This window comes from Eurosta solidaginis, chromosome 4, assembly GCF_040869045.1.
Source record: "Eurosta solidaginis isolate ZX-2024a chromosome 4, ASM4086904v1, whole genome shotgun sequence".
Lineage (NCBI taxonomy): Eukaryota > Metazoa > Arthropoda > Insecta > Diptera > Tephritidae > Eurosta > Eurosta solidaginis.
The window spans coordinates 18,994,630-19,843,879 of NC_090322.1; the positions used below are offsets into that span (position 1 = coordinate 18,994,630).

At 39.9% G+C, this 849,250-nt stretch overlaps 10 protein-coding genes, 5 long non-coding RNA genes and 2 pseudogenes across 29 annotated transcripts; 9 read left to right on the forward strand and 8 right to left on the reverse strand.

Moving 5' to 3' along the window:
- Nucleotides 1-1,736: 1,736 nt before the first annotated feature.
- LOC137249206 (zinc finger protein 3-like) lies at nt 1,737-109,037 on the forward strand. Of its 4 annotated transcripts, none has more exons than XR_010952288.1 (5): nt 1,737-2,507; nt 71,228-71,368; nt 71,445-71,698; nt 72,674-73,017; nt 106,920-109,037. XR_010952288.1 is itself a non-coding variant. In XM_067780513.1 (4 exons), exons 1-4 carry the CDS (start codon nt 1,819-1,821, stop codon nt 72,714-72,716), a joined length of 1,158 nt encoding a protein of 385 aa, XP_067636614.1. In that variant the 5' UTR covers nt 1,737-1,818; the 3' UTR covers nt 72,717-73,411. The 4 variants fall into 4 exon arrangements, 2 of the variants coding, with proteins under 2 accessions (XP_067636614.1, XP_067636613.1); XR_010952289.1 differs by lacking the exon at nt 106,920-109,037 and adding an exon at nt 73,430-76,063; XM_067780513.1 differs by lacking the exon at nt 106,920-109,037 and having other exon boundaries at nt 71,445-71,735; nt 72,680-73,411.
- Nucleotides 84,771-103,826, reverse strand: LOC137249212 (uncharacterized). 2 transcript variants are annotated; one of them, XM_067780521.1, is made up of 3 exons: nt 103,662-103,826; nt 86,288-86,651; nt 84,771-85,359 (listed from the first exon to the last, which is right to left on the reverse strand). In XM_067780521.1, the coding sequence occupies exons 2-3, from the start codon at nt 86,315-86,317 to the stop codon at nt 84,841-84,843; spliced, it is 549 nt and encodes a 182-aa protein (XP_067636622.1). In that variant the 5' UTR covers nt 86,318-86,651; nt 103,662-103,826; the 3' UTR covers nt 84,771-84,840. The 2 variants fall into 2 exon arrangements, with proteins under 2 accessions (XP_067636622.1, XP_067636621.1); XM_067780520.1 differs by having other exon boundaries at nt 103,639-103,826.
- LOC137249205 (zinc finger protein 665-like) lies at nt 96,135-222,936 on the reverse strand. 4 transcript variants are annotated; one of them, XM_067780508.1, is made up of 11 exons: nt 222,096-222,936; nt 173,225-173,371; nt 172,872-173,159; nt 147,456-147,596; nt 147,083-147,373; nt 136,926-137,066; nt 136,555-136,842; nt 118,073-118,219; nt 117,697-117,993; nt 109,549-109,638; nt 96,135-96,333 (listed from the first exon to the last, which is right to left on the reverse strand). In XM_067780508.1, the coding sequence occupies exons 1-10, from the start codon at nt 222,869-222,871 to the stop codon at nt 109,569-109,571; spliced, it is 2,586 nt and encodes an 861-aa protein (XP_067636609.1). In that variant the 5' UTR covers nt 222,872-222,936; the 3' UTR covers nt 96,135-96,333; nt 109,549-109,568. The 4 variants fall into 4 exon arrangements, with proteins under 4 accessions (XP_067636609.1, XP_067636608.1, XP_067636612.1 ...); XM_067780507.1 differs by lacking the exon at nt 96,135-96,333 and adding an exon at nt 108,472-108,686; XM_067780511.1 differs by lacking the exons at nt 96,135-96,333; nt 172,872-173,159; nt 173,225-173,371 and adding an exon at nt 108,473-108,686.
- LOC137249219 (uncharacterized) lies at nt 124,152-124,463 on the forward strand. The gene is made up of 2 exons (XR_010952295.1): nt 124,152-124,191; nt 124,270-124,463. It is a non-coding gene; the product is annotated as an uncharacterized lncRNA (long non-coding RNA).
- Nucleotides 127,926-129,743, reverse strand: LOC137249211 (tRNA (adenine(58)-N(1))-methyltransferase non-catalytic subunit TRM6-like). Its single transcript, XM_067780519.1, has 2 exons — nt 128,501-129,743; nt 127,926-128,299 (listed from the first exon to the last, which is right to left on the reverse strand). The coding sequence occupies exons 1-2, from the start codon at nt 128,784-128,786 to the stop codon at nt 127,953-127,955; spliced, it is 633 nt and encodes a 210-aa protein (XP_067636620.1). The 5' UTR covers nt 128,787-129,743; the 3' UTR covers nt 127,926-127,952.
- An 8,328-nt stretch (nt 222,937-231,264) lies between the features above and the next one.
- Nucleotides 231,265-648,679, reverse strand: LOC137248420 (zinc finger protein 729-like). The gene is made up of 24 exons (XM_067779358.1): nt 647,641-648,679; nt 634,594-634,734; nt 634,227-634,514; nt 632,232-632,342; nt 631,865-632,152; nt 617,377-617,538; nt 611,302-611,610; nt 453,346-453,507; nt 447,528-447,836; nt 393,119-393,265; nt 392,755-393,039; nt 327,601-328,362; nt 316,221-316,382; nt 312,927-313,157; nt 284,319-284,465; nt 283,949-284,239; nt 278,366-278,512; nt 277,996-278,286; nt 268,641-268,781; nt 268,288-268,575; nt 250,759-250,899; nt 250,596-250,679; nt 250,233-250,512; nt 231,265-231,659 (listed from the first exon to the last, which is right to left on the reverse strand). Exons 1-24 carry the CDS (start codon nt 648,411-648,413, stop codon nt 231,615-231,617), a joined length of 5,985 nt encoding a protein of 1,994 aa, XP_067635459.1. The 5' UTR covers nt 648,414-648,679; the 3' UTR covers nt 231,265-231,614.
- Nucleotides 279,880-280,994, forward strand: LOC137249208 (uncharacterized). Its single transcript, XM_067780514.1, has one exon. The coding sequence runs from the start codon at nt 279,880-279,882 to the stop codon at nt 280,963-280,965; it is 1,086 nt and encodes a 361-aa protein (XP_067636615.1). The 3' UTR covers nt 280,966-280,994.
- On the forward strand, nt 281,816-282,499 carry LOC137247545 (uncharacterized; annotated as a pseudogene).
- LOC137247546 (uncharacterized) lies at nt 286,268-287,285 on the forward strand (annotated as a pseudogene).
- Nucleotides 382,164-383,354, reverse strand: LOC137249218 (uncharacterized). The gene is made up of 2 exons (XR_010952293.1): nt 382,617-383,354; nt 382,164-382,540 (listed from the first exon to the last, which is right to left on the reverse strand). It is a non-coding gene; the product is annotated as an uncharacterized lncRNA (long non-coding RNA).
- On the forward strand, nt 477,232-484,106 carry LOC137249217 (uncharacterized). Its single transcript, XR_010952292.1, has 3 exons — nt 477,232-477,615; nt 482,836-483,645; nt 483,717-484,106. It is a non-coding gene; the product is annotated as an uncharacterized lncRNA (long non-coding RNA).
- Nucleotides 484,276-496,174, reverse strand: LOC137249209 (uncharacterized). The gene is made up of 3 exons (XM_067780515.1): nt 495,272-496,174; nt 484,568-484,837; nt 484,276-484,471 (listed from the first exon to the last, which is right to left on the reverse strand). The coding sequence occupies exons 1-2, from the start codon at nt 496,039-496,041 to the stop codon at nt 484,594-484,596; spliced, it is 1,014 nt and encodes a 337-aa protein (XP_067636616.1). The 5' UTR covers nt 496,042-496,174; the 3' UTR covers nt 484,276-484,471; nt 484,568-484,593.
- LOC137249215 (uncharacterized) lies at nt 503,277-541,249 on the forward strand. Its single transcript, XR_010952290.1, has 3 exons — nt 503,277-503,415; nt 503,485-503,766; nt 540,357-541,249. It is a non-coding gene; the product is annotated as an uncharacterized lncRNA (long non-coding RNA).
- LOC137249210 (zinc finger protein 595-like) lies at nt 512,642-563,659 on the reverse strand. 2 transcript variants are annotated; one of them, XM_067780517.1, is made up of 4 exons: nt 563,402-563,659; nt 543,981-544,127; nt 543,614-543,901; nt 512,642-513,088 (listed from the first exon to the last, which is right to left on the reverse strand). In XM_067780517.1, exons 1-4 carry the CDS (start codon nt 563,575-563,577, stop codon nt 513,085-513,087), a joined length of 615 nt encoding a protein of 204 aa, XP_067636618.1. In that variant the 5' UTR covers nt 563,578-563,659; the 3' UTR covers nt 512,642-513,084. The 2 variants fall into 2 exon arrangements, with proteins under 2 accessions (XP_067636618.1, XP_067636617.1); XM_067780516.1 differs by lacking the exon at nt 563,402-563,659 and adding an exon at nt 548,958-549,288 and having other exon boundaries at nt 512,648-513,088.
- A 15,018-nt stretch (nt 648,680-663,697) lies between the features above and the next one.
- Nucleotides 663,698-665,356, forward strand: LOC137249216 (uncharacterized). Its single transcript, XR_010952291.1, has 3 exons — nt 663,698-663,832; nt 663,890-664,876; nt 664,931-665,356. It is a non-coding gene; the product is annotated as an uncharacterized lncRNA (long non-coding RNA).
- Nucleotides 665,357-674,973: 9,617 nt separating this feature from the next.
- Nucleotides 674,974-821,894, reverse strand: LOC137249204 (zinc finger protein 665-like). Of its 2 annotated transcripts, XR_010952287.1 has the most exons (11): nt 821,019-821,894; nt 817,952-818,113; nt 808,509-808,808; nt 788,811-788,972; nt 746,568-746,867; nt 723,897-724,037; nt 723,530-723,817; nt 712,922-713,068; nt 712,566-712,848; nt 680,693-680,870; nt 674,974-675,417 (listed from the first exon to the last, which is right to left on the reverse strand). XR_010952287.1 is itself a non-coding variant. In XM_067780506.1 (10 exons), exons 1-10 carry the CDS (start codon nt 821,798-821,800, stop codon nt 675,373-675,375), a joined length of 2,610 nt encoding a protein of 869 aa, XP_067636607.1. In that variant the 5' UTR covers nt 821,801-821,893; the 3' UTR covers nt 674,974-675,372. The 2 variants fall into 2 exon arrangements, 1 of the variants encoding a protein (XP_067636607.1); XM_067780506.1 differs by lacking the exon at nt 680,693-680,870 and having other exon boundaries at nt 821,019-821,893.
- On the forward strand, nt 692,930-702,698 carry LOC137249213 (uncharacterized). Of its 6 annotated transcripts, none has more exons than XM_067780523.1 (10): nt 692,930-693,795; nt 693,852-694,292; nt 694,361-694,706; nt 694,777-694,945; nt 695,054-695,643; nt 695,931-696,382; nt 696,452-697,162; nt 697,224-697,323; nt 701,072-701,434; nt 701,494-702,698. In XM_067780523.1, exons 6-7 carry the CDS (start codon nt 696,232-696,234, stop codon nt 696,799-696,801), a joined length of 501 nt encoding a protein of 166 aa, XP_067636624.1. In that variant the 5' UTR covers nt 692,930-693,795; nt 693,852-694,292; nt 694,361-694,706; nt 694,777-694,945; nt 695,054-695,643; nt 695,931-696,231; the 3' UTR covers nt 696,802-697,162; nt 697,224-697,323; nt 701,072-701,434; nt 701,494-702,698. The 6 variants fall into 6 exon arrangements, with proteins under 6 accessions (XP_067636624.1, XP_067636626.1, XP_067636623.1 ...); XM_067780525.1 differs by having other exon boundaries at nt 695,054-695,199; XM_067780522.1 differs by having other exon boundaries at nt 695,085-695,643.
- Nucleotides 821,895-849,250: the final 27,356 nt, after the last annotated feature.

The window sequence follows — 849,250 nt, forward strand, 5'->3', positions numbered from 1 at the left end:
AGAGGGCGCTGGCCCACAGGCCGCGAGCTCAAGAATTTTTTTATATTGTACACGAGTAATTTATTTTATGTGAAAAGTATATTTTTATAAATTCTGCTTAAAATCCAATCAATAAATCGTTAAGCATTTCAACCGAACTTAAAAAAAAGATGTTTATTCATTTTTAAAGAAACACGCGTGACGAGTAATTTTACTTACTTATGACCGTGAAAACCCCGTCAATGAAAATGCCGATAATTGCAGGTTCTTATTCATTTTAAAATGCATCCATTGGATTCTACATACTTTGGAGCGGAACGTTGGCAGTGCCGGTGAGCATTAATAATCCCCATTTCGTTTATTTTTTTCGTCTCTCTACTGCGGGGGTAAGTTGGCCACACTATGTTAGGGGAATCCCGGATTTGATATTTTTTATGAGGGCTTCACTGACTGGGCATTCTTTGTGCGATTATTTTAACGATTGGTGATTTGTATGTTTGATTTTGTTATTTTATTGAATATGGAAATAGTGGCAAAGTAAAGTTTATTGTGAAAGTTAAATATTAAAATGTCTAGTTCCAAAAAATATTTAATTGGGAGCGAAGAACGAAAGAGAAAGGAGACTGAAGAAAAAATAAAAAGCTACCTAAAATTAGTCAGTACTTGAAAAATTATGACTTAAATAATAAAAAATCGATTGAGCAGTGCTCCAGAAGTGAAGAATCGGAGCTTACTAAAAGTACACCAGTGTTATCAGATGCAGCACTCAACATCAGTGAATATCCAGATCCAGAACAACCACAACAAGGTACCGGAAAAAATCAAAGTGAATTATATTCTAGCATGAAAAATATTGTATCTTCGGCATATGTTACTGATAAGAGTAATTTTAAAGAGGTAACTAATCAAGTGAAAAAGTCCGTGATTGAAAACGGACATTGTAAACTTAATGGCCCTTTCTTAAAAGATAGTAACAATAGATCTTTTATAGAAAAACAGTACTATACTGTTTCCAAGTCTGGCGTCAAGCTTGAACGTACATGTCTTTCCTATTCTTTAATACTTCAGAGTGCGTATTGTGAACCGTGTTGGTTATTCGCAAATCGGGCATCTAAAAATATACAAAATGTTTGGATTGAGGGCTATAACGACTGGAAGCATATTGTAGATGGCATACAAAGACACGAGACATCAAAAATTCATCTGGATTCCTGTCTTACGTATCAACAGTGGCGACCACATGGAACACTCGATGAAGAGCAAGAGTCTATGATAAAAAAAGAAAAATCCTTTTGGCGATAAGTACTTTCTAGGCTCCTTGATGTTACTCTGACACTTTCAACATGTAATTTAGCCTTTCGTGGCCACAGAGAAAACGCAGATAGCATTTATGTACAAATCCTCGAAAACCGGCATCATATAATTTATTTATTAAAATAGCATGATCTACCGTGTCAAAAGCTTTGGTTATGTCTACGAAAAGACCAGCGCAATTTTTTTTATTGTCCAACTCTTGATAAATAAAAGAGCAGAATTCTAGGAGAGCATTCCAATTACCAAAACAGCTGATCTTTTGTTTAATAATAATGATAATAATAATAATGATAATAATAATAATAATAATAATAAATGTCGACACAACTACTTCCTTTTTCCGATACCTTAGTAGCAAAAGCACTGAGTAATCGTTGCAAAAGTATCGACTACAAATTCTGTTGGTATCGGGTCAAAAGTGTGAATACCTAATTGTATTTTCTAGTATCGTTTCATCCCTAAGTCTCTTTGCTGGTTTACTTATGGAGTTCTAATAATTTTTACTAAACAGGTACACTCGCTCAAATGGATACAAGTGATCTATATATCGATTACCTCTGTCGGACCTGTATGATTAAACTGGAAGCCTTCATGTCTGAAGGGAGCACTGAACCACAACACCAATCTATCTTTGAAACTATTGAGGAATGCGACCAATTGCGAATAGCTGATTTGTTATCCAGCACAATACCCCAAATAGTCGAAGTGCAGCTAAGTGACGAGCTACCAAAAAAAATTTGTTGTAAATGCTTGCGCCAATTGATAAGTGTGTATCGGTTCCAAAAATTGTGCGTGCAATCCGACCATAAGATGCGAGAAATGGTTTCTAAAAAATGGGATGATTTAAACATGTCGATGATGGAGGCAGTAATTGACGATGAAGTATTACCAAGCGACACAGATTCATATCCGTTGAGCAGTTGCCAGCCCAAATGCACTGCTCGAAGCTCACTTCTTCCAGAAACCGAATCGGCTCTTGAAGACAGACAGCAAGCAATTGAGTCTGAATCAGCACAATGGAGTACTGCTGAGCATTTACTAAAAAACGAACAATTGCTGGATTGCGAAAATTCGCAGGACGAGTTAAGCGAGTTTATCAAAAACGAGTCCATTGAAGATGATGAAGAAAATACTGAATATAGCGACACAATACATTCAACAACCTTTGTGACCAAAGAAGAATTTACAACGGAAGAGCAAAAAGTAGCTGTGCTGTAAGTATGATAAGGGTTATATTGCTAACTTTTTCTATTATGTACGTATATCGCGCCTATTAGCTCGTTCCCAGCCAACATAGGATACCAGAAAGAGCTGCTTCCCAAGGCTGTCGGTTCTATGTACCGGACCGACTCTGTATTTTTCCCGACCAAGGACTGCCATTTCAGTGTAACCCCATTTAATTTGTTGCGTCCCTCCGACAAATTGTCATCCTCCCAGCATCTCCTTGCAGCGGGACTGCTCCATATTCTCTTGCTTCGGGAAGGTATCTGTTCAGTGTGTCTCGTGTAAGGGATGGTTGCATCGGACAGGTTGTTCTGGACTTGATCCCAAAACCCGACGTCCAGGTAACTTTTATAAATCTTTTGTGGCTCCTTGCTGTTCACGCCCAAGGGCGTCTCGTAGTTTACGCCTAAGCGCCCCCCACTACCTGCCAGCAGCCCCGCTGCTCAGCAAGCCACAACAAGTACCCGCTGCTGCTCGCGCCCCACGGCGCCAACAACTCAAACATCCGCTACCACTCATAACCATTATCTTCTCAGTAGAGTCGGTAGCAATGCTGAGCATCAGCCCCTGCCCCCGTCTTCTCCCCCCTCTTTTCCGGCAGCAATCGTGTAGGTCAGGGAAACAGACTCTTAGTCCCTACCTCCGTTTGCACCGTTTGCCAGCACAGAATATATATGTTTGCGATATCCGCCCAATGCAGCTCCTGCCTTGGGTGGTGCCACTTTCCTAGATGTTCTGATCTCCGCGACGGCAACCCCCCGATGGGTTTCATCGCGCCATGTTGCCAGGTTGCAAACCCAAATCATCCGGGTACCCCAATACTTGCCCAAGGACACCCAGTCCCGGGGCCCAACAGCAATTGCGTCCAAGCCTTCCTCAACCCAGAGTGGCGACCTCTCCCCCTATGCACTTCAGAATTCAGCAGTTAAACTGTAATGGACTAACTAGGAAGATTACGGAGATAGTCGATTTCATGAAGCGGCACAACATCCGCATTGCTGCGATTCAAGAGACTAAACTCACAGCAAGATCTGCATTGCAGACCTGCTCTGGGTATAATGTCCACAGAAAACATCGCGAGAGCGGAAATGGAGGCGGCCTCGCGTTTATCATACACCACTCTGTGCAATATTATATATTTGATCCTGGCATCGACCGCAGGGACAATGTCTTAGAACGTCAAGGCCTATCTGTCCGGTAAGGCGATGCAAACCTAGAAATCATCAACATCTACATCCCTCCTGCCACCTGTTGCCCCAGTGGATACCGCCCTAATATCAACGCCTTACTCACTGGCAACAATCGCATTATCTTAGGCGATTTCAATGCCCATCACGATCTATGGCATTCAAATTTGCGGGCGCACAGTAGGGGTGAGATGTTGGCGGATCCAATAGAAGAAACGACGTTCTGCACAATAAACGGAGACGCCCCCACACGTAGGGTAGGAAGCTGTCACAGTTCGCCAGATATCTCAATCGTGAGCGCAGAACTCGTAAACTGCGTCAACTGGCAGCCGATGGTAACATTGGCATCCGACCACCTGCCTATACTTATTTCGCTCGAGCGTACCGCCGACCTCATCGTCACAGAAAAACGCACTTTCATAAACTTCAAAAAAGGAAAGTGGGACGAATTTAAATCTTATACAGACAACCTCTTTGTTGCCCTCCCTATCCCGACTGATGCCCGTCAAGGGGAGCGTGCTTTCCGCAAGGTCATTGAATCCGCCTCGGCACGTTTCATTCCCGCCGGGAAAATTCCCGAAATTCGGCCCCACTTACCGGCGGAGGCCGCAAATTTAGCGAGAGAACGTGACCTTATAAGACAGCTTGATCCAGGCGATAAGGGATATAAACCAACGCATCAGATTGCTTGTGGATGAACACAAGCGGGCGAAATGGGAGGAGCACCTAAGAGGTCCATCGTAAAGTCCCTATCGAATCCGTCTAAGCAAAGTTTCCATCGCCTTTGGCGATAAAGTGCTGTCGGTTGCGAAAAAATGCGCGAGCGCTTTCTGCCGACAATATATAATGCATTCTACGGTCGACAACGATAGACGGAGGGCCAACAGACACTCACATAAACACAAATTCAGCGCGTCACCAATCACCATCACCGCTAAAGAGGTTGAGGACGCCATTGGTCGCGCTAAACCATCCAAAGCAGTGGGCCCAGGCGGCATAGCCATGCCGATGCTTAAAAGCCTAGGGGAAGAGGGTTTCAAATATTTGGCGCATGTCTTCAACCTGTCTCTTTCCACCTTTGTCATACCCGAAAAATGGAAAATGGCCAAGGTGGTCCCGCTACTAAAGCCTGGGAAACCAGCTAACATAGGAGAGTCGTATCGTCCGATATCTCTCCTATCGCCAGTAGCAAAGACGCTTGAAGCCATTTTGCTCCCCTATTTCCAAGCAAATTCGCAGCTAGCCTGTCATCAGCATGGCTTCAGAAAACTCCATAGCACCACCACCGCGCTAAATGCCATTAGCACCCAGATAAATTGTGGTTTAAATCAGAAGCCCCACCATAGAACAGTACTCGTAGCGCTAGACCTATCAAAAGCTTTTGATACGGTCAACCATGGCTCGTTACTGCAAGACCTGGAAGGATCTACCCTTCCCCTATGTCTTAAAAGGTGGACCGCAAATTATCTGGCTGGTCGGCAGGCATCGGTGCAATTTAGAAACGAAATATCAAAACCAAGAAGAATTAAACAAGGGGTGCCTCAGGGTTGTGTCCTATCCCCACTGTTGTTTAATTTTTACATATCAAAACTACCTTCGCCACCAGAAGGAGTTACTATCGTTGCTTCCGCCGATGACTGCACAATAATGGCCACAGGCCCGGGCCCAAATATCGATGAGCTATGCAATAGAATAAACGGCTACCTCCCTGATCTCTCCAGTTTTTCGCCTCGCAAAACCTGGCATTATCACCGACTAAATCTTCCGCGACCTTATTTACAACATGGACGTCCCAAATGTCGACCATTTTGAACATCCACGTCGATGGCACTGCGCTACCGACAGTCCTACACCCCAAAATCGTGGGTGTGACGTTTGATCAGGATCTACATTTTGGTGAGCACGCAACCGCAATTGCTCCGGGAATTCAGAGCCGTAACAAAATCCTCAAATCCCTTGCTAGCACTACTTGGGGAAAAGATAAAGAAACGCTCATGACTACATACAAAGCAATTAGCCAGCCGATTACGTGCTACGCGTCACCCATATGGTTGCCAAGCCTAAAAATTACCCACTGGAAGAAGCTACAGGCCTGCCAAAATACTGCTCTCAGAATCGCCACGGGCTGCCTTCTTATGTCCCCAGAACACCATCTGCATAATGAGGCGAGAATACTCCCCATCAGGGAGAGAAATGAGATGCTGACCAAACAGTTCCTGTTGAATACCCAGTCACCTGAGCATCCCAACAGACATATGATTGATGAGCCAGCACCGCCTAGGGGCTTAAGGAGTTATCTCCGTAAGCATTTTGAGGAAATACGGCACCTGAGAACCCAGCCGTATGAAGCGAAAAAACACAAGTAGGTCCTTGGTGAACTCCACAAACAGGCGTCGGACCTTTATGCCGGGAATTGCCCGGTGAATCCAGTACTCAAAGAAAAGTATCCAAAACTCGCGGAAGAGGAACGCATACTCCCCAGGGAAACGCGTGTCACTCTTGCTCAACTTCGTTCTGGATACTGTAACAGGTTAAACTCTTACCTATCCAGAATCAAACCCGACATACAAAATGTATGCCCCGCTTGCAATGTGTCCCCACATGACACCAACCATCTCTTTAATTGTAATGTGAAACCAACGCCTCCAACACCCCTTTCCTTATGGTCCACCCCTGTTGAAACAGCAAGTTTCCTTGGACTCCCGTTAGAGGATATTGATGACAATTTGTGATCGGTCGCGGCTGTTAGGTGGGCGAAGCACTGCTACAACAACAACAACAACATGAGCCAACACCGCCTAGGGACTTAAGGAGTCATCTCCGTAAGCATTTTGAGGAAATACGGCACCTGGAACTCAGCCGTATGAAGCAAAAAAAAAAAACACAAGCAGGTCCTTGGTGAGCTCCACAAACAGGTGTCGGACCTTTATGCCAGGAATTGCCCGGTGAATCCAGTACTCAGGGAACAGTACCCAAAACTTGCGGAAGAGGAACGCATACTCCCCAGGGAAGCGCGAGTCACTAACTTAGTTCTGGATACTGTAACAGGTGAAACTCTTACATATCCAGAATCAACCCCGGCATACATTTTGTATGTGTCCCCACTTGCAATGTGTCCCCACATGACACCAACCATCTCTTTAATTGTAATGTGGAATCAACGCCTCTAACACCTCTTTCATTATGGTCCACTCCTGTTGAAACAGCAAGTTTCCTTGGACTCCCGTTAGAGGATATTGATGACAATTTGTGATCGGTCGCAGCTATTAGGTGGGGCGAAACATTGCTACAACAACAAAAACAAGTACGATAGAATTCAGAAATTTCAATCTTTTACCAATGCCGTGCAATAGGCAATCACTCGGGTCCTATATTTATATTCCGTCAAACACTGTGAAAACATCAGCTTTAAAAAAACTGTAGTCCGAAGGAGCCAGTTAATCTCTTTGTGAGGAGGGAATTTAATAAACTCTGAAGAGCTTCTACCAATTTTTGTGGCACAGATGAGAGAAAACGGGGAAGGTGACTGAGGTGAATAGAAAAATCTGAATCGCTGTTCGACGATGCCATGGAAATAGATATAATTTTATAGAAACTCGGAATTAGGAAGCTCCGACGAAAACGCCGATAGATCAATGTACTTTGATGTATTTAAATTTAAATTACTTAAACTCAAGTATCTGTTTTTGTTATATGATCGCAAAAAATTACCACAATTTACTCTATTTGGCCAATGCACAATGTCTTCATTTACATAATTCATTTTACAACAATAGCAAAATAAGTAGGAGATATAGTAACATTTTGACACATAGCAAGAAAGCAATAGATTGTCTTTGCGAAGTTTCAGCAAAATTCGACTATATCTTAATTTTTTGAATACTTTACATAATCAAGAGCCCTATGCTTTTATATAACCGAGTTTTCCGCAAGATATAGCTAAAAAGGAAACCAGTCAACCCACAAGAGCCTAAAATTTTTTTATCGTACAAGATTAATGAAAGAAAAATCAACCCAATTATGAAGTATACAAAATCTGCTATGGAGTACTATTTCTTGTATGTCTTATGTTTGGACACCATGAAGATGATTTAAGACTTTCTAGTTTTATAATAAACTACTTGAATAATTAGAAGGGCTATTATTTCTATTGACCAGTTTACGCATTTTGTGCACCCAACTGCTAAATTGATTTAACATATCTGAGGGCAATGAAGGTATACAAATAAATAACCTTGTGGAAAAAGTATTTAGTACTGAATGGAAAAAAGTGTGCATTCATTTCCACTTTACATTCAATAAAATTGGGTATGGTTCCTGTAGGGTTATATTTATATTCAACTTTAAATGTACCTACTTTAAATAAATTGAATTTTTGGTTCTTGTTAATTTTTTATATTTCAATTTTGAAATGATTGTTTCAAAAATTTTCATTCTGATATAAATTTTTAAAACAAATTGTTAGCATATATTTAGGAGTGATTATAATAAAGGTATTTTAAAAAATAAAACAGTGTGTGTATAATTTAATAGTGGTATATTTATCGGCTACCACATTGGCGATCCAGCCAGTCACAACAGTCGTGAACCGTGGAAATAACTTAATTTATTCGAAGAAAATGCGTGATTGAAAAATTATTTTTGTTGTTTACGGCCTTTGAATTATAACTTTTTAAATATAAACGAGCTCTAGGCCAAATATTTGTATATTCTTAATAAAACACAATACGTGAATTTTTGATATACAATTATATTATTTAATTTGTCGATATTTCAACTTCAGTCTGAAGTCATCATCAGGACTAGGTACGAAAAGAACAAACATACATATTAAAATCATAAAAATACACATTTGCACAAGTACAGAACTTACATTTTTGAATGCAATATGTCGACTAGTGTAACAAAAATATAAGTTTACGAACAGTGCAAAGCAAATAACAATAAAATGTAAATAACACACAGCCGTTATCATAAACAAAAAATGAACATAAGCAGAAAGTTATCTAAATGAGTAGTGAGCGCCGCTCAAGTGATATCAGCTGCAGCCTGCAGGTGAACTCTTTGGTAAACAGTGGGAGATGCTCTTATCTATTATTGTTGTTGTTGTTGATCAGCTGCCTAAAGGCAGAGGCAATACCAATTGTATCAGATTTGAAGTTCATCCGTTTGTCGCTGGGTGTATTTCTTATGTGCAGCATCTCTAATATGTAGCGTTTGTTGTAACTCCTCTCTTGCTGTAGAATTTCTACATTTTCTAAATTGGGAGAGTGTCCAGTTTCTCTGCAATGCTGTGTTAGCGCCGTTTTGCCATCATTAGGGTTGTTGCGATTTTTAATATTCGTTTTATGCCCGGAAATCCTCGTTTTTAGTTTCGATTTAGTAGTCCCCACATATACTTTGTCGCATACGTGGGACCCGTCACCATTACATAGAATTTTATATATCAAGTCCGATTTCTCATATTTATCTATTCTACTCTTGGTATTACTGAAAATTTGTCGCAACGTATTATTGTAGGTAAAGGCTAAATAATATTTCTCTTTGTCATAAATATTTGAATATTTTATTCTGTTAGACAGGCCTGACACATATGTAGTCGATTTATATATTTTATTATTTTCGGCATTTTTCCTCGCAGTGGGTTTCTTATAATAATCTCTTATAAAGTTTTTTATTATGCGTGTAGGAAATTCATTATTTTCTAGAACATTTATTATTATTTTAATGTTTTCTTTATGATAAACTTCATCGCTGATCGAGAGAACTCTGTTGATAAAATTTCTGGCCGTATTGACTATTGTAGATTTGTCATGTTTAGAATTAAAGTTAATTAATCTACCTGACGCGGTAGGTTTTTTATACCAATCAAAACATAATTGGTTATTCTTTTTTATAATAAGAGTATCGAGAAACGGTAGTTTTCCGTCCTTCTCCACCTCAATTGTAAATTTAATACTCCTGTTGTATCCATTTAGAATATTTAGCAATTCTTCCACCGTATCAGTTTTCACAATTGCGAAAAGGTCATCGACGTATTTGGTAAGCAAACGTGGCTTATAAGGGGAGTCATCTTCAAATTTCTCCAGTAATTCTTCCATTACAATGTCTGCTATGACGGGGGATGCTGGGAACCCATGGGCATACCGCAGCGTTGCTCATAAATTTTATTGTTTAATTTAAAATATCTATTATCTCTAATGCAGAAACGAACAACTTCTAGAAAAAGTTCTTTTGTGAGTGTGGTGTGGCTCTTTATCTGGTTCCACTTAGATACTATAATTTCTAAGGCATGATCTACGGGAATGCTGGGAAAAAGTGAGATGACATCAAATGACACGAGACTCTCATCATCATATATGTATGTATCTTTTATTTTGTTTTTAAATTCAATTGAGTCTTTTACGTTATATTTGGACGATTTGGTTATGTTCGTGAGAATATTAACCACATACTTGCATAAATTGTACGAAGGGGAGTTGACAGACGAACAAATAGGTCTCAACGGGATATCTGCTTTATGAATTTTGGGCAGGCCATATAATCTAGGTGCATTGAACGTTTTGCTTATTAGTTTGTATTTCTCTTTTTAATCTATAACTTTGTTTTTAAACAATTTTTCTACAATCTCGTTATTTTTTTCTTGTAATTTATTAGTGGGATCTCGTTTCAATACCCGGTATGCCGAAATGTCATTTACCAAAAGTTGTAACTTCTTTTCATAGTCCGACTTATCCATTAACACGGTAACATTACCCTTATCTGCATTCAGAACCAATAAGTCTTTGTTGTTTTTTAGAAAAGTTTTGGCCGAGTGTAGGGTATCTAAAACAAATTTGTCGCGCGCGCTATTTTTGGGTTTCTTAAGATGATCCCGTATTAGTGTTGTTAAATTATTCCTCTCAATCTCTTGCTGCTCTTTATCTTTGATAGTTTGAATGCAGTCTTCTCCGTCTGCTATCACCTTGAATAAAGGGAACCCACTATTTGTTGTTGGCAAAGAGTATTTTGTTCCCAATTTAGAAAATGTAGAAATTCTACAGCAAGAGAGGAATTACAACAAACGCTACATATTAGAGATGCTGCACATAATAAATACACCCAGCGACAAACGGATGAACTTCAAATCTGATACAATTGGTATTGCCTCTGCCTTTAGGCAGCTGATCAACAACAACAACAATAATAGATAAGAGCATCTCCCACTGTTTACCAAAGAGTTCACCTGCAGGCTGCAGCTGATATCACTTGAGCGGCGCTCACTACTCATTTAGATAACTTTCTGCTTATGTTCATTTTTTGTTTATGATAACGGCTGTGTGTTATTTACATTTTATTGTTATTTGCTTTGCACTGTTCGTAAACTTATATTTTTGTTACACTAGTCGACATATTGCATTCAAAAATGTAAGTTCTGTACTTGTGCAAATGTGTATTTTTATGATTTTAATATGTATGTTTGTTCTTTTCGTACCTAGTCCTGATGATGACTTCAGACTGAAGTCGAAATATCGACAAATTAAATAATATAATTGTATATCAAAAATTCACGTATTGTGTTTTATTAAGAATATACAAATATTTGGCCTAGAGCTCGTTTATATTTAAAAAGTGATTGGAAAATTATATAATCTAATAATTATTTAAATAATTAGATAATAGTTAAATAAAACAAGAAACCTTTTTGGTGTGTGTGTGCTAAATTATCATGTTGTTGTTGTTGTTGTTGTTGTTGTTGTTGTAGCGATAAGGTTACTCCCCGAAGGCTTTGGGGAGTGTTATCGATGTGATGGTCCTTTGCCGGATACATATCCGGTACGCTCCGGTACCACAGCACCATTAAGGTGCTGGCCCGACCATCTCGGGAACGATTTATGTGGCCACATTAAACCTTCAGGCCATCCCCTCCCTCCCCAACCCCAAGTTCCATAAGGAGCTTAGGGTCGCCAGAGCCTCGTCTGTTAGTGAAACAGGATTCGCCGCGGATAGATGAGGTTGATAATTGGGTTTGGAGAAGCTATATGTTGCGCTGGCAACCTGCAGGGTTGCGCTACACAGCCCCTTGAATCTGGTATTTTAGTCGCCTCTTACGACAGGCATACCTACCGCGGGTATATTCTGACCCCTCTAACCCGCTGGGGGAGCTAAATTATCATATGGATTAGCACTGCAGTTGAGCAACAATGGATACTGATGGTAAGGATAAGATACCATCAGTATCCATTGATTCACCAGCTGGATTAGATAGTTTACTTAACAATCTAAAGCCGTATACGCAACCGATCGAATGTGATTTGAATCAACTACTACATTGAGAATTTGGAGCGTCAAAATTCGTTCCATCAAGTATTTTTGAATTATTTCAAAACAACATTATATCATCGTACCTTGAATACTATATTAAGTGCAAAACAAAATGATGGTTTAAATGAAGTATTGCTAATTATTGAGGAATTAAAGTCAGAGAATAAGACGGAGTTGGCAGATTTATTTGACAGTTAGTTCGATCCAAGAAAAACGACTATTAAACTAAAACGTGACATCAACAAATTCCACTGCGGGATTATCAACAACCAACACAATAAAAAGTACTCAAGTGGCGCCAACACGTTATCATCGCACCAACTTCAAACAATTGCTATCGTACATCAACATCGTTCAGAGGCAGAGATTTCAAACGTTAAAATACAACAAAAGCAATATCGAATAACTTAAAGGAACAGCAGCAGCAACTACAACAACTACAATAGAAAGCCGGAACACACAACAACAACAAATGTAATAGAAACAACAGCTCGCCCGTGAGTACAGAGAACGTGTGGGAATGCTCTTAGGAAATTTGTTACGAAGTTTTGGGTCTTCTGGACAAACACCTTATTTCAAAATCCGTAAAAATATACAATTGCGACAACTATCAACAACAAATAAAGGAATTTGGTGAGCTGTATCTAACATTTAGTTTATTTAAATTTATATTATTTATATGTATATGTATATGTATCAAAATAGATTAAACATTTTTGTTTTGTAAACGCTCCTTTCCGGACATTTTTTATTTCTTCCTATAATATAATTTTTGTAATTATTTTTATTAACAATATTTCATTCACCACCAAATATTTATTACACATAAGTACATCTACACAACCAAATCAAGTAAACGATTCGCTTATTGATTTGGATAATGAAAATTATCAAAATGATTTACCAAATCCATATGCGAATCAAAATAACGAAATTTTTGCTACATCGATAAAACTTCCCCAATTTTGGACTAATTGCCCTGAAGCATGGTTCATCCATGCTGAAATGCAATTTAGTCGAAAGAACATTACTCAGGAAGGGACAAAATATGAATATGTCATAACTGCACTTACGCAGGATGTAATTATGACAATTCTTGATTTTATTCAAAATCCTCCTGAAGATGACAAATTTTCTGCATAAAAGAAAATTTTAATTGAACGGCATTCATTAAGTGAGAATGCCAAATTAGATCGAGTGTTATCCGATTCAGAAATGGGAGATCGTAAACCTTCTGAATTTTATCGGTCTCTAGTGCTACTCTCTGGAAACAATTTTAGCAAGGAAATTCTTAAAAAGCTTTGGATAAGGAAGTTACCAAAAAAATTTAAGTATTATTCTTGCTAGTTCGAATTCGACTGAAATAAGTGAATTAGTTAAATTAGCCGATAATATTTGGGAAGCTTATAATAAAAATGAAATGGCTTCAGTAAGTAATTTTCCAAATTCTAAAAGCGAAAATACAATTATTTCAAATTTGGTTCAAACAACTAACATTATTTGCAAAAATTTTGAAAAATTATCATTAGAGATCAGTGAAATTAAAAATCAGATGAGTCAAAATTATTCAAGGTCCCGATCTCTTAGTAGGAATCGCTTTAGAAGTCCCTCTAGATATCGATTAAAGTCTCGTGACAACCCAAATTGGCTCTGTAGGTATCATTATAAGTTTGGTAATCAGGCTTTGAAGTGTGAACAACCATGCGCTTTTAAAAATAACAATAGTTCGTCAAACTAAAGTCATCCGTTGTTGCGGCGACACAAAACGGAAATTTAGACACCTTTACACGTCGCTTATTTATTTTTGATAAAACAAACAAATTGAATTTTTTAATAGATAGTGGAGCAGAAATTTCAGTGCTTCCGGTTTCAAAATCTTCATGTTCGAAAAAGTCATCAGATATTATTCTAACAGCAGCTAACGGTTCAACGATTTCGACATACGGTAGGTTAGGTTAGGTTGGGTGGTAGCTTCCCTGATGAGAGGAAGCTCACTTGGACAACATGACGGTCCGTTGTGATACCACATATAATAAACTAAACTAACGGTGACGTAGATATAACTACTTAGAGAATCGTTGGGTAGCAACGATAAAGTTCCGAATGATCCCGATCTCAACCTTGGATAGCTCCTCGGGAGATCCAAGTGAGTCACGACCAAAATACTTTCGCCTAGTTCTGGCAAAAGCTGGGCAGTCAAGCATAAAGTGATTTGGTGATTCCACCTCATCATCCTCCATACAGCTGCAGCAGGATGGAGTTTCCAATATATTGAGACGTACCGCATGGATACCCATGGGACAGTGCCCTGTCAAAACCCCAATGACCATTGATAGGTGAGCCTTAGTGAACCCAATTATTTCAGCAGACCTCCTGCCATCCACTTTCGGCCAGAAAGATCTTGATATCCTACAAGACGTAGTGTCCGCCCAACGTTTGCTGAGCTGACTCGAGGCCCAGCTATGGAAGAGCAATCCACAGGTGGCTAGCGGAATCCCGAAATCCCTACAGCCATCTTCATCCGGTTCAGTTGTACCGATTCGGGCTAAGAGATCCGCTTGACAGTTACCCGGAATATCACTATGGCCCGGGACCTAGATAATCTTAATTGTAAAATAATTCGATGCAATCGCAAGTGTGGTCAGGCACTCCCAGACCACCCTCGATCGCACTGTAGTTGAGCTCAAGGCCTTTATAGCCGCTTGGCTATCAGAGTAGATGTTAAATTCCCTAACCGTAGTAGCGCTGGATAGCATTTCATCCACCGCATCCTTAATCGCAGCAACTTCCGCTTGGAATACACTGCAGTGATCAGCCAACTTAAACTTGCGGCTTACATTTAGCTCTTGACAAAAGACCCCCCCCCCCCGCCAACCTTTCCGTCCAACTTCGACCCATCCGTGAACAAGTTAACCGGTCCCATGCCCCAGATAATTCCTCTTCTCCACTCCTCCCTCGGGGGAATGACTGGGGTGAAGGTTGTATAGGGAGCGGCCACCGGCATGCAATAGTCCGTCCTGTCCGGGATAAAGTCGAAACTAGTAAGAAGGCTAGAGTGTCCGAAATCAGAAAGCCTATAACCCATATCACGAAGCCTGACCAACGACCGGGCCGCGGCTGCCTTTCCCGCAATATCTACTGGATGTATATTCAGCATGACATTCAGTGCCAAGGTAGGTGTTGTTCTCATAGCGCCACTGATGCCGATAAGCGCCGTCCGTTGCACTGACACTAGCATTTTGGAGGTGCTCGCCGTGTCCAGTGCTTTCCACCAGACCAGCACCCCATATAGCAGAATCGGTTTGACCACCATCTCATAAAGCCAGTGTACTACTCCTGGCGAGAGCCCCCATCTCTTTCCGATAGCCCCCCTGCAGCAGTACAAGGCAACCGCGGCCTTCCTGGCCCTATCTTCCACATTGGGCCTCCAGGACAGCTTCTTGTCCAGAACAATTCCCAAATATTTAACCCTGTCAGTAAGTACCAACGGTACCCCTCCAATCGAAGGAGTTCTGAAGTCGGGTATCTTATATCTCCTTGTAAAAAGAACCAATTCTGTTTTTCCCGGGTTGACCGCCACTCCACATGATTCAGCCCACCTAGCCACAGTATCCAGGTATCCCTGCAGAACATCGCGCAGGGTGCCCAGAAATTTGCCCCTGACTAGGATAGCGAGGTCATCTGCATAGGCAACCACCCGACAGCCATTGGCTTCCAGCTCCACAAGAAGCTCGTTGACTACCACAACCCAGAGCAGAGGAGATAGGACACCTCCCTGTGGCGTGCCCCTGCACACCTTCCTCCTTATTATGGCTCCTCCCCACTCCGCTGCGACAATTCTGCCGCATAGAAGTTTGCTAATAAATTCAACCAGAGCCGCTTCGACTCCTAAACCCACCAGAGCTCTTTCGATTGCCCCCGGTAGAACATTGTTAAAAGCCCCCTCGATGTCTAGAAAGGCACCCAGAGCATACTCTTTATGTTCTAGAGACCCCTCTATTTGCTTTACAATCGAATGGAGAGCCGTTTCCGTCGATCTGCCTTTGCAGTACGCATGCTGTGAAGCCGACAGTAACCCCCCAGGTATCCTTTCTCGTAGGTACAGGTCAATCAGCCGCTCAAGCGTCTTAAGAAGAAACGACGAGAGACTGATTGGCCTGAAATCCTTAGGTGACACATGAGAGCCCCTGCCGGCCTTCGGAATGAAGATGACCCTAACCGTGTGCCACGACCTAGGGATATAGTTAAGCCTGAGGCAGTTAGTGTAGATGATGGCCAACCAGCGGCAGGAAATCCCTAAAGACCTTTGAAGTTGCGCAGGAATGATGCCATCCGGACCGGGTGACTTATAGGGCTTGAACGAATTTATAGCCCAGGATATTTGACTTTCCCGTAGTGGGATGGCAGGCATTTCTGCATGGCCAGCAACCGCCGACCACGCAAGCGAAGATCCCTGCGCAACTGGGACATCGGGAAAATGATTGTCCAGTAAAAGTCTCAGGGACTCCTCGCTACTCATCGACCAGTCCCCACCATCATCTCTCAGATACCCCCGAGGGGCGGGATTCCTAGAGAGTATTTTTCTAAGCCTCGCGGATTCATTGCAGCCCTCTACGTTTTCGCAGAAGCTTCGCCATGAATCCCGCTTGGCTAACCTTATTTCATATTTATAATTCCCCAGACTCACCTTATAGAGCTCCCAGTCCGAGGGTAGTTTACTCCTCCTGGCTCTATTAAAGAGCCGCCTACTGGACGCTCTTAGGTCGTCAAGGGAATCAGACCACCAGGGCGGCTTGCCCTTCCCCCTGTAAGTTTTCAGTGGGCAGGACTGTTGAAAGGCGCTATTGCTTGCCAAGGTGAAGTTTTCCACCAGATCGTCTATTTCAGATTCGGACAGGTCCGAACCAGCGATAGGCGCCTCAGGCAATAGCTCTCCCAACTTCCTACAATACAAGTCCCAGTTGGTACTTTTAGGGTTCCTAAAAGATATTTTACCGGGACGTTCTTCATTCACCGAGAACTGAATATATCGGTGATCAGAGAAAGAGTGCTCGTTGAGAACCCTCCATCCAGATATCCGATCTTCCAGTTCTCTGCTAACCAGGGTGAGGTCCAAGACCTCCTCCCTTACCGCAGTAATAAAAGTCGGGTCATTCCCCCTATTACATATACAAAGTCCCTCATCTACAATAAAAGTAAATAAAGACTCACCTCTGGTGTTCGTATCCGAGCTCCCCCATATGCTATGGTGTGCATTAGCATCGGCACCTATGATTACGCCAACACCTCTCCGCCTTGCTTCAGCGGTGATTTCGCCCAGTATCACAGGCGGTGGTCCCGTTACGTCCCCATGGGGCATATACGCTGAGACCACCCACAATTCGCTACTGCCTCGCTCGAGGCAGACCGTGGTTACGTCAGCATTGCTGAAATTAGAGAGAATAAAAGCTTTAAATTCCTTTTTAATAAGCACACAGGATCTAGGCCTACCTGCCTCCCCATGCACCAAGGTGTTGAATTTTCCCGTCCTTAATCCAGAAATTTTTCCGCCGTTACTACTCAGCCACGGCTCCTGGACAAGGATAATATCCACTCCGCCTTCCTCAAGACAGAGCAACAAGTTTGCGGAAGCCGCCTTAGAATGCTGAAGATTGATTTGACGGATTTCCATCAACACCACTCTTCTTCTTCTGCACCACATCCTTGGCGGCTTCGCCCTCGGAGACTAGGAGATCCTCCTCCTCCCCCAACAGACGACTTACACTGATGACGGATCCCGCCATCGATGATTCGCCCTCGGAGGCCAGGAGCTCCTCCTCGGCCCTATCAGCCAGACGACTAGCACTGATGACAGATCCCGCTATTGACGGGACGTCAACAGTGCTTTCGCTGTCCAAATTAGCGGAGTCAGCATCCACAACCATGGGTACTGGCTCCCCTGCGGACGCCTCCACCTCCCGAACAGTCTCTGTGGGAGAGGAACCATCCCCCCTGGAATCGGCGTGGTAGATTTTAAGAACCACACGCTCGAGGCCATAGGAGATAACCCCCCTCGTGTCAGAGAGAGGACCGGTGGACTCTGCGTTTAGCAGAATCAGCACTTGCCGACGTGGCCCAACAGCCTCCTCTACTCTGAGGACCCTCCAGTTATGCGTCGGAAGGTTCGGGTTGCAGTAACGCATTAGTTCAAGTATTTTCTCCGGCTGAGATGGCCCGGCAGGCAACCACACCCGAGCCCTCGGTCGAAGGGGGAGATCCCTCCGTTCCACGGCCTCGAGTCTGGCCCCCCTCCAGACCTCCCCTACCAAAGAAATTATTTTCTTAAAGATACAGGCCGACCGCTCGTCAGCACAAGTAATCAGTCTAAAACCATGATACCACCCCGAGTATTCGAAGCATGGCCGCGTACCTGGGCTCTCCATAACAGCGGTCATATAGGCCGCTGATATGGCGCTGGCGACCCACGGCCACTCCTCTCGGGAGATGGCACCATCCTCCCTACTCCTATCCAGGACCCCGAGGGTGATGGAGCCTGCACGCTTAGCGATTTCGCTAAACGAAATTGCGTCCCCACCTCCTCGGGCCCTTTTTGTCGTTCAGGCATTCCGCTCATCCGACCTTTGCCGCTTCATAGCCCCCAAACCCTGCTGCTCACCCGCATCGTTCGACACCGGTGTGTGGTCGTCGCAAGCTACGACGCTCCTGGCCCACTCCAGCGTCCGGGAATGCTTCTCAGACATCTGAGCTGCATCCCTTCCGCCGTAGCGCTCCAAGATCTTCTCAGCTAAGCGCCGATCACCCAGAGCTTTCCTACGCGGCGTCGATCGCCTACCTTTCCCGGCAGGCTTCGACCCCAGGGCTCCCGTTGGGAAAGCTCCTCGCGACAGGGCTTCCTTACTAGTACTGGGCTGCTCCGTCGCATTCGTCGGACCTCTGCCTTTCCCTGTCACAGCCCCATATGGGCCTACATTGGGTGTCGGTTTCGACACCCCTCCACTACCCGAACTACCCGTACCTACGGGGTTTGAAACCAAACCCCTGCGCTGATCCGTCTGATCAGCCCTTTTGACCCGCCGGGAGCTTTCCCGGCTGGCGGCGACCTGCTTCGGAGCACTCTCCGCACCTGTCGCGTCCCCCGCACCATGACGACTTTCGCCGTCACTCCTACCCTCCTTTTTATTCGTCTTCGTGTCCATTCTAAGAAGTCCCCCCTCAAGGCCGCTATCCGGAGCCGATTGTGTAGTCGCCCTTCAACGGTCCCGTGGTTATCTATGATGCGCAGGGAGGCCACGCGAAGGTTGACGCATTACCTTATGAGTAATGCGTTCAGAGCCAGACCGGACGCAAAGCGGGAAAATCTTCAACCTCACCTACACCACCAACTTAACGGCGACGGAGCCGGAACGTACCTTGAGGCCCGCCACGGTTTTAACGGGACGTGGGCAGGTGCAGCATTAGCCTACCAGCCATTTCGATAGGGTTTCACCCCGACCTACTAAGGTGGCAGAATACTGCACCTACCAGCCCAAAGTCATCAATTCCTATCCATAGTCAAAATCAAGTCCCTAACAATCCGGTTCGTCACCGTTGAGTACCGATCTTGACCCTTAACAGGGTCCTCCCTCCCCTGAGCTCGGCACAATGACTCAGGGGTGCGGGTTTTATCGAGTTGTCCTCTCTAGATCCGCCATTATCAGTAGAAGCAGGGGCACCTCGTGCAGGACGTGACAACCAATCACGTGTGACAATTCGTCACTATGGCCGGTCTAAGACTGATACCAGTCCCTGATCCAGAGCCTGGAACCACGTATGATATCCAAGCCAAGTATCTTAACCCCCCGACGTACGGTAAAAAGCTTTTAAATATAAATTTAGGACTGCGTCGCGAATTTCCGTTCACGTTTTTAATAGCAGATATAACTAAACCAATTATCGGTGCTGATTTTCTGTGTAAATATGCTTAGTAGATCCGGTAACAAGTCTTTCAGTTAACGCAATTTCATGTGTTTGTAATGTTTCGCTACCAAAAGTTTTCGCTGTTGATAACAAATTTACAAAGTTATTGAAATAATTTCCTTCTTTATTTTCTGAACCAGATTATTCACAACCAGTTAGACATACAACAGTTCACAGACTTGTCACTGAAGGAAATTTGCCCTTTTCTAAACCAAGACGTTTAGACCTTATTAAATTCAAAGTAGCTAAAACTGAATTCGATTTTTTAGTAAAGAAAGGGATATGTAGGCCTTCTAATTCAGCGGTAGCATCTCCTTTGCATCTTGTACCCAAGAAGGAGTTAAATGACTGGCGTCCATGTGGAGATTTTAGAAGATTAAACGTTGTAACAGTCCCTGATCGTTATCCTTTGCCCCATGTTCATGACTTCAACATGAATCTCAGAAATAAGAAAGTATTTTCGAAGCTAGATTTGGTAAGAGCTTATCACCAAATTCCAATGGCAGAAGAGGATATCTATAAAACTGCAATCACTACGCCTTTTGGCATGTTTGAATTTGTACGAATGCCTTTCGGGCTTAGAAACTCCACGCAAACTTCAACGATTTATTAATGAAGTAGTTAATGATTTAGACTTTGTTTTTACATATATTGATGATCTCTTAGTGGCAAGCGAAAATGAGGAACAACATTTCAAAGATCTTCGCATATTATTTCAGCGCCTCACGGAGTACGGTTTAAATGTACTTTTGGCGTAACAGATGTTGACTTTTTAGGACATAATATTTCTGAAACGGGAATTAGGCCCTCGGAAGAAAAAGTTTCAGCCATTCGAAATATTGATCGTCCAAAATCTATTAAGCAGGCACACAAATTTATTGGTATGGTTAATTATTACCATCGATATATACCAAAATTACCAGAGTTTACGACAGTTATCTATGATTTAATTAATAGAACAAATAAGAAACGAGACAAGATTTTAATTTGGGACGATACATCTAATAAAGCTTTCGAATGCATTAAAGAAAAGTTTGCATCTGCGATATTGTTAAATCATTTTAACAAAGATGCAAAACTTTCTTTAAATGTAGATGCATCCAATACGGCAATGGGTGGTGTCAAACATCAAACGTTTAATAATAAATCAGAACCACTTGCATTCTTTTCAAAGAAATTGTCTCCATCCGAAATTAAATATAGTGCATTTGATAGGGAACTGTTAGCTATTTATTTGAACATTAAACATTTTCGTTACCTTCTAGAAGGACGTCAATTTACAGTTTTCACAGATCACAAGCCTCTAGTATTTGCTTTAAATTCAAACACAGAACCAAGACAAACTAGACATATGGAATTCATTGCACAGTTTACGAATGACATTATATATTAAAGGACAGGAAAATGTTGTAGCTGATACATTATCTCGTGCGTTTGAAGTAGAAGCGATTAATAATTCGGACATTAATTTAAAAATTTTACAAAGTGAACAACAACAAGATAGTGAATTAGGCAAACTTACCTCAGAGCAAACATTTTTAAATTTGAAACTAATAAAAATTCCTGTTCTTAACTTTAATATATGGTCCGAAGTGTCAGGAGAAAATCCTAGACCATTCATTCCAAACAATTTAAGAAAAATTATATTTGATATGTTACATGGGATTTCACATCCTGGTAGTAGAGCTACACGTCGTTTGATAGTTAAGAAATATTTTTGGCCAAAAATGAATAAAGACATCAATACTTGGTCCAAAGAATGTATAAGTTGTCAAAAATCGAAAGTACATCGTCATACAAAATCTCCAGTTGTGAAAATTCCAATTCCAAAAGCTATATTCGAACACATTCACTTAGATATTGTCGGACCCTTGCCTGTTTCAAAGAGATATCGTTACATATTAACTATAATTGATAGATTTACACGTTGGCCTGAGGCATTTGCGCTAAGAGATATTTCTGCAGTTACGGTTGTAAATAAATTTTTTAAGGAATATATTTCACGTTTTGGGGTTCCATTGGAAATAACAACGGATCAGGGATCTCAGTTTACTTCAAACTTGTTTTCAGAATCAATGAAACTTCTTGGAAGTCATCAAATAACGACTTCTTCCTATCATCCCCAAGCTAATGGAATGATAGAACGTTTCCATAGACAGCTTAAATCTTCAATAATGGCTAGGAATGGGTCCAGAGATTGGTATGAAGAGTTACCAATAGTGCTTATGGGTTTGCGATCGATTTTTAAGGAAGATATTTCGGCAACACCAGCTGAAATGGTTTATGGCCAAAATTTAAGATTACCTGGTGAATTATTTGTTACAAATACAGAGAATGTAACTTCAGCGGATGTTTAAAGTAGCGTGAACATTTAAAAAATTTTAAATCAAATTTGGAACATCATCAAAATTCTAGCGGTATTTTTGTTCCAAAAGATTTAAAAGATTGTCATTTTGTTTTTGTACGTGTAATAAACCAAAATTCCTTGCAGCATCCGTATGAGGGTCCTTATAGAGTTATTGAAAAAGATATTAAAAACTTTTAAATTGAGATAAATAATGAAATTAAATCTATTCCTATTGATCGTTTAAAACCAGCAATGATTGATAAAATACAGATACCTAACACAAAAACAAAAAAAGAAAGTTACTTTTAATTTATTTAACGTTAAATCTCCGGAAGGGGGAGTATTGTAGGGTTATATTTATATTCAACTTTAAATGTACCTACTTTAAATAAATTGAATTTTTGGTTCTTGTTAATTTTTTATATTTCAATTTTGAAATCATTGTTTCAAAAATTTTCATTCTGATATAAATTTTTAAAACGAATTGTTAGCATACATTTAGGAGTGATTATAATAAAGGTATTTTAAAAAATAAAACAGTGTGTGTATAATTTAATAGTGGTATATTTATCGGCTACCACAGTTCCTATATTCACACTCTATCTTGAATTATATTTTACCATTCAATAACACACACACTTTGGCTTTGAGTTTAAAGTATTTCAAGCCATTCAGGGATGGAGATTTATAATATGCAACCAAAAAATCACAATTTTTAAAAGAATGCTGCGAGAATGCACACTCAATTGATTCATCTTTTTACAGCTCTGCTCTATACTGACAAAACTTAAATAAAAAGGAAAGAGCACGGGGAAGGGTCACGTAATAATGAGGAGTCCCTTGAGGTGCTTTTCGATATACATTTCCCATCGGGTGATGATTTAGAAGAGCCAGCTTCCCCAGCGGGTTAGGGGGTTAGAATATACCCGCGGTAGGTATGCCTGTCGTAAGAGGCGACTAAAATACCGGATTCAAGGGGTTTGTGTAGCGCAGCCCTTTCAGGTTGCCAGCGCAATACATAGCTTCTCCAAGCCCAATTGTCAACCTCACCTATCCGTGGCGAATCCTGTTCATTTAACAGCCGAGGCTCTGGCGACCCCGAACTCATGGATCTAGGGTGTGGGAGGGAGGGATGGCCTAGAAGGTCGCATGTGGTCATAACAAATCGTTCCCGAGATGTTCGGGCTTGGTACCGGAACGTGCCGCATCTGCATCCGGCGAAGAACCATCAACTCGATAACACCCCAAGGCCTACGGGGAGTGTACTTATCGCTACAACAACAACAACAGCAGCACCACTTCGATCACGGAGCGGGGCTTGGTCACCGATACCAAGATCGAATGGGCGGTGAAGACCTTTTCTAAGTTTAAATCGCCGGGCCCAGATGGTATATTCCCGGCCATGCTACAAGTTTCAAGTGGAGCGGTCGTGGAATGGCTTATAATAATATTCGATGGGTGCATAAGACTGAATCATGTACCGCACTCTTGGATAACTGCTCGTGTAGCTTTCCTACCAAAGGCGGGGAAGATCGATATCCCAGTTCGCTTCCCAAGGCCGTCGATTCTATGTACCGGAGTGACTCGGGATTTTTCCCGAAGGACTGCCATTTCAGTGTAACCCCATTTAATTTGTTGCGTCCCTCCCACAAATTGTCATCCTCCCAGCAGCTCCTTGCGGCGGGACTGCTCCATATTCTCTTACTCCGGGAAGGTATCGAACCCAATCCGGGTCCGTCTCCTGGCCCCGGTCCTGAGAAATGGTTTTGCCGCATCTGCCGGAAAAGAATCTTTACAGGACGGTCATACTCTTGTCAGTGAGTCTCGTGTAAGGGATGGTTGCATCGGACAGGTTGTTCTGGGCTTGACCCCAAAACCAGACGTCCACGTAACTTCAATAAATCTTTTGCGGCTCCTTGCTGTTCACGTCCTAAGACGTCCCGTAGTCTGCGCCTTAGCGCCCCCCGCTACCTTCCAGCAGCCCCACTGCTCACAAGCCACAACAAGTACCCGCAGTTGCTCGCGCCCCACGGCGCCACCAACTCACACGGCTGCTCCCACTCATACCTACAATCTCCGTAGTAGAGTCGGGAGCAATGCCGAGCATCAGCCCCTGCCCCCGTCTTCTTCCTCCCTCTTTTCCGGCAGCAATTGTGTAGGTCAGGGAAACAGACTCTTAGTCCCTACCTCCCTTTGCACCGTTTGCCAGCACAGAATATATACGTTTGCGACATCCGACCAATGCAGCTCCTGCCATGGACGGTGCCACTTTCGTAGATGTTCTGGTCTCCGCGACGGTAACCCCCGACGGGTTTCATTGCGCCATGTTGCCAGGCCGCATACCCAAATACACCGGGTACCTCAATGCCTACCCAAGGACGTCTAGTCCCAGGGCCTCAACAGCAATCGCGTTTTGGCCTTCCACAACCCATGTGTAGTCACCCGTCACTTACTCCCAGAGTGACGACGTCTCCCCCTATGCACTTCAGAATTCTGCAGTTAAATTGTAATGGATTAACTGGGAAGGTCACGGAGATAGTCGACTTCATGAAGCGGCACAACATCCGCATTGCTGCGATTCAAGAAACTAAACTCACAGCAAGATCTGCATTGCAGACCTGTTCGGGTATAATGTCCACAGAAAAGATCGCGAGAGCGGAAATGGAGGCGGCCTCGCGTTTATCATACATCACACTGTGCAATATCATATATTTGATCCCGACATCGACCGCAGGGACAGTGTCTTAGAACGTCAAAGATTATCTGTCCGGTCGGGCGATGCAAATCTAGAAATCATCAACATCTACATCCCTCCTGTCACCTGCTGCCCCAGTGGATACCGTCCTGATATCAGCGGCATACTCACTGGAAACAATCGCATTATCTTAGGCGACTTTAATGCCCATCACGATCTTTGGCATTCAAACTTGCGGGTGGACAGTAGGGGTGAGATGTTAGCGGATCAAATAGAAGATACGACGTTCTGCACTATAAACGGAGACGCCCCACACGTATGGTAGGAAGCTGTCACAGTTCGCCGGATATTTCAATCGTGAGCGCAGAACTCGTAAACTGCGTCAACTGGCAGCCGATGGTAACATTGGCATCCGACCACCTGCCTATACTTATTTCGTTCTAGCGTCCCGCCGACTTCATCGTCGCAGAAAAACGCACTTTCATTAACTTTAAAAAAGGAAAGTGGGATGAATACAAATCCTTTACAGACAACCGCTTTGCTGCCCTCCCTATCCCAACTGATGCCCGCCAAGGGGAGCGTGCTTTCCGCAAGGTAATTGAATCCGCCTCGGCTCGTTTCATTCCCGCCGGTAGAATTCCCGAAATTCGGCCCAACTTCCCGGCAGAGGCCGCAAGTTTAGCGAGAGAACGTGACCTTATAAGACAGCTCGATCCCGGCGACCCCCAAATAAGGGATATAAACCAACGCATCAGATTGCTTGTGGATGAACACAAGCGGGCGAAATGGGAGGAGCACCTAAGCGGTTGTAACCTCTCTGCCGGTGTAGGTAAACTTTGGTCCACTGTAAAGTCCCTATCGAATCCGTCTAGGCACAATGACAAAGTTTCCATCGCCTTTGGCGACAAAGTGCTGTCGGATGCGAAAAAATGCGCGAGCGCTTTCTGCCGACAATACATAATGCATTCTACGGTCGACAAAAATAGACGGAGGGCCAACAGACACGAACGTAAACATAAGTTCAGCGCGTCACCAATTACCATCACCGCCAAAGAGGTTGAGGATGCCATCGGTCATGCTAAACCATCCAAAGCAGTGGCCCCAAACGGCATAGCCATGCCGATGCTTAAAAGCCTTGGGAAAGAGGGTTTCAAATATTTAGCACATGTCTTCAACCTGTCTCTTTCCACCTTTGTCATACCCGAAAAATGGAAAATGGCTAAGGTGGTCCCGCTACTAAAGCCTGGGAAACCAGCTAACATATGAGAGTCATATCGCCCAATATCTCTCCTATCGCCAGTAGCCAAGACGCTTGAAGCCATTTTGCTTCCCCACTTTAAAGCAAATTTGCAGCTAGCCTGTCATCAGCATGGCTTTAGAAAACTCCATAGCACCACCACCGCGCTAAATGCCATTAGCACCCAGATAAATTGTGGTTTAAATCAGAAGCCCCACCATAGAACAGTACTCGTAGCGCTAGACCTATCAAAAGCTTTTGATACGGTCAACCATGGCACGTTACTGCAAGACTTGGAAGGGTCTACCCTACCCCCATGTCTTAAAAGGTGGACCGCAAATTATCTGGGTGGTCGGCAGGCATCGGTGCAATTTAGAAACGAAATATCAAAACCAAGAAGAATTAAACAAGGGGTGCCTCAGGGTTGTGTCCTATCCCCACTGTTGTTTAATTTTTACATATCAAAACTACCTTCGCCACCAGAAGGAGTTACTATCGTTGCTTACGCCGATGACTGCACAATAATGGCCACAGGCCCGGGCCCAAATATCGATGAGCTATGCAACAGAATAAACGGCTACCTCCTTGATCTCTCCAGTTTTTTCGCCTCGCGAAACCTGGCATCACCGACTAAATCATCCGCGACCCTATTTACAACATGAACGTCCCAAATATCGACCATTTTGAACATCCACCTCGATGGCACTACGCTACCGACTGTCCTACACCCCAAAATCTTGGGTGTGACATTTGATTAGGATCTAAATTTTGGTGAGCACGCAGCCGCAATTGTTTCGAAAATTCAGAGCCGTAATAAAATCCTCAAATCCCTTGCTGGCAGTACTTGGGGAAAAGACAAAGAAACGCTCATTACCACATACAATGCAATTGGCCAGCCGTTTGCGTGCTACGCGTCCCCTATATGGTCGCCAAGCCTTAAAACTACCCACTGGAAGAAGCTACAGGCCTGCCAAAATACTGCGCTCAGAACCGCCACGGGCTGTATTCTTATGTCCCCAGAACACCATCTACATAATGAGGCGAGAATACTCCCCATCAGGGAGAGAAATGAGATGCTAACCAAACAGTTCCTGTTGAATACCCAGAAACCTGGGCATCCCAACAGACATCTGATTGATGAGCCAGCACCGCCTAGGGACTTAAGGAATCATCTCCGTAAGCATCTTGAGGAAATACGGCACCTGAGAGCTCAGCCGTATGAAGCAAAAAAACACAAGCAGGTCCTTGAAGAATTCCACAAACAGGCGTCGGACCTTTATGCCGGGAATTGCCCGGTGAATCCAGTACTCGGGGAACAGTACCCGAAACTTGCGGAAGAAGAACGCATACTCTCCAGGGAAACGCGAGTCACTCTGGCTCAACTTCGTTCTGGATACTGTAACAGGTTAAACTCTTACATATCCAGAATCAACCCCGACATACAAAATGTATGCCTCGCTTGCAATGTGTCCCCACATGACACCAACCATCTCTTTAATTGTAATGTGGAACCAACGCCTCTAACACCCCTTTCATTATGGTCCACCCCTGTCGAAACAGCAAGTTTCCTTGGACTCCCGTTAGAGGATATTGATGACAATTTGTGATCGGTCGCAGCTATTAGGTGGGGCGAAACATTGCTACAACAACAACAACAACAACATCGGTATCCCAAAGACTATATACCCATAAGCTTAACATCATTTCTGTTAAAAGCCTTTGAGAGGCTGATAGATGTGTACATAAAGTCCAACGTAGATGAAGGCGAGCAGCTTCTCCACAATATAACATGCGTACACCAAAGGCAAGTCGGTAGACACCGCATTACATGGGTGATAATAAGCATCATTGTTGCCGTTGGGGCGACTTTAGTCGCAATTTGACCCTTTCTGAAAGCCAATCCCCCGGGCAGCGGCTTTTTTAAAATATGCAATATTTGAGCCTTTTTGAAAATGTTGGCGACTTTTGGACCGTCTTCTCTTTCAAAAATATGATGCATTATTTTTACGTTCTTACGTAAAGATTTTGTAATACTCCTTATCATTACTTAACTTTTGCATCTGCAACTCTTAAGGAATCCAAACTATCACTCTCGTCATCACTATAACTGCAACCCTGTAAAATTTGATCACTTTGACATACGGCGTAAGCATGGAAAATATTGATTTACTTTCGCCTTTTGAAATCGTTTGCTAAGCATTTCGCATGTATAAGTTAGTATAAGTATACTTATAATGAAATAATGTAAGAAACGAATTTGCACTTAACCCTCATTATTAGTCTGCAGGTACGTTATAAAAAGAAAGCGTATGGAGGATTTGGATTCCTTTTCGGACGTAGCCACGGGCAGTTGTTCAGAAACCAGTGCAGATTTTGTCTATGATTCAGATGAGGAATCTCAAAGAAACCAAAACGAAATATTGCAAAGAGTAGAATTTTCCGACAAAAAGCGTAAGGTTTTAAATTAACTGGATCCATTAGTGATCAAATCAAATGAGGATATACGAGTTTTTGATTTGGTGTTTGCATATTCTCATTTAACAGAAGATCGCGAAGTAGTTACTGAGGAGTTTAAGCTTTTAGAATGCAAGACAATAGATAATGCATACAAAAAGATCTTCGAACAAAACAATATGGAACAGTTTTGGTACAGCGTTGGAAATATAAAAAATAATTTAATTGAGTATTTATATAAGAATTTGTATTTATTTGTTGCAAATATATCAACGCTGCCACATAGCAGTGCATCAGCAGAAAGACTTTTTCAAAACTCTCACTTTTTAAGAACAAGATTGTTATCCGTTTGCAAATTGATACATGTAATGCAATGTTAGCATTCCCTTAACGGAAGGGAAAAATTTAGACTCTTGGGTACCTGAAGAATACTTCGTTGCTAAATACTTAGTAACTAAATTTTAAATTAATGAAATAATAAATTAATATACACTTTTAGTTGTATAAGTTTTACCTGTTACTTAATAATAGTTACTGAAATAAGCTTTACTTTTTTTATATATTTTTTTTTATCGAATAAATGTCTTCGTACTTTAGTAATTTTCTTTAATTGCCACACATGAGAAATCCATGGGGGAACAAAAAAAGATAAACTGCTCTTCCTTGATAAAAGATAAGTTAAAGGCGATGCAATAACATTGGAAATGAAAAAAGAGGCCCCTTTTTCCAGTAGGTCCCTTTTCTGTGCGACTTTTTGATAAGCACTGATAAGTATAAGCATAAGCATAGAGAAAGCCCTGGAATATAAGCAATATGCTCTAGCAGTCTTCTTTGGCCAATATTTCTAAATGGACGGTCTTAATTACATTACATCCATTCTTAACCAGATGGATCGGCTGCATGTTAAATTGCAGGAAGATTATGCATATTGGAACGATTTTTCGTCATCCCTTGTCAAATTTGGTTTCGAGACAAACCGGTTTCGGCGTTGTGCCATATTCAGTGTCGATTTTCGTTCTGATCTATTGTTGTCACTGGTCTTGTATTTATAGTTCGAAGGTACATGAACAGCTATTGTTAAAATTGATGCTTGTGTATATTTATATGCTGTGTGTTCATTCAGAATCGAGGATGGTTTTTACTGATCTGGCTGACTGAGGTAGGTAAAAGTCTGTAATTCTCGTCGCTTGACCTTCTTTGTGGGTTTGCTGCTTTGGTACGTTTATTGTTTGTGTTTATTTGTGTGTTTGTCTGTTGTACCTGTGTGATTACGTTGTTTCTTGTAAATAAGTTTTAAAGGCTCAAATATTCAGCCCAATTCTAAATACTCCCTCGGAATTTGGTTCTCGCAGATTTTTTTTATTCCCGCGGAAAAATTCCTCCAATTCTTTTCTCCTAGGGAGAACAATAATTGGGGAATAGGAATTTCGTATTTTCGAAGTCAGTTGTTTTTTCAATTGAAATCTCGTTGCGTATTTCTTATTTTGTCTTAAACATTTTAAAGTTTAATTATTGTTGCGAATTTGTTTGAAATTAATAAATAAAGTATAAACAATGCACAGTATCTATATATTAATACGCTAACAAAATTTCCATACAATCAATTGGCAGGCTGTTTCGCATACTTAGCATACGTAAAATCATATAAAAGTTGTATGAATCGATTCGTATGGATCAGACGCAGTGCATAGGCCTATTTTTGTTAACAAATATTACTCTATTTGTTTGTAATTATTTGGAAAAAGTTTTTTGTAAATTCGAATCTCTCCAAATATCGTTATTTACTTTCGTGCACAAAAGCGCACCATCTGTAGGATCAATTATGTAAGTGCTCTAAGATACAAACCTAGGATGTAGCCCCGCTGAATTCGAAATTCGAAAAGCTGCGTAGTCGTGTTGCTCAAATGTTTCACCTACATATATATGCGTACATGCCAAACGGTGAGAGAACTACTCCCTCACTAATTTTCAGTTCGAATAAAATATTGTTTCCCCATTGTTGCCACTTACAGATATTGGTCTGTACCAAAATTCTAAAAAAATGTTTCCAAAATAATTGTTAGCACACAAACAAACTTTAAAGAGACGTAATTTTTAACCGGCTAATTTTTTTGGACAAATTTAACTTACACGTAAATGCATACATAGGTCTTTATCTAACAGATTCTTGGTTTTTTATTTTAGTTGCTTTCAAAAAAAAAAAAACATGAAATCACATATAACTATTTAACTTTTGTCGAAACTGACCAAATTTATTTATAACAATTAATTGCAATTTTGCCCCAAAATGTTTTTTGCATTTCCTGATTTTATGCTCATTTTAGATAGAGCACGTCTTATACTGAACAAAAATAAATAAATTTGCTCCAAAAATATAACATTAAAATATTTATATTGTCTTTTATGCTAATTTAATTTGATATTTCTTATTTTATTTTAGTATATCGTTAGCTTAATGTGAAAATGTGCTAAGTCAACTTTTACGAATTTTACAGGAGACGAAAAAAAAGAAAATTTTTGAAATAACCTTTTTTTCAAAACTGTGAATGAGGATACCTTGGTTGCAATACTTTTTTTTTTTTTCTTTCTTCTTATTTATGTGTTATTTATAATTTTTTTGTTACCGAGTCTTTGAGAGGCAGTGGCTTCTTAAGCGCCGAGATCTAAAACCGCTCAGCTACAGAGAAACTCATCAGCTGAGAAATATAGATTCACAAAATACAATAGACTGAAAGTATAAATATAATTTTTTAATTATTAAGAGAAGATAGAACCGTCTTTTTTATGGCAAAGAGCGAGTCTGAAACATCAATTATTCTCGAGTGAGAGTTATAATCTTAACACAAACATAGAAAAGGTTCGTGTAGTTGGAAATTGCTTCTGCATTGTTTAAGAATTATAGGTTTACTAGCCTTTACCCGCGGCCCCGTCCGCAAGGATAAATTTAAATATATGGGCTATTCTCATATCAAGTTATCTGTTTAAAATTTTGTTTTCTGTCTAATGCATTTTATTTTTGTAATTGAGTAAAAAAAGAACTAAATGAGCTGATAACCTGATAGGATCCCAAATAATCCCGAAATTATCCAGAAAAAGCTACGAAATGACCCCCACGCTATCGCGGAAGGATCCCGAAAACCATCCAGAAATGCCCCGGAAGGGTCTCCAAAATTTCCCGGAATAGTCCCAAAAAACCCCGAAATGACAACGATACGATTCTAGACGTATCCAGAGAACCACACAGAAATGATCCCTGAAGGTGTTCCAAAATGATCCCGAAATAGTCCCGAAAAATTTCCGAAATGACTCTGACGCACTCCCGGACGGATCTCGAAAACCATCCAGAAAATATCCAGGAAGGGTTCCCAAATTATCCCGACATAGTCCAGAAAAAGTTCCGAAATGACCCCGAGGGGATCCACGACGGATCGCGAAAACCATACAGAAATGATTCCGGAGGGGTCCCAAAATGAGCCCGAAACAGTCCGGAAATGACCCCGATGGGATCCCGCACGGATCCAGAAATGATTCTGGAAGGGTCCCATAACTATCCCGAAAAAGTAACAAGAAAATCTCGAAATTACTCCTACGGCATCCCGGAAGGATCCAGAAACGGCCTCGGAAGGGTCCCCAAATGATCCCGAAATAATACAGAAAAAGTCATGAAATGACCCTTAAAGGGTCCCCAAATGATCCCGAAATAGTCCCGAAATTACCCTGATGGGTTCCCGTACAGATCCCGAAATGCATCCAGAAGTGATGCCGGAAGGGTCCCCAAATGATCCCGTATTAACGGATCCCTAAATGACCCTGACGGGATCCCGGACAGATCCCGAAATCCATCCAGGAATGATCTTGGAAGGATGCCAAAATGATCCCGAAATTGTATCGGAAAAGTCCAGAAATTACCCTCTGACGGGATCCCGGACGAATCCTGAAAACCATCCTTAAATGATCCCGAAATTACTCTGACGGGATCCCGTACGGATCCCGGAAACCATCCAGAAATGATTTTTTAAGGGACCCCAAATGATCCCGAAAAGGTCCTGAAATGACCCCGACGGGATCCCGGAAACTATCCAGAAATTATGCCGGAAAGGTTCCAAAATGATCCCCAAATAGTCCCGAAATGAACCTGACGGGATCCCGGGATCCCGAAAACCATCCAGAAATGATGGCGAAAGGGTCCCCAAATGATCCCGTATTAGGAGCGAAAAAGTCCCGAAATGACCCCGACGGCATCCCGGACGGATGCCGAAAACTATCTAAAAATGATGCTGGGAGGAACCCCAAATGATCCCGAAAAAGTCCTGAAATGACCCCGACGGGATCCCGGACGAATCCCGAAAACCATGCACAAATGATGCCGGAAGGGACCCCAAATGCTCCCGAAAATGTTCCGAAATGACCCCGACGGCATCCCGGACGGATCCCGAAAACCATCCAGAAATGATGCCGGTAGGTACCCCAAATGATCCCGAAATAGTACCGAAATGACCCCCTCGGGATGCCGGACGGATCCCGAAAACTATCCAGAAATGATACCGGAAAGGTCCTCAAATGATCCCTTATTAGTCTCGAAATGACGCTGACGGGATCCCGGACAGATCCCGAAAACCATCCAGAAATGATGCCGAAAGGGTCCCCAAATGATCCCGTATTAATCGAGAAGAATTACCGAAATTACCCCGACAGGATCCCGGACGGATCTCGAAAACCATCCAGAAATGATGCTGGAAGATACCCCAAATGATCCCAAAATAGCCCCGAAATGGCCCGACGGGATCCCGGACGGATCCCTAAAACCATCCAGAAATGATGCCGGAAGGGACCCAAAATGACCCCGAAAAAGTCCCATAATGATCCCGGAAACCATCAAGAATTTATCTCTCAAAGGTACGCAAATGATCCCGAAAATACCACGACGGGATGCCGGACGGTTAACGAAACCCATCTAGAAATGATGCCGGAAGGGTCCCCAAATGATCGCGAAATAGTCCCGAAATTATCCCGGAATAGTCCCGAAAATGTTCCAAAATAACCCTGACGGGATCCCGGACGGATACAGAAAACCATCCAGAAATGATGCCGGTAGGTACCCCAAATGATCCCGAAATAGTCCCCAAATTACCCCGTCCGGATCCCGGACGAATCCCGAAAATTATCCAGAAATGACGCCGGTATGTACCCCAGATGATCCCGATATAGTCCCGAAATGACTCCGACGGAATTCCACACGAATCCCGAAAACCATCCAGAAATGGTGCCGGAAGGGACCACAAATGATCCCGAAAAAGTCCCGAAATGACGCCGACGGGATCCCGAAAACTATCCAGAAATGATGCCGGAGAGGTCCTTAAATGATCCCCTAATAGTCCCGAAATGACCCTGACGGGATCCAGGACGGATCCCGAAAACCATCAAGAAATGATGGCGAAAGGGTCCCCAAATGATCCCGTATTAGTAGAGAAAAAGTCCCGAAATTACCCCGACGGGGTCCTAGACGAATCTCAAAAACCATCCAGAAATGATGCCGGAAGATACCCCAAATGATCCCAAAACAGCCCCGAAATGACCCCGACGGTATCCCGGACGGATGCCGAAAACCATCCAGAAATGATGCCGGAAGAGACCCAAAATGACCCCGAAAAAGTCCCATAATGATCCCGGAAACCATCAAGAATTTATCTCTCAAAGGTACGCAAATGATCCCGAAAATACCTCGACGGGAAACCGGACGGATCCCGAAACCCATCCAGATATGATGCCGGAAGGGTCCCCAAATGATCGCGAAATTGTCCCGAAATGATCGCGGAATAGTCCCGAAAATGTCCCAAAACAACCCCGACGGGATCCCGAACGGATCCAGAAAACTATACAGAAATGATCCGGTAATGGTCCCAAAATGATCCCGAAATAGTCCCGAAAAAGTCCCGAAATTACCCCGGCGGGATGCCGGACGGATCCCGAAAACCATCCAGAAATGATCACGGAAGGGTCTCGATATGACCCTAACGGGACTACAAATAAGGTGAAGCTAATTATAAAACCATGTTAATAAGGCAGCAGGCGCGTTGGAGCGAATGAAGAGTTACATTGAAACATACAGGTAAAGCTAATAAAAGCGTGCTAATAAAAACAACTGAAGGAGGGCGGATGGCGGGAGGAGAGGACCACTGATCGTTTTTCCAAAATTGTTTAGATCTCGATCTGTATGTGCCAGATACCAAAAACTCTTGATTTTGGAGAAAACTTATTTTGAGTTATAACAATTTATAGATTTTACACCAGAGGTGGAGAGGGAGGAGGGAGACGGAGGGTGTCACTGCTCACCTTGTAAGCCCTCGACTTATTTGACCCCTTGAGTCTGTGATATTGGTGAAGGCCAGTATACGTAAAGTTATAATGTGTAAAAATTATTAAAAAGTAATTGCTCGAAGGAGTCGTGGGACCCCCACCCCTCTTTCCATGTTCGAAAAAAATTTCGCTAGTAGACTACTGTCTGTGTCCCAAATTTCATCAAAATCCGTGTAGCCGTTCTTGCGTGATTGAGTCACAAAGACAAACGTCTGGACAAACATCCAAACATCTTCACATCCAAACTTTGCCATTTATAATATATACTAGCCTTTACCCGCGGCCCCGTCCGCAAGGAGAAATTTAAATATATTGGCTATTGGCGTTAGCCTGCTTATTATCTGTTTAAAATTTTGTTTTCTGTCTAATGCATTTTATTTTTGTAATTGAGTAAAAAAAGAACTAAATGAGCTGATAACCTGATAGGATCCCAAATGATCCCGAAATTATCCAGAAAAAGCTACGAAATGACCCCCACGCTATCGCGGACGGATCCCGAAAACCATCCAGAAATGCCCCGAAAGGGTCTCCAAAAGTTCCCGAATAGTCCCAAAAAAACCCCGAAATGACAGCGACACGATTATAGACGTATCCAGAGAACCACACAGAAATGATCCCTGAAGGTGTTCCAAAATGATCCCGAAAAGGTTCCGAAATGACCCTGACGGGCTCCCGGGCGGATCTCAAAAACCATCTAGAAAATATCCAGGAAGGGTTCCTAAATTATCCCGACATACTCCAGAAAAAGTTCCGAAATGGCTCCGAGGGGATCCACGACGGATCGCGAAAACCATACAGAAATGATTCCGGAAGGATCCCAAAATGATCCCGAAATAGTCCGGAAATAACACAGATGGGATCCCGTACAGATCCAGAAATGATCCCGGAAGGGTGCAAAAACTATCCCGGAAAAGTAACAAAAAATCCCAAAATGGCTCCTACGGCATCCCGGACGGATCCAGAAATGATCTCGGAAGGGTCATAAATGATCTCAAAAGGGTCCCGAAATGACCCTGATGGATCCGGCAAACCATCAAGAAATTATGCCGGAAGGGTCCCCAAATGATCCCGAAATAAAACAGAAAGAGTCACGAAACGACCCCTAGAGGATCCCCAACTGATCCCGTATTAGCCCCGAAAAGGTCCCGAAATAACCCCGACGGGATCCCGGACAAATCCCGAAAACCATCCAGAAATAATGCCGGAAGGGATCCCAAATGATTCCGAAAAAGTCCCGCAATGATTCCGATGGGATCCCGAACGGATACCGAAAATCATCCAGAAGTGATGCCGGAAAGGTCCTCAAATGATCACCTAATAGTCCCGAAATTACCCTTAAGGGATCCGGGACGGACCTCGTAAACCATCCAGAAATGATCGGGATATAGTCCCGAAGAAGTCCCGAAATGACCCTGACGGGATTTCGAACGAATCCCTAAATGACCCTGACGGGATCCCGAACAGATCCCGAAATCCCTCCAGAAATGATCTTGGGAGGGACCCCAAATGATCCCGAAAAATTCCCGCAATGATTCCGACGGGATCCTGAACGGATACCGAAAACCATCCAGAAATGATGCCGGAAAGGTCCTCAAATAATCACCTAATAGTCCCAAAATGACCCTGGCGGCATCCCGGACTAATCCCGAAATCCATCCAGAAATGATCTTGGGAAGGTCCCAAAACGATCCCGAAATAGTCTCGGAAAAGTCCAGAAATTACCCTAACGGGTTCCCGGACGAATCCTGAAAGCCATCCTTAAATGATCCCGAAAAAGTCCCGAAATGACCCTGACGGGACCCCGAAAGGATCCCGAAAACTATCCAGAAATGATGCCGGAAAGGTCGTCAAATGATCTCCTAATAGTTCCGAAAAGACCCTGACGGGATCTCGAACAGATCCCGACAACTATCTAGAAATGATGCCGAAAGGGCCCGCAAATGATCCCGTATTAGTCGAGAAAAAGTCCCGAAATGACCCCTACGGGATGCCGGACGAATCCCAAAAACCATCCAGAAATGATGCCGGAAGGGACCCCAAATGATCCCGAAAAAGTCCCGCAATTATTCCGACGGGATCCTGAACGGATACCGAAAACCATGCAGAAGTGATGCCGGAAAGGTCCTTAAATGATCACCTAATAGTCCCAAAATGATTCTGACGGCATCCCGGACAGATCCCGAAATCCATCCAGAAATGATCTTGGGAAGGTCCCAAAATGATCCCGAAATAGTCTCGGAAAAGTCCAGAAATTACCCTGACGGGATCCCGGACGAATCCTGAAAAGCAATCTTAAATGTTGCCGAAAAAGTATCGAAATGACCCTGATGGGACCCCGAAAAGATCCCGAAAACTATCCAGAAATGATGCCGGGAAGGTCCTCAAATTACCTCCTAATAGTTCCGAAAAGACCCTGACGTGATCCCGAACGGATCCCGACAACTATCCAGAAATGATACCGAAAGGGCCCGCAAATTATCCCGTATTAGTCGAGAAAAAGTCCCAAAATGGCCCCGACGGGATGCCGGACGATTCCTAAAAACCATCCAGAAATGATGCCGGTAGGTATCCCAAATGATCCCGAAATGACCTCGTCGGACGGATACCGAAAATTATCCAGAAATGATGCCGGAAAGGTCCACAAATGATCCCCTAATAGTCCCGAAATTACCCTGATGGGATCCGGCCGGGATCCGAAAACCATCCAGAAATGATGCCGAAAGGGTTCCCAAATGATCCCGTATTAGTCGCGAAAAAGTCCCGAAATGACCCCGACGGCATCCCGGACGGATCCCGAAAACCATCCAGAAATGATGCCGGAAGAGCCCCAAATGATCCCGAAAAGGTCCCCAATTGACCCCGACGAGATCCCGGACGGATCCCGAAAACCATCCAGAAATGATGCCGAAAGGGTTCCCAAATTATCCCGTATTAGTCGCGAAAAAGTCCCGAAATGACCCCGACGGCATCCCGGACGGATCCCGAAAACCATCCAGAAATGATGCCGGAAGAGCCCCAAATGATCCCGAAAAAGTCCCCAAATGACCCCGACATACTCCAGAAAAAGTTCCGAAATGGCTCCGAGGGAATCAACGACGGATCGCGAAAACCATACAGAAGTGATTCCGGAAGGATCCCAAAATGATCCCGAAATAGTCCGGAAATGACCCAGATGGGATCCCGCACAGATCCAGAAATGATCCCGGAAGGGTCGAAAAACTATCCCGGAAAAGTAACAAAAAATTCCGAAATGGCTCCTACGGCATCCCGGACGGATCCAGAAATGATCTCGGAAGGGTCCCCAAATGATCCCAAAATGGTCCCGAAATGACCCTGATGGATCCGGCAAACCATCAAGAAATTATGCCGGAAGGATCCCCAAATGATCCCGAAATAAAACAAAAAGTCACGAAACGACCCCTAGAGGATCCCCAACTGATCCCGTATTAGCCCCGAAAAGGTCCCGAAATAACCCCGACGGGATCCCGGACAAATCCCGAAAACCATCCAGAAATAATGCCGGAAGGGATCCCAAATGTTTCCGAAAAAGTGCCGCAATGATTCCGACGGGATCCCGAACGGATACCGAAAATCATCCAGAAGTGATGCCGGAAAGGTCCTCAAATAATCACCCAATAGTCCCGAAATGACCCTTAAGGGATCCGGGACGCACCTCGTAAACCATCCAGAAATGATCGCGATATAGTCCCGAAGAAGTCCCGAAATGACCCTGACGGGATCTCGAACGAATCCCTAAATGACCCTGACGGGACCCCGAACAGATCCCGAAACCCATCCAGAAATGATCTTGGGAGGGATCCCAAATGATCCCGAAAAAGTCCCGCAATGATTCCGACGGGATCCTGAACGGATACCGAAAACCATCCAGAAGTGATGCCGGAAAGGTCCTCAAATGATCACCTAATATGCCCAAAATGACCCTGACGGCATCCCGGACCGATCCCTAAATCCATCCAGAAATGATCTTGGGAAGGTCCCAAAATGATCCCGAAATAGTCTCGGAAAAGTCCAGAAATTACCCTGACGGGTTCCCGGACGAATCCTGAAAGGCATCCTTAAATGATCCCGAAAAAGTCCCAAAATGACCCTGACGGGATCCCGAAAGGATTCCGAAAACAATCCAGAAATGATGCCGGAAAGGTCCTCAAATGATCCCCTAATAGTCCCGAAATGACCGTGACGGTATCCCGACAACTATCCAGAAATGATGCCCAAAGGGTCCGCAAATGATCCCGTATTAGTCGAGAAAAAGTCCCGAAATGACCCCGACGGGATCCCGGACGAATCCCAGAAACCATCCAGAAATGATGCCGGTAGGTTCCCCAAATGATCCCGAAATGACCTCGTCGGCATCCCGGACGGATCCCGAAAATTATCCAGAAATGATGCCGGAAAGGTCCCCAAATGATCCCTAATAGTCCCGAAATTACCCTGATGGGATCCCGGACGGATCCCGAAAACCATCCAGAAATGATGCCGAAAGGGTTCCCAAATTATTCCGTATTAGTCGCGAAAAAGTCCCGAAATGACCCCGACGGGATCCCGGACGGATCCCGAAAACCATCCAGAAATGATGCCGAAAGGGTTCCCAAATGATCCCGTATTAGCCGCGAAAAAGTCCCGAAATGACCCCGACGGGATCCCGGACGGATCACGAAAACCATCCAGAAATGATGGCAGAAGAGCCCCAAAATGATCCCGAAAAAGTCCCCAAATGACCCCGACGAGATCCCGGACGGATCCCGAAAACCATCCAGAAATGATGCCGGAAGAGCCCCCAAATGATCCCAAAAAGGCCCCAAATGACCCCGACGAGATCCCGGACGGATCCCGAAAACCATCCAGAAATGATGCCGGAAGAGCCCCCAAATGATCCCGAAAAAGTCCCCAAATGACCCCGACGAGATCCCGGACGGATCCCGAAAACCATCCAGAAATGATGCCGGAGAGCCCCCAAATGATCCCGAAAAAGTCCCCAAATGACCCCGACGAGATCCCGGACGGATCCCGAAAACCATCCAGAAATGATGCCGGAACGGCCCCCAAATGATCCCGAAAAAGTCCCCAAATTACCCCGACGAGATCCCAGACGGATCCCGAAAACCATCCAGAAATGATGCCGAAAGATCCCGTATTAGTCGCGAAAAAGTCCCGAAATGACCCCGACGGGATGCCGGACGAATCCCGAGGACCATCCAGAAATGATGCCTAAAGGGACCCAAAATAACCCCGAAAAAGTCCCGTAATGATCCCGGAAACCATCAAGAATATATCTCTCGAAGATACGCAAATGATCCCGAAAGTACCCCGACGGGATCCCGGACGGATCCCGAAAACCATCCAGAAATGATGCCGGAAGGGTCCCCAAATGATCGCGAAATAGTCCCGAAATGATTCCGGAATAGTCCCGAAAATGTCCCAAAATAAACCCGACGGGATCCCGGACGGATCCCGAAAACTATACAGAGATGATCCCGGAAGGATCCCAAAATGATCCCGAAATATTCCCGAAAAAGTCCCGAAATTACCCCGGCGTAATCCCGGACCGATCCCGAAAACCATCCAGAAATGATCCCGGAAGGGTCTCGATATGACCCTTACGGGATTACAAATAAGGTGAAGCTAATTATAAAACCATGTTAATAAGGCAGCAGGCGCATTGGAGCGAATAAAAAGTTACATAGAAACATACAGGTAAAGCTAATAAAAGCGTTCTAATAAAAACAATTGATGGAGGGCGGATGGCGGGAGTAGAGGAGGACCACTGATCGTTCCTCCAAAATTGTCTAGATCTCGATCTGTATGTACCACATACCAAAAACTATTGATTTAGGAGAAAATTTATATTGAGTTATAACAATTTATAGATTTTACACCAGAGGGGGTGATAAAGGGGCGGGCGGAGGGTGTCACTGCTTACTTTGTAAGCCCTCGACTTATTTGACCCCTTGAGTCTGTGATATTGGTGAAGGCCAGTATACGTAAAGTTATAATGTGTAAAAATTATTAAAAAATAATTGCTCGAAGGAGTCGTGGGACCCCCACCCCTCTTTCCATGTTCGAAAAAAATTTCGATAGTAGACTACTGTCTGTGTCCCAAATTTCATCAAAATCCGTGTAGCCATTCTGGCGTGATTCAGTCGCAAAGACGAAAAAATATAATAATTAAATTATAACTGTTCCTAGGGGGCGGAGACCACGCCCCTTCTAGACTATTGGCTATATGTGTGCAAAATTTCATCCAAATCGGTCCAGCCGTTCTTGCGTGATTGAGTCACAAAGACAAACGTCTGGACAAACATCGAAACATCCAAACATCCAAACATCCAAACATCTACACATCCAAACATCCAAACTTTGCCATTTATAATATATATTAGATTAGATATTAGATTAGATTAGATTAGATAATGCCTTGAAACTCGGCATGGAACATTCAAGTTTACTTCGTTCAAAAGAAATGGGCTTGAAATCGATCCATTTAAAAGTCTAGCCATAAATAGTACACCTAGCATTTCTCTACGACTTGCAAGTGTAGGAAGATTTATTAGTTTTAACCGATTAGTGTAAGGAGGAAGATTATACGGAGAGTCCCGTTGAAGATTTCTCAAGGCGAAAAGTAAAAACTGTTTTTGAATTGATTCTAGTCTATCCACATGAACTTGATAACGCGGATTCCAAATTATCGATCCATATTCTAATATCGGCCTCACCAATGATGTAAAAAGGGTTTTTGTAACGTAGGGATCACTAAACTCGTTTGCCCATCTTTTCACAAATGCTAAAACTCCTCTCGCTTTATTGACTGTGGCATTAATATGAGGGTTGAAACTAAGTTTGCAATTCATTGTAACTCCCAAGTCAACAAAAACATCAACGCTTTCCAGAGTTTGGCCATATGGCTGTATGTTCCCACGTGAAAAACACATGGATTTACATTTTTCTATGTTGAGAGGCATAAAATTCGCATTACACCAAGTAACTAAACGATTTAAATCCGCCTGGAGTACAGAACGTTCTTCAACCAACGCGTATGACTTAAAAATTTTTACGTCGTTGGCATACATTAAAATTTTAGAATATTTTATAGTTGTGGAAACATCGTTTATAAAGATCAAAAACAGAATAGGACCGAGATGGCTGCCCTGAGGCACACCGGAGGGAACATCGATGACATTCGAACAAATGTTTTTAAATATAACTCTTTGAGTTCTACCGCAAAGATAGGAGGAGATCAAGCGAGTTAGGCCAGGTTGAAAACCAAGCAATTCGAGTTTATAAACAAGTAATGAGTGGCGTACTTTGTCGAATGCTTTGCTGAAATCAGTGTATATAAGGTCGGTATGATGATTGTTTCTAAACCCATTAAAGACATGAGTTGTAAATTCAAGCAAATTGGTTGTGGTTGATTTGGCTCTACAAAAGCCATGCTGAGAACTATCTATCAATGTAGAAATCGAAAATGTAAGGTGATTAGTAACGATTGCTTCGAAAAGCTTAGGGATAGCGGAGAGCTTTGCTATTCCACAATAGTTTTCAATAGAAGACTTGCTTCCTTTTTTTGGAGTGGGATAAGAAAAGATTCCTTCCAAGCCGTCGGGAAAATGCCATTTTTTAAAGAGAGGTTAAACAGATCAGTAAGGGGCTGGTAAATGTATTCCGCACATTTTTTAAGAAAACATGTTGGGATCAAATCGGGACCGTATTTGAAGCATTCTTTTAGGGTCTTTTGATGTAGTAGAACATCTTCAGGCAGCAACGGATAATTTGTAGGTGATGAATCAACCACAGCAGAGTAATTAGAGTGAAAGAATTGAGCGAAGAAGTTTGCAATCTCTTGATCGTCGCTGGAAATGCTATTTCTAAACTTCATGGCAGAAGGAAACCCGTTAGTTCTGCGTTTAGAATTTACGAAATCATAATTTTACATATGTAAGCTTTATAACACTTTTTATTAAGTTCAAAATACTTATGACGGAAAATAGCGTACTGTGCATAATGAGAATGTAAACCGGTTCTCTTACATAATTTGTATAAACGTGATTTCTTATTTTTTAAAGCTTTTAAATCTTTAGTAAACCAGGCTTGCACTGGTTCAATGTACGAGCATGTGCGTTTGGGCACATGTTTTTCTAATAAAGTATAAATGATTTTATTAAATTGTAAAACGTTTTCCTCTACATCCTCTGTATATCGAGGCCACGTTATCTCAGAAAGCTCTTTATTTAAATTGTTGAAATTAGTTTTGGAAAAATCAAAGCATCTGATAGAGACACGTGTTTTGTTAGTGCAGCCGACTTCGTTGCTTATGATTTCGTAAGTTATCTCAAGAGAAGGATGGTAAACGTCTTCTGGCAAAACAAGAGGTTCACACCGATTTATAGAGAATTTAGATATGTCTTATTCGGAAAGAAGTTGATCTGATTAAGGCAAAGATCAGTAATTCCATCCAAAAAGTCATTGTTATGCATCTTGGATGATACGGGGACAATATTGTGGTCAACGGTATTCCAAGATATACATATGTGGCAGGTTAAAGTCTCCTAAAACAATCATTGAGTCCGTGGGCTTTATCATTGAGTGTAGAGCTTTGAAAAAGTTAAATAAAAATCATGTATGCTAACCAGCTATTTTATGACTTAGCACAATTTCCGCAATCAAAACAAATTTTTTCTCCTGACTTAGCACTTTTTACTCAATATGTTTCCCCATCACACCTCACCTTTAATGATTGAAATATAACAGTAAAACTATATATTTCACAAAAAATACTATTTATTTGTCAAACTATTTCTAACTATGAACCAATAAACAGATCCCGCATTGAAAAATGAGAGAGCAAAAAATCATAGCCGTGAAATAAATTTTCTCGGCGTGACGTCACGCTTTTGGCAACATGTTTCATTACTGTCGCAGTGTTCAGACTTTATTCCAATCGGAGTATTTTGCTCCGCTCTTACCTCCTACTACAGTTTTTTTATCTCAAAGGTTTATTTGGGTCGAGTTGAAAACTAAATAGTATTACTACCTAATATCTTTTAGTTGAAGTTTTAATTGTATCGCTGCACTATCGTCATGTCTGCGTAAAGCTCATATAACTCATCATTATACCTCCTTCGACACTCGCCGTCGACATCACGGATAGAACTATAAACCTTCCGGAGAACTTTTGTCTCGAATACTCCAAGAGCCATTTCATCTTCTCTCTACACCTTCCATAATTCCGACCCATACATCAGGACAGGTATGATGAGTGACTTATAGAGCGAGAATTTTGTTCGCCGAGAGAGGACCTTACTTTCCAATTGCCTAAAGAAACACTTGTCGGCAAGAGTTATTCTCCGTTTATTTTTAGGCCGACATTGTTTTTGCTTTTAATGCTGCTTTCCAAATGAATATATTGACAGTCAAGCAGCAATTAAGGCAATAATCTCGCATAGCACAGCATCTAAATGCGTGTTAGAGTGTAAGCAGTCTCTGGAGAGAATCGGGACAGGGAGAAGCATACATCTATATTGGGTTCCAGGGCATATGGGAATAGATGGGAATGAAAAAGCGGACGAATTAGCTAAAAAGGGCGCATCCCTTGAAGCTTGCTCCGTAGACGTCCCAATTAGATTGGGCGAGATTAAGCGAATGCGAGAGGTGCACATGATCGACCAAGCAGAAAAGGCGTGGGTTCAAGCGCGGGGCTGTAAAGTGTCGAAGATTATGTGTAGGTCTTACAACCTTAGACTAACACAGTTGCTTCTATCATTAAAAAGAGAGGACTGTAGACTCATGACGGGTATTCTGACTGGACACTGCCTTCTGGCGTTACATGCCTTTAAAATAGGCTTGGTCAGTGATAGCAGGTGTAGGAAGTGCGGGTTGGAGGAGGAAACGATCGAGCACATTCTGTGCTCGTGCCCTGCACTTGCCAGGCTAAGACTCCAGCTATTAGGAGTGATACAGCTGTCAGATCTAGAAGCAGCAAGTGGCTTAAGTCCTAGGAAGCTTCTAGTATTTGCCAAGAGGACGGAGTTATTTTATAACATAGGTCCTAGTTTTTGATAGGGTTTTTCAGTTTGGTCGTTAAAACAAACTTCTGGTAACACTACGGACTTAATCAGTCTATGTGAGGTCCTCATGGACCGGCCAGTTCAACCTACCTACCTTCCAAATGAACGAAATCCTTCTCAGTCTCGAATTTATATCCGTCAACAGGGACGTAGCTACAAAGGCCACGATGACAGCAAATACTTCGTCTTGTCCAAATTTACTGCAAGACCCACTTTTTTTTGCTTCTTTATCTTCGCCTGCATGCTTGAACAGCCCGTCGAGTATCCCGTCATTACTTGGCACCTTGTGATTTTTTAGCCGTGATATTGGATGCCGGGGAGTGTTTTTCATCATCGGCGATCGGGGTATCGGGTTCGTCTTCCCCAACACTCTGTACGTCAGTTAATAGGTCGCCATTATCGTTCCTACAGGAATCTGCCCGGTCTTGAAACCTTTTGTCATTAAAATAGCATGAAATATGTATGGTAACTGAAAATAATAATAATATTTTTTCGCGATAAATATCCGGGGATATAGAATGTGGTGTGTTAATGGGAACATTAATTGGTCATCCTACACGTTTTAGGCCGACTCCATGTTCATCTAATAAGGCAGATAACTTTTTTGCTGAGGAACAGTACATGACAAAAACACAATCGAAGGGATTGCGAAGCTACCAAATCAATTTGATGTTAGTTTTTCGCCCGCTTTCAAAAGGGAAGAAAAAATATACTCCGAAAATTTAATTTTTACTCCGGCGTAGTCGGTTGCTCAGGTAACAGTTTTAAATACTCCGAACACTGGTAGCGAAACATGAGAGAAATGTAATAAATCGAAAAATTTCAAAAGCGCTACGTCCATAGCGGAACGATACAAGGTGGCAGCATGGTGACATACCCACAAATATAAATAAAAATTTCATGTACTTTGTTTTTGTAAATTCGATGGACAAATGTCAAAATCGTACTGCGCCGTATTTTGATGTATCAAATCAAATAAAAAAAGCTTAAAATCAGCTGTCCCATGCTGCCACCTTGTATCGTTGCGCCATGGCTACGTCATCAAACTTTTTTTTTCAAATTCGATTACAAATACAACAATTCCGGAATGCAGGATCTTGGCTCATTCGATTATGATTTCTAACGGTTATGATCTGGACTCTTTTGCCGGATGGTGTGCAGACAATAATTTATTTTTAAATTTAAACAAATGATGTGTTGTGTCTTATTCCATAAAGACAACTGCCACATACTTTATCTACAAACTAAATATCTTAATCCTTGTGAAGAGAGTAAAGACTTGGGTGTAATTTTTGACTTCAAACTCTCTGTTTCTAGTCACATTGACTTCATTGTTTCAAAATTTGTTGCAATGGTTGGGTTCAGTAGACGTAACACCAGTGACTTTAAGGACCTTATGACGTTGAAGGAACTTTATATATCCTTGGTCAGAAGTGGTCTTGAATATCAATAATATGGAATCCTTTCTATGAATCTAACTCCTATAAAATTGAGAAAGTTCAAAGTTTTTTTACAAAATATACCAGCAGGTGGAAATTGCTTAATCTTCAGGCTTTGCATGACAGAAGAACTTTTATCTCACTCATACTTGCCTATAATGTAATAAACTTTAGCACGAATTGCTCTGATTTATCTAATTTGTTCATTCCATATATTCCACTGCGTGAACTTCGGCATAATATATTATTTATCGAAATAGCTCATAAAACGAATTATGCTATGAATGAACCTATAACTAAGACTATACATCTAGCAAATCGATTCAGTAGTGCTAATAATTTTAATAGCAGCTTATATAAGTTGAAACTTGAATTGTTTTCTATTTTTACCTAGTCTGTAAGAAAGCATGTAGTTATCGACATGTAAGAGTTGAAGTAGATTATAGTCAGCGCAAAGCATGCATCAAACACCAAAGGCATGTCTCAATTGGGTGAATCCAATTTCAAGGGGTTGTCTTGCGCAACCCTCTCAAAGGGTTGCCAGCGCAATTTATAGCTTCTCCAACCCAATTGTCAACCTCATGTAACCGTAGCGAATCTTGCTTTATTGACAGCCGAGGCTCTGGCGACCCGAAGTTCCTCATGGAACTTGGGAGTGGGGAGGGCGGTATGGCCTAGAATGTTTAATGTGGTCCTATAAATCGTTCCTGAGATGGTCGGTCTAGTACCTTAATAGTGCTTTGTTATCGGAACGTAGCGGATCTATATCCGGCAGGGGACCATCAACATCGGTAAGACTCCCCAAAACCTTCGGGGAGTGTCTTTATCGTTAATACAACAACAACAACAAAAAAGCATGTACTTTTAGACTGAATGAATTAAATAGATAAATAAAATGTGCGCACAAAGAAATGAATAGTAATTCAGATTGATATTATTGACAGGTTGACTTAGCACATTCTTTTTAACAGCTGACGACTTAGCATATTTACACACCATTGCCCACAGCACGTAAAAATGAAAAATTAAAATGTTTTTTTTTTTTTGTGATCGATGTATTTTGAATTCTGTAAATTTTTCAAAAAAAGTCACTTAGCACATTTTCACGTTAAGCTAACGATATTATATTTTATTTCAACTTAGTTTATTATTAGCAATTTGGCTGAATCGGAAAATTTCACGTTGCATATTAAACGAAAAAACTTCCCAAAATAAATATATTTCGATTTTAGGTCAAAACATTACATAGGCCGTATATTACTCTACTATTTTTATTATTAGGTTAACTTTCAAATCAAATATTGTACGAAACGTATGTTGGGGTTTTACTTATTTAAAAGTACTCAACTATATCGTTACTGAGTGATAAAGAGGCGGAATTACACTCAAAATATGAAATAAGTGACTAAATTATGGCCTTGGTCCTTGGCTGCTTCACTTCGAAAAAGTTTGTGCCAGGAGGAGTTAAGAAAAAAAAAAAACAAGTTGGTCAAATTTCGACCACAGGCGATACTAGTTGCATTTCATATCGTATTCACTGAAATGAGTAATGAATTGGTGCCAGGGTTGCCGCTAATTTAAATTTTTAGTAACCAGAATTTTCCCAAAAAGTAACCAAAAGTGGAAAATGGTAACCAAACCAAAAAAGTTTCCGTTTTTGCTGGCAGCATTGATATTTATTTTATTTTAGCGTATATGTAACGTAAAATCAATTAGAAAAAATTAAGAATAATTTTTTTTACGTAAAATTTGATAAAACAAAAACATAAAATCATGTTTATTACACATGCTGTGTGTATAAGTATGAACAATAATTTGTTTAACATTAGAAGTAATTACATATGTACCTAAATGTGTAATGAGATCAAAAGTAAATGCAATTACAAATAATAATAAATAAATTCGATTAAAAATAATTTTTAGCAGACCATACGTAATTCTTTACATTTCCTTTTGGACACAACTCTTTTGATGGCATTATGCTGTTTTAAAATCTAGATTGTTTCCTAGCTTCGTTTTAATTAAAGCTAAGTCGGAAAACTTCCTTTCTGCCACCGCTGAACTATTTGGCAATGACAATAACTTCATTACAAATTGCGTAAGATTAAACAGGTCTCTCCCAATCCCATTCTTTTAACATGCAACTTTTTCCCAAACAAACCGATAATAACCAGCGATGACAAGAATTTGGCAACGATCGAGCGATAACGAATATCTATAGATGGCAGTGTCGCCGCTTTACATAGAGGCTACACCATTGAATTTTAAATCAAATTTTCCTTAATATATCAAAATCACTACATGCTACTTGTTGCAAAATAAAGCTCGAAACTATTATTTATAAGTATCAAAGTTGACAATTTAAACGGTAACCAAAATAGGCAAGCTGTAACCACGTAACCAAACGAAATTTCGGTAACGAAAATCGGTTACAAGTAACCAAAAACGGCAACACTGATTGGTGCCACAGCGACATCAACGGAGGAGCATAAGAAGAAGAACACGGCGGAATAACACAAATCCGCTGGAGTTGCCTACTTCCATTCACCAAAGCAATTTTCTGGCGGCCAAGTCGAGTTGAATTCGTCTTTCGTCATATGCTAAAATCGATTTAAGCCTTCTTAAAAAATCCTTGCACAATTTCTGAATGGCTGCATCAAATATACCAAGACCTCTTCCAATGCATGGCGGCCACCGTGGTGTGATGGTAGCGTGCTCCGCCTACCACACTGTATGCCCTGGGTTCGCACCCCGGGCAAAGCAACATCAAAATTTTAGAAATAAGGTTTTTAAATTAGAAGACAATTTTTCTAAGCGGGGTCGCCCCTCGGCAGTGTTTGGCAAGCACTCCAGGTGTATTTCTGCCATGAAAAGCTCTCAGTGAAAACTCATCTGCCTTGCAGATGCCGTTCGGAGTCGGCATAAAACATGTAGGTCCCGTCCGGCCAATTTGTAGGGAAAATCAAGAGGAGCACGACGCAAATTGGAAGAGAAGCTCGGCCTTAAATCTCTTCGGAGGTTATTGCGCCTTACATTTATTTTTTTTTTTTTATCTTCCATTGCTTATGATATACCTTTAGACTTAAAATAAAAAATATTTCAACACAAATTTGTACAAATAAGTGTTTTTTTTTTAAATAACCAATTTACTTTAACTATTTTGATGCATTCCCTTCAATTTAACAAGTGAAAAAAACTCCTAAGAAATGGCAGAGAAATCTCCTTCTCACTCACATTCATAATACCTACTTTTCTCCCATAACCGCTTTCCACGTTTTCGAACATTGTTCAGAATAGGAGGAAAGGGAGAAGTGAAAAAACTCACAATTAATTTTTATTTAGAATACGAGGAATGGGAGAAGGGAAAAAATTCGCAAGGAATTTGTGTTTAGAATTGGGCTGATTGTGTCAGAAATTGTGTTTATCTGTTCGTTTATTATTCTGCCGTCGAATGTTTTCTGTTTGTAGATTTCCATGTTTTCGAGTACGTTGAGACGGCAGCCTTTTGTTTGTATGTGAAGGACCCTAACTAAATGTTTCATTCATATTTGCTGGGGAACATTAATTTTCGACCGTGATTCGCGAAGTTCGACTCTGGTATAATGTTTAGATTTCCTGTTTTTTGTTGTAATCTTAATATGTTCTCTGAACCTCGTTTTTATTTACCGTCCTGTTTATCCTACGTAACTGTGTTGGCATCCGTAGGTAAGCTTGTATACGCCGTGGCTGCTAAACGGATCCTCTGAGTTAGTGTTAGTTCTTAGTTTTCGCCAGATTGTTCGATGTTTTCAACACTGTTTTGTATTTTTTATACTCAGCGTGCTTTGCACACAGAGTATAATAACTTTGATTGGTTAACGGTTGGTTGTACAGGTATAAAGGAATCGATATAGACTTCCATATATCAAAATCATCAGTATCGAAAAAAAAATTTGATTGAGCCATTTCCGTCCGTCCGTCTGTCCGTTAACACGATAACTTGAGTTAATATTGAGATATCTTCACCAAATTAGGTACAAGAGCTTATCTGGACCCAGAATAGATTGCTATTGAAAATGAGCGAAATCGGATGATAACCACGGCCATTTTTTATATACATATATAACATTTTGGAAAACACAAAAAACCTGATTATTTAGTAAATAATACACCTAGAATGCTGAAATTTGACATGTGGACTGATATTGAGACTTGATAAAAATTTTAAAAAAGATTTTAAAATGGGCGCGGCACCGCCCACTTGTGATAAAATCAATTTTTCTTTACTATAAGGAATACTTTGAAGAAAAATTAACGAAATCGGTTAAGGACCACGCTCATTTTTATATAAAAGATTTTTAAAATGGTCGTGGACGAATAGCATAAGCTATATCTTTGCAAAAACGAGCTTTATAACAATGGTATTTCATTTCCCAAGTGGATTTATAACAATAAATAGGAAAAACTTAAAATTTTAAAAAACAAGTTTTATTGTAAGACACAACTCTTTTGATGGCATTATGCTGTTTTAAAATCTAGATTGTTTCCTAGCTTCGTTTTAATTAAAGCTAAGTCGGAAAAATTCCTTTCTGCCACCGCTGAACTATTTGGCAATGACAATAACTTCATTACAAATTGCGTAAGATTAAACAGGTCTCTCCCAATCCCATTCTTTTTTTTCTTCCAGTTTTGGGAATTGAATGTTCCAATTCCAATAAATGGCAAGAGGACTTTTAAATTGCCTCTTAAATCGCCAGGTTAACAAACGTAAAAGGGTACTTACTATACATGCAACATTCAGAAGTGCCTAATAGCGAGCATGTCATATCCACATAAGAAAGTTGATTGATGGTCTCAAAAGTGAGCGGCATACACATAAAATGAATATACTTCAATAAAAGAACACAAAAAAAATTCTCAGATACATACTTTACATAAAATAACCTTGTATATCAAACCTAAGATGAATATATATTAATTATATATATGTATATATATATATTTTTTAATTTATTATTATTATTATTTTTTTTAATGCTTAATATATAATAATTATATATATTTTTTAAACTATAAATTGTTCTTTTTTTCATTTTTTTTTCTTTTGAAATTTTATATCTTAGTATACATTTTTACTTTAATATATACTAGTTATATATATATATATTTTTTTAATGTAAATTTTTCATTCTTTTCCAATTTTTTTTTTTTCAATTACTTATTGACTTTTTGGTTATACATTTTTTTTTAAACATTTAGTTATTAGTTTAAAGTTTAATACATATTTAACATATGCAGCAAAATAAAAGTAACACATACAAAAAATAAAAACAAATTCAAACAAAGCAAAATGCTTACAAGTAAAGCAAAAAACCAATTATTTATATATCTTCTTACTTATATTTCCTTTAGTAATCTTCTTGTATACATTTCAGCATAAAACAACAACTATAGAACCTTGTCTAACTTTGTCTCATGTAAAAAAAGGATAACAAAACATTGTAATTATCCACATTCTTCATATAAAATAATTCACTTAATGTATTTAATTTATTGAAAATGTTATATTTGTTTCTTACTCCACTCACTACACTGATCAGAAATATTTGCTTTAATTTTGATAAGATAGTCTCTTCTATATGTACGTCCAATTAATAATCTGTTTAATAGTTAAGTGTCCTACATATTAAAATTAAATTTTTTAGATTTGAACCATGGATTTCTTTCTTTAATAGATACAAAATTTTTTATATCAACTTCCCTATCTTTAAATGTACCTAAATGTTCCTCTTTCAGCTCATACCAGAGAGCTTTGCTTATTCTCATGAGTGCTTCATTGGGTGTAAGATCAGTATTCAGAGTAGTACCAGTTGTTACAGCAGTTTTATCTGCCAAATCAGCTTTTTCATTACAATTTATACCCACATGGCTAGGTACCCAAATAATTACAATATCATCAATATTTGAATTACTAATGATATTATGGATTTCAGCAATTAAAAAAAAATTGGTTACATTACAGTTCAGAGCTTGTATGGCTTGTAAACTATCACAAAATATACATACTTTTTTAAAATGATATTTAATTGAAATTATAATCGCTTGCCTAATGGCATAAAGTTCACCAAACATAGATGCATAATTGTCATCCAATTACGTATTTTTAAATCGATATTACTATTCAGTAAAATTGAATGTAGTTTGTTAAGATTTACACATTTATATGCATCAGATATCTCAATAAAGCATATAATTACTTTTTCTTTATTCTGCTTTTTGTCCGCAATGAAACGAAGCATTTCATTTATACACATTGTGGCCGATTTTAATTTACAATATGCAAAACTTTTTTGTGGTATAATTTCAAATTAATCAGATATCTTAACTATTTCCTCTTTCAGTACCATGTTTAAACTTTTAACCACTACAGATATTAAAGAAATAGGACGAAAATTTCTAATATCCTCTAGATTTTTATTTGATTTAGGAATAGGTATAATTTGAATAATTCGCCAGCTATCTCTAACTATATTATTTTGAAAATGAAGTTCAAGCTGTTTAAAAAAAAATTGTATATTTAGTTTTAGTTGATACATTTTTTATATTATCATAGGTAATTTTATCAGCCCCACCTGCCGTGGATTTTTTTTTTCTCTAAATGTGTAATATATTTGTATATTTAATGTTCTTTTTGAAACCAATAGCCAAACCTGCATATACATCAGATCTTGTTTTTTTTTAATTAAATTGAAAATTATAAGAATATGATTGATAACTTGTTCATCATGCAAGAAAATTTCTTGTAGACAAACAATGTCTATGTCATACTTTTTATTAAATGTATCTACATAACTTTTATTAGCTTTAAAACTTTGAATATTATACTGGAGAATCTTTTTCGTTACTGCCATTATTAACAAAAGAAGAAAAAGAAAGTCTACTATTAACATCCTGCTTACAAATGTTTGAAATTAGTTTAACCAATGGTTCATCTTCATTTATTTTGAATTTTTTAATTAGCAAAGTTATAAGTTTCTCAATTTCGCCAACTCTGTTCCAATTAGTTGTTTTAAAACATTTTGAGATGACTCTATTTTCTTTCTATCTGAGATTTCTAATTTTTGTACATTTTGTTGCATTTTATTAGATAATTCTATATATTTCTTATTTATTAAGGATTTTTTAAAAGTTCCATCAAAATTTTGAAAATTAGAATCTATATAGTTAACATCCTCCAATACTGACAGTTGACTGGTATTTTTTATTGCATGTCCATATGTTTCTTTGACTTCTCTCCTGGAAATTTTTTTCCAAGTCATTATTTTCGTAATTTTCTTCTCATTAAGCCATTTTTGACAATTTCTGTTATTTAACGCATTGTGTCCCTCCCCTCCACATAATATGCATTTATTTGTATCATTATTGCATCTTTTTTCACATCCTCCTATCTTCCCACAAATGATGCATCTCTTCTGAGATTTACACGCTAACTTTGTGTGCCTGGCGCACTTTCGGAATATAATGTTTAACCTTCAGCATAACACAAAAATTTTAATGAATTCCGGCAATTCGCTGCCTTCAAAAATGATCTTTACAGCATACGTTGGTAAAAATTGCTCAGAATTATTTGGATCTCTCCTTGTAATTCTAGAAATTTCCATAACTTTAACTTCTGATTCAATATTTTCCATGATATCAGTATTCGTAAATTCCAATGGAATTTGAGTAACTACTCCCACAGTTTGTAACATATTTTTTGGTATAAAAACTCTAATTTTCTTTTCTTTCAGGTCTTTATTATCTAAGCATTGATTAGCTCTCTGATATGAGCTGAAAGAAGCTTTATATAAAAAACGTCCTACTGCAATTATGTCTTTAATACCTATTATATTAAAATGTAAAATCTTTAGATAAAAATAAAGACCATTTTTTACCGTTTCATTATTGAACAAAGAACTTTTAGAAGTATCAAAAAGTACCCAAAACTCCCCTTTATGATTTTCCTTATACATAACTGTATCTGACTGCACAACTGTATTCATTTCATTATCGTTCATCCCTATATTTTGCATATTAGAATCTTCAACAGTTACGGCTAGCTGTACATTCGGTACAGTACCCTCTGTTACACTTACATTTTCCACAAAATCTTTATTCAAAACATCTTTAGAATTTTTGTTGTTATTATCTATACCACTATCCATGTTTTTGTCCACATTTTTATTCTCTATAATTTGATTTTGCTGAGTTTTATGTACACCTTTCGGTACAATTGTACCTTGAAACGGTATTTTAATATGCTCTGTCCAAGTTTTTTTTTACCACTACCATTATCTGTGTCACTGTCGATCTCACTGTCCAAATTTTTGTCACTTTTTTGCCTATTTTGTCTTTTTATCCCACTACGCACCCTTCTCTGAGTCCTCCCCTCCCCAAACCGTCTTACGGAAGGATTAGACCCAGAAAAAAGCCCGTCTAACTCATCAGACACCGAAGTGTCCTCCATACACCAATTTAACTATAAGTATGTTAAAATCATGAAACAAAAAAAAAAAAAAAACTCACCAGTTAGACAAGGCATACAAACCTTACTTTTTAACACATACACTCACTTTTAAAACAACTAAAGTTAACTTTATAACAAAAATTAGCCGCTTCACTCGAGAAAGAAAATTTTTACATTACTGTAACGAATGTTAGCAGCACTGAGCGATGCTATCGTCTCTAAGCCGATGCTAACCAGTGACGTGAATGCACATCAATAATTCAATCATTATGTATCTACATAAACGAATAAATAATTGCGTCTACACATATGTACGTATACAAACATCTGAGCGGCAATGCACAAATACATGCATATATCTTATCTGAGTTGTCACAAGAGAGAGCAATAATTTGTGCACGTAGTTGTGGCTGGCGATTTTGTAGCCGAACTAACTAGTAACTTCTGGAAATCGAAGAGCCTAGAAGTATGCAGCGTAAACTATAAAAGCGTGGCAAGCGAGTAAGAAGTAATTCAGTTTGATTTGAGTTGTCAAGCAGTTTGATTAAGACGATATCTAGCGAGCAATAGCAGTGTTATTTTGAATAGTAGAGTTTTATTGAGCTATCAATCAGTGTGGTTATTAAGCAAGCTATTCGTTGCACAGTTTGTTATTGTGAAGTACTTTAATAAAGGCCATTTTGCATTATTACAAATTGGAGTTATTTATTCAACAGTTTAGTGATTCGAACTTAGCAGAGGATTGCAAATAAGACGATTTGCAAGCAAATTCGTTACAATTGGTGTCAGAAGAGGAATTGTTGAATAAATTCTAGAGGACAACAAGGACATGGCAAAGTTAAGTGAATTGAAGATCCCGCAACTGAAGAAGGAGTTGGAGAGCCGTGGATTGAATACAAGCGGCGTTAAACTCGAACTTCAGGCACGGCTACGAGAAGCAATGGAAGCAGAAGGAATTGATGTGGAAGAGCATGTCTTTCATCTTGATGGCGAGGAGACAACAAAAATTGAAGAGAAAAATGAAACACCGCAGACAATGGCGAACACAGACCTGAACATGATATTGGCTGCAATATCGGCACAAATGTCCGAAATGTCATCACAAATATCCACAAATATGTCATCACAGCTGGAAGAACAAAAGACATATATGGCAACCCAACTGAAAGAACAAGAGACACGCATAACAGTACAACTAGAAGCACAAGAGGCGCGTATATCATCAAAACTCGAAGCGCGCATGGACGAAAAAATAATGCAGTTTGAAGAAAAATTCGAGGCAGAGGTGGATGCGTTGAGAGGTCGTATACGGGAATTGCAACTTAATCGGCCGGCTGCTTCAGCGAGTAATACAAAGGTAAAAACTCCATCTTTTGACGGTTCTGTTCCTTTCCAGGTCTTTAAGCTACAGTTTGAGAAGACCGCAGCAGTGAACAACTGGAATGTGGTAGATAAAGTTGCTGCTCTGTTCATGGCGTTGAAAGGGCCTGCAGCTGAGATTTTACAAACCATTCCAGAGAGTGAACGGAACTGTTATGAAGCATTGATGGGCGCTCTAGAGAGGCGATACGGAACTGAGCATAGGAGACAGATATACCAAATGGAGTTGCTGAACCGCTTCCAGAGGCCTGGTGAAACATTGCAAGAGTTTGCGTCGGATATTGAAAGGCTAGCACATTTAGCGAATGCAGACGCACCCGTGGAATACACTGAAAGGGTAAAAATCCAGAGCTTCATAAATGGCATACGAGATGTGGAAACGAAGCGGGCTACATACGCAAACCCAAAGCCAACATTCGCAGAAACGGTGTCACAAGCTCTGATTCAGGAAACAGCGTCGCTTCTGTGTAAGCCAGTTTTCAAAGCACGCCGTGTGGAAGTAGAAAGGCCAGAGTGGGTAGACGCAATTTTGGAAGCACTGAAGGGATCACAACAGAAGAATGCCGGAGTTATTAAATGTTTCAAGTGCGGAAACCCAGGTCACATTGCACGTCATTGCGATCTTGGTCCTAATAGTTCCAGCAATGTGGATGGCCGTAAACGGAAAGCTGGCGGAAATGAGCAAGAGCGTGTCGAATGTAAAGAACGAAAACGTGCCCCGGCTATTGAATGTCCTATGATATCTGTGTCGCAAATTGGAAGGAAATCAAGCAGTCTTACCGTCAGAGGGAATGTGGATGGTAAAGAGCGTGTACTGACTGTAGATACGGGGGCATCTCATTCCTTGATTCGATCTGATTTGGTCTACAGGAGAGTAAAGTCATTACCTGGAGCAAGGTTGCGTACGGTCACAGGCGAATATAATCAAGTCCAAGGCGAAGTGGTATGTGTGTCATTAATTGGGAAAGTCATGGTTCTACACAAATTCGTTGTGGCGGAGATCGTTGATGAAGTCATATTGGGAGTGGACTTCTTGGTTGACCATGACGTCAGGATCGATATGCGGAGAAAAATTATGCGCTATAAGAACCAGGACATACCACTTAACTTTAGTTTGGAAAAAGGGTTCAGCAGTAATCGGGTACTGGTGGAAAAGACTCGACAAAGACCACGAAAGTCAAAGACAAAAGTTGATAGATCGAATGGGCCAAATAAATCAAAATCAAAAGTACCTGCGAGAGAAACACTGGCATTGACAAAACCTAAAAGACGCAGGAAAACGAAGCAACGAATTTCCGAGAAAGAATGCGAGGGTAGTTTCAAGCCGCAGCGCACTACTGTTGTAAAATGTGGGAACGATACCGATTATGCAAAGAAAATTCGTCCAGCGCAAGCTCTACGAAGTGGTTCATTGACCAAACAACAGAGTGTGAGGAAACGACTAAGGATAATGAGTAGTAAGATCAAACGCAGGTACAATGAGAACAATAATTTGGAAGGGTTCTTGGAGGGAGATTTGGTACTGTTAAACAACCCTCACCGGCGGAAAGGTGTTCCAGCCAAAATTCGGTGCATTTGGGAAGGCCCGTACAAGGTTGTGAAGAAGATCAGTAATTCCATCTACCGCATACAAACCATTGGGAAACCACGAAATAGAAAGGTGGTTCATTTGGAGATGCTAGCGGCGTTTAGATCGAGAGATTTGTCTGATCGGGACGATCAGACTTAGGTGGAGGGCAGTGTAACGAATGTTAGCAGCACTGAGCGATGCTATCGTCTCTAAGCCGATGCTAACCAGTGACGTGAATGCACATCAATAATTCAATCATTATGTATCTACATAAACGAATAAATAATTGCGTCTACACATATGTACGTATACAAACATCTGAGCGGCAATGCACAAATACATGCATATATCTTATCTGAGTTGTCACAAGAGAGAGCAATAATTTGTGCACGTAGTTGTGGCTGGCGATTTTGTAGCCGAACTAACTAGTAACTTCTGGAAATCGAAGAGCCTAGAAGTATGCAGCGTAAACTATAAAAGCGTGGCAAGCGAGTAAGAAGTAATTCAGTTTGATTTGAGTTGTCAAGCAGTTTGATTAAGACGATATCTAGCGAGCAATAGCAGTGTTATTTTGAATAGTAGAGTTTTATTGAGCTATCAATCAGTGTGGTTATTAAGCAAGCTATTCGTTGCACAGTTTGTTATTGTGAAGTACTTTAATAAAGGCCATTTTGCATTATTACAAATTGGAGTTATTTATTCAACAGTTTAGTGATTCGAACTTAGCAGAGGATTGCAAATAAGACGATTTGCAAGCAAATTCGTTACATTACATTTTTTTTCCTTTTTAATCCGTTATGTTGATGCTGATTTGCTGCTTATAAAAATTTTGCTCCGTGACTATGTGTTGTCTGCTCTGCGTCAAAATTGGAACATAGTGTACCTATACCAAGTGTGTCAACTAAGCGATAAACGTCAAAACTACAAACAGCCTCGCTCACCTGATGCAAATCTCAGGTCTAGAGTTGCATTTTTGGTACGTAAGAGTACTTCAAGCTGAGTTGCATTTAATAGTTAAATAAAACTTTGTAGTATTTACAGATGTAATAGTTGCATATATTTCCGCGGAAATAAGAATACTAGATTTGTAGCCTGCAACAATGCGGAAACATACGGAAAGCAAAATTTATTTAAATTAGAGTCAAAATATAAAGCGACACACGTGTAACAAGGAAAAATTTCACTTCTAAGGCTGTTTACACAAATGCATAAGGGCAAAATTATATAAAACGCTTTGGTCACTTCAAAAGCATATATGACACTACTTTATTTTTGCTTGGATTTCAAGCTAGAAAAACTAACGAAACTTTATGGGAACTTCAAAACACAAAAAAAATTTCTATCATGAAAAAGCGAGGCCACTATTCCCCCATAATTAGCGAGTTTGTCATGTTTTTGTTTATGTTTTACATTTTATTTTTACATTAACATTTTTAACAATAAAACTATGCAAATAACACGCGCAAATTATTTCTTTCTCTAATGGTTCACTTTTTTCACAACAAACTTGATTCTAATTGTGTTTTTATGCACCAAATTTTCAAACTAAAAAAAAAAACTTTCATTTGTCTGAAAAAAATAAAGAAAAAACGGGCCGAATGTCAAAAAAACCTATCGAAAAACAAACTGGCTCGTTTGTTTTTAATGAAAGGTTGTATTTTTCTTGTATTTCGTTAGTTTTTTGAAATAAAGCTTAGCGTAGGCACGCAACCAAAGCATTTATGTAAATTTTTCGATACTTCGCCCGACAGATGAATTAATGAATGCAACACAACCAAAGCGTCTGTTTAAATCCGCCTTAATTTTCGTAGCTGTGAAAGCCTCCTGCAAATATAATGGTGCTGTAATTGCAAACAAATCAAACTCCTATATGACGCTACTTTATTTTCTATGTATTTTTCTTGTATTTTCTCTTATATTTTTTGTCGAGGGAGCCAATAAGGTTTCAATACTGGTGAAAGTATGTGAACTATATTTGAAAAAACTAACGAAATACAAGAAAAATTCAACGTAGTTCATTAAAAACAAACAAGCCAGTTTGTATTTCGATAGGGTTTTTTGACATTAGGCAGTTTTTTCTTTATTTTTTCTGACAAATGAAAATCTTGTTTTTAGTTTCAAAATTTTGTGCATAAAAACACAATTAAATTCAAAGTGTAAATTGTGTGTGCAAATGAGTTTTCAATAAGTGTACATTTTTCAGTTTTCATAGTGAACTTGGGTACAGAAATTCAAATTAAAAAGTTTTTCACAATAATTTGAAAAACTACGTTTTCTCTGCTTTTTACAAAGGAGTAACCCTCCGTAATAAATTAAACCTTTAATGAAAATCAATAACTCTGAACTGAACACTTTTCGCCATGATATAAAATTAAAATGCTGTGGTACAGGAGCAACACTTTTGTGACTACATAATCCCTGTTTCAATCTTTTACGTCTCTGCACAGAACCCTAATTGACCGTTTTCAACCGAAACAACAATGGCAACCCATATTTTCCCGTTATGTCCACTTAAGCGAGTGCCTGTCAGAAAGAAGTCAACACACTTGTACTTGTACACTATGAATTGGAATTGTGAATCCCATTCTTTTAACATGCAACTTTTTCCCAAACAAACCGATAATAACCAGCGATGACAAGAATTTGGCAACGATCGAGCGATAACGAATATCTATAGATGGCAGTGTTGCCGTTTTACATAGAGGCTACACCATTGAATTTTAAATCAAATTTTCCTTAATATATCAAAATCACTACATGCTACTTGTTGCAAAATAAAGCTCGAAACTATTATTTATAAGTATCAAAGTTGAAAATTTAAACGGTAACCAAAATAGGCAAGCGGTAACCACGTAACCAAACGAAATTTCGGTAACGAAATTTGGTTACAAGTAACCAAAAACGGCAACACTGATTGGTGCCACAGCGACATCAACGGAGGAGCATAAGAAGAAGAACACGGCGGAATAACACAAATCCGCTGGAGTTGCCTGCTTCCATTCACCAAAGCAATTTTCTGGCGGCCAAGTCGAGTTGAATTCGTCTTTCGTCATATGCTAAAATCGATTTAAGCCTTCTTAAAAAATCCTTGCACAATTTCTGAATGGCTGCATCAAATATACCAAGACCTCTTCCATTGCTTATGATATACCTTTCGACTTAAAATAAAAAATATTGTAGTAGAATGTTCATATTTCAACACAAATTTGTACAAATAAGTGTTCTTTTTTAAAATAACCAATTTACTTTAACTATTTTGATGCATTCCCTTCAATTTAACAAGTGAAAAAAACTCCTAAGAAATGGCAGAGAAATCTCCTTCTCACTCACATTCATAATACCTACTTTTCTCCCATAACCGCTTTCCACGTTTTCGAACATTGTTCAGAATAGGAGGAAAGGGAGAAGTGAAAAAACTCACAATGAATTTTTATTTAGAATACGAGGAATGGGAGAAGGGAAAAAATTCGCAAGCAATTTGTGTTTAGAATTGGGCTGATTGTGTCAGAAATTGTGTTTATCTGTTCGTTTATTATTCTGCCGTCGAATGTTTTCTGTTTGTAGATTTCCATGTTTTCGAGTACGTTGAGACGGCAGCCTTTTGCTTGTATGTGAAGAACCCTAACTAAATGTTTCATTGATATTTGCTGGGGAACATTAATTTTCGACCATGATTCGCGAAGTTCGACTCTGGTATAATGCTTAGATTTCCTGTTTTTTGTTGTAATCTTAATATGTTCTCTGAACCTCGTTTTTATTTGCCGTCCTGTTTATCCTACGTAACTGTGTTGGCATCTGCAGGTAAGCTTGTCTACGCCGTGGCTGCTAAACGGATCCTCTGAGTTAGTGTTAGTTCTTAGTTTTCGCCAGATTGTTCGATGTTTTCAACACTGTTTTGTATTTTTTATACTCAGCGTGCTTTGCACACAGAGTATAATAACTTTGATTGGATAACGGTTGGTTGTACAGGTATAAAGGAATCGATATAGATATAGACTTCCATATATCAAAATCATCAGTATCGAAAAAAAAATTTGATTGAGCCATTTCCGTCCGTCCGTCTGTCCGTTAACACGATAACTTGAGTTAATATTGAGATATCTTCACCAAATTAGGTACAAGAGCTTATCTGGACCCAGAATAGATTGCTATTGAAAATGAGCGAAATCGGATGATAACCACGACCATTTTTTATATACATATATAACATTTTGGAAAACACAAAAAACCTGATTATTTAGTAAATAATACACCTAGAATGCTGAAGTTTGACATGTGGACTGATATTGAGACTTGATAAAAATTTGAAAAACGATTTTAAAATGGGCGCGGCACCGCCCACTTGTGATAAAAATCAATTTTTCTTTACTATAAGGAATACTTTGAAGAAAAATTAACGAAATCGATTAAGGACCACGCCCATTTTTATATAAAAGATTTTTAAAATGGTCGTGGACGAATAGCATAAGCTATATCTTTGCAAAAACGAGCTTTATAACAATGGTATTTCATTCCCCAAGTGGATTTATAACAATAAATAGGAAAAACTTCAAATTTTAAAAAATGGGCGTGGCACCGTTCTATGTTTCGGGAGCCATAACTCGAAGAAAAATTAACGGATCTTAATAAAATTGGGTACGCAAATTTTCCTTATAGCAAGAAATATTTCTAGAAAAAATGGACGAGATCGGTTAAAGACCACTTTTATATAAAAAAATTTTAAAAGGGTCGTAGACGAAAATAAAAGCTATATCTTAGCGAAAAAGAGCTTTGTATCAATAGAATTTTACTTTCTAAATTGAATTATAACATTAAATTGGAAAACACTTAAATTTGAAAAAATGGGTGTGGCACCGCCCCTCTTTTGTCTGAGCTATTTTCAATGTTTCGGGAGCCACAACTCGAAGAAAAATGTACATATCGTAACAAAATTGGGTACACATATTTTCTTTATAGAAGAAAATATTTGTAGTAAAAATGGACGGGAACGGTTAAAGACCACGGCAACTTAGATATAAAACAAGTTTAAAAAGTTTAAAAAGGTGACTAGAATAATAACCTATAGCTTAAAAAAAATGAGTTTGAATCAATGATATTTCACTTATCAAGTTTTATTGTAAGAGGGAATGGGGAAACATTTTTTTTAAACGGGCGGTGCCTCGCGTTATGTAGAAAAGTAATTTATCTGAAATGAAATGTGCAATTGAAGCTCACGCTGAGTATATAATGTTCGGTTACACCCGAACTTAGACACCTTTACTTGTTTTTTAAATAGTTCGCCAATTTATATGTTGCTTTTCTAGTATATGTGATAGTCGTCCAGGTGTTATTATTATACTCAGCTGAGAGTATATTAACTTTGTTCGCATAACGGTAATCCGTAACGGCATAAACTAATCGAGATAGATATAGACTTCTATATATCAAAATAATCTGGATGAAAAAAGAAATTCATTTAGCCATGTCCGTCCGTGCGTCCGTCCGTCTGTAAACACGATAACTTGATTCAATTTTGAGATATCTTGGTGAAATTTGGTATGTAGGTTCCTGGGTACTCATCTCAGATCGCTATTTAAAATTAACGAAATCGGACTACAACTACGCCCACTTTTTCCATATCGAAAATTTCGAAAAACCGAAAAAGTGTGATAATTCATTACCAAAGACGGATAAAGCGATGAAACTTGGTAGGTGAGTTGAGCTTATGACGCAGAATAGAAAATTAGTAAAATTTTGGACAATGGGCGTGGAACCGCCCACTTTTAAAAGAAGGTAATTTAGAAGTTTTGCAAGCTGTAATTTGGCAGTCGTTGAAGATATCATGATGAAATTTGGTAGGCGCGTTACTCCTATTACTATATGTGTGCTTAATAAAAATTAGCGAAATCGGATGACGAACACGCCTACTTTAAAAAAAAAATTTTTTTTTAAGTCAAATTTTAACAAAAAATTTAATATCTTTACAGTATAAATGTAAAGTATGTCAACATTCGGCTCCAGTAATGATATGGTGCAACAAAATACAAAGATAAAAGAAAATTTCAAAATGGGCGTAACTCCGCCCTTTTTCATTTAATTCGTCTAGAATACTTTTAATGCCGTAAGTCCAACAAAAATTTACCAATCCTTGTGTAGGGGCTTAGATTCTATGACGATAACTGTTTTCTGTGAAAATGGGCGAAATCGGTTGAAGCCACGCCCCGTTTTATTACACAGTCGACCGTCTGTTCTTCCGCTCGGCCGTTAACACGATAACTTGCGCAAAAAACGATATATGTTAACTAAACTTAGTCCACGTACTTACCTGAAGTCACTTTATCTTGGTATAAAATATGGCCAAAATTCGACTATGACCACGCCCACTCTTCCGATATCGAAAATTACGAAAAATGAAAAAAATGCCATAATTATGTACCAAATATGAAAAAAGAGATGAAACATGGTAATTGGATTGGTTTATTGACGCAAAATATAACTTTAGAAAAAACTTTGTAAAATGGGTGTGACACCTACCATATTAAGTAGAAGAAAATGAAAAAGTTCTGCAGGGCGAAATCAAAAGCCCTTGGAATCTTGGCAGGAATACTGTTCGTGGTATGGCATATATAAATAAATTTGCGGTACCCGACAGAAGATGTTCTGGGTCACCCTGATCCACATATTGGCCGATATCTCGAAAACGCCTTCACATATACAACTAAGGGCTACTCCCTTTTAAAACCCTCATTAATACTTTTAATTTGATACCCATATCGTACAAACACATTCTAGAGTCACCCCTGGTCCACCCTTATTGCGATATCTCGAAAAGGCGTCCGCCTATAGAACTAAGGCCCACTACGTTTTAAATAATCATTAACACCTTTCATTTGATACACATGTCATACAAACACATTCCAGGGTTGCCCTAGGTTCATTTTGCTAAATGGTGATTTTCCCTTATTTTGTCTCCAAAGCTCTCAGCTGAGTATGTAATGTTCGGTTACACCCGAACTTAGCCTTCCTTACTTGTTTTCCTTTTCATTATTTCTTTTTGGTTCTCCATGCGTCCTTCTGAGCTTATCTACTAGTGCTTTTTTATATCCGTTATTTGCAGCAATGTTATGTATTACTTCTATAATATGCCTCTTGTGTAAGAGGTGTTCTTTCAAGTCTATGTACCAAGTGCCTTAATGCTGCATTTTATGCTGTTGGGTTTGACAGAAATGTAAAGTTATGCAATTAATAACGTTTATTATTCAATTCAAAGTTGAGTATTCAAAAATAAGTACAATTAAAGTTATGGTTTAAAGTGGATTACAATTAAAGTAGGTTGGTACAGCGAATAATTATAGTAACGACGGCTGCTTTGGTCGACGGCTGATTACGACTGCCTTGTCCGCTCGCTATTAGATTTTCTCCGAGCTAATTTACTCAGGCTGTGCGCTCGTTATTCGCCTTGAGTGTTTTACGTTTGCGCTGCCATATGTGTTGGTATATGCGTGCTGTCACAGTGCCTCCTCACCCGACTTACATTCGGCCACCCTGATTAGTCATCTGCCTCAGATGACAAAAGCTCTTCGTTGTTGACTGTATACTTCCAAAGTTTCATATTATCGCAACTCGTGGACGTATTACAGGGCCCCTCTACATCTGCCGCCTTTCTAACGTTGAACCGGTCATTTCGTTTAACTTGTGTGATTTCGTACGGGCCGAGATATTCGCTAGCCAGCTTTCGTCCGGCTACAAACTGCGTGCGTCGTATTGCTACTAAATCGCCGATCTTGTACCCGTATTCCTTCTTTCGTTTGCTATCAAACTGCTTTTTGTATTGATTCTGAGCGCGCTCGATTTCGTGCCTCGCCTCTTGCCACAAATTGTGCCGCCCTTCGTCGTATGCATCATATAGCTCCTGCTCGAGTAAAAGTTGTATCTGATCACTGCATGTGTGGTTCATTTTGACACCAAACATAAGTTCAAACGGCGGCCGCTTTGTAGACGCATGAGTATGTGAATTAATAGCTTGCTGCACTTTTGGAACTAACTTGAACCATTTTGCAGGTTCTTCTGCCGAGAGCTTTGCAATAATCGACATAACCGTTCGATTCACTCTTTCGATCTGTCCGTTTCCACGTGGGACTCCGGTAGTGCTCCAGATGTGATCAATACCCCTCTCCTTTACGTGCTCGGAAAACATATGTGCCGTGAACGCGGCACCTCTATCGGTAACTATGCGTGCGGGGTTTCCAAAAACCGCAGACCATGACTCCAGCTTCGGAACCGCTTCTTCGCAACCTGTGCTCTTTGTGGGGTACAGCCGCACAAATTTGGTAAACGCGTCGACGATTGCCAAGATATATTTATACTGCTTTGAGGTAGCGTCCATTGGTCCCAGATGGTCACTATGCAACGTATGCAATGGTTCGTCACCTTTATCAATTACGTGCAGATAACCCTCTTTTTTACCCAACTTCTTATTATAAATGATACATTTCACACAATTGTTGATTACCTGCGTAACTTTTTGTTCCAGGTGTGGTATCCAATAATTTTGTTGTATAGCATGCATAGTTTTCTGCACCGCAAAGTGACCAACATTATGAGCATCGACAATAATTTCTTTTTCCAACTGCTTTGGAACCACCAAAAGATCGTTACCCTCAATATTTTTATATAACAGACCACCTTTTATTTTAAAAGCTTCGTATGGTCGGCTATCAAGTAGATCTACGATTGCTTTAGTCATTGTATCCTCTTGCTGTGCTTTTTTAATACGAGCTGCCAACTCCGACGCTACTATCATAACCTGCTGTGGGTATCGACTGAGGCAATCAACGTGCTTTAACCTTTCGCCTGTTCGGTGTTCTACACTAAAGTCGAAGTCTTGCAAATAAACCACCCACGAGGCAACTTCTCGGGGTACATCCTTTTTACTTAACGTTTGTTTGAACGCCGCGCAATCAGTCACTAGCTTAAAATGAATGCCCAACAGGTAGTGACGAAACTTTTTAAAAGCGAGGTATACCGCCTTCGCTTCCAAAACATAACTGTGCTGTCGCGCCTCTGCCTCCGTTGACTTTTTGCTCCAGAAGTACATTGGGTATAGCTGGCCGCTATACCATTGCAATAGTTTTGCACCGAAACCATCCTTCGACGCATCTGTATGTACCTCAGTCTTTGCATTTCTGTTGTACAACCTTAGTACTGGCTCTTTAGTCAAACAATTTTTCAGCGTTTGTACAGCTTCGACTTCAGCTGGACCGATAGCAAACACAGAGTCTTTACGTAGTAGATTTGTTAATGGTCTGGCGATGTGTGAGTATCCCTTAATGAACTTTCGAAAAAATCCCGTTAGGCCTAAAAACGACTGCACGGCCTTAACATTTTTTGGGATTGCAAACTTATTAACCGCATCCGTTTTCTCTTTGCCTGGCCACACGCATCCATCTTTAACAAAGTGACCCAGGAAACTTACAGATGCCTGCATAAAATGGCATTTTGGCCATTTGATTTTCAAACCGTGTTCTGCTGCCGTTGCCAAAACCAGCTTTGTCTTACGAAGACAATCATCAGCTGTTTCTGCGTGAATGATAATATCGTCCATATATAAGTCTAATACGTTATTATTTATTAGATTCTGGAAGACGTAGTTAAGTTTTGAGGTATTATGTATTATTGTGCCGGTGTCTATATATGTCATAGTTAAATCTTTTGGCTTCTTTATCAATAGTTATCGTGAGGTCTAGATAGTTGATTCCTCCGTCTTATTCGGTTTCCATTGTAAATTTTATATTTCCGTGCTGCTTGTTGAGGTACTCCAGTACAAGCTCTTCGTTATTAGTAGTTAAAACGCATATTATGTCATCCACGTATCTAGCATAAAATGACACGCCTAATGTGGACTTCAGCTCCTGTATGTACTTTTCTTCCAGATTTTGCATGAACACTTCCATAAGAATTGTTGATGTGGAGCTTCCCATTCCAAGACCGTTTGTTTGTCTATATATTTTATTGTTGAATTGAAAACAGCTTTGACGTAAAGTGGTTCTTAGCGTATTTGTGATTTGCATACTTTTCACTTTGTTTTTTGTATTATAAACTATTGTTGAGCTAACTATGTCCAAAGTCTCCGATAGTGGTATTGATGGGTATAAATCTTTTATGTCAAAAGATACCAATTTGCTGTTCTTTGTTAGCTCTACGGTCTCGCTATTAGTTCTGTTGTGTTAGCTATTGCATATTCGTTCCTTAGCTCCAGAGTATCTTTCAATATCGTTTTTAAATATTTGGACAGTTTGTAACATGGTGCCGATTTAAAATTAATTATGGGCATCATTGGCGTGTCCGGCTTGTGGATTTTTCGTAGCGCCGTGGAGGAGCCGACGGGTTAATTTGGACCAATCTATGTGCCATATTAGAATCTACTATATTTGTTGCATTTTTTATAGCAACTTTGATTTTTTTTGGTATTCATTCGTTGGATCCTCTCCGACATTTCATATCCTCTATGAGGTCTTCGGTTTTGGATTACATCAAAATGGGGATTGTAATTCGATGGGGGACCGGTAAAGCTTACGGCTTACGCAGATGGCGTTGCAATTTTCAAACGTGGAAAGTGCCTTCCAACGATTAGCTCTGTGATGGATCGGGCGGGTTTGGTACGATATGTAGAAAATTTTAATGTCGAATCTAAAAATGTCGAAAAAAATATTTCGAACACCAAAAAGCGCGAAAAATAATATGTTAAAAAATAAAATGTCGAAAAAAATGTGGAAAAAATGTCGAAATTGATTTTTCATATAAAATATCAATTACATATGTAATTTTTGCAAAAATCATAGACATTCAGGCATATATGTAATACTCCCATATTGCTACAAAAGGCTAGGTACATTCCCAAACATCAGAGTGCCTTATATTGCTGTTTAAATGTTTTTGTTTTTGCATTCAATAATCGAATGTACCATGGTTCAACTATATGGTTGGCTCATCTGTACAATAACAAAATATGTCTGTTGAAATTGTCAAAATCTGTGTATTGGTGTTGCTGCGAATGGTATGGAATGGAAACATAAAACTTATACGGCCCATACATGACACAAAAACCATGCGCAAATATAAAACGACGAAATTTGTGCAAATGAAAATTTTGACATACACGGCTCAAGAACACTGCGCAATATTCATTTTTAAAGTAGCGCAACAAATGAAACATGTATTTTAATTGTTTAAAAAGGCACTAATTGTATAAAAAATCACTATTTTCCACAGTCCTGGTAATTCACGGTATAAGTCGAAAAACTCGCACAGAAGCGTTTATTTTCCATTGTATTTATAAAATATATATTTTAATTGCAAGACCAGCTCAACTCATTGCAGCACGGCGCAATATTCATTTTTAAACTAGCGCAACAAATGAAACATGTGTTCTAATTGTATAAAAAATTATTATTTATTATTGAATTTATGTGAATTCCTGTTACAAGCTAGAGATGGTCCTTGCGCCTTCGATATTAACATTTTTAAGCAATAATTTCTGATGTTACATTATCAGTAACCACAGGTAAACTGTGTAAGATTCACCACACACGAAGAAACAAGCATGTGCAATATTTGCAGACATGCGTAAATATCAAAATCGTTTTGATTTGAGCGCAGTTCTCTGCGCAAATAGTGCAACCAGTGCACACACCGGGCACATAACCCTCTGTTGTATTTCTGTTATAACATATAGCTGAAGCAGTTGTGATAAGTAAATAGGGGACACGCATAGAATACTTAGAATTGGTGCAGAGGGTGCAGGCATGCTTAACCAACGAAACGATATCATTTCGTTACGATAATCAACGTTAATAAACGAAACGAAGTCATTTCGTTTCGTTTATTAACGTTAAGATCGTCAAATTAACGAAATGATTTCGTTTCGTTTTCTGCCATATCAAAACGAAATCAAATCGTTTATGTTGATTATTAATTTCAAACTATGCTGGCAAAGCTGATTGATGGCGGAGTCATTAAAGGTGAAAGCATTAGCCAAGCTGATTGCAACTTTTCTCATGAATTTTGACAGTACGAACATTTCTCAGAGTATTTTTGACATTACCACCAACGAATTACACAAACAAATTACATAGAGTTTGTGTGTGTATGTGCGCTCGTTGTTGCCACCTTACGGCTTCACCATGGCTATAGCATTGCCAGCACAATTCAAACATAAAGTATCACGTTTTCGTTAACGTTTTTAACGTTAACGAAAGCTTTTCGTTTCGGTTAAAAACGAGATACAATTTATCTTGATAATTTCTTTATCGATAATATTTCGAAGTGTTTCAACGGAAACGGTGGAAATTTTTTGATAAACGATTAGCTTAACGTTAAGGTGCATCCCTGAGAGGGTGAAACATAGACACATATTTCAGTTACATCTGAGTATAATGCGTATTGAAATTTAGTATTACTAATTTTATACTTAGCAATTTCAGAGGTGTATTTAAAGTTTGTCGCTTAGCAGTCCATATAAAGTTTAAGCGTAAACGTATATAGATGAGAAAAAAAACACAGCTATTGTGTCGGTTTCATTTTGAGTTTGCCATCTCCTTTTGACAATCCCATCGACCATGCAATGAAATAAATTAAATCAGCTGATGAGATGAGCCAACCATATAATTAAGCCATGGAATGTACCTAATTAAAATTTGTTCTTGTCACAAAAAGAAATAAAATAAAATCAATAAACTACAACTTATAAACTACATATATTAAACTGATTTTAAACCACACAACTTATTTGAATACACAAAGCGATTTTTCATCACTCACTGCTGTACTTCATATATTTAGAAACTCACAATATAGCTGTCAAAATGGTCTTTTTTGCTGAGAGAGGGTTTGGATATGAGCCGAAGATGTTCTTTAAGGCTCTTTTGCAGAACGGCAAGTTAAGTTTTTTAATTTAAAATTAACCTAACATGAGGGGTTAAACTCATACATTTTTGACACATTTTTGAAATTAGCTCTGAGCTAAAAAAAATAACTTGCCGTTCTGCAAGCGAGCCTAAAAATACTAAAAAATCGTAAGACCGTGTTTAAATTTGAAAATACTCGACTTTTTAGTAGTAAAATAATTGTTAGTTTAGTTAAAAAATTCAAATCCTCGCTTCTTTTTAATATCAAAAATAAACTTGTTATTTTTGTTTGTCTTATTACCTGAGTGATTTTTTTGTTTTTTGTTTTTTCAGACACAAAAACATACGTAACAAGAACGAACAATACCCATGCGATATTTGTGGCAAACATTTTAAAACAAAATCGGTCTTAAATAGACATAAATTAATTCATAGTGACGAAAAGCCCCTTAAATGTGATTTTTGTGAAAAGCGGTAAGTTATAATAAAAATCCTCGTCCTAATATATTTAACCAAAATTATAACTTTATTTTCTACCTGTATTAAATAGATTTGCACAAGCTGCGAACCAAAGGCAGCATATGCGTACTCATACCGGTGAAAAACCATATAAATGCAAATACTGCAAACGGCGCTATGCAACAACAAGTGGAATGAATACGCATTTACGTGTAAATCATCTTGGTGATAATATGCACAGATGTGAATCTTGTCCCTTAGCTTTTCGTTTGGCTTCGGAGCTACGGTTACACTCAACTACGCATAAAGACGAAGATCCAGAGACGCGTGAGCGAAATATGGCAGCTTTAAGGGAAGAAGAGGCTAAATTTAAAGTAAATAGGTAAAATGGCATTCAGAAACTCCGTAGACGGTGATCTTATATTAAGGTTAATTTCTCCGTAAAGCGCGGAGTCCAGGGTCGGTATCGTGTTATATGATCCGTGATCGAAAACTATTTTTTGCATCGCAACATCTCTTAAATGGTGGATCGGATTAAGGAAATATGCTAAATAGTGGCTACGTGTACTAATTACAATTCATTCTAATTTTTACGAAAAGCTTGTTTGAGTGAAAGCGTTTTTTCAATACGTGATCGCATTATACGATACGGACCCAAATCATAAGATCAGCATGGCTTGAAGTAATTTTTTTTTAAATATCAATTTTTCTTTTTTATTTACCATTTTCTTCACAAAAGTTCGTTAAAGATGCGGTTTTCGTGCATTATGATCTGGATACCGCGCTTAACTATAAAAAATAATTATTGTCCTGTTGGTATTTTTATTTAAAGTAAACCTAATCAAATATGCGATATCATTTTCACTACGTCTCCATGTCAAGCTTTAAATGTTGAGATTTATTTAATCTCAATTTTAACCTACACTGCATCCACTTGAAGTTTATTTGACGGATATTTTTTTTATATTAGAAAAATTATAAATAGGAAGCACTGGATTTTATTTTTTAAGTTTTCAGCATGGTTCAATTATGTACAGGTTGGCTCATCTCATCAGCTGATTTTATTTATGTCATTGCATGGTCGAAGGGATTGTCAAAAGGAGATCGCAAACTCAAAATGAAACCAACACATTGGCAACATTTTACTTGCACATACAAAAACTGCTAAGTTTTATGTTTCCATTCCATACCATTCGCACCAACACCAATACACAGATTTTGACAATTTGAACAGACATATTTTGTTGCTTTACAGATGAGCCAACCTGTATATAGTTGAACCATGGTTTTCAGCCACAAAATAATGAAAATATTTTGAACATTTAGGCAATTCACAAGGTCGCCTTCGTCGAACGTGCTATGATTTGAAAACCCTCATGAATGATTTGCTGTTGCTTCTCATATACAAGTTGGATTTAAGAATAAAATTCAGCAGCCTATGTATATCACATGTGCTAAGATCTTGTTAAAGAAAGCCATCAGTTCAGCTTCGACACTATTCAATCCGACGGTAGAATACCTGCAATCAAACCACACTTCCCGGCCGAAGCTGCAAACCTAGCAAGAGAACGTGACCTAGCGAGATAACCCGACCCTTGAGACGTTCACAGGAATCTCAACATGGAAATTATGCTGCTGGTAAAGACCCCCACCACTTAAAAAAGGTGCTTACAGTTTTAAGCTTAACAAAATTTGCAATATATACATAATACGTAATAAACTACCAGTAGAGATATGGTAGTGCGAAGTACGAAATTAGGGGCCCACCCTAAAATTGGAACTTTTTTCGAGTGAGGTATCAGTAGACGCGTATTCACGTCTAGATCAAGAATCCGAAAGCGGAAGTTAACTTTTTTACCGTTTAAAAGTTATACGCGAAAAACTGTTCCATTGGGAACGTTTTGTTCCGGCACAATTACGTTACTGTAGGCACATGAATCAACTCAATTCCGATATTTGGTATATTAATGTAATTTAATATACAGGAATTAATGAAAAAATAACTTTGAATTTCACTTATTTATTCTTATTAAGGAAACCGAAATATCAAAAGACTCGCCTATTTCTTTGTTGCAGTTAAACACATGAGCACACACGAATGGAGGTGAATAGTGATGCCAGCTCAGCAACAATAGAAATTACTTATGCTTTTCTCTAGTCGGAACAATGCAAGGTGGTGGCGGCTCGACATAAATTCAGATAAACATCCATGCCCTATGGTTTTGCTTTTGTTGAAGAATTTGCAATTTAATATACATATTTAAGGAGATAAGTTTTTAAATTATCGAAACAAAGCGCCGCAGCCGAAAATCTATTCCTTAAACTTAAAAAAACCTTACAGACGAAAATTTATGCTTTATGATGCGAAATGAAAAGAATCAAAGAGATTTTTTCATTTAACGAAAAAGCGCCGCATGCGAAAATTTTTTTATTCCAAATAATCATATTTTATGATACGAAATGAAAAGAAGCGCAGAGATTTTTTCAATTAACGAAAAAAGCGCCGCAGGCGAAATATTTAATGATACGCAATGAAAAGAAGCACAGAGATTTTTTGATTTAACGAAAAAAGCGCCGCATGCGAAAATTTGGAATAAAAAATCGCTCGATTTCAGAAAACGGCCTGTTCTGTTCTTCCCCTTTCTCTCATCATTCGCTTTGTATGGGAGTCTTCAAAATGAGCTGTCACTACATATACCACCTGGTGTTTATTACATCATGCAAGGAAAAACGTTTCATGTAATAGAGTTAAATGAAGGAAAAAATTTTGATGTTAGGGTTTTTTTTATGAAAAACATGAAATCAAAACAAAAAATTAAAAACTGAGAGCGGCGAGAAATTAAAAAAATGTTTAAACCTCATTTCGGCTCTCACCGGTTTTACCTTGTTATATTTGTATCATGCTTCGGCAATGACCGAAAACTATTAGAGCTGTTTACTTCTTCTGCATTACTTTTCAGCTAACTACCATTCAACTAATTTAAACCAAAAAGTAAGTTAGCCTATTTCCATCTGTAATACATAACTGTTATAATAAAAATATTCCCGATCTTCAGTACATCACATTCAGCTGAAAGCCAACCTCAAGTGGCTTTTATTCTGGTTGCGTGAAATCAGTTCGCCAGACGTTACGTTTATTGCTTTTTGCTTTTTTTTTTGCAGTTTTTTTAGAAACTGCTAGAGCCCAAAACAATATCTTAAATTTGGCGTCAGAAGATATGTACATTTTTTCTCATATTTCAAAATTTTTTCTGACTGAATAATTTCGGTTTAAGTTTCTTTTTAATTCCACAGTGGTCAGAAGTCAACGTAAAGTGAGTTATACTCTGGTATCCCGTAAAGTAGTCAACTATATTTAACTATTGATAATTTATTGCTGCAGGTTATGGGCATGGTTCCCAGTCACACATCATATCATACTTTTATTTAGTTACTCGCTGAGCCCGGCAAACTTCGTTTTGCCCAAAATCAAGTGCGCTGAAAAGCATGCAATATTTAGTACCATGTGGTCGATAGCAAATACCACCTAAGTGATAGAAGTTAGGCTGTTATCACTTATGACTACATGGTACTAAATGCTGCACACTTTTCTGCGCATTTGATTTTCTTTTAGAGATTTTTGGCGATGGAATTTTAGCTTAGCGAAAGTTGGAATTTGGGGGCTGGTGTCACTGAAGTTAACACACTGTTTCGTTATACCGTGGCGCAATGACTCCACTAACAGCAGTACCACTATAGACTCATCTTCGACATAAAATCAATTCTCAACACTTCAAGACTCTTTAAATATAAGATGGTGCATTGTAGAGTTCTAAAACTTTGTGGAAATTGTAGGACGGCTGTAAGAGGAATTCACCATACCTTTTGTCGCCTTAACATAGCTGACTTTTTACGGCTGTATAACTCTGTAATTTATTTTGCCTTTGGAAAAATGACCTATTTGAAAATAAGCTGGCTGAAAAATATTGGCATAACCAGAGAGTAGATTAATAAGAGGGAGCATTGTAGAGTCGTTCATTCGCCACAAAGTGGGGCCGCTGCAACAGGAATTTACCATACGTTTTGCCCCTGCTTCGTTTTCACCATCTGGATAAAAAAGTAATAAGCCTGGGCATTCGCGCAATTTTAGTGATGTAAATTGTATGGCGCCAGCGCCAATGCCGGTGCCAGCTCAATGGTAGCTCATTGACGCAATGATTCCAAGCGAATTTTTGAAGCTACTCAGTAGTGAGTACATTTCACTTGCGCTATTGAGTGAAACGATTTTTGTGTGTCAGGAACGAGTTTGGTGTTATTGGCGCTACTGGCAATGATGACACTGAGCTGATGACGGTAGCGCTGGTAGTTCAGCTTTTGAATCAGAGAAAGAATTGATGACCCATGTAAATTATTATGGCTTTGGCTCTTATTGGCTGTAACTTTGAACCAAATAAATGCTGCGGACATAACAACCGGAGTGGTTTTTGAGTTTTATAATTTAGATTTAATGCACAATTAATATGGGTATGTTTGAGCAGCCAAATAATAACAGCAGTATTGCCAAAGTGCTGCTTAGTTGATGGAATGTCGCTAATTTCCTAGCGATGATCAATAGTTTGTCATCATTTCGTTCAACAAACGCGCGAAATTGCCACATCTGCTCAAATGTTGCTGAAGAACGTTATGCGCTGTCATAAAAAGTAACACTGCTGCAGCTCGAACACACCCTATATCGAGCAAATAAGAAACAAATAGACAAATTAGCTTTTTTTTACAAATCGCTTTTCAAATGTTGATTTAACTTAAGCTGTTATGCCAATATTTTTCAGCCACCTTATTTTCAAAAGCAAAATAAATTACAGAGTTATACAGCCTTAAAAAATCAGGTGGACAGCATAGAAAAAGGTATGGTGAATTCCTCCTACAGCCGTCCTACTATTTCCACAAAGTTTTAGAACTCTACAATGCACCATCTTATATTTAAAGTCTTTGCTGTTAGTCAAAACTTCACTACAATGCCGCCAATAACACTGCTGTGACGCCACCTACGACGGGCAATAAACAGCGTTATGACCGGGCGACATCTGTCATTCGGTAGTCGAAAGTTCTTGCTAGTCATATAATGCCACCTACGAATATTATAGCATGAGCGGGCGACATCTGTAATCGAGATTTGCTGCTATTCAACACTATGCGTAATACGAGAGCATGGGATTTACCACGTGGAAAGAAATTTGTCTCATATAAAATAGCATGGTTAATCCCATATCCGAGAATAAATATAGATTTCCATATATCAAAATGATCCGGGAGAAAAATAAATATTTTTGCCATGTGAACCCGATCACTTGAGTAAATTTTAAGATATCTTGTTGACATTTTATATGTGGATTCCTCATCTCTCACGGCTGTTTAAAATGAGCGACATCAGACAATACCCACGCCCACTTTTTATGTATATACATTTTAGAAAACCTCAAAAACGTGATTATTCAGTAAATGATGCAGCTACAATAACCAAATTTCATGTGTTGGTTGAAACACTTACCTAATTAAAATATTCAATAAGGGGCGTAGCGCCGCATTTTTTTTAAATATTATTGGTCATAACTCAAAAAAGGTTTAAGTTGCCTTTACAAAACTTGGTACACTACTTCATTGTCTTAGGGAATGAGTCTGGAAAAATTACCGAAATTGGCAAAGGGCCGCGCGCAGTTTTATATACATAGATCAGATTTAAAGAGAAAGAAAATAACGGGCTATATATCTGCGAAAAATAACTTGATATCAAAGCCATTTTACTTTTACAGTGTATTTATTCCATGAAAATTCAAAAAATTAACAAAATCTCCAAGTACTTTCTAACGTTTCGAGAGCCATAAGTAGGCCAGCAGTGTTGCCAGGTGATGCAAAAAAAAGAAGCTAGATTGGCAAAAAAAAAGGTTAGAAAAGGCTAAATTTAGTAAAAAAAAAGAAGCTAAAAAAAGGCCAGAAATTTTTTGGTTAATTCATAAAATTTTTTATATTTTAGTTTACACATTTGTAAATAAAAACTTATAAATATAACTTAAGCATAACTTCCTGTTTCAAAACATATCAGGCATAAATTATTGCATATGTGTATATACATAAAAAAATATAACAAACTAATTATTTATATAAAATATTCCCCGTGTGAAGAATCAGAAGAGCTTAAGTCTGGGTATAAAGTTTGGCTATTTACCATAGATATGAGATCATCGGTAATTTCAAAGTCATTACAACATTTAGATAAGCGTTTTAACGAGCATCTAATATTAAGCAGCGCATTAAGCATTTTAATTTTTATTTTGTTCCTTAATTTAGTTTTCAGAATTTTCATGCCACCAAAAATTCTTTCAACTTCCGCGTTACTGAGTGGTAATACTAAAAAACTAAATATTAATTCGACGAGTTCTAAAAAAGGGGGTTCGTTTAATGCATTTTTATGTTCTCGGACTTCCGACCAAAATTCCATGGTGGAGTGTACATTTTTTCATTGTATAGTTATAAGTTTTCACCACTGCAACTCTATTAATGCTATTTGACTTGAAGAATAACTGTACTTCTCTTTTTCAAAGTAAGAAAATACATCTGGCTTTGAAATGTTCAACGAATTTTCAGAAGAAAAAGAATTAATCTTTTGTAGAGAACTCATATTATTAGGTATTAGGTGTTCACAGGAACTATTGAAATTATTTTATTTTAGAAATTTTTAAAAATACATTCGGAGTAAAAAAGGCTAGAAAAAATTCAAGAAGCTATACCCAAAATTTCGAGGCTAAAGGCAAAAAAAAAGGCTAAATCTAGCCTCGAAAAGGCTAACCTGGCAACACTTTAGGCCAGTTAAGTCTCTTGACAAACTTCGGTACACATATTTTCCTCATAACAAGTGATAGAACTTAAAAAAAAAAGTATGGATACTGATACTCATTTAAAATACTCGGAAAAGAGTATCGACTCTAGAACTCATACTCAGTAAAAGGTATCGAGTATACTCGATCCATGTGAGTACTTCGGAATTTCTACCAAAAGTGAGGAAACTTTTTTCTAAAACGAGATCGTAGGTTTCGAATTTAGGAGAAAACAAGTAAGGAAGTTTAGGTTGGACAATACCGAACATTATATACCCAGTTGTCTGCTTACATATGTTTTAAGAATATGTTTAAAGAGAAACGTCACAAACGAAATGATTCAAAAGAAACTAGTTATACATATTCTGTAATGGCACAACTAACGATATGGCAACGCAAGTTAAAAGAATGCAATATCGATAGTGGGCTGGCAATGCCGTCATTCCCATTGGAATATAATAACGGGAGTGTGAAATTTTGGAATTCGATTCATGGTATATACGCGCTTTTATAAGTAAAAGTCACTTACCGGGTTTTTGTGTAATAAATATATATATTAATTTACTTTAAATAAAGTAGTAGTAGGTTTGCTTTACTTAAAAGTTTTAATAAAAGTCATAATACACAGTGAGTGTTAGAGCACAGAGCTTATTTCATTTGGTAATCAAGTGTGAATTTACACTTGTGATGGACGATATGGCTATTTTGAGCTATCAGTGAAAATAGATATGGCTATTTTTGAATCACGGCTATCTTTTATAGCTATAGCGATCGCTTTATTTTAACAAGCGATTCTATACAGAACATATGATGGGCGATACAGCGATTTTGGGCTATCATTGAATATATATATGGCTATTTTTTACAGCTATGGCGATCGCTTTCATTTATCTCTGATAAGCGAATCTGCAATTATTTGTATACTTGTGTATAAAAAATTAATGTTTAAGTTTTTATCGGAGTGGATTGAATGTTATACATTAATTTAATTTAGTATATATGAACCAAAATTGGAATAAAAAGACAAAAATATGTACCTTTTATTGTAAACTGATGTAATGTGAAATTCTAATTTTCTGAGATGTTAGGGAACGTACCCAAACTACGTGACCCATTTTCTACAACTTTTTATCCCCCTCTCCCCCCTCGGTGACCACCGGTAGTATATGTTAAGACCCCACCCTCCCCCTTTAGTTTTCACGTAGTAGTTCATAAGTATGATTTTAAATTATTTTTTGCCAACTTAAAAAAAAAATTATTTGATTTTTATTTGTTGTTACTAATTCGGCACCCGCCGCGTTACGCGAAGCGTGCGTGCATACATATAATTATAAGTAAATAATATGCAGAAGAAAAAATGTATTTAAAAACAGATTCTTACAACAACTTAATTTATAAAGTCTTTTTCTTTTTTATTACTTTTCATCTAATTTAACTTTAACGAATACGCTTCCAGCATCAAGCCACTGGGATACATAGTAGATTATGGGAGCAGTAGCATTAGAAGTTGCCTCAGACGTGATTTTTTCTCGTCGACAGCCTCGATGTCCATCCACTGCGCACTTCGCTCTACGATACATAAGATCTCTTTTGGTCTCCTTTAGAGGACCTGCAGAGACCGCACGCGAGACACGTCGCCCACTGCATTACCGTGCACGTTTTGTGATGATTTTTCATGGAAATTTTTGACGCGAAATGAATTCCACAAACAAATTTCAAGATTTTCTAGAGATTATTGACTACGTGAAAAAGTCTCAATCCCTCCCCCTCCCCTGTAACCAGGTGTAATACCTAAAGAAACCCCCCTCCCCCCTAAAGGGGTCACGTAATTTGGGTACGTTCCCTTATGATATATATTATTAACTGGATTACGATAATATGTTCAGTCTCGTATTACACTCAATGAGATGAAACTAGCTGAAATAATTGAAAATTCTTTGATTTTTAAATGTAAGATGAATCAACCCGAAATAAATCTGTATATGTAACACCATAGAAACATGATTTATTTACTATATAATACTACACCGATGTATTCAGAAATAGTCCGTATGAATTTATTCTGATAGTTGTATTTGGCTGCGTAATATTTGTATAGTAAAGTGAATAAATTTTTAATGAAAAATACAGAGCAAAATATAGCAAATTCTTCAAACTATTATAAAAATATTCTTTAGCAGAAAATTAGCCACCCACTTCATTGCCCTAGAAATTAGCTCGAGAGTTCAACCATATACAAACCATATGACAAAGCTTGAATTGCATTCTCCCAAAAAACTTAAATTTTGAGTTAATCTGTTTACAATAAGACGAGTGATATATGTTTCTATAATTCTTTTATTTTTCCATCAAAAACACAAATTTTATAAAACTGTTAACGGCTACAGCCTACAAGTATTAACTTATGAATAACACATGCATTTCATGTCCGAATCAGTTTTAGCAAGCGTAAAATATGCTATTGTTTTTTTGTTTAGGCCAACGTCCCATCTTATTTCTATACCCTCCTGTGTTGCGATTCTTTTAAATTTTTATCGTATTCCGTTTCTAGGCGCACAAGTGGACCAAACACTTTCTCTTATTGATAACCATCTTCATAACGCAATAGCACTTGTGATGGTTCAGTATCTATACCTGGCTTCTCTAAATCCTGAATTGTTGCATCAATATTTTCCTTCCATAATTCCTCTAATTTGTTTATTTGTGCTGCTGATATTTGTCGTGCACACCACTGTTCTTGCTCGGTAGGCACCTTAACCAACCACGACAAAAACGAACGATCAGTTATAAGTGGCTTCCATTGTTCTTGATCCCAATTCATATACATTACGTACGCCACACGAGTAACATTTTAGTACTTTTTCAGAATGTAGGGTGACTTCCCTATGTTTAGCCCTCACCGAAAGATTAACAATTTGGGATCCAGATGTCCTTCCACGCCCATTGCAAAACCATTTTTTGCAATTATTGCACATCACTTCGTCGTCGAAATTGTTGTTGCACAAGTTTGCTTTGTTCCGTTCGCCGTTTTCACAATTTCTCTGCACAAAAAGCACACTTTTTTCGCCCTATTTACCACTATCTGTTGAGACATTTTTTTCGTTGTGCAGTTCTTAAGACAACTATCCCCATTTTTCGATAATAGCTGGCAAACTTTTGTAAAAGTATATTTTTCCACTTTTCGAGAAAATTATTCCTTTTTGTATCCAATAAACTTTTTTACTCAGTCGCAAAGTAAAGCACACAGATGAGTAGTGATGAACGATATTTCACTATCGATGATTGCATCCCCGCCATCATTATTAGTATTAGAATTTCATGCTGAAGGAAAATCGCCAATCGCTATAATCGCTATTGGAGATATTCTGCCAGAGGTGATTGTCATTCAAAAGAATCGAATGAAGGAAAATCGCCAATCACTGATATATTTGGATTGCAATAGCTATAGCTATTACCGATTTGTCAATACCGGCGATGCAATCACCAATAGCTAAATATCGTTCCATCACTAAAGCGCCAAATACACCACACGAACATTTCCGCGAACATTCCGCAATCCTGTTCGCAGCTTTGGTCATACACCATACGAACTTTTGGCCGAACATTAGTTCTCTTTCAGACAGCGATGAATACGGACAACAATTGTGCTGCAGCAATATTGCTCGCTGTGGCAATTAAGCGTAAAAAAAAGAGAGAAGATCGCAAAAAAAGAATTTGGTGCAAAGAATGGTTTAAAAAACGAGCAGTTCTTGGACAAAGTGAGCTTATTAAAGAACTGGAATTCACGTCACAAAATGATTTTAAAAACAAGTAAGGAAGGCTAAGTTCGGGTGTAACCGAACATTACATACTCAGTTGAGAGCTGTGGAGACAAAGTAAGGGAAAATCACCATGTTGTAAAAAGAACCTAGGGTAACCCTGGAATGTGCTTGTATGACATGTGTATCAAATGGAAGGTATTAAAGAGTATTAAAGAGTATTTTTTTTTTTTTAAGAGGAAGTGGGCCATAGTTCTATATATGGATGCCATTTAGGGATATCGCCATAAAGGTGGACCAGGCCTGACTAGAATTTGTTTGTACGATATGGGTATCAAATGAAATGTGTTAATGATAATTTTAAAAGGGAATGGGCCTAAGTTATATAGGTGGACGCCTTTTCGAGATATCGCCATAAAGGTGGACCAGGGGTGACTCTAGAATTTATTTTGTACGATATGGGTATCAAATGAAAGGTATTAATGAGTATTTTAAAAGTGCATGGGCCTAAGTTCTATAGATGGACGCCTTTTCGAGATATCGCCATAAGGATGGACCAGGGGTGACTCTAGAATTTGTTTGTACGATATGAGTATCAAATGAAAGGTGTTAATGAGTATTTTAAGAGGGCGTGGGCCTTAGTTCTATATGTGGACGCCTTTTCGAGATATCGCTATAAAGGTGGACCAGGGGTGATTCTAGAATTTGTTTGTACTATATGGGTATCAAATGAAAGGTGTTAATGGGTATTTTAAAAGGGAGTGGGCTTTAGTTCTATAGGTGGACGCCTTTTCGGAATATCGTTATAAAAGTGGACCAGGGTTGACTCTAGAATGCGTTTGTATAATATGGGTATCAACCGAAAGGTGTTAATAAGTGTTTTAAAAGGGAGTGGGCCTTAGTTCTATGGGTGGACGCCTTTTCGGGATATCGCCATAAACGTGGAGCAGGGGTGACTCTAGAATGCGTTTGTACAATATGGGTATCAAATGAAAGGTGTTAATGGGTATTTTAAAAGGGAGTGGGCCTTAGTTCTATAGGTGGATGCCTTTTCGAGATATCGCCATAAAGGTGGGCCAGGGGTGACTCTAGAATTTTTTTGTACGACATGGGTATCAAATGAAAGGTGTTAATGAGTATTTTAAAAAGGAGCGGGCCTTAGTTCTATATGTGGACGCCTTTTCGAGATATCGCCATAAACGTGGACCAGGGTGATCCAGAACATCATCTGTCGGGTACCGCTAATTTATTTATATATGTAATACCACGAACAGTATTCCTTCCAAGATTCCAAGGGCTTTTGATTTCGCCCTGCAAAACTTTTTCATTTTCTTCTACTTAATATGGTAGGTGTCACACCCATTTTACCAAGTTTTTTTCTAAAGTTATATTTTGCGTCAATAGACCAATACAATTACCATGTTTCATCCCTTTTTTCGTATTTGGTATATAATTATGGCATTTTTTTCAATTTTCGTAATTTTCGATATCGAAAAAGTGGGCGTGGTCATAGTCGGATTTCGGCCATTTTTTTACCAATACAAAGTGAGTTCAGATAAGTACGTGAACTGAGTTTAGTAAATTTATATCGATTTTTGCTCAAGTTTTCGTGTTAACGGCCGAGCGGAAGGACAGACGGTCGACTGTGTATAAAAACTGGGCGTGGCTTCAACCGATTTCGCCCTTTTTCACAGAAAACAGTTACCGTTCTAGAATCTAAGCCTCTACCAAATTTCACAAGGATTGGTAAATTTTTGTTCGACTTATGGCATTAAAAGTATCCTAGACAAATTAAATGAAAAAGGGCGGAGCCACGCCCATTTTGATATTTTCTTTTATTTTTGTATTTTGTTGCAACATATCATTACTGGAGTTGAATGTTGACATAATTTACTTAAATACTGTAAAGATATTAACTTTTTTTTAAATTTGAATTTAAAAAAATTTTTTTTTAAAAAGTGGCCGTGGTTGTTCTCTGATTTTGCTAATTTTTATTAAGCAGACATATAGTAATAAGAGTAACGTTCCTGCAAAATTTCATCATGATATCTTCAACGACTGCCAAATTACAGCTTGCCAAACTTCTAAATTACCTTCTTTTAAAAGTGGGCGGTGCCACCCCCATTGTCCAAAATTTTACTAGTTTTCTATTCTGCGTCATAAGTTCAACTCACCTACCAAGTTTCATCGCTTAATCCGTATTTGGTAATGAATTATCGCACTTTCTCGATTTTTCGAAATTTTCGATTTCGAAAAAGTGGGCGTGGTTATTGTCCGATATTGTTCATTTTAAATAGAACTGAGATGAGTGCCCAGGAACCTACATACCAAATTTCATCAAGATACCTCAAAATTTACTCAAGTTATCGTGTTAACGGACAGACGGACGGACGGACGGACATGGCTCAATCGAATTTTTTTTCGATGCTGATGATTTTGATACATGGAAGTCTATATCTATCTCGATTCCTTTATACCTGTACAACCAACCGTTATCCAATCAAAGTTAATATACTCTGTGAGCTCTGCTCAACTGAGTATAATTACGTTCGTATGAGCAAGGCAACATTTGACCAACTTTTACAAAAAATTTTGCCACTCATAACGAAACGGGATACAATAATGAGAGAAGCGATTCCCCCTCATCACCGCCTTGCTTTAACTTTGCGCTTTCTAGCTAGTGGCAATAGCTTTGAAGACTTAAAATTTTTGACAGCAATTGCGCCCCAAACGATTGGGAAAATAAGTCAATTGAAAGATTTTATTAAGGTAATTATTTATTGATTAAATTATTTATTTCGACTAAACAAGAAAAGTTTCATGTGTACATATGTGTGTCTGAAAATAATTGGTTTTTTGAAGTAAAAATAAAAATAAATTATTCGTCCGTTTCAAACGATGCAAAGAAATTTTGTAAGTTTTCTACCGAGCTCGAATTAATGGATGATGTATCTTCAACGATTCGTACGTTTTGTGTGACTTGAGGTGACATTCTACTACTGTTTATGGACGAGCCGCTACTTAAAGGAGTCGGAACTCTTATTGTATAATTCTGCATGTGTTGGGGCACCGCGTAGTTAAGTTGCGTAGACGTGCGCATTGGGTATTGCGGAATGACATTTGGTGTTAATATTTGACTTGGGTTAAAAACATTTTGGATTTGAATCGCGTGCCTAAATTCCAATGCTCCCAAGCAACCTTGAAATAAAACATCTGATATGATTTTTCGCGCAATCGTTTTCTGGGAGGTCTCCATTTCACTATATTGCGAAGCACACGATTGAGCCAAGGAGTCACCTTCTGTGGGTTCGCGGCTGTTGGCAAGTCTCTCGCATGCAATTTTAATAAGTGTATTTTCTTCAGAAACTTTTCTTTTGCTTGGTCGAACAGTGAATTCCTAAAAAGAAAGATTTATAAGTTTTTCATTACTTTTCAGCTTCCACAAACAGAAAAAGATTGGAAGGTAGAAGCGAAAAATTTTGATGCACGCTGGAAGTTCCCAAATTGTATAGGCGCAATTGATGGAAAACTCGTCAATATAACAAAGCCACCTGGATCTGGATCTTTTTATTATAATTATAAAAAAAAATTTCCATCATTTTAATGGCAGTGGTTAATGCTAATTACGAATTTTTGATGGTGGATGTTGGCACAAATGGAAGAGCGTCTGATGCCGGTCTTTTTAGCGAAATAAAATTTTTTTCATCTCTAAAAAATAAAACATTGAAAATTCCTGACCCTCAGCCGCTTCCAAACTGCGAAGAAAAACTACCATTTGTATTCGTAGCTGACGGATGCTTTTCCCCTGTTAGAAAATATCATGAAGCCATTTAGCCACAACACACTCAAAAATGATTTTTAACTACAGGCTTTCTCGGGCGAGAAGAATTGTTGAAAACTGTTTTGGCATTTTAGCATCAAGATTTAGAATTCTCCTACAAACTATTAATTTATCACCAGAAAAAGTCACGAAAATTGTGTTAACCTGTTGCTACTTGCATAACTTTTTACGGAGCCAAAATGAGGAGACGTATTTTGAAGGTGGATTCGATGTTGCAGAAACAGATCCCGGAGCGATAGAATACGCCGATTGGCATAATTACCATGGACTTACAGCTCTTCAAGCTTCAAGTGCAAAGAATGCATCCAATTTAGCAAAAACTACTCGAGAAAAATATTGTAATTATTTTAATACAGTGGGAGCAGTTCCGTGGCAGAACAATATATTAAATATAAGAAAGTGAATCATTTACGGAATAAAAACAAAATGAATGTTTGTGTTCAACAAAAAAAAGAACCAATAAAATTTTGATTTTTTTTCTTACCTCAAATGTGTTTGTATTTTCTTCCTGCATTGTGGTAACGCCTGCCAAAGGTTCTTCTTGATCTTTCAAAAAGCATAGCAAATCATAGCACCAAAGAGTAGGAACATATTCATCCTCAGCATCAGCACCAGACTTCAAACTATCTCTCTTTTTTTTTGATTCACGCCGGTATTGCGCCCGCAAACTACTTATTTTTTTATAACTGTATCCTTTGTGGCATCAGGATCTACTTCTTTTAATTTTTCGATTAAAGTCGCATAATCATTATTCTTTTTAATTCTATTACAATAATCTTTGCTTTTTACTTGCCACAATGATGGCACTCAGAAATTTTTTATTGTCCATTTTACTTTTCCGCGCACGTCTGTTCCGTTCAGAAATTACTAAGATTATGAGCTATTTCGCCATACACGCACGAACAGTTCGCGCAAATGTTCGCCAAAAATTAAAATATTTTGATTTTTGGCGAACATTTGCGCGAACTGGCAAACACCACCATACACGACAGAAAAGGTCGCAGAAACATGACATAACGGGAATGTTCGCGGAAATGTTCGTGTCGCGTATTTGGCGTTTAATTTACACACTGACATCGGTGCGCAATGTTAAGATATAAAGTGAGTAGCAAGATCACCGGCATGAAATGCCACGAGATTTTACATGGCGACCGTGGGCCGTGCCGCAAAATGGCGGTCACACGCATCAAAAGTGCGGATTTAAAAGGCGTAAACAATTTGTATTTGCCGCAGCTGCAAACAAATGCCGTTTCAGTTGGTTAAAAAAAAATTCAAAATTCTTTAAAAATGTGAAAATTTAAAGGTTCTCTAAGGGTGTGGAGGTTGAAAAGTTACAAAAAATTTATTTAAAATACAAGGAAGTAATTTAAAAAACATTCAGAAAACCTATACAAAAAAATTCAAAAACTTTAAAAAGCCCTACAAAAAAAAAAAAAAAAAATTAAAAAAAAACAAAAAAAAATGTGAAAAACTTTACAAAAAAATTATAAGAATTCAAGGGATTTACAGGAGAATGCTGAAAGCGCAATTAAATTAAAATCCAAATTTTTCTGCAAAAAAATTTGTTTCTATCATGAATTTTTCAAAGTTTCTATATCTTCCGCGTTGGTGATGGTAAAGTGTTGGCAATGGTGTGACAGTACAGCTAAGCAAACTACGAACTTAATAAATACAAACTAATATGGAAATTTTAAAATAACTTATGCAGAGATAATACTACGTAAAATAAATCTAATATATAAAATTCTTCTGTCACGGTGTTAGAGGCTTAACTCCTCCGAAACGGCTGAACCGATTCTCATGAAATTTTGTGAGCATATTGGGTAGGTCTGAGAATCGGCCAACGTCTACCTTTTTTTCGCTACGTGCCTAGGGTCTTGCAATCAAAACGTGGACTCGGGTACCCCTAGAATGTGTTTATACAATATGGTCAAATGAAAGCTGTTGATGAGTGCTATAATACAGGATAATTTTCATACCCCTGGGTGATTAGGGTCTAGAGATATAGGCCAAAACGTGGACTCGGGTACCCCTAGAATGTGTTTATACAATATGGATATCAAATGAAAGCTGTTGATGAGTGCTATAGTACAGGATAATGTTCATACAACTGGGAGGCTATGGTCTCGAGATATAGCCCAAAACGTGGAACCGGGTACCCCTAGAATGTGTTTATACAATATGGATATCAAATGAAAGCTGTTGGTGAGTGCTATAGTACAGGATAATTTTCATACAACTGGGAGGCTAGGGTCTCGACATATAGCCCAAAACGTGGACCCGGGTACCCCTAGAATGTGTTTATACAATATGGATATCAAATGAAAGCTGTTGAGGAGTGCTATTATACAGGATCATTTTCATACAACTGGGAGGCTAGGGTCTCGAGATATAGCCCAAAACGTGGACCCGGGTAGCCCTAGAATGTGTTTATACAATATGGATATCAAATCAAAACTGTTGATGAGTGCTATAGTACAGGATAATTTTCATACTACTGGGAAGCTAGGGTCTCGAGATATAGCCCAAAACGTGGACCCGGGTACCCCTAGAATGTGTTTATACAATATGGATATCAAATGAAAACTGTTGATGAGTGCTATAGCACAGGATAATTTTCATACAACTGGGAGGCTAGGGTCTCGAGATATAGCCCAAAACGTGGACTCGGGTAGCCCTAGAATGTATTTATACAATATGGATATCAAATGAAAGCTGTTGAGGAGTGCTATTATACAGGATAATTTTCATACAACTGGGAGGCTAGGGTCTCGAGATATAGCCCAAAACGTGGACCTGGGTACCCCTAGAATGTGTTTATACAATATGGATATCAAATGAAAGCTGTTGGTGAGTGCTTTAGTACAGGGTAGTTTTCATACCTATTTGTGAAGGGTCTCGATATATAGGCCAAAACGTGGATCACGGTAACACTAGGATGTGTTTTTACATTATGGTTATCAAATTGAAGCTGTTGATGAGTGCTTTAGTACAGAGTAATTTTTATACCGCTGCGTGACTGGGATCTCAAGATATAGGCCAAAACCTGGACCCGTATACCCCTAGAATGCGTGTGTAATAGAGATATCAAATGGAAGATGTTGCTGAGAGCTTTCAAGTTATTTTCATTGTGATATTCGATTTAGTCGCATCAACCCGGCAAAACTGATAAATATGCATGCGAAGCCGAAATAAAGACAAGAATTAATAATACCCACATACCTATTTACATACGTCCTATTCGATTTGCCTGATATTTCGTATATAAATTTGCCTATATTAGTATTTACGATGCTTTTTTCCGGGAAGTATACCAGAAACGGACTGGGACTGAGACTGAGACTCGGAGTGGGTCTGGGACTGAGACTCGGAATGGGACTGGAACAAAATACATACTACCCTCTGGGACTGGCAAGAAGAGATGAAGAAGAAGGAGAAAAACTTGAGAGAAGAGAAAAGAAGGAGACTGAGAAAGAGATAGAATGAGACGAAGATGGAGATGAAGCGAAAAAGACGGAGGGAGGAGTGAATAAAAAGATTAGGAAAAAGTGTAGTGGGGTAGGGCGGAGTTAGACGGAAAAAGCTTATTAAAATGTATGCAGATAGGCCAAATTTAGGCAGAACAACGTCTGCGGGTCTGCCAGTAAAGTAGTAAAAATTAATAATTTATACGGAGATAATAAAAATACTTAATTGCTAAAGAACTTTTTAGAAAAATTCCGTGATAATCAACAACACTACTAAAAATGAAAAATCTATGAATTTAATACAAAACGGAGATAAATCACAAATTAACAAAAACATTGATAAAATCGAATTATTAAATACGGAAAATCTACAAAACTAATAAAAACAGAGATAATCTACAATACTACTAACAACGAAAAATCTATAAATTTAGTATAATACGGCGATAATTTACAAAAACGAAGATAATTTATAAAAACGGGAAATTCTACAAATTATTAAAAATGGAAATAAAATATAAAATACACCACAAACTGTACATAACGGTCAAAGCCAAAACACGCCATCAGTAAGTACAGCTAGAAGTATAGCTATATACATATGTATGTATATTTACACCGAAAAATTTTTACACATAATAACGCCGAAAACCAGCAGCAGCTATTATATGGCAGACTGGCAGCGAACAGCAGCAGCGACAGAGGAGGTTATTATAGCAGCAGAGGTTATTATTCAGCAGCAAACATTTGGCATCACATTTGGCGCACAGTGTGCACAGGACATATGTAGACAATTACAAATATTTTTGTAATACAAATTTTCAAATTGAAAACTCTTTTAAATTTCATTTCTTTTAAACACATTGTAGTTTTCAATTCTCGTATCATCTCTTTATAAATAATTTACTATAACCATCAATTTGTTTCTTTTCTATAAATACTTCACTACTTATATCATAATTTACTTTTCCTACAAATAACACACTGTAGCATCACCTCTGTAGTTTCTATCGCTAAGAGAAAAAAACACAAATACATTTCTAAAATTTGCTATGAATTTATTTAAACATAATATGGGTCACAGTTAGACAAAATAAATTTAAAAAAATGTAAGGCGCGTTAACCTCCGAAGAGATCTAAGGCCGAGCTTCTCTTCCAAATTGCGTCGTGCTCCCCTTGATTTTCCCTACAAATTGGCCGGACGGGACCTACATGTTTTATGCCGACTCCGAACGGCATCTGCAAGAAATATGAGTTTTCACAGAGAGCTTTTCATGGCAGCAATACACCCGGAGCGCTTGACCAACACTGCCGAGGGGCGACCCCCCTTAGACAAATTTTCTTCTAATTAAAAAATCTTATTTCTAAAATTTTGATGTTGCTTTGCCCGGGGGTGTGAACAAAAGCGGGATGTAGACAAAAACAAACTTAAAATTTTCCATTTAATGTATCTAATCAATTAAATTCCTTTTTCTACTTTTCCCCATTCGGTACATTTCAACTATTTTAATCACAACTTCAAAATATGTAAAAATTTCACTTCGCTGATTCTAAATACAATTTATAAATAAAAAATTCTAATCATTGTAAACTTTCACAAAAACATTACTTTGTAAATTTTTTTTTTTTTTACCCAACTACCCCATACACATATGTACGTTTTCAAACGTCAAAAATTATTTTGCCCACATAAATATGAGATTTTGTTTTAATTAACACGATGCGTTCGTGATAATATTTGATAAATTTGATTTAAAAACGGTGCGTCCGTTATACAAAAATTTAAGAAATTTGATTAAACGCGGTGCGTCCGCATTATAACAATATTTGAAATTGTAAATTTGATCATTAAATTTTTTTTTTAAATATACATAAATTTGGTAAGCTCATAGTCACTTCGATATTTTTCAAATTCGACTTCCTTTTCCAGTATATTACATAACTTTAATTTTATTTAATTCCTTTAAGGTAACTTCATGACAATTCCTTCAAGTTTAGATCCATTTTATATTTTCGCTTTCAGCGACCCACATTTTGCTTCACGCATTGGCCTGTGCTGTTCAATTTAAAAATTTTTTCCTCGCATTTTCCTTTCATGTCACAATCCGACAATTCGTCAGCATCTGCTAATACCACAGTTGGTCCAAGAGACTCCTTATCCAGAGACTTTTTCGGCTTTGATGATTCAGCTTCTAAATCAACCTCTACTTCCGATCCAAATCTTACGCATTTCATAATGCCAACAACAGATCAAAAGAAATCATTCATTACTTCGCGTGCCCAAATAATGCGAGAAAATTACAGTGGTGATCCACTACCACTTGACTCATCTATCGATAAAATGGAATTTATGGAAACAGTAACTGATACAGCTCTAACTCCTACATTTATTGCATTTCTAAAGATAAACCTCGAAGGTAAAGCGCGCGAAGCCCTACCAACACAGATAGATTCAGTCAGCCAAATTAAAGATGTGTTACGTAATAAGATTAGGCCAGACAACTCGAAAGTTGTCGCGGGCAAAATTGCGGCTTTGAGAGCAAATAAGAACAATTTTATAGAATTTTCAAAACAAGTAGAAGAACCTTCAGACTGGATAGAGCGCTCTCTGATAATTGAGGGCATGACGCAGGCAAAAGCTCATGAGATGGCGGTTGAGCAAACAATTAACGTTTGTAGGTTGAATAGTCGTTCAGATATGGTGAAGTCTATACTTGCTTCAACTACTTTCAAAGATTCTAAAGACGTAGTAACAAAGATGATAATAGAACGCGAACAGGAGGTAAAAGAGCGGCAAGTTTTAGCATTTCGGTCACGCCCAATAAGATGTAGTTTCAGTGGAAACTTTAGAGGTCACAGCAATTTCACGTATAATAATAATAACAATTTTAGATACAATGGAAATACGAACAGGCAAAATAATAATACCAATTTTCGCAATACTAGTTACAATAGAAGCAACAATAAGCCTAACAATCACAACAATAACAGTAATGGCAATAGCAATCGATCAACAAATAGTAGAAATTCAAATAATCCGCGTTCGAATAATAGAAATTCCGCCAATGTTCGTTCTTTAAACGCCGAAGCCCCCCAGGCGCGAACACTGAGGGAGCAGGAGCAATTCAATTAAATACTTCTCAATCAATATATTGTCTAAATTTAAATTTTTCCGATTTCGTTGAAATCGATTGCAGCGATTCTCGTGAAATATGTTCTTTTCTAGTAGACTCTCAAGCAGACATTTCACTAATTTCCAGTTTGGCAAGCGATGCAATAGTAGATAACAGTAACGTAATAAATATAATAGGCTTAACCATTGTACAGGTTTACAAGTATGATATGTATGAGAGGGAAATAATTTCTTTCCCTTTCTAACACACGGCAGTTTGACACTTCGGTCAGTGTCAAACTAGCGTGGAACCCAGTGGAACCTGCGTGGAACTTGAGTTTTGACACTGAACGAAGTGTCAAAATTACCGGGGTTGCTTCGTCGAAAGCGACACAGGGAAACAAAAAAAGGAGCGGAATATCAGATATGGGTTGCTGTGATAGTAAATTTTTTTGAACGAATTTAGTATGAAAATGTACTGCACCTATATGGGTCCTACAGAAAATTATACAAAAGTCTTGAATTGGGCTATCTGAGGACACGTAGTTATTCCAGTATTAAGAATACAAACACGGGTGCTAAGTTTTTCTACCCGCTCAAAAGTTCTCCTCGAAAACCAGTTTGAAACCGAGATCGACTGCAACAACCCGTCCAAAAATGTGGAAAGAGAAATGAAAAGACGCGTTTTATCCTGTTATCAATAGTCCAAAGGCAAAAAAGTATTCGAATTATTGGAAGCGAGGCAAAAACGCGTCTATTAATACCTCCCCCGACAGATTTGGTGGTGTTTTAGCAATCGTCCCGGTAATAAAGTATCACAATTTGGCAATTAAAATTGTCCAAAACATATGGATTTTAAAGAGATATGTAATTTAGTGCTCGTTTGAAAGTAAATAAGGATATTTTATTTGTAATTTTACAATAAAAATTTTACGCAGTTTTTGTTAGCAGCTACTACACTTTTCTTGGACCTAAGAGATACAACAGTGCCAAATAGCATCCACAAAAAAAACGAACAGGAGCAAGCATTTTATCAGGTGAGCTTGGCTGTGTATGTGCGTGCTGCTACATATCCTACTTGTAGACCTGTACTATGGGCTTAACAGCAGACACGGTAACGACAGTAGGCACAGTTAGTACAAATATAATAGCATCAAATACATTTTTTCCTCTGACTCTTCATACAGACGAAGTAAAGTATGTGATTCCTCTGACTCTTCATACAGACGAAGTAAAGTATGTGATTTTAATATTCAAACTGAAGACATAAAAAATTTTAATGTTTATCGCATAAATGATACATCTATCGATTCAAAACGCATAGAAGAGCTTAAATCAATTTAAGCAAAACAAATGCCTTTTTATGCTAAAGAGAAATTACTCGATTTAAGTTTGAAATATTCCGATATTTTTGCACTAGAAAAAGACTTAATGACACTTAATAATTTTTACGAACAAAAACTCAGACTAACAGACGAGGAACCAGTATACATAAAAAACTACATATTACCATATTCACAGCGTGCCGAAATAAATAAACAGGTCGATAATTTGTTTAAAAATAATTTAATTGAAGAAAGTTCCTCAAATTACAATAGCCCATTGATCTTAGTACCGAAAAAAGACCCAACTGGCCAAAAATCGTATCGCATGTGTGTAGACTTTAGAGCAGTCCACAAAAAGTAATTGCAGACAGTGACGAATATTAGCAACACTAAGGGATACTATCATCTCTAAGCCGATACTAAGCAGTGACTTGTATGCACATCAATAGATCAATCATTATGTCTACACATATGTACGTACATGCAGCGAAGAGGAGACACACAAACACATGCATATATCTTATCTGAGATGCTCCCAAAAGTATGCAATTATAATTGTTGAAGTGTCGCTCACAAATACACGCGCATATGAGAAGCTATACACGTGCATCTGTAGTTATAATTATATGGCAGTAACTAAGTAAATTCTGGAAGAGCCTAGAAGTATGCAAACGAGAAGTCACAGATTATAAAAGCAACAACAGTAGAGGCGCGACAATCAGTTTTGATTTAAGACGCATCTGGCGAGCAATATTAGTGTTATTGAGAGCACTTTATTAAAGGCCATTTTGCATTATTGAATAGAGGTGTTATTTATTCAACAGTTTAGTAATTCGAACGTTAGAAGAATATTGCAAATAAGGGGAATTGCAGTAAATTCGTTACAATATTGTGATCAATTATTAACATCTAACTCTTGACCGATTTCTGCGTTAGTTTATGCTGTATTGTATGATTATTGAACAACCAAAAGAACGTAATATTGTGATTGTGTTGAAGCACTAGGTCTTTTCGGTTTCGGACCACCTCTTCCCTGTACATCGGCGCGTAACTTAGCTACTCCAATTAAAAAAAAAATAAACCAATATAAAAATAATAAATAAACAAAAAAATTAGTATACGTATACAGTTCTTCCAAGTTTTTTTGGCATTTTGACATTTGGGGGGCGGTGCTGCCAAATGTTTTATATGGCTATGCGAAACTGTCGATGGCCGTTTTTTTACCCGCAAACGTAGAAGTATATTCGCGTGTTAAAAGCACGGCTATTAACGATTAATTTAGAAAAAATAATTAAATACTTGAGTATAAGCAATAATTTTCTTTCAATTACTGCAATTAAGGTGCCCTAGATGCTATATATTCCAAAATTATAACATTTTATGTCTGTTCATATATGTAATACTCCTATATTGCTACAAAAGGCTGGGTACATTCCCAAACAACGGAGTGCCGATATATTGCTATTTAAACGCTTTTGTTTTTGTATTCAATAATCGAATGTATCTAAATTTAAATTTTTTCTTGTCCCACTTATTCTGCTAAAATCACAAAAATTGTATAGGCTGTCTTGTTTTGATTTCGAATTCAAAACCATTGCGAGCATTTTCTATTAGCAATATAGGAGTATTACATACATGTGTCTGATTAAAAATTTAACTTGAATTTCACTAAAGATTTCCGTAATATGGCCATTAGGGATGTTTGTGTGTGTGCTAATTTTGAGCGATCACCTGTTAGTTGCGCTACTTGGTAAAGTGTATTGCCGTCTTCCAGTGAATTTTACAGCTCCGGCTCACGCTCAATTCTCACGGGAATGCTCTGGATCATTGAGAGACTTGAGAAGATGTCGTGAAATTTTCGCACACGTGAAATGTGATAGGCAGATGTCGCCGCTGTTTTTCATTTAACTCATATGGGTTTATCTGGCTCAAATCGTTGTTGTTGCATTTACATGCAAAATTATTTATCTGGCTCAGGATTTTGCCACCGGATGATGGCTTACAATGATGAAATATGAAATATGAAATTCTCTCATTTTTTGCGCTCTCACGAGGGATTTATCTCAAATTGTGCTGGCAACAATCATAGCTCCGACACATAAGCAGTTTTTCATATAGATGAGTTCAGCACAAGCTTATGCATTATGAATAGGTTGCACGTATTTTTATGGAGAACGGTAGAATGAGCGACACTGGCGCCATCTGATACTGAAAAGTAGCCATCTCCCAAATTTTGTTCCAAGACAGCCATAAGAAGAAGAATTTGACATTTGCTTTGGCTAAGGGTGTTGGCCCGCTTTGCAAGTGAAATTATTTTTCCCACTGGTTGGTAAATTTTCTAACATTGTTCGCAATTGAAAACTGCAATATAACAATCGATTACGACTCAAAATATGTTAGCACGAACTTTTGTTGTATAGGGAGAACGTCTATAACAGTGCTTCGCGAAATTTTGTATGTGAATTGGCAAGGCGTAATAAACTTCAACCACGTCTGAAGTTCCTTCATATTTACACACGCAACCTCTTGGTTGATTGTGGGGATGTTATTGGAATGCTTAAGCTTGTGTTAAACGCATCTATATGAAAAATGTCATTGTGTCACGGCCTTCATCGCAAATAAATCCCTGTAATGAAACCATGCAAATATATTTAAAACCTACATAGCATAATAGGGCCCTTAAGATATAAATAGTAATAGAACTAGCTTTAATGACATTCGCCGCAGCGCAACCGCAACCAAGTTAACGTGCTTTAAAAAGCTCTACGATAGGTAGAGATAAAAAATGAAAACGAAATCAAGTTAAGTCAATTGTAGTGGTTCACGCGCGCCGGATGCCAATTTAGCTACTCAGCTAAAAGTCGTGATAAAAGTTATGTGAAATCAATATACATATATTTTAAATAAAGAAAATAGACTAAACACTAAACCTCCTAAAAGGAAATAAAATTTGAGTGTTTTTAATTAGTGCTTTTAACAATATAAATGGAGCTCCTAATGGCGCGTGGCCATTGCCCACAATCACACAGTGCTAAAGTGCAAGGTTCCAAGATGGAGCCTCATCATGGCGACCGTGACCGTGTGCCTGCCGGCAAAATTGGCGGACACGATATGTACGTAGCGGCAGCTACGATAAAATTTCTAAAATATAATAAAGTTTGAAACGAAAAAATTTGTTTGATGAAATGAATACTTAAGTTCGTGCTAGTGGCCAGCAAAGTATAACAAAAACTTACAAAAAAAAAAAAATTAAAAAAACTTTCAAAAAACTACAAACAAAAAAAAAACATTTAAAAATTTTCAAAAATTAAAAAAAACTCAAAAATTACAAAAAAATTAAAAACTTTTAATAACTACAAAACAAAAACCTTTCAAATACCTACAAAAAAAAAATTTTTATTACAACATAAAATTCTACATAACTATAAACTATCAAAAAATTGCAACAGGAATATATATATGAAAATGCAAAAACGATTTCTAAAATACAAGTTTTTATATTAATCAAAATAAATTACAAATTAGTGAACATTTTGGTGGTGATGCCGAAAATAAAACTTTACTAACATTTAAAAAAAAAAAATCGTGAAATCATCAGCAATGTGTTAAAATAAAAACATGTAAATCTGAATTTTGGGCAAAATTTGGCAAAACCAATTAACTACAAAAAAAAAACGCAACACGACATACTTTTTACTAAACATTTTTATAACTTGAAAAACTAAAAACTCGAAATTAAACCAAATTTGAAAAAGCATCATAGCTGGTTTTTGACCAAAAGGTTTCGAAGTCCCCTTTAGGAAATGTGCGTTTTTGAGGTGACTGTACAAAAATTGCAAGTGTACGGTATTAATAAAGTGCTGATGGCGTGAGTTAGTAAAATCAAAGGCATTTAAATAACGGTTGAGAGAGACTTGAATATATGTATGTATGTACATAGAAAGTACAGCCTGTGCCAAGCGACAAAGCAGTGCATCAATAATTTGGTTCATAGCGGTACGCAAAACTCTACCGAAAAAAAAACCCAATAGAAACAAAGAAACTGTAATAGCGGTAAACGAAAAACACGCCACCACAGCACAATAACACACATACATATATGCCAGAAAGAAGTAGCGAAAAAATAACGCTAAAATCATCTTTAACTAGCAGCAGCGAAATCACAGCACGAGCATGGAAAGACGAAGAGTAGCCAAAGCCAGCAGCAGCAACAAAAGAAGCAACATACATAAGTATATACTAACACCTACGTATATATATTCTTTCATATACATACATACATTAATTATATTCTTTTAAATTTTGATACATATATTTAACTTGCATATAAAATCAATTAACACTAATGTTTTTCAATTTTCTTATATGGTCATTAGCACACAAATATTATTCCAAATTATTTCTCTTTAAATTTAAATTTCAAAATTGTTTTTTTAAACAATTTTTTTTCTTTTTCCCAATAAATTTTTCACATAAACCTAAATACATATGTATTGGAATACTTAAATACATACATATATGTATACATATGAAATATCATTTTAATAATAACCATCTAAAACATATTTATATGTACTGTTCTTTCTTATTTGGAATACTGGTTTAAACATACACTTTTGCGAAAAAATAAAAGCGTTTACTTGAATTACTTTTGACACAAAAGAATAAAATAATAAATTTGCACTTATAAACCCCCTTTTGCTATTTAAATGCGTTTCCCGACGGAAAATATAAAATTTTTTTTATTAAAAGCCTGCTATGAAAAGGCTAGCAATAATTTGGAAATACAGTGCCTACCAACAAATTCGAAAACCCTTGTACAGTTATTTTGCAAAAAAACATTATTTTCTTATAAATACAAAATAAATTTGTGCCTACATTCTTTTGCTTTTATTTAAAGCTACAGTGCCAATCAACATTTTTCATAATAACTTTTATACAATTTCAACTTTGAATTTTTTTTAACATTGTCGATTTTTAGAAATTTTTCGCTGAAACTACAGTGCCTTCTACAAATTTACAAAATTTTTCGATTTTTTTTTTTTTGCATCTGTGTCTACAAAATATTTTTTTTTTTATAAAATAAACCTGCAGTGTCTATAACAACGTATTCTGAATCCTCTAATGTGAATACCTCGTTACCAAGTGCCTATGACAACAATTTTACATTTACTCTACTTACAAACTTTTCAAAGTCTATATTTTGAGTGTCACCATAAAGCCATTGCCGCCTCTTTCCTTGAGCCAAACTAAATTTTTTTGATAAACCTACACATTTTTTTCAACTTTGCTATAAATTTTCAACACAAGTTATCGAATGTTACTGTAGATGTCAGATTCTGAAAAATATTTCCAAGACGCGAGCTCACAGGAAGTATCATTTACGTATAGCCCTCCACCAAGAATATCCTTAGGTGAAGATTTTCGGGGGTTTAATAACGAATCGACCACAGCAGACGCTTCAGATAAAATACAATCCTTAGCGTAAATAGCAGCAATACAATTTCTAACGGAAGCAGCAACGATACAATATCCACTAATCGCGTGAACACAACTGCTGATAGAGATATAAATATGGCTACACCGGAACAGAAAAGAGCAGCTATTAGCCTATGGGCTTCTATGATGCGCGAAAATTATAGCGGAGACCCGTCATCGCTTCCGTCTTTCATTGACAAGATAAACCTAATAGAAGATATTTCAGATGATTCACTAACACCAACACTAATAGCTTTTCTCAAATCAAAGTTGGAAGGCAAAGCGCGCGAGTCATTACCAAGAGAAGTTAGTACAGTTAGTCAGATAAAAGAAGCGTTAAGTAGCAAAATAAAACCCGACAACTCCAAAGTTGTCGCTGGCAAAGTCGCAGCATTAAAAATCACTAATAACAACTATGCCGAATTTGCAAAACAGGTAGAAGAATTGTCTGATTCGTTAGAACGCTCTCTTATAATAGAAGGCATGACCCAAGCAAAAGCCCATGAAATGGCCGTGGAACAAACAATTAAGGTTTGTAGACTCAACAGCAGATCAGACATGGTCAAATCCATTTTAGCTTCGTCCACCTTCACCGATTCGAAAGACGTGGTCGCGAAGATGGTAATAGAAAAGGATAACGATGTAAAAGAGAGACAAGTATTGGCATTTCGCTCTAGACCAATACGGTCAAACAATTTTAGAGGTAACTTCCGTGGTAACAATTTTAGATACAATAACAACAATTACAGGTACAGTAATACAAATAGGCAAAGTACTAGTTCAAATTATAGAGGAAATAACAATTATAGCAGAGGAGGTAACAATTACAACAGAAGAGGCAACAATTCGTCCAATAGGCCGAATAACTACAATAGATCAAATACGACAAACAGAAACAACAATTCGAGTTCAAATAATAGAGGCACTGCTAATGTACGGAATTTAAACGCCGAAGCCCCTCAGACGCGAACACTGAGGGAGGAGGAGTAAAAGAGGAGCGCCTATCATTGCAGGTGGCACAAATGTCTTCGCATTTAGAAGCACAGAATACAAAAATTGTACAGCTCGAGGACAAAATGGATGCCGAGATAGAAGCTTTGAGAGGTCGTATACAGGAGTTGCAAATAAATCGCCCAACAGTATCAGCAAGCTATCCAAAGGTAAAAACTCCATCCTTTGACGGTTCTGTTCCTTTCCAGGCCTTTAAGCTACAATTTGAAAAGCCCGCAACAGTGAACAACTGTAATGCTGAAGATAAAGTTGCTGCACTCTTCATGGCATTGAAAGGGCCTGCAGCTGAGATTTTACAAACCATTCCAGAGGGCAAACGGAACGGAGCATTGGAGATAGATATACGAAATGGAGTTACTGAATCGCTTCCAGAGGCCTGGTGAAACATTGCAAGAGTTTGCGTCGGATGTGGAAAGGCTGGCACATTTAGCGAATGCGGACGCACACGTGGAATACACCGAAAGGGTAAAAATCCAGAGCTTTATAAATGGCATACGGGACGTGGAAACGAAGCAAGCGACATACGCAAACCCACATTCACATGATCTGATTCAGGAAACAGCTTCGCTTCTGTGTAAGCCAGTTCTCAAAGCACGCCTTGTGGAAGTAGAAAGGTTAGAGTGGGTAGACGCAATATTGGAGGCGCTGAAAGGATCGCAAATATGGAGTGAGAGAGTTATCAAATGCGGGAAGCCCGGTCACTTTGCTCGTCATTGCGATCCTGGCCTGGTAGTTCAAACTTGGGTGGCCGTAAACGCAAAGCTGGAGGAGATGAGCAAGAGCGTGTCAGATATAAAGAACGAAAACTTGCCCCAGCTATTGAATGTGCTGTGATATCTACCTCGCAAATTGGAAGAAACTCGAGCAGTCTTACCGTCAAAGGAAATGTCGATGGCAAATAACGTGTACTAGCTGTAGATAAGGGCGCATCTCATTCCGTAATCCGATCTGACTTGGTCAACAGGAGAGTAAAACCCTTACCTGGAGCAAAGTTGCGTACGGTCACCGGCGAGTATAACCAAGTCCAGGGAGAAGTGATATGTGAAGTCTTAATTGGAAAGGTCACAGTTATACACAAATTCGTTGTGGCGGAGATCGTTGATGAAGGCATATTGGGAGTGGACTTCTTGGTTGACCATGACAATAGGATCGATATGCAGAGAAGGATGATGCGTTATGATAACCAGGATGTGCCACTTAACTTCAGTGTGGAAAAAGCGTTTAGCAGGAATCGATTGCTGGTGAAAGAGATTCCACAAAAACCACAAAAGTCAAAGGCAGCACATCGGACAAGGGATGATGGAACGAATTGGCCAAACAAATCAGAATCAAAGGTACCTGCGAGAAAAACACTGGCATTGACAAACCCTAATGAACGCACTAAAACGACTGAAAGAATTTTCCAGAAAGAATGCAAGGGTGGTTTCAAGCCAGTGCGCACTACTGTTGTGAAACGTCAAGACGATACTGATGATGCAAAATCAATCCGTCAAGATCAAGCTCTGCGAAGTAGGTCTTCATTGGCCAAACAACAGAGTGCGAGGGAACGATCCAGGATAATGAGTAGTAAAATGAAACGCATGTACGATGAGAACAATAATTTGGAAGGTTTCTTGGAGGGAGATTTGGTACTGCTATACAACCCTCACCGGCAGAAAGGTGTTCCATCCAAATTTCAGTGCAGTTGGGAAGGCCCGTAAAAAGTTGTGAAGAAGATCAGTGATACCATCTACCGCATACAAACCATTGGGAAACCACGAAATAGAAGAGTGGTACATTTGGAGATGCTGCCGGCGTTTAGATCAGGAAATTTATCTGATCGGGACGATCAGACTTAGGTGGAGGGCAGTGTTACGAATATTAGCAACACTAAGGGGTACTGTCATCTCTAAGCCAATACTAAGCAGTGACTTGTATGCACATCAACAAATGAATCATTACGTCTACCCATATGTCCATACAAGCAGCGGAAAGAAAACGCACAAATACATGCATATATCTGAGATGCTCCCAAAAGTAGGCAATGGTTTGTGCAAGTATCACTCACAAATACACGTGCATATGAGAAGCTATAAACTTCATTCTGGATACTGTAACAGGTTAAACTCTTACCTATGCAGAATCAACCCCGACATACAAAATGTATGCCCCGCTTGCAATGTGTCCCCACATGACACCAACCATCTCTTTAATTGTAATGTGGAACCAACGCCTCTAACACCCCTTTCCCTATGGTCCACCCCTGTTGAAACAGCAAGTTTCCTTGGACTCCCGTTAGAGGATATTGATGACAGTTTGTGATCGGTCGCGTCTGTTAGGTGGGGCGAAGCACTGCTACAACAACAACAACAACAACAGAAGCTATAAACGTAGTAATTTTATAGCAGATAACTAACTAGTAAATTCTAGAATAGAAAAGCCTAGAAATATGCAACGAGGAAACCAGTATAAAAGGCAGCAAAAAGTAGAGGCACGACAATCAGTTTAAGACGCTATCTGGCGAGCAAAAGAAGTGTTATTTTGAAAGTAGTCTAATAAAGCCATTTTGCATTATTGAATAGTGGAGTTATTTATTCAACAGTTTAGTGATTCGAACGTTAGCAGAAGGTTGCAAATAAGAGGAATTGCACTAAATTCGTTACAATATTATTAGTTCGAAGGCGGAGGGTAAATATTATTACCCATTTAAAAGTTATCACTAAAAACAGGTTTTGTAAATATGAAGTCCCGATGCAACCAGTCCATTTTGATCACAGAACCTGGAACGTCAGACATGTAGAATAAGCCCTATCCATTAAATGATGTTAACTATTATGTCATAGGTCCGATTTACTGAAATGTCAAAGGAATACTTTGAGTTATGCGTTACAATATTTGACTAGCTAGTTTTATCAAAATATAAATTTTACTTAGATTTGTTTATATTTAACTCTAACTAGTCGTATTATTGTAAAATAAGTTTAAAGAAATGAATATTTTACGACTATCATTTTATTAAATGATTGAAACTATAATCGCCGAAATGTATGTCAAAAATCCCCATATTCAGATCTATTCATTTTTTTTTTGGGGTGGCATCATTGACAAAAATGTGCATCTTGACAGCGCTCTCTCGAAACAAATAGTTGCAAATCCATTCATCTATGACCTTTACAATGACTTAAGGGCGAATTAATGGTGACTTATAACCATAAAGCCATAACCAGATAAAACAGCTGATCGAACCTACCTTAGACGGCCAATACATGACACAAAAGCCATGCGCAAATATAAAACGACGGAATTTGTACAAATGAAAATTCTGACATACACGGCTCAAAAACACTGCGCAATATTCACTTTTAATGTAGCGCAACAAATGAAATATGTGTTTTAATTGTATAAACAAGGCACTAATTTTATAAAAAAACACTATTTATTTTCCACAGTGCTGGTAATTTACAGTATAAATCGAAAAACTCGCACCAGAAGCGTTTATTTTCCATTGTATTAATAATATATATTTTTTAGTTGTAAGACTAGCTCATCTCATTGCAGCACTGCGCAATATCCATTTTTCAACTAGCGTAACAAATGTTCTATTTGTATAAAAAATTATGTATTATTGAATTTATGTGAATTCCTGTTACAAGCTAGAGATGGTCCTTACGCCTTCGATATTAAAATTTTTAAGCAACAATTACTGATGTTATATTATCAGAAACCACAGGTAAACTGTGTAAGATTCACCACACACGAAGAAAAAAGCATGTGCAATATTTGCAGACATGCGTAAATATCAAAATCGTTTTGATTTGAGCGCAGTTCTCTGCGCAAATAGCGCAACCAGTGCACACACCGGGCAAATCCTTGTGCAAATTGGTAATTGGCACAAGGATACTTGAGCCGTGTAATTGGCGTATTATGGAAATCAATGTAATTGATTAATGGTGCCATACCATACCGCTAACGCCATAATAATACCATAGCCAACCAATTGGTTTTTGTTTTCTCGCCATATCCATAACGTAAAAATATTTGAGTTGGTGAATTTAATAACTTTTTGTAGATTTTATTCATAGTTTTGGATACGTTATGACTAAGAGACTTATTTTTTGTCGTATATGTTGCTAATTTTTAGCGCTTTATTCATTTTTATGAAATTTTCACGTTTTTAGGTTAAAGCACAATTAATTGATCACATTGGAAATGGTTATGGATATGGGTAAGGTTACGACTATGGCGTTACGGTTAAGGAAGTTTAATTGGCCCTTCACTTTTCTCCGATACGTGAGTAGTCGATCCAAAAGTATCGACTACAAATTTTCTTGGTATCAGGCCAAAAGTGTGACTACCTTATTCTATTTTCTAGTGTCGTTTCATCCCCAAGTCTCCCTTATAGTAGGGGGACTCATGTAACCGTATAAATGCCTTATAAAGTGTGTAAACGTATAAATTTATCTAGTTTACGCACGAGCTGTCAAATTTTGTATGAAAAATCATTTACACGATTTGTATAAATTTACGCGCACATTTCATTGTGTAAACGCGGTAAACTCAAAGGAATGCAACCTTGTAGACATTACAGATGGCATTTTCATCAAAAATCTCCAACATCAGCAAGTAAAGGCGTTTTAGTTTTGATTTTACACTTAATCTTGGTATTTTTTAATTTGTATAACAATCAAAAAAATTTGGTTTGGCAATAATACAGCTGATAAATAATCAAGTTTATCAAGAGTATTGCTAGGTGCGTTCATATAACCGCGTGTGTAAATGGATATAATTTTACACCTTATAATTTTATATGCTTTCATGAGTCCCCCTAGTGTTTTACTGAGATGTTTTTACCAAGTTACCAAGTAGCGCGTTGATTATGAATTCGTTGGATAATTTTTGGTAATAGTCTAGTTGAGGGGTCGACTGCTAATACGCTACCAAAAATATCGAGAGAGGTGTCAAACGACGCGTCTTGACATCAGTATTAATAATCCGAAGGCGGAAAATAAATATGGTAATAGTCTAGTTGAGGGGTCGACTGCTAATACGCTACCAAAAATATCAAGTGTGGTGTCAAAAGACGCGTATTAATCTCGAGAACAATAATCCGAAGGCGGAAAGAAAAATTTTATCCCTGTCCGGAGATATTTGCAGTTGAAGTTGGCGATTTCCATGTGGTTGTTGTTGTGTTGATACCCACAAAAAAAATTGTGCATCACCGTGGCGGTAGCCACGGTTATACCACACACCCGGACTTGGCATGGCGTAGCCCAGGGTTATTTCTTATAAGCGCGGCCGAAGGCCGCCAACGCAGAAAGGTGTTCTGCGCAAAAATACTATGGATCCGACCCCCGGTTTCGGAGGTACCCGTGGTCTTTTTTCGGTTTTTCGTTAATATCTTTTGAACGCGTTAAAATTTTTATTTTCCGCCATCGGATTATTAATACTGAGATCAAGACGCGTCGTTTGACACCTCTCGATATTTTTGGTAGCGTATTAGCAGTCGACCCCTCAACTAGACTATTACCATAAAAAATAACCCTGGGCTACGCCATGCCAAGTCCGGGTGTGTGGTATAACCGTGGCTACCGCCACGGTGATGCACAATTTTTTTTGTGGGTACAAACACAACAACAACCACATGGAAATCGCTAACTTCAACTGCAAATATATCCCGACAGAGACAAAATTTTTCTTTTCCGCCTTCGGATTATTTTTCTCGAGATCAAGCTTATAAAAAATTGCCCTGGTTGGATCCAACACCGGTTTGGAGACCAAAACTATATCCGCGCAAAACACTTACCCACCCACAGTTTTTCTTGTGGGTAAACAAAATCATCAAAATTAAACGGTAATAGTCTAGTTGAGGGGTCGACTTCTAATACGCAACCAAAAATATCGAGAGAGGTGTCAAACGACGCGCCTTGACATCAGTATTAATAATCCGAAGGCGGAAAATAAAAATTTAACCGCGTTCAAAAGATATTAACGAAAAACCGAAAAAAGACCCGCGGGTACCTCCGAAACTGGTGGTCGGATCCATAGTATTTTTACGCAGAACACCTTTCTGCGTTGGAGGCCTTCGGCCGCGATTATAAAAACTAACCCTGGGCTACGCCATGCCAAGTCCGGGTGTGTGGTATAACCGTGGCTACCGCCATGGTGATGCACAATTTTTTTTGCGGGTACAAACACAACAACAACCACATGGAAATCGCCAACTTCAAATGCAAATATCTCCGGACAGAGATGAAATTTTCTTTTCCGCCATCGGATTATTGTTCTCGAGATTAATACGCGTCGTTTGACACCTCTCTCGATATTTTAGGTAGCGTATTAGCAGTCGACCCCTCAACTAGACTATTACCAATTAAACAACCATATGAAAATTTTCAATTTTGTTTGCAAATATCTCCGGAAAGAAATAAAATTTCTAATTTCCGCCTGATCCTGGGTCCAAACCACGTATTTTGACACATCTCCCGATATTTTTGGACGAGTTTTAGCAGTTGTGAGCTAAAGTAAAGAATTATCCCGATTTTTTGCTTTTATCTTTTGACAAATAAAAATTTTAATTTTCGCTTTCTGATTCTAATAACAAAGGTCGATACGCGTCTTTTGATACCACCTTTGATAATTTTTGATAAAAATTAGGTGGTGCACGGTCTTTTAAAACGTTACCCAAATTTTTTGGCGAAACCATTTACGTGTTTCTTAATTCACTAATTTAGACTTACCCGACAGGTCACACGCGCTGGCACCAGCCTCCAACGAAGCACATTGAAGGTACCTCTCTAACTAAGGAATAACGATCAATACACCCTTGCATGAGAATGAATACGAATCCATGCCGCGATCGAACAACTCAACGCCAGCTGTACTGATTTTAGTAAGGTCATACTTGTGCGCAAATATGATATGCAATAGTAACGCAACGTTCGGCAATATAACAGAAGTATGCATCGATAGCATTGATAAGACAAAAACGAAACAAGCAAATATTGATGATCCGTATAGCGATCATGGATAAGCTGATTGCGGTTCCTATCAACATGATTCTGATTTTGATGAATTAAGTTCACAGGGTGATGACAATGATCAAACAACAATAACCAGCGCGGGTCGCAAAGATAGAGCACACATATACAAATGGGGAGTGGCACAGCAATAGCTATATCAACAGGGGCGCTGGCAACGGCACCAACACCGGCATTCTATCCAAATTCTGCAGAGTAACACAACGGAAAAACCAATGGCTATGAAAATACTGATGTCGCAACAGTGATATTGAGCAGATGTAAGGCTCTGTATAGCTATACACCAAAATTGACCCTTCAGGCATGGGTTACAAAACAGAGCTTATAAAGATTTGGGCCAGGATGTCGACACCGGAGCTAGATATAGCTTAAATGTATAAAAAACGTAAACACGTTTTTCCCCTCCCACAAAATAAGGGAAATAATTGATTTCCACATAAGTACACCTGAAGACCCCCCGCCATTTACCTCAAGTTTGCAGTAAGAAGCTTAAAAAATAATAATACCCCATAGCCAGATGGCATTCCAGTAGAAGCCAATTAAAAATCGCAAAAATGCGCCCAGAGGTTATACTGATAAATATGTATAATGCATGTCTTAAGGACGGATTGTTCCCCGAAACATGGAAAAGGCAGTAGCTTGTGTTAATTGGTAAAGGCAAAGGGGAACCGAACTTGCCATCAGACACAGCCGAAACACTTTTTGAAAGGCTCCTAAAACCACGTAGCGCATGTGCCATAGAACAAGCAATAATACTATCAACCAAGCAGCATAGCTCCAGAGCCAGAAAATGCACTTGAGACGCAATTGAAGGCGACCTTAGAAGCCTAGAAATAGCACAGCGAGGTAATGCTAAATCCAAACGACTTGTCCTCCTTTCAACCTTAGATGCAAGAAACGCTTTCAACAGAGCGAGATGGGCAGACTTGCTGTCGGTTTAGAGCAGCGATTTCAAATACTATGCTACCTACAGCCCGTCATTAAAAGCTACCTTAGTGATCGCATCCTTATATATCAAACTTCAGAGATTCCGCGAACAATGAAAGTCGCATGCGGAGCAGCACTGGAATCAATTATTGGCACTGACCTGTGGAACGCCAGTTACGATACAATTTTCAAATTTGAAATGTCAAAAGATTCGTTCTTAGTATGATACGCAGACTACAGGGCTGCACTTAGGTAAAAGTCGCAGATCGTTATTGTTTTCGCAACTTCACGTAAACTGATCGCTTAGAAGGCAAATGAAATGTGCTTGAAGTCATTTGTTATGAACAAATATTAGAATTTATTATATTCTTGTAAAGTTAACATTAAAACAATATATTAATTTTGTAGTTTTAGATTGAAAAATTAAAATTTATTCTTTTGAATTAATTTGATGTAAAATGGTCTTTTTATTCATGAATCCATATAGAATTCTGGTGAGCAGTTTTATATGATCTTGCCCAACTCTGTTATTTTAAATCCTCCGTACCTGGAAATTGAACCCGGAATATCGGCTAAGTATCTTTACCAACAATACCATATCGGCGGCAGAAATCATCAATCATATTAACTCGTCCCTGGCGGCAAGTTTCTTCCATTCTCGTTTTTTGCATCTACAGCGACAACTATCAAAAAATACCAGGCGCGCAAAACTCCATAAGCGGACACCACTTACTAATACGTGTGGGTGTGTGTGTATAAATTTGTTGCTTCCTGTAATTAAAAGCGGCATTGCATACTTATAGGCTGCATATGTTAACTTGTGTATGCACTTCGGTCAAACAACTGAGCTGGCTTTGAAATATATGACTTCTGCCTAAAAGTATGCAATGTTTGTTTTCATGGATGAGATAATTTAACACACATATAAAGCCGGAGTCATTGGTGCCGTATGTCGTATCGCTGTATCCGTATCCCTAACGTAATCAGCTGTTTATCGTTACGACGGAAACCAAAACCCAATTGGTTGGCTACGATACGGTTACGACCTTAGCGGTACCAATAATCGATTGCATTGATTCTCATAAGGTTGGTCGAATCAGCTGTTAAAAGGTTACCGATACGATTACCGATAAAGCACCAATGTCTCCAGCTTAAGCAAGTTAAAAATCTGCTTCGGTAGTTCTGCGTGCCTGGTAATAAAAGCGATCGTGGTAGAAGCGAATGGAAAAATTGCAAATTATGAATTTTCTGTACTGTGGAAGGTAATTATGGCAAACCCATTATCAATTGATTGATTTCTGCGGCGCTACAAGGGTTAATCGGTTTATCGATAGTGACTGTTAATTTGTGTATACATATAACCAGGCAAAGTTTGTAAATTTTGTTTGTTGCATTATGCAGCTACTTACTTGTCGATCAATCCACAATTTTATGTAGTCATTAACCCTTCTAGGCGAAAACGGAATTTATCGGTACAGCAATGGTCCAGCACCAAAACTCTAGAACCAATCAAGATTTTCAAAATAAAATTTTTTTGTATGTTATAGCCACCTATTACTAGATTAAGGCTCGATTTGATTCAAGGTTGCATCGTTAACGGCTCGAGAGATGCGACAGTAATAATCGAAACACCGATTAATGCACTTAGCGCCGTAACCGTTAATGATAGGACCATAAATCATATTTTTTCTTAACCTTCAAGTGAGTAGCTACATATATAATGAAATAAAAAAAATTTTGAAATTTTTCTTGGTTCAAGAGATATACACAATAATCGGTTTGGTCATTCGTAGTTGTCGACAGGCCGATTATTGTGTATATATCTTGAACCAAGCCGAATAACAAAGATTTTGTTTTTGCAATATGTAGGTATAATCTTGTAGTTTAATTTAATATTTGATATAAAGTTTCATCATTAACCCTTTAAGGCGAAAACTAGAATTTATCGGTACACAAATGACCCAGCACCTAAGCCGGCCCATATCTCTCGAACCAAGCAAGATTTAAAAAAAATTGTTTTTCTGCCTTATATAGGTACAATTTTTAGATTTATGCTCAACTTGAAAGAAAGTTCCATCGTTAACCCTTCAAGGCGGAAATTGGAATTTAACGGTATACAAATAACCCAGCACCTAAATCGGCCTATAATTCTTGAACCGACATAGATTTTATAGCCACTTACTTGTAGAGTAATTCAGAATTTTATTCGCGGTTATAGCAATACCGGTTTTTTTTGTTTCATTATATAGCTACTTACTGTCCACCTTTCGAGCCGTTTACGGCTCTTAATCTACTAATAGGTGGCTTTTTGAAAATCTTTATTGTGCACCGATAAATTTCGATCTTCCGCTGAGGGATTAATAATATACGTTATCAAGTTGTGGATTGGTTTACAAGTTGGTTACTATATATTGCAAAAACAATAGGAATTCCTGCATCTATTAACGTGAAAGCAAACAATGTTTTATTTTAAACCCTTTCATATTTTTTTCGCTTTTATTAAATTTTTTATTTTTTTTTAAATAGTTATTTAGGTAATTAATGATTTAAATTGTATTTAAGTTTTTAGTACATAAAATAAATAAAGTAAAACATATGAAAACGAGTTTTATTTGCCCATTTTGCAGAATTCTTTTTTGTTGGAATAACATTTTATTTTTTTAAATTGTAGACTTAATAACAATTTCAACATTATTTCACATTTGTAGTTCCATGAATTTCTTTGCTTCGGTAGCTAATTTCACTTGCACATCTTTGTTGTTGTTTTAAGTAAGTTCATGTTGTAATGCTATTTTATTATAAAATATTTATTTTTTTTCATGCTTCTATTTTATATTTTTAGTTCAATCTAATTTTTATCGACATAGTTTATTTGTAGTACATATTTTGTTTATATTTACAATCATATGTTATTTAATTTTGTTACCAGATTGTAATTATAAGTAATAATAAAAGTTTTGAATTAAAATTTTGTCACCGTTTAATTTTAAAAGGTTTTAAGTTCTTTATTACTGTAATAAGAGTGCAGGCTGTTAGCAGGAATGCAAGTGAGTTTTTTGTGAATCGGGCCTCCGTATCAGTGCACAGGCCACCGGACCAAACCACACCCTTCATTAAAAGTCCAGCATTATACTCGAATTGGGTCGGGGCCTTTTACTTCATTTGGGAAGAAGTTCGCTTCTTTGCCGCCCTTGGACAACGTTGCGTTTATTTCGCATAGTGCAGTGCGCCTGTGAACGAACGTCTCGCCGCTATCCGAATAAAAGCAAAAAATTTTAATATATCATTCATCTGCGCCCATGCACCGACAGAGGAGAAAGACGTTTTTAGGAACAACTAGAACGCACATGCGAGCGCTACCCCCGCCATGGCGACTTTAACGCCAGGGTGGGCAAAGAATGTGTTTTTGGCCCTACAGTCGGAAGGTTCAGCCTACACAATGAAAGTTTTCCTAATGGACTGAGGCTGATTGACTTTGCCGGTGCTCGAAACATGGCCATATCCTGCACGAAGTTCATGCATAAAAAGGCACATCAAGCTACATGGCTGTCCCCCAATCGAAATACTCGCAATCAGATCAACCACGTCGAGATAGACGGACGGCATGCCTCCAGTGTTTTAGATGTGCGCACGATCCGAGGATCTAACATCGACTCGGACCATTATCTCGTCGCAGCCATTATCTTACGCACCGCCTCTGCGCGGCTAAAACTAAGGAACAAAAAACACAAGGAAAGCTAGACGTCGAAAGCTGCAATCGCAACAGACTACCAATGATTTCGCAACTCGACTCTCACACCTGCTCTGTGAGAGCACAACTCAACCTGGCGGAATGCTGGAGCAGTGTGGACATATCTCCCAAGCACTTCGTACTGCCGAGGAAAAATTGCTTACCGGCGGCTACGAAAAAACAACAAGTACGATGAAGAATGCCGCGTTGCAGCCAAAAGAAAAGACGCTGCCTACCGGGCTACATTAAAAGCGAGCGCAACAAGAGGGGTGTGTGAACGCTATCGCGAGTTATAAAGGGAAGCGAGACACCTTTTCAGGAAGAAAAAAGCAGAGGCAGAAAGGCGTAAGTGCGAGGAGCTTGAGCTGCTAGCCACCAGGAATAAGGCCCGAAAATTTTACAAAAAAATTCGGCGACAGACGGAAGGTTTCAATACCGTGGCAAACTCCTGTAAGAACGAAAACGGCGACCTTGTAACTGATGTCCGGAGAGTACTTAGATTATGGAGGGAACACTTATCTGCTCTCCTAATTGGAGACAGCGATTTACCGCACAGGGATGAACAATGGAATAAATGTCCCCCCACCCGATTATGACGAAGTCAGAATAGCAATAACCAGATTGAAAATCAAAGGCCGCGGGTGCTGAAGGATTGCCTGCGGAGATATTCAAATACGGCGGCGAGGAGTTGGTAAGGCGCGTGCATCAGCTTCTACGCAAAATATGGGCGGACGAGTGCATGCCCGACGATTGGAATCTACGTGCTCTTTGCCCAGTCCACAAGAAAGGGGATACTGCAAACTGCACCAACTGTAGCGGAATCAGCCTTCTTAATATCGCATATAAGGTCCTGCCAAGTGTATTGTGCGAAAGATTGAAGCCCACCGTGAATCGGCTGATTGGACCTTATCAGTGCGGCTTCAGACCTGGTAATTCTACCCGCGAAAAAAGAATCACCTCTCCGTCGATTTTAAAGCCGCCTTCGACAGCACGAAAAGGAGCTGCCTATATGCCGCTATGTCTGAATTTGGTTTCCCCGCAAAACTTATATGGCTGTGAAAAATTACGCTGAGCAACACCATCAGCTCAGTCAGAATTGGGAAGGACCTCTCCGAGCCGTTCGAAACTAAACGAGGTTTCAGACAGGGTGACCCCCTATCGTGCGATTTCTTTAATTTGATGCTGGAGAAAATTATACTAGCTGCAGAACTTAACCGCTCTCGAACAATATTCTATAAAAGTGTGCAATTACTGGCATATGCTGATGAAATTGAAATCATCGGCCTAAACACCCGCGCCGTTAGTTCTGCTTACTTCAAACTGGAAAAAGAAGCGGTAAAGATGGGTTTGATGGTGAATGGGGAAAAAGCGAAGTACCTGCTGTCATCGAGCAAAGCGTCGGCGCATATGCGCCCTTGCAACCACGCTACTGTCGGTAGCCATATTTTCGAAATAGTTGTTGTTGTTGTAAATAGTAAAAGGCTTCGTTTATTTGAGAACCAGCATCAACACTAGCAACAAACTCAGCTCTGAAATCCAGCGAAGAATCACTCTTGCCAATAAATGTTACATGCTTGGACTAAGTAGGCAACTGAAAAGTAAAGTCCTCTCTCGGCAAACGAAAATCATACTCTACAAGTCACTTATCGTACCCGTCCTGCTATATGGTGCAGAAGCATGGACCATTACAACATCAGATGAAGTGGCTCTGGTAGTATTCGAGAGAAAAGTTCTTTGAAAAATGTATGGACCTCTACACGTTGGCGATGGCGAGTACCGAAGATTTAACGATGAGCTGTACGAGCTATCGCAGACATCAACATAGTGCAGCGAATTAAAACGCAGCGGCTGCGCTGGCTAGGCTATGTTATGCGAATGAAACATGACGCTCCGGCCAAGAAAGTGTTCCTATTGGAACCCGCCTATGGAAGCAGAGGTAGAGGGCGGCCCCCAATCCGTTGGAAGGACCAGGTCGAAAACGATTTAAACTCCCTTGGTGTGACCAATTGGCGCCGGTTGGCAGAGAGAAGGAGCGACTGGCGCGCCTTGTTAGACGGCCATAACCGTTTAAACGGTTAAGCGCCAATTAAGTAAGTTTAGAAAACATAGTTCCAAGGATTGCAACCGAGAATTAACAAATAAATGTATTAACTGCATACGTGCGAAAGAAAGACTAAATATCGATGTGGATATTAATCATGTTACATTTATTAAAAGTTATCCACTATATGTGAATAAACTGGAAGCTAAAAGGAGAAAAAATGGTTACTAGCAATCAAAGTCAGTAATACTTTCTTATGCAAATATACAAGGACTTATAAATAATAACGTGGAGTTAGAGGACATTATAGAATATTATAAATACGATAATTCTATTGGAAACTCATGTAACTGAAGATATAGAACTTAGTAAAATAAAACTACGAAATTTTAATAGTTTTCAGTGTCTATCAAGCTCTCGAAGAACAGGTGGCATGATTATATACACGCGTAAAGAAATTTAAAGCGAATATTGTAGACTGTCCAAGCATGTCTGCATCGTTGATAACAATGAGCTGTACATTATGGGGCTTCATAGATCGCCAAATAGCTCGGAACGTGAATTTTGCAATACATTTCAAGATAAACTGGAAACAATAACGGAAATAAATAAAGATATTATAGTAGCAGGCGACTTTTAACATTGACTGGCCAAAAGACGGTTTATACAAGCGGGATTTAGAAAAAATAACAAATGATAACGGTCTAATGCAGAAAATGAACGAGAGTACTACAATAACAAGAAACTCTAAAACCTTGATCGATTATGTTTTAACGAATATAAACAATCTAAATGTAACAGTGCAAATTTCTCTAGAAATATCAGACCATGAGTCGATAGTTATAGAAAAGCCTAGTCGCGAAAGTGTAACAAAACCTAAGAACAAAGTAATTGAACAGTTCCACTACAACCAGTGTGAATTTAATCGAATGCTTATAAATAAAAATCTTAAATACAGTAACGTATATGATGTAAATCAAAACACTGTTATTCTAGAAAAGTTCATACAAGATTTGGTGGTAGCTAATACGAGAAGTAGAACGATTAGAAATAGCTCAAGTCGCAACAAATGGTTTAACACAACGTTAAAGAAGCTAAAACTAAATAAAATTAGAGCATAACAAGCTGCAAGAGTAATGGACGATAGCAATTCATGGCACATTTATAAAAGTACATGTAAAACTTACAAACAAGAGATAGTAAAGTCAAAAAATAAATAATTTAAGCTAAAAATCAATAGCGTAACAAATCAAAGAGAAATGTGGATAATACTCAAAAATTTAATACTTTGCAAAGATGTAAGCGAAATAGGCTCTATAATTTATAAAAACGAAGAAATAATTGATGAAAATGAAATAGCTGATAAGCTCAATAAATACTTCATTGAGAGCATAGAATTAATAGATCATTAAATTGAAAAAGAAATATATATTAATATTATTGATCATCCTGAAACTTTTCATTTTAAATAAATAAAAATTTGCGAGCTAAATGCAATTTGTAAACGACTTAAAAATAAAATACATTGGAATAATGTGAGCCCAAAGATTATTTTGGAGAACTGGAATGTGCTTGGGCCTTACTGGACAAAGTTAATAAATCATTCATTAATGAGCGAAGTATTTCCCAAATAAATGGAAGGACTCGTTGGTAGTGCCGGTTGAAAAAATCGCTAAAACAAAAAAATATGAAGAGTTTCGTCCAATAAATACTCTTAAGATATTTGAAAAAATAATGGAAAGTGTTGTGAAAAATCAACTACAAACGTACCTTGAAACTAATAATATACTGCCTCTAAACCAGTCCGGATTTCGTAAAAATCATTCATGCGAAAGTGCAATAAATTTCGTTGTGAGTGGAAGAATCGTCCGCGAAAAACAATAATATTTCTTGACTTTAAAGAGCATTTGAAACAATGGACAGAGGTACTCTTGCAAAAAAGCTGTATATGTATGTTGTAAGAGGAAAAGAGCTACTTTGGTTTAAAGACTACCTTACAAATCGTAGACAACAAACAAAAACAAAATCAACAAAATCAAGTTTTTCATATGTGAATACAGGGGTGCCCCAAGGATCGATTCTGTTTATAACTTACATAAATGATATAGAAAAAGTGATATCAAAATCCAAAGTGGTAATGTATGCCGACGATACATTCGTATATACAGAAGCAGAAACAGTGGAAGAATGTAAGCAAAAGTTAGAATGTGATATAGGTGATCTTATGAAATGGCTTAACATGAATAGGCTCAAATTGAATGAACAGAAAACAAAAGTAATGCTGATGAATACAAATAGCGAAACAAATTGAATGATAAATAATACTATTATTGAAGAAGTAACCAATATGAAATACTTAGGTGTAATAATAGATAGACAATGAGCTCACATTTAACAATCACATGGACTATTTGTGTAAAAAAGCTGCAAAAAATCATTTCTTTAGAAGGATACGAAATCAATTAGACACTTTAACAGCAATAAAGATCTACAATACAATCATAAAGCCACATTTTTAGTACTGTTCAACAATTCTGTACACATCTTGAAACCAAACACAAATAGGAAGAATCTAGAAATTACAAAACAAATGTATGAGATCCATAACAAAATGCAACAAATACACCCCAATAAGTCTAATGCTTGAAACGTTGAAATGCTAAATATTGAGCAAAACCTGATGCTCAATACACTAATAATGGTTTTTAAAATTAAATACAATATGACGCCGATGTATGTGGAACTTTTTTTTTCTGAGCCCAAATCATATCGAAAAATCGACGGCGCGATATTGGTTAATAAATCGACCCAGTCTAATACATATATATATCATACTGTGAAATGAAAATGAAATTGTGATATTTTAAATTTATTGTGAAATTAACAATTGTTTTTGTTTTTACTTTTACTTTACCTTGAATAATTTATTGTGAAATCAAAAAATATGTCATAAATATCAATCTAATCCACCGTGGTGTGATGGTAGCGTGCTCCGCCTACCATACCGTATGCCCTGGGTTCACACCCCGGGCAAAGCAACATCAAAAAAATTTTAGAAATAAGGTTTTTCAATTAGAAGAAAATTTTTCTATGCGGGGTCGCCCTTCGGCAGTGTTTGGCAAGCGCTCCGGGTGTATTTCTGCCATGAAAAGCTCTCAGTGAAAACTCATCTGCTTTGCAGATGCCGTTAGGAGTCGGAATAAAACATGTAGGTCCCGTCCGGCCAATTTGTAGGGAAAATCAAGAGGAGAACGACGCAAATTGGAAGAGAAGCTCGGCCTTAGATCTCTTCGGAGGTTATCGCGGATTACATTTTTTTATTTTTAATCTAATCTATCTAATCTAAAATGGGGCAGTAATTACGAAAAGCTTCTTATCTGAACAATCGGTTGTGGGGGATATATCCTATATATACGACCGATCTATACAATGTTTTCAAAACAATATGTGCAAAATACGAAAGCGTGTGGTGAAGTTTGAAGCTTCAATCTGATAAATTGAGGAAGATATGACAAAAATCATATTTTTTGAAAAATTGATTGTATGGGGGATATATATATGCTATAGTGGTCGATCCGGCCGTGTCCGACAAATGTCTAATTGTGCACCTAATAATTACCGATGAAGTCGGTAGAGGCTATCGAGAAAATCAGTAGATTTTTTTTTGCCGATTGTTTGTTTTTTTTGGTTAGTCTCTATACTTAAAAGTTTTCTGATTTAAGAAAGGTATGCGGCGTTGCAATTTGGATAACAGTGCCCCACAATTTACGCTATGTTAATACTTTCCTTTTCAACGCTTGCTGCTTTAATTTAGCTTCTATTCCCATTAAAGCCTTCATATTTCGCTCACGCGCCTCTGGATTTTCGTTTCTATGCGTAGTTGAGTGTAACCGTAGCTCCAAAGCAAAACGAAAAGCTAAGGGACAAAACTTACATCTATAAGTATTATCACCCAGATGTACACGTAAATACCGATTCAGTAATTTTTTTGTCGTAAAGCACCGACCGCAGTATTTGCATTTACATGGTTTTTCACCGGTATGAGTACGCATATGATGGCTTAGGGGCGTAGCTCGTACAAATCTATTTAATACAGGCAGAAAATAAAGTTAGAAAAAATTTGGGGAAGTATATTAGGACGACGATTTTTATGATAACTTACCGCTTTTCACAAAAATCACATTTATAGGGCTTTTCGTTGCTATGAATTCGTTTATGTTGTTTTTTGTCCCATGTTGCTTTAAAATGTTTGCTACAAATATCGCACGGGTATTGGTATTGTTCGTTTTTGTCACGTATGTTTTTGTCTCTGAAAAAAAAACCATAAGTAATCAATACAATAAAAAAACCGAGTTTATTTTTTGATATTAAAAGGAGGCGAGGATTTGAATTTTGTAACTAAACTTACAATTCATGGTCTTAAATTTTTTAGTATTTTTAGGCCCCGCAGAACGGTAAATTATTTTTTTAGCGCAGAGCTAATTTCAAAATTTGTCAAAAATGTATGAGTTTAACCCCTCATGTTAGGCTAAGTCTGAGTTAAAAAATTTAACTTGCCGTTCTACAAAAGAGCCTTAAAGAACATCTTCGGCTTATATACAAACCCTCTCTCACCAAAAACACAGTTGTTCAAGAGCAAAAAAAAAAAACCGTTTTCACAGCTATGAAGTACAGCAGTAGGTGATGAAAATTCGCTTTGTGTATTCAAATAAGTTGTGTGGTTTCAACTCAGTTTAATATAGTTTATAAGACAAGCTTTTCCTTATTCGAATTGAAATAATTTTTATTTTAAATATTGTTGATAAAAGGTTTTGCAGAGAAAAGAAAATATTAGTTTTTTGGACATGTCGTTTATTTCCAATCGTATTTTGAACATGAAGCCTTGTAAAAGCGCATAGTTTCCTTTTCTTTCCTTTCTTCATTTTTTTTTTCCTTGTCTTCTCTATTCTTTTTTCTTAATTTTCATTCCTTTCCCTTACTTTCGCTTTTTTTCTTCCCGTGCTTTCATTTTTTCACTTTATTTCATTTTATTTTAGTTATTGATGTTAGAGAAAAAAGAATAGGAACTGTATTAAAGCAAATAAATGAGCCTGTCTCGCGAGTTAAAAACATATTATTTTATTTAACTTTTTTTTTATTTTATACATTTGTAAATTTTAGTAAATTTTAGTTTTTTTTATTAAATTATTATGCTTTATCATGAAAAAAAATTCAAAAGTATTAAACATACCAGCTGTCATTAGACCGATTCTGAAACCGCCAAAGATTCCATCAGATGTCTTTGTATTTTTAAAATTAGAAATTCGATTCTCCCCATTGTAAATCTGAACATGTAGCGGAACCAACAGCTGATCGCTCAAAATTAGCACACCCACAAACATCACTAATGGCCATATTACGAAAATCTTTCAGAAAATGTAAGTTAAATTTTTAAACAGCCATAAAATGTGATCATTTTGGAATATATACCACTTAGGTCACCTTATTTGGAGTAAATAAGAGAAAATATTTGCTTATATTCAGGTATTTAGTTATTTTTTCTACATTCATCTGTAAAATCTGTATAAATTGAAGGTATATTGATGCCATGCAACTCTGCTCTGTGGATAAGAGTGAGAGGCGTGTTAGAGGCGTTGGTTCCACACTACATACCACTCGTATGGTAGAAAGCTGTCACAGTTCGCCAGATTTATCTATCGCGAGCGGAGGTCTAATAACCTGCGTCAACTGGAAACCAATGATAACATTGGCATTTGACCACCTACCCATACTCCTTTCGCTCGAGCGATATCCCGACTTCATCACCACCGAAAAACGCACTTTCATCAATTTTAAGAAAGGAAAGTGGGATGATTTACAAAACTTACATTGACAATCGCTTTGGTGCCCTCCCTATCCCGACTGATGCCCGTCAAGGGTAGCGTGCTTTCAGCAAGGTCATTGAATCCGCTTCGGTTCGTTTTATTCCAGCCGGAAGAATTCCGGAAATCCTCATTTTCCGGCGGAGACCACAAATTTAGCGAGAGAACGTGACCTTATAAGATAGCACGATCTCGGCGACCCCCAAATAAGGGATAATAACCAACGCATCAGATTGCTTGTGGGTGAACACAAGCGGGCGAAATGGGAGTAGTATTTAGGTGGTTGTGACCTCTCTGCCGGTGTAGGTAAGCTTTGATCCACCGTAAAGTGCCTATCGAATCCGTCTAAGCACAATGACAAAATTTCCATCGCCTTTGGCGATAAAGTGCTGTCAGATGCGAAGAAATGCGCGGGCGCTTTTTGACAACAATGTGTAACGCATTCTACCGTTGACAAAGTCAGACGGCCGGCCAACAGACGCGCACACAAGCATAAATACAGCGTGTCCAATTACCATCATCGCCAGAGGTTGAAGACGCATAGACATGCCGATACTTAAAAACCTAGGCAAAGAGGGACTTAATTATCTAGCGCATGCCTTCAACTTGTCCCTGTCCACCTTCGACATCCCCGAAAAATGGAAAATGTCCAGGCTGGTTCCGCTATTAAAGCCTGGGAAACCAGCTAACATAGAAGATTCTTATCGGCCCATATCTCTCCTATCGCCAGTAGCCAAGACAGTTGAAGTCATTCTCCTTCCCTATTTCACTGCAAATTTGCGTCTTGCCAATCATCAGCATGACTTTCCAAAATCACATAGCACGCCATTAACACACAAATAAATTGCGGATTAAATCAAATCTCCCACCATAGGACAGTACAGCGTTAGACCTGTCAAAAGCTTTTAACACGGACAACCACGGTACGTTACTGCAAGACCCGGAAGGGTCCTCCCTTCCCCCAAGTATCAAAAGATGGTCCGCAAATTATCTAACTGGCCGGCAAGCATCGATGCAATTCAGGAACATATAGAAGAATTAAACAAGGGGTACCGCTACCTTCACCACCAGAAGGAGTCACTATCGTTTCCTACGCCGATGACTGCACAGTAATGGCCACAGGCCCAGGCCCACACATCGATGAGCTTTGTAATAAAATAAACAGCTATACTCCTGATCTCTCCAACTTCTTCGCCTCGCGAAAGCTGACGTTGTCACCGACCAAATCTTTGGCGACCTTACGCGCCAAATTTCGACCATCTTGAATATCCACGTCGATGGCATGACGCTACCGACTGTCTTACACCAAAAAATCTACAACTTCCACTCCTTTGGAACCATTTGTGTCCACATGTATCGCCTTGTCCGCCATTTGAGCACCCTTGCGCCAACCATCCACCTGTATTGTAGCCTTAAAATCTCCCTCGAAGCGCAGATAGGGAATCAGGTAGTCTGTTCGTCCTGTAATTGATGCAGACCTGTTAAATTTGAATAAGCATTAGTAATCCATTAATTAGATGCCTATTTTAGTGACCAATGATTATTTTAATTGGTTTCCAAAAAAAGCAATTACTAATTGATTACCATTACAAAAAAATCAAAAAAAAAAATCATGATTTTTCCCGATCATTGAAAAAAATCAAAAAAAAACTATTTTGATTACTTTTGATTTTTTTTTTATTTTTTCGATTATTTTTGATTTTTTTGACTTTTTTCTACATACAAGTACATTTTAGGATGCAATAGTAAATCGTAACCGTTTATCGAGGCGAGTATATACATGCAACATATAGGGCGTATGGTATATGGGCATTGATCTAAACATATTCTCCGGTAAGTATACACACATCTGCATATTTTGCGACACTCATTTTACAAAATAATGGGGGATCGAAAAAGGCGGTTTTTCTAATTGCCCAGACAATATGTAACACAAATTTTGGATTCCTAGGTTGGCGTCCAAAAGCTGTCATTTAGCAACGATCTTTTATGGTTTCATCCTTAAGTCTAGCCAATTTTGTATATCCAAAATATATATATATCCACTATTTTGGATTACGTTATGGCTATGCACTGATTATTTTTTACATACAAGTACTTCGGTGGATGTAACGGTATAGCGTGAGCGCTTATCTAGGCATATACCCACCTACAAATTATCGTGTCTATAGATGTATCCGACGAATACCTTGCGGGGAAGTGCGTATTGGTTTATGACAAAACAATATGCTCACACAACATGTATTAGTAATACTACTTAGGTTGATAGCTTCGCTTCCAACTGGAGCGATCCTCTAAGTTGTTATTCATCCTCATGATCAGTTGTCTAACCAAAGGTTGTTAAATCCCAGATAAATTTATTAACATACATATGTCCATGTACATTAGATTGAAACTTCTTTTTATTTCCTTATGATTACGTCTAGGATAATTCCTATAAAATTTTAAGTTTTGCATAGTGAGCCATATTTTTATTACTAATAATGGAAATTCCAAACACATTTGTTTGCCTATCGAACATTATCTTTTCGACATTCGTTCAAAAGATATTAACGAAAAAAATGCTTATTTATGATAAAGCTCCCTAAATGGGACGAAGAACACTCACATAGTGGCGATGATATGAAACCAATATTACTAAAATAAAGCGAACAATATTGTAACGAATTTACTTGCAAATCCTCTTATTTGCAACCTTCTGCTAGTTCGAATCACTAAACTGTTGAATAAATAACTCCAATATTGAATAATGGAAAAATTACCTTTATTAAAGTACTTCACAATAACACTTATACTTTGCAACTAGCTTGCTTAACAACTAAACTGATTGATAGCTCAAATGAAACTGATCCTTCATGCCTCAGCCTGTGCCGCTTTTATACTCTTCGGTTTCCTCGTTCACCCATTTCTCGTAAGGTCTAGTAATTTCGTGAACGTGATGCTTGTTTATGAGCTCTATACACGTATTTTTGTAATTTGTATCCATATGCGTGTGTATATGTGAGCGGCTGATGATAATGCGCTTGTGAGTATCTCTCTCTGTTACCCCGCATGTATGTGTGCAGACATAATGATTAATTTGTTTACGTACATACAAGCGTAGCAGCTTGCTTCATTGTGTTGTGGCTTTATTTACTTAGTATCAGATTAGTGATAGGAGTATCACTTAGGCCCGGTTTCACCAACTCGACTTAACTTAGTTAAGTCATATTTTTTAATTTTTCTGTTTCACCACCAATGCTTAGCTAAGTCACAGATAAGCCTACCTGCCAGCTGGCTTATTCTCGACTTTCAACAGTGTTGCTGTAGTACAAATTTTGAGTCGAATTAAATGGCAGTTTTGATACTTATTTCGTTATGCAAATATAGCAACCCCGCTATTGTTGGCATCTGCAATTTCTCTGAATTATTTTATTTTATTTGTATTCTCGGTGGAAAAATTGTAAAAAATTTAATGGATCTTCGAGACTCTGGTGAAAGTGATTGCGATTTTGAAACTCTGCAGGTAATCGTGCTTCGACGAAAAAGAAAAATTAAAGAGCGTCCTGACTTTTTTCTTTATTATGACGATGTTGACTTTCGCGAACGATTTCGTATGTGCAAAGATGCTGCTTGGTTTGTTTTTTCTTTAATAAAAGACAAAATTTATCTTGGAGCACGGTAAGTTTACATCATATATTATAAATGTTGCCCTAAATTACTTCTTCGTTTACAGCAACAACGCAATGCAGCCACATCAAATGTTTTTCATCGCACTCCGGTTCTATGCTTCAGGATCTTTTCAGCAAATTGTGGCAGACCTTTCCGGAGTTTTAAAAGCAAGTGCCTCACGTGCAATTACGCTAGTTTCCTACCATCTAGCATCCTTGCGACCAGATTTTGTGTTATTTCCTCAAACGGAACAGGAGCGCTTGGAAACACAGGCTGCTTTTAAAGAAAAGGCAAATTTTCCGTGTGTAATTGGGGCAATAGACTGCAGCCTTATTAAAATCAGTTCCCCAGGTGAATATGCGTGAATAGTAATTGGTAAACAATATCTCTATATTAATTTATAAACGCTTCCCAAGGCAGCCGGTTCTGTCCGGCTTCATTTCATGTTGAGTCCGTCCCACAAATTGTCATTCTCCCAGCAGATCCTTGCAGCGGGGTAAAAGTTAAGTTGAGGGGTCGACTGCTAATACGCTACCAAAAATATCGAGAGAGGTATCAAAAGACGCGAATAATCTCGAAAATAATAATCCGAAGGCGGAAAATAAAAATTGTATCTCAGTTCTCAGATGTTTGCAGTGGAAGTGGCCGATTTCCATGTGGTAGTTGTAATATTGCGTACCCACAAAAAAAATTGTGAACATAAGTGTTTTCCGCGGAGACCCCAAACTGATACCATCCGCATTTGATGCACGTATTGTTGGTTGCATCTGTGAGTGAAGAATAAATAGCACAAGAGAACAAAAACTATTTTTTAACATACTAAACATTTATTTTATATTATTTCCAGGCGAAGAAGATCAAACTTATGTGCAATGGATGTGGCTACAAAATGGTACATTAAAACGCTGCTAGTGCGGTCATTGGTTAAAATTGGTTGAGCTCCTGTCTAAACTTATTACTTTTAAATAAATGCAAATATATTTTTATTAAGAAAAAAGTAACCAAATAAATTCACAAAATTTAAATTTAAAACGAATATAATTGCTTACAAGTAAACAACAAATGGAATAGAAAACGTACATTTGACGAGAGCTGCTTTCAGTTTAGCCAACAAACAACTACTGGCATAATATTATTAATATAAATAATAATAATTTAATACTTTATAAACACTGTAATTAATTTATGTTGGTTATATTTAGTGACTGCTTTCCAAGGCGGTCGGTTCTATGTACCGGAGCGACTCGGGATTTTTCCCGACCAAGGACTTTAATTTCAGTGTAACCAAATTTAATTTGTTGCGTCCCTCCCACAAATTGTCATCCTTCCAGCAGCTCCTTGCAGCGGGACTGCTCCATATTCTCTTGCTCCGGGAAGGTATCCATTCCAATCCGGGTCCGTCTCCTGACCCCGGTCCTGAGAAATGATTTTGCTGCATCTGACGGAAAAGAATATTTTTAGGACGGTCATACTCTGTTCAGTGTGTCTCGTGTAAGGGATGGTTGCATCGGACAGGTTGTTCTGGGCTTGATCCCAAAACCCGACGTCCACTTAACTTTTATAAATATTTTGTGGCTCCTTGCTGTTCACGTCCAAGGGCGTCCCGTAGTCTACGCCTTACGCCCCCCCCCCCCCCCCCCCCCACTACCTTCCAGCAGCCAAGCTGCTCAGCAAGCCACAACTAGTACCCGCTGCTGCTCGCGCCCAGCGGCGCCAACAACTCACCGTTTGCACCATTTGCCAGCACAGAATATATATGTTTGCGACATCCGCCCAAAGAAGCTCCTGCCTTGGGCGGTGCCACTTTCCTAGATGTTCTGCTCTCCGCGACGGCAACCCCCCGACGGGTATCATTGCGTCATGTTGCCAGGTCGCAAACCCCAATCTACCGAGTACCCCAATGCTTGCCCAAGGACCGCCAGTCCCAGGGCCACAACAGCAGTTGCGTCCTGGCCTTCCTCAACCAAGCGGTAGTCACCCGTCACTTACTCCCAGAGTGGCGACGTTTCCCGCTATGCACTTCAGTATTCTGCAGTTAAACTGTAATGAACTAACTGGGAAGATCACAGAGATAGTCGATTTCATGAAGCGGCACAATATTCGCATTGCTGCGATTCAAGAGACTAAACTCACAGCAAGATCTGCACTGCAAACCTGTTCTGGGTATAATGTCCACAGAAAAGATCGCATGAGCGGAAATGGAGGCGGCCTCGCGTTTATCATACACCACTCTGTGCAATATCTATATATATTATATTATATTATATATATATATATATATATATTTGATCCTGGCATCGACCGCAGGGACAATGTCTTAGAACGTCAAGGCCTATCTGTCCGGTCAGGCGATGCAAACCTAGAAATCATCACCATCTACATCTACCGCCCTAATATTAGCGCCTTACTCACTGGCAACAATCGCATTATCTTAGGTGATTTCAATGCCCATCACGATCTATGGCGGGCGGACAGTAGGGGTGAGATGTTGGCGGATCAAATAGAAGAAACGACGTTCAGCACAATAAACGGAGACGCCCCCACACGTATGGTAGGAAGCTGTCACAGTTCGCCGAATATTTCAATCGTGAGCGCAGAACTCGTAAACTGGCAGCCGATGGTAACATTGGCATCCGACCACCCGCCTATACTTATTTCGTCCGAGCAAACCGCCGACTTCATCGTTACAGATAAACGCACTTTCAAAAAATTTAAAAAAGGAAAGTGGGAGGAATACAATTCTTTTACAGGCAACCTCTTTGCTGCCCTGCCTATCCCGACTGATGCCCGCCAAGGGGAGCGTGCTTTCCGCAAGGTCATTGAATCCGCCTCGGCACGTTTCATTCCCGCCGGGAGAATTCCCGAAACTCGGCCCCACTTCCCGGCGGAGGCCGCAGATTTAGCGAGAGAACGTGACCTTATAAGACAGCTCGACCCAGGCGACCCTCAAATAAGGGATATAAACCAACGCATCAGATTGTTTGTGGATGAACACAAGCGGGCGAAATGGGAGGAGCACCTAAGAGGTTGTAACCTCTCTGCCGGTGTGGGTAAACTTTGGTCCCCTGTAAAGTCCTTATCGAATCCGTCTAAGCACAATGACAAAGTTTCCATCGCCTTCGGCGATAAAGTGCTGTCGGGTTCGAAAAAATGCGCGAGCGCTTTCTGTCGTCAATATGTTATGCATTCTACGGTCGACAAAGATAGACGGAGGGCCAACAGACACGCACATAAACATAAATTCAGCGCGTCACCAATTACCATCACCGCCAGAGAGGTTGAAGATGCCATTGGTTACGCTAAACCATCCAAAGCAGTGGGCCTAGACGGCATAGCCAAGCCGATGCTTAAAAGCCTAGGGAAAGAGGGTTTCAAATACTTAGCACATGTCTTCAACCTGTCTCTTTCCACCTTTGTCATACCTGAAAAATGGAAAATGGCCAAGGTGGTCCCGCTACTAAAGCCTGGGAAACCAGCTAACATAGGAGAGTCATATCGCCCGATATCTCTCCTATCGCCAGTAACCAAGACGCTTGAAGCCATTTTGCTCCCCTACTTCAAAGCAAATTTGTAGCTAGCCTGCCATCAGCATGGCTTTAGAAAACTCCATAGCACTACCACCGCGCTAAATGCCATCAGCACCCAGATAAATTGCGGTTTAAATCAAAACCCCCACCATCGAACAGTACTCGTAGCGCTATACCTATCAAAAGCTTTTGATACGGTCAACCATGGCACGTTACTGCAAGACCTGGAAGGGTCTACCCTTCCCCCATGTCTTAAAAGGTGGACCGCAAATTATCTGGGTGGTCGGCAGGCATCGGTGCAATTTAGAAACGAAACATCAAAACCAAGGAGAATTAAACAAGGGGTGCCACAACTGATCTCTCCAGTTTTTTCGCCTCGCGAAACCTGGCATTATCACCGACTAAATCTTCCGCGACCTTATTTACAACATGGACGTCCCAAATGTCGACCATTTTGAACATCCACGTCGATGGCACTACGCTACCGACTGTCCTACACCCCAAAATCTTGGGTGTGACGTTTGATCAGGATCTACATTTTGGTGAGCACGCAGCCGACATTGTTCCGAAAATCCATAGCCGTAATAAAATCCTCAAATCCCTTGCTACTCGATACAATCATAAAACGTGGGCCTGGCATTAAAGAGCAACCAACTATGCTTTGTATTTAGTTTTTTGCAACCATTCTTTTTAGGTAAGGGTAATCGCTATGTTAATTGGATGTGGCTGGAAAAGGGTGCACCCAAACGGTGTGAATGTGGATTTTATTTCCAATTAAAGGAAGTAAAACCAATTTAAAAAGAATTACAGCAAAAGTCAATTTAAAACCGTGGTATATATTCGTCCGATATATTATTAATTTGAATATAATTATTTACACATTATAAATAAACTAAGAATATTAGCCTATGTTATAACCAGTCAAGAGGTAACCACTATTACCATTCATATTTACTTCAGGATGTGGGCGATTGGGCAATATTTGATAGTAACGTAACCAATTTCAAGTAAAATGCAAATTTGTGACATTAGAGTTGGTTTTCAGCTCTACATACAAGTCCATTAAAAATTCCTTGCTAAGACTGTACAACACTATTGGGCGTGAAGGTTTTACAAAGTGTAATAAAACTTGCACGATGTTACTTGGGTGTTCCTTTTCTGATATGACAAGTGCATCGAAATTGACGCGCATTAACTCACATGCACGCCGGTTTTCTATCTGCCATTTCTGCGCCGGTGCTGCAGGAACTGTTGCAGATGGGTTATTTGTTTCGCTATAATCGCCGGTGCTGTCGCTATTAGGGGACGCTGCTGTTGTTGTAACAGTGCTTGATGTTGCGCCCGAAGTTGCTGCAGAAAAAAAAAGAGTTAAGTTATTACAGCTAGCAAGGTTTTATTGTGCTGCAATGACGAAAACCTGTCCGAGGCTTTTGAGCATACAAATTTAGGTCGTAAACAAGACCAGAAAGGCTTTGGAGAATTCTCCAAGTGTTTTTGGCAATATTTTTATACAGATCAAGCCTGTCTAATCGTTTATTCAATGTTACTTACCCGCATCATCTTCGCTTAGTTTCTGCTTTTTACTGCTTGGCTCTCTTTCTTCAATGGGTGTACTTGGCTCAGTTGCGGCCTCGGGCACCTGTTGATCCTTCCCTTGATAGTATTCTCGCAGCACGGAATATAAATTTACCAAGATACAACGTTTTAGTTGCTCTTTCATTGCTTGCTTCTGTGGCACATTACCTGGATGCATGTGCACAAGTGTCGCCTCAGTGTTAGCGCCAATTGAATTCAGAAAGCTTGCAGGTAGCAGACCACTTGTACCACTCTCATACATTAAATAACTACCAAAACCGCGTACACACGCATATGAAATGTTATTATTTTTATTATAATTTTATTAAAAGTTGCCAATACGCAACTGACAGCCGTAACTGACAATACTTCAAATGGATTGGGTTGCGTGAAATTAAAGAGTAGCAAAAAATACTACTATGTATAAAACAGCTGATAGGGTTGTTGTATGTTAATTTCGTTAAGTAACTAAGTTGGTGAAACCGAAAAAAAACTAAGCCGCAAATCTGGACTAACTTAAGTCACAACTAAGTTTTAGCTTAAGTCGAGTTGGTGAAATCGGCCCTTAGTGTCACTGATATTCGTCACAATATGATAAACTTTGACTACAAAACAATTAGTGCATGGCCATAATTTAATCCAAAATAGCGGAAATATTAATTTTGGATACAAAACAGAATTGGCTTGACTTAAGGATGAAACCACAGAGGATCTTCAATACTTTATATAATGGGTGTAGTAAAATATGCACATGTGTGTATACTTACCGGAGAATATGTTTAGATCAATGTTTAGTCACACTGCCCTCCACCTAAGTCTGATCGTCCCGATCAGACAAATCTCTCGATCTAACCGCTGCTAGCCTCTCCAAATGAGCCACTTTCATTTTGGTTCGTGATTTGCCAATGGTTTGTATGCGGTACACTACATCGTTTATCCGTTTTACAACTTTGTATGGGCCTTCCCAGTTACACTGCAAATTCTGGGACAAACCTTTTTTTTCGTTGTTGGTTGTATAGCAGCACCAAATCTGCTTCCTGAAACCCTTCCGAATTAATTGCTTTATCGTACCTCGCTTTCATCTTGTCACTCATAATCTTTGCTCGTGGCCTTACAAGATCGTGTATCTCTCTCAGCTCTTCTTCCAAGACACCAGTGGATTTCTTGACATTCCTCTCCGCATCGGCACCTATCCCATACTTCAAATCAGCTGGAAATCGAAGGTCATTGCCAAAAATTACTTTTGCAGGGGTTTGGCCCGTTGTCTCATGCACTGCTGATCGGTAAGCCATCAAGAATAATGGTATGTGGGTATCCCACTCCTTATGGTACTTGTCTACTACTTTTCTTAAATGCTCCTCCAAGGTTCTATTGAAACGTTCCACCATACCATCAGACTGATGCAATGCAGTTGTCCGTGTTTTTCGGATGCCCAATGATTTACACATTTCTTGGAACACAGCTGATTCAAAATTCCTGCCTTGGTCGGAATGTAACTCCATTGGTACACCATACCTTGCAACCCATTCGTTTTTAACCACTTCTGCTACTGTTTCTACTTCTTGGTTTGGGATTGGGTATACCTCTGGCCATTTACTGAAATAATCCATAACCACCAGTACGTATTTGTTCCCGCGGTTGCTAGTAGGAAATGAACCTGCGACATCCATAGCGATCCTTTCAAATGGTGCACCTGAAATATACTGCTTCATCTGGCCATGACTTCGTGTTTTGGGCCCTTTCGCTCTGTTGCATATCTCGCAGTTGGCAATCCACTCGGTGACCGACTGACGGCAACCAACCCAATAGAATCTCTGTTTAATCTTCTCGAGCGTCTTCGTGATTCCAAGATGACCTCCACTTGGACCATTATGCAGCTCGTTGAGCACGTCAGGAATCCTCTTTCTGGGAACAACTATCAGTTTCTTCTTGCATTTACCATCCTCACTTTCCCATACTCGATGAAGGCAACCGGATATCAATTCTAAACTGTTCCACTGTGCCCAATATGACTTCGCAATAGGACTCTCTGCTGACATCTCTTCTCTGTTTGGTCTTTCGTTTCGTTCGAGCCCTTGCATAACACGTGACAGATCTGTATCTGGCACTTTCTTAGCTGTTCCTTGTCCCATTCATCTGTACATGTTATAGTCATTAGCCGGACATCTATAATGTCTTCTTTAGCCTCGGCCTTTGAACAGTGCTTGCAATCCAAACTATATGGTCTTCGTGACATTGCATCAGCATTTCCATGGGTACTACCTTTTCGATGCTCAATGGAAAAGTCATAGCTTCGTAGTCGCTCGATTCACTGTGCCAATTGACCTTCCGGATTACGGAACTGCAGGAGCCATTTCAACGTTGCGTGTTCTGTCATGACGCGGAATCGCTGGCCGTAGAGGTATTTGTGAAAATGTTTAATGCACTCTACCAATGCCAACAGCTCTCTCCGTGTAACGCAATAGTTCCTCTCTGGTTTTCCAATTGAACGGCTGTAATATGCAACTACCTTCTCCTGTCCATCGACCAGTTGTGATAAAACGCCTCCTATAGCATATCCGCTCGCATCTGTATCTAGAATAAACGTGGCTCCTGGAATCGGATATGCCAACATTGGGGCAGTGCACAAACGCTCTTTCAATGTTTGGAAAGCTACTTCTTGCTCCTTCTTCCATTCAAAAGCTTTATTTTTTCTTGTTAGCTCGTGGAGACTATGGGCTCGGCTGGCAAATTTTGTACAAATCGGCGGTAATATGTACACAGCCCAAGGAAACTTCTCAATTCATGCAGATTCTGTGGTCTTGGCCAATCCTTTACTGCCTCTATCTTTTCATTCGCTGTGCAGATGCCCTCTGTCGTTACCTTGCGACCCAAATAATTTACTTCCTTTTTAAACAGCGCACACTTTTTGGGACTTAACTTCAGACCAGCGCCAGCTATTCTCTGGAAAACTTCCTCCAAGTTCTTAAGATGTTCATCAAAATTCTTGCCCAATACGATGATGTCGTCCAGGTACACCAAGCATGTTTTCCAATGTAGTCCTTTCAGTACCTGGTCCATGAGTCTCTCAAAAGTAGCTGGTGCATTACAAAGTCCAAAAGGCATCACTGTAAATTGCCCAAGACCATCACCGACACTGAAGGCTGTTTTCTCTTTATCTTCCTCCTTCACCTCAACTTGCCAGTAGCCGCTTTTTAAGTCCAGTGTGGAAAACCATTTCGTACCAGATAGCGAGTCCAGAGTGTCGTCAATTCTTGGCAATGGGTAGCTATCCTTTTTTGTAACGTCATTCAACTTCCGGTAGTCCACGCAAAACCTCATTTTTCCATCCTTCTTCTTTACAAGTACTACCGGTGAGCTCCATGGACTAGCTGATGGTTCGATGACGCCGCTGTCGCTCATTTCTTGTATGATTTGACTCACAACTTCCCGCTTCGCCAGTGGAACACTACGTGGAGCTTGACGGATCGGCCTCGCATCTCCAGTGTCTATTTGATGTTTCACAACATTGGTGCGGCCTGGTTTGGAACCATCCTGGTCAAATATGTTAGGAGCAGTTGTTTTGCCTTACTCTGATAGGCTTCCTCTAGCCCCTGCGTCCATGCCGTGATGTCATTTGAAAGATCAGTATTACTAGATGAAACGTGTTCCTGGAGATGTTCACAGTTAATAGCTACTTCGGCTTCTTGGCATCTTCCCAAAATAGCTCCTTTGGTCAAATTGAATGGTGACTTGAACTCATTGATTACTCTTACCGGAATACGTCCATCTTGTTTTGTCATGGCCAGGGTTTTTCCTACAAGTATATTCAGTGCTGATTTATTTGCTGCTTCGACAACCCACAATTTGTTTGTCCCACAATCTCCATCAACCTTTGCCCAGATGACTGATTAATTGATTTTGGTGGTATTTGCTGACTCTCTTCTACCAGCACTCGTTTACTGCTGTAGCCTCTCTCGTAGCCGAAATTAAGTGGCACATCCATGTTCTTATATTGCATCGTCTTGCTTTGCATATCGATTTTGATGCATTGGTTGATTAAGAAGTCCACTCCAATTATGATTTCATCAACAATACCTGCCACTATAAAATTGTGTAGTACCGTGACGTTCCCAATTGCTACTTCACATTCTACTTTTCCAATTACCTGGGTGTCCTCTCCCGTGGCTGTACGTAATCTTGCTCCAAGCAATGGTCTTATCTTCTTGTTGACTAAATCTGATCGAATGATGGAATGGAATGCACCCGTATCTACAGTCAATAACCGTTCCTTTCCATCCACGTGTCCTCCGACAGTAAGATTGCTTGACCTTCTTCCAATTTGCGAGATAGAGGTTATGGGGCGTTCAATTGAGGGAGCCAGCTGTCGCCCCTTGCGGCTGACTCTCTTTAGTTTAACGATTGAGTGGACTTAGAGATTTGCTCATCTCCTTCAGCTCTGCGTTTACGACCACCCACATTGTTGGAACTGTTAGGGTTGGTGGTGCAATGTCGTGCAATATGACCTGGGTTGCCGCACTTGAAACATTTAATAACTCCGGCATTTTTCTGTTGTGATCCCTTCAGTGCTCCCAAAATTGTGTCTACCCAATCTGGTCTTTCCACTTCCACACGATGAGCTTTGTATGCTGGTTTACTCAAAAGCGACGCTGTTTCTTGAGTCAGTGCATGGGATACCGTTTCTGCGAATGTGGGTTTTGGGTTTGCATATGTCGCTCGCTTCGTTTCTACGTCCCGTATGCCATTTATAAAACTCTGGATTTTTACCCTCTCGGTGTACTCCACGGGTGCGTCCGCATTTGCCAAATGTGCCAACCTTTCAACATCCGAGGCAAACTCCTGCAAAGTCTCAATCGCTCTTCGGTGACGGTTTTGCAACTCAATTTGGAATATCTGTTTTCTATGCTCGCTTCCATAACGTCTCTCGACAGCGGCCATCAATACTTCATAACTGTTCCGTTCGTACTCTGGAATAGTCTGTAAGATTTCGGCAGCTGGTCCTTTCAATGCTATAAAGAGTGCAGCAACTTTATCTTCAGCATTCCAGTTGTTCACTGCTGCGGTCTTCTCAAATTGTAGCTTAAAGACCTGGAAAGGAACAGAACCGTCAAAGGATGGTGTTTTTACCTTTGGATTACTCGTTGAAATTGCTGGGCCATTTAGTTGCAACTGCTCGATACGTCCTCTCAAAGCATCCACCTCGGCCTCGATTTTTTCTTCAAACTGTAAAATTTGTGTATCTTGCGCCTCCAACTTCGAGGAAATACGTCCTTCTTGCTCTTCCAGTTGAGCAGAGATCTGCGATGATATCTGTGCTGAAATTTGCGCCGACATTTCGGATATTCGTGCCTCTTGTGCTTCAATCTTCGCTGTTATTTCAGATGACATTTCTGCAATACGTGTCTCCTGTGATTCCATCTTGGATGCCATATATGTCTTCTGTTCTTCTAGCTGTGATGACATATTTGTGATAACATTTCTGTTATACGTGCCTCTTGCGCTTCCAGTTGGGATGCCAATTGCGACGACATTGATGCTACTGTCGATGTTTGTGCAGATATTGCAGCCAATATCATGTTCAAGTCTGTGCTCTTAACTGTCTGCGATGTTTCGTTTTTCTCTTCAATTTTTGTTGTCTCGTCGACATCAAGATGAAAGGCATACTCTTCCACGTTAATTCCTTCTGCTTCCATTGCCTCTCGTAGTCGTGCCTGAAGTTCGAGTTTAATGCCGGTTGTATTCAAACCACGGCTCTCCAACTCCTTCTTCAGTTGCTGGATCTTCCATTCACTGAACATTGCCATTCCCTTGTTGTCCTCTGTAATTTATTCAACAATTCCTCTTCTGACACCAATTGTAACGAATTTACTTGCAAATCCTCTTATTTGCAACCTTCTGCTAGTTCGAATCACTAAACTGTTGCATAAAGAACTCCAATATTGAATAATGAAAAATTGACTTTTATTAAAGTACTTTACAATAACACTTATACTTTGCAACTAGCTTGTTTAACAACCCAACTGATTGATAGCTCAAATGAAACTGATCCTTCATGCCTCAGCCTGTGCCGCTTTTATACTCTTCGGTTTCCGCGTTCACCCATTTCTCGTAAGGTCTAGTAATTTCGTGAACCTGATGCTTGTTTATGAGCTATATACACGTATATTTGCAATTTGTATCCATATGCGTGTGTATATGTGAGCGGCTAATGATGATGCGCTTGTGAGTATCTCTCTCTGTTGCCCCGCATGTATGTGTGCAGACATAATGATTAATTTGTTTACGTACATACAAGCGACCCAGCTTGCTTCATTGTGTTGTGGTTTTATTTACTTAGTATCAGATTAGTGATGGGAGTATCACTTAGTGTCACTGATATTCGTCACAATATGATAAACTTTGACTACAAAACAATTAGTGCATGGCCATAATTTAATCCAAAATAGCGGAAATATTAATTTGGGATACAAAACAGAATTGGCTTGACTTAAGGATGAAACCATAGAGGATCTTCAATATTTTATATAATGGGTGTAGTAAAATATACACATGTGTGTATACTTACCGGAGAATATGTTTAGATCAATGCCCATATAACATACACCCTATATGTTGCATGTATATACTCGCTTCGATAAGCGCTTACGATTTACTATTGCATCCTAAAATGTAGAAATTATCCCGTGCATCCAACAAACGAGAATTTTTCTTTCAACAAAGTGGAAAAATAATCAAAAAAAAAAAATAAAAAAAAATAAAAAATAAAAATAAAAAATAATCAATTACTTTTGATTTATTTTATTTATTTTATTATTTTTTATTTATTTTTTTATTTTTGATGACTTGATTATTTTTTATTTTTTTGATTATTTTTATTTTTTTTTCAATAATCGTAAAAAATCATGATTTTTCTTTTGATTATTTTTTTAATCAGTTGAAAAGTAATCATTAAAAATGGAAAATAATGGCAAGTAATCATTAAATGGCTTTTAAAGAAAATAATCAATGGAACGGCTAATCATTGCCATTAGTAATCATTATTTAACAGGTCTGGATTGAACATGCTGCATTACTCCGGAGCCTTTTTTTTGCTTATGCTCCGGCTATGAACATAAACAGAGCATAGAGCAGAGGCGTAGCATAAAAAGTGATAGTATTTCTTATAGTCTTCTACGAGCTACAAAAAATTAAAAAGCTTTCACACAATAGTTGTGTACCAGCTGAATTGTATTTTTACATCCAACTTTTATATGAGAAGCAACAGCCAACAATTCATGAGGGTTTTCAAATCATAGCACGTTCGACGCAGACGACCTTGTCAATTGCCTAAATGCGTTTTTTCCAAAATCTTTTAATTATTTTGGGGCTGAAAACTTAAAAAATAAAATACAGTGATTCTTTATAATTTTTCCAATATAAACAAATCATCCGTCAGATAAACTTCCAAGTGGATGCAGTGTAGGTTAAACTTGAAAATGATATCGCATATTTGGTCAGGTTTACCTAAATTTTGTCAGTATAAAGAGTTACCCACTTTAAATTAAAATACCAATAGCACAATAATTATTTTTTGAATTTTATAGTTAAGCGCGGTATCCAGATCATTATGGACGAAAACCGCATCTGTAACGAAATTTTGTGAAGAAAATGGTAAATAAAAAAGCAAAATTGATATTAAAAAAAAAAAAAAATTACTTCAAGCCATGCCGACAAGGGGAAATAAAAATTTGTTGAGCGTTTTCTTATGATCTGGGTCCGTATCGTGTAATACGATCACGTATCGAAAAGCGCTTTCACTCAAAGAATAAATATGATTTTGTAAAAATTAGAATGAATTGCAATTAGTACACGTAGCCACTATTTAGCATATTTCCTTAATCCGATCCACCATTTAAGAGATGTTGCGATGCAAAAAATAGTTTTCGATCACGGATCATATAACACGATACCGGCCCTGGACTCCGCGCTTTACGGAGAAATTAACCTTAATATAAGATCACCGTCTACGGAGTTTCTGAATGCCATTTTACCTATTTACTTTAAATTTAGCCTCTTCTTCCCTTAAAGCTGCCATATTTCGCTCACGCGTCTCTGGATCTTCGTCTGTATGAGTAGCTGAGTGTAACCGTAGCTCCGAAGCAAAACGAAAAGCTAAGGGACAAAACTTACATCTATGTACATTATCACCCAGATGTACACGTAAATGCTTATTCAGTATGCTTTTTGACGCAACGCTCCGTCCGCAGTATTTACATTTATATGGTTTTTCACCGGTATGAGTACGCGTGTGCTGCCTTAGTTTCGAAGCTTCTGCAAATCTGTTTAACACAGGCAAAAAATAAAGTTAGAAAAAATTTGGTGAAATATATGTATTAAGACTAGGATTTTTATGATAGCCTACCGCTTTTCACAAAAATCACATTTATGGGGCTTTTCGCCGCTATGACTTCTTTCATGTCTATTTAAGTGCCATGTTGTTTTAAAACGTTTGCCACAAATATCGCACGGGAATTGGTAGTTCTTCTCACGCATGTTTTTGTATCTGAAAAAAAAAAAACACAGGTAGTTAAGACAATAAAAAAAAAACGATTTTACTTTTTGATATTAAAGGAAAGCGAGGATTTGAATTTTGTAACTAAACTATTTGCGTCTTTCTCCTCTTGATTTTCCCTACAAATTGGCCGGACGGGACCTACATGTTTTATGCCGACTCCGAACGGCATCTGCAAGGCAGATGAGTTTTCACTGAGAGCTTTTCATGGCAGAAATACACCCGGAGCGCTTGTCAAACACTGCCGAGGGGCGACCCCGCTTAGAAAAATTTTCTTCTAATTGAAAAACCTTATTTCTAAAATTTTGATGTTGCTTTGCCCGGGGTGCGAACCCAGGGCATACGGTGTGATAGGCGGCGCACGCTACCATCACACCACGGTGGCCGCAAAAAAAAATATACAAATAAATAAAGCCCAGCACGGATGTTTACACGATCTATTCGGCTTCGGAGCCCCTGCCTAAAGTTCGCCGCAGCGTCAAATTCAATGATAGGTTGCCAAAACGCTCAAACAACGCTCACAGCTCAAACAATTCAGTTTTAAGGGATCAAGACTAAAGCCAGAACCTCAATTAATATTCCACCAAATTAGTTTACCTCCTGCCTTGTCCTCCTGTTGTGTGTTGAATAAGTTTTCCCATCATGTAATATTATAACGAAGCGTGAAACTCCGCCTATTTGCAACCTTCTGTTTACGTTCGTATCGCTAAACTGTTGAATAAAACACTCCAATATTCTGTATTACAAAATGGTCTTTATTAGACTACTTTGAAAATACTTCGCAATTAAACTTCACTTCGCAACTGATAGCGTGCTTAAATCAAACTGTTTACTGACTACTCAGCTTTCGCTGCTTTCATACTCTGTGTCCAAATGTCTAGACGTTTCTTCTGCTAGAATTTTCTACTTGGTTACCAGCTATACGCGTCGCGTGTATATCTGTAGTTTATAGCCTCTCGCATAGCCATATGCGTGTGTATATGTGAGTACTACTTCAACTGATGACTGTGTGTGATCTGTGTGTAAGTTATCTCTTTGTTGCCTTGTATGTATGTGGGTAAATGATGATCATTGTGTTTATGTACATTTTGAGTGGCTGCTTAGTATAGGCTTAGTGATGGTAATATTCGTCACACTGCTCTCTACCTAAGTCTGATCGTCCCGATCAGACAAATTTCCTCATCTAAACGCCGCCAGTCTTTCCAAATGAACCACTTTCATTTGGGTTCGTGGTTTTCCGATGGTTTGTATGCGGTAAACTTGATCCGTTTTACAACTATGTATGGGTCTTCCCAATTACACTGAAATTTCGGGGACAAACCTCTTTTACGTTGTGAGTTGTATAACAGCATCAAATCTCCTTCCTGAAAACTTTCCGAATTAATTGCTTTATCGTATCTGGCTTTCATCTTGTCACTCATAATCTTTGTTCGTTTCCTTATAAGATCGTGTATTTCTCTCAGCTCTTCTTCCAAGACACCAGTGGATTTCTTTACATTTCTCTCCGCATCGGCATCTATCCCAAACTTCAAATCAGCCGACAGTCAAAGATCATTGCCAAAAATTACCTTTGCGGGAGTTTGGCCCATTGTCTCATGCACTGCCGATCGGTAAGCCATCAAGAATAATGATATGCGTGTATCCCACTCCTTATGGTACTTGCCTACTATTTTCCTTAAATGCTCCTCCAAGGTTCTATTGAAACGTTCCACCATACCAGCGGACTCAGGATGCAATGCAGTTGCCCGTATTTTTCGAATGCCCAACTTCTTACACATTTCTTGGAACACAGCTGATTCAAAATTCCTGCCTTGGTCAGAATGTAACTCCATTGGTACACCATACCTTGCAACCCAATTGTTTGTAACCACTTCTGCTACTGTTTCCGCTTCTTGGTTTGGGATTGGGTATACCTCTGGCCATTTACTGAAATAATCCATAACCCCTAGTACGTATTTGTTTCCGCGGTTGCTAGTAGGAAATGGACCTGCGACATCCATGGCGATCCTTTCAAATGGTGCACCTGAAATATACTGCTTCATCTGGCCATGACTTCGTGTTTTGGACCCTTTCGCTCTATTGCAAACCTCGCAGTTGGCAATCCACTCGGTGACCGACTGACGGCAACCAACCCAATATAATCTCTGCTTAATTTTCTCGAGCGTCTTAGTGATTCCAAGAAGACCTCCACTTGGACCATTATGCAGCTCGCTGAGCACGTCAGGAATCCATTTCTTCTTGCATTGACCATCCTCACTCTCCCATAATCGATGAAGACAACCGGATATCAATTCTAAAGTGTTCCACTGTGCCCAATATGACTTCGCAATGGGACTCTCTGCTGACATCTCTTCTCTGTTTGGTCTTTCGTTTCGTTCGAGCCCTTGCATAACATGTGACAGATCTGTATCTTCTAGCTGACACTTCCTTAGTTGTTCCTTGTCCCATTCATCCGTACACGTTATAGTCATTAGCAATGTCTTCTTTAGCCTCAGCTTTTGAACAATGTTTGCATTCCAAACTACATGGTCTTCGTGACATCGCATCAACATTTCCATGGTTACTACCGTTTCGATGCTTAATGGAAAAGTCATAGCTTTGGAGTCGCTCGATCCATCGTGCCAATTGACCTTCCGGATTAGGGAAATGCAGGAGCCATTTCAACGCTGCATGTTCTGTCCTGTCGCGGAATCGCTGCCCGTAGAAGTACTTGTGAAAATGTTGAATGCACTCTACCAATGCCAACAGCTCCCTACGTGTAACGCAATAGTTCATCTCTGGTTTTCCAATTGATCGGCTGTAATATGCAACTATGTACCTCCTCCTGTCCATCGACCAGTTATGATGAAACGCCTCCTATAGCATATCCACTCGCATCAGTATCTAGAAAAAATATTGCTCCTGGAATCGGATATGCCACCATTGGGGCAGTGCACAAACGCTCTTTTAATGTTTGGAAAGCCACTTCTTGCTCCTTCTCCCATTCAAAAGCTTTTTTTTGTAAGCTCGTGGAGGCTATGGGCTACGCTGGCCCAAGGAAACTTCTTAACTCATGAAGATTCTGTGGTCTTGGCCAATCCTTTGCTGCTTCTATCTTTTCATCCGCGGTGCAGATGCCCTCCGTTGTTACTTTATGAGCCAAGTAACTAACTTCCTTCTTGAACAGAGAACACTTTTTGGGACTAAGTTTCAAACCAACACCAGCTACTCTTTGGAAAACCTCCTCCCAATTCTTCAGATGTTCTTCGAAGTTCTTTCCCAATACGATGACGTCGTCTAGGTACACTAAGCATGTTTTCCAATGTAGTCCTTTCAGTACCTGATCCATGAATCTTTCGAAACTAGCTGGTGCATTACATAGTCCAAAAGGCATCACTGGCAATGGGTAGCTTTCTTTTTTCGTGACGCCATTCAACTTGCGGTAGTCCACGCAAAACCTCATTTTTCCATCCTTCTTCTTCACAAGTACCACCGGTGAGCTCCACGGCTAACCAACATCAATGGAATGCCGAATATGTGACCCATATCCATTCACAGTTAATAAACTATACATACAAACATACAACCCACGGTGGGAAAATATCAAAACACTCACATTGATCTGCTGACGCTGCTAAATGTACAAAACTACATGTATGGAGTTATGCATACAAAACTACATGTATACAAAGACTGTATACAAACGTACATGTATGCATAACCCATTTCCTATGTACTTATTTTTAGTTATTAGTATTAAGATATTTATGAATGTATAGGTTAAGCAAATTACTATAAAAGACGAGAAATTAATTAATAAAGAAAGATTTAATGTTGGACAACCAAAGTCTTCACTTCTTTTATTTTAGTACCTTTCACGTTTTCCTGGAGCTGTTCACAGTTAGTAACTACTTCAGCCTCTTGGCAGCTTCCCAATATAGCTCCTTTCGTCTCTCTGCCGCTATAAAATTGTGCACTACCGTGACGTTCCCAATGGCTACTTCGCATGCTACTTCTCCTAGAACCGTGGTGTCTTCTCCAGTAGCTGTACGCAATCTTGCTCCATGCAATGGTCTTATCCCCTTGTTGACTAAATCCGATCGAATGATGGAATGAGATGCACCCGTATCTACAGTTAGTAAACGTCCCTTTCCATCCACATGTCCTCCGACATTAAGATTGCTTGACCTTCTTCCAATTTGTGAGATAGAGATTATGGGGCATTCAATTGAGGGAGCCAGCTGTCGCCCATTGCGGCTGACTCGCTTTAGTTTAACGACTGAATGGACTTGGAGATTTGCTCCTCTCCTTCAGCTCTGCGTTTACGGCCACCCACATTGTTGGAACTATTAGGACCGGTGCTTCAATGACGTGCAATATGACCTGGGTTGCCGCACTTGAAAAATTTCATAACTCCAGTATTTTTCTGCTGCGTTCCCTTCAATGCTTCCAAAATTGTGTCTACACACTCTGGTCTTTCTACTTCCACACGATGGGCTTTGTACGCTGGTTTACTCAATAGTGAGGCAGTTTCCTGAGTCAGTGCATGGGATACAGTTTGAGCAAATGTTGGCTTTGGGTTTGCGTACGTAGCCCGCTTCGTTTCGACGTCCCGTATTACATTAATAAATCTTTGGATTTTTACCCTTTCGGTGCATTCCACGGGTGCATTCGCTAAATGTGCCAGCCCTTCAACATCCGAAGCAAACTCCTGCAGTCTCATTAGCTTTTTGGTAACGGTTTTGCAACTAAATTTGGTATATCTGATTTTTATGCACGCTTCCATAACGTCTCTCGACAGCGGCCATCAATGCTTCATAACTGTTCCGTTCGTACTATGGAATAATCTGTAAGATTTCCGCTGCAGGCCCTTACAATGCCACGAACAGTGCAGCAACTTTATCTTCCGCATTCCAGTTGTTCACTGCTGACGTCTTCTCAAACTGAAGCTTAAAAACCTGGAAAAGAAAAGAACCGTCAAATGATGGTGTTTTTACCTTTGGATTACTCGCTGAAACTGCTGGGCGATTTAGTTGCACCTCCTGTATGTGACCTCTCAAAGCATCTATCTCGGCATCAATTTTGTTCTCGAGCTGTACAATTTTTGTATCCTGCGCTTCCAGCTTTGATGTTACCCTTGCTTCCTGTGCTTCTAACTGCGAAGACATTTGTGCCACTTGCAATGATATGCGCTGCCCTTGTGCTTCCATCTTAGATGTTATGCGGTTCTCCTGGGATTCTAGTTGTGTTTCCATCTTGGATGTTATACGTGTCTCCTGTGATTCTAGGTGAGATGACATGTTGGTGGATATTTGTGATGACATTTCGGACATTTGTGCCGATATTGCAGCCGAAATCGTGTTCAAGTCTGCGTTCACCATTCTCTCCTCCTGTTGAGCTGCTGTATCTTTAACTCACTTAACTTCGCCATGTCCTTGTTGTATTCAAACTCTTCGGAATTTATTCAACAATTCCTCTTCTGACACCGATTGTAACGAATTTAGTGAAATTCCACCTATTTGCAACCTTCTGCTTACGTTCGTATCGCTAAACTGTTGAATAAAACACTCCAGTGTTCTGTATTACAAAATGGTCTTTATTAGACTACTTTGAAAGTACTTCCCAATTAAACTTCTCTTCGCAACTGATAGCGTGCTTAAATCAAGCTGCTTACTGACGACTCAGCTTTCGCTGCTTTTATACTCTGTGCACAAATGTCTAGACGATTCTTCTGCTAGAATTTTCTACTTGGTTACCAGCTATACGCGTCGCGTGTGTATCTGTAGTTTATAGCCTCTCGCATAGCCATATGCGCCTGTATATGTGAGTACTACTTCAACTGATGACTGTGTGTGAGTTATCTCTTCGTTGCCTTGTATGTATGTGGGTAAATGATGATTAATGTGTTTCTGTACATTTTAAGTAGCTGCTTAGTATCGGCTTAGTGATGGTAATATTCGTCACAATATATTAAAAAATACTTTAATACTCCAGAAGAGGAGTAGACTGTTAGTACACGTCCAAATATGTCAAGAGAGTGTTCAAAAGGCACGTTTTGACCTCGGTACCAATAATCTGAACAACAACCCCGGGCCGCTCCAAAAACAGGGGTAGGATCCAAGTCTTTTTTTCGAAGAACACTTTTGTGCATAAAGTTTTAAACTATTTTTTTCTTGCAAATATCTTTTGGTATCAGTGAAATCTTTCAGGTTATTGATACCGAAGTAAAAACATGTCTTTTGACATTTTTGTCGTTTATTAGCATTCGACCCCTGTACTAGAATAATAGCAGCAAAATTGATGCGTTCAAAAGAAATTTATATCCTGCAAACGTTTCAAAATTGAAAAAGGCAATCTTTATTTCATAATTTTTGAGATGAAATTGCGCAAAAATTAAGCTAAATACACTCCTTTCTGTATTTTTGCATTATTGATGTGCATCCAAAATGCAACCTGGAGCTAAGGGCGGTCGATTTGACAGATGTCAAAACATCCTCCACTGTCTATCATTCCATCATGTGTTAGGTTAAGTCTGAGTTAAAAAAATTAACTTGCCGTTCTGCAAAAGAGGCTTAAAGAACATCCAAACCCTCTTTCAGCAAAAAAAGTTTTTTTTTTGTTTAATGGACGTTGTGGCAGCGCGCTGCCCTCAAGCGGGCCAAAGAAACCAGGCTAATTTATATATATATTTAATAACTTTTTGGAAGGTGGAATGTGGAAGATTATATAAGGAGTCCCATTGAAAATTTCTTAAGGCAAATAGTAAAAATTGTTTTTGTATTGATTCGAGACTGTCTGCATGGACTTGATAACGCGGACTCCAAATTACTGAGACGTATTCTAATATTGGCCTAACTAATGTTGTAAAAAGTGCTTTAGTTATGTAAGGGTCGTTAAATTCTTTTGACCACCGTTTAACAAAACACCTTTGCCTTTATTCTCTGTATCATTAATATGAAGATTGAAACTAAGTTTGGAATCCATCATGACTCCCACCCAAGAGCAAAAAAACCGTTTTAACAGCTATATTGTCAATTGCTAAAAATATGAAGTACAGCAGTGAGTGATGAAAAATCACTTTGTGTATTCAAATAAGTTGTGTGGTTTAAACTCAGTTTAATATATGTTATAAGTCAGATTGAGGTTTTTGTTATTGGAATTAAAATTATTTTCTTGAAAAAATATTGTTGAGTTTTTACAGAGCAAAGAAATTAGTTTTTTGGACATATTATTTATTTTCAATCATGTTTTGAACATGACGCCTTGTAAAAGCGCATATTTTTCTTTTATTTCCTTTCTTTTTCTTTTCCGCTGTCTTCTCTTCTCTCTTTTCTTTTTTTTTTTTAATTTTCCTTCCTTTCGTTTCCTTTTCATTCCTTTCCTTTACTTTGTTGTTGTTGTTGTAGCGATAAGGTTACTCCCCGAAGGCTTTGGGGAGTGTTCTTCTCATCCTTTCATTGTTTTAGTTATCGATGTTAGAAAAATAAAAGAAATTGTATAAAGCAAATGAGTCTGTCTCGCTAGTTAAAAACATATTATTTTATTTTACTTTATTTTATTTTATACATTTTTAAATTTTAGTGAGTGTTAGTTATTTTATTAAATTACTGGCAACCCGCACCTTGTTTCACACAGGTTGCAATGTTTAAAAATGGTAATTTGAATTAATGGTTCAATTAAAAAATAAAGATAATTCATATCCTTTCCTTTCTTTTCCCTTTCTCTTTTCCTTTTTTCCTTTCCTTTCCTTTCATTCTTTCCCTTCCTTCCTTTCTTTTGATTTCCTTTCCTATCCTTTAATTTCTCCTCCTTTCTCTTATCCTTCTCTTTTCTTTCGTTTCCTTTAATTTTCTTTCATTTCCTGTCCTTTCGTTTGCTGTCCGGTCCTGTCTTCTGCCTTCCTATCCTCCTCTGGAATTTCCTATCCTTTTATTTGCTTATTATGAAAAGCTCGGATCAAAAACTTATTCAAATCGTAACAATAAATTATTATTAAAAAATTAAACTACATGGGTGAAAGTTTAGGACAAATTATCTTAATTAATTGTTTTCATTTCCTCTCCTTTCCTTTCTTTTCCATTTCTCTTTTCATTTTTTCATTTGCTTTCCTTTCCCTTCTCTTCCCTTCCCCTTCTTTCCTTTCCTTCTTTCCCTTCCTTCTTTCTTTTCATTTCCTTTCCTTTCCTTTCTTCTACTTTCTTGTCCTCTTTTCTCCTATCATTTCCTTATCTTTCGTTTTCTTTACTTTTCTTTAATTTACGTTTTCCTGCCCGGCCCTGTCTTCTCCCTTCCTTTCCTGCCCTGTAATTTCCTCTCCTTTTATTTCCTTTCCTTGCCTTTCCTCTTCCGTTCAATTCCTCTCCTAAACTTCCCTTTGTTTTCTTTCATTTGTCCTTTCGAAAAATTATACAAATAATATGGAAAATCGCATTGTATGGTACTTACCTTTGCAATAATATTGATAAAAAAATATTGATAAAAAAGCTCACTTTAATTTTGATTTTAAATAAAATAAAATAAATTATTAGCACAGCTTAAACAACTTACATAGAAATTTTAATAAGAAAATTTGTGAAACCTAACTGTTCTTTCTAAAATAACTCCTTTAGGGCTGCCTTAAAACGCGACCACTCACAAATTGTCATCAATATTCTCTAACGGGAGTCCAAGGAAACTTGCAGTTTCAACAAGGGTGCACCATAATGAGAGGGGTGTTAGAGGCGTTGGTTCCACATTACAATTAAAGAGATGGTAGGTGTCATGTGGGACACATTGCAAACAGGGCATACATTTTGTATGTCGGGCTGGAATCTGGATAGGTAAGAGTTTAATCTCTTACAGTATCCAGATCGAAGTTGAGCTAGAGTGACTCGCGTTTCCCTGGGGAGTATGCGTTCCTCTTCCGCAAGTTTTGGGTACTGTTCTTTGAGTACTGGATTCACCGGGCAGAGTCTTGAAAGTTGGAGCATACTTCAGAACGCGATGAGAGCGCGACATGAGGAAAAGAAATTTCGCTTGGTGGCGCAAAAATCGTGATATTTTAAAAACTCCTCCGATTGTGAATATTTTGTGGTCAAGTTATAAGTGAATTCTCGGTGAGCTAGGGACTTGAAATTTCGAACATAGTTTAAAATTTTATTAAACTTAAATAATTGAGATATATGTTTCAGGCAGTGATTGAACATGCTACATTACTCCGGAGCCTTTTTTTTTTGCTTATGCTCCGGCTCTGAACATAAACAGAGCATAGAGCAGAGGCGTAGCATAAAAATGAGGGTTTTCAAATCATAGCACGTTCGACGAGACGACCTTGTGAATTGCATAAATGCGTTTTTTCCAAAATCTTTTAATTATTTTGGGGCTGAAAACTTAAAAAATAAAATCCAGTGATTCTTCTTTATAATTTTTTCAATATAAAAAAATTATCCGTCAAATAAACTTCAAGTGGATGCAGTGTAGGTTAAACTTGAAAATGATATTGCATATTTGATTAGGTTTACCTAAATTTAGTCAGTATAAAGTTACCACTTTAAATAAAAATACCAATAGCACAATAATTAATTTTGGAAGCGCGGTATCCAGATCATAATGCGTGAAAATCGCATCTTTAATGAAATTTTGTGAAGAAAATGGTAAGTAAAAAAGCAAAATGAATATTTAAAAAAAAAAAAAATTACTTCAAGCCATGCCGACAAGGGGAAAATAAAAATTTGTTGAGCGTTTTCTTATGATCTGGGTCCGTATCGTGTAATACGATCACGTATCGAAAAACGCTTTCACTCAAACAATAAATATGATTTTGTCAAGCTATTCGTAAAAATTAGAATGAATTGCAATTAGTACACGTAGCCACTATTTAGCATATTTCCTTAATCCGATCCACCATTTAAGAGGTATTGCGATGTAAAAAATTGTTTTCGATCACGTATCGTAGTATAACACAATACCGGCCATGGATTCCGTGCTTTACGGAGAAATTAACCTCAATATAAGATCACAGTCCACGGAGTTTATGAATGCCATGTTACCTACTAAATTTCGATTTAGCCTCATCTTCCCTTAAAGCTGCCATATTTCGCTCACGCGTCTCTGGATCTTCGTCTTTATGCGTAGTTGAGTGTAACAGTAGCTCCGAAGCCAAACGAAAAGCTAAGGGACAAAACTCACATCTGTATATATTATCACCTAGATGATTTACACGTAAATGCCTATTCAGTACACCTTTTGTAGCAAAGCACCGTTCGCAGTATTTGCATTTATATGGTTTTTCACCGGTATGAGTACGCATATGCCCCCTTAGTTGCGCAGCTTCTGCAAATCTGTTTAACACAGGCAAAAATAAAGTTAGAAAAAATTTGGTGAAATATATGTATTAAGACTAGGATTTTTATGATAACTTACCGCTTTTCACAAAAATCACATTTATGGGGCTTTTCGCCGCTATGATTTCTTTCATGTCTATTTAAGTGCCATGTTGTTTTAAAATGTTTGCCACAAATATCGCACGGGTATTGGCAGTTCTTGTTACGTATGTTTTTGTATCTAAAAAAAAAACACAAGTAATGAAGAAATAAAAAACGAGTTTATTTTTTGATATTAAAAGGAAGCGAGGATTTGAATTTTGTAACTAAACTATTTTTTGGCTACTAAAACGTCGAGTATGTTTAAATTTAAACACGATCTTAGTATTTTTAGGCCCACTTGCAGAACGGAAAGTTAGTTTTTTAGCTCAGAGCTAATTTCAAAAATGTGTAAAAAATGTATGAGTTTAACCCCTCATGTTAGGTCATGATGGAATGATAGAAGGTGACGGATGTAAGCAGTTTCTCGCTCTAACGTCGCCATCTTGAACGCCCTTACAAATAAGAATGTGGTCGCTTTACAAAACTACGTTTTTTCTGAAAAAATAAGCAAGTAAATAAAGCCCAGCACGGGAATTATGGTTACATTACACCTTTGTACAATGACCCCATTGATCTATAAGTGAGCCGCCCACGATGATAATTTCCAGGTGAATTGCTTTTAGAATATTTTCTACTGTGTGAGATGGTCGTGCTAGAACCTTAATGGAACGAACCGAATCTATACCCGGCAAAGGACTCTCAACACCCAACATTCCCCCAAAGCATTTGGGGATTGCCTTTGTCGTTAAAGCAACAACGTGCGCCATATAATGAAGTCGTTAGAACATGCAGATGCACCTCGCTTGGTATCTTTACAGTCAACGAAGGCTTGGCCAGATGTTTACACGATATATTCGGCTTCGGAGCCCCTGCCTAAAGTTCGCCGCAGCATCGAATTCAATGATAGGTTGCCAAAACGGATCTTCTCACAGCTCAAACAATTCAGTTTTAAGGGATCAAGACTAAAGCCAGAACGTCAATTAATATTCTACCAAATTAGTATACCTCCTGCCATGTCCGTCCTCCTGTTGTGTGTTGAATAACTTTTCCCATCATGTAATATATTAAAAACTACTTTAATACTCCAGAAGAGGAGTAGACTGTTAATACACGTCCAAAAATGCAAGAGAGTGTTCAAAAGGCACGTTTTGACCTCGGTACCAATAATCTGAACAATAACCCCGGGCCGCTCCAAAACCCGGGGTAGGATCCAAGTCTCTTTATCGAAAAACACTTTTGTGCATAAAATTTTAAACGATTTTTTTCTTGCAAATATCTTTTGGCATCCGTGAAATCTTTCAGGTTATTGATACCGAGTAAAAACATGTCTTTTGACAACTCTGCCGACATTTTTGGCCGTTTATTAGCATTCGACCCCTGTACTAGAATATTAGCAGCAAAATTGATGCGTTCAAAAGAAATGTATAACCTGCAAACGTTTCAAAATTTAAAAAAGCATTCTTTATTTCATAATTTTTGAGATGAAATTGCGCAAAAATCAAGCTAAATGCACTCCTTCCTGTATTTTAGCATTTTTGATAAAGTAGGAATTTAGCGACCTACTGATCGCAATCGATCAAATATCACTGCAAGTCATAAAGAGGCTCAACGGGGTTGTTAGGGGTGGACTGGGCTCCCTTAAGGTCTTTGTGCCTGTCGACAGGCCAGCTGCCACAAAGGGAGAAGCTCGCGGTGGTGAAGATTAATTTGCACCACTCTGCATCCGCCTCGCTCGACCTAACGATATATAGTGGACATAGCTCTAATCCAAGAACTCTGGCTGGTTAGGGGCAGGGTTTGCGGATTATGGCTAGACGGCTACCGTCTACTTGCACCACAAGAGGGTAGAATTAGAGCATGCACTGTAGCAACGGAGACACCTCATCACTATAGTATGCGAACAACGGCCTGGGGGCGCAAGCTGCTGCTATCGTCCGCATACTTCCCGTACGAGGGGGACACGCTACCACCGACACCGAACTTGTGAAGTTCGCGGATACGCATAGAACCGACCTTGTCATCGGCTGCGACGCCAACGGACATCATGAGCTATGGGGGAGCAGCGACACAAACGCAAGAGGTGAGTCCATTTTTTACTACTTACTTACTACTAACCTAATTGTATGCAACAAAGGCAACCAGCCAACGTTTAGGAATAGAATTAGAGAGGAAGTCATAGATATCACCCTGGCCACAGACTCTCCAACTGTAAGAATCGATGACTGAAGAGTGTTAGACACATGCTCCCGCTCGGACCACAGTAGGATACTCTTCAACATCGATCTTGAAGTGGAAGTTCCCCGGCCATATAGAAATCCAAGAAAACAGACTTGAACAAATATTAAGAAGTAGCTCACAAACTGGCATCCACGGAAATAGAAGTCAGATGGGGAGCTAACAATATAGACAGAGCGGTAAACCGACTGACAACGATATTGACAAGCACTTTTGACCTCTGTTGTCCCCTTACTAGACCACGGGTAAGACCTAGAACTACGTGGTGGAACACAGAGCTAAGCCAACTCATGTCAACAACAAGAAAACTCTTCAACAAAGCCAAACATAGCTGGCTGGAAGAGGACTGGGATGCCTACAGATGTAGCTTTAACAAATACAAAAGCTGCATCAAGAAGGTAAAAAGGATATCGTGGGAGCAATACTGTGAGAACTTGGCGACGACAAATGAGGCATCAAGACTTCGCAAAATACTATCAGGATCTAGTTCAGCTCCTAGTAGCATAAGGTAAGTGTGATGGCTCATGGATCGTCTCCAGTCAGGAAACTCTAGAGGTCTTAATGGAGACAAACTTTCCGGGATGCACGGATACGACAGGCATGACGATGCCAGAAAACCGCGCATACCCTCCGGAAACGACGTCACGGACATCCTTGACCGGGATAAAATATCATGGGCTATAAAATCATTCGAACTCTACACATCGGCGGGGTGCTATCGCCTCTTCTCTGGATACTGGTGGCACAACGAAATTCTTGAAATTTGTAGGAGAAAAGGAAGAAAGGTAGTTACATACGCCGACGACTTAGTGATTCTGATCACAGGCAAATTCTTACCAACTATCAGCGAACTCATTGAATCGGCACTTTGCGACATTTCGCGATGGGCTGGGGATAAACCCAACAAAAGCCGAACTTGTCCTGTTCACGACAAAGACAAAGATACCCTCTTTTAACTTACCGAGGCTAAACGGCACAACGTTAAACCTATCTTCGGAAGCGAAATATCTTGGAATTATACTCGATTCCAAGTTAAGCTGGAGAACGACGTTGAGATGAGCTCAAAGAAAGCTCTAGCAGCATACTACGCCTGCAAAAGGGCTTTTGGGCGGAACTGGGGACTGGCACCACATGTCATTCATGGCATGTACAGCAGTCATTCGACCGATACTAACATATGGAGCTCTAGCCTGGTGGAAGGCGCTAGACAAAAACAGTAATCAACAGAGGATCGGGAAGGTACAAAGGCTGGCATGCCTGGGAATGTCAGGCACCGTGAGCAGCGCGCCTCAGGAAGCGCTAAATGTAATCCTTCACTTGACGCCTCTACAAGTCTTCGTGCAGGGATTAGCGGCTAGAGGAGCTCTACGACTAAGAGAATCCAACATGTGGAAAACAGCTAAGCACGGACACGAGACGATTCTGGACGATATGACGAAAGGGCAATTAAACGGAATAATAACCGACCTAACATCCAAAACAGACCACAGGGGTTTTGGACTTCCACGTTCAGAACATACGATATCCTTCAAGGGAGGAATGGGAATTAGGCCTAGACAACGGCAGGGGCATCACAATATACACCGACGGCTCGAAAATGGAAAAGGGAACTGGAGCTGGGATGTACTCGACACATCTACAGCTAAGTCAATCATTCGGACTTCCTGACGCATGCAGTGTATTCCAAGCCGAGGTCTATACCATAGACAAAGCGGCAAAGCTCCTCCAAGGTAGCGCGGTCTCCAACACCGACTTAACAATCTTTGTTGACAGCCAAGCCTCCTTAAGGGCATTAGAGTCCAACTTGATAAAATCGGATATCGTGCGGAGGTGTAGAGCCTGTTGTTGTTGTTGTTGTTGCGATAAGGTTGCTTCCCGAAGGTTTTGGGGAGTGTTATCGATGTGATGGTCCTTTGCCGGGTACAGATCCGGTACGCTCCGGTACCACAGCACCATTAAGGTGCTAGCCCGACCATGTCGGGAACGATTTATGTGGCCACATTAAACCTTCAGGCCATCCCCCCCCCCTCCCCAACGCAAGTTCCAGCAGGAACTTAGGGTCGCCAGAGCCTCGTCTGTTAGTGAAACAGGACTCGCCGCGGATAGGTAAGGTTGACAATTGGGTTTGGATAAGCAATATATTGCGCTGGCACAGGGCCGGACTTGAGGTATTTACCGCCCTAGGCTGTTTATTGTTCAATTGCAAGTAAAGTCGTAGCCGACGTTCGGTGTTCTGATGTTGTTAACGTAAATAATTTTTTATTCTTCGTAAACATGAAAAAGATCTTCCGGCACTGCAGTTTGTTACTGCAGTGCATACAAGTATTCTATAAGCTATTTCGACGTTTGGAAACACCATTTGAAGATCATTTTTCCGCAAAAATTTTACCATTTCTGTTGGTGAAAAATTGGATATCTGCATTTCCATGCAGTGCATTTTAAAATGAATTAACTCATCCTCAAAGGATGTTTCCAAGTCTTCGTGATAAAATGCACAAAACTGTTTTGCTTGCTCACGAAGGTCTTCAGAACTTAAAGTATTCAATTCAATGAGCGCAGAAAATATTTTAAAAATGTTTATGTATCCTGAACTTCTTTCTTCTAGATTGCAGAGTAAACTGTCGATGATAACATTAAAAGAATTGACTCTCAAGTCTTTCTGCCCAACAATGTTACATCTCCTTTTTTTTCATCAAACTGAGTTTTCCTGATTTTTTTTCTACTTTGACAAGTCTTATATTCTTTAATGACTGATACCTCGAAGGTAGAAAAAAATTGCCAAAAATCGGGAAGTCTCTTTAGCGGATTAAGATTAGTACATTATTGTACTAGAATTGATTGAGCTACAAAACTGCATACTCAGAAAAATTCTGAAAATTCTTGGGGAAGTTCGAAATTTTGATGAAAATTTGCCGAATTTTCAGTAAATTTTGAAATTTATTCTTCATTGTCCTTATTATATATCAACATACATTTTCATTAAAAAAATTGCGAAAATAATTTAACTTAAGAAAAAATTGTTGAAATTCGCATAAATTGGCTGTACACTTTGTTTAGACGCTGCCTGTAGCTTTTTTTGGACAAAAGTTTTGAAATTTGATCCCAACTAATTCGAGCATTCTAAATTTTGCAGATTGCCACTAGTTTTTAAATATTTGTATTTGAAAGTATTGTTATGAATATTAGCAACACTAAGGGGTACCGTCAACTCTAAGCCGATGCTAAGCAGTGACTGTATGCACATCAATAATTCAATCATTATGTCTACACATATGTACGTACACGCAGCGGAGAAGCAACGCACAAATACATGCAGATATCTTATCTGAGATATGCAATTATTATTGTGGAAGTGTCGCTCACAAATACACGCGCATGTGAGAGAAGCTATAAAAATTGTGCATCTGTAGTTATAGCTGGGAAAATTATAGCAGATAACCAACTAGTAGATTCTAGAACAGAACCGCCTAGAAATGTCAACGAGGAAACCAAACACTATAAAAGGCAGCAACAGTAGAGGCGCGAGAATCAGTTGGATTTAAGACGCTATCTAGCGAGCAATAGCAGTATTATGAGTTTCATTTAAGCAATTAGTTGCGATTTATAAGTGTTATTGTGAAGTGCTGTAATAAAGGCCGTTTTGCATTATTAAATATTGGAGTTATTTGTTCAACAGTTTAGTGATTCGAATTTAGCAGAAGGTTGCAAATAAGGGGAATTTCGCGAAATTCGTTACAGTATTATAACATTTAATTTGTTCAAATGAAAATATGGAACAAATTTTTTTGATGGACTATGACGCTGGGCTGGCGGCCACAGTGGTGTGGTAGAAGCGTGCTCCGTCTACCACACCGTATGCCCTGGGTTCTCACCCCGGGCAAAGCAACATCAAAATTTTAGAAATAAGGTTTTTAAATTAGAAGACAATTTTTCTAAGCGGGGTCGCCCCTCGGCAGTGTTTGGCAAGCGCTCCGGGTGTATTTCTGCCATGAAAAGCTCTCAGTGAAAACTCATCTGCCTTGCAGATGCCGTTCGGAGTCGGCATAAAACATGTAGGTCCCGTCCGGCCAATTTGTAGGGAAAATCAAGAGGAGCACGACGCAAATTGGAAAGAAGCTCGGCCTTAGATCTCTTCGGATGTTATCGCGCCTTACATTTATTTTTATTTTTATGACGCTGGGCTGCCTACTTTTGTTGGTTTAATTTTGAAAGCAGCGACGCAGCTACATGCATATGTACATACATAAATATTTCATATGCTATTGCGTCTGCTGCCGGGGATATATAAACGTTTACCGGCTAAGCAGTCGTAGTTGCCTTTGAATTTTTACGCAGTTGGCGAAGTCGGCGTGAAGACATAGCGATACAGGAATTTTTTAGTTGTTGTTCGAACGGTTCGAAGTGGGAAATTCTAGTAGCAAAGGCTGAAATGGAAGTTTCGCAAGTTGCTACCTTTTCATGCTGGCATTATGTAGTCGCTTGTTTCTAGTGATAAACAAGGTTACGTGATACGTTGTTGCACAGAGTAGCAGACGACATGTTAAACGCTATGTTGCACACATTTTAAAAATTTTCGCGCCTTTATCTGAATGCTTACGACTGATGATCCATGAAATGAATGAACAAATTCTTTATATTAAATTATTGATATAGGTACATGTTTTTCATATTATTTTCCTTTATTTGAGATATAAATGATTATTCAATATAATTTTTTCATATGTATTTAATTAGCGAGCTTTGCTCATATTGCTTTATACAATGGTTTTTGTGATTGATATTAGAGCTGATGAAGAAGTGAAATTCAGAAACATGTCCTAGTAACCATCGCCGTTTGTAAACTTACAATTTTTCTCTAATATCAATCACAAAAGCATTGTATAAAGCAATATGAGCAAAGCTCGCTAATTAAATACATATGATCATATTGATATAATAGTAACAGCGGAAGTATTAAAAACAAATACTGTAAAAAATCCGAACAAATGTTACTAAGCTTTCAAAAAGCGCGCCTAAAAATCATATCCACACCATTAGGAATAAACTACATACAGAGTGTATGTGCCTACATGGTGATCAAAAGGAATATAAACAAAAAAGGCAACTCTTAGAGACCAATTGTACAGCGAACAACGGGACATTCATATGGCTTAGCAGCTAAAGGATTGCACTGATATGAATGTTCGAGATTCGAGTTCAACGCTCAGGTCCCGAAAAGCTTGCTGATGAAGAAGTGAAATTCAGAAACATGTCCTAGTAACCATCGCCGTTTGTAAACTTATAATTTTTTTCCTTACACATTTGATTTCCAAATCATAAATTATTCTGTCGTTAGGTTCTAAAAATTGTTCGCTCCCTAAATGGCGCCCCCCCCCCCCCCCCCCCCAAAAACTTTGCCGCCCTAGGCTACAGCCTAGTCAGCCTAGTGGTAAGTCCGGCCCTGCGCTGGCAAACCTGAGGGTTGCGCTACACAGCCCCTTGAATCTGGTATTTTAGTAGCCTCTTACGACAGGCATACCTACCGCGGGTATATTCTGACCTCCTAACCCACTGGGGTAGGTGTAGAGCCTCTCTGGCTTCTATAAGTCATCTCAATGTCTCCCTTTGCTGGGCCCCTGGGCACAGCGGCATTGAAGGGAATGAACTCGCGGATGAGATGGCTAGAAAAGTTTCCGACTTAAGACATAATTGAGGTGGACAGCTCCGACCGACCGCCGCTGAATTGTCTCCTAGGGGAAAATCGACGAATATGAGAACAGGGCAACGGACTCGCTATGACCAATAGGGTTGACTGCGAAGTCTCAAGGTCCTTATGGCCATGCTTGGATAGGAAGGGCACCAGCTTCCTTCTCAAACTGAACAAATCTGCGGTGAGGGTACTTACAGGTGTCATCACAGGTCATTGTGCTATTGCACTAATGCTCTGACGGTGGCGAATACCAACCAGCTCCCTCTGCAGAAGCTGTCAGGATGAGGAGGAAGAGGAGTCGATCTGCCACTTTCTCTGTCGATGCCCGGCGCTTCAAAGAAGAAGGCTTAGATTTCTGGGCTTACGCTTCTTCGACAGCCTGGCAGAGGTTGGGAAGGTGGACGTCTCGCTTCTTCTTGGGTTCATCAGGGAAAGCAAGTGGTTCGTTGAAGACCGCTAGGAGGTAATGGGTCTAAACGAATTTGCCGCCCCCCTGTACTTACTGAGGGCTCTCACAATGGACAAAAATTTCTCCGAGTGGAAGTGTGGGTATCACCCACGCACGCCTTCTTAACCTAACCTAACCTAAGAACCTTCCCCATTCTCATGTACGTCCAAAATATAACCTGGATCTAAGGGCGGTTGATTTGACAGATGTCAAAACATCCTCCACCTTCTATCATTCCATCATGTGTTAGGTTAAGTCTGAGTTAAAAACTTAATTTGCCGTTCTGCAAACCTTAAAGAACATCTTCGGCTTATATCCAAACCCTCTCTCAGCAAAACACAGTTTTTCAAGAGCAAAAAAACCGTTTTGACAGCTATATTAAGAATTGCTAAAAATATGAAGCACAGCAGTGGGTGATGAAAAATCGCTTTGTGTATTCAAACAAGTTGTGTGGTTTAAGCTCTGTTTAATATATTTTATAAGTCAGATTGAGCTTTTTGTTATTCGAATTGTAATTATTTGCTTTAAAAAAATATTGGTGATAAAAGTTTTTGCAGAGCAAAGAAAATATTAGTTTTTTAGACGTATCGTTTATTTTCAATCGTGTTTTGAACATGACGCCCATGGTGGAATAGCCAGGTGAAGTAAGCAGTCAATTGTCTCGCTCAAAATTCTTCTCTGGTCATTCGGCTATCTGAAGATTGTTCACTTGGGTATCTTTGGTGTTGGCTTCCATAAGTAAGGCTGTGTTAAACTAATACGTCCATATTTTTGATATTTCCATTATAAATGTATGTTTAATTTGTTCCCAAAAAAATGAGACAAGGTCTTTGTTATAACAAATTATTTGCATCCACGTCATATTTAACCAAAGGTATTTCCCTGTTCAGTGCTACTGAAGACTTTTGCTTATTCTTACAAGAACACCAAAATTTTCGTGTTACACCTTATTTATGAAAATACTTCGTTAAAATAATGGTATTCTAAATATACAAAAAAATTTAACTAACTGTTGCTGTTTTGCCCTAAAAATCAGACCACTAAGATGAAAGGAATTTTACACTAAAGAATTGTAATTTAGAATATATGAATCCAGCTCTCTTCGGATCAACATCTTCTGGTTCTATGCCGACTGCCGCTTGGCAATATATAATAACTTGGTAACATTAGAAATACATCATGAATTCAACTGTCAAGAGTTTTTGGGAGATATTCTGATTAACTTTGTTATTATACCCCTCAAAGACAAATCAACAAGCAGATGAACATAGCACACCTTTCTTTTATGTCCGGTTTTTCAATGAAAATTTCAACTGCAGTTGAAATTGAGGTCACTTTACTTTGGCCGCATCCATTGAATTTTACTGCTCATCACAGTTTAAGTTGCCAAATTTGAATTTTTTATTATTTGATCCTAAATGTAATGTAAACTTGCACTGGTCCTTTGTTTATTTTGAATATACGTTAGGTGGCACTGATATGCTGAACAAAGCAAATTTCGGTAATGGCTTTCGTAGAAAGGTATTTATTTTTGTACTCGTATTTTTTCAAAGCGGGTAAAACTTTATCCTCTTCTGACCGTCGGAAATACATCCCTACCGTTTTAGATAGCGCACATTTTCGTCTTTTTTTATTTACTTCACCTGGTGATTCCACCATGAGCAAAGGCTGCAAACATTTTTGTGTTTAATTCAATTACTTCATTCTTTCTTCGAATGATTTCAGCAGTGCAGTCTTTTCTTTCACTACTGAATGAAGACTTGGTTAACTTTTAAGCCTAATTCCTTAACAAGGAATGAATGAATGAAGAAACAGCATTCTTAAATCAATGATTTAAAATTTCAGATGATTCCACAGTTTTACAGCTTTGCTATAATTTGAGTAAATCTAAAAACTAAAAACAAAACTGGAAAAAAATTTAAAATTTTTTTAAAATGTTGATATATGTATAAAGAGACTATTATCATGGTGAGTTATTTGGTTTTGGTTACGGTCTGGTCGTCCTGTCAGCTTGTCCAATTTCCGGTTCAGCGACCTATATTTTTGTTGTAGTTCCTGATCGACCTCTGTCTTAATGCGGTTGAAACATTCCATTAATGCAGTCGTAGGTAGCTGTTCTTCCAATCTTAAATGGATAGATAATAACTCGGCATTTATCTCATCCTTCTTGGAGTATAAGCTCTCCAACTCATATTTTAAAAAATCATTTTCCGCTTTTCTAGCTGTTTTCCTGCTATATTTGATATTTGCCTTTATTGTTATTTTAGCGAATTTTGGAGTAACATTTAATTCCAGGCATTGTTTGTTGAACCAAATGCTCGCCTTTGTTTAATGTATAAATTTGACAAGGAATGACGGAAAATCGTTCCAATATACATCAGCTATCACTCTGCTTGCAGAAAAACTTTCTAGCCGTTCAGAAAAAGAATATTGAGAGATATGAAGCTCTTTAAAAAAATCTACAGAAGATGACGGTGAGTACATATCTATTGCTAGCGTATACAAGTATATCAATTCATTATATTATTTAACGTAAACATTCTGGCGTGACAGAATTTTTCTTTGACAAAAATGATAAATGATTTTGTATAACAGTACAGAAAAATTTGAAAAAATGAATATACGTATAAATTAATGTATCGAATTATGTATTCACAGACAGCGGACAAGCTGGACAAGCAGAATCTGGTGCAGCTACGCCTATGTCTGTGGATTCTCAAGATTGCTTTGACGTAAATCCGAGATCTCAAGATACATAGTTATGACGACCAAATACCATCATCAGTGAAAGACGTAATTTTAAACGATGAACAAAGTAAATTTCAGTTTCCGTTCAAGTCAATTAAGTACGTGAAAACTTCGATACAATAACGCATTCCTTTTTTCCAGTTGACAGCGACGCGTCTGAATATGATAGCGATGAAGATCCAGACTATGAAGATAATGAAGAAGATGTATTCGATACTGGTTATGAAACTGACTGAATTATACTTCGTTCGTAAATTTTAATTCAGCGTAGTCATTGAGCTACATATGTATATGCTCAAATTTAATGGATTTTTGAAGTTCTTATAAAATAATAAATTTTCCGAATGAGCTTCTGGCATTTGTGTGGTAGTTTTCTTAGTTCCTTATGAAACCTCCAATAAATTGCGAGGTGTCCATAAACTTTTTATCAGATAAAATAAGTCAGAAGCGATCGCTGCCCGAGCCGTTGAGCCGCGCGCCGCTGGCCGACGCTCACGCCTACTCTCCCATTTTATCTTTTGGCATTTTACAGGAACTCTTTACAAGGCATAATAAATAAATAAGATTGCCAGAAGTGTCCCTCAACATGTAAATTTTGCAAAACTTTCGCAACTTGGTCGACTTCTGGCAACCATTTTGCTTCCACTTACGCTTCTGACAATTGTTTTCCTATTACAGTTAAGTATACTGAATACCTCAACGAATTTTCAGCCTTGTCCGTTAACAGTTTTTAAGAAAAAAATACGCATCTTTATCCGTCCGCCCACGTATACAGCTTCCAGTGCGCCTTCTGGAGGTCGGGCTTTCGGTCCACCATTACTAATGGAACCTTTTCTTAGGCGAGATATTCCTTGGACCGAGTCATTTTGCTATCTCAGTAGCCAGCTCTCCGTCTAATCGATCGGCGACCTTATTTACAACATGGACGCGCCAAATGTCGATAAATAAATGTCGACCATGTTGAACATCCACCTCGATGGCATTACGCTACCGACTGTCTAACACCCAAAAATCTACGCCTTCCACTACTTTGGAACCATGTGTACATGTATCGCCTCGTCCGCCATTTGAGCACCCTTGCGCCAACCATCCACCTCTATTGTGGCCTTAAGATCTCCCTCGAAGCGCAGATAGGGAATCAGGTAGTCTGTTCGTCCTTTAATTGATGACGCTATACCACTATGGCCGTATGGTCGGCGCTCAAGGTGCCCCGAGGCACTGAGCCTGGTTGCAGTTGTTAAGGCTATGTTCTTTTCTACCAGGTCTACAGGAGGAATGTGCAGAATGGCAAACAGTTCAGCCGTCGGGGTTGTTTTCAGGGCTCCCCCAATGCTAAGCATTGATAGGCTGCATACCTAATCTAATTTTTTTGAGGTAGGTTGTTTTTTGTGTGGCTTTGCACCACACAAAAACACCATAGTATAGAATAGGGCTTACAATCGCTTTAAAACCCCAATGAGAAAGAGAGGGTGATAAAGCCCACGTACACCCCTCATCCACGTTGAGCTTCCATGACAGTTTACTGATTCCTATATATTTTGTGCAAGGTTTCTCCTGTGGGGTCACCCCTCCTAACTTAGGCGTGGTTCAATTTTGGACCTTGTACCTCTTTGTAAACAAGACCATATCCGTCTTCTCCACGTTGGCCGTCAACACGACAATAGATGCCCAGGCATGAATATCCAAAGAGCTTGTTATGGTCCACTTGGGATAGTCACCCTTGGAACGTACCAGTTGGCTAGTGATAGGGAAAGGGGTAGGATTCACCCTCACTCATGTCTGTCTGCGGTGGTTAAAGCAAATTTTTGTTAATTTCGCGCAGGTGGCATCGCGAAATAGTCCAATGGTGTGGGAAAATTCCCAATAACGGCAACCACCATGGCGTAACTATGCAAGGTGACAGCTGACTTGTAATTTTTATACGATTTAACACATTAACTTTCAGCGCAGTACGATTTTGACATTAGGCACTTTTAATGATGGCTGCAGGAAACTCACCGCGACTACCACCTTGTATGGTTCCACCATGGCAACCACAGTTAAATCATGCGATTTAACGGCGCCGTTCCACTGCGCAGTCGCAATAATGGAATGCATTTTTTTCTTACAATACCATGGCGTGTGTTGGAATTGGAAAGTCGGAAAAGTCGGTATAAAATATAGCCCGAAAACAAAAACGAATTTGGGCGGTGTCATTGCTATTGGTGTCGTTGGTGCGTCGCAGTTGCTGTTTTGTTGCTATATTAGCGCTGTATTAAGCATAGCTACGGGTGGAAAATTCTAAATGAAAATCATGCAACATTAGCAAACAAACACACACAAAAAAGTTTAGTAAAATTAAAAAAAAGATCCCAAACGGTCAATTTTTGAAAAAGTTATAGCATTTTGAAAACAAAAACGGTGTTTTTTCAAAAATTCATAACTAAATAAATTCTGACCTTTTTCTTTAACTCCTAACTGCCTTATGTTTTTGCCATAGATAGAAGTTTTTTTTTACAAGTACTCAAGTTTTACACTTTACATTTTTTTTCTGATCATAATGTCGCGTGACCAGTCATTTGGGCGAACGGGCCGGAACACTCCGTTCGGGAGTGGAGGCAATTTCAGAGGGAACCAGTGCCGGGGTAGCAATAATAGGGGGCTCTTTCGAAGGCTAAGCGTTCCCTGGTGATGCATACGCCAGTAGGTAGCCAATATGGAGATCCCGCGGGGACGAATGCAGGCTCGGACGTAAATGACCAACACAAAAAAATGGATAGACCGGGAAGCACCAGTAATCTGAACGCGCCCCTTATGAACGCGCATAATATCTCGGGATTAATGACCAATGTGTCGACATACGCACTGGACGGAGCTGGTGCTTTACCACTAAATCATGGAAATTTTGGAGAAGCTGCAAGCGATAGGACGAATACCCCAGGGATCCATACCGAAGCTCCTCGTGGAGAGTGGGTGGAAGTGTTACACCAATTTTTCCGGACCTCGCAGGAAGAAATGCGGAGGGAAATGAGGACGATTCGAAACAACATGAACCAGCTCAACGCAGCTCTCGAGTCTGCTCAACAAACAATGAATTTGAACAGGAACGCGACTAGAACGGAACATAACCCACTTCCAGCGGTAGTAACCCCGATGAACCCTGCTCCGAACAGCATAGTAGTAAAACCCCAGGAGTGGAAAATATCGTTCGACGGTACTGGAAGCGTGGCGGATTTTCTGTTTAAGCTAAACACCCTGTGTGGGCGTACACAATGCACTGACGACCAAGCAATGGCTAGTTTCCACCTCTTCCTTTCCGGGCGGGCCGAAGAGTGGTACTGGTTGTTTACAAAACAACACCCAAACGCAACATATGCCTTTTTGTGCTATTCCTTAAAGAGAGAGTTCGGTACTCTAAAAAGTGACCACGAGTTCATGATGGAGACCTCCATGCGTAAGCAGAAGCTAAGTGAGTGCTATGACGTGTTCCACACGGACATAATCTCCTTGAATACGCGCTTAAGAGAACCCATGTCAGAGGTCTTACTGATTGACATCATAAAAAGGAACGTCAACAGTAGCTTTAAGCTGATGCTTTTCAACGCGAAAGTGAGGACCTTCCATGATCTACGCGATGTAGCACGCAGAGGAGAACAAGTGCTGAAAGAAAGTAAGTTGTTGGGAGCCACTTACCCAGGACGGAACGTGAAGGAGGCCCGCACGATAACCCCGGACATGAGGATGGAAGGCGAGGACTGCGAAGCTGACCCACAGTAGAGGCGTTGGAATATCGTCGTAACAGGAAACCCGACTATTCAGGAATCCAATGCTGGAATTGTCAGGCTATGGGGTATTCCTATATTTACTGTGAGGAACCCTTTAGAAGTCCGTTTTGTTTTAAATGCGGCCATAGGGGAGTAGTTATGCCAAAATGCCCTAGGGACCATCGCAGGCAGGGAAACCAGTACCCGAGCGAGAAGGTGGGGGAACCTCGTTCGGTGTCATAGCCCCCTTACCAGCCAGTGCTCCAGGCGTCGTCCCGTGCGCTGAACCAGAGGGTGGGTCTCTCGCAGGTACAGGGTTGCATGGAGGTGGTGAGCTTCCGAGGAGTAGTAGTACCCTGGCGAAAGAATACCCAAATGTAATAGTAACTTTCCCTGACAGTACGGATAATTCCAATAGTTCTGAATCCGATAGTCAAACGTCCTCATCCGCGATGGGCGAACCAACCAGAATTCTGCAATGCCAGCATAGGGATGCCGCTTGCCAGACGCACTCTCCACTTAATCTAGAGAAAAGGGAACATAGGTACGAGCGAGTAAGGCATGCGATTTTTGAAAACCAACCGGTATCAGAAAATATTTTAAGGTGCAGGAAAAGATATCACCGGAGAGTACAGGAGCGTCGATTGCTGCAAACCACCACGTTAATGCTTACAGAGGATGAAAGGCCTCTCGTAAAGGCAAAAATCAAAGATAGTTGTATTGCAGGGTTGTTGGACTCGGGAGCCAACGTCTCCATCTTGGGGAAGAATTGTGAAGAATTCTAAAAGATAACGACTTCGATTATCAACCCCTACATGCGTTCATATATACCTCGGGTGGCAGCAAGCAAAAAATTTTAGGCTCGATATCTTTACCGGTCACCTTCAAAAACACCACCAAGGTTATTCGTTCTTACCTTGTTCCTTCACTTCTCCAAGAAGCTTACTTCGGGGTTGATTTTTGGAGAGCATTTGCGTTAGCTCCCGAAATATTCTCAAGTATAGAGTGCATAGAGGTTAGCAATGAAAAGGACGAAGAACTTAATCTACACTATTTGTAACCAACCCGGAGAAGAGATTTACAAAAGGTTATAGAGACGTTTCCTTCCTTTGAAAAGCTAGGTCTGGGGCAAACAAAGTTAGTGGAGCATCACATTGATACGGGTGATGGTGTTACTATAAAAAGCAAACATTTCCCTCTTTCGTCACCAAGGCAAGCCGAAGCTTTTAGCGATATATATAGGCTACTCAAATTGGGAGTTATAGAGTAATCGAACTCTCCGTGGTGTAGTCCTGTGGTACTGGTCCGGAAACCAGGTAAAGTTAGGTTGTGCGTAGATTCCAGGAAGGTCAACGCGGTAACTAAGAAATATTCATACCTGCTGCCTCATATTAACGGCTTATTGAGCAGACTGAAAGATACGCACTTTATTAGTGGCATTGATCTGAAGGACGCGTTCTTTCATATCAAATTAACGGAGTCCTCCAAGGAAAAAACAGCATTCGCGGTTCCGGGGAGGCCTCTGTACCACTTCAAGGTAATGCCCTTTGGTCTGTGCAATGGACCGCAGAATATGAGTAGGCTGATGGACAAGGCAATCCCTTCGCGTCTGCGGGAGAATGTCTTCGTCTACCTGGACGACCTGGTGGTACGCAGTACGAACTTTGAGGACCACCTGAAGTTGCTGGCGGAAGTGGCAAAGTGTTTGACCGACGCAGGCCTGAAAATGAACGTAAAGAAAAGCAAATTTTGTCAGAAGGAAATCCGATACCTAGGGTACTTAATAGGAAGCGGGTGCTTGAAGGTGGATCCAGGGAAAATAGAAGCGATGCAAAACTTCCGATCCCTAGTTATAGAGGCCTTCGAAAAACTTAAAGTAGCCTTGAGTTCCGCTTCTGTCTTGGCCCAACACGATTTTTCCAAGGAGTTTGTAATCCAATGCGACGCTTCCAAAATAGGTGTTGGCGGGGTGTTGTTCCAGGTCGATGATGAGGGCGCTGAACATCCAATAGCGTTCGTTTCGAAAAAGCTGAATAATGCTCAACGCAATTATACAGTAACCGAGCTGGAACGTCTCGCCGCCATAGTCAGCGTGAAGCGCTTCCGACCCTATGTTGAAGGATTACCGTTTCGGATTATCACGGACCACTCTAGTCTCAAGTGGTTGATGACGCAAAAGGACTTGAGCGGGAGGTTGGCGAGGTGGTCGCTCCTGCTACAAAGATACGACTTTAAAATGGAACATCGCAAAGGCACTCTGAAGGTAGTACCCGATGCGCTTTCGCGGTTTGATGCTGACGAATTGACTTTCACTACCACACCCGGGGAAATAGATTTAGTCTCCCCTGAATTTAGCAGTAATGAATACCTAGATTTGATTAGGACCGTCACCGAAAACGAGGAGTCGCTTCCGGACTTACGAGGGGTGGATGGTGTAATTTTCAAGAGGCTTAAATTTCGTAAGGGGGTGGAAGGGGAAGAAGACTCGCTATGGCGTTTGTGGTTGCCAAAGGGTTGACGGAGGAAGCAGTGAGATTAGCACACGACGCCAACCGGAGTTACCACGGCGGTTGGCAGAAAACCTTAGAACGTGTTAGGCAAAAGTACTTCTGGCTAAGGACGTCAGGGACTACGTCCAGCGTTGTGACACTTGCAAAGCAGTAAAACCCACTAATCAACAGTCGAGACCACCCATATGGAGTACCTTTGCATCCGAGAGGCCATTTCAGCAATTATATTGCGATTTTCTAGGGCCTTATCCGAGATCTAAGCGACGAAATCAATTTCTTTTTATAGTATTGGATCATCTTTCAAAATATGTCTGGCTAAAGCCCATGCAGAGAGCCACCACTGTTAATGTTACAATTTACTTCGCTTCAGAAATTTTTCCAGCTGTAGGGGTCCCTGAGTTGATTCATAGTGACAATGGTAAACAGTTTATCTCGAAGGAAATGCACCAATTTTTAGAAAATTATGGGGTGACACACGTGAGGACGGGGTTATATTCTCCTCAAGCGAACGCCTCAGAACGAGTCAATAGAGAAATTTTGTCTAAAATTAGAATTTTCCTGAAGGATAAACCCGACCATACCGATTGGGATAAACATATACCCGAGATTTTATCAGTTTTGAGAAGCGACTTCCATACGGCGATTCAGTGCTCTCCATACTTTGCATTATATGGCCAAAATATGGTCCAGGATGCCTCAACGTACAATATTTTAGAGAAACTCGGCAGCCTTAGGGAAGATCAGGTTACGATAGCAAATAGAGCCGACAAGTTGACTAATATTCGCGAGCAAATTCGTAGGAATTTAGATCAGGCAAAAGATAGAGGAATAACCACCTATAACAAGCGCTCTAGGCAACTACAGAGAAGGTCAGGAAGTTTTCCGGAAAAACTTTGCTTTGAGTAACTTCAAACAGGGTATTAACGCCAAATTCCTGCCGAAATATCTTAAGTGTCGAGTACTCCGAAAAATAGGCAATGCATTGTATGATCTCAAGGATCTAAACGGGAAATTGATAGGTCGCTTCCATGCTTCGGATATTCGTCCACAATAAACCCTCAAGAACGTTTTTGCTAAATTACAAATTAATTTTTTTATATAAACCTACCAATTGGACCTTTTTTACCCTGTCTGGGCGTTTTGGCGGTCGGGGACATCTCGCCCAGTATTCTTCCCGAGCAACGATTTCATAGGGTGTTCACACGCGTTCTCACCGAGAACCGTGAACAACCTGGCAGTCAAAATCCAGGTTGGACTAGCCTTACGGAGTTGGGACGAGTTCTCCTTTATCAAAATATCTACACACATAGTGGCTTCCCACAGATGAACCGGTTTCCTGTTCACTTCATCGTCAGGTCTTCAAAGCGAAACAGGTTTGTTATGGTCCACTTGGGAGAGTCACCCTTGGAACGTACCAGTTGGCTACTGATAGGGAAAGGGGTAGGATTCACCCTCACTCATGTCTGCCTGGGGTGGTTAAAGCAAATTTTTGTTAATTTCACGCAGGTGGCATCGGTGTGGGAAAATTCCCAATAACTGAAACCACCATGGCGTAACTATGCAAGGTGACAGCTGACTTGTAGTTTTTATACGATTTGACACATTAACTTTCAATGCAGTACGATTTTGACATTAGTCAATCGGTTCACCAAAAACAAAGTATATGGAACTTTTAATGATGGCTGCAGGAATGTCACCGCGACTACCACCTTGTATGGTTCCACCATGGCAACTACAGTTAAATCATGCGATTTAACGGCGCCGTTCCACTGCTCAGTTGCAATAATGGAAAAAAAAAATTTTTTTCTACAATACTATGGCGTGTGTGGCCATTTTTGGGCAGAAAAAAAAAGCAAGGTCTTTTCTTGCAGTGTGGTGGTCGCGAAAGGTTGTACCTTTCGATAATATTTGTTCACGTTTAATTTATAAGTAAAGCAAAATTGAGTATAGTTCGAACGAAAATAAACGAAAACCCAAAGAAAATTCAAGTAAATAAGCTAACAAGTGGAAAAGTCGGTATAAAATATAGCCCGAAAACAAAAACGAATTTGGGTGGTGTCATCGCTATTGGTGTCGTTGGTGCGTCGCAGTTGCTGTTTTGTTGCTATATTAGCGCTGTATTAAGCATAGCTGCGGGTGGAAAATTCTAAATGAAAATCAAGCAACATTAGCAAACAAACACACACAAAAAAAGTTTAGTAAAACTAGACTTCGTTATTAAAAAAACTTTTAGGTGGAGTGTTAAAATATTTATTAAAAAAAAAAGAAGAAATAAAATAGAAAAAAGAAATCCTCGGAGTTCGTATTGCAAGAAATCACAACGACGACAACCTGTTAACCAATTACCACTTACAAAATAGCACAAAGAAACGAGTAATTTTGCATTGTTAACGTAACGTCATATATAACAGCCAACAAAGTCAAGTAAGCACTAATTAAAGTGCAGGTTTTACATATATTTTCATATATAAAATAGTGCATATTTAAAATCGTCATTAAAATTTGTGTGTGTGGGCTTAAACCGATACTTGCTCAGGGAATACACGATAGCCGCCATTATTGAGAGCTACACTACGATTACGACAACGACGACAATACCAACGAAAACGGCCACTACTAACAGCGCCAACACCACGCGCCAATACAACCAGACGCAACCACAACCTTTGCGGCGCACCAACCACGAGCGCAACCAACACCAACTGCGCCAATCACCATCGCCAGTGCCCACAACAACCACTTCGACCGCGCAACCACAACCGCAACCCCATCGGCAGCGCCAACCAAACGCGCAACATCCACCAGGCTTACCACCAGCACCAGCTACAACAACAACAGCAGGGCCGCCAAACATAGGCCTGCTGCAACAGCATCAGCTTCAACAACAACAACGTTGGAAACCTGGTGAGTTCGTTCCGGATACGGAAAACCCAACTTTTCTATTTACCTTTAGTTTAATGAACTGATATTAGATTTCTGAAATAACACCATCTAAAATATACATAAATGTAGGTATATGCCAACATCAGAAAAAAAGAGGGAAAATACCTGATATCTATATTAGATCATATTTACAATTTGTGTCTGTACTCTTTCAATTTCCTGGATCTTCCGCAATAACACATTTAAATATACCTACACAAAGCATTGCCCCATACACACACACCCATCTATACTTGTTGGTTTTTTTTCGCGGGTGCAAGCAGCAGTGAACAAAATTGCTTGAAAAAAAGGGGAACAGAAGAACAAAAAGAACAACTTGGTCGTTCATCAGAAAAGAGAAGTAAAGAATCGAATCTCTGAAAGGAACGAAAAAGCACAACTCTAATCTTTATAATAATAATTTTTTTTTTTTTTTTTTCTTTTCTTAGCAAGTAAACATGATATACATTTTAGATGAATAGTTTAGACAAACTCGGACTGTATCTTCCCGATGGTATAGCGCGCCTAGTATTTATTTCTTTTTACATCATACCTAAATATAAATGTAACTTTTAAGTAAGTCAAAAGTTTATTGTTCAATTCCAACCAGCTTATGTATCAAAGTACTTGAAGAAAGTTCGTGTTTCAAAACCTGAAGGATTTGTAAGGATACCTTCGTCTGTATCCGCGTATAATTAAGCATGTTGACTTAAAATAATTGATACTCAGAAGTGAGATCACGTTATCATTGTAATATTTCTTTCATTTAATACCTGTAATAACGTTATTTGAACTGATAAAAGCCCAGAAATTACATTGAGTAACTTTGATCGAAAAAGGAAATTTTTATGAATAGAAAAAAAGGGGGAAAATAGGTATAACTAAAAGTAATGTCGGGCGAAGTGACATTAAAATAGAATAAAAATTAAAAAAAAAAATATGTTGTTAAAGTAACATCACCTAAAATAAAATAGCCTAAACTAAAATAAAATAAGATAAACTAAAATAGACCGAACCAAAATAAAATACACTAAAATAAAAAAAAAAAAAAAAAAAAAAAACATACAATAAAATAAAATACAACCAATCCTTTTCTTAGATACACCCCCCTCTACTTAAATACATCTAGGGCCTTCCGCCAAACTTACGACTAAAACCTTTTCTTGTTATATGGAATATCTAATTCAACCAGATCCTTGTACATTTTGTAATACATACCACTTAAAATTGTTTCTTTGTATGCCTTAGGGCTCTACTTAGATTATTTCTAATAAGTTTCAGTATTGTAACCAAATGAATTATAAATAAATTGTAATAAGAATGAGAATGCTAACGTTTCCCTTTGTTTAGAAGGCATAGGGTAATACAGGTAAGGGGCCACCGAAATCAGGTGCGTCGGTGGCCATGTATTTTAGGGTGGGATAAATACCGGGCGTCGCAACAACACCCGCGGCGCCCCCCCCCCCTATATATTTGGCTCTTTTCTCTTTTTAAATTTATTTTCAGCCTTTTTGTTTCCCCCCCCCCCCCCCCCCCCCCCCCTTTCAGCTTCTTTGGTTTTAAGTAATAGTAACCGGTCATTTCCGGTTCGGTAAAATTTTTTTTTTTCGTTAAATTTTTTTGAATATCTTTTTTTGAATTTTAAATTTTGAATGTTTTAACGGTCTGTCCGTGACATCCGGTTCGGCCGGATGTTGTTTTAGTCCATTTGAGCGTTTTGAATTAGTTCTGCGCTTTTTGACGGTTATTTCAAAGGCATGATATGACCTTTTTTCTATTTATGGCGTAGGACAGCAAGGTTGGCAAGAACCCAGCCCAGCCAACATGACTAGCCACTGTGCACCACCAGATCATGCCTTCCTTACTGCTCCATTAAAGATGCGAAACCACAAGCTAATCGTTGGAAGGCAATTTCCACTTATGAAAATTGCAACGTCATCTGCGTAAGACGTAAGAAGAATCGTCTGAGCAGTTGGTCGATGACCCCATTGTGATGTAATCTTCCTGCAATTTAACATGCAGCCGATTCCTCTGGTTAAGGCTGGATGTACTATAATGTAATTAAGACCTTCCATAATCACCCATTTAGACATATTTTTGAAAGCCCCGGCAATGTCTAAGAAGACTGCTAGAGCATATTTATCATATTCCAGGGCTTTTTCTATGCTTATTACCACCAATGTCTACCGACTTGCCTTTGGTGTACGCATGTTATGTTGTGGAGAGCAGCTCTTCATCCACGTTTTGTTAAGATTAAAACAGTAAGCCCTTTTTTTTAAGTAGTCGGGGTCTTTACCAGACCTGTTAAATAATGATTACTAATGGTAATGATTAGCCGTTCCATTGATTATTTTCTTTAAACGCCATTTAATTAGGACTCTATGGGAGACCCTATCAAAGGCTTTTGAAAAGTCAGTATAGATACAATCTACCTGCGAGCCAGCTGAAAAAGACTCAATGCAATACTCACTGAAAACGGCAAGGTTAGAAATCGTCGACCTCTCCGCAACGAAACCATGCTGATAAGGAGAAATAAGGGACTTAACCGCACAGATCAACTTAGCATTGACTGCATGCTCAAAAATTTTGGAAACAGTGGTCAGTTAGGATATGGGTCTGTAGTTACGCACATCATGTTTGTTGCCACTCTTGAAGATAGGCGTAATAGACGTAACCTTCCAATCATCAATAAAATTCCCAGAGGAGAGTGATTTGTTAAAAATAAGTTGAAGAGGATAAACCAGGGCCGGACAATTTTTCAATAAGATGGGAGAAAATCCATCTAAATCTGTTTGAGAAGAAAACTTAAGATTATTAATACCTCCACTAATATCATCAGAAGAAAGATGTAGAGCTCCGAAATTTAAGGCAGAGTTCAGACTTCGAAAAATCGAGCGCTTGATAGCTATCATCCACAGAAAAATTGGATTTAAAAAAATCAGCAAATAAGTTAGCAGCCTCATTTGGAGTTTTCGCCGAATTATCATCCAGGAAAACTCCGGTAGGCACACTAGCGGAACACTTTTTGTCCTTAAGATCTTTCCAAAAACTTTTTGGATTCGATTTGATGTTACCCTCGATATTGCGCATATACTCAGAATAGTAAGTACGACTTATATTTACTGAAGAACATGTTATTCTTATTATTTTGAAATTTTTTTAAGAATTTGTTTTTAAGATTCTTGAGTTTTTTTAATTCCTTAGTGTACCAAGGTAATTTGTACGGTCTTTTTACCCGCAAGGGGATTCTATCCAAACATTGGGTGAAAAAAATAGACTTAAAAGTGGAAAAGCTAACAGAAGTATCAAGCCCACCAAGTAGCTCCTCCCAATTTATTTCAAGTAAAAAATCATTGAGACTTGCAAAGTCATACAAAAAATAATTAAAGATTAATCTACTGTCAGTAATAACCGGAGGAAAATGATAAAAACTAAACTCGACGACAAGTGGTAGATGATGACTGTCCTTAGAAGTAACTGGATTCAAGCACTCACTAACTTCACAACAAAAATTGTCACTTATGAATATGAGATCCAATAATCTATTTAGAGTATTAAAATACTTATTAATTTGAATTAAGTTAAGACTAAGTACATTATCGATAAAATGCAACTCCTGATTTGAGATGACTTTATTGGGCGTGAGACCGTATTTATTAGAAATGCTGGTTGACCAATTAATGCTAGAGAGATTAAAATCGCCAAGCACGCAGAGATGGTGCTCTTTAACGTTGTTTAGGGCTAATGATGCAATGTTGTCTGCGTGGGCCTTGTATAACTCAAAAGAGCTGCCCGGTGGCACATACGACACGACAATATATAAAGAGCCTTGCGGTGTGGAACCGCTAACACATACACAAAGCTGATCCAGTAAAGAGATAAGAACACCACCACCTCGAAGGCAGCCAGTTTTTTAAGCATCACGATCTTTACGAAATACAGTGAACAAATTTGAATTGAAGAATTCACCATCAAAAAAGTTCTTGTTTAACCATGTTTCAACGAAAACAAAGATGTCGTAATTCAATTGCTCACTAAAGTTGTGCACCAATTCAGACTTGGTTCTCATACCAGATACATTATGAAAGTAAATTTTCAGCCCACTATTATTGTTTATGTGTAATCGGGTGCTACATGCTACGCCCGTAATAGCTTTCGTCGACCTTTCCGAAAAATCTGAAAATGCTTTACGGTAACATTTGTTGGCCAGATATCCGAGCATAGTAATTTTTCATAAGAGGACTAAGGAACTCCTAATTTAAAATTAATCCTATTCAGGGATTGAGTTGAGACGTCTTTCTTTATCAGTTTAGAGCATGAAAGTAGAGTTCTATCTAAATCAATTTGTTTAGCCAAATAATTTTTTATATCATCCTCCGATACGGATGGTAAAAAAGAAGCCAAATGGAGCCATTTGTAGAGGTCAGCGACATTCAGATCAGTATTGTCATTAGTTCCTCTTATGCGAATATTATTATTATTATTTTGACGTTTATGCGACAACATTACCCATTGTGCATTGTCAGCAACGTTATTAGGCATAACAGTAGGCATTTAAGAGACAGCAGCAGCTTCAGATGCTGACACCTCAGTCACTGCATCCGTAGTAGTAGTAGTAGCAGGAGCATTTTTATTATTGTTTCTGGCCCTTTTATTCGTCACCTTCACCCACTGATCATTATCAGTGACATTGTTAGTGATACTAGTGTTAACAATTGGCGAAGGAGAAGAAGAAGCTTCGGATACTGGCGCCGCAGTCACTGCCGCCGTAGTTGTAACAGTAGCGCAAGCATTAGCTTTACCAATCGACGCACAAGCATTAGCTTCAGCCGAAGAATCAGATGGGAGGTCAAAAACTGAGATAACATCAGTTATTGCCGACGTCACAGTGCACGAAGCTGCTGATGGCATTGGGCAAGCCATTGTTCTTGTGGGAATGATATTAGAATTGACACTCTTGTTCGGTAATAGAGTATGAGCGTAAGAGATATTGCGATGCAAAAAATTGTTTTGGATCACGGATCATATAACACGATACCGGCCCTGGATTCCGCGCTTTACGGAGAAATTAACCTTAATATAAGATCACAGTCTACGGAGTTTATGAATATCATTTTACCTGTTAACTTTTAATCTATCCTCTTCTTCCCTTAAAGCTGCCATATTTCGCTCACGTGTCTCTGGATCTTCGTCTTTATGCGTAGGTGAGTGTAACCGTAGCTCCGAAACCAAACGAAAAGCTAAGGGACAAGATTCACATCTGTGAATATTATCACCCAGATGTACACGTAAATGCTCATTCAGTAAGTTTTTTGTCGTAAAGCACCGGTCGCAGTATTTGCATTTACATGGTTTTTCACCGGTATGAGTACGCATATGATGGCTTAGGTTCTGAGCTTGTATAAATCTATTTCATACAGGCAGAAAATAAAGGTGAAATTTATTACGATGAGGATTTTTATAATAACTTACCGCATTTCACAAATATCACATTTATGGGGCTTTTCGCCGCTATGACTTCGTTTATGTCTATTTAAAACCGATTTTGTTTTAAAATGTTTGCCACACATATCGCATGGGTATTGGTATTGCTCGTTCTTGTCCCGTATGTTTGTGTATCTGAAAAAAAAAAAAAAAAAAAAAAAAAAAAAAAAAAAAAAAGGTGGGCAAACAAAAAATAACAAGTTTATTTTTTGATATTAAAAGGAAGCGAGGAATTTAATTTTGTAACTAAACTAACAATTATTTGAGTACTAAAAAGTCGAGTATGATCAAATTTAAACACGGTCTTAACACTTTTTAGTATTTTGGACCCATTTGAAAGTTATTTTTTTAGCTCATAGCTAATTTCAAAATTTGTCAAAAAAGTATGAGTTTAACCCCTCATGTTAGGTTAAGTCTGTGTTAAAAAATTACCTTGCCGTTCTCCAAAAGAGTCTTAAAGAAAATCTTTGGCTTATATTCAAACCATTGTGAATACATACAAGTGAAGAATCTTTCTATTCCTCCATTGTCATACCTACCTGTCAAATAATAGCTGACAGGGAGAACGGCTGTCGCGAATGGCCAGAGAATGGAAGAAAGGTTTGTTTTTTGCTCGCGGTTATTAAATTTAAGCGGCCACCGTGGTGTGATGGTAGCGTGCTCCGCCTATCACACCGTATGCCCTGGGTTCAACTCCCGGGCAAAGCAACATCAAAATTTTAGAAATAAGATTTTTCAATTAGAAGAAAATTTTTCTAAGCGGGGTCGCCCCTCGGCAGTGTCTGGCAAGCGCTCCGATTATATTTCTGCCATGAAAAGCTCTCAGTGAAAACTCATCTGCCTTGCAGATGCCGTTCGGAGTCGGCATAAAACATGTAGGTCCCGTCCGGCCAATTTGTAGGGAAAATCAAGAGGAGCACGACGCAAATTGGAAGAGAAGCTCGGCCTTAGATCTCTTCGGAGGTTATCGCGCCTTACATTTATTTATTTTTTTTTTTATTAAATTTAAGTGCCTTGAATTGCTCATTTGTGTTTCAAATCAGCCTTTCTTTTGAATGTGTATACTGAAAATCAGACTACATATTAATATTAATTTCTAAAATCTAGTTAATAGATTAAATGTGAGCAGCCATTAAGCAAACATGTTAAAATATGTAAATAATGCATAACAGTCGTCAACAAAAATGTTTGAAAAACACTAAGTAATCGAACAGCGATTTAACAGGTGATCGAGGCTGTTTACTATTGTGAACGTTTTTGTCAAACATTCGCCACTTGTATGAATTCACAATGATTCAAACTCTCTCTCAGCAAAAACACAATTTTTCAAGAGCAAAAAAAACTGTTTTGACAGCTATATTGTGAATTGCTAAAAATATGAATTACAGCAGTGAGTGATGAAAAATCGCTTCGTGTATTCAAATAAGTTGTGTGGTTTAAACTCAGTTTAAAATAGTGAGGCGAATGTTGACATCACTAGGCTGTTGGTCAATAATCACGCAACAACAAAAACATTAAGCAAGGCGCATTTGTGTACAAGAATACATTAGTCATCATTTACACACATACATACAAGGCAAAGAAGAGATATTTCACACACATACATGTGATCATGTATGTAGTTGTAGTTACACATACGTATATGGCTATGCGAGAGGCATGGACTACATATATACATGTATATAGCTGTTAACCAAGCAGGAGATACAATTGTTCTGGAACAGATTTTCGCGAAATCACTAGACCTTAGGAGGAATGGATGAACGAGAAACCGAGATTTTAAAAGCAGCGCAAGCTGAGTAATAATCAATCATTTTGATTTAAACACGCTATTAGATGAGAAGTGCAGTATAATTGTACTACTCCTGAAGTGCTCTAATAAAGACCCTTTTACAAACAGAATATTGCAGTTATTTATTCCGACAGTTCAGCGATTCGAACGTTAGCAGAAAGTTTCAAATAAGCGGAATTTCCCTAAATTCGTTGCAATACTTTATAAGTCAAATTGAGCCTTTTGTTATAATTAAAATTTTTTTCTTAAAAAAATATTGTTGATAAAAGTTTTTGCAAAGCAAAGAAAATATTAGTTTTTGCACGTATCATTTATTTTCAATCGTGTTTTGAACATGACGCCTTGTCGAAGTGCGTAAAATTTCCTTTATTCCTTTTCTTTTCATTTCTTCTTTTCTATTCTACTCTTCTCCTCTCCTTGCTTCTATTCTCTTTGCTTTCTAAAATTTTCCTCCCTTTCGTTTCCTTTTCATTCCTCTCCTCTACTTTTAAAAGTTAGAACATTTTTTGCTTTGCATAGAAATTTTAATATCACATTATAACAAAATATCTAGGAGCTTTCTTGTATTTATTTCCTAGTAAAATTGGAATATTCATAATTGCGCATCTAATGACGGGTTGACAGCCAACGCAGAGAAGATGGATATGGTCTTGTTTACTAAGAGGTATACGGTCCTAAATTGAACTAGGCCTAAGTTAGGAGGGGTGACCCTGCAGGAGAAACCTTGCACAAAATATATAGGGATCATCCTAGACAATAAGTTGCTTAACGTGGAGGAGAGCGAAGAAGGCTTCGACGGTGCTTTATGCATGTAAAATAATGCTGGGGTGGACGTGGGTTTATCTCCCTCTCTCTCCCATTGGGTGTTTACAGCGATTGTAGACCCTATCCTATACTTTGAAATGCTTGTTTGGTGGACAGCCACACGAAAAAAAACCTAACTTAAAAAAGTAGAGGGGGTACGCAGCTTTTGCTTAGCATGGCGGGAGCCCTGAAAACAACCCCGACGACTGAACTGTTTGCCGTTCTGCACATTCCACGTGTACACGTGGTAGCAAAGAACATAGCGTTAACAACTGCAACGAGGCTCAGTACGTCGGGGCAGTTTGAGCGCCGACTATGGCCATAGTAGTATAGCGTCATCAATTACAGGAAGAACAGATACTTTGGATCCCACCCTCCCTTTCCGAGTGATCCGGGCTTTTTTCGTTTTATTTGAAAGAAATACAATTTCTAATTTCCGCTTTCGGATTTGTGGCTTTAGCTTTTGCGGAGAAAAATGAATTGTTCCTACAGAGTTACCCCAAACCGGAAGTTGTCATTGTAAATAATTTCCCGACGAATATTTTTTTTAACGCTTGGCAAAAAAGCAACACAAACAGAAACTGCAAAAAAAGAATTGTAATAAATCCAACAAAACACGAAATGACAAATAGCGAAAACAGTAAGAAATATAATAGCCATTATCCCGTCGCAAAGATCCTCAGCCAAGTAAATAATTTTGCATGTAAAAATTATTGGTTTGAAAATGTTTTCCAATGAAAACATCCGGACCAATGAAACAACCACAAAAAGCAGAAAAAATCTCGACTTTTCAGAGGTATGAGGAACCCAATTTTTAAAATCTGAGCATTAAATGCAAATTCCCAACTTAAATTGTAAATTTCGGAACTTGAGATGGATTTTATGAATCTTTTCTCGACTCGCCCTTATAATTGAATCGCACACGTTCACTTTGGGAAAAAATTATATTTAGGTTGCAATGTATATAGTTTTTATCAACACTTACTTTCTGTTGAAAATCCACATAGTCACACTTACTCTAAACGCTTTTATAGGCCATGAAATTTTGCGTTTTCTTTGAAATGGCCTCATTTTGTAGCCGTTTTTTGTGTGTGCTGCACATGCCTTTTTAATATTAAACGATTCAATTGATTGTACCATTGTGATTTAAAACATTGTTTTGTTTGGCCGCTTAAATTGAGGTTAGGCTGCGAATAGAGGAAGGCAGTAGAATGAAGGAATGATGTTCGCAGTTTTTTTTTTTCAATTAACAATGGTTTAGACCTGTTACTAGAATAGGAAGTGCCCTGTTTAAAACCTCGCTTGGTTTGGAGAGGCTCGGAGAGGTATTTCCCTATCCTTATGGGCGGCCGCCGTGGTATGGTGGTAGCGTGGTCCGCTTACCACACCGAAGATTCTGGGTTCAAGTTCAAGTTTTCTTCATTAGAAAAAATGGTTTTCTATGCTGGAAGCTGGGGAGGTAAAAAAAGCCTCTTGAGCCTGGAAGTAGCGTCAAATGACGAAGCGGAGATGTTGGAAGTGGACAACCAGCTCAATTAAGCGCGGAGTCTCAAGGAGTTGATAAGCGCAATACAAAGCTTTACAGCTTCAAAGCTTCCGCTACCCAATTGTCAACCTCACCTACGTGAGAGGAATCCTGTTACAAATATGAATGTATCATACACATATTTAGCAGGCGAGGCTCTGGCGACCCCAAGATGAGAACTAGGGGGTGGTGGCAATATGGCCTAGAAGGTTTAATGTGGTCATATTAGTCGTTCCAGAGATGGACGGGCTAGCATCTAAAAGGTGCTTTGTTAACGGAACTAAACGGATCTATATCCGGAAAAGGACCATCAACATCGATAACACTACCCAAAACCTTCGGGGAGTGTCTTTATCGCTAATACAACAACAAGCGGGTTAGGGAGTAAAGGAGTGGTATCAATCATTTGACTCGCCTTCATTTGTAAAAGGGTAAAAGTAAGAAAAGGGGTTGACTGCTAATACTCGTTTCGGGAGAGGAGTCAAACGACGCGTATTGACCTCGACAGCAATAATCTGAAGGCGGAAAAGAATTGAGGTATTTGCAGTTAAAGTTGGCAATTTTCATGTGGTTTTTGTAATATTGTTGTACAAGGGAAACAATTGTGTGTGCAACGGGGTTTTGCACGGAAGGCCGCCAAAGAAGAAAAGTGTTCTGCACAAAAATACTATGAATCGCACCCCCGTTTCAGAGGGACCTGGTTTTCGGTTTTTCGTTAATATCTTATGAAGGACTCAACGTTTTCCGTTTTCGGATTACACGGTGCTACAGTGATTTTGTTTAAGTACGACGTTTATTGTAAACAAGAAAATTAAACTCCTACCATGAAGTCGATGTCGTGCCACTTCAGGATCGTGGATATGATTTCAGTATAGAATCACTACGGCATTTATCATAATTATTGTTCGAGAGTGTCTTGTATTGTTTATTTTGTAAATAATTTATCATAATAATTTATTTGAAATAGTTTTTCGTGATATCTTAAACCATGTTGGGAGTAGTTAAGAAAAAGGAATAATTGATTTTGAATACAAATAGTGATAATATTGTTATATTTCAAGTTCTTATTAAAGCCAAATTTTGAATGTTGTGACTTTTTAAAAATGTTTGCTTGATCTCCTACGGTTATAGACTGGTTCATCAGTTTCGCGTTTGAGCAACCAGTAGGTAGCCAGCATTCTGATCTGATTCTTGCCAACAAAACGTGTTTGAATCGCTGATATTTCCTGGTGAAATTGTTCTCCTTGTTCATCACTGAGTTTTCCAAGGTTTTCGGGCAAGAAATACAAATGAGTATGTGATAAATGGATTTTGATTGACATTCTGCATCCTATTTCTTCAAGTGTTTTAAAACTCATTTACTACTTCAACATACCTCATCATTCCTGTTGTTTCCAAAAAAGTTTTCACACAAAGAAATAAAGCTCTTCTACGCTCTTTGCTCGATTGAGTTAAATTTTTCAAAAAATTCTTTGTCAGAAAAAATTTTACGTATTTCCGGACCAACAAACACACCAAAATTTCTGTCTGCATCCAAGACAATTCTAAATCACGCACAAGGTCACGAAAATCTGCTTTTGAGACTACATGATGTTTCGTTGTTAGAACCCCAGTTGGAAGAAATTCCTTGTCAATTTGTGAACCGTCAGAATTTTATTCTTCAGATTCCAACACATGTTTCGATTCCAGATTTGAAACAAAAATATTCGATTTTTCTTCCTTTATTGAGTGAGATACGGTTACTACCTCAGCATATTTTATGCGGTCACGGGTTTTATAGTGGCGACCAATGGTGTTTGTTTGGCAGAAATAGCAATCTTCTTCCTTATGGAAAATTTGACCATGCCAAACCATTGGGGTTGAAAATGGTAAAGGTCGCTTGTTGCATTTTTCAGTTTTCCATTTTTTGAGTGCACTGGAGCACGTATTCTGGTTCATAGCAAAACACTTTTATCATACGCGTGGTCGAAGGAATTGTTAAAAGTTTCTTTAACGGCTTTATTCGTCTATAATTTTACGCGATGTTGCTTGTCAACGACTAATGTAATTGTGATAAAACTGCACGACACGACATCGACTTCATGGCGGGAGTTCAATTTTCTTGATTACAATAAGCACCGTAACTTAAACATTTATGAACCGATTTTGATAAACCATGGCTTGTCTTACTCGGGATAAATATTTCTTTGAGAATGAATGTAAAAAAGTAATTTTTTTTAATGATATGTTACATAAAAAACTCAAAACTGTCTAGCATAGAAACCTTAAAAACGCCAACTGGCTTATCTACAGTGAGGAGCTTCAAAAGAGGCTCTCAGGATTCAGTATTCATATACCCTAGAACTCTGCAGAGCTGGATAATATGGTTCACTCTTCACGGAGGCATGCGGGGAGGCTCTTGATAAGGCCTGTCCTAGGAAGAAATCTAGGGGTAAGACCAAACCACCATGGTGGAAGAGGGACATATATAATCTACGCAAGGCATGTCGGAAAGCATTCAATCTTGCTAAAGCCTCCAGGGAGGTTGAAAAATAGGATGCATTCAAGATGATCATAGGGGATTATAAGAAACTGCTAAGGTCGTCGAAGAGGACCTCCTGGCGGAAGTTTTGTAGCGAAATGGAGTGTGAAGTTCCATTTCGGAACTTCTCCAAAAAAAAATTGTTCTAATACACGCACGCACTTCTCAATCACCAAACACGTATTTTAGTTAAGTTTTTGTTTCTTTATTTATGTTGGTTTTAGTTCGTAGTATAATAAATGTTTTTAGTACTTTAGCGCTATACTTACTTTTATTTTAGTTTTTGTACTGTCTTTTATGTTTGCACAGTTAAATTAAAATAGTTTTAGTATGCGCACTTAGTTCACGTCTTTTCTTCCTCGTCCCAAATTATAATAATGATGGCCGCCTTTCTTTACGAGCCGACCTCCCCGTTTCCAACTTGTTTCAACACCTGTTGTCCATTCACAAGAGACAACAGGGTTGCACCAAGTGGGAAACAGGATGAGATCATTAGGCTGCTGTTACACCATCCCCCTTTTCGAAAAAAAGGTTGAAGTCGACAAGTTGATCAGGTTTGTCGGCTTCAACTTTTTTTGGGTGGATTTTACATTCATCCCGAATGAAAAAAAAATGACAACAATTTTGAACTTTTGCGGCAGATATACCTAGGCTAACTTGGCTAATTTAACTAATTACATTTATTTGTATTTTAACCTACATATTTACGTATATGAATATTAGTAGTTTATATATTTTTGTTTGTGTTTTTTTTTTGTTTTTTTTGTAACCTAGCTTAGTTAATTTACTTAAATTTACATTTATTATGCTTATTTATTAATTTATCGTAAGCCTACCTATTTACATATATGAATATTAATAACTTGTAAAAGATTTTGTTTGTTTGCAATTCAAATTAATTTTAATACGTTTTGTGTATTAACTTATACGTACATTTTCTTTTCGTTTCTTTTACTTATATTAAGTATTGTTTTTACGGATGAAATATTTTTATTTATATTTGCTTTTACTTAAATTAAGCGTGATTTTTAAGGTATGATAAATTTGTATTTAAATTTGCTTAGATTTAGTGTAATAAAATAATAAAAAAAAATTTTGACTATCTCAAAATGAAATTGGATACATCCGATTTTATTTCTCTAGGTACTCCCCTTATGCGGTTTTTATGTACCGTTTTGTATTTTTTGTTTTCACTATCAAAATTGGTTACATTTACACCGTCTATATTTGTTACTAAATATGGACCCTGATATGTTTTTATGTTTTTCCCGTTGTTCTTTTTGAACTAAAACCATATCGTTCATGTTTATTATTATTGGTTGTGCATTTTTGTCGTATGCATCTTTATTTCTTATTTTGTGTTTCTCTACTAACCCTTTAGCCAAGGCGTGGCATTTTTGCATTCGGTACTTTACTTCTTTTGAATAATTTTCGATATTATAAATGGATTCGATTGTTTCGTTCTTCAATTCAGATGACAAATGGCCTTTTTACCAAAAACTAGTTCAAAAGGAGTAAGTTTATTATCGAATACCGTATTTGGCGTTGTGTTATGCCAAAACATATTTCAAATTTCCTATTGTATCAATTACGACAATATCGAAAGGTTTATTAGGAGTAGGAGTTAGAACGAGTTCTTCTTTATTTCCTATTTTGACTTTGTTCAAAAGATATTTTTCGCATTTCCTAACATAACTAGCTATGTCTTTTGTCATGTTTTTCCAGTAAAATTTGTTTCGTAATTTGGCGTATAATTTTTTCGTTCCACAGTGACCTCCAGTGATGGGATCATTGTGATAAATTGCTAATAACTTTAATTTTTGTTCCTGATCAGTGATTGTTTCAATTGGATCCATTAAAATAATTTTCGAAAATTGTAAAAGCTTTTTTCCTCTTTCTTTAAAATTTGTAATTGTAATGTATTTGAAAATTAAATCGTTTTTTGGCCATTCTATTTCCTTAATATTAAGTTTTCCGGCTTCTTTTTCTAGCCTCGAAAGTAAAGTATCGGAATTCTTTATTTCGTTAAAAAATTCAAAATCAAGTAAAATTGTTCTTCTATGCTTTATATGCGCGCATATTCTTAAAAATTGTTTACGTGTTTTTTTTATGAAATATTTCTGATCTAATACGAGGAATTTTTTTTTGAAAAGTTATGAGTGAATTTATATGGGGTATTCCATTCCATTTCGACCAATTTTGAACCCGACCCCTTTAGAATTGCCTGAAAATTTTTCTTCTTTTTCTAGATTACGAAAGACGTTTTTCAGAAGTTTTTCAAATTTTTTCATCAAACTCAAAAAAAGTTATGAATTTTTAAAAAAACACCGTTTTTTCAAAAATTGACGGTAGGGATCTTTTTTTTTTAAATTTGTTTTTAAATGTACTTTTCGGAAAAAATTCAAAAAAATTGTTAAAGTTTTTTTTTGTAATTTTTCAGTTTTTCGAGATTTTTCGAATTTCGCCCTTTTTTTTCTCATAAAAAACTACAATCAATTCTGCAATCATCCCCACTAATCCCGGAGTGGGCCGAGAATTTTTTTTTTTATTTAATTGAAAAAAAAAAAAACTTTAAATTTTTTTTTGTATTTTTTCCGAAAAGTACATTTAAAAACATATTAAAAAAAATGATCCCAAACGGTCAATTTTTGAAAAAGTTATAGGATTTTGAAAAAAACCGTTTTTTTCAAAATATTTAAAACTTATTGTGAGTTGAGAAAATGAAATCCAGAAAAAGGGTCTAGGGTTGAGAAAAATTTGGCTCTGCCATGATTGTCTAAAATATCATCGATTCGTGCTAATGGAAATTTGTCAGCTATTAGTTTCTTTTTAACTGCGCGAAAATCAACGCACATTCTGTATGCTTTTTTGGCATTTTTTTTTTTTTAGAAACTAGGATAAGAGGACTGTTGTAATTAGAATAGCTGTCTTCGATTAATTCATTATCTAGTAATTTTGTAACCTGTTGTTAATTTCTTCCCGCTGAGAATAGGGTAGACGATAGTTCTTCATATACACCGGTTCGTTGTCAGTTACCCACAATGTCTGCTCATTCAAATTATTTAACGTCATTTTATCGTTGTCAAGCGCGAATATGTCAGCATATTCATAGATTTAAAAGTTCAGATGGTGTATCTTTTGGAATTTGATTTTTTAAAATCGAAGTTATTTCGTTAATTCGCTTCTCATCTGACTTAGTTTTGGCGATTACATAGACGTGATAATTTGATAAGTTTTCTGCTTTAATAGAATTTTTATGTACGAATTGTACATCACTTGTGGTATTGATAAATTTTATGACTGGGTTATTGGAATTTATAATGCATCTTGCGGTAAATACGCCTTTTTTTATTTCTTGAGATTCAACGAAAAGTGGAGTTGTTGAGTGACCTAAGTCGAAAATTCGAAAAACTTCGCATCTTGGTGGTATAATACACATATCTCTTTCTGTTCCGTGTAGGATTGGCATAATGACTTTTTCTTTTTTTGCCCCGAATGAGATGCTACTATTTGAATAATTTATTACACATTTATTATAATGAAGAAAATCTTTACCCATTATGCCGTCTGATGAAATATTTATTAAAAACCGATTAAACAATAAAACGTCCCGAGTTATGTTTATGTAATTTAATAAAAGTAATTGAAGTTGACATTTATGTTTAAAGAAAGAAAAGAAAATAGAAATTCATATGCCGATTGTCGTGAGCTTATGCACGCTCGCACGTCTGCACTCTTCGAATGTTAACACGTAACTAACTGTCTTTGACAGCTCGGCCTTTCCTGACATTCGTCCTCCTAGGACGTCTCATCCTCGGTACTTTCGTTTGATTCATCATAGTCGCCTTCGAGATCTGGACTTAAACGGCACCATGGTTTCATATGGTCGCTGGAGACTACATTACAGTATCTTCGTTATGTACGTGGTGCGGCGGGTAGATCTTCCACAATGTATCGATCATGAACCAGCTGTTTTGTGACAATATAAGGCCCCTTGAATTTCGGATCGAGTTGGTACATGGTCAATAACAACAAATTGTCTTTCGTTGTATACTGGTGGACTCAGATGCTTTTGATCGTATCTTAGCTTCCATTTTTGCCTCTCGTTGCTGATATTCTGTATGGCGTTCTGTAGCTTCTCCTGTTTATCGTCGTCATCTGACATGGATATTTCGTCGCTTAGTGCTTGTATTAGTCGATTATCGCTGACGCATCGTAAATCGAAATTGAACACAAGTTCGTTGGGACTTGTCTTTGTTGTGCTATTGTTTTGCGAGTTAATGCACCACTGGATGTTGGAAAGGGTGCTGTCCCAATCTTTGGTGGTCTTTGTTGAGCATCGAATTGCTGACAATATGGTGCGGTTGACGCGCTCTGCCTGGCCGTTTGCTCGGGGCGTTCGTACAGCTGTTTTGACGTGCTGAATCCCAAAGCGTGTCATAAAGAATTCGAATTCCTTCGATGTAAAGGCGTTTCCTCGGTCAGTGGTAATCCGTAAAGGCTGCCCGAAAATTGCCATAACTTCTTGCAGCATTGATAGGACTGGTGTCGTCTTTGTGTTACGTACCGCTTTCAATATCGTGTATTTGGTGAAACCACAAACTAAAACAATGATGTATTGGTTTCCTCGCTTGCTTTTGTGAACGGTCCGAGATGATCAATATACATTGCTCGAAATGGAATTGGTAGAACTTCGGTGAGATGCATTTGACTTTCCAGTTTGCCTCCTTTAATCTTATTTAAACAGCATTCGAGACAAGCTGCGATATAAGACTTTACGTATCGCCTCATTTGCCTGAACCAAAAATACTTTTGCAGACGTTGTAATGTTTTCTCGACTCCAAAGTGGCCAGCGTCGTCATGACAAGATTTGGTGACACGCCACCTAATAGCCTGAGGAATAACTAGTCGTCGCTCACCTTGGACAATTCGATATAATCGACCGTTGTGAATGATGAAGTCATCCTGGAACTGAGATGCTCCATCGCCGTTTGTTTTCAAAGCTGTAACAATCGTTTTCACATGTTCATCCTGCATCTGCATTGTATAAATCCAGTCGTCGCTGTTTTCACTGGTTATAGCTAGAACTCTTTCAGCTACAGTCTCCCGCTCAGATGGAGGTAGGGTAGGCGAACGGCTTAAGCAGTCGACGTGCTGCATCTTCGAGCCTTGACGATGCCTACACTCAAATTCATATTCTTGTAGGCGTAGCCACCATCTGGCTATACGTGGTGGTAATTTCGACGTTGCCTTTGTCGTTACGATCGCATTGCAGTCCGTAACTACGGTGAACTTCGTGCCTAACAGATACATTCGGAATATGTCTAGTGTTTCCACTATGGCTAGGACTTCTAATTCATGGCTTGCATAGCGTGACTCTGCATCATTGGACTGACGGCTATAAAACGACACTGGTTTAAGCCCATCAGCTTCCTCTTGCAGCAATATGCCTGACAAACCAAGGTGGCTGGCGTCCGTATGCACCTCATGTGATTTACTTGGATCGTACAAGACTAGTACTGGCTTAGACGTGATTGCTTGCTTTAGCTGGTCAAATGCTCTATCTTGTTCTTCTGACCAAATGAAGACACTGCGTCTTTCTTTAAAAGCTTTGTTAGTGGTGCTGCGATGTGGCTATGCTTTTCTACAAACTTTCTGAAGAATCCGGTCAGTCCCAGAAACTAACGTACTTCTGCGACATTCGATGGTTTGGGAAAATCGCTGATGCATTTCGTCTTGCCATCACCTGGACTTATGATGGTGTCACCTACATTGTGACCTAGAAATATGACGGTCTCGCAAAGGAAGTTACATTTGGAAGGTCTGAGTGTGAGACCACATTGAAGTATCGCCTCCAAGACTTCTTTTAGCACGATCTTACCTTCGTCCACTGTTGGTATTGCTATTATCATCTCATCGACGTAGCTGATGACTCGGTCTCTATTATATAATTTTGACGTTACTTTGGTGATCATTTCCTGGAAGTGCATTGGCGCATTGACTAATCCGAACGGCATGACATTATATTCGAATAATCCATCATGAGTAAGGAAGGCAGTATATTTCTTGCTGCTTTCATCCATCGGAATCTGGTAATAGCCAGAAGTCATGTCCAATGTAGTGAAGAATTTCCCTCCAGCTAACTTAAAGAGTTGCTCTTCGACCACAGGCATTGGGAAGTTCTTACGTTCAGTGACGGCGTTCAATGCCCTGTAATCGATGCACATTCGGCTCTCTCCGCTGGCTTTGCGTACTAAAAGTGCCGATGCAGCGTGTGGTGATGTACTTGGACGGATTATATCGTTGGCCAATAAGTTGTTTAAAATTGTCGTTAATTCTCGTTGTTGCGATAGTGGAACCTGATATCGTTTTCCGACTATTGGTCCCGACTGTGTCACTTTATTTCCATAGTGGTAGTGTTACATCTTCCCAACGTTGACACATCTTCCGCAAAGCAATCTTCATACTCATGTAACATGGAATTTATATCGTTACGTTGTGTTTCATTCAGCTGATCGTTGATTTTAAACATGTTCGATTTGACTTTTAACTGTAAAGACCCATTGTCGATGACCAGCCGTTTGTTGGCTCCGCACAAAATATCTCGTCCAAGTAGTAGGTCATACCCAAGTGTATTGTCCGGTACTACGTATAAGTTTGCGTTGACATTTTCGTTATTGATCATTAAATTTACCTCGGTCTTTCGTGTAGATTCCACGAAACCTTTAAAGCGCTTATATGCAGGGACGCATTGCATCGTTGGTATTATTTGTTCGCTTATTAGTGAGTGGTCGCTGCCTGTATCGACCAAGGCGTCGTAAGATTTACCATCAATTGTGACGTGTTGAATTATAGGTGGCACTTGCGAAGGTTTTTTCGACTCCACGATTTCTGCTACGTTTGGCCGACATTCCTTGCTGTCATGGCCCACTTTCGAGCACATAGAACAGCGTTTTTTCTTTTGTGGTTGCGGACATTTAACAGCGATATGTCCATGTTCGTTGCAGTTGAAGCACTTCACTGATCTTTGCGATTGTCCAGAGCCTCCACTGCGCATGTTAGTGCTAGACGTTGACATTGGGTTTGGCTGTATCGAATTTGTTGACTGTACCGTTTGTAAGTTTTCTAGTGACTGTAGCAGCTCATTGCTGGTGTTTAGATTCATTGCTAATAGCGTACGTGTTGTTTGTGGATCGCTTATGCCATTGATCGTATAAAAGTTTATGGATGCGTCATCTAAATTACCCCGTCTTCCGAGCGTTAACATCTCGTAGTAATATTCAATCAACGTCTCGCCAGATTTTCGCTTGCGTCGGCGAAGTTCCCTCTGAATTTCCGCAGAATTTACTACACACGGAAAATCTTTCAATAGCATACTCACTCAGTCCAAGACAGGAACAGGAACACCGGTTGAGCATCCAGCCAGCTTTTTGCTACACCTACGAGCTTTTGTTGTGCCGCAAAAAGTAGCAAATTGTCACTCCATAAGTATATTCGTTGCAGCTGCTCAGCCTTCGTTTCAAATTGTTGTGCAGTGATTAATTTCTTCAACGGGTTAAACTATGGTAAGATTCTAACGATGTCTTGTATTTTGTACGTAGATGCCTGCTGTGTGGTCGATTGTACATTGGATTCTCGTAATGTGTCTTGGGATGTAACAGGTTCAACGGATGGTCGTGATGCATTTTGCGTTTGCAATGATCTTGTTAATTCCGTGATCATATCCCTCAGCTCACTGATTGGTCTTTCCCAAGGCTCTTCCTGATCGATCTCATTGGCATCGATTTCATCAGAATCAATATGTTGAATTAATGCCGCAACATTGTGTGCTTTATTGCCTATCGCTGAAATATTTGCGTTTCGCAATAATTTATTTATTTGTGCCACGGTTAAAGATTCTATTTTTATTTGCATGGTGACTTTTGCTTCAGTTTTTCCCTTTATTTTACAAGCCGTTGCTTAAGCAATTAACTTTTGCTTCTTTTCGTTGCCGTTGCTTTCAAAAAAAAAAACGCTATCTGCTTGCCACTCCAGTATTTTTCCACTTCGACCCCACCCCAAGCAAGCATGCCAACAACTTTCGTTTTTTCCCGTTAGGCAGAACCATTTTGCGTAGCGTCTGCTGCCGTTATCACAATTCCTGTGAAGCTAGATCGCTGCGCCGCCTCTGCCTTAGCGTGGATTTGCGCCGTTTAATACGTTGAGTAGTGTTTATGTGTATGTTCTCTTTACTGCTTCGTTTGCACCCGTAACGTTGATTATCGTTGGCTTGTACCCACATATACACATATGACGTTGCTGCCTTGGCTTCAGCAGACTTAATTCGTTGAATTTTGCACTGTCTTTCGCTACAACAATAACATTGCTGTTTGCTGTGAAAGACGAGCCGTTGCCAGTAACGTTTGAAATATTTTCCGTTGAGCCAAGTACGTTGCTCCTTTTTGTTAAGCTTTTCGTTTTAAGTATTTCGTTTGAGCAGAGAACGTTGCTCTATTTCGGTACATACATATGTACGCGTTGAGGAGAAACTTCGTTTGTGTACATTCGATATGTAGACATATATGTACGTATGTTTAAAATATTTTGTAGGCCCGCGCGAATCCTACTTCTGAACTATTAAAAACCGATTAAACAATAAAACGTCCCGCGTTATGTTTATGTAATTTAATAAAAGTAATTGAAGTTGACATTTATGTTTAAAGAAAGAAAAGATAATAGAAATTCATATGCCGATAGTCGTGAGCTTATGCACGCTCGCACGTCTGCACTCTTCGAATGCTAACACCACAGATGACATGATATGAAACTTCTCGCTCTCTGAGAGCACGTGAAAATGTGCATTTTTTATAATATTGGCCATAGATACCATCATGCTCAAAATCAAATTTGGGCATTTCAGAATAACTTTGAGGTATTTTACATGGTAAAGGTTTAATTTATAATTTTCACTGCAAACTTACTCAAGATTGTCAAATGGGATATAAAAAAACTCGAATTTTTGTCAGGATTACAAATCCGAAGAAAAAATAACTATTTTTCACCCGTGGAAAATTTATCAGTGACAACACCTTTCATCGAAGGGCTGCACACGAAACGGGTTTTGATAGCAGCTTTCGATTGGAGAAAAAGTCAGCTTCTTAGTCTTCGCATTGATGTAAATGGATGCATAAAGGCCAGGTTTTTGTGGAGCGTTGCAACATTCCACTTTTGACAGCTGAGATAAATTGTAGGTATACGTATAGGTTAACGCAACATGTATAATTAACAGCCTTTTGCGGACGACAACGCAGATACTTCACCAAGTGATCTAATTTCGTAATTTCTTATAAATTTTTTGCGTTTTTTATTGTATGTGGATATACATATGGATGTAAATAAACATTTTGGTCGCATCAAAGTGAAAAAGGGGCTAGCCGTTCATTGTTATCTTATGGCGGTGCCAGCGCAACAAAGCAAAGCAACGCAATCGAAATATATTATTTCATATTTTTTCACTTATCTACCACAAAATATTTCTACAAAACTTTGCTTTTTTTATAAATTTTAATAATTTTTTATCACCTTACTTGCTGATTTTTTGAAAATAATGAAACCGAACGGATTTCTTGGAGTTTTTTTTTTTTGGTAGTTTATAGCCATCTGATGTTCAAGACCCATTCTTGGAAACGAACGAACTTTTGTTTACAATCGAATGAACTTCAAGACCCATTCCTGGAAACGAATTGAGAGAGAATAAAAGTTTCGTATCATGTCATCAGTGGCTAACACGTAACTAAGTGGGTAATTACCCACCGACGTGTGCTGTACGTGAACGAACGAACGTTTGAACGAACCCTCAAGCCCGTAGGAATCAATGTGTGCGTCTGTGTACATGTACATAACATATTTGTGTGTGTTTTGTTTACAGATAAGCACTGTTGCTATTGACCATTTTGCATGCATGCTTATGGAAACATCAACTTTTTCCAATTTAATTTTTGATGTTGTAAAAGGCTGGAATTAATATTAAATAAATATAAATAGATTACATATTTATAATCTGCACTTTAACATAATTATTTCGAATTATTTTCACAATTTTTCAAACTTTAATTAGGTGTTTTTGCATAAAACTGCAAACGGTCAAAAATTAGCGCACAAAAGTTTACTAGGCAACTCTGTCTAGTGAGAGAGCGATCAGCTGACACGTTCTTACGGAAAAAATCAAAATTTTTTTGATTTCTACGTTCCGGGCTACGTACGTACGGGCGTTCCACGTCGGTGAGTTTTCGTTTACATTGCGCACTCATAAGATAGGTCGTGTCAGCTGACACGTTTTTGGTACGTACGTTCGTGAGTAACTGCCGCATAACTGTCTTTGACATATTGAAGTCATCGTTAACCACATGTAAGCTATGTTCGACTAGATTATTGGAAAAATTCATGTCTATGTTTATTTTACCCAAAGTAGGAACTGAGTTTAATGTTACACCAGTGATATTAACTATATCGTCAGAATTAATTGGAATTTGCTTATTGAAGCTTGAAATTTTAATCAGAGAAATATCAGATTGTGTATCTAGTAAAAATGTACATAATTTGTTAGATCCAGTTATATAAATTTCGATAAAATCTGAGTAATTTAGGTTTAAACAAAAAACATTTTTAATATTTATTCGCTTATCTCCTCGTCCCTCAGTGTTCGCTGCTGAGGGGCGGCCAAGTTTAAAGAGCGAACGTTTGCATTATTTCGCGTATTTGAACTTCCGGCGTTATTATTGGTTCTGTTTTCTAACCTATTTTGACTGTTGCTAGTGTTACGGGAATTACCATTCCCTCGATTGTCGTTATTTTGTCTATAATTGTTGTTTTGCCTATTTTGATTGTTATTGTTGTATCTACCATTATTGTTGTTGTACCTATTGAAATTGTTATTGTTATTGAACCTATTGAAATTGTATCTATTATTGTTGTTGTAGTAGTTATTGCCTTGATCGAAAAGCTAATACCTGTCTTTCTGTAGCCTGATTGTTTTGTTCGACTATCATTTTTGCTACGACGTCTTTTGCGTCACTAAAAGAGGTTGATGCCAAAATTGCTTTGACTAAGTCTGAGCGCGTATTTAGCCTACAAACGTTTACTGACTGTTCGACTGCCATCTCGTGCGCTTTGGCTTTTGATATGCCCTCGATAATTAGAGACCTCTCTAAAGCATCAGATAATTCCTCTACGCGTTTAGCAAACTCGGTTAAATTATTGTATTTAACTTTTAGTGAAGCTATTTTCCCTGCAACGACTTTTGAATTGTCTGGCTTTATTCGACTTTTAAGCGCATCTTTAATTTCTTTGATAGATGTTATATTTGTCGGAATTGCTTCTCTTGCTTTCCCTTCCAATGAAATGAAAGTTGGCATAAGATCTAGATCTGTACAGCCTTCTACTAGTTCAATTTTATCTATGAAGGGCTCAAGCGCTAAAGGGTCACCGTTATAGTTTTCCCTGAATAAGGGCGCCCTCGACTCAATAAACTGTTTCTTTTGCTCTGCTGTAGCCATTACTAATGGTTCTAGAAAATTAGTACCAGATTGGTTGGAATTTGAAAAAGTTGTTAAAAGCCCTAAGGAATTGTTTGATGTAACGACTGGGTTATCGAAATCAACTTCTGTGGTTTCTTGTAATGAAATATTTTCAGTATGAGATAAAGAACAACTTTGTTTACCGATACGACTATCGAATGTTTTTGGCTTTGGTAGGTCACATAATTCTTCTTCCCCCTCACATTCGGTTTTGTGTACGTCGAAGGATTGTTTTTCTTCCCGATCAGTATCTGACATAAAAATGTTATCTTGGACTAAGTCGCTGTAGTTGGTTGGTACTTTAACTGTGCAGTTGAGTTTTGTAACACATTTAATTAATTCTTCCCTGCAACGTGATAAACCTTTATTCACAGCAATTGGCTTAGGTCGGTTTTCAAAATGACCATTTACCTCTACCAAAATGGTATTATATGCCTAAATTAAAGGATTTTTATATTCATCTAACTTCTTTTGCCTTGTCGGTAAAGAACGACCTGTATGTAAAAAGCGTTTCTCTCAATTCTTTGAATTTTGTTTCGAAATTTGACATTAGCAGAAGAAAAACTCTTACACTTGCAGCTTTGTATGCTTGGATATAAACAAATTTGAATGAAAAAGAAGGTTGAAATGATTTTATAATTCGAATTGTGAAAAAGTTATAACTTTGAGGTATGATTATGAAAGAATTTGAATAAAAAAGAAGTTTGGAATGTTTTTATAACCTAAATTGTTTGAGTTATGAATATGAACAAATTTGAATGGAAAAGAAATTTCAAATGGTTTTGTAGCCTAAATTGTTTGAGTTGTGAATATGAAAAATTCTAATGGGAAAGAGATTTTAGATGACTTTATAATCTTAATTGAATTCGCTTTAATTGAATTTTTTTTTTAATGTTGACGTAAAATTAATTAATTAAATAAATTTGTTAGTTATTTTGAAGTTGGAATTACTTGAAAGGGCGGCCACCGTGGTGTGATGGTAGCGTGCTCCGCCTACCACACCGGATGCCATGGGTTCAAACCCCGGGCAAAGCAACATCAAAAATTTTAGAAAAAAGGTTTTTCAATTAGAAGAAAATTTTTCTAAGCGGGGTCGCCCCTCGGCAGTGTTTGGCAAGCGCTCCGGGTGTATTTCTGCCATGAAAAGCTCTCAGTGAAAACTTGTCTGCCTTGCAGATGCCGTTCGGAGTCGGCATAAAATCATGTAGGTCCCGTCCGGCCAATTTGTAGGGAAAATCAAGAGGAGCACGACGCAAATTGGAAGAGAAGCTCGGCCTTAGATCTCTTCGGAGGTTATCGCGCCTTACATTTATTTTTTTTTAATTACTTGAAAGACAGTTGGGTTTTATGCCCTGTGAACAATCAATTAGATTTCGACTTTAAAAAACATTTTGTTTATACCGGGTGTGCTACCATATATGGTAGTGAGAATCCTGATCTAGTTTTCCAATTGTCTTGCGCCAACTAAAATATGTTCATTGCAATTTAATATTTATTAACATTGTTTAACGTGACGGCCTCGCCGTTGCACAAAAAAATCATTAAATTTTACGTGACGGCCGCACCGTTGCACTCAAAAAGCATTAATTTCAAAAACTTTACGGACGCACCGTTTTCATCAAAAATATGTATTCATCATTTAACGTCGGCCGCACCGTTTCACAACAAAATGTTTCCTTTTTTATACCTTTCATGAAAATGAAATGGTATATTAACTTCGTCACGAAACCGAAAATTGTAAGTCCTTAAAGGAAAATAGATAGACCCACCATTAAGTATACCGAAATAATCAGGTTGAAGAGCTGAGTTGATTTAGCCATGTCCGTCTGTCCGTCTGTCTGTTTGTATGCAAACTATTCCCTCAATTTTTGAGATATCTTGATAAAATTTGGTGAGCGGGTGTATTTGGGTGTCCGATTAGACATTTGTCGGAACCGACCGGATCGGACCACTATAGCATATATCCTCCATACAACCTATTTTTCAGAAAAAGAGGATTTTTGTAATATCTTACCCAATTTAACAGATTGGAGTTTCAAACTTCACCATATACTTTCGTATATTGCACATATTGTTGCCTGAAAAAATTGATGAGATCGGTCGTATATATAGTATATATCCCCCACAACCGATTGTTCAGATAAGGAACTTTTCGTAATTACTGCCCTATTTTAAGAGCCGACCGGATCGGACCACTATAGCATATATCCTCCATACAACCGATTTTTCAGAAAAAGAGGTTTTTTGTAATATCTTACCCAATTTAACAGATTGAAGTTTCAAACTTCACCATATACTTTCGTATATTGCATATATTGTTGCCTGAAAAAATTGATGAGATCGGTCGTATATATAGTATATATCCCCAACAACCGATTGTTCAGATAAGGAACTTTTCGTAATTACTGCCCTATTTTAAGAGCTAGAGGCTTCAAATTTCAACGAATGCTTACGTATATAGCATATATTGTTGTCTGAAAAAATCATAAAGATCGGTGGTATATATAGTATATATATGGTGGTATATATAGTATATATATATATAGTATATATATATATATTTTCGCAAATTTTAGCCCCATTTTAACAGCTAGATTGTTCAGATAAGAAACTTTTCGCAATTTCTACCCCATTTTAACAGCTATAAGCTTCAAATTTCACCGATTGCTTACGTATATAGCATATATTGTTGTCTGAAAAAATCATAGAGATCGGTTGTATATATAGTATATATCTCATACAACCGATTGTTCAGATAAGAAACTTTTCGCAATTTCTACCCCATTTTAACAGCTATAAGCTTCAAATTTCACCGATTGCTTACGTATATAGCATATATTGTTGTCTGAAAAAATCATAGAGATCGGTTGTATATATAGTATATATCTCATACAACCGATTGTTCAGATAAGAAACTTTTCGCAATTTCTACCCCATTTTAACAGCTATAAGCTTCAAATTTCACCGATTGCTTACGTATATAGTATGTATTGTTGTGTCAAAAAATCATAGAGATCGGTGATATATATAATATATATATGATGGTATATATAGTATATATATATAGTATATATATATTTTGTTTGCGATTTCGGCCCCATTTTAACAGCTAGAAGCTTCAAATTTCACCAAATGCTTACGTGTATGTTGTTGTTGTAGCAATGCTCGCCCCACCTAATAGCCGCGACCGATCACAAATTGTCATCAATATCCTCTAACGGGAGTCCAAGGAAACTTGCCGTTTCAACAGGGGTGGACCATAAGGAAAGGGGTGTTAGAGGCGTTGGTTCCACATTACAATTAAAGAGATGGTTGGTGTCATGTGGGGACACATTGCAAGCGGGGCATACATTTTGTATGTCGGGGTTGATTCTGGATAGGTAAGAGTTTAACCTGTTACAGTATCCAGAACGAAGTTGAGCAAGAGTGACACGCGTTTCCCTGGGGAGTATGCGTTCCTCTTCCGCGAGTTCTGGATATTTTTCTTCAAGTACTGGATTCACCGGGCAATTCCCGACATAAAGGTCCGACGCCTGTCTATGGAGTTCACCAAGGACCTGCTTGTGTTTTTCCGCTTCATACGGCTGGGTTCTCAGGTGCCGTATTTCCTCAAAATGCTTACGGAGATGACTCCCTAGGCCCCCAGGCGGTGCTGGTTCGTCAATCAGATGTCTGTTGGGATGCCCAGGTTTCTGGGTATTCAACAGAAACTGTTTGGTCAGCATCTCATTTCTCTCCCTGATGGGGAGTATTCTCGCCTCATTATGCAGATGGTGTTCTGGGGACATAAGAAGACAGCCCGTGGCGATTCTGAGAGCAGTATTTTGGCAGGCCTGTAGTTTCTTCCAGTGGGTGGTTTTTAGGCTTGGCGACCATATGGGTGACGCGTAGCACGTAATCGGCTGGCTAATTGCTTTGTATGTGGTCAAGAGCGTTTCTTTATCTTTTCCCCAGGTACTGCCAGCAAGGGATTTGAGGATTTTATTACGGCTCTGAATTCTTGGAACAATTGCGGTTGCGTGCGCACCAAAATGTAGATCCTGATCAAACGTCACACCCAAGATTTTGGGGTGTAGGACAGTCGGTAGCGTAGTGCCATCGACGTGGATGTTCAATATGGTCGACATTTGGGGCGTCCATGTTGTAAATAAGGTCGCGGAAGATTTAGTCGGTGACAATGACAGGTTTCGCGAGGCGAAAAAACTGGAGAGATCAGGGAGATAGCCGTTTATTTTATTGCATAGCTCATCGATCTTTGGGCCTGGGCCTGTGGCCATTATTGTGCAGTCATCGGCGTAGGAAACGATTGTGACTCCTTCCGGTGGTGAAGGTAGCTTAGATATGTAGAAATTAAACAAAAGCGGGGATAGGACACCACCCTGTGGCACCCCTTGTTTAATTCTCCTTTGTTTTGATGTTTCGTTTCTGAATTGCACCGATGCCAGCCGACCACCCAGATAATTTGCGGTCCACCTTTTAAGACATGGGGGAAGGGTAGACCCTTCCAGGTCTTCCAGTAACGAGCCATGGTTGACCGTATCAAAAGCTTTTGATAGGTCTAACGCTACGAGTACTGTTCTATGGTGGGGATATTGATTCAAACCGCAATTTATCTGGGTGCTAATGACATTTAGCGTGGAGGTAGTGCTATGGAGTTTTCTGAAGCCATGCTGATGAGGGGCTAGCTGCAAATGTGCTTGGAAATGAGGGAGCAAAATGGCTTCAAGCGTCTTTGCCACTGGCGATAGGAGAGATATCGGACGATATGACTCACCTACGTTAGCTGGTTTCCCAGGCTTTAGTAGCGGGACCACCTTGGCCATTTTCCATTTCTCGGGTATGACAAAGGTGGAAAGAGACAGGTTGAAGACATGCGCTAAATATTTGAAACCCTCTTTCCCTAGGTTTTTAAGCATCGGCATGGCTATGCCGTCTGGGCCCACTGCTTTGGATGGTTTAGCGCGACCAATGGCGTCCTCAACCTCTCTAGCGGTGATGGTAATTGGTGACGCGCTGAGTTTGTGTTTATGTGCACGTCTATTGGCTCTCCGTCTATCTTTGTCGACCGTAGGATGCATTATATATTGTCGGCAGAAAGCGCTCGCGCATTTTTTCGCATCCGACAGCACCTTATCGCCAAAGGCGATGGAAACTTTGTCTTTGTGCTTAGTCGGATTCGATAGGGACTTTACGGTGGACCAAAGTTTACCTACACCGGTAGAGAGGTTACAACCTCTTAGGTGCTCTTCCCATTTCGCCCGCTTGTGTTCGTCCACAAGCGATCTGATGCGTTGGTTTATATCCCTTATTTGGGGGTCGCCTGGATCAAGCTGTCTTATAAGGTCGCGTTCCCTCGCTAAGCTCGCGGCCTCCGCCGGGAAGTGGGGCCGGATTTCGGGAATTCTCCCGGCGGGAATGAAATGTGCCGAGGCGGATTCAATGACCTTACGGAAGGCACGCTCCCCTTAGCGGGCATCAGTCGGGATAGGGAGAGCAGCAAAGCTGCTGTCTGTTGCAGATTTATATTCTTCCCACTTTCCTTTTTTGAAGTTTATGAAAGTGCGTTTTTCGGTGACGATGAAGTCGGCGGTACGCTCGAACGAAATAAGTATGGGCAGGTGGTCGGATGCCAATGTTACCATCGGCTGCCAGTTGACGCAGTTTACGAGTTCTGCGCTCACGATTGAGATATCTGGCGAGCTATGACAGCTTCCTACCATACGTGTGGGGGCGTCTCCGTTAATTGTGCAGAACGTCGTTTCGTCTATTTGATCCGCCAACATCTCACCCCTACTGTCCGCCCGCAAGTTTGAATGCCATAGGTCGTGATGGGCATTGAAATCGCCTAAGATAATGCCATTGTTGCCAGTGAGTAAGGCCTCGATATTAGGGCGGTATCCACTGGGGCAACAGGTGACAGGAGGGATGTAGATGTTGATGATTTCTAGATTTGCATCGCCTGACCGGACAGATAGGCCTTGACGTTCTAAGACATTGTCACTGCGGTCGATGCCAGGATCAAATATATGATATTGCACAGAGTGGTGTATAATAAACGCGAGGCCGCCTCCATTTCCGCTCTCGCGGTCTTTCCTGTGGACATTATAACCAGAGCAGGTCTGCAATGCAGATCTTGCTGTGAGTTTAGTCTCTTGAATCGCAGTAATGCGGATGTTGTGCCGCTTCATGAAATCGACTATCTCCGTAATCTTCCCAGTTAGTCCATTACAGTTGAACTGCAGAATTCTGAAGTGCATGAGGGGTGACGCCGCCACTCTAGGGGTAAGTGAGGGGTGACTACGCCTAGGTTGTGGAAGGCCAGGACGCAATTGCTGTTGTGGCCTTGGGACTGGGCGCCCTTGGGCAAGCATTGGGGTACCCGGATGATTTGGGTTTGCGACCTGGCAACATGGCGCGATGAAACCCGTCGAGGGGTTGCCGTCGCGGAGACCAGAACATCTAGGAAAGTGGCACCACCCAAGGCAGGAGCTGCATTGAGCGGATGTCGCAAACCTATATATTCTGTGCTGGCAGACGGTGCAAACGGAGGCAGGGACTAAGAGTCTGTTTCCCTGACCTGCACGATTGCTGCCAGAAAAGAGGGGAGGAGAAGAAGACGGGGGCAGGGGCTGATGCTCAGCATTGCTACCAGCTCTACTACGAAGGTAGTAGTTATGAGTGGTATCAGCTGTTTGAGTTGTTGGCGCCGTGGGGCGCGAGCAGCAGCGGGTACTTGTTGTGGCTTGCTGAGCAGTGAAGCTGCTGGAAGGTAGTGGGGATACGCTTAGGCGTAGACTACGGGACGCCCTTGGGCGTGAGCAGCAAGGAGCCACAAAAGATTTATAAAAGTTACGTGGACGTCGGGTTTTGGGATCAAGCCCAGAACAACCTGTCCGATGCAACCATCCCTTGCACGAGACACACTGAACAGAGTATGACCGTCCTAAAAAGATTCTTTTCTGGCAAATGCAGCAAAACCATTTCTCAGGACCGGGGTGAGGAGACGGACCCGGATTGGGTTCGATACCTTCCCGGAGTAAGAGAATATGTAGCAGTCCTGCTGCAAGGAGCTGCTGGGAGGATGACAATTTGTGGGAGGGACGAAACAAATTAAATGGGGTCACACTGAAATGACAGTCCTTGGTCGGGAAAAATCCCGAGTCGCTCCGGTACATAGAACCGACTGCCTTGGGAAGCGTATGCTTACGTGTATAGCATATATTGATGTCTGAAAAAATCATTGAGATCGGTGGTATACATATTATATATCTCATACAACCGATTGTTCAGATAAGAAACTTTGCGCAATTTCTGCCCCGTTTTAACAGCTAGAAGCTTCAAATTTCACAAAATGCTTACGTATATAGCATATATTGTTGTCTGAAAAAATCATAGAGATCGGTGGTATATATATTATATACTTCATATAAACTGTCATTTTTGCCCCTTTTTTACGGCTAGAAGCTTCAAAATTCATAAAATTTCATCAAATAGTTACGTTTACGTCATATATTTTTGAAATACGTGATTCGTAGTCATAGTTTTTACATGCAGACCACAAAAAACATGAAGCTTTGCATCCTCACACAAAGAACCTACCTATTTTTATACCTTTCATGAAAATGGAATGGTATATTAATTTCGTTACGAAACCCAAAATTGTAAGTCCTTAAAGGAAAATAGATAGACCCACCATTAAGTATACCGAAATAATCAGAATGAAGAGCTGAGTTGATTTAGCCATGTCCGTCTGTCTGTCTGTCCGTCTGTCTGTTTGTATGCAAACTAGTCCCTCAATTTCTGAGATATCTTGATAAAATTTGGTAAGCAGGTGTATTTGGGTGTCCGATTAGACACTTGTCGGAACCGGCCGGATCGGACCACTATAGCATATATCCTCCATACAACCGATTTTTCAGAAAAAGAGGATTTTTGTAATATCTTACTCAATTTAACAGATTGAAGCTTCAAACTTCACCATATACTTTCGTATATTGCACATATTGTTGCCTGAAAAAATTGATTAGATCGGTAGTATATATAGTATATATCCCCCACAAACGATTGTTCAGATAAGAAACTTTTCGTAATTACTGCCCTATTTTAAGAGCTAGAGGCTTCAAATTTCAACGAATGCTTACGTATATAGCATATATTGTTGTCTAAAAAAATCATACAGATCGGTGGTATATATAGTATATATATGGTGGTATATATAGTATATATATATAGTATATATATATATTTTCGCAATTTTAGCCCCATTTTAACAGCTAGAAACTTCAAATTTCACCGAACGCTTACGTATATGGCATATATTGTTGTCTGAAAAAATCATAGAGATCTGTTGTGTATATAGTATATATCTCATACAACCGATTGTTCAGATAAGAAACCTTTCGCAATTTCTACCCCATTTTAACAGCTATAAGCTTCAAATTTCACCGATTGCTTACGTATATAGTATATATTGTTGTGTCAAAAAATCATAGAGATCGGTGATATATATAATATATATATGATGGTATATATAATATATATATAGTATATATATATTTTTTTTTGCGATTTCGGCCCCATTTTAACAGCTAGAAGCTTCAAATTTCACCAAATGCTTACGTGTATAGCATATATTGATGTCTGAAAAAATCATTGAGATCGGGTGTATACATAGTATATATCTCATACAACCGATTGTTCAGATAAGAAACTTTGCGCAATTTCTGCCCGTTTTAACATCTAGAAGCTTCAAATTTCACCAAATGCTTACGTATATAGCATATATTGTTGTCTGAAAAAATCATAGAGATCGGTGGTATATATATTATATACTTCATACAAACTGTCATTTTTGCCCCTTTTTTACGGATAGAAGCTTCAAAATTCATCAAGTTTCATCAAATAGCTACGTTTACTTCATATATTTTTGAAATACGTGATTCGTAGTCGTAGGTTTTACATGCAGACCACAAAAAACGTGAAGCTTTGCATCCTCACACAAAGTACCTACCTATTTTTATACCTTTCATGAAAATGAAATGGTATATTAACTTCGTCACGAAACCGAAAATTGTAAGTCCTTAAAGGAAAATAGATAGACCCACCATTAAATATACCGAAATAATCAGGTTGAAGAGCTGAGTTGATTTAGCCATTTCCGTCTGTCCGTCTGTCTGTTTGTATGCAAACTAGCCCCTCAATTTTTGAGATATCTTGATAAAATTTGGTGAGCGGGTGTATTTGGGTGTCCGATTAGACATTTGTCGGAACCGACCGGATCGGAGAACTATAGCATATATCCTCCATACAACCGATTTTTCAGAAAAAGAGGATTTTTGTAATATCTTACCCAATTTAACAGATAGAAGCTTCAAACTTCACCATATACTTTCGTATATTGCACATATTGTTGCCTGAAAAAATTGATGAGATCGGTCGTATATATAGTATATATCCCCCACAACCGATTGTTCAGATAAGGTACTTTTCGTAATTACTGCCCTATTTTAAGAGCTAGATATATACTATATATATATACTATATATACCACCATATATATACTATATATACCACCGATCTTTATGATTGTTTGAGACAACAATATATGCTATATACGTAAGCACATTTTAATAGCTATAAGCTTCAAATTTCAGCGATTGCTTACGTATATAGCATATATTGTTGTCTGAAAAAATCATAGAGATCGGTTGTATATATAGTATATATCTCATACAACCGATTGTTCATATAAGAAACTTTTCGCAATTTCTACCCCATTTTAACAGCTAAAGGCTTCAAATTTCACCGATTGCTTACGTATATAGCATATATTGTTGTCTGAAAAAATCATAGAGATCGGTTGTATATATAGTATATATCTCATACAACCGATTGTTCAGATAAGAAACTTTTCGCAATTTCTACCCCATTTTAACAGCTATAAGCTTCAAATTTCACCGATTGCTTACGTATATAGTATGTATTGTTGTGTCAAAAAATCATAGAGATAGGTGATATATATAATATATATATGATGGTATATATAGTATATATATATAGTATATATATATTTTTTTGCGATTTCGGCCCCATTTTAACAGCTAGGTAGGTAGGTTGAACTGGCCGGTCCATGAGGACCTCACATAGACTGATTGAGTCCGTAGTGTTACCAGAAGTTTGTTTTAACGACCAAACTGAAAAACCCTATCAAAAACCAGGACCTATGTTATAAAATAACTCCGTCCTCTTGGCAAATACTAGAAGCTTCCTAGGACTTAAGCCACTTGCTGCTTCTAGATCTGACAGCTGTATCACTCCTAATAGCTGGAGTCTTAGCCTGGCAAGTGCAGGGCACGAGCACAGAACGTGCTCGATCGTTTCCTCCTCCAACCCGCACTTCCTACACCTGCTATCACTGACCAAGCCTAATTTAAAGGCATGTGACGCCAGAAGGCAGTGTCCAGTCAGAATACCCGTCATGAGTCTACAGTCCTCTCTTTTTAATGATAGAAGCAACTGTGTTAGTCTAAGGTTGTAAGACCTACACATAATCTTCGACACTTTACAGCCCCGCGCTTGAACCCACGCCTTTTCTGCTTGGTCGATCATGTGCACCTCTCGCCTTCGCTTAATCTCGCCCAATCTAATTGGGACGTCTACGGAGCAAGCTTCAAGGGATGCGCCCTTTTTAGCTAATTCGTCCGCTTTTTCATTCCCATCTATTCCCATATGCCCTGGGACCCAATATAGATGTATGCTTCTCCCTGTCCCGATTCTCTCCAGAGACTGCTTACACTCTAACACGCATTTAGATGCTGTGCTATGCGAGATTATTGCCTTAATTGCTGCTTGACTGTCAATATAAAAGTTAACACGGTTGCAGCTTAAGCTATTCTCTTCCAGGGTTTCTACTGCTTTGGTTACGGCTAATATTTCCGCTTGGAAAACGCTACAGTAATCCGGCAGCCTGTAGGATCTGCTTAATTCCGGATCAGCGCAGTATACCGCAGACCCTACTCCTTCCACTATTTTGGAACCATCGGTGTACACATGTATCGCCTCGTCCGCCATTTGCGCACCCTTGCGCCAACCGTCCACCTCTATTGTGGCCTTAAGATCTCCCTCAAAGTGCAGGTAGGGAATCATGTAGTCTGTTCGTCTTGTGACTGAGGACGCTATACTACTATGGCCATATGGTCGGCGCTCAAGCTGCCCCGAAGCACCGAACCTGGTTGCGGTCGTTAACGCTTTGTTCTTTGCTACCAGGTCTACAGGTGGAATGTGCAGAATGGCATACAGTGCAGCCGTCGGGGTTGTTTTCAGGGCTCCCGTAATGCAAAGCATCGATAGTCTGCATACCCCCTCTAATTTTTGAGGTATGTATGTTGTTTTTTGTGTGGCTTTCCACCAAACAAGAACTCCATAGTATAGAATAGGGCTTACAATCGCTGTAAAAACCCAATGAGAAAGAGAGGGCGATAGGCCCCACGTACACCCCAGCATTCTTTTACATGCATAGAGTGCCGTTGAGGCCTTCTTGACCCTCTCCTCCACGTTGAGCTTCCATGACAGCTTACTGTCTAGGATGATTCCTAGATATTTGTGCAAGGTTTCTCCTGTAAGGTCACCGCTCCTAACTTAGGCCTGGTCCAATTTGGGACCTTGTACCTCTTTGTAAACAAGACCATATCCGTCTTCTCCGCATTGACTTTCAGCCCAGGTATGAATATCCCGAAGCGCCCGATCCATCAAAGAACTAATCGTTGGAAGGCATTTTCCACTTATGACAATTGCAACGTCATCTGCGTAAGCCGTAAGTTTTACGGGTCCCTCATCGAATTGCCTGAGCAGTTGGTTGATGACCAGTGTCCACAGCAGAGGTGATAGCACCCCTCCCTGCGGCGTGCCCCTGTCCACTGATTTCGTGGCCTCGTACAATCCCCATTGTGATGTAATCTTCCTGCAATTTAACATGCAGCCGATCCATCTGATTAAGGCAGGATGTACTTTAATGTAATTAAAAAAAATAAAAAATAAATGTAAGGCGCGATAACCTCCGAAGAGATCTAAGGCCGAGCTTCTCTTCCAATTTGCGTCGTGCTCCTCTTGATTTTTCCCTACAAATTGGCCGGACGGGACCTACATGTTTTATGCCGACTCCGAACGGCATCTGCAAGGCAGATGAGTTTTCACTGAGAGCTTTTCATGGCAGAAATACAATCGGAGCGCTTGCCAGACACTGCCGAGGGGCGACCCCGCTTAGAAAAATTTTCTTCTAATTGAAAAATCTTATTTTCTAAAATTTTTTTGATGTTGCTTTGCCCGGGAGTTGAACCCAGGGCATACGGTGTGATAGGCGGAGCACGCTACCATCACACCACGGTGGCCGCCATAATCGCCCATTTTGCAACATTATTGAAAGCCCCGGCAATGTCCAAGAAGACTCCTAGAGCATACTCCTTATATTCCAGGGATTTCTCTATGCTTATTACCACCCTATGCAATGCGGTGTCTACCGACTTGCCTTTGGTGTACGCATGCTGTGTTGTGGAGAGCAGCTTTTCATCCACGTTGGACTTTATGTACACATCTATCAGCCTCTCAAAGGTTTTGAGCAGAAATGATGTTAAGCTAATGGGTCTATAGTCTTTGGGATACACGTGACCGATCTTCCCCGCCTTTGGTAGAAAAGCTACACGAGCAGTTCTCCAAGAGTGCGGTACATGATTCAGTCTTATGCACCCATCGAATATTATTTTAAGCCATTCCACGACCGCCCTACTTGAGACTTGTAGCATGGCCGGGAATATACCATCTGGGCCCGGCGATTTAAACTTAGAAAACGTCTTCACTGCCCACTCGATCTTGGTATCGGTCACCAAGCCCGGCACCACTAGCTCCGTGATCGAAGTGTGAGTGATGTCTGCTGGTTCTTCTAAACCGTCTCCCGATGGGAAATGTGTATCGAGAAGCACCTCAAGGGATTCCTCAGTATCACGTGACCATTCCCCGTTCTCTTTCTTTATTAGTCCCTGGACTATGTTTCCCTTTGCTAGGACTTTTTTCAACCGTGCTGTTTCACTGGAGCACTCTATGTCCGTACAGAAACTTTTCCATGAGTTTCTCTTCGCCCTGGTAATTTCACGCTTGTAGATCCTCAGTAGATCCCTGTACTCGTCCCGACACGCACCGCTTTCCGCGGTCTTTGCGAGTTTAAACATTTCTTTTACCTGTCTTCTTAGAAGACTCAGCTCATTGCTCCACCATGGCGGCTTTGCTTTTCCTCTGAATCTTCTTAGAGGGCAAGCTTTGTTATACGCAGTCATAAGCGTCCTTGTTAGGAATTCATTCGACTCCTCCAGTTCCTCTACATTAGCAACCTCTTTGGGTTGTCCCAGTTTCGTTTCTACATGTTTCTGGAATTTAGTCCAATTCGTTGCCCTAGGGTTTCTAAAGGTTCCTCCCTTCTCTACCCTCTTTAGTGGGATGCTGAAGCTTATATACGCATGGTCGGAGAAGGATGGTCTATCGAGAACCATCCAATCATACCTTGATATATCACGCTCGGAGCTCAATGTAATATCCAGAACATTGCTGGATGTTGGACCAATGTATGTAGGAACATTTCCCCTGTTGGCTATCTGCAAATTGGTTTGCAGGATGTAACAAAATAGAGATTCGCCTCTCTCGTTCGTATCTGCTCCTCCCCACGCATTGTGGTGCGCATTTGCATCTGCGCCTATGACCAACCGCCCTTTGCGTCCTTCCTCCTGTACTAGCCTTTTGCACTCCATCGGTGGAACCTCCGCAGCATGGGCCATGTAGCAGGACGCCAGGATAAATGACTGCTTATTCTTTTGCTCAACGGCCACCGCTACGAGATCCTCGGTGGTATAATTAGGCAGCATATATGAATGCAGCTGTTTCCTTACCATTACTACATCTCGCACCCGTCCTTCCGTATTTTAACAGCTAGAAGCTTCAAATTTCACCAAATGCTTACGTGTATAGCATATACTGATGTCTGAAAAAAATCATTGAGATCGGTGGTATACATAGTATATATCTCATACAACCGATTGTTCAGATAAGAAACGTTGCGCAATTTCTGCCCCGTTTTAACAGCTAGAAGCTTCAAATTTCACAAAATGCTTACGTATATAGCATATATTGTTGTCTGAAAAAAATCATAGAGATCGGTGGTATATATATTGTATACTTCACATAAACTGTCATTTTTGCCCCTTTTTTACGGCTAGAAGCTTCAAAATTCATAAAATTTCATCAAATAGTTACGTTTACGTCATATATTTTTGAAATACGTGATTCGTAGTCATAGTTTTTACATGCAGACCACAAAAAACATGAAGCTTTGCATCCTCACACAAAGAACCTACCTATTTTTATACCTTTCATGAAAATGGAATGGTATATTAATTTCGTTACGAAACCCAAAATTGTAAGTCCTTAAAGGAAAATAGATAGACCCACCATTAAGTATACCGAAATAATCAGAATGAAGAGCTGAGTTGATTTAGCCATGTCCGTCTGTCTGTCTGTCCGTCTGTCTGTTTGTATGCAAACTAGTCCCTCAATTTCTGAGATATCTTGATAAAATTTGGTGAGCAGGTGTATTTGGGTGTCCGATTAGACACTTGGCGGAACCGGCCGGATCGGACCACTATAGCATATATCCTCCATACAACCGATTTTTCAGAAAAAGAGGATTTTTGTAATATCTTACTCAATTTAACAGATTGAAGCTTCAAACTTCACCATATACTTTCGTATATTGCACATATTGTTGCCTGAAAAAATTGATTAGATCGGTAGTATATATATAGTATATATCCCCCACAAACGATTGTTCAGATAAGAAACTTTTCGTAATTACTGCCCTATTTTAAGAGCTAGAGGCTTCAAATTTCAAAATGCTTACGTATATAGCATATATTGTTGTCTGAAAAAATCATACAGATCGGTGGTATATATAGTATATATATGGTGGTATATATAGTATATATATATAGTATATATATATATATTTTCGCAATTTTAGCCCCATTTCAACAGCTAGAAGCTTCAAATTTCACCGAACGCTTACGTATATGGCATATATTGTTGTCTGAAAAAAATCGTAGAGATCGGTTGTATATATAGTATATATCTCATACAACCGATTGTTCAGATAAGAAACTTTTCGCAATTTCTACCCCATTTTAACAGCTATAAGCTTCAAATTTCACCGATTGCTTTTCCTGAAAATGTTAACTTTTTGTATCGTGATTTGAAAAATGTTAACGTTGGTGTACTTTTCAATGACCTGTCTAATATTAACTGGGGTGATTGCTGGTTTCTACCGTCACTAGATGAAAAACTTGATTTTTTAAATAAGACTTTAAACAATGTTTTTTGTAGTCATGTTCCTCTTCGTAGTGCTCATGTTAAGAATATGTCTTGTTCCTGGTACAATCATAGTGTTAAATTAGCTATTAAAGTGCGTAATAGGCTTCACTCAAAGTGGAGGAGAATCAGAACTGATGTTGCTTGGGCACACTACAAGGCCGCCCGAAACAGAGCTACTGCCATAATCAGAGAGGCCAAGCGTAAATTCTGCAATTTTAAGTTGAACCCTTCGCTTTCATCTAAAGATTTATGGCGCAATCTTAGAAACTTGAATGTACATGGAAGACTGAAGTCAGAATGTAGTATTGATCCCAATGTACTAAATGAATATTTTAATAGCGCAAGTAAAAACAGTGAAAGTCCTCCGGCGCAAGACTTCACAGTGCAACATGAGCTGAGTGAGGAGTTCAATTTCGTTGGTGTCACTGAGACAGAAGTTATTACTTCAGTCATGGCCATTAAGTCCAATGCAGTTGGAGAGGACGGAATTTCCTTAAAATTCGTCAAGCTGGTAGTGCCTTTCATCCTAGGAACGCTAACACATGTAATTAATCATATTTTCACTGTCTCATCTTTTCCTTCTGCATGGAAAATGGCTATCATAATCCCTGTTGCGAAGAAGAATACTCCCACTAACCCTTCTGATTACAGGCCGAGAAGTATTTTGCCGATGTTTTCTAAAGTGTGTGAGTCTTTAATGGCCTCTCAAATATTGTCGTTCATACAAAGACATAATCTTTTGTCTCCTTTACAGTCAGGGTTTAGACCTAAGCATAGCTGTGCTACACGGCATTCGTATAAAATTTGATGATGGAGATCTGACTCTTCTTTGCCTTTTGGATTTTTCTAAGGCATTTGACTTGGTAAGCCATGATCTACTTTGTAAAAAGCTGAAATACTACTTTGCATTTTCAAATAGTGCCGTTAAACTTATGGCCAGCTATCTTACAGGAAGATCTCAAAGGGTAGAGTCGTGTTGGATCCGGAGTTCCACAGGGGTCTATACTTGGTCCGCTCTTGTTTAGTCTTTTTGTTAATGATGTGTTCTCTGTGTGCCAGTATGTTAGTGTGCATGCCTATGCTGATTACATTCAGTTGTATTTGTCCAGTCGAATTGGTCTTGTCGAGGATTTGTGCTTTAAAATAAACTGTGATCTGCTAGCCATTTCCGAATGGGCCCGGAAAAATTGTCTCCGTCTAAACGCGTCCAAGTCGTATGTGTTACCCATCAGTAATAGTACTGTCCATGTTGATGATATTCCCAAGCTTTTTGTTGGTAATAACTGTCTCATGTTTACTGACAAGATAAAAAATTTGTGTTTTATTATGAATTCTTCGCTGAGCTGTTCGAACCATATAAACAAAGTTGTAAGCAACGTGTACACTGTTTTGCGCAGGCTAAGTATGTCAGCCTCGTTTACACCGTTAGACATAAGAAAAAAATTAGCTGTGCAATTAATTCTACCTCATATTACATATTCCGATCTTGTATATAGTAAGCTGGACTCTGTCTCTTCTCATAAAATTCTAGTGCTGTTCAATGATGTTACCCGCTACGTCTACGGCTTAAAGCGATATGACCACATCTCCTTGTGGAAGAATAAACTTCTGGGATGCAGTATCTTAGATTATCTTGCAGCTAGGAACTGTATATTCCTGTATAAGCTTATTGAATTCAAAACTCCTAGCTATCTTTACAAGAAGCTAAAATTCACAAGATCTAATAGGCATCATAATTTATGTAATTCTCCCTAAGTACTCCTACTTATCTTCTTCGCGGTTGTTCTTTGTTCATGCTGTGAGACTATGGAACTCCATTCCTGAATCTATTAAGGCAATCGTAAATCGAGGTAACTATAAGATCGTTATACAGAATTACTTTGGAACTAATGGGTAAATGTAACTGCGGTTCAGCTCCATTCTATTTCTATTTCTATCTCAGTGTGCTATTCTAAGTCCTTACTTCTTTGACGTAAAATCTTATTTTCTCCAACAAATACCATATTTAATTCTCATACATTCTAATATAAACATACGCAATTAGTTATATATAAATATTTTTAAGTTATTATTTTTTATAATTCCTGTATTTACCTATAAGTTGGTGTACTATAAAAGACTATGTCTTAACGATACAGCCATTCTTTACTATATAAATAAATAAATAAATAAAGTATAAACAAATATGTATATATCACCTTAAAGCTTAAATCTTCTTGTATTAACGATAAAGACATTCCCCAAGGCTTTGGGGAGTGTTATCCATGTTAATAGTCCTTTACCGAATATAGATCCCGTATGTTCCGGTAACCACGCACCATTAACGTAATAGTGCGACCATATCGGAAACGATTAACATGACCACATTAAACCTTCTAGGCGTATCATGACCTTATATTATAAAATTTTACAAATCTTTCAAACGAAATGGTAAAAAATTTGCCCCAAATCGACAAATTTTCCTTTGAATAGAAACGAGTTCGATATTTCTCTGAAGAAAAATGAAGACGAAATTAAGCAAGTACTGAAGGCGGTAGAAACAGCATTTGCTGAAAGAATTATGGCAATGAAAAAAGCTCAAGAGACATGAGAGAAAAGTGTTAAAGAAGTAAATAAACTCCGTGATATAGCTGATGTTCTAAAGCAAAATAGCGAGCAGGTACGTAAGGTAATTGAAAACAACAAAGAAGATAACAAGAAAATGGTTGAAGCAATAACTATGGAAAATGAGAAAATGTGTGCAGAAATAAAGAAAAATACAAATGGGGATGCCAGACTTTCAAATGCAAGGGCAGCAAAAAGTGCCAAATCAAAAAAAGAAGAGTTGCCGGAGCTAAGAAATGTAGTTCCTCTAATAATTAAGCCTAGTACCAAACAGGAAGTTGAAAAAACTAAAAAAAGATCCTAACTCAAAAGTTGATCCCAAACAGTTACAAATTATGAACATAGTGGGTGGACAAGATGGACGATTACCACCGTAGAAAGTGCAAATAATGTATAGAGAGAAAAAATAAGAAATGCAATTGAAAATAATATTGGAAATAATTATGAGGTGAGGATCCCTAAAACAATTAACCCATCTGTTCTTATAACCGGAATAAGTTACAAATATGAGATTGAGGAGCTTGCTCAAAGAATTAAAAGACAAAATAATTGCTTAAGTCAAACCGACATAAAAATTACAAAGTTATACCAAGTAAATAAAAATTGAAATATTTACTACAACGCAGTTCTAGAATTGGATGACAAAGAGTTTGCGAAGATATTAGTTGAGGAAAGGCTTAATGTAGGATGGGAACGATGCAAAGTCTACGATGCAGTGCAGGTTTTGTGTTGTTTTAAGTGCAAAGGCTTCAATCATAAAGCTAAAGACTGTAAAGAAACGGAAGTGTGCACTAAATGTCATGGCGCACATATTTCCAAAGAATGCAATGAGACAGCAATTAATAAATGTATCAACTGCATTAGAGCAAACAAATATCTCAATATGGGACTAGATATAAACCACGATACTATGGACAGATTGTGCCCTGTATATCAGCAGAAGCTGAATGTTAGGAAAAAACATACGGGATACTAGCAACAAACCAAATATAATGTGACTATATCATGGAAAACTAAAGCGTATACTACAGGTAATAAGGAAGGCTTATCCTGCAGTGCATATATCTTAATATTAATAGTATTGTATCAAATAAAGTAGAACTAGAACGTCTTATCGAAGTTAAACAACCAGCCTTAGTAGTGTGCTCCGAAACTTGTACAACAGATAATATAATGGACTCAGTTAAATATTTCTACATATAAATTAATCCGTTGTGATTCACACAGTAGGCACACGGGTGGTGTGTTGTTTTATATACATGAAAAAGTAGAAATCAACATTGTATGCAATAAGTCTTTCGACATGAACATGTGGTGTATTATTACTAAGATTAAAAAATGCGCTATAAAGTGGCTATTTGGAGTAATCTATCACTCACCTAGTAGCAGCGATGCAGATTTTGTTAAATATTTAAATGAGATCGTCACAGAGCACCTTAAAGATTCGGATAACAATCTAATTATTGGGACTTTAATATTAACATGAATTAACCATCCACGTACCAGCTTACAAGTGTGTTTGCACAAATGGCCATGACACAAAGAATTGATTTTAACACGAGAGTAACGGAGCACTCAGCTACAAAAATTTACCTACTATTTACCAATAATGACCAGATCAAAATTGAATGTGCCAGCGAATATAAAATATCTGATCATGAGACAATCTGCTTTCAAATACCTACTTCAAAATATTGCAGAATGAGAAAATATGCTAATGCCGTCTTGTTGTTTTAAACGTGTACTTCATTCGGCTATGATATAAACGGAAGTGAAGTGAGTACAAAAAGAAATTACAATAGTATATGAACAGGTTACAATAGTGTATGAACAAGTTACAGTACAGTGAAATAATACAGGGTTGCATTATGATTACTTCGCACTCCCCAACACCTGCCCTCGAAGAATTTCGACTTCAGCCTCTCAGAAAGTAGTATCTGTCATGCCTAAGCCTGTCATGCATTAGTAGTGCTTCTCGGCTGGTAGTCCCTTCGTTAAGACATCCGCTGGCATATCTTCAGATCGCATGTAGTTTAAAATAATGTCGCCGTTTTGATGCTTCTCTCGTATAAAGTGATGGCGTACGTCAATATGTTTGGTACGTGAATGGAAAGCGTTATTTTGCACAAGTTTTTGAGCACTCTGGCTGTCGTTAAATATTTCGATAGTTGTGCACTCTTTACCAATCTCGTTCAACATTTCACGTAGATAAAGTGCCTCTCTAGTAGCTTATACAAAGCCATATATTCGGACTCTGTGCTTGAAAGAGACACAGTTTTCTGTTTACGAGCTTCCCATGATATAGGTGCCCCAGCTAGAATAAAGGCGTAGCCGGAGTATGATCGTCTGTCCATCATATTTGCACCCCAGTCTGCGTCGACGACCGCATGCAAGTCCACTCCTGTTTGCTTATAAGGAGACCATAATTCAAAATGCCTTTAAGGTATCTAAGTATCCGTTTTGTTGCCTTCCAATGCTCCTCTTTGTAGTTGGAATTGAACTGGCTTAAAAAATTAACTGCATAAGCCAAGTCAGGACGCGTTGTCACTGCCAAACATAACAGTGCGCCAATTAAATTCTGATATGGATACTTTTTCATTAGGTCCACATCTGGTTTAGCTGGTTTTTCCAGTTTGAAGTTAGAATCTAATGGCGTTTTGATGGGCTTGCAATCTTCCATATGAAATCGTTTCAAAATTTCTAATGCGTATTCACGCCGACTCAAAAATAAGGATCGGGTTTGCAGATCTTGCCGAAAATTTATACCTAGGCAAGTTTTAACTGGACCTATGTCCTTCATTTGAAAACATTCGGTGAGATATTGTTTAACAACGCTCAACCATATCCGATCGTTTGTGGCAATTAACAAATCGTCGACATATACAGTGATTAACATGAGTTTAAGTTTTATTTTCATAATAAACAAACATGGGTCACGTTCCGAAGGTGTGAACCCCATTTTACGTAGTTTGGCGCTTAATTTTTGATACCAAGGGAAACATGATTGCCGTAAACGATATAAAGACTTTTTAAGTTTACATACCGGACTGTTCGCTTTAGCTATATCTGATTTCCATCTTTCAGCTGTGCTTCTAATTTCTCGAGTTTGTTGGTCATCCACACTCATCAGTTTTCCTGAAACCACTTTTTGTAAGATTTCACTCAAGTATTCTGGCAATTCCATATACTTTGGTCAAGATCACCGTTCAAGTAAGCTGTGATCACATCCACTTGATGTACTTGCAAGTTAAGCTCCGCAGCTAGTGCTGATAGCATTCAAATCGAAGTTAATCGAGCTACGGGGGAGTATGTGACATTAAAGTCCTCCCCTAAACGTTGCGAGCACCCTTTATTACCATTTTTGGTTCGAAACACAAAAGGATTGCCAATAATTTTTCTTTCTGTGGGTCGCTCAACAATATCCCACGTTTTATTTAACATTTGTGCCATATACTCATTTTCAACAGCATTGAGCCATGATGAACCATCATCGCCATTTACTGCTTCTTGAAATGTTTCTGGGTCATTGGTCAACGCTAGATTTGCATATTCACAATCCTCGAAATCATTGCTATTTGCATCGGAGCTTTCGGAAACTTCTTCAGTTGCACTATTTGCCGGTTGTTTTTTGCGTCGACCAGGCCCCGTGCTTTTAATTAGTTTTGGTCGACCTCTACCGCGTTTTGTGTCTTCGACACCTTCACGTTCGCTTGGAGATTGTTCAGCAACTTCGTCTTCGAAGATGAATTATATTTTTTTCAATTGTTCAGTGATGTCATCAGACTGAACATAAGTTTCATCTTTTTCAAATTGAAGATCAATTTCTAAACCTTCTGACTTTTCATCATTACGTTTCTTGAACATTTTATCTAGAAATTTAACATCGCGAATAACTAAAACTTTTCTTTTGACTGGCGACCATAGGCGATACGCTTTGGCTTCTGTTGAATATCCAACGAGGATACATTCTTCTGAGCGTGATTCTAATTTACTATTTTTATTGTCCTTTTTCAATGCGTATGACTTTGTACCGAAAGGTCTCAAATGAATTACTGTTGGGGTTTTCCCCGACCAAATTTTAAGTGGCACTTCGTTTTTCAGTACTTTGGTTGGGCACCTATTTCTTATATAATTTGCGGTGTTAATGGCTTCTGCCCAAAAAACAGCTGGTAAACCTGCCTGCTTCAGCATACACCGAGACATTTCTAAAAGCGTTCTGTTTTTTTGCTCTGCAACACCATTTTGTTGCGGTGTATAGGGAGCAGTCAGCCGGCGCTTAATACCACAATCATTTAAATAGTTTTGAAAGTCGGTGCTCGTATATTCCAAGCCGTTGTCAGATTGAAGCATTTTTATTTTCTTCCCTGTAAAACTTTCTGCCGCATTCTTAAATAATTTAAACATTTGCAGAGCTTCACTTTTTTGTTTCATAAAATAGACTTCGCTATATCGCGTAAAATCGTCCGTACAATTTATAAAGTATTTTGCGCCTGAGTGTGAGCGTGATCGCATTGGCCCACAAACGTCAGTGTGGACGATTTCTAACAAATCGGACGTGCGCTGCTCGCTCTGTTTCGGAAAACTTTCCTTTGTTTGTTTTTCGCTAATAGAAATTTCACATGTTTGAAGCTTTTCGTTTGTGTCAAATTTTATGCCGTGCACCATGTTTACTACACGCTTCAAATCATTTTCGTTTAAATGACCTATTCGCTCGTGTCAAGTTTGTATATTGATATTTTTCGTTTCAGAAATATTTGCAATAGGTTCAGCGCTTTTAATGTAATACAAATCACCAATTCGTGTAGCTGTTACAATGCGTTTGTTTTTTTTCACAACAATTGCTTCATCTCGTCGAAAAATTATTTCGTACCCTTTGTCAGCAATTTTTGACACAGACAATAACTTTGTTCGTAGCTCTGCCACGTACATCACCTTTTCGAAGTTGATTCTCTCACTATTTCCCCTTTCGTTGATAGTCGCTTTGACATTACCAACACCTGTGATGCTAGCTGTGTTGCTGTTCGCCAGGCAGAGAGTTTTGTTTATCTCTTTAAATGTTTCGATGTTGCGATGAACAGCCACTGTCTAAGCACCAATATTCGTTTAGAGGTTTTGCCAAAGATAATAATAATAATTTATTTATTTACGGTCTTTAAGACCTAGTTCAAGGTAAAAAAAAAAAAAAAATATATATATATATATATATAAATAAATTGTATACATTACATGCTTAATGACTTACAGTATAAAAATAATTTTGCTTTAAACTTATTAATATTTTCACAGTCTTTTATCGCATTTGGTAATTCATTGTACATTTTATAACCTATATATTCTAAAGTCTTCTTCGCGAACTCCGTTCTTACTCTAGGCAGTCTTATATTTCCGCTGCTTCTAGTTCCATAGTTATGTATTTCATGATTAAAATGTATTCTCCCGTTCAGATAATTCGGTGTTATTCCTAATTTCATATGATGTATAAATTTCAATGTGAAATAATATATCGACTGTTTTACACTGAGCCAGTTTAACATATTTAGCATTGTAGTTTTTGGTGTTCTAAGCGAACATTTTAAAATTAATCGCATTGCCTTGTTTTGTTGTATCTGCAGTTTTTTTATTTGTGTGTCATTTGCTAATAGCAGGATTGTTGGACAATAGATAAAGTGCGGTTCAATAATTGATCGATACACTAATAATTTGTGTCGTTGACTAATATATTTACAAGTTCTGTACATAAAACCAATTTTTTTTGCAATTTTGTTTTCTAAATAATTTATGTGTTCTCCAAATCTAAGGTTTTTGTCGATCCAGACTCCTAGGTATTTGATCTTGTCTACTTGCTGAATTTCAACATTTCTTATCTTCAGAGTAATATTGCTAAGGGTATTGGCACCCATAATGCTTTGATTTTTGCAAAATATCATACTTTTGGTTTTATCCACGTTCACTTTCAACTTTCTATGGCATAGCCATTTGTAAAGGGAGTCTAAGTCTTCTTGCATTTTCGATACCGCAAAGCCCTCACTTCTTTCACTAATGGTTATCAATGCATCATCCGCAAATAGTCGAATATTGCAATATTTCAAGCATTCTTTAATATCGTTAATATATATTGTAAACAATAGCGGTGCCAATACTGAACCTTGCGGTAGCCCAATATGTACATCAGCAACCGGTGAAACTGCACTTCCAATTATCGTCTTCTGTTTTCTATTACTCAAATAGCTTCTGAACCATTCCAAGGATTTTCCTCTTATCCCATTATTAAACATAACATTCAGCAGTTCCTCTCTATCCACAGTTTCAAAAGCACGTTTTAAGTCTAAAAAGACTGAGATCACAACTTTCTTATCAGTTATATCCTCTTTCCATTCCGCAATAACCATATTCAGTGCGGTTTCGCAAGAATGGCTTTTCCTAAACCCAGATTGTTCAGGTATAATAATTTGGTATTTATCTAGATATGCCACTAATTGATTTTTAACCACCGTTTCCATAATTTTTTCATCTGCGGGTAGCGTATTAATTGGGCGCAGTTCCTCTGGCCTTACTGTATTTTTGACTTTTTCCGCAGGTACTATAGTTGATACTTTCCAGCAATTTGGAACAATGCTACTGTTTATTGATTCATTTATTATATCTTTGTAGAAGTGAGCAATGTAAATCATGGCATCTTTAAATACCCCCTCCGACAAAAGCTTTTTTCCACCATATTTGTTTCTAAAAGATTTAGAAATGTTCATTATATCATCTAACTCTACGTCGGTGAATTGAAAAGTTTCAATTGCATTATTTACACTTGTTTCTGCCGCAATCGGAATTATTTCAATGCTATCATTAATTTCAGCTATGCTCTGTATAAAAAATGTATTTAGGGCATTGGCTATATCGTATTCCTTCTCGAGGCATTCACCATTAATTACTATTTTGCTAACGACCTTTCTGTCATCGGTGAGCTCAGCAAGATGTTTTAAAGACTTCCACATCCGCTTCATGTCTCCTGCACTATCGAGCACTTTATCTTCCATATATTTCTTCTTTTTATACATAACAGTTTTTTTATATCTTTTTTTTATGCCATTATAATCCACCCAGTTGCCAGTATTTCTAGCAGTATTATAGAATTCAATTTTTCTTTTGTGCAGTTCCCTTAGCTCACGGTCATACCACTTATTCCTCAGTTGTATTTGGATCCTCTTCTCATACGTCAATGCTTGCATAGCTCCAGTTAAAATATTGTTCAGGATCTCAGTTCTACGTTCTATTCCTACATGAGACACAGAGCTAAAGTCGCACGTTCGCAGCAGATTTAAAAGATTTTCTGCGCTATAGTACTCCCAGTTGGTGACAGTAGCAACTTTTCTCATTTTGCAATATTTAGCTGTTGGTACTTTGAAATGAATTGTTTCATGATCGGAAATTTTATATCCACTTACATGTTCAGTTTTAACTTGCTCATTATTGCTGAAGAGTAAGTCTATTTTCGTAGAGGAGTGCTCAGTTATTCTTGTGTTGAAATTTATTCTTTGTACCATAGCCATAGATGCTGATTCAGAGAAGAGATTTTTCGAATTTGTCTTCGTTAGCTTGACGTGCGTTTGAATGCGAATTTTTCTCCTTTTGTTTTGCTCGGCAATTACGTGCAATGTGACCAATTCTGCCACATTTGTAGCAATTTCCTTTTTCTTGTTTTTCTTTGGAGGCATTTTGCTTGCCGTAAGTGTGGCCAGTTTGATTTTTATTGTAACTCTTACCTTTGATTGTGCAATTAATCCATTTTGCTCTGTATCGGCCTCTTTGGCTTTTCTGGATTGTTCTTCTTCCATTATTTTTACGCGAAGAACGTCTGGCTTGGGCAGCTCATCACGCGTCTCTAGGGCACAACGGAATGTTTCGTAGGACTCTGGTAAACTATATAATAATAAGATTGTCAGCAGATCATCACCCACAGTGACGTTTATTTCTTTTAGCTTAGCAACTGCATGGAAGAATTCGTTGAGATGCTCACGAACGTTATCCCCTTCCTTCATACGTGCAAGCGCAATACGTTTTAATAGAGTGGCTTTTCGCGCAGGCCCTTTTGATTGAAAAGTTGACTCTAGTTTCTTCCACATATCATGCGCTGCTTCACATTCAGTGACTAAACCCAACTCTGATGGAGACATAGCAAGCGTTATGTCAGCGCAAGCTTTTCGATCGCTCAAATTTATCCCAATTTAACTTCATGAATAAATTACCTTTTTTCGAATTTAGGTAGGGCTGGTCCCATAACCTGTTATTTTAAACGTGTACTTTATTCGGCTATGATATAAACGGAAGTGAAGTGAGTACAAGAAGAAATTACAATAGTGTATGAACAGGTTACAATAGTGTATGAACAAGTTACAGTACAGTGAAATAATACAGGGTTGCATTAGGATTACTTCGCACTCTCCAACACGTCTGTTGGGAGAACTACAGCGCGGAGAACCTGATAAATCTGCTGCGGATATCTGATATAAGTTCTATATCTAATATATTAATGGAAAAAAGGGTTCAGGCTTTGAATGATATCTTGTCTGAAGCGATGCAAACGTTAACATACGAGAAGAGGATCAATATACAATTGCGGAATAAGTGGTACGACCGTACAACATAAAAGAAAACTTGAATTATATAAAATTGCGATTAGCACAGGTCAGTGGGATGATTATAATGTCGTTAAAAAAATATATAAAACAAACTATAATACTTAAAAAGAAGAAATACATGGAAGATCAAGTGATTATTAATAAAGGAAATATGAAATCCATGTGGAAAGGTTTGAAAGATGCTGTGGAACTTGCAGACAATAAAGAGCATATTAAAAAAATAGTATTTAACGGTGAATGTCTAGCAAATAGAAACGATATAGTTAATGTCTTGAATGGTTATTTTGTTCAGAGCATAATCCAAATCAATGATAGTATTGAAACAATTGAACTTGTTGATGAAAGTGAAACAACCAACTCGGTAGCAACATTTGAGCTCACCAGTATCGAGTTAGAAGATGTTCATTAATCATAAAATCATTTAAAAACAAATATGGTGGTAAAAATCTTTTGTAAGAGGGTGTTATCAAGGACTCTATGATGTACATTGCACACTTATATAAGGACATTATAATCGAATTGTTTGATAGTGGCATTGTTCCCAGCTGCTGGAACATATCCACAATAATACCAGTGGCAAAAGTAAAAAATACAATGAAACCTGACGAGCTGCGTCCGATTAATACCCTACCTATTGATGAAAAATTATGGAAACAGTGGTGAAAAAGCAACTAGTAACATACCTAGACGATCATAATATAATCATACCAGAGCAATCAGGCTTCATAAAAGGCCACTACTGCGAAACAGCATTGAACATGGTAATTGCAGAATGGAAAGAGGCTGTTGCTGATAAAAATGTAGTAGTATCTTGCTTCTTAGACTTAAAGAGGGCGTTTGAACCATCGATCGAAATTAATTTCTGAAGTTAATGGATAAAATTGGGATCAAAGGAAAAGCTTTGGAATGGTTTCGTAGTTACCTGAGTAACAGAAAGCAGAGGACGGTAATTGGAGACGCAGTTTCGTCGGTTGTTGATGTTAACATTGGGCTGCCACAAGGCTCAGTACTTGCTCCGATATTGTTTATAATTTACATCAATGATATAAAAACTTGTTTGAGAAATTGTAAAATAAGTCTTTTTGCGGATGATGCATTAGTTAGCATTAGTGACAAAAATGTAGATTGCGCTGTCATGAAAATACAAGAAGACTTAAATAATTTATATAAGTGGCTGTGCAGCCGAAAGCTAAAACTTAATATTGATAAAACTAAGTATATGATATTTCACAAGTACCATAATAACTTAATCCATTTAATCTGTTAACAAAAACCAATGAAATTGAAAGAGTAGATCAAATGAAGTACCTAGGTGTAATAATTGATGAGAAACTAAGTTTCACAGAACATATGAATCATTTAGAGAAGAAAAGTGCACAGAAAATAGGATTTATGTATCGAACATGTAAGCATATTAGCCAACATCACAAAATATTAGTATATAGATCAATTGTAGAACCACATTTTATTTACTGCCCAACAATACTACTAGTAACAAATGATACGTTAATTAATAAGCTCCAAATACAGCAAAACAAAGCAATGCGTTTGATACTAAAATTCTCTTATAGAACATCAAAAAGTATTATGCTTCCTATGTTAAATTGGCTTAGTATTAAACAATTAATCTGTTATTACTCTTTCTATACATTACATAACACAGGGAATGTTACCAAATTATCTGAGTGATAGGATACAGTACAATCATGAGATTCATAACTATGGAACTAGGAGTAGCAGAAATTTAAGACTGCCTAAAGTAAGAACCGAGATCGCAAAAAAGGCCTTAGAATACGTAGGCTATAAAATGTATAATGAACTACCAGCAGAGATAAAAGACTGTGAAAACGTTAAGTTTAAAGAAAACCTATTTCTATATTGTAAAAATTTAAATATGTAATTTTAGTTAAACAATGAATTTACTCATTTCTTCTTAATGAAATAGTTTTAAGAAACAATTATGAATTTTGTAAATTGTACTATACAATGAATTAGGCTTTTTTGGCCGTAATAAATAAAATAAATAAATGAATAAGGCTTAGCGGAAAAATTGTAAACAGATGTAATTCAAAATTTTATTTTGTTGGGAAAACGCAGTTTTATTTTTTCATATACTTCTATTATAGAATTGAGATTCAAGGGCATATATGTCCGCTATTTTGGTCTTTCTGAGTATTCTATAAATGTCAACATAATCTTCTTAGTTGGTTTGGTTGGTATATCGAAAAATCTAAAAAAGGCAAAATTTTGAGTTTAATCAGTTTACAACCAAACGTGCAATGTAGTGGGGCTTCGATGGACTGTAGGTTTCTATCACAAGCAGAAATTCAAACATAATATTGTCCAGCCCTTTGGCGGTTATTGCTCAATTATTAGCTCAAACTACGCGAACCAAAAAAAAAGGTTTTCGAAAAATTTCAATAATCGAGAAGTATCAAAATCATTGTTTACTATATAGTTTGGCAGCTTAAGTAGAGGTTATGTTGCGAATAGAGTGGAAGGCAGTGGACTAGGCAGTCGAATGTCAAATAATGAAGGAATGGTGTTCGGAGATTTTTCAAAGTTAAAAAAAAAAGATGATAAAAGCTTTAATATAAATAGAACTATTGTTTTAATAACAACAAAAACGCCATATATATTCTGTATACATAAATTTGTAAGGATTATCTCACTTTAAAATTCGAATTAAATAATCTAAAGTTTTTTTTTTGAAACTGAGTCGAGAACTGTGCGTGTGAATGTACGAATTTTCACCGATCAGCTGTTAGTTGCGCTACTTGGTAAAATTTACAATGATCAAAATTCTATCAAAGTAGAAGTAATGCGTCTCTCAAAAAGGAGCACTTTTTTCTTCCATTTTCAGAGAATATTTTCAACGTTGTCAAGTTTAAAGAAAAACTATTTCTATATTGTAAAAATTTTAATTTGTAATATTAGTTAAACAATGAATTTACTCATTTCTTTTTAATGAAATAATTGTACTATACAATGAATTAGGCTTTTTTGGCTGTAATAAATAAAATAAATAAATAAATAAATGAATGAGGCTTAACGGATAAATTGTAAACAGATGTAATTCAAAATTTTATTTTGTTGGGAAAACGCAAATTTTTATTTTTTCATAGACTTCCATTACAGAATTGAGATTCAAGGCCATATATGTCCGCTATTTTGGTCTTTCTGAGTATTCTATAAATGTCAGCATAATCTTCTTAGTTGGTTTGGTTGGTATATCGAAAAATCTAAAAAAGGCTAAATTTTGGGTTTAATCAGTTTACATCTAAACGTGCGATGTAGTTGGGCTTCGATGGACTGTCGGTTTCTATCACAAACAGAAATTCAAACATAATAGCTATCATCCGGTGGCAAAATCCTGGCCAGATAAATAATTTTGCATGTAAATGCAACAACGATTTGAGCCAGATAATTTGTTAATTACTTCTTTTTAGGTTGGCAACGCGGCCTTTAATATACCTACTTTTTCAAAAATAGATGTAGCTGCTTAGCCTTTCGCCGTATGAGTTAAATGAAAAACAGCGGCGACATCTGCCTATCACATTTCACGTGTGCGAAAATTTCACGACATCTGCTTCTCAAGTTTCTCAATGATCCAAAGCATTCCCGTGAGAATTGAGCGTGAACCAGAGCTGTAAAACTCACTGAAAGACGGCAAACATTGTCCAGCCCTTTGGCGGTTATTGCTCAATTATTAGCTCAAACTACGCGAACCAAAAAAAAGTTATCGAAAAATTTCAATAATCGAGAAGTATCAAAATTCTATCAAAGTAGAAGTAATGAGTCTCTCAAAAAGGAGCACTTTTTTTTCTATTTTCAAAGAATATTTTCTACGTCGAATACGCTCCAATTAGAGCATTTTCCGAACCACCCTAATATGAAGCGGGCATTGCTCTGGGTATCCTAACGTTGCTCGTTATGGTATCCTATGTTAGCTGAGGAGGCGCTAATAGGCGCGATATACATACATAAAACAAACAGCAATATAATCCTTATCATACTTACGGCACAGTTACTTTTTGCTCTTCCGTTGTAAATTCTGCTTTGGGCACAAAGGTTGTTGAATGAATTGTGTCGCTATATTCAGTATTTTCTTCATCATCTTCAACGGGCTCGTTTTTGATAAATTCGTTTAACTCGCCTTGCGCTTGCATTATGTCGCTAAATTCAGTATTTTCTTCATCATCTTCAATAGGATCGTTTTTGATAAATTCGCTTAATTCGCCTTGTGAATGTTCACAATAATCCAGTAATGGTTCGTTTCTTAGTAAATGCTCAGCTGTACTCAATTGTGCTGATTCCGAATCAACTGCCTGCTGTCTGCCTTCAAGAGCCGTTCCTATTTCTGCAAGATATGAGTTATGAGCAGTGCATTTGGGCTGGCAGCTGCTCAACGGGCATGGATCTGTGCCGTTTGGTAATACTTCATCGCCAATTTCTGCCTCCATCATCGCCATGTTTAAATCATCCCATTTTTTAGAAACCATTTCCCGCATCTTATGGTCGGATTGCACGCACAATTTTTGGAAGCGATACACTCTTATCAATTGGTGCAAGCATTTACAACAAATTTTTTTTGGTAGCTCGTCACTTAGCTGCACGTCCACTATTTGGGGTATTGTACTGGATAACAAGTCAGCTATTCGTAATTCGTCGCATTCCTCAATAGTTTCAAATATAGATTGATGTTGTGGTTCAGTGCTGCCTTCAGACGCGAAGGCTTCCAGTTTAATCATACAGGTCCGACAGAGGTAATCGATATGTAAATCACTTGTATCCATTTGAGCGAGTGTATCTGCTTTAGTAAAAATTATAAAAACACCACAGTGAAACACTATAAGGGATACTTAGGGATGAAACGACACTAGAAAATAGAATAAGGTATTCACACTTTTGACCCGATACCAAAAAAATTCCTAGTCGATACTTTTGCATCGAGTACTCAGTACTTTTGCATCATGATTGAAGTATAGAAGGTGGCGCATTGCGCATGTAAACATTATTTTAAAAGCAGTTTTACGTCATTTTTCTTTATCTCTTGTTTTTTTCTCTCTTTCTTTCATTCGCTGAAGAAGTCAAGTGTGACGTATCGGAGGTATCGGAGAGAAGTAATTGTATTGACAAACACCCGATACGCTCATATCAATTAATTTGATTAGTACTTACTATATTGGAATTGTTGGCGGTCGGTATGATGGTAGAATTAGAAGAAACTTTTTCTAAGCGGGGTCTTCCCTCGGCAGTTTTTGGCAAGCACTGCGAGTGTATTTCTGCCATGAAAAGCTCTCAGTGAAAACTCATCTGCCTTGCAGATGCCGTTCGGAGTCGGCATAAACAAGTAGGTCCTGTCCCGCCAATTTGTAGGAAAAATTAAAAGGTTCACGACGCAAATTGGAAGAGAAGCTCGGCCTAAAATCTCTTCGGAGGTTATCGGGCCTTATATTTATTTACTTATTTTAATGTTGTTTTTCCCTAGTTATTCCAGCAAAGGTGATATGATATTTTTTGTAAATTAGCATCTCAAAATGCTATAAAAAAACGGCGGGTTACGATTTACAGGGTGGTGCACTGCGAATTTTTACTATCCGAAATTATAGATATCGGTTTAAAAAGATGAGTTTACCGTCAATATCAATATTCGAATGGCAGAAAAAAAAAATTCCACAAACTGCTTTAAAACCCCGGTCGCCCTACAAAAAAAACCCATCTACGCGATCCACAGAACACCTTTCTGAATACATGCATGCGTATTATAGGATTAACATAGAACGTTTTGGGGCGTTTCTACGCCTGCCAGGTGTGTTCAATGTATGACAAGACTACACAAATTATGTAGGTTGTAAAGAGATCTTTGGTTGCTCTGCTACGCTTTGACACTCCTCAATGCTATAAGACAACAGTGAAATACATTTCCGCTTCCTTCGCTTGAAATCGACCAATCGGGCTATATTTGCATAGACCTCTTGTCGCGTTGATTCACTTCGAAAGCGCCATAAATTAAGTTCTTACTTTAAGCCTCGCTTAACAATTCGCAAACTTTGGATGGCAAGATATATGTGCCGCCATACATCGAACTTTTCAGTATGGCTAAGCGTTCTAAGTAAATCCGACACCATGCTGCCTTTATGGTGCTGTCCATGGCGGAACGATACAAGGTGGCAGCATGGTGACATACCTACAAACATAAATAAAAATTCCATGTACTTTGTTTTTGTAAATTCGATGGACAAATGTCAAAATCGTACTGCGCCGGAAGTTGATGTATAAAATCAAATAAAAAAGATTTATAATCAGCTGTCCAATGCTACCATCTTCTATCGTTCCCCCATGGTGCTGTCAAAGAATCAAAGCGAAGCAATGTGGCAAGAGATCGATGTAAGTCTGGCCTATGTGTGTACAGTAATATCAAAATTGTTGGTTTCCTTTTCCGTATTTTTGATACCGCGGGCGACACACGCCTTTTAACACATATCAATATTTTTTTGTTGTGTGGAGGAGTCAACCCTATAAAAATTATTATAAAAAAGTACCGATAAAAAAATCTATACTTTCAGTCCAATACTTAAATCCCCGACACATAAGCACTTTTTCATATAGATGAGTTTAACACAAGCTTATGCATTATGAGTAGATTGCACGCATTTTTATGGAGAACGGTAGAATGAGCGACAGTGGCGCCATCTGATATTGAAAAGTAGCCATCTCCCAAATTTTGTTACAAGCAAAGCATAAGAAGAAGAATGTGACATTCGTTTTGGTTAAGGGTGTTGACACACTTTGCAAGTGAAATTATTTTCCCCACTGGTTGGCAAATTTGCTAACATTTTTCGCAGGTAAAAACTGTAATATAACAAATGAATACGACACAAAATATGTTAGCAAGTATCTTTGTTGTAAGGGGATAATGTTTATACCAGTGCTTCGCGAAATTTTGTTTGTGAATGGGCAAGGCGTAATAAACTTCAATTGCTACGTCTGAAGTTCCTTCATATTTACAAACGCAACATCTTGGTTGATTGTGGCGATGTTATTGGAATGCATAAGCTTTTGTTAAACGCATCTATATGAAAAATGTCATCGTGGCACTGCCTTTAATCGCCAAATTACATGTTCAGCAGCATTGTGGATAAGATAAGTGTGATATCTCTTTCCGGCCCTGTCGTTACGTGTGAGTGGACGTGCGGTATCATCCTCGACTCAACGTATATTTTTTCGGGCTTTTTTGCGTTGAGTGGAAAAGTAAAATAGGCCTCAATGTTGGCTGCTTTGCTTCCATCGGGCGTTTTGGCGGAGTTAGGAGATGCAATGCTTCCCTGACCTTCAGTGGGGGCGGTTTTATGCACTCCTAATAGGAATCAGTAATATTTGAAAACTGGCATGGTGCCATTGAAAACCCTAACCTTATTTTTATATACTAAACAAAATGTAACGGGTATTGTAACATAAACTAACAGAATATCTGGCGGAACGCCATAAAAATCAAACGTGTTTTATATATGAACGGGACTTTTACCAATAACGGGATAGTGGAAAAAACATGACAGCAAGCCATATATTGGATTTTCAAATATATATTAATAATTTTTTGCCTGGCGTGGTGCCATGAATAAAACCAAAAAATTTACATTTCTGCAAATAACGGAATTTAATAAGTGAATTTAGACAACCTGGCAGTATAAGGGCTCTTTTAAGCACCCGGGGTCGATTCCGGTTGTGCGTTATCGTAAAGTGAAACGTATTAACACCAATTCACCACGATTATTGATTCTCGTTTTGCATTAAAACTTCGAATTGAAGTGAAGTGAAAACAAAGTTAACGCCGATACAAATTTTGTGTTAACGTTTGAATTAAAAAAAATTGTCAAACAAACAACATCAAACAAATAGAAAACAAAAACAAAAGAAATCTGTCATAATTTATCATTCAGCAAAGAAAACTTCACACATCGCAAATTCAAATGTTATTCAGCTAACAGTTTTCACAGCAGTTATAAGAATCGCATTTTCGAACTCAGTGAAGTGAAAAAATGAAAACATTAAGTGATAACCAAAGTGATAAATTTTTTTTCACTTCACTGTAACGCTCAACCGGAATCGACCCCTGGCCATACGACGCTTGCGAATGCAGTGTCATTTATTTCCAACAAAAAAAAAGTGTGATATCTTCTGCATAAACGTCAAAATTCAAATAGAATGGATCACATGATTTTTAAATTGACTATCGTGATCTCATCCTGTATCTCTTTCTATCACCCACTGAAGATAGCCGCCCGTGTGCGTCGCCATATTGAACAGCTGTCAAAATGCTAAAAAGTCATCTTGAACATCCTTTCAGGCAGTTGACGGATAAGATATCACACTTGTTTTGGGCCTGCAGCGCTGCTAGTTTTGCTGTTGCAAAGACGTTGGACTATTCCATTGTGTGCGATTTGTAAAAATAACCCTGGGTGGGTCCAACGCCTTTCTGCATTAGTGTGTACAAAAAATCCGGCAAAATACAACAACCACATGAAATTAGATTTTATTAGAAATTAAATTTTTAATTTTTGTTTTCGGATTCTTAAATCGGAGGTCGAAACGTGTATTTTGATACCAACTTTGAAAATTTTTGTTAAAAATTAGGTGGTGAACCGTCTTGTAAAACGTTATATTTTTTCAAAACAACTGCAATATTGTATGAGACAACTGCTAGTAATCAATTGTAAGATTTTGACGTCTTTGCCAACTACACTAACACAAGGTTGTAAACGGTAATGCCACAAAAAGTGGTTAGACAGGTTGAGTTGTAATCTGTAATACCAAATTGCGAAATTTCAACCCAACCAGAGTTGAGTTGTAAAGGATAATAGGGGCATTAAAATGCTGTGCAGGAGCAAAACTTTGTGACTACATAAACCCTGTTTCTATCTTTTACGACCCTGCACAGAACCATAATTGACCGTTTTCAACCGAAACAACAATGGCAACCCAGATTTGCCCATTATGCTAACTTCAGCGAGTGCCTGTCAGAAAGAAGTCAACACACTTGTACTTATCCACAATAGACTATTCTTACGTCTTTGGTTGCTGCTTGATTGCTTGTTCAGTTATATTTACCTGGCAGCTATATGCAGTAGAAGCATAGTAAATTTTACCAAGTATCGCAACTAACAGCTGATCGGTGAAATTCGCACATTCACACGTACAGTTCTCGACTCAGTTTCAAAAAAAACTTTAGATTATTTAGCTTAAATTTTAAAGTGAGATATTCTTTACCAATTGATATATGTATATATAGAATATATAAGGCGTTTTTGTTGTTATTAAAAGAATCTTTTTATTTATATTAAAGTTTTTATCATTTATTTTTGAACTTTATTTTAACAATTTCATGCGATTTTAAAGCATTTTCGTGCATATAAATACAAACATGTGCACATACCTTTTGACATTACATTTCATACACGTTCGTATTTGCCATTCTCATTGTTTCTAAATTCGTAAACAATGTCTGCGGATATTCTGTGTGATTTTTCGAAAAAATGTATTATTTTTGTGAAATTTTATACTTAATCTGTGGTATTGTGATGGTCAAAAAGCTTTTATGCAAAAATACTTAGCCCCACAACGCGACAATGTATTTCGTAATGTCGAAGTACTTATATGTATATGTACATATTTGAGTGGAAGCTTGCAATTGAGAATACCGTTGCCACTTCAGTCCATTCCCCTCCTCCCCTATATGGTCTTCGGTCCCTTTTTCTCAATGTTGGGTCTTTTTCGGCACGGTTTTGGTACTTTTATTTATTTTTCACTGAAACAAAAATTCAAAACACTGCTAAAAAAATTGCCGCAAATCTACTACCCACATATACATTTCAATTTACTCCAATGGAATTCTTACCACGAAAAGTGCTCTATCAATAAAATGTAGCAGAACAATGACATCACACTTGGGATATAATTCAGGCGCGGCATTAAAAATGAAGTGTTGAATGTTCGGACAAACACATTGTCATTAATTTTTGATGAAACAACGCACTTATTAGAAAAAAACTTGTTTTAGTGTTTAGATATTTCGATCGGTATTCAATTATTATACAGTTGAAACTTTTAAGACGCTTCATTTTTAGTCTGAGTTCAAAACTAACACTTACTGAATCTAGGCTCTGGTATGAAGTTTAAACTGTGAGTGAAAATGGAAGCATCTATAAAAAAAAGCATTAACACAATTGCTTAGTTTCATTTACGATTTATTGAGTTTGCCACAACGCAAATTTTTTAACCGTTCCTTACTAAAACCTAACTGCGCTATACATTTTATTTCATTGCAATCAAACAAAACTAGGTTCACAACGTTAGATTGGTGAAACACATATTCTTATCCTAAAAATTTGAAAATGTGATACCTAAAGGTACATTTTATTTTTGTTTGTGCAGTTTGAACTAAAGCCAAGTGTCTCCTTTATTAAAATTTTATATAAGACACCCCTGAAACATCCTACAATTTTCGCTTTTTACAACAAATACGATACTCTAGTAACTTGCCGAATTGTTTGTATACCAATAAAATAAATTAAAATTTGGTCCTTTTTTTTGAGGTCTGGTCCTTTTTTCGATAAATTTTGGTCCTAAATGACAACATGGTGTGGCAACCGTGTTTGAGAATGCACGTGATAAGGTTGCATTTTTCCGAACTTAATTTTTTTTAAATAATGAAATAGTAGTATGCAAGCGACTGCCATAGTAGTAGACATGTACATGAATAAATATTATGAACAAAGTTTAAGACTAAAAAAATGTCTTTGAAATATAATCTAAGAGAAGATGGACACGAGGCATAGCTTCATAGACGCGTATTATGCACAGCACAAGCAATCTTGAGGTGTAGAGAGATCTTAGCTGCATGCCATATTTTGCAGGCGTCTACGAAGCTACGCCTCTTGTGTATATTGCCTAAATTCAACTTTTTAGATCTAAAATTTTTAGTTAATATTAATAAATAACACCTAAAGCAAATACGCTTCAGGTGACTTTTGCGTCGTTTTGGCACTTGCGTTGCGTCTACATCTGACTTTGAACACACGTGCTTTAATTGCTTCAATCCATAACCAAATAATTAAAAACTTACGTTCTTCTTGAAGTTTCTTGCATTTTAGAAAAAAACCGATTTTCTATCGCCGTTCAACTAAATAAAAAAGCAATTTTGTATTCATGTCTGACCGCGGACATTCTAGCCTTCTTACCAGTTTCGACTTCATCCCGGACAGAACGGACTACTGTATGCCGATAACTGCTCCCTATACAACCTTTAACCCAGTTATTCCAGAGAGAGAAGAGTGGGGAAGAGGAATTATCTGGTATGGGACCGGTTAACTTTTTCACGGATGGGTCGAAGCTGGATGGAAAGGTTGGGGGGGGGGGGGGGGGGGGGTCTTTTGTCAAGAGCTAAATTTAAGCCGCAAGTTTAAGTTGGCTGATCACTGCAGTGTATTTCAAGCGGGAATTGCTGCGATTAAGGATGCGGTGGATGGAATGCTATCCAGTGCTACTACGGTCAGGGAATTTAACATCTACTCTGATAGCCAAGCGGCTATCAAGGCCTTGAGCTCAACTACAGTGCGATCGAGGGCGGTCTGGGAGTGCCTGACCTCGCTTGCGATTGCATCGAATTATTTTACAATTAAGATTATCTGGGTCCCGGGCCATAGTGATATCCCGGGTAACTGTCAAGCGGATCTCTTAGCCCGCATCGGTACAACTGAACCGGGTGAAGATGGCTGTAGGGATTTCGGGATCCCGCTGGCCACCTGTGGATTGCTCCTCCATAGCTGGGCCTCGAAGCAGCTCAGCAAACGTTGGGCGGATACCACGTCTTGCAGGGTAGCAAGATCTTTCTGGCCAAAAGTGGATGGCAGGAGGTCTGCTGAAATAATTGGGTTCACTAAGGCTCACCTATCAATGGTCATTGAGGTTTTGACAGGGCACTGTCCGATGGGTACCCATGCCGTACGTCTCAATATACTGGAAACTCCATCCTGCTGCAGCTGTATGGAGGATGATGAGGTGGAATCACCAAATCACTTTATGCTTGATTGTCCAGCTTTTGCCAGAACTAGGCGAAAGTACTTCGGTCGCGACTCACTTGGATCTCCCGAGGATATATCCAAATTTGAGATTGGTATCATTCGGAGCTTTATCGTTGATACCCAACGATTCTCTAAGTAGCTAGATCTAAGTCACCGTTATTTTGGTGTATGTGGTATCACAACGGACCTTCGTTTTGTCCAAGTGAGCTATCCTTATCAGGGCAGCTACCACCTAACCTACACCTAGAACTTCAAAGTGACATCGACGAAGGTGCGAGTTCGAAATCGCAGTCCTATAGCTTCTGTGCTGACATGTGGTGTGAGGGCTAGGGGGCGTTGTAGTGAATGGTGGTGGTTAGGATTACTACTGTTCGCACATCGTGAATTATAGCCCTTAAAACGGCCGAAAAAACTACCCTTTGCCGCGATCAACAATAGGCCAGCGTCGGTGCTAATCGTTAAAACTGTGCCATGCGCATCTGATAAGGCAGATAACTTTTTTGCTGAGAAACATTTCATCGCAAAAACACAATCGAAGGGATTGCCAAGCCACCAAATAAATTTGATGTTCATTGTTCGCCCGCTTTCAAAAAGGAAGAAAAAATAGACTCCTAAATTTAAATTTTTTCTCCGGCGTAGTCGTTTACTCAGGTAATAGTTTTAAATATTCCGAACACTGGTAGCGAAATATGAGAGAAATGTAATAAATCGAAAAATTTTAAAAGCGCTACGTCTTCAAACTTTTTTTTCAGTACCTCACATTCGATTACAAATACAACAATTCCGGAACAGATCTTGTCTCATTTGTTTATGGAAAAGTATTCAGAGCTGTTTACTTCTGTATTACTTTTCAGCTAACTACGATTCAACTAATTTAAACGAAAAGGTTAGTTACCCTATTTCCATCTGTAATACATAACTGTTATAATGAAAATATTCCCCATCTTCAGTACGTCACATTCAGCTGAAAGCCAACCTCAAGTTGCTTTTATTCTGGTTGCGTGAAATCAGTCCGTCAGACTGCAAGCTGCATGAGTTTACAACCGGTTATTCGCTAACTTTCAGAAGTCAACTATATTTAACTATTGATAATTTATTGCTGCAGGTTATGGGCATGGTTCTGAGCCACACATCATATCATACTTTTATTTAGTTATTTATGTACATAATAACCTAAATTCAAAATTTTGATGTTGATAGCTATGACATAATTCATTACCACTCCGTCATCGCTTTCTCATAGCAAGAGTTCTCAACGTTCATGCAAAAGCATACAAAATTTATAGTAAATCCGTTTTGTGCATCATTGAATGTGTTATTAGAATCGCTGAATTGTTCTTAATTGATCATCAGTGCTGTCAGAATTTACGTGATTTCGAGAAGCTGCATTCCAACCAACTGTCCAAATTACTGTTTTCGATAAATTAGCGCAATAAGTACGAGCTTGGTGTAATCCTTATAATACTCCTTGTTTTCCTGTACTGTGTGGCATAAGGTTTATCTGAAAGGTAACATTATGTATAAGGCTTATAACTCATTTAAAATAAAGCTCACATAGGGAATTTTTAGAAATCATTATTAAGAAAATAACTATCTTATTAGAAGGACTATAGATCAATTAAAATAAGGCCTTATAAAAAGATGCCAATTTTTGTATTACGAGCTGTATGATGTAAGGATGGAACCGTTTAAAAATCAGGCTTACATAATGCGTTTTAATATGATTGAGTACAATAAACTGATTATAAGGTTTATAACGTTCTCGAGATGGTCGGACTAGTACCTCTATGGTGCTTTGTTACCGGGGCGTACCGAATTTGTATCCGGCAAAGGATCATCAAACCTTCGAGGAGTGTCTTTACTTAAGTTTGTAACGGCACAAACTAAACGAAATATATATTTCTATATATCATATGATACGGGTGAAAAGGCAATTCTTTTAGCTATATGAACCCGATAACTTGAGTAAATTTTAAGATATCTTGTTGACATTTTATATATACAGCCCAATTCTAAACGAAAATTCCGTGCGAGTTTTCTCCCTTCTCCCATTCCTCGTATTCTACATAAAAATTCCTTGTGAGTTTTTTCACTTCTCCGTTTTTCTCCTATTCTGAACAATGTTCGAAAAAGCGGAAACCGGTTATGGGAGACAAGTAGGTATTATGAATGTGAGGGAGATTTCTCTGCCATTTCATAGGAGTTTTTTCACTTTTTAAATTAAAGGGAATGCATCAAAATAGTTAAAGGAAATTTGTTATTTTAAGAAAGAACACTTATTTGTACAAATTTGTGCTAAAAGATGTATTTATATTCTACCACAATATTCTCACTGTTAATACAACAACAACTACAACCACAATATTCTTTATTTTAAGTCGAAAAGTATATCATAAGCAACGGTGGAGCTCTTGGTATACAAATTTGATGCAGCCATCCAAAAATTGCGCAAGGATTTTTTAATAAGGCTTAAATAGATTTTGGCATATGATGAAGGACGAATTCAACTCAACTTGGCCGCCAGAAAATTGCTTTGCTGAATGAAAGCAGGCAACTCCGGCAGATTTGTGTTATGCGGCCGTCTTCTACTTATGTTCCGCAGTTGATGTTGCTGTGGCACCAATTCATTACTCATTTCAGTGAATACCACATGAAATGCAATAAATACTGTGCAATGTTTATATATTATTTCTTAATTTCCAACAAATTTGCAACAATAATTAAAATTTTCAATTTTTTAAACAAAATAAGAAATGTGCAACGAAATTTCAATTGACAAAACAGCTGACTTCGAAAATTCGAAATTCCTATTCCCCAGATAATTGTTCTCCCTAGGAGAACAGAATTGGAGGAATTTTTCCGCGGGAATAAAAAAATCCGCGAGAACAAAATTCCGCGAGAATATTTAGAATTGGTCTGATAGATTCCCTGGCACCCATCTCTCATAGCTATTTAAAATGAGCGACATCAGACAAAAGCCACACCCCTCAAAAACGTGATTATTCAGTACATGATGCAGCTACAATAACTAAATTTCATGTGTTGGTCGAAACACTTAGGTACCTATAATGAAAATTTTAAATAACGGGCGTAGCGCCGCTCATTTCTGAAAAAATTAACTTTTAAAATATTGTGGGTCGAAATTCAAAAACGGTTTAAGTTGCCATTACAAAACTTGGTAAACTACTTCATTGTCCTAGGGAACGGATCTAGAAAAATTACCGAAGTAGAAGAGATTTAAAGAGACCATTAAAGGATATAACAGGCTATATATCGGTAAAAAATACTTCTACAGTGCATTTATTCCATGAAAATTAAAGAAATTAACAAACTTGGAAATGGAGGGGATGTTTTCCTCTTTTTTGCACTAGCACTTTCTAATGTTTCGAGAGCCATAAATAGAAGACCAGTCCCATTGTGAATGATAACTAAGTGTGATATCTTCGGCATAGACGTCAAAATTCCAAAGTTATTGGATCACCTGATTTGTAATTGACTACCGCTGTCTCATTCTGTATATCTTTCTATCACCCGCTGAAGATAGGCGCCGCCATATTAAACACCCTGTCAAAACGCTAAAAAGTAGCCATATTCAACATCCTGTCAGGCAGTTGGTAGATAAGATATCACACTTAGTCATCATTCACAATGACCAGTTCCACTGATGACCTGATACGAAACATTCATTCTCTCTCAATTCGTTTTTAGGAATCATAGCGGAATGATACAAGGTGGCAGCATGGTGACATACCTACAAACATAAATAAAAATTCCATGTACTTTGTTTTTGTAAATTCGATGGACAAATGTCAAAATCGTACTGTACCGGAAGTTGATGTATCAAATCAAATAAAAAAAGTTTATAATCAGCTGGTCCATACTGCCACCTTGTATCGTTGCGCCATGCTAGGAATGGGTCTTGAAGTTCATTAGATTGTAAACAAAAGTTCATTCGTTTCCAAGAATGGGTCTTGAACATCAGATGGCTATAGAGTTGCCTAAAATACGCAAAAAAAAACTCCAAGAAATCCGTTCGGTTTCATTATTTTCAAATAAATCAGCAAGTAAGCTGATAAAAACTTATTAAAATTTATAAAAAGGCTTTTATAGAAATATTTTGTGGTAGATAAGTGAAAAAATATGAAATAATATATTTCGATTGCGTTGCTTTGCTTTGTTGCTCTGGCACCGCCATAAGATAACAATGAACAGATAGCCCCTTTTTTCACTTTGATGCGACCAAAACGTTTATGTACATACGTACGTATATCCACATACAATAAAAAACGCAAAAAATTTATAAGAAATTACGAAATTAGATCACTTGGTGAAGTATCTGCGTTGTCGTCCGCAAAAGGCTGTTAATTAAACATGTTGCGTTAACCTATACGTATACCTACAATTTATCTCAGCTGTCAAAAATGGAATGTCGCAATGCTCCACAAAAACGTAGTGTACCTATACAAGTGTGTCAACTAAGCGATAAACGTCAAAACCACAAACAGCCTCGCTCACCTGATGCAAATCTCAGGTCTAGAGTTGCATTTTTGGTACGTAAGAGTACTGCAAGCTGAGTTGTATTTGATAGTTTAATAAAACTTTGTAGTATTTACAGATGAAATAGTTACATATATTTCCGCGAAAATAAGAATACTAGAAGATTTGTAGCCTGCAACAATGCGGAAACATACGGAAAGCAAAATTTATTTAAATTAGAGTGAAAATATAAAGCGCCACACGTGTAACATGGAAAAATTTCACTTCTAAGGCTGTTTACACAAATGCATAACGGCAAAATTATATAAACGCCTTGGTCGCTTCAAAGCAAAGATAACGTACGGCGTTTCATTGTTTTTTCGTATGGCGTTGTCAAAGCGTAGGCACGCAACCAAAGCATTTATGTAAATTTTTCGATACTTCGCCCGACAGATGAATTAACGAATGCAACACAACCAAAACGTCTGCGTAAATCCGCCTTAATTTTTGTAGCTGTGAAAGTCTCCTGCAAATAAAATGGTGCTGTAAGTGTAAACAAATGAAACTCCTATATGACACTACTTTACTTTCTATGTATTTTTCTTGTATTTTCTCTTATATTTTTTGTCTAGGGAGCCAATAAGGTTTCAGTACTGGTTTGTTTTTAGTTTAAAAATTTTGTGCATAAAAACACAACTAAATTCGAAGTGTAAATTGTGTGTGCAAATGAGTTTTCAATAAGTGTACATTTTTCAGTTTTTCATAGTTAAGGAATTTACCTCCAGATTCTTGTGTTACACAAATATAGTGAACTTGGGTACAGAAATTCAAATTAAAAAGTTTTTCACAATAATTTGAAACCCTCTACGTTTTCTCTACTTTCTACACTTAAAGGAGTAACCCTCCGTAATAAATTAAACTTTTAATGAAAAGCAATAACTGTGAACTGAACACTTTTCGCCATGATATAAAATTAAAATGCTGTGGAACAGGAGCCACACTTTTGTGTCTACATAAACCCTGTTTCAATCTTTTACGTCTCTGCACAGAACCCTAATTGACCGTTTTCAACCGAAACAACAATGGCAACCCAGATTTTCCCGTTATGCTCACTTAAGCGAGTGCCTGTCAGAAAGAAGTCAATACTCTTGTACTTGTACACTATGCACAAAATATGGCCTTTAAGCTGCAGACATTGGTGCCTTATCAGTAGCCGTATCGGTAACCTTATAAGAGCTGATTCGATCAACCTTATGAGAATCAATGCAATCGATTATTGGTGCCGCTAAGGTCGTAACCGTATCGTAGCCAACCAATTGGTTTTTGGTTTACCGTCGTAACGATAAACAGCTGATTACGTTAGGGATACGACTACGGCGATACGACATATGGCACCAATGACTCCCGCTTTATGCATCCATTTACATCAATGCGAAGACTAAGAAGCATTGTTTACTATTTAGTTTCCCAGCTTAAATTGAGGTTATGTTGCGAATAGGGTGGGAGGCAGTCGAATGACATATAATGAAGGAATGGTGCTCGGAGTGTTTTCAAAGTTAAAAAAAAAAAATTATAAAAGCTTTAATATAAATAAAAATATTGTTTTAATAACAACAAAACGCCTTATATATTCTATATACATAAATTCGTAAGGATTATCTCACTTTAAAATTTGAGTTAAATAATCTAAAGTTTTTTTTTGAAACTGAGTCGAGAACTGTGCGTTGGAATGTGCGAATTTTCACCGATCAGCTGTTAGTTGCGCTACTTGGTAAAATTTACAATGATTGTGGATAAGACAAGTGTGATAACTTCTGCATTGACGTCAAAATTTAACTCTTCGTCAGACACATGTTTCGATGGTCACATTCGATACACATGAGTCTGGCTGGACCCATTGTACAGGTCTACAAGTAGGATATGTAGCAGCACGCACATACACAGCCACGCTCACCTGATAAAATGCTTGTTCTTGTTCGTTTTTTTTTGTGGATGCTATTTGGCACTGTTGTACTTCTTAGGACCAAACAAAGTTTAGTAGCTGCTATCGAAAACTGCTTAAAATTTTTTTTCTTATATTACAAAGAAATATACTTATTTACTTTCAAACGAGCACTTAATTACATCTCTCTTTAATAACCATATATTTTGGACAATTTTAATTAACAAATTGTGATACTTTTTTACGGGGACGATTGCTAAAACACGACCAAAACCGTCGGGGGAGGTATTAATAGACGCGTTTTTGCCTCGCTTCCAATAATTCGAATACTTTTTCTCTTCAGACTATTGACAACAGGACAAAACGCGTCTATTCATTTTTCTTTCCGCTTTTTTGGACGGGTTAATGCAGTCGACCTCGGTTTCAAACTGTTTTTCGCGGAGAACTTTTGAACGGGTAGAAAAACTTAACTCCCGTGTTTGTATTCTTAATACTGAAATAACTACGCGTCCTCAGATACCCCAATTGAAGACTTTTTTATAACTTTCTGAAGGACCCACATGGGTGCACTTAAAATTTCCTACTAAATTCGTTAAAAGAAATTTACCATCACAGCAACCCATATCTGATATTCCGATCCCTTTTTTGCTTCCCTGTGTCGCTTTCGACGAAGCAACCCCGGTAATTTTGACACTTCGTTCAGTGTCAAAACTCATGTTCCACGCAGGTTCCACTGGGTTCCACGCTAGTTTGACACTGACCGAAGTGTCAAACTGCCGTGTGTTAGAAAGGGAAAGAAATTGTTTCCCTCTCATATATATCATACTTGTAAACCTGTACAATGGCTGGACCCACATACAAATTGTATGCATTTACGTTGAAATATAGGAGTTATATGCAACATTTTTTTTTTTAACTTTTTAATTGTATGTTATTTAAATATTTATTAAATTACTTATTTTTATATTGAAAAATAAGTAAAGAAAAATTAAATTATATTCCATTCTCTAAATACATTGGGAAATATTGACAAATAATGACCAAAACACTTTATTATTCTTGCGGAATACAACTGAAGCAAACGTAGTCGATTTTTGAATGTTGCTGACAAACCGGCTCTGCACATTTCGAGCAAAAGAATCGGGTCTTTCTCCGGATCTTTTCATCTGATTCTGCACACAGTCGACAATATTTCTTTGTAGCTAATGTATCTGCGCCGCTTTTTGTTGGATTTACAAGGGGTTTCTAAAAAAGGAAGAAAAAATTAGAAACCAAAGGAATTGCAGTAAAATTATAAAAAGTTTTACAAATTTAGAAATATTCACGTTTATTTGTTTTCCTAAGAAGGCCTCTATAGCTGTCCGCGTGCTAAATTGTTTGGAGATATGAACGTTGTTCATTCTTTTTTCAACGTTTGATAGAACCAACGAACTAGCAAAAGTCCATAGGAAGTTGCGTCGAGCGTAATTTTTTTGGGTATTTTCAACTTCTTTGAAAATGCAGTAAGATGCCAGTCCCATAACATCCAGCATATTACAAAAAAAGGCAAATGTCCACCGTTTTGTTGAACGTTTCGTAGTAAAATGCGTTACCATCTGGTCCATACAATCGACACCAACTTTATTTTTATTATAAAACAATATTGCTTCAGGTTTTTTTGCTTCACCAAAACACTCTTTTGTGTAATGTACGGTGGAAATCAAATTGACTACCTTGTTCTTTTTCGACACATAACTGCAAATTGATACCAAATTGTCGTGAAATCCGAAACAAGATGAAATAATGGGACGAGCAGGACTTTTTTTAATTCGCTGGGAATACATCCCTTATTGGCCCGAATAGTGCCAACGAAAGCCATACCAATTTTGGCGAGACACTTTGCACCTTCCAAGGTTGTAAAGAAATTATCTGCAACTGTGCGCCCGGTGTTAGTATACGGTTTAGCGAGCTGTGACAGTATATTTTCACCTTGATTTACTTCTCTTTCCTCGCCTTCATTTCGTCCCGTATACAATTTTCCTTGTAATGGGTATTTAGTTTTGGAATCACATGCCCACCAAACTTTGATGCCATATTTCGCTGGCTTTGAAGGTATGTATTGGGTGAATTTGGTTTTTCCTCGATATGGAAATAACTGCTCATCAACTACAATTGTGTCATGAGGTTCGTAGTTATTTGCCAGATTTTGGTTTAGAAAATTCCAAATATCACGAATTGGTGCCGATTTGTCCAACTTTTGACGATGTTCACGAGTACGACTGTCCTCAAACCGAATATGACGAATACGCAACGAAGCGATGGTAAGACATGGCATCTCTAAAGATTGGTAGGTTATCCGTACGCCACAAAACATCTGCTTTTTTCATATTATTGTGTGTAACACCAGCTGCAAAAAGAATGCCCAAGAAGGCATCCAATTCAGCTTCAGTCACATCTTTCCAAGTTTTTTGTTGCTTGTCAGGGTTGGCCTTATTCCACTTCTCAGTTGTGTCTTTGGCGTAACGATTTGTTCTTTTATAATAATAAAATAAATATTTTGAGTGAAAAATTTTTTTGATTGTAATAATCGGGGATTGCCCATATTGCTTTTTTAAATGTATGAAAACTTTTATTTGACGCAATTTTTTAATTTTATAATTTATTTAATAATTTGGGAAAAATTTAAACAACGTGACATCAGGACGGACAAGGCGACAGCTGTTTCGATTATACCTTGTAAATCTCTTCAAATCCTTTTCTCCCGGGAGTGGGAGTCGAACTCGCACTCCTACGATAGTTGAAATGGTTATAAACGCATTCAGCTACGTCATGCCTTAGTTGTTGTAAAGTTTTTCCCAATTGCCTTCTTTTTGCATATTTTAATCTTTTACACATTGCCATACTTCGTATGCAAGTATGTGTTAAAGCTATGCCTGGTACGGCGGTTTTCAAAGAAACTTTGGTTTTGTTGCTGTTTTTGTTCTATTTATAGAACTCCAACGAATTAACCAATTTTGTCTGTTTGTATGATTTTAATAATCGGGGATTGCCCATATTGCTTTTTTAAATGTATGAAAACATTTATTTGAAGCAATTTTTTAATTTTATAATTTATTTAATAACTTGGGAAAAATTTAAACAACGTGACATCAGGACGGACAAGGCGCTTCCCAAGGCAGTCGGTTCTATGTACCGGAGCGACTCGGGATTTTTCCCGACCAAGGACTGTCATTTCAGTGTGACCCCATTTAATTTGTTTCGTCCCTCCCACAAATTGTCATCCTCCCAGCAGCTCCTTGCAGCAGGACTGCTACATATTCTCTTACTCCGGGAAGGTATCGAACCTAATCCGGGTCCGTCTCCTGACCCCGGTCCTGAGAAATGGTTTTGCTGCATTTGCCAGAAAAGAATCTTTTTAGGACGGTCATACTCTGTTCAGTGTGTCTCGTGCAAGGGATGGTTGCATCGGACAGGTTGTTCTGGGCTTGATCCCAAAACCCGACGTCCACGTAACTTTTATAAATCTTTTGTGGCTCCTTGCTGCTCACGCCCAAGGGCGTCCCGTAGTCTACGCCTAAGCGTATCCCCACTACCTTCCAGCAGCTTCGCTGCTCAGCAAGCCACAACAAGTACCCGCTGCTGCTCGCGCCCTACGGCGCCAACAACTCAAACAGCTGATACCACTCATAACTACTACCTTCGTAGTAGAGCTGGTAGCAATGCTGAGCATCAGCCCCTGCCCCCGTCTTCTTCTCTCCCCCCTCTTTTCTGGCAGCAATCGTGCAGGTCAGGGAAACAGACTCTTAGTCCCTGCCTCCGTTTGCACCGTCTGCCAGCACAGAATATATAGGTTTGCGACATCCGCTCAATGCAGCTCCTGCCTTGGGTGGTGCCACTTTCCTAGATGTTCTGGTCTCCGCGACGGCAACCCCTCGACGGGTTTCATCGCGCCATGTTGCCAGGTCGCAAACCCAAATCATCCGGGTACCCCAATGCTTGCCCAATGGCGCCCAGTCCCAAGGCCACAACAGAAATTGCGTCCTGGCCTTCCACAACCTAGGCGTAGTCACCCGTCACTTACCCCTAGAGCGGCGGCGTCACCCCTCATGCACTTCAGAATTCTGCAGTTCAACTGTAATGGACTAACTGGGAAGATTACGGAGATATTCGATTTCATGAAGCGGCACAACATCCGCATTGCTGCGATTCAAGAGACTAAACTCACAGCAAGATCTGCATTGCAGACCTGCTCTGGTTATAATGTCCACAGGAAAGACCGCGAGAGCGGAAATGGATGCGGCCTCGCGTTTATTATACACCACTCTGTGCAATATCATATATTTGATCCTGGCATCGACCGCAGGGACAATGTCTTAGAACGTCAGGGCCTATCTGTCCGGTCAGGCGATGCAAATCTAGAAATTATCAACATCTACATCCCTCCTGTCACCTGTTGCCCCAGTGGATACCGCCCTAATATCGAGGCCTTACTCACTGGCAACAATCGCATTATCTTAGGCGATTTCAATGCCCATCACGACCTATGGCATTCAAACTTGCGGGCGGACAGTAGGGGTGAGATGTTGGCGGATCAAATAGACGAAACGACGTTCTGCACAATAAACGGAGACGCCCCCACACGTATGGTAGGAAGCTGTCATAGCTCGCCAGATATCTCAATCGCGAGCGCAGAACTCGTAAACTGCGTCAACTGGCAGCCGATGGTAACATTGGCATCCGACCACCTGCCCATACTTATTTCGTTCGAGCGTACCGCCGACTTCATCGTCACCGAAAAACGCACTTTCATAAACTTCACAAAAGGAAAGTGGGAAGAATATAAATCTGCAACAGACAGCAGCTTTGCTGCCCTCCCTATCCCGACTGATGCCCGCCAAGGGGAGCGTGCCTTCCGTAAGGTCATTGAATCCGCATCGGCACATTTCATTCCCGCCGGGAGAATTCCCGAAATCCGGCCCCACTTCCCGGCGGAGGCCGCGAGCTTAGCGAGGGAACGCGACCTTATAAGACAGCTTGATCCAGGCGACCCCCAAATAAGGGATATAAACCAACGCATCAGATTGCTTGTGGACGAACACAAGCGGGCGAAATGGAAAGAGCACCTAAGAGGTTGTAACCTCTCTACCGGTGTAGGTAAACTTTGGTCCACCGTAAAGTCCCTATCGAATCCGACTAAGCACAAAGACAAAGTTTCCATCGCCTTTGGCGATAAGGTGCTGTCGGATGCGAAAAAATGCGCGAGCGCTTTCTGCCGACAATATATAATGCATCCTACGGTCGACAAAGATAGACGGAGAGCCAATAGACACGCACATAAACACAAACTCAGCGAGTCACCAATTACCATCACCGCTAGAGAGGTTGAGGACGCCATTGGTCGCGCTAAACCATCCAAAGCAGTGGGCCCAGACGGCATAGCCATGCCGATGCTTAAAAACCTAGGGAAAGAGGGTTTCAAATATTTAGCGCATGTCTTCAACCTGTCTCTTTCCACCTTTGTCATACCCGAGAAATGGAAAATGGCCAAGGTGGCCCCGCTACTAAAGCCTGGGAAACCAGCTAACGTAGGTGAGTCATATCGTCCGATATCTCTCCTATCGCCAGTGGCAAAGACGCTTGAAGCCATTTTGCTCCCTTATTTCCAAGCACATTTGCAGCTAGCCCCTCATCAGCATGGCTTCAGAAAACTCCACAGCACTACCTCCGCGCTAAATGTCATTAGCACCCAGATAAATTGCGGTTTGAATCAATATCCCCACCATAGAACAGTACTCGTAGCGTTAGACCTATCAAAAGCTTTTGATACGGTCAACCATGGCTCGTTACTGCAAGACCTGGAAGGGTCTACCCTTCCCCCATGTCTTAAAAGGTGGACCGCAAATTATCTGGGTGGTCGGCAGGCATCGGTGCAATTCAAAAACGAAACATCAAAACAAAGGAGAATTAAACAAGGGGTGCCACAGGGTGGTGTCCTATCCCCGCTTTTGTTTAATTTCTACATATCTAAGCTACCTTCACCACCGGAAGGAGTCACAATCGTTTCCTACGCCGATGACTGCACAATAATGGCCACAGGCCCAGGCCCAGAGATCGATCAGCTATGCAATAAAATAAACGGCTATCTCCCTGATCTCTCCAGTTTTTTCGCCTCGCGAAACCTGGCATTGTCACCGACTAAATCTTCCGCGACCTTATTTACAACATGGACGCCCCAAATGTCGACCATATTGAACATCCACGTCGATGGCACTACGCTACCGACTGTCCTACACCCCAAAATATTGGGCGTGACGTTCGATCAGGATCTACATTTTGGTGCGCACGCAACCGCAATTGTTCCAAGAATTCAGAGCCGTAATAATATCCTCAAATCCCTTGCTGGCAGTACCTGGGGAAAAGATAAAGAAACGCTCTTGACCACATACAAAGCAATTAGCCAGGCGATTACGTGCTACGCGTCACCCATATGGTCGCCAAGCCTAAAAACCACCCACTGGAAGAAACTACAGGCCTGCCAAAATACTGCTCTCAGAATCGCCACGGGCTGTCTTCTTATGTCCCCAGAACACCATCTGCATAATGAGGCGAGAATACTCCCCATCAGGGAGAGAAATGAGATGCTGACCAAACAGTTTCTGTTGAATACCCAGAAACCTGGGCATCCCAACAGACATCTGATTGACGAACCAGCACCGCCTAGGGGCCTAAGGAGTCATCTCCGTAAGCATTTTGAGGAAATACGGCACCTGAGAACTCAGCCGTATGAAGCGAAAAAACACAAGCAGGTCCTTGGTGAACTCCATAGACAGGCGTCGGACCTTTATGTCGGGAATTGCCCGGTGAATCCAGTACTTGAAGAAAAATATACAGAACTCGCAGAAGAGGAACGCATACTCCCCAGGGAAACGCGTGTCACTCTTGCTCAACTTCGTTCTGGATACTGTAACAGGTTAAACTCTTACCTATCCAGAATCAACCCCGACATACAAAATGTATGCCCTGCTTGCAATGTGTCCCCACATGACACCAACCATCTCTTTAATTGTAATGTGGAACCAACGCCTCTAACACCCCTTTCCTTATGGTCCACCCCTGTTGAAACGGCAAGTTTCCTTGGACTCCCGTTAGAGGATATTGATGACAATTTGTGATCGGTCGCGGCTATTAGGTGGGGCGAGCATTGCTACAACAACAACAACAACAGGACGAACAAGGCGACAGCTGTTTCGATTATACCTTGTAAATCTCTTCAAAGCCTTTTCTCCCGGGAGTGGGAGTCGAACTCGCACTCCTACGATAGTTGAAATGGTTATAAAAATTTTTTTAATAGCTCGATCGCAATGGAATTATTTTCTTTTGGTCCTGCACGAAATCGCATGATATTGTGTGCTCGAAAACGAACTGCGCTTGGTGCATTTTTGCTCCATCTTGTGCCATCTTTACCATACAAAAAGTCATTGGAATTATGTCCTTCCATTGTTTTTTCGAACTCATCATCACCATCATCATCAGCGTCATCATCATCATCAAAGGATAATTCATTTGGTTGGATTATTGGGTCGTTCTCAATGTCTGAAGCTTCATTGCCAGGAATAAAATCCAAATCCTCGATGTCATTGTAATCATCTAGTAGGTTTATCGGTTGAAGGTTATCTTCAAGTTCTTCAGCAGCCCGTTCACGTTCCAAATCGTTAGCTAAAGCATCTGCTATACGTTCATAAAATTCACTGTCAAAGTTTCTTCTATGCGGTCGATTGTTATAAATAAAATCAATTTCGTCACTCATATTTTTTTTTATCAAAATAGCACACCAAAAAATAACGCGTAGTAAAAAATTATATTTTAGTACTCACTTCCTGAACATTCAACTTTTATTTATCAACTGCCATCAAAGCAAGATTCAAAAATATGAGCTAAAAAGAAAATCAACTTTTTTCGACCGACCAAATTCAAAAATATGAACTAAAAAGAATATCAACTCTTGCCATGACAAAAAGCAAAGGTTGCCTTGACATTCAAAAATTTGAAAAAATGCATTATGCGCGGTTGCATGCAAAATATTACATAGAAATGTGTGTGGGTCCAGCCAGACCTATGTGTTACGCATGTGATGTATTAATGAACATATCTATATAACTAGATATATATATCAGATATCAAGATGATTTTTTTTTACAAGTCGACGTATGATTAAATTTTAGGAAGCTACCTAAAATTTCAAACATCTAGCTTAACCCAAAGTTGTCTTTTTTGGAGATTAAAAATAGAAAAGTCTGGCTGGACTCATGTGTAAGACGAAGGGTTAAAAATATAATGGATCACCTGATTTGTAATTGACTATCGCATTTCTTTCTATCACCTGATGAAGATAGCCCTATGCGCTGCCATATTGAACACCTTGTCAAAACGCCAAAAAGTAGCCTCATATTGAACATCCTGTCAGGCATTTGACGGATAAGATATCACACTTGTTTTATCCAGAATGAACTTCGGTACACATATATTCCTCATAACTAGTGATAGAACTTTCGAAAAAAGTATCGATACCGGTACTCATTTAAAATACTCGGATCAAAGTATCGACTCTAGTGCTCATACTCAGTAAAAGGTATAGAGTATACTCGATCCAAGTGAGTACTTCGGAATTTTTACCATTTTTTCTAAAACGAGATCGTAGGTTTCCAATTTAGGAGAAAACAAGTAAGGAAGTTTAAGGTTGGACAAAACCGAACATTATATACCCAGTTGTCTGTTACATATATTTTAAGAATACGTTTAAAGAGAAACGTCACGAACGAAATGATTTAAAAGAAACATACATATTCAAATATCGTGTTCCGTAAGAGGCTATACAATATTTGCTATATTTAAAAATTACTTATGTATGTACTGTAGAATGCTTTATTTTTATTAATATAAGTTTTAACCGAAATTATTGAAAAGAAAATATTATAGGTATGTATCTTGATGATGTAACATTGAAAAATTATTTGAAAATTTTTGAAAATTAAAATATTGATAAAACATATTAAAATTACAAAGTTTAAAGTAACTTAAACGCAAAGTTAAATAAAAATAATAATTGAGTAACTATAATTTAAGAACCCTACATGTACTTGCCAAATTTCAATAAAGTTGGTCGATTTCTTGATCGACTTACGGCAATTAAAAAAAAAATTTATTTTAGTTAAAATAAGTTTTTCTAAACGGGGTCGCCCTCGGTGGTGGTTTCGCAAGCACTCCGAGTGTATTTCTGCCATGAAAAGCTTCTCGGTAAAAGTTCATCTGAATTGCAGATGCCGTTCGGAGTCGGCATAAAATATGAACGTCTCGTCCACCCAATTCGTAAGGAAAATTAAAATAGCACGTTGCTAATTCGAAGAGGTCGGCCTTAATCTCCCCTGACGTAAAACGACTCAAGTATTTTTTTATAGCACTAAACGTTTTGTGGGGGAATAACTAAATAGAAGGGGATCAGAACGATTTTCATTTTTTTAAACTTTCGTTCTTCGCAGTACCATATCTCTACTGTTAGTGTTATTACGTATCATGTATATATTGCAAATTTTGTTAAGATTAAAACTGTAAGCACCTTTTTTTAAGTAGTCGGGGTCTTTATCAACAGCATAATATCCAAGTTGAGATTCCTAGTGTGAAGGTTTCTAGTGTTGGCTTATCTCGCAAGGTCACGTTCTCTTGCTAGGTTTGCAGCATCGGCCGGGAAGTGTGGTTTGATTTCAGGTTTTCCTCCGGTCGGAATGAATAGTGTCGAAGCTGAACTAATGGCTTAAGAAGCACATGTGATATACATAGGCTGTTGTAGCAGTGCTTCGCCCCATCCAATAGGCCTGACCAATCACAAATTGTCATCAATGGCCTCGAACGGAAGTCCGAGGAAAATTGCTGTTTCAACAGGGGTGGACCATTATGAGAGAGGTGTTAGAGGCGTTGGTTCAACATTAAAATTGAAGAGATGGTTGGTGTCATGTGGGGACACATTGCAAGCGGGGCATACATTTTGTATGTCGGTATGTATGTAAGAGTTTAACCTGTTACAGTATGCGTAACGAAGTTGAGCCAGAGTCACTCGCGTTTTCCTGGGGAGTATGCGTTCCTCTTCCGCAAGTTTTGGGTACTGTTCCCTGAGTGGTGGTGTTGCTGTGCTGTTTTCTAAAGCCATGCTGATGAGAGGCTAGTGGCAAATTTGCCTTGAAATGGGGCAGTAAAATGGCTTCAAGCGTCTTAGCTACTGGCGATAGGAGAGATATCGGGCGATATGACTCTCCTATGTTAGCTGGTTTCCCAGGCTTTAGCAGCGGGACCACCTTGGCCATTTTCCATTTTTCGGAATGACAAAAGTGGATAGAGACAGGTTGAAGACATGTGCTAAATATTTAAAACCCTCATTTCCTAGGCTTTTAAGCATCGGCATGTCTATGCCGTCAGGGCCTACCGCCTTAGATGGTTTAGCTTGACCGATGGCATCCTCAACCTCTTTGGCGGTGATGGTAATTGGGGACGCGCTGAATTTATGTTTGTGCGCGTGTCTGTTGGCCCTCCGTCTAGCTTTGTAAACCGTGGAATGCATTATATATTGTCGGCAAAAGGCGGTCGCGCATTTTTTCGCATCCGACAGCACTTTTTCGCCAAAGGCGATGGAAATTTCGTCGTTGTGCTTGGACGTATTCGATAGGGACTTTACGGTGGACCAAAGCTTACCCACACCGGCAGAGAGGTTACAGCTTCTTAGATGCTCCTCCCATTTCGCCCGCTTGTGTGCATCCACAAGCAATCTGATGTGTTGGTTTATGTCCCTTATTTGGGGGTCGCCGGGATCGAGCTGTCTTATAAGGTCACGTTCTCTCGCTAAATTTGCGGCCTCCGCGGGAAAGTGAGGCCGAATTTCGGGAATTGTTCCGGCGGGAATAAAGCGAGTCGCGGCGGATTCAATGACCTTGCGGAAAGCACGCTCCCCTTGGCGAGCATCAGTCGGGATAGGGAGGGCAGCAAAGCGGCTGTCTGTAAAGGATTTATATCCTTCGCACTTTCCTTTTTTTAAGTTTATGAAAGCGCGTTTTTCAGAAACGATGAAGTCGGCGGTACGTTCGAGCTAGATGAGTATTGGCAGGTGGTCGGATGCCAAAGTTACCAGTTGTCACAGTTTACGAGTCCTGCGCTCACGATTGATATATCTGGCGAACTGTGACAGCTTCCTACCATACGAGTGGGGGCGTCTCCGTTTATTATGCAGAACGTCGTTTCTTCTATTTGATCCGCCAACATCTCACCTCTGCTGTCCGCCTGCAAGTTTGAGTGCCATAGGTTTTTTTAGGTCTAGCGCAACAACTACTCTCCTATGGTGGAGGTTTTGATTTAATCCGCAATTTATCTGGGTGCTAATGGCATTTACCGCGGTGGTGGTGCTATGGAGTTTTCTAAAGCCATGCTGATGACAGGCTAGCTGCAAATTTGCTTTGAAGTAGGGGAGCAAAATGGCTTCAAGCGTCTTGGCTACTGGCGATAGGAGAGATATCGGGCGATATGACTCTCCTATGTTAGCTGGTTTCCTAGGCTTTAGTAGCGGGACCACCTTGGCCATTTTCCATTTTTCGGGAATGACAAAGGTGGAGAGAGACAGGTCGAAGACAAATATTTGAAAACCTCTTTCAATAGGATTTTAAGCATCGGCATGGCTATGCCGTCTGGGCACACTGCTTTGGATGGTTTAGCATGACCGATGGCGTCCTCAACCTCTTTGGCGGTGATGGTAATTGGAGACGCGCTGAATTTATATTTACGTGCGCGTCTATTGGCCCGTCATCTAACTTTGTCAACCGCAGAATGCATCATATATTGTTGGCAAAAAGCGCTCGCGTATTTTTCGCATCCGAGAGCACTGTATCGCCAATGGTGATGGAAATTTTGTCATTTTGCTTAGACGGATTCGATAGGGACTTTACGGTGGCCCAAAGCTTACCTACACCGGTGTTCATCCACAAGCAATCTGATACGAATATCCCTTATTTAGGGGTCGCCGGGATCGATCTGTCTTATAAGGTCACGTTTTCTCGAAAAATTTGCGGCCTCCGCCGGAGAGTGAGGCCGAATTTCGGGAATTCTACCGGCGGGAATGAAGCGAACCGAGGCGGATCCAATGAATTTGCGGAAAGCACGCTCCCCTTGGCGAGAATCAGTCGGGATAGGGAGGAGCAAAGCGGTTGTCTGTAAAGCATTTCTGTTCGTCCCACTTTCCTCGAGCCGGAAAAGAAGGGGGAAGAAGACGGGGCAGGGGTTGATATACGGAATTGCTACCCACTCTACTACGGAGATTGTAGTTATGAGTGGGAGCGGCCGTATGAGCTGGAGGCACCATACGGCGCAAGCAGCTGGGGGAACTAGTAGTGGCTTGCTGAGCAGCAGAGCTGCTGGAATGTAGTGGGGGCGCTAAGGCTCAGACTACGGAACGCCCTTGGGCGTGAACAGCAGGGAGCCACAAAAGATTTATAGAAATTACGGGGCCATCTGGTTTTAGGGTCTAGCCCTGAACAACCTACCTGATGCAACCATCCCTTTCACGAGACACACTGACAAGAGTATGACCGTCCTAAAAAGATTCTTTTCCGGCAAACGCAGCAAAACCATTTCTCAGGTCAGGGGTCAGGAGACGGACCCGGATTGGGTTCGATATCTGCCCGGAGCAGGAGAGTATGGAGCAGTCCCGCTGCGAGGAGCTGCTGGAGGGACGACAATTTGTGGGAAGGACATAACAAATTAAATGGGGTTACACTGAAAAGAAAGTCCTTGGTCGGGAAAAATCCCGAGTCGCTCCGGTACATAGAACCAACTGCCTTGGGAAGCGAGCACGTTCGACTAAGGCGACCATGTGAATTGCCTCAATGTGTTTTTTACAAAATATTTTAATTATTTTGTGGCTGAAAACTTAAAAAATAAAATCCAGTGCTTCTTATTTATAATTTTTCCAATATTAAAAAATTATCCGTCAAATAAACTTAAAGTGGATACAGTGTAGGTTAAAATTGAGATTAAATAAATCTCAACATTTGAAGCTTGACACGGAGACGTAGTGAGAATGATATCGCATATTTCATTAGGTTTCCCTAAATTTAGTCAGTATAAAGTCACCCACTTTAAATAAAAATACCAATAGGACAATAATTATTTTTGGAATTTTATAGTTAAGCGCGGTATCCAGATCATAATGGACGCATCTTTAACGAAATTTTGTGAAGAAAACGGTAAATAAATAAGCAAAATTGATATTTTTAAATAAAATTACTTCAAGCCATGCCGACAAGGGGAAACTAAACATTTTTTGAGCGTTTTCTTATGATCTGGGTCCGTATCGTGTAATACGTTCACGTATCGAAAAACGTTTTAACTCAAACAATAAATATGATTTTGTCAAACTATTCGTAAAAATTAGAACGAATTGTAATTAGTACACGTAGCCGATATTTAGCATATTTCCAGAATCAGATTCACCATTTAAGAGATATTGCGATGTAAAAAATTGTTTCGATTACGGATCGTATAACAGAATACCAGCCCTGGATTCCGCGCTTTACGGAGCACTTAACCTTAATATAAGATCACAGTCTAGGGAGTTTATGAATACCATTTTACCTACATATTTACTTTCAATTTAGCCTCTTCCTCCCTTAAAGCTGCCATATTTCGCTCACGCGTCTCTGGATCTTCGTGTGTATGCGTAATTGAGTGTAACCGTAGCTCCGAAGCCAAGCGAAAAGCTAAGGGACAAAACTTACATCTGTGTATATTATCACCCAGATGTACACGTAAATGGCTATTCAGTGCACTTGTTGTCGTAAAGCACCGGTCGCAGTATTTGCATTTATATGGTTTTTCACCGGTATGAGTACGCATATGCTGCCTTAGAGCCGTAGCTTGTATAAATCTATTTAATACAGGCAGAAAATAAAGTTTGAAAAAATTTGGTGAAATATGTATATTAGGACGAGGATTTTTATAATAACTTACCGCATTTCACAAAAATCACATTTATGGGGCTTTTCGCCGCTATGAGTATTCATATGCCGGCTTAGGGACGCAACTTGTGCAAATCTATTTAATACAGGCAGAAAATAAAGTTAGAAAAAATTTGGTGAAATATATTAGGACGAGCATTTTTATAATAACTTACCGCATTTCACAAAAATCACATTTATGGGGCTTTTCGCCGCTATGAATTCGTTTATGTACTTTTAAAGCCCCTTTTGTTTTAAAATGTTTGCCACAAATACCGCACGGGTATTGGTATTGGTAGTTCTTGTCACGTTTGTATCTGCAAAAAAAAACAAACACAGGTAATCAAGACAATCAAAAAAAGTTCATTTTTTGATATTAAAAGGAAGCGAGGATTTGAATTTTCTAACTAGTCGAATATGTCCAAATTTTAAACAAGGTCTTAAAGCTTTTTAGTATATTTAGGCACACTTGCAGAACGGCAAGTTATTTTTTTTAGCTCAGAGCTAATTTCAAAAATGTGTCAAAAATGTATGAGTTTAACTCCTCATGTTAGGTTCATTTTAAGTTAAAAAACTTAACTTGCCGTTCGGCAAAATAGCCTTAGAGAACATCTTCGGCTTATATCCAAACCCTCTCTCAGCAAACACACAGTTTTTCAAGAGCAAAAAAACGTTTTGACAGCTACATATTGTGACGAATATTAGTGACACTAAGTGATACTCCCATCACTAATCTGATAATAGGTAAATAAAGCCACAACAACAATAAAGCAAGCAGTCACTTTTATCTACATAAACGAATCAATCATTATGCCTACATACATATATGTACGTACACGCAGCGAAGAGAACACACACAAACACATGCATATATCTTATCTGAGATGCGCAGTAACACTCACACATGCATGCGCATATGAGGAGCTATGAACGTAGTTATAGTTGGTAATTTTATAGCTGCTAACTAGTAAATTCTAGAATAGAACCGCCTAGAAATATGCTAACGAGGAAACAAAACACTATAAAAGCAGCAACAGTTAAGGCATAAGGAATCAGTTTGGTTTAAGCAAGCTATTGGTTGCAAAGTATAAGTGTTATTGTGAAGTACTTTAATAAATGCCATTTTTGCATTATTCAATATTGGAGTTATTTATTCCACAGTTTAGTGATTCGAACTTAGCAGAAGGTTGCAAATAAGAGGATTTGCAGTAAATTCGTTACAATTGGTGTCAGAAGAGGAATTGTTGAATAAATTCTGGAGATTTCGAATACAATTTGGACATGGCAAAGTTCAGTGAATTGAAGATCCAGCAACCAAAGAAGGAGTTGGAGAGCCGTGGATTGAATACAGCCGCATTAAACTAGAACTTCAGGAACGACTACGACAGGCAATGGAATTAGAAGGAATTGACGTGGAAGAGTGTGTCTTTTAATCTTGATGGCGATGAGACAACAAAATTGGAGGAGAAAAATGAAACACCGCAGACAATGGCGAATACAGACCTGAACATGATATTGGTTGCAATATCGGCTCAATTGTCCGAAATGTCATCACAAATATCCACCAACATGTCATCTTAACTGGATGAACAGAATACAAGTATTGCATCTCAACTGTAATCGCAGGAGACAGGCATAACATAGAAGATTGAAGCACAAGAAACGCGTATTTCAGAAATGTCGACACAGATTACATCAAAGATGGAAACACAACTGAAAGAACAAGAGGCATGCATAACAGTACAACTCGAAGCGCAAGAGGCGCGTAAATCATCAAAACTTGAAGCGCTTATGGACGAGAAAATAACGCAGTTTGAGAAAAAAAGCGAAGCCTAGGTGCATGCTTTGAGAGGTCGTATACAGGAGTTGCAATTAAATCGCCCAGCTGTTTCAGCAAGCAATCCAAAGGTAAAAACACCATCCTTTGTTGGTTCTGTTCCTTTCCAGGTGTTTAAGCTACAGTTTGAAAAGACCGCAGCAGTGAACAACTGGAATGCTGAAGATAAAGTTGCAGCATTGAAGGGGCCAGCAGCCGAAATCCTACAGACCATCCCAGAGTACGAACGTAACAGTTATGAAGCATTGACGGCCGCTGTAGAACGACGGTACGGAAGCGAACATAGGAAACAGATCTACCAAATATAATTGCAAAACCAGTAACAAAAAGCTAACGAGACTTCGCAGGAGTTTGCCTCGGATGTTGAAAGATTCGCTCATTTAGCAAATGCGGACGCACCCGTGGAATACACCGAAAGGGTAAAAATCTAGTTTTATAAATGGCATACGCGACGTATAAACGAAGCGAGCTACATACGCAAACCCAAAGCTGACATTTGCTGAAACGGTATCACATGCATTGACTCAGGAAACTGCCTCCCTATTGAGTAAACCAGCATATAAGGCTCATCGTGTGGAAGTAGAAATACCAGAGTGGGTAGACACAATTTTGGAAGCATTGAAGGGTACACAGCAGAAGAATAATGATGCAGTCAAATGCTTAAGTGTGGAAAGCCAGGGCATATTGCGCGTTATTGCAACACCAACCCTAACAGTTCCAACAATGTGGGTGGTCGTAAACGCAGAGCTGAAGGAGATGAGCAGATCTCCAAGACCAATCAATCGTTAAACTAAAGCGAGTCAGCCGCAAGGGGCGACAGCTGGCTCCCTCAATTGAATGTCCCATAATCTCTATATCACAAATTGGAAGAAGGTCAAACAATCTTACTGTCGGAGGACATGTGGATGGAAAGGAACGTTTACTGACTATAGATACGGGTGTATCTCATTGCACCATTCGAGCGAATTTAGTCAACAAGGAAATAAGACCATTGCATGGAGCAAGATTGCGTACATCCACTGGAGAAGACACCACGGTTCTAGGTGAAGTAGCATGTGAAGTCGCAATTGAGAACGTCACGGTAGTACACAATTTTATAGTGGCAGAGATTGTTGATGAAATCATAATTGGAGTGGACTTCTTAATCGACCAAGGCATCAAGATCGATATGCAAAGCAAGACGATGCGATATAAGAACATGGATGTGCCACTTAATTTCGGCTACAAGAGAGGCTACAGCAGTAAACGACTGCTGGTGGAAGAGAGTCAGCAACTACCGCCAAAATCAGAAGCAGTCAATCTGGGCAAAGGTTAATGGAGATTGTGGGACAAACAAATTTTGGGTTGTCGAAGCAGCAAACAAATCAGCACCGAACATTCTTGTAGGAAAAACCCTGGCTATGACAAAACAAGAAGACGTATTCCGGTAAGAGTACTCAATGAGTTCAAGTCACCCCTCAAACTGACCAAAGTGGCTATTTTAGGAAGATGCCAATAGGCTGAAGTAGTTATTAGCTGTGAACAGCTCCAGGAACACGTTTCATCTAGTAATACTGATCTTTCAAATGACATCACGACATGGACGGAAGCAACTGTTCCTAAAGTACGCAAACATATTTGACCAGGATGGTTCCAAACCAGGCCGCACCAATGTTGTGAAACATAAAATTGACACTGGGGACGCGACCCCGATATGTCAAGCTCCTCGTAGTGTTCCACTGGCAAAACGGGAAGTTGTGAGTCAAATCGTACAAGAAATGAGAGACAACGGCGTCATCGAACCATCAGCTAGTCCATGGAGCTCACCTGTGGTACTTGTGAAGAAGAAGGATGGGAAAATGAGGTTTTGCGTGAACTACCGCAAGTTGAACGACGTCACGAAAAAGGATAGCTACCCATTGCCAAGAATCGACGACACTGTGGACTCGCTCTCTGGTACGAAATGGTCTTCCACACTGGACTCGAAAAGTGGCTACTGGCAAGTGGAAGTGAAGGAGGAAGACAAAGAAAAAACAGCCTTCAGCGTCGGAGATGGTCTTTGGCAATTTACAGTAACGCCTTTTGGATTTTGTAATGCACCAGCTACTTTTGAGAGACTCATGGATCAGGTATTGAAAGGACTGCATTGGAAAACATGCTCGGTATACCTGGACGACATCATCGTATTGGACAAGAACTTCGATGAACATCTTAAAAACTTGAAGGAAGTTTTCCAGAGAATAGCTGGCGCTAGTCTGAAGCTAAGTCCCAAAAAGTGTGCGCTGTTTAAAAAGGAAGTAAATTATTTGGGTCACAAGGTAACGACAGAAGGTATCCGTACAGCGAATGAAAAGATAGAGGCAGTAAAGGATTGGCCAAGACCACAGAACTTGCATGAATTAAGAAGTTTCCTTGGGCTGTGCACATATTACCGGCGATTTGTACCAAACTTTTCCAGCGTAACCCATAGCATCCATGAGCTTACAATAAAAAATAAAGCTTTTGAATGGAAGAAGGAGCAAGAAGTGGCTTTCCAAACATTGAAAGAGCGTTTGTGCACTGCCCCAAGGTTGGCGTATCTGATTCCAGGAGCAACCTTTATTCTAGATACAGATGCGAGTGGATATGCTATAGGAGGCGTTTTATCACAACTGGTCGATGGACAGGAGAAGGTAGTTGCATACTACAGCCGTTCGATTGGAAAACCAGAGAGGAACTATTGCGTTACACGGAGAGATCTGTTGGCATTGGTAGAGTGCATTAAACATTTTCACAAATACATCTACGGCCAGCGATTCCGCGTCAGGACAGATCACGCAGCATTGAAATGGCTTCTGCAGTTCCGTAATCCGGAAGGACAATTGCCACGGTGGATCGAGCGGCTACAAAGCTATGACTTTTCCATTGAGCATCGGAAAGGTAGTACCCATGGGAATGCCGATGCAATGTCACGAAGACCATGTAGTTTGGAATGCAAGCACTGTTCAAAGGCTGAGGCTAAAGAAGACATTATAGATGTCCGGCTAATGACTATAACGTGTGCGGATGAATGGGACAAGGAAAAACTAAGGAAGCGTCAGCTAGAAGATACAGATCTGTCACATGTTATGCAAGGGCTCGACCGAAACGAAAGGCCAAATAGAGAGATGTCAGCAGAGAGTCCCATTGCGAAGTCATATTGGGCACAGTGGAACATTTTAGTATTGATATCCAGTTGCTTGCATCGAGTATGGGAGAGTGAGGATGGCCAATGCAAGAAGAAACTGATAGTTGTTCCAAGAAAGAGGATTCCTGACGTGCTCAGAGAGCTGCATAATGGTCCAAGCGGAGGTCATCTTGGAATCACGCAGATGCTCGAGAAGATTAAACAGAGATTTTATTGGGTTGGTTGCCGTCAGTCGGTCACTGAGTGGATTGCGAACTGCGAGGCTTGCAGCAGAGCGAAAGGGCCCAAAACCCGAAGTCATGGCCAGATGAAGCAATATAACTCAGGTGCGCCATTTGAAAGGATCGCTATGGATGTCGCAGGTCCATTTCCTACTAGCAACTGTGGCGGCCACCGTGGTGTGATGGTAGCGTGCTCCGCCTACCACACCGTATGCCATGGGTTCACACCCCGGGCAGAGCAACATCAAAATTTTAGAAATAAGGTTTTTCAATTAGAAGAAAATTTTTCTAAGCGGGGTCGCCCCTCGGCAGTGTTTGGCAAGCGCTCCGGGTGTATTTCTGCCATGAAAAGCTCTCAGTGAAAACTCATCTGCCTTGCAGATGCCGTTCGGAGTCGGCATAAAACATGTAGGTCCCGTCCGGCCGATTTGTAGGGAAAATCAATAGGAGCACGACGCAAATTGGAAGAGAACCTCGGCCTTAGATCTCTTCGGAGGTTATCGCGCCTTACATTTATTTATTTTTTTTTATAACTGTGGAAACAAATATGTACTGGTAGTTATGGATTATTTCAGCAAATGGCCAGAGGTATACCCAATCCCAAATCAAGAAGCAGCAACAGTAGCAGAAGTGTTTATAAACAATTGGGTTGCAAGGTATGGGGTACCAATGGAGTTACATTCTGACCAAGGCAGGAATTTCGAATCAGCTGTGTTCCAGGAAATGTGTAAATCATTGGGCATTCGAAAAACACGGACAACTGCATTGCATCCTCAGTCCGATGGTATGGTGGAACGATTCAATAGAACATTGGAGGAGCACTTAAGGAAAGTAGTGGACAAGTTCCATAAAGAGTGGGATACCCGCATACCATTATTCTTGATGGCTTACCGATCAGCAGTGCATAAGACAACGGGCCAAACCCCTGCAAAACTAATTTTTGGCAATGACCTTCGGCTGCCAGCTGATTTGAAGTTTGGAATAGATGCCGATGCGGAGAGAAATGTCAAGAAATCCACTGGTGCCTTGGAAGAAGAGCTGAGAGAGATACACGATCTTGTAAGGCAACGAGCAAAGATTATGAGTGACAAGATGAAAGCCAGATACGATAAAGCAATTAATTCGGAAGGTTTTCAGGAAGGAGATTTGGTGCTGTTATACAACCCACAACGAAAAAAAGGTTTGTCCCCGAAATTGCAGTGTAATTGGGAAGGCCCATGCAAAGTTGTAAAACGGATCAACGATATAGTGTACCGCATACAAACCATTGGCAAACCACGAACCAAAATGCAAGTGGTTCATTTGGAAAGGCTGGCAGCGTTTAGATCGAGAGATTTGTCTGATCGGGACGATCATACTTAGGTGAAGGGCACTGTGACGAATATTAGTGACACTAGAAATGGAAGCGCCTAGAAGATACAACGAGGAAATCAAAGAGTATAAAAGGCAACCACGGTAGAGGCGCTGCAATCAGTTTCGATTAAGCACGCTATCTGTCGGGCAATAGTAGAGTTATTTATTGTGAAGTACTTTAATAAAGGCCATTTTGCATTATTAAATATTGGAGTTATTTATTCAACAGTTTAGTGATTCGAACTTATCAGAAGGTTGCAAATAAGAGGATTTGCAGTAAATTCGTTACAATATATTGTGAATTGCTAAAAATTGTCAGTACAGCAGTGAGTGATGAAAAATCGCTTTGTGTATTCAAATAAGTTGTGTGTTTTAAGCTCAATTTAATATATTTTATGAGTCAGATTGAGCTTTTTGTTATTGTAATTAAAATTATTTTCTTAAAAAAATATATTTGATAAAAGTTTTTACATAGCAAAGAAAATATTAGTTTTTTGGACGTATTGTATTGAAAATATTTCAATCATGTTTTGAACATGACGCTTTGTTAAAGCGCATAGTTTCCCTTTCGAACTTAGCAGAAGGTTGCAAATAAGAGGATTTGCAGCAAATTCGTTACAATATATAGTGAATTGCTAAAAATTGTCAGTACAGCAGTGATAGATGAAAAATCGCTTTGTGTATTCAAATAAGTGGTGTGGTTTAAGCTCAGTTAAATATATGTTATAAGTCAGATTGAGTTTTTGTTATTGGAATTAAAATTATTTTCTTAAAAAAATATAGTTGATAAAAGTTTTTACATAGCAAAGAAAATATTAGTTTTTTGGACGTATTGTATTGAAAATATTTCAATCATGTTTTGAACATGACGCTTTGTAAAAGCGCATAGTTTCCCTTTTTTTCCTTTCTTCCTCTTGTTTTTCTTTTCCATTGTCTTCTCTTCTCTCTTTTCTTTTTTCTCTTAATTTTCCTTCCTTTCGTTTCCTTTTCATTCCTTTCCTTTCCTTCATGGTTTTAGTTATTGATGTTAGAAAAAAATAAATGGAATTGTATAAAGCAAATTAGTCTGTCTCGCTAGTTAAAAACATATTATTTTATTTTACTTTATTTTATTTTATACATTTGTAAATTTTAGTAGGTTTTAGTTATTTTATTAAATTATTATGCTTTATTATGACAGAAAAGCTCAAAAGAATTAAACACATTTCATCATGATTAGAAATTTGATTCACCCCATTGTAAATCTTAACAAGTAGCGCAACTAACAGCTGATCGCTCAAAATTAGCACACCCACAAACATCACTAATGGCCATATTACGAAAATCTTTCAGAATAGGCAAGTTAAATTTTTAAACAGCCATTAACTGTGATAATTTTGGAATATACAGCATTTAGGACACCTTATTTGCAGTAACTACGAGAAAATATTTGCTTATATTCATGTATTTAGTTATTTATCATTACATTTATCTGTAATATTGAAACATAGATTGAAGGTATATTGATGCAATGCAACTCTGCTCTTCGTCCTGTTCTTTATTCCACTCCATTCGACTGCCTTCTTTTACTGCCTTCCACTCTATTCGAGTTGTATTTTTAATCCCGCAGCTCAGCCATTTAATAAAAAAAAAATTATTGCTAACAACAGCTAACAAAGTAGTACACAAAATTATTGCAACCAACAAAGCGAATAAATATTCCAACTTGAATATTCTGTTGTTGTTGTAGCAGTGCTTCGCCCCATCCAAAAGGCGCGACCACTCACAAACTGTCATCAATATTCTCCAACGGGAGTCCAAGAAAACTTGCAGTTTCAATAGGGGTGGACAAGAGTGACAGCGATGTTAGAGGCGTTGGTTTCACATTGTATACCACTCGTATGGTGGGAAGCTGTCAGAGTTCGCCAAATTTATCTATCGTGAGCGCAGGTTTAGTAACCTGCGTCAACGGGCAACTAATGGTAGCATTGACATCTGACCACCTACCCATACTCCTTTCAGTAAATTGTAAATTTCATAAACTGGGACTCGGATTTTAATCGTTCAGAAAACTTTCTGTGTACACTAAATCCAAGCTCCTTTTGTATCGTGGGTGACCTGAATGCCAGAACTAGTTCCTCGCAAATAATCTGTGAGAACTCCTTATCGGAGTCTCCGTGCATTTCTGTAGCCTGGTGCTCTAAAGATGTAGTCATAGACAAAAAAGGTAAGCAAGTGTTAAGCCTAATCGATAGTTTCGAGGGTGTTGTTCTGAATGGAAGAGCTCACTGGGATATGTTAGGTGCATTCACTTTTTGTGGTTCTGTTGGCAGCTCTGTTATTGACTATGCTGTTTTCTCATACAATGTTCTTCCTCTTGTTCATGACTTTCACATTGATAGCAAAGAGTACTCGACCTCATGCCAGTTGTTATAAAATTTAGAGTTCCGTTGTGTGCGAGCAGCCCCGCAGAGCTGACCCCCCCCCCCCCCCCCCCCCCCCCCAATTAGCATGGAGGCCTAATAAAACTGATAGCTATCGTGAGAACATCTCAAAATAATGTGGCTTTGACTATTTGTATTCGAGCGACGCTGTAGAAGAAAAAGTATTACTTTTAACAGAGAACATAAAAGCAGCGGCTGTGGTAAAACCTTCCCGGGCTACTTTCACGGCAAAAAAAGTTTGGTTTGACTCTCAGTATCATAATTTGCGCGTGGAAATGTTACGTGACTTCAACAAGTATAGGAAAAGCTTCGAGGACTCTGCTAGGACTAGGTACCGTGCCTCTCGCAGGAAGTACTTCCAACTATGTAGTGAGAAAAAAATTCAGTGGAAATGCAAAGATATCAACCTTTTAAATAGTGTAAGGAACTCAAGTGATTGGTGACGAATAGCTAACTCCCTTAAGCGCACAACACCTGGTGTCAGTAGTAGCCTTGTACTTTAAGACTTCAAGGACCACTTTAGGACGTTGTTTTTTAATCCTGGTATAGTTAATAGCTGGAGTGCTCCGCTTATTTTAGACCCGTTCCTCGATGCTCCTTTTGACATGAAGGAGCTAGAGTTGACTCTCAGTAAGGCAAAAAACTGTAAAGCTCCTGGCAATGACCGCATACCATATGAATTCTATAAATATGCTCCGAAAAGCTTCCAGAATGAGGTTCTCTCTCTGCTTAATTTTATTTTTCTTAAAAAACAGGTCCCTACTTCGTTCTCCTCTTCTGTGATTATCACGCTGTTCAAAATAGGCGATCCTTGTCTTCCGAGTAACTATAGAGGACTGTCTCTGCTGGATACGTTGTATAAGATATTTACCGGCATGTTATTAAGCCGCATTAATGCGTGGATTGATTGTCATAGTATACTTACACAATGCCAAGCGGGCTTCCGTAAGAACTATTCAACCATCGATAACATATTTGATAAGTATCGTTAATTTTAACTTTGCCGCGAAGAAGAAAACACTTTTATTTCTTGTAGACTTCTCATGTGCCTTTGATACTGTCCCTCGTAGCTCGCTATTCTATAAGCAGGCCTCATATGGTCTGTCAAGTCATTTTATTGAAATCTTACGCTTTATATATGGGGATACTATGAGTCAAGTATGGTACAATGGAAAGCTTTCTAGCCCGTTCCGAGTCAATCAGGGTGACGGGCAAGGATGTTTACTAAGCCCGGTGCTGTTCTCCCTGTATCTCAATGATTTAATTGACTACCTCCCAGGTGGGGTTAAAGTGGCGGATATGAAAATCAAGCTTTTGATGTATGCCGACGACCTTGTACTGTTAGCAGATTCGGCTGTAGATCTACAAAGCATGATTATTGCTTTGCATGAGTATTGCAAGCTGTGGGCATTAAAAGTTAACGTGTCCAACTTCGACGAATTATTTCGTTGACTTCTTCAGTTAGCAAAAACTCATTATTCACTGTAAGATATCGAAGTCGTTTAAATAATCTGGACTTTGATACAGAGTTGGTGGTATTGTTGGAAGACTTTTGAAGATGAATCTTCATCAGTGTCACCACGAAAACTTTACGATTCGGATTCATGTAAACATATGTACATTTTTGTTTCATGTTTTTATTGTCTCCTCAGGCCCAGACAAAAATCATTATCAATATTCGTTGCTTTTGAAATTCGGATTAAAATTTGCACATGGAACAACTAAAGACTCTCCTGAATTAAAAGAAAAAAGTGTCTTAGTACCTCTAAATCGTGGGCCCCTGAGAAACCCCGGGCCCGGGGGGAAATCCCCACATTCCCCCTCCCTCTCGCCGGGCCTGTCGTCATCAATTACAGGACGAACAGACTACCTGATTCCCTATCTGCGCTTCGAGGGAGATCTTAAGGCTACAATAGAGGTGGATGGTTGGCGCAAGGGTACTCAAATGGCGGACGAGGCGATACATGTGTATACAAATGGTTCCCAAGTAGTGGAGTGAGCAGATTTTTGGGTGTAAGACAGTCGGTAGCGTAATGCCATCGACGTGGATGTTCAACATGGTCGACATTTGGCACGTCCATATTGTAAATAAGGTCGCCGATGATTTGGTCGGTGACAATGTCAGGTTTCGCGAGGCGAAGAAACTGGAGATATCAGGGAGACAGCTGTTTAGTTTATTGCAAAGCTCTTCGATGTGTGGGCCTGGGCCTGTGGGCATTATTGCGCAGTTATCGGGGTAGGAAACGGTAGTGACTTCTTCTGGTGGTGAAGGTAGCGGTACCCCTTGTTTAATTCTTCTTGGTTTGGATGTTATGTTCCTGAAATGCGTCGATGTTTGCCGACCAGATAGATAACTTGCTTCCCACGTTTTGAGGCTGTGGGAAGGGAGGACCCTTCCAGGTCTTGCAGTAACGTGCCATGGTTGACCGTATCAAAAGCTTTTGACAGGTCTAGCGCAACGAGTACCGTTCTATGGTGGATGTTTTGATTTAAACCGCAATTTATCTGGGTGCTAACGGCATTTAGCGCCATGGTTGTGCTATGTAGTTTCCTAAAGCCATGCTGATGATAGGCTAGTTGCAAATTTGCTTTATAGTAGGGGAGCAGAATGGCTTCAAGTGTCTTGGCTACTGGCGATAGGAGAGAGATCGGGCGATATGAATCTGCTATGTTAGCTGGTTTTCCAGGCTTTAGTAGCGGAACCACCTTGGCAATTTTTCGGGGATGACAAAGGTGAAGAGGGCCAGGTTGAAAACATGTGCTAAATATTTGAAACCCTGTTGTTTTTCCTGTGTAGGCTGGCGTACCGCAAGGGTCGGTCCTTGGTCCACTTCTGTTATTGTTGTTGTAGCGGTAAGGATCATCCCCGAAGGCTTTGGGGAGTGTTATCGAGTTGATGATCCTACGCCGGATGCAAGTCCGGTACGTTCCGGTACCAAGCTCGACCATCTGGGGAACGATTTGTTATGACCACATGCGACCTTCTGGGCCATCCCGCTCTCCCACTCCCTAGATCCATGAGGAGTTCGGGGTCGCTAGAGCCTCGGCTGTTAATGAAACAGGATTCGCCACGGATAGGTGAGGTTGACAATTGGGTTTGGAGAAGCTATATATTGCGCTCGCAACCCGAAAGGGTTGCGCTACACAACCCCTTGAATCTGGTATTTTAGTCGCCTCTTACGACAGGCTTACCTACCGCGGGTATATTCTAACCCCCTAACCCGCTGGGGGAATTTTAAACCGTCTTTACCTAGGCTTTTAAGCATTGGCAGGGCTATGCCGTCTGGGACCACTGCTTTAGATGGTTTAGCATGACCGGTGGCATCCTCAACCTCTTTGGCGGTGATGGTAATTGCAGGCGCGCTGAATTTATGTTTATGTGCGCATCTGTTGGTCCGCCGGCTAACCTTGTCAACCGTAGAATGCATTATATATTGCCGGCAAAAAGCACTCGCGCATTTTTTCGTATCCTACAGCACCTTATCGCCAAAGGCGAAGGAAATTTTGTCGTTGTACTTTGACGGATTCGATAGGGACCTTACGGTGGACCAAACCCACACCGGCAGAGAGGTTACAACCACATGCTCCTCCTATTTCGCCCGCTTGTGTTCATCCAATCTGATGCGTTGGTTTATATCCCTTATTTGGGGGTAGCCGGGATCGAGCTGTCTTATAAGGTCTGGTTCTCTCGCTAAATAAGCTTCTTTATGAAGAAACGTAAGAGTTTTTCTACCTGTTCATGATGGTCCCCACCCCACACCTGCGGCAGCATCAAAGATTTTGATTTTTTTCGAAATACAGATTCGAGGGTTATTTAAATAACCCAACCATGTAGCGTTATTGCGGCTTTTGCCTCGCCAAACTTTGTGTCTAAGTGTTTAGTGAAAGAGAGTTTGTAATTTAGCATTATACCCAGATATTTATACTCGTTCACATTTTCGACCGTAGCATTTCCAGAAAACCACCTACAGTCAGAGGGGAGCCTGCCACCCTTCCTAAAAACAAGGACTTTTGATTTGGACAGGTTAACTAAGAAGTCAACGAAATAATTCGTCGAAGTCATCAAAAGTGTCCTGTAATTTTTCCACGTGATTGTCATGACGAGGCATTTCCTACCTCGTTGTTAAACAGAATCTTGCCAAATAGAGAGAAAGTAGAGCGTGACTGGTTAGTGTGGAGTGACAGCAGCAATGCTTTTTATTGCCTACCATGTCGTCTATTAAGCACCAATAATTTAAATCGACCTAAAATTTGTTCTGCGGATATTCGAAATTCCAGGTATGGAAGAAGCTATACTATAAACTGCCATCACACGTAAATACTCGAGATCACATTAAATGTTATATTGAATGGCGATCTTTACAAAATAGAATTCAAAAGGAGGCTACAATTGATACACTTATCAATGTCCAGCTTATCACTGAAACTCAAAAGTGGAAAGAAATTTTATATAGAATTATTGACACTATTTTATTTTTGGGTGAAAGAGGTCTAGCTTTCCAAGGCGAAAGTATATATCTTGGTGAACGAAACGACATTTTTTGGACATCCAAGATCTCATAAGCCAATATGATCCGATACTTAGAGATCATTTGGAGAAAGTTAGGATTTCACAGCAGCAGCACAAACGTTTACAAGTTCACTATCTTTCCCCAGACATTCAGAACGAGTTTATAGAAATTTGTGCAAAGCACGTGAGGGAAACTATATTAGATCAAGGCAAGAAAGCCAAGTATTTTGCTATTATCGTTGATGCTATGCCTGATGCTAGTCACGTTGACTACGTTCATTTTACGCTAACTCCACTTCAATTCGAAAGCATCATATTTTACAATTCAAAAACGGTTTTTGGCTTTCGTGAATTGTAACAAAAAAAACTGGTCAGAAAATCGCTGATCTAATTTGCCATACATGACTGAAGATTGTCGTGCACAAGTCGTACCCGGCGCCAATATGAAAGGAGCTTACAACGGAGCACTACGTTAGGTTAGGTTAGGTGGTAGCTGCCCTGATAAGGAAAGCTCACCTGGACAAGACGAAGGTCCGTTGTGATACCACATACACCAAAAATAATGGTGACTTAGATCTAGCTACTTAGAGAATCGTTGGGTAGCAACGATAAAGCTCCGAATGATACCGATCTCAACTTTGGATAAATCTTCGGGAGATGCAAGTGAGTTGCGACCGAAGTACTTTCGCCTTGTTCTAGCAAAAGCTGGGCAATCAAGCATAAAGTGATTTGGTGATTCCACCTCATCATCCTCCATGCAGCTGCAGCAGGATGGAATTTCCAGTATATTGACGAACCGCAAGGATACCCATGGGACAGTGCCCTGTCAAACCCCCAACGACCATTGAAAGCTGAGCCTTAGTGAACCCAATTATTTCAGCAGACTTCCTGCCATCCACTTTTGGTCAGAAAGATCTTGCTACCCTGCACGACGTGGTGTCCGCCGTTTGCTGAGCTGACTTAGGCACTCCCAGACCACCCCCGATCGCATTGTAGTTGAGCTCAAGGCCTTGATAGCCGCTTGACTATCAGAGTAGATGTTAAATTCCCTAACCGTATTAGGAGCACTACGTCGCAATCTCGACAAAAACTCGAATGCTGATTACTCGCCTTGTGCAACCAACAGTCTCAATTTATGTTTTGTTGATGCTGCAGAATGTTGTACAGCTGAAATTACTTTCTTCGGAGTTGCACAAAAATGTCTTACTATTTTCAGCAGCACTGCACAACGATTGGACATCCTAAAAAAAAATGTACGGAGCTCTCTTCATAGTCTTTCAACTAAAGGCCAAATTTTACTAGGCAAGCATACGGCGACGTTACCGGCATTCTCAAGTACATCACTGACTACCATTAATGAAAGAAACGTGGTCCTCCAAGCCAGATAGGCCACCATAGATGTTGAGGTCCGACATCTAGATGCCTTACTAGCTGATTTGAAGTTGATCAGGAACCAATGGGAAACAATTTTAAACGAATGCAAAACAGTTGCTATTCAATTGAACATCTCGCCAAAGTTTCCGGACATTCGAAAGAGAAAACCCAAAAGACGTTCTGAAGATAATTTAAATGAGATGATTACGGAGATTCAGAGTCTGATTTTAAAAACAATACATTCCTGGTGATCGTTGATTCGGTACTCACTAGCATTACTGAACGATTTGCAGCTATGAGAAATTTCAGCGAGACGTTTTCCTTTTTGTGGCAATTTGAAGACATGGATGAAACTACGGTTCGGGCGAGCGCAGCAAAATTTGTCGAAAAATACAAGTCGGACATTTCTCAAAGCTTGGAATACGAAATAATTCACTTGAAACACATTTATGAAGCAAATTTTGATAAAGGTCTGTCACCATTGGAATTGCTAAATGCCATCTACATATGTTCAAAATCTGTATACGATTTTCGCCAATATTTGTGTTGCTTTACGTATCTTTTGCACTATACCCGTCACAGTAGCTAGTGCAGAACGTTCCTTCAGCGTCCTTTCGAGAATCAAAAACTTTTATAGATCGTGTTCATCTCAAGAGCGAGTTTCAGGACTTGCCACGCTTTGTGTTGAATCCGTTTTGGCAAGACAATTAAGTTTTGATATCATTATAAAAATTTTGCAGCGAAAAAAGCAAATAAAGCCACTCTTTGATATCCGAACTTTCTATATTGAATAATTAAAATTTACAATCATTAAATTTATCAGAAATGTATGTAATGTTGCCAAATAACTAGAAAAGATTATTTGAAACAATATGTGCCTGTTAAAAGAGAATTTTATTTCTACGTTACAATAAAATAGTATAAATAGTAAATATCCTGTGTTAATTTTATTGTCAGCTCTTAGTCCAAAAATCATTTAGTTGATGTGGCAAAAATTGGTTTTGATGTAATCCATTTGAATTCATACAAGTGAAAAATCTTTCTATTCCTCCATTGCCATACCTACCTGTCAAATAATAGCTGACAGGGAGAACGGCTGTCGCGAATGGCCAGAGAATGGAAGAACGGTTTGTTTTTTGCTCGCCGTTATTAAATTTAAGTGCCATGAACTGTACATTTGTGTTTCAAATCAGCTTATCTTTTAAATGTGTATACAGAAAATCAGACTAATATTAATATTCATTTCTAAAATCAAGTTAATAGATTAAATTTGAGCAGCCAGCTATGCAAACAATTTAAAATATGTAAATAATGCAATATACCGGTCGTCTACAAAAATGTTTGAAAAACACTATTGAGCAAATGATTTAAGTAATCGAACAGCGATTGAACAGGTGATCGAGGCTGTTTACTATTGTGAACGTTTTTATCAAACATTCGCCACTTGTATGAATTCACAATGATGTAATTCATCAATAATGATTCATGAGTGAGACGTCATTAATTCAAGTTAATCAAATGTATTAGCGGACTTTTTATAGGGGGCCCGTAAATTGTTTAGTCACGGGCCCGGATTTTCTCTCTACGGCCCTGTCTATGGACACGATAATTTGTAGGTGGGTATGTATGTACCTATATGCCTAGATATGCGCTCACGATATACCGTTACATCCACCAATGTACTTGTATGTACAAAATAATCAGTGCATAGCCATTACGTAATCCAAAATAGTGGATATATTTATTTTGGATATAACAAAATTGGCTAGACTTAAGGATGAAACCATAATGGATCTTTGCTAAATGAAAGCTTTTGGACGCCAACCTATTAATCCAACATTTGTTTACATATTCTCTGGGCAATTAGAAAAGCCACCGTTTTCGATCCCACATTATTTTATATGAGTGTAGTAAAATATGCACATGTGTGTACACTTACCGGAGAATATGTTTAGATCAACGCTCATATACCATTCGCCCTATATGTTGCATTAATATATTCGCCTCGATAAGCGCTTACGATTTACTATTGCATCCTAAAATGTACTTGTATGTAGAAATTATCCCGTGCATACAACAAACGGGAATTTTTCTTTCAACAAAGCGGAAAAATAATCAAAAATAATAAAAAAAATAAAAAAAAAAAAATAATAAAAAAAAAAAAAAAATAATCGAAAAAATCAACAATAATCAAAAGTAATAATTTCGATTACTTTTGATTATTTTTCAGTTTTCAATAATCGGAAAAAATCTTGATTTTTTTTTTTTTTTTCTAATGGTAATCAATTAATAATTGCTTTTTTCGGAAAACAATTGAAATAATCATTGGCCATTAAAATAGGCATCTAATTAAATTATTACTAATGCTAATTCAAATTTAACAGGTCTGATTTCAATCATTAAAGAGGAGGAGTGATGGGGTAACATATTGAGTAAAAAGTGCTGTCAGGAGAAAAAATTTGTTTTGAGTGCGGAAATTGTGCTAAGTCATAAAATAGCTGCTGGATTAGCATACATGATTTTTATTTATCTTTTTCAAAGCTTCTACACTCAAAAGTATTGCAACTGAGGCATCCTCATTCACAGTTTTGAAAAAAAGGTTATTTCAAAAATTATTCATTTTTTTTCGTCTCCTGTAAAATTCGTAAAAAGTGACTTAGCACATTTTCAAATTAAGCTAATGATATTTCCTTAATCCGATCCACAATTTAAGAGATATTGCGATGTAAAAAATTGTTTTCCAAAACGGGTCGTATAACACGATACCGGGCCTAGATTCCGCGCGGAGTAATTAACCTTAATATAAGATCACAGTCTAGGGAGTTTATGAATGCCATTTTACCTATTTACTTTCAATTTAGCCTCTTCTTCCCTTAAAGCTGTCATATTTTGCTCACGCGTCTCTGGATCTTCGTCTTTATGCGTAGGTGAGTGTAACCGTAGCTCCGAAGCCAAACGAAAAGCTAAGGGACAAGATTCACATCTGTGAATATTATCACCCAGATGTACACGTAAATGCCCATTCAGTAATTTTTTTGTCGTAAAGCACCGGTCGCAGTATTTGCATTTACATGGCTTTTCACCGGTATGAGTACGCATATGATGGCTTAGGTTCTGAGCTTGTATAAATCTATTTCATACAGGCAGAAAATAAAGGTGAAATATATTACGATGAGGATTTTTATAATAACTTACCGCATTTCACAAATATCACATGTATGGGGCTTTTCGCCGCTATGACTTCGTTTATGTCTATTTAAGTCCGATCTTCTTTCAAAATGTTTGCCACAAACATCGCATTGGTATTGGTAGTTCTTGTCACGTATGTTTTTGTATCTAAAAAAACACAGGTAATCAAGTTTATTTTTTGATATTAAAAGGAAACGAGGATTTGAGTTTTGTAACTAAAATAAAAGTTTTTTGGCTACTACAAAGTCGAGCATGTTTAAATTTAAACACGGTCTTAAAACTTTTTAGCATTTTTAGACCAACTTGCAGAATGGCGATTTTTTTTAGGTCAGAGCTAATTTCAAAAATGTATGACTTTAACCCCTTATGTTAGGTTAAGTCTGAGTTAAAAACTTAGCTTTCCGTTCTGCAAAAAAACCTAAAGAACATCTTCGGCTTTTATCCAAACCCTGTCTCAACAAAAACACAGTTTTTCAAGAGCAAAAAAAAAAAACGTTTTGACAGCTATATTGTGAATTGCTAAAAATACATATGAAGTACAGCAGAGAGTGATGAAAAATCGTTTTGTGTATTCAAATAAGTTGTGTGGGTTAAGCTCAAATAAATATATTTTATAAGTCAGATTGAGCCTCTTGTTATTGGAATTAAAATTATTTTCTTAGAAAAATATTGTTGATAAAAGTTTTTGCAGAGCAAAGAAAATGTTAGTTTTTGGACGTATCGTTTATTTTCAATTATGTTTTGAACACGACGCTTTGTAAAATTGCCTAAAGTTTCCTTTCCCTTCTTCATTTTCTTTTATTTTTTTCTTATCCCTTCTCGTCTCTTCTTAATATTTTCTTTTCTTTTCTTTCTTAATTTTCCTTCCTTTCGTTTCCTTTACTTTCGATTGCTTCCGTTTTCTTTCCGACTTTTCATTTCTTTCAATTTCTTTGCCACTCATTTCTTATCCTTTCCTTTTTTTCCATTATTTTTATTTTTTTAATTTTATTTTACTTTATTTCAATTTGCTTTAGCTATTGATGTTAGAAAAAAAATAAAACGAATTGTATAAAGCAAATGAGTCTATCTCGCTAGTTAAAACATACTATTTTTATTTTATTTTATACATTTGTGAATTTTAGTGAACTTTAGTTATTTTATTAAATTATTATGCTTTATTATGACAGAAAAGCTCAAAAGAACTAAATATACCAGCTGTCATTAGACCTATTCCTAAACCGCCAAAAATTTCATCATGATTAGAAATTTGATTCTCCCCATTGTAAATCTTAACAAGCAGCGCACTAACAGCTGATCGCTCAAAATTAGCACACCCACAAACATCACTAATGGCCATATTACGAAAATCTTTCAGAAAATGAAAGTTAAATTTTTAAACAGCCATAAACTGTGATAATTTTGGAATATACAGCATTTAGGACAACTTATTTGCAGTAATTAAGAGAAAATATTTGCTTATATTCAAGTATTTAGTTATTCTTTCTACATTTATCTGTGATATTGAAACATAAATTGAAGGTATATTGATGCAATGCAACTCTGCTCGTCCTGGTTCTTCATTCCACTCCATTCGACTGTCTTCCACTCTATTCGTAACATATCCTCAATTTAAGCTGCCAAACTATATAGTAAACAATGATCCTCCCCGTGCTGAGATTCGATTTCGAGTTGTATTTTTAATCCCGCAGCCCAGCCATTGAATAAAAAAAATATTGCTAATGTATAAGATGAACATACATTAAACTCCACGGTCTATCTTATTTTAGTTTATTGTTCTATTTTATTTTATTAACTAACAAAGCAGTACACAAAATTGTTGCAACCAACAAAACGAATAAATATTCCAACTTAAATATTCTGTTGTTGTTGGAGCAGTGCTTCGCCCCATCCAATAGACGCGACCACTCACAAATTGTCATCAATATTCTCTAACGAGAGTCCAAGGAAACTTGCAGTTACAACAGGCGTGGACAAGAGTGACAGCGATGTTAGAGGCGTTGGTTCCACATTGCATACCCCTCGTATGGTAGGAAGCTGTCACAGTTCGCCAGATGTGTCTATCACGAGCGCAGGTCTAGTAGCCTGCGTCAACTGGCGTCAACTGGCAACCTTGGCATTTGACCACCTACCCATGCTCCTTTCGCTCGAGCGATCTGCCGACTTCATCACCACCGAAAAACGCATTTTCCATCCATTTAAGTAAGGAAATTGGGATGATTAGAAATCTTATACTGACAATCGCTATGCTCCGATGATGCCCGTCAAGGGGAGCGTTCCTTTCGCAAGGTCATTGAATCCGCTTCAGCTCGTTTTATTCCTGCCGGAAGAATCCCTGAAATTCGGCAACATTTTCCGGCGGAGTTCACAACTCTAGCGAGAGAACATGACCTTATAAGATAGTAAGACCCCGGTTATTCCAAATGTCGACCATTTTGAACATCCACGTCGATGCCACTACGCTACAGACTGTGCTACACCACAAAATCTTGGGTGTGACGTTTGATCAGGATCTACATTTTGGTCAGAATGCAGCCGCAATTGTACCGAAAATCCGAAGCCGTAATAAAATCCTCAAATCTCTTGCTGGCAGTACTTGGAGAAAAGATAAAGAAACGCTCATTACCACTTAAAAAGCAATTGGCCAGCCGATTTCATGCTACGCGTCCCCTATATGATCGCCAAGCCTAAAAACTACTTTCTGGAAGAAGCTACAGGCCTGCCAAAATACTGCTCTCAGAACCGCCACTGGCTGTCTTCTTATGTCCCCAGAATACCATCTACATAAAGAGGCAAAAATACTCCCCATCAGGGAGAGAAATGAGATGCTAACCAAACAGTTCCTGTTGAATACCCAGAAACCTGGGCATCCCAATATGCATCTGATTGATGAGCCAACATCGCCCAGGGGCATTATGAGGAAATACGGCACCTGACAACTCAGCCGTATGAAGCCAAAAAACACAAGCAGGTCCTCAGTGAACTCCACAAACAGGCGTCGGACCTTTATGCCAGGAATTGCCCGGTGAATCCAGTACTCAAAGAACAGTACCCAAAACGCGAGTCACTCTAACTCAATTTCGATCCGGATACTTTAACAAGTTAAACTCTTACCTATCCAGAATCAATCCCGACATACAAAATGTATGGCCTGCTTGCAATGTGTCTCCACATGACACCAACCATCTCTTTAATTGTAATGTGGAACCAACGCCTCTAACACCCCTCTCAGTATGGTCCACCCTGTTGAAACAGCAAGTTTCCTTGGACTCGCGTTAGAGGATATTGATGACAATTTGTGATCGGTCGCGCCCATTGGATGGGGCAAAGCACTGCTACAACAATAACCCCGGCAACCCTCAATAAGTAGCCAATACACTTGAAGCCATTCTGCTTCCCTATTTCACTGCAAATTTGCGTCTCGCCAATCCTCAGCATGGCTTTCCAAAATTACATAGCACTACCACCGCGCTAAACGCCATTAACACACAAATAAATTGTGGATTAAATCAAAACCCCACCATAGGACAGTACTCATTGCGTTAGACCTGTTAAAAGCTTTTGATACGGTCAACCACGGCACGTTACTGCAAGACCTGAAAGGGTCCTCCCTTCCCCCAAGTCTCAAAAGGTGGACCGCAAATTATCTGTCTGGTCGGCAAGCATCGGTGCAATTCAGGAAAATAACATCCAAACCAAGAAGAATTAAACAAGCGGTACCCCTACCTTCACCACCATAAGGAGTCACTATAGATTACTTAATTAAAATAAACTATTAATTCTATAAATAGTTTTATTGAATTATTTGAAATATTAATATGTAGGTAATATAGACCCTACAGTCACTATCGTTTCCTGCGCCGATGACCGCACAATAATGGCCACAGGCCGAGGCCCACACATCGATGAGCTTTGTAATAAAATAAACAACTATCTCCCTGATCTATCCAGTTTCTTCGACACGCGAAACCTGACATTATCAGCGACCTTATTAACAACATGGACACGCCAAATGGTGACCATGTTGAACATCCACGTTAATGGCATTACGCTACCGACTGTCTTACACCCAAAAATATACTCCTTCCACTACTCTGGAAGCCTTTGAGCAAACTTGTGGCAACCATCCACCTCTATTGTAGCTTTAAGATCTCCCTCAAAGCGCAGATAGGGAATCAGGTAGTCTTTTCGTCCTGTAATTGATGACGCTATACTACTACGGCCATATGGTCGGCGCTCAAGCTGCCCGAAGCACCGAGCCTGGTTGCGGACGTTAACGCTTTGTTCTTTGCTACCAGGTCTACAGGTGGAATGTGCAGAATGGCATACAGTGCAGCCGTCGGGGTTGTTTTCAGGGCTCCCGTAATGCTAAGCATCGATAGTCTGCATACCCCCTCTAATTTTTTGAGGTATGTTGTTTTTTGTGTGGCTTTCCACCAAACAAGAACTCCATAGTATAGAATAGGGCTTACAATCGCTGTAAAAACCCAATGAGAAAGAGAGGGCGATAGGCCCCACGTACACCCCAGTATTCTTTTACATGCATATAGTGCCGTTGAGACCTTCTTGACCCTCTCCTCCACGTTGAGCTTCCTTGACGGCTTACTGTCTAGGATGATTCCTAGATATTTTGTGCAAGGTGTCTCCTGTAAGGTCACTCTCCTAGCTTAGGCCTTGTCCAATTTGAGACCTTGTACCTCTTTGTAAACAAGACCATGTCCGTCTTATCCGCGTTGACTTTCAACCCGACATTTGATGCCCTGGTATGAATATCCCGAAGCGCCCGATCCACCAAAAAGCTAATCGTTGGAAGACACTTTCCTCTTACGACGATTGCAACGTCATCCGCGTAAGCCGTAAGTTTTACGGGTCCCTCATCAAATCGCCTGAGCAGTTGGTTGATGACCAGCGTCCACAGCAGAGGTGATAGCAAGAAGACTGCTAGAGAATATTCCTTATATTCCAGGGCTTTCTCCATGCTTATTGCCACCCTATGTAATGCGGTGTCTACCGACTTGCCTTTGGTGTACGCATGTTGTGTTGTGGAGAGCTGCTTTTCGTCCACGTTGGACTTTATGTACACATCTATCAGCCTCTGAAAGGCTTTTAGCGGAAATGATGGTAAGCTTACGGGTCTATAGTCTTTGGGATACACGTGACCGATCTTCCCCGCCTTTGGTAGGAAAGCTACACGAGCAGTTCTCCAAGAGTGTGGTACATGATTCAGTCTTATGCACCCATCGAATATTATTTTAAGCCATTCCACAACAGCTCTACTTGAAACTTGTACCATGGCCGGGAATATGCCATCTGGGCCCGGCGATTTAAACTTAGAAAACGTCTTCACCGCCCATTCGATCTTAGTATCGGTCACCAAGCCCCGCTCCGTGATCGAAGTGCGAGTGCTGTCTGCTGGCTGTTCTAAATCATCTCCCGATGGGAAATGTGTATCGAAAATCACCTCAAGGGACTCCTCATTTTTACGTGACCATTCCCCGTTCTCTTTCCTTATTAGTCCCTGGACTATGTTTCCCTCGCTAGGACTTTTTTCAAACGTGTTGTCTCGCTGGAGCACTCTATGTCCGGACAGAAACTTTTCCATGACATTCTCTTCGCCCTGGCAATTTCACGCTTGTAGATCCATGTACTTGTCCCGACACGCTTCGCTTTCCGCGGTCTTTGCTGGCTTAAACATTTCTTTTATCTGTCTTATTAGAAGGCTCAGCCCATTGCTCTGCCATGGCGGCTTTGCTTTTCTCTGAATCTTCTTAGAGGACATGATATGTTATACGCAGTAATAAGCGTCCTTGTTGGGAATTCGTGGGACTCCTCTAGTTCCTCCAGATTGAAAACCTCTTTGGGTTATCCCAATTTTTTTGCTACCTGTTTCTGGAATTTCGTCCACTTTGTTGACCTAGGGTTTCTAAAGGTTCCTCCCTTCTCTACCCTCTTTAGTGGGATGCTGAAGCTGATATACGCATGGCCGGATAAGGGTGGTCTACCAAGATCCATCCAATCATTCCTTGATATGTCACGGTCGGAGCTCAATGTAATATCAAGAACATTGCTGGATGTTGGACCAATGTATGTAGGGACACTTCCGCTGTTGGCTATCTGGAAATTGGTTTGCAGGATGAAGGAGATTCACCTCACTCATACGCATCTCCTCCTCCACGCGCATTTTTGTGCGCATTTGCATCCGCGCCTATGACCAACTGCCCTTCCCCCAGCGGGTTAGGGGTTCAGAATATACCCGCGGTAGGTATGCCTGTCGTAAGAGGCGACTAAAATACCAGATTCAAGGGGCTGTGTAGCGCAATCCTTTCAGGTTGCCAGCGCAATATATAGTTTCTCCAAACTCAATTGTCAACCTCACCTATCCGTGGCGAATCCTGTTTCACTAAAAGATGAGGCGGTGGCGACCCCAAGCTCCTCATGGAACTTGGGGGTGGGGAGGGAGGGATGGCCTGAAGGTTTAATGTGACCATATAAATCGTTCCCGAGATGGTCGGGCTAGCACCTTAATGGTGATGTTACCGGAGCGTACCGGATCTGTATCCGACAAAGGGCCATCAAATCGATAACACCCCCCAAAGCCTTCGGAGAGTAACCTTACCGCTACAACAACAGCAACAACACCAACCACCCTTCGTCCTGTACTAGCCTCTTGCACTCCATCGGTGGAACCTCCGCAGCATGGTAAATGTAGTAGGATGCCAGGATAAATGCCTGCTTATTCTTTTGCTCAACGGCCACCACTACGAGGTCCTCAGTGGTGTAATTAGGCAGCATATATGAATGCAGCTGTTTTCTTAGCATGACTACAACTCGTACCCGTCCTTCCGTTTGCGCCTAGTAAATGCTAAATCCCTGCGCGCTGAGTCCACAAGCTTTTCGTCCCGATGAGAGCCACGGCTCCTGGATCAGCGTCACGTCAAACGAACCCTCCTCAAGGGTTAGTAGTTCGCTCGACGCCACTTTACTGTGTTGGAAGTTTATCTGTAAAACTCGCAGCACCATTGGGCTGTTCGTCCCCCTCCAGCGCCTTTGCCGTGACGTCTTCATCCTCCCCTTGGCCTATGGTTTAGAGTTTTCGGGGATCCCTACAGCCTCTCCCTGTCTCTTCTTGCAAAGTGCGATTGGTATGCTCGGGACTTCTTTTCTCGGGTCGTAAATGCTGTGCCGGGTGTTCATCTGCGAGACTCGCAGCACCATTTGGCTGTTGGTCCTCTTCTAACACCTTCGTATGACGTCGGCTACCTCCACCTGCCCTTTTTCTCCTATGCTTTTGAGGTTCTTTTCGACTTCGCCTACTTCTAGCGTATTAGGATTGCTATCGTCGGGAGTTCTTTTCCCGAGTCGCATATAAATTTTGCCTGTACCCCAGGCCATTTTGTCAAGCTGTATAACTGACCTTCCCTCGTAGGCCGAGATACAGTAAGGACCTTCCAATACTGTGTCGGTATGTTCAGATTCTGATTCTGCAGAAGTCGCAGTGTATCCTCCGACTTCATCACGCCTGGTATCCATACCTTAAGTTTTAGTACCGTGGGGATTTGCGCTTTATCCACCACCTGAAACCGGGCGTTCGTGCCTTGCCTTTGGCGGTTTGAAACCACTTAGTCCAGCCACCGCAAACTCGCGATGTTGTCGTACGCTATCATCTTATACGTCCGCCACAGTAGCGCCCTTTACTGTGGTAAGGCCATCAATACTTCCCGAGGTGGCACGGTATCGGGAAGGCTCCGTTCGAATACAGCCGAATTTATTCCCTGCCTGCAATTCGTCCAATAGGCACGGTCCGCATAACACCCTGGATTAGGGGGTTGGCAGTTCTTGGTCACCGACATCCCGCCCGACTTATGGCATTTAAAAATATAAAAAATGATTTTACTTAAAAAAAAATTTCTAAACGGGGTCGCCCTCGGTGGTTCTTTCCCAAGCAATCCGAGAGTATTTCTGCCATGTAAAGCCTCTCGTTAAAAGTTCATCTGAATTGCAGATGCCGTTCGGAGTCGACATAAAATATGAAGGTCTCGTCCCACAATTTGTAAGGAAAATTAAAAATAGCACGACGCCAATTGGAAAAGAAGCTCGTCCCAAATCTCCTCTGAGGTGAAACCAATTAAGTATTTTTTTTATCGCACCAAAAGTTTTGTGGAGAGATTAACTAAATAGAAGGGGATCAGAACTTGTAGTATTATTACGTATCATGTATATATTGCAAATTTTGTTAAGATAAAAACTGTAACTTTTTTTAAGTAGTCGGGGTCTTTACCAGCAGCATAATATCCAAGTTTAGATTTCTAGTGTGAAGGTCTCTGGGGTCGGGTTATCTCGATAGGTCACGTTCTCTTTCCAGGTTTGAAGCTTCAGCCGGGAAGTGTGGTTTGATTTCAGGTATTCCATCGGCCGGAATGAATAGTGTCGAAGCTGAACTGATGGCTTTCTTTACTTAGAACTTAGCACATGTGATATATGTACTCGTACATAGGCTGCTGAATTGTATTTTTAAATCCAACTTTTATATGAGAAGCAACAGCAAAGCATTCATGAGGGTTTTTAAATCATAGCACGTTCGACGAAGACGACCTTGTGAATTGCCTAAATGTATTTTTTCCAAAATATTTTAATTATTTTGGGGCTACAAACTTAAAAAATAAAATCCAGTGCTTCTTCTTTATAATTTTTCCAATATAAAAAAATTATCCGTCAAATAAACTTAGTGGATACATTGTAGGTTAAAATTGAGATTAAATAAATCTCAAGATTTAAAGCTTGACTTGGAGAGTAGTGAAAATGATATCGCATATTTCGCTAGGTTTACCTAAAGTTTGTCAGTATAAAGAGTTACCCACTTTAAATAAAAATACCAATAGGACAATAATTATTTTTGGAATTTTTTAGTTAAGCGCAGAATCCAGATCACAATGCACGAAAACCCCATCTTTAACGAAATTTTGTGAAGAAAATGGTAAAAAAAAAGCAAAATTGATATTTTTAAATAAAATTACTTCAAGCCATGCCTACAAAGGGAAACTAAAAATTTGTTGCCCGTTTTCTTATGATCTGGGTCCGTATCGTGTAATACGATCACGTATCGAAAAACGATTTAACTCAAACAATAAATATGATTTTGTCAAACTATTCGTAAAAATTAGAATGAATTGTAATTAGTACACGTAGCCGATATTTAGCATATTTCCAGAATCCGATTCACTATTTAAGAGATATTGCGATGTAAAAATTGTTTTCGATCACGGATCGTATAACACGATACCGGTCCTGGATTCTGCGATTTACGGAGAAATTAACCTTAATATAAGATCAAAGTCTACGGAGTTTATGAATGCCGTTTTACCCATTAACTTTCGATTTAGCCTCTTCTTTCCTTAAAGCTGCCATATTTCGCTCATGCATCTCTGGGCCTTCCTTTTTATGAGAAGTTGAGTGTAACCGTAACTCCGAAGCTAAACGAAAAGCTAAGGGACAAAACTCACATTTGTATATATTATCACCAAGATGATGTGCACGTAAATGCGTATTCAGTACAGCTGTTGTCGTAAAGCACCGGTCGCAGTATTTGCATTTATAAGGTTTTTCACCGGTATGAGTACGCATATGCTGGCTTAGGGTCGTAGCTTGAGCAAATCTATTTAATACAGGCAGAAAATAAAGTTAGAAAAAATTTGGTGAAATATATTAGGCCGACGTTTTTTATGTCAACTTACTGCTTTTCACAAAAATCACATTTATGGGGCTTTTCGCCGCTATGAATTCGTTTATGTATTTTGAAAGCCCCTTTTGTTTTAAAATGCTTGCCACAAATATCGCACGGGTGTTGATATTGCTCGTTCTTGCCCCGTATGTTTTTGTATCTGGAAAAAAAAAAATCACACATCTAATCAAGACAATCAAAAAAGCGAGTTTATTTTTTGATATTAGAAGGAAGCGAGGATTTGAATTTTGTAACTAAACTAACAATTATTTGACTACTTAAAATTGGTTGTTGACGCGCACTCCCCAGGGAAACGCGAGTCACTCTAGCTCAATTTCGATCTGGATACTGTAACAGATTAAACTCTTACCTATCCAGAAGCAATCCCGATATACAAAACATATGCCCTGCTTGTCACGTCTCCCCACATGACACCAACCATCTCTTCAATTGTTTTGTGGAACCAAAACCTCTAACACCCCTTTCATTATGGTCCACCCCTGTTGAAACAGCTGATGCTCGGCATTGCCACCGACTCTACTACGGAGATTGTAGTTATGAGTGGGAGCAGCCGTCGAGCTGCAGCGGGTACTTGTTGTGGCTTGCTGAGCTACTGGAAGGTAGTTAGGGGCGCTAAGGCGTAGACTGCGGGACGCCCTTGGGCGTGAACAGCAAGGGCCACAAAAGATTTATAAAAGTTACGAGGACGTCGGGTTTTGGGATCTAGCCCACAACAACCTGTCCGATGCAACCATCCCATACACGTGACACACTCACAAGAGTATGACCGTCCTAAAACCATTATTTTCCGGCAGACGCAGCAAAACCATTTCTCAGGACCGGGGTCAGGAGACGGACCCGGATTGGGTTCGATACCTTCCCGGAGCAAGAGAGTATGGCGCAGTCCCGCTGCAAGAAGCTGCTGAGAGGATGACAATTTGTGGGAGGGACGCAACAAATTAAATGGGGTTACACTGAAATGACAGTCCTTGGTCAGGAAAACTCCCGAGTCGCTCCGGTACATAGAACCGGCTGCCTTGGGAAGCGGCTACTTAAAAGCCGAGTAAGGTTTAACTTGAGCAGGGTCTTAAAACTTTTTAGCATTTTTAAAGAACATATTAATTTAAAAAACATATACATAGAACATATCTATAAAGTTCACTGTGAAAGAATAAAGTCGCCTACTGCGGTATAAATTGCGGTTTAAATCAAAACCCCCACCATAGAACAGTACTCGTAGCGCTAGACCTATCAAAAGCTTTTGATACGGTCAACCACGGCTCGTTACTGCAAGACCTGGAAGGGTCTACCCTTCCCCCATGTCTTAAAAGGTGGACCGCAAATTATCTGGGTGGTCGGCAGGCATCGGTGCTATTTAGAAACGAAACATCAAAGCCAAGGAGAATTAAACAAGGGGTGCCACAGGGTGGTGTCCTATCCCCACTTTTGTTTAATTTCTACATATCTAAACTACCTTCACCACCGGAAGGAGTCACAATCGTTTCCTACGCCGATGACTGCACAGTAATGGCCACAGGCCCAGGCCCACAGATCGATGAGCTATGCAATAAAATAAACGGCTACCTCCCTGATCTCTCCAGTTTTTTCGCCTCGCGAAACCTGGCATTATCACCGACTAAATCTTCCGCGACCTTATTTACAACATGGACGTCCCAAATGTCGACCATTTTGAACATCCACGTCGATGGCTCTACGCTACCGACTGTCCTACACCCCAAAATCTTGGGTGTGACGTTTGATCAGGATCTACATTTTGGTGAGCACGCAGCCGCAATTGTTCCGAGAATTCAGAGCCGTAACAAAATCCTCAAATCCCTTGCTGGCAGTACCTGGGGAAAAGATAAAGAAACGCTCATGACTACATACAAAGCAATTAGCCAGCCGATTACGTGCTACGCGTCACCCATATGGTCGCCAAGCCTAAAAATTACCCACTGGAAGAAGCTACAGGCCTGCCAAAATACTGCTCTCAGAATTGCAACGGGCTGTCTTCTTATGTCCCCAGAACACCATCTACATAATGAGGCGAGAATACTCCCCATCAGGGAAAGAAACGAGATGCTGACCAAACAGTTCCTGTTGAATACCCAGAAACCTGGGCATCCCAACAGACATCTGATTGACGAGCCAGCACCGCCTAGGGGCTTAAGGAGTCATCTCCGTAAGCATTTTGAGGAAATACGGCATCTGAGAACACAGCCGTATGAAGCGAAAAAACACAAGCAAGTCCTTGGTGTACTCCACATACAGGCGTCGGACCTTTATGCCGGGAATTGCCCGGTGAACCCAGTACTCAAAGTAAAGTATCCAAAACTTGCGGAAGAGGAACGCATACTCCCCAGGGAAACGCGTGTCACTCTGGCTCAACTTCGTTCTGGATACTGTAACAGGTTAAACTCTTACATATCCAGAATCAACCCCGACATACAAAATGTATGCCCCGCTTGCAATGTGTCCCCACATGACACCAACCATCTCTTTAATTGTAATGTGGAACCAACGCCTCTAACACCCCTTTCCCTATGGTCCACCCCTGTTGAAACAGCAAGTTTCCTTGGACTCCCGTTAGAGGATATTGATGACAGTTTGTGATCGGTCGCGTCTGTTAGGTGGGGCGAAGCACTGCTACAACAACAACAACAACAACAACAACAAAGTCGCCTACTTAATATTTCCTAAAAAATAACTTTCAAAATATAATTGAAATATATTTAAAAATATCAGTTCGCTTTATGGTCCAGTCATATTGAGATTTGATCTTTAATTTACTCTTTTATATTTTGAACACATTTACACTGCGCAAAGTCCCTTCTGATTTGGACTTGTTAATTTACTAAGTGGCAGAATTTAGATATTTTTTTGCTTTGCATGGAAGTGTTAATATCACATTATAACAAAATATCTAGAGCTTTCTTTTGTTTGTTTCCCAGTAAAATTGTAGTAACCTAGGTTAGGTTAGGTTGAACTGGCCGGTCCATGAGGACCTCACATAGACTGATTGAGTCCGTAGTGTTACCAGAAGTCTGTTTTATCGACCAAACTGGAAAACCCTATCAAAAACCAAGACCTATGTTATAAAATAACTCCGTCGCCTTGGCAAATACTAGAAGCTTTCTAGGACTTAAGCCACTTGCTGCTTCTATATCTGACAGCTGTATCACTCCTAATAGCTGGAGTCTTATATGCTGTTTCCACCAAACTCAAACACCGTGTTTGCCAGTTTTGGGTTTGAAATAGTTGTCAACTATTTCCACTGCGTGTTTGAGGTAAATTGTGTTCAAACGTATAAAATTCAATTTATCATGATGATTGTGTCATTATTTTTTAAAATAATAGATAGCGAAGTGACAATGAACTATTTAAAACGAAAAGTTCTTTATAATAAAATGTTATTGACTATAGCTGCATGTTTAACCGAAATTGAAATACGCTCGCAAAGTGTATGGAACATTCAAGTACCTTTTGGGAGGTGGATTGCCAGAAGAACGGCCCAAAGTTTTTTAAGGAAAACTTTAGAATGACACGATCCAGCTTCGACAAGTTATGCAATCGCCTTCAAATGAAATGAAGAAGGACAAAAATTATAGGAATGTGATTCCTTTAGAGAAGCGTGTTGCAATTGCTTTATATGCACTGGGATCTTCCAGTGAATATGGATCGATTGCAAATTTGTTTGGAGTAGGCAAAGCTACTGTTTGCAAAATTTTAATTGAGTTTTGCAATGAAGTCCGGGCGTGCATGGCGCGTGAATATTTCAAAAGTTTCCCCCTCACAAGGACTGGGATAGAGCAAAGCGTAGCAGACTTCAATGCAATGGGTATCCACAATGTATTGGACCCAAAGGTAAGCAAATTAATAACAACATGGAAAACAGTTTAACCACAATTCGTTATCTAATACAGATGGTTGCCACATAGAGATACACCCCAAAAAAGAAAAAGCTGTCGACTACTACAATTATAAGGGTTGGTATTCCGGAGTGCTTTTGGCTTTGGTGGACGGAAAATACCGATTCATGTACATCCACTGTGGTAGCCCGGGAAGATGTAATGACTCGAGTATATTTGAGCGGTCGTCTCTCAAGCGGGAGCTGCAGGAATGTCCACTTCTCGATGAAATGAGCTAGTATCATGGGCGCACAAAAATACCAGTGCATATTATAAGCGACTCCGCGTTCCATCTCTCGCAATATGTCATGAAGTCATACCCGTACAACATAGAAAACTTGGCTGAACAGAAATTGTTTAATTATAGGTTATCCAAGTGTCGACGAGTTGTTGAAAATGCTTTCGGCCATTACAAAGCCAGGTGAATATATATAATAAAAACGGAAATCCCTTTCAGTCCTAATGCAAATTTCTTTATATTTTAGATTGAGAAGAATTGGAAAAGGTATTGATAATCATATCAAAAATGCAAATGTCATAATTTCTGCAGCATGCCCTTTACACAATTTTTGATGGACGAGAAGGACCCTGTCCTAGAAAATTGGCTTGTGGATATGCAGCGAGATGCCAGGCGCAGCCCCCAAAGTCACAATAATTTAAATGACAGACCGGAAGGAGAGGTTATAAGGAACGGATTAATGAAATATTTCGGCAAGCTTTCTCTGGGCTTTGGCGTTAATGTTGTTTCGGTCGCTGTTTTGCTCAAAAATGTAATGTCCTTCTTAGGTAGACAGATCTAGACTATGAGCCATCAGACAGGTGAAAAACATCGACTCACCCTATTCCTGCTCCCTTACTACAATAATGACCTGTGGTTGAACCCAAATCGCTCTCATTACGCCGTTCGTGGTGTATTGATCTGTAGGAAGCCTTTCGGTGTCATTTCACCCCTATTTAGCTCGCACAATAATTTAAATGACAGATCTGAAGGAGAGGTTATAAGGAACGGATTAAGGGAATATTTCGGTAAGTTTGCTTGTACAATTTATCCACTTGCGTGTGTTTGTTTGCTGAAACGCACAGTATCGTTCATTTATTTAGAGAGGTCCTTAAATCAATCACCTCACTAGAGAACCATTTCTGTGCTGATGATGTGGGCAAGTTGAGGTCAGCTGTGACAATCTTGTGTTAACCCTCAAAGCAACTCGACAAGCTTTCTCTGGGCTTTAGCGTTAATGTTGTTTCGGTCGCTGTTTTGCTCAAAAATGTATAATATGTCCTTCTTAGGTAGACAGATCTAGACTATGAGGCATCAAAATTGATATTTTTAAATAAAATTACTTCAAGCCATGCCTACAAGGGGAAACTAAAAATTTGTTGCCCGTTTTCTTATGATCTGGGTCCGTATCGTGTAATACGATCACGTATCGAAAAACGTTTTAACTCAAACAATAAATATGATTTTGTCAAACTATTCGTAAAAATTAGAATGAATTGTAATTAGTACACGTAGCCGATATTTAGCATATTTCCAGAATCCGATTCACCATTTAAGAGATATTGCGATGTAAAAATTGTTTTCGATCACGGATCGTATAACACGATACCGGCCCTGGATTCTGCGATTTACGGAGAAATTAACCTTAATATAAGATCAAAGTCTACGGAGTTTATGAATGCCGTTTTACCCATTAACTTTCGATTTAGCCTCTTCTTTCCTTAAAGCTGCCATATTTCGCTCATGCATCTCTGGGCCTTCCTTTTTATGAGAAGTTGAGTGTAACCGTAACTCCGAAGCTAAACGAAAAGCTAAGGGACAAAACTCACATTTGTATATATTATCACCAAGATGATGTGCACGTAAATGCGTATTCAGTACAGCTGTTGTCGTAAAGCACCGGTCGCAGTATTTGCATTTATATGGTTTTTCACCGGTATGAGTACGCATATGCTGGCTTAGGGTCGTAGCTTGAGCAAATCTATTTAATACAGGCAGAAAATAAAGTTAGAAAAAATTTGGTGAAATATATTAGGCCGACGTTTTTTATGTCAACTTACTGCTTTTCACAAAAATCACATTTATGGGGCTTTTCGCCGCTATGAATTCGTTTATGTATTTTGAAAGCCCCTTTTGTTTTAAAATGCTTGCCACAAATATCGCACGGGTGTTGATATTGCTCGTTCTTGCCCCGTATGTTTTTGTATCTGGAAAAAAAAAATCACACATCTAATCAAGACAATCAAAAAAGCGAGTTTATTTTTTGATACTAGAAGGAAGCGAGGATTTGAATTTTGTAACTAAACTAGCAATTATTTGACTACTTAAAATTGGTTGTTGACGCGCACTCCCCAGGGAAACGCGAGTCACTCTAGCTCAATTTCGATCTGGATACTGTAACAGATTTAACTCTTACCTATCCAGAAGCAATCCCGATATACAAAACATATGCCCTGCTTGTCACGTCTCCCCACATGACACCAACCATCTCTTCAATTGTTTTGTGGAACCAAAGCCTCTAACACCCCTTTCATTATGGTCCACCCCTGTTGAAACAGCTGATACTCGGCATTGCCACCGACTCTACTACGGAGATTGTAGTTATGAGTGGGAGCAGCCGTCGAGCTGTAGCGGGTACTTGTTGTGGTTTGCTGAGCTACTGGAAGGTAGTTAGGGGCGCTAAGGCGTAGACTGCGGGACGCCCTTGGGCGTGAACAGCAAGGGCCACAAAAGATTTATAAAAGTTACGAGGACGTCGGGTTTTGGGATCTAGCCCACAACAACCTGTCCGATGCAACCATCCCATACACGTGACACACTCACAAGAGTATGACCGTCCTAAAACCATTATTTTCCGGCAGACGCAGCAAAACCATTTCTCAGGACCGGGGTCAGGAGACGGACCCGGATTGGGTTCGATACCTTCCCGGAGCAAGAGAGTATGGCGCAGTCCCGCTGCAAGAAGCTGCTGAGAGGATGAAAATTTGTGGGAGGGACGCAACAAATTAAATGGGGTTACACTGAAATGACAGTCCTTGGTCAGGAAAACTCCCGAGTCGCTCCGGTACATAGAACCGGCTGCCTTGGGAAGCGGCTACTTAAAAGCCGAGTAAGGTTTAACTTGAGCAGGGTCTTAAAACTTTTTAGCATTTTTAAAGAACATATTAATTTAAAAAACATATACATAATACATATCTATAAAGTTCACTGTGAAAGAATAAAGTCGCCTACTTAATATTTCCTAAAAAATAACTTTCAAAATATAATTGAAATATATTTAGAAATATCAGTTCGCTTTATGGTCCAGTCATATTGAGATTTGATCTTTAATTTACTCTTTTATATTTTGAACACATTTACACTGCGCAAAGTCCCTTCTAATTTGGACTTGTTAATTTACTAAGTGGCAGAATTTAGATATTTTTTTTGCTTTGCATGGAAGTGTTAATATCACATTATAACAAAATATCTAGAGCTTTCTTTTGTTTGTTTCCCAGTAAAATTGTAGTAACCTAGGTTAGGTTAGGTTGAACTGGCCGGTCCATGAGGACCTCACATAGACTGATTGAGTCCGTAGTGTTACCAGAAGTTTGCTTTATCGACCAAACTGAAAAAGCCTATCAAAAACCAAGACCTATGTTATAAAATAACTCCGTCGCCTTGGCAAATACTAGAAGCTTTCTAAGACTTAAGCCACTTGCTGCTTCTATATCTGACAGCTGTATCACTCCTAATAGCTGGAGTCTTATATGCTGTTTCCACCAAACTCAAACACCGTGTTTGCCAGTTTTGGGTTTGAAATAGTTGTCAACTATTTCCACTGCGTGTTTGAGGTAAATTGTGTTCAAACGTATAAAATTCAATTTATCATGATGATTGTGCCATTATTTTTTAAAATAATGGATAGCGAAGTGACAATGAACTATTTAAAACGAAAAGTTCTTTATAATAAAATGTTATTGACTATAGCTGCATGTTTAACCGAAATTGAAATACGCTCGCAAAGTGTATGGAACATTCAAGTACCTTTTGGGAGGTGGACTGCCAGAAGAACGGCCCAAAGTTTTTTAAGGAAAACTTTAGAATGACACGATCCAGCTTCGACAAGTTATGCAATCGCCTTTAAATGAAATGAAGAAGGACAAAAATTATAGGAATGCGATTCCTTTAGAGAAGCGTGTTGCAATTGCTTTATATGCACTGGGATCTTCCAGTGAATATGGATCGATTGCAAATTTGTTTGGAGTAGGCAAAGCTACTGTTTGCAAAATTTTAATTGAGTTTTGCAATGAAGTCTGGGCGTGCATGGCGCCGGAATATTTCAAAAGTTTCCCCCTCACAAGGACTGGGATAGAGCAAAGCGTAGCAGACTTCAATGCAATGGGTATCCACAATGTATTGGAGCCAAAGGTAAGCAAATTAATAACAACATGGAAAACAGTTTAACCACAATTCGTTATCTAATACAGATGGTTGCCACATAGAGATACACCCCAAAAAAGAAAAAGCTGTCGACTACTACAATTATAAGGGTTGGTATTCCGGAGTGCTTTTGGCTTTGGTGGACGGAAAATACCGATTCATGTACATCCACTGTGGTAGCCCGGGAAGATGTAATGACTCGAGTATATTTGAGCGGTCGTCTCTCAAGCGGGAGCTGCAGGAATGTCCACTTCTCGATGAAATGAGCTAGTATCATGGGCGCACAAAAATACCAGTGCATATTATAAGCGACTCCGCGTTCCATCTCTCGCAATATGTCATGAAGTCATACCCGTACAACATAGAAAACTTGGCTGAACAGAAATTGTTTAATTATAGGTTATCCAAGTGTCGACGAGTTGTTGAAAATGCTTTCGGCCATTACAAAGCCAGGTGAATATACATAATAAAAACGGAAATCCCTTTCAGTCCTAATACAAATTTCTTTATATTTTAGATTTAGAAGAATTGGAAAAGGTATTGATAATCATATCAAAAATGCAAATGTCATAATTTCTGCAGCATGCGCTTTACACAATTTTTGATGGACGAGAAGGACCCTGTCCTAGAAAATTGGCTTGTGGATATGCAGCGAGATGCCAGGCGCAGCCCCCAAAGTCACAATAATTTAAATGACAGACCGGAAGGAGAGGTTATAAGGAACGGGTTAATGAAATATTTCGGCAAGCTTTCTCTGGGCTTTGGCGTTAATGTTGTTTCGGTCGCTGTTTTGCTCAAAAATGTAATGTTCTTCTTAGGTAGACAGATCTAGACTATGAGCCATCAGACAGGTGAAAAACATCGACTCACCCTATTCCTGCTCCCTTACTACAATAATGACCTGTGGTTGAACCCAAATCGCTCTCATTACGCCGTTCGTGGTGTATTGATCTGTAGGAAGCCTTTCGGTGTCATTTCACCCCTATTTAGCTCGCACAATAATTTAAATGACAGATCTGAAGGAGAGGTTATAAGGAACGGATTAAGGGAATATTTCGGTAAGTTTGCTTGTACAATTTATCCACTTGCGTGTGTTTGTTTGCTGAAACGCACAGTATCGTTCATTTATTTAGAGAGGTCCTTAAATCAATCACCTCACTAGAGAACCATTTCTGTGCTGATGATGTGGGCAAGTTGAGGTCAGCTGTGACAATCTTGTGTTAACCCTCAAAGCAACTCGACAAGCTTTCTCTGGGCTTTAGCGTTAATGTTGTTTCGGTCGCCGTTTTGCTCAAAAATGTATATGTCCTTCTTAGGTAGACAGATCTAGACTATGAGGCATCAGGCAGGTGAAAAACATCGACTCACCCCATTCCTGCTCCCTTACTACAATAATGACCTGTGGCTGAACCCAAATCGCTCTTATTACGCCGTTAGTGGTGGCACTTGATCTGTAGGAAGCCTTTCGGTGTCATTTCACCCCTATTTAGCTCGCCACATATTACGCAAAAAATATTCTCAACTAAGCTAGCATAGAATATGTATGAATGCGCTATAGGCTATATGCATACACAGCATACACACATACACATTCTGGGCTTACCTATGGATGTGGGGCGCACCATTGTGACGAGCTACGTAGCCATCAACGCCGGTTGCGCGCTCCGTCACTAACCGCAGGTTAAGTTTAAACGAACTAGCTACAAAAATTATCAAAATAAACTATATACAAAGATATGTTTACATATATACGGACTGGAACTGGACATTCCCAAAAAAATTTCGTCTGATTTAAACTATCTGTTCGCATGAACTCTTTAACCAGTTTGGTGTCGACAGAAAGCTATTTTAAGGTTTTTCTACATTCTGGTATATTTAATACATTTGTACATAAGTCTGAAGGTGTCAAAATTCATATCGTTAGCTTAATGTGAAAATGTGGTCAGTCAACTTTTACGAATTTTACAGGAGACGAAAAAAAATGAATAACTTTTGAAATAACCTTCTTTTTTCAAAACTGTGAATGACGATACCTTACTTGCAATACTTTGAAGAAGCTTGTATGCCAACCCAGCAGCTATTTTATGACTTAGCACAATTTCCGCGCTCATAACAAATTTTTTCTCCTGACTTAGCAGTTTTTACTCAATATGTTTTCCCTTCACTTCCCACTTTTAATGATTGAAATAAAACACTAAAACTATATATTTCACAAAAAATACTATTTATTTGTCAAACTATTTCTAACGGTTCAGATCTGGACTCCTTTGCCGGATGGTGCACAGACAATAATTTATATTTAAATTCAAACAAATGCTGTGTTGTGTCTTATTGCAAAAAGACAACTGCCACATACTTTATCTACAAACTAAATGCTAAATCTCTTAATCGTGTCGTCAAGAGAGTAAAGACTTGGGTGTAATTTTTACTCCAAACTCTCTTTTTCTAGTCACATTGACTTCGTTGTTTCAAAATTTGTTGCAATGGTTGAGTTCAGTAGAAGTAACACCAGTGACTTTAAGGACCCTATGACGTTGAAGGCACTTTATATATCCTTGGTCAGAAGGAAGTCGTCTTGAATATTGCTCTAGAATATGGAATCCTTTCTATGAATATAACTCCTATAGAATTGAGAAAGTTCACACATTTTTTACAAAAATTTCTTTACGTATGCTTCACTGGCCAGACGGCCTCCCATCATATACCAGCAGGTGCAAATTGCTTGGTCTTCAGGCTCTGCATGACAGAACAACTTGAATATCACTCATGCTTGCCTATAATGTAATACCTTAGCACGAATTGCTCTGATTTATCTAATTTGTTCATTCCATATATTCCAATGCGTGATCTTCGGCATAATAGATTATTTATCTAAATAACTAATAAATCGAATTATGCTATGAATGAACCTATAACTAGGACTATACATCTAGCAAATCGATTCAGTAGTGTTCTTAAATTTAATAACAGCTAATATAAGTTTAAGCTTGAATTGTTTTCTATTTTTAACTAGTCTGTAACAAAGCATGTAGTTATCGACATGTAAGAATTGAAGTAGATTATGGTCAGCGCAAAACATTTATCAAACACCAAAAGTATGTCTCAATTGGGTGAATCCAATTTCAAGGGGTTGTGTAGGCAACCCTCTCAAGGGGTTCCCAGCGCAATATATATAAAGCTTCTCCAACCCAATTGCCAACCTCACCTACCCGTGGCGAATTCTGTTTCATTGACAGCCGAGGCTCGACCCAAAGTTCCTCATGGAAATAGGGGTGGGAGGACGGGATGACCTAAAAGATTTAATGTGGTCATATAAATCGTTCCCGAGATGGTCGGACTAGTACTTTAATAGTGCTTTGTTACCGGAACGTACCGGATCTATATGCAGCAAAGGACCATCAACCCAAAGCCTTCGGGGAGTGTCTTTATCGTTAATATAACAAAGCATGTATTTTTAGACTCAATGAATTAAATAAGTAAATAAAATGCGCGCACAAGGAAATGACTCGTAATTAAATTAATATTATTGACTGGTTGACTTAGCACATTTTTTTTGAACAGTTGACGACTTAGCACATTTACACATCATTGCAAATAACACGTAAAAATTAAAATATTTTTTTCTTGTGATCGATTTATTTTGAATTCAGTTTTAAAACTGCATTAAAATACAATTTTTCAAAAAAAGTGACTTAACACATTTTCACATTAAGCTAAGGATATACATTTTAATTCTATATATAGTGTTGTTCAAAAAAAAAGCAACAAATTCAATGCAAATTAATGTGGAAAAATGCATATACATTTTAAGGCAATATATAGAGTTGTTCAAAACAAAAGCAACAAATTCAATCCAAATATGTAACTGACTATATTTTTTATGATAATCAATTTGCATAAACGATTGTTTTTAAATATAAAACAGCTACTGGCAGGCGAATTATTTTTAAAACATTTACTAACTTAAAACAATGACATGCATGTACATACAACAAACAAAAAAAAAACACTGCCTAGTATGGAAGTGTGCAAAACTAGAGCAACAAACCAAACGAACCTTCCTATTTGAGAAGGGGAGAACATCATGAAGCCCAAGGTTGATTGGTTTTGAGTCGTGATCTCAGCTGTCAGTCCCCATTGATTTTTCATGACTGGCAATAATTGTTTGTTGCATGGGAAGCTTTAATTGGGTACATTTCGGCTTAAGGGTCTCGAGGGGACTCAAGGCTTTTTATTGAGGAAATTAATGATAGCTGAGATCGCCACTCGAAACCCAATCACACCTTGGGCTTCAAGATGTACTCCCCTTTATGGACCTCTACGCGTTGGCGATGGCGAGTACCGAAGAAGATTTAATGATGAGCTGTACGAGCTATACGCAGACATCAACATAGTCCAGCGAATTAAAACGCAGCGGCTGCGCTGGCTAGGCCATGTTATGCGAATGAAAGATGATGCTCCGGCCAAGAAAGTGTTTCTATCGGAACCTGCCTATGGAAGCAGAGGTAGAGGGCGGCCCCCACTCCGTTGGAAGGACCAGGTGGAAAACGATTTAAACTAACTTGGTGTGACCAATTGGCGCCGGTTGGCGGAGCGAAGGAGCGACTGGGGCGCCTTGTTGGACGGCCATAACCGTTTAGACGGTTAAGCGCCAATTAAGTAAGTAAGTAAGTAAAAGTGGAAATATGTGTTTTATATATACATGGCAATTGTTTCAAAAATACAAAATCAGAACTCCTGAAAATTTTTCAATTTGTCACTTCGAATAAGGGTGCACTCGACCATCGATATGAAAAAGCATAGTGTTACCCTTGGAAAGGTATTTCAAAAACATAGATGCTAGAGTTGTTGATTACACTGAAACTTATCTTTTTTCAAAAATAAAGCTTTAAACCAAAAAATTTAAATACCTTTCCAACGGTAACAAGATCTTTGAAATCGGTGGAGCCATTCCGAAGTAATTACAGCTTAAAGTACCTATCACCGTCGTTTTTCAAAAATTTCGATTTCCGACCTCTACCTCGAAAAAAATTCGAGATATGAAAAAATTTTAAATGCAAAGGTTGTAGAGAATTTAATTCTCTACAATATTGATAATATAAATAATAATTAGCGAAAAACTTCTAGAAATCGAGATATTTACAAAAAAAAAGGAGAAAGAATAGATTTTTGTGACCTTTGACCCCTGAATTTAAAACTTGCGAACTTCCACTTATTGTTTAATTTTGAGAATAGTTTCAGGATGCAAGTTTTCAGGCGATAATATTGAGGGTATCTCACATTCGGAGGTGAACCCCCTATAATGACTGGCCTATTAGATTTTTGGCGATCGTTTTAGCGATAGCTACTGCAAGAAGCGACCGGCGTGGTGTGGTGGTATCGTGCTCCGCCTACCACACCAAAGGTTCTGGGTTTAAGCCCCATCAAACGTTTAGAAAGTTTTTTCAATTATAAAAAAAACAGTGAGACCAAACCAGGGATATATTACAAAGTGCGGTCGATGTTATTTATACCTGTCATTCAATATCCCTTTCCACATTTTTTGGTCTTGTCGGCCGACAAATTAAAAGTTTACCATACTAATTTTTGTATTTTACAAATATTAATGACAATATCTGTCTCGATTAATAAAATTACCTCGTATACTATCCATAACAATAGCTTCAACATTATTTATGCGATCGTTTCCTATAATATGATGAATTCGTGCATAGTGCTTCCAAGAAGCAGGAGAATAGCCTGTTCCTTGCGTTCCTTTGCATTTGCTGAAAAAATTGTCCGCATAACACTCAAATTAATAGTTATGTGCAAATATGTAATATTCTAGGACCGTGGCCGGGCCCTAAAAAAATAGCGAAAATCCGAAAATGGTACACAGATATGCATTTTGGCCCCAGGATATCGAATCCGAAGGCGAAAACCTGATATATCTGATACTCATCACAAATTTTTTTGCTGTGAACAACAAAAATACAAGAACCACATGAAAACTTCAATTTTGTTTTGCAAATATCCCGAGAAGTATTAGAGATAGCGGGTATCCGCTTTCAGATTCGAGATCCTGGGGCCAAACAGCGTGTCTGGGATTCCGGATTTTTTGCTATTTTTTTAGGGCTCGGCCACGGTTCTAGAACATTACTCAAATATGTACATATATTTGGTAATGGTCTAGGACTGCGGTTGACTCTTGAAAAGTTAACTAGAGTGATACCTAGAGACGCGGGTACAGGATCTCGAATTCATTGTAGGGAGCCCGATATCCATAATAATTCTCAAGAAATATGCAAAAGAAGGTTGTAAGTTTTCATGTGCTTGTAGTATTTTTCATGATTTGGTTGCACCTGAATTTTAGCTATTTTTTAAAGAGTCAGCTGCTGTCCTAGATCACTGCCCAATATTTCTTACCTGTATCTCATTGTAAAATTGTGTATTTTATATCGATGGAACGAATGCCACCAACCAATGCTGCCAATGACTGGGCCATTTCTCCATATATATGAGAATTTTTGCGTGACCCACGCAACTTGCTGGCCTTTTCCTCTCAGAGGTTTATAAACGCCTCGTCTGCTGTAGGCGTCCATAGTATTTTAGTTTTTATTTTTTTTATTTAGTTTTTATTTAGTTTTTATTTGCTCCATATTTATGGTTTTACCTTTTTTTACCTTTTTTAACTTTTTTAACATTTTTGACATTGTCATAGACAATCGCAGAATATGAAAACAAGAGAAACAATTGACATAAATGAACATTATTGCCACCAGTTAATAATAAAAAGTATGCAAACCCAACACAAACACTCTTTCAAAGATGGGTTTGGAATGAGTTTGGGTTTCGATTTTTGTATGGAATTTGACAAGTGTTTCGACTTGTGTTTGCCCTTAAACTCGCTCTTCGAAGGCAAGCACGGTGTTTGCATTTGGTGGAAACATGATGTTAGCCTGGCAAGTGCAGGGCACGAGCACAGAACGTGCTCGATCGTTTCCTCCTCCAACCCGCACTTCCTACATCTGCTTCACTGACCAAGCCTAATTTAAAGGCATGTGACGCCAGAAGGCAGTGTCCAGTCAGAATACCTGTAATGAGTCTACAGTCCTCTCTTTTTAATGATAGAAGCAACTTTGTTAGTCTAAGGTTGTAAGACCTACACATAATTTCGACACTTTACAGCCCCACGCTTGAACCCACGCCTTTCCCGCTTGGTCGATCATGTGCACTCTAGAATACGCTTTTTATAATTACCTCCAACGTTTGCCAAATATAAAGCCGGAATATTGAAATTGTATTGTGTCGCTTTATTCTAAGTTTCACTTTGCATTAAAATGTAGGCAAATATATGTAAAATATTATTTATATCGACTTAATTGTATTTTCTTACGACACGAATTACAGCAAGTATGAATTTATAATGCCCGAGCCACTCACGCGCTGGGTTGCATTAGGTCAACTAGTCCATGAACAGCTGATGCATGTTTGATGTGGTGAGTTGCGTTTAGGGTGTCGTTACATTACCCTCCTTTGGGAAGAAGAAGTCGGCAGAGTGATCAATTCTGCTGGCTTCTTCTTGCCCGACAATATGTTAAAGTGATGAACTCAAACATACATCAGCTTAACTTCCGGCAATTTTGTTATTTTTTTTTTTTATATTTAAGTTACTTCATTGCGCGTATATAATAATACCGGATGAAGGTCGAATAATATTCGAATTATTTGGCCAGCTCGAAAGCTAAAACGCCAACGCCAATTCTTCAGTGTACTTTGATAATTATAGTTTCAATTTACATTGTTTAAGGAAACTAGCGATGGTATTGTACATTTTGTCACCATAGTTCTTCTGTATATCGATTAATGTGGAATGGTTTTGTAATAATGGGTATTTGCTTCTAATGTAAAACTGGGCGTGGCTTCAAGCGATTTCGCCCATTTTCACAGAAAACAGTTATCGTCATAGAATCTATGCCCCTACCAAATTTCACAAGGATTGGTAAATTTTTGTTTGACTTATGGCATTAAAAGTATTCTAGGCGAATTAAATGCAAAAAGGCGGAGCCACGCCCATTTTGAAATTTTCTTTTATTTTTGTATTTTGTTGCACCATATCCTTACTGGAGTTGAATATTGACATAACTTACTTATATACTGTAAAGATATTAAATTTTTTGTTAAAATTTGACTAAAAAAAATTTTTTTTTTTAAGTGGGCGTGTTCGTCATCCGATTTTGCTAATTTTTATTAAGCACACATATAGTAATGGGAGTAACGTGCCTGCCAAATTTCATCATGATATCTTCAACCACTGCGAAATTACAGCTTGCAAAACTTTTGAATTACCTTCTTTTAAAAGTGGGCGGTGCCATGCCCATTGTCCAAAATTTTACTAATTTTCTTTTTTGCGTCATAAGGTCAACGCAACTACCAAGTTTCATCGCTTTACACGTCTTTGGTAATGAATTATCGCACTTTTCGGCTTTTCGAAATGTTCGATATCGAAAAAGTGGGCGTGGTTGTAGTCCGATTTCGTTCATTTTAAATAGCGATCTGAGATGAGCGCCCAGGAACCTACGTACCAAATTTCATCATGATACCTCAAAATTTACTCAAGTTATCGTGTTTACGGACGGACGGACATGGCTAAATGATTTTCTTTTTCCGCCCAGATCATTTTGATATATAGAAGTCTATATCTATCTCGATTAGTTTATGCCGTTACGGATTACCGTTATGCGAACAAAGTTAATATACTCTGAGCTCTGCTCAGCTGAGTATAAAAATTTGAAAAATGTAAATTTGTTGTGAACGTTCCCAAGGTAGGAACCACATCTGAAGTAACTCCCGTAATATTAATTATATCATTATCATTGAATGATAAACTTTTGTTAATGCATGATATTTTAATTAATGAAATGTCGACTAAAAAGGTGCAACATTTGTTAGATCCAATTATGTTTAATTGGATAAAGTCTGAGAAATTAAGATTTAGATAGTAAATATTTTTGTAGAAATTTTTTTAGAAGAATCGGTTAATCGTAAATCTCTTGCTCCCCCAGTGTTCGCTCCTGAGGGGCATGAGCGTTCAAAGCACGCAGGTTTGCGTTGTTCCTACTCCTAGGAGTGGAAGTTCGTCGATTCGCATTATTCGCGCGATCTTTATTACTACTGTTGTTGCTGTTGTTGCCCTGATACCGGTTACCGTTTGAAGAACGAAAATTTTGACGTTGGCTGTCACGGTTTGAATTGTAAACGTTATTGAAATTTTGCATATTTTGCCTGTAACTATTAAAGTTACGATTATTTTGATTGGAAAAATTACGTCCCCGATAGCCACCTTGAAAATTTCGAAAATTGCTGTTACCGCGAGACCTGAAAGCAAGTACTTGGCGTTCCTTAACTTCGTTAGACTGTTCAACTATTAATTTTGCTACGCCATCTTTGGAGTCGGTGAATGAAGTAGAAGCGAGAATTGACTTAACGAGGCTTGACTTTGCATTCAGCCGGCAAACGTTTACAGTTTGCTCAACAGCCATTTCATGCGCTTTAGCCTGGGTTATACCCTCGATAATTAACGAACGCTCCAACGAGTCCGAAAATTCCTCAATACGTCTAGCAAAATCAGTATAGTTGTTGTTATTTACTTGTAACGCCGCGATTCTTCCAGCCACAACCTTCGAGTTGTCTGGTTTTCATTTCAGTTCATTTCATTTCTCCTATTTCATTTATCCTATTACGTAGAGCTACTTTAATTTCGTTAACTGAAGTTACTTGCGTCGGTATTGCTTCACAAGCTTTACCCTCCAGTTTTGATTTTAAGAATGCTATAAAAGTACCAGTTAAAGTTTCATCGGCAACTCTTCACGTAATTCAGTTTTGTCTATAAAGGTCTCAAGTGCTAGCGGATCACCGCTGTAGTTTTCTCTACTCGAAGTAGCACACATGCTAATGAAAGTTTTCTTTTCCTCAAGTGTTGCCATTATTTGATCGTTAAGATCTGAAGCTGAATTAGAAGAAGGTGAGGCAACGTTTGTGCTAATTGAATCGTCAGGATTTGACTTTAATTAGAAGAGGGTGAAGTTAATTTTGCACTGTTTGTATCGTTAAGATTTGGATCCGGGTTGAGAGAAGTTGAATTTTTATAGAGGAATCTTCGAGGCCTGCGAAATCTGTCGACAAAGATAATTTATTTTTCTGGTTTGTGACTGTTTCTGTCGAAGATGAAGTTAAACTGCCGTAGCTTGAAGCTGACTTATCTGAATCGGATTCTGAATCTGAAGTTTTTTGCACTTGCTTCCTATTTCTGAGGTTGCACATATGTAGTTATCAGAATAGCAAAAAGAATTCAGTTCAAACTATGAAATTAATGAAGCACTTGTTTGAATTTCCAAATTTATATTTGAAGCTGAAATGTTGAGCAAAAAGAAATTTGAAAAAAAGGAGCTTATTTACAGTGAATTGTCGCTGACGAAATATTTAGAAATTTAGTGGAAAATTTAATTGACGCTGCACTATTGACATGAAAAATCTGTAGGAAGTAACTGAATTTGAAATTGGTTCAAAAGTATATAGTTAGTGGTAATCACGGACGCACCGCTTTATTAAAAAATTTTAATTGGTTTTTCACGGAACCACCGTTTTATATAAAAAAAATCGCAAAAATCCCAACTTTACAATATGTACAATATGTACCTGGAAATAGGTCAAAAATACCCGAACATTTGAAAAAACATATTTGTAAAAGACTGAAAAATAGGTTCAGGGAACCCGTTAGTAGTTTAGGGAAATACCGTTTGCAAAAATTGCACTTTGGATTCACTTTAAATCACTTTATAACATACATAACCTGTAAAGTTCACATGCAAAAGAAAATATACGTGTGTAATAATAATTGTACACATGCAAGCAAAACAAGTGTAGTATGTTCGAATAGATGTGTTTAATATTTATGCAATATTTTTCATTTAGCATTTTACCAATTATATAAAACAAATATAATTTTAACACTAGTTTTAAGCAGAAGTAGTTAGTACTAATTTGAAAAAAAAAATTGTGGTTGTAAGTGGTTTTAGGCCAAGTAGAATTAAATGTGAAAAATTAGTAGTATTTTTAAACAAAAGTAGTTGTAGTGAAGTAGTTTTGATTAATCGTATTTTTAACTCTTAACTTTAGTTAACAAAAGTGATTTTTTTCTCTTCGCACAAAATATTTATATAAACGAAAGGTGTTAAGTTTAAGTTAGCATTGTAGACTTAGTCACTTAATTTAAACTAACGTAGTTTCAAGTTTATAAATTAACATAATTGGAAAAACGGTCCTTTTGGGACTAGTACTGGTCGCACAAAATCACTGGTGTAATTAAGTAAGGTTATTTTACGTGCTCCCACGCCGCAGTCATAAAAAGCAAGGTTATTTTAGGTGCTCCCGCGCCGCAGTCACAAAAATTAAGGTTATTTTAGGTGATCCCGCGCCGCAGTCACAAAAAGTGAGGTTATTTTAGGTGCTTATTAAAATTTTCGGTATTCCCGTACTAAAGCGTGAATATGTTGTTTGTCAATGGCATGAAAAACTGAGAGATGGTGGCGTACGGCACCATTTTGTGTCCACGGCCACGTGTTCTTTTAATTTTAGCTCGCGGCTGGCCCGTCCTGCCACGGTCGCCATCTAGAATACGCTTTTTATAGTTACCTCCAACGTGTGCCAAATAAAAAGTCGGAATATTGAAATTTTATTGTGTCGCTTTATTCTAAGTTTCACTTTGCATTAAAATGTAGGCAAATATATGTAAAATATTATTTAACAATTTATATTGACTCAATTGTATTTTCTCACGACACGAATTACAGCAAGTATGAATTTATAATGCCCGAGCCTCTCACGCGCTGGGTTGCATTCGGTCAACTAGTCCATGAACAGCTGATGTATGTTTGATGTGGTGAGTTGCGCTTAGGGTGTCGTTACAGCACCTCTCGCCCGGTCTAATTGGGACCTCTACGGAGCAAGCTTCAAGGGATGCGCCCTGTTTAGCTAGTTCATCGGCTTTTTCATTCCCATCTATTCCCATATGCCCTGGGACCCAATATAGATGTGTGCTTCTCCCTTTCCCGATTCTCTCCAGAGACTGCTTACACTCTAACACGCATTTAGATGCTGTGCTATGCGAGATTATTGCCTTAATTGCTGCTTGACTGTCAAAATAAAAGTTAACACGGTAGCAGCTTAAGCTATTCTCTTCCAGGGTTTCTACTGCTTTGATTACGGCTAATATTTCCGCTGGAAAACGCTACAGTAACCCGGCAGCCTGTAGGATCTGCTTATTTCCGGATCAGCACAGAATACCGCAGACCCTACTCCTTCCACTACTTTGGAACCATCTGTGTACACATGTATCGCCTCTTCCGCCATTTGGGCACCCTTGCTTCAACCGCCATCTCAGTTGTGGCCTGAAGATCTCCCTCGAAGCACAGATAGGTAATCAGGTAGTCTGTTCGTCTTGTGATTGATGACGCTATACTACTACGGCCATATGGTCGGCGCTCAAGCTGCCCCGAAGCACCGAGCCTGGTTGCAGTTGTTAATGCTATGTTCTTTGCTAACAGGTCTACAGGTGGAATGTGCAGAATGGAATACAGTGCAGCCGTCGGGGTTGTTTTCAGGGCTCCCGTAATGCTAAGCATCGATAGTCTGCATACCCCCTCTAATTTTTTGAGGTATGTTGTTTTTTGTATGGCTTTCCACCAAACTAGAACTCCATAGCATAGAATAGAGCTTACAATCACTGTAAAACCCCAATGAGAAAGAGAGGGCGATAAGCCCCACGTACACCCCAGCATTCTTTTACATGCATAAAGTGCCGTTGAGGCCTTCTTCACCCTCTCCCCCAATTTGAGCTTCCATGACAGCTTACTGTCTAGGATGATTCCTAGATATTTTGTGCAAGGTTTCTCGTTTAAGGTCACCCCCTAACAGGTCTGGTCAAATTTGGGACCTTGTACCTCTTTGTAAACAAGACAATATCCGTCTTCTCCGCATTGACTTTCAACCCGACATTAGATGCCCAGGTATGAATATCCCGAAGTTCCCGATCCATCAAAGAACTAATCGTTGGAAGGCACTTTCCACTTATGACAATTGCAACGTCATCTGCGTAAGGCGTAAGTTTAACGGGTCCCTCATCGAATCGCCTGAGCAGTTGGTTGATGACCAGCGTCCACAGCAGAGGTGATAGCACCCCTCCCTGCGGCGTGCCCCTGTCCACTGATTTCGTGACCTCGTACAATCCCCATTGTGATGCAATCTTCATGCAATTTAACATGCAGCCGATCCATCTGGTTAAGGCTGGATGTACTTTAATGTAATTAAGACCATCTATAATCGCCCATTTTGCAACATTATTGAAAGGCCCGGCGATGTCCAAGAAGACTACTAGAGCATACTCCTTATATTCCAGGGATTTCTCTATGCTCACCCTATGCAATGCGGTGTCTACCGACTTGCCTTTGGTGTACGCATGCTGTGTTGTGGAGAGCAGCTTTTCATCCACGTTGGACTTTATGTACACATCTATCAGCCTCTCAAAGGTTTGAGCAGAAATGATGTTAAGCTAATGGGTATATATAATTTGGCATACACGTGACCGATCTTTCCCGCCTTTGGTAGGAAAGCTACACGAGAAGTTCTCCAAGAGTGCGGTACATTACTCAGTCCTATGCACCAATCGAATACTATTTTAAGCCATTCCGCGACCGCCCTACTTGAGACTTGTAGCATGGCCGGGAATATACCATCTGGGCCAGGCGATTTAAACTTAGAAAACGTCTTCACTGCCCACTCGATCGTGGTATCGGTCACCAAGCCCGGCACTACTAGCTCCGTAATCGAAGTGTGAGTGATGTCTGCTGGCTCTTCTAAACCGTCTCCGGATGGGAAATGTGTGTCGAGAAGCACCTCAAGGGATTCCTCACTATTACGTGACCATTCCCCGTTCTCTTTCTTTATTAGTCCCTGGCACTATGTTTCCCTTTGCTAGGACTTTTTTCAACCGTGCTGTTTCGCTGGAGCACTCTATGTCCGTACAGAAACTTCTCCAGGAGTTTCTCTTCGCCTTGGTAATTTCACGCTTGTAGATCCTCAGTAGATCCCTGTACACGTCTCGACACGCTTCGCTTTCCGCGGTCTTTGCGAGCTTAAACATTTCTTTTTTCTGTCTTATTAGAAGACTCAGCTCATTGCTCCACCATGGCGGCTTTGCTTTTCCTCTGAATCTTCTTAGAGGGCAAGCTTTGTTATACGCAGTCATAAGCGTCCTTGTTAGGAATTCATTCGACTCCTCGAGTTCCTCTACATTAGCAACCTCTTTGGGTTGTCCCAGTTTTGTTTCTACATGTTTCTGGAATTTCAGTTCGTTGACCTACGGTTTCTAAAGGTTCGTCCCTTCTCTACCCTCTTTAGGGGGATGCTGAAGCTAATATACGCATGGTCGGAGAAGGATGGTCTATCAAGAATGATCCAATCATACCTTTATATATCAGCTCGGAGCTCAATGTAATATTCAGAACATTACTGGATGTTGGACCAATGTATGTAGGGACATTTCCCTGTTGGCTATCTGCAAATTGGTTTGCAGGATGTAACAAAATAGAGATTCGCCTCTCTAGTTCGTATCTGCTCCTCCACACGCATTGTGGTGCGCATTTGCATTTGCGCCTATGATCAACCGCCCTTTGTGCCCTTCCTCCTGTACTAGCCTTTTGCACTCCATCGGTTAAACCTCCGCAGCATGGGCCATGTAGCAGGACGCCAGGATAAATGCCGGCTTATTCTTTTGCTCAACGGCCACTGCTTCATCGTGACGTCGTCGTCCTCCCCTTGCCCTTTTGGTTTAGAGTATTCGAGTCCCCCTTCAGCCTCTCGTAACTGTTGTGCCGGGTGTTCCTCTGTGCGAGTCCTCTACTAACACCTTCGTGGTGACGTCGGCTACGTCCACCTGTCTTTTTTCTCTTAGGCTTTTGAGGTCCTTTTCGACTTCGCCCACCTCTTGCGTGTTAGGATTTTTATCCTCGGAATTTCTTTTCCTGAGCCGCATGTAAATTTTATCTGTGCAAAATGACATTTTGCCAAGCTGCGTGTAAAATATATCCTCCGCCAGCTTGTTTATTTGGAAGATGTAGGTCTGACCTTCCTCCGTAGGCCGAGATACAGTAAGTACCTTCCAATCCTGTGTCGGTATGTTCGGATTCTGATTCTGCAGAAGTCGCAGTGTATCCTCCGACTTCATCACGCATGGTATCCATACCTTAACTTTTGGTACCGTGGGGATTTGCACTTTATCCACCACCTCAAACCGCGCGGTCGTGCCTTGCCTTTGGAGGTTCGGAACCACTTCCTCCAGCCACCGAAAGCTCGCGATGTTATCGCACGCTATCATCTTCACACCATTATACCATCCCCCCGAATCAAAGGTTGGAAGGGGCTTACTGGGTTGTTCCCGCATCATCCTAAGCATTAAGCTCATAAGTTCCCTTTCTACAGATCTCCACCTGTCAGTCATCTGTCCGAAAGGACTGCTACGATCAACCAGCGCCACAGTCAGTGACTGCTCTGCCACATCACTCATCATCTCGGGAAAAGCAGGAGTCTTAGTGTTAACTGCCTTTGGCACCTCCGAGAAAGCCGGATTGCTTTAACTCCCTTTAGCACCTCCGAGAAATCCGGAGTCTTAGCGTTGTCTCCTTTTGGCTTATCTCCTACTTCCGTAGTTGGAACTTCCCTCTGACTCGCAGCTTTCGAGGTAGTTGCTACCTCGCTATTAGGGCCAATCTGTCTTACAGCTTTGGGCCTACTTGTCTTGTCTATGCGACTGCCATGCCTCGCGGCTCTGGGACTGGATCCTTTCTGCCTCTTGAAAGCAGGCTTGTCGCCTTCCGCCGAACGTTGCCTCTTCATTCTGCCATTCGAAGCTTCTTCCTCCTCGTACCGGTTGCAGCACCGAGGGTTTCTAGCAGCAAACCTTTTGAACTGTTTTCAACCTACTTCTACCGCCTCATGGGCCCATTCCAAGCGCTCGATCTCCACTTCTGTTGGGTCGACCACTGCTCCCAGGCGTTGGACAATTCTTAGTGCTGCAGGGTACTGCGAGAGAGCTCTTTTACTTCCTCTGCTCCGTACCCTTCTTCACTCTTCTACTCCGTTTTCATTTGTGTGTTTTCCAATACGGAGTTCATTGAATCAGCACTACTCTTGCTCCCCGAGCCCGACGCATTGCTTAATGCGTATTTGTCGTCCTTGGCTTGCGACTCAGTCCTCCTCTTGTCATCCTCCTTATTACAATTTGGCAATGAGTCGTTCATCTTGGTCGTACGAACACCTGCCCGACAAGGCGGGCTCAGCGGTCCAGTATTATATACGGGGAAAGAACCGTCAGCCACAGCAGCGCCCCTTACTGTGGTAAGGCCATCAATACTTCCCGAGGTGGCCCGGTATCGGGAAGGCTCCGTTCGAATACAGCCGAATTTATCCCCTGGCTGCAAATCGTCCAATAGGCACGGTCCGCATAACACCCTGGATTAGGGGGTTGGCAGTTCTCGGTCACCGACATCCCGCCGCCCGCCTATGAGGCGAAACGGCGTAGATGTCAGTTCTAAACAGCTCCGCCTCATAGTCGGGCGCTATGGAGATCGGCTAAGCCCTCACACCAACGACAAGGTGCCTACCCTAGTGAGGGATTTGTGGTCAAGTTATAAGCCAATTCCTGCTGAGCTAGGGTCTTGGACTTGAAATTTTAAACCTAGTTTAAATTTTTATTAAACTTAAATACTTGAGATATACATATGTTTCAGGCAGTGATTGAACATGCTACATTACTCCGGAGTTTCTTTTTTGCTTATGCTCCGGATCTTAACATAAACAGAGCATAGAGCAGAGGCGTAGCATAAGAAGTCATAGCATTTCTTATACTCTTCTACTAGTTACAAAAAATTATAAATCTTTCACACACTAATGAGCTGTCTGTAAATAACATTCTTGTAGGCGATCTTAATATTAACTTAAATAATATGTCAACATATAGCATACCGTCGCCCACTAACCAGAAGCATGAATGTGCAATTTTTTCGATTTTGTGTTATAGGCCTCGTTATATTACCCTTTAGATTCTCTAGGTTCTACTCAAATCTAGAGCTTCCTACGCACATGGTAACCCCAATAATTTGCAGTGCCATTTTCACGAATGTGAAATTCAATCACACAAAGTTGAGCCAGAAAAATGAATGTAGCACATTCATGTTTCTGGCTGGCAACAAAGGTAATGATTTTCCTGTTTGTATGATACATTCGTTGATATGGCTCAACAATTTTTGAAAAAAAGTAAGAACAGCACACATTCGTATGTTCGGATGTTCCGGTACACGTGCCTGAAGGTTGGGCACAAATTATTAGAGGAGCTCGTAACTCCCCAAAACTTTTCGAAGTTCACATACAATTGTATGACGATTTTTTTATTTATAATTATTTTACCCAGGGAGCTATAAAACTGCCCATGCGATATACTATATGGTAGTTCAGATACATAAAAGATGAGCAGTATAATGTATTCCTCAAAAGAAATTATACCGATGAAAATTTTTAATAGCTGAATATCCGAGAAAAGGTTGTTGTTTAATTGAAGGTAAACCGATTTATTCGAAGCCGTTGCCTCTTTCCGAATCAAAACTAAAAGACAAAATGTATGAAAAACGGGTTATACCAAGAATATCGTTCTTATTATAAAAATCCAGAGGGCAACACTTTATCCGAACCCAACATTTCAGAAGATTCTGATTCTGATGAAAATAAGAACTAGTTCCAAGTTTGTAATAATTGAAATTGAATTGAATGTTTTTATTTTTTTTTTTTTTCATTTACATACATACTTTCGATAAGTCATAGCCTCGGATGTTTTCCCAAGTTGGTTGGTTGGTTGCTGTGCTGCTGCCCGGGCCCAAGTAGCGCTCTAGGCGCCATTTTGATGCACTTTCTCCAGGAACGAATTATATTTTTATGCCGATGTATCCTGCATATTGTTTTACTCAAACCAATTTGTTAAAACAATATACCTACTGATGTCCTTGATGCGGCAGTTTGACAACGCCCTTAAGTCCGGCAACACATCCTAGAGTTCGGAACCGAAATTTCGCGAGGGCTGGGCACTCGCAGAGGAAGTGAGTAACCGTTTCCTCGGCACCCTGTCATGTACTGTGATGCTCCGAATCCCAATCCGCCAACAGAATTGGTCTAGCAGATCTTGGCTTGGCCCTAACATTATTAAAAAATCAATGTGCAGTGATTTTTTTACGTGTTTTGAGGTTAAGGCCATACTATGACCACTTGGGCCAATTCTTATAGCGTATTTGGATTCAGCGCATCTAAATGTATAGAAAACATGAGTCGCATTACCTGATCCTACTACTTTTAATTTTTTTGTATAGTTGTGTTAACAATAAATTAGATAAGTTTTTAAAATTTTTGTTGTGCCAGAAAAATGAATGTGCTAAATCTCGGAAAATAGAAGGGATGCGAGCAGAGCAATTATCTCAGTTGAAAGAGCATAGTGTGAATATAATATATACAAAAATTTTTACATTAGAAACTAATTCTTCTAATTTTGAGGGAGCAATAAACTTTGAAACTCGATTTCCCAACATTTTCATTTTGGCACATTCATGCTTCTGGCAAGCGGGCGACGATACAATTAGTTGAAATTTTTAAATCATACTGTATATATCAAACAATTGATTTTGATACTCGTATAACCGATGTATCCAAAACATAAATTGATTTACTTTTTTCTAATACTAAAGTCATAGTGTGTGAAGAGTTAGATGATCAACAGATTTCCGATCATGAAACAATACAATTTAAGATAAAAATAAGCCCTAAATTTAGAATAAGGAGCCCTATAAACATTACGTCATGGGAGTACTATAATATTGAATCACTTACAAATCAATTGCGCATATGTGATTTTAGCAATTTTGACAGAGTAAATTTGGATAATAAAGTTTCTATCATTAATACCAATATTTTGAGTGTTATGCAAAATCTAACTTATGAAAAAGTAGTTCAATTAAAATTAATGAATAAATGGTATGACAATAAGTTAGCCAATATGAATAAGTATAAATTTGAATTTATAAACTAGCGCAAACTTGAGGATAATGGGATGAGTACAGAAACATCAAAAAAAATACAAAGAACTTGTGAAAATTAAAAAAATCAAACTATGGAACATAAAATAAATATCAATAGCCATGATAGTAAAATGATGTGGAAATAATTGAAACCGGCAATAAGTATGGGAAAGGAAACTTCATCTATCAAGAAAATAGTAATAAATGTTTTAATATATGATAATGAATCGGAAATTGCCAAAAATTTAAATAAATATTTTGTAGATAGCATTCAAGAGATTTGTAGTAATATACATAAGATTATTTGATAGAGATGCCAATATACCTAGTCTAACTGATTGTGTTTTTAGATTTGACCAAGTTAGCATGGATGGCGTCGTAAAAATTGTCAGTAAATTTAAAGCCAAAAGAAGGGGGAAAGATTTGTTATCAGGTGGTTTTGTGAAAGACGTAATACCATATGTGACCCGGTCTATGAAAAGGTGGCTTATGAAAATATATTGCGAGAAACCGCTGTTAACAGCTGTTTTTTTTTTTTGCGAGAAAGAACTGTAAACAGGTTTTTTTTTAGTCATAAGCCACCTTTTCATAGACCGGGTCACATATTTAGGTTTTTTCTATGCTAAAATTATAAATGAAAGTTTAAGCAATGGCATATCTCCAACCATTTGGAAAACCTAGACTATAGTCCCAATAGAAAAAGTTGCAAATACTATTAAAGCAGAGAAGCTGAGACCAATAAATACATTGGCTAGTGATGAGAAAATTTTAGAGCTGGTGGTTAAAAATCAATTAGTTCAATATTTAGGAAATAATAAGATACTTAAACCTCAACAGTCAGGATTTCGACAGAATCATTCTTGCGAAACAGCTTTAAATATGGTTATAGGTGAATGGAAAGAACAACTTAATAACAAAAGGTCGATCATTGCAATTTTCATTGATCTCAAAAGAGCCTTTGCAACTATCGATCAGAAAATATTATTACAAAAGTTATCAAGCATTGGTATTAAAGACATTGAATTAGACTGGTTTGATAATTTCTTAACAAATCGTAAGCAAAGAAGACGAAGTTGACTTTAAGATTGGTTTACCCCAAGGATCTGTGCTAGCTTCAATTTTATTTAATATTCATATTAATGATATTAAGTCTATATTGAAATTCAGTACCATAAAACTATTCGCGGATGATGCACTAATTTCAATAAATGGTAGGAATGAAATAAGAGAAAAACTACAAAGTGATTTAGATGCTCTCTATATAAAAATGCTTTAACGCTTTAATGCTGACGTTTGCTAAAATCTTGAATGTTCGTATTACGAACTATAGCATTTCGAACACTTTCCTGCGCAATGTTACTGAAGTAAAAGATCTTGGGGTTATCTTTGACCCGAAGTTGAACTTTAATTATCATGTTGACTTCATCATTGCAAAGTCCTACTCAGTACTTGGTTTTATCCGTCGGAATTCCACTAGGTTTTCTGACCCTTACACTCTGAAAATTTTATATATAACATTTGTACGCTCGCGTCTTGAGTACGCAGTTTTCATATGGAGGCCATATAGCCAAGTTTCTATTAAAAGAATAGAACGTATTCAGAAGGTGTTTCTTAAATTCGCTCTAAGAACCTTAAAATTCGACGATCCTGTCCCTTCGTATGCTTCGCGTCTCATGCTTATTGACCTACAATCTTTGGATAGTCGTAGGTCTATGTTGTCGCTGAATTTTATATTCAATATTATTCAAGGGATCCTTGATTGCCCTTCTCTCATGGAAAGGATTACTTTTAATGTTCCTAGGCGTAACCTCCGAGTCACTTACCCTTTTTACTGCAAAAAGGTTAAAACTAATTTCGCCAGCAATGCTCCTCTTGCAAGATCTATGCGAGAATTTCATATTTTGTCTCAAACAATCGTCATTGATTTTTCAATGACCACTGAAGCTTTCGTAAATCTTTTTCGCTCGTTATCTATAAATCTTTAAACTTGTTTTAAATGCTTAGCATATTAACTTCTTAAGTTTAGTATGTAACATACTTGTATTTTTATATAAAAATGTATGTACTTGTTGTTAGTATTCTGTAAGAAACTTTGTTTCATTGACGGTATTACAATAAATATAAATATAATGTAATCCATCAGAAATGAAGGTACTGACACTCGTCGTTAGTAATAATTGTGTGCCGGCCCTAATAGTCACTGGATGGATTGCAGCCAACGCCATCTAACAGTCAGATCGGCTGCACGAGCAGAAGGTGTAATGTGAAAAATATAAGTATGGCAGCGCTGTCTTTTAGGCAAGAATCTGGCGATCAGCCAATCAGGTGCTCGCTTTGATTCTTGCTTAGCTGACGCAGCCCTCTGTAGAAAAACATCGGTAACTTATTATAAGAAAGATGTTTAAAAAAAATGTGAAAATATGGCAATGATGTAGACACGAAAAAAAAGGAAGAAGATTGATTGAGAATAGAGCACTGAATGCGAACGGATATACGTAAAAAACCCAACCTTGGCATTATTATTACAAATAAACCGGAATTATAGCTCAGGTGTGAAAAAAAGAACTTACGTACCACAAAAACAATTGAAAAATGAACATTCGTGAGGAAATGGCCAATATCTTGGCTGATGCTGGGGTGGAATTTCCAAAAACAGCTACAACGCAGTTGCGGAAATTGTTAAAAAACGTGGTTGGGACTGGCCAAATCCCTTCCACCAATATTGCAGTACGCGTTCCTTCAGCTATTAATACAAATGATTCATTTACCGCGGATAACCAAAACATTACCAATGATGTTATTATTTCTGGTGCTTCCGGCACTGCTGATGCTGCCGTAACCGATGCCGCTGTCACCGATGTCCCTGTCACTACAGAGGCCATCACCACCGCCGCTGTCATCGCCATTCCCGACGCTGAAACCGCCGCCATTACTACCACCGCTGCCACTGCTACTACCACCGCTGCCACTGCCACTACCGACGCCATCACCACCGCCGCTGTCATTGCCAATACCGACGCCATCACCACCGCTGCCACTATGACCAATACCACAACCGAGTTCACTGAAGAAGCTGCGGGCATATTATACGGGGAAATGTCTAACAGTCCACAACATATAAAAGATGAACTGGACAAAAGGATAGAAATCCTAAGAAAGGAAAAAGAAATCCTGACGTTGGAAAAATCCGTTGCGGACTTAAAACGTGAATTCCAAAACGCACGAAACGACACCCCCATTGGTAACGGTAGACTACAAATCCCAAATCGTTTAACTTTTCGGGACATCGAACATACCATCACAAAATTTGACGGTGAAAATAAAGCATATAGCGTGCATGACTTTCTTCGCAATTTTGATAGTCATGCAGATGGTAAATGTAGACGACATTTTTAAGTACACTTGCTTGTGCAATTCTCTTTGCGGTGACGCTAAACTTTTACTGTATAGAGACGTTCTAAATTACGAAGATTTAAAATCGCTTTTGGTTAGAGAATTTGGTCGGGTGGTGAGCCGTCACGAAGTATACAAAGCGTTGGCCACTCATAAATGGGATAAAAAAAGCAGCATTCGCCGATATGTGTTGGAAATGGAAAACATTGCTGCTCGTTGTCACTATGTCGACGAATTTGAACTGATCAACTTTATAGTTGATGGCCTCCAAGACAGGTCCCCGGAAATATATATCCTAATAAACACAAGGACGATGAAAGAATTCAAACAATCGCTTGACCTATACGAACGTCGTCGCTCATCTATTACGACAACGTTCAAAAACCGAAACCATCAAAATCAAATACGCCAAAGAACGATGAAACTGATGCAGCAGAAATACGCTGCTTCAATTGCACCCATATGGGACACTTTCAGAGCAAATGTCCATACGAAAAAAGGCCGGTGGGAAGTTGTTTCCGTTGCTGGAAGATGGGCCATGACCACCGCAGTTGTACTAACTCAAAAAAGGTACTAAACTTGAACAAAACCGTTGCTGCAGTCGGGACCGACACTGAAGATGGGGATGAAGAACGTTGCTACCGAATGTTAGGATCTATGAATATGGTAAGTGTCGCCTATGTAACAAAACAAGTTAAGTGCAAAAGATTTATGGATTGTTTATCTCTCTTTGATACTGGCAGTCCAACTGGCTTTGTTCGCAAGTCCGCCGTGCCATTTGATGTGAGCGGAGTCGCCAAGCAGTCAAAATATCGAGGCTTGGGAAATAACAAATTAATGATTTTTGGAAAAATTAAATGCGAAATAAAATTTAAAAATAAAATAGATGAATTTGTTTTAAATGTGGTGCCTGATGACACTATGGAGATTCCTCTAATTTTAGGCAGAGATTTTTTAAAAAGATTTCATATTTGCTTATTAGGTGATGCGACAATTAAACATACAAAACAAGAAAATAATGATATGCCAGATAACACTTCTTATTTCTGTGCGCTTAGCTTGAATAATATACCTAGTCTTAAGGGTGAAAAGAGGCATTCAGAATTACAAATCTCTGTACCAAATAGCAGTATACGGGTAGAAGATGTTGAGCTCGAAGAAATAAACGTAGTGTCTTATGAGGCTTGCAGCGATGGGTTATGCCCATTTGATCAAAATTTTAGTGAGAATATTTTTAATAAACAGGCTGCATATCTGAAATTAATATAAATCAAGAATTAGAAGAAAATAGTACTGATGTATTGAGAAAGACCTTAGAAGATAACTATTTGAGGCCAAGAAATATCGAATCTAAACCGTATGATTACGAGATGAAAATAAGGTTAGTTGAGGATAAACCATTCCATGCGTCGCCAAGGCGACTTTCTCATTATGAAAAAGCTGAACTTAGAAAGATAACGGATGAATTATTGGAAAAGAGTATCATTAGGCCAAGCGATTCACCATATGCCTCTGCGGTTGTATTAGTAAAAAAAAGAATGGCGAAATTCGTAAATGTGTTGATTACCGACCGCTGAATAAATTAACAGTTCGGGACAATTTCCCGCTCCCCTTGATCGAAGACTGCCTCGACTATCTAGGCGGAAAAAATTTTTTCTCAACACTCGACCTAAAAAACGGGTTCTTCCATGTTGAAATGGCCCCAGATTCCATTAAATATACATCTTTTGTAACGCCTTACGGTCAATTTGAATATATGTGTATGCCGTTTGGGTTAAAAAACGCCCCCGCTGTATTCCAGCGATATGTCCACAACATTTTCAAAGATTTGGTTGACGATGGATCGATAATGATATATATGGATGATTTAATTGTAGCCACGGTAGAATTCCAAACCCACGTTAAGATCCTCGGCAAAGTACTTAGAAGAATGAAGGAAACGAGTTTAGAACTTAGGCTAAATAAATGTATGTTCGGGTTTAATACTCTCGAATATTTAGGCTATTCAGTCAGTTCGGATGGCATTCGCCCCAGCGATGCGCACATAGAAGCAATCAAAAAATATAGGCTCCCGAAAAATTGTAAAGAACTTAAGACCTGCTTAGGCCTCTTCTCATACTTCAGAAGGTTTATTCCCAATTTTGCTAAAATAGCTGGACCATTACAAAAACTGACACGAGATGGTGTTAAATTCGAACTGTCAGAAGACTGTTTACGAGCCTTTAAGGAACTTAAAATAAAACTGTCGTCCGCCCCAGTACTTGCAATATACGAGCAGAAGGTGTAATGTGAAAAATATAAGTATGGCAGCGCTGTCTTTTAGGCAAGAATCTGGCGATCAGCCAATCAGGTGCTCGCTTTGATTCTTGCTTAGCTGACGCAGCCCTCTGTACGAAAACATCGGTAACTTATTATAAGAAAGATGTTTAAAAAAAATGTGAAAATATGGCAATGATGTAGACACGAAAAAAAAAGAAAGAAGATTGATTGAGAATAGAGCACTGAATGCGAACGGATATACGTAAAAAACCGAACCTTGGCATTATTATTACAAATAAACCGGAATTATAATAAATATAAATATATTTGAAAAAACTAAATATATGGTAATAACAAGGAAGAATATTGCTCATTCTGAAACTATTAAAATAAATAATACTAAAATTGAAAAGGTGCAGTCAAATAGATTGTAAACTAAATTTGATGGCCATGTTGATTATATAACAGGTAAAATAGCTAAAAAAAAAATTATTTTATTCAAAGAACCTATAGATACTTGAGTAGTTATTATAAAGCAAAAGTATGTAGATGCATAATTGAGCCATACTTCATATATTTTTCTACTATTTTCTTTATCCTGAAAGATTCGCAAATCTATAAACTACAAAAAATGCAGAACAAAGATATGCGCTTTATATTAGGTAAACGTTTTGATACCCCCATTAAAGATATGCTACAAAGTTTGAATTGGATGAGCGTAAAACAGGAAATATTTTTCCACAGTATGAAGTTTATATACAACATAAAAACCGGAAATTTGCCTAATTATCTAAAAACAAGTATTAAATTTAACTACGAGGTTCATGACACAAATACGAGGCAGAGAAATGATTTTAAATTACCTAATTACAAAACGGGGTCTGAAAAAAATAGTCTTTTTTACAAAGGGTTAAAATGTTTCAACGAATTACCTGCAAATATTAAGAATTGTGATAATAACTTATTTAAGAAAAGATTATATGCTCACGCGAAATCAATGAATATAAAATGAATATTAGGATTCAAATGGATTTGTGTTGCATGTTTCAAATTCAAATTCAAGTTCAATCTCATACATAGTACATATTGTTCATTAATGCAATAATATTTTTAAGTGTTAATCTGCGCTCTAAGAGTCGTAATAAATAAAATAAATAAATAAAATAGTTGTGCATTGTCAGCAAAAAAATTTAATTTTTGTGAACTTGACTAAAAACTGATTTAACTATAATTTCGTAACCGTTATATCGCACAACAAGTAGTTATCTAGTATATATAAATATTAGGTATTTTTGGATGGGAAAATAATACATAAAATTCTTCAATCTATTTTTTACCGATATCTAATAATACGTCCGCAAATAGCGGTCATATTTGAAACTGTTTGACTACCACTACATTGCGTTGATCAAATATTTTGTTAATGACAAGTTATTTTCTTACCCTCTAGGTTTTCTCTCCAATAGTTTCTGCTTTAATTTAGCCACTTCTTCCATTAAAGCTGTCATATTTCGGTCACGTGTTTCTGCATCTTCGTTTTCATGAGACGTTAAGTGTAATCGTAGCTCCGAAGCTAAATGAAAAGCCAATGGACAAAACTTGCATCTATAACTATTTACACCCAGATCTATATGAGCGCGCATATGGACGTGCAAATGTGAGGCGCGAACAAAGCTATTTTAAAGACAAAATGAAAAGTTGTAATAATGACGATGTTTTTAATACTCCATTTACACTAGCTCCAAGTACGTACCTCCGAATGAGTTGAGGTTACCCTCTTTATCACCAAAATCAAAATCCCCATAATCAGAATACCCAACACGAAATCCCTATTCCCTGTCTGAAATACATTCACATTCCCACATAAAATGAGAAACTTTGATAGAGGCGACTAAATACCCAAATTAAGACCGACTAAATAACCAATTGATTCATTGGGTTGCGGAGCGCAACCCTCTCAGGGGATTTCTAGCGCAATTTATAGCTTATCCAACCCAATTATAAACCTCACGTACCCGTGATTCTTTGCCAGGCGAGGTCCTTGCGACCTCAAGTTCTTCATGGAACTCGGGAATGGGGGCGGGGTGGCCTACAAGATGCAATGTGGTCATATTAAATCGTTCCCGAGATGGTCGGACTTGTATCTTAATGGTACTTGTCACCAGAACGTTTGCTATGAGAAATTCTCACTTTGCGTCCTGATTTTAAGAGACAGAAGAGGAAGGGTAATAAGGAACCACACCTCTAAATCTGCAAAGCAGAGCGAAGAATGAAGTATAAGTACTGAAATACCACGTAGCTCAAAAGCAGTAATGCATAAATGCAGGTAAAGAGTGGCATTAAAAGTAAAGACGAAAAGACCAGTAAGCTAACGGGTGATGCAGCTTACTCGATGATACTAAAGAGATCCAACGCTGAGACAACTATTTTCACCGAGAAGAAGATGAATGAAGGTGGTGAATACAGCACTGATCCCCACTATACCAAAGGCCCATGTTTGAGTATCAAGTGTAGTAAAGTCAGAGCAAACGCTAAATATGTTGCAGCGTCAAAACCAGAATATACCAATACTTGAAAGTGGCGACGAGGGCGTAAACAGAGCGGTGGAGGTGTTGCAAGCGGACAATCAGCTCGATGGTGCTGTCAGTCTTAACAATAACCACAATATGCTGAAAGATGGCTAGTTACAAAGAGCATCGTGAGCCTGGAAGTAGCGTCTGTTCACGCCGCCAGGCTGAACCATCATTAAAAAATACCCAGTTCTTCCTAGGCGACCCATACTAAAGCCCTATTTCTTAATAATGAGAGTTTTCATAAACGACCCGATCCAATGCAAGGATTCTGCTAAGCAGTTATTGTTTCTCTCAACAGAGTAATGTCAAACGGCACCATCAACCGTGGCTTTGGTTCACTTTCCACTTTCTTCACTTTCACTTTCCTATAATACAATTTCTAGCGCGTGGCCTTTTTATTTTTTTTTATAAGCTGTTAGGCCAAAAAATATAAGCTGTCGTTTAGGTGTACCTTGTTTCTCAGGGTGCGTTAGTGTTTTATAAGGAGTGCATGATAAAAACCTAAGCCTGCGACTATAGTGCTGCTTTTTATACGGAATCTCATATACTTACATGCTGCTGGCAGCATATTTGTGTATGAGCAATATTGCGTTGCCTTCTAGTGTCGACCGTTATATGGGTTGATAAGAGCAATACAAAGCTTTACAGTTTCAAAGCTTCCGCTACCCAATAGTCAACCTCACCTACGTGAGGGGAATCCAGTTACAAATATGAATGTATCATACACATATTTAGCAGGCGAGGCTCTGGCGACCCCAAGTTCCTCATGGAACAAGGGGGTGGTGGCTGTATGGCCTAGAAGGTTTAATGTGGCCATATTATTCGTTCCAGAGATTGTCGGGCTTAATGTTGCTTTGTTACCGGTACTAACCGGATCTACATCCGGCAAAGAACCATCAACATCGATAACACTCCCCAAAACCTTCGGGGAGTGTTTTTATCGTTAATACAACAACAACAACAACAAGCGGGATAGGGGTCCAGAACATACCCGCGATATGGGTCGGAATGACTAGCCTTAGCCGTTAGTAAAAGGGTAAAAGTCTAGAACAGGGGTCGACTGCTAATACTCGTTTCGGGAGAGGAGTCAAACGACGCGTATTGACCTCGAAAGCAATAATTTGAAGGCAGAAAAGAAATGAGATATTTGCAGTTAAAGTTGACCATATTCATCTGGTTTTTGTAATATTGTTGTACACAGGAAAAAATTGTGTGTACAAAGGGCACGGAATGCCGCCAAAAAAGAAGTGATCTGCACAAAAATACTATGAATCTCACCCCCGTTTCGGAGGGACTAGGTTTTCAGTTTCTCTTAATACATTTATATGTACTGTGACGAATATTACCATCACAAGTAATAAACTCCCAACACAAAAACATTGCAGCGAGCCACACTGTGTACGTAAACAAATTAGTTATCATGTATACACATACATACAAGGCAGCAGAGAGATACTCAAAAAAGCATAATCATCAGCGAAGTAGTACTCACGTATACACACGCATATGGCTATGTGATAGGCTATGTACTACAAATATAAATGCATATATCGGGTAACCAAGTAGTAGATTCTAGAAGAAGAAACGTCTAGACCTTATATGCGAACGAGGCAACAGATATAAAAGCAGGGAAAGCTGAGTAGTCAGTAATCAGTTTGTTTTAAACACGCTATCAGTTGCGAAGTGGAGTTTAATTGCGAAGTACATTCAAAGTAGTCTAATAAAGACCATTTTGTAATACAGAATATTGGAGTGTTTTATTCAACAGTTTAGCGATACGAACGTTAGCAGAAGGTCGCAAATAAGCAGGAATTTCTCTAAAATTCGTTAAAGTACATATATACATATCTTGCATAATTCTTCATATGACAGGTAATTTTATTTATTTATATAACATTTTGTGGACTTCGTGTTTGCGAGGTTGTGACATTGCCCAAAAATGAACGCAGATTCCGTGTTGGGGTTGCTGATTTTAGGGTTTTTTTTACCTGGGAATTTTGCGTTTGGGGATTTAGTGTTTGTCCCCATGTCAAAGCTTTTACATTGGCGTCATTCGCTTTTCCTTTAACCTTTCGCACTCGACTGCCAGGACATAAATGCATCGCAAGAAAATGCACTAGCTTACGCTTTTGGTCCAGTGTAAATGTTACATAAGAAAACTTACCGCTTTTCACAAATTTCACATTTATAAGGCCTTTCTCCGCTATGAAGTCGTTTATGATACCTTAAAGAACTTTTTCGATGAAAACATTTACCACAAATATCGCACTCGAGTTCGCTGCCTTGTTGTTTAAGTTGTTTCCCATCTTCAAGATTTTCTTTACATCTGAATAAATAAAAAAAAGCAGATAATCAAAGAAACGAAGTTGTTTTAAGATATAAGAATAGGTTAGATGCATATTATCATGATAGAGTTTATTACAAAATATGACGTCCAATATAAAAAAATAAATGTAAGGAGCGATAACCTTCGAAGAGATTTTAGGCCGAGCTTCCTTTTCCTACAAATTGGCGGGACAGGACAGGGACAGCACCTACTTGTTTTATGCCGACTTCGAACGGCATCTGCAAGGCAGATGAGTTTTTACTGAGAGCTTTTCATGGCAGAAACGCTCTCGGAGTGCTTGCCAAACACTGCCGAGGGCGACCCCGCTTAGAAAGATTTTCTTCCCATTGAAAAAGCTTTTTTCTAAAACTTTGATGTTGTTTTTCCCGGAGCGTGAACCCAGGATCTTCGGTGTGGATGGTGGAACACGTTACCATCACACCACGGCGACCAATAACGTCAATGGAATTAAAGTCAATTCATAATTTAGTCTATATATATAAAGTTAAATTCTGTATGTGAGTGTGTGTGTTCGCTATGGAAACGTATTTCACACACTTCAATCATCACGAAATTTTGGTTATGGGTTCCTTCGATCAACGGGAAGGTTTTAGGCTAAAAATAATTTCGATATATAACAGGGGCGTGGCACCTCCCATACAATGGAATCTTTGGTACTGCATAACTTTGAAGGTATACATGCCAGAACATTGAAATTCAGTAAGGAGTTATATGAGGTCAATCCCTAACACCACCAAAAAAATGCGGAATTTGGAAAACGGGGGCGTGGCACCTCCCATACAAATGGAATCTTTGGTACTACTTTGAAGGTATACATGCCACAACATTGAAATTCAGTAAGGAGTTATATGAGGTCAATCCCTAACACCACCAAGAAAATGCGGAATTAGGAAAAGGGGGCATGGCACCTCCCATACAAATTGAATATATTATACTGCATATATCTGGATGTCGTAATGGTAGGATAATTAAAATTGGTAAGGAGCTATGTAACGATAAGTCCTAACACCTCCAGTAAAATGTGGAATGGGGAAAAATTATAGCTGCCGTACAAACTTAACTTATTTTAACACCTAAAGTTTGACTGCATTGTTGAGTTTGGCTGTTATGCCTTTCGGACGTTTAGTTGTTGTTGTTGTTGTTGGACGTTTAGTAATCTGGCGCTGTTAAAAAAATTGTTTAGCTTCAGTCTATCTACATATTCTATAAAAATCAAATTCTTTGTGTGTGTTCTCTATGAAAACGTGTTTGCCATACTTCGATCATCACCAAATTTTGGCCTAGGTTCCTTCGGTCAAGACGAAAGTTTTTCATATTTCAGAATTAAGAATTTTAAATTTAAATGTTTTTGCTTTTTGGCTATGCGAAGGCACTATCTTAACTCCCAAAAATGATCATGTTAACAAAATCAATGATCGCATTCAAAACCAATTTCCTGGTGAGGTGACGAAATATAAATCGATCGTCACAGTTACAGATGAAGATAAAATTGTGAGTTATCCAAATGAATTTCTATACTCCTTAGAACCAAAAAGAACGCCTGCTTCCAACTTTGAAAATTGGCTCACCAATCATGCTTCTTCAGAATTTAAACCCACCAAATTGTGCAATGGAACCAGACTTTGCGTTTAGAAATTAATGCCGAATGTAATCAAAGCAACAATCATCAGCGGTAAAAGCAAATGTGAAGATGTGCTCATACCACGAATCCCAATGATTCCTACAGATTTTCCATTCAATTTTAAGCGCTTACAGTTTCCTGTACGCCTTGCTTTTGCAATTACAATCAACAAAGCACAAGGACAATCGCTTACTGTTAAAAAAAAATAAATAAATGTAAGGCGCGATAACCTTCGAAGAGATCTAAGGCCGAGCCTCTCTTCCAATTTGCGTCGTGCTTCTCTTGATTTTCCCTACAAATCGGCCGGAAGGGACCTACATGTTTTATGCCGACTGCGAACGGCATCTGCAAGGCAGATAAGTTTTCACTGAGAGCTTTTCATGGCAGAAATACACCCGGAGTGCTTGCCAAACACTGCCGAGGGGCGACCCCGCTTAGAAAAATTTTCTTCTAATTGAAAAATCTTATTTCTAAAATTTTGATGTTGCTTTGCCCGGGAGTTGAACCCAGGGCATACGGTGTGATAGGCGGAGCACGCTACCATCACACCACGGTGGCCGCCACAATCGCTTACTGTTGCCCTCTTAAATTTAGAGAGTCCGTGCTTTTCCCATGGCCAGCTATATGTTGCTTGCTCTAGAGTTGGAACACCAAAAAATTTGTTTACCTTTGCACCGAACGAATAAACCAAAACTTATGTGTACCCACATGCATTACAATAAGATACAAAAATAAAATGTTTTAACAGATAATTTCACCAAATATGCGTACAAAATTCAACTCAATTTACAGAAGAATAAATTAAATTATCAACAAACAAAACAGAAAAAATAACGCAACATCCATTCGATCTCGGGCGTTATAACGTACGCCGGGTAATAATATATAATTTCAATTTTAGTCATTAGTTCATTAATTAATGCCCAACATGGAATATCACCTAGTGTTACAAAAAACCCCTCTCTTGACAATGACAATTTGTGATCGGCCGCAGCTATTAGGTGGGGGAAAGCACTGCTACAACAACAACCTTTCATTATGACCTAGGTGGCACAGTGCAATAAATTTCTATTTTAAGTGCTGATGGAAGAATTTTCTACTATCGCTAAATATTTAGTAGTATCTATACAGAATAATTTGGCATTCAAAGTTCCAAAAACCTAATCAATTTTTTTATTTATTGTAACGAAAAAAATAAAACGAGTAAAAATGTAGGCGTGGTATGTTTTCCCTTCATATTTGAATACTTCCTAAAGAAACAAGATTCGCCACGGATAGGTGAGGTTGCACTGGCAACCCCTTGAAAGGGTTGTGCTTATTTTGACAGGCCTGTAGCTTATTCCAGCGGGTTATTTTTAGGCATGGCGACCATATAGGGACGCGTAGCATGCAATCGGCTGGCCAATTGCTTTGTAAGTGGTGATGAGCGTTTCTTTGTCTTTTCCCCAAGTACTGCCAGCAATGGATTTGAGGATTTCATTACGGCTCTGGATTTTCGGTACAATTGCGGCTGCATGCTCACAAATATAGATCCTGATTAAACGTCACACCCAAGATGTTGGGGTGTAGAACAGTCGGTAGCGTTGTGCCATCGACGTGGATGTTCAAAATGGTCGACATTTGGGACGTCCATGTTGTAAATAAGGTCGCCGAGGATTTAGACAGTGATAATGCCAGGTTTCGCGAGGCGAAAAAACTGGAGATCAGGGAGGTAGCCGTTTATTCTGTTGCAAAGCTCATCGATCTTTGGGCCTGGGCCTGCGGCCATTATTGTGCAGTTATCGGCGTAGGAAACGATAGTAACTCCTTCTGGTGGCGAAAGTAGCTTAGATATGTAGAAATTAAATAAAAGTGGGGAGAGGACACCACCCTGTGGCACCCCCTGTTTAAGTCTTCTTGGTGTTGATGTTTCGTTTCTAAATTGCACCGATGCCTGCCGACCACCCAGATAATTTGCGGTCACCTTTTAAGACATGGGGGAAGGGTAGACCCTCCAGGTCTTGCAGTAACGTGCCATGGTTGACCGTATCGGGCGATATGACTCTCCTATGTTAGCTGGTTTCCCAGGCTTTAGTAGCGGGACCACCTTGGCCATTTTCCATTTTTCGGGTATGACAAAGTTGGAAAGAGACAGGTTGAAGACATGTGCTAAATATTTGAAACATGTATATGCCGTCTGGGCCCACTGCTTTGGATGGTTTAGCATGACCGATGGAGGATGCCTCTTTGGCGGTGATGGTAATTGGTGACGCGCTGAACTTATGTTTATGTACGTGTCTGTTGGCCCTCCGTCTATCTTTTTCGACCGTAGAATGTATTATATATTGTCGGCAGAAAGCGCTCGCGCTTTTTTCGCATCTGACAGCACTTTATCGCCAAAGGAGATGGAAACTTTGTCATTGTGCCTAGACGGATTCGATAGGGACTTTACGGTGGACCAAAGTTTACCTACACCGGCAGAGAGGTTACAACCGCTTAGGTGCTCCTCCCATTTCGCCCGCTTGTGTTCATCCACAAGCAAACTGATGCGTTGGTTTATATCCCTTATTTGGGGCTCGCCGGGATCGATTTGTCTTATAAGGTCACATTCTCTCGCTAAACTTGCGGCCTCTGCCGGGAAGTGGGGCCGAATTTCGGGAATTCTACCGGCGGGAATGAACCGAGCCGAGGCGGATTCAATGACCTTGCGGAAAGCACGCTCCCCTTGGCGCGCATCAGTTGGGATAGGGAGGGCAGCAAAGCGGTTGTCTGTAAAGGATTTGTATTCGTCCCACTTTCCTTTTTTAAAGTTAATGAAAGTGCGTTTTTCCGCGACGATGAAGTCGGCGGAACGCTCGAGCGAAATAAGTATAGGCAGGTGGTCGGATGCCAATGTTACCATCGGCTGCCAGTTGACGCAGTTTACGAGTTCTGCGCTCACGATTGAAATATCCGGCGAACTCTGACAGCTTCCTACCATACGTATGGGGGCGTCTCCGTTTATTGTGCAGAACGTCGTTTCTTCTATTTGGTCCGCCAACATCTCACCCCTACTGTCCACCCGCAAGTTTGAATGCCATAGATCGTGATGGGCATTGAAATCGCCTAAGATAATGCGATTATTTCCAGTGATTACGGTGCTGATATTAGGGCGGTATCCACTGGGGCAACAGGTGGCAGGAGGGATGTAGATGTCGATGATTTATAGGTTTGCATCGCCCGACCGGACAGATGATCCTTGACGTTCTAAGACACTGTCCCTGCGGTCGATGTCGGGATCAAATATATAATATTGCACAGTGTGGTGTATGATAAACGCGAGGCCGCCTCCATTTCCGTTCTCGCGATCTTTTCTGTGGACATTATACTCAGAACAGGTCTGCAATGCAGATCTTGCTGTAAGTTTAGTCTCTTCAATCGCAGCAATGCGGATGTTGTGCCGCTTCATGAAGTTGTTGTTGTTGTTGTAGCGATAAGGTTGCTCCCCGAAGGCTTTGGGGAGTGTCATCGATGTGATGGTCCTTTGCCGGATACAAATCCGGTACGCTCCGGTACCATGGCACCATTAAGGTGCTAGCCCGACCATCTCGGGAACGATTTATGTGGCCACATTAAACCTTCAGGTCATTCCCTCCCTCCCTACCCCCAAATTCCATGAGGAGATTGGGGTCGCCAGAGCTTCATCTGTTAGTGAAACAGGATTCGCCGCGGATAGGTGAGGTTGACAGTTGGGTTTGGAGAAGCTATATATTGCGCTGGCAACCTGAAGGGTTGCGCTACACAGCCCCTTGAATATGGTACTTTAGTCGCCTCTTACGACAGGCATACCTACCGCGGGTATATTCTGATCCCCTAACCCGCTGGGGGGCTTCATGAAGTCGACTATCTCCGTGATCTTCCCAGTTACTCGATTACAGTTTAACTGCAGAATTCTGAAGTGCATAGGGGGAGACGTCGTCACTCTGGGAGTAAGTGACGGGTGACTTCGCCTGGGTTGTGGAAGGCCAGGACGCGACTGCTGTTGTGGCCTTGGGACTAGACGTCCTTGGGTAGGCATTGGGGTACCCGGTGTATTTGGGTATGCGTCCTGGCAACATGGCGCAATGAAACCCGTCGAGTGGTTGCCGCCGCGAAGACCAGAAAGTGGCACCGCCCATGGCAGGAGCTGCATTGGGCGGATGTCGCAAACGTATATATTCTGAGCTGGAAAACGGTGCTAATGGAGGTAGGGACGAAGAGCCTGTTTCCCTGACCTACACAATTGCTGCCGGAAAAGAGGGGGAAGAACACGGAGGCATGGGGCTGATGCTCGGCATTGCTCCCGACTCTACTACGGAGATTGTAGGTATGAGTGGGAGCAGCCGTGTGAGTTGGTGGCGCCGTGGGGCGCGAGCAACAGTGGGTACTTGTTGTGGCTTGCTGAGCAGCGGGGCTGCTGGAAGGTAGCGGGGGACGCTAAGGCGCAGACTACGGGACGTCCTAGGGCGTGAACAGCAAGGAGCCACAAAAGATTTATAGAAGTTACGTGGATGTCTGGTTTTGGGGTCTAGCCCAGCACAACCTGTCCCATGCAACAATCCCATACACGAGACACACTGACAAGAGTATGACCGTCCTAAAGAGATTCTTTTCCGGCAGATGCAGCAAAACCATTTCTCAGGCCGGGGTCAGGAGACGGACCCGGATTGGGTTCGATACCTTCCGGGAGCAAGAGAATATGGAGCAGTCCCGCTGTAAGGAGCTGCTGGGAGGATGAAAATTAGTGAGAGGGACGCAAGAAATTAAATGGGGTTACACTAAAATTGCAGTCCTTAAAAATAAAATAAATGTAAGGCGCGATAACCTCCGAAGAGATCTAAGGCCGAGCTTCTCTTCCAATTTGCGTCGTGCTCCTCTTGATTTTCCCTACAAATTGGCCGGACGGGACCTACATGTTTTATGCCGACTCCGAACGGCATCTGCAAGGCAGATGAGTTTTCACTGAGCTTTTTTTTTTTTTTTTTAATGGACGTTGTGGCAGCGCGCTGCCCTCAAGTGGCCCAATGAAACGAAGCTAATCCTGTTCACGCGATCGATTTATATATATATATAATAACTTTTTTTTTTTATTTTTTTTATTTTGCCGAGTCTTTGATGGGCAGCGGTTTGTCAAGCGTCACGATCTGAGACTGCTCAGCTACAGAAGAAATTTCATCAGCCAAGCGTAATACTTAAAGAGAACAGAAGCAAACGTATTATACATTAATTTAGAGAGGTGAGAACAATCTTTTTTATAGAAAAAAGGGAGTCCGAGCTATCAAATGTGTTTGAGTGAGAGTTATAATCTTGGCATAAACGCCGAAAAGGTTCATTTTGTTCGAAATTCGTTCTACATTGTTTCAGCAGAAGAGGTTTGAAGTGTCTCGATGTCCGAGAGAAGGAATGGGCTCGAAATTGATCCATTTAAAAGTTTTGTCATAAATATTACACCAAGCATTTCCCTTCGACTAGCAAGAGTTGGAAGATTGATAAGCTTTAATCGATTAGTATAAGGTGGAAGATTAGTTAAAGAGTCCCATTGGAAATTTCTTAAGGCAAATAGTAAAAATTGTTTTTGTATTGATTCGAGACTGTCTGCATGGACTTGATAACGCGGATTCCAAATTATCGAGCCGTATTCTAATATTGGCCTAACTAATGTTGTAAAAAGTGCTTTAGTTATGTAAGGGTCGTTAAATTCTTTTGACCACCGCTTAACAAATGCAAAAACACCTTTGCCTTTATTCACTGTAGCATTAATATGAAGATTGAAACTAAGTTTGGAATCCATCATGACTCCCAAGTCAATAAAATTATTTACAGTTTCTAGACTATAGTTGTTAATTGTATATGAAGCTGGTGGCGAAACTCTCCGAGAAAAACACATGAATTTACATTTTTTGAGATTGAGCGGCATATAATTTATATTGCACCAGGTAACCAAGTGATTTAAATCCATTTGAAGCAAGGAATGTTCCTCAACCGAGGCACATAATTTGAAAAGTTTTACATCGTCTGCGTACATCAAGATTTTTGAGTATTTAATTGTACCAGATATATCGTTTATGAACAACAAGAACAGAATCGGACCAAGATGGCTGCCCTGAGGAACACCAGAAGAAACATTGATGACCCCAGAAAGTGTATTTTTAAAAATTACTTTTTGCGTACGATAACCAAGATACGAAGAAATCCAACATATAAGACGGGGTTGAAAACCGAGTTGACTGAGCTTATGAATAAGTAATGGATGTGAAAGCTTTACTGAAATCGGTGTAAATTACATCAGTGTGAAGGCCTTTTCTAAATCCATTAGAAACGTGGGTGGTAAATTCTAGTAAATTGGTGATAGGTGATTTGCCCTTACAGAACCCATGCTGCGAGCTTGCAATTATGGAGGAAATAGAGAATGTTAGGTGGTAGGTAACAATAGCCTCAAATAACTTTGGGATAGCGGATAACTTTGCTATGCCCCGGTAGTTTTCTATTGAAGACCTGCTTCCATTTTTATGAAGCGGAATAAGAAAAGATTCCTTCCATATAGTTGGGAAAACGCCATAAATTAAAGATAAATTAAATAAATCTGTTAGCGGCTGATATATGTTTGCAGCACATTTTTTAAGAAAGTGTGTCGGGATACTGTCGGGGCCGTATGAATATGATACTTTTAAAGTTTTTAAATAAGATAATACATCTTCTGAAGATATAAATGGAGCTCTGATTGAATAACATGAATCAATATGGTATGGGTATTCATTAGGTGAAATGTTGGTCTCAATAGAGTAATTTGATTTGAAAAATTCCGCAAAGAAGTCGGCGATCTCTTGATCATCGCTGGAAATATTATATTGGAATTTCATGGATGATGGAAACCCTTTCACCCTGCGTTTAGAGTTTACGAATCCGTAAAATGCCTTCGGGTTGCAAGTTATATTTCTTTTCATTTTACAAAGATAAGCTTTGTAACACTTTTTGTTCAATTGAAAATACTTGCAGCGTAGAATCGAGTACTGTAAGTAATGGTTATGTAAACCCGTCTTTTTGAACAACTTGAAAGATCGAGACTTTTTATTCTATAAAATTTTCAGCTCTTTAGTGAACCATACTTGGCTTGTATCGGAATGTACACAAATCCGCTTAGGTACGTATTTTTCAAAAAGACAGTAAATGGTATTGTAAAAGTGAGAAACGCTTTGCTCCACATCAGCATTAAATATTGTCCACACTATTCGAGATAGATCACGATTTAATTTTTTAAAATTGGCCTTCGCAAAGTCGAAGCGATAACTGGAGTTGTATCGTTTATTTCCGCTGTTACAAGCATAACTTACAACTTCGTAAACTATTTTGAGGGAAGGGTGGTAAGCATCTTCAGGTTCAATAATGGGTTCGCATCGACTAATGGAATATTTAGATTCATCATCCACAAAGGCTAAATCTAACACTCTTCCGAATTTATTCGATTGGATGTTGATTTGTTGAAGGCACAGCTCAGACATTCCGTCTAGAAATACATTGTTGGAAGACTTTGACGAAACTGGTACGATATTAAAGTCAGAGATGCACCATGATATGTGTGGCATATTGAAGTCACCCAAGACAATAATGGAATCGGAAGGCTTTAGCATCGAATTAACAGTTCTTAGCAAGGAAATGTGATGCATATAAACGGACAGTTCAGAAGATGGCGGGATATAACAGATGGCCAAATAAATGTGGATATTTGCTAGTTGTGTGCGTATGCACAAGAACTCAGTTGTATCGGTGGCGGTTACGCAAATCTCTTCAGATGGTATTGAAGAGTGTACAGCAAGCGGAACCCCACCTCCAACCCTGTTCAGGAGGTCATTTCGATATATCTGGTAGTCATTACAGAGGATCTCTAAGTTAAAAACATGAGGTTTCAGCCAGGTTTCGGTTAAAGCAATTATATCGTAGCTTGAGTTAAATGATTTTAAAAACAGTTCTGTTAACTTTGTGTTTAAGCCTCTAACATTTTGGTAAAGTATATCTAAAGCAGATTTTTCGTTCAGTTTTTTGACTCAGTGTTATTAACAGGGATCTTTGCTAAGTTTGGAACACTCTTATTCCTCCTATATTCAAATTCCCGCACAAGTGCCCCAGAGGGCCAAAAATCGTTACTCAAGATAGTGTCAAAATGGTCAATAGGTACATCTAATCTAAAGGAAGATACGTTTCTTTCATAACTAAAATTAAATTTCCGAATTGTTACGTCATGGGTTTTCCTTTTCATGGCAGAAATACACCCGGAGCGCTTGGCAAACACTGCCGAGGGGCGACCCCGCTTAGAAAAATTTTCTTCTAATTGAAAAACCTTATTTCTAAAATTTTGATGTTGCTTTGCCCGGGAGTTGAACCCAGGGCATACGGTGTGATAGGCGGAGCACGCTACCATCACACCACGGTGGCCGCACACACAAAATTGCAGTCCTTGGTCGGGAAAAATCCCGAGTCGGTACATAGAACCGACGGCCTTGGGAAGCGTAAATGCCATAGATCGCGATGGGCATTGAAATCGCCTAAGATAATGCGATTGTTGCCAGCGAGTAAGGCGCTGATATTAGGGCGGTATCCACTGGGGCAACGGGTGGCAGGAGGGATGTAGATGTTGATGATTTCTACGTTTGTATCGCCTGACCGGACAGATAAGCCTTGACAATCTAAGACACTGTCCCTGCGGCCCATATCGGAATAAAATATGATATTGCACAGAGTGGTGTGTGATAAACGCGAGGCCGCCTCCATTTCCGCTCTCGCGATCTTTTCTGTGCACATTATACCCAGAACAGGTCTACAGAGCAGAACCTGCTGTGAGTTTAGTCTCTTGAATCGCAGCAATGGGGATGTTGTGCCGCTTCATGAAATCGACTATCTCCGTGATCTTCCAAGTTAATCCTTTACAGTTTAACTGCAGACTTCTGAAGTGCATAGGGAGAGACGTCGTCACGCTGGGAGTAAGTGACGGGTAACTACGCCAGGGTTGTGGAAGGCTAGGACGCAACTTATTTTTTCATAGTTCCATTATATCATTGAGATTGAAAGGCATATATGTCTCCTATTTTGGTCTTTCTGAGTATTCTATAAATGTCAGCATAATCTTCTTAGTTGGTTTTGTTGGTATATCGAAAAATGTCGGTTTCTATTACAAATAGAAATTAAAACATAATATTGTCCAGCCCTTTTGGGGTTATTGCTCAATTATTAGCTGAAACTACGCGAACCAAAAAAAGTTTTCAAAAAAATTTAATAACCGAGGAGTATCAAAATCTGCACGAAAGTTTCGAAGTATGCAGTTTTGTAGTCCACTAAATTTTAGTCTATCAAAGTAGAAGTAATAAGTCTCTCTAAAAAAGGGTCACTTTTTCCTTACATTTTCAAAAACTATTTTTACGTCAAATACGCTGCAAATCGAGCATTTTCCGAGCCACCCTAAGATGATGCGGGCATTGTACTGGGTATCCTAACGCAGCTCCTTATGATATCCTATGTTGGCTGGGGACGAGCTAATAGGCGCGATATGCATACATAAAACAAAAAGTTAGCAATATAATCACTTACGGCACAGTTACTTTTTGCTTTTCAATAGTAAATTCTTCTTTGGTTACAAAGGTTGTTGAATGGATTGTGTCGCTAAATTCAGTATTTTCTTCATCATCTTCAATGGGCTCGTTTTTGATAAATTCGCTTAACTCGCCTTGCGCTTGGATTGTGTCGCTATATTCAGTATTTTCTTCATCATCTTCAATAGGATCGTTTTTGATAAATTCGCTTAACTCGCCTTGTGAATTTTCACAATAATCCAGTAATTGTTCGTTTCTTAGTAAATGCTCAGCAGTACTCAATTGTGCTGATTCCGAATCCACTGCCTGCTGTCTGCCTTCAAGAGCCGTTCCTATTTCGGGAAGATGTGAGTTTTGAGCAGTGCATTTGGGCTGGCAACCGCTCAACGGGCATGAATCTGTGTCGTTTGGTAATACTTCATCGCCAATTTCTGCCTCCATCATCATGTTTAAATCATCCCATTTTTTAGAAACCATTTCTCGCATCTTATGGTCGGATTGCACGCACAATTTTTGGAACCGATACACACTTATCAATTGGTGCAAGCATTTACAACAAATTTTTTTTGGTAGCTCGTCACTTAGCTGCACTTGCACTATTTCGGGTATTGTGCTGGACAACAAGTCAGCTATTCGTAATTCATCGCATTCTTCAATAGTTTCAAAGATAGATTGGTGTTGTGGTTCAGTGCTGCCTTCAGACGTGAAGGCTTCAAGCTTAATCATACAGGTCCGACAGAGGTAATCGATATATAGATCACTTGTATCCATTTAAGCGAATGTTTCTACTTCGGTAAAAATTATTAAAACTACACAAGTAAACCAGTAAAGGGAGTTAGGGATGAAACGATACTAGTAAGAACAATTAAGTAACACTTTTGGCCCGATACCAAAAAAATTTGTAGTCGATACTTTTGCATCGACTACTCAGGTATGGGAGAAAAAAATTGTATCGATAAACACTCGATACGCTCGTATTAACGGTTGCCACACTTTGTTTGCATTTGGGATTAAAAGTCAAAAGCACCAAATCTCAAAGTAATGCACCAAATTTTTATATTGTAACGAATTTAGGGAAATTCCGCTTATTCGCAACCTTCTGCTAACGTTCGAATCACTTAGCTGTTGAATAAATCACTCCATATATATTCTGTATTGCAAATGGCCTTTATTATATACTTTGGGAATAGTAAAATTATACTTCACAATTAAACTACACTTCTCAACTAATAGCGTGTTTAAATTAAACTGATCCTGAATACTCAGTTGGCGCTGCCCTTATACTCTCCGTTGCTTCATTCGCATATTTCTACTAAAGTCTAAACGTTTCGCCTTCTAGAATCTCTTGCTTGGTTACCAGCGATATACATGTATATTTGTAGTTTATGCGTTTCACATAGTTGTTGTTGTTGTTGTTGTTGTAGCGATACGGTTGCTCCCCGAAGGTTTAGGGAGTGATCGATGTGATGGTCCTTTGCCGTTTACAGATCGGGTACGCTCCGGTAACACAGCATCATTAAGGTGCTGGCCCGACCATCTCGGGAACGATTTATATGGCCACATTAAACCTTCAGGCCAATCCGGTATTTTAGTCGCCTCTTACGACAGGCATACCTACCGCGGGTATATTCTAACCCCCTGATCCGCTGGGTTACGTTTCACATAGTCATATGCGTGTGTATTGTGAGCACTACTTCGGCTGATGATCTCTTCGTTGCATTGTACGTGTACGTGTGTAAATGGATTAAATTCGTGTGTTCATGTAAGAGTGCATGAGTGGCAGCTTGCTTTATTGTTGTTGGGCCTTTCTTAGCAGCTTAGTGATGCTAAAATTCGCCACAGTATTCTTCAATTCGTTTACAAACAATTCGGCAATTCACAAATGTGTCGAATTCCGAATAATAATTTTAATTTAAGCGTGTGGTAATGTTCAAAGGTACAAAGACTTTCATTTGAACAAAAAATCTTATATAAATATATGCTTTAACGAAAAACCTTAGGGGAAAGCCCGTGTGACAAGTCAAACTAGGTCAGTTTTATTTACATAAAAGCCTTATTTTTCAACTAAATTTCTCCAAAGCTCGGTGATATCAACTTTATCATAAAATCAGTCCTTCTTTACTCTTCCATTTACCAATACACCCTCACGCTTCAGTTTTCCCATCCATGGCCTAGATTATGTAAGTGCAAGCTTTTAAATGTACACTTTTTTCCATATAATTTGTCTTAGAGAAAAAAATACATTTCAAAACTCACATTTATTGAATCCAGCCACAGTCCTCAGACTTACCATTGAAAGGTCTTAAAAGTTTCAACTGTGGAGTAATGTAATTTTGCTCACATTTAACTAGGTACGATAAATTTGTCAAAAATGTTATTATTAAAGCTTCTGGGGCGGAACCCCTCTCCAACGGGAATAATGTGGCACAGAGCGTTTGTAAAAGATCTACGTTGAGCATTTGTAAAGGTAGCGCTTTCAAAAAATATTTGTGCCTTACTTCCAATAAAAAAAAATTCCTTGGGTGAAGATAATTAGTATTCTAAATTATGTACACTGAAAATTTTCAAATATCCAATATTTTGATATAATCATTGTACCTAAAATTACTTAAAATGTGCTTCATATTGCTGGTTTAATATCAGCAGACTAACGTTTTCTGGTTGAACTCTTTAGTGCAGGTCCGAAATACATAGAAAGTTTCAATTCTGTAACTGGTATTGAATTTGACATCTGTATAGCAGAAAGGTAGTTAACTTCCAGACACAAAGATAGAAAATATGGCCGAATCGTAGTGTGAGGTGTACACCAGAAGACACTTTCCAGAGTGAGCCAACGAGTTAAATAAATATCTAGTGCGTGGCTTAACACCACAATAGTCTTGGAATTCCTTAAACTCTTTAATTTGCTTTGGATTGTGTGAATAAAATTTAAATATCGACATCCCAAAAGAAAAGTGTCACTTTCATAATGTTTACATAGGAGTCTTTGTAAAAATTTTGTAAGGGTAACTTTTTATATGGCATGTCAATATATCGTTCCATAAACTCTAAATACGCATCGGTAGGCTTGCACGCATAACTTGAACATAAACTAAGGGAGTGGCAAGTACACTTAATATAAAACAAATTAGTCTCATACTTTCATTTAGTTTTCAGTTCGGGAATGGGTTCATCAGTGGCAGACTCCGTCTAATTTCTTTGATTTAACACTTTTCTAGACTAAGGAGAAGTGTTATATTTCGTCTTCATTTTAATAACAGCAAATTTTTTTTCGATTATATAAGGGTTGATGAAGGCGTGGAAAATTTTGTAGGCAATTTGTACATATTTACATCAGACAAAATTACCAAAATCCTGGCTACAGCCTAAAAAAGGACCGAAATTGAAAAAAGGGACCAGCGGACCAAATGGGGTTGGAAAGGACCATTCTTGGTCCAAATGCACCAGAAGTGGCAACCGTGCTCGTATCAATTAATTTGATTACCATAGCGGAACAATCGTTGCGCCATGATTATTACATTACTATATATATATATATATACATTACTATATTGGAATTGGGTAATTCTTTACTTTAGCTCGCACTAAAACTCGTCCAAACATATCGGGACAGATGTCAAAAGTCGCGTTTTGAATCCAGGACCACGAATCCGAAAGGGGACCTTAGAAATTTTATTCCTGTCCAAAAGATATTTCCAAAATACGGCCCCGATGCGCTCCGAATCCGGGGGTGGGATCCATAGTATTTTTGCGCAGAAAAACTTTCTGCATTGGCGGCCTTCGGCCGCAATTATAAAAGGTAATAGTCTAGTTGAGGGGTCAACTGCTAGTACGCTACCAAAAATATCGAGAGAGGTGTCAAACGACGCGTATTAATCTCGAGAACAATAATCCGATGGCGGAAAAGAAAAATTTTATCTCTATTCAGAGATATTTGCATTTGAAGTTGGCGATTTCCATGTGGTTGTTGTTGTGTTTGTACCCCCAAAAAAAATTGTGCATCACCGTGGCAGTAGCCACGGTTATACCACACACCCGGCCTTAACATGGCGTAGCCCAGGGTTATTTTTTATAATCGCGGCCGAAGGCCGCCAACGCAGAAAGGCAAAAATACTATCGATCCGACCCCCGGTTTCGGAGGTACCCGCGGGTCTTTTTTCGGTTTTTCGTTAATATCTTTTGAACGTGTTAAAATTTTTATTTTCCGCCTTCGGATTATTAATACTGATGTCAAGCCGCGTCGTTTAACACACTGGTAGCGTATTAGCAGTCGACACCTCAACTAGACTATTACCTTATAAAAAATTACCCTGGATGGGTCCAACACCGGTTTGGAGACCAAAACTATATCCGCGAAAAACACTTTTACCCACAGTTTTTCTTGTGGGTGTAACAAAATCATCAAAATTACAACACCCACATGAAAATTTAAAAATTTGCTTGCAAATATCTTCGAAAAGAAATAAAATTTCTAATTTCCGCTTTCTGATTCGTGGTCCTGGGTTCAAATCGCATATTTTGACACCTGCCCCGATATTTTTGGATGAGTTTTAGCAGTTGTGAGCTAAAGCAAAGAATTACCTGGAATTGTTTCACATATCTTCATATACTCTGGAACGGTTTATATCTATTTGCTTGCAGTGCTTTTATATTCTTTGCGAAAATTATTCCAGCTAAGGTGGCATGATGTTTTTGTAAATTGGAATTCCAAAATCAATAACAATATTCGAATGGCGGAAATAAAAAAAAATACCGCGGACTGCATTAAATCCCCAGTCGCCCTTTAAAAACTAGGCCTGGGCGGTCCACAGAACAACTTTCTGAATACATGTATTTGTATTGTAGGCTTTACAAAGAACGTTTTGGTGTGTTGCTCCGCCTGCCAGATGTGTTCAATGTATGGCCGCAAATCTATATTGGTACACAAAGTATATATATATGGTTTGTAAAGAATCCTCTGGTAGCTCAAAGCGCTCTAAGTGATTCCGGCACAACCGCCTTTATAGTGCTGTCAAAGAATCAAAGCGAAGCAATGCGGCAAGAGTTCGATGTACATAAGTCCAGCCTATGTGTGTACACCAATATGAAAATTTTTGCCTTTACATACTCAGTTGAGAGCTATGGAGACAAAATAAGGGAAAATCACCATGTAGGAAAATGAACCTAGGGTAACCCTGGAATGTGTTGTTTGTACGATACGGGTATCAAATGAAAGGTGCTAATGAGTATTTTAAAAGGGAGTGGGCCTTAGTTCTATAGGTGGACGCATTTTCGAGATATCGCCATAAAGGTGGACCAGGGGTGACTCTAGAATTTGTTTGTATGACATGGGTATCAAATGAAAGGTGTTAATGAGTATTTTAAAAGGGAGTGGGCCTTAGCTCTATAGGTGGACGCCTTTTCGGGATATCGTTATAAAGGTGGACCAGGGGTGACTCTAGAATTTGTTTGTACGATATGGGTATCAAATGAAAGGTGCTAATGAGTATTTTAAAAAGGGAGTGGGCCTTAGTTCTATAGGTGGACGCATTTTCGAGATATCGCCATAAAGGTGGACCAGGGGTGATTCTAGAATTTGTTTGTATGACATGGGTATCAAATGAAATGTGTTAATGAGTATTTTAAAAGGGAGTGGGCCTTAGCTCTATAGGTGGACGCCTTTTCGGGATATCGTTATAAAGGTGGACCAGGGGTCACTCTAGAATGCGTTTGTACAATATGGGTGTCAAACGAAAGTTGTTAATAAGTGTTTTAAAAGGGAGTGGGCCTTAGTTCTATGGGTGGGCGCCTTTTCGCGATATTGCCATAAAGGTGGACCAGGGGTGACTCTAGAATTTGTTTGTACGATATGGGTATCAAATAAAAGGTGTTAATGAGTATTTTAAAAGGGAGTGGGCCTTAGTTTTATAGGTGGACGCCTTTCCGAGATATCGCCATAAAGGTGGACCAGGGGTGACTCTAGAATTTGTTTGTACTATATGGGTATCAAATGAAAGGTGTTAATGAGTATTTTAAAAGGGCGTGGGCCTTAATTCTATAGATGGACGCCTTTTCGAGATATCGCCATAAACGTGGACCAGGGGTGACTCTAGAATTTGTTTGTACTATATGGGTATCAAATGAAAGGTGTTAATGAGTATTTTAAAAGGGCGTGGGCCTTAGTTCTATAGGTGGACGCCTTTTCGAGATATCGCCATAAACGTGGACCACGGGTGACTCTAGAATTTGTTTGTACTATATGGGTATCAAATGAAAGGTGTTAATGAGTATTTTAAAAGGGCGTGGGCCTTAGTTCTATAGGTGGACGCTTTTTCGAAATATTGCCATAAAGGTGGACCAGGGGTGACCCTAGAATTTGTTTGTACGATATGGGTATCAAACGACAGATGTTAATGAGTATTTTAAAAGGGCGTGAGCCTTAGTTCTATAGGTGGACGCCTTTTCGAAATATCGCCATAAAGGTGGGCCAGGGGTGACTCTAGAATTTTTTTTGTACGACATGGGTATCAAATGAAAGGTGTTAATGAGTATTTTAAAAAGGAGTGGGCCTTAGTTCTATATGTGGACGCCTTTTCGAGATGTCGCCATAAACGTGGACCAGGGGTGACTCTAGAATGTGTTTGTATGATATGGGTATCAAATTAAAGGTATTAATGAGGGTTTTAAAAGGGAGTGGCCCTTAGTTGTATATGTGAAGGCGTTTTCGCGATATCGACCAAAATGTGGACCAGGGTGATCCAGAACATCATCTGTCGGTTACCGCTAATTTATTTATATATGTAATACCACGAACAGTATTCCTTCCAAGATTCCAAGGGCTTTTGATTTCGCCCTGCAAAACTTTTTCATTTTCTTCTACTTAATATGGTAGGTGTCACACCCATTTTACCAAGTTTTTTTCTAAAGTTATATTTTGCGTCAATAGACCAATATAATTACCATGTTTCATCCCTTTTTTCGTATTTGGTATATAATTATGGCATTTTTTTCATTTTTCGTAATTTTCGATATCGAAAAAGTGGGCGTGGTCATAGTCGGATTTCGGCCATTTTTTACACCAATACAAAGTGAATTCAGATAAGTACGTGAACTGAGTTTAATAAAGATATATCGATTTTTGCGCAAGTTATCGTGTTAACGGCCGAGCGGAAGGACAGACGGTCGACTGTGTATAAAAACTGGGCGTTTCTTCAACCGATTTCGCCCTTTTTCACAGAAAATATTTATCGTCCTAGAATCTAAGCCTCTACCAAATTTCACAAGGATTGGTAAATTTTTGTTCGACTTATGGCATTAAAAGTTTCCTAGACAAATTAAATGAAAAAGGGCGGAGCCACGCCCATTTTGAAATTTTCTTTTATTTTTGTATTTTGTTGCACCATATCATTACTGGAGTTGAATGTTGACATAATTTACTTATATACTGTAAAGATATTAACTTTTCTTTTAAAATTTGAATTTAAAAAAATTTTATTTTAAAAAGTGGGCGTGGTCGTTCTCCGATTTTGCTATTTTTTATTAAGCAGACATATAGTAATAAGAGTAACGTTCCTGCCAAATTTCATCATGATATCTTCAACGACTTATTTTATTTATTTAAGACTTCTAAATTTCCTTCTTTTAAAAGTGGGCGGTGCCACGCCCATTGTCCAAAATTTTACTAGTTTTCTATTCTGCGTCATAAGTTCAACTTACCTACCAAGTTTCATCGCTTAATCCATATTTGGTAATGAATTATCGCACTTTTTCGATTTTTTGAAATTTTCGATATCGAAAAAATGGGCGTGGTTATTGTCCGATATCGTTCATTTTAAATAGCGATCTGAGATGAGCGCCCAGGAACCTACATACCAAATTTCATCAAGATACCTCAAAATTTACTCAAGTTATCGTGTTAAGGGACAGACCGACGGACGGACGGACGGACGGACATGGCTGAATCGAATTTTTTTTCGATACTGATGATTTTGATATATGGAAGTCTATATCTATCTCGATTCCTTTATACCTGTACAACCAACCGTTATCCAATCAAAGTTAATATACTCTGTGAGCTCTGCTCAACTGAGTATAAAAAGCAGAGAAAACGTAGAGTTTTTCAAATTATTGTGCACACACAATTTACACTTTGAATTCAGTTGTGTTTTTATGCACAAAATTTAGAAACTAACAAAATTTTCATTTGTCAGAAAAAATAAAGGAAAAACGGCCTAATGTCAAAAAACCCTATCGAAATACAAACTGGCTTGCTTGTTTTTAATGAACTACATTGTATTTTTCTTGTATTTCGTTAGTTTTTTTAAATATAGTTCACACACTTACACCAGTACTGAAACCTTATTGGCTCCCTCGACAAAAAATATAAGAGAAAAGGCAAGAAAAATACATAGAAAATAAAGTAGTGTCATATAGGAGTTTGATTTGTTTGCACTTACAGCACCATTTTATTTGCAGGAGGGTTTCACAGCTACAAGAATTAAGGCGGATTTACACAGACGCTTTGGCTGTGTTGCATTCATTAATTCATCTGTCGTTCGAAGTATCGAAAAATTTACATAAATGCTTTGGTTGCGTGCCTACGCTTTGACAACGCCATACGAAAAACAATGAAACGCCGTACGTTATTTTTGCTTTGAAGCGACCAAAGCGTTTATATAATTTTGCCCTTATGCATTTGTGTAAACAGCCTTAGAAGTGAAATTTTTCCATGTTACACGTGTGGCTTTTTATATCTTGACTCTAATTTAAATAAATTTTGCTTTCCGTATGTTTCCGCATTGTTGTAGGCTACAAATCTTCTAGTATTCTTATTTCCGCGGAAATATATGCAACTATTTCATCTGTAAATGCTACAAAATTTTATTAAACTATCAAATGCAACTCAGCTTGAAGAACTCTTACGTACCAAAAATGCAACTCAGACCTGAGATTTGCATCAGGTGAGCGAGGCTGTTTGTAGTTTTGGCGTTTATCGCTTAGTTGACACACTTGTATGGTACACTATGACGAGCAGCGGAGAATCAATGCACAAACCAATGCATATATCTGAGATACTCCTGAAAGTATGCAATGAGGGAAGCTATAAAATCGTGCAATTGTAGTTACAGCTGAGAAACTTGAGAGCCGATGGCAACTAGTAGATTCTGGAAATGGAATCGCCTAGAAGATGCGAACGTTGAAATCAGAGAGTATAAAAGGCAGCAAATTTAGAGGCGCTGGAATTCAGTTTGAGTTGAGCTATCAAGCATTTATTGATTAAGCACGCAATCTGTCGGGCAATAGTAGAGTTTCATTTGAACTATCAATCAGTTTGGTTGTTAAGCAAGTTAGTTGCAAAGTATAAGTGTTATTGTGAAGTATTTTAATAAAGGCCATTTTTCCATTAATCAATATTGGAGTTATTTATTCAACAGTTTAGTGTCCAGAGGACAACAAGGACGTGGCAAAGTTCAGTGAATTGAAGATCCAGCAACTAAAGAAGGAGTTGGAGAGCCGTGGATTGAATACAAGCGGCGTTAAACTCGAACTTCAGGCACGACTACGAGAGGCAATGGAAGCAGAAGGAATTGATGTGGAAGAGTATGTCTTTCATCTTGATGGCGAGGAGACAACAAAAATTGAAGAGAAAAACGAAACATCGCAGACGGTTACCAGCACAGACTTGTACATGATATTGGCTGCAAATATCCACCAACATGTCATCTCAGCTGGAATCGCAGGAGACACGTTTAACATCCAAGATGGGGGCACAGGAGGCACGTATTTCAGGAATGTCATCGCAAATGTCATCTCAACTGGAAGAGCAGAAGACATATATGGCATCCCAGCTGGAATCACATGAGACACGTATTTCAGAAATGTCGACACAGATTACATCAAAGATGGAAACACAACTGAAAGAGCAAGAGGCGCGTATATCATCAAGGCTCGAAGCGCGTATGGACGAGAAAATAACGCAGTTTGAAGAAAAATTCGAGGCAGAGGTGGATGCTTTGAGAGTTCGTATACAGGAGTTACAACTAATTCGCCCAGTTGTTTCAGCAAGCAATACGAAGGTAAAAACTCCATCTTTTGACGGCTCTGTTCCTTTCCAGGTGTTTAAGATTCAGTTTGAGAAGACCGCAGCAGTGAACAACTGGAGTGCGGAAGATAAAGTTGCTGCACTATTCGTGGCATTGAAAGGATCTGCTGCTGAAATCCTACAGACTATTCCCGAGGGAGAGCGGAACAACTACGAAGCATTGATGGTCGCTGTCGAGAGACGTTATGGAAGCGAGCATAGAAAATAGATATTCCAAATTGAGTTGCAAAACCGCCACCAAAGAGCGAATGAGACTTTGCAGGAGTTTGCCTCGGATGTTGAAAGGTTGGCACATTTGGCAAATGCGGACGCACCCGTGGAGTACACCGAGAGGGTAAAAATCCAGAGTTTTATAAATGGCATACGGAACGCAGAAACGAAGCGAGCGACATATGCAAACCCAAAACCCACATTCGCAGAAACGGTATCCCATGCACTGACTCAAGAAACAGCATTGCTTCTGTGTAATCCAGTTTTCAAAGCACGCCGTGTGGAGGTAGAAAGGCCAGAGTGGGTAGACGCAATATTGGAGGCGCTGAAAGGATCGCAAAAGCGGAATGAAAAAGTTATCAAATGTTTCAAATGCGGGAAGCTCGGTCACATTGCACGCCATTGCGATCTTGGTCCTGGTAGTTCCAACTTGGGTGGCCGTAAACCAGGCATCGGCATATTGGAAATGCAGATGTGTTAGTGAGAGCACGATAATCGCGCACATCACTTGATGCATCGGTTTGTTTAGTTCATTCGCTTATTAGCAAACAACAAGACAAGATCGTTTGGGTTGGTCAACATTAAATATTTTTCGCTTGTGCGCATTGAAAAAATTAACAAACGATCTTTGCTTGCTAATAACATTCGTCAACATTGCGAGCGACGCACACAATCGATGTTGCTGCGCCAAATGCTCAGTGACTACTAAACTAAAAAGAATAAGAATACGTGTGGATTGAGTGTGCGCAATTGTGCCACTAAATGCCGATGCCTGCCGTAAACGCAAAGCTGGAGGAGATGAGCAAGAGCGTGTCAGATGGAAAAATCGAGAGCTAGCTCCAGCTATTGAATGTCCTGTGATATCTGTGTCGCAAATTGGAAGGAAATCATGCAGTCTTACCGTCAGAGGGAATGTGGATGACAAGTAGCGTGTTCTGACTGTAGATACGGGCGCATCTCATTCCTTGATTCGATCTGATTTAGTCAACAGGAGAGTAAAACCGTTACCTGGAGCAAGGTTGCGTACGGTCACAGGCGAGTATAACCAAGTCCAGGGAGAAGTGATATGTGAAGTCCTAATTGGGACGGTCATGGTTCTACACAAATTCGTTGTGGCGGAGATCGTTGAAGTAATATTGGGAGTGGACTTCTTAGTTGACCATGACATCAGGATCGATATGCCAAGAAAGATTATGCGTTCTCCAGTTTCGAAGAAGGGTTCAGCAGTAATCGAGTGCTGGTGAAAGAGATTCGATAAAACCGCAAAAGTCAAAGGCAGCATATCGGGCAAGGGTTAATGGAACGAATGGACCAAACAAATCAAAACCGAAGGTACCTGCGAGAGAAAGACCAGCATCAACAAACCCTAATGGACGCACTAAAATGACTGAAAGAATTTTTCAGAAAGAATGCAAGGGTGGTTTCAAGCCAGCGCGCACTACTGTTGAGAAACGTCCAGACGATAATGATGATGCAAAGTCGATCCGTCAAGTGCAAGCTCTGCGAAGAAGTTCATTGGCCAAACAACAGAGTGCGAGAGAAGGATCAAGAATAATGAGTAGTAAGATGAAACGCAGGTACAATGAGAACAAAAATTCGGAAGGTTTCTTGGAGGGAGATTTGGTACTGTTAAACAACCCTCACCGGCAGAAAGATGTTCCAGCCAAATTTCGGTGCAGTTGGGAAGTGCCGTACAAAGTTGTGAAGAAGATCAGTGATACCATCTACCGCATACAAACCACTAGGAAACCACGGATTAGAAGAGTGGTACATTTGGAGATGCTAGCGGCGTTTAGATCGGGAGATTTGTCTAATCAGATTTAAGTGGAGGGCAGTGTTACGAATATTAGCAAAACTAAGGGGTGCTGCTATCTCTAAGCCGATGCTAAACAGTGATATCATGCACATCCATAGATAAATCATTATGTACCTACATAAACGAAACAATAATTGCGTCTACACATATGTGCCATGTACGTATACGAGCAGCGGAGAATCAATGCACAAACACATGCACTCCTGAAAGTATGCAATGAGGGAAGCTATAAAATCGTACAATTGTAGTTACAGCTGAGAAATTTGAGAGCCGATGGGAACTAGTAGATTCTGGAAATGGAAGCGCCTAGAAGATGCGAACGTTGAAATCAGAGAGTATAAAAGGCAGCAAATGTAGAGGCGCTGGAATTCAGTTTGAGTTGAGCTATCAAGCAGTTATTGATTAAGCACGCAATCTGTCGGGCAATAGTAGAGTTTCATTTGAACTATCAATCAGTTTGGTTGTTAAGCAAGCTAGTTGCAAAGTATAAGTGTTATTGTGAAGTACTTTAATAAAGGCCATTTTTCCATTATTCAATATTGGAGTTATTTATTCAACGGTTTAGTTATTCGAACTTAGCAGAAGGGCAAATAAGAGGATTTGCAAGTAAAATCGTTACAATATTTACATCAGACAAAATTACCAAAATCCTGGCTACAGCGTAAAAAGGACCAAAATTGAAAAAAAGGAACCAGCGGACCAAATGGGGTTGGAAAGGGCCATTTTTGGTCCAAATGGACCAAAAGTGGCAACCGTGCTCGTATCAATTAATCTGATTATTATATTACTATATATATATTAGGGCGGGTCGATTTAAAAATCGCTCATTGCTCTGTGAAAATCGTATTCTAGGGATCAAAATAAGAAACTTTGCCGAAGGAACCATACCTCTAAAACGACTTCTGATGTCCCCCCCTTTGGGTTGAACTTTTGGGTAGGGGCAATTTCAATTCTACCTGCTGTGTCTTATGGTGGCTTAAAAAAACAACACAAGCAATTTTACGATCTGCAATTGTGTCACAGTGATACCTTCATTTTTTAAAACGGTTGAATAAGAAACTCACACAACTATGTTTACGACATGCAAATGCATCACAGTGATGCCTTGGTTTTAAAAGGGGGTTGTAAAAACTCTAATTTCTAATAATTTTTTTTAATTTCTTTTCTATTACTAAGTTAAATTCATTTTTTCATTTACATATGTTCTGAATAAATAAATTTCTAAAGAGAAAAATAAACTCCAAAAAGAAAAAACATAGGCATTTTAAAGTGGGATTTTTCAAAATTTGCCCCTACGACCCAAAGGGGGGGGGGGGGGGGGCATCAGAATTCGTTTTAGAGGTATGGTGCCTTCGGCAAAATTTCTTATTTTGATCCCTAGAATATGATTTTCACAGAGCTATGGGCGATTTTTTTGCCTCCCCACAAATCGACCCGGCCTAATATATATATATACATTACTATATTGGAATTGCGTAATTCTTTACTTTAGCTCACAACTGCTCAAACTCGTCCAAACATATCGGGAGAGGTGTCAAAAGTCGCGTTTTAAACCCAGGACCACGAATTCGAAAGCGGAAATTAGAAATTTTTATTTCTGTCAAAAGATATTTCCAAAAAACCGAAAAATGGCCCAGGTGCGCTCCGAAACCGCGGGTGGGATCCATAGTATTTTTGCGCAGAAAAGCTTTCTGCATTGGCGGGCTTTGGTCGCAATCATAAAAAATTACCCTGGATGGGTCCAACACCGGTTTGGAGCCCAAAACTATATCCGCGCAAAATACTTTTACCCACAGTTTTCCTTATGGGTACGACAAAATCATCAAAATTACAACAACCAAATGAAAGTTTAAAAATTTGTTTGCAAATATCTTCGAAAAGAAATAAAATTTCTAATTTCCGCTTTCGGATTCGTGGTCCTGGGTTCAAAACGCATCTTTTGACACCTGTCCCGATATTTTTGGACGAGTTTTAGCAGTTGTGAGCTAAAGCAAAGAATTACCTGGATTGTTTCACCTATCTTCATATACTCTGGAACGGTTTATATCTACTTCCTTGCAGTGCCTTTTTTCTTTGCGAAAATTATTCCAGCTAAGGTGGCATGATGTTTTTGTAAATGTGTATATGGGTTGTAAAGTGTTATGGCAACACATTTTCAGTGGAGCAGCAAGGAAGGCGGTCGGCATGATCTAGTGGTGCACTGTGGGTAGTCATGTAGGCTGGGCGGGGTTCTTGCCAACTTTGTTGTCCTGCGCCATAAACAGAAAAAGGTCATATCATGCCTAAAAAAAAACTGACAAAAGCGCAGAGCCTACTCAAAACTCTTCCAATTCAAAATAAAAACGACATCCGGTCCAACCGGATGCCACGCACAGACCGTTAAATTCAATTCAAAATTCAAAGAAACATCTAAACGCAAAAAAAAAATGTAACCGAACCGGAAATGGCCGGTTACCAAACGCCGAAAGCAAGAAAAAAAGCTGAAAATTAAAACGAAAATAAAAAGGCCGATTATACATGGGGGCACCGCGGGTGTTGTTGCGACGCTCGGTGCTTATCCCACCCTCAAAATCCATGGCCCCCGACGCACCTATATTTCGGTGGCCCCTTACCTGTAAACCCTATGTGCATTCTAAATGAACGGAGACATCAGCATTCCCATTTTAGAATTCAAAATTTATTTAAAATTCATTATCAGACCAATTCTAAATATTCTCGCGGAATTTTGTTCTCGCGGATTTTTTTTATTCCCGCGGAAAAATTCCTCCAATTCTTTTCTTCTAGGGAGAAGAATAATTCGGGAATAGGAATTTCGAATTTTCGAAGTCAGCTGTTATGTCACTTGAAATTTCGTTGAGCATTTCTTATTTTGTTTAAAAAATTGAAGTTTAATTATTGTTGCGAATTTGTTTGAAATTAAGAAATAAGGTATAAATAATGCACATTATTGCATTTCATGTGGTATTCACTGGAATAAGTAAGTAATGAATTGGTGCCACAGCAACATCAACAGAGAAGCATAAGAAGAAGAAGACGGCGGGATAACACAAATCCGTCGGAGTTGAATGCATTCATTCTGCAAAGCAATTTTCTGGCGGCCAAGTCGAGTTGAGTTCGCCTTTCGCCATATGCCAAAATCCATTTAAGCCTTCTTAAAAAATCCTTGCGCAATTTCTGGATGGCTGCATTAAATATACGAAGAGCTCTTCGGTTGCTTATGATATACTTTTCGACTTAAAATAATGAATATTGTGGTTGTTGTTGTTGTTGCATTAACAGTGAGAATATTGTGGTAGAATGTAAATACATATTTTAGCACAAATTTGTACAAATAAGTGTTTTTTCTTAAAAGAACCAATTTCCTTTATCTATTTTGATGCATTCCCTTTAATTTAACTAGTGAAAAAAACAATGGCAGAGAAATCTCCCTCTCCGTCACATTCATAATACCTACTTTTCTCCCATAACCGGTTTCTGCTTTTTCGAACATTGTTCAGAATAGGAGGAAAGGGAGAAGTGAAAAAACTCACAAGGAATTTTTATTTAGAATATGAGGAATGGGAGAAGGGAAAAAACTCGCACGGAATTTTCGTTTAGAATCGGGCTGTATATAATCGTAGTTGCAAATACTAGTGATATGATACTAAGGCTTATCTGAAGTAGTCTAAGGAGAACCCTAAGGCATAAAAAAATCAATATTGCGTGTATTTCAAAACGACTGTATTACATATTCTTTTCAACGTTTAATGCAACACACAAGTTGTAAAAGAAAACTGTCATACTAATTCTAAAACTAGATTAGTTAAGATACATTGCCGACTGATTTATATGGAAGTCTCTTTTATTTTCTAATGTTGTTGTTTGTTGTTTATTTTCTAATCGTATCCTATCCTACTTTTGTTAATTTATTGTCACGGATATTAGCATCGCTAAGTTATCCCATCACTAAGGCGATGCTAAGGCCATGCCAAGCAGTATTTACGTTAATAATCAAATCAAGTATACACATATATAAGGCAGCCCAGAGAGATGTCACACACAGATGCATTTACTTATACGCCTATGTGCGCGCGAGAGACTGTAAACTACAAACATTCACATCAATAATTCAATCTTTATGTATCTACATAAACGAATAAATAATTACGTCTACACATATGTACCATGTACGAATACGAGCAGCGGAGAGTCAATGCGCAAACACATGCATATATCTGAGAAGTTTGAGAGCTACTGGACTAGTAGATTCTGGAAGCGCCTAAAATATGTATAAAATTGTGCAATTTTAGTTATAGCTGAGAAGTTTGAGAGCTCATGGACAATGCTAGTACATTCTGGAAAAATGCGAACGAGGAAACCAAAGGGTATAAAAGGCAACAGATGTAGAGGCGCTGTAATTCAGTTTGAGTTGAGCAATCAATCAGTTATTGATTAAGCACGCGATCTGGCGGCCAATAGTAGAGTTCAATTTGAGTTATCAATCAGTTTGGTTATTAAGCCAGCGAGTAGCAAAGTATAAGTGTCATTGTTAAGTACTTTAATAAAGGCCATTTTTCCATTATTCAATATTGGAGTTATTTATTCAACAGTTTAGTGATTCGAACTTAGCAGAGGATTGCAAATAAGAGGATTTGCAAGTAAATTCGTTACAATTGGTGTCAGAAGAGGAATTGTTGAATAAATTCCAGAGGACAACAAGGACATGGCAAAGTTCAGTGAATTGAAGATCCAGCAACTGAAGAGGGAGTTGGAGAGCCGTGGATTGAATACAAGCGGCGTTAAACTTGAACTTCAGGCACGGCTACGAGAGGCAATGGAAGTAGAAGGAATTGACGTGGAAGAGTATGACTTTCATCTTGATGGCGAGGAAACAACAAAAATGGAAGAGACAGTTACGCAGACAGTTACGAGCACAGACTTGAACATGATATTGGCTGCAATATTTGCACAAACATCGACAGTAGCATCAATGTCGTCACAAATGTCATCACAACTGGAAGAACAGAAGACACATATTCCAGAAATGTCGTCAGAAATAACATCAAAGATTGAAGCACAAGAAACGCGTATTTCAGAAATGTCGGCACAAATTTCAGCACAGATATCATCTCAGATCTCCACACAACTAGAAGAGCAGGAAGTCCGTATATCATCTAAACTGGAAGCGCATATGGAAGAAAAACTAACCCAGTTTCATGAAGGCTTCAGTGGTCGACAGGATAAAATCGAGGCCGAGGTGGATGCTTTGAGAGGACGTATCGAGCAGTTACAACTAAATCGTCCAGCAGTTTCAGCGAGTAATCCAAAGGTAAAAACACCATCCTTTGACGGTTCTGTTCCTTTCCAGGTGTTCAAGCTACAGTTTGAGAAGACCGCAGCAGTGAACAACTGGAATGCGGATGATAAAGTTGCTGCACTGTTCGTGGCATTGAAGGGGCCAGCAGCGGAAATCCTACAGACGATTCCCGAAGGAGAGCGGAACAATTATGAAGCATTGATGTCTGCTGTAGAACGACGTTATGGAAGCGAGCATAGAAAACAGATATTCCAAATTGAGTTGCAAAACCGCTACCAAAAAGCAAATGAGACATTGCAGGAGTTTGCTTCAGATATTGAAAGATTGGCTCATCTTGCAAATGCGGACGCACCCGTGGAATACACTGAAAGGGTAAAAATCCAGAGCTTCATAAGTGGCATACGAGATGTGGAAACGAAGCGGGCTACATATGCGATTCCAAAACTAACGTTTGCTGAAACGGTATCGCATGCACTGACTTAGGAAACAGCCTCACTTTTGAGTAAGCCAGCGTACAAAGCTCATCGAGTGGAAGTGGAAAAGCCAGACTGGGTAGACGCAATTTTGGAAGCATTGAAGGGTACGCAGCAGAAGAATAATGATGCAGTCAAATGCTTTAAGTGTGGAAAGCCAGGGCATATTGCGCGTTATTGCAACACCAACCCTAACAGTTCCAACAATGTGGGTGGTCGTAAACGCAGAGCAGAAGGAGATGAGCAAATATCCAAGACAAATCAATCGTTAAACTAAAGCGAGTCAGCAGCAAGGGGCGACAGCTGACTCCCTCAATTGAATGCCCCATAATCTCTATCTCACAAATTGGAAGAAGGCCGAGCAATCTTACTGTCGGAGGACATGTGGATGGAAAGGAACGTTTACTGACTGTAGATACGGGTGCATCTCATTCCATCATTCGAGCGGATTTAGTCAACAAGAAGATAAGACCATTACATGGAGCAATATTGCGTACAGCCACTGGAGAAGACACCCAGGTAATTGGAGAAGTAGAATGTGAAGTAGCAGTTGGGAACGTCACGGTACTACACAATTTTATAGTGGCAGGTATTGTTGATGAAATCATAATTGGAGTAGACTTCTTAATCAACCAAGGCATCAAAATCGATATGCAAAGCAAGACGATGCGATATGAGAACATGGATGTGCCACTTAATTTCGGCTATGAGAGAGCGCTAGAGCAATAAACGAGTGCTGGTGGAAGAGAGTCAGCAAATACCACCAAAATCCGAAGCAGTAATCTGGGCAAAGATTGATGGAGATTGTGGAACGAACAAATTGTGGGTTGTCGAAGCAGCAAACAAATCAACACCGAACGTACTTATAGGAAAAACCCTGGCTATAACAAAACAAGATGGACGTATACCGGTAAGAGTACTCAATGAGTTCAAGTCACCATACAAACTGAACAGAAGAGCTATTTTGGGAAAATGCCAAGAGGCTGAAGTAATAATCAATTGTGAACAGCTCCAGGAGGAGGTTTCAACTAGCAATATTGATCTTTCAGATGACATCATGGCATGGACGGAGGGACTAGAAGAAGACTATCGGAGTAAGGCAAAACAACTGCTCCTAAAATACGCGACCAAGATGGCTCCAAACCAGGCCGCACCAACGTTGTGAAACATCAAATTGACACTGGAGATGCGAGGCCGATCCGTCAAGCTCCACGTAGTGTTCCACTGGCGAAGCGGGATGTTGTGAGTCAAATCATACAAGAAATGAGCGACAGCGGCGTCATCGAACCATCATCGAACCATCAGCTAGTCCATGGAGCTCACCGGTAGTACTTGTAAAGAAGAAGGATGGAAAAATGAGGTTTTGCGTGGACTATCGGAAGTTGAATGACGTTACGAAAAAGGATAGCTACCCATTGCCAAGAATTGACGACACTCTGGACTCGCTATCTGGTACGAAATGGTTTTCCACACTGGACTTGAAAAGCGGCTACTGGCAAGTGGAAGTGAAGGAGGAAGACAAAGAGAAAACAGCCTTCAGTGTCGGTGATGGTCTTTGGCAATTTACAGTGATGCCTTTTGGACTTTGTAATGCATCAGCTACTTTTGAGAGACTCATGGACCAGGTACTGAAAGGACTACATTAGAAAACATTCTTGGTGTACCTGTACGACATCATCGTATTGAGCAAGAACTTTGATGAACATCTTAAGGACTTAGAGGAAGTTTTCCAGAGAATAGCTGGCGCTGATCTGAAGTTAAGTCCTAAAAAGTGTGCGCTGTTTAAAACGGAAGTAAATTATTTGGGTCACGAGGTAACGACAGAGGGCATCTGCACTGCGAACGAAAAGATAGAGGCTGTAAAGGATTAGCCAAGACCACAGAACCTACATGAATTGAAAAGTTTTCTTGGGCTGTGCACATATTACCGCCGATTTGTACCAAATTTTTCCAGCGTAGCCCATAGCCTCCATGAGCTTACAAGAAAAAATAAAGCTTTTGAATGGAAGAAGGAGCAAGAAGTGGCTTTCCAAACATTGAAGGAGCGTTTGTGCACTGCTCCAATGTTGGCATATCCGATTCCAGGAGCAACATTTATTCTAGATACAGATGCGAGTGGATATGCTATAGGAGGCGTTTTATCACAACTGGTCGATGGACAGGAGAAGGTAGTTGCGTATTACAGCCGTTCGATTGGAAAACCAGGGAGGAACTATTGCGTTACACGGAGAGAGCTGTTGGCATTGGTAGAGAGCATTAAACATTTTCACAAATACCTCTACGGTCAGCGATTCCGTGTCAGGACAGATCACGCAGCGTTAAAATGGCTTCTGCAGTTCCGTAATCCAGAAGGACAATTGGCACGGTGGATCGAGCGACTACAAAGCTATGACTTTTCCATTGAGCATCGAAAAGGTAGTACCCATGGAAATGCTGATGCAATGTCACGAAGACCATGTAGTTTGGAGTGCAAGCACTGTTCAAAGCCGAGGCTAAAGAAGACATTATAGATGTCCGGCTAATGGCTATAACGTGTACGGATAAATGGGACAAGGAACAACTAAGAAAGTGTCAGCTAGAAGATACAGATCTGTCACATGTTATGCAAAGGCTCGAACGAAACGAAAGACCAAACAGAGAGGAGATGTCAGCAGAGAGTCCCATTGCGAAGTCATATTGGGCACAGTGGTACAGTTTAGAATTGATATCCGGTTGCTTGTATCGAGTATGGGAGAGTGAGGATGGTCAATGGAAGATGAAACTGATAGTTGTTTCCAGAAAAAGGATTCCTGACGTGCTCAACGAGCTGCACAACGGTCCAAGCGGAGGTCATCTTGGAATCACGAAGACGCTCGAGAAGATGAAACAGAGATTCTATTGGGTTGGTTGCCGTCAGTCAGTCACTGAGTGGATTGCGAACTGCGAGGTTTGCAGCAGAGCGAAAGGGCCCAAAACCCGAAGTCATGGCCAGATGAAGCAATATAACTCAGCTGCGCCATTCGAAAGAATCGCTATGGATGTCGCAGGTCCATTTCCTACTAGCAATTGCGGAAACAAATATGTACTGGTGGTTATGCATTATTTCAGGAAATGGCCAGAGGTATACCCAATCCCAAATCAAGAAGCGAAAACAGTAGCAGAAGTGTTTATAAACAATTGGGTTGCAAGGTATGGTGTGACAATGGAGTTACATTCTGACCAAGGCAGGAATTTCGAATCAGCTGTGTTCCAGGAAATGTGTAAGAAGTTGGGCATTCGAAAAATACGGACAACTGCATTGCATCCTCTGTCCGATGGTATGGTAGAACGATTCAATAGAACATTGGAGGAGCACTTAAGGAAAGTAGTAGACAAGTACCATAAAGAGTGGGATACACGAATACCATTATTCTTGATGGCTTACCGATCAGCAGTGCATGAGACAACGGTCCAAACCCCTGCAAAAGTAAATTTTGGCGATGACCTTAGACTGCCAGCTGCTTTGAAGTTTGGGATAGATGCCAATGCGGAGAGAAATGTCAGGAAATCCACTAGTGATTTGGAAGAAGAGCTAAGAGAAATACATGATCTGGCAACGAACAAAGATTATGAGTGACAAGATGAAAGCCAGATATGATAAAGCAATTAATTCAGAAGGTTTTCAGGAAGGAGATTTGGTGCTGTTATACAACCCACAACGTAAAAAAGGTTTGTCCCCGAAATTGCAGTGTAATTGGGAAGGCCCATACAAAGTTGTAAAACGGATCAACGATGTAGTGTACCGCATACAAACCATCGGTAAACTACGAACCAAAATGAAAGTGGTCCATTTGGAAAGGCTAGCAACGTTTAGATCGAGAGATTTGTCTGATCGGGACGATCAGACTTAGGTGGAGGGCAGTGTCACGGATATTAGCATCGCTAAGTTATCCCATCACTAAGGCGATGCTAAGGCCATGCCAAGCAGTATTTACGTTAATAATCAAATCAAGTATACACATATATAAGGCAGCCCAGAGAGATGTCACACACAGATGCATTTACTTATACGCCTATGTGCGCGCGAGAGACTGTAAACTACAAACATTCACATCAATAATTCAATCTTTATGTATCTACATAAACGAATAAATAATTGCGTCTACACATATGTACCATGTACGAATACGAGCAGCGGAGAGTCAATGCGCAAACACATGCATATATCTGAGAAGTTTGAGAGCTACTGGACTAGTAGATTCTGGAAGCGCCTAAAAGATGTATAAAATTGTGCAATTTTAGTTATAGCTGAGAAGTTTGAGAGCTTATGGACAATGCTAGTACATTCTGGAAAAATGCGAACGAGGAAACCAAAGGGTATAAAAGGCAACAGATGTAGAGGCGCTGTAATTCAGTTTGAGTTGAGCAATCAATCAGTTATTGATTAAGCACGCGATCTGGCGGCCAATAGTAGAGTTCAATTTGAGTTATCAATCAGTTTGGTTATTAAGCCAGCGAGTAGCAAAGTATAAGTGTCATTGTGAAGTACTTTAATAAAGGCCATTTTTCCATTATTCAATATTGGAGTTATTTATTCAACAGTTTAGTGATTCGAACTTAGCAGAGGATTGCAAATAAGAGGATTTGCAAGTAAATTCTTTACATTATTTTATTTTATTCTATGGTAGTTTATGTTTTGTTGATTATTTAGTTCAATTTTATTGTACTTTATTTTCATGTTATTTAGTTTAACAATAATTTTAATTTTATATATTTTTTCTCTCCCTTTTTTCTACTTTCAATCTAAGTAGTAGTTTATTTTGTTTCCTTTTTTTGTAATATTTAAGTGGTTATACAATATTAGTATTAATTCAGTAGTAACTGTTTTTTTTTTTTGTTTTGAATACTTATATACATTAAATGTTTACTAACTACACTTATTAGTACGAGTGCGGCTTTTAAATTTTTTTCTTTCTATACTTTCAGTCTGATCCTTACGCCCCGATTCTAGTGTGGTAACAACATTCTTCACCACGGTAACGAAATCATGTGGAAACTTTTACACCCTTTTGGTATTCTATCCGCGAAAGTAGCCGGATAATTTTTTACCCACAAAAGTAGGTGGTTACATCGAAATAACCACACAACAGCTGTTGTTTAGAAAAAGGAAAAACTGAAAAATAAAGAATTGTAAGCGCAAATAAGTAAAGATAATAGTAAAAAAGTGTTGCCTCTTGCTATATATTATATATTTGTTTACATTATGTTCTTTTACAGAATAAATTACAATATAACTATGTAAAATCTTATGCATGTATGTACATATATACACATCGTCTCGTTTATTTGTTAACCTCGTATCTACGAGTGACACATTTTCGGTAAAGCCATGGCGGAACCATAGAAGGTGGCAGCATGGTGACATACCTACAAACATAAATAAAAATTGCATGTACTTTGTTTTTGTAAATTCGATCGACGAATGTCAAACTCGTACTGCGCCGCAAGTTGATGTATCAAATCGAATAAAAAAGTTTATATTCAGCTGTCGCATGCTGCCACTTTGTATCGTTCCGCCATGGATAAAGCGAAGAAAACCAACTTTTAAATTTCACCACAGACATTGGTGAGTTCTTCGGTGATGACAGCGTTTCCACTTTGGCCAGAATCGCGAATAAAAGAACTGGTAACGATTTTCGGTTACATAATGTTCTAGGTACTATTTTACCGGTAACGCTCAGAATCGGCCCGTTAATGGCAAAATTACATGTTCAGAAGTTTTGCTTGCAGCGCTGCTAGTTATGCTGTTGCCAAAGACGTTGGACTATTCGAACGTCTTTGGCTGCTACGATTTCAGTTATATTAGCAGCTCTATGCAGTAGACAATTACGCCGGCGGTGGGCCGGCGTACGCCGGTGTTCTTACATTAAAAGGCTTGATTTTTCTATTTTTAAGTTGTATTTAGGTGTTGTTTGTAGTCGACACAAAACAAGTACGTAAGGTCCCGCCAATTTGTAAAAAAATTAAAAGGGGCACGACGCAAATTGGCATAAAAACTCTTCGGAGGCTATTGCGCCTTACATTTATTTATTTATGTTGCCGAGCACTACCAGAGAAGCACCTTAAAACGTTTGGGAGCAACTATTCGGCCAAGGATGCCGCCTTCGAAATCAAAGCAGTCCAAGTAAATATTATTGCGTAACTTATATGTGAAAATAGTATAATCCTACATAATTTAAATTATACAAAGAGCATGGATACATTTTTTTAAATGTAGACCAAAATTTGCAGACGTTTGTGTTCGAAACTTTGATTTCAATAGTCTTCGTTAAGCCAAAACTATATTTAAGAATGAAAGTCGACCGAAAGAATTTAATGTAAGGCTCAGTCCAAAGTATTGTTTTCCTGCCTTCTGATACAGGAATTTCATTATAAATAACCGCGTAGCTTCAGTTTTCAGTCTGGTTCGACTGTCTTGGGAAAGCTTTTGCTTCACGAGTTTGATTGTTCTTGCGAAGGACAAAGTGTCACCTGGTTAAAATATGTGCCTACGTATTCACGTATCTAGTATGTAACAGGATCCGTAACGTGCGGGTTATATTTAAATTTGATTGGGAGGCTATAATCAATGTGATTCACATCACTGGGATAGTTGGGGATATGGCTGCCAACTTTAACCAAGAGACTTGGGTATTGAATGATGAAGTGTGAAAATCAAAATTAACATTTTGTTATGGATTCGCATTTACTATGGAAGCAGTAAGGAAGGCGGTCGGCATGATGTGTTGGTGCACATTGGCTAGTCATTGTCGGCTGGGGCGGGTCCTTGCCAACCTTACTGTTCCTGCGCCATAAACAGAAAAAAATTCTTATCATGCCTATCAAAATTAGCTGTCAAAAAGCGCAGAGACCGACTCAAAACGCTTATAATTCAAAATCAAACAACATCCGGCCGAACCGGATGTCACGGACAGACCGTTAAACCTTCAAAATTCAAAAAAACAAACTCAAAAAAAATCTAACGCAAAAGAAGACAAAGCTAACCGAACCGGAAATGACTGGTTACTAATGGGTAAAATTTAAAATAAAAAAAAAAAAAACGCTGAAAAATTAAAAGGAAACATGAAAAAGGCCGAATATATATAGGGGGCGCCGCGGGTGGTGTTGCGACGCCCGGTGCTTATACCCACCCTCAAAAAAACATGGCCACCGACGCACCTAAATTTCGGTGGCCCTTTACCTGTTCACCCTACGTGCCTTCTAAATGAATGGTGACGCCAGCATTCCCATATTGTTAACAGATTTATTCAATATTCATCATTACTAACATAGCTTTTCTTTTTCTTTTCTTACTGCAAGGTTTTTTTGAATATATTTATGCTTATAAATAATTTTATAAAAAAAAAAATAGCAATCGAGAATGCGTGCCTAATTGAAGAGGAACTCTATTCCTTTTTGTAAGTTTTTGGAAAAAATTATTGTGAGCTGCGTTTTGCGACGGTTCATTGAAAGTAATAATAATTGGTTTGTTTTATAATCTAATATACTATATATATAATAAAAAAATCTTTTTTTTTGTAGAAATTTGGTTAAATGCCCTTTTCTCCTTTTTTTTTACAAACCTATCTTAGGGCTGTACAGTTTGGATACAACTTCTGATAATTGGGGCCCCCTTACAAAATTAATAGGTTGTTGTATTAGACTTACTTTGAGTTTAACAGAACATCAATTTGGTATTACACATAGTCTAATGACACTAATATGTACTATGCACTAAGAAATTTGTTATAAACGCAACTAGGACTAAACTTGGGGTAAATCCTACTCCTCAAAAAAATATTGTTTCACAAGTTCAAGTAAAACGTAAGCTTTTAAGTTCATGGAAAAATTACCGGTCATTCACCTGTTCAGGTAGAACGTGAACTTTTAAATTTATTGTAAACTCAACGAAATTGTTTTACAGGTTCAGGTAAAACATGAACCTTTTAAACTTATAGTACAATTAATGAAATCGTTTTACTTGTTCAAGTGAAACGTAAACTGTTTTACATGTAACAGTCAGGGTTGGTATTGTTTCGGGTTTAGTTTAACTTAGTCAAAAAAAAAATGTATACAAAAAAGTTTTTGTTTTGATAATGTAAGCTAATCCGCATTACTTGTTCTTTGCGTCTCTTAATATAGATTTAATGCATTTTAACTGATAATGCAACTGAACTTGAATTACCAATAAAACTTTATTCCTTACCGAAACAATATCAATACTTTTTGCTCATTTCAAAATCATATCCGCAACGATTGCATCAATTAAAAAAAAACGTAATAGTAAAATTCTACCGTAACGCAAAGCAAATTTTAATACATGAAACACTTTTTTTTTGGTTTCACAGGCAGTATAAATTGCACACCTATGACCATTAATATATGATTTGTTTTTTTATTTGTTAATTTTTTCAGTATGCAACAATTTCGAACGTACAACAAGAATTGCTTTTTTTTTTACTTTTCATTTTCTTCGGTCATTATGCATCAGGGATGCACCTTAACGTTAAGCTAATCGTTTATCAAAAAATTTCCACCGTTTCCGTTGAAACACTTCGAAATATTATCGATAAAGAAATTATCAAGATAAATTGTATCTCGTTTTTAACCGAAACGAAAAGCTTTCGTTAACGTTAAAAACGTTAACAAAAACGTGATACTTTATGTTTGAATTGTGCTGGCAATGCTATAGCCATGGTGAAGCCGTAAGGTGGCAACAACGAGCGCACATACACACACAAACTCTATGTAATTTGTTTGTGTAATTCGTTGGTGGTAATGTCAGAAATACTCTGAGAAATGTTTGTACTGTCAAAATTCATGAGAAAAGTTGCAATCAGCTTGGATAATGCTTTCACCTTTAATGACTCCGCCATCAATCAGCTTTGCCAGCATAGTTTGAAATTAATAATCAACATAAACGATTTGATTTCGTTTTGATATGGCAGAAAACGAAACGAAATCATTTCGTTAATTTGACGATCTTAACGTTAATAAACGAAACGAAATGACTTCGTTTCGTTTATTAACGTTGATTATCGTAACGAAATGATATCGTTTCGTTGGTTAAGCATGCCTGTTATGCATATTGCATTCGTATTCACATTCGTTTTAATTCTACACTAGGGTGATAGCCTTAAATTTGAGTATGTTGGTATATTAACATTATATAATGTTGCAGTCAAAAATATAATTTTAAAAGATAAGGTTAAGGCTACAAATACATATTTTTAGTTCAGTATTGGAACGAACTCACCGCTTTAACCGCTGATGTTCGTTATCGCAATTGGAATGGCCGCAGGTCTATATTCGCTGCCCTGGGGTTGTCATTGTAGCTGGTTTATTGTAGCCCATATGGTCGTAGCTGATAAGGGTTGCGCTAGTATTGTTATAGCCGGTATGGACGCAGCTAATAAAGATGCGCTAGTAGTATTATCGCCGGTATGGACGCAGCTAATAGGGATGCGCTAGTATTAGGGTCGGTGGTACCGCCCGTTATAGGTGTTAAGATTAGTGGCCTCGGACCTATGTTCGCAGCCCCGTTGTGTGCGTTGCAACCGGTGGTGGCGGTACGTCTGGTGGTTGCTGCGCTCGCGGTTGCCGCTAATAAAAGGTTGGGGAAGGTACTACCGATGGTGATGCTCGTAATAATAGTGGGCGCCGTTGTGGTGGTTGGCGCTTTATCATATGCTACTGCGTATGGAGGTTGTGGTAGTTTTGAGGTACCATGCAGTCAGCGCAGACCACGTCACAATAGTAGGTGGCCGTTGTATGTTGCCATAACGAAAAGTGAAATTGCGGCCAATAGTAAAACAGTCGGAATGGCCAATGTCGGTAAATTAAACAATTTGAAAAGGAGACTGCGGAGCTGATTGTTGCTACATCTCCTTCAGTCGCGTTACGATTGCGATTTAAATGGTATTAGCTGTGGCATCTATTTCTTCAGGTGGCATAGTAAGTTGAAGGCGATGCTCCCTACATCCACTGCTATGCGTATTTTTCCAGGTGATCGCTAGTCAATGTATCGGTCGTGTAATTTAAAGTACGCTTGGCCACAGCTAACCACAAAACCCAGCTCAAAAAGGAGTATTGGGTTGTTTCCATAGGCACCTTGCTTATTGACTTAAAACAATTCACTTTTAAGTACCTTTGCCTTTTTAGCGCACAAAATCACCACGTCTTACCCACTCCGCTCGAAACAAGGAAAATAAAGAATTTTTTCTTCCTCCGGAACTCGTGGTTTTTTCCTCTTTTGTTAGCGATCGCCCGTCTGTCTTTTCCTTGTTTTTCGATACTTTTTATCGCAACTTTCGCCACATCACTAGGTGTGTTCGCGTGAACACGCTCCCAAGTGGATCGTAGCCGTAGACCGTAGCAGCAGACCGTAACAAACCTGCTTCGCTTTGAAGACCTGACGATGAAGCGAACAGGAAACCGGATCATCTGTGGGAAGCTACTGCCAGGGATCTCCGACGACAAGCAACGTGGGGCACGACTCACCCCCGAGATAAGAGTCTCAAAGTCCTACTACGAAGCTAGCCGGGCAACATAGGTCTATCAAAAAAAAAATTAAGTCAAGTTGGGAATAATTTCTGTTTCCTAGTTAAAAGGGCTTTGCGGCAATTAGACATTTGTATGGAGAACTCGTCAAAACTCCGAAAGATGATTTCTAGTGGGTATCGCTCCCACAGGAATGCAAAACCAAAAAAAAAGGTGTAGACATTTTGATCTGGAGAACTCGTCAAAACTCCGAAAGGCTAGTCCGACCTAAGTGTGGACTGCCAGGGTGTGCACGGTCCTCGGTGAGTACGCGTGTGAACATCCTATGAGGTCAGTGCTCGGGGAGAATACTGGGCGAGATGTCCCCGACCGCCAAAACGCCCAGACAAAAAAAGTCCAATTGGTAGGTATATAAAAAAAGTCAAATTGTAATTTGGCAAGGAAACGTTTTCTGGTTCATTGCGGACGAATGTCCGAAGCGTGAAAGCGACCTATCAATTTCCCGTTTAGGTCCTCGAGATCATACAATGCATTGCCTATTTTTTGGAGCACACGACACTTAAGGTATTTCGGCAGGAATTTGGCGTTAATACCCTGTTTAAAGTTACTTAAGGCAAAGTTTCTTCGGAAAACTTCCTGACCTTCCTTGTAGTTGACTTGCCTAGAGCGCTTGTTATAGGTGGTTACTCCCCTATCCTTAGCCTGATCTAAATTTTTACGGATTTGCTCACGAATATTAGTCAACTTGTCAGTTCTGCTTACTATCGTAACTTGGTCTTCCCGAAGGCTGCCGAGCTTCGCTAAAATTTTGTACGTTGCGGCATGTTGGACCATATTTTGGCCATATAATGCAAAGTATGGAGAACACTGAATCGCCGTATGAAAATCACTTCTCAAAACTGATAAAATTTCGGGTATATGCTTATCCCAATCGGTGTGGTCAGGCTTATCCTTCAGGAAAATCCTAATTTTAGAAACAATTTCTCTATTGACGCGTTCGGATGCGTTCGCTTGGGGAGAATATAGCCCCGTCCTCACGTGCGTCACCCCGTAATTTACTAAAAATTGGTTCATTTCCTTCGAGATAAACTGTTTACCATTGTCACTATGGATAAATTCAGGAACCCCTACAGACGGAAAAATTTCGGAGGCGAAGTAATTTATAACGTTAACAGTGGTGGCTCTTTGCATGGGCTTTAGCCAAACGTATTTTGAAAGATGGTCTAATACTATAAAAAGATATTGATTACGCCGCTTAGATCTTGGATACGGCCCTAGAAAGTCGCAATATAACCGCTGAAATGGCCTTTCGGATTCAAAGGTACTCCCTATAGGTGGTATCGACTGCTGATTGGTGGGTTTTACCGTTTTGCAGGTGTCACAACGCTGGACGTAGTCCCTGACGTCCTTAGCCTGCTGCGACCAGAAGTACTTCTGCCTAACACGTTCTAAGGTTTTCTGCCATCCGCCATGGTAACTCCGGTTAGCGTCATGTGCTAATCTCACTGCTTCCTCAGTCAACCCTTTTGGCAACCACAAACGCCACAGCGAGTCTTCTTCCCCTTCCATTCCCTTACGAAATTTAACTCGCTTGAAAATTACCCCGTCCACAACTCGTAAATCCGGCAGTGATTCCTCGTTTTCGGCGACGGTCCGAATCAAGTCTAAATACTCGTTGCTGCTAAATTCGGGAGAGACTAAATCTATTTCTCCGGGTGTGGTAGTGAAAGTTAACTCGTCAGCATCAAAACGCGACAGCGCGTCTGGTACTACATTCAGGGTGCCCTTGCGATGTTCCATTCTAAAGTCGTATCTTTGCAGTAAGAGTGACCATATCGCCAATCTCCCGCTCAAGTCTTTTTGTGTCATCAACCTCTTGAGACTGGAGTGGTCCGTAATAATCCGAAAAGGTAATCCTTCGACATAGGGTCCGAAACGCTTCACGCTGATTATGGCTGCAAGACATTCCAGCTCGGTTACTGTATAATTGCGTTGAGCATTATTCAGCTTTTTCGACACGAACGCGATTGGATGCTCAGCGCCCTCATCATCGACCTGGAACAACACTCCGCCAACACCTATTTTGGAAGCGTCGCATTGTATTACGAATTCTTTGGAAAAGTCTGGTTGGGCCAAGACAGGCGCCGAACTCAAGGCTACTTTTAGTTTTTCGAATGCCTCTATAGCTTCAGGGGTAAGCTTAAACGGGCCTGCTGACTTGCGGAGACAGTCGGTCAAGGGACCTGCCAAGTCAGCAAAATTGGTAATAAACGCTCGGTACCAATTCGCCATGCCCACAAACCTACGCACTTGCCGAGGGGATTTAGGGATCGGGAAGTTTTGCATTGCTTCTATTTTTCCCGGATCCACCTTCAAACACCCGCTGCCTATCAGGTACCCTAAATAGCGTATTTCTTTCTGGCAAAATTTACTTTTCTCGACGTTTATTGTCAGACCTGCGTCTCTCAAACACTTAGCCACTTCCGCCAGCAATTCCAGGTGGTCTTCAAAATTTGTACTACACACCATTAGATCATCTAGGTAGACGAAGACATTCTCTCGCAGACGCGAAGGGATTGCCTTGTCCATCAGCCTACTCATAGTCTGCGGTCCATTGCACAGACCAAATGGCATTACCTTGAAGTGGTACAGAGGCCTCCCCGGAACTGCGAATGCTGTTTTTTCCTTAGAGGACTCTGTCAATTTGATCTGGAAGAACGCGTCCTTCAGATCAATGCCACTAATAAATGCGTATCTTTCAGTCTGCTCAATAAGCCATTGATATGAGGCAGGGGGTACGAGTCTTTCTTAGTCACCGCGTTGACCTTCCTGGAATCTACGCACAGCCTAACTTTACCTGGTTTCCGGACCAGTGCTACCGGACTACACCACGGGGAGTTGGATTCTTCTATAACTCCTAATTCGAGTAACCTGTATAGTTCTCTAAAAGCTTCGGCTTGCCTCGGTGGCGAAAGAGGGAAATGTTTGCTTTTTATAGGTACAGCATCACCGGTGTCGATGTGATGCTCCACTAATTTGGTTTGCCCTAGGCCTAATTTCTCGTATGAAGGAAACGTCTCGATGACCTTTTGTAATTCTAATTTCCGGTCTGGTGACAATTCATGGAGGTTAAGTTCCTCTTCCTTTTCAAGCCTAATCTCTAAACACTCTACGCTTGGGAATATTTCGGGAGCTAACGCAAATGCTCTCCAAAAATCTACCCCGAAGTATGCTTCTTGGAGCAATGAGAGAACAAGGTAAAAACGAATAACCTTTGTGATATTTTTGAAGGTGACTGGTAGGGATACTGAGCGCAAAATTTTTTGCTTGTTGCCGCCCGCTGTATATACGAACGCATGTAAGGGCTGATATTCGAAGCCGTTATCCTCTAGGAATTCTACTCCATTTTTCCCTAAGATGGAGACGTTTGCTCCCGAGTCCAACAACCCTACAAGAAAACTATCTTTAATTTTAGCCTTTACTAAAGGCCTTTCGTCCTCTGTAAGCGTTAACGTGGTGGCTTGCAGCAGTCTACGCTCCTGTACTCTCCTGTGGTATCTCTTCCTACACTTCAAAATATTGTCCGATACCGGGTAGTGTTCAAAAATGGTATGTCTTATTTGTTCATACCTATGTTCCCTTTCTTCTAGGTTTGGTGAAAGTTGCGTTTGGCAAGCGACATCCCTATGTCGGCGTCGCAGAATTTTAATCGGCTCGCCCGTCGCGGATGAAGACGTTTGACTCTCGGCTTCAGAACTATTCGAATTGTACGTACTGTCAGGGTAAGTTATTAATAAATTCGCGGGTTTTTTCGCCAGGGTACTACTGCCCCTCGAAAGCTCACCATCTCCGTGCAGAGACTCGCCCTCTGTTTCGGTGCACGGGACGACGCCTCGAGCACTGGCTGGTGTGGGAGCTATGAAGCCGAACGAGGTTCCCCCGCCTTCTCGCTCGGGTACTGGTTTCCCTGTCTGCGATGGTCCCTGGGGCATTTCGGGGTAAATACACCCTTATACCCGCATCTAAAGCAAAATTGATTCCTAATGGGTTTCTCGCAGTATATGTATGAGTGGCCCATCGCCTGGCAATTCCAGCATTGGATTCCGGAATAGTCCGGTCGCCTGCTGCGTCGATATTCCAGCGCCTCTATATGCGGATCCATCTCGCCGTCTTCGCTTTCCATCCTCATGTCCGGGGTTGCCACGCGTGCTTCGCTTACATGCCGTCCTGGGTAAGTGGCTCCCAGCAGCTTGCTTTCTTTCAGCACTTGTTCGCCTCTGCGTGCTACATCGCGTAGATCATGAAGGGTCCTTACATCCGCATTAAAAAGCATTAGCTTAAGGCTACTGTTGACGTTCCTTTTTATTATGTCAATCAGTAAAAGCTCCGACATTGGCTCTCTTAAGCGCGCGTTCAAGGAGATTATGTCCGTGTAAAACACGTCATAACACTCACTTCCTTTTTGCTTCCGCATGGAGATCTCCATCATGATCTCGTGGTCAGTCTTCGAAGTACTAAATTCTCTTTTTATTGAGTAGCACAAACAGGCATATGTCGCGTTAGGGTTTTGTTTGGTGAATAGCCAGTACCACTCATCGGCTCGTCCAGAAAGGAACAAGTGGAAACTAGCCATTATTTGTTCGTCAGTGCATTGTGTGCGCTCACACAAGGTGTTCAGTGTAAACAGGAAATCGGCTACGCTCCCAGTGCCGTCGAACGAGATCTTCCACTCCTGCGGTTTCACTGCTATGCTGTTCGGAGTCGGGTACATTGGTGGTACTACCGATGGCAATGGGTTACGGTCCATCCTACTTGCGTTCCTGTGTTGCTGGTTGGATTGCTGCGCGGATTCGAGAGCGGCGTATAGCTGGTCCATATTGCTTCGAATTGACCCCATCTCCCTCCGCATCTCTTCCTGTGAGGTCCTGAACAGTTGGTGCAATACTTCCACCCACGAGTCTCCCTGATTAGCTTCGTTACGCATTCCTGCGGTATTTGCCCCATCGCTTGCAGCGTCTCCAAAGTTTCCAACTTCATAATCTGGTGGTAAAGCACCAGCTCCATCTGGTGCATAGGTCGACACATTGGTCATTGGCCCCGAGATGTTCTGTGCGTTTAGTAGCGGCGCATTTAAATTGCTGGTGCTTACAGGTCTGTCCAGTTTCTCGCGAGGGTCATTCAGGTCCGAGCCCATGTTTATTAACGCGGGATCTCCGTATTGTCCGCCTACTGGGGTGTGCACCACCAAGGGACGCCTGGCCTGAGAGAAGGCCCCTCTATTTTTATTACCCCGTTGCTGGTTTCTTCGGGGATTCCCCGTACTCCCGAACGGAGTGTTCCGGTCCGGTTGCCCGAATGACTGGTCGCGCGATATATTCAAAGAAAAAATTTGGTCAAGAAAAAAAACTTTTGCCACGTAAGGCGCTTAGGGATACAAAAAAAATGTATATATAGAAAAAAAATTGAGCGAAAATAATTGCGGAAAATAATCGATGCTCGTATCGACAGACAAAAAAAACAGCTGAAAGCAAGTTAGTAGTTACGTTAAATATATAGTGCAAGTGATCAATGGGAAGCTGGCATCCCCTTCCCGAAGGCACTCGCTACAGGCAAAAAAAAAAGATTACATGAATTCATTCATACTTGTACTTGTCCCTAGTGCTCCCAACCGCAATGCGAGGGGGTCTTGAGGCCCCCCTCCGAGACTGGTTGGGGCCACTAGGGTCGGTTCCAGACACTCACGGGTTGGTCTCAACACGCCCAGCCGCAACGCAGGGGCAGTCTCCAGGGGCTTGCCCCTGGGACTGGTTGGGGGCGTTGAGGCCTCTCGTCCATTCTTACTGGACACCCCTCCTGCCTCCGCCGCAATGGGTGGAGCGGTTTCGGAACCGCTCCCCCAGTCTGGTGGGACAGGAAGGAGTGCCACTCTGAATCCCAGGTCAACCCGTCACAGTCCAGGTGGTATTCGAAACTACCACCTGGGACGTGGGATGAGCTGGGGTTCTTTCAACACATACACACACACACTCACTCTAACAACACAAATTCGGCAGATAAACTAAAAAAACTACTTTACAAAAAAAAAACCCAATTTAGCGGACATATAATTTTCCAAAGCCGACTAACGGACAGTTAGTGCTGCACGCACTGCCTCATAGGGTGAATACAAAATCCCGATAACTGACGTTAAGTCACGTGGCTCCGTCAGCCGGACAACCTGATCCGTCTAACCATCCCACCGCAACGTAGGTGGCAGCTGCTGTGGCTGCTCACTCGGTCTGGTGGGATGGTCAACCTCACAGGCTGACCCGACTGACCCTCGCGGCCAGCGCCTCAGGCGCCACGTTGGGCGCCATCTGTTATGGATTCGCATTTACTATGGAAGCAGTAAGGAAGGCGGTCGGCATGATGTGTTGGTGCACATTGGCTAGTCATTGTCTGGCTGGGGCGGGTCCTTGCCAACCTTACTGTTCCTGCGCCATAAACAGAAAAAAATTCCTATCATGCCTATCAAAACTAGCTGTCAAAAAGCGCAGAGACCGTCTCAAAACGCTTATAATTCAAAATCAAACAACATCCGGCCGAACCGGATGTCACGGACAGACCGTTAAACCTTCAAAATTTAAAATTCAAAATTCAAAAAAAGAAACTCAAAAAAAAAAATCTAACGCAAAAGAAGACAAAGCTAACCGAACCGGAAATGACCGGTTACTAATGGGTAAAATTTAAAATAAAAAAAAAACGCTGAAAAATTAAAAGGAAACATGAAAAAGGCCGAATATATATAGGGGCGCCGCGGGTGGTGTTGCGACGCCCGGTGCTTATACCCACTCTCAAAAAACCTTGGCCACCGACGCACCTAAATTTCGGTGGCCCCTTACCTGTTCAGCCTACGTGCCTTCTAAATGAATGGTGACGCCAGCATTCCCATATTGTTAACAGATTTATTCAATATTCATCATTACTAACATAGCTTTTCTTTTTCTTTTCTTACTGCAAGGTTTTTTTGAATATATTTATGCTTATAAATAATTTTATAAAAAAAATAGCAATCGAGAATGCGTGCCTAATTGAAGAGGAACTCTATTCCTTTTTGTAAGTTTTTGGAAAAAATTATTGTGAGCTGCGTTTTGCGACGGTTCATTGAAAGTAATAATAATTGGTTTGTTTTATAATCTAATATACTATATATATAATAAAAAAATCTTTTTTTTTGTAGAAATTTGGTTAAATGCCCTTTTCTCCTTTTTTTTACAAACCTATCTTAGGGCTGTACAGTTTGGATACAACTTCTGATAATTGGGGCCCCCTTATAAAATTAATAGGTTGTTGTATTAGACTTACTTTGAGTTTAACAGAACATCAATTTGGTATTACACATAGTCTAATGACACTAATATGTACTATGCACTAAGAAATTTGTTATAAACGCAACTAGGACTAAACTTGGGGTAAATCCTACTCCTCAAAAAAATATTGTTTCACAAGTTCAAGTAAAACGTAAGCTTTTAAGTTCATGGAAAAATTACCGGTCATTCACCTGTTCAGGTAGAACGTGAACTTTTAAATTTATTGTAAACTCAACGAAATTGTTTTACAGGTTCAGGTAAAACATGAACCTTTTAAACTTATAGTACAATTAATGAAATCGTTTTACTTGTTCAAGTGAAACGTAAACTGTTTTACATGTAACAGTCAGGGTTGGTATTGTTTCGGGTTTAGTTCAACTCAGTCAAAAAAATGTATACAAAAAAAGTTTTTGTTTTGATAATGTAAGCTAATCCGCATTACTTGTTATTTGCGTCTCTTAATATAGATTTAATGCATTTTAACTGATAATGCAACTGAACTTGAATTACCAATAAAACTTTATTCCTTACCGAAACAATATCAATACTTTCTGCTCATTTCAAAATCATATCCGCAACGATTGCATCAATTAAAAAAAAAGTAATAGTAAAATTCTACCGTAACGCAAAGCAAATTTTAATACCTGAAACACTTTTTTTTTTGGTTTCACAGGCAGTATAAATTGCACACCTATGACCATTAAGATATGCTTTGTTTGTTAATTTTTTCAGTATGCAACAATTTCGAACGTACAACAAGAATTGCTTTTTTTTTTTTTACTTTTCATTTCCTTCGGTCATTATGCATATTGCTTTCATATTCACATTCGTTTTAATTCTACACTAGGGTGATAGCCTTAAATTTGAGTATGTTGGTATATTAACATTATATAATGTTGCAGAGTCAAAAATATAATTTTAAAAGACAAGGTTAATGCTACAAATACATATTTTTAGTTCAGTATTGGAACGAACTCACCGCTTTAACCGCTGATGTTCGTTATCGCAATTGGAATGGCCGCAGGCCTATATTCGCTGCCCTGTGGTTGTCATTGTAGCTGGTTTATTGTAGCCCATATGGTCGTAGCTGATAAGGGTTGCGCTAGTATTGTTATAGCCGGTATGGACGCAGCTAATAAAGATGCGCTAGTAGTATTATCGCCGGTATGGACGCAGCTAATAAAGATGCGCTAGTAGTATTATCGCCGGTATGGACGCAGCTAATAGAGATGCGCTAGTATTGGGGTCGGTGGTACCGCCCGTTATAGGTGTTAAGATTAGTGGCCTCGGACCTATGTTCGCAGCCCCGTTGTGTGCGTTGCAACCGGTGGTGGCGGTACGTCTGGTGGTTGTTGCGCTCGCGGTTGGCGCTAATAAAAGGTTGGGGAAGGTACTACCGATGGTGATGCTCGTAATAATAGTGGGCGCCGTTGTGGTGGTTGGCGCTTTATCATATGCTACTGCGTATGGAGGTTGTGGTAGTTTTGGGGTACCATGCAGTCAGCGCAGACCACGTCACAATAGTAGGTGGCCGTTGTATGTTGCCATAACGAAAAGTGAAATTGCGGCCAATAGTAAAACAGTCGGAATGGCCAATGCCGGTAAATTAAACAATTTGAAAAGGAGACTGCGGAGCTGATTGTTGCTACATCTCCTTCAGTCGCGTTACGATTGCGATTTAAATGGTATTAGCTGTGGCATCTATTTCTTCAGGTGGCATAGTAAGTTGAAGGCGATGCTCCCTACATCCACTGCTATGCGTATTTTTCCAGGTGATCGCTAGTCAATGTATCGGTCGTGTAATTTAAAGTACGCTTGGCCACAGCTAACCACAAAACCCAGCTCAAAAAGGAGTATTGGGTTGTTTCCATAGGCACCTTGCTTATTGACTTAAAACAATTCACTTTTAAGTACCTTTGCCCTTAGGTAGAACATTTTTAGCGCACAAAATCACCACGTCTTACCCACTCCGCTCGAAACAAGGAAAAGAAAGAATTTTTTCTTCCTCCGGAACTCGTCGTTTTTTCCTTTTTTTTCCTCTTTTGTTAGCGATCGCCCGTCTGTCTTTTCCTTGTTTTTCGATACTTTTTATCGCAACTTTCGCCACATCACTAGGTGTGTTCGCGTGAACACGCTCCCAAGTGGATCGTAGCCGTAGACCGTAGCAGCAGACCGTAACAATTTCAGGCGCTATTTAAAGTTCCACAAATGAACAGCAGATGTTTGAATATAAGGCCAAGTGATTTCTCAAACCCTTCTCATACGTCTGTACATATATCTTCAACTTAAGTATGTGGTGAATCATTTCAAAGGAGTGCTTAAACCTCTGGAACCTACTAAACGATTTTGCATCACTGATTTCGCTTGCTTTTTTAACAACTTAAGGACAATTTCAAAACATGTTCGACTTGGGTCATTTTATTTGAATTGTTCCTTATTAGTTTTTTCTTGAAATATGCAAAGTTAGCATTTAAATTTTTTATATAACCTTTTTTTTAATGCTTTGTTTTAATAACTTGGTGAATTCGGTGATGCAAAATCCGTGTTAAGCTGGCATTGAAAGCGACTGTTTTTTTGTTTAAATTACTTTTGAATGGGTTAAAAGAGATACATTTCGCAATTGGATTCCTATAACTGGCAGTGGTGCGCATCCGTTGATAACCCCTTCGACTATATCGGACCAATTTTTGACATGAACAATAAATGGCCTAGACAGTCTTAAATGAGTAGAAAGTATAGTAACGCGCCGATATTTTTGAAATTCGGCGGCGGCACGGGAAAAACGACGAAAGTTGGCGGCGTATATCTCTAGTTGGTTTTCTATAAACTAACGTGCACTATTGGCTGTATATTTGCTATGAAAAAACTAAGTACTTCAGCACATGATAAAAAGATTAGAAGGTAAAACCCATTGTGGATAAGACAAGTGTGATAACTTCTGCATAGTCGTCAAAATTACAAATAGAATGGATCGCCTGATTTTTTATTGACTATCGCTGACTCATTCTGTATCTCTTTCTATCACCCGCTAAGGCAGCTGGCCCTATGCGCCGCCATATTGAGCATCCTGTCAAAACGCTGCTAAAACACTTAAAAGCATGATAAAAAGATTAGAAGGTGAAAGCATTCTCTTCTCGGCGGCCATAATCGTCTTTTGATTTAAAAAAAAAATTTAAAACATCTCTCCAAAATCTTCCCTCACTAGGGTAGGCACCTTGTCGTTGGTGTGAGGGCTTAGCCGAACTCCATAGCGCCCGACTGAGGCGGAGCTGTTTAGGACTGATATCTACGCCGTTTCGCCTCATAGGAGGGCGGCGAGATGTCGGTGACCAAGAACTGCCAACCCCCTAATCCAGGGTGTTATGTGGACCGTGCCTATTAGACGATTTGCAGCCAGGGGATAAATTCGGCTGTATTCGAACGGAGCCTTCCCGATACCGGGTCACCTCGGCAAGTGCTGATGGCCTTACCACAGTAAGGGGCGCTGCTGTGGCGGACGGTTCTTTCCCCGTATATAATACTGGACCGCTGAGCCCGCCTTGTCGGGCAGGTGGTCGTACGACCAAGATGAGCGACTCATTACCTGATTGTAATAAGGAGGATGACAAGAGGAGGACTGAGTCGCAAGCCAAGGACGACAAATACGCAGTAAGCGATGCCTCGGACTCGGGGAGCGAGAGTAGTGCTGATTCAATGAACTCCGTGTTGGAAAAGCACACAAATGAAAACGGAGTAGAAGAGTGGAGAAGGGTACGGAGCAGAGGAAGTAAAAGAGCTATCTCGCAGTACCGTGCAGCACTAAGAATTGTCCAACGCCTGGGAGCAGTGGTCGACCCAACAGAAGTGGAGATCGAGCGCTTGGAATGGGCCCATGAAGCGGTAGAAATAGGTCGAAGGCAGTTCAAAAGGTTTGCTGCTAGAAACCATCGGTGCTGCAACCGGCACGAGGAGGAAGAACCGTCGAATGGCATAATGAAGAGGCAACGTTCGGCGGAAGGCGACAAGCCTGCTTTCAAGAGGCCGAAAGGACCCAGTCCCGGAGTCGCGAGGCAGGGCAGCCGCATAGACCAGACAAGTAGGCCCAAAGCTGTAAGACAGATGGGCAGATGGGTAGCAATACCTTGAAAGCTGCGAGTCAGAGGGAAGTTCCAACTGCGCAAGTAGGAGATAAGCCAAAGGGAGATAACGCTAAGACTCCGGCTTTCTCGGAGGAGCTAAAGGGAGTTAAAGCTAAGGAAGTTAACACTAAGACTCCGGCTTTTCCCGAGAAGATGAGTGATGTGGCAAAGCATTCACTGACTGTGACGCTGGTTGTTGTTGTTGTTGTAGCAATGCTCGCCCCACCTAATAGCCGCGACCGATCACAAATTGTCATCAATATCCTCTAACGGGAGTCCAAGGAAACTTGCCGTTTCAACAGGGGTGGACCATAAGGAAAGGGGTGTTAGAGGCGTTGGTTCCACATTACAATTAAAGAGATGGTTGGTGTCATGTGGGGACACATTGCAGGCAGGGCATACATTTTGTATGTCGGGGTTGATTCTGGATAGGTAAGAGTTTAACCTGTTACAGTATCCAGAACGAAGTTGAGCAAGAGTGACACGCGTTTCCCTGGGGAGTATGCGTTCCTCTTCTGCGAGTTCTGGATATTTTTCTTAAAGTACTGGATTCACCGGGCAATTCCCGACATAAAGGTCCGACGCCTGTCTATGGAGTTCACCAAGGACCTGCTTGTGTTTTTCCGCTTCATACGGCTGGGTTCTCAGGTGCCGTATTTCCTCAAAATGCTTACGGAGATGACTCCCTAGGCCCCCAGGCGGTGCTGGTTCGTCAATCAGATGTCTGTTGGGATGCCCAGGTTTCTGGGTATTCAACAGAAACTGTTTGGTCAGCATCTCATTTCTCTCCCTGATGGGGAGTATTCTCGCCTCATTATGCAGATGGTGTTCTGGGGACATAATAAGACAGCCCGTGGCGATTCTGAGAGCAGTATTTTGGCAGGCCTGTAGTTTCTTCCAGTGGGTGGTTTTTAGGCTTGGCGACCATATGGGTGACGCGTAGCACGTAATCGGCTTGTAAGGATAAAATCCCCCAAATTAACTCTTTAATAATCATCTGGCAACATCTCAATATTGTTACTCACAATGATATTTAATTGTGAATATTAAAAGAGAAAGAATAAAATATAAACATAATACGTCATGACATATTGTAATGTAGTGTGTAAGAGAGAATACGATATGTGGGGTGAAACATGAAAGTGACGAGTGGCAAGAGTGACATCGGCACTTTCATGTTTCACCGCCATTAATATAATTTTGGATATCAAAGTATGCAGACGCATTTGAGTGTACAGAAAAGTTTTAAATAAAGAAATTAAATTCAAGTTACAGAAAAGTAATTGTAGAGTTGTGATTTTTATGCTTTTTAAAGTGTACCGCAGACGGCCGCCGCGGTAGTGCAATTTTAAGCAAATGCACACCATGGCAACAATATGGAGGCGGCGCCCTCCACGTTTTCAACTTGTACCTTATATGGCGCTGGGACCACTTCCAGGTAACCGAGGGTGAGTCTGGGTCGGCTGGCGAAGCCGTAACTTATATGGCGACCGTGACAAAAGGCAAACGGATTTTTTCGACGAAGGACTGGTGGTGAGTGTGGAAAATTTTTTTAACTAAGGATAGTCTTTGGCTAGCGGTGAAAAGATAATGTGCGTGGTGTGCGAAAGCAAGGATAAAGTGCGTGGTGTTTAATATCAAATTTAATAAAAAAATAAAATACAATTTTCACATCAGATTTAATAAATCTAAATTGCTAAAATTCTCAATATCAAATTTAATAAACTGAAATACAATTTCTAAACCAAATTTGGCAATTTCCTAGATCAAATCATTAAAACTACAATTTTCATTCAAATTTAATAAAACCCCAATTTCAAAATCTAATTTAACCAAAAAAAAAAAAAAAAAAAAAAAAAAGGAAATTTAACACTTTTCCAATTTCAAATTTAACAAACTACGATTTTCAACACAAATTTAATAATTTTCCAAATCAAGTTCACTAAATCTACAATTTCTAAATCAAATTTAATAAAATTATAACTTCTAAATTTAATTTCATAATTTTTCTAAATCAAAAGCTACAATTCTAATAAAGCTACAATTCTAAACCAAATTCAATATATGTAACAACAATTTTTAAAGCAAACTTAACAAATTTTCTAAATTAAATATATTAAAACTACAACTTCTAAATACAATTAAATAAATCTGTAATTCCTAAACCTAATTTAACCAAACTACTAATTTCTAAAATAAATTTCATTAAAACTATAATTTCTAAATCTAATCGACCAAATTAAAGTATTAGCTTGGTAATACCAGCGAGTCTGTACCTAACGGCACTCACATCACGCCACGCCACGCATAACGGACCACGAAAACCATTCCACCAAATACAACGCCATTTTGTCACCACCACCAGTAGCAGCAACAACACCAGCAGCGATTCAGGCCAGCGCAGCAGCAGCAGTAACGGAAACTAGCAGCAGCGACAATTAAGTATATATATGTATGTATTTAAAATTATTATTGCTTACGGGTCTTTTTCTTCTAACATATATACTTATATAAAACATTTTAATTACAATTATATGCAATGCATTCGCTTATCATATAATTAACTTGGATTGTTTCAATAGCATATAAATTTTGGATTTTGATATTAGGGTGGTTTTCGATAAAACCAACTAATTTTGTTTGATACATACGGTGGTTTTCGATAAAAACAATTAATTTTTTTTTGATACATACTGTGGTTTTCGAAAAAACGAATTAAATTTTTATAACATGCGGTGGTTCCGTGAAAAACCAATTCAATTTTTAATACATGCGGTGGTTCCGAGAAAAACCAAATTGAGATTTTTTGAATAAAGCGGTGCGTCCGTGAGTACATTTTAAGATTTTTACCTATTCATATACATAATTTTGAGCCATTTTAATATCAATTACTTTCATAGATCTTTCATAAAAATTCACTGCAGTTTCAATTAAGTTCCTCTACTAAATGGTTAAATATTTCCTTACTTTTTTTCTTCTTCGCTCTTTTTCCTCAACAATTTAACTTCGAATATAAATTCAACATTCAAGCAAGTGCTTTAGTAATTTCATATGTACAACCTTAGAAGTGGTAGACAAGTGAAAAAAACTTCAGATTCAGAATCCGATTCAGACAAATCAGGCTCAAGCTACGAAAGTTTAGCCTCATCTTCGACCGAAAAAGTCACAAACCAGGAAAATAGATTTTCTTTATCAACAGATTTTCCAGGCTTCGAAAATTCTTCCATTAAAAATTCAACTTCAACTTTAGCTTCAAATCTTAACGATTCAAATAGTGAAATTTTAACTTCTTCTACTTTAAAACAAAATCCTAACGACCCAATTAGTACAAACGTGGCCTCATCTTCTGCTAATTCAGCTCCAGATCTTAACGATCCAATTAGTACAGACGTGGCCTCATCTTCTGCTAATTCAGCTCCAGATCTTAACGATCAAATCATGGCAACTCCAGAGGAAAAGAGAATTTTTATTAACACATGTGCTAATTCTATTAGAGAAAACTACAGTGGTGATCCACTAGCACTTGATTCTTTTATAGACAAAATTGAATTACTCGAACAATTCGCTACTGCAGATTTAACCAATACTTTTATAGCGTTCTTGAAATCAAAATTAGAGGGTAAAGCTCGTGAAGCAATACCAACACAAGTAGCTTCAGTCAACGAAATTAAAACAGCTCTACGTAATAGGATCAAACCAGACAACTCGAAAGTTGTAGCAGGGAGAATTGCAGCGTTGCACGTTAGCGGTAATAATTATACAGATTTTGCCAAAAAAGTAGAAGACTTAGCTGACTCACTTGAGCGGTCTCTTATTATTGAAGGGATCACTCAAACGAAAGCTCATGAAATGGCAGTCGAACAAACTGTTAACGTGTGTCGTCTAAATGCAAAATCCAATTTAGTAAAAACCATTTTAGCCTCAACGGCATTTACTGATCCGAAAGACGTAGTAGCAAAATTAATTGTAGAACAAAACAACGAAGTAACTGAGCGTCAGGTTTTAGCTTTTCGATCACGTGGTAACAGTACATTTAGAAATTCACGTGGTAGCTATCGAAGTTTTTACCCAAACCGCGGCTATACTGGTTATAGAAATAATAACAGTTCATTTTCACACAACAGCAATTATAACGGTAATAATAATCAAAGATACAGGAATTATCACGGAAATAGATATCAAAATAATCACAATAATAATGCGCGTCCAAATACCAACCCTAATCCAAACAATAGTAACAATAGAAACAGCAATTCGAGATCAGCCAATGGTAGAGGTCGAAACGCAAACGTTCGCGCTTTAAACGCCAGTGCCCCTCAGGAGCGAACACTGAGGGAGGACGAATTAAGCGAGTAAGCGAACTTCCCTCACCAATAGCCATCTATTGTTTAAATTTAAATTACTCAGATTTCATAGAATTACAACTAAACGAGTCACAAAAATTTTGTTCTTTCCTAGTAGACACGCAAGCCGACATTTCCTTAATAAAAATATCATGTCTAGACAGTAACATTTCAGTAAATACGAACGACATTATCAATATTACCGGTGTCACTTCTAATTCAGTTTCTACTTTAGGTAAAATTACCGCAAATTTAAATTTTTCAAACTTTTCTATTAAACATACTTTACACGTAGTAAATGAAGACTTTAATATTCCATCCGATGGCATACTGGGTAAAGATTTTCTGAAAATTAACAAATGCATTATTAATTATGAAAGAAATAGTATTTCCTTTTGGGTAGGTAATGAAAAAGTCGCGATACCAATCCTACACGGAACAGAAAGCGACAGTTGTATCATTCCACCGAGATGCGAAATATTCAGACTTTTTGATTTAGGAAATTCACCCGAGCCACTTTTCGTGGACTCGCAGGAAATCGAAAAAGGTGTTTTCACAGCTAGGTGCATTGTTAATTGCAGTAAGCCAATTATTAAAGTTATAAATACCACGGATGATATAAAGTGTGTCAAAAGAAAAAGTATTCAGACAGAAAAACTTTCAAACTTTAATGTTTATACAATTAACAAGACAGAAACAGAAGACAAACGTACGAAAAAACTAACTTCGATCTTAAAAAATCAAATACCTCAACATGCTCATAGTAAATTAATTGACCATTGCATAGATTATGCCGACATTTTCGCTCTTGACACGGACAAAATGACTTTAAATAACTTTTACGAGCAAAAACTAAGATTGACAGACAACGATCCGGTATATGTTAAAAACTATAGATTGCCATATTCTCAACGCGAAGAAATAAATCGCCAAGTAAATAAATTATTAGACAACGATTTGATTGAACCTAGTTATTCGAATTACAATAGTCCTTTGATTGTAGTCCCAAAGAAAGATACAAATGGTCAAAAAGCATATCGTATGTGCGTAGATTTTCGCGCAGTAAACAAAAAACTCATTGCTGATAAATTCCCACTAGCTAGAGTTGACGATATTTTAGACAATCTCGGTAGAGCAAAATATTTTTCCACATTAGATCTTTTTTCAGGATTTCATCAAATCCCCTTGCATCCTGACTCTCGTGACATTACGTCATTCAGCACTGATCGTGGCGCATTTAGATGGAAAGTGCTTCCATTCGGCTTAAATATAGCACCAAACTCATTTTCGCGAATGATGACCATAGCTTTTTCGGGTATACCACCCAATGTCGCATTCTTATACGTCGACGATATTATCGTCATAGGGTGTAGCGAAGCACACCACATTAAAAATCTTTCAAAAGTTTTCAATACTTGTAGATCTTTTAACCTCAAACTTAACCCAAACAAATGCAACTTTTTACGACCAGAAGTTACATTTTTAGGTCATAAATGCTCAGCCAAAGGTTTGTTGCCAGACGACTCTAAGATAAACGCAATTAAAAAGTATACGAAACCGACTGACAAAGACGCGGTACGACGATTCGTCGCGTTTGCAAACTATTACAGACGGTTTATACCTAACTTTGCGTCTCTGGCAGCGCCTTTAAATCGATTAAGCAGAAAAAGAGTTGAATTTGTATGGGATGTAGAGTGCGAAAGAGCATTTTTATCTTTGAAAGCAGCGTTACTTTCACCAAAATTACTTCAATATCCAGATTTTACTAAACAATTCATTATTACAGTTGATGCTTCCACAACTGGATGTGGCGCTATTTTAAGTCAAGAACAGCAAGGTAGTGATTTACCAATTTGTTTCGCTTCTAAAGCATTTAATAAAGCAGAACAGAAAAAGCCTATTATAGAATTAGAGCTTTTAGCTATTTACTTTGCAATCAAGCAATTTCGACCATATGTGTATGGTACCCATTTCATTGTAAAATCAGACCATAGACCTCTAGTATACTTATTCAACATGAAAGACCCATCTTCAAAACTTTCAAGAATAAGACTGGAACTATCTGAATATAACTTTACTATTGTATATATAAAAGGTAAATCAAACGTTTGTGCTGATGCACTATCGCGTATAACAATCGATGAGATTAAAGAAGCTAATAAACAAATTTTGGCAGTACAGACAAGAGCCATGACAAAAAAGGCAAACGACAAACATTTACACAGAAAAACAGACAAAACCGACGAAAAACAACTTACTTTACATGTCTACGACAAATTTTCATTCAATTTTTCGAAAAAAGTCCCACGAATAAGATCTGCAATTACGTACGATAAAAATAATAAAACAACAAATTTAAGAATTTTTGCGCATATTAAACATAAGAAACTCGAGTTACTTAGTTTTGAGCTTGTTAACGAAATAATGACTTTAGAGAAATTATTTTCGAGGCTTGAATCAGAAGCCGGCAAACACAAAATTAAGCAGATTGAATGGCCTAAAAACGATATTATGTTCGAACATTATACAATTACGAATTTCAAAAATATTGGAAATAAAATTTTAAAATCATTAGAGATTATACTGACAGATCCAGTGGAGACAGTAACAGACGAAGATACAAAATTAAAACTTATGAAAATTTACCATAATGATCCCATTTCCGGTGGACATTGCGGAATGAAAAGACTTTACGCAAAATTGCGAACAAAATTTTATTGGAAGAACATGACTCGCGATATATCGAAATATATCAAAAATTGTAAAGATTGTCTCTTAAACAAGGTTAAACCTAAAACAAAAGAAAAACTTGTTTTAACACCAACTCCTTGTAAACCATTTGATATACTAGTAATTGACACAATAGGACCCCTACCTGAGTCCAAATATGGTAACAAGTTCGCACTTACCATGATTTGCGACATGACTAAATATCTGGTAACAGTCGCTGTACCGGACAAATCGGCAAAAACAATCGCTTCAGCTATTTTTGAAGGATTCATTTTAACTTACGGCACAATGAATGCCATAAAATCAGATTTAGGCACTGAATTTAAAAACGAATTATTTGAAGAATTAACAAAGCTTTTAAACATTAACCATAATTTTTCAACTGCATACCATCATGAAACTGTTGGCACGATTGAACGTAATCATAGAGTGTTTAATGAATACTTACGTGCATATCTAAAAGACAATTTTTCTGATTGGGATGTTTATTTAAAATATTTTACCTTCCTACACAACACTACGAGTAGCACAGTTTTCGACAATCAATTTTCGCCTTACGAGTTAGTTTTTGGAAAAAAGGCAACTTTGCCTAATGAATTAACAAAAGAAAAAATTGACCCGATCTATAACGTCGAAAACTATGCCAAAGAAGTTAAGTTTAGGATGCAGAAAACGCACAAAATGGCACAAAACCTAATTAACAAAAATAAATTACAAAGTAAAAATTTGTACGATAAAACGGCACGACCTTTAATTGTAAAAATCGGAGATAGAGTGCTTTTACAAAATGAACCACATCATAAACACGAAAATATTTATCAAGGTCCGTTCATCATAACCAAAATTAACGAACCCAACGTAACTATTTTCGATGAAGTCAAAAACAAAGAAAAAGTGGTACATAAAAACCGCCTTAGTAAAGTAAATTAACATTACTTTAATACCTTGATAAAACGTTAAATTCCATTGAAAAATAAATCCAAAATTTTCTTACTAGAATTTAAGCAGCCACGAAGGCTTAAAAATTGTTAATACAAAAAAAGTAAAATAACACACATTTTGTATATTCAAAAAAAACCTATTTCATGAAAATTGTTCGTATTTCTTAAGTTCAAACAAAAAAAAAAACAAACAGAAAAAAAAACTATTTCAAAAGCAGCAAAGATTAAAAATGTAAAACTTTAACAAATTTAAAATATATTAAAATGTAAATATCCACAACAAAAAGAAGAACAAACAACATAATTTAATAAATTAAAATCAAATTCATTCATTTGTAGTGATCAGTAATAAAAATGGTTCCGAACCAACGAATTAAAAAGGGGAGGTACACCCTAATATAAATATATTCGTTCGTTCGCAACAATTTTTATAAGTTATGGCCAAGGAAGAATGTGACAAAATTGATCACTTTGTCAATTCTTCTTTTCCCCAAAAAGGGTGATGTAAGGATAAAATCCCCCAAATTAACTCTTTAATAATCATCTGGCAACATCTCAATATTGTTACTCACAATGATATTTAATTGTGAATATTAAAAGAGAAAGAATAAAATATAAACATAATACGTCATGACATATTGTAATGTAGTGTGTAAGAGAGAATACGATATGTGGGGTGAAACATGAAAGTGACGAGTGGCAAGAGTGACATCGGCACTTTCATGTTTCACCGCCATTAATATAATTTTGGATATCAAAGTATGCAGACGCATTTGAGTGTACAGAAAAGTTTTAAATAAAGAAATTAAATTCAAGTTACAGAAAAGTAATTGTAGAGTTGTGATTTTTATGCTTTTTAAAGTGTACCGCAGACGGCCGCCGCGGTAGTGCAATTTTAAGCAAATGCACACCATGGCAACAATATGGAGGCGGCGCCCTCCACGTTTTCAACTTGTACCTTATATGGCGCTGGGACCACTTCCAGGTAACCGAGGGTGAGTCTGGGTCGGCTGGCGAAGCCGTAACTTATAGGCTGGCTAATTGCTTTGTATGTGGTCAAGAGCGTTTCTTTATCTTTTCCCCAGGTACTGCCAGCAAGGGATTTGAGGATTTTATTACGGCTCTGAATTCTTGGAACAATTGCGGTTGCGTGCGCACCAAAATGTAGATCCTGATCAAACGTCACACCCAAGATTTTGGGGTGTAGGACAGTCGGTAGCGTAGTGCCATCGACGTGGATGTTCAATATGGTCGACATTTGGGGCGTCCATGTTGTAAATAAGGTCGCGGAAGATTTAGTCGGTGACAATGCCAGGTTTCGCGAGGCGAAAAAACTGGAGAGATCAGGGAGACAGCCGTTTATTTTATTGCATAGCTCATCGATCTTTGGGCCTGGGCATGTGGCCATTATTGTGCAGTCATCGGCGTAGGAAACGATTGTGACTCCTTCCGGTGGTGAAGGTAGCTTAGATATGTAGAAATTAAACAAAAGCGGGGATAGGACACCACCCTGTGGCACCCCCTGTTTAATTCTCCTTTGTTTTGATGTTTCGTTTCTGAATTGCACCGATGCCTGCCGACCACCCAGATAATTTGCGGTCCACCTTTTAAGACATGGGGGAAGGGTAGACCCTTCCAGGTCTTGCAGTAACGAGCCATGGTTGACCGTATCAAAAGCTTTTGATAGGTCTAACGCTACGAGTACTGTTCTATGGTGGGGATATTGATTCAAACCGCAATTTATCTGGGTGCTAATGACATTTAGCGCGGAGGTAGTGCTATGGAGTTTTCTGAAGCCATGCTGATGAGGGGCTAGCTGCAAATGTGCTTGGAAATAAGGGAGCAAAATGGCTTCAAGCGTCTTTGCCACTGGCGATAGGAGAGATATCGGACGATATGACTCACCTACGTTAGCTGGTTTCCCAGGCTTTAGTAGCGGGACCACCTTGGCCATTTTCCATTTCTCGGGTATGACAAAGGTGGAAAGAGACAGGTTGAAGACATGCGCTAAATATTTGAAACCCTCTTTCCCTAGGTTTTTAAGCATCGGCATGGCTATGCCGTCTGGGCCCACTGCTTTGGATGGTTTAGCGCGACCAATGGCGTCCTCAACCTCTTTAGCGGTGATGGTAATTGGTGACGCGCTGAGTTTGTGTTTATGTGCGTGTCTATTGGCTCTCCGTCTATCTTTGTCGACCGTAGGATGCATTATATATTGTCGGTAGAAAGCGCTCGCGCATTTTTTCGCATCCGACAGCACCTTATCGCCAAACGCGATGGAAACTTTGTCTTTGTGCTTAGTCGGATTCGATAGGGACTTTACGGTGGACCAAAGTTTACCTACACCGGTAGAGAGGTTACAACCTCTTAGGTGCTCTTCCCATTTCGCCCGCTTGTGTTCGTCCACAAGCAATCTGATGCGTTGGTTTATATCCCTTATTTGGGGGTCGCCTGGATCAAGCTGTCTTATAAGGTCGCGTTCCCTCGCTAAGCTCGCAGCCTCCGCCGGGAAGTGGGGCCGGATTTCGGGAATTCTCCCGGCGGGAATGAAATGTGCCGAGGCGGATTCAATGACCTTACGGAAGGCACGCTCCCCTTAGCGGGCATCAGTCGGGATAGGGAGGGCAGCAAAGCTGCTGTCTGTTGCAGATTTATATTCTTCCCACTTTCCTTTTTTGAAGTTTATGAAAGTGCGTTTTTCGGTGACGATGAAGTCGGCGGTACGCTCGAACGAAATAAGTATGGGCAGGTGGTCGGATGCCAATGTTACCATCGGCTGCCAGTTGACGCAGTTTACGAGTTCTGCGCTCACGATTGAGGTATCTGGGGAGCTATGGCAGCTTCCCACCATACGTGTGGGGGCGTCTCCGTTTATTGTGCAGAACGTCGTTTCGTCTATTTGATCCGCCAACATCTCACCCCTACTGTCCGCCCGCTAGTTTGAATGCCATAGGTCGTGATGGGCATTGAAATCGCCTAAGATAATGCGATTGTTGCCAGAGAGTAAGGCCTCGATATTAGGGCGGTATCCACTGGGGCAACAGGTGACAGGAGGGATGTAGATGTTGATGATTTCTAGATTTGCATCGCCTGACCGGACAGATAGGCCTTGACGTTCTAAGACATTGTCACTGCGGTCGATGCCAGGATCAAATATATGATATTGCACAAAGTGGTGTATAATAAACGTGAGGCCGCCTCCATTTCCGCTCTCGCGGTCTTTCCTGTGGACATTATAACCAGAGCAGGTCTGCAATGCAGATCTTGCTGTGAGTTTAGTCTCTTGAATCGCAGCAATGCGGATGTTGTGCCGCTTCATGAAATCGACTATCTCCGTAATCTTCCCAGTTAGTCCATTACAGTTGAACTGCAGAATTCTGAAGTGCATGAGGGGTGACGCCGCCACTCTAGGGGTAAGTGAGGGGTGACTACGCCTAGGTTGTGGAAGGCCAGGACGCAATTGCTGTTGTGGCCTTGAGACTGGGCGCCCTTGGGCAAGCATTGGGGTACCCGGATGATTTGGGTTTGGGGTCACACTGAAATGACAGTCCTTGGTCGGGAAAAATCCCGAGTCGCTCCGGTATATAGAATCGACTGCCTTGGTTGATCGTAGCAGTCCTTTCGGACAGATGACTACTGAAGGAGATCTGTAGAAGGGGAGCTTATTAGCTTAATGCTTAAGATGATGCGGGAACAACCAAGTAAGCCCCTTCCAACATTTGACTCGGAGGGATGGTATAATGGCGTGAAGATGATAGCGTGCGACAACATCGCGAGCTTGCGGTGGCTGGAGGAAGTGGTTCCAAACCTCCAAAGGCAAGGCACGACCGCGGTTTGAGGTGGTGGATAAATCGCAAATCCGCACGGCACCAAAAGTTAAGGTATGGATACCATGCGTGATGAAGTCGGAGGATACACTGCGACTTCTGCAGAATCAGAATCCGAACATACCGACACATGATTGGAAGGGACTTACTGTATCTCGGCCTACCGAGGAAGGTCAGTTCTATATCTTACAAATAAACAAGTAGGCGGAGGATATTTTGTGCACGCAGCTTGGCAAAATGTCCTTTGGCTCTGGCAAAGTTTACATGCGACTCAGGAAAAGAAGTCCCGAGGATAAACACCCTAACACGCTAGAGGTGGGCGAAGTCGAAAAGGACCTCAAAAGCCTAAGGGAAAAAAGACAGGTGGTGGTCCTCGACGTCAATACGAAGATGTTAGAAGAGGACCAACCGCCAAATGGTGCTGTTACTCGCACAGAGGAACACCCGGCACAGCAGTCGTGAGAGGCTGAAGGGGGCCTCGAATACTCTAAAGCAAAATGGCAAGGGGAGGACGACGACGCCAAGACGAAGGCGCTGGAGGGGGACAAACAGCCCAATGGTGGTGCGAGTCCTACAGATAAACCTCCAACACAGTAAATTGGCGTCGAGCGAACTGCTCCTAAAACTTGAGGAGGGTTCGTTTGACGTAGCGCTGATAGATGAACCGTGGCTCTCATCGGGAGGAAAGGTTTCTGGACTTAGCGTGCGCGGGTTTGGCGTTTACAACGCGCAAACGGAAGGACGGGTGCGAGCTGTAGTAATGGTAAGGAAATAGCTGCATTCATATATGCTGCCTAATTACACCACTGAGGACTTCGTAGCGGTGGCCGTTGTGCAAAAAAATAACCAGGCATTTATCCTGGCGTCCTGCTACATGGCCCATGCTGCGGAGGTTCCAACGATGGAGTGCAAAACGCTAGTACAGGAGGAAGGGCGCAAAAGGCGGTTGGTCATAGGCGCAGATGCAAATGTGCACCACAATGCGTGGGGAGGAGCAGATACGAACGAGGGGCGAATCTCTATTTTGTTACATCCTGCAAACCAATTTGCAGATAGCCAACAGGGGAAATGTCCCTACATACATTGGTCCAACATCCAGCAATGTTCTGGATATTACATTAAGCTCCGAGCGTGATATATCAAGGTATGATTGGATGGTTCTTGATAGACCATCCTTCTCCGACCATGCGTATATCAGCTTTAGCATCCCCCTAAAGAGGGTAGAGAAGGGAGGAACCTTTAGAAACCCTGGGTCAACGAACTGGAATAAATTCCAGAAACATGTAGAAACAAAACTGGGGCAACCCAAAGAGGTTGCTAATGTGGAGGAACTGGAGGAGTCGAATGAATTCCTAACAAGGCGCTTATGACTGCGTATAACAAAGCTTGACCTCTAAGAGGATTCAGAGGAAAAGCAAAGTCGCCATGGTGGAGCAATGAGCTGAGTCTTCTATGAAGACAGGTAAAAGAAATGTTTAAGCTCGCAAAGACCGCGGAAAGCGAAGCGTGTCGGGACGAGTACAAGGATCTACTGAGGATCTACAAGCGTGAAATTTCCAGGGCGAAGAGACTCTCATGAAAAAGTTTCTGTACCGACATAGGGTGCTCCAGCGAAACAGCACGGTTGAAAAAAGTCCTAGCAAGGGGAAACATAATCCAGGGACTAATAAAGAAAGAGAACGGGGAATGGTCACGTAATAGTGAGGTATCCCTTGAGGTGCTCCTGGACACACACATCGGGAGACGGTTCAGAAGAGCCAGCAGACATCACTCACACTTCGATCACGGAGCGGGTAGTGCCGGGCTTGGTGACCGATACCAAGATCGAGTGGGCAGTGAAAACGTTTTCTAAGTTTAAATCTCCGGGCCCAGACAGTATATTCCCGGCCATGCTACAAGTTTCAAGTCTGGCGGTCGTGGAATGGCTTAAAATAATATTCGATGGGCGCATAAGGCTAAATCATGTACCGCACTCTTGGAGAACTGCTCGTGTAGCTTTCCTACCAAAGGCGGGGAAGATCGGTCACGTGTATCCCAAAGTCTATAGACCCATTAGCTTAACATCATTTCTGCTCAAAACCTTTGAGAGGCTGATTAATGTGTACATAAAGTTCAACGTGGATGAACTGCAATGCGTACACAGCATGTGTACACCAAAGGCAAGTCGGTAGACACCACATTGCATAGGGTGGTAATAAGCATAGAGAAATCCCTGGAATATAAGGAGTGTGCTCTATGAGTCTTCTTGGACGTTGCCGGGGCTTTCAATAATGTTTCTAAATGGGCGATTATGGATGGTCTTAATTACATTAAAGTACATCCCGCCTTAATCATATGGATCGGCTGCATGTTACATTGCAGGAAGATTACATCACAATGGGGATTGTACGAGGCCGCGAAATCAGTGGAGGGGCACGCCGCAGGGAGGGGTGCTATCACCTCTACTGTGGACGCTGGTCATCAACCGCCATGCTTCTGCAGTATTCCCATCTGTAATACATAACTGTTATAATAAAAATATTCCTGATCTCCAGTACATCACATTCAGCTGAAAGCCAACCTTAGGTGGCTTTTATTCTGGCGTGAAATCAGTTCGCCAGACGTTACACTTATTTGTTTTTTTTTTTGTTTTTTGCATTTTTTTTAGAAACTGCTAGAGCCCAAATCAATATCTGAAATTTGGCTTCAGAAGATAAATTTTTTCTCATATTTCAAATTTTTTTCTGACTTAGATTATTTCGGTTTGAGTTTTTTTAATTCCAAAGTGGTTGCCATTGCAATGCTGCATGACTTTACAACCGGTTATTAGCTAACTTTCAGAAGTCACTTAAAAGTGAGTTATACTCTGGTATCCCGTAAGGTAGTCAACTATTAGTCAGCTATATTTAACTATTGATAATTTATTGCTGCAATTATAGACGTAGTTAACCTAAATTCAAAATTTTGATGTTGATAGCTATGACATAATTCATGACCACTCCGTCATCCCGTTCTCATAGCAAGAGTTCTCAACGTTCATGCAAAAGCATACAAAATTAATAGTAAATCCGTTTTGTGTATCATTGAATGTGTTATTAGAATCGCTGAGTTGTTCTTAATTGATTATCAGTGCTGTCATAATGGAAGTCATTTCGAACAGCAGCATTCCAACCAACTGTCCATATTACTGTTTTCGATAAATTAGTGCAATAAGTACGAGCTTGGTGTAATCCTTATAATGCTCCTTGTTTTCCTGTACTGTGTGGCATAAGGTTTATCTGAAAATAGCGTTAGATCAATTAAAATAAGTTTAATATTCAATACTTTACTTTATTTCATTATCTTATTACTAACAATATATTATTTCAATAAGTCACAAAAGCATTAGTATATGATTACGCGGTCGTTATCCAACTGGCAACGGTGTGTTTTAGAATCATCGTCATAGGCAAAGAGAGAAACCGGTTTTATATACCTAAGTACAGGTTTGCTGATATTGGTATATGAACTCTGCTCGCACATAACCCAAAAATGACCGCTATGTGAATTATGTAGTTAAGTAGCGGCTTGATAGAATTTACGAGCAGGGACCGTGCATATACAGAGATCGTACATAACAATAAGGCTTACATAAGGAGATATAGATACCACTTTTGTATTATGAGCTTTTATATAAGGATATAACCCACTAAAAGTCAAGCTTACATAAGGCGTGATAATACGATTGAGTAAAACAATATAATAAGAATAAATATAGATTTCCATAAATAAAACGATCCGGGTGAAAAAGAAATTCTTTTAGCCATGTTAACCCGTTCACTTGAGTAAATTTTAAGATATCTTGTTGATATTTTACATGTGGATTCCTTGGCACTAATCTCTCATAGCTATTTAAAACGAGCGACATCAAACAATACCCACGCCCACTTTTTATGTATATACATTTTAGAAAACCTCAAAAACGTGATTTTTCAGTACATGATGCAGCTACAATTACCAAATCTATCTAAAATTTTCAATAAGGGGCGTAGCGCCGCTCATTTCTGAAAAATTCAATTTTTAAAATATTATTGGTCATAACTCAAAAAAGGTGTAAGTACACTACTTCATTGTCTTACGGAATGAGTCTGGAAAAATTACCGAAGTTGCTAAAGGGCCACGTGCAGTTTTATATTGACGAGATTTAAAGAGACCGTTATATCCGGCTATATATCTAGAAAAAATACTTCTGCAGTGTATTTATTCCATGCAAATTTAAAAAAATTAACAAAATTGGAAATGAAGGTGAAACCTCCCTTTTTTTCTAGAAGCACTTTCGAACAGTTCAAGTCACTTGACAAACTTCGGTACATACATTCCGTTCTTGTCTTTTCGCGCCAGTGGACGTGCAGTGTCATCCTCAACTCAATGTCAATTTTTTCAGACTTTTTTTTGTGTTGAGTAGAAAACCAAAATAGGCCTCTAGGTTGACTTCTGTGCTTCCCTCGGGCGTTTTGGCGGAGTTAGGAGTTGCAATTCCTCCCTAACCTAGGGTTATGGTGGTGTTATTGCACTCCTAGCAGGAATCAGTAAAATAATAATTGGCGTGGTGCCACTTAAAATACCAAACACTATATACAAACACAATTGTGAAATAAAAACATGGCTACAAGCCACATTTTGAAAAAACATCAGTGCTGGCGTGGTGCCAAATAAAAAAAGAAAAAACCAAGTATATATACATAATGGGAAAACATGGATTCAAGCCTTAATAGGAAAAATTGAAAGAAAATTCTCGAAAGTGAATCAAACAAATTAATAACTGGTGTGGTGCCACAAAAAACCATGAATACATAAATCGACAAAACTTTTAAGTGAAATTAACAATTATAAGTAAAATAACGGAATAACAAGCTACTGAAAATAACGGAACTATTATAACAGGACAATACATGACGCCATCGAAGGCTAACGGAACATATAACTGTTCCCAACATTAATAATGGGATTAAAATTTCCCGTGTGTAGTGTCTCTACACCAGTCAAGCAGCTGTGTCAGTGTTTGAAGTAGATGACATATACACACACAAATTAAATAACCAAAGACAATAAATACTAAATAAGAGGGACAATTGGCGTTTTAAAGCTTTTTGAGCCAGCCAAAGGAAATTCAAAACAAAAAAAAAAAAAAAAAAACTTCGGTACACATATTTTCCTCATAACTAGTGATGGAACTTTTAAAAAAAGTAACGATACCGGCCACCGTGGTGTGATGGTAGCGTGCTCCGCCGTCACACCGTATGCCCTGGGTTCAACTCCCGGGCAAAGCAACATCAAAACTTTAGAAATAAGATTTTTCAATTAGAAGAAAATTTTTCTAAGCGGGGTCGCCCCTCGGCAGTGACTGGCAAGCGCTCCGATTGTATTTCTGCCATGAAAAGCTCTCAGTGAAAACTCATCTGCCTTGCAGATGCCGTTCGGAGTCGGCATAAAACATGTAGGTCCCGTCCGGCCAATTTGTAGGGAAAATCAAGAGGATCACGACGCAAATTGGAAGAGAAGCTCGGCCTCTTCGGAGGTTATCGCGCCTTACATTTATTTTTTTTTTTATAACGATACCGGTACTCATTTAAAATACTCGGATCAAATTATCGACTCTAGTGCTCATACTCAGTAAAAGTTATCGAGTATACTCGATCCAAGTGAGTACTTCGGAATTTTTCCAAAGTGAAGAAACTTTTTTCTAAAACAAGATCTTATGTTTCGAATTTAGGAGACACCAAGTAAGGAAGTTTGAGGTTGGACAAAACCGGACATTATATACCCATACTCTTACATACATTTGAAGCAGGCATGCTTAACCAACGAACCGATATCATTTCGTTACGATAATTAACGTTAGTAAACGAAACAAAGTCATTTCGTTTCGTTTATTAACGTTAAGAACGTCAAATTAACGAAATGATTTTGTTTCGTTTTCTGCCATATCAAAACGAAATCAAATCGTTTATGTTCATTATTAATTTCAAACTATGCTGGCAAAGCTGATTGATGGCGGAGTCATTAAAGGTGAAAGCATTAGCCAAGCTGATTGCAACTTTTCTCATGAATTTTGACAGTACGAACATTTCTCAGAGTATTTTTGACATTACCACGAACGAATTACACAAACAAATTACGTGGAGTTTGTGTGTATGTCCGCTCGCTGTTACCACCTTTCGACTTCACCATGGCTATAGCATTGCCAGCACAATTCAAACATAAAGTATCACGTTTTTGTTAACGTTTTTAACGTTAACAAAGCTTTTCGTTTCGGTTAAAAACGAGATACAATTTATCTTGATAATTTCTTTATCGATAATATTTCGAAGTGTTTCAACGGAAACGGTGGAAATTTTTTGATAAACGATTAGCTTAACGTTAAGGTGCATCCCTGATTTGAAGGATACGTTTAAAGAGAAACGTCATGATTTATAAGATACTAGTTATATATTCAAATATCGTGTTCCGTAGAGGCTATAAAAAATTTGCTTTCATAAAAATGACATTATGTATGTACTTGCCAAATTTCAATAAAATTGGTCGTTTTGTGATCGACTTACGGCATTAAAAAAAGTTATTTTAGTTAAAAAAAGTTTTGCTAAACGGGGGGAGGATGGAGCCGTGTGTAGGAGTCCACGAAAGTGGGGAAAGCTTCTGACCGCCATTCACCTGGGAATGGCTAGAGCGATTCTTTTGCATGCGGTCCAAGCAGCTCACTACTTCCGGTCGCATTCGGTCAAGTATCATCTGGGTTTAGTAGTGAGCTAATGTGAGAAGGTGACAACCCGGCTAGACCACTCTGACTTAATCGGTTTAAGGGCTAGCTGGGGGATCTCTCATCAGCAGCGTCTGTCCACCACGAGGTGTGGCGGCAAGCGGGCGTCTGTCTTGGATCAAGCGGCTCGCTACATAAACGTGCAAATAATATTTTAACCCCCGCTGAGAGGGTTGTGCGCTGGGCTTGGGACCCGCCACGTCAAAACACACTCCAATGAAAAGCAACAACAAGCCTGGGATAAAAATACAACCCCCTTTTATTGATGACGACCATGGCAAACGTTTGAAGGACATTGAATTGAGGGCATGCACCTGGAACATCCGCTCCCTGAATGGGATTGGTGAAGATGCCCGGCTGGTTGATGTCCTCGTCAAAGCAAAATCTGACATCACCGCCATACAAAAAATGCGTTGAACGAAGCAAGGAAGAAAGAAGATTAAAAATTGTGACATCTATTGGAGTGGCCATACAAATAAGCGCAGTCTCGGCGTCGGATTCGTGGTGGGAGAGAGACTTTGTCGCCAAGCATTGGCGTTCATTCATCTGCGCCCATGCTCCGACAGAGGAGAAAGACGATGAGGTGAAAGACGCTTTTTATGAACAATTAGAACGCACATACGAGCGCTGCCCCGTCATGATATGCTTGGCGACTTTAACGCCAGGGTGAGCAAAGAAGGTGTTTTTGGCCCGACAGTCGGGAAGTTCAGCCTACACAATGAAACTTTTCCTAATGGATTGCGGCTGATTGACTTTGCCGGTGCTCGAAACATGGTCATATCCAGCACGAGGTTCATGCATAAAAAGGTACATCAAGCTACATGGCTGTCCCCCCATCGAAATACTCGCAATCAGATCGACCACGTTGTGATAGACGGACGGCATGCCTCCAGTGTTTTAGATGTGCGCACGATTCGAGGACCTAACATCAACTCGGACCATTATCTTGTCGCAGCTAAAATACGCGGCTAAAAACAAGGAACAAAAAATACAAGGAAAGCTAGACGTCGAAAGGCTGCAATCGCAACAGACTGCCAATGATTCCGCAACTCGACTCTCACACCTGCTCTCTGTGAGCACAACTGAACCTGACGGAATGCAGGAGCAGTTATAGCATATATCCAATGCACTTCGTACTGCCGCCGTGGAAAAAATTGGTTACCAGCGCCCACTGAAAAACAACTGGTACGATGAAGAATATCGCCTTGCAACCGAAAGAAAAGACGGTGCCTACAGGGTTACGTTAAAAGCGAGCGCAACAAGAGGAGTGTGTGAACACTTTCGCGGGTCAAAAAGGGAAGCGAGACGCCTTTTCAGGAAGAAAAAAGCAGAGGGCGAAAGGCGTGAGTGCGAGGAGCTTGAGCTGCTATCCACCTGGAATAATGCCTGAAAATTTTACCAATAAATTCGGCGACAGACGAAAGGTTTTAATACCGGGGCAAACTTCTGTAACAACGAAAACGGCGACCTTGTAACTGATGTCTAAAGAGTACATAGATTATGGAGGGAACACTTTTCTGCTCTCCTAAATTGTGCTCTCATATTATAAATTACCTTGCTCTTCTACCAACTACATCTATTAAGTTTTACGTATAACTACAGATTTTTCTTCTAAGTTTAATATGACACTAATGAAATGAAATAAATATGAAAAGCATTGTTTAATAAGAATAGCCTTAAACCAATTAAACATTTTTTTGTAGTAATAAAAACAAAAACCTCACTGTAAGCACTCCACCTTAATCATAATAATAAATATACAAACAAGCCAAAGAGAAAACAAAATAGCATGATATGAAAAAAAAGGAAATAACAAAAGTCAGCATAACAAAACAAATGTAAACTAATAAAAACGGCATAAGCACACTCATTACTGTAATATCAAGTTACCATTAAGTAATAAACTACAATAGAATACGAAAAACAATTAAAAACTTAAGTGGGTCATTAAGTCTTTTAATTTGTCATATACAATTGTTTTCAATTATATATGACTCTTCTTAAGGCGGATGGTGTAGCATTACCAAATGCATCTCTCTGCCAATGCATTTTTTTTTGCGTATATAAATATCGACCGCACACATTCAAATTACATCGACCCACATAAGTGCAATTACTGACATATGCTGATGACATTGATATCATTGGCCTAAACACCCGCGCCGTTAGTTCTGCTTACTCCAAACTGGAAAAAGAAGCGGTAAAGATGGGTTTAATGGTGAATGAGGACAAAACGAAGTAATTGCTGTTATCGAGGAAAGAGTCAGCGCATATGCGCATTGGCAACCACGCTACTGTTGGCAGCCATAATTTCAAAATAGTAAAAGACTTCGTTTATTTGGGAACCAGCATCAACACTAGCAACAACATCAACTCTGAAATCCAGGGAAGAATCACTCTTGCCAATAAATGTTACTTTGGGCTAGGTAGGCAATTTAAAAGTAAAGTCCTCTCTCGGCAAACGATCAAATCATACTTATCACTTATCGTACCCGTTGTTGTTGTTGTAGCAGTGCTTCGCCGCATCCAATATTGTGACCGATTGTCATCAATGTCCTCAAACGGGAGTCCGAGGAAATTTGCTGTTTCGACAGGGGTGGACCATAATGAGAGGGGTGTTAGATGATGGTTCCACATTACAATTGAAGAGATGGTTGGTGTCATATGGGGATACATTGCAAGCAGGGCATACATTTTGTAAGAGTTTAAACTGTTACAGTATCCAGATCGAAGTTGAGATAGAGTGACTCGCGTTTCCATAGGGAGTGTGCGTCCCTCTTCTGCAAGTTTAGGGTATTGTTCTTTGAGTACTGGATTCACCGGGCAATTCCTGACATAGAGGTCCGACGCCTGTTTATCGATTTCACTGAGGACCTGCTTATGTTTTGTGGCTTCATACGGCTGTATTCTCAGGTGCCGTATTTCCTCATAGTGCTTACCGAGATGACTCCTTAAACCCCTGAGCGGTGTGGCTCATTAATCAGATGTCTGTTGGGATGCCCATATAACCGACTGCCTTGGGAAGCGACATAGAACCGACTGCCTTGGGAAGTAAACGTGGTCAGCCTCGGTGATGCTTTCGCAAGCATTCCGAGTGTATTTCTGCCATGAAACGCTTCTCGGTAAAAGTTCATCTGAATTTCAGATGCCGTTCGGAGTCGGCATAAAATATGAAGGTTTACGTCCCCCAAATTGTAAGGAAAATTAAACGCTAATTGGAAGAGAAGCTCGGCATTAATCTCCTCTGAGGTAAAGCGACTCAAGTATTTTTTTATGCCACTAAACGTTTTGTGGAGGGAATAACTAAATAGAAGGGGATCAGAACGAATAAAAATTTTTTTTTTAACTTTCGTACTTCGCACTACCGTATCTCTACTGGTAGTGTTATTACATATCATGTATTTATTGCAAATTTTGTTAAGATTACAACTGTAAGCACCTTTTTTTAAGTAGTCGGGGTCTTTACCAGCAACATAATGTCCAAGTTGAGATTTCTAGTGTGAAGGTCTCTAGGGTTGGGTTATCTCGATAGGTCACGTTCTCTTGATAGGTTTGCAGCTACGGCCGGGAAGTGTGGTTTGATTTCACGTATTTCACCGGCCGGAATGAATAGTGTCGAAGCTGAACTGATGGATTTCTTTAACAAGAACTTAGCACATGTGATATACATAGGCTGCTGAATTGTATTTTTAAATCCAACTTTTATATGAGAAACAACAGCAAATCATTCATGAGGGTTTTGAAATCATAGCACGTTCGACGAAGACGACGATTGCCTAAATGTGTTTTTTTCCAAAATATTTTAATTAGTTTGGGGCTGAAAACTTAAAAAATAAAATCTAGTGCTTCTTATTTATAATTTTTCCTATATAATGTAAGATCATAATTGCAACCATGTCAACCGATGTAACAGAATAAGCAAAAAATACAACCATGGGAACTAATTAATAGAATAAGCAAAAATACATCACTGTAAAGGAAAGAAATGGAAGAAAGAGAAGATGGTGGGCTTCCGGTTCATTATTGGATTGAGGACTGAAAAATAAAGTACTAAGATAATTAATCCGGACGTTTCTGCTGTTTTATTAGCCATCGAAGGTAGAAGTTACATCTCAGGTATGTTAACGAACCTCGCGCACTATTATAAACAAATATTTTGTAAAATGGATGCTCGAGAGAACATTGTCAAGGTTTTAACTGAAAATAATGTGGATTTCCCTCCTACTGCCAACATTATACAATTACTGCAAAATATAGTTGGCGTGGGAGGTAATAGCTCCGCAAATACGATGAATACCACTCCGAACACAAATATATTGGAGAACATTCCGGACGAAATGATTGAGATAAACGCTGCCGTTTCTATTGATTCCTCTGCCGCCACTGCCGTTACCGCCGTTCATACTGCCGCCACTGCCGTTCCAACTGCCTCTACTACCGATGTTTTGGTTGAATTCAATTCAACACCTGTCGTTCACGATGTTTTTGCTGCCGCCACGGCCGTCTATTCTGCCGCCGCTACCGTCTGCTCTGACGTCACTGCCGTTCCAACTGCCTCCACTACCGATGTTTTGGTTGAATTCAATTCAACCCCTGCCGTTCACGATGTTTTTGCTGCCGTCTATTCTGCCGCCGCTACCGTCTGCTCTGCCCCCACTGCCGTCACCGCCGTTCATACTGCCGCCACTGCCATTCCAATTGCCTCTACTACCGATGTTTTGGTTGAATTCAATTCAACACCTGCTGTTCACGATGTTTTTGCTGCTGCCCTATCAAACTCTGCCCCAATTGACGTAAGAGCCACGACCATAAGTGTGGATGACGAACTGGTGGCGCTACGAAAACGTAGGGAGATGTTAAAATTAATGAAGAAAATCGACGAGCTAAGAGCTAGTACTGGGGTACAACAGCAACGTAGACTGGATTTTGCCGATATAGAGCATGCTGTTTCCAAGTTCAGTGGTGATGATATATCAGTGACGGTGGCACATTTTCTTCAAGACTTCGAAGAAGTAATGGAGTCATCAAGAGTGGACGAACGATTTAAATTGCTGGCTCTTCGTCGCTGCCTGGTGGGAACAGCCAAAGTTTTCCTTACCAACACCAAAGCGTTAAGCTATGCCGAGTTAAAAAAGGCCCTTACGATTGAATTTGATGTGCCGATACAGAGGAACGAAGTTTATAAAATGTTGGCAAGACGCAAGTGGGACAAAAAGAGCGAGTCCTTACATTGCTACGTTCTATTGATGCAGGCAATAGGACCACAAACCACAGGACCACACCAAAGCGTTAAGCTATGCCGAGGTTAAAAAGGCCCTTACGATTGAATTTGATGTGCCGATACAGAGGAACGAAGTTTATAAAATGTTGGCAAGACGCAAGTGGGACAAAAAGAGCGAGTCATTACTTTGCTACGTTCTATTGATGCAGGCAATAGGAAAACGGGCAAACATATGCGAAACAGAAATCACTGATTTCATAATAGACGGTATAGGGTATAGGCAATGTAGTGCAAAATGCACATCTACTGTTACCGGCCAAAACACTTGATGAGTTGAAGGCATTAGTCAGCCGTTTTCAATGAAAATATTTCACAGTGGAACCAGACTAATACTGTTAGAAATTAAGTTATACTGTATCGAGGTCGATTGCATGGTCAGATTGGCCGAGCTGTAACTCTGAACACAAATAGCGAATTGTATTAGATTAAATGTACGATAGTGAAGATAGAAATTGAATAATAATGTATCAAGGTCAATACGGTGCGAGCTGTAACTCTGAACACAAATAGCGAATTGTATCAGATTAAGAAATGTACGACAGTGAAAAAAGAAATTAAGATAATGTATCGAGGTCGTACAGTTTAAGGTTGGCCGAGTTCTAAGATCATAAACAATAAGGCAAAAATACAACCATGGGAACTAATTAATAGAATAAGCAAAAATACATCACTGTAAAGGAAAGAAATGGAAGAAAGAGAAGATGGTGGACTTCCGGTTCATTATTGGATTGAGGACTGAACGTTTCTGCTGTTTTATTAACCATCGAAGGAAGAAGTTACAATAAAAAGATTATCCGTCAAAAAAACTTCAAGTGGATGCAGTGTAGGTCAAAGTTGAGATTAAATAAACCTTCACATTTAAAGCTTGACATGGAGACGTAGTGAAAATGATATCGCATATTGGATAAGGTTTATCTAAATTTTGTCTGTATAAAGAGTTACCCACTTTAAATAAAAATACCAATAGGACAATAATTATTTTTGGAATTTTATAGTTAAGCGCGGAATCCAGATCACAATGCACGAAAACCCCATCCTTAACGAAATTTTGTGAAGAAAATGGTAAATAATAAAGCAAAATTGATATTTTTAAATAAAATTACTTCAAGCCATGCTGATCTTATGATTTGGGTCCGTATCGTGTAATACGATCATGCATCGAAAAACGTTTTCACTCAAACAATAAATATGATTTTGTCAAGCTACTCGTAAAAATTAGAATGAATTGTAATTAGTACACGTAGCCACTATTTAGCATATTTCCTTAATCCGATTCACCATTTAAGAGATGTTGCGATGTAAAAAATTGTTTTCGATCACGGATCGTATAACACGACAACGGCACTGGATTCCGCGCTTTACGGAGTAATTAACCATAAGATCACAGTCTACGGAGTTTATGAATGCCATTTTACCTATTTACTTTCAGTTTAGCCTCTTCTCTTAAAGCTGTCATATTTCGCTCATGCGTCTCTGGAATTTCGTCTTTATGCGTAGTTGAGTGTAACCGTAGCTCCGAAGCCAAACGAAAAGCTAAGGGACAAAACTTACATCTGTGTACATTATCACCCAGATGTACACGTAAATGCTTATTTAGGTTGTGTTTTGTCGTAAAGCACCGATCGCAGTATTTGCATTTATATGGTTTTTCACCGGTATGAGTACGCAAATGCTCCCTTAGGTGCGCAGCTGTTGCAAATCTATTTAATACAAGCAGACAGCAAAGCTGGAATAAATTTAGATAAATATATTAGGACGAGGATTTTTATGATAACTTACCGCTTTTCACAAAAATCACATTTATGGGGCTTTTCGTCGCTATGAATTCGCTTATGTTGTTTTAAGTCCCATTTTGTTTTAAAATGTTTGCCACAAATATCGCACGGGTATTGGTATTGGTAGTTCTTGTCACGTATGTGTTTGTATCTGAGAAAAAAAACCACAGGTAATCAAGACAATAAAAAAAAACGAGTTTATTTTTTGACATTAAACGGAAGCGAGGGTTTGAATTTTGTAACTAAACTAACAGTTTTTTGGTTACTAAAAAGTCGAGTAAGTTTAAATTTAAACACGGTCTTAGTATTTTTAGGACCACTTGCAGAACAGCAAGTTATTTTTTTAGCTGAGAGCTAATATCAAAATTTTGTAAAAAATTTATGTGTTTAACCCCTCATGTTTGGTCATGATGAAATTATAGAAGGTGATGGATGGAAGCAGTTTCTCGCTCTAACGTCGCCATCTTAAACGCCCTTACACATAAGAATGTGGTCTCTTTACAAAACTCCTTTTTTATTCAGAGGAAAAAATGTATGTAAAACTATACAAATCATTTTTTCTGAGAAAATGTACAAATAAATAAAGCCCAGGGCGGGGAATATGGTTACATTACACCTTTTTTACAATGCCCCATTGATCTATAAGTCAGCCGCCCATGATGATAAGTTCCAGGTGAATGGCTATTAGAAGATTTTCTACCGTGTAAGATACCCGGCAAAGGACTCTCAACACCCAACATTCCCCCCAAAGTATTTGGGGATTGTCTTTGTCGTTAAAGCTACAACGTGCGCCATATAATGAAGATGTTATGCTCGTTAGAACATGCACATGTAGCTTGCTTGGTATCTTTGCTGTCACCGAAGGCTTGGCCAGATGTGTACACGATCTATTCGGCTTCGGAGCCCCTGCCTAAAGTTCGCCGCAGCGTCGAATTCAATGATAGGTTGCCAAAACGGATCTTCTCACAGCGCAAACAATGCAGGTTTAAGGGATCAAGACTAAATCCAGACCCTCAATATTCCACCAAATTAGTATACCTCCTGTTGTGTTTTGAATAACTTTTCCCATCATGTAATATAGTGTGACGAATATTACCATCTCTAAGGTTATTAAATAAAGGCACAACAACATTTAAGCCGGCTACATAAACACATTAATCATCATGTACAGACATACATACAAGCAGCAGAGAGATACTAACAAACTACTTCGCTCACATATACACACGCATATGGTTACACACTACAAATACACGCGCGTATGGCTGATGACCAAGTAGAGGATTCTAGAAGAAGAAACGTCTAGACATTTGGGTAGAGAGTATACAAGCAGCAGAAGCTGAGTAGTCCGTAAGCAGTTTGATTTAAGCACGCTATTGGTTGCGAACTATAAGTGTTATTGTGAAGTAGTCTAATAAAGACGATTTTGCATTATTGAATATGGGAGTTATTTATTCGGCAACTTAGCGATACGAACGTTAGTAGAAGGTGTAAAATAAGCGGAATTTCACTAAATTCGTTACAGTTGGTGTCAGAAAAGAAATTGTTGAATAAATTCAAAAGATTTCGAGTACAACAAGACATGGCAAAGTGGAGTGAATTGAAGATCCAGCAATTGAAGGAGTTGGAGAGCCGTGGATTGAATACAACCGGCAATAAACTCGAACTTCAGGCACGACTACGAGAGGCAATGGAAGCAGAAGGAATTAACGTGGAAGAGCATGTCTTTCATCTTGATGGCGACGAGACAACAACAAAAATTGAAGAGAAAAATGAAACATCGCAGACATTTGCGAGCACAGACTTGAACACGATTTTGGCTGCAATATCTGCACAAACATCGACAGTAACATCCAAGATGGAAGTACAGGAGGCACGCATTTCAGAAATGTCACAAATGTCATCACAATTGGAATCTCAGGAGAACCGTATAACATCCAAGATTGAAGCCCAGGACAGACAAATGTCATCCCAACTGGAATCGCAGGAGACACGCATAACATCAAAGATTGAAGCACAAGAAAAGCGTTTTTCAGAAATGTTGACACAGATTACATAAAAGATGGAAACAACTGAAAGAACAAGAGGCACGCATAACAGTACAACTCGAAGCGTAAGAGGCGCGAATATCATCAAAACTCGAAGCGCGTATGGGCGAGAAAATAACGCAGTTTGAGGAAAAAATTGAAGCCGAGGTGGATGCTTTGAGAGGTCGTATACAGGAGTTGCAATTAAATCGCCCAGCTGTTTCAGCAAGCAATACGAAGGTAAAAACTCCATCTTTTGACGGCTCTGTTCCTTTCCAGGTATTTAAGCTTCAATTTGATAAGACGTCAGCAGTTAACAACTGGAATACTGAAGATAAGGTTGCTGCGCTGTTCGTCGCATTGAAAGGACCTGCACCGGAAATCTTACAGACCATTCCAGAGGGAGCACGAAACAATTACGAAACATTGCGCTCTAGAAAGGTGATACGGAAGCGAACACAGGAAGTAAATACACCAAATAGAACTGCAAAACAGTTACCAAAAAGCTAATGAGACTTTGCAGGAGTTTGCTTCGGATGTTGAAAGGTTGGCTCATTTGGCAAATGCGGACGCACCCGTGGAATACACCGAAAGGGTAAAAATTCAGTGCATTATCAATGGAATACGAGATGTTGAAACGAAGCGAGCGACATATGCAAACCCAAAACCCACATTCGCAGAAACGGTATCACATGCATTGACTCAGGAAACTGCCTCCCTATTGAGTAAACCATTATACAAGGCTCATCGTGTGGATGTAGAAAGACCAGAGTGGGTAAACACAATTTTGGAAGCATTGAAGGGTGCGCAGCAGAAGAATAATGATGCAGTCAAATGGCGATACAAGTGTACCTGAAAAAAATAGTACTTCTTTGACGGGCTCGATAACCAACGCTAGGTCAAGCAATGCGTTTTCTGTCAACTGTTCTATAACGGCCGCACCTTCCCAGCTCTCTTGTGCGCTATCCGCTACTCCTTTGCAGGTGACTGCCGTGCCACCTTGTAGGGCTGTATTTGTGTCCCGATTACACGCCTCGCTTACCGAAAATGAAATTGCTCATTACGTTTGCTCTAAACTTGGTGTTGCACCCACTAGTAACATCAATGTGTATAAATTTAACTTTAAATATGAGAGAGACATCTCCTCATTTAAAATATCCCTTTCAGATGAATATTTCGATAAGGTACTTGATTCCTCTTTTTGGCCTAAGCATACTGTGGTTCACTTGTTCACAAGAAAGGCGAGGGCCGAAACTGTTTTATTACAGCCAAAAAACGGTATGACGAACACAGTAATAACAACACAAAGGTAATTGCTGATCTGTCCCGTCTTCTCATTAATTACCAAAATGCTCATGGTTTACGATCAAAACTTGTTCCATTCTTCCTTAACTCTTTCAACTTTTCTGCACAAGTTGTAGCTTTTATGGAGACCTGGCTAAAGCCTGATAATTACAATTCTGAGGTTTTTTCAAATAAATATGCTGTTTATCGGCGTGATCGCATCTCTAGAGCGGGAGGTGTCCTTATTGCTGTTGAATCTAACCTATCATCTGAGTTGATTTCGCTGGACAATATCTCTCATATCGAATTCATAGCAGTTAGGCTTTCATTCGGTAGCTATAGCGTAATTGTTTGCTGTTCGTATATACCACCTCGTTCGGATATGGATGTTTATGCTAGTCATAGCTCGGCCATCTGCGATTTGCATTTGCAGCTGGGAGATAACGATCGACTTGTTGTTGTTGGTGACTTTAACTTGCCAACAGTTAATTGGGTTAATATAAGTGATTCAAACTTTTTAACTCCCACTGCTCAACATGAGTTCCTCAATTGCTTGTTAGACTCATCTCTTTTACAGATTAACAATGTTCCAAATAGTGTAAATAAAATGCTGGATTTAGTATTTGTGGATGGCTCGGTGGGTACTGCCCTTGCGCAAATACCACCTTTATCCCTTCCAGAAGACCCTCTTCACCCTACGCTAGAGATATCACTTGATATCAGCCTACCCCGTAGGATTCAAGTACAGTCCCGTCCCCGATCTAGATGCTTCTACAAAGCGAATTTCATTATGCTCAATGATCTGTTGGCTTCCCATGATTGGTCGGATCTCTATGCTTGCACTGATGTCGATTCGGCTATCTCTATATTTTACAGTACACTTGATGGCTTCTTTGATACCTGCATTCCTACTCGCTATACCCTATGTTCGAATAAGCCCCCTTGGTTTTCAAGGCAACTTATCAGACTTAATAACATTAAATCTAGGTTTTATAAGAGATTCAAGAAATCTGGAGCATCTGCAGACCTCTCTAAATATCTGATAGCTCGTTCTAAATTTTACCGTCTTAATCAGCTTTGTTATAAAAATTACTTGAGTTGTTGTAAAGCCCAATTTTTTAGAAATCCAAAAAAGTTTTACAGTTTCGTAAATTCAAAGCGGAAAACTTCTGGGTATCCTTCCTCATTAACCTTTTGAGGTAAAAAAGCTTGCACTGATGACGACGTTGCTGAACTTTTTTCTGAGTTCTTTAAGTCCACGTATTCATCCAGTGGTTTTCATTCCGGTCAATATCCCTATCGCTTAGATAGCTCGAATTACATTAGGAATCCTGCTATTGATGGTAATATTGTTCTTCAGAGTCTTCAATCTTTGAAGCCCACATTTCTCCGGGACCGGACGGTGTTCCTAGTTGCGTGCTTAGGTACTGCGCCGAAAACATGTATGAGCCTATTTTAAAATTATTTGAGCTATCTCTGGGATCTGCGTCATTCCCGGCACTTTGGAAACAGTCTTTTATTATACCCCTGCATAACAAACGTAGTAGGTCAAAAGTTGAAAACTACAGGGGTATTGCTAAACTTTCAGTCATTCCTAAAGTCTTTGAACAGATTGTTACCAGTCAACTCCAATATCAGTGTTCTAGTCTTTTGTCTCCATGCCAACACGGTTATTATTCGTCAAAGGTCAACCACTACAAATTTGCTTGTATTCACCCCTATAGTTATGGAAGGATTTTTAGCGAACAAGCAAACGGATGTCATCTACACGGACTTCAGCAAAGCATTTGATACCGTTTCAATAGAACATTGGAGGAGCACTTAAGGAAAGTAGTGGGCAAGCTCCATAAGGAGTGGGATACAAGCATACCATTATTCTTGATGGCTTACCCATCGGCAGTGCATGAGACAACGGGCCAAACTCCCGCAAAAGTAATTTTTGGCAATGACCTTCCACTGCCAACTGATTTGGAGTTTGGGACAAATACCGATGCGGAGAGAAATGCCAAGAAATACACTGGTGTCTTGGAGGAAGGGCTGAGGGAAGTACATGATCTTGTAAGACAACAAACCAAGATTATGAATGACAAGATGAAAGCCAGATATGATTAATCAATTAATTCGAAGGGTTTTCGGGAAGGAGATTTGGTGCTGCTATACAACCCACAACGAAAAAAAGGTTTGTCACCGAAATTGCAGTGTAATTGGGAAGGCCCATACAAAGTTATAAAACGAATCAACCATGTAGTTTACCGCATACAAACCATTGGCAAACCACGAAACAAAATGAAAGTGGTTCAGTTGGAAAGGCTGGCAGCATGTAGACCGGAAAATTTGTCTGATCGGGACGATCAGACTTAGGTGGAGGGCAGTGTGACGAATATTACCATCTCTAAGGTTATTAAATAAAGGCACAACAACATTTAAGCAAGCTACATAAACACATTAATCATCATGTAGACACATACATACAAGCAGCAGAGAGATACTCACAAACGCATGTCATCATCAGCTACTACTTCGCTCACATATGCACACGCATATGGTTACACGCTACAAATACACGCGCGTGTGGCTGATGACCAGGTAGATGATTCTAGAAGAAGAAACGTCTAGACATTTGGGCTGAGAGTATAAAAGCAGCAGAAGCTGAGTAGTCCGTAAGCAGTTTGATTTAAGCACGCTATTGGTTGCGAACTAGAAGTGTTATTGTGAAGTAGTCTAATAAAGACCATTTTGCATTATTGAATATTGGAGTTATTTATTCTACAATTTAGCGATACGAACGTTAGTAGAAGGTGTAAAATAAGCGGAATTTCACTAAATTCGTTACAATATTAAAAGCTACTTTAATACTCCAGAAGAGTAGTCTGTTAATACACGTCCAAAAATGTCAAGAGAGTATTCAAAAGGCACGTTTTGACCTCGGTACCAATAATCTGAACAATAACCCCGGGCCGCTCCATAACGGGGTAGGAGCCAAGTCTCTTTTTCGAAGAACACTTTTGTGCATAAAATTTTAAACGTCTTTTTTCTTGCAAATATCTTTTGGCATTAGTGAAATTTTTCAGATTATTGATACCAAAGTAAAAACATGTCTTTTGACACCTCTGCCGACATTTTTGGTCGTTTATTAGCATTCTACCCCTGTCCTAGAATATTACCAGCAAAATTGATGCGTTCAAAACAAATGCATAAGCTGCACACGTTTCAGAATTTATAAAAGCAATCTTCATTTCATAATTTTTGGGATGAAATTGCGCAAAAATTAAGCTAAATACACTGCTTTTTTCATTTTAGCATTATTGAAAAAGTAGGATTTTAAGTACCTTCCCCATTGTCATGTGCTTCCAAAATACAACCTGGAGCTAAGGGCGGTCGATTTAACACACGTCAAAACATCCTCCACCTTCTATCATTCTATCATGTATTAAGATAAGTCTGAGTTAGAAGACTTAACTTGCCGTTCTGCAAAAAAGCATTAAAGAACATATTCGGCTTATATCCAAACCCTCTCTCAGCAAAAACAGTTTTTCAAGAGCAAAAAAAAACCGTTTTGACAGCTATATTGTGAATTGCTAAAAATATGAAGTATAGCAGTGAGTGATGAAAAATCGCTTTGTGTATTCAAATAAGCTGTGTGGTTTAATCTCAGTTTAATATAGTTTATAGGACAGATGCTTTATTCGAATTGAAACTATTTTCTTAAAAAAATATTGCTGATAAAAGTTTTTACAGAGCAAAGAAAGTATTTGTTTTTTGAACATATCGTTTATTTTCAATCATGTTTTGAACATGACGCCTTGTAAAAGCGCATAGTTGCCTTTTCCTTCCTTTCTTCCTTTTCTTTTCTTTTTTCCTTTTCTTTTTCTCTTTTATTCTCCCTATTCTCTTTTTTTCTTAGTTTTCCTTCCTTTGGTTTCCTTTTCATTCCTTTCCTTTACTTTCGCTTGGTTCCGTTTTCTTCCCGTCCTTTAGTTTTTCCACTTTATTTCATTTTGTTTTAGTTATTGATGTTAGACAAAAAATAATAGGAATTGTATAAAGCAAATGAGCCTGTCTCGCGAGTTAAAAACATATAATTTTATTTTACTTTATTTTATTTTAAACATTTGAAAATTTTAGTGAATTTTAGTTTTTTTATTAAATTACTATGCTCTATTATGACAGAAAAACTCAAAAGAATTAAATATACCAGCTGTCGTTAGACCTAGTCCTAAACCGCCTAAGATTTCATCAAATGTCTTTGCATTTTTTAAATTAGAAATTTGATTCTCCCTGTGCTGAGATTCGAATTCGAGTTGTCGTATTTCTTATCCCGCAGCCCAGCCATTATAAAAAAATATACTACTAATGTATAAGATGAACAGACATGTTGAATATAAATCCTTTACAGACAGCCGCCTAGCTGCCCTCCATATCCCGACTGATGCCCGCCAAGGGGAGCGTGCCTTCCGTAAGGTCATTAAATCCGCCTCGGCACATTTCATTCCCGCCGGGAGAATTCCCGAAATCCGGCCCCACTTCCCGGCGGAGGCCGCAAACTTAGCGAGAGAACGTGACCTTATAAGACAGCTTGACCCAGGCGACCCCCAAATAAGGGATATAAACCAACGCATCAGATTGCTTGTAGATGAACACAAGCGGGCGAAATGGGAGGAGCACCTAAGAGGTTGTAACCTCTCTACCGGTGTGGGTAAACTTTGGTCCACCGTAAAGTCCCTATCGAATCCGACTAAGCACAAAGACAAAGTTTCCATCGCCTTTGGCGACAAAGTGCTGTCGGACGCGAAAAAATGCGCGAGCGCTTTCTGCCGACAATATATAATGCATCCTACGGTCGACAAAGATAGACGGAGAGCCAATAGACGCGCACATAAACACAAATTCAGCGCGTCACCAATCACCATCACCGCTAAAGAGGTTGAGGACGCCATTGGTCGTGCTAAACCATCCAAAGCAGTGGGCCCAGACGGCATAGCCATGCCGATTCTTAAAAACCTAGGGAAAGAGGGGTTCAAATATTTAGCACATGTCTTCAATCTGTCTCTTTCCACCTTTGTCATACCTGAGAAATGGAAAATGGCCAAGGTGGTCCCGCTACTAAAGCCTGGGAAACCAGCTAACATAGGTGAGTCGTATCGTCCGATATCTCTCCTATCGCCAGTGGCAAAGACGCTTGAAGCCATTCTGCTCCCTTATTTCCAAGCAAATTTGCAGCTAGCCCCTCATCAGCATGGCTTCAGAAAACTCCATAGCACTACCACCGCGCTGAATGCCATTAGCACCCAGATAAATTGCGGTTTAAATCAATACCCCCACCATAGAACAGTACTCGTAGCGCTAGACCTATCAAAAGCTTTTGATACGGTCAACCATGGCTCGTTACTGCAGGATCTGGAAGGGTATACCCTTCCCCCATGTCTGAAAAGGTGGACCGCAAATTATCTGGGTGGTCGGCAGGCATCGGTGCAATTTAGAAACGAAACATCAAAACCAAGGAGAATTAAACAGGGGGTGCCGCAGGGTGGTGTCCTATCCCCACTTTTGTTTAATTTCTACATATCTAAGCTACCTTCACCACCAGAAGGAGTCACAATCGTTTCCTACGCCGATGACTGCACAATAATGGCCACAGGCCCAGGCCCAAAGATCGATGCGCTATGTAATAAAATAAACGGCTACCTCCCTGATCTCTCCAGTTTTTTCGCCTCGCGAAACCTGGCATTATCACCGACTAAATCTTCCGCGACCTTATTTACAACATGGACGCCCCAAATGTCGACCATTTTGAACATCCACGTCGATGGCACTACGCTACCGACTGTCCGACACCCCAAAATCTTGGGTGTGACGTTTGATCAGGATCTACATTTTGGTGAGCACGCAGCCGCAATTGTTCCGAGAATTCAGAGCCGTAACAAAATCCTCAAATCCCTCGCTGGCAGTACTTGGGGAAAAGATAAAGAAACGCTCATGACTACATACAAAGGAATTAGCCAGCCGATTACGTGCTACGCGTCACCCATATGGTCGCCAAGCCTAAAAATCACCCACTGGAAGAAACTACAGGCCTGCCAAAATACTGTTCTCAGAATCACCACGGGCTGTCTTCTTATGTCCCCAGAACACCATCTGCATAATGAGGCGAGAATACTCCCCATCAGGGAGAGAAATGAGATGCTGACCAAACAGTTCCTGTTGAATACCCAGAAACCTGGGCATCTCAACAGACATCTGATTGATGAACCAGCACCGCCTAGGGGCTTAAGGAGTCATCTCCGTAAGCATATTGAGGAAATACGGCACCTGAGAACCCAGCCGTATGAAGTGAAAAAACACAAGGAGGTCCTTGGTGAACTCCATAAACAGGCGTCGGACCTTTATGCCGGGAATTGCCCGGTGAATCCAGTACTTAACGAAAATTATCCAAAACTTGCGGAAGAGGAACGCATACTCCCCAGGGAAACGCGTGTCACTCTTGCTCAACTTCGTTCTGGATACTGTAACAGGTTAAACCATTACCTATCCAGAATCAACCCTGACATACAAAATGTATGCCCCGCTTGCAATGTGTCCCCACATGACACCAACCATCTCTTCAATTGTAATGTGGAACCAACGCCTCTAACACCCCTTTCCTTATGGTCCACCCCTGTTGAAACGGCAAGTTTCCTTGGACTCCCGTTAGAGGATATTGATGATAATTTGTGATCGGTCGCGGCTATTGGGTGGGGCGAGCATTGCTACAACAACAACAACAACATGAACAGACATTAAAATCCAAGGTCTATTTTATTTTAGTTTATTGTTTTATTTTATTTTATTAATTAACAAAATAGTACACAAAATTGTTGCAACCAACAAAACGTATAAATATTCCAACTTGAATATTCTGTTGTTGTTGTTGTAGCAGTGCTTCGCCTCATCCAATAGGCGCGACCCCACACAAATTGTCATCAATATTCTCTAACGAGAGTCCAAGCAAACTTGCAGTTTCAACAGGGGTGGACAAGATTGAGAGGGGTGTTAGAGGCGTTGGTTCCACATTGCATACCACTCGCCAGATGTATCTATTGCGAGCGCAGGTCTAGTGCCCTGCGTCAACTGGAAACCAATGATAACATTGGACTTCATCACCACCGAAAAACGTACTTTCATAAATTTTAAGAAGGAAAGTGAGATGATTTACAAAACTTATACTGACAATCGCTTTGCTGCCCTCCCTATCCCGACTGATGCCCGTCAAGGGGAGCGTGCTTTCCGCAAGGTAATTGAATCCACTTCGGCTCCTTTTATGTCCGTCGGAAGAATCCCGGATATCCGGCCACATTTTCCGGCGGAGGCCGTAACTCTAGCGAGAGAACGTGACCTTATAAGACAGCACGACCCCGGAGACCCCCAATAAGTAGCCAAGACACTTGAAGCCATTCTGCTTCCCTATTTCACTGCAAATTTGCGTCTTGCCAATCATCAGCATGGCTTTCCAAAATTACGTAGCACTACCACCGCGCTAAACGCAATTAACACGCAAATAAATTGCGGATTAAATCAAAACCTCACCATAGGATAGTACTCGTTGCGTTAGACCTGTCAAATGCTTTTGACAAGGTCAACCACGGCACGTTACTGCATGACCTGAAAGGGTCCTCCCAACACCAATTCTCAAAAGGTGGACCGCAAATTATCTGTTTGGTCGACAAGCATCGATGCAATTCAGGCACATAACATCCAAACCAAGAAGAATTAAATAAGGGTGTCGCTACCTTCACCACCAGAAGGAGTCACTATCGTTTCCTACGCCGATGATTGCACAATAAGTTTATTATTTATTTATTTATTTATTTCATTAAGTCAATGAACTTCAATCATTACAGACTATGATACAAACTAAAATTAAGAGATAATTATTTGAAAAATAATACATGGTACTTAGAAAGCAGATTTTAAAATATTTAACAGTTTTGCTTTTGGAGCAGAAAAGTCTAGAGTTACAACAGTACTGATAGAGTTAAACTCACGGAGAGCACGAGCAATGGGAGTATTACTGGAATAGTGGGTTTTAAAATTGTCGCAATAAAATGGATAAAAACTACGAAGATACCTCCGAGGAATATTAAATCGAATCCTATCCAATAAATATGGACAGTCAACGGACCCATTAATAATATCATACGTAAATGACAAGCACAGTATTGATCTGTGATTTTCTAAAGACTTAAGGCTTGAAAGCAGAAGTCGCGCAGAGTAGGCGGGTGTAGGGTCTGAGAAGTTTAAAGGACGAAGGGCATATTTGAGAAACATTTTTTTTTTATTCTTTCAATTCTGGGAATAGCAGTTCGACTACGTGGTCTCCAAATAAATACGCCATATTCCAGATGAGACCTAACAAAATACTTGTAAAGTAGCTTAAACGTGTAGGGATCAGAGAATTTGGCAGCATTGCGCCTCACAAAGTCAAGCATAGAATACGATTAGAGGTTATGAAATTTATGTGCTTACTAAAAGAAAACTTATTGTCAAAGACAACACCAAGGTCTTTAATGTCATTAACACGTTGAAGCTCACAATTAGAAATACTATAATTTGTATTTAGAAGATTAATTGACTTCGAGTAGGTCATTTGAAAGGATTTGGACGGATTAAAAGAGATACGAGAGTTCAGGCCCCATTGGTGTAACTTATTAATATAATTCTGCAACATTAAGACATCATCTGGCCTCTTAATGGCAGAAAATCGCTTTAAGTCATCGGCGTATAGCAAACACTTTCCGAATGAAAAGCAACTACTTACATCATTAATAAATAAGATAAATAAAAGTGGACCTAATATACTCCCTTGGCGAACTCCAGAAGTTGCTACAAACGGACTAGACGAATGTCCATCTATAGTAACAACACACTGTCTGTTACTTAAATAGGACTTTATCCGTAAAAGAAACGAAGAGTGGAACCCAAGGCAACCAAATTTTTTTAATTAAAACACTATGATGGATTCTGGCAAAAGCTTTTGAACAGTCGGTATAAATGCAATCAACCTGAAAACCTACAGAAAAAGATTCAACACAATATTCACTAAAAACACCAAGATTAGAAACTGTTGATATACCAGCGACAAAGCCATGCTGGAAGGGAGATATTGGCATTAACAGCATGCTCAAAAATTTTGGAAATGGTAGAAAGCTTTGATATAGGTCTGTAATTACGCACATCATTTTTGTGACCACTTTTAAAAACGGGGGTAATAGAGGTGAGCTTCCACTCGTCAGTGAATGTGCCGGACGATAGAGATTTATTCAAAATTATTACCAATATCATCAGAAAAGAGACAGAGGGCACCAAAGTGTAGAGCAGTGTTAAGATTCGTAGAGGCATCAAACGATAGATAATTATCGTCGGCAGCAAAATTTGACTTAAAAAACTCCGCAAATATGTTGGCTGTATCACATGATGTTCGCGCTGAGTGGCCATCAAGGAAGACTCTAGACGGTATACTGGAGCAACCTTTTTTGGACTTGCAAGAGCTCCAAAATATCCACAGGCTGAGGCCCACACATCGATGAGCTTTGTAATAAAATAAATAGCTATCTCCCTGATCTCTCCAGTTTCTTCGCCTTGCGAAACCTGACATTCTCACCGACCGATATGATCGCCAAGCCTAAAGGCTACTCACTGGAAGAAAATACAGGTCTGTCAAAATACTGCCTTCAGAACCGCTACTCAATGAGGCTAGAGTACTCCCCATTAGGGAGAGAAATGAAATGCTGGACAAACAGTTTCTGGGTAATTCTTTACTTTAGCTCACAACTGCTAAAACTCGACCAAAAATATCGGGAGAAGTGTCAAAAGACGCGTTTTGATCCCAGGACCACGAATCCGATTATTTCTGTCAAAAGATATTTCCAAAAAACCAAAAATGGCCCCGGAGCGCTCCGAAACCGGGGGTGGGATCCATAGTATTTTTGCGCAGAACACCTTTCTGCATTGGCGGCCTTCGGCCGCGCTTATAAAAAATTACCCTGGGTGGAGACCAAAACTATATCCGTGCAAACACTTTTACCCACAGTTTGGGTACAACAAAATCATCAAAATTACAACAACCACGTGAAAATTTTCGATTTTGTTTGCAAATATCTCAGAAAAGAAAATTTCCAATTTCCGCTTTCGGATTCGTGATCCTGGGCCCAAAGCGCGTCTTTTGATACCTCTCCCGATATTTTTGGACGAGTTTTAGCAGTTGTGAGCTAAAGTAAAGAATTACCAGTTTCCGTTGAATAACACGAAATCTGGCCATCCCAACAGACACTTGATTGATGAAGCTACACTCCCAGGGGCTTAACTGATATCCCCAAAACGGCGTTGGACCTCTAGGCCGGGAATTGCTCAGCTTTTAAAGACAAATAAAAACAAGTAAAGGTGTCTAAGTTCGGGTGTAACCGAACATTATATACTCAGCGTGAGCTTCAATTGTATATTTCATTTCAGATAAATTACTTTTCTATACAACACGTGGCACTGCCCGTTTAAAAGAAAAATGACTCCCCATTTCCTCTTAGAGTAAAACTTGATAAGTGAAATATCATTGATTCAAAACTATTTTTTGCTAAGTTATAGCTTATTATTCTAGTCTACGACCATTTTTTTCTTTATTGATGGCGTATTTATAAAATTATACAGAGGTTTTCTCGAAAATATAAATTTTGTGTGAGAAGATAGCTTAACGTTGTAAGTCATATTTGCTTACTACGCAGTCAACATATATATCAAATTCACATTTAGAATAATTTAAAAATAAGTAAACGTGGTTTATACAAGTTTTTTAATTTACCTATAAAAGTAAAGTTTGATTTCACGTAAGTATTTATTGAGTTCTTACCTTTTAAAGTTATACTTTTACTGTTAATGTTTTATTATATGGTTTACAGATCAAAATTATATATTCTGAATTGATATGTTGGATTCTCTGTGAAGTTTAGGTCAAGCTTATGTTTTATTAGATTATTTTTGATTTTGAAAACAAGTATCAAGGTTTGCAAGATGCTATGCTTTTTGATATCTAGCCTATCTTCATATAAACTAATTGTAGGAGTAATTTTTGGCAGGAATAGAATATTTTTAAATATTTTATTTTGTAATATTTGTAGCTCGCTTATTTTGTTATCTGCACACCGGCTCCAAATTGGGTTTAAATATACTATTTGAGACATGGAATATGCAGAGTCTTTCTGGAGTTGCTTTCTGGGTATATTATTTCTATTTCGATATATGGCGAAGTTTAATGGTATCAACTTAAGTTTAAGTTTGCTTATATGTTCGTTCCAATTTAAGTTTGAGTCGAACCATACTACTAGATATTTCAGCTTATCAACCCTTTTAATGGAAGTGTTTTCAAAGTCGAAACTAGGAAAATCACTAATGGTTGGAATCGGTTTATAGTTATTAAAAATAATGAAATTGGTTTTTGCTAAATACATTTTTAGTAAATTATAATCAAACCACCTTTTTATCTTATCCAAGCCCATCTTAACGTTGGCGACCAGTTCCTCTAATGTACTTGCAGAGTATATAAACGTGCCGTCATCAGCATAGAACTGAGGGGTACCTTTAAGTTTTAGTTTTAGTACGTTATTTATATATATAATGAATAATGTTCCGCTAGTTTTGATCCTTGCGGAACACCCGTTTTGATTTCCATAGTAATTTTATTCATTCTCTTATTCTAATATTATTCATTTGTACGAAATGTTTTCTTTTTGTTAAAAAAGTTTCGAATATTCTTAGTTCTTTGCCTTCCAACCCTAATTCAGCCAGCTTCCGAACCATTATTTCTAAATTGATTGAATCGAAAGCCTTCGATAAATCTATTGCTAATAGAGAAACATAATTCTTTTTATCGAGGTTTTCATATATGAACTCTGTACACGATAGGCATGCTGCCATTGTATTTGAGCTTTCCACAAAGCCGAACTGGTTTTTATCAATTATCTCATTTTGAGTCAGAAATTGTTTGAGACGGTTACGTAGAATGCTTTCAAATATTTTATCGATGGTGCTAAGCTTGGTTATGGGCCGGTAGTTTGAACACAATTCCTTAGTTCCTCCTTTATACACAGGAACCACTGAGCCAATCTTAAGCTCATCCGGGTACTGATCGAAAACAATCGTTTATGAATTTGCTGATCGGATCAGCTAGATCATCTTTATATTTTTTTATAAATTTCGCAGAGATTCCATCTGGGCCATTGGCGGACTTTACATTCAAACTATCTATCGCTTTTGTAACTTCTAGGGTATTACACTCTGCTAAAGTGAATGGATATCTTATACTATTTGCTGGATTTTCTATGAAGTTGATTGTGTCTGGCATTTCAACAACTGTGACAAAGTATTCATTGAGACTATTAGCAATCTCAATGCTATTTGTAATAGTTTTATTATACTCAGTTGAGCAGAGCTCACAGAGTATATTAACTTTGATTGGATAACGGTTGGTTGTACAGGTGTAAAGGAATCGAGATAGATATAGACTTCCATATATCAAAATCATCAGTATCGAAAAAAAATTCGATTGAGCCATGTCCGTCCGTCCGTCCGTCTGTCCGTTAACACGATAACTTGAGTAAATTTCGAGGTATCTTGATGAAATTTGGTATGTAGGTTCCTGGGCACTCATCTCAGATCGCTATTGAAAATGAACGATATCGGACAATAACCACGCCCACTTTTTCGATATCGAAAATTTCGAAAAAATCGAAAAAGTGCGATAAATAATTACCAAATACGCATTAAGCGATGAAACTTGGTAGGTGAGTTGAGCTTATGACGCAAAATAGAAAACTAGTAAAATTTTGGACAATTTTGGCGTGGCACCGCCCACTTTTAAATGAAGGTAATTTAGAAGTTTTGCAAGCTGTAATTTGGCAGTCGTTGAAGATATCATGATGAAATTTGGCAGGAACATTACTGCTATTTCTATATGTATGCTTAATAAAAATGAGCCAAATCGGAGAACGACCACGCCCACTTAAAAAAAAAATTTTTTTTAAGTCAAATTTAAAAAAAAAAAGTTAATATCTTTACAGTATATAAGTAAATTATGTCAACATTCAACTCCAGTAATTATATGGTGCAACAAAATACAAAAATAAAAGAAATTTTCAAAATGGGCGTGGCTCCGCCCTTTTTCATTTAATGTGTCTAGGATACTTTTAATGCCATAAGTCGAACAAAAATTTACCAATTCTTGTGAAATTTGGCAGGGGCTTAGATTCTAGGACGATAACGGTTTTGTGTGAAAAAGGCCGAAATCGGTTGAAGCCACGCCCAGTTTTTATACACAGTCGACACGATAACTTGAGCAAACATCGATATATCTTTACTAAACTCAGTTCACGTAATTATCTGAAAGCACTTTTTATTGGTATAAAAAATGGCCGAAATCCGCCTATGACCACGCCCACTTTTTCGATAACGAAAATTTCGAAAAAATCGAAAAAGTGCGATAAATAATTACCAAATACGCATTAAGCGATGAAACTTGGTAGGTGAGTTGAGCTTATGACGCAAAATAGAAAACTAGTAAAATTTTGGACAATTTTGGCGTGGCACCGCCCACTTTTAAATGAAGGTAATTTAGAAGTTTTGCAAGCTGTAATTTGGCAGTCGTTGAAGATATAGATATCATGATGAAATTTGGCAGGAACGTTACTCTTATTACTTCATGTCTGCTTAATAAAAATTAGCAAAATCGGAGGACGACCACGCCCACTTTTAAAACATTTTTTTTTAAATTCAAATTTTAAAAGAAAAGTTAATATCTTTACAGCATATAAGTAAATTATGCCAACATTCAACTCCAGTAATGATATGGTGCAACAAAATACAAAAATATAAGAAAATTTCAAAATGGGCGTGGCTCCGCCCTTTTTCATTTAATTTGTCTAGGATGCTTTTAATGCCATAAGTCGAAAAAAAAATTAACCAATCCTTGTGAAATTTGGTAGAGGCTTAGCTCATAGGACGATAACTGTTGTAACGTAACGTTACAATAACGTAACTCCCCCTGTATTTCCTTATTCACCTAAACCTGAACCTCCCTGTACTTATTTTGCTATAGCATAGCCAACAACCACTTCTTTTATAGCATATTCAACAACCAACTAAATTGCGAACCAATGAAAATCACAATAATGGTGCGTTGAATTCTCAACCAGTTTGCGTCACCACCCATATAAACACTGAATTTGCATTTTCGCAATTCAGTCCTCGCAGGTGAGCCAGCGGGAGTGGATGTCTTTTTAAAGACATATTTTTCCCTCCTGCTAGCTAGCTGAGTGGAAGGGGCGCCGTCATGGCGCGAGTCACCCTTCACTTAGGTAAGGACTACTACTTGTGCTACTTTGCCCCCCGCGCCCTCCTAGGTATTGTGTGGCCCGATGCCTTAATGACCATACAACCCCTCCCCCTCAGTCCTAGCTTTGGCTGGCTGAGTGGTAGGGGCGCCGTCATGGCGCGGGTCACCCTTCACTTAGGTAAGGACGACGGAGAGGATGCCTTGTGCTACTTTGCCCCCCGCGCCCTCCTAGGTGTTGAGCGGCCCGATGCCTTCATGACATTTCACCCCTTCCCCTCAGCTCTGGTTTCGGCCGTGAGCCGATGCGTGCGCACAGGGGCTACCGCTGTGCCGTTAAGGTGCACTTCCCCTCCGCCCACGGGTCGACCCACGGTGTATCGGCTGGTACAACCCCGCCCCCCTTACGCACCTTCTACTAGTGTGCAAGTAGGGAGGCGGGGGTGTCCAGCGGTGAAACCAGCACTAACGAGTCCTCGCAGTCTCTTCCGCAGGTGACTGACCCCGCGACTACCACAGCTGCCGAAGAAGAGCGACTAGAGATCCCGTTGCAGCCGACCGACCAATACCAGCCCGTTGGTACGCCTATCCGACCCCGCCCGGAACACGCAGCCGCTGTCCAGGTAAACCCCGTCGCCGGCCTATTTTCTCTCTCTCTCTCTGCCCTGGTACGCGCTCCGTAGCCCACCGCCGCTGCCGTCGCACCGTCGCCCCTCTGGTGCCACCGCTGCTACGACGACCGTTGGCCGTTCGCCATCCTACCGCCGTTAAGCCGCTGTATCCGTCCCGCCGCTGCTACGACGACCGTTGGCCGTTCGCCATCCTACCGCCGTTAAGCCGCTGCATCCGTCACGCCGCTGCTACGACGACCGTTGGCTGTTCGCCATCCTACCGCCGTTGAGCCGCTGTATCCGTCCCGCCGCTGCTACGACGACCGTTGGCCGTTCGCTATCCTACCGCCGTTGGGCCGCTGTATCCGTCCCGCCGCTGCTACGACGACCGTTGGCCGTTCGCCACCCTACCGCCGTTGAGCCGCTGCATCCGTCCCGCCGCTGCTACGACGACCGTTGGCCGCACGCCATCCTACCGCCGTTAAGCCGCTGCACCCGTCACGTCGCTGCTACAACGACCGTTGGCCGCTCGCCATCCTACCGCCGTTAAGCCGCTGCATCACCGCCCATCCAGTTCGCTGGTGCCGTCACTTCGTCTATACCGCTACACCCATCCGTCCGCTAATACTGTCCGCCGTCCAGCCACTGCGCTCATACTACTGTACCAATCCGTCCGCTAATACTGTCCGCCGTCCGGCCGCCGCGCTGATCCCGCCGCTGCTCCCGGACAACCGTACCATCCCGCCCGCTACTGCACCGCCGCTAAACCACCGTACCGACCCCTCCGCTACTACTACGCTTATTAGCCACCGCCTCCATCTTTGCACGGAAAGCTGCTGTCCGCCTAATATCCCCAGCCGTGTGTGCGTGCGCTCGTAACACATAAATATCGTGTATTTATTCAGTAGGGGTTTGTGGGACCTTTACTCGACTCTGGATTGACTGAGTGTTACCCCAGCCTTAGACAAAACCCACCTCATAAATGGCGCCCGAGCAGGGACCCTCCTCCGCAGATGACCGTGGAAAAACAACTACAACCACCACCAACACTGCCGGGGCGGGTTCGACGAACGCACCGCTAGAAACAACACACACACAGGCTCCGGAAGGCACGCTGCTGAACACCTGAATCTACCTACTTAGGAAGGAGAAGCTGATCGAGGAGTGCAAGGAACACCGAATCGACGTGGAAGGCCAAACCGTAGCCGAGCTGCGCCGCGCACTGAGTACTTACGTGCGAGCGAAACGCGCCAGGAAATCCAGTGAAGACCTGTTGAAAGAGCTGGAACGAGAAGTGAACGAGGAAGAGGGGAAGTTCGCTACGCTACCCCAGCCAACAACAAAGCCGATCCCTTCAATCCAGACCCACAGCCCACCGCCGCACGGAGGAAAGGGAGAGAACGCATTAACAAAACGAGACGAAATGAGCGACGGTGAACTTATGAATACCGTTCGCCGCTGGGACTTGCACTTTTCGGGGGAGGAGTCACTGCACGAATTTCTTGAGAGGACAGAGGAGCTTGCCGAATGCTACCGCATCCCCGTCGGCCGACTCCTCCCAACATTGCCGGAGCTTCTACGTGGGAAAGCACTGCAATGGTACCGCGTCCGTAAGCAACACATACACCGCTGGAGCGATCTGCGGAGGGAGGTGCAAAATTTTTTTCTACCTAAGCGACACATACGACATTTGGAAGAAGCCATCCGACAACGCAAACAGCAAGGCCGAGAGAAGGCCAAGGACTACATCCTCGCACTGGAAACGCTGATCCGCCAACACCCGACGATGTGCGAAGAGAATCACCTCGAACGGATCTTTGATGGTCTACGCGTGGAATACCGCCTTTTTGTCAAACGCAGCGAGTTTAGGACGATCGAGGAGCTCCTGGAGCTAACGGAAGAGTATGAGCTGTTAAGAGGCGAGGAAGCGAAACAGGGAAAAATGGTGGCCCACAGCCTATACCACCTACCCATGGAATACGACAGCAAAGAGTGCTGTTGGCGCTGCAAGGAACGCGGACACCACCGCTTCCAATGTAAGGGCCCCTGGAGGAAGTTCTGCTCCCGGTGTGGCCAAGACAACATCCTCTCCAGGGACTGCCCATGCCCTCCGACTAGCCCAACTACCGAGAACGCACCCCGAACGCCGTCCAACGCTATTAAAGGAAGCCGCCAAGCACCGTACGTCCGACCAGAGAAGCCGAAGGAACCACCCGCCAGCAAATCGACCGCAAAAACACAAGTAGATGGCCGATTCTATATACCAGTGGTCATCGAGGACATGAGCGTGCGCGCACTAGTGGACACCGGCGCCACCCTATCCTATGTAGATGACACCGTACGGAAACACCTAGAAAAGAACAACATCAAGGCGCGCCCCAACAAGCGAAGCATCCAGCTGGCAGACCAAACGTGTGTCTTTACCTCGAACTCCTACCCGGCAAGGATTGTGTATCAAGGACGAACCACAGACGCGATGCTATCCGTTATCCCAAACTTGGCCGAACAGGTAATCCTCGGAATGGACTTCCTAAGACAGAGGGGAATCATCCTCACGCTGGATGGTCAGCCGCTAGAGGCCACCGTGACCAAGAGAGCACCCGAATTGGATACGCTATGTGCATTGACGAGCCGAGAACACCTGAGCGACGAACAAAACACGGAACTGGGAAACTTCCTGGCGCATCACCAAAAGCGGTTTGGAGAAATCATCGGACCAAGCACTGCAGCCGAGCATACGATTCGTCTCAAACACAACCGACCGCTGAAGCAACGATACTACCCCCGCAACCCGGCCATGCAACAAGTCATCAACGAAGAGGTAGACGAGCTATTAGCAGGAGGAAGGATAGAACCATCGCGAAGCGCGTACAGCTCGCCAATCGTGCTAGTCCGCAAAAAACAGGGCACGTGGAGGATGTGCATCGATTACCGTCAACTCAACGCCGCCAGCGAACCAGACGCTTACCCGTTGCCGCAAATTGGAGCCATTCTCGACCAGCTGAAAGAGGCGAAATTCATCTCGACCATTGACTTGAAGTACGGCTACTGGCAAATCCCGCTCGCCAGAGCATCCCGACCATACACCGCATTTACAGTTCCTGGCAGAGGGTTGTTCCAGTGGAAAGTCATGCCATTTGGCCTACACTCTGCTCCGGCTACCTTTCAACGCGCTCTGGATTCGATACTTGGACCCGAACTCCAACCAAAAGTTTTCGCCTACCTGGACGATATCATCGTATTGGGAGATACCTTCGCAGAACACTTGGCGATCTTGAGGGATGTGTTCGAGCGCCTACAAAGACACAGGATGCAAGTAAACTTCGAAAAATGCAGCTTCGTCCAGCAACAACTCCATTACCTAGGACATATCATCAGTTCGAAAGGAATTCACACCGATCCAGCAAAAGTATTCGCTGTACAGGAGATGCCCGCACCGAAAACGCTCAAAGAGCTCCGCCGTTTTCTTGGACTCGCGTCATGGTACCGCCGCTTCGTGGCAGACTTCTCTACGCTCGCCGCGCTGCTTAACCAACTGCTGAAAAAGGGACAAGTTTGGAAATGGGAGGCGCAACAAAATCACGCTTTCAAAGCACTCAAGGATAAGCTCTCAAGCGCGCCAATACTTTGTTGTCCGGACTTCTCTGGACCGTTTTTTCTCCAGACCGACGCGAGCGGAGAGGGCCTGGGCGTCGTGCTCTATCAACGCCATTCCGACCACGAGAATGTAGTAGCCTACGCCAGCCGAAGCCTAACCCAGCTGGAAAAGCGATACTCGGCCACCGAACAAGAATGCCTCGCCGTGCTATGGGGTATCCGTAAGATGAGACCGTACCTGGAGGGGTATCACTTCACCGTCATCACCGACCACCACTCACTAAAATGGCTGCACTCACTCCAAAACCCCTCTGGACGTCTGGCAAGATGGGCACTGGAATTGCAACAATATAATTTCGAGATAGAATACCGAAAAGGAGCACAGAACGTGGTAGCCGACGCAATCTCCCGCTGCCCGCTACGACACGCCGATGACGACATTTTGTACACCATAACCAACGGAACAAACGACTGGCACGAGAGGAAAGCAAGACAGGTGCGGGAAAAACCCCAAGCACATCCAGATTACCAGATCGTCGATAACCGACTCTTCCGCCACATTTCCCCGAGAAATCAACTTTCGCGGTCACCGCAATGGAAGCTGTGCATCCCAGCCGACCGACGAAAGGACGTACTACAGGAAGTCCACGACGCCGCCGCCGCCGGACATCTCGGGGTGAAGAAGACGCTTAAGAGAGCACAACAGAACTATTACTGGCCCGGGATGTTCCGCGATGTCCTCAAACACGTACGGAAGTGTATCAGATGCGCAGAATACAAAGTCGAGCAAAGACGCCCAGCAGGATTGATGGCAACCATGCAATCATCACGACCGTGGGAAATAGTAACCGCTGACTTCGTAGGGCCACTACCCCGTTCCAAGCAAGGAAATACTTGCCTCCTCGTAATGGTGGACAAATTCTCCAAGTGGGTGGAGTTGATCCCAGTGCGCCAAGCGACAACGGCAAGCGTAATCAAAGCACTCCAAGAAAGAGTCATATACCGATTTGGCTGCCCGAAAACCCTCCTCACAGACAATGGCAAACAATTCGTCGGGAAGGCATTAGCAACGTTTTTGAACGACCACCGCATCGATCACAAGTTTACGGCAGCCTACGCCCCGCACGAAAACCCCACCGAGCGAACCAACCGAGTCGTGAAAACCATGATGGCTCAGCGATGCAAGGACGACCACCGCACCTGGGACCAGGAGATACCGCAAATAGCATTCGCGATAAACACGGCCAGCCACGAATCTACAACAGCATCAGCAGCAGAAATCAACTTCGGTAGAGACCTTACAGCACCGCAGCAAGTGCGCACGGAGGGAGCAGTACCAGCAGAGCCACCAACCGTACCACCGTCCATCACCAAGTTGTGGGACGAGATAAAAGGGCATCTAGCCAAAGCTTCAAAGCAACAGAAAAAACACTACGACTTACGCAGACGGCAATGGAAGCCACGTATAGGTGAGCAGGTGATGAAAAGGGACCACCCACTCTCATCCGCGGCAGACAAATTCGCCCAGAAGTTAGCACCAAAATTTTCCGGCCCGTACTTGGTGATGGAATACGTTTCGACGAACACGGTAAAATTAGGCCACCCGGAGCAACCAAAGCGGCAACACGCACACGCACACTTGCAAGACTTAAAGCCGTACGAATCATAAACAACCCGTTTATCTCTCCATTCCAGGAACCAGACCATCCAACATGAGTCAAAAACACCGGCAACCCATACCACCGGACTCACCAAAACCAACACGGCCGTGGCACCCACCGTTTGAGGCAACATTATGGCTGGCAAACAAACCAAGGATACAACGCATACAAATTTTTCATGGGCCGCCAATAAACCACCTAATGGCCATCCGGGAGAAGGAGTCGGCGACAGAGCCGCAAGAACGGCGCGCCCCCGAAACCAACGAAACAACAAAAACAGCGCAAAAAAAATTACCGGATCCCGAGGAATTTTTTAGAGAACTAAGGCTAAAACGCCCGGCCAACCAATCCAAGAAAACCTGGACATTCCGGTGGAAAGCACAGCGGGTGAGGGTAGAAGTGATAAATGACAAACACGCAAAGGTGTCACTCATGGGAACGAAACGAATCGTACCAATCGAATAAGGCACTGAAGAAGGAAGACGAGACCAATCAAAATTTTCTATTTTTATATATATATGCACCCTCTGTTAATTTTAAGAGAAAATGAAATGTGAATTATTTTTCAAATTACAAAAAAAAAAAAAAAAAAAAAAAGTTAATTTTCATATATACATCTACATAACATCAAAAGGGAACGAGAGAAGTATGACAACGGATACAGTTCAGTACAACTCCACCCCCGACAAAAAAAAAAAAAAAATTTTTTTCTTAATTAATTAGAATGATGTTTCTTGCAATTGAACCTGAAATAGTAACATTAACTCTGTTAGACTTAAGTAGAATGACTCTGTATATTTTTGGAAAAAAATATTTTTTTTTTAAATAAAGTGCTTCGCCCACACGCACACCGGCATAATACCTAGGCCATGCCTGGAGATCCACCTTTCCCCCACCGCAGCTTTCCGTCAACCGAAGTGGGAGGGGGACTGTAACGTAACGTTACAATAACGTAACTCCCCCTGTATTTCCTTATTCACCTAAACCTGAACCTCCCTGTACTTATTTTGCTATAGCATAGCCAACAACCACTTCTTTTATAGCATATTCAACAACCAACTAAATTGCGAACCAATGAAAATCACAATAATGGTGCGTTGAATTCTCAACCAGTTTGCGTCACCACCCATATAAACACTGAATTTGCATTTTCGCAATTCAGTCCTCGCAGGTGAGCCAGCGGGAGTGGATGTCTTTTTAAAGACATATTTTTCCCTCCTGCTAGCTAGCTGAGTGGAAGGGGCGCCGTCATGGCGCGAGTCACCCTTCACTTAGGTAAGGACGACGGGGAGGATGCCTTGTGCTACTTTGCCCCCCGCGCCCTCCTAGGTGTTGAGTGGCCCGACGCCCTCATGGCCATTTAACCCCTCCCCCTCAGTTCTAGCTTAGGCTGGCTGAGTGGAGGGGGCGCTGTCATGGCGCGGGTCACCCTTCACTTAGGTAAGGACGACGGGGAGGATGCCTTGTGCTACTTTGCCCCCCGCGCCCTCCTAGGTATTGTGTGGCCCGATGCCTTAATGACCATACAACCCCTCCCCCTCAGTCCTAGCTTTGGCTGGCTGAGTGGTAGGGGCGCCGTCATGGCGCGGGTCACCCTTCACTTAGGTAAGGACGACGGGGAGGATGCCTTGTGCTACTTTGCCCCCCGCGCCCTCCTAGGTGTTGAGCGGCCCGATGCCTTCATGACATTTCACCCCTTCCCCTCAGCTCTGGTTTCGGCCGTGAGCCGATGCGTGCGCACAGGGGCTACCGCTGTGCCGTTAAGGTGCACTTCCCCTCCGCCCACGGGTCGACCCACGGTGTATCGGCTGGTACAACCCCGCCCCCCTTACGCACCTTCTACTAGTGTGCAAGTAGGGAGGCGGGGGTGTCCAGCGGTGAAACCAGCACTAACGAGTCCTCGCAGTCTCTTCCGCAGGTGACTGACCCCGCGACTACCACAGCTGCCGAAGAAGAGCGACTAGAGATCCCGTTGCAGCCGACCGACCAATACCAGCCCGTTGGTACGCCTATCCGACCCCGCCCGGAATACGCAGCCGCTGTCCAGGTAAACCCCGTCGCCGGCCTATTTTCTCTCTCTCTCTCTGCCCTGGTACGCGCTCCGTAGCCCACCGCCGCTGCCGTCGCACCGTCGCCCCTCTGGTGCCACCGCTGCTACGACGACCGTTGGCCGTTCGCCATCCTACCGCCGTTAAGCCGCTGTATCCGTCCCGCCGCTGCTACGACGACCGTTGGCCGTTCGCCATCCTACCGCCGTTAAGCCGCTGCATCCGTCACGCCGCTGCTACGACGACCGTTGGCTGTTCGCCATCCTACCGCCGTTGAGCCGCTGTATCCGTCCCGCCGCTGCTACGACGACCGTTGGCCGTTCGCCACCCTACCGCCGTTGAGCCGCTGCATCCGTCCCGCCGCTGCTACGACGACCGTTGGCCGCACGCCATCCTACCGCCGTTAAGCCGCTGCACCCGTCACGTCGCTGCTACAACGACCGTTGGCCGCTCGCCATCCTACCGCCGTTAAGCCGCTGCATCACCGTCCATCCAGTTCGCTGGTGCCGTCACTTCGTCTATACCGCTACACCCATCCGTCCGCTAATACTGTCCGCGGTCCAGCCACTGCGCTCATACTACTGTACCAATCCGTCCGCTAATACTGTCCGCCGTCCGGCCGCCGCGCTGATCCCGCCGCTGCTCCCGGACAACCGTACCATCCCGCCCGCTACTGCACCGCCGCTAAACCACCGTACCGACCCCTCCGCTACTACTACGCTTATTAGCCACCGCCTCCATCTTTGCACGGAAAGCTGCTGTCCGCCTAATATCACCAGCCGTGTGTGCGTGCGCTCGTAACACATAAATATCGTGTATTTATTCAGTAGGGGTTTGTGGGACCTTTACTCGACTCTGGATTGACTGAGTGTTACCCCAGCCTTAGACAAAACCCACCTCATACTGTTTTCTGTGAAAAAGGGCTAAATCGGTTGAAGCCGCGCCCAGTTTTTATACACAGCCGGCCATCTGTCCTTCCGCTCGGCCGTTAACAGGATAACTTGAGCAAAAATCGATATATCTTTACTAAACTCAGTTCACGTACTTATCTGAACTCACTTTGTATTGGTGTAAAAAATGGCCGAAATCCGACTATGACCACGCCCACTTTTTCGATATCGAAAATTACGAAAAATGAAAAAAATGCCATAATTATATACCAAATACGAAAAAAGGGATGAAACATGGTAATAGGATTAATTTATTGACGCGAAATATAACTTTAGAAAAAAACTTTGTAAAATGGGTGTGACACCTACCTACCATATTAACTAGAAGAAAATGAAAAATTTTTGCAGGGCGAAATCAAAAGCACTTGGAATCTTGGAAGGAATACTGTTCGTGGTATTACATATATAAACAAGTAAGGAAGGTTAAGTTCGGGTGTAACCGAACATTACATACTCAGTTGAGAGCTATGGTGACAACATAAGGGAAAATAACCATGTAGGAAAATGAACCGAGGGAAACCCTGGAATGTGTTTGTATGACATTTGTATCAAATGAAAGGCATTAAAGAGTATTTTATGAGGGAGTGGGCCATAGTTCTATAGGTGGACGCCATTTAGGGATATAGCCATAAAGGTGGATCAGGGTTGACTCTAGAATGTGTTTGTACGATATGGGTATCAAATTAAAAGCATTAATGAGGGTTTTAAAAGGGAGTGGTGGTTGTTGTATAGGTGGTCACCTTTTCGAGATATCGCCATAAACGTGGACCAGGGGTGACTCTAGAATGCGTTTGTACGATATGAGTATCAAATGAAAGGTGTTAATGAGTAGTTTAAAAGGGAGTAATACTTAGTTCCATAGGTGGACTCCGTTTCGAGATATCGCCACATAGGTGGACCAGGGGTGACCCTAGAATTTGTTTGTACAATATGGGCATCAAACGAAAGGCGTTAATGAATAATACCCAAATAATAATAAAATAAAAGGGAGTGGGCCTTAGTTCTATAGGTGGACCCCGTTTCGCCATAAAGGTGGACCAGGGGTGACTCTAGAATGTGTTTGTACGATATGGGTATCAAATTAAAGGTATTAATGAGGGTTTTAAAAGGAAGCGGTGGTTGCTGAATAGGTGGTCGCATTTTTGAGATATCGCCATAAAGGTGGACCAGGGGTGACCCTAGAATTTGTTTGTACAATATGGGTATCAAAAGAAAGGTGTTGATTAGTATTTTAAAAGGGAGTAATCCTTAGTTCCATAGGTGGACGCCGTTTCGAGATATCGCCATAAAGGTGGAGCAGGGGTGACCCTAGAATTTGTTTGTACAATATGGGTATCAAAAGAAAGGTGTTAATGAGTATTTTAAAAGGGAGTAATCCTTAGTTCCATAGGTGGACGCCGTTTCGAGATATCGCCATAAAGGTGGGCCAGGGGTGACTCTAGAATTCGTTTGTGCAATATTGGTATCAAACGAAAGGAGTTAATGAGTATTTTAAAAGGGAGTGGGCCTTAGTTCTATAGGTGGACGCCTTTTCGAGGTATCGCCATAAAGGTGGACCAGGGGTGACTCTAGAATGAGTTTGTACGATATGGGTATCAAATTAAAGGTATTAATGAGAATTTTAAAAGGGAGTGGTGGTAGTTGTGTATGTGAAGGCGTTTTCCAGATATCGACCAAAATGTGGACCAGGGTGACCCAGAACATCATCTGTTGGATACCGGTAATTTATTTATATATGTAATACCTGCCAAGATTTTAAGGGTTTTTTATTTCGCCCTGCAGAACTTTTTCATTTTCTTCTACTTAATATGGTAGGTGTCACAACCATTTTATAAAGTTTTTTCTGAAGTTATATTTCGCGTCAATAAAACAATCCAATTACTTTACCATGTTTCATCCCTTTTTTCGTATTTGGTATAGAATTATGGCATTTTTTCATTTTTCGTAATTTTCGATATCGAAAAAGTGGGCGTGGTCATAGTCGGATTTCGTTCATTTTTCATACCAAGATAAAGTGAGTTCAAGTAAGCACGTGAACTAAGTTCATTAAAGATATGTCGATTTCTGCTCAAGTTATCGTGTTAACGGCCATGCGGAAGGACAGACGGACGACTGTGTATAAAAACTAGGCGTGGTATTAACCGATTTCGCCCATTTTCACAGAAAACAGTTAGCGTCATAAAATCTATGCCCCTACCAAATTTCAAAAGTATTGGTTAATTTTTGTTCGACTTATGGCGTTAAAAGTATCCTAGACAAATTGAATGAAAAAGGGCGGAGCCACGCCCATTTTGAAATTTTCTTTTATTTTTGTATTTTGTTGCACCATATCCTTACTGGAGTTGAATGTTGACATAATTTACTTATATACTGTAAATATATTAAATTTTTTGTTAAAATTTTACTTAAAAAATTTTTTTTTTTTAAAGTGGGCGTGGTCCTTCTCCGATTTTGCTAATTTTTATTAAGCGTACATATAGTAATAGGAGTAACGTTCCTGCCAAATTTCGTCATGATATCTTCAACGATTGCCAAATTACAGCTTGCAAAAGTTTTAAATTACCTTCTTTTAAAAGTGGGCGGTGCCACGCCCATTGTCCAAAATTTTACTAATTTTCTATTCTGCGTCATAAGTTCAACTCATCTACCAAGTTTCTTCGCTTTATCTGTCTTTTGTAATGAATTATCGCACTTTTTCGGTTTTTCGAAATTTTCGATATCGAAAAAGTGGGCGTGGTTATAGTCCGATATCTATATATTTTAAATAGCGATCTGAGATGAGTGCTCAGGAACCTACATACCAAATTTCATCAAGATACCTCAAAATTTACTCAAGTTATCGTGTTAACGGACGGACGGACGGACGGACATGGCTCAATCAAATTTTTTTTCGATCCTGATTATTTTGATATATGGAAGTCTATATCTACATATCTCGATTCCTTTATATATGTACAACCAACCGTTATCCAATCAAACTTAATATACTCTGTGAGCTCTGCTCAACTGAGTATAATAAATTAGCGGTACCCGACAGATGATGTTCTAGATCACCCTGGTCCACATTTTGGTCGATATCTCGAAAACGCCTTCACATATACAACTAAGGGCCACTCCCTTTTAAAACCCTCATTAATACCTTTAATTTGATACCCATATTGTACAAACAAATTCTAGAGTCACCCCTGGTCCACCTTTATGGAGATATCTCGAAAAGGCGTCCACCTATAGAACTAAGGCCCACGCCCTTTTAAAAAACTCATTAACACCTTTCATTTGATACCCATATCGTACAAACAAATTCTAGAGCCACCACTGGTCCACCTTTATGGCGATATCTCGAAAAGGCGTCTACCTATAGAACTAAGGCCCGCGACCTTTTAATATACTCATTAACACCTTTCATTTGATTCCCATATCGTACAAACAAATTCTAGAGTCACCCCTGGTCCATCTTTATGGCGATATCTCGAAAAGGCATCCACCTATCGAACCAAGGCCCACGCCCTTTTAAAATCGTACAAACAAATTCTAGAGTCACCCCTGGTCCACCTCTGTGGCGATATCTCGAAAAGGCGTCCACCTATAGAACTAAGGCCGACGCCCTTTTAAAATACTCATTAACACCTTTCATTTGATACCCATATCGTACAAACAAATTCTAGAGTCACCCCTGGTCCACCTTCATGTCGATATCTCGAAAAGGCGTCCACCTATAGAACTAAGGCCCACGCCTTTTTAAAATACTCATTAACACCTTTCATTTGATACCCATATCGTACAAAAAAATTCTAGAGTCACCCCTGGACCACCTTTATGGCGATATCTCGAAAAGGCATCCACCTATAGAACTAAGGCCCACTCCCTTTTAAAATACTCATTAACACCTTTCATTTGATACCCATATCGTATAAACAAATTCTAGAGTCACCCCTGGTCCACCTTTATGTCGATATCTCGAAAAGGAGTCCACCTATAGAACTAAGGCCCACGCCCTTTTAAAATACTCATTAACACCTTTCATTTGATACCCATATCGTACAAACAAATTCTAGAGTCACCCCTGGTCCACCTTCATGTCGATATCTCGAAAAGGCGTCCACCTATAGAACTAAGGCCCACGCCTTTTTAGAATACTCATTAACACCTTTCATTTGATACCCATATCGTACAAAAAAATTCTAGAGTCACCCCTGGCCCACCTTTATGGCGATATCTCGAAAAGGCATCCACCTATAGAACTAAGGCCCACTCCCTTTTAAAATACTCATTAACACCTTTCATTTGATACCCATATCGTATAAACAAATTCTAGAGTCACCCCTGGTCCACCTTTATGTCGATATCTCGAAAAGGAGTCCACCTATAGAACTAAGGCCCACTCCCTTTTAAAATACTCATTAACACCTTTCATTTGATACCCATATCGTACAACAAAATTCTAGAGTCACCCCTGGTCCACCTTTATGGCGATATCTCGAAAAGACATCCACCTATAGAACTAAGGCCCACTCCCTTTTAAAATACTCATTAACACCTTTCATTTGATACCCATATCGTATAAACAAATTCTAGAGTCACCCTTGGTCCACCTTTATGTCGATATTTCGAAAAGGAGTCCACCTACAGAACTAAGGCCCACACCCTTTAAAAATACTCATTAACAGCTTTCATTTGATACCCATATCGTACACAAAAATTCTAGAGTAACCCTGGCCCAGCTTTATGGCGATATCTCGAAAGGGCATCCACCTATAGAACTAAGGCCCACTCCCTTTTAAAATACTCATTAACACCTTTCATTTGATACCCATATCGTACAAACAAATTCTAGAGTCACCCCTGGTCCACCTTTATGGCGATATCTCGAAAAGGCGTCCACCTATACAACTAAGGCCCACACCCTTTTAAAATACTCATTAGCACCTTTCATTTGATACCCATATTGTACAAACGCATTCTAGAGTCACCCCTGGTCCACGTTTATGGCGATATCCCGAAAAGGCGTCCACCCATAGAACAAAGGCCCACTCCCTTTTAAAACATTTATTACACTTTTCGTTTGACACCCATATTGTACAAACGCATTCTAGAGTCAACCCAGGTCCAATTTTATAACGATATTCCGAAATGCGTCCACCTATAGAACTTAGGCCCACTCCCTTTTAAAATACTCATTAACACCTTTCATTTGATACCCATATAGTACAAACAAATTCTAGAGTCACCCCTGGTCCACGTTTATGGCGATATCTCGAAAAGGCGTCCACATATAGAACTAAGGCCCACGCCCTCTTAAAATACTCATTAACATCTTTCGTTTGATACCCATATAGTACAAAAAAATTCTAGAGTCCCCCCTGGTCCACCTTTATGGCGATATCTCGAAAAGACGTCCACCTATAGAACTTAGGCCCACTCCCTTTTAAAATTATCATTAACACATTTCATTTGATACCCATATCGTACAAACAAATTCTCGAGTCAGGCCTGGTCCACCTTTATGGCGATATCCCGAAAAGACGTCCACCTATAGAACTTAGGCCCACTCCCTTTTAAAATTATCATTAACACATTTCATTTGATACCCATATCGTACAAACAAATTCTTGAGTCAGGCCTGGTCCACCTTTATGGCGATATCCCTAAATGGCGTCCATCTATAGATCTATGGCCCACTTCCTCTTAAAATACTCTTTAATACCTTCCATTTGATACACATGTCATACAAACACATTCCAGGGTTACCCTAGGTTCCTTTTACAACATGGTGATTTCCCTTACTTTGTCTCCACAGCTCTCAACCGAATATGTAATGTTCGGTTACACCCGAACTTAGCCTTCCTTACTTGTTTTTATGTATAATTTTGCTGATATCAGTAACATTTTCAACCTTCTTTCCATAAATAATTTCCTTTATAATTGACCACGTTTTATTTCCAGAATGTATGTTTTCTGTTATTTTATTACCAAAGGATTGTTTTTTCAAATAGTTGGTCATGTTTCGAACTTTAATTTTTAGTGAGTTGCACTGACTTTCAAAAAAAAAAAAAAAAAGATTGTTCCTATACTGTATTTTCATTTTATAATACTTATTTTTTTATTTTTTAATACTTATTTTTATCTCTAATCAAGTTAGCAAGCTCTGAAGTCATCCAGGGATTCCTGCATTCATCTCTTAATTTTTTTATCTGTTTTGTATATTGTATAAAAATTTGATAGAGAGACATAGAAATCACTAAAAGAAGAGCTTTGTATGATTTCATTGATTGCACCAGTATTTTTAAAGGCACTATAGTCAAATACCTCCAGCAGCCTACATTATTATCTTTAATAAATTTTTGATTCATTTCTATATCAATGTATATTAATCTATGATCTGACATCGGATTATCTTCCAGGGAAAAGAAATAATTATAGCTCACTTTATCTGATAAAACGTGATCAATTATACTGCCAATGGAATTTTTCTTTCTTGTAAACTTTTCTTGACATAAACTATTCAAGCAAATGAAGCCGTTACTGTAGAAGGTGTTGAGTTAGTTAATAGTTTCATTATTATTATTTAGCAAATTTAAATTGAAATCACCAATTATAATAAATAAATATAAGGCGCGATAACCTCGGAAGAGATCTAAGGCCGAGCTTCTCTTCCAATTTGCGTCGTGCTCCTCTTGATTTTCCCTACAAATTGGCCGGACGGGACCTACATGTTTTATGCCGACTGCGAACGGTATCTGCAAGGCAGATGAGTTTTCACTGAGAGCTTTTCATGGAAGAAATACACCCGGAGCGCTTGCAAAAACACTGCGGAGATGTTGATGTTGCTTTGCCCGGGGTGTGAACCCAGAGCATACGGTGTGGTAGGCGGAGCACGCTACCATCACACTATGGTGGCCAATTATAATAGAGCTTTTATATTTCAAAACTTCGTTTTCAAGGAAACTGATAAAAGATGCCCATTTTAAAAGATTTTTTCAAATTTTTATCAAGAGTCTCAATATCAGTCCACATGTCAAATTTCAACATTCTAGGTATATTATTTACTAAATAATCAGGTTTTTGTGTTTTCCAAAATTTTATATATATAAAAAGTGGGCGTGGTTATCATCCGATTTCGCTCATTTTCAATACCAATCGATTCTAGGTCCAGATAAGCTCGTGTACCAAATTTGATGAAGATATCTCAATATTTACTCAAGTTATCGTGTTAACGGACAGACGGACGGACGGACATGGCTCAATCAAATTTTTTTTTCGATGCTGATGATTTTGATATATGGAAGTCTATATCTATCTCGATTCCTTTATACATGTACAACCAACCGTTATTCAATCAAAGTTAATATACTCTGTGTGCAAAGCATTTTGAATTATAGTTTACACACTTACACCAGTACTGGAGCCGTATTAGGAGGAAGTGCGACAAAAAATTGAAAATAAAATACAAGAAAAACTCGATAAAACCTGCACCCCTGAGTCATTGTGCCGAGCTCAGGGGAGGGAGGACCCTGTTAAGGGTCAAGATCGGTACACAACGGTGACGAACTGGATTGTTAGGGATTTTGATTTTGACTCTGTTTTGGACTTGATGAATTTGGGCTGGTAGGTGCGGTATTCTGCCACCTCAGTAGGTCGGGGTGAAATCTTACCGAAATGGCTGGTAGGCTAATGCTGCACCTGCCCACGTCCCGTTAAAACCGTGGCGGGTTTCAAGGTATGTTCCGGCTCCGTCGCCGTTAAGTTAGTGGTGTAGGTGCGGTTGAAAAATTTCCCGCTTTGCGTCCGGTCTGGCTCTGAACGCATTACCCACAAGGTACTGCGTCAACCCTCGCGTGGCCTCCCTGCTTAGCATAGATAACCACGAGACCGTTGAAGAGCGACTACACAATCGGCTCCGGATAGCGGCCTTGAGGGGGGACTTTTTAGAATGGACAAGACTAACATGAATCCGCCAAGTGTAGGGTGCGGAAGAAGAGCGGTTTTGATGGAAATCCGTCAAATCAATCTTCAGCACTCTAAGGCGGCTTCCGCGAATTTGTTGCTCTGCCTTAAAAACGGCGGAGTGGATATAGTCCTTGTCCAGGAGCCGTGGCTGAGTAGTAACGGCTGAAAGATTTCTGGAAGATTCAACACCTTGGTGCATGGGGAGGCAGGTAGGCCTAGATCCTGTATGCTTGTTAAAAAAAGAGATTAAAGCTTTCATTCCTTCTAATTTCAGCAATGCTGACGTAACCACGGTCTGCCTCGAGCGAGGCAGTAATGAAATGTGGGTGGTCTCAGCGTACATGCCCCATGGGGACGTAGCGGGACCACCACCAGCGATACTGGGCGAAATCACCGCTGAAACAAGGCGGAGAGGTGTTGGCGTGATCATCGGTGCCGATGCTAATGCCCATCATAGCATCTGGGGAAGCTCGGATACCAACACTAGAGGTGAGCCTTTATTTACTTTTATTATAGATGAGGGGCTTTGTATATGTAATAGCGGGAATGCCCCGACTTTTATTACTGCGGTAAAAGAGGAGGTCCTGGACCTCACCCTGGTTAGTAGAGAGCTGGAAGGTCGGATATCTGGCTCGAGGGTTCTCAACGAGCACTCCTTCCCAGTAAAATATCTTTTAGGAACCCTAAAAGTACTAACTGGGACTTGTATTGTAGGAAGCTGGGAGAGCTGTTGCCTGCGGCGCCTCCGTTAGTTCGGACCTGTCCGAATCTGAGATAGACGTTCTGGTGGAAAACTTCACCTCGGCAAGCAATACCGCCTTTTAACTCTCCTCTCCATTGAAAACTTACAAGGGGAAGGGCAAGCCGCCCTGGTGGTCGGATTCTCTAAGAGCGTCCAGTCGGCGGCTCTTCAACAGAGCCAGGAGGAGTAAACTACCCTCGGACTGGGAGCTCTATAAGGTGAGTCTGGGGATTTAAAAATATGAAATAAGGATATCCAAGCGAGATTCATGGCGAAGCCTCTGCGAAAACGTAGAAGGCTGCAATGAACCGGCGAGGTTTAGAAAAATACTCTCTAGGAATCCCGCTCCTCTGGGGTATCTGAGAGATGATGGTGGGGACTGGTCGATGAGTAGCGAGGAGTCCCTAAGGCTTTTACTGGATAATCATTTTCCCGATGTCCCAATTGCGCAGGGAGCTTCGCCTGCATGGTCGGCGGGCGTTGGCCATGCAGAACTGCCTGCCATTCCAATACGGGAAAGTCAAATAACCTGGGCTATAGGGTCGTTCAAGCCCTATAAGTCTCCGGGCCCGGATGGAATCATTCCTGCGCAACTTCAAAAGTCTTTGGGGACTTCCTGCCGCTGGTTGGCCATCATCTACACTAACTGCGTCAGGCTTAACTATATCCCGAATATATTCGATTGTAAAGCAAATAGAGGGGTCCCTAGAACACAAAAGGTATGCTCTGGGTGCCTTTCTAGACATCGAGGGGGCTTTTAACAATGTCTTACCGGGGGCAATCGGAAGAGCTCTGGTGGGTTTAGGAGTCGAGGCGACTCTGGTTGAATTTATTAACAAACTTCTATGCGGCAGAATTGTCGCAGCGGAGTGGGGAGGGGCCATAATTAAGAGGAAGGTGTGCAGGGCACGTCACAGGGAGGTGTCCTATCTCCTCTGCTCTGGGTTGTGGTAGTCAACGAGCTTCTTGTGGAGCTGGAGACCAATGGTTCCCGGGTGGTTGCCTATGCAGATGACCTTGCTATCCTAGTCAGAGGCAAATTTCTGGGCACCCTGCGCGATGTTCTGCAGGGCTACTTGGATACTGTGGCTAGGTGGGGTGAATCGTGTGGATTGGCAGTCAACCCGGCAAAAACGGGATTGGTTATTTTTACAAGGAGATATAAGATGCTCGATTTCAGAACTCCCTCGGAGGGGGGGGGGGGGGGTACCGTTGGTACTTTCTGATAGGGTTAAATATTTGAGGATTGTTTTGAACAAGAAACTGTCCTGGAGACCCAATGTGGAAGATCGGGCCAGGAAGGCTTGTACTGCTGCAGAGGGGCTATAGGAAAGAGACGGGGACTCTCGCCAGGAGTAGTACATTGGCTTTATGAGATGGTGGTCAAACCGATTCTGCTATATGGGGTGCTGGTCTGGTGGAAAGCACTGGACACGGCGAGCACCTCCAAAATGTTAGTGTCAGTGCAACGGAAGGCGCTGATTGGTATCAGTGTCGATCTGAGAACAAGACCTACCTTGGTACTGAATGTCATGCTGAACATACATCCAGTAGATATTGCGGGAAAGGCAGCCGCGGCCCGGTCGTTGGTCAGGCTTCGTGATATGGGTTATGGCCTTTTCGACTTCGGACACTCTAGCCTTCTTACTATTTTCGACTTTATCCCGGACAGGACGGACTATTGTATGCCGATGGCGCTCCCTATGCAACCTTCACCACAGTCGTTCCCCGAGGGAGGAGTGGGGAAGAGGAATTATCTAGGGCATGGGACCGGTTAACTTGTTCACGGATTGGTCGAAGTTGGACGGAAAGGTTGGCAGGGGGGGGGGGGGGGCGTCTTTTGTGAAGAGCTAAATGTAAGCCGCAAGTTTAAGTTGGCTGATCACTGCAGTGTATTCCAAGCGGAAGTTGCTGCGATTAAGGATGCGGTGGATGGAATGCTATCCAGTGCTACTACGGTCAGGGAATTTAACATCTACTCTGATAGCCAAGCGGCTATAAAGGCCTTGAGCTCAACTACAGTGCGCTCGAGGGTGGTCTGAGAGTGCCTGACCTCGCTTGCGATTGTATCGAATTATTTTACAATTAAGATTATCTGGGTCCCGGACCATAGTGATATCCCGCGTAACTGTCAAGCGGATCTCTTAGCCCGCATCGGTACAACTGAACCGGATGAAGATGGCTGTAGGGATTTCGGGATTCCGCTGGCCACCTGTGTATTGCTCCTCCATAGCTGGGCCTCGAGTCAGCTCAGCAAACGTTGGGTGGACACCACGTCTTGCAGGGTAGCAAGACCTTTCTGGCTGGAGGTCTGCTGAAATAATTGGGTTCACTAAGGCTCACCTATCAATGGTCATTGGGGTTTCGACAGGGCACTGTCCGATGGGTATCCATGCGGTACGTCTCAATATACTGGTCACTCCATCCTGCTGCTGCTGTATGGAGGACCATGAGGTGGAATTACCAAATCACTTTATGCTTGATTGCCCAGCTTTTGCCAGAACTAGGCTAAAGTATTTCGGTCGCGACTCACTTGGATCTCCCGAGGATTTTTCAAAAGTTAAGATCGGTATCATTCGGAGCTTTATCGTTGCTACTCAACGATTCTCTAAGTAGCTAGATCTAAGTCACCGTTATTTTTGGTGTATGTGGTATCACAACGGTCCTCCGTGTTGTCCAAGTGAGTTATCCTTATCAGGGCAGCTACCACCTAACCTAACCTAACCTACAAGAAAAAATACACGAAAATAAAGTAGTGTCATATAGGTATTAGTTTTTTGAAATATAGTTTACACCATGATGAAATGAAATTTCAGGTGTTTGCATGCCATTGATGTTTTCCGTTATTCTGACAAGATCGGCATGCATAAAATATGTATGTAATAAAGTGATACCAAGCCTACATAATTTACTATATTTCCATACGGAAATTAACAAAATGGGAGCAAACATCTAAAAATAAATTGGTAGGCACTACTTTATTTCTGTCATTGTTTTGATTTGAGTTTCTCTTTAAAAAAAAAATTATTCGTTGACAAAACCCAATCGAAAAATTGCGGAAATATATTGTAAGTTTGGAAAAAATAAGTTTTCGAAAACAATTTTTTCCTAAAACAGGATCTTCTCATCGTTTGTTAGATGAGCGCAAAAATTTGCTCTGAATTCTCTGTTGATAGTTCAAAAAATCGGTACGAGTCATTTGGTCGTTTTGAAATTATATCCTTTAATAATAATTGTTTTTGAATCACTCTTGCTCATAGCTTTCCATTCGTCTGTGACCGGGAACCAGCAACCAGCACTGCGAGCTCCTGGGCGGTTTCGATTTTCTACACATTCCAGAAGTAACGCTGAATTTATTTCGAAGAGCGAATTCGTATTAAGTGCGGCTTCACTGTCGCGGGGTATCCACGTTGTAAGTTTTGCTGGTGTGCCCTTCGGAAGTTGATATATTAAGTTGGATAACATGACCAGGTTTCGTTTGACTGATCTAATGCTAGGTATAGTTGGTCAGGTGGAGTATTGCCTCGAACTCAGGTGTTGGGCATTTTGGTCTGCTTTTACGGCAGGCATGCCAACCGCGGGAATATTCTAAACCCTTAACCCGCTGGGGTCGTTTGGTCGGCTTTAAAGGGTTTACCTTGAAATTCACACAGACACATCATCCCTTTTTTAGGATAAATGCTCTTTTCACGATGTCATCGGCAAAGCCCTGGCATGGGTTTTATTGTTTGATACGTTTTGAAGTACTGTCCACCTCGAGGCCGCCCCTTGGCGGTTTTGACAGTACCCTATACAGGTTTCATCGGTTCATTAGTAGTAGTGAATCGTCTCTTCCTCTAGATAGGCCTTTGAACCCCTCTTCAATATCTAGGAGCGCACAGGTCACATTTTGAACGCTGTGTGTTTGTTAATAGCTATCCCGTAAAAGGAGCCCTAGAAAACTTGCAGTTTCAACAGGTTTGAACCAAAGAGACATGGGTTTTAGAGGTGTTGGAGGATGTGGGGCACATTAAATTCATAATTCTGGACAAAGTTAAAGCCTATTGCAGTATCCAGACCAAAGTTGTGCCAGGGAGACGCGCTTTTCCCGGAGTCTGCTTTCCAAGCGGGGTGGCTTTGATTTGTCAAACACTCCGAGTGCATTTTTGCTATGAAAAGCTTCTCATTTATAAAGCTTTATTCTTTGTTTATTTAATATTTTATTTTATTAATTGAAAGTTGTTTTACTTATTACCAAATATTTTCAATGAATATTTTTATACATCAATAATGAATATTACAGAAAAGTATATAAAAACATATTTCACATAAATTACAAACATAGTTATTTAAAAGTTGATAATGCTCAAAGTGTATATTATGGTTTACTTACTTACTTACTTAATTGGCGCTTAACCGTCTAAACGGTTATGGCCGTCCAACAAGGCGCGCCAGTCGCTCCTTCGCTCCGCCAACCGGCGCCAATTGGTCACACCAAGGGAGTTTAAATCGTTTTCCACCTGGTCCTTCCAACGGAGTGGGGGCCGCCCTCTACCTCTGCTTCCATAGGCGGGTTCCGATAGAAACACTTTCTTGGCCGGAGCATCATCTTTCATTCGCATAACATGGCCTAGCCAGCGAAGCCGCTGCGTTTTAATTCGCTGGACTATGTTGATGTCTGCGTATAGCTCGTACAGCTCATCATTAAATCTTCTTCGGTACTCGCCATCGCCAACGCGTAGAGGTCCATAAATCTTTCGAAGAACTTTTCTCTCGAACACTCCTAAAGCCGCTTCATCTGCTGTTGTCATGGTCCATGCTTCTGCCCCATATAGCAGGACGGGTACGATAAGTGACTTGTAGAGTATGATTTTCGTTCGCCGAGAGAGGACTTTACTTTTCAATTGCCTACCTAGTCCAAAGTAGCATTTGTTGGCAAGATTGATTCTTCGCTGGATTTCAGTGCTGATGTTGTTGCTAATGTTGATGCTGGTTCCCAAATAAACGAAGTCTTTTACTATTTCGAAATTATGGCTGCCAACAGTAGCGTGGTTGCCAAGGCGCATATGAGCTGACTCTTTGCTCGATGACAGCAGGTACTTCGTTTTGTCCTCATTCACCATCAAACCCATCTTTACCGCTTCTTTTTCCAGCTTGGAGTAAGCAGAACTAACAGCGCGGGTGTTTAGGCCGATGATATCAATGTCATCAGCATATGCCAGTAATTGCACGCTTTTATAGTATATTGTTCCAGTGCGGTTAAGTTCTGCAGCTAGTATAATTTTCTCCAGCATCAAATTAAAGAAATCGCACGATAGGGGGTCACCCTGTCTGAAACCTCGTTTAGTTTCGAACGGCTCGGAGAGGTCCTTCCCAATTCTGACTGAGCTGATGGTGTTGCTCAACGTCATTTTGCACAGCCGTATAAGTTTTGCGGGGAAACCAAATTCAGACATAGCGGCATATAGGCAGCTCCTTTTCGTGCTGTCGAAGGCGGCTTTAAAGTCGACGAAGAGGTGATGTGTGTCGATTCTCTTTTCACGGGTTTTTTCCAAGATTTGGCGCATTGTGAAAATCTGGTCGATGGTAGATTTACCAGGTCTGAAGCCGCACTGATAAGGTCCAATCAGCCGGTTCACGGTGGGCTTCAATCTTTCGCACAATACACTTGAAAGGACCTTATATGCGATATTAAGAAGGCTGATTCCACAATAGTTGGTGCATTTTGCAGTATCCCCCTTCTTGTGGACTGGGCAAAGAACACTTAGATTACAACCGTCGGGCATGCTTTCGTCCGCCCATATTTTGCTAAGAAGCTGCTGCATGCGCCTTACCAACTCCTCGCCGCCGAACTTGAATAGCTCCGCAGGCAATCCATCAGCGCCCACGGCCTTGTTGTTTTTCAATCTGGTTATTGCTATTCTAACTTCGTCATAATCGGGCGGGGGGACATATATTCCATCATCATCGATTGCGGGATCGGGTTCTTCATCTCTGCGCGGTGAATTGCTGCCTCCATTTAGGAGAGCAGAGAAGTGTTCCCTCCATAATCTAAGCACTCTCTGGACATCAGTTACAAGGTCGCCGTTTTCATTCCTACAGGAGTTTGCCCCGGTCTTAAAACCTTCCGTCTGTCGCCGTATTTTTTGGTAGAATTTTCGGGCGTTATTCCTGGTGGCTAGCAGCTCAAGCTCCTCGCACTCACGCCTTTCTGCTTCTGCTTTTTTCTTCCTGAAAAGGCGTCTTGCTTCCCTTTTCAACTCACGATAGCGTTCACACACTCCTCTTGTCGCGCTCGCTTGTAACGTAGCCCTGTAGGCAGCGTCTTTTCTTTCGGTTGCAACGCGGCATTCTTCATCATACCAGTTGTTTTTTCGTGGCCGCCGGTAACCAATTTTTTCCTCGGCAGCAGTATGAAGTGCTTTGGAGATATGCTCCCACTGCTCCTGTATTCCTTCAGGATGAGTTGTGCCCTCAGAGAGCAGGTGTGAGAGTCGAGTTGCGAAATCATTGGCAGTCTGTTGTGATTGAAGCTTTTCGACGTCTAGCTTTCCTTGTGTTTTTTGTTCCTTGTTTTTAGCCGCGTTGAGGCGGGTGCGTATTTTGGCTGCAACGAGATAATGGTCCGAATCGATGTTAGGTCCTCGGATCGTTCGCACATCTAAAACACTGGAGGCATGCCGTCCGTCTATCACAACGTGATCGATCTGATTGCGAGTATTTCGATCAGGAGACAGCCATGTAGCTTGATGTATCTTTTTATGCATGAACCTCGTGCTTGATATGACCATGTTTCGAGCACCGGCAAAGTCAATCAGCCTCAGTCCGTTAGGAGAAGTTTCATTGTGTAGGCTGAACTTTCCGACTGTAGGGCCAAAAACACCTTCTTTGCCCACCCTGGCGTTAAAGTCGCCAAGCACGACTTTTATATCATGACGGGGGCAGCGCTCGTATGTGCGTTCTAATTGTTCATAAAAAGTGTCTTTCACCTCATCGTCTTTCTCCTCTGTCGGCGCATGGGCGCAGATGAATGATATATTAAAAAATTTTGCTTTTATTCGAATAGCGGCGAGACGCTCGTCCACAGGCGTGAACGCCAGCACTTGGCGACAAAGTCTCTCTCCCACCACGAATCCGACGCCGAAACTGCGCTTATTTGCATGGCCACTCCAATATATGGTTTACACATTGAAAACTCATCTGCCTTGCAGATGCCGTTCGGAGTCGGCGTGAAAAATGTAGGTCCCGCCAATTTCTAAGAAAAAATAAAAAGAGCACAACGCGAATTGGAGGAGAAGCTCGACCTAAAATCTCTATTTACAGCTGATAACTTCTTCTTGATTATTTTCCATACAACGCCTTGTACAACAATATGTCAGTTAAATCGAAATCAATGAAAATTTTCTTTTGATTTGACATTCTTATGCACGACGAATTGGTCTGAATTCGCCTTGGTTTACACACTTGTACCAAAGTGTTTTTATTTGCTAAGAGCCGTCACTCGATACTTTGGCAAATTGCTCGATGTTTTCTCAAGGTAGTCGCTGGTTTTTTGTTGTCAGATACATTTATAAAATTGCCTTTTATACTGTAACCAATTTACTGCAATTCCTCTTATTTGCAACCTTCTACTAACGTTCGTATCGCTAAACTGTTGAATAAATAACTCCACTTTTCAATAATGCAAAAATGGCCTTTATTAAAGTACTACACACTAACGTACTTCACAATAACACTACTATTGCTCGCCAGGTGGCTTCTTAAATCAAACTGATTGTCGCGCCTCTACTGTTGCTGCCTTTTATACTCTGTGATTTCCTCGTTGCATCTTCTAGGCGCTTCCAGAATTTACTTAGTTACTGCTATAAAATTATAACTACAGATGCACGTGTATAGCTTCTCATATGCGCGTGTATTTGTGAGCGACACTTCCACAATTATAATTGCATACTTTTGGGAGCATCTCAGATGAGATATCTGCATGTGTGTGTGCGTCTCTTCTCCGCTGCGTGTACGTACATATGTGTAGACATAATGATTGATCTATTGATGTGCATACAAGTCACTGCTTAGCATCGCCTTAGAGATGATAGTATCCCTTAGTGTTGCTAATATTCGTCACACTGCCCTCCACCTAAGTCTGATCGTCCCGATCAGACAAATCTCTCGATCTAAACGCTGCCAACCTTTCCAAACGAACCACTTTCATAATCTTTGCTCCTTGCCTTACCAGATCGTGTATCCCTCTCAGCTCTTCTTCCAAGACACCAGTGGATTTCTTGACATTTCTCTCCGCATCGGCATCTATCCCATACTTCAAATCAGCTGGCAGTCGAAGGTCATTGCCAAAAATTACCTTTGCGGGAGTTTGGCCCGTTGTCTCATGTACTGCCAATCGGTAAGCCATCAAGAATAATGGTATTCGTGTATCCCACTCTTTATGGAACTTGTCCACTACTTTCCTTAAATGCTCCTCCAATGTTCTATTGAAACGTTCCACCATACCATCGGACAGAGGATGCAATGCAGTTGTCCGTATTTTTCGAATGCCCAACTTCTTACACATTTCCTGGAACACAGCTGATTCGAAATTCCTGCCTTGGTCAGAATGTAACTCCATTGTCACACCATACCTTGCAACCCAATTGTTTATAAACACTTCTGCTACTGTTTTCGCTTCTTGATTTGGGATTGGGTATACCTCTGGCCATTTCCTGAAATAATGCATAACCACCAGTACATATTTGTTTCCGCAATTGCTAGTAGGAAATGGACCTGCGACATCCATAGCGATTCTTTCGAATGGCGCAGCTGAGTTATATTGCTTCATCTGGCCATGACTTCGGGTTTTGGGCCCTTTCGCTCTGCTGCAAACCTCGCAGTTCGCAATCCACTCAGTGACTGACTGACGGCAACCAACCCAATAGAATCTCTGTTTCATCTTCTCGAGCGTCTTCGTGATTCCAAGATGACCTCCGCTTGGACCGTTGTGCAGCTCGTTGAGCACGTCAGGAATCCTTTTTCTGGAAACAACTATCAGTTTCATCTTCCATTGACCATCCTCACTCTCCCATACTCGATACAAGCAACCGGATATCAATTCTAAACTGTACCACTGTGCCCAATATGACTTCGCAATGGGACTCTCTGCTGACATCTCCTCTCTGTTTGGTCTTTCGTTTCGTTCGAGCCTTTGCATAACATGTGACAGATCTGTATCTTCTAGCTGACACTTTCTTAGTTGTTCCTTGTCCCATTCATCCGTACACGTTATAGCCATTAGCCGGACATCTATAATGTCTTCTTTAGCCTCGGCTTTGAACAGTGCTTGCACTCCAAACTACATGGTCTTCGTGACATTGCATCAGCATTTCCATGGGTACTACCTTTTTGATGCTCAATGGAAAAGTCATAGCTTTGTAGTCGCTCGATCCACCGTGCCAATTGTCCTTCTGGATTACGGAACTGCAGAAGCCATTTTAACGCTGCGTGATCTGTCCTGACACGGAATCGCTGACCGTAGAGGTATTTGTGAAAATGTTTAATGCTCTCTACCAATGCCAACAGCTCTCTCCGTGTAACGCAATAGTTCCTCCCTGGTTTTCCAATCGAACGGCTGTAATACGCAACTACCTTCTCCTGTCCATCGACCAGTTGTGATAAAACGCCTCCTATAGCATATCCACTCGCATCTGTATCTAGAATAAATGTTGCTCCTGGAATCGGATATGCCAACATTGGAGCAGTGCACAAACGCTCCTTCAATGTTTGGAAAGCCACTTCTTGCTCCTTCTTCCATTCAAAAGCTTTATTTTTTCTTGTAAGCTCATGGAGGCTATGGGCTACGCTGGAAAAATTTGGTACAAATCGGCGGTAATATGTGCACAGCCCAAGAAAACTTTTCAATTCATGTAGGTTCTGTGGTCTTGGCTAATCCTTTACAGCCTCTATCTTTTCGTTCGCAGTGCAGATGCCCTCTGTCGTTACCTCGTGACCCAAATAATTTACTTCCGTTTTAAACAGCGCACACTTTTTAGGACTTAACTTCAGATCAGCGCCAGCTATTCTCTGGAAAACTTCCTCTAAGTCCTTAAGATGTTCATCAAAGTTCTTGCTCAATACGATGATGTCGTACAGGTACACCAAGAATGTTTTCTAATGTAGTCCTTTCAGTACCTGGTCCATGAGTCTCTCAAAAGTAGCTGATGCATTACAAAGTCCAAAAGGCATCACTGTAAATTGCCAAAGACCATCACCGACACTGAAGGCTGTTTTCTCTTTGTCTTCCTCCTTCACTTCCACTTGCCAGTAGCCCTTTTCAAGTCCAGTGTGGAAAACCATTTCGTACCAGATAGCGAGTCCAGAGTGTCGTCAATTCTTGGCAATGGGTAGCTATCCTTTTTCGTAACGTCATTCAACTTCCGATAGTCCACGCAAAACCTCATTTTTCCATCCTTCTTCTTTACAAGTACTACCGGTGAGCTCCATGGACTAGCTGATGGTTCGATGATGGTTCGATGACGCCGCTGTCGCTCATTTCTTGTATGATTTGACTCACAACATCCCGCTTCGCCAGTGGAACACTACGTGGAGCTTGACGGATCGGCCTCGCATCTCCAGTGTCAATTTGATGTTTCACAACGTTGGTGCGGCCTGGTTTGGAGCCATCTTGGTCGCGTATTTTAGGAGCAGTTGTTTTGCCTTACTCCGATAGTCTTCTTCTAGTCCCTCCGTCCATGCCATGATGTCATCTGAAAGATCAATATTGCTAGTTGAAACCTCCTCCTGGAGCTGTTCACAATTGATTATTACTTCAGCCTCTTGGCATTTTCCCAAAATAGCTCTTCTGTTCAGTTTGTATGGTGACTTGAACTCATTGAGTACTCTTACCGGTATACGTCCATCTTGTTTTGTTATAGCCAGGGTTTTTCCTATAAGTACGTTCGGTGTTGATTTGTTTGCTGCTTCGACAACCCACAATTTGTTCGTTCCACAATCTCCATCAATCTTTGCCCAGATGACTGCTTCGGATTTTGGTGGTATTTGCTGACTCTCTTCCACCAGCACTCGTTTATTGCTCTAGCGCTCTCTCATAGCCGAAATTAAGTGGCACATCCATGTTCTCATATCGCATCGTCTTGCTTTGCGTATCGATCTTGATGCATTGGTCGATCAAGAAGTCCACTCCAATTATGATTTCATCAACAATCTCTGCCACTATAAAATTGTGTAGTACCGTGACGCTCCCAATGTCTACTTCACATGCTACTTCTCCAATTACCTGGGTGTCCTCTCCCGTGGCTGTATGTAATCTTGCTCCAAGCAATGGTCTTGCCTTATTGTTGACTAAATCTGATGGAATGAGGGAATGGGATGCACCCGTATCTACAGTCAGTAAACGTTCCTATCTATCCACATGTCCTCCGACAGTAAGGTTGCTTGACCTTCTTCCAATTTGCGATGCGAGATAGAGATTATGGGGCATTCAATTGAGGGAGCCAGCTGTCGCCCCTTGCGGCTGACTCGCTTTAGTTAACGATTGAGTAGATTTGGAGATTTGCTCATCTCCTTCAGCTCTGCGTGTACGGCCACCCAAATTGCTGGAACTGTTAGGATTGGTACTGCAATAACGTGCAATGTGCCCTGGCTTTCCACATTTAAAGCATTTGACGGCCACCATCGTTTTTCTTCTGCGTTCCTTTTAGTGCTTCAAAAATTGTGTCTACCCAATCTGGTCTTTCCACTTCCACGCGATGAGCTTTGTATGTGGGCTTACTCAAAAGTGACGCTGTTTCTTGAGTAAGTGCATGAAATACCGTTTCTGCGAATGTGGGTTTTGGGTTTGCGTATGTGGCTCGCTTCGTTTCAACGTCCCGTATGCCATTTATAAAACTCTGAATCTTTACCTTTTCATTGTATTCCACGGGTGCGTCCTCATTTGCCAAATGTGCCAACCTTTCAACATTCGAAGCAAACTCTTGCAAAGTCTCATTAGCTTTTTGGTAGCGGTTTTGCAATTCTATTTGGTAGATCTGTTTCCTGTGTTCGCTTCCGTACCGTCGTTCTACAGCAGCCATCAATGCTTCATAACTGTTACGTTCGTACTCTGGGATGGTCTGTAAGATCTCAGCAGCTGGTCCTTTTAAAGCCACGAACAGTGCAGCAACTTTATCTTCGGCAGTCCAGTTGTTCGCTGCCGACGTCTTCTCAAATTGGAGCTTAAATACCTGGAAAGGAACAGAACCATCAAACGTTGGGGATTTTACCTTCAGAATAGACATTGAAGTTATTAGATGGTTCAATTGTAACTCCTGAATACAATCTTTTAAAGCATCTATCTCGGCCTCCATTTTATCTTGTCGACCACCGAACCCTTCCTGAAACTGTGTTAGTTTCTCTTCCATACGCGCTTCCAGTTGTGCAGAGATCTGGGATGATACTTGTGCTGAAATTTGTGTCGACATTTCTGATATACGTGCCTCTTGTGCTTCAATTTTAGATGTTATTTCTGACGACATTTCGGATATTCGTGCCTCTTGTGCTTCAATCTTTGCTGTTATACGGTTCTCCTGCGATTCCAGCTGAGATGACATTTGCGACGACATTTCGGATATACGTGCCTCCTGTGTTTCCATCTGGGATGCCATGTATGTCTTCTGTTCTGCCAGTTGATATGACACTGTCGATGTTTGAGCAGATATTGCAGCTAATATTGTGTTCAAGTCTGTGTTCGCCATTGTCTGCGGTGTTTCGTTTTTCTCCTCAATTTTTGTTGTTGTCTCATCGCCATCAAGATGAAAGTCATACTCTTCCACGTATATTCCTTCTAATTCCATTGCTTCTCGTAGTCGTACCTGAAGTTCGAGTTTAATGCCGGTTATATTCAATCCACGGCTCTCAAACTCCTTCTTCAGTTGCTGGATCTTCAATTCACTTAACTTTGCCAAGTCCTTGTTATCCTCTGGAAATTATTCAACAATTCCTCTTCCGACACCAATTGTAACGAATTTACTGCAATTTCTTTTATTTGCAACCTTCTACTAACGTTCGTGTCGCTAAACTGTTGAATAAATAACTCCACTTTTCAATAATGCAAAAATTACCTTTATTAAAGTACTTCACAATAACGTACTTCGCAATAACACTACTATTGCTCGCCAGGCGGTTTCTTAAATCAAACTGATTGTCGCGCCTCTACTGTTGCTGCCTTTTATACTCTGTGATTTCCTCGTTGTATCTTCTAGGCGCTTCCAGACTTTACTTAGTTACTGCTATAAAATTATAGCTACAGATTCAAGTGTATAGCTTCTCATATGCGCGTGTATTTGTCAGCGACACTTCCACAATTATAATTGCATACTTTTAGGAGCATCTCAGATAAGAAATCTGCATGTGTTTGTGCGTATCTTCTCCGCTGCGTGTACGTACATGTGTAGACATAATGATTGATCTATTGATGTGCATACAAGTCACTGCTTAGCATCGCCTTAGAGATGATAGTATCCCTTAGTGTTGCTAATATTCGTCACAATACATTTTCGTGGCGAATTTGGGTTTATTTTAATGATTGCATTAATTTAATGAATGAATTTTCTTTCCAAAAATCGCAATTATGCTAAGTCCCTACACCCCATAAATATATAGGATGCAGTTAAAGAAAACTATCCAAAACTTCTTTGAGAATACATTCGGCATGAATTATTTACTTTGTTGTTGCCAAAGTATCGGGTAACGGCTCTTAACAATTAAACACTCTTTGCTTGTACCAGTACTGAAATCTTACTAGGAGGGAGGACGAAAAAAAAATATATAAGAGAAAATACAGAACAAATAAAAATCAAATAAAGTAGTGTCATATAGGCATAAACTTGAAATGAATGCACACTTTTTTCCATTCAGTACTAAATACTTTTTCCATAAGTTTATTTTTTTGTATACTTTCATAGCTTACAGATATGGTAAATCAATTTAGGAGTTGGGTGCAAAAAAGACTTAAACCGGTCAATGGAAATAATAGCCCCTTCTAATTATTCAAGTAGTTTATTATAAAACTGTTGGTTTCCTTTTTATATAAAAGCACCGGGTTCTTGATTATATAAAGGATTTCAAAAACATGAAGATATTGTAACGAGTTTTGGGAAATTCTGATTGTGTTGCACCTTCTCCTATCGTTCGAATCGCTAAACTGTCGAGATAATAACTCCAATATTCAGTATTGCAAAATGGTCTTTATTTAGACAACTTTGGGAGTAGTACTACACAACTACAATTATGCTTCACTAATAGCATCTTTAAATCAAACTGATTATTATTCTTCAGCTTGTGCTGCTTTTATACTCTCTGTTGCCTCGTTCACATATTTATCCTAAGGTTTAGACTTTTCACGAACATGCCTTCTGGAACAGTTGTATCTCATAATTGGTAATTTAGCTATATGCGTGTGTATGTGTGAGTAACAAATTCTGCTCTTAGCTGATGATAATGTGATGTGTATGTGAAATAATCTCTTTACTTCAAGCTGCTGGTTATGTGTATGTGTGGCGGCTTGATTTAATGTGTACATGTACATAAGTGTGACTGCTTGCTTTAATGTGTACATGTACATAAGTGTGGCTGCTTGCTTTGTTGTTGTTGTGCATTTATTTACTAGCAGCATAGCGTTAAAACTGCTTATAGTCGCCACAATATAGTCGAATTTTGCTAAAACTTCGCAAGGACAAGCTATTGCTTTCTTGCTATATGTCAAAATATTACTACATGTCCTACTTATTTTGATATTTTTCTAAAATGGATTTTGTAAATGAATACATTGTGAATTGACCAAGTAACATAAATTGAGGACATTCTATGGCGATACTATAACAACAAAAAATATATTAGAGCTTAATTCATTTAAATCTAAATACATCAAAGTACATAGTCTATCGGAAATTCCGTTGAAAATTTCTAAATCCGAGAATTTCGATAAAATTATGCCCATTTCCATGGCATCCAACTGCAGCGATTCAGGCTTTTTCTATTCATCTGTGCCCGAAAAAAATTCCATTGGTGGAAACTCTTCAGAGGTTATTAATTTCCCTCCACACAAAAAGATTGAGTGGCTTCATCGGACTACAGTTTTTTTACAGCTGATGTTTTGACAGTCTTTGGCGGGATATAAACGCAGGACGCAAGTGATTGAAGGACCATTAGTCTATCTGCCTATTTGCACGGAATTGGTAAAAGATTGAAATTGCTTTGGAAAGTTGAATTCTAACTTACTTGAGCAGATTTGTATTGAAAGTAAATTTTCTTTGCTGCCTAAAAAGCTACAAACTACATACAGAGCCTAAGTTAATTGACTCTAATTACCGCTAGGAAGAATATAAAGCAGCTGAAGGAACTTAAGAGCTTTTATAATGTATTGCCTTTTCTTCAATTGGTTAATCACCAATTGAGGAGGTACAAATGTAGGCTAGTACTTTTCCATGCAAGTATAAATGGTACATTGGCAACACTTATTTAGAACGATGACAATTTTCGGAACAGGGATGTTAAAATATTTGTCATTTGCTTTTTTCATTATTAAATTTTTAGAACAACTTCTGCTTTATTACAATTTAAATAACGAAAAAACTGGTCATAATGGTCAATAATTAAATTTTGGTAATTTATTTAGTAATTTGGGAAAAATTTAAACAACGTGACATCAGGACGGACAATTTTGGTGTTGATATATTAGTGGCTTTAATTAAATGGAACCATGTGATATTTGAGCGGATTTTTCGCATGTACGCCATTTTTCATAATTGATTGGCATGGCTCAATTATATGGTTGGCTCATCTAATCAGCTGATTTTATTTTTTTCATTGCATGGTCGATGGGATTGTCAAACGGAAATAGAGAATGCAAAACGTAAACAAAGGTTACAAAAACAACTAAAAATCTGTTGTTTAGAATTGCAGTAATTCATTTCACATAACTTGAAAATCTTACACAAAATATTTAATATATGTGTATTTATTTTCTTTGCATATTTTTCTATGAATTTTCTACGCGCAGTTTTTTCACATCACCGTTTTCATCAACCGATACAACATTGAATAATAAAGCGTGTGCCATTGCTGATTATCCAAATATAAGTCGACCTGCATCCAGTACTTGCATGAACATTCCAATCTTCAAAACCCTGCTTTGATGCAAAGGGTTTGCTAACTTCACAACCAAACCAAACGGCTTCACCAGCTTTTAAACTTGCTGCTACAAGCATTAATTTCTCGACGAGTTGAATCTTGTATACTATTTGACGGTCACCCACAACCATAGCGGAATGATACAAAGTGGCAGCATGGTGACATACCTACAAACATAAATAAAAATTTCATGTACTTTGTTTTTGTAAATTCGATGGACAAATGTCAAAATCGTACTGCGCAGGAAGTTTATAATCAGCTGTCCCATGCTGCCACCTTGTATCATTGCGCCCACAACGTAGCCAAGAAAATATACACGTTTGATCATCAGGACTAAATGGGCGTGGGTCATTAACTAGACAAACTCTCAATCTACCAAATTTAATACTGGTTTTATTTAGTTTTCGTGGATCACTAAGGGGTTTTTTTTTTTTGGAAAGAGCGATCGAAGGCCTCAAGCGTAGAAAGATGTTCTGCATTAAATCTAGTTATTTATTTGTTTGTGGACTACAATGTTGCAGTGGTTGACACAACAATTGACGTTTATATTACATTCGCCTAACACCAATGCACAGATTTTAACAATCTGAACTAAGATATTTTGTTGTTGTACAGATGAGCCAACCGTATAGTTGAGCCGTGACTGATTGGTACTAGAAAAATGTGTGCACGCTCAGGAGAGGCATTTTGGGATAACGAGGTGAAGTAAGCCGTCAATTGTCTCGCTCTAAATTCTTCTTTGTTCTGTCATTCGGCTATCTGACAATTTTTCACTTGGGTATCTTTGGTGTTGGCTTCTATAAGTAAGGCTGTGTTAAACTAATACGTCCATATTTTTGATATTTCCATTATATATGTTTAATTTGTTTCCAAAAAAATGAAATAGGTCTTTTTTAAAACAAATTATCTGAATTCACGTCATATTCTACCAAGAATCTTTCCCTCTACAGTTACGTTAGGTTAGGTTGAACTGGCCGGTCCATGAGGACCTCACATAGACTGATTGAGTCCGTAGTGTTACCTGTACAGTGCTACTGAAGACTTTCGAAAAATGTTTTTCTCATTCCTACAAGAACACCAAAAATTTCGTGATACACTTTATTTATAAAAATACTTCGCTAAAATAATGGTATTCTAAAAATACAAAAAAATTTAACTCACGTTGCTGTTTTGCCCTAAAAATCAGACCACTAAGATGAGAGAAATGTTACACTAAAGAATTGTAATTTAGAATATATGAATCTAGCACTCTTCGGATCAACATCTTCTGGTTCTATGCCGACTGCCGCTGGGCTATATTTTGGTAAATAATAACTTAGTAACATTAGAAATACATCATGAATTCAACTGTCAACAGTTTTTGGGGAATATTCTGATTAACTTTGTTATTATACCCCTCAAGGACAAATCAACAAAGCAGATGAACATTTCAAGGAAATGTTAGGGATGGAAACACATTTAAGAGTATAACGATCACTTCCAAGTGTGACTGTAAAACTTTTCATCGAATCCGAAACCCATTTAAGTTCCGCAAAAGGCAGAAAAGTTTAAATAAATAATTGACGTACATACGTACTATATATCAATAACACATCTTTCTTTTATGTCCGCTTTTTCAATGAAAGTTTCAACTGCAGTTGAAATTGAGGCCAGTTTACATTTGCCGCATCCATTGAATTTGATTGCTCATCGCAGTTTAAGTGGATAAATTGAATTTTTTATTTTTATTCGATCCTAAAAGTAATGTAAACTCACACTGGTCCTTTATATTCCCTTTTGAATATGCGTTAGGTGGCACTGATATGCTGGAAAAACAATTTCGGTAATGGCTTTCGTAGAAAGGTATTTATTTTTCTACTCCTATTTTTTCAAAGCGGGTAAAAACTTTATCCTCTTCTGACCGTCGAAAATATATCCCTACCGTTTCAGATAGCGTACATCTTCTGTCTTTTTTTATTTACTTCACCTGGTGATTCCACCATGAGCAAAGGCTCCATTCATTTGAAAACATTTTTGTGTTTCGTTCAATTACTTCATTCTTTCTTCGAATGAGTTCAGGAGTGCAGCCTTTTCTTCCATTACTGCATGAAGAATTGGTTAACTTTTAAACCTAATTCCTTAACAAGAAATAAATGAATGAAGAAACAGCATTCTTAAATCAATGATTTAAAATTTCAGATGATTGCACAGTTTTACAGCTCTGCTGTAATTTGAGCAAATTTTAAAAGTAAAAAAAAACGGAAAAAATGTAAAAAATTTAAAACGGTCAATAATACAATATTGATATATGTATGTACCTATAAGAGATGGTCATTTGTTTATTTCCCTTTTATAAGTTTTATTTAATGGTTGACCGCAAATTTTAGTACAAAAGTGCGGAATCTTGCAATCGGTTTTTGAGTAGCTCCATGTGAAGCTATATTCTTAAAAGTTGGATTATACTTGGGAAACCGATGATAACGGGACATGAGGAAAAGAAATTTCGCTTGGTGGCGCACTAATCGTGATATTTTAAAAACTCTTCCTATTTTGAATATTTTGTGGTCAAAGTTATAAGGCAATTCTCGGTGAGCTTGGGACTTGAAATTTCGAACATAGTTTAAAATTGTAGTGATTGAACATGCTACGTTACTCCGGAGTTGTTTTTTTGCTTATGCTCCGGCTCTGATCGTAAACAGAGCATAGAGCAGAGATAAAAAGTGATAGCATTTCTTATACTCTGCTACGGGCTACAAATTATAAATCTTTATCTAAGAAAAAGCTTAACCGGAACATTGCCAGTAAAAAATTTAATTTTTGTGCACTTGATTAAAAATTGATTTAACTATAACTTCGTACCGGTATATCGCACAGCAAGTAGTTATCCAGTATATATAAATATTTGGTATTTTTGGAAGGGAAAATGATACATTATAAAATTCTTCGCTCTATTTTTGACCGATATCTAATAATACGCCCGCAAAAAGCCGTCATATTTGATACTTTTTGACTACCATTACATTACGGTGATCAAATAGTCTGTTAATGCCACGTTATTTTCTTACCTTCCAAGTTTTCTCTTCAATATTTTCTGCTTTAATTTGGCCTCTTCTTCCTTTAATGCTGTCATATTTCGTTCACGCGTTTCTGCATCTTCGTTTTTATGAGACGTTAAGTGTAATCGTAGCTCCGAAGCTAAAGGAAAAGCCAAGGGACAAAGTTTGCATCTGTGAATATTTACACCGAGATGTAAACGTAAATGCGTATGTAGTACACCTATTTTCATAAAGTCCCTTTCGCAGTACTTGCACTTGTATGGTCTTTCACCGGTATGAGTGCGCATATGGACGGGTACATGTGAGATGTGAGCAAACCTATTTTAAAGACAGAATGAAAAGTTATAATAAAAAACGACGTTATGACGATGATTTCAATACTACATTTACACTAGCTCCAAATACGTAGCTCCAAATGAGTTGAGGTTACCCTCTTTATCACCAAAATCATAATCCTTATAATCAGATTACCCAACACGAAATCCCTATTCCCTGTCTGAAATACATTCACATTCACACAGAAAATGGGAAACTTTGATAGAGGCGACTAAATACCCAAATGAAGACTTCTAAATAACCAAATGATTGGGTTGCGGAGCGCAACCCTCTCAAGGGATTGCTAGCGCAATGTATAGCTTATCCAACCCAATTATAAACCCCATTTACCCGTGTTTATTTAGCAGGCGAGGTCCTTGCGACCCCAAGTTCTTCATGGAACTCGGGGATGGGGGTGGGGTGGCCTACAAGGCGCAATGTGGTCATATTAAATCGTTCCCGAGATGGTCGGACTTCTATCTTAATGGTACTTGTCTCCGGAACGTACCGGGCCTATATCCGGAAAGGACCATCAACATCGATTACAATCTCAAAACCCTCAGGAAGCGTCGCTACAACAACACGATAGTGTGTAGTCTGTGCTCTCGGTAAAGGACTGGTCTGCCAACTCAGAAACAGCACTAATATTGGGACGGAAGCGATGCATGGAATTTAGGAGAACCCTCTCACAATACCGGGCAGCATTAAGAATTATGCAGCGCTTGACTGCAGTGATCGACCCAACCGACAGCGAAAGCGAGCGTGGAAGAATTTCGAAGACAGTTCACTCACTACGACTTTGCTATGAGCAATTCTCAACTTTGCAGCCTGATTTTAAGAGACAGAGAAGGGGTAAACAGGAACCACACCTCTAAATCTGCAAAGCAGAGCGACGAGGGAAGTCTAAGTACTGAAATACCACGTATCTCAAAAGCTGCAATGCATAAATAGGAGGGAAATAGTGGCATTAAAAGTAAATACGAAAAGACTAGTAAGCTAACGGGTGATGCAGCTTACTCGCTGATACACCAAAGTCCATACACCCATGTTTGAATATCACGTGTGGTGAAGTCGGAGGATACGCTAAATATGTTGCAGCGCCAAACCCCGAATATACCAACACCTGAAAGTAGCGACAAATGGCGAGGGCATACTTATGCTTGTCTGGATCAAACGGTTGTGTTGGCAGGTGCCGGATCTCGTCATAGTGCTTATGGAGATGTTCCGTAACCCGCGAGGAGGCGCGGCTAGATCAAGCCGCTGTTTGTTAGGATGGCCTGGTTTGTGGCAATTTCACAAAAACTGCCTGTTCAGCATTTGGTTGTGCTCTTTAATCTTGAGCTCTTTGGCCTCACTATGCAGATGGTGTTCGGGGTTCATAGGAAGACTCCCGGTGGCAGTTCTGATAGCAGCATTTTGAAAGGCCTGCAGCCTTTTCCAGTATGTGTTTTTAAGACCAGGCGACCAAACTGGTGACGCATAGCTCATGAGCGGCCGGCCAATTGCTTTGTACGTGGTTTCCAACGTTTCTTTATCTTTTCGCCAGGTGCTGCCGGCAAGCGACTTTAGGATTCTTTTGCGGCTTTGTACTTTAGATACAATTTCGGTGGCATGCGTCTTGAAGGTCAGAGTATTATCGAACGTTACTCCTAACATCTTTGGGTGACTGACAGTCGGTAGTGTGACAACATCGACGTAAACGTCTAATATTTGCGATATCTGTTCCTTCCACGTCGCAAACAGAGCTTACTTACTTACTTAATTGGCGCTTGACCGCTTAAACGGCTATGGCCGTCCAACAAGGCGCGCCACTCGCTCCTTCTCTCTGCCAACCGGCGCCAATTGGTCAAGGAGTTTAAATCGTTTTCCACCTGGCCCTTCCAACGGAGTGGGGCCGCCCTCTACCTCTGCTTCCGTAGGCGGGTTCCGATAGACACACTTTCTTGGCCGGAGCATCATCTTTCATTCGCATAACATGACTAACCCAGCGAAGCCGCTGCGTTTTAATTCTCTAGACTATGTTGCTGTCTGCGTATAGCTCCTACAGCTCATCGTTAAATCTTCTTCGGTACTCGCCATAGCCAACGCGTAGAAGTCCATAAATCGTTCAAAGAACTTTTCTCTCGAACACTCCCAGAGCCGTTTCATCTGATGTTGTCATGGTCCATTTGTCTGCACCATATAGCAGGACGGGAACGATAAGTGACTTGTAGAGTATGATTTTCGTTTGCCGAGAGAGCACTCTACTTTTCAATTGCCTACCTAGTCCAAAGTAGCATTTATTGGCAAGAGTGATTCTTCGCTGGATTGCAGAGCTGATGTTGTTGCTAGTGTTGATGCTGGTTCCCAAATAAACGTAGTCTTTTACTATTTCGAAATTATGTTGTTGTTGTTGTAGCAGTGCTTCGCCCCATCAGGTGCGACCAGGGATACAACAAATTAAATGGGGTTACACTGAAATGACAGCCCTTGGTCTACTTTTCAATTGCCTACCTAGTCCAAAGTAGCATTTATTGGCAAGAGTGATTCTTCGCTGGATTGCAGAGCTGATGTTGTTGCTAGTGTTGATGCTGGTTCCCAAATAAACGTAGTCTTTTACTATTTCGAAATTATGTTGTTGTTGTTGTAGCAGTGCTTCGTCCCATCAGGTGCGACCAGGGATACAACAAATTAAATGGGGTTACACTGAAATGACAGCCCTTGGTCGGGAAAAATCCGGAGTCTCTCCGACACGTAGAACCGACTGCCTTGGGAAGAGATTTCGAAATTATGGCTGCCAACAGTAGCGTGGTTGCCAAGGCGCATATGCGCTGGCTCTTTGCTCGACGACAGCTTCGTTTTGTCCTCATTCACCACCAAACCCATCTTTACCGCTTCTTTTTCCAGTTTGGAGTAAGCAGAACTAACTGCGCGGGTGTTTAGGCCAATAATATCTATGTCATCAGCATATCGCACACTAACTACAAAAGAGTCATAACTTAAAATTTTTAAAAATCGGTTTTTTTCCATAAACCAATTCACAGTACACATCTCTAACTGCCCCTTAAATTTCGTTGTCATTATTTTCTTCTTTTACTGGAAAATCACCGTTATGCCAGTTTCGGTGTTGATTGTATGGCTTGCGCTGTATCAACTAATGAGTACTATTTTTAGTTGTGTCAATGCGCTTAAGAACAAGTTTTTTTACGCATAAAGCGTATTATTTTAAATTCTGACTATATTGTTGCAAACAAGTTTTAACTTTGTTGTGTATTAATTACAATTGTGTCTTTTTATGCGTAAAGAGTAAGTAAATTTGCTTGTATTATTGTGAAATGTGCCTTTTTTGATGAAATAATTGTCATATATAATTGTCATAAATAGTCATAATTAAAAATTGCTATATATTTTGTCCGTAAACAAATAATTACAACAAAATTTCGTCAATTCATTTTATAATGAAGGTCTCCTTCTTTGTAAAACTGGATTTCAGTATAACATTACAGACGTTTTCACGTAAGCCGTTTTTCTTCTCTCCGGAACATTTACATTTTTCAAGTTGTGACTCTTTTGTAGTTGGTGTGCGATATGCCAGTAATTGCACACTTTTATAGAATATTGCTCCAGAGCGGTGATAATGCCAGGTTGCGCGAGGTGAAGAAACTGGAATATCGGGGAGATAGCTGTTTATTTTAGAAACTAATTTATCAATTGATGTGCCAGGTCCTGTTGCCATAAGCGTGCAGTCGTCAGCATAGGAAATGATAGTAACTCCTTCTGGTGGGGGTTTCCAACGTCTTCGCTACTGGCGAAAGGAGTGATATCGGTAGATATGGGGGTAGACTAGTAATACTCGTTGCGGGAAAGGAGTCAAACGACGCGTATTGACGTCGATAGCAATAATCTGAAGGCGGAAAAGAAATGAGATATTTGCAGTCAATGTTGCCAATTTTCATGCGGCTTTTGTAACACTGTTGTACACAGGAAAAAATTGTGTGTACAAAGGGGTTTTGTACGGAAGGACGCCCAATAAGAAAAGTGTTCTACACAAAAATACTATGAATATCGCCGCATGTTTCAGAGGGACCCGGGTTAATTCGTCGGTTTTTCTTTAATATCTTTTGAGGGACTCAACATTTTCCGTCTTCGGATTATTAATACTGAGGTCAAGACGCGTCTTTTGACACATCTTACGATATTTTTGGACGCGTATTAGCACTCGATCCCTGTTCTAGGCTTTTATCGAAAAAAATCAAAAAAATGGAAATCTAGATCTGGCATTGCACCGACGGTCTTTGCATGGTAGTTGAAGACCCAAACCACTGTGTCTGCTGTAAATAAAACGTGCAATATAACACTAGCATTGTCATCGAATAGAAACAAGCCTCGAAAACAAAATGCAAAAACGTGTACGGTACGCTATTCGCAATTTTTTATTATGTACCCTTTCTAATACATACATATCGCACACTAACTACAAAAGAGTCATAACTTAAAATTTTTGAAAATCGGTTTTTTCCATAAATCAATTCACAGTACACATCTCTAACTGCCACTTAAATTTCTTTGGCATTATTTTCTTCTTATGTCAGTTTTGATGTTGATTGCATCGCTTGCGCTGTATCAACTAATGAGTACTATTTTTAGTTGTGTCAATGTGCTTAAGAACAAGTGAACAGTTTTTTTTACGCATAAAGCGTATTATTTTAAATTCTGACAATCTTGTTGCAAAAAACTTTTAACTTTGTTGTGTATTAATTAAAGTTGTGTCTTTTTATACGTAAAGAGTAAGTAAAGTTGCTTGTATTATTGTGAAATGCGCCTTTTTTGATGAAATAATTGTGAATGTACGAGTAGTAAGTTTTCTTAGTAATAGTCATAATTCAAAATTGCTATATATTTTGTCAATAAACAAATAATTACAACAAAATTTCGTCAATTCATTTTATAATGAAGGTCTCCTTCTCTGTAAAGCTGGATTTCAGTATAACATTACAGACGTTTTCACATAAACCGTTTTTCTTCTGTCCTGAACATTTACATTTTTCAAGTTGTGACTCTTTTGTAGTTAGTGTGCGATATGTACATATATACACTTCCACAATTCTTCATATGACAGATAAATTTATTTATTTATATAATATTTATTTATATTTTTTTGGTTTTTGCGAGTTTATGACATTACCCCAAAAATGTACGCAGATTTCGTGTTGGGGTTGAGGATTTTAGGGTTTTTTTAAGCTGAGAATTTTGTGTTTGTGGATTTAGAGTTAGTCCCCTTTTCAAAGGGTTTACATTGGCGTGGTTTGCATCTTCTTTTAACTTTCCTACTCGACTGTCAGGATATAAATACATCGCAAGAAAATGCACTAACTTTAAATACGATAAAGAAATATATCGCATAGGTGGATCATAATTTCAGGCCAAAAACGATGAAATACGATCACATTATTTCTAAAAAGCATCGCATATGGAATTTGGAACCCAAACTGACGCTTTACGTCCAGTGTAAATTTTAGATAAGAAAACTTACCGCATTTCACAAATATCACATTTATAAGGCTTTTCGCCGCTATGGATTCGTTTATGTTCCCTTAAATAACTTTTTCGATAAAAACATTTACCACAAATATCGCACTCGAGTTCGTTGCCTTGATGTTTAACTTGGTTGCTTTCTTCAAGATTTTCTTTACATCTGAATAAAAAAAAAAAAAACACAGTTAATCAAAGAAACGTAGTTGTTTTAAGATATAAGAATAGGTTAGATGCAAATTATCATGATAGAGTTTATTAAAATATGACGTCCAATAACGTCAATGGAATTAAAGTCAATTAATAACTTAATTATTATATAATACTAGCAGACCCGTCAGATGTTGTTCTGCCCTAAATTTGGTCTATCTGCATACATTTTAATAAGCTTTTTCCATCTAACTCTGCCCTCCCCCTCTTCAGTTTTTCTTATTCCATTCATTTACTCCTCCCGCCGTCTTTTTCGCTTCATTTATCTCTATGTTCGTCTCATTCTAGCTCTTTCTCAGTCTCCTTCTCCTTCCTCCTTTTCTCTTCTATCAAGTTCTTCTTCATCCCTTATTGCCAGTCCCAGAGGGTGGTATGTATTTTGTTCCAGTCCCATTCCGAGTTCCAGTCGCACTCCGAGTCTCAGTCCAAGTCCTAGGTCTAATCGCAGTCCCGGTCCGTCTCTGGTCTACTACACAGCAAAAAGGATCGTAAATACAAGTCGAATAGGACGTATGTAAATAGGTATGTGGGTATTATTAATTCATGTCGCTATTTCGGCTTCTCATGCATATTTATCAGTTTTGCCAGGTAGATGCGAAAAAATCGAATATCACAATGAAACTTACTCTAAAGCTCTCAGCAACAGCTTTAATTTGATATCCATATAACACACATTCTAGGGGTATCCGGGTCCACGTTTTGGCCTATATCTCGAGACCTTAGTCATCCAGCGGTATAAAAATTACTCTGTACTAAAGCATACATCAACAGCTTCAATTTGAAACCCATAATGTAAAAACATATCCTAGTGTTACCCTGATCCACGTTTTGAGCCATATCTCGAGACGCTAGTCACAAATAGGTATGAAAATTACCCCGTACTAAAGCACTCATTAACAGCTTTCATTTGTTATCCATATTTTATAAACACATTCTAGGGGTACCCGCGCCCACGTTTTCGCCTATATCTCGAGACCCTAGTCACCCAGGGGTACGAAAAATACCCCTATCGAAGTACTCAGCTTCCATTGATACCATTTGATACCCATATTGTACAAACAGATGCCAGGATTACCCAGGTCCACGTTTTGATCTCAGGACCCTAGCCAGAACGGGATAAAAAGTATCCGTCTCCTGGTTCTAAGCTACCTCTCCACCAATTTTCAGCCAAATCGGTTCATCCGTTCTTGAGTTATAAATAGTGTAACTTACACCACTTTCTTTTATATACATATATAGATAATATGAATTTTTACCTTAGTCTAAGTAACTCGTGGCCGATTATGCTAACACCAAAAATTAAAAAAATAAGGACGATAGAATTTCACTGTATTTCAACTCAGCAACACGTGGCGGTTATGTTATTTAATTGTAGGTTATATTTTTAACATACCGCCATCTATAATAATACTTAGGCAAGGTGCACACGAGGCTACGCGTCATAGACGCGTATTAGACGCTGCAGGCGAAATCTGTACGCTTTGATGTAGAACACATGTACTTGAATGGAGAGCTGCACACGAGGCGTAAGCTGCATGAGAACGACAAAGCATGAACGCTTCATGTAGCTAAGCGTACAGCAATGTTGGTCGCTGAGCGTACGTACGCTTGAAAAACAGGGAGAACAAGATGTTTGTTTACATTTTTTGTATGCAAATTTGTGTAATTAGTTAATTTAGTTAATAAAAGTGCGTGAAAGGTATATTACCAGAGCGAAAAAGAGTATTCAACACCATAAAAGCCTGGTTAGACGTTGTTGAAGCGATTAAAAATCTAAAAAGTGTTGGAAACTAGAAATCACTTTTTTCTCTAGTCCGCGGTGGTGTAAAGTAGCCTTTCATAATTTACAAAGGCACGGGGATGCAAACAACTTTTAATACCTATTTTCCTCTGGTTTCGGGGATGGATATACGTGAAGAAATTTAAATGAGAAATCGTAGCTACATGTCATATCTTGTACGCGTCTATGAAGCTGCGCCTCGTGTGCATCTTGCCTTACTCAATCAAGTCAACATATGTCACCATATATAAGAATCATTTGGAGCTAATAGATAATTGTGACTGTCAAATAATAGACAAATAATTTGCAATGAAATAATATTGCAACTGTAAACTGAGGATAGGTTACATTATCCTATATTTCAAGTTAGATCAAGCTACACAAGGGGTGCAAAACAACTTCAAAATGACACCTGATTTTTATATATAAAGATACTAGCGTACCCTCGCCCGCTTCGCTAGGCGATTTGCTCTAAGAGAATAAATTAATACGAAACAAAGCAAATTCTTTGATACAATTTCATTCGAACTTTATTGTAACACTTTTTGGGAGACAACGTTTTTAGGTTTTACGTAATACGGTTTCGCGTAATTGAATAATGACGCTGGTTTGCCTACTCGTGAGCAAGCTACATACAATTGTCCATGAGAAAAAATTGGATATTCTAAATTAATACCGCACATTTGTAGAGACTGTCCTTGCGCCTTATTAATTGTCATACTGAAGGCAAGGCAAATAGGGAACTGCAAACGTTTGAAATCGAATGGTAGATCCGTCGGAATCAGTGGAATTCTGGGTATTAAAACGTCTTCTCCTTTGTACTTCCCTTTCAAAATTGTTGCTTCGATAACGTTACCCATTAGTTTCTTCACAGCGAGTCTGGTACCGTTGAAAGTCGTGGCACATTAATGTTGCGCAGCATAATAATCGGTGCTCCAATTTTTAGTCGTAATTTATGAGGTGGTAGGCCTGGCAAATCGAGTGAGTTTAAAAATTCAGTTGGATAATTACGACAGAAAATGTTAGGCAATGGTAATGTTTGCCTGAAATCTCCAGCCAATAAAATCATGGCACCTCCAAAGACTGTTTTGCTTCAAAGTTCTATCAAGTGCTTGCAATGATTTCTTGTGTGCCAAGGTACACTCATCCCATACGACCCATACGACGAGCTTAAATACTTTAAGAACTTTTGCCATTCCAGATGTTTTCGAAATCGGTATCGTTATCAGTGTTCGGACTTGAAAAGTTTGATTAGTGGTAAATTTTCCAAAAAATAGTGGTTGATTTGAGAAAAAAGTGATAGATTTCGGTTATATTTTAAATATCTTGATATAATGAATAATAACCACTTTTTTATACTCAGTTGAGCAGAGCTCACAGAGTATATTAACTTTGATTGGATAACGGTTGGTTGTACATGTATAAAGGAATCGAGATAGATATAGACTTCCATATATCAAAATCATCAGTATCGAAAAAAAATTCGATTGAGACATGTCCGTCCGTCCGTCCGTCCGTCTGTCCGTTAACACGATAACTTGAGTAAATTTTGAGGTATCTTGATGAAATGTGGTATGTAGGTTCCTGGGCACTCATCTCAGATCGCTATTTAAAATGAACGATATCGGACAATAACCACGCCCACTTTTTCGATATCGAAAATTTCGAAAAAATCGAAAAAGTGCGATAAATAATTACCAAATACGCATTAAGCGATGAAACTTGGTAGGTGAGTTGAGCTTATGACGCAAAATAGAAAAATAGTAAAATTTTGGACAATGGGCGTGGCACCGCCCACTTTTAAAAGAAGGTAGTTTAGAAGTTTCGCAAGCTGTTATTTGGCAGTCGTTGAAGATATCATGATCAAATTTGGCAGGAACGTTACTCTTATTACTTCATGTCTGCTTAATAAAAATTAGCAAAATCGCCCACTTTTAAAAAAAAAATTTTTTTAAATTCAAATTTTAAAAGAAAAGTTAATATCTTTACAGTATATAAGTAAATTATGCCAACATTCAACTCCAGTAATGATATGGTGCAACAAAATACAAAAATAAAAGAAAATTTCAAAATGGGCGTGGCTCCGCCCTTTTTCATTTAATTTGTCTAGGATACTTTTAATGCCATAAGTCGAACAAAAATTTACCAATCCTTGTGAAATTTGGTAGAGGCTTAGATTCTAGGACGATAACTGTTTTCTGTGAAAAAGGGCTAAATCGGTTGAAGCCGCGCCCAGTTTTTGTACACAGCCGACCGTCCGTCCTTCCGCTCGGCTTTTAACACGATAACTTGAGCAAAAATCGATATATCTTTACTAAACTCAGTTCACGTACTTATCTGAACTCACTTTGTATTGGTGTAAAAAATGGCCGAAATCCGACTATGACCACGCCCACTTTTTCAATATCGAAAATTACGAAAAATGAAAAAAATGCCATAATTATATACCAAATACGAAAAAAGGGATGAAACATGGTAATTGTATTGGTCTATTGACGCAAAATATAACTTTAGAAAAAACTTGGTAAAATGGGTGTGACACCTACCATATTAAGTAGAAGAAAATGAAAAAGTTTTGCAGGGCGAAATCAAAAGCCCTTGGAATCTTGGAAAGAATACTGTTCGTGGTATTACATATATAAATAAATTAGCGGTACCCGACATTTTGGTCGATATCTCGAAAACGCCTTCACATATACAACTAAGGGCCACTCCCTTTTAAAACCCTCATTAATACCTTTAATTTGATACCCATATCGTACAAACACATTCTAGAGTCACCCCTGGTCCACGTTTATGGCGATATCTCGAAAAGGCGTCCACATATAGAACTAAGGCCCACTCCTTTTTTAAATACTCATTAACACCTTTCATTTGATACCCATATCGTACAAAAAAATTCTAGAGTCACCCCTGGCCCACCTTTATGGCGATATCTCGAAAAGGCATCCACCTATGGAACTAAGGCCCACTCCCTTTTAAAATACTCCTTAACACCTTTCATTTGATACCCATATCGTACAAACAAATTCTAGAGTCACCCCTGGTCCACCTTTATGGCGATATCTCGAAAAGGCGTCCACCTATAGAACTAAGGCCCACGCCCTTTTAAAATACTCATTAACACCTTTCATTTGATACCCATATCGTACAAACAAATTCTAGAGTCACCCCTGGTCCACCTTTATGGCGATATCTCGAAAAGGCGTCCACCTATAGAACTAAGGCCCACGCCCTTTTAAAATACTTATTAACACCTTTCATTTGATACCCATATTGTACAAACGCATTCTAGAGTCACCCCTGGTCCACGTTTATGGCGATATCCCGAAAAGGCGTCCACCCATAGAACTATGGCCCACTCCCTTTTAAAACACTTATTAACACCTTTCGTTTGATACCCATATTGTACAAACACATTCTAGAGTCAACCCTGGTCCACTTTTATAACGATATTCCGAAAAGGCGTTCACCTATAGAACTAAGACCCACTCCCTTTTAAAATACTCATTAACACCTTTCATTTGATACCCATATAGTACAAACAAATTCTAGAGCCACCCCTGGTCCACCTTTATGGCGATATCTCGAAAAGGCGTCCACATATAGAACTAAGGCCCACGCCCTCTTAAAATACTCATTAATACCTTTCGTTTGACACCCATATAGTACAAACGCATTCTAGAGTCACCCCTGGTCCCCTTTATGACGATATCACGAAACGGCGTCCACCTATGGAAATAAGGATCACTCCCTTTTAAAATACTCATTAACACCTTTCATTTGATACCCATATCGTACAAACAAATTCTAGAGTCAACCGTGGTCCACCTTTATGGCGATATCCCTAAATGGCGTCCACCTATAGAACTATGGCCCACTCCCTCTTAAAATACTCTTTAATACCTTTCATTTGATACACATGTCATACAAACACATTCCAGGGTTACCCTCGGTTCATTTGCCTACATGGTTATTTTCCCTTATGTTGCCACCATAGCTCTCAACTGAGTATGTAATGTTCGGTTACACCCGAACTTAATGCTCGATATATCGACCAAAATGTGAACCAGGGTGATCCAGAACTTCATCTGTCGGGTACCGCTAATTTATTTATATATGTAATACCACGAACAGTATTCTTTCCAAGATTCCAAGGGCTTTTGATTTCGCCCTGAAAAACTTTTTCATTTTCTTCTACTTAATATGGTAGGTGTCACACCCATTTTACCAAGTTTTTTCTAAAGTTATATTTTGCGTCAATAGACCAATACAATTACCATGTTTCATCCCTTTTTTCGTATTTGGTATATAATTATGGCATTTTTTTCATTTTTCGTAATTTTCGATATTGAAAAAGTGGGCGTGGTCATAGTCGGATTTCGGCCATTTTTTACACCAATACAAAGTGAGTTCAGATAAGTACGTGAACTGAGTTTAGTAAAGATATATCGATTTTTGCTCAAGTTATCGTGTTAAAGGCCGAGCGGAAGGACAGACGGTCGGCTGTGTATAAAAGCTGGGCGCGGCTTCAACCGATTTAGCCCTTTTTCACAGAAAACAGTTATCGTCCTAGAATCTAAGCCTCTACCAAATTTCACAAGGATTGGTAAATTTTTGTTCGACTTATGGCATTAAAAGTATCCTAGACAAATTAAATGAAAAAGGGCGGAGCCACTTTGAAATTTTCTTTTATTTTTGTATTTTGTTGCACCATATCATTACTGGAGTTGAATGTTGGCATAATTTACTTATATACTGTAAAGATATTAACTTTTCTTTTAAAATTTGAATTAAAAAAAATTTTTTTTAAAAAGTGGGCGTGGTCGTTCTCCGATTTTGCTAATTTTTATCAAGCAGACATGAAGTAATAAGAGTAACGTTCCTGCCAAATTTCATCATGACATCTTCAACGACTGCCAAATAACAGCTTGCAAAACTTCTAAACTACCTTCTTTTAAAAGTGGGCGGTGCCACGCCCTTGTCCAAAATTTTACTATTTTTCTATTCTGCGTCATAAGTTCAACTAACTTACCAAGTTTCATCGCTTAATCCGTATTTGGTAATGAATTATCGCACTTTTTCGATTTTTCGAAATTTTCGATATCGAAAAAGTGGGCGTGGTTATTGTCCGATATCGTTCATTTTAAATATCGATCTGAGATGAGTGCCCAGGAACCTACATACCAAATTTCATCAAGATACTTCAAAATTTACTCAAGTTATCGTGTTAACGGACAGACGGACGGACGGACATGGCTCAATCGAATTTTTTTTTCGATACTGATGATTTTGATATATGGAAGTCTATATCTATCTCGATTCCTTTATACCTGTACAACCAACCGTTATCCAATCAAAGTTAATATACTCTGTGAGCTCTGCTCAACTGAGTATAAAAATAATATCCATATTCCAGCAATTCAAGAAACAAAATTAAATGTCAGATCGGACCTCCGAACCTGCGATGGCTGCAACATTCATAGGCAAGATCGCACAAGGGGAAATGGTGGTGACCTTGCCTTACCACTCATCACTCCGTGCAATATAGTCTATTTCATTCCAACATCAGCCGCAGGGATAATACCTTAGAAAGACATCCGGTCAGGCGATGTTGAGTTAGAAATAATTAGCATCTATATTCCCCCTCCCACCTGCCGACCAAGTGGCTATCACCCTGATACCAGTACGCTACTCTGTGGCGAAACGCGTCTTACCCTTGATTTCAACGCTCACCACGATCTCTGGCATTCCAGCCTGCCAGTCGACAGTAGAGGCAGGCAGCTGGCAGAGCAAATAGGCAAAACAACTATCTGCATGATAAACGGCGATGCCCCCACCAGAATTGCAGGTAATTACCATAGCTCACCTGACATCTCAATCGTCAGCGCAGGGCTCATAAATTGCGTTCAATGGCAACCGATGCTTACTCTAGCTTCTGATCTCCTGCCCATACTCCTTTCAATTGAGCGACCTGCTAATTTTATCACCTCTGAAAAGCGGACTTTCATTAATTTTAAACAACCCAACTGGGAAAATTACACAACCTTTACAAACCAATATCTTTCTGTTCTTCCTGTTCCGACCGATGTCCGGCAGGGCAAGCGTCCGTTCCGCTTCATCCCGGCCGGTAGAATACCTGAAATCATACCGCATATCCCGGCCGAAGCCGCAAATTTAGCAAGAGAACGTGAACTTGCCAGATTGCTACAACAACAACAACCTTGCCAGACACCTCAACCCTAGAAACCCCCTTATTAGGAGTCTTAATTTGGATATCATGCGGTTGGTAAATGAACTTAAACGTACCAAATGGGAAGAGCATCTAAAGAACTGCAACCACTCTGCGGGCGTTGGTAAATTGTGGTCATCCGTCAAATCCTTGTCTAATCCTACCAAACACAACGACAAAGTTTTTTCTAAAATCTTCGGTGACAAAACTTTATCCGATTCGAAGAAATGCGCGAGCGGCTTTTGCCGTCAATTTATAATGCATTCTTCTGTAGACAAAGCCAGACGTCGTGCTAGCAGACGACCCCATAAACATAAACACGAGGTCCCACCCATTACCATCATCCCCACAGAGGTTGAAGCAGCAATCCGGAAGGCCAGGCCCTCCAAGTCGATTGTCCCCGACGAAATAGCCATGCCAATGCTTAAAAACCTTGGCGATGAGTGAATAAAATATCTAACACATGTTTTCAACCTGTCACTGGAATCCTTCGTCATCCTGGAAAATGGAAAATGGGAAGGATAATCCAGCTCCTAAATCCTAGCAAACGAGGCGAGTTGTTGTTGTTGCAGCGCTTCGCCCCATCCAATAGGTCTGACCAATCACACATTGTCATCAATATCCTCTAACGGGAGTCCAAGGAAACTTGCTGTTTCGACAGGGGTGGACCATAATGAAAGGGGTGGTAGAGGCGTTGGTTCCACATTACAATTAAAGAGATGGTTGGTGTCATGTGGGGGCACATTGCAAGCGGGGCATACATTTTGTATGTCGGGGTTGATTCTGGATAGGTAAGAGTTTAACCTGGTACAGCATCCACATCGGAGTTGGGCTAGAGTGACTCGCGTTTCCCTAGAGTGTGCGTTCCTCTTCCGCAAGTTTAGGGTATTGCTCTTTGAGTACTGGATTCACCGGGCACTTCCTGACATAGAGGTCCGACGCATGTTTATGGAGTTCACCAAGGACCTGCTTATGTTTTTTGGCTTCATACGGCTGTGTTCTCAGGTGCGTATTTCCTCATAGTGCTTACGGAGGTGACTCCTTAAGCCCCTGGGCGGTGTTGGCTCATCAATCAGATGTCTGTTGGGATGCCTAGGTTTCTGGGTATTCAAAAGAAACTGTTTGGTTAGCATTTCATTTCTTTCCCTTATTGGGAGTATTCTCGCCTCATTATGTAGATGGTGTTCTGGGGACATAAGGAGACAACCCGTGGCGTTTCTGAGGGCAGTATTTTGGCAGGCCTGTAGCTTCTTCCAGTGGGTAATCTTTAGGCTTGGCCACCATATCGGGGAAGCGTAGCATGCAATCGGCTGGCCAATTGCTTTTTAAGTGGTAATGAGCGTTTCTTTATCTTTTCCCCAAGTACTGCCAGCAAGAGATTTAAGGATTTTATTACGGCTCTGGATTTTCGGTACAATTTCGGCTGCATGCTCACCAAAATGTAGATCCTGATGGAACGTCACACCCAAGATTTTGGGGTGTAGGACAGTCGGTAGCGTAGTGCCATTGACGTGAACGTTCAAAATGGTCGACATTTGGGAAGTCCATGTCGCCTATGATTTAGTCAGTGATAATGTCAGATTTCGCGAGGTGAAGAAACTGCAGAGATCAGGGAGGTAGCCGTTTATTTTGTTACATAGCTCATCGATCTGTGGGCCTGGGCCTGTGGCCATTATTGCGCTGTCATCGGCGTAGGAAACGATAGTAACTCCTTCTGGTGGCGAAGGTAGCTTAGATATGTAGAAGTTAAACAAAAGTGGGGATAGGACATCACCATGTGGCACCCCTTGTTTAACTCTCCTTGGTTTTGATGTTTCGTTTCTAAATTGCACCGATGCCTACCGTCCACCCAGATAATTTGCGGTCCACCTTTTAAGACTTGGGGGAAGGGTAGACCCTTCCAGGTCTTGCAGTAACGTGCCATGGTTGACCGTATCAAAAGCTTTTGATAGGACTAGCGCAACGAGTACAGTTCTCTGGTGGGGGTTTTCATATAAACCGCAATTTATCTGGGTGCTAATGGCATTTAGCGCGGTGGTAGTGCTGTGTAGTTTTCTAAAGCCATGCTGATGAGAGGCGAGTGGCAAATTTGACTTGAAATGGGGCAGTAAAATGGCTTCAAGCGTCTTTGCTACTGGCGATAGGAGAGATATCGGGCGATATGACTCTCCTATGTTAGCTGGTTTCCCAGGCTTTAGTAGCGGGACCACCTTGGCCATTTTCCATTTTTCGGGAATGACAAAGGTGGAAAGAGACAGGTTGAAGACATATGATAAATATTTAAAACCCTCATTTCCTAGGCTTTAAGCATCGGCATGGCTATGCCGTCAGGGCCTACCGTTTTAGATGGTTTAGCTTGACCGATGGCATCCTCAACCTCTTTAACGGTGATGGTAATTGGGGACGTGCTGAATTTATGTTTGTGCGCGTGTCTGTCGGCCCTCCGTCTAGCTTTGTCAACCGTAGAATGCATTATATATTGTCGGCAAAAGGCGCTCGCGCATTTTTTCGCATCCGACAGCACTTTATCGCCAAAGGCGATGGAATTTTTTTGTCATTGTGCTTAGACGGATTCGATAGGGACTTTACGGTGGACCAAAGTTTACCTACACCGGTAGAGAGGTGACAACCGCTTAGGGCTCCTCCCATTTCTTCCGCTTGTGTTCATCCACAAGCAATCTATTGCGTTGGTTTATATCCCTTATTTGGGGTCGCCGGGATCGAGCTGTCTTATAAGGTCACGTCGCCAAATTTGCGGCCTCCGCCGGAAAGTGAGGCAGAATTTCGGGAATTCTTCCCCCGGGAATAAAGCGAGCCGCGGCGGATTCAATGGCCTTGAGGAAAGCACGTTCCCCTTGGTGAGCATCAGTCGGGATAGGGAGGGCAGCAAAGCGGCAGTCTGTCCTTTTTTAAGTTTATGAAAGTGCTTTTATCAGACACGATGAAGTGAGCGGTACGCTCGAGCGAGATAAGTATTGGCAGGTGGTCGGATGCCAATTTTACCATCGGCTGCCAGTTGACGCAGTTTACGAGTCCTGCGCTCACGATTGACATATCTGGCGAACTGTGACAGCTTCCTACCATACGAGTGGGGGCGTGTCCGGTTATTGTGCAGAATGTCGATTCTTCTATTTGATCCGCCAACATCTCACCCCTACTGTCCTCCCGCAAGTTTGAATGCCATATATTGTGATGGGCATTGAAATCGCCTAAGATAATACGATTGTCGCCAGTGAGTAACGCACTAATATTAGGGCGGTATCCACTGGTGCAGCAGGTGGCAGGAGGGATGTAGATGCTGATGATTTCTAGGTTTACATTGCCTGACCGGACAGATAAGCCTTGACGTTCCAGGACATTGTCCCTGCGGCCGATGTCGGGATCAAATATATTGTGACACTAAGTGATACTCACATCACTAATCTGATACTAAGTAAATAAAGCCACAACAACAATAAAGCACTGCCACACTTGTATGTACGTAAACAAATTAGTCATCAGGTACACACATGCATACAAGCAGCAGAGAGATACTCACAAACGCATGTCATCATCAGCTACTACTTCGCTCATATATACACACGCCTATCGTTACACACTACAAATAAACGCACGTACGGCTGGTGACCAGGTAGAGGATTCTAGAAGAAGAAACGTCTAGACATTTGGGCAGAGAGTATAAAAGCAGCAGAAGCTGAGTAGTCCGTATTCAGTTTGATTTAAGCACGCTATTGGTTGTGAAGTACTTTCATAGTAGTATAATAAAGACCATTTTTGCGTTATTGAATATTGGAGTTATTTATTCAACAGTTTAGCGATTCGAACGTTAGCAGAAGATTTGGAATAAGCGGAATTTCACTAAATCTCTCTCACTAAGTCTCTTGAATCGCAGCAATGCGGATGTTGTGCCGCTTCATGAAATCGAGTATCTCCGTGATCTTACCAGTAAGTGCAACAGGGGAGACGTCGTCACTCTAGGAGTAAGTGACGGGTGACTACGTCTGGGTTGTGAGAGGCTAGGGCGCAATTGCTGTTGTGACCCTGGGACAGGTCGTCCCTGGGTAAGCATTGGGGTGGCCGGTGTATTTGGGTTTGCGGCCTGGCAACACGGCGCAATGAAGCCCGTCGGGGGGTTTTCGTCGCGAAGACCAGAACATCTAGGAAAGTGGCACCGACCAAGGCAGGAGCTGCATTCGGCGGATGTCGCAAACATATATATTCTGTGCTTGCAGACAGTGCAAAAGGTGGTAGGGACTAAGAGTATGTTTCCCTGACCTACACGATTGCTGCCGGAAAAGAGGGGGAAAAAGACGGGGGCAGGGGCTGATATACGGCATTGCTGCCCACTCTACTACGGACATTGTAGTTATGAGTGGGAGTGGCCGTATGAGCTGGAGGCACCACAGGGCGCGAGTTGCTGGGGGAACTAGTAGTGGCTTGCTGAGCAGCGGAGCTGCTGGAATGTAGTGGGGGGAGCTAAGGCTCAGACTACGGGCCCTTGGGCGTGAACAGCAGGGAGCCACAAATGATTTATAGAAGTTACGGGGACGCCTGGTTTTGAGGTCTAGCCCTGAACAACCTGTCCGATGCAACCATCCCTTGCACGAGACACACTGACAAGAAAATGACCGTCCTAAAAAGATTATTTTCCGGCAAACGCAGCAAAACCATTTCTCAGGTCGGGGTCAGGAGACGGACCCGGATTGGGTTCGATACCTGCCCGGAGCAGGAGAGTATGGAGCAGTCCCGCTGCGAGGAGCTGCTGGAGGAATGACAATTTGTGGAAAGGACATATGGGGTTACATTGAAATGACAGTCCTTGGTCGGGAAAAATCCCAAGTCGCTCCGGTACATAGAACCAACTGCCTTGGGAAGCGAATCTTATCGACCGATATCACTCCTTTCGCCAGTAGCGAAGACATTGGAAACCGTTTTGCTCCCTCATTTTACGGCAAATCTTCGACTCGCCACGCACCAACATGGCTTCCGTAAAATGCACAGCACCACCACCGCGCTCAGTGCCATTAACACTCAGATTAATTATGTGTTAAATCAGCAAAAACCCCATCATAGGACGGTGCTCGTGGCACTTGACCTGTCAAAAGCTTGTGACACAGTCAACCACGACACACTACTCCAAGATATAGAAGGCTCACACCTTCCTTCTTGTCTAAAAAGATGGATCGCTAATTACCTGAGTGGTCGGCAGGCGTTAGTTGAATTTAGGAACGTAATTTCTAAACCTAGAAAAATTAAATAGGGGGTCCCACTGGGTGGTGTCCTGTCCCCGCTTCTGTTTCATTTTTACATATCAAAACTCCCTTCCCCACCAGAAGGAGTCACAATCATTTCCTATGCTGACGACTGTATGATTATGGCTACAGGACCTGGCGCTTCAGTTGATGAATTAGTTTCTAAAATGAACAGCTATCTCCCCGATCTTTCCAGTTGTTTCACCTCGTCCAACTTGGAATTATCACCGACCAAATCCACGGCCACCCTGTTTACGAAGTGGAAGGAACAGATGTAAATATTGGACGTACGCGTCGAGGGTGTGACACTACCGACTGTCAGTCACCCAAAGATCTTAGGGGTAACGTTCGATAATACTCTAACCTTCATGGCTTATGCCACCGAAATTGTTTCTAAAGTACAAAGTCGCAACAAAATCCTAAAGTCGATTGCCGGCAGCACATGGGGAAAAGACAAAGAAATGTTGCTAACCACGTACAAAGCAATTGGCCGGCCGCTCATGAGCTACGCGTCACCAGTCTGGCCGCCTGGTCTTAAAAACACATACTGGAAAAGGCTAAAAACCTGTCAAAATGCTGCAATTAGAACTGCCACCGGATGTCACCTTATGACACCCGAACACCAATTACATAATGAGGCCAACGAGCTCAATATTCACCCTTATCGCGAGTTTTGTTTTCACCCGAAAATATTCACAGTTTTTGTTCACCGTATCGCAGAGGATGGCGAAACAATTTTTCGTGTTCGAAAAAGATTTCACCTTATCGGCAACTCTTTGTTCGGGCGAAATGAACAGCGGGGAAGCCCAAATTTGTTCACTTATATTTTACAGGCGAACTAGAGGAAAAGAAAATGCTAAGTAATTTTTTGTTTTGAAATTTGATACTCTTATGATTATATGTACTTTTATTATTAGAAATACATCAATAAATAATGCACAATCGGAAGCTGAGTGGAAAAAAGTGAAATTCCTGTATTCCTAAGTATGTAAATTCTATTTTTTATGACAACGTATCAGTCGGCCAAGTTATCCATTGTGGACAAAGCGACGGTTCCAAAATGTTGAACACCTCACTGCAACAAGATTGTCTAATACCCATTTCGTCCTTTCCAACGCCTTTTCCCTATGCGAAAAAGCGAATACATGTACTCAACTTTACGATTGGTGGAACTCCAAATTTTTGCTTCAATGGTGGCAAGGAGTTGGTAAGAATATTTAGCCAGTATTAGAATGCCGGCTTGTTTAGCCTGTAATATTGGCGAACGCTAATTGAATAAAAACTAACTTGTTATTCAAAAGTGCTGACAATAGTAATTTTTAGCTTACAGTGAATCAATTAGCTCCAAAGGGTTAGAACTGCCCCTTTATTGTTCCGAATCGCTTTCACATTTATATTCTCCTCGCGATCAATCAATACCGATTGGCGGAAAAAGTTCACCCGAACAAAAGAATTGAAGGCGAACACTTTTCCGCGTGAACTTCGCGATAAGGGTGATTAAAGAGCACAACGAAATGCCGACAAGCAGTTTTTGCTTAATTCTCACAAACCAGGACAACCTAGCAAACAACTGCTTGATCTAGCACAGCCTCCACGGGCATTAAGGGAACATCTCCTAAAGCACTATGGCGAGATCCGCCACCTGCCAACACAGCCGTTTGATCCTGGCAAGCATAAGCAGGCCCTTTGCCAAATCCACACAGAATCGGTCAACGCCTTTGTCAGGACGCGCCCGGTGAACCCCGTTATTAATATTGTAACGAATTTAGTGAAATTCCTCTTATTTGCAACATTCTGCTAACGTTCGTATCGCTAATATTCGTAACAATATGCAATATCCTACCCTTGCATAAGAAGAAAGCACATTACCAAGGGAGACACGAGTCACCCTGGCCCAACTTCGTTCTGGATACTGTAACAGGTTAAACTCTTACTTGTCCAGAATCAACCCCGACATACGCAATGTATGTCCTGCATGCAAAGTGTCCCCAACCATCTTTTCAATTGTAATGTGGAACTTACGCCTTTAACACCAATCTCCCTATGGTCCGCCCCTGTTGAAACAGCCAGTTTCCTAGGACTCCCATTGGAGGATTTCGATGACAATTTGTGAGTGGTCGTGCCCATTGAGTGGGGCGAAGCACTGTTAATACAACAACAACAACAACAACAACAACTCAAACAATGAATATGATTTTGTCAAACTATTCGTTAAAATTTGAATGAATTGTAATTAGTACACGTAGCCACCATTTAACACATTTCCTTAATCCGATCCACTATTTAAGAGATATTGCGATGCCAAAAATTGTTTTCGATCACCGATCATATAACAGAATACCAGCGCTGGATTCCGCGCTTTACGGAGTAATTAACCTTAATATAAGATCACAGTATACGGGGTTTATGAATGCCATTTTACCTATTTACTTTCAATTTAGCATCTTCTTCTCTTAAAGCTGCCATATTTCGCTCACGCGTCTCTGGATCTTCGTCCTTATGCGTAGTTGAGTGTAACCGTAGCTCCGAAGCCAAATGAAAAGCTAGGGGACAAGATTCACATCTGTGAATATTATCACCCAGATGTACACGTAAATGCTTATTCGATAGTCTTTTTGTCGTAAAGCACCGGTCGCAGTATTTGCATTTATATGGTTTTTCACCGGTATGAGTACGCATATGCTCCCTTAGGCGCACAGCTGTTGCAAATCTGTTTAATACAGGTAGAAAATAAAGTTAACAAAAATTTTCTGAAATATATTAGGACGAGGATTTTTATGATAACTTACCGCTTTTCACAAAAATCACATTTATGGGGCTTTTCATCGCTATGAATTAGTTTATGTAGATTTAAGAGCGATTTTGTTTGAAAGTGTTTGCCACAAATATCGCAGGGGTATCTAAAAAAAAAACCACAGGTAATTAAGACAATCAAAAAAAAAAACTAGTTTATTTTTTGATATTAAAAAGAAGCGAGGATATGAATTTTGTAACTAAATTGAAATTCGGCTACTAAAAAGTCGAGTATGTCCAAATTTAAACGCGGTCTTAAAACTTTTTAGTATGTTTAGACTCACTTGCAGAATGGCAAGTTATTTTTTAGCTCAGAGCTAATTTAAAAATTTGTAAAAAATGCACGTTTTAACCCCTCATGTTAGCTCAAGTCTGCGTTAAGACTGAGCCGTTCTGCAAAAGAGCCTTAAATAATATCTTCGGCTTATATCCAAACCCTCTCTCAGCAAAAACACAGTTTTTCAAGAGCAAAAAAACCGTTTTGACAGCTATATTGTGAAATGCTAAAATATGAAGTACGGCAGTGGGTGATGAAAAATTGCTTTGTGTATTCAAATAAGGTGTGTAGTTTAAACTCAGTTTAATATAGTTTATTAGACAGATTGAGCTTTTTGTTAAACGAATTGTAAACGTAGCCTAAGGTTAAGTCTGTAAATGTAAACGTAGCCTAAGGTTAGTCTGTGTAAAATAGTTTAAGTAAAACTTATGGCAGCTCTGTAAATCCAAACAATTAATGTAAATTATGGCAACACTAGAGAATAAAAAGATCAGGGACTTCCGGTTGGACATTGAAAACGACAACACGTAGTTTTATTAAATCAACCAGATTTGGAAACATCCATCCAAATAAATTAACAATATTATCTCATTATAGAATTAAAATCATTTTCTTAAAAAAATGTTGTTGATAAAAATTTTTGCAGATAAAAGAAAATATTAGCTTTTTGGACGTATTGTATAGAAAATATTTCAATCGTGTTTTGAACATGACGCCTTGAAAAAGCGCGTAGTTTCCTTTCTTCCTTTTCTTTTTTTCTTTTCTCTTCTCCTTTAATTTTTTTTATTCTCTCTATTCTCTTTTCTTTTTTAATTTTCTTTCCTTTCGTTCCCTTTTCATTCCTTTCCCTTACATTTTCTTGCTTCCGTTTCTTCCGTCCTGTAATTTTTTCATTTTATTTGATTTTGTTGTAGTTATCGATGTTAGAAAAAAAAATAAAAGGAATTGTGTAAAGCAAATGAATCTGCCTCGCTAGTTAAAAACATATTATTTTATTTTATTTTATACATTTGTAAATTTTAGTGAATTTTAATTCTTTTTATTAAATTATTATGCATTATTATGACAGAACTCAAAAGAATTAAAACATACCAGCTGTCATTAGACCTATTCCTAAACCGCCAAAGATTTGATCAAATGTCTTTGCATTTTTTAAGTTAGAAATTCGATCAAAGTCCCTATCGATCACAACTAAGCACAATGAAAAAATTTCCATCGCCTTTGGTGATAAAGTGCTGTCGGATGCGGAAAAAAGCGTGAGCGCTTTTTGCCGACAATATGTAACGCATTCTTCGGTTGACAAAGTCAGACGGCGGCCCAAGAGATGCGCACACAAGCATAAATACAGCGTGTCCAATTACCATCACCGCCAGAGGTTGAAGAAGCATAGCCATTCCGATGCTTAAAACCTATGCAGAGGGATTTAATTATCTAGCGCATGCCTTCAAGTTGTCCCTGTCCACAAGGAACTTGTGGGTGGGGAGGGAGGGATGGCATGAAGGTTTAATGTGGTCACATAAATCGTTCCCGGGATGGTCGGGCTAGCACCTTAATGGTGCTGTGGTACCGGAGCGTACCGGATCTGTATCCGGCAAAGGACCATCACATCGATAACACTCCCCAAAGCCTTCGGGGAGCAACCTTATCGCTACAACAACAACAACTAAGAGAATCCAACATGTGGTAAAGAGCTAGGCACGGACACGCGATGATTCTGGACGATATGAGGAAGAGGCAATTAAATGGAATAATAACCGACCTAACTTCCCAAACAGATCACATCACAAAGGTTTTGGACTTCCAGGTTCACTGGAAATAGCACACTGGAAATAGCTAAAGACCTGTCAAAATGCTGCAGTCAGAACTGCCACCGGATGTCACCTTATGACCCCCGAACACTAATTACATAATGAGGCCAAAGAACTCAATATTAAAGAGCACAAAGCAGTTTTTGCTTGTCACAAACCAGGACATCCTAGCAAACAACTGCTTGATCTAGCACCGCCTCCACGGGCATTAAGGGAACGCGTCCTAAAGCATTATGGCGAGATCCGGCTCCTGCCAACACAGCCGTTTGATCCTGGCAGAATCGGTAAACGCCTTTGTCAGGACGCGCCCGGTGAACCCCGTTATTAATATTGTAACGAAATTTCTCTTATTTGCAACATTCTGCTAACGTCGTATCGCTAATATTCGTCACAATATGCAATATCCTACCCTTGCATAAGAAGAAAGCACATTACCAAGGGAGACATGAGTCCCCTGGCCCAACTTCGTTCTGGATACTGTAACAGGTTAAACTCTTACTTGTCCAGAATCAACACCGACATACGTAATGTATGTCCTGCATGCAAAGTGTCCCCAACCATCTTTTCAATTGTAATGTGGAACTTACGCCTTCAACACCAATCTCCCTATGGTCCGCCCCTGTTGAAACAGCCAGTTTCCTAGGACTCCCGTTAAGAGGATTTCGATGACAATTTGTGAGTGGTCACGCCCATTGAGTGGGGCGAAGCACTGTTAATACAACAACAACAACAACAACTCAAACAATAAATATGATTTTGTCAAACTATTCGTTAAAAACTTGAATGAATTGTAATTAGTACACGTAGCCACTATTTAACATATTTCCATAATCCGATCCACCATTTAAGAGATTTTGCGATGTCAAAAATTGTTTTGGATCACGGATCGTATAACACGACACCGGCACTGGATTCCGCGCTTTACGGAGTAATTAACCTTAATATAAGATCAGAGTCTACGGAGTTTATGAATACCATTTTACCTATTTACTTTCAATTTAGCCTCTTCTTCCCTTAAAGCTGCCATATTTCGCTCACGAGTCTCGGGATCTTCGTCCTTATGCGTAGTTGAGTGTAACCGTAGCTCCGAAGCCAAATGAAAAGCTAAGGGACAAGATTCACATCTGTGAATATTATCACCCATATGAATACGTAAATGCGTATTCAGTACACCTGACTTAACAAAGCACCGGTAGCAGTATTTGCATTTATATGGTTTTTCACCGGTATGAGTACGCACATGCTCCCTTAGGTTCGCAGCTTGTGCAAATCTGTTTAATACAGGCAGAAAATGAAGTTAGAAAAAATTTGGTGAAATATATTAGGACGAGGATTTTTATGATAACTTACCGCTTTTCACAAAAATCACATTTATGGGGCTTTTCGCCGCTATGAATTCTTTTATGTATTTTTAAAACCCATTTTCTTTTAAAATGTTTGCCACAAATATCGCACGGGTATTGTCCGTTCTTGTCACGTATGTTTTTGTTTCTGAAAAAAAAAAAAAAACCTCAGGTAATTAAAACAATCAAAACAAAACGAGTTTATTTTTTGATATTAAAAAGAAGCGAGGATTTGAATTTTGTAACTATATAGAAATTCGGCTACTAAAAAGTCGAGTATGTTCAAATTTAAAACTTAAAACTTTTTAGTATTTTTAGGCCCACATGCTGAACGGCAAGTTATTTTTTTATTTCACAGCTAATTTCAAAAATGTGTCAAAAATGTATGAGTTTAACCCCTCGTTTTAGGTTAAGTCTGAGTTATAAAACTTTACTTGCCGTTTTGCAAAAGAGCCTTAAAGAACATCTTCGGCTTATATCCAAACCCTCTCTCAGCAAAAACACAGTTGTTCAAGAGCAAAAAAAACCGTGTTGACAGCTATGTATATTGTGAGTTTCTAAAAGCACAGCCGTGGGTAATGAAAAATCGCTTTGTGTATTCAAATACGTTGTGTGGTTTAAACTAATTTTAATATAGTTTATTAGTCAGATTGAGCTTTTTGTTACATGAATTAAAATTATTTTCTTAAAAAAATATTGTTGATAAAAGTTTTTGCAGAGCAAAGAAAATATTAGTTTTTTGGACGTATCCTATTGAAAATATTTCAATCGTGTTTTGAACATGAAGCCTTGAAAAAGCGCGTAGCATGGTATAAATATTACCAGGGAAAACCATTTACTCTTCTTGGCGGCCATAATGGTTTTTTGATTTTTAAAAAAATTTTAAAATCACTCTCTTGAACTTTGTGAAAATGCCAAACCAAAGTAAAAACAAAAAAAATTGTTGGTTTGACATTTTAATTTTTTTTTTAATACCAAAAAAATAAAATGGTTATGAAATAAGTGAAAAAATATTTCGAAAAGTTTTGAAACCGGTTTTTATGTATATGGCAAAAAAATTAGTTACCAATATAATGGATGCCTCAACACATGCTATTTTTGCAAAGGAAAAGAAGAAAGAATGTTGGAGACCACCCCTATTGATTTTTCATTCATCCTTCTTCACTTGGTTGATACGTCTTTAACCCTTAAATATGCTGAAACTTCACTTTATAAGAGATCACCATTCTCAAGTGACCTCGCTACTGCGGAAAAAAATTATCTTGGAGATATTCTTTGGTTTGTTTTGGTCTTTTCCTTCGCGGTTGGAAGATACATTTTTTAATTGGCGCTTAACCGTTTAGGAGATGCTGGCCGTTGCGTAACAAGTCACTCCAGAAAACCATTTACTCTTCTGGGCGGCCATAATGGTTTTTTGATTTTTAAAAAAATTTTAAAATCACTCTCTTGAACTTTGTGGAAATGCCAAACCCAAGTAAAAACAAAAAAAATTGTTGGTTTGACATTTTAATTTTTTTTTTAATACCATTTATTTAATTTAATGCATTTACCGGCTGAACGGTCAAAGTCTGCCACCGTGGTGTGGGGCTAGTGTGTTGGCCTATCCATCAAAAATATTTAAGAAAATTTGTATAAATGGTATTGATTGTCCCTCGGTATTACCTTGGCACCAAAAATTCGTCCGAATTAGCAGATACATTTTTGGGTTGGCACAAAACATGTATTTAGGTGAGCCAGTTCGTAGAAAGAAAAACGAATACACGATAGGTAGCCTTCGAATTGGATGGAAAGCTAGACCTTAATCTCCTTAGATACATACACCAAATTGTTCTTATTAGTAGATATGTATCTCTTCCGTACACCTTGGCGGTATGTCGGTGTTTTCTTCTCGTCGCGCAGACGTTGATACATTTCTAAACAATTTGTTGAAGAAAATTCCTCAGAAGAGGATCGTGGCCTGATTCTTCCTTTTGCGGGAAACCACGCAGAATACCTTTCTGCATTACATTGGGTGGGTTCAACACCGGTTTGGAGACCAAAACTATATCCGCGTAAAACACTTATGTTCACAATTTTTTTGTGTGCACCACAAAATCATCAAAATTACAACAACCACATGCAAATTTTTAAAATTTCTTTTGCAAATATCTCTTGACGTACCCAAAATTTATTACCTCCGCTTTCGGATTCGCGATCCTGGATCCAAAACGCGTCTTTTGATACCCCTCTTGATATTTTTGGACGTGTATTAAGAGTGTCATGCTGTCGTATAGAATTACCAAATATATTACAGTTTGTTATATTTTTGTTATGAAAACAACACCAAAATAAAAAAAAAATATGTGAGAGCAGTGAGAATTTTAAAATTTTTTTAAACGTCATTTCAGCCCTCACCGGTGTTACCTTGTAATATTTATACCATGGGGCGTAGTTTTCTTTCTTCCTTTTCTTTTCTCTTCTCCTCCCATTTTTTCTATTCTCCCTATTCTCTTTTCTTTTTTAATTTTTCTTTCTTTCGCTCCCTTTTCATTCCTTTCCCCTACCTTTGCTTGCTTCCGTTTCTTCCCGTCCTTTAATTTTTTCATTTTATTTGATTTTGCTTTAGTTATTTATGTTAGAAAAAATAAAATGAATTGTGTAAGGTGTAAGTACAGCCCAGCAAATGCAACCCTGCTGATATTAACAAGAATGCATACCTGCAGAGAAGATGTACTAAAATATATTTATACAAAACCGCGACTAACTTCTATATATGAAGGGCGTCACTAGATAAGTTTAAACCAACGAAGAACGATCTGGAAAGATTGGATAAGCTGAGCAAAAATTAAAATAAACAGATATATTAAATAAAACCCTTTGAGAATCGAGTTTTTATATCTCAGATGTGAGGACAAATCCATATAATCAACTTAATAAGAAAAAACGCAAATATGTCGAATCCGAAACAGGAGTTGAAAAAAGCACTTGCCGATGCAGGTGCCGAATTTCCACCAACAGCAACGCCCAAACAGTTGCGCAAATTACTGGAGGACATTGTTGGGAAGAAATCATGGAGTATGCAAGATGATAATCCCAATGCGAAAGAAACTGACGATTTTGAAGAAATTGCCGATGCCGTGAACTTTAACTCTGCCGCCCATAACACCACTGCCGTTAACGTCGACGCCGCTGCTGCCAACGATGCTGCTCACAATGCTTCTGACGCTTATATTGCCGAAAATATTGTTGCTGCCACTAATGTTACTAACAATAATATTGCCGTTCATACGGTTGCTGCCGTTCACAGCGTTGCTACAACCAACAGTTCCGCTTATAATTCCGCTGCCGCTAATGCTGTTAATACGGATGACAATGCCATTTGTTCTGCCGCTATTGCCGCTCGCCCGCTCGATCTTGCTGAAGAAATACCAAATGTTAAGCAAGTGGCACCAAGGATAATCAACTTAGACGAAGACGTTGCAGATCTCAGAAAGCGAATAGAGTTATTGTCGCTCATGAAGAAAATAGAAGAACTTGAGTGCCAGGTTGCACATAAAAACAAGCGTCGGCCAGATTTTGGTGAAATCGAGCATGCACTTCCCAAATTTAATGGTGACGACGTAGCGTATTCTGTTAACCATTTCCTACGGGACCTCGAAGAAATATTAGACGCTACAGGTGCCGATGGTAATTTTAGGTTGCTCGCGCCGGCTCGTTAACCGGAACGGCAAAGGTGTTCCTTACAACTACCACGGCGCTCAATTATGCTGCATTGCGGAAGGCATTAGTGGCTGAGTTTGATATAGCAGTATCAAGGCAGGAGGTTTACAAAATGCTTGCCCAAAGGCGATGGCGAAGAGTCCTTACACTGCTATATCTTGAATATGCAGGCACTCGCAAAGCGTGCAAACATTACGGAAACTGAAGTAATCGATTTTATAATCGATGGTGTTTGTACTTCGGTCCCGAACGTTCATATTTTGTTGACGGCACGTACGCTAGACGAAATGAAGATGTTGATTGCAAGAAATCTGTTGAGTTCATAATTGCATATCTATAATGTTATATTTTAGTTCCTACAGGGGTTAATGCGCAAGCACGAAACATATGTTTGACATTTGCTTATATCTTTGTTCGTTGTCATACTTTTTACTTACTTACTATTTTTCCGTGCAACTACCGCCACAAATATTCTGTGCTCTACCAAAAATTATAAAAGCAAAATAAATATTAGGTAGTACAATTAAATGTACATTAAGTGTGTCCAGCATTATTTATTCTTTGGAATTTGGTAAGCCGCTACCCGCATACAGTCCACTGCGTAAAGCAAACCGCCTAAACATCTTTTTGATCCTTCCGCGCCGGATATCTCGCACCGCATTATATTGCATTTGCTTCAAAAGCTGAGGAAAATACATCGCAACCATAACCCTCAAATTTGAAGCAACGCATTGTCCGCATTTACTTCCAAATCTGAAGAAATCATAGCAACCATAACCTGCAAATTTGAGACACCGCATTTTCAACATAATTGCCAGAATATTTCGCTAACTAGCTAAGCTGCTGGTACCGCATATTACAACTATAACAACAAACCGTATGTATTAAAACATATTTCCTTCTTATAATTCTGCGAATTTATTGCAACCAATAAAACTATCGTTACATATTTTAATTCTACGCTGTATTTTTCATACATACATACTTAAAATTTTTAAACTAACTTGCACTTACATAACCTTGAAAAAATAACCTGCAACATGTCGACACATGTGAAACCCCGTGACTCTGCACTTAATGCAATTAAAAGGTATATGGTAGAGCAACGACGAGGCATTTTTGTTGGACATTGATAATGTCGAAAGTTATTTGGTGCTCCTTAACGAACAATGAGTGCGCTTCAATTCAGAACAAGACGAAGTTGAAAAGTCTTGCGGAGTCGAAAATGTCGCGGTAGAAGAAGAAGTACGCATACAGGCAGAGACTTATTATGCTACAGCCTTGGCAAACTTTAGGATTTCAGAAATTCCGCGTTAGCTCACCAAATCAACCTACACATGCACCAGAAAATGCTCATGTATCAGCATCGATTCGTTTGCCAAAAATGCATCTCCCACCTTTCGCGGGTGATTCCACAGAATGGGTCGCTTTTTATGATGCCTTTACCTCGTTGGTGGATGTCAACGCTTCCTTGTCGGGCGCTCAAAAACTCCATTATCTACGTACCTGCTTAAAGGGGGATGCTCTTAGTGTAGTCAGTGGGTTTAAGATAAACGATGCGAATTATATAGAGGCGTGGGAACTTCTTAAATCGCGTTATAAAGTAATGCAAGTTATGGTCGACGCACATCTCAGGGCAATATCACAGATTCCCAAAGTACAAACGACACCGCCGACTCCATCAAGAGCGTTCTCAACGCGTTTCAGCAGCATATACGAGGACTCAAAGCATTAGGGGTCCTATAAACTTTTGGGATGCTTGGTTAGTTTACGAAGTTGTTGCGTTTGAGAGGCGCGAGCAATGGGAGTTGTCGCTCATCAGCGATGAGCCTCCTACTTTCGAGCAGCTTACGACATTTCTAGAAGTGAGGTGTCGTTCTTTATCGATGTTCATCACACCAGCAACTCAATCGTCGGCAGCCAAGCCAAAAACTGTCTGCAAAGCAACCAAGTCGCTCCACACGCTATCAAAGCCACATCACGCGCGTTGTACGTATTGCAACGCTTCACACAAAATTTACGCTTGCGAAACGTTTCGGAATTTGGACTCATCAGTTAAATCCAAGTTCATCAAAGATACTAAAGCATGCACAAACTGCCTTAGTACGGGGCATTACAAAAATAATTGTAATAGCTCGTCCACATGTCGCGTATGCCATCAACGTCACCACACTCTGCTTCATAATGCTCTAGGTTCGCCCGAAGCTAACCGTACCGCCGCAAATACCGCTCTTGTCAACACTCCTTTACGCCAATTTCTCAACGCAGAAATAGCTAATAATACTGTTGCTCCTTGTGTTTCGTCCTGCATGAGTTCTCATCCGCTACCTACTCCGCCGAAAACAGTCCTCTTAGCTACCGCTCTAGTTAGAGTTCGGGATAGCGCAGATCGTTGGCAAACCGCTCGCCTTTTGTTTGATACCGGATCGCACGCATCCTTTGTTACAGCGTAATGCGTACAACGCTTGGGGTTACCACACATATCTTCGAACGTAACGGTAACTGGTATCGGTTCAGCTCAAAGTGGTCGCTGCAGGGGCGAAACTGCTGTATCCCTTGCTTCTCATTATTCTAATGAATGTTATGCTATCAACGCTTTAATTTTACCCAAAATTCCATCTGAGCTGCCAACACATCCAATTAATATCACCAATTGGTCGCACATTCAAGATATCTTCTTAGCTGATCCTCAATATATGAAGCCTGGCCGCATTGACGTCTTAATTGGGATGGATCATATGGATGAATTGATCTGCGAGGAGCTTCGCAAGGGTCCACCCGGCAAATCAATGGCACAGAAAACGGTCTTTGGATGGACGTTGTTCAGTAGCCTAGATAGGACACGCGCGAGATAAATCTAGTCGCAGCACTGCGCCAACTAGGTTGTGGGAGCTTGAACAATCGCCACGCAAATCGTATTTCACGCACGAAGAACGCATCTGTGAAGAGCATTCTGAAACCATGCACCACCGCACTCCTGATGGGAGGTTTGTAGTTGAACTACCGCTTAAACCCAATGTTATACTGGGCGAATCGCGAGAATTCGCCATTCGCGATCTGTTGCGAATCGAGCGTAGGTTTTCCAAAGATAACTCTTTACGACTGCGCTACAACGAATTTATGACCGAGTTGCTTGAAATGAATCATATGGAAGTTGCGCCCGAACCCGCCAAGGATGCATACTACATGCCGCACCATCCCGTCTTAAAGGAATCTAGCATCACCACGAAATTGAGGGTTATTTTCAACGCGTCTGCCAAGACTTCATTTGGCAATTCTTTGAATGACGCATTGTATGTCGGGCCACAACTTCAGCAAGATCTGGTTTCGATATTGATGCGATTTAGAATGCACCGTTATTCAATTACTGCGGACATAGCAAAAATGTACCGCCAAGTTTGCGTCGATAAGAAGCACGTAGACCTTCAGCGCATTGTGTGGTGCTTCGATTCCAACTCGCCTATAAGGGATTATCGGATGATGCGTGTAACATATGGTGTTGCGGCTGCATCTCACTTAGCCGTAAGATCGTTACAGCAGACAGCTAAGGATTCGGCCAACCCATGCAACCCAGCCATTTCTGCAATTACGCCGGATTTCTACATGGATGATCTGCTGACAGGTGCATCCTGCAGTGATGACTTAAAGGCCATACATCAGAACGTATCTACAATTCTTCAAGAGGGTGGTTTCGAGCTGCGGAAATGGGCCACGAACTGCGCGGAGGTTAGGGAGAGTATTTCAAACATACCTCAGTCTATTTCGCATTATATCGTCGATGACAAAAACGTCAATGCATTGGGAATCGTTTGGAATACTGAGGAAGACTACATTATGTTCGCAGTTAATTTACGAAACCCTCCTATCGCTTTAACAAAGAGAGCATTCCTTGCTGACGCTAGCACATTATTCGACCCTCTCGGGTTACTGGCTCCGGTGATAGTCAAATCGAAGATGTGGTTCCAAGACATATGGCGCGCTGAAGTTGGTTGGGACGACTTGGTACCACATGAAATAGCAAGACCTTGGAAGGAACATCGTTCACAATTAGAATGGCTAGCCAATGTGAGAGTTGACCGCTGGACCGGCTCTGGAGTAAATGAATCCTTTACCGAACTGCACGTCTTTTCTGATGCGTCAGAGCGAGCATATGCCGCTGTATTGTACGCGCGAACTGTCTACAACGATGGTCGAGTCACTGTGGCACTAATCTCCTCAAAGACTAAGATGGCGCCTATCAAAACGACCACGTTACCGCGATTGGAATTGTGTGGTGCTCACCTCGCGGCGAAGTTAGTAAGAAGCGTATTGAGTAGTTGGAACAACACATCATATCCCCTTTTTGCGTGGACCGATTCGACGATAACGCTAGCATGGTTGCAATCTCATCTGAGTCAGTGGGAAACGTTTGTTGCCAATCGCGTCGCAGATATACAAGAGACTCTCGCACCTGATTGTTGGAATCATGTGCGCTCGGAACGAAATCCCGCGGATTGCGCTTCAAGAGGCATCTCACCGGTCGATCTCTTGGGTCACGAGCTTTGGTGGCCTGGACCAGACTTTTTGAAGGTGGCAGAATCGTTTCAAACCCAAACTTCTTCGAAGCTGCATACGACTGACATAGTTTTACGAAAGAAGGTGCAATCTCACGTTTTAAACCCCATTACTCAATGGACGATACTCACGAAATATTCATCGTTTTCGAAGCTTCTCAGAATCATGGCTTATGTTTTGAGATTTATTGGCAATTCACGCGCAAACAAGCTACACGTCATGAAACTGAGTGGGCCTCCGACTTGCTACGAAGTATCAGAGGCAGAACATCGTTTAATCAAATATACGCAACAACTTTATTTTGGGAATGAAATTGCCCTGTGTGCAAAAAATAAACCTATTCCGCTGCGAAGTGTGCGTCAAATGCACTCGCCTAAACCGAAGTCTCGCTACCCAATCAATGGGCGATCTTCCTTCGGTGCGGACGACGTACGTCCGCTGTTTCACGCATACCGCTGTAGATTTCGCAGGCCCTTATTTGATCAAATTTACGCATGGGAGGGGGGCAAAACCCACCAAGGGGTATATCTCCTCATTTATTTGTATGGCAACTGGCGCAATGCACCTCGAGCTCGTCGGGGATCTTTCCAGTTCGTCTTTTCTCAACGCTCTAAAGAGGTTTGTCAACCGCCGAGGGCTTTGTTAAGTTATGCTCTTCGACAACGGTACGAATTTTGTCGGTGCTGAAAAGGAGTTACGTAAACAATACGAGTCGTGCATGAAAGACGACAAGATACAAACATTTTTTGCAAGTTCAGCCATTGAATGGCGATTCAATCCACCCAACGCTCCACATATGGGTGGCTACTGGGAGACTGGGATCAAACGGATAAAATATCATTTGAAGCGCGTTTTGGGTGACAATTTATTATCGTATGAAGAATTCAGTACGCCTTTAACAGAAGTCGAGGCATGCGTAAATTCTTGCCCTCTTTGTGAAAACTCTACTCATCCTACCAACTTGGAAGTCCTTACGCCCGGACACTTGCTTGTGGGGGAACCACTAAAATCACTTCCAGAGCCTGAGGGTCAAGGGTTCTCTGGAAGTGTACAACAAAGATGGCAGCTAATCTCTGCTATGAGGCAGCACTTCTGGCGGCGCTGGCACAACGAATATCTTATCAGCTTGCAACGGCGCACGAAATGGTTTCGGTCTTTACCTAACCTACAAGGAGACATCGTAACTGTGTGCACCGAGTCCACACCTCCTAGTAAGTGGACACTTGGTCGAGTAACACAGTGCCATCCCGGTGCTGACGGCCAAGTTCGAGTAGTTACTCTGAAGACAGCAAATGGAGAAATAGTGCGGCCGATCGCTAAGCTATGCCTGCTACCTGCCAAGGGAGACCTATTTTGTGACAAGCCTGTTGCAACACATCAACAATAATATACAAATTCTGCAACAAATTTTATTTTTATACAGTACACCTGCTCACAGACTGGTTTTCACATCAGTTCATAAACGTATACATATTATATGTATTTCGCATTTGAAAGCTACTGGTAAAAAATATTTAAACTAATAATAACTTTACCTTTCAAGGAAGAACCAAGCAAATAGGATACCCACGATGACACGCTCAAGGGAAGCCGAGATGATGAATTTGCAATTTCGCTGTTTATTAGTTTAATTGAATTTCTAATGCTCTTTGTAAACTAAGATAAGATTAATTTTGAACTTATCATATTTCTTCGATAGTTCAAGGGCGGCGGTATGTTGAGTTCATAATTGCATATCTATAATGTTATATTTTAGTTCCTACAGGGGTTAATGCGCAAGCACGAAACATATGTTTGACATTTGCTTATATCTTTGTTCGTTGTCATACTTTTTACTTACTTACTATTTTTCCGTGCAACTACCGCCACAAATATTCTGTGCTCTACCAAAAATTATAAAAGCTAAATAAATATTAAGTAGTACAATTAAATGTACATTAAGTGTGTCCAGCATTATTTATTCTTTGGAATTTGGTAAGCCGCTACCCGCGTACAGTCCACTGCGTAAAGCAAACCGCCTCAACAACATCAAAACAAATTCCTTTTAAATAACGTAATGGGGGCGAACCCGAGACTGTCATCAGCCGCAAAATAGCCGACAACAAATCAGAAGTCTACTGGTGGCAAATCAAGAAACGAACAAATCCTATGCTTTAATTGTTCGCGTACCGGGCACATGAAGCCCAGCTGTCCATACCCGCTGCGCCCAGATGGATCATGCTTTCGGTGTTGGCGAATGGGGCACGACCATCGGCCATGTCCAAATCCAGCGAAAGTGCTCAAACCTCGGGAGGATGTGGCTTTCGTATCTGATGATGCCGAATATGATGACGCTTTAGGAGCATTTAATTACGTAATTTTAGCATTTAAGTTAGACAGGAAAACATTATTTAGTAATGTATTTTCTCTTTTTGACACCGGCAGCCCGGTTTGCTTTGTGAAGGCGTGACTGGTCCCAAAAGAATTTGTAGCTGACCAAACCAATGGATCAATCACCCAATACAAGGGGATTGGAGGGGAAAACTTATTAATTTTCAATAAAATTAAATGTGAGATTGAATTTAAAAATAAAATAAATGAAATTGAATTGAATATATTACCAAATAATATCACGAATATACCTCTTATATTGGGACGTGACTCTCCAAATATTTAATATTCATTTTAAAAGTATTGTTAGGAAATATTCTAAGGAGAAATTGCTAGAGTTAAGAAACAAAGACGATACTATGTTAAGGAAAGACAATACTATGTTAAGGCAAATTGTAAGTGGATCTAAAGCAGACGTTGCCGTTGTAAAGCCAATTAGACTTATTAGAAAACTTAAACACAAATATGATGATGATGAATCTCGAGATTTTGAAAATTCTAGTGATGTTGACGTTCCTGACGTATTCAGTATCGACGTTTCTTGTGACGCAGTTCACATCGACATAAATCCAAAACTGTCTAGTACACAGCGCGATGAGTTAAGTCGACTTGTTAATTTAGCTTACCTAAACCCTGACATAAAGCCCGAACCATATAAGTATGAAATGAAGATACACTTAACTAACGACGTTCCTTTCCATTGCGCTCCCCGCAGACTCTGTATGCTGAGCGTGCACAAGTACAGACAATTATCGAGGAACTTAGACAAGACGGGGTAATACGGCCCAGCGATTCTCCATATGCATCCGCTATTGTATTGGTGAAAAAGAAAAGTGGTCAAACACGAATGTGCGTAGATTATCGGGCATTAAATAAGATAACCGCCAGAGACAATTATCCCTTACCTCTGATTGAAGACTGTATCGAATATCTAGAAGATACGAAGTTTTTCTCGGTGCTGGATCTGAAGAGTGGGTTCCACCAAGTGCAAATGGCTCCGGAGTCGATCAAATTCACAGCGTTTGTAACTCCTAACGGTCAATACGAATATCTCAAAATGCCTTTCGGTTTGAAAAATGCTCCTGCTGTATTCCAGCGCTTCATTAATAATATTTTCGGAGATTTGATTGACGATAGGAAAATCATTATTTACATGGATGACATTGTTGTCGCCACTGAAAATTTCGACCAACATAAAAATTTACTGCAGCTAGTATTAAAACGACTTTCCCTTCGAAGCTTGAAGCTTAACTTGGAAAAATGTAAGTTCTGTTATGGCGAAATCGACTATTTAGGGTATATGGTGACCCGATCTGGAATCTTGCCGAATACCTTCCACATGAAAAGTATACAGAATTTTCCGATACCAACCAACACAAAACAACTTCAATCGTGCCTTGGCCTGTTTTCGTACTTCCGACGGCTTTTACCGTCTTTCTCTCAGATCGCTAAACCCCTGCAGAATCTGGTTAGGAGGAATTCGAATTTTGATTTTGACAAATGCACTGAGGCCTTTTACGAACTTAAGTCCAGGCTTGTGAAGAGCCCAGTCCTGGCTATATATAATCCGAAACGGGTATCTGAACTCCACTGCGATGCTAGTAGCATCGGGTTAGAAGCCGTTCTTCTGCAGCGACAGGAGGACAACAAATTCCACCCCATATCTTATTTTTCCAAAACCTCTTCGGGTGCTGAATCCATATACCAAAGTTTTGAACTTGAAACCCTCTCGATAATATACGCCCTTAGGAGGTTCAGACCCTACTTGGAGGGTATACCGTTTACTATAATAACAGATTGCAATTCCTTGACGATGACCCTAGAGAGAAGGCAACTTAACTCTCGAATAGCTAGGTGAGCCCTTGAGCTTCAAAACTATAACTATAGTATACGGCATAGGAAAGGGGCCTCCATGGGCCATGTGGATGCATTGAGCAGAAGGGAGATTGCTGTAATTATAAATACAAGTGATGTAGATTTCCAGCTGCAGGTTGCTCAGGAGCGGGATGAGAACATCAAGGTAATACGAAGTCGATTGGAGAAAGAAGATTTAAGTAAGTACGAGTTGGTAGACGGAGTTGTGTACAAGACGAAATTAAATGACAAAAAGGCCCTTTATGTACCCAGCGAGATGGAACAGAACGTTATACGTGCGATTCATGAGAAGTTAGGTCACCTGTCAGTAGACAAAGCGGTGAATAAGCTGTGCCTCTATTACTGGTTCCCAAATATGAAGACGAAAGTGGAAAAGTTTATTGCGAACTGTCTGAAGTGTATTATGTATGCGAACCCCCCTCATGCCAGGGAGAGGACTTTGTACCCCATTCCTAAAACTTTGATCCCATTCGACACTATCCATATTGACCACTTTGGACCGCTACCATCCCTTAAGTCAAAGCGAAAGCATATTCTTGTAGTTATTGACGCCTTTACGAAATTTGTCAAATTTTATCCGACTAACTCCACCAGCACACGAGAGGTTAGCGCTTGCCTCGAAAAATATTTTAACTATTATAGTAGACCAAGGCGGATCATAAGTGATAGGGGAACATGCTTCACTTCCTTGGAGTTTGGTTCCTTTCTCATGAAGAATAATATATGCCACACAAAGATTGCCGTTGCGTCTCCGCAAGCCAACGGCCAGGCTGAGAGGGTAAATAGGGTGTTGAAAACCATGTCAGGAAAGATGACGGATGAAGTGAACCATGATGACTGGGTTAGAAAATTACTTGAGGTAGAATACGCCATTAACAATTCTAAACATAGTACTTGTCGTCACCCACCAAGCAGACTTTTGTTTGGTGTCGAACAAAGATGTGGCATAGTGGACGAGTTCACTGAGTTCTTTGAAGACAAAGTAGGTCACGATGAGGAACGAGATTTGGAGAAAATACGCATGGAGGCTTCCGAGTTTATTACAGCGAAACAAAAGTACGATAGCAAGCGATCTTCCAAAACTCACCACACGACTAAGACTTATAGTGTAGGTGAATACGTTGTCATAAGAAATGTCGATACAACCGGTGGAGTTAACAACAAACTGATACCACGATATAAAGGTCCATATGTGATTCACAAACCACTGGGAAACGATAGATATGTAATTAGAGATATAAATAACTGCCAACTGACTCAACTCCCATACGATGGGATAGTTGAAGCACATCGAATTCGAAAATGGCTGCAACCACCGGCAGAGTCTGCTGATGAACCAGAATGTGATCCGTTGGGGATCGAGGTCCATCCTTTGTCAGAATTGGCCGAATTGTAAAGTACATCCCAGCAAATGCAACCCTGCTGATATTAACAAGAATGCATACCTGCAAATATATTTATACAAAACCGCGACTAACTTCTATATATGAAGGGCGTCACTAGATAAGTTTAAACCAACGAAGAACGATCTGGAAAGATTGGATAAGCTGAGCAAAATTAAAAAAAAAACAGATATATTAAATAAAACCCTTTGAAAATCGAGTTTTTATAAAGGCAAATGAGCCTGCCTCGCTAGTTAAAAATATATTATTTTATTTTATACATTTTTAAATTTTAGTGAATTTAAATTTTTTTTATTAAATTATTATGCTTTATTATGACAGAAAAACTCAAAAGAATTAGACATACCAGCTGTCATTAGACCTATTCCTTAACCGCCAAAGATTTTATCAGACGTTTTTGTATTTTTTAAATTGGAAATTTGATTAAAGTCCCTATCGAACACAACTAAGCACAATGACAAAATTTCCATCGCCTTTGGCGATAAAGTGCTGCCGGATGCGAAAAAAAGCGTGAGCGCTTTTTGCCGACAATATGTAACGCATTCTTCTGTTGACAAAGTCAAACGGCGGGCCAAGAGATGCTCACACAAGCATAAACACAGCGTGTCCAATTACCATGACCACCAGAGGTCATGAAGGTTGAAGACGCTTAGCCGATGCTTAAAAACCTAGGCAAAGAGGGATTTAATTATCTAGCGTATGCCTTCAACTTGTCCCTGTCCACCTTCGTCATCCCCGCAAAATCGTAAATGGCCAGGGTGGTGCCGCTATTAAAGCCTGGGAAACCAGCTAACATAAGAGGTTCTTATCGGTCCATATCTCTCCTATCGCCCGTAGCCAAGACACTTGAAGCCATTCTGCTTCCTATTTCACTGCAAATTCGCGTCTTGCAGTCAGCATGGCTTTCCAAAATTACATGGCACTACCAAATTATTAAAACTAGCATATTTTCGGCATTAAATGATAGTAAGATGTAGCAATATTAATATAAAATCGATAACAAATGCTTTAAATATATTTCTGCAGGTTTCCTGTAGGTTTTCTGACGATAGAAGGACGGATATTTCATGTTCAGATGTGGTTGCCAATGCATTACGTGAAGCTTCGTTGTGCAGGCTGAGAATTGCAAATACGGAGCCAAATGCACTTTGTTTTCATATCGTGGCGTTCACGTCGCCAAGGACGTCTTACATATATCACGGCGTGGGCAAAACTTGTACTTTCCAGACGCTTCGGAGCCCCTTCTCTCTTCCGTATTTGGTGGTGACGCGTTTACTTTGCTTCATTTATCGCGCGTATTGGATGGCATATTGTCAGCATTTTCCGTGACGAAGACAATAACCAGTCGGGCGGTGGCATCATTCCCGTCAATGAAGCGGAAATTTAAATGCATGACCTCAAATAATAGGTGTTCAAACCTGATGTTCTTTATTTTGCATTTTGATACCACCCTTAAATCGGATAGCACAAAACTGGCCTATGTTCGGGACGTAATGCTCCATGGAGCTAAGCTCTCGCAGGGAATATGGGTGCCCTTTTCCGCTCAACCGTCCTCACTACAGCTAGCGTTGAAGGGATTTCCATACCTTCAGTATGTAGGCTAAACAGCCTTGCCCTGTGATTGTGGATGTGATCCTTAATATCTCTTTTTTAAATATAATCAGTAGAAACTGTTATTTTCTGATCGTATTTAAATTTGATTGTTGGTTTTATACGAGTCCTTAGTAACCAATTGCGGGTTTCTTGAGATTGGTAAGTATGTCACTATTGATGAATATAGCTGATGGACCGTCAGCCTCAGAGATGTCTAGCGTTACACTGGTCTTTGGTCAACCGATTTTTCGTTGCCGTCAATGTTCCTGTGAACGGGTAATGAATTGAGAGGTGGGCGCATTATATTACACTTTTGTATAGTAAACCGATTAATGTACACGTCATCCACACATGATGGTCATTCCAGATGAATGTCTATCAGAAGCTTGTGTGGAGGGGATGGTATAACCTAGAAGGCTGAACTTGGTCACATCAATTCGTCTTCGAGATACTCCTGCTAATACCTTAATGACACTAGCCGGAACGTGCCGGATATATACCCGGAAAAGGACTATCAACACCATTAACGTTACCCAAAACCTTCGGGAATATCTTTTATCGTTAAGACAAAAGCAAAAACCATGTATGCTATGTAATGTGGTTGTAATGTTGTTTAAAACAACGCTCTCCATGCACATGCCTGTACAGGGCATTGTGGAATAATGGAAAATTTGTAGCACCTCACTTAAAATCTGTACTGCCAGCGAAGGCTTGGATTGATGTGTAGTTTGGTGACCGATGATCCCTTTGGCTGCGAACCACTGCCTACAGGTGGCCGGAGCGTCGAATTATAATGCTGGGTGACCAACAATGAATCTTCTCACAGCGGAAACTTCTCAGGTTTACGGGATAAAGACAGAAATTCAGAACTGTCGTCTTGTTCGTCTTGTATGTTGTTAAATTTTTCCACCACTCCGCAGGAAGCACCAGTTGGAAAACGATTTAAACTCCTTTGGTGTGACCAATTGGCAACAGCTGGCAGAGCGAAGAAGCAGCTGGCGCACCTTGTTGGATGGTCATAACCGTTTAAACGGTTAAGCTCCAATTAAGTAAGTTATACTACAGGACAGGGCTAGACTGCTAATACCCGTTCAAAACTATCAGGGACATGTTCAAAAGACACGTTTTGGCCTCGGCATATAAATCCGAACAATGACCCTCAACCGCTGCAAGACCAGGAGTACGATCCATAGTCTTGTCGCAGAACCATTTCAGCATAAAATTTAAATAATTTTTTTTTTGCAAACATCTTTTGACATGAGTAAAGTCTTTACTTTCAGGTTATTGATATCGATATCAAAACACGTCTTTTGAAACATTTTTACGACATTTTTGGCAGAGTTTTAGCAGCCGACCTCTGTATTACCAGAAAAATCGATAAGCTGCAAACGCTTCCCAAGGCAGTCGGTTCTACGTACCGGAGCGACTCGGGATTTTTCCCGACCAAGGACTGTCATTTCAGTGTGACCCCATTTAATTTGTTTCGTCCCTCCCACAAATTGTCATCCTCCCAGCAGCTCCTTGCAGCAGGACTGCTACATATTCTCTTACTCCGGGAAGGTATCGAACCCAATCCGGGTCCGTCTCCTCACCCCGGTCCTGAGAAATGGTTTTGCTGCATTTGCCAGAAAAGAATCTTTTTAGGGCGGTCATACTCTGTTCAGTGTGTCTCGTGCAAGGGATGGTTGCATCGGACAGGTTGTTCTGGGCTTGATCCCAAAACCCGACGTCCACGTAACTTTTATAAATCTTTTGTGGCTCCTTGCTGCTCACGCCCAAGGGCATCCCGTAGTCTACGCCTAAGCGTATCCCCACTACCTTCCAGCAGCTTCGCTGCTCAGCAAGCCACAACAAGTACCCGCTGCTGCTCGCGCCCCACGGCGCCAACAACTCAAACAGCTGATACCACTCATAACTACTACCTTCGTAGTAGAGCTGGTAGCAATGCTGAGCATCAGCCCTTGCCCCCGTCTTCTTCTCCTCCCCTCTTTTCTGGCAGCAATCGTGCAGGTCAGGGAAACAGACTCTTAGTCCCTGCCTCCGTTTGCACCGTCTGCCAGCACAGAATATATAGGTTTGCGACATCCGCTCAATGCAGCTCCTGCCTTGGGTGGTGCCACTTTCCTAGATGTTCTGGTCTCCGCGACGGCAACCCCTCGACGGGTTTCATCGCGCCATGTTGCCAGGTCGCAAACCCAAATCATCCGGGTACCCCAATGCTTGCCCAAGGGCGCCCAGTCCCAAGGCCACAACAGCAATTGCGTCCTGGCCTTCCACAACCTAGGCGTAGTCACCCCTCACTTACCCCTAGAGTGGCGGCGTCACCCCTCATGCACTTCAGAATTCTGCAGTTCAACTGTAATGGACTAACTGGGAAGATTACGGAGATAGTCGATTTCATGAAGCGGCACAACATCCGCATTGCTGCGATTCAAGAGACTAAACTCACAGCAAGATCTGCATTGCAGACCTGCTCTGGTTATAATGTCCACAGGAAAGACCGCGAGAGCGGAAATGGAGGCGGCCTCGCGTTTATTATACACCACTCTGTGCAATATCATATATTTGATCCTGGCATCGACCGCAGTGACAATGTCTTAGAACGTCAAGGCCTATCTGTCCGGTCAGGCGATGCAAATCTAGAAATCATCAACATCTACATCCCTCCTGTCACCTGTTGCCCCAGTGGATACCGCCCTAATATCGAGGCCTTACTCACTGGCAACAATCGCATTATCTTAGGCGATTTCAATGCCCATCACGACCTATGGCATTCAAACTTGCGGGCGGACAGTAGGGGTGAGATGTTGGCGGATCAAATAGACGAAACGACGTTCTGCACAATTAACGGAGACGCCCCACACGTATGGTAGGAAGCTGGCATAGCTCGCCAGATATCTCAATCGTGAGCGCAGAACTCGTAAACTGCGTCAACTGGCAGCCGATGGTAACATTGGCATCCGACCACCTGCCCATACTTATTTCGTTCGAGCGTACCGCCGACTTCATCGTCACCGAAAAACGCACTTTCATAAACTTCAAAAAAGGAAAGTGGGAAGAATATAAATCTGCAACAGACAGCAGCTTTGCTGCCCTCCCTATCCCGACTGATGCCCGCTAAGGGGAGCGTGCCTTCCGTAAGGTCATTGAATCCGCCTCGGCACATTTCATTCCCGCCGGGAGAATTCCCGAAATCCGGCCCCACTTCCCGGCGGAGGCCGCGAGCTTAGCGAGGGAACGCGACCTTATAAGACAGCTTGATCCAGGCGACCCCCAAATAAGGGATATAAACCAACGCATCAGATCGCTTGTGGACGAACACAAGCGGGCGAAATGGGAAGAGCACCTAAGAGGTTGTAACCTCTCTACCGGTGTAGGTAAACTTTGGTCCACTGTAAAGTCCCTATCGAATCCGACTAAGCACAAAGACAAAGTTTCCATCGCCTTTGGCGATAAGGTGCTGTCGGATGCGAAAAAATGCGCGAGAGCTTTCTGCCGACAATATATAATGCATCCTACGGTCGACAAAGATAGACGGAGAGCCAATAGACGTGCACATAAACACAAACTCAGCGCGTCACCAATTACCATCACCGCTAGAGAGGTTGAGGACGCCATTGGTCGCGCTAAACCATCCAAAGCAGTGGGCCCAGACGGCATAGCCATGCCGATGCTTAAAAACCTAGGGAAAGAGGGTTTCAAATATTTAGCGCATGTCTTCAACCTGTCTCTTTCCACCTTTGTCATACCCGAGAAATGGAAAATGGCCAAGGTGGTCCCGCTACTAAAGCCTGGGAAACCAGCTAACGTAGGTGAGTCATATCGTCCGATATCTCTCCTATCGCCAGTGGCAAAGACGCTTGAAGCCATTTTGCTCCCTCATTTCCAAGCACATTTGCAGCTAGCCCCTCATCAGCATGGCTTCAGAAAACTCCATAGCACTACCTCCGCGCTAAATGTCATTAGCACCCAGATAAATTGCGGTTTGAATCAATATCCCCACCATAGAACAGTACTCGTAGCGTTAGACCTATCAAAAGCTTTTGATACGGTCAACCATGGCTCGTTACTGGAAGACCTGGAAGGGTCTACCCTTCCCCCATGTCTTAAAAGGTGGACCGCAAATTACCTGGGTGGTCGGCAGGCATCGGTGCAATTCAGAAACGAAACATCAAAACAAAGGAGAATTAAACAAGGGGTGCCACAGGGTGGTGTCCTATCCCCGCTTTTGTTTAATTTCTACATATCTAAGCTACCTTCACCACCGGAAGGAGTCACAATCGTTTCCTACGCCGATGACTGCACAATAATGGCCACAGGCCCAGGCCCAAAGATCGATGAGCTATGCAATAAAATAAACGGCTACCCCCCCCCCCCCTGATCTCGCCAGTTTTTTCGCCTCGCGAAACCTGGCATTATCACCGACTAAATCTTCCGCGACCTTATTTACAACATGGACGTCCCAAATATCGACCATTTTGAACATCCACGTCGATGGCACTACGCTACCGACTGTCCTACACCCCTAAACCTTGGGTGTGACGTTTGATCAGGATCTACATTTTGGTGAGCACGCAGCCGCAATTGTTCCGAGAATTCAGAGCCGTAACAAAATCCTTAAATCCCTTGCTGGCAGTACCTGGGGAAAAGATAAAGAAACGCTCTTGACCACATACAAAGCAATTAGCCAGCCGATTACGTGCTACGCGTCACCCATATGGTCGCCAAGCCTAAAAACCACCCACTGGAAGAAACTACAGGCCTGCCAAAATACTGCTCTCAGAATCGCCACGGGCTGTCTTCTTATGTCCCCAGAACACCATATGCATAATGAGGCGAGAATACTCCCCATCAGGGAGAGAAATGAGATGCTGACCAAACAGTTTCTGTTGAATACCCAGAAACCTGGGCATCCCAACAGACATCTGATTGACGAACCAGCACCGCCTAGGGGCCTAAGGAGTCATCTTCGTAAGCATTTTGAGGAAATACGGCACCTGAGAACCCAGCCGTATGAAGCGGAAAAACACAAGCAGGTCCTTGGTGAACTCCATAGACAGGCGTCGGACCTTTATGTCGGGAATTGCCCGGTGAATCCAGTACTTGAAGAAAAATATCCAGAACTCGCAGAAGAGGAACGCATACTCCCCAGGGAAAGGCGTGTCACTCTTGCTCAACTTCGTTCTGGATACTGTAACAGGTTAAACTCTTACCTATCCAGAATCAACCCCGACATACAAAATGTATGCCCTGCTTGCAATGTGTCCCCACATGACACCAACCATCTCTTTAATTGTAATGTGGAACCAACGCCTCTAACACCCCTTTCCTTATGGTCCACCCCTGTTGAAACGGCAAGTTTCCTTGGACTCCCGTTAGAGGATATTGATGACAATTTGTGATCGGTCGCGGCTATTAGGTGGGGCGAGCATTGCTACAACAACAACAACATAAGCTGCAAACGTTTCAAAAATCAATAAAGCAAACTTATTTTCATAGTTTTTATTATAAAATTGCATTAACGTCAAGCTACATCTATATTCTATCATTATTTAAAAAGTATTAATTTAAGTGCTATTTCAAAAGGGACGCTCTTTTTTGCCCCCAGTCTCGTGTGCTTCCAAAAGGGCTAAGGCGTAGACTACGGGACGCCCTTGGGCGTGAACAGCAAGGTGCCACAAAAGATTTATAAAAGTTACGTGGACGTCGGGTTTTGGGATCACGCCCAGAACAACTGTCCGATACAACCATCAGTTACACGAGACACACTGAACAGAGTATGACGTCCTAAAAAGATTCTTTTCCGGCAGATGCAGCAAAACCATTTCTCAGGACCGGGGTCAGGAGACGGTCACGGATTTGATTCGATACCTTCCCGGAGCAAGAGAATATGGAGCAGTCCCGCTGCAAGGAGCTGCTGGGAGGATGACAATTTGTGGGAGGGACGCAACAAATTAAATGGGGTTACACTGAAATGACAGTCCTTGGTCGGGAAAAATCCCGAGTCGCTGTGGTACATAGAACCGGCTGCCTTGGGAAGCGGGGGAGACGTCGTCACTCTGGGAGTAAGTGACGGGTAACTACGCCTGGGTTGTGGAAGGCTAGGACGCAACTTATTTTTTCATTGTTCCATTATATGATTGAGATTGAAAGGCATATGTATATGTCTCCTATTTTGGTCTTTCTGGGTATTCTATAAATGTCAGCATAATCTTCTTAGTTGGTTTTGTTGGTATATCGAAAAAAGTCAAAATTTTGAGTTGAATCAATTTACAATTAAACGTGCGATGTAGTAGGGCTTCGATATTTGGACTTTCGGCTTCTATGACAAATAGAAATACAAACATAATCTTGTCCAGCCCTTTTGGGGGTTATTGCTCAATTATTAGCCAAAACTACGCGAACCAAAAAAAGTTTTCGAAAAAATTCAATAATTGAGAAGTATCAAAATCTGCATGAAAGTCTCGAAGTATGCAGTTTTGTAGTCCACTCAATTTTAGTCTATCAAAGTAGAATAAGTCTCTCTAAAAAAGGGTCACTTTTTCCATACATTTTCAAAGACTATTTTTATGTCGAATACGCTCCAAATCAAGCATTTTCCTAGCCACCCTAAGATGATGCGGTCATTGCACTGGGTATCCTAACGCAGCTCCTTATGGTATCCTATGTTGGCTGGGGACGAGCTAATAGGCGCGATATGCATACATAAAACAAAAAGTTAGCAATATAATCACTTACGGCACAGTTACTTTTTGCTTTTCCATAGTAAATTCTTCTTTGGTTACAAAGGTTGTTGAATGGATTGTGTCGCTAAATTCAGTATTTTCTTCATCTTCAATGGGCTCGTTTTTGATAAATTTGCATAACTCGCCTTGCGCTTGGATTGTGTCGCTATATTCAGTATTTTCTTCATCATCTTCAATAGGATCGTTTTTGATAAATTCACTTAACTCGCCTTGTGAATTGTCACAAATATCCAGTAATTGTTCGTTTCTTAGTAAATGCTCAGCAGTACTCAATTGTGCTGATTCCGAATCCACTGCCTGCTGTCTGCCTTCGAGAGCCGTTCCTATTTCTGGAAGATGTGAGTTTTGAGCAGTGCATTTGGGCTGGCAACTGCTCAACGGGCATGAATCTGTGTCGTTTGGTAATACTTCATCGCCAATTTCTGCCTCCATCAACATGTTTAAATCATCCAATTTTTTAGAAACCATTTCTCGCAACTTATGGTCGGATTGCACGCACAATTTTTGGAACCGATACACACTTATCAATTGGTGCAAGCATTTACAACAAATTTTTTTTGGTAGCTCGTCACTTAGCTGCACTTGCACTATTTCGGGTATTGTGCTGGACAACAAGTCAGCTATTCGTAATTCGTCGCATTCCTCAATAGTTTCAAAGATAGGTTGGTGCTGTGGTTCAGTGCTGCCTTCAGACGTGAAGGCTTCAAGCTTAATCATACAGGTCCGACAAAGGTAATCGATATATAGATCACTTGTATCCATTTGAGCGAATGTTTCTACTTCGGTAAAAATTATTAAAACTACACAAGGAAACCAGCATAGTGTACAAGAATGATACACAAATAGGTACACAATGGAAACCAATACGGAGACTAAGGGATGAAACGATACTAGTAAAAACAATTAGGTATTCACACATTTGTTCCGATACCAAGAAAGTTTGTAGTCGATACTTTTGCATCGACTATTCAGGTATCGGAGACCCGTAATTGTATCGATAAACACTCGACACGCTCGTGTTCACGGCCATTGTGAATGATGACAAAGTCTGATCTCTTCTGCATAAACGTCAAAATTCCAAAGTCATTGGATCACCTGATTCGTATTTGACTATCGCTGTCTCATTCTGCATCTCTTTCTATCACCCGCTGAAGATAGGCGCCGCCATATTGAACAGTCTGTCAAAACGCTGAAAACTAGCCATATTGAACAGCCTGTCAGGCAGTTGACAGATAAGAGATCACACTTTGTCATCATTCACAATCTTCACGGCTACACCATGTTTTCATTTGGGATCAAAATTCATCGAAAAAAGGACCAAAACTCAAAGTAATTGACCAAATTTTTGTATTGTAACGAATTCCGCTTATTCGCAACCTACTGCTAACGTTCGAATCACTTAACTGTTGAATAAATCACTCCAATACATATTCTGTATTGTAAAATGGTCTTTATTAGACTACTTTGGGAATATTGAAATTATACTTCACAATTAAACTTCACTTCTCAACTGATACCGTGTTCAAATTAAACTGATCCTGATTACTCAGGTTGCGCTGCCTTTATACTCTCTGTTGCTTCATTCGTATATTTCTACTAAAGTCTAGATGTTTCGCCTTCTAGAATCTCTTGCTTGGTTACCAGCGATATATGTGTATATTTGTAGTTTATGCGTTTCTCAGTCATATGGGTGTGTATTGTGAGCACTACTTCGGCTGATGACCACAAGTGTGTGCGCGTAATATCTCTTCATTGCCTTGTACGTGTACGTGTGTAAAAATTCATGTGTTCATGTACGAGTGCGGAGGGTGGAGCCGTGTGTAGAAATCCACGTAAGTGGGGAAAGCTTCTGACCGGCCAGAGCGATTCTTTTGCATGCGGTTCAAGCAGCTCACTACTGCCGGTCGCTTGCGACCAAGCATCCTCTGGGTGAGCTAATGTGAGAAGACGACAACCTGGCTAGGCCACTCTGACATAATCGGTTTAAGGGCTAGCCAGAAAGATCTCATCGGCAGCGTATGTACACCTCTAGGTGCGGCTGCAAGCGGGCGTCTGTCTTGGAGCAAGCGGCTCGTTATATAAATGTGCAAGTAATATTTTCACCCCCGCATAGCGGGTTGTGCGCTGGGCTTGGGACCCGCCACGTAAAACCACACTCCTATGAAATATACCAACAAGCCACGGATAAATACACTCTCTATCGATGACGACCATGGGAAACGTTTGAAGAACATGCACCTGGAACGCACGCTCCCTAAATGGGATTGGTGCAAATGCCCGGCTGGTTGATGTCCTCTTCAAAGCAAAATCTGACATAAAAACAAAATTTTTTAATATATCATTCACCTGCGCCCATGCGCCGACAGAGGAGAAAGCGAAGAGGTGAAAGACACTTTTTATGAACAATTAGAACGCATATACGAGCGCTGCCCCCGACGACTTTAACGCCAGGGTGGGCAAAGAAGGTGTTTTTGGCCCTATAGTCGGAAAGTTCAGCCAACACAATGAAACTTCTCCTAACGGACGGACGCTGATTGACTTTGCCGGTGCTCGAAACATGGTCATATCCAGCACGAGGTTCATGCATAAAAGATACATCAAGCTACATGGCTGTCTCTTGATCGAAATACTCGCAATCAGATGGATCACGTTGTGATAGACGGACGGCATGCCTCCAGTTTTAGATGTGCGCACAATCCGAGGACCCAACATCGACTCGGACCATTATCTCGTTGCAGCCAAAATACGCACCCGCCTCAGCGCGGCTAAAACCAAGGAACAAAAAACGCAAGGAAAGCTAGACGTCGAAAAGCTTCAATCACAACAGACTGACAATGAAGGAATACAGGAGCAGTGGGAGCATATCTCCAAAGCACTTCGTACTGCCGCCGACGAAAAAATTGGTTACCGGCGGCCACGAAAAAACAACTGGTACGATGAAGAATGCCGCGTTGCAACCGAAAGCAAAGACGCTGCCCACAGGGCTACTTTAAAAGCGAGCGCAACAAGAGGAGTATGTGAACGCTATCGTGAGTTGAAAAGGGAAGCGTGATACCTTTTCAGGAAGAAAAAAGCAGAAGCAGAAAGGCATAAATGGGAGAAGCTTGAGCTGCTAGCCACCAGGAATGACGCCCGAAAATTTTACCAAAAAATACGGCGACAGACGGAAGGTTTTAAGACCGGGGAGAACTCCTGTAGGAACGAAAACGGCGACCTTGTAACTGATGTGCAGAGAGTGCTAAGATTATGGAGGGAACACTTATCTGCTCTCCTAAATGGAGGCAGCGATTCACCGCGCAGAGATGACGAACCCGATCCCGCAATCGATGATGGTGGAATATATGTCCCTCACCCCGATTATGACGAAGTTAGAATAGCAATAACCAGATTGAAAAACAAAAAGGCCGTGGGCGCTGATGGATTGCCTGCGGAGCTATTCAAGTACGGCGGCGAGGAGTTGGCAAGGCGCATGCAGCAGCTTCTTCGCAAAATATGGGCGGACGAGTGCATGCCCGACGATTGGAATCAAAGTGTTCTTTGCCCAGTCCACAAGAAGGGGGATACTGCAAAATGCACCAACTATAGTGAAATCAGCCTTCTAAATATCGCATATAAGGTCCTTTCAAGTGTATTGTGCGAAAGATTGAAGCCCACCGTGAACCGGCTGATTGGACCTTATCAGTGCGGCTTCAGACCTGGTAAATCTACCATCAACCAGATGTTCACAATGCGCCAAATCTTGGAAAAAACCCGTGAAAAGAGAATCGACACACATCACCTCTTCGTCGACTTTAAAGCCGCCTTCGACAGCACGAAAAGGAGCTGCCTATATGCCCCTATGTCTGAATTTGCTTTCCCCGCAAAACTTATACGGCTGTGCAAAATGACGTTGAGCAACACCATCAGCTCAGTCAGAAGTGGGAAGGACCTCTCCGAGCCGTTCGAAACTAAACGAGGTTTCAGACAGGGTGACCCCCTATCGTGCGATTTCTTTAATTTGATGCTGGAGAAAATTATACTAGCTGCAGAACTTAACCACACTGGAACAATATACTATAAAAGCGTGCAATTACTGGCATATGCTGATGACATTGATATCATCTGCCTAACCACACGCGCTGTTAGTTCTGCTTACTCCAAACTGGGAAAAGAAGCGGTAAAGATGGGTTTGATGGAGAATGAGGACAAAACGAAGTACCTGCTGTGTTGGCAGCCATAATTTCGAAATAGTAAAAGACTTCGTTTATTTGGGAACCAGCATCAACACTAGCAACAACATAAGCACTGAAATCCAGCTGTTGCCAATAAATGCTACTTTGGACTAGGTAGGCAATTGAAAATTAAAGTCCTCTCCTGGCGAACGAAAATCATACTCTACAAGTCACTTATTGTACCCGTCCTGCTATATGGGGCAGAAGCATGGACCATGACAACAGCAAATGAAGCGGCTTTGGGAGTGTTCGAGAGAAAAGTTCTTCGAAAGATTTATGGACCTCTACGCGTTGGCGATGGCGAGTACCGAAGAAGATTTAATGATGAGCTGTACGAGCTATACGCAGACATCAACATAGTCCAGCGAATTAAAAGGCAGCGGCTGCGCTGGCTAGGCCATGTTATGCGAATGAAAGATGATGCTCCGGCCAAGAAAGTGTTTCTATCGGAACCCGCCTATGGAAGCAGAGGTAGAGGGCGGCCCCACTCCGTTGGAAGGAGCAGGTGGAGAACGATTTAAACTCCCTTGGTCTGACCAATTGGTGCCGGTTGGCGGGGCGAAGGAGCGACTGGCGCGCCTTGTTAGACGGCCATAACCGTTTAGACGGTTAAGCGCCAATTAAGTAAGTAAGTACGAGTGCAAGAGTGGCAGCTTGCTTTATTGTTGTTGTGCCTTTATTAACAGCTTAGTGATGCTAAAATTCGCCACAGTATTCTTCAATTCGTTTACAAACAAAATAAAACTTTTAATTTAAGCTTGTGGTAAAGTTCAAAGGCACAAACACTTTCATCTTAACAAAAAGTCTTATATAAATATATGTTTTAACGAAAAACCTTAGGGGAAAGCCGGTGTGACAAGTCAAACTAGGTCAGTTTTATTTACATAAAAGCCTTATTTTTCAACTCAATTACTCTAAAGCTCGGTGATATCAACTTTATCATAAAATCAGTCCTTCTCACTCTTCCATTTACCAATACAACCTCACGCTTCAGTTCTCCATGGACGGGATTCCTAGGCCTAGATTCTGTAAGTACGAGCTTTGAAATGTACACTTTTTTTCATATAATTTGTCTTAAGAGAAAAAAATATTTAATAATTTGGGAAAAATTTAAACCACGTGACATCAGGACGGACAAGGCGACAGCTGTTTCGATTATACCTTGTAAATCTCTTCAAAGCCTTTTCCCCCGGAAGTGGGAGTCGAACTCGCACTCCTACGATAGTTGAAATGGTTATAAACGCATTCAGCTACGTCATGCCTTAGTTGTTGTAAAGTTTTTCCCAATTGCCTTCTTTTTGCATAGTTTAATCTTTTACACATTGCATACTTCGTATGCAACTATGTGCCAAAGCTGCGCTAGGTACGGCGGTTTTCAAAGAAACTTTGGTTTTGTTGCTGTTTTTGTTCTATTTATAGAACTACAAAGAGTTAACCAATTTTGTCTGTTTGTATGATTTTAATAATCGGGGATTGCCCATATTGCTTTTTATAAATGTATGAAAACATTTATTTGAAGCAATTTTTTAATTTATTTAATAATTTGGGAAAAATTTAAACAACGTAACATCAGGACGGACAAGGCGACAGCTGTTTCGATTATACCTTGTAAATCTCTTCAAAGCCTTTTCTCCCAGGAGTGGGAGTCGAACTCGCACTCCTACGATAGTTGAAATGGTTATAAACGCATTCAGCTACGTCATGCCTTAGTTGTTGTAAATTGCTTCAAATAAATGTTTTCATACATTTATAAAAAGCAATATGGGCAATCCCCGATTATTAAAATCAGAAAAAAATACATTTCAAAACTCACATTTATTGAATCCAGCCACAGTCCTCATACTAACCATTGAAAGGTCTTAAAAGTATTAGCTGTGGAGGGGAGCGTAACGTTTTACTGTTTTAGAAAATTCTACCTCGCAAAATCCTGCAAAATGTTACAAAATCCTGCATAGGTAAAATCCTGGTTTTCTAAAATTTTGCTTTTCCAAAATCCTGGTTTTCCAAAATTATGCGTTTGCTAAATCCGGCTTGACAAATTCTGCTTTTAGTGTACTTACCCTTTAGATAAACTTTCTGAACAACGAAATGAACCGACATACGCAGCGAAAGTATTCAAACTCATACACAGCGATTTTAGAAATCAAATAAACAACTTTATTCGTAATATGTTTTTATATATGTTTATGTGTATGTATGTAAATATTTTAGTCTAGTAAATTGAAATATTTTTTGCAACTCTCTTCAAATAACTTGGTTGATTTAATTCATTCCTTTTTTTAATAACTCTTCGTAGTTGCTTGTTTTTTTTTTTAATTATGTTTCTTTTCTTTCTTATTATTTCTCCATTTTCCCTTCTTTGTATTTGAGTTTTCGCATAAATAAGCTCCTTTTGTAAATTTTATACGAGTTTATAAAAGTGTGAGGTACTTTCACTTACAATAACTTTTAGTCTTCGATGTATAACGGTATTTCTAGTTCCAGCAATTCGTCAATGAACATGTGTACATACATACATATGTATGTTCATATGGGTGGAATAATAAAATAAAAAATAATGTGTACACAGTGTGTGCACTTTTCAAAGTAATGACATGTCCACTTTAACATTTTTTATATTACATTTAAATACAGAATTTTCTAAGTCGGGATTCTGAGAAGCAGAATTTAAAAAAAGCAGGATTTTAAAAAACAGGATTTTAAAAAGCAGGATTTTGCTTTCGGGATTTTGCAAAAACAGGATTTCGTTACCAACCCACTGTGGAGTAATGTATTTTGATGACAATTAACTAGGTACGATAAATTTGTCAAAAATTTTATTATTAAAGCTTCTGGGGAGAGGGTTTCTGCCCCAACGGGAATAATTTGGCACAAAGCGTTTGTAAAATATCTACGTTGAGCATTTGTAAAGGTAGGTGTCGGCCTTACTTCCAATAAAAAAATATTCCTTGGGTGAAGATAATTATTATTCTAAATTATGTACACTGAAATTTTTTAAATATCCAATATTTTGATATAATCATTGTACCTAAAATTACTCAAAATGTGCTTCATATTGTTGGTATAATATCAGCAGACTAACGTTTTCTGATTGAACTCTTCAGTGCAGGTCGGAAATACATAGAAACTTTTAATTCTGTATAGCAGAAAAGCAATTAACTCCCGAATCGCAGTGTGAGGTGTACACCAGAAGACACTTTCCAGAGTGAGCCAACGAGTTAAATAAATATCTAGTGCGTGTCTTAACACCACAATAGTCTTGGAATTCCTTAAACTCTTTAATTTGCTTTGGGTTGTGTGAATAACATTTAAATATCGACACCCGAAACGAAAAGTGTCACTTTCATAATGTTTACATAGGAGTCTTTGTAAAAATTTTTTAAGGGTAACTTTTTATTTGGCATGATAACTTGAACATAAACTAAGGGAGTGGCAAGTACACTTAATATAAAACGAATTAGTCTCATACTTTCATTTAGTTTTCAGTTCGAGAATGGGTTCATCAGTAGCAGACTGCGTTATATTTCGTCTTCATTTTAATAACAGCAGATTTTTTTTTTTTGGATTATATAAGGGTTGACGAAGGCGTGGAAAATTTTGTAGGCAATTTGTACATATTTACATCAGACAAAATTACTAAAATCCTGGCTACAGCCTAAAAAGGACCAAAATTGAAAAAAAGGGACAAGCGAACCAAATGGGGTTGTAAAGGACCATTTTTGGTCCAAATGAACCAAAAGTGGCAACCGTGCTCGTAGTTGTAGCCGTTGATTATTATATTACTATCTATCTATAAATCTTATAAAATAAAGTAGCTAAATGCCATGTATGCACATAACTTCACACAGAATGTTCCGATTTTAAAACGGTTGTTTGCATTTGAAAGCTTAGCTACGTGAGATGGTACAGTTAATATAATTTGAAGGTATGTATTATAGGGGCGTGACAAATTGCCAAACTGTAGTAAAAACTGATAAAATTTTTGTTTACACAGCTATAACTCATAAACGGAAGGATGGATTTGAAAAATTCTACTTTTCTGTAAAACTTTGAAATATTTACCTTCGTTCTGTATGAAAAAAAAAAACTTGATTCCTTTCTTATATCAGCCAAATTGTTTAAACAAAAGTAACATTTTTACCAAAAAATTCGTGTGTTTGATTCTTTGGTGTCAACTGTGCGAGCAAATTACTTTTGAGTGAGGCATGGTGCGACACATACGTACATATATATGTATGTACATAGCATTCGCTGCGTTATTGAACTTCGGTCGTAGGTATGTATGGATTTTCATATCAGCTTGACATACATACATATGTATGTACATACACAAATAATAATAAATGGTTAAAAATGCATACATCTCTTGAAAAATACTCTTTTGTTAAAAATATTGAACATTTCCTTAAAATTCTTAAACAAGTTTTATTTTTTGGTATTTTTACATGTATCACTATCACTACGTAGTATAAAACAGAGTCGCTTTTTCTGTCCCTATGTCTCTTTGAATGCTCAAACCTTTAAAACTACGCAACGGATTTTGATGCGCTTTTTTTGTAGATAGAGTGATTGAAGGGGAAGGTTTATATGTATAATAACGTCCATTAAAGAGTGGAGAAATGCTGTTATTTTTAAAGTATCTAATGTGATGTATGTATATATATTGCTACGAATATTAGCAAAACTAAGGGGTGCTTCTATCTCTAAGCCGATGCTAAACAGTGATATCATTCACATCCATAGATCAATCATTATGTATCTACATAAACGAAACAATAATTGCGTCTACACATATGTACCATGTACGTATACGAGCAGCGGAGAATCAATACACAAACACATGCATATATCTGAGATATTCCTGAAAGTATGCAATGAGAGAAGCTATAAAATCTTGCAATTGTAGTTACAGCTGAGAAGTTTGAGAGCTGATGGCAACTAGTAGATTCTGGAAATGGAAGCGCCTAGAAGATGCGAACGTTGAAATCAGAGAGTATAAAAGGCAGCAAATGTAGAGGCGCTGGAATTCAGTTTGATTTGAGCTATCAAGCAGTTTCGATTAAGACGCTATTTAGCGAGCCATAGCAGTATTATTTTGAAAGTCAGTTTCATTTAAGCTATCAGTTTGGTTATTAAGCCAGCTAGTTGCAAAGTATAAGTGTTATTGTGAAGTACTTTAGTAAAGACCATTTTTCCATTATTCAATATTGTAGTTATTTATTCAACAGTTTAGTGATTCGAACTTAGCAGAAGGGCAAATAAGAGGATTTGCAGTAAAATCGTTACAATATAAAAGAAGGTGGTGTTAGTTACACTATTTATAACTCAAGAACGGATGAACAGATTTGGCAGAAAATTGGTGGAGGGGTAGCTTAGAACCAGGAGACAGAAATAGGATACCTTTTATCTCGTTCTGGCTAGGGTCTTGAGATCAACACGTGGACCTGGGTAATCCTGGGATATGTTTGTCCAATATGGGTATCAAATGGAAGCTGTTTATGAGTACTTTGATACGGGGTATTTTTCGTACCCGTGGGTGACTAGGGTCTCGAGATATAGGCCAAAACGTGGACGCGGGTACGCCTAGAATGTGTTTATAGAATATGGATAACAAATGAAAGCTGCTGATGAGTGCTTTAGTACATGATAATTTCCATACCTATTTATTTGTGACTAGGGTCTCGAGAAATAGGCCAAAACGTGGATCAGGATAACACTAGGATGTATTTTTACATTATGGGTATCAAATTGAAGCTGTTGATGTGTGCTTCAGTACAGAATAATCTTTATACCCCTGGGTGACCAGGATCTCGAGATATAGGCCAAAACGTGGATCAGGGTAACACTAGGATGTGTTTTTACATTATGGGTATCAAATTGAAGCTGTTGATGTGTGCTTTAGTACAGAGTAAGTTTTACACCGCTGGTTGCTAGGGTCTCGAGATATAGCCCAAAACATGGACCCGGATACCCCTAGAATGTGTGTGCATTATGGATATCGAAGGAAAGCTGTTGCTGAGAGCTTTAAAGTAATTTTCATTGTGATATTCGATTTAGTCACATCAACCTGGCAAAAATGATAAATACGCATGCGAAGCCGAAATAAAGACATGAATTAATAATACCCACATACCTATTTACATACGTCCTATTCGATTTGCCTGAAATTTGGTATATAAATTTGCCTATATTAGTATTTACGATCTTTTTTTCCGGGAAGTAGACCAGAGACGGGCTGTGACTGGGATTAGAACTAAGACTCAGACTCGGAGTGGGAATGGGACTCGGAATAAGACTGGAACAAAATACATACCACCCTCTGGGACTAGCAATAAGGGATGAAGAAGAATGGGAAAAACTTGAGAGAAGAGAAAAGAGGGAAGGAGGAGACTGAGAAAGAGATAGAGTGAGACGAAGATATAGATAGATGAAGCGAAAAAGACGGAGGGAGGAGAGAATAAAAGGATTAAGAAAAAGTGAAGAGGGGGGAGGGCAGGGATAGACGGAAAAAGCTTATTAAAATGTATGCGGATAGACCAAATTTAGGGCAGAACAACGTCTGACGGGTCTGCTAGTAAATCTTATAAAATAAAGTCGCTAAATGCCATGTATGCACATAACTTCACACAGAATGCTCCGATTTTAAAACGGTTTTTTGCATTTGAAAGCTTAGCTACGTGAGATGGTACAGTTAATATCATTTGAAGATATATATTATAGGGGCGTGGCAAATTGCCAAAATGTAGTAAAAAATCATAAAATTTTTGTTTACACAGCTATAACTCATAAACGGATGGATGGATTTAAAAAATTCTACTTTTCAGTAAAACTTTGAAATATTTACAAATACTTGATTCATTTCTTATATCAGTCAAATTGTTTAAACAAAAGTAACATTTTTACCAAAAAATTGGTGTGTGTGATTGTTCGGTGTCAACCGTTCGCGCTAATTGCTTTTGAGTTAGGTATGATGCGACACATACATACATATGTACTTAGCATTCGCTGCGTTATTTAAATTCGGGCGTAGGTTTATAGGCATGTATGAATGTACATATGTATGTATTTTCATATCATATCAGCTTGACATAGGTATGTACATACATATTTATGTAACATAAATGGTTAATTGTTAATGCAACAGAAATGGTTAAGAATGCATACTTCTATTGAAAAATAATCTTTCGTTAAAAATATTAAACATTTCCTTAAAATTCTTCAAAAAAGTTTTATTTTTTGGTATTTTTGCATGTATCACTATCACTACATATTATAAAACAAAGTCGCTTTTTCTGTCCCATGTCCCTTTGAATGCTTAAACCTTTAAAACTACGCAACGGATTTTCATGCGCTTTTTTTTTTAATGGATAGAGTGACTGAAGTTTGTATAACAACATCCATTAAATAGTGGAGAAATACTGTTATTTTTGAAGTTTCTAATGTGATGTATATATGTACATATATAAGAGAAAGTGGTGTTAGTTACACTATTTATAACTCAAGAACGGATGAGCAGCTTTGGCTGAAAATTGGTGGAGGGGTAGCTTAGAACCAGGAGACAGACATAGGATACTTTTTATCCCGTTCTGGATAGGGTCTTGAGATCACAACGTGGACCTGGGTAATCCTGGGATATGTTTGTACAATGTGGGCATCAAATGGAAGCTGTTTATGGGTACTTTGATACGGGGTATTTTTCGTACCCGTGGGTGACTAGGGTCTCGAGATATAGGCCAAAATGTGGACCCGGGTACCCCTAGAATGTGTTTATAGAATATGGATAACAAATGAAAGCTGTTGATGAGTGCTTTAGTACAGGGTAGTATTCATACCTATTGGTGACTAGGGTCTCGAGATTGAGGCCAAAACGTGGACCTTGATACCCCTAGAAAGTGTTTATACAAGAAGGATAACAAATGAAAGCTGTTGATGAGTGCTTTAGTACAGGGTAATTTTCATATCTGTTTGTGACTAGGGTCTTGAGATATAGGCCAAAACGTGGACCAGGGTAATACTAGGATGTGTTTTTACATTATGGCTATCAAATTGAAGCTGTTGATGAGTGCTTTAGTGCAGGGTAGTCTTCATACCTATAGGTGACTAGGGTCTCGAGATATAGGCCAAAACGTGGACCAGGGTAACACTAGGATGTGTTTTTACATTATGGGCAACAAATTGAAGCTGTTGATGTGTGCTTTAGTACAGAGTAATTTATACCGCTGGGTGACTAGGGTCTCGAGATATATGCCAAAACGTGGACCCGGATACCCCTAGAATGTGTGTGTAATATGGATATCAAATGAAAGCAGAAAAAAAGCATGAATTGATAATGCCCACATACCTATTTACATACGTCCTATTCGATTTGTCTGAAATTTGGTATATAAATTTGCCTATATTAGTATTTACGATCCTTTTTTCGGGGAAGTAAACTAGAGACGGGCTGGGAATGCGATTAGGACTAGAATTGGGACTGAGACTCGGAGTGGGACTGGAACTGGGAATGGGACTGGAACAAAATACATACCACCGTGGGGACTGGTAATAAGAGATGAAGAAGAATTGGAAAAACTTGAGAGAAGAGAAAAGGGGGAAGGATATGGAGACTGAGAAAGAGATATAGTGAGACAAAAAAGACGGAGGGAGGAGTGAATAAAATGATTATGAAGAAGTGAAGAGGGGAGGGCAGAGTTAGAGAGAAAAAGCTTATTAAAATGTATGCAGGTAGACCAAATTTAAGGCAGAACAACGTCTGGCGGGTCTGCTAGTATATATATGGGGTATTGCATCCCATTTCGACCAATTTTGAACCCGACCCCTTTAGAATTGGCTGAAAATTTTTCTTCTTTTTCTAGCTTACGAAAGACGTTTTTCAGAATTTTTTCAAATTTTTTCATCCAACTCAAAAAAAGTTATGAATTTAAAAAAAAACACCGTTTTTGTTTTCAAAATGCTATAACTTTTTCAAAAATTGACCGTTTGGGATCTTTTTTTTTAAATTTGTTTTTAAATGTACTTTTCGGAAAAAATACAAAAAAATTTTTAAAGTTTTTATTTTTTTTATTTTTCAGTTTTTCGAGATTTTTCGAATTTCGCAATTTTTTTTTCTCTCATAAAAAACTTAAATCAATTCTGCAATCATCCCCACTAATCCTGGAGTGGGCCGATTTTTTTTACATTTTTTTTTATTTAATTGAAAAAAAAAATTTTCAAAAATAAAATTTTTTTTATCAATTTTATTTATATGACAAAAAAATGTAAGAAATTGATTTTTAAGTATTCTTTTCTTTATATATTATGGTAATCTAAGATTAAAATAACCAGGATTAATGACTGACACACTAATGACAGCGAAAGCGAGTCATTTTAATCGTAAATTAAATATAAGTAAAAAAAAAACTTTAAAAATTTTTTTGTATTTTTTCCGAAAAGTACATTTAAAAACAAATTAAAAAAAAGATCCCAAACGGTCAATTTTTGAAAAAGTTATAGCATTTTGAGAACAAAAACGGTGTTTTTTTTAAAAATTCATAACTTTTTTGAGTTGGATGAAAAAATTTGAAAAAAATCCGGAAACACGTCTTTCGTAAGCTAGAAAAAGAAGAAAAACTTTCAGCCAATTCTAAAGGGGTCGGGTTCAAAAATTGGTCGAAATGGGATGGAATACCCCATATATACATTACTATATTGGAATTGGGTAATTCTTTACTATAGCTCACAACTGCTAAAACTCGTCCAATATCGGGAGAGGTGTCAAAAGTCGCGTTTTAAATCCAGGACCACGAATCCGAAAGCGGAAATTAGAAATTTTATTTCTGTCAAAAGATATTTCCAAAAAACCGAAAAATGGCCCAGGTGCGCTCCGAAACCGGGGGTGGAATCCATAGTATTTTTGCGCAGAAAAACTTTCTGCATTAGCGGCATTCGGCCGCAATTATAAAAAATTACCCTGGATGGGTCCAACACCGGTTTCGAGCCCAAAAATATATCCGCGGAAAACACTTTTACCCACAGTTTTTCTTATGGGTACGACCAAATCATCAAAATTACAACAACTACATGAAAATTTAAAAATTTGTTTGCAAATATCTTCGAAAAGAAATAAAATTTCTAATTTCCGCTTTCGGATTCGTGGTCCTGGGTTCAAAACGCATCTTTTGACACTTCTCCCGATATTTTTGGACGAGTTTTAGCAGTTGTGAGCTAAAGTAACGAATTACCTGGAATTGTTTCACATATCTTCATATACTCTGGAACGGTTTATATCTACTTTCTTGCAGTGCTTTTATATTCTTTGCGAAAATTATTCCAATAAGTTTTTGCTAGCTGGCTTGAGGTCTGAATTGAAATAAAAACACAAGTGTTTTTTATATATTACCAATATATTTCGATTACACACGGTAATCATCTTCAGGGTGAAAACTACAAAACATAAAAACAACAAAATAAATAAATAAATAACAAATTTACTAACATACAAATTTTAAAAAATTAATCACATACATTTTTTATAGGTGTGTATCAGTTGACGTGGAGTTTATCACTGATCGTTTGTTTGTCAACAAATATCTATAGAAGCTAGCGGAGTTATCTACGTCCGTTTTGTAGTTCATTCATTTGCTGGTTGTTAATATTGTGAAGCATTTCCAGAGTAAATCGTCTTCTGTAATGTTGTTCTTGTTGAAGAATAGTAGCATTGTCAAAGTTTAGTGAGTGGGAGTTTTCAGTACAGTGGGTCATAAGTGCATTTTTTTGGTTTGCAGTATGGTGGCAATATTTGTAATCCGATTTGTGTTGCGCTGGTGTAGTTTTAAGTTTGCCTTTTGTTGTTCCAACATATACGCTGTGGCATGGTTCGTTGTTTTTTCCATTGCAAGGGATTTCGTACAATATATTGCTTTTTTCTGTATGTGGAATTTTTTATTTTGTTTGATTATATATGTTTTTTAATGTATTTATCGGCTTATGGGCTATTTTTACTTTATCTTTGTTGTAGCAGTCTGATTTGGCCAATCGTTCCGACTATTTTGGCACATAAGCTACTGACTTAAATATTTTCTGCGGTTTTTCTTTTTCTATTCCTCTTTCTTCATTCTTTTCTTCTTGATATTTATTTAACAGTGTTTTAATTATGCTTTCAGGAAAATAATTTCTTCTTAACAATATTTTTATTTCATTTTTAATTTCCTCGTGGTAAGTGTCGTCCGTAACTTCTAACATTCTTCTTATACAGCCCGTTGCTGTATTCATTATCATCGTCTTTGGATGCTTTGAATAAAAGTTGATGATTCGTCCTGTTGATGTTGATTTCTTATACCACTTTAACTTCAATTCATTTTTGCTTCTAATAGGAATTGAGTCAAGATATGGTAGTTTTCCGTCTTCTTCAAATTTCGTTGTAAAATTTATATATTTGTTGAGCTGACCCGACAGACGTTATGGGACGTAAAATTGTTAGTTTTGCCAAAATAAATACAGGATCTTGAATTTTAAAAATATTTCCTCGATTATATGTTTTTGGTATAACTTTAAGCGGCAAAAAATCTATCATTATAACAACACATTTTTCTTCAAATAATTCATTTGACGCACAAATAGTCATTTTTATATATAGATTACAAACGTCTTGTGGAATTCTCAAAGGTTGACACTGGAAAAATTTAAATTTATGTTGCATATACGAAAGGGTTATATAAAGGAAATTTATTTATGGCGACACCTGACAAATTTTTTTCCATCCACTCTGATTCATATACTGGTGCGTAAAACAACCAAAGCCGCATGAATAATAACAACCAAACTCGTACTATTTTCTAAAACATTGATAAATTGAAGATTTTCCATTTTTTTTTTTGTTTTTTGCTGTAAATGAACAGTCAGTCCGATCGAAATAAAGGAAATAAAAATTTTTTGAAATCGGTCAAAGCGTTTTTGAGTAATAGCTAAAATATTTTTTAGTTGAAGTTTTTTAAATAAATTTTTTTGTCGCAAATGATCCCTGAATCAGATCGAAAATAATAGAAAAAGTTATTCAAATCGGTGTAGCCGTTTTTCAGTTTTGAACGACCTAACGCACACAAATTCATTTTTATATACATATGTATATAGAATATATAGATTACAAACGTCTTGTGGAATTCTCAAAAGTTGGCATTGGAAAAATTTAAATTTATGTTGCATATACGAAAGGGTTACATGAAAGAAATTTATTTAGGGCGACATCTGATAGAATTTTTTCCATCCACTCTGATTCATATACTGGTGCGTAAAACAACCAAAGCCGCATGAATAAGAAGTGGGCATTTTTTTGCAATGCCTAGAAAGGTTCACCGAGCATGAATTTTAACAGAAACCCTTGAAGCTGTGCATACATTTGCGAGCCAGCTCCTGTTCTGTTCTAGTTCATCTGACTGTGTTGTAGATTTGTGGCCTGATGTTATATCTGCAAGAGTGCCGGCTGCTAGCAGGAATGCAAGTAAGTTTTTTGTGAATCGGGCCTCCGTATCAGTGCACAGGCCACCGGAAACTTCAAAAATCCCTAAATATGTCAAAAAAATTTTGAGTGGAACTACCTTCTTTTTTATAGCATGGTTTTACCTTGTTATATTTGTATCATGCTTCGGCAATGACCGAAAAGTATTCAGAGTTTATTATTTCTTCTGCACATGACGGAACTATATATAATTCCGCCATGCTTCTGCATTACTTTTCAGCTAACCACGATTCAACTAATTTAAACCAAAAAGTAAGTTAGCCTATTTCCATCTGTAATACATAACTGTTATAACAAAAATATTCCCGATCTTCAGTACATCACATTCAGCTGAAAGCCAACCTTAGGTGGCTTTTATTCTGGCGTGAAATCAGTTCGTCAAACGTTACCTTTAATTGTTCTTTTTTTTGCAGTTTTTTCTAGAAACTGCTAGAGCCCAAAACATTACCTGAAATTTGACGTCAGAAGATACATTTTTTCTCATGTTTCAAAATTTTTGTTGATACATTTTTTTCTGACTAAGAATTATTTCGGTTTGAGTTCTTTTAACTCCACAGTGGTTGCCATTGCTATGCTGCATGACTTTACAACCGGTTATTAGCTAACTTTCAGAAGTCCACTAAAAGTGAGTTATACTCTGGTATCCCGTAAAGTAGTCAACTATTAGTCAGATATATTTAACTATTGATATTTTTTTGCTGTAAGTTATGGGCATGGTTCTGAGCCACACATCATATCATACTTTTATTTAGTTATTTATATATGTACATAATTAACCTAAATTCAAAATTTTGATGTTGATAGCTAGGACATAATTCATTACCACTCCGTCATCCCTTTCTCATAGCAAGAGTTCTCAACGTTCATGCAAAAGCATACAAAATTAATAGTAAATCCGTTTTGTGTATCATTGAATGTGTTATTAGAATCGCTAAATTGTTCTTAATCGATTATCATGGCTGTCACAGTGGACGTTATTTCGAGCAGCTGCATTCCAATCAACTGTCCAAATTACTGTCTTCAATAATTTAGCGCAATAATCACGAGTTTGGTGTAATCCTTATAATACTCCTTGTTTTCCTGTACTGTGTGGCATAAGGTTTATCTGAAAATAGCGTTAGATCAATTAAAATAAGGCTTACATAAGGAGATATAGATACCACTTTTGTATTACGAGCTTTTATATAAGGATATAACCCACTAAAAATCAAGCTTACATAAGGCGTTATAATACGATTGAGTAAAACAATCTAATTAGAATAAATATAGATTTCCTATGATCCGGGTGAAAAAGAAATTCTTTTAGCCATGTGAACCCGTTCACTGGAGTAAAATTTAAGATACCTTGTTGACATTTTATATGTGGATTCCATGGCACTCACCTCGCATAGCTATTTAAAATGAGCGACATCAGACAATACCCACGCCCACTTTTTATGTATATATGTACATATATTTTAGAAAACCTCAAAAACGTGATTATTCAGTAAATGATGCAGCTACAATAACCAAATTTCATGTGTTGGTTGAAACACTTACCTCTAATTAAAATATTCAATAAGGGGCGTAGTGCCGCTCATTTCTGAAAAATTAAATTTTTAAAATATTATGGGTCAAAATTCAAAAACGGTTTAAGTTGCCATTAAAAACTTGGTAAACTACTTCATCGTCTTAGGGAACGAGTCTGAAAAAATTACCGAACTTGGTAAAGAGCCACGCGCAGTTTTATATAGAAGAGATTTAAAGAGACCGCTAAAGGATATAACAGGCTACGTATCCGCAAAAAAAACTTCTACAGTGTATTTATTCCATGAAAATTAAAAAAATTGACAAAATTAGAAATGGACGGGAGGTTTTCCTCTTTTTTCTCCAAGCACTTTCTAACGTTTCGAGGGCTATAAGTAGAAGGCCAGTTAAGTTTCTTGACAAACTTCGGTACACATATTTTCCCCATAACAAGTGATAGAACTTTAAAAAAAAAAGTATCGATACCGGTACTCATTTTAAATATTCGGATCAAAGTATCGACTCTAGAGCTCATACCCTGCAAAAATCGTCGGATCATGTGGTCCACTGGAGTACTTACCATTATACTCCACTGTAATGCAGCAATGGACCAACTCATGTTAAGCATGTAAGCCGATCAGTGCTCGTTTTAAACGATTGTAACCACTACGCGATGTTTATTGGACTGTAGGTAATCCATGGATTACTCTGATGTAATGCGGAGCTGGAGTATATGGTCCAGTCCTAGGACATCGCAATGTTAATTGGACCATATTTTTTGTATGAATTGTGGTTAATTTTGGAGCACTCGGTTGGTCCATAGCGAGTACTCCATACATGCATGGAGTACTCGTGATTTTTGCAGGGTACTCAGTAAAAGGTATCGAGTATACTCGATCCAAGTGAGTACTTCGGAATTGTAACCAAAGTGAAGATACTTTTTTCTAAAACGAGATCATATGTTTCGAATTTAGAAGAAAAAAAGTAAGGAAGTTTAAGGTTGGATAAAACCGAACATTATATACCCAGTTGTTTGTTTACATACATTTTAAGGATACGTTTAAAGAGAAACGTCACGAACGAAATTATTTACAAGAAACTAGTTATACATCTTCAAATAACGGGTTCCGTAAGAGTCTGTAGAACATTTGCTATATTTAAAAATGCCTTATGTATGTACCGTAGAATGCTTTATTTTTATACTCAGTTGAGCAGAGCTCACAGAGTATATTAAGTTTGATTGGATAACGGTTGGTTGTACATATATAAAGGAATCGAGATAGATATAGACTTCCATATACCAAAATAATCAGGATCGAAAAAAAATTTGATTGAGCCATGTCCGTCCGTCCGTCCGTCCGTCCGTTAACACGATAACTTGAGTAAATTTTGAGGTATCTTGATGAAATTTGGTATGTAGGTTCCTGAGCACTCATCTCAGATCGCTATTTAAAATGAACGATATCGGACTATAACCACGCCCACTTTTTCGATATCGAAAATTTCGAAAAACCGAAAAAGTGCGATAATTCATTACAAAAGACAGATAAAGCGACGAAACTTGGTAGATGTGTTGACGTTATGACGCAGAATAGAAAATTAGTAAGATTTTGGACTATGGGCGTGGCACCGCCCACTTTTACAAGAAGGTAATTTAAAAGTTTTGCAAGCTGTAATTTGGCAGTCGTTGAAGATATCATGATGAAATTTGGCAGGAACGTTACTACTATTACTCTATATGTGCTAAATAAAAATTAGCAAAATTGGATGAAGAACACGGCCACTTTTTAAAAAAAAAATTTTTTTAATTCAAATTTTAACAAAAAATTTAATATCTTTACTGTATATAAGTAAATTAAGTCAAAATTCAACTCCAGTAATGATATGATGCAACAAAATACAAAAATAAAAGAAAATTTCAAAATGGGCGTGGCTCCGCCCATTTTCATTTAGTTTGTCTAGAATACTTTTATTGCCATAAGTCGAACAAAAATTTACCAATCCTTCTCAAATTTGGTAGGAGCATAGATTCTAAGACGGTAATTGTTCTCTGTGAAAATGGGCGAAATCGGTGGAAGCCACGCCCAGTTTTTATACACAGTCCACCGTCTGTCCTTCCGCTCGGCCGTTAACACAATAACTTGAGCAAAATCCGATATATCTTTACTAAACTTAGCCCACGTACTTACGTGAACTCACTTTTTCTTGGTATAAAAAATGGGCGAAATCTGACCATAACCACGCCCCCTTTATCGATATCGAAAATTACGAAAAATGAAAAAAATGCCATAATTCTATACCAAATACGAAAAAAGGGATGAAACATGGTAACTGGATTGGTTTATTGACGCAAAATATAACTTTGGAAAAAACTTTGTAAAATGGGTGTGACACCTACCATATTAAGTAGGAGAAAATGAAAAAGTTCTACAAGGCGAAATCAAAAGCCCTTGGAATCTTGACAGGAATACTGTTCGTGGTATTACATATATAAATAAATTAGCAGTACCCGACAGATGATTTTCTGGATCACCTGGTCCACATTTTGGTCGATATCGCGAGAACGCCTTCACATATACATCTAATGGCCACTCGCTTTTAAAACCCTCATTAATACCTTTAATTTGATATCCATATCGTACAAACACATACCAGAGTCACCCCTGTCCCACCCTAATGGCGATATCTCGAAAAGGCGTCCACCTATAAACCTAATGCCCACTCCCTCTTAAAATGCTCAGTAACACCTTTCGTTTGATACCCATATCGTACAAACATTCTAGAGTCACCCCTGGCCCACCCTAATGGCGATATCTCGAAAAGGCGTCCACCTATAGACCTAGTGTCCGCTCCCTCTTAAAATGCTCAGTAACACCTTTCGTTTGATACCCATATCGTACAAACATTCTAGAGTCACCCCTGGCCCACCCTAATGGCGATATCTCGAAAAGGCGTCCACCTATAGACCTAATGCCCACTCCCTCTTAAAATGCTCAGTAACACCTTTCGTTTGATACCCATATCGTACAAACATTCTAGAGTCACACCTGGCCCACCCTAATGGCGATATTTCGAAAAGGCGTCCACCAATAGAACTAAGGATTACTCCCTTTTAAAAAACTCATTACCACCTTTCATTTGATACCCATATCGTACAAACACATTCTAGAGTCACCCTGGCCCACCCTAATGGCGATATCTCGAAAAGGCGTCCACCTATAGACCTAATGTCCACTCCCTCTTAAAATGCTCAGTAACACCTTTCGGTTGATACCCATATCGTACAAACATTCTAGAGTCACCCCTGGCCCACCCTAATGGCGATATCTCGAAAAGGCGTCCACCTATAGACCTAATGTCCACTCCCTCTTAAAATGCTCAGTAACACCTTTCGTTTGATACCCATATCGTACAAACATTCTAGAGTCACCCCTGTCCCACCCTAATGGCGATATCTCGAAAAGGCGTCCACCTATAGACCTAATGCCCACTCCCTCTTAAAATGCTCAGTAACACCTTTCGTTTGATACCCATATCGTACAAACATTCTAGAGTCACACCTGGCCCACCCTAATGGCGATATCTCGAAAAGGCGTCCACCTATAGAACTAAGGATTACTCCCTTTTAAAATACTCATTACCACCTTTCATTTGATACCCATATCGTACAAACACATTCTAGAGTCACCCTGGTCCACCCTAATGGCGATATCTCGAAAAGGTGTCCACCTATAGACCTAATGCCCACTCCCTCTTAAAATGCTCAGTAACACCTTTCGTTTGATACCCATACCGTACAAACATACTAGAGTCACCCTTGGTCCACCTTTATGGCGATATCTCGAAAAGGCGTCCATCTATATAACTAAGGATTACTCCCTTTTAAAATACTCATTACCACCTTTCATTTGATACCCATATCGTACAAACACATTCTAGAGTCACCCTGGCCCACCCTAATGGCGATATCTCGAAAAGGCGTCCACCTATAGACCTAATGCCCACTCCCTCTTAAAATGCTCAGTAACACCTTTCGTTTGATACCCATATCGTACAAACATTCTAGAGTCACCCTTGGCCCACCTTTATGGCGATATCTCGAAAAGGCGTCCACCTATAGAACTAAGGATTACTCCCTTTTAAAATACTCCTTACCACCTTTCATTTGATACCCATATCGTACAAACACATTCTAGAGTCACCCCTGGCCCACCCTAATGGCGATATCTCGAAAAGGCGTCCACCTATAGACCTAATTCCCACTCCCTCTTAAAATGCTCAGTAACACCTTTCGTTTGATACCCATACCGTACAAACATTCTAGAGTCACCCTTGGTCCACCTTTATGGCGATATCTCGAAAAGGCGTCCACCTATAGAACTAAGGATTACTCCCTTTTAAAATACTCATTACCACCTTTCATTTGATACCCATATCGTACAAACACATTCTAGAGTCACCCTGGCCCACCCTAATGGCGATATCTCGAAAAGGCGTCCACCTATAGACCTAATGCCCACTCCCTCTTAAAATGCTCAGTAACACCTTTCGTTTGATACCCATATCGTACAAACATTCTAGAGTCACCCTTGGTCCACCTTTATGGCGATATCTCGAAAAGGCATCCACCTATAGACCTAATGTCCACTCCCTCTTAAAATGCTCAGTAACACCTTTCGTTTGATACCCATATCGTACAAACATTCTAGAGTCACCCCTGTCCCACCCTAATGGCGATATCTCGAAAAGGCGTCCACCTATAGACCTAATGCCCACTCCCTCTTAAAATGCTCAGTAACACCTTTCGTTTGATACCCATATCGTACAAACATTCTAGAGTCACACCTGGCCCACCCTAATGGCGATATCTCGAAAAGGCGTCCACCTATAGAACTAAGGATTACTCCCTTTTAAAATACTCCTTACCACCTTTCATTTGATACCCATATCGTACAAACAAATTCTAGAGTCAGCCCTGGTCCACCTTTATGGAGATATCCCTAAATGGCGTTCATCCATAGAACTATGGCCTACTCTCTCTTAAAATACTCTTTAATACCTTTCATTTGATACACATGTTATACAACCACATTCCAGGGTTACCCCAGATTGATTTTCCTTATTTTGTCTCCATAGCTCTCAACTGAGTATGTTATGTTCGGTTACACCCGAACTTAGCCTTCCTTACTTGTTTATTAATATATATATTAACAGAATTTTTTCAAAACAAAATATTATAGGACGTGATTTCGATTATGTTAAATTGAATAATTATTTGAAAATTAAGATTACAAAGTTCAAAGTAACTTAAACACAAAGTTAAATAAAAATAATAATAACTGAGTCAATATAATTTAAGAACCCTACATGTACTTGCCAAATTTCAATAAAATTGGTCGATTTTTGATCGCCTTATGGCATTTAAAAAAAAAGTTATTTTAGTTAGACAATTTTTTTTTTAAACGGGGTCGCCCTCGGTGGTGCTTTTGGAATCACATCGAGTGTATTTCTGCCATGAAAAGCTTCTCGGTAAAAGTTCATCTGAATTGCAGATGCCGTTCGGAGTCGGCATAAAATATGAACGTCTCGTCCACCCAATTCGTAAGGAAAATTAAAAATAGCACGACGCTAATTGGAAGAGAAGCTCGACCTTAATCTCCTCCGAGGTAAAACGACTCAAGTATTTTTTATGGCACTAAACGTCTTGTGGAGGCAATAACTAAATAGGAGGAGGATCAGAACTTGTAGTGTTATTACGTATCATGTATATATTGCAAATTTTGGTAAGATTAAAACTGTAAGCACCTTTTTTTAAGTAGTCGGGGTCTTTAACAGCAGCATAATGTCCAAGTTGAGCTTTGTGAATTGCCTAAATGCGTTTTTTTCCAAAATATTTAAATTATTTTAGGGCTGAAAACTTAAAAAATAAAATCCAGTACTTCTTATTTATAATTTTTCCAATATAAAAAAATTATCCGTCAAATAAACTTTAAGTGGATGTAGTGTAGGTTAAAATTAGGTTAAGATTAAATCAGGCCCGACGAGAGGGGGAATGGGGGGATTCCCCCGGGCCCGGGGTTTTTGAGGGGGCCCGCGATTTAGAGGTACTAAGATATTTTTTTTTTAATTTAGGGGAGTTTTTAGTTGTTCCATGTGCAATTTTTAAGCCGAATTTCAAAAGCAACGAATATCTGCACTTCGTTTTAATATTATAGTGAAGTGTGAAAATCAATTTGAAAAGTCCTTTTCCTTAAAATTTAAGAATAAATATTTCATTTGGCAGCTGCCTCAATACGAGTTTATAGAAATTTGTGAAAAACACGTGAGGGAACTATATTAGATCAACGCAAGAAAGCCAAGTATATTGCTAGCCTGATGCTAGTCACGTTGACTACGTTCATTTTGTGCTACCTCCATTTCAATTCGAAAGCAACAAATTTTACAGTTCAAGAACGGTTTTTGGCTTTCGTGGATTGTAACCAAAAAACTGGTCAGGAAATCGCTGATTTTATTTGCCATACTCTAGGTAAACATGAAATCCCATTAAAAGATTGTCGTGCACAAGGGTACGATAACGGCGCCAATATGAAAGGAGCTTACAACGGAGCACAACGTCTCGACAAAAACTCGAATGCTGATTACTCTCATTGTGCAACCCACTGTCTCAATTTATGTGGTGTTGATGCTGCAGAATGTTGTACGGATGCAATTACTTTCTTCGGAGTTGTACAAAAATGTTTAACCTTTTTCAGCAGCAGTCCACAACGATGGGACATTCCAAAAAAAATGTACCGAGCTCCCTTTACAGTCTTTCAGACACTAGGTGGTCGGCTAGAATTGAGGCAATGTTCCAGGTTTAACACAAGCACTAAACGCATTAATTATGCTAATTTTGACTGCACAAGCATACGGAGATGTTACTGGCATTCTCAAGTACATCAACAAGTTCGAATGTATCTTGCTGTCCTCAATTTGGCTCAAAATACTGACTACCATTAACGAAAGAAACGTCGCACTCCCAAGCTAGAGACGCCACCATAGATTTTGAGGTCCGACATCTAGATGCTTTATTATTCGCGGGGGTTGGGCACTCGCAGAGGAAGTGAGTAACCGATTCCTCGGCACACTCCTGTCTACAGCTCCTACACCTCTCATTGTAGGGGATACCCATTCTACTCGCGTGCGGGCTGAACGGCCAGTGCCCTGTAATAGTGGCCGTGATTCTGTAGAGTACCAATCACTGATTGCTATTTTCCTAAGATAGGCGAGAAAGTCTTTTTTAATTGATGTGAGTGGCCGATGCACCGCAGCTGCTTCCATGATGTCTAATGATGCTTCTGTTTTTGCTATTTCATCCGCTTTTTCGTTGCCGTCAATGTTCCTGTGGTCGGGTACCCAGCTGAGTGTGATAGCTGCCTGGTTAGCTGCTTCACGTAGCACCCTCTTACAGTTATCGACTGCTTTAGAGGATGTGTAAGGTGATTCTAGCGCTGATTCTGAGCGCCGCTTGACTGTCGGAGTATATGACTACCTCACTTTCTATCCGGTTCTGCAGCAGGAAGATGCAGGCCCTCTCTATTCCTTGCAGCTCTGCTTGGAAGATGCTAGCTGTGTTTGGAAGGCGGATGGGGATTGCGACTTTCAGCTGGTTAGAGAAGACACCTGCGCCGACGCCGTAGTCCGTTTTGGATCCGTCAGTGTAGAGTGAGGTGACCCCCTACCTGCAAACTTTGTCGGCCAACCAATCTGTTCTAGAGGGTATCTGCACCTTGTAATTTCTGTCGAAGATCAATGTTTTTGAGAGGTAATCTGTTGTTGAATCCACATCGGCGAGCCTTGTTAGGATGTCACTGTGGCCATATCGTTTTTCTTTCAAGCATCTAGACTCCCTTAGCCTGATGGCTGTGCTGATCGTTGTATATTTGATGTGGAGGGCCAGTGGCAGTAGGTTCAGTATAACATTTAGTGCGTCCTTCGGGCACGATCTAAGGGCACCTGTTACCCCTGCGCATGCTGCCCTTTGTATTTTTTCTAGCTTTTTAGTGTTGTATTGCTTGTTCAGGGCAGGCCACCATGCTATGGCTCCGTACGCGAGGATGGGTCTTATGACCGCCGTCTAGAGCCACATCATAAGTTTTGGCTTCAGCCCCCAATTTCTGCTGACTATTCTCTTGCACGAGTAGTATGCGATATACGCCTTCTCTACTCCTTTTTCGATATTGGTTTTCCAAATTTAACTTGTTGTCTGTAACGACGCTAAGGTAGTTAACTCTAGTTGAGAGCGAGAGTTCCGTACCATCTAGTGAAGGCAGTCGAAATGGAAACAATTCCTTTCTCTTTCTAACACACTGGCTTTTGACACTTCGGTCAGTGTCAAACTATCGTGGAACTCAGTGGAACCTGCGTGGAACATGCGTTTGACACTGAAGGAAGTGTCAAAATTACCGGGGTTTCTGTCGTGGAAAGCAACGCAGGGAAACAAAAAAAGGAGCGGAATATCAGATATGGGCTGCTGTGACGGCAAATTTTTTTGAATGAATTTATATGAAAATGTAGTGCACCTATATGGGTTCTAAAGAAAATTATATAAAAGTCTTGAATTGGGGTATCTGAGGACGCGTAGTTATTTATTCCAGTATTAAGAATACAAAAACGGGTGCTCAGTTTTTCTACCCGTTCAAAAGTTCTCCGCGAAAAACAGTTTGAAACCGAGGTCGACTGCAATAACCCGTCCAAAAATGTGGAAAGAGAAATGAAGAGACGCGTTTTGTTCTGTTATCAATAGTCCAAAGGCGAAAAAGTATTCGAATTATTGGAAGCGAGGCAGAAACGCATCTATTAATACCTCCCCCGACGGTTTTGGTCGTGTTTTAGCAATCGTCCCCGGTAATAAAGTATCACAATTTGTTAATTAAAATTTTCCAAAACATATGGATTTTTAAGAGAGATGTAATTAAGTGCTCGTTTGAAAGTAAATAAGGATATTTCTTTGTAATTTTACGATTCAAGGTTCGATTCGAGCTCAAGGCCAGAACAATAATTGTTTTCTAATTATTATTTTTTAATTTTTCTAAATTTGAAAAATTGTATTTTGTTTTTGGAATAGTAAGTAGAAAATTTTTCAGACAACCTGCAATAGCTGCGCAGATAGATCCATTTCGAAGGGTGCTAAGCCTTCATCATCAGTAAGCTTTAGGCATGCTGCGCTAACCATTTAGCTATACAGCGGTGGTTTGTTTGACTGGCAAATTTGCTACTTCTATTCCTTTTTACCAACTATATTTATCCAGTGTTGCGCCATCTGGTGCAAATCACTGATAATGCTGGATTTTTGTTTATTGTCAATTACTTTGTTTGACATTCCCAAGTACTCATGGTTTATTAACAATTGTTTTTGTTTTTATCGGCCTATTGATAAATGATTCAAGGTGCGATTCGAGCTCAAGGCCAGAACAATAATTTTTTTCTAATTATTGTTATTTTTTAATTTTTCTAAATTTGAAAAATTGTATTTTGTTTTTGGAATAGTAAGTAGAAAATTTTTCAGACAACCTGCTATAGCTGCGCAGATAGATCCATTTCGAAGGGTGCTAAGCCTTCATCATCAGTACGCTTTAGGCATGCTGCGCTAACCATTTAGCTATACAGCGGTGGTTTGTTTGACTGGTAAATTTGCTACTTCTATTCCTTTTTGCCAACTATATTTATTCAGTGTTGCGCCATCTGGTGCAAATCACTGATAATGCTGGATTTTTGTTTATTGTCAATTATTTTGTTTGACATTCCCAAGTGCTCATGGTTTATTAACAATTGTTTTTGTTTTTATCGGCCTATTGATAAATGATTCAAGGTTCGATTCGAGCTCAAGGCCAGAACAATAATTTTTTTCTAATTATTGTTATTTTTTATTTTTCTAAATTTGAAAAATTGTATTTTGTTCTTGGAATAGTAAGTAGAAAATTTTTCAGGCTTAGCACCCTTCGAAATGGATCTATCTGCGCAGCTATGGCAGGTTGTCTGAAAAATTTTCTACTTACTATTCCAAAAACAAAATACAATTTTTCAAATTTAGAAAAATTAAAAAATAACAATAATTAGAAAAAAATTATTGTTCTGGCCTTGAGCTCGAATCGAACCTTGAATCATTTATCAATAGGCCGATAAAAACAAAAACAATTGTAATTTTACAATAAAAATTTTAGTTTTCGGTAGCAGCTACAACCCCTTTCCTGGACCTAAGAAGTACAACAGTGCCAAATAGCATCCACAAACAAAAAAAACGAACAAGAACAAGCATTTTATCAGGTGAGCGTGGCTTTGTATGTGCGTGCTGCTACATATCCTACTTGTAGACCTTTACAATGTTTTTATGCGCGAAATTTTCAAACTAAAAACGAGATTTTCATTTGTCAAAAAAATAAAGAAAAAACGGCCGAAAGACAAAAAAAACCTATCGAAATACAATCTGGATCGTTTATTTTTAATGAACTAGATTGTATTTTTCTTATATTTCTTTAGTTTTTTGAAATATAGTTTACACACTTACACCAGTACTGAAACTGTATTAGTAGGGAAGGCGGCAAAAAATATAAGAGAAACTACAAGAAAAATACAGAACAAATAAAGTAGTGCCATATAGGTATTACAATAATCTATATATATAAAAAGAAGTGTACATTTTGATTGTCACTCCATAACTCGAGAACGGATAGAAAGATTGCCATGAAATTTTTAGGAAAGATACAGGAAGGAGAGATGATGGTTAGTTGATTTTGAAATCCCAAATCGGTTTAGCCATTCTTGAGTTATGATTTTTTTTAGAATAATACTATATAAAAGAAAGTCGTGTTAGTTACACTACGCATAACTCAAGAACGGATGAACCAATTTGGCTGAAAATTGGTGGAGAGGTAGCTTATAACCAGGGAACGGACATACGATACTTTTTATCCCGTTCTGGCTAGGGTCTTGAGATCAAAACGTGGAACTGGGTAATCCTGGGATGTGTTTGTACAATATGGGTATCAAATGGAATCTGTTTATGATTACTTTGATACTGAGTATTTTTCGTACCCCTGGGTGACTCGGGTCTCGAGATATAGGCCAAAACGTGGACTAGGGCACCCCTAGAATGTTTTTATACAATTGGATATCAAATGAAAGCTGTTGATGAGTGCTTTAGTACAGGGTAGTTTTCATACCTATTGATGACTATGGTCTCGAGATATAGGCCAAAACGTGGACCCGGGCACCCCTAAAATGTGTTTATAATTTAAAGGATGTTTACTGCAGATGGAAAATAACTCTAAATTTCCAAAAATTATTGCAAAAATTTCCAACAATTATTGCAAAAAAATTTCGAACGTTGATTGCTCGGCCAGAATAGAATTTTTTCGAGTATGCAGTCTTGTAGCCCGTTTAATTTTAGTATAATAAAGTGCTAAACTTAAGTTCGTAGGAAGTCTCGCTGATTTTTGGCAATTTTTTTTCTGGATCCAAGCGCACTTAAACCCTTTTGGCTCCAAAAAATTGTTGCAATAAAATTTCGAACGTTGACTGCTCGGCCAAAAGAACATGCAGAATTTTTTCAAGTATGCAGTTTTGTAGCCCGTTTAATTTTAGTACTAGTATCGCATGTGATCGAAATTCGACCAACTCTTATTTTTTTCAACTCAGTCTATGCATCCAGTGTTGGGGGTAGTGAAATAATGCGTTAATAGTTAAGTAGTTAGCGGAAATATAGCAAACTGGTCTAACTTACTTAAATTTTTCATTAAGACATTGTAATTTTTATTGTATTTTCTTAAATTTTCTACAAAGTTTTCAAATGTAATTATAACCTTTTGGTATGGAGCTCCTTAAACAAAAATATAAAAAATATGTAAAATCAAAAGAAATTGACATAGAATTAAGGTGAAAGTACTTGACATTAAATTGAAAAATAGCTTTTTCCACACCACCCGGGAGGTCCCCGTTGGGGCGCTACCGAAGTTAGTTTTGTGTGCTCGGTTCCCCAGTAGGCCTATATCTCCCATATACATATATCGCCCATTTACTTCAATAGTGTCATAATTCAAAAACACAAACTTTTAGTTAAAACGAAGAAATGTGCTTAAGGAATGTTGCCTATTTCACGCCACCCGTTAGGTATGCAATTGGCGCTTTACCGAGTTTAATTTTGTATAAATACATATGTAGTATGTACATAAGTGTGACACAAAACGAAAATTTCGAATAGAATAGAGGATACCTTCATAAAAAATAAAAATATTGTAAACCATAATATACACTTGAGCATTATCAACTTTTAAATAACTATGTTTGTAATTTATGTGAAATATGTTTTTATATACTTTTCTCTAATATTCATTTTTGTTGTATAAAAATATTCATTGAAAATATTTGGTAATAAGTAAACCAACTTTCAAATAATAAAATAAAATATTAAATAAACAAAGAAGAAAGCTTTATAACATCAGGTGTGGAGGCGATTCAACTTTAATGTCATCTTTAAAAGAAAATTACGAAAAAATTTTAACTGACGCAGGAAGTCCACTGCTACGCTATCGCAACTCAAGCGTATGACGACTGAGATAGTTGGTGTTTCAGTTTCAAATGAAGTTCCTGCCGCTGGCATATCTCCCGTTAATGATATAAATGCTGATGTTTCTTCTGTTGGTACTACTTCCGACTGTACCGCTATCGTTGATGCCGTTGCCATTGTTACTACTGCCGAATGTACCGCTGCCGTTGATGCCGCTGCCGTTAATATTTCTGCCGTTGGTATATCTAGTGGTGATGTATCCACTAATGGTGTCTCTGCCAGTAATTTTTCCGCTATTAGTACCTCTATCAATGATATTTCCGCTCCTGCCGTCTCTGTTACTAATATTTCGACTGTTACTGGTGCTATCCCTAAAGTATATCTTTTTGGACACGAGGTTAGTTTGAATAGTATGTATGGAGCTGATTCTGCTAGCCAATTAAGTCTCTGTGTTGATAATAGCATGAAAACAGGCAGTGCTATTAATACTAACGTTCGTTCTGTGGACGAAGAACTATCTTATTTAAAAAAACAAATTGAAACTGCCACTTTGAAAAAACGTTTGGGTGAATTAAAACAAGCCATAGTAATGCCTGCTAATAATAAAAATAGTTTTTGTGATATCGAACATGCCCTTACAAAATTCAGTGGCGATGATATTACATATCCTGTTAGATTTTTTTTAAAAGATTTTGAAGAAATAATGAATACGATAAACGCTGATGACCAAGGGTATTTCTTTCTACAATATCTGCAAGAACTTATGCACAGCTTCGTGAACAACTTATAAATGAATTTGACAAAAGTGTAAGCCGTCAGGATGTATATAAGATGTTGCGTCAACGACGTTGGCAGAAGAAGAATGAATCTCTTCATTGCTATATTCTGTGCATGCAATCAATTGCAAGACGTTCTGATATCATTGAATCAGAAGTGATTGAATTTATTCTTGATGGTTTGGAAAATAATGTTTCCAATATAACCCTTCTTTTAAGTGCTCGAACAATCAATGAGTTAAAGATGTTGGTGTCACGGTATGAAAGGAAATATTTGAGCCGTGAAAGCGAAGAAATCACTAAGCTACCGTTCAAAGAAAGCAAAGTTGAAAATAAAATGCATACAAATATCTGTTTTAATTGCTCACAAACGGGACATATAAAGCCTAACTGTCCATACCGTATGAGACCAAAAGGATCTTGTTTCCGCTGCTGGGAAATGGGTCATGAGTATCATTCATGTCCAAATCCCAAGAAAATTTTACATAAGCTAGTTAAGCAACAAGTAGCTGCAATTAACGATTTCGAAGACGTAGACCGTTATGAAGTAGTAGACGCCTTTAATGAAGTATGTATTAAGTTCCATAATAATGAAAAAGCAGTTTTTAATAAGTATATTTCTCTCTTTGACACCGGAAGTCCGGTTAGTTTGATTCGTGAATCTGATGTTCCAGTTGAACTGACAAGAGCAAGCAGACGTCCATTAAATTCAAATTTTATTGGCGTTGGAGGAAATAAATTATCAATTGAAAATGAGTTAGATTGTTTAGTAAATTTTAAAAATGAAATAAAAACAATTGAGTTTTTCATACTATCGGATGAATGGTTACTCATGCCAGTAAGTTTGGGGCGAGATTTCCTGTCTAAATTTAATATTTGTTTAAAAAAACTTAAACTAAACATTCCATGGAAAAATTAATACAAATAAGGAAAAGTTGTGGCATTGCAAATGAAAAAAATTTAACTCATAATGTCAGCAGATACGATCTTTTAAGATCAATCAATGATAGTCCGAAGCTTACTTTATCTCTAGTAAACTGATGTCATAAAGAAAGTGCAGATATTAATGATATATTTTGCATTGATATTTTTTCCGATTTTCCAGAACCAGATATAAACCTTAAATTAGATAAAACTAAGAAATTAATTTTGCATGATATAATAACAAAATCCTACCTTAAACCAAAGGATATAACTGTTCGTCTACTCGATTATGAAATGAAAATTCATTTGACGACCGAAACCCCGTTTTATTGCACCCCGCGACGCTTATCTTTTTCCATTTTCCGGGTTTTAATCTTATCATTGTGGAAATATGAAGATTCTAATATTCGGATATATAATGTTGGGGTTCCCATTGAGATCTATGTACGTAATTAATTTGTATTAAATTTGTAAATAATCATATTCATGAAATGGAGATGAATATATATGACCATATCTACCATAAAATATAGTCTGTGAACGATCTAATACTAAGATATAACAAAGCAGAATAAATTAGAAAGAAAAGAAAAAGAAACAAAAACATTGAAATTATTCACGCAAACATATTTACTAAAATAAAATTGATTTCATAATTTTAAGCGACATAAATAAATTAGGATTATGGGATCTAAGCATCCGATTAATGGGCATATAATCAAACACAATTAGCCTAATAATAAATATAGTGGGTAATATATGCCTATGCATTATTTCGACCTAAAATCGAAAACGTTTTTGGGTCGTTTTTTTTCGTTTAATATACAACGTGAAATTTTCCGATTCAATCAAGTTGCATTTAAATAATAATAAACTAAGTTGAAATAAAAGATAATATAATACAATAAAATAAAATAAGAAATATCAAAATAAATTAGCATAAAAGACAATATACAAATTTGAATGTAATATCTTTGTAGCAAATTTATTTATTTTTTGTTCACTATAAGACGTGCTATATCTAAAATGAGCATAAAATCTGGAAATGCAAAAAACATTTGGGTCAAATTTGCAATTAATTGTTATAAATAAATAAATTTAGTGAGTTTGAACAAAAGTTGACTCATTATTTCTGATTTCATTTTTTTTAAAGCACCTAAAATGAAAAACAAAGAATCTGTTAAATAAAGACCTGTGCTTTACGTGTAAGTAAAATTTGTCCAAAAAAATAGGCCGGTTAAGTTATTACTTCTCTTTAAAGTTTTTTTGTGCGCTAACAATTATTTTAGAACAATTTTTTAAGGATTTTGGTACAAACCAATATAAGTAATTGGAAACAATGGAAAACAATATTTTATTTCAACAGAAAATGAGCGAAGCAGTAGTTCTCTCACCGTTTGATGTGTACAAATATATACATATGTAGAGATGAAACATTTGAGCAACGCAACAATTGAGAATTTGGAGCTATGCACTCAGGGGGGTTTGTGAACATAATGCGTCCTACAGATGGTAATTTCGATAGTAGCACAGATTTTCGAATTTACAAAAAACTTTTTCTATTAATTATAAACAAATAGAGTAATATTTGTTAACAAAAATAGGCCTATGCACTGCGGCTGATCAATACGAATCGATTCATATAACTTTTATATGATTTTACGTATGCTAAATATGCGAAACAGCCTGTCAATTGATTGTATGGAAATTTTGTTAGCGTATTAATATATAGATAATAAAGTGCTAAACTTAAGTTCGTAGGACGTCTCGTTGATTTTTGGCAATTTTTTTTCTGGATCCAAACGCACTTAAGACCCTTTTGGCTCCAAAAATTGTTGCAATAAAATTTCGAACGTTGATTGCTCGGCCAAAATAACATTTAAAAATTTTTCGAGTATGCAGTTTTGTAGCCCGTTTAATTTTAGTATTATAAAGTGCTAAATTTAAATTAACGTCAGTTTCATTTTATTTTATTTTGTCACTGCTATTCGATAATGTATTTTCATGTAAACCTGCTTTTACATTAGTCAAGTATTGAACCCAAGTCCGCGGCACAGACGAGAGAGGGGAGAGCCTTCTTCACCCCTTTCAAATCAGCGAGACTTCCTACGAACTTAAGTTTAGCACTTTATTATACTAAAATTAAACGGGCTACAAAACTGCATACTTGAAAAAATTCTGCATGTTATTTTGGCCGAGCAATTAAATTTTATTGCTTGGAGGAGCGCACTTAGATCCTTTTGGCTCCAATCATTATTGCAATAAAATTTAGTACGTTTTTGGTTTGGGAAATATATGGCACTAAATGTCCAAAATGGCTTGGATCGCATTGTCAACAAATATACACTATATTAAATATACAAATATGGGTATAACTCAATTTAAAAAAAAATGTCACTTAGATCCTTTTGGTTCTGAGCCCTTCATGATGTTTCCACAAATGGATATGGCGCTATTTTAAGTTAAGAACAGCAAGGTAGTGATTTACCAATTTGTTTCGCTTCTAAAGCATTTAATAAATCAGAGCAGAAAAAAACAATTATAGAATTGGAGCTTCTAGCTATCTATTTCGCAATAAAGCAATTTCTACCATATGTTTATGGCACAAATTTCATCGTAAAGTCGGACCATAGACCTCTAGTATACCTATTCAACATGAAAGACCCCTCTTCAAAACTTTCGAGAATTAGGCTAGAATTAGCAGAATATAACTTTACCATAGGTTACATAAAGGGTAAATGAAACGTTGGTGCTGATGCACTATAGCGTATTATAATCGATGAGATTACGGAATCGAACAAACAAATTTTAGCAGTACAGACAAGATCAATGAAAAAACGGCAAAACAACAATAACCTTCCTAGGAAAACCGACAAAAACGACGAAAAACAACTTACTTTACATGTCTACGACAAATTTTCATTTAATTTTTCGAAAAAAGTTCCGCGGATAAGATCTGAAATTACGTACGATAAAAATAATAAAACAACAAGTTTAAGAATTTTTGCGCATATTAAACATAAGAAACTCGAGTTACTTAGTTTTGAGCTTGTTAACGAAATAATGACTTTAGAGAAATTACTTTCGAGGCTTGAATCAGAAGCCGGCAAACGCAAAATTAAGCAGATTGAATGGCCTAAAAACGATATTTTGTTCGAACATTATACTACTACAAATTTCAAAGATATTGGAAATAAGATTTTAAAATCATTAGAAATTATTTTAACAGATCCAGTGGAGACAGTAACAGATAAAGATAAAAAATTAAAGCTAATGAAAATTTACCATAATGATCCCATTTCAGGTGGACATTGCGGAATGAAAAGACTTTACGCAAAACTATGAACAAAATTATCGAAATATATCAAAAGTTGTAGTGATTGTCTTTTAAACAGGGTTAAACCTAAAACAAAAGAAAAACTTGTTTTAACACCAACTCCTTGCAAACCATTCGATATACTAGTAATTGACACAATAGGACCCCTACCTGAGTCCAAATATGGTAACAAGTTCGCACTTACCATGATTTGCGACATGACTAAATAACTGGTAACAGTCAGCCAGACAAATCGGCGAAAACAATCACTTCAGCAATTTTTGAAACATTAATTTTGACATACGGCACAAAGAATGCCATAAAATCACATTTAGGTACAGAATTTAAAAATGAATTATTTGAAGAATTAACTAAACTTTTACATATTAAACAATTTTTCAACTGCATAGCATCACGAAACTGTTGGCACAGTTGAACGTAATCATAGAGTTTTTAATGAATGCTTACGTGCATATTTGAAATATACTTTTTCTGATTGGGATGTTTATTTAAAATACTTTACTTTCCTACACAATACTACGAGTAGCACAGTTTTCGACAATCAGTTTTCTCCTTTCGAGTTAGTTTTTGGGAAAAAGGCAACTTTACCTAATGAATTGACAAAAGAAACAAGTAAGGAAGGCTAAGTTCGGGTGTAACCGAACATTACATACTCAGTTGAGAGCTATGGAGACAAAATAAGGAAAATCACCAGGTAGGAAAATGAACCTAGGGTAACCCTGGAATGTGGTTGTATGACATGTGTATCAAATGGAAGGTATTAAAGAGTATTTTAAGAGAGAGTAGGTCATAGTTCTATGGATGGACGCCATTTAGGGATATCGCCATAAAGGTGGACCAGGGCTGACTCTAGAATGTGTTTGTACGATACGGGTATGAAATGAAGGGTGATAATGAGTATTTTAAAAGGGAATGGGCTTTAGTTCTATAGGTGAACGCCTTTTCGAGAAATCCCCATAAAGGTGGACCAGGGGTGACTCTAGAATATGTTTGTACGATATGGGTATCAAATGAAAGCTGTTAATGAGTATTTTGAAAAGGAGTGATCCTTAGTTCCCTAGGTAGACGCCGTTTCGAGATATCGCCATAAAGGTGGACCAGGGGTGTCTCTAGTTGTACGATATGGGAATCAAATGAAAGGTGTTACTGAGCATTTTAAGAGGGAGTGGGCATTAGGTCTATAGGTGGACGCCTTTTCGAAATGTCGCCATTAGGGTGGGCCAGGGGTGACTCTAGAATGTGTTTGTATGATATGGGTATCAAATGAAAGATGGTAATGAGTATTTTAAAAGGGAGTAATCCTTAGTTCTATAGGTGGACGCCTTTTCGAGATATCGCCATAAAGGTGGACCAAGGGTGATTCTAGAATGGTTGTACGATATGGGTATCAAACGAAAGTTGTTACTGAGCATTTTAAGAGGGAGTGGGCATTAGGTCTATAGGTGGACGCCTTTTCGAGATATCGTCATTAGGGTGGGCCAGGGGTGACTCTAGAATGTGTTTGTACGATATAGGTATCAAACGAAAGGTGTTACTGAGCATTTTAAGAGGGAGTGGGCATTAGGTCTATAGGTGGACGCCTTTTCGAGATATCGACATTAGGGTGGGCCAGGGGTGACTCTAGAATGTTTGTACGATATGGGTATCAAACGAAAGGTGTTACTGAGCATTTTAAGAGGGAGTGGGCATTAGGTCCATAGGTGGACGCCTTTTCGAGATATCGCCATTAGGGTGGGCCAGGGGTGACTCTAGAATGTGTTTGTACGATATGGGTATCAAATGAAAGGTGGTAATGAGTATTTTAAAAGGGAGTAATCCTTAGTTCTATAGGTGGACGCCTTTTCGAGATATCGCCATAAAGGTGGACCAAGGGTGACTCTAGAATGTTTGTACGATATGGGTATCAAACGAAAGGTGTTACTGAGCATTTTAAGAGGGATTGGGCATTAGGTCTATAGGTGGACGCCTTTTCGAGATATCGCCATTAGGGTGGGCCAGGGGTGACTCTAGAATGTTTGTACGATACGGGTATCAAACGAAAGGTGTTACTGAGCATTTTAAGAGGGAGTGGGCATTAGGTCTATAGGTGGACGCCTTTTCGAGATATCGCCATTAGGGTGGGCCAGGGTGACTCTAGAATGTGTTTGTACGATATGGGTATCAAATGAAAGGTGGTAATGAGTATTTTAAAAGGGAATAATCCTCAGTTCTATAGGTGGACGCCTTTTCGAGATATCGCCATAAAGGTGGACCAAGGGTGACTCTAGAATGTTTGTACGATATGGGTATCAAACGAAAGGTGTTACTGAGCATTTTAAGAGAGAGTGGGCATTAGGTCTATAGGTGGACGCCTTTTCGAGATATCGCCATTAGGGTGGGCCAGGGGTGACTCTAGAATGTTTGAACGATATGGGTATCAAACGAAAGGTGTAACTGAGCATTTTAAGAGGGAGTGGGCATTAGGTCTATAGGTGGACGCCTTTTCGAGATATCGCCATTAGGGTGGGCCAGGGGTGACTCTAGAATGTTTGTACGATATGGGTATCAAACGAAAGGTGTTACTGAGCATTTTAAGAGGGAGTGGGCATTAGGTCTATAGGTGCACGCCTTTTCGAGATATTGCCATTAGGGTGGGCTAGGGGTGACTCTAGAATGTGTTTGTACGATATGGATATCAAATTAAAGGTATTAATGAGGGTTTTAAAAGCGAGTGGCCCTTAGATGTATATGTGAAGGCGTTCTCGCGATATCGACCAAATGTGGACCAGGTGATCCAGAAAATCATCTGTCGGGTACTGCTAATTTATTTATATATTCAATACCACTAACAGTATTCCTGCCAAGATTCCAAGGGCTGTTGATTTCGCCTTGTAGAACTTTTACATTTTCTTCTACTTTATATGGTAGGTGTCACACCCATTTTACAAAGTTTTTTCCAAAGTTATATTTTGCGTCAATAAACCAATCCAGTTACCATGTTTCATCCCTTTTTTCGTATTTGGTATAGAATTATGGCATTTTTTTCATTTTTCGTAATTTTCGATATCGATAAAGTGGGCGTGGTTATGGTCGGATTTCGGCCATTTTTTATACCAAGATAAAGTGAGTTCAGGTAAGTACGTGGGCTAAGTTTAGTAAAGATATATCGGTTTTTGCTCAAGTTATTGTGTTAACGGCCGAGCGGAAGGACAGACGGTGGACTGTGTATAAAAACTGGGCGTGGCTTCCACCGATTTCGCCCATTTTCACAGAGAGCAGTTACCGTCATAGAATCTATGCTCCTACCAAATTTCAAAAGGATTGGTAAATTTTTGTTCGACTTATGGCATTAAAAGTATTCTAGACAAACTAAATGAAAATGGGCGGAGCCACGCCCATTTTGAAATTTTCTTTTATTTTTGTATTTTGTTGCATCATATCATTACTGGAGTTGAATTTTGACTTAATTTACTTATATACAGTAAAGATATTAAATTTTTTGTCAAAATTTGAATTAAAAAAATTTTTTTTTAAAAAAGTGGGCGTGTTCTTCATCCAATTTTGCTAATTTTTATTTAGCACATATATAGTAATAGTAGTAACGTTCCTGCCAAATTTCATCATGATATCTTCAACGACTGCCCAATTACAGCTTGCAAAACTTTTAAATTACCTTCTTGTAAAAGTGGGCGGCGCCACGCCCATTGTCCAAAATCTTACTAATTTTCTATTCTGCGTCATAACGTCAACCCATCTACCAAGTTTCATCGTTTTAACCGCCTTTGGCAATGAATTATCGCATTTTTTCGGTTTTTCAAAATTTTCCATATCGAAAAAGTGGGCGTGGTTATAGTCCGATATCGTTCATTTTAAATAGCGATCTGAGATGAGTGCTCAGGAACCTACATACCAAATTTCATCAAGATACCTCAAAATTTACTCAAGTTATCGTGTTAACGGACGGACGGACGGACGGACGGACGGACATGGCTCAATCAAATTTTTTTTGGATCCTGATTATTTTGATATATGGAAGTCTATATCTATCTCGATTCCTTTATATATGTACAACCAACCGTTATCCAATCAAACTTAATATACTCTGTGAGCTCTGCTCAACTGAGTATAAAAATTTACCCAATTTATAATGTCGGAACTATGCCAAAGAATAAAAATAAGTTACAAAGTAAAAATCTGTACGATAAAACGGCACGACCGTTAGTTGTCAAAATCGGAGATAAAGTACTTTTACAGAAATAACCTCATAATAAACACGAAAATATTTATCAAGGCCCGTTTATCATAACTAAAATTAACGAACCTAACGTAACTATTTTCGATGAAGTTAAAAACAAAGAAAAAGTAGCACATAAAAATCGCCTAAGTAAAGTAAATTAACATTACTTTATTACTTTGATAAAACTTTAAATTTGATTGAAAAATAAATCCAAAATTTTTTTACTAGCATTTAAGCAGCCACGAAGGCTCAAAAACTGTTAAAAAAAATAAAAAGAAAATAACACAAATTTTGTATATTCAAAGATTAAAAAAAAACCTATTTCATAAAAATTGTTCATAACTTATAACAAAATTGTATTTAAGTTACAAACAAAAAAAAAAAACCAAACAAAAAAAAAACATATTTCAAAAGCAGCAAAGATTAAAAATGTAAAACTTTAACAAATTTAAGTTGAATATATATTAAAATGTAAATATTTACAAGAGAAAAAAAAAGAACAAACAACATACTTTACTAAATTAAAATCAAATTCATTCATTTGTAATAATCAGAAGCAAAAATGGTTCCGAACCAACGAATTCAAAAGGCGAGGCCTAATATAAATATATTCGTTTGTTCGCAACAATTTTTACAAGTCTATGGGCAAGAAGAATGTGACAGAACTGATCACTTTGTCAATTCTTCTTTTCCCAAAAAAGTGTGATGTAGTGATAAAATTCCCCAATTTAATACATATCGACACATCTGGCAACGCCATTGCTGACAATGCAAGATGTGTCATTGTGAATGGTGAACTCTGTAAGAAAGAGTAAGAAACATGTTCAATCGTGTTCTATTATGTAGTCAGCTATTGCAATACAATGTGTAAGACAGTATGCAAAGTATGTTGTGTAAAATGAAATATAAAAATGACGAATGGCAATAGTGCCATCGGCATTTTTATATTGCACCGCCATCATTATATTTTCGGCATTGTAAGTGACGCACGCGTTTCTGACTTTTAATTAATAAAACGTAAGTAAATTTCTAAGTAAAGTTTGTACGAAGTTTTTATTGTATCGTAAATGAGTGTCTGGCGAAGAAGACCGCCTCGCAAAGAAGTTTAGATGACAAATATGGCGACAATATGAAGGCGGCGCCCTCCACGGTGTAAATTTTGGACATAGCATGGCGCTGGGACTACTTCCAGGTAATCGAGGGTGAGTTTTGGGTCGGCAAGAGAAGCCGTACTCGATACTAATATAAATGCACGCAAGTCATTTTCTGTCAAAAATGTCACATTTTGGTTTGACGTTTGCATACATGTTTTACATTGTCGCAACGCATGCTTATTTCGGTTTGGGCAAAAAACGCCGGTTGTTTGCGTGCGCTAAAAAACGAAGTGCGGTTTTATTAGGTTGGCATGTAAGTCCGATATTAAAAAATGTAACTCTATCGAGAACAATAAAACAGCACTCATAGCCCACTGTGCCGCTACCGGCTACTCACCAAACTTTGACGACGCGAGAATTATTATACAAGAACAAAAGTATACCAAACGATTTACACTATAAACACATACATATAATAAACACGCCGACGGACATAAGACTTAACTTTAAGAGTGATACAGATGATTGCGCACATATTTACAAATACCTGTTAACCAATAATCAGTATGAAACTCCACGTCACACAGAGACGACGTGAAATAAAATGTATGTACTATGAAATGTAAAATGTATGTACTTTGCAGGATCAGTTTTTTATGCTTTTATGTTTTAATTAGCAGACCCGGCAAACATTGTTCTGCCCTAAATTTGGTTTATCTGCATACATTTTAATAAGCTTTTTTCGTCTAACTCTGCCCCCCCTTCCCCCTCCCCCTATTCACTTTTTCTTAATACTTTTATTCACTCCTCCCTCCGTCTTTTTCGCTTCATCTATCTCTATCTTCGTCTCACTCATCTCTTTCTCAGTCTCCTTCTCCTTCCCTCTTTTCTCTTCTCTCAAGTTCTTCTCATTCTTCTTTATCCCTAATTGCCAGTCCCAGAGGGTGGTATGTATTTTGTTCCAGTCCCATTCCGAGTCCCAGTCTCACTCTGAGTCTCAGTCCTAGTCATAATCCTAGTCCCAGTCCGTCTCTGGTCTACTTCCCGTAAAAAAGGATGGGAAATACTAATATAGGTAAATGTATATACCAAATTTCAGGCAAATCGAATTGGACGTATGTAAATAGTTAGGTTTGCATTATTAATTCATGTCTTAATTTCAGCTTCGCGTGCATATTTATCAGTTTTGCCGGGTTGATTCATCTAAATCGAATATGACAATGAAAATTACTTTAAAGCTCTCAGCAACAGCTTTCACTTGATATCCATATTACACACAATTCTAGGGGTATCCGGGTCCACGTTTTGGCCTATATCTCGAGATCCTAGTCTCCCAGCGGTATAAAAAATACTCTGTACTAAAGCACTCATCAACAGCTTCAATTTGATACCCATAATGTAAAAACACATCCTAGTGTTACCCTGATCCACGTTTTGGTCTATATCTCGAGACCCTAGTCACTAGGGCGGGTCGATTTAAAAATCGCTCATTACTCTATGAAAATCGTATTCTAGGGATCAAAACTTTGCCGAAGGAACCATACCTCTAAAACGAATTCAGATGTCCCCCCCTTTGGGTCGAACTTTTGTAGGGGCAATTTCAATTCTACCTGCTGTGTCTTGTGGTGGCTTAAAAAAAAAAAACACAAGCAATTTTACGATCTGCAATTGTGTCACAGTGATACCTTCATTTTTTAAAACGGTTGAATAAAAAACCCACACAACTATGTTTACGACATGCAAATGCATCACACTGATCCCTTGATTTTAAAAGGGGGTTGTAAAAGCGCTAATTTCTAATAATTTTTTTTTATTTCTTTTCTATTACTAAGTTAAATTCATTTTTTCATTTACATATGTTCTGACTAAATAAATTTCTAAAGAGAAAAATAAACTCCAAAAAGAAAAAAACATAGGCATCTAAAAGTGGGATTTTTCAAAATTTGCCCCTACGACCCAAAGGGGGGGGGGGGGGGGGGTTGACATCAGAATTCGTTTTAGAGGTATGGTTCCTTCGGCAAAGTTTCTTATTTTGATCCCTAGAATATGATTTTCACAGAGCAATGGGCGATTTTTTTTGCCTCCCCACAAATCGACCCGGCCTGCTAGTCACAAATAGGTATCAAAATTACCCTGTACTAAAGTACTCATAAACAACTTCCATTTGATACCCATATCGTACAAACACATCCCAGGATTTCCCAGGTCCACGTTTTGATCTCAAGACCCTAGCCATAACGGGATAAAAAGTATCCTATGTCCGTCTCCTGGTTCTAAGCTACCTCCACCAATTTTCAGCCAAATCGGTTCAGCCGTTCATGAGTTATAAATAGTGTAACTAACACCACTTTCTTTTATATATACATATATCTTTGATATCCATAACATATGTATATAAACTTTCTGAGGTTACCCTGGTCCACATTTTCGATATCTCCCAAACCAACTAAGGTAACAAAATTAAAACTACCTTGCATTAATATCCTCGTCAATGCCTATCGTTTGATACCCATATCGCATGACCATATTTTAGAGTTACCCTGGCCCACATTTTGGTCGATATCTCAAAAACCTTCCTAAATCTTTGCAGTTTTTAGCCTATAACCATGTCGACCCACCACCAAATCTATGCTAAAAGTTTCATCGCAATCGGTGAAGCCGTTCTCGAACTTTGCGGTCCCGAAAAAAACGGCTTTCAAAATATTTTTTTGTTTAGGCTCATTCCATTTCAAGACACCCGGTCCGCGCAGGACATGATTTTTGATTTCGATCAAATTTTAATATGTTGTTCTTTGGTCAAAATAATGAAACACGTATTTTTTTCTGCCTCAAAAAAAGTTTCTTTCGGATTTATCGGCAATTGAATTCCATAAAATGCAATCGATATTTTATTCACCTATTTTTTTACTGTCAATAACTTTGTCAAAAATTAACCGATTCCCATGATTTTTTCTCTGAAATATTCGTTATTATACTTACTTTTATATAACTTTATAACCAATAGCATATAGTTTGAAAAAAATAAAAAAATTGTGTTTAGTATTTAGTAAAAATTTATGACTTTTTTCAAAAATTAATTTCTCAAAAAAGGTTATTTTTTTTCTTTTAAACTTTTTCTATATTGAGTGAACAATAGACTGGGTCGAAAAAAAAGTTGCTAATGTCCGCCCCTAACTTTGAAGATTATGTAGAGAGGGTTTCGGAAACATTTTTTTATTTTTTTTTTTTTGATCCTTCGAAATACAGCCGAAACGGTTTTTTTCGTTGTAACTTGGTTATTTGACGTCCGATTTTTAAAATTGATATGTCATTATTTTGGCCTTGAGACTTGCATTGAACCCTGCAATTTTTCCTTTAAAAGTATCATGAGTTTCAGATCTAAGTATAATAAGAATCAGGTAAAATAACAGTTGCAATTTTTTATTTTAGTAATATGGTTTCAAAGCAACGTTTTCTTGAATTTTTAAGTACTTTCGTTTGGTAAGGAAAAAAACATACATTTGTTAGCTGACCTAATCATGTGAAAACGACTTCATAGCTTAAAGGGACATTAAACGGAAATGTGAAGGTTCTCAAGGCCAAAATAATGACATATCAATTTTAAAAATCGGACGTCAAATAACCAAGTTACAACGAAAAACCCGTTTCGGCTGTATTTCCAAGGATCAAAAAAAATTAAAAAAAATTTTCCGAAACCCTCTCAACACAATCTTCAAATTTAGAGGCGGACATTAGCAACTTTTTTTTTGTATGGGGGCCAACCCAGTCTAGTGAACAGTTTATATTTCAACTTGGCTAAATGTCTATTAGCCAAAACTTGTTGTTTTCGAGATATGAATTTTCGAATATTAAACATTTTCCCCCCATTTATTGATGCATTACATATCAGCATACAATGCGATCAATGCCAAATGCTTAAAATTAATTAAAATATCACAATTATTATTGAAAACATTCATTTGTTATTATTTTTCAGAATTACAGTAATTTTGTAACAGGACATGGAAAAGGCTCTTGTGACGGTATTGGAGGTTAAGTGAAATATTTTGCCATATTCATCGAAATCAAAAATCATGTCCTGCGCGGACCGGGGGATTCTTGAAATGGAGTGAGCCTTTATTATTAGTTTCGACCCTGAAGACGGTTACCGTAGAGTAACCGAAATGTATTGGTATCCAAAAACACAACTGTTTAGTTTTATTGTAAAAACCTGACCTGGAGCCAGCATAACAACATTAAGTTGAATCTCAACATTTAAAGCTCGACTTGGAGACGTAGTGAAAATTATATCGCATATCTGATTAGGTTAACCTAAATTTGGTCAGTATAGAGTTACCCGCTTTAAATAAAAATACCAATAGGACAATAATAATAATTTTTGGAATTTTATAGTTATTTTATAGCGCGGTTTCCAGATCATAATCACGAAAATCGCATCTTTAACGAAATTTTGTGAAGAAAAAAGCAAAATTTATATCTATTAATCTATTATTACTATTATTATTAAGTCTTATAAAATAAAGTCGCTAAATGCCATGTACGCATATAACTTCACACAGAATGCTCCGATTTTAAAACGGTTTTTTGCATTTGAAAGCTTAGCTACGTGAGATGGTACAGTTAATATAATTTGAAGGTATATATTATGGCGGCGTGGCAAATTGCCAAAATGTAGTAAAAAATCATAACATTTTTGTTTACACAGCTATAACTCATAAACGGATGGATGGATATAAAAAATTCTACTTTTCAGTAAAACTTTGAAATATTTACCTTCGATCAGAATATACCCGCGGTAGGTATGCCTGTCGTAAGAGGCGACTAAAATACCATATTCACGGGGCTGTGTAGCGCAACACTTCAGGTTGCCAGCGCAATATACAGTTCTCCAAACCCAATTGTCAACCTCACCTATCCGCGGCGAATCCTGTTTCACTAACAGACGAGGCTCTGGCGACCCCAAGCACCTCAAGGAACTTGGGGGTGGGGAGGGAGGGATAGCCTGAAGGCTTTATGTGGCCATATAAATCGTTCCAGAGATGGTCGGGCTAGCACCTTAATGGTGCTGTGTTACCGGAGCGTACCGGATCTGTATCCAGCAAAGGACCATCACATCGATAACACTCCCCAAAGCCTTCGGGGAGTAACTTTATCGCTACAACAACAACAACATCTGCATAAAAAAAAATACTTGATTCCTTTCTTATATCAGCAAAATTGTTTAAACAAAAGTAACTTTTTTACCAAAAAATTCGTGTGTGGTTGTGCGCTGTGAACTGTGCCCGCTAATTGCTTTTGAGTGAGGCATGATGCGACACATACATACGTACATATATAGCATTCGCTGCGTTATTTAACTTCGGGCTTAGGTTTATAGGTATGTATGGATGTACATCATTATATAGTATAAAACAAAGCCACTTTTTCTGTCCCTATGTCCCTTTGAATGCTTAAACCTTTAAAAATACGCAACGGATTTTGATGCGCTTTTTTTTAATAGATAAAGAGTGATTGAAGAGGAAGGAACGGATGAACATATTTGGCTGAAAATTTGTGGAGGGGTAGCTTAGAACCAGGAGACAGACATGGGATAATTTTTATCCCGTTCTGACTAGGGTTTTGAGATCAAAACGTGGACCTGGGTAATCCTAGGATATGTTTGTACAATATGGGTATCAAATGGAAGCTGTTTATGAGTACTTTGACACGGGGAATTTTTCGTACCCCTGGGTGATTAGGGTCTCGCGATATAGGCCAAAACGTGGACCCGGGTACCCCTAGAATGTGTTTTTACAATATGGATATCAAATGAAAGCTGTTGATGAGTGCTTTAGTAAAGGGTAGTTTTCATACCTATTGGTGACTAGGGTCTCGAGATATAGGCCAAAACGTGAACCCGGGTACCCCTAGAAAGTGTTTATACAATATGTATAACAAAGGAAAGCTGTTGATGAGCGCTTTAGTAGAGGGTAATTTGCATACCCCTGGGTGACTAGGGTCTCGAGATATAGGCCAAAACTTGAGCCCGTGGTCCCTAGACAGAGTTTATACAATATGGATATCAAATGAAAACTGTTGATGACTGCTTTAGTAAAAGGTAGTTTTCATACCTATTTATGACTAAAGTCTCGAGATATGTGCCAAAACGTGGATCAGGGTAACACTAGGATGTGTTTTTACATTATGAGCATCAAATTGAAGCTGTTGATGAGTGCTTTAATAAAGGGTAGTTTTCATACCTATTGGTGACTATGGTCTCGATATATAGGCCAAAACGTGGACCCGGATACCCCTAGAATGTGTGTGTAATATGGATATCAAATGAAAGCTGTTGCTGAGAGCTTTAAAGTAATTTTCATTGTGATATTCGATTTAGTCGCATCAACCTGGCAATACTGATAAATATGCATGCGAAGCCGAAATAAAGATATGAATTAATAATACCCACATACCTATTTACATATGCACGTACAACTCGATATGCCTGAAATTTGGTATATAAATTTGCCTATATTAGTATTTACGATCTTTTTTTCAGGGAAATAGATCAGAGACGGACTGGGATTGGGATTAGGACTAGGACTGGGACTGAGACTCGGAGAGGGACTGGTACTCGGAATGGGACTGGAACAAAATAGATACCACCCTCTGGGACTGGCAATAAACGATGAAGAAGAATGAGAAGAACTTTTGAGAAGAGAAAAGAGGGAAGGAGAAGGAGAATGAGAAAGAGATAGTGAGACGAAAACAGGTATAGATGAAGAGAAAAAGACGGAGGGAGGAGTGAATAAAAGGATTAAGAAAAAGTGAAGAGGGGGTATGGCAGAGTTAGACGGAAAAAGCTTATTAAAATGTATACAAATAGGCCAAATATAAGGCAGAACAATATCTGCCGGGTCTGCTAGTTTTTAAATAAAATTACTTCAAGCCATGCTGGTCTTACGATTTGGGTCCGTATCGTGTAATACGATCACGTATCGAAAAATGCTTTCACTCAAACAATAGATATGATTTTGTCAAGCTATTCGTAAAAATTGGAATGAATTGTCATTAGTACACGTAGCCACTATATACATATTTCCTTAAGCCGATCCACCATTTAAGAGACGTTGCGATGTAAAAAATTGTTTTCGATCACGGATCGTATAACACGACACCGGCACTGGATTCCGCGCTTTACGGAGTAATTAACCATAAGATCACAGTCTACGGAGTTTATGAATGCCATTTTACCTATTTACTTTCAGTTTAGCCTCTTCTCTTAAAGCTGTCATATTTCGCTCATGCGTCTCTGGAATTTCGTCTTTATGCGTAGTTGAGTGTAACCGTAGCTCCGAAGCCAAACGAAAAGCTAAAGGACAAAACTCACATCTGTGTGTATTATCACCAAGATGATTTCCACGTAAATGCTGATTCAGTGCTCTTTTTGTCGTAAAGCACCGTTCGCAGTATTTGCATCTATATGGTTTTTCACCCGTATGAGTACGCAAATGCTCCCTTAGGGCCGTAGCTCGTACAAATCTATTTAATACACGCAGAAAATAAAGTTAGAAAAAATTTGGTGAAGTATATTAGGACGACGTTTTGTATGATAACTTACCGCTTTTCACAAAAATCACATTTATGGGGCTTTTCGTCGCTATGAATTCCTTTATGTATTTTTAAATCCCATGTTCTTTTAAAATGTTGGCCACAAATATCGCATGGGTATTGGTATTGTTCGTTCTTGTCACGTATGTTTTTGTCTCTGAAAAAAAAAAAAACACAAGTAATCAAGACAATAAAAAAAATTAGTTTATTTTTTGATATTAAAAGGAAGCGAGGATTTGAATTTTGTAACAAAACTTACAATTCACGGTCTTAAAATTTTTAGTATTTTTAGGCCCCGCAGAACGGCAAATTATTTTTTTAGCGCAGAGCTAGTTTCAAAATTTGTCAAAAATTTATGAGTTTAACCCCTCATGTTAGGCTAAGTCTGAGTTAAAAAACTTAACTTTCCGTTCTGCAAAAGAGCCTTAAAGAACATCTTCGGGTTATATCCAAACCATTTCTTAGCAAAAACACAGTTGTTCAAGAGCAAAAAAAAAACCGTTTTGACAGCTATATTGTGAGTTTCTAAAAATATGAAGTACATCACAATCGAAAAACGCACTTTCATCAATTTTAAGAAAGTAAAGTGGGATTATTTACAAAACTTACACTGACAATCGCTTTGGTGCCCTCCCTATCCCTACTGATGCCCGTCAAGGGTAGCGTGCTTTCAAGCAAGTTCATTAAATCCGCTTCGGCTCGTTTTATTCCCGCCGGAGGAATCCCGGATATCCGGCCACATTTTTCGGCGGAGGCCGCAACTTTATCGAGAGAGCGTGACCTTATAAGACAGCACGACCCCGGCGACTCCCAATAAGTAGCCAAAACAATTGGAAGACATTCTGCTTCCCTATTTCACTGCAAATTTGGGTCTGCCAATCATCAGCCTGGCTTTCAAAAATTACATAGCGCTACCACGGCGCTAAACGCCATTAACACACAAATAAATTGCGGGTTAATCAAAAACCCCGCATAGGACAGTGCTCGTTGCGTTAGACCTGTCAAAAGCTTTTGACACGGTCAACCACGGCACGTTACTGCAAGACCTGGAAGGGTCCTGTCTCAAAAGGTGGACCGCAAATTATCTGTTTGGTCGGAAAGCATCGGTCCAATTCAGGAAAATGACATCCAAACCAAGAAGAATTAAACAAGAGGTACCACTACCGTCACCACCAGAAGGAGTCACTATCGTCCCCTACGCCGATGACTGCACAATAATGGCCACAGGCCCAGGCCCACAGATCGATGAGCTTTGCAAGAAAATATCTCCCTGATCTCTCCAGTTTCTTCGCCTCGCGAAACCTGACATTGTCACCGACCAAATCATCGACGACCTTATTTACAACATGACGCGCCAAATGTCGACCATTTTGAACATCCACGTCGATGGCACTACGCTACAGACTGTGATACACCACAAAATCTTGGGTGTGACGTTTGATCAGGATCTACATTTTGGTGAGCATGCAGCCGCAATTGTACCGAAAATCCAGAGCCGCAATAAAATCCTCAAATCTCTTGCTGGCAGTACTTGGGGTAAAGACAAAGAAACGCTCATTACTACGTACAAAGCAATTGGCCAGCCGATTGCATGCTATGCGTCCCCGATATGGGAAGAAGCTACATGCCTACCAAAGTACCGCCCACAACCGCCACGGGTTGTCTTCTTATATCCCCAGAACACCATCTACATAATGAGGCGAGGATACTCCCCATTGAGGAGAGAAATGAAATGCTAACCAAAAAGTTCCTGGTGAACACCCAGAACATCCCAACAGACATCTGATTGATGAGCCAACACCGCCCAGGGGCTTAAGGAGTCATCTCAATAAGCATTGTGAGGAAATACGTATAAAGCTAAAAAACACAAGCAAGTCCTCGGTGAACTCCATAAACAGGCGTCGGACCTTTATGCCAGGAATTGCCCGGTTAATCCATTAATCAAAGAACAATACCCTAAACTAGCAGAAGAGTCACTCTAGCTCAACTTCGATCTTGATACTATAACAGGAATCAACCCCGACATACAAAACAGATGGCCTGCTTGTAATGTGTCCTCACATGACACCAACAATCTCTTTAACTGTATTGTAGAACCAATGCTCTAACACCCCTCTCATTATGGTGTTAAACAGCAAGTTTCCTTGGACTACCGTTAGAGGATATTGAGGGCAATTTGTGATCGATCGCACCTATTGGATTGGGCGAAGCACTGCTACGACAACAACAACCCCGGCAAACCTCGTATGGTAGGAGGCTGTCACAGTTCGCCAGATATATCAATTGTGAGCGCAGGACTCGTAAACTACGTCAACTGGCAGTCGATGGTAACATTGGCATCTGATCATCGGCCTATACTTACTTCGCTTGAGCGAACCGCTGATTTCATCGTCACCGAAAAACGCTTTTTCATAAACTTTAAAAAAGGAAAGTGGGATGAATACAGATCCTTTACGGACATCCGCTTTGCTGCCCTCCCTATCCCGACTGATGCTCGCCAAGGGGAGCGTGCTTTCCGCAAGGTCATTGAATTCGCCTCGACTCGTTTTATTCCCGCCGGAAGAATTCCGGAAATCCGGCCTCATTTTCCGGCGGAGACCGCAAATTTAGAGAGAGAACGTTACCGTATAAGAAGCACGAACTCGGCGACCCCCAAATAAGAGATAATAACCAACGCATTAGATTGCTTGTGGATGAACACAAGCGGGCGAAATGGTAGGAGCATTTAGGTGGTTGTGACCTCTCTGCCGGTGTAGGTAAGCTTTGGTCCACCGTAAAGTCCCTATCAAATCCGTCTAAGCACAATGACAAAATTTCCATCGCCTTTGGCGATAGTGCTGTCGGATGCGAAAAAATGCGCGGGCGCTTTTTGCCGGCAATATGTAACGCATTCTACCGTTGACAAAGTCAGACGGCGGGCCAACAGACGCGCACACAAGCATAAATACAGCGTGTCCAATTACCATCATCGCCAGAGGTTGAAGGCGCATAGACAGGCCGATACTTAGAAACCTAGCCAAAGAGAGATTTAATTATCTAGCGCATGCCTGCAAATTGTCCCTGTCCACCTTCGTCATCCCCGAAAAATGGAAAACGTCCATGGTCGTTCCGCTATTAAACCCGGGAAACCAGCTAACATAAAAGATTCTTATCGGCCGATATCTTACCTATCGCTAATAGCCAAGACAATTGAAGCCATTCTCAATTTTGCGTTTTGCCAATCATCAATATGGCTTTCCAAAATTACATAGCACGCCATTAACACACAAATAAATTGCGGATTAAATCAAATCTCCCACCATAGAACAGTACAACGTTAGACCTGTCACAAGCTTTTAACACGGTCAACCACGGTAGGTTTCTACAAGACCTGAAAGGGTCCTCCCTTCCCCCAAGTATCAAAAGATGGACAGCAAATTATCTATCTGGTCGGCAAGCATCGATGCAATTCAGGAACATATAGAAGAATTAAACAAGGGGTACCACTAACGTCACCACCAGAGGGCGTCACTATCGTTTCCTACACCGATGACTGCACAATAATGGCAACAGGCCCAGGCCCACACATCGATGAGCTTTTTAAAAAAATAAACAGCTATATCCCTGATCTCTCCAGTTTTTCACCTCGCGAAAGCTGACGTTGTCGCCGACCAAATCATTGGCGACCTTCCGCGCCAAATGTCGACCATCTTGAACATCCACGTCGATGGCATGACGCTACCGAATGTCTTACACCCAAAAATCTACTCCTTTCACTACTTTGGAACCATCTGTGTACACATGTATCGCCTCGTCCGCCGTTTGAGCACCCTTGCGCCAACCATCCACCTGTATTGTAGCCTTAAAATCTCTCTCGAAGCGTAGATAGGGAATCAGGTAGTCTGCTCGTCCTGTAATTGATGACGCCCCGAGGCACTGAGCCTGGGTGCAGTTGTTAACGCTATGTTCTTTGCTACAAGGTCTACAGGTGGATTGTGCAGAATGGCAGACAGTGCAGCTGTCGGGGTTGTTTTCAGGGCTCCCGTAAATCTAAGCATTGATAGTCTGCATAGCCCCTCTAATTTTTTGAGGTTGGTTGTTTTTTGTATGGCTTTCCACCAAACAAGAACTCCATAGTATAGAATAGGGCCTACAATCGCTGTAAAAAACCAATGAGAAAGAGAGGGCGATAAGCCCCACGTACACCCCAGCATTCTTTTACATGCATAAAGTGCCGTTGAGGCTTTCTTCACCCTCTCCACCACGTCGAGCTTCCAATACAGCTTGCTGTTTAGGATAATTTCTATATATTTTGTGCAAGGTGGTGCTATTCGCTCTGCTTCTTCTGTCTGTGATGTAGCGCTACATTTTTGCGCCTTTTCAGCAGCACCACTGTTTTGCATTGTTGAGTGACAGAAGAAAGAAAGTGGGTGGCATACGGAAGGAGGAAGAATATTTGCAGATAAGCTGATGATTTTACTATACCAGCTTATAGAACAGAAGCAGACAAATGTAATTTGTACTACAAAGGATTAAAATTCTACAATGAATTACCAAATGAAGTTAAATCTAGTAACATGCGGGAATTTAAACACAATTTGTACAATTACTGTAGAACACTGCCATTCTAGTGCAAAGTGGGCAAACCAATAGCATTGCATACATCCCGAGTACTCTACGCTGGCGCTAGGATGCTTTCCCACCTATGAAAAAAGTAGCCGAAGCTCATACTGTAACGCATCACTCAACCTAATAAGTGCATCGCCATTCAAGTTTTTGCCTTCGTACTTGAAATACGTTAACAGCGTCAGATACAACCGGTACAATCCTTGCGTTGGTGTCATTCGTTTGCTACCTATCCTCACTCCATTTGGGCAGTCAATAGATTCATATAAATAACTTAAATTATATTATATATTAATTACTATATATAGGTATAAGCTAGGCTTAGTATAAGCTGTAAAAAGAAATAAATAACTTAGGCCTGGTCCAATTTGAGACCTTATACCTCTTTGTAAACAAGACCATATTCGTCTTCTCCGCGTTGGTTGTCAACCCGACATTAGATGCCCAGGTATGAATATCCCGAAGCGCCCGATCCATCAAAGAGCTAATCGTTGGAAGGCACTTTCCACTTATGACAGTTGCAACGTCATCTGCGTAAGCCTTAAGTTGTACGGGTCTCTCATCGAATCGCCTGAGCAGTTGGTTGATGACCAGCGTCCACAACAGAGGTGATAGCACCCCTCCCTGCGGCGCGCCCCTGTCCACTGATTTCGTGGCCTCATACAATCCCCATTGTGATGTAATCTTCCTGCAATTTAACATGCAGCCAATCCATCTGGTTAAGGCTGGATGTACTTTAATGCAGACCTGTTAAATTTGAATTAGCATTAGTAATCAATTAATTAGATGCCTATTTTAATGGCCAATGATTATCTCAATTGTTTTCCGTAAAAAGCAATTACTAATTGATTACCATTAGAAAAAATCAAAAAAAATCATGATTTTTTCCGATTATTGAAAAAATCAAAAATAATCAAAAGTAATCAAAAAAGTTAGTTATTTTTCTGCTTTGTTGAAAGAAAAATTCTCGTTTGTTGCATGCACGGAATAATTTCTACATACAAGTACATTTTAGGATGCAATATTAAATCGTAACCGCTTATCGAGGCAAATATATACATGCAACATATAGGGCGAATGGTATATGAGCGTTGATCTAAACATATTCTCCGGTAAGTATATACACGTGCATAATTTGCTACACTCATTATATAAAATAATAATAATCCTCTATGGTGCATCCTTAAGTCAAGCCAATTTTATTTTGTATACAAAATTAATATATCCACTATTTTGGATTACGTTATGGCATTGATTATTTTGTATATACAAAGTACATTGGAGGATATGCCGGTATATCTTGGGCGCTTATCTAGGCATATGGGTACATATGTATGTAGATACCCACCTACAAATTATCGTGTCTATAAGGGTTTCCGATGAATACCTGGGGAGTGCGTATTGTTTTATGACAAAACGATATGATCAAACAATATGCTATTTAGGTTGATGGTTGATAGCTTCACTTCCAACTGGAGCGATCCTCTAAGTTGTCATTCATCATCATGATTAGTTGTCTAACCAAAGGTTGTTATATCTCAGATAAATTTATTAACATATGTCCATGTACATTAGATTAAAACTTCTTTTTATTTCCTTATGATTACGTCTAGGATATTTTCTATAAAATCTTAAGTTTTGCATAGTGAGCCATATTTTTAGTATTAACAACGGAAATTACAGAAAAAAGAGGTTTCGTCCCAATCTAATGTACATGTTCAATGGTACAGTTAGAAAATGTAAGCTTTAGTAATTTCATGTTATTTTTTATTAATTTTATATATATGTTTTTTTGTTTCATTAAATTAACATTGCCAAAAATAACGATATTTCGATGGAATTCAAAAATTTAAAAGAAAGTAAAATAAGAGGTATTCATGTATATTCATTATCTAAAAGTTGTTTTAGTCATTATAACAAATTTGCATTTGCTTTCAATAAAGTTAAGGTTTCGAATGAAACGTCCGACAAAGACTGACGCCCTGCAGCATTTATAATTTCTGCAAAGGAAAATAGTCGCTCGACAGGAGCAGAAGCAGTTAAGGGCGTGTTGAAGAGTTTTGCAGTTTCTTTCAACGCACTTCGTGTTTTCCAAGTGTACATGCTAGTACATGAATCACCCAGGTAGCTATACAGCTCATTTTGTACCACCTTTTGTTGGAGAATATTGCCCCACACTGGCGATGATATGAAACCAATATTACTAAAATAAAGCGAACATTATGATAAACTTTGATTACAAAACAATCAGTGCATAGCCATAACGTAATCCAAAATAGTGGATATATTAATTTTGTATACAAAACCAAATTGGCTTAAGTATGAACCATAGAGGATCGTTATTATTTTATATGAGTGTAGCAAATTATGCACGTGTATATACTTACCGGAGAATATGTTTAGATCCACGCTCATATACCATTCGCCCTATATGTTGCATGTATATATTTGCCTCGATAAGCGGTTACGATTTAATATTGCATCCTAAAATGTACTTGTATGTAGAAATTATTCCGTGCATGCAACAAACAAGAATTTTTCTTCCAACAAAGCGGAAAAGTAATCAAAAGTAATCAAAAAAATAAAAAAAAATTTAAAAAAATAAAAAATAATCGAAAAAATCTAAAATAATCAAAAGTAATCAAAAAAGGCCTTTTCATGATTTTTTCTTTGATAATTTTTTTAATCAATTGAAAAGTAATCATTAAAAATAATGGCAAGTAATCATTAAATGGCGTTTAAAGAAAATAATCAATGGAACGGCTAATCATTACCATTAATAATCATTATTAACAGGTGTGCTTTAATGTAATTAAGACCGTCCATAATCGCCGATTTAGAAATATTGTTGAAAGCCCCGGCATGGGATATGTGTATCGAAAAGCACCTCAAGGGGCTCCTCACTATTACGTGACCACTCCCCGTTCTCCTTCCTTATTAGTCCCTGGACTACGTTTCCCCTTGCTAGGACACTTTCAACCGTGCTGTTTCCTGAAGCACTCTATGTCAGGACAGAAACTTTTTAATGAGCTTCTCTTCGCCCTGATAACTTCACGCTTATAGATCCTTGGTAGATCCTTGTACTCGTAACTACACACTGTGCTTTCCGCGGTCTTTGCTACCTTAAACAGTTCTTTTACCTGTCTTCTTAGAAGATTCAGCTCATTGCTCTGCTATGGCGGCTTTGCTTTTACTCTGAATCTTCTTAGAGGGCATGCTCTGCTATACGCAGTAATAAGCGTTCTTGTTAGGAATTCGTTGGACTCCTCCAGTTCCTCCACATTGGAAACCTCTTTGGGTTGTCCCAGTTATGTTTCTACCTGTTTCTGGAATTTCGCCCAGTTCGTTGACCTAGTGTTTTTAATAATTCTACCCTTCTCTACCCTCTTAATGGGGATGATATACGCATGGTCGGAGAAGGATGGTCTATCAAGAACCATCCAATCATACCTTTATATATCACGTTCGGATCTCAATGTAATATCAAGAACATTGCTGGATGTTGGACCAATGTATGTAGGGACACTTCCCCTGGTGGCTATCTGCAAATTGGTTTGATTCGCCTCTCTCATTCGTATCTCCTCCTCCCCACGCATTGTGGTGCTTATTTGCATCCGTGCCTCTGACCAACCACCCTTCGTCCTGTGCTAGCCTCTTGCACTCAATCGGTGGAACCCCCGCAGCATGGACCATGTAGCAGGATGCCAGGATAAATGCCTGCTTATGCTTTTGCTCAACGGCCACCACTACGAGGTCCTCAGTAGTGGATTTAGGCAGCATATATTAATGCAGCAGTTTCCTTACCATGACTACAGCTCACACGCGTCCTTCCATTTGCGTGTAGTAAACGCTAAATCCGCGCGTACTGAGTCCACAAACATTTCCTCCCGATGAGAGCCACGGCTCCTGGATCAGCGCCACGTCAAACGAACCCTCCTCAAGGGACGTTGCAGGTTTATCTGTGCGACTCGCAGCACCATTTGGCTTTTGGTCCTGTTCTAGCCCCTATGCTTTTAAGGTCCTTTTCGACTTCGCCCACTTCTAGCGTGTTAGGATTGTTATCCTTTGGAATTCTTTTCCTGAGTCGCAAGTAAATTTTGCCTGTACCGCAGAACATTTTGCCAAGCTGCGTGAACTATATATGCCCCGTCTGCTTGTTTATTTGGAAGATGTAGAACTGACCTTCATTCGTAGGCCGAGATACAGTAAGTATCTTCCAATACTGTGTCGGTATGTTCGGATGCTGATTCTGTAGAAATCGTAGTGCATCCTCCGACTTCACTACGCATGGTATCCATACCTTAACTTTTGGTATCGTGAGGATTTGCGCTTTATCCTCTATCGCTATTGGGGCCCATATGTCTTACAGCTCTAGCACTACTTGTCCTGTCCATGCGGCTGCCCTCCCTCGCGGCTCTGGGACTGGGTATGTTCTGCCTCTTCAAAGCAGGCTTGTCGCCTTCCGCCGAACGTTGCCTCTTCATTCTGGCATTCGACGCTTCTTCCTCCTCGTACCGGTTGCAGTACCGCAGCAAACCTTTTAACTGCCTTCGACCTACTTCTACCGCCTTACGAGCCATTCCACTTCTGTTGGGTCGATCACTGCTCCCAGACGTTGGAAAATTCTTAGTGCTGCACTGTACTGCGAGAGAGTTCTCTTACTTCCTCTGCTTCGTACTCTTCTCCACTCTTTCCAACACGGAGTACATTGAATCACACTGCTCTCGCTCCCCGAGTCCGACGGATTGCTTAATGCATTTTGTCGTCATTTGCTTACGACCCAGTCCTCCCCTTATCATCGTCCTTGTTAAAATAAGGTAAGTCATTCATCTTGGTCGTACGATCACCTGCCCGACATGCCAGGCTCTGCGGTCCAGTGTTATATACGTCCACCACAGCAGCGCCCCTTACTGTGGTAAGACCATCAATACTTCCCGAGTGGCCCGGTATCGGGAAGGCCCCGTTCGAATACAGGCGAATTTATCCCCTGGCTGGAAATCGTCCAATATGCACGGTCCGCATAAAACCCTGGATTAGGGGGTTGGCAGTTCTTGGCCACCGACATCCCGCCCGACTTATGGCATTAAAAAAAAAGTTATTTTAGTTAGAAAAAAGTTTTTCTAAATGGTGTCGCCCTCGGTGGTGCTTTCGTAAGCATTCCGAGTGTATTTCTGCAATGAAAAGCTTCTCGGTAAAAGTTCATCTGAATTGCAGATGCCGTTCGGAGTCGGCATAAAATATGAAGGTCTCGTCCCCCAATTTGTAAGGAAAATAAAAAAATAGCACGACGCTAAGTGGAAGAGAAGCTCGGCATTAATATCCTCTGAGGTAAAACGCCTCAAATATTTTTTTATAGCACTAAACGTTTTGTGGAGAGATTAACTAAATAGAAGGGGATCAGAACGATTTTAATTTTGTTAAACTTTCGTACTTCGCACTACCATATCTCTACTGGTAGTAGTATTACGTATTATGTATATATTGCAAATTTTGTTAAGACTACAACTGTAAGCACTTTTTTTAAGTAGTCGTGGTCTTTACCAGCAGCATAATGTCCAAGTTGAGAATAATGTGAAGGACTCTAAGGTCGAGTTATCTCGCTAGGTCACGTTCTCTTGCTAGGTTTGCAGCTTCGCCGGGAAGTGTGATTTGATTTCAGGTATTCCACGGGCCGGAATGAATAGTGTCGAAGCTGAACTGATGGCTTTCTTTAACAAGAACTTAGCACATGTGATATACATAGGCTGCTGAATAATCCGTCAAATAAACTGCAAGTGGATGCAGTGTAGGTTAAAATCGAGATTAAATAAATCTCAACATTTAAAGCTTGACATGGAGACGTAGTGAAAATGATATCGCATATTTGATTAGATTTACCTAAATTTTGTAAGTATAAAGAGTTACCCACTTTAAATAAAAATACGAATAGGACAATAATTATTTTTGGAATTTTATAGTTAAGCGCGGTATCCAGATCATAATGCACAAAACCCCCATTTTAACGAAATGTTGTGAAGAAATTGGTAAATAAAAAAGCAAAACTGTTATTTTTAAATAAAATTACTTCAAGCCATGCCGAAAAGGGGAAAATAAAAATTTATTGATCGTTTTCTTATGATCTGGGTCCGTATCGTGTAATACGATCAGGCATCGAAAAACGCTTTCACTCAAACAATAAATATGATTTTGTCAAACTATTCGTAAAAATTAGAATGAATTGTAATTAGTACACGTAGCCACTATTTAGCATATTTCCTTAATCCGATTCACCATTTAAGAGGTATTGCGATGTAAAAAATTGTTTTCGATCACGAATCGTATAACACAATACCGGCCCTGCATTCCGCGCTTTACGGAGTAATTAACCATAAGATCACAGTCTACGGAGTTTATGAATGCCATTTTACCTATTTACTTCTATTGAAACGTTCCACCATACCATCGGACTGAGGGTGCAACGCAGTTTCTCGTGTTTTTCGAATGCCCAACTTCTTACACATTGCTTGGAACACAGCTGATTCAAAATTCAAGTATCGGTTTCACTCTCTAATACTCGATGCAAGCAACCGGATATCAACTCTAAACTGTTCCACTGTGCCCATTTGCATTTGGTCTTTCGTTTCGTTCCGAGCCCTTGCATGACATGTGACAGATCGGCATCTTCTAGCTGACACTACCTTAGTTGTTCCTTGTCCCATTCATCCGTACACGTTATAGTCATTAGCCGGACATCTATAATGTCTTCTTTAGCCTTTGAACAGTGTTTGCACTCCAAACTACATGGTATTCGTGACATTGCACCAGTATTTCCATGGGTACTACCTTTTCGATGCTCAATGGAAAAGTCATAGCTTCGTAGTCGCTCGATTCACTGTGCCAATTGACCTACCGGATTACGGAACTGCAGGAGCCATATCAACGCTGCGTGTTCTGTCCTGACGCGGAATCGCTCCCCGTAGAGGTATTTGTGAAAATGTTTAATGCACTCTACCAATGCCAACAGCTCTCTCCGTGTAACGTAATAGTTCCTCTCTGGTTTTCCAATCGATCGGCTGTAATATGCAACTACCTTTTGCTGTCTATCGACCAGTTGTGATAAAACGCCTCCTATAGCATATCCAATCGCATCGGTATCTAGAATAAATGTTGCTCCTGGAATCGGATATGCCAACATTGGGGCAGTGCACAAACGCTCTTTCAATGTTTGGAAAGCCACTTCTTGCTCCTTCTTCCATTCAAAAGTTTTATTTTTTCTTGTAAGCTCATCGAGGCTATGGGCTACGCTGGCAAAATTTGGTACAAGTCGGCGGTAATATGTGCACAGCCCAAGGAAACTTCTTAACTCGTGAAGATTATGTGGTTTTGGACAATCCTTTACTGCTTCTATCTTTTCATTCGCGGTGCAGATGCCCTCCATTGTTACTTTATGAGCCAAGTAACTAACTTGCTTCTTGAACAGAGAACACATTTTGGGAGTAAGTTTCAAACCAGCACCAGCTATTCTTTGTAAAACCTCCTCCAAGTTCTTCAGATGTTCTTCGAAGTTCTTTCCCAATACGATGATGTCGTCTAGGTACACTAAGCATGTTTTCCAATGTAGTCCTTTCAGTACCTGATCCATGAGTCTTTCGAAAGTAGCTGGTGCATTACATAGTCCAAAAGGCATTACTGTAAATTGCCAAAGACCATCACCGACACTGAAGGCTGTTTTCTCTTTGTCTTCCTCCTTCACTTCCACTTGCCAGTAGCCACTTTTCAAGTCCAGTGTGGAAAACCATTTCGTACCAGATAGCGAGTCCAGAGTGTCGTCAATTCTTGGCAATGGGTAGCTATCTTTTTTCTTGATTCATTCAACTTACGGTAGTCCACGCAAAACCTCATTTTTCCATCTTTCTTCTTCACACGTACCACCGGTGAGCTCCATGGACTAGCTGTAGGTTCGATGATGCCGCTGTCGCTCATTTGAACACGCCATTGGAACACTACGAGGAGCTTGACGGATCGGCCTCGCATCTCCAGTATCAATTTGATGTTTCACAACGTTGGTGCGGCCTGGTTTGGAACCATCTTGGTCAAATATGTTCGCGTACTTTAGGAGCACTTGTTTTGCCTTACTTTGACAGTCTTCCCCTAGCCCCTCCGTCCATTCCGTGATGTCATTTGAAAGATTAGTCTTGCTAGTTGAAACGTGTTCCTCAAGCTGCTCACAGTTAATAACTACTTCAGCCTCTTGGCGTATTCCCAATATAGCTCCTATGGTCAGTTTGAGTGGTGACTTGAACTCATTGAGTACTCTTACCGGAATACGTCCATCTTGTTTTGTCATAGCCAGGGTTTTTCCTACCTTTCTTTTCTTCCCTTTTTGGTCGATTAAGAAGACCACTCCATTTATGATTTCATCAACAATCTCTGCCACTATAAAATTGTGTAGTACCGTAACTTTCCCAATTGCTACTTCACAAGCTACTTCTCCAATTGCCGTTGCTGTACGTAATCTTGCTCCAAGCAATGGTCTTATCTTCTTATTAACTAAATCTGATGGAATGACCCGTATCTACAGTCAGTAAACGTTCCTCTCCATCCACATGTCCTCCGACAGTAAGATTGCTTGACCTTCTTCCAACTTGGGAGATAGATATTATGGGGCCTTAATAGCGGGAGCCAGCTGTTGCCCCTTGCGGCTGACTCGCTTTAGTTTAACGATTGAGTAGATTTGATCATCTCCTTCAGCTCTGCGTTTACGGCCACCCACATTGTTGGAACTATTAGGACCGGTGCTGCAATGACGTGCAATGTGCCCTGGCTTTCCACACTTAAAGCATTTGATGGCACCATAGTTTTTCTGCTGTGTTCCTTTTAATGCTTCCAAAATTGTGTCTACCGTCTGGCCGTTCCACTTCCACCCGATGAGCTTTGTATGCGGGCTTATGCGGCAGTTACCCACCGACGTGTGCCGTACGTAAGGACGGTTGTCGCACGTTTGACCGAACTCTCAAGCCCGTAGGAATGAATGTATACGGCTGTGTACATGTACATAATATATTTGTGTATGTATTGTTTACAGATAAGCACTGTTGCCATTGACCATTTTGTATGTATGCTTATGGAAACATCAACTTTTTCCAATTTAATTTTTGATATTGTAAAAGGCCGGAATACATATTAAATAAGTATAAATAGATTAAATATTTATAATCAGCACTTTTAAATAATTATTTTGAATTATTTTCACAATTTTTCAAACTTTAATTAGGTGTTTTTGCATAAAACTGCAAACGGTCAAAAATTAGCGCACAAAAGTTTACTAGGCAACTCTGTCTAGTGAGAGAGCGATCAGCTGACACGTTCTTACGCAAAAAATCAAAATTGTTTTGATTTCTACGTTCCGGGCTACGTACGTACGGGCGTTGCACGTCGGTGAGTTTTCGTTTACATTACACACTCAATAAGACAGGTCGTGTCAGCTGTCACGTTTTTGGTACGTACGTTGGTGAGTAACTGCCGCATTACTCAAAAGTACCGCTCTTTCCTGGGTCAGTGCATGGGATACCGTTTCAGCAAATGTTAGCTTTGGGTTTGCGTATGTAGCTCGCCTCGTTTCCACGTCCGGTATGCCATTTATAAAGCTCTGGATTTTTACTCTCTCGGTGTATTCCACGGGTGCTCCCGAATTTGCTAAATGGACCAGCCTTTCGACATCCGACGCAAACTCCTGCAAAGTCCCATTCGGTTTTTGGTAGCGGTTTTGCAACTCTATTTGGTATATTTGCTTTATGTTCGCTTCCGTATCGCCTTTCTAGAGCACCCATCAATGTTTCGTAGTTATTTCGTTCTCCCTCTGGAATGGTCTGCAAGATCTCAGCAGCAGGTTCTTTTAACGCCACGAACAATGCAGCAACTTTATCCTCGGCATTCCAGTTGTTCGCTGCTGACGTCTTCTCAAATTGGAGCTTAAATACTTGGAAAGGAACAGAACCATCAAAAGTTGGAGATTTTACCTTCAGAGAAGACGTTGTAGTGATTGGACGGTACAGTTGTAACTCCTGAATCCGGTCTTTCAGAGCATCCATTTCGGCCTCAATTTTATTTGTAGTTCACTAAAAACCTCCAGCTGCGATTATACTTTTGTTTCCTGTGCTTCCATCTTCGTTGAGATACGCTCCTCTTGTGCTTAGAGTTGTAATGTTATGCGTGCGTCTTGTTGTTTCAATTGTTCTGCAATTTGTGACGCCATGTGTGTTTTCTGTTCTTCCAGTTGAGATGCCATATATATCTTCTGTTCTTCCAGTTGAGTTCCCATCTTGGATGTAATCTGTGTCGACATTTCTGAAATGCGTGCTTCCTGTGATTCCAGTTGGGATGCCATATGTCTTCTGTTCTGCCAATTGAGATGACACTGCCGATGTTTGAGCAGATATTGCAGCCAAAATCGTGTTCAAGTCTGCGTTCGCCATTGTCTGCGGTGTTTCATTTTTCTTCTCCAATTTTGTTGTCTCATCGCCATCAAGACGAAAGACATACTCTTCTACGTTAATTCCTTCTGATTCCATTGCCACTCGTATTCGTCTTTGTAGTTGGGATTTGTGGCCAGTTGTATTCAATCCGCGAGCTTCCAACTCCTGTTTGAGCTGCTGTATCTATAGTTCAATGAACTTCGCCATGTCCTTGTTGTATTCAAAATCTTCGGAATTTATTCAACAATTCCTCTTCTGAAACCAATTATAACGAATTTAGTGCAACTCCCCTTATTTGCAAGGTTGCTAACGTTGGTATCGCTAAACTGTTGAATAAAACATTCCAATATTCTATATTGCAAAATGGTCTTTATTAGACAACTTTGGGAGTACTACAATTAAACTTCACTTTGCAACTGATAGCGTGTTTAAATCAAACTGATTGCTGCTTACTCAGCTTTCGCTCCTTGTATACTCTCTGCTGTCTCGCATACTTCTAGGCGTTTCTTCTTCTAAAATTTACTACTTATTTACCAGATACATATAGCCATGTGAATTTGTAGTTTATAGTCTCTCGCATAGCCATATGCGTGTGTATATGTGAGTACTTTTGTGAGTATCTCAGATATATGCATGTGAATTTGTTTGTGTACATACAAGTGACTGCTTAGCATCGGCTTAGAAGTGATATTATCCTTTAGTGATGCTAATATATTCGTCACAATACTTTTCACTTTACGATAACGCACAACCGGAATCGACCCCCAGGTGTTGTTATCCCAACAGCTGATTGCTTCTTCCTGATTATTTTCCATACAACGTCTTGTACAACAATATATCAGTTAAATCGAAATCAATGAAAATTTTCTTTTGATTTGACATTCTTCTGCGCGGCGAATTGGTCTGAATTCACCTTGGTTTACACACTTGTACCAAAGAGTTTTTAATTGCTAAGAGCCGTCACTCGATACTTTGGCAAATTACTCGATGTTTTCTCAAGGTAAGTCGCTGGTTTTTTGTTGTCAGATATATTTATAAAATTGCCTTTTATACATTTCCGTGGCGTATTTGTGTTTATTTTAATGACTGCATTAAATTAATGAATTAATTCTCTTTCCAAAAATCGCAATTATGCTAAGTCCCTACACCCCATAAATATATAGGATGCAGTTAAAGAAAACTATCAAAAACTTCTTTGAGATACATTCGGCATGAATTAGTTACTTGGTTGTTGTCAAAGTATCCAGTGACGGCTCTTAACAAATAAAAACTCTTTGCTTGTACCAGTACTGAAATCTTACTAGGCGGGAGGACGAAAAAGATAAAATACAGAAAAAATAAAAAATAAAATAAAATAGTGTCATATAGGTATACACTTGAAATGAATGCATACTTTTTTCCATTCATAAATAAATACTTTTTCCACAAGGTTATTTTTTTGTATACCTTCATAGCTTACAGATTTGTTAAATCAATTTAGGAGTTGGGTGCAAAAAAAACGTAAAGCGGTAAATGGAAATAATAGCCCCATCTAATTATTCTAGTAGTTTATTATATACCTTCATAGCTTACAGATTTGTTAAATCAATATAGGAGTTGGGTTCAAAGAAACGTAAAGCGGTCAATGGAAATAATAGCCCCATCTAATTAAAAAAATTTCTTGGTTTCCTTTTTAGGTATATCTCGCGGATAACTTACTTATATAAAAGAACGGGGCTCTTGATTACATAAAGTATTTCAAAAACATTAAGATATTGTAACGAGTTTAGGGAAATTCTGATTGTGTAGCACCTTCTCCTATCTTTCGAATCGCTAAACTGTCGAATTTATAATTCCAATATTCAGTATTGCAAAATGGTATATATTTAGACTACTTTGGGGGTAGTACTTCACAACTCCAACTATACTTCACTAATAGCGTTTTTAAATCAAACTGATTATTATTAATCAGCTTGTGCCGCTTTTATACTCTCTGTTGCGTCATTCACATATTTATCCTAAAGTCTAGACTTTTCGCGAACATGCCTTCTGGAACAGTTGTACCTCATAATTGGTAATTTAGCTAAATGCGTGTGTATGTGTGAGTAACAACTTTTGCTCTTAGCTGATGATAATGTGATGTGTATGTGATATAATCTCTTTCCTTCAAGCTGCTGGTTATGTGTATGTGTGGCTGCTTGATTTAATGTGAACATGTACATAAGTGTGATTGCTTCCTTTAATGTGTACATGTGCATAAAGTGGTTGCTTGCTTTGTTGTTGTTGTGCATTTATTTACTAGCAGCATAGCGTTAAATATTCGCTGCAATATAGTCGAATTTTGCTAAAACTTCGCAAAGAAAATCTATTGCTTTCTTGCTACATGTCCTACTTATTTTGCTATTTTTGTAAAATGGATTTTGTAAATGAACACATTGTGAATTGACCAAAGAAAATAAATTGTGGACATTTTATGGCGATACTATAACAACAACAAAGATATTAGAGTTTAATTCGTTTAAATTTAGATACATCAAAGTACATAGTATATCGGAGATTCCGTTGAAGATTCCTAATTCCGAGAATTTCGATAAAATTATGTCCATTTCCATGGCATCGTACTGTAGCGATTCAGGCTTAATTCCCCCCACAAAAAGATTGAGTGGCTCCATTGGACTACAGTTTTTTACAGCAGATGTTTGGACAGTCTTTGGCGGGATATAAATGCAGGGGTCCAGCTAGATCCCCCCCCCCCCCCCCCCCCCCCCCCATACGCACTAGGCCAAACAAAAAAATTTAAATGTGGGAATTATGTGCTATTGATATACTCAATAGTGCCAAAAAGAATTCGGGTTTTGACAACTTTTAATGATTTTTTAAAGCTTTAAAAGTGGGGGTCCAGCTAGATCCCCCCCATAACGACTAGGTCAAACAAAAAAATTTAAATGTGGGAATAATTGCTATTTATGTACTCAATAGTGCCAAAAACAATTCGGTTTTTGACAACTTTTACTGATTTTTTTAAAACTTCAAAAGTGGGGGGGTCCAGCTGGACGTCCAGCAAGAGCCCCCCTCTCATAAGCACTAGGTAAAACAAAAAGTTTAAATGTGGGAATTATGTGCTGCAACATAAGCTACGGTCTGTCCAAAAAACAAAGTCGAAACGCGATAGGTGCAGAATTTTGTGCTATTTATGGGCTCAATAGTTCCAAAAACGATTCGTTTTCTGACAACTTTTAATGTTTTTTTTAAACATCAAAAGTGGAGGGTCCAGCTAGACCCCCTTCCCCCCTCGTAAGCACTAGGCCAAACAAAAAAATTTTAATGTGGGAATTATGTGCTATTTATGTGCTCAATAGCGCCAAAAAGAATTCGGTTTTTGACAACTTTTAAAGTTTTTTTAAAATTTCAAAGTGGGGGGTCCAGCGTCCAGCTAGACCCCCCTCATGAGCTCTAGGTAAAACAAAAAAATTGAAATGTGGGAATTATGTGCTGTTTATGTGCTCCAACATAAGCTACTGTCTATCCAAAAAACAAAGGGGGGCAAGGGGCGAGCGGAGGCATATAACCCCAGACTACAAAATCGAAACGGAATAGGTGCAGAATTTTGTGCTATTTATGGGCTCAATAGTTCCAAAAACGATTCGTTTTCTGACTTTTAATGTTTTTTTAAAACATCAAAAGTGGAGGGCCCAGCTGGAATTTAAAGTGCTGGACGTCCAGCTGGACCCCCACCTTTGATGTTTGAAAAAAAAAAACATTAAAAGTTGTCAAAAAAACGAATCGTTTTTGGAACTATTGAGCCCATAAAAATTTAAATTTTTTTGTTTGGCCTAGTGCTTATGAGGGGGGGGGGGGGGGTCTAGCTGGATCCCCCCCCACACTTTTGATGTCTAGCTGGACGTCCAGCACATTAAATTCCAGCTGGAACCCCAACTTTTGTGGTTTAAAAAAACATTAAAAGTTGTCAAAAAACGAACTATTGAGCCCATAAGTAGCACAAAAATCTGCACCTATCCCGTTTCAATTTTGCCTTCTGGGGTTATATGCCTCCACTCGCCCCTTGCCACCCCTTTGTTTTTTTGGACAGACCGTAGCTTATGTCGGAGCACATAAATAGCACATAATTCCCACATTTAAATTTTGCTTATGAGGAGGGGGGGGGGGGGGGGGGGGTCTAGCTGGACGTCCAGCTGGACCCCCCACTTTTGAAGTTTTAAAAAATCATTAAAAGTTGTCAAAAAACTGAATTCTTTTTGGCACTATTGCGTACATGAATAGCACATTATTCCCACATTAAAATTTTTTTGTTTGGCCTAGTGCTTAAGAGGGAGCGGGGGGGGGGGGGGGGGGGTCCAGCATGACGGACGTACAAAATATTTAATATACATACATATGTGTATGTATTTTCTTTGCATATTTTTCACCACGCCATGAATTTGCTACGCGCAGTAATTTCACAACACCATTTTCATCAACCGATACAACACTGAATAATAAAGCGTGTGTCAATGCTGATTCTCCAAATATAAGTCGATCCGCATCCAATACTTGCATGAACATTCCCATCTTCAATGCCCTGTTTTGATGCAAAGGGTTTGCTAACTTCACGGCCAAACCAAACGGCTTCACCAGCTTTTAAACTTGCTGCTACAAGCATTAATTTCTCGTGTTGAATCTGGTATACTATTTGACGGTTACTCACAACCACAGCGGAATGATACAAAGTGGCAGCATGGTGACATACCTACAAACATAAATAAAAATTTCATGTACTTTGTTTTTGTAAATTCGATGGACAAATCTTAAAATCGTACTGCGCAGGAAGTTGATGTATCAAATCAAATAAAAAAAGTTTATAATCAGCTGTCCCATGCTGCCACCTTGTATCATTGCGCCATGCCCACAACGTAGCCAAGAAAATATACACGTTTGTTCATGAGGACTAAATGGGCGTGGGTAATTAACTAGACAAATTCTTAATCTACGAAATTGAATACTGGTTTTATTTAGTTTTCGTGGATCACTGAGGGTTTTTGTTTTGAAAGAGCGGTCTAAGGCCTCAAACGTAGAAAGATGTCCTGCATAAAAATTTATTTATTTATTTGTTTGTGGACTACAATGTTGCAATGGTTGACAAAACAATTGACGTTTATATTACATTCGCCTAACAGCAATGAACAGATTTTGACAATCTGTACTAAGATATTTTGTTGTTGTACAGATGAGTCAACCGTATAGTTGAGCCGTGATTGATTGGTACTAGAATAATGTATGCACGCTCAGCAGAGGCATTTTGGGATAACGAGGTGAAGTAAGCCGTCAATTGTCTCGCTCTAAATTTTTCTTTGTTCTGTCATTCGGCTATCTGACAATTTTTAACTTGGGTATCTTTGGTGTTGGCTTCCATAAGTAAGGCTGTGTTAAACTAATACGTCCATATTTTTGATATTTCCAGTATATATGTTTAATTTGTTTCCAAAAAAATTAAACAGGTCTTTGTTAAAACAAATTATATGCATTCACGTCATATTCTACCATGGATCTTCCCCTGTACAGTTCTACTGAAGACTTTCGAAAAATGTTTTTCTCATTCCTACAAGAACACCAAAATGTTCGTGTTACACCTTATTTATGAAAATACTAAAATAATGGTATTCCAAATATACCAAAAAATTTAACTCACTGTTACTGTTTTGCCCTAAAAATCAGACCACTAAGATGAGAGAAATGTTACACTAAGGAATTTTAATTTAGAATATATGAATCTAGCACTCTTCGGATCAACATTGTTACGTTACTGTCTGTTTTTGTGGTAAGGGACGGTGGCAAGCAGGCATGCTTGCGAGCCCTGGCTAGCTCGTCGGTTAGGGGGGTCTTTTCCACCGCTCTCACCTTCAGTACCCGTAAACAAATATAGAGGGATTCATGCCTGTGTGTACATATAGAGATAGGGTGAGAAATATACAAGGTGATAGGAGAGTGAAGGCCCGTCCAGGTCAGGTGGAGTCTACCCTCCCTCTTCTACATATGGAATGTAGCCTTGGGCTTCGCTATGACTCCTTATTCCGAGCGAAGCCCCCTTAGCCTGACACTAGTCCGTCCGTCAAAAGTCTAAAAAGTCCCTAATTACCCTCACATTCGTCCTTGTCAGTCGACATACCCACGCCCCCTCTTCCGCACCTGTGCAACGCCTATATATTTTTTTTGTTTTTTTTTTTCTTGCTTTGAGCTGTGCTAAGCTACAAGGCCTTGCAGTTGGTGCAACTAACAAGTAGAAATCTAAATCCAAAACTCGCCAAAAGTAAGAGAAGGCTATCTCAAAAATCAAATTTATCGGGTTGAGTTCACAAACGATTTGTGTAAAAAAAAAATCTATAAAAAAAATTCAACCGAAAGTTTAGTTAGTGCAAAGATCAGAAATCAGACCCCAACCGTGGAATTGCCCCCAGACTAAATTCTCCTTGCAAAAATACAATAAATTCGCTGGCGCATATAACAAAAAAAATTATACACATATACATAAAATATACAGCAGTTATATAAAAAAAAAACAAAGCGCTGCCAGTCTCTCCGTCCTCTCTGTGGATGTTGTGGTTTTCGCTGCCTTTGTCTTTCCTTCTCCGGCTTATTGGTGGTTGATTTTCCATCCGACTGCTCAAAATAACATTGCGCTAGGTTTTTATTTCTACGATGTTTCCTCTATGCGGATTTGCCGTCGGCTTTGACGCAATTAACTTAACACCAAACTTCTTGGGTGGATGCGGTCCAGGGATAACCCCGCCGGGTGGGGACCTGTTATAGAAATAGAACAAAACCTTACTAAAAATTCTATTTGTTTGTATTTATTAATTCTATTTATTTGTATTTTATACTGTGTATGTATGTATATGTGGCTACGTAGATGTGTGTCTTATTTATTCGCATTAATTATTTCATACTTTTATTTATTTAATTAATTTATTTATTTATTTAATTTATGGTATGACAGTGGTTATAAATTTAATTTATTTGGAAAATGGAAAATACTATTTCTTTTTTCTTAAATTTATTTTGGTGTAATTTATTTTATAAAAATAGCAGTATTTTTATAAAACTTGATTTGCTTAGGGTTTTATTTGTTTAATGTTTTCTTTGGTTTTGGGTTTTATTTAATTTTGGGTTTTATCACATTTTATATTTTATTAAATTGTAGATTTTATTTCATTCTTTAGGTTTTATAAATTTTTAGATGTTATTCAATTTTAGGGTATATATAAAATTTTAAATTTTATAGTTTTTTTTTTCTGATTTTATTAAATTTTAGATTTTATTACATTTCAGGATAATTTAATTGGAGATTTTATTAAATTTTAGGTGTTATAAAATTTTAAGTTTAATTAACTAGATGCTAGATTTATTGAATTTTTGGTTTTTATTAAATTTTTGATTTAATTTAATTTTAGGTTTAATTAAATTTTGGATTTATTAGATTTCTGGTTTTTATTAAATTTTCGATTTACTTTCATTTTAGATTTAATTAAATTTTAGTTTATTTATTTATTGTAGGTTTAATTTAGTTTTAAGATTTATGTATTTTTATGCTTTTATTAAATTTAGAATCTTATTAAATTTTTTGATTTTATTCAACGTTAGGTTTTAACTAATGTTAGCTTTTATCACATTTTCGCTTTTTACTGAATTTTGGGTTTTATTAACATTTTAAGTTTAAGTAAATTTTAGATTTAATTTGATTTTATATCTTTATTAAATTTTAGGGTAATTTAATTGTAAATTTTATTAACTTTTAGGTTTTATAAAATTTTTATATTTTATATTTCAATTGATTTAAACAACCGGTACTTTTAACTTACCTTAAAGCTTGTTGCAGGTCCGTTTTGAGTGTACCGGTGGCCGGTTCCGTAAACTTGCGGTCACTTGCAGTACAAAAAAAATTCGGCTATTCTTCCACTTTATAAAAAAAACTTTTTTTTTTTTTTTATATTTTCACGCACTAGTTATATATAAGACGTCCTTTTCGGTCTTGGACACTTCGATCATTAATTTATATTTTATTTCGGCTATTAAGCGCAGCCATCGCCAAAGTAGAAAGGCAGGTTTCCCTCGCCCGTTTTTCACTCATCACCCGAAGGAATAACCTATACATTCTTGCCAATAAACGTTATTCACAGATACATACATGCCTACACAGCCACTAAAACCGACACCTACAAGCTATCTATATAGACATTCACGCTTTCACAAGGGAAAATACTTTCCATGCATACATACATTCACAAACACGAAGTAGGGTTTGACATGGTTGTGCACTAGGCATTGGCAACTGGTTTGACTGTTCGATGTTGCTTTATATGTTCGAGGATGGGCCGATTTGGTTTGACGTGTTTCCTAGGGCTCTGATAAATTTATGTTGCATCCACTACCACAGGCTGTCGTTACAGGCTCGCAGTCGTCGAGGTTGCCCGCAACTTGGAACGTGTGCGTAAAAAAATTATAAACACAGCCTGTAGCCGATTTTCCTAACCAAACGTGTGGCTTCGACCCATGCCCCAAAGCCGGGCTTCATAATTTTACCTAATCTGGTTGCCTTAGCATTGCTCACAAAATTTCGAAAGTAGCTACGTGTACACCATGCACTTAAATTATTTCGATTCACTACGTGCTATATCACATACTAGGTCAGTAAATATGTATATCACAGATAAAAGCCCAAATCTATATCACAGGTTTCTGACTATAACTAAACTTAAGAGAATAATGTAGTAAGAAAGTCGGTCAAAGTTAATAAAAAAATCAAAAAATAGGGATAAATAAACAACTGGAAATAAATCAAGCGAAAAAGTGATTTAAGGGATTGTCAAGTGAATATGTATCTACATCTACATCAATAAAAAAAAATCGCCTCAATAATTACATTGTGGTTAGATACAATTCATTCCTACTGGTGTAGTTCGTCCAAAAAGGTACAGATAACATTAATCACAATGAACCTACATACATAGTAACGAACATCGCAACATGCACTAAACATTTACCTAAACAGCAAACATATCTTTAGCGTGGTATACGCCGATTTTCTTGCCATTGGAATCACCAAGCTCGTACATGGAGTTCCCTATCGCCCGTAACACTACGCACTTGACTTGTTTTGGGGCAAGTTTCGCGTTGTAATAGTCAATTTGAGAGCTTTGCTTGAAATTTCGGCGGTATACCACTTGTCCTATCTGAAACCTTATGTCCTTACTCCTTGTATTATAAACTTTCTGACTTCTTTCATGCGCTAGTTTTAATTCTTTCATGATCTTTTCGCGAATATGTTGCAATCGGTCTGTCCCTGCCTCCACTTGGAAATCTACATTTTTCACGGAATGAAGTTTTCGACAAATTTCGTAAGACGCCGCGTGTTGCATCATCGGCAGGCCGAAAATTGCATAGTAAGGAGAACAGTTGATGGATGCATGCACCGCACTACGGAGAGCAAATGCTGCATCGCTGATGCATTTGTCCCAATTACGCTGATTCTCATTTACGAAGGACCTAATTATCTGAAGAACTGATCTATTAACTCTTTCGGCGGCGTTGCCCTGTGGTGAATAAAATGCTGTCCTTATATGCTTTGTTCCATATTTTTCCAAGAACTTTGAAAATAACTCAGAAACAAATTGCTTCCCATTATCCGAGTGGAGGTACTCAGGGACACCAAAGACATGAAAGACGTCGCGCTCTAAAAACTTTATTACCTCCGCGGAAGTCGCATTTTTCATTGGTTTCAGAAACACAAATTTTGAAAAGTGATCAAGACATACAAACACATAAACATTGCCATCACAAGTACGTGGGTATGGACCCATGAAATCTATAAACACACGTTGAAACGGCCGTTCGGTGATGTGCTGTTTTCCCATCATTGGCTTATGAAAATTATTACGATTTTTATTCCCCTTACAAATATCACATTCTTTAACAAATTTGTGTACATCAGTCACCATCCCTGGCCAGTAGTATTTCTCGCGGATTCGTGCTAGGGTTTTGTGGATACCTCCGTGGCCAACAGATGGCGAACTGTGGGCGCGTTCCACTAACCCCGCTCTCAATCCCGACGGAACCCAGAGTTTCCACGTCTGGTCCGATTGGAGTCCGTCTCCCCGGTCAAATTGCGTTCGTCGATAAACGTAACCGTCCGAGGTACACAGGTCAGGTAGTCTGTCTTTGTTTCCGTCAACAATCTTTAGGAGTTCCAAGTATTCGTCCGATTTAAAGCAAGGTGAGTTCAGGCAGACTTCGACATTCCTTTCACTCAAGCCTAGTTCGTCCATATTCATCCTCGACAAGGTGTCGGGCACTACATTTTGCGAACCTTTCCGGTGTTGGATGTCGAAGTCATACCCTTGAAGTTTTAGGCTCCATCGTGCCAGTCTGCCTGATAAATCCTTTTGGTTCATCAGCCACTTAAGGCTGGCATGGTCAGTAATTATGGTGAACGGAAGCCCTTCTACGTAGGGTCTGAATCGTTTTACACTAACGATAGCAGCATAACACTCAAGTTCGGTGATGCTATAATTCTTTTGAGCTTTATTGAGCTTAGCGGAAACGTATGCTATAGGTCGTTCGTTGCCGTCCTCGTCTAATTGAAACAAAACCCCACCCACTCCGTTCGTCGACGCGTCACATTGGATGTAAAAATGTTTACAAAAGTCCGGATGGGTCAGTACAGGGGCAGTAATCAGGCTTTGTTTTAGTCGGGTAAAGGACTTTCGTGCGTCTTCGGTCATTGTAAATCGCTTAATCTTGTCCTTTTGGAGGCAGTCGTGCAGCGGCGCTGCGATCGTCGCGTAGTCCTGGATAAATCTTCGGTACCAGCCGGACATCCCGAGGAACCGTCGTAATTGCTTCGGCGTTTTGGGTTCCGGAAAGTCCCTCACCGCGGCTACTTTGTTGGCATCAGTACGAATGCATCCGTCTCCCACTACATATCCTAGGTATCGGACCTCCTTATAGCAAAACTTGCTTTTCTCGACATTAATTGTTAGTTTTGCTTCTCGCAAACACCGAGCGACCTTTTCTAACAAGGACAAATGAGACAAGAAATCCTCCGAACACACTAACAAATCGTCTAAATACACAAAAACACATTCACGTAAAGAAGCGGGTATAACTTTGTTCATTAATCTGCACATTCTTTGTGCAGCATTACAAAGACCGAAGGGCATCACAGTAAAATGGTAAAGGGGTCTTCCTGGCACAGTAAAAGCGGTCTTTTCCCTGGACTTTTGCTCCAGTGGTATTTGCCAAAATGCATCTTTAAGATCTATCGCGGAAATAAAACGTGTGTTTTGCAAACGGCTAAGAATCCCGTCGATGTGGGGAAGAGGGTATGCATCCTTCACCGTGCGTTCATTAATTTTTCTCGCATCTAGACAGAGCCTATTTTTTGTTCCTTTAATTACTAACGATACGGGAGAACTCCAACTACTATTACTCTCTTCTATCACTCCCATATCTATCATTCTGTCTAATTCCTGGTACACAAGCTTCTGTATCGCCGGCGAGATCGGGTAATGTCTCTGCTTAACGGGTAAGTTTTCATTAACGACCTCAATGATGTGTTCCTCTACATCTGTACGCCCTAAACCTAACATCGCAAAAGATGGAAACTTCGCTTTCACCTTTTCCAACGCTTTACTCTCTTCCAGCGTCAACGTGTGCTGCACGGCATCAAAGGACAAGTCCCCTTCGGCGGGCATGAGTTCTGCAACGCCAACCTGTCCCGAACGCAACATAGCCCTCCTACTCACCACGTTCAAGTCAAACACCTGCCAAAAGTCGATACCAAGATACACTTCCTGTTGCAACCCCGGGACAATCAGAAACTCCAATTCCTTACACATTCCATCCCAATGCACGGGAAGGGTGATTACTCCCACAACTGGCGTTTCTCCACCGTTCGCGGTACGAATGTTTTGCCCACTTATCGGGAGTATTAAGTTTTCTTTGCCCTCTAATAGCCTTTGACAATTTTTTCCTAAACAGCTAGCCCCCGCACCCGAATCCAAAAGAGCTACCGCGTCACGGCCACCAATGGTTGTTTGGGCAAAGATCCTATTGTCTCCCTTAACCGTTACTATCGTTGAGATAATTTTATTACAAATCCTCTTAATTCTTTTTGCCTTTTCTCTCATCTTTCTTATTTTCTCAAAGTTTCGTTTCTTTTTCTCTAGTATTATTTCCTCACAAAAAATTCTCCTACGTGCTGCTTCATAATCAATTTTCCTTTGGTGCAAACTTTTTAAATCGGTTTTCACTCCAGATCCTACTTCCTCTGTACCACCAACAGTTCTATCCCTTTTCAAAACCCTGTATTCCGGTTGGTTTCCGGTTGTGCCTGTTCCTGGCTGGAGGTCCCGGAAATCTCCGCCAGTGTGGAGTTTCCCTTCCCGGGCTTAAAAACACAAGAAGACGTGGCACTGCCACAAGCAAAACAAACCATACTGTGAAAACGAGACTTACACCTATTTTCTTTCAACGCCTCCGACGGATTCATGACAAAGTAATTCACAGGCATACCACACGTAACACATAACATTAAGTGGAATGGAGACGTACAGAAGGAGTTAACAGTGGGTTTGGGACCGGTCGTGGAGTTAGTTCCAACAGACACACCACCAGCAGTGGAAAAAGGCCCAGGATTATTACTGTTAAGTGGCTGATTAAACCCTAGTCTCGGTTTGGCTGGCTGTTCGAGTGCCTCGACGAGCTTCCCCCCATCTACTTCAGCCTCAACTTGTGCTGCGGGAAATACCATCTCGTTCACTGCCCTTGCCGACCTACTCCTATTCTCCTTGATTAGACGTTCTGCACGCCGACACTCCGTCTTTAGATCGGCCAAGGTATCCATTTTTGCTGCGAACGTTAAATTTGCCAAATAAGGCTTTAAATTCCCCTTAATGATGCCCACCAGCTCCTTTTCCGGGATTTTCTGCTTTAGCCTGAACGTCAAGTCGTGGACCTCGCCATAAAAATCACAAAACTCTCTTGACCTGACTGCTTCCTCTCCATGATTTCCCTGATTATCTCGTAATCAGACTCAGCGGTTTTAAAGTGGGCCAACAGCTCTGCCTTGAGCTCGAAGTAGCCAAAAGCAGGGTCGTCGGCATGATCCTCAAGAACCTGCCAGTACCACTTAAGCGCGGAGCCTGTCACGAGATAATGGAAATCAGTGAAGAGACGATTGTAGGAGATGCCATACTGAGCCCTTTACTTCTCTATTCTAAATAAAAAGCTTTCCACGGTGATCCCCTTAGCAGACCCATCGAACTTGACGTGCCACTTGTCTAGGTCGACCTTCCTCCAATGTGGGTGCGAGGGCTCCCCATTTCTGCCCTGACCCGTAGCAGCGTCGGCATTATTTCTGTTTTGGCCCCTATCTCTCCCCCCTTGCGGAGTGGATGCGTTAGCGGCTTGCTGGTTCAGCGCTTGAGCCGAAACTTCTAAGTCCCCCATACGATTGCTAAGGTGCGAAACGTCGGTCCTCAGGTCACGAACCGCGTTCATGTACTGCGCCATAACTTGGTTTTGTGTAGCCATCATCTCCATCATCCGCTCTAGCTGTTCGGTGCCGGCGGCAGTTGCACTTGGTCCGTTTCCTGAGGCCTTCGAACTACCAGCTCCCGAATTCACTGGCTGTCCATCTTGCCCGGCATCCGCTCCTCCGGTAACTCCTGGTGTTCCGGTTTCTGGCATATTTAATAGTCGCTCTATCTTTGTAGAAAAACTTAGGCTGTTATTAGATTCGTTGATGGCCACTTGGTTGATGATCGACACTGTAGAACGTCTACTTGTATCGCTCTCACTCGTTCCGAAAATTCTGGCTGCACACCGATTAAAAAGGTCGGTAGGTACAAAGTCAACTGGGAATGGTATTCCCGTATCTATTTGATTAAACAGGGATCCTGCCACCTGATACGCTAGCTGCCTAGTCACACTCCTGGTGATACGCCTATCAGTACTAAACAATCCCAACCCACCAGTAACTCTATCTGGGTGGTCTCCCTCCTCCATTCACTCACACAAACACACGAGCGAGGGAAATTTGACACACTGGGTTCACAAGCCGAACTTATCAACACCGAAATTGGTTGGTTTGGTGCAAAACGAAATAAAACAACGTTGCACCGATCGCTACCAAAGGTGAATCGAAACCTTAGAAAAGATGTTCGACTATGTATCAAATACCGTGATGAACACAAATTACTAGTTTGCAAACTTCGCAACTAAATCAGATCTTTGAAAGGTATCTAAAATAAATTCAGTACATTAAATTCGAAGGCAAATCGTGCAAAAAAAACTTCAAAAAAAAAAATTCCAATCGAATTTGAAGACAAAATAATTCAATAAGATTAAAAAAACAACAAAAGAAAAATATAACAACTAGGTATAAATCTAAAAATTCAAAAATTCCAAACGTTTGCGAAAAAAAAAAAAAATATATATAAAATAAATACAATGAAAAGAGAAGAAAAAAGGAATATTCCAAGATTTACTTATAAATAATGTATATATGTGTACTAATTCCAGTTAAACTTAATTTTATACAGATTTCAATCAAAAAATAAAAAAAATAAAAATACCATTAAAACTAAGTGTAGCCTAATTATGATCTACTTTGGAAACTTTGCCAAACTTTAAAAAGTGCGGAAGTGACAAAAATAACTTGATTCATTTCCGAATATTAAGCTATGCAAATACCGAAATTAGTTTCAATGGCTAGATGTGTTTAAATGTGCCTGTGAACGGCAGAGTTTTCTTCAAATTCAAAAAAACTTAAAAAGATAATAAATTCTTTTTTTTTTTTTTTTGTGAAATTTTGTATAAAGAAAAGCAACACGTAGTTAATTCCGTTTTTATTGCAAAGAAAATAAAACTAATCAACAATCAAAAAAAAAAAAATCCAGATCAATAATGTGAACTAATTAAATACCTGTGTGTTTAGCATGTGCCGAAAAATTATTCATATATTTATTTCAAAAAAAGATATCCATATGTATTTATATAAATTTAATAATATAAATGTGCATGGGGGTATTTTCCAATCAATAATATACGTATTTCTAAAATTTATATACGTGTGGTTCTACGTACGTAGCGTGTATGTTTAAAAGAAGTTCAACTTGGTCCTCTTCTTATACAAAAAAAATTGAAACAAAATGTGCATAAAAAAAATCATTTGGTGTATTTACGGCGTTGCACCTTAGCAAGGTCGTAGTGGGTATGCTGAGTCCGTATGGTTTGTTGTCATCCGTCCCAAGTCCCAGTCAGCTAAGTTTCCCCCAGTGTCGAATGCGGCACAACAGTGTTCGATTCCTGAGTCCGAATCTGGTAGCCACATTCTCCCATTACCCATTACCCCCCTTACCCCCATTGTGCCGACTCACTGCAAACCTCACGTGCACGCAATGCTGGACTGCGTCCACGGTAGCTTGAGCAGTGGCCGACTAAGCAAAAACAAAACTCTCAATATAATCCCCCTTTTAGTACCAGTAAGGCCTTAGGATTCCACTTGCAAAAACGTTTAAGCTTTGGCAAGGTACTCCCCATGCCAGACAGATATACCCCCCCTTTTTCGTTATAGCAGCACTAACAGTTTTGACTGATCCAAACTGCGTTGCTACTGTAACCCTAACAAGTCAAAAAAAAAACAAAAGATAGGAAGGGAAGTATTAGATAAATAGCAAATGAAATAGATTTAGAGGTAGAGATGAACGAAGCTATTCAAGGAGACGATAAGTAAAAAGAACGAGAAACAGAAAATCATGCTAAAAGAAATGAAAAGATTTGGGCTATACCGTTGGGCGCCATTGTTACGTTACTGTCTGTTTTTGTGGTAAGGGACGGTGGCAAGCAGGCATGCTTGCGAGCCCTGGCTAGCTCGTCGGTTAGGGGGGTCTTTTCCACCGCTCTCACCTTCAGTACCCGTAAACAAATATAGAGGGATTCATGCCTGTGTGTACATATAGAGATAGGGTGAGAAATAGACAAGGTGATAGGAGAGTGAAGGCCCGTCCAGGTCAGGTGGAGTCTACCCTCCCTCTTCTACATATGGAATGTAGCCTTGGGCTTCGCTATGACTCCTTATTCCGAGCGAAGCCCCCTTAGCCTGACACTAGTCCGTCCGTCAAAAGTCTAAAAAGTCCCTAATTACCCTCACATTCGTCCTTGTCAGTCGACATACCCACGCCCCCTCTTCCGCACCTGTGCAACGCCTATATATTTTTTTTGTTTTTTTTTTCTTGCTTTGAGCTGTGCTAAGCTACAAGGCCTTGCAGTTGGTGCAACTAACAAGTAGAAATCTAAATTCAAAACTCGCCAAAAGTAAGAGAAGGCTATCTCAAAAATCAAATTTATCGGGTTGAGTTCACAAACGATTTGTGTAAAAAAAAAAATCTATAAAAAAAATTCAACCGAAAGTTTAGTTAGTGCAAAGATAAAATCAGACCCCAACCGTGGAATTGCCCCCAGACTAAATTCTCCTTGCAAAAATACAATAAATTCGCTGGCGCATATAACAAAAAAAATTATACACATATACATAAAATATACAGCAGTTATATAAAAAAAAAACAAAGCGCTGCCAGTCTCTCCGTCCTCTCTGTGGATGTTGTGGTTTTCGCTGCCTTTGTCTTTCCTTCTCCGGCTTATTGGTGGTTGATTTTCCATCCGACTGCTCAAAATAACATTGCGCTAGGTTTTTATTTCTACGATGTTTCCTCTATGCGGATTTGCCGTCGGCTTTGACGCAATTAACTTAACACCAAACTTCTTGGGTGGATGCGGTCCAGGGATAACCCCGCCGGGTGGGGACCTGTTATAGAAATAGAACAAAACCTTACTAAAAATTCTATTTGTTTGTATTTATTAATTCTATTTATTTGTATTTTATACCGTGTATGTATGTATATGTGGCTACGTAAATGTGTGTCTTATTTATTCGCATTAATTATTTCATACTTTTATTTATTTAATTAATTTATTTATTTATTTAATTTATGGTATGACAGTGGTTATAAATTTAATTTATTTGGAAAATGGAAAATACTATTTCTTTTTTCTTAAATTTATTTTGGTGTAATTTATTTTATAAAAATAGCAGTATTTTTATAAAACTTGATTTGCTTAGGGTTTTATTTGTTTAATGTTTTCTTTGGTTTTGGGTTTTATTTAATTTTGGGTTTTATCACATTTTATATTTTATTAAATTGTAGATTTTATTTCATTCTTTAGGTTTTATAAATTTTTAGATTTTATTCAATTTTAGGGTATATATAAAATTTTAAATTTTATAGTTTTTTTTTTTCTGATTTTATTAAATTTTAGATTTTATTACATTTCAGGATAATTTAATTGGAGATTTTATTAAATTTTAGGTGTTATAAAATTTTAAGTTTAATTAACTAGATGCTAGATTTATTGAATTTTTGGTTTTTATTAAATTTTTGATTTAATTTAATTTTAGGTTTAATTAAATTTTGGATTTATTAGATTTCTGGTTTTTATTAAATTTTCGATTTACTTTCATTTTAGATTTAATTAAATTTTAGTTTATTTATTTATTGTAGGTTTAATTTAGTTTTAGGATTTATGTATTTTTATGCTTTTATTAAATTTAGAATCTTATTAAATTTTTTGATTTTATTCAACGTTAGGTTTTAACTAATGTTAGCTTTTATCACATTTTCGCTTTTTACTGAATTTTGGGTTTTATTAACATTTTAAGTTTAAGTAAATTTTAGATTTAATTTGATTTTATATCTTTATTAAATTTTAGGGTAATTTAATTGTAAATTTTATTAACTTTTAGGTTTTATAAAATTTTTATATTTTATATTTCAATTGATTTAAACAACCGGTACTTTTAACTTACCTTAAAGCTTGTTGCAGGTCCGTTTTGAGTGTACCGGTGGCCGGTTCCGTAAACTTGCGGTCACTTGCAGTACAAAAAAAATTCGGCTATTCTTCCACTTTATAAAAAAAACTTTTTTTTTTTTTATATTTTCACGCACTAGTTATATATAAGACGTCCTTTTCGGTCTTGGACACTTCGATCATTAATTTATATTTTATTTCGGCTATTAAGCGCAGCCATCGCCAAAGTAGAAAGGCAGGTTTCCCTCGCCCGTTTTTCACTCATCACCCGAAGGAATAACCTATACATTCTTGCCAATAAACGTTATTCACAGATACATACATGCCTACACAGCCACTAAAACCGACACCTACAAGCTATCTATATAGACATTCACGCTTTCACAAGGGAAAATACTTTCCATGCATACATACATTCACAAACACGAAGTAGGGTTTGACATGGTTGTGCACTAGGCATTGGCAACTGGTTTGACTGTTCGATGTTGCTTTATATGTTCGAGGATGGGCCGATTTGGTTTGACGTGTTTCCTAGGGCTCTGATAAATTTATGTTGCATCCACTACCACAGGCTGTCGTTACAACATCTACTGGTTCTATGCCGACTGCCGCTGGGCTAGTCTATCCCCTGACATATTTTGGTAAATAATAACTTAGAAACATTAGTAATACATCATGAATTCAACTGTCAAGAGTTGTTGGGTGATATTCTGATTAACTTTGTTATTATATCCCTCAACAACAAATCAACAAAGCAGATGAACATTTCAATGAAATTTTAGGGATGGAAACACATTTAAGAGTATAATGATCACTTCCAAGTGTGACTGTAACACTTTGCATCGAATGCGAAACCCATTTAAGTTCCGCAAAAGGCAGAAAAGTTCAAATAAATAATTTGCGTACATACGTACTATATATCGTTAGCTTAATGTGAAAATGTGCGAAGTCACTTTTTTGAAAAATTGTATTTTAATGCAGTTTTAAAACTGAATTCAAAATACAACGATCACAAAAAAAAAAAATATTTTAATTTTTAATTTTTACGTGCTGTGGGCAATGATGTGTAAATGTGCTAAGTCGTCAGCTGTTCAAAAAAAATGTGCTAAGTCAACCAGTCAATAATATCAATCTGAATTACTAGTCATTTCTTTGTGCGCGCATTTTATTTACTTATTTAATTCATTCAGTCTAAAAGTACATGCTTTGTTGTTGTTGTTGTATTAACGATAAAGACACTCGCCGAAGGCTTTGGGCCGATGTTGATGGTCCTTGCCGGATATAGATCCGCTACGTTCCGGTAACAAAGCACTATTAAGGTACTAGTCCGCCCATCTCGGGAACGATTTATATGACCACATTAAACCTTCCAGGCCATCCCACCCTCCCCACCCCCTAGCTCCATGAGGATCTTGGGGTCGCCATAGCCTCGGCTGTCAATGAAACATGATTCGCCAAGGGTAGGTGAGGTTGACAATTGGGTTGGAGAAGCTATGTATTGCACTGCCGACCCCTTGAGAGGGTTGCGAACACAACCCCTTGAAACTGGATTCACCCAACTGAGATATGCCTTTGGTGTTTGGTACTTTGGCACTTCAATTTTATTTGTCGATAACTACATGCTTTCTTACAGACTAGTTAAAAATAGAACACAATTCAAGCTTAAACTTATATAAGCTGTTATTAAAATTAATAACACTACTGAATCTATTTGCTATGTAGATGCGTAGTCATAGTTATAGGTTCATTCATAGCATAATTCGTTTTATGAGTTATTTCGATAAATAACACTTTTATTATTCAGACCCAGAAACCAGACTATATATTTCCGAAGGTCTATGATACGCTGAATCCAAATCTGGCCTTGCTCCATCAGCTATGGTTTTTGAGATATCCTAACCAAAAAGTGCAAAAAACACCGTTTTTGCCCATATTTGAGGTTATGTAGCCTTGCAGATGTTTTCTTTCACCAAAATTAAAGGATGTCATCTTTGAATACACGTCTTATTCTTTCAAATGGCGTTGAGTTTGCTCAAATATCATTTTCTTTCGCTGAGATATCGCATTTTGAAATTTTCATGTTTCTAAATTTCCCTACACATGAAAATCGATTGAGATAACATTGACATGATATAGTCGGTTACTAATTTTCTTGAATTGAGTCTTATTTTTCTTAAAATTCTGTCTCACACCATAAGTGTGCTAACTCACCACACCCCTACACTATCTAACCGTCGGGTACCAAGTCACACACAGCCCTAACCCCTAGAAACCACCCCTATCATAGCGCAAGCAGGCTCACCCACTTAACCCTGGGGACAGCGTTTACTCGCATATTTTTCCTAAAATAAGTCTTATTTATCTAGATATTTCACACCACAAGTGGGCCAACCAACTTAACTGTTAACCCATCAACTTCCGTATCCCCTAACCCCTAGAAACCACTCCTACCACACCACAAAATTTCAAAATACAATATCTCAGCGAAAAAAATGATACTTGAGCAAACTCAACGCCATTTGAAAGAATAAGACTTGTATGCAAAGATGCCATCCTTTAATTTTGGTGAAAGAAAACATCTGCAAGGCTACATAACCTCAAATATGGACAAAACGGTGTTTTTTTTGCACTTTTTGGTTAGGATATCTCGAAAACCAGAGCTGATATGGCAATTTTGAGGCCAGATTTCGATTCATCGCATCAATGCCTTCGAAAATATATAGTTCGGTTCCTGGGTCTGAGATGCTGTCAGTCAGTGTAAACTATTATGCCGAAGATCACGCAATGGAATATATGGAATGAACAAATTAGATAAATCAGAGCAATTCGTGCTAAAGATTTTTACATTATAGGCAAGCATGAGTGGGATAAAAGTTCTTCTGTCCTGCAAAGCCTGAAGTCCAAGCAATTTGTGCCTGCTTGTATGTGATGGGAGGCCTCTGGCCAGTGAAACATACGTAAAGCAATATTTGTAAAAAATGTTTGAACTCCCTCAATTTTATAGGAGTTAGATTCATAGAAAGGATTCCATATTCTTGAGCACTATTCAACACAACTTCTGACCAAGGATATATAAAGTGCCGTCAACGTCATAGGGTCCTTAAGGCCACTGGTGTTACGTCTACTGAACCCAACCATTGCAACAAATTTTGAAACAATGAAGTCAATTTGACTAGAATGAGAGTGTGGAGTCAAAAATTACACCCAAGTGTTTACTCTCTTGACAACGATTAAGACATTTAGCATTTAGTTTGTAGATAAAGTATGTGGCAGTTTTTTTTTTTTTTGGAATAAGACACAACACAGCATTTGTTTGAATTTAAAAATAAATTATTGTCTGCGCACCATCCGCCAAAAGAGTCCAGATCAGACCGTTAGAAATAGTTTGACAAATAAATAGTATTTTTTGTCAAATCTATAGGTTTAGTGTTATATTTCAATCATTAAAGGGGAGGAGTGATGGGGAAACATATTGAGTAAAAAGTGCTAAGTCAGGAGAAAAAATTTTTTTTGAGTCCGGAAATTCAGCTAAGTCATAAAATAGCTGCTGGGTTGGCATACATGATTTTTATTTATCTTTTTCAAAGCTTCTACACTCAAATGCATTGCAATTAAAAAAAAAAAAGATGGATATTTCAAAAATTATTCAGTTTTTTTCGTCTCCTGTAAAATTCGTAAAAGTTGACTTAGCACATTTTCACATTAAGCTAACGATATGAGTAACACATCTTTCTTTTATGTCCGGTTTTTCAATGAAAGTTTCAACTGAAAGTTTCGTCAAAATTAGAATGAATTGTAATTAGTACACGTAGCCACTATTTAACATATTTCCTTAATCCGATCCACCATTTAAGAGATAATGCGATGTCAAAAATTGTTTTCGATCACCGATCGTATAACAGAATACCAGCCCTGGATTCCGCGCTTTATGGACTAATTAACCTTAATATAAGATCACAGTCTAAGGAGTTTATGAATGCCATTTTACCTATATACTTTCAATTTAGCCTCTTCTTCTCTTAAAGCTGCCATATTTCGTTCACGCGCCTCTGGATCTTCGTCCTTATGCGTAGTTGAGTGTAACCGTAGCTCCGAAGCCAAATGAAAAGCTAGGGGACAAGATTCACATCTGTGAATATTATCACCCAGATGTACACGTAAATGCTTATTCGATTGGGTTTTTGTCCTAAAGCACCGGTCGCAGTATTTGCATTTATATGGTTTTTCACCGGTATGAGTACGCAAATGCTCCCTTAGCGTCACAGATTTTGCAAATCTATTTAATACAGGCGGAAAAAAAAATTTGGTGAAATATATTAGGACGAGGATTTTTATGATAACTTACCGCTTTTCACAAAAATCACATTTATGGGGCTTTTCGTCGCTATGAATTAGTTTATGTAGTTTTAAAACCCATCTTGTTTTAAAATGTTTGCCACAAATATCGCACGGGTATTGTCCGTTCTTGTCACGTATATTTTTGTTTCTGAAAAAAAAACCACATGTAATTAAGACAATAAAAAAAAACAAAACGAGTTTATTTTTTGATATTAAAAAGAAGCGATGATTTGAAATTTGTAACTAAATTGAAATTCGGCTGCTAAAAAGTCGAGTACACGGTCTTAAAACTTTTTAGTATTTTTAGGCCCACTTGATGAACGGCAAGTTATTTTTTTAGGTCAGAGCTAATTTCAAAAATTTTTCAAAAATTTATGAGTTTAACCCCTCATTTTAGGTTAAGCCTGAGTTATAAAACTTAACTTTCCGTTCTCCAAAAGAGCCTTAAAGAACATCTTCGGCTTATATCCAAACTAGAGGTTTACGCCGATCACTTTAACGGCGGCGGCGGCGTGGCCGGCGCGCCAGTATACGCCGGGTTTCTTACTTTACAAAGCTTGATTCCGGGGTTTTAGTCTCGACGTCTCGCGGATCGTTCAAAAAGTTTCAGGAGTAGCTCCTTGCGGACGGATTGTCCTTCGTTCACTTACCCCAGGGAGACTTCGAACCTAACCCCGGTCCTGCTGCGTCTACCGAAAATCTGAAGTATTTGAAATGGTCACACTTGTCTCGTGCAAAGCGTAGTTTCACCGAAGGAGATGTTCTGGGCTAACTCCTAATACTCGTTGTCGACACGATTTTTTTAATTTTTTGTGGCTCCTTGCTGGTCAAGTACAAAGGCGACTTACGGCTGCTATTAATAGTATTTTAATACTCATAACTCTCTCGGAACAATTTAACGATTAGCACCAATGATGGCCTATTGTTGATTGCGCTAAAGGGCACCTCCAGTTTTTTCGGCAGTTATAAGAGCCGATGTGCGAACAGTAACAATCATCCTGACGACCAGTCGTTACCACGCCTACTGACCCTCACCCCACATGCCAGCAAAGAAGCTGTAGGACCTTCGTCGACGTCACGTTCCTAGCAGCTCTAGGTGTAGCTCCGAAGATTTTCAAACGGATTTTTTTCGCGCCATGCTGCTGACCACTACCAGACACCTTTAAAAGTTAGGGTGAAAATATTATAATATTATAATCCTCGGCGCATCTACATAGTTTTAATTTTACAAGGACCCTGGATAAAGTTTTTTAGATGTAGACCAAAATTTACGAACGTTTGTGTTCGAAACATTTATTTTAATAGTCTTCGCTAAACCAAACCGACTTCGGTCGACCGATTTTAAGATGAAAGATGTTAAGGTTATATGCTTAGTCCAAACTGTTGTTTTCTGGCCTTTTGATGCAAGAGTTCATTATGAATAACCGCGTATGTTCACTTTCTTATTATAAGCACAATTATTAGAAACTCTTTAAGAGCATATTTTTTATAAAAAATAAATAAATAAAAGTAAGGCGCGATAACCACCGAAGAGATTTTAGGCCGAGCTTCTCTTCAAATTTGCGTCATGCTTCTTTTTTAATTTTTCCTACAAATTGGCGGGACGGCACCTACTTGTTTTATGCCGACTCCGAAATGGCAGAAATACACTCGGAGTGCTTGCTAAACACTGCCGAGGGGCGACCCCGCTTAGAAAAATTTTCTTTTAATTGAAAAACCTTATTTCTAAAATTTTGATGTCGCTTTGCCCAGGGTGTGAACCCAGGGCATACGGTGTGGTAAGCGGAGAACGCTACCATCACACCACGGTGGGCGCTAAAACATGCATGGCATGGCTATGCGTTTTCAAGCTCTGGCGGTGATGGTAATTGGACACGCTATATTTGTGCTTGTGTGTGCATCTGTTGGCCCGCCGTCTGACTTTGTCAACCGAAGAATGCGTCACATATTGTCGGCAAAAAGCGCTCACGCATTTTTTCGCATCCGAAAGCACTTTATAGCCAAAGGCGATGGAAATTTTGTCACTGTGCTTAGTTGTGTTCGATAGGGACTTTGATCAAATTTCTAATTTAACAAGTAAAGGTGTCTAAGTTCGGGTGCAACCGAACATTATATACTCAGCTTGAGCTTCAATTGTACATTTCATTTCAGTTAAGTAACTTTTCTACATAACACGTGGCACCGCCCGTTTAAAAAAATGTCTACCCATTTCCTCTTACAATAAAACTTGATAAGTGAAATATCATGATTCAAAACTATTTTTTGCTAATTTATGGCTTATTATTCTAGTCTACGACCCTTTTAAACTTGTTTTATATCTAAGTTGCCGTGGTCTTTAACCGATTCCGTCCATTTTTACTAGAAATATTTTCTGCTATAAGGAAAATATGTGTACACAATTGCATTACGATATATTAATTTTTCTTCGAGTTATGGCTCCCGAAACATAGAAAATAGCTTAGTCATAAAAGAGGCGGTGCCACGCCGATTTTATAAAATTTGAAGTTTTTCCTATTTGATGTTATAAATCCACTTGGGAAACGAAACACCATTGATATCAAGCTCTTTTTTGCAAAGATATAGCTTATTTTATTCGTCCACGACCCTTTTAAAAATCTTTTATATAAAAGTGGGCGTGGTCCTTAACCGATTTCGTTAATTTTTCTTCGAAGCATTCCTTATAGTAAAGGCAACCTCTATGCCGAATTCTTTACGATAGGTTAAACATTTTTGATTTATGATTAATAATATTTGTAAAATTGATTTTATTACAAGTGGGCGGTGCCACGCCCATTTTAAATATTTTTTTAATTTGTATCAAGTGTCTCAATATCAGTCCACACGTCAAATTTCAACATTCTAGGTGTATTATTTACTAAATAATTGGCGGCCACCGTGGTGTGATGGTAGCGTGCTCCGCCTACCACACCGTATGCCCTGGGTTCGCACCCCGGGCAAAGCAACATCAAAATTCCTAATGTACCATAATTGCTGCCATCGCAGCAACCGTGTGTCTAAAAAACAGCCCCGTTTTGGAACCGTCGCCCACCCCGGTACCACTTTCGCATTACTTCAGGGTGCGTTCCATATTTCTCATTTTTTAAGAGCCTACTGTTGTCCCTGCGTCCAGGTTCCCGCTATTTGCTCTGAGTGTCGATTTAATCGCCACTGCTTCGCATGCGCATTTCTCTGCGCTCCCTCTCATCATCCATCAGGCGTGTCATTTCTATAAATGCCAGTTTGTTCACTGCAGTCCAGCACTTTTTCCTGTTGCACATTTGTGATACTAAATTTTTCGTGGTAGGTTCCTCTCCAAACACTCCATGCAAGAGGAGTCTTTCCTCGTGGAAACGGGGGCAGTGGAACATGACGTCTTCTGCGTTTTCTAACTCCGTGGTACACATTGGGCAATGAGGATCTTCCTCTATCCTACGCTTCCATAAATACTCTTTGAAACCGCCATGTCCACTCATTATCTACGTGAGATGGTAGTTCAGTTCGCCGTGCTTCCGCTCATTCCATTGAGCTACGTTCCAAACTAGCGTGAAGGTCCAACTCCCTTTACTCGAGTGATTTGATGATGATTAAGACTAACTCGTTCGCCGACCGTTTGGAGCTTACTAATACCATTTCCGTCTTTTGGCTAGCCACCTCCAGTCCCGTATTGGTCAGCCATTCCTTTATTCTTGCTACGGCGTCATTACATAATGCTTGAAGCAGGTCCAGTTTCTTGGCCACTACTACCACTGCAATATCATCAGCATATCCCACAATTTTCGTGTTTTCTTGTAGATCAATCTTTAGCACCCCGTCATACATTACATTCCAAAGCGTTGGACAGAGAACAGATCCCTGTGGGACGCCTCCAGTCATTTTGTACTATTTTGCTCCTTGATCCGTGTCAAAAAGAAGTACTCTGTCTTTAAGATAGCTACCTATTATTCTGCGTAAGCTGGAGTGCCGAAGCTTTGCAGCGCTGCCATTATCTGCATCCAGTTCGCAGTGTTAAAAGCATTCTTGATGTCCAACATAATCAGTGCACAGAACTTCCTTTTATTTTGGCCTCCAGAGATAGCTTCTCTAGCTATATTGACGACTGTTTGTATTGCATCTACGGTGGATCTTGATTTGCGAAATCCATATTGACTATTCGATAAGCCACCTGGCCTTTCTAGAGTCAGCTGTAGGCGCTCACTAATTATACGCTCGAAAATCTTCCCTAGGGAATCCAGCATACAAAGTGGCCTATATGAGGATGGTTGGTCCGGCTGTTTACCACGTTTCAGCAATAGGACAAGTCTTTGTCGTTTCCACGGGCGAGGGAACACGCCTTCTTGCATACAGGCACTGAAAAGATCAGTAAATAATGTAGCCCTAGTTGTGATCGCGGCTTTAAGGGCTATGTTTGATACTCCATCGGGTTGTTGTTGTTGTTGTAGCAATGCTCGCCCCACCTAATAGCCGCGATCGATCACAAATTGTCATCAATATCCTCTAACGGGAGTCCAAGGAAACTTGCCGTTTCAACAGGGGTGGACCATAAGGAAAGGGGTGTTAGAGGTGTTGGTTCCACATTACAATTGAAGAGATGGTTGGTGTCATGTGGGGACACGTTGCAAGCGGGACATACATTTTGTATGTCGGGGTTGATTCTGGATAGGTACGAGTTTAACCTGTTACAGTATCCAGAACGAAGTTGAGCAAGAGTGACACGCGTTTCCCTGGGGAGTATGCGTTCCTCTTCCGCAAGTTTTGGATAATTTTCGTTAAGCACTGGATTCACCGGGCAATTCCTGGCATAAAGGTCCGACGCCTGTTTATGGAGTTCACCAAGGACCTGCTTGTGTTTTTTCACTTCATACGGCTGGGTTCTCAGGTGCCGTATTTCCTCAAAATGCTTACGGAGATAACTCCTTAAGCCCCTAGGCGGTGCTGGTTCATCAATCAGATGTCTGTTGGGATGCCCAGGTTTCTGGGTATTCAACAGGAACTGTTTGGTCAGCATCTCATTTCTCTCCTTGATGGGGAGTATTCTCGCCTCATTATGCAGATGGTGTTCTGGGGACATAAGAAGACAGCCCGTGGCGATTCTGAGAGCAGTATTTTGGCAGGCCTGTAGTTTCTTCCAGTAGGTGTCTTTTAGGCTTGGCGACCATATGGGTGACGCGAAGCACGTAATCGGCTGGCTAATTGCTTTGTATGTAGTCATGAGCGTTTCTTTATCTTTTCCCCAAGTACTGCCAGCGAGGGATTTGAGGATTTGTTACGGCTCTGAATTCTCGGAACAATTGCGGCTGCGTGCTCACCAAAATTTAGCCCCTGATCAAACGTCACACCCAAAATTTTGGGGTATAGGACAGTCGGTAGCGTAGTGCCCTCGACGTTTGGTCGACATTTGGGGCGTCCATGTTGTAAACAAGGTCGCGGAAGATATAGTCGGTGATAATGCCAGGTTTCGCGAGGCGAAAAAACTGGAGAGATCAGGGAGGTAGCCGTTTATTTTATTGCATAGCGCATCGATCTTTGGGCCTGGGCCTGTGGCCATTATTGTGCAGTCATCGGCGTAGGAAACGATTGTGACTCCTTCCGGTGGTGAAGGTAGCTTAGATATGTAGAAATTAAACAAAAGTGGGGATAGGACACCACCCTGTGGCACCCCTTGTTTAATTCTCCTTGGTTTTGATGCTTCGTTTCTAAATTGCACCGCTGCCTGCCGACCACCCAGATAATTTGCGGTCCACCTTTTAAGACATGGGGGAAGGGTAGACCCTTCCAGATCCTGCAGTAACGAGCCATGGTTGACCGTATCGAAAGCTTTTGATAGGTCTAGCGCTACGAGTACTGTTCTATGGTGGGGTTATTGATTTAAACCGCAATTTATCTGGGTGCTAATGGCATTTAGCGCGGTGGTAGTGCTATGGAGTTTTCTGAAGCCATGCTGATGAGGGGCTAGCTGCAAATTTGCTTGGAAATAAGGGAGCAAAATGGCTTCAAGCGTCTTTGCCACTGGCGATAGGAGAGATATCGGACGATACGACTCACTTATATTAGCTGGTTTCCCAGGCTTTAGTAGCGGGACCACCTTGGCCATTTTCCATTTCTCAGGTATGACAAAGGTGGAAAGAGACAGATTGAAGACATGTGCTAAATATTTGAAACCCTCTTTCCCTAGGCTTTTAAGCATCGGCATGGCTATGCCGTCTGGGCCCACTGCTTTGGATGGTTTAGCACGACCAATGGCGTCCTCAACCTCTTTAGCGGTGATGGTGATTGGTGACGCGCTGAATTTGTGTTTGTGTGCGCGTCTATTGGCTCTCCGTCTATCTTTGTCGACCGTAGGATGCATTATATATTGTCGGCAGAAAGCGCTTGCGCATTTTTTCGCGTCCGACAGCACTTTGTCGCCGAAGGCGATGGAAACTTTGTCTTTGTGCTTAATCGGATTCGATAGGGACTTTACGGTGGACCAAAGTTTACCCACACCGGTAGAGAGGTTACAACCTCTTAGGTGCTCCTCCCATTTCGCCCGCTTGTGACATCCACAAGCAATCTGATGCGTTGGCTTATATCCCTTATTTGGGGGTCGCCTGGATCAAGCTGTCTTATAAGGTCACGTTCTCTCGTGAGTAAGGCCCTGATATTAGGGCGGTATCCACTGGGGCAACAGGTGGCAGGAGGGATGTAGATGTTGATGATTTCTAGGTTTGCATCGCCTGACCGGACAGATAGGCCTTGACGTTCTAAGACATTGTCCCTGCGGTCGATGCCAGGATCAAATATATAATATTGCACAGAGTGGTGTATGATAAACGCGTACGCGACGTAGACTACGGGACGCCCTTGGGCGTGAACAGCAAGGAGCCACAAAAGATTTATAAAAGTTACGTGGACGTCTGGTTTTGGGATCAAGCCCAGATCAACCTGTCCGATGCAACCATCCCTTCCACGAGACACACTGAACAGAGTATGACCGTCCTAAAAAGATTCTTTTCCGGCAGATGCAGCAAAACCATTTCTCAGAACCGGGGTCAGGAGACGGACCCGGATTGGGTTCGATGCCTTGCCGGAGAAAGAGAATATGGAGGAGTCCTGCTGCAAGGAGCTGCTGGGAGGATGACAATTTGTGGGGGGACGAAACAAATTAGATGGGGTCACACTGAAATGACAGTCCTTGGTCGGGGAAAACCCCGAGTCGCTCCGGTACATAGAACCGACTGCCTTGGGAAGCGATTACTCCATCGGGTCCTGGGGATTTGTTATCTGCAACTCTTTTTGCAGCGTCCAGCACCTCTTGCTCTGTAATTTGCGGAATTTCCGTACTTTCTAGATCCTCGCTTTGATAAGTCCAGCGATCTTGCGCCGGGAAAAGTGTTTCAACAATAGTATTCATCAGTATCGGGCACGTAGGTTGCTGTGATATCGGTCGTTTAACTTTGACCATCACAGTTCTGTAGGCTGATCCGCAAGGATCTAGATCGACATTATCCAGCAGTTCCCTAAAGCATAACTTCTTGCTCTTTTTTATGGCATTTTTAAGTGCCTTTATTTGTGCGAAATACGTGCTGTGTAACTCCGCATATCGCGGTGATGAGCGTGCCCTCTGCGCTATTCTTCGTGCTTTGTGACATTTTCTACGCTCTTCCGCAATTTCGTCATTCTACCAATATACCGGAGTGCGCTGGGCTTTTCCGCGACTTCTGGGCATGGCAGCATCACATGCCATACATAGCGACTTAGTGATTTGAACCGACTGGCCTTCCGCGTGCGATCCTCGTACTATGGAGTCCTTCCAGATAATATCAAATATTTGTCGGTCGAAAATGTGCTGTTTCCATTTCCTACTTTCTAGATGTTTTGCTGCTACCATTCGTGGAGTTCCGAGCAGCTCTACGCTAATAGCTTTATGGTCGCTATGTGTGTAGACGTTGCTTATGGACCATTTTGCTCGTCTTGCTAATTCGCTGCTAGCGAAGGTGAGATCTATAATGGATCGTCTGGTACCTGTATCGAAGGTATCCATATTGTATAAACACTGTCTAGGCATTCACTGGCCCACGTTTTGGCCTATATCCCTGGTTCATTTAGGAGTTCTAGCATCAAAGAAGTAAGGATTTCGAGAAGAACTCTGCCTCTTAGCCGAGTCCTTTAGTTCCGCTTAAATTTCTGCTTGGTACGCGCTTGTTTTCCCATCTTGCGATTTTTTCAGCTCTAGTAACAGCTCTCCTTTTGCCGTTCTTCTAATCGTTTTGACGTCACCACCCAGGGATTTTAATTCGTCGCATCTTCTCACTTTACGCAATATGTCGGCGTACGTCGCATCCCCCGCCTTGGAAATGATGATTACATCCGGCCTAGCCTTAAGTACTTTTTTCTTGCTCTTCTTTTTAGCTAACTGCCACTCTCCCGTCTTTTGGGCTGCAGTTTCCTATTTCCGCTCCGTCTTCTCCTGCGTTTCTTGCCGTCGTTTGTGACCACCCACGTGTCCTGGCAAGACGTCTTTTGGTGTAGTAGTAGGTTTTATCACGTTGTTCTCCTTGGTCGAGTACGAAGTATTCCTCGGTCGCTTTCTTGGGGGTGATGGACTCCTTGGCACTTTCGCTTGCACGCAATTTATGTTCTAAATTCTTTACCTCTAGGACCGACTCGATGTACAGCACTTTTATTACGTAGGCCAAGCGCTTGATTTTCGCGTGTATATTATTACGCCCTATGAAGAACTGCATCAAGTCCTCAATCAGCTTGCCTAGCTTGGTCATCTTTTTTTCTCCAGGGGGGTTTTGCTGATTTAACGCAGCTGACGCCTGCTTGATTAGCTCACTTAATGTTGGTGTGCCTGTTTGAGCCTTGCTGTCGGAGCTCTTTTTGCAAAGCTACGGTGTAGCACCCGGCGACAACGCTCCTTGCTTGCTTTCGGCCTACGCTCCTTTGGGTTTCGTTACCACTTGCGACGAATTGTTAAGGCCACCAGCCGATGGGTCACGCCCTTCTGGAGAGCGAGGTAGCTTCCTTCCTACGAATGAATTGAACGCCATTTCTTTCTCCTGTGTGTGGTTTATTTAATTTGTTACTAGAAGACCCGGCAGACGTTGTCCTGCCCTAAATTTGGCCTATATGCATACATTTTAATAAGCTTTTTCCGTCTGACTCTGCCCTCCCCCCTCTTCACTTTTTCCTAATCCTTTTATTCACTCCTTCTTCCGTATTTTTTGCTGCATATATCTCTGTCTTCGTCTCATTCTATCTCTTTCTCAATCTCCTTCTATCTTTTCTCTTTTCCCAATTCCTTCTCATTCTTCTGCATCCCTTATTGCCTGTCCCAGAGGGTGGTATGTATTTTATTCCAGTCCCAGTCCCACTCCGAGTCTCAGTCCCAGTCCTAGTCCTAATCCCAGTCCCAGTCCGTCTCTGGATAATATATTACTCTGTACTAAAGCACTCATCAACAGCTTTCATTTGATATCCATATTGTATAAACACTGTCTAGGCATTCACTGGCCCACTTTTTGGCCTATATCTCGAGACCCTAGTCACCCAGGGGTATGAAAATTACCCTCTACTAAAGCACTCACCAACAGCTTTCATTTGTTATCCATATTCTATAAACACATTCTAAGGGTACTCGGGCCCACGTTTCGGCCTATATCTCGAGACCCTGTACGTCGATCGCAACCAAACCTATGTAGTGAGGTTTACGCCACTTGTGTGGAAGTTTGAACAAAATCGACCAACGCATCTCTTCAAACACCGGCGACCAACTAACACACATGTTAGCTTTCTTTTTATATATATAGATTTTTATTTTTCTCACTTTACTATAATATTAAAACGAAATGCAGATTTTCGTTGCTTTTTAAATTCGGCTTCAAAATTGCACATGAACAATTAAGATTATCCTGAATTAAAAAAAAATGTCTTAGTACCTCAAATTGCGGGCCCCCTCCGAAACCCCGGGCACCCTCTCGACGGTCCTGGTGATGTGCTATACTTGATATCATTCGCTATAATATTTTTTATTGATAAGCACGTTGTTTAATTAAATACCAACCAATTACACGGAAGTATATACGCACAACCTGAAAATGTGAGTGCCGGTTCGTATACGTAACATTTTATTAATACATATAAACATTTAAAAAAATTGCAATAAAATAATATTGCGACTATAAAATGAGATATAACCTATCCTATATTTCAAATTAGATCAAACTACACACGGGGTGCAAAACAAATTAAAAATCGGTTAAGTAGTTTAGGAGTCCATTGGCCTCAATCATAGTGACATGTGTTTTTTATATATTAAGATTGTTGTTGCTCATCATTTATTTAATTGGGTCCCCACTTGAGGCCGCTATCTTGGTTCGAGTGTGCAGTTACCTATATAGATCCCGTGGTTGTCTATGCGAAGGCAGGGAAGCATTCCCTCATAAAGACTGCGTTAAGAGCCAGATCAGTATTAATCGGGAGGATCTCAACCGAACCTGCACCACCAACTTAATGATGACGGACTTTGAACGTACCCCAAGGTCTGCCAAGGTTTTCACGGGACGGAGACGAATGGGACATTAACCGGAAAGTCATTTCGACGGTGTGTCAATCCGTGTACTGAGATTTCTGAATGCCACAGTCGCCAGCCCTTAACAAACATATCCAAAGCGTTGATTCCAGTATACCTTAATTAAGACCTTACTGTGCTTAGTCTTAATGTGACAATCACCTTAAATTTACAAATAATTTACTTCTTTACCTTCCTGAGTGTGTATCCCACGTCGTATAGTTGCCTCCTTATCTTGGGTAGGTATTCCCTCGAAGCAACCCCGTACTAGGCTGTGGATGATTAATTCAGGGCGACATCTACTCGCCATGTCACTGGAGGTTCTCAGGGTGCTTTAGGCCTTTTAAGCCAAACCCTCCTCACCAGCCGCTCTTGGTTGAGGGCTGCTTATTTGATATTCGCAGCTAACCTAATTAATAGGCCGTTCACTGTCCGCCAGCAGTGGCCCCCTTGGCCTGAGCTCAGCCTAAGAAATGTATTTAGGTCGATATTGTATGTGAATGTATCATGGGTGGTCTGCATAGAAAGTAGATTGGCGTATTAGAGTATGCTGCATAACACTACAAACTTATTGACATAAGGAGGTATCATGCATAATACTACACTGCTACTGTTTCCGCTTCTTGTTTTGGGATTGGGTATACCTCTGGCCATTTGCTGCAATAATCCATAACCACCAGTACATATTTGTTTCCGCAGTTGCTAGTAGGAAATGGACCTGCGACATCCATAGCGATCCTTTCAAATGGCGTACCTGAGTTATATTGCTTCATCTGGCCATAACTTCGGGTTTTGGGCCTTTTCGCTCTGCTGCAAACCTCGCAGTTCGCAATCCACTCAGTGACCGACTGACGGCAACCAACCCAATAGAATCTCTGTTTAATCTTCTCGAGCGTCTTCGTGATTCCAAGATGACCTCCGCTTGGACCATTAAGCAGCTCGTTGAGTACGTCAGGAATCCTCTTTCTCGGAACAACTATCAGTTTCTTCTTGCATTGACCATCCTCACTCTCCCATACTCGATGCAAGCAACGGGATATCAATTCTAAACTGTTCCACTGTGCCCAATATGACTTCGCAATGGGACTCTCTGCTGACATCTCCTCACTATTTGGTCTTTCGTTTCGTTCGAGCCCTTGCATAACATGTGACAGATCAGACCCCCAGCGGGTTAGGGGGTCAGAATATACCCGCGGTAGGTATGCCTGTCGTAAGAGGCGACTAAAATACCAGATTCAAGGGGCTGTGTAGCGCTACCCTTTCAGGTTGCCAGCGCAATATATAGCTTCTCCAAACTCAAATGTCAACCTCACCTATCCGCGACGAATCCTGTTTCACTAACAGACGAGGCTCTGGCGACCCCAGGCTCCTCATGGAACTTGGGGTGGGGAGGGAGGGATGGCCTGAAGGTTTAATTTGGCCATATAAATCGTTCCCGAAATGTCGGGCTAGCACCATAATGGTGCTGTGTTACCGGAGCGTACCGGATCTGTATCCAGCAAAGGACCCTCACATTGACAACACTCCCTAAAGCCTTCGGGGAGAAACCTTATCGCTATAACAACAACAACAACAACATGTGACAGATCAGTATCTTCTAGCTGACACTTCCTTAGTTGTTCCTTGTTCCATTCATCCGTACATGTTATAGTCATCAGCCGGACATCTATAATGTCTTCTTTAGCCTCGGCCCTTGAACAGTGCTTGCATTCCAAACTGCATGGTCTTCGTGACATTGCATCAGCATTTCCATGGGTACTACCTTTTCGATGCTCAGTGGAAAAGCCATAGCTTTGTTGTCCCTCGATCCACCGTGCCAATTGTCCTTCTGGATTACGGAACTGCAGAAGCCATTTCAACGCTGCGTGATCTGTTCTGACGCGGAATCGCTGGCCGTAGAGGTATTTGTGAAAATGTTTAATACACTTTGCCAATGCCAACAGCTCCCTCCGTCCCAACAACAACAACAACAACAACAACATGTGACAGATCAGTATCTTCTAGCTGACACTTCCTTAGTTGTTCCTTGTTCCATTCATCCGTACATGTTATAGTCATCAGCCGGACATCTATAATGTCTTCTTTAGCCTCGGCCCTTGAGCAGTGCTTGCATTCCAAACTGCATGGTCTTCGTGACATTGCATCAGCATTTCCATGGGTACTACCTTTTCGATGCTCAATGGAAAAGCCATAGCTTTGTAGACCCTCGATACACCGTGCCAATTGTCCTTCTGGATTACGGAACTGCAGAAGCCATTTCAACGCTGCGTGATCTGTTCTGACGCGGAATCGCTGGCCGTAGAGGTATTTGTGAAAATGTTTAATACACTCTGCCAATGCCAACAGCTCCCTCCGTCCCAACAACAACAACAACAACAACATGTGACAGATCAGTATCTTCTACCTGACACTTCCTTAGTTGTTCCTTGTTCCATTCATCCATACATGTTATAGTCATCAGCCGGACATCTATAATGTCTTCTTTAGCCTCGGCCCTTGAAGAGTGCTTGCATTCCAAACTGCATGGTCTTCGTGACATTGCATCAGCATTTCCATGGGTACTACCTTTTCGATGCTCAATGGAAAAGCCATAGCTTTGTAGACCCTCGATCCACCGTGCCAATTGTCCTTCTGGATTACGGAACTGCAGAAGCCATTTCAACGCTGCGTGATCTGTTCTGACGCGGAATCGCTGGCCGTAGAGGTATTTGTGAAAATGTTTAATACACTCTGCCAATGCCAACAGCTCCCTCCGTCCCAACAACAACAACAACATGTGACAGATCAGTATCTTCTAGCTGACACTTCCTTAGTTGTTCCTTGTTCCATTCATCCGTACATGTTATAGTCATCAGCCGGACATCTATAATGTCTTCTTTAGCCTCGGCCCTTGAACAGTGCTTGCATTCCAAACTGCATGGTCTTCGTGACATTGCATCAGCATTTTCATGGGTACTACCTTTTCGATGCTCAATGGAAAAGCCATAGCTTCGTAGTCCCTCGATCCACCGTGCCAATTGTCCTTCTGGATTACGGAACTGCAGACGCCATTTCAACGCTGCGTGATCTGTCCTGACTCGGAATCGCTGGCCGTAGAGGTATTTGTGAAAATGTTTAATACACTCTGCCAATGCCAACAGCCCCCTCCGTGTAACGCAATAGTTGCTCTCTGGTTTTCCAATTGATCGGCTGTAATATGCAACTACCTTCTCCTGTCCATCGACCAGTTATGATAAAACGCTTCCTATAGCATATCCACTCGCATCGGTATCTAGAATAAATGTTGCTCCTGGAATCGGATATGCCAACATTGGGGCAGTGCACAAACGCTCTTTCAATGTTTGGAAAGCCACTTCTTGCTCCTTCTTCCATTCAAAAGCTTTTTTTCTTGTAAGCTCGTGGAGGCTATGGGCTACGCTGGCAAAATTTGGTACAAATCGGCGGTAATATGTGCACAGCCCAAGGAAACTTCTTAACTCATGAAGATTCTGTGGTCTTGGCCAATCCTTTACTGTTTCTATCTTTTAATTCGCGGCGCAGATGCCCTCCGTCGTTACTTTATGACCCAAGTAACTAACGTGCTTCTTGAACAGAGAACACTTTTTGGGACTAAGTTTCAGACCAGCACTAGCTATTCTTTGGAAAACCTCCTCCAAGTTCTTCAGATGTTCTTCGAAGTTCTTTTCCAATACGATGATGTCGTCTAGGTACACTAAGCATGTTTTCCACTGTAGTCCTTTCAGTACCGGATCCATGAGTCTTTCGAAAGTAGCTGGTGCATTACATAGTCCAAAAGGCATTCCTGTAAATTGCCAAAGACCATCACCGACACTGAAGGCTGCTTTGCCTTCCTCCTTCACTTCCACTTGCCAGTAGCCGCTTTTCAAGTCCAGTGTGGAAACCCATTTCGTACCAGATAGTGAGTCCCGAGTGTCGTCAATTCTTGGCAATGGGTAGCTATCTTTTTTCGTGACGTCATTCAACTTACGGTAGTCCACGCAAAACCTCATTTTTCCATCTTTCTTCTTCACAAGTACCACCGGTGAGCTCCATGGACTAGCTGATGGTTCGATGACGCCGCTGTCGCTCATTTCTTGTACGATTTGACTCACAACTTCCCGCTTCGCCAGTGGAACACTACGAGGAGCTTGACGGATCGGCTTCGCATCTCCAGTATCAATTTGATGTTTCACAACATTGGTGCGGCCTGGTTTGGAACCATCTTGGTCAAATATGTTTGCGTATTTTAGGAGCAGTTGCTTTGCCTTACTCTGATAATCTTCCTCTAGCCCCTCCGTCCATGCCGTGATGTCATTTGAAAGATCAATATTACTATATGAAACGTGTTCCTGGAGCTGTTCACAGTTGATTATTACTTCAGCCTCTTGGCATCTTCCCAATATAGCTCCTTTGGTCAGTTTGAGTGGTGACATGAACTCAATGAGTACTCTTACCGGAATACGTCCATCTTGTTTTGTCATAGCCAGGGTTTTTCCTACAAGTACGTTCGGTGCTGATTTGTTTGCTGCTTCGACAACCCACAATTTGTTTGTCCCACAATCTCCATCAACCTTTGCCCAGATGACTGCTCCTGATTTTGGTGGTATTTGCTTCGTAGCCAAAAGGGCACATCCATGTTCTTATATTGTATCGTCTTGCTTTGCATATCGATCTTGATGCCTTGGTCGATTAAGAAGTCTACTCCAATTATGATTTCATCAACAATCTCTGCCACTAGAAAATTGTGTATTACCGTGACGTTCCCAATTGCTACTTCTCCAATTACCTGGGTGTCCTCTCCCGTGGCTGTACGTAATCTTGCTCCAAGCAATGGTGTTATCTTATTGTTAACTAAATCTGATCGAATGATGGAATGAGATGCGCCCGTATCTACAGTCAGTAAACGTTCCTTTCCATCCACATGTCCTCCGACTGTAAGATTGCTCGACCTTCTTCCAATTTGGGAGATAGATATTATGGGACCTTCAATTGCGGGAGCCAGCTGTCGCCCCTTGCGGCTGACTTGCTTTAGTTTAACGAGTGAGTACATTTGGAGATTTGCTCATCTCCTTCAGCTCTGCGTTTACGGCCATCCACATTGTTGGAACTATTAGGACCGGTGCTGTAATGACGTGCAATGTGCCCTGGCTTTCCAAACTTAAAGCATTTGACGGCACCATAGTTTTTCTGCTGCGTTCCATTAAATGCTTCCAAAATTGTGTATACCGAGTCTGGCCGTTCCACTTCCACGCGATGAGCTTTGTATGCGGGCTTACTAAAAAGTACAGCTGTTTCCTGGGTCAGTGCGTGGGATACCGTTTCAGCAAATGTTAGCTTTGGGTTTGCGTATGTAGCTCACTTCGTTTCCACGTCCCGTATGCCATTTATACAGCTCTGGATTTTTACCCTCTCGGTGTATTCCACGGGTGCGTCCGCATTTGCTAAATGGGCCAGCCTTTCAACATCCGACGCAAACTCCTGCGAAGTCTCATTCGGTTTTTGGTAGCGGTTTTGCTTTCTGTGTTCGTTTCCGTATCGCCTTTCTAGAGCAACCATCAATTTTTCGTAGTTATTTCGTTCTCCCTCTGGAATGATCTGCAAGATCTCAGCAGCAGGTCCTTTTAACGCCACGAACAATGCAGCAACTTTATCTTGGGCATCCAGTTGTTCGCTGCTGACGTCTTCTCAAATTGGAGCTTAAATACCTGGAAAGGAACAGAACCATCAAACGTTGGAGATTTTACCTTCAGAGAAGACGTTGTAGTGATTGGACGGTACAGTTGTAACTCCTGAATCCGGTCTGTCAGAGCATCCATTTCGGCCTCAATTTTATCTTGTCGTTCACTAAGAACCTCCAGCTGGGATTAGACTTTTTTTCCTGTGCTTCCAACTTCGTTGAGATACGCTCTTCTTGTGCTTCGAGTTGTAATGTTATGCGTGCGTCTTGTTCTTTCAATTGTTCTGCAATTTGTGACGCCATGTGTGTTTTCTGTTCTTCCAGTTGAGATGCCATTTATGTCTTCTGTTCTTCCAGTTGAGTTTCCATCTTGGATGCAATCTGTGTCGACATTTCTGAAATGCGTGCCTCCTGTGATTCCAGTTGGGATGCCATATTTGTCTTCTGTTCTGCCAATTGAGATGACACTGCCGATGTTTGAGCAGATATTGCAGCCAAAATCGTGTTCAAGCCTGCGTTCGCCATTGTCTGCGGTGTTTCATTTTTCTTCTCCAATTTTGTTGTTTCATCGCCATCAAGATGAGAGACATACTCTTCTACGTTAATTCCTTCTGATTCCATTGCCACTCGTAGTCGTGTTTGTAGTTGGAATTTGTTGCCAGTTGTATTCAATCCGCGAGCTTCCAACTCCTGCTTGAGCTGCTGTATCTATAATTCAATGAACTTCGCCATGTCCTTGTTGTATTCAAAATCTTCGGAATTTATTCAACAATTCCTCTTCTGACACCAATTGTAACGAATTTAGTGCAATTCCTCTTATTTGCAACCTTCTTCTAACGTTCGTATCGCTAAACTGTTGAATAAAACACTCCAATATTCTATATTGCAAAATGGGCTTTATTAGACAACTTTGGGATTAGTACAATTAAACTCCACTTCGCAACTGATATTGTGTTTAAATCAAACTGATTGCTGCTTACGCAGCTTTCGCTCCTTTTATACTCTCTTCTGTCTCGTTCGCATACTTCTAGGCGTTTCTTCTTCTAAAATTTACTACTTATTTACCGGATACATATATGCATGTAAATTTGTAGTTTATAGTCTCTCGCATAGCCATATGCATGTGTATATGTGAGTACTTTTGTGAGTATCTCAGATATATGCATGTGAATTTGTTTGTGTACATACAAGTGACTGCTTAGCATCGGCTTAGAGGTGATAGTATCCTTTAGTGATGCTAATATATTCGTCACAATACTTTTCACTTTACGATAACGCACAACCGGAATCGACCCCCAGGTGTTGTTATCCCAACAGCTGATTGCTTCTTCCTGATTATTTTCCATACAACGTCTTGTACAACAATATGTCAGTTAAATCGAAATCAATGAAAATTTTCTTTTGATTTGACATTCTTCTGCGCGGCGAATTGGTCTGAATTCACCTTGGTTTACACACTTGTACCAAAGAGTTTTTAATTGCTAAGAGCCGTCACTCGATACTTTGGCAAATTACTCGATGTTTTCTCAAGGTAGTCGCTGGTTTTTTGTTGTCAGATATATTTATAAAATTGCCTTTTATACATTTCCGTGGCGTATTTGTGTTTATTTTAATGATTGCATTAAATTAATGAATTAATTCTCTTTCCAAAAATCGCAATTATGCTAAGTCCCTACACCCCATAAATATATAGGATGCAGTTAAAGAAAACTATCCAAAACTTCTTTGAGATACATTCGGCATGAATTAGTTACTTTGTTGTTGTTGTTGTTGTTGTTGTTGTAGCAATGCTCGCCCCACCTAATAGCCGGACCGATCACAAGTTGTCATCAATATCCTCTAACGGGAGTCCAAGGAAACTTCCCGTTTCAACAGGGGTGGACCATAAGGAAAGGGGTGTTAGAGGCGTTGGTTCCACATTACAATTAAAGAGATGGTTGGTGTCATGTGGGGACACATTGCAAGCAGGGCATACATTTTGTATGTCGGGGTTGATTCTGGATAGGTAAGAGTTTAACCTGTTACAGTATCCAGAACGAAGTTGAGCAAGAGTGACACGCGTTTCCCTGGGGAGTATGCGTTCCTCTTCTGCGAGTTCTGGATATTTTTCTTCAAGTACTGGATTCACCGGGCAATTCCCGACATAAAGGTCCGACGCCTGTCTATGGAGTTCACCAAGGACCTGCTTGTGTTTTTCCGCTTCATACGGCTGGGTTCTCAGGTGCCGTATTTGCTCAAAATGCTTACGGAGATGACTCCTTAGGCCCCTAGGCGGTGCTGGTTCGTCAATCAGATGTCTGTTGGGATGCCCAGGTTTCTGGGTATTCAACAGAAACTGTTTGGTCAGCATCTCATTTCTCTCCCTGATGGGGAGTATTCTCGCCTCATTATGCAGATGGTGTTCTGGGGACATAAGAAGACAGCCCGTGGCGATTCTGAGAGCAGTATTTTGGCAGGCCTGTAGTTTCTTCCAGTGGGTGGTTTTTAGGCTTGGCGACCATATGGGTGACGCGTAGCACGTAATCGGCTGGCTAATTGCTTTGTATGTGGTCAAGAGCGTTTCTTTATCTTTTCCCCAGGTACTGCCAGCAAGGGATTTGAGGATTTTATTACGGCTCTGAATTCTTGGAACAATTGCGGTTGCGTGCGCACCAAAATGTAGATCCTGATCAAACGTCACACCCAAGATTTTGGGGTGTAGGACAGTCGGTAGCGTAGTGCCATCGACGTGGATGTTCAATATGGTCGACATTTGGGGCGTCCATGTTGTAAATAAGGTCGCGAAAGATTTAGTCGGTGACAATGACAGGTTTCGCGAGGCGAAAAAACTGGAGAGATCAGGGAGATAGCCGTTTATTTTATTGCATAGCTCATCGATCTTTGGGCCTGGGCCTGTGGCCATTATTGTGCAGTCATCGGCGTAGGAAACGATTGTGACTCCTTCCGGTGGTGAAGGTAGCATAGATATGTAGAAATTAAACAAAAGCCGGGATAGGACACCACCCTGTGGCACCCCTTGTTTAATTCTCCTTTGTTTTGATGTTTCGTTTCTGAATTGCACCGATGCCTGCCGACCACCCAGATAATTTGCGGTCCACCTTTTAAGACATGGGGGAAGGGTAGACCCTTCCAGGTCTTCCAGTAACGAGCCATGGTTGACCGTATCAAAAGCTTTTGATAGGTCTAACGCTACGAGTACTGTTCTATGGTGGGGATATTGATTCAAACCGCAATTTATCTGGGTGCTAATGACATTTAGCGCGGAGGTAGTGCTATGGAGTTTTCTGAAGCCATGCTGATGAGGGGCTAGCTGCAAATGTGCTTGGAAATGAGGGAGCAAAATGGCTTCAAGCGTCTTTGCCACTGGCGATAGGAGAGATATCGGACGATATGACTCACCTACGTTAGCTGGTTTCCCAGGCTTTAGTAGCGGGACCACCTTGGCCATTTTCCATTTCTCGGGTATGACAAAGGTGGAAAGAGACAGGTTGAAGACATGCGCTAAATATTTGAAACCCTCTTTCCCTAGGTTTTTAAGCATCGGCATGGCTATGCCGTCTGGGCCCACTGCTTTGGATGGTTTAGCGCGACCAATGGCGTCCTCAACCTCTCTAGCGGTGATGGTAATTGGTGACGCGCTGAGTTTGTGTTTATGTGCACGTCTATTGGCTCTCCGTCTATCTTTGTCGACCGTAGGATGCATTATATATTGTCGGCAGAAAGCGCTCGCGCATTTTTTCGCATCCGACAGCACCTTATCGCCAAAGGCGATGGAAACTTTGTCTTTGTGCTTAGTCGGATTCGATAGGGACTTTACGGTGGACCAAAGTTTACCTACACTGGTAGAGAGGTTACAACCTCTTAGGTGCTCTTCCCATTTCGCCCGCTTGTGTTCGTCCACAAGCAATCTGATGCGTTGGTTTATATCCCTTATTTGGGGGTCGCCTGGATCAAGCTGTCTTATAAGGTCGCGTTCCCTCGCTAAGCTCGCGGCCTCCGCCGGGAAGTGGGGCCGGATTTCGGGAATTCTCCCGGCGGGAATGAAATGTGCCGAGGCGGATTCAATGACCTTACGGAAGGCACGCTCCCCTTGGCGGGCATCAGTCGGGATAGGGAGGGCAGCAAAGCTGCTATCTGTTGCAGATTTATATTCTTCCCACTTTCCTTTTTTGAAGTTTATGAAAGTGCGTTTTTCGGTGACGATGAAGTCGGCGGTACGCTCGAACGAAATAAGTATGGGCAGGTGGTCGGATGCCAATGTTACCATCGGCTGCCAGTTGACGCAGTTTACGAGTTCTGCGCTCACGATTGAGATATCTGGCGAGCTATGATAGCTTCCTACCATACGTGTGGGGGCGTCTCCGTTAATTGTGCAGAACGTCGTTTCGTCTATTTGATCCTCCAACATCTCACCCCTACTGTCCGCCCGCAAGTTTGAATGCCATAGGTCGTGATGGGCATTGAAATCGCCTAAGATAATGCGATTGTTGCCAGTGAGTAAGGCCTCGATATTAGGGCGGTATCCACTGGGGCAACAGGTGACAGGAGGGATGTAGATGTTGATGATTTCTAGATTTGCATCGCCTGACCGGACAGATAGGCCTTGACGTTCTAAGACATTGTCACTGCGGTCGATGCCAGGATCAAATATATGATATTGCACAGAGTGGTGTATAATAAACGCGAGGCCGCCTCCATTTCCGCTCTCGCGGTCTTTCCTGTGGACATTATAACCAGAGCAGGTCTGCAATGCAGATCTTGCTGTGAGTTTAGTCTCTTGAATCGCAGCAATGCGGATGTTGTGCCGCTTCATGAAATCGACTATCTCCGTAATCTTCCCAGTTAGTCCATTACAGTTGAACTGCAGAATTCTGAAGTGCATGAGGGGTGACGCCGCCACTCTAGGGGTAAGTGAGGGGTGACTACGCCTAGGTTGTGGAAGGCCAGGACGCAATTGCTGTTGTGGCCTTGGGACTGGGCGCCCTTGGGCAAGCATTGGGGTACCCGGATGATTTGGGTTTGCGACCTGGCAACATGGCGCGATGAAACCCGTCGAGGGGTTGCCGTCGCGGAGACCAGAACATCTAGGAAAGTGGCACCACCCAAGGCAGGAGCTGCATTGAGCGGATGTCGCAAACCTATATATTCTGTGCTGGCAGACGGTGCAAACGGAGGCAGGGACTAAGAGTCTGTTTCCCTGACCTGCACGATTGCTGCCAGAAAAGAGGGGAGGAGAAGAAGACGGGGGCAGGGGCTGATGCTCAGCATTGCTACCAGCTCTACTACGAAGGTAGTAGTTATGAGTGGTATCAGCTGTTTGAGTTGTTGGCGCCGTGGGGCGCGAGCAGCAGCGGGTACTTGTTGTGGCTTGCTGAGCATCGAAGCTGCTGGAAGGTAGTGGGGATACGCTTAGGCGTAGACTACGGGACGCCCTTGGGCGTGAGCAGCAAGGAGCCACAAAAGATTTATAAAAGTTACGTGGACGTCGGGTTTTGGGATCAAGCCCAGAACAACCTGTCCGATGCAACCATCCCTTGCACGAGACACACTGAACAGAGTATGACCGTCCTAAAAAGATTCTTTTCTGGCAAATGCAGCAAAACCATTTCTCAGGACCGGGGTGAGGAGACGGACCCGAATTGGGTTCGATACCTTCCCGGAGTAAGAGAATATGGAGCAGTCCCGCCGCAAGGAGCTGCTGGGAGGATGACAATTTGTGGGAGGGACGCAACAAATTAAATGGGGTTACACTGAAATGGCAGTCCTTGGTCGGGAAAAATCCCGAGTCGCTCCGGTACATAGAACCGACTGCCTTGGGAAGCGACTTTGTTGTTGTCAAAGTATCCAGTGACGGCTCTTAACAAATAAAAACTGTTTCCTTGTACCAGTACTGAAATCTTACTAGGACGGAGGACGAAAAAAAATATAAGAGAAAATACAGAAAAAATAAAAATAAAATAGTATCACATATGTATAAACTTGAAATGAATGCACACTTTTTTCCATTCAGTACTAAATACTTTTCCATAAGGTTATTTTTTTGTATACTTTCATAGCTTACAGATATGTCAAATCAATTTAGAAAAAGACATAAACCGATCAATGGGAATAATAGCCCCTTCTAATTATTCAAGTAGTTTATTATAAAACAGTTTGTTGGTTTCCTTTTTAGGTATATCTCGCGGATAACTTAATTATATAAAAGCACAGGGCTCTTGATTATATAAAGTATTTCAAAAACATGAAGATGTTGTAACGAATTTTGGGAAACTCTGATTGTTTTGCACCTTCTCCTATCGTTTGAATCGCTGAACTGTGGAATAAATAACTCCAATATGCAGTATTGCAAAATGGTCTTTATTTAGAGTGCTTTGGGAGTAGTACTTCACAACTACAATAATACTTCACTAATAGCGTGTTTAAATCAAACTTGTTATTATTCCTCAGCTTGCGCTGCTTTTATACTCTCTGTTGCCTCGTTCACATACATATTTCTCCTAAGGCCTAGACTTTTCACGAACATGCCTTCTGGAACAGTTGTATCTCATACTTGGTAATTTAGCTATATGCGTGTGTATGTGTGAGTAACAACTTCTGCTCTTAGCTGATGATAACGTGATGTGTATGTGAAATAATCTCTTTGCTTCAAGCTGCTAGTTATGTGTATGTGTGGCTGCTTGATTTAATGTGTACATGTACATAAGTGTGACTGCTTGCTTTAATGTGCACATGTACATAAGTGTGTGGCTTGCTTTGTTGTTGTTGTGCATTTATTTAGTAGCAGCATAGTGATGTATAAAACTGCTAATAATCGCCACAATATAGTCGAATTTTGCTAAAACTTCGCAAAGGCAATCTATTGCTTTCTTGCTATATGTCAAAATATTACTACATGCCGTACTTATTTTGCTATTTTTGTAAAATGGATTTTGTAAATGAACACATTGTGAATTTACCAAATAAAATAAATTGTGGACATTTTATGGCGATACTGTAACAACAAAAATAGGTATTAGAGTTTAAGTCATTTCAATTTAAATACATCAAAGTACATAGGTCTATCGGTTATTCAGTTGGAGCTTCAAAATTCCGAATATTTCGATAAAATTATATCCAATTCTATGGCATCGTCCTAGAGCGATTCTGGCTAATTCTATTCCTCTGAGTTACCTATCCCGTTTTCTTCATCTGTGCCACAGAAAGAAAATTTCGATTTGTAGAAACTCTTCAGAGGTTATTACCCATTCAGCATTTAGGTGATTAAATTTTGAATTTCCCTACATAGCAATACAATTTGATTACTCTTTCTGGTTAAATAATGAATTATCTTACAATTTAACAAAAGAAATAATCAAATGTGAATACTTTTTATGCCCAAAAACAGAAACGCATTTTTCGATCACTTTTTGGAATCATTTTTGAAGTCCTTCGATGATTAAAATTTTAATATTTTATTAAAAATCCACAATAATGTTTATTTTATGTGATCAAAAATTTATAATCATTTTTAATTCAGCTTTCTGAATTTTTTCTGGCTGTATTTGTTGACTGAATAACAAATTTTATACTTGTTAAAATTTTACTTTTCATTGAAAATCTTATTTTTTCTCATACACACATTTTTTCAATCATGAAGCTCAGAAAAAATATAGATATAAAAATGTTATTATTTATACAAAAGATATTCTTCAAAACGAGAAATAATGCAAATGCTGTCGAAGATGTCCCCAACCATTTGCCCCAGAAAATACATAATGGTTGGACAATACAAAGGTTGTGAACTATTTGAACCCCAGGTAAGTAAAACACTCTTAACATACCTGAATACGGCTTCAACATCCCGTATCGTATCGTATTTTAAGATGTTGACGATAATAGCTGATTTTGGATCTTGTATTCGCAAGTGTATATCGGCCAAGTCTTTTCGCGAATTACCTGTGGTTCAAACAGCTCACTTCCGCATGCTTTCTTCCCCAAATGAAATAATATTATTATGTAGTATCTAATTTTGAATGAGTTATGAAGAATAAATGCATGATAATCGCATTCAAAAATGTTTCAAAAATCTCAACCAAAGCGATTGAAATAGGTTCACGAATATGATCAGAAAATGACAGTCAAATATTACTCTAAAACAATTAAAGCTCAATTTTACAATTATACCAAATATGAATAAAAAGCTTTTCGAAATATGTATGAATCATAAATGATTATTCAAGAATAATCACATTTAGGGTACATATTTCTCCCGACGATACATTAATTTTCGAACAGAAAATGCTTTTAAATTTGAACGTTTTTAATCATCTTGGCGTATGATATTTGAATATTTTTTGATCGAAATTTTCAAAAAATTCTGGCTGGGTTAATTTCCTTCCACACAAAATGACAAAAAGATTGAGTGGCTCCATCGGACAACGGTTTTTTTCAGAATACCCGTCATGAGTCTACAGTCTTCTCTTTTTAATGATAAAAGCAACAAAAACAGAAGCCTGAAGCAAAGAGATTATTTCACATACACATATGTAGTCATCAGCTAAGAGCAGAAGTAGATAGTTACTCACACATACACACGCATATAGCTAGAAGGAAAACATAAACTACAGACAAAGCTAAATAACCAAGCATTAGATACAAATGTTCCAGAAGGCATGTTCATGAAAAGTCTAGACCTTAGAAATAGGTGAACAAGGTTCACCGAGAGTAGAAAAGCAGCGCGATGCAAGCCATAATCAGTCAGTTTGATTTTAACACGCTATTAGTGAGGTACGCGACTACAGTAAAGGTGCAAAACAATCAGAATTTCCCAAAATTCGTTACAGTATTTAGAAGAATATTGTTCTTAGAAAATAGAGAAAAATAGTATATTGCTATTGCAATTTGCAAAATCAACAAACCAGTATAGCTACAGAATTCGATCATATATCGCTAAGAAGATTGCATGACGGAACTTGTACTAAGAGCTTTTATAATGAATTGCCTTTTCTTCAATTGTTTAATCACCAAATGAGAACGTACAAATTTAGGTTAGTACTTTTCCGTGCAAGCATAAATGGTACATTGGCAACACTTATTTAGAACGATGACAATTTTCGGAACAAGGATGTTGAAATATTTGTTATTTGCTTTTTTTATTATTAAATTTTTCGAACAATTTCAATAAAAATATTTGTCCAGTTTACTCCCTTGTGCTTTATTACCATTTAAATAACGAAAAACTGGTCATAACGGTCAATAATTAAATTTTGGTGTTGATATATTAGAGCGGCTTTAATTAAATGCAACATGTGCTATTTGAGGGGATTTTGTGCATGTACGCCATTTTTCATAATTGGTTGGCATGGCTCAATTATATGGTTGGATCATCTAATCAACTGATTTTAGTTTTTTCATTGCATGGTCGATGGGATTGTCAAAAGGAAATAGAGAATGCAAAACGTAAACAAAGGTTACAAAAACAACTAAAAATCTGTTGTTTAGAATTTCAGTAATTCATTACACTTAACTTGAAAATCTTACACAAAATATTTAATATATGTGTATTAGGGCGGGTCGATTTAAAAATCGCTCATTGTTCTATTAAAATCGTATTCTAGGGATCAAAATAAGAAACTTTGCCGAAGGAACCATACCTCTAAAACGAATTCTGATGTCCCCCCCCTTTGGGTCGAACTTTTGGGTAGGGGCAATTTCAATTCTACCTGCTGTGTCTTGTGGTGGCTTAAAAAAAACAACACAAGCAATTTTACGCTCTGCAATTGTGTCACAGTGATACCTTCATTTTTTAAAACGGTTGAATAAAAAACCCACACAACTATGTTTACGACATGCAAATGCATCACAGTGATGACTTGGTTTTAAAAGCGGGTTGTAAAAACGCTAATTTCTAATAATTTTTTTTAATTTCTTTTCTATTACTAAGTTAAATTCATTTTTTCATTTGCATATGTTCTGACTAAATAAATTTCTGAAGAGAAAAAAAACTCCAAAAAGAAAAAACATAGGCATTTCAAAGTGGGATTTTTCAAAATTTGCCCCTACGACCCAAAGGGGGGACATCAGAATTCGTTTTAGAGGTATGGTTCCTTCGGCAAAGTTTCTTATTTTGATCCCTAGAATATGATTTTCACAGAGCAATGGGCGTTTTTTTGCCTCCCCACAAATCGACCCGGCCTGTATGTGTATGTATTTTCTTTGCATATTTTTCACCACCCCATGAATTTTCTACGTGCAGTAATTTCACAACACCATTTTCATTAACCGATACAACATTGAATAATAAAGCGGGTGTCATTACTGATTCTCCAAATATAAGTCGACCCGCATCCAATACTTGCATGAACATTCCAATCTTCAATGCCCTGCTTTGATGCAAAGGGTTTGCTAACTTCACAACCAAACCAAACGGCTTCACCAGCTTTTAAACTTGCTGCTACAAGCATTAATTTCTCGACGAGTTGAATCTTGTATAGTATTTGACGGTCACCCACAACCATAGCGGAATCATACAAAGTGGCAGCATGGTGACATACCTACAAACATAAATAAAAATTTCATGTACTTTGTTTTTGTAAATTCGATGGACAAATGTTAAAATCGTACTGCGCAGGAAGTTTATAATCAGCTGTCCCATGCTGCCACCTTGTATCATTGCGCCCACAACGTAGCCAAGAAAATATACACGTTTGATCGTCAGGACTAAATGGGCGTGGCATTAACTAGACAAACTCCCAATCTACCAAATTGAATACTGGTTTTATTTAGTTTTCGCGGATCACTTATGGTTTTTTTTTGTAAGAGCGGTCGAAGGCCTCAAGCGTAGAAAGATGTTCTGCATAAAAATTTATTTATTTATGTGTTTTTGGACTACAATGTTGCAATGGTTGACACAACAATTGTTGTATAGATGACCCAACCGTATAGTTGAGCCGTGATTGATTGGTACTAGAAAAATGTGTGCACGCTCAGCAGAGGCATTTTGGGATAACGAGGTGAAGTAAGCCGTCAATTGTCTCGCTCTAAATTTTCCTTTGTTCTGTCATTCGGCTATCTGACAATTTTTAACTTGGGTATCTTTGGTGTTGGCTTCCATAAGTAAGGCTGTGTTAAACTAATGCGTCCATGTTTTTGATATTTCCATTATATATGTTTAATTTGTTTCCAAAAAAATGAAACAGGTCTTTGTTAAAACAAATTATATGCATTCACGTCATATTCTACCAAGGATCTTCCCCTGTACAGTTCTACTGAAGACTTTCGAAAAATGTTTTTCTCATTCCTACAAGAACACCAAAATGTTCGTGTTACACCTTATTTATGAAAATACTTCGCTAAAATAATGGTATTCCAAATATACCAAAAAATTTAACTCACTGTTACTGTTTTGCCCTAAAAATCAGACCACTAAGATGAGAGAAATGTTACACTAAGGAATTGTAATTTAGAATATATGAATCTAGCACTCTTCGGATCAACATCTACTGGTTCTATGCCGACTGCCGCTGGGCTAGTCTATCCCCTGACATATTTTGGTAAATAATAACTTAGTAACATTAGTAATACATCATGAATTCAACTGCCAACAGTTTTTTGGGGATATTCTGATTAACTTTGTTATTATATCCCTCAGGGACAAATCAACAAAGCAGATGAACATTTCAATGAAATTTTAGGGATGGAAACACATTTAAGAGTATAACGATCACTTCCAAGTGTGACTGAAAAACTTTTTATCGAATCCGAACCCCATTTAAGTTCCGCAAAAGGCAGAAAAGTTCAAAAATAATAATTGACGCACATACGTACTATATATGAATAACACATTTTTCTTTTATGTCCGGGTTTTCAATGAAAGTTTCAACTGCAGTTGAAATTGAGGTCAGTTTACTTTTGCCGCATCCATTGAATTTTACTGCTCATCGCAGTTTAAGTGGCCAAATTGAATTTTTTATTTTTATTCGATGCTATAACTAATGTAAGCTCACAGTGGTCCTTTATATTCCCTTTTAAATATGCGTTAGATGGCACTGATATGCTGAAAAAAACAATTTCGGTAATGGCTTTCGTAGAAAGGTATTTATTTTTCTACTCCTATCCTCTTCTGACCGTCGAAAATACATCCCTATCGTTCCAGATAGCGTACATCTTCTTTCTTTTTTTATTTACTTCACCTGGTGATTCCACCATGAGCAAAGGCTGCATTCATTTGAAAACATTTTTGTGTTTCATTCAATTACTTAATTCTTTCTTCGAATGAGTTCAGGAGTGCAGCCTTTTCTTCCATTACTGAATGAAGAATTGCTTAACTTTTAAGCCTAATTCCTTAACAAGGAACGAATGAATGAAAGAAACAGCATTCTTAAATCAATGATTTAAAATTTCAGATGATTGCACAGTTTTACAGCTCTGCTGTAATTCGAGTAAATTTTAAAAGTAAAAAAAAAAACAAGTAAGGAAGGCTAAGTTCGTGTGTAACCGAACATTACATACTCAGCTAGTTGTATAGGTGGATGCCTTTTCGAGATATCGCCATAAAGGCGGGCCAGGGGTGACTCTAGAATGTGTTTGTACGATATGGGTATCAAATGTGTATTTTAAAAGGGAGTGGGCCTTAGTTCTATAGGTGGACGCCTTTTCGAGATGTCGTAATAAGGGTGGACCAAGGGTGACTCTAGAATGTGTTTTTACGATATGGGTATCAAATTAAAGGTATTAATGAGGGTTTTAAAAGGGATTGGCCCTTAGTTGTATATGTGAAGGCGTTTTCGAGATATTGACCAAAATGTGGACCAGGGTGACCCAGAACATCATCTGTCGGGGACCGCTAATTTATTTATATATGTCATACCACGAACAGTATTCCTGCCAAGATTCCAAGGGCTTTTGATTTCGACCTCCAGAACTTTTTCATTTTCTTCTACTTAATATGGTAGGTGTCCGTTTTACAAAGTTTTTTCTAAAGTTATATTTTGTGTCAATAAACCAATCCAATTACCATGTTTCATCTCTTTTTTCATATTTGGTACAGAATTATGGCATTTTTTTAATTTTTCGTAATTTTCGATATCGAAAAGTGGGCGTGGTCATTGTCGGATTTCGGCCATTTTTTATACCAAGATAAAGTGAGTTCAGATAAGTACGTGAACTAAGTTTAGTACAGATATATCGATTTTTGCTCAAGTTATCGTGTTAACGGCCAGCGTAAGGACAGACGGTCGACTTAGGAACCCGATGATAACGCGACATGAGGAATCGTGATATTTTAAAAACTCCTCCGATTTTGAACATTTTGTGGTCAAAGTTATAAGTCAATTATCGGGGAGCTAGGGACTTGAAATTTCGAACATAGTTTAAAATTGTATTAAACTTAAATACTTGAGATATATGTTTCAGGCAGTGATTGAACATGCTACATTACTCCGGAGTTTCTTTTTTGCTTATGCTCCGGCTCTGGACATAAACAGAGCATAGAGCAGGGGCGTAGCATAAAAAGTGATAGCAGATAGTGATTCATCTAAGCAAAAGCTTAACCGGACCATTGCCAGTAAAAAAATTTATTTTTGTGCACTTGACTGAAAATTGATTTAACTATAACTTCGTACCGGTATATCGCACAGCAAGTAGTTATACAGTATATATAAATATTTGGTATTTTTGGAAGGGAAAATGATACATTATAAAATTCTTTGCTCTATTTTTGACCGATATCTAATAATACGCCCGCAAAAAGCGGTCATATTTGAAACTTTTTGACTACCACTACATTACGGTGATCAAATATTCTGTTAATGCCACTTTATTTTCTTACCTTCCAAGTTTTCTCTTCAATATTTTCTGCTTTAATTTGGCCTCTTCTTCCTTTAAAGCTGTCATATTTCTTTCACGCGTTTCTGGATCTTCGTTTTTATGAGACGTTAAGTGTAATCGTAGCTCCGAAGCTAAAGGAAAAGCCAAAGGACAAAACTTGCATCTGTGAATATTTACACCCAGATGTAAACGTAAATGCCTATGTAGTACACTTTTTCCCCCAAAGCCAGTTTCGCAATACTTGCACTTGTATGGTCTTTCACCGGTATGAGTGCGCATATGGACGGGTACACTTGTGACGTGGGCAAAGCTATTTTAAAGACAGAATGAAAAGTTATAATAAAAGACGACGTTATGACGATGATTTTAATACTACATTTACACTAGCTCCAAATACGTACCTCCAAATGAGTTGAGATTACCCTCGTTTATCACCAAAATCAAAATCCCTAATCAGAATACCCAACACGAAATCCCTACTCTCTGTGTGAAATACATTCACATAGAAAATGGGAAACTTTGATAGTGGCGACTAGATACCCAAATGAAGACGACTAAATAACCAAATGATTCATTGGGTTGCGGAGCGCAACCCTCTCAAGGGATCGCTAGCGCAATTTATAGCTTATCCAACCCAATTATAAACCCTACTTACCAATGTTTCTTTAGCAGGCGAGGTCCTTGCGACCTCAAGTTCTTCATGGAACTCGGGGATGGGGGCGGGGTGGCCTACACGGCGCAATGTGGTCATATTAAATCGTTCCCGAGATGGTCGGGCTTCTATCTTAATGGTAGTGGCCGCCGGAACGTACCGGGTCTATATCCGGAAAGGACCATCAACATCGATTACAATCCCAACAACATCGATTACAATCCCAAACTCTTCCCAAGGCAGTCGGTTCTATGTACCGGAGCGACTCGAGATTTTTCCCAACCAAGGACTGTCATTTCAGCGTAACCCCATTAAATTTGTTGTGTCCCTCCCAGCAGCTCCTTTCATCGGGACTACTCCATTCTCTCCTGCTCCGGGAAGGTGTCGAGCCCTATCCGGGTCCGTCTCCTGACCCCGGTCCTGAGAAGTGGTTTTTCTGCGTTTGTCGGAAAAGATGAACCATCCCTTGCATGTGACAGGTTGTTCTGGGCTAGATCCCAAAACCCGACATCCTCGTAACTTCAATACATCTTTTGTGGCTCCTTGCTGTTCACGCCCAAGAGCGTCCCGTAGTCTACGCCGCATTAAGAATTATGCAGCGCTTGAGTGCAGTGATCGACCCAACCAACCGCGAAAGCGAGCGTGGAAGAATGTCGAAGACAACCGTCAACCGACAAGCGTCAAACCCCGAATATACCAATACTTGAAAGTAGCGACAAATGACGAGGGCCTGCTTATGCTTGTCTGGATCAAACGTTGTGTTGGCAGGTGCCGGATCTCGTCATAGTGCTAATGGATATGTTCTGTAACCCGCGTGGAGGTGGGGCTAGATCAAGCAGCTGTTTGCTAGGATGGCCTGGTTTGTGGCAATTTCACAAAAACTGGTAGTGTGACACCATCGACGTGAACGTCCAATATTTGCGACATCTATTCCTTCCACGTCGTAAACAGAGCTTACTTACTTACTTAATTGGCGCTTAACCGCTTAAACGGTTATGGCCGTCCAACAAGGCGCGCCACTCGCTCGCTCAATTGCTCACACCAAGGGAGTTTAAATCGTTTTCCACCGGGTTCTTCCAACGGAATGGAGGACGCCCTCTACCTCTGCTTCCATAGGCGGGTTCCGATAGAAAGACTTTCTTGGCCGGATCGTCATCTTTCATTTGCATAACATGGCTTATCCAGCGAAGCCGCTGCGTTTTAATTCGCTGAACTATGTTGATGTCTGCGTATAGCTCGTACAGCTCATCGTTAAATCTTCTTCGGTACTCGCCATCGCCAACGCGTAGAAGTCCATACATCTTTCAAAGAACTTTTCTCTCAAACACTCCCAGAGCCGTTTCATCTGATATTGTCATGGTCCATGTGTCTGCACCATATAGAAGGACGTGAACGATAAGTGACTTGTAGAGTATGATTTTCGTTTGCCGAGAGATGACTCTACTTTTCAATTGCCTACCTAGTCCAAAGTAGCATTTATTGGCAAGAGTGATTCTTCGCTGGATTTCAGAGCTGATGTTGTTGCTAATGTTGATGCTGGTTCCCAAATAAACGAAGTCTTTTACTATTTCGAAATTGTTGTTGTTGTTGTAGCAGTGCTTCGCCCCATCCAATAGGTGCGACCAGGGACACAACAAATCATTAAATCATACAAACAGATAAAATTGGTTAGTTCGTTGTAGTTCTATAAATAGAACAAAAACAGCAACAATACCAAAGTTTCTTTGAAAACCGCCGTACCAACAAGCATAGCTTTAACACATGATTGCATACGAAGTATGCAATGTGTAAAAGTTTAAAATATTCAAAAGAAGGCAATTGGGAAAAACTTTACAGCAACTAAGGCATGACGTAGCTGAATGCGTTTGTAACCATTTCAACTATCGTGGGAGTGCCGGTTCGACTCCCACTCCCGGGAGAAAGGCTTTGAAGAGATTTACAAGGTATAATCGAAACAGCTCTCGCCTTGTCCGTCCTGATGTCACGTTGTTTAAATTTTTCCCAAATTATTAAATAAATTATAAAATTAAAAATTGCTTCAAATAAATGTTTTCATACATTTAAAAAAAGCAATACGGGCAATCCCCGATTAAATCATACAAACAGACAAAATCGGTTAGTTCGTTGTAGTTCTATAAATAGAACAAAAACAGCAACAATACCAAAGTTTCTTTGAAAACCGCCGTACAAACAAGCATAGCTTTAACACATGATTGCATACGAAGTATGCAATGTGTAAAAGTTTAAAATATTCAAAAGAAGGCAATTGGGAAAAACTTTACAGCAACTAAGGCATGACGTAGCTGAATGCGTTTGTAACCATTTCAACTATCGTGGGAGTGCGGGTTCGACTCCCACTCCCGGGAGAAAAGGCTTTGAAGAGATTTACAAGGTATAATCGAAACAGCTCTCGCCTTGTCCGTCCTGATGTCACGTTGTTTAAATTTTTCCCAAATTATTAAATAAATTATAAAATTAAAAATTGCTTCAAATAAATGTTTTCATACATTTAAAAAAAGCAATACGGCAATCCCCGATTAAATCATATAAACGGGGTTACATTGAAATGGCAGCCCTTGGTCGGGAAAAGTCCCTAGTCTCTCCGATACGTAGAACCGACTGCCTTGGGAAGTGATTTCGAAATTATGGCTGCCAACTGTAGCGTGGTTGCCAAGGCGCATATGCGCTGACTCTTTGCTCGATGACAGCTTCGTTTTGTCCTCATTTACCACCAAACCCATCTTTACCGCTTCTTTTTCCAGTTTGGAGTAAGCAGAACTAACGGCGCGGGTGTTTAGACCGATGATATCAAAATCATCAGCATATGCCAGTTGTTGTTGTTGTAGCGATAAGGTTTCTCCCGAAGGCTTTGGGGAGTGTTATCGATGTGATGGTCCTTTGCCAGATATAGATCCGGTACGCTCCGGTACCATAGCACCATTAAGGCGCTAGCCCGACCATCTCGGGAACGATTTATGTGGCCACATTAAACCTTCAGGCCATTCCCTCCCTCCGCACCCCAAGTTCCATGAGGAGCTTGGGGTCGCCACAGCCTCGTCTGTTAGTGAAACAAGATTCGCCGCGGATAGGTGAGGTTGACAATTAGGTTTGGAGAAGCTGGCAACCAGAAGGGTTGCGCTACACAGCCCTTGAATCTGGTATTTTAGTCGCCTCTTATGACAGGCATACCTACCGCGGGTATATTCTGATCTCCTAACCCGCTGGGGAGAGCATATGCCAGTCATTGCACACTTTTATAAATATTGTTCCAGAGCGGTTAAGTTCTGCAGCTAGTAAACATAGAGGGCGTGGATTTTGTCGGTAATAATGCCAGGTTGCGCGAGGTGAAGAAACTAGAATATCTGGGAAATAGCTGTTTATTTTAGAAACTAATTCATCAATTGATGTGCCAGGTCCTGTTGCCATAAGCGTGCAGTCGTCAGCATAGGAAATAATAGTAACTTCTTCTGGTGGGGGTTTCCAACATCTTCGCTACTGGCGAAAGGAGTGATATTGAGTGGATATGAGTCGCCTTCGTTAGTAAAAGGTGAAAGACTAGAGCAGGGGTAGACTGTTAATACTCGTTGCGGGAAAGGAGTCAAACGACGCGTATTTGCCTCGATAGCAATAATCTGAAGGCGGTAAAGAAATGAGATATTTGCAGTTAATGTTGGGAATTTTCATGCGGCTTTTGTAATATTGTACCCAGGTGTGTGCGGACGGAAGAAAAGTGTTCTGCAAAAAATACTATGAATCTCGCCCCTTGTTTCGGAGGGACCCGGGTTAATTCTTCAGTTTTTCGTTAATATCTTTTGAAAGACTCAACATTTTCCGTCTTCGGATTATTAATACTTAGGTCAAGACGCGTCTTTTGACACATCTCCTGATATTTTTGGACGCGTATTAGCACTCGATCCCTGTTCTAGGCTTTCATCGAAAAAAAAATTAAAAAAATGGAAACCTAGATCTGGCATTGCACCGACGGCCTTTGCATGGAAATTCAAGACCCAAACCACTGCGTCTGCTGTAAACAAAACTTGCAATATTACCATAAGCATTGTAATCGAATAGAAACAAGCCTCGAAAACAAAATGCAAATAGAACGTGTAGGGTACGTTATTCGCAATTTTTTAATATGTACCATTTTTAATACATAGATATCGCACACTAACTACAAAAGAGTCATAACTTAAAATTTTCAAGATCGGGTTTTCCATAAACCAATTCACAGTACACATCTCTAAATGCCCCTTAAATTTCGTTGTCATTATTTTCTTCTTTAACTGGAAAATTACCCTTATGCCAGTTTTGGTGTTGATTGCATCGCTTGTGCTATATCAACTAATGAGTAATATGTTTAGTTGTGTCAATGTGCTTAAGAACAAGTGAACAGTTTTTTATGCATACATTTTTTTTTATTATTATATTCTGAAATTAAAGTGTAATGTTCATTAATATATCTTTGTTTGTAATATAACATTGTTGAAATCTCGATATATCTTAAATTTTATCTTTTGAGTTGTGTATTTATATATCTTTTATATTATGCAGTCCACCATAATTTGTCGTCGACTTTAAATAATAAATAAATAACTAAAAAAGCGTATTATTTTGAATTCTGACTATCTTGTTGCAAAAAACTTTTAACTTTGTTATGTAGTAATTAAAATTGTGTCTTTTTATACGTAAATAATGAGTTAATTTGCTTGTATTATTGTGAAATGTGCATTTTTTGATGAAATAATTGTGAAGGTAGTTTTCTTAGAAATAGTCATAATTCAAAATTGCTATATATTTTGTCCGTAAACAAAAAATTACAACAAAATTTCGTCAATTCATTTTATAATGAAGGTCTCCTTCTTTGTAAAACTGGATTTCAGTATAACATTACAGACGTTTTCACATAAACCGTTTTTCTTCTTTCCTGAACATTTACATTTTTCAAGTTGACTCTTTTGTAGTTAGTGTGCGATATGTATATATACTTGCACAATTTTTCATATGACAGATAAATTTATTTATTTATATAATATTTCTTTATATTTTTTTTGGTTTTTGCGAGTTTATGACATTACCCCAAAAATTTACGCAGATTTCGTGTTGGGGTTGATGATTTTAGGGTTTTTTTTAAGCTGGAAATTTTGTGTTTGTGTATTTAGTGTTAGTCCCCTTTTCAAAGGGTTTACATAGGCGTCATTTGCATCTTCTTTTACCTTTGCTACTCGACTGTCAGGATATAAATGCATCGCAAGAAAATACACTAACTTTAAATACGATAAAGAAATATATCGCATAGGTGGATCATAATTTCAGGCCAAATGCGATGAAATACGATCAAATTATTTCTAAAAAGCGTCGCATATGGAATTTGGAACCCAAACTTACGCTTCTGGTCCAGTGTAAATGTTACATAAGAAAACTTACCGCATTTCACAAATATCACATTTATAAGGCTTTTCGCCGCTATGGATTCGTTTATGTTCCCTTAAATAACTTTTTCGATAAAAACATTTACCACAAATATCGCACTCCAGTTCGTTGCCTAGATGTTTAACTTGTTTGCCTTCTTCAAGATTTTCTTTACATCTGAATAAATAAAAAACACAGATAATCAAAGGAACGAAGTTATTTTAAGATATAAGAATAGGTTAGATGCATATTATCATGATAGAGTTTGTTAAAATATGACGTCCAATATCGTCAATGGAATTGACATCAATTCATAATTTAATTATTATATAATACTAGCAGACCCGTCAGAAGTTGTTCTGCCCTAAATTTGGTCTATCTGCATACATTTTAATAAGCTTTTTCCGTCCAACTCTGCCCACTCCCTCTTCACTTTTTCTTATTCCTTTTATTCAGTCCACCCGCCGTCTTTTTTGCTTCATATATCTCTATCTTCGTCTCATTCTAACTCTTTCTCAGCCTCCTTCCTCCTTTTCTCTTCTAGCAAGTTCTTCTCATTCTTCTTCATCCCTTATTTCCAGTCCCAGAGGGTGCTATGTATTTTGTTCCAGTCCCATTCCGAGTCCCAGTCCCACTCCGAGTCTCAGTCCCAGTCCTAGGTCTAATCGCAGCCCCAGTCCGTCTCTGGTCTTCTACATAGAAAACAAGATCGTAAATACAAGTCGAATAGGACGTATGTAAATATGTATGTGGGTATTATTAATTCATCTCGCTATTTCGGCTTCGCATGTATATTTATCAGTTTTGCCACGTTGATGCGAAAAAATCAAATATCACAATGAAAATTATTATAAAGCTCTCAGCAACAGCTTTCATTTGATATCCATATAACACACATTCTAGGGGTATCCGGGTCCACGTTTTGGCCTATATCTCGAGACCCTAGTCACCCAGCGGTATAAAAATTACTCTGTACTAAAGCATACATCAACAGCTTCAATTTGAAACGCATAATGTAAAAGCACATCCTAGTGTTACCCTGATCCACGTTTTGAGCCATATCTCGAGACGCTAGTCACAAATAGGTATGAAAATTACCCCGTACTAAATCACTCATCAACAGCTTTCATTTGTTATCCATATTTTATAAACACATTTTAGGGGTACCCGCGCCCACGTTTTCGCCTATATCTGGAGACCCTATTCACCCAGGGGTACGAAAAATACCCCGTATCGAAGTACTCAGCTTCATTGATACCATTTGATACCCATATTGTACAAACACATGCCAGGATTAGCCAGGTCCACGTTTTGATCTCAAGTCCCTAGCCAGAACGGGATAAAAATTATCCGTCTCCTGCGTCTAAGCTACCTCTCCACCAATTTTCAGCCAAATCGGTTCATCCGTTCTTCAGTTATAAATAGTATAACTAACACCACTTTCTTTTATATACATATATAGATAATATGAATTTTTACCTTAGCTAAGTAACTCGTGGCCGATTATGCTAATACCAAAAATTTTAAAAATAAGGACGATAGAATTTCACTGTATTTCAACTCAGCAACACGTGGCGGTTCTGTTATTAAATTGTAGGTTATATTTTTAACATACCGCCATCTATAATAATGCTTAGGTAAGGTGCAAACGAGGCTACGCGTCATAGACGCGTATTAGGGTGCGTCCATGTCAGAGATGCGATAAGCGATAAGAGCGCCGATCAGAGCAGCGACAAGAGCATAGTGTCGAGGTTTAGTTTTGTGTGGTATATATAACACAGCTGCGATAAGAGAGTTAGTTGCATTTGCAATTTAAGTTTTGAAAAGTGAACAGCTATAATATTTATAATAATGAGTGATTCAGAGGAAGAAAATATGTTGTTTACTTACTTACTTACTTAATTGGCGCTTAACCGTCTAAACGATTATGGCCGTCCAACAAGGCGAGTCAGCCGCTCCTTCGCTCTGCCAACCGGCGCCAATTGGTCACGCCAAGGGAGTTTAAATCGTTTTCCACCTGATCCTTCCAACGGAGTGGGGGCCGCCCTCTACCTCTGCTTCCATAGGCGGGTTCCGATAGAAACACTTTCTTGGCCGGAGCATCATCTTTCACTCGCATAACATGGCACAACAGGCCAATCTTGCAAGAGGAGCGATTGATGCTTACAATAAGGTACGTACGAATAATTTTTGTGGAGAAAATTTAACAAATTCAATTATTAATTAAATCAATTAAATTGATATTTTAAGCACCAATTTTACAATAAAAAACATGAAAACATATTATTGCACTTAGTTGTTGTATTTAATTGTTTGGATATCTGTTGCCACACTTTATCCAAAAACAACCTGTTGTGGTGATTGGATCTTTTTGATCCCAAATTATAGGTTTTGAAAATACTGCACTTATAAAATCTTCTGTGTCCATCATCGATAATATCGAAGAAATTACTGACCTACAATTTCTACGCTCTTATCGATGATAGCTAGCGAAGAGTGAGTTAGCGCGCTGCTCCGACATGCACACTTCTATTAAAATACATGCATTAATTTTCTCCGCTTCGCTCTTATCAACGCTCTTATCGCTTATCGCATCTCTGACATGCACGCACCCTTAGACGCTGCAGGCGAAATCTGTACGCTTTGATGTAGAACACATGTACTTGAATGGAGAGCTGCACACGAAGCGTAAGCTGCATGAAAGCGACAAAGCATGAAAGCTTCATGTAGCTAAGCGTACAGCAATGTTGGTCACTGAGCGTACGTACGCTTGAAAAACAGGAAGAACAAGATGTTTGTTTACATTTTTTGTATGCAAATTTGTGTAATTAGTTTATTTAGTTAATAAAAGGGCGTGAAAGGTATATTACCAAAGCAAAAAAGAGTATTCAACACCATAAAAGCCTGGTTAGACATTGTTGAAGCGATTAAAAATCTAAAAAGTGTTGGAAACTAGAAATCACTTTTTTCTCTAGTCCGTGGTGGTGTAAAGTTGCCTTTCATAATTTACAAAGGCACGGGGATGCAAACAACTTTTAATACCTATTTTCCTTTGGTTTAGGGGATGGATATACCTGAAGAAATTTAAATGAGAAATCATAGCTACATGTCCTATCTTGTACGTGTCTATGAAGCTACGCCTCGTGTGCATCTTGCCTTACTCAATTAAGTCAACATATGTCGCCATATGTAAGAATCATTTGGAGCTAATAGATAATTGTGACTGTCAAATAATAGACAAATATTTTCAATAAAATAATATTGCGACTATAAACTGAGGATAGGTTACATTATCCTATATTTCAAGTTAGATCAAGCTACACACGGGGTGCAAAACAAATTCAAAATGACACCTGATTTTTATATATAAAGATATATGTAATTTTTTTAGCCATTAGTTCATTAATTAGTGCACAACATGAAATATTGTGGATAAGTGCAAGTGTGTTGACTTCTTTCCGACAGGCACTAGATTAAGTTAGCATAACGGAAAAATCTGGGTGGCCATTGTTGTTGAAAACGGTCAATTAGTGTTTGTGCGGGGACATAAAATATTGAAACAGGGTTTATGTAGTCACAAAAGTGTTGCTCCTATTCCTATATCCTATATCATGGCGAAAGTTGTTCAGTTCAGAGTTATTGATTTTCATTAATTAATTTATTACATGGCGGCCAGCGTGGTGTGATGGTAGCGTGCTCCGCCTATCACACCGTATGCCCTGGGTTCGCACCCCGGGCAAAGCAACATCAAAATTTTAGAAATAAGGTTTTTCAATTAGAATAAAATTTTTCTAAGCGGGGTCGCCCCTCGGCAGTGTTTAGCAAGAGCTCCGGGTGTATTTCTGCCATGAAAAGCTCTCAGTGAAAACTCATCTGCCTTGCAGATGCCGTTCGGAGTCGGCATAAAACATGTAGGTCCCTTCCGGCCAATTTGTAGGGAAAATCAAGAGGAGCACGACGCAAATTGGAAGAGAAGCTCGGCCTTAGATCTCTTCGGAGGTTATCGCGCCTTACATTTATTTTTTATCTTTTTAATCAATTTATTACATGAGATTACTCCTGTAAGCATAAAAAGCATAGAAAACGTAGTTTTTCAAATTATTGTGAACAAATTTTTAACCTCAACAACAAAGTATATTGCTCAAATATTTTCTAGTATTTCTGAATCTCTATACCCAAGTTCATTATATTTGTGTAATACAAGAATATGGTAGCAGCATTTTTAAATGAAATGTAATAGTCAAACTTTCATTCATTCATATGTTTGCCTGCTTCTTTGGTTTGCTTCCACTCACAGCACCGTTTTATTTGCGGGAGACTTTCACAGCGACAGAAATTAATGCGGATATACATAGGCGCTTTGCTGGTGTTGCATCGATCTGATATTTTGGCAGGCCCACAATATAAAAACGAGACTCCTTGCCATTTTCTTCGCTTTGAAGCGACGAAAGGGTTGTAAATCCTCCTTTGAGAATTTCTCAATTTGTTGAGTCCCTTAACATTCAACAAACTTTGCTTAGCAAGATTAAGGAGAGGCCATAAATTTAACTCATCTGTCGGGCGAAGCATCGAAATATTTTCATAAGCGCTTTGGTTGCGTGCCTACGATTTGACAACGCCATACGAACAACAATGAAATGCCTTGCGTTATCTCTGCTTTGAAGGGACAAAAGCTTTTATATAATTTTGGCAATTTATGTATTTGTGTAAACAGCCATATATTCCTGTGGAAATCATGGCACACGTTTAGCGTTTTATATTTTGTTAAGTGTCTCTAGACTTGTTTGACTCTAATTTAATAAATTTTCCTTATGTTTCCGCACTGTTGAATGCTACAAATCCTCTATTATTTATATTTCCGCTGAAATATATGCAGCTATTTCATCTGTAAATACTACAAATTTTTATCAAGCTATAAAATGCAACTCAGCTTAAAGCAGTCTTACGTACCAAAAATGCAACTCTAGACCTGAGATTTGCATCAGGTGAGCGAGGCTGTTTGTAAGTTTGACGTTTAGCGATTAGTTGACACACTTGGTACTGAACACAATGTGAAATATCACCTGGTGTTACAAAATACTTCTCTTTAGGACCTAGGTGGCACAGTGCAATAAATTTCTGTTTTAAGTGCTGATGGAAGCATTTTCTACTATCACTAAATATTTAGTAGTACATATCTATACAGAATAATTTGGCATTCAAAGTTCTAAAAACCTAATAATTTTTTTATTTATTGTATCTAAAAAATAAAACGAGTAAAAATGTACGCGTGGTCTGCTTTCCCCTCGTATTTGAATACTTCCTAAAGAAACAACATTCGCCACGGGTAGGTGAGGTTGACAATTGGGCTGAATAAGCTATAAATTGCGCTGGCAAACCCTTTAAATGGTTGCCTTCACAACCCTTTGAATAATTTGGGTATTTGGTCGCCTCTTACGACAGGCATACATGCCGCTTGTTTAGGCTAAGCTTCCTAACCAGAGTGTGAAACACAAAACTCTTTCGAATAGTGCGTGCATTTGTGCCGGCACACTAAGCTGTCTTTATAAGTGACTTGTAGAGCATGATTTTCGTTTGCAGAGAGAGCACTTTGCTTTTCAATTGCCTACCTAGTCAAAAGTAGCATTTATTGGCAAGAGTTATTCGCAATAACACTTATATTTTTCGGTTTTTCATGAAGATCTTTTGTTACAGAGGTCAAAATATGTTTTTTGTCAACTTAGCCGCTATTTTCAGAAGCGAATTAGCATTCGGCCGTGGTTCTAGACTTTGCAATGCAATCCGTGTAATCCGAGCACTGTTTGCAAGACAAAGCGAGTCCCCCTAATGTTTTAAAATATTGCAAATCGTTCAAACAAAATGGTAAAAAGATTTGCCCAAATCGACAAATTTTCCTTTGAATAAGGCTTAAAGGGCAAATTGCAAGCACCAAAAAATATAAAGAAACCGCCTTGTTGTGCACTTAACTCAAAATTGCTCTATATATATGTAACTGCGTTCCAATACGTCGCCCATTTTATTGGAAACAGATGTAATTCAAAATTTTGATTTGTTGGAAAAGCGCAAACAAAGTTTTATTTTTCCATAGACCCTCATTATAGACTTGAGATTGAAAGGCATATATGTCCCCTATTTTGGTGTTTATGAGTATTCTATAAATGTCAGCATAATCTTCTTAGTTGGTATTATTGGTATATCGCAAAATCTAAAGAAGTCAACATTTTGAGTTGAATCAGTTTAGAATTAAACGTGCGATGCGTGGGCTTCCCACGGCAGCCGGGTCTTCGTACAGGAGCGACTCGGGATTTTTTTCCCGACCATCTCAGTGTAACCCCATTTAATTTGTTGCGTACCTTCCACAAATTGTCATCCTTGGAGCAGCTCCTAGCAGCTGGACTGCTCCATACCCTTCTGCTCCGGGAAGGTATTGAACCTAACACCGGTCCCAGGCTGTGGTGCTGCTGCATATGTCGGAAAAAGATTTACCTTAGGCAGTCATACTCTTGTCAGTGTGTCTCGTGTAAAATATGGTTGCATCGGTCGGGCTATTCTGGTCTAGAACCCAACGTTCGTCGGCCCGAAACTTCTATAAAACTTCAACCGTCCGCTGTTGGTCGCGCCAAACGACGCTTACACCTAATGCGGCCGCTACTACCCATCACTACAATTTACGTAGCATGGATAGTAGCAATGCCGGGCACCAGCTTTTACCCCCGTCCCTCCCCTCCCTTTGCGACACTCATACTCGCGTAAGAAAGAGTCATCAACTCCTTGTCCCCCACACCGTGTGTTCCGTATGCCGGCTCAGATTGCCGTATGCCACCTTCATAGATGCTCTGGGCTTACATACGGAAATCGTCTGACCGGCACATTCGTTACACCTTGCTGCCAAAACACTAATACCAACTCCCTGACACCAGGTACACCAGCAGCAATCGCCTACATCCTTCAAGGCGCCTTCATCCATCTCTGACTCCCAGAGTGACGACTGCCCCACTATGCACTTTAGAATTCTGCAACTTAATTGTAACGGTTTAGCCGGCAAGATCGCAGAGATAGTTGACAACATGAATAAAAATAATATCCATATTGCCGCAATTCAAGATCGCACAAGGGGAAATGGTGGTGACCTTGCCTTACCACTCATCACTCCGTGCAATATAGTCTATTTCATTCCAACATCAGCCGCAGGGATAATACCTTAGAAAGTCATCCGGTCAGGCGATGTTGAGCTAGAAATAATTTGCATCTATATTCCCCCTCCCACCTGCTGACCAAGTGGCTATCACCCTGGTATAAGTACTCTACTCTGTGGCGAAAACCGTTTTATCCTTGATTTCAACGCGCACCACGATCTCTGGCATTCCAGCCTGCCAGTCGACAGCAGATGCAGGCAGCTGGCAGAGCAAATAGACAAAACAACTATCTGCACGATAAACGGCGATGCCCCACCAGAATGGCAGGTAATTGCCATAGCTCACCTGACATCTCAATCGTCAGCGCAGGGCTCATAAATTGCGTTCAATGGCAACCGATGCTTACTCTAGCTTCTGATCTCCTGTCCATACTCCTTTCAATTGAGCGACCTGCCAATTTTATCACCTCTGAAAAGCGGACTTTCATTAATTTAAAAAAACCCAACTGGGAAAATTACACAACCATTAGAAACCAACATTTTCTGTTCTTCCTGTTCCGACCGATGTCCGGCAGGGCGAGCGTCCGTTCCGCAAGGTCATCTTGTTGTTGTTGTTGTTGTAGTAGTCAGATCAAGGTCATCGCTTCAGCTTCTGCACGCTTCATCCCGGCCGGTAGAATACCTGAAATCATACCGCATATCCCGGCCGAAGCCGCAAATTTAGCAAGAGAACGTGACCTTGCCAGACTGCTACAACAACAACAACAACAACCTTGCCAGACACCTCAACCCTAGAAACCCCCTTATTAGGAGTCTTAATTTGGATATCATGCGGTTGGTAAATGAACATAAACGTACCAAATGGGAAGAGCATCTAAAGAACTGCAACCTCTCTGCGGGCGTTGGTAAATTGTGGTCATACGTCAAATCCTTGTCTAATCCTACCAAACACAACGACAAAGTTTTTTCTATAACCTTCGGTGACAAAACTTTATCCGATTCGAAGAAATGCGCGAGCGGCTTTTGCCGTCAATTTGTAATGCATTCTTCTGTAGACAAAGCCAGACGTCGTGCTAGCAGACGAGCCCATAAACATAAACACGAGGTCCCACCCATTACCATCACCCCCACAGAGGTTGAAGCAGCAATCCGGAAGGCCAGGCCCTCAAAGTCGATTGTCCCCGACGAAATAGCCATGCCAATGCTTAAAAACCTTGGCGATGATGTAATAAAATATCTAACATATGTTTTCAACCTGTCACTGGAATCCTTCGTCATCCTGGAAAATGGGAAGGATAATCCCGCTCCGAAAGCCTGGAAAATGAGGCGAGTTGTTGTTGTTGTTGTAGCAGCGCTTCGCCCCATCCAATAGTCCGAAGAAACTTGCTGTTTCAACAAGGGCGGACCATAATGAGAGAGGTATTTGAGGCGTGGGTTCCACATTACAATTGAAGGGATGGTTGGTGTCATTTGGGGACACGTTGCAAGCAGGGCATACATTTTGTATGTCGGGGTTGATTCTGGACAGGTAAGAGTTTAACCTGTTACAGCATCCACATCGGAGTTGGGCTAGAGTGACTCGCGTTTCCCTGGGGAGTGTGCGTTCCTCTTCCGCAAGTTTAGGGTATTGCTCTTTGAGTACTGGATTCACCGGGCACTTCCTGACATAGAGGTCCGACGCATGTTTATGGAGTTCACCAAGGACCTGCTTATGTTTTTTGGCTTCATACGGCTGTGTTCTCAGGTGCCGTATTTCCTCATAGTGCTTACGGAGGTGACTCCTCAAGCCCCTGGGCGGTGTTGGCTCATCAATCAGATGTGTGTTGGGATGCCCAGGTTTCTGGGTATTCAAAAGAAACTGTTTGGTTAGCATTTCATTTCTTTCCCTTATTGGGAGTATTCTCGCCTCATTATTTAGATGATGTTCTGGGGACATAAGGAGACAACCCGTGGCGTTTCTGAGGGCAGTATTTTGGCAGGCCTGTAGCTTCTTCCAGTGGGTAATCTTTAGGCTTGGCGACCATATCGGGGAAGCATAGCATGCAATCGGCTGGCCAATTGCTTTTTAAGTGGTAGTGAGCGTTTCTTTATCTTTTCTCCCAAGTGCTGCCAGCAAGAGATTTGAGGATTTTATTACGGATTTTCGGTACAATTTCGGCTGCATGCTCACCAAAATGTAGATCCTGATCGAACGTCACACCCAAAATTTTGTGGTGTGGGACAGTCGTTAGCGTAGTGCCATTGACGTGGACGTGCAAAATGGTCCACATTTGGGACGTCCATGTTGTAAATAAGGCGGCCTATGATTTAGTCAGTGATAATGTCAGATTTCGCGAGGTGAAGAAACTGGAGAGATCAGGGAGGTAGCCGTTTATTTTGTTACATAGCTCATCGATCTGTGGGCCTGGGCCTGTGGCCATTATTGTGCAGTCATCGGCGTAGGAAACGATAGTAACTCCTTCTGGTGGCGAAGGTAGCTTTGATGTGTAGAATTTAAACAAAAGTGGGGATAGGACATCACCCTGTGGCACCCCTTGTTTAACTCTTCTTGGTTTAGATGTTTCGTTTCGAAATTGCACCGATGCCTGCCGTCCACCCAGATAATTCGCGGTCCACCTTTTAAGACTTGGGGGAAAGGTTGACCCTTCCAGGTCTTGCAGTAACGTGCTATGGTTGACCGTATCAAAAGCTTTTGATAGGTCTAGCGCAACGAGTACTGATCTATGGTGGGGTTTTTGATTTAAACCGCAATTTATCTGGGTGGTAATGGCATTTAGCGCGGTGGTAGTGCTGTGTAGTTTTCTAAAACCATGCTGATGAGAGGCGAGTGGCAAATTTGCCTTTAAATGGGGCTGTAAAATGGCTTCAAGCGTCTTGGCTACTGGCGATAGAAGAGATATCGGGCGATATGACTCTCCTATGTTAGCTGGTTTCCCAGGCTTTACTAGCGGGACCACCTTGGCCATTTTCCATTTTTCGGGAATGACAAAGGTGGAAAGAGACAGGTTGAAGACATATGCTGGGCTTTTAAGCATCGGAATGGCTATGCCGTCAAATCCCACCGCTTTAGATGGTTTAGCTTGACCGATGGCATCCTCAACCTCTTTGGCGGTGATGGTAATTGGGTACGCGTTGAATTTATGTTTGTGCGCGTGTCTGTTGGCCCTCCGTCTAGCTTTGTCAACCGTAGAATGAATTATATATTGTCGGTAAAAGGCGCTCGCGCATTTTTTCGCATCCGACAGCACTTTATCGCCAAAGGCGATGGAAATTTTGTCGTTATGCTTGGACGGATTCGATAGGGGCTTTACTTTACTTTGGGACGACCTGTCCCAGGGCCACAACAGCAATTGCGACATAGCCTCTCACAACCCAGGCGTAGTCACCCGTCACTTACTCCTAAAGTGACGACGTCTCCCCTGTTGCACTTCAGAATTCTGCAGTTAAACTGTAATGGATTAACTGGTAAGATCACGGAGATAGACGATTTCATGAAGCGGCACAACATCCGCATTGCTGCGACTTAGTGAGAGAGATTTAGTGAAATTCCGCTTATTCCAAATCTTCTGCTAACGTTCGAATCGCTAAACTGTTGAATAAATAACTCCAATATTCAATAACGCAAAAATGGTCTTTATTATACTACTTTGAAAGTACTTCACAACCAATAGCGTGCTTAAATCAAACTGAATACGGACTACTCAGCTTCTGCTGCTTTTATACTCTCTGCCCAAATGACGTTTCTTCTTCTAGAATCCTCTACCTGGTCACCAGCCGTACGCGCGTTTATTTGTAGTGTGTAACGATATGCGTGTGTATATGTGAGCGAAGTAGTAGCTGATGATGACATGCGTTTGTGAGTATCTCTCTGCTGCTTGTATGTACATATGTGTGTACCTGATGACTAATTTTTTTACGTACATACAAGTTTGTGAGTATCTCTCTGCTGCTTGTATGTATGTGTGTACATGATGACTAATTTGTTTACGTACATACAAGTGTGGCAGCTTTCTTTATTGTTGTTGTGGCTTTATTTACCTAGTATCAGATTAGTGATGTGAGTATCACTTAGTGTCACTAATATTCGTCACAATATATTTGATCCCGACATCGGCCGCAGGGACAATGTCCTGGAACATATGTCCGGTCAGGCGATGTAACCCTATAAATCATCAGCATCTACATCCCTCCTGCCACCTGCTGCCCCAGTGGATACCGCCCTAATATTAGTGCGTTACTCACTGGCGACAATCGCATTATCTTAGGCGATTTCAATGCCCATTACGATCTATGGAATTCAAACTTGCGGGCGGACAGTAGGGGTGAGATGTTGGAGGATCAAATAGAAGAATCGACGTTCTGCACAATAAACGGACACGCCCCCACTCGTATGGTAGGAAGCTGTCACAGTTCGCCAGATATATCAATAGTGAGCGCAGGACTCGTAAACTGCGTCAACTGGCAGCCGATGGTAAAATTGGCATCCGACCACCTGCCAATACTTGTCTCGTTCGAGCGTACCGCCGACTTCATCGTGTCTGATAAACGCACTTTCATACACTTTAAAAAAGGAAAGTGGGAAGAATATAAATCCTTTACAGACTGCCGCTTTGTTGCCCTCCCTATCCCGACTGATGCTCGCCAAGGGGAACGTGCTTTCCTCAAGGCAATTGAATCCGCCGCGGCTAGCTTTATTACCGGCGGAAGAATTCCCGAAATCCTGCCTCACTTTCCGGCGGAGCCCGCAAATTTAGCGATGTGACCTTATAAGACAGCTCGATCACGGCGACCCCCAAATAAGGGACATAAACCAACAGATCAGATTGCTTGTGGATGAACACAAGCGGGCGAAATGGGAGGAGCATATTAGAAGCTGTAACCTCTCTGCCGGTGTGGGTAAGCTTTGGTCCACCGTAAAGTCTCTATCGAATCCCTCCTAGCATAAAGACAAAATTTCCATCGCTTTTGGCGATAAAGTGCTGTCGGATGCGAAAAAATGCGCGAGCGCCTTTTACCGACAATATATAATGCATTCTACGGTTGACAAAGTTAGACGGAGGGCCAACAGACAGTAGGGAGCCACAAAAGATTTATAGAAGTTACGGGGACTTCTGGTTTTAGGGTCTAGCCCTGAACAACCTGTCCGATGCAACCATCCCTTGCACGAGACACACTGACCGTCCTAAAAAGATTATTTTCCGGCAAACCCAGCAAAACCATTTCTCAGGTCCGGGGTCAGGAGACGGACCCCGATTGGGTTCGATACCTGCCCGTAGCAGGAGAGTAGGGAGCAGTCCCGCTGCGAGGAGCTGCTAGAGGAATGACAATTTGTGGAAAGGACATAACGAATTAAATGGGGTTACATTGAAATGACAGTCCTTGGTCGGGAAAAATCCCGAGTCGCTCCGAATCGCTGCCTTGGGAAGCGAGTCTTATCGACCGATATCACTCCTTTCGCCAGTAGCGAAGACATTGGAAACCGTTTTGCTCCCTCATTTTACGGCAAAATTTCGACTCGCCACCCACCAACATGGCTTCCGTAAAATGCACAGCACCACCACCGCGCTCAGTGCCATTAACACTCAGATTAATTACGTGTTAAATCAGCAAAAACCCTATCATAGGACGGTGGTCGTGGCACTTGACCTGTCGAAAGCTTTTGACAGTCAACCACGACACGCTACTCCAAGATATAGAAGGCTCACACCTTCCTGCTTGTCTAAAAAGATGCATCGCTAATTACCTGAGTGGTCGGCAGGCGTCAGTTGAATTTAGGAACGTAATTTCTAAACCTAGAAAAATTAAACAGGGGGTCCCACTGGGTGGTATCCTGTTCCCGCTTCTGTTTCATTTTTACATATCAAAACTCCCTTCCCCACCAGAAGGAGTCACAATCATTTCATCTGCTGACGACTGTACGATTATGGCTACAGGACCTGGCCCTTCAGGTGATGAATTAGTTTCTAAAATGAACAGCTATCTCCCCGATCTTTCCAGTTTCTTCACCTCGCCCAACTTGGAATTATCACCGACCAAATCCACGGCCACCCTGTTTACGAAGTCGAAGGAACAGATTTAAATATTGGACGTACGCGTCGATGGTGTGACACTACCGACTGTCAGTCACCCAAAGATCTTAGGGATAACGTTCGATAATACTCTTAACCTTCATCGCTCATGCCACCGTAATTGTTTCTAAAGTACAAAGTCGCAACAAAATCCTCAAGTCAATTGCCGGCAGCACATGGGGAAAAGACAAAGAAACGTTGCTAACCACGTACAAAGCAATTGGCCGGCCGCTCATGAGCTACGCGTCACCAGTCTGGTCGCCTGGTCTTAAAAACACATACTGGAAAAGGCTAAAGACCTGTCAAAATGCTACAGTCAGATCTGCCACCGGATGTCACCTTATGAACCCCGAACACCAATTACATAATGAGGCCAAAGAGCTCAATATTAAAGAGCACAACGAAATACTGAGCAAGCAGTTTTTGCTTAATTGTCACAAACCAGGACATCCTAGCAAACAACTGCTTGGTCTAGCACCGCCTCCACGGGCATTAAGGGAACCCCTACTAAAGCACTATGGCGAGATCCGCCACCTGCCAACACAGCCGTTTGATCCTGGCAAGCATAAGCAGGCCCTTGGCCAAATCCACACAGAATCGGTCAAGGCCTTTGTCAGGACGCGCCCGGTGAACCCCGTTATTAATATTGTAACGAATTTAGTGAAATTTCTCTTACTTTCAACCTTCTGCTAACGTCCGTATCGCTAATATTCGTCACAATATGCAATATACTACCCTTGGATAAGAAGAAAGCACATTACCAAGGGAGACACGAGTCACCCTGGCCCAACTTCGTTCTGGATACTGTAACAGGTTAAACTCTTACTTGTCCAGAATCAACCCCGACATACGTAATGTATGTCCTGCATGCAAAGTGTCCCCAACCATCTTTTCAATTGTAATGTGGAACTTACGCGTTCAACACCAATCTCCCTATGGTCCGCCCCTGTTGAAACAGCTAGTTTTCTAGGACTCCCGTTAAGAGGATTTCGATGACAATTTGTGAGTGGTCGCGCCCATTGAGTGGGGCGAAGCACTGTTAATACAACAACAACTCAAACAATAAATATGATTTTGTCAAACTGTTCGTTAAAATTAGAATGAATTCTAATCAGTACACGTAGCCACTATTTAACATATTTCCTTAATCCGATCCACTATTTCAGAGATATTGCGATGCCAAAAATTGTTTGCGATCACCGATCATATAACAGAATACCAGCCCTGGATTCAGCGCTTTACGGAGTAATTAACCTTAATATAAGATCACAGTCTACGGGGTTTATGAATGCCATTTTACCTATTTACTTTCAATTTAGCCTCTTCTTCCTTTAAAGCTGCCATATTTCGCTCACGTGTCTCTGGATCTTCGTCCTTATGCGTAGTTGAGTGTAACCGTAGCTCCGAAGCCAAATGAAAAGCTAGTGGACAAGATTCACATCTGTGAATATTATCACCCATATGTACACGTAAATGCTTATTCGATAGTCTTTTTGTCGTAAAGCACCGGTCGCAGTATTTGCATTTATATGGGTTTTCACCGGTATGAGTACGCATATGCTCCCTTAGGCGCACAGCTGTTGCAAATCTTTTTAATACAGGTAGAAAATAAAGTTAACAAAAATTTGCTGAAATATATTATGACGAGGATTTTTATGATAACTTACCGCTTTTCACAAAAATCACATTTATGGGGCTTTTCATCGCTATGAATTAGTTTATGTAAATTTAAGACCGATTTTGTTTTGAAGTGTTTACCACAAATAACGCAGGGGTATCTGAAAAAAAAAAACCACAGGTAATTAAGACAATAAAAAAAAAAAACTTGTTTATTTTTTGATATTAAAAAGAAGCGAGGATATGAATTTTGTAACTAAATTGAAATTCGGCTACTAAAAAGTCGAGTATGTTCAAATTTAAACGCGGTCTTAAAACTTTTTAGTATTTTTAGACCCACTTGCAGAATGGCAAGTTATTTTTTAGCTCAGAGCTCATTTCAAAATTTGTAAAAAATGCACGTTTTAATCCCTCATGTTAGCTTAAGTCTGCGTTAAGTCTGAGCCGTTCTGCAAGAGAGCCTTAAAGAACATCTTCGGCTTATATCCAAACCCTCTCTCAGCAAAAACACAGTTTTTCAAGAGCAAAAACCCGTTTGACAGCTATATTGTGAATTGCTAAAATATGAAGTACGGCAGTGGGTGATGAAAAATCGCTTTGTGTATTCAAATAAGGTGTGTGGTTTAAACTCAGTTTAATATAGTTTATTAGACAGATTGAGCTTTTTGTTAAACGAATTAAAATTATTTTCTTAAAAAAATATTGTTGATAAAAGTTTTTGCAGATAAAAGAAAATATTAGTTTTTTGGACGTATTGTATAGAAAATATTTCAATCGTGTTTTGAACACGACGCCTTGAAAAAGCGCGTAGTTTCCTTTCTTCCTTTTCTTTTTTCTTTTCTCTTCTCCTCTCATTTTTTCTCTTCTCTTCTCTTCTCTCTTCCCTCTATTCTCTTTTCTTTTTTAATTTTCTTTCCTTTCGTTCCCTTTTCATTCCTTTCCCTTACATTTGCTTGCTTCCGTTTCTTCCGTCCTTTAATTTTTTCATTTTATTTGATTTTGTTTTAGTTATCGATGTTAGAAAAAAAAATAAAAGGAATTGTGTAAAGCAAATGAATCTGCCTAGCTAGTTAAAAACATATTATTTTATTTTATTTTATTTTATTTTATTTTATACATTTGTAAATTTTAGTGAATTTAAATTTTTTTATTAAATTTTATGCTTTATTATGACAGAAAAACTAAATAGGATTAAAACATACCAGCTGTCATTAGACCTATTCCTAAACCGCCAAAGATTTGATCAAATGTCTTTGCATTTTTTAAGTTAGAAATTTGATCAAAGTCCCTATCGAACACAACTAAGCACAATGAAAAAATTTCCGTCGCCCTAGGCGATAAAGTGATGTCGGATGCGAAAAAATGCCGACAATATGTAACGCATTCTTCGGTTGACAAAGTCAGACGGCGGGCCAAGAGATGCGCACACAAGCATAAATACAGCGTGTCCAATTACCATCACCGCCAGAGGTTGAAGAAGCATAGCCATGCCGATGCTTAAAACCTATGCAAAGAGGGATTTAATTATCTAGCGCATGCCTTCAAGTTGTCCCTGTCCACCTTCGTCATCCCCGAAAAGTGAAAAATGTCCAGGGTGGTTCCGCTATTAAAGCCTGGGAAACCAGCTAACACAGGAGATTCTTATCGGCCGATATCTCTCCTATCGCCCGTAGCCAGGACACTTGAAGCCATTCTGCTTCCCCATTTCACTACAAATTTGCGTCTTGCCAATCATCACAAACGCCATTAACACACAAATAAGTTGCGGATTAAATCAAACCCCCACCATAGGACAGTACTCGTTGCGTTAGACCTATCAAATGCTTTTGACCCGTTAAAATTTGAATGAATTGTAATTAGTACACGTAGCCACTATTTAACATATTTCCATAATCCGATCCACCATTTAAGAGATTTTGGGATGTCAAAAATTGTTTTGGATCACGGATCGTATAACACGACACCGGCACTGGATTCCGCGCTTTACGGAGTAATTAACCTTAATATAAAATCACAGTCTACGGAGTTTATGAATACCATTTTACCTATTTACTTTCAATTTAGCCTCTTCTTCCCTTAAAGCTGCCATATTTCGCTCACGCGTCTCTGGATCTTCGTCCTTATGCGTAGTTGAGTGTAACCGTAGCTCCGAAGCCAAATGAAAAGCTAAGGGACAAGATTCACATCTGTGAATATTATCACCCATATGAATACGTAAATGCGTATTCAGTACACCTGACTTAACAAAGCACCGGTCGCAGTATTTGCATTTATATGGTTTTTCACCGGTATGAGTACGCACATGCTCCCTTAGGTTCGCAGCTTGTGCAAATCTGTTTAATACAGGCAGAAAATAATGTTAGAAAAAATTTGGTGAAATATATTAGGACGAAGATTTTTATGATAACTTACCGCTTTTCACAAAAATCACATTTATGGGGCTTTTCGCCGCTATGAATTCTTTTATGTATTTTTAAAACCCATTTTCTTTTAAAATTATTGCCACAAATATCGCACGGGTATTGTCCGTTCTTGTCACGAATGTTTTTGTTTCTGAAAAAATAAACCGCAGGTAATTAAGACAATCAAAACAAAACGAGTTTATTTTTTGATATTAAAAAGAAGCGAGGATTTGAATTTTGTAACTATATAGTATTTCAAAATAAAACATCTTTAGAAATACCAAATGACATTCAGTGTCTTTTATCCTTACGCCCTAAGTATGCTCCTTCAATCCAAAATAAGGAGTTTCCACTTTTCCAACTTATTGCAGACGGGGAGAATATTATACATACTTTAGAAGATAAGGAGGAACAGGAAATAGGAAGAAGCAATTGTACAAAGCTCATACACGATCATCTTAATAAGAATACCTTGTCAGCGCGAGATAAATTTATACAAAATACCCTACGTTCCACAAGAAAGTTTCTTAAAAGAATAAAGATATTTTAATACTTACTGCCGATAAGGGTAATGTAACAGTAGCGATGGATAAATCTGAATACCACAGAAAAATGCAAACAATAGTTAATAATATTTCAACCTATAGAGTTTTGAAGCGTGATCCTACTAGCAAACTCCAAGAAAAGAATAACGAGTTAGTCCAAAAAATGCTCAATCTTAATATAATTGATTTAAGGGAAAAGAATCATCTGGTCTGCAAAAGTGCAAACCCTCCACGAATATATGGTTTGCCAAAAATCCATAAGCTCGCCGTCCTACAATTTATGCAAATATGTAGTAAACGTACTTAAGAATATAGCAAACTCCTCAAAGTATAACGTTAAAGACTCAATTGAGTTTAGGAACAAAATAAAAGATACATTTATTCATGATGATGAGACTTTAGTGTCATTTGATGTGGTTTCTTTATTTCCGAGTATTCTAGTAGAATTGGCCTTGGAGATAATTTCCTCTAAGTGGAATGATATAAAAGAACATACACGTATCCCAAAGGAACTATTTATAACAATTATCAAGTTTTGCATTAAAGAGAACCGATATTGCATATACAATGATAAAATATATGAACAGCGTTCAGGGATGCCCATGGGATCGCCAGCAGCACCTGTCGTAGCGGATATAGTAATGGAGGAACTATTATCCAAATTCGTAATGGAATCCACCAACAAACCCCGCTTACTAACTAAGTACGTGGACGACTTGTTTGCGGTTGTTAAAACAGATGATGTGGAAAATATCCTCAAGAATCTTAATAGCTACAACAAATCAATAAAATTCACAATAGAATTAGAAAAGGATGGAAAAATACCATTCTTGGATACACTTGTTATAAGGAAGAATAACAAGCTGCTTATTGACTGGTATAAAAAGCCAACCGCATCAGGAAGACTCATAAACTTTAACTCAAAACACGGAAATAGAACTATTATAAATACGGCGAGTAAATTCATAAGAACAGTTCTCTCAATAAGTGACAAGATTTTTCACAAGAAGAATATCGACATTGTCAAAGAAACTCTGAGGAATAATGAATTCCCCATAAAGATAATCAACAAATTGCTCAGAAATCAGGTTGAACAATGATAAAATTAGACATACTTCGGGAGGTAAAATATATAAATCAGTAGTACATGTGCCGGGCGTAACGAACCGAATAAAATACTCAAATCTTTACAATCGGGAAAAATACCAAATAGCATGGACATATAATCACATTCTTAGAAAGGTCTACAGCAGTACAAAAGATAAAATACCAAAACATGAGAAATCCGACGTTGTTTATAGAATTCCGTGTAATGGTGACGGGTCCCACGTATGCGACAAGGTATATGTGGGGACAACAAAATTAAAACTCAAGACAAGGATGTCCGCTCACAGATCTAATATTAAGTTAAGAAACAATTATTCAGAAAATAAGACGGCCTTGTCAGCCCATTGTAAAGATACGGGGCATTATCCAGACTTCGATAATGTAACTATTTTACAGGAGGAGAGAAATTATAATAAAAGATTTACTTTGGAAATGCTTCATATAGCGAACACCCCTAATAGTACTAGGATGAATTTTAAAGCGGACACTGACCACTGCGCACATGTGTATCGGAACTTAGTTTTAAGGCAACAACAATGCGCGGTAGGAAGATCTCTCCCACAACAATAAGAAAATCAGATGATATATGTATATATGTATGCTTGTATGTCGTCGTACTTTTAGCCACTCCGTGTACTTTTGTTTTTGCAAAATTTTGTTTACATTTACGGTGCTTTGAAATATTGATTATATTTTTGTATGATTATTTGTCTCCAACATTCTTAATTTTCGCACATATGGTTAGACTGTATAACATACTCAATTGTGTAAGTGGTATTTGTTTTATGGTTGATTTTTGAAAATGTTATAATTTTTGTTTGCTGGGTAGGAGCTGCTTCGGCCGATAGATTAATAAAGAAAAACCAAAAAGTTTTTACTTTTTCCCTCTATGCATTTCGGCGCTTTCGCGTCATCATCAGGAAGGTCTACATTTATTTTAAAAAACAGAAACATGAAAACACAAAATGAAATATGAGAATACAGCACAATCAATAGACATAAACATTAACATTTGGAACTCCACTCACATTAATTTGATTAATTTTTTAAATTACAAAAACATCACATATTAACATTAAACATATTGTTTTTTATATTATTATTTGTTTACATGTTTGATCACAGCTGTGTAAGCGCTGTTTGTGTTGTCCACGTCTTCTTTAAAATTCATTACGTTTGTGATTTGCTGTTGAATTCGGAGACTTTCCAGTGTCATCCGTCTTTTTTCTCTTCGCTCAACATACAAAATCCTAGCGTTCGCAAAATCAGCTGTGTGTTCGTTTTCGATCAGGTGTTGAGAAAGCGCTGTTGTTGTTTTGTTGTTTTTCACGTCAATTTGATGTTCGTATAGTCTCGATACTAATGCCCTTTTTGTTGTGCCTATGTAACACTTATTGCAGTAATTGTTGTTGTTGCCTTTGCATTGGATTTCGTAGACTACGTTGCTTTGCTGTTCCTTGACTATCCTGTCTTTTGTTTTTGTAAAGATTCTCCTTAGTGTATTGTGCGGTTTATAGGCAAAATTTATGTCGTCAGTTTTCATTAGTTTTCTTAGCGCTTGCTTGCCGGTTAGCTCATTTGCAATATTAGGTTGGCTCATTTTTTTCGTAGTATTATTTAGTAAATTTAAACTTAGTTAGTTATTTTTAAATAGAATACTTCTTATTTTCTTCTTTGAATTCATTATCGCTTAGGAGGTATAATTTTTCTTATTAGGCTGGTTGCCGTATTTATTTTTTGTTTCCATGGGTGATTTGAATGGAAATTAATAGTTCTACCCGACGATACTGTCTTTGCATGCCAGTTAAGAATCAAGTTCTTATTTCTTCGATGTATTTCCATGTCTAGGAAGGCAATTCTGTTGTTTTGTTCTATTTCCTTTGTAAATTGTATTTTGGTATGCTGTGCGTTAAAAATTGTCAATATGTCTTCCACGTCTTTGGTTTTTACAATAGCGGATATGTCATCTACATATTTGGCTATGTATTTGACATATATGTCTTTACTTTTTAATTCAGCGAGGCTGTCGTCCAAAATTTTATCAAGTACGATATCTGTAATGGTTGGAGATAGTGGGTTGCCCCATTGTTCAATTATGTACAGGTTGGCTCATCTCATCAGCTGATTTTATTTATGTCATTGCATGGTCGAAGGGATTGTCAAAAGGAGATGGCAAACTCAAAATGAAACCAACACATTGGCAACATTTTACTTACACACTCAAAAACTACTAAGTTTTACGTTTCCATTCCATACCATTCGCATCAACTTCAATACACAGATTTTGACAATTTGAACAGACATATTTTGTTGCTTTACAGATGAGCCAACCTGTATATAGTTGAACCATGGGTTGCCCATTGGCATTCCGTAAATTTGTTCATATAAAGTTTTATTGTATGTGAAATAATTATTATCACGCAAGCAGAAATCAAGTATCGCCTGGAATTGTTTCTTATCTATTTTCGTGTATTTCTCCAACTTATCCCATTTTTGCATTATAATACGTATTGCGAAATGTATTGGTATATTTGTAAATAGGGATATTACGTCGAATGAGATCAAAACTTCATCTTCTTCTACTGTGAGATGTTTAATACTTTCTTTGAGTTCCATGGAGTTTTTTGTGTTGAGATCTTCGGATATAAAATTTTTAAGATACTTCCAATGAACTTTGATAGCTTATAGCATGGCACATTCGTAGAGGAGCAAATCGGTCTAAGAGGTGTATGCGGTTTGTGTAATTTCGGAAGTCCGTACAGTCTTGGTGCGTTAGCAGCTGAGGAAGTCAGTTGGTATTTTTGTTTTGTATCGAGTCTGTTCTGTTTGTAGAGGTCATTTATAATGGCTTTGTTCTTCCTCAGTAATTTTTGTGTGGGATCGTTCCTAATAGTTTTGTACGTGTTCCTGTCATTTAGCAGCTCTTTCATTTTTTGTTCATATTCGTCCTTGTACATTAAAACCGTCTTATTTCCTTTTTCGGCATTGGTTATTACAATTTCGTCTCTATATTTGCTTGGAAAACTTTTGGTGTCTGCATACGTTTTTAGTATGAACTTTTCTTTGGCACTGTTGCTTATCTTTTGCTGAAAAGTGTTTATTTTGGCTGCAATTTCACTTCTTACTGAATTTTTGTCTCGTCCTCAAAGCTTTGTACGGCTTGTTCTAAATCTGCAACAATTTGGATTGGACAAAATGTCTTTCTTGATATCGGCAGAGCGAATTTTTGCCCAAGCGATAATAGCCAACGTGACTGTTGCGGGACTTCGATGCTTGTCTTGTTCACAAACCATTCTTCATTAAGTCTCATGCCAAACTTGACGGTATTCTTAGATATCTGTACCTGTAGTTTTCTGTTGTGTGTGTCTTGTGTGTTTGTAGCGATTTTTTTCGAGAAATATCTGTGGTTTTCTATAATGTTTTCGTAATCTGTTTGTTGGAGTCTGTTTTGTAACGTTTCCTGTATGTGCTTCACGGTAGTTGTGATGGTTTTTATGTTAATGTTGATTCTTTTATTTCTAAATTCATGACTTTTAGAAGAAAGCACTGTTCCGATTTATTTAGGTCTCGTCGAGTGGTGTCTAGCTCGAAGCAATGTTGTATTGTTTTAGTTTTACCTTGCAGATGTGGTGGTGTGATGCCATATTCTTTGCACCGTAGTAGGAATTTTAGTCTTTCTTTTTGTTTGCCTAGTTTTTGGACGTTTTTCTTGTGCTGTTTGATTATGTAGCACGTCTCTTCATCGTATTTGTATTTTATATGTTGGTAAAATTGCTTCATGTTTCTTTTTTGTAAAATATCTTATTTTCCGGTTTTTTTGCTCACCGTAGGATTTATGATATTTAGTTGGGCCAAACTCTTTTTAAAATGTTTGCTGGGTAGGAGCTGCTTCGGCCGATAGATTAATAAAGAAAAACCAAAAAGTTTTTACTTTTTCCCTCTATGCATTTCGGCGCTTTCGCGTTATAATTTTTGTTTTTGTTTTGTTTTGTTTCACAGTCCTGATGATGACTTCAGACTGAAGTCGAAATATCGAATATAAAATAAAAATACAAATATAAAATATTTATACTGCCTTTTTTATTTGGATAAGGCCTGGAGCTCATAAAATAGTTTAGTAACTATATAGAAATTCGGCTACTAAAAAGTCGAATATGTTCAAATTTAAACACGGTCTTAAAACTTTTTAGTATTTTTAGGCCCACATAATGAACGGCAAGTTATTTTTTTATTTCACAGCTAATTTCAAAAATGTATGAGTTTAACCCCTCGTTTTAGGTTAAGTCTGAGTTATAAAACTTTACTTGCCGTTTTGCAAAAGAGCCTTAAAGAACATCTTCGGCTTATATCCAAACCCTCTCTCAGCAAAAACACAGTTGTTAAAGAGCAAAAAAAAACCGTGTTGACAACTATGTATATTGTGAGTTTCTAAAATATGGAGCACAGCCGTGAGTAATGAAAAATCGCTTTGTGTATTCAAATAGGTTGTGTGGTTTAAACTAATTTTAATATAGTTTATTAGTCAGATTGAGCTTTTTGTTACACGAATTTTAAATTATTTTCTTAAAAAAATATTGTTGCTAAAAGTTTTTGCAGAACAAAGAAAGTATTAGTTTTTTGGACGTATCCTATTGAAAATATTTCCAATAAAACCATTTACTCTTCTTGGCGGCCATAATGGTTTTTTGATTTAAAAAAAAAATTAAAATCACTCTCTTAAACTTTGTGGAATTGCCAAACCAAAGTAAACACAAAAAAATAGTTGGTTTGACATTTTCATTTTTTTTAATACCAAAAAAATGAAATGGTTATGAAATAAATGAAAAAATATTTCGAAGTTTTTAAATCGGTTTTTATGTATATGGCAAAAAAATTAGTTACCAATATAATGGATGCCTCAACACGTGCTATTTTTGCAAAGAGAAAGAAGAACGCATGTTGGAGACCACCCCTATTGATTTTTCATTCATCCTTCTTCACTTGGTTGATATGTCTTTAACCCTTAAATATGCTGAACCTTCACTTTATAAGAGATCACCATTCTGAAGTGTCCTCGCTACTGCGGAAAAAAATTATCTTGGAGATATTCTTTGGTTTGTTTTGGTCCTTTTCTTCACGATTGGAAGATAAATTTTTTAATTGGCGCTTAACCGTTTAGGAGATGCTGGTCGTTGCGTAACAAGTCACTCCAGCTAACCCTGTTTCCCGATAACTGACACCAACAGGGGGCACGAAGAGAGATCAAAATCTTCCCCCACCTGCTTCTCCGAACCCAGTGGAGATCTTCCCATAACTTGCCCACGTCAGCAAAAACGCTGTAGCTCTTCGCAGCTTAGCTAAACATCATCGTCCAGTTGGAGTATGATAGTTCGTGGAGGCTGCATTTACCGGCTGAACGGTCAAAGTCTGCCGCCGTGGTGTGGAGCTAGTGTGTTGGCCTATCCATCAAAAATATTTAAGAAAATTTGTATAAATGGTATTGATTGTCCCTCGGTATTACCTTGTCACCGAAAACTCGTCCGAATTAGCAGATACATTTTTGGGTCGGCACAAAACATGTACTTAGGTGTGCCAGTTCGTAGAAAGAAAAACGAATACACGATACGTAGCCTGCGAATTGGATGGAAAGCTAGACCTTAATCTCCTCAGATATATACGCTGTTACATTTCTAAACAATTTGTTGAAGAAAATTCCTCAGAAGAGGATCGTGGCCTGATTCTTCCTTTTGCGGGAAGCCACAATACAATTCTTGAACTGAAAATTGTGGAATGCGGTTGACTGTTGAGATTTCTTATTTTCTGATTATTTCCACCAATAAAAAATTCGGTTTTGGATAAAATATCATAATATAATTGTTAGAACACAAAAATATATGGTAAATCTATATGACAGCATGACACTGGTAATACGCATCCAAAAATACCGCCTCGTATTGACCTCGACAACAATAATCCGGAGGCGGAAAATAAAAATTTTAGATCGTTCAACAGATATTAACGAAAAACCGAAAAATGGCCCCGGAGTGCTCCGAAACCGAGGGTGGGATCCATAGTATTTTTGCGCAGAACACCTTTCTGCATTACATTGGGTGGGTTCAACACCGGTTTGGAGAGCAAAACTATATCCGCGGAAAACACTTATATTCACAATTTTTTTTGTGGGCACCACAAAATCATCAAAATTACAACAACCACATGAAAATTTTTTAAATTTCTTTTGCAAATATCTCTTGACGTACCTCCGCTTTCGGATTCGCGATCCTGGATTCAAAACGCGTCTTTTGATACCCCTCTTGATATTTTTGGACGTGTATTAAGAGTGTCATGCTGTCGTATAGAATTACCAAATATATTACAGTTTGTTATATTTTTGTTATGAAAACAACACCAAAATAAAAATAAAAAAATGTGAGAGCAGTGAGAACTTTAAATTTTTTTTTAAACGTCATTTCGGCTCTCACCGGTTTTACCTTGTAATATTTATACCATGGCTCGTAGTTTCCTTTCTTCCTTTTCTTTTCTCTTCTCCTCTAATTTTTTCTCTTCTCCCTATTCTCTTTTCTTTTTTAATTTTCCTTCCTTTCGTTCCCTTTTCATTCCTTTCTCCTACCTTTGCTTGCTTTCGTTTCTTCCCGTCCTTTAATTTTTTCATTTTATTTGATTTTGCTTTAGTTATTGATGTTAGAGAAAAAATAAAAGGAATTGTGTAAGGCAAATGAGTCTGCCTCGCTAGTTAAAAACATATTATTTTATTTTATACATTTGTAAATTTTAGTGAATTAAAATTTTTTTTATTAAATTATTATGCTTTATTATGACAGAAAAACTCAAAAGAATTAAACATACCAGCTGTCATTAGACCTATTCTTTAACCGCCAAAGATTTTATCAGACTATTTGTATTTTTTAAATTGGAAATTTGATTAAAGTCCCTATCGAACACAACTAATCACAATGACAAAATTTCCATGGCCTTTGGCGATAAAGTGCTGCCGGATGCGAAAAAAAGCGTGAGCGCTTTTTGCCGACAATATTGTTACGAATATTAGCAAAACTAAGGGGTGCTGCTATCTCTAAGCCGATGCTAAACAGTGATATCATGCACATCCATAGATCAATCATTATGTATCTACATAAACGAAACAATAATTGCGTCTACACATATGTACCATGTGCGCATACGAGCAGCTGAGAGGCAAGGCACAACAACATGCATATATCTTAGATACTCCTGAAAGTATGCAATGAGAGAAGCTATAAAATCGTGCAATTGTAGTTACAGCTCAGAAGTTTGAGAGCTGATCAACTAGTAGATTCTGGAAATGGAAGCGCCTAGAAGATGCGAATGTTGAAATCAGAGAGTATAAAAGACAGCAAATGTAGAGGCGCTGGAATTCAGTTTGATTTGAGCTATCAAGCAGTTTCGATTAAGACGCTATCTAGCGAGCCATAGCAGTATTATTTTGAGAGTGAGTTTAATTTGAGCTATCAATCAGTTTGGTTATTAAGCAAGCTATTCTTTGCAAAGTATAAGTGTTATTGTGAAGTACTTTAATAAAGGCCAATTTTATATTATTCAATATTGGAGTTATTTATTCAACAATTTAGCGATACGAACGTTAGCAGAAGATTGCAAATAAGGGGAATTGCAGTAAATTCGTTACAATTGGTGTCAGAAGAGGAATTGTTGAATAAATTCCAGAGGACAACAAGGACATGGCAAAGTTCAGTGAATTGAAGATCCAGCAACCGAAGAAGGAGTTGGAGAGCCGTGGATTGAATACAGCCGCATTAAACTAGAACTTCAGGAACGACTACGACAGGCAATGGAATTAGAAGGAATTGACGTGGAAGAGTGTGTCTTTTAATCTTGATGGCGATGAGACAACAAAATTGGAGGAGAAAAATTAAACACCGCAGACAATGGCGAACACAGACCTGAACATGATATTGGCAGCAATATCGGCACAAATGTCCGAAATATCATCACAAATATCTACCAATATGTCATCACAATTGGAAGAACAGGAGACACGTATATCCGAAATGTCGTCGCAAATGTCATCTCAGCTGGAATCGCTGGAGAACCGTATAACAGCGAAGAGTGAAGCACAATTGGATGAACAGAAAACACACATGGCGTCACAAATTGCAGAACAATTAAAAGAGCAAGAGGCACGCATAACATTAGAACTCGAAGCCCAGGAAGAGCGTATCTCAACGAAGATGGAGGCACAGGAAACAAAAGTCTCATCGCAGCTGGAGGCTTTTAGTGAACGACAAGATAAAATGGAGGCCGAGATGGATACTTTGAAAGATAGTATACAGGAGTTGCAACTAAATCGCCCAGCAGTTTCAGCTAGTACTCCAAAGGTAAAAACAGCATCTTTTGATGGTTCTGTTCCTTTCCAGGTCTTCAAGCTACAGTTTGAGAAAACCGCAGCAGTGAACAACTGGAATGCGGAAGATAAAGTTGCTGCACTGTTCGTGGCATTGAAAGGGCCTGCAGCGGAAATCTTACAGACGATTCCAGAGTACGAACGGAACAGTTATGAAGCATTGATGGCTGCTGTAGAACGACGTTATGGATGCGAGCATAGAAAACAGATATTCCAAATTAAGTTGCAAAACGGCTACCAAAAAGCAAATGAGACATTGCAGGAGTTTGCTTCAGATATTGAAAGATTGGCTCATCTAGCAAATGCGGACGCACCCGTGGAATACACTGAAAGGGTAAAAATCCAGAGCTTCATAAATGGCATACGGGACGTCGAAACAAAGCGAGCTACATACGCAAACCCAAAGCCAACATTCGCAGAACGGTGTCACAAGCTCTGATTCAGGAAACAGCGTCGCTTCTGTGGAGCAAGGTTGCGTACGGTCACTGGCGAGTATAACCAAGTTCAGGGAGAAGTGATATGTGAAGTCTTGATTGGAAAGGTCACGGTTCTACACAAATTCGTTGTGGCGAAGATCGTTGAAGAAGTCATATTGGGAGTGGACTTCTTGGTTGACCATGACATCAAGATCGATATGCAGAGAAGGGTGATGCGTTATGAGAACCAGGATATACCACTTAACTTCAAGTTGGAGAAAGGGTTCAGTAATAATCGAGTAATGGTGGAGAAGACTCGACAAAGGCCACGGAAGTCAAAAGGAAAGGTTGATAGATCGAATGGGCCAAATAAAGCGAAATTAAAAGTACCTGCGAGAAAAAGACCGGCATTGACAAACCCTAATGGACGCACTAAAACGACTGAAAGAATTTTTCAGAAAGAATGCAAGGGTGGTTTCAAGCCAGCGCGCACTACTGATGGCGCTGATGGCAACTAGTAGATTCTGGAAATGGAAGCGGCTAGAAGATGCGAACGTTGAAATCAGAGAGTATAAAAGGCAGTAAATGTAGAGGCGCTGAAATTCAGTTTGATTTGAGCTATCACGCAGTTTCAATTAAGACGCTATCTAGAGAGCCATAGCAGTATTATTTTGAGAGTGAGTTTCATTTGAGCTATCAATCAGTTTGGTTATTAAGCAAGCTATTCGTTGCAAAGTATAAGTGTTATTGTGAAGTACTTTAATAAAGGCCATTTTTCCATTATTCAATATTGGAGTTATTTATTCAACAATTTAGCGATACGAACGTTAGCAGAAGATTGCAAATAAGGGGAATTGCAGTAAATTCGTTACAATATGTAACGCATTCTTCGGCTGACAAAGTCAAACGGCGGGCCAAGAGATACGCACACAAGTATAAACACAGCGTGTCCAATTACCATGACCGCCAGAGGACATGAAGGTTGAAGACGCATAGCCGATGCTTAAAAACCTAGGCAAAGAGGGATTTAATTATCTAGCGCATGCCTTCAACTTGTCCCTGTCCACCTTCGTCATCCCCGCAAAATGGTAAATGACCAGGATGGTTCCGCTATTAAAGCCTGGGAAACCAGCTAACATAAGAGGTTCTTATCGGTCCATATCTCTCCTATCGCCCGTAGCCAAGACACTTGAAGCCATTCTGCTTTCTATTTCACTGCAAATTTGCGTCTTGCAATCATCAGCATGGCTTTCCAAAATTACATAGCACTACCAAATTATTAAAACTAGCATACTTTCGACATTAAATGATAGTAAGATGTAGCAATATTAATATAAAATCGATAATAAATGCTTTAAATATATTTCTGCAGGTTTCCTGTAGGTTTTGTGACGATAGAAGGACGGATATTTCATGTTCAGATGTGGTTGCACATGCATTACGTGAGGCTTCGTTGTGCAGGCTGAGAATTGCAAATACGGAGCCAAATGCACCTTGTTTTCATATCGTGGCGTTCTCGTCGCCAAGGACGGCTAAGGCGTAGACCACGGGACGCCTTTGGGCGTGAACAGCAAGGTGCCACAAAAGATTTATAAAAGTTACGTGGACGTCGGGTTTTGGGATCAAGCCCAGAACAACCTGTCCGATGCAACCATCCCTTACACGAGCCACACTGAACAGAGTATGACGTCCTAAAAAGATTCTTTTCCGGCAGATGCAGCAAAACCATTTCTCAGGACCGGGGTCAGAAGACGGACCCGGATTGGATTCGATACCTTCCCGGAGCAAGAGAATATGGAGCAGTCCCGCTGAAAGGAGCTGCTGGGAGGATGACAATTTGTGGGAGGGACGCAACAAATTAAATGGGGTTACACTGAAATGACAGTCCTTGGTCGGGAAAAATCCCGAGTCGCTGCGGTACATAGAACCGACTACCTTGGGAAGCGGGGGAGACGTCCTCACTCTGGGAGTAAGTGACGGGTAACTACGCCTGAGTGTGGAAGGCTAGGACGCAACTTATTTTTTCATAGTTCCATTATATCATTGAGATTGAAAGGCATATATGCCTCCTATTTTGGTCTTTCTGAGTATTCTATAAATGTCAGCATAATCTTATTAGTTGGTTTTGTTGGTATATCGAAAACTCGAAAAAAGTCAAAACTTTGAGTTGAATCAATTTACAATTAAACGTGCGATGTAGTAGGGGGCTTTGATATTTGGACTGTCGGTTTCTATCACAAATAGAAATTCAAACATAATCTTGTCCAGCCTTTTTGCTCAATTATTAGCCAAAACTACGCGAACCAAAAAAAGTTTTCGAAAAAAATCAATAATTGAGAAGTATCAAAATCTGCAGGAAAGTCTCGAAGTATGCAGTTTTGTAGTCCACTCAATTTTAGTCTATCAAAGTAGAAGTAATGTCTCTCTAAAAAAGACCACTTTTTCCTTACATTTTCAAACACTGTTTTTACGTCGGGCATTGCGCTGGGTATCCTAACGCAGCTCCTTATGGTATCCTATGTTGGCTGGGGACGAGCTAATAGGCGCGATATGCATACAGAAAACAAAAAGTTAGCAATATAATCACTTACGGCACAGTTACTTTTTGCTTTTCAATAGTAAATTCTTCTTTGGTTACAAAGGTTGTTGAATGGATTGTGTCGCTAAATTCAGTATTTTCTTCATCATCTTCAATGGGCTCGTTTTTGATAAATTCGCTTAACTCGCCTTGCGCTTGGATTGTGTCGCTATATTCAGTATTTTCTTGATCGTCTTCAATAGTATCGTTTTTGATAAATTCGCTTAACTCGCCTTGTGAATTTTCACAATAATCCAGTAATTGTTCGTTTCTTAGTAAATGCTCAGCAGTACTCAATTGTGCTGATTCCGAATCCACTGCCTGCTGTCTGCCTTCAAGAGCCGTTCCTATTTCTGGAAGATGTGAGTTTTGAGCAGTGCATTTGGGCTGGCAACTGCTCAACGGGCATGAATCTGTGTCGTTTGGTAATACTTCATCGCCAATCTCTGCCTCCATCATCATGTTGAAATCATCCGATTTTTTAGAAACCATTTCTCGCATCTTATGGTCGGATTGTACGCACAATTTTTGGAACCGATACACACTTATCAATTGGTGCAAACATTTACAACAAATTTTTTTTGGTAGCTCGTCACTTAGCTGCACTTCGACCATTTGGGGTATTGTGCTGGATAACAAATCAGCTATTCGCAATTGGTCGCATTCCTCAATAGTTTCAAAGATAGATTGGTGCTGTGGTTCAGTGCTGCCTTCAGACGTGAAGGCTTCTAGTTTAATCATACAGGTCCGACAGAGGTAATCGATATATAGATCACTTGTATCCATTTGAGCGAATGTTTCTATTTCGGTAAAAATGATTAAAACTACACAAGTAAACCAGTAAGGGAGTTAGGCATGAAACGATACTAGTAAAAACAATTAGGTATTCACACATTTGTCCCGATACCAGGAAAGTTTGTAGTCGATACTTCGTATTCACGGTTATACCATGTTTTCATTTGGGATTAAAATTCATCGAAAAAAGGACCAAATCACAAAATAATTGACCAAATTTTTGTATTGTAACGAATTCCGCTTATTCGCAACCTTCTGATAACGTTCGAATCGCTTAACTGTCGAATCAATTACTCCAATACATATTCTGTATTGCAAAATGGTCTTTATTAGACTACTTTGGGAATAGTAAAATTATGCTTTATAATTAAACTTGAATTCTCAACTGATACCGTGTTCAAATTAAACTGATCCTGATTACTCAGGTTGCGCTGCCTTTATACTCTCCGTTGCTTCATTCGCATATTTCTACTAAAGTCTAGACGTTTCGCCTTCTAGAATCTCTTTCTTGGTTACCAGCGATATACATGTATATTTGTAGTTTATGCATTTCTCATAGTTGTTGTTGTTGTTGTTGTAGCGATTAGGTTACTCCCCGAAGGCTTTGGAGAGTGTTATCGATGTGATGGTCCTTTGTCGGATACAGATCCGATACGCTCCGGTAACACAGCACCATTAAGGTGCTGGCCCGACCATCTCGGGAACGATTTATATGGCCACATTGAACCTTCAGGCCATCCCTCCCTACCCACCCCCAAGTTCCATGAGGAGCTTGGGGTCGCCAGAGCCTCGTCTGTTAGTGAAACGGGATTCGCCGCTCGAAGGTGAGGTTGACAATTGGGTTGGAAAAGCTATATGTTGCGCTACACAACCCCTTGAATCCCCATTTCTCATAGTCATATGCGTGTGTATTGTGAGCACTACATCGGCTGATGACCACAAGTGTGTGCGCGTAATATCTCTTCGTTCCTTGTACGTGTACGTATGTAAATGGATTAAATTCATGTGTTCATGTACGAGTGCGGAGGGTGGAACCGTGTGTAGAAATACACGTAAGTGGGTAAAGCTTCTGACCGGCCAGAGCGATTCTTTTGCATGCGGTTCAAGCAGGTCACTACTGCCGGTCGCTTGCGACCAAGCATCCTCTGGGTAGCCGCTAAACATCCGTTTAGCGGTGAGCTAATGTGAGAAGACGACAACCGGGCTAGGCCACTCTGACATATTCGGTTTAAGGGCTAGCCGGGGAGATCTCATCGGCAGCGTCTGTACACCTCTAGGTGCGGATGCAAGCGGGCGGCTGTATTGGAGCAAGCGGCTCGCTGTATAAATGTGCAAGTAATATTTTCACCCCCGCTGAGCGGGTTGTGCACTGGGCTTGGGACCCGCCACGTAAAACCACACTCCAATGAAATATACCAACAAGCCACGGATAAATACACTCTCTATCGATGACGACCATGGCAAACGTTTGAAGAACATGCACGTCATGATATAAAAGTTGTGCTTGGCGACCTTAAAGCCAGGGTGGGCAAAGAAGGTGTTTTTGGCCCTACAGTCGGAAAGTTCAGCCAACACAATGAAACTTCTCCTAACGCACGGAGGCTGATTGACTTTGCCGGTGCTCGAAACATGTTCATATCCAGCACGAGGTTCACGCATAAAAAGATACATCAAGCTACATGGTTGCCTTTGATCGAAATACTCGCAATCAAATCGATCACGTTGTGATAGACGGACGGCATGCCTCCAGTTTTAGATGTGCTCACGATCAGAGGACCCAACATCGACTCGGACCATTATCTCGTTGCAGCCAAAATGCGCACCCGCCTCAGCGCGGCTAAAACCAAGGAACATAAAACACAAGGAAAGCTAGACGTCGAAAAGCTTCAATCACAACAGACTGACAATGATTTCGCAACTCGACTCTCACACCTGCTCTCTGAGAGCACAACTCAGCCTGAAGGAATACATGAGCAGTGGGAGCATATTTCCAAAGCACTTCGCACTGCCGCCGAGGAAAAAATTGGTTACCGGCGGCCACGAAAAACAACTGGTACGATGAAGAATGCCGCGTTGCAACCGAAAGCAAAGACGCTGCCCACAGGGTTACGTTAAAAGCGAGCGCAACAAGAGGAGTGTGTGAACGCTATCGTGAGTTGAAAAGGGAAGCGTGAAACCTTTTCAGGAAGAAAAAAGCAGAAGCAGAAAGGCGTGAGTGGAAGGAGCTTGAGCTTCTAGCCACCAGGAATAACGCCTGAAAATTTTACCAAAAAATACGGCGACAGACGGAAGGTTTGAGACCGGGACAAACTCCTGTAGGAACGAAAACGGCGACCTTGTAACTGATGTGCAGAGAGTGCTTAGATTATGGAGGGAACACTTCTCTGCTCTCCTAAATGGAGGCAGCGATTCACCGCGCAGAGATGACGAACCCGATCCCACAATCGATGATGATGGAATATATGTCCCCCACCCCGATTATGACGAAGTTAGAATAGCAATGACCAGATTGAAAAACAACAAGGCCGTGGGCGCTGATGGATTGCCTGCGGAGTTATTCAAGTACGGGGCGGCGAGGAGTTGGCAAGGCGCATGAAGCAGCTTCTTCGCAAAATATGGGCGGACGAGTGCATGCCCGATGATTGGAATCTAAGTGTTCTTTGCCCAGTCCACAAGAAGGGGAATACTGCAAAATGCAATAGATATAGTGTAATCAGCCTTCTAAATATCGCATATAAGGTCCTTTTAAGTGTATTGTGCGAAAGATTAAAGCCCACCGTGAACCGGCTGATTGGACCTTATCAGTGCGGTTTCAGACCTAGTAAATCTACCATCGACCAGATTTTCACAATGCGCCAAATCTTGGAAAAACCCTTGAAAGGAGAATCAACACACCTCACCTCTTCGTCGACTTTAAAGCCGTTTTCGACAGCACGAAAAGGAGTTGCCTATATGCCGCTATGTCTGAATTTGGTTTCCCTGCAAAACTTATACGGCTGTGCAAAAAGACGTTGAACAACACCATCAGCTCAGTCAGAATTTGGAAGGACCTCTCCGAGCCGTTCGAAACTAAACGAGGTTTCAGACAGGGTGCCCCCTATCGTGCGATTTCTTTAATTTGATGCTGGAGAAAATTATACTAGCTGCAGAACTTAACCGCACTGGAACAATATTCTATAAAAGCTCTGCTTTTGGCATAACTGTCACTTCTAACGACATAAGCAGATGCTACATATGTAAGCTATTGCATAGATTTTATCGCAGGCTTGGCGACTAAATCAAAAAAAACCGTAACGGATATTTGTCAAAAAAGGTTCGAAAAGGCTCGAAATAATTCGAAAAGGTTCGTAAAGGTTCGGTGTCATCAACAGGCCAAATACATAAAATTGGATCTGTATCATAAACAGCGGTGGGCACCACTACATTTACACGGTTACGAAATTGAGAATGTGTTAGTAAACACGAACGCGTAGCGAGCACGAAAGAAAAATCAATTATTTATTTAGTTTGATTTCAATGCTTGAACGGTGAACACGTGTCACACGCACTCTTTGGTACTCTGTTTTAAGCGCGCGTGCGACACTTCCTCGCCGTACGACCATCGAAATCAAACTAAAAGAGATGTCGTTGATTTTCACGAAGTAGCCATTGTGCTATCGCTTATCGTATACACATATGGTCGCTTACAAGCATAGCGGAACGATACAAGGTGACAGCATGGTGACATACCTACAAACATAAATAAAATTTTCATGTACTTGTTTTTGTAAATTCGATGGACAAATGTCAAAATCGTACTGCGCCCTATTTTGATGAATCAAATCAAATAAAACAAGTAAGGAAGGCTAAGTTCGGGTGTAAATGAACATTACATACTCAGTTGAGAGCTATGGAGACAAAATAAGGGAAAATCACCATGTAGGAAAATGAACCTAGGGTAACCCTGGAATGTGTTGTTTGTACGATACGGGTATCAAATGAAAGGTGCTAATGAGTATTTTAAAAGGGAGTGGGCCTTAGTTCTATAGGTGGACGCATTTTCGAGATATCGCCATAAAGGTGGACCAGGGGTGACTCTAGAATTTGTTTGTATGACATGGGTATCAAATGAAAGGTGTTAATGAGTATTTTAAAAGGGAGTGGGCCTTAGCTCAATAGGTGGACGCCTTTTAGGGAGATCGTTATAAAGGTGGACCAGGGGTGACTCTAGAATTTGTTTGTACGATATGGGTATCAAATGAAAGGTGCTAATGAGTATTTTAAAAAGGGAGTGGGCCTTAGTTCTATAGGTGGACGCATTTTCGAGATATCGCCATAAAGGTGGACCAGGGGTGATTCTAGAATTTGTTTGTATGACATGGGTATCAAATGAAATGTGTTAATGAGTATTTTAAAAGGGAGTGGGCCTTAGCTCTATAGGTGGACGCCTTCTCGGGATATCGTTATAAAGGTGGACCAGGGGTCACTCTAGAATGCGTTTGTACAATATGGGTGTCAAACGAAAGTTGTTAATGAGTGTTTTAAAAGGGAGTGGGCCTTAGTTCTATGGGTGGGCGCCTTTTCGAGATATTGCCATAAAGGTGGACCAGGGGTGACTCTAGAATTTGTTTGTACGATATGGGTATCAAATAAAAGGTGTTAATGAGTATTTTAAAAGGGAGTGGGCCTTAGTTTTATAGGTGGACGCCTTTCCGAGATATCGCCATAAAGGTGGACCAGGGGTGACTCTAGAATTTGTTTGTACTATATGGGTATCAAATGAAAGGTGTTAATGAGTATTTTAAAAGGGCGTGGGCCTTAATTCTATAGATGGACGCCTTTTCGAGATATCGCCATAAACGTGGACCAGGGGTGACTCTAGAATTTGTTTGTACTATATGGGTATCAAATGAAAGGTGTTAATGAGTATTTTAAAACGGCGTGGGCCTTAGTTCTATAGGTGGACGCCTTTTCGAGATATCGCCATAAACTTGGACCACGGGTGACTCTAGAATTTGTTTGTACTATATGGGTATCAAATGAAAGGTGTTAATGAGTATTTAAAAAGGGCGTGGGCCTTAGTTCTGTAGGTGGACGCTTTTTCGAAATATTGCCATAAAGGTGGACCAGGGGTGACCCTAGAATTTGTTTGTACGATATGGGTATCAAATGAAAGATGTTAATGAGTATTTTAAAAGGGCGTGAGCCTTAGTTCTATAGGTGGACGCCTTTTCGAAATATCGCCATAAAGGTGGGCCAGGGGTGACTCTAGAATTTTTTTTGTACGATATGGGTATCAAATGAAAGGTGTTAATGGGTATTTTAAAAAGGAGTGGGCCTTAGTTCTATATGTGGACGCCTTTTCGAGATGTCGCCATAAACGTGGACCAGGGGTGACTCTAGAATGTGTTTGTATGATATGGGTATCAAATTAAAGGTATTAATGAGGGTTTTAAAAGAGAGTGGCCCTTAGTTGTATATGTGAAGGCGTTTTCGCGATATCGACCAAAATGTGGACCAGGGTGATCCAGAACATCATCTGTCGGGTACCGCTAATTTATTATATGTAATACCACGAACAGTATTCCTTCCAAGATTCCAAGGGCTTTTGATTTCGCCATGCAAAACTTTTTCATTTTCTTCTACTTAATATGGTAGGTGTCACACCCATTTTACCAAGTTTTTTTCTAAAGTTATATTTTGCGTCAATAGACCAATATAATTACCATGTTTCATCCCTTTTTTCGTATTTGGTATATAATTATGGCATTTTTTTCATTTTTCGTAATTTTCGATATCGAAAAAGTGGGCGTGGTCATAGTCGGATTTCGGCCATTTTTTACACCAATACAAAGTGAATTCAGATAAGTACATGAACTGAGTTTAATAAAGATATATCGATTTTTGCGCAAGTTATCGTGTTAACGGCCGAGCGGAAGGACAGACGGTCGACTGTGTATAAAAACTGGGCGTGGCTTCAACAGATTTCGCCCTTTTTCACAGAAAATAGTTATCGTCCTAGAATCTAAGCCTCTACCAAATTTCACAAGGATTGGTAAATTTTTGTTCGACTTATGGCATTAAAAGTTTCCTAGACAAATTAAATGAAAAAGGGCGGAGCCACGCCCATTTTGAAATTTTCTTTCATTTTTGTATTTTGTTGCACCATATCATTACTGGAGTTGAATGTTGACATAATTTACTTATATACTGTAAAGATATTAACTTTTCTTTTAAAATTTGAATTTAAAAAAATTTTTTTTTAAAAAGTGGGCGTGGTCGTTCTCCGATTTTGCTATTTTTTATTAAGCAGACATATAGTAATAAGAGTAACGTTCCTGCCAAATTTCATCATGATATCTTCAACGACTGCCAAATTACAGCTTGCAAAACTTCTAAATTTTCTTCTTTTAAAAGTGGGCGGTGCCACGCCCATTGTCCAAAATTTTACTAGTTTTCTATTCTGCGTCATAAGTTCAACTTAGCTACCAAGTTTCATCGCTTAATCCATATTTGGTAATGAATTATCGCACTTTTTCGATTTTTCGAAATTTTCGATATCGAAAAAATGGGCGTGGTTATTGTCCGATATCGTTCATTTTAAATAGCGATCTGAGATGAGCGCCCAGGAACCTACATACCAAATTTCATCAAGATACCTCAAAATTTACTCAAGTTATCGTGTTAAGGGACAGACGGACGGACGGACGGACATGGCTGAATCGAATTTTTTTTCGATACTGATGATTTTGATATATGGAAGTCTATATCTATCTCGATTCCTTTATACCTGTACAACCAACCGCTATCCAATCAAAGTTAATATACTCTGTGAGCTCTGCTCAACTGAGTATAAAAAGCAGAGAAAACGTAGAGTTTTTCAAATTATTGTGCACACACAATTTACACTTTGAATTTATTTGTGTTTTTATGCACAAAATTTTGAAACTAACAAAATTTTCATTTGTCAGAAAAAATAAAGAAAGAACGGCCTAATGTCAAAAAACCCTATCGAAATACAAACTGGCTTGCTTGTTTTTAATGAACTACATTGTGTTTTTCTTGTATATCGTTAGTTTTTTTAAATATAGTTCACACACTTACACCAGTACTGAAACCTTATTGGCTCCCTCGACAAAAAATATAAGAGAAAAGACAAGAAAAATACATAGAAAATAAAGTAGTGTCATATAGGAGTTTGATTTGTTTGCACTTACAGCACCATTTTATTTGCAGGAGGGTTTCACAGCTACAAGAATTAAGGCGGATTTACACAGACGCTTTGGCTGTGTTCCATTCATTAATTCATCTGTCGTTCGAAGTATCGAAAAATTTACATAAATGCTTTGGTTGCGTGCCTACGCTTTGACAACGCCATACGAAAAACAATGAAACGCCGTACGTTATTTTTGCTTTGAAGCGACCAAAGCGTTTATATAATTTTGCCCTTATGCATTTGTGTAAACAGCCTTAGAAGTGAAATTTTTCCATGTTACACGTGTGGCTTTTTAAATCTTGACTCTAATTTAAATAAATTTTGCTTTCCGTATGTTTCCGCATTGTTGCAGGCTACAAATCTTCTAGTATTCTTATTTCCGCGGAAATATATGCAACTATTTCATCTGTAAATGCTACAAAATTTTATTAAACTATCAAATGCAACTCAGCTTGAAGAACTCTTACGTACCAAAAATGCAACTCTAGACCTGAGATTTGCATCAGGTGAGCGAGGCTGTTTGTAGTTTTGGCGTTTATCGCTTAGTTGACACACTTGTATGGTACACTATGACGAGCAGCGGAGAATCAATGCACAAACACATGCATATATCTGAGATACTCCTGAAAGTATGCAATGAGGGAAGCTATAAAATCGTGCAATTGTAGTTACAGCTGAGAAACTTGAGAGCCGATGGCAACTAGTAGATTCTGGAAATGGAATCGCCTAGAAGATGCGAACGTTGAAATCAGAGAGTATAAAAGGCAGCAAATGTAGAGGCGCTGGAATTCAGTTTGAGTTGAGCTATCAAGCATTTATTGATTAAGCACGCAATCTGTCGGGCAATAGTAGAGTTTCATTTGAACTATCAATCAGTTTGGTTGTTAAGCAAGTTAGTTGCAAAGTATAAGTGTTATTGTGAAGTATTTTAATAAAGGCCATTTTTCCATTAATCAATATTGGAGTTATTTATTCAACAGTTTAGTGTCCAGAGGACAACAAGGACATGGCAAAGTTCAGTGAATTGAAGATCCAGCAACTAAAGAAGGAGTTGGAGAGCCGTGGATTGAATACAAGCGGCGTTAAACTCGAACTTCAGGCACGACTACGAGAGGCAATGGAAGCAGAAGGAATTGATGTGGAAGAGTATGTCTTTCATCTTGATGGCGAGGAGACAACAAAAATTTAAGAGAAAAACGAAACATCGCAGACGGTTACCAGCACAGACTTGTACATGATATTGGCTGCAAATATCCACCAACATGTCATCTCAGCTGGAATCGCAGGAGACACGTTTAACATCCAAGATGGAGGCACAGGAGGCACGTATTTCAGGAATGTCATCGCAAATGTCATCTCAACTGGAAGAGCAGAAGACATATATGGCATCCCAGCTGGAATCACATGAGACACGTATTTCAGAAATGTCGACACAGATTACATCAAAGATGGAAACACAACTGAAAGAGCAAGAGGCGCGTATATCATCAAGACTCGAAGCGCGTATGGACGAGAAAATAACGCAGTTTGAAGAAAAATTCGAGGCAGAGGTGGATGCTTTGAGAGTTCGTATACAGGAGTTACAACTAATTCGCCCAGTTGTTTCAGCAAGCAATACGAAGGTAAAAACTCCATCTTTTGACGGCTCTGTTCCTTTCCAGGTGTTTAAGATTCAGTTTGAGAAGACCGCAGCAGTGAACAACTGGAGTGCGGAAGATAAAGTTGCTGCACTATTCGTGGCATTGAAAGGATCTTGGTTTCCCCGCAAAACTTATACGGCTGTGCAAAATGACGTTGAGCAACACCATCAGCTCAGTCAGAATTGGGAAGGACCTCTCCGAGCCGTTCGAAACTAAACCAGGTTTCAGACAGGGTGACCCCCTATCGTGCGATTTCTTTAATTTGATGCTGGAGAAAATTGTACTAGCTGCAGAACTTAACCGCACTGGAACAATATACTATAAAAGCGTGCAATGACTGGCATATGCTGATGACATTGATATCATCGGCCTAAACACCTGCGCTGTTAGTTCTGCTTACTCCAAGCTGGAAAAAGAAGCGGTAAAGATGGGTTTGATGGTGAATGAGGACAAAACGAAGTACCTGCTGTCATCGAGCAAAGAGTCAGCGCATATGCGCCTTGGCAACCACGCTACTGTTGGCAGCCATAATTTCGAAATAGTAAAAGACTTCGTTTATTTGGGAACCAGCATCAACACTAGCAACAACATCAGCACTGAAATCCAGCGAAGAATCAATCTTGCCAATAAATGCTACTTTGGACTAGGTAGGCAATTGAAAAGTAAAGTCCTCTCTCGGCGAACGAAAATCATACTCTACAAGTCACTTATCGTACCCGTCCTGCTATATGGGGCAGAAGCATGGACCATGACAACAGCAGATGAAGCGGCTTTGGGAGTGTGCGAGAGAAAAGTTCTTCGAAAGATTTATGGACCTCTACGCGTTGGCGATGGCGAGTACCGAAGAAGATTTAATGATGAGCTTTACGAGCTATACGCAGACATCAACATAGTCCAGCGAATTAAAACGCAGCGGCTGCGCTGGCTAGGCCATGTTATGCGAATGAAAGATGATGCTCCGGCCAAGAAAGTGTTTCTATCGGAACCCGCCTATGGAAGCAGAGGTAGAGGGCGGCCCCCACTCCGTTGGAAGGACCAGGTGGAAAACGATTTAAACTCCCTTGGTGTGACCAATTGGCGCCGGTTGGCGGAGCGAAGGAGCGGCTGGCGCGCCTTGTTGGACGGCCATAACCGTTTAGACGGTTAAGCGCCAATTAAGTAAGTAAGTAAGAAAGGATCTGCTGCTGAAATCCTACAGACTATTCCCGAGGGAGAGCGGAACAACTACGAAGCATTGATGGTCGCTGTCGAGAGACGTTATGGAAGCGAGCATAGAAAATAGATATTCCAAATTGAGTTGCAAAACCGCCACCAAAGAGCGAATGAGACTTTGCAGGAGTTTGCCTCGGATGTTGAAAGGTTGGCACATTCAAATGCGGACGCACCCGTGGAGTACACCGAGAGGGTAAAAATCCAGAGTTTTATAAATGGCATACGGAACGCAGAAACGAAGCGAGCGACATATGCAAACCCAAAACCCACATTCGCAGAAACGGTATCCCATGCACTGACTCAAGAAACAGCATTGCTTCTGTGTAATCCAGTTTTCAAAGCACGCCGTGTGGAGGTAGAAAGGCCAGAGTGGGTAGACGCAATATTGGAGGCGCTGAAAGGATCGCAAAAGCGGAATGAAAAAGTTATCAAATGTTTCAAATGCGGGAAGCTCGGTCACATTGCACGCCATTGCGATCTTGGTCCTGGTAGTTCCAACTTGGGTGGCCGTAAACCAGGCATCGGCATATTGGAAATGCAGATGTGTTAGTGAGAGCACGATAATCGCGCACATCACTTGATGCATCGGTTTGTTTAGTTCATTCGCTTATTAGCAAACAACAAGACAAGATCGTTTGGGTTGGTCAACATTAAATATTTTTCGCTTGTGCGCATTGAAAAAATTAACAAACGATCTTTGCTTGCTAATAACATTCGTCAACATTGCGAGCGACGCACACAATCGATGTTGCTGCGCCAAATGCTCAGTGACTACTAAACTAAAGAGAATAAGAATACGTGTGGATTGAGTGTGCACAATTGTGCCACTAAATGCCGATGCCTGCCGTAAAGGCAAAGCTGGAGGAGATGAGCAAGAGCGTGCCAGATGGAAAAATCGAGAGCTAGCTCCAGCTATTGAATGTCCTGTGATACCTGTGTCGCAAATTGGAAAGAAATCATGCAGTCTTACCGTCAGAGGGAATGTGGATGGCAAGTAGCGTGTTCTGACTGTAGATACGGGCGCATCTCATTCCTTGATTCGATCTGATTTAGTCAACAGGAGAGTAAAACCGTTACCTGGAGCAAGGTTGCGTACGGTCACAGGCGAGTATAACAAAGTCCAGGGAGAAGTGATATGTGAAGTCCTAATTGGGACGGTCATGGTTCTACACAAATTCGTTGTGGCGGAGATCGTTGAAGTAATATTGGGAGTGGACTTCTTAGTTGACCATGACATCAGGATCGATATGCCAAGAAAGATTATGCGTTCTCCAGTTTGGAAGAAGGGTTCAGCAGTAATCGAGTGCTGGTGAAAGAGATTCGACAAAACCGCAAAAGTCAAAGGCAGCAGATCGGGCAAGGGTTGATGGAACGAATGGACCAAACAAATCAAAACCGAAGGTACCTGCGAGAGAAAGACCAGCATCCACAAACCCTAATGGACGCACTAAAATGACTGAAAGAATTTTTCAGAATGAATGCAAGGGTGGTTTCAAGCCAGCGCGCACTACTGTTGAGAAACGTCCAGACGATAATGATGATGCAAAGTCGATCCGTCAAGTGCAAGCTCTGCGAAGAAGTTCATTGGCCAAACAACAGAGTGCGAGGGAAGGATCAAGAATAATGAGTAGTAAGATGAAACGCAGGTACAATGAGAACAAAAATTCGGAAGGTTTCTTGGAGGGAGATTTGGTACTGTTAAACAACCCTCACCGGCGGAAAGATGTTCCAGCCAAATTTCGGTGCAGTTGGGAAGTGCCGTACAAAGTTGTGAAGAAGATCAGTGATACCATCTACCGCATACGAACCACTAGGAAACCACGGATTAGAAGAGTGGTACATTTGGAGATGCTAGCGGTGTTTAGATCGGGAGATTTGTCTAATCAGACTTAAGTGGAGGGCAGTGTTACGAATATTAGCAAAACTAAGGGGTGCTGCTATCTCTAAGCCGATGCTAAACAGTGATATCATGCACATCCATAGATAAATCATTATGTACCTACATAAACGAAACAATAATTGCGTCTACACATATGTGCCATGTACGTATACGAGCAGCGGAGAATCAATGCACAAACACATGCACTCCTGAAAGTATGCAATGAGGGAAGCTATAAAATCGTACAATTGTAGTTACAGCTGAGAAATTTGAGAGCCGATGGGAACTAGTAGATTCTGGAAATGGAAGCGCCTAGAAGATGCGAACGTTGAAAACAGAGAGTATAAAAGGCAGCAAATGTAGAGGCGCTGGAATTCAGTTTGAGTTGAGCTATCAAGCAGTTATTGATTAAGCACGCAATCTGTCGGGCAATAGTAGAGTTTCATTTGAACTATCAATCAGTTTGGTTGTTAAGCAAGCTAGTTGCAAAGTATAAGTGTTATTGTGAAGTACTTTAATAAAGGCCATTTTTCCATTATTCAATATTGGAGTTATTTATTCAACAGTTTAGCTATTCGAACTTAGCAGAAGGGCAAATAAGAGGATTTGCAAGTAAAATCGTTACAATATTTACATCAGACAAAATTACCAAAATCCTGGCTACAGCGTAAAAAGGACCAAAATCTGATTATTATATTACTATATATATATTAGGGCGGGTCGATTTAAAAATCGCTCATTGCTCTGTGAAAATCGTATTCTAGGGATCAAAATAAGAAACTTTGCCGAAGGAACCATACCTCTAAAACGAGTTCTGATGTCCCCCCCTTTGGGTTGAACTTTTGGGTAGGGGCAATTTCAATTCTACCTGCTGTGTCTTATGGTGGCTTAAAAAAACAACACAAGCAATTTTACGATCTGCAATTGTGTCACAGTGATACCTTCATTTTTTAAAACGGTTGAATAAGAAACCCACACAACTATGTTTACGACATGCAAATGCATCACAGTGATGCCTTGGTTTTAAAAGGGGGTTGTAAAAACTTTAATTTCTAATAATTTTTTTTAATTTCTTTTCTATTACTAAGTGAAATTCATTTTTTCATTTACATATGTTCTGAATAAATAAATTTCTAAAGAGAAAAATAAACTCCAAAAAGAAAAAACATAGGCATTTTAAAGTGGGATTTTTCAAAATTTGCCCCTACGACCCAAAGGGGGGGGGGGCATCAGAATTCGTTTTAGAGGTATGGTGCCTTCGGCAAAATTTCTTATTTTGATCCCTAGAATATGATTTTCACAGAGCAATGGGCGATTTTTTTGCCTCCCCACAAATCGACCCGGCCTAATATATATATATACATTACTATATTGGAATTGCGTAATTCTTTACTTTAGCTCACAACTGCTAAAACTCGTCCAAACATATCGGGAGAGGTGTCAAAAGTTGCGTTTTAAACCCAGGACCACGAATTCGAAAGCGGAAATTAGAAATTTTATTTCTGTCAAAAGATATTTCCAAAAAACCGAAAAATGGCCCAGGTGCGCTCCGAAACCGCGGGTGGGATCCATAGTATTTTTGCGCAGAAAAGCTTTCTGCATTGGCGGGCTTTGGTCGCAATCATAAAAAATTACCCTGGATGGGTCCAACACCGGTTTGGAGCCCAAAACTATATCCGCGCAAAACACTTTTACCCACAGTTTTCCTTATGGGTACGACAAAATCATCAAAATTACAACAACCAAATGAAAGTTTAAACATTTGTTTGCAAATATCTTCGAAAAGAAATAAAATTTCTAATTTCCGCTTTCGGATTCGTGGTCCTGGGTTCAAAACGCATCTTTTGACACCTGTCCCGATATTTTTGGACGAGTTTTAGCAGTTGTGAGCTAAAGCAAAGAATTACCTGGAATTGTTTCACCTATCTTCATATACTCTGGAACGGTTTATATCTACTTCCTTGCAGTGCCTTTTTTCTTTGCGAAAATTATTCCAGCTAAGGTGGCATGATGTTTTTGTAAATTGGAATCTCAAAATCAATAACAATATTAGAATGGCGGAAATATAAAAAAATATCGCGGACTGCATTAAATCTCTGGTCGCCCTTTATAAACTAGCCCTGGGCGGTGCACAGAACAACTTTCTGAGTATACATTGTATGTATTTGTGTTTTAGGATTTACATAGAACGTTTGGTGTGTTGCTCCGCCTGCCAGATGTGTTCAATGGATGGCCGCAAATTTATCTTGGTACACAGTATTTATATGGGTTGTAAAGTGTTATGGCAACACATTTTCAGTGGAGCAGCAAGGAAGGCGGTCGGCATGATCTAGTGGTGCACTGTGGGTAGTCATGTAGGCTGGGCGGGGTTCTTGCCAACTTTGTTGTCCTGCGCCATAAACAGAAAAAGGTCATATCATGCCTTAAAAAAAACTGACAAAGGCGCAGAGCCTACTCAAAACGCTTACAATTCAAAATAAAAACGACATAGGGTCGTTGCGGCCCTCAAAATCCATGGCCCCGACGCACCTATATTTCGGTGGCCCCTTACCTGTAATCCCTATGTGCATTCTAAATGAACGGTGACATACGCATTCTCTTTTTAGAATACAAATTTATTTAAAATTTATTATATAAACTTAGTTGCAAATACTAGTGATATGATACTAAGGCTTATCTGAAGTAGTCTAAGGAGAACCCTAAGGCATACAAAAATCAATAGCCGCGTTCGATTCTTAGCGAGCACGAAAAGAACACCAAACTCGGTTAAAATTTCCCTGCATATATTTAACAACACTGGTAACATTACAGCTGTCAAAATCATCTGTTGTTTATTATTGACGTTTTCTTTGTTTGTTTAAGCGCGAAAATTAAAACATTTTTGTCAATTATCAATAGGGGGACTCATGAAAGCATATAAACTTATAAGGTGTAAAATTATATCCATTTACACACGCGGTTATATGAACGCACCTAGTAATACTCATGATAAACTTGATTGTTTATCAGCTGTATTATTGCCAAACAAAATTTTTTTGATTGTTATACAAATTAAAAAATGCCAAGATTAAGTGAAAAATGAAAACTAAAACGCCTTTACTTGCTGATGTTGGAGATTTCTGATAAAAATGCCTGTTGTAATGTCTGCAAGGTTGCATTCCTTTGAGTTTACCGCGTTTACACAATGAAATATGCGCGTAAATTTATACAAACTGTGTAAATGATTTTTCATACAAAATTTGACAGCTCGTTTACGCACTAGATAAACTTATACGTTTACACACTTTATAAGGCATTTATACGGTTACTTGAGTCCCCCTAATGTTTGTTGTGTTGTGAACACCTATCTTGACGCTTTTTTTTTATATTTTCGTTGTAAAACTCGTGATATTTGCAATACAATATTTTTGAAAACTTACTGGCAATAAATAAGAGCAAAATACTGATAAAAAAAAGCGAAATGAGTGATTTGGAAAACTATTTGGTACATTACTAGTTAATTAAAGAAATTAGAAAGAAATAAGGTGTAGTAATCTTTCAGCTTGGATCTCTTCTCTTGGATGACCAGAGTGAATTGCGTGATACTCAAAGCTCAATGCGCATACAAATTGAGCACTCCATAATTGCAGCAATACAATCAATGGGGCCGGAAAATGTTTTGCGCATAATACCACTAACAAATAGCAAGGGTGAAGTGCTGTTAGAACGTTCCTGGTTGCTACCGTTGTTACGTGAAGGCGCCAGGGGTGCTCATTAAAATTTCATGCTCAAAATGCTCATTAAAGCATCAATATGGACAAAAGAAACAACAATCCACCTCACATATATATGAGTTATTCACCCCTATTCTGCATTTCGATTACGTTCCCGTTCTACGCTCCACTTTAATCGAAGTTGGGTATTCTGCATTACGACGGAATTGTAAAGAGAAAAGGAAGAGCAAATGATTTTTCGAAATCAGCTGTTTGTACGGAATGTGTGAACATTGGGACAAAATAAAATAAAGAAAATTTGTAAAAAAACACTGAAAAACGTTTATAATTTATATATTATGGCGTGGATCATTTTGTACAAAAAAAGCAATAGAATATATTGCCGCAGTGTTATATTTTTTTGAGTGAAGTGCTTTCATAATTGTAAGAGTGTTTTTGTCGTTCTTTTGGCCAATTCCCTGCCGTGGCCACCAAGTTTCATTAAAACGGATTCCTGCACGAATATAGTTGACATTTTCTGAATTTTATGGATGCTAATTTCATTGCACTGGCCTAAAATACTTTATAAAGATTTATTTATTCTTTTCGCAAGGATTGTTTACGTTTTCGCTTCACTTTCTCTACTCCGGCAGCTTGCTTTGGCATATAACTGTACCCAACGAACAGGCACAAATTATAGCTATCTATTATAATGGAATCAATAGCCGCGGCATTATTTGTGGAGTTGGAAGCAACGCATACGAAAATGGCCAGGCGAGGATGGAATGGCAAATATTGCGAGATTTGTGTAATTCATTTGAGATGAGTGACGAATTGTAAGAAATTGAACTTAAAAGTGGTAAAGTTTAATGACTTATTTTCTTATTTAGGTTCAAAAAAAACTTTCGGACTTAATGAGGATGTTTTCAAGTATGTGTTAGATACTTTTGCAGGGCAAATTCGTCCAAGGACTTCGGCATCGACGTAAAATTATGCCCTCAGTGGATAACATTTGAACAAAGTGAAGAGGAGAAAATACAAGCGAAGCAAGAATTTTATGCGAAGGCTGGCTTCCCAGGAGTCACCATATCCCGCTTTGTTGACATTAAATTAGCCAACGTCTCATACTGCACTTGTGTTGGAAACATATAAAAAACAATCACCATCTTAAATTTTTGTTAAAATTCTGTTATAAATTAATAAAAAAATAAAAATAAAATATTTTTCCGCCAACAAATTTGCAACTTAGAAAAACGGAACTACGATCGAAATGCAGAATACACAAAATCGAACGATTCGAAGTTGGATCGAAAGAGATTGGAACACAGAATACCAAAGTTGCCAAATCGAAAAAATTCCAATTCAATCGAAATGCAGAATAGGGATGATTGTGTTGTCAGTTGTGGGGTTTATCTGCTTTTGTCGTCAACCAGCAGATCCCGAAAAGTTACGATTAATTGCTCTTACTTTGGGCAAAGTATTTGATAATAATCCAGAATTTTGGTCACTAAGTTTTGATGGTTTAACGGAACTGATTTCTAATGAGTATTTGCAACAAGTTGTGCGGTATGCCAAGCAGCGCGTTTAAGGTGAGGTTTGGAAATTTTCTTTAAGTTCATGTTTGTCTAAAACAAAAGCAACGAGCAATTTTTCTACATAGATACCAGTGTGTTAATTGTTTGTTTTAAAAAATTGCATTCTTAAAATATTTTGTGCATTTTCATTTAACCAACACTGCCGTCACACTTATAGAAGCCAGAGAGGCTCCACACCTCCGCGCGATGTCCGATTTTATCATGTTGGACTCTAATGCCCTTAAGGCGGCTTGGCTGTCAACAAGAATTGCTACATCAGTGTTGGAGACCGCCTTATCTTGGAGCAGCCTTGCCGCTCTGTCTATGGCATAGACCTCGGCTTGGAATACACTGCATGCGTCAGGAAGTCGGAATGATTGGCTTAACTGTAGATGTGTTGAGTACATCCCAGCTCCAGTTCCCTTTTCTGGGATAATTGGAGATATGACCGCCAACTTTAACACGTGTCAAACCAAGACTTGGGTATTGAATGATGAAGTGTGAAAATCAAAATTAACATTTCAGACGCTATTTTGAAGTTCCACAAATAAACAACAGATGTTTGAATATAAGGCCAAGTGATTTTTCAATACGTATGTACATATACGTATGTATGTAGATATATTTTCAACTTAAGTATGAGGTGAATCATTTCAAAGGAGTGCTTAAACCTCTGGAACCTACTAAAGGATTTTGCATCACTGATTTCGCTTGCTTTTTTAACAACTTAAGGACAATTTCAAAACATGTTCGACTTGGGTCATTTTATTTGAATCCATTGTTCCTTATTGTTGAACACTAGGGGTGTGTCTGAATGCAAATTGGGAATTATACTCACGCAGGGTAGGTATTCCGAATTGATGGGTACAACTTCCTTTCAATTAATTCAGGGTTTTTATTAACAATAACAACTTATGAACTAACAAAGGAAGATGTAAGGAATTAAATTTAAAGTAAACCAAACTTCAATGATGAAAGTTAAACTAGGTAACTATCGACTTAAGAAAATGTTCGAATTCATGAATCGGTAACAATTTAGGTAAATGGAAAATATAAACGATGATTGATGTTTCTGTAGATAGCTATATATGTGCATGAGCGAACCTATGCACATATGTATGCATATATATCGAAGTCACAGGAATGGAACCGGGAGTTTTGGGATTTTGGGAAAAATGTACAAAATGTATATTTATATGAGATACTTATCACGTTGGCTTAGATGTGCTGACGCTGAAGATGTATCCTCTTAATCCTGGTCGTCTTGATGTGACGGCGGTGATTTGTTCAAAAAAAATACTTCGTTGACTATGATGTGTCCTCGACGATGATCGAAAATTAAGTGACAATAGACTATATACTATGCAACACTGGAAGCAATTCCAATGTCGCATTCGAAGTTCCAATTACAGCAGGGATGCTTGTAAAGGAATTTTTTGCAGGGATGCATGGGTGCATGAGCGCAAGTCATGCGAAGACTTTAAGTGACGTAAGTCGCTTAAACACTTATTATTTTTTTTTAATTATGCAAAGTGAGCATTTAAATTTTTTATATAACCTTTCTTTTAATGCTTTAATTTAATAACTTGGTGAATTGGGTGATGCAAAATCCGTGTTAAGCTGGCATTGAAAGCGACTGTTTTTTTGTTTAAATTACTTTTGAATGGATTAAAAGAGATCAATTTCGCAAATTGGAAGAGAGGCTCGGCCTTAGATCTCTTCGGAGGTTATCGCGCCTTACATTTTTTTATTTAATTTCGCAATTGGATTCCTATAACTGGCAGTGGGGCGCATCCGTTGATAACCCCTTCGACTATATCGGACCAATTTTTGACATGAACAATAAATGGCCTAGACAGTCTTAAATGAGTAGAAAATACATTAACGCGCCGAACGCCGCCGCCGCGCCGATATTTTTGACATTTGGCGGCGGCATGCGAAAAACGACGAAAATTGGCGGCGTATATCGCTAGTTGGTTTTCTATAAACTAACGTGCACTATTGTCTGTTTATTTGCTATGAAAAAGCTAAGTACTTCAGCACATGATAAAAAGATTAGAAGGTAAAACCCATTGTGGATAAGACAAGTGTGCATAGACGTCAAAATTGCAAATAGAATGGATCACCTGATTTTTTATTGACTATCGGTGACTCAGTCTGTATCTCTTTCTATCACCCGCTGAAGGCAGCTGGCCCTATGCGCCGCCATATTGAGCATCCTGACAAAAGGCTGCTAAAACACTTAAAAGCATGATAAAAGATTAGAAGGTAAAACCCATGATTCAATCACAAGAGGTTTGCTCGACAGACACATTTTTTGACAATTGCAGCCATTTTGCTCCCAAATCGAATTGACAACCGTTAACTGTGTTGTTTCTTTGCGAATTTTCGAAAAATATTAGTAGTAGAAATAGGAAGCAATCAGTTTACAAATACCCGATAAGTTCTTAACTGCATAATTCCTTAGAACATTTATTTTAATTTTATGATGAATTTATTAACTATGCCATGATCTATTAGTGTGGCTGAACATAGGTTTTATGAAAAGTACGGACACCAAGGTATCGTGCACTTTCGTAAACCTGTGAACATACGAAACCTAAACCAATTCAAAATTCATCGTTCAACGTCAAAACCTCGACTATTAAATCGATTCACGTAAAAATGTCATTAGTAAATAATGGAGATGCCATAACGAAATGTACTCATTGGGCATGTTAACTTATTCAGGTAAAAGTCTAGAACAGGACTGCTAATACGCGTCCAAAAATATCGAGATAGGTGACCTCGACAACAATAATCCTAAGGCGGAAAAGAAAAATTGTATCTCTGTCCCGAGATATGTGCAGTTGAAGTTGGCAATTTTCATGTGTTTGTTGTAATCTTTTTGTGCACTGAAAAAGATTTTGTGTACAAAGGGAATTTGCACGCATTTAATTTTGATCCGACCTCATTGGTGGACCGGCCAGGGTAATTTTTTATAAGCTCGGCTGAAGGCCGTCAACGAAACCCGGGGTAATTTTCGGTTTTTCGAAAATATCTTTTGAACGAGCTAGAATATTTATTTCCGCCCTCGAATTATTGGTTTAGAATGTTGTTCAAAAATACACTATCAATATTTTTTTCAAAAACTCCCTATATGAGCATAAGCTCAATGCATTTTGACATAAGAGGGAGTTAATGAAAATCATTCTGAGGCGTTCTTCAATCTAATTCTAATATAGGGCATTTTTGTGACAAATCATGAAATGGGAAGTTTTTGAAAAATATTTTGAGATAGGACGATATTGAAAAGGCAGCCGACATGGTCTGCCAAAAAAAATGTAAAAGAAAATGGCTTATTGTCTTAGAAATTTATATTCCGGTCTTGACTTTGACAGAAGAGTCCAGCTTTTATGCGGTCCTGTTACACAGGGAGTATTCAACTTTTTATTCTGAAATTTCGGAAAGCTCCTTTACCTTGAGTATTAATGGAAGTCTTCCGTTAATTTAGAATATTCGGAACAGGTTCGTTTTATACTACCTCACGAGGTCCGAATATATCAAATAAGTATATACTACATAATATTCCAAATATAAATTGTTTCCCCAAATTCTTAAATGGGGACGAATTTTCCGAACATACGGAATGAATAAGTTAACATGCTCAATGAGTACATTTCGTTATGGCATCTCCGATATTTACTAATTACATTTTTATGTAAACCGATTTACTAGTCGAGTTTTTGACGTTGAACGATGAAATTTGAAGTGGTTTAGGTTTCGTATGTTCATAAGTTTACGAAAGTGCAAGATTCCTTGGTGTCCGTACTTTTCAAAAAATTAGCTATGTTCAGCCACACTAATAGATCAAGGCATAGTTAATAAATTCATCATAAAATTAAAATAAATATTCTAAGGAATTATGCAGTTCAGTACTTATCGGGGATTCTGATTGCTTCTTATTTCTACTACTAATATTTTTCGAAAAATTGCAAAGAAACTACACAGTTAATGGATGTCAATTCGATTTGGGAGCAAAATGGCTGCAATTGTCAAAAAATTCGTCTGTCGAGCAAACCTCTTGTGATTGAATCATGGGTAAAACCATTCTCTCCTCGGCGGCCATAATCGTCTTTTGATTTTTAAAAAATTTTTAAAACATCTCTCCAAAAACTTTTGTGAATGCCAAATCAAAGGAAACTACAGAAATTTGTTACTTTTTCTAATGTGAGATAAAATAATTATAATAAATTTATCGAAAGTTATTTTAAAATGTTAACCTTTTGTTTCTTGCCATTACTAGCACACTGATAAAAGGGACACCTTTTTCCATTTTGACGTTCAGTCGAAAACTTGGTCTTAATGTCAAGAAGATAACAGCGCTAGAATGACATCAAGCTTATCATAAATCGGGTCCTTATCGGCTGCGACAGAACTTTTCCGTCCACCGAATTGTTATTGCAAAAAAGCTCCACTCAATATGCTCCTTTGCGTCATGTGGGGATAATCAAATTGAGACAAGACGACCGGCGTCTTCCTAAGAAGTCGGCATTTTTTTTGCAATGCCTGGAAAGGTTCACCGAGCATGAAATTAAAAGAAACCCTTGAAGATTCGCATACATTTGCGAGCCAGCATCTGTTCTGTTCTAGTTCATGTTGTTGTTGTTGTTGTAGCAATGCTTCGCCCCACCTAACAGCCGCGACGGATCACAAATTGTCATCAATATCCTCTAACGGGAGTCCAAGGAAACTTGCCGTTTTAACAGGGGTGGACCATAAGGAAAGTGGTGTTAGAGGCGTTGGTTCCACATTACAATTAAAGAGATGGTTGGTGTCATGTGGGGACACATTGCAAGCGGGGCATACATTTTGTATGTCGGGGTTGATTCTGGATAGGTATGAGTTTAACCTGTTACACTAACCAGAACGAAGTTGAGCAAGAGTGACACGCGTTTCCCTGGGGAGTATGCGTTCCTCTTCAGCGAGTTTTGGATACTTTTCTTTAAGTACGGGATTCACCGGGCAATTCCCGGCATAAAGGTCCGACGCCTGTTTATGGAGTTCACCAAGGACCTGCTTGTGTTTTTTCGCTTCATACGGCTGGGTTCTCAGGTGCCGTATTTCCTCAAAATGCTTACGGAGATGACTCCTTAAGCCCCTAGGCGGTGCTGGTTCATCAATCATATGTCTGTTGTGATGCTCAGGTTTCTGGGTATTCAACAGGAACTGTTTGGTCAGCATCTCATTTCTCTCCCTGATGGGACATAAGACATAAGAAGACAGCCCGTGGCAATTCTGAGAGCAGTATTTTGGCAGGCCTGTAGCTTCTTCCAGTGGGTAATTTTTAGGCTTGGCGACCATATGGGTGACGCGTAGCACGTAATCGGCTGGCTAATTGCTTTGTATGTAGTCATGAGCGTTTTTTTATCTTTTCCCCAGGTACTGCCAGCAAGGGATTTGAGGATTTTGTTACGGCTCTGAATTCTCGGAACAATTGCGGCTGCGTGCTCACCAAAATGTAGATCCTGATCAAACGTCACACCCAAGGTTTAGGGGTGTAGGACAGTCGGTAGCGTAGTGCCATCGACGTGGATGTTCAAAATGGTCGATATTTGGGACGTCCATGTTGTAAATAAGGTCGCGGAAGAATTAGTCGGTGATAATGCCAGGTTTCGCGAGGCGAAAAAACTGGCGAGATCAGGGGGGGGTAGCCGTTTATTTTATTGCATAGCTCATCGATCTTTGGGCCTGGGCCTGTGGCCATTATTGTGCAGTCATCGGCGTAGGAAACGATTGTGACTCCTTCCGGTGGTGAAGGTAGCTTAGAAATGTAGAAATTAAACAAAAGTGGGGATAGGACACCACCCTGTGGCACCCCTTGTTTAATTCTACTTGGTTTTGATGTTTCGTTTCTAAATTGCACCGATGCCTGCCGACCACCCAGATAATTTGTGGTCCACCTTTTAAGACATGGGGGAAGGGTAGACCCTTCCAGGTCTTGCAGTAACGAGCCATGGTTGACCGTATCAAAAGCTTTTGATAGGTCTAGCGGTACGAGTACTGTTATATGGTGGGGGTATTGATTTAAACCGCAATTTATCTTGGTGCTAATGGCATTTAGCGCGGTGGTAGTGCTATGGAGTTTTCTGAAGCCATGCTGATGAGAGGCTAGCTGCAAATTTGCTTGGAAATAAGGGAGCAAAATGGCTTCAAGCGTCTTTGCTACTGGCGATAGGAGAGTTATCGGACGATACGTCTCTCCTATGTTAGCTGATTTCCCAGGCTTTAGTAGCGGGACCACCTTGGCCATTTTCCATTTCTCGGATATGACAAAGGTGGAAAGAGACAGGTTGAAGACATGCGCTAAATATTTGAAACCCTCTTTCCCTAGGCTTTTAAGCATCGGCATGGCTATGCCGTCTGGGCCCACTGCTTTGGATGGTTTAGCGCGACCAATGGCGCTCTCAACCTCTTTAGCGGTGATGGTGATTGGTGACGCGCTGAATTTGTGTTTATGTGCGTGTCTATTGGCACTCCGTCTACCTTTGTCGACCGTAGAATGCATTATATATTGTCGGCAGAAAGCGCTCGCGCATTTTTTCGTATCCGACAGCACTTTGTCGCCAAAGGCGATGGAAACTTTGTCTTTGTGCTTAGTCGGATTCGATAGGGACTTTACGGTGGACCAAAATTTACCCACACCGGTAGAGAGGTTACAACCTCTTAGGTGCTCCTCCCATTTCACCCGCTTGTGTTCGCCCACCAGCAATCTGATGCGTTGGTTTATATCCCTTATTTGGGGGTCGCCTGGATCAAGCTGTCTTATAAGGTCACGTTCTCTCGCTAAGTTTGCGGCCTCCGCCGGGAAGTGGGCCGTATTTCGGGAATTCTCCCGGCGGGAATGAAACGTGCCGAGGCGGATTCAATGACCCTACGGAAGGCACGCTCCCCTTGGCGGGCATCAGTCGGGATAGGGAGGGCAGCAAAGAGGTTGTCTGTAAAAGATTTATATTCTTCCCAATTTCCTTTTTTTGAAGTTTATGAAAGTGCGTTTTTCGGTGACGATAAATTCGGCGGTCCGCTCGAGCGAAATAAGTATAGGCAGGTGGTCGGATGCCAATGTTACCATCGGCTGCCAGTTGACACAGTTTACGAGTTCTGCGCTCACGATTGATCTGCGAAGATATCTGGCGAACTGTGACAGCTTCCTACCATACGTGTGGGGGCGTCTCCGTTTATTGTGCAGAACGTTATTTCTTCTATTTGATCCGCCAACATCTCACCCCTACTGTCCGCCCGCAAGTTTGAGTGCCATAGATCGTTATGGGAATTGAAATCGCCCAAGATAATGCGATTGTTGCCAGTGAATAAGGGCGGTATCCACTGGGGCAATAGGTGGCAGGAGGGATGTAGATGTTGATGATTTCTAGGTTTGCATCGCCTGACCGGAGAGATAGGCTTTGACGTTCTAAGACATTGTCCCTGCGGTCGATTCCAGGATCAAATATATAATATTGCACAGAGTGGTGTATGATAAACGCGAGGCCGACTCCATTTCCGCTCTCGCGGTCTTTCCTGTGGACATTACTTGCTGTGAGTTTAGTCTCTTGAATCGCAGCAATGCGGATGTTGTGCCGCTTCATGAAATCAACTATCTCCGTAATCTTCCCAGTTAGTCCATTACAGTTTAACTGCAGAATTCTGAAGTGCATAAGGGGAGACGCCGCCACTCTGGGGGTGACGGGTGACTACGCCTGGGTTGTGGAAGGCCAGGACGCAATTGCTGTTGTGGCCCTGGGACTGTGCGTCCTTGGGCAAGCATTGGGGTACCCGGATGATTTGGGTTTGCGACTTGGCAACATGGCGTGGTGAAACCCGTCGGGGGGTTGCCGTCGCGGAGGCCAGAACATCTAGGAAAGTGGCGCCACCCAAGGCAGGAGCTGCATTGGGCGGATGTCGCAAACATATATATTCTGTGCTGGCAAACGGTGCAAACGGAGGTAGGGACTAAGAGTCTGTTTCCCTGACCTACACGATTGCTGCCGGAAAAGTGGGGGGGGGGGGGGGGGGGGAGAAGACGAGGGCAGGGGCTGATGCTCAGCATTGCTACCGACTCTACTACGAAGTAGTTATGAGTGGTATAGCTCTTTGAGTTGTTGGCGCCGTGGGGCGCGAGTACTTGTTGTGGCTTGCCGAGTAGCGGGGCTGCTGGAAGGTAGTGGGGGGGGGGGGGGGGGGGGGCTTAGGCGTAGACTACGGGACGCCCTTGGGCGTGAACAGCACGGAGCCATAAAAGATTTATAAAAGTTACGTGGACGTCGGGTTTTGGGATCAAGCCCAGAACAGCCTGTCCGATGCAACCATCCCTTACACGAGACACACTGAACAGAGTATGACCGTCCTAAAAAGATTCTTTTCCGGCAGATGCAGCAAAACCATTTCTCAGGACCGGGGTCAGGAGACGGACCCGGATTGGATTCGATGCCTTCCCGGAGTAAGAGAATATGGAGCAGTCCTGCTGCAAGGAGCTGCTGGGAGGATGACAATTTGTGGGAGAGACGCAACAAATTAAATGGGGTTACACTGAAATGACAGTCCTTGGTCGGGAAAATCCCGAGTCGCTCCGGTACATAGAACCGACTGCCTTATTATAGTTCATATGACTGTCTTGTACATTTGTGGCCTGATGTTATTTCTGCAAGAGTGCCGGCTGCTAGCAGAATGCAAGTGAGTTTTTTGTGAATCGGGCCTCCGTATCAGTGCACAGGCCACCGGAAACTTCAAAAATCCCTAAATATGTCAAACAATTTTGAGTGGAACTACCTTCTTTTTTATAGCATGGTTTTACCTTGTTATATTTGTATCATGCTTCGGCAATGACCGAAAAGTATTCTGAGCTTATTATTTTGTCTGCACATGACGGAACTATATATAATTCCGCCATGCTTCTGCATTACTTTTCAGCTAACCACGATTCAACTTATTTAAACCAAAAAGTAAGTTAGCCTATTTCCATCTGTAATACATAACTGTTATAATAAAAATATTCCCGATCTTCAGTACATCACATTCAGCTGAAAGTCAACCTCAAGTGGCTTTTATTCTGGTTGCATGAAATCAGTTCGCCAGACGTTACGTTTATTTGTCTTTTTTTTGGGAGTTTTTTTTAGAAACTGCTTGAGCCCAAAACAATATCTGAAATTTGGCGTCAGAAGATACATTTTTTTCTCATATTTCAAAATTTTTTTCTGACTAAGAATTATTTCGGTTTGAGTTCTTTTAATTCCACAGTGGTTGCCATTGCAATGCTGCATGACTTTACAACCGGTTATTAGCTAACTTTCAGAAGTCACCTAAAAGTGAGTTATACTCTGGTATCCCGTAAAGTAGTCAACTATATTTACCTATTGGTAATTTATTGCTGCAGGTTATGGACATGATTCCCAGCCACACATATCATACTTTTATTTAGTTATTTATGTACATAGTTAAATTAAATTCAAAATTTTGATGTTGATAGCTAGGACATAATTCACTACCACTCCGTCATCCCTTTCTCATAGCAAGAGTTCTCAACGTTCATGCAAAAGCATACAAAATTAATAGTAAATCCGTTTTTTGTATCATTGAATGTGTTATTAGAATCGCTAAATTGTTCTTAATCGATTATCACGGCTGTCACAATGGACGTGATTTCGAGCAACTGCATTCCAACCAACTGTCCACATTACTGTTTTCGATAATTTAGCGTAATAAGCACGAGTTTGGTGTAATCCTTATAATACTCCTTGTTTTTCTGTACTGTGTGGCATAAGGTTTATCTGAAAGATAATGTTATGTATAAGGCTTACAACACATTTAAAATAAAGTTCACATAAGGGATTATTAGACGCCATTAGTAAGAAAATAACTACATTATTAGAAGGCTTATAGATCAATTAGAATAAGGGTTACATAAGGAGATAAATATACCACTTTTGTATTACGAGCTTTTATATAAGGATACAACCCACTAAAAATCAAGCATAAGGCGTTATAATACGATTGAGTAAAACAATTTAATTAGAATAAATATTGATTTCCTATGATCCGGGTGAAAAAGAAATTCTTTTAGCCATGTGAACCCGTTCACTTGAGTAAAATTTAAGATATCTTGTTGACATTTTATATGTGGATTCCATGGCACTCAGCTCGCATAGCTATTTAAAATGAGCGACATCAGACAATACCCACGCCCACATTTTAGGTATATACATATATTTTAGAAAACCTCAAAAACGTGATTATTCAGTAAATGATTTCATGTGTTGGTTGAAACACTTATGTACCTCTAATTAAAATATTCAATAAGGAACGTAGTGCCGCTCATTTCTGAAAAATTCAATTTTTAAAATATTATGGGTCAAAATTCAAAAACGGTTTAAGTTGCTATTAAAAAACTTGGTAAACTACTTAATTGTCTTAGGGAACGAGTCTGGAAAAATTACAGAACTTGGTAAAGAGCCACGCGCAGTTTTATACCTATAGAAGAGATTTAAAGAGACCGTTAAAGGATATAACAGGCTACGTATCTGCAAAAAAACTTCTACAGTGTATATATTCCATGAAAATGAAAAAAATTTACAAAATTGGAAATGGAGGGGAGGTTTTCCTCTTTTTTCTCCAAGCACTTTCTAACGTTTCGAGAGCTATAAGTAGAACGCCAGTTAAGTCTCTTGACAAATTTCGGTACACATATTTTCCCCATAACAAGTGATAGAACTTAAAAAAAAAGTATCGATGCCGGTACTCTTTTAAAATACTCGGATAAAAGTGTCGACTCTAGTGCTCATACTCAGTAAAAGGTATCGAGAATACTCGATCGAAGTGAGTACTTGGGAATTGTAACCAAAGTGAAGAAACTTTTTTCTAAAACGAGATCGTATGTTTCGAATTTAGAAGAAAAAAGTAAGGAAGTTTAAGGTTGGATAAAGCCGAACATTATATACCAAGTTGTCTGCTTACATATATTTTAAGGATACGTTTAAAGAAAAACGTCACGAACGAAATTATTTACAAGAAACTAGTTATAAATATTCAAACTCGGTAAAAGTTCATCTGAATCGCAGATGCCGTTCGGAGTGGGCATAAAATATGAACGTCTCGTCCACCCAATTCGTAAGGAAAATTAAAAATAGCACGACGCTAATTGGAAGAGAAGCTCGGCCTTAATCTCCTCTGAGGTAAAACGACTCAAGTATTTTTTATGAAACTAAACCTTTTGTGGAGGCAATAGCTAAATAGGACGGGATCAGAACTTGTAGTGTTATTACGTATCATGTATATATCGCAAATTTTGGTAAGATTAAAACTGTAAGCACCTTTTTTTAAGTAGTCGGGGTCTTTAACAGCAGCATAATGTCCAAGTGGAGAGTTGTGAATTGCCTAAATGCGTTTTTTCCAAAATATTTAAATTATTTTAGGGCTGAAAACTTAAAAAATAAAATCCAGTACTTCTTATTTATAATTTTTCCAATATAAAAAAATTATCCGTCAAATAAACTTTAAGTGGATGTAGTGTAGGTTAAAATTAGGTTAAGATTAAATCAGGCCCGACGAGAGGGGGAATGGGGGGATTCCCCCGGGCCCGGGGTTTTTGAGGGGGCCCGCGATTTAGAGGTACTAAGATATTTTTTTTTTAATTTAGGGGAGTTTTTAGTTGTTCCATGTGCAATTTTTAAGCCGAATTTCAAAAGCAACGAATATCTGCACTTCGTTTTAATATTATAGTGAAGTATGAAAATCAATTTGAAAAGTCCTTTTCCTTAAAATTTAAGAATAAATAATTATTTTATCATTATTGTTATGATAAATTTTTTCTTAATTGAAAAAATTATTAAATTAGAATAGAAGAAAGAAAACATTTTTGTTAGGCCTTGAGCTCGATTCGAACCCGCGATCATACAAATCAGTAGGCCGATATAACAACACAGAATAAATATTTCATTTGGCAGCTGCCTCAAAACGAGTTTATAGAAATTTGTGCAAAACACGTGAGGGAAACTATATTAGATCAACGCAAGAAAGCCAAGTATATTGCTAGCCTGATGCTAGTCACGTTGACTACGTTCATTTTGTGCTACCTCCATTTCAATTCGAAAGCAACAAATTTTACAGTTCAAGAACGGTTTTTGGCTTTCGTGGATTGTAACCAAAAAACTGGTCAGGAAATCGCTGATTTTATTTGCCATACTCTAGGTAAACACGAAATCCCATTAAGAGATTGTCGTGCACAAGAGTACGAAAACGGCGCCAATATGAAAGGAGCTTACAACGCAGCACAACGTCTCGACAAAAACTCGAATGCTGATTACTCTCCTTGTGCAACCCACAGTCTCAATTTATGTGGTGTTGATGCTGCAGAATGTTGTACGGCTGCAATTACTTTCTTCGGAATTGTACAAAAATGTTTTACCTTTTTCAGCAGCAGTCCACAACGATGGGACATCCCAAAAAAAAAATTTACCGAACTGTCTTTACAGTTTTTCAAACACTAGGTGGTCGGCTAGAATTGAGGCAATGTTCCAGGTTTAACACAAGCACTAAACGCATTAATTAAGCTAAATTTGACTGCACAAGCATACGGAGATGTTACTGGTATTCTCAAGTACATCAACAAGTTCGAATGTAACTTGCTGTCCTCAATTTGGCTCAAAATACCGACTACCATTAATGAAAGAAACGTCGTACTCCCAAGCTAGAGGCGCCACCATAGATTTTGAGGTCCGACATCTAGATGCTTTATTAGTTGATTTGAAGTCGAACAGGAACCAATGGGATACAATTTTAAACGAAAGCAAAACAGTTGCTATTCAATTGAACATCTCGCCAAAGTTTCCGGACATTCGAAAGAGAAACCCCAAAAGACGTTTTGAAGATAATGGAAATGAGATGATTACGGATGATACAGAGTCTGATTTTAAAAACAATACATTCTTGGTGATCGCTGATTCGGTAATCACTGGCACTACTGAACGATTTGCAGCTACGAGATATCTGAACGAGACGTTTTCCCTTTTGTGGCAATTTGAAGACATTGATGAACTACGGTTCGGCCGAGCGCAGCAAAATTAGTCGAAAAATACAAGCCGGATGTTTCTCAAAGCTTGGTTGGTTGGTTGCTGTGCTGCCCGGCTATCGAGCCGCGCCCAAGTAACGCTCTAGTCGCCATTTTGATGCACTTTCGCTTGGAACCAATTATAACCACTTGGTTAAAACAATAAACCTTCTGATGTCCTTGATGCGGCAGTTTGAAACCGCCCTTAAGTCCGGAAACACATAGCTGCCTAGAGTTCGGGACCGAAAATTCGCGGCAGCTGGGCACTCGCAGAGGAAGTGAGTAACCGATTCCTCGGCACCCTCCTGTCTACAGCTCCTACACCTCTCATTGTAGGGGATACACATTCTACTCGCGTGCGGGCCAAACGGCCAGTGCCCTGTAATAGTGACCGTGATTCTGTATATTTCCTTCCTAGACCTATTTAGTAGTTAATCGGTTCTTTTCTGTTTGTACTCTGGCCAGATTAGTTTGGTGATTCTACAGGTGTCCGTAGAATACCAATCACTGATTGCTATTTTCCTAACATAGGCGAGAATGTGTTTTTAATTGATGTGAGTGGCCGATCCACAGCGACTGCTTCCGTGATGTCTAATGATGCTCCTGCTTTTGCTATTTCGTCCGTTTTTTCGTTGCCGTCAATGTTCCTGTGGTCGGGTACACAGCTGAGTGTGATAGCTGCCTGGTTAGCTGCTTCACGTAGCACCCTCTTACAGTTATCGACGGCTTTAGAGGATGTGTACGGTGATTCTAGCACTTTGAGCGCCGCTTGACTTTCGGATTATATGACTACCTCACCTTCTATCCGGTTCTGCCGCAGGAAGATGGAGACCCTCTCTATTCCTTGCAGCTCTGCTTGGAAGATGCTAGCTGCGTTTGGAAGACGGATGGGGATTGCGACTTTCAGCTGGTTGGAGAAGACACCTGCGCCGACGCCGCAGTCCATTTTGGATCCGTCAGTGTAGAGTGAGGTGACCCCCTCCCTGCCAACTTTGTCGGCCAACCAATCTGTTCTAGATGGTATCTGCACCTTGTAGTTTCTGTCGAAGATCAATGCTTTTGAGAGGTAATCTGTTGTTGAATCCACATCGGCGACCCTTGTTAGAATGTCACTGTGGCCATATCGTTTTTCGCATCTAGACTCCCTTATCCTGATGGCTGTGCTGATCGTTGTATATATTTTATGTGGAGGGCCAGTGGCAGCAGGTTAAGTATAACATTTAGTGCGTCCGTCGGGCACGATCTAAGGGCACCTGTTACCCCTGCGCATGCTGCCCTTTGTATTTTGTCTAGCTTTTTAGTGTTGTATTGTTTGTTCAGGGCAGGTCACCATGCTATGGCTCCGTACGCCAGGATGGACCCTATGACCGCCGTGTAGAGGCACATCATAAGTTTTGGCTTTAGCCCCAATTTCTGCTGACTATTCTCTTGCACGAGTAGTAAGCGATATTCTTCTCTACTCTTCGATATTGGTTTTCCAAATTTAACTTGTTGTCTGTTACGACGCTTAGGTACTTAACTCTAGATGAGAGCGAGAGTTCCGTACCATCTAGTGAAGGCAGTCGAAATATTGGTATTTTCGTTCTGTTACAGAACAGTATCAGTTCTGTTTTGTTAGGGTTAATGTTGAGGCCGAACGATGCCGCCCAGGTGTGTAGCCTGCTTAGCGCACCCTAAAGGATGTCGCTTAGCGTGCAGGGAAAAGCCCCCGAGACTGCAATGACCACGTCATCTGCGTATGCTACTGCCTTAACACCGTTCTCGTCGAGTTCGAGTAGTATCTCGTTCAGTGCAATGACCCAGAGTAGTGGCGAGAGGACCCTGCCCTGGGGTGTCTCAAAGCTTAGAATGCGAAATAACTCACTTAAAACACATTTACGAAGCAAATTTTGATAAAGGTCTGTCACCATTGGAATTGCTAAATTCCATCTATGTATGTTCAAAATCTGTATACAATTTTCCCAACATTTGTGTTGCTTTACGTATCTTTTGCACTATACCTGCCACTGTAGCTAGTTCTTTCAGCGTCTTTGCAAGAATCAAAAATTTTCATAGATCGTGTTCATCTCTAGAGCGAGTTTCAGGACTTGCCACGCTTTGTGTTGAATCCGTTTTGGCACAAGACAGTTAAATTTTGCAGCGAAAAAAGCAAGAAAAGCCACTCATTGATATCCGCACCTTTTATATTGAATAATTAAAATGTATAACGATCATTATATTTATCAGAAATGTACTAAAATGTTACCAAATAACTAGAAGATTATTTGAAACAATATGTGGCTGTTAAAAGAGAATTTTATTTCTGCGTTATGCCTTATGACACTACTTTATTTTGTCTTCGATTCCAAACAAGAAGAACTGACGAAACTTTATCGGAACTTCAAAATACAAAAAACAATTTCTACCATGAGAAAACGAGACCACTATTCCCCTAAAAACTAGTGAGTTTGACATTTTTTTGTTTATGTGTTATATTTTTTTAAACATTTTTAACAATAAAAAAAAACAATGCAAATAACACGGGAAAATGATTTCAGTCTCTGATGGTTCAGTTTTTTCTCAATAAAGTTGATCTTCGTTGTGTTTTTATGCGCGAAATTTTCAAACTAAAAACGAGGTTTTCATTTGTCAGAAAAATAAAGAAAAAACTGCCGAAAACCAAAAAAACCTATCGAAATACAAACTGGCTCATTTATTTTTACGAACTAGACTGTATTTTTCTTGTATTTCGTTAGTTTTTTGAAATATAGTTTACACACACCAGTACTGAAACTGTATTAGTAGGGAAGGCGGCAAAAAATATAAGAGAAACTACAAGAAAAATACAGAAAAAATAAAGTAGTGCCATATAGGTATTACAATCATCCAGTATAAATAGTAAATATTCTGTGTTAATTTCATTTTCACCTCTTAGTCCAAAAATCGTTTAGTTGATGTGGGAAAAAAATTGTTTGATGTAATCCATCAATAATGATTCATGAATGAGACGTCATTAATTCAAATTAATTAGTGGATTTTTTATAGGGGGCCCGTAAATTGTTTATTCCCGGGCTCGGATTTTCTCTCTACGGCCCTGGATTAAATAAATCTCAAAAATTTTTTTTTTTTTTGAGATTTTTGGCGGCCTTTAAATTTCTAACTTAATGTTGTTATGTTGGCTCGAGGTCAGGTGTTTGCAATAAAACTTAACAGTTGTTTTTTTGGATACGAATATATTTCGGTTACTCTACTGTAACCGTCTTCAGGGTCGAAACTAATAATAAACAAAAAAAAAAAAAAAAAAAAAATAACAAAACAATTCAAACATAAAAAACTGATCCTACAAAATACATACATTTTATTTCACGTCTTCCCTGTGTGACGTGGAGTTTGATACTGATTATTGGTTAGCAGGTGTTGGTAAATATGTGCGCAATCATCTGTATCACTCTTGAAGTTACGTCTTATGTCCGTCGGCGTTTTTATTATATGTATGTAGTGTCTCTAGTGTGAATCGTTGGTATACTTTTGTTCTTGTATAATAATTCTCGCGTCGTCAAAGTTTGGTGCGTGGCCGGTAGCGGCACAGTGGGCCATGAGTGCTGTTTTATTGTTCTCGCCAGAGTTACATTTTTTAATATCGGACTTATGTTGTGATAATCTAGCCTTTAATTTTAATTTCGTTGTACCTACTGTTTAGGCCAAATGCCTAACTTTCACTTGATTGACGGCGCCCCTCCCTAATGTTTTAATAATATTTCCAGCCACCCACACTCACGCCGCACTTGTGTGCATGCATGCACATGCATGCGTTGCGTACACATGCATGTGTGTGTGCAGGTTGTCAGCACCCATGCACGCATACGTAAGGGTGGTTGTGTGTGTGGTTTTTCCCCTCCTTAATACCAGAGGACCTTTTCGCGGCTTAGCGGTTGTCCTCAACGGGATAACCGGTCTCTTTTTCGATTGACCGCCAACCAGCACACATCGCCCAAGATCGCCACCGTCACGTTCAACACAAAGGTAATATTGTATCCTTGTATATATTTTCCTACACTCTAATTAAAACACTATTATAACGAGGAAATCCTCTTTGCGTTTTGTTCTTTTACTTTCTTTCGAGAGCACTATCAACCCGAGATCGACCCGTGTGCGCCTACCCACTGCCGGTTCCAGACGCACTCAGGCCGAACATTGGTCCTCCTCACCAGGAACTGAAAGCACCTTTTTTAATATATATACAGTCCACATATCAACCTGCACAGCATATTTTGATCATCAGAAAAATTGTTGCCAAAGATTATAAAAGCATTTGCCTCAGCAGCCAAACAACGAGAAAAGTGGGATTATATTATATACAAGTGACCAGAGCCACAGCACATCTGCCTACAAATTTTTTTGTCAAAGGATTGCTACAGCACATCTGAGCAGAACCACCAGATCCACATCAAAACAAATAAAGAGAAGTAAGTGTTATATTTCTTGCCATTTTTTTTTTTTAAGTGTTATTGAAGAAAAATAAAGAAAACACCTGTGTTGTGCGAGATATATTGAAATCGAGAAGAAGTGTAAAAAGTGAGATTACTTAGTGGGCACCATTTTTCCATTTTAAAAGTTAAACCACTTGATTTGTTAATTTATTTCAGTCCTTGTGATTATCTGGTCTATCCCCCCACCAGTGGTAAGGTTTTCCAGACACAACACAAGGAAGAGGGTAACCTAACCTCACTTTCCGCACCATACTAAATAGGTTTTTGTTGTTGTTTATTTGCACATCACAAACACGAAATCAAGTTCAATTTAATTTAATTAATCCGGTGCTCACTTCACTTTTTAAACACTTTTTACACTTTTTTCTTGCGCTTAGTTTCGTATATTGCACGCATTTTTTCACTTTCTCAAAAATACACCCATTATTTGTGGAGGTGGCGAGTGGTCCCTTTTTTGTTGTCGCTGCTGTGACAAAAAGTCCATAAAATAAACCCTTTTTGTTGTCGCTACCAAGACAAAAAGTCTGCAATAAACAAAGTAAATAATAAACTCGAAGTTCAATAGTTTTTATTTAGGGCTGGGTAGGCATATTAACTCAGAAGAGTTCTATTTTTCTAATCGGAAATTTTCTCGTTAATAAACGTAAATAAAACAATGGAAACCTACATCCGTTTAGCAGAATCAATCGCAGAGTTTGATAAAGATTACAGCCTTATTCCGGAGAGCGACCATAGCAAACACACCCTTGCAATACAGCAGGAAGAGTTGCGGCTCTTGTGGAAGAAGGTAAAGTCTGCGTTTGATTCGCTATTGGGATCTGATGAGGTGTCAGCGGATGACGTTATGGCGATCAGAAAGAAGCAAAAGGCAGCATACGCAATCTACGTGCGATGTTCAGCGTCTATATCTGCTGAGGCAGAAAAATATAAGAAGGATGAAAAGAACGTCAACCCTGAGCAAGAACCTCATGGGCATAAAATTCGCCTCCCTGCTTGCGATACGGAAGTTTTTAAAGGGGATTATCTGTCTTGGCCAACTTTTCGCGACCTTTTCACGGCAATTTATATAAACAATTCCAGCTTGAAAGGGGTGGAAAAGTTATTCCATCTCAACAACAAAACGCAGGGCGAAGCAAAAGATATCGTTAAAAAATGCCCTCTCACAAATGAAGGTTTCGAGATGGCCTGGAAAAACTTGTGTGAAAGATACGAAAACAAACGTATCTTAGTTAACACACAACTACAAATTTTATTTAACTTAAAAAAGGTAGAAAGTGAGTGTGGCAGTTCAATAAAAAAGCTGCAAAATGATATAAATAATTGTATTTCGTCCCTCAAATGCCACAAAATTGACACTTCCAATTGGGACGCAATCCTGACCTATCTATGCTCAACCAAGTTACCAGAGAGCACGCTGGCTCTTTGGGAGCAAAGTATAGACCATAAAATGGACATATCCAAGTGGGAGGATATGGATAAATTCCTGTCTAATCGGTTTCAGACACTTGAAACAGTGTCTGGTTTTACAGGGCATGCCACTGCGAAAGTGCAAAAACCAAACGCGTCGCGACAATCGTTAGAAACCCCTACGAAAAGACTTGGTGCTTTTCAAACGAAAGTATCCAAGCAAACAATAAAATCAATTTGTAAAATGTGTAAATCCCCTGAACACAGATTACGCAACTGTTCACGCTTTTGCGAGTTAACCCCTCCTGAAAGGATTAAATTCATAAAATCTACAAGTGGTTGTCTGAATTGTCTATCCCCAGGACACACAGTGACCAGATGCACCAGTTCCTACAACTGCAATACGTGCCACTCTCGTCACCATACGCTCCTGCATGCGGATACCCTACAGAAAAACACCACCTACAACCCGCCCCAACACTCCTACGATAATAGGCCCTCTACTTCTAGACAGGCATTAGCGAGACAGGAATCAGAAAAACCAGGGTCAAACGGGAACAAAAATGTGACATCCTGTCATACGAATTCCAGCACAGGTGTGCTATTAGGAACTGCTCGCGTACACATTCACCATAATGGTACCGACTTCTCCGCGCGGGCATTAATTGATTCAGGGTCTGAATGTTCCTTTATAACTGAAAGACTGAAACGCAGAATCAATTTGCCAGCGAGGAAAATGCATGCCCAAGTTTCAGGCATCACAAATGCGGTGTCAGCTCAGGTGAAAGAGGCATCCAAAATTGAATTACGTTCACCAGTGGATGCCTGCTTCAGCCTGACTACACCCGTTCTAGTCCTAGCCAAACTCACTGGGAATCTTCCATCCTGCCATATCAATGCCATGACTATGCAGGCATTCCCAGACTTGGTGTTGGCAGACAAGAGGTTCTACATCAACGAAGACGTAGACCTCATACTTGGAGGAGACGTATATCCCCAAATTATACTGAGCGGTCTGAAAAAGAATGTACTAAATACACTTTTGGCCCAAGAGACAGTGTTCGGTTGGATACTAACCGGTCGCATCGAAGCACCGAGTCCAACGAAGAGCATCATGTCATTTTATAACGAGGTTGCATTGGACAACCAATTAAAAGCTTTCTGGGAGATAGAAAATGTTCCCAAAAACAAAATGCTTAATGAAGAAGAAAGGTATTGTGAACAACTATTTAAGGAAACGACAAAACGTGATGAAAATGGGAAGTATATAGTTTCGCTACCATTCAGGCAGGATTACCCTGAGAATATTAAATTAGGACCGTCCCTAAAGCGCGCATGTTCACAATTCTTCAGAAATGAGGGGCGATTACTAAAAAACCAAGAGTTAGGGAAAGAATATGTTCGGGTGTTATCCGAATACGAAACGCTTGGACATATGAGAAAAATTAAAAATAATGTACCATCCGACGATTCGGATAATTATTTCCTGCCCCACCACGCCGTTGTAAAGGCGGAAAGCACCACCACCAAGGTGCGCGTCGTTTTCAACGCGTCAAGTCCTACAGCAAATGGCATTAGTCTAAACGACATACTCCACCCAGGGCCAGTACTCCAAGCGGACTTGCCTATTTTAATTCTACGTTGGAGACTGTACCGCTTTGTCTTTAATAGCGACATAGAAAAGATGTATAGGCAGATTTGGGTGACCGATAATCACGCCAAATTTCAAAGAATTGTCCATCGAACATCCCCCAACGAACCCATCAGTCTTTACGAACTAAAGACTGTCACCTTTGGTGTAAACTGCGCCCCCTACCTCGCGATACGGTCACTTCTACAATTGGCTGATGATGTAGAAAATACCCACCCAATAGCATCGAGCATACTACGCGAAAGTATGTATGTCGACGACGTTTTATCTGGAGGACATACAATAGCGTCAACTATCAAAGCAAGGAACGAGATTCGCGAAGCATTACGCTCAGCTGGCTTTCCATTGCGCAAGTGGACATCCAATTGTGAGGAAATCCTTCAGGACATCCCCAAAACGGATTTGCTCAGCGAGGACTTCCTAGCGTTTGAAGAGGCTAGCTCGTTGAAGGCACTCGGAATACGATGGAACGCGCATTCAGACATGTTTTACTTCACCGCAGGAGTTTTAGAGAATGGCGAGAACATCATCAAACGCGCAATCCTATCCGCTATAGCCAAACTTTTCGACCCTTTAGGCTGGCTTGCACCAATGGTCATAGTAGCAAAAATACTAATGCAGAACATCTGGTTAGAGGGCACCGGGTGGGATGAACCTGTCTCCCCAACTACCTTAGAACGGTGGGAAAATTTCACCCAACACTATAGCGGAATAGATAACATTAGGATACCGCGGTGGGTAAATTTTTCACCGGAAGACGACATAGAAATCCACGGCTTCTGTGACGCCTCCGAGAAAGCATATGCGGCAGCGATATATATGCGCGTGAAAAGAAACGATCAGGTTTTCATACACTTACTTTTAGCGAAAACCAGAGTAGCTCCAGTGAAAACCATCTCGCTACCACGTTTAGAACTATGCGGCGCCGTGCTGCTTGCAGAGATCATGGAATCAATATTCAGAAACATTCATTTGGGGCCAGCAAAAGTTCACCTCTGGACGGATTCAACCATCGTACTCGCTTGGATAAGAAAGCCGCCCTGTTCCTGGTCAACCTTCGTCGCACACCGAATCACTAAGATCATCGATATGGTCGGTAGAAAGGACTGGCTTCACGTGGACTCGGAATCTAATCCAGCGGATCTAGGAAGCAGAGGACTACTTGCATCAGAGTTGGTCAACAATTCGTTGTGGTGGCAGGGACCTTCTTGGCTGCAAGAAGACAATTCCCACTGGCCAGCACAAGAGACAGAATACAAAACGTCCGTTGAGGAGAAGAGGGCACAAACATATGCCACGACAAGGGTAGATCAGGGAGATATTCTCGACCGTTTTTCACACTTACCCAGGGCTTTGAAGGTTCTATCCTATGTTAGGAGATTCTATAAAAGAACGCATCCTAAAACTAAAGCAGTGTTCCAAGAAAAGTCGTGCATAATCTCAGCCGATGAGATTAAGGCAACGACTCAAGCATTAATACGAGTCTGCCAGAAACAATTTTACGGTACAGAATATTTAAAATTAAAAAATAGGGAACCTATTGATCGGAAGAGTGAAATCCTTTCACTCAACCCATACATCGACAAAGATGATATTATCAGAACAGGAGGGCGTCTAGGGGCTTCAAAAGACATGTCATACAACGAGCGGCATCCGGTCATCTTGCCTTACAATTGTAGGCTGTCTCGCCTTACCGTTATGATGGCTCATCATGACTCCCTTCATGGCGAGAACCAGCTCATGCTCCGTCTTATCCGAACCCAATACTGGATACCGAATGTCAAGACCATGATCAGAGCCATCATCCACAATTGCAAAACCTGCATTATTCACCGAAAGCAGGCACAGTCCCAACTTATGGGGACCCTTCCCTGCGAGCGGACTACTTTTACCCGCGCGTTCACCAATACCGGGGTAGACTTTGCGGGGCCTTTCGACATCAAAAGCTACCGCGGTAGGGGATGTCGACAGTCAAAAGGCTACGTATGCCTTTTCGTCTGTTTTTCCACTAAGGCCATCCACTTAGAAGCCACAAGTGACCTTAGTACCCCAGGCTTCCTCGCGGCCTTTTCGCGTTTTATCGCGAGAAGAGGATGTCCGAAGAACATCTACTCCGACAATGGCACGAACTTTGTCGGAGCTTCCAGATCTCTACGATCGGAATTCAAAGCCTTCCTGGCAGAGAGCCGAGATAAAACAGTCTCCAAGTATAGCCATCAAGCATTAACTTGGCATTTTATTCCCGCTGGCGCTCCACATATGGGCGGCTTGTGGGAGGCGGGAGTGAAGAGCTTCAAAAGCCACTTCAAAAAGATCGCATCTCCCCATAAGTACACCATGGAGGAGTTCCAAACCATTTTGTGCAGGATTGAGGCGTGCCTCAACTCGCGCCCACTCAGCCCAGGGTCGAATGACCCAACGGATCTGGAACCACTAACCCCAGGACATTTCCTAACGGGCAGCCACCTACTGGCTCCGCCAGAACCAGATGCTAGTGAGAGCTCTGCCTCGATGATAAATCGGTGGCAGAAACTCAAAGCCCTCCATCATACTTTCTGCAAGCGATGGAAGGTGGAATATCTATCCGAACTTCAAAAACGAGTGAAGTGGAAGCATCCCAAAGAAAATATAAAAGTGGGAGATCTCGCTGTCATCAAAGAGGACAACTTATCTCCCAACGAGTGGAGGCTCGGTAGAGTCGTCAACGTACACCCCGGTGAAGACAACCGAGTACGTGTGGTCGACCTCTTTACCGAGAAGGGTCAAGTCCGACGACCTTTGGTCAAACTGATCCTTCTTCCCACGGAGGAGATAGATTGCGAGAGGACCAAGAGCTCCTCCTAACAATCCCTCCGTTCCTCCCTACTTTCGAAATATCCCAAACCATCCCACTCACTCGTTATTCCATAACGAGTACCAGAGAAGCCTTTACGCAGACCCTCGGTCTGCCACAGAAAACAAGGGCACTCGGCCCATAATCTTTTTAAATTTTTAAAATTTCAAACCCCAGCGCTCGTTCACCGACACAAGGCCAATCAACCACCCTAATGCAGATCTCCATCTGCCACAAAACACTTTTTTTTCAATTCTTAAAAAATCAACCCCAATTCACTCGCTCACCCCGAGCGAGGACAACAGAAAGCCTACGACAGAAGGGCGTACCGATCTGCCAGATAATCTATTCATATTTTTAAATTTCAAAAAAACATCCCAAAATTCACTCGCTCACCCCAAGCGAGGGCACCAACAATTAGAAAAGAGGTTAAGTAACGAAAATATTTATGGAAAAAATGGAACTAGTTGTAGGTCCGCATTTCCTATTTTATCACGTTTAAATCTTATCCAGATGTATTCACTTAAGATTCTTGCTAAATCTTTAAAATAGAGTTTAGGCAGAATCTTAGCTGTTTAAACGAAAACCACCAATATTTTATTAATGAGGAAAAAATTCAATCAATAACCTTTTTGCTCTAGGAGTCTTTCTAATGAAACCTATAATGGCCTCTTATCTCGTCAATTTAACATGTGATAAAATACGAAAATTTCGCATTAGCTGTCTACATTTTTAAGAATATGTGATGAACTTTGCATAATCTATTGATTCCTTAAAAGATTATTAAGGTAATAAACTGTTGAAATTATATCCATACCATGATCCATACGTAACAACAGGTTCATTGTTTTGCTGGAATTTTTGACTAATGTAGACAGGTATGCGTATATCGTTGCTAATATGATTTATATGTATATTGACAGCATTTTAAAAAGGAAATAAAGCAACAATAGGGTTTTTATGATACTCACCCCTGAGATGATTGGCTAGACTGGGACTTGGATTCACGAATAGGACGTTTTCGGGAACGGTTTGGAGACTTTTCGCAATCCATTTCAGTATAAGTTTGTTGAGTAGCACGCCATACCATTTCTTGGCGTGGCACAAGTTCTGGATATCTTTGTTCAAATTCTTTGTTAGGAGCTAGTAATTTAAACGCGCAACAGAATGAAGAACCTCAGCAGCCTCGTCAGGCGGTAGCCGCGTGGCAGAGATGACTTGACGCCGGTATACGTACTTAACACGAGAAAATCTGTAAAGCACATAATTTCGGGCACGTATCATAAGATCGGATGATACACCAGTTGAATTTGATATTGTATCTGCAGGATAAACTATATCGGATCGCGGTACCCAATTGCCATGAATCAATACCCCCACTTGGGGTAAAACACGTAAAACTTTCTCGATTGGAATTTCACTATCACTGCATTCCTGTAGTATGGCATTTATATCTTCAAAACCTATCATTCGTACGTCTTTTAAAATGACTTTCAGTTGGTCTGCAAGGGGCAGTGACTTCAAACTTGATTTGCTGATAACCTTAGGAGGAAGTACCGCGTCTATTCCTAAATCTTCTCCGTCGTCCGGTAAAAGTTTTTTTTATATATATTTATGTGAGGCTAGACCCAACGCTAAGTTTATTTATTGGTTTGTTGCAAATAACCTTTGCCTTTCAAGGTCTGCGGTAAGAGATATTCGTGGATGCCAACACGTTTCGCACCACGATTCTTCATTGCTTCTTTTAACATAATTTGCATAGCCTAGCTTTTCTTTGGTTTTTGTCTTTTTATTTCCAACGCTGGATTTTGCGAACTTCACTGTTACCTGCTGCAATTCTCCCTCATCATCTTCATCATTTAATGCCTTTGTTCGGCGTTTATACGCTTATCTTCTTTATCGAAGTGTAAGAACGATGGCCGTAACTGCAATAGGTTTGCCAAAGGCGTGAGGTGCAACTCTTTTCAGAAAGAATTCCAACAACCTATTTGTCAACATTGTCCAGGGAACGGCTGCTACTAAACGCTTTATATAAAACGCAGTTATATAAAACCAAAGAAGAACTAAAAAAAATCTTTACACTGAGCGTGATTGTTTAAATCAGCAACTCAAATCCTTAAATTTGAAATTTGATTCCGTTACGGGCTCACTTGTAAAGACTAAGGGTGGAATATCGTCTTATCACAGATGTCACCTCGAAGGAGGAACATCTATTTCAGAAGTTTTTTTTTTAAGAGTATTCAAGCGTAACTAATGTTTATTATTCATACTTTTAAGCCAATATTGCGCAGCGTTAAAAAAGAAAATGCATAAATTATATAAAAATATGTAAAACAATACAAAAAACACTAATATGCAATATAAAACCGCCGCTTAAAATTCACTTGGTAGCCTCTTGTTGTTCAAACACTGGATATTGCTCCATTACTTCAGACCATTTCACTTTGCCAGTGGAGAGTTCTTTAACAACATCGATAACCTCATTAATTCCAAGACGCACCTGCTTAAGGGAATCACGATCACGTAAGGTTACAGTATGTGGCTCCTTAAGAGTGTCAAAATCAATGGTGATACCAAAAGGAATGGCAATTTCATCAGTACGAGCATATCGACGACCAATAGAACCTCTGGAATCGTCGACTTTATGCGAAAGCTCAGCTTTCGTTAGTGCAGTGGATAGTTGCCGAATGAATGGATTAAATTCGGTATTGTTAGAGAGCGGTAGTATGGAGCATTTTAGAGGTGCCACCACGGAAGGTAAAGTGAAGTAGCAACGCTGTTCATCGCCCTTTCGACACTGAAAATTTTGCTCCAATAACGCATACATAATTCGTCCAATACCAAACGATGGCTCAATTACGCTGGGAGTTATTTCCTCAACATGCACCGTTTTGGAACTATGCTTCACGGAGATTGTATCGGGAGTTAGTTTGAATTCGTTACCAGTTTGTACATTAAGCACATATTCTTTTTTGCTTTGCAAATCTTGCTCCACTGCATTTACTTCGTCTAACGACAATTTCGCCAATACATCTGTAATAGTTTTTGCATCCTTTTTAAACGTTTTTCCTAGCGTTTGTTTGTTGGGCACAATTTCCGAAACCTCCACAGTTTTGGGTTCAGGCAAACGTTTCTCCGCAACCAATCGTACACCTGTGGCTTGTGTATGCTGACCCAAATCGTAGGCAGAACGATCAGCACAACCAACACATTCTACCCAGCCATAACTGGTGAGGCATTCAGCATCCCAACAATCACAAGCATAATGTGCCATTTCATTATTCATATGTTGGCGAAAGCGTAAGCATTCTGGTTTAATACCTATGGTCATGAGAAATTGATGTTAAACGCGCTGTAGCCGAATTGAAACCACGTAAAAAGTTATTAGAAGATCGAGAGCTGGAATTAACACCTAGTGTTGTAACGTTCGATCGTTCAAAGATGGAAGATTTACTTAAGCGACGCTTCTTCTACGATCAAAGTTTTGCTAAAGACTAAGGGTGGAATATCGTCTTATCACAGATGTCACCTCGAAGGAGGAACATCTATTTCAGAATTTTTTTTAATATTTTAACTAAAAATTTATTAGAAACCACCCAATCACTGAATTCGGTTGAAAATCTCATTTTCATACCCTTACACTTTTTCTCAGTTTTTTCCTTCTTGCCGTTTGTAAAGCCCACGAGTACGACCAATTCAATTTTCGCAGCAAGCGTACTCCACCACGCGTAAAACGAAAAGAATGAAACAAACGGCGCCATGAATCGAACGATCCGTTTACCGTTTGCTTCAATTCAGAGAAATGTACATATTTCCCTGCAAAAATCGTGTGACCAAAAACGCACACAGCCACACGAATTTTTGACAGGGGTGACGATTTGGAATGAAAAATTGTGCAAATAAAATAGCATGCTGACAAATTTTGCTTTCCCACAATGTATCGTGCTCTCTCGCACCTATTATTTTCATAGGGATAGCAAAATAAGTCATTTTTGCGTGCAAAAAATCGGCCATTTCTAATTCTGCAGAAAAGTGGAAAATTGTTTCAGTTTGTGTGATTTACATTTTGCAGAAATTAATATACGCATTCTTTAATATTTTTTGGTCTACTAAAGGGTGTTTTAGCAAAAAAAAACTCATCAATGTGTGCATGTTTATAAAGAAAGAAAGTGAAATATGTAATTGCATAGTATAAATAATCGTGAGCAATTCTAATGCAGAATAGTAAATTTTGATTTCCACATACATACAAGAAAAAAAGATTAGAAAATTCGGTGTAAAAAAACGGCTATGTGTGCAATAAAATAGCCTCTCTTGTTGAGATACACCTCCATGGTCTCCATTAATTATTGTGACGGAGGTGTGTTTGCAGCAGCAAAGTGAACCCAAACAGTGTAGGTCGTGGTGGTTGTTGTTCGTGGTCCGCATCAACTGGACCAGGTGGGGCAATGACGCCACATCCAGTTATACCAAGGTATATACCACAACAGCAACCGGGTAATGCAAGGCCACGATAGCAGCAGCAACAACCTCCCAAGGCTGGCTATCATCGTTGAATTATAAAAAAACAGTGTTATGCATCTTTAACGCTTAAATATTTCCTCTGTTGAAACAGTTTCCACGATTCACTGTTCAACGAAAGCAGCAACCAGCGTATGCCACCACCGAACAGCTGATAACAAAAACTTGGATGCACAGCAGTTTAAAGCCAAAATGGAAGTTGAGGAAATATCTGAAAATAAGGTAAATATATGTTTCGCGTTATTAACAAAATCGCCATAAATTTTATGAATTAACAGATCGCTACGAACGACAAAGCACCCGAACGTGTGATCAAAGAAAGCACTACAGAAATTATTGCCGGCGGGGCCGTATTCTACAATCCAGTACAAGAATTTAATCGTGATTTAAGTATTTCAGTACTTAATGTATACTCAAAGCGGTTGATAAGAGAGCGGGAAGCGGCGGCGCATAAAAATCCACAAAATAAAAAGGAAAACAAGCAATGCTAATGACAAGAAACCATACACGGCTGGTGGTGTAAAATACGACGATGGACTGCGAATATTGGAAGCGCTTGCTGCAGGAGATTTACGTAGCATAAGTTATGCAAAAGAAGTAGCAGGCGTGCGTGAAATTGTTGCAAATGATCTATCTAAGGTGGTAGTAGATTCCATTAGCGTAAATATGCGACACAATGGAGTGGAACATTTAATTGTGCCAAGCGAAGGGGATGTAATGTAGGTTTGATATACGAATCAATAGCTAGTGATTTAACTGTAATAATCAATAATAAAATTCGCAATAGGACTCTCATGTACCTTTCAACTTCATATGAGAAGCGTTTCGATGTTATAGACCTAGATCCTTATGGTTGTCCGAATCGGTTTCTGGATGGCGCTATACAATCACTGACGAGTGGGGGTTCATTACTTGTAACTGCGATTGATATGGCTGTGCAAATATAGTTCTGTACCTTTGCGTATGAAATGCTGCCATGAGATGGGATTGCGTATACTATTGCATTGCATTGAAACGCACTCTAATCGTTATGGAAAATATATTGAGCCACTTTTGAGCATTTCTGCCAATTTTTATATACGCGTATTTGTGCGTATGTATAGTAGTCAAGCGAAGTGTAAATATAGCATGAGGTTGGTATACAGCATTTTGGCCTTTTACCACAATCCAATTACTTACCATATCTTTATATTATGAACACAGCAAACAATGAATGGTATTTCAATGCACTGGTTGTGATACCTATACGCTACAGCATATGGGTATTGTAAAAAGCAAGATCTCAGATAAAGGCAATGCGGAAGTAAAATTCGGTATACCAACTGGACCAAATGTTAATACAAATTGTGCGCATTGCGGTGATAAACATCATGTAAGTTTCAACTATTCCACTTAAGTATTTAAACTCGAATAAATCAAATTATTTCCTTCTTACTTAATTGGTGCTTAACCGTTTAAACGGTTATGTCCGTTCAAAAAGGCTCGTCAGTCGCTTTTTCAGAGGGTTATAGATGGGCGGTCCACTTTGGTCGCATCCCATACATGATCCAACGTTTGTTGAAGAATTGCTACAAATCATAGAAGAAAAACCGCTAAGTGATTTGGACACACAACGTCGTTTAAAAGGTGTGTTATCGGCGGTATGCCTGAACTTGTATTGGGTACCTGAGTTTTTATGTAAAAAATATTCATCATATCCAACATCAATACCTCGCATTCAATTGTGGACGCTGTACGCACTACATTGGGTTCACGTAATATGGACAAGCATATTGTTGATTCCAGTGGTAAGGCCACAATTTCAAATGATGTGGCAACCATTAAGAAACTATTGGATAAAATAATAACACAACGTAGCGTGCTCAAGAGGTATAAGCTTATCTGGAAAAGATATTTCGTAACGAAAACCCTGGAAGATTACCGCGTCTTGTCTGCTTTGGTTCAACAAAATATAACTTGGATGTTTGTTGCTCTTTTTCAATTTTCCTGAATACAAATGTCTGGATTGGAAAAATTTCAAGCAAATAAAGCTTGGCGTGCAAAAGTCAAGAAATTACTTGTCATGCAACGGTAAATGCTTATAAATATATCATTAAAATTGTATGCTTGTTTATGATGAGACATTTGAGTGAGCACGGAGATGGATGTTTTAAATACTGTAGAGTAAATTGGGTTACTATATAAGAATTTGAAATTTTTCCAAATCTTTGACTAAAAAGTAGCTACTAGCTTGTAGAACTTTATTACTATACTTTTAAAAAGATAAATCACTTTAGCATGGTAATATATACCTATTATTAAAAATTAATACAAACAATATCTTCAACATTTTTTTCTCGATTCACGAACACATTTAGAAAGGCTACAACGCCTGCTAAAGAGCCGGTACCTTGCCAACGCTTTAGGTTGGATTTAGAGGAGGATCTACAAACTTTGCTAGAAGCACGCGCAGCTCCTCGTGTAGCGAATGTAGATCAACACGAAAGTAACGTTGCTGTTAGCGGAAATACAATGAACAAAATATTTGAAATGGAGGATGAAAATAAATCCAACAATGCAAACACTATAAAGAGGATTCCTTATAATTTTTCAACTAAGGCATCTTGTGACGAAACTATATTCGAATGCCAACAGTAACGTACGTCTGATGAAAGTTTTATGGCTTTGGAAAAAATGTGTGATAAAACAGCATCCGATCCGGACAGCACACTATTTAAGTACATACATAGCGAGAACAAGGATATGGTTAAAGAAGATGCTAAAAAGCGCAGCGCCGATGGAAACTATTTTAAAATCCCTTGTAAACAAGGTAAGTGAATATACAACATATTGAAAGTTGATAAGATTGCGTGGTATAAATTTAATAATATAATCGTAGAACTACAAGAAATAGATGAAGAAGCACAATCACTGCAACGTCTATTGCATGACTTATGCGTACAGGAGCAGCATCAATTGGATAATGAAACTCCTTTAAAAAGAATTGATGTAACACTACTAGAAGATAATGAAGCGCCATCTAAAATGTGGGACTCCACAATAGTGGGCGATACCACTTTACAAACTTCACCTTTGAAATTGATGAGACTTCTCAGACCATCTAATATACTAGAGGAAAATTGCGAAGATCAGTCTAATAGTTCCTTGGGTGGTGATGATGCATCATCACACATAAGCTTTCAAAGCGCTCAAAAAGGCAGTGAAACTTCAGCGACAACAAGCTTTTAAAAAAAAAGCTTTACCTACACTCTAAATCTACGCCGTCATATACGTACTCATACCGGTGGAAAACTATACAAATGCGAATACTACGAATGCACCTTTGCTGTAAGCGGTCCAGTGCTGTCGCATTTACGTACACATCTGGGCAAAAATATTCATAGATGTGAGTTTTTCCCATCAACTTTTCCTCACTTTACGGAGTTACGTACGCATTTAACTACGCACAAAGACGAAGATTCAGAAACCCGGGAGCGAAATATGACAGCCTTAAAGGAGGAGGAGGCTAAATTAAAGCAAAATTTGGCCACTAAAATTCAGCAGCCGCCAAAACCCAAACGAAAATATACGTGCAATTTCTGCAACAAGGGTAAAGGTTTATAAGACTGTGATTGTAAATGATATTCATTTTACTGATCGTTAATTCACAGATTTTACAACTTCATCTAAGCTAAAGCGCCATATACGTATGCATACCGGCGAGCGACCATACTCGCGCTCAGAGTGTGGGAAATCATTCTCATTGAAATCGTAAGAATATACAATAGGGTTCAGAGTTTGAATGGCTGGCAGTTAAAAATGGATTTATTTTAAAAGTTAATAAAAAAACTTATATCTAAACATATCCGTAAAACGAAAGACACAAAAACAAAAGCTCAGTAAAAATGGGACAACTGAATGAAACCTTACATCCATATCGCCTGCTGATTGGAATATCATCCGGTTGTTGTTGTAGCAGTTAGGTGGGGCGAAGCACTGCTACAACAATATCACCCGGTCTCGGGTGCCGTTTCGAAAAGCACCTTTCTCAGAAAATATTTGAATAACCCCGTATATTAGAAAAGCCCTATCACAGAATTCGGTTGAAGAATGCCCTAACTCAGACTTGGCTTCAAAAATGACCGATCTGAGCTCAAATACAACACATTTTGACAATAGCTGGAGTGTTTATTCTAAGATAGGGCGTTCTTCAAACGAATTCTGAGAAAGGAAGTTTTTGGAACGGCAGCCGAGATTTGGTGATATTCCACTCAGCAGCCGATATGAATATATGGTAAGTCTCATTTTTACCGACCTTTCCTTTCCTTTTTAAAAATGTGCTTAACAAAACTTTTTTCTTTTAATGCACTCTTAAAATGAATCCATAAGCACTGTAACGTTAACAACTTTTTCATACTTGTTTTTTGATTTGTATTGAGAGTGGCGATTTTAATATTAGAACGGCTAATTTAGACAATTAAAATAACAAAAATTACTACAAAGCCAAATTTTAGTGAGGACATCAAGTTTACCATAAAAATATTAAAATTAAAAGTCCCCATCTATCCTATTCGAGCTAAAAAAAAATTACTCGAGGTCAAAGGTCATTGCCTTAATAGCACCGCAGAAAAATTCCTCCAATTCTTTTCTCCTAGAGAGAACAATAATTGGGGAATAGGAATTTCGAAAATAATGAAAGGGGTGTTAGAGGCGTTGGTTCCACATTACAATTAAAGAGATGGTTGGTGTCATGTGGGGACACATTGCAAGCGGGGCATACATTTTGTATGTCGGGGTTGATTCTGGATAGGTAAGAGTTTAACCTGTTACAGTATCCAGAACGAAGTTGAGCTAGAGTGACTCGCTTTTCTCTGGGGAGTATGCGTTCCTCTTCCGCGAGGTTTGGATACTTTTCTTTGAGTACTGGATTCACCGGGCAATTCCTAGCTTATGCTACCGACGCTTGTTTATGGAGTTCACCAAGGACCTGCTTGTGTTTTTTCGCTTCATACGGCTGGGTTCTCAGGAGCCGTATTTCCTCAAAATGCTTACGGAGATAACTCCTTAGGCCCCTAGGCGGTGCTGGTTGTCCAATTAGATGTCTGTTGGGATGCTCAGGTTTCTGGGTATTCAACAGGAACTGTTTGGTCAGCATCTCATTTCTCTCCCTGATGGGGAGTATTCTCGCCTCATTATGCAGATGGTGTTCTGGGGACATAAGAAGACAGCCCGTGGCAATTCTGAGAGCAGTATTTTGGCAGGCCTGTAGCATCTTCCAGTGGGTAATTTTTAGGCTTGGCGACCATATGGTTGACGCATAGCACTTAATCGGCTGGCTAATTGCTTTGTGTGTAGTCATGAGCGTTTCTTTATCCTTTCGCCAGGTACTGCCAGCGAGGGATTTGAGGATTTTGGTACGGCTCTGATTTCTCGGAACAATTGCGGCTGCGTGCTCACCAAAATGTAGATCCTGATGAAAGTCACACCCAAAATTTTAAGGTGTAAGACAGTCGGTAAGGTAATGTCATATGGTCGACATTTGGCGCGGCCATGTTTTAAATAAGATCACCGATGATTTGGTTGGTTACAATATCAGGTTTCGCGAGGCGACAAAACTGGAGAGATTGGGGAGATAGCTGTTTATTTTATTACAAAGCTCATCGGTGTAGGAAACAATAGCATAGGTGTAGAAGCAATAGTGACTCCTGGTGGTAAAGGTAGCTATTGATATGTAGAAGTTAAACAGAAATTTGATGAATATGAGTTTTTTTTAAGTTATTGCCAAAAAGCGTTGAGGATTTTTAATATCTTACGAGGTACCTTGGTCTCAAGGTCCCAAATTGGACCAGGCCTAAGTTAGGAGCGGTGACCTTACAGGAGAAACCTTGCACAAAATATCTAGGAATCATCCTAGACAGTAAGCTGTCATGGAAGCTCAACGTGGAGGAGAGGGTCAAGAAGGCCTCAACGGCACTCTATGCATGTAAAAGAATGCTGGGGTGTACGTGGGGCCTATCGCCCTCTCTTTCTCATTGGGTTTTTACAGCGATTTTAAGCCCTATTCTATACTATGGAGTTCTTGTTTGGTGGAAAGCCACACAAAAAACAACATACCTCAAAAAATTAGAGGGGGTATGCAGACTATCGATGCTTTGCATTACGGGAGCCCTGAAAACAACCCCGACGGCTGCACTGTATGCCATTCTGCACATTCCACCTGTAGACCTGGTAGCAAAGAACAAAGCGTTAACGACCGCAACCAGGCTCGATGCTTCGGGTCAGCTTGAGCGCCGACCATATGGCCATAGTAGTATAGCGTCCTCAGTCACAAGACGAACAGACTACATGATTCCCTACCTGCACTTTGAGGGAGATCTTAAGGCCACAATAGAGGTGGACGGTTGGCGCAAGGGTGCGCAAATGGCGGACGAGGCGGTACATGTGTACACCGATGGTTCCAAAATAGTGGAAGGAGTAGGGTCTGCGGTATACTGCGCTGATCCGGAATTAAGCAGATCCTACAGGCTGCCGGATTACTGTAGCGTTTTCCAAGCGGAAATATTAGCCGTAACCAAAGCAGTAGAAACCCTGGAAGAGAATAGCTTAAGCTGCAACCGTGTTAACTTTTATATTGACAGTCAAGCCGCAATTAAGGCAATAATCTCGCATAGCACAGCATCTAAATGCGTGTTAGAGTGTAAGCAGTCTCTGGAGAGAATCGGGACAGGGAGAAGCATACATCTATATTGGGGCATATGGGAATAGATGGGAATGAAAAAGCGGACGAATTAGCTAAAAAGGGCGCATCCCTTGAAGCTTGCTCCGTAGACGTCCCAATTAGATTGGGCGAGATTAAGCGAAGGCGAGAGGTGCACATGATCGACCAAGCAGGAAAGGCGTGGGTTCAAGCGCGGGGCTGTAAAGTGTCGAAGATTATGTGTAGGTCTTACAACCTTAGACTAACACAGTTGCTTCTATCATTAAAAAGAGAGGACTGTAGACTCATGACGGGTATTCTGACTGGACACTGCCTTCTGGCGTCACATGCCTTTAAATTAGGCTTGGTCAGTGATAGCAGGTGTAGGAAGTGCGGGTTGGAGGAGGAAACGATCGAGCACGTTCTGTGCTCGTGCCCTGCACTTGCCAGGCTAAGACTCCAGCTATTAGGAGTGATACAGCTGTCAGATCTAGAAGCAGCAAGTGGCTTAAGTCCTAGGAAGCTACTAGTATTTGCCAAGAGGACGCAGTTATTTTATAACATAGGTCCTGGTTTTTGATAGGGTTTTTCAGTTTGGTCGTTAAAACATACTTCTGGTAACACTACGGACTCAATCAGTCTATGTGAGGTCCTCATGGACCGGCCAGTTCAACCTACCTACCTTCGTACATGGTTCTAAGAATGAAGAATGAGACCTATTCAAACTTCGCTATACTTTAACATACGATACTTTACCCCATTTTAACACAACTATCATTTATTGATTTTATTAAATTTTATAAAATGTTTCTTCCTCCACAGTTCCATTTCCGTATTGGATGGTAAATATGGCTTTCGCATTTTCTCCATCAATAACTGACAAGGTGGAAAAAATCTATGCGCGTAAATCGCAACATATCTTGGTCGAGCGTTTCTTCAATAGCTCTCTAGTGGTGATGGTGACAGCAGAAAAACCCAACTGTTTACAAATGTTACAATATATCAATTGCGTCTACGGCTCAAATACCCACAGTATATGAATGAATCGAACGCACCTAATTGTCTGCCTAACGGATAGTATACATATTCATCAAATCGAAAATATTGCATCAAACGAACTGGGTCTGAATACTGAAACAGTACACATATTCAAAATCGATGAGGAGGCTGTGATGATGGTATAGGGTGAGTTGTTGAATAACATACGAAAACCACTTTAACCCATCTATATATTTGCATTACAGCTAAAGCTTTACAAACAGCAGAAATTGCTGGCGCCAAGCAATTGGAAAAGGCAGTGAAGCATTCATCACACTGTACGGATGGTGTAAAGTTAGAAACTGCTGTTGTAACAGCTGCCACCAACACAACGGTCATCTCTACTTCGCCGAGTAACGGCTCGTCCGACTATCTATCGATGACAGTATAATCATATCTTTTGCCAACACAGGATAGCGATGTGCTTGCACAGGAAAAGATTTCAATTGGAAAACAAAAACCAATTAAGAGAGTTTATTTATTATTAAAGTATTTACTTTTCTTTATATCAACAGTATTAATTTAAGTTGCAATATCACGTGCATATATAATAAGGGATGTGATACGATTGCTGTCGGAATTAGATTTGAAACCAATCAATACTCCTGCTAAGGGTTGTAGAATTATTGCTTGAATAATTAGATTTAGAACAATAATAAGTCTGACTTAATTACAAGTCGTACATTTTTAAATTCATCAATTACGACAGCAATCGGATTCTACGACACCTTTGAATATTCTTGATCTGAAAAAAGAGTAAACCTAATCTGAATTTCTACTAAGCTTTCAGTTGTAGATTATTCAAATAATTGGAGTTTTTTCTAAAGCTTAAAATTATTTTCTGCTCGCTTAGAAAAGATTTCAATTGGAAAACAAAAACCAATTAAAAGAGTTTATGTTATTAATAAAGTACGTACTTTTCTTTATATGAACTGTATTAATTTAAGTTACAATTTCATGTGCATATATAATAAAGTATGTCGTGGTACGATTGCTGTTGGAATTAGATTTGAAACCAATCAATACTCCTGCTATGGGTTGCAGAATTATTGCTTGAATGATTAGATTTAGAACAATAATAAGTCTGAGTCAATTACTAGTCGTACATTTTTAAGTTCATCAATTACGACAGCAATCGGATCCACGACACCTTTGAATATTCTTGATCTGAATTTCTACTAAGCTTTAAGTTGTAGATTATTCAAATAACTGGAGTTTTGTCTAAAGCTTAATATTATTTTTTTGCTCGCTTAGAAGAGATTGGAAAACAAAAACCAATTAAGCGAGTTTATTTATTATTAAAGTTCTTCTGTTTTATATGAACTGGATTAATATAAGTTCCAATTTCATGTACATATATAATAATATTGAAAATAATAAATATTGAAAATAATAAATATTGAAAATTCAATTTTTTTGGTTCATATTTTATTCATATGGCTGCTCCAGGTAAAGTAAATCTGCAGGTAAAATTCACGTTATATGGCGGTTATATAAATGGTAAAACCGCAGTAAAATTGATTGTCAAATGGCTCGAAAATGTAGAGTGAAGTGACGGAAAAATGACCGCCAATTGACGAGCATTGTGACGTGTGTGAGCAGCACAGTGCTATGCTCACATCCTATAAGTGGGAGCGGAATGCACGATCACATTAATAGGAACGAAACGGAAAATTTGGTCACAAAAGTTCATCACGCCCATGCAAACGTGACTATGAATATAACCTCTGCAGAAAGTCACAATGACCGTAAAATGACTAGTAAAATGACGTGGAGCGTTTTTGCAGGGTTACGCAGGAATGTTCATATTTTCTTGTCTGGTATACATATACCAGGGCGCGGACTTTTTATAAAAGGAAGGTTGGTAAACGAGAAATGAAAATAGCAGTAGGAATTGGTAGTTTATTTGCGTGGAAAACAATACGTGTTATTGAATCATCTTGAATTATTCACCATTTATTGTAAAACAAATAAAGCAAATGTCGGGGAAATAACACTTGTAAAAACATGTACACAAGACAAAATCAATGTAAATTTGTACATACACAGCTTAGGTCTTAGGATACTCATTATTTCCTGAAATACACAAACAAAACATACCAAAACGTCTGACAACCACAACAATTTTCCAATGTACCAAAAATACTGCCGCAAAATAACTGATTCGGCAGTTTTCGTTTACGTAAAACTGTATTGTAGTTCAAACTCTTCACCAAAAAAAAAAAAAAAAAAAGAAAAAAAAATTTAAAAAATAGGGCAGTAAATACTCACGTGCTCAGTTACTATATTTCTCTAATCAAAAAAAAAACATTTCCTGTTTAAGTTATTCACAAATTTGTCAAAATTGACTGATTTGGTCATTATCGCCTCCTAATATTAGTTGGGTGGGCTCGGCAATTCAATACTGCAATGCAGTATACGTTTTCAGTGCGAAAATACTGAAATATTGGTAGAATCTAAGTTTTGGTAGCAGAAGTAGTAGAAAATGAAAAATGGGTCAAAAAGGTTGGTCAAACTACCAATGCGGTAAAGTCCGTGCACTGACTGCCCATATACTTATACCAACGTATGTACATATATATGCCGAGTTAAATGTACATTATGTTAGGGATGCATAAAATGATGCAAACGGGTACCCAAAAACCCGTTTCCGGAAAAATCGGTACCGGAGCCAAATACCCTTCGGGCACCGTGTCGTTTGCTAAACGCCATCAATGAAACAGGACTACAAGCGTACTTGGGAAAGGTTGAATAAATAACCGAAAGGTAATACAAAAAGAGAAAAATTATACATTCTACAACTGATTCTCCTCATCCAAAACGAACATTTTTTTTATTTTTTCTTTACATCGCATACAATTTTGCTGTCCAAACATTTTTTTTGTGGCGGGCAGGGAAGTTGTTGGGTTTTAGCACCAACAACACAAATAACAGCGACTCAAAAGAACCCACGCTATACACTTTCTACCCGGTTCGGCACCAGAATGTGTGAACCGAAAATCGTAAATGCTCATTTTCTGCAGCACTAGTGTGCCCGTGGCCAACTAAAACGCTGCCGGGTGACACAAAATAAACAAAATAAGGCACTAAAGACCCAGGCACATAACGTGCGGGGAAAGAGGCCATGCACATAATGCACGCCACATATGAATAATTTTTTTTATGCAGCGACAGATGTTTCCCCTTATGCAAGCGTTAATAAAATTTCCCAAATCCCCAATAATACAACTAGGGACCACTCGCCCCTGCACTTTGACAATGACCCGACCCATTGAAACCTATTTCACTCCTTTCAGGAAAATGGGTCGTTTTGCCGCTTTAAAACGAAACGCTGCCAAGAACGTCATGCGTTATACGTCGGAATGCCGCGCTTGTTTCAAGCAACATCCCATACGCCTGTGCCCCATCTTTCGGGCCAAAAAACCCGAGGAGCGTCTTTACTTAGCGATCCGCGGGAGCTGCTGTGGAAATTGCTTGGCTCTAGACCACCGCTCTAACGCATGCCCAAGCCAAGGCCGATGTAAAAAATGCGGCGAAAAACATCACACGATGCTTCACATCTCCTCGATTGATGAAGAGGAACAGCTACTCCACGAAGCCCGCTCCAAGCCATGGAGTGTACAAGTTGAGGAGGAGCTGGAATCACCCCGTGAGCGGATTGACGACTCCATATCGTTATATGCGTCAGATGCTGGAACGGAGACTGGGCCTCTTCGTCCAGCTCGAATCCACCGAACCGGAGCGGAGACTCGGTCTCTTCGCCCGAACACAACACCAGCAGCCAAATCGTTTAGACCGCTTTTGCAGCATGAAAGGAAGCGGCTCCAGCACAACACATCTACAGTCCAGCGCCACGTTCGTGACGGCCGAGCGGAGACTCGGTCTCTTCGCCGGCAAACTAAGGACCCTCAACGACGACAACCACCGCGCGATCGCAGAGCGGAGACATGGCCTGCAACAAAGATATCACACCCATCATCAACCACGAGATCGCAGTCATGGATCCAACTCGCTGCAGCTCACTACCGTGTCCGCCTTCCGGGCAGGGCTCCTAGCCCCGCATTCAGCTGCCACCGCCACCATGATACCGACGGTAGCTATCACCCCCACCGCGGTCGTGAAAATAGAAGCAGGGGGGCGGCTACACCTCGTTCGCGCCTTAATCGACGGATGCTCCCCCACCACAGTGATTGCGGATGAGCTCGCCCAGGAGCTCCAACTTCCTACCAGCAACATTGGCGGGCAAGCAGGATGTCTGCTGCGTATCCGAGGAAGACACGGACAGAACAGAAGGATTGCGACCCACGCTGCGGTCGTAGCCAATTTTCGGCGCACGACACCCACAACCAGCATCGACAGTGCCATCGCAGCCCCGTACGCACATCTTCGTCTGGCGGATCCGCAGTTCTACTCATCCGCCCCGATCCGCCTCGTCCTAGGCACAGATGTATATGCCGAGATAATACTCCCAGGGATTCTGCCCACCACGTTTGGCCCTTTGTTAGCTCAGAGTACCATCTTCGGTTGGGTACTCTCGGGCACAGCGAAGGCCTAACAGCAAAATGTTCGGTAACGACCGAAACAAATGAATTTTTTATACTTTGTTATTTTTATTGAATTTTGGTGTACACAGTTGCAACAGACTTGCATTGTGAATTCGTACCAGCGAAAAATCGTTCGATTCCTCCATTGCCACACCTACGTGTCAAATAATAGCTGACAGGGAGAACGGCAGTCGCGAATGGCCACATAAGGGAATAAAGGTTTGTTTTTCTTTTGCTCGCCGTTATTAAATTGAAGTGCCATGAATTGTACATTTGTTTCAAATCAGCTTTCTTTTAAATTTGCCTACCGAAAATCAGACTACATATTAATATTCATTTCTAAAATCAAGTTTACAGATTAAATTCAAGCCACCAGCTACGCAGGCATTTTAAAATATGTAAATAAAGCAATATACCACTGGTGAGCTAATGATTTAGGTAATCGAACAACGATTGAACAGGTGCTCGAAGCTGTTTACTATTGTGAACATTTCTATCAAACCTTCGCCACTTGTATGAGTTCACAATGTAGGTATGCGTTTAAAATCTTGTATCATTACAATAAGCTATTTTTTATTAAATTTTCTTCATACAAAATTCACAAGCATAGAATTTCCAATGAATTTGTAATAAACGGCAAGAAATATGAACACGTATATCTTCTTACTTCTTTTCGCTATCCCTAGCTCTAGGCAAGCCTGGCTTAGGCCTTGAATCACGGGAAAAGTGCCGAATGACAGAGGCATCAGCAACCAAGCTCACCCATTGCGCAAACCATCTTGCGTGCCGCCAAGCCGGCGGACTGACCGGCGTTTATGTTAAGTTAGATATAATTAGTTATAAGTTTTTACTTTTTTTCTTCTCTTCTTCACGGTCGGTGATCCTTGGCGGACTGTGACGTTGCGTACCGCAAGGGGGGCGGCATGTTTAGGCCAAATGCCTAACTTTCACTTGATTGACGGCGCCCCTCCCTAATGTTTTAATAATATTTCCAGCCACCCACACTCACGCCGCACTTGTGTGCATGCATGCACATGCATGCGTTGCGTACACATGCATGTGTGTGTGCAGGTTGTCAGCACCCATGCACGCATACGTAAGGGTGGTTGTGTGTGTGGTTTTTCCCCTCCTTAATACCAGAGGACCTTTTCGCGGCTTAGCGGTTGTCCTCAACGGGATAACCGGTCTCTTTTTCGATTGACCGCCAACCAGCACACATCGCCCAAGATCGCCACCGTCACATTCAACACAAAGGTAATATTGTATCCTTGTATATATTTTCCTACACTCTAATTAAAACACTATTATAACGAGGAAATCCTCTTTGCGTTTTGTTCTTTTACTTTCTTTCGAGAGCACTATCAACCCGAGATCGACCCGTGTGCGCCTACCCACTGCCGGTTCCAGACGCACTCAGGCCGAACACCTACATATACACTATTGCACGCATTTTCGACACTGCCTCCACATGTAATTTCACACACAACATTACTCTTTTCGGTTTGTGGTATTCCCGATTTTGTTTTATTGAAAATATTTTTCAATGTCTTCGTAGGTTTGTGAGCAAATATTATTTTTTCTTTATCGTAGCAGTCGGATTTTGCTGCTTTCTGTTGAATGTTAGCGGAACTCTTCTTAGTATGTTTTAATCGTACTGGTTGGAAAATCATTGGTTTCAATATTGAATATATATCTGTTTTGATTTCTTTGTGGTAAATTTTGTCTGAATTCTGTAACATCCGTCGTATTGCTGTATTCATAATCATTGACTTTGGGTGTTTGGAATAATAGTTTATAATTCGTCCTGATGATGTTGGCTTCATATACCACTTTAATTTCAATTGATTTCCTCGTTTGTTTATTATAGAGTGCAAATAAGGTAATTTTCCTTCCTGCTCCACTTCTACTGTTGATTTTATGTCTTTGTCAAATTTGTTCAGGGCGTCAAGTGGCAAACCAAGACTACTAAGGAAGTATGTCGATGACTTATTCGCGATAGTCCACGAAAATGAAGTTGTGTATGAAACTACATGAGGAGGCAGTGTCGAAAATGCGTGCAATAGTGTATATGTGGGTACAATGAAATTAAAATTAAAGACTAGATTATCACAATATAACAGGCCAACCTAATATAAACGAACGCAAGTCATTTTCTGTCAAAAATGTCTCATGCACATACAACTTGTATGAGAGCAACCGAAATTACTGCGAGAAAACCTAACTTGATTTCCAGTTTTTGTTCTGCGTGACATTTTGGTTTGACGTTTGCATACATGTTTTACATTGTCACAGCACATTTTTATTTCGGTTGGGCAAAAAACGCTGGTTGTTTGTGTGCGCTAAAAAACGCAGTTCGGTTTTATTAGGTTGGCATGTAAGTCCGATATTAAAAAATGTAACTCATAGCCCAGTGTGCCGCTACCGGCTACTCACCAAACTTTGACGACGCGAGTATTATTATACAAGAACAAAAGTATACCAAACGATTCACACTACATACATATAATAAACACGCCGACGCGCATAAGACTTAACTTTAAGGGTGATTCAGATGATTGCGCACATATTTACAAACACCCGTTAACCAAAAATCAGTATCAAACTCCACGGCACACAGGGAGGACCTGAAATAAAATGTATGTACTTTGTCGGATCATTTTTTTATGCTTTTATGTTTGAATTAGCAGACCCGGCAAACATCCCAGCCAGCATTTTTTGAAAATTTTGATAAAAAAATATTCAAATATCATACCCCAAGATGATTAAAAACGTTCAAATTTAAAAACATTTTCTGTTCGAAAATTAACGTATCGTCGGGAGAAAAATGTACTATAAATGTGATTATTCTTGAATAATCATTTATGATTCATATTTCGAAACACTTTTTATTCATCTTTTTATCATACCTGATATTACTGGAAGATTGTACTTTACTTCTTTTGGAATAACATTTGATTACTTTTCACAGTAATTTTTTGATCACATTTAAGAACAATTTTCAATCATATTATATGATGGTTTGGAATCATTTGTGATTCATTTTTCCATCATATTTAATACATAACTAAATACTATATAAAGATCATATTTCATCAGGGGGTGAAAGCATCTGGAAGCTCGGAAGTAAGCTTTTTGAACCGCAGGTAGTAATTAATTTGACCGTTGTACACACACACGACTACAACATCCAACATCATCTATGATCATCATCTTAGATAATGGTAACGATGTCACTTTAAAAATCACGATTTTACTATGTCTCATATCATTCTTTAAATATAACTAGATGTTTTCGACAATCATAGCTCATGGAGGATGTTGAAGCCGGGTCCAGGCGTGTCGATCAAGCTTAACTTACCAGCGGTTAAACAGCTTACAACTTCCGTACATCGGTTCCATCCAGTATGTCTTGTCTGGGAAGCCGCATCTAGAGAAATGCTAGAAGACATCTTAGGTTAGCAGCAGCACTTATATTACTTTTAGTCTTGAATATGTGTTGTATATTTGTAATTTTTTTGGATTTTATGATTGAAAAATTGTGAGCTAATGAAGAAGAATTAAATTTTCAATGAGAAGTATAGTTTTAACAAGTAAAAAATTCATCATTTATTCAAGAAAGGTAGTCTGCAAATATTAAGAAAGTTGATTGAAAAATGATTTTAAATTTTTGATCACCGAAGTTAAAGAAATTTAATTCAAAAATGATTCCAAATTGTGATTGAAAAATTGTTCTCAGTTATTGATCATAAAAAGCAAACAAGTTTTATTGTTCTCTATGTTCATTTTTCTAAAATCTTAAAATTTATTTATCAAAGTTATTCGAAAATTATTTCAAAAAGTGATCGAAAAATGATTTTCAGTTTTTGATCATTAAAAGTAATCTTATTTTATTATTTATTTTGTTCAACTGTATGAAAACTCAGTATTTTTTCGCAAGGAGTAGTCAAATTGTATTAATATGAAGGAAAGTTCACAAATTTATCATCTAAATGCTGTGTGGGATTGTTCTGCCCTAAATTTAGTCTATCTGCATACATTTGAATAAGCTTTTTCCGTCTAACTCCTGTTCCAGTCCCATTCCGAGTCCCAGTCCCACTCTGAGTCTCAGTCCCAGTCCGTCTCTGGTCTACTTCCCGTAAAAAAGGATCGGAAATACTAATATAGGCAAATTTATATACCAAATTTCAGGCAAATCGAATTGGACGTATGTAAATAGGTATGTTTGTATTATTAATTCCTGTCTTAATTTCAGCTTCGCGTGCATATTTATCACTTTTGCCGGGTTGATGCGACTAAATCGAATATCACAATGAAAATTACTTTAAAGCTCTCAGCAACAGCTTTCACTTGATATCCATATTACACACACATTCTAGGGGTATCCGGGTCCACGTTTTGGCCTATATGTGGAGACCCTAGTCACCCAGGGGTATACAAAATACTCTGTACTTAAGCACACATCAACAGCTCCAATTTGATACCCATAATGTAAAAACATATCCTAGCGTTCCGCTCATCCACGCTTTGGCCTATATCTCCAGTCCCTAGTCACCAATAGGTATGAAAACTACCCTGTACTAAAGCACTCATCAACAGCTTCAATTTGCTACCCATAATGTAAAAACACATCCTAGTATTACCCTGATCCACGTTTTGGTCTATATCTCGAAACCCTAGTCACAAATAGGTATGAAGACTATCCTGTACTAAAGCACTCATCAACAGCTAACATTTGATATTCATATTGTATAAACACTGTCTAGGCGAACACGGGCCCACGTATTGGCCTATATCTCGAGACCTTAGTCACAAAAAGGTATGAAAATTACCCTGTACTAAAGTACTCATAAACAGCTTCCATTTGATATCCATATTGTACAAACAAATCCCAGGATTAGCCAGGTCCGTTTTGATATCAAGACCCTAGCCATAACGGGATAAAAAGTATCCTATGTCCGTCTCCTGGTTCTAAGCTAACCCTCCACCAATTTTCAGCCAAATATGTTCATCCATTCCTTCCTCTTCAATCACTCTTTATCTATTAAAAAAAAGCGCCTCAAAATCCGTTGCGTATTTTTAAAGGTTTAAGCATTCAAACGAACATAGGGACAGAAAAAGCGACTTTGTTTTATACTATTTAGTGATGTACATCCATACATACCTATAAACCTACGCCCGAAGTTAAATAACGCAACGAAGGTTATACATACGTACATAGTATGTATGTGTCGCATCATGCCTCACTCAAAAGCAATTAGCGCGCACAGTTGACAGCGAACAACCACACTCACGAATTTTTTGGTAAAAATGTTACTTTTGTTTAAACAATTTGGCTGATATAAGAAAGGAATCAAGTACTTTTTTGATGCAGATCGAAGGTAAATATTTCGAAGTTTTACTGAAAAGTAGAATTTTTGAAATCCCTCCATCCGTTTATGAGTTATAGCTGTGTAAACAAAAATTTTATGATTTTTTACTGCATTTTGGCAATTTGCCACGCCCCTATAATATATACCTTCAAATTATATTAACTGTACCATCTCACGTAGCTAAGCTTTCAAATGCAAAAAAACCGTTTTAAAATCGGAGCATTCTGTGCGAAATTATGTGCGTACATGGCATTTAGCGACTTTAAGATTTATAGATAGATAGATATAGATATACCTTTGATACCCATAATATATGTATATAAATCTTCTGAGGTAACCCTGGTCCACATTTTCGATATCTCCCAAACCAACTAAGTTAACAAAATTAAAACTACCTCGCATTAATATTCTCGTCAATGCCTACCGTTTGATACCAATATCGTATGACCAAATTTTAGGGTTATCCTGGTCCACATTTTGGTCGATATCTCAAAAACTTTTCTAAATCTTTGCAGTTTTTTAGCCTATAACCATGTCGAGCCCGAGCCACCCCCAAATCTATGCTAAAAATTTCATCTCAATCGGTCCAGCCGTTCTCGAGGTCGTTCTGCGGTCCCGAAAATAACCGCTTTCAAAATATATATTAGTACAGATTGTTTTGTTAATTGGTTTTTTTTGTTTACTATTAGTTTCCACCCTGAAGACGGTTACCGTAGAGTAAACGAAATATATTGATATCCCAAAAAACAACTGCTTAGTTTTATTGTAAAAACCTAACCTCGAGCCAGCATAACTACATTAAGTTAAATCTTACCATTTAAAGCTTGACATGGAGACGTAGTGAAAATGATATCGTATACTTGATTAGGTTAACCTAAATTTAGTCAGTATAAAGAGTTGCCCACTTTAAATAAAAATACCAATAGGACAATAATTATTTTTGGAATTTTATAGTTAAGCGCGGTATCCAGATCATAATGCACGAAAACCGCATCTTTAACGAAATTTTGTGAAGAAAAAAGCGAAATTGATATTTTTAAATAAAATTACTTCAACCCATGCTGATCTTATGATTTGGGTCCGTATCGTGTAATACGATCACGCATCGAAAAACGCTTTCACTTAAACAATAAATATGATTTTGTCAAGCTATTTGTAAAAATTAGAATGAATTGTAATTAGTACTCGTAGCCACTATTTAATATATTTCCATAATCCGATCCACCATTTAAGAGATGTCTCGATGTAAAAAATTCGATTACGGATAGTATAACACGACACCGGTACTGGATTCCGCGCTTTACGGAGTAATTGACCATAAGATCACAGTCTACGGAGTTTATGAATGCCATTTTACCTACTTACTTTCAATTTAGCCTCTTCTTCTCTTAAAGCTGCTATATTTCGCTCATGCGTCTCTGAATCTTCGTCTTTATGCGTAGTTGAGTGTAACCGTAGCTCCGAAGCCAAACGAAAAAGTAAGGGACAAAATTCACATCTGTGTGTATTATCACCAAGATGATTTGCACGTAAATGCTGATTCAGTACTCTTTTTGTCGTAAAGTACCGGTCGCAGTATTTGCATTTATATGGTTTTTCACCGGTATGAGTACGCAAATGCTCCCTTAAGGCCGCAGCTCGTAAAAATCTATTCAGAAAATAAAGTTAGAAAACATTTGGTGAAGTACGTATATTAGGACGACGTTTTTATGATAACTTACCGCTTTTCACAAAAATCACATTTATGGGGCTTTTCGTCGCTATGAATTCGTTTATGTTGTTTTATTTCCGATGTTGTTTTAAAATGTTTGCCACAAATATCGCACGGGTATTGGTATTGTTCGTTCTTGTCACGTATGTTTTTGTCTCTGAAAAACAACAAGTAATCAAGACAATAAAAAAAAACGAGTTTATTTTTGATATTAAAAGGAAGCGAGGATATGAATTTTGTAACTAAACTTACAATTCACGGTCTTAAAATTTTTAGTATTTTTAGGCCCCGCAGAACGGCAAATAATTTTTTTAGCGCAGAGCTAATTTCAAAATTTCTTAAAAATGTATGAGTTTAACCCCTCATGTTAGGCTAAGTCTGAGTTAAAAAACCTAACTTGCCGTTCTGCAAAACAGCCTTCAAGAACATCTTCGGCTTATATCCAAACCATTTCTTAGCAAAAACACAGTTGTTCAAGAGCAAAAAAAACCGTTTTGACAGTTATATTGTGAGTTTCTAAAAATATGAAGTACAGCAGTGGGTGATGAGAAATCGCTTTGTGTATTCAAATAAGTTGTGTGGTTTAAACTCAGTTTAATATATTTTATAAGTCAGATTGAGCTTTTTGTTATTGGAATTAAAATTATTTTCTTAAACAAATATAGTTGATAAAAGTTTTTGCAGAGAAACGAAAATATTAGTTTTTATGTTATGCGTGCGTCTTGTTCTTTCAATTGTTCTGTAGTTTGTGATGCCATGTGTGTTTTCTGTTCTTCCAGTTGAGATGCCATATATGTCTTCTGTTCTTCCAATTGAGTTTCCATCTTGGATGTAATCTGTGTCGACATTTCTGTTCTGCCAATTGAGATGACACTGCCGATGTTTGAATAGATATTGCAGCGAAAATCGTGTTCAAGTCTGCGTTCGCCATTGTCTGCGGTGTTTCATTTTTCTCCTCCAATTTTGTTGTCTCATCGCCATCAACATGAAAGACATACTCTTCTCCGTGTTTGTAGTTCGGATTTGTTGCCAGTTGTATTCAATTCGCGAGCCTCCAACTCCTGTTTGAGCTGCTGTATCTTTAATTCACTTAACTTCGCCATGTCCTTGTCGTATTCAAAATCTTCGGAATTTATTCAACAATTCCTCTTCTGACACCAACTGTGACGAATTTAGTGCAATTTATGAATGTTTGTTTAATGGTGTGTTCAGTTTATACTTAGATTTAAGAATTCATGAGCTTAACACCGGCTTATAATAATTGAATTTCAATTATTATTTTTTTTTCTAAAAGAAACTGAAAAGAAAGAAACATTTACTGGCATATTGCGATGGAACCATTTCGAAAACCGCCAACGTAATCATCATCAGGCAATTTTGTAATGTTATCAAAGGTTTCACCGGGATTCGAACCGTGAATTATGGTGAAACTGCAGTTGCCTTTAACCACTAGGCTATCCTGCTGGTATTTGTTTTCATGCTTAATTCAGTTTTTCTCATTTCTACACTAACAACACAATTGAGACATTATGTCTCTATATTAATTTGTGTGCCATGTAGATTTGTTTTTGTAAAGTTCTTCTTCGTTGCGAATGAGAAGCTTTGTAAACTCGGGCTCAGTTTTACATATTTATGTATGTTTGTTTAATGGTGTGTTCAGTTTATACTTATACACTCAGAGAAAAACGCCGTTCTAAAATCCAGCACCACCGGACTCAATTCAAGCTTTTCATGTTCTTACTTTTTTGTTCTTGAAAAACGAACGACCTGTTCTCAAAACAACAACATTGTTCTTGAATTGACAACCATTTTCTTGAAAAGAGAACGGCTGGTCTTAAAATATGAACAAATGTTCTATGAATGAGAACAGCGTTCCGAAATTAAGAACAATGTTCTTAAATTAAGTTCAAGAAAAAAGAAACGGTATAATTCGTGTGTACTACAATGTTAAATACAACATTTGGCACAAGCTTTCAAGCAGTTGAAGTGGCCCAGCGGCTACGTTGTTGCGGTTGTAATCGTGTGGCTCGGGTTCGATCACCGCCAAACTCTGAAGTTTTTCAAAATAATTTTTTTAAATTCTATTTCTATAACTCTTATTTTTCGCTGAGTTCCATTCACATATGCACAGGTTATTCTCAATCTTGTTGTCCAATGTTTTAAATATATATTCAGATTGCATCATCATAAAAGAACAATTTCTCAATAAGAGAAATATATGAGAAAATGCATATTATGCGTTTTTTCTAATATTTTGGAATTTTAATAATAATTTTTTTGTTATTAATATTTTTTATTAATGACAAAAAAATTATTAATTAATAAAAAAATAAATAAATGGGTACTACTTAAAAAAATTACCTTCCCACTCCCCCCAAATATCAAGCACAAACCGTTCTTGAATTGAGACCGAAAAATGTTAAATCGACCACAAACCGTTCTCGAAGCGTGGGAACGAAAATTCTTAAATCAAGCCCAAGTAGTGCTTGAAATGAGCACAAAAGGTTCACAAATCAATACCAAAGTGGTCACAAAATACGAACGGTGTGCTTGGAAAAACTGTTCTTAAAACAAGCCCGTCGGTCACGAGCTAAGAAAAAACGTACTTAACAGACTTTTGTCAACGAATGTTCTTAATTTTGAACTTGTTTCGTTCGTTTTAGAAGAGTGTATTTAAGAATTCATGAGCTTAACACCGGCTTATAATAATTGAATTTCAATTATTATTTTTTCTAAGAGAAACTGAAAAGAAAGAAACATTTACTGGCATATTGCGAAGGAACCATTTCGAAAACCGCCAACGTAATCATCATCAGGCAATTTTGTAATGTTATCAAAGGTTTCACCGGGATGCGAACAGTGAATCACAATTTCCCTTATTTGCAACCTTCTGCTAACGTTCGTATCGCTAAGCTGTTGAATAAAACACTCCAATATTCTATATTGCAAAATGGTCTTTATTAGCCAACTTTGGGAGTAGTGCAATTAAACGTCACTTCGCAACTGATAGCGTGTTTAAATCAAACTCATTGCTGCTTACTCAGCTTTCGCTCCTTTTATACTCTCTGATGTCTCGTTCGCATACTTCTAGGCGTTTCTTCTTCTAAAATTTACTACTTAGTCACCAGATACATATATGCATGTGAATTTGTAGTTTATAGTCTCTCGCATAGCCATATGCGTGTGCATATGTGAGTATTGATGATTGCGTACTTCTGTATCAGATATATGTATGTGAATTTGTTTGTGTACATACAAGTGACTGCTTAGCATCGGCTTAGAGGTGATAGTATTCATTAGTGATGCTAATATATTCGTCACAATACAATATGTCAGTTAAATCGAAATCAATGAAAATTTTCTTTTGATTTGACATTCTTCTGCACGGCGAATTTGTCTGAATTCGCCTTGGTTTACACACTTGTACCAAAGAGTTTTTATTTGCTAAGAGCTGTCACTCGATACTTTGGCAAATTGCTCGATGTTTTCTCAAGGTAGCGCTGGTTTTTTGTTGTCAGATTGCCAAATTGCCTTTTATACATTTCCGTGGCGTGTTTGTGTTTATTTTAACCGACTTATCTTGTTTGGTTGATTTTCCGACAGTGTGGATAAATGATGTATATTGGAACGATTTTCCGTCATCCCTTGTCAAATTTGGTTTTGAGACAAACCGGTTTCGGCGTTGTGCCATCATCAGTGTCGATTTTCGTTCTGATCTGTTGTTGTCATTTGTCCTGTATTTATAGTTCGTAGGTATATGAGCAGGTATCGTCAAATTGATGCTTGTGTATATTTAGTTATGTGTATGTGCTGTGTGTTCGTTCAGAACCGAGGGTGGTTTACTAATCGATTTGTGTGGCTGACTGGGGTAGGCAGAAATCTGTGATTTTAGTCGTTTGACCTTCTTTGTCGGTTTTTTGTTTCGGTGTGTTAATTGTTTTGTGTTTATTTGTTGTTGTGCGTTTGTCTGTTGTACCTGTGTGATTAAGTTGTTTCCTGTAAACAAGTTTTAAAGGCTCGAATATTGTGTCAGAAATGGTGTTTATCTGTTCGTTTATTATTCTACCGTCGAATGTTTTCTGGATATAAAAAAGCACTAGTAGATAAGCTCAGAAGGACAAATGGAGAACCAAAAAGAAATAATGAAAAAGAAAATAATAGCTGGACGACTATGACATATACTGGAAAAGCAACATATAAATTGGCAAATTTCTTTAAAAAATACAACATTAACACAGCATTCAAAACATCGAACAATCTAGGGCGAAAACTAAGAACTAACATTAACTCAGAGGATCCGTTTAGCAGCCACGGCGTATACAAGCTTACCTGCGGATGCCAGCATAGTTACATAGGACAAACAGGACGGCAAATAAGAACGAGGTTCAGAGAACATATTAGAGATTACAACAAAAAAATACGGAATCCAAACATTATACCCGAGTCTAACTTCGCGAATCACATGGTCGAGAATGAATGTTCCCCAGCAAACATCAATAAAACAGTTAGGGTTCTTCACATACAAGAAAAGGGCCGACGTCTCAACGTACTCGAAAACATGGAAATCTACAAACAGAAAACATTCGACGGTAGAATAATAAACGAACAGATAAACACCATTTCTGACACAATATTCGAGCCTTTAAAACTTGTTTACAGGAAACAACTTAATCACACAGGTACAACAGACAAACGCACAACAACAAATAAACACAAAACAATTAACACACCGAAACAAAAAACCGACAAAGAAGGTCAAACGACTAAAATCACAGATTTCTACCTACCCCAGTCAGCCACACAAATCGATTAGTAAACCACCCTCGGTTCTGAACGAACACACAGCACATACACATAACTAAATATACACAAGCATCAATTTGACAATACCTGCTCATATACCTACGAACTATAAATACAGGACAAATGACAACAACAGATCAGAACGAAAATCGACACTGATGATGGCACAACGCCGAAACCGGTTTGTCTCAAAACCAAATTTGACAAGGGATGACGGAAAATCGTTCCAATATACATCATTTATTTTAACCCTCTCCTTCCCAAATTAAGAAGCAGCTGTAAAAAACATCAAGCTATGGTTTTTTAACAGAAATAGTATTCGAAATGACCCTGTATTAAATTTTTTTTGGTAAATTTGGCTCAGTGGGTGGTACAGATTGGTAGCCGTGTGGCTACATTGGGATTTAATGCATTATCATTTATGTATATGCAAATTCTTTTTTATGATATCAAATCGATTTCTGGGCATAACATAAGCAATAGGTGCAAATCTAGTGGATTCAGCCCAGTACAATGGATACTGCTAATAAATTATTCCAATAATAAATTTATTCCAATAAATTGGGCCATTTCAGTGAAATTAGTATTCAGTGGAGTATTTACAGAACTTTGTATGGAATAAAGATTGCTTTGATAAACGATATCGGAAAGAATTTGGTCCGAAAATAACTGTTTAAAATACTGCAAATAAGTTTTTTCGGTATTATGTTCAGAAAAAATTGATTCGAAACGTCTCTCAACATGAAGGGGCACTGCAAAATTATTCAAATTAAGAACCATTTTATCCCAATATAGCCATGTGGCTACCAATGAATTTTATAACACATTTTCACTATTACAAGCATCTTTCACTTTTTAGTTACTGCAATACGTTTATCAAGAATTAACTTACACGAAAATAATTTTTTTATTCGAAGGATTAAAAGAATTGTATATATTTTATTTATACGAAATTAATAAAGTAGAATAATATAAAGCACGCGTGGGTCGCCAAACATCTGTCAACAATTTTCAATGTTGCCAATGAAAAGTTAGAGATATTAGGGGCGAAATCAGTTAAGCAGTGTTGCCTTTCAACATTCGTTTTTATCTTAATGAAGAAATTCTCCAACTGTACCTACATATCTGTGCTTTTAGTTTGGTAGCCATATGGCTACCATGGGAAGGAAAGGGTTAATGATTGCATTAAATTAATGAACTAATTCTCTTTCCAAAAATCGCAATTATGTTAAGTCCCTACGCCCCATAAATATATAGGATGCAGTTAAAGAAAACTATCCAAACTTCTTTAAGATACATTCGGCATGAATTAGTTACTTTGTTGTTGTCAAAGTATCGAGTGACGGCTCTTAACAAATAAAAACTCTTTGCTTGTACGATTACTGAAATCTTACTAGGAGGAAAGACGAAAAAAAATATAAGAGAAAATACAGAAAAAATAAAAAGAAAATAAAATAGTGTCATATAGGTATAAACTTCAAATGAATGCACACTTTTTTCGATTCATAAATAAATACTTTTTCCACAAGGTTATTTTTTTGTATACTTTCATAGCTTACAGATATGTTAAATCAATTTAGGAGTTGGGTACAAAAAAGACGTAAACCGGTCTATGGAAGCAATAGCCCGTTCTAATTATTCAAGTAGTTTATTATGAAACAGTTTGTTGGTTTCCGTTTTAGGTATATCTCGCGGATGACTTACTTATATAAAAGCACGGAGCTCTTGATTATATAAAGTATTTCAAAAACATGAAGATATTGTAACGAGTTTTTGGGAAATTCTGATTGTGTTGCACCTTCTCCTATCGTTCGAATCGCTAAACTGTCGAATTTATAATTCCAATATTCAGTATTGCAAAATGGTCTTTATTTAGACTACTTTGGGAGTAGTACTTCACAACTACAATTATACTTCACTAATAGCGTGTTTAAATCAAACTGATTATTATTCCTCAGCTTGTGCTGCTTTTATACTCTCTGTTGCCTCATTCTCATATTTATCCTATGGTCTAGACTTTTCACGAGCATGACGTCTGGAACAGTTGTATTTCATAATTGGTAATTTAGCTAAATGCGTGTGTATGTGTGAGTAACAACTTCTGCTCTTAGCTGATGATAATGTGTTGTGTATGTGGAATAACCCACTCAGCATTTAGGTGATTAAATTTTGAATTTCCCTATTTATAAATACAATTTGATTCCTCTTTCTGACCAAATAATGAGTTATCATACAATTGAAGAAAAGAAATAATCAAATATGAATACCTTTGATGATCGAAACCGGAAAAGCATTTTTCGATCACTTTTTGGAATCATTTTTGAAGTCCTTTACTGACTAAATTTTAATATTTCATAAAAACCAACAAAAAGAATAATCAAATATGCTTGCCTTTGACGATCAAAAACTGAATATAGTTTTTCAATCACATTTTGGAATCAGAAAATGCTTTTAAATTTGAACGTTTTTAATCATCTTGGGGTATGATTTTTAAATATTTTTTGATCAAAATTTTCAAAAAATGCTGGCTGAGGAAGTTCAGAAAAAATATGTACATACATAAAAAAAATAAATAAATGTAAGGCGCGATAACCTCCGAAGAGATCTAAGTCCGAGCTTCTCTTCCAATTTGCGTCGTGCTCCTCTTGCTTTTCCCTACAAATTGGCCGGACGGGACCTACATGTTTTATGCCAACTCCGAACGGCATCTGCAAGGCAGATGAGTTTTCACTGAGAGCTTTTCATACATACATACATATATAAAAATTTTATTATTAAGATATCCTTCAAGACAATATTTTTTTTTTTCATTTTACTTCAGATGTAACTTGAATGGATGCGAGCTGTCGTCGTCAGCAGAAAAAAAACTTGAATATTTTACTGTGCTTTGAAGCTATAAGTATTTCATGATTAATTATTTTTAAGTAAACATTTTTGTTTTTTAACGGCCGAAATTCTGGTTTCGAATTACTTGCTGCAAATAAGTAAAAGTAAATTTTTTTACTATTTCAGCAGAAATATTTGATTTTCAAAGGGATATGCAAACAATTTTACGATGTATTGCTCGTAATAGCCTTCATCTACGAGTAGGTATTTCGTGTTTTTATGTTGTTTTAACACCCGACACACATATATACGCATGCTTCGGCTGAAAAAAAGACAAATACGTACGTACAAAATCTGCACCTCCACCGTTAGCTTGGTATATGCATTGGAGTCATTCGGGGGTTTTTCCGGGACCAAAGCATGGTATTTTAATGCAGCATGGCTCAATTTCTCTCGTTCAAAATTTGTCATCCAATGAGTAGCTCCTTGTGGAGAGACTGTCCTTCATTCGGTCCTAGAGACTAGCACTGCCGCGTCTACAGAAGAAATACATATTTATAAAACGGGCACATATACATATGTCACATGCAAAACGCGATATTTTAAGCTAACCACTAATACTTGTTGTCGACGCGATTTCTTTAAACCATGTACGGATCGTTTCTGTTCACAACCAAGAGCGATTCATGCCGGATTTAGGCGCACCTTCGTTCCTCAGCATCTATTAGCACCAAAGCTGGTCGACAGCCAGACAAAATTCTCGTTTGTTGGTAATTGTTGTAATGAAATTTGGCATGCCGCTAGTTTCGAACACGAGTAAGGTTCCGGAGGCCGTAATCGGTATATAGCCACGCAGAGTCTTTATGTATATCAAATATATCCTGTAAATTGACTTTTCGATATTTTAATACCTAATTGAACTATTGCCTTCAAGCTCGGTAGCATTGCGCTGAAGTGGGATTCAAGGGGTTGATAAGCGCAATACAAAGCTTTATAGATTCAAAGCTGGCGCAAACCAATTATCAACCTCACCTACGCGAGGGTAATCCTGTTAAAAATATTATTGTATCATACACATATTTAACAGGCGCGGCTCTGGCGACCCCAAGTTCCTCATGGAACCAGAGGGTGGGGTGGGTGGAATGGCCTAGAAGGATTAGTGTGATCATATTAATCGTTCCCGAGATGGTCGGGTTAGTGCCTTAATTCTGCTTTGTTACCGGAACGTACCAGGTCTATATACGGCAAAGGACCACCAACATCGATATCACTCCCCAAAGCCTTCGGGGAGTTTCTTTATCGTTGACATACGGTGCACACGGTGTGAGTCATCTTATGATCTTGTCTCACATGAATGTTTGTGCCGGAAATGTTGGTGGTCGGGCATTTCGAGCTTGTGAGATTGTATCTCTTAAATTCAGGCGCCTTTTGGCGCTAGCAACAAACGAGAATTTTGTCTGGCTACCAGACTAGCTTTGGTGCTAATAGATGCTGAAGGAACGGATGTGCGCTTAAATCCGGCATGAATCGCTCTTGGTTGTGAACAGAAAGGAGTCGTACATGGTTTAAAGAAATCGCGTCGACAACAAGCATTAGGGGTTAGCCTAAAACATCGCGTTTTGCATGTGACATACATAAAAAAAAATGTAAGGCGCGATAACCTCCGAAGAGGTCTAAGGCCGAGCTTCTCTTCCAATTTGCGTCGTGCTCCTATTTTTTTCCTACAAATTGGCGGTATTGGACCTACTTGTTTAATGCCGATTCCGAGCGGCATCCGCAAGACAGATCAGTTTTCACTGAGAGCTTTTCATGGCAGAAATACACTCGGAGTGCTTGCCAAACACTGCCGAAGGGAAACCCCGCTTGGAAAAATTTTCTTCTAATTAAAACAGCTTGTTTCTAAGAATTTTGATGTTGCTTTTTCCGGGGCGTGAACCCAGGATCATCGGTGTGGTACGCGGAGCACGCTACCATCACACCACGGCGGCCGCCATATATGTGCCCGTTTTATAAATATGTATTTCTTCGGTAGACCCGGCAGTGCTAGTCTCTAGGACCGAAGGAAGGACAGTCTCTCCACAAGGAGCTACTTATTGGATGACAACTTTTGAACGATCCGAGAGAAATTGAGCCATGCTGCATTGAAATGCCATGCTTTGGTCCCGGAAAAAACCCCGAATGACTCCAGTACATATACCAAGCTACCGGTGGAGGTGCAGATTTTGTACGTACGTATTTGTCTTTTTTTTCAGTAGAAGCATGCGTATATATGTGTGTCGGGTGTTAAAACAACAAAAACAAGAAATACCTACTCGCAGATGAAGGCTATTACGATCAATACATCGTACAATTGTTTGTATGTCCCTTGGAAAATCAAATATTTCTGCTGAAATAGTAAACAAAAATTAACTTTTACTTATTTTCAGCAAGTAATTCGAAACCAGAATTTCGGCTGTTAAAAAACTGAAAAATGTTTACTTAAAAATAACTGATCATGAAATACTTAAATCTTCAAGGCACAGTAAAATATTCAAGTTCTTTTTCTGCTGACGACGACAGCTCGCATCCATTCAAGTTACATCTGAAGTAAAATGCAAAAAAAAAAAACAAATTTGTTTGCTTTGCTTTTGCTGTTGCTGGAATATTTTCCAAATTTAAATTCAAGCAATTTTGTAATACTGAAAATTAGTTCAGCATTTTCAAACCCTGACTATATATGAATAACACATCTTTCTTTTATGTCCGGTTTTTCAATGAAAGTTTCAACTGAAAGTTTCGTAAAAATTAGAATGAATTGTAATTGGTACACGTATCCACTATTTAACATATTTCCTTAATCCGATCCACCATTTAAGAGATATTGCGATGTCAAAAATTGTTTTCGATCACCGATCGTATAACAGAATACCAGCGCTGGATTCCGCGTTTTACGGAGTAATTAACCTTAATATAAGATCACAGTCTACGGAGTTTATGAATGCCGTTTTACCTATTAACTTTCGATTTAGCCTCTTCTTTCCTTAAAGCTGCCATATTTCGCTCATGCGTCTCTGGATCTTCGTCTTTATGCGTAGTTGAGTGTAACCGTAGCTCCGAAGCCAAACGGAAAGTTAAGGGACAACATTCACATCTGCGAATATTATCACCCAGATGAACACGAAAATGCCTATTCAGAATGTTTTTTGCCGTAAAGCACCGGTCGCAGTATTTGCATTTATATGGTTTTTCACCGGTATGAGTACGCATATGTTGTCTTAGGTACTCAGCTCGTGAAAATCTATTTAATACAGGCATAAAATAAAGTTGGAAAAAATTTGGTGAAATATATTAGGACGAGGATTTTTATGATAACTTACCGCTTTTCACAAAAATCACATTTATGGGGCTTTTCATCGCTATGAATTAGTTTATGTTGTTTTAAGTCCCATTTTGTTTTGAAATGTTTGCCACAAATATCGCACGAGTATTGTACGTTCTTGTCACGTATGTTTTTGTTCCTGAAAAAAAAAAAACAAAAAAAAAAAACCACAGGTAATTAAGACAATCAAAACAAAACGAGTTTACTTTTTGATATTAAAAAGAAGCGAGGATTTGAATTTTGTAACTAAATAGAAATTCGGCTACTAAACAGTCGAGTATGTTCAAATTTAAACACGGTCTTAAAACTTTTTAGTATTTTTAGGCCCACCTGCTGAACGGCAAGTTACTTTTTTAAGTCAGAGCTAATTTCAAAAATGTGTCAAAAATGTATGAGTTTAAGTCTGAGTTATAAAACTTACCTTGCCGTTCCGCAAAAGAGCCTTAAAGAACATCTTCGTCTTATATCCAAACCCTCTCTCAGCAAAAACACAGTTGTTCAAGAGCAAAAAAGAACCGTTTTGACAGCTATATTGTGAGTTTCTAAAAATATGAAGTACAGCAGTGGGTGATGAAAAATCGCTTTGTGTATTCAAATAAGGTGTGTGGTTTAAACTCAGTTTAATATAGTTTATTAGTCAGATTGAGCTTTTTGTTAAACGAATTAAAATTATTTTCTTAAAAAATACTGTTGATAAAAGTTTTTGCAGATAAAAGAAAATATTAGTTTTTTGGACGTATCGTATTGAAAATATTTCAATCGTGTTTTGAACGTGACGCCTTGAAAAAGCGCGTAGTTTCCTTTCTTCCTTTTCTTTTTTTCTTTTCTCTTCTCCTCTCATTTTTCTCTTCTCTCTATTCTCTTTTCTTTTTTAATTTTCTTTCCTTTCGTTCCCTTTTCATTCCTTTCCCTTTTCTTTGTTTGCTTCCGTTTCTTCCCGTCCTTTAATTTTTTCATTTTATTTGGTTTTGTTTTAGTTATCGATGTTAAAAAAAAAATAAAAGGAATTGTGTAAAGCAAATGAATCTGCCTCGCTAGTTAAAAACATATTGTCACGGATATTAGCATCACTAAATTATCCCATCACTAAGGCGATGCTAAGCAGTATTTACGTTAATAATCAAATCAAGTATACACATATATAGGGCAGCCCAGAGAGATGTCACACACAGATGCATTTACTTATACGCCTATATGCGCGCGAGAGACTGTAAACTACAAACATTCACATCAATAATTCAATCTTTATGTATCTACATAAACGAATAAATAATTGCGTCTACACATATGTACCATGTACGAATACGAGCAGCGGAGAGTCAATGCGCAAACACATGCATATATCTGAGAAGTTTGAGAGCTAATGGACTAGTAGATTCTGGAAGCATGTATAAAATTGTGCAATTTTAGTTATAGCTGAGAAGTTTAAGAGCTCATGGACAATGCTAGTACATTCTGGAAAAATGCGAACAAGGAAACCAAAGGGTATAAAAGGCAACAGATGAAGAGGCGCTGTAATTCAGTTTGAGTTGAGCAATCAATCAGTTATTGATTAAGCACGCGATCTGGCGGCCAATAGTAGAGTTCAATTTGAATTATCAATCAGTTTGGTTATTAAGCCAGCGAGTAGCAAAGTATAAGTGTCATTGTGAAGTACTTTAATAAAGGCCATTTTTCCATTATTCAATATTGGAGTTATTTATTCAACAGTTTAGTGATTCGAACTTAGCAGAGGATTGCAAATAAGAGGATTTGCAAGTAAATTCGTTACAATTGGTGTCAGAAGAAGAATTGTTGAATAAATTCCAAAGGACAACAAGGACATGGCTAAGTTCAGTGAATTGAAGATCCAGCAACTAAAGAAGGAGTTGGAGACCCGTGGATTGAATACAAGCGGCGTTAAACTTGAACTTCAGGCACGGCTACGAGAGGCAATGGAAGCAGAAGGAATTGATGTGGAAGAGTATGTCTTTCATCTTGATGGCGAGGAGACAACAAAAATTGAAGAGAAAAACGAAACATCGCAAACGGTTACCAGCACAGACTTGAACGTGATATTGGCTGCAATATCTGCACAAACGTCGACAGTAACATCGAAAATTGAAGCACAAGAAACACGTATTTCAGAAATGTCGACACAAATTTCTTCACAAATGGAATCGCAGGAAACCCGTATAAAATCCAAGATGGAAACTCAACTGGAAGAACAGAAGACATATATGGCATCGCAACTGGAAGAACAGAAGACATATATGATATCTCAGTTGGCTCAGCAGTTGAAAGCGCAAGAGGATCGCATATCATCGCAGTTGGAGGGTTTTAGTGAACGACAAGATAAAATGGAAGCTGAGATGGATGCTTTGAAAGATCGGATTCAGCAGTTACAATTAAATCGTCCAGCAGTTTCAGCGAGTAATCCAAAGGTAAAAACACCATCCTTTGACGGTTCTGTTCCTTTCCAGGTCTTTAAGCTACAGTTTGAGAAGACCGCAGCAGTGAACAACTGGAATGTGGAAGATAAAGTTGCCGCACTCTTCGTAGCATTGAAAGGACCAGCTGCCGAAATCTTACAGACTATTCCAGAGTACGAACGGAACAGTTATGACGCATTGATGGCTGCTGTAGAACGGCGATACGGAAGCGAACACAGGAAACAGATATTTCAAATAGAATTGCAAAACCGCTACCAAAAAGCTAACGAGACTTTGCAGGAGTTTGCTTCGGACATTGAAAGATTGGCTCATCTTGCAAATGCGGATGCACCCGTGGAATACACGGAAAGAGTGAAGATTCAGAGCTTTATAAATGGCATACGGGACGTCGAAACGAAGCGAGCCACATACGCGAACCCAAAGCAAACATTTTCTGAAACGGTATCCCATGCATTGACTCAGGAAACGGCGTCATTATTGAGTAAACCATCATACAAAGCTCATCGTGTGGAAGTAGAAAGGCCGGAGTGGGTAGATACAATTTTGGAACCTCTAAAGGGATCACAAGAGAAAAATACCGGAGTTATGAAATGTTTCAAGTGCGGTAACCCAGGTCACATTGCACGTCATTGCAGTAGCAATTCCAATAGTTCCAACAATGTGGGTGGCCGTAAACGCAGAGCTGAAGGAGACGAGCAAATCTCCAAATCCACTCAATCGTTAAACTAAAGCGAGTCAGCCGCAAGGGGCGACAGCTGGCTCCCTCAATTGAATGCCCCACAATCTCTATCTCGCAAATTGGAAGAAGGTCAAGCAATCTTACTGTCGGAGGACATGTGGATGGAAAGGAACGTTTACTAACTGTATATACGGGTGCATCCCATTCCATCATTCGATCAGATTTAGTCAACAAGAAGATAAGACCATTGCTTGGAGCAAGATTACGTACAGCCACGGGAGAGGACACCCAGGTAATTGGAGAAGTAGAATGTGAAGTAGCAATTGGGAACGTCACGGTACTTCACAATTTTATAGTGGCAGGTATTGTTGATGAAATCATAATTGGAGTGGGCTTCTTAATCAACCAAGGCATCAAGATCCATATGCAAAGCAAGACGATGCGATATAAGAACATGGATGTGCCACTTAATTTCGGCTACGAGAGAGGCTACAGCAGTAAACGAGTGCTGGTGGAAGAGAGTCAGCAAATACCACCAAAATCAGAAGCAGTCATCTGGGCAAAGGTAGATGGAGATTGTGGGACAAACAAATTGTGGGTTGTCGAAGCAGCAAATAAATCAGCACTGAACATACTTGTAGGAAAACCCTGGCTATGACAAAACAAGATGGACGTATTCCGGTAAGAGTACTCAATGAGTTCAAGTCACCATTCAAATTGACCAAAGGAGCTATTTTGGGAAGATGCCAAGAGGCCGAAGTAGTTATTAACTGTGAACAGCTCCAGGAATACGTTTCATCTAGTAATACTAATCTTTCAAATGATATCACGGCATGGACGCATGGGCTAGAGGAAGCCTATCAGAGTAAGGCAAAACAACTGCTCCTAAAGTACGCGAACATATTTGACCAGGATGATTCTAAACCAGGCCGCACCAACGTTGTGAAACACCAAATTGACACTGGAGATGCGAGGCCGATCCGTCAAGCTCCACGTAGTGTTCCACTGGCGAAGCGGGAAGTTGTGAGTCAAATCATTCAAGAAATGAGCGACAGCGGCGTCATCGAACCATCAGCAAGTCCGTGGAGCTCACCGGTAGTACTTGTAAAAAAGAAGGATGGAAAAATGAGGTTTTGCGTGGACTGCCGGAAGTTGAATGACGTAACGAAAAAGGATAGCTACCCATTGCCAAGAATTGACGACACTCTGGACTCGCTATCTGGTACGAAATGGTTTTCCACGCTGGACTTGAAAAGCGGCTACTGGCAAGTGGAGGTGAAGGAGGAAGACAAAGAGAAAACAGCCTTCAGTGTCGGTGATGGTCTTTGGCAATTTACAGTGATGCCTTTTGGATTTTGTAATGCACCAGCTACTTTTGAGAGACTCATGGACCAGGTACTGAAAGGACTACATTGGAACACATGCTTGGTGTACCTGGACGACATCATCGTGTTGGGCAAGAACTTTGATGAACATCTTAAGAACTTGCAGGAAGTTTTCCAGAGAATAGCTGGCGCTGGTCTGAAGTTAAGTCCCAAAAAGTGTGCGCTGTTTAAAAAGGAAGTCAATTATTTGGGTCACAAGGTAACGACAGAGGGCATCTGCACTGCGAACGAAAAAATAAAGGCTGTAAAGGATTGGCCAAGACCACAGAACCTACATGAATTGAGAAGTTTTCTTGGGCTGTGCACATATTACCGCCGATTTGTACCAAATTTTTCCAGCGTAGCCCATAGCCTCCATGAGCTTACAAGAAAAAATAAAGCTTTTGAATGGAAAAAGGAGCAAGAAGTGGCTTTCCAAACATTGAAGGAGCGTTTGTGCACTGCCCCAATGTTAGCATATCCGATTCCAGCAGCAACATTTATTCTAGATACAGATGCGACTGGATATGCTATAGGAGGCGTTTTATCACAACTGGTCGATGGACAGGAGAAGGTAGTTGCATATTACAGCCGTTCGATTGGAAAACCAGAGAGGAACTACTGTGTTACGCGGAGAGAGCTGTTGGCATTGGTAGAGTGCATTAAACATTTTCACAAATACCTCTACGGCCAGCGATTCCGTGTCAGAACAGATCACGCAGCGTTGAAATGGCTTCTGCAGTTCCGTAATCCGGAAGGACAATTGGCACGGTGGATCGAGCGACTACAAAGCTACGACTTTTCCATTGAGCATCGAAAAGGTAGTACCCATGGAAATGCTGATAATGGTCCATAATGGTCCAAACGGAGGTCATCTTGGAATCACGAAGACGCTCGAGAAGATTAAACAGAGATTCTATTGGGTTGGTTGCCGTCAGTCGGTCACTGAGTGGATTGCGAACTGCGAGGTTTGCAGCAGAGCGAAAGGGCCCAGAACACGAAGTCATGGCCAGATGAAGCAATATAACTCAGGTGCGCCATTTGAAAGGATCGCCATGGATGTCGCAGGTCCATTTCCTACTAGCAACCGCGGAAACAAATACGTACTTCCTTGCATTAGCAAGGAATTAGTAAATAAGATACGCTTAAAAAATAAGCTTGGGAATAAGTGCAGCAAACGCCCGTTCAATGCAAAACCTCGAAGCCGATATAAGAAGTTATGTAAGGAATTGAGAAAGGAAGTTCCCTTGGAGCGTGATAGCTATTACCGTAAAGAGTTCAGGTCCTCGTATTGCAACCCAAAAAAAGAATGGAGTGTCATCAATAGACTTCTGAATCGTAAGTGTAAAACAACTGATACTTCAATTGCTTTATGTAATGATGTCGAGAGTTATTCTAACCCTACAGCAGTGGCAAATATTTTTAATAATCACTTTGTATCAGTCGGGCAAAGTCAAGCTTCAGCATCTTCATCCGAATTTTCAACGTTGAGATCTGTTTTGTCTAATTCAGACAACAGTTTTTTCTTTGGGCCTTTTACCGGCCTTGAAGTTTTGAAGGCCATTAATGCATTAAATACCTCCAGTTCATGTGGGCATGACGAAATCTCTAATCAAGTTTTAAAACGTGTGGCATTAAATTTAATTGATATATTAACTCATCTTTTTAATAGAAGTATTTTGTCTGGATCTTTTCCTGACGATTTGAAATGTGCTAATGTTATTCCATCGTTTAAAAAAGGAAGCAAAACGGATGTAAACAATTACAGACCGATTTCTTTACTTCCTGCAATTTCAAAAGTTTTTGAGAAACTTGTCAAATGTAGAACTCTTTCATTTCTTGAAAGTAAGAACTTTTTCAGCCCAATGCAATTTGGATTCAGATGTGGGCGGACAACAGAAGATGCTCTGTTAGAATTTTGTACCTTTATACACAGCGAATTAGACAAAAAAAAAGAACTGTGCTGGATTGTTTGTAGATATCACGAAAGCTTTCGATATGGTAGATCACCAAATACTATTAGACAAACTGTATTGCGCGGGCTTCCGTGGCTTTATATATAGTTGGTTTAAATCTTACTTGTCAGAAAGAGTGCAGAAAGTGGAGGTTGGAAGCAGTTCAAGTAATCCTGTTATGATTAACGTAGGAGTGCCTCAGGGATCTGTTTTAGGTCCGTTACTATTTTTGGTCTACTTGAACTAAATTTTTCCACTGCCTTTCTCTGGGAAAGTTGCCGCCTTCGCAGATGACCTTGCTATTGCCTATGGTTCATCGAACCATCTGGATTTGGTAGCAGGCATCAATAATGACGTACATTTGCTAAGGTTGTGGTTTGCTTCACATAAGCTTACTGTCAGCAAAAAAACGCAGATGATGTACTTCAACCTACATCCAAAAATAACACCTGATATTGGAATTGTGTTCCATGCCACTGATTGCAAGCGTTTTGCACTCAATAGTTTATCGTGTTCTGATACAACTTTCAATGCGGAAATAAACTGCTGCGATGCGTGTTTCACAATCGAAAAAGTAAGCGTTTTTCAATACCTGGGTGTTTCTGTTGACCAAAATCTAAGTTGGTCTACGCATATTTCTAGTTTGAAGTCGTACATGCGATCTACTGTTCGTTATTTTTATAGTCTAAGTAAGATTTGCTCAAAGGCTACGCTCAAAAGTATTTACTATGCCTTGGTGCACTCTAAGCTCCAATATGGCATCAGCTACTGGTGAGGTGCATCTTTCACTAAATTACAGCAACTTCTAACTATACAAAAATGCGTCATAATAAAAATATGTGACGCGTTTTCTGTGCTTCATCAATCGCGTCTATTGGATGACATATTGTCAGCATTTTGCGTGACGAAGACAATAACCACTCGGGCGGTGGCATCATTTCCGTCAATGAACTGGAAATTTTAAATGCATGACCTGAAATAATAGGTGTTCAAACCTGATGTTCTTTATTGAACATTTTGATACCACCCTTAAATCGGATAGCTTAAAACTAGCCTATGTTCGGGACGTAATGCTCCCTGGGGCTAAGCTGTCGCAGGCAGGTGATCCTTTTCCTCTCAACCGTCCTCACTACAGCTCTTACACCTAGCGTTGAAGGGATTTCCATACTTTCCGTGTGTAGGCTAAACATCCTTGCCCTGTGATTGTGGATGTGATCCTTAATATCTCTTTTCTAAATATAATCAGTATAAACTGTTATTTTCTGATCGTAATTAAATTTGATTGTTGGTTTTATACGAGTCTTGAGATTGGTAAGTATGTCACTATTGATGAATATAACTGATGGACCGTCAGCCTCAGAGATGTCTACCGTTACACCGGTCTTTGGTGAACCGATTTTCCGTTGCCGTGAATGTTCCTGTGAACTGGTAATCAATTGAGAGGTGGACGCATTATATTACACTTTTGTATAGTAAACCGATTAATGTACAAGTCATCCACACATGATGGTCATTCCAGATGAATGGCTATCAGAAGCTTGCGTGGAGGGGATGGTATAACCTAGAAGGCTGAACTTGGTCACATCAATTCGTTTTCGAGATACTCCTGCTAATACCTTAATGGCACTAGCCGGAACGTACCGGATCTATACCCGGAAAAGGACTATCAACACCGATAACGTTACCCAAAACCTTCGGGAATATCTTTTATCGTTAAGACAAAAGCAACAACAATGTATGCTATGTAATGTGGATGTAATGTTTTTTAAAACAACGCTCTCCATGTACATGTCTGTACAGGGAATTGTGGAATAATGGAAAATTTGTAGCACCTCACTTTAAATCTGTACTGCCAGCGAAGGCTTGGATAGATGTGGTTTGGTGACCGATGATCCCTTTGGCTCCGAACCCCTGCCTACAGGTGACCGGAGCGTCGAATTGTAATGCTGGGTGACCAACAATGAATCTTCTCACAGCGGAAACTTCTCAGGTTTACGGGATAAAGACTGAAATTCAGAACTTCATGTTATATCCAACGTAATCTATACACCTGTCGTCTTGTTCGACTGGTATGTTGTTAAATTTTTCCACCACTCCGCTGGAAGCACCAGTTGGAAAACGATTTAAACTCCGTTGGTTTGACCAATTGGCACCAGCTGGCAGAGCGAAGAAGCGGCTGACACACCTTGTTGGATGGCCATAACTGTTTAAACGGTTAAGCTCCAATTAAGTAAGTTATACTAAAGGACAGGGGTATACTGATAATACCCGTTCAAAACTGTCAGGGGCATGTTCAAAAGACACGTTTTGGCCTCGGCATTTAAATCCGAACAATGACCCTCACCCGCTCCAAGACCAGGAGTATGATCCATAGTCTTGTCGCAGAACCCTTTCAGCAGAAAATTTAAACAATTTTTTTTTTGCAAACATCTTTTGACATGAGTAAAGTCTTTACATTCAGGTTATTGATACCGATATCAAAGCACGTCTTTTGAAACCTTTTTACGACATTTTTGGCAGTGTATTAGCAGTCGACCTCTGCTCAAGAGTATTACCAGCAAAATCGATAAGCTGCAAACGTTTCAAAAATCAATAAAGCAAACTTAATTTCATAGTTTTTATTATAAAATTGCATTAAAATCAAGCTACAACTATATTCTATCATTATCATAATCAATAAAGCAAACTTAATTTCATAGTTTTTATTATAAAATTGCATTAAAATAAAGCTACAACTATGTTCTATCATTATTTAAAAAGTATTAATTTAAGTGCTATTTCAAAAGGGACCCTCTTTTTTGCCTCTATTCTCGTGTGCTTCCTAAATACAACCCGGAGCTCACTGGAACTAAGGGCGTTCGATATGACAGCTGTCAAATCTTCCGCCACCTTCTATCTTTACATTATGCTGGCTCGTTTGTTTTTAATGAGCTAGATTCTATTTTTCTTGTATTTCGTTAGTTTTATCAAATATAGTTTACACACTTGTACCAGTACTGAAATCTTATTAGGAGGGAGAGCTGGCTCGTTTCTTTTTAACGAACTAGATTGTATTTTTCTTATATTTCGTTAGTTTTTTCAAATACTAGCTTATTCCCGTGGGTTTTACCCCACGTTTCTATAAAAATATGCAGGCTACGCGTACCTAGCTATAGGTAAAACATGAGTTAGTAAGATTGAGTTCTGCTACAGCTAATGACTGTTGTTGTATGATATATTCATATTTGTAACAGGATTCCCCTCGCGTAGGTGAGGTTGACAATTCAGGTGCAGAAGCTCTGAAGCTATAAAGGTTTGTATTGCGCTCATCAATCCCTTGATTCGAAGCTAATGATCGTCCTTGAGCTTCATTGAATAGGAAATTTGAGGCATTTAAAATTGAAAACACAAATCTATCGGTATCAATGGAATCCTTGTTTTTAAACTTTTTTGTTTTCGAAATTTTCCGATAAAATGAATTGCTTCAATGACATTCGTAAAAGTTTTGTGATGAAAAGCCTTGTGCTTCCCACTACATAAGCGTGGGGAATCGAAATAATGAAGTATAAATATAATGATATATGGGCCCTTTTTAAGGATCAATCGATGAGGAGATGTTTCTGATGGCTCAAAAGAGCTAATAAACTCAATCGGATATGCACAGCTTGGGACTCTTCCACGACTGTGTTAATAGAGTGATAAGTTGCCTTGGTTCTAGTGATATTAATATCCTCATTTTAAGGTGCCTAAAGTGCCTTTTCTCAATACCATTTAGAGTTTGTAAAGATATATTAAATTTTTGGAAGAAACATTTGCTATTAAAGCTTTAGGTGATGTGGTGATGTCATAATTTCTCAAAACCTTGCAGGAAAAGAAATCAAATCTGTTAGTAAAGAAATAGGAATTTTGCCATAATTAATTTCAAGAAGTTGGTTAGCAAAAGCTGCTTCTGAAGTGTTTCCGCCAAAATGCCCTCTCATATTTCTAAAGAGAGTAAATTTTTGTACGTAAAGCCGTCTATAGACGAAAAAGCACGCATTTATTTCAACTGTGGCTGTTCCAGCAAGCAAACAGGAAAGCACCACCTTTGGGATCATCATTACACCTTAAATTCTTAAGGGTTCGGTCTAAAACTTGCAGCGACTGTTTATGAGTCATGGTGCACACATCGCATACCCTCACTATGGCCTGACCGTTTGCTTATGTAGCACATCGGGTGTATCAGATGTTTGCAGACAGTGGTCATTTAAATGCGGAGTTGTACATCCACTACACAAAGGGTATCCGCGGTATCGGAGAAAGCAATTGCCATAGTGATTTCTCTTTTTGTTCTTACCTACCCTTTTTGTTCTTACCTACCCTAAAGTTAAAATAAAAGAATACTAAAGCAATACCAGCCAAACCCAACTCTGCAATCAAACTTTACGTGTTGAAATAACCTAAGCTTTTAAGGCAGCCATAGTTCTGAAAGTCCCATTTGTCTTGTTTTTTTTTTTTTCAATTCCACCTATTACTGGCGCTGTTAGGACTTAACGTTATTTAGCTCCTTACCAATTTTCATTATTCCATTTGTATGGGAGGTGCCCTTATTTTCTTAGTGGTGTTAGGGATTGATCCAATTTAACTCTTTACTGGATTTCAATATCCTTGGAATATTTCCAGAGTTATGCTGTATCAAACATTCCATTTGAATGGTAGGTGTCACTTCCTTTCTTTATATTGAAGTTATGTTTAGCCTATGACCATCTTTAGAAGGTTTCTAGTGGGTGATTAAAATTTAGTTGTGATCGGCCGATCCGTTTAGAGCGCAACCCGATTTATACCTACATACAAACATTTATAATTTTAGCTTTATATATATATATATAGATGGAAGATGTGGATAGACTGAAGTTAACAAAGACATTTTAACGGCGGTAGATTATCAAACTGATTATTATTCCTCAGCTTGCGCTGCTTTTATACTATCTGTTGCCTCGTTCACATGTTTCTCCTATGGTCTAGACTTTTACCTTCTGGAACAGTTGTATCTCATACTTGTTAATTTAGCTATATGCAAGTGTATGTGTGAGTAACAACTTCTGCTCATAGCTGATGATGACGTGATGTGTATGTGAAATATTCTCTTTGCTTCAAGCTGCTGGTCATGTGTATGTGTGGCTGCTTCATTTAATGTGTACTTGTACATAAGTGTGCCTCCGCTATGGCAGGCACCTTGTCGCGGCGCGGGGGCTTATGCCGCTTCCGCGAAGTAGTGAACATACAAAAGAAGAGGCTCCGGCATCCTCCACCCGTACGGTTCGAGCTTCGTGGAGTGGTAATTAAGAACTGCTGTTTTTACCTTAACGGCTATAAGTGTGCGACTGATTTCGCATGTTAGGGACGGGTCTTCTTGTCCGACGAATGCGTCTGTTTCCCCATGTTAGGGGCGCCATCTGGTACACGCAGCCCTAACGGGTCAAAAAGTCGTCAAGAGCGTCTGCTTCCCCTCGTTAGGGGCGCACCTGGCACACATAGCCTTAACGGCACGTGTCCGTCTGTTCCCCATGTCAGGGGCGGCACACAACGACGTCTGTTTTCCCCAGGTTAGGGGCAGTCGAGTCCGAGTCTTTTGGAAGGAGTGGTAGACTTGAAAGAAACTCACAAGGGTGATGACGAATTCAGTTCGTCGATTATGAGCGGCAAAGGAGGAAGTAAATTTACGGTGCATGGGGTCGGATCCCCAGTACCGGTGGTAGATGGTGGGCCAGAAGGTCATCTGGCGTCACGATCCAGCGACTTCTCAGGCTGTGGAGTGGAACACCAGGGTACACAGTCTACGAAACTACTGGGAGAACAAGAGCTCTGTCCCAGTCCGAGCACGCTCTGTGGAGCACGGCAAAAATAGTTTCTGAGTCTGGTGCTGAGGGAAGCGTTAGGTCTCGGTTGAGGAGTCTAACCATTGTCAGCGCCACCGAGGATGAGCTATCATCACTGGTGAGCGACGACCATGAAATAGACTCCGAGGTTGAGAGCTCTCTGCTTAATGACCAAGCCCAGACGTCAGAAACTGCGGAGGACAAAGGTTCAGAGTCAGAGAAGGCCAAAAGGGAGCAGAAAGCCCTTAAGGGCTACAAAAACTCTACCTTCGGAAGATGCAGAAGAAATATCCTGCCAGGCTCTTATTAGCAAGCACAGGAAGATAGTAGCAAGGCTTAAGGCAACTAACGCTGCTAAAACAGACGGCCAGAAAACGCCAGACGATCAGAGCAAGGACGCTAACCAAGCGTCCTCGTCCGGATCGATGGGCGCACAAGGCCGACAAAAGAATGAGATCCGATGAGGGACCAGAGAAGGAGTCGAAAAAGCGTGGATCTCACGCTACATTCGACTGCGCCTTAGGTCTACAAATGGCCATCATCGACACAATCAACCCTGACGGGAAGATAACGCCGGAAAGGTGGTTGCTTCAAGAGGGCAAACTAATGGAAAGAATGCTGGAAGCTGACAGCGAGGAGATATCCTCCGACGGGGCGGGTTGGCAGAAGGGCGTCAAGGCCGCCGGCTGCGGTAACAAGAAATCTCTGGATTTCTTAACGAAGGCAGTTCGCGCCTTGGGCGCTCTTTGGCCGGGATCACAGTTGGGGGTGATCTCCAAGTTTACCGCTTCGTCCGGTGGTCTCAGCGTGGATGCCACCTCCAGTAATGGCAACGGAGTCCATACTGAAACTACTGGGCAAACAGAAAAACGAGCTAGGGGAAGACCAATGACAGGTGGTCTCGATGACTCCTTCTAAGACAGGGGCGGACAGCGCTCTACTGATCGTAATTGATCAAACGTCGCTGCAAGCCATAAAGAAGCTTAATGGGGTCGTTAGATTTGGGCTGGGCTCCCTTAAAGTTTTTGTTTCGGTTAACAGGCCAGATTCCGCAAAGAGAGAATTTCGCGGTGGTGCAGATTAATTTGCGGAGTGGGCATAGCTCTAATCCAAGAACCCTGGTTGGTTAGGGACGGGGTTTGCGGATTAGGGCTGGACGGCTACCGTCTACATGCACCAAAGAAGGGTAAAATTAGAGCATGCATTGTAGCTAAGAAAAATATTAATCTATTCTACGCAGCACTGGAACGGAGACCTCGTCACTGTAGTGTGCGATCAAAAGCAGGGGCACAAGTTGCTGCATACTTCCCGTAAGATGGGGACACGTCATCACCGACACCTGTCTGAAAACTCGAGGAGTTCGCAGAAACGCATGGGACGGACCTTGTCATCGAATGCGACGCCAACGGACATCATGAGCTATCGGGGAGTAGCGACACGAATGCAAGATGTGAGGTCATTTTTGATTGTATGCAACAAAGGCAACCAGCCAACGTTTAGGAATAGAATTAGAGAGGAAGTCATAGATATCACCCTGGACTGGAGAGTGTCAGACACTTGCTCCTTCTCTGACCACAGTAGGATACTGTTCAACATCGATCTTGAAGTGCAAGTTCCCCGGCCATATAGGAATCCAAGAAAAACATAAATATTATGAAGTAGTATCTCACAAGCTGGCATCCACGGAAATGCACGTCAGACAGGGAGCTAATAATATAGACAGAACGATAAACCGACTGGCAACGATATTGACAAACACTTTTGAACTCTGTTGTCCCCTTACTAGACCGCGGAAAGCCCCGAGAACTACGTGGTGGAACACAGAGCTAAGCCAACTCAGATCAACAACAAGCTCCAACAAAGAAAAAAACATAGCCGGGTGGACTGGGATGCCTACAAATGAAGGTTTAACAAATACAAAAGCTGCATCAGGAAGACAAAAGGGATATCATGGGAACAATACTGTGAGAACCTGGCAACGACAAATGAGGCATCAGGACTTCGCAAAATACTATCAGGATCTAGTTTATCCCCTAGAAGCATAAGGAAGTCTGACTCATGGACCGTTTCCAGTCAGGTAACTCTAGAGGTCTTGATGGAGACACACTTTCCGGGATGTACGGATGCGATAGGCACGACGTTGCCAGAAAACCGCGCATACCCTCCGGAAACCGACGTCACGGACATCGTTGACCGGGATAAAATATCATGGGCTATAAAATCATTCGAACCCTACAAATCGGCGGGGCCGGAAGGTGTGATACCGGCTATGTTACAAGCCACTTGTGACAAATTGACACCATATCTACACGGCATCTTCTCATGATGCCTACAAGATGGGTATGTACCCGAAGCCTGGAGAAATGTAAGGGTGGTTTTCATTCCCAAAGCAGGAAAACTTAACCTCTCGGAAGCCAAAGACTATATACCAATAAGCCTCTCCTCCTTTATCCTTAAAACACTGGAGAAACTTATCGATCTACATATTAGAAGCAGTGCCAATCTCTGGCAGAGGGATGTAGCTCAGCACGCATACTATAAAAGGTGGAAAATGAGTTCTCTGTTTTGTGAGGTGTAAGTGCGAATGAGTGAATGGATCTTTATACAAATATTGTTAGCTTATTTATACTAAATTATTCTAAACATATTCTTACATACATATTTACTTTAATTATACATACTTACATACCTACATACAAATCGACACAAAAATGTACCTACATATTTGTGTTGAGTTGTGACGTCTGTGGGAAACGCAATGTCAGCAAATTCGCCTGAATGCAAATTTGGTTTAGTCGTGCGTTGTACACACACCTGTATTAAATCGTGTGAATTGCTCTGTCAGCAACAATTAGCAAATGCCCCTTATGTGTTGATTAAAATTTAGACTCTTTTTGTTACAGGGTAGCATATTAACTGGTTTACTCATTTGGCATGAAATTGTTGGCTGTTTACACTACAATACCAAAAAGGCAAATCAGTTGAAAGTGTCCTCCATGAGACAGTCAGTGCCATCGATAAATCACTGAACAGCAAGGAGTACACGTTAGCAGTTTTCTCGACATTGAGGGCGCTTTCAACAACGTGCAGACGGAGGTCATATGCAAGGCTCTTACACGATATGGAACCCATAGCTCTATAGTTGAATGGATCGATTCTATGCTTAGGAGTAGAGTTGTCTACGCGACCTTAGGGACTGGTTCTGTTGGCAAAATGACCGATGAGTTAGTGACTCTGATCACAGGCAAATTCTTTCCCGTTATCAGCGAAGTCATGGAAACGGAAATTTGAGACATTTCCCGATGAGCAGAAAAAAATGGGCTTGGGGTAAAACCAACAAAAACCGAACTTGTCCTGTTCACGACAAAGACAAAGATACCCTCCTTTAACTTACCGAGGCTAAACGGCACAACGTTAAACCTGTCTTCGGAAGCGAAATATCTTGGCATTATACTCGATTCCAAATTAAGCTGGAGAAGGAACGTTGATATAAGATCTAAGAAAGCTGTAGCAGCATACTACGCCTGCAAAAGGGCTTTTGGGCGGAACTGGGGACTGCCACCACATGGCATGTACAGCACAGTCATTCGACCGATACTAACATATGGAGCCCTGGTCTGTTGGAAGGCAATAGACAAAAAGAGTAATCAACAAAGAATTGGGAAGGTACAAAGGCTGGCGTGCCGGGAATGTCAGGCGCCGTGAGCAGCGCAACTCAGGAAGCTCTAAATGCAATATTTCACACGACGCCTCTACAAGTCGTCGTGTAGGGATTAGCCGCTAGAAGAGCTTTACGACTAAGAGAATCCAACATGTGGAAAACAGCTAAGCACGGACACGCAACGATTCTGGACGATATGACGAAGAGGCGATTAAACTGAATAATAACCGATCTAACATCCAAAACAGATCATTCCGACTTCCTGACGCATGCAGTGTATTCGAAGCCGAGGTCTATGCCATAGACAGAGCGGCAAGGCTGCTATAAGTGTGGCGGCAGCGTTGGTTAAATGAAAATGCACGAAATGTTTTAACGATGCAATTTTTGCAAGGTTTTAATATCTGATAAAACAGAATGAAATTCCATTGTGGTACAAAGAAAATGTCAAATATAAAGTATAACTTACTTATTCGTGTTTTTCGTTCATTCGTTTCCAAAAGAAAGATACCGTTATTTTAAGGGAAAATATACAGGGTTGCACGAATAGTAACAACTAAGAATTACAAATACATATATCGATACTTTTAAGTGTTGCGGTTTAAAAATTCAAAATTAAGATAATGTGGACTTAGGTAAAATATGGGTATGAACATCTAGATTCGATCAGTAACAATAAGCCATCTCAATGTCTCCCTTTGCTGGGTCCCTGGGCACAGCGGCATTGAAGGGAATGAGCTCGTGGATGAGATTGCTAGGAAAGGTTCCGACTTGGACATAAGTGAAGTGGTCAGTCCGACCGCCACTGAGTTATCTCCTAGGGAGAATCGACGAATATAAGAACAGGGCAGCGGACTTGCTATTGGTCCAGGGTTGACTGCGAAGTCTCAGGGTCCTTATGGCCATGCTTGGATAGGAAAGGCACCAGCTTCCTTCTCAAACTGAACAAATCTGCGGTGAGGGTACTATCGCACCCATGCTCCGACGGTGGCGCATACCAACAAGTTCCCTCTGCAGAAGCTGTCTGGATGAGGAAGAAGAGGAGTCGGTCTACCACTTTCTCTGCCGATGTCCGGGGCTTCAAAGAATAAGGCTCAGATTTCTGGGCTCACGCTTCCGCGACAGCCTGGCAGAGGTTGGGAAGGTGGACGTCTCGCTTCTTCTTGGGTTCATCAGGGAAAGCAAGTGGCTCGTTGGGGACCACTAGGAGGTAATGGGGCTAAACGAATTTGCCGCCACCCTGTACTTACTGAGGGCACTCACAATGGACAAAAATGTCTCAGAGTGAAAGTGTGGTTAACACTCACGCACGCCCTCTTAACCTAACCTAACAACAAAAATAGATATTAGAGTTTAAGTCATTTCAATTTAAATACATCAAAGTACATAGGGCTATCGGTTATTCCGTTGGAGATTCCAAATTCCTAATATGTTGCATGCTCTCCAAAATGTTGATCCTGATCGAACGTCGCACCTATGATTTTTGGGTGTAAGGCAGTCGGTAACGTGATTCCATCAACGTGAATGTTCAATATGGAGGACATTTGGCGCGTCCGTATTGCAAATAAGGTCGCCGATGATTTGGTCGGTGACAATGTCAGGTTTCGCGAGGCGATAAAACTGGAGAGCTCAGGAGATAGTTGTTTATTTTATTACCTAGTTCATCGATGGGTGACCCGGGGCCTGTAGCCATTATCGTGCAGTCATTGGCGTAGGATAGAATGGTAACTCCTTCTGATGGCGAAAGGAGCTTCGATATGTAGAAGTTAACAGAAGCGAAGATGGGACACCACCCTATGGTACCCCTTATTTAATTCTTCTGGGCTTAGATTTTGCGTTCCTGAATTGTACCGATGTTTGCCGACGAGGCAGATAATTTGCGATACACCTTTGAGGCTCGAAATAATTCACTAGGTTGTTCGAGAATCAGCAGAACAACCGATTTATAAGAAAATTAGCACGGAGGTATAATTATTATTGTTATTAAAAAATCCACAATAAAATTGTTATTCTTATTTTCCTATTAGCCAAATTAGTTTTTGACATAAAACTAAGAAAATAAGGATTGATGGTCCTTTACCGCATATATATCCGGTATGTCCCGGTAACAAGCCCCATTAAGATACAAGCTCGACAATCTCGGGAACGATTAAAATGACCAAATTGAACCTTCTAGCCCATACCACCAATAATTTTTTCTGAAGGGCTTTCATTACAAAAGGAATACCCGTTTGGGTCCCTGGCTATAATTTTTATAGGTTTCGCTTATGTCTGTTTTTTTATTCCTATAAACTTTAACGAAATATGCATCCACATTGAACGAAGCTCTAGATATAACCTTTATCGGCTGTGTATGGAAAATTTCAATCTTTTTTTCAAGAAATGTGAAGATTCTTCAATTTTTACATAAAAATTATTAAAAAAACAAAGTGAATGAAGCAATCGCGACCCAGAAGCAAGTGAATATTTTGACAGCAAAAATGAGTGTTCGTGACACTTTGCGTCGCTGTATAATACGAAAACACGTAAGACAATTACCTACAGTCACCGATAGTCACTGAGAGTCACCGAAGTGAATGAATGCTCTTATCTATATATATATAAAGAAGTGTACATTTTGATTGTCACTCCATAACTCGAGAACGGATAGAAAGATTGCCATGAAATTTTTAGGAAAGATACAGGAAGGAGAGATGATGGTTAGTTGATTTTAAAATCCCAAATCGGTTTAGCCATTCTTGAGTTATGATTTTTTTTAGAAAAAATTCAAATATGTATATAAAAGAAAGTGGTGTTAGTTACACTACGCATAACTCAAGAACGGATGAACCGATTTGGCTGAAAATTGGTGGAGAGGTAGCCCAGAACCAGGGAACGGACATGGGATACTTTTTATCCCGTTATGGCTAGGGTCTTGAGATCAAAACGTAGACCTGGGTAATGCTGGGATATGTTTGTAGAGTATGGGTGTCAAATGGAAGCTGTTTATGAGTACTTTAATACTGGGTATTTTTCGTACACCTGGGTGACTAGGGTCTCGAGATATAGGCCAAAACGTGGACCGGGAACCCCTAGAATGTGTTTATACAATATGGATATCAAATGAAATCTGTTGATGAGTGCTTTAGTACAGGGTAGTTTTCATACCTATTGGTGACTAGGGTCTCGAGATATAGGCCAAAACGTGGACCCGGGCACCCCTAGAATGTGTTATACAATATGGATATCAAATGAAAACTGTTGATGAGTGCTTTAGTAAAGGGTAGTTTTCATACCTATTGGTGACTAGGGTCTCGAGATATAGGCAGAAACGTGGATAAGGGTAACACTAGGATGTGTTTTTAAATTATGGATATCAAATTGAAGCTGTTGAAGTGTGCTTTAGTACAGAATAAGTTTTATGCCGCTGGGTGACTAGGGTCTCGAGATATAGGCCAAAAAGTGGACCCGGATACACCTAGAATGTGTTTTTACATTATGGGTATCAAATTGAAGCTGTCTGTCTCGCTGTTTGTCTTTTTTTCGGGAAGTAGACCAGAGACGGACTGGGGCTGTGATTAGGACTAGGACTGGGACTGAGGCTGAGACTGAGACTCGGAGTGGGACTGGGACTGAGACTCGGAATGGGACTGGAACAAAATACATACCACCAAGAATGAGAAAAACTTGAGAGAAGAGAAAAGAGAGAAGGAAAAGACTGAGAAAGAGATAGAATGAGATGAAGATGGTGATAGATGAAGCGAAAAATACGGAGGGAGGAGTGAATACAAAGATTAGGAAAAAGTGTAGAGGGGCGAGGGCAGAGTTAGACGGAAAAAGCTTATTAAAATGTATGCAGATAGACCAAAGTTTAGGGCAGAACAACGTCTGTCGGTTCTGCTAGTAAATATATAAATGTAAGGCGCGATAACCTCCGAAGAGATCTAAGGCCGAACTTCTCTTCCAATTTGCGTCGTGCTCTCTTGATATTCCCTACAAATTGGCCGAACGGGACCACCATGTTTTATGCCGACTCCGAACGGCATCAAGGCAGATGAGTTTTCACTGAGAGCTTTTCATGGCAGAAATACGCCCGGAGCGCTTGCCAAACACTGCCGAGGTGCGACCCCGCTTAGAAAATGTTCTTCTAATTGAAAAACCTTATTTCTAAAATTTTGATGTTGCTTTGCCCGGGATGTGAACCCAGGGCATACGGTGTGGTAGGCGGAGCACGCTACTATCACACCACGGTGGCCGCCTATGAATGCTCTTATATGATACGAATTTGGTTTCACTTGGGTGAAAGTGACTCTTCGCGTCGCGTTGCGTTATGCATAATAACGCCGTTAGTCGATCTGCCTATTTGCACGGCATTGGTAAAAGTTTGAAGTTGCTTTGGAAGGTTGAATTCTATCTTACTTGAGCCGATTTGTTTTGAAAATCAATTTTATTTGCTGTCAAAAAAGCTACAAACTACATACAGAACCTACGTTAATTGACTGTAATTACAAACTATTGCAGTGTGGCGAGTATCAGCATTTCTAACAACACTATGCTGTTAGTAAATAAACACAACAACAGTAAGCCATTTACACACATATGTACATAGAAGGCGACGAAGACTATTTCACACACATAAACCGCAGCTTAGGTTAGGTTAGGTTGAACTGGCCGGTCCATAAGGACCTCACATAGACTAAATGAGTCCGTAGTGTTACCAGAAGTTCATTTTAACCACCAAATTGAAAAACCCTATCAAAAACCAGGACCTATGTTATAAAATAACTCCGTCGTATTGGCAAAATGCTAGAAGCTTTCTAGGAGCTAAGCCACTTGGTGCTTCTAGATCTGACAGCTGTATCACTGCTAAAGCTGGAGTCTCAGCCTGGCAAGCGCAGGGCACGAGCACAAAACGATCATCGATCGTTTCTTCCTCCAACCCGCACTTCGTACAACTACTATTATTGACCACGCCTAATTTAAAGGCATGTGACGCCAGAATGCAGTGTTCAGTCAGAATACCCGTTATGAGTCTACAGTTTTTTCTTTTTAATGAGAAAATCAACAAAAAAAGAAGCTTGAAGCAAAGAGATTATTTCACATACACATATGTAGTCATCAGCTAAGAGCAGTAGTTACTCACACATACACACACATATAGTTAGAAGAAAAACATAAACTACAGATATAGCTAAATAACCAAGCATTAGATACTACTGTTCCAGAAGGCATGTTCATGAAAAGTCTAGACCTTAGGAGAAATAGGTGAACGAGGCTAACTGAGAGTAGAAAAGCAGCGCGGTGCAAGCCATAATAAGTTAGTGTAATTGTAACACGCTATTAGTGAGGTACGCGAGTATCGTAATTGTGAAGTACTACTACAGTAAAGTTGTAAATAAAGGAGATATTGCTATACTGAATATTTGAGTTATTTATTCGAGAGTTCAGCGAATCGAACGATAGAAGAAGGTGCAAAACAATCAGAATTTCCCAAAATTCGTTACAGTATTTAGAAGAATATTTTTCTTAGAAACTAGAGAAAAATAGTATATTGCTATTGCAATTTTCAAAATCAACAAACCAGTATAGATACCGCTAAGAAGAATGCATGAAGGACCTTGTACTAATTGCCTTTTCTTCAATTGTTTAATCACCAATTGAGGACGTACAAATGTAGGTTAGTACTTTTCCATGCAAGCATAAATGGTACATTGCCAACGCTTATTTAGAACGATGACATTTGCTATTTTTATTATTATATTTTTCGAACAATTTCAATAAAGATATTTTTCCAGTTAACTTCCTTGTGCTTTATTACCATTTAAATAACGAAAAAACTGGTAATAACGGTCAATAATTAAATTTTGGTAATGATATTTTAGAGTGGCTTTAATTAAATGCAACCGTGTGATATTTGAGTGAGTTTTGTGCATGTACGACGTTTTTCATAATTGATTGGTACTAGAAAAGTGTGTGCACACTCAACAAAGCCATGGTGGGATAACCAGGTGAAGTAAATTCTAAATTCTTCTTTGTTCTGTCATTCGGCTATCTGAAGATTTTTCAATTGGGTATCTTTGGTGTTGGCTTCCATAAGTAAGGCTGTGTTAAACTAATACGTCCATATTTTTGATATTTCCACTATATATGTATGTTTAATTTGTTCCCAAAAAAATTAAACAGGACTTTGTTAAAACAAAGTATTTGAATTCAACATGCTACGTTACTCCGGAGTTTTTTTTTTTTTTTGCTTATGCTCCGGCTTTGAACATAAATAGAGCATAGAGCAGATGCGTAGCATAAAAAGTGATAGCATTTCTTACACTCTGCTACGAGCTACAAAAAATTATAAATCTTTCACTGTAAAAAATTTAATGAGCTGATAGGCCTTAGTTAAATAAAACATAATATTTAAAGTTGTGTTTTAGTTTTACTTCGTCGATATTTCGATTTCAGTCTGAAATCATCTTCAGGACTGTCAAACACAACTTTCGTTCTTATGCTTTATTATAATTAATTTTTGAACATCTGATCAGTCGATCAAACATAGTCATATGTGTAAGTTCCTTTATTATATACCTATATACAAAATAGAATATTATTCTAATAGTCCTTTTTTCTATATTAATTATAAAATTCTTCACTCTATTTTTGACCTAATATATCTAATAATACGCCAGCGAAAAACGGTCATATTTGAAACTTTTTGACTACCACTACATTACGATGATCAAATATTCTATTAATGCCACGTTATTTTCTTACCTTCTCTCCAATATTTGCTGCTTTAACTTAGCCTCTTCTTCCTTTAGAGCTGTCATATTTTGGTCACGCGTTTCTGCATCTTCGTTTTCATGAGACGTTAAGTGTAATCGTAGCTCCGCAGCTAAAGGAAAAGCCAAGGGACAAAACTTGCATCTGTGAATATTTACACCCAGATGTAAACGTAAATGCGTATGTAGTACACTTATTTTCATAAAGTCCCTTTCGCAGTACTTGCACTTGTATGGTCTTTCACCGGTATGAGTGCGCATATGGACGGTTACATGTGAGCCGTGAGCAAATCTATTTTAAAGACAGAATGAAAAGTTATAATAAAAAATGACGTTATGATGATGATTTTAATACATACTACATTTACAATAGCTCCAAATACGTACCTCCAAATGAGTTGAGGTTACCCACTTTATCACCAAAATCAAAATCCCTATAATCAGATTACCCAACACGGAATCCCTATTCCCTGTCTGAAATACATTCACATTCACACAGAATTTGAAGACGACTAAACAACCAAATGATTCATTGGGTTGCGGAGCGCAACCCTCTCAAGGGATTGCTAGCGCAATATATAGCTTATCCAACCCAATTATAAACCCTACTTACCCGTATTTCTTTAGCAGACGAGGTCCTTGCGACCCCAAGTTCTTCATGAAACTCGGGAAGGGGGCGGGATAGCCTACAAGGTGCAATGTGGTCATATTAAATCGTTCCCGATATAGTCGGGCTTGTATCTTAATGGTACTTGTCACCGGAACGTACCGGGTATTTATCCGGAAAAAACATCGATTACAATCCCAAAACCCTTCAGGAAGTGTCGCTACAACAACATGATAGTATGTAGTCTGTGCGCTCGGTAAAGGAGCGGTCTGCCAACTCAGAAACAGCACTAATGTTGGGACGGAAGCGATACATGGAGTTTAGGAGAACCCTCTCACAATACCAGGCAGCATTAAGAATTATGCAGCGCTTGACTGCAGTGATCGACCCAACCGACAGCGAAAGCGAGCGTGGAAGAATGTCGAAGACAGTTCACTCACTAAGACTTTGCTATGAGCAATTCTAAACTTTGCAGCCTGATTTTAAGAGACAGAAGACGAAGGGTAAACAGGAACCACGCCACTATATCTGCAAGGCAGAGCAAAGAGGGAACTCTAAGTACTGAAATACCACGTACCTCAAAACTGTAATGCATAAATGCAGGGAAAGAGTGGCATTAAAACTAAAGACAAAAAGACTAGTAAGCTAACGGGTGATGCAGCTTACTCGGTGATACTAAAGGGATCCAACGCTGAGACAACTATTTTCACCGAGAAGAAGATGAATGAAGGTGGTGAATACAGCACTGATCCCCACTATACCAAAGGCCCATGTTTGAGTATCAAGTGTAGTGAAGTCGGAGGATACGCTAAATATGTTGCAGCGTCAAAACCAGAATATACCAATACCTGAAAACGGCGACAAATGACGAGGGCGTAGACACAGCGGTGGAGGTGTTGCAAGCGGACAATCAGATCAATGGTGCTGTCAGTCTTAACAATATCCACAATATGCTGAAAGCTGGCTAGGTAGAAAGAGCCTCGTAAGCCTTGAAGTAGCGTCTGTTCACGCCACAAGGCTAATACTCAATTCGTCCTAGGCGACCCATACTAAAGCCCTAGTTCTTAATAATCGAAGTTTTCATAAACGACCCGATCTAATGCAAGGATTCTGCTAAGCAGTTATTGTTTCTCTCAACAGAGTAATGTCAAACGGCACCATCAATCGTGGGTTTGGTTCACTTCAGCCAACAGAAAATGATATACGCGATCCTACGGCACTATAATATAATTTCTAGCGCGTGGCCTTTTTATAAGCTGTTAGGCCTAAAAATATAAGCTGTCGCTAAGGTGTATCTTGTTTCTCAGGGTGCGTTAGTGTTTTATAAGGAGTGCATTATAAAAACCTAAGCCTGCGACTAAAGTGTTGTTTATACGGAATCCCATATACTTACATGCTGCTGGAAGCATAACTGTGTATGGGCAATATTACTTTGTGCTGCCTTCTAGTGCCCATCGTATAGGGGTTGATAACGCAATACAAGGCTTTATAGCTTCAAAGCTTCCGCTACCCAATTGTGAACCTCACCTACGTGAGCGGAATCCTGTTACAAATATGAATGTATCATACACATATTTAGCACGCGAGGCTTTGGCGACCCGAAGTTCCTCATGGAACAAGGGGGTGGGGGCGGTATGGTCTAGAAGGTTTAATGTGGTCATAATAATCGTTCCAGAGATTGTCGGCCTAGTACCTTAATGTTGATTTGTTACCGGTACTAACCAGATCTATATCCGGCAAAGAACCATCAACATCGATAACAGTCCCCAAAACCTTCGGGGAGTGTCTTTATCACGTTTCCCAAGGCAGTCGGTTCTATGCACAGGAGCGACTCGGGATTTTTCTCGACCAAGGATTGTCATCCGCTCAGCAATTCCTCGCAGCGGGACTGCTCCATACTCTCTTGCTCCGGGCAGGTATCGAACTCAATCCGGGTCCGCCTCCTGACCCCGGACCTGAGAAATGGTTTTTCTGCGTTTGCCGGAAAAGAATCTTTTTAGGACGGTCATACTTTTGTCAGTGTGTCACGTGCAAGGGATGGTTGCATCGGACAGGTTGTTCTGGGCTAGACCCCAAAACCAGACGTCCCCGTAATTTCTAAAAATCTTTTGTGGCTCCCTGCTGTTTACACCCAAGGGCGTCCCGTAGTCTGCGCCTTAGCGCCTCCCCACTACCTTCCAGCAGCTCTGCTGCTCAGCAAGCCATTACAAGTTCCCCTGTTGCTGTTGTTGTTGTTTTAGCAATGTTTCGCTCCACATAATAGCTGCGACCGATCACAAATTGTCATCAATGTCCTCTAACGGAAGTCCAAGGAACCATGCTGTTTCAACAGGGGTGGACCATAATGACCATATTACAATTAAACAGATGGTAGGTGTCATGTGGGGACACATTGCAAGCGGGGATACATTTTGTATGTCGGGGTTGATTCTGGATAGGTAAGAGTTTAAACTGTTACAGTATCCAGATCGAAGTTGAGCTAAAGTGACTCGTGTTTCCCTGGGGAGTGTTCGTTCCTCTTCCGCAAGTTTTGGGTACTGTTCCTTGAGTACTGGATTCAGAGGGCAATTCCCGTCATAAAGGTCCGACGACTGTTTGTGGATTTCACCAAGGACCTCCTTGTGTTTTTTTTGCTTCATACGGCTGAGTTCTCAGGTACCGTACTTCCCCAATCAGATGTCTGTTGCGATGCCCAGGTTTCTGGGTATTCAACAGGAACTGTTTGGTTAGCATCTCATTTCTCTCCCTGATGGGGAGTGTTCTTGCCTCATTATGTAGATGGTGTTCTGGGGACATAAGAAGACAGCCCGTGGCGGTTCTGACCGCAGTAGATCCTGATCAAACGTCACACCCAAGATTTTGGGGTGTAAGACTGTCGGTAGCGTAGTGTCATCGACGTGGATGTTCAAAATGGTCGACATTTGGGAAGTCCATGTTGTAAATAAGGTCGCGGAGGATTTAGTCGGTGACATTACCAGGATTCGCGAGGCGAAAAAACTGGAGAGATCAGAGAGGTAGCCGTTTATTCTGTTGCAAAGCTCATCGATCCCTGGGCCTGTGGCCATTAATGTGCAGTCATCGGCGTAGGAAACGATATTAACTCCTTCCGGTGGCGAAGGTAGCTTAGATATGTAGAAATTAAACAAAAGTGCGGATAGGACACCACCCTGTGGCACCCCTGTTTAATTCTTCTTGGTTTTGATGTTTCATTTCTAAATTGCACCGATGCCTGCCGACCACGCAGATAATTTGCGGTCCACCTTTTAAGACACGGGAGAAGGGTAGACCCTTCCAAGTCTTTCAGTAACGTCCCATGGTTGACCGGCTTTTGATAGGCTACGAGTACTGTTCTATGGTGGGAGTTTTGATTTAAACCGCAATTTATCTGGGTGCTGATGGCATTTAGCGCGGTAGTGGTGCTATGGAGTTTTCTGAAGCCATGCTTATGGCAGGCTAGCTGCAAATTTGCTTTGAAGTTGGGGAGCAAAATGGCTTCAAGCGTCTTGGCTACTGGCGATAGGAGAGATATCGGGCGATATGACACTCCTATGTTAGCTGGTTTTCCAGGCTTTAGTAGAGGGACCACCTTGGCCATTTTCCATTTTTCGGGTATGACAAAGGTGGAAAGAGACAGGTTGAAGACATGTGCTAAATATTTGAAACCCTCTTTCCCTAGGCTTTTAAGCATCGGCAAGGTTATGCCGTCTGGGCCCACCGCTTTGGATGGTTTAGCATGACCGAAGGCATCCTCAACTTCTTTGGCGGTGATGGTAATTGGTGACGCGCTGAACTTATGTTTATGTGCGTGTCTGTTGGCCCTCCGTCTATCTTTGTCGACCGTAGAATGCATTATATATTGTCGGCAGAAAGCGCTCGCGCATTTTTCCGCATCCGACAGCACTTTATCGCCAAAGGCGATGGAAACTTTGTCATTGTGCCTAGACGGATTCGATAGGGACCTTACGGTGGACCAAAGATTACCTACACCGGCAGAGAGGTTACAACCGCTTAGGTGCTCCTCCCATTTCGCCCGCTTGTGTTCCTCCACAAGCAATCTGATGCGTTGGTTTACATCCCTTATTTGGGGGTCGCCGGGATCGAACTGTCTTATAAGGTCACGTTCTCTCGCTAAACTTGCGGCCTCTGCCGGGAAGTGCGGCCGGATTTCGGGAATTCTACCGGAGGGAATTAAACGAGCCGAGGCGGATTCAATGACCTTGCGGAAAGCACGCTCCCCTTGGCGGGTATCCGTTGGGATAGAGAGGGCAGCAACGCGGTTGTCTGTAAAGGATTTGTATTCGTCCCACTTTCCTTTTTTAAAGTTAAGGAAAGTGCGTTTTCCTGCGACGATGAAGTCGGCGGAACGCCCGAGCGAAATAAGTATAGGCAGGTGGTCGGATGCCAATGTTACCATCGGCTGGCAGTTAACGCAGCTTACGAGTTCTGAGCTGACGATTGAAATATCCGGCGATCCGCCAACATCTCAGCCCTACTGTCCACCCGCAAGTTTGAATGCCATAGATCGTGATGGGCATTGAAATCGCCTAAGATAATGCGATTGTTTCCAGTGAGTACGGCGCTGATATTAGGGCGGTATCCACTGGGGCAACAGGTGGCAGGAGGGATGTAGATGTTGATGATTTCTAGGTTTGCATCGCCCGGCCGGACAGATAATCCTTGACGTTCTAAGACACTGTCCCTGCGGTCGATGTCGGGATCAAATATATTGTAACGAATTTACTTGCAAATCCTCTTATCTGCCCTTTTGCTAAGTTCGTATCACTAAACTGTTGAATAAATAACTCCAATATTGAATAATGGAAAAATGGCCTTTATTAAAGTACTTCACAATAACACTTATACTTTGCAACTAGCTGGCTTAATAACCAAACTGATAGCTTAAATGAAACTGACTTTCAAAATAATACTTCTATGGCTCGCTAGATAGCGTCTTAATCGAAACTGCTTGATAGCTCAAATCAAACTGAATTGCAGCGCCTCTACATTTGCTGCCTTTTATACTCTCTGATTTCAACGTTCACATCTTCTAGGCGCTTCCAGAATCTACTAGTTGCCATCAGCTCTCAAACTTCTCAGCTGTAACTACAATTGCACGATTTTATAGCTTCTCTCATTGCATACTTTCAGGAGTATCTCCTCCTATATATGTATGTGTTTGTGCATGGTTTCTCCGCTGCTCGTATACGTACATGGTACATATGTGCAGACGCAATTATTGTTTCGTTTATCTAGATACATAATGATTGATCTATGGATGTGCATGATATCACTGTTTAGCATCGGCTTAGAGATAGCAGCACACCTTAGTTTTGCTAATATTCGTAACAATATGATATTGCACAGTGTGGTGTATGATAAACGCGAGGCCGCCTCCATTTCCGCTCTCCCGATCTTTCTGTGGACATTATAGCTAGAACAGGTCTGCAATGCAGATCTTGCTGTGAGTTTAGTCTCTTGAATAGCAGCAATGCGAATGTTGTGCCGCTTCATGAAGTCGACTATCTCCGTGATCTTCCCAGTTAATCCATTACAGTTTAACTGCAGAATTCTGAAGTACATAAGGGGAGACGTCGTCACTCTGGGATTAAGTGACGGGTGACTACGCCTGGGTTGTGAAAGGCCAGGACTCGACTGATGTTGCGGCCCTGGGACTAGACGTCCTTGGGTAAGCATTGGGGTACCCGGTGTATTTGGGTATGCGGCCTGGCAACATGGCGCAATCAAACCCGTCGGGGGGTTGCTGTCGCGTAGACCAGAACATCTAGGAAAGTGGCACCGTCCATGGCAGGAGCTGCATTGGGCGGATGTCGCAAACGTATATATTCTGAGCTGGCAAACGGTGCAAAGGGAGGTAGGGACTAAGAGTCTGTTTCCCTGACCAACACAATTGCTGCCGGAAAAGAGAGGGGAAGAAGACGGGGGCAGCTCGGCATTGCTCCCGACTCTACTACGGAAATTGTAGGTATGAGTGGGAGCAGCCGTGTGAGTTGGTGGCGCCGTGGGGCGCGAGCAACAGCGGGTACTTGTTGTGGCTTGCTGAGCAGCGGAGCTGCTGGAAGGTAGGGGGGCGCTAAGGCGCAGACTACGGGACACCCTAGGGCGTGAATAGCAAGGAGCCACAAAGGATTTATAGAAGTTACGTGGACGTCTGGTTTTGGGGTCTAGCCCAGAACAACCTGTCCGATGCAACCATCCCTTACACGAGACACACTGACAAGAGTATGACCGTAATAAAAAGATTCTTTTCCGGCAGATGCAGCAAAACCATTTCTCAGGACCGGGGTCAGGAGACGGACCCGGATTGAGCTCGATACCTTCCCGGAGCAAGAGAATATGGAGCAGTACCGCTGCAAGGAGCTGCTGGGAGAAGGACAATTTGTGGGAGGGACGCAACAAATTAAATAGGGTTACACTGAAATGGCAGTCCTTGGTGCGGAAAAATCCCGAGTCGCTCCGGTACATAGAACCGACGGCCTTGGGAAGCGTCCCCTGTTGCTCGCGCCATACGGTGCCTCCAGCTCATACGGCCGCTCCCACTCATAACTACAATCTCCGTAGTAGAGTGGGCAGCAATGCGGAAAATCAGCCCCGCCCCCGCCCCGTCTTCCCCCTTCTTTTCCGGCAGCAATCGTGTAGGTCAGGGAAATAGACTATTAGCCCCTACCACCTTCTGCACCGTTTGCAAGCACAGAATATATATGTTTGCGACATCCGCCCAATGCAGCTCCTGCCTCGGTCGGCGCCACTTTCCTAGATGCTCCGGTCTCCCCGACGGAAACCCCCCGACGGGATTCATTGCGCCGTGCTGCCAGGCCGCAAACCCAATTACACCGGGTACCCCAATGCTTACCCAGGGACGACCATTCGCCACAACAGCAATTGCGTCTTAGCTTTTCACAACCCTGGCGTAATTACCCGTTACTTACTCCTAGAGTGACGACGTCTCCCCCGCTGCACTTCTGAATTCTGCAGTAAAACTGTAATGAATTAACTGGCAAGATAACGGAGATAGTTGATTTCATAAAGAGGCACAACATCCGCATTGCCTCTATTCAAAAGACAAAACTCACAGCAAGATCTTCTCTGCAGACCTTTTCTTACAATGTCCACAGAAAAGATCGCGAGAGCGGAAATGGGGGCGGTCTCGCGTTTATCATACACCACTCAGTGCAATATCATATATTTGATGCCGACATCGGCCGCAGGGACAATGTCCTGGAACAGCATGTCTAATCTGTCCGGTCAGACGATGTAAACCTGAAAATCATCACCATCTACATCCCTCCTACCACCTGCTGCCCTAGTGGATAACGCCCTAAAATTAGTGCGTTACTCACTGGCGACAATTGCACTATATTAGGCGATTTCAATGCCCATCACGACCTATGGCATTCAAACTTGCAGGCGGACCGCAGAGGTGAGATATTGGCGGATCAAATAGAAGAAACGACGTTCTGCACAATAAATCGAGACGCCCCCACTCGTATGGTAGGAAGCTGTCACAGTTCGTCAGATATATCAACCGTGAGCGCAGGACTCGTAAACTGCGTCAACTGGCAGCCGATGGTAACATTGGCATCCGACCACCTGCCAATACTCATTTCGCTCGAGCGTACCGCCGACTTCATCGTCTCCGAAAAACGCACTTTCATAAACTTTAAAAAAGGAAAGTGTGATGAATACAAATCAAAGCCGCTTTGCTGCCCTCCCTATCCCGACTGATGCTCGCCAAGGGGAGCGTGCTTTCCGCAAGGTCATTGAATCTGCCTCGGCTCGCTTTATTCCCGCCGGAAGAATTCCCGAAATTCGACCTCATTTTCCGGGGGAGGCCGCAAATTTTGCGAGAGAACGTGACTTTATAAGACAGCTCGATTCCGGCGACCCCCAACTAAGGGATATAAACCAACTCATCAGATTGCTTGTGGATGAACACAAGCGGGCGAAATGGGAGGAGCATCTAAGAAGCTGTAACCTCTCTGCCGGTGTGGGTAAGCTTTGATCCACCGTAAAGTCCCTATCGAATCCGTCCAAGCACAACGACAAAATTTCCATCGCCTTTGGCGATAAAGTGCTGTCGGGTGCGAAAAATTGCGCGAGCCCTTTTTGTTGGCAATATATAATGCATTCTACGGTTGACGAAGTTAGACGGAGGGCCAACAAACAGGCGCATAAACATAAATTCAGCGCGTCCCCAATTACCATCACCGCCAAAGAGGTTGAGGATGCCATCGGTCAAGTTAAACCATCTAAAGCGGTGGGCCCTGACGGCATACACATGCCGATGCTTAAAAGCCTAGGAAATGAAACCCTCATTAAATATTAAGCACATGTCTTCCAATCAACCTGTCTCTTCCCACCTTTGTCATTCCCGAAAAATGGAATATGACCAAGGTGGTCCCGCTACTAAAGACTGGGTAACCAGCTAACATAGGAGAGTCACATCGCCCGATATCTCTCCTATCGCCAGTAGCCAAGATGCTTGAACCCATTTTACTGTCCCATTTCAAGGCAAATTTGCCACTAGCCTGTCATTAGCATGGCTTCAGAAAACTTCATAGCACAACCACCGTGCTAAATGCCATTAGCACCAAGATAAATTGCGGTATAAATCAAAACCCCCCCAAATCTTAAAAGGTGGATCGCAATGTATTTGGGTGGACGGCAGGCATCGGTGCAATTTAGAAACGAATCATTTAAACCAAGAAGAATTAAACAAGGGGTGCCACAGGGTGGTGCTATCCCCACTTTTGTTTAACTTCTACATATCAAAGTTACCTTCGCCACCAGGAGTTAATATCGTTTCCTACGCCGATGACTGCACAATAATGGCCACAGGCCCAGGCCCACAAATCGATGAGCTTTGTAACAAAATAAACGGCTACCAGCCTGATATCTGCAGTTTTTTCACCTCGCGAAACCTGACATTATCACCGACTAAATCATCGGCGACCTTCTTTACGACATGGACGTCCCAAATGTCGACCATTTTCAACGTCCACGTCAATGGCACTACGCTACCGACTGCCTTACACCCCAAAATCTTGGGTGTGATGTTCGATCAGGATCTACATTTTGGTGAGCTTGCAGCCGCAATTGTACCGAAAATCCTGAGCCGTAATAAAATCCTCAAATCTCTTGCTGGCAGTACTTGGGAAAAGATAAAGAAACGCTTATTACCACTTATAAAACAATTGGCCAGCCGATTGCATGCTACACGTCCCCTATATGGTCGTCACGCCTAAAGGTTACCCACTGGAAGAAGCGGCTGCCAAAATACTGCCCTCAGAACTGCCACGGGTTTTCTTCTTATGTCCCCAGAACACCATAAGGGAAAGAATTGAAATGCTAACCAAACAGTTCCTGTTCCCAGAAACCTGGGCATCCCAACAGATATCTGATTGATGAGCCAGGGGCTTAAGGAGTCATCTCCGTAAGCACTATGGGGAAATACGGCACCTGAGAACACAGCCGTATGAAGCATAACATAAGCAGGTCCTCAGTGAACTCCATTAACAGGCGTCGGACCTTTACGCCAGGAATTGCCCGGTGAATCCAGTACTCAAAGAGCAATACCGTAAACTTGCTTCTCTTCAATTCTAATGTGGAACCAACGCCTCTAACACCCCTCTCATTATGGTCCACGCCTGTTGAAACAGCAAGTTTCCTCGGACTCCCGTTAGAGGACATTGATGATAATTTGTGATCGGTCACACCTATTAGATGGGGCGAAGCACTGCTACAACAACAACAACAGTGTCTTTATCGTTCATACAACAACAACAACAGCAACAACAACAACAAGCGGGATAGGGAGCCTAGAATATACCCGCGATAGTTAGGAGTGATATCGGTCGGTATGGCTCGCCTTAGCCTTGAGTAAAAGGGTAAAAGTCTAGGACAGGGGTCGACTGCTAATACTCGTTTCGGGAGAGGAGTCGAACGACGCGTATTGATCTCAACAACAATAATCTGAAGGCGGAAAATAAATGAGATATTTGCAGTTAAAGTTGACAATTTTCATGTGGTTTTTGTAATATTGTTGTGCACAGGAAAAAAATGTGTGTACAAAGACTCAACATTTTCCGTCTTCGGATTATTAATACTGAGGTCATGACGCGTCCTTTGACACCTCTCCCGATATTTTTGGACGCGTATTAGCAGTCCATCCATGTTCTAGGCTTTTATCGAAACAAATTAAAAATTGAAAACCTAGATCTGGCATTGCACCGACGTTATTTGCATGGTCGATCAAGACCCAAACCACTGTCTGCGTAAATAAACTTGCAATATAACAAAACCATTGTAATCGAATAGAAACAAGTATCGAAAACAAAATGCAAGTAGAACGTGTACGGTACGTTATTCGCAATTTTTTACTATGTACCCTTTTTAATAAATACATACATATATGTATATTAGCCTGGGTCGAAAAAAAGTTGCCAATGTCCGCCCCTAAATTTGAAGATTATGTTGAGAGGGTTTCGGAAATTTTATTTTTTTTTATTTTTTTTCATTCTGCGAAATACAGCCGAAAATGTTTTTTCGTTGTAACTTGGTTATTTGAAGTCCGATTTTTAAAATTGATATGTCATTATTTTGGCCTTGAGAAGCTTCACATTTCCGTTTAATGTCCTTTTAAGCTATGAAGTCGTTTTCACATGATTGGGTCAGCCAACAAAATTTTACCCCCCCTAATGTATGTTTTTTCCTTACCAAACGAAAGTACTTAAAAATTCAAGAAAATGTTGCTTTGAAACCATATTACTCAAATAATAAACAAAGATGTTATAGCACTTTCAATATTTATTGCAACTGTTATTTTACCTGATTCTTATTATACTTAGACCTGAAACTCATGATATTCTTGGAGGACAAATTGCAGAGTTTGCATTGAAAAGTTAATAAAGATATGCCAAATATTATGAATAGGGGAATTCAAAGTAAATAAGTGAGTCAAACCTGTTGTTTCGTATTTATAATAATAACGCTATGCGACAAAATCAACTTTTTTTCTGGGTATTGGACAAAACCCACGTTTTTGTAGAGATTGAGGCTTAAGTAAACAAAGTACTATCTCCGTTTTTTCGAACTTAGCCTCCAAAAAAATAGATATCGGCTTACGCAGTTCGAAGTTCGAAATTCTACATTTCGAAATTTTATTTTTTTTGCTAACGCGTTCAGCAAATTGAAAAAGTAAAGGTGAAAAGTCAGAAGTCAGAGTCTGACTTTTCACCTCGTATAACAGCTGTTATACTAAATTTCTCAAGAAAAGAATTCGGCCCTTCAAATAAGGGAAAAGAGCGGACCACGCCCCACATTTTTACTTTTTCAATTTGCTGAACGCGTTAACAAAAAAATAAAATTTCGAAATGTAGAATTTCGAACTTCGAACTGCGTAAGCCGATATCTATTTTTTGGACGCTAAGTTCGAAAAAAAACGGAGATACCTCAATCTCTACAAAAACGTGGGTTTTGTCCAGTACCCAGAAAAAAGTTGATTTTGTCGCATAGCGTTATTATTATAAATACGAAACAACAGGTTTGACTCACTTATTTACTTTGACTTCCCCTATTCATGATATTTGGCATATCTTTATTAACTTTTCAATGCAAACTCTGCAATTTGTCCTCCAAAAATATCATGACTTTCAGGTCTAAGTATAATAAGAATCAGGTAAAATAATAGTTGCAATAAATATTGAAAGTGCTATAACTTCTTGTTTATTATTTTAGTAATATGGTTTCAAAGCAAAATTTTCTTTTTTTAAACTACTTTCGTTTGGTAAGGAAAAAACATACATTATGGGATGGGGGGGGGGGGGGGGGGGGGGGGGGTTAAAATGTTGTTAGCTGACCTAATCATGTGAACCCCCACTAGGGCAGGCACCTTGTCGTTGGTGTGAGGGCTTAGCCGAACTCCTTAGCGCCCGACTATGAGGCGGAGCTGTTTAGGACTGACATCTACGCCGCTTCGCCTCATAGGAGGGCGGCGGGATGTCGGTGACCAAGAACTGCCAACTCCCTAATCCAGGGTGTTATGCGGACCGTGCCTATTGGACGATTTGCAGCCAGGGGATAAATTCGGCCGTATTCGAACGGAGCCTTCCCGATACCGGGCCACCTCGGGAAGTATTAATGGCCTTACCACAGTAAGAGGCGCTGCTTGTGGCGGACGATTCTTTCCCCGTATATAATACTGGACCGCTGAGCCCGCCTTGTCGAGCAGGTGGTCGTACGACCAAGATGAACGACTCATTACCTGATAACAAGGACGATGTAAAGAGGAGGACTGAGTCGCAATCCAAGGACGACAAATACGAATTAAGCGATGCGTCGGACTCGGGGAGCGAGAGTAGTGCTGATTCAAGGAACTCCGTGTTGGAGAAGCACACAAATGAAAACGGAGTAGAAAAGTGGAGAAGGGTACGGAGCAGAGGAAGTAAAAGAGCTCTCTCGCATTACCGTGCAGCACTAAGAATTGTACAACGCTTGGGAGCAGTGGTCGACCCAACAGAAGTGGAGATCGAGCGCTTGGAATGGACCCATGAAGCGGTAGAAGCAGGTCGAAGGCAGTTCAAAAGGTTTGCTGCTAGAAACCCTCGGATCTGCAACCGATACGAGGAGGAAGAAGCGTCGAATGGCAGAATGAAGAGGCAAAGTTCGGCGGAAGGCGGCAAGCCTGCTTTCAAGAGGCAGAAAGGACCCAGTCCCAGAGCGCGAGGCAGGGCAGTCGCATAGACAAGACAAGTACGCCCAAAGCTGTAAGACAGATGGGCCCCAATAGCGAGGCAGCAACTACCTCGAAAGCTGCGAGTCAGAGGGAAGTTCCAACTACGGAAGTATGAGATAAGCCAAAGGGAGATAACGCTAAGACTCCGGCTTTCTCGGAGGTGCTAAAGGGAGTTAAAGCTAAGACTCCGGCTTTCTCGGGGTGCCAAAGGGAGTTAACACTAAGACTCCGATGAGTGATGTGGCAAAGCAGTCACTGACTGTGGCGCTGGTTGATCGTAGCAGTGAAAAGTTAATAAACAAGAAGATGTGTTGACTTTGATGGTCAGATCAATATTCTCTTTATTACAAAAATTCTTTCCCTTTTTATAGCTAATTACTTAACCTACACATTTATAAATATCCTAATACTAACAAGTAAAAATAAGTACATTTGTATTACAGAGATAGATTTGTATTATTATGCATATATGTAGATTTGTATTAATATGCATATATGTAGTATATGTAGATTTGTATTATTATGCATATATGTAGATTGGTATTGCTATGCATATATGTATATTTGTATTACTATGCATGCATGTAGATTTTTATTAATATGCATACATGTAGATTTGTATGCAAAGTCAGCAGATCGATATTCATGTGAAATGTGAATATTTGGTTAATTCATATTATTGGTTGTATGTAAATAATAAGCAGAATTTATTAGCTGTGAACGGACAAGGGTTCCATATTCGGCATTCCATTGATGTTAGCTAACCGCTGTGTTAGTTCAATAATTTATGTTGTATAATATTGTAATATGATTGTTACTAAGAAGTATTTAGCATAGAAGTTCATGATGCGTAATGCTGTAAATGTATTGCATAGGTGGGCATGACGCATAATGCTACACCATCCGCCTTAGAAAAAGAGTATTATATAATTGTTTTGTGCACAATTGTATAAGACTCTTTGTTCTCATTTTAAATGATTTTGGCATTTTACCTTAACTTGATATTGTAGTGAAAGAGGTTGTATATTTTGTTTCTAATTTGCTGACCTTGATACTTTTATTATTTTTACATTTTATATATATTTTTTTTCAATATTTTGTACAAATCTTTTTTTTTCAAAATTTTAAATTTAACGATTATTTTACGTATAGGAAAACTTTTAAATTTAACAATTATTTTACTTATTTATATATTTTATTTATTGTATTTATTTTATAGCCGGATTTTAAATGAGTGCACACATTTAAAATCCGCTTGTCTTTGGAAATTTTTATTAACTAACCGAGTAAATTGGAATACTTTTGGTTGAACCTGGTTTTTATTAAATTCTGAGTTAATAATAGATTTTTTTTTTTGTATTGGTATTCCCGTTACCATTTTCTAGTCAATTGAAGTAAGAATATTTCTTACTACTATTCAATTCTATTTAGCGTAAAAGATATTTACTATTACTATTTCCTATTCTATTTTACCGGAGTTAAAATAAAAAAATATTTTTCCTAAAATTATGATATCTATAAAAGCGAGTTTTTATAGCTGAAACACCTCATACCTTTATATGTTTCTTTAACTATTGTATTAAATAACACCTTTTCATAGTTATATCATTTTATTAGGGTTACATTAAACTTAGAACCAATAAAAATATTTATAGCTATTTATTCGGAAAATTTAGTAGCTGTATATATATATATATATATATATATATATATATATAGGTTCTCGTTGTGACTTTTTCTTCATGCTTGTCGTTATGGGCTGGTTGTAAAATATTTGTATTTTTTTTCGTTAGGTTTTGCTTACTTCCACTGTTCTAGAATTTCCTATTGCTTCCTGACCATCTTTGTCAGGAGCAATCGAAGGAAATATGCGAATCGTGGATTTGATGTTCGCATTAGGCAGAGCTACCTTTACTGTCGATTGTGACATTTTGAGACTTACTATTTGAGATTTTACTTCAATTGTTTATTGCTCTTCCTCAGCTTTGAGTTTGGAAATTATGGTAGAAGGAAAACAATTTTAGATGCGCTGTTGCACGTTATTCATTTGTCTATATTTGATTTTCATATATTTTCTTAGTATTGTGGCCATTGCAATGATCAGTAGCCCGACTACACAAATCATTGCGCCTAGACAAACATCTGGAATTTTTGGGCTGATTTTTGTTTCTACCTCGGCTGGTGGTTCATATTTTGCTATCCTGTTCTCTGACGTTTCAGAGTTTCCTTTTCCTACATCATAGCCAGCTATGGCTATCATAATGCCTTGGGCCATTTTTGTCCACCAAGCCATGTTCGAATTTTCCTATAATTATTTTTCTGCTTTTGTGAGAAATGAACTAAATTTAAGTTTTAATAAAATTTTTGATTTTATTCTTTATCCTATGCATTCCATTTTACTTTTATTATTTTTCCTTATTTAGTTGATATAAAAGTTTAAGAAAGATTTCGTTGGAAAAATTTGTTTAATTTTAGCATTTTAATGTAAATTTTTTTTTTCAATTTACACAATATTTTAAAAATAAGTTTTTATGCTATTGTTTCCTGATTTATTTGACATTATAAAGATCTAAGAATAACATTTTTTTCTGGATTATTTTTCGTTATTTAATTAATGTTATTGAAGCCACTGTTCAAAATTTTCTAAAATTTAAAAAAAAAATTTTCCTAAAGTTAATATTTAAACATTTCTCGATCTTTTTTTTTAATTTACTTTACGGAGTTTTGTCTACAATTAGTTTTTATGCTTCTTTTTTTTCGGTTTAGTTTGTGTCATTTTCAAAGCTGACATCAAACTTTTGAAAAAAATTTGTTTATCCTACCATATTTAAAAAAATTCCTAAGCAAAAAATTTCGTTTTTGCTAATGGTTTAGCGTCCTTAAAGGCCGCTCAATTGATTCTAAAAATTTAAATAATTTAAATATACCTAATATACATAACTTTCGCTGCCAGTCGTATTATCCATTATGTCCTGTTGGTTTGCTACTCTGCATTTATTTAGTGTCCGGCCACATATTATGATTATTCCACTCCATTTATGCGTTTAATTTATTATTGAGCTTCCATTATTTTGCTTCAAACAAACGTTCATAACTAATTGATCCAGATAACCACCATGAGTTTATTCGAATTTGCCAAAAGTCCATTAAAATATTATTGGTAGTTGTCATACCAAGTTACGTTGGGTTGATCTAGCTTGCGATGTAATTATTGCTCCTTTTCCTCTGTGCAGGATTTTTATCCAACATCTCAAAAAAAAATTTTCTCTATGTTTTAAACTTGGCAGGACCTTTAATATTTTTAGCCAAATCTGTCAGGATTTTTTCCTCCAGCAAGATCTAGCTAATTTTGCTTAAGAGCAAATTTTCAGCTAATTTAAGATCAGGCTGGCAGGATTGCCATGAAAAGTTAATAAACAAGAAGATGTGTTGACTTTGATGGTCAGATCAATATTCTCTTTATTACAAAAATCAGTTCTACATCTTCCAAATAAACAAGCAGGCGGAGGATACATTGTACACGCAGCTTGGAAAAATGTCCTTTGGTACAGGCAAAATTTATATACGACTCAGGAAAAGAAGTCACGAGGATAAACATCCTCGCTGGAAGCGGGCGAAGTCGAAAAGGACCTCAAAAGCGTAAGGGAAAAAAGACAGGTGGAGGTAGTCTACGTCACCACGAAGGTGCTGTGAGTCGCACAGAGGAACACCCGGCACAACAGTTGCAAGAGGCTGAAGGGGGCTTCGAACACTCTAAACCAAAAGGGCAAGGGGAGGACGGCGACGTCACGACGAAGGTGCTGGAGGGGGACAAACAGCCCAATGGTGCTGCGAGTCCTACAGATAAACCTCCAACACAGTAAAGTGGCGTCGAGCGAACTCCTAACCCTTGAGGAGGGTTCGTTTGACGTGGCGCTGATCCAGGAGCCGTGGCTCTCATAGGGAGGAAAGGTGCGGATTTAGCGTTTACTATGCGCAAACGGAAGGACGGGTGCGAGCTGTAGTAATGGCAAGGAAACAGCTGCATTCATATATGCTGCCTAATTACACTACTGAGGACCTCGTGGTGGCCGTTGAGCAAAGGAATAAGCGGGCACTTATCCTGGCATCCTGCTACATGGCCCATGCTGTGAAGGTTCCACCGATGGAGTGCAAGAGGCTAGTACAGGACGAAGGGCGCAAAGGGCGGTTGGTCATAGGCGCGGATACAAATGCGCACCACAATGCGCGGGGAGGATCAGATACGAACGAGAGAAGCGAATCTCTATTTTGTTACATCCTGAAAACTAATTTGCAGATAGCCAACAGAGGAAATGTCCCTACATACATTGGTCCAACATCCAGCAATGTTTTGAAAGTTTACATCGCCGGGCCCAAGCTCAACGTGGAGAGGGTGAAGAAGGCTTCAACGGCACTTTATGCATGTAAAAGAATGCTGGGGTGTACGTGGGGCTTATCGCCCTCTCTTTCTCATTGGGTTTTTACAGCGATTGTACGCCCTATCCTATACTATGGAGTTCTTGTTTGGTGGAAAACCACACAAAAAGCAACCTACCTCAAAAAATTAGAAGGGGTATGCAGACATCAATGCTTAGCATTACGGGAGCCCTGAAAACAACCCCGACAGCTGCACTGTATGCCATTCGGCACATTCCACCTGTACACCTGGTAGCAAAGAACATAGCGTTAACAACTGCAACCAGGCTCGGTGCCTCGGGGCAGCTTGAGCGCCGATCATACGGCCATAGTAGTATAGCGTCATCAATCACAAGACGAACAGACTACCTGATTCCCTATCTGCGCTTCGAGGGCGATCTTAAGGCCAAAATAAAGGTGGCGGTTGGCGCAAGGGTGCTCAAATCGCGGCCAAGGCGATACATGTGTACACAGATGATTCCAAAGTAGTGGAAGGAGTAGGGTCTGCGGTATACTGTGCTGATCCGGAAATAAACAGATCCTACAGGCTGCCGGATTACTGTAGCGTTTTCCAAGCGGAAATAGTAGCCGTAACCAAAGCAGTAGAAACCCTGGAATAAAATAGACCAAGCTGTTAACTTGTATATTGACAGTCAAGCAGCAATTAAGGCAATAATCTCGCATACCACAGCATATAAATGCGTGTTAGAGTGTAAGCAGTCCCTGGAGAGAATCGGGACAGGGAGAAGCATACATCTATATTGGGTCCCAGGGCATATGGGAATAGATGGGAATGAAAAAGCGGATGAATGAGCTAAAAAGGGCGTATCCCTTGCAGCTTGCTCCGTAGACGTCCCAATTAGACTGGGCGAAATTAAGCGAAGGCGGAAGGTGCACATGATCGACCAAGCAGGAAATGCGTGGGTTCAAGCGCGGGGCTGTAAAGTGTCGAAGATTATATGCAGGTCTTACAACCTTAAACTAAACAAAGTTGCTTCTATCATTAAAAAGAGAGGACTGTATACTCATGACGGGTATTCTGACTGGACACTGCCCTCTGGCGTCACATGCCTTTAAATTAGGCTTGGTCAGTGATAGCAGATGTAGGAAGTGCGGGCTGGAGGAGGAAACGATCGAGCACGTTCTGTGCTCTTGCCCTGCGCTTTCCAGGCTATGACTCCAGCTATTAGGAGTGATACAGCTGTCAGATCCTAGGAAGCTTCTAGTATTTGCCAAGAGGACGGAGTAATTTTATAACATATGTCCTGGATTTTGATAGAGTTTTTCAGTTTGGTCGTTAAAACAAACTTCTGGTAACACTACGGACTTATTCAGTCTATGTGAGGTCCTCATGGACCGGCCAGTTCAACCTAACCTAACCTGCCTTGCGTCTCGCTGCCATTTTGTGATTTCATCTTGTCTTTTTTCGTCATCGTCTTGTTCACATACTTGTGATTGCGCGCTTGCAAATTTAATTTTGTCATTTACAAATAATTAAATAACGATCGGATGTAACTTGAAATATCTTGCCTACATACATATCGCTGTTTAAACATTTGCGTGGCTAAAAAATGTATTGTAAAATAAAAATATCTAGAATTTACCAAAAAACACACTACCATTTGTAAGTGTGTGTGTCTAGATATATGTATACATAGTGTGCCGCTATTTGGAAGTAGAAACTATTTCGCAAATTTGATTGGAAGATCACCGTACGAACGGTAGAATCAGGAGATTGTGCAGACAATTACATGCATATGTACATAAAATATTGGCAAGTATTGTATTTTTTGGTTGTCGAAAAATGTATATGTAAGTGCCCAAGCATATGTAGGGCAGAGTAAGCGAAAAACAATCAGCAAGTTTGAGTCAGAGTAAGCGGACAAACAATCAGTGCACGCAGGCTTATGCAGAGTATGCAAAGCGCAGCCACTATATACAAATTATTTTAATATTTCATCAAATACTTTGCCGCATATTTTAAATTATTTCTGTAAATCGTATAAATTTGCCATACAACGATGAACACCAGAAATAGAAATAGGAATACTAGTGTACGTGATCATGAGGAAAGACATTCCGACTCTGATGCAGATTCTACCGCCGTAAATGTCGGAGCGCATAGCTCTGCAACACAACCGCAAGGAACCGTGGGTAGTGATGCGATAGCATCTTTGGTAGCCAGCATTGCAGCCCTAAATGCCAGTGTACAAGGGCTACGAAGCGAAATAAATAATAGCCAATCTAAGGTTCAACAGTTACGGGCGCGAATGGAATTAATGCCCCTATTACCGTTTACAACTCAACTTAGTTGGGTTGTAATTAAAACAACTCAACTTTAAGACAACTTAACTCCTGTTTGGTATTACGAATTACAACTTATTTCAGTTGAAATTGAATTGAGTTGCCAACTTCAGAAAGTGATGATTTGACAGATAAATAAACAGCTGATCAATTTGTGGCAGAAATTTAAGCATTTTCAAATGTGATTTTTTTATTAATATTATATGAAATCTATTTTATAATGACAAAAATGTTGGTGACTGACATGTCGCGAATACGGAAAGCATTCGCGTGATCATTCCAATCCCTTGGAACTACCAAGCACCAAGTAAGAAAATGTTTAAGTGACAAATAATGAGTTTCATATGAAGTTATTTTGCAGATTTGAAAGGAGGCATTTTACTCAGTACTAAACAAAATTAAGGACCATTTCCGCATACGCGTTCGTATTTTAAAATAATGATTTTGGTGTTGGACTGGTTTTAGATATTATTGAGGAGCGTATTTGTGCGAAGTAGATTAAAACCCAAACAGAAAAAATTGTATTTTACTCAAATAGGATTCCCAGGAGTAGTGATAAGTATCAATGGGACTCGCATAATTTCACCTATTTTGACTGCATCCGAACTGCGGCCAGCCTCGTCCAACTATGGAATGTCGCTACATAAAGTCAAAAAGTTATTCAATGTAATTCGTGTAAACGTTGTTTTTTCTAGAAATGTGTACAAAATTGGTGATTATTGTTTGATTAAAAAAGGTTTAACTACCGGCTTTAAATTGTTTGCTTTTTTTTTTGTAACGTTTTATAAGCCCGTGCACCATCTAACTCTTATCAAAGGTGGTATCAAAAGACGGGTTTCCATCTCCGTTTTTAGGATTCGAAAGCGGAAATTAAAAATTTTATTTCTTTCGAAAGATATTTACAAAGACCCACAAAATGGCCCAAGAGGGTCCGAAATATGAGGCCCGTTCCACAGTTTTTTTGCACAGACCATCTTTGTGCGTTGGCGGCCTTGGCCGCGATTCGTAAAAATAACTCTGGTTGGGTCCAACACTTTTCTGCATTACTGTGTACAAAAAATCTGGCAAAATACAACAACCACATGAAATTAGATTTTATTAGAAATAAAATTTTTAATTTTTGTGGTAATGTTTTACGACAGCATGACACTAATACGTGTCCAAAAATATCGAGAGAGGTATTAAACGATGCGTCTTGACATCAGTATTAATAATCCAAAGGCAGAAAAGAAAAATTTTAACTCGTTCAAAAGATATTAAACAAAAACCGAAAAAAGACAACAACATTACAACAACCACATGAAAATCGCCAACTTCAACTGCAAATATCTCCGGACAGAGATAAAATGTATCTTTGCCACCGGATTATTGTTCTCGAGATTAATTCGCGTGTTTTGACACCTCTCTCAATATTTTTGGACGCGTATTACCAGTGTCATGCTGTCGCAAAGAATTACAATTTTTGTTTTCGGATTCTTAAATCGGAGTTCGAAACGTGTCTTTTGATACCAACTTTGAACTTTTTGTTAAAAATTAGGTGGTGAACCGTCTTCTAAAACGTAAAATTTTTTCAAAACAACTGCAAAATTGCATGAGACAACTGCTAGTAAGCAGTTGTAAAATTTTGACGTCTTTGACAACTACACCAACACAAGGTTGTAAACGGCAATGCCACAAAAAGTTGTAAGACTAGACAACTCAACCGAAATTTTTTTTGACAGGTTGAGTTGTAATCTGTAATACCAAATTGCGAAATTTCAACCCAACCAGAGTTGAGTTGTAAACGGTAATAGGGGCATAAATATCGCTAACGCAGTAACGTCTGAGGTGCAGCAGCCAGTTGCATAGCCGCCACAATCAGTACCAAATTTGCCTCTGCCCATATCACAGCCGCCAACGTCGTTGCCAAGAAACGCATTTCAATTTGTAGAGCGTTTAGAAGCCAGGCTTTATCCGTTGCCAACATTTGACGGTAATCCCGAGGATTGGCCGTTATTTCTGGCAAATTTTAATGATACTACAGCAGATTTTGGGTACAATAACAGGCAAAACCTCATGCGGTTACAAAAGGCTCTGCAAGATAATGCCAAACGCTCAGTTACATCGATGCTAATTTATCCTGATGACATGCCCAAAGTAGTTAAGGAGTTGGAATTTAATTTCAGCCGGCAGGATTTGTTAATACGTGCACATCTACAAAAAGTACAACAGTTTCCGGCCATTCACGACAACCGCCTAGATCATTTATTGGAATTTTCGAATCGAGTGCGCAAATATCAGCGCTTTTTAAATCAGCAAAGTGTGAACACCATTTGATGAACCCAACTCTGTTGGATCAACTTATATCGAATCTGCCATCGTCGAAACAGTTCGAATGGAGCAAACACGCCGCCAACATTTCTCCATTTCTAACTGTGGAAACATTTGCCAATTGGTTGAGCGATCGCGCCAAGGTCGTGTCAATCATGCCTGGTGTAGCCGAAAATTCGCTTCGCAATAGTCAGCCCCTTTCGTCATCGTGGCGCCAAAATACAAGCGCCAATCGTCAACCTACCTAGGGCGGAGGAGCAACGCGTCATGTCTTGCACAGTAGTGAGGGGCAGCATAAGTGTCCATGCTGCGGCCAGGCCCATGTTATCACGAGTTGTCGTAAATTTAATTCACTAGACTGTGCAGGTAAGTGGTCTTTTGTAAAACAACAACGTATGTGTTTTAGTTGTCTTCAAAAGGGTCATGGTTTATCCGATTGTTGCCGTCGCAAAGTGTGTGCCATAAATGGTTGTGCTCGTATGCACCATCAGCTATTACATCAAGATGGCCAAACGCCACCAAGGCGCACTTCTGACCGAGAGCACATTCTTAACTGCCGAAACATTTACGAGTCTAGTCTTTTTAAAATATTGCCAGTTATTCTGTCAGGCCCGCATGGTAGTATGGAGGTTTACGCCATGTGCGACGAGGGGTCCTCTGTGACACTCATTGAGGTCGAGGCAATTCTTTAACCTTACAATGGTATGGTGACAGCCAAACAACCGAGCCTTCAAGAACTGTATCTTGCGATATCAGAGGGGTATGCAGTCGACAGAGCTATCAGCTCAAAAACTTACATACGATCAAACGACTGAATTTGCCTACACAGTCGTTCGACAAATCGATGCATCCACATATACAAACGCTGCCAGTGCATAACTACACCGACGTACAACCAGTCTTGCTACTTGGACTGGACAATTGCTACTTAAGCGTACCTAGCCAAACAGTCGCCGCCAGATACCACCAACCAGTTGCCATCAATACAAAGTTAGGTTGGGTCGTGTACGGACCACTTCGCGAGGAGATGACAACCACTCCAAAGGTGTTGCACATCCGTCAGTCAGACGCTCTGGGCCAGCTCAATAAATTAGTGGAGGAGTACTTTTCCGTTGAAAATTGTGGGGTCAATTGTAAGATCGCCTTAGAGTCCGACGAAAATCAGCGTGCCAGAAAGGATTTAGCAGAAACAATGAGATATCTCGGTCAGAGGTATGAAGTTGGCTTGTTTGGCGTGAGGAGAGGGTCAATCTTCCGTCCAGCTATGCAATGGCCAAGCAACGTTTGCTCAATATTGAGTCACGCATGTTAAGAGATCCAGATTATGCCAGACGGTACAAAATGGAAATGGAAAAATATTTCGAAAAGGGCTACGCAAAACTACTAACACCAGATGAAGCCGCCAGGGAAGGGCCAACGACTTGGTATCTCCCGCACTTTGGTGTAATTAACCCACATAAGCCACAAAAACTGCGTATTGTTTTCGACGCAGCCGCAACTACGAACGCCGTCTCTTTGAATTCAGTCTTACTAAAAGGTCCGGAGCAAGCTCAACCACTAATGGCTATAAGAGATGTTTTCTCAAGTGCGAATCAGAGACGCCGATCAGGATGCACAGCGATTTCTATGGCGAGATGGAAATCAGAACGAGCCGTACATATAGAATGCAAACAATGATTTTCGGAGCAATTTGCTCACCATGTTGTGCTGAGTATATTAAAAATACTAACGCCGTCAAGTTCCAGTTAACGATGCCCAGAGGTATGCGTGCAGTCATTGAAAGCACGTATGTCGACGATCTGGTCATAAGTTACAACAGCATCGAAGAAGCCGTCCAGGTTACTAAACAAGCCATTGAAATTAACGCCGCCGCTGGCTTTAAACTACGCAATTTCGTTTCCAACAACAAATATGTCGAGCAAAATTTAAACAATGGTATTGCTGCCAGCAACGAGGTAATAAAGATGGAGCGTCACGCAACAATGGAGGAAGTACTAGGTATGTTTTGGAACACTGCTAACGACAGCCCAGAATTTCATTTCAGATTCCATAAAATTGCCCACGATGTTTTCGATGGTACACGATCGCCCACTAAGCGCTAGTTATTGGCCGTTGCCATGTCAATGTTCGATCCGTTAGGTCTTTTGGCGAACATAGCAATAAGCCTAAAGTTACTTGTGCAGTCGTTGTGGAAGTTTCGTGTACAATGGAACGAACCAATACCAAATCAGTTAGCAGAACAGTGGTCCAAATGGTGGAAAAACTTACAGTCCGTGAAGCGTCTTTCGGTGCTACGATGTTACTCCATTATGTTGCCAGCAGCAGAAAACATACACTTGCATATTTTCGTCGACGCCAGTTCCTGCGCGTATGCCGCTGTTGCGTATCTACGCGTATACAAAAGCCATAAAGTTGAGGTTACGTTGGTGTGTACAAAGCCAAGGTGTGCACCACTGAAGGGTATGACAATCCCGCAATTGGAGTTGCAAGCCGCAGTTTTGGGTTGCCGTCTCAAGGAGTCGCTCGAACGCTGCCATGATTTTCGAGTGCATAGTACAACATTTTGGAGCGATTCCAAAACCGCCATACTCTGGATTCGCTCTACAGATCGAGACTACAACCAATTCGTCGCATTTCGTGTTACCGAAATTTTGAGTGCAAATCAGTGGCGCTGGATTCCCACCGCCTTCAATGTAGCAGATGAAGCAACACGATCACGTACATCGTTCGAATGTGAACCAAAATCAAGATGGTTCATGGGTCCTGAATTTCTATATCAAGATGAGTCACATTGGCCTAAACCAGGGATGGGCCTATTTTCGGCTCCTAAATCAGTTTCAGTGCCAACGAGTGCTAGGTGAGACGTTTGTGTGTTTGGGATGTTAGGGGAGTAACAAAATACATTGGAAATATCGCACGCTTCGCCTCAAACGATATTCATCGCAAGAAAGTTGCGGAAACACTAAAAAACTGAAATGAAAATATTCTCTCTCAACCTCGAAAACCAACTCCCAAACTGTGTTGCAATAGTACGAAAACAAAAACATACATTTTTTGGCAAGAAATACGAAAAACGGAATAACCATAGACTGAAGTCGACTTTAAGCTGGAGTCATTGGTGCCGTATGTCGTATCGCTGTATCCGTATCCCTAACGTAAACAGCTGTTTATCGTTACGACGGTAAACCAAAACCCAATTGGTTGGCTACGATACGGTTACGACCTTAGCGGCACCAATAATCGATTGCATTGATTCTCATAAGGTTGGTCGAATCAGCTGTTAAAAGGTTACCGATACGGTTACCGATAAAGCACCAATGTATCCAGCTTTATGTTAAGCAGCGCATTATTGACATTCATTTCGCTTTCACAAACATGTAATTATATGCAAGCCGATTCATTTTGCAATGTATCCATAAAAGTATTTAAAAAAGTATTTTTAAAGTATTAGCATTAGAGGAAGTAGTAGTAGAAAAACGTTTCTTATACAATCGTGGGAAAACGAAACCCTTTTCAGATTTGTTGGGAGTGTTGCCGTGAGCCTAGAAAGAAATGTATCAGTTTACAAATAAAAAAGGTACCAATCGCATAAACAATGACTAATTTTACCAGTTTTATTGTAAACATAACTGCTTTCATTTATAAATTTCAAATTATAGAGGAATTTTCAAATTTCTTCAGCTCACATACATATATCGTTAAATCCACACTGCAAAAATTGTTGGAGCATGTGTTGCATGTGTATTTAATTTACGGCGACCATTTTTCCAATTTTAAAACTTGCTTTGTTTATGATTTGAATCATAAAGGAACTTTTAAAATTACAACTGAAAATTCAGTTCGAGTTGTGAATCACAAAAGCGACATTACATATTTGTGGCCTTTAGTGCGAGCGAAGCCGCCGGTAAAGGCTAGTTTATCCTAAAACGCTTAATATTTGAACATAATAAAAGCGGTGGCAGCTCTATTTTCCGCATAGCTTGGTAAATGTTAAATATGTATTAAGCAAGATGAGCCGTGTTGTTGATGATGCTTATATATATTATAACGGTGTTCAAAAACTGTAATTCGAGCATCAAATTTTTATTAAATACATGTTTCGTAGTTTATTCGCTTTATTGTATTTTGAAAATGTCTTTGGAATGTGAAATAAGTGTAAGTTCTTTAAAAAGAAAGTCAGGCAGTTTTAATAAGGATTGGACTATAAAATATATGTGTCAACATAGTGGTGGTGAATCTCAATGGACTGGAGTAAAATCTTTAGTGTGGCAACTGATGGCGCGCCAGCGATGATGGGATGCAAGCAAGGATTCGTTGGGCGGCTTAAGGCAAAATTTGCTTCCGAATTGAACCGAGATTGTATTGCAGTGCATTGTCTTATTCACCAGGAAGCTATATGCGCCAAATCTTTAAGTTTCCAAAATGTTATGGGTACTGTAGTAAAATGTACCAACATAATTCGTTCAAAGGGATTAAACCACCGCCAGTTTAAGGGACTTCTTGAGTCCGCGGGAATTATATTTCACAGAAATCCGTTGGGTTAGTCGGGGAGAAACACTGAAAAGATTTTTTGAGTTACGATCACTTATCTCAGATTTTATGGTATATTCCACCAGCTTATATTCTTACGTTTGAAACTAATTTTATTTTTTTATAACCTGCAGATTTCTAAAAAATATTCATTTAGTGAACTTAATGACCCCGAGTGGATAGCTGACTTAGCTTTCTTAACAGATATTACAGAGTATCTTAATATTTTGAATTTGACTTTGCAAGGTAAAGATAACCTTATATATGATTTAGGTGACGCAATAAGAGGCTTCAAAATAAAGCTCGAATTATGGAGTGAGCAGCTCGCAGTAAAAAATTGTCACTTCTTTCCACGTCTAAAGGCTGTTTCTCTGAACAATGCTATCGATGTTAAAAAATACTGCGAAAAAATCCAAAAATTACTGATGCAGTTTAAAGACCGGTTTGCAGTGCTGGATACTCTTCAAGGAATGTTTGATATGTTTGTATCTCCTTTCAGTCAGAATATTCAAACAGCCCCGGCAGAACTACAAATGGAATTGGTAGAATTGCAGTGCTCCACTCCTTTAAAAACAAGTTTTTAGAATGAGATGTGATACGGTTCTACAAAATATTGGATACGCAGAAATATCCAAAGTTGCGAAATTTTGCTGCGAATATAGTTTCAATGTTTGGGAGCACTTACACATGTGAACAATTCTTTTCGAAAATGAATTTGACAAAAACTAAGTTACGAAATAGGCTTTCCGAAGTAAATTTCGCATCTGTGATGCGCATTGCAGCAGCAAATTCTATCAACCCAAATATTGACTTAATTGTTGGTCAAAAACGAGGTGAATAAAAAAAATGTTAAATAAAATAAATAAATAAAATTTATGACTTTTTACCCACTGTGCAGTAACAGATGTATAAGGCCAAATACTCTCTCTTTATCAATCTTATGTTTGTTTGTATATTATTCTCTTCCTGTGTTCTTCGCCCCACATACCTGCACTTGATCGTCCCTCACCTAGCACTTAAATGTGCAAAGCGTGCCCGTATGAGCAAAAGGCTCATACGAGCCGTTTTGCCCATCAGTGGCCTAAACAAATCTCAGAGTTGTCGTCTGATCATTGTGCCTTGGAAGAGTCCGCAAAACGAGTCATGATGCTGTCAAATTTAGAGAAGTATCCTATATTTTTTACTAATTTTTCGTCTTTTTTAAAGATTGTCAGAACGGCCGCCTGGGTTTTTCGATTGTGCCATAATGCCAGAGCTGATACTCGTAGAAGAGGGGAGCTTACTGCCTTTGAGCTTTCCGACGCTGAAAATGTAATCCTTCGAAGAGTTCAGTCCGAGTCTTTCGCTGAAGAGATCAACGCCATTGAGAAAAATAAATGCCTGTCAAAATCCAGTGCGATATATCAACTCACGTCCGTACCGGGCACCTCTCGCCAGCAGGGTGGAAACAGCACTAAGTCCTACACGGACAAAAGTACTGCCTCTACCGCTGCTATGCTATCTGGAAAGCTGGCTGAACCCCTTGAGGATTCCAAGGCAAACAAGTGAATCCCGATTTCGGTCCGCAACCAGCGGAACATCCGCAACGCCGCCAAAATCGTTGAGAGATTTGGCAACTCTCCCAGCGTAAATTGACGGCAGAGCAAAAAAGTTCTCTGGCCTGGGCCAGGAAGATTATTGCTGCCAAGAAGAGCAGCAATAACAACCCCATCCCCAAGGTACTAGGACTACCTCTTCTGCCACCAAACAATCTTCTGACCCGAAGATGCCGGCCTTTAAAAGACAAAGGTCTATGGGAAATGCCTCGAGCGTTCCCAAAAGGCACAAGCCTTCGGCCACTACTCCCCCTGCCCTGACCAAAACCTTCAGCGAGGCGCCTAAGGCCAACTTTACGCTGGCGGTTTTGAACCGCGGTCACCCCCATGGGAACATGATCCCGGATAACTGGAAGGATGTCTTTAACGGCCTTCTCAAGATCTTTAAGGACATCATGACCAAGTATCCGGGGCCGGCTCCCACTATTCGTGATGCCGGCTGGCACCAGGGCAGGGTGAAGCTTGTTTCCTGCGCCGATGAGCGCTCTTGCAAGCTATACAAACTCGCCATAGCTTCGCTAGGACAGCTGTGACCTGGGCCAGCTTGGATGCGGTCGGTTTGGAAGAAATTCCGAACAGACCGAGAGCTTGGGCCTGGGTCCCAGACGGCATAGCGGATCCTGGCGAGATTTTAGAAACCATCGCAGAATCGAATAAGGGGCTACCTTCGGGTGATTGGAGGGTAGTCCGGGTCGGCGAGACAAGGGCGAAGCAGCGTTATGTTGGTTTCATCATAAACGAGGCTTCTCTCCCTTAGCTTGACGAATGTGGTGGAGTTTTAAGCTACGGCTTCTACTCCATCACGTTGAAGATTCGAAGGGATGGTACTAAAGAAGAAGCACCGGACGAAGGTGAGCGTGTACCTCAGAGCGAGGAGTTAGACGGAAACACCCCGAGTGGATCTGCTGCCCCTGGCCCTGATGAAGGAACCACCTCCGCGCCCGGAGATCTGGTAGGTGGGGATACGGCCTCGAGCGAATCCGCAACCACCACAACAAATCTCAGGGACCCATGCAACACCTTAAGTGAACATGGGGCCGATATCGAACTGGCACGCAGCACTCCGGATGCCAAGAGCGATACACTCTCGGTATCAGAGTTTTCGGGCCAGTTCTTTACTGGCATGGGCGAGCATCTTCTGCTGGAATCCGACCCGTCGGATGCCGAATTCGACGATACTATCGTAGAGGAGGCATCCGACGTTGCGGATCAGCAGAGGATGAACGTCGATGCTGAAGCCGACCTTTAACGGGCGCGCAGGTACTTCAGATAAACCTTCACCACTCTAAGGCAGCCTCGGCTGCCCTAATCTTACGTCTCAGCGCAACAGATGAGGACGTCGTTCTAGTCCAGGAGCCTTGGGTCGTTGGCAGCAAGGTCTGTGGGGTCTATTCTAAGGACTACCAGCTGGTGACACCGCCCGTGGCAGGTAGAATCAGATCTTGTATTCTAATAAAGAAAACTCTAGTATTTATTCTCCTATCTCTTTTTAGCGACGAGGACTTTACCTGTATTAGCCTCGAGCTACAGGACCGAACGCTCTGGCTGATGTCCGCCTATCTGGCGCACGATCGCCCAACGTCTGTACAGGACCGACTCTGCAAAGCGGTACGGGAGGCCCATGGTAAAGGGTGCCCGATAATAATCGGAGCCGATGCCTACGCACATCACACCGCTTGGGGCTCTACCGACATTAACACTAGGGGTGAGTCTCTTTTTGATTCTATTATTAACAACAATCTAAGTATATGCAACTCTGGAGACAAACCAACTTTTATCACCTCAAATAGAAAGGAGGTTCTAGATATTACTCTAGTTTCAGGGCCATTCTCTGACCTTGTCGAAAATTGGAGAGTTTCCAACGAAAACTCCTACTCTGATCATATGTATATCACCTTTACTATGCTTTTGAGTACACCGCCTAGGGTGGCTTACAGGAATAGGAGACGTACGGACTGGAACTTTTATAAAAAAGTCCTATCCTCTACTCTCCTAAGAAACGTTTCTCACGGTAGGTCGAGCCTACCGCTAAGAACTGATGAAGCGCCTCCTTTAGATACAACATTTGCTTCTCTCGGTGAGCTAGACTCATCGTCCAAAATAGAAGAAGCAGTAGATCTTGTCACCAAATCTTGTAACGCTGTCTTCACAGCAGCCTGCCCGGAGATTAGGGTAAGGGGCAAAAAGAAACCCTATTGGTGGAACCAAGAAATCTCCGAGCAGAGGAAAAACAGCAGAAAACTGTTTAACGAGGCTAAGCGCACTGGAATCTTGTTCCATTATAAGGAAGCCTTAAAATCTTTCCAGAAGAGGCCAATCGCATACGAAAGGTCCTCTCCAAAAACCCCATACCTCCCAGCTGCATTCGCACAGCGAACGGAGAATGGGCCACTTCTAGTACGGAAATTCTAGATACCCTGGTCAGCACTCACTTTCCAGGCTGCACCTCTCAACCATACCTCTTAAACATGCAATCTAACCGAGGGCCGTTTCGACCCCTGGACCACATAGTTAGCGAAAAAGGAGTTATATGGGCAACAAGTCCTTTAAACCCTTCAAATCTCCGGGAATGGATGGAATATTTCCCGCTGAGTTGCAAGCTGCAAGCGATCTTATAAGCCCGCTGCTAGCTAAAATCTACAAGGCCTGCCTCAATCTGGTCTATATCCCCACGGAAGGGACCAAGGCAAAGGTAGTCTTCATACCCAAAGGAGGCAGGATATCGGGCAACTGTCCAAAGGATTTCAGACCAATAAGTCTGACCTCCTTCCTCCTAAAAGTTCTAGAACGGTTGCTGGACGCATATATTAGACGATCGGCAAATAAGCCACTAATCTCCAACAACCAACACGCCTACTCTAAGGGCAAATCCGTAGAGACAGCTCTACATGCTATCACTACTAAGATAGAGAAGGGTCTTGCCTTTAAAGAATTTACGCTGGGTATATTTCTCGACATAGAAGGAGCCTTCAACAACGTTCTCCCAGCAGCGGTCACAAAATCTCTACGTTCACTAGGGGTGGAAGAGCCTCTTGTGAAATTCGTCGAGCTCCTTCTAAACAAGAGAATCATTATCTCTGAGCTGGACAGCTCATCGTTAATAAGGTATACCAACAGAGGAACCCCCCAGGGGGCGTTCTTTCTCCTCTACTATGGAACCTGACGGTGAACGCTCTGTTATCTATACTACAGCCCACCGGATGCCAAGTCATTGCATATGCCGACGACATAGCCTTGACAGTTACCGGCAAACACCTTCCGGTACTTGGCGAACTCTTGCAAAATGCTCTTAATCTAACAAACACTTGGTCTAGGGAATGCGGACTCAGCATCAGCAGTGAAAAAACTGAGATCTGCTTTTTACCCGCAAACGCATTATACCGGAATTTACCCTCCCGTCCCTAAATAGGAGGGAAATCAAACTCTCTACCGAGGTTAAATATCTCGGAGTTATTCTAGACAGGAAGCTTGACTGGAAGCGAAATGTGGAGGAACGATCCAGGAAAGCCACAATGGCTCTCTACGCTTGTAAGTCGGCAATTGGAAAATGGTGGGGTCTCCAGCCACGCATAGTCCATTGGATCTACACGGCAGTGGTGAGACCCATACTCTTCTACGCCGCCACCGTATGGTGGACGGCAATCGATATCGAATCTAACAAGAGCAAAGTAACGAGAGTGCAGAGGACGGCGGCAATGCTTACCAGCGGTGCCCTCCCCTCCACTCCCACCAAAGCTCTTGAAACCATATTATTCCTTCTCCCAACTGATCTATATGGTAGATACCGTGCCTCCTGCAACGCGGCAAGGCTCAACGCTATCGAACCATGGAGGGACCGCAGGTTTGGTCCTTCTTGAAATTGGACCATACAACATCGTCCCCTTGCTGGGACAACCCATTTTCCACAAGAATCCCAGAGAGGAACGAGTGGGCAAACGGCGAGGAGCCGGGATCTCACGAAATCTCCGTTTTTACAGATGGCTCTAAACTAAACAACAGAGTCGGCAGCGGAATATTCTCGGAGAAGCTCAATCTAAGTGAGAGCTTTTGCTTACCCGACCACTGCAGTGTTTTTCAGGCTGAACTCATAGCTATCTGGGAAGCAGCTCTCTTTCTTACTAACCTGCAGGTGACCAATTCTATTTCAATTTTCTCTGACAGCCAAGCTGCCATAAAATCCCTGCAATGCAGTAACACCTCGTCACTAGTGGCATTGAAGTGCAGAGAAACCCTCAACAAACTAGCTGAAAATTGCAGTCTAAGTATAATATGGGTTCCTGGCACTGTGCCATCTCGGGAAACTGCGCTGCGGATGAGCTAGCTAGGGAAGGCACCAACCTGCAAACAATAACATCCGCGGGTTGGGCCCGCCCTCCTCTAAACACTTGCAAACACTGCCTGCCGCCAAAATCGTTGAGAGATTTGGCAACTCTCCCAGCGTAAATTGACGGCAGAGCAAAAAAGTTCTCTGGCCTGGGCCAGGAAGATTATTGCTGCCAAGAAGAGCAGCAATAACAACCCCATCCCCAAGGTACTAGGACTACCTCTTCTGCCACCAAACAATCTTCTGACCCGAAGATGCCGGCCTTTAAAAGACAAAGGTCTATGGGAAATGCCTCGAGCGTTCCCAAAAGGCACAAGCCTTCGGCCACTACTCCCCCTGCCCTGACCAAAACCTTCAGCGAGGCGCCTAAGGCCAACTTTACGCTGGCGGTTTTGAACCGCGGTCACCCCCATGGGAACATGATCCCGGATAACTGGAAGGATGTCTTTAACGGCCTTCTCAAGATCTTTAAGGACATCATGACCAAGTATCCGGGGCCGGCTCCCACTATTCGTGATGCCGGCTGGCACCAGGGCAGGGTGAAGCTTGTTTCCTGCGCCGATGAGCGCTCTTGCAAGCTATACAAACTCGCCATAGCTTCGCTAGGACAGCTGTGACCTGGGCCAGCTTGGATGCGGTCGGTTTGGAAGAAATTCCGAACAGACCGAGAGCTTGGGCCTGGGTCCCAGACGGCATAGCGGATCCTGGCGAGATTTTAGAAACCATCGCAGAATCGAATAAGGGGCTACCTTCGGGTGATTGGAGGGTAGTCCGGGTCGGCGAGACAAGGGCGAAGCAGCGTTATGTTGGTTTCATCATAAACGAGGCTTCTCTCCCTTAGCTTGACGAATGTGGTGGAGTTTTAAGCTACGGCTTCTACTCCATCACGTTGAAGATTCGAAGGGATGGTACTAAAGAAGAAGCACCGGACGAAGGTGAGCGTGTACCTCAGAGCGAGGAGTTAGACGGAAACACCCCGAGTGGATCTGCTGCCCCTGGCCCTGATGAAGGAACCACCTCCGCGCCCGGAGATCTGGTAGGTGGGGATACGGCCTCGAGCGAATCCGCAACCACCACAACAAATCTCAGGGACCCATGCAACACCTTAAGTGAACATGGGGCCGATATCGAACTGGCACGCAGCACTCCGGATGCCAAGAGCGATACACTCTCGGTATCAGAGTTTTCGGGCCAGTTCTTTACTGGCATGGGCGAGCATCTTCTGCTGGAATCCGACCCGTCGGATGCCGAATTCGACGATACTATCGTAGAGGAGGCATCCGACGTTGCGGATCAGCAGAGGATGAACGTCGATGCTGAAGCCGACCTTTAACGGGCGCGCAGGTACTTCAGATAAACCTTCACCACTCTAAGGCAGCCTCGGCTGCCCTAATCTTACGTCTCAGCGCAACAGATGAGGACGTCGTTCTAGTCCAGGAGCCTTGGGTCGTTGGCAGCAAGGTCTGTGGGCTCTATTCTAAGGACTACCAGCTGGTGACACCGCCCGTGGCAGGTAGAATCAGATCTTGTATTCTAATAAAGAAAACTCTAGTATTTATTCTCCTATCTCTTTTTAGCGACGAGGACTTTACCTGTATTAGCCTCGAGCTACAGGACCGAACGCTCTGGCTGATGTCCGCCTATCTGGCGCACGATCGCCCAACGTCTGTACAGGACCGACTCTGCAAAGCGGTACGGGAGGCCCATGGTAAAGGGTGCCCGATAATAATCGGAGCCGATGCCTACGCACATCACACCGCTTGGGGCTCTACCGACATTAACACTAGGGGTGAGTCTCTTTTTGATTCTATTATTAACAACAATCTAAGTATATGCAACTCTGGAGACAAACCAACTTTTATCACCTCAAATAGAAAGGAGGTTCTAGATATTACTCTAGTTTCAGGGCCATTCTCTGACCTTGTCGAAAATTGGAGAGTTTCCAACGAAAACTCCTACTCTGATCATATGTATATCACCTTTACTATGCTTTTGAGTACACCGCCTAGGGTGGCTTACAGGAATAGGAGACGTACGGACTGGAACTTTTATAAAAAAGTCCTATCCTCTACTCTCCTAAGAAACGTTTCTCACGGTAGGTCGAGCCTACCGCTAAGAACTGATGAAGCGCCTCCTTTAGATACAACATTTGCTTCTCTCGGTGAGCTAGACTCATCGTCCAAAATAGAAGAAGCAGTAGATCTTGTCACCAAATCTTGTAACGCTGTCTTCACAGCAGCCTGCCCGGAGATTAGGGTAAGGGGCAAAAAGAAACCCTATTGGTGGAACCAAGAAATCTCCGAGCAGAGGAAAAACAGCAGAAAACTGTTTAACGAGGCTAAGCGCACTGGAATCTTGTTCCATTATAAGGAAGCCTTAAAATCTTTCCAGAAGAGGCCAATCGCATACGAAACGTCCTCTCCAAAAACCCCATACCTCCCAGCTGCATTCGCACAGCGAACGGAGAATGGGCCACTTCTAGTACGGAAATTCTAGATACCCTGGTCAGCACTCACTTTCCAGGCTGCACCTCTCAACCATACCTCTTAAACATGCAATCTAACCGAGGGCCGTTTCGACCCCTGGACCACATAGTTAGCGAAAAAGGAGTTATATGGGCAACAAGTCCTTTAAACCCTTCAAATCTCCGGGAATGGATGGAATATTTCCCGCTGAGTTGCAAGCTGCAAGCGATCTTATAAGCCCGCTGCTAGCTAAAATCTACAAGGCCTGCCTCAATCTGGTCTATATCCCCACGGAAGGGACCAAGGCAAAGGTAGTCTTCATACCCAAAGGAGGCAGGATATCGGGCAACTGTCCAAAGGATTTCAGACCAATAAGTCTGACCTCCTTCCTCCTAAAAGTTCTAGAACGGTTGCTGGACGCATATATTAGACGATCGGCAAATAAGCCACTAATCTCCAACAACCAACACGCCTACTCTAAGGGCAAATCCGTAGAGACAGCTCTACATGCTATCACTACTAAGATAGAGAAGGGTCTTGCCTTTAAAGAATTTACGCTGGGTATATTTCTCGACATAGAAGGAGCCTTCAACAACGTTCTCCCAGCAGCGGTCACAAAATCTCTACGTTCACTAGGGGTGGAAGAGCCTCTTGTGAAATTCGTCGAGCTCCTTCTAAACAAGAGAATCATTATCTCTGAGCTGGACAGCTCATCGTTAATAAGGTATACCAACAGAGGAACCCCCCAGGGGGCGTTCTTTCTCCTCTACTATGGAACCTGACGGTGAACGCTCTGTTATCTATACTACAGCCCACCGGATGCCAAGTCATTGCATATGCCGACGACATAGCCTTGACAGTTACCGGCAAACACCTTCCGGTACTTGGCGAACTCTTGCAAAATGCTCTTAATCTAACAAACACTTGGTCTAGGGAATGCGGACTCAGCATCAGCAGTGAAAAAACTGAGATCTGCTTTTTACCCGCAAACGCATTATACCGGAATTTACCCTCCCGTCCCTAAATAGGAGGGAAATCAAACTCTCTACCGAGGTTAAATATCTCGGAGTTATTCTAGACAGGAAGCTTGACTGGAAGCGAAATGTGGAGGAACGATCCAGGAAAGCCACAATGGCTCTCTACGCTTGTAAGTCGGCAATTGGAAAATGGTGGGGTCTCCAGCCACGCATAGTCCATTGGATCTACACGGCAGTGGTGAGACCCATACTCTTCTACGCCGCCACCGTATGGTGGACGGCAATCGATATCGAATCTAACAAGAGCAAAGTAACGAGAGTGCAGAGGACGGCGGCAATGCTTACCAGCGGTGCCCTCCCCTCCACTCCCACCAAAGCTCTTGAAACCATATTATTCCTTCTCCCAACTGATCTATATGGTAGATACCGTGCCTCCTGCAACGCGGCAAGGCTCAACGCTATCGAACCATGGAGGGACCGCAGGTTTGGTCCTTCTTGAAATTGGACCATACAACATCGTCCCCTTGCTGGGACAACCCATTTTCCACAAGAATCCCAGAGAGGAACGAGTGGGCAAACGGCGAGGAGCCGGGATCTCACGAAATCTCCGTTTTTACAGATGGCTCTAAACTAAACAACAGAGTCGGCAGCGGAATATTCTCGGAGAAGCTCAATCTAAGTGAGAGCTTTTGCTTACCCGACCACTGCAGTGTTTTTCAGGCTGAACTCATAGCTATCTGGGAAGCAGCTCTCTTTCTTACTAACCTGCAGGTGACCAATTCTATTTCAATTTTCTCTGACAGCCAAGCTGCCATAAAATCCCTGCAATGCAGTAACACCTCGTCACTAGTGGCATTGAAGTGCAGAGAAACCCTCAACAAACTAGCTGAAAATTGCAGTCTAAGTATAATATGGGTTCCTGGCACTGTGCCATCTCGGGAAACTGCGCTGCGGATGAGCTAGCTAGGGAAGGCACCAACCTGCAAACAATAACATCCGCGGGTTGGGCCCGCCCTCCTCTAAACACTTGCAAACACTGCCTGCGATCTCTTTTCACGCATCAGGCAAACGCCAGATGGGCCAAGGAACGTACATGTAATATATTCATGTAAATCTGGCCTAAGCTGGATGGAAAGAGATCGCAAACGGTGATATTGTTAAACCGTATCTCTATAAGCCCACTAGTAGGCCTTCTTACAGGTCACTGTCTCATGGGCACTCACGGTGCCTATATGGGCCTGCAGACAAATGACATCTGCCGCAGCTGTAGGGACGAGGAGGAGATAGAAAGCGTAGAGCACTATCTGTGCCACTGTCCCGCACTGTCAAAAACCCGGTACCAATGCCTCCACAGACACTCCTTTGGGTGCCTTGCGGAGCTTGAATCTATAAACCCAAACGACATCTTGCGTTTCATTAGGCAAACGCGCTGGTTTAGCCTCACTGGGGTCTAAACTTTCTTCTTCTTCGAAAAGTAGCGTAACAGGAAATAGGGAACCCCGCGTGATAGCATAACGGGCCACAACGGCCTACGTGAGTCTCCGCTCGGACAGCGGAGGCAGCCACTTTAACCTAACCTAACCTATATCAACTCACGCCATTTTTAGATGTCGATGGTCTAGTCAATGGCAGAATCGACGCCACATATTGCCAGTCACAGCTAGACGCCCAGTTATTCTACCACATTATCATCATGTTACACGGCTTATCGTCGTCTTCAGAGGCCGATTATTTAGTCTTCATCCGTCTAAGAAAGGACTTTGATTGTTTGAAATTTTTCTCTACAAGCAATATATGTTTAGAATTGAATCCAACTTGAGACAAAATCCTAAAAGTTTTTGGCAATACATCAACACGAAACGGAAAAGTTGTGGGTTTCCAACTACCCTGTCTTACGATGGTACTGTATCCGACAACATAGTTGATTCTCGTAACTCAATCATATCTACTCCCATCGCTATATTATTCAATAAGTGCTTAAGTAAAGGTATCTTTTTACACTCTTGGAAGCTTTGCACAATATTGCCAGTCTACAAATCGAGTAACCGAAATGACGTATCTAACTATAGACCCATTGTGAAACAAAGTAATTTAAAAAAAATCATCGATCACGTGATCAAAGCTAAACTATACGATCACGTTCAATCATATATCTCTATACATCAATACGGATTTGTACCCTCGAGATCAACTTCTTCAAATCTGATCTTAATTACAAACAAAATAGTTAACGCCTTTGAGAGCCAAGCACAGTTAGATGTAGTTTACACTGACTTTTCTAAGGCATTCGACAAGGTAGACACCTCCATTCTCTTGGAAAAACTCAAAGCATTCGGTATTAACGGAAACCTTCTAGATTTTTTCTCAATTTTTCTTATGGGACGAAAACTTTTCGCCCAAATGGAATCCTCTAGATCTCAAACTTACATACATGCTTGGTCAGGTATCCCCCAAGGTACACATCTTGGGCCTCTCCTCTTTTTATTATTTATTAATGACCTTCCTGATCAATTTTCAACTGCGGATTGTCTTATGTTTGCGGATGATGTTAAATTATTCCTAAAAATTCAAAATACAATTGACTGTTCTAGTCTTCAGTCTGATTTAAATAATCTCTCTAATTGGTGTATATTAAATCATCTCCATCTAAATGTTAGTAAATGTTGCGTCCAAGGCCGTAGCCAGGATTTTATTTAGCGTTTGAACAACTTTGCTCAAGTTACTATTGCGCCGGCTGAGTGGAAGGTAACTATATCTGGGTTATCTTTTCAAAACCGTCGGATCTCAGAATTTTTGTTTAAAAACGGTTACCTGAGATTTTTGTTGAAGGCTGCCTATCTCACAATTTCTATTCCTGCAAAAATTGTTACACAATATTAAAATAACACGCTGCTTTGCTTAGTTTTTCGTTAGTATTTATTACAATTAAGGTAACAAAAATTCATAGGTATACATGTAGCCATGCATTTAAAATAAAAATAAAACTTGAAAATAACGCCCCAGTAAGAAAGTTTTAAAATAAAATATTTGGCGATATTGAAGCAAGTGAATAAATAAAACTGGCCGGTCCATGAGGACCTCACATAGACTGATTGAGTCGGTAGTGCTACCACAAGTTTGTTTTAACAACCAAACTGAAAAACCCTGTCAAAAACCAGGACCTATGTTATAAAATAACTCCGTCCTCTTGGCAAATACTAGAAGCTTCCTAGGACTTAAGCAACTTGCTGCTTCTAGATCTGACAGCTGTGTCACTCCTAATAGCTGGAGTCTTAGCCTGGCAAGTGCAGGGCACGAGCACAGAACGTGCTCGATCGTTTCCTCCTCCAACCCGCACTTCCTACATCTGCCATCACTGACCAAGCCTAATTTAAAGACATGTGACGCCACAAGGCAGTGTTCAGTCAGAATACCCGTCATGGGTCTACAGTCCTCTCTTTTTAATGATAGAAGCAACTGTGTTAGTCTAAGGTTGTAAGACCTACACATAATCTTCGACACTTTACAGCCCCGCGCTTAACCCACGCCTTTCCCGCTTGGTCGATCATGTGCACCTGTCGCCTTCGCTTAATCTCGCCCAATCTAATTGGGACATCTACGGAACAAGCTTCTAGGAATGCGCCCTTTTTAGCTAGTTTGTCCGCTTTTTCATTCCCATCTATTCCCATATGCCCTGGGACCCAATATAGATGTATGCTTCTCCCTGTCCCGATTCTCTCCAGAGACTGCTTACACTCTAACACGAATTTAATGCTGTGCTATGCGAGATTACTGCCCTTAATTGCTGCTTGACTGTCAATATAAATGTTAACACGGTTGCAGCTTAAGCTATTCTCTTCCAGGGTTTCTACTGCTTTGGTTACGGCTAATATTTCCGCCTGGAAAACGCTACAGTAATCCGGCAGCCTGTAGGCTGCTTATTTCCGGATCAGCACAGCATACCGCAGACCCTACTCCTTCCACTACTTTGGAACCATCGGTGTACACATGTATCGCCTCGTCCGCCATTTGCGCACCCTTGCGCCAACCGTTCACCTCTATTGTGGCCTTAAGATCTCCCTCGAAGCGCAGATAGGGAATATTGTAGTCTGTTCGTTTTGTGATTGATGACGCTATACTACTATGGCCATATGGTCGGCGTTCAAGCTGCCCCGAAGCACCGAACCTGGTTGCGGTCGTTAACGATTTGTTCTTTGCTACCAGGTCTACAGGTGGGATGTGCAGAATGGCATACAGTGCAGCCGTCGGGGTTGTTTTCAGGGCTCCCGTAATGCTAAGCATCGATAGTCTGCATACCCCCTCTAATTTTTTGAGGTATGTTGTTTTTTGTGTGGCTTTCCACCAAACAAGAACTCCATAGTATAGAATAGGGCTTACAATCGCTGTAAAAACCCAGTGGGAAAGAGAGGGCGATAGGCCCCACGTACACCCCAGCATTCTTTTACATGCATAGAGTGCCGTTGAGGCCTTCTTCACCCTCTCCTCCACTTTCGAGCTTCCATGACAGCTTACTGTCTAGGATGATTCCTAGATATTTTGTGCAAGGTTTCTCCTCTAAGGTCACCCCTCCTAACTTAGGCCTGGTCCGATTTGGGACCTTGTACCTCTTTGTAAACAAGACCATATCCGTCTTCTCCGCATTGACTTTCAACCCGACATTAGATGCCCAGGTATGAATATCCCGAAGCGCCCGATCCATCAAAGAACTAATCGTTGGAAGGCACTTTCCACTTATGACAATTGCAACGTCATCTGCGTAAGCCGTAAGTTTTACGGGTCCCTTATCGAATTGCCAGAGCAGTTGGTTGATGACCAGCGTCCACAGCAGAGGTGATAGCACCCCTCCCTGCGGCGTGCCCCTGTCCTCTGATTTCGTGGCCTCGTACAATCCCCATTGTGATGTAATCTTTCTGCAATTTAACATGCAGCCGATCCATCTGATTAAGGCAGGATGTACTTAAGACCATCCATAATCGCCCATTTTGCAACATTATTGAAAGCCCCGGCAATGTCCAAGAAGACTCCTAGAGCATGGGATTCAAGGGGTTGTGTAGCGCAATATATAGCTTCTCCAACCCAATTGTCAACCTCACCTTCGAGCGGCGAATCCCGTTTCACTAACAGACGAGGCTCTGGCGACCCCAAGCTCCTCATGGAACTTGTGTGTGGGGAGGGAGGGATGTCCTGAAGGTTTAATGTGGCCATATAAATCGTTCCCGAGATGGTCGGGCCAGCACCTTAATGGTGCTGTGTTACCGGAGCGTATCGGATCTGTATCCGACAAAGGACCATCACATCGATAACACTCCCCTAAGCCTTCGGGGAGTAACCTAATCGCTACAACAACAACAACAACAACTCCTAGAGCATACTCCTTATATTCCAGGGATTTCTCTATGCTTATTATCACCCTATGCAATGCGGTGTCTACCGACTTGCCTTTGGCAAGTCTTGGACTTTATGTATACATCTATCAGCCAAGAGGACGGAGTTATTTTATAACATAGGTCCTGGCTTTTGATAGGATTTTTCAGTTTGGTCGTTAAAACAAACTTCTGGTAACACTACGGACTTATTCAGGCTATGCGAGGTCCTCATGGACCGGCCAGTTCAACCTAGCCTAACCCAACATTTTTTTGGTTTTTGCGAGTTTGTGACATTGCCCAAAAATGTGCGCAGATTTCGTGTTGGGGTTGATGATTTTAGGGTTTTTTTTTAGCTGGGAATTTTGTGTTTGGGGATTTAATGTTAGTCCGCTTCATTCGCTTTTTTCTCAACCTTTCGCACACGACTGCCAGGACATAAATGCATCGCAAGAAAATGCACTAGCTTAAAATACTTTCAGGTCAAATGCGATGAAATGCTTTAAAATTATTTATAAAAAGCGTCGCATTTGGATTTTTGAACCCAAACTGACGCTTTTGGCCCAGTGTAAATACTACATAAGAAAACTTACCGCTTTTCACAAATATCACATTTATAAGGCTTTTCGCCGCTATGAAGTCGTTTATGATGCCTTAAAGAACTTTTTCGTCTAAAACATTTACCACAAATATCGCACTCGAGTTTGTTGCCTTGTTGTTTAAGTTGTTTGCCATCTTCAAGATTTTCTTTACATCTGAATAAGTAAAAAACACAGATAATCAAAGAAACGCATTTGTTTTAAGATATAAGAATAGGTTAGATGCATATTATCATGAAGAGTTTATTACAAAATATGACGTCCAATATAAAAAATAAAAATGCACGTAAGGAGCGATAACCTTCGAAGAGATTTTAGGCCGAGCTTCCTTTTCCTACAAATTGGCGGGACAGAACAGGGACAGGACCTACTTGTTTTATGCCGGTTCCGAACGGCATCTGCAAGGCAGATGAGTTTTCACGGAGAGCCTTTCATGGCAGAAACGCTCTCGGAGTGCTTGCCAAACACTTCCGAGGGCGCCGCGCTTAGAAAAATTTTCTTCTAATTGAAAAAGCTTTTTTCTAAAACTTTGATGTTGTTTTTCCCGGGGCGTGAACCCAGGATCTTCGGTGTGGATGGCGGAGCACGTTACCATCACACCACGGCGACCAATAACGTCAAAGGAATTAAAGTCAATTCATAATTTAATTATTATATAATACATATATAATTTCCATTTTAATCATTAGTTCATTAATTAATGCCCAACATGAAATATCACCTAGTGTTACAAAATACCTCTCTTTATGATTGATGACAATTTGTGATCAGTCGCGGCTATTAGGTGGGGCGAAGCACTGCTACAACAACAACAACAACAACCTTTCTTTATGACCTAGGTGGCACAGTGCAATAAATTTCTATTTTAAGTGCTGATGGAAGAATTTTCTACTATCGCTAAATATTTAGTAGTATCTATACAGAATAATTTGGCATTTGAAGTTCCAAAAACCTAATAGATTTTTTATTTATTGTAACGAAAAAAATAAAACGAGTAAAAATGTAGGCGTGGTCTGTGTTCCCTGCGTATCTGAATGCTTCCTAAGGAAACAAGATTCGCCACGGATAGGTGAGGTTGTTTCACAACCCTTTGAATCATTTGGGAATTTTAGTCGCCTCTTACGAGAGGCATACCTGCCGCGGGTTTAAGCTAAGCCTCCTAACCAGAGTGTGCAACTTGCCCTGACTGTATGTCTGTTCTGTGTATTTCAATGCACACTAAGAGTTTTGTGTAATATTCTGCAATATTCTGCCGCACAAATATAATACCCAAAACCAATTCAAGATTTGCAAAGTATTTTATTATATTGTCTTAGAATACTATTCGATTGAATTGTGCCGTTTTGTAAAGATGCACACACTGCTCCCAACCCGCTGGAGTACATCTGATGTTGTCATGGTTCACGCTTCTGCGCCATATATCAGGACGGGTACTATAAGTGACTTGTAGAGCATGATTTTCGTTTGCAGAGGACTTTACTTTGCAATTGCCTACCTAGTCAAAAAGTCATTTATTGACAAGAGTTATTCGCAATAACACTTTCATTTTTCGGTTTTTCATTAAGATCTTTTGATAAAGAGTTCAAAATATTGTAACGATTTTAGTGAAATTCCACTTATTTCCAACCTTCTGTTAACGTTCGAATCACTAAATTCTTGAATAAATAACTCCATTATTCAACAATGCAAAATGGCGTTTATTAAAGTACTTCACAATAACACTTCTACTGCTCAACAGATAGCGTACTTAAATCAAACTGATTTTTTGATTGCTCAGATTGTACTCTTTTATACTCCTCGATTTCCTCGTTCCATACTTCTAGGCGTTTCTAGAATTTACTTAGTTACCAGCTATAAAATTATAACTACAGATGCACGTATATAGCTTCTCATATGCGCGTGTATATGTGAGTGATACTTGCACAAATAATTGCCTACTTATATATACGCATGTGTTTGTACATTGCTCTGCGCTGCTTGTATGGAGATATGTGTAGACATAATGATTAATTTGGTTATGTGCATACAAGTCACTGCTCAGTATCGGCTTTGAGATGATAGTATCCCTTAGTGTTGCTAGTATTCGTCACACTGCTCGTCCAAATCAGGCAAATTTCCTGATCCAAACGCCGCTAGCATCTCCAAATTAACCACTCTTCTATTTCGTGGTTTCCCAATGGTTTGTATGCGGTAGATGGTATCACCGATCTTCTTCAACTTCTTTCCAACTGCACCGAAATTTGGATGGAACACCTTTCCGCCGGTGAGGGTTGTATAACAGTACCAAATCTCCTTCCAAGAAACCTTCCGAATTATTGTTCTCATCGTACCTCCGTTTCATCTTACTACTAATTATCCTGGATCGTTTCCTCGCACTCTGTTGTTTGGCCAATGAACTACTTTGTAGAGCTTGCTCTTGAGGGATTGACTTCACATAATCAGTATCGTTCCGACGTTTCCCAACAGTAGTACGCCCTGGCTTCAAACCACCACATTTTTTCTGGGAAATTCTTTCGTTCGTTTTAGTGCGTCCATTAGGGTTTTTCAATGCCAGTGTTTCTGTCGCAGGTACCTTCGGTTTTGATTTGTTTGGCCCATTCGTTCCATCAACCTTTGCCCGATCTACTTTCCTTGACTTTTGTGGTCTCTGTCGAATCTCCTCCACCAGCACTTGCTTACTGCTGAACCCTTTTCCCAAACTAAAGTTATGGTATACAATTATGGTATATCCTGGTTCTTATAGCGCATATTCCTTATTTGCATGTCGATCCTGATGTCATGGTCAACTAAGAAGTCCACTCCCAATATGACTTCGTCAATCAATCATCATCCGCCACAACGAATTTGTGTAGAACTGTGAACTTTCCAATTAAGACTTCACAGATCACTTCTCCCATGACTTGGTTATACTCGCCTGTGACCGTACGCAACCTTGCTCCAGGTAACGGTTTTACTCTCCTGTTGACCAAATCAGCTCGGATTAAGGAATGAGATACGCCCGCATCTACATTCAGTAAACGCTCCTTGCCATCCACATTTCCGCTGACGGTAGGACTGATTGATTTCCTTCCAATTTGCAACACAGATATCACAGGACATTCGATAGCCGGAGCTAGCTCTCGATCTCTACATCTGACTTGCTCTTGCTTATTTCCTCCAGCTTTACGTTTACGACTTGAAACACTTCATAACTCCGTAATTTTTCTGTTGGGATTCCTTCAGCGCCTCCAATATTGTGTTCACCCAGTCTGGCCTTTCCACTTCCACACGGCGTGCTTTGAAAACTGGCTTACACAGAAGCGACGCTGTTTCCTGAATCAGAGCATGTGATATCGTTTCTGCGAATGTAGGTTTTGGGTTTGCGTATGTCGCTCGCTTCGTTTCGACATCCCGTATTCCATTAATAAAGCTCTGGATTTTTACCCTTTCGGTGTATTCCACGGGTGGGTCCGCATTCGTTAAATGTGCCAGCCTTTCAGCATCCGACGCAAACTCTTGCAATGTTTCACCAGGCCTCTGGAAGCGGTTGAATAACTCCATTTGGTATATCTGTCTCCTATGCTCACTTCCGTATCGTCTCTCTAGAGCGCCCATAAATGCTTCATAACAGTTCCGTTCGCCCTCTGGAATGGTTTGTAAAATCTCAGCTGCAGGCCCTTTCAATGCCATGAACAGTGCAGCAACTTTATCTTCCGCATTCCAGTTGTTCACTGCTGACGTCTTCTCAGATTGAAGCTTAAATACCTGGAAAGGAACAGAACCGTCAAACGTTGGGGATTTTACCTTCAGAGTAGACGTTGAAGTGATTGGACGGTTCAATTGTAACTCCTGAATCCGATATTTCATCACCAGCTGCGATGAGAATGTCTCCTGTGCCTCCAGCTGCGAGGATATGCGATCCTCCTGTGCTCTCAACTGCGCAGCCCACTGAGATATCATATACATCTTCTGCTCTTCCAGTTGAGATGCCATATATGACATTTGCGACGAAATTTCTGAAATACGTGCCTCCTGTGTTCCTAGTTGGGAGGGATATTTGTGATGACATTTCGGACTTTTGTGAAGATATTGTAGCCAATATCATGTTCAAGTCTTTATTTGCCATTGTCTGCGGTGTTTCTTTTTTCTCTTCCATTTTTGTTGTTGTCTCGTCCCCATCAGAATGAAAGACATAAAAGTCCACATTAATTCCTTCTGGCTCCATTACCTCTCGTAGCCGTGCTTGAAGTTCGATCTTATTGCCGGTTGTATTCAATCCACGGTTCTCCAACTCCTTTTTCAGTTGCTGAATTCTTAATTCACTTAAGTTTGCCATGTCCTTGTTGTCCTCTGGAATTTATTTAACAATTCCTCTTCTGACACCAATTGTAACGAATTTAGTGCAATTCCTCTTATTTGCAACCTTCTAATAACGTTCGAATCACTAAACTGTTGAATAAATAACTCCACTATTCATAATGAAAAATGGCCTTTATTCAAGTACTTCACAATAACAAACCTACTTCTCGACAGATAGCGTGCTTAAATCAAAACTAATTCTATGATTGCTCACATTGCGCTCTTTTATACTCTTCGATTTCCTCGTTCCATACTTCTAGGCGTATCCAGAATTTACTTAGTTACCAGCTATAAAATTATAACAACAGATGCACGTGTATAGCTTCTCATATGCGAGTGTATATGTGAGTGATACTTGCACAAATAATTGCCTACTTTTGGGAGTATCTCAGATATATGCATGTTTGTGCGTTGCTCTCCGCTGCTTGTATGTAAATATGTGTGGACGTAATGATTAATTTGGTTATGTGCATACAAGTCACTGCTTAGTATTGTCTTAGACATGACAGTATCCCTTAGCGTTGCTAATATTCGTCACAATATTTTTCACCACCGCATACGCACAGTTTTTTCACATCACCATTTTCATCAACCGATACAACATTGAATAATAAAGCATGTGTCATTGCTGATTCTCCAAATATAAGTCGATCCGCATCCAATACTTGCATGAACATTCCAATCTTCAATGCCCTGCTTTGATGCAAAGGGTTTGCTAACTTCACAACCAAACCAAACGGCTTCACCAGCTTTTAAACAAGCATTAATTTCTCGACGAGTTGAATCTTGTATAGTATTTGACGGTCACTCACAACCATAGCGGAATTATACAAGGTGGCAGCATGGTGACATACCTACAAACGTAAATAAAAATTTCATGTACTTTGTTTTTGTAAATTCGATGCACAAATCTCAAAACCGTACTGCGCCGGAAGTTGATGTATCAAATCAAATAAAAAAAAGTTTATAATCAGCTGTCCCATTCTGCCACCTTGCATCATTGCGCCATGCCCACAATGTAGCCAAGAAAATATACACGTTTGATCATCAGGAATAAATGGGCGTGGGTCATCAACTAGACAAACGTTTAATCTACCAAATTGAATACTGGTTTTATTTAGTTTTCGTGGATCACTAAGGGTTTTTTTTTATTTGAAGAGAGGTCGAAGGCCTCAAGAACATCTCTTCTGCATAAAAATTTGTTTATTTATTTGTTTGTGGACTACAATGTTGCAATGGTTGACACAAGAGTTGACGTTTATACTACATTCGCCTAACACCAATGCACAGATTTTGACAATCTGAACTAAGATATTTTGTTGTTGTACAGATGAGCCAACCGTATAGTTGAGCAGTGATTGATTGGTACTAGAAAAATGTGTGCACGCCATATATGTAATACTTCTATATCACTACTACTGAACTGTGCAGCCTGTCAAACATTACAGTACAGATATGCAACGAGTGAAGGAGACAAAATCTCAAGGCTGTCGTGAAATTTTTGTAAAAAAGGGGCTTAAATATATGTATATTTCAACAAGCCGTCTTGCTTGTTGTTGTTGTTGTTGTAGCGATAAGGTTGCTCCCCGAAGGCTTTGGGGAGTGTTATCGATGTGATGGTCCTTTGCCGGATACAGATACGGTACCACAGCACCATTAAGGTGCTAGCCCGGGGCCAATCCCTCCCTCCCCACCCCCAAGTTCCATGAGGAGCTTGGGGTCGCCAGAGCCTCGTCTGTTAGTGAAACAGGATTCGCCGCGGATAGGTGAGGTTGACAATTGGGTTTGGAGAAGCTATATACTGTCCTGGCAACCTGAAGGGTTGCGCTACACAGCCCCTTCAATCTGGTATTTTAGTCGCCTCTTACGACAGGCATACCTACCGCGGGTATATTCTGATCCCCTAACCCGCTGGGGGAGCCGTCTTGCTTCTATCAATGTAATATGCCATAGGCTATTTCGTTCTCCAAATGAAAAAGTAAGCTTTTGTTTTCCATTAGTATTATACAGTTTTTATTGTTTTAAGAACTCCGCAGAATAGCATTACCGATTTGTGCTGAGTGTGCGGATATACGTATGTAAATGAGCCCTTAGTGTCCAAAAAGCGACAAAAAAAAAGCAAATAATGCCAACTGACTGACAACTACGAATTTCTCATGCACAGAATTAAAACATTGCTCAATTATATGTTTGGCGCATCTCATCAGCTTATTTTACTTATTTCATTGCATGATCGATGGGATTGTCAAAAGGAGATGGCAAACTCAAAATGAAACCAACACACTGGAAACATTTTCTTACACATACAAAAACTGCTAAGTTTTATGTTTCCATTCCATACCATTCGCACCAACACCAATACACAGATTTTGACAATTTGAACCAGGCATGCTTAACCAACGAACCGATATCATCTCGTTACGATAATTAACGTTAATAAACGAAACAAGCCATTTCGTTTCGTTTATTAACGTTAAGAACGTCAAATTAACGAAATGATTTTGTTTCGTTTTCTGCCATATCAAAACGAAATCAAATCGTTTATGTTGATTATTAATTTCAAACTATACTGGCAATGCTATATTATCCATTTTGATGGCGGAGTCATTAAAGGTGAAAGCATTAGCCAAGCTGATTGCAACTTTTCTCATGAATTTTGACAGTACGAACATTTCTCAGAGTATTTTTAACATTACCACCAACGAATTACACAAACAAATTGCATGGAGTTTGTGTGTATGTCCGCTCGCTGTTACCGCCTTACGGCTTCACCATGGCTATAGCATTGCCAGCACAATTCAAACATAAAGTATCACGTTTTTGTTAATGTTTTTAACGTTAACGAAAGCTTTTCGTTTCGGTTAAAAACGAGATAAAATTTATCTTGATAATTTCTTTATCGATAATATTTCGAAGTGTTTCAACGGAAACGGTGGAAATTTTTGATAAACGATTAGCTTAACGTTAAGGTGCATCCCTGATTTGAACAGACATATTTTGTTATTGTACAGATGAGCAAACCATATATTTGAACCATGGAATTAAAAGTTACAAAATATGCGTAGGCGCCACGAATGGCACAACTTGAAAAAAAAAATCTAGTTAGCGGTCGTAAGATTTTCAGCTGTTATAAGTAAATTTAATATCAAAAATATCGAAGCGTTGTTTTTTGTGAGATGAGAAAAGAGCATTTACTTTTAGCGCACAAAAATAAAGGTCCGTTTGTCGCACCATCTGTGGATTACATACGTGTTAGAGAAAGCTTTAAGACAAGTTCTCAAGGTATGCCCAATTGGAAATGCAATAAATAATAAATAAAATTTTTCAAAATACAAGTGATGCATTCTCCAATGGTATCATGGACGATCACATAGCCATCGAAAATTTAGTAGTAGTAGTAGTGATTTATTTATTTTCTTTCAACTAGTAATTACAAAAGTAAAGCAAAATGAATTAAACTATAAATATATAAAAATAAATAAAGATTTGAGACAATGACAATAAATGTTGTGTCTTAATATCACCAAATATCACAAAAATATCACCACCAAATAACTCATTTATGAAAATTCGTTGACAATAAGTTCTCTATACTTAAGGCAATTTCTTATATAAGCAAAGAGTGAATTATAGTTATAACCCTTAAGGATATTTACTACCTTCTGCAGATCTAAAACTTTCTCACCAAAACAATTATACCGTATGTCTTTATATATAGGACATATCCCAATGAAGTGATAGGTGTCTTCAGCTACACATAAATTGCACATAGAACAGAGCTGATGAAGAATGAAATCATTTGTTTTTGAAATTAGAGCTTTTCTACAATCAGTATTTCACAATTTTTTCTTCATACGAGAATTATGCTTTCATTTTTTTAATTCTACAATCATGCAGTGAAATAAGGATTTCATTCAGCACCGCATGCAATTGAAAAGAATGCTAAATCAGACTGCAGAAATAAATGTACTGAAATCAATGAGTGCACTCAGGTGATTTCACATTTTTGGTGTGTGAAGTCATGCATTCAATACCAATCACTTGCTACAAAAATGCGTAAATAGTACCTAAAATAGTACGAAAAAATGTAAAGTTCCATTTTATGAAAGCTTAGTTTTAAAAATTGGTTGAAAAAGTTGTTATGAAGATAATTAGCGTGAGAAGAGTTAAAACAACTTGCTCAAGAGTATTAAGCATGACAATTTTAAAAATGTCGAGTTATATTGAAAAAAAGTATCATTCCGCCAATTTGAACATTCCTGTCTTTCATATAAATTTTTTTTTTGGAGTTGCTGATATAGTAATTTTTTTACTTGGGCATATTGAATTAACCCTCGGAGCATATTTGGTGATTCATTTTTTTAGGTTTTTTAACAAATTTTGCTCGCTTTTTTCGAAGGAGCCCTTGAATTCCCTCTCACAGCTTTAAAAAAATAAAGCTAAATGAAAAATAAATGCTTATCAAAATTTTTTTTTGGAAATTGTCATAGACAAAGTGCAAAACCACCCAAATAACACAAATCGCAAACGTAAGATTTTACAGCTCTGAACCCCAGACACCCCGCTCTATACATAAAAATCATACTTTTTTTATTTGAACCTTAATTTTGCAAAATAACGGTTGAATAAAATGTTGCTTTCACAAATGCTATAGACTCTTTCAGTAAGCAGCAGCATATTTTAATTTAGAAAAATTATTACTTAACACCTCATGATGAAAATTGGAAAAGAAAAAGTTGTCTACCGTAAGTTTTCTACCCAACTGTAAAGTTTGCATCGGTTCATGAAACCAATAACCTTATTATCTTGGGTAGAATAAAGTAAAATGGATATATCCAAAATTTCACATCACTTGCGCACCATACAACAACATATGGACACATTTATATAAAAATCTGTGAAAATCGGCGTGATATCGAGCAATCTCTTTAAGTGGGTGTAAACTATTTACTTTACTGGAAAATTTCTAAACTGTACCTACTTGCTAAGAACCATGGATTTTATTGATCTTGGTATTCTTTATTTACGTAGTTTTTTTTTGTGCTTTTTTTCATAAGAAAAAGTTTCTTGCACTTTTAATGTTTTTATGTTATTAGTAAAAATATATATATACGTACTCACCGTACAAATTTCTGAGGTCTCCAAAACTAAGTTTTAGGAATTTTTTTTAGTATGTCAATATTTTATAATTTCGGAACCCCGGGAATTTCGGGATCTTGTATTGTCATAGAACAGTTTTTGGAAAAAATATTTTTAAAACATCGAGCATTAAGATTTAGCAAGCCACCCCTTGCTCGGAAAATCCGACTTATGGCGTATTCAGAATACTCATCGTTAAAATAGGTAGAGTTCATAGGGAGCAAGTCGGAGTAAAGATCATGTGACGACTGAAAAGAACTATCGGCATAGTCTGCAAACTCTTTTTGAATCAATTTCTGTGGTAAAATTGGTATGATCATAATAAGCGATGCGGAAGAAAAGTCAGACAGAGGCACCATGTCGACACTTTCAGAAACGTTTCTCCACTTTTTGACCCAGTACGACCCTTGCCTCACTGTCTCCTCTGCTACAACTCGGGCAGTCTATTTGCTGGCAAACTTAAACAGCACGCAATGTAAAGCATGTGAATGCGTAAGGTGTGACTGAATAACGACGATAAACCTGAATTCAAGGAGTAACACATAGTTTGGTGTATTAGCTGGTAAAAAAATTAACTTTTTTTAAAAAGAAGCGAAGTAGTTTCTCTACACCCCGGACTTGCGCACCATAAAACGTAATGAGCATAAATGCTGCCTGGGTGCCTTTGCTGGGGGTGTTGCGCCTTGCACTCACCGGCGTCACCCCAAATCGTCGACTCGTAGGTATTTTTTGCACCCTCCCTACCTCATAGAGGCGCGGAGCCTCCTGGTGGTGGCACCTGGTAACGCTTCGGCGGTGAATTCGAACGGCGACCTTCCCCCCCCCCCTTAACCCTATCTTCTTTTCTTTTTCCTACAATCTTCCTTTACATCTCCCCTCCTCCTCAAAAATGGGCTGGATCAAGGTGTTATACGACCCGTGCTGAGGATCAGCCTGGTTGGGGCCCATAATAACTCACTCGCTAACGGAGTGCATCGAATACCGGGCGACCTTCGATGCTATTTAAGCCTTACCCGGACATCGCGGTTCTCTGTGCGGGTGGACCTTTCCCCTTCTCCGCTACTCGTGGGTTTTAGTATGGAGAATAAAATTTTTGATGAAAAAAATAATAAGGAGGGCGGTTCTGCCAGTAAGAAGCCGACAGGAGCTTGCTCCGCAAAGGTTACGGCTCAGCCGGGCCTCAAGCAGCTCAGATAACTCCTCGGAGGTTCGCTGTCGCAGCGGCAGCTAGACAGAAAAGAGCCGAGAGATTATCCGGTCCGAGTAGTCCGAGGGCCAGTACCTCTCATGGAGGGGGTACTGACCGGGAGGCCATCAGTGCCGCTACCCGCCCTCCCTTGGCCCCACCAGTTGGCCTTCCACCCAGCGCCAAGCGTCAGGTGGGTCGATTGCTGGGGGTCATAGGGAACTGGGTGGGGTGGGATATAGGGCCAAGGGCCAATCTAGGCAGGGTGGGGCTGAGAGAGAATCCAGCACGGGGAGTTCGAAGGCCAGTACCTCTCGGGGAGGGGCCACCAGCCTGGAGGCCTTTGGGGCGTCTGCCGCCCATCCCGTAGCCCAACCAGCATGGCTGCAATTCAGCGTCAAGCGTCTGGTGGTTTGGCTGCTGGGGGCTCCAGGGATGTGGGGGTGGCCGGCTCTAGGGCCAAGGGACTAAAAAGCCCAGTCACCAAGACAAGCATTGGTCCGCCCGGATCCTGCGGAGGAATGCGTCCACGCCGATAAGGGAGGGGGAAGTGTCTGCGGAGGACTGGGCGAAGGCGCAGCGTGATCTTGCTTGGGCGAAACAAATGTTGCCGGACTTCAGGCTGGACTGGGTCGAGAGTGATGAAACCTCGAATCGCCAGCGGTCCATGAATGACGACGAGACGAGAGCAGCAAAGATGGCAGGATCCCGAAACAACAGTGGAAGTGGATCGAGGCCGCGCTCACTACGGTAGCCGTTAAGGTTAAAAAAGACAACCCTGGTCCACCGGCATCTTACACCGATGCAGGGTGGTTCCAGGGCAATGTCAAGCTAATTGCCTGTGACGACGTCAGGTCGGTTAACCTCTAAAGAGCCGCCGTCACGCTGATAGGGGAGGTATATCCGGGCGCGCGCCTCAAGGTAGTGGAGGCGCGTGATATCCCCTCACGACCAAGGGCTATAGGCTGGGTTCCAGTGACGCAAACTGACCCAGCTGACATCCTGGAGATGCCTCAGGAGTACAACCCGGGTCTACCTACCAAGAATTGGAAGGTGGTCAATGTGGAGAAATCTGAATGGGCCCCGATGCAGATAGTCCTGTTGCTCGACAGCGCTAGCGTTGAAGCGCTGAAAAACAGGACTTCAAAGTAAGCTACGGCTTCAAAAATATATGCCTTAAGGTTTATAAGGCTGATCAACATTCAGTCTCGGTCAACCTTCAGTCTCGCACGGTGGTGGTTGAACTCCCCCCAGTGAAGACGAGATGGAGGTAGACGAGGGCGAGGAAGGTAGTGGCTACGCTTCGTCAGGCTCGGCTGGAAGCTTGGCTCTCAGAAGGTTGTACTCTGAGGGTCAGCTTCTTGGGGATGGCGACTCGGATGCAACGCTCACGGAGGAGAGCGCAAACATTCTATGATCAGGGTCCTCCAAATTAACCTGCATCATTGTAAAGCAGCACCAGCTGCACTCCTACTGCACCTGTCATCAGGTGCGGTAGACATCGTACTAGTCCAGGAGCCGTGGATCAGTGGCAGTAAGATCTGTGGCCTGCGGACTCCAGCGTATAAGCTCTATAGCGCTTAGGAAAAGGGTAAGCATCGCACATGTATATAGGCTAAGTCTACTCTTAATGTTTTTCTTCTACCCAGTTTTAGCGACGGGGATCTGACAGCGGTTAGCGTCGAGGTGCTAGGGAGGAGCTTTAAACTTGTGTCCTTCTATCTAGCGCACGATCACCAAGGCTCACTATCACTGGATAATTTCAGGGAGTTCGTGAGAGCAGCAAATCCACGAAATGACTTCATCCTACTCGAAGGCGATGCCAATGCTCACCATGCCCAGTGGGGCAGCAGTGATACAAATGACCGAGGTGAGTTTTTAACTATCTTTTTAACTATTTTTGACCCCACCTTCATTGCGAGGAACCGCAAAGAGGTCCTTGACATAACCCTGGTCACAGACCCTTTCAGTGAACTGATCGTTTCATGGAGAGTTCTAAAGGAGCACTCCTTTTCTGACCATAGATATATAAGCTTTTCTATATCGCAGGCGCACACAAGTCCTAAGTGCATGCAAAATATTAGAAGAACGAACTGGGCTACTATAAGAAGATAATAGGTAAAGAGCTATCTGAAGAGGTGCGAGCCCCAGAGAGCGAGGAGGAGCTGGACGTGCTTTTAAATAATTTCAGTCAAAAATTAGCAATCCTTTAGATAGGGCTCGCCCGACTAAAAAGGTTATGGAAACTCACAAACCACCGTGGTGGTCGTCCGATCTTGATAAGCTTAGGAAGTCATGTAGGGCGGCCTTTAATAAAGCCTAGCATGACGGACATGAATCCTCATGGACTGCTTATAAAACGAAAATAAATATATATAAAAAAGCAATCCGAAATGAAAAGCGATCCTCCTGGAGGGATTTCTGCGGCAGGATTGAATCCACATCCGCAGCCTCCCGCTTAAGGAAGGTGCTATCGAAATCTCCAACTCAGCTAAGTTACGTCCAAAAGCCGGATGGGCACTGGACGGTCTCCAGTGCTAAACCATAAACTTGCTTATGGATACACACTTCCCAGCAAGCGCGGGCGTGTCTTCAAAGATTGTTAGCGGAGCGTCACCTAATGATCAGCTAATAAGCGAAATCTCAGATGATAAATGGATTGATTGGGCTTTACAGACCTTCAAGCCCTATAAATCGCCGGGGCCGGATGGAATTTTTCCGGCTCAGCTACAGTATGCTGCCGAACTTATAAGACCCTGGATAAAAGGGATGTTTATAGGTTGTCTCAGGCTCAATTACGTACCAGCATCGTGGAGAGAAGTCAAAGTGGTCTTTATCCCCAAGGCAGGGAAAGCCTCCCACTCTAAACCAAATGATTATAGGCCTATAAGCTTATCTTATTTTCTGCTTAAAGCACTCGAAAGACTCCTGGAGGGCTACATCAGGAGGAGGATTTAGCCATCACTTCTTTCGCAAGCTCAATATGCCTACACTAAGGGCAGGTCAACTGACACGGCCTTGCACTCACTGGTATCCGTTATCGAAAGGCCACTTGACCTCAAGGAATACACACTGGTGGCATTTCTAGATATAGCGGGTGCCTTCTCCCGGAGGCCATCACCTCGGCGCTGACCGATCTGGGGGTTGACGCGTGCCTGGTGGAGTTTATATAGAATCTGCTTACGCGTAGGCAGATTAAAGCTGAGCTAGGTGGATGCGTGATCCGCAGACCGATCGGCAGAGGCACTCCGCAGGGCGGCGTTCTCTCTCCGCTACTTTGGGTGGTTACCGTCAACCAACTACTACGCATGGTGGAGGCAGAAGGTCACCAAGTGATCGCGTATGCAGATAACATCTGCGTCACCATGCGGGGGAAATTTCCGCAAAATCTCTGCAACCTAATGGAAGGGGCACTATCCAAAATTTCGCACTGGGCCACAGCCACAGGTTTGGAAGTCAAGTCAACCCGGATAAAACCGAGCTTTTCCTCTTCACAAGGAGGTACAAAGTACCAAATCTAACATCACCAAGAATTGGGGTACGTTTTTAGCGTTTAGCGATCAAGTCAAGTATTTGGGAGTCATTCTGGAAGGAAGTTATGGAGTGACCATATAGTGGAGCGATCCAAGAAGGCAGCAGCAGCGCTGTTCACCTGCAAGAGGGCAATTGGCACCTCCTGGGGATTCTCCCCTAAGGTGGCCTATTGGATTTACACAGCCATTGTGTGCCCGATTCTTCTTTATGGTGCCTTGGTCTGGTGGCCTGCACTAGCTAAAAGTGCCTATCTTAAAATGCTTCAACAGGTGCAACGGAGTTCGGAACTCTGCATTACAGGGGCTCTCGGCTCCACTCCGTCTGAAGCACTCAACACAATGCTATACCTACCACCTCTTGACCTGGTGGCGAAGGAAATAGCGGTCATCGCCCATCTACGCATAAGGGAAACAGGTCTCTCAAATGGATCTAGTGGACACGCAACAATCCTGGGCACGAACGCCCCAGTCCCAATACCGGTACGCACTGACTACTGCACGCCAAGGAACGTCTTCGTTAAAAACTATAGTAAATATATACCATCGCGACAAGACTGGAATACCAGACAACATACGGTACCGGGTGCCATCAACATATTCACGGATGGTTCTAAGCTTGACGGGAAGGTGGGAGCAGGCCTCTTTTCACCGGATCTGGGTCTAGAAGTCTCTTTTCGCCTACCATATTACTCTAGTGTTTACCAAGCGGAAATGCTGGCAATACACAGGGCTGTGAATCATCTCGGGTCTATGCCAAAGGATGGTAAGCGGGTGTTTATTTTCTCAGACAGCCAGGCCGCATTAAAGGCCCTGGACTCATTCGTCGACAACACAAAGTCGGTCACTGAATGCCGCAGATCTCTTGAGATGGCTCAGCACTTCAGTATCAGCCTTATATGGGTACCTGGGCATAGGGATATTGAAGGCAACTGCAGAGCAGACGAGCTGGCCACCGACCATATCCTTCCGGGAAATGATTCGATAGGTATACCCATGGCCACTTTCAGGCTTCGTGTGAACACAAGCACTATAAGAATTGCAAATGGACTATGGTCAGCCATATCATCGTGTGAGACATCCAGGCTAACCTGGCCCTCATATGGCAAGGGGCGCACAAGAGCGCTTCTGATTTGAAACAAATCAGTTCTATCGTCCCTGATAAGGGTTCTAAGAGGGCATTGTTTAATAGGCACGCATGGTGCTAGAATGGGGGTAACGACCTTCGACTATTGTCACAGCTGCAGATGTACAGAAGAGGAGGAGAGTGTCCAGCACCTTCTCTGTCATTGTCCAGCGCTTAGTATGCGTAGGTTGGTCATCCTTGGTAAACCTTTTCTACATGACATTGCTGAGGTCTCTAGCTATGAAGTCAAGGCTATAGCAAAATACATAAATTCCACGAAGTGGGTTGACCCGCTTTAGGCAGGGTAGGGGTCCCCTTTGAGACCGTATAGGGTATTACAATGGGCCCATTGGTGACCTAAGTAGTGAGCTGTTACCATAGTGTCCAGCTCAGCCCTCGCAACCTAACCTAACCTACATGCTGTCTCGAAAATTTTCATCTTATTTGAGATACAAATGCGAGGGTTATTTATGTATTTTGACCAGGTAGCATTTATCGCTGTTTTAACCTCAGCTAGTTTTGCCTCGAGGTGCTTTGTAAAGGATAGTTTGTAATTCAAGAGAACTCCCAGATACTTGTAGTCATTTACAATCTCAATAGACTCGCTACCATAAGACCAACGAAAAGAAGGACACCTGCTACTTTCCCTGACCACTAATATTTTAGATTTGGTCAGGTTAACTCTCAAACCCCACTGCATACTATACACGTAAAGCTCATTTATCATTTTCTGTAAGACAGTGGCAGAGTCAGCTAAAAGAACGATATCGTCGGCGTACGTATTTAAGTATTTTTACTGTTGTGTCAGCAACCTTTACACCGCCGGAGATACTGCCACTTAAATCGTTGAAGTATAATGAGAATAGAGTTGGACTCAGCAAACAACCTTGCCGTACACCGTGGTTAACAGTAAACGGATCTGAAAGCACTCCATCCATCCATACCTGACTGGCTGTTTCCTCATAAATGGAGCGCAAAACCTCTATAATGTGCCTGGAGAGGCCGACCTGTGCTAACTTATAGAAAAGCATATTCCGTGGAACTGTGTCAAAAGCACATGAAAAATCAATAAAAAAGGCGAAAGTTTTCTTCTTCGCACCAAAGTTTAACTGAACTATACTAGTTAAATTAAACAAATTGTTCATTGTAGAATAGCTTTTAAGGAAACCCGCCTAGAATTCAGAAATTATATTGTTACAATGAAGCCAAGCATTGATGCGGCTCAGCAGCAAACCAGCGAACATTTTGTACATATATTGATACAAGCAGTAATAGCCCCCTGTAATTGGAAAAAATTCGATCGAATCGAAAATTTATTTAGCAATGACATCTTTAATAATCACCGGACACAGCTGTGTAAGGAAGTAATAAGTTCTTATTTGGATATTCGTTTGTTTTTTGAAACGAAAAAAAGCACGGACGAAAAAGAGTATGTTAGAAAAAAATTTACAAAATTGGTATTATTTCAACACCAATAGTGCTCATATTTTGTTTACTTCATCAAAAATTTACTTCATTAAAAACTCAAAATAAGTAAAATTTTGAAAACGTTTATACACATATCGTTTGTTCAAGCTAATTCACTTTAAATTATTTTTAAAAACATTTAAAGAAATGCTTCTTGGGATGTATGTATAAGTATATTTTTATACATGTATAAATTTTTTGTCATTTCAAAAATATGAATTCTTCGCCTTGTTTTTTTTTTACTACTTATGTAAATAATGTACTTTGTATGGCTGCAGCCTATGTTTAAATAATAAATACATCAAGCCATGTATTGTATTTGTTGGCATTTTCATTATTTAATCGACTAAACTGAGATTTTATAACAATTAGTATGCAGAGGTTGGGTAAGGGTATAGTGACCCGTTGTTACCCCTTTTAATACTTTTGTTACACACGCTACTACAATTCACTAACACTGACAAAGTCCGCGCATGCGCAGAACATACATTTGCACAGTTTCAGCAAAGAATGATTGACAGAAAATTTGCACATTAGGAAGATAGGAAGGTATTTATATAGAAGTATTATATACATATATGGTGCACACTCAGCAGAGGCATTTTGGGATAACGAGGTGAAGTAAGCCGTAAATTGTCTCGCTCTAAATTCTTCTTTGTTCTGTCAGGATATCTGACAATTCTTCACTTGGGTATTTTTGGTGTTGGCTTCCATAAGTAAGGCTGTGTTGAACTAATACGTCCATTTGACGTATCTTATATCTGTTTAATTTGTTTCTAAAAAAGAAACAGGTCTTTGTTAAAACAAATTATTTGCATTCACGTCATATTCTACCAAGGATCTTCCCCTGTACAGTTCTACTGAAGACTTTCGAAAAATGTTTTTCTCATTCCTACAAGAACACCAAAATGTTCGTATTACACCTTATTTATGAAAATACTTCGCTAAAATAATGGTATTCCAAATATACAAAAAAAAATTTAACTCACTGGTGCTGTTTTGCCCTAAAAATCAGACCACTAAGATGAGAGAAATGTTACACTAAAGAATTGTAATTTAGAATATATGAATCTAGCACTCTTCGGATCAACATCTTCTGGTTCTATGCCGACTGCCGCTGGGCTATATTTTGGTAAATAATAACTTAGTAACATTAGAAATACATCATGAATTCAACTGTCAACAGTTTTTGGGGGATATTCTGATTAACTTTGTTATTATATCCCTCAAGGACAAATCAACAAAGCAGATGAACATTTCAATGAAATTTTAGGGATGGAAACACATTTAAGAGTATAACGATCACTTCCAAGTGTGACTGAAAAACTTTTCATCGAATCCGAAACCCATTTAAGTTCCGCAAAATACAGAAAAGTTCAAAAATATAATTGACGCACATACGTACTATATATGAATAACACATTTTTCTTTTATGTCCGGGTTTTGAATGAAAGTTTCAACTGCAGTTGAAATTGAGGTCAGTTTACTTTTGCCGCATCCATTGAATTTTACTGCTCATCGCAGTTTAAGTGGCCAAATTGAATTTTTTATTTTTATTCGATGCTATAACTAATGTAAACTCACACTGGTCCTTTATATTGCCTTTTGAATATGCGTTAGGTGGCACTGATATGCTGAAAAAAACTATTTCGGTAATGGCTTTCGTAGAAAGGTATTTATTTTTCTACTCCAATTTTTTGAAAGCGGGTAAAAACTTTATCCTCTTCTGACTGTCGAAAATATATACCGCTTCAGATAGCGTACATCTTCTGTCTTTTTTTATTTACTTCACCTGGTGATTCCACCATGAGCAAAAGCTGCATTCATTTGAAAACATTTTTGTGTTTCATTTAATTACTTCATTCTTTCTTCGAATGAGTTCAGGAGTGCAGTCTTTTCTTCCATTACTGAATGAAGAATTGGTTAACTTTAAAGCCTAATTCCTTAACAAGGAACGAATGAATGTAAGAAACAACATTCTTAATTCAATGATTTAAATTTTCAGATGATTGCACAGTTTGCAGAGCTGTACTGCTATAATTTGAGTAAATCTAAAAACTAAAAACAAAACTGGAAAAAATGTAAAAAATTTAAAACGGTCAATAATACAAGGTTGATATGTGTATGTACCTATAAAGAGATGGTCATTTGTTTATTTCCCTTTTATAAGTTCCGTTTAATGGTTGACCGCAAATTTTAGTACAAAAGTGCGGAATTTTGCAATCGGTTTTTGAGTAGCTCCCTGTGAAGCTAAAGTCTTGAAAGTTGGAACATACTTGGGAACCCGATGATAACGCGACATGAGGAATCGTGATATTTTAAAAACTCCTTCGATTTTGAATATTTTGTGGTCAAAGTTATAAGTCAATTATCGGTGAGCTAGGGACTTGAAATTTCGAACATAGTTTTGTTTGTATTAAACTTAAATACTTGAGATATATGTTTCAGGCAGTGATTGAACATGCTACATTACTCCGGAGTTTCTTTTTTGCTTATGCTCCGGCTCTGAACATAAACAGAGCATAGAGCAGAGGCGTAGCGTAAAAAGTGATAGCATTTCTTATACTCTGCTACGAGCTACAAAAAATTATAAATCTTTCACAAATATTAATCTAAGCAAAAGCTTAGCCGGACCATTGCCAGTAAAAAATTTAATTTTTGTGCACTTGACTAAAAATTGATTTAACTATAACTTCGTACCGGTATATCGCACTGCAAGTAGTTATCCAATATATATAAATATTTGGTATTTTTGGAAGGGAAAATGATACATTATAAAATACTTCGCTCTATTTTTGACCGATATCTAATAATACGCCCACAAAAAGCGGTCATATTTGAAACTGTTTGACTACCACTACATTACAATGATCAAATATTCTGTTAATGCCACGTTATTTTCTTACCTTCTCTCCAATATTTTCTGTTTTAATTTAGCCTCTTCTTCCTTTAAAGCTGTCATATTTCTTTCACGCGTTTCTGGATCTTCATTTTTATGAGACGTTAAGTGTAATCGTAGCCCCGAAACTAAAGGAAAAGCCAAGGGACAAAACTTGCATCTGTGAATATTTACACCCAAATGTAAACGTAAATGCGTATGTAGTACACCTTTTTGCATAAAGTCCCTTTCGCAGTACTTGCACTTGTATGGTCTTTCACCGGTATGAGTGCGCATATGGACGGTTACATTTGTGACGTGGGCAAAGCTATTTTAAAGACAGAATGAAAAGTTATAACAAAATACCACGTTATGACGATCATTTTAATACTACATTTACACTAGCTCCAAATACGTACCTCCAAATGAGTTGAGATTACCCTCTTTATCACCAAAATCAAAATTCTTAATCAGAATACCCAACACGAAATCCCTTATCCCTGTCTGAAATACATTCACATTCACACAGAATATGAAGACGACTAAATAACCAAATGATTCATTGGGTTGCGGAGCGCAACCCTCTCAAGGGATTGCTAGCGCAATATATAGCTTATCTAACCCAATTATAAACCCTACTTACACGTGTTTCTTTAGCAGGCGAGGACTGTCATTTCAGTGTGACCTGCTCCATTCTCTCCTGTTCCGGGAAGGTGTCGAGCCTTATCCGGGTCCGTCTCTAGACCCCGGTCCTGAGAAGTGGCTTTTCTGCGTTTGTCGGAAAAGAGTTTTTTAGGACGGTCATACTCTTGTCAGTGTGTCATGTGCAAGGCATGGTTGCATCGGACAGGTTGTTCTGGGCTAGATCCCAAAACCCGACGTCCTCGTAACTTCAATACATCTTTTGTGGCTCCTTGCTGTTCACGCCCAAGGGCGTCCCGTAGTCTATGCCGCATTAAGAATTATACAGCGCTTGAGTGCAGTGATCGACCCAACCGACCGCGAAAGCGAGCGTGGAAGAATGTCGAAGACAGTTCACTCACTAAGACTTTGCTATAAGCAATTCTCAACTTTGCAGCCTGATTTTAAGAGACAGAAGAGAAGGGGTAAACAGGAACCGCACCTCTAAATCTGCAAAGAAGAGCGAAGAGGGAAGTCTAAGTACTGAAATACCACGTACCTCAAAAGCTGTAATGCATAGATAGGAGGGAAATAGTGGCATTAAAAGTAAATACGAAGAAACTAGTAAGCTAACGGGTGATGCAGCTTACTCGGTGATACACCATGAATATCAGGTGTGGTGAAGTCGGAGGATATGCTAAATATGTTGCAGCGTCAAACCCCGAATATACCAATACCTGAAAGTAGCGACAAATGACGAGGGCTTGCTTATGCTTGTATGGATCAAACGGTTGTGTTGGCAGGTGACGGATCTCGCCATAGTGCTTATGGAGATGTTCCGTAACCAGCGTGGAGGCGGGGCTAGATCAAGCAGCTGTTTGCTAGGATGGCCTGGTTTGTGGCAATTTCACAAAAACTGCCAGTTCAGCATTGCGTTGTGCTCTTTAATCTTGAGCTCTTTGGCCTCACTATGCAGATGATGTTCGTGGTTCATAAGAAGACACCCGGTGGCAATTCTGATAGCAAAATTTTGACAGGCCTGCAGCCTTTTCCAGTATGTGGTTTTAAGACCAGGCGACCAAACTGGTGACGCATAGCTCATGAGCGGCCGGCCAATTGCTTTGTTCGTGGTTTCCAACGTTTCTTTATCTTTTCGCCAGGTGCTGCCGGCAAGCGACTTCAGGATTTTGTTGCGGCTTTGTACTTTAGATACAATTTCGGTGGCATGCGTCTTGAAGGTCAGAGTATTATCGAACGTTACTCCTAACATCTTTGGGTGACTGACAATCGGTAATGTGACACCATCGACGTAAACGTCTAATATTTTCGATATCTGTTCCTTCCACGTCGTAAACAGAGCTTACTTACTTACTTAATTGGCGCTTAACCGTTTAAACCGTTATGGCCGTCCAACAAGGCGCGCCACTCGCTCCTTCTCTCTGCCAACCGGCGCCAATTGGTCACACCAAGGGAGTTTAAATCGCTTTCTACCTGGTCCTTCCAACGGAGTGGAGGCCTCTACCTCTGCTTCCATAGGCGGGTTCCGATAGAAACACTTTCTTTGCCGGATCGTCATCTTTCATTCGCATAACATGGCTTAGCCAGCGAAGCCGCTGCATTTTAATTCGCTGGACTATGTTGATGTCTACGTATAGCTCGTACAGCTCATCGTTAAATCTTCTTCGGTACTCGCCATCGCCAACGCGTAGAAGTCCATAAATCTTTCAAAGAACTTTTCTCTCGAACACTCCCAGAGCGATTTCATCTGATGTTGTCATGGTCCATGTGTCTCCACCATATAGCAGGACGGGAACGATAAGTGACTTGTAGAGTATGATTTTCGTTTCCGGAGAAAGGACTCTACCCTTCAATTGCCTACCTAGTCCAAAGTAGCATTTATTGGGAAGAGTGATTCTTCGCTGGATTTCAGAGCTGATGTTGTTGCTAGTGTTGATGCTGCTTCCCAAATAAACGAAGTCTTTTACTATTTCGAAATTGTTGTTGTTGTTGTAGCAGTGCTTCGCCCCAATGTGTGCGACCATGGACACAACAAATTAAACGGGGTTACACTGAAATGACAGCCTTTGGTCGGGAAAAATCCCGAGTATCTCCGATACGTAGAACCGACTGCCTTGGGAAGGAATTTAGAAATTATGGCTGCCAACTGTAGTGTAATTAATCAATTGATGTGCCAGGTCCTGTTGCCATAAGCGTGCAGTCGTCAGCATAGCAAATGATAGTAACTCCTTCTGGTGGGGGTTTCCAACGTCTTCGCTACGGGCGATATCGGTCGATATGACTCGCCTTCGTTAGTAAAAGGGTGAAAGACTAGAGCAGGGGTAGACTGTTAATACTCGTTGCGGGAAAGGAGTCAAACGACGCGTATTCACCTCGATAGCAATAATCTGAAGGCGGAAAAAAAAGAAATGAGATATTTTCAGTTAATGTTGGCAATTTTCATGCGGCTTTTGTAATATTGTATCCAGGTGTATGCGGACGGAAGAAAAGTGTTCTGCAAAAAATACTATGATTCTCGCCCCCCGTTTGGGAGGGACCCGGGTTAATTCTTCGGTTTTTCGTTAATATCTTTTGAAAGTTTTCATCTTCGGATTATTAATACTGAGGTCAAGACGCGTATTTTGACACATCTCCGATATTTTTGGACGCGTATTAGCACTCGATCCCTGTTCTAGGCTTTTATCGAAAAAAATCAAAAATTGAAAACCTGGATCTGGCATTGCACCGACAGCCTTTGCATGGAAATTCAAGACCCAAACCACTGCGTCTGCTGTAAATAAAACTTGCAATATAACATTAGCATTGTAATCGAATAGAAACAAGCCTCGAAAACAAAATGCAAATAGAACGTGTACGGTACGCTATTCGCAATTTTTTATTATGTACCCTTTTTAATACATACATATCGCACACTAACTACAAAAGATTCATAACTTAAAATTTTTCAAAATCGGTTTTTTTTTCATAAACCAATTCACAGTACACATCTCTAACTGCCCCTTAAATTTTGTTGTCATTATTTTCTTCTTTAACTGGAAAATTACCATTATGGCAGTTTTGGTGATGATTGCATCCCTTGCGTTATATATCAACTAATGAGTACTATTTTTAGTTGTGTCAATGTGCTTAAGAACAAGTGAACAGTTTTTTTACGCATAATGCGTATTACTTTAAATTCTGACTATCTTGTTGCAAAAAAGTTTTAACTTTGTTGTGTATTAATTAAAATTGTGTCTTTGCTTGTATTATTGTGAAATGTGCCTTTTTTGATGAAATAATTGTGAATATACGCGTAGTTTTCTTAGAAATAGTTATAATTCAAAATTGCTATATATTTTGTCCGTAAACAAATAATTACAACAAAATTTCGTCAATTCATTTTATAATGAAGGTCTCTTTCTTTGTAAAACTGGATTTCAGTATAACATTACAGACGTTTTCACATAATCCGTTTTTCTTCTCTCCTGATCATTTACATTTTTCAAGTTGTGACTCTTTTGCAGTTTGTGTGCGATATGTATATGGGGTATTCCATCCCATTTCGACCAATTTTGAACCCGACCCCTTTAGAATTGGCTGAAAGTTTTTCTTCTTTTTCTAGCTTACGAAAGACGTTTTTCAGAAGTTTTTCAAATTTTTTCATCCAACTCAAAAATAGTTATGAATTTTTAAAAAAACACCGTTTTTGTTTTCAAAATGCTATAACTTTTTCAAAAATTGACCGTTTGGGATCTTTTTTTTTAAATTTGTTTTTAAATGTACTTTTCGGAAAAAATTCAAAAAAATGTTTAAAGTTTTTTTTTTTGTAATTTTTCAGTTTTTCGAGAAATTTTTTTGAATTTTTTCCGAAAAGTACATTTAAAAACAAATTTTTAACAAGTAAGGAAGGCTAAGTTCGGGTGTAACCGAACATTACATACTCAGTTGAGAGCTGTGGAGACAAAGTAAGGGAAAATCACCATGTTGTAAAAAGAACCTAGGGTAACCCTGGAATGTGTTTGTATGACATTTGTATCAAATGAAAGGTATTAGAGTATTTTAAAGAGGAAGTTGGCCATAGTTCTATAGATGGACGCCATTTAGGGATATCGCCATAAAGGTGGACCAGGCCTGACTCTAGAATTTATTTGTACGATATGGGTATCAAATGAAAGGTATTAATGAGTATTTAAAAAGGGCGTGGGCCTAAGTTTTCGAGATATCGCCATAAAGATGGACCAGGGGTGACTTTAGAATTTGTTTGTACGATATGAGTATCAAATGAAAGGTGTTAATGAGTATTTTAAGACGGCGTGGGCCTTAGTTCTATATGTGGACGCCTTTTCGAGATATCGTCATAAAGGTGGACCAGGGGTGACTCTAGAATTTGTTTGTACTATATGGGTATCAAATGAAAGGTGTTAATGAGTATTTTAAAAGGGCGTGGGCCTTAGTTCTATAGGTGGACGCCTTTTCGAGATATCGCCATAAAGGTGGACCAGGGGTGACTCTAGAATGCGTTTGTACAATATGGGTATCAAATGAAAGGTGTTAATGAGTATTTAAAAAGGGCGTGGGCCTAAGTTCTATAGATGGACGCCTTTTCGAGATATCGCCATAAAGATGGACCAGGGGTGACTTTAGAATTTGGTTGTACGATATGAGTATCAAATGAAAGGTGTTAATGAGTATTTTAAGACGGCGTGGGCCTTAGTTCTATATGTGGACGCCTTTTCGAGATATCGTCATAAAGGTGGACCAGGGGTGACTCTAGAATTTGTTTGTACTATATGGGTATCAAATGAAAGGTGTTAATGAGTATTTTAAAAGGGCGTGGGCCTTAGTTCTATAGGTGGACGCCTTTTCGAGATATCGCCATAAAGGTGGACCAGGGATGACTCTAGAATTTGTTTGTACGATATGGGTATCAAATGAAAGGTGTTAATGAGTATTTTAAAAGGGAGTGGGCCTTAGTTCTATAGGCGGATGCCTTTTCGGGATATCCTCATAAACGTGGACCAGGGGTGACTCTAGTATGCGTTTGTATAATACGGGTATCAAATGAAAGGTATTAATAAGTATTTTAAAAGGGCGTGGGCCTTAGTTCTATAGGTGGAAGCCTTTTCGGGATATCGCCATAAACGTGGACCAGGGGTGACTATAGAATGCGTTTGTACAATATGGGTATCAAATGAAAGGTGTTAATGAGTATTTTAAAAGGGAGTGCGCTTAGTTCTATGGGTGGACGCCTTTCGGGATATCGCCATAAACGTGGACCAGGGGTGACTCTAGAATGCGTTTGTACAATATGGGTATCAAATAAAAGGTGTTAATGAGTATTTTAAGACGGCGTGGGCCTTAGTTCTATAGGTGGACGCCTTTTCAAGATATCGCCATAAAGGTGGACCAGGGGTGACTCTAGAATTTTTTGTACGATATGGGTATCAAATGAAAGGTGTTAATGAGTATTTTAAAAAGGAGTGGGCCTTAGTTCTATATGTGGACGCCTTTTCGAGATATCGCCATAAACGTGGACCAGGGGTGACTCTAGAATGTGTTTGTACGATATGAGTATCAAATTAAAGGTATTAATGAGGGTTTTTAAATGGAGTGGCCCTTAGTTGTATATGTGAAGGCGTTTTCGAAATATCGACAAAATGTGGACCAGGGTGATCCAGAACATCATCTGTCGGGTACCGCTAATTTATTTATATATGTAATACCACGAACAGTATTCCTTCCAAGTTTCCAAGGGCTTTTGATTTCGCCCTGCAAAACTTTTTCATTTTCTTCTGCTTAATATGGTAGGTGTCACACCCATTTTACCAAGTTTTTTTCTAAAGTTATATTTTGCGTCAATAGACCAATACAATTACCTTGTTTCATCCCTTTTTTCGTATTTGGTATATAATTATGGCATTTTTTTCATTTTTCGTAATTTTAGATATCGAAAAAGTGAGCGTCATGGTCGGATTTCGGCCATTTTTTACACCAATACAAAGTGAGTTCAGATAAGTACTTGAACTGAGTTTAGTAAAGATATATCGTTTTTTGCTCAAGTTATCGTGTTAACGGCCGAGCGGAAGGACAGACGGTCGACTGTGTATAAAAACTGGGCGTGGCTTCAACCGATTTCGCCCTTTTTCACAGAAAACAGTTATCGTCCTAGAATCTAAGCATATACCAAATTTCACAAGGATTGGTAAATTTTTTTTCGACTTATGGCATTAAAAGTATCCTAGACAAATTAAATGAAAAAGGGCGGAGCCACGCCCATTTTGAAATTTTCTTTTATTTCTGTATTTTGTTGCAACATATCATTACTGGAGTTGAATGTTGACATAATTTACTTATATACTGTAAAGATATTAACTTTTATTTTAAAATTTGAATTTAAAAAAAATTTTTTTTAAAAAGTGGGCGTGGTGGTTCTCCGATTTTGCTAATTTTTATTAAGCTGACATATAGTAATAAGAGTAACGTTCCTGCCAAATTTCATCATGATATCTTCAACGACCGCCAAATTACAGCTTGCAAAACTTCTAAATTAACTTCTTTTAAAAGTGGGCGGTGCCACGCCCATTGTCCAGACTTTTACTAGTTTTCTATTCTTCGTCATAATTTCAACTCACGTACCAAGTTTCATCGCTTAATCCGTATTTGGTAATGAATTATCGCACTTTTTCGATTTTTCGAAATTTTCGATATCGAAAAAGTGGGCGTTATTGTCCGATATCGTTCATTTTAAATAGCGATCTGAGATGAGTGCCCAGGAACCTACATACCAAATTTCATCAAGATACCTCCAAATTTACTCAAGTTATCGTGTTAACGGACAGACGGACGGACGGACGGACGGACATGGCTCAATCGAATTTTTTTTCGATACTGATGATTTTGATATATGGAAGTCTATATCTATCTCGATTCCTTTATACCTGTACAACCAACCGTTATCCAATCAAAGTTAATATACTCTGTGAGCGCTGCTCAACTGAGTATAAAAAAAAAAGATCCCAAACGGTCAATTTTTGAAAAAGTTATAGCATTTTGAAAACAAAAACGGTGTTTTTTTAAATTCATAACTTTTTTTGAGTTGGATGAAAAAATTTTAAAAACTTCTGAAAAACGTCTTTCGTAAGCTAGAAAAAGAAGAAAAAGTTTCAGCCAATTCTAATGGAGTCTGGTTCAAAATTGGTCGAAATGGGATGGAATACCCCATATATACTCATGAACCAATGACTAAAGATCCCGTAATGCCACAACCGTGTATATGTAATTTAATTTAGGAAAAAAGTTATTGTCAAATGACGTGCCGCTTTTGAAGTTTTTAGGTTTCTTCAATTATTATTTTTCTTTAAATTTTCATTTACGATTTTTATTAACGAACAAAAATTTCAATTTCGTAAAAGTTGATTTTTTCCTTGAGATTGTTTATTATTTTCAATCAAGTTCTAAGCCAAGGGAGTTTTAATCGTTTGTGGTGATGCATAGCATTCGGTCTAGTTCAGGACCCAAACATCCCCACTATTGTGTAATTTTTACATATCAAAGCTGGCTTTACCACCCGAAGTACCTACCATTGTTTTCTACACGATACTTGCAACAGGTCCTGCCCTGTCATCTATGCACTTTGCTGTAAAATTAACAACTATCTTCCGAGTCTTTCGTGTTTTTCCGCCTTATGAAATTTGGCATTATCATCGACCAATTCTTCAGCGACCATATTCACCACGTGAACCAAAAAAGAGTCGGAAATGTCCTAGCCGATAAATGCCAGGCGAACCCCGTTCTCAGAGTCCAATATCCGAAGCTCCCAGTTGAAGAAAGCCAAATCCCCAGGGAATCGCTGTGACACAACTTCCAGCTGAATACCGTATAGGTAAAACTCTTATCTAGCCAGATCAACCCCTATATACATAATGTATGTATTGTATGTACGCCACCAACGCCTTTAACTTTCTTTGGTACAAAATTGTTGAAACACCATGGAACTTGGGGGTGTGGAGGGAGCCTGAAGGTTTAATGTGGCCATATAAATCGTTCCCGAGATGGTCGGGCCAGCACCTTAATGGTGCCGTGTTACCGGAGCGTATCGGATCTGTATCCGACAAAGGACCATCACATCGACAACACTCCCCAAAGCCTTCGGGGAGTAACCTAATCGCTACAACAACAACAACAACAACAACAACCTGGCAACAAGTAACTTAAGGATTTTATTGCGCATATAGAAATTTCAAAAAATAACAACTAAAGTCCAATTCAAACAATATTCTTTGTTTTTTGTCTCTTACTATTTACTATTTATTACATTTCACTTCGTTTGAAACATATTTCAAAAGCGTGACGTCACGGAAGTTTTACTTTTTGTTGTTGTCTTTAATGCGAGATCTGTTATTTGGTTCATGATATATACTTGCACAATTCTTCATATGACAGATAAATTTATTTATTTATATATTTATTTATATTTTTTTGGTTTTTGCGAGTTTATGACATTACCCCAAAAATGTACGCAGACTTCGTGTTGGGGTTGATGATTTTAGGGTTTTTTTAAGCTGGGAATTTTGTGTTTGTGGATTCAGTGTTAGTCCCCTTTTCAAAGGGTTTACATTGGCGTTATTTGCATCGTCTTTTACCTTTCCTACTCGACTGTCAGGATATAAATGCATCGCAAGAAAATGCACTAACTTTAAATACGATAAAGAAATATATCGCATGGGTGGATCATAATTTCAGGCCAAATGCGATGAAATACTATCAAATTATTTCTAAAAAGCGTCGCATATGGAATTTGGAACCCAAACTGACGCTTTTGGTCCAGTGTAAATGTTACATAAGAAAACTTACCGCATTTCACAAATATCACATTTATAAGGCTTTTCGCCGCTATGGATTCGTTTATGTTCCCTTAAATAACTTTTTCGATAAAAACATTTACCACAAATATCGCACTCGAGTTCGTTGCCTTGATGTTTAACTTGTTTGCCTTCTTCAAGATTTTCTTTACATCTGAATAAATAAAAAACAAGATAACACAGATAATCACAATAACAACAACAGATAATCAAAGGAACGAAGTTGTTTTAAGATATAAGAATAGGTTAGATGCATATTATCATGATAGAGTTTAATAAAAGTTGACTTCCAATAACGTCAATGGAATTAACGTCAATTCATAATTTAATTATTATATAATACTAGCAGACCTGTCAGACGTTGTTCTCCCCTAAATCTGGTCTATTTGCATACATTTTAATAAGCTTTTTCCGTCCAACTCTACCCTCTCCCTATTCACTTTTACTTATTCCTTTTATTCACTCCGCCCGCCGTCATTTTGCTTTATATATCTCTATCTTCGTCTCATTCTATCTCTTTCTCAGTCTCTTTGCTCCTTTTCTATTCTAGCAAGTTCTTCTCATTCTTCTTCATCCCTTATTTCCAGCCCCAGAGGGTGCTATGTATTTTGTTCCAGTCCCATTCCGAGTCCCAGTCCCACTCCGAGTATCAGTCCCAGTCCTAGGGCTAATCGCAGCCCCAGTCCGTCTCTGGTCTACTACACAGAAAAAAGGTTCGTAAATACAAATCGAATAGGATGTATGTAAATAGGTATGTGGGTATTATTATGTCGCTATTTCGGCTTCGCATGTATATTTATCAGTTTTGCCACGTTGATGCGACAAAATCGAATATCACAATGAAAATTATTCTAAAGCTCTCAGCAACAGCTTTCATTTGATATCCATATTACACACACATTCTATCCGGGTCCACGTTTTGGCCTATATCTCGAGACCCTAGTCACTCAGCGGTATAAAAATTACTCTGTACTAAAGCAATTATCAACAGCTTCGATTTGATCGTTTCCCAAGGCAGTCGGTTCTATGTACCGGAGCAACTCCCGAGCAAGGACTGTCATTTCAGTGTAACCCCATTTATTTTTTTGCATCCCTCCCACAAACCGGGACCGCTCCATATTCTCTTGCTCCGGCAAGGTACCGAATCCAATCCGGGTCCGTCTCCTGACGCCGGTCCTCAGAAATGGTTTTGCTGCGTCTACCGGAAAAAAATCTTTTTAGGACGGTCATACTTTTGTCAGTGTGTCTCGTGCAAGGGATGGTTGAATCGGACAGGTTTTTCTGGGCTAGATTCCAGGACCCGACGTCCTCGTAGGTTTTATAAACCTTTTGTGGCTTCTTGCTGTTCACGCCCAAGGGCGCCCCGCAGTCTACGCCTTATTGCCCCACACTACCTTCCAGGCAGCCCCGCTGCTCAACAAGCCACAACAAATACCCGCTGCTGCTCGCGCCCCACGGTACCACCAACTCATACGGCCGCTCCCACTCATACCTACAATCTCCGTAGTAGTCGGGAGCAATGCCGGGCATCAGCCCCTGCCCCGTCTTCTTCCCCCATCTTTTCCGGCAGCAATCGTGTAGGTCAGGGAAACAGATTCTTAGTCCTACCTCCTTTTGCACCGTTTGCCAGCACAGCATATATATGTTTGCGACATCCGCCCAAAGCCAGCAGCGACATCCGCTATGAGGAAATACGGCACCTGAGAACGCAGCCGTATGAAGCCAAAACACATAAGCACGGGCCTCTATGTCAGGAATTGCCGGTGAATCCAGTACTCAAAGAACAGTACCCAAAACTTGCGGAAGAGGAACGCATACTCCCCAGGGAAACGCAAGTCACTCTCTAGCTCAACTTCGTTCTGGATACAGTAACAGGCTAAACTCAACAGATGTAATTCAAAAATTTATTTTGTTGGGAAAACACAAAGTTTTATTTTTTCATAGAGTTCCATTATACCATTGAGATTGAAAGGCATATATGTCTCCTATTTTGGTCTTTCTGAGTATTCTATAAATGTCAGCATAATCTTCTTAGCTGGTTTTGTTGGTATATCGAAAAATTTAAAAGTCAAAATTTTGAGTTGAATCAATTTACAATTAAACCTGCGATGTGTTTTCCGTTCTAGTCAGTTCGGCGAAGTGTTCGTGCAGTGTCATCCTCGGCTCAACTACAATTTGTTGGGCTTTTTTAGTTAAGCTGAAAATTTAAAGGTTGGATTTGTGCTTCCTTCTGGCGTTTTGGCGGAGTTGGGAGTTGCAATGCCTCCCTGACCTGGAGTCAGGATGGTGTCTTTGCACTCCTAACAGGAATCAGTGTTACAAATAACTTTGAAATACATAAATATTACTTATTTTGTGCCTGGCGTGGTGGCATTTAAAAACCTAATTTCTATTGATTTTGTGCCTGGCGTGACACCTTTTAAAATACCATAAAAAATTAACATTCCGAGAAATAACGAAACTTAAATATTTGAATAACGGAGCTCTGTGAATAACGGAGCCATTGTGAATAACAGAGGAGCATGTGAAATGAAACGACAATATTGAATGACCATTTTGATTCTGTACGGTCATAGAACCCAGCCAGCCATTAATCTCAAATTTCAAAAAAAAAACGTGCGATGTAGTAGGGATTCGATATTTGGTCTGTAGGGTTTCTATCACAAATAGAAATTCAAACATAATCTTGTCCAGCCCTTTTGAGGGTTATTACTCAACTACGAACTACGCAAACTAAAAAATGTTTTCAAAAATGTTCAATAATCGAGAAGTATCAAAATTTGCAGGAAAGTCTCGATGTATGCAGTTTTGTAGTCCACTCAATTTTACTTCATCAAAGTAGAAGTAATGAGTTTCTCTAAAAAAGAGCACTTTTCAAATACTATTTTCTACGTTGAATACGCTCCAATTCGACCATTTTCCGGGCCACCCTAAGGTGATGCGGGCATTGCGCTGGGTATCCTAACGCAGCTCCTTATGGTATCCTATGTTGGCTGGGGACGAGCTAATTGGCGCGATATGCATACATAACACAAAAAGTTAGCAATATAATCACTTACGGCACAGTTACTTTTTGCTTTTCCATAGTAAATTCTTCTTTGGTTACAAAGGTTGTTGAATGGATTGTGTCGCTATATTCAGTACTTTCTTCATCATCTTCAATGGGTTCGTTTTTGATAAATTCGCTTAACTCGCCTGGCGCTTGGATTGTGTCGCTATATTCAGTATTTTCTTTATCATCTTCAATGGGATCGTTTTTGATAAATTCGCTTAACTCGCCTTGCAAGTCTTCACAATAATCCAGTAATTGTTCTTTTCTTAGTAAATTCTCAGCAGTACTCAATTGTGCTGATTCCGAATCCACTGTCTGCTGTCTGCCTTCAAGAACCGTTCCTATTTCTGGAAGAAGTGAGTTTCGAGCAGTGCATTTGGGCTGGCAGCTGATCAACGGGCATGAATCTGTGTCGTTTGGTAATACTTTATGGTCAAATTCTGCCTCCATCATCGACATGTTTGAATCATCCCATTTTTTAGAAACCATTTCTCGCATCTTATGGTCGGATTGCACGCACAATTTTTGGAACCGATACACACTAATCAATTGGTGCAAGCATTTACAACAAATTTTTTTTGGTAGTTCGTCACTTAGCTGCACTTCCACTATTTGGGGTATTGTGCTGGTTAACAAGTCAACTATTCGTAATTCGTCGCATTCCTCAATAGTTTCCAAGATGGATTGGTGTTGTGGTTCAGTGCTGCCTTCAGACGTGAAGCCTTCCAGTTGAATCATACAGGCCCGACAGAGATAATCTATCTGTGATCTATATTCACTTTTATCCATTTGAGTGAATGTATTTGCTACGGTAAAAATTATTAAAACTACACAAGTAAGCCAGCAAGGAGAGTTAGGGATGAAACGATACTAGTAAAAAGCATTTAGGTATTCACACATTTGTCCCGATACCAAGAAAATTTGTAGTCGATACTTTTACATCGACTACTCAGGTATCGGAGAAACGTAATTGTATCGATAAACACTCGATACGCTCGCATTCACGGTAGCCACGCCTTGTTTTCATTAGGACCGAAATTCTTCAAAAAAAAGGACCAAAACTCAAAGAACTGGGCCAAATTTCTGTATTGTAACGAATTTAGGGAAATGCCGCTTATTTGCAAGCTCCTGCTAACGTACGAATCGCTTAACTGTTGAATAAATCACTCCAATATTCTGTATTGCAAAATGGTCTTTATTAGACAACTTTGGGATTAGTACAATTATACTTCCAATTAAACTTCACTTCTCGTAACTCAGCTTGCACTGCCTTTATACTCTTCGTTGCTTCATTCGCATATTTCTACTAAAGCCTAGACTTTTCCCCTTCTAGAATCTCTTACTTGGCAGCGTTATACATGTATATTTGTAGTTTATGCGTTTCTCATAGTCATATGAGTATTCGCACACAGTATTCTTCAATTCGTTTACAAAAAATTCACAAATGTGCCGAATTCTTTATAAAACCTTTAATTTTAGCTTATGGTTAAGTTCAAAGGCACACGCACTTTATTTTTTAACAAAAATTCTTATATAAATATAAGTTTTAACGAAAAACCTTAGGGGAAAGCCCGTGTGACAAGTCAAACTAGGTCAGTTTTATTTACATAAAAGCCTTATTTTTAAACTGAATTTCTCCAGAGCTCGGTCATATCAACTTTATCATAAAATCAGTCCTTCTTTACTCTTCCGTTTACCAATACACCCTCACGCTTCAGTTTTCCCATCCATGGCCTAGATTCTGTAAGTGCGAGCTTTGAAATGTACATTTTTTCCATATAATTTGTCTTATAAAGAAAATACATTTCAAAACTCACATTTATTGAATCCAGCCACAGTCCTCAGACGAACCATTGAAAGGTCTTAAAAGTCTTAACTGTGGAGTAATGTAATTTTGATGACATTTAACTAGGTACGATAAATTTGTCAAAAATGTTATTATTAAAGCTTCTGGGCAGAAACTCTCTCCAACGGGAATAATTTGGCACAAAGCGTTTGTAAAAGATCTACGTTGAGCATTTGTAAAGGTAGCGCTTTCAAAAAATATTTCTGCCTTACTTTCAATAAAAAAATATTCCTTGGGTGAAGATAATTAGTATTTTAAATTATGTACATTGAAATTTTTCAAATATCCAATATTTTGATATAATCATTGTACCTAAAATTACTCAAAATGTGCTTCATATTGTTGGTATAATATCAGCAGACTAGCGTTTTCTGATTGAACTCTTTAGTGCAGGTCAGAAATACATAGAAATATTTAATTCTGTAACTGATATTGAATTTGACATCTGTATAGCAGAAACGCAATTAACTCTCAGACACAAAGGAAGAAAAGGGGAAAAAGAAGTGATTCCAAAGAAATTAACGCAGGTAATTCTAGTGATGAGTGCACAATTAATAATAAATATAAAAAAGATGGTAGAGAGATACTCCTAGTTGCCAAAACTAAGTGTTTCATTTTCCTGATGCTTCTAGTTTTTCCTCGGACCAATTTTAATTTACTTAAACCTAATGAATTCAATAAAATAATCTTGTCCGAAATCGTTAATGGTGCGCGAATTGAATTGTAGCCCAATTCTATACGGCAGCATGACACATTCAGCATTAAATTAATAAAACTTGTGCTAATCTCAAAGGCAAATTTGTCAGCTTCCGTTTTCAGATTCGCGACCATGGATCTTAAACGAGTCTTTTGACACCCTTCTCAATATTTTAGGACGTGTAATAAGAGAGTCATGCTGTCGTATAGAATTACCGGAACGAAAAGTAGTTTGTCCAAACAATTGTACCTGCGGGAAGATTCCAATCTGTGCCTCTTACGCTGGAATACATTCCACTTTTGCATATAATATGTTACGGTCTGCTGTTATGGTCTACGGTTACGATCCACTTGGGAGCGTTTTCGTGCGAACACACCTAGTGACTAGTGATGGGACCAAAAAGTTGCGATGCAAAAGTATCGAAACAAGAAAAAAAAGACCGGCGATCACTAGCGAAAAATTGCCATGAGTTTCCGGCCGTAAAACCAAAAAGGTGTGAAATTTTCTTTTTAGAAACCAAAAAAGCAAAAGGATAGCCATGAGTTTCCGGCCGTAAAACCAAGAAGGTGTGAAAATTTTTTTAGAAACCAAAAAAGCAAAAGGATAGCCACGAGATTCCGGCCAAAAAGAAAAAGTACAAGTAATGAAAAAATTGGGGCTCAATAACGAACATACGCATGCATAGGCACATATATTTTGCTAATCAGCAAATAAGGGAAAAAAGGAGATAAATAAGTTGGGGAAAAAAAAGCCTTGAGCGGTGAACAAATTGAAATTCACGCCAGCGCAGATTGGTATTTTGGTCAAACAACTGAACAAGAAAAACGTTGCTGAAACAAATGAGTGCATTAATCATTATATACAAGAGATTTGCTTGGAAGCGGATCGCCATTGCCTGCGCTGCCTATTCTCTATCATCAATTTTGCTGATACGACGGCATCGACAAGTCCGAATTCAAATAACAATTTTATAATAGTACAAGCACAAGCGAAATTGCTAGGTGATCAATTGGAAAGCCAACTAACTAGATCAGCTGTTCTATCGAATATCTGTTTTTGCCATCGACCACTGCTTTCCTCAACGGAAGACTCAAACCAACACCGCAGCTGATTGGGAAAATAACAAATATAACTGGAATAACTAAATTGTGTGAAGTTGTAGTATCATTGGCATTAACACACTCATCGCAACCCGATTTCAATAAGTTGCACTCATTCCGCAAGACGTTTGAAACTGTACGCAAATTTAGCTATACATATGACTACTTCCTTTTTGACGGTCCTTTGGTAGGACATGCATCCGGCTTTTATGGCAAGGTACACCAAAACCCCCACAAACTCCATACGCAGCAGCATATGATACAACGCCAGCAACAACAACAGCCGCCACCAGTACGGCTAGACCGAGCGCAACAACCACCAACAGTACCAACACAGCGCGCCCAAGACCGCGCGCCACAACACCAACCGCGACAACTTAACCAGCAACAACAACGTCACCAGTAACCACGCCGGCAGAGGCCCACGGAGCCATGTATAAACTTAGATATAATTAGTTAAAGACACTTCTAAGTAATACTTAGAGAGTTTTATACAGCCCGGTTAAACTATTTAAAAAGGGTCGATTTTTTTTCGTCAACTTTTATTATTGAATACTTGAAACTGTTAGCTTTACAACAAGGGGCATGCATTTTTTTTATTATTATTTTAATATATTTTTTTTTGCTTTAAAATGATTGAAATTAGCTCTATAAGTTTTTATTCATAAAAAGCTGTCTTTATCATTTGAAAAATTTTAGCGTTCCATTTTTGGAGCTCAAACATAAATTTTTATAAAAAAATTGCGACAGCTGCCATTGGTCGATTATGCACGAATTGGCTAAAAGATTTCAACTTTTTTCTTATTATCATACAAATACAATATATATATATATATATATATATATATATACATATACATATGAATCACTATTGCTTGCAATATCTTTCGAACAACAAAAAAAAATAATATACGTGCTTATAATACATATTGCTATCACAATTTCAGCTTTATTGCTTTTGTAACAAATTTTCTTAGTACATATTACATATTATTATCATTATACTATGCGCATTATACCAATTTGATATTTTGTTACACTCAAAAATAAGTTCTACTACAACAACATAATAATTTTGTAAGTGCAAAAAAAAAGACAAAGCAAATAATAAGTGATTATTGTAATAATGTACTTTAAGGGCAAAATGAATAAGGGGCTAAACTTTATAACACTAAAATAGTAGGTGTATGTATGTATGTAACTTATATACACTCGCAACCAACAACACCAACACCCAACACAACCATCAACCCCTACGATAATAACCAAAACTAGCCAGAACTTTATATATATTTTATGGTTAACAAAATATAAGCAAATTAATTAGAATACCTTTGTTGTTAGAGAGTATATTTTATATTAGAAATTTAGCTAATAATCCAATAATTTTTCAAAGAAAAGGTTTAAAATAATAATGAATTTTGAATAAACTTTGTTATAAAAAAACGGGAACGCTGACAGTCTTGTCGATTTAGAAGGCACATAGGGTTTACAGGTAAGGGGCCACCGAAAAATAGGTGCGTCGGTGGCCATGGTTTTAAGGGTGGGACAAGCACCGGGCGTCGCAACAACACCCCGGTGCCCCCAAGTTATATTCGGCCCTTTTCTTTTTTATTTTAATTTTCAGCTTTTACTTGTATTTTTATTTTTCAGCGTTTTTTTCGAGTTTGATTTTAACTGTTAGTAACCGGTCATCTCCGGTTCGGTAATTGTTTTTGCGTCAATTTCTTTTTCTTCGTTTTTTTTTTTGAATTTTTGAAATTTTGAATGTTAACGGTCTGTCCGTGGCATCCGGTTCGGCCGGATGTCGTTTTAATTTTGAAGTTATAAGCGTTTTGAGTCGGGCTCTGCGCTTCTGTAAGTTTATTTTAAATTTGACAGCTGAGTTTTTTTAAGGCATGATATGACTTTTTTTCTGATTATGGCGCAGGAACAGTAAGGTTGGCGCCCCGACAATGACTAGCCCACTGTGCACCACCATATCATGCCGACCGCCTTCCTTACTGCTTCCATAGAAGATGCGTTTCCATAACAAATAGAGATTTATGTCCTCTCTGTTATATGTAAATATTATATGTAACAATTTGCAACAGGGGTGGATTGCTAATACTCGCCAAACAATATCGGAAGTGGCGTCAAACGACATGTATTGTTCACGTAAAAAAAAATGGAATAAGGGGATTTGCACGGCTTTAATATTGCCCCAAACAGGTTTAACACCAGCCGCTTCCGGAGCGAATCGGGATTTTTCCCGAGCAAGGACTGTCATTTCAGTGTAACCCCAATTAATTTGTTGCGTCCCTGCCACAAATTGTCATCCTCCTAGCAGCTCCTTGCAGCAGAACTGCTCCATATTCTCTTACTCCGGGATGGCATCGAATCCATTCCGGGTCCGTCTCCTGACCCCGGTCCTGAGAAATGGTTTTGCTGCATCTGCCGGAAAAGAATCTTTTTAGGACGGTCATACTCTGTTCAGTGTATCTCGTGTAAGGGATGGTTGCATCGGACAGGTTGTTCTGGGCTTGATCCCAAAACCCGACGTCCACGTAACTTTTATAAATCTTTTGTGGCTCCTTGCTGTTCACGCCCAAGGGCGTCCCACAGTCTACGCCTAAGCGTCCCCACTACCTTCCAGCAGCTCAGCAAGCCACAACAAGTACCCGCTGCTGCTCGCGCCCCACGGCGCCAACAACTCAAACAGCTGCTACCAGTCATAACTACTACCTTCGTAGTAGAGTCGGTAGCAATGCTGAGCATCAGCCCCTGCCCCGTCTTCCCCCCCCCCCCCCTCCCCCCCTCTTCTTTTCCGGCAGCAATCGTGTAGGTCAGGGAAACAGACTCTTAGTCCCTACCTCCGTTTGCATCGTCTGCCAGCACAGAAGATATATGTTTGCGACATCCGCCAATGCAGCTCCTGCCTTGGGTGGTGCCACTTTCCTAGATGTTCTGGTCTCCGCGACGGCAACACCCCAACGGGCTTCATCGCGCCATGTTGCCAGGTCGCAAACCCAAATCATCCGGGTACCCCAATGCTTGCCCAAGGGCGCCCAGTCCCAAGGCCACAACAGCAATTGCGTCCTGACCTTCCACAACCCAGGCGTAGTCACCCGTCACTTACCCCCAGAGTGGCGGCGTCTCCCCTTATGCACTTCAGAATTCTGCAGTTAAACTGTAATGGACTAACTGGGAAGATTACGGAGATAGTCGATTTCATGAAGCGGCACAACATCCGCATTGCTGCGATTCAAGAGACTAAACTCACAGCAAGATCTGCATTGCAGACCTGCTCTGGGTATAATGTGCACAGGAAAGACCGCGAGAGCGGAAATGGAGGCGGCCTCGCGTTTATTATACACCACTCTGTGCAATATTATATATTTGATCCTGGCATCGACCGCAGGGACAATGTCTTAGAACGTCAAGGCCTATCTGTCCGGTCAGGCGATGCAAACCTAGAAATCATCAACATCTACATCCCTCCTGCCACCTGTTGCCTCAGTGGAAACCGCCCTAATATCAGAGCCTTACTCATGGGCAACAATCGAATTATCTTAGGCGATTTCAATGCCCATCACGATCTAGGCACTCAAACTTGCGGGCGGACAGTAGGGGTGAGATGTTGGCGGATCAAATAGAAGAAACGACGTTCTGCACAATAAACGGAGACGCCCCCACACGTATGGTAGGAAGCTGTCACAGGTCGCCAGATATCTCAATCGTGAGCGCAGAACTCGTAAACTGCGTCAACTGGCAGCCGATGGTAACATTGGCATCCGTCCATGTTGTAAATAAGGTTGCCAATGATTTTGTTCGCGAGGCGAAGAAACTGGAGAGATCAGCTGTTTATTTTATTACAAAGCTCATCGATGTGTGGTCCTGGGCCTTTAGTCATCGGCGTAGGAAACGATAGTGACTCCGATATGTAGAAGTTAAACAGAAGTGGGGATAGGACACCACTGTAGTACCCCTTGTTTAATTCTTCTGGGTTTAGATGCTATGTTTCTGAATTGCACCAATGCTTGCAGACCAGGCAGATAATTTGCGGTCCACCTTTTAAGACTTGGGGGAAGGGACGACTCATCCAGGTCTTGCAGCAACGTGCCGTGGTTGACCGTATCAAAAGCTTTTGATAGGTCTAGCGCAACAAGTACTGTCCTATGGTGGGGTATTTGATTTGATCAGCAAATTATTTGCGTGTTAATGGATTTTAGCGCGATGGTAGTGCTATGTAGTTTTCGAAATCGATGCTCATGATTGGCAATACGCAAATTTGCAGTGAAATACGGAAGCAGAATGGCTTCAAGTGTCTTGCCTATGGTGATAGGAGGTATATCGGACAATAAAAATATACTATGTTAGCTGGTTTCCCAGGCTTTAATAGCGGAACCACCCTGGCAATTTTCCATTTTTCGGGGATGACGAAAGTGGACAGGAACAGGTTGAAGACATGCGCTAGATAATTAAATCCCTCTTTGCCTAGTTGTTTGAGCATCGGCATGGATATGCCGTCTAGGCCTACTGCTTTAAATGGTTTAGCATGAACGATAGCATCTTCAACCTCTTTGGTGGTGATTGTAATTGGGGACACGCTGTCTGACTTTGTCAGCCGTAGAATGCATTACTTACTGTCTGCAAAAAGCGCTCGCGTATTTTTACAAATCCGACAACACTTCATCCACAAGCTGTCTGATGCCCTTGTTTATGTACCTTATTTAGGGGTCGATAGGGTCGTCCTGTTTTATAAAGTAGCGTTCTCTCGCTAAAGTTGCGGTGTCCGCTGGAAAGTGTGACCGGAATTCTCCCAACGGGAATTAAACGAGCTGACGCGGAAAGCACGCTACCCGTGACTGGCAACAGTTGGGATTGGGAGAGCAGCAAAGCGATTATCAGTGTATTTTTAATAGTCTTTCCATTTTCCTTTTTTTTAAATTTATAAAAGTCCGTTTTTCTGGGGTAATGAATTCAGCTGATCGCGAGAGCGGGAGAAGTATGGGTAGATGGTCGGATACCAATGTTACCATCGGCGAGCTATGACAGCTTCCTACCATACACACGGGGTGTCCCCGTTTATCGAGTAGAACGTAGAGAAATTCAGGAGAAAAAACTAAATAAACTATTATAATCTTTTACATTTACAGGTGCTTGGTTGTGCAAAATAAACACAGGAATAAATTTGCGCTTGAGGATGAGCAATTTAAAGAAAGTTATTGTAGGTGTATACATATGATTATTACAGCGATGTATTACGTTATTCATTTTGCAGATTTTCCTCGAGCTGATTTACAACATATTGCCGAAAAATGTGGTCCTGGCGAGCTCGAGCTTTGTTACAGCTTGTACTAGTTGCGCAGTAAATTGTGCTGCCAAGCAAGATTATATACGACAAATAATGTGCTTGGAAGAACCACTTCAAGCTAATATAATGCGAGCACTACAAGATCTTGAGTCAACTTGGCATGGAGACTGCCCATATCGTAGTTCGTCAAGTATAGCTAATTTCGATTATAAAATATTGCAGGAAGAACGAGATGCTTTGGCTCAAAAGTATATTGAATCTGATAAAAAGGTATTTGGTGGAATTGAGTTTTACTTAAAAATGTTTTTTGAAATTTGATATTTTACAAATTTTATTAGTCATAAAAGAAAAATCTAACATGCAACGAGAGCTCAATAAACTGCAGGATGAAGTTCATCGGTTGGAAAATACAACTGCTGAAATTGGTGATGATGTTGTATCACTGGGTCCTGTTCAAGCTGGTTTTGTACTTTATTCTGAACTTCGTCGACAGCTTGATCGAATGAAGAAAGACCTTATGCAATAAGATGCTGCACGAGAGGACCTGAAATTGCAGTTCAGCAGCAAGAAAAGGAAATTCAAAGAATACAACAGCATAATGACGATCTGATAGTAAATATCGTCCATATTTATAATGCGACCAAAGATTTGCTATTTTCATTCACGTATTAATTTTATTTTTTTTTATTAAAGAAGTTAATGCAGCTTAAAGATGAAGTTGACGTGCTTAGAAAATCTAACGATAAATTGAAAGACTGTGAAATTCAATTGGAAAAATATAAGAAAAGACTCGAAGAATATAAGGATTTATTTTATAAATTCGTGAAATTTTCCGAATTTTGAGTAAAGTTGTAAACTTTAAACTGGCTTAATTATTATTATATATACTGACATAATTTAAAAATAATGAAAATAATTTAAGTGAAACGAAACTCGCTGGGACAAGGCGCCACTCCGTATTTCCAAGAAAAAAAATGTTGGTATTTTGCCACAACTTGTATACTAACATAACGCAAAACTTTTATCGTGCCGTTATGTTAGTATACAAGATTCATTTCTCAGGAAAAGCAAAAACCTTATATTTTTATATTCAATACATGGAGAAATAACTTTTTAAAACGCCGCTGTTGTTGGTTATAATTTTTTCATATTTTTACTGGGGTCTATTTGAATATATCATACCAAAATCTGTGAAAAATCTATTGATTTGGGCCTCTGCGAATTAAGCTAACGATATGCACCTGTAAGATAACAAATAAAAAGAATAACAATCTTTATTATGTATTTTTTTATATATGTATTAGCTAAAATCATTACGTGATATGTAAGACTAAATTTATAGTATTTAAAAATAACTATACTAAAAAAGGTACGGCAGCTCTTACAAATATGACTGGAATTCAATGAAATTTTTATGTTCAATAAATATATACATATATATATATATATATACACATATATATACATATATAATAAATACTATCCTTTAAAACTATACAAACTTTTTTTCATTCAAAATTTAAATAAGGTTCAACATTTTCATTTCAGTTTTTATATACATACCCAACAGGCATTTCTGTAAATGTTTTGAAAAGTAACTTAAATTAAACTTGTTGCGTTAAACGTTATATAAACTTTTTCAGTATTAAATATATATATATATATTTTTTTTTCCAGAAAACATTTTATAAGCTTTGAGAGCAAATGTTTATAAATAATTTAGCTGTGAAAGTAAATTGTAAATGTTTAGAAAAAAAGACGAGAAAACTATTTCTTCAACTTGGAAAATTTAAAATTATTTTCATAAACGTTTATTCATGTGAGGGAATGGCTGCATTCAAACCGTTTTCAGGATTCTCCTACATCCTATTAGAATCGCAGCCATTCTTCATTTAATGTATGCACGAAATTCAGAATTAGTTCATATGTATATACTAGGGCGGGTCGATTTAAAAATCGCGCATTGCTTTGTGAAAATCGTATTCTAGGGATCAAAATAAGAAACTTTGCCGAAGGAACTGTACCTCTAAAACGAATTCTGGTGTCCCCCAATTTGGGTCGAACTTTTGGGTAGGGGCAAATTTGGAAAAATCCCACTTTGACCCATTTAGAGTGCTCCAATCGAGTCCAAATGTATGACCGACCCCCACTAACTTTGGAGGCCCGACCCACCGATGCCAGTGGCACACCCCCTGGGGGTTCACCATACAAACAATTCAAATTATTTTATTGCAATTTTTTTTATTTGTTTATACGTAATAATAAAATGTTACGTATACGCAGTGTTGTACCTCTTTTCAGTTGGTATGGATATGTTTGTGCTGATTTTTTTCATGTAAAGTGCAAAACCGGCGATTTTTTGAAATGTTTGTATGGTGAACCCCCAGGGGGGTTCCAGGGGGTGTGCCACTGGCATCGGTGGGTCGGGCCTCCAAAGTTAGTGGGGGTCGGTCATACATTTGGGCTCGATTGGAGCACTCTAAATGGGTCAAAGTGGGATTTTTCAAAATTTGCCCCTACCCAAAAGTTCGACCCAAATTGGGGGACATCAGAATTCGTTTTAGAAGTATGGTTCCTTCGGCAAAGTTTCTTATTTTGATCCCTAGAATATGATTTTCACAGAGCAATGGACGATTTTTTTGTCTCCCCACAAATCGACCCGGCCTAGTATATACCCATATATATTTGTTAATATTTTCTGAAATGATAGAAATAAAAATTATCATTTATTAAAAACTTTGGTAAACCATTTATAACAAACTTTCTTTTAGATATTTTTTATAAGTTTACATTTATAAACTTAAAAGCAGCGAGCCGTTTCGATTATTTCACGCTTAATTCTAAACAATTTGTAAACAAAAAATCATCGTTTTGCAAGCTTAGTGTTTGTTTGAGAAAATTTTTTATAAATTTATATTACGTTTACTTTGCTTGTTGGGTATATAATAAAAATATTATGAACTAGCTGACCCGGCAAACTTTGTACAGCCTCGGAATTATGGTCGGTGTCACGCCCCCTATTATTAAAAATTTTAATTCGCTACATTTCCGCAATAATTTCAAACAGGTATTCAATATTTGGTATGGGAACTCCATATATGAAGAGATTGAGGTGGGAGAGTGGGATTGTGATGGGAGCTGGAGTGGATATGAGAATAAGAATGGGTATTGAAGTGGGATATTTAGAGGGACTGGGAGTTTGAGTAGATGTAGGAGTGGGGGCTCGTTTTGGAATAGGAGAGAGATAAATTAATAAGGTATGGAGAAGAATAAGAAGAAAAATATAGTAGAAGAGAATGGGATTGAGTGAAAAGGGGAGATGGGGCTCACTTTTTAAATGGAGGAAAACCAATTTTTGGGTAAGGCAACGTTTGCCGGGTAGGCTAGTTATGTATATAAAAAAAATGTATAAATTATATATGATAAAAATTATTGTCGCGTACAAAATTTGATTCCTTTATTCGGAATCGGAAAATGGATTTAAGTGCCGCTTCCTAAGTTCGATTTCTAAATCGTTCAGGGCACAAAAACGTTTGTGTTTTTCTTCCCTTATTTGAAGCCCCCGCTCCTGGATTTACAACATCCTCTCTTGAATCTCCACGAGTCTGCCAAGCTTCTCATCATATTGAGCTTTGCCTCATTTGCCGATTTTAAATTTTGCTCCAAAAGTGTTAGCTTTGGATCCGCAACAACTTGTCGCCCCCTCTTCGAAGTGGACGGGGCATTATATTCTTCACTATCATAATCATTAAATTTGATCTTCCTTGTCAAAGTTGTTGGGTTGTTGTCTACATCAATTTCAATTGAAGGCATCTCCTCCTGCAAATACTCAATGGCGTCAAAATTCTTGCTTACCTCGTTTGGAGATTCAAGAAGGTGTTGGGAAGAACCCTTCGATATGTTGCCCCAGGTTTGCACTGTTTGCAAACCCTCAACCGTCGCTTCTAACCCGCTTGCTTCAATTAAGTTTTCCTCCGCTGATGTTATGAATTTCTCCTCGTAAGGTCCACCACCAGTCCGAGACTTCGAGCTCCGGTTAAAAGTTAATTTTCGTTTTGCTTGGTATTTTTGGTCAGCATATGCCTACAAATTATAAATATCAAAAAATTACATATTATACCAACAGATGAGGTTCCGATCGGTTGTTTGATTTACCTTTCTCCACATTTTTGCATCCTTCATAGGTGGGCCTACATCGTTTAGTTTTTTTGATAGATCCTCCCACAATCGCTGAGATGTCGCCTTACCTTGGGCACAATTTGGTATCACGTTTTTGGCCAGGCTAGGATGCTGCTGCATAAACTCCTATTATCTCCTTTTGCCTATAATTCAGCTTATTTAGATACGTCCTTTGGGAATACCAATATTATATATTATAAATACTTTTAACTATTTTTTTATTTATTTACTTACATAATTAATCTTGAGATTTTCGTTTTTAGTTGTATTAAGATCACTTTACTTTTTTAAAAACAAATTTAAAATGTAGCAGCTTATTAATTAATTCGTTTATTTTCAAACCATACCAAATTTTAAATGCGCTCGAACGTCTTTTATCTATCGTATCAAATTCTTTGCCGTTTACGATTTGTTATGTACGTTCACTGAACACATAATACCGAATTTCGATAGCAGTTATTCGTTCACGTATCACGTAATACCAAATAAGTACTTTTAAGAGACGAGTATTCAGTTCACGGAATACGTAATTCGGGCCCAGAAGACACTTCCAGAGTCAACGAACGAGTTAAATAAATACCTAGTAGTAGTGGCTTAGCATCACAATAGTCTTGGAATTCCTTAAACTCTTTAATTTACTTTGGGTTGTGTGAATAAAATTTAAATATCGACATCCCAAACGAAAAGTGTCACTTTCATAATGTATACATAGGAGTCCTTGTAAAAAATTTGTAAGGGTCACTTTTTATTTGGCATGTCGATATGTTCCATAAACTCTAAATACGCATCGGTAGGCCTGCACGCATAACTTGAACATAAACTAAGGGAGTGGCAAGTACACCTAATATAAAACAAATTAGCCTCATGCTTTGATTTAGTTTTCAGTTCGAGAATGGCTTCATCAGTAGCAGACTCCGTCTAATTTCTTTGATTTAATACTTTGCTAGACTATCTGCTGGGAGAAGTGTTATATTTCGTCTTCATTTTAATAACAGCAATTTTTTTTTGATTATATAAGGATGTGAAGGTGTGGAAAATTTTGTAGACAGTTTGTACATATTTACATCAGACATTCGCGTTTTCAATCTCGTCGTAAACGGTTCGCTGAAATTCCTTGTTATAAAGATTTATTTATTCTTTCCGCAAGGATTCTTTACGTGTTCGCTTCACCGTCCTTTACTCCGGCAGCTTGCTTTGGCATATAACTGGACCCTACGAACAGACACAAGTTATAGCTGTCTATTATAATGGAATCAATAGTCGCGGCATTATTTGTGGGGTTGGGAAGCAACGCATACGAAAACGGCCAGGCGAGAATGGAAAGGTAAATATTACGAGATTTGTGTAATCCATTTGAGGTGTGTGACGAATTGTAAGAAATTGAACTTAAAGTGGTAAAGTTTAATGACTTATTTTCTTATTTAGGTTCAAAAAAAATGTTCGACTTAATAAGGATGCTTTCAAGTATGTGTTAGATACTTTTGGGGGGCAAATACGTCCAAGGACTTCGACATCGACATGTTGTTTTTGACCTGAAAACATAAAAAACAATCATCATCAAGCCTTCTACGTTTCTTAACAAGTTTTACTTACATTTTTGTTAAAATTATGTTATAAATTAATAAAAAATAAAAAGAAAATATTTTTCCGACAACTAATTTGCAACTTAGAAAAACGGAACTACGATCAAAATGTGGAATACACAAAATCGAACGATTCGAAGTTGGATCGAAAGAGATTGGAACACAGAATACCAAAATTGCCAAATCGAAAAGATTCCAATCCAAGTCGAAATGCAGAATCGGGCTGAATAACTTCGAATTAATGCTTCGAGCTTTTTTCCCTTCAAATGAGCTGTTTTTGTTGTCAAAATAAATAATAAATATTGTCGAAATAAAAATAAAGAAGTTGGAATAAAATTTACTAAAATTAATTAATAAATAAAAAAAAATAAAAGCAAAATGAGTTCCATTTCGATAGCACCCATGTTATTAGAAGAGCAGCGTAGTGAATTCAGTGCTTAAGAGTGCAAAGAAAAGTGTTGAGGGACGCTTGCAATCCTTTTGACATGGACGATAAAGCGTAAGTTAGTTAGCAAAAATTGCTGCGATTTAGTTTGGAATCGCACGAATTTGACACGATTCTAGGTATGCAACGAAAGGGGGAGTTTCCTGATAACAAATATATTACCGTGCGGAAATTCTAAGCTCTCCAGTACATGGTCGGAAGTTGATAAAAATGGACCGTGGCGGCAGACATGGCCACGTAAAGCGGCGGTGTTCTGCTAAATAATATGGATCGTGAAGAGGGCGTTTTATCAGCCAAGAGGGTTTTTTGTGAGCGTCGGGAAATTTTTAAACTTTAATTAAAAGTGCGTGAATAATTGTACTACCCAAAATGTTTAAACTATAACCAGTATTGATAACCTCTTTCCCTTACCATTTCCCCGTCCTTTTCTTTTCACTTTTCCTTTCCTTAACTTTTCAATTACACTTTCAATTTTCAGAGCTATGAGCTCGAATATTTCTATACCAATTTTAATATCTATACAATTAACCTTTTTGGAGGTATTACGCCTATAAAATCATATTTATATGGGAAGTGTCCTTAATATTTTCGTCTTTGTATGTTAAATAGAGAAAAAATTCCAATAAAAATAATTAGCAAACCTGTGTACATTTTTCCAGGTGGTGGTATCTTTTATCGGAGGACCAAGGCTATTAAGCTGCACATCAACCTCTTCCCAGAAACTCTGCACATTCTCCTTTGATGTGTTTGGGAATCCTTGCGCAATGTCTAGCCTTTCCTGCATCATTTCAACCCGTCTCCCGTATTGCGCTCTATTTGTTGCCGGTCGAGCCATTTCACAAATAATATAATTTGTTGCGGTCACCCTGTGCGACGGATCGGGACATAAAGTCTGGCAACCTCATGTCCGTGTCATGTCAGCAAATGACAAACGTCAGTTGCACGCTTATCGGCGCAATTTCCGCGGCCAACTTCCCTTTTAATCGACAGCAGCGGAGGTGAACACACACGCCCAATAAAAGAAAGAACAAAAACAGGAAAATTTCTTCCCACCAAAATTTATCGGGTCACCACTTACGGTTTGGAAGCTACCTAGTGATCGCAAAATAAGTATCACACCGCCCGACTGGTCACTGAGTTTGGCAATTGTTTGGGGGCAGAATCCACCGTCTTCGGCACGGCCTATACGTGTCGGCACTGAAATTTTTTTTTGCCATCCTGCATCAACACTTACCTTTTTGTAAAGTGTGCGACATTCGTCAGCGGCATTGGAAAAGAGGTAAGGTAGTGTAACTAATACGGGGGTAGTGAATTAGTATCTCGTCCCCATAGCTGCAGTCTGGTCCAGCCGCGCGAAACAGCTGCCGTGTCGCCTGGACGAACGGGGCCACGCGGTTGGTGAATCAACCACGGCACCTACGAGTACATTGAGTGGCGAAAAGGCGGGGGGCAAATGGTGGCCTATCCGGACCGATATAAGAGCGTAACACCACCGGACATCTAGGGCCATACCCGAAAGCGGCACAACCACTTAAGGAAGCCTCAGTAGCATTCATCTGAGCACAATATCGATACAGGACCACATCCAACTAATGAAGCAGTACTCTGGTCGGACGGGTTACAGGTTTTTCTAGTTTAAGCATATATTTAGTAACGGGTAGAAGCACATATACGTTTGTACACAGCCATATATTTGGTGGTGAATTTCGGGGAGTGTTCGGTAGCACCGCGAACAAAGTAGGTTTGTCCTCGAAATACCCATTCATAATTCAAGTTTGAGTGAATAACAATTATAGGGAGGGGTCCGAGAGAGAGTAATAATTCGCCACCGCGGGGTTATCCAATTACCCTGAGAGTATTCCCTGATACAAGACGTCTTGTAGGACTGGGTGGGAATTTGATCTATTCGTCGGATGTTCTCCTAGAGGAACCTAACCCGTTCCGGTTTCTTTTGCGTTGTGTTTTTCCTTGGGGAGGGCGAACCGACGTTCGCATGTATTCCTGTCATTGTGTTGATATAGCAGTGACTGCACTCAGCAAAGGGTCCCGATAACGCCAAATGTTGGTAGCACATATATACGTTTGTAAGTTTGTGGATAACCCATGTAACCAGGAATGAAAATTGAATTGGATCAAATATTGTTGATAAACAATCGAGAATAAGTACAGGAGCTAGGAATCAAACGTTTATATACTACTAGGTCAAGTAGTTGATATGTTAAGCATTTATGTACACCTAAGCTAAACCCGGTTGAACCGGTCGAATATTTATATAAGCCGAGTAGCTCATAGAATATAGACAATATCGGTCACTGAATTAGACCTCAAATTACATTTATATGGTAGAGCGTAAGATTCCGACGAAATAGAGGTAGTGCCCGATGATATGGCACCCAAGGGCATGAGTGTATACGTATAAAGGAGAGGGCGTGGGCAATAGGTGTCGGTTGCACCAGTTAAGGTGCGTATAAAGAGCGGCTAGTATTGCCATAGATCCCACACCATACATACCCCAAGTATATATATATGCACGCACGCATGGTCATGGGCAAAGGGAGGGAGGTTCAGGTACATACATTTTAAGGCTAATTAGTTAATTAGTTGTTAAATCGTAGCTACATATGATAGCATACGTATTTATATAACATATTAATATAATAAACATGAATTGTTAATTTTGCAGATTTGGTGACGATATTCTTTTAGATGTGGGGGAGACGGACGGACATGTGGACAGTATGGGGGGGGGGGGGGGTGAATTTTAAGGGGCAGATACGGGCACTCATATTGGGGTCGGCAACAATATCATTAGCCATTGTCGACCATGGAAGGGTGGGTTGTGAATGGGTGGCCAATCGTCATCTCTGGCCAAGGGGGGTTTTCCCGGGCAGCGTGGTATCCCTAGAGTGAACATGGAGAGTATCAGGTATGTATTTTTTTTTCTCGTATGGTGCGGTTGGCATGACTCAGAGTCACAAGAACCACCCCGTAGTCCGGCGAGCTAGCTCGTGCTAAAAGCAAGCATACCTGCGCGACGACTGGGGCATGCAACATGATGGTGAGGCAATCGGGAGAGCATGCGTCCGCCTGGCAAAAACCCCGCACGTAACAAATTTTTTAATGTTTTTTTAATTAATTATGCGAATAAATATTTCTCCCGACAATATTTTTCTTCGTACAATTTATCCCAAAATATGTCGAAATTTGGTTACCGACGTAAACAATGATGCATATCTGACGAATTTTGAAATTTGCGGGAGAATTTCGGGGCAACGACGCAATCAATGATGCCAATTCACCGACGTTGTAACGACGGGATAACCGTCGTAATGAATGATAAGCCCCTATTATATATATACACATTACTATATTGGAATTGGGTAATTCTTTACTTTAGCTCACAAATGCTGAAACTCGTCCAAAAATATCGGTAGAGGTGTCAAAAGACGCGTTTTGAACCCAGCACCGCGAATCCGAAAGCGGAAATTAGAAACAACTTATCCACAATGACACAGTGATTTGTGATGCTGCCACACCATGTTTTCAGTTGGGATCAAAATTCATCTGCCTAGCAGATGCCGTTCGTAGTCGGCACAAAACAAGTACGTCCGGTCCCGCCAATTTGTAAAAAAATTAAAAGGGGAACGACGCAAATTGGCCTAAAGTCTCTTCGGAGGTTATCGCGCCTTACATTTTTTTTTTATGTTGCCGAGCACTACCAGTTTGGGAGCAACTATTCGGCCAAGGATGCCGCCCCCGAAATCATAAGCAGTCCAAGTAGGTATTATTGCGTAACTTGAAGGTGAAAATAGTATAATCCTACATAATTTAAATTATAGACAGTCCATGGATACATTATTTTAAATGTAGACCAAAATTTGGAGACGTTTGTGTTCGAAACTTTGATTTCAATGCTCTTCGTTAAGCCAAAACTATATGTCACCCGGCCTATGAAAAGATGGCTTATGACACAAGATTTACAATGGCTAAAACACTTCTCTCCTCGGCGGCCATAATCGTCTTTTTATTTAGAAAAAAATTTTAAAACATCTCTCCAAAATCTTTTGTGAATGCCAAACCAAAGGAAACATACAGAAATTTGTTACTTTTTCTAATGTCAGATAAAAGAATTATAATAAATTTATCGAAAGTTATTTTAAAATGTTAACCTTTTGGTTTTGTTTTTATCGGCCTATTGATAAATGATTCAAAGTTCGATTCGAGCTCAAGGCCAGAACAATAATTTTTTTCTAATGATAATGGTAATTATTGTTAAAAAATAACAATAATTATCATTAGAAAAAAATTATTGAATCTGTTAATCTTTTGTTGTTTTTTTCAAAATTTGGAGGAAATAACCGGCCTCTTTGTTTAATCAGGTTGCACGTGGCCTCGTAGAGAGACCCTACAACGGACAGCATACTTGCCATTACCAGCACACTGATAAAAGGAACACTTTCCATTTTGGCGCTCAGTCGAAAACCTGGTCTTAATGTCAAGAACATAACAGCGCTCGAATGACATCAAGCTTATCATAAATCGGGTCCTTTTCGGAACTTTTCCGTCCACCGAATTGTTATTGCAAAAAAGCTCCACTCAGTATGCTCCTTTGCGTCATGTATGGGTAATCCGCACAGGGGATGATCTAACATCGCAATGTTAATTGGACCATATTTTTTGTATGAATTGTGGTTAATTTTGGAGCCCTCGCTTGGTCCAAAGCGAGTACTACATACATGCATGCATGGAGTACTCGCGACTTTCGCAGGGATGTAGCAGCACGCACATACACAGCCACGCTCACCTGATAAAATGCTTGTTCTTGTTCGTTTTTTTTTTTTGTGGATGCTATTTCCCTGCGAAAGTCGCGAGTACTCCATGCATGCATGTATGTAGTACTCGCTTTGGACCAAGCGAGGGCTCCAAAATTAACCACAATTCATACAAAAAATATGGTCCAATTAACATTGCGATGTCCTAGGACTGGACCATATACTCCAGCTCCGCATTACATCAGAGTAATCCATGGAATACCCACAGTTCAATAAACAGCGTGTAGTGAGTACACTCGTTAAAAACGAGCACTGATCGGCTTACAATATGTTCGTGTAGAAACATGAGTTGGTCCATTGCTGCATTACAGTGGAGTATAATGGTAAGTATTCCAGTGGACCACATGATCCAACGGTTATTGCAGGGTAGCTGCTAACGAAAACTGTGTAAAATTTTTATTGTTATATTACAAAGAAATATCCTTATTTACTTTCAAGCGAGAACTTAATTACATTTCTCTTTAAAATCCATATGTTTTGGACAATTTTAATATACAAATTGTGATGCTTTATTACCGGGGACGATTGCTAAAACACGACCCGGGGGAGGTATTAATAGATGCATTTTGCCTCGCTTCAAATAATTCGAATACTTTTTCTCTTTAGACTTTTGATAACAGGACAAAACGCGTCTTTTCATTTCTCTTTCCACATTTTTGGACGGGTTATTGCAGTCGACTTCGGTTTCAACCTGTTTTTCGCGGAGAACTTTTGAACGGGTAGAAAAACTTAGCACCCGTGTTTGTATTCTTAATGCTGGTATAACTACGCGTCCTCAGATACCCCAATTCAAGACTTTGTATAATTTTCTGTAAGACCCATATAGTTTCACTATATTTTCATACTAAATTCGTTCAAAAAAATTTACCATCACAGCAACCTATATCTGATATTCTGAGTCGCTCTCCGCGACAGCAGCCCATTTATTTTTGAAACTTCGTTAAGTGTCAAACGAATGTTACACGCAGGTTCCACTGAGTTCCACAATAGCATGCCGTAACGATACAAGGTGGCAGCATGGAGGCTGAGCTCAGACCAAGGGGTTCACTGCTGGCGGACAGTGCACGGCCTATTAATTAGGTTAGCTGCGAATATCAAATAAGCAGCCCTCGACCAAGAGCGGCTGGTGAGGAGGGTTTGGCTTAAAAGGCCTAAAGCACCCTGAGAACCTCCAGTGGCAGGGCGAGTAGATGCCGCCCTGAATTAAGCATCCACAGCCTAGTACGGGGTTGCTTCGAGGGAATACCTACCCAAGATAGGGAGGCAACTATACGACGTGGGATACACACTCAGGAAGGTAAAGAGGTAAATTATTTGTAAATTTAAGGTGATTGTCACATTAAGACTGACCCCAGTAGTCTTAATTAAGGTATACTGGAATCAACGACTTGGATATGTTTGTTAAGGGCTGGCGAATGTGGCTTTCGGAAATCTCAGTACACGGCTTGACACACCGTCGAAATGACTTTCCGGTTAATGTCCCATTCGTCTCCGTCCCGTTAAAACCTTGGCAGGAATTGGGGTACGTTCAAAGTCCGTCATCATTAAGTTGGTGGTGCAGGTTCGGTTGAGATCCTCCCGATTAATACTGATCTGGATCTGAACGCAGTATTCATGAGGGACTGCGTCAACGTTTACGTGGCCTCCCCGCCTTCGCATAGACAACCACGGGATCTATATAGGTAACTGCACACTCGGACCAAGATAGCGGCCTCAAGTGGGGGCCCAATTAAATAAATGATGAGCAACAACAATACTAAAATAAAAAACCAAATACAGGAGAATGAAAATGGCGATCAATCCATTCGTAGGAGGAAGCTAGCTCGCTCTCCAGAAGGGCATGGCCCATCGGCTGGGCGCCTTAACAATTCGTCGCAAGTGGTTACGAAACCCAAAGGAGAGGAGGCTGAAAGCAAGCAAGGAGCGTTGTCGCCGGGTGCTACACCGAAGTTTTGCAAAAAGAGCTCCGACAGCAAGGCTCAAACGGGCACACCAACATTAAGTGAGCTAATTGAGCAGGCGTCAGCTGCGTTAAATCAGCAAAACCCCCTGGAGAAAAAAAGATGACCATGCTAGGCAAGGCGATTGAGGACTTGATGCAGTTCTTCATAGGGCGTAATAATATACACGCGGAAATCAAGCGCTTGGCCTCCGTAATAAAAGTGCTGTACATCGAGTCGGTCCTATAGGTAAAGAATTTAGAACATAAACTGCGTGCAAGCGAATGTGCCAAGGATAGAAGTCCATCACCCCCAGGAAAGCGACCGAGGAACAATTCGTACTCGACCAACGAGAACAACGTGGTAAAACCCACTACTGCACTAAAAGACGTCTTGCCAGGGCACGTGGGTGGTCACAAACGACGGCAAGAAAAGCAAGAGAAGACGGAGCGGAAAGAGGAAACTGCAGCTCAAAAGACGGGAGAGTGGGAGTTAGCTAAAACGAAGAGCAAGAAAAAAGCACTTAAGGCTAGGCCGGATGCAATCATCATTTCCAAGGCGGGGGATGCGACGTACGCCGACATATTGCGTAAAGTGAGAAGATGCGACGAATTAAAATTCCTGGGTGATTACGTCAAAACGATTAGAAGAACGGCGAAAGGAGAGCTGTTACTAGAGCTGAAAAAATCGCAAGATGGGAAAACAAGCGCGTACTAAGCAGAAATTGAAGCGGTACTAAAGGACTCGGCTAAAGTTATACCAAAGTTCCAAATGGTCACACTATAGTGCAGAGATATCGATGAGATTACTACGACCGAGGAGATTTGCAACGCCCTCCACCAGCAATGCAACATCAAACTTCCAGATGTGACTGCCATAAAAAAGCATACGCACCGGGTACAGTGGTACGAAGTCGGTACTTAAAAGCCTTACAGCGGATGGTGCCAAGGCGGTTCTTAATACGCAAAGAATCCGGGTAGGATGGGTTTCCTGCCGAAATTAGAGAGCTCAAGCAAGAGAAACGCTGTTATAGTGCTGGGGCTACGGGCATATAGCTCAGAAATGTAAGGAGACTGTAGATAGGTCTAGCCTATGCAGGAAATGCGGCCAGGAAGGTCATAAGGCTGCAAGTTGCGAAAACGCACCGAAATGCGCGCTATGTGTGGGACAACATTCAGCAGTTTTAAATGCCCACAACGAGAGGGCAGCAAAATGACTGTCTCATGAAGGTATTGCAGCTCAATTTAAACCATTGCGAGGCAGCCCCAAGAGCTATTATCCCAAACAGTCTATGAAGGAGCATATGACATAGTGGTACTTTCTGAACAATACAAAAATCGCCAGGAGCAGGGTTGGCACTCAGATTCGGCAGGGAAAGCCTCAATTTGGGCACCAGGGAAATTTCTCCCACAGGAAAATATGACGCCAACGGTAGCAGGATTCACGTGGGCAAAAATCAACGGTATATACGTCTTCAGTTGCTATGCCCCTCCGAGCATGACCATCGCCGAGTTCGAAGACATGATATACGGGATCACCATTGAAGCACGAGGTAAACACCTGCTTTTAGTGTGTGGAGACTTCAATGCATGGTCATCTGTGTGGGGAAGTAGACGAACCAACGAAAGAGGGAGAGTTCTTCTCGAAAGCTTTACTTCTTTGAGGCTAGAACTCCTAAATGAACCAGGGATATATACCTTCGATACAGGTACCAGATGATCCATTATAGATCTCACTTTCGCTAGCATCGAAATAACTAGACGAGCAAAATGGTCCATAAGCAACTTTTACACACACAGCGACCATAAAGCTATTAGCGTAGAGCTGCTCGAAACTCCACGAACGGTAGCAGCAAGCATCGACAAAGTAGGAAATGGAAACAGCACCTTTTCGATCCAAAAATATTTGACATTATGTGGAAGGACGCCATAGTACGAGAATCGCATGCGGAAGACTAGTCGGTTCAAATCACTAAGTTGCTATGTATGGCATGTGATGCGGCCATGCCCAAAAGTCACGGAAAAGCACAGCGCACTCCGGTATATTGGTGGAATGACGAAATTGCGGAAGAGCATAGAAAATGTCACAAAGCACGAAGAATAGCGCAGAGGGCAGGCTCATCACCACGATATGCGGAGTTACACAGCACCTATGTCGCACAAAGAAAGGCACTTAAAAATGCCATAAATAAATAACAGTTTAAAAAAACTAAAAAAACACGCGTTTATACCTAACCGAACTAAAAAGTAGAAAATAATTTTCAATTAAAAAAAGTTTATATAACAGTAGTAGAAGGTCAAACAATCATTTATAGTTAATCTCCTCAAAATAAAATTATAATAAAATTAAGGTCATTAACAGAATAATTTAATTCAGATTTAAATGCGTGGGGTGCATTTGACTACATTTCATATCTTTCCTCTTAGATAGTTGCCAATAGAATGATTGTAACATTCAATATCAAGCACCCCACGCTTTTTACTGTGAATTAAATTATTCTGTTAATAACTTAAATTTTATTATAATTTTATTTTGAGGTGATTAACTATAAATGATTGTTTGACTTTCTACTACTGTTATATAAACTCTTTTTAATTGAAAATTATTTCCTACTTTTTAGTTCGGTTAGGTATAAAAGCGTGTTTTTTAAGTTTTTTTAAACTATTATTTATTTTTAATTTTTTAGTTCAAGTAATTTTAAAAGTTTTTGTCGAGAGTGATGAAACCTGGAAACGCCAGCGGTCCATGGATGAATCCAACCCCACGGCACCAAAAAGGGCCAAGACGCAGGGAGGCTGGACGCGGTCTTTCGCCGATTGTCAAGGGTTGGCAGATCATTGGCATTATAGGCGAGAGCAGCGAAGATGGCAGGATGCCGAAACAACAGTGGAAGTGGATCGAGGCCGCGCTCGCTACGGTGGCCGTTAAGGTTAAGACAGCCCTGGTCCAAAGCCATCTTACACCGATGCAGGGTGGTTCCAGGGCAATGCCAAGCTAATTGCCTGTGACGACGCTAGGTCGGTAAACCTCTATAGGGCCGCCGTCACGCTGATGGGGTGGTATATCCGCGTGCCCCTCAAGGTAGTGGAGGCGCGTGATATCCCCTCACCACAAGGGCTAGAGCTTGGGTTCCAGTGACATCAACGGACCCAGCTGACATCCTGGAGCTGCTCCAGGAGTACAACCCGCCACAGGTTTGGAAGTCAACCCGGATAAAACCGAGCTAGTCCTCTTCACGAGGAGGCACAAAGTACCAAATCTTACACCGCCAAGAATTGTGGGTACGTTCTTAGCGTTTAGCGATCAAGTCAAGTATTTGGGAGTCATTCTGGATAGGAAGCTATTATGGAGTGACCATATAGTGGAGCGATCCAAGAAGGCAGCAGCAGAGCTGTTCACCTGCAAGAGGGCAATTGCCACCTCCTGGGGATTCTCCCCTAAGGTGACCTACTGGATTTACACAGCCATTGTGAGCCCGCTTCTTCTTTATGGCGGCCTGCACTAGCTAAAAGTACCTATCTTAAAATGCTTCAAAAGGTGCAACGGAGTTCGGAGCTCTGCATTACCGGGGCTCTCGGCTCCACTCCAGATTCCTTTACATACATACATGGATACATAGATAGATAGATACAGGCCAAGGTAATAAAAGCGTGTTTAAAATGGCTCCAGTATGCTCTTTCGTAGATGTGCCATGCATCCACTTCTATCATTAATGAAGTAATGAGTTTTTCGCATTATGTGCAAAGTTTCAAATCTATGGCCATTTGGGGTGGTCATAAGTTCAATTGACCTTATGCCCGTTAACCTTATGTCACCCCGCCATCACATTATTGCATTGTCATCGAGCCTTGATACGTGTGCAAAGTTTCAATCAAACATTTGGCCATTCAAAGTGGTAATAAGGCCAATTGACCTTATGGCCGTTGACCTTATGTCACCACACCATCACATTAATGCGTTGTCATGGAGCCTTGATTCGTGTGCAAAGTTTCAATCAAACGTATGGCCATTCAAAGTGGTAATAAGGCAAATTGACCTTATGGCCGTTGACCTTATGTCACCACACCATCACAGTAATGCATTGTCATCGAGCCTTGATACCTGTGCAAGGTTTCAATAAAACTTATGGCCATTCAAAGTGGTAATAAGGCCAATTGACCTTATGGCCGTTGACCTTATGTCACCACACCATCACATTAATGCATTGTCATCGGTCCTTGATACGTATGCAAAGTTTAAAATTAATTAGACTTCTAGAAACCGGTGAAAATTAAGCTGAAAGATTCCGTTACATACAGACAAGCTAATAAAAGTGTGTTAAAAAGAGCAAGAAGTTATGCTTTAGGGAACTGCTGGATAAAGTCGACCTAGATTCCCGGCGCAAGATCGCTGGACTTATCCAAGCGAGGATCTAGAAGATCGCAAATTACAGAGCAAGAAGTGCTGGACGCTTCAAAAAGAGTTGCTGATAACAAATCCCCAGGACACGATGAAGTACCAAACATAGCCCTTAAAGCTGCGATCACAACTAGGGCTACATTATTTACTGATCTTTTTAATGCCTGTATGCAAGAAGGCGTGTTCCCTCGCCTGTGGAAACGACAAAGACTTGTCCAATATGGATTTCGCAAATCAAGATCCACCGTAGATGCAATACAAACAGTCGTCAATATAGCTAGAGAAGCCATCTCTGGAGGCCAAAATAAAAGGAAGTTCTGTGCACTGATTATGTTGGACATCAAGAATGCTTTTAACACTGCGAACTGGATGCAGATAATGGCAGTGCTTCAAAGCTTCGGCACACCAGCTTACTTACGCAGAATAATAGGTAGCTATCTTAAAGACAGAGTACTTCTTTTTGACAAGGATCAAGGAGCAAAATAGTACAAAATGACTGGAGGCGTCCCACAGGGATCTGTTCTCGGTCCAATGCTTTGGAATGTAATATATGACGGGGTGCTAAAGATTGATCTACCAGAAAACACGCAAATTGTGGGATATGCTGATGATATTGCAGTGGTAGTAGTGGCCAAGAAACTGGACCTGCTTCACGCATTATGTAATGACGCCGTAGCAAGAATAAAGGAATGGCTGACCAATACGGGACTGGAGTTGGCTAGCCAAAATACGGAAGTGGTATTAGTAAGCTCCAAACGGTCGGCGAACGAGTTAGTCTTAACTGTCGCGGATCATCAAATCACTTCAAAGGATTCCTTAAAATACTTAGGAGTGCACATTGACTCTAAGTTAACTTTCAAAGAGCACTTCAGAGCGGTGGGGGAGAAAATTACCAAAGTTAATGGAGCACTTATGCGAATAATGCCTAACATTGGTGGTCCGAGCGAAGCTACACGTCAGCTATTGTCCACAGTAACCAGCTCAATAATACTATACGCAGCACCAGTGTGGTATGGATCTAAACGGACCCATCAAAAATATATATTAGCAGCGTACCGACTTGCTTCTTTATGAATAGTGCTTATCGGACGGTGTCCGATGACGCTATCCTGGTTCTAACCCGGAAAATCCCAGTGGACTTACTGGCAAGCGAAATGGCCGATCTGTATAACACTAATATCGAGCGACCATCTGAAGAAGACAAGAAAAGAGCAAGGACACAAACAATAGCTAAGTGGCAAGAACGGTGGGAGGCCTCGAGTAAAGGGCGTTGGACTTTCACGCTAGTTTGGAACGTAGCTCAATGGAATGAGCGGAAGCACGACGAACTGAACTACCGTCTCACGCAGATAATGAGTGGACATGGCGGTTTCAAAGAGTATTTATGGAAGCGTAGGATAGAGGAAGGTCCTCATTGCCCAATGTGTACCACGGAGTTAGAAAACGCAGAACACGTTATGTTCCACTGCCCCCGTTTCCACGAGGAAATAATCGCCTTGCATGGAGTCTGGGGAGGAACCTACCACGAGATATTTAGTATCACATATGTGCAACAGGAAAGAGTGCTGGACTGCAGTGAGCAAAATGGCATTTATAGTAATGACAAGCCTGATGGATGCTGAGAGGGAGCGCAGAGAAATGCGCATGCGAAGCAGTGGCGATTAAATGGACACTCAGAGCAAATAGCGGGAACCTGGACGCAGGGACAACAGTAGGCTCTTAAAAAATGAGAAATATGGAACGCCACCCTGAAGTAATGCGAAAGTGGTGCGGGGTGGGCGACGGTTCCAAAACGGGGCTGTTTTTTAGTCTACGGACACACGGTTGCTGCAACGGCAGCAATTATGGTTTATTAGGCATTATTTAGCCTCCCCGCAAAAAAAAGGTGGCAGCATGGAACAGCTGATTATGAACTTTTTTTAT

Bases quoted from the DNA above. Each gene is read 5' to 3' on its own strand.
- LOC137249206 (XM_067780512.1), top strand. From the start codon at position 1,819: ATGGATACAAGTGATCTATATATCGATTACCTCTGTCGGACCTGTATG. The intron at 2,508-71,227 runs GTAAGTATGATA...TTGTTTTTTCAG, and splicing joins GAGCAAAAAGTAGCTGTGCT to ACACAAAAACATACGTAACA. The intron at 71,369-71,444 runs GTAAGTTATAAT...TGTATTAAATAG, and splicing joins TGTGATTTTTGTGAAAAGCG to ATTTGCACAAGCTGCGAACC.
- LOC137249212 (XM_067780521.1), bottom strand. From the start codon at position 86,317: ATGCAGGAAGAAAATACAAACACATTTGAG. The intron at 85,360-86,287 runs GTAAGAAAAAAA...CTTTCTTTTTAG, and splicing joins AAAATACAAACACATTTGAG to GAATTCACTGTTCGACCAAG.
- LOC137249211 (XM_067780519.1), bottom strand. From the start codon at position 128,786: ATGTATGAGAGTGGTACAAGTGGTCTGCTACCTGCAAGCTTTCTGAAT. The intron at 128,300-128,500 runs GTAAGTAACATT...TTTTTTCTGCAG, and splicing joins ACTAAGCGAAGATGATGCGG to CAACTTCGGGCGCAACATCA.
- LOC137249205 (XM_067780508.1), bottom strand. From the start codon at position 222,871: ATGGATACAAGTGATTTACATATCGATTACCTCTGTCGGACCTGTATG. The intron at 147,597-172,871 runs GTAAAATGATAT...TTTTTTTTTTAG, and splicing joins GATAGATTAAAAGTTAACAG to ATACAAAAACATACGTAACA. The intron at 117,994-118,072 runs GTAAGTTATCAT...TGTATTAAATAG, and splicing joins TGTGATTTTTGTGAAAAGCG to ATTTGTACGAGCTACGCCCC.
- LOC137249208 (XM_067780514.1), top strand. From the start codon at position 279,880: ATGGCCACAGGCCCAGGCCCACAGATCGATGAGCTATGCAATAAAATA.
- LOC137249209 (XM_067780515.1), bottom strand. From the start codon at position 496,041: ATGGATACAAGTGATCTATATATCGATTACCTTTGTCGGACCTGTATG. The intron at 484,838-495,271 runs GTAAGTGATTAT...CGAAATTTTCAG, and splicing joins AAGCAAAAAGTAACTGTGCC to TGGCGACAACAATGTCATCC.
- LOC137249210 (XM_067780516.1), bottom strand. From the start codon at position 549,277: ATGTTAAATTGCAGGAAGATTACATCACAATGGGGATTGTATGAGGCC. The intron at 544,128-548,957 runs GTATAAGGTCTC...TTTTTTTTTCAG, and splicing joins ATGGTCTTGTTTACAAAGAG to AGACAAAAACATACGTGACA. The intron at 543,902-543,980 runs GTAAGTTATCAT...TGTATTAAATAG, and splicing joins TGTGATTTTTGTGAAAAGCG to ATTTGTACGAGCTACGGCCC.
- LOC137248420 (XM_067779358.1), bottom strand. From the start codon at position 648,413: ATGGATACAAGTGATCTATATATCGATTACCTCTGTCGGACCTGTATG. The intron at 634,515-634,593 runs GTAAGTTATCAT...TGTATTAAACAG, and splicing joins TGTGATTTTTGTGAAAAGCG to ATTTGCACAAGCTGCGAACC. The intron at 268,576-268,640 runs GTAAGTTATTAT...TGTATGAAATAG, and splicing joins TGTGATATTTGTGAAATGCG to ATTTATACAAGCTCAGAACC.
- LOC137249213 (XM_067780523.1), top strand. From the start codon at position 696,232: ATGGCTTTGGAAAAAATGTGTGATAAAACAGCATCCGATCCGGACAGC. The intron at 696,383-696,451 runs GTAAGTGAATAT...ATATAATCGTAG, and splicing joins TAAAATCCCTTGTAAACAAG to AACTACAAGAAATAGATGAA.
- LOC137249204 (XM_067780506.1), bottom strand. From the start codon at position 821,800: ATGGATAAAAGTGAATATAGATCACAGATAGATTATCTCTGTCGGGCC. The intron at 723,818-723,896 runs GTAAGTTATCAT...TGTATTAAATAG, and splicing joins TGTGATTTTTGTGAAAAGCG to ATTTTCACGAGCTGAGTACC. The intron at 712,849-712,921 runs GTAAGTTATCAT...TTTTCTGAATAG, and splicing joins TGTGATTTTTGTGAAAAGCG to ATTTTTACGAGCTGCGGCCT.